Source organism: Microcaecilia unicolor, chromosome 11, assembly GCF_901765095.1.
Source record: "Microcaecilia unicolor chromosome 11, aMicUni1.1, whole genome shotgun sequence".
NCBI lineage: Eukaryota > Metazoa > Chordata > Amphibia > Gymnophiona > Siphonopidae > Microcaecilia > Microcaecilia unicolor.
In genome coordinates, this window is record NC_044041.1 from 138,079,005 (window position 1) to 139,232,437 (window position 1,153,433).

Consider the following 1,153,433-nt stretch of genomic DNA (forward strand, 5'->3'; position numbering starts at 1 on the left):
ATTATGGGTGGAGATTTTAATGAGGTGCATGATCCACTCCAAGAGAGGTCGCATGTACATTGTCCACCTCCAGCTTCTCAGGGAGGAATCCGTTGCCTTTGTGGAGCTTTGGGGTTGGTAGATGTTTGGAGAATGCTCCATCCCATGAAGTGTGACTATACGCATTTGTCCCAGGTCCATTCTACATTATTTATTTATTTATAACATTTGTATCCCACATTTTCCCACCTATTATCACACATTATCTCGTATAGACTATATATTTATCTCCTGAGACCTCTTCCCCAATGTGGAAGCGGTAGATATAGGACCTAACTAGATCTCCGACCACACGTTGGTATTCTTAGCACTTGGTTTTTCCTTGAGCCCAGTTTCAATGCCCCAATGGCAATTTCCCACTAAACTATATCGAGATGCAAAATTTTTTATTATCTAGTGGACAAATGTCAGTGTTATAAGCTATGTAACCAGACTCATGTCAGTGACCCTCTTCTCTACTGGTAGGTGACAAAGGCTGTCTTGAGGGGTGAAATTTTGGCCTAGCCTAGTCATCAGAAAAAAGTTAGGAACTGAGAATTGTTGCAGTTGGAGGGAAGAGTCACCCATTTGTGTAAACTGTTTGGGCGATACCGAACCTTGCACTATGAAACCTTGTTCTTGGAGGCTCAGCAGGCATTGAATTCATTGATTCACCAGTTGGCCCAAAAATCCTTTGCTTACTACAAATATTGCCTATATAAGCACACTAATAAGTGTGGTCAGTTTTTGGCCAAGCTGGTTCAAAGGTCACGTGGACCCACTAAAGATCTGGCCTTGCGTGATATGCATGGGGTGTTAGGTAATTCAGATGCGGGTATTACTAAAACTTTTCAGTCCTGAGTTGTATGCTACTCTGGCGGAATCGCATCTGGAGAGTGACATATACTTGTCCAGCCTGGATCTCCCCCAGATTGCCCCAGCTGATTTGGACAGACTACTTGCTCAGATCCAATTGGAGGAGGTAGAGTGGGCCATCCGTCAGAGTCCTCTCAACAATGCGCCGGGCCCAGATGGCTTTTGGGGAGAATTTTACGAATTGTTACAAGAAAAAATTGCCCCTCTCCTCACCAATGTTTTTAATGTTATTTTGGATAAATGAATTTTTCTGTACTCGCTTTGGTTGGCTCAGATTTTAGTTCTATCGAAGCCAGGCCATGATCTCGAGAGGCCTGAACCTTATTGCCCCATATCCCTATTGAACTTTGAGGCCAAGTTGTTGGCCAAAGTCTTGGTTAACCGTTTGGCTCTGGTATTGCCATCCTTGGTAGCTGAACCTCAAGAAGGGTTTGTGTGGTTTCGAAGAACATTAGGAAAATAATAGCCACATTGGAGGAGGCATGTACTGGGGGTGGGGGGGGCTTCACTGCTCATCAGTTTTGACACCGAAAAAGCATTCGATTTGTTGGTGTGGGGGTTTCTTCATGGTACATTATCGGCTTATGGGATACAAGGATTTTTTGCACCAGTGATTCGTACACTTTATAATTGCCCTCAGGGTAGTATGGGCTAACGGAGCCTGTCTGATTTATTTGTGGTTCAGAGGGATACGCGACAGGGCTGCCCATTGTCTCCATTATTGTTTGTTCTTACGCTTGATCCATTAATTCAAGAGATACACAATAATCCAAAAATAGTTGGTTTTCACATTCAAGAGAGTCAATTTAAGATTGCAGCCTTCATGAATGATCTTCTGGTTTTCCTTCAGGATCCCATAAATCATTACCAATTTTATTGGAAAGCTTCCGTGAATATAGGGATTTTGCGGGTTTTCATTTAAGTTTAGATAAATCAGAGGCCTTGGCAAGTACGGAGGCTTTGCAACGGAGTTATGCTTGGTAATTGATGTTGAGGTGGCCTGGGTCTTCCAGACTTCAAGCTTTACAATCAAGACTATCTTTTACAGCATCTGCGAGACTGGATTTTGTACATCGACCGCTACACAGATTTGAGAAAGATTATTTTAGCCCATGACATCCTGTCGCTCTTTTGCATACTCAGTCCTTTCAGATTCCCCAGAGGCTGCAGCATAGTCTTTTACTTCAGCCACTTTGGCACCTGTGGAGAGAATTGCTCTCAATGTGGCATCATAATCCCCACAGCACAGTGATGTTACCCTTGGTGAGGACTGTAGAGTTTCAACCTGGTATGGATTCTTTTATATTCCAGCACTGGTGATTGCACGGTCTGGAATGAGTTGAATATTTGTTGCGCAAAAATGGTTTCTTATTGTCTTTTGCTGATTTATATCAGAGATTTTCCTTTACGTTGGCAGATTGTTTCAGATATATGCAATTTGTAAGTTATTTTAAGGCTCAGCCGTCTGACAGTATGCTCCTCTCTTTTGGCACTTGTGTGCGGGAATGTTTTGAAGGTGACACCTTAGGCCAAGTTTCCATCTCTTGGTTTCATAAATTGTTAACTCGGCAACAGTTAGCTCCTAATTACGGCTGTCCAGGAGGCTTGCCATTAGGATGTAGGCCATCTTTGGGCTGCAGGTTGACTGGTGCTCTTTTTATCCACACTCCAGAACTGGTTCATCAGGCGGAATTGCAAGAATGTCAATACAGGGCGCTTCATTGTGCATATTTTTCTTAATCTCGTGCCTTTAGAGTGAGCTGTGTGGACACCCCCTGTTTAAACTATCGGCCTAAATATAATACGTTGTCCCATGGCCTTTGGTACTGTAGCAAACTCAAAGCCTTTTGGGTGGCCCTTCTCACCTATTTGCAACATCTTTTGGGGCATCCACTAGTCTTGTCCTGTAAAACATCATGTCTGCACTCATGGAATAGAGGGGAATGTCTTCTTTTAGGGAAACATATATTGTGGATAAGAAATGCATTTTAAATTCTTGGTTGCTGGATTCTCCTCCTATATTTTGGTATTAGAGGAATAAATTTCGTGCCTTGATGCTTTGGGAATTTTATGGGGTTAGTACTCATCTCAGATGCCAGAAGGTCATTCTTCTTTGGCTTTGATCTCACCTACTGCCCGTAGCCAGGTCCTCAATAGATTTCTCAATTAAACTGGTATACCTGCATAGCCATGATGAATTATACAGAGGGGAGGAGGGATAGGGATTGGAATTGGTAGGGTTAGGGATGGGTGGGAGGGTTGACCTTTGATTACTTGAGGTCATAAGAGCCCAGATCACGAGCTGTTCTGGGTAGCTGTTCAGTGTAGGGGCTTGGGGGTGGTTCTAATGGAGATGTTTTAATATTGTACTGTTGTTTATGATGTTTATCTCTTTCAATAAAAGATTCTGTAATAAACCCTCCCAAAAGAAAAAATACTTCTTTTTAGACTTGGATGCATCTTCCTGTTCCATTATCACATGAAAGATGTCCTAATTTAGGGGCTGCCCTAGTCCTGTCCAAAACACATCCACAAGATACCCTCTTGATTTAGAAATTGTTGGCAGAAATACGTCGTCCTGGCCCTTTTGAAATGTCTATTTGTTTCAAAAATGAGTACCTTAGCTTCCACAAGTGTTATTTTATAAGGGATTTGTGCAGTAAACAGTGTTTTTTCTGTCAGCAAGCAGAATTGAATCAGGCAGTGAGCAATGACATCCAAAGGCAGCAGGATGGAACAGATATCCCAGAGCTCAAAACTAATGTAAAGTGTTGAGCAAGCATGATGATTCCTGTGCATTGTCCTCTCATAAGTCTTGTCTGTTTTTCTGCTCTGCCAAATACACAACAAAACCCAGAAAGTTTTGAAGTTTTCTCCTCTTCTTGTTCTTCCAATTCTGCCTTCATCACTCTTCCTAATTTTTTTGTAATTTAATTTTTATTGACTCATACCTACAACATCATAACAACAAAGAATTGATCAAATGTTTAACAGTTGCAATATTGATTCCATTCCTCCTCCATTGAACATAGCCCCCCTCCCCCCCCCCCCCCCCCCCCCCCCCCCAACCTCAGACTCGTAACAGTTCTGATCAGTAGGGAAACTCAGCAGTGCTGGCAGTCTAGATCCATGAAGTTCCAGTGTACACTATCAAATGCTTTCTCAGCATCAATAGTTAATAACATAATTTTTTAAAATTTATTTATTTGGATTTTGCTCACACCTTTTTCAGTAGTAGCTCAAGGTGAGTTACATTCAGGTAAACTGGATAATTGGCCTATCCCTCTTTGAACTATTCATTTTAGAATGATAACAAGAAGGACTGTAATGGGTCTAAAAGTTATCCTGCAAAAAGGTGGGATCATATGGGGTACAAATGCAATAAATAAATAAATAAAATCCTGTGCATGTTCCCTTCTGATGAAATGGCAGGCTAGACTAGTGATGCAGTGCATGGAAGTTGCTGCTGCCACTGTATTGTTTGAAATGGCGTGAGGTTCTGGTGCCTTGTCTCCTCCTCCACCCTCCATCTTGCTTCCTAGGTGAGCATCCATTTGCCCACATCCCCTAGCATATTTAAGGACAAAAGATGGGTATTTGTATAGGAGAATGTGTCAAACACAAAATCTAGTGCCTAGATTGTTTTCCTAACTTGAGCAGAGAGACCCAAATGTATGTAGCTGCTTACAGTCCACTGCAAAGTGATATTTTGCTAGAGCATAAGGAATATTTTATTTTCATAATTAGCTCAGGGTTAGTATTTCATATCTTTATTATGTTTTTGGTAACTCAGCAAAGAGAGCCATGTTGTATTGATACAACATGAATATTTAGCTCATACCTTTTCAGTGATAACTGAATGCAAGTTATGTTCAGAATGTAAACATGCATCAGACATGATTTCTGAACCAGTTCTCAGGCTTGGGCCTACTTAAATTAAAAGGCCTTGCCACATCCCAATTCTGACTTTTATCCAGAAGGGAAGAGGTCTAATATAATTTCCTGTTCAGTTTGATTATTTCCCCTCCTTTGCCCTTCAGTCAGGTCTTCCGCTCACCGGATTAGTAGAGGCTAGGAATCCTGAGGAGGCAATATTCACAACCCCTGCAGGGTGAAGAGAGTTGTGGCCATGTGTTAAGAATGACACCTGGTGACCAGACTCGGGGTTCCAGAAGAACCTCTGGGCCCCCAACTCAAGACCATTACTACAATGATTATACTAGGTATGCTAGGAGAGAAGGTATGAAGTATTGGGAAAATCCCCCAGTATGAAGGCTTATGGTGCCAGATCCCGGTCATGTCTCCAATTGAACTCTAAATTCAAAGGAGCAGGAGACAAGTTCTGGATCCAAAAATATAAAAACATGAATGTCTTTTGGTGTATAATCGGCTTCTTGTCATTAGCCTATTTTTCTCTATCATTCAACCTGTTTGCCATTTCTGTGTTTTTAGGAGCCACCTTTGATGTTGCAATGCGTTTTCTGTATGAGTGTCCATGGCGACGCTTGCAAGAGTTGAGAGAGCTAATCCCCAATATACCTTTCCAGATGTTGTTGCGAGGAGCTAATGCTGTGGGGTATACCAACTACCCTGATAATGCTGTCTTCAAGTGAGTCTCAAGCATGCTTCTGGTTTACTGAAGCATTTGCTTATTGAGTGAATTAGGAAGAGCCATTATTCTTAGGTCATACTGCTGCCTATCTTAAGCATTAAACAAAAAGCTCTGTAAACCATAGGTTTGGTTTGGGTAGGCACAGGGGGTACTCACACACACACACACGCACGCACGCAACATAACTTGTGTGCAATTTACCTCACATGAATTATCTTACCAGAGAGTACATTCAGTGGTGGTAAACCAGTGGAAGTTTGGGTTTCAAATGCATGATGCCTTCTGTCCCTCAAAGGTTCTGCGAAGTCGCCAAGGAGAATGGCATGGACATCTTCCGAGTGTTTGATTCCCTAAACTATTTGCCCAACATGATCTTGGGGATGGAGGCAGCTGGCCAGGCTGGAGGAGTTGTGGAGGCTGCCATTTCCTACACTGGAGATGTGGCCGACCCTACACGCACCAAGTACTCCCTAGACTACTACATCCACCTAGCAGAGGAGCTAGTAAAAGCTGGCACACACATTCTGTGCATCAAGGTAGAAAAAAAACGTATTCATTCTTGCCTTTCTCTGTTGTTGACTGCCTCAGCTTCCTAGCAGGCTGTGATTATTCCCTCTTATTCTCCATTATGTTTTTTTAGCTTGTCTGTCTCTGTGGTGCCCCCAGTGCATCACTTAGGGACAATTTTCAAATAGTATATGGAGTCACAAACTATACAAGCACTTTTAGCAAACATACTTTGGGAAATTTTTGATTTAAAATATCAGCATTGTTTCTCATTTAAATTTAGCAACTACGAAGTATGCACATTTGAAACATGTACTATTTATGCAAGTGGCATTTCCAAAAAATGTACTTTGGAAAGCTGAATGTTTGTCCCCTGTAATGCCCATTAAAAAAAAAGCAACCCATAGTATGCACGTCAGGGAACCCAGCTGCACTTGTAGCTATATTTAGAGGGCAGTTTTTAATTGGGTCATTTTACCGGGGTAAATGCTTTTTGACAGTTATCCTCATAATCCTACAATAATATTACAGTCATTTAAAAGGCCTAGCTTGGTAGTAGTGCAGTTCCAGAGTTCTGGCTTCTACTCTTCAGGCTGGTTAATGCTAATGACACTGCAAAAATATCAATCCTAGAAAGTCCTTGTGATATATAAATGGTGAATAGGGACCATCAGAAACTGGAGCTGTTCAGTGAGAGATCTCTATTTCAGTCATTAGTTCCACATCAGTCCTGATTTTAGTATTTTTTATAGCGGTAAATGATTCAAAATCATGACTGCTAAGAGCACTTCAAATACAAATTGAGTCATATAAGGCACAGCAAACCTACTTATCAGCAGGTCTAAATTCATCTGTGTCAATAACATGCATGAAAAACTGTGTTGCTGTGTTGGTGAAATGCTATCATGGTATACCCAACTGTGGAGTGGAGGAGTGGCCTAGTGGTTAGGGTGGTGGACTTTGGTCCTGAGGAACTGAGTTCAATTCCCACTTCAGGCACAGGCAGCTCCTTGTGACTCTAGGCAAGTCACTTAACCCTCCATTGCCCCATGTAAGCTGCATTGAGCCTGCCATGAGTGGGAAAGCATGGGGTACAAATGTAACAAAAATACAAAAAATAAATATGCAGCTATCTTCAATTTCTTTGTGTAAAGAATAAAAAAAAATTAATGCCATGTTTTTACTCCCCACACCATCCATGATACTGCAGAAACAGTGATTACAACACTCTCCAGGTGGTGGAGGGCGGGAGTCCCATTATTATACAATTGCAGCACCTAGTGTGGGACTCTAGGTATGCTCATACCAAGTATTAGAGGGAACTACAGTGTGTGACCAAGTAGTAGGTTTATTTGAGGGAGCAGAATGGAGGAAAGGGGAGATGAATGTTAAAAAGAGTGAAACCCCAAGATAGGTGCAAATAAAGGCCTAGTGCACCATAGCCCCAGTAAGTGTAATTTTTTATTGAGTTGAAAGCTCAAAAACAGGATGACACTACATGTTCATAAGAAAAAATTACTTTGAATGGAGCCCTTTGAAACTCAATTCACAGTGGATCTTTGAACTTGACATTCAGTTGTAGTGATGAAGTGCCATTCTTCTACAGCTATTATGGCTCTTATTTCTGTGAATTCATTTATTTTTCCTGTCCTTTCAAGTCTCCTATTTTTTTCTCTTCCACTCTCCATTTGTAGGACATGGCAGGTTTGCTGAAGCCCAAAGCCTCAGACATGCTAGTCCGTGCACTCCGTGATCGCTTCCCTGATGTACCTATCCATATCCATACCCATGACACAGCTGGTGCCGGTGTGGCCTCCATGCTGGCATGTGCTACTGCTGGGGCAGACATAGTGGATGTCGCTGTGGATTCCATGTCAGGAATGACATCCCAGCCTAGTATGGGAGCCATGGTGGCATGCACCAAGGGCACAAAGCAAGATACAGGTAGGGTTCTCACCTTTGTAGTGGGCATTCTGTTCTGTTAATGATTTCATGAATGCTTCTCCTTTCTACATCTTTCTGGCTGACTTTTTTATCTGATGTAAGGTACTATCCAAAAGCTTTGTATCCTATTTCGAGGTGCATCTTGTTATATGTGAGTATTGTCTGGCCAAAGTTTGAGTAAGAGGATTCTAACAGACCAAGTTCTGTGACATTACATTGTGGTTCAACTTGTACTTCTTATAGCAAGGGTCCTTAACTCCAGTCCTCGAGGTCCACCTCCACAACTCAGCCTGGTTTTCATGATTTCCACAATGAATATGTCTTAGATTTTTTTATTTAATGCTTCCATTGCATGCAAATAGATTTCATATATATTCATTGTGGAAATCATGAAAATTAGGCTGGGTTGTGGGCCTCGAGGACTGGATTTGAGGACCCTCTGTCCTATAGTGTATCAACGTGTATTATGAATTGGGCAGGACCAAGGAAACTTTCAGCTTGGTAGGGATCATAGTAACATAATAGATGATGGCAGATAAAGACTTGTACTGTCCATCCGGTCTGCCCAAAAATAAATTCATTACATAAGGTATGAGGTGATACAACATATGTATACCTGAACTTGATTTGTCCATGCTATTTCCAGGGCAAAGACCATAGAGGTCAGCCTGGCACGGTCCTTGTTCAAAAACATTTGAAATTGTTATCGAAGACCTTGATAAGCTCCATTCCAGTTCATCCAAATCTATCCAGCCATGATCAAGACAGACTGTAGAAGTCTGCACCTTACTGGCTTTGCTTCCCAATTATCACTGTTGCCACCTAGTCTCCGCTAAGCTTCTTTGGATTAATTCCTTTTAAAAAGGATTCCTATGTACTTATCCCGTGCATTTTTTAATTCCGTTACGGATTTCATCTCCACCACCTGCCACAGTAGGGCATTCCAAATATTCACTACCCTCTCGGTGAAAAAATACTTCCTGACATTATTCCTGAGTCTGCCTTCCTTCAACCTCAATTCATGTCCTCTAGTTCTACCACCTTCCCGTCTCTAGAAAAGGTTTGTTTGCAGATTAATACCTTTCAAATATTTGAACATCTGTACCATATCACCCCGGTTTTCCTTTCCTCCAAGATATACATGTTCAAGTCATCAAGTTTCTCCTCAAATGTCTTGCTATGCAAACTACATACCATTATTATCACTTTTCTTTGAACCGCTTCCAGTCTTTTTACATCTTTAGCAAGATATGGCCTCCAACACTGAACACAATACTCCAAGTGGGGCCTCACCAATGATTTGTACAGGGGCATCAACATCTCCTTTCTTCTACCGGTTATACCCCTCTCTATGCAGCGTAGCATCCTTCTGGCCACGGCTACTGCCTTGTCGCATTGTTTCGTCACCTTGAGATCCTCGGACACCATTACCCCAAGGTCTCTCTCCAGAGTCGAGCTTAAGAATCTCTACCCTCCTATCTGGCACATCTCTTTTGGATTTTTGCACCCCAAGTGTATCACTCTGCACTTCTTCACATTAAATTTTAACTGCCAAACCCTTGGCCATTCTTCCAACGTTTAGAAATCCCGTCTCATGGTTTCTACACTCTCCAAGGTATTCACTCTATTGTCTATCTTTGTGTCATCTGCAAAAAGGCAAACTTTTTCTTCTAACCCTCCAGCAATGTCTCTCACAAATATATTAAACAGAATCTGTTCCAGCACTTTCGCCTGAGGCACTCATAAGTACATAAGTATTGCCACACTGGGTCAGACCAAAGGTCCATCAAGCCCAGCATCCTGTTTCCAACAGTGGCCAATCTAGGTCACAAATACATGGCAATATCCCAGAAAACTCAATACATTTTATGCTGCTTATCCCAGAAATAAGCAGTGGATTTTCCCCAAGTCAATTTAATAATGGTCTATGGACTTTTCCTTTAGGAAGCCATCCAGACCCTTTCTAAACCCCGCCAAGCTAACCGCCTTTACCACATTCTCTGGCAACAAATCCCAGAGTTTACTTACACGTTGAGTGAAACACAATTTCTCCAATTCGTATTAAATTTGCTACTTTGTAGCTTTATCGCATGCCCCCTAGTCCTAGTATTTTTGGAATGAGTGAACAAACAATTCACGTCTGCCTGTTCCACTCCACTCATTATTTTATAGACCTATATCATATCTGCTCACTTTACTTTCCTCTGAGTGGGTTCCATTTACCACCACCCTCGTATCGCCTGTTGGTCAACCAGTTTCCAATCCATTTTACCACTTTGGTTCCTAAGTCTTCTGTGTGGGACCATATCAAAGGCTTTGCTGAAATCCAAATAGATTACATCTAGTGTATGTCCTTTATCCAGTCTTTTGGTCTCCCAGTCAAAGAAATTCAATCAGATTCATTTGGCAGGATTTTCCTTTGGTAAAGCCATGTTTCCTCGAATCCTGTAATCTTGTTAGCTTCCAGAAAGTTAGCTATCCTTTTCTTCAGCAGTGACTCCATTATTTTTCCTACCACTGACGTGAGGCTTACCAGCCTGAGTGTCCCCACTTTTGTGAAGAGGACAACATCAGCTCATCTCCAGTCTGAAGGAACTTCTCCCGTCTCTAAAGATCTATTAAATAAATCCCTAAAAGGACCCACCAGGACTCCCTCAGTATCCTGGGATGTATCCCTTCCAGCCCCATAAATGTGTTCACTACCAGATTTTCAAGCTGCTTATAAATGCTTTCTTCCTTGAACAGCATAATAGCCACTCCATTCCCAGATATACCCAGGGCAGCCAACCGCGGTACTTCTCCAGTATTTTCTTCCGTGAACACCGAAGACAAGTATTTGTTTAGCACATTCGCTTTATCCTCATCACTGTCTCACATAACTATTCTCAGCATCTTTCAGTCTTGCAATTCCATTCCTTTCTTTTCTCCTTTCCCCAGTATTTCTGAAAAAGGTCTTCTCACCTCTCTTTACATCTTTAGTCATTTTTTTTCTGCCTGTGCTTTTCCCTCTTGGCTTTTTTGAGTTTAAGCCAGTAATCTCTTCCATAATCCTTCTGTTGCATTCTTCTGTATTTCTTGAATGAAGCCTCTTTTGCCCTTATTTTTTCAGCCACCTGTTTGGAGAACCATATTGGCTTCCTTTTTCTCTTGTTTTTGTTTACTTTCCTTGTGTAAATATCAGTTGCCATACTTATAGCAGCTTTTAGCTTGGACCACTATGCTTCCACTTCACCTGTGCCTATCCATGCCATCAGCTCCTTCTTCAGGTATTCCCCCATTTTACCAAAATCAGCTCATCTGAAATCCAGTACTTTGAGTTTTGTACGGTTGCACTCTGCTTTCACTTTTATATCAAATCATGTCATGTTATGATCACTATTACCTAGGTGGGCACCCACCCGGATACTGGAAACACTGCCTCCATTTGTGAGCATTAGATCCAGCGTCGACCCTTCCCTCGTGGGTTCTGTCGCCATTGTCTGTGCAAGGCACTTTGACAAACATCCACGATCTCCCTACTTCTTTCCGATTCTGCCGACGGGACATTCCAATTCATATCGGGCAAGTTGAAATCTCTCAGCAACAACACCTCCCCTTTCTTACCAAGCTTATGGATATCTTTGATCAGATCCTTGTCTAGCTTTTCCATTTCTACCAGAGGTCTGTGGATTCAGGTCCCATCTTATCTTTCCAGAACAATCCATATGACTTCTTCCTTTCCCCAGGTCCCCTGTATTTGAGCCGCTCTGATATTATTTTTCACTTACAGCGCCACTCCTCCAAAGCTTCAGCTCTCCCTATCCTTCCTTAAAAGATTCTAACCCAGTATGGCCACATCCCATTCATAGGAGTCATTGAACCATGTCTCTGTAATAGCAACAATATCCAAGTCTTCTTCAAACGTTAGGGCTTGAAAATCTTGAACCTTTTTACTTAGGCTATGAGCATTTGTGCTTATTCCTTTTCCATGTGTTGTTATGTGCATTTAGATGGTTGCTAACCCCGCTGCTGTCATGTTTTTGCTGGGGGTGATTTCTGAATTCCCTTTCTTCCTATTGTCACCCCCACCCTCTAGTTTAAATGTCTAGAAACATACCATCTAAATTTCTCCCCAAGGATCCTTTTCCCGTCACAGAAAGATGTAGCCCATCATTGCAGTACAGCCTGTGATTTTGCTATGTACTGCCCCATCCTCTTATGTATCTGAAACCTTCTTCTTTACACCAAACTTCAAGCCATTTATTGAACTCCTCTGTTACTTCCTATGGTACCTTAGATCTTGCTTCCATCTGTCTCCAAAATATCAGCTATAAAAGGTGAAATCAACAAATTCAAAAATGAATTGGCTCTAATCAAGGAAGAGGCTGCAATCAGGGAAGCAGGATCACCTAGTTCCCAGTCAATTTACTACCAGCACTGCCACAGAGAATAAAGCAGAAAAGGAATAGATGGATCACAGTAGGCTCAGGTAGACTACGACCTGTGACACAGAGACATTCACTCTCCCAACCTGTATCCCTGTATAATTCCTTTGCTGCATTGGAATATTATGAAGCTCAGAAGAGAAGTATAGAGGAGGAGCCAGAGGCAAGCAATGTGACTCAGTTCAAAAGACACCTTCAAAACAATGATGGATTGGCTCAAAGCAGAAAATTCTTACTGCTAGGAAACTCCATTATAAGAGGCATTAACTTAGGAGCACAGTTCAAGGGTCCCAATATAGTGAAATGCCTTCCAGGATCCTCAGCCACCAGAAATACCAACCAAATACTGAATGTGATCCAAGAACAAGTAAGGATTCAAATGCTGATATTGTAACCCACCTGGAGAAGAATGACCTAGCCAACAATAGCAAGTTCAGAGCATAGAGAGCATTGGGAGGGAGTCAAGCCTTTGGTTAGGGCTGCAGTTTTTTTGCATTTATTCCTACATATGGGAAGGCTATACTTTGCGTGACCTTTCAATTCTTTTAATGACACAACATAATACGTTTATACATTACACATAATACATTATATGCATTTTTCCATTATTTATTCACACCATACCAGGATACCATCTCAGATGGAATTCCGCATAACATATTCACTGGCATACCCAATGAATCAAGAGATTCCCAGTTACATTAATTTCTACAACTGTTTCCACCTTCTTAATAGCTGATCTTATTTAAACAGCTCAAACAAATGTCCAAATAGTTAGCACATCATCTCATAAACCTTATATCCACATTGAGATTCTGTCCATCCGCTGTTAATTCCTTTTATCAAACATCCAGAAATCGCATAAAGATGAATCCGCATCAGTTTAAATGTAGCTGACAAACTCAGTCTTTACATTTGTATACAACGGAGTTCCATATATTTATCTCATTCGTAGATCTCAACACAGGCCGTGTTTCATATTTACTTCCTCAGGAGATCCAATATGGAAAGAGTAAACAAACAATTCACGTCTACCCGTCCCACTCCACTCATTATTTTATAGACCTCTATCATATCTCCCATCACCCGTCTCTTCTCCAAGCTGAAGAGCCCTAGACGCTTCAGCCTTTCCTCATGGGAAGTCATCCCATCCCCTTTATCATTTTTGTCGCCCTTCTCTGTACCTTTTCTAATTCCACTATATCTTTTTTGAGATGCGGTGACCAGAATTGAACACAATATTTCAGGTGCGGTCGCACCATGGACCGATACAAAGGCATTATAATGGCCTCACTTTTGTTTTCCATTCCTTTCCTAATAATACCTAACATTCTATTTGCTTTCTTAGCCGCCGCAGCACACTGAGCAGAGCATTTCAATGTATCATCAGCAAAGACAGAGATCCCTTTCTTGGTTGGTGACTCCTGACATGGAACCTTGCATTACATAGCTGTAATTCAGGTTCCTCTTTCCCACATGCATCACATGCATCCTCTTGTAATTTTTCACAATCCTCTTGCGATTTAACAACTTTGAATAACTTTGAGGGGTATAATCGAAAGGGACGGCCTCGCAGAGCGTCCCAACCCAAAATATCAGCGTTACATGGGCTACCCTCCAATCTTCCAGTACCATGCTTGATTTAAACATAATTTTTTTTTTATTACCATTTAAATTTTTACAAGCGATAAAACAACTTGCTGGAAATACAGAGAAAGTAATATGTAGGAATTATTTCAGTCAGATAATTCTATTCTCTTCCTTAGACCACTAAATAGGGAGAGTGAAACAAGATAAGGAGATCAATTAAACAGTAAACAGAAAAAAAAACGTGGTATTAACCTGATTATCCCCAGATATTACTCGTCTAATTCATTATTCCACATTGATCATCTGGGTTGGCTTCTTCAAGGCCAATACGGTGTATAGTCAAATCAATTCATTGAAAACATACTTATTGGACTTATTGTCCAATATTAGTTAGAAATAATACATCTGATTACATTCTTTCTCTTTTAAAAAACAGAAATTATTTAACAATACATATATTTAAGTCTCTAATTCAAATCCCACTGATTAAAGTAATCCCAGTTTTCACAGGCTTCACTCCTTTTAAAGTAATAATTTGAGGAAATATTTCTGAGGAAAACTTTAAGAGTCATACCCGGAACTCTGGGAAAAACAATCTCGATATTAATCATCCATAATAATATTCATTTTATTATTCAAAAAGTTAGTTTAGCCACATTGGGGGAAAATATCAGACGTTCATTCATGATGTTGTTAACTTTTCTTCTTAAGTTTTGAATAAAAATGATTGAAACATTATTCAAAATGTCTGGTCTATTATCATTTTCAAAATCATAACCACTTCTTGCTCATGTAGAATCATTTGTTATATCAATTTTTTACTCTTAAAGGGTTCAGTTGAATTGTCCATGTAACTCTCTATTAAAATTATATCTGAAACAAAATTATTTACTGCCACCGTTAGGTCCCGAAGTGCCTTCCAGATGGTATTCAATGTAACCTCCACGGGAGCCAAAAACTCCAAGTTGATTTCTCATAGGTGTTTAGGAGTGGTTCCGCCAATTCGGGTTCTGCTGTAAACGTCCTCCGTTTCAGCATATACCTCTAACTCACTCCTCCACTCCTTTGGGCATGGTGGTTGAATAATTCGGGAGCGATGGAGTTTTTTCCAGGTCCAAGAGCGTCGACGCTCCTTCGCCGGCGCTAATAAAAGGACTCGCCAACCCTTTCATCTGTGGGCAGATCGTCGCGCAACGGTCCCGCACTTGCTGCTCAGGGGATAAAACGCTGGCCATCGGCGGCTGACTGCCGGTTCTCCCCTTCCTCTCAGTTAAGGTAACTGCAATTGCAGAGAGGAAATTTACGTAAAGAAGACGAAACTTCAGAGGGCAGCTGGGCCGTTGGGCATACGAACTTCAGGTCACCATCTTACCACTCTCCCAGTGATTTAAACATAATTTAAAAAGCTTTTAACAATAGTTCAGCCAGTTCATTTTTCAATTCTATCAGTACTCTGGGATGAATACCATCCGGTCCAGGAGATTTGCTACTCTTCAATTTGTCAAATTGCCCCATTACATCCTCTAGGTTTATAGAAATTTCATTTAGTTTCTCCTACTCGTCAGCTTTGAATACCATTTCTGGCACCGGTATCACTCCTAAATCTTCCTCGGTGAAGACCGAAGCAAAGAATTCATTTAATCTCTCCTCTATGGCTTTGTCTTCCCTAATCGCACATTTTACCCCTCCATCATCTAGCAGTCCAACCGATTGTTTGCCAGCTTCTTACTTTTAATATATCTAAAAAAATTCTTACTATGTATTTTTGTCTCCAACGCAATCTTTTTACAAAGTCCCTCTTTGCCTTCCTTATCAGTGCTTTGCATTTGACTTGACATTCCTTATGCTGTTTCTTATTATTTTCAGTCGGTTCCTTCCATTTTCTGAAGGATTTTCTTTCAGCTCTAATAGCTTCCTTCACTTGGTTTTCCTCCCTCCTTTTTTAATACACAGAATATATTTAGCCTGGGCTTTCAGGATGGTATTTTTGAACAGCATCCACGCCTCATGTAAATTTTTGACCCTCGCAGCCACTCCTCTAAGTTTTTTTTTCACCGTTCTTCTTATTTTATCATAGTCTCCTTTTTGAAAGTTAAATGCTAACATATTGGATATCCTGTGTATAATAATTCCAAAGCTAATATCAAATTCAATCATATTATGATCACTGTTATCAAGCGGCCCCATCACCATTACCTCCCGCACCAGATCATGCGATCCACTAAGGACTAGGTCTAGAATTTTTCCTTTTCTTGTCGGCCCAGCTGCTCCATAAAGCAATCCTTGATTTCGTCAAGGAATTTTACCTCCCTAGCGTGCCCCAATGTTACATTTACCCAGTCAATATCTGGGTAATTGAAATCACCCATTATTATTGTATTGCCCAGTTTGTTAGCCTCCCTAATTTCCGATAACATTTCTACATCCGTCTGTTCATCCTGGCCAGGTGGACGATAGTACACTCCTATCACTATCCTTTTCCCCTTAACACATGGAATTTCAATCCAAAGGGATTCCAAGATGTGTTTTGTTTTCTGTAAAATTTTCAATCTATTTGATTCAAGGCCCTCCTTAACATACTACTACTACTTAACATTTCTAAAGCGCTACTAGGGTTACGCAGCGCTGTACAATTTAACATGGAAGGACAGTCCCTGCTCAAGGAGCTTACAATCTAAAAGACAGGTGTAAAATCTAAAGACAATCTAAACAATCTAAAGACAAGTGTAGAGTCCATGTGATAGGGCATACTATATTTCCCGAAAGGTTAGGTGCCGAAAGCAGCATTGAAGAGGTGAGTTTTAAGCAGAGATTTGATAGGGAGGGGGCTTGGCGTAGGGGTTGAGGAAGATTGTTCCAAGCTGAGTAGGAGGCCGGTGAGGAATAAGTTGCAGTAGTCAAGGCGAGAGGTAATGAGAGCGTGGTCGAGAGTTCGTGTGGTGTGCTCAGATAGGAAAGGGCGAATTTTGCTGATGTTGAAGAGGAAGAAGCGACAGGTCTTGGCAGTCTGTTGGATATGCGCAGAGAAGGAGAGGGAGGAATCAAAGATGACTCCGAGGTTGTGGGCAGATGTGACGGGGTGGATGAGGGTGTTATCAACTGAGATAGAGAGTGGAGGAAGAGGAGAGGTGGGTTTAGGTGGAAAGACGAGGAGCTCAGTTTTGGACATGTTCAGCTTCAGGTGGCGGTTGGACATCCAGGCATCAATGTCGGATAAGCAGGCCGAAACCTTGGCCTGGGTCTCGGCGGTGATGTCTGGTGTGGAGAGATATAGCTGGGTGTCATCAGCATAAAGATGATACTGAAAACCATGAGATGAGATCAGTGAGCCTAGGGAAGAGGTGTAGATTGAGAAGAGAAGGGGTCCAAGGACAGATCCCTGGGGAACTCCAACAGATAGTGGGATGGGAGTGGAGGAAGATCCATGAGAGTGTACTCTGAAGGTGCAGTGGGAGAGATAAGAGGAGAACCAGGAAAGGACAGAGCCTTGGAACCCAAAAGAGGACAGTGTGGCAAGAAGTAAATCATGATTGACAGTGTCAAACGCAGCGGATAGATCGAGGATGATGAGGATAGAATAGTGGCCTCTGGATTTGGCAAGGAGCAGGTCCTTGCAGACTTTAGAGAGTGCTGTTTCTGTCGAGTGTAGAGGGCAAAAACCAGATTGAAGTGGATCGAGGATGGCATGAGAGGAGAGAAAATCAAGGCAGCGACTGTGAACGGCGCGCTCAAGTACTTTGGAGAGGAAGGGGAGGAGAGAGATGGGGCGGTAGTTGGAGGGGCGGGTAGGGTCAAGTGATGGTTTTTTTAAGGAGAGGTGTGACTACGGCGTGCTTGAAGGTGTCAGGGACAGTTGCAGTGGAGAGGGAAAGGTTAAGGATGCGACAGATGGAGGGGGTAACAGTATGGGAGATGGTGTTAAGTAGGTTGGTGGGGATGGGATCGGAGGAACAGGTGGTGCATTTCGAGGAGGAAAGAATGCGGGAGGTTTCATCCTCGGTGATCTCAGGAAAGGACGAGAATGAGGCCATGGTTGGTTGGTTATTGGATAGGGCTACAGGCTGAAGAGGAGGTGGTAACTTGGTAGTGAACTCAAGGTTGATCTTTTGTACCTTGTCACGGAAGTAGTCAGCCAGCGATTGAGGAGAGAGTGAAGGGGGGGGGGGGGAGCGGGGGGCACTTTGAGGAGGGAGTTAAGGGTGGTGAAGAGACGACGAGGGTTGGAGCTGAGAGAGTTGGTCAATTGGGTGTAATAGTCCTGTTTTGCAAGGAATAGGGAGGAATGGAAGGAGGATAGCATGAATTTGTAGTGAAGGAAGTCTGGATGGGTACGAGATTTCCTCCAGAGGTGTTCAGCGGATCGGGTGCAGGAGCGAAGGTAACGGATGCAAGGGGTCAGCCAGGGCTGGGGATTAGTACGCCTTGTGGGACGGGAGGTGGATGGAGCAAGGGTGTCCAAAGCAGAGGAGAGAACGGCATTGTAAGCGGAGACCGCTTTGTCTACAGTCTCGGAGGACATGATGGAGGGGAGGAGATTAGAGATACTAGAGGATAAAGTGGGAGGGTCAATAGCCTGGAGATTCCTGGAGGAGGTGGTTAAAGTTGGACGGGGCAGAGGGGGGGGGGGGTGAAGAAGTGTGAATGTGATCAGGTGATGATCGGAGAGAGGGAGAGCAGAAGCGTGGAAGTTGGAGGGTGAGCCGGAGGAGGAGAGGACTAGGTCAAGACAGTGGCCGTCACGGTGAGTGGGGGTGGTGGAGCACAGCTGGAGGTTGAAGGAGGATGTTAGGGTGAGGAACTTAGAAGCGTTAGGGTCGGATGGGTCATCAACGTGTATGTTAAAGTCTCCGAGAATGAGGGACGGAGATGAGGGTTCAAGAAAGACGGACAGCCAGGCATCAAAGTCGGTGAGGAAGGAAGAGACGGATTTATCAGGGGGGCGGTAGAAGACTGCGACTCTGAGTGGCAGCGGGTAGAATAGCCGGATGGAGTGGGCTTCAAAGGATGAGAAGCAGTGAGACTGCGGTAGGGGGAGGGGTTGGAAACTACAGGAGGGCGAGAGTAGTAGCCCAACGCCTCCACCGCAGCCAGCTGGGCGGGGAGTGTGGGAGAAGAGATAACCACCATGGCAGAGGGCCGCGACTGAGGCCGAGTCGTCCGGGGAGATCCAGGTTTTGGTTAGGGCGAGCAGTTGAAGGGAGCGAGAGATGAAGAGATCGTGGGTGAAGGGCAATTTGTCACAGACTGAGTGGGCATTCCACAAGGCGCATGAGAAGGGGAGGGAAGAGGGGGGGAGGAGGGGAATAGAGACGAGATTGGAGACATCTCGGAGTCGTTTGCATGGATAGGACGGGGACAAGTGAGGGGGACCTGGATTAGGGTTAATGTCTCCTGCGGATAGCAGGAGGAGGAGCAGGAGAATGCGGAGGAGGGTGGGGGAGGTCGGGTGGCGAAGGCGACCAAGACGAGGTGTACTTAAGAGGAATGGGGATGTGTTAATGGCAGGAAGGAAGTGGTGAAGGTTAAGAGCTAGGAAGGAGGCGGGGGACAGGAGGGATGATGAGGTGGAGGGGGATGAGGGTGAATGGGGTATTGCCATGGCGGGCAGGGCGGGAGGGCAGCGAGTTCTAGTGGTAGACAGTGGGAGTGGGGGGGGAAAGAAGATTAAGAAGGGACAGGGCAAGGAAGAGAACGTGGACAGGGGCCATAAGTACTGACTGAGGTGAGGCAGGTGACTATGTAGTGACTGAGGTGACTGAGGTGATAAGCAGATAGATAGAGCTGGAAAGCTGGGTTTTGGACTGGCGAGTAGGTAAGTCAATGGCTGACAAGCTAGCAGGCAGGTAGGTAAGTCAATGGCTGAGAGGCTTGCAAGCAGGCAGGCTACTCGATGTGTTAACAGGCAGGCGGGTAGCAGCTGGAACAGGCGGTCAGGAACAAGCTGGGGTAGATGGACAGGAACAAGCTGGAATAGGCCGGATCAAGTTGGAATAAGTCCTAGCAAGCTGGAACAAGCCGGAACAAGCTGGAACAAGCAGGAACAGATGGACTGTGTCAGGATGAGCAGGCGGACAGGAACAGATGGACTGTGACGAGCAGGACCAGAAGACGACAGAGTAACAGGATACGCTGAGATGGATGGATTGGAACACGGTGGAACAGATGGACTGGCACAAGCGAGTCATGCAGGAACGGATGGAACAAGCTGGGTAGGCTGGGATGGACGGACTGGAACAAGCTGGGGCAGGCTGGAACATGCTGGGGAAGGTTGGAGCAGATGAACTGGAACAAGTTGGAATAGACAGCCTGGAGCAGGCTGAAACACACTGGAGCTGGTGGACTGGAACAAGCAGGGGGTAAGCTGGATCGGTGGACTGGAGCAAGTCGGGAACAGGAGGACTGGAATACGCTGCAGCACGCTGGAGCAGATGGATTGTAGAGTCTGGATCAGGCGGACTGGACCACACTGGAGCCGATGGGCTGGAACAAGCTGGGGGTAGGCTGGATCGGCGGACTGGAACAGGCTGGGATCAGGAGGACTGAAACGAGCTGGGAGATGCTGGAGCTACCCCTCCACCAATTCGATCCACTCTATTACTACAATATAATTTGTACCCCGGTATGTCCCACAGGTTATCCTCCTTTCACCAGGTCTCAGAGATTCCTATCATATCTAATTTTTCATTTAGTGCAATATATTCTAACTCTGCCATCTTATTTCTTAGGGTTCTGGCATTTGCATATAGACATTTCAAATTATGTTTGTTGTTCCTGTTTACATCATGTTCAGTACTTGACTGTATTAAATTGCAATCTTTTGTCTGATTTTTATTTTTATTTAAGGACACCTGATCTACTACGGTCTCTTTTGCAGCCTCACTATCGGGATACCCTATCTTCCCTGTTTTGGTGATATGTTTAAAATATACCTTATTCCGAACCATGCGCTTTTGAACGACTGTCAGCCTTCCTCCCCTCCCCCCGTTTCTAGTTTAAAAGCTGCTCTAACTTCTTTTTAAATGCCGATGCCAACAACCTGGTCCCACCCTGGTTAAGGTGGAGCCCATCCTTTTGGAATAGGCTCCCCCTTCCTCAGAATGTTGCCTAGTTCCTAACAAATCTAAAACCCTCCTCCCTGCACCATCGTCTCATCCACATATTGAGAATCCGGAGCTCTGCCTGTCTCTTGGGCCCTATGCGTGGAATTGGTTGCACTTCAGAAAATGCTCAGTACTTGACAGTATTAATTTGCAATCTTTTGTCTGATTTTTATTTAAGGATATCTGATAATGATGAAGAAAAGGCAAATTTGCTAAATAGATACTTTTGTTCTGTTTTTACTGAAGAAAATCCGGGAGAAGGACCACGATGTACTGGCAAAAGTTCATTTGAGAATGGAGTGGATATAGCACCGTTCACGGAAGAGAGTGTGTATCAACAACTAGAAAAACTAAAGGTGGACAAAGCCATGGGACCGGATGGGATCCACCCCAGGATATTGAGGGAGCTCAGAGAGGTTCTGGCGGGTCCTCTTAAAGATTTGTTTAATAAATCCTTAGAAATGGGAGAGGTTTTCGAGGGATTGGAGAACGGCGGAGGTGGTCCCTCTTCACAAAAGTGGTGATAGGGAAGAAGCTGGAAACTACAGGCCGGTAAGCCTCACTTCGATTATTGGAAAAGTAATGGAAGCGATGCTGAAGGAAAGGATAGTGAATTTCCTGGAAGAAAATGAGTTGCAAGATCCGAGACAACATGGTTTTACCAAAGGGAAATCGTGCCAAACGAATCTCATTGAATTCTTTGATTGGGTGACCGGAGAATTGAACCATGGACATGCTATAGACGTAATCTACTTAGATTTCAGCAAGGCTTTTGACACGGTTCCCCACAGGAGGCTCTTAAATAAACTGGATGGGCTGAAGATAGGACCCAAAGTGGTGAACTGGATTAGGAACTGGTTGACGAACAGGCACCAGAGGGTGGTGGTAAATGGAGTTCGCTCGGAGGAGGGAAAAGTGAGTAGTGGAGTGCCTCAGGGATCGGTGCTGGGGCCGATTCTGTTCAATATATTTGTGAGTGACATTGCCGAAGGGTTAGAAGGTAAAGTTTGCCTATTTGCGGATGATATTAAGATTTGTAACACAGTGGACACCCCGGAGGGAGTGGAAAACATGAAAAAAGATCTGAAAAAGCTAGAAGAATGGTCTAAGGTTTGGCAATTAAAATTCAATGCGAAGAAATGCAAAGTGATGCACTTAGGGAGTAGAAATCCAAGAGAGGAGTATGTGTTAGGCGGTGAGAGTCTGCTAGGTACGGATGGGGAGAGGGATCTTGGGGTGATAGTATCTGAGGATCTGAAGGCGATGAAACAGTGTGACAAGGCGGTGGCCGTAGCTAGGAGGTTACTAGGCTGTATAGAGAGAGGTGTAACCAGCAGAAGAAAAGAGGTGTTGATGCCCCTGTACAAGTCGTTGGTGAGGCCCCACCTGGAGTATTGTGTTCAGTTTTGGAGGCAGTATCTTGCTAAGGATGTAAAAAGAATTGAAGCGGTGCAAAGAAAAGCTACGAAGATGGTATGGGATTTGCGTTACAAGACGTATGAGGAGAGACTTGCAGACCTGAACATGTATACCCTGGAGGAAAGGAGGAACAGGGGTGATATGATACAGACGTTCAAATATTTGAAAGGTATTAAACCGCAAACAAACCTTTTCCGGAGATGGAAAGGCGGTAGAACGAGAGGGCATGAAATGAGATTGAAGGGGGGCAGACTCAAGAAGAATGTCAGGAAGTATTTTTTCACGGAGAGGGTGGTGGATGCTTGGAATGCCCTCCCACGGGAGGTGGTGGAGATGAAAACGGTAACGGAATTCAAACATGCGTGGGATAAACATAAAGGAATCCTTTGCAGAAGGAAGGGATCCTCAGGAGCTTAGCCTAGAATGGGTGGCAGAGCTGGTGGTTGGGAGGCGGGGCTAGTGCTGGGCAGACTTATACGGTCTGTGCTGGGGCTGGTGGTTGGGAGGCGGGACTAGTGCTGGGCAGACTTATACGGTCTGTGCCGGGGCTGGTGGTTGGGCGGCGGGGATAGTGCTGGGCAGACTTATACGGTCTGTGCCAGAGCTGGTGGTGGGAGGCGGGACTGGTAGTTGGCGAGGATAGTGCTGGCCAGACTTATACGGTCTGTGCCCTGAAGAGGACAGTACAAATAAAAAAGTAGCACATATGAATTTATCTTCTTGGGCAGACTGGATGGACCGTGCAAGTCTTTTTCTGCCATCATCTACTATGTTACTATGATCTACTACGGTCTCTTTTGCAATCTCACTATCAGTATACCCTGTCTTCCCTGTTTTGGTGATATCTTAGAAAGATATCTTACCCCAAACCATGCACTTTTGAGCGACTGTTGGCACTTCAGAAAATGCTACCCTAGAGGTTCTGGATTTGAGCTTTCTACCTAGCCTAAATTTGGCTTCCAGAACCTCTCTCCCACATTTTCCTATGTCATTGGTACCCACATGTACCAAGACAGTCGGCTCCTCCCCAGCACTATCTAAAATCCTATCTAGGTGACACGTGAGATCTGCCACCTTCGCACCAGGCAGGCAGGTCACCAGGCGATTCTCACGTCCACCGGCCACCCAGCTATCTGCATGCCTAATAATTGAATCACCCACTACAACAGCTGTCCTAACCCTTCCCACCTGGGCAGTAGCTCCTGTAGACACATCCTTGGTGCGAGAGGTTATTGCATTCCCTGATGTGCTAGTCCTGTCTGCAGGATTACTTCCACCATCACCAGGGTGATGCTGTCCTTTTAGGAGGTCTCCCTCCTCCAAGGCAGCACATGGGCTGCCAGATTGGAGGTGGGATTTCTCTATAATGTTCCTATAGGCCTCCTCTATGTACCTCTCTGTCTCCTTCAGCTCCTTCAAGTCTGCTACTCTAGCCTCAAGAGAATGGACTCGTTCTCTGAGATCTAGGAGCTCTTTGCTTATCTCACCAACTGGGAGATAATCATACATGTGACACTCAGTGCAAAAAACTGGATAGCACCCTTCTCGCTGCTGGACTACTGACTGCATCTTAATATTGTAGAGTTGTTTAATTAAAACTTCTTAAGGCACTAGGGATATCAGATGAATATAATGATCTTTTGACTGTTGTAATTTGCAATTTATTTAGGGTTTGCTTCTGTGAAACTAATTAAATGTAATTCAGACTAATGAAAATTGAAAATTCCCCTCTTGTTGTCTTAATTAGAATAATTGACTATAAATGAAGAATTGAGCTAGGGGTGAGTGGGAGTTGGGAAGGGTGGGTGGGAATGAGTACTGAATTGGGCCCTTCTGTGCCTTCTAGAGACTATCTGTTAATGCTGTGGCAGAAACTTCAAGTTTTAAACCTATGGAAACTAGCTAATTAAGTTTGCCTGTTTTTTTTTATTATTTTAAAATTCTAACTGTGTTTATCAATATCTCACAGTTCCTCTTTTAAACCCTTATCTTTAAGCTGTATCAGAAACTTCAAGTTTTAAAACTAGGGGAAAAGGCTATGGAGACTAGCTAATAAAGTTTGCATGCTTTTTTTTTTAATTCTAACTGTGTTTATCAGTATCCACAATTCCTCTTTTAAACCCTAATCTTTAAGTTACCAAGCTCAGAATAGAATAATGTCACTTACCCACAGAAATATCCTCTTCTCTCAGAACATCTCAGTGCCGGGAGCTCCAGGACGTCGAGGGATTCGGCACTTGAGAAGTGTAAGCGCCAGGAGGACTACTCCCCCTCTATTCAGGAGGTGCTGGTGCGTCAGTCTCCCAGTGGCCAGGACCCAGCTCCCGTCTCGGTCCACCAGTTCTGCAGTCTGTTTCTGAGCCGGCACTCCAGCCTTTAGAGCAGTATCTAGCCCAGTATCTTGTTTTCCAAACAGTGGCCAAGCCAGGTCACAAGTATCTGGCAGAAACCCAAATCATGGCAACATAACATGCTGCCAATCCCAGGACAAGCAGTTGCTTCCCACGTCTATCTCAATAGCAGACTATGGACTTTTCCTCCGGGATTTGTCCAAACCTTTTTGAACACAGATACACTAACCGCTGTTACCACATCCTCCAGCAAAGAGTTCCAGAGCTTAATTATTTCTTCAGTGAAAAAATATTTCCTCCTATTTGTTTTAAAAGTATTTCCATTTAACTTCCTTGAGTGTCCCCTAGTCTTTGTACTTTTGGAATGAGCAAAAAATTGATTTAATTCTACTCATTCTACACCACTCAGGATTTTGTAGACCTCAATCATATCTCCCTCATCCATCTCTTTTCCAAGCTGAAGAGCCCTAACTTTAGCCTTTCCTCATACGAGAGGAGTACCTTCCCCTTTTTCATTTTAGTTGCTCTTCTTTGAACCGTTTCTAATTCCGCTATATCTTTTTTATTTATTTTATTTGTTACATTTGTACCCCAAATTTTCCCACCTATTTGCAGGCTCAATGTGGCTTACATGGTACCGTAATAGCGTTCGCCAAGTCGGTTGATAACAAATACAAGATTATATTGTGGTCTAATGAGGTAGGTGTGTATCAGACACCTTGAAGATTGAAGGGAATGAGGATTGTATATTGTCCAGTACGATCATAGGTTGTGCTGTGTTGCTGGGTGTGGGGATTTACGGTGGATTGAGGGGGTAAGCCTTTTTGAAGAGGTTGGTTTTTAGTGATTGCCTGAAGCTTAGATGGTCGTGGATTGTTTTCACAACTTTTGGGAGTCCATTCCATAGTTGTGCGCTTTGTAGGAGATACGGCAACCAGAACTGAACACAATACTCAAGGTGCGGACGCACCATGGAGTGATACAAAGGCCTTATAGTATTTTATGTCTTATTCACCATCCCTTTCCTAATAATTCCTAGCATCCTGTTTGCTTTTTTGGCCGCCACTTCACACTGAGCAGATTTCAGCGTATTATCTACAACGACACCAAGGTCTTTTTCTTGAACGCATCCAGGCCTTGCTCCCCAAGCTGCTGGATGACCTCCTTGCAACAGTGTGCATCGGGGATACTTGCACCTAACCTGCCTCCTATTATGGCCCAATTGGCCCTCAGCCTGTGGTGTAGCTTCTGATGCCGATGTTGTGTGCGGCCCTGGTGTCGACTGCCACCCAAGCTGGCACTCCCTCGATGGTGGAGGAAGCTTTACCAGAGTCGAGGTGGGAGCTGACTCCTCAATGCCCTTCTCGAGGACACGGTTCCTCCAAGTCGAGGCAGGCTTGGTCTCAGCCCTCCCATGAGGGGGTTTGGTCTGATACTAATGAGGAGCGCTAATGGGAGTTGGAGGAGGATCTGCAGTACTTTTCAGAGGATGAGTCCTATAGCATCCTCTCTGAACCCTCTCCTGCCCTTGAAAGAAAAAAAAAAATCTTCCCCAGAGAGCCTTTCTTTTCCCTCTTTTGTGAAGGAATGACTAAGGTTAGGGAAGTGACGTCACCGAGCAGCATGGCTGCTTGAAGGAAAAGCTCTCACCCGTCCCAACCCATTTCACCGTCGATACCCAACACTCGGTTCTGCTCAAGGTCTCTATTCAGTGATTTTAGATCCCCGGAGCACATTCGGTAGTTCAATATGAGTTTGCAGGCGAATCTCTCACAATTTGGCTTTTCAGGCGGTGCAGCCGCGAACCGCTCGGTGGTTGCGCCGATGGAGGCCCTGTGCTCCCTGCAACAATCGGAAGACATATCCTCCTGGGACCTTTTCCTCTCGAGAGACAATGGAGGGAGAGGTGAGGGGGGTCATTCCCCGAACTGCGTGACTGGCTACAAGAGATTCGATCGTATCCCACAAAAAGTCTCAGTACCAGGTATAAGAGTGGAAACCAGGCTCTTTAAGAATCAGACCCAAGGTGCCCAGTGTTTAAAATACAATTTATTGAAAGAAGACTCTACAAGGTACCCTGTTTTGGCACTGCAAGTGTCTTCCTCAGCAGTCTATATAAAAATAAAATATAATATAATATATAAAAAATGTATACACAAACATATAAGTATAAATATATTTTTAAAATATTTAAAAATTACATTGAAAATCAACTTATACTTATAACATTACAAACATGATGAACCAAGTAAAAGGGTAAACAAAGTAAAAGTTATAAAAGGTTTTTACAATAAATTCCAGAAGAATCTCTAAAAACATTAAAATACAGTGAATAGCAGAGGGTAAACATGAGGAACAACTGTGAAAAGAGTAGAAAGTGCAGTGCTTTTTTTATGCCGGTACGCGCTGGTACGGCGTACCGGCACCTTTTTCCTGAGGTCCCTCACTTGCCTGCTCCCTTCCGTTCCTGCTCCCGTGCTCCAAAATTTTCATTACCCGAAGTCGCGATTCTCCTCTTTCCCCTCCCCTCCCTTCCATGTCCAGCAATTCTCTCTCCCCTCCCCTGCCCTCCATGTTCAGCATGTTGCCTCTCTCCCCTGCCCTCCCCTCTCCAAGTCGTGGCGAACCGGAAGTGAAGGCAGCAGTGCTCACTGAGGCAAGCACGCAGGCAGGTTTGTCTCCTCTCGCGTTGCTTCCCTCTCAGCGCTTCCTGCCTTCGAGGGCAGGACGCACTGAGAGGGAAGCAACGCGAGAGGAGACAAACCTGCCTGTGTGCCTGCCTCAGTGAGCACTGTTGCCTTCACTGCCGGTTCGCCGCGACTTGGATAAGAGGGGAGGGCAGGGGAAAGAGGCGACATGGAGGGCAGGGGAGGGGAGAGAGAATTGCTGGATATGGAGGGGAGGGGAGGGCAGGGGGAGAGGAGACATACTGGACATGGACAGGGAAGGGCAGGGGAGAGAGGAGAATCACTGGGCATGAATGAGGGGAGGGCAGGGGAGAGAGGAGACATGGTGGACATGGAGGGGGAAGGGCAGGAGAGAGAGAATTGCTGGACATGAACAGGGAAGGGCAGCGGAGAGAGGAGAATTGCTGAGCATGGATGAGAGGGGAGGGCAGGGGAGAGAGGAGACATTCTGGACATGGAGGGGAGAGAGAATTGCTGGACATGGATGAGAGGGGAGGGCAGGGGTGAGAGGAGACATGCTGGACATGGAGGGGAAGGGAGAGGAGGGCAGGGAAGAGAGAATTGCTGGACATGGACAGGGAAGGGCAGGGGAGAGAGGAGAATCACTGGGCATGGATGAGAGGGGAGGGCAGGGAGAGAGGAGACATGCTAGACATGGAGGGGAGAGGAGGGCAGGGAAGAGAGAATTGCTGGACATGGGCAGGGGAGAGAGGAGAATCACTGGGCATGGATTAGAGGGGAGGGCATGGAAGAGAGAATTGCTGGACATGGGCAGGGGAGAGAGGAAAATCGCTGGACATGGATGGGATGGGAGGGCAGGGGAGAGGATAATTGCTGGACATGGGCAGGGGAGGACGGGGCAGAGGAGAATCGCTGCACATGGATGAGGGGAGGGCATTGGAGAGAGGAGACATACTGGACATGGATGTGAGGGTAGGTCAGTGAAGAGAGATTCGCTGGACGGACGGATGGAAGGGGAGGGCAGGGGAAAGAGGAGAATCGTTGGACATGGATGAGAGGGGAGGTAAGGGGAGAGAGGAGAATCGCTGGACATGGGAAGGGAGGGCAGGGCAGGGGAGAGAAGAGACATGCTGGACATGGATGGAGGGAAGGGAAGACAGGAAGGAGATGCAAATGGATGGGAGGGCAGGGCAGTGGAGAGAGGAGAAATGCTGGAAATGGATGGAGAGGAGAGCAGGAGATAGAGGAGAATTGCTGGACATGGATGCAGGGCCGGTCTTAGGCCGAGGCGACCGCATAGGGCCCCGTGCTTAGGGGGGCCCCGCGCGGCGCGCCTCAGTCAGCCTTGACCTAGTTCCGCCCGGGGATCGCCGCCGCTCGTCCGAACTGCCTGCCCTCTTCTCTCCCCCACGATCGATCATCGATCCCTTTCTTTTTTTGCTTTTAAATTTACCTCCAGTCCGGCAGCGTCAGTGAAAGCGCTCCCAGCCAGTAAAAGCGCTTCTCTTCGCTGTGTCCCGCCTTCTTCTGACGTCATGACGTCAGAAGAAGGCGGGACACAGCAAAGAGAAGCGCTTTTACTGGCTGGGAGCGCTTTCACTGACGCTGCCGGACTGGAAGTAAATTTAAAAGCAAAAAAGGAAAGGGATCGATGATCGATCGTGGGGGAGAGAAGAGGGCGGGCAGGGGAAAGAGGGACATGGATGAGATGGCAGGGCTCAGGGAGAGAGGGGAATTGCTGGATACATGGATGACTGGAGGGGGGCAGGGGAGAGAGGAACAGATGGGAGGGCAGGGCCCAGGGAGAGAAGAAATTGCTGGAAATGGAGGGGAAGGGAGAGGGGACAATTACTGGATGTGGATGGAGGAGGGAAGGGCAGAGAGGGACTAGAACAAAATGCAGTTCGCTGGAGCAAAAAATATACCACAGTACAAAACTAGCGCTCCAGTCCAATTTAAAGGTGTTTTATAGTTATAACAGAGAAAAAAGCCCTCAGAAACCACTGGTAAATTACCTGTGGTTTAGTGCATAGTTATAGATAATTGATTCAAATAACTTATGCAGTGTTTCTATCACTGGGCAAAAAAACTCTGTTATTTTTAGGGCTAAGTTGAAAAGCCTTAATTTAATGTTAACCGGCAGCACAAACTAATGTTGACTGACTGCATTAAATACATCGGGCTCGGTTAAGAAAACCTGAAGTATCAGCAAACCCAAAAACAAAAAACTTAGCTTTGAGCTGGTTTTAAACACTTGTCATAATCCGTTCTACGGAGATCACCGTTTCACCTAAGACCACGGCTTCATCAGGAACGGAATGCTGATCATAAGCGGTTGCTGAAGTCTGAAACAAAGGTTATGAATCATATAAATTGCTGTCAGAAAACAGTATAAATGTAAAACACAAAAGAATCACACCACGAGCAGGCATACTGATATTGAAGGTTCAGTCTCTATTCAGAAAATGGCGCCTTAGCGTTCTCATTAGAGCAGCTGTTTAATATGCTTTCGTCATAATGACGTATTTGAACGTTAGTAAAAATTGAACCAATCGATTGCATTGTTAAGTCCATTGGGTTCTAAAGTGTCCCATTCAAAAATCCACTTAGCTTCCCTTCTTGCAAGTGCAATTTTACGATCACCTCCCCGATGGAATGGCTTGATCCAATCAATTGCAAGGCATCGTAAGTCTTCAAACTTATGCTTATATTCAATGCAATGTGCAACAATGGGTTCTTTGATCGCTAATCTTCTAAGGTTAGACCTATGCTCAAGGATTCTGACCTTAAGGGATCTTGTAGTCATGCCTATATATTTTTTGTTGCAAGGACACGTCAAACAGTAAACCACATGATTGGAAAGGCAATTGGTAAACTGCAAGAGCTTATGAATCTTGTTGGTTTTTGGATTTATAATCTGTTTGGTTTGCGTGGTGATGTTGCAAATTGAGCAGTGGCCACATTTGAAATGTCCATAGATTCTGGTTCTATATGTTTGGATAAAAGTAAATTTCTATCATTGTATTTTGCCCTTCGATATGCTTTTATGATTTGGACAGGTACAGTCACAGATCTTCACAAATTTATGAGATGGCTTAATAGTTGCGATGAGAACATTCAGTTTACGGAACAACATTCATTTACTAATATTCACTTTTTAGATGTGGAAATCAATAAGACATCAGAGGGCTTTGTCACCAAAGTGTTTAAAAAAGAGACAGACCGGAACACTTTTTTACACAGTTCCACCTGTCATCCTAAACACTTGAAAGAGAGTCTTCCTTTTTCACAGATGCTCAGGATCAGACGTATTTGTTCTGATTTCAACACGTTTAAAGTTCAAGCCAATAATCTAATGTCAAATCTACAAGATAGGGGCTATAGCAGAGCGATTTTGAAGAAAGCATATCGAAGGGCAAAATACAATGATAGAAATTTACTTTTATCCAAACATATAGAACGTCAAGATTCTGGTAAGTTCACTATGGTAATGCAATTTAGTGAACATAGTGAGAATCTAGCCACAATGATTAAGAAAAGATGGGAAATTATGAAGACATCGCATGTTTTTGAAGATATGGACCTTCGTATTGCCTTCTCGAGGACAAGAAATATCAAAGAGATCCTTAGTCCCGCTGACATTAAACTCTCGACAGATAAAAAGGAAACCAGAATCTATGGACATTTCAAATGTGGCCACTGCTCAATTTGCAACATCACCACGCAAACCAAACAGATTATAAATCCAAAAACCAACAAGATTCATAAGCTCTTGCAGTTTACCAATTGCCTTTCCAATCATGTGGTTTACTGTTTGACGTGTCCTTGCAACAAAAAATATATAGGCATGACTACAAGATCCCTTAAGGTCAGAATCCTTGAGCATAGGTCTAACCTTAGAAGATTAGCGATCAAAGAACCCATTGTTGCACATTGCATTGAATATAAGCATAAGTTTGAAGACTTACGATGCCTTGCAATTGATTGGATCAAGCCATTCCATCGGGGAGGCGATCGTAAAATTGCACTTGCAAGAAGGGAAGCTAAGTGGATTTTTGAATGGGACACTTTAGAACCCAATGGACTTAACAATGCAATCGATTGGTTCAATTTTTACTAACGTTCAAATACGTCATTATGACGAAAGCATATTAAACAGCTGCTCTAATGAGAACGCTAAGGCGCCATTTTCTGAATAGAGACTGAACCTTCAATATCAGTATGCCTGCTCGTGGTGTGATTCTTTTGTGTTTTACATTTATACTGTTTTCTGACAGCAATTTATATTGATTCATAACCTTTGTTTCAGACTTCAGCAACCGCTTATGATCAGCATTCCGTTCCTGATGAAGCCGTGGTCTTAGGTGAAACGGTGATCTCCGTAGAACGGATTATGACAAGTGTTTAAAACCAGCTCAAAGCTAAGTTTTTTGTTTTTGGGTTTGCTGATACTTCAGGTTTTCTTAACCGAGCCCGATGTATTTAATGCAGTCAGTCAACATTAGTTTGTGCTGCTGGTTAACATTAAATTAAGGCTTTTCAACTTAGCCCTAAAAATAACAGAGTTTTTTTGCCCAGTGATAGAAACACTGCATAAGTTATTTGAATCAATTATCTATAACTATGCACTAAACCACAGGTAATTTACCAGTGGTTTCTGAGGGCTTTTTTCTCTGTTATAACTATAAAACACCTTTAAATTGGACTGGAGCGCTAGTTTTGTACAAGGGCAGAGAGGGCCAAGGATGGACTTGGATGGGATGGCAGGGCCCAGGGAGAGAGGGGAATTGCTGGATACATGGGTGAATGGAGGGGGGCAGGGAGAGAGGAACAGATGGGAGGGCAGGGCCCAGGGAGAGGAGAAATTGCTGGAAATGGAGGGGAGGGGAAAGAGGAGAATTTCTGGATGTGGATGGAGGAGGGAAGGGCAGAGAGGGCCAAGGATGGATTTGGATGGGATGGCAGGACCCAGAGAGAGGAGAAATTGCTGGAAATGGAGGGGAGGGGAGAGAGGAGAATTGCTGGATGTGGATGGAGGAGGGAAGGGCAGAGAGGGCCAAGGATGGATTTGGATGGGATGGCAGGGCCCAGAGAGAGGAGAAATTGCTGGAAATGGAGGGGAGGGGGGAGAGGAGAATTGCTGGATGTGGATGGAGGAGGGAAGGGTAGAGAGTGCCAAGGATGGACTTGGATGGGATGGCAGGGCCCAGGGAGAGGAGAAATTGCTGGAAATGGAGTGGAGGGGAGAGAGGGGAAATGCTGGATGTGGATGGAGGGCAAATTGTTGAATTTAAGGGCTGGATCGGAACACTTTGAAGGCAGATGCTGAAACTGGAGAAAGGATAGGGACAGGGGGCTACAGATGGTAGACAGAACACATAAGAACACAGGAGGATGGTGGACACGGTGAGAGAAAAAATATCAAACGGAAAGAAGACACTGCATAAAACAGAAGACACTGGGACCAAAGCGAATAGAAAAACTAAATGATCAGACAACAAAGGTAGAAAAAAAAGTATTTTATTCAGAATTTATTAACTGGAATATGTCAGCTTTTAGAAATGTGCATCTGTGATATTTGCATGTAAGTTTCAATTTTTCTAGTATTGCTGCATGCTGAGTCTGACTTCTTGAGGTAACTTTCCATTCAGTATTTTGCCTTCATATTTGTTGTGTCATGTGTTTTTCATGTGTGATCAAGGTACAGTATCCTGCTAGCGTGTAGTATTTGCAGCCCTTTTTTATTTTCACAAGGTAGTGTATTGGTGTTATAGAGCCTGGTGTAATTACAGTTCTGCCTTTCCATGCATAAGGTTGTAGCTCGTCCTGTCCTTGGAATTAGTGCTGTTATGGTTTGGTAAGGTTCTAACTGTGTTTTTGCACAAGTTTGTGTATAGTGTTTTGCAGTGGAGAGATTGTGTGTCCGCACCTCTGACCCCCCGGGGTTATGAGAATTTGAACTACTAATTGTGGACTTGAACTGAATAATTTCTTGGGAGGGGGGGTTTCATGATAGCATTGTGCTTATTATTTCAATCAGTTTTTCTGTACAAGTTTAGCTTCATTTGTCTTTATTTGAAATTTCATAAATAAAAAATGTTCTAAAAATTGAATAATCTTATCAATGGGCGGGGGCGGGGCCAGGATAGGGGCGGGGCTAGGATGGGGTCCCACCAAATTGGTCTGCATAGGGCCCCACACTTGCTAAGACCGGCCCTGCATGGATGGATGGAGGAGTTGGTGGGGAGAGAGGAGAAATGCTGGTGTTGGATGGAGGAGAGGGGAGAGAGAATAATTGCTTTATATGGATACAGGGGAGGGAAGAGAGGAGAAATGCTGGACATGGATGGAGGGTAGGAGAAGTGCTGGACATGGATGGAGGGAAGGAAAGAAAAAAGAAGAAGATGCACATGGATGGAGATGAGGGAAAGGGAAGAGAGGAGTAAAACTGCACATGGATGGAGAAAATAGGCAAAAGCTGGATCCACGTTATACCGCCTCCAGTCAGTTCCACGGAGGACACAGCTTTTACTTATGGATGTAGGGCAAGAAATGAAGAGGAAAGGAGGAAAGTGAAGAAATAAATGGAAAGGAAGCCCTGGAAACGGAGTTAAGAGAACAGATAAAGAGCAGCAGAATCAGAGACTGGGACCAATATGGATAGAAAAACAAAGTCACCAGACAACAAAGGTAGAAACAATCATTTTATTTTCATTTTAGTGTTTGGAATATGTCCAATTTGAGAATTTACATCTGCTGTTGTATTTTCCACTGGGTATACTGGAGCTGTAACAGCTTACAGAAATTATTTATGGTTTAATCTTTTTTATTGAATAAAGAAACATTGTAATACAAAACATAGTGCGCAGATTCTTATTTCTTTCAACCTTCTTTCCCTCCTCCCCCCCCCCCCCCAAAAGAAAACTTTCTGAGTCCAGCCATGTGTCTCATTAAAAGTTCAACAGTCTACTTCTAGCTTGTGAGGACAATGTGTCAAGAAACGGGCTCCAAATATTCTGAAATTGCACTCCTGCCTGAGCTTTAAAGTCTGTCACTGCCATCCTTTCAATTCGCATTAATGCGATCATGCGGGCTCTCCACTGAGAACAGGCAGGGCAGTGTTGGGTAATCCATTCCGATAGGATCACCTGTTTAGCCACTATGATAGATTTGGTCACAAAAGCTGTGAATCCTGCTGGGATGGGGTGGACTAGTATCGGATGTCCCAATAATAAGCCTGGATCACACTTCCACTCTGCCGACCACATTCTTGAAACACATTGTATTATATCCTTCCAGTATTGACTTATACCTCCGCAGGACCACAACATATGTCCTAAGGTAGCCCCCGGCTCTTGACATTTAGGGCACTCTCCCCAAGGGGAGAGTCCCATATGAAAGGCCCGTCGGGGAGATATATACAGCCGTAGCGCCACCTTATACTGAGTTTCCCAATGCGATATCATCTTTGTCTGCTTTCTCATTGTAGTTATATGTGACTTAAACTGGGATAAGGTAAGGTTCATTGGTATATCTTGTTGCCACATGAGTAACAATTTCTTATAGTCCAGCTCCTCTGCCGTATCACGAATGTGCCTGTGATGAAACCTGAGGGGCACCCCCTGCTGTGCTGTCAGTGATAAAGCCGAGGCCAATTCCTCCTGGACATCTTCAGCCAGGTCCTCCCATGATAAAGATTGTATATAATGTCTTAACTGAAAGTAGTGAAACTTGTCCGAGGGAAGCATTGCAAACTCAATTTTTAATTCTTGGAAGGGTTTTATCTTACCCTCTGGGGTGATGACCTGCTTCAGGTATACTAGCCCATTCCGTTTCCAGCGGGCAAAGACTGGATATAGGAGCCCTGGTTCAAAGGCAGGGTTTCCACAGATCGACAGATATGGAGTAACTTTAGTTGAGAACCTATGTAGTTTGCAGATCCATTTCCACACCGCCTTCGCGGATCCCATTATTCCAGATTTCTGCAGTATATATGGAGGTGGAGGTCCTCCAGTATGTAGATAATTGCTGAAATGTAGGCCAGGGAGCAATTGTAATTCCATTGATGTGTTGGTATAGTCTTGTGTGTCTCTAAACCAATCATTTAGATGACGCATTCCACTGGCAATGGTCAAGTATTTTACATTTAGCATACCCAGTCCACCATACTCCGTCGGAACACATATTATGGAGAAAGGGAGGCGTGGTTTCTTTCCTTTCCATAAGAAGGATTGCACCGCTTTTATCAGTTTATGTTCATCCCTCTTTGTTAGGTATAGCGGTAATGTTTGAAATGTGTATAACCATTTAGGAGCGATAACCATGTTAAACAAAGCAATTCTCCCCATCAGGGAGAGTGGCAATGAAGTCCAAGCAAGCAGTTGTTTATTTGTATCCTGCATCAATCGTTGCACATTTTGCTCATAAAGTGTAGCCAAGTTCATAGGGATATTTACCCCCAGATATTTTATGGAGGTTTGTGCCCATTGCAAGGGAAATGTCCCAGTCCACTCTGCTCGCGTCTCTGGGAATGCCGGGAGTGCCACTGATTTGTGTAAATTTAAACAGAAACCTGAATAGCCCCCATATTCTTCTATTGTCTGGATTAGCGTTCCCAGTGTTTCAGTGGGTTCTTTCAAACCACCAGCAGGTCATCCGCATATGCTAATATTTTTATGTCCTGGCCTGCCAATGTGACCCCCCGGATATCTGGGGCTGAGGAGACTTTCCTTATCAATGGTTCCAGGGATATCAAGAACAGCAAAGGTGACAGGGGGCAACCCTGTCTTGTACCCCGGGAGATCTGGAATTCAGGTTCTTTAACACCATTTACCACCACCCCTGCTCTAGGTCCTCTGTAAAGTGCCTGTATTGCTTGCATAAACCAGCCCTCTATACCCATCTCTGATAGTGTTGTAAACATAAAGTCCCATCCTACTTTACAGAAATTATTTATAATGAAAAAAAATCATGTTATTTTTTTCTCCTATACTAGTATAATATTTTCAAGGATGTCTGTTTATATGCAACATGGCTGGTATAAAGGGTGTGGCTAATGTGGATGTGGCTATAAAAGGGGTGGAGCCATATGTGGTGACCCCGCCCATAATGAGTACTGGCACCTTTTTTTCTACAAAAAAAGCACTGAGAAAGTGGTATGGTACACTAACCTGAATGCTTTGTCTCGAACTGTCAGTGGACAAAGCGCACAGGATGAAGTCTCTTGTGAGTGAAATTTTGGTCTGAAAACAATGTTTGGGGATAAAAGTTAGTAGTGGATGAAGAAGTGGCTTCAAGAAGTGTACTCGGTGCAACCGGTCGATCTCGGGTACCGACCCCCACGCGTGGTGTCTTCAGTGCCTTGGGCCCAGCCATCGCCCAGACGCATATAAGTTGTGTCTTAGCTTAATAAGGTGGACACAGGCGTCGAGACAAGCTCTTTGAGACCGACGTTTCGGAGCTTCGACCGGTTCCTCGACGTCGACATCGATACCGGCACCGGGGACAGAATCAACTTCAGGAGCGCAGGTAATGGCTGTCTGGAGACCACCACGCGCTGGGTGGGTCTCCACCTGTCTCGAAGTCTCCTGCTGTACAGGCCCCACGGGACCGACCAGATTCGGACCCGACCGCGAGGAGGCGTGTGGATTCCACGTCCTCCTCGTCAGTACCGAGAAGTGCCGATGACGTGCATCGAGCGAAGGCGAAGAAGCATTGTCATCGGTCTCCTTCCAAACACGGTACTGAGAGCTCCGGGGCGTCAAAGGATTCGGCACCCGTGAAGCACCAATGCCGGGAGGAGTGCTCACCCTCCGTTTGCAAGGTGTCGGTGCATCAGTCTTCGGGCAGCCCGGTACCGCCTCCTCGACCTCCACAGATTCTGACGCCGATTTCTGCACCGACCCTGCAGCCTTGCTCGATGGCGACTCTAGACGAGCGCATCTGAGCCATTCTTCCAGGTCTTCTGGAGGGGTTGCTGCGTCGGTCTGCTCCGATGCCAGGGGTGCTTGCGCCCTCCACACCGTCGGTGGAAGCGGCAGCTGGCTCTATGCCTGTGGTGAGGCCCTCGACGCTGGTGCCGCCTGCGGCATCGGCATCGGCTGCCACCTAGGTCGATTCCCCATCGACATCGATGGAGGGAGCTGCATCGCTGCCGGCATGGGAGTCGACTTATCAACATCGCCATTGAGGACATGGTTCTTCAGCGTTGAGATGGGCCCGGTTTCAGACTGCAGTTAAGGAACTCTTGTCCGACACCAATGAGGATGCCTCGTGGGATGAAGGGGAAGATCCAAGGTATTTCTCTTCTGAGGAGTCTTGTGGTCTCCCCTCTGATCCTACTCCCTCACCAGAAAGAAAGCTTTCTCCCCCAGAGAGTCTTTCTTTCTCTTCATTTGTCTGGGAAATGTCTGTGGCCATTCCTTTCCCTCTGGTCTCTGAGGATGAGCCCAGGACTGAGAAGCTCGAGGTCCTTGACTATCCTTCGCCACCTGAGGAGTCATCCACGGTTCCTTTGCATAATGTGCTCCGGGAGACACTTATGCGGAACTGGATGAAACCATTAAGTAATCCCACCATTCCCAAGAAGGCTGAGTCCCAATATCGGATTCACGGAGAACCTGAGTTGATGAAGTCGCAGTTACCTCACAACTCTATGGTTGTGGATTCCGCTCTCAAGAGAGCCAGGAGTTCTAGAGACTTTGCCTCAGCGCCCCCAGGAAGAGAATCTAGAACCTTGGACTCTTTTGGGAGGAAAACGTATCAGGCTTCTATGCTCACGGCCAAAATTCAATCCTACCAGCTCTACATGAGCATTCACTTGAGGAACACGGTGAAGCAACTGGCGGACTTGGTTGATAAGCTCCCTCCGGAGCAGGCCAAGCCTTTTCAGGAGGTGGTCAGGCAGCAGAAGGTGTGTCGTAAATTCCTGTCATGGGGTGCTTACGATACGTTTGATGTTGCATCTAGAATCGCTGCCCAAGGTATAGTGATGTGCAGACTCTCATGGCTGCGTGCCTCTGACCTGGACAATTGAGTCCAGCAGCGGATTGTGGATGTCCCTTGCCAGGGGGATAGCATTTTTAGTGAGAAGGTCGAACAAGTAGTTGATCAGATCATCTCTCCCGCCAGGCGCCTTCTGCTTCTACCTCATCTGGTAGACGATTTTTCTAGGGAAGGAAGAATGCTCCCTACGCCTATAACAAGTGTAGGTACAATCCTCCTTCTTGACAGCCTTCTCAGGCTCTTCCCCAGCGCGCTCGTTCTCGTCAACAGCGTGCGCCAAGGCAGGCCCCTGTGGCTCCCCAGCAAAAGCAAGGGACGGGCTTTTCACTGGCTCCAACTGAGCATAGCCGCTGTAAAAGTGTCCGTGCCGGACGACTTACCGGTCGGAGGGAGGTTAAAATTTTTTCACCAAAGGTGGCCTCCCATAACCTCTGATCGGTGGGTTCTTCAAATAGTCCGATTAGGATACTCCCTCAATTTGATATCCAGGCCTCCAAATTGCCCACCAGGAGCTCAGTCTTTCAGCTTCTAGCACAGGCAGGTACTTGCAGAGGAACTCTCCGCCCTTCTCAAGGCCAATGCGGTCGAGCCCGTTCCACCAGGGCAAGAAGGGCTGGGATTCTATTCCAGGTACTTCCTTTTCCGAAAGAAAACAGGGGGGATGCGTCCCATCCTAGACCTAAGGGCCCTGAACACATTCCTAGTCCGCAAAAAGTTCAGGATGGTTTCTCTGGGCACCCTTCTTCCCATGATTCAGGAAAACGATTGGCTATGCTCTCTGGACTTAAAGGATGCTTATACACACATCCCAATACTTCCAGCTCACAGGCAGTATCTTCGATTTCGTCTGGGGGCGCAGCACTTCCAGTATTGTGTACTGCTTTTTGGTCTGGCGTCTGCGCCCAGGGTCTTCACAAAATGCCTGGCTCTAGTTGCAGCGTCGCTACGCAGATTGGGAGTCCATGTGCTCCCTTATCTCGACGATTGGCTGGTGAAGAACACCTCAGAGCCAGCTAGGGTGTAGACTGTAGAGCCCATGCAGATCACTGTTCAACTGTTGGAGCTACTCGGGTTTGTTATTAATTACCCCAAGTCCCATCTTTTCCCGGTTCAGCAACTGGAATTTATAGGAGCTCTGCTGGACTCACAGACGGCTTGTGCCTATCTTCCCGAGGCCAGAGCAGACAATCTTCTGTCTCTAGTTTCCATGGCCAGAGCGTCTCAGCAGATCACAGCTCGGCAGAGGTTGAGACTTCTACGCCGTATGGCCTCCACAGTTCATGTGACTCCCATGGCGAGTCTTCACATGCGATCAGCTCAATGGACCCTAGCTTCCCAGTGGTATCTAGCTGTGGGGGATCTAGAGGATGCAATCCAGCTATCCACCGATTTTCACAACTCCCTTCAATGGTGGACAATTCGATCCAATTTGGTCTTGGGACGTCCCTTTCAAATTCCTCAGCCCCAAAAAGTGCTGGCAACGGATGCATCCCTCCTGGGGTGGGGAGCTCATGTCGATGGGCTTCACACTCATGGAGTTTGGTCCCTCCAGGAAAAAGGTCTTCATATCAATCTCCTGGAGCTGCGAGCGGTCTGGAATGCTCTAAAGGGTTTCAGAGATCGGCTGTCCAATCAAATCATCCTAATTCAGACAGACAATCAGGTTGCGATGTACTACATCAACAAGCAGGGGGGCACTGGATCTCGCCCCCTGTGTCGGGAAGCCGTCCAGATGTGGCTTTGGGCTCACTGTCACGGCATGTTTCTCCAAGCCACGTATCTCACAGGCGTAAACAACAGTCTGTCCGACAGGTTAAGCAGGATAATGCAACCTCACGAGTGGTTGCTCAACATAGGCGTTGTACGCAAGATCTTCCGAGAGTGGGGCACCCCGTCAGTGGATCTTTCTGCCACTCAGATCAATCAGAAGGTCTCTCAGTTCTGTTCCAGACTTCAGGCCTATGACAGACTAGCATCAGATGCCTTTCTCCTTCATTGGGGGACGGGCCTTCTGTATGCATATCCTCCCATACCTCTGGTGGGGAAGACTTTGCTGAACCTCAAGCAAGACCATGGAACCATGATTCTGATTGCTCCCTTCTGGCCACGTCAGATTTGGTTCCCTCTTCTTCTGGAGCTATCCTCTGAAGAACCATGGAGATTGGAGTGTTTTCCAACCCTCATAATTCAGAACGAGGGGGTGCTTCTGCATCCCAAGCTCCAGTCTCTGGCTCTCACGGCCTGGATGTTGAGAGAGTAGAATTTGCCTCCTTGGGACTTTCTGAGGGTGTCTCCCGGGTTTTGCTTACTTCCAGGAAAGATTCCACAAAGCGGTGTTATTTTTTCAAATTGAGGACGTTTGCCATCTGGTCTGATAGCAAGGCCCTAGATCCTCGCTCTTGTCCTACACAGACCCTGCTTGAATACCTTCTACACGTCAGAGTCTGGTCTCAAGCCCAACTCCGTAAGGGTTCAACTTAGTGCAATCAGTGCTTTTCATTCTCGGGTAGAAGGTAAGCCAATCTCTGGACAGCCTTGAGAGGTTTGCTTTTGTCAAAGCCCCCTGTCAAACCTCCACCAGTGTCATGGGATTTCAACGTCGTTCTCACCTAGCTGATGAAAACTCCTTTTGAGCCACTGAATTCCTGCCATCTGAAGAACTTGACCTGAAAGGTCATTTTCTTGGTGGCTGTTACTTCAGCTCGTAGAGTCAGTGAGCTTCAAGCCTTGGTAGTGCATTCTCCTTATCTCAAGTTTCATCACAACAGAGTAGTCCTCCGCATGCACCCTAAGTTTTTGCCGAAGGTGGTGTCGGAGTTCCATCTGAACCAGTCAATTGTCTTGCCAACATTTTTCCCCGTCCTCATACCCGCCCTGCTGAACGTCAGTTGCACACCTTGGACTGCAAGAGAGCATTGACCTTTTACGTGGAGCGGACAAGCCCCTTCAGACAGTCCACCCAAATGTTTATTTCTTTTGATCCCAACAGAAGGGGAGTCGCTGTTGGGAAACGCACCATTTCCAGTTGGCTAACAGATTGCATTTCCTTCACATGCCCAAGCTGGGCTGACTCTTGAGGGTCATGTCACGGCTCATAATGTTAGAGCCATGGCGGCGTCGGTGGCTCACTTGAAGTCAGCCACTATAGAAGAGATTTGCAAAGCTGCGACGTGGTCATCAATCCACACATTCACATCTCACTACTGCCTTCAGCAGGATACTCAACTCGACAGTCGATTTGGGCAGTCGGTGCTGCAGAATCTGTTCGGGGTTTAGAATCTGTTCTAGGCTGCACTCTCAGATGTTCTGGTTTTTAGGTCAATCCTTGTTATGTCCTCGCTGTTGTGAGGCCCAATTGACCTTTCTTTGTTGTTTTGAATGAGCCTGGGTGCTAGGGATACCCCACGTGTGAGAACAAGCAGCCTGCTTGTCCTCAGAGAAAGCGAAGATACTTACCTGTAGCAGGTGTTCTCCGAGGACAGCAGGCTGATTGTTCTCACAAACCTGCCCACCTCCCCTTTCGAGTGGTTTGTTGCTTGTTTATTTGCTTTTTTATTAAACTGAGCGGGAACGCTCACGCGACGGGCAGGAAGACGGCCGCACATGCGCAGTGCATGCGGTTCGCACACCAGAACGCTCTGGCAAAACTTTTTATTTTGCTTGCAAGATTGCCGTTCCTGGGCTGCTGTGGACACCGACCCACGTGTGAGAACAATCAGCCTGCTATCCTCGGAGAATACCTGCTACAGGTATGTATCTTCGCTTTACTGGCTGAAAAGCTAAATGAGTCCATGCGATGTAACCCATAGAGAATTAGGATATCACATATGGTGTAAAATAGAATGGCAAGTGAAAAACGGGAAAAGTAAAAATAGAAAGTGGCTATCATGTTCAAAACTTGTAGCTGGAAATCGTCATTATTGGAGCAGATCCTTCTCAGTCAGAGGAAATGGCACAGGGGCTAAGTTTCTCTTGAGGCTATTATTGTGGTAGGTGATATAATGCAAAAATGTGTTACGATCTGCAGGTTTTCTGTAGATGGAGGTGGTGAATAGATCATTCTCTATTGTGATTTTGAGATCAAGGAAATTGATTTCATTTGAATTGTGGTGGATCTTGAATTTCAAATTAGGGTCTTAAATGTTTAGCCAGTTGTGAAAAGAATGTAATGTATTGATATCTCCTTGCCACAAGATGAAAATATTGTCAATGTATCTCTTGTATAACTTAATGTTTGTCTTAAATGGATATTCTTCTACATATGTTCTTTCAAAACTGGCCACATATAGGTTGGCTAAATCGGGGGTCATACCCTGTTTCCCCGAAAGTAAGACATCCCCCGAAAATAAGACCTAGTACAGGTTTTCCTGAATTGGTAGATATAAGGCCTCCCTCGAAAGTAAGACCTAGCAAATTTTTGTTTGAAAGCAGGGCCGCCGAGAGCCGGACAAGGCCGCCCCCCCCCACCCCGATGTTGCCGGGCCCCCCTCCACCCACCCTCTGTCGCTCCCGGAACTAACCTTAAACGCCTTCTTTCACCTTCGCAGCAAGCAGCAGCAGGGCAGACCTCTCCTTCCTTCCGTGCCCCGCCCTCACGGACGTTACGTCAGGTGAGGGCGGGACACGGAAGGAAGGAGTGGCCTGCCCTGCTGCTGCTTGCTGCGAAGGTGAAAGGAGGCGTTTAAGGTTAGTTCGGGAGCGACAGAGGGCAGGTGGGCCAACCCCGATGTTTCCCCGAAAAATAAGACAGCCCCTGAAAATAAGACCTAGCGCATTTTGGGGGGCAAAAATTATATAGGACAGTGTCTTATTTTCGGGGAAACACGGTACTTGCCCCCATAGCTGTTCCTTTCACCCATTCATAGAAGTTGTCTTGAAAACGAAAGTAGTTCTTAGTAAATGCCAAAGTAGCACATGTGAGAATGAGATGATTTGGAATCCTTCTATGGGTTGTCCAAGTACATAATGTCTGTTCGATGATGTTGAGAGCTTCCAGTTGCAGTATATTGGTGTACAGTGAGTCTGTGTCCAACGTAACCGTAGGTTTCTGAGTTAGCTTCAAAGAGCCTGTTTTGAAAAGGGCCCCTTAGCTGAGTTAGCTTCAAAGAGCCTGTTTTGAAAAGGTCCCCTTAGATTCTGAGAGAGGAGGACATTTCTCTGGTAAGTGAACGTTATTTTGCTTTGTGCTTTGGGAACTTAAAGATTAGGGTTTAAAGGAGTAATTGTAAGTTAGTGATTGGCAGAATAAAAATATAAAAAAGCAAATTTGATCAACTAATCTCCATAGTATTTCCCCCTTAGTTTTAAAACTTGAACTTTGTACCACAGCATTAACAGCCTCTAGCAGACATTGCAGGATCTAGTTTAGTCTTCCTGCCCACCTTCCCCAACACCCGCCCACCCCTAGGACAACTCTTCATTTATAGTCAGTTATTGTAATTAGGGTAACATGCAAGGAGTGCTCTTACAGAGTTTAAAATATATTTCATTGCCATCTAAGAAGGAAACTCTAAATAAATCACACAATATATTATATAAACTAAAAGACATTTTTATATTAGGCTAATATCTTTAATACTTTAGCAAGTTTTTAAATTATTGAAAAGCTCAAAAATACTATGATGGAGTCAGCAGTCCAGCAGTGAGAGGGGTGCTATCCAGTCTTTTGCATTGAGTGTCACATGTATGATTATCTCCCAGTTGGTGAGATGTCATATGTGTGTGCCTGATGCAAAGAGCTCCTAGCTCTCAGAGAGCATGTCCATTCTCTTGAGGCTAGAGTAGCAGACTTGGTGGAGCTGAGGGAGACAGAGAGGTACATAGAGGAGAGACCTACAAGGATGTTGTAGAGAAATCCCACCTCCAGTCTGGTAGCCCCTGTGCTACCTTGGAGGAGGGAGGTCTCCTAGAAGGAGAGCATCACCCTGGTGAAGTAAGAAGTACTCCTGTAGCCAGGACCTGCCACCAGGGGATGTACTATCCTCTCGCACCGAGGATATGTCTCCAAGTGCTGCCCAGTAGGGAAGGGTTAGGACAGCTGTTATAGTTGGTGATTCAATCATTAGGCATATAGATAGCTGGGTGGCTGGTGGACGTGAGGATCGCCTGGTGACTTGCCTGCCTGGTGTGAAGGTGGAGGACCTCACACGTCACCTAGATAAGATTTTAGATAGTGCTGGGGAGGAGCCAACTGTCTTGGTACATGTGGATACCAATGACATAGGAAAATGTGGGAGAGAGATTCTGGAAGCCAAATTTAGGCTCTTAGGTAGAAAGCTTAAATCCAGAACCTCTAGGGTAGCATTTTCTGAAGTGCTACCCATTCCACGCACAGGGCCCAAGAGACAGGCAGAGCTCCAGAGCCTCAATGCGTGGATGAGACCTCACACGTCACCTAGATAGGATTTTAGATAGTGCTGGGGAGGAGCCAACTGTCTTGGTACATGTGGATACCAATGACATAGGAAAATGTGGGAGAGAGATTCTGGAAGCCAAATTTAGGCTCTTAGGTAGAAAGCTTAAATCCAAAACCTCTAGGGTAGCATTTTCTGAACTGCTACCCATTTTACGCACAGGGCCCAAAAGACAGGCAGAGCTCCATAATCTCAATGCGTGGATGAGACAATGGTGCAGGGAGGAGGGTTTTAGATTTGTTAGGAACTGGGCAACATTCTGGGGAAGAGGTAGCCTATTCCGAAAGGATGGGCTCCACCTTAACCAGGGTGGGACCAGGCTAATCGGCATTTAAAAAGGAGATAGAGCAGCTTTTAAACTAGAAACTGGAGGAAGGCCAATAGTCGCTCAAAAGCGCATGGTTCGGGGTAAGATATCTTTCTAAGATATCACCAAAACAGGGAAGACAGGGTATACCGATAGTGAGATTGCAAAAGAGACCGTAGTAGATCAGGTATCCTTAAATAAAAATAAAAATCAGACAAAAGATTGCAAATTAATACTGTCAAGTACTGAGCATGATGTAAATAGGAACAACAAACATAGTTTGAAATGTCTATATGTGAATGCCAGAAGCCTAAGAAATAAGATGTGAGAACTGGAATATATTGCACTAAATAAAAAATTAGATATAATAAGCATCTAAGAGACGTGGTGGAAGGAAGATAACCCGTGGGGCACTGTCATAACGGGGTACAAATTATATTGTTAGTGTTAGGGTGGATCGAATTGGTGGAGGGGTAGCATTGTATGTTAAGGAGAGCCTTGAATCAAATAGATTGAAAATTCTGCAGGAAGCAAAATATTGTGTTCAGTTCTGGTCGCCGCATCTCAAAAAAGATATAGTAGAATTAGAAAAGGTACAGAGAAGGGCGACTAAAATGATAAAGTGGATGGGACGACTTCCCTATGAGGAAAGGCTGAACCATCTAGGGCTCTTCAACTTGGAGAAAAGACAGCTGAGGGGAGATATGATAGAGGTCTATAAAATAATGAGTGGAGTGGAACGGGTAGACATGAATCATTTGTTTACTGTTTCCAAAAATACTAGGACTAGGGAGCATGCGATGAAGCTAGAAAGTAGTAAATTTAATATAAATTGGAGAAAATGTTTCTTCACTCAACATATAATTAAACTCTTGAATTCGTTGCCAGAGAATGTGGTAAAGTCGGTTAGCTTAGTGGGGTTAAAAAAGGTCTGGATGACTTCTTAAAGGAAAAGTCCATAGAGCATTATTAAATTGACTTGGGGAAAATCCACTGCTTATTTCTGAGATAAGCAGCATAAAATGTATTGAAGTTTTTCGGGACCTTGCCAGGTATTTTGGACCTGGATTGGCCACTGTTGGAAACAGGATGCTGGGCTTGTTGGACCTTATGTACTTATGGAAACTTATGTACTTAAGGAATCTGCTCTATGGTGCTGCAACCCTTAAAGAGTAGAAATAAATCAGAAAGCAGCTGTTTTATTGTCTGTTTCTGTGTTGTTTAAAATATACCATATATTTTATTTCTGTATTTATTTTATTAGGATTTATTTACCACCTTTTTGAAGAAATAACCTGGACCTAGGCAATATGCAATAAAGACAGTAAAAAAAATTCAGATAATAGTACAAACTATATCTTGGAGCAGTGTTTTAAAAAGGACATTTAAATCAGAATTTAAATGTCCAAGTCAGGACATCTAAAATTCTGCTAGTGGCCTAGAACAGGATCTACTGACCTAGAACCTGTTCTAAAAAACGTGGTGAAATGGACATTCATATGTCAGTGACATATAGCATGAACATACATTTTAGAAAAATAGGTATCTAAAATGTCAGTGGGCAACTCGGGAACATAAAACTTTCTGTGGCAGCATATGAACATAAACAGTTGTCAGTCCTTTTAGAACTATAAGAGAGCAGTTATCGATGTGGACTACTGTTAAAATGTTATTTTACCACTAACTCGTACTGTTTAAGCACAGATTATTTCATGCAATGAGACCTCATTACTGATAACTGGGGTTAACGATAACTTCCCCCCCATAGATGTCTATTTCTACCAGAGCTGTCACAAGCCCAATATCCCGTGCCAACTTTGCTTGTGAAGGGAGGGAGGGTACACCAACCACTGGGGGATGAAGAAGGTGACCTTCCATAATCCCCTCCAGTTGAGCTCAATTGGAGCACTTTTCCGAAAGCTGGACATCCCTGATAGGAGGTCTAACTTCCAACGTCCAACTTTTTGGACATAGATGTTCATTCTGCTTCTGAAATTGGAAATGTCTTTTATCTTTATTTCATATTTACTATCCCACCTAAATTGACTTTGCAGAGCAAAGCGGTTTACAGACTAAAAAACAAAATGTTATAGAAAGGAAATACAATCAATGGACAGTAAAATAAACATTTACACTAAGTTAAGCAAATAAGCAAGTACCAGGGAAAGGTGCTCAGCTCAGCCTAATCTAGACAGAATCAAAAGTTATATGCATGCTTGAAAAGCCATGTTTTTACCACAATTTTAAGGCATTTTAAGGATAATTCTTTTCAAATCTGTAATGGGAGAGAATTCCATAGTACTGGGGCTTTAAAATAGAAAGCACTGTTTGTTTTGTTTTCAAGTTGAACTAATCAGGATCCAGGTAAAACCATACAATGGTCATTTAAAGATCGACATGACAGGGAGGTGAACTCTACTGAAACACCTATCTGACTCTATAGTCAACAGGAAACCAGTGATGTTGTAGCGTAAATGTCTGTTTTTTGGGCCATTTGGATGTTCTTCAGTTTGACATCCATATACCAACCTTGTAAAATCGGAACTTAGACATCTATCAAGCACAGATGTCAAAGTATCAGTTTGTGGACATCCAAAATATGAATGGCACTTCTAAAACAAGCATCATTGTATGCTACATCCAATATCAACACAATATATGTTAAAACAATAGACAGCATGGTGGGTGGGGTAAGCAGAGGTGGAACAAATAGACATATTAACTAGAGTAACAGGAGTTTGATATGCTTCTAATCAATATGTGTCCTCCATTTTTTTAATGTTGTTCCTCTCCATTTGCTGGATATTTTGGTTATGGTGCCATTCAGGTATCAACTTGCATGCAGGGCCGGTCTTAGCAAGTGCGGGGCCCTATGCAGACCAATTTGATGGGGCCCCACCCTAGCCCCACCCCCACCCTAGCTCCAGGGCCGGCCACCCCTCCCTCCGAGCTCCAAGGCCTCCAGCTCCAGGGCTTGTCGATCCTGCACAGTCAATGCCAACTGAAAACCATGTCTTTTTCACAAACACAGATACACCCTAATTCACTATAGAATAAGTAGTAATATTTAAACTTTCTATTTAGACAAAAATTAAACTGAACCCCCAAGATGCCAGACTCTGCATACAATGCAACACCACAGAAACAGAAAATTTCCCCTAGTACTGTGCAAAATATAAAGACAGCAGATGTAAATTTGAAAAAAACTAACAAATATCAATCACCACTTAAAAAATTAGCAAATAGAAATAAAATAAATATAGAAAATAAAATAATACCATTTTATTGGACTACTACATTTAGCTTTCAGAGGCCAAAACATCCTTCCTCAGGTCAATACAGTATAGTACTGTTACAGTATCCTATCCTGACCTAAGGAAGGGAGTTTTGTTCTCCAAAGGTTAGCCAAAATGTATTACAATTAGTCCAATAAAAGATTACCTTGTTTACATGTTCTATTATAAACATTTATTAACACAGCTACAATACTACTTTATCCTAAAGCAAAAAAATAAAAAAATATATTTTATTTACAGTTTGTTTGTCTCTGGTTTCTGCTTTCCTCATCTTCTTTTCACTGTCTTCCTTCCATCCAGCATCTGTCTTCGTTCTTTCTCTGCCATCCAGTGTCTGCCCTCTCTGCTGTCCCCTCCTTCCAATGTCTGTCCTCTCTCCCTGCCCCTTCCATCCACATCTGCCCTCTATCTCTGCCCCTTCCATCCACCATCTGCCCTGTCTGCCCTCTCCCCCTTCCATTCACTGTCTGCCCTTTCTATCCCTTCCATCCACTGTCTGCCCTTTCTCTCTGCCCCTTCAATCCACCATTTGCCCTCCCTCTCCCATCCATCCGGGTCTGCCCTCCCTCTCGCTCCCCCTTCCATCCAAGATCTGCCCCTCTCTCTGCCCCTTTTTTTCAGCCCCCAGTTGCAGCCCCACTATCCCACCAGTCCCCTGTTTCAGCCCCAGCCCTTTTCTCCCATGTCCCGAGCTTCAGCCCCCAGCCACTTCTCCCTGTCCCCTTTTCAGCCCCCTGTTTCAGCCCCAGCCCTTTTCTCCCACCAGTCCCAAGCTTTAGCCCCAGCCACTTCTCCCTATCTCCTTTTCAGCCCCCAGTACCCACAGTTTCAGCCCCTGCCCCTTTTTAGCCTCCAGTCCCAGTACTAGCCCCCTTATCCCACCTACCCTCCTTTTCAGCCCCCCAGTTCCAGCCCCCTTCATCCACATACCTTGTATTAGGGCCCCCCTTTTCAGCCCCAGAACCATTCTCCCACCTGACCCACTCATGCCCCATTTTCCCACCAGCCCCATGCATGGCCCCCATTTCCCAAATGGCCCCTTCTCAAACCCCAGTTCCAGCCCCCTTCTCCCATCTGAGAACCCCCACCCCACACCCTTCTCCCATCTGAGTCCCCCTTACCCCTTCCCCCCATCTGAGAACCCCCATCCCACACCCTTCTCCCATCTGAGTCCCCCTTGCCCCCACATCTGAGAACCCCCACCCCGCAACCTTCTCCCATCTGAGTTCCCCTTACCCCCTCCCCCATCTGAGAACCCCCATCCCACACCCTCCTCCCCTCTGAGAACCCCCACCCCGCACCCTTCTCCCATCTGAGTCCCCTTACCTCCTCCCCCCATCTGAGAACCCCCATCCCACACCCTTCACCCATCTGAGTCCCCCTTACCCCCTCCCCCAACTGAGAACCCCCATCCCACACCCTTCTCCCATCTGAGTACCCCCGACCCACCACTGCCTTTAAAAAAAAATTTGAGAAGCGCCAAGTAGCCTCGCGTCTGCCCTGCTAATAAAAATCTCCTGCACGTCGTTGGGCCTTCCCGCATGCGGCATTGAGTCCCGCCCTCCTCTGAAGTAATAGGCTATTACCTCAGAGGAGGGCGGGACTCAATGCTGGAAGGCCCGACAACGTGCAGGAGATTTTTACTAGCAGGGCAGATGCGAGGCGCTGCCTGCTACTCGGCGCTTCTCAAGTTTTTTTTAAGGTAGGAAGCGATCGATCGTCGGGGGGGGTGGGAGCGGCGGGCGGGGCGACCTTGAGCGCGGGGCCCTATGCGGTCGCCTCGGTCGCCTCGGTCGCCTCGCCCTAAGACCGGCCCTGCTTGCATGTGATGTCAGCAATGATCCCCTTCCCCCTTTTCCAAAAGTAGTTAAGATTAAAATTATGGGGTCGATATTCAAAGTGATTTAATTGGCCAGTAGAGGCTCCTGGCTGTTTAAATTATTTGTCCATTGCTTACTGCAGATATTCAGTGGCACTTAACTGGTTAGTGCTGCTGAATATCCGTGGTTAGCGCCTAAATCAAATCCAGCTAATTTGTGAGCGGTCCAGGGGCAGAGTTGGTACTTATGTGGTTAAGTGCCGATATTCAGTGCTTAACCACCTAAAGTAACTGAATAAATAGGACTACTTAAATCGCAGTCCTATCTTTATGCAGTTTCCCATATACAGTTAAGTGCTAAATATTGTACTTAACCGCATAAGTGTTAACTGGCCACATATGCCCAGATATTCAGTGCTGGTGTCTAGCCGTGTCCCAACTTTGAATATGCAGGGATAATGCTGCCAATAGCCAAAAAAATGCTGACCAGCTAAATATTTTATTCCTACGTGCTGGTTAATATATAGCTTTCAGTGTAATATTTTATCACTGATTGATTAGAATCTAAAAACATTTATACAATTTCACTGATGTTCTCAGGAGCAGTCATCTTTGCAAGAGAGTCTAAAGTGACATCATAAAGAATAAGACCTGATATCTAGTATTGTATTTGGTGTGGCATCATAGTTGCCATAGACAAGTTGAATAACGTGGCAGTGCATGTGTTGCATGGCGAACACTGATCCATAGAGTGACCGAGAGCCGTACCAACTGACCGGATAAGGAAGGAAGGCAGGCAGGCATGTTTGGTAACTTGTGGTTGGCTTGCTAAGATGGCTGCCCACAGGATTACTAAAAAGCCAAAAGAAAGTGGCTGAAAATGTTTTGCATACAATCTTTCATAGACAGAGGGTGAATTATATCATAGCTTTTCTTGGGTATTGTTGGAGTATTCAGCAGTAATGGGAATCAACAGCTTAGCTTGGGCTTCAGATTATATTTTACCCAAACTCTAGTCTATAGTTGGGCCTGCTGTAGTAACAGTGATGGAAACCTAACTCCTGTCTTTACTCTGATTTCAGGCATTCAACTGGAGAAAGTCTTTGACTACAGCGAGTACTGGGAGGTAGCCCGGGGGCTATATGCATCTTTTGACTGCACAGCCACCATGAAGTCAGGCAATGCAGATGTCTATGAGAATGAGATCCCTGGAGGCCAGTACACAAACCTCCATTTCCAGGCCCATAGTATGGGACTGGGTAATAAGTTTAAGGAGGTCAAGAAGGCGTATGCTGAGGCCAATAAACTACTGGGAGATCTCATAAAGGTGCACATCTTAACTTTTTCTTATCAGTGCATGAATGCTATAGCTACAAGGCTCACACACTAATTTCTTAAATACTTCAGCTAGATTTCTAGAGAACAGAAAGATTGCTATTTGTTTATATTCATTGCATTTCTTGATAACCAAATACTCTAGGTAAGCTATGTCCATTTAAAGCAATGCAATCTAATCTAACCTATCGCTTTTATACCGCACAATTCCAAGCACGAGGTTCGGGGCGGTTACAGTGAATGAACTAGATATCAGGGAAGGGGGGAGGGGTGGGGAGGAAGAGAGGAGAAGAGGGCAGAGAGTGGTGTTGCCAAAGAGTGGCTACATGAGGTACCTAGGTGGCTTTGTCGAACAGTAGGGTTTTCAGTAAATATACAGCCACATATAAATATTCCACAACATATATTATATACTTCAATCATAATTCTTCATCTGCCACAGCTTTCAAGAAGTTTTGACACCATGTCACAAGCTCACCCCTACAAATGCTGTTTTGATTTTAATTAGAAAGATGGTCCATAAAAGTTTTTAAAATAAAATGTATCTGAAAATAAACACGTTTTTAATTTGTGCTGAAATACAATATAGGTCTCTGGGTTGTGGAAGGTTTTTTAAATAGCGCTAATAGGATAAGAGCTGAAATAGAGAAAAAAGGATGGGAGAGTTCTTAATTTTACAGGAGAATTATTGTAGTTAAAATAGTAGTTAAAATAGAACACACATTTCCCCTTTCCCATTTGAAACTGCTACTGAGTGTCACGTCTGTGGCTGTGACCACCCTCAGCCTTACCTTGTTTCTGGGGGTCAGCCTCTGTGCTGGCTTCTGTCTGTCTCTGTGTTAGTTTTGTCTCTGGCTCTGTGTGCTGATTACTTCACTAGACCTCACCTGTGTGGGCTATGCCTCTCTGGGGAGCCAGCATCTATGATGGCTGCTGCCTACTCTGTGCCAGGTTCCAAGATGGCTCCTGCTTGTCTTTCCTGTGTGTTCACTTCCTGTGTGTTCCCAGCCTCCCCTTGGTATGAGTGTGTTTCCTGCTCCTGTCCTACGCAGGTGACATCATCAGTGAGGGCCTTCATAAGGAAGTGCTGTGCTAGCATTCAGGGCCTTTGCATTGTTATGCCAAGAGGTCGTCAGGTTAGTGAGTGTACTGTTGCGCTGCCACATAGCCTTTCTCTGGGGCTCTTGCCCATCTGCTTTTGTGTCTGTGGACTGCTAGTCCTTCTGGTGCTCCACTCTGTGTTTGGAGCCACTGTAGCTTCTGCCTTTGTTTGTTCCCTGTCTGTGTTTGAAGCTATTTAGCTTTCAGCCTTTGTTTGTTCCCTGTCGGTGGTTGTTAGCTTCTGAAGCTTCATTCATTGCCCTGACCTCTGCTAGTGCCTGGTTTATTCTCTGCCTGCTGCCTGTCTCTGACTATTCCCTGAACCCCGATATTCTCTGCTTGCTGCCTGTCTCTGACTATTGCCTGAATCCTGATATTCTCTGCTTGCTGCCTGTCTTTGACTATAGTCTGAACCCTGATACTCTCTGTGTGCTTTTGCCAAGCTTGTCTGCATATCTTGAACCCCGCTTCAGCCAAGCTTGTATGTATGTCCTGACCCCTGCTTCTGCCCAGCTTATGTGTATCTCCTGTGTCCTGCTTCTGCCTAGCTTGCACGTATATCCTGAACCCTGCTTCTGCCTAGCTAGTGCATATCCTGTATCCTGCTTCTGCCTAGCTAGTGTATATCCGGAATCCTGCTTCTGCCTAGCTAGTGTATATCCGGAATCCTGCTTCTGCCTAGCTAGTGTATATCCTGAATCCTGCTTCTACCTAGCTAGGGTATATCCTGAACCCCGTTTCTGCCAAGCTTGTATGTGTTTCCGGACCCCTGCCTCTGCCAGGCTTGTATGTGCCTCCTAACCTCTGCTTTGTCAAGCTTGTATGTATATCCTAGCCCCAGCTCCTGCCAAGTCTTTGTGCTTATCCTGTCTGCTTAGTCTGCCTTGTGTTTCTTGCTTAGTGGCTGCGTAGCAGCTTTCAGTCCTAGTCTAGTTCTGTGCCAAGCTTCCCTCATGTATCCTAGACCCAGGGTGGGTCCTCTGGATCTTCAGTTCCTGCCTTTCCTGCAAGTCCTGCCGGCCACCCGCACTCCGGAGCTCAACTCCGGAGGAACGGTGATCAAGAGCAGGTGAAGCTGTTCCTGTTCTGCCTGTTCTAGTGTCCTGCCTCAGTTACTACTCCAGTCCAGAGTTCCAGTCCTGCTCCTCTGTGTATCCAGTTCCAGGGTGGTCTTGCCTGCCGCTGCCGCTCCTCGGCAGTGGCCCAAGGGCTCACGAATCTAGGTTCTACCTCTGAGCTTGCCAGGAAGGTGAAAGTTGTGACTCTCTAGATGAGCCCTATTCAGCCTGGAAAGAAAATGGTCACCAGGCTTACCTAGGTTTCTGTGATAGCAGAAATTAGCCTGTTGAACCATACAACCACTGGAGAGACAGCATTTCCAACAGGTGATTGACATTTCCTCCAAAATATTGAGATGTCCTTGAGGTACTGTGGACTAGGTTGTGGCAGGGTCCTGACAGATAGTTGATATGAATCCACCAACTACAAGGGCCATTTATAGGCACAAACGTCATCTTGAGATTCCTCCTGAGTGCCTTTTTCTCTGCCTCTTGTTTTCTGAACCCCATAGATGAATTTTTCCCTTGAACCTCTGTCTGTGATTGTGTATCGTTTGCTTGCGCTTCTTAACAGGGGCTTTCTTGGATCTCCAGCTATCACATGAACTGCACACTCTTGTCAGATCTTATCCTGGAATGTATCACAAGGTTTCTCCTTGATCAGAAGCTACTGGAGGATTATCTAGACCTGAACTTGGAGAAAACAGTTTTACTTTCATATTCTGCCTATGGCTTGGTCAGTAGTGGTACTCTTAAGTGATTGTGGTACTCTTAAGTGATTGTTCCTCACTCTTACCTCCTCCTTCAACCTCCAACTGAGCCCCACCACCCCTACTCATAAATCTGGCCACTGTCTTGATCTCGTCCTCTCTTCCACCTGCTCTCCCTCCAATTTCTGCGTTTCAACTCTTCCTCTCTCTGACCATCACCTAATCACATTCACACTTCAGCACCCTCCCCCTCAATCTCGCCCCACACTAACTACTACGTCCAGAAATCTCCAGGCTGTTGACCCCCCCACCTTATCCTCTTGTATCTCTGACCTCCTCCCTTCCATCTTGTCCTCCAAATCTGTTGACAAAGCTGTCTCCATTTACAATGCCACTCTCTCCTCTGCTCTTGACACCCTTGCGCCGCCCATCTCCCGTCCCACAAGGCGTACCAATCCCCAGCCCTGGCTGACCCCTTGCACCCGATACCTTCGCTCCTGCGCCCGTTCGGCTGAACACCACTGGAGGAAATCTCGCGCCCATAATGACTTCATTCATTTCAAATTCATGCTATCCTCCTTCCAATCCTCCCTATTCCTCGCTAAACAGGACTATTACACCCAATTGACTAATTCCCTCAGCTCTAACCCTCGTCGTCTCTTTGCCACCCTCAACTCCCTCCTCAAAGTGCCCTCCGCTCCCACTCCCCCCTCACTCTCTCCGCAATCTCTGGCCGACTACTTCCGTGACAAGGTCCAGAAGATCAACCTTGAATTCACCACTAAACCTTCTCCTCCTCCTATAACCCACTCTCTCAACCAACCTACCCAGGCCTCCTTCTCCTCTTTTCCTGCTATCACCGAAGAGGAAACCGCCCATCTCCTCTCCTCCTCAAAATCCACCACCTGTTCCTCAGACCCCATCCCCACCAACTTACTTAACACCGTCACTCCTACTATCACCCCCACCATCTGTCATATCCTCAACCTCTCTCTCTCCACTGCAACTGTCCCAGACACCTTCAAGCATGCCGTGGTTACACCACTCCTCAAAAAACCATCACTTGACCCTACCTGTCCCTCCAACTACCGCCCCATTTCCCTCCTACCCTTCCTCTCCAAGATACTTGAACGCGCCATTCACAGCCGCTGCATTGATTTCCTCTCCTCTCATGCCATCCTCGATCTGCTTCAATCCGGCTTTCGCCCCCTACACTCGACAGAAACAGCACTATCTAAAGTCTGCAATGACCTGTTCCTCGCCAAATCTAAAGGTCACTATTCAATCCTCATCCTCCTCGACCTATCCGCCGCTTTTGACACTGTCAATCACAACCTACTTCTCGACACACTGTCCTCCTTTGGGTTCCAGGGCTCTGTCCTCTCCTGGTTCTCCTCTTATCTCTCCCATCGTACCTTCAGAGTGCACTCTCATGGCTCATCCTCCTCCCCTATCCCGCTCTCTGTCGGAGTTCCCCAGGGTTCTGTCCTTGGGCCCCTTCTTTTTTCAATCTACACCTCTTCCTTAGGCTCCCTAATCTCTTCTCATGGTTTCCACTATCATCTTTATGCTGACGACACCCAGCTTTATCTCTCCTCACCAGAAATCACTGCGGAAACCCAGGCCAAAGTACTGGCCTGCCTATCCGACATTGCTGCCTGGATGTCCAACCGTCACCTGAAACTGAACATGGCCAAGACGGAACTTATTGTGTTCCCACCCAAACCCACTTCTCCTCTCCCTTCACTCTCTATCTCAATTGATAACACCCTCATCGTCCCTGTCTCATCTGCCCACAACCTTGGTGTCATCTTCGACTCCTCCCTCTCCTTCTCTGCGCATATCCAGCAGATAGCCAAGACCTGTCGCTTCTTCCTCTATAACATTAGCAAAATTCGCCCCCTCCTCTCCGAGCACACCACTCGAACTCTCATCCACTCTCTCATTACCTCTCGCCTTGACTACTGCAACCTACTCCTCACCGGCCTCCCACTTAGCCATCTATCCCCCCTTCAGTCCATCCAGAACTCGGCCGCACGTCTTATCTTCCGCCTCAACCGATATACTCATATCACCCCTCTCCTCAAGTCACTTCACTGGCTTCCGATCAGATTCCGCATACAGTTCAAGCTTCTCCTACTCACCTACAAATGCACTCGATCTGCAGCCCCTCATTATCTCTCTACTCTCATCTCCCCTTATGTCCCCACCCGTAACCTCCGCTCTCTTGACAAATCCCTCCTTTCAGTACCCTTCTCCACCACCGCCAACTCTAGGCTTCGCCCTTTCTGCCTCGCTTCACCCCATGCTTGGAACAAACTCCCTGAGCCCATACGCCGGGCCCCCTCCCTACCCATCTTCAAATCATTGCTCAAAGTCCACCTCTTCAATGTCGCCTTCAGCACCTAATCACTACACCTTTTCTCAGGAAATCTAAACTACCCCAACTTGACATTTCGTCCTTTAGATTGTAAGCTCTCCTGAGCAGGAACTGTCCTTATTTGTTAATTTGTACAGCGCTGCGTAACTCTAGTAGCGCTCTAGAAATGTTAAGTAGTAGTAATTGTTGTAGGATGGAGAAGATGAACCCTTCTGTCTTCATGAAAAAATTGGCCGTAACTGTACAGTCTCTACAAAGTCCATTGCAACAACTTCAGCAGCATGTAGATGTCCTGTGGTGCCGCATTCAAAGCACAGCTGAGTTGTTAATGCCAAAGTTATCCATCAATAGCAGTACCATTCATGCGTTTTCCTGATAAATTTGAAAACCTGGACTGAATTTTGAGGATTAGTAAATTGGTTCTGATTGTTGCTTCTCCTACAGTCCTGAATTTACGTGGAGGGGCATAATCGAACGGGGTGCCCAAGTTTTCCTGAGGACGTCCTCACAAGACGTAACGGCGAAGGGGCGGGGAAACCCGTATTATCAAAACAAGATGGGCGTCCATCTTTCATTTCGATAATACGGTCAGAGATGCCCAAATCTCAACATTTAGGTCGACCTTAGAGATGGTCATCCTTAAAGATGGTTGTTCCCGAGGACGCCCATCTCAGAAACAACCAAATGCAAGCCCTTTGATTGTAGGAGGAGCCAACATTCGTAATGTACTGGTCCCCCTGACACGCCAGGACACCAACCATGCAGTGGATTTCAGAAATTGCTCCCAGGTGCATAGCTCCCTCACCTTGGTTGCTGAGCCCCCCAAAACTCACTCCCCACAACTGTACAACACTACCATTGCCCTAAGGGATGAAGGGAGGCACCTAGATGTGGGTACAGTGGGTTTGTGGTGGGTTTTGAAGGGCTCACATTTACCACCACAATTGTAAACCCACTCCCCACAACTGTACAACACTACCATAGCCCTAAGGGGTGAAGGGGGGCACCTAGATGTGGATACAGTGGGTTTGTGGTGGGTTTTGAAGGGCTCACATTTACCACCACAATTGTAAACCCACTCCCCACAACTCTACAACACTACCATAGCCCTAAGGGGTGAAGGGGGGCACCTAGATGTGGGTACAGTGGGTTTGTGGTGGGTTTTGAAGGGCTCACATTTACCACCACAAGTGTAACAGGTAGGGGGGGTGGGCCTTGGTCCGCCTGCCTGAAGTGCACTGCACCCACTAAAACTGCTCCAGGGACCTGCATACTGCTGTCAGGGAGCTGGGTATGACATTTGAGGCTGGCAAAAAAATATTTTTAAAGTTTTTTTTAGGGTGGAAAGGGGTTTAGTGACCACTGGGGGAGTAAGGGGAGGTCATCCCCGATTCCCTCCGGTGGTCATTTGGTCAGTTCGGGCACCTTTTTGAGTGGAGAAGTAGCCTAGCGGATAGTGCAGTGGACTTTGATCCTGGGGAACTGAGTTTGATTCCCACTGCAGCTCCTTGTGACTCTGGGCAAGTCACTTAACCCTCCATTGGCCCTGGTACAAAATAAGTACCTGAATATATGTAAACCGCTTTGAATCTAGTTGCAAAAACCTCAGAAAGGCAGTATATCAAGTTCTATTTCCCTTTCCCTTTCCTTTTCCCTTGGTCACAAGAAAAAATGGACCAAGTAAAGTCGGCCAAGTGCTCGTCAGGTACGTCCTTCTTTTTTCCATTATAGGCTGAGGATGCCCATGTGTTAAGCACGTCCCAGTCCCGCCTTTGCTATGCTTCTGACACGCCCCCGGGAACTTTGGTCGTCCCAGCAACGGAAAGCAGTTGAGGACACCCAAAATCGGCTTTCGATTATGCTGATTTGGGCGACCCTAGGAGAAGGACGCCCATCTCCCGATTTGTGTCGAAAGATGGGTGCCCTTCTCTTTCAAAAATAAGCCTGATAGTAACATAGTAAGTGATGGCAGGTAAAGTCCATCCATTTTGCTCAACAGTCACATTCATTAACAATTCAAGATTAAATCAACAAATAATGTGAGATTATATACTTGATCATGGTCTTTCTTTGGTCTGTGCCCTGAAAAAGACAGATACAAATCAAGGGGCTGGTGGTTGGGAGGCGGGGCTAGTGCTGGGCAGACTTATACGGTCTGTGCCCTGAAAAAGACAGATACAAATCAAGGTAAGGTATACACAAAAAGTAGCACATATGAGTTACCTTGTTGGGCAGACTGGATGGACCGTGCAGGTCTTTTTCTGCCGTCATCTACTATGTTACTATGTTTCTGGTACTGGTCTCCGTATCTCAAAAAAGATATAGTAGAATTGGAAAAGGTACAGCGAAGGGCGACGAAATGATAGTGGGGATGGGACGACTTTCCTACGAAGAGAGGCTGAGAAGGCTAGGGCTTTTCAGCTTGGAGAAGAGACGGCTGAGGGGAGATATGATAGAAGTGTATAAAATAATGAGTGGAATGGATCGGGTGGATGTGAAGCGACTGTTCACGCTATCCAAAAATACTAGGACTAGAGGGCATGAGTTGAAGCTACAGTGTGGTAAATTTAAAATGAATCGGAGAAAATTTTTCTTCACCCAACGTGTAATTAGACTCTGGAATTCGTTGCCGGAGAACGTGGTACGGGCGGTTAGCTTGACGGAGTTTAAAAAGGGGTTAGATAGATTCCTAAAGGACAAGTCCATAGACCGCTATTAAATGGACTTGGAAAAATTCCGCATTTTTAGGTATAACTTGTCTGGAATGTTTTTACGTTTGGGGAGCGTGCCAGGTGCCCTTGACCTGGATTGGCCACTGTCGGTGACAGGATGCTGGGCTAGATGGACCTTTGGTCTTTCCCAGTATGGCACTACTTATGTACTTATGTACTTATGGGACACAGACTGCAGAAGTCCTCCAGCCTATCCAAATCTGTCATATCTTTGTGGGACACAGACCGTAAAAGTCTGCCCAGCACTGTCCTCATGTTCCAAATTACTGGGGTCTCCACCTAAGCTCTTTGCAGCCCATCCTAAACTGGATTGCTATATGTGGGACATAGATCGTGCAAGCCAGCCCAGCACTGGCCTTAGTTTTTACAGCCAAGAGTTACCATCTAAGCACCACTTGACGTAGGCATCCCTTTAAGTTTTTTTTTGTTTTTATTTTAATGCCATTCATTTTCTAATTAGAAACACCTTTTTGAATTCTGCCACTGTTTTTTTGCAAGACAAGACTCACTTAAGGTAGACTTGATGATCAGTCTGTTGACCAAGAATTCTTTTCTATGGGCTACACCTTTATTACTAACCGATCTCAAAAAAGGATGTACCAGAATTAGAAAAGATATAGAGAAGAGCAACAGGAATTTGCTAAGCAGATGGGATTGGCTCCTTTTTTAAGAAAAGACTGAAAGGAAACATGATATTGATTTATAAAATTTACATAGTATTGAACAATTGATAGGGAACAATTATTTAGTCTTTTCAATAATGCTAAGATTAGAGGACCCCCACACCCTGCAGTTCAGACACCCTTCTTTTAGTGATGGGCCAGAAGGAGAACCACGCCATTCAAAATTAATCCTAGCCCAAATGTCATTAATCTTGATCTCTAAGGGGCTCTTTTACAAAGGGGGCTAAAGCGAGGGTAGCACCTGCCAAATTGGCACTACTGCCGGGGTAGCACATGCACCCGGCGGTAATTCCAAGTTTGGCGCACATTGATTCCCATGGTAGAAAATATTTTCATATTTTCTACCGCAGGGGCATTCCTAGCAGTAATCGGCAGTACAGCCACGTTGGCACGAGCTGCATGGTTATTGCACAGGGTAGTTCATGAGCCCTTACCACTAAGTCAATGGCTGGCAGTAAGGGCTCAGGTTGTAAATAGGCATGCGCTAGTTTTAATTTTTACGCAAGCCCATTTCCTGGTCCATTAAAAAATGACCTTTTTCCCAGCCACAGTAAAAAGTGGCCCAGCGTGCGCCAAAAAGACGCACCCACACTACCGCAAGCCACTTTTTACTGCGCCATTGTAAAAGGGACCCCTAAGTAACAAATTCATTAGCCTCCAGTCTAAAACTCAAACATGATCCCTGTATGTAAACTGGAAAGCTTTTGAAGATCACTTTTTTGTGATGGGGCCAACACATGTCATTTATTTTTATATGCTATTTACCCATCATCACTTGTATAAATTATACATTCAGCAGCTGGATTTCACTACTGAGTATAACTTGTTTGTTCACCGCCAACCCATACCTCTTTTTAAAATGCATAACTTGACCATTTTGCAGTTTTAATGGACAAATTTGTCAGGCCTCTCAAGGGGAAACAGGATTTGTGAGCCCTTGGGCCACTGCCGTAGAGCGACAGTGGCAGACAAAACCCCCAACCAGTACTGGGCAACACACCAACACGGCAGGGAACTGCAGACGTAGATAAGCAGGCAGGGATACAGGACTGGAACAGACTTCACCTACACTTGACCACCATTCCCCAGGGGTTGAGCCCCGACTTACAGGATCCAGGAACACACACAGGGGAAAGGACTCAAGAGCAAGCTTGACTAACAGGGCCAGGAATCAGGACACAGAACTGAGGAAACCTCCCCAGGTAACAGGACTCAGCAACAAGCTTGCACAAACAAGGACTGGAAGGAAAGGCAGAGGGAAACAAGAACACAAAATACACAGACAAGGCTAAACCCAAAGCTGGGCTACAACTACAACCCAATACCAGAACACAACAGAAGGCTGAACACCAGGCAGCCACCAACACACAGGGAAATAAAACAGAAAGCCCACAAACAGAACACTGAGGCAGAAGTCCACAAACTAACACACGAAGGCAGTAGGCAAAAGACAACACACAGAAGCAGAAGGCAAAAGCCCACAGACAGAACACAGAAGCAGAAGGCAAAAGCCCACAGACAAAACACAGAAGCAGAAGTGCAGAAGAACACCAACTGACCTATAGCGATGCAAAGGCAAACTTAGAAAGTTCCCAGGTGGTAATAAAGGCACTACAGGTGAGGCCACCAGCAGGGTGGGGCTCAGCAACACAAGAGCAGAGCAGAGCACAGCCTGGCTGAAACAGGATCCCGGAATGGACTAGCCTGGACTGGAACGGATTTTAGGATTTCCACGCCAACTTAGCTTGGCTGGAGGAACCCCAAAGCAAGTCCGACAGGAAATATAGTCACAATCGTGACAAAATTTATATGACCAGGATTTTTAAAGCCGTCATGTGGTTTGTGCTAGCACTGACCATGTAAGTATTTTTGAGTATTGATTAAAAAGTGTCAGTTTCCTACTTGAGCCAACTGCCTAGCAAAATCGGCCTTCTTTGCATGACAGATAATGGCCTTATATTCACTAGAAAACAAAAATTGCTAAGGGGCAAATAATCCTTGCACCATTTCTGCTCTTAACAGCATGTTTGTTGCCTGAGCAACAAATAAGCTATTTTACCTTCATAAGCCTTCATAAAATCAAGGGAACAATTTAAGAGGGTGGAATACCACCTTCTTTGTAGGGCAACTTAATCCAAAGCTCCATAGCTCTACCCACTCCTCAATGGATAAACGCTCTATTCCAAAAATGGACAGATCAATAAAACTTCATAACATCCAAACCAGTGAGGTTCTTTATTTTTCTTATGCAACACCAATTCCAGAGATAGGATATCTCTTGACTAGACTGGACCATATAAACCTCATCAGTTGATGGCCAGACCACAAAAATAATTCATACACCAAGACTCGAACTTTAATGTCACCCTGAATGGATTTTGGTGGGGGGGGGGGGGAGGGGGACAGATGTAACCTATGATTCTTTATATGAGTAGAAAAATAGATGAATTGCTGTAAACCCAATCCACCCCCCCCCCCCCCCAGAAACCTAAGAAATCAGCCTCCATGATATCCTCCACATCCTCTCAGATGTTACAATTTCCCACCAGCATTAGACTAAGGCAGGCAACTCTACATTGAGCAATAAATCTGGCAAATTCAGTCAGAGAAGCTCCTCCAGACTCTGGTGCCCAATAGACAATAAGCTAATAAGGTGCAGCCTTCTCAAGAAGCTTAACCCTCAAACATGGAACACTTATAAATTATAATCTCATAAAATGGTGGAAAACTATAACAGCTTCCCACCCCACCCCATCCCTTTTCTCACCAAACTTGGCTAAGGGGTTATTTGGTCCTCTTTCGACCAAATAACCCCTTAGCCATAGCTGGGCCAACATAAATTGGTTACCTTCCATCACTCATATTTGTTTAAAACAGGCATGGAGGAGTAACCTAGTGGTTAGAGCACTGGGCTGGCAACCAGGGAATCTGGTTCAAACCCCACTGCTCCTCCTTGTGATCTTGGTGAAGTTGCTTAAGTTTCCATTGCCTCATGTACAAACCCTAGGGCTCCTTTTACTAAGTGGTGCTACCAACTAGCGGCACACTGAATTGCAGAAGCCTATTCATTTCCCATGGGCTTCTTCACATTCAGTTCACGCTAATTGGTAGCACTGCTTTGTAAAAGGAGCTCTTAGACTGTAAGCCCTCTGAGGAGAGAGAAATACTAGTGTACATAAATGTAACTCACTTTGAACTATTACTGAAAAGGTGTGAGCTAAATGCAAATAATATGTCAAATTAAAAATCAGGAATCAGGTCATGAACCAGATGAGTTATTCACTACTGACTTGGCCATTGAGAAGTTCAACCCATAATTTGGGTGGAGAATCCAGAGAGCTCTTTATCAGGAAAATTTCAGAAATAGTATAAATATATCTTTGAAGGCTGTACTTTGTTGTCCCTGCCCATCTCTGAACCCAAATTACAGGAATAAGCAAGCTCCTTAGTGACCTTGCAACACATAACAAACCCACTGTTTAACTAACTCCCCTAACTGCCCAAAGTAAAAATGGAAAACATACAACAGCTTCTCACCCAATTTTACCACAGCCCAAAAATTTCCCCATGTCAAAAGATACTCCAGCTACTACTCCATCTGAAAAATTCTAGTCTGTAGTTATATACAGAGTCCCAAATATTCTGAAGAATCCAATGTCTGGATGAACTGCAACAAAAGAAGGAAGAAAAATCTCCACAGAAGAGTCCAGGAAAACCAAACCGTGGAGAAAAAAAAACCACAACACCCACAGTGAGGTTTTCTGTCAAAATACTTAAAATAATTCTTAAAACAAAAGCCATTGATACAGTGATGGAGGGCTCAATAGACTTAAGGAATGCATCAGGAGGCCAAAATGTATCTGAAGGGACCAATGTGGTGGATAATAGTCTTATTTCAAAACAGCAAAAAAACCCGGCAAAACAGACTACTACAAGTGGTCCCATACAGAGCCTTGCAAACATAACCACTTACCTCTATCCAGGAAACCTACACTGGCCATTTGATTGACTACATACTTGTCCTTTAGATTGTAAGCTCTTTTGAGCAGGGACTGTCCTTCCTCATTTAAAATTGTACAGCGCTGCGTAACCCTGGTAGCACTTTAGAAATGTTAAGTAGTAGTAGTAATATGGTGCCAAACCTTGGATGAACTGCAACCAGCTCTTGTAGGCCCTCCAAGGAGCACCTCTTTGCAGATGCACAACTGTCAACAAAGTAGCCATGGGATATAAGCACCAGGTGATGTTCCCAAAAGTGGGTAGAGTTTCAGTCTGTTATGGAAATTTTCCTCTTACCGAAATGTTATCAATAGAAATCAAACAAAATAAAACATGGAAAAGAAAATAAGATGATACCTTTTTTATTGGACATAACTTAATACATTTCTTGATTAGCTTTCGAAGGTTGCCCTTCTTCATCAGATCGGAAATAAGCAAATGTGCTGCTAGCTAGCACATTTGCTTATTTCCGATCTGATGAAGAAGGGCAACCTTCGAAAGCTAATCAAGAAATGTATTAAGTTATGTCCAATAAAAAAGGTATCATCTTATTTTCTTTTCCATGTTTTATTTTGTTTGATTTCTATTGATAACCTTAAGAGTGGACTAACACGGCTACCACACTCCTCCTCTTACCGAAGAAACTCACTGAACTCTGGGTTCAATCATATAAACATCTTTATTTGTAAATCAATCCTACATGCAGGGAGACCACTGAACACAAGGAAAACTCAGTCTGCAGTCTGTCAGTATTGATTCAATGTAACCTTAAATAGCCAGTAATACTGTTATCTCACAATCACCAGGTGCTATAGTTCTGGTTAACACGTAACATGAACAAACTAGTTAATTATAAGCATATATTTGACCTTTCTTTTCAGTGATTATATTCTGCAGTAAGGTCTGATACAATTCTATTATTCTGCAGCATGTAAACTCTATAACAAAGTAAGCAAAATCAAAATATATATATATATGTATAGAGAGAGAGAGAGAGAGAGAGAATGATCTTGATTTCCATTACATTTCCTCCCTTTTCATTCTATATGATGTTCTTGTATGTTAGAAGTAAAAAATACAATCTGAATATTGACATGGAGTGGAATTCAAACAAACTAATAGCTTACATGGGTGTTTTTGGAGAAGTCGAGCCTTTTAATGGTGGAGATTTGAACCTTGGAATCTGTCACTAAATAGGAATTGTGACTCTTATAAACAAAGAATTCATCACTTTTACTTTGCTCCTGCTCATATCTTGCATATAGTTGTTAGGTATTCACTCTTTCATCAAGTTTCTGTGGTCATTGGGCATCTGTTCCATTAGGCTTCTGGTGGCTTTGGGCAAAGTCTGGTTTTGCTCTAGTTAGGCTTGCAATCACACTCACGTGCCTTCAATCACGCAAGTATGATATGCACCACCCCTAGAGACCATCTCCATCTCCAGCTGCTCAGGGACATAGGTTGTTCCCAAGTTAATGCCATATGGTCATTTAGAGTAAAACACCATAGCCTCTTCTGGATCTTGGTACATTTTTCTCTTAACCCAGCATACTAGCCAAATCATTAGTATCACAGTGAGCAACCGACCAATCAATACTACCACAATGGAATGGAATGATCTATTCAGCACATTATTCCCAGTAACTGACTTTCCAAGGAAAATACTCCACCTTTTCCAAAGGCTAACTTTCCTTCTAACATTGGTTTACAATCAAAAATGTGATGTTCCTGCATATAATCATGACACACTATGTCCTGGAGTAATTTGTTTTCTGTTAAACTCTTTGGTTTCAGTTCAACAGATTCATGGAGACTCCTGGATCTTCTCAAGCATTAATCTAGTGTGAATTTTATTTATCACTTGACATTTATCATTGAGAGGTTCAGGAACATCTTTGATCTGTTGATACATGGTCTTTGTCATTGATGTATCAATCACTCTTTGAACCAATTCTCAGAGGCAGGGAATTCAGCAACATCCACAAGTAACCAAAATGGCTGCAACTACAGCGATTGATACTAATGTTGAAGATATGAGTCCACTCCATTTTCCAAACCAGTTCTCCATCCATTGGTAAAGAGGTCAGAGATTCCAGAATTTTCTACCAGTTCTTCGGATAAGGCAGTCAATCCATCAAGGGCCTTGGTGATGCTGCCATCTGGTGAGGTGTTGTTGGGTATGTATGTGCAACAGAAGTCTCCAAACATTTTGCAGACTCCACCTTTCTCTGCCAACAACAAATCCAGTGCCATTCTGTTCTGCCAGGCCATAAGTGATGTGGGGCCCAACTGTTCTGCAATGCCTTTTAAAGCATCTCGAGTATAGTCCACAAACCTCTGTTGATTGTAATAGATGCAGGGCTTTTTTTGAGAGGGTGCTTGGGGCTACTGAGTACCGGCACCTTTTCTGTTGTCTACTAAAATTGACCCATGGACCCCAAGTTTTAATGAAAGAGCTGAGTCTCTACACACCAATTCTGCCTTGTCATACATTCTGTGACCGGTTGCAGGGGGCTTGGCTGTTGTGGGGTGGGTCCCTCAGTGATTACCCCACCCCTGAAGAGTGGCCTAGCATTTGAGTACCGGCACCTTTTTTACTAGGAAATACTTACTGAATAGATGTAGTTGATCCAATCAACATTTTTGTTGAGTGTGGCCCAACAGAAAAAATACTGATTCAAATCCTGCTGCAACCTGATTTCTGGCTTTAAATTCATTAGGAACTCCACAAGGAACTCCTATTTCATTAATGTATATTTTGGTGTCAAAGGATCCTTTTGGTGTTGTTGATCGACATTTTCTAGATTCATGCCTATTTCAAGATCCTCTTTCTTTTCTGACTGTGTGGTTAGTAGATGGAATGGCATAAGTAACTGAATCAGGGTACAAGTCCCGTGCCACAAGATGGGTGGCATGGCTCGAATTTTCTTATCCCCACACATCCACCATATATCTGTTCTTTCTTGGTTTTGATTCAGGAACCAGTGGGTGGAGTGGTTTAAGTTGTCTTTTTAGTAGTCTGACAATAGTCCTTGTCCATTTCTTTTGAATTTCTTCCTGCTTGTCCTTTCCTGAAGAAACAGGTATAGTTTCCTGGATATGCACTAACTGAAAGTGGTACCTCTGTTCCTTTCACTGGTGGAAACAACAAAGACAGCATAGTGCATTTCTGCCTTTCTTTTGGGTCATAGTTTCCATGGAACAATTTGATGATACATTGGAGGCCTTTGGGGTCATTGTTGTGGGTTAGGCGAAAAGGTGTGGTCCCCAGTGAGGGTCTTGCTTTTGCACAAGCGATGCAATTTGATTTGTTAGTTTTGAGGGCAGTATATTTTATCCATTCAAGCCACTCATTCATATCTGCATAACTAGTTTCCATAGCCAGTTTCTCATTATAAGTAATGTTAAAAATGTGTTCCTCAGTGACATCTCTCTTTTTCTGGTTTCATTTGCCATCCGTGATTTTTCCTGGATTGGGAAACAAAATGGGAGCTGGGCAGACTTCTACGATCTATGCCATGATTGTGACTGAATAGATAGGGATGGGCTGGAGTGTAAATTTTAAGGGACTTTCATGTTAGCTTCAGAACTTAGTTCAAGAACAGTGCTATGTTATCGGAGGAGGGTTGATAGCTTCTTTTGAAGTAATGTCATCTGAAGGGAGTTGAAACAAAACTCTTGGTGGATGGTCTGGAGTTATTTTTTCCCCAACGCAGAGTGTAACCTTGCTGTATGGTTCATAGCACCAAATGATCAGAGGGTATGAAGACCAACTCTGATGAAAGAGGATGAGTTGTCCTCCCACTGGTAAATTGCTTGGCATGGACAAATGTATGATGGAAGGATTGAGATTTTTGACCCTGATGCTGCTTTGGACGTGAGCGTTCAGGCGTAGTCCTTTGAGGTGGAGGAAGAGTGGGAGTGTTGAAATCCTCCTGCAAATCTTCTAATAGAAGAGTTAGCAGAAGTCTATGGCCTAGATGTTTTTTGATTAGGTCGGCCACTTCCTTGACTTTGTCACCAAACAAGTTTTCTCCACAACAAGGGACAGCCTGTTTTCATTCCAAATCTTCTAAACTGCTCTTTTTAGTTTATAAAATATATTATTCTGGTCAGCCTTCTTACCTATCACGATACCATATTGCCCCTCTAGGGCACTCAGATACTCTCAGGAACATCTGCTACAGGTTCCGTCACGTCTGTCTTCCTTGCGTTCTCACATATTTAGCATGATGGGCCCCCTTCTCTGGAATAATGCCTCTCTAGCACTCCATCTGGAAACTTCTCTGTCCACTTTTACGGCACAATGTAAGGTTTATTTATTCACAAATCGACACAAATCACAAGATGAGCGTCCTTCTCACAGGATTGCCCAAATCAGTATAACGGAAAGCCGATTTTGGGCGTCCCCAACTGCTTTCCATTGCGGGGATGACCAAAGTTCCCGGGGGCGTGTCAGAGGCGTAGCGAAGGCAGGACTGGGGCGTGCCTAACACATGGGCGTCCTCGACCCATAATGGAAAAAAAGGGCGTCCCTGACGAACACTTGGACAACTTTACCTGGTCCTTTTTTTCTTACGACCAAGCCACAAAAAGGTGCTCAAACTGACCAGATGACCACCGGAGGGAATTGGGGATGACCTCCCCTTACTCCCCCAGTGGTCACTAATCCCCTCCCACCCTCAAAAAACATCTTTAAAAATATTTTTTGCCAGCCTCTATGCCAGACTCAAATATCATACCCAGCTCCATGACAGCAGTATGCAGGTCCCTGGAGCAGTTTTAGTGGGTGCATTGCACTTCAGGCAAGCGGACCCAGGCCCAATCCCCCCCTACCTGTTACACTTTTGGTGGTAAATGTGATCCCTTCAAAACCCACCAGAAACCCACTGTACCCACATCTAGGTGCCCCCCTTCACCTGTAAGGGCTATGGTAGTGGTGTACAGTTGTGGGGAGTGGGTTTTGGGGGGCTCAGCACACAAGGTAAGGGAGCTATGTACCTGGGAGCTTTTTCTGAAGTCCACTGCAGTGCCCCCTAGGGTGCCCGGTTGGTGTCCTGGCATGTCAGGGGGACCAGTGCACTACAAATGCTGGCTCCTCCCATGACCCAAAGGGCTTGCATTTGGTTGTTTCTGAGATATGCATCCTTCGTTTCCATTATCACCGAAAATCAGAAACGACCATCTCTAGGGACAGCCTGTGGGCTGAGCAGAGGATTTCTGAGCTGGCTTGGTTTGTTCGCAGAAGCTGCCAGTGATCTAAAATCTTTTCTGAATCTATAATTCATCTATCTAAACTTACACAACAAAGAAAAAAAACGTTGTTGTTTTTACTAGGGTGTGTCCTCTTTAAACATTTCTGTCTGTTATCCTATTGCCTAAAAACTACAATTTATGCTCTATTTTTGCTGGGTACTTTTTCTTTTTCTCTGAAACTGTGATTCCTGTGTTTGTGGGCTGGGCTGCCTGGAAGGAGTTCTCTGGGGCTGGGTTTAGTTCTTGAGATGAGTGTTCTGAGTAACGTACCTTAACAGATAGGATTCCAGCATGGATCTGGTTTGCTCTGCCCACCCACCCTCCCCTAGGGCAGCTCTTCATTTATAGTCAGTGTTCTAATTAAGGTAATAAGCAAGTGCTGCTCCCACTAAGTCTCAATACATTCAGTATATCCAAACAGAAATCACTAAACAACAAAATACATCATATTAAAATCCTAAAGACACTATCCTGCTTATTTTCGAAAGAGAAAACGCCTATAGTGCGACCTAAATCGGGAGATAGACGTTATCTCACGAAAACGAATAAATCAGTATAATGGAAACAAAACTTTCAGTGCGTCCGTTTTGCTCATACGCTCAGATACAAACGCCCAAATAAGGGGCGTGTCGGGGCGTGTTAAGGGCGGTGTTACGAGGTGGGTGTCTACAACGTATAACGGATAGCGAAATGATTTTGGGTGGGCGCGAACATGGGCGTCATTGCTTAGACCCGAAATAAAAGCGACCAGAGCAAGGGGGAAATCGTCTTTAGACCCATTAGCGATTGTGTGGAGTTGGAGAGTGGCGAGATCGGTGTTGGGAGAGCTGAATTGATGGTTGCAGAGAAAGCTGAGTGTGTGGAGTACCTGTTACGTTCGTCTGTCTGCCCTAGTCGGAACGTTGTCACCCTCACCTGCCTCTTTTGTGTTTTACCTTTTGACCTTTCCCTACTCCTCCTCCTTGCTCTATCAGTCCCTTCCCCTTCCCCTCCCCCTATCCCTCTCCATTCACTGTTCCCACTTGTATATTGTATTCCCTGACCTCCGTTTGGCTCTGTGTTCCCTGTACTGTTTGGCAAGTGAGTGGCCAGAGGGTGTGTTCGGAATGAGATTCTGTGTGCTGCTGTTGTTTCAGTACTACTACTAATACTTGCACTGGTGGGGAAATGGATGCACTAAATTCACTGGCGGCTTCCACGTTAGAGGAAGAGGCCACACACCGCAATAGGCATTCACGCCCCGACTGTTCAGGCCCTGCACCACCTTCCTACAACTCACTGACCAGCAGTGTCTGACAAGGTTCAGGTTTTATAGGCGACCATTGTGCAGCTTTGTGAGCAGCTGAAACCCCTCCTTCAGCCCCAGACCCTTAGGAATAACCCCATCCCTGTCCAACTCAAAATCACTGCCTCTCTCTCTCTGTCCTGGCTACTGGGAGTTTTCAATCTGTATTAGCTACTAACACAGGGCTTACCCAGGCTTCTATTTCACACTGTCCTCACCCAGTTCCTGGATGCCTTTCTAACTCACACCTCTCACTACATCACTTTCCCCACCACCCCCCAGGCCCTGCACAACAACATGGCCGCCTTCTATGCTGTTGCTAGATTCCCCTCGGTCATAGGTGTGATTGACTGCACACACGTCCCACTCAGACTCCCCCGGCCACACGAAGCCACCTACAGAAACAGGAAGGCATTTCATTCGATGAACATGCAAGTTATGTGTGATGCCCAGGGGGAGATATTAGACGTGTGTGCCAGGTACCCCGGTTCTACCCACGATGCCTATATCCTACAGCACTCGGGCATCTTCCGCAGGTTTGAACGAGGGGAGTTCACTGGTGGATGGCTACTAGGTAAGTGCAACATGGATGTACCCACACTATACCTCCTCCACTGGGCAACCCTCCGCCCTGGCTTCCTCCACCTCACTCCACAACCCACTATCCTAATCCCCCCTCCCTCCCCCATACCTGCTCCAAGCAATACACACTCATCTATCTCATTCTGCTTCTCTCCAAAGGTGACCGAGGGTACCCGCAGAGGACGTGGCTCATGACCCCCATGGTGCATCCATAACCGGGGGCAGAAGAAACCTACAACAGGAGGCATCGGAGCACCCGGGGGATCATCGAGCGGACCTTTGGCTTCTTGAAAAACCGGTTCCGCTGTCTGGACCGGTCTGGAGGAGAGCTGCTCTACAGTCCAGAAAAGGTGGCCAAGATCTTCGTGGCGTGCTGCATGCTGCACAATTTGGCCCAGCGCAGAGGACAGGCCCTCCTAGAGGAGCCACAGCCACCAGATGAGCAGGAAGAGGAGCCCCCTCCACCCCCAGCCCACAGAACAGAGCTCACTGCTTACCAGCTTGGCGTCAGAGCCAGACAAAGACTCATAGAAACAAGTTTTTTGTGAAAGTAAGTAAGTGCACATTTATTTGTAATAATCACATAAGTGTTACCATCACACCCACCACCACCACCACCCACCAACCCTCACCGTCCAGCATGTGCCATCACTTTCCCCGTCCCCTCCCCGTCCCCTCTTACCCCTCCCACGGACTTCCTTTGCAGCTGGTGCTGCAGGGGAAGTCTGTTCAGACACCTCCGATGGGCTGCTCCCACTGTCCTCCTCTGTATCCACACAGCAGCCTGCGGCTTCGGCTGCGCTGTGGAAATCCGGCCACCTTGTTGGCTGTAGCCTGGCCACAGGACCCAGAATGGGAGCTGGTTTGGTGGGTGCTGCACTAGTGGCTGCGAAGGCGCCCGATCTCAAGACCCACCTCTTAGCTGGTGGTTGCTGCCCACTGGAGGAGGAAGTGGATGGCAGGTCTTGCTGCACCATCACCGCTGGAGTAGGTGCTGTGACCTGAGGGCGCAGGCCTTCAATGCTGTGCTGCAGCTGTTGGCGTTGCTGGAGCACCTCCTGGTGGGCTTGGTGTTGCGCCTGGAGCAGTTCCTGGTGGGCTTGGCGCTGCGCCTGCAGTGCTTCCCGCTGCAGCTCTAATGTTTGCTGCCGGTACTCCTCCAAGTGCACATTGTGCCGCAGCAAATCAGTGGTCAGCCGCAGTAGTTGCCTCCTTTGGCTGGAGGGCCTCTGGCGAGGAGCTGGCCCCCTATATGCATCCTCCGCATCAGAAAACTCAACCGGTGGTGGAGGTGCCGCCTCTGCCGGTGGTGCTGGTGGAGGTTGGGCCTCTAGTGCTGGTTCTGCTGCTGCAGGTGGTGGAGGTAGAGGCTGGACTGGTGCAGGTGGTGGTGTTAGAGGCTGGACTGCTGCTGCAGGTGGTGGTGGTAGAGGCTGGACTGCTGCTGCAGGTGGTGGCGGTAGAGGCTGGACTGGTGCAGGTGGTGGAGGTAGAGGCTGCACTGGTGCAGGTGGTGGTGGTAAAGGCTGGACTGCAGCTGCAGGCGGTGGAGGTTGAGGCTGTCCTGCTGGTGTAGGCCTTTGTTGTGATTGGAGGTCACTAGGGCCAGCCTCATCAGAGTCATCACCTGTATAGCACAAAGGTGAGGAAGTGTGTTGGTGAAAATAACCCACTTTTGTCTTTCAGCATTCATCTACATAGCCTCAAACTTGATGACCCTACAAAGAGATGGTGAGGAGGAATGGGTTTGAGACCCATGTGAACGACAGCCCCACAGGCAGCTGGGTACAGCTGGTGGACGGACAGCCAAGACAAGGACACCGCTCACAACTTTGTGGACAAGCTGTTTGTTGTATATTAGTTAAAGTGAAGGACATTTCAGCACGTCTTGTGTTACTACTGACTTGGTAGACTGCCTAGAACTGCTTTATGACCCCCATTACAGGCTCCTTAAGTTGCATGCATGTGGACCACACTAACTAGAGCACAAAGGTGACAGAAGGAAATAGGCACAGTTTGGTGATGGGAAAATAGGAGGGAGTAGGGAAGGAAGAGCCCCAAAGTTGTGCCACAGTAGTGACCTACACACACCCATAGGATAGGAGCCAAGTGTAAAGTATTATTGGGGGTGCTAAGCCCAGTGCAAATAAGCCCTCCCTGGACACCTACATGATATATCCTCAATATTGGGGGTGCTCAAACACCCACTGAGTCTGCTCCTATGACACACATTAATACTACCACTACTCAGAGACCTTACACTGTAATTAAGCTGCACACACAGGATAATAAGAGGGAAGCCAATGACTACGGTAGGAATAGAGAGTAAGGGTACAGAGCAACTGAGTAGGGGGTAGGAGGTGAGGACACCATCATAAAGGTGGGCGTTTATTCCACATATGAAGACAGCCTGACACACACCGTGGTGAAACTCCTCCCCCCATCTCCCTCCTCCCCCTGGCCCCAACTTGTATAACACAGTGTAGTGCAGCACAACAGATATCCCAACATCATAATGGACAACCTACCTGAGCCCTCAGGCTGGGCCGAGGTGTCAAGGGACCCGATCCCATGGATGCCCTCCTGGGGTAGGAGGGCGTGGACCATCAGCTCCATGAGGGTGAGGTTGGCTGTGTCATGTGATGCGGGATTGGCCCCAGCTTTCCTCCTCACATCCCTCCTCAGCTTGCGCCACTTGCGCTTGCAGTCCTCCACGTCCCTTGCACAGTGGAAGACTGCATTCAGCCTGTCACGTACCGCCTCCCATTCCCGCTGCTTGGTGGTCGCATCCAGTCTCTGCCCTGTGGGAGCAAACAGTTGGTGTGCCGTTGCTCTATCTCCTGCACCAGGAGCTCCACCTCGGCATCAGAAAAATTACCCTTCCGGGTTGGGGGCTGGCGTGGCGGCATTGTACCAATGGGGTTTCGAAAATATGGAGTGGGCATTTATATCGTCGCCAGGAACGCCCATTTTGGACGGGGGATAGGCGTGTCTGATATGGGCGCTTTAATTTCGATTATACACACAATTCCTAAACGTGCCCAGCTGAGGTAGCGATTTGGAGCGCGTGATTTTGATTATGGGTAGATAACTATGGGCGTCCCCACCTGCCTTCCCCTTCTTGATTGCCATTTAAACCGCGATTTTATGCGCTGGGACTTTGGCAGTTCTGATTCACGTGAGTTCACACGTGTCACCCACATTTATATTAAGGTTTGTGTTTGGCAATGTATACTTCGGTACACCTGTGTATTTTGGGGGGTTGTTATTTGTGGTTGCCCTCAGCCCACAACGCTTCCGTTTCCATCCTTTGAGCCTCTTCCTGTCTCCCATTCTCTCTGCCTGGTTGTAGCAGGCAGTCTGTGGGAGCTAAGAAATTGCTACAATCGCACCAAATCAAGCACCCCTCGGTAAGGGTCATTTCACTGAGGCAGATGTCCAGCTAATGTTCCAGAAGATAGAAGGCGCACTACACATTTTTGAAACAGACGTTCATGGTAAGCTCTTGTTTCTCTGCCACCTCTTCTCTTTCTGCTCATCATCAAGGAGTGTGCATTCACTGTATGTAGTCTGCAGTCATCTCATAGCTCTCTTTTCACCAGGTTCCTGTGCACTGGTTGGAGGCCATCAGCTCCGTACTGTGTGGTTCTGCCAGGTCCTCAATGCTGTGGGCCAGCTGTTGCAGCTGCTGTATTGGTTCCCGGTAGGTTCAATCCTTGTTTGTGTGCTGAACCCCAGTCCCCATTTATGAAATGGCCACCCATTCTCACTTTTTATAGGAGGGGGAACAATATAGGCAATTCATGTTTTTAGCACAGTATTGAACACAGTCCTACAATCCTCCATAGTTCTGGAACAACAACATTTCTAACATGTAGGCTGCAAACTAGTTTCAAGGTGGGCACAGGTACTGCCTACTGAGCCCTTAAGACATGGTGAGGGAGAGAGTTTGTGGTTACAGGTCCAAACCCAAATTACCTGCAGGTAGCTACAACCTGGTGGCTGCCGTGGCCTAGTGGTTAGGTCACGAGCCTTGTAATCACAAATTCAATTCAATTCCCACTGCTGCACCTTGTGATCTAGAGCGAGCCACTTAACCCTCCATTGCCTCAGGTACAAACTTACAGTCCTCCTGGGACAGGGAAAGACCTGGAATGTAGGTCACCTTGACCTACTACTGAAAAAGGTGTGAGCAAACACCAAATAATGAACACCATATTTATTTGTGCCCTTCTGTAACTCTTGTATTATATTGCAACTGTGATGCAGTAAGCCTCCATCTAATGGTTTTCCCATTGTTTTCCCTTTTCTCCTCAGCACTATTTACCATTGCAGATGCATAGAACGTGAAAAGATGAGGCAGCTGTTTGTAGGTCCTTGGTGGGCCCCCCCACCAATTTGGTATGGTTGTGGGTAAGGGTGTCTGGTGATCACACTGAGAAAACATCATTTATGTGCTTCCTAGGGTTATGTGCAAGAGTGTACTTGGCAGATCGCAAGTGCTAGACAACAAATCTATTATTAATGCCACTCTGTGCTGTGGGGCTGTATGGTACGGGGGAGGGAGAGAGGCTGGATGGCCATTTGTGTCCCTCAACAGTAAATAGTCATCCAGCCTCTGCGGCCCACCCCCCTGCACATAGGGCCATGGAGGTTGGAATGAACAGGTGGGCTTCTGTATGGGCACCATTATCACAGACATGCATCAATTTTCTCATTCACACTTCACATTTCATGCAATGCATATTGCTGCCTCCTCTCACATCAACAGCACCATTTGGTTATATGTAATGCACACCGCACACACTATTAGATTAAATGTGAAAAAATATTTTTTATGTCCAAACCCCAACATATTCCCCCCCCACCCCCACCCCTACAAATTCCCCCACACACATACAAAAATTCCCCAACACCCCTACATATCCCCCAACCCCCCCCTCCAACATTTCCCCCCCCCAAAAATCCAAACAAATCACCCAACAACCCCCCCTCACAAAATACAACAATCACCCCCTTTCCCCCTTCCCCCCCCCCCTCCCAAATCTATGACGGGTGGCCACGGCCTCTTATCAAGGCCCTCTGTAGCAGGGTAATGAGCAGCAGCAGGACCACGCTCAGTGGGCCGTGGAGCTGCTCATTACCCTGCCTAATGGTTCTTAGCTCCTGCAGCACCTGATTCTGGCCATCTACCAGGTACTGCAGGAGGCGCAGAACTGCCGCTGGGCCAAGGGCTGGAGGTGGCCCAGGGGATGGAGAGGCCTCAGATGGAGGTGGCCCAGGGGCTGGAGCTGGCTCAGGGGATGGAGATGGCCGAGGGGAGGGAGATGTTTGAGATGATGGAGCTGCACGTGGGGAGGGGTCCTCTATAATGTCCTCACCAATGATGAGGACCCCCTCCTCCGAGTCCGACTCCTCATGGGCCTCCTCGGCCGGCTCCTCCTCCTCCTGTTGGTAGCCCTCCTGGGCTGACTCCTCCTCCTCCTCCTCCAGGTGTTCCTCCTGGCCTGGCTCCTCCTCCTCCAGGTGGCCCTCCTCATCTGCCTGCTCCTCCTGCTGGTGCTGGAGCCCTGTGTATGTAAACAGAGTATGGATGAGATCAGCACATGTAACATGGCTTGCATAGTGCAGTAGCTGGGTGGCCTGAGCCAGGGGATGGGGAAGGTGTGAGGAGGCGTGGCCTATACCCGTGGGAACTGAGATGCATCAGATGACATGACAGGGAACCCTGGAAGCTGCTCTGACACAAAACACACAGGACATGTTGGCAGACCACACTCATTGGTGACCAGCATGTTTGTATTGCATTGCGATCTGCAGCCCCTCCTTACCTCTCTACCCTCATCTCCCCTTACATTCCTACCCGTAACCTCCGCTCTCAAGACAAATCCCTCCTTTCAGTACCCTTCTCCACCACCACCAACTCCAGACTCCGCCCTTTCTGCCTCACCCCATGCATGGAACAAACTCCCTGAGCACATACGCCAGGCCCCCTCCCTGCCCATCTTCAAATCATTGCTCAAAGCCCACCTCTTCAATGTCGCCTTCAGCACCTAACCACCACACATCTACTCAAGAAATCTAGACTGCACCAACTTGACATTTCGTCCTTTAGATTGTAAGCTCCTTTGAGCAGGGACCATCCTTCTTTGTTGATTTGTACAGCGCTGCGTAACCCTAGTAGCGCTCTAGAAATGTTAAGTAGTAGTAGTAGATGCGATGAGGGTTTGGTGACCTGTTTTTGTTGTTTTTAATGGGGGGGGGGGGCGGTGGGAAGGGTGTTTAGCACATTACTTTTATGAGAGGGAGGCCATGACATCCAGTAAAAGTAGGGCCTCAGGCAGGTCTACCAGGACACACTATCCACCCACCCCAGAAAGGGGGAGAGTAAAGTGAGGCATGTCATCTCATTCATCTCGGGGGGGGGGGGGGGGGGGGGGGGGGGGGGGATGGTCGTTGGAAGTTGCAGCCACAGTCATGGGAGGGCACCTGCAACCTGCATCCTTGATCTGGGACAGATATGTTATTACTTAGTAGTTGGCTATTAGCCACATGGAAATTGATATTGTACTGGACATTTGCATTATTCAATAAATATATTTACAAATCAGTACAGGTGTCCTGTTTTTGAATACTTACGGCAAGCCCTGAGGAGCTGTCGCACTGCCCGGATGAGCTCTGGACTCACACGGCAGAACCTCCTCCTCAGGGACTCCAGGTCCCGGTGAACCCCGAAGCGTCTATAAGATATAAGTTTGTAGAGCAGGAGTCAGGGGATGGTACAAGGTAGGGTTTGGATTTTAAAAAATTACAACTACTCCTCATGATCCTATTCCTTCCATTGTAGTTAAAAAAATTAATACTATATTCTTTCCTTTTCTACATAACATAGTCATTTCTTCTTTGGAATCTGGCTGATACCTCAAGCCTGGAAGATGGCATATATCTGCCCTTGATTAAAAGATGGCAAAAAGTGTTTGCTGATGTGACAAACTATGGTATTATTGCAAACCTTCCTTTTTATCTAAGCATAACATCAGGGTTATTACAACCAAACTGTCTAAATTCTTGCACGCAAATCAAATGGGCTTTCATAAAGATTATTCTACCTTCATTCAAATACATTTGGACCAAGACAAGATAGTGATGGTCATTTCCTGAACAACTTTATTTACAGTAAAACATTATATTACAATTATAGAAAATTGGGCAACAGCCAGTTTTCTTAAATTAAGCACACAGAAGACGAAGTTGCTGTGGTTCGGAGACCAACAACAGGTTTCCTTGAAGATGATTACCTTAACATTGGGTATATCCTTAAAGTTCAAAGTGAAATCAAAAGTGCTAGGAGTGATTTTAGACTCTTAAGCTGACATTTGAATTTCAGATAAATGAATTGGTAAAGAGATTTTTTCAGTTTGCATCATTTGAGGGCAGTTAGATCATCGAACCCTTCAAGCTTCAGGATGATAGCCCAGGCTGTCCTAATATCACACCTGGATTATTGTAATTCATTGTATTCAAGTTTTACAGAGGCTACAATTATTACACAGTACATCTGCTACATTAATTTTCAATTTAGGTAAATTCCACAAAGCCATTCCTCTTAAATAGATTACACTGGTTTAAACTTGAATCTCAAATTTATTTTAAAATTGCTTGTATGGTATACAGGAGCTTCCATGGCCTAAATTCAGAATCTGTGATTGGGATTATTTCATTTCAATAGAAACCATTTAAGAAGTATGCTCTATTAATGTTAGATTTTCTCACAATGAAGAATATGACTTTGAAATTGGTTTGGAAATGCTCATTTGCTTTTCAGGGTGCCAAGATATGGAATAATAATCCTATAGAACTTTGTCTAATAACACCATATTTGTTTTTCACAAGGCACTTAAAACGTATTTATTTTTAAATCAGCAATCTTAGGTTTATTAAATGATTGAAGATTTTTTGAACATAGGACTGTAGCTGGTATTTATGTTCCTTCTATCTGGAAGTCTTGAGATTGTAATCTGCTTTGCACCATTTGGTTAAAAGCAGAATAAAAATAACAATAAAATAAAATTAGATCGTTCATCTGCTTTTGATTTAGGAGACCATTGCATTTTATTGAGGAGGCTTCAAAGTATAGGTATTACAGGGGCAGCTCTATCCTAGTTTAATTCTTATCTGTCACAAAGATCTAACAGGTCAAGATAATATCTTGCCATCTGTGGGGTTCCACAAAGACTGATCTTGGTTCCTACATTCAGTATATTTATGGCACCACTGGCTACTTTGATTCAGACACTAGGATTGACATCCTTCACCTGTGCTGATGATATTCAGCTGCTCATTGTACTAGACTTATCTCAGCATCTGACCATCCTTGATTAAGTTTGACAGAACTGCAATTTGGCTGAAAGACCACTAAATGATGTGGATAAGATAAAAGTCTTGGTGTTTTGAAGAGCATCAAGAAATCCTCTTCCAATGCCCCTTGTAATGGAGAATGAAAAAATTGAAGCTGTAAAATCTTTAAATCTTGATTCAAATATTTTTCTATAAATTGAAACAGATTCATACAGTTAACACTTATTTTGATGGTAAAGCCTTATGGAAATTACTTCATTCCCTGGTATTAGGGCAGATGGATTACTGTAACACCCTTCCTTCAGGTCTTCATATCGTGGATATTAAACATTTACTTCTTGTCCAAAATACCACAGTTAAGATAACAGGTTCTAAGTGCTGGGATCATGTTACCCCCTCTCTTAACCAAGAACATTTGTTTCTGCTTTCAACTAGAATTCCCTATAAGATTTTAACTTTAGTGTATAAAATACACAACTTAGACCTGCCTTTATTTTTCTCATCTGTTAATACCCTTTGCACCTACTCAATCTTTAAGATTATCACATCAGTATTTATTTGTCATACGAGCTTTCCACCAAATCTGCTTTGATAACATTCATTCATCTATATATAGAGAGGCATAATCGAAAGGGATGCCCACGTTTTGTTGAGGACATCCTCGCAAAACGTCCCAATGGAGGGGTGGGGAAACCCGTATTATCGAAACAAGATGGACTTCCATCTTTCGTTTCAATAATACAGTCGGGGACGCCCAAATCTTGAAATTTAGGTCGTCCTTAGAGATGGTCGTCCCTAGACTTAGTCATTTCTGATTTTCGGCGATAATAGAAACCAAAGATGCCCATCTCAGAAACGACCAAATGCAAGTCCTTTGGTCGTGGGAGGAGCCAGCATTTGTAGTGCACTGGTCCCCCTGACATGCCAGGACACCAACTTGGCACTCTAGGGAGCACTGCAGTGGACTTCATAAAATGCTCCCAGGAACACAGCTACTACTACTACTACTACTATTTAGCATTTCTATAGCGCTACAAGGCGTACGCAGCGCTGCACAAACATAGAAGAAAGACAGTCCCTGCTCAAAGAGCTTACAATCTAATAGACAAAAAATAAAGTAATCAAATCAATTAATGTGTACAGGAAGGAGGAGAGGAGGGTAGGTGGAGGCGAGTGGTTACAAGTGGTTACGAGTCAAAAGCAATGTTAAAGAGGTAGGCTTTCAGTCTAGATTTAAAGGTGGCCAATGATGGGGCAAGACGTAGGGGCTCAGGAAGTTTATTCCAGGCGTAGGGTGCAGCGAGACAAAGGCGCGAAGTCTGGAGTTGACAGTAGTGGAGAAGGGAACAGATAAGAAGGATTTATCCATGGAGCGGAGTGCACGGGAAGGGGTGTAGGGAAGGACGAGTGTGGAGATACTAGGGAGCAGCAGAGTGAGTACATTTATAGGTTAGTAGAACAAGTTTGAACAGGATCCGAAAACGGATAGGGAGCCAGTGAAGCGACTTGAGGAGAGGGGTAGTATGAGTAAAGCGACCCTGGCGGAAGACGAGACGGGCAGCAGAGTTTTGAACCGATTGGAGAGGGGAGAGGTGACTAAGTGGGAGGCCAGCAAGAAGCAGATTGCAGTAGTCTAAACGAGAGGTGACAAGGGTGTGGATGAGGGTTTTGGTAGAGTGCTCAGAAAGAAAGGGGCGGATTTTACGGATGTTGTAAAGAAAGAAACACAAATAGAAAGGCAAAGTGGGGTTCACGCTCTCCACAGCAATCGAACACAACAAGGAAATGGGGTGGAGAGAGCCCAATATCAAGAGATCAGTCACCACATATAAGGGTAAGATGCTCCAGAAAAACCTTTATTAGGACCCAACACGGCCCGTGTTTCGGCTATATCAGCCTTCTTCAGGGGTCAATCAATAAATATATGAGGGTATACTGATTGATGGAATTTATTTTAAAATTGCTTGTATGGTATACAGGAGCTTCCATGGCCTAAATTCAGAATCTGTGATTGGGTGACAGTAAGGGCTCCCTGTTGCATGGCCATGTGGTAAGAGTTCTTTTTCTGCATGGCCATTTGTGCTGGGAGCTTTTTTACCCACTGCGGTAAAAAGGGCTCTGGCGTGCGGTGAATTGATTTTCTGACCACTGACAAGTCAGCTAAAAGCTCAAACTTTAAAATGCCTGAAAGCTGCATTTTCTGTATTTTTGCTGACTCAGACAAGGACACTAACAATGTATTTACTGTTTGAAAGCAAAGATGTTTTTGAGGTGGCTAGACAAAATAGAGATAAGACCTGGATCTTGGAGAGATTCCTGTAGCAAAGTGGCGACTGCAATCGTCTGTGAAAGAAACCCTGGACTTCTGTTTTTTATAAACATTTTAGATATTGTGTTCTGTATTCCATAACATTCAGATAGTATTTTTCCATTTTATGTAAACAGTAAAGTAAGACAGAAATCAGCTGAAATAAGACAGAAAATAGCTGAAATTGCAAGGTTGTATGATTTGGGAGGGAATTTCCATTGTGCAAAAGAGTATATAAGTGGCTGCTGTGTGGTATTTAGACAGAGGCTGAGATTTATTCATTTATTTATTTATTTGCTACATTTGTACCCCACATTTTCCCACCTATTTGCAGAATCAATGTGGCTTACACTATGTTGCAAAAGGTATAATCATAAACAGAGTAAGAGGTATGGTCTAATTTAACATATTACTGTGTAAGAAATTAGGTAGATAGGTCAGTAGAATTATTTACATAACACAAAATAAAACAGGTAAGATATAATGACCAATAGTGATAATGTGATTAACATAATCAGATTAGAAGGGATCAGTATTAGTTGGTTTAGATATAGAATGGAATCAAGTCATTAAGGAGGATTTTTATTGTAAGTCTCTTCGAACAGGTGCGTCTTCAATAACTTCCGGAAGGTTGTCAAGTCATGCGTTGTTTTTTATAGCATTCGGTAGTTTATTCCATGATTTTGTGCAGAGGTATGTGAAGGTAGATGCATGTAGTGATTTGTATTTGAGTCCTTTACAATTGGGGTAGTGGAGGTTTAAGAAGGTACGTGATGAACGTTTGATGTTTTGTGCAGGTAAGTCAATTAGGTCTGACATGTATGATGGAGCTTCTCCATGGATGATTTTATGGGTTAAGGTGCAAACCTTGAATGCAATTCGATCTTTTAGTGGAAGCCAATGTAATTTTTCTCTGAGGGGTTTGGCGCTCTCATACTTCGCCTTTCCGAATATGAGTCTAGCTACGGTATTTTGGGCAGTCTGGAGTTTCTTAATGGTTTTTTCTGTGCATCCTGCGAAAATGGAGTTACAGTAATCCAGGTGGCTCAGTACTAGCGATTGCACTAGTTTGCGGAATACTTCCCTTGGGAAAAAAAAGTTTTACTCTTTTCAGCTTCCACATAGCAAAAAACATTTTCTTTGTCACATTCTTCGCATGGCAATCAAGGGTGAGATTTCGATGAATAGTAACATCCAGGAGTTTTAAGTTATTCACAATAGGGAGAGTGTGGCATGGTGTATTAATATTGGCGTAATTAGTCTTGTTAAACTGCGATGATAAGACATTTAGTCTTTTCTGCATTGAGTTTAAGTAGGAAAGCATCAGCCCATGAGTTAATGATTTGGAAGCTGGTATTAATTTTGTCTGTAATTTCTGATAAGTTGCTCTTGAATGGAATGTATGTTGTGATGTCGTCGGCGTAAATATATGGGTTTAGGCCTTGATTGAATAGTGATTTGGCTAGTGGCAACATCATTAAATTAAAGAGAATTGATGAAAGCGGTGAGCCCTGAGGCACTCCACATTCAGGTCTCCATGGTGAGGAAATGGTCGACTTAGATATCACTTGATAAGATCTTACAGTTAGGAATTTGTAGAACCAGTTCAATACGTTCCACCCAGTCCAAAAGTATTCAAGGATGTTTAATAGAACACCATGGTTAACCATGTCAAACGCACTAGACATGTCGAATTGGAGGAGTAGAACATTATTGCCAGCTGCGATAATTTGTTTGAATTTAGTTAGGAGTGTTATAAGAACTGTTTCAGTGCTGTGATTAGCACAAAATCCGGATTGGGACGCATGTAATACTGAGAATTTACTCAAGTAATCTTTAAGTTGCTTAGTTACTAAGCTTTCCATTAATTTGACTACAAGAGGGATGGATGCAACTGGGCGATAGTTATGTCATTTAATTTTTTCTTCTGGTCTTTGGGGATTGGAGTAAGTAATATATTACCTTTGTCAGCAGGAAAGGATCCATGTTGGAACATATGGTTTAAATAGGAGGTGAGATCGATTAAAAAACGTTGAGGAGCAGATTTTATTAAATGACTAGGGCAAGCATCTAGTTGGTAAATCTATTGATCGTTTGGGTGACTGTATCCTCAGTTAGGGAGTTGAAATTTGTCCATATTCGGTCAGCTGGATATTCGTCAGTAATTGGGTCTAAGTAATCAATAAATGTTTCATAATTAGAAGAGTTATTTGATAAGTGGATCTTCATTTGATGATTTTTTGAGATGATCAACTGAGTGACTCTTTACCATAGTGGTCTCTCTCCCTCTCATAACAAATTATTATTATTTGTTACTGACTGATTGCTTTGTTGTTACCTAATTTGGTAAGTAATAAAGACTTTCCCCTTGAAGGAACAGAGTCTCTGTCTTCTCTGCTTTCTCTGTCTTCTCTGTTTCCTCTGTCCACTGTATCTTGGGGTGGGGTGTAAGGAGGCAGAAACCCTATTTGCCCCACAGGGCCAAATGGTTTATTTCATAGTAACATAGTAGATGACGGCAAAAAAAGACCTGCATGGTCCATCCAGTCTGCCCAAGACAAACTTATATGTGTATACCTTACCTTGAATTTGTACCTGTCCTTTTCAGGGCACAGACCTTATAAGTCCGCCCAGCAGTATTTCCCACCTCCCAACCACCAGTCCCGCCTCCCATCATCGGCTCTGGTACAGACCGTATAAGTCTGCCCTCCCCTATCCTAGCCTCCCAACCACCAACCCCTCTTCCCCTCACCTGCTCCGCCACCCAATTTCAGCTAAACTTCTGAGGATCCATTCCTTATGCACAGGATTCCTTTATGCATATCCCACGCATGTTTGAACTCCGTTACCGTTTTCATATCAACCACCTCCCGCGGGAGGGCATTCCAAGCGTCCACCACCCTGTCCGTGAAAAAATACTTCCTGACATCTTTCCTGAGTCTGCCCCCTTCAATCTCATTTCATGTCCTCTCGTTCTACCGCCTTCCCATCTCCGGAAAAGATTCGTTTGCGGATTAATACCTTTTAAATATTTGAACGTCTGTATCATATCACCCCTGTTCCTCCTTTCCTCCAGGGTATACATGTTCAGGTCAGCAAGTCTCTCTTCATACGTCTTGGAACGCAAATCCCATACCATCCTCGTAGCTTTTCTTTGCACCGCTTCCATTTTTTTAACATCCTTCACAAGATACGGCCTCCAAAACTGAACACAATACTCCAGGTGGGGCCTCACCAACGTCTTATACAGGGGCATTAAAACTTCCTTTCTTCTGCTGGTCACTCCTCTCTCTATACAGCCTAGCAATCTTCTAGCTACGGCCACCGCCTTGTCGCACTGTTTCGTCGCCTTCAGGTCCTCAGATACTATCACCCCAAGATCCCTCTCCCCATCCGTGCCTATCAGACTCTCCCCGCCTAACACATACGTCTCCCTTGGATTTCTATTCCCTAAGTGCATCACTTTGCATTTCTTCGCATTGAATTTCAATTGCCATACGTTAGACCATTCTTCTAGCTTCTTCAGATCATTTTTCATGTTTTCCACTCCCTCCGGGGTGTCCACTCTGTTGGAAATCTTGGTGTCATCCGCAAAAAGGCAAACTTTACCTTGTAACCCTTCGGCAATGTCACTCACAAATATATTGAACAGAATCGGCCCCAGCACCGATCCCTGAGGCACTCCACTACTCACCTTTCCCTCCTCCGAGCAAACTCCATTCACCACCACCCTCTGGCGTCTGCCCGTCAACCAGTTCCTAATCCAGTTTACCACTTCGGGTCCTATCTTCAGCCCGTCTAGTTTATTTAAGAGCCTCCTGTGGGGAACCGTGTCAAAAGCCTTGCTGAAATCTAAGTAGATGACGTCCATAGCACGTCCTTGATTTAATTCTCCTGTCACCCAGTCAAAGAATTCAATGAGATTCGTTTGGCAAGATTTCCCTTTGGTGAAGCCATGTTGTCTCGGATCTTGCAACTTATTGGCTTCCAGGAAATTCACTATCCTTTCCTTCAGCATGGCTTCCATTACTTTTCCAATAACCGAAGTGAAGCTTACCGGCCTGTAGTTTCCAGCTTCTTCCCTATCCCCACTTTTGTGAAGAGGGACCACCTCCTCCGTTCTCCAATCCCTCGGAACCTCTCCCGTCTCCAAGGATTTATTAAACAAGTCTTTAAGAGGACCCGCCAGAACCTCTCTGAGCTCCCTCAGAGAGGTTCTGGCGGGTCAGTAGAAATATATCTTAGAAGGAATTCCCATATATTATAGCCCTTCCCTGAGACTAGGTAGTTATCAGAGGGGACTTTGGACTCCACTATAAACAGTGGGAAAAACAGCCGCCAGTGCAGGACCCTTTTTCCTGCAGTTTGATAAAAGGGCCCCTAAATGTGAACAGAGGCAGAAAATAAAATCAAAGAAAGCTGAAAAGAAAAGGAGGAGAGAAAAATGAGCAAACAAACAGGAAATCCAGCAATAGATTTAAGATAAGGAAAGTAGAAGCCAGAAACTGGGACCAACACAATTTAAAAAATGCATGTGGCCTGACAACAAAGGTAGAAAAAAGAATTTTAGTTTAGTTTAAGATAAAGTAGTATGGTAACTGTGTTCATATTTGTTTTATTTGTAGTTGTTAGTTTGTAATGTACTGAATGGAATATGTCAGTTTTTGAAATTTATATCTGCTATCTTTATAGCAGTACAAGGGAAAAATATTTTTGTTTTTCTGGTGTTATCCTGCATGCCAGAGTCTGGTTTTGGGGTGTTTCAGATGAATTTTTGTCTACATAGTTTATTGGATTGTGGTCACTCTTAGGGGTTCTTTTGTTGGATGTAGGGACTTGTGTACTATTTTAAATGATGCCTTTTTATATGCTCCATGATTGGTAAAATAGGTGTGGCTACTGTAGGGGTGAAGCCAAAGATAGTGACCCTGCCTTTAAGGTTGGCCCTGTATGAGTATCACTACCTTTTTTCTTGCAATAAAGCACTGTGTCTACTATACCTGTAACTTGCTTTAAGCCCAGATTTGGAAAGGTGAGTAATAATCTAGAAAAAATACATTAAAATATAGTCCAGACCCTCACTCATCCTGACTAGTGTTAATCAGACTAATTAAGTATGTATCTTATCCTGCCAGACTTCTTCCTTTACTTCATCCCATCTAGCTGTCATCAGGGCCGCCGAGAGACTGAGCCGGGCCCGGGGCCACCGCCGCCCCACCCCAATCGCTACTACTGTCGCCTCCCTCTCCTGCTCCCAGGCCGCTGGCGCCGCAGTCCCTAGTCTCCACCTGCCTACCCTCAGCTCCGCCAACAGCCCCCTTCTGTCTGCCACCGGGCCCTTTCATTAAAAAAAAATCTCTAAATCGGCAGCACAGCAGCAGATCGCCTCTCCTCGGGCCTTCCCTCACTGTACCCCACCCTCGCAGAAATAGGAAGTTACATCAGACGAGGGCGGGACACAGTGAGGGAAGGCCCGACGTGATCTGCCGCTTTCACACAGACGCGAGGCGTTGCGCTGCCAATTAGAGATTTTTTTTAATGCAGGGGGCCCGGTGGCAGACAGAAGGGGGCTGTCGACAGAGCTGAGGGTAGGCAGGTGGAGACTGGGGAATTTGGCGCCTGGGAGCAGGAGGAGAGAGACCCCGGCGCTGGGCCCCCCCCTTGGAGGCCCGGGCCAGGGGAATTTTGTCCCCCCTGCCCCCCCCCCCCCCTTGGCGGCCCTGGCTGTCATCAAGGATCTCATCCTTGCCCTATAGCACTTCGCTCCTCATTCTAGTGTATGCATGCCCTCCTCACCCCCCCTCCCCCGCTGCCTTGCTTCAAGGTCAGTTAGCCACTGTTTTAACAGAACATCTTGTCTCAGACCAATCTGAGGAATAGGAATAGATCCCAGGCCTCCCACTATCACAACAGTTTACGTAGCCCTGTGTGGACTAACTCATGTTGTGCAGGTTTCATGATACATATGGCCAGGTCTAATGTGGGGGGAAAGAACTGTATTATAATGACAAGGTTTGCTCAGTCGCAGCACGCAAGTTTAGCTGGTTCAAAAATGTTTCCACTTAATCTAGTCAAGGGCATATGTGAATTCAACTCATTTTTAAATGCACCCTGATAAAGTGTGTTAGAATTGTCAAAAATGCCTGAGGATGGGCTTTATTCCCGGCAACATGTGATATGATCAGATAGGAATGGGGTTTTTCACCCTGAAAATTGTGATACAGAGATATAGAAGTGATAGAAACACACCGGGATTTTCTGTATTCCTTGAATGTAAGATAGAGAGATAAGTGTGTGTTTCCATGCTGATATTCTGTTATTCCACTAATATACCATTCTGCTGCTCTTGCCCACACCTAGGAAACCAGGATCTTACCACTCACTGAGACATCTTCATCTTTTCCTTCATGTTTTCCGTTCTCATATGGCCGTACTCATTTCAGGTTACACCATCCTCAAAAATCGTTGGTGATCTAGCCCAGTTCATGGTGCACAATGGGTTGACAAGGGAGGAAGTGGAAGCTTCAGCAGATGAACTCTCCTTCCCGCTGTCTGTGGTGGAGTACCTACAGGGTTTCGTTGGCATTCCACATGGAGGTTTCCCAGAGCCCCTTCGTTCCAAGGTAAGTCAGTGTCTGTCTCATCTCTCTCCCTCCTGTTTAATCCGTTTCTCATCAGAAACCCCCTCTCCCTTCTAAAACCCTCTTCCTTACCCCTTCCTATCTAGATCTCATCGGAAATTTTACTCCTAAAATCCTCTCTAACTCCATTTCATTAGGCTTTTCAGTGGAAAGATCCTCCTGGAAGCCATTCTCCTTACCCTGTCTCTTGGAGCTCATCAGGAATCATCCCATAGAAAGCTTGTTTCTCACTCTTTCCCATCCTGGTCTCATCAGGCACTCTTCCTCCCAAATTCTACTTTCATATGGAGGATACCATGGACATTATCAAAACAAATTTAAAATGTAACTGTGGGGCATGTAGTTGTACCTGCAGGGACTACAAGCTTATTTTTAAAGAGGAATCCTGATTTCAGTGACTTGTGGTGGTGCCTCCTCTTGGTTTTTTTTATATATTTGTGATTCTCTTTTCCTCTCTGTTATGAAGAAACAGTGAGAAACAGTGGCGTAGCCAGACTGCTGATTTTGGGTGGGCCTGAACCCAAAGTGGGTGGGCACAAAATTTTCTCTCTACCCCCCTCCCCCAGCAAAATTTAGTCACATTTTCAGTGAGCTTTCAGAGGCCAAAACCTCCTGCCTCAGGTCAGTATAATGCTGTTATGGTATCCTCTCCTGACCTAAGGAAGGAAGTATTGGTCTCTGAAACTTTATTAACACAGGTACCATATTACTTTATCCTAAATTAAAAATAAAATTATTTTCTTTACCTTTGTTGTATGGCCATTTACTTTTTCTCATTGTGTTGCTCCCAGTCTCTAGATTCTGCTTTCCTTCGTTTTCGCTTAACTCTTCTGCCACGGTTTCCTGGCCATTTCTCATTTTTCTCTCCTTTTTCTTAGCTTTCTTCAATATTTTTCTGCCTCTCTCTCTGTGTCCAGATTTAATTCATTCTTACTATCCATTCTTTAATTTCTTTCATCTACTTATGGCTTTTCATCTTTTTATCACCCTTGTTCTCCCCATGCCCCTTCCTCTTATTCTCCAATCTTTCACTACTCCCCCTTTCCATGCAGCAGCTCCCCTCTTTCTCTCCCCATCCTTCCAGTGTCTCCCCACTCTCTCCCCATCCTTCCAATAGTCTTCCCTCTTTCTTTCTGCATCCTTTCATCCATTGTCACCTCTTTCTCCCTACCCTTCCATCCAGCGTCTTCCCTCTTTCTCTCCCCATCCTTCCACCCATCTACCCTCTCTCCTGATCCTTCCATCTAATGTCTCTCTCTCCCTCCTTCTAACCAGTGTCTCTCTATCTCTCTACCCTTTTCTGTTCAGTGTCCCTTCTCTCTCCACATCCTTCCAGTCTCTCCCCTTTCTCTCTGCATCCTTTCATCCATCTCCCCTCTTTCTCCCCATTCTTCCATCTGTTTTCCCTCTTTCTCTGCCATCATTCCATCTGTTTTCCCTCTCTCTGCCATCCTTCCATCTTTTTTCCCTCTCTCTCCCCATCCTTCCATCCGTTTTCCCTCTCTCTCCCCATCCTTCCATCCGTTTTCCCTCTTTCTCTGCCATCATTCCATCTATTTTCCCTCTCTCTCTGCCATCATTCCATCTGTTTTCCCTCTTTCTCTCCCCACCCTTCCATCCGTTTCCCTCTTTCTCCCCATCCTTCCATCTGTTTCCCTCTCTCTGCCATCCTTCCATCTGTTTTCCCTCTCTCTCCCCATCCTTCCATCCGTTTTCCCTCTTTCTCCCCATCCTTCCATCCGTTTTCCCTCTTTCTCCCCATTCTTCCATCTGTTTTCCCTCTTTCTCTGCCATCATTCCATCTGTTTTCCCTCTCTCTCCCCATCCTTCCATCTGTTTTCCCTCTTTCTCTCCCCATCCTTCCATCCGTTTTCCCTCTCTCTCCCCATCCTTCCATCTGTTTTCCCTCTCTCTCCCCATCCTTCCATCCGTTTTCCCTCTCTCTCCCCATCCTTCCATCCATTTTCCCTCTCTCTCCCCATCCAGGCCCGCCAGCCCCAGCTCCCATTGCCGGCCACTGCTGCTTTTCCAGTTGAGCAGCAGGGCCGGCGCTACAAAAAGAAGAAGCGCTCAGCTGATTGAGCTGAGCGCCAACGCTAACGAGAAAAATGTTTTTTTTAAAAAAAGCGCGGCACCAGGTCCGCAGGCAGCCTTGAGGCATTGGCTGCTGGCTCTGCAGGCTCCTCCCTTCTCTTACGTCACTGCCCCTGGAGCGAAACAGGGCAGTGATGTAGGGAGACGGGAGGAGCCTGCAGAGCCAGCAGCCAATGCCTCAAGGCTGCCTGCGGACCTGGTGCCGCGCTTTTTTTTTTTTACATTTTTTCTCGTTAGCGTTGGCGCTCAGCTCAATCAGCTGAGCGCTTCTTCTTTTTGTAGCGCCGGCCCTGCTGCTCAACTGGAAAAGCAGCAGTGGCCGGCAATGGGAGCTGGGGCTGGCGTGGGCCTGGAAGAAAAGTGGGCGGGTGTGTGTGTGCGATTGGGTGGGCGGGCCAGAGGTGAAATTGGGTGGGCCTGGGCCCACCCAGGCCCACCCGTAGCTACGCCCCTGGTGAGAAAGAGAGAGCCCTTCCCCCACCTACTTCAAACAAAGCTTTGCCTCCTAGCTGAGCAAAGCTTCAGCTTTAAAAAAACAATTAAAAAATTTGTTTGCAAGAGTTCCTTTATTACACAACAGGGGCGGACTGACAGTGATATAGACCCCTGGGCAATAAGGGTCATGAGCCCCCCTTTAGAGGTATTTTTGTACATTTATGATGGAGAAGGGGGTATGCATGGCCGGTCTTAGGCCGAGGCGACCGAGGCAGCCGCATAGGGCCTTGCGCTTAGGGTGGCCCCACGCGGCATGCCTCAGTCAGCCTCCTCCCAGGCATAGGCGCCCACACGACCCAGTTTGGCCACTCGTCCCAACTGCCCGCCCTCTTCTCGCTCCCAAGATCCCTTTCCTTTTTTTTCTTTTAAATTTACCTCCAGTCCAGCAGCGCAGCGATAGCATCAGTGAAAGCGCTCCCAGTAAAAGCGCTTCTCTTCGCTCAGTGTCCCGCCTTCTTCTGACGTCATGACTTCAGAAGAAGGCAGGTCACTGACGCTGCTCTGCCAGACTTCGGAGGTAAATTTAAAAGAAGAAAAAAAGGAAAGGGATCTTCTTGGGGGGGAGAAGAGGGTGGGCAGTTGGGGCAGGGGAGAGAGGGACATGGCAGGACTCAGGGAAAGAGGGGAATTGCTGGATATGGGTGAATGGAGGGGGGCAGGGGAGAGAGAAGCATGGGAGGGCAGGGCAGGGCTCAAGGATAGAGGGGAATTGCTGGATATGGGTGAATGGCGGGGGGCAGCAGGGGAGAGAGGAACATGTATGGGAGGGCAGGGCTCAGGGAGAGAGGGGAATTGCTGGATAGGGATGAATGGAGAGGGCAGGGGAGAGAGGGACATGGATGGGAGGGCAGGGCTCAGGGAGAGAGGGGAATTGCTGGATATGGGTGAATGGAGGGGGGCAGCAGGGGAGAGAGGAACATGGATGGGAGGGCAGGGCTCAGGGAGAGAGGGGAATTGCTGGATATGGGTGAATGGAGGGGGGTAGGGGAGAGAGGAACATGGATGGGAGGGCAGGGCTCAGGGAGAGAGGGGACTTGCTGGATAGGAATGAATGGAGGGGGCAGGGGAGAGAGGGACATGGATGGCAGGGCAGGGCTCAGGGAGAGAGGGGAATTGCTGGACATGGAGGGCAGGGGAGAGAGGAGAAATGTTGGGCAGGGATGGAGGGAAGGAAAGACAAAGGAAGGAGATGCACATGGATGGAGGGGAAGGGATAGAGGAGAAATGCTGGACATGGATGTAGGGGAGGGGAGGAAAGTAGATGCACATGGAAGGAGGGGAGTGAGGAGAAATGCTGGATATGCATGGAGGGGAAATTGCTGAATTTAAGGGCTGGATTGGAACACTTTGAAGGCAGATGCTGAATGGAGAAAGGATAGGAACAGGGCTACAGATGGTAGACAGGACACATAAGGACACAGGAGGATCGTGGACATGGTGAGAGAAAAAATATCAAATGGAAAGAAGACACTGCATAAAACAGAAGACACTGGGACCAAAGCGAATAGAAAAACCAAATGATCAGACAACAAAGGTAGAAAAAAGTATTTTATTCAGAATTTATTAATTGGAATATGTCAGCTTTTGGAAATGTGCATCTGTGATATTTTGCATGTAAGTTTCAATTTTTCTAGTATTGCTGCATGCTGAGTCTGACTTCTTGAGGTAACTTTCCAGTTCAGTATTTTGCCTTCATATCTGTTGTCATGTGTTTTTCATGTGTGATCAAGGTGCAGTATCCTGCTAGCGTGTAGCATTTCCAGCCCTTTTTGTTTTGTTTTTTTCACAAGGTAGTGTGTTGGTGTTTTAGAGCCTGGTGTAATTACAGTTCTGCCTTTCCACGCATAAGGTTGTGCTCGTCCTGTCCTTGGAATTAGTGCTGTTATGGTTTGGTAAGGTTATGAGTGTGTTTTTGCACAAGTTTGTGTATAGTGTTTTCCAGTGGAGAGATTGTGTGTCTTCACCTCTGACCCCCCCCCCCCCCCCCCCCCGGGGTTATGAAAATTGGAACTACTAATTGTAGTGGACTTGAACTGAATAATTTCTGGGGAGGAGGGGTTTCATGATAGCATTGTGCTTATTATTTCAATCAGTTTTTCTGTACAAGTTTAGCTTCATTTGTCTTTATTTGAAATTTCATAAATAAAAATTTTTCTAAAAATTGAATAATATCAATGGGGGCGGGGGTGGGGGCAGGGCTAGGATGGGGCCCCACCAAATTGGTCTGCATAGGGCCCCACACTTGCTAAGACCGGCCCTGGGGGTAGGTGTCAGGTGACACCATAGTAGGTCAAGGTGAGTTACAGTCAGATACACTAAATGCTGCTGAGGCTCTAGTGTAGTGGTTCTCAAACTTTTTTCACTTGGGATGCACCAAACAAACTATGCTTGCATATATTTATGTTTATTTAAAATCTTGATATACCGCCTGGGCTAATAAGCAGATCATGGTGGTGAACATAATAAAATGACTATAAAATGTAATGCATATGTGGCACCCTCACAGACCTTTGGTCTGACACAGTGTATAGCAGTTCTTATGAGTTAAATGTAAATATCTGCATCCATAAAAATTCATCTCCCCCCCCCCACCCCCAACATCACGCACAAATTAGATGTAGGACATTTCTCCATGGAAGGCGCGGTACAAAAAAATTTTCTGACTCTCATGTCATCTACGCAATAACAAAATAAATCTCTCCGTTGCCAAGTACATTGTGAAATAATGCAAAACCTGAAAAAATTCTATCATACATTTACAAATATGTCGTACAACAGTACCACTAATCCTTATGATTCAAACAGCAAGAACCCTACCTATGAATAGGCAGCACTATAAATAGCACACTGGGCCCTAAAACACCAATACATCTCCTACTACTGGTAAAAGTGAACAACTGGGACAGCTACAGGTCCAAGGCCTTTCCAGTTTTGGTTCAGGCCCACACAGCCAATGAAAACAACCTCTCTCTTCCTTCCCTCCAACATCCCGCATGTCCAGCGCCTCTTCCCTTCTCTCCACCCTTGCATGTCCAGCGCCTCTCGCCCCTCCCGCAGTTCCGGCACTTCCATGTCTTTCTTACCCTCCCCTGCCATGGTGGCACTTACATTTTTAATGCTATCATGCTATTAAATGGACTTGGAAAAATTCCGCATTTTTAGGTATAACTTGTCTGGAATGTTTTTACGTTTGGGGAGCGTGCCAGGTGCCCTTGACCTGGATTGGCCACTGTCGGTGACAGGATGCTGGGCTAGATGGACCTTTGGTCTTTCCCAGTATGGCACTACTTATGTACTTATGTACTTATGCCACCGGGCAAGAGGAGCTCCACACAGTGCATCGGGACCTTCCCTCTACTGCATCTCACCCACTGATGCAACTTTCTGTTTACACAGGCTGGGCGGGATGTGGCAGAGAGGGAAGGCTCCATTGCAGCACATAGGCCTGTGTGGAGTTCCTGCTAGGCGGCAACGAAAGCATGAAGTGCAAGTGTCGCAGCAGGGATGTAGGGAGAGTAAGGAAGATACGGAGATGGCAATGCCGGAACTGTGGAAGGGGTGAGAGGTGCTGGACATGTGGGGGTTGGAGGGAAGGGAAGAGGCACTGGATATGCATGCGGGCAGGAGGTTGGAGGGAAGGGATAGAGGCGCTGGGCATGTTAAGGAGGTGCTGGAGGGAAGGGATAGAGATGTGGAACTGTGAGGGGAGGGAAGAGAGAGAGAGGTGCTGGATATATAGGGGGAGGGAAGGGAGAAAATTGCTGAATATGTGGGTGGGAGTTGGAGGGAAGGGAGAGAGGTGCTGGATATGTGGGTAGGAGGGAAGCGGGAGAAGTGCTGGGCATGCAAGGGGGCTGGAGCGAAGGGAGAAAGGTGCTGGATATATAGGGGGAGGGAAGGGAAGAGAGGTGCTGGGTGAGGGGGTGGGAGGGAAGAGAAATGCTGGATATGTGGGGAAGGCAGACGAGAAGGGGGGAGGTGCAGGGCATGCAAGGGGGCTGGAGCGAAGGGAGAGAGGTGCTGGATATGCAGTGGAGGGAAGAGGGAGAGTTGTGGACCTGCAAGGGGGGCTGGAAGGAAGGGAGAGAGGTGTTGGACCTATGGGAGGGGGAGGGGTTAGGGTTAGAGGGAAGGGAGAGGGAGAGGGATGTTGGACCAAGGAGATAAAGGAAGAGGGGGTCAAATGCTGAACCCACAATGGGAGAATGAACCAGATGCATAAGGGAGAGGGAAGAGAGAAGGAGAGAAGCTGGTTGGGGTGGGATCAGAGAGGGGAGGGACATTTTGGTGTGGGGGAGGGAGAAAGGGGACTTAAGAGAGGTATAATATTAAAAAATGCCACGAAATACCTACTATCCACGGACACTATCAACAGAAAGGAAAGAAAGGACTTAACAAATTCACACATCAAGAAGACAGACAACTGATAGAAATTATCACTACCTCAAACCCAACTGAACACCACCAACAAATACAAATAGGCTAGATCAACGCTAGATCGGCAGTTAAAAAAACCACGATAATAACCGACTGGATTACAACTGACCATCTCGATTTCCTACTTATTAGCGAAACTTGGATCCATGACTCCAAAGATCCAATAATCTTAGAGCTCTGTCCTCCAGGATACAAAATTACCCACTGGACAAGAGAAGGAAAAAGAGGAGGAGGCATAGCAATAATCTATAAATCTCAATTCAAAGTCACAACAACAGCAGAATCTATTCTTCCCCAACTTGAAATAGCCTCAGTCAGAATCAACCACCCCAACCTACGTGATCACCTAGACCTAATCCTATTTTACAGACCCCCGGGCAATTGGCAAGATTCACGAACACACTTTCTGGATTTCATATTGAATACTTGCGTTTCCACCCAGAACCTTCTCATAGCAGGAGACATCAATCTTCACCTTGAAGATACTAACTCAAGCAACGTACGCGAATGCAAGGACTTTCTCCAACTATGGGAACTCCACTGGCCAAACACACAACCCACCCATAACAAAGGACACACACTAGATATCATTACCTACAAATTCTCATCAGAACCAAATTTCACACTAATAGATACAAAATGGACAGCCATGCCATGGTCCGATCGCTACAGTGCAAACCTTTCCCTCTATTGGAGAACAAAAAAGGCACAACAAAAACAAAAGCAACAAACCTACACTACGAGAGGCAAAATAGATCCACTAATATTCTGGCAACAATTCTACACCGATGAATGGACAACACCTACAGACTCACCCCAATTTCTCCAAGAATGGGACAACAGATGCAAAACAGTACTAGACAACATAGCACCACTGCAAACCAGAACCTCACACAGAAAAAACTCAATACCATGGTTTAATGAAGAATTGAAAGAACTAAAAACACAGGTCAGAAGATTAGAAAGAGCATGGAGCAAGAAAAAAGACAAACACACATTCAAAGACTGGAAACAACTACAAAGAAAATACAAATACACTATCAGACAAACTAAAAGAACGTACTATAAAACCAAAATAGGACCAAACTACAAGGAAACACACAAACTCTTCTCACTCGTAAACAAACTCCTAAATACTACACCGGTTACCTCTAATAATATAGACACCCCATCCGCAACCAATCTTGCGAACTACTTCAAGGAAAAAATTATAAAGCTCCGACTCACGATACCTACCAACATAACTGAGTACACAAACATCCTTGAATGTCTAGACCCAGATCCCGGGGAATGCCCAGCAGACTGATCATGGACCAACTTTGACACGCTCTCGTCAGATGAAGTCTCACAATGGCTCGGAAAATATGCCAAATCACAATGCAAATTAGACATTTGCCCTACCAGCCTAATAAGATCTGCACCCAAACAATTCAAAACAGACCTCACGAATCAGGTAAACCACAGACTTCAAAATGGTCTCTTTCCCACGGATAAAGGAAACATCTTAACCACTACCAAAAGATGCTAAGAAAAGCACAATGGATCTAACCAATTATCGCCCAGTAGCATCTATTCCGCTCATAACCAAACTCATGGAGGACATAGTGACGAAACAACTCACTGAATACCTAAATAAACATTCAATTCTGCATGAGTCTCAATCAGGATTTCGGTCAAATCACAGTACCGAAACTGTTCTAGTGTCCGCAATGAACTCATTCAAACAAGCAATTGCAACTGGTAATAACATACTCCTCCTACAATTTGACATGTCCAGTGCCTTTGACATGGTTAATCATGGAATACTATTACACATACTAGAATACTTCGGAGTAGGAGGCACAGTTCTCAAATGGTTCAAAGGATTCCTGACCACAAGATCATACCAAGTGACAACGAACGCGGACATATCACCTCCATGGATACCTGAATGTGGAGTCCCCCAAGGATCCCCCCTCTGACCAACCCTATTTAACCTAATGATGATACCTTTAGCCAAACTTCTAGCCAATCAAAACCTCAACCCCTACATATAAAACGGTAACAGAATTCAAACATACGTGGGATAAACACAAAGGAATCTTGTTCAGAAGGAATGGATCCTAAGGAGCTTAGCCGAGATTGGGTGGCAGAGCCGGTGGCAGGAGGCGGGGATGGTGCTGGGCAGACTTATACGGTCTGTGCCAGAGCCGGTGGTGGGAGGCGGGATTGGTGGTTGGGAGGCGGGGATAGTGCTGGGCAGACCTTATACGGTCTGCGCCAGAACCGGTGGTGGGAAGCGGGGCTGGTGGTTGGGAGGCGGGGATAGTGCTGGGCAGACTTATACGGTCTGTGCCCTGAAAAGGGCAGGTACAAATCAAGGTAAGGTATACACAAAAAGTAGCACATATGAGTTTATCTTGTTGGGCAGACTGGATGGACCGTGCAGGTCTTTTTCTGCCGTCATCTACTATGTTACTATGTTACTATTTATATATGCATCCGATGTCACGATTTACATCCCGTTCAAACATGACTCAAATGAAATCACCAACGAGATCAACCAAAGCCTCCAAATTATGCACTCCTGGGTGGATGCATTTCAGCTAAAACTCAACGCAGAAAAAACACGTCTTGTACTCACCTCACAACATAACACAAACAACTTCTCCACCGTATCCACACCATACTGCTCTCTTCCCGTCTCACAAAACTTGAAAATTCTTGGAGTTACCATTGATCGAAACCTCACTCTCGATGCCCACGTGAAGAACACGACGAAAAAGATGTTCCACTCCATGTGGAAACTCAAAAGAGTAAAACCTTTCTTCCTGAGATACATCTTCCGTACCCTGGTACAATCAATGGTAATCAGTCATCTGGATTACTGCAATGCACTGTACTCTGGCTGCAAAGAACAGACTATCAAAAAACTCCAAACAGCCCAGAACACTGCCGCAAGACTCATATTTGGAAAAACTAAATATGAAAGTGCAAAACCCCTAAGAGAGAAACCTCACTGGCTCCCACTTAAGGAACGCATTGCGTTCAAGGTCTGCATGATTGTGCACAAAATCATTCACACAGACGTCCCAATCTAAATGCTAAACCTCATGGACCTACCTCCCAGAAACGCCATAAGATCATCCCGCAAATTTCTCAATCTGCACTTCCCCAGCTGTAAAGGACTAAAATACAAACTGATGCATGCCACTACCTTCTCTTACATGAGCACGCAGTTGTGGAATGCACTACCTACAGCACTGAAAACTATAGACGAAACAACTAACTTTCGCAAATCTCTGAAGACATATCTCTTCAACAAGGCCTTCAAAGAGAACCCATAGCCTTACTAAACTACCTCGCCAACCTACCCAGTTATGAAAGTCCACCTTCTATAATCACCCACCTAACACTTTCCTTTTTTCCTCCCATATTAAAACTCTGTTCATTACTAATTGTATCTGATATTCTGGAATGACAATGTCATAACAAAATTCTGTAAGCCACATTGAGCCTGCAAAGAGGTGGGAAAATGTGGGATACAATGCAATAAATAAATAAAATAAATATAGAGAAACAGAAGGGAGATGATGGCATTGGATGGGAGCATGGGGACAGGGACACAGGTGAGATGCTGTATTGGGATGGCATATGGGCTCAGAGGGGCAATGCCTGACACGGGGGTGGGGAGGGAGATATGTGAATAGAGATACAATGGACATGGGGGGGGGGAGATATGGGAATAGAGATACAATGAGCACGGGGGGGGAGGGAGTATGGGAATAGAGATACAATGGACACATAGGGGAGATACCAGACAAGGGGGAGAATAGGAACACAGAATGGGGATGCTGGGCATGGAGTACATGGGTGCACAAAGGAATTATGATGGATGTGGGGATATGAACACAGGGGAGATTCTGGACAAGGAAATATAGGGACACAGAGGGGAGATGGATGGTGGACATGGAGACAGAAGAAATGTAAAATGGATAGGAAAGACATGGGGAATCAGAAACCAGAGACTAGAACCAATATGATTTGAAAAATAAAATGACCAGACAACAAAAAAGTACAAAAAAATATTTTTATTTTCTATTTCAACTGTCCTGACCACCCCCGACGTCACAATCCCAATATCCGACAATCTAAAAATCCTAGGAGTAATATTAGACAACCACCTTACTCTAGAAACCCCTTGCAAAAGCTATGATGAAGAAGATGTTCAACATGATGTGGGTATTGAAAAGAGTAAAACCATTCCTCCCCAAAAAAACTTACCGCAATCTGGTACAATCCACAGTACTCACCCATGCTGACTATTGCAATAGCATCTTCATTGGTTGTAAAATCCAAGTTCTGAAAAAACTCCAGACCGCCCAAAACACAGCAACTAGACTCATTTTTGGTAAATCACGATTCGAATGCGCAACACCACTCCGTGGAAAACTTCACTGGCTCCCTATCAAAGAACGTATAAACTTCAAAGCCCAGACATTGATCCACAAGATCCTCCACGGAGAATCTCCAAGCTACATGACCAATTTGATTGACCTTCCAGCCAGAAACGGATCCAAATCTTCTCGAATGTATCTCAATCTACACCTTCCCAACTGCAAAGGTCTTAAATAAAAAACCTACTATGCATCCAATTTCTCCATTATAGGCAGCCAACTCTGGAACGCCATACCAAGACACGTCCGAACAACCAACGAACACCTACCCTTCCGGAAGCTGCTGAAAACTTACCTCTTCAAACAAGCCTATCCAAACAACCCAACTTAATTTATGAACAACCCACACCACTAATATTACCCATGCCCAATTCTTCCCCCCACATCTCTTCCTCTTGTTCCACTCTATACAACGGTGTTATCTCTGTGACACTTTTGTACCCATACATTGTTCTACTTTATACAACTATGTTATTTCCGTGATACTTTTGTACCCATACTTTGTAAGCCGCACTGAACCTGCTATTGAGCGGGAAAGAGCGGGGTATAAATGATACAAATAAATAAATAAATATTTTGTGATTAGAATATGCCAGATTTGCATGTACATCTGGTGTTAGACGTGGCTGGGGCCCAGGAAAGAAATCTGGGAGAGGACCCCAAAGCCCATTACCAGGCTGCGCCTTCTTCAGCTTCTGGCAGGCTTGGGGCTCTCTCTGGCCAGAGAACCAAGCACAATTGCCCTAGTTTCACCCCCCTCCCCCCAAACACCCATGTCTGGCAATTGCTACCTTTATATTTTGTATAGGAGGAAATGTCTTTCTTCTTTCTCTAGTGTACTACATGCAAAATCAGGCTTCTTGGGATTTCAGTTTAATTTATATTTATAGAGTTTGTGGTCACTTATTTTCTATTTGGCATTTGTGTTCTCTGTGTGTGACCCCAAGGTATTCTGTCACCATGAAGTTTCTATGTAGCATTCTGTAGTAATTTTGGCTTGTTCACTTTTCTTGATAGTTGTATCGATATTTTAGGGCCCCAATGTAATATTTAGGGCACCACCTTCTCATAGGTAGGATCCTTGTTTTGGAAATTAGTGCTGGCATAGTAGATTTGCTGTAGATTCTCAGTGACCTTTTATTTATAGATTTTTTTTTTATATTACTTTATAATTATATCTATTATTGAGATTACCAAAATTTCTTTGTATGGTGAGTTTTATGGGGAAATGTCCTTGCTACTCTGCATCCATTGTTGGTGGAAGGCCAGGAGGTTCTCTGGATTTGGAATGTATTTGGCTTCAATACCATCTGTGTGTTTATTTATTTATTAGGATTTATTTACCGCCTTTTTGAAGGAATTCACTCAAGGCGGTGTACAGTAAGAATAGATCAAACATGAGCAATAGCCAATTACAGCAATAAAAATATTCAAGTAACAATACAAAGTATGGCATGGTATACTACTTGCTGTTGTGTTGGAGGACCATGGCTCAATTGGCCACTGAAACCTGCACTGCTACCCTCATTTAAGTAATTGGGAGTGAGGTAGAGGTGGAGCATGGGGTGGGGTAGGGACAAAGCATAGGTGCATTAGGTGACTGGTTATTTTTCCCTTTCAAAAAGTTGGCAACTCTAGTGCCCACCCATCCAACTTGTTGACCCACCCAAAACTTGCCTTCTGGCTACGCCACTGCTCTACACAGAAGCTACATGCCCATAGAATACCATATCTCAGTCATATGCAAAACACAGACAGAACCTTACCAAATACAGCACAAGGGATCACAAATTAGAAATAGAGATATAAAGACAAAAATTGAACTAGGAACCCCAAGAAGTCAAACTAGGTATTTACCACAACATAGGAAAAATAAAAACTGAAATCCATTTCCTCTTATACTGCACAAAATACAAGGACATTCACAATGTGACATAGAGGGGCATAATCATTCTGCCTCGCCTCACCCTATGCTTGGAACAACCTTCCTGAACCCTTACGCCAAGCCCCCTCCCTGCCCGTCTTCAAGTCTTTGCTTAAAGCCCACCTCTTCAATGCTGCATTCGGCACCTAACCCTTACCGTTCAGTGAATCCAGACTGCCCCAATTTGACTGCCCCTATCGGACCGACCGTTCACTTGTCTATTAGATTGTAAGCTCTTTGAGCAGGGACTGTCTCTCTTTGTTAAATTGTACAGCGCTGCGTAACCCTAGTAGCGCTCTAGAAATGTTAAGTAGTAGTAGTAGTAGTAGTAGTGAACGCCCATCTCCATTGGCGACTATCTACGAGGACGGGTCCGCGAAGGGGCGGGACAGACCGTATTTTTGAAAAAGATGGGCGTCCTGGGCGTCCATGTTTTGTTTCGATAATACGGTTGGTGCCGGGCAAATGCATCGGATTTGGGCGGATTTGAGCTGGGCGGTATCGGTTTTCAGCGATAATGGAAACCGAAGCCGCCCAGCTCAAAAACGAACAACTCCAAGGCATTTGGTCGTGGGAGGGGCCAGGATTCGTAGTGCACTGGTCCCCCTCACATGCCAGGACACCAACCGGGCACCCTAGGGGGCACTTGTAAAAATTAAAAAAAAAAAAATTTAAATACCTCCCAAGTCCATAGCTCTCTTACCTCCAAATCCCCCCCAAAACCCACTCCCCACAACTCTACACCATTACCATAGCACTTATGGGTGAAGGGGGGCACCTAGATGTGGGTATAGTGGGTTTTGGGGGCGGTTTGAAGGGCTCCTATTTACCAGCACAAGTGTAACAGGTAGGGGGGGATGGGCCTGGGTCCACCTGCCTGAAGTCCACTGCACCCACTAACAACTGCTCCAGGGACCTGCATACTGCTGTGATGGAGCTGGGTATGACATTTGAGGCTGGCAAAAAAAAGTTTTAAAGTTCTTTTTTTTGGGTGGGAGGGGGTTAGTGACCACTGGGGGAGTCAGGGGAGGTCATCCCCGATTCCCACCGGTGGTCATCTGGGCAGTTGGGGCACCTTTTGGGGATTTGTTCGTGAAAAAAAGGGTAAAAAAAAAGCGGCCCAAATTCTTGCTTCTGCCGCCCTTCTTTTTTCCATTATCGGCCAAGCGTGCCCATCTCTCCTTGATCGATAAACACGCCCCAGTCCCACCTTCACCACGCCTCCAACAAGCCCCCGTCAACTTTGTTCGTTCCCCGCGACAGACTGCAGTTGGAGGCACCCAAATCGGCTTTCGATTATACCGATTTGGGCGCCCATGAGAGAAAGGTGCCCATCTCCCGATTTGGGTCGAAATATGGGCGTCTTTCTCTTTCGAATATAAGCTGGATAATGTAGTTAATAAATTCAAAATAAAATACCTTTTTTCTACCTTTGTTGTCTGAACATTTATTTTTCCATTATTTTGGTCCTAGTTTTTCTTTTCTGCTTTCCTGATATTTGTCACTTATTCTGATATTTGTCAATATTTGCTCATTTCTTTGAAAGCTAAACAAAAAATGTATTTAGTCCAATAAAAAAGGTATCATCTTATTTTCTTTTCTATGTTTTGTTTTATATTTATTACTTTGTGTCTTCTGCTAACTCTTTTTCCAGGAACTGCTGTTCATTTCCCATTTTTCTTCTCTCCTCTTGACTGTCTCTGACCTTAAACCCTGCTTCCTACAAAGTCCCCAGCAGTGTCATCAATTGACAGACTCGGCCTATCTTCTGCCTTGACCTGCCCCTCTGATGCAGCTTCCTATTTACACGGGGGCGGTCACAGAAGGAGAAAGGCTCCGAGCAGGCCACAAGCAGTGTCTGTCAATTGCTGCCATTGCCGGGGACCTCCTAGGAGACACAGTTTGAGGTAGACCAAAGATGGAAGAGACCAGAAGACATGCTAGATCACATTGGTGGAAGCACTGGGTCCCCTGGCTGTGTCCGGTTGCCTGAACAGTCTGCCTCTGCTATACAGTTCATATCTCTGCATCTTCAAATGAAAAATGTATTTGTGTATAATTCAGTTTTGAATTCCCAATCTTAGGTGCAGTACAATAGTTTATCCATTCTTTAGAACAATAGGAAAATAAAAATCCTTCTCAAAATGAATTCAGAGTCAGTTCTAATAGCCTTCTGCATTCACCAATATCTGTGTTCAAACCTCACATATCATTATTCAAAAATGGGTGAAGAAAAAACAAACAAACAAAACTGCTTGGCTTTTGCAGTCTGCTCACCACAGGGCTGGCTCCAAGGAGGTTTAATTAGACAGGAGATGTCATGAACCTACCTGGCCCATTATCTGGGCTGAAGCCAGTAGGCGGAGCTTGATGCCATACTGAGGTTTATATTGTTTTGCATTCTTTCTGTTAGGAAGGGATGGGGGCAGTGGTGTGCTGGAGCAGGCTCTCACAGGCTTGCAAGAGCCGGTTGTTAAGTTTTTAAGAATTTTGGGAGCCGGTTGTTAAAGTAGGGCCCTCCATGGCTACTTTAACAACTGGCTCCCAAAATGTGGGCTTGGGCCTCCTGCTGAATTCTCTTTTACTTTGCTGCTGGGGATGCTGAGCCCTGCCAGCCAAGTAAATAGACTGCTGCTGCTCACCACTCCTTGTTTCCAGCTCTGAGCAGCAGGCTGGGACTTATCGAGCATGTGAGAGAAGTTCCAGCATGCTGCTCAGAGCAAGACGTTGGGAGTGGTGGCAGTCCATTTATTGGCTGCCAGCAAAGGTATGCCTAGCGTGCCCGCACGAAGGGAGGGAGGAGAGAGAGGCAAGTGTTTCTCCCCCCCCCCCCCCCCCCCCACGGCCATCCCTGGCCCTTCCAACTGCAGAGCTGGCTACGTCCAAAGAAATTGCCTGTTGCTAAAAATTTACCAGCACACCCCTGGATGGGGGGGGGGGGGGGAGGGTGTAAGGGGAGTTGTGGAGTTTTTAAGGAGTCTGTGAAGGGGGAAGGGTTACATTCAAAATGTTTTCGACATTGCTCAAGAGCTTGCTTTATTATTAGCAATGATGTATTGTAGATTTCAGTTCTGCATTATATGCCTTTATTTTTGCTTATGATGGCCATAAAGATATTTCTATATAAAAACAATAGCAAAATGCATATGACTGCCTGTGTGTGGTGCATCTGTAAAAAGTCTAAAGCTGTTCCAGTTCAATAAGCAGTGCCTTAAAAGGTGGAGGATAAAAGATTTTGTTTTAATTTGACAACTTTTTTATTTATTTGAAAACTTCTCATATGTAGATATATATCATGGAATAAATTTGAAAATCACTAAAACAGTATACAGAATTATTATAGCTGGTAGAAATAGCAGTAATAAACTCAGTATTTTGTTCTCATTTTTCAATACTGTTCTATAAAATACAGTAATACATGACCAAATTTCAGTGAGGATATCCTGTTTTCTGGTGGGGTCATCTTACATAGTAACATAGTAGATGACGGCAGAAAAAGACCTTTACAGTCCATCCAGTCTGCCCAACACGATAAACTCATATGTGCTACTTTTGTGTATAGAGAATCCACAAAGCGTGGAGAACTCAAAGAAGACCCATGGATACTTTGTAAAACAAACAGAAAAGTGGGCACAAAACCAGGAGTCCTAGAGACTGGATCACAGTAAAGCTAAAACCAAATTTTAGCTTTTTGTGTATACCTTACCTTGATTAGTACCTGTCCTTTTCAGGGCACAGACTGTATAAGTCAGCCCAGCACTATCCCCGCCTCCCAACCACCAGTCCCGCCTCCCACCACCGGCTCTGGCACAGACCGTATAAGTCTGCCCAGCACTATCCCCGCCTCCCAACCCCCAGCCCCGCCTCCCACCACCAGCTCTGCCACCTAATCTCAGCTAAGAAAACTGCTATAAATAGGGCAACCAATCTTTACACAAGGAAAGTAAACAAAAACAAGAGAAACAGGAAGCCTATGTGGTTCTCTGAACAAGTAGCTGAAAAAATAAGAGCAAAAGAGGCTTTGCTCAAGAAATACAAAAGAATGCAACAAGAGGATCACGGAAAAGATTATCGGATTAAAGAAGCCAAGAAGGAAATACAGCTAGTGACAGCGCAGGCAGAAGAAAAATGGCTAAAGATGTAAAGAGAGGTGACAAGACCTTTTTTTAGATATATTGGGGAAAGGAGAATAGGAACGGAATTGCAAGACTGAAAGACGCTGAGAATAGCTATGTGGACAGTGATAAGGATAAAGTGAATGCACTAAACAAATGCTTCTCTTCAGTGTTCACGGAAGGAAATTCTGGAGAAGGATCATAGTCGGTTGAGGAGGGAATATCTGAGAATGGAGTGGATTCTGCGCCGTTTATAGAAGAAAGCGTTTATAAACGGCTTGAAAACCTGAAAGTAGAAAAAGCTACGGAGCCGGATAGGATACATCCCGGTGAGGGAGTGTTTTCTGCCTCTATGTCACTCCCTCCCTCACTTCCCACTATAATTAACCCTGATCAGCTAGGATTTATTACTGGAAGGCAAGCAGCAGATGGTAGAAGAGTACTTTCTATCTATGAAGGGTGAAATACAAAAGAGGTGTATTGACTCTTTGCTTTCGTATCAGACTGCTAAAATAGATAAGGAAATTTCTTCCTGGATAGTTCAGGCATCAAGCTCAAAACACATTTGTTTCAGAATTATGGAAGGAAATTATGATAATGTTATTCTGTAATTTCTGGTTTGTCTAGTCTCGTTGTATGTAACCCACATAGAACTGCAAGGTATTAATTGTTATAATCTTCCTTGGGAAGCCTGGTGTTATAAAGATGGAATATATTGAACTTAAATGAAAGTAAAATCAAACTCTCCTTTCATTGGGGCACATGGAATCACATCTCACCTCTTTCGTAGAAGTTTACATTATAGATGCACAAATGGATTATTCTGTTTTGCGCATGTTTCAAGGACAAGTGGTTTTATAAGTCAAAATAATAAAAATGAATATTTTGTTTCATGCAGATCTCTCATTTGTTTAAACATAACTAAATGGGCTATAAGCTCCTAATGCAGTCCACTGGTTTTCTTATATATTTTTCTTGTGATGATTTGTACTGTGCCAAAATTGAAAACTGTTCTCTTCTTTCTGGTGGATAATAAAAGGAGTTCATTGTGAACACTATCCACCCTAAAAGGTTGTTTTGTGGCTGTACATGAGGAATTGTAAAATTGCATAAATAAGTGTGTGTTTGTGTTCCTAGTCATGCATCCAAAGGTTATATAATTCTTTAAAGAAAATCAGTTAATCGTTTAACTTATTAGTGCAACATATTACCATATGTGGTTACAAAGTCATGGAATGGTTGCATTTTCATTATGGTAATATTGGAGTGTAGCTAAGGAACAGGTTATTTTGAGTGAGTTATTTATTTATTCATTCAGAACTTGATTTACTACTAATTGAGCCCAAATGGGTGGCTAGGTGGTTTACAACAATCATATAACAGATATCTTGTGCTGAGAGTTGGGGAGGAGGATGGAAGAAAAGAGTAAGGAAAGGGGGGAGAAGGCAAGGAGGGAGGGAAACCAGAAGAAAAAAGAAAAGTTTTGAGTTAGTCTTCAGTGTGCCAAACATGCTTTCCTTGTGCCATCACCATCCAGTCAGATAGGCAATGCCTTAAAATGTGGAGGGTAAAGGATTTTATTTTTATTTATTTGACAGATATATATCATGAAATAAAATTGAAAATCACTAACTGCCCCACTAGTTGCTGCCAGTGTGGTAATGCCCACACAGCCCATTCAAACTGAATTCAGGTGTGTTCAAGAAAACCTCATTTGACTTTTACTACTGGTTTTATATCTTTCTTAGAAGCAAAGTTCTAAAGTATGCTTCAGAGGTCTACTGACTGAGACCCTGGTCACAACCAATGCCAGGTTTCATTGCTGTTCATCAGAGCCCCTATGACACTGTCCCTAGATCAAAAGAGAAAGATGGTTTGTGGGAACTTGCTCCTTTTGTTTTGTGGACTGGAGTGGTATATTTTAAAACCGCACTTGATTTTTTTATTATTACTATTTAAAACAGAGATATGGAATAATGAAGAAAGAGATACCTTCATGCTGAAATTCTGTCCAGAATCAGTTATGTTTAGAAACATTCCGGCTTGTGCAGCGTATGCAGGTTTATTGGAAAATGTGGGATATAAATGCAGAAATAAATGAACTATCACAGTGGAATAATCTTTCATTGTAAATCATAATCATTGTCATTTCGAGGGGCTGGTTATAGGGACATCCCAGTAGTCATTGCATTCTGCAAGCCCCAGGTTAGCTTCCTATTATGATGCAGAACTGTGGTCTCATTTCAAATCCTTGTGCTGCTTTTGTCCAGATGAGCAGAAATCAGGGAACTTTATTTGACGTTTTGCTACCACTGCTTTTGGCTCCTAACCACTGCTCACTTGCCCTGTCCTTTTATCCTCACTTCTTTATTCCCTTACCCTTTTGTTCTGTCTGTTTGCCTGTCTTTTCTAGATTGTAAGCTCTTTGAGCAGGGACTGTCTTTTTGTGTAAGGTGTACAGCGCTGTGTATGCCTTGTAGCGCTATATAAATGATAAGTAGTAGTAGTAGTAGACATAGCTGCATTTCATATCTATTACATATAAAACCACATACTAAAAGTCAAATGAGGTTTCCTGGAACACATCTAAATTTTCAAGTTTATTTAATACTTGCTATAATGCACATCAAACAGGATATCTGAGCAGGTTACAATATAACAACTATGAGAAACATAGAAGAAAGATAAAGAGTAAAAGAAAAGGACTTCTGTACAAAAGCAACGGGAGGGCAATAAATGTAGCTAAATGCATTTGTGTGTAAATTACTGAATCATCCACTTATCAACTTACATTAAACATTCTGATGACAAGGCTATAATTTTATGTACTGCACACAACTGCTTATCTACTTCTGGCTTGTCAACTCAGCCAGCAAAGAAAAGTTGCAAAGTTATCACTGAATTATAAACAGGGTTGTGTGGGACCTCAAGAGGTCAGCTAGTCTAACAGTTCTCAACCGGGCCCTCAAGTACCCTAAAACCAGTGAGTTTTCAGAATATGCCTTAGAAATATGCATTTGATAGCAGCATTTACTCAGTAATTACCCAAATCCGAACAGAATTATAATGTTATATAATAAGGGATAGTGCTGGGCAGACTTATACGGTCTGTGCCAGAGCCGGTGGTGGGAGGTGGGACTGGAGGTTGGGAAGCAGGGATAGTGCTGGGCAGACTTATACAGTCTGTGCCAGAGCCGGTGGTTGGGAGGCGGGGATAGTGCTGGGGAGACTTATACGGTCTGTGCCCTGAAGAGCACAGGTACAAATCAAAGTAGGGTATACACAAAAAGTAGCACACATGAGTTGTCTTGTTGGGCAGACTGGATGGACCGTGCAGGTCTTTTTTCTGCCGTCATCTACTATATATGTTACTTATACAACCCTGTCTGTCTCTAATGGTTGTTAGGCTAACCCATTCTAGCAATAATATCAGTTCACAATTTGGTAATTGTCACATGTTATTTGCTTAGGTTTGAACAGTTAGGTATAAACTGTGTTGTTTCTGACTTTACTTGTTTTGGACTGCTTTGTGTCCCACTAATCTGTACATCTGCTGTCTAGAAGTTTGTAAAATGAAAAAGAGGAACTAAAAAATTCATTTTGTATGTACTCCGTAAATGATATTTACTTTTGCAATGTGTGTATAGATACCTGTTCTGGTGTCTACATGTGATAATGTTTGAATAACTGTCTATACTTACGGTTAAGATTTCTGAACGTGCAGCTCATTCGCATGATCTGGTGCGGGAGGTAATGGTGCTGGGGCTGCTTGATAACAGTGATCATAATATGATCAGATTTGATATCGACTTTGGAGTAAGTACACACAGGAAATCTGATATGTTAGCATTTAACTTTCAAAAAGGATATTATGATAAAATGAGAAGAACAATGAAAACAAATGTAGTGGAACTGCTGCAAAGGTTAAAAATTTACATCAGGCGTGGATGCTGTTCAAAAATACTATCCTGAAAGCCCAGGCCAAATATATTCCATGTATTATAAAAGGAAGAAGGAAGACATCCGGCATGGTTAAAAAGCGAGGTGAAGGAAGCTATTAGAGCTAAAAGAAAATCCTTTAGAAAATGGAAGAAGGCTCCAACTGAAAATAATAAGAAACAGCATAAGGAATGGCAAGTCAAATGCAAAGCGCTGATAAGGAAGGCAAAGAGGGACTTTGAAAAAAAGATTGCGTTGGAGGCAAAAACATAGTATAAATATTTTTAAGTATATTAACAGCAAGAAGCCAGCAAAAGAATCAGTTGGACCACTGGACGACCAAGGGGTAAAAGGGGCACTCAGGGAAGATAAAACCATAGCGGAGAGATTAAATGAATTCTTTGCTTCTGTCTTCACTAAGGAAGATTTGGGACAGAAATGCTATTCAAAGCTGATGAGTCAGAGAAAACTGAATGAAATCTCTATAAAGGTGGAGGATGTAATGGGACAATTTGACAAATTGAAGAGCAGCAAATCTCCTGGACCCAGATGGTATTCATCCTAGAATGCTGATAGAACTGAAAAATGAACTTACAGAACTATTGTAAGCAATATGTAATTTATCTTTAAAATCAAGCATGGTACCAGAAGATTGGAGGGTGGCCATTGTAACGCCGATTTTTAATAAAGGTTCCAGAAGAGATCCGGAAAATTATAGACCGGTGAGCCTGGTGTTGGTACTGGGCAAAATGGTAGAGACTATTATAAAGAACAAAATTACAGAGCATATTCAAAAGCATGGATTAATGAGAGAAAACCAACATGGATTTAGTGAAGGGAAATCTTTCCTCACTAATCTATTACATTTCTTTTGAAGGGGTGAACAAACATGTGGATAAAGGTGAACCAGGTCAATATTGTGTATCTGGAGTTTCAAAAGGCGTTTGACAAAGTGCTCATGAAAGACTCCAGAGGAAATTGGAGAGTCATGGGATAGGAGGTAGTATCCTATTGTGGATTAAAACTGGTTAAAAGATTGAAAACAGAGAGTAAGGTTAAATGGTCAGTATTCTTAATGGAGAAGGGTACTGTGCTGGGACCGCTATTTTTAACATATTTATAAATGATCTAGAGATGGGGGTAACTAGTGAGGTAATTAAATTGCCGAAGACACAAAGTTATTCAAAGTTGTCAAAGTGCAGGAGGATTGTGAAAAATTACAAGAGGACCTTACGAGACTGGGAGACTGGGCAACTAAATGGCAGATGACGTTTAATGTGAGCAAGTGCATAGTGATGCATGTGGGAAAGAGGAACCCGAATTACAGCTATAGCAATGCAAGTTTCCACATTAGGAGTCACCGACCAGGAAAGGGATCTGAGTGTCGTCGTCGATTATACACTGAAACCTTCTGCTCGGTGTGCTGCTGTGGCTAGGAAAGCGAATAGAATGTTGGGTATTATTAGGAAAAGGAATGGACAATAAGAATGACATTATAATGCCTTTGTATCGCTCCATGGTGCAACTACACCTCAAATATTGTGTGCAATTCTGTTCACTGCATCTCAAGAAAAGTATAGTGGAATTAGAAAAGGTACAGAGAAGGACGACGAAAATAATAAAAGGGGATGGGATGACTTCCCTATGAGGAAAGGCTAAGGCGACTATGGCACTTCATCTTGGAGAAAAGACAGCTTAGGGGAGATGATAGAGGTCTGTAAAATAATGAGTGGAGTGGAAGGGTAGATGTGAATCGCTTGTTTACTCTTTCCAAAATACTAGGACTAGGGGGCATGCGATGAAGCTACAAAGTAGCAAATTTAATACGAATTGGAGAAATTTTTTTTCACTCAACATGTAATTAAACTCTGGAATTCGTTGCCAGAGAATGTAGTAAAAGCAGTTAGATTAGCGGGGTTTAAAAAAAAGGTTTCGATGGGTTCTTAAAGGAAAAGTCCATAGACCATTATTTCTAGGATAAGCAGCATAAAATGTATTGTACTGTTTTGGGATCTTGCCAGATCCTTGTGACCTGGATTGGCCACTGTTGGAAACAGGATGCCTGGCTTGATGGACCTTCGGTCTGTCCCAGAATGGCAATACGTATGTACTTATTAAAGTACAGACTTTTAAATGCCCAGTTGGATATATATGGTAATGTCAACAGACATAACCATCTACTTGCTTCCATGATGTACTGAATTCTATTATTCTGTCTCACTGTATTTTCACAATGAGCTCCTTTTATTATCGACCAGAACTCCCTCTAGTGGTCTCTCTATAGCAAAGCATGCCCTCTACTTATCAGGTAAGGCAAAAAATATTTTAAATGCTCCCAGGTTTCAACATAATTAAGATTAAAAAAAGAACAAAAAGCAAACCATTGTACGTAAAAATCAAAACTCTGAATGTTGAGTGCCTGATACTCATAACATGATGTCTGCTTTGGTGGCCCTTTATGTTCTCCTTTTCACACTTGTGAAACATATTAACATGACCTTCATTCAATGCAATACATGTTGTGCTTTAGTCCTAAGGCAAACCATCTGGAACCTTAGAGCTTGCCCCATCTGTCTCCAAATATCAGCTATGAAAGATGAAATCAACAACCTGAAGAAGGAATTGGCTACAGTTAAGGAAGCATCCAGGATTAACCAATTGTCAGCCAATTTACCACCAGCACTGCGACAGAAAATAAAGCAGCAGAGGAATAGATGGGTCACAGTAGACTCAGGTAGATTACAACCTATGATGCAGAGGCATACACCCTCCCAACCATTGCCCTTATATAATTCCTTTGCTGCATTGGAGCATTATGATGCTCAGAAAAGAAGCACTGATGTGGAACACGAGGCAAGGAATGTAACACAATCCGTGAGGCATCCCTAAAACAATTTCTTTGCTTTATTGGAGCATTATGATGCTCAGAAAAAAAGCACTGATGTGGAACCTGAGGCAAGGAATGTAACACAATCCAAGAAACATCCCCAAAACAATGACAGATTGGTGCAAACCAGAAGCCATGGCAGAGTGGTGCAAACCAGTAAATGTTTACTGGTAGGAGACTCCATTATCAGAGGCATTAACTTAGAAACACAGTTCAAAGGACCCAGACTTGTAAAATGCCTTCCAGGATCCTCAGCCACAAGAAGTATCACCAAATTCTGAACGTGATCCGAGAGGAAAGTAAGGATTCCAATACTGATGATGTCATCCATCTAGGAACAAATGACCTGGCCAGCAACAGCAAGTTTAGAGCACAGAGCATTCCTTACGAGACTGGGCAACTAAATGGCAGATGACGTTTAACGTGAGCAAGTGCAAAGTGATGCATGTGGGAAAGAGGAACCTGAATTATAGCTATGTCATGCAAGGTTCCACGTTAGGAGTCACCAACCAAGAAAGGGATCTGAGTGTCGTCGTTGATGATATGTTGAAACCTTCTGCTCAGTGTGCTGCGGCTGCTAAGAAAGCAAATAGAATGTTAGGTATTATTAGGAAAGGAATGGAAAACAAAAATGAGGACGTTATAATGCCTTTGTATCGCTCCATGGTGCGACCGCACCTCGAATATTGTGTTCAATTCTGGTCGTGGCATCTCAAAAAAGATATAGTGGAATTAGGAAAGGTGTAGAGAAGGGCGACGAAAATGATAACGGGGATGGGATGACTTCCCTATGAGGAAAGGCTAAAGCAGCTAGGGCTCTTCAGCTTGGAGAAAAGATGGCTGAGGGGAGATATGATAGAGGTCTATAAAATAATGAGTGGAGTTGAAGAGATAGACGTGAATCGTCTGTTTTCGCTTTCCAAAAATACTAGGCCTAGGGGGCATGCAATGAAGCTACAAAGTAGTAAATTTAAAACAATCAGAGAAAATGTTTCTTCACTCAATGTGTAATTCAACTCTGGAATTCGTTGCCAGAAAATGTGGTGAAAGGCGGTTAGCTTAGCAGAGTTTTAAAAAGGTTTGGACAGCTTCCTAAAGGAAAAGTCCATAGACCATTATTAAATTGTACTTGGGGAAAATATTTCTGGGATAAGCAACATAAAATGTTTTGTACTTTTTTTGGGATCTTGCCAGGTATTTGTGACTTGGATTGGCCACTGTTGGAAACAGGATGCTGGTGCTTCATGGACCTTTGGTCTATCCCAGTATGGCAATACTTATGTACTTATGTACTTTCTGTAGCAGGAAAAGGACCCTTGGGAACAAATTCAGACAGTATGTTTCTAGACAAACTAAAAAGTGGGGGTGACAAAAGGAAACAAGGGAATTCAGAAAGTCACCCCCCAGAAAAAGCATGATGGCAGAGGCAAAGGTCATGTAAATATAAAAACCATCCAGATTTTCATAGTACATGAAAAGCAATGAACACAAATGCTCGTAGTCTAAGTAAAATGCTTCAAGATTTGCAAGCCCTGATGTTTAAGGAAAACTTGGATATTGTTGCTGTTACAGAGACATGGTTCAATGATTCCCATGACTGGGATGCGACCGTACTAGGATATTATCTTTTTAGGGAGGGCCAAATAGGTGGAGTGGCGGCTTTGTATGTGAAAAATCATATCAGAGTGGCTGAAATGCAGGGAACCTGGGGAAAAGAAGGGGCTATATGTATTGTCCTGGAAAGAGAAGATAAGTGTTATGTATAGACCTCCGGCACAAATGAAGAAGTTGGACAAGGATCTGATAGAAGATATCCATAAGCTTGGTAAGAAAGGGGAGGTGGGGGTCACGTGATGCCGTCAGGCTGAGAGGACGCTCGTCTGCCCTGCTCCACCTCACTGGTGAATAATCTGCAAACTTACCGATTTCTAAGGTCCCCTCCTGGACCGAAAGAACGTTGTGGGATTGTATAAGATCTCAGCATTGCTTTTGGATGGAGTTTGGGAGGCTCAGGGCAGCGGGTCCGTGGGGGTATGCCGGCAAAGACGCCACGGCCCATTCGAGAACGCATGCAGCCAGAGAGTCCCAAGATGGCGGTGCAGCACTCCCCCGTGGTTACTTTGCAGGAGGAGGCGATAAGAGAACTCACTAAACAACTTACCGCAGTTCTGGATGACCGCCTCTCAAAGTTGCAAGCCTCAGTTGATATCTAAGAAACTTTGGAGCGGCAGGCAATGCGATTGCAGCATGCGGAGGAGTGCATTGGGAGACAAGAGAACCGATGGGAGGCCTTGAATGGTCGGATACAGGCGGTGGAAGCACTAACACAGCAGCTGGTGCACATGGTGGATGACTTGGAGAATAGAAGTCGACGCAATAATGTAAGGATTATCGGGTTACCTGAGTCGGTCCAAGACAAGGAATTGCGGGACTTTATTGAAACGTGGCTTCCTGCGCATTTAAGTGTCACCCTGTCTTCCAACCCACTTCAGATTGAATGGGTGCATCGGACTGGGATGGCCAGAGAGGGGGAGCAGCGGCCGAGACCTGTTCAGGCGTGAGTCCTGAATTATGCGGATAAAGAGAAACTGATGCAGGCATATCGAGTGAAACGCACTGTGGAATACAAAGGAGCAACCGTTCTGCTGTTTCAGGATTACTCAGCACGTGTTTCGGAACAAAGGCGCCAGATGGGTCAACACTGTAAAACCCTTTTTGCTAAAGGGATTCGTTTTGCCATGCTATACCCTGCAAAGGTGCGGGTAACCCATAACAATAAAACTTTGTTCTTCACTGATCCGATGGACCTAAAATCTTATGTGGACAAGCTGTAAGTGGCATTCTACTGCTCTTCTGCGGAAATCCAGTACTGGATTCTTGATCTATTGAAAAGAAGGAGGACATGGAGGTTGAAATACCGCATTGTTACCGAGAGAAAGACGTTGAGCATTGCATATTCATCTATTTGGTTTCTGGTTGTTTTGTTGGCAGTTTCACATTTCCCGCAACAACACTCATTGTGGTGCTGCATGAAGGGGGACTCCTATGGACTTGGTCAGTTCCTGTTGGATGGTTTAATGTGTTTGATTTAGGATGTTTCTTGTTAAGCAGTACAGGTTGCTAGTGGTACCAGGAGGGGGGAAGGGGAAAAAGAGGGTGAGGGGAGGGGGAAAGGTTGGTATGAGTGGGAAGCTGACTGAGGGGGAGATTGTTGGGATTTCAATTATGCTGTGTGTATGGAGGTGCATGGGTGGTACGGTGTTGGCTGGGGGAGGGGGGAGGCAGAGGGTAGGCAGGGAAGGGGATCAGATGGAGGGTTGGGGGATCTGGGGGTAGGTAAGAGGGAACAGGTCTCATTGAGGGTGAAAAGTATAATGGAATACATGGTTATGATATGTCAGGGGTGTCTCTTCCGATACTCATGGGAAAGCTGGCATGGCAGGGGGTCAGGCTGGGAGGTCCCTGAGCCGATAACTTACTGTATGTATATAGGCTCTCAGCTAGAACACCATTTCTGTGCCTGTGGCTAAGCTTCGGGTAGTGACACTAAAAGTAGATGGCATCCATTCTCCCATAAAACGAACTAGATTATTGCAGTATCTCAGGAGGAAGCATATGGATGTAGCGTTACTACAGGAAACGCATCTGAATAATGTAGAGCACGCTAAGTTAAAGAGAGATTGGGTGGGAGAAGTTTATTATGCTTCCTTTAGTGCCCGGCAAAGAGGAGTGGCTATACTGATTAAAAAATCCCTGGCCTTTACACTTCATAACATCCACCAAGATACGGATGGACGGTGAGTCATTGTGTCAGGAGTGCTACAAGTGGCATTTTGTAGTCTATATGCCCCTAATGTATACTCACAGCAATTTTTCACTCAGGTTAGAGCCAAGTTGGCTGTATTGGATGAATACCCCTTAATAGTTGGGGGGGATTTTAATCTCACCAGTGATACCTCTATAGACTGTAAGCCGCCAAGGCAGCCAATGAGTGACCACATGCATAAGGGTGTTAACTACCTGGTGGAGGAATTAGCGGTACTGGATGTATGGCGACTGTTACACGAGGAGGAGCGGGAGTTTACCATTTTTTTTCCATCCACATAAGGTACCTGCTCGCCTGGATTACGTATTGGTGTCCGGGGCTCTTTTCCGCTCTGTTACTCTGGCAGATATAGGGGAGGCTGACATATCAGACCATGCCCCGGTGTGGGTTGATGTGCAGTGGGGTGTGGCGCCTCGCTCCCAAAGGTGGCGTATGAACCCCGCTTTATATCAGGACCTGGAATTTAAGACTTATTTACAGAAAACGTGGATAGATTATCTTGCTGAGAACCAGGTGGAAGATGTAGGACCTCGCATATTTTGGGAAGCGGCCAAAGCGGTAGTCAGGGGTAAGGTCATCGCATATACCTACTCGCTAAACAAAAAGAGGTAAAAGGCCACGTTGGAGGCAGCAGATCTACTTCGAGCCACTCGCCATGCTTTTTTGGCCTGATCGGTGGAGTCGAACCGTCTCGAGTATTTAGAGAAGAGGAAAGAGATGCAAAAACTTAAACGAGCGGACATTGAGTAATATTAGATTATACAAATATAACTTACATAGGTGGGGTAACAAAACTGGAAAATTGTTAGCATCAATGGTACGCCCATGCTCTGATAAAAGTTATATCACTAGGATACGAGATGCTACTGGGGGGGTTTCATAGCACACAGTCTGCAATTCACAAAGAGTTTGTCAATTTCTATACCTCTTTATATGATACAGGCTATTTTTCGGAATCCCTATGTGAAACCTTCTTTGATTGGCTGCAGTTGCCTAAACTAAATGAAGAGCAAGCGGCGGTACTCAATGCGCCATTAACTGGTAAAGAGGTACAGCGAGTCATCAAGAGATTAAAACTAGCTAAAGCACCGGGTCCGGATGGACTGGGTTCTGAATTCTACAAAATCCTTCAGGATAGTCTTATAACTCCTTTCCTTGATATGTGTGAGGATATCAGGGACTCCCAAAAAATGGGCAATATATTAAATCACGTGTACATTACAGTATTACCGAAGCCCGGAAAGGATCCTGAGCTGGTGGGCTCATACCACCCCATCTCCCTCACAGTGGCGTAGCCAGACTGCCAATTTTGGGTGGGCCTGAACCCAAAGTGGGTGGGCACAAAATTTTCTCTCTACCCCCCCCCCCCCAGCAAAATGTAGTCACACTCAGATGCATTTGTCACACAGGGTAAAGTGCTGCTTTTCAGTGCATCAGATTTCAGACAATTTATTTAATAGCCTAATCCTTTTCAGTGAGCTTTCAGAGGCCAAAACCTCCTGCCTCAGGTCAGTATAATGCTGTTACGGTATCCTCTCCTGACCTAAGGAAGGAAGTATTGGTCTCTGAAACTTTATTAACACCATATTACTTTATCCTAAATTAAAAATAAAATTATTTTCTTTACCTTTGTTGTATGGCCATTTACTTTTTCTCATTGTGTTGCTCCCAGTCTCTAGATTCTGCTTTCCTTCGTTTTCGCTTAACTCTTCTGCCAGGGTTTCCTGGCCATTTGTCATTTTTCTCTCCTTTTTCTTTGCTTTCTTCAATATTTTTCTGCCTCTCTCTGTGTCCAGATTTAATTCATTCTTACTATCCATTCTTTAATTCCTTCATCTACTTATGGCTTTTCATCTTTTTCTCACCCTTGTTCTCCCCATGCCCCTTCCTCTTATTCTCCACAATCTTTCACTACTCCCCCTTTCCATGCAGCAGCTCTCCTCTTTCTCTCCCCATCCTTCCAGTGTCTCCCCTCTCTCTCCCCATCCTTCCACTAGTCTCCCCTCTTTCTTTCTGCATCCTTCCATCCAGTGTCACCTCTTTCTCCCTACCCTTCCATCCAGCGTCTTCCCTCTTTCTCTCCCCATCCTTCCACCCATCTACCCTCTCTCTGATCCTTCCATCTAATGTCTCTCTCCCTCCTTCTAACCAGTGTCTATCTCTCTACCCTTTTCTGTTTAGTGTCACTTCTCTCTCCACATCCTTCCAATCTCTCCCCTTTTTCTCTGCATCCTTTCATCCATCTCCCCTCTTTCTCTGCCATTCTCCCATCTGTTTTCCCTCTTTCTCTCCCCATCCTCCGTTTTCCCTCTTTCTCTGCCATCCTCCCATCTGTTTTCCCTCTTTCTCTCCCCATTCTTCCATTTTCCCTCTTTCTCCCCATCCTGCCATCTGTTTTCCCTCTTTCTCTCCCCATCCTTCCGTTTCCCTCTTTCTGTGCCATCCTCCCATCTGTTTTCCCTCTTTCTCTCCCCATCCTTCCATTTTCCCTCTTTCTCCCCATCCTGCCATCTGTTTTCCCTCTTTCTCTCCCCATCCTTCCATTTTCCCTCTTCTCCCCATCCTGCCATCTGTTTTCCCTCTTTCTCTCCCCATCCTTCCGTTTTCCCTCTTTCTTTGCCATCCTCCCATCTGTTTTCCCTCTTTCTCTCCCCATCCTTCCATTTTCCCTCTTTCTCCCCATCCTGCCATCCATTTTCCCTCTCCCACTTTCAGGCCCACCAGCCCCAGCTCCCATTGCCGGCCACTGCTGCTTTTCCTGATGAGCAGCAGGGCCGGCGCTACAAAAAGAAGAAGCGCTCAGCTGACTGAGCTGAGCGCCAACGTTAATCCGATGAGAAAAAATGTTTTTAAAAAAAAACGCGGCACTGCACGCAGCCTCGAAGCATTGGCTGCTGGCTCTGCAGGCTCCTTCCGTCTCTTACGTCACTGGCCCTGCTTCGCTACAGGGGCAGTGATGTAAGAGACGGGAGGAGCCTGCAGAGCCAGCAGCCAATGCTTCAAGGCTGCCTGCAGTGCCGCATTTTTTAAAAAACATTTTTTCTCATCCTTAGCGACGCATTGGCGCTCAGCTCAGTCAGCTGAGCGCTTCTTCTTTTGTAGCGCCGGCCCTGCTGCTCATCAGGAAAAGCAGCAGTGGCCGGCAATGGGAGCTGGCGCTGGGCGGGCCTGGACTGAAATTGGGTGGGCCTGGGCCCACCCGTAGCTACGCCCCTGCTCCCTCATAAACTAAGATCTTAAGATTCTGACGGGAGTCATGGCAGATAGGTTGGGAACATATCTTCCTACTCTTATACATCCAGATCAGGTGGGATTTGTATCGGATAGATTTGCATCAGCTAATATTTTGAAAGTGTGCAGAGTGTTATGGGAGGGGGCAAGGCGCTCAGGTTATGCTATCCTGGCCAGTTTAAACGCTGAGAAAGCTTTCAACAAAGTGCTGTGGCAATACTTGTTTTGGGTTCTGCAGCGTTTTGGTATATCAGGAGGCTTTCTGGATTGGGTACGAGTCTTGTATAGCAATCCCTCAGCCCAATTTATTGTAAATGACACTCTTACGTCCACCATTGCTTTGGGACGGGGCACTCGACAGGGATGCCCCCTCTCCCCATTATTGTTTGTACTATCCTTAGAACCGCTGGCGGCCCAGATCCGACAGGAAGAGGAGTTAGAGGGTATTCAGATTGGGGAAAGTGAATATAGGGTTAATCTATTTGCTGATGACATGTTGCTGCTTCTTAACAAGGCAACAACTACGCTGCCAATGGTGATGGGGATTATAAGGGAATTTGGTGAATTTGCGGGATTACGTATCAACTTTGGTAAATCGGAAGCCCTGCCCATCACTGTTCCCTGTAGTAGTACTTCTTTAGTGGACTTTCCTCTGGGATGGGCAAGAACAGGGATTAAATATTTGGGAGTGTATTTAAGTGCAGATTACGAATGGATGTATACAGGGGTGTGCTGGTAAAATTTTTAACAACAGGCTCTCTCTCTCCGGGCATAGCCGGCCCTGAAATTTTTTTTTTTGGGGGGGGGGGAATACATGCCTCTTTCTCCCCTCCCTTGTGCGGGCAAGTTAGGCATACCTTTGCCGAGCCCCACCAGCCAATAAATGGACTGCCACCATTCTCTGCTGCTTGTTTCTGGCTCTGAGCAGCCTGATGGAACCTTCTTGCGCTTGCATGAAAAGTCCCAGCCTGATGCTCTGAGTCAGAAACAAGGAGCAGGGAGCAGCAGCAGTCTATTTACTTGGCTAGTGGGGCCAGCATCACTGCCAGCAAAGTAAAAGAGAATTCAGGAGGGGGCCCAAGCCCACATTTTGGGAGTCAGTTGTTAAAGTAGCCATGGGGTGGCCTACTTTAACAACCGGCTCCCAAAATTCTTAAAAACTTAACAAATGGCTCTCGTGAGCCTGTGAGAGCCAGCTCCAGCACACCACTGGATGTATAGGAAAATATTATTGAGAAGCTCAAAGAGATGCGCAGACTGTGTACAAGATGGAATGACCTTCCGGTTAATTTTTGGGGGCGAGTTGCCCTAGTGAAAATGATTCTGCTCCCTAAACTATTATACCCAATACAGATGTTGCTCTTTTGGGTCAGGCAAAAGGAGGAGGGGCTATATTGAAGTATAGTTAGCTCTTTCATATGGCACTCGAAGCGTCCTGACATCGCTTTTACTAAGTTAACTCATGTCAGGGTTAAGGGGGGACTGCTGCTCCCAGATTTAAGGTTCTATAACATAGCCTTGTTGCTATGGTGGGTCAGATAGATATGCCTTGCCGAGGTTTTGGCATAGTTGGTGCGCCCCTACTGACCTATTTTCGATATTGGCAGGGGGCCATCGAGGGGGTAGACCGCAGGGGAGACAGAAATCAATTTGTGATAGCATTAGGTTATCAATAGAAATCAAACAAAATAAAACATGGAAAAGAAAATAAGATGATACCTTTTTATTGGACATAACTTAATACTTTCTTGATTAGCTTTTGAAGGTTGCTCTTCTTCGTCAGATCGGAAATAAGCAAATGTGCTAGCTGACAGTGTGTATAAGTGAAAACATTCAAGCATTACTATGACAGTCTGACAGGGTGGGAGGATGGGGGTGGGTAGGAGGTATGCATGGGACATCAAAGCATATCATTGATATTCTAACAGGTGAGGGGAGGGTGATCAACAGAGAAATACAGCTTTATGGTTTATAATGGGCTAGGAACCCCAGATCCTTGTTAAAGTCCTTTCTGTTGGGTGTTAAAATATTCAGTCATTCTGACTTCAAAGGTCTTACGTTCTTGTATGGTTTTAAAGTTACCTTTCAGGATTCTCACTGTGAAGTCACTGGAACAGTGTCCTGGTCCTGTAAAATGCTGACCAACAGGGGTGGGAGCCCTACTGGCACCAGTATTGTTCATGTGATGTCTATGTAAATTGAATCTTGTCTTAAGTGTAAAAAATGTAACGAAGGATGCTATATTGGAGAAACAGGCCAGATGCTTAAGACACAAAAGCAATGTCAGCTTTCTGGCGTTGCAAAACATGCAGCACCTTGGTTCTTTTAATTGGAGAGGACCCCCCCCCCCCCCCCACACACACACACTAAATTGTTTTGTCTCCAGGCCCCTTTTCCCTCGTGTCCCTGTAGCAGAGATCAGTCCCTATGAGGTGTCCAACCATGCTTTGGTTTGGTTTCAGATTGAGGTGAATCAGGGACCTTTTGGGGGGGGATACAGTTGACGATATCCCCTAGAGTTATATGGGGATCAAAAATTTCAAGCCTTTTTGCTGGGAGCGTTGGGATGACTATGAATTTCATAATGGTCAGCATAAGCAACAACCTGCTGTCTACTGGGAAACAGCAAAGGCTGTGCTACAGGGGGAAATGATCTCCTATTGTCATGGTTGTGTCCAGGTTTCTGGCTCGCAGTTACCTCGATCCCTGGGGGTTAGATGCGGGGAATGCTGTGAATTGATGGTTTACCATTTCCCATGTTCCAGAAGGTATGCTGGTCCGATCCGGATCTTCCAGCCCTCCAAATTGTTTTGGGAGTTTTTTGGAACTAAGCAGTACCCGTACCTGGTGAACTCCCTTGTGGGCTGCCTTTATTAACCACCTGGGAAGGTCCTTAGTTGCCTTGCAACAGAGGTCCTCAGAGGAGTTTCCTTTGGTGGAAGTCGTTTGCAGTGCTGCTAAGTTTTTCCTGATTAGGTTTGACCCTGCTTGTTTACTGACTTACTCTACTGTCTACTGCCTGCCCTGACCAGGCTTAGTTTCCTGGCTTACTCTGCTGTCTGCTGCCTGCCCAGACCCGGCTTGTCTCCTGGCTTACTCTGCTGCCGGCTGCCTGCCCTGCTCCAGCTGGGTTCCTGGTTCCTTTATCCTGCTGGTCACTGCAGTTCTGCTTCCCTGCCCTGTCCGGTAAACCCCTGCCGACCTCGACCGCACTCTGGGGCTCAACCCCTGAGGAACGGTGGTTAGGTGCAGGTGAAGTTTGGGCTATTTCCGGTCCAGTTGGTGCCAGCCTGCGCTGCCTCAGCGGCAGTCCTTTGTCTGAGAGTTCCGGCCCGGGGTGCCAGAAGTCTGTTCTGCCTGTCCTGTGTTTGGGTGATTCTGCCGCTACCACTTCTCGGCAGTGGCCCAAGGGCTCACTACCTAGAGGTCCAATAGTAGCGTGACACCTATAGAGCCCGTGCTACGAAAATTAGGGATAAAGAAATACTCAGATTAGAAAAATTGATACGGTGTCATAGAATTAAATATGGTGGGACCCCCACTGAAGCGCAGAAAGCAGCTTTGTTGACATCCCAGAGAGAGCTGAATGAACTTTTACATCAACGGGCAGTCAAATCACAGCTCTATTACAAATATCAACTATTTCAATATGGCAATAAAGCTGGACAATTGCTTGTGCGTCTGGTTAAGGGAAGGAGGCGGGCCATCTCGGATTCTTCAACTGTGGGACCCGGGAGGTAGGGTGCTCCGCTCGGATGCAGATATAGCAGATCGTCTCCGAGAGTTTTATGAGTCTTTTTATGCGGTATCTGAGGAGGGAGTTCTGGAGAGTGAGTTATGTTTAGATAATTCAGATCATCCTAAGCTTTCCCCTAGACAACATGCATTTTTAAGTGCACCTTTTACAGAAAAAGACCTATTGTTGGCTTTACAGCAAAGTGCTTTACATATGACCCCATGCCCAGATGGGTATCGCATGGTATTCTATAAGCAGTTCTATGATTGGGTAAAGTCCTCTCTCCTTGTTTGTTTAATTCGATGGTCGCCGAAGGAGTCATTCCAGACTCCTTAAAGATGGCTCAGATATTGTGTTATCAAAAATCAAACAAAAATCCAGAAGACCCAAGTTCCTATAGACCCATATCTCTCTCAAAATGCTGATGTTAAGCTCTATGCAAATATTTTAGCTGATTGATGCAGTCCAGGTAGGGTTGTGAAGGGACAAGTGGTAGCTAAAAATTTCATTCCATTTTGGCATCCCTGGAGGTGGTGGCTGAGAGGCGGCTGCCTTCTCTCCTTGTCAGCTTCAACACGGAGAAGGCATTTGATTGGGTGTTCTGGCCTTTCCTGTTTGCGGAAGTACGGAATGGAGGGTTTCTTTGTGGACATGGTTCGGGTTCTGTACTCTGACCTGAACCCTCTTTGTATACTTAAGAAAGATCTAAAACTGCTATATAAACAGTTGGGGCACTTTTGCTGAGGAGGCATAAAATCCAAACTTCCATTGCAACACATGCTCGGATGCTAGAGGGAAGGAGGCATGGGTCTGCCTGACCTACAACATTATAATCAAGCTTATGTTCTTCACTATTTGGGCGACTGGTTTTTGGATAGACGGGATTATACTCCATGACATTTAGAACTCGATTACTTGCTCCATGTCATTTTATTTTTGTTCCCATGCCCCAAGGTCTATTGTTTCCTTTGCCTTTTCGGAATAGTTTGCTGTTGGGTCCACTGTGGGTGCTCCGGGAAAGACATGACCAGGTTTTGGGGAATTGACCCACATACGCCTGACTGCTGCCAATTCGTGGTAACTTGATGTTACATCCAGGTAATGAAATGGCACCTTTCGGACATAGGAAAGTATGGGCATTACGCGATTAGAGCATATTTTGCTGATTGCTTTGCTGTGTTTGGGGGCATTGGGTATTGGTATAGAGATCAATGATGCTTATGCTATAACCAAATATCTCATTACATTCTCTCTTTGAGTTCTGAAGCTTTGGGATCTTGGCATAGTCATGGTTTGAGGACTATTTTTGCGTTGGTGAAGGAGACAGGCTTTCTGTCTCTGTTCTTTCTAAAGCACTTGCTACCCTTTCCCCCCTGAAAGACAAGTAGCTTATTAGACCTTTGTTGGGCACGGGATCTGGATAGGCCCAACCTTTCTTTGGATTTTATCACCTTGACCTCCCGGATCCCCACGTGAACTGTAAATGTGGAATCTAAGGGAATGCGCCAGTTTTGGATATTGCACAGGGAATATCTCAACAAATTTTTTAAATGGGGGCTACAGACACACCTCTATGTACAAAATTTCAGCACTGTCAGGGCTCATTCTTTCACTCTCTCTGGAATTGTTCCTTAGTACAGGCGTTTGGACTGCTGTTTTTCAGTACTTGGAAACTCTATTAGGCTCGAGCATTCCATTCTCCCCCTTTGGGGCTCTTTTGGATAAACATGAACTCTTTGCATTGCAGAGTAGAGATGCTCAGCAACTGATTCGCAAAACTGTATATTAGGCAAGCGTGTTATCCTGAGCCTCTGGAAGAGTGATTCACCTCCAGATTATTGGCATTGGTGTAATAAATTTAATGGTCTCATGTTATTAGAGCGTAGGGGCACGTCTGTCTCCCAGATGTCGAAAGCATTTCCTCTCCATTTGAGGACCCTTATATACACTCTTGGATCCATGGGGGCGCAGCTTAGTTGTTGATTCCCTTTGAGGGGTCGGGGCCTACGATGTACTATAACACACGGTCTCCTTGTAAACAGATATTCGTCTCTTGCACGCAGTTTTTTATTTCCCTTTACTCCGTTTAGCTTGGGCATGGGTGGGATGAGGTTGAGTTTGGGGTGGAGGGAGGACAGGGTAACATTGAGTCAGCCTTGGTAGTGAAGATTTGGATTGGGGATCTTAGTTGCTCTCAGTTTGAAGACTATGTTTTGCATTGTTTACTGAACCCTACATTTCATTATTGTTTGTATAGTTTATTGTGGGGGTCAGGAAGATAGTTTCTAGTGGGATGGAGTGGGATATGATGACGGATTATTTTCCTTTCTTTTTTCCACTGTATGTTCTTCATATGCATCTTTGTATACAATTTGATTAGATGTAGCTTTTGCATTGTCATCATAAAAATGTTGAACCATAAAAATTGGTCACATTTGCCACCCTCCAATCTATGGACGATTTTAATGACAGGTACATATTACTAACAGCAGATGAGCAATTTCATGCTTGAGTTCTTTGAATACCCTTGGATGTATATCATCCGGTACAGATGATTTACTGCTCTTTAATTTGTCAGTTTGGGTCAGTACATCTTCCAGGTTTACCGAGATTTCTTTCAGTTCCTCCGCATCATTTTTTTATTTTATTTTTTTTTATTTGTACCCGCGCTTTCCACTCATGGCAGGCTCAATGCGACTAGGTACTTATTTGTACTGGGGCAATGGAGGGTTAAGTGACTTGCCCAGAGTCAGAAGGAGCTGCCTGTGCCTGCAGTGGGAATCAAAACCCAGTCCCCAGGACCAAAGTCCACCACTCTAACCACTAGGCCCACTCCTCCACTCCATCACCCTTGGAAACCATTTCCGGTACAGGCAATCTTACATCTTCCATAAAACAGAAGCAATGAATTAATTCAGTTTCTCCTCTATTGCTTTGTCCTCCCTGAGCGCCCCTTTTGCTCCTTCATGATCTAACGGTCCCACGGATTCCCTCGCAGTCTTTCTGCTTCTGATGTACCTGAAAAGTTGTTACTGTGAGTTTTAGCCTCTGCGGCAAGTTTCTCTTTTAGCATTCTTTATTACTGCTTTGCATCTGTAACTTGCCAATGCTTATGTTGCTTCTTATTTTCTTCATTTGGGTCCTTTTTCCATTTTTTTGAAGGACAATCTTTTGGCTGTAATGGCCTCCTTTACTTCACCTTTTAACCATGCTGGCTGATGTTTTCTCTTCTTTCCACTATTGCAAATATGTGGAATGCATCTGGACTGGGCTTCCAAGATGGTATTTTTGAATAACATCCACACCTGATTTAGCGTCCTAACCTTTACAGACGATCCTTTTAGTTTCTTTTTAACTGTTTTCCTCATTTTATTATAGTCGCCCTTTTGAAAATTAAATGCAGCTACAGGAGATTTCTTTTGCGGGTTCGTCCCAGAGAGTAGCTGAAACTTGATCATGTTATAATCACTGTTTCCCAGGGGACCCAACACCACCACCTCTTGCACTATGCCCTACACACCACCAAGGACCAGATCCAAAATGGCTCTCCCTCTTGTCGGTTCCTGGACCAGCTGCTCCAAGAAGCAGTCGTTTATTACATCTAGACATTTTATCTCCCTGGCACTCCCTGATGTAACATTTATCCAGTCAATATCAGAGTAATTGAAATCACCCATTATTTATAGTGTTGCCCAGTTTGCTAGCTTTCCTAATCGCTGTAAACATTTCTTCATCCATCTGTTTGTTCTGACCTGGCAGACAGTAGTACAGCCCTATAAGAACACTCCTTCCCTTCACACATGGAATTTCTATCCACAATGATTCCATGCTGCTATCTGTGTCATGTGGAATGTTTATTTTATTTGATTCAATGCCCTCTTTAACATATAGCTCAACCCCCTCTCCAATTTGGTCCTTTCTATCATTACGATACAATTTCTACCCTGTTACCACAGTGTCCCATTGATCTCTTTCCACCAAGTCTCTGAGATGCCTATTATATCTACCTCATCATTTAGTGCTATACTTTCTAACTCTCCCATCTTATTTTTTAGTCTTCTAGCATTTGTATACAGGCACTTCAAATTGTGTTTTCCTTTGATCTACAAACTGCATAGAAGTTGAAGGGCATAATGGGCATTCTTCATCCCCTCTCTCTCATAAAGCACACCTGGCTTACTTTCAGCATGTTGAAACATCTCCACTGGGATTCCCTAAATATCCTGTTTCAATAGTGTCCTTCAAGGATACTCACACCACCGAAACCATATGCCCCCATTCTAGTTTTAAAAGCTGCTCTATCTCCTTTTTTAAAGTTAGCACCAACAGCCTGGTCCATCTCTTTCAGAACAGTCTCCCCCCTTTCCCAGAATGTTGCCCAGTTCCTAACAAATCTAATCCCCATCTCTGCACTATCGTCTCAACAAACACATTGAGATTTTGGAGCTCTGCCTGCCTTTTGGGTCCTGCACGTGGAACGGGGAGCATCTCTGAAATGCAACCTGGAGGATCTGGACTTAGCTTTCTACCTAAAAGCCTAATTTGGCTCTCTGGAACCTCCCTCCTTCATTTTCCTATGTCATTGGTACCTACATGTACCAAGACAGCCAGCTCCTCCCCAGCACTATCTAAGATCTTGTCTAAGTGACGTGAGGTCTGCCACCTTCGCACCAAGCAGGCAAGTCACCAGGCGATCCTCACGTCCACCAGCCCACCCAGCTATCTATATGCCTAATGATCGAATTACCAACTACAACAGCTGTCCTAACCCTTCCCTCCTGGGCAGAAGTTCTTGGAGACATATCCTTGGTGCGAGATGATAGTACATCCCCTGATGGGAAGGTCCTGGCTACAAGATTAGTGCATCCCCTGATGGGAAGGTCCTGGCTACAGGATTACTTCCTACTTCACCAGGGTGAGGCTCTCCTTCTCAGAGATCTCCCTCCTCCAAGGCAGCATAAGGGCTGCCAGACTCGAGGTGAGACTTCTGTACAACATTCCTGTGGGTCTCCTCTATGTACCTCTCTGTCTCCCTTAGCTCCACCAAGTTTGCTACTCTAGCCTCTAGAGAACGGACCCATTCTCTGAGAGCTAGGAGCTCTGCATTGGGCACACACATATAACCACTCACCAACTGAGAGATAATCATACTTGTGACAATCAGCGCAAAAGACTGGATAGCATCCCTCTCGCTGCTTGACTGCTGACTCCATCATAGTATTTTTGAGTTTTTCAGTAATTTAAAACTTTTTAAGGTATTAGGAATATTAGCCTAATATAAAAATGGTGGTGCAGCTGGTGCAGGAGCCGACGAGAGAAGGAAAAATTCTAGACTTGGTCCTTAGTGGAGTGCATGATCTGGTGAGGGACTTTATGGTACTGGGGCCGCTTGATAACAGTGATCATAACATGATCAGTTTTGATATCAACCTTGAAGTAACTATACACAGGAAGTCAAATACATTAGCGTTTAACTTTAAAAAAGGAGAATATGATAAAATGAGAAGAATGGTGGAAAAAAAACTTAGGGGGACAACTGAGAGGGTAAAAACTGTACAACAGGCATGGACGCTGTTCAAAAATACCATCCTGGAGGCCCAGGCCAAACATATTCCACAAATAAAGAAAGACGGAACTCCAAAAGACAGCCGGCGTGGTTGAAAAGTGAGGTGAAGGAAGTTATTAGGGCTAAAAGAAATGCCATCAGAAAATGGAAGAAGGAACCGTCTGAAAATAACAAGAAGCAGCATAAGGAGTGTCAAAGCAAATGCAAGGCGCAGATAAAGAAGGCCAAGAGGGGTTACGAAAAAAAGATAGCATTAGAGGCAAAAAAGCATAGTAAAAAATTATTTTGGAGGAAGTGACGTCACGCAGCCGAATGGACGCTTGATCCTCTCGCTCCGCGATCCCTCGCCGATTAAACAGCAGCAACTGCATCTATAAACATTCTAACTGGCAGAAACGGCACTGTCGCGAAGGTGAACACTTCGCCAATAACATGAGCAAAAAAAGTATTGCTCCTCCGCGAGATAACGAGCAGCTCTCCATGAGGCAGTTGGCGCAGGGCCTGTCTCAGCCAGCTTCTCCTAAACCACGAGGCTCGTTGATGTCCGATTCAGATGCATCCTGTTCCCGCGACGGTGCTGGCGACCCTGCCCCAATACCAGCCCTTCCTGCTGAACTGACGAAATGCCTTGAGGTAATCCGTGCTGAAATCCGGGCTTCCAAAGATGAAATCCTGGAGCACGTAGATGCACTGAGTGTGGACATGAGGGAGCTGGGGGGCAGGGTGGAGACACTGGAGGAAAAAGCGGATGAGCAGGAGGAAAAGAATGCAGCGGTGGATAAGAGACTAAATAAGCTGGACGAGTGGGCGGAGGAGCTGCAGTATCAGATGGACGATCTTGAAAACGAGGGCGCAGACAGAATCTAAGGTTCCGTGGTGTCCCGGAGAGCGATGGTATGGAGGACGTCCGGAAGGTGGTGAGAACCATATATGAGCAGTTGATGGGAGAGATCTTTGATGCTGCAGTAATGGGCATAGATAGAGCCCACAGAACGCTGGGTAAAAGCAGAGACAACAGGCCGCGAGACATAGTGGTCAGATTCACCTCTTATGTAAGCAAAGAGTAGATATGGCAGAGAGCGCGCCAGAATCCCACCTTGGAGTTTAATGGGGCACGAATATCGATTTATCAGGATTTATCCATATTTACTCTTACCCAGAGAAGAGCCATGAAACCGGCTATTGAAATCCTGATTAAAGAAAACATAGCATACAGATGGGGTTTCCCATTTGCTCTTTGTTTTGAGCTAAAAGGAGAGCATATTCGATGCAGAAAAGTGAAAGCGGCATGGAAATCTCTGCACGAGGCGGGATTGGCCCAGACGGAAACCTTGCCTGTGAGTATGGCGTCCTCTACAAAGATCCGGATGCAGAAGTGGAAACGAGTGGAGAAAGCAGGCAAGAGGAATGTGAATCAGACATGAGAGACTATAAACTGAACTGGGTGAATTACCTTAACTATTGCTTTTTCAGACAGTCTGGGGGAAGTTAGAACTCGGAGGGAAGACAATAAGGGATTAATATGGGTCTGGGGAGAGGTTCGCAGTTGGCTAAATGAGGGTGAAGTGAGGGGGGCGGGGGGATTGAGTGTTATAATCTGGGGGTTTACAGTAACCCTAATTTAATCTTAATTCGGCTGATGGGGTTTTCTTTCTCTTAGATCCCAGGTAGTGCTAGATAGCACTAGTTGGTGGGTGTTTGATAGAGGGAGGGACTGGGATGGTAGGAGGCGGAGGACAGATAGGTGGGGGAGACAGGGATAAGGTTAAGGGGCTAGATTGGGAGGGGGGAGGGGGATGGGCATGAGGGAATGGACTATGGGATTATCATAAACCTTTCATCAACAAGAGGTACTGCAATGGCAGAGGTAGAAATATGTACACCATATGTCTTTGTGTTTTACTACTGCCCTTTAAGCTTCCCATTGTCTCCTTCCAATGTTTCAATGTTGATGTCCCATTGGTATATCCCTAACGATACTTCGATGGTCTCGCATAACCTGTACAATGTAACCCATAACCAAGTTGTACAATTGTATTTCCACTATTCATATCTTATTGTAAGCCACACTGAACCCGCAAAGAGGTGGGAAAATGTGGGATACAAATGCAATAAATAAATAAATAAATAAAATAGATGGCTGATTTTAAGTTGCTAACTTACAATGCAAAAGGCTTGAACTCTCCATATAAATGGCACACTTTGGGGAGGGAGCTACGTATGACGCATCCACATGTGGTATTCCTACAAGAAACCCATTTCCTAAAAACACATGAGAAGTATTTAGCTTTTAAGCAATACCTGATGGTATATTTTGCTTCTGACGCGAAGGGAGCCAAAAAGAGAGGGGTGGCTATCATGTTTCATAGGGATGTACAGGCTCAGATATTGCATGTGCGAAGGGAAGCAGAGGGACGATATCTATTTTTGCACGTCCTTTTGGAGCAGGAGGAATACACTCCAGTCAACGTGTATGCCCCTAATGAGCGACAGGACAGGAGCGCTTTCTAGAGCGACTCCGCAGAGAATTATAGGCTTTTGTTAGAGATAAGCTGCTGGTGGTTGGAGACTTTAATGCTACCATGAAACCTGGATTAGACTGCTCAGCAACTCCAGCTCCAAATGACTTGAAAATATCTCGATCCCTGAAGAATTTTGTAGATGAGATGGGGCTATACGATGTGTGGAGAGTGGGACATCCCAGAAGGAGGGATTATACTTATTATTCCCAGGTGCATCTTTCCTATTCTAGATTGGATTATGTATTTGTTGATGACCCTATCGGAGGGGGGAGAAGAATCTCACATAGGTCATATTACTATTTCGGACCACGCTCTGATGTGGACCACCCTCCCCTCTTTGAGAGAGGAAACGAGAGATAAAAGATGGACACTAAATAATGGTCTATTGCAGGACCCGGCCACTGTGGCTAAATTTACGTCAGTGTTACAAGAGTACTTTGAGCTTAATATGGACTCAGGGCCAGAACTGGACATAGTGTGGGACGCCTTTAAGGCGGTGGCCAGAGGTTATTTTATTAAGAGTGCTAGCCAGAGGAATAGAATACATAAGGAGCGATTGGCCCAGTGCATGGAGAGATTGGGGGCCTTGGAGGTCAGATATAGGGCCACTGACTCAGTGTCTGACTACCGAAGTCTCCAAGCAGTGAGAATGGAGATAGCAGATATGCATGAAGAAAGCTTGAAATTTGTACACACACGTCTGAAACAGGTATATTATGAGTCCATAAATAAACCAGGGCGGTTATTGGCTAACAAATTGAGGAAGATGAGAGTGGATAGACACATTTTGAGAGTGAAGGATGACAAGATTAGGGAAAGATTTGCACAATACTACGAATCTCTATACTCGGAGGATGCTGCTGTACAGACAGGGGAAATTGATGATTATCTGAATGACAGGGGACTGAAAGTGCTGACGGAACAGCAAAAGAGGGACCTGGAAGCCCCGGTGCAGGTGGCTGAAGTGATGCAGGTTATCAAAACTTTGCCAACAGGAAAGGTGCCGGGCTTAGACGGATTCACCAAAGAATTCTTTAAAACATTTGGGGGGATATTGGCCCCATACCTTACGTTGGTTATAAACTCGGTGAGAGCAGGTGCCCCTCTCCCTAAGACTATGATGGAGGCATGGGTAGCAGTCATACCGAAACCTGGCAAAGATAAAACAGAATGTGCTGCGTATAGACCAATATCAATACTTAACGCGGATGTAAAAATATTGGCAAAGGTACTAACGAACCGTTTGGGTGGGGTGCTCCCATCCTTGATCCATCCGGATCAAGTTGGATTTGTGGCTAAAAGACAGGCAGGAGATAATATACGTAGAACGTTGGACCTAGTGTTTCAGGCACAAAAGAAAGTTTGCCTGATGGTGCTGTTAGGCCTAGATGCAGAAAAGGCTTTTGAGCGGGTCCACTGGGGCTATCTGGACAAGGTCCTTCAGAGAGTGGGGATTGGACAGTTTTATAGATCTTGGATTCCAGCGTTCTACAAATCCCCAAGGGCGTGTGTGAGAGTCAACGGAGGGAACTCGGTGGCATTTAAGGGGCACAGTACAAGGCAGGGATGCCCGCTGTCCCCCCTCTTATTTGCACTGGCGATGGACCCTCTAGCGGAGGCCATACAGGAAAATGTCGACATAGCAGGGGTCAGGGTGGGAGGACAGGAACATAAAATTGCATTATTCGCAGACGATGTACTCTTGTCGCTGACCAAACCGTTGATATCCCTCCCTAATGTCATGCGAGAGATAGAGAGATATACTCGAGTGTCAGGATATAAACTTAATGCCAGTAAGTCGGTTGGCCTAGTGGTGGGAGCTCCGGAGGCACTGTTAGATTCATTGAAAACATCTTTTGCTTTTAAATGGGAGGAGCGGGCATTAAGATATCTGGGGGTGCAAATTCCAAATAACTTGTCCGAGGTGTTTGAAGTTAACTACCCGGGCCTTCAGAAAGAAGTAAGGTGGGATCTGGAAAGATGGATGCCAATGGGATTGTCTTGGATGGGGCGAATCGCGGCCCTCAAAATGAATATTTTGCCTCGGCTGTTATATCTGTTCCAGGTACTTCCACTTAGACTGCCACGAACCTTCTTGTCGGGACTCCAGGATAGTCTGGTTCAATTTATCTGGAACAACAAAAGACCGCGTTTACCATGAGTGTTTTTATATAAAAGTAAGAGGGAAGGGGGCCTGGTGGTTCCCAACCAATTTGGGTATTACTGCGCCGCACAGTCGAGAGCAGCGGTGGAGTGGTTCCGAAAGGAAGATCATAAAATATGGGTGAGCATTGAACAAGCATTGGTTGGGTCTCGAACATTAGAGCATTTAATGTGGTTACCTGGTAAGCAAAGAGGACAGGTAGATAAATTTCCACCAACTGTACAGGCTACATTCCACTATTGGGACCGTATGTTCGAGGGGCGCCAGCCCTTGGTGTCTGGGTTGGCGCCCATAGTGGACAATCCGAGGTTTAGTCCGGGAGTGGGGAATATCACATTTCGATGGTGGGCTGAACTGGGGATAGATATGTGCGGGCAGCTGCATGTGGGAACAGATATGATATCATTTGATAGACTGGTAGAAGATTACGGGCTTAGGCCTGATGACAGATATGCAACACTTCCTGCAGGGACCAAGCTATGTAGAATGTATGAAAAGAGAGATACACCCTCTGGAAGAGGTGTGTGTAGACTCATGGTCCACGCGGGGTATGATTACTTACCTGTACGAATTCTTCGGTACCCATCTCAAGCCATACACCTTACACCGGCGGCAGTGGGAATAGGAATTAAATTTCACCTTGCCGGAGGCAGACTGGCTTAGGCTTGAGAGGACGATCTTGAGATCCTCTCGGGCTGTAGCCGTGAAGGAAAATGCTATTAAAATATTTTATATATGGTACCTCACACCTCTAAGGTTACATGTTTCAAAAGATTGTTGGAGAAAGTGTGGAGGAGTGGGAACTATGGGACACATTTGGTGGACCTGCCCTAAGGTGCAGGCATATTGGAAAAGTGTGCAGTCACGACTTCAAATCTGGACGGGAAGAGCTGTGCAGTGGCATCCTTTGATTTTCATCTTGGGTCGGAGGCCGGAAGGTCTAACGGCTAGTCAGTGGGTCCTGGTGAGGGGGTCCCTACACGCTGCCCGCATGAATTTGACTCAGCAGTGGAAGGTGGAGCGGGTTCCCTCACTGGTGTCCTGGGTTACAAAAGTGAGATACTGTATATTTGTGAGATGGAGAGATTGACAGCTATTAAACGACAATCCTTGCCTAAGTGGGAAAAGGCCTGGAAACCTTTTTTGAATGCATGTGCTTGATGAAAGACATAAGGTTGGTGGGGGGATGGGAGTTAGGGGGGATGGTATAGGGTTAGAAGGGAAGGTTATGTAGGGCTAGGGGGATAGGTATCTTAATAAGAAAATTAAAAATGTCTTGAAGTGTCATTAGAATCCAATGAACATAGATACAGGATTTCATTATCTGTTCAAGAACGTAATTGGTGTAAAAAAAACTTTGATACTTGTTCTAAGATGTGTTGTGTTGAACTGAATATATTTTTCTTTCTGTTCTGTATCACCATTATTCAATAAAGACTTCTACAAATTAAAAAAAAAATTTCCGGTATATTAAAAGCAGGAAGCCAGCAAAAGAATCGGTTGGACCGCTGGATGACCGAGGGGTAAAAGGGGCGATCAAGGAAGACAGAGACATAGCGGAGAGATTGAATGAATTCTTTGCTTCGGTCTTCAAGGAGGAAGATTTGGGTGAGATACCGGTGTAGGAAATGATATTTCAAGCAGACGAGTCGGAGAAACTTACTGACTTCACGGTAAACCTGGAGGACGTAATGGGACAGTTCAGCAAACTGAAGAGTAGCAAATCTCCTGGACCGGATGGTATTCATCCTAGAGTACTGATAGAACTAAAAAATGAGCTTGCGGAGCTACTGCTAGTGATACGCAATTTATCCTTAAAATCGAGCGTGGTACCGGAAGATTGGAGGGTGGCCAACGTAACGCCCATTTTTTAAAAAGGTTCCAGGGGAGATCCGCGAAATTATAGACCGGTGAGTCTGACGTCGGTGCCGGGGAAAATGGTAGAGGCTATTATTAAAAACAAAATTGCAGAGCACATCCGAGGACATGGATTACTGAGACCGAGGCAGCACAGCTTTTGTGTGGGGAAATCTTGCCTAACCAATTTACTTCAAACATGTGGACAAAGGGGAGCCGGTTGATATTGTGTATCTGGATTTTCAAAAGGCGTTTGACAAGGTACCTCATGAAAGACTACAGTGGAAATTGGGGGGTCATGGGATAGGAGGAAAAGTCCTATTGTGGATTAAAAACTGGTTGAAGGATAGGAAACAGAGAGTGGGGTTAAATGGGCAGTATTCACAATGGAGAAGGGTAGTTAGTGGGGTTCCGTGCTAGGACCTCTGCTTTTTAATATATTTATAAATGATTTAGAGATGGGAGTAACTAGCGAGGTAATTAAATTTGCAGATGACACAAAGTTATTCAAAGTCGTTAACTCACGACAGGATTGTGAAAAATTACAGAAGGACCTTACGAGACTGGGAGACTGGGTGTCTAAATGGCAGATGACGTTTAATGTGAGCAAGTGCAAGGTGATGCATGTGGGAAAAAAGAACCCGAATTATAGCTACGTCATGCAAGGTTCCACGTTAGGAGTTACAGACCAAGAAAGGGATCTGGGTGTCGTCGTTGACAATACACTGAAACCTTCTGCTCAGTGTGCTGCTGTGGCTAGGAAAGCGAATAGAATGTTGGGTATTATTAGGAAAGGTATGGAAAACAGGTATGAGGATGTTATAATGCCGTTATATCGCTCCATGGTGCGACCGCACCTTGAGTATTGTGTTCAATTCTGGTCGCTGCAACTCAAGAAAGATATAGTAGAATTGGAAAAGGTGCAGCGAAGGGCAACTAAAATGATAGCCGGGATGGGACGACTTCCCTATGAAGAAAGACTAAGGAGGCTAGGGCTTTTCAGCTTGGAGAAGAGACGGCTGAGGGGAGACATGATAGAGGTATATAAAATAATGAGTGGAGTGGAACAGGTGGATGTGCAGCGTCTGTTCGCGCTTTCCAAAAATACTAGGACTAGGGGGCATGCGATGAAACTACAGTGTAGTAAATTTAAAACAAATCGGAGAAAATGTTTCTTCACCCAACGCATAATTAAACTCTGGAATTCGTTGCCAGAGAAAGTGGTGAAGTTGGTTAGCTTGGCAGAGTTTAAAAAGACGTTAGACGGTTTCCTAAAGGACAAGTCCATAAACCGCAACTAAATGGACTTGGGAAAAATCCACAATTCCAGGAATAACATGTATAGAATGTTTGTACGTTTGGGAAGCTTGCCAGGTGCCTTTGGCCTGGATTGGCCGCTGTCGTGGACAGGATGCTGGGCTCGATGAACCCTTGGTCTTTTCCCAGTGTGGCATTACTTATGTACTTATGTTTGTATGGTATATTGTTTATTTATTTAGTGTTTTCTTCTTAGAAAGTAATGAAATTTAATTAAAACTCTGCAAGAGAACGCCTTGTTTGTTATCCTAATTACAGTAACTGACTATAAATGAAGAGTTGTGCTAGGGATGTTGGAAAGGGTGGTTTCATGAAGACTAAACTAGGTCCTGCAGTGCATGCTAGAGGCTATCTGTTAATGCTGTGATACAAAGTTCATTTTAAAACTAGGGGGAAAAGAGTATGGAGATTAGTTGATAAAGTTTTCTTTTTTATATTTTTATTCTGCCTATCACTAACCTATAGTTCCTTCTTTAAACCCCAATCTTTAAGCTCCCAAAGCACAAAGCAAAATAATGTTCACTCTTCTCTCAGAACTTCTCAGAAAGAAAATTAAGTGGGACCTTTCCTCTTTATATAGTTTTGAATCTAAGGGGACTGCTTCAAACAGACCCTTTCAAGCTAACTCTGTAATCAGATTGCCCTTAATAACCTCTGCAAATATTCTACCTCCTCACATCTTATTAACACCTAATTCAAGTCAGTAGCAGTGCTACCTCTCCATCAACCAAAGAACAGAAAATAGCTGTCTTTTAGAACAAGATTTGAGCCTTCCTAATATTAAAGTTCTTTGGCTGTTAAAGTTCTACCTCTAGGAAAAGTTTCAGTTTAAAACTATGGGAAAAGTTTCTGCTTCTAGAGATAATTTCAGTTTAAAACTATGGGAAAAGGGTTGTACACTATCCTGCTTATTTTCGAAGGAAAAGGGCGGCCATCTTCTGACACAAATCGGGAGATGGCCAGCCTTCTCCTAATGCCGGCTAATCTGTATAATCGAAAGCCGATTTTGGCCGGCTTCAACTGCTTTCCGTCGCAGGGCCAGCCAAAGTTCAAGGGGGCGTGTTGGCATTGTACTGAAGGCGGGACGGGGGCGTGGTTAACAGATGGCCGGCCTCTGCCGATAATGGAAAAAAGAAGTCTGGCCCTGACGAGCATTTGGCCGGCTTTACTTGGTCCCTTTTTGTTCATGACCAAGCCTCGAAAAGGTGCCCGAGCTGACCAGATGACCACCGGAGGGAATTGGGGATCACCTCCCCTTACTCCCCCAGTGGTCACCAACCCCCTCCCACCCAAAAAAAAAATTTTAACACATTTTTCCCAGCCTCTATGCCAGCCTCAAATGTTATACCCAGCTCCATCACAGCACTATGCAGGTTCCTGGAGCAGTTTTTAGTGGGTGCATAGTACTTCAGGTAGGCAGACCCAGGCTCATCCTCCCCCCTACACTTGTGGTGGTAAATGTTGAGCCCTCCAAAAAACCCCAAACCCACTGTACCCACATGTAGGTGCCCCCTTAGGGCTATGGTAGTGGTGTACAGTTGTGGGGAGTGGGTTTTGGGGGGCTCAGCACCCAAGGTAAGGGAGCTATGCACCTGGGAGCAATTTCTGAAGTCCACTGCAGTGCCCCCTAGGGTGCCCGGTTGGTGTCCTGGCATGTGAGGGGGACCAGTGCACTACAAATGCTGGCTCCTTCCACGACCAAAGGGCTTTGATTTGGCCAGGTTTGAGATGGCCGCCATTAGTTTCCATTATCGGCGAAAACCAATAGCAGCCATCTCTGTCGCCGGCGATCTCTAAGGCCGGCCCAAATGTTGAGATTTGGCCAGCCCCGACTGTATTATCGAAACGAAAGATGGCCGGCCATCTTGTTTCAATAATACAGTCGGGTACGCCGCTTTATGGGGCCGTCATTACAGATGGCCACCCTTAGAGATGGCTGACCCCGTTCGATTATGCCCCTCTATGGAAACTAGTTAATAATGCTTGTTTTTAAATATTTTTATTCTGCCTATCAATAACGTACAATTCCTCCTTTAAACCGCAATCTTTAAATTCCCAAAGCATAAAGCAAAATAATGCTCACCTTCTTTCAGAACTTCTCAGAAAGAAAGTTAAGTGGGACCTTTCCTCTTTATATAGTTTGGAATCTAAGGGGACTGCTTCAAACAGACCCTTTCAAGCTAACTCAGTCATTCTTCGACTGGGTGACCAAAGAACTGAATGAAGGACTAATCTACTTGGATTTCAGAAAAGCCTATGATACGGTTCCTCACAGAAGACTCTTAAATAAGCTGAGAGGGCTGAACTTAGGACCCAAAGTGGTGAACTGGATTGGAAACTGGTTGACCGACAGGTGACAGAAGGTGGTGGTAAATAGAATCTGCTCGGAGGAAAGGAAAGTTACTAGTGGGGTGCCTCAGGGGTCGCCACTGGGCCTGATTCTATTTAACATATTTGTGGGAGATGTTGCTAAAGGGTTACTACTACTACTTATAATTTCTAAAGCGCTACTAGACGTACGCAGCGCTGTACACTTGAACATGAAGAGACAGTCCCTGCTCAACAGAGCTTGCAATCTAATTAGGACAGACAAACAGGACAAACAAGAGAGATAAGGGAATATTAAAGTGAGGATGATAAAATAAGGGTTAGGAACAAGTGAATAAGGGTTAAGAGTTAAAAGCTGCATCAAAAAGGTGGGCTTTTAGCTTAGATTTGAAGACTGCCAGAGATGGAGCTTGACGTACCAGCTCAGGAAGTCTATTCCAGGCATATGATGCAGCAAGATAAAAGGAACGGAATCTGGAGTTAGCAGTGGAGGAGAAGGGTGCAGATAAGAGAGATTTACCCAGTGAACGGAGTTCCCGGGGAGGAATGTAGAGAGAGATGAGAGTGGAGAGATACTGAAGAGCTGAAGAGTGAATGCACTTATAGGTCAATAAGAGGAGTTTGAACTGTATGCGGAAACGGATAGGAAGCCAGTGAAGTGACTTGAGGAGAGGGCTAATATGAGCATAAAGACACTGGCGGAATATTAGTCGTCTAGCAGAATTTTGAACAGATTGAAGAGGAGAGAGATTGCTGAGTGGGAGACCTGTGAGAAGCAAGTTGCAATAGTCTAAGTGAGAGGTGATAAGAGCGTGGATGAGGGTTCTGGTAGTGTGCTCAGAAAGGAAAGGGCGGATTTTGCTGATATTATAGAGAAAGAAACGACAGGTTTTAGCAGTCTGTTGAATATGTGTAGAGAAGGAGAGGGAGGAGTCGAAGATGACCCCAAGGTTACGAGCTGATGAGACAGGAAGGATGAGAGTGTTATCCACAGAAATAGAGAATGGGGGAGGAGGAGAGGTTGGTTTAGGGGGAAAGATAAGAAGCTCAGTCTTGGTCATGTTTAGTTTCAGATGGCGCTGAGACATCCAGGCAGCAATGTCAGACAGGCAGGCTGATACTTTCTTCTGGATTTCGGCTCAGATTTCTGGTGTGGAGAGGTAGATCTGGGAGTCATCAGCGTAAAGATGGTACTGAAAACCATGGGATGAGATCAGAGTACCAAGGGAAGAAGTATAGATGGAGAAAAGAAGAGGTCCCAGGACGGATCCCTGAGGTACACCAACTGACAGTGGGATAGAAGTAGAGGAGGATCCACTAGAGTATACACTAAAGGTACGCTGGGAGAGATAAGAAGAAAACCAGGAAAGAACAGAGCCCTGAAATCCAAGTGAGGACAGCGTATCAAGGAGTAGGTTGTGATCAACAGTGTCAAAAGCAGCAGATAGATCGAGAAGGATGAGGATAGAATAGAGACCTTTGGATCTGGCCAGGAACAGATCATTGGGTTAGAAGGAAAAGTTTGCCTTTTTGCAGATGACATGAAGATAGCCAGTAGAGTAGATACCCTGGAGGGAGTAGAAACCATGAGAAAGGGATCTTCAAATGTTGAAAGAATGATCAAGGATCTTGCAGTTAAAATTTAATATTAAAAAATCTCTAGGAAATATTTAAATAGAGTACATGTACTACAAAATACTATCCATGTAATACTCCAGAACAGAACAAATATTTATCAAAATATATTTAATTGTATTCATACACAGAAACACACCTATCAGGTACGCAACATCCACTCACACTGCTAACACCTGTTAACTGGTCACAAACAATATACTCCACTATTTATTAAGAACTCTATAGGTCCATAAGCATCAGACACCAAAGTGATTTAAACTGAATAGGCCACAATCCAACTATATATTGATAAGTCTTTCTTTGGTCAGGGCATTAGGTATTCGTCCCCAGTGCTGAGCAGGCAGCAATCCATATATTGGTGCTGCTCCCACAGCAAACCCTACACCAGCTCAGAGCTGGTGTTAGAGTTTGCAGAGCACTGGGAATGATGAGCCCTGTCCAGCATGTATTTGCATACTTACAGGCCCCCTCCCCACGGACACAAGAGGCTGGAGGGCCAATGGACCTCCACCCCCCCCCAACTTGGACACGAGGGAGCTGGAGGTCCAGTGGACCTCCATCCCCCCCCCCCCATGCAAAATGGTTTCCCTGGTGACCCAGTGGGCACCCCACAAACTACCCGTCCAGGTGTCATAGTGCCCTCCAAACCCCCTCCCCGAACCTTGAAGCAGGAAGAGGGAGTTGCTCAAGAGGGCTGATCCCTCCCCAGGGCAAAAAAGGTTTCCCTGGTGGCCTTTTGCCTTCCCAAATCCCCTCCCCCCCATACCTTGAAACTGGAAGAGGGAGTTGGTCTCCTTCTTCCTCTGAGTGCCACCTTCAAAATGGCGGCGCCCTGTTCGGTGCATCCTGAAATTCACCTGGCAGGGCTTTAACTCTCTTATATAGTACTGAAGCCCCACCCAGTGCATCCCAGGATGCCACCATTTTGAATGCTGCACTCGCAGGAGGAGGAAGTGCAATTCCATCCTTCTGCTTCAAGGTATAGGTGGGTTTGGGGGGGAAATAGCCACCAAGGCAGGTGGTGAGGGGGTGCCCACTTGCCTACCAGGGAAACCTTTTTGCATGGAGGAGGGTTCAGCTCCCTTGTGTGCGGGGGTCTGTTTGACAGGTCTGGACTCTTTTTTTTGACAGCCTGGACCTGTCAAACAACTTCTGCGGTAGGATTATGCCTTGGGCACATGCCCAGGCACAAATCCTCCCACCGAATTCCCCCGATGATTGAAGCTAATAGCGCGCATAAATTTGCATACTATTAGCTTTGATCTTCAGGGCTTTATTTCCTCGCACGGTTCCGGCGATAATTTTAAACCACTGTTCAGAACAGCGCGGGGGAATTGATCATCAGCCTGTTCCCTAGTTGGTCTTGAGGAGAGGAAATTTTCTCAGTGCAATGTTGGGGAGAAGTTTACTTTCCTAGGGGATTTCTGCCATTCCTTTAGGCAGTCCCCTGCATTTCCCTCACAATGTGCATATACAAATGTACCTGTGGAAAGTATGCATGCTTTGAAACTGATAGGTCTATGCATACTTTCCTTCCCTAATCTTCCTCGGCCCGATTTTACCCTTTTTATCTGCACAATTACTGCAAAGGGGAATGGGTAATTCAAGAGAATTTTTACACAGATACAGCTGTGTAATTACGTTTGAAAAAGGCCCGCTCTACAGCAAATAAAAGCAAAGATTTTTCATCTTTCAAAATATTTGTGCTTTGTTAGTAACGTACTAAGGGTGTGGTGATAAGAGTGATCTCCCCTGGGTGCAAGCAATAAGATGGATGCCCTGGCTGTAGTTGTAGGGCTTCAGTCTTCATGTGCACCCTGTCAGCTCTATCAGTCCCTTGCCACCTCTGACGTCAACTTCCTGTTCCGGGACAAAGGGACCATCGAGCCGATAGCATGTTTGTAGAGGGGGGGGGGGGTGTAGTAAACAATAAACTGCTCCAGGAGTCATGATAGTCATGTGCTTGTTAACTTGAAAATTGTCAAGAATTTCTAAGATAGAATGATTGCTGAAAATTAGCTGATGTTGAGTTTCTGGTCAGCCTTTAAATTGCAAGAAAGCCATTAGTTAACAGTAAATCTACTGCAGCCCTGGGTCCATCAATCAGAAAAATTCCTACAACAATAGCTGCTTGTTGCTTGATCATCATTTTCTTTGACTTGTAGTTCCTGGATTTTTAAAATAGGAGGCTGGGAAGCTACAACTATTTCATCCTGATTCTGATGAGATGGAGTTAACAGGTCATGTTACATGCAGGCTCATTTTCGAAAGTGATCGCCGGCGATCTTCCGACACAAATCGGGAGATTGCCGGCAATCTCCTGATCCCGACCAAATCGGTATTATTGAAAGCCGATTTTGGCCGGCTTCAACTGCTGTTTTGTTGCGGCGCCGGCCAACCTTCAAGGGGGCGTGTTGGTAGGGTAGTGAAGGCGGGACGGGGGCATGGGTACGAGATGGCTGGCTTTGCCTTATAATGGAAAGAAAGAGGCCGGCTCGAACGAGCATTTCGCCGGCCGGACTTGGTCCATTTATTTTTAGGACCAAGTTTGGAAAAAGTGCCCCAACTGACCAGATGACCACCGGATGGAAGCGGGGATCACCTCCCCTTACTCCCCCAGTGGTCACCAACCCCCTCCCACCCAAAAAAAAACAACTTTTTATGCCAGCCTGTATGCCAGCCTGAAATGTCATACCCAGCTCCTTGACAGCAGTATGCAGGTCCCTGGAGCAGTTTTTAGTGGGTGCACTGCACTTCAGGCAGGTGGACCCAGGCCCATCCCCCCCCCCCCCCCCCCCCACCTGTTCCACTTGTGGTGGTTAATGTAGAGCCCTCCAAAACCCCCCAAAACCCACTGTACCCACATGTAGGCGCCCCCCCCCCTTCACCCCTTAGGCCTATGGTGATTGTGTAGAGTTGTGGCGAGTGGGTTTTGGGGGGGATTCGGGTGGGCTCAGCACACAAGGTAAGGGTGCTATGCACCTGGAAGCTATTTTTGTTTTGTTTTGTTAAATTTTTTTAAGTGCCCCTTAGGGTGCCCAGTTGGTGTCCTGGCATGTGAGGGGGGCCAGTGCGCTACAAATTTCACTGGGTTTGAGATGGCCAGGCCCGGTTTCCATTATGGCTGAAAAACGAAGCCGGCCATCTCATATAAACCCAGCGATCCTTCTCTAAACCCAGCGAACGATTTGGCCGGCGCCAAGCCTATTTCGAAAATACGCTTGGCTCTGCCCGCTTACGGCGCTGGCCCCGAAGATGGCCGGCCATCGATTTGGCCGGCGCCGTTCAATTATGCCCCTCATGGTCACCTCAAAGTTAATGAGAACATAAGTATGGCCATACTGGGACAGACCAAAGATAAATCAAGTCCAGCATCCTGTTTCCAACAGTGTCTAATCCTTCCTGGCAAGATCCCAAAACAGTAAAATACATTTTATGCTGCTTATCCTAGAAATAAGCAGTAGATTTTCCCCAAGTCCATTTTAATAATGGCTTATGGACTTTTATTTTAGGAAGCTATCTAAACGTTTTTTTTAAACCTCAGTAAGCTAACTGCTTTTACTACATTCTCTGGCAACGAATTCCAGAGTTTAATTGCATGTTCCACTCCACTCATTATTTTATAGACCTCTGTCATATCTCTCCTGAACCGTCTTTTTTCTCCAAGCTGAAGAGCCCTGGCTGCTTTAGCCTTTCCTCATAAGGAAGTCGTCCCATCCTCTTTATCATTTTCATTGTCCTTCTCTGTACCTTTTCTAATTCCACTATATTTTTTTTGAGATGTGGTGACCAGGATTGCACGTAATGTTTAATGTGCGGTCGCACCATGGAGCAATACAAAGGCATTATAACATCCTCATTCTTGTTTTCCATTCCTTTCCTAATACCTAACGTTCTATTTGCTTTCTTAGCCACTGCCGCACACTGAGCAGAGGGTTTCGACGTATCATCAACGAAGACACTGGTTGGTGACTCCTAATGTGGAAACTTGCATTATGTAACTATAGTTCGGGTTCCTCTTTCCCACATGCATCACTTGCACTTGCTCACATTAAACATCATCTGCCATTTGGATGTCCAGTCTCCCAGTCTCGTAAGGTCCTCTTGTAATTTTTCACAATCCTCTTGCGATTTAACAACTTTGAATAACTTTGTGTTGTCAGGAAATTTAATTACCTCACTAGTTACTCTCATCTCTAGATCATTTATAAATATGTTAAAAAGCAGCGGTCCCAGAACAGACCCCTTGGGAACCTCACTATCTACCCATCTCCTTTGAGAATACTGACCATTTAACCCTACTCTTTGTTTTCTATCTTTTAACCAGTTTTTAATCCAGAATAGAAGAGTACCTTCTATCCCATGACTCTCCAATTTCCTCTGGAGGCTTTCATGAGGTACATTGTCAAATGCCTTTTGAAAATCCAGATACACAGTATCAACCGGCTCACCTTTATCCATATATTTGTTCACCCCTTCAAAGAAATGTAATAGATTGGTGAGGCAAGATTTCTCTTCACTAAATGAATGTTGGCTTTGTCTCATTAATCCATGCTTTTGAATATGCTCTGTAATTTTGTTCTTTATAATAGTCTCTACCATTTTGCAATGTGCAGTTGAACCCAGCCTCTCTTAACTTACAGGTAGTGAGTGGAGCAGGGCTACTGCAGTTTTTTTTCTTACTCCTTTTTGACCTAGACCATCTCTTCCCATAGGTGCTGAAAAGCCTTCCTCGCATTGAGGGCCGACCTGGTGCCTCCCTTCCAGCCATGGACTTCACTAAGTTAGAGGAAGGCCTGAAGGCCAAGCATGAGGATGACATCACCCCAGAAGATGTCATGTCGGCTGCCATGTACCCAAAGGTTTTTGATGAGTTCAAGGACTTCAACTCCCAATTTGGGCCTGTGGAGTGTCTGAGTACTCGGCTGTTCCTAGATGGGCCAAAGATTGCAGAGGAATTTGAGGTAAGGGTAGCCATCTTGGCAAAGATGGGAGCGGGATGGCCATCACCTTAATATTTCCTACTCTACTTTTTTGGTCCTCATGGATTGGAAACATGGTGTAATAAGAGCTCACAAATTGGGGAAAATATTATAAGTAGGTGCCTGTTTGAAAAGTATAAAAAGATGCTTATGTGACTTTATAATATAAACACCTAGAACCAGCTCCAATAGTGCACAAATTCTCTCACACACATTTATACCTGCTCTGAAAATGATGTAAATTTATGCTTGTATTCTGTTGTGTACCCCTCATATTTTATAAAATACATATGTACATCCACAATCCATACAAATTACACATGAACTTTTGGTGTGTACACTTTTTTTGTGTATACCTATATAGTTTTATGAGTACTCTTGGTTTTTTTTTTAAATACCATTGGCTTCCAGTGTCTCTTAGAGTACAGTTGAAAATATTAGCTCTAACTCATAATGCATACTGTTCCCTCCAACCAAGTTACTTGCATTCTTTGACCATTCCTTACACCCCGGCTAGGGTCTTAAGAGCCTTACAGGACCATAGGTTGGTGGTTCTGGCTGTACAGAGGACCAGGCTAAGCTCTACCAGAGCGGGAGCGTTTTTCTATCTTTCTCCATTCTTGTGGAATCAAATCCCAAATTGTATTCGTCTTGATTGTGTGTGTATCAGAGACTCGTGGAGAAGAGACTGTACACAATGCTTCTTTATTTTATGGTGTAAGGAAGACTCTTAGGGTTCTTACAGCTTTCAGTGGAAAGGTAGGAGTGGAGGATTTTCCTGCCTTGGGGGTAAGGGTGGGAGGGCAGGGTTGGGTTTTGAGAGTTGCACGGGAACAGAAATCCAACCCATCCCAGTCTGTCCCCACCAAAATCTAACTCGTCCCTGCCCATCCTCGCAAGTAATTTCCTCCTGCCCGCCTGTCCCCATAAAAATAAGAAGCATCTGCTTCTGAAGGTTAATTAGTTTTTATTGAGTTTTAATAAAAATACAAAACACAGACAACCACCAAGTAACAGAACAATAACCAGTCAGGAATATTGGGCAGTTATTTCTTTAATCCATTTAGAAACAGAAGTCCATCCACAGTATGTGTTCCTAGCTGTGATCATCTATCCTCGAGAGCATGCCCAGCCAATGAAAATGAACTTCTGATGATGTGCTGGCAGCAGGCACACCAAGGACTCGTCTGGCAACTCCAGAAAGATTTTTCCACTTAGTTGATTTTGACTTCCAGTAAGACAAGATGTTATCAGTAATTTTGTCAGTGGCAGTCATGTATGCATCCACCTGAGTAAAAGCAGATGGTATCGTTCTGAATATGAAGGTATATTTTGCAAGTAGTATCGTCATCACAAATAGATATAATATATTCTAATAGCTAATGAAAGAAAATATATGCATACCTCAGATTTCTCCGAGGACAAGCAGGCTGCTTGTTCTCACTGATGGGTTGACGTCCGACGGCAGCCCCAGGTCCGGAATTCTTCCTAGCAACAAAGTTTGCTAGAGCCCTTGTGCGCATACCACCCATGCGCGGCCGTCTTCCCGCCTGTCGTGCGAACATGCCCCTCAGTCTCTTTTTTTCCGCGGTTAGGGCGGCTGTTTTGCCGTCGCTCTGCGCCTCAGGAGAGAGAATCTTGCGATTTTTCGCCGTTTTTCTTTTGTTTTTTGCGAGTACGCTCGCTTGTTCTTTCAAAAAAAAAAAAAAAGTTTGCGACTTCCCTTCCTTTTCCAGTTTGTCGGAAGTTTTTTTGTTTTCATTTCGTGTGCGGCCCTGTTAGCCGCCCGTACAGGGTTTTGTTTTTCCCCTTTTTTGGCGCCATCGTGTCTTTTGATTTCGCTGCCGCCGCAATTTTTCCATCGATGTCATCGAAGATCGCCAGCGGCTTCAAGAAGTGCACTTGGTGCAGCCGGGCAATCTCGGTCACTGATCCACATGCTTCGTGTATTCAGTGTCTTGGGGTGAGTCATCGCCCCGACGCTTGTACTTTGTGCCGCTGTCTTAAAAAGCGGACTCAAGCATCGAGATTAGCTCAGTGGGAGCGCCTGTTCCATGCTTCGCCCGGTTCTTCGGCATCGACGTCGGCAGCGGTACCGAGATCGGCTGCGGCAGTGTCAATGTCGGCACCGGAGAGTGCATCGATGTCCGGAGTGCAGGTAATGGCTGTCAAAAGACCATCTCACGCTGGCAGCAGTGGGCCATCGAGTGGGTCTCCACCTGCCTCGAGGGCTCCTGCGGTGCAGGCCCATCGGGACCGACCCTCTTCGGACCCGACCCCGAGGAGACGTTTGGATTCCACGTCTTCCTCGTCGGTACTGGGGGGTACCGAGACCGTGCTTCGAGCAAAGGCGAAGAAGCACCGTCATCGGTCGCCCTCCTGTCACGGAACCGAGAGCTCCGGGACGCCGAAGGATTCGGCACCCGTGAAGCGTCGACGCTGAGAGGACCACTCACCCTCCATTCAGGAGGTGTCGATGCGCACTTTTCCGGACAGCCCGATACCGCCTTCGCCTCCTCTGCAGATTCAGACTTCAACTCCTATACCGACTCCCCAGCCTTTCTCTACAGCCACTCTTGACGAGCGCCTCGAAGCCATTCTTCCAGGGATCCTGGAAAGGCTGCTGCGATCGTCTGTTCTGGTACCGGCGGTGCTTGCGCCTACGGTACCATTGATAGATGCGGCGTCTGGCTCCCTGTCCGTGGTGCAGCCTTCGGCGTTGGCTGCCACCCAAGTGGTTTCGACGTCAGTGGAGGGAGCTTCATCGCCGTCAGTATGGGAGTCTACTTCTCGACACCGTCATTGAGGACATCGCTCCTCGGCATCGAGATGGGCCCGGCTTCAGACTGCGGTCAGAGAGATCGTGTCTGATACCGAGGGAGAGGCCTCATGGGAGGCAGAGGAGGACCCAAGATATTTCTCGGATGAGGAGTCTTATGGTCTTCCTTCTGCTCCTACTCCTTCACCAGAGAGAAAGTTTTCTCCCCCCGAGAGTTTGTCTTTCTCGTCTTTTGTCCGGGAAATGTCTACGGCCATTCCCTTCCCAGTGGTCACTGAGGATGAGCCCAGGGCTGAGATGTTCGAAGTCCTGGACTATCCTTCGCCACCTAAGGAGTCATCCACTGTTACCCTTCATAATGTCCTTAAGCAGACATTGATGGCGAACTGGATGAAACCACTAACTAACCCCACCATCCCTAAAAAAGTTGAGTCCCAGTACCGGATTCATGGGGGCCCGGAGTTGATGAAGACCCAGTTACCTCATGACTCTGGGGTTGTGGATTCCGCTCTCAAGAGGGCCAAGAGTTCTAGGGATTACGCCTCGGCGCCCCCGGTGCGGGAGTCCATTACTCTGGACTCTCTTGGGAGGAAGGCCTATCATTCCTCTATGCTCGTGGCCAAGATCCAGTCCTACCAGCTCTACACGAGCATCCATATGCGGAATAATGTGAAGCAACTGGCAGACTTGATCGATCAGCTCCCTTTAGAGCAGGCCAAGCCTTTTCAGGAGGTGGTCAGGCAGCTGAAGGTGTGTTGTAAATTCCTGTCCAGGGGTGCTTATGACACTTTTGATGTTGCATCTAGGGTCGCTGCTCAAGGTATAGTGATGTGCAGACTCTCATGGCTGCGTGCCTCTGACCTGGAGAATCGAGTCCAGCAGTGGATTGCAGACGCTCCTTACCAGGGGGGATAATATTTTTGACGAGAAAGTCGAGCAGGTGGTAGAACAGCTCCATCAGCAGGAAACCGCATTCAACAAACTCTCCCACCGGACGCCTTCAGCATCTACCTCTTTAGGTAGACGTTTTTATGGGAGTCGGAGGAATGCTCCCTACGCTTACAGTAAACGCACGTACAGTCCTTCTTCCCGTCAGCCTGCTCAGGCTAAGCCCCAGCGCACTCGTTCACGTCAACGGCGTGCGCCTCAACAGGCCCCTGCAACTCCCCAGCAAAAGCAAGGGACGGGCTTTTGACTGGCTCCAGGCGAGCATAGCTGACTTAAAAGTGTCTGTGCCGGACGATCTACCGGTCGGAGGGAGGTTAAAATTTTTTCACCAGAGGTTGGCCTCTTGTAACCTCCGATAAGTGGGTTCTCCAAATAGTCAGGCTAGGATACTCCCTCAATTTGATGTCCAAACCTCCAAATTGTCCACCGGGAGCTCAGTCCTTCAGCTTCCAGCACAGGCAGGTACTTGCAGAGGAACTCTCCGCCCTTCTCAGCGCCAATGCGGTCGAGCCCGTTCCACCGGGGCAAGAAGGGCTGGGATTCTATTTCAGGTACTTCCTTGTGCAAAAGAAAACAGGGGGGATGCGTCCCATCCTAGACCTAAGGGCCCTGAACAAATATCTGATTCGAGAAAAGTTCAGGATGCTTTCCCTGGGCACCCTTCTTCCCATGATTTAGGAAAACGATTGGCTATGCTCTCTGGACTTGAAGGATGCTTATACACATATTCCGATACTGCCAGCTCACAGGCAGTATCTTTGATTCCATCTGGGAACACAGCACTTTCAGTATTGTGTACTACCCTTTGGTCTTGCCTCCACGCCCCGGGTGTTCACCAAATGCCTGGCGGTAGTGGCAGCGTCACTACGCAAGCTGGGAGTGCATGTCTTTCCTTATCTCGACGGTTGGCTGGTGAAAAGCACTTCCAAGGCAGGAGCTCAGCAGCAGTCTATGCAGATGACTATTCAACTCCTGGAGCTACTCGGGTTTGTTATCAATTACCCAAAGTCCCATCTTCTTCCAGTTCAACAACTAGAATTCATAGGAGCTCTGCTGGACTCCACAACGGCTCACGCCTACCTCCCCGAAGCGAGGACAGACAATCTTCTGTCCCTTGTTTCTTGGGTCAGAGTGTCTCAGCAGATCACAGCTTGTCAGATGTTGAGATTGCTGGGCCATATGGCCTCCACAGTTCATGTGACTCCCATGGCCCGCCTTCACATGAGATCAGCTCAATGGACCCTAGCTTCCCAGTGGTATCAGGCTGCGGGGGATCTAGAGGATGTTATCCAGCTGTCCACAGTGTTTCTCAGTTCCCTCTATTGGTGGACAATTCGATCCAATTTGACCGTGGGATGTCCCTTTCAAATTCCTCAGCCACAAAAGGTGCTGACGACGGATGCATCTCTTTTGGGGTGGGGAGCTCATGTCGATGGGCTCCACACTCAAGGAGTTTGGTCCCTCCAGGAAACTTCAACCTCCTGGAGTTGAGAGCGGTCTGGAACGCGCTGAAGGCTTTCAGAGATCGGCTGTCCAATCAAATCATTCAAATTCATACAGACAATCAGGTTGCCATGTACTACATCAACAAGCAGGGGTGCACCGGATCTTGCCCCCTGTGTCAGGAAGCCATTCAGATGTGGCTTTGGGCTCTCCGACATGGCATGTTTCTCCAAGCTATGTATCTGGCAGGCGTAAACAACAGTCTGGCCGACAGGTTGAGCAGGATAATGCAACCTCACGAGTGGTCGCTCAACTTGGGCGTGGTACGCAAGATCTTCCGAGCATGGGGCACCCCCTCGGTGGATCTTTTTGCCACTCAGACCAATCACAAGGTCCCTCAGTTCTGTTAAAGGCTTCAGGCCCAAAGCAGGCTAGCGTCAGATGCCTTGATCCTGCATTGGGGCAAGGGCCTCCTCCCATACCTTTGGTGGGGAAACCTTTGCTGAAACTCAAGCAAGACCACGGCACCATGATTCTGATCGCGCCCTTTTGGCCCCGTCAGATCTGGTTCCCTCTTCTTCTGGAGTTGTCTTCCAAAGAACCATGGAGTTCGGAGTGTTTTCCAACTCTCATTACTCAGAACGAGGGGGCACTTCTGCATCCCAACCTCCGGTCCCTGGCTCTCACGGCTTGGATGTTGAGATTGTAGACTTTGCCTCCTTGGGTTTGTCGGAGCGTGTCTCCCGAGTCTTGCTTGCTTCCAGGAAAGATTCCACTAAAAAGAGTTACTTTTTTAAATGGAGGAGGTTTGCCATCTGCTGTGACAGCAAGGCCCTAGACCCTTGCTCTTGTCCTACACAGACCCTGCTTGAATACCTTCTGCACTTATCTGAGTCTGGTCTTAAGACCAACTCTGTAAGAGTTCATCTTAGTGCAATTAGTGCTTATCATTACCGTGTAGAAGGTAAGCCTATCTCTGGACAGCCTTTAGTTGTTCGCTTCATGAGAGATGTCACATCTGTGGTCGTGACCCCTCTCAGGCTTACCTTATTTCTGGCGGTCAACTTCTAAGCTGGCTTCTGTCTGGTCTTTCTGAGCTAGTTCTGTCTCTGTGTGCTGGCTGCTTCCAGTACGGCTCTGATTACTCCACTATACTGCACTTGTGTGTGTTAAGCCTCTCTGTGCTTCAGTATGCTTTCTGCCTGTGTTTTGATTTGTGTTCCTCTTGCCCTCTGGTGGCCAGACCTGGTGGCTGCATTGGATTGTCTGTGTGCTGTTTCCCGTTCCAGACTTCAGCCCAGTCCAGTCCGGATCTTCCGGCCTGCCAGACTGGCTTGTCTTGTTTGAGCCTGCTCAGCACCCATAGCTGCCTGGTGATTGCTGCAGTGAATCTCAGCTGCTGCTGGGCTTATTAGCCATTTGGAAACTTCTGTGTTTGCCTTTGCATCGCCTAAGGCCCTGGTATGTTGGGGTGCTTGCTGCACTTCTGCCTAGTCCAGATTATAGTCTGTATTCTTGCCTGATTCTAGTTTAGTCTTTGTGTTGCTTCTTGTACTGTATTGCTTGTTTCCCAGTCTTGTTTCTTGTTGTATGTCTTTTTCTAGTTCTTGGTTGCCTGTGTTTCTTGCTCAGTGGCTGCCTGGCAGCTTTCAGTTCTGTCTATCAGTGTTTCTTCCCTGTATCAGTGGCTGCTTGCAGCTTTCAGCTCTGCCCCTTGTCTGTCTGAGAGTCCTAGTCTAGTATTCTGCCTAGCCTCCCTGTGTGTTCTAGTCCCTGCTGGTATCCTGTTCCGGCCCTGTCCGGCAAGTCCTGCCAGCCACCTGCACCCAGGGGCTCAACTCCTGGGGAAGTGTGGCCAAGTGCAGGTGAAGTCTAGCTGTTTCTGTCAGAGTTCTGTCTTGTCCCTGATGTGGGGTGGTTTTGCCTGCCACTGCCGCTCCTTGGCAGTGGCCCAAGGGCTCACAAACCTAGTTCCTGCTTTGGAAAACGTGACAAGAGGTTTGCTTTTGTCAAAGCCCCCTGTCAAACCTCCACCAGTGTCATGGGATCTCAATGTCGTTCTCACCCAGCTGATGAAAACTCCTTTTGAGCCACTGAATTCCTGCCATCTGAAGTACTTGACCTGGAAGGTCATTTTCTTGGTGGCTGTTACTTCAGCTCGTAGAGTCAGTGAGCTCCAAGCCTTGGTAGCCCATGCTCCATATACTAAATTTCATCATAACATAGTCCTCCGCACTCACCCTAAGTTCTTGCCCAAGGTGGTGTTGGAGTTCCATCTGAACCAGTCAATTGTCTTGCCAACATTCTTTCCCCATCTTCATACCCGCCCTGCTGAACGTCAGTTGCACACATTGGACTGCAAAAGAGCATTGGCCTTCTTTCTGGAGCGGACAAGCCCATTCAGACAGTCCGCCCAAATGTTTGTTTCTTTTGATCCCAACAGAAGGGGAGTGGCTGTGTGGTGTACTTTATTGGTATTACTTGATAGAGAAAAGCCTGGTATAGCTGTAATCTCTATTGCTGTCATTTGGTTTGCACAATAGTCCTTGTGAGCCCATAAGCCATTTGTCCCATCATGTGATCTCCAAGACAGAATTGTCTTGCATCTCGAGCAAAACACAATACTTCTTTGTCATCGACCAATACCGATTTAAAGAAATTTCATACTTCACTCTTACCCTTATTTTTCGTATATGAAACACGGTCGCTATTTGAATCATTAAGTTTCTGAATGTCAGCTTTCTTTTCCATTGCTATAACAAAGTTACACAGTACTGAAATACAAAATCAGTCTCTGTAAAACAATACAACACATGAGAAATAAATTTTATTTCCTACTGTACAGAGCAAAAATGCCAACAATAGCAAGACACTAAAAACCCTCAACAAAAGAAACAAGGGGGTGTACTGTAGCTGCAGCTCTGATACAAACAGCCAGCTGATGAAGAGAAACAAAACCACTTCCCAGTTCCCCACTTCCCACCACTCTAGAGAGAGAAAAAACTGCCTGTACACACTGCACATAAAAATTAAAAATAATCAGATGACTCACCTCTGTGCAGTCCTGGAGGACTCAGTCACTACTCACTGCCTCCTCTTCTCTTCTCTGGTCTGGTCTGGTGCCACCACACAGCTGCTCAGCTCCTGCTTCCTTCTTTCTCCTCCGGAGCAACAGCTAGTGTTCAGCTCCTGCTGCCTTCTTTCTCCAGTGCCACAGCTAGTGCTCAGCTCCTGCTGCCTTCTTTCTCCAGTGCCACAGCTAGTGCTCAGCTCCTGCTGCCTTCTTTCTCCAGTGCCACAGCTAGTGCTCAGCTCCTGCTGCCTTCTTTCTCCTCCAGTGCCACAGATAGTGCTCAGTTCCTGCTGCCTCAGTCACTGCCACAGCAAGTGCTCAGCTCCTGCCGCTTCCCTTTCTCCTCCGGTCACTGCCACAGCTAGTGCTCAGATCCTGTTGCCTTCTTTCTCCTCTGGTGCCACAGCTAGTGCTGAGTTCTGCTGCCTTTGGTTACTGCCTCAGCTGCTGCCGCCTCCCTCTCTCCAGTCACTGCCACAGCTAGTGCTCAGCTCCTGCTGCCTCCCTCTATCCTCTGGTCACTGCCACAGCTAGTGCTCGGTTCCTGCTGCCTCCCTCTGTCCTCTGGTCACTGCCACAGCTAGTGCTCGGTTCCTGCTGCCTCCCTCTGTCCTCTGGTCACTGCCACAGCTAGTGCTCAGCTCCTGCTGCCTCCCTCTGTCCTCTGGTCACTGCCACAGCTAGTGCTCAGCTCCTTCTGCCTCCTCTCCTCTCCAGTGCTATGTGCTGCTCAGCTCAGCACATGCTGCAGCTGAGTTCATCCTACTCTCCTCCAGCGCTGCTGCCCATGTGCTCGCTTCTCTCCTTAGCTGCTCCCTCCTCTCTGATTCTGTGCCACCTGCACTGTGCTATTGAAGCTGAAAGTCAGCTGAATCAGCTGATGATGTTCTCACTGCCTTTTGAACCTTAGTATATATACCCTGGCAGCGGACCTGGCTGGAGAGCCTGCTGTGCTCACTCAGCAGCATGATTCATTTCTATTACCTACTTTCCTATTGCAGCCCTGCCCTGGCATGCAAATAAGGAAAGAGAGAACATGGCTAGAATGGTAGAGCCCCAGATTGGATCCATCTGAGTGGTGGAGTTGCATGCCGGGCCTCCTCCTTACTACTCAAGTGTCTTCTTCATGGCGGGCATGCCCACGTGTATGCATGCGCTTCCTCTATCTCTCTTCCAGTTTTTGGGCTCAGATGGAGTTGAGGCAAAGGAGTGAAGGGTCGTTGAGTACTATCACCCGAGCTCATCAGCAGCATTGGTCACAGACTGCTAGAAGCAGCGGGATTACAGTACACCTGTCCCCATGGGAACCGCTTAGAAACTTCTTCCATCCCCACAGGAACCATGCAAGCCTACTTATGTCCCCGTGGTACTCACTCCTGACAGCCTGAATGGCGTCCCCATGAATCCCTTTCCCATGCAGACTTCTAGAGAAGGTTCAAGAAAACAGCAAGGCAGCCAATCTGCAAACTCCAAGATGGAAAACAACAAAGCAGATCGATGGAAATCTAAAATATAGCTTTATTGAAAGAATGTCATCTAAAAAAACATGCCCGACACAGGCCGTGTTTCACCCAACAGGGCTGCATCAGGGACTACAAAATAAATAAAACAATAATAATAAAATCAATATGACACATTAAATAAAAAGGCAAATTATATAAAAAAACAAAATCAAAGACTCGGCTGATAACACATTAACACCATGATAATAAAACATAATATTAAAATGACACTATTATAATAGAATAAAATGTTACACATATATATATGTACACATAACATAATCGAATATATGGATCATACAAATAAACCAACATATAATTATTATACAATTATATTTAAAAAATTAATTAGAAAATAAAATATCAAAATTTTAAAATTAAAAATCATATCTAGATTTATGAAAGGTCTGCCAACAAAAATAAATAATAATCATATTACAAATAAATTGTATAAATCGTATTATAATGTATTATCCATAACATCCAAAAACAAACATAAAAACAATGATAAAATCTATCAAGCATGTTGAAGAATAACAGTCATCAGTATTACATGTAAAATCTGTGGTATACTCGTAAGAAATAACAAGTGATAAATAAAGATACATATTTTAGTTCATCATACATCTAATAATAAAGGAATATACATATCAGACTCTCACCGCGTAACACATACGTCTCCCGTGGATTTCTACTCCCTAAGTGCATCACTTTGCATTTCTTCGCATTGAATTTTAATTGCCAAACCTTAGACCATTCTTCTAGCTTCCGCAGATTCTTTTTCATGTTTTCCACTCCCTCCCGGATGTCCACTCTTGTACAAATTTTAGTATCATCCGCAAAAAGGCAAACTTTACCTTCTAACCCTTCGGCAATGTCACTCACAAATATATTGAACAGAATCGGCCCCAGCACCATTCCCTGAGGCACTCCACTACTTACATTTCCCTCATCCGAGCAAATTCCATTAACCACCACCCTCTGGCGTCTGTCCATCAACCAGTTCCTAATCCAGTTCACCACTTTGGGTCCTATCTTCAGCCCGTCTAGTTTATTCAAGAGCCTCCTGTGGGGAACCGTGTCAAAAGCTTTGCTGAAATCTAAGTAGATTACGTCCATAGCATGTCCTTGATTCAATTGTCCGGTCACCCAGTCAAAGAATTCAATGAGATTTGTTTGGCACGATTTCCCTTGGTAAAAACATGTGGTCAGATCTTGCAACTTATTGGTTTCCAGGAAATTCACTATCCTTTCCTTCAGCATCGCTTCCATTACTTTTCCAATAACCGAAGTGAGGCTTACCGGTCTGTAGTTTCCAGCTTCTTCCCCATCACCACTTTTGTGAAGATGGACCACATCCGCCATTCTCCAATCCCTCGGAACCTCTCCTGTCTCCAAGGATTTATTAAACAAATCTTTAAGAGGACCCGCCAGAACTTCTCTGAGCTCCTTCAATATCCTGGGGTGGATCCCGTCCGGTCCCACTGCTTTGTCCACCTTTAGATTTTGAAGTTGTTCATACACACTCTCTTCTGTGAACGGTGCTATATCCACTCCATTTTCATATGTACGTTTGCCAGTCAATCGTGGTCCTTCTCCAGGATTTTCTTCTGTGAAAACAGAACAAAAGTATCTGTTTAGCAAAACAAAAGTATCTGTTTAGCAAATTTGCTTTTTCTTCATCATTATCCACATAGTGGTTCGCAGCATCTTTCAGTCTCACAATTCCATTTTTAGTCTTCCTCCTTTCACTAATATACCTGAAGAAATCTCCTAGGAGTGTTCCCCCCTGGTTATTTCTTACAAGTATGTAGTTTTTGTTGGTATTCTGTTAGGGGTTTTTTTCTTATGTATCGTATTTTTTATGAGGTGTTGTTGTGTGGCATTGATGTGTTGGTAATATTTTGTGTATGTTTTTATATATATATATATATATATATATATATATATATATATATATATATACACACACACACACACACACACACAGTGCAATCTACAATCTACACACACAGTGCAATCTGCTTAAGTGCAAGGGTCTGGGACCAAAGAAATACATGCAGTTAACCGGAGCGTGCATTTAACCATTGTGTGCACTTAACCGTTGTGACCCAAAGAAGCTTGACATCTGATAAACATATGTACAGTACTGTTTATTATATGTACAGTATATAGTCTCCGTTAACTGACATTATACAGTCTCCATTAACTGACGTTAGGCTTACTTGAAGTAATCAGTCATAGTCCTCTGTACACGATTGTGTCTGTGAGTTCCATAGACTACGTCTGCCAGACGATAAAAATTGTTATAGCACTGACATCCAGTGGCCTCCCGATAGGCCTGCACGGTGTTGAGACTCTCCAGCGCTCTTGCAAAAGTGACAGGAGGTTGTTGAATTTCGTCAGCATGTGCCTCGCTGCTCATTTCATCATCTGCTTCATCATCAGCCGTTACCTGTGTGTAGGCGCATATCTCGACATCAGTGCTGTCGTCAGCTGTTTGTAGATCGTAATCAACAGCTACATAGTGATGAAACTCCTCTTCTGTAACACCGGCTGGGATGTTAATAGCCTGTTCATCTGACGCGTTTGCAACAGCTACATCTGCTTCGTCCCTCTCCACATCCTTAACAAAGCTTGCCCGCTTGTAGCAGTTCACAATGGTTGCCTGTGTAACATGATTCTAGGCTTCTTTCTGCATATGTAGAGAATCCAATAGTGATAGATTACGAGCCAATTCAACAGCACGTTTATCCTTGCCAGTCTGGTCATCCATAACACTCATCAGACGATATAGCACAAGAGCCCAATAATGTTTTTTGAAATTGGCTATTATGCCCTGATCCATAGATTGGATCAGAGAGGTAGTGTTTGGTGGCAGAAAGACCACCTTGACGTTAGACAGCCTGACATCATCACTGTGTGCAGCACAATTATCACAAAGCAACAAAATCTGACGGTTTTGTGCTTGCATTCTAGTATCTAACTTCTTTAGCCACTGCTTCCAAATTTCACCAGTCATCCATGAATTTGCATTAGCCTCTTATGACACAGGAAGTCGCTTAACATTCTTGAAGCAACAGGGCTGTTTGCTCTTTCCAATGACGAGGGGTTCCAACTTCTCACTCCCATCCATATTGAAGCAAAGGAGGATCATCAGTCAGTCCTTCGACGTTTTACTTCCTGTAGTTTCAGGTTGTTTGAATGCAAGTGTTCCATCAGGAATCGCTCGCCTGTAGAGACCATTTTCGTCAGCATTGAAAATGTCATGAGGTGCAAACTCGTTCAAGATGGTAGGAAGAACTGAAACAACCCAATTTTCAGCACCAAAGTCATCAGCGTCTTGTTTTTCACCATGCTGTTTCTTAAATTTTATGTTGTTCCTCTCCTTCCATCTTTCCAACCATCCAACCATGGCTTTGAATTCAGTTAGTCCAATACTTTCAGCTAGCTGATTAGCTTTCTCCATAAGCAGTGGACCACTGACAAGAAACTGTCTGCTCCTGACCAGTGGCATAGCCAGAAGGCAATTTTTGGGTGGGCCAACAGGTTGGATGGGTGGGCACTAGAGTTGCCAACTTTTTTGAAAGAGAAAAAAACAGCAACCTAATGCACCCATGCTCTGTCCCTACCCCACTCCCCATAACTTCAATGAGGGTTGCAGTGCAGGCTTCAGTGGCTGCAGGCGTACTTAAGTCTCATAAGTTTATTTTCAGCATGCCACTTTTAGCGCTGCCCTAATACTTAATGGAACTTAGTATTACAAAGTACTTTCTATTTGAGACCATACCCTACAGTAGAAGTCCAAAAATTGGAATGCTGGAAATCCAGACCCCCCAAAACTGTGATATCCAGACCGCCCTATAATCTAGACCTCTCTCTCCCTCCCCCCCCCCCCCCCCCCCCCAAATTCAGCTTCTCTCCCTCTGCAGCTTATTCTCACTCACTCTCACCTGTTAAGAAGTCTTCTGTGCTGCAGTGCCAGCAGCAGGCTAACTTACAGGAGGTTGCCTCTGGCCTGCACCAGACTTTTCCCTCTGACCCTTCCCTCCCTTCGAAAAACAGGAAGCTGCATCAGAAGGAAAGAAGTTGCCACCATGCTGTTGGTTCTCTCCACTGAGCTTGTATATGGAGGAAACTTGAACTGTACAGAGGGCATCTTTGGTATCAATTTATATAGCGTGTATACTCTCTGAATCATATTTGTAACCCCTGAGGCACACGCCATGCTGCGTCGAAACACGGACCGTGTCGGGTCTCTTGAATAATCAATAAAGCATTTTCTCAGCACCATCACCCCAGTTGGTTTAATCTGTGGTCAGCCTTTACTCTTCATGTGCTGTGTGGATTCACCGTAGAGGCTTCTTCTGTTTGGTACTTTTAAACGCTAGAGACACCCATATATTCATATGGGCGATTCTAACATCAGTGAAAGCTAAAAACAGTACTGTGCCTATAGCACAGCTTAGTAAATAAGGCCCTTAGTGTAGAAACTTGTTAAAAAGGAAGGCCTTTAGGAATTTACCGAATGGCAGGTAACTGGTGATACATTTTATTTCACTTGGGATATCACTCCACCATTTGGTACCCAGGCGTGAGAAACACCTACTTAGTATAGATTTATGTTTGATATTTTTGAAGCTAGGGAAGTGTAGAATAAGATAATCCATTGAAGTTGGAGCTGTATTGCAGGTGGAAGATCTATTAAATCCAGCATATAGTCTTATGCCAACCCATAGATTATTTTATAGATGAACGTGCATGTTTTGAAAATAATTCTGGCTTTGATAGTGAGCCAGTGTAGCTTGAGGAGTAGAGATGCCCTATCAAGCTTGGAACCTTTGTTAAGCTAGTCTAGTGGCAGTGTTAACAGGTTTTTTTGGGGAGTTTTAGTTACAAATTCCTTGTTCCCTAGGTAAAGGGCATATTACAATAGTCTAATTATGGTAAGAACAGAGTTCGGACAAGTGAACGAAAGGTATTTGGTTGGAAAGAAAGGTCTAATTCTCTTCAGTTTCCAGAGGGACTTGAAGGCTTTGGCAACCATGGCATTGACTTTATCCTCACCATGTCTTAGCTTATTCTTCTTGGAAAAAGAAAGATGATAAAAACTACTGGAAGCCCATCATCAACTACCTTATCAAATTCAATTTTTTTCAGAACTAATTATTGCAAAATATAGCTACAATAAACTTGCTAGTAGAATGGCTGGTTTAGATATTTTTATTTTAAAAAAACCTTGGAGATATATAGAAGATAGCGAGATAAGGAAGGCTAGTAGGATTATCTCAGTTAATGTTGTAATGAAACTGTCTTTATATTGTTGTATAAGCTGATCAATTTGCATTGTTAAGTTTAGTTATCTTTTGATGCACTGAACCTGATTGTATTCTTAGAATAATACTCTGTGAGCCACTTTGAACCTGATATGATTGGGATAATGTGGGGCATAAATGAAATAAATATTGCCTCTAATAAAAAAAGAATCTTCTGTAGCCTTATCAGCAGGTGTTGAAAAAGTATTCGACAGAATAAAATGGCCTTATCTTTTATCTTTTTAAGATCATAAACTGGTTCAATCTAGGAGATGATTTTTCAAATTGACTTAAAATCCTTTATTATTCACCAACCTCAAGAATCATTATCAACCCAATACAACTTACAAAGAGGTGGGAAAATGTAACAAATAAATACAGTGGGGGAAATAAGTATTTGATCCCTTGCTGATTTTGTAAGTTTGCCTACTGACAAAGACATGAGCAGCCCATAATTGAAGGGTAGGTTATTGGTAACAGTGAGAGATAGCACATCACAAATTAAATCCGGAAAATCACATTGTGGAAAGTATATGAATTTATTTGCATTCTGCAGAGGGAAATAAGTATTTAATCCCTCTGGCAAACAAGACCTAATACTTGGTGGCAAAACCCTTGTTGGCAAGCACAGCGGTCAGACGTCTTCTGTAGTTGATGATGAGGTTTGCACACATGTCAGGAGGAATTTTGGTCCACTCCTCTTTGCAGATCATCTCTAAATCATTAAGAGTTCTGGGCTGTCGCTTGGCAACTCGCAGCTTCAGCTCCCTCCATAAGTTTTCAATGGGATTAAGGTCTGGTGACTGGCTAGGCCACTCCATGACCCTAATGTGCTTCTTCCTGAGCCACTCCTTTGTTGCCTTGGCTGTATGTTTTGGGTCATTGTCATGCTGGAAGACCCAGCCATGACCCATTTTTAAGGCCCTGGCGGAGGGAAGGAGGTTGTCACTCAGAATTGTACGGTACATGGCCCCATCCATTCTCCCATTGATGCGGTGAAGTAGTCCTGTGCCCTTAGCAGAGAAACACCCCCAAAACATAACATTTCCACCTCCATGCTTGACAGTGGGGACGGTGTGTTCTTTGGGTCATAGGCAGCATTTCTCTTCCTCCAAACACGGCGAGTTGAGTTCATGCCAAAGAGCTCAATTTTTGTCTCATCTGACCACAGCACCTTCTCCCAATCACTCTCGGCATCATCCAGGTGTTCACTGGCAAACTTCAGACGGGCCGTCACATGTGCCTTCCGGAGCAGGGGGACCTTGCGGGCACTGCAGGATTGCAATCCGTTATGTCGTAATGTTTTACCAATGGTTTTCGTGGTGACAGTGGTCCCAGCTGCCTTGAGATCATTGCCAAGTTCCCCCCTTGTAGTTGTAGGCTGATTTCTAACCTTCCTCATGATCAAGGATACCCCACGAGGTGAGATTTTGCGTGGAGCCCCAGATCTTTGTCGATTGACAGTCATTTTGTACTTCTTCCATTTTCTTACTATGGCACCAACAGTTGTCTCCTTCTCGCCCAGCGTCTTACTGATGGTTTTGTAGCCCATTCCAGCCTTGTGCAGGTGTATGATCTTGTCCCTGACATCCTTAGACAGCTCCTTGCTCTTGGCCATTTTGTAGAGGTTAGAGTCTGACTGATTCACTGAGTCTGTGGACAGGTGTCTTTCATACAGGTGACCATTGCCGACAGCTGTCTGTCATGCAGGTAACGAGTTGATTTGGAGCATCTACCTGGTCTGTAGGGGCCAGATCTCTTACTGGTTGGTGGGGGATCAAATACTTATTTCCCTCTGCAGAATGCAAATAAATTCATATACTTTCCACAATGTGATTTTCCGGATTTAATTTGTGATGTGCTATCTCTCACTGTTACCAATAACCTACCCTTCAATTATGGGCTGCTCATGTCTTTGTCAGTGGGCAAACTTACAAAATCAGCAAGGGATCAAATACTTATTTCCCCCACTGTACCTGTTTTGCCCAGTGGCTGCCTGCACTTGCTTTTCTGCTGATATCCTGCATGACTTTCTTCTGTCTATACTGGTGCATTTCCGGGATGCCACTTGGAAACCAGAGCTGGACTTTAATCTCATAGTAACATGGCAGCACAGGGACAGTCAGACTGTAACAAACCTGTGTTCCAGGACCCCAAAAATAATCTGGTTGTTCATAAGGGTATGTGTTAAGAGAGGAGGAGTGGCAGTGCTATGCAAAATGCACTTTGTTTTGTCTATAAAGTGATTCTGATAAGGATCATGTGACACCGGTATTTCCTCCCTCCCCTTTTTCCAGGACTGCTGAATTTGAAACCTTGTAAATAATTTATTTAGCTTGATCTTGACTGGGAATAAGGACAGAACTGGAATTTTTCAGGGTTGCGAATCCTCCTCCGGTGTGGCACTGTTAAAAGCACAAAAGGACCAGTGGACTTGATAGGCTGGCTCACTTGCACTCCACTCCCGAGGTTACAGCGGCGAACTGGCGGGCGGGGCGCTACTCTCCAGTAGTAAAAGCAGCAAGCTGGCAGGTTCACCTCCGTCCTTCGCTTTCCTGCCCTCTCTGCGTCCCGCCTTCCTCTGATGTCATTTCCTTTCGGGCGGGCGGGACGCAGAGAGGGCAGGGAAGCGAAGGACGGACTCAAACCTGCTGGCTTGCTGCTTTTACTACTGGAGAGCGGCGCACTGGCGCCCCGCCCGCCAGTTCGTCGCTGCGGGCGAGGATTCGAAGATACGGACAGACTCAGACTCTGGGCGGGCCTGAGGCTAATTTGGGTGGGCCTGGGCCCATCCAGGCCCACCCGTAGCTACGCCCCTGCTCCTGACTTGAGAAAACCACCAAAAAAGAGCATCTTCTACATCCTCAGCTTTTCCTGCCCGTTTACGTTTCCTGTGTGGATTTGTATTGTTTTGCCAGTCTTCCAGAAGCTGATCTTTTTGCTTCAAGATATGTGAAATTTGACTGGGATTGACACCATATTCTTTTAGCAATAGATGCTTGGCTTTGTTTGTTTTCTAATTTTTTAAGAACTTCTATTCGTTCAGCCAGTGTTAAGGTCTTACAGTTGTGCAATGACAACAACGACTCCAGTGTACACTCTAACAACTTTCTTTCGCTTATTCTGCCTGTGGCAGTTAACCAATGAGATTTCAAATTTATCGCCCCTTTGTCATGTGCCAATCGGCTTCCATATTCCGTGCGTGCACTTATGCGTAGTCTTGACTGCAGAGGAGCTGTCTTAAACTATGCATATAAGTGAATCTTGCACTTATCAGTGGTGCACTAAACCAAAGTTTGTCCCCATAGAAATTGATGGCGCCAAAAACAGGACCGAAGTACTGCATGCAGTTAAACAGAGCATGTGTTTATCCGACTTTCACTTAAATGGAGTGCACTGTTTATATATATATTGGGATGAAGTAGAAGCAAAGTTTCAAAACGCCTACTATCCAACTAAGATTACAAAAGCTACAAATTCTGTTCTTTATTTTATTTTATTTATTTATTTATTTATTTTATTTGTTACATTTGTATCCCACATTTTCCCACCTATTTTCAGGCTCAATGTGGCTTACATAGTACCGGAGAGGCTTTGAAGTCTCCGGTGAACAAATACAAGGTAATGTTGTGATAAGATAGAGTTCATGTAGCACTGTCACATTAGGGAGTCGTGCAATGGAAGAGTTGAGTAATGTCCATTACGTACTTGCGTTTTGTTGTGTAGCAGAGTTCAGGCATTTAAGTTGGGTCGGTAGGGTATGCCTTTTGGAACAGGTTAGTCTTTAGTAATTTCTGGAAGTTTAGGTAGTTGTACATTGTTTTCAAGTCTTTTGGTAATGCATTCCATAATTGCTTGCTTATGTAGGAGAAACTGGATGCGTAGATTGATTTGTATTTAAATCTTTGCAGCTTGGGTAGAGAAGATTTAGAAATGTTCATGCTGATTCGGATATGTTTCTGGTTGGTAAGTCGATCAGGTCTGTCATGTATCCCGGGGCTTCAGCATAGATGATTTTGTGAACCAGGGTGCAGATTTTGAAAGCAATGCGTTCTCTGATTGGGAGCCAGTGTAGCTTTTCGCGGAGGGGTTTTGTGCTTTCAAATCGCGTTTTTCCAAATATAAGCCTAGCTGCCATGTTTTGAGCGGTCTGAAGTTTCTTTAAGGTTTGTTCTTTGCATCCCGCATAGATTCCATTGCAGTAGTCTGCATGGCTTAGTACCATTGATTGTATCAGGGTGCGAAATGTTTCCCTAGGGAAGAATTGTTTTAAGCGTTTGAGTTTCCACATTGAGTGAAACATTTTCTTTGTTGTGGATGCCACTTGGCTCTCCAGTGTTAGGTTATGGTCCATTGTTACGCCGAGGATTTTCAGACTATCTGAGATAGGAAGGGTGTAGTCTGGTGTGTCTTGTGGGGTTGTCCACGCTGTGTTGGGATGAGAGGATGAGACAATGTGTTTTTTCTTTATTGAGTTTTAGTTGAAATGCATTTGCCCATGAGTCCATGATGTTCAAGCTGAGATTGATCTTGTTAATGATTTCTGTCAGTTTGGTTTTGTAAGGGATGTATATTATGGCATCGTCTGCGTATATGAAAGGGTTGAGGCCTCGATTGGATAAGGTCTTGGCTAGTGGGGTCATCATTAGGTTGAACAGGATCAGTGATAGCGGTGATCCTTGTGGTACTCCACAGTCTGCTTTCCACGGTGATGATATGCTGGAGTTTGATTTTACTTGATATGTTGTTATGGTTAGGAAGCCCTTGGTCCAGCTAAGTATGTTTCCACCATTCCCGAGTTTATCTAGCAGTCTTAGTAGTATATTGTGGTTTACCATGTCGAATGCACTAGACATGTCGAATTGGAGGAGAAGGATTTTTTCCCTGTTGCTATTTCCTGTTTGAATTTGGATAGCAGGGTGAGTAGTACTGTTTCAGTGCTGTGGAGGGGGCGGAAACCTGACTGTGATTCGTGTAGTATTGAGAATTTGTATATATGGTCTGTAAGCTGTTTGGTTACCATGCTTTCCATCAGTTTAACTGCTAGCTGGAGCTAGCAGGATCGATGCTACTGGACGGTAGTTGGTGATTTCATTTGGTTTTTTTCTTGGTATCTTTTGGTATCGGGGTGAGTAGGATATTGCTGGTTTCCTTGGGGAAGAGACCGTGTTGAAGCATGTAATTTAGGTGGGATGTGAGATCTACTATGAATCGGTCAGGGGCGGATTTCAATAGGTAGCTGGGGCAGGTATCTAGTTTGCAGTAAGTGTTGGAGAATCTGTTAATCGCTTGGGCAACTGTTTCGATGGTAAGGAGGGCGAAGTTTAACCAAGTCCAATCAGCCAGGTATTCTCCAGTGGTTGGGTCCAACTCAGTAAGGAAGGTTTCGATGTCAGTATTGTCCTGAGGTAGAGTGCTGCGTAGTTTTATTTTTTTTGTTACATTTGTACCCCGCGCTTTCCCAGTCATGGCAGGCTCAATGCGGCTTACATATTGTATACAGGTACTTATTTGTACCTGGGGCAATGGAGGGTTAAGTGACTTGCCCAGAGTCACAAGGAGCTGCCTGTGCCTGAAATACTTAGCAAGTTTATCTGCAGATGGGATGTCTGTATTTGTTGTAGTGACCAAGCTGGTGTTCAGGAGTTTGTTCACGAGCTGGTATAGTTTCTTTGTGTCATTGTAATCTGTCCCTATTTTAGTTTTGTAGTATGATCTTTTTGTCTGTCTTATTTGTAATATTCTGTGTATTTGTTTCCATGTGTTGAGTTTATGTTCATCTTTGGTTTTCCTCCAAGCTCGTTCGAGTTTCCTGGTATTTATTTATTTACTTATTGCATTTGTATCCCACATTTCCCCACCTATTTGCAGGCTCAATGTGGCTTACCTTATGGCATCGCCATTCCAGGATATCAGATACAATTGGTGATGCAAAAAAGATTAGGGATGGGAAAAAGATTTGAGCAGATACAGTAGGTATAAAAAGATGACTTTCAGAGCTGGGGTGAATTATCGAGGTGGTATAGTTAAGTTATGGGTTTTATTTGTAGGCCTTGTTGGTGATACATCTTCAGAGATTTACGAAAGTTATATATGTCGTCGATTGTTTTCAGGTCAGTTGGTAGTGCATTCCACAACTGCGTGCTTATGTAAGAGAAGGTAGTCGCATGTATTAGCGTGTATTTTAGGCCTTTACAGCTAGGGAAGTGAAGATTAAGAAGTTTGTGGGATGATCTTTTGGCATTTCTGGGAGGCAGGTCCACGAGGTTTAGCATGTAGGTCGGGGCTTCGCCATGGATGATTTTGTGTACAATCGTGCAGATCTTGAACGCGGTACATTCCTTAAGTGGGAGCCAGTGGAGTTTCTCTCTTAAAGGTCTTGCACTTTCATATTTTGTTTTTCCAAATATGAGTCTGGCGGCAGTATTCTGGGCTGTTTGCAGTTTCTTGATTGTCTGTTCTTTGCAGCCCGCATATAGGGCGTTGCAATAGTCCAGGTGACTTAGTACCATTGACTGTACCAGGTTACGGAAGATGGATTTCGGGAAGAAAGGTTTTACTCTTTTGAGTTTCCACATACAGTGAAACATCTTTTTCGTTGTATTCTGCACGTGGGTTTCGAGTGTGAGGTTTCGATCAATGGTAACTCCAAGAATTTTCAGACTGTTTGAGACAGGGAGAGAAACGTTTGATGTGTTTATGGTGGTGAAGTTGTTTGTATTATGTTGTGAGGTGAGTACAAGACATTGTGTTTTTTCTGCGTAAGTTTAACTGGAAAGCATCCGCCCAGGAGTGCATGATTGAAGGCTTTGGTTGATCCGTTGGTGATTTCATTTAGATCGTGTTTAAATGGGATGTAAATCGTGACATTATCTGCATATATGTAGGGGTTGAGGTTTTGATTGGCTAGTAATTTGGCTAATAATATCATCTTGAGGTTGAAGAGGGTTGGTATGCGTGTTTAGTTTTTTTCAGTTCATCGCTGAACCATGGTATCCAAGTTGTGCTCGCGTGGGGTTCTTGTTCATAAGGGTGAAATTTCATCTAGTATGCCTTTGCATCTTTTCTCCCATTCTCTGAGGTAGCATGTGGAGTCTGTTTGTGCTGTCCATTCATTATTGTATATGAGTTGCCAGAATGTTTCCGGGTCTATTTGACCTCATGTGTTGTAGGATGTGTGTTCTTGTATTCGTTGTAAGCCCTTCTTCCACCAGTGTAGGGACAAATTTAGTTTGTAGTGGTCTGTCCAGGGTGTTTCTGTCCATTTGATATCTGCTATTATTAAATTTTGGTTGGTTGAAAGTTTGTGTGAGATGAGATCGAGTGTGTATCCTTTGGCGTGGGTGCTTGCATTTGTGGCCATTTAAGATCCCATAAGAGGAGGCATTCCTTGCATTCTCGTGTGTTGATGAGTTTGGGTCTTCCAAGTGGAGGATGATGTCTCCTAATACTAGTATATTCGAGTTGGTTACACATGTGTTTGAGATGAAATCCATTAAGTTAGTCTGGGCTTCGTTCCAGTTACCTGGAGGTCAGGATACAATTCAAATGATCACATAGGGCTATATTGTGAATTCTAATTGAGGCAATTTCAAGTTGAGGTGTTATAGACTCGGCAGTGGTTTCGATGGTGAAGTGGGATTGGTAGATTAGTGCTATGACTCCGCCTCCTTTGTCTTTTCTGGTCCAGTGTGTGATTTTGTATCCTGGGGGGCATAGGTCTAGGATTATAGGGTCTTTTTGGTCATGGATCCAAGTTTCATTAATGAAGAGTAGGTCAAGGTCTTCAGACATGATCCAGTCTGTTATTGTTGCTATTTTTTTACAGCGGATCTGGCGTTCATGTAGCCCACTTGGATTGTTTGGAATAGGTCTGCTATGTTAGGTGTTATGTGGACTTTTGTTAGTTGCTGTTTCTTTGTTAAGGTGAGTTTGTTTGGACCTTTCTTACCCTTCTGTTGTGATTGTCTGCATGTTAGTGTTCTTCTATTGCTTAAGTTGTTGTCAGTTTGGTGAGGTGTGGTGTATCTGGTCAATCTATGGTGATTGTGTAGTATGGGTTTGATGTTGCTTTCAGCAACTGGGGTGGTTAGTGCTAGGTGGATTAGTGTTAAGGGGTAGATTATTAGAAGTAGTTTGAGGGTATTCATTTTTGTTTCTATTCCCTGTGGCTGCTAATAAGACCATGTTCTGGGGGTTGGGTGCGTGATAGGACTTTTCTTTTTGGTATAGAATCTGGTGTTCTGGTCTTGTGTGCTGGTTTGGTGTGCCTGTCAGCTGTTAAGCTCAATGTTGGGTTCCATTTCAGTGATAAGTTAAAAGCAGGGAAGGTGAGAGGGGAGGGTAGCTCTGAGTCTGGGTCCTCCTGTAAACTGTCTCCTAGCAGTTAATTGCTTCTCACTTACCCTAACCAGGTAAACTGCAAGCTCCTATTTCTGGCTGTGGTAGGGGATAGAGGGGGGTAGAGGGAGGGGGGAACTTCACTTTCGAGGTAGTTAGCAGGGAGGTGTCAAATGTCCAACTGAATGTCCTGGATTGCTAGCAGTTAGCCCGGAGGGGAGGATTTCTGTTGGTTGGTCAATGAATGGTGTTTGAAAGACAGTGGTATGGTACTTGATTGCTCTTGGAATGTGGAAGTGAGGAAGCTAGTGCTTGAACAGTGGTTAGGCTTCCATGGAAACATTTACTATTCTCAAGTTTATCCTCTAATATAGCACTTTGGCAGTCTCGGATAATGCTTTTGACTATTGGCAGCCCATTAGTGCAGTGTGATTCCGGGTTAGGGAGGGGAGGTGTGTTTCCTGGGTCCACTAGTGAGATGCCTAGAGATGATTGTTTGTCTCCAGTCAGATTTGGTTATGCTTGGGTTTATTTTTTAATGTATATATGTGCGTGCACATGAGGTTAGTGAATGACTTGGTTTTTGTTTGTGTATGACTGTCTAAGATCTTGTCTGCCTTCACTATTTCTCAGTATGTTTTCTTTGGGTTAGGCGATGTATGGCTGTGTATTACCTTTTGGATGGGTTGTTTTGGGCCACTTTCGTTGTCTGCCTTGTCAGTTGATGAATTTGATCTGCAGTTCGAAATTCCCTTGGAATTGATTTCCTTGCCAGCTGTTCTGACCGGTCGCTTTTGTTTGTTTAGCTCTTCGGCTGGTATGTTGGTTCTCCAGCTCAAACTCAGCAGTTCTAATAAATGTGTAGGCTGCTGTAAAAGTAGGGGCTCAACCAGTGCTTTTTTTCTGCCGGTACGCACCAGTACAGCGTACCGGCACCTTTTTTGTGAGGTCCGGCTCACCTGCCCACTCCCTTCCGTTCGTGCACCTGTGCTCCCTTCCATTCGTGCATCCGTGCACCCCCCCCCCGCCCTCCCTTGGCTTCCCCCCCCCCCCCCGGCTCCCCCCTCCCTCCCTCCCTCAGCTCCACGACTTTCCTTGAAATCTTTAATTTACCCGAAGTCGCGGCAAACTGGCAGTAAAAACAGCTGGCGGGCAGGCAGGCTTGCCTCCTCATCGCTTCCCTTCCCTCTCAGCGTGTCCCGCCCTCACGAAAAGAAAATTACATCAGAGGAAGGCGGGACACGCTGAGAGGGAAGGGAAGCGTGGCAAGCCTGCCCGCCTGCCTGCCAGCTGTTTTTACTGCTGGTTTGCCACGACTTCGGGTAAATTAAAGATTTCAAGGAAAATTGGAGAGCTGAGGGAGGGCGGGGGGGCTGGGGTTTGAACGAATCACTGGACATAGAGGGGACAGAGGGCAGGGGAGAGAGGAGAATTGCTGGACATGGCAGGGAGGGGGGAGAATCGCTGGACATGGATTTGAGGGGAAGGCAGGGAAGAGAGAATTGCTGGACATGGATAGGAAGGGAGGGCAGAGGAGAGAGGAGACATGCTGGACATGGATGGGAGGGGAGGGCAGGGAAGAGAATCGCTGGACATAGATTTGAGGGGAAGGCAGGGAAGAGAGAATTGCTGGACATGGATAGGAGGGGAGGGCAGAGGAGAGAGAGGAGACATGCTGGACATGGATGGGAGGGGAGGGCAGGGAAGAGAGAATTGCTGGACATGGAGGGGAGGGCAGGGAGAATCGCTGGACATGGATGGGAGGGGAGGCAGGGGAGAGGAGAATCGCTGGACATGGATGAGAGGGGAGGTCAGGGGAGAGAGATTTGCTGGACATGAATGGCAGGGGAGGACGGGGCAGAGGAGAATTGCTGGACATGGATGAGAGGGGAGGGCAGGGGAGAGAGAGGAGACATGCTGGAAATGGATGGGAGGGAAGAGAGAATTGCTGGACATGGATGGGAGGGGAGGGCAGAGGAGAGAGAAGAGGCATGCTGGACATGGATGGGAGGGGAGGGCAGGGAAGAGAGAATTGCTGGACATGGAGGGGAGGGCAGGGAGAATCGCTGGAAATGGATGGGAGGGGAGGCAGGGGAGAGGAGAATCGCTGGACATGGATGAGAGGGGAGGTCAGGGGAGAGAGATTCGCTGGACATGAATGGCAGGGGAGGACGGGGCAGAGGAGAATTGCTGGACATGGATGAGAGGGGAGGGCAGGGGAGAGAGAGGAGACATGCTGGAAATGGAGGGGAGGGAAGAGAGAATTGCTGGACATGGATGGGAGGGGAGGGCAGGGGAGAGAGGAGAATCACTGGACATGGATGGGAGGGCAGGGGAGAGGAGAATCGCTGGACATGGATGGCAGAGGAAGACAGGGGCCAGAGGAGAATCACTGGACATGGATGAGACGGGAGGGCAGGGGAGAGAGGAGAATCGCTGGACATGGAGGGGAGGGCAGGGGAGAGAGGAGAATCTCTGGACATGGATGGGAGAGGAGAATTGCTGGACATGGATGGCAGGAAAGGACAGGGGCAGAGGAGAATCGCTGCACATGGATGAGAGGGGAGGGCAGGGGAGAGAGGAGACATACTGGACATTGATGGAGGGGAGGTCAGTGAAGAGAGATTCGCTGGGCATGGATGGAAGGGGAGGACAGGGAACAGAGGAGAATCGTTGGGACATGGATGAGAGGGGAGGGAAGGGGAGAGAGGAGAATCGCTGTACATGGATAACAGGGAAGGACAGGGGATAGAGGATGAATCGCTGGACATGGGAGGGCAGGGAAGAGAGGAGACATGCTGGACATGAATATAACCTGAATATAACATCTGAGGCTGGCATGTAATGTTTTTAATCACATTTTTGTGGGGTGGGAGGACATTAGTGACCACTGGGGGAGTAAGGGGAAGCTAACTCCAGACTCCGCCCCTTCTGCCTCGCATCACCTTATGCCTGGAACAGACTTCCCGAGCACATACGCCATGCGCCCTCCCTGCCTATCTTCAAGTCCTTACTCAAAGCCCATCTCTTCTCCCTTGCTTTTGGTGCCTAACCACCTTCCCCATTCCTGTTACCTACACTGACTACATAGTTTGTAACCTTTAGATTGTAAGCTCTCTTGGGCAGGGACTGTCCTTCCCCATGTTTAAACTTGTACAGCGCTGCGTAACCCTGGCAGCGCTATAGAAATGCTAAGTAGTAGTAGTAGTAGTAGTAGTGGACATGGATGGAGGGGAGGGAAGACAGGAAGGAGATGCACATGGTTGGGAGGGGAGGGCAGGGGAGAGGAGAAATGCTGGAAATGGATGGAGAGGAGAGCAGGAGATAGAGGAGACTTGCTGGACATGGATGGATGGAGGAGTTGGCGGGAGAGACGAGAAATGCTGGATGGACGAGAGGGGAGAGAGAATTATTGATTTATATGGATACAGGGGAGGGAAGAAAGAGGAGAAATGCTAGACATGGATGGAGGGGAGGAGAGAGGAGAAGTGCTGGACATGGATGGAGGGAAGGAAAGAAAAAAGAAGAAGATGCACATGGATGGAGATGAGGGAAAGGGAAGAAAGGAGAAAAACTGCACATGGATGGAGAAAATAGGCAAAAGCTGGATCCACATTATACCTCCTCCAGTCAATTCCACAGAGGAGGACCCAGCTTTTACTTATGGATGTAGGGCAAGAAATGAAGAAGAAAGGAGGAAAGTAAAGAAATATATGGAAAGGAAGCCCTGGAAACGGAGTTAAGAGAACAGATAGAGAGCAGCAGAATCAGAGACTGGGACCAATATGGATAGAAAAACAAAGTCACCAGACAAAAAAGGTAGAAAAAAATCATTTTATTTTCATTTTAGTGTTTGGAATATGTCCAATTTGAGAATTTACATCTGCATTGGGTATACTGGAGCTGTAACAGCTTACAGAAATCCTATATAATAATTCTCACCTCCAACGTTCTAATGTGCTTGGGACCGTGGCTCGCTCGGAGGAGGTCTGCTAGGCAGTTTAGAATGCAGTGACATCAGTGATGTCAGTGACAGCTGATTCCAAGGCAAGGGGAGGAGTAGGGAAACACGCAGAGCGTGTTTCCCTACTCCTCCCCCTGCTTACCAATCAGCTCTCAGTGCCCCCCCCCCCGGCGCAGCACCCAAGCCCCTCCCCCCCCCCCCGCCCTGCAAAACTGCCAGGCAGGGGGAGGAGTAAGTTTCCCTACTCCTCCCCTTGCCTACCAATCAGCTCTGTCCCCCCCCCCCCCCAGATGCATCACCCAAGACCCTCCCCCCAGCGAATCACCAAAGCCCCTACCCCCCCCTCTCGGGCACATCAACTCCCTCGCCACCCGCAGCCACCAATACTAATGCCAGATGGCTTTCTACGGAGCCGTGTTTCAGGTTTAAAATCTTTTTTTGGCTTTTTTCTTTTTGTACCGGCCGCTGCTGCTCAACAGGAGACGCAGCAGCGGCCGGACAGCGTTAGTATTGGCGGCTGCGGGTGGCGAGGGGGTTGATGTGCCCGAGGGGGGGGGGGGTAGGGGCTTGGGTGATGCGCTGGGGGGGTAGGGGTTTGGGTGATGCGCCATGGGGGGAGGGGAGGGTTGTTGGACATGGGTGGCTGGATGGGGGCAGGGGGAGGGGAGGGTCACTGGACATGGGTGGCTGCAGGGGGAGAGGAGGGTCGCTGAACATGGATGGCTGCAGGGGGGGCAGGGAAGAGGGAGGGGGTCCTGAGACCAGATGGGTGGCTGCAGGGGAGGGCAGGGGAGACAGAAGGGACGCTGCAGGGGGGGCTGGAGGAGAGGAGGGTCACTGGACATGGGTGGCTGCAGGAGGGCAGGGGAGAGAGGTGGGTCGCTGGACATGGGTGGCTATGGGGGGGGGCAAGGGGAAAGGAGAGGAGGGTCGTTGGACATGGGTGGCTGCAGGGGGGCAGGGGAGAGAGGAGGGCCGCTGCACATGCGTGGCTGCAGGGGCAGAAGAGGGTTGGTGGGGAGGGGGTCCTGAGACCAGATGGGTGGCTGCAGGGGGGGGCAGGGGAGACAGGAAGGACACTGCAGGGGGGGGTCGGATTACCTTGCTAGCGCTCGTTTCATTGCCTACCAAAACGGGCCTTTTATACTAGTTATTTATAAAGAAAAAAAATCACGTTATTTTTTTCTCCTATACTAGTATAATATTTTCAATTATGTCTGTTTATATGCGCCATGGCTGGTATAAGGGATGTGGCTAGTGTGGGTGTGGCTATAATAGGGGCGGAGTCATACGTGGTGGCCCCGCCCATAATGAGTACCGGCACCTTTTTTTCTACAAAAAAAGCACTGGGCTCAGCAATTCTAATGAAAGTGCAGGCATACAGTGAGAGTGGGAGCTCAGCAGTTCAGATAGGAATACAGGCTCACAGTGAGAGTGAGAATTCAGCAATTCTGATAGAAGTAGAGCATCAGAAGCAAGCTGCCTATTGTGGGAGGTGCTATCTGGTGTCACCAACCGTCTGCCTGGTTTGAAATTATGTTGTGAAAGATGATGGCTGAGGAAAGCCTTTCCCAAGAGCAGGCTACAATAAAGGTTGGAGCTCAGCAGCTCTAATAAGAGTGTAGACTACTGTAAAAACGGGAGCTCAGCAGTTCTAATAAATGTGTAGACTGCTGTAAAAGTGGGAGCTTAACAATTCTAAAGTAAGTGCAGGCTTACAGTGAGAGTGGGAGCTCAGCAGTTCTGATAGGAATACAGGCTCACAGTGAGAGTGAGAATTCAGCAATTCTGATAGAAGTAGAGCATCAGAAGCAAGCTGCCTATTGTGGGAGGTGCTATCTGGTGTCACCAACCGTCTGCATAGTTTGAAATTATGTTGTGAAAGATGATGGCTGAGGAAAGCCTTCCCCAAGAGCAGGCTACAATAAAGGTTGGAGCTCTTACCACCTTTCATCACCTACTACTTCAAGGAAATTACCTTCAGCAAAGTCACTAGCATCCCATTTTGAAAATAAAAGTCATTAATCTGCGTAACAGTCTTCAACCTCTGGCACCAACTCAGCCACCCTCATTCTCCTCAGATAACGCTGTTGTACCCTATAGCACCCTCTCCAAGTTTAAGGTTACCATATTTGTCATGACAAAAAAGAGAACACAAAATAAAATTCAGCCATGCCACCCACCATGCCCCTTTGCCACACAGTCACCTTGGCCTCCTCCCAAGAAAGCCAGATTCTGTAAGCAGTGAAAATACTAGTAAAGTAACAGAAATGCATTTTTTCCGTACTCTGCTAAATACAGAATGAAAAGATGTACATGACATGCTCATGAAATGTACATTTCTAAGCATTTCATGAGCATGTCATGTACATCTTTTCATTTCATGAACATGCCCCCCTTTCTTTTCTCTCCATCCATGAGCAGCATATCTCCCTCTCCTTTTCTCTTCATCCCCTTCTATGTATTTCCCTCTTTTCCTTCCCTCACCCCTATGTATGTCTCCTCTCCCCAATCTTTTGTCCAGCCTCCCTCCACCCCACCATTTTTTTACAGCTCCCTCCACCCACCCAACTCCATCCCCTCACCTAACGTACTATTATCGTGCCCTGGTGGTCTAGTGGCCTCTTGAGGCAGAAAAGAACCCCACTCTTTCCTGCCCGGCATTGCCACTGACCGCTCGCTGCCAGTTCCAGCTCCACTTCAAAATGGCTGCCGAGACCTCAAGCAGTGACCTCACAAGACTTCTGCGGAAGTCTCGGCAGCCATTTTGAAGCAACGCTGGCAGCGAGCAGTCAGTGGCAGCACCAGGCAGGAAAGAGTGGTGTTCTTTCCTGCCCTGAAGAGGCCACTAGACCACCAGGGCAAGATAACGGTATGTGAGGGGAGGGCACCCTGAGGCCCGCCAGCCAATCTGCCAGCCTGCCTGCAAACCCAAACAGGCAGGCTTTAAAAACCTGCCTGGACGTCCCGCAGTTCCTTCAAAAAGAGGACATGTCTGGGTAACCCTTTCCGAGTTCACCCTGCCAACCTCTTCAGAATTAGACAGAATCATCAAAAATATGAAGACAACAACAGATCCTGTTCCATCCACTTTGTTTAAGCACTCCCTCGATTCCTTACTTCCTTTTATTCATTCTATGACTACCCTCGTTTATCATCAGGTTAAAGAACATCGGTTACAGATCGTTCAGAACACTACAATCCAGCTGATCCTCAACATTAGGAAATATGATGATGTCACTTCACACCTGAAAGATGCATACTGGTTACTGCTCACTCATCGCATAACCTGTAAAGTTCTATTATTAGCATTTAAAGTTCTGATCTCCGGTGAACCCCTGTCATTCACGCCACCTTATCCCATACAGCCCTGCTAGAAGTCTCAGATCAGCTCATCAAAACCAGCTGGTGATTCCCAGCTATCATGAGAGAGTTCATGAACATATAAGACACTCAATCTTCTCCATTCAGAGTCCTCAGCTATGGAATGCTTTCCTAGTTTCCCTCCGCTTGCAGACTTCATTAGCTAAATTTAAGACTGACCTTAAGACTTTTCTATTTAGCAAAGCTTTCTAGTGGAATATTTTTAAATTATTTTTTTTCATTCCTCATCAGCAAGTCTGGTCCAGGAAGAGTATTGATTACATTTGAAGCACTCCTTAGTTTTTTTTTTTTTCCCCACCTGCTGGCCTATGTGATTTGTAGTTGCACCCCTCCTACCCTACTATTCGTTGTCCTATCCTGTCCTCACTGTACTGTACTCCTGTTTTATGATTTTAGATTGTAATTTGTCCTGAAGGCCCCCCCCCCTCCATAGGATGGCATAGTAAATTCTACATAAACTTGAAATATGCTTATAGAGTATATACACAAATTTGCACCCTTGTTGGAGCAGGTGTAAATTAGTTCATGGACATTTGTGAGCTTTTGGGCTGGGATCTGAGAGTCTATATTATAAAGGCAAGTAGGTATGTTGCCTTCATAAAATAGGTATCTTTTTAAACCTATTACATAGGGTTCCTGTTACAAAATCACCCTCATAGTGTACTATTGGAACAGTTTTCTTTTGGGTTTTACCAAGGATAGTGTTTTATTCTAATTTGCAAAAATGGCCTAAAGCATTCTTGCTGGATGTCAGGGGGCAGTATGAAATGCATTTAGAAACTTTTGTCAATGAGATACTGACAGAAATAACATCTTCACGTACCTGTGTTTTCAGGTGGAACTAGAGCGTGGGAAGACACTTCATATTAAAGCGCTGGCTTTGGGGGACTTGAACAAAGCTGGCCAACGGGAAGTGTTCTTTGAACTGAATGGACAGCTACGCTCTGTCCTGGTCAAGGACACACAGGCCATGAAGGTAAGCTACATGTGGGCAGGACTTGATTGTGAATTTATATTAAAGAAGCATTAGGCTGCCATTATATAACATTGTAAAAGCCTATAGCAACTTCACAGTACAAGCCGTCTCTCCATCACCAAACAGAGAGAATCACACAAATGGATTGATGTCCACTGGCCATGCTGGAATGGCATAGCTCTCAGAGCTCAAAAAATTCAGGAGAAGCTAAGTATGTATATCCTTTCCCACATTGCACACCTCTGGAGGTACCTCCAGAGGGTGGCTACGAAATTAGTAAGCTGTCTTGAATGCAAAAATTATAGGGACAGGCTTATGAACCTCAACATGTATACGCTGGAAGAGAGGAGGGAGAGAGGAGACATGATAGAGACATTTAAGTATCTCAAGGGCATTTATGTACAAGAAGAGAGCCATTTGAAAAAGAGAGCACTAGAATGAGGGGGCATGCGACAAAGTTAAGAGGGAATAAGCTTAGGAGTAACCTAAGGAAGTGTTATTTCACAGAAAGGGTGGTGGAGGCATGGAATGGCCTCCCGGTGGAGGTGGTGGAGTCGAGGACTGTTCCTAGTAATTTTTTAAATATTGAACTTTGTGCATAAACAGAAAATCTTAAGGGCCATTAGACTCGTGGAAAATCTCCAATATGATGACCATAAAATCCTATGTTTTCAGGATTTTTCGACAGCAGTGTAATCAAAATGTAAGACCTTCAACACTGTTTGCTCGCTTCTCCATGCAAAAAAGTACCATTCACATTACAATATCCAGCGAAATTGTGTATAACTAATGAAGGCACTCAGCATTATTTCATTGTGGTGACTGAATTACTGGCATATGCGCAGCAGTTAACAGATTTGGCACAGGATCATCGTTGATAGTATTTGAGGATCTGAAGGCAACGAAACAGTGTGACAAGGCGGTGGCCGTAGCTAGAAGGTTGTTAGGCTGTATAGAGAGAGGTGTGACCAGCAGAAGAAAGGGGGTGTTGATGCCCCTGTATAAGTCGTTGGTGAGGCCCCATCTAGAGTATTGTGTTCAGTTTTGGAGGCCGTACCTTGCGAAGGATGTAAAAAGAATTGAAGCGGTGCAAAGAAAAGCTACGAGAATGGTAAGGGATTTGCGTTACAAGACGTATGAGGAGAGACTTGATGACCTGAACATGTATACTCTGGAAGAAACGAGAAACAGGGGTGATATGATACAGACGTTCAAGTATTAATCCGCAAACGAACCTTTTCCGGTGGTGCGAAGGCGGTAGAACGAGAAGGCATGAAATGAGATTGAAGGGGGGCAGACTCAAGAAAATGTCAGGAAGTATTTTTTCACGGAGAGAGTAGTGGATGCTTGGAATGCCCTCCCGCGGGAGGTGGTGGAAATGAAAACGGTAACAGAATTCAAACATGCGTGGGATAAACATAAAGGAATCCTGTTCAGAAGGAATGGATCCTAAGGAGCTTAGCCGAGATTGGGTGGCAGAGCCGGTGGTGAGAGATGGGGATAGTGCTGGGCAGACTTATACGGTCTGTGCCAGAGCTGGTGGTGGGAAGCGGGGCTGGTGGTTGGGGGGCGGGGATAGTGCTGGGCAGACTTACACAGTCTGTGCCCTGAAAAGGACAGGTACAAATCAAGGTAAGATATACACAAAAAGTAGTTCACATGAGTTTATCTTGTTGGGCAGACTGGATGGACCATGCAGGTCTTTTTCTGCTGTCATTTCATTTTACTATTAAGACAACTTGAAGCACTTCAGAACACAGTCTTTTTGGGCCTATTGGAAATGGTCAAGGTCATAAGACTGAGGAATGTCTGTTGTGCACCAATTTTCCACTGTGCAGTGTTTTTGTTCTGAAGCTTAGCTATGGGTTTCATTACTCCTGCTTGATTCCTGGAGTTCCCTAGACAAGACTGTGGACAGGACTGTGGATTTGCTTGGCTGGGACATTCCTGGAATTCAAGTTTTTGCACTTGTTTTCTCTCCATTTTACTGTATTAGCTATTTTTTCTTGGTCAGATGGGGGATTGATACCCCCCATTTTCCTATTGCTCAGTTATAGACTATTTAGAAAAAATATTCTTTTGACTTTTACTACTTTGTTTGATAGTTGGACTCAGCCTAACTGATGTGTGAAAGTGGAGCAATAGTGATGATGCATGAGCAATACGGTCCATTAGGAGATATGTGTATTCTGGCTTTTTCTCTTTTTTCTTTCTTTTTTTATCCTCATTTTTTTTCTTTCTGGAGCTGTAATGGGGAACTGACCTTTGCCTGTGCTAATTCTTCTTTTTTTTTTTTTCTTAATTTAGCATCAGCTTGCTTTTAGCTATGACTCCTGAATGTAAGATAGCTTTTTGATTTCTTGAGAGGTGAAAGGAGGGGGTTCGTTTACACAGTGACCTTGGTCCGTTGATGGACATGTGGAATATGTTTGGGATGGGGGGGGTTGAGGGGACAGGGAAAGAGGGGGCTTTAGTGTTAGTTTGGTTTCTGTGGATTTTTCTATTGGGCAATAATTGCTGGTTCAGTGTTTCTCTGCAATATTGTGGCATTTCAGAGAAAGTTAAATTCTTCTTTTTTTTTTTTGTTTGATTGCTTTATTTGGACTATTTTGTTTAGATTCCTTTTCATTTCATTATTGTTTATTTTTCTTTGGATTTTTCCACATCAAGACCTGTACACATCCACCCTTTTCCTTTGACTGGTACTAGTTTTCAGGGGAGACAGAGGACTGGGATGGTCTCCTTATTGGAGCGCATGATCTGGTGCGGGAGGTAATGGTGCTGGGGCCGCTTGATAACAATGATCATAATATGATCGGATTTGATATTTGCTTTGAAGTAAGTATACATAGGAAATCAAATACGTTAGCGTTTAACTTTAAAAAAGGAGACTATGATAAAATGAGAAGAATGGTGAAAAAAAAGAGGAGCGACTGCGAGGGTCAAAAATTTACATCAAGCGTTGATGCTGTTCAAAAACACCATCCTGGAGCCCAGGCCAAATATATTCCGCATATTAAAAAAGGAGGACGGAAGACCAAACGACAGCTGGCGTGGTTAAAAAGTGAGGTGAAGGAAGCTATAAGAGCTAAAAGAAAATCCTTCAGAAAATGGAAGAAGGAACCGACTGAAAATAATAAGAAACAGCATAAGGAATGTCAAGTCAAATGCAAAGCGCTGATAAGGAAGGCTAAGAGGGACTTCGAAAAAAAGATTGTGTTGGAGGCAAAAACACATAGTAAACATTTTTTAGGTATATTAAAAGCAAGAAGCCAGCAAAAGAATCGGTTGGACCACTAGATGACCAAGGAGTAAAAGGGGCGATCAGGGAAGACAAAGCCGTAGCGGAGAGATTAAATGAATTCTTTGCTTCGGTCTTCACCGAGGAAGATTTGGGTGGGATACCGATGCCGGAAATGGTATTCGAAGCTGACAAGTCGTAGAAACGTAATGAATTCTCTGTAAACCTGGAGGATGTAATGGGGCAGTTCTACAAACTGAAGAGTAGCAAATCTCCTGGACCGGATGGTATTCATCCCAGAGTACTGATAGAAGTGAAAAATGAGCTTGCGGAGCTACTGTTAGAAATATGTAATTTATCCTTAAAATCAAGTGTGATACCGGAAGATTGGAGGGTGGCCAATGTAACGCCAATTTTTAAAAAAGGATCCAGAAGAGTTCCGGGAAACTATAGACCGGTGAGTCTGACGTCAGTGCCAGGCAAAATGGTAGAGACTATTATTAAGAACAAAATTACAGAACATATTCAAAAGCATGGATTAATGAGACAAAGTCAACATGGATTTAGTGAAGGGAAATCTTGCCTCACCAATCTACTGCATTTCTTTGAAGGGGTGAACAAACATGTGGATAAAGGTGAGCCGGTTGATATTGTGTATCTGGATTTTCAGAAGGCGTTTGACAAAGTACCTCATGAAAGACTCCAGAGGAAATTGGAGAGTCATGGGATAGGAGGTAGTGTTCTATTGTGGATTAAAAACTGGTTAAAAGATAGAAAACAGGGGTCACGTGACACCATGATCAGGAGCGGCTGGTGAAAAACTCTGCTCCTGCTAGCTTACCAACCAGTCCTTCGAAACCGTCGATTTCCGCTTCGTAACGAGATTCTTTAAGGTAGTGGCAGATTCCTCAATGGGCGCGGCGCATCAAATTGCTATTTAATACACCTATGGCGGCGAAAGGAGTCCGCAGAGAGGAGAGGACGTGAGCCAGAGAAGACAAAATGGCGGCTCCGGTGAGCCCGGCCGTGGCCTCTCTTAGCTCAGCGTGGGTAGCAGAGGTGGCGGCGGAGGTGACGAGCGGCAGCTTAATAAAGATCTTGTAGATTTTCAGCAACATCACGGAGCTCTGGAAGACAGAGTGCTGCAGATGGAGGGGGAAAATACCAGACTAAAAACCATAGTAGAAGGCTATGAGGAGAAACTTGAAGATCTTGAAAACAGATCGTGAACAAATAACCTAAGATTCGTGGGGCTACCAGAGGTGTTGGAGGGCAGCAGTCTGTGGGCATTCTTGGAACGGTGGCTACAGGAGCAGATACAACTTCCAGCGGACCTGGGAGAACTCCAGGTGGAAAGAGTGCACCGGGTAGGCCCCAGACACCCAGAGACTGCACACCCGCGAGTGGTAATTTGTCGCTTGCTAAATTTTGGATATAAGGAAGCCATACTACAGGCATTACGCAAAGACCAGGAGCTGCGAAAAGACAATAAAAAAATGTTGTACTTCCAGGATTATTCAGTGGCAGTGGCGGCACAGAGGAGGAAATTCTCACCTATATGCACCAGACTATTTGCTATGAAAATCCGATTTGCTCTACAATATCCGGCTAAACTAAGAGTAACATACCAAGCGGATACGAAGATTTACACGACAGTAGAGCAAGCGCAAGCTTTTTTGAACTCGGTAGAGCCCAGATGATTGGGAGCCTGGAAAGGAACTTATGGACTGATCTAGGAGGATTGGGAGATGTCAAGCTCTGTCATTCTATCCATAGTGGAATATACAAATTTGATTATACAGTTGATTTGTCCAAACAAGTGGAACAGTTGGATTTGCGAGGAGGAGCTTCCTGATTTGCTGGGTCAATTTTCAGGATAATGGTAAAGACCTAACTAAGGACTTACGCAGTCAATTCGTGACCCTCCCAGGTGTATGCTATAGAGAACTAGTCAGTTCCTGGAAGCTTGCTGCCCGTTGAGATCACCAGCAGTTTCAGAGGGGAATAGTCTGGGAAGACTCTACTTCATTGCATGTACCTTCTCAGTTAAGAGGGATAATTGCTGGAGTTGGGTTGCTATGCAGTCTGGCCAAAACAGCTGTTCGAGCTCTAGAGGCTTTGACTAGGAAAGAGTTGCGAAGAAGATATCAGCTGGGGATCTGGAACTTATACTGTGACCTTGATGAGTATGTGGAATAATTGGGGAAGTGAAATGTTGTTGAGTTATATTTACAAGAGGGGTTGGGGGTGAGTGGTGGTCTCATATAGGGACTGGGGGACTATAAGGGGAAGTTTGGGGAGTGTAGGGTAGGGTAGGGTGAGTGGGAGAGGGGGGGTTTGGGGTAGGGGAGGTACAGGAACCTGGGGAGCCGTATTAGATGGGCTTAGGTGGGAGCATTGGAAGTTCATTTATAAGAACAGAGGGGGGCGGAGGCTGGGACGCCTTCCTGTGCTGCAGGATGGGTGTATAGCTGATATAAATAACCATATATGACTATGAGACTCTGAAAGTGATTACATGGAATGTAGGAGGCATTACGTCTCCTAATAAGCGAACTAAGATTCTGCATCATTTGCAAAGACACAAAGTAGATATTGCCATACTCCAGGAAACTCACTTATCAGATTCTGAACATGATAAGCTCCGAACTTGATGGGTGGGGGAATGTGTGTCCACAGCAGCTCAGGGGAAAAAAGGGGGGTTGCCATTTTGATTAGGAAGGGAGTAATAGATAAGTTAGATTTACGCTTTGCTGATCCGGGAGGGAGGTTTCTTCTCTGTGAAGTCACTATTCAGTGTCAAAAGATTTTGCTGGGAAACGTATATGCTTCTAATCAATATGACCATAAGTTCTACAAGATGATCATGTCAAAACTAGTGGCGGGAGTCCCTTTGCCCATGATAGTGGGGAGGGATTTTAACATGGTTATGGACCCACTGATTGACAGCTCAGGGGCTCGAAGGCAAAATCTTAGACGGGAGGAAAGAGGGCTGCCCAATCTTTGCCAACAGATGGGGCTTGTGGATATCTGGAGGGTATTGCACCCACAACATAAGTATATAAGTACATAAGTAATGCCATACTGGGAAAAGACCAAGGGTCCATCGAGCCCAGCATCTTGTCCACGACAGCGGCCAATCCAGGCCAAGGGCACCTGGCAAGCTTCCCAAACGTACAAACATTCTATACATGTTATTCCTGGGATTTTGGATTTTTCCAAGTCCGTTTAGTAGAGGTTTATGGACTTGTCCTTTAGGAAACCGTCCAACCTCTTTTTAAACTCTGCTAAGCTAACCGCCTTCACCACATTTTCCGGCAATGAATTCCAAAGTTTAATTACACGTTGGGTGAAGAAAAATTTTCTCCGATTTGTTTTAAATTTACTACACTGTAGTTTAATCACATGCCCCCTAGTCCTAGTATTTTTGGAAAGCGTGAACAGACGCTTCACATCCACCTGTTCTACTCCACTCATTATTTATATACCTCTATCATGTCTCCCCTCAGCCGTCTCTTCTCCAAGCTGAATAGCCCTAGCCTCCTTAGTCTTTCTTCATAGGGAAGTCGTCCCATCCCCGCTATCATTTTAGTCGCCCTTCGCTGCACCTTTTCCAATTCTACTATATCTTTCTTGAGATGCGGCGACCAGAATTGAACACAATACTCAAGGTGCGGTCGCACCATGGAGCGATACAACGGCATTATAACATCCTCACACCTGTTTTCCATACCTTTCCTAATAATACCCAACATTCTATTCGCTTTCCTAGCCGCAGCAGCACACTGAGCAGAAGGTTTTAGCATGTTATCGACGATGACACCCAGATCCCTTTCTTGGTCCGTAACTCCTAACGTGGAACCTTGCATGACGTAGCTATAATTCGGACTATACACATCTCTCCCGGGCACATGGCACACAAGCCCGAATTGATTATTTGTTGATTTCCGATCAACTATTTGGATCAGTTACACAATCTGCCCTGGGGACTTATGCGATCTCGGATCATGCCTGGGTGGAAATGAGCTGGTCACAGAGGGATACGAGGGGAACACACAGGCGCTGGATTTTTCCAGTAGAGCTATATCAAGATCCACTATTTAAGGCCTCAATCCAGAAAAGCTGGCAGGATTATAAACTACACAATGAAAGGCATGTGGAAGATCAAGTACTGTACTGGGAGGCGGCTAATGCGGTATTAAGGGGTGAGATAATTAGTTATATGTCCCATAAACGTAAGGCTAGAGATCGGGAAGTCCTATGGCTGAGTAAATTATTAAACGCTGCTAGAAGACGATACGGGCAGATATCTTCCGCGGTGAATAAGCAGCACATATTAACTCTTCAAATGGCAATAAACGAACTACCAAAAAGCCCTGAAATCACAGGTTTACTATAGATACCAACTCTATAAGCATGGAAATAAGGGGGTAGGCTGATGGCACGCCTTATAGTGGGTAAGCAAGGTAAAGCTAGGATTTTAGCTATGAGGACACAACAGAGTTCACACAGATCGCGAAATTGGTGAGGTATTTTATAGCTATTACAAGCAGTTGTATGAGGCCCCGCAAGAAGAGGGTGTCCCTGGAGAGCTTTATTTAAATCATATTAGGCTGCCGGGGGTTTTGCCGAGGGATGAGCAGCGGCTTAATTGCCCCATAACAGCAGAGGAGGTACTATTGACTATCAACCAAAGTACACTGACTAAAGCACCTGGGGTGGATGGGTACAGGGCGGAATTTTATAAAATCATGGGGGAGGAGATAGCAGATCCTTTGGCGCAAATGTTCAATGTATTTATAGAAAAAGAATATCTGCCCCCTGCCCTGAACACTGCTTGTATCATTGTGATTCCTAAGAAGGGGAGAGACCCAGAACTGGCTGAATCTTGAGATAGCAGATCCTTTGGCGCAAATGTTCATTGTATTTATAGAAAAAGAATATCTGCCCCCTGCCCTGAACACTGCTTGTATCATTGTGATTCCTAAGAAGGGGAGAGACCCAGAACTGGCTGAATCTTATGATAGCAGATCCTTTGGCACAAATGTTCAGTGTATTTATAGAAAAAGAATATCTGCCCCCTGCCCTGAACACTGTGATTCCTAAGAAGGGGGGACACCCAGAACTGGCTGAATCTTATTGGCCTATCTCGTTACTAAATTATGAGGTGAAGTTGATGGCTAAGATTATGGCAAATAGATTAGCTAGAATTCTGCCAAAACTAATACGGAACTCTCAGGTGGGGTTCGTGAGAGAAACAGAGGATTGTTAAAAATGTTAGGAGGGTTTTGGTCTCCCTGGAAGCCAGACGTCGGGGGAATATTAATTCACTATTGGTCAGCTTTGATGCCAAGAAGGCTTTTGACCGTGTGTACTGGAGTTTTTTGTATGCGGTGATGCAGAAGTATGGATTCTCGGGTAGTTTTTTGTCAGGGATAAAAGCTTTATACTCGAACCCGAAGGCTAGAGTATCGGTTAATGAGACAGAAACTGTGGACTTCGAGATAAGAAGGGGAACCCGACAGGGCTGCCCTTTGTCACCCCCCTTGTTTGTGTTGACGCTGGATCCACTATTAAGGGATATTGAGGAGCAGCCGGCGGTGGCAGGCGTCACAATAGGAAAGGAAGTTTTTTAAGTGGCGGCCTTTGCGGATGACATCCTGGTCCATCTAATGAAACTGCGGGAATCATTAACGGCCTTACTGGAGATCTTTTCTGAATACGGTGATTATGCGGGCCTATGCTTGAACTTAGGGAAATCGGAAGCTTTGGCCTCGGAGGAGGTCTGGAGTTGTTGGAGTGGTGACTTTCCTTTGAGGAGAACATATAACTCTTTTAAATATTTAGGGATCTTGCTACCCATGAATACATTAGCATTACATGATCTTAATGTCACCTGGCTGCTAGAGAAGACCCGTAGGATGCTTCAAGGCTGGCAAGACTTACCGTTGTCAATATTGGGCAGAGTGAACTTGGTTAAAATGGTACTATTTCCTAAGTGGCTTTATGTATTGCATCTTAATCCTAATAGGGGATATATATATAATAGGAGATACCTAAAACATTAACAACAAACAGTACTCCTGTTCTATAAATTACAAAATCTTTATTAGTGAAAACAAACCAGTGCATTAAAAGCATTACAAAATCCCTGCAACTCACTCACACTGCCATCCACACCAGACTTATACCCTGATCACATATGTAAATCCCACACAGAACATTGAACAAAAACCCTAAATTGCAGTTTCTTCAGCCTCTGTGTATCACCAGAGCACAATCTCAAAAAAGATCAGTCAGTGAGCCCTAAGAAAACACAAGGGCACACAAAACCCAGTTCTTAATAATCACAGCAGATATTGAATGTTACTGATCTTTGTATCCAACAAGTTCTCAAGTGAAGAAAAAAAACTCCACTGCAATATAAAGCCACTGTTCTTATCCCTGTGATAAAAAAAACCACAGGGAAACACTGAGAATTGCAGAGTCACACAAATCTTCTGTGATCCTCCTGCACACAGTCAAACCTTTAAATTAAAGGCAGCCAAAGAATGCTTCAAGTCAGTGGGAGGCTTCCAGGGATAGGTAAATTAAACCCACATAGTTGGTGTACTCCAAAGTTCCCCAATGCGAGACCGCATTTCGTAGCTCTTCCTCAGGGGGAACCACCCCTAATCACCAACAGGACTAACATCCAAGCAGGGAATCCCAGCCCCGCACCTAAGCTGCATATTTTGAACCTTATCAGTTATTTTCATTACTACATCATAAGACATGCCAGCTCCCTGGGGATTTTAGAACAAGTGTGCTGTTGAGGCCACTCTGGGAGGTGTGGGGAGTGCTTATTCGACACTTAGGTGGAGACCCGGCTGTGACAGATCAACTTACCATGCAAGGTAATTGTGAATTTCCACCTGGCATGTCTAGTCATAACTTTATGGTTTGGGCCCAGCGGGGGATTACATGTTTGGCAGATTTAGTTGGTGAAGACAGGCAGCCCCTTTCAGATGAGGACTTGATGGGTCGGGTTGGAGAGTCCTGGGGAAACAGATTTGCTTTACGACAGGTGAGACACTATGTTGCTTCCTTGCCTAAGGATCTCTTGGGGAATCCTTTGGGGAGTAGGATTCAAGAATTCTTCCAATCTATACGTGAGGGAAAGCTTACAATTTCATTACTGTTTAAGGACATAATCAAGTGGCAACCCCCCAGGGACTACTAGTTCTTGAAGAGATCCTGGGAGAGGGAGCTGGGCTCACCGTTGAGGCTATGGGATATATACAAATCAGTGGCAAGAATACCTCTGCTGGTGTCAGATGCCCGATTGAGAGAATGTGCATACAGATGCATTTATAGAGGATATGTGGCTCCTTCTCAACTGGTGCATATGGGAGGTAATCAAGGTCCAGAGTGTCTTAAATGTGGAAGGAGCCCGGGTACTTTAGTACATATGTTTTGGAGATGCCCAGCTCTGGAGAGGTTCTGGAGCCAAATCCGAGGGTTCTGGGAACTGCAGCTGAGTATTCCTGTGCTGCAGACATTAGAGCAATTACTGTTGGATGTACTAGGGGCTTTTGGAGGTAGGAATCGCTTTGAGATATTAATGCTCCGCAAGATGTGCTTAGTAGCTAGGAAATGTATTTTACAATATTGGACTGTTAAAGTTCCCCTGGCCTACTGGCATTGGAGGAATCAGCTACAGCTGTTGATATCCTGGGAGGCTAGAGATTCTAGGCTTTCCCAGAGGAGACAAACTACCTTTCTGGCAATTTGGGGTCCTTATTTGCAAATCCTAAGTCCCAGAGGACGTAGCTTAATGAAGGTTGAACTTTCCATCGCGATAAATTATGGCTCCCTTAGGTTCCTGGGAGGGAGAGGAGATGTTAGGGGGGTATTGGGGGTGGGGGAGAGGATGGGGGAAGGGAAGTTGGGGGGTGGGGTTGGCTTAGGTTCAGACAAGTTTTTGATGTTGAGATAGATAGAATATTGGACTGTTACTGTATACAGTTTACATTTGACTGTTATGTACTTTGTGAAAATTATATATTTTGATTTGATCTGCCTTCAATAGAAAAATGTTGAACTAACATAGGTGGGGAACAAAAGAGAAGTTCAGGGATAGGGGAGAAAATGTTAAGTTTGGGATGCTGTTCAGTATTGTGTGGGATCTATACAACATGCTTTGCTTGTGACGTCTGCCAAGTGAAATGTATTGTTATGGTTTAACATGCTGATTATTCAATAAAAATTGTTTTAAATAATAAAAAGGCGTTAAGCCCAAAACTTAAAAAAAAGATAGAAAACAGAAAGTAGGGTTAAATGGTCAGTATTCTCGATGGAGAAGGGTAGTTAGTGGGGTTTCCCAGGGGTCTGTGCTCGGACCGCTGCTTTTTAACATATTTATAAATGACCTAGAGATGGGAGTAACTAGTGAGGTAATTAAATTTGCTGATGACCCAAAGTTATTCAAAGTCATTAAATCGCAGGAGGATTGTGAAAAATTACAAGAGGACCTTACGAGACTGGGAGACTGGGTGTCTAAATGGCAGATGACATTTAATGTGAGCAAGTGCAAAGTGATGCATGTGGGAAAGAGGAACCTGAATTATAGCTACGTCATGCAAGGTTCCACGTTAGGAGTCACGGACCAAGAAAGGGATCTAGGTGTTGTCGTTGATGATAACGTTGAAACCTTCTGCTCAGTGTACTGCTGCAGCTAAAAAAGCAAATAGAATGTTAGGTATTATTAGGAAAGGAATGGAAAACAAAAATGAGGATGTTATAACGCCTTTGTATCGCTCCATGGTGCGACCGCACCTCAAATATTGTGTTCAATTCTGGTCACCGCATCTCAAAAAAGGTATAGTGGAATTAGAAAAGGTGCAGAGAAGGGCGATGAAAATGATAAAGGGGATGGGTATTATGAAATTCCTCTGCTTCAGTTCAGCCCTCTGTGGAGGCTTTATCAGGTTATTTTGCTCCCAAAGTACAAAACATTCATCAATCTTTTAAGACTTCTCAGAAATTTGATAACTATAGATAGAATTGGATGATTCAAATCTTGCATGTATTCTAACTGATAGATTTTGGACTTCATTTGAACCCATTTCTCAGTCTTTCTTAAGTCCTCTAGTGAATAGGTTATCAAGATCTGGTTGTCCTCTAGATGTAATTCCTTCCTACTTATTAAAGGATCCATCTGCTAAGCTACTTGATTGGCTTGCTGTATTTGTTAATTCTGCATTGACATTGAGATGGTTAGTTTTGACAACTAAATAAACCACTTGATGGAGATTCATCCTTAGTTTTCTCATTTCAGACCCATAGCTAATATTCCTTTCCCCCCCCCCCCCCCCCCCACCCCCTTTTTGCCAAATTGCTTGAGTTTGTTGTGGAATCACAATTGACCAAGTTTAATAGATGACAATGATCTTTTGCACAATTCACAACATTGTTTCCACTCATTTCATAGTGCGGAGACTTTGCTGTTACTTTTGACATCTGAAGTGAGGCATATTTTGTGCAGTGGTGGAGATAGGGTATTGCTACAGTTTGACATTTCTGCTGCCTTTGACACGGTTAATCATGATATTTTAATGGATATATTATCAGAATTTGGGTTTGGTGGAACTGTCTTAAATTGGTTTGGTTCTTTTTTTGAGAAATCTAAAGATGGCAGTTATTCATCTTTATCGGAATTTCCTTGTGGTGTTCCCAGGGCTCTCCTATCTCTCCACTCCTGTATAAGTTATACATGAGTTCTCTTGGTCATATTTAGCAGAAACCTGATGAACTTATATTATCATATGCCGTTAACATTTTTTCTAATCCCTCTTGATCAGGTTATAGACTCTGCTTTTATGGAATTAATAGTTGCATAAACAAGGTAAAAAGACTGGTCAGCTAAATTCAAACTTAAGCTTAATGCAGATAAAACCAAGGTATTATGGTTTTCTTTGAATGTAGAAAAAATTCCCCAGTCGGTGAAGGTAGGTCAAGATTGAATGTAGTAAAATCCTCTAAAGCCTTGGGTGTTGTTTTGAACTCATCCTTGACTGTGGAGTCTCAGATTAATGGTCTGATTAGAAAAGCCTATTTCAAATTGAAACAACTGAGATTAAGATCTTATTTTCTACAAGACCATTTCAGGGTTATTGTACAATTAACTATCCTATCACTGCTAGATTATGGAAACTCATTGTACTTGAGTCTGTCTTCTAGACAATTTTCAAGGATATAAATGATTCAGAATTCAGCTGTTGTGTTAATATTTCAGAAAAATATGTAAATGCATAATCTAAAAGACATTTTTAATATTAGGCTAATATCCCTTGTACTGTAGCAAGTTTTAAATTATTGAAAAACTCAAAAACACTAAGATGGAGTCAGCAGTCCAGCAGCAAGAGGGATGCTATCCAGTCTTTTGCATTGAGTGTCACATGTATGATTATCTCCCAGTTGGTGAGATGTCATATGTGTGTGCCCAATGCAAAGAGCTCCTAGCTCTCAGAGAACATGTCTGTTCTCTTGAGGCTAGAGTAGCAGACTTGGTGGAGCTGAGGGAGACAGGTACATAGAGGAGACCTACAGGGATGTTGTAGAGAAGTCCCACCTCCAGTCTGGTAGCCCCTTTGCTACCTTGGAGGAGGGACGTCTCCTAGAAGGAGAGCATCATCCTGGTGAAGTAGGAAGTACTCCTGTAACCAGGACCTGCCACCAGGGGATGTACTATCCTCTCGCATCGAGGATATGTCTCCAAGTGCTGCCCAGGAGGGAAGGGTTAGGACAGCTGTTGTAGTTGGTGGACTTGAGGATCGCCTGGTGACTTGCCTGCCTGGTGTAAAGGTGGCGGACCTCACGCGTCACCTAGATAGGATTTTAGATAATGCTGGGGAGGAGCCGACTGTCTTGGTACATGTGGGTACCAATGACATAGGAAAATGTGGGAGAGAGATTCTGGAAGCCAAATTTAGGCTCTTAGGTAGAAAGCTTAAATCCAGAACCTCTAGGGTAACATTTTCTGAAGTGCTACCCGTTCCACACACAGGGCTCAAGAGACAGGCAGAGCAGAGTCTCAATGCGTGGATGAGACAATGGTGCAGGAAGGAGGGTTTTAGATTTGTTAGGAATTGTGCAACATTCTGGGGAAGGGAGAGCCTATTCCAAAAGGATGGGCTCCACCTTAACCAGGGTGGGACCAGGTTGCTGGCATCGGCATTTAAAAAGGAGATTGAGCAGCTTTTAAACTAGAAATGGGGGGGAAGGCCAAAAATCACTCAAAAGCGCATGGTTTGGGATAAAGTATCTTTCAAAGATATCACCAACACAGGGAAGATAGGGTATCCTGATAGTGAGGTTGCAAAAGAGACCCTAGTAGTCTCAGTGTCCTTAAATAAAAATAAAACTCAGACAAAAGATTGCAAATTAATACTGTCAAGTACTGAGCATGATGTAAATAAGAAAAACAAACTCAGTTTGAAATGTCTATATGCGAATACCAGGAGCCTAAGAAATAAGATGGGAGAGTTGGAATATATTGCACTAAATGAAAAATTGGATATAATAGGCATTACTGAGACCTGGTGGAAGGAGGATAACCAGTGGGACACTGTCATACCGGGGTACAAAGTATATCGTAGTGATAGGGTGGACCGGACTGGTGGAGGGGTAGCATTGTATATTAACGAGAGCCTCGACTCAGATAGATTCAAAATTCAGCAGGACACAAATCACACCTTTGAATCATTGTGGGTTGAAATTCCATGTATAAAAGGGAAAAAAACGGTGATAGGAGTGTACTACCGTCCGCCTCGCCAGGATGAGCAGGTAGACACAGAAATGATAAAAGAAATCAGAGACGCGAATAAAATGGGCAATGTGATAATAATGGGTGACTTTAATTATCCAAATATAGACTGGGTAAATGTAACATCGGGACACGCTACAGAGATACAATTCCTTGATGAAATCAAGGACAGCTTTATGGAGCAACTGGTGCAGGAGCCAACGAGAGAAGGAAAAATTCTAGACTTGGTCCTTAGTGGAGCGCATGATCTGGTGAGGGACGTTATGGTACTGGGGCCGCTTGATAACAGTGACCATAATATCAGTTTTGATATCGACCTTGAAGTAACTGTACACAGAAAGTCAAATACGTTAGCGTTTAACTTTAAAAAAGGAGACTATGATAAAATGAGAAGAACGGTAAAAAAAAAACTTAGGGGGGCAACTGAGAGAGTAAAAACTGTACAACAGGCGTGGACGCTGTTCAAAAATACCATCCTGGAGGCCCAGGCCATACACATTCCGCAAATTAGAAAAGAAAGACGGAACTCCAAAAGACAGCCGGCCTGGTTGAAAAGTGAGGTGAAAGAAGCTATTAGGGCTAAAAGAAACGCCTTCAGAAAATGGAAGAAGGAACCGTCTGAAAATAACAAGAAGCAGCATAAGGAGTGTCAAAGCAAATGCAAGGTGCAGATAAAGAAGGCCAAGAGGAATTACGAAAAAAAGATAGCATTAGAGGCAAAAAAACATAGTAAAAAATTTTTTCGGTATATTAAAAGCAGGAAGCCGGCAAAAGAATCGGTTGGGCCGCTGGATGACCGAGGGGTAAAAGGGGCAATCAAGGAAGACAAAGACGTAGCGGAGAGACTGAATGAATTCTTTGCTTCGGTCTTCACTGAGGAAGATTTGGGTGGGATACCGATGTCGGAAACGGTATTTCAAGCGGACGAGTCGGAGAAACTTACTAACTTCACGGTAAACCTGGAGGACGTAATGGGGCAGTTCAGCAAACTGAAGAGTAGCAAATCTCCTGGACCGGATGGTATTCACCCTAGAGTACTGATAGAACTGAAAAATGAGCTTGCGGAGCTACTGCTAGTGATATGCAACTTATCCTTAAAATCGAGCGTGGTACCGGAAGATTGGAGGGTGGCCATTGTAACGCCCATTTTTAAAAAAGGCTCCAGGGGAGATCCGGGAAATTATAGACCGGTGAGTCTGACGTCGGTGCCGGGGAAAATGGTAGAGGCTATTATAAAAAACAAAATTACAGAGCACATCCGAGGACATGGATTACTGAGACCGAGTCAGCATGGCTTTTGTGTGGGGAAATCTAGCCTGACCAATTTACTTCAATTCTTTGAAGGAGTAAACAAACATGTGGACAAAGGGGAACCAGTTGATATTGTGTATCTGGATTTTCAAAAGGCGTTTGACAAGGTACCTCATGAAAGGCTACAGAGGAAATTGGAGGGTCATGGGATAGGAGGAAATGTCCTATTGTGGATTAAAAACTGGTTAAAGGATAGGAAACAGAGAGTGGGGTTAAATGGGCAGTATTCACAATGGAGAAGTGGGGTTCCTCAGGGGTCTGTGCTAGGACCGCTGCTTTTTAATATATTTATAAATGATTTAGAGATGGGAGTAACTAGCGAGGTAATTAAATTTGCTGATGACACAAAGTTATTCAAAGTCGTTAACTCGCGACAGGATTGTGAAAAATTACAAGAGGACCTTACGAGACTGGGAGACTGGGCGGCTAAATGGCAGATGACGTTTAATGTGAGCAAGTGCAAGGTGATGCATGTGGGAAAAAAGAACCCGAATTATAGCTACGTCATTCAAGGTTCCACGTTAGGAGTTACGGACCAAGAAAGGGATCTGGGTGTCGTCATCGATAACACACTGAAACCTTCTGCTCAGTGTGCTGCTGCGGCTAGGAAAGCAAATAGAATGTTGGGTATTATTAGGAAAGGTATGGAAAACAGGTGTGAGGATGTTATAATGCCTTTGTATCGCTCCATGGTGTGACCGCACCTTGAGTATTGTGTTCAATTCTGGTCGCCGCATCTCAAGAAAGATATAGTAGAATTGGAAAAGGTGCAGAGAAGGGCGACTAAAATGATAGCGGGGATGGGACGACTTCCCTATGAAGAAAGACTAAGGAGGCTAGGGCTATTCAGCTTGGAGAAGAGACGGCTGAGGGGAGATATGATAGAGGTATATAAAATAATGAGTGGAGTAGAACAGGTGGATGTGAAGCGTCTGTTCACGCTTTCCAAAAATACTAGGACTAGGGGGAGGAAGTGACGTCACGAACCTGAATGGCTGCTTAGGTCCATAGCTCCGCCACAACCTTCCTTCATTGAGCTAAAAACAGCGATCTTCTGCAGCAACATCGTGCTCGTTCATATCCAGCTAGAGAGCCTGAACAGAGAGCAAACAGCTGACGGGGTTTTTTTTTTACTGCCGGTTGGCGATAATGGCGGCGGCAAGAAAGGAAAGTCTCCCTGACAAGCAGACAGGCCGAGCGCTGCGGCGCCATGTGCTCTCTTCCGCACCTCCCTCGCAATCGGACTCGGATTCTGCATCTTCAGTGATCGGAACGGGCAAAGTGAGTTCAAAGAGAGGGCTTTCTACAGAACTAGCGAAGTTCCTCACGGAGATCCGTTCCGAGATTAAGGCCTCTAAGGAGGAAATTCTGGAAAAAATGGACGGGCTGAGCGTTGATCTTCGAGAGCTCGGCGGCCGCGTGGAAGACCTTGAGGTGAGAGTGGACGAGAATGCGGAAAAACTGATTGAAACCGAGACGCGCCTTTCCAAAGCGCTAGCCTTCAATGCGGAATTGCAACTAAAGGTAGATGACCTTGAAAACCGGGGGCGCCGAAACAATTTACGATTTAGGGGCGTCCCGGAGGTTGAGGACCGCGAGGATGTTGGCGCCATTGTTAAGTTGCTATGTGGTAAACTGGTGGACAACGTGGACATCTCGATTGAGCGTGCACACAGAGCGCTGGGCAAACGGCAAGACAACAGACCGCGAGATATAGTGGTTTGCTTTACTACGTTCACTACCAAGGAGCTGGTACTACAGAAGGCAAGACAACTGCCATACATTGATTACAACAATGCACAAATCCGGGTCTTTCAGGATCTATCTGCTCACACATTGTTTTTGAGGCGAGAGATGAAACCTGCCCTGGAGGTACTGATAAAGAAAAAAATCCCCTACCGCTGGGCATTTCCATTTGCCCTTTGTTTTACTGCTGGGGGTACCTTGCACCGGATCCGCTCCATTGAAGAAGTTTGGAAAATCCTGCGCCGTGAGGGTCTGGTGGCCACAGATGGTCCAGCACCGGAGTTGGCCCCCGTCACACATGCTAAGCTTCAGAAGTGGCAGAGAGTCCAGGACAAGGCGAAGAAGGCACGGACTGAAACTTAACAGGACTGTGTTAATACGTCTGTAGGTTTTGCATGCTTTTATTGTCCGGATGGCTCACATTGTGGTAAAATGGAACTATCCGGCTGTCGGTTAGAATGATTTCTAAAGTAAAGTTAAGGGGGGGGGGGTTTGATATTTGCGTTAAGCTGGGTTGGAAGGGAGAGTGGAAGAAGGGGGTTAGGAGTGTATTTGATTCAGCTTCTTGTTAGGTGGGAGTAGTGATAGGTTAGCAGAAGTTTGGATAGCATGGGAGGGGGGTTGGGGGGGGTTGGTCTTGGGAGCCAGGACGGGAGAGTGAGTGCTTCCTCAGTCTTTCCTAGGTAAGGGTTCATGTTCCTTCCTAGTGGTTATCAGGGGGGGATGGAATGGTTGGGAAGGGGTAAAGGGCAAGCTTTGGGATGGCGTAATAGGGGGTACATGAGGGTGGAGTGGGTGGGTGGGGGGGTTCCCTATTTTGGGGGGGGGGTTGGGATAAAGGGGGGTTGTGAATCTGACTGTCATTCTCCCTTTGCAATACAGGCTGGCTACAAACAAGTGATATAATGTCTGATTTTAAGGTACTTACCTATAATGTGAAAGGGCTTAACTCTCCATATAAGCGTCACGCCCTCCAGCGAGAATTACACTTATTGAGCCCGAAGGTAGTCTTCTTGCAGGAAACGCACTTGTTAAGAAAACATGAGGGGCTGTTGGTTTCTAAATTATATCCAGGTGTATACTGTGCCTCGGATGCCAAGGGGAAAAAGAAGCGAGGGGTTGCTATATTGTTTAACAAAGATGTTCATGTTCAGGTACTCCATGTCAGGAGAGACACTGAAGGTCGTTTTCTGTTTATGCATGTGCAGTTGGAGCGGGAGGAGTATACCTTGGCTAATGTGTACGCCCCTAATGATCACCAGGAAATATTTTTTGGGTACCTACATAAGGAGTTGCAGCGGTTTGCACAAGGTAAGGTGATCATGGCTGGAGACTTTAATGCCACGATGCAACCGGGGCTGGACAGGTCTGCTCCTCCTGCTCCGGCTGATCAAACCGCCTCCCGGGCTCTGAGACACTTAGTAGAAGACATGGGACTGTGTGACTGGTGGAGACTGTGTCACCCTGGAGGCAGAGACTACACCTTTTATTCATCAGCACACCGTTCCTATTCCAGACTGGATTACATCTTTCTTGACAAGACCCTGTCAGAGGGAGGGGGGGATTCTGACATAGGCCAGATTACAATCTCAGACCACGCTCCGGCCTGGTCGGTCGTTCCCTCGTTAGAGGGGGAGCGGCGGGACAGGAGATGGACATTCAATAATTGCTTGTTACAGGACCCTCAGATTGTTGAGGAGTTCCTTCCAGTCCTAAGGGAATACTTTGAGATTAACATGGGATCGGGTCCAGACTTGAGTATAGTATGGGATGCTTTTAAAGCGGTGTCGAGAGGACACTTTATTAAGTGCGCTAGTCGAAGAAATAGAGATCATAAAGAACGATTGATAAAATGCATGGAGAAAATTGGTGAGCTAGAGATAAGGTATAGAGCTTCAGGTCGGGTGTCTGATTATCGTAAGCTGCAAGATGTGCGACTGGAGTTGGCTGCTCTGCATGAGGATAGTTTGCAGTTTGTCCATGCACGATTGAAACAGATTTGCTATGAAAGATCCAATAAGCCTGGGAGGATGTTGGCTATGAAATTGAGAAAGATCAGAGCGGCTAGACATATTGTGCGTGTGAAGGATGCAAGTGGGGCTATGCTATATAAATCTGCCAAGATCAGGGAGCGCTTTGCTCAGTTTTATGAGTCCCTTTACAGGGAGGATGCTGCCGTGCAGGAGGGGGAGATGGGCAGATACCTGGAGGCCCGAGGTTTGGCTGTATTGTCGGAATCGCAAAAAAGAGCCTTGGACGCACCGGTGACATTAGACGAGGTGTTGCATGTTATTAAGGCCTTGCCGACAGGTAAGGCGCCTGGCTTGGATGGCTTCACCAACGAGTTTTTCAAGACTTTTGCCCGAGAACTGGCGCCTTACCTCACATTGATTATCAATTCGGTGAGAGACGGGAAGGCGCTCCCTAGAACAATGATGGAAGCCTGGGTAGCAGTCATACCGAAACCTGACAAGGATAGTACGGAGTGTGCCTCTTATCGCCCAATATCAATTTTAAATACTGACGTAAAAATCTTGGCTAAGGTGCTTGCGAACCGATTGGGTAAGATGTTGCCTTGCTTGGTCCACCCGGACCAAGTGGGGTTTGTGCCAGAGAGGCAGGCAATGGACAATATACGTCGAACCTTAGATTTGATACACGTGGCTAGGTCGCGGGCCTGTCCGTTGGTGTTGCTGGGGTTGGACGCGGAGAAGGCCTTCGACCGAGTCCATTGGGGGTTTTTGGATAAGGTTCTGCAAAGAGCTGGAATAGGGCCCTTATTTAGAGCTTGGATCCAATCGCTGTATACTCACCCGCAGGCGTGTGTTAGGGTGAACGGTGGGAATTCGGGTGCGTTCCTGTTGGGGAGGGGCACTCGGCAGGGCTGCCCGTTGTCTCCATTACTGTTTGCACTGACGATGGAACCGCTGGCGGCTGCTATTCGAGAAAATGTAGACATCTCCGGGGTTCAGGTGAGGGGGCAGGAATACAAGGTGGCGTTATTCGCGGACGACGTGTTACTGTCATTGACCAATCCTTTAATTTCACTCCCTAACTTGATGCAGGAGATAGAGGGATACTCACGTGTTTCGGGCTACAAGCTTAACGCTAACAAGTCAGTGGGTATGGCAGTGGGGGTGTCGCAGAGGACGTGTGAGGCGTTGAAAAACTCGTATGTATTTAAATGGAAAACTAAGTCCATACAATATTTGGGGGTACAGATATCAGCGGAACCGTCTGAGCTCTTTGCGGTTAATTACCCGGCACTTCAGAAAGCGATATATAATGACCTCGACAGATGGACTCACACGGGGTTGTCTTGGTTTGGCCGGATCGCGGCTATTAAAATGAATATCCTGCCTAGGCTACTGTATTTCTTTCAGGTTCTTCCCCTAAGATTGTCAAGGTCCTACCTGTCCGGCCTGCAAGACCGTTTGTTACGCTTTGTATGGAACGATAGGAGACCCCGCTTGCCACGGGCTGTTCTATATAGGAATAAGCAGCTCGGAGGTCTGTCAGTGCCAAACCTTTACTGGTACTACTGTGCCGCCCAGGCCAGATCGGCGATTGAGTGGTTTAGGGGGGAAGATCATAAATTATGGGTACACCTCGAGCAAGCTATGGTGGGGACTCGTAGGTTGGGACACTTGATGTGGCTACCCAACAAATACAGAGGACAGGTTGTTCGGTTCCCCCCGACAGTACAGGCTACCTTTCACTATTGGGACCATATGTTTGCGGAGCATCAGCCTCCTGTTTCGGGACTGGCACCTGTGGTCAACAACCCTCTCTTTGGACCGGGTGTGGAGAGCCCTACCTTTGTACGCTGGGCAGAGTCTGGCTTGGATATGATGGGACAGTTGCATGTGGGGGAGGATTTGATCCCCTTCGATAACTTGAAGGAAGACTTTAAGTTACGGCAAAGTGACTACTACTCTTATTTGCAGCTTGTGCATTTTTTAAAAGGACCTAAATACGTTGCTTGTCTTGGGAGGGAGGCACACCCGATGGAAGAAGTCTGTGTGCGGTTTCAGAGTACGCGGGGTATGATCACCTTTTTATATTCATCCCTGGTGTCGCTCCAAAAGCCTTCATTATTACATAGGAGACGGTGGGAGCAGGAGCTAGACTTCTCCTTACCTGACGAAAAATGGCTGCAGCTGGAGAAGGGGATTATGCGCTCCACGAGGTCAGTGGCTATGAAAGAGAACGCAGTTAAAGTGTTTTTCCGGTGGTACCTTACTCCAGCACGTCTGCACCATATGTTTGCGCAGGTAACTGAAGGTTGTTGGAGGAAATGTGGGGCTGTTGGTACTATGGGACACCTATGGTGGAAATGTCCAAAGGCCCAAGCCTATTGGAGGGCTGTACAGGCGCGGCTTCAGAAGTGGCTGGGTAAACCTGTACGGTGGCATCCCTTAGTCTTTCTGTTGGGGCAGCGGCCAGCAGGCCTGGAAGGGTACGAGTGGCTGTTGGTGAAGGGGGCCTTGCAGACAGCGAGAGTGAACCTGGCGCAGAATTGGAAGTCACCTCTGGTGCCTTCGCTGGTACGCTGGTACACTAAATTACGCTATATGTGTGAAATGGAGAGACTGACAGCAGTAAAATGTAAGACAATGCCTAGGTGGGAGAAGACCTGGAAGCCTTTCTTGAATGTGGAGTAGGGGAGAATGTTACTAGTCTGAATGACAGGAGGGAGTTATAGAGTTGGGTACAGGGGGGGGAGGGAGGCCTCGGGAGGGATGTAGTAAGGACGGAGGGGGAATTAATTTTTTTTTTTTCTCTTTCTCTCTCATTGGGGAGGGGGGATTTTACTAATGTAATCAACACAGGGGGGGGGGAAAAAACAAAAAATCGAAGTTACTTGGGGATTTCTGGTAGATTGATACAACTTATTGTTATTGTTAATTCTTGTAATCAGACTTCTGTTGTCTCGCTGAGGTGTTATAAGATGTCTACAAGTTGTCTTGTATCAATATAAGTATAATAAAGACTTCTACAAATTAAAAAAAAAAAAATACTAGGACTAGGGGGCATGCGATTAAACTACAGTGTAGTAAATTTAAAACAAATCGGAGAAACTTTTTCTTCACCCAACGTGTAATTAAACTCTGGAATTCATTGCCGGAAAATGTGGTGAAGGCGGTTAGCTTAGCAGAGTTTAAAAAGGGGTTGGACGGTTTCCTAAAGGACAAGTCCATAAACCGCTACTAAACGGACTTGGAAAAATCCAAAATCCCAGGAATAACATGTATAGAATGTTTGTACGTTTGGGAAGCTTGCCAGGTGCCCTTGGCCTGGATTGGCCGCTGTCGTGGACAAGATGCTGGGCTCGATGGACCCTTGGTCGTTTCCCAGTATGGCATTACTTATGTACTTACTTAAGTACTTATGATTTCAATTACCCGATATTGACTGGGTAAATGTAACATCAGGGCACGCTAGGGAGGTAAAATTCCTGGATGAAATCAAGGACTGCTTTATGGAGCAACTGGTACAGGAGCCGACGAGAGAAGGAAAAATTCTAGACCTAGTCTTTAGTGGGGCGCATGATCTGGTGCAGGAGGTAATGGTGCTGGGGCCGCTTGATAACAGTGATCATAATATGATCGGATTTGATATTAACTTTGAAGTAAGTATACGTAGAGGGGCCTAATCGAACGCAAATGCCTATCTCCATTGGCGTCTGTGTCCGAAAACGGGTACGTGAAGAGGCGGGACAGACCGTATTTTTGAAAAAATGGACGTTTTTCAGCTGGGCGTTTGTTTTTTTTTTTTTTTTTTAGAGATAATGGAAACTAAAAATGCCCAGCTCAAAAACGTCCTAATCTGAGCCATTTGGTCGTGGGAGGGGCCACGATTCGTAGTACACTCGCCCCCCTGACATGCCAGGATACCAACTGGGCACCCTAGAGGTCAGTGCGGTGGACTTCAGACAACGCTCCCACATGCATAGCTCCCTTACCACGGGTGCTGAGCACCCAACCCCCTCCCCCAAAACCCACTACACACAAATGTACAACACTACCATAGCTCTTAGGGGTGAAGGGAGCACCTACATGTGGGTACAATGGGTTTTGGAGGCCTCCCATTTACCAGCACAAGTGTTACAGGTAGGGGGGATGGGCCTGGGTCCACCTGGCTGAAGTGCACTGCGGTACCCACTAAAAGTGCTCCAGGGACCTGCATACACACAGGCCTCTAGGACTTGTTGCTGCTATATAACATTGGCACACCAGTTGACACCTGAAGACTAATCTCTCCAAAAACGTCCTTTATTGGAATAAGCACGCTTACTCACAGTTAACTGCAGATCAGAGGTTGTGCCCCACTGGCAATGAGTCTCCCTGGTACTGAGATGAGGAGTAGGTCCGAGCTGGCAGAATGGTGTACAATGCCCTCTTTCAGCCACATTCAAGGTAAGAACTAAGTTATGTAACGTGGCTAACATGTGAAAGGAATCTAAAACTGGCTTACAAAAATGGCCACTACCTCATGGACTACCGGAAACAAAACAGGGCACACTCTGACCCAGTAAGCAGGAAGAAAAGCACCATGAGAGTAGAGCCTACCAACTACCAACATCGTGAGCATTTGCCAAAAGCTAGTGGAATCACGGAGCCCAATACCACCACAGTGCATTGCTGATGTGACTCTGCAGTGCGCATAACAGAAAAGGTGTCACACTCACCCGAGAGCCACATCAGAACCAGGGAAAGGCTGTCACAGGATAGAACACATTCTGCTGTCATGGAGGTGGGTACGGCATTTGAGGCTGGCATACTGGCTGGAAAAAAAGTTTTTAAAGTGGGTTTTTTTTTTGGTGGGAGGGAGTTAGTGACCACTGGGGGAGTCCGGGGAGGTCATCCCCGATTCCCTCCAGTGGTCATCTGGTCAGTTGGGGCAATTTTTTGGGACCTGTTTGTGGAAAAAAAAGGGTCCAAAAAATGTGACCCAAAATCGTGGTAAAAACGCCTTTTTTTCGATTATCAGCTAAAGACGCCCATCTCTCCACGGCTAATAACTACGCCCCAGTTCCGCCTTCACCACGCCTCCAACACGCCCCCGTCAACTTTACCTGTTTTCGCGACAGATTGCAGTTGGAAATGCCCAAAATCGGCTTTCGATTATACCGATTTGGGCGCCCATGGGAGAAACATGCCCATCTCCCAATTTGGGTCGCAATATAGGCGTTCTCTTTCGATTATAAGCAGGATAGGAAATCAAATATGTTAGTGTTTAACTTTAAAAAAGGAGACTATGATAAAATGAGAAGAATGGTGAAAAAAAACTTAGAGGAGCGGCTGCGAGGGTCAAACATTTATACCAGGTGTGGATGCTGTTCAAAAACACCATCCTGGAAGCCCAGGCCAAATATATTCCGCGTATTAAAAAGGCAGGATGGAAGACCAAATGACAGCCAGCATGGTTAAAAAGTGAGGTGAAGAAAGCTATTAGAGCTAAAAGAAAATCCTTCAGAAAATGGAAGAAGGAACTGACTGAAAATAATAAGAAACAGCATAAGGAATGTCAAGTCTACACACATAGCACTGAACTCCTACATACATGAGCACACGGCCCTCTCGACACGTTATAGAAAACATACATTTTTCTGATATGGTAACAAAGCAGGGAAATTGTTGGTCCAAGTGACATAAGACACTGGGAGAGCCGCATTATATTGCTACAATCCGTACCTGGGGGGGGGGGGGGGGGGGAGGTCTAAAATGGATGAAATTGCAGACATATTTACTATTTATTTTTGTGAGTTATATTCACAACAAGATTCCTCTCTCAATTTTCTCCAGTGGCCCAACGGTATTAGAACCAATCGGGCATGCCACACTTGGTTCCAGAGACTCAGTCCCAACTAAACGGCCCTATAGCTGTTAAAGAAGAGGTTATTCGAAATCTTAGTTTGCACTCAGCCTCTGGCCTTGATGGGTTCACGGGCGAAAACTATAAGATGCTCTCCATACATACGGGAACACACATCCTACACCATGAGAGGCCAAATAGATGCAGAAACATTCTGGATTCAAATATACAATATCAATTGGACAACACAAACGGACTCTATATTCTATAGTCAGAATGGAACAAAAGACGAAATAGCACCTTTACAAACTAGAACCTCACGCAGACACAATTCGACACCGTGGTTCAACGAAGAACTGAAAACATTAAAAACACAATCCAAGAAACTGGAACTCGCATGGAAAAAAATAAAAGATGAACACTCACTCTACGCATGGAAACAATTACAAAGGAAATACAAATACGCAATAAGACAAACCAAAAGGTCATACTACAAAACTAAAATAGGGCCGGATTACAAAAATACGATGAAACTATACCATCTTGTGAACAAATTACTAGACACAACGCCGATCACCACAACCAATACTGACATCCCATCGGCAGACAACCTTGCTAAAAAGTTCAACGAAAAAATTACAAACTTACGCAAAACGCTACCTCAGGACAACACGGACATCGAAAACTTCATCAACGAACTGGACCCATCAACTGGCGAATACCCAGCGGACCGATTCTGGTAAAATTTCGCTCTACTCACCACCGATACAGTTACCCAAGCGATCAAGAGGTACTCCAACAGTCACTGCCAGTTGGATACCTGCCCCAGCTACCTAATAAAATCCGCCCCCCACCACTTCATAACAGACCTCACTTCCCACCTAAACTTCATGCTTCAACAAGGCACCTTCCCTAAAGAAAAAGGCAACATCCTACTCACCCCAATAACAAAAGACACCAAGAAGAAAGCAAATGACATTACCAACTATCATCCAGTGGCATCTATCCCACTGGTAGTCAAACTAATGGAATGCCTGGTAACCAAACAACTTAATGATTACATAGACAAATTCACAATACTACACAAATCTCAATCAGGATTCCACCCCTACACAGCACCGAAACAGTACTACTTACTCTCTTAACTAAATTCAAGCAGGAAATAGCAATAGGCAAAAGTATACTTCTCCTACAATTTGACAGGTCCAGTGCTTTCGACAGGGTCAATCATAATATACTATTAAGACTCCTAGATTATTTCGGTATCAACGGAAATACACTCAAATGGATCAAGGGTTTCCAAACCACAAGGACATATCAAGTGAAATCTAGCACAAACATATCATCAACTTGGAAACCAGACTGTGGAGTACCGCAAGGCTCACCATTATCACTGATCCTCTTCAACCTCATGATGACCCCACTAGCCAAGTCCCTATCCATTCATGGCCTTAACCCATTCATATATGCTGATGGCATCACAATATATATCCCCTACAAACATGATCTGACAGAAATCACCAATGAAATCAAGCTCAGTTTGAACACCATGGACTCATGGGCAAACGCATTCCAATTAAAGCTCAACACAGAAAAAACACACTGTCTCATCATCTCGTCCCAATACAACACATACAAATCCACAAACATAAACACCCCAGGTTATACCCTTCCTATCACAGACAGCCTGAAAATCCTCGGAGTAACAATTGACCGAAACCTCTCACTACTGAACCAAGTGAACTCTACCATAAAGAAAATGTTCCACTCAATGTGGAAACTTAAACATGTGAAACCGTTCTTCCCAAGGGAAATATTCCGGAACTTAATACAATCAATGGTATTGAGCCACGTAGACTACTGCAACGGAATCTATGCGGGTTGCAAAGAACAAATTATAAAGAAACTTTAGACCGCTCAAAACACAGCAGCCAGGCTTATATTTGGAAAAACACGTTTTGAAAGCGCCAAACCACTCCGAGAAAAACTGCACTGGCTCCCAATCAAAGAACATGTCGCTTTTAAAATCTGCACCTGGGTTCATAAGATTATCTATGGCGAAGCCCCGGGATACATGACAGACCTCATAGACCTTCCAACCGGAAACACAATAAGATCAGCAAGAACATACCTAAATCTTCATTACCCAAGCAGCAAATGACTCAAATACAAATCAACGTATGCATCCAGCTTTTCCTATTTAAGTGCACAACTATGGAACGCATGGCCAAAAGTAGTAAAAACAACGTACGACCACCTAAATTTCCGGAAAGAACTAAAAACACACCTGTTCAGAAAAGCATATCCCACCAACCCAACATAAAAGCCTGAGTACCTGCAACACAACAAAACCAAAGATCGGAATGGACACATCTCAACTTCCCTTTTCCTCCATAAATTCCCCATTATACCTACCTTACATGAACCCAATCCTACCACACTAACACCTTGTATTTGTTCATACCGGAACTGGCGAACGCCACAACGGTATTATGTAAGCCACATTGAGCCTGCGAATAGGTGGGAAAATGTGGGATACAAATGTAACAAATAAATAAAAATACAGCTTTTGATACTGTTACTAGACTACTATGAAGCAGTTATAACATCAAGGAAGTTTCCAGCCCATGCAAACACAGCGTTGATAACTCTCATTCCTAAACTGGGTAGACCCCATGAACATCTAGGGAGTTATTGTTCCATATCATTAATCAATGTAGATATGAAAATCCTTTCCAGAATTTTGTCCACGTGGTTGGCACTGGGATTGCTAGCCATAATACATCATGATCGACTCCTAACCATGACTCTCTTACTCAACACCCTCACTTATCACCCCTTCCACTGCAATTTCCCCACCTCTAGCTGTCTATTCGTCTGTCCAATTTAGATTGTAAGCTCTGTTGAGCAGAGACTGTCTTTTCATGTTAATTTGTACAGCGCTGCGCAAGTCTAATAGCGCTATAGAAATGTTTAATAGTAGTTGTAGTAGTAATGATCAGACTGGATTTGTAAAGGGTCTGTTTTAAATGTTCACAAAGTACTACTAGCTATGACCTACTGTAAGCAGCAGGGCATCCCTTTGTTAGTGGCGAGCCTGGATGTGGAGCATGCATTTGACCGAGTGAAATGGCTGTTTTCATACGAAACTTTGTCTTATGTGGGTATTTCTGGATGGTTTTATAGAGTGGTAGAGGCCCTCTACACTGACTCTCAGACGGCTCTGTTTGTTAACAGAGTTCGTTCGTACAACTCCATTTCCTATCTTTTATGGCTCTAACGATTTTTTGGAGAATCTTCCCCTGAGTGCCAAACATAACTTACCCCCTGGAGACAGATATGCGTATTTTCAATTAGCTCATTATGTGCGCCAGCTGCCTTGGGGAAAATCTGTGTGAAGACATGCATGAAACATTGAACAAAGCTCTCACACTGAGCTCACAAAATATGGTTCCTTTGGCATACCACCATAAGTATTTGCAATACTCATCTGAAGAGCTGGATTATGCTCGCCTGGCACACCAATGGACAACTGACTTACAAACACCTCTCACCATGGCTCATATTCAACACACTCTCCATTCCACAAGGAACCATACTCCTAATGCGTTATTCTGTGAGTTACAATACAAATTTGTATTACGTTTATTTATTTCACTTTATTGTGCTGGCAGGCGACCCTGGATCGTATATTTTGGTTCTGCCTGAAGATCAAGGACTTTTGCAGCCAATTAAAACAGACAATACATTCACAATGGTCCGTTTCAATCAGATTAGATCCTAAGATTTTATTTGAAGACTATGGTTTGTCTTCTCCCACCTACCCAGGATTGTTGGGATTTCTTAGAAGCCTAGTACTTTTGACTAAAAAGGTCATTCTATTTTATTGGCATGATTCTCGGACACCGACCCTGTCTGCCTGGCGATCTCAAATGATCACTTTACTCTCCCTGGAGAGGCGTGATATTGAAGACAATTCTTCTGTTAAAGGAAAACATTTTCAGCATTGATGGAAGTCCTTTTAGTCCACGCTCCGTCCCGCAGCCCGTAGCCATCTCCTGAACCAAATGGAGTTTGGTTGAATAACCTTCTGTGGTACATAAAACAAGAGAGGGATAGATGGAGGAGGGGGCTTATTGAATATCTTTGCGAGACTATATTGTTGAATTTATATCACTTGTACTGTTGACTTATGTTGAATTTAATAAAAAGGATTTCCACAAACAAAACTTGTTGCTTACACACAAAAAAAATTGCACTCACCAGACCACTCCTTAGAGGGAAACATTGGTGCGAGCTCCTCCAATTTTGTCTCCAATTCTGTAATACTGCTCTTAACCTCATGCAACTCTTCTATAAATTCAGAGCGCATGGCTTTCATTTCAATCAATACCTGCTCTAAATGTGCCATCTCCTCTGGCACTCTCTCACATGGCCTGGCTACCTCCAACTTAGTAGGCCTCTCTGACTCGGTACCATCACAAAACTCTGGGCCTGGCTGGTCTTTTTAGAATTTGGTGATCTGGCAGTCTCCTGTATCTTTAATGCAGTAAGGCAGTATTTCCACCTGTCTGGCTATTAAAATACAATTTGTGGGGTGAGTAACACAATCAATTAACACTACATATAGGTGTTAATTAATTTTCAGAAAAGCTGGCAGAGCTTGGCTACAGTGTGACTGCCACCATCAGTGCTCAGTATCACTCCCTCTCCATTTGCACAAATATAGCAAGTTAAAGGGGCCATGTTTTCAACTAGGAAGATTTACCCAGCTAAAACTTTTGAATAACCTAAAGAGACCTTAGTGGAAAAGGGAAAGGAGAAGACCAAAGATCAAGTTAGACTTATGACAGCACAGTGGACAGACTGGATGGACCAAATGATCCCTTTCAGACAATATTTTCTAAGGGCAATAACAGATGGTCTTTAGTAGGAAAGGTATTTGCTTTTATTCTGTGCTGTCATATTCTGTATTTGTCTATTTGGTCCAGATATGTTTTTTCTGTCATGGAGATTGTCATACTGGTCAGCTATGTCAGAAAGAAGACCGCTACCAAACTCAAACTGAATACCCACTCTTCTTTCATCTAGAATTTGTTCAGAGTGCAGTTGAGATACAGTGATCATACCATTCAAAAAATCCCATATATTTAAAAAGAAATTGGATATCTTTGTGAAAAAAGGTATTATAACAATATCGTTAGGGTAACTCAGGTTACTGTGGTCTGTTTGAAGAGCAAGAGTTCATATCCTTGACTGTGTACCATTTACATAGGTTTTCTTTCTAAAACTCTTCTCCATCTTTTGTTGCAGGAGATGCACTTCCACCCCAAAGCCCTAAAAGATGTGAAAGGTCAGATTGGTGCCCCCATGCCTGGTAAAGTCATTGATATCAATGTAAAAGAAGGTGGCAAGATAGAAAAAGGCCAGCCACTCTGCGTCCTCAGTGCAATGAAGATGGAGACTGTGGTCAACTCGCCCATGTCTGGCACCATCAAGAAGGTGTTTGTGAAACCTGACATGCACCTGGAGGGCGATGATCTCATCCTAGAAATAGAGTGAAGAGTTTATCATCTTTCATTCTCTTCCTATCTTTTCACTTTCCTGGACATATCCTCTCCCACATTCTGTGCCAAGGGTAGCAGCTATGTTTATGTACCACCAACAATACTAGAAAACAAAGTTAAACAAACTATATCAGCTGTACCTCCTCACTGCATTCCAAGTTATTTGTTGAAACTACAAGTCCCATAATGTACCATAATAAAAACTCAATGAAAGGAATTTGAGCAGCTTGCATCTTGTAATCTACAAAAAATATTATAGAGCCATTGACCCTCCCAAATTTACCGAGGACAAAATAGCTTTAGACTTTGGCATCCATCATATCATCAGCATATGATTTCCTTTTAGGCTGAGACTGACAAAGATCTTTGCAGCAATCATGTCAGAAATAAAACTGTCAGATTTACTTGGTAACTTGCATGAGAAGGCATGGGAACAGTGTTCACAGAGCCCGAGTTGGCTCAGAATTGGAACTAATTATGGCAAATAAAGTAAAGCCTTAAGAGAGGGGATGTGTTCAGATGTTTGTTCATAACTGTGTAATTGTTATTTCATATAGAGAGATGATTTTTAAGAAATCCATACTTGATGGTCAAGGGCTGCTTAATATAGAAGTTGCTGGAAAATAGAGAGAGAATTCTCATCACAGGTCAGAGAAAAGTAAAGGAATGTAGGTCTCGGCTAGCAGGAAATTGGAAACGTTGTACAATCTGTCAGACCTCACTGTCTCAACACTTGCCCACAGCAACAGGAGAAGAAAGTGCTGAGCACCATAGGCGGTCGGTGGCTCAACTGTTTGGGGAAGCTAAAGGGGGTGGGGCCAGGGGTGGAGCTTAAATCCATAATTGTCTGATAACACACAGAAGAAAATAAATAAATAAAAATAAAAGTCACAATTAATTCCTTTTATTAAATTTAGATATTAGATATGTATCATATGTCAAAGAATAAAGTGGTTGCTCAAAGCATATACTAACCACAATCGCTCAACTGCAAAACACTATGCACAACTTTGCGCAAAAACACACTCAGAACCTTACTGTACCATAAATATTACACTGGGCAGACCTAATACACCAATATACCACCCATACGGAAAATGCAGACCGTCAACAATATGAAACAAGGGATTATATCATCACAATTCTCATGTAGAGCCACAAAACACCCTAATTCATGTTTAATGTGGGATAAAATGCCATAAATAAGTAAATAAATATAAACTTTTAATGTTGAGCACCTGATTCTCAAAGTGGACATATTCCAAACACTATAATGAAAATAAAATGATCTTTTCTACCTTTGTTGTCTGGTTGTCCGATTCTGCTGCTATCTGTTCTCAGTGCAGGTCAGGAAGTCATCCTCCTTAAATATCTCCCTGGCAACCCAGCCAACCCCCCCTCCCCCTGCTCTCCCAGCAGTAAGGTAAACAAACCATAAACCAATTTCTACAATTGGTTACACAAGGCTAGAGGGCTTTCACTGCAGCTCCTGCTGTGAGGATGGAGGTAAATCAACAATTTAAACCTCTCAGAGCACAGCAGGGGAGGCTTAGCCTGTCTAAGCCTCTTATACCGTGCGCCTATGCTGACCACCACTTCTGCTAACAATGAGAAACACTAGTTTGGAGATAACATAAGCCGTTCTGTGCTACTCTGTAGCTACTTTAAATTTACTTTGGTTGTAACTAGTCAAAAATAAATTGCTCAGCAGGTGTTCATGTTCCAGGAAGAGAAAAGCATGCATGTAACCCTTACCCTAAATCCCCTTTTTTTTAAAGAGTGGACAGTGAGTTCCCAGGTCTCTTCTAAGGAATGTGTGTTCTACTGAATATAATAAGGACATCTTTGGAAGGGTGAAACTTTAATTTGCTTAGATCAAGGAGTACATGCAGTTCTGTCTTGTATCTATATACATGCAACAGCAGAAAATCTCTCTTCATTCCTATTTCATTCTTTGCCTCTTTCCTTTCCTCTTTATTTTCCTCACTTTATTTCCTCTTTCACCTGAGAATAAAATTCAAAGTTATACTAAAAGCAAATTAGTAGCAGGGAAAAAAAACACCAGAAAGGGTTTTTGTATTATAAGAAGAGCAAAGGATGCTCTAATGCCCTGAGCTTGACTGTATGTTTCAGCTGGTAATGCTGTGGTTTACACTTTGCCTTTGCCCTAAGGTCAGTATCCTGAATCTTCAGCCAGAAATTTTCTATGGCCTACTTTGAAGTAGTTCTCCTTGCTTCCCGAGCTAGAGTTTAAACAGGCTGTTTTATTTGGCATAGGTGACTCAAAAATCAGTGGACGACGCTCCAGATGATTAAAACTGTTTATTAAAGGATGACCAAGACTCGACACAGCTGTGTTTCAGCCTACTAGGCCTGCATCAGGAATCTATTCCAAGAGATCATAAAAAAGATAATGAATGGTACATACATATCAAATCATAAATGTTCAAACCAGCTTAAAACATAAAAATAATAATAATGAAGTTTGACACAGTTTTACAAAATATTGTGAAAATAATAAAAAGATAAGACCAAACTTTAATACAATTTCCCAATTGGAAAATGACATTGCTGTATATATGCCTCTGGCTAAACATTGTATAGAAAGGAATCATAAATTTGAACAGCTACGTTGTCTAATTATTGAGCAACTAATAAATAACAACAGAAGAGGGGATGTTTCTCGTGTTTTACATCAAAAGGAGCAGAAATGGATTTATTATTTGCAAACTGTTTATCCAGAAGGTTTAAACGGACCGATGGAATGGGAAGCATTTTTTTAATGTTAAAAAGGTGTATTCTCAGAATATATTATCATCCGAAGAGAAAAAGAAAAAAATTTTTTCCATACATGTGTGTACATATATTCTTTATTGTAACTTGTTAACAATCATAAAGAGTGACAATTCCTCATGGACATTTAAGACTTTTTTTAAAGCAATTTCAAACTATACAGTATAACAAAATTTATATTAACCTTCCGTAATGATGATTGTATCACTTTAAATCTTTCAACAGAAGTGATTGGACAATAGGATATAAGTAGGTTAGTTCAGTGATTGGTTGTTTGAAATAATCACGGAACTCCCACTGGGTGGAGCTACTAATGTTGGCGTTCTATATTAATAGCCGCCATGTTCTGAACCGAGGTTCGCGATGGATAGAAAAGAAATACATTTAATTGTTTTTGTATATTTCTCCTGACGAAGAACGCGAAACAGTGGGGTCCCTTGCTGTCGAGAAAATTAAGAAGACATCATGGCTGAGCAGATTTTACTGCTCTAGCAGCTCCTACGTTTGAGTATTTCACTTCGCAACCGGAACTATATCGGACTGAAGGATTTAAACTAGAGTTGAGAACCGGTTATAATTACTTTGGATGGATTGTCTCTGATGGATAGAAGTGACAATATTCCCAGGTTTTAAGATAAGTGGTTTATTTCAACATGAAAAAAAGATTCTAATCAAGCAATGAATGAATGAATGAAGGTTCTCTGTTTGAATATTGCTTCAGTATATAGCCTTAAGAGGACTGCGAAGTGATCATACATACTTTTTCTTTACTTCCATTCAATACTCTCTGTGATATAATGCACTTATAGTCATATTGATATTTGAAGTAGATCATTAAAATACCCCTCCATCCGTTTTTTATTCACAAGATCCTTTTCTTCCTTATGTAGGGAGTTTTTTGTTACTTGTGGATGTTTTTTCGGAAAGGAGGAGGAGCCCATGATACAGGCCAATTCAGTGGAGTCCTAATTAATGGTTCCCTGGGCTATTGAGGCTAGTTTATAAAGTATATGATATATATCAGTATTGTGCAATTTCTCACAGAGTGTATAGCAAGAGTGCATTCATTAGTTTTTTGATATTGCTGTATAAACAAAATCTCCCAAAAGGTGTATTGCCATATAATAAAAATATTTGCCTTGAGTACATATAGCATCTCTAATTTTCATTAATCTTCACCATTACAATTTAACTTGTCATTTTGTCAGGTTTTCACAATTTAATCTGTATTGTTTGCAACGTCTTTCTTATAACATTTTTTGTTTAATGTGTGTCCATGTGTTTGACCTTTATTTGAGATTAGAAGCTTTTGTATATATTGTATATTCATGTATTGATTTGTGTTGTCATATTTTAATTCGATATATTTTTCTATTAGATATTTCAAGTGGATGATTTTACAAGAGGTATTTATATATTTTATATATGTGCATTCTTTTTATATACACCTTTTGGGAGATTTTGTTTATACAGCAATGTCATTTTCCAATTGGGAAATTGTATTAAAATCTAGTCTTATCTTTTTATTATTTTCACAATATTTTGTAAAACTATGTCAAAGTTCATTATTATTTTTATTTTTATATTTTAAGCTGATTTGAATATTTATGATTTGATATGTACCATTCATTATCTTTTTTATGATCTCTTGGAATAGATTCCTGATGCAGGCCCTAGTCGGCTGAAACACAGCCGTGTCAAGTCTTGTTCATCCTTTAATAAACAGGTTTAATCATCTGGCGCATCGTCCACTGATTTTTGAGTCATTTTTGCTATGTTATATACTGTATATTCTTGTGGAGATTTGTTTCTTATGTGGCATAGGACCAGGCAGATTTTAGTAACACAAACTTTCTAGCATAGCTAAAAGAATTGTTTTTGGCCCAGAGAATATCTTGAACATCAAGCCTGTCATCCCTACCATTAAGCATCATGTCTTTAGGAGTGTTGTTTTGTAGAATAACATATGCAGCAAGGAAACTGCTGCTGAAAATGACTTCACTCATCAGATTGAGATTGATGTCAAAGACTAGGCAAGACCCATGCTTTACATTCTGTGCCTCTGGATTGATAGATCACAAAAAGGACATGTAATGGGGTACCAATCTGTGGTCTTATAATTTTCCCATGTAAAAGCAATTCAAAGATAAAATTACTGTTTGCTTGGCTTCAGTACCTCCCACTACTGCACCTGATCCTGTACATTCCAGGTGGGGTTTTCCATAATTAATCAGAATCATTTCCCATGCCTCATTACTCAAGTATCACATTTTGAGGAGGTTCATTTGTCAAGCTAGTCTTAAGTAAAACATAACACAAAAATTGTTTATTGCATTCTATTAAAGACTTATGTTCTAATACCTTTTTTTTCCATCTGTGTTGGCATTAAAATAAATATGAAATTGTGCTCGGCCTGCTTTTTTGCCAGTGTTGGGAAAACTGTACCAAGTCTTTTCATTGATTAACAATTGTTTTTCTTAGTCTGAAAAATGTTGCTGCTGGAATTCCTATGGTTGCTGCTTGATGTGTGAAGAACGTCAAAGAATACCAAAGGAAAGAGAAACACACTAAACCTAGTTCCAAATGTACAATGGATTAATTTTCACTGGACTCATAAGGATTTTTGAATCCAATGACACTCATTTGCCTTGTTTCATCTTCTAATTGTATTTATAGCTGCTGTAGGATGTGAACTGCTCATTCTCCGAGGACAAGCAGGCTGCTTGTTCTCACGACTGGGTTGACATCCACGGCAGCCCCCACCAACTGGAACAAAACTTTGTGGGCGGTCCCGCACGCAGGGCACGCCCACCGCGCATGCGTGGCCGTATTCCCGCCCGTGCGCGACCATTCCCGCTCAGTTTTTTTTGATTCCGCGCTGGAGAGAGACGTGTTATCGTCTCTCTCTCTCTCTGTCAGCCCCGGAAACCGGATGAGTTTTTTTTCTGAGTTTTTTCTCTTTCTTTTGTACGCGTTCGCGTTTCTTTTTCCTCCAAAAAAAAAAAGTTGTCCCCTCGTCGTCTTTAGCTGCAGGGGCGCCTCGTTGCGGCCTTGTGGCCGCGCGGTTGTTTATTTTCGGGTGTGCTTTTCACTGCCACCATAGACGACTTTGATTTCGCCGACGCGATTTTTCCGTCGATGTCTTCGAAGGTCCCAAGTGGATTCAAGAAGTGTGGTCAGTGTGGCCGGCAGATCTCGCAAACCGATACCCACGCTTGGTGCCTCCAGTGCCTTGGGCCGGAGCATAATACCAAGACGTGCATCTTGTGTCTCAGCTTGCAGAAGCGGACACAGGTGGCGAGGCAAGTTCTTCAGGACCGTCTTTTTGGAACTTGCGCTGGCCCCTCGACGGCATCGGTGTCGACGGCCGGATCTTCGGTACCGGTACCGATGTCGACGAAATCGGCACCGACGATGGCACCGACCCCAGGAGTACAGGTACCGTTGGCCCGCCGGTCTGCCGGCGACGGCGGGGGTGAGCGGCCGCATGGGCAATCGGCCCCGGCCACTCCCTCTACCCAGGGCCATCGGGACCGAACCCTGTCAGACCCGATTCCTCAAGGCCGGGGGGTTCTACCTCCTCTTCATCTCTACCACCCAGCGCCGATGACAGGCACCGAAAGAAAGCCAAAAAGCACCGTCATCGGTGGCCCACGGCGCATGGGACCACCAGCTCTGGCGCCTCCAGAGATGACTCGACGCCGAGGAAGCGGCAGTGCCGAGAGGAGCGTTCCCCCTCGGTCGAAGAGGTATCGCTGCGTCAGTCCATGGGTGCTTTGGTACCATCTCCTGGACCCGAGCAGCTTCCGACACCCACACCGGCCCCCTGCCTTTCCCGACAGCGGGCCTTGACGAGTGCCTCCGAGCCATCCTTTCAGGGATTTTGGAAGGGCTGATGCGCCAGGCTTTGCCGGCACTGGGGGTGCTTGCGCCCCCGGTGCCGTTGATGGAGGCGCCGGTGTGCTCCAGCCCGATGCCAAGGCCTCCGACACCGACGCCGCTTGCGGCACCGGTGTCGACCGCCACGCAGGTGGAATCCCCATCGACGTCGATGGAGGGAGCTTCATCCCCGCCGACGCGGGAGTCCACCGCTCGACGCCACCATCGAGGACATGGTTCCTCGAGTCGAGACGGGCCCGGTTCAGGTCAGAGCTGCAAGAGCTCATGTCCGACACCAAAGAAGAGGCCTCGTGGGGGGAGGAGGAGGACCCCAGATATTTCTCCTCAGAGGAGTCTGAGGGCCTTCCCTCCGACCCCACTCCTTCACCGGAGAGGAAGCTCTCGCCTCCTGAGAGCCTCTCCTTCGCCTCCTTCGTCAGGGACATGTCTATTTGCATTCCCTTCCCCTTGGTCTCTGTGGATGAGCTGAGGGCTGAGATGCTCAAGGTCCTCGACTATCCATCACCACCTAGAGAGTCTTCCACGGTGCCGTTGCACAATGTCCTCAAAGAGACACTGCTTCGGAACTGGCTGAAGCCCTTATCTAACCCCACCATCCCCAAGAAAGCGGAGTCCCAATACAGGATCCAGTCTGACCCAGAGTTGATGCGGCCCCAATTGCCTCATGACTCGGCGGTCGTGGACTCTGCTCTCAAGAGAGCATGGAGTTCGAGGGATACCGCCTCGGCGCCCCCGGGGCGGGAGTCTCGCACTCTGGACTCGTTTGGGAGGAAGGCCTACCAATCTTCCATGCTCATGACCCGCATCCAGTCGTACCAGCTCTACACGAGCATTCACGTGCGGAACAATGTGAAGCAACTGGCGGACCTGGTCGACAAGCTCCCTCCGGAGCAGTCCAGGCCTTTTCAGGAGGTGGTCAGGCAGCTGAAGGCGTGCAGAAAATTCCTGTCCAGGGGTATCTATGACACCTGTGATGTGGCATCCCGAACTGCGGCCCAAGGTATAGTGATGCGCAGACTCTCATGGCTGCGTGCCTCTGACCTGGACAACCGCACCCAGCAACGGCTGGCGGATGTCCCTTGCCGGGGGGATAATATTTTCGGCGAGAAGGTCGAGCAGTTGGTGGACCAACTACACCAGCGGGAAACCGCCCTCGACAAGCTCTCCCACCGGGCGCCTTCAGCATCCACCTCAGCAGGTGGACGTTTTTCCCGGGCCAGGCAGGCTGCACCCTATGCCTACAACAAGCGTAGGTACACCCAGCCGGCCCGAAGGCCTCCTCAGGCACAGGGACAGTCCCAGCGCGCTCGTTTCCGTCAACAGCGTGTGCCTAAGCAGCCCCCTGCGCCTCCACAGCAAAAGCCGGGGACGGGCTTTTGACTGGATCCATGGGAACATAGCCGCCATCAAAGTGTCCGTACCGGACGACCTGCCGGTCGGAGGGAGGTTGAAAGTTTTTCACCTAAGGTGGCCTCTGATAACCTCCGACCAGTGGGTTCTCCAAATAGTGCGGTGCGGATACACCCTGAATTTGGCCTCCACTCCACCAAATTGCCCACCGGGAGCCCAATCCTTCAGCTCCCAGCACAAGCAGGTACTTGCAGAGGAACTCTCCGCCCTTCTCAGCGCCAATGCGGTCGAGCCCGTGCCACCCGGGCAGGAAGGGCAGGGATTCTATTCCAGGTACTTCCTTGTGGAAAAGAAAACAGGGGGGATGCGCCCCATCCTAGACCTGAGAGGCCTGAACAAATACCTGGTCAAAGAGAAGTTCAGGATGCTTTCCTTGGGCACCCTTCTACCAATGATTCAGAAAGACGATTGGCTATGTTCCCTGGATTTAAAGGACGCTTACACCCACATCCCAATACTGCCAGCTCACAGACAGTATCTCAGATTCCGTCTGGGGACACGGCACTTTCAGTATTGTGTGCTGCCCTTTGGGCTCGCCTCTGCCCCACGGGTGTTCACGAAGTGTCTCGTGGTGGTTGCGGCGTACCTACGCAAGCTGGGAGTGCACGTGTTCCCGTATCTCGACGATTGGCTAGTCAAGAACACCTCGGAGGCAGGAGCTCTCCGGTCCATGCAGTGCACTATTCACCTCCTGGAGCTGCTGGGGTTTGTGATAAATTACCCAAAGTCCCATCTCCAGCCAGTCCAATCTCTGGAATTCATAGGAGCTCTGCTGAATTCACAGACGGCTCAGGCCTTTCTTCCCGAAGCAAGGGCGTAGAATCTCCTGTCCCTCGCTTCCCAGACCAGAGCATCTCAGCAGGTCACAGCTTGGCAGATGTTGAGACTCCTGGGTCATATGGCCTCCACGGTTCATGTGACTCCCATGGCTCGCCTTCACATGAGACCTGCTCAATGGACCCTAGTTTCCCAGTGGTGGCAAGCTACCGGGAATCTAGAAGATGTCATCCGCCTGTCCCTCAGTTGCCGCAATTCGCTGCACTGGTGGACCATTCGGACCAATTTGACTCTGGGACGTCCATTCCAAATTCCGCAGCCCACGAAGGTGCTGACGACGGATGCATCTCGCCTGGGGTGGGGAGCTCATGTCGATGGGCTCCACACCCAGGGGCTGTGGTCCCTCCAGGAACAAGATCTTCAGATCAATCTCCTGGAGCTCCGAGCGGTCTGGAACGCACTGAAGGCCTTCAGAGATCGGCTGTCCTACCAAATCATCCAAATTCGGACAGACAATCAGGTTGCAATGTATTACATCAACAAGCAGGGGGGGCACCAGATCTCGCCCCCTGTATCAGGAAGCTGTCGGGATGTGGCGTTGGGCCTGCCAGTTCGGCACGCTTCTCCAAGCCACATACCTGGCAGGCGTAAACAACAGTCTGGCCGACAGACTGAGCAGAGTCATGCAACCGCACGAGTGGTCGCTCCATTCCAGAGTGGTACGCAAGATCTTCCGAGAGTGGGGCACTCCCTTGGTGGACCTTTTCGCCTCTCAGACTAACCACAAGCCGCCTCTGTTCTGTTCCAGACTACAGGCACACAGCAGACTGGCGTCGGATGCCTTTCTCCTCCATTGGGGGACCGACCTCCTGTATGCTTATCCTCCCATACCCTTGGTGGGGAAGACCTTACTGAAGCTCAAGCAAGACCACGGCACCATGATTCTGATAGCGCCTTTTTGGCCCCGTCAGATCTGGTTCCCTCTACTTCTGGAGTTGTCCTCCGAAGAACCGTGGAGATTGGAGTGTTTTCCGACTCTCATTTCGCAGAACGACGGAGCGCTTCTGCACCCCAACCTTCAGTCTCTGGTTCTCACGGCCTGGATGTTGAGGGTGTAGATTTTGCTTCGTTGGGTTTGTCTGAGGGTGTCTCCTGGGTCTTGATTGCCTCTAGAAAGGATTCCACTAAAAAGAGTTACTTTTTCAAGTGGAGGAGGTTTGTCATCTGGTGTGAGAGCAAGGCCCTAGAACCTCATTCTTGCCCTGCACAGAACCTGCTTGAATACCTTCTGCACTTATCAGAGTCTGGTCTCAAGACCAACTCAGTAAGGAATCACCTTAGTGCGATTAGTGCTTACCATCATCTCTGGAGAGCCTTTAGTAGTTTGATTCATGAGAGGCTTGCTTTTGTCAAGGCCCCTGTCAAGCCTCCTGCAGTGTCATGGGATCGCAACATAGTCCTCACCCAGCTGATGAAACCTCCTTTTGAGCCACTGCATTCATGCCATCTGAAGTACTTGACCTGGAAGGTCATTTTCTTGGTGGCAGTTACTTCAGCTCTTAGAGTCAGTGAGCTGCAGGCCCTGGTAGCTCATGCTCCGTATACCAAATTTCATCACAACAGAGTAGTCCTCCACACTCACCCTAAGTTTCTGCCAAAGGTGGTGTCGGAGTTCCATCTTAACCAGTCAATTGTCTTGCCAACATTCTTTCCCAGACCACATACCCGCCCTGCTGAACGTCAGTTGCACACATTGGACTGCAAGCAAGCGTTGGCCTTCTATCTGGAGCAGACACAGCCCCACAGACAGTCCGCCCAATTGTTTATTTCTTTCGACCCCAATAGGAAAGGGGTCGCTGTCGGGAAATGCACCATCTCCAATTGGCTAGCAGATTGCATTTCCTTCACTTACGCCCAGGCTGGACTGGCTCTTGAGGGTCATGTCACGGCTCATAGTGTTAGAGCCATGGCAGCGTCAGTGGCCCACTTGAAGTCAGCCACTATTGAAGAGATTTGCAAGGCTGCGACGTGGTCATCTGTCCACACATTCACATCACATTACTGCCTCCAGCAGGATACCCGACGCGACAGTCGGTTCGGGCAGTCGGTGCTGCAGAATCTGTTTGGGGTTTGAATCCAACTCCACCCTCCAGGACCAGATTTGTTCTGTTCAGGCTGCACTCTCAGTTAGTTGTTCTTCGTAGGTCAATTTCTGTTATGCCCTCGCCATTGCGAGGTTCAATTGACCTGGGTTCTTGTTTTGAGTGAGCCTGAGAGCTAGGGATACCCCAGTCGTGAGAACAAGCAGCCTACATGTCCTCATAGAAAGTGAATGATACATACCTGTAGCAGGTGTTCTCTGAGGACAGCAGGCTGATTGTTCTCACCTACCCTCCCTCCTCCCCTTTGGAGTTCTTTTTACTCATTCTTTGGCTTGTCATTCAACTGAGCGGGAACGGTCGCGCACGGGCGGGAAGACAGCCGCGCATGCGCGGTGGGCGTGCCCTGCGTGCGGGACCGCCCGTGAAGTTTTGTTCTGGTTGGTGGGGGCTGCCGTGGACGTCAACCCAGTGGTGAGAACAATCAGCCTGCTGTCCTCGGAGAACACCTGCTACAGGTAGCATGCTATGCTCCTTCCAGTCCTCACTATTCCTTGCCAAACAGGACTATTACACCCAATTGACTAATTCTCTCAGCTCTAACCCTCGTCGTCTCTTCGCCACCCTTAACTCCCTCCTCAAAGTGCCCTCCGCCCCCCCCCCCCCCCCGCTCTCTCCTCAATCACTGGCTGACTACTTCCGCGACAAGGTGCAAAAGATCAACCTTGAGTTCACTACCAAGCCACCTCCTCCTCTTCACCCTTCAACCCTCTCCCTCAACCAACCAACCCAGACCTCCTTCTCCTCCTTTCCTGATATCTCTGAGGAGGAAACCGCCCGCCTTCTTTCCTCCTCAAAATGCACCACTTGTTCCTCTGATCCCTTCCCCACCAACTTACTTAACACCATCTCTCCTACTATCACCCCCTCCATCTGTCATATCCTCAACCTCTCTCTCTCCACTGCAACTGTCCCCGACACCTTCAAGCATGCCGTAGTCACGCCACTCCTCAAAAAACCATCACTAGACCCTACCTGTCCCTCCAACTACCGCCCCATCTCCTCCTACCCTTCCTCTCCAAGATACTTGAGCGCACAGTCCACAGCCGCTGCCTTGATTTTCTCTCCTCTCATGCCATCCTCGATCCGCTTCAATCCGAGTTTCGCCCTCTTCACTCGACAGAAACAGCACTCTCTAAAGTCTGTAATGACCTGTTCCTTGCCAAATCCAGAGGCCACTACTCCATCCTCATCCTCCTCGATCTATCCGCCGCTTTTGACACTGTCAATCATGACTTACTTCTTGCCACACTGTCCTCATTTGGGTTCCAGGGCTCTGTCCTCTCCTGGTTCTCCTCCTATCTCTCCCACTGCACCTTCAAAGTTTACTCTCATGGATCTTCCTCCACCCCCATCCCCTTATCTGTTGGTGTTCCCCAGGGATCTGTCCTTGGACCCCTTCTCTTCTCAATCTACACCTCTTCCCTGGGCTCCTTGATCTCATCTCATGGTTTCCAGTATCATCTCTATGCTGATGACACCCAACTGTATCTCTCCACACCAGACATCACCGCGGAGACCCAGGCAAAGGTATCGGCCTGCTTATCTGACATTGCTGCCTGGATGTCCAACCGCCACCTGAAACTGAACATGTCCAAGACCGAGCTTATCGTCTTTCCACCAAAACCCACTTCTCCTCTTCCTCCACTTTCTATCTCAGTTGATAACACCCTCATCCTCCCCGTCTCATCTGCCCGCAACCTCGGAGTCATCTTTGACTCCTCTCTCTCCTTCTCTGCGCATATCCAGCAGATAGCCAAGACCTGTCGCTTCTTCCGCTTTAACATCAGCAAAATTCGCCCTTTCCTCTCTGAACACACCACCCAAACTCTCGTCCACGCTCTCATTACCTCTCGCCTGGACTACTGCAACTTAATCCTCACCGGCCTCCCACTTAGCCATCTATACCCCCTTCAATCTGTTCAGAACTCTGCTGAACGTCTCATATTCCGCCAGAACCGATATACTCATATCACCCCTCTCCTCAAGTCACTTCACTGGCTTCCGAGCAGATACCACATTCAATTCAAGCTTCTCCTTCTTACCTACAAATGCACTCAGTCTGCTGCCCTCACTATCTTTCTACCCTCATCTCCCCTTACGTTCCCGCCCGTAACCTCCGTTCACAGGATAAATCCCTCCTCTCAGTACCCTTCTCCACCACCGCCAACTCCAGGCTCCGCTCATTCTGCCTCGCCTCACCCTATGCTTGGAACAACCTTCCTGAGCCCTTACGCCAAGCCCCCTCCATGCCCGTCTTCAAGTCTTTGCTTAAAGCCCACCTCTTCAATGCTGCGTTCGGCACCTAACCCTTACCGTTCAGTGAATCCAGACTGCCCCAATTTGACTGCCCCTATCGGACCGACTGTTCACTTGTCTATTAGATTGTAAGCTCTTTGAGCAGGAACTGTCTCTCTTTGTTGAATTGTACAGCGCTGCGTAACCCTAGTAGCGCTCTAGAAATGTTAAGTAGTAGTAGTAGTAGTACAGGTATGTATCATTCGCTATGCCAAGTATTTTTAAAATATCTTATTGTAGATAGTGAAAATCATGATTTAATTGCAATATATGTACACATTTACATTTTTGATTGTCAGATTGGTAGCTGCTTCAGTCAATGAAAAGTGTCAGAATAATGAATATAAGTCTATAACTTCGATCACATTTAGCACAGTGTTTTGGAATATGTAGTTCTTTCCAGAACAGATTGTGCATGCCCTGCAAGTGAAGAGGCAGACCTCATCTCAAAGGGCAACTGGCATAAAATTGGAGGCACAGAGGACTATTGGTAATTAGGGACCACAATAACATGATGACAGAAAAAGGCCATATGGCCTATCAAGTCTACCCATCCATATCATCCGCTGTCTTTTCCTCTCCCTAAGAAATCCCACAGGCCTGTCCCATGCTTTCTTGAATTCAGATACAGTTCTTGTCTCCACCACCTTGTTCCATGCATCCACCACCCTTTCCACAAAGAAGTATTTCCTTAGATTACTTTTGAATCTATCCCCTTCAATTTCATCTTAGGCCCTCTTGTTCCAGAGCTTCCTTTCAGTTGAAAAGAGACCTGCCTCCTGTGCATTTATGACATGGAGATATTTAAATGTCTAAATCATATCTCCTCTGTCTTGTCTTTCTTCCAAATTTATACCTAGTGTGTCTTAATACGCTTTATAATGAAGAGCACTGACCATTTTAGTAGCTTGCCCTCTGGACCAATCCCATCCTTTTTATTTTGCATAACCCTCAGAAAGGATCTCTATATAAAATTTTGGTTAAGTTTGGGAATCAGCCACTCTGTGAGTAGTGCATTGTTCTCTCCTCAAAACCTTCTGGAGAATTGCCTCAAAATTTTCAGGCCAGCCACAGTTTTTCTGTCGTCATTCAAATGTGTTCTATAAAAGTTATGTCTATGCAAGACTGCCACGAAGTTCAGATGTTTTCCCAGTGAAACCAAGTAAACCTACTCAGGATGATGAATGGAATTGCCAAAATGGAATCTGTGGGCTAGTTAAAGTGACTGTGACACCTACTCATAACTGCAAGTAATTAAAAAAAAAGCCAGCTCCTGATTTGTTCTTTCAGAAGAAAGAGCAATAAACAAATTCAGAATGAAGCTAAGCTGTGATTATTCAAGACTATAACGGGGTTCTAGATCCATGGGAGACAGGGTGAACTAGTCCTGGATTGGAGCCCCCACTCTTCATCCCCTGTGGTTCCTGTGGACTTACAGGGCCAATTTCAATTGAGCCAAGTAATGCTGCACATGCAAATCAGAATCAGCATATCCACATGGCATGGCAGCTCTAATGATTTTGCTGGTCTCTTTTTTGCTGGTAACTGATTTTGTGAGTTCAAAACTGTTTCACAGTACCCAATATTCCCATGGATGGTAGCCGGGCTGCTTTCAATTTTCAGCGCTGAGCCCAGATATTTAATGCCGGGCTGTTTCCGGTGACAGGTATTTAATATCTGGTTTATTTTTGGCACTAAGAACATAGCCGGCTAAGCCCATATTCCGCACTAGCCAGCTAAATTTATAGCAGTTAAATACAGACCTGCTATTGATGCTGCTAGATTTGGCCGCCAAACTTAGTCAGTGATGCACTGAAAATTGCCATTTAAGTGCTAATTGGGGCTATTCAGCAGGAATATCAGTGGATAGCCAACTAAGTACCTGGTTAGCCAGGTGCCATTCCTGGACAGTTAAATGGTCTTTAATATCGGCTGGACTCTCTCTTAGCTAGTCAATTGAAGAATGGCTTCCTAGTCACATTGACATTTTGAGGAAGCACACACATGTCTGCATAGGGGGCCATGAGGAAATTTGTGTGTGTCTAGTTTAATTCTGGGATGGGAGGTGAACAGATAACATAGAGAGACTATATAATGGTCTTCCAGTAAAGTGAAAGCTACATACCTGTAGAAGGTATTCTCCAAGGAAAGCAGGCTGATTGTTCTCACGAATGGGTGACGTCCATGGCAGCCCCTCCGATCGGAAATCTTCACTAGCAACAGCGTTTGCTAGCCCTCGCATGCGCATGCGCAACCGTCTTCCCGCCCGAACGCGCTCGTGTTCGTCAGTCTAGTACATAGCACAGACATAGACAAGGGAAGACACAACTCCAAAGGGGAGGCGGACGGGTTGGTGAGAACAATCAGCCTGCTGTCCTTGGAGAATACCTTCTACAGGTATGTAGCTTTCGCTTTCTCCGAGGACAAGCAGGCTGCTTGTTCTCACGAATGGGGTATCCCTAGCCCCCAGGCTCACTCAAAACAACAAACAGGGTCAATTGGACCTCGCAACGGCGAGGACATAACTGAGATTAACCTAAACTTATTCAACTAACTGAGAGTGCAGCCTGGAACAGATTAAAAATGGGCCTAGAGGGGTGGAGTTGGATTCTAAACCCCGAACAGATTTTGCAGCACCGACTGCCCGAACCGACTGTCGCGTCGGGTATCAAGCTGAAGGCAGTAATGAGATGTGAATGTGTGGACGGATAACCACGTCGCAGCCTTGCAAATCTCTTCAATAGTGGCTGACTTCAATTGGGCCACTGACGCTGCCACGGCTCTAACACTATGAGCCGTGACATGACCCTCAAGAGTCAGCCCAGTCTGGGCATAAGTGAAGGAAATGCAATCTGCTAGCCAATTGGATATGGTGCGTTTCCCGTCAGCCACTCCCCTTCTTTTGGGATCAAAAGAAACAAACAATTGGGCGGACTATCTGTGGGGCTGTGTCCGCTCCAGATAGAAGGCCAATGCTCTTTTGCAGTCCAATGTGTGCAGCTGGCATTCAGCAGGGCGGGTATGAGGACGGGGAAAGAATGTTGGCAAGACAATTGACTGGTTCAGATGGAACTCGGACACCACCTTCGGCAAGAACCTAGGGTGAGTACGGAGGACTACTCCCTCCTCAAAGTGCCCTCTGCTCCCACCCCCCCCCCCCCCCCCCCCCCCCCCCACTCTCTCCTCAATCTCTGGCCGACTACTTCCGTGACAAGGTCCAGAAGATCAACCTCGAATTCACCACCAAACCTTCTCCTCCTCTTCATCCTATAACCCACTCTCTCAACCAACCAACCCAGGCCTCCTTCTCCTCTTTTCCTGATATCACCGAAGAGGAAACCGCCCATCTCCTCTCCTCCTCGAAATCCACCACCTGTTCCTCAGACCCCATCCCCACCAAACTACTTCGCACCATTGCTCCTACTATCACCCCCACCATCTGCCATAACCTCTCTCTCTCCACTGCAACTGTCCCGGACACCTTCAAGCATGCTGTGGTAACACCACCTCTCAAAAAAACATCTCTTGACCCTACCTGTCCCTCCAACTACCGCCCCATTTCCCTCCTACCCTTCCTCTCCAAGATACTTGAACGCGCCGTTCACAGCCGCTGCATTGATTTTCTCTCTTCTCATGCCATCCTCGATCTGCTTCAATCCGGCTTTCGCCCCCTACACTCGACAGAAATGGCACTATCTAAAGTCTGCAATGACCTGTTCCTTGCCAGATCCAAAGGTCACTACTCCATCCTCATCCTCCTCGACCTATCCGCCGCTTTTGACACTGTCAATCACAACCTACTTCTTGATACACTGTCCTCCTTTGGGTTCCAGGGCTCTGTCCTCTCCTGGTTCTCCTCTTATCTCTCCCATCGTACCTTCAGAGTACACTCTCATGGTTCGTCCTCCTCCCCTATCCCAAACTCTGTTGGAGTTCCTCAGGGATCTGTCCTTGGGCCCCTCCTTTTCTCAATCTACACCTCTTCCTTAGGCTCCCTGATCTCATCTCATGGTTTCCAGTATCATCTTTATGCTGACGACACCCAGCTGTATCTCTCCACACCAGACATCACTGCGGAAATCCAGGCCAAAGTATCGGCCTGCTTATCCGACATTGCTTCCTGGATATCCAACCACCACCTGAAACTGAACATGGCCAAGACTGAACTTATTGTTTTCCCATCCAAACCCACTTCTCCTCTCCCTTCACTCTCTATCTCAGTTGATAACATCCTCATCATCCCTGTCTCATCTGCCCGCAACCTCGGCGTCATCTTCGTCGACTCCCTCTCCTTCTCTGCGCAAATCCAGCAGATAGCCAAGACCTGTCGCTTCTTCCTCTACAACATTAGCAAAATTCGCCCCTTTCTCTCTGAGCACACCACCCGAACTCTCATCCACTCTCTCATTACCTCTCGCCTTGACTACTGCAACCTACTCCTCACATGCCTCCCACTTAGCCACCTATCCCCCCTTCAGTCCATCCAGAACTCTGCCGCACGTCTCATCTTCCGCCTTGACCGATATACTCATATCACCCCTCTCCTCAGGTCTCTTCACTGGCTTCCGATCAGATACCGCATACAGTTCAAGCTTCTCCTACTAACCTACAAATGCACTCGATCTGCAGCCCCTCCTTACCTCTCTACCCTCATCTCCCCTTATGTCCCTACCCGTAACCTCCGCTCTCAAGACAAATCTCTCCTTTCAGTATCCTTCTCCACCACCACCAACTCTAGGCTCAGCCCTTTCTGCCTCGCCTCACCCCATGCTTGGAACAAACTCCCTGAGCCCATACGCCAGGCCCCCTCCCTACCCATCTTCAAATCATTGCTCAAAATCCACCTCTTCAATGTTGCTTTCGGCACCTAATCACAACACCTCTACTCTGGAAATCTAGACTACCCAACTTGACATTTCGTCCTTTTAGATTGTAAGCTCTTCTGAGCAGGGACCGTCCTTATTTATTAATTTGTACAGCGCTGCATAACCCTAGTAGCGCTCTAGAAATGTTAAGTAGTAGTAGTAGTACTCTGTTATGATGAAATTTGGTATAAGGAGCATGAGCTACCAAGGCTTGAAGCTCACTGACTCTGCGAGCTGAAGTAACTGCCACCAAGAAAATGACCTTCCAGGTCAAGTACTTCAGATGGCATGAATTCAGTGGCTCGAAAGGAGGTTTCATCAGCTGGGTGAGAACGACATTGAGATCCCATGACACTGTAGGAGGTTTGATGGGGGGCTTTGACAAAAGCAAACCTCTCATGAAGTGAACTACTAAAGGCTGTCCCGAGATCAGCTTACCTTCCACACGGTAATGGTATGCACTAATCGCACTAAGATGAACTCTTACAGAGTTGGTCTTAAGACCAGACTCAGAAAAGTGCAGAAGGTATTCAAGCAGAGTCTGTGTACGACAAAAGCGAGGATCTAGGGCCTTGCTGTCACACCAGACGGCAAACCTCCGCCATAGAAAGAAGTAACTCTTTTTAGTGGAATCTTTCCTGGAAGCAAGCAAGACCCAGGAGACACCCTCGGAGAGACCCAAGGAGGCAAAATCTACGCTCTCAACATCCAGGCCGTGAGAGCCAGAGACTGGATGCAGAAGCGCCCCCTCGTTCTGAGTAATGAGGGTTGGAAAACACTCCAATCTCCACGGTTCTTCGGAGGACAACTCCAGAAGAAGAGGAAACCAGATCTGACGCGGCCAGAAAGAAGCGATCAGAATCATCGTGCCTCGGTCTTGCCTGAGTTTCAGCAAAGTCTTCCCCACCAAAGGTATGGGAGGATAAGCATACAGGAGGCCTTCCCCCCAATCCAGGAGAAAGGCATCCGACGCTAGCCTGCCGTGGGCCTGAAGTCTGGAACAGAACTGAGGGACCTTGTGGTTGGCTCGGGTAGCAAAGAGATCCACCAAGGGGGTGCCCCATGCTTGGAAGATGTCGTGTACCACCTTGGAATTTAGCGACCACTCGTGAGGTTGCATGATCCTGCTCAACCTGTCGGCCAGACTGTTGTTTACGCCTGCCAGATATGTGGCCTGAAGACACATGCCGTATCGGCGAGCCCAAAGCCACATTCTGACGGCCTCCTGACACAGAGGGCGAGATCCGGTGCCCCCCTGCTTGTTGATGTAATACATGGCAACCTGGTTGTCTGTCGGAATTTGAATAATTTGATGGGACAGCCGATCCCTGAAAGCCCTTAGAGCGTTCCAGACCGCTCGTAACTCCAGGAGATTGACCTGTAGACCTTGTTCCTGGAGGGCCCAACTCCCTTGGGTGTGAAGCCCATCGACATGAGCTCCCTATCCCAGGAGAGACGCATCCGTCATCAGCACTTTATGCGGCTGAGGAATTTGGAAGGGACGTCCCAGAGTCAAATTGGACCAAATTTTCCACCACTGCAGGGATTGAAGAAAACTGGTGGGCAGCTGGACTACATCCTCTAGATCCCCTGCAGCTTGGTACCACTGGGAAGCTAGGGTCCATTGAGCTGATCTCATGTGAAGACAGGCCATGGGAGTCACATGAACTGTGGAGGCCATATGGCCGAGCAACCTCAACATCTGCCGAGCTGTGATCTGCTGAGACGCCCACACCCAGGAAACGAGGGACAGAAGATAGTCGGCCCTCGCTTCTGGAAGGTAGGCACGAGCTGTCTGAGAATCCAGCAGAGCTCCCATGAATTCGAGTTTTTGAACTGGAAGAAGGTGGGACTTTGGATAATTTATCACAAACCCTAGTAGCTCCAGGAGTCGAATAGTCATCTGCATGGACTGTAGAGCTCCTGCCTTGGAGGTGTTCTTCACCAGCCAATCGTCGAATTAAGGGAACACGTGCACTCCCAGTCTGCGTAGAGACGCCGCTACGACAGCCAGGCATTTTGTGAACACCCTGGGCGCAGAAGCGAGACCAAAGAGTAGCACACAATACTGAAAGTGCCGTGTTCCCAGACGGAATCGAAGATACTGTCTGTGAGCTGTCAGTATCGGGATATGAGTGTAAGCATCCTTTAAGTCCAGAGAGCATAGCCAATCATTTTCTTGAATCATGGGAAGAAGGGTGCCCAGGGAAAGCATCCTGAACTTTTCTCGGACCAGATATTTGTTCAGGGCCCTTAGGTCTAGGTGGGACACATCCCCCCTGTTTTCTTTTCCATGAGGAAGTACCTGGAATAGAATCCCAGGCCTTCTTGCCCCGGTGGCACGGGCTCGACCGCATTGGCACTGAGAAGGGCGGAGAGTTCCTCTGCAAGTACCTGCTTGTGCTGGAAGCTGAAGGACTGAGCTCCCAGTGGGCAATTTGGAGTTTTGTGACCAAATTGAGGGAGTATCCGAGCCGGATTATTTGAAGAACCCACTGGTCAGAGGTTATGAGAGGCCACCTTTGGTGAAAAAATTTTAACCTCCCCCCGACCAGTAGATCGTCCGGTACAGACACTTTGATTGCGGCTATGCTCTGCTGGAGCCAGTCAAAAGCCCGCCCCTTGCTTTTGCTGTGGAGCTGCAGGGTCCTGTGGAGGCGCACGCTGTTGACGAGAAGGAGCGCATTGGGGTTTGGCCTGGGCAGCAGGCTGGCGAGAAGGAGGATTGTACCTATGCTTATTAGAAGAATAGGTAACAGTCCGCCTTCCCCCATAAAAACGTCTACCAGTTGAGGTAGATGCTGAAGGCATCTGGCGGGAGAATTTGTCGAAAGCGGTGTCCCGCTGGTGGAGCTGTTCTACCACCTGTTCGACCTTTTCTCCAAAAATATAATCCCCCCCGGCAAGTAGAGTCCGCTATCCGCTGTTGGAGCCTATTCTCCAGGTCTGAGGCGCGCAGCCATGAGAGTCTGTGCATCACCACACCTTGAGCAGCGGCCCTGGATGCGACATCAAAAGTATCATAAACACCCCTGGCCAGGAATTTACGACACGCCTTCAGCTGCCTGACCACCTGCTGAAAAGGCTTGCCTTGCTCAGAGGGGAGCTTGTCCACCAAGTCCGCCAACTGCCGCACATTATTCCACATATGAATGCTCGTGTAGAGCTGGTAGGACTGAATTTTGGAAATGAGCATTGCAGAATGGTAGGCCTTCCTCCCAAAAGAATCCAAGGTTCTAGAGTCTTTGCCCGGGGGCGCCGAAGCATACTCTCTAGAACTCTTGACCTTCTTAAGGGCCAGATCCACCACACCAGAGTCGTGAGGCAACTGAGTCCGCATCAACGCCGGGTCCCCATGGATCCGATACTGGGATTCAATCTTCTTGGGAATGTGGGGATTAGTTAATGGCTTCGCCCAGTTCGCAAGCAATGTCTTCTTGAGAATATGATGCATGGGTACTGTGGACGATTCCTTAGGTGGCAAAGGATAGTTCAAAAGCTCAAACATTTTAGCCCTTGGCTCATCCTCCGTAACCACAGAGAAGGGAATGGCAATAGACATTTCCCGGACAAAGGCCACGAAAGATAGACTCTCGGGAGGAGAAAGCTGTCTTTCAGGAGAGGGAGTGGGATCAGAAGGAAGACCGTCAGACTCCTCATTTGAAAAATATCTGATGTCTTCCCCTGCTTCCCACGAGGCCTCACCATCAGTGTCGGACACCAGTTCATGAACTTCTGTCCGAAGCCATGCCCGCATCGACATGGCCACGGTGGGAGCATCGAGAGGAAGACTCCCGCACCGGCGGCGATGGAGCTCCCTCCATCGCTGTCGTTGGGGAGTCTGCCTGGGAGGTAGCCGATGCCGAGACCTCATAATGGACGAGGGCCCAGCCGTCGCCTCAGTCGTAGGTACCAGCAGCGCAAGCACCCCCGGTACCGGAGGAGAAGGGTGCAACAGCTCTTCCAGGATCCCTGGAAGGATGGCCCTGAGGCTCTCCTTCAGAGCGGCTGTCGAGAGAGGCAAGGAGTCCGGTACCGGCGACGAGTTGCGAATCTGTCCTGGATGCAGAGGCGGTACCGGGCTGTCCACGGGGAAGCGCATCGACACCTCCTGAATGGAGGGTGAGCGGTCCTCCCGATGTCGATGCTTGGGTGCCGGTGGCACCGGCGACCCAGAGCTGTCGGTACCACATCTGGAAGGTGACCGATGACGATGCTTCTTTGCCTTCGCACGAAGCACGTCACCGGTACCTCCCGGTACCGAAGAGAACGTCGAATCCCAAACGTCTCCTATGGGCCGGGTCCGAAAGTGGTCAATCCCAGGGGGCCTGTACCACAGGAGCCCTCGAGGCAGGCGGAGACCTACTCGAGGGCTCACCGCCATCAGCAGGGGAATGGACAGCCCTCACCTGCACTCCGGAAGACGAAGCACCCTCCGACGACATCGATACCACCGATGACCTCGGTATTGTAGACGCTGGATCACTGGCAGAAGAGCTGGGTACCGCAGATGTCGACGCACCGGACGATGACCTCGGTACCGAAGACGTTGAAGCACCAGACGAGGCCCTGAACAAGATTCTACTGGTCCAATCTCGCCGCCTGAGTCCGCTTCTTCAAGAGAAGGCAGAGAGTATAGGCCTGGGGGCGATGCCCGGCCCCCAGACACTGAAGGTACGAAACGTGCCTGTCAGTGAGGGAGATAGTCCGGCTGCACTGGGTGCACTTTTTGAAGCCGCTGGCAGGCTTCAAGGACATGGGCGGAAAAATAACGCTGGCGAAGTCAAATTTCATGATGATGGCTAATGACAACGAAATGAAACTTACGGGAAAAAACTCGACGTAAGGGAAGTTTTTTTTTTTTAAACTAAGAGACACGACGGAAAAGAGAAAAACCGGACACTTCCGAACGGAAGAACGCGACAAAAAGATGCGAGGGTTCTCCTTGGGGCACAGACTGACCGAAAAACAGCCGTCCTGAGCCGCGGAAAAAAGAAGACTGACGAACACGAGCGCGTTTGGGCGGGAAGACGGTCGCACATGCACACGCGAGGGCTAGCAATCGCTGTTGCTAGTGAAGATCTCCGATCGGAGGGGCTGCCGTGGACATCACCCATGCGTGAGAACAAGCAGCCTGCTTGTCCTCGGAGAATGGTACATGTACAGCATCTTAGTAAAAATGGACCCCTCTTGTATCTCACTTCATGCCAGCATCACCCTCCTCCTCCATCACACTGTCCTCCTCCAGAGACACCAAGAGTGTCACCAAATATAATTACTAGAAGTCACAATATCTGGTGGCTCTAAATAAGCTCCTAGCACATGCAGTTCTTAGGTGCCATGCTAATGGTCGACAACGAAGCTGGGGTTGGTGGGAGATTCACCATTGGAAAGATCACTGTCTCCCCAGTACTTGTGAAAGTAATTTAGAGAAACAGTCTTGTCCCTTCACAGTAAACGTGTCCAGATGAAATCCATAACTCTTATCAGTGAAGAAGAGGGAGACACAGTCCCCATTATGGTGACCCTCCTCACCAATTATTCTAACATGGTGTCAGAATACTTGTAAGAAAGGAGGGCTATGGAAAAGCATTGGTTCCTGTTTTTATTGAGTGGTATGTTGGTAGGACAAATCAGTTCCCATCTCTATTAAACTGCTTAGCAGGCAGAGAACATTGAGTTTGGGAAGCTAGCATTCTGTGTATGTGTTGAGCTTTGTGTGCCTGCAGTGACAGACAGCCATTTGCTAGGTTCACAAAAAAAAAAACCACTGCGTGGGACTATCAGCTAGAAAGTTGAGCAGAATAGCTGATTTTTTGATAGAAATTAATGGAGGGAAATTACAATTTATTGTAACACAAATCAAATATAACACATCTGACAAACTAGGGATGGGCACCCAAAATGTTTGTGTTCAATGTTCATTTTTTTTTTTTTTGTCAAACCAATGTCGTTACAAGTGCACGCTATGTTCACATACCCCCTAATTCTACAAAAGTCATTAAAAATTGCATGTGCAAATTTGGATGCACACCCAATTTGCATGTGCACTTTAATTGAATAACAAGCTAATTAGCACCAGTAATTGGCTTGTTAACCAATTTTTGGCACTAATTACATTTACCTGAAATATACACACTTAAATTTAAATACGAATTCACAAAGGGGGTGCAGAAATGGAAGGGTCATGGACAGAACAGTGCGTTCCTAACATTTAGGAGCATTGTTATAGAATTAGGGATACACACCTAATTTCAGTTGGTGCAAATGGCCAGGCTTAAAGTTAGCTGCAATTCCTGGGTGTAAGTGCTTCTATAAACCGCACCTAACTTTAAGCACAGTTGATAGAATAGCGCTTTTTTCAGCACCAATATTTTTGGCATCATATATAGAATTCACCCCATAGTATGCAGTTTGCTTTTTAAAAAAAAGATTATATACCCCGGAGATGTAGTTTCAAAAAGTATCACCTACTGATAAGCCACTGAAAATGTAGAGTGAAAACACGTAGTTAAAAATCTTTATTATGCAAAGGATGGAAACAATCCATCCCTTAAAAAAAAAAGCCATGCTAAGCAACAAAGCAAGGAACCAGTATAAACATACTTTCTGTCCCAGAAACGCAGCAGTTTATGATGATTCTACCACTATGGTTTCAAAACTGACTTCATATAGAGGCTGTGTTGAATTGTAAATCCTATAAATAAATCCAAATCTACAAATGGTCAGTGAAACCAGTTATTTATTTTAGATTTGCATAACCTGTAAACAGGGAAGAGAGACCAGCAGGGACATCGCTCTCCCTGGTCTCTCCTACTAAAATTCAAAATGGATACATTTTTATAGCCTAACCCACAGATGAGGTAATGAATCCATTCTATTCAGGGATAACAAAATACAAAGATCAGGGGTTAGACAGAATACAGATGGCCAATCCCAGAAGGGAATTGGAACTTGATATACTGCCTTTCTGAGGTTTTTGCAACTACATTCAAAGCGGTTTACATATATTTAGGTACTTATTTTGTACCAGGGGCAATGGAGGGTGGGTTAGGTGACTTGCCCAGAGTCACAGGGAGCTGCAGTGGGAATCAAACTCAGTTCCCCAGGATCAACGTCCACTGCACTAACCACTAGGCTACTCCTCCACTCCAATAAATAAGTCACTTTGGTGCCTGAGAAAGGGTAAGAAAACATTCTTCAACAGTCAGCTTATCATTAACTATGCCTTTAACTACATTGATTGGTCCTTCCTGAAAAGAGAAAGTCAGTCTAAGCATTTTCTACCATTAAGACAGGAGTATTTTCCTTAAATATTCTAGACTACAAATTAACTATTCATTTATGAAATCCACAGCTGCTAAGGGGTCAAAGGTCATGAATAAATCAAATATTCAAATAAATATATACAGCAGCGATTTAAGAATAACCTTCAAATTGTAAAGGGATTAAAATAATGTTGCTACTTAAAATATGTATTAGAAACCATTGAAACTACAAAAAGCCTCCTTGACTATAGAAAATGGACCAATGCTTAAGACTTTTTAGAACAATAAAGAATCGTTGTAAGGGACAAAGGACCTAACTGGCAGTAAAATCGCTAATATTTTGTATTTATTTAGCCATTAAAACGCTGGAAACACCATAGAAATTACATGTTCCACCGTGTGCATTCCAATGAGGTCATAACCCAGAAGTAACATCATCCTACTCTTAACATCGAGGAAATGCCTGCAAACAGGCTAAAATCATAACATAAATAATTAATATAACTGGGTCTTTAAAGGTAAAAATAAAACCTGTAATAAGGCACATTAAAAATGTGATAATAACACAGAAATAAATAGTAAAAACTAAAACATATAAAAGGGTACAGATTGCTGCAACTTAAAGAAACACTGATAAGTCCATTTTCATATTAAGATCTCTTGGAGGCATATTTTCAAAGCACTTAGCCTTCCAAAGTTCCATAGAAACCTAAGTGCTTGGAAAATATGCCTCTTGGTGTTGCTGTTTGGAATCTACAAATAAGTCTCCATTCAGTTCTTAGCTGAAGCCTGTTTTTAATTATTATGGTACTTATTCATATATTGGTGTATACATCATGTTTTTATGGTGTGTGTATATATATATATATATATATATATATATATATATATATATAAGATGCATTTAGCCTGTGAAAGATTGTTTGTAGGCATTTCCTCAAGGTTGGAGTCCATTTCTGGGCTATGACATCATCAGAATGTATGTGGTGGAGCGCATAATTCCTGTGGCATTTCCAGCATTTTTTTTTAGCATTTTTAATGGTTGAATATTTCAAAAATGTAAGTGATTTTACTGCCAGTTAGGTCCTTTGCCCCTTACAATGATTCTTTTATTGTCTTTTAAGAATTGGGTCGTTTTTTATAGTAAAGGAAGGTTTTTGTAGTTTTATAATGGCTTCTCATATTTGAAGCAGCAACATGATTTTTAACCCCTTTACAGTTTGAAGGTGGTTCTTAAATCACTGCTGTATATATGTATTTGAATATTTGATTTATTCATGACCTTTGACCTCAGAACAGTCTCTCTACTTTTTCACTAAAGGGTTGGCTGTTCCTGCACTCTGGATAATCTCTGGCTCTCTCTTAGACATACTTCATAGGCTCAGAAGTGTTAATGGCAGGCTCTGAACCCAATTCGATTCAGTTTCTTGTAATCTGGTAATTTTGTTTTTTAACACAAGTAGCACATAATTCCTCTGCAATTTCTAATTTCTGAACAACTTTGGAATTGAACTACTCATATAAAAATGTACCAATCATGTGAGAATTTATGAATTATTCCCCCTTTACCAATGTCACACATTGACATAAGGAGGTAACACTAAGGAAAGCAAAGCATCTAGAAACGCCATCTGGCCAAGATAAGGTTCCAAACACTGTCAGGATGCAGGTGCATCCAGCCTGTCTCCAAAATCTAATTTCCAATTATAACGCCTCTCCTCCTGTGGGTTTAGGAGACATTCTGGAGAGGTCAAAGTGGAGAAGGCAACACTAAAGAATGGGGAATGTACAGTATAAGTTACATTAAGGCAATAGCCTTAGCTGCTTAAACAACCAAAGGAATTTCTTTATATGTAATAATAAATTAATAAAAGTTATGCTTGCTAATAATTCAGACTCTCATAGCAGTACAATTGTCAGCTGGGTAAAAGCAGAAAAACCTTATGCTTTATGGGGTCCTTTTACTAAGCTGTGGCAAAAGGGGGCCTGTGCTGGTATCAGAGTGCTATTTTGACACATGCTGAGGCCTCCGTTTACCACAGCAGGTAAAAGGCTGGATTTTTTTTTTTTTTTTTAAAGAAATGGCCATGCAGCAAGTGAAGCACTTGCCAAGCGGCCATTTTGGGGGGGAGCACTTATGCCACCCATTGAGGTGGGGGTAAGGGGTCTAATAATATTATTATGGTTATTTTTTTTCTTATGACATAAAAACCCAAATATTCTTTTCCACTAAACATTAAATTTCACTCTATTTAAAGAATGAATTTTCATACAAATGTGCAGTAATCTAAACTCCTCACAGTTTAAAATTCAGTCCTGTGTAACTGAAGGCTAAGTAATCAAAACCCACAAATAGAAACAGTACAACAGATCTGATTGACTTAATTACATTATGTTGTATAACACACACCAAACATACCTCTACTAACTAGCCATTATTTGAAAGATTTGTATTCATTTTAATGTTAATTCTGTAGCAGAGCAGTGGTGTAGCCCAGGATAGGCCTAGGTGGGCCCAGGCCCACACATTTTAGGCTCAGGCCCACCCAGTATTAGCACACCTATGATGTGGCTGGCAGGGATCCCCAAGCCCCACCAGCCAAAAACTCCCAACAACTGTCCCTCCTGCATACCTTGTAGAAGCTGCTACAATAGATTTTCTTTAACTCAGCTTGTTCCTTGCTATAGAATTTAGGAAAGTTGCCAATTAATATAGCCTTTTCCCAATTCACCTTTGCAAATTACAATGTTAGGAAATGCAAAAATAAATAAATATTTTTAGATATAGATACATAAAAATAAAATGCTCTTCTCTCACTCAGTGAACCTAATTATTCCTCATACATATAAAGTGTCAGGTTTTTTTTTCTTGTTTCCTCTGACAATAAACTTTGCTTTGGTTCCTTAGGTTCTAAAACACAAAGTCTTGTATATCATTCCATTACCATTATAATTTCTTTCTTCTGTTATTAAAAGCTATTTGAGGAGGTCTTTTAAAAAAAAGTTGTTCTCTTTCATCAATCTCAATATGGGTCACAGATACCTTAATTTCCTAAATGCTTAACACAAACATTAAAAGCTTTCTGCATATAGCCACGGATATACATGTATCCCTTCAATGTATTATTAGAAGGGAACTTTGTAAAGAAATATCACATTGCCAGATATTCAAAATCCTGATTTCCATCCTTTTATTTTTCTAAAATTTCTCTCAATTACACAAGTACTTTCAAGCCAAAGGGATCTTTTTGAACAGGAAACACATAGTAGGATTATTTCTAATGAAAGAATTCCATCTGTCCTACTATTGATATAATGTAACACTACGACTTCCGGTGGAGCCGAGCGACAAGATGGCCGCGGTCTGAGAGAGCTCCGCGACACCGCTGACGGGTCCTCTACCCCCCCGCTCTCAAGACCCCCTCCGCGGCAAGCTGGCGATACCTAAAGCTCCCCAACACATGCGGGCACCTACGGAAGTCTTTTGGTAAGCCCGGGAGTGCAGCACAGTCGAAGATAGCGACACGCGTGACCAGACCCAAAATGGCGGCCGGAAGCTCAGCGCACAAGAAGACGGAGAGTTAACAGAGCAGATGACATAACACGCGGAGTAAGAACTCGGGGGCTTGATTTGAGGAAGTTCGAAGGAGGAACGGATTAGTGGATAAGGGGGAGAGCGACTAATTAAAATTTCATCTGCCTTTCCCGCGTCCCCCCCTCCCCCCCCCGACGAGTGAACAGTGATTGAGACACCGAAACATAGAGCGGCCCATAACTCAGCTCGCAATATCAGGGGCCAGGAACACTCGGGCATGCATCACAATCAAAATTAGGCAATGCCTACATCTGCACGCATACCTCAGGAGTGGGCGCCTCGGCAGCGTACTTTAAACATTTTCTCACGGAGATCGTAACTGCCAGTGGAGAAAAGAAGAGCACCCCTCTTAGTGCTACAGGAGAGATATAAAGCTTGAAGTATACGCAAGACTATGGCACACAATTTGTAGAATTTGAGCAATTATTTGCGTACTATTGCAAAGGTGCATAGATAATCAACTAACAGCGGGTCTCTCTCACTGGCAGACTGAAAGAAAGTTTGAGAGGGGCTTGGACCCGCAGTCTGGTAGCGGGGGAGAATTGGCTCCCAGAACTAGCGGAAAATAGACGGAGGTGGGCTTGTGGGACCCAGGCACAGAGCACTATCGTAATATATACAGCAAAAGCGCCTACATCATAAGACCAGACGCGTAGATTCTGCAAAAGATATAATACACTCTGTATGGAGCAATTTCTGAAGCCTAAACTAACAGGAACAACCCGAAGCGGGACCAAATACGATAAAGGGAGGAGTCCCCCATCGACCACAGGGGCCAAGATGGCAGAAGGGAAGCTTGAAAAACTTGTGGACTTCTCTGAAAACAGTTAGCACAGATAACTATGGCGGTTAGTGCCACACTTAACCCAAGGTTTGACCTGCTTGAACGTCAAATGAGCAGTTTAGAAGCTACCATGGCAGACACAGTGAGACGAGTGGGAGAGGCGGAAAGCAGAATTTCAGCTGTGGAAGATACGAGAGCACAGAATGCCCAAGACGTCACCCGTCTGATGGAACAACTTAAAGCACAACAAGACAAGATTGAGGATATGGAGAACAGAGCACGGCAGGGGCGTAGCTACGGGTGGGCCTGGGTGGGCCCAGGCCCACCCAATTCCAGCCCAGGCCCGCCCAGCGCCAGCGCCAGCTCCCATTGCCGGCCACTGCTGCTTTTCCTGATGAGCAGCAGGGCCGGCGCCCGGCGCTACAAAAAGAAGAAGCGCTCAGCTGACTGAGCTGAGCGCCAACGCGTCGCTAAGGACAAGAAAAAATGTTTTAAAAAAAATGCGGCACCGCAGGCAGCCTCGAACCATTGGCTGCTGGCTCTGTGCAGGCTCCTCCCGTCTCTTACATCACTGCCCCTGTAGCGAAGCAGGGGCAGTGACGTAAGAGACGGAAGGAGCCTGCAGAGCCAGCAGCCAATGCTTCGAGGCTGTGTGCAGTGCCGCGTTTTTTTTAAAACATTTTTTCTCGTCGGGTTAGCAACGCGTTGGCGCTCAGCTCAGTCAGCTGAGCGCTTCTTCTTTTTGTAGCGCCGGCCCTGCTGCTCATCAGGAAAAGCAGCAGTGGCCGGCAATGGGAGCTGGGGCTGGTGGGCCTGAATGTGGGAGAGGGAAAATGGATGGCAGGATGGGGAGAAAGAGGGAAAATGGAAGGATGGGGAGAGAAAGAGGGAAAACAGATGGGAGAATGGCAGAGAAAGAGGGAAAATGGAAGGATGGGGAGAGAAAGAGGGAAAACAGATGGCAGGATGGGGAGAAAGAGGGAAAATGGAAGGATGGGGAGAGAAAGAGGGAAAAACAGATGGCAGGATGGCAGAGAAAGAGGGAAAATGGAAGGATGGGGAGAGAAAGAGGGAAAATGGAAGGATGGGGAGAGAAAGAGGGAAAACAGATGGCAGGATGGGGAGAAAGAGGGAAAATGGAAGGATGGGGAGAGAAAGAGGGAAAACAGATGGGAGGATGGCAGAGAAAGAGGGAAAATGGAAGGATGGGGAGAGAAAGAGGGGAAACAGATGGCAGGATGGGGAGAGAAAGAGGGAAAATGGAAGGATGGGGAGAAAGAGGGAAAACAGATGGAGGATGGCAGAGAAAGAGGGAAATGGAAGGATGTGGAGAGAAAGAGGGAAAACAGATGGGAGCATGGCAGAGAAAGAGGGAAAACGGAGGATGGGAGAGAAAGAGGGAAAACAGATGGGAGGATGGCAGAGAAAGAGGGGAGATGGATGAAGGATGCAGAGAAAAAGGGGAGAGTGGAAGGATGTGGAGAGAGAAAGGACACTGAACAGAAAAGGGTAGAGAGATAGACACTGGTTAGAAGGAGGGAGAGAGACATTAGATGGAAGGATCAGGAGAGAGGGTAGATGGGTAGAAGGATGGGGAGAGAAAGAGGGAAGACGCTGGATGGAAGGGTAGGGAGAAAGGTGACACTGGATGGAAGGATGCAGAAAGAAAGAGGGAAGACTATTGGAAGGATGGGGAGAGAGAGGGGAGACACTGGAAGGATGGGGAGAGAAAGAGGAGAGCTGCTGCATGGAAAGGGGGAGTAGTGAAAGATTGGAGAATAAGAGGAAGGGGCATGGGGAGAACAAGGGTGAGAAAAAGATGAAAAGCCATAAGTTGATGAAGGAAATTAAAGAATGGATAGTAAGAATGAATTAAATCTGGACACAGAGAGAGGCAGAAAAATATTGAAGAAAGCAAAGAAAAAGGAGAGAAAAATGACAAATGGCCAGGAAACCCTGGCAGAAGAGTCAAGCGAAAATGAAGGAAAGCAGAATCTAGAGACTGGGAGCAACACAATGAGAAAAAGTAAATGGCCATACAACAAAGGTAAAGAAAATAATTTTATTTTTAATTTAGGATAAAGTAATATGGTGTTAATAAAGTTTCAGAGACCAATACTTCCTTCCTTAGGTCAGGAGAGGATACCGTAACAGCATTATACTGACCTGAGGCAGGAGGTTTTGGCCTCTGAAAGCTCACTGAAAAGGGTGTTAAGGCTATTAAATAAATTGTCTGAAATCTGATGCACTGAAAAGCAGCACTTTACCCTGTGTGACAAATGCATCTGAGTGTGACTACATTTTGCTGGGGGGGGGGGGGGGGGGGGTAGAGAGAAAATTTTGTGCCCACCCACTTTGGGTTCAGGCTCACCCAAAATTGGCAGTCTGGCTACGCCACTGGAGCACGGAGATGCAATTTAAGAATTGTTGGCTTGCCAGAAGCAATCCCTGAGAAATCATTGGGACACCTGTTGGAACAATGGCTTAAAAAAGAATTGGCCCTGTCAGACAGCTATGGAGAACTGTATAGAAAGGGCCCACAGACTTGGCCGTTGGCAACAGGGGCAACAACGACCCAGGTTGGTGATCATTAAAGTCCACAATTACTTACACAAAGAGGAGATTATGAGGGGCTTCCGACTGAAAAGGGATACCTTAAAATACGATGGGAACCTGATTAAAATATTTCAGGATTACTCGGCTGGAGTACAAGAGCAAAGACGCCGGTTCCATCCACTTTGTACAACGCTGGTAAATAGGAAAACACGGTTTATGCTGATTTATCCGGCTGTTTTGAAAATCCAACATGAAAACCGATGGCGTTCTTTCCACTCAGTCCCAGAGGCTCAACAGTTTATAGACGCAGAGTTATTGGCACCAGCGGAAGCACCTCCGTGAACGCACCCCCAAAAAACTCATGTTGGAGTAAAAGGCTTAGTTTTACTTACAGCCCAAAAAGAGGGCGGTGATGATGCAGGCATGCAAGTAATGTTATTTTTGTTAATATAGTGTGGATTAAGAATTGTTATGTTGAATGTTCCAAGTGTATTAACTGCTGATTAGAAGGTTTCCCTGAAGGTTCATTAAGGTAGACCAAGCGGGTCGCCTGGGGGGGAGGGGGGGAATTCCTTTTCCTTTTTCAGGTTGGGGGGGGTGTGGGGTATGCCGGGGGGGGGGGAGTCATATAGCGGTACTACATCCAAGGAAGAAGAGAAGTTAAGGGCTGGGATAGAGGGCAAGGGTTCTCATCTAGAGAGGGGTAGAGGGTGGGGGGAGGGAGGGTTCAGAGGGGATTTCATAACAAGGGTGGGAGGGTTTCTGACAAAAGGGTATAGGTCTCTAATTCAGGTCAAACAAACGAACGAAACATGTGGGTGCTGTATGGGTCTGAAAAACGGAGTAAGTAGCAGAGTACAACTATCACAGCTGCTGGGGAAGGGCTGGGACCCAGTGGCTGAATTTTTCAAGTGTATTATCATGGAATCAGTAAGCCCAAGTGATAACACATTGTAAAATAGTCACTTGGAATGTGGGAGGCATTTTGTCTCCCATTAAAAGGAAAAAGATTTTAACGCATTTAAAGCATCTCAAAGCAGATATTGCATGTCTACAGGAAACGAAATTGACAGCTGCAGAGCATGAAAAGTTGAGGCAGGGCTGGGTGGGACAAGTGATTCATGCATCCTCAGATGGGCGGAGAGGGGGTGTGGTAATTTGTATACGCCGGCAACTGGCTTGCACGGTGGAGACAATTCTACAAGATCCTAATGGGCGATTCGTATTGATTAAAATGTGGTTGCAGGGGAGGGAATTATACCTGCTAAATGTATATGCCCCCACTCCCCCAGATGATTCCTTCTTTCCCAGATTATCACGGCAGTTGCTCCCTTATGAAAGTAAACATTTGGTGATTGCTGGGGATATGAATGTACTGATGGACCCAAGAATCGACTATTCGGGAGAGGGACACGGGGGGAGGGAGAACCGTAAGGGGTATAGAATGTTAAAAGAATTTAGCAACTCACTCTCTGTAATAGATGCATGGCGGAATTTGCACCCGGGCTCAAGGGAATACACGCATCGGTCCAGGGCACACGGGACTTGGGGTAGAATAGATTATATGTTTACTTCCCCTGCATTATTCACATGTGTCAGAGACACTAAAATTGAAGAGATATTGATATCTGATCATAGCCCTGTCTGGTTGGAGCTGGAGGTGCCAGGGAGCTATAAGCCGACCAGACGGTGGAGGTTCCCTAGTTATCTAGTAAAAGATAAGTCTTTTCAAAAATTCTTAGTCAAAAAATGGGAAGAATATGAATTGTTCAACAGGCAACATAAATCTTACCCCCAATTGTTTTGGTGTACTGGAAAGGCGGTTCTCAGAGGGGACATAATCGCCTTTGTTGCAAATAAGCGGAAAAAGAGCACAGCTAGCCTCTTACATCTGAATAGACAACTACAGAAGGCTAGAAGCCGCTATATGGAACGGCAAACTACAGCTAACAGGGACACCTACTTATCTATTCAGGCAGCTGTGAATTCCCTGTTACATGAAAGAGTATTAAAAAATAGGATTTTTCAGAAGTATAGTTTCCACAGGTTTGGGAACAGAGCCGGGGGAATGTTGGCTCGGATAATCAGGAAGCGGGAGGGGGGCAGAACCATATCGGCCCTAAAAGAAAAGGCGGGAGGCCTTACTAATTGCCCAGATAGGATTCTCCAAATACTCCAGGAACATTTTGCACAATTATACACAGCCGAACATTCGGTTGGGGAGGCACAAATGAGTGACTTTCTGAGAAGGGCTCGAATGCCAAAGCTTGGAGAGTTAGATATAGCATGTCTAGAAGCCCCCATTCAGCCCAAAGAGTTAATAGAGGCCATAAAAGGGTTGAAGTCGTTTTCGGCACCAGGGGTGGATGGGTATTCAGGAGAATTTTATAAAATACTACAATCCCAATTGATACGGCCACTTTTCGAGTACCACCAAGCGGTGATACAAGAAGGGAAATTTCCCTTATATGAAAACACTGCATGCATATCATTATTGTTGAAACCTGGAAAAGTAGTCGAAGAACCAGAATCCTACAGGCCTATTTCGTTAATCAATGTTGATATTAAGCTCTTAGCAAAGATCCTGGCTTCACGGCTCGGCAGGTGTCTACCCAGTGTGATTGAACCGGCACAAGTGGGATTTATTCCCAAAAGACATTCTGTCGTACATATTCGGAGAATATTACTTGCAATGGCACAGTGTCGGTTTGATGAGACGCCTGGGATATTGGTGAGCCTTGATGCCACTAAAGCTTTTGACAGGGTAGGGTGGGACTTTCTGTTTTATGTGTTAGATTGGATAGGACTCCCTCCTGGAATAATACAAGCAATTGAGACTTTATATACTGGCATGGAAGCACATATAACAGCTAATGGGGGGCTCTCGACAGGGTTCAGGATAGGTAGGGGAACGCGGCAGGGTTGCCCCTTGTCCCCACTCCTGTTTGACCTAACGTTAGAACCATTGCTACGCCTTCTGAACTCTGACCCCAGAATCTGTGGAGTGCAATTGGGGGAGCAGGAGATCCGTGCTTTGGCTTATGCTGACAACGTTCTCCTGGTACTGACCAACCCACGGGAGTCATTTGAGGCAGCCTTGTCACTGATAAAGGAGTATGGGATGTTATCGGGATTTGATCTTAACCTCTCTAAGTCTTGTGCGATGCCTATGAATATAGGTACTGAACCGCACTGGCAGGGGGAGGCCCCTCTTAGGTGGGAGACAACAAAACTGAGATACCTGGGGGTGTACATTCCTTGTGATAGGTCCACTATGTATAGAGATAATATAGCCCCATTGATAGAGATGACTAAAAGTAAACTGATGATGTGGAAGGAGCTGCCACTTACTATTTGGGGTAGAATAGCACTATTCAATATGGTGGTAGCCCCCAGGTGGTTATATGTTTTTCAACAACTACCACTCTTTTTGAAACACAAGGATGATAAACAGTTACAACGTTTAATACAAACATACCTGTGGCAGGGGAAGAAACCAAGAATACCGTATAACCAGATAATGGCACCAAGGGAAGGAGGTGGCATGGGACTTTTAAGTATTAAATTTCTGGCGACTGCGTGTTCCATGCGACATATAAATGATTGGTATCGGGGGACATCAGATTTCTCCGTCACATCGGTGGAGACCTCGGTGTTTCCAGATATACATTTTAGCCATTTGCTCCACACGGGTGCTCCGCTGCCCGCTTCAGCATTTCAGAGGCACCCACTTTTAAAATCTCTCAGGGACACTTGGAGATGGGTGTGTAGACGGTATCACTTCTCCTCCCGTGTGTCCCCTTGGATGTCAATATGTGATAACCCAGCATTTCCCCCAGGTCAGGGGGTCAGTACATTTAGTAGTTGGGCAAAAAAGGGGATCGTATACTTGGCACATATAGTTACAGAAGAGGGACGAATTCAGGAGTATTCAGAGCTCCAGGCCAGGTATGGGATTCCCCCAACACATTGCTTTGCGTATTGTCAATTGAGACATTATGTAGCCTCATTAGAATGGACAGATCTTACGGAGGACGTGGTGGAGGTCCTCTCGGAAGAGTTTACGCTGGGAGCTCAACTCCCGGTACCGCTGAAATTTCACCACAGACAACTCAAAGATACCACAGCAGAGTTGGATTTCCGGCGGCTAGCACGAGAGTGGTCGGGGGATCTAGGTTGCACACTTACTGAAGAGGAATGTAGGTCATATCTGAAATCTATTTATAAACAGAGGCTTTCCATTCCGCAGAGGGAGCGGCTATATAGGTGGCTGCTTAGGACGCATATATCTCCGCAGAGAGCACAGAAAGCGGGATTTGCTGCAACAGGCACATGCCCAAAATGTAATCAGAATGCGGCATCCCTAGGCCATATGTTTTGGAGCTGTTCTTATGTGGAGCGGTTCTGGAAGCAAGTTCTAAAGGGGATAGATCAATTATGGTATTGTACCCTTATGAGGGAACCTTTAATTTTATTTAACATATTTAAGTACACTGCAGACCCCCCAGAAGGTTTCAAGGCATTTGCAAAGGTAGCAATTTATTTTGGAATAAACACCATATTGCAATTTTGGAGAGCACAAGAGGCGCCCCCACTACAGATATGGCGCTCACAATTAGTGAAGCAAATGAGAATAGATAGGTGTGGGGTACCTGATTTGGAAAGCACAGGGGGACTCAGGTTCAGGGCGCAGTGGGAGCCGCTTTGGGTCACACTCACACCTAAAGCACGTAGTCTACTGTTAAACTTCTGACCCTTCCTTGAAGCTCTTTTAACTTGTCATCTGGCAGGGAACTGGTTGATAGAGATATTATTGTGTATACTTTTTTGATAAATGGGACCTTCAGTATAAATTATAACACTTTGAATGTCCTTTAGGTATAAGGGACGCTGAGGCAGGACCATTGCATCTGTTACTGGTTGGAGACCTGAGCAATACATCATGTTGAAGTTGTAGAGACCGGGGGGATAGGGTGGAGGGTGGGATGGGGGGGATAGGAGGACAAGTTCTGGTAGGGAGGGAGGGAAGGTGGGGGAGAAATATAAAAGATGTATCGTACTTTCTTGTATTGAGCATAAGATGTTAGATGACAACTTTTGGTATGTACTTTCTTTGGCAAGTATTTGTTTAACTGTCAATCTTTACTAATAAAAATGATTTAAACATAATGTAACACTACAGTGCTTATATAAACCGCAGGCCCGGGAGGAGGTCACGTGATGCACTGAGAGAGTAGGAAGTGTGTCCCTGCTCTCCGAGGCCCAATGCCCGAAATCGACAAAAAATCTGCGTTTCTACCTCATCTCTGGTCAGCCAGCGAGAATATCTTGTCAGATACACTATCGATGGACAAGTTTGTCGATAAGCCCTCCAAAATCATGCCGGCACGCAGCGCGAAGAAAGACAAGGAACCGCTGAGAGCGGCAGACCCTGGTGCGGATCAACAACTGCAGAAAAGCGGGCCGCCCTTTTCGGAGGCACAGCTCTCACAGCTTTCACAACTGTCCGCAGCAGTAGTACAAGCTCTGGAACCCAGGTTAGAGCGCATATCGACACAGATTGAAAATTTTGAGGCACGACTGGCGGAAGAATCACGGCGGACTGGAGATCTGGAACATAGAGTTTCAGAGCTTGAAGACGCGTGCTCCCCAATGCAACAGCAAATCCGCCAGCTACAGACCACGGTGACAACGCTATCAGACAAGGTAGATGAACTAGAGAACAGAGGCAGGCGTAGCAACCTGCGCTTGATCGGCCTACCTGAATCGATCGGAGACTCCGCACTTGCAACAGTAGTGGAGAAGTGGCTGAAAGCGGAGTTTGCCTTGTCAGACCACGCGGGGGCCCTGTGCCTGGAAAGGGTGCATCGCATAGGCCATATTCAAGATGGCCGCCAGGCCCCACAAGCTGTTATCCTGAAAGTCCATAATTACTTACACAAACAAGAGATTCTGCAGGGCTACCACCATGAAATGAGTTGATACGAAATATGATGGACACCTGATTAGAATATTTCAGGACTACTCTGGCTCACTCCAGGAGCGCCGGAAGAAATTTTCTCCGCTGTGTCGCCGGCTCCAAGAGCTGCATGCAAGATTCATGCTAGTTTACCCAGCAGTGCTGAAGATCCACCATGAGGGACGTTGGAAGGCGATTGAATCTGCAGATGCGGCGAAAGCATACATCACTGAACTTGAGCAGCAACCGGCAGACCTGAATGGACAGCTGGTGGGAGAGTGATTAAGTTTAACTTTGAACTTTCTGCAGCAACAAGAGATGAGGTTTGAAAGTATTGTACCTATTGAGGGCGGGGAGGCCTCGGGCATGGAAGGGGCTTCTCACTTATTAGTAGCATTCGATGCATAGGGGAATTAGATCGGTTTAATGGGGGGGAGGGGATAGTGAAAGGTTTTGGGAGGGGGGACAGATAGGGATGGGGAACACACAGGATCCAAATGTACAATCTAGAATACCTGGCAGAGGTGGGTTCAATACACACAATATCAAGGATGTTTAGTGGAAAGGAGGGTAGTGGCCACTGTATGTCTCTGGGGTAAGGCTGGGTGCCCGGGAGACATAGTTCCACAGCTCATCTCGGGGTACACATATCTACAGACTCAGTCCTGCATTGAATAAAGTGCGCTTGATCTCCTGGAATGTAGGTGGCATCTCCTCCCCAATTAAGAGAACTAAGATCTTAACAGTTTTAAACAGGCACGGGGTGGAGATAGCCTGCCTCAAGGAGACAAGACTTTCCCAGGAAGAGCACAAAAAACTGATACGCTTATGTGCACGGCAAAACTAGAGTTCAAAGATGATGAGGGGAGGATGGTAGGGGTACAGATTAATCTGCAGGGCAGGGAGATGCTTCTGGTGTCAGCCTACAGCCCCAACACAGCACCATCAGGTTTCTTTGCCCAGCTACTGGCACGGTACTGGGGGCACCATCCGCTCCCACTGATCTTAGTGGGGGATATGAATCAGGTGTTGGACGTAGACTTAGATCGATCTAAACACCCGCAATCGAGATCGTCACCTGCCCCCTCTGTCTTGGAAACATTTTGTCAGGAAATGGGATTGGTGGACCCATGGAGAATACTACATGGGGAAGAGAGAGATTATACCCACACATCCAGGGTCCACCGGACACAGTCCAGAATAGACTATATTTTTACATCACAGATTTTAATCCCTCGGGTTGTAGAAGCTTCTGTAGGCCCAGAAGAAATCTCGGACCACTCTTTAATCTGGGTGGATCTCGAACCAGCATCATTCTTTCAGCAGTCACCAGGGTGGAGGTTCCCTGCTCACTTGTTTCCCTCTAAAGACTTCACAACGTATTTACAAAAGAAATGGGAGGAGTTTGCTTCGCATAACCAGGAACATCTTGAGGATGTAGTCTTGTTCTGGTCCACGGCCAAGGCCGTGCTCCGGGGCGAGATTATAGCCTACGTCAGTAAGCAGAATCGGCAAATCGCCCAAGGGGTTGTAGCTCTAGAACTGCAGCTCAGAGCGGCGAGGCGAACATATGCTAGAGCATCGACCCAGACAAATTATGAAACACTCATGTCCACCAGGGTGGCACTTAATAGTTTACTGCACGAACGAGTAACGAGATCCTTCCTGTACAAGAAATATAAGTTGCACAAATATGGAGACAAGGCGGGAGGGATGGTTGCTAGACTCGTGAAAGGTGCGCGAAAAGCCCACTTCATTACAGCGCTTCGCACATCGGCGGGGGGAATAACACATGACCTTCATGAGATCGCACAGACTTTCCATCAACACTTCACCACCTTGTACAGGGGGGAACTGGAGAGTGTAGGAACACGAGAGGCTATACAGCAGTATCTGAAAGATGTAGGATTAGAGAAAATACCCGCAGCCCAATTAATTTCCCTCAACGCTCCGGTATCGGCCAAAGAGTTACAAAAGGCAATTGGAGCGCTGAGGTTATATTCAGCACCAGGGCCAGATGGCCTCTCTGGAGAATTTTATAAAATGCTCAACACACAGATCGTAGGGCCACTGACTGAGTATCTTAACACTGTGGTGGAGACTGGACACTTTCCCCCACATGCCAACACGGCGCTAATTAGCTTGATCCCCAAAAAAGATAGAGATCCGTTACAACCCAACTCCTATAGACCCATCTCTCTGATCAATGTTTTTTTTTTATTATTTCTTTATTCATATATTTCCATATATCATCACAATACGTGAATATGCAATCGGCATTTATACAAAAGGCAAAAATAAAAAATAAAGAGAAATATCATTAACAGCCTTTCTGTCCACAAGTTTAGGAAATTTTGGAATCCAAGAATTTAGAATTTAAAGTAAAACATATAGCAATAATTAAGGACTAGTGGTTGCAACCTCTGGTTCAGACCCCAGCCTGCATTTAGGGAGGGCACACAACATTCAATTCCACTCTAGCATCTAGAAATTGTTTTAACTGTTTTGGGTCTACAAATTGAAACTGTTTACCCTCAAGCATTACATTACAATAACAAGGAAAACGTAATATAAAAGTTGCTCCCAGTGCCACCACCCTAGGGCGGAGTTCCAGAAAGGCCCTCCGTCTCGTCTGTGTAGGCCTTGAGAGATCAGGAAAAATACGAATTTTTGAGCCCAAAAGCAGATTTTCTAAGTGTCTCAAGGAAAGCCTTAATACGGCATTCCTGTCAGGCTCCAGCACAAAAGTAACAAGCGGAGTCAACCTCTGAGTAATTATCTCCAATGAACTTTCAAGGATAGAAGTAAGATCCATTCCTTCCCCTGCTATCGGGGGATTTTCTTCCACCACTCCACCACTCCTGATGTAATAAGCCAGAGTAAGGGGAGGCAGTGAGTCCTTATCCATTCCAAGAATATCAATCATATATTTTTTAACCATGTCCAAAGGGGAAATTAAAGGCGATTTGGGAAAATTAAGAAACCTGAGGTTTAATCTTCTAGTCTGGTTTTCTAGGTACATAAGTAATGCCATACTGGGAAAAAACCAAGGGTCCATCGAGCCCAGCATCCTGTCCACGACAGCGGCCAATCCAGGCCAAGGGCACCTGGCAAGCTTCCCAAATGTACAAACATTCTATACATGTTATTCCTGGAATTTTGGATTTTTCCAAGTCCGTTTAGTAGCAGTTTATGGACTTGTCCTTTAGGAAACCGTCCAACCCCTTTTTAAACTCTGCTAAGCTAACCGCCTTCACCACATTCTCCGGCAATGAATTCCAGAGTTTAATTTCACGTTGGGTGAAGAAACATTTTCTCCGATTTGTTTTAAATTTACTACACTGTAGTTTAATCGCATGCCCCCTAGTCCTAATATTTTTGGAAAGCGTGAACAGACGCTTCACATCCACCTGTTCTACTCCACTCATTATTTTATATACCTCTATCATGTCTCCCCTCAGCCGTCTCTTCTCCAAGCTGAATAGCCCTAGCCTCCTTAGTCTTTCTTCATAGGGAAGTCGTCCCATCCCCGCTATCATTTTAGTCGCCCTTCGCTGCACCTTTTCCAATTCTACTATCTTTCTTGAGATGCGGCGACCAGAATTGAACACAATACTCAAGGTGCGGTCGCACCATGGAGCGATACAACGGCATTATAATATCCTCACACCTGTTTTCCATACCTTTCCTAATAATACCCAACATTCTATTCGCTTTCCTAGCCGCAGCAGCACACTGAGCAGAAGGTTTCAGTGTGTTATTGACGACGACACCCAGATCCCTTTCTTGGTCCGTAACAGCTAACGTGGAACCTTGCATGACGTAGCTATAATTTGGTTTCTTTTTTCCCACATGCATCACCTTGCACTTGCTCACATTAAACGTCATCTGCCATTTAGCCTCCCAGTCTCCCAGTCTCGTAAGGTCCTCTTGTAATTTTTCACAATCCTGTCGCGAGTTAACGACTTTGAATAACTTTGTGTCATCAGCAAATTTAATTACCTCGCTAGTTACTCCCATCTCTAAATCATTTATAAATATATTAAAAAGCAGCGGTCCTAGCACAGACCCCTGAGGAACCCCACTAACTACCCTTCTCCATTGTGAATACTGCCCATTTAACCCCACTCTCTGTTTCCTATCCTTCAACCAGTTTTTAATCCACAATAGGACATTTCCTCCTATCCCATGACCCTCCAATTTCCTCTGTAGCCTTTCATGAGGTACCTTATCAAACGCCTTTTGAAAATCCAGATACACAATATCAACTGGCTCCCCTTTGTCCACATGTTTGTTTACTCCTTCAAAGAATTGAAGTAAATTGGTTAGGCAAGATTTCCCCACACAAAAGCCGTGCTGACTCGGTCTCAGTAATCCATGTCCTCGGATGTGCTCTGTAATTTTGTTTTTAATAATAGCCTCTACCATTTTCCCCGGCACCGACGTCAGACTCACCGGTCTATAATTTCCCGGATCTCCCCTGGAGCCTTTTTAAAAAATGGGCGTTACATTGGCCACCCTCCAATCTTCCGGTACCACGCTCGATTTTAAGGATAAGTTGCATATCACTCCAATCTTTTATGTAGGAAATTATTATCCTTAACCAAAGCCGTTTCTACAAATCCCATTTCTTGAATTTTAGTATTCACAGTCTCCAAATCTAAGGTTTGCTGTGCAGTCTTTTGCACCTGAAGCAGGGCAGCCTCAGAAAGAGTCTTTATGTCAGAAGTATTCACTTTTAAAGTAGTTTGCATAGAAGTGTGAATGCTGTAAACCATATCCCATAGTGACTCTAATGTCACAGTTGCTGGTCTATTCACACCACTAATGGCTGGAGAAGGGTGAGGTTGATCTTCAACACAAGCAAGTTTAGAAACTATATCCTGAGGCAATACCTTTGAAGCTGATTATAGCAATAGTTCTCGGCGTTGAGATTCAGCCTCCGTTACTGCAGACACTCCCTCAAACAGGTCGGGCTGAGCCCCTTCGGCTTCCTTCCCTGTCAGAGCTGCCAGCAACTCCCCTCCAGGCTGGGGTGGAGCAACTCGTTCCACGGGGCTCAGGGAAGCCCCGTTTCCATTCTCAATCGACACCGAAGTGCCGAGAGTTGCAGAGGGGCTCGAAAAGCCCTGAGGATCTGGTTGCTGTCTGAAAAATTGCAAAGTTGTCTGCCTCGTCGCTGAAGAAGTCACAGGAGCTGAGGGATGTTCCTTCACTTTTCCCCATGCTTAATGAGGCGACAGAGGTGCCGTAGAGGACCTACAAACAGAGCAACTTCCAGGAGCTAACACAGGTGCGTCCATTCACAACGCCATCTTGGAATCTCACCCCCCTCTCTGATCAACGTTGAGATCAAACTGTTATCACGCATTCTGGCAGACTAGCGCCCCTGATGTTGTGTCTTGTTAAAGAGGACCAAGCGGGCTTTGTCCGGGGCCACCAATCTGTGTTGAACACACGCAGACTGATCCTTGCAATGTTGGCTAGCCCACACCCTGGTGCTCAGAGATTGGTGGTGAGCCTAGATGCGGAACGCGCATTTGATCAGGTAGCGTGGCCATTTATGTTTGAAACTCTGAAAGACATAGGGTTAAGCGGGCGGTTTCTCAGTGCTATAGAAACACTTTATATGCAACCGCAAGCTATGATTCGGGTCAACGGGGTTAAAACTGCAGGATTTGACATCGGTAGAGGCACTCTCCAGGGTTGCCCTTTATCCCCATTACTTTTTCTGTTAACGCTGGAACCCCTGCTAATGAAGATTTGTGCACAGGCCAGCATAAAAGGGATTAAGGTCAGTGGGAGAGAGCTTAAAGTGCTCGCCTATGCAAACGATGTGATGGTGCTCCTGAGTGACCCACAGACCTCTTTGGGGTGCCTTCTGCACACTATTACTGACTATGGCGATCTTTCGGGCTATAAGCTTAACAAGTCAAAATCAATGGCACTGGCCCTAGATGACACACTGAAATCAGAATGGAGAGGTCATTTCCCCTTACAGTGGCCAGATGGTCAGCTTCAATACTTAGGGGTAACTATCCCCAGGGCCATGGAGACACTATATGAGGCAAACGTAAGACTCTTATTGGCCACCACTAGGCAACTGTTGAAGTTGTGGGGAGCCTGCCCTTTATCCCTCTCGGGGCACATAGGTCTGTTTAACATGATGATAGCCCCCAAATGGCTATATCTGTTCCAGATGTTGCCACTATACCTGAGGAAGGGGGAAGAGCGGACATTACATAGTTCCATACAGACCTTTTTGTGGAACGGGAAGAGACCTAGGCTCCCAATCCATGTTATACAGAAACCAAGACCGCAGGGGGGGATGGGGCTGCTCAATATACGATATCTCACAATAGCATGTTCCATGCGACATATCAGAGACTGGCTGGTGGGGACAGGTGATTTTTCGGTGATAGAACTAGAGAAGGCTCTTGTCCCTACTGTACATTTAGGATGGAGGTTACACGCTCCGGGAGGGGGGCTAGGAACCGGGAAAGAACAGAACCCACTAGTTGCATCAGTGAGGGCAGCTTGGAAGTGGCTCTGCAAGCGCCACAGATTTGATTGGAAAGCTACCCCTTTCTTACCGCTGCTTCAAAACCCAGATTTCCCAGAGGGATCTTCCTCGGTGGTTTATCAGCTGGTGTCGGATGAGGGGAGAGCGTGGCCCTTCGCAGATCTGCAGCAGGAGTTTGGACTCACAGAGGCTGATCGCTTTGCATATCTTCAGATGTGCCATTATGTCTCAGCATTGGGCTGGACCAACCTGAGTGAAGATGTTCAGGATACATTAAATACAGCACTGACATTGGGGGCACAGAACTCGATACGTCTCAAATTCCATCATAGATTTTTACAAGACTCGACTGAGGATATAGACTTCCGCATGGGAGCGCAGCACTGGGCCAACGATTTGACGCCAGAAGTAACAGAAGAGATTCTGTGCAGATTTCTGACCTCCATACAGAAACACTCCGTCTTCAGTCGATATTGGGAGATGCAATACAAATTTACTCTCAGGCTGTACATTTCGCCAGCACGAGCCTTCAAAGCGGGCTTTGGAGACTCAGATGCATGCCCGTGGTGTAGTCAAGCCCCAGCCACATTAGGACATATGTTTTGGTCTTGCCCACATGTTGGACTGTTTTGGGCCCAGGCTCTTGGTGAGATACAGCGGTACTGGGGCCGCACAATTAAGAGACAGCCACTGATGTTATTTGGGGAGTACAAATATGCGTGACCAGTCCCTCCAGTCTTTTGCGCATTCCTGCAGAGAACCATGCTGATGGGAAAGAGAACCATACTGTTGCACTGGCGAGAAAATAAAGGTCCATCTGTGGGAGCATGGAGAACTCAAATGATAGAATTTTTGAAACTGGAAAGACGTGGAATTTCAGACATCCTCTACGGAAGGGGAACATCTCCAGAAGACGTGGGCGAACTTTTGGGACATTCTGCAACCCACAGCTAGGAGCAGAATCTTAAACTAGGGGATTATTGGTCTCTGTCATTGCTTGCACCTGCAGATTACAACTCCTGTGCAGGGCCGGGGGGGGGGGGGAGGGGTTGGTAGAGGGAGGGGGGAGAGGTGAGAAGGTAGGGGAGGGCAAAGAAAGTAGGGGAGGGGGGTTGATAAAGTGAGTTGTACATGTTAGAAAATACCACTGCTGTATTGTATTTTGCTGGTTGGTTGGTTTCTTTTTTTATAAAAAAGGACTTAAACATAAACCGCAGGCCCTAAAAGTGGGACCCCATACTTACTTGTTTAACACCCCATAATTAATCTGTTGTGGAGCCTCAAGAATACTGGGCAACAGTTTCCCTTCCCCAGGAAAACTTTTTCCTGACCCCCACCTCCTAGGGTTCAGCCCTACTACTACTACTATTTAGCATTTCTATAGCGCTACAAAGCGTACGCAGCGCTGCACAAACATAGAAGAAAGACAGTCCCTGCTCAAAGAGCTTACAATCTAGTAGACAAAAAATAAAGCAAACAAATCAATTAACGTGTAGAGGAAAGAGGAGAGGAGGGTAGGTGGAGGCGAGTGGATACAAGTGGTTACGAGTCAAAAGCAATGTTAAAGAAGTGGGCTTTCAATCTAGATTTAAAGATGGTCAAGGATGGGGCAAGACGTAGGGGCTCAGGAAGTCTATTCCAGGCATAGGGCGCAGCAAGACAGAAGGAGCGAAGTCTGAAGTTGGCAGTAGCGGAGAAGGGAACAGATAAGAAGGATTTATCCAGGGAACGGAGTGCACGGGAAGGGGTGTAGGGAAGGATGAGTGTGGAGAGATACTGGGGAGCAGCAGAGTGAGTACATTTATAGATTAGTAGAAGAAGTTTGAACAGGATGCGAAAACGGATAGGGAGCCAGTGAAGCGACTTGAGGAGAGGGGTAGTATGAGTAAAGCGACCCTGGTGGAAGACGAGACGGGCAGCGGAGTTTTGAACCGACTGGAGAGGAGAGAGGTGACTAAGTGGGAGGCCAGCAAGAAGCAGATTGCAGTAGTCCAAACGAGAGGTGACAAGGGTGTGGATGAGGGTTTTGGTAGAGTGCTCAGAAAGAAAGGGGCGGATTTTATGGATGTTGTAAAGAAAGAAACGACAGGTCTTGGCGGTCTGCTGGATATGAGCAGAGAAGGAGAGAGAAGAGTCAAAGATAACCCCAAGGTTTCGAGCTGAGGAGACAGGGAGAATGAGAGAGCCATCAACAGAAATAGAAAACGGGGGGAGCGGGGAGGTGGGTTTGGGGGGTAAAATGAGAAGCTCAGTTTTGGTCATATTTAATTTCAGGTGGCGTTGAGACATCCAGACAGCAATGTCAGACAAGCACGCTGAAACTTTGGTTTGGATGCAAGGTGAGATATCAGGGGTAGAAAGGTAGATTTGGGAGTCATCAGCATAGAGATGGTAGGAAAAGCCATGGGCTGAGATTAATAAACCAAGGGAAGAAGTGTAGATAGAAAAGAGGAGGGGACCAAGAACAGAACCCTGAGGTACACCGACAGGCAGAGGGATAGAAGTAGAAGAGGATTGGAGTGGAGGTGTAGCCTAGTGGTTAGTGCAGCGGACTTCGGTCCTGGGGAACTGGAATCGATTCCCGCTGCAGCTCCTTGTGACTCTGGGTAAAGTCACTTAACCCTCCGTTGCCCCAGGTAAATCGCTTTGGATGTGATTGCAAAAACTGTAGAAAAGCGATCCACCAGAGTAAACACTAAAGGTGCGGAGGGAGAGGTAGGAAGAGAACCAGGAAAGGACAGAGCCCTGGAATCCAAGTGAGGACAGGGTATCAAGAAGTATGCTGTGATTGACAGTGTCAAAAGCAGCAGAAAGATCAAGAAGAATGAGGATGGAATATTGACCTCTGGATTTAGCCAGTAATAGGTCATTGGATACTTTAGTAAGCGCAGTTTTGGTTGAGTGGAGAGGGCGAAAACCAGATTGTAGTGGGTCAAGAATAGCATGTGAAGAGAGAAAATCAAGACAGCGGCGGTGAACAGCACGCTCAAGTAATTTGGAGAGAAAGGGAAGGAGGGGGATGGGTCGAATGAAGGCTTCTTAAGGAGAGGTGTGACCACAGCATGTTTAAAGGCAGCAGGGACAGTCACAATGGAAAGTGAGAGGTTGAGAATGTGACAGATAAAAGGAATAAGAGCAGGAGAGATGGCATTAAGAAGGTGGGTGGGAATGGGATCAGAGGAACAGGTGGTACATTTTGAGGAAGAAAGGAGAAGTGTAGTTTCCTCAATAGTAACTTCAGGAAAGGAGGAAAGGGAATGAGGGGAAGGAGAGAGAGGGGAACGGATTAGTGGAGGGAGAGGTGGCGAGGTAGAGAATGCAAGGTTTATCTTTTGAACCTTGTCGTGAAAGAATTCAGCAAGGGTCTGAGGAGATAATGAAGGGGGAGTTGGGGGAGGGGCACCTTGAGGAGAGAGTTCAATGTGGTGAATAGAAGTCGAGGGTTAGAGCCAAGAGAGTTAGTCAGTTGGATATAATAATCCTGTTTGGCACGTAAAAGAGCAGATTGGAAGGAGGTCAGCATGAACTTAAAGTGTAAGAAATCAGCAAGGGCCCGAGATTTCCACCAGAGGCGTTCGGCGGAGCGGGTACAGGAATGTAGGTAGCGGATATTAGAAGTCAGCCAAGGTTGGGGTTTTGTACGCCTTATAGGGTGGGTCATCAAAGGTGCAAGAGTGTCTAAGGCAGATGATAGAATATTGTTGTAAGAAGAAACAGCCTCGTTGGATGGTGCCACAGTCGAGAGGAGGTTTGAAACATGGGAGGATAGAGATGAAGGGTTAAAGGGGCGATCAAGGAGGACAAAGCCGTAGCGGAGAAATTAAATGAATTCTTTGCTTCGGTCTTCACCAAGGAGGATTTGGGGGGGACACCGGTGCCGGAAAGAATATTTGAAGCGGGGGAGTCGGAGAAACTAAACAAATTCTCTGTAACCTTGGAGGATGTAATGGGTCAGTTCAGCAAGCTGAAGAGTAGTAAATCACCGGGACCTGATGGTATTCATCCCAGAGTATTAATAGAACTAAAAAATGAACTTGCGGAGCTACTGTTAGAAATATGCAATCTGTCCCTAAAATCGAGTGTAGTACCGGAAGACTGGAGGGTAGCCAATGTTACTCCGATTTTTAAGAAGGGTTCCAGAGGAGATCCGGGAAATTATAGACCGGTGAGTCTGACGTCGGTGCCGGGCAAGATGGTGGAGGCTATTATTAAGAATAAAATTGCAGAGCATATACAAAAACATGGACTGATGAGACAAAGTCAGCACGGATTTAGTGAAGGGAAGTCTTGCCTCACCAATCTAATGCATTTTTTTGAGGGGGTAAGCAAACATGTGGACAATGGGGAGCCGGTTGATATTGTATATCTGGATTTTCAGAAGGCGTTTGACAAAGTGCCGCACGAAAGACTCCTGAAGAAATTGCAGAGTCATGGAATCGGAGGTAGGGTATTATTATGGATTAAGAACTGGTTGAAAGATAGGAAGCAGAGAGTAGGATTGCGTGGCCAGTATTCTCAGTGGAGGAGGGTAGTTAGTGGGGTCCCGCAGGGGTCTGTGCTGGGTCCGTTGCTTTTAATGTATTTATAAATGACCTAGAGATGGGAATAACTAGTGAGGTAATTAAATTCGCCGATGACACAAAATTATTCAGGGTCGTCAAGTCGCAGGAGGAATGTGAACGATTACAGGAGGACCTTGCGAGACTGGGAGAATGGGCGTGCAAGTGGCAGATGAAGTTCAATGTTGACAAGTGCAAAGTGATGCATGTGGGTAAGAGGAACCCGAATTATAGCTACGTCTTGCAAGGTTCCGCGTTAGGAGTTACGGATCAAGAAAGGGATCTGGGTGTCGTCGTCAATGATACGCTGAAACCTTCTGCTCAGTGTGCTGCTGCGGCTAGGAAAGCGAATAGAATGTTGGGTGTTATTAGGAAGGGTATGGAGTCCAGGTGTGCGGATGTTATAATGCCGTTGTATCGCTCCATGGTGCGACCGCACCTGGAGTATTGTGTTCAGTACTGGTCTCCGTATCTCAAAAAAGATATAGTAGAATTGGAAAAGGTACAGCGAAGGGCGACGAAAATGATAGTGGGGATGGGACGACTTTCCTATGAAGAGAGGCTGAGAAGGCTAGGGCTTTTCAGCTTGGAGAAGAGACAGCTGAGGGGAGATATGATAGAAGTGTATAAATAATGAGTGGAATGGATCGGGTGGATGTGAAGCGACTGTTCACGCTATCCAAAAATACTAGGACTAGAGGGCATGAGTTGAAGCTACAGTGTGGTAAATTTAAAACGAATCGGAGAAAATTTTTCTTCACCCAACGTGTAATTAGACTCTGGAATTCGTTGCCGGAGAACGTGGTACGGGCGGTTAGCTTGACGGAGTTTAAAAAGGGGTTAGATAGATTCCTAAAGGACAAGTCCATAGACCGCTATTAAATGGACTTGGAAAAATTCCGCATTTTTAGGTATAACTTGTCTGGAATGTTTTTACGTTTGGGGAGCGTGCCAGGTGCCCTTGACCTGGATTGGCCACTGTCGGTGACAGGATGCTGGGCTAGATGGACCTTTGGTCTTTCCCAGTATGGCACTACTTATGTACTTATGTACTTATGTAAGGGTCAATACCATGAAGATTCCTAGATAAATTAGATAAGATAGGATGGGACTGCGAGGGAGGAGATTTAAGTGTGAAAGTTATAAGATGGTGATCAGAGAGGGGAAGATCAGAGGCAAAGAAACTAGAGGGTGAACAGTTGGAGGAGAAGATAAGGTCAAGACAGTGACCATTTTGATGAGTGGAGGAGGTGGAGCATAGTTGGAGGTTAAAGGAGGATGTTAAAGTGAGTAGCTTGGAAATATAAGAGTTAGAAGGATCATTAGCAGGAATATTAAAGTCACCAAGGATGAGAGAGGGGGAGGAAGGATCATGGAAGAAGGCAAGCCAGGCATCAAAGTCACTGAGAAAGGATGAAAGGGACTTATCAGGGGGACGATAAATTCTCTCACCGTTGAGGCCTCCTCTGCTCAGAGCTGTCAGATCCTGACCCACAGAACCTGTAATCTGGCTCCCAACCAGATGAGCCTAGACCTACTAGGATTCTTGAGCGTCCCACACTGAGACGTACCGTGTCCTAAGCAATCTTGATTAGCCACCCTGCAAATATAAATATATCCCCAATCAACAGACAATAAGATTTTGTTCCCTCACATAATTTGTGTTTCCCATGAATGTCCTTTAAGTCACAAAGTACAATAGTCCTAAATATTATATATCTAGAGTCTCTCATGCTGCATCATATGCCTGCAATAGACGTCCTGAGCTTTTACAACAAGCTCCATCCCTGGCTGTCGTCAAATCTAGGCTAAAAGCCCACCTGTTTGATGCTGCTTTTAACTTTTAACCCTTACTCACTTGTTCAGTACCCATGTTTTATCATTCCCACCTTAGTAATTCCCTTATCCCTTATTTGTCTTGTTTGTCTGTCCTAATTAGATTATAAGCTTTGTCGAGCAGGGACTGTCTCTTCATGTTCAAGTGTACAGCGCTGCATACATCTAGTACAGAAATAATAGAAAAGATAGCAATGCTGATCAATACAGAGGGTTCACAGACTGTTGCTATGGGCTTGCATTTTTTCCAGACAAAATGTTAACTCTAACTTTTCCAGTTCCTAGGGCCCAAAAATGTAAGGGGGAGAGCATAACAGTTAATCTCTGGTCTGCAAACTGTTTGGATTTTTTTTTTTCAGGATTCTACAAATTTGTAAATAAACTGTCTCCAAGCCAACTAAAGTGTCTGGAATGTTTCTGATTTTAGCTCTCTATAGCTCTCCAATGCTCCCCCCTTCCAGCACAATGTGGTAGGATCCAACCAATGGGAAGGCAGCTGTATTCACAGGCAGGAGGGGTTGACCTGCAGAAAGCTCCTGTACTGACTGTTCAATTGTTGGGAGCAGGGGAGGGGAGAGACTAAGCTGAGTATGAGTTCTTGATGAAAGCAAGGGGAACCAGTTAGTGCCCCAGTGGGGGAGGGGACTGTTGAGATGGGGTAGGAATATTGAAGGAATGGAGGAAGTGTTTACAGACGTGAATGCAAAGACTTCTTACAGTCATGGGATCTCACATGGCCTCATAAGCAAACTACCCACACCAAGGGACACACACTGGACTTCTTATCACACAAATTGTCCACAGATCTTAACCTATCAATAACATATCAAATGGTCAGAAGTACCTTGGACCAATCACTACAAACTGAACCTATCCTTAAATTGGCGAAAGAAGGTCTCAAATCGTACACCAGAACAAATAACTTACACTACGAGACGGCAAATAGAACCACAAATATTCTGGCAACAGATATATGACAACAAATGGACAACACGAACTGACTCCATACACTATCTCAACCACTGGGAGGCTAGATGCAGTAGCGTACTAAACGAAATTGCACCCTTAAAGACAAGAATATCAAAAAGACAAAACTCGATACCATGGTTCAATGATGATTTAAAAAAACTCAAAACACAATCCAGAAAACTTGAACGAGCATGGAAAAAACCAAAAAACGAACATACACTCAACGCATGGAAACAAATTCACAGAAAATACAAATATGCAACTAGACAAACCAAAAGGTCCTACTACAAGACTAAACTAGGATCGGATAACAAAGATCTTAAGAAACTATTTCAACTCGTAAATAAATTACTAGACACCACCCCTGTCACTACATTCAACACAGACATCCCATCTGCAGACAAAATGACTACCTACTTCAAGGACAAAATAACAAAATTACGCCGCACTCTTCCTCATCACAAACACCAACATTGAAAACTTCTTCGATGACCTAGACCTAATCCCGGGCAGATACCCAGCTGACTGCATCTGGTCCACATTCAATCTACTCACCACTGAATCAGTTACACAAGCGACTCATAGATTCGCCAACACCCACTGCAAACTGGACATATGTCCCAGTCATCTACTTAAATCCGCCCCTAGTCGATTCATAGAAGACCTTACATCCCACCTAAACTTCACGCTACAACAAGGTTTCTTCCCGGAGGACTATGGTAACATCCTACTTACCCCAATACTAAAAGACACTAAGAAAAAAACAAACGACCTTACCAACTACCGCCCAGTTGCGTCCATCCCTCTAGTAATAAAATTGATGGAGAGCCTGGTGACCAAACAGCTTACAGAATACTTGGACAAGCACTCAATACTACACGACTCACAATCAGGATTCCGCTTCCACTATAGTACCGAAACAGTCCTAGTCACTCTCCTGGCCAAATTCAAACAGGAAATAGCCATAGGTGAAAGCATATTTCTCCTTCAATTCGACATGTCGAGCGCATTCGACATGGTAAACCATAATATATTACTAAGACTCCTTGGCCAGTTCGGGATTGTTGGAAACGTACTCAACTGGACCAAGGGCTTTCTAACCACCAGAACATACTAAGTAAAATCAAATTCAAACATATCATCACCGTGGAAAGCAGACTGCGGAGTACCTCAAGGATCACCATTATCACCAATATTCTTCAACATGATAATGATGCCACTAGCAAAGTTCTTATCCAATCGAGGCCTTAACCCATTCATCTATGCATAAGTACATAAGCAATGCCACACTGGGAAAAGACCAAGGGTCCATTGAGCCCAGCATCCTGTTCACGACAGCAGCCAATCCAGGCCAAGGGCACCTGGCAAGCTTCCCAAACGTACAAACATTCTATACGTTATTCCTGGAATTGTGGATTTTTCCCAAGCCCATTTAGTAGTGGTTTTTGCAGGGCCGTGCTGATGCGGTAAGCGGGGTAAGCAAGGCAGGGGGGCGCCTGCCTTCGAGGGGCGCTGCTGCCCTGCCATCCCTGCCTTCCGCTCACTTGCAAAATCTTTCACCTGAAGTTGTGATCCCGGAAGTGGAAGCAGCAGAATTCACTGAGGTAGGCAGGCTCTTCAAGTTATTTGAGAGAATGCAACCAGATTGCTATATATGCTTTGGTTTGAGGATAACTCCTCACTCAGGGTGAGCTTCAGAGCTTGAACAGCATTCAAATTAAAGAGAACCTGAAATTTTAAAAGTGCTAAAAATAAGTTTTAAAAGTATTTGCATTAAATCTAATTGCAGAATTCAGGTGCTGGGAGTCTGTACTTGGTTGTCATATGCTCATATTTGTTTAAATCATATGCAAATTAGTCCATTTTTGGGAAGTTCTCATTTGCATATTTAAGGATAAAAAAATGATGGAAATGTTTACAGCCTTAATGTTAGGTCATGGCTCTGATCAAAAGTGTGAAGTTTTATCCAAAAACGAAGGGTTTATCTAGTGTTTTTGACTAAAACTTCCCATTACAGTGTCTGTATGTTAATCTGCATTCAAATAGCGCTCACTGATTGGATGATCAGCTTCTGTTAGCAATCTGCTGGGAACGGAACAGAGTGAGACAGTAACTGACCCTCGGTTTGGCCAAGAGAGACATGCAGCTGTGAGTTCCTGTGTTGACTGAAATTATAAAAGAGTGCCTGATTATGTGGTAAATGACAAAATATGAATGAAAAGAGGTTGGTGGAGATTGAAGTTTGAGGTATCTCTAGTGAGAAAAGGATCTGAATATTTCAGGATTACTTGAAGTTTATGAAGAATAGAAAAGGGTGAATTTCAGTTTAAGAGTGTTTAAATCCTATAAGCTATATAAAGGCTAGGTAGATTTAAGTGACTGTAAGCAAGGAAACCTTAATATTTGATCTGAAATAAATATTTGATCTGAGATAGTTGATCAGAGATAAATGTTTGATCTGAATTATATCCTTTGGTGCAAAGGAGATTAGAAAAAGAATCTTTGGAAACTAAGAGGACTTTGCTCACATTTTGAATTAGCATTCCTATTTTGAGTTGGAAATCTTTGAAGTGTTATGAAAATACATTTTGCTTTAATGAAATTGCTAAACTTTAGAGTCAGAGACTTATCAATGAGGGATACATACAGTGCTATTTTTTCCTGAGGTCTGGCTTACTTGCCTGCACCCTTCTGTTCCTGCTCTGCTAGACGGAGGGGGGGGGGGGGAGCCAACTGATAGTCTGCAGGGGGGCACCAGAGACCCTAGGCACGGCCCTGGGTTTATGGACTTGTCCTTTAGGAAATCGTCTAACCCCTTTTTAAACTCTGCCAAGCTAACCGTCTTCACCACGTTCTCCAGCAACGAATTCCAGAGTTTAATTATGTGTTGGGTGAAGAAACATTTACTACACTGTAGTTTCATCGCATGCCCCCTAGTCCTAGTATTTTTGGAAAGCGTGAACAGACGCTTCACATCCACCTGTTCTACTCCACTCATTATTTTATATACCTCTATCATGTCTCCCCTCAGCTGTCTCTTCTCCAAGCTGAAAAGCCCTAGCCTCCTTAGTCTTTCTTCATAGGGAAGTCGTCCCATCCCCGCTATCATTTTAGTCGCCCTTCGCTGCACCTTTTCCAATTCTGCTATATCTTTCTTGAGATGCGGCGACCAGAATTGAACACAATACTCAAGGTGTGGTCGCACCATGGAGTGATACAACGGCATTATAACATCCTCACACCTGTTTTCCATCTTTCCTAATAATACCCAACATTCTTTTCGATTTCCTAGCTGCAGCAGCACACTGAGCAGAAGGTTTCAGTGTATTATCGACGACACCCAGATCCCTTTCTTGGTCCATAACTCCTAACGTGGAACCTTGCATGAGGTAGCTATAATTCGGGTTCTTATTTCCCACATGCATCACCTTGCATTTGCTCACATTAAATGTCATCTGCTATTTAGCCGCCCAGTCTCCCAGTCTCGTAAGGTCCTTCTGTAATTTTTCACAATCCTGTCGTGAGTTAACGACTTTGAATAACTTTGTGTCATCAGCAAATTTAATTACCTCGCTAGTTACACCCATCTCTAAATCATTTATAAATATATTAAAAAGCAGTGGTCCTAGCACAGACCCCTGAAGAACCCCACTAACTACCCTTCTCCATTGTGAATACTGCCCATTTAACCCCACTCTCTGTTTCCTATCCTTCAACCAGTTTTTAATCCACAATAGGACATTTCCTCCTATCCCATGACCCTCCAATATCCTCTGTAGCCTTTCATGAGGTACCTTGTCAAACGCCTTTTGAAAATCCAGATACACAATATCAACCGGCTCCCCTTTGTCTACATGTTTGTTTACTCCTTCAAAGAATTGAAGTAAATTGGTCAGGCAGGATTTCCCCACACAAAAGCCGTGCTGACTTGGTCTCAGTAATCCATGTCCTTGGATGTGATCTGTAATTTTGTTTTTGATAATAGCCTCTACCATTTTCCCTGGCACCGACGTCAGACTCACCGGTCTATAATTTTCCAGATCTCCCCTGGAACCTTTTTTAAAAATCGGCGTTACATTGGCCACCCTCCAATCTTCCGGTACCACGCTCGATTTTAAGGATAAATTGTGTAAATTGTATTCTTCCCGAGGGATATCTTTCGAAAAATAACACAATCAATGGTCCTTAGCCATGCAGATTACTGCAACGGAATCTAAGTGGGATGTAAAGAACAACTCACAAAAAAACTCCAGACCACCCAAAACACAGCAGCCAGACTGATATATGGTAAAACACGATTCGAAAGCGCTAAACCCCTTCGAGAAAAGCTGCACTGGCTCCCAATCAAAAAACGGATCATCTTCAAAATATGCACATTGGTCCACAAAATCATCTATGGCGTAGTCCCAGGATACATGACAGACCTAATAGATTTACCAACTAGAAACAGACTCAGATCAGCATGATCATACCTAAACCTACATTACCCAAACTGCAAAGGGATAAAATACAAAACAACTTATGCATCTAGCTTCTCCTACATAAGCACACAACTATGGAATGGACTCCCGTATGCTGTGAAAACAATACATGACCACCTAAATTTCAGGAAGTCATTAAAAACCCACCTCTTCAAAAAAGCTTGTCCCAATGATACCCACACCCTGCAACACAACATAATCAAAGATCGTACTGGACAATTTACTATCCTCTTTCCCCTCAACCTATGATACCTGACTCACCTCTATCTCATTTGACCACAACACAATCTTGTATTTGTTATCAACCGAAATGGCAAACGCCTTTACGGTACTTTGTATGCCACATTGAGCCTGCAAATAGGTGGGAAAATGTGGGGTATAAATGTAACAAATAAATAAATAAGAAAAAACTGGCAGCAAATGTACTTTACATGATTGGGGGGGGGGGGGGGGACACAGGTGGATTGGCCACTGTCAGAATGAGCACATGAGCTACTCAGCACCAAGATAATATGTATATATGTGTGTGTGTTGTCTGAAAAGTGTGTGTATGCCTAAACAGTCAGTGTATGCATGTATATATCTAAAGAACAAGAGTATATGTGAGTACATGCATGTGTGCATCTATGTTTCTCTGTCTTTGATAGGGATACTCTCGTAAATTTGGGCTGGAGTGGAGAAGTCTGTTGGTACAAATGTACCTGTGCGCCAGTACTGACAAGAGGGCTGACCTCCTCTGCGGGAGATTTACATCCTGCCCACAGCAGCACCAGTGGTAGCCTCTTCTTCCAGCAAGAGAGGCCTTCCTAAAATGTCATCTCCTGCTGACACTGATCCCACAGCAGCAGGAGATGACGTTTTAGGAAGGCATCTCTTGCTAACGCTGGAAGGGAAGGCTGCTCAGTGGGAGATCCCAGCCTCTCAGAGGGAGACCCACAAAAGCAGGAGTTTCCTGCTGAAAGTGGGAGACTTAGCAGGTCTGGTGCACATACTAAATGAAGGTTTTTTTAAATGGGGGTTATCCTGGTCTCATCCCCACTGCACAACTCGGATGGACCAGCCATCTTACTGAAAAGTGGGGGAGATCAAGGCTGCACTTACTAAAACCTCTAAACTCCATCTCATTCCAACAGACATGTGTCTGTCTTCTGTCAGTCTGAAACTTAGGGGAAAATAATATTCTGGGTCCTCTTTATTAACTGAGTTTGATCATATTCTGGTATAGAGAGAGTAATTAACCTGTATGTTTCATTTGTTTTAATCTCAGATGGAACCTGGACAAATCTATTATCATATACATCTGATTCCATCACTAAGTGTAGTAGGAAAGAGGAGAAGAGACAGTTTCTAGTTCCAAAGAGTGCAACTTTATTTCGTTACTCACCAAGTGATATGCTATTACAATGCACGCATATGTTCATTCAGGAGGAGATTCATATGGCTCGGGTCTGACATGCCTCAGGAATTCTCTCTGCTTTTGCATCAAAAGTTGCCAGCTCTTTTAACTGCATTGGACTCTATGGGTTCTCATAGATCTTGCTTATCAATTTGCTCATCAAATTACACCCTGACTGCAAAATGTTCTCTTCTTGCAGAGGTGTGAACAGCCCCCCCTTTGAGTTTTCCATTCTTTCACACCTACCATAGGTGTTGTTTACCAGCTTCATGTATTTCTGATCAGTTTTGTTTCTTAGTTGATAACTCTCCTTGTGAGGAATAGAAACTTAAGCAACAGGCTAACCTGACCCAAGCAAGCAAACCCTTAGGCGGCTTAGGCCTCAAATCTAGGCTCTAGGTTTTTAGGCTTGGGCAGCAGGCCTCAGATTGTACCATATCTCTACAAAGGGAAGTTTTCAGCCTGGGTAATTTAGCAAGCTAATTATTGTTACCTGTGCAAATTCTTTTCAAAACTGAGCTAATACTAACTCCACTCTGCCTATATCCCATCAAAAGTACCAATAAAAGGGGTGAATATCATTTTCTTTTGCTTCTTCCATTTGTGAAGAAATTCTTACAAGTAAAACTTTTTATCAATTTATACTTCAGACTCATCGCCAGTAAATCTCACTCGCTGGGTAGTCTACTCTTGGCATCTCGGGTTTATACCAAAGTTAGTGAAGGGTGAAAATGATTTGTGAAATTGCCAAGATTTTCAGCCCCTCTGCTCCAAAGTCAAGTTATCCAGTTCCAACAGGGAGACTGAGAACAGCCCTATTTTTGAAATTACATCCTAATTCAGTGTACTCTTTGTAGTCCCTGATTCTGCCCACTGAAATTAGTGCTGCAAGTTCTATAATGCATAAGTAATGCCACACTGCGAAAAGACCAAGGGTCCATCGAGCCCAGCATCCTGTCCACGACAGCGGCCAATCCAGGCCAAGGGCACCTGGCAAGTTTCCCAAACGTAGGGTTACCATATGGCTCCAGAAAAAGGAGGACGGATTGAAAGCAATGGAAGTAAAACCCGGCTGGCTCAATCCGTCCTTCTTTTTCTGGAGCCATATGGTAACCCTACCCAAACGTACAAACATTCTATACGTTATTCCTGGAATTGTGGATTTTTCCAAGTCCGTTTAGTAGTGGTTTATGGACTTGTCCTTTAGGAAACCGTCCAACCCCTTTTTAAACTCTGCTAAGCTAACCGCCTCCACCACTTTCTCTGGCAATGAATTCCAGAGTTTAATTACACGTTGGATGAAGAAACTTTTTCTCTGATTTGTTTTAAATTTACTACACTATAGTTTCATCGCATGCCCCCTAGTCCTAGTATTTTTGGAAAGCGTGAACAGACGCTTCATATCCACCTGTTCCACACCACTCATTATTTTATATACCTCTATCATGTCTCCCCTCAGCCGTCTCTTCTCCAAGCTGAATAGCCCTAGCCTCCTTAGTCTTTCTTCATAGGGAAGTCATCCCATCCCCGCTATCATTTTAGTCGCCCTTCGCTGCACCTTTCCCAATTCTGCTATATCTTTCTTGAGATGCGGCGACCAGACTTGAACACAATACTCAAGGTGCGGTCACACTATGGAGCGATATAACGGCATTATAACATCCTGACACCTGTTTTCCATACCTTTCCTAATCATATCCAACATTCTATTCGCTTTCCTAGCCGCAGCAGCACACTGAGCAGAAGGTTTCAGCGTATTATCGACGACGACTACACCCAGATCCCTTTCTTGGTCCGTAACTCCTAACGTGGAACCTTGCATGACGTAGCTATAATTCAGGTTCTTTTTTCCCACATGCATCACCTTGCACTTGCTCACATCAAACGTCATCTGCCATTTAGCCGCTCAGTCTCCCAGTCTCGTAAAGTCCTCTTGTAATTTTTCACAATCCTGTCGCGATTTAACAACTTTGAATAACTTTGTGTCATCAGCAAATTTAATTACCTCGCTAGTTACTCCCATCTCTAAATCATTATTAAAAAGCAGCGGTCCTAGCACAGACCCCTGAGGAACCCCACTAACTACCCTTCTCCATTGTGAATACTGCCCATTTAACCCCACTCTCTGTTTCCTATCCTTCAACCAGTTTTTAATCCACAATAGGACATTTCCTCCTATCCCATGACCCTCCAATTTCCTCTGTAGCCTTTCATGAGGTACCTTGTCAAACGCCTTTTGAAAATCCAGATACACAATATCAACCGGCTCCCCTTTGTCCACATGTTTGTTTACTCCTTCAAAGAATTGAAGTAAATTGGTCAGGCAAGATTTCCCCACACAAAAGCCGTGCTGACTCGGTCTCAGTAATCCACGTCCTCGGATGTGCTCTGTAATTTTGTTTTTAATAATAGCCTCTACCATTTTCCCCAGCACCGACGTCAGACTCACCGGTCTATAATTTCCCGGATCTCCCCTGGAGCCTTTTAAAAAATGGGCGTTACATTGGCCACCCTCCAATATTCCGGTACCACGCTCGATTTTAAGGATAAGTTGCATATCACTAGCAGTAGCTCTGCAAGCTCATTTTTCAGTTCTATCAGTCCTCTAGGATGAATACCATCCGGTCCAGGAGATTTGCTACTCTTCAGTTTGCCGAACTGCCCCATTACGTCCTCCAGGTTTACCGTGAAGTCAGTAAGTTTCTCCGACTCGTCCGCTTGAAATACCATTTCTGACACCGGTATCCCACCCAAATCTTCCTCGGTGAAGACCGAAGCAAAGAATTCATTCAGTCTCTCTGCTACGTCTTTGTCTTCCTTGATCGCCCCTTTTACCCCTCGGTCATCCAGCGGCCCAACCGATTCTTTTTCCAGCTTCCTGCTTTTAATATACCGAAAAATTTTTTTACTATGTTTTTTTGCCTCTAATGCTATCTTTTTTTCGTAATCCCTCTTGGCCTTCTTTATCCGCACCTTGCATTTGCTTTGACACTCCTTATGCTGCTTCTTGTTGTTTTCAGACATTTCCTTCTTCCATTTTCTGAAGGCGTTTCTTTTAGCCCTAATAGCTTCCTTCACCTCACTTTTCAACCAGGCCGGCTGTCTTTTGGAGTTCCGTCTTTCTTTTCTAATTCGCGGAATATGTATGGCCTGGGCCTCCAGGATGGTATTTTTGAACAGCGTCCACGCCTGTTGTACAGTTTTTACTCTCTCAGTTGCCCCCCTAAGTTTTTTTTTTACCGTTCTTCTCATTTTATCATAGTCTCCTTTTTTAAAGTTAAACGCTAACGTATTTGACTTTCTGTGTACAGTTACTTCAAGGTCGATATCAAAACTGATATTATGGTCACTGTTATCAAGCGGCCCCAGTACCATAACGTCCCTCATCAGATCATGCGCTCCACTAAGGACCAAGTCTAGAATTTTTCCTTCTCTCGTCGGCTCCTGCACCAGTTGCTCCATAAAGCTGTCCTTGATTTCATCAAGGAATTGTATCTCTGTAGCGTGTCCCGATGTTACATTTACCCAGTCTATATTTGGATAATTGAAGTCACCCATTATTATCACATTGCCCATTTTGTTCGCGTCTCTGATTTCTTTTATCATTTCTGTGTCTACCTGCTCATCCTGGCGAGGCGGACGGTAGTACACTCCTATCACCGTTTTTTTTCCCTTTTATACATGGAATTTCTTTCTTTTTTTTTTTAATCATTTATTTATAATATTTCATTTTACAAGAATCACTTGCAAAACAGTAAAACAGAGATGATTGTACATTAAAACAATATTAGAAGATAAATGGATTTTATACAATCTTTCTCTTTCTTAGACCACAAAATAAATAGGGAGAGTGAAACAAGACAAGGAGATCAGTTTAAGCAACAGCAAACAAAGAAAACGTGGTATTAACCCGATTATCCCCAGTTATTATTTATCTAAATCATTATTCCAAATTGATCATCTGGTTGGTTTCTTCAAGACCATAACGGTGCATAGTCCATCAATTTCATTGGAAACATACTTATTGTCCAATATTAGTGAAAGTAATACACCTGATTTCATTTTTTTCCCTTTTAAAACCAGAAATTGTTTAACAATACAAACCCTTGAATCTCCAATCCAATTCCCGCTGATTAAAGTAATCCCAGTTTCACAGGCTTCACTCCTTTTGAATTAATATATTAAGAGGAATCATTTCAGAGGAAAAAAAAAACATTAGGAGTCATACCCGGAACTCTGGGAAAACAACAATCTCGATATTAATCATCTACAACAATATTCATTTTGTTCAAATTTTTTCTGGTCTTTTATCATTTTCAAATCTTAACCGTTTCCTACTTCAGTAGAACTTCATTTGCTGTATATTCTCAAAGGATTTGATTAGATTATCCATGTGGCTCATTAACAAGACTATATCTGAAGCAAAGTCATTCTCTACTACCGTCAGGTCCTGGAGCACCCTCCAGATGACATTCAATGCAACCTCCACGGGAGCCAAAAACTCCAAGCTGATAACTCTTAAGGGTTTAGGAGTAGCACCGCCGACACGGGTTCAGCTGTAAACGACTTCCGTTTCAGCATACACTCCTGACTCACTCCTCCACTCCATTGGGCATGGTGGTTAAATGATTTTTGAGCGATGAAGTTGTTTCCAGGTCCAAGAGCATCGACGCTCCTTCGTCGGCGCTAATCAAAGGACTCATCAACCCAGTCATCTATGGGCAGCTCGTCATACAGCGGTCCCACACTTGCTGCACAAGGGACAAAACGCTGGTCATCGGCGGCTGACCCCCCATTGTCCCCTTCCTCTGTTAAGGCAACTGCAATGCAGAGAGGAAATTTCAAGTGAACAAAAACTGAACTTCAGAGGACAGCTGGGCCGTTGAGTGTATGAGCTTCAGGTCACCATCTTTCCCCTCTCCCTAATTTGGGACACTCTTTGTCTGGTTTCTCCTCAGAGGCCTGTCTGATATGGGTAACCCTTCAGCATAGCCCTCTGAGTCATTGAAACACGGAAGCCCCTCCACCACTTACAAGGTGGTGTCCCTTCGGAGGGGTATACATGGAATTTCAACCCACAATGATTCAAAGGTGTGATTTGTGTCCTGCTGAATTTGTAATCTATCTGAGTCAAGGCTCTCGTTAATATACAATGCTACCCCTCCACCAGTCCGTTCCACCCTATCACTACGATATACTTTGTACCCCGGTATTCCCATCTCTGTACACAGCCTGCATTTGAGTGATCTTGTAAGTTCAAGAAAAATAAGTTCTTATCATTAACACTTTATGATAAGCAAGAAAGTCAAAAACTTAAATAAGTAAATACTGGTAAGTAAGCTGTTTTCTTAAATATCAAAGTCCATAATGTTCTCCACCAAGTTGACACTAGAGGTATGCATAGGGTATAATATGGTCCCCATCCCTACTTGTACTCAGTCAGTTTGGATCCATTCCCCACCCAACCCCCCAGCATAAATGGATCTTTTGTCACGAATACCGGGAATTCCCGTGGTTCCCATCTCCATGCACACTTCTACTCTGCACTTTCCCTAGTACTTCTGGAGAGGTGAAATGTGAAGGGAAGGCCATAAATGAAAATATGGGAGGGAAGAGGGTAAAGAAAATGAATGTGACTCAGGGAGGGGGGAAGAGAAACCAAATAAAAGAGAGTCCATGGTAGTGGGCCTTAGACCTTCGGGCGGCACCCCATCGACCCCCAGATACAAGCCACTGGCAACTGCGAGTCCACGTGGCGCCGACGGCCAGCCGGGACGAACAAGGCGAATGGGATCGGAGGATAACTGTGAGCAGATCGCGCTCTCCTTCCGACCAGGCACCGACCCGCAGCTGGATCCGCCGACCGGGTGGAGAGTCGTGTGGCTGACTGAAAAGGGAACCACACGCCTTCCCAAGGACCTAACGAGGGCCGCCACGATCAAACAGCCTTGCGGTCAGAGAGTGCGCAGCACCACACCTGAGGACTGGCAGGCAGCCAACGGAAATTGACTGTCGAGGCATCGGAGACCAGGGACCGGCGGGACCAACAAGCCCCCAGGTCAGCTGCTTGTTCCTGTGGCCCCAGTTTGGGCCGCCAGAGCCGACCGTTGGCTGGGGAACCCAGCTGGTGCGGGGAAGATGGCCGACTAAGAGGATGCAAGGTGAGGAGCTCCGCTGAGATCCGGTCTGAAGATCGGTTCTCCAGCACTCCCCTCTGCCTTGCACTCACGGTGCGCGCCCCACTTGAACCCGTGACACGGAACCCTCTGGCGGTAGATGTACAGCGACCCAACGGGAATCTGCTCCAGCTTGTTCCAGTCCGCCTGTTCCAGCTTCTCCCTGCCTGTTCCAGCAATCTGCTCCAGCTTGTTCCAGTCCGCCTGATCCAGCTTCTCCCTGCCTGTTCCAGTAATCTGCTCCAGCTTGTTCCAGCCCGCATGATCCAGCTTCTTCCTGCTAGCTCCGTCCGCCTGATCCAGCTGATCCAGCTTCTCCCTGCCTATTCCAGCAATCTGCTCCAGCTTGTTCCAGTCCGCCTGATCCAGCTTCTCCCTGCCTGTTCCAGTAATCTGCTCCAGCTTGTTCCAGCCCGCATGATCCATCTTCTTCCTGCTTGCTCCGTCCGCCTGATCCAGCTGATCAAGCTTCTCCCTGCCTATTCCAGCAATCTGCTCCAGCTTGTTCCAGTCCGCCTGTTCCAGCTTCTCCCTGCCTGTTCCAGCAATCTGCTCCAGCTTGTTCCAGTCCGCCTGATCCAGTTTCTCCCTGCCTGTTCCAGCAATCTGCTCCAGCTTGTTCCAGCCCGCCTGATCCAGCTTCTCCCTGCTTGTTCCAGCAATCCGCTCCAGCTTGCTCCAGCCTGCCTGATCCAGCTTCTTCCTGCTTGTTCCGTCCACCTGATCCAGCTTCTCCCTGCTTGTTCCATCCGCCTGATCCAGCTTCTCCTGCCTGTTCCAGCAATCTGCTCCAGCTTGCTCCAGCCTGCCTGACCCAGCTTCTCCCTGCCTGCTCCAGCAACCTGCTCCAGCTTGCTCCAGCCTGCCTGACCCAGCTTCTCCCTGCCTGTTCCAGCAACCTGCTCCAGTTTGTTCCAGTCCACCTGATCCAGCTTCTTCCTGCTTGTTCCGTCCGCCTGATCCAGCTTCTCCCTGCCTGCTCCAGCAATCTGCTCCAGCTTGTTCCAGTCCGCCTGATCCAGCTTCTCCCTGCTTGTTTCAGCAATCTGCTCCAGCTTGTTCCAGCCCGCCTGATCCAGCTTCTTCCTTCTTGTTCTAGTCCTACTGCTCCAGTCCATCCGTTTGTCCATATGTGCCAGCCTGTCTCCAGTCCTTCGTCCAGCCTGTTCCAGTCCCATCGCATCCACCCCAGCCTACCTGCATGCCTGCCTGCCTACCAGCAACCAACCTGCATGCTGTCAGTCCATCAATTTGCTTGCTGAGCAGCAACCAACCTGCCTGTTTGCCAGACCATCAACCTGCCTAGTTATCAACTACCTGCCTGCCATCTAGCCTGCTCAACTATCTAACTGCCTCCCCGCCTGCCGCCTGCCTTCAAGCCTGCACAACTACCTAACTGCCGACCCACCTGCCTACCAGCTCACCTATCACCTGCCTGCCTACCTGACCATGGCCCCTTTACACATTCTCTTCATCGCCCTGTCCCTTCCTAATCTTTTCTCCCTCCCCCCACCACTGTCCACCGCAGGTATTCATTGCCCTTCCTTGTCCTCTCCCGTCCTACTCACTATTGCATTACCCTACCCACCCCCGACCACCTCACCATCTCTCCTATCTCCCCCCTCCCTCCTAGCTCTCAACCTTCAACACTTCCTTCCTGCCATTAGCCCATCCCCATTCCTACTAAGCTCATCCCGTCTTCTTCGCCCTACCTCCCCCACCCTCCTCCGCTCTCTCTTGCTCCTTCTCTTACTATCCACCGGAGACATCAATCCCAATTCAGGCCCCCCACACATGCCCTCGTCTTATCCATGCAAACACTTCCGAGATATCTCCAATCTCATTTCTGTTCCCCTCCTTCCCCCTTCTTCCCTCCCCTTCTCGTACGCCCTGTGGAATGCCCACTCTGTGTGCAACAAACTTTCCTTCACCCACGATCTCTTCATCTCCCGCTCCCTTCATCTGCTCACCCTAACTGAAACCTGGCTCACCCCCGATGACTCGGCCACAGTCGCGGCCCTATGCCATGGAGGTTATCTTTTCTCCCACACTCCCCGCCCAGTCGGCCGCGGAGGAGGTGTCGGGTTACTACTCTCACTCACTTCTAGTTTTCAACCCCTCCTCCTACCGCAATCTCACTGCTTTTCATCCTTTGAAGTTCACTCCATCCGTCTATTCTACCCGCTGCCACTCAGAGTTGCAGTCATCTACCGTCCCCCTGATAAATCTCTCTCTTCCTTCCTCACTGACTTCGATGCCTGGCTTTCTGTCTTTCTTGATCCCTCATCTCCGTTCCTCATTCTCGGAGACTTTAACATACACGCTGATGACCCAGCCGACTCTCACGCTTCTCAATTCCTCACTCTAACATCCTCCTTCAACCTCCAGCTGTGCTCCACCACCCCTACTCACCATAATGGCCATTGTCTTGTCCTCATCCTCTCCTTTTCCGGCTCACCCTCCAATTTCCACGCCTCAGCTCTTCCTCTCTCTGATCATCACCTGATCACCTTCACACTCCTTCACCCCCCCTCAGCCCCGCCCAACTTTAACCACTACTTCCAGGAATCTCCAGGCTATTGACCCTCCCACCTTATCCTCTAGTATTCCTAATCTCCTTCCCTCCATCATGTCTTCCGAGTCTGTCGACGAGGCTGTCTCTGCTTACAATGCCACTCTCTCCTCTGCCCTGGACACCCTCGCACCATCCATCTCCCGTCCCACAAGGCGTACTAATCCCCAGCCCTGGTTGACCCCTTGCATCTGTTACCTTTGCTCCTGCACCCGATCTGCTGAATGCCTCTGGAGGAAATCTCGCACCTATTCAGATTTCCTTCATTATAAATGCATGCTATCCTTCTTCCAGTCCTCCCTATTCTTTGCCAAACAGGACTACTACACCCAATTGACCAATTCTCTCAGCTCCAACCCTCGTCATCTCTTCACCACCCTTAACTCCCTCCTCAAAGTACCCTCCGCTCCCACCCCCCCCCCCCCCCTCACTCTCTCCTCAATCACTGGCTGACTACTTCCGCGACAAGGTTCAAAAGATCAACCTTGAATTCACTACCAAGCCACCTCCTCCTCTTCTCTCTTCAACCCTCTCCCTCAACCAACTAACCAACTCTTTCTCCTCCTTTCCTGATATCACCGAGAAGGAAAACGCCTGCCTTCTTTCCTCCTCGAAATGCACAACTTGTTCCTCTGATCCCATCCCCACCAATTTACATAACACCATCTCTCCTACTGTCACCCCCTCCATCTGTCATATCCTCAACCTCTCTCTCTCCATAGCAACTGTCCCTGACACCTTCAAGCCCGCCGTAGTCACACCTCTCCTCAAAAAACCATCACTTGACCCTACCTGTCCCTCCAACTACCGCCCCATCTCCCTCCTACCCTTCCTCTCCAAAATACTTGAGCGCGCCGTTCACAGCCGCTGCCTTGATTTCCTCTCCTCTCAGGCCATCCTCGATCCACTTCAATCCGGTTTCTGCCCTCTACACTCGACAGAAACAGCATTCTCTAAAGTCTGTAATGACCTGTTCCTTGCCAAATCCAGAGGCCACTACTCCATCCTTATCCTCCTCGATCTATCCGCCGCTTTTGACACTGTCAATCATGATTTACTTCTTGCCACACTGTCCTCATTTGGGTTCCAGGGCTCTGTCCTCTCCTGGTTCTCCTCCTATCTCTCCCACCGCACCTTCAAAGTACACTCTCATGGTTCTTCCTCCACCCCCATCCCGCTCTCTGTTGGAGTTCCCCAGGGATCTGTCCTTGGACCCCTTCCTTTTTCAATCTACACCTCTTCCCTGGGCTCACTGATCTCATCTCATGGTTTCCAGTATCATCTTTATGCTGATGACACCCAGCTGTATCTCTCCACACCAGACATCACCATGGAGACCCAGACCAAGGTATCGGCCTGCTTAGCCGACATTGCTGCATGGATGTCCAACCGCCACCTAAAACTGAACATATCCAAGACCGAGCTTATCGTCTTTCCACCAAAACCCACCTCTCTTCTTCCTCCGCTCTCGATCTCAGTTGATAACACCCTCATCCTCCCCATCTCATCTGCCCGCAACCTCGGAGTCATCTTCGACTCCTCCCTCTCATTCTCGGCGCATATCCAGCAGACAGCCAAGACCTGTCGCTTCTTCCTCTTTAACATCAGCAAAATTCGCCCTTTCCTGTCTGAGCACACCACCCGAACTCTCATCCACGCTGTCATTACCTCTCGCCTTGACTACTGCAACCTTCTCCTCACTGGCCTCCCACTTAGCCATCTATCCCCCTTTCAATCCATTCAGAACTCTGCTGCATGTCTTATATTCCGCCTGAACCTATATACTCATATCACCCCTCTCCTCAGGTCGCTTCACTGGCTTCCAATCAGATACCGCATACAGTTCAAGCTTCTCCTTCTCACCTACAAATGCACTCAGTCTGCAGCCCCTCATTACCTCTCCACCCTCATCTCCCCCTACGTTCCCGCCCGAAACCTCCGCTCACAGGACAAATCCCTCCTCTCAGTACCCTTCTCCACCACCGCCAACTCCAGGCTCTGCCCATTCTGCCTCGCCTCACCCTATGCGTGGAATCAACTTCCTGAGCCCCTAAGCCTAGCCCCCTCCCTACCCATCTTCAAATCTTTGCTCAAAGCCCACCTCTTCAATGTTGCCTTTGGCACCTAACCTTTATACCTTTCAGGAAATCTAGACTGCCCCAATTTGACTGCCCCTACTTGGCTGACTGTACATTTGTCCATTAGATTGTAAGCTCTTTGAGCAGGGACTGTCCTTCTATGTTAACTTGTACAGCGCTGCGTAACCCTAGTAACGCTTTAGAAATGTTAAATAGTAGTAGTAGTAGTAGACATGTCTAGAGTCCAATATAGTGTTAATACGGCCCACAGGAATTTCTGTGTTGAAGGGGGGCATGGGCAGCAATCTCAGGTGTAGGAAAGAGGAGGAAGATGCTGAACATGGGATGGGGGATAGGAAGAGAAGAGGAGATAATGAATAGGGGTAGGGGGAGTGAAAAACTGTATGTAGTACATAGTTATCTTGGGGGAGGGAGTAGGGAGGAGTTGAACTATGGAAGGATTAAGAAAAGGAAGGGGAGATCCTGGATTACAGGAGATTAGGGCCTTGATCCACCTGGGGGCAATGGCTGAAGGTTTACCTTGGGCATAAGCAGTGGTGTGCTGGTAAATGTTTAACAACAGGCTCTCTCTCCAAAAAATAAAAATCCAAAGGATATGTGTAGGTAGCGATCAATTTACAAATAATATTAAAACATACAATATTCTTTACTGTAAATTCCATATGGCCAATTGATTTTCACAGAATGCTTTGGTTGATTTTTGCTGCACTCTTGTATTTGTAGCCAACCTATGTTCGCTGTTCATCCAAGATTTAACAAATGGAGTTGCATTCCCATTCCGCTGTTTTCCCAATAACTTTATTGACATTAAATCTAACATATGAGTTACTGTCAGACTATTTCTCAACCTATATTCCCACTACTGGGAAACTGGAACAAGCTGGACTGTTACATTCCTACACAGACACTACATGCTAGCACAGGGGCATAGCCAAGGGGGGGCCTGGACGGGCCCAGGCCCAGCCACTTTCCCTCCAGGCCCGCCCCAACATCGTCGTACCAAGGCGGGGCGTCAGAAGAAGGCGGGACACAGCGAAGAGAAGCGCTTTTACTGGGAGCGCTTTCACTGACGCTGCCGGACTGGAGGTAAATTTAAAAGAAAAAAAAGGAAAGGGATCGATCGTGGGGGAGAGAAGAGGGCGGGCAGTTGGGACGGGCGGAACTAGGTCAAGGCTGACTGAGGCGGGCTGCGCGGGGCCCCCCTAAGCGCAGGGCCCTATGCGGCTGCCTCGGTCGCCTCGGCCTAAGACCGGCCCTGATTTGAGCCACCGGTCTGCCTAAGGCACATGCATAGCAATCACTTTTGTTCAGACTTGCCACTGTAAATTTGACCCATTCAACCCAGGCATTTATCTCTCTATATCCTGTTTCTATCTCAAATGGTTGTCTCAAATCCTCCACCTCTATTACTTGCACTACCTTAGGATCATTTAGAGGTGGTTGAAATGGCTTTATTATAGGCATGTTTGTTGCAATCAGAATATCCTGAACCTTCTTTTCCACAATAATCTTTAAACAGCATGCCAAGGGGTCTCTTCCTCATACATCTATTCCCATCCCAGAGTATTATGTATGTCCTTTGTATAGGCCTTATCATTAACCTCTTCTGTCTACTTTGTACCAATGATTGTCATGAAAATAGCATTACACTCCGTATCCTTACAGTCAGACTGAGAGAGTCCTTTAAGGATAGCGATCCGGGGCTAAGTTATTTTTGCATCTACCCCACTAGGTGTAGCAGTTCATCCCTGTGCCTATGTAGTCCACAATACATAATACCAAGTATTACAGGGTGCATCTAGACACATATACTTGTCTTTCTTGCTATATTTTCTCTGTGCTTTTAAATCCCCACAGCCAATTAGTTTACACACGTCAAACCTAATTACCTGGGGTTTAGTGGTTTATCCTTATTGTAAGCTTCACAGGCTTATTCTGAATAGGATGGAATGGCTAAGAGGAAAGTGGTGTATGCAACCATGAAAGTGTAACAGAATCTTCGGCTAAGTAAATCAGGAGACAAGAGGCAAATGGTTCCGAGAACGAGGCAGCTTTATTGCTAGCAATGAACAGCACCGAGATCAGTCTCAGGATACTGCGTCACGAGCGTCATCTGACACTTGTTCTTATACAGATTACTGGTCATGCGCATAAAACGCATCATACGTCACACATACACATGCACAGTACAGGCACATGCGCAATACATTAGTAGTTCTGTAGTTCTCACAGAGAAAAGATACGTCAGTTTCACAGCTTTCATAGAAATTGTTACTTTGCAAGAAATGTAACTTATTGCAGTGTTCCAGCACATTTACACAATACAGCCTCTATGCCTGAATCACAAGACTGCGCTGGCAGAGCCAGCTGCCTTTCCTACAATCCTAAATTGCTGACTACTACAACTTGTTATCTAGCTGCTGGTTAATAAATACATACTACTAGTAAAAGTCTAAACTGCACAGGTTTAGGTCTTAGTCTAGGCTCATTATATGTAAGCTTAGGTTTTGGTACAAAGCAAAGGGTGCAAGTGTGTATGCAAAGTTCAAATAGAAAATCCTGTTAGTACAAAAAGTCCACAACAGTCTACACAAAATAAACAGTGTGTTATGCTGTCTATCTAATGCATCTGCATCCTGTCTCAATCAGTTATCTATCTAGCTATCAGGAGCTGACAGTTGATAGTTAAGGCACAATACAAGAAGATGCAAATGTTCAGTAAACACCCAAGTATAAAGTATGCCACAAAGAAGGCAAAGTCCATAAGTTGTGTGCAAAGAGCAAAGTCCATAGGTAGTATGCACAGAGCTTGAGGTTGTCCTGCCAGTCTAGTGATGGCCGCAGGCCGAGTACAGTGTTTGCTTGTCCACTCCTACAATTCCCCCCTTTTGATACTTGAACATCCATTCTTGTGGAGAGTATCATCTTCATGAGCCCTAAAAAGAAGAGAGAGACAGGGACAGTTAGCAAGAGGAGGCAATAAGAGAGCCCTAGGCCCTTGCGCAGCCGTTGGTTGCTTCGCCGGGGTCGAGACGGAGGGTCCCTAATGGATTCCCCCCCCCCTTTGTAGCCGGACTTGTGCTGTCACAAGGGTGCCGGCCCATCGATCGCCTCGGGAGGAGAGACTTCAGCTTCATCGTCAACATCGGATTGCGGTAAGGGGGAATACATCTGGAGGGCCATGATGTGGGCGGCTGCACGCCGATCGGCAATGGTTTCCATGGTGGAACAGGGACATCTAAAAACAAAGGGAAGAGACAAGGGTATTAATAAACAGGACAACAAAAAGAGGCCCCCCATGACAAAGAGGCCCTTAAGTCTCCCAGAGGTAGGTAGCCAGTCGGTTAAGGAAGAAGTCCAATCCCAGGCACTATTCCAGGTTTGGACAGGGACGTGGGCCAGCTTCACCAAGCGTCTCGCCCACCCGAAGGGGCAGGAGGAAGAAACTGGGTCGGACTGTGCCCAGGAGGCAGGTGCCAAACCAGCGGGCCGGGAGCTGTTCGTAGGCCCTGCGGCCGCATATGTAATAGTAGCCTTCTGGGGCTATCCATTTAAGGGAGGCGTTACCCCGGTGTGTCCACGTCGCGTTCAGAGTGGGTTCAGTCCAAATGGGCATCGGGACAGGCAGGTCGTCAGTTTGCCACCAGGTGGTCCGGCTGCCATTATACTGGAGGACTCCCGTGCAGGCCGAGTCACCAACGGGGACAGAGTACCGTTTCGAGGGGGCCCGGCTGACACACAGAGTGCCTATAATGTTTGTTCTCAGTGCCCATTCATAAGGGCGCGGACGTTGGGGAAAGGAGATATTAGTAGTGTTCAGGGCATCCCACATATGCTGGTGGACTTCCTTCGCTTCCCAGGGCCATTGCTCACCCATGTCGGTGCCCCCGCAGACAAAACAGTTAGTAACCCCAAGGGAGAGGGCAATGTTCTCGGCCAGATTAAAGAACATGTTCCGGGCTTCAGGGGAAACAGGAAACTTAGTAGCTACTTCCTCTGCGCGAGCGATTTCATCGAATACCTCCTGGAATCCAACGATTGTGGTCTGATAGTGCGTGGGAGGCTTCTCTTCGAGGCTCTGGCAGATGGTGATATAGGTAAGCAGATCCGTCCCGGCCCCGTCAATGCCAAGACCCCAGGTTTGTTTCCAGGGGGTTCCGGGTCCTCTGAGGGGCCAATCCAGGAGCACAGTGTTACCGGGACCCCGACGGAATTCACCCAGACCGGCGCATCCGGGATATCCGCCTCCCGTGTAGGCGCACACTCGCTCCCATCCCGAGGTCCGAGTGTCCGCCGCACATGGGAGCCAAGCCCAAGGGGAACCATATCTCCAATCTAAGGTAAGAGGACAAACATATTTGTGGTTGTTAGCATAAGACTTATGCCAGCTTTGGCTTCCGCACTTATGAGACCAGGGATGCTTGTCCATGGCAGCACAAGCGTCAAAAGTGAGGGTGGCCGTAGTCTGTACTCCAGCAACAAGGACACGGGTGGAGTTAATGTAATATAGGATGCCACCTCCCTGGACCCCGGTAGACGACGTGATGATCCGCCCTCGATATGCTTGGCCCGGATACTGAGGAAGACCCACACTCAGGGTGACATTGTAGTATCTGGGGGCTGAGGGAGAATGGCAAATAGTGTGGTTCTTATTCTCAAGGCATCTGTGGAACTGCTGGGGACCACCCGGGGTAGTAATAACACATGAAGCAAGGGGATGACAATCCTTCTCCGGGGGCTGAGACTGGTGAATGAGGGTAGTAACTAAGTTATACCCTTCGGCCGTTCGGTGACGCACCAGGCGCAAACACTCGGTACAGTTCAGACTAAGGACAGCCGGCTCCACCGGGACTGGGCAGAGGCGGAGGATGAAGAGTAGTTTGAACATCATGGTTGATGGATGAGGTATCCGAGCTGTTGCAATAGGAAGATGACGAGGCTTAAGATGACAGCTCCAATAAACAGTGAACCAAAGGCGCAGAAGGTCCAAGGGCTGAGCTGCTGACTAGGCATGGACCTGGTTCACTTCCTCTTCAGGGTTAATCACAGTGGAGCGTCTGGATGGCTGTGAGCTGTCCAAACTGTGGGTGAGCCGTCGGTAGGTGCAGCTAGCTTCAGCCGGGTCCAATGTATCCACACGGGGCTTCCTGCAATTTTAACAGCGGTTGGGGTGGTTAGGAGAACAAGGGAGGGCCCCTTCCACTTGGGCTTCAAGCAGTCAGATTCGTCCCATTCTTTCACCCATACCTCATCTCCCACCCGAAATTGGTGTGTAGGGCTGGTAAGGACTAGGGGACCTACACTCTCAGTGTACTGTTGGATGTCCTGCACTACCTCGCGCAAGGCCCTTAGCTGTTTTACTAGGGATCTCTCACCCTGTATCTGCAAGGAGTCGGGGAAGGAAGGCAAAGGTGGTGGTCTTCCGTACATCATCTCATAAGGGGTAAGACCTGTAGCTTTCGGTGTGCACCTTAGATGCAGTAATGCTAGTGGGAGCAGGTCGGGCCATTTGGCTTTGGCTTCTTGGCATAGTTTAGCAAGCTGGTTCTTCAGGGATCGGTTGGCTCTCTCCACTACCCCACTGCTCTGGGGTCTCCAAGCACAATGTAGCTTCCAATCGAGGCCCAGTCTAGTGCTAAGTTGCTGTGTCACTTCACTGGCAAACGCAGGCCCATTATCAGAGTTGATTTGTTTAGGGAGCCCGTATCGAGGCAAGATGTGGTGAATGAGTAAGGAAGTAACTTCTTTAGCCATCTCTGTCCTAGTGGGTACGGCTTCAATCCATCCGGTATACGTACACACTGCCACGAGGACAGCTTTGTAGCCCCGGGCCGGGGGCATGTGCGTGAAGTCAATCTGGCAGACGTGGAATGGGCTGGTGCCCCGCAGGATGTGACCAGGAGCAGGACCTGGTCCTGTCCGTGGGTTGTTCCGGGCACAAATTGTGCATTGGCTGGAAGCATTCTTGGTCCAGAGGGATAGTTTGTTGACATAGTAGGTCTTCTCGAGCAGGCGTCCCAAGGCGTCTCTGCCCAGGTGGGTGCGGTTGTGGGCTTCCCTGACCACCGTCCAGGCCAGGGCTTCGGGTATCTATATTCGGCCGTCTTGTAGTATCCACCATCCATTTCGCGATTCCAGGCCCTCTTACCGGGCCCACTCTGTTTCTTGTTGGGCATAGATGGGGGCTTCGGTGGGAAGATGGACGAAAAGCACGGGGTCAGAGGAATGAGGGAGCTGACTTGCCCTTTTTGCTGCATCATCCGCCCGCTGATTTCCCCGGGCGATGGGGTCCGTCCGGCCTGTGTGAGCCCTGTAATGTATCACAGCTACTTTCTTTGGTTTCCATACAGCCTCGAGCAGTTGGCAGATCTCAGTGGCATTTGCGAGCCCTTTTCCCTCAGCTGTTAAGAAGCCTCTTTCTTTGTACAAGGCCCCGTGTACCTGGAGGGTAAGGAAGGCATACTTGGAGTCAGTGTAAATATTCACAATTTTTCCTTCTGCCCAGAGGAGAGCCCTGATGAGGGCGATCAATTCGGCTTTCTGAGCTGATGTTCCGGGTGGCAGGGCCATAGCCTCGATCACATGATCCTCAGATACGACGGCATATCCAGCTTTCCGGATTCCTTCGATCACTTGGCTACTTCCGTCCGTGAACAAAGTGATTCCCCCCTGCCAAGGCTGATCTTTCAGGTCAGGTCTGCTGGAATGTACAGTGGCCATTACCTCTGCGCAGTCGTGGAATGGGGGTTCCGGGGCCGGGAGAAGGGTAGCAGGGTTGAGGTTGGTGGTGTCCTGGATTTGCACCTCCAAGTTCTCACACAGTAGGGCTTGGTACTTGACTAGTCGGGAGTTAGTCATCCATCGGGGCCCATGACTCTCGAGCAGGCTGCGGATGGTATGGGGCGTAGTCACAAGGAGCGTCTGGCCAAAGGTGAGCTTGTTGGCCTCGTGTATCAACAGGCATGCAGCCGCAATGCTTCGGAGACACCCCGGCCAACCTCTTGCCACATTGTCCATGCCCTTGGAAAGGTATGCTACAGGGCGTTGCCAGGTGCCAACCATTTGGGTGAGGACCCCAAGTGCCAATCCCTTCTTCTCATCGACGAACAAGTGGAACGGTTTAGTCACATCTGGCAATCCGAGCGCTGGTGGGGCCACGAGGGCCTCTTTGAGGTCCTGGAGAGCCTTTAGTTCGTGTTTCTCCCACTGGAGGGTCTGGCCCTCGAGTTCAGGTCCCTTCAGCTTGGTGTACAAGTCCTGGGTCAAAACAGCGAAGTTAATGATACAGATCCGGCAGTATCCGGCTGCCCCCAGTAGCACACGCAATTCTTTCTTATTTGCAGGAGTGGGTTGGTTGCGGATAGCTTGGGTCCGGGGTGTACCGAGCCTTCGGGTTCCTTCTCGGAGGCGAAATCCCAGATACTCGACTTCGATCTCACATATCTGGGCCTTTTTTCGGCTGGCTTGGTACCCTTGAGCTTCCAAGGTTTTCAAGAGGTGTAGGGTAGCTTCTGCACAATCCGTGTATGTTTCCCGGGCTACCAACAGGTCGTCCATGTACTGGACGACCGGCCCATACTCGTCCTGGTAGACCTTTAAGTCTTGGGCAAGTTGGTCACCGAAGAAGGTAGGTGAATTCTTGAATCCCTGGGGGAGCCAGGTCCATGTGAATTGCTGCTTACTCCCAGCCTGTAAGTCTTCCCACGTGAAGGCAAACAACTGCTGGCTATCGGCAGCAAGATGGATGGAGAAGAAAGCATCCTTCAGATCTATGACACTATACCACTTGGTTTGGGCTGGCACTTGGGCTAGAATGGAATATGGGTTAGGTACGAGGGCAACTATGTCAGCCACCTGGTTGTTAACCTTCCTCAGGTCTTGGACAGGTCTGTACTCTGATGTTCCTGGCTTCTTAACGGGCAGCAGTGGGGTGTTCCAAGCAGATCTGACCTGTTTAAGGACCCCTTGCTGAAGGAGTTTCTGTAGATGCGTTTGCATACTGTGTCGAGCTGCATAGGGGATGTGGTACTGTCCTTGTTTGACAATCTGGGCATTTGGTTTGAGTTCGACCCAGATGGGGATGGCGTTGATAGCAAGTCCGCTGGGGTTCACTTCTGCCCACACGCCAGGCACCCCAGCCATGAGGGATCTTCTCTGCCGTGCGAAAGGGGTATACTGGCAGTAGCGGCAGTCGTCAGGGCCTGCAAATAAGGGGGCGTGCAGTCTCCATTCTTCTTGTACAGGACAGATAAGTGTTACTGGCCGGTTTTCAAACTGGGCTTCTACTTCTCCCGTAGCCTTGAATCTTAAGGTGGCTTGGAGCTTGCACAGTAGGTCCCGGCCAATCAGGGGGACTGGACATTCGGGGATATGTATGAACTGATGAGACACCATTGTCCCTCCGATTTGGACATGGCGTTCCTTTAGGAGCGGGGCAGTCAGGGATTTTCCAGAGGCCCCCACAATCGGTATGGTTTCTTTCGTGGGAGGGGCTATGGCAGTGGTGATGACAGATCATTGGGCCCCAGTGTCTAATAGGGCCTTCATTAGTTGTGTCCCCACTCGGATTTCCACCAGAGGGTCAGTGGGGACTCTGCCCTCCCGGTCACTTCATGCAGGATAGCCCCGGGCTGCGTCAAGGGCCAACTGCCATTCCTGTTGTTCAATGTGTCCCCGGCCGCGGCCTCGGCCTCGCTGTCCTTGCCTGGGGCCTCGTGGGCGGTCGTCGTCCACCCCTTCTCGATTCTGGTCTCGTGGCTTCTCCGGGCAGTCCGCCCATCAGTGCCCTTCTTGTCGACAGTTGGCACACTGGTTCCGTCCTATGGGGGACCGCGTTCCTCTACCCCTTCGGCCCCTTCCTCTGCCGCGCGGTCTTGCTCCCAGGCGCTCTTCCAACACCGCGGCCAGTACATCCGCATTCTCATGCATCCGTCTGCTTGCCTCTTTCCGAGCCTCGGATTTCTCTTCCTGATCGCGGTATCCGAACACGCGATCAGCTATGGCCTTCAGTTGGCTTATACTCATCCCCTCAAATCCTTCAGTCTTCTGGAGTTTCTTTCTTATGTCCGGTGCTGACTGACAAAGCTCATGACCACTGTGGGGACTTTTTTGGATCCTCGGGATTTATTGGGCTGTGTCTCCTAAACGCTTCCATCAGGCGTTCTAGGAAATCCCCTGGGCTCTCATGCTTTTGTTGAACAACGTTATGAATTTTTCCCATATTAGTAATCTTCTGTTTGCCTTTTTTCAGGGCCGCCAGATAGGCCTGCTGGTATTGACGGGTGCGGGTTTGACCATCCTCCGTCCGATAGTCCCAATCAGGACGTGCAATGGGCACCTCCCTCCTTAAGCGGTCCTCTATTTGCGCTTCATCCGGGTGGGCCCTCCGGACCTCTTCCTCCATATTCTGTTGTAACAGGCGATATTCCTCAGTAGTCAAGATGTGGGCACTCAACTGCCTGAGATCACCCCAGGTTGGGTTGTAGCTGTATATTATGCCCTCCACCAGTTCTACAAGTTGTTCGGGTTTTTGGTCGTAGGAAGGCCCATGCACCTTCCACTTATACAAGTCAGCACTGGAGAATGGGACGTGACTGTAGACGGTTGACTCGATGGAGTGTATGTTGTTGATTGTCGGATCGGAAACAGGTCGGTAACATCCGCCCTCTTGCTTGGAGGGAGGGTACTTATCGGGCTCGACTGGGGAAATCGGGTTATCGGTTTAGTAACCCTCTGACTCTTTCTGGAGGTTCCGGGGCCCGTTGATTCGGGAGTACTTGCCCGGGAAGTTTCTTCCACGTCCGACTCTGGGCCGGAGGCCTCGGCGTTATTCAGGCCCTCTGTCAAATTTACAAGGTTGGGATGTAGGGGACTATAGGGGGGAGGCGCTGCCTCCTCCTCTTAGGCCTCTACCGTACTAAGTATAGGGGCCTTCGGAGGAACCTTTTCGGGATTCTGGGGGCCCTGAACTTTCCCTCGGATTGCTTTCGGAGGTCTTGGTCTTGGGAGGGTACTGGAAGTACTGGTAGTACGGGGCGTGGCCTCTGGGTTGGTAGTACAGGGCGTGGCTTCAGTGATGGGGGTGTTCCCTACGGCCTTCGCGACGGCAACGGTTGCTGGAGAGTTGAGAATAGTGGGCGTGGTCTGGGCTTTCAACTTGGTCTTGCGACCCTTCGTCTGGCTTATCACCATAAGGGCGGCCTTTTCCACCTTATGCTGGGCCCAGACCGGCGGGTTCCGGACTACATCAAGCCACCCCTCCACATATGGGATATCCTCAGGACAGCCTGGATTTCCCTCAACTATAACCACATTCATGACTGCCGCCACTTTTTCATATTCAAATGACCCTTCCGGCGGCCAATCAACACATCTCCCTAACCCGGGCCACATAAACTGACATCGCTGTATCATCCCGGCTTTACTGCATTGTTCCTGGTCGAACACTTCGCTAAAGTGTTCCGTCATTAAATCTAACGGAGTCGATCCACCCCCGCCCATCCTAACCTGAGTGCCAAAGGATAGGAGACAGACAAAAGGGGGAAAGGGATGGTGGAGGAGTAAGGGGTCTCGTTCCACCGGACACAAAAGGGTCAACAGCCGGCCTGACCGGAATGCGGTCGCCCGATCTGAAACTGCAGGCCCACTCACTCAACTTTCATACGCCACAAGAAACTCTCCCGTTCGGTTCCTTCGCAGGGCCTAGTGAGTTTCGGGACCTAGTCCGTATTAGCCACTGGCCAAGAGGGTGATCAAGCCTCTTCTTCGACCCTTTACCGGGCTGGTCACTACCCAGAGTATACTCGCCTGTCCGCCATCTTTGGACGTGGCCTGTTGGCGCGCTTCTCTCCAGAGCTCGAGCAAACAAAAAGGAAAAAAAAGAAAAGGTGCCTCGCCGGAACCACACGGCCCCACCGCCAGTCAGCCGGCGTCTATCAACCCTCCTTCGGGAGATGGACGCTGAAATCAGCGGTGACCACTTACCACAGTCTCGGAGGGGGGCAGATTACCCGACCCGACCGCGGCGGGGGAGGGGAAAGAATACAATCCGTTTTCCCTCTATGAACTCCTGGTTGGCTCGCCAGAAAATGTAACAGAATCTTCGGCTAAGTAAATCAGGAGACAAGAGGCAAATGGTTCCGAGAACGAGGCAGCTTTATTGCTAGCAATGAACAGCACCGAGATCAGTCTCAGGATACTGCGTCACGAGCGTCATCTGACACTTGTTCTTATACAGATTACTGGTCATGCACATAAAACGCATCATACATCACACATACACATGCGCAGTACAGGCACATGCGCAATACATTAGTAGTTCTGTAGTTCTCACAGAGAAAAGATACGTCGGTTTCACAGCTTTCATAGAAATTGTTACTTTGCAAGAAATGTAACTTATTGCAGTGTTCCAGCACATTTACACAATACAGCCTCTATGCCTGAATCACAAGACTGCGCTGGCAGAGCCAGCTGCCTTTCCTACAATCCTAAATTGCTGACTACTACAACTTGTTATCTAGCTGCTGGTTAATAAATACATACTACTAGTAAAAGTCTAAACTGCACAGGTTTAGGTCTTAGTCTATGCTCATTATATGTAAGCTTAGGTTTTGGTACAAAGCAAAGGGTGCAAGTGTGTATGCAAAGTTCAAATAGAAAATCCTGTTAGTACAAAAAGTCCACAACAGTCTACACAAAATAAACAGTGTGTTATGCTGTCTATCTAATGCATCTGCATCCTGTCTCAATCAGTTATCTATCTAGCTATCAGGAGCTGACAGTTGATAGTTAAGGCACAATACAAGAAGATGCAAATGTTCAGTAAACACCCAAGTATAAAGTATGCCACAAAGAAGGCAAAGTCCATAAGTTGTGTGCAAAGAGCAAAGTCCATAGGTAGTATGCACAGAGCTTGAGGTTGTCCTGCCAGTCTAGTGATGGCCGCAGGCCGAGTACAGTGTTTGCTTGTCCACTCCTACAAAAGCATTAACATGACTCATTAACATCAGTATTATGATTACTAATAAGGAAAGGCTGAGACCACTCATGTTAGACAAATTAGACTTTAGACTGGTTAAAGGTAACCAATTCTAAATAATCTCCTTCGTCCCCCTTAGGTCTCCCCCAAAACGTTTCCTTATTTAAGCAGCAGAACAAAATTAGTCCTACAAGTTGTAACAATACTATCACTGCTATTTCTATTTCTTCTATCCAGAGGCGTAGCTACGGGTGGGCCTAGGCCCACCAATCTCAGCTTAGGCCCACCCATGTTTGTCCTGACAGGTGCCAGTTAGTCTGCATTGGGAGTGGACACTGGACAGCCTTTAGTTCTGCCATAGTTCGCAGAAAAGCAGCAGCCCTCCTATCCTCGCTCCTGTTTTTTTTTTTTTGTGTATGTGTGTTGGGTCCACTCTACGGAAGTTGGTCGCTCTAGCATCACATCCTACTACTACTACTTAGCATTTCTATAGTGTCCAGCTCCAAGGTAGTACACCCTATATGAGACAGTGGGTGAATACAAAAGTTCAGCAGTCAGAGTACAGGAGGATGAATTGTTCCAGCAGGAGCTGTCACTAAACTGATGAGGTTCACACTGGAAATGAAAGGGTGTCCGCTGGCACAGGCTAGGGTCCATTGATCTGAATGATGTCCAGTCATTGTCCAGGGGCTGCACCCAAGCGAGATGGTCCAGAGGATACATTATCACATTATTAATTTGCACACCAATATTAACTACCGGGTAAATAACTGTATGTTGTCCTGACCATGGGACCAAAGTACAGATAGAGCATCCTTGTTGTGAACAGATTGGAACACTAACCGTCCACCAATAAAGGTGAGCTATAGCAAATTCTGGTAATTTGGTGCTAGCCATCTGAACAAGAGATGGTGGCCAGTGGCCTAACTTAGACGTGATTAGAATTTCCTTTAAGATAGTAATAAGCTCGATCTGTATTTGATCACAGGCCATAGCCCATGAAATATTCTTTCCCAACCTGTATTCTTCATGTGCTAGAGTCAGAATTTTCTGTTCTATAATGGGTGATATAAGAGCATCACTGCTGCTCTCACTCCGACGTCGGCCTGTCAGGGCCCTGCCTTGCTTTGCCCCAAGTGCCCTTGCAGCGTGCACACCAGTGCCACAGGAAAAAATCTGCCATCGGTGCGTGGCTCCTCACTGTCAGTCGCCCTCACTCTCAGGGTTCTGCCTTCCTTTGCCCCAAGTGCTCGCGTGACGCGCACACCAGTGCCGCAGGAAAAAATCTGCATTGGTGCACGGCTCCTTCTCACTGTCCGTCACCCTCTCAGGGTCTTGCCTTTCCTTGCTTGTCCCCCAGCGTCCTTGTGTTGTGCACACTAGCGCCACAGGAAAAATCTGCCAGCAGTGTCGCAGCTTGCTTGAGGATAGTTGTGGAAGCAGCAAGCATTCATATGCAAACAATGATGCAGCCCCACAAACATGCACGGGAACCAGCACGGGGAGCACAGGCTGCAGTACTCTCTGAGTCTGCTGCTGCAAAACGTGCACACAGATTTGGAAAACTCAAGCCCAGCTGCCCAGGTAAAATACCTATTTTTTTGAACATGTACAGTGTAGTGCTGGTGGGCTCTTCACTGCTTAGGGAAAAAAAAGGTATATTTAATCATTAAATATACCTTTTGTTTCCCTAGGCAGTAAAGAGCCCACCCCCACCCAGAAACCCACCAACAATGAATTTTAATGATAGTTGGTTTCTGGGTGGGGGTGGGCTCAGTTCCCAGGTTAAAATAAAAAAAGTTGTATATTTTTTCATGTTGGTGGGTTTTTGGGTGGGGATAGTCTCCTGCAGTGCCCAGGTTAAAATAATTAAAAAAGTTTTATTTTTAATGTAGGTGTGTTTCTGGGTGGAGGTGGGCTCTGCAGTGCAGAGGACATTAAAAACAAAAGGTTTTATATTTAACGCTGGTGTGCTTCAGGGTTTGGTGGGGGGAGATGCCAGACTATGGGAGAGATGGGTAGGGAGTATGACAGGGCTGACGCTAGGCTACAGGGAAGGGCCGATGCCTAGCTATGGGATGGATGATGGGGAAGGGAAGAGCTAATGCCGGGCTACGGAGATAAACATGGGGGGTAACGAAAGGCTGATGCCGAGCTACGGGGATGGATGGGGGGGGGTAAGGAAGGGAATGGCTGAGACCGGGCTATGGGGATGGATCAATGGGGGGGGGGGAGTAGGGAAGGTCTGATGCCATGCTACAAGATGGATCTTAGGGAGTAGGGAAGGGAAGGGCTTATGCAATTCTATGGGGATGGATATGGGGGTGGGGAGGTAGGAAAGGGAAGGGTTGATGCCAGGCTACGGGATGGATATAGGGGGAGAGAAAGCAGTAGACCCAAAGGAAGGGAAAAAGACTTCAAAGGTATTTATCTGTTTTGCTTAATCAGGCACTTACATTTGTTATTGTAAATTGTAAGCCACTTTGAACTGAAACTTGTTTTGGATAATAATGGGATGAATGAATGAATAGATAAATACATACATATGTACATACATAAATAAATAAAGCAATGTTTGAAGGATATATGCCGTTGCTGTAATTATATTGCAGGATCCTGTCATGTGTGTTGAGATGTTTGCTATTATAGTAGACTTATGTCTGGTCAAGTTTAAGATATGGGATAATGTAACTATATTTAAAAAAAAATTCCATATCATCATGCTGATCAATCCATAGACTGGTGGGTTGTGTCCATCTACCAGCAGGTGGAGATAGAGAGCAATCCTTTTGCCTCCCTATATGTGGTCATGTGCTGCCGGGAACTCCTCAGTATGTTCTCTATCTCAGCAGGTGGTGGTCACACACAGCAGCAGCTCTGGCTAGGTCTCCAAGCCTAATTTTTAGGTTTTGTTGAGTACCTGGGGTTGAGGGCTCTTCTTGAGCAAGTGCAAACCTGGTGGTGCAAGGTCCCTCCTTTTCTCCCCCCTCCCGCTGGCTCCGTTTAAAAAAAAAAAAAAAATTTTGGACGTCCTTAAGGGCGTTTATTTCAACGTTTATTGCAGCTACTCACTGGGACACCAGTTCGTTACAGCTCGGAGCGAGAAGCAGGTAATTTTTACCTTTTTGTAGCGGGCAGGGGGTTCCCCGATCGGTCTCCACGTGGCCTATGGCGTCGGAGGGCGAGGGCGCAAAGAATCGCTCCCTGGACCGCGTGTGCGCTTCTAGCGGGGATGCGGGGGTCTTAAAGTCTGATTCGCCCTTGTTGGGTGTCAGTTTGGAGGCCGGTCAGTGTCCCGGTTCTTCCTCCGGTACGGCGGTTTTTCCCGCCATAAACGCCCATCCCCCGCTGCTTGCCTCCGCCATCTTGGCCGGCCACTCTGCTCGGACGGCTTCTTCTTGGGCCGCCCTTGAGGTGGGAGACGTTAATACTATGGCCGCCCTCGATTTGGGCGACGGCAAAAAAGCGGCCAAAGTTAAGCGCCGTTCTTCCCGCGCGGCTCCTTCGCGGAGTGTCGCGCCGGATGCCATTTTGGATGCGCAGCATGTTTCTCCCTCGCTCTTGCGAGCGCCGGTTGAGGGTGCGTCTAGGGCTGTGGCCCAGGCTGCTGAAGTGCACAGTCTGGGGGGTTTCTCCCCCGAGTTTATTTTGCTGCTGCATCAGGCCTTCCTTATGCAAAACGCTGCCCCTTCTCCCTTGTCCGATAAAGGGGTTGAGGCCCCCGGAAGTAAATGCCCTCGGGTGGATTTCCAGGCCTTAGAGGACTCTGTCTCCTCTGATGTAGATGAGGGCAGCGTATCTGGGTTTTCCCAACGGTCCTTTGGGGATTCCTTGGAGGAGACGGATTCCTGCTCGGATAGAGCGGATGACCCCTCTGCAGCGCGGATCTTTCGCTCAGAGGACTTACCCAACCTGTTAGTGCAGGCCATGAGCATTTTGAAGATTTCCTCTCCGGAGGACGTCTCTCCCTCAGCCCCTGTTGGCTCCGCCATTATGCTGGGGACGAAGCGCCCGCCTAGAACCTTCCACGTGCATGATGCCATGCACACCTTGATTTCGGCTCAATGGGATGTCCCGGAAGCGAGCCTCAAAGTGGCTAGGGCTATGTCCCGCCTCTATCCTCTGCCTGAAAGTGAACGGGAGGCCTTTCTTTGGCCTACCGTGGATTCTTTAATCACTGCGGTGACTAAGAAAACGGCGTTGCCGGTGGAAGGTGGCACGGCCCTAAAGGACGCCCAAGACAGAAGATTGGAGGCGGCCTTAAGGTCGTCCTTCGAGGCGGCTGCTTTAGTTTGCAGGCCTCAGTTTGTGGCTCCTATGTGGCCAGGGCGTGCCTGACGATTGTGCAGCGGGCTTCCCCCTCGGATCCTTTCTTGAGGGCTGATTGGCCGGCCCTGGAATCGGGCTTGGCTTATTTGGCAGACTTGCTGTATGATGTCTTGTGTGCCTCGGCTAAAGGTATGGCTCAGACAGTCTCTGCGCGGCGGTGGCTTTGGCTGAAGCATTGGTCTGCTGACCACGCCTCTAAGTCCCGCCTGGCTAAGTTGCCTTTTAAAGGCAAGCTGCTCTTTGGGGTCGAGCTGGACAAAATTGTGACCGATCTTGGCACGTCTAAGGGCAAGAGGTTACCAGAGGTCAGGGCTCGGGCCAGTGCTCGCCCCGGTAACTCCAGAGGACAGTTTCAGGAAGCCCGTCGGTACCGCCCGGGCAAGTCGGGCTCCTCTGCCCCCTCTTCATTCAAGAGGAACTTCTCCCCCAAGCAGCATTCCTTTGCAGAGACCGCCGTCCCGGAGGTGCGCCCTCCGGTCCTCCCCCAGGGTCTCGTACCCAATGACGAGGCCCTGGTCCATGGCTCAGTGCAGATTGGAGGACGCCTGTCCTCGTTTCTGGGCGAGTGGACCAGGGTAACTTCAGACGCTTGGGTGCTGGAAGTCATCAGAGACGGCTACAAGCTAGAGTTCTGCCGACCCTTAAGAGACGGGTTTGTACTCTCTCCCTGCAAGTCTCCGGTCAAAGCTGTGGCAGTGCAGCAGGCTTTGGACAATCTGATCCGCCTGGGTGCGGTCGTTCCGGTGCCAGAAGATCAGCTTGGCAAGGGACGTTACTCCATTTACTTTGTGGTACCAAAGAAAGGAGGTTCTGTACGGCCTATCCTCGACCTCAAAGGGGTCAATCGGGCCTTGAAAGTTCGGCACTTTCGCATGGAGACTCTCCGCTCTGTTATAGCGGCAGTGAAGGCAGGGGAGTTCCTGGCATCCTTGGACATCAAGGAAGCTTACTTGCATATTCCCATCTGGCCTCCTCATCAACGCTTTCTGGGCCGACACTTCCAGTTCAGAGCCCTCCCGTTCGGGTTGGCTACTGCTCCGCGGACCTTCTCCAAAGTAATGGTGGTCATCGCGGCCTTCCTGCGAAAGGAAGGAGTACAAGTCCATCCTTATCTGGACGACTGGTTGATCCGAGCCCCCTCTTATGCAGAGTGCGGCAAAGCTGTGGACCGGGTGATTGCTCTTTTGAGCTCCATGGGGTGGATCATCAACTGGGAGAAAAGCCAGCTGCACCCAACTCAGTCCCTGGAGTATCTGGGAGTTCGTTTCGACACCCAAGTGGGCAGAGTGTTCCTGCCAGACAATCGGATTGTCAAGCTTCAGGCTCAGGTGGACCAGTTCCTAGTAGCCTCTCCTCTTCGGGCTTGGGACTATGTGCAGCTGTTGGGCTCTATGACGGCCACGATGGAAGTAGTGCCCTGGGCCAGGGCTCATATGAGACCACTATAACACTCTCTGCTGTGGCGCTGGACTCCAGTGTCGGAGGATTATGCTGTGCGCCTTCCCTTGGACCCAGCAGTGCGCAAGGCGCTGAGCTGGTGGCTGAAGACAGACAAGTTGTCTGCAGGAATGCCTCTTGTGACCCCGGAGTGGATTGTCGTCATGACGGACGCCTCTTTGACGGGCTGGGGAGCCCACTGCTTGGGAAGGACAGCGCAGGGGCTCTGGTCTCCTGCAGAGGCAAAGTGGTCTATCAACCTCCTGGAACTCAGAGCCATTCGGTTGGCGCTTTTGGAGTTCCTCCGGTACTGGCGTTGAAAGCCAGTACGGGTCCTGTCGGACAATGCCACGGCTGTGGCCTATGTCAACCGCCAGGGAGGTACCAAGAGCGCCCCTCTAGCCAAGGAGGCCATGAATCTATGCCAGTGGGCGGAAGCGAACCTGGAACAGCTGTCAGCGGCCCACATTGCTGGAGTCATGAATGTCAAGTCGGACTTTCTCAGTCGCCATACCTTGGATCCCGGAGAGTGGCAGTTATCGGCTCAGGCGTTCTTGGACATCACGAAGCGCTGGGGCCAGCCGAGCCTAGATCTGATGGCGTCATCGGCCAATTGCCAAGTGCCACGCTTTTTCAGCAGAGGACGGGACCCTCGATCTCTGGGAGTAGATGCTCTTCTCCAACAGTGGCCGACACAGGAGCTTCTCTATGTGTTCCCGCCCTGGCCCATGTTGGGCAGGGTACTAGACCGGGTAGCAAAGCATCCAGGCTGGATAATCCTGGTGGGTCCGGACTGGCCCAGACGTCCCTGGTATGCGAACTTGATCAGGCTCTCAGTGGACGACCCTCTGCGGCTGCCAGTGGAGCAGGGCCTGTTGCATCAGGGTCCCGTGGTGATGGAGGATCCCTCCCCCTTTGGTCTTACGGCCTGGCTATTGAGCGGCAGCGTCTGAGGAAGAAGGGCTTCTCAGACAAGGTCATCACCACTATGCTGAGAGCGAGGAAGCGCTCTACTTCTACTGCTTACGCCAGGGTTTGGCGTACCTTTGCAGCGTGGTGTGAAGCAGGCTCACTTTCTCCCTTCACTGCTCCAATTTCTTCAGTGCTGGCGTTCCTGCAAGAAGGTCTGGAGAAAGGCCTGTCGCTCAGTTCCCTTAAAGTCCAGGTAGCGGCTCTGGCTTGCTTCAGGGGCCGCCTGAAGGGTGCTTCCCTGGCTTCGCAGCCAGATGTGGTGCGTTTTCTCAAGGGAGTTAATCACCTGCGCCCTCCTCCTCTGCACTCAGTGGTGCCTGCGTGGAATCTCAACCTGGTGCTAAGAGCCTTGCAGAAGCCGCCTTTTGAACCCTTGTCGAGGGCATCTCTGAAAGACCTGACGTTGAAAGCAGTCTTTTTGGTGGCTATCACTTCAGCCAGAAGAGTTTCCGAGCTCCAGGCACTATCATGTCGAGAGCCTTTTCTGCAGTTCACTGAGGCAGGAGTGTCTATTCGCACAGTGCCTTCCTTCCTGCCCAAGATTATTTCTCGCTTCCATGTGAATCAGCAGCTCTGTCTCCCATCCTTTCGTAGGGAGGACTACTCAGAGGAGTACTCTGCTCTCAATATCTAGATGTGAGACGAGTCATCATCAGATACTTGGAAGTGACCAATGATTTCCGGAAGTCGGATCATCTGTTTGTCCTGTTTGCAGGTCCTCGTAAGGGTCTGCAGGCTGCTAAGCCTACAGTGGCAAGATGGGTCAAGGAAGCCATTGCAGCGGCTTATGTGGCCGCGGGGAAGGTGCTGCCTATCCAGCTGAAGGCTCATTCCACTAGAGCTCAGGCGGCCTCGATGGCAGAGGCCGGGTCCGTCTCCTTGGAAGAGATTTGCAAGGCGGCAACTTGGGCATCGGCCCATACCTTCTCCAGGCATTACCGCTTGACTGTGGCTGCTCGGGCGGAGGCCCGGTTTGGAGCTTCACTGTTGCGGTCAGGGATTTCATTGTCCCGCCCTGGGTGAGTACTGCTTCGGTACATCCCACCAGTCTATGGATTGATCAGCATGATGATATGGAAGGTAAAATTATGTATCATACCTGATAATTTTCTTTCCATTAATCATAGCTGATCAATCCATAGCCCCTCCCAGATATCTGTACTGTTTATATTCTGGTTGCATTTCAGGTTGAAGTTTAGTCTTCAGTTCCTGTTCAGGAGGACTTCGTGTTCAAGTTTTTTCAATTGGATTCTTCAAGAGTTGAGACGAGTTTGTGTTACAGTGAGCTGCTGCATTCCTCTCCCCTCCGTTTTACGGGGCTGGATTGAGACCTAAATTCTGCCGGCGCTCCCTCCCGCTTCGTGCGGCTGTAGGGCAGCTTTGTACCCCTCCCGCTTCGGCGGTGTTAGGGTCAGTCAGCTCCTCCCGCGGTTGCGGTTGCAGGATAAGCCAGATCCCCCCGCATCGGCGGGGTGGTGTCCCTCCCCCGCTCCGCGGGGATGAGCTGGACGGATTCCCCTCCCCCACTTGTGTGGGGATGAGCTGGGTTAATTCCCCTCCCCTGTTTCGGCGGTGGTGAACTGGGCAGAGTGTCCCTTTGTGGGTGTAATTCTCTAAGTGCTGAGTCCTGCGGATGGAGCTTTGATATCGACATACTGAGGAGTTTCCGGCAGCACATGACCACATATAGGGAGGCAAAAGGATTGCTCTCTATCTCCACCTGCTGGTAGATGGACACAACCCACCAGTCTATGGATTGATCAGCTATGATTAATGGAAAGAAAATTATCAGGTATGATACATAATTTTACCTTTTCCATTAAGTATGTATGTGGTTTATGTTGATGCAAGGCAGCTGTAGGGCAGACTACTTAGAAATCCATCATTAAGAGCATTCTAAGGCATTATTTTGAAGTATCTCAAGAAACGCTACTCATACCTATATACATAGTGCCCACCCAAAATGTCAGGTCTGGCTACGCCACTGCTTCTATCTGCATTTAAGAGAGGATATTTGCACTTTATTCATAAGTAATGCCACACTGGGAAAAGACCAAGGGTCCATCAAGCCCAGCATCCTGTCCATGACAGCGGCCTATCCAGGCCAAGGGCACCTGGCAAGCTTCCCAAACGTACATTCTTTTTTTTTTTTTTTTAATATTTTTATTGTTCCATGGATTCAGTTACAGGCATCAAGAACAACATTAATACAAAAACAAACCATATCCTGACAACTCTGCCAACAATCTACTGATTCCATGTTTTATTCTTTCATTTCTTCCCCCCCCCAATAAAGACCCCTCCCCCTACCTTCCCCCCTCCTCTATTCCTTATCGCTTAGTCAGCACATAGACTTAATTAGTCATGCTCTTATTCAGGCATCATGAGCAACAGGGGCGTAGCCACGGGTGGGCCTGGATGGGCCTAGGCCCACCCAGTTTGGGTTCAGGCCCACCCAGCAGCGGAGCAGAGGGAGCAGGCAGCGCTGATCCTGCATCTGCCGCCTTCTCTCTGGTGGCAGTGCTTCCCAGATGCTGCCTACCGCCGCCACGATCTACCTCCTCCCTCTGTCTCAACAGCAGCGGTAGCGTCGCGATTCAAACACGCTGCCTCCTGCCTCTAACCCGAAGCGTCTCCTCTGCAGAGGAGACGCTTCCGGGTTAGAAGCAGGAGGTAGCGTGTTTGAATCGCTACTGCTGCTGTTGAGAGTGAGACAGAGGGAGAAGGTAGATCGTGGCGGCGGTAGGCAGCGTCTGGGAAGCGCTGCCATCCGAGAGAGGGCGGGCAGGTGGAATGGGAGGGAAGGATGCATGGGGGTGAAGGAGAATCGCTGGACACATGGATGGGAGCGGGAGGGGAGGGGAGAGAGAGGAGAGTCACGGGATGGATGGATGGAGGTGGGGGTCAGGGGAGAGAGGAGAATTGCTGGGGATGGATGGATGGAGGGAGGTGGGGGGCAGGGGAGAGAGGAGAATTGCTGGGGATGATGGATGGATGGAGGTGGGGGGCAGGGGTGAGAGGAGAATTGCTGGGAATGGATGGATGGAGGGGTCAGGGGCAAGAACAGAATTGCTGGGGATGGATGGATAGGGGCAGGGGAGAGAAGAGAATTGCTGGGTATGGATGGATGGAGAGGAGAGGAGAGTTGCTGGACATGGGTGGATGGAGGGGAGGGAAGAGGAGAGAGGAAGGTTGCTGGACATGGGTGGATGGAGGGGAGGCAGGGGGCAGAGGAGGGTTGCTGGACATGGATGGATGAAGGGAAGGGCAGGAGAGAGGAGGCTGCTGGATATGGATGGAGGAGAGGGAAGGGAGAGAGAAGAAATGCTGGACATGGATGGAGGGAAAGAAAGAGTGAGGAAGGAGATGAGATGAGGGAAAAGGAAGAGAGGAGAAAATTGCACATGGATGAAGAAAATAGGCAGAAGCTGGATCCACTGGACAGTCAAGTCTACGGAGGACCCAGAGCAAGAAATGAAGAAGAAAGGCGGAAAGTAAAGAAATAAATGGAAAGGAAGCCCTGGAAACGGAGTAAAGAGGACAGATAGCAGCAGAATCAGATACTGGGCCAGTATGATCAGAAAAACAAAGTCACCAGACAGCAAAGGTAGAAAAAAATAATTTTATTTTCATTATAATGATTGGAACACGTCCACTTTGAGAATCAGGTGCTCAACATTAAAAGTTTATATTTATTTACTTATTTATGGCATTTTATCCCACATTAAACATGAATTAGATTGGAACCTGGGATCATTTAATGTTTTTTTTCCTGGAGAGAGTAATGCATTGCCTCCCCCACCCCCAGGCTCTCTCCCTGGCTATAGCCAGCTCTGCAATTTTGAGGGGAGGTGCACAGGTGGACGGGGGGGGGGGGGGGGCGCAGAGGTGGACCAGGGAGCCTGTTGTTAAACATTTACCAGCACACCACTGTCTAGTGCCCACCCATCCAACCTGTTGGCCCACCCAAAAATTGACTTCTGGCTACGCCACTGATGAGCAAGGCAGTTGTTCTTCCCCACAAATCACGGTATTGACGGGCACCCAGAGAGGTCACAAATTTATATCTCATAGCCACCCAGTGAGCCATCTCAAGCATACTGTGCTTCAAAGCTGCTAGGGCCGGGGGCTCTCTCTGCACCCACTGTTTCAACACACATCTTTTAAGCAATATCATGGCTAACAATACAAATTTACAGTGTGGGACCTTCAACCCCTGCTCCTTAAGAGCCTGCCCATAACACATTATCGTGATTGAATATTGCCACTTCACTGACCGCTGTAATATCTCTTCTAGGGTTTCTATCGCCCCAGACCATAGTTCCTGCAGGGTTGGGCATTCCTTAAAAGAGTGCAAAAAGGTGCCCACTGCCCCCCCACACTTGTTACACGTGTCACTATCCCACATCCCCAGGGCTTTCCCCCTGACTTTAGTGATATGTACCCTGTAAAGAATTCTATACTGTGTGTCTTGCAAGGACACATTCGGGGTGAGCCTCCACAGTCCTCGGAAAACTGCACTCAATCTCTCCACTGACACCTCTTCTACAATATCCTTACTCCATGCTGCTGCTAGCAATATTAAGTGGGGCGCCTGCAGTTGATTCCTGATCAGTTGACACCAGCCGGTCAACCTATTATGAGGCGGGGTCGTCTGCATAAAAGTGTGATCAAGCTGCATAAATCGCACTATAGCCTTGCTCTGACGCTCCACACTCAGTATGTAATCTCGTGCCTGTAGGTATGCAAAGAAGTGAGAGCCAGGGATCTGTAATTCACTGCACACCATGGCGAACGTGGGAAAGACATCTTCCCCCTCCCTCCGGAACTGGCCTATAAATCTACAGCCTTTATCCCTCCATTTGCAGAAGACTGATCTTCCCATCCCCGCCGGGAAAGCCATATTTCCCACCAGCAGTAGAAACGGGCTTACCCCCACTTTAACTCCCGCCTGTCCTCTCCACCATCTCCAAGCCAATTGAAGAGCTGCTACATAGGGGTTATCCACTTTCTTTCTTGCCCCCTGTACTGCCCAGGATTCTAAAACCGTAAAAGGATCATTTGGCCTGCACCAGCTCTCCCAGAAACCCGAGGGGACAAAAAAACCCTTCTCCATGATCAATTCGTGTATCCACCACATCAATGCCGCTACATTATAAACCCGTAGGTCTGGGAGTTGGAGTCCCCCCTGCCCATTGTTCCTAGTCAACTTAGCAAATGCTATCCGCGGACATTTAGCATGCCAGAAAAAAAAGTGCCTACAATACTTTTATACGAATTCTCCTCCGAAGCCCTGATCCATAAAGGGAGCATCTGTAGCAGGTAAAGTACTTTGGGCAGCAGAACCATTTTAACCAGCGCTATCACCTAGAAAATTCACTGGTAGGTCTTTCCATTTCTGGCATATGTTTTTTATCACATCTAGCCGGTCTAACACATTTTTTTTTTGTATACCCACACCAGATTTGCACTGATGTAGATCCCCAAATACTTAATACCCTCGGTGGCCCCAACGTAATGGAAAGGAGTGCGAGTTTCTGCTATACACGGGTCGTTTACCGGCAGTGCCTCGGACTTATCAAAATTTATATTGAGACCCGAAAATTCCCCAAATGCTCCCGAATAATTGACATAGCCAGCGGCAATGTATGAGTTGCCTAGTCTAACAAAAGCAGCATATCATCTGCAAACAGATTAATGATATATTCCTCCCCCCCACCTTCAATCCTTTAACGTGGCCTTTGCCATAGTTTTGCTGCCAAGGTTCTAAAGTGAGGAGAAATAGTAGCGGTGAGAGGGGGCAACTCTGCCTAGTCCCTCCTCCAGGGTAAATGTGTCAGTCAGGAGTCATTGACAAGGAGCTGCCCGTCGGGTGACAGTATAATGCTCGGACCCATCCAGGAAGTCTCCCTGGATGCCAAAGCGTCCAAGGATCCAAAACAAATAAGGGCCAGACAACCTTGTCGAAAGCCTTTCTGCGCCAAGGCTTGCCAATATGGCATCTCCCTTTCTACCGGCACTGTCCATTAATATTCGGCTCACTTTCAGGATGTTAGCTGACGCATACCTCCCTTTGACAAAGCCCACCTGGTCCGGATGGACCAGGTCAGGAACCACCTTCCCCAATCTGTCCGCTAGCACCGCTGCCAGAATCTTTATGTCTTGGTTAACAGCGATATGGGCCTATAAGAACCCACCAATTCCTCATCTTTCCCGGTTTAGGATCAGCACAATATGCGCATGATTTAATACCGCCCCCATCGCACCCTTTTCCTTGCTCTTCTTCGCACATAGCTATAAAGGTGCCACCATGACATCCTGCAAGATTTTATAAAACTCCACCCCTAGCCCATCCGGGCCCGGCACCTTGGCCAGCTTGAGGCGCTTAATCACTTGTTGCACTTCCTTACCTTGAATAGGTGCGTTCAACCCCCTCTGCTGTTCCTCAGAAATCTGGGGCAGCCCTATCCCTTCAAGAAATTCCATGCATTTGTCCTCTGAGAAGTCTCCTGCCTGATATAACGCTGAGTAATACCAACAAATTCTTTTTAATGTCAGACAACGGGTTCTAACTTCATCCTCCCTATTCCGTATTTTAGTTATACAGTGGGGGAAATAAGTATTTGATCCCTTGCTGATTTTGTAAGTTTGCCCACTGACAAAGACATGAGCAGACCCATAATTGAAGGGTAGGTTATTGGTAACAGTGGAGAGATAGCACATCACAAATTAAATCCGGAAAATCACATTGTGGAAAGTATATGAATTTATTTGCATTCTGCAGAGGGAAATAAGTATTTGATCCCCCACCAACCAGTAAGAGATCTGGCCCCTACAGACCAGGTAGATGCTCCAAATCAACTCGTTACCTGCATGACAGACAGCTGTCGGCAATGGTCACCTGAATGAAAGACACCTGTCCACAGACTCAGTGAATCAGTCAGACTCTAACCTCTACAAAATGGCCAAGAGCAAGGAGCTGTCTAAGGATGTCAGGGACAAGATCATACACCTGCACAAGGCTGGAATGGGCTACAAAACCATCAGTAAGACGCTGGGCGAGAAGGAGACAACTGTTGGTGCCATAGTAAGAAAATGGAAGAAGTACAAAATGACTGTCAATCGACAAAGATCTGGGGCTCCACGCAAATCTCACCTCGTGGGGTATCCTTGATCATGAGGAAGGTTAGAAATCAGCCTACAACTACAAGGGGGGAACTTGTCAATGATCTCAAGGCAGCTGGGACCACTGTCACCACGAAAACCATTGGTAAAACATTACGACATAACGGATTGCAATCCTGCAGTGCCCACAAGGTCCCCTGCTCCGGAAGGCACATGTGACGGCCCGTCTGAAGTTTGCCAGTGAACACCTGGATGATGCCGAGAGTGATTGGGAGAAGGTGCTGTTGGTCAGATGAGACAAAAATTGAGCTCTTTGGCATGAACTCAACTCGCCGGGTTTGGAGGAAGAGAACTGCTGCCTATGACCCAAAGAACACCGTCCCCACTGTCAAGCATGGAGGTGGAAATGTTATGTTTTGGGGGTGTTTCTCTGCTAAGGGCACAGGACTACTTCACCGCATCAATGGGAGAATGGATGGGGCCATGTACCGTACAATTCTGAGTGACAACCTCCTTCCCTCCGCCAGGGCCTTAAAAATGGGTCATGGCTGGGTCTTCCAGCATGACAATGACCCAAAACATACAGCCAAGGCAACAAAGGAGTGGCTCAGGAAGAAGCACATTAGGGTCATGGAGTGGCCTAGCCAGTCACCAGACCTTAATCCCATGAAAACTTATGGAGGGAGCTGAAGCTGCGAGTTGCCAAGCGACAGCCCAGAACTCTTAATGATTTAGAGATGATCTGCAAAGAGGAGTGGACCAAAATTCCTCCTGACATGTGTGCAAACCTCATCATCAACTACAGAAGACGTCTGACTGCTGTGCTTGCCAACAAGGGTTTTGCCACCAAGTATTAGGTCTTGTTTGCCAGAGGGATTAAATACTTATTTCCCTCTGCAGAATGCAAATAAATTCATATACTTTCCACAATGTGATTTTCCGGATTTAATTTGTGATGTGCTATCTCTCACTGTTACCAATAACCTACCCTTCAATTATGGGCTGCTCATGTCTTTGTCAGTAGGCAAACTTACAAAATCAGCAAGGGATCAAATACTTATTTCCCCCACTGTAAATCTTTTTGCCGTTCTCTGCTTCACTAGGGACGCTAGTAGTTTGCCCGTTTTATTGCCCCACTGATGTAATTTTATTATACAGTTTGATATTATAGAGTGCACTTTCCTCCAACACTTTTTGCACCTCCTTTCTACTTTCCATATATGCCTACTGGTGGAGTCAGATGGACACCCAATGTAGCGCTCGTCGCGCATCTCTCAGTTGTGCGGTAAGGGCCCCGGATTCTCTCCCGTTTTTTATTCAGAGAGGCCGATACGAGATGATCTTCCCTCGCAGTACTGCCTTGGAGGCCTCCCAGAACACTCTTGGGGTCACGTCCTGTGCATCATTCTCTATAATGCTAATCTATCCAGCTCTTTCTCAAATAGTATGAACTCCCTGCTTTGATACAATGCCGGGTTCATACACCAACGGTCGGCCCCCTCCCGCCCTCCCCCTTTCCACTCCATCCACACCGGCGAGTGGTCAGATACCTCTGGCTCTCCGATTCCCGACTGATACACCCTCAGGGCTACCGAGTAAGGCACTAGCAGATAGTCAAGGCGAGAGTGCGTCCCATGTGGGTGCGAGAAGAAAGTGTAATCAGCCTCGTCTAAATGTTGATGTCGCCATAAATCCACTAGATCTAGCTCCTTCATCAAAAAATTGACCCCTCTGTCTTCCTGTTCTTTACCTACCCTTCTTGGGGGTTTACAATCTATGGAAGGGTCGCTGACGATGTTGAAGTCCCCCCCTATTACTAGTTGATATTGATCAAACGTTACCAATTTAGCAGTCAGCAAGGTAAAAAAACTGTGGGAGTATACATTGGGTGCATACACACTACACAACCCCACCTGTCTGCCCTGCAGTTCTCCTGCTACTATAAGAAATCTCCCGTCTGGGTCTTAATACATTCTATGTAAATCAAAGGTGATGGATTTCTTAAATAGTATGGTTACCCCTCATTGTCTCCCATTGTAGGAGGCAAAATATACATCTGCTACCCAGTCCCTTTTTAATTTTAGATGTTCCATCTTGCTTAAGTGGGTCTCTTGCAGCATAGCTATATCAGCCTTCTGCCTCCTGAGTGCCTGCAATATTTTCGTGCGCTTTACTGGGAGAATGCACTCCGTCAACATTTAATGGTCACAATCTTTAAATTAGCCATACAACTTCAACGTCAACGTCTCCACTTGCGTGTATCTCATCTGCAGGTCCAAGAGCTTCCCAGCTGAGCCCTCGGACCATTCATGCACTCCTACCTCTCTCCAATCTATGCATTGCCTGCCTACTAATCCTCTAAACTCCAACCCTTGGTGATTGTTCCCGTGCTGTCCAATTGGTTAACCACAGATCCCCACGCTTCCCCCCTCTCCCCTGTTCCCTCCCCTTAACCCTACCCTCCCTCTCCCCCATCTCTCTTCCCACCCCTCCCTCACTTCCCTTTTGCCATGTCCCCATCTTGATAACCCCCCCCCCCCAACCCTGTTCCCTCGCTCACCCGATTCACAACACACACACCCTCCTGACACACCAACAACTCTTCCGGCCTCTTCGCCCCCTTCGTCTTCCCTCCCTCTCCCTCCCTGACTCCCCAACATATGTCCCGTTAAACAACCGCAACACTAACACATGGCATTTTACAGCAAAACCTGCCATCAGTACATACTACCAGAAGGTTTTCAGCAGGGAGCTCCCGCACTTTTAAAGTCTGTTAATCTGGAATGGTCCTTGCAGTGGGTCAGACCAAAAGCTTCCTAAATCCACAGGGCCCGCAAGCATAGTAGCCATGGCTTTCACTGCTGCGACGTCCTGCCCCGCTGCTCTCACTGTAGTCTCCATCTCTAACCATCAAATCCCATTCGTACATGGCAGCTCCCTCTTTCTCAAGTCATCTCCTGGCCCATAACTCAGTTTCCTACAGCCATCCTCAACCAGCTGTACCACTAAGGTCCATACAATTCTGCAGCTCCCACCTCATTTTAAGTTGGACACAAAGGTTTCCAGTGCTTCTGACTCCGTGAAAAACAAGGTCTTATTCTCGTGCAGCACACGTACTTTTGCCGTAGAGAAAAGCGAACTCCCTTCTCGTACAGTCTCTTGCACTGGTGACCCATGATCCTCTGCTGGTCAGCCACTGCCGCCAAGTGTCAGGATTGCTGGAAGTCAAAATTATTGCTGGTCATACTTATATTAATATGAAACCAGCTTGACATAATATTAAACCAGCTTCTGACCTCTGAGAACTCTCCCCCCTCCCTCAGGAACCACAAAGGATGAAATGGAACAAATTGTGTTGAGGGCCTGCTAGCCCTGTGTTTAATTGCTCTTGATCAGCATACCTTTTGTTTCATTTGAGAGCAGGGCTCTCTCTAAGAACAAAGGAGGCCAGACATAGAGGCTCCATGACTAGTGACTTCAAAAAGGACAACCTGTGAAATTGCTCACCTCTCCTGGCTTCAAAGAAAGCAAACGGAGTTTTGGCTACGAAGAAAGATAAGTTTTGATCTTTTTCTGTTCTTGAGGTATAAATGCAGAGCACATGCTCAGGGCACTTCTCTCTCTGTCCAGGGCACTTCTCTGTGTCCAGGGCACTACGTCTCTCTCTTTCTTTCCCTCTGCCCACCACATTCTTGAGCCCCAGAGTACAGGGCTCTGGGGGGCTGGTAGCTTCTCTCTCTTCCTTTCTCTCTGCACACCTCCATCTTTAGCCACCAGAGCACATGGCTCTGCTGGCTTAACTGTTCTTTCTCTTTCTCTAAACACACACACAGAGACAGTCTTGTACCCTTTGTGAGCCTATACCTATATGCAAATATAATATACTTTACGTATCCAAACCCGTGTGGATTGTGCATTCTTTGAGAACCCACTGCCTCTGCGAACTGGATCCGGGACCAACCCTAGACAACGATTGCTGACATTTGGGGAGCTTGTCTCGGTTTCGAAAATGAGTCTCCAGCTGGGTAAGTAAGACATTGCTTTGCTTTCTGCATGTTTGCATATGTAATTCTAGGCGTGTTAAGGTGGATTGAAAGTTGAAGTAATTTAATGCTGTGTTTGGGGCTGCTCAGAAAAGACTGATATTGACATGGCCCTCTAGAGTCAGCCCAACTTGGGCATAAGTGAAGGAAATTGAATCTGCTAGCCAACTGGAGATTGTGTGTTTTCCGATGGTGACTCCCCTCCTGTTGGGATCAAAAGAAACAAGCAACTGGGCGGACTGTCTGAAGGGCTGTGTCCGCTCCACGTAAAAGGCCAATGCTCTCTTGCAGTCCAAGGTATGTAAACTGCTTTCGCCAGGGCGGGTATGAAGACGGGGGAAAGAATATTGGCAAGACAATTGACTGGTTCAGATGGAACTCCGACACCATCTTCGGCAGGAACTTAGGGTAAGTGCAGAGGACTACTCTGTTATGATGAAACTTGATATAAGGTGCATGCACTACCAAGGCCTGAAGCTCACTGACCCTACGAGCTGAAGTAACAGACACCAAGAAAATGACCTTCCAGGTCAAGTACTTCAGATGGCAAGAATTCAGTGGCTTAAAAGGAGCTTTCATCAGCTGGGTGAGAACGATGTTGAGATCCCATGATACTGGAGGAGGTTTGAAAGGGGACTGACAAAAGCAAACCTCTCATGAAGTGAACAACTAAAGGATGTCCAGAGATAGGCTTATCTTCTACACGGCGATGATAAGCACTAATCGCACTAAGGTGAACTCTTACGGAGTTGGTCTTAAGACCAGACTCTGACAAGTGTAGAAGGTATTCAAGCAGGGTCTGTGTAGGACAAGAAATAGGATCCAGGGCCTTGCTGTAACGACAGAAGGCAAACCTCCTCAATTTGAAAGAGTAACACCTCTTGGTGGAATCTTTTCTGGAAGCGAGCAAGACTCGAGAGACACCCTCTGAAAGACCCAAGGAGGTGAATTCTAAGCTCTAAACATCCAGGCCGTGAGAGCCAGGAACTGGAGGTTGTGATGTAGAAGCGCCCCCTTGTTCTGAGTGATGAGGGTTGGAAAACATTCCAATCTCCATGGTTCCTCGGAGGACAACTCCAGAAGAAGAGGGAACCAAATCTGATGTGGCCAGAAAGGAGCTATCAGAATCATGGTTCCGCAGTCTTGTTTGAGTTTCAGCAAAGTCTTCTCTATTAGAGGTATGGGAGGATACACATACAGAAGGCCTGTTCCCCAATGCAGGAGAAAGGCATCTGATGCTAGTCTGTCGTGGGCCTGAAGCCTGGAACAGAACTGAGGGACCTTGTGATTGATCTGAGTGGCAAAAAGATCTACCGAGGGGATGCCCCATGCTCGGAAGATCTTGTGGACTACGTCCATGTTCAGCAACCACTCGTGAGGTTGCATTATCCTGCTCAACCTGTCAGCCAGACTGTTGTTTACGCCTGCCAGACACCATGCTTGGAGAAACATGCTGTGACGGGGAGCCCAAAGCCACATCTGGATGGCTTCCTGAAACAGAGGGCGAGATTCGGTGCCCCCCTGCTTGTTGGTATACTACATGGCAACCTGATTGTCTGTCTGAATCAATATGACTTGGTTGGACAGCCGGTCTCTGAAAGCCTTTAGAGCGTTCCAGATTGCTCGTAATTCCAGGAGATTGATCTGAAGACTTTTTTCCTGAAAGGACCAAGCTCCTTGATTGTGAGCTCCCCACCCCAGGAGGGATGCATCCGTCGTCAGCACTTTTCATGGCTGAGGAATTTGGAATGGACGTCCCAAGATCAAATTGGATCGAATTGTCCACCACTGCAAAGAATTTCAAGAGTCGGTGGACAGTTGGATCACATCCTCTAGACTCCCCGCAGCTTCATACCACTGGGAAGCTAGGGTCCATTGAGCCAATCTCATGTGTAGGCGTGCCATGGAAGTCATGTGAACTGTGGAGGCCATGTGCCCCAGAAGTCTCAACATCTGTCGAGCCGTGATCTGTTGAGACGCTCAAACCACGGACACTAGGGACAGGAGTTTGTCTGTCCTCACCTCGGGGAGATAAGCACAAACTGTCTTTGTGTTCAACAGTGCTCCAATGAATTCCAATTATTGAACTGGGGTGAGATGGGACTTGGAATAATTGATCACGAACCCCAGTAGTTCTAGCACCTGAATAGTCATTCGCATGGACTGTAAGCGCCTGCCTCCGAGGTGCTCTTCACCGGCCAATCGTCGAGATATGGGAAGACATGCACTCCCAGTCTGCGTAGCGACGCTGCGACTACAGCCAGGCACTTTGTGAACACCCTGGGCGCAGACAGCAGACCAAAGGGCAGTAGACAGTACTGAAACTGCTGTGTTCCCAGCCGAAATCAAAGATACCTCCTGTGAGCTGGAAGTATCAAGATGTGTGTGTAAGCATCCTTTAAGTCCAGACAGCATAGCCAATCGTTCTCTTGAATCATGGGAAGTAGGGTGCCCAGGGAAACCAGCCTGAACTTTTCTCGAACCAGATATTTGTTCAGGCCCCTTAGGTCTAGGGTGGGACACATCCACCCCCCCCCCTGTTTTCTTTTGCACAAGAATACCTGGAATAGAATCCCAGCCCTTCTTCCTCTGGTGGAATGGGTTCGACCGCACCGGACGGCGGAGAGTTCCTCTGCAAGTACCTGCCTGTGCTGGGAGCTGTAAGAATGAGCTCCTGGTGGGCAATTTGGAGGTTTGGATTCCAGACTGAGGGTGTATCCTAACTGGACTATTTGAAGAACCACCGGCATAGCGGCCTGATACGTCTTTCTCCCAAAAGAGTCAAGAGTCTTAGCTTCTCTGCCTGGGGACACACCGAAGCATAGTCTCTAGTTCTCTTGAGAGCAGAATCAACCACCATGGAATTGTGGGGTAATTGGGACCTCATCAATCCAGGTTCACTGTGGATCCGGTATTGGGTCTCAGCTTTCTTGGGAACCACAGGGCCAGACAGAGGGGCGGACCAGCCTCTTTAGGTGGAGAAGAATAATACAGGACCTTGAGCATGTCAGTCCTGGGCTCATCCTCAACCTCCACAGGGAAGGGAATAGCCGTAGCTATTTCCTGGACAAAAGAGGAAAAAGACTCTTGGGTGGAGATAGTCTTCTTTCCAGCGGAGAAGGGTCAGAGGGAATCCCAAAGGACTCATCAGAAGAGAAGTACCTGGGATCTTCCTCTGATTCCCACGAGTGCTCCTGCTCATTGTCGGATACAACCTGTGTGAAGGTACTCTGACACTGGACCTGCCTCGACGCCGAGGAACGAAGTCCTCTGTGGCGATGCCGAGAAGTCGACGCCCGATCAGACTGCGGTGAAGCTCCCTCCACCGACATCGAAGGGGAGTCAACCTGGGTGGCAGCTAACGCCAATGCTGCAGGCAGCACCACAGTCAGAGACCTCACCACAGGTAAAGGGCCAGACACGGCTACAGCAGATGGCACAGAAGGTGCAAGCACCCCCGATACTGAAGCTGATTGTCGCACTAAGCCTTCCAGAAGTTCTGGAAATAAGGCCCGGATACGCTCATCAAGAGCCGCCATTGGAGAAGGCTGCAGGGGCCGGTGGATCAGGTGGTGTCAGAATCCGTGGAGGCTTGGGAGCAGGCATCGGGCTGCTGGGAGACCGACGCATCAGTACCTCCTATATAGAGGGGGAGCGATCCTCTCGGCGCCAACGCTTCTCTGGTGCCCACTCTCTCGACGCCCCGGAGCTCCCAGTACCATGTGTCAGAGAATGATGATGATGCTTCTTAGCCTTCACTCGACGCCCATCATCAAGACTCCTCAGTACCGATGAGGATGTGGAATCCTCACGTCTCCTCAGGGCCGGGTCCGACAAAGGCATAACAGGAGGCCTCGAGAAAGGTGGAGACCCACTCGATGCCTCACTGCTCCCAGCCCAAGTTGGTCTCTCAGCAGCCATTACCTCTCTCCTTGACGTTGATGCTCCTGTCGATGTCGACGACACCGACCTCGGTACCGATGTCAATATCGAAGGACCAGACTGAGCCCCAAAAAGCTTTTCTCGTTGGGCCTCTCGAGACACTTGGGTCCATTTCTTCATATGAAGAAACAGACTACAAGCGGCTGGGCTATGGTCGGGCCCAAGGCACTGGATACAAGCGTGGGCATCTGTACCTGAGATGGTCCGGCTGTGCAAATGTTATGGAAGTAAAATTTGTCATCAATCCCATTCATGGAAAACGGTTTTACTTGAGAACAAAAACTGATGGCAACACGGCACAAGTAGTGTATGCCATCCAGTGCCCCTGCAGGAAATGGTACATAGGGCAAACCAAACGCAAAGTCAAACAACGCATTGGAGAACATCTTAGCAATTTGCGTTTGAAGAAGATGGAGGCACCACTAGTAGCACATTGAATCTCTTGAGGTCATCATGAATCAGATTTAAAATATGTCGTCTTGGCTCAAGTGCAATTGCGATGGGGGAGTGATATTACTGCAGCATTGACTCAACTTGAACAAAAATTCATTCATCGATGGAATACGGTGCAACCAATAGGACTCAACAAGGAAATAGAGTGGTTGACACTTCAGTAGCATGATTAATGTGATTAACAGGATTAGCATCAGCTGAGGCTTTATATATAAACAGTAGGCTACAGAGCGTACGCTAGGTTTCTGAGAGCAGGGAGGAACTTGACATGGTTTCACTCCCGGTAAGACCGTACAAGATTTAATTAAATATAACTCAAAGACATCGAGCAAGCCGCATTAGGCTGAGAAGATAGAAATTAAGTGTCAATTTTCTGTGTTTCAGTTTTGTAGATAAGTTCCCTTGAGAACGCTGCCATGGTGAAACGTGGCCCCATGTCGAGAATAACAATGGAACATCAATTTTAAACACTCTGAACACTTACACATGGGTGTAAACAGCAACAGCACAACAAGACAATGGGGAGCCGGTTGATATTGTATATCTGGATTTTCAGAAGGCGTTTGACAAAGTGCCGCATGAAAGACTCCTGAAGAAATTGCAGAGCCATGGAATCAGAGGTAGGGTATTATTATGGATTAAGAACTGGTTGAAAGATAGGAAGCAGAGAGTAGGATTGCGTGGCCAGTATTCTCAGTGGAGGAGGGTAGTTAGTGGGTCCCGCAGGGGTCTGTGCTGGGTCCGTTGCTTTTTAATGTATTTATAAATGACCTAGAGATGGGAATAACTAGTGAGGTAATTAAATTCGCCGATGACACAAAATTATTCAGGGTCGTCAAGTCGCAGGAGGAATGTGAACGATTACAGGAGGACCTTGCGAGACTGGGAGAATGGGCGTGCAAGTGGCAGATGAAGTTCAATGTGACAAGTGCAAAGTGATGCATGTGGGTAAGAGGACCCCGAATTATAGCTACGTCTTGCAAGGTTCCGCGTTAGGAGTTACGGATCAAGAAAGGGATCTGGGTGTCGTCGTCGATGATACGCTGAAACCTTCTGCTCAGTGTGCTGCTGCGGCTAGGAAAGCGAATAGAATGTTGGGTGTTATTAGGAAGGGTATGGAGTCCAGGTGTGCGGATGTTATAATGCCGTTGTATCGCTCCATGGTGCGACCGCACCTGGAGTATTGTGTTCAGTACTGGTCTCCGTATCTCAAAAAAGATATAGTAGAATGGAAAAGGTACAGCGAAGGGCGACGAAAATGATAGTGGGGATGGGACGACTTTCCTATGAAGAGAGGCTGAGAAGGCTAGGGCTTTTCAGCTTGGAGAAGAGACAGCTGAGGGGAGATATGATAGAAGTGTATAAAATAATGAGTGGAATGGATCGGGTGGATGTGAAGCGACTGTTCACGCTATCCAAAAATACTAGGACTAGAGGGGCATGAGTTGAAGCTACAGTGTGGTAAATTTTAAAACGAATCGGAGAAAATTTTTCTTCACCCAACGTGTAATTAGACTCTGGAATTCGTTGCCGGAGAACGTGGTACGGGCGGTTAGCTTGACGGAGTTTAAAAAGGGGTTAGATAGATTCCTAAAGGACAAGTCCATAGACCGCTATTAAATGGACTTGGAAAAAATTCCGCAATTTTTAGGTATAACTTGTCTGGAATGTTTTTATGTTTGGGGAGCGTGCCAGGTGCCCTTGACCTGGATTGGCCACTGTCGGTGACAGGATGCTGGGCTAGATGGACCTTTGGTCTTTCCCAGTATGGCACTACTTATGTACTTATGTAAGACCCTGCATTGTATAGAAAACGCCTAAGAGATAAGTGTCACACTTAATCATAAGATTTTTAAGGTGATATTCATCTATATCGAATAAGAGACAGGCAGGCAGGCAGGAACAGTGCTGTGATGGTCTAGGGTTGTTGTGCTGCATGCTGTTACCGCATATCGTGGTAATTAGGCACAATAGCAAACACTGAGAACTGCATATTTAAAAAAAAACCCAAAATTAATAAATGATAAAAGTGAATATTTGAAGTGTAGTAGGTGAATTACACACTGGTGTGAAGAGTAAATTCATATTACGTCTATCACCAGTTTCTATTTCACTGAACCCTAAGAGAAGTAGTGATTAAATTTTTTTTTTTTTTTTAATTTTTAGAAGTCTTTATTGAGCAAAAAGAACATGTCAGAACATATATAACTCGGCTCAATACAACATATTCCAAGTGAGCCCCACACAACATTAATTAATATACATGAAGTATCATATGGTGTCTTTGGCCTCACCATATTCGCCTTGTGTACTTCATATTTTTAATCCAGTTTTGTAATACCCTCTCCCCCCCTCCCCCCCCCCACCTCCCCTATACCCTCTCTCAACCACCCTCCCTCCAATCCCTCCCACTCTCCCTCCCCTCTCAGACCAATCTTCATCTATTTCGGACAGGCATTCAAAAATGGCATCCACACCTTCTCCCATTTAGGTAACACTTTTCTTTTCACAGCCGTCAGTCTCTCCATCTCACAAATATATTTCACCTTCGTGATCCATGCTGTCAGCGGAGGGACCCCTGAGGCCTTCCAGTGCCTTGCCAGGTTAATCCGGACAGCCTGCAGGGCCCCCCGCACCAGCAACCACTGATTCATCTGTAGTCCCTCAGGCCTCCTCCCCAATACATAAATCAAAGGATGCCACTGCACAGGTCTGCCGATCCATTTTTTGAGTCTGGATTGAACTCCCCTCCAATACGCCTGGGCCTTATGACAGGTCCACCATATGTGTCCCATAGTTCCCTCACCCCCACACTGTCTCCAACACGACCTTGGCACTAATGGGCACACATGGTTCAACCTTACAGGCGTGAGGTACCACCTAAGAAGACTTTTAACGTATTCTCCTGCAAGGCTACCGATCGCGCTGACTTCAATATACCTCTCTCCAGGTGCTCCCCATACTTTCTCTGGCAATTCAAATTCAGCTCCTGCTCCCACCTCCTCCTATGTATAAATGAGGGTTTATGTCGAGCTGCTAAGTGCGTGTACAGGAAGGATATCATTCCTCGGGTGGTCTGAGAGTCAACACACAGTACCTCCAAAGGGTGAGCCTCCCTCTTCATACATGTTAAATAGGCAGGTCCTTGCATGTAATGTAAAGTCTGTATGTGCGCATAGCGATCTTCCCTCCCAAGGCTGTAGTCCTCCACCAAGGTTTCAAAGGGTAGCACTTTGGATCCCACATGCATCTGTCCCCACATATCCAGGCCATTCCTCGCCCATCTACTAAAGATAGTATCCCCCACCCCGGGGGGAACCCTGGATTGTCCACTATAGGTGCCAGACCAGACAGGAATGGTTGTCCATCTTCGAACATATTGTCCCAGTAATGGAATGTAGCCTGCACTATGGGAGGGAATTTATCTACTTGTCCTCTATGCCGTGCCGGCAGCCACATCCAATGTCCCAACTTACGAGAGCCCACCTGTGACTGCTCCAATTGGACCCAGAGTTTGTGGTCCTCAGAGCGGAACCACTCCACTGCCGCTCTAGCCTGTGCTGCACAGTAGTACCAATAAAGATTCGGGACTCCCAGTCCGCCCTCCTTTCTACCCCTGTACAGAAGTGTTCGGGAGAGCCGTGGCCTCTTCTGATTCCAAACAAACCTGTTAATCCTATCTTGCAACCCCGACAGGAACTCCCTAGGGAGTCTCATAGGGATTACCTGAAACAGGTACAGAAGTCTTGGCAAAACGTTCATCTTGATTGTGGCTATGCGACCTAACCAGGATAATCCCATAGGCATCCAACGATCCAAATCTCTTACTATTTCTTTCTTAAGTCCCGGGTAGCTGACCTCAAACAAATCAGGCAAGTGTTTTGGAATCTGTACCCCCAGATACCTTAATTCTTTTCTGCCCATTTAAAGGCAAAAGATGCCTTCAGTGTTTCTGACAAGCTCGGTGAGGTGCCCACAACCATACCCATCGATTTATTAGCATTAAGCTTATAACCCGAGATCCTGGCGTACTCCTCTATCTCCCTCATCAAATTGGGCAGCGAGACCAAAGGCTTTGTCAAATACAGGAGTACATCGTCTGCAAATAAAGCAATCTTATGTTCCTGAGTTCCCACCCTAACTCCTGTAATGTCATCGTTTTCATGTATAGCCACCGCCAGTGGCTCGATCGCCAAGGCAAACAACAAGGGAGACAGGGGACAGCCCTGTCTGGTTCCTCTCCCCAGCCTAAAGGCCCCGGAGTTTCCCCCATTGATTCTCACACAAGCTTGTGGGGCTGAGTACAGAGCCTGAATCCAAGACCTATAGAACTGCCCTATCCCCACTCGCTGTAGCACCCCATCCAGGTATCCCCAGTGGACCCTATCGAATGCCTTTTCTGCGTCTAATCCTAGCAACACTACTGGTATGGCCCTTACTGTTACCCTGTGTAGTAAGTTCAGTGTTCTACGAATGTTGTCCATAGCCTGCCTCTTAAGTACGAACCCTACCTGGTCCGGGTGAACCAGCGAGGGGAGCACCGCACTCAGTCGATTGGCTAGCACCTTCGCCAATATCTTTACATCGGCGTTTAATATCGATATGGGTCGATAAGAGGCACAATCTGCTTTGTCTTTGCCCGGTTTTGGGATTACTGCAACCCATGCCTCCATCATTGACCGGGGCAGCCCATCACCCTCCCTCACTGAGTTAATAACTGACGTCAGGTACGGTGCCAAAGACCCCTCAAAAATCTTAAAAAACTCATTTGTGTATCCGTCTAAGCCCGGGGCTTTACCATTTGGCAATGTTTTGATTACCTGAAGTACTTCATCAACTAACACCGGGGTCTCCAGTTCCCTCTTCTGCTGCTCTGACAGCGTCTGCATACCTCTGCCTTTCAGATAGTTATCTATGTCCCCAGTCTGTACAGAGGCATCCTCCCTATATAGTGTTTCATAATATTGGGCAAACCGCTCCCTAATCAGGGCTGAGGTATGCAACAGGGCCCCCTTATCATCTTTCACTTTCAGAATTTGGCGATCTGCCCTCAGCTTCCGCAATTTGTTAGCCAGCATTCTGCCCGGCTTGTTAGTACATTCATAGTATACTTGTTTTAAACGGGCATGCACAAACTGCAAACTCTCTTCATGCAACTCAGCCAACTCCAACCTCACCTCCTGGAGCCGTCTGTAATCAGACACAGAGCCAGTAGCCCTATGTCTGTTCTCCAGCGCCCCAAGCCTCTCCATACATTGCACCAGTCGCGCCTTGCGTGCCTTGGCCCTATTGACTAGCACACTTTATGAAGTAAGCCCCTCGCAACTGCTTTGAAAGCGTCCCATACTGTGCCCAATGTTAGGGCCAGAGTCCAGATTAATTTCAAAATATTCCTTCAGGACCGGGACGAAATTATCCACTATGTCAGGATCACTTAACAGGCAGTTGTTTAGAGACCAATCTGGTATCTCGCTCCTCTTCCTAAGGGAGGGAATGATAGCCCAGACCGGTGCATGATCTGAAATTGAAATGTGCCCAATTGAGGAATCCCCCCACCATTCAGCAATATTTTATCCACAAATACATAATCCAGTCTGGAGCAGGACAAATGCACCGGAGAGTAGAATGTGTAATCTCTCCCGCTAGGATTCCTCTGTCTCCACACAACACACACCCCCAGCTCTTCTACCATATTTTTCAGGGCAAGAGAGACTTTATTGTCTCCTGGAGCTGGGGGTGTAGACCGGTCTAGGCCAGGCTGCATGGTCGCATTAAAATCTCCTGCCATCAGCACCCTTCCCCTTGCAAATGCCTGCAAGTCCCTCTGGAGACGCAAGAAGAAACGTTCCTGCCTCTCGTTAGGGGCATACACACATGCCAGCGTACATTCCTCCTGCTCCAACATAACATGCACAAATAAATATCTTCCCTCGGCCTCCCTTTTTACATGCAATATCTGGACCTGAACAACCTTGTGGAACATGATAGCCACACCTCGTTTCCGAGCCCCCTTCATGTCCGATGCACAGCACACCAGGGGGTACTGCCTGGTAGGCAATAGCCCCTCATTCCTCCTGCGAAGATGAGTTTCCTGCAGGAATACCACCTGAGAGTGCATCAGACGTAGCTCTCGTCCCAGAGCGTGCCTCTTGTAAGGCGAGTTCAGCCCCTTTATGTTGTAAGTCAATACCTTAATGTCTGCCATCCTACTTTATTTCACTGCACTTATTGTTAGGCTACTGTTTGGTCCAAGCCCTAGCCCCCCTCCCCTCCATCCCTCTCCACATTCTAACCCCTCCTGCCCCCCCAAACCCCCTCCCCTCCCCCCCCATCCCGCACTTCCAACCCCGTCCTCTAGGAACCCCCCACCAACCAGTGTGACCCACACTACTTGGGACTATGAAGGACGAAACCCCACTTGGCCACCAAACCAAATGTTTAACAACCTTACAAAATACTTACAAACAAGAAACCTCTCAATCCCACCTCTCCACACACTGCCCCCCACCCTCTCTGCTGTCGCTCGCTCTCCACTGCTTCGACATTTACTTCCCTTGTACCTTGTCCTTTCAACACCAGCATTTATGTCTCTCAGTATCTACCCCCGAACTGTGAACAGTCAAACAAACTTAGTCTATGGATATTGATACCACTCAAGTCTTGGCCACATTTTTCTTCGAGGATTTCTCCACCCTTTTCCACCGCTGTAGCCGCGCTTTGGTAGAGGGTGCCATCACAACCGGCGGTAACTCCGTCGAGGCCAGTCCCGCAGCGTGCAGATGTTGCCACGCCTTCTCGACCTGTCGACATCGAATCTTCTCCCCTTTGATCTCGTAGCAAATCGCAAATGGAAAAGCCCACCTGTAAGGTATCTTTTCTTCATTCAGGACTTCAATTACTGGTTTCATTGCTCGTCTCTGCTTGAGGGTAAACATGGAGAGGTCCTGATAAATTGATACTCTTGCTCCATTGTAGTCCAATGGCGGGCTCTGCCGTGCCTTTTGCCATATCTGCTCTTTGCTCCCATATACCGTAAAGCGCACCACAATGTCCCTTGGCATGTTATCCCTGGGTTTCCCCAGTGCTCTGTGGGCCCTGTCAATGCCCAGTCGAAGCTTTCCCCCATCAACTTTGTACAGAGGGCGCGCACCACCTCTGGGACGTCTTCCAGACCTCCAGCCTCTGGCACTCCCCGAAACGGAGATTCTGCCTGCACCCCCTGTTTTCGATGTCGTCCAGGGGATACTGTAGTTCTGCAGCCTGTTCCTCCATTTTATTCAGTCTCCTCTCCACCTCCTCGTTTTCTCCCCCTGCTCGTCGACCCTTTCTTCAAGCGCCTCTACCCTGCCCCCCAGCTCACGCAGGTCTACACTGAGCGAATCCACATGTTCAAGGAGCTCTTCCTTGGAGGCTAGGATTTCAGCTCGAAGTTCTTCAAAATATTTTTTCAGCTCCGCCGGTTGCGCCGAGGTCAGGGCAGGGCCTTCCCGATCTTCACGGGGGGCGGGCGGTTCTGGTTCCACCATGCTCCGTGGTCTGGGAGACGCCATGTGTGGGAGGCCTTTCGCGAGCTGCCGCGTGGACTGGCGCTCGCTGTCCTTCAACGGCGCTGTATTTTTTTTACTCATCGCGCTGACACTTGCCTCTTGCGCCCGTTCTGCCGCAATAGTCCATGAAAGGAAATACTCTTAAGTGCAGTGGGTCCCGAATTAGGGTGAGGGTGTGCGGAGCCGATGGATCAAGCGGCCATTGAGCCTCGTGACGTCACTTCCTCCAGTAGTGATTAAATTTTAACTGCCAGACCCTTGACCATTCTTCTAACGTTTGGAGATCCCTTCTCGTTATTTCTACTCCCTCCAGGGTATCTACTCTAATGACTATTTTCGTGTCATCCTCAAAAAGGCAAACCTTTCCTTCCAACCTTTCAGCAGTATCTCCCACAAATATATTAAACAGAATGTGCTCCAGCACCAACCCCTGAGAAACTCCACTGCTTACCTTCCTTTCCTATGAGCAGATTCCATTTACCACCACCCTCTGCCACCTGTCGGTCAACCAGTTTCCTATCCAGTTCACCACTTTTGGTCCTAAGTTCAACCCTTTCAGCTTATTCACGAGTCTTCTGTGGGGGACCGTATCAAAGGCTTTGCTGAAATCCAAGTAAATTACATCTTGCGCACGTCCGTCACTCAGTTCTTTGGTCACCCAGTCAAAGAAGTCATTAAGAATCGTTTGGCAGTATTTTCCTTTGGGAAAGTCACGTTGCCTCGGGTCCTGTAACCCGTTGGCTTCTAGAAAGTTAACTATCCTTTCTTTCAGCAGTGACTCCATTATTTTTCCTACCACCGACGTGAGGACCTTACCGGTCTGTAGTTTCCCACTTCTTCCCATCTCTTTTGTGAAGAGGGACTATATACGCTCGTCTCCAATCCCGCGGAACCTCTCCTGTCTCTAAAGATCTATTAAATAAATCTTTAAGAGGCCCCGCTGAACCTCTCCCGTATCTAAAGATCTATTAAATAAATCTTTAAGCGGTCCCGCCAGGACCTCTCTTAGCTCCTCCAGTATCCTGGGATGCATTTTTCAATCCGGCCCCATAGCTTTGTCCACCTTCAGATTCTCAAGCTGTTTATAAACTCTTTCTTCCGTAAACGGCGCAGTATCCAATCCATTCCCAGATGTTCCTTCAGCAGCCGACCGCGGTCCTTCTCCAGGATTTTCTTCCGTGAACACCAAAGAGAAGTAATTGTTTAGCACGTTCGCTTTATCTTCATCAGTCTCCCCACAGCCATTCTCATTATCTTTCAGTTTTGCAATTCCATTCCTATCATTTCTCCTTTCTCCAATATATCTGAAAAAGGCTGTCACCTCTCTTTACATCTTTAGCTATTTTTCTTCTGTTTGTGCTTTCGTTAGCCGTATTTCCCTCTTCACTTCTTTGAGTTTAATCCGATAATCTTTTCCGTGATCCTCTCATTGTATTCTTTTGTATTTCTTGAAGAAAGCGTTTTTCTCTTATTTTTTTCAGCTACTTGTTTGGAGAACCATATAGGCTTCCTGTTTCTCTTGTTTTTGTTTACTTTCCTTGCATAAAGATCAGTTGCCATATTTGTAGTAGCCTTTAGCTTTTACCACTGATTTTCCACATCTCCTATGCCTTCCTATGCTAACAGCTTCTTCTTCAGGTATTCCATTTTATCAAAATCAGTACATCTGAAATCCAGTACTTTTGAGTTTTATGTGTCCGCACTCTGCCTTTGCCCTTATATCAAACCATATGGTGTGATGATCACTATTACATAGGTGAGCACCCACTTGGATATTGGAAACACTTCCTCCAATCGTGAATACCAGATCCAGCATTGACCCTTCCCTCGTGGGTTGCGTCATCATTTGTCTGAGCAAGGCACTTTGACAGACCTTGCTCACTTTCTGAATAATTATTATGAGTGGTCAAATGTGGGTATACTTCCACTATTATATAGGTCCCCCCCATCCAGGAGGCAATAGCTGATAGGCTGACTGACTGCACAAGAAATAATGTCCCATTAAGGTTTATCTTCAGGAAATGTCTTTTCCATCAAATAACCAAGGGACTGTATAATATATGCACAAAAACCAGGGTATCCAGTGCACCAGGGATTATAGTAGCTGTAAAAAGGGCTGGGGAAAAATTGGCCTTGATGCCATAAGGATCACAAATTGTCTTTTTGTTTGAATAATCTACATCATCAATTTGGATGGGGCATTGCCTGCCATCGTCCAAGGCATCACTACAATCATCATTATTTGGAAATCTATGATACAATTTACAGAACCCTCGTCAGGGAGCTGTCTTCCCATCAGTCAAGGAGCCGTTGGCTAACAAAAGCCATTGGCACCCTGTAGTAGTACCCAGATATGTTATTCCTGACCCACTAAATCATGGTGTACTTGACAAACTGTAAGTGGGTTTCTGGGAGTATAATCCTCTCTCTGTCCAAGGCTTGTTAAACCTGTCAAATTGATGAGGCTTGTTTCCTCCTGATTCTTCCCATTGTGGAGTTCCCTATGTTGTTAAGGCATCAGCACCTAAAGGGAAGGCCAACAAAAGAAGACCAGTACTTGAGGCCAGGGGTTTAGGAAGACACATCCAACAATCAGCAACATTAGTAGCATCAATAACTTATTTTAAAAACTTAATAACAATGTTATATTTAGGAACAGCCATAACTGGCATAGGAGCAAAAAGTAGAAAGAATTCAGCAATCATAACAAAAGCAATAATAGAAAAAATGCTTGAACAATAGAAACTAGTATCTAAAGAATTCAAATCATCCTCCCTAGCATTAGGAAGGAGTTCCTCACAGTCCTTTAAGTGTTCTTCTGTTTCCCATGTGTTTTCCTCAGGTAGGTAACCTTTCCAATGTACTCTATAAAGGGTCTTAACTCCTTCATTCTTAGTATCAATGATACTTTCTACTTCAAACATTTCTTCCTCATTACCTACTTGTGGTTCACACTCTTTATAATCTTCCTGAATAGGCTCAACAATCTTTCTTCCCATCTTCAGATTTTTGGTCCTGCTTCCCAGCAGTTCTTCAGGCTTTCATTGTCTTACTTCACCATTCTCTGAAGCTTTAATCTGGTGTCACCTATGGGTGTCACTTCCCACTGATCCTTGTCTGGAACTCTAGCTTTCTGACAGTGAGAAGCATGGATCCACAAAGAAAGTCCTTCACATTTCACTGCTGTATGTGTAGTCAGAAGAACTTGATAAGGTCCTCTCCACCTTGACTCCAGGCAATTCTTTATGTGGAACACCTTCACATAAACCAATCTCCGGGCTGTAACTGATGGCACGATTTCTCGGCTTTACTGAAGAAGAAGAAACTCTGAAACAATTTTACAATTCCTTCAATACATACCATCCTACAATCAGATTCAAAATTGACTACTCCCCAGAAAAAGTCAATTTTTTTGGACACCACAGTCTCAATCAGTGATGGCTAAATACAAACATCCATATACAAGAAACCCACAGACAAATGCCGCTACCTCCACAACTCCAGCTTCCACCCTTCACATACAAAAAGATCCATTATTTACAGCCAAGCCACAAGATACCACCATATCTGCTCTGACCCAGGGGACAGAGACAGACACCTTGAAATCCTGACTGCATCCTTCAAACAGAAAGGCTACAACCCCAAATAATCTCAAAGAATATTGCCTCCTCCCTCAAAACACCCAGGGAAAATCTGCTACAGTACAAAGAAAAAAAAGCCACAGACAGAATCCCCCCCTTACAGTGACATACAACCCAGAGCTGGAAAAATTAAGAAAAATCATAAAAGATCTACAGCCTCTACTCGAGGAGGATGAATTACTGAAAGAGTGCTGGCCTTCCGACAGCCACCCAACTTAAAACACAAGCTAATTAGAAGTAAGCTCCCAACACAGACTCAAAAAGAAAAGAACGGCACACATCCTTGCAATATATCCAGCTGCAAACTATGCCAAAACATTTCACAGGGCCCCACGGTCATTCACAAAGGAAAAATATTCAACATTAAGGAATCTTTCACGTGCTCATCTTCCAATGTGGTATACATCATTCAGTGTAAAAAATGCAACAAAGGCTGCTACATTGGAGAAACAAGTCAGATGCTAAAGAAGAGATTTAATTTACATAGACACCATATAAAAAAATGCTAGTACCAATAAAGATGTCACGCCTGTGAGACAGCACTTTACAAAACCAGAACACTTTACCAGTGATTTCATGGTAAGAATCTTGAAAGGGAACTTTAAAACAATACAGGAAGGTAAGACATTTGAAGTCAGAATGATTAAATATTTTGACACCCACTAGACAGGACTTAACAAATATCTGGGTTTTCTCCCATTATAAACCATAAAATTGTACTGCTTGTCACCCTCCCTCTCTCCATGCATTTTTCCCTGTCCCTCCTCCACCCAACTCTTCCTGTCTCTCATCTATCCACCCCCATCCTGTTAGACTGTCACTGAAATGCTTTGATGTTTCACTTATATATACTGTCATCTACCAACATTGCTTATTTCCGATCTGAAGAAGAAGGGCAACCTTCGAAAGATAATCAAGAAATGTATGAAGTTATGTCCAATAAAAAAGGTATCTTCATATTTTCTTTTCCATGTTTTGTTTCTATTGATCGGCTTTACTGGGAAGGGCAGCAACAACCTGCAAATGATACGACTGTATTGTATGGATTAGATGTTTGCAATAAGACATAAATTCACTTTTCATTAAATTCAAATCTGGTGGCATAAATACAAAGAGGAAGGCTTTCACATATTTTCCAGTAACTATATCATGAGGGGTTAGTCTTATTTTCCTACTAGTAAAAAAGGCCCGTTTCTGACACAAATGAAACAGGCGCTAGCAAGGTTTTCCTCGGCTCCCCTGCAGCTACCCATGGCCAGCGACCCTCCTCTCCCCCTGCCCCCCCTGCAGCCACCCATATCCAGTGACCATCCTTTCTCCCCTGCCCTCCCTCCAGCCACCCATGTCCAGCGACCCTCCTCTCTCCCCTACCCCCCCTCCAGCCACCCATGTCCAGTGACCCTCCTCTCTCCCCTGCTCCCCTCCAGCCACCCATGTCCAGCGACCCTCCTCTCTCTCCTGCCCCCCTCCAGCCACACATGTCCAGCGTTCCTATTAGGTGTATTTCATAGACTCGTGAGATTTAATGGCAAACTTTGAACCCAATTTAATCCTGTTTCCTGCTGTATTTTAGCAATCTTTGTCTTCAATATTCCATTTGTTCTCTCTACTTTTCCTGAACTCTGGGGGTGATAACAGATATGGAACTGATGCTTTATACCCAAAGCTTTTACTACCTGTGAAATGAAAGGAGTATCATTATCACTGGAGAGCCAAATAGGGACTCCCCAGGAAGGAATAAAATGCTGAATTAGCTTCTTGGCCACTGTAAGTGCATCAGCCTTGTGGCAAGGAAATGCTTCAATCCATCCTGAGAATAAACACACAATTACTAGAGAATACTCAAATCCTTGACACTTGGACAGCTGGATAAAATCTAACACTAAAAAAGGCACTACTGAGATCTATGACAGTATAAAATGTTGCATCATGAGTGGAGGAGTGGCCTAGTGGTTAGGGTGGTGGACTTTGGTCCTGAGGAACTGAGTTCAATTCCCACTTCAGGCACAGGCAGCTCCTTGTGACTCTGGGCAAGTCACTTAACCCTTCATTGCTCCATGTAAGCCGCATTGAGCCTGCCATGAGTGGGAAAGCGCGGGGTACAAATGTAACAAAAATAAAATAGCTGAGAGGATTGTAGGTGGATTAGGAACAACTGGGATGGAGGCAACAATAGCCCTGTTCTCGGATCTTGCACAAATCTCCAGGTATTCTTCCCAGGCTTGGGGATTGGCAAGATTGGGGACTTATAAGGAGAATTGTAGGATAGATTACCCTTGGTCCAGTAAATGCTGAATCACTTGTTTTATACCCTCCTTAGCATCAGGATTCAGGGTATACTGAGGAATCCTGGGCACAGGCTCAGAAGGGTCCAGGACAACTCTAACAAATTCATTCTGCAACCACCCCACTTCATTAGAGTTAGAAGCCCACAAGGTCTGTGGAACAGCAAAATAATGAGTTTCCAATTCAAGACCTTCAAAAGGTGCAGGTTCCTCAAGAGACATATACAGTATTGCTTCAGCATCCTGTAATCGTTGCTCTGGAACGTGAAGGAACATGCCATCTGGACTACAGCAAATGGTGCAGCCCAAGCAACAAAAAAAGATCTCTGCCCATCAGATTAATTGGAAAAGTACTGATCATAAGGAAGGTATTTTCTTGATATGAGGAAACCACTTGTATGAGCAAGCGTTCAAATAAAGCATGAGTTATTGGATTACCAGATAGTCCTTCAGCTTGAACCATTTCCCCTGATAGAGTGTGGGGAAATTATGAACTTTTGAGAGTAGGGAGTGTGGCTCCAGTGTCAATCAGCAACTGGGCTGACTGTCCATTCACTATAACATCAGATGAACAATAAGCATCAAGGGGTATGAGAGGATAGAGGGTCTCAGGTGGGGGGGAGGGGGTTTCCATGAAAAGTCTTCTTGGGTTCTTCAGTGCTGGAGTTTCCTGTAGTTAGTCACTAGGTGGGACATCATGAATATACAGGGATTGTTTAGCTTCAGAATTAGGCGGTCCTCATGGAGGTTTTTCAGGACAAAAAGCTTTCCAATGTCCCATTTGGCCACATATAAAACATGGGCCTCTTGATAGGTCATTGTTGTTTCCAGGCCCTTGTCCTCTACCTCTTCCCTTTCCCGGTTATTTGAGCTTTGAAAAGATCGCAATTGCAGGTTCAACAGTTGTTCTTGTTTCTTTGCTAGCTTAGAGCCCTTTTCTGCTTCCTGATGAAGCAATTTACGATGACAATGTTTAGTTACTTCAACAAGAGCCTCATATCCAGCAGATCACCAAGACCTGTCGTTTCTTTCTTTACAACATCCGTAAAATCCGCCCCTTTCTTTCTGAGCACTCTACCAAAACCCTCATCCACACCTTTGTCACCTCTCGTTTATACTACTGCAATCTGCTTTTTGCTGGCCTCCCACTTAGTCACCTCTCCCCTCTCCAGTCGGTTCAAAACTCTGCTGCCCGTCTCGTCTTCCGCCAGGGTCGCTTTACTCATACTACCCCTCTCCTCAAGTCGCTTCACTGGCTCCCTATCCGTTTTCGCATCCTGTTCAAACTTCTTCTACTAATCTATAAATGTACTGACTCTGCTGCTCCCCAGTATCTCTCCACACTCGTCCTTCCTACTACTACTACTACTATTTAGCATTTCTATAGCGCTACAAGGCGTACGCAGCGCTGCACAAACATAGAAGAAAGACAGTCCCTGCTCAAAGAGCTTACAATCTAATAGACAAAAAATAAATAAAGTAAGCAAATCAAATCAATTAATGTGAACGGGAAGGAAGAGAGGAGGGTAGGTGGAGGCGAGTGGTTACTAGTGGTTACGAGTCAAAAGCAATGTTAAAGAGGTGGGCTTTCAGTCTAGATTTAAAGGTGGCCAAGGATGGGGAAGACGTAGGGGCTCAGGAAGTTTATTCCAGGCATAGGGTGCAGCGAGACAGAAGGCGCGAAGTCTGGAGTTGGCAGTAGTGGAGAAGGGAACACCCCTTCCTGTGCACTCTGCTCCATGGATAAATCCGTCTTATCTGTTCCCTTCAAACCATATATTGTCAAACCATATATTGTTGAAGCCCTTTCCTAAAGGCCTTCAAAGGGGGGAGATGTATAAAAATGCTACAGCTATGAGCCTTGGTCCCCTGCCTAGACTTTGGTTCAGGCTCTAAAATAAGGGAAAAGCTTACAGGCCTGAGTGACTCTTGCTTGAACTCCCAGTGTTGGAGCTCTAAAGAGAACAACAGGAAACACAAAGGTGGGGGTCCAAAGGACAGAGTGTAGCTGGATGCAGGGTCTTGCTTAAGATTTGTGGTCAAGCGAGTTAAAGACAAAACCATGTTAGCAAGATAAAAGCTACTCATTAGTATGAGCCAATCAGTGGTAACCATGACATTAGCATAGATCCAATCAGGTATATCTATTGTCATATTATCCATATCCTGAGGGCACCTATAAAAATCATGGTATTTCCTGGTTTGAGCTTGAGAGAAGGGTTGCCACTCTCTCTCTCCCAGGGAAACCAATGTGACCAGCAGAATTGACAAATTACCTAATTGCTTTCCCTTGTAAAACCTTTAATTGGTGAAGGAAATTATAAAAGATTAGGAACTAATTAACACCTGTTTGCAGCTGGATTATTATATTCCTATAATTAATTGATTGTATGTGCCTGTTGTCAATCACTGATTTGACTTGTATCTTGGCAAATAAACTCCTCATCCCAAATGATGTTCTGTGGACTTCACTTAATGATCAAAGGCTGTAAGTATAAATGCTTTTGCTGTATCAGGCTATCTTTCGCTGCATTGTATAACTTGTAATCTAAATCCAGTTTGTCATAAGGCTGGTATCTTTTCCTTAGACCTAACGTCCCTCTTAGTGGCAATTCCTTTTAGAACTTCACAACTTCTTGATTACCTCAGTACTAGTGCTATTTAGAGATGGAGTCAGATTTGAGGTTTCTGAACCCTAAATTAAAATACTTATGCAATTACAACAGGACTCTCAATGCAAAGCCTCTCCCAGCAGGAAAGATAATGATTACGACAGGAGTACACAAAATTGAGACTTCAGGCTGCATAATCAACATCTCACAGCAGAGCGGTCATTTGACATTTCCTTTATTCAGTGCAATACATTACTAGCAAGAAGAAAGTTCATGAAACAGACTAGCAACAATCAAGTCAGTTTTCCTCCCATGAGTTTTTTGTCTGTGTGAAACAGAATACAAGATTATATAGACATAAAAAAGCTTACATCAGAGGGTCAGCTAACATTCAGTTCAGGTCAGCAAAATAACAAAAGAAAAGAGACTTTGACCATTAGCCAAAAACAGATGGGTTTCAAGACAGAAAAACATGTCTTAGATAATGTTTTCTCAGCTATTGATAAGAGAAAGAGAACAATTACTGATGTGTTCTTATCTATCTAAATCATTCTTTAGGCAGCATGTGATCTGGAAAAGAAAATAATTGTCACTAGCACCTTACTTTGAGAAATTTACTCTTCTACATAGGGCCTCTTAACACAAATAAACAGCTTATTTCACAATAATTTAGCCTCCTCTAAGGTCAGTGGAAAAGCTGAGGGCTACAAGTTTGTCTCATGTAACCCTGAAGGAATTTTTGCCATTTTTCAGACTAAAGATATTAACCCTAAGTTTTCCATATCCATCACCCCCAAGCTAGCCTAGAGATCTGCTCTGAAATCTAGGCATTTTCATAACAATGCATGTAACATAATTGGCTTAACAAACTAATCAGCATTGATAATAGCACTTAACAAGCAATAAGCACTAATTGGTAATTACAATTTACAAGCACAACTCGCTAAGTGTATTCTGTAATGAACTGTACCTAAATTCTAATGCACACAGTTCTAAAGGGGTGTGGCAATGGGCAGGGAAATGGGCATTTCATGGGTGTTACAAAATTTACACATAGAATATGGCCCAGTGCGCATAAATCTACACGCCATGTTTTCATTGATGTAAATGGAAGCGCACAGTTTTAGGTGCTGGGATGTCAACTAGGCGTATTCTATATACTGCGCCTAAATCTAGGCACTGCTTAGAATATGCTTAGGCGGAAATGTTTACCACGCGGATTTTTTAGGAGCCTTACATAGAATTTGGCCCTATGTGGCTATCACCGAGTTTGAGCTGTATGGTGCTTGAACTCCTGTGTTGTTCTCAGAATCTCATGAGAATATTGCGGAATCTCAGATATCATATAGGTCGAACTCACTACTTGATACTGTTAGAAAAGAGAACAGCTTTTTCAGAGATTCTACTGGTGGCAATCCTCCAATGAAAGTGTGCGCCAAGTGTATTACTTGAAGAGTTCTGGGGGCCAGATGCTCAAAACTCTGGTGCTGATATCACCATTACAGCTTGGTAAAAGAACTTCCCAAAGCTAAGCAATAATGGCATGCAAATTTTATGCACGCTGTTAGCACCAAGCATTGGGAAGTAAGGAAGGGAGAACATTCCCAGCACTTGTGAACTGGTTGGACAGGGTCCCAGGCTGGCGCAGGTGAAGGGGTTCTCGGCTATGGCTGATGGAGCACCTGAGCTTGCTTACAGTAGCTGTAAGCCACATCAGCTCCCAGTGGGACAACCCCTTGCTGCATCGGCCTTGTTGCAACAATGTGCTGGCTTCAGCAGGTGGTCTGGGGAAACAGAACCTCATCTGAACAGCTAGCGCCTGACTCCTGCCTTTCAGCACGTGCAGATCGGACACTTTCCACAGAGGGGCAGACTGCCTGCTCCACCCCCCCCCCCCCCCCCCCCCCGCCAGCTGAAGCCTGAGTCCTTGGCTGATGAGTGACCACCACGACGCTTTAAACCCTAACACCAGCTCCAAGCTGGCATAGGGTTTCAAGCGGTAGGTGCACCCTTGTAAGATGTGCTGTTTTTTGAGTATCTCATCTGCATGTTTTTAATATCATTTGCATGTCACTTGCGGTGTTCCTGCCTGTACACACAGTTTGTCATGGTAGGGCCTTTTGTGCATTCTGCGCTGATAAATGCGGGTGCTAGTCTGATGCTAATGGCCTCTAGCACCGTTTACCTCTGAGCATTGTAACATAGTAGATGACGGCAGAAAAAGACCTGCATGGTCCATCCAGTCTGCCCAACAAGATAAACTCATATGTGCTACTTTTTGTGTATACCTTACCTTGATTTGTATCTGTCATTTTCAAGGCACAGACCGTATAAGTCTGCCCAGCACTATCCCTGCCTCCCAACCACCGGCTCTGGGACAGACCGTCTAAGTCTGCCCAGCAATATCCTCGCCTCCCAACCACCAGCCCCGCCTCCGACCACCGGCTCTGCCACCTGATCTCAGCTAAGCTTCTGAGGATCCATTCCCTCGGAACAGGATTCCTTTATGTTTATCCCACGCATGTTTGAATTCCGTTATCGTTTTTCAACAGGAACCAACACCTAGTACTGATAAGAACCAGCACTGACTCCTGGACCTTAGGATGAAGAACACTTACTTAGACTTATATAAACCACAGCAATTCTGTCTTGCTAGCCAATAAAGATCAAAGTCATTTTTAACAACTTATCGGCCCGTACTTGTCAGTGCAGGCAACTCTGCGTTCTCCTAGACCTAAGTCTTCTTATCTTTGAAGAGGGCACATTTTTTGATCCTTTTGCCCAAGGCTACTTCTTTGCATACAAATAGCATGGACATCGCTAAGATTTGGGCCTACTTTTGCTAATTCTTGTGGAGGACAAGGATGAACAAGGAAGGCACATAGCCCAACACACTAACTGAAGCTCCAGCTGTGGCCAAGAGGCAATGCTACACAGGAAATTTTCACAAAAGCCGTTATATTGTGTATTCCATATGCTTAGTTTTCTTATTTAGCAATAGGCAAGACTATATGAAAGATGTGGTACTGTTGAAAAAACATATACCTTAGTGTTAAATGTGTGTGTGTGTGGGGGGGGTTAACAGAAAATCTTAGTGGCCCTTTTACAAGGGCGTGCTAGCATTTTTAGCATTAGCGTTTGTGCACTAAACGCTAGAGATGCCCAAATATTCTTATGGGCGTCTCTAGTGTTTAGCACATGCTAAAAATACTACCGAGCCTTTGTAAAAGACCCACTTAAAGAGTGGGTCTCCCATTCCTTTCACATAAAATCTCTGGACATTAAAACAGACCAAGTTAAAAAATGTAAAGGTGTGGGAAAATGTACGTAAATGGAGGAACCATATCATTTTAATTGTAAGAGTATTCCCTTACAGTTTTTGGTTTCATTAGTGTGGAAACATAATGCTTCTGCGATTACAGAATTGCAAAACCCTCTTATACACAGTGTAAAAGAACAATATCAATAGTTTGAATGTATGGGATGGTTTAATCAAGACAAAAAGCAGACCAAAATATGAATGTATTTCTTTGTGAAAGTCAGTGGGTAAGAAACTGTACAGCATAACCTGGTTAGATTGTTCCTTCCTCATAGACTTTACATTTGTTCTATATTTGACGTGAGATGGTGAACATGCTCGATCGGCCAGTGCCTGTATTACAACCCTCCTTCCCTCTCCTATGATCTAGTATATTGCAGCGTTGAAATTCAGAGCTCAGATGTCCTCAGAAGGGGGCGTTCTTGTGGTGCTCACATTTCAAAGTGAACACCGTCACCTGGCAAGGGTGAAGATATTAGTGGGCACAGCCAGACCAGGTACCACTGGCTCCCCAATGCTTCTCGTACATTGTGCCACCAACAGCCTAGGTCATATCGTTGATCCCCAGCAAACCACTCCCGGGAAGTGGAGCCCCGGGTGAGCAAGATGGAGTGAAAAAACAGGAAAGCAGTGCAGAAGAGGAAGCCCATCACACACGTATCTGCTACAAAGGCAAAGATAAAGGCTGAGCCGCCGACCTGACCTGCCAAATATAGAAAGAATAAATTTCAGAACCACTGGAATTTGTTTCCCTAGCATATAGCTCTTATGATCACATCCTTCTCCCAATTATAAATGTGACAGATTTAACCTTTGAAATGAGTTAGTGTTCTGGTCACACTGGCAGAACAATTCACAATTTCCTTCTTTGGATGTTACTTTATAAAGGACCTTCCCCTCAGCCTCCCAATTTTGTGCCAAAAGAAAACATCTTTCAAGGTCCTTTGAGTTAAAAATTTTTCCTTTATGTGGCAGTGCTAAAATCTAGTATCCCTTTATCATATAGAAAGATCCCCATCTGCCTTCTGTAAAAAAACAAAACAAAACTTCCTCTCTATTGTCATGTGATATTTAATAGAATCTCCACTATTACATTCTTTTCTAATGTAAACAGCTTGGACACAGGTAAGAACCTTTTTCAATCATAAGGTCACATCCATTTTAGAGGGATCTCATATTGCTGCATATTGTATTGCAGTTTGTATAAATGTACATATTCAGCATGTACACACAAAAATATAATGTATTTATTAAAATGGACTTGGGGAAAATCGACTGCTAATTTCTGGGATAAGCAGCTTAAAATGTTTTGTACTTTTTTGGGATCTTGCCAGGTATTTGTGACCTGGATAGGCCACTGTTGGAAACAGGATGCTGGGCTTGATGGACCTTTGGTCTGTCCCAGTATGGCAATACTTATGTACTTATGTAAAAAAATAAACATATGCTTTCATAACTAAAAATTCATGAAAACAAAATTAAATTTTGAGAACAGAATAAATCATTAAGGGGGCCCTTTTACAAAACTGCAGTAAAATTAGCAGTTATTGCAGCATATTTAATCATGTGGTAGATGCAAATTTTATGCTGCATCTTTTGTGGGCATTCTCATGTATTAATGTTCCCAATAGTGCGCAGTACCTGCATAGAGGTAATGTGGGACCACATACCACCTTCTATTTAGGAGGCAGTAATCAGTCCCATGTTAAACAGTGCAGTGTGCTAACTGAATAATGCTTCCACACCCATGCCCCCTGACCGAAAAATTCAACAAAAAACAAATAAAACATGGTTTAACATGCGGAAACAAGCAAACCACTGCAACATTCCTTCACATGGTTGCACGGTAGACTGTTTCCAGGCATTAACCAGACGTTAAGTGCTTAACACACTAAGGGGTCCTTTTGCAAAGCAGTGGTAGAAAGTGGTCTTAGTGCACCCTTATGTGGGTCTTTCTCACGTGTTAAGACCATTTCTACTGTAGCCAGAAAATGGCCAATTATCCATTTTCCAAATTAATGGCATGCACTAATGTTGCCATTAGTGTGCATCCATTACCAAAATTAGTGCATGAGCCTATTTTATGGGGAGAAAGGGCTCACTAATCAGTTAGCATGTGTCAATGTCGACACTCTGATTAGCACAGAAATGCCCACTCTTTCCCCCCCCCCCCCCCCCCAGATATGCCCCATCAACCAAAACATTTTTTTAAATGAATTTTTAGCACGTGGGTAGCCCTTTTAAGTTGCGGTAAGCATGCATTAGTGCTTACTGCAGCTTGGTAAAAGGACCCCTTTGTTTAAAGCAATTTAATGGCCCTTTTACTAAAGACAAAACTCTAAGGGGACAAAGCTATAAAGGGCGCTAAGGAACTAAAAATCTTGTGCTAAAATAGTACTCTATAACATCTGGGTGTTCAGATTCCATTATAGAATAGAGTGTAAGTCAGCATTTGCATGGCAACATTTAGACACTAAAACAGGAAAAACACCTCTATGAAAAGTCCAAAGAGGGCAGAAAAGTTGAGAGTGCAACACGAGCTTCAAAGCAGGAAGTGTTGATAAAATCACCTTTATTGCACCAAAGAGAGACCCGACACGGGGCCGTGTTTGGCGGAAAAAATGCCTGCCTTAGGGGTCAAGAGTTACACTATAAAAAATATGAACATAATATAATTAAAAGGAATGTAAAGAGCAGAACAGATTAAAAAATAAATGAAAATACATAAGAAACATAGGACTGCATGTACAAATGTAAAAACAGATTTAAACTCTAGACAATATGGTAATCATAGTAAAATGATGCAAAACAAAATGTGGTCATTACGTATATTGACCTTACGATGTGACAACATAGTAAAGCTGACTAAAAAAACAAACAAGGTTTGCATGAGAAGTGGATGTTATAAAACCAAACAGAGAGAGACATTCATATAGAAAATGTATACCAAATGTTTTCCTGTTATTATATATTGCCCTTGTCTCCCTTGTTTCCTTCCAATGTTTCAGTGCTTTTTCCATTATTATATTCCTTAACGATACTTTGACTTTGACCAGAATAACTCATCACAATGTAATCCATAACCGAGTTGTAAGAAATTGTATTTCCACGATTTATAATGTATTGTAAGCCACACTGAGCCCGCAAAAAGGTGGGAAAATGTGGGATACAAATGCAATAAATAAATAAATAAAATATAGAAAGATGGGAAAAGCCATTGGCTTTAGTCCTCTCCAGGTTAGAAGACCAAGGCTCGCTTGCACTCTAAGGTGTGCAGAGCACTTTCGCTAGGATGGACATGAGGTTTTGGGAAGAATGTTGGCAGGACAACTAAGATGGAACTCCAATACTACCTTAAGAAGAAACTTAGGGTGCATGCGGAGAACTACTCTGTTATGATGAAACTTTGTGTAAGGTACATTAGCTACTAGGGCCTGAACCTCACTGACTCTGCGAGCTGAAGTGACTACCACCAAAAAAAGACCTTCTAGGTTAGATACTTCAGATGACAGGAATCAAGTGGCTCAAAAGGAGCTTTCATCAGCTGGGTGAGGATGTCGTTGAGGTTTCATGCCACAGTAGGAGGTTTGATGGGAGGTTGTCAACAGGAAACCTCTCATGAAGTGAACAACTACAGGCTGTACAGAGACAAGCTTTCCCCCTACACGATAACAATAAGCACAGATTACACTGAGTCTTCAAACCAGACTCAGAAGGTATAGGAGGCATTCAAGCAGTTTTGGGTAGGACAAGAGAGAGGGTCTAGGGCCTTACCTTCACCCAGATGGCAAACATCCTACACTTAAAAGTATAATATCTCTTAGTGGAATCTTTTCTGGGAGCCAACAGGACTTTGGAGACACCCTCAGACAGTTGTAGCTATGCAAGTTTTATGCTCTCAACATCCAGGCTGTGAGGGTCAGGGACTGGATGATGGGGTGCAGAAGAGACTCCTCGTTCTGCATGATGAAAGTTGGAAAACAGTCCAGTCTCTTCAGTTCCTTGAAGGACAACTCCAGAAGAAAAGGGAATCAGATCGGTCTTGGCTAGTAAGACTATATGAGGATCATGGTCCCATTTGAGTTTCAGCAGAGTCTTCCCTATTAGAGGATATTAATACAGAAGACCTTTTCTCCAATCAAGGAGGAATGCATTCCATGTTAGTCTGTCTTGTGACTTGAGTCTGGAGAAGAACTCAGGGACCTTTGTTGTGGAGATAAATGGCAAAAGATCCATCGAGGTGCTCCATTCGTGGAAGATCTTTCAGGAAATGCCCATGTTGAGACTACTTATGCAGTTGCATCACTCTGCTCAAACTGTCTGCCAGGATGTTCTGCTTCCCCATCATGTACAGTATGTGGCTCAGAGTACCACACCATGACTGGTGGCCTACTGCCACATTCTGACAGCTTCCTGGCACAAGGGGTAGGATCCCATACCCACTGGTTGTCTGTTTGAATTAAAATAATTTGGTTTAGCAGTCGAGAAAGCCTTTAGAGTGTTCCATATCGCCTGTAGCTCTAGGAGGTTGATGTGAAGTTCAGTCTCTGAGTGGACCAAAGACCATGAGGATTAAGCTTGTCTACATGGGCTTCCCACCCCAAGTTCAATGCATCCATTATCACCACCCGCTGAGGAAGCAGAATTTGGAATAGGAGTCCCAGGACCAAATTGGGCTGAATCATCTACCAGAGAAGTAAATGAGCCAAACTCTGGGGTGATGGAGACAACATCCTCAAGACTCCCTGTGGCTGGACACCACTGGGAAGCAAGGGTCCACTGGGCGCTCCGCAAATGGAGGCGAGTCATGGGAGTGGAATGCATAGTTGAGGCCATGTGGCCTATCAATCTCAACATCTGCCGAGAAAAGACCTGCTGGCTGCTGTGAACCTGAGTGAAGATGGCATCAAGAGAATCTGCCCATGCCAGTGGCAGGTAGGCCTGAGCCTGTATTGTGTCTAGCAGGACTCCTATGTACTCCAATTGTTACACTGGGAGAACATGGGACTTGGGTTAGTTTATAATGAAACCTAGTAGCTCCAACACCTGAAAAGTTCCTGAGCACCTTCCTTTGATGTGCTCTTGACTAGCCAATTGTCCAAGCAGGAAAACACATGCTCTCTCAGTCTGTATAGCAATGCTGTGATTGTAGCAAGACACTCTGTAAAACCTCTGAGGGGAGACGTGAGATCAAATAGCAAGATGCAATACTGGAAGTGATATTAATAAAATATATTTATAGTCTGCACTATCATGAAATTCTGAGTGGGGAACAAGTGTACATGCATAATAAAATTAAAAATAATACAGACAATTACATCATAAACATAATATCACAATAAAATCAGTAATATATGGCACAGTCAGTTCTTAGTTCAAAATGAAAGTGACATTATGCCTGGAGAAACATATGCATCTTCTTCTTGAACTGTGCAATATTCACTACTGAGTGAAGCTCAGAGGGTAGAGCATTCCACAACTTTGGACCAATAATATAGAAAATAGAAGATCTATATTCTTCAGTATACACTTTGGGATCTTGCCAGGTACTTGTGACCTGGATTGGTCACTGTTGGAAACAAGATACTGGGTTTGATGGACTTTCGGTCTGTTCCAGTATGGCAATATGTATGTACTTATGTACTTGACGAAAACCTGGATTATCAAGCAGGTGTTTTTGAGAAGATCTCAGATAACATGAGGGCTGATAAAGTTTCAGAGTGTAACAAAGCAGTGGTGAGACAATTATTTAAATTCTTAAAAACCAATAGTAATATCTTAAACTCAATGTGATATTTCATAGGCAACCAATGCAGAGACTTACGAATAGGAGAAATATGATTGTAGCATGAAGTACCTGTAATTACCCTTGCTATAGAATACTGGGCAAATTGTAATGCCTTCAGTAAACTACTGCAATGCCGGTAGGGCTTTATACGTCTGACTATTCTTTTTTTTTAAACAATATATTTATTGATTTTCATCCAACAGGATACAACAAACATGTCATTCACATGGTACAATAAGCCATCGTCTTCTGTTAATTATAGAAAGTTTAGAATCAAACTCCTTGCCCCCCCCCACCTCCCATTCCACCCTACCCCCCCCCCCCTCCCCTGAGGTAACTCAACACGTACATCTCAAACTCTTGAGGATCGGACTTACTAATAGGTTACATCACCAACCCTCTCCACTCCATATATGTGTTCCATGTTTTAAGGAAACGAACCAATGTTCCTCTTCTAGAAGCTGTCATTTTGTCCATTATACAGCAAAAATCTAATTTTGCCAGCACCTGCTCCACCGTAGGAGCCACCACCTGCTTCCATAACCTGGCTATCAAGGTCCGAGCTGCTGTGACTATATATACCAGCAAACCATGTTGTGCTTTACGGATCCCTGCCTCCGGAATGTTAAGCAGACACAAACCCGGAGACAGTGTGACCCGAATCCCCAATTTCTCTTGTATTTGGGCCATTAGGTTCGTCCAGAACTTGTGGATCACCGGGCACTCCCACCATATATGCCAAAATGTACCTTGTGCCCCACATCCCTGCCAACAAGTCGACGTCCCTGTTTTAAATATACGGGATAGCCTGTGTGGTGTAAGATACCACTGATAGAGCATCTTATAGCCATTTTCCACCAGTGGTGTCGACACCGTGAAGTTTAGTAATGTTTTAAAGATCTTTAGCCATTTTTCCTTCGGATATTGGACTGCTAGTAAAGCTTCCCATTTTTTAATATAAGGAGTCAGGGGGAACGAGTGGTGCAATAGTGCTTTGTAAATTCTAGATATTCCGCCTTTTCCTGCCCCAGAGTCCATGGCCCGTTCTAATTCAGTAATTTGTAAGGACAGGTCATCCTTGGCTTTCCGCTGTATAAAATCTCGGACCTGCATATAGTGAAAGTTATCCCTGTCCACCAACCCATATTCCTCCTTTAAAGTGTCAAATGTGCAGCAGTGTCCCTCCTCCCATAACTGGCCTAGTACTCGCAATGATGCTGCCGACCACTGCCCATATACACGCTCCTCCCGACCCGCTGAAAAATCCAATGCAAAGATTATGGGGGTATTTAAATGATACTTCCGACCCGGGAACCAGGTTGTTCTGCAACTGATCCATTCTTTCAAAGCCACCCCCATTTGGCCCTGTAATCCCTGTATAAGACTCTTCAATGACGGTATAGGGAGCCAAGGAACCGCCCATAATGGGATCCCCTTCAAACCCCACTGTGCTGCATGTGACCACGGTCTGGTGAGTCCTTTCTGACCTATAGCTAACATTTGGAATAATGATGCCCTATAATATAACCAAAAATTCGGTACCCCCATCCCCCCATCCTTTCTAGATTGATACATTTCTAGCAACCCGCGGGGGTCTTTTCCGCAAGATAAAGGCGAAGACCTTTCGGTATAGCATCTTGAAAAATGTTTTCGGGATTTGGATGGGAATTGCCATAAACAGGTATAGGAGCTTGGGGAGTATAGACATTTTCACCGCCGCGATTCTGCCCATCTAGGACATCCCCAGCCCACCCCACCTTTCTAATTCCATGAATAGAGCTTGCGTTTTAGGGACAAAATTTGCCTGAAACAAGTCCATCGTGTTCGGGGTTAAATTCACCCCTAAATAGCGTATAGCCTTTGGTGCCCATTTAAATGGGAATAGCGGCTGCAAGCTCTCCTGTAATCCTGCTGGAAATTGAATAGCTAAGAGTTCTGATTTCTCTGTATTAATTTTTAGGCCTGCTACCTCCTCATATATTTTAAGAATATCCATCACTGCACGCATAGACTCTTCAGGATTTGCTAAAGTTAGAAGGCATCATCCGCATAGAGCATTATTTTAGTGTCCTGTCTCCCCATGTTTATGCCCTGAATCCGTGGCTCCTGTCGAACCATCCGGGCCAGCGGTTCCATAGACAAGACGAACAGCAAAGGGGACAGCGCACACCCCTGCCTCGTGCCCTGGAACAACTCGAACGGAGCTGTACTCCTACCATTGATTTTTAATTGAGCCAGCGGGTTACGATAGAGCGCCATGACCCAATGCAGAAACTGTCCGCTGAATCCTACGTATTCTAGCAACTTGAAAAGAAAGGGCCACAACACTCTATCGAATGCTTTTTCTGCATCCACTGACAGGAAAACCGCTGGCTGCCCTATCTGCTGTATTCTGTCCAATAAATATTGTGCTTTTCTAGTGTTATCAAAAGTCTGCCTAGTTGCGACAAAACCTGCCTGGTCCTCATGTACCAGGCGTGGGAGCACTTTTTGTAGTTGCGTCGCCAGGATAGTGGTGAAAATTTTATAGTCAGTTCCCAACAGGGAGATTGGCCGATAAGATCCACAATTCTGAGGATTCTTATTGGGTTTGAGTAACAACACCACACTCGCCAACCTCCACGAGTGGGGGAGTGTAGTCCCCGTCGTGATAGTATTAAGCACACGAAGTAGCACCGGTGATAGAATGGCTCGGAAGCACTTATAAAACCGGTTGCCAAAGCCATCTAGCCCTGGTGCCTTCCCTCCCGGCAATCCCTTTATAGCTGTTTCAATTTCCTCCTTCTCAATAGGGGCCGATAACATATTCCGCTCTGTTTCCGTCAAAGTGGGGAAATCTACCCTCTGCAACAATGTGTGTATTGATCCCTCTTCTGGGAGGGTTTCTGGCTGGTATAACCGCTTATAGTAATTCACAAATTCTCTTTGAACGTCCTCCACCTGATCCCAAACCCGACCTTCCTCATCTGTTATGCTATTAATATTATTGCGGTTAGCTAATTGTTTTAATTTGTATGCCAATAGCCTACTAGCTTTGTTGTTAAACTCATAATACGCTTGCTGAACCCTTTGCAGCTGTTCCTGAATGCTCCTATTTTCCAATGCTGGCAATTGCACTCGAGCTCTATGTAGATCTTCTTGGATATTTGGTGCAGTCTGTTGCTGCTTCACCTTGGTATCAAGAAGATCTATTGTGTCTCGCAGTGCTATTTCCTGCTGTTTAACCTCTTTATGTAAGTGCGCTTGTAAGGATATCATCTTACCACGCATCACGACTTTTAGGGTTTCCCACAATATCTCAGGTGTGACATCAGGTGTATCGTTTATGCTAAGAAATTCTTTTAATTCCCCTTCAATTATTTTCACCTGTTTAGGTTCATTTAGCAAGCTGTCCGGAAATTGCCAGTTTCTCCTCCCATCCATCACCCGTCTACCCCGCAATGAAAGAACCACTGGAGCATGGTCAGACCATGTAAGTGTCTCTATTTCTGTAGATATAACCTGTAGCATTAAACCCGGGCTACCCATCCACATATCAATTCTGGAATGTGTATTATGAGGGGCTGAGTAGCATGTGTAATCTCTTTCTGCATCATGTAGAGCCCGCCATATATCCACCAATCCCCATATATTCAGGAAATAGATTAGTCGGCTACGCTCCGCCTGTGCGTAGTGCGTAGCCTCCCCTGTATTATCTACCTTAGGATCCATGGTAATATTGAAATCCCCTCCCAACAGTATCTCTCCCTGAATAATCTTTGCCATTCGAGAGCTGACCTTTTCAAAGAATTCACCCTGTGCTTGGTTAGGAGCATAGATGTTTACTATTGTATACAATTGGCCCTCCATTTTGCCCACCAGCATTACAAAACGACCCCCATTGTCCCTCGTCACATCAGTAGTGTCCCAGGCCAGTCCCCGCTTCAATAATATCCCCACACCTGCTGTCTTTCTCTGCAGCTTATTGGATGCCAGATATTGTAACGGGTAAAGCGAATGCTACATATCTGTAGAAGGTATTCTCCGAGGACAGCAGGCTGATTGTTCTCACTGATGGGTGACGTCCACGGCAGCCCCTCCAATCGGAATCTTCACTAGCAAAGGCCTTTGCTAGTCCTCGCGCGCCAATGCGCACCGCGCATGCGCGGCCGTCTTCCCGCCCGAAACCGGCTTGTGCCGGCCAGTCTCATATGTAGCAAAACAAAGACAAGGGAAGACACAACTCCAAAGGGGAGGCGGGCGGGTTTGTGAGAACAATCAGCCTGCTGTCCTCGGAGAATACCTTCTACAGGTATGTAGCATTCGCTTTCTCCGAGGACAAGCAGGCTGCTTGTTCTCACTGATGGGGTATCCCTAGCCCCCAGGCTCACTCAAAACAACAACCATGGTCAATTGGGCCTCGCAACGGCGAGGACATAACTGAGATTGACCTAAAAAATTTACCAACTAACTGAGAGTGCAGCCTGGAACAGAACAAACAGGGCCCTCGGGGGGTGGAGTTGGATCCTAAAGCCCAAACAGGTTCTGAAGAACTGACTGCCCGAACCGACTGTCGCGTCGGGTATCCTGCTGTAGGCAGTAATGAGATGTGAATGTGTGGACAGATGACCACGTCGCAGCTTTGCAGATCTCTTCAATGGTGGCTGACTTCAAGTGGGCTACCGACGCTGCCATGGCTCTAACATTATGAGCCGTGACAAGACCCTCAAGAGCCAGCCCAGCCTGGGCGTAAGTGAAGGAAATGCAATCTGCTAGCCAATTGGATAAGGTGCGTTTCCCCACAGCCACTCCCCTCCTATTGGGATCAAAAGAAACAAACAATTGGGCGGACTGTCTGTTGGGCTGTGTCCGCTCCAGGTAGAAGGCCAATGCTCTCTTGCAGTCCAATGTGTGCAGCTGACGTTCAGCAGGGCAGGAATGAGGACGGGGAAAGAATGTTGGCAAGACAATTGACTGGTTCAGATGGAACTCCGACACGACCTTTGGCAAGAACTTAGGGTGAGTGCGGAGGACTACTCTGTTATGATGAAATTTGGTGTAAGGGGCCTGGGCTACCAGGGCCTGAAGCTCACTGACTCTACGAGCTGAAGTAACTGCCACCAAGAAAATGACCTTCCAGGTCAAGTACTTCAGATGGCAGGAATTCAGTGGCTCAAAAGGAGGTTTCATCAGCTGGATGAGAACGACATTGAGATCCCATGACACTGTAGGAGGCTTGACAGGGGGCTTTGACAAAAGCAAACCTCTCATGAAGCGAACAACTAAAGGCTGTCCTGAGATCGGCTTACCTTCCACACGGTAATGGTATGCACTGATTGCACTAAGGTGAACCCTTACAGAGTTGGTCTTGAGACCAGACTCAGACAGGTGCAGAAGGTATTCAAGCAGGGTCTGTGTAGGACAAGAGCGAGGATCTAGGGCCTTGCTGTCACACCAGACGGCAAACCTCCTCCACAGAAAGAAGTAACTCCTCTTGGTGGAATCTTTCCTGGAAGCAAGCAAGATACGGGAGACACCCTCTGACAGACCCAAAGAGGCAAAATCTACGCTCTCAACATCCAGGCCGTGAGAGCCAGGGACCGGAGGCTGGGATGCAGAAGCGCCCCTTCGTCCTGCGTGATGAGGGTCGGAAAACACTCCAATCTCCACGGTTCTTCGGAGGACAACTCCAGAAGAAGAGGGAACCAGATCTGACGCGGCCAAAAAGGAGCAATCAGAATCATGGTGCCTCGGTCTTGCTTGAGTTTCAACAAAGTCTTCCCCACCAGAGGTATGGGAGAATAAGCATACAGCAGACCCTCCCCCCAATCCAGGAGGAAGGCATCCGATGCCAGTCTGCCGTGGGCCTGAAGCCTGGAACAGAACTGAGGGACTTTGTGGTTGGCTCGAGATGCGAAGAGGTCTACCAAGGGGGTGCCCCACACCTGGAAGATCTGTCGCACTACACGGGAATTGAGCGACCACTCGTGAGGTTGCATAATCCTGCTCAACCTGTCGGCCAGACTGTTGTTTACGCCTGCCAGATATGTGGCTTGGAGCACCATGCCGTGACGGCGAGCCCAGAGCCACATGCTGACGGCTTCCTGACACAGGGGGCGAGATCCGGTGCCCCCCTGCTTGTTGACGTAGTACATGGCAACCTGGTTGTCTGTCTGAATTTGGATAATTTGGTGGGACAGCCGATCTCTGAAAGCCTTCAGAGCGTTCCAGATCGCTCGCAACTCCAGAAGATTGATCTGCAGATCGCGTTCCTGGAGGGACCAGCTTCCTTGGGTGTGAAGCCCATCGACATGAGCTCCCCACCCCAGGAGAGACGCATCCGTGGTCAGCACTTTTTGTGGCTGAGGAATTTGGAAAGGACGTCCCAGAGTCAAATTGGACCAAATCGTCCACCAATACAGGGATTCGAGAAAACTCGTGGACAGGTGGATTACGTCTTCTAGATCCCCAGCAGCCTGGAACCACTGGGAAGCTAGGGTCCATTGAGCAGATCTCATGTGAAGGCGGGCCATGGGAGTCACATGGACTGTGGAGGCTATGTGGCCTAGCAATCTCAACATCAGCCGAGCTGAGATCTGCTGGGACGCTCGCACCCGCGAGACGAGGGACAACAAGTTGTTGGCTCTCGTCTCTGGGAGATAGGCGCGAGCCGTCCGAGAATCCAGCAGAGCTCCTATGAATTCGAGTCTCTGCACTGGGAGAAGATGGGACTTTGGATAATTTATCACATACCCCAGTAGCTCCAGGAGGCGAATAGTCATCTGCATGGACTGCAGGGCTCCTGCCTCGGATATGTTCTTCACCAGCCAATCGTCGAGATATGGGAACACGTGCACCCCCAGCCTGCAAAGTGCCGCTGCTACTACAGCCAAGCACTTTGTGAACACCCTGGGCGCAGAGGCGAGCTCAAAGGGTAGCACACAGTACTGGAAGTGACGTGTGCCCAGCTGAAATCGCAGATACTGTCTGTGAGCTGGCAGTATCGGGATGTGTGTGTAGGCATCCTTCAAGTCCAGAGAGCATAGCCAATCGTTCTCCTGAATCATGGGAAGGAGGGTGCCCAGGGAAAGCATCCTGAACTTTTCTTTGACCAGATATTTGTTCAGGGCCCTTAGGTCTAGGATGGGACGCATCCCCCCTGTTTTCTTTTCCACAAGGAAGTACCTGGAATAGAATCCCAGCCCTTCTTGCCCGGATGGCACGGGCTCGACCGCATTGGCGCTGAGAAGGGCGGAGAGTTCCTCTGCAAGTACCTGCTTGTGCTGGAAGCTGTAAGACTGAGCTCCCGGTGGACAATTTGGAGGTTTTGAGGCCAAATTGAGGGTGTATCCTTGCCGGACTATTTGGAGAACCCACTGATCGGAGGTTATGAGAGGCCACCTTTGGTGAAAAGCTTTCAACCTCCCTCCGACTGGCAGGTCGCCCGGCACTGACACTTGGATGTCGGCTATGCTCTGGTGGAGCCAGTCAAAAGCCCGTCCCTTGCTTTTGCTGGGGAGCCGAGGGGCCTTGCTGAGGCGCACGCTGCTGATGAGAGCGAGCGCGCTGGGGCTTAGCCTGGGCCGCAGGCTGTCGAGAAGGAGGATTGTACCTATGCTTGCCAGAAGAGTAGGGAACAGTCTTCCTTCCCCCGAAAAATCTTCTATCTGTAGAGGTAGAGGCTGAAGGCTGCCGGCGGGAGAACTTGTCGAATGCGGTGTCCCGCTGGTGGAGCTGCTCTACCACCTGTTCGACTTTCTCTCCAAAAATGTTATCCGCACGGCAAGGCGAGTCCGCAATCCGCTGCTGGATTCTATTTTCCACGTCGGAGGCACGCAGCCATGAGAGCCTGCGCATCACCACACCTTGAGCAGTGGCCCTGGACGCAACATCAAAGATGTCATACACCCCTCTGGCCAGGAATTTTCTGCACGCCTTCAGCTGCCTGACCACCTCCTGAAATGGCTTGGCTTGCTCAGGGGGGAGCGCATCAACCAAGCCCGCCAACTGCCGCACATTGTTCCGCATGTGTATGCTCGTGTAGAGCTGGTAAGACTGAATTTTGGCCACGAGCATAGAAGAATGGTAGGCCTTCCTCCCAAAGGAGTCTAAGGTTCTAGAGTCCTTGCCCGGGGGCGCCAAAGCATGCTCCCTAGAACTCTTAGCCTTCTTTAGGGCCAGATCCACAACTCCAGAATCATGAGGCAACTGAGTGCGCATCAGATCTGGGTCCCCATGGATCCGGTACTGGGACTCGATCTTCTTGGGGATGTGGGGATTAGTTAAAGGCTTGGTCCAGTTCGCAAGCAATGTCTTTTTTAGGACATGGTGCAAGGGAACAGTGGACGCTTCCTTAGGTGGAGAAGGATAGTCCAGGAGCTCAAACATTTCAACCCTGGGCTCGTCCTCCACAACCACCGGGAAGGGGATGGCCGTAGACATCTCCCGGACAAAGGAAGCAAAAGACAGACTCTCAGGAGGGGAAAGCTGTCTTTCAGGAGAGGGAGTGGGATCGGAAGGAAGACCCTCAGATTCCTCGTCAGAGAAATATCTGGGGTCTTCTTCCTCTTCCCACGAGGCATCACCCTCGGTGTCAGACACAAGTTCACGGGCCTGTGTCTGCAACCGTGCCCGACTCGACTCCGTGGGGCCACGTCCATGATGGGGGCGTCGAGAGGTAGACTCCCTCGCCCGCATCGGCGAAGCTCCCTCCGCCGACGTAGTCGGGGAGCCTTCCTGGGAGGCGACGGCAGCCGGTACCGCACGCGGCACCGACGCCGCAGACCTCACCTCGGGCGATGGGCCAGCCGGCGCCACGCTCGACGGTACCGGTGGCGCAAGCACCGCCGGTACCAGAGGGGTAGGGCGCAGCAGCTCTCCCAGAATCTCTGGGAGAACGGCCCGGAGGCTCTCGTTCAGAGCGGCTGCAGAGAAAGGCATGGAGGTCGATGCAGGCGTTGACGTCAGAACCTGTTCCGGGCGTGGAGGCTGTTCCGGGCTGTCCAGAGTGGAGCGCATCGACACCTCCTGAACAGAGGGTGAGCGGTCCTCTCGGTGCCGATGCCTGCTGGGTGCCGACTCCTTCGGCGACCCAGAGCTCTCGGTACCGACATGGGAAGGGGACCGGTGACGATGCTTCTTCGACTTCTTGGGACGAAGCATGTCACCGGAGCTTCCCGGTACCGACGAGGAGGACGTAGAATCCAGCTGTCGCTTCCTCGGGGCCGAGATCGAAGAAGGTCGGTCTCGGGGGGGCTGTACCGCAGGAGCCCTCAGGGTAGGGGGAGACCCACCCGAAGGCTCACCGCCACCAGCAGGGGAATGGACAGCCCTCACCTGCACTCCAGATGAAGCACCACCGTCCGACGACATCAGCAGACGAGGTCCCGGTACCACCGACGTCGATGCAGCTGTCTGATGTCTCGGCGCCGATGCAGAGGGCCGATGCCTCGATGCACTCGATGCACTGGCCACCGAGGTGGAAGGTCTGGACGCTGAAGACGTCGATGCACTCGATACCCCTGGTGCCGATGCCGACGAAGAGCCCGAGAACAAAATGTTCCACTGGGCTAACCTCGCTACCTGAGTCCGCCTTTGCAAAAGGGAACACAGACTACAGGCCTGAGGGCGGTGCCCAGCCCCCAGACACTGAAGACACGACGCGTGCCTGTCAGTGAGCGAGATTACCCGGGCGCACTGGGTGCACTTCTTGAAGCCGCTGGAAGGCTTCGATGTCATGGGCGGAAAAATCACGCCGGCGAAATCGAAAGACGAAATGGCGAAATTTGGCACAGAAAAAAGGGAAATTTAGACCGGGGCCTAAGTAAGGCCTACCCCGACAACAAAAGAAAACTTAACGGGGCGAAAAAACTCGAAGTAGAGGGAGGAAAAACCAAAAGTGGTTAATCCAAATAATTTCTGGGATTTCTCACAGAAAGCAGTCGAAAAACGACGCGCGAGGCCGACTTTCCGGGGCACGAACGGTAAAGCACAACTGTACCGAGCGCGGAGAAAAGAAGACTGGCCGGCACAAGCCGGTTTCGGGCGGGAAGACGGCCGCGCATGCGCGGTGCGCATTGGCGCGCGAGGACTAGCAAAGGCCTTTGCTAGTGAAGATTCCGATTGGAGGGGCTGCCGTGGACGTCACCCATCAGTGAGAACAAGCAGCCTGCTTGTCCTCGGAGAACGTGAATTACCCAATAAATGTTCATGTCTCTCCAATAAGTGTGTTTCTTGTACCAGTATAATATCTGCCCCTATCCTACTGGCCTCTTTAAAAAAACTCTTTCGTTTTTGTGGAGAGTTTAGGCCACGGGCATTGAATGAGATCAGTTTTATCGCTGCAGTCATTGATCTAGCCAGAAGAACATCGCTATTAATCCTTTCATACAATAAGTCCCCCTCCCGATAGCCTTAGGATCTTTTCTTTTCTGAGTTACCCCATCACCCCCCCCCCCCCCCCCCCCCCCCATCCCCTTTGCATCCAGTGGGACATCCTATTCCCACCCATTAGTTGAGAGAGCGGTGATCCCTCGCATGCCCTCCCAGCTTTATGATGAAAAAGTATATATATATAGCAATATCATTATAACACCCCCAGATCAACTTCTGCGAAAGTATAACCCCACATATACCTCCTTCAAATTGGATTAGAATAGTCCCTGTCACACATTAGTTCTCAAGGTCCGTCTTTAGCGGTAGGACTTTGCTGCTGGCTGGGTTGATGCCTGGTGAGTCGCCCCTTGCCTCTGGTCACCCATGTCCATCCTTGGCGGGCCGAACGCAACCCAGCATCCGCCGTGGTACCCGCTCTTTCCGGCACTGTCTCGACCTCTGGCCAAGTAGCTCTAGCTTCCTCCACGGTCCGGACGCGGTGCCATTTTCCATCCATGCTGTAGGCCAAAGCAAATGGGTATTGCCATTTGTAGGATACATGTTGATCGCGTAGGTATCTTGTGAAGCTCCTTAAAGCCGCCCGTCGTTGCAAAGTCGAAGGCGCCAAGTCCTGGTATATTTCAATCGGGATCGTATCCCATTTAAGATCGTCCTTTTTCCGTGCTTCCCTCATAATGGCCTCTTTGATCTTATAGTCCGAGAGGCAAGCTATGATGTCTCGAGGTATATTTGCACGAGCGCGTGACAACACTCTATGTGCTCAATCTATCTTTATATCCTCCGGGGCCACCTCGTGCTGTTCGTCCGACAGAAGCATGCGCGCTATCTGCTGCACAATCTTTTCACAGTGCAGATACTCTGCCTGTTCAGGGATACCCCGGATCCGTATGTTAGAGCGTCTACCTCGATTCTCCAAATCTTCCACTCGATCTAAGAGTGTATTGTAGATTTCTTGTTGTTCCTTAAAAGCTGTGTTCATTGTGCTTAAAGCCTCTTGCTGCTCATCTACACGATCGTCCACCTCTGCCACGCGTCGGCCCATCTCTGCTATTTCGCCGCGAAGCTCCGCGGCTAATTTTGTGATGTCTTTGCGCCCGCCTTTCACTTCTTCTCGAATCTCCATAAGGAAGGCATGGAAATCGCTCACTGAGAGATCCACATCTCCCGCAATTCCACTCTTCTCAGCCTCCCGGGTAGCGCCTGCGGCCTGCGCCGCTCTCGGCCCAGCCGCCATCTTGCCTCCCTCCGACTGCGGCTGGTAGGAGAAAGCTTTTAAAGTTTTACGCGGCCCCGATGACTCTTTACCGGCCATGAGTACACTCGCTAAGACTTCCGACGCTTGTTTTGAAGGTGACCTGGGGGGAATAAATCACCGCTGTTGCTTAAAAACGTGATCTTTCTCGCTGGGCATGCAGAGCTCTTTGCTCACGCCGCCATCTTACAGCGTGACGTCACCACTCCCTCCACGTCTGACTATTCTAAGTTTGTTAATTACTTTCATAATTACATTCTGACATTATTTCTTTATTATTAGAGCAGAATCAAGTTGAACTCCCAAATCCCTAATTTTCTTCAGTATTGAAATTTCAACTGTATTAATTTTAAGCACAGTAGGGATGACCTCTTCCAGACAGCCTGACAAAAAAGAATTTGGGTTTTAGAAATGTTTAGTTTTAACCGGTTTCTTTCCATCCATTGAGTAATGCTCTTGAGATATATTCAAAATTTTGCAAAAATACCCTCAAATGAAATCTCAACTGGTACTAGAAACTGAATGTCATCGGCGGTACTTCCCTACTAGAAATCTGAGATACCTCCTGTAAAGGTGTAAGCATCCTTTAAGTCCAAAAAGTACAACCAATCACTTTTCTCAATTACGAGAAGAAGGGTGCCCAAGGAAATCATCCTGAACTTTTCTTCGGCCAAGAATCTGTTCAGGGCCCTTAGTTTTAGGATAGAATGAAATCCCCCCCCCCCCCCCCCCAATCTTCTTGGGCATGAAAAAGGAATGAAATCCCTTCCCTTCTTCCCTCAGTGGAACAGTTTTGACCACATGGGCCTTGACAAAGGAAAAGAGTTTCTCTGTGAGTTCTTCCCTATGCTGAGAGCTGAAATGTTGCTCCCAGAGAGCTACCTGGAGGTTTGTGGTGCAAACTGAGACTGTAACTGGTCCGGACTATTTTCAGAGCCCACCAGTCTGAGGTTACAAGGGGCCAACTTTCCTGGAAAAAATTCAGCCTCCCTACTACTACTACTAATCATCATTTCTAAAGCGCTACTAGACGTATGCAGCGCTGTACCAGAAGGTCGTCCGGGACTGACACTGTTATCAAAGTTATGCTCTCTTGGTGCCAGTCATAAGCCTGTCCTTGGCTTAAACTGAGGAATCCTGCTGAGGTACCGGGCCCGTTACTGTTGAGGATGGGAGTGCTAAGCCTTTGCATGTTGCTGAGGACGAGAAGAAGAGCTATACCTACACCTTAGAGAGTAGTAGGAATCTCTTTTATATTAGCACTAGCCGTTAAGCCCATTAAAACGGGCAAGATTTGTGTTTTGCAAAATGTAATAATTTTCACCTCCATCCATCCATGTCCAGCAAACCTCCTCTCTCCCCTGCCCTCCCCTCCCCCGATCCATGTCCAGCAACCCTGCTCTCTCCCCTGCCCTCCCCCCATGTCCAGCAGCCCTCCTGTCTCCCCTGGCCTCACCCCGTCCACCGACCCTCCTCTCTCCCCTGCCCTCCCCCCATATCCAACAACCCTCCTCTTTCCCTTGGCCTCCCCTCTGCTCTCTCCCCTGCCCTCCCCCCATGTCCAGCAACCCTCCTCTGCTCTGCTCTCTTCCTATGCAACCCTCCTCTCTCCCCCCTGCCCTCCCCCATGTCCAGCTACCCTCCTCGCTGCCGCTCCCTCTCCCCTCTGTGCTGGGCCCCCTGCACTGACATGAGAGCGCCTCTCACCTCCGTGTGAAAGCGCTGCAGGCAGCAGCAGATCGCTCTGCTGCGTCCTGCAGCGCTTCCACACGGAGGTGAGAGGCGCTGTCATGTCAGTGCAGGGGGCCCGATACAGAGGGGGTGGGAGCAGCGGCGACGTTGGGGATGGGGAGTGGAGGTTGGTGCGCCGGCGATGTTCCTTCGTCTCCAGGCACCAGCAGCAGCGTCCGTTTCCCTCTCTGTTCCACCCTCTGACGTCATCACGTCTTGACGCGAGGGTGGGACACAGAGGGAAGTCTCTACTGCGCATTTGCAGGTGAGTCGGTCACTTGTCATTTATATGTTTGATATTTCTTGAGGAGGTCTGTGACCTCTTCCACCTTGTCCCCAAAAAGACTGTCTCCACGGTAGGAGATGTCTGCTAACCTTTCCTGAACTGCAGTTCTAAGCCAGGAACATGCCGCCAAGACAGTCTGCGCATTCCCACACCTAGGGTGGAGAGCCAGGACATAATATCAAAGGAATCAAACATGCCCCTAGCCAGATATTTTCTACACTATTTATGATTATTGATTAACTGGCGAGGCTCTGCAGCCTGTTCCACTGGGAGAGTGTCTGCAAAGGCGAGCAAACTGAATGTAGAGGACTTCAAGTACAGGCTTGTGTAGAGCTGGTAGGTCTAGATGCGAGAAATAAGCATCAAGACACGAAAAACTTTCCTCCCAAAGGAATCCAGAGTCTGAGCCTCTCTATCCGGGGTAGCTGAAGCACGAGTGCGAGAGCTCTTGGCCCTTTTGAGAGCAGATTTGACTACCATGGAATGGTGAGGCAACTAAACCTTTTCAGATCCGGGAGCCTTGTGGACCCTGTATGGGGAGTCTGTCTTCTTAGATACTACTTGCACAGAGAGTGGGGTCTATGCAGTGGTGTGCTGGAGTCGGCTCGCACCGGCTCGCAAGAGCCGCTTGTTAAATTTTGACAGCTCTTGTGAGCTGGTTGTTGTTCGGGGCGAGCCGGCTCCATTGCACAAGGTAAGCATGGCAGGAGGGTGCCATGCTTACCTCCCCTCCCATCCATGTCTAGCGATGTCCTTTGCCCCCACTCTCCCCTGCCGCTCCCATCCGTCAGTTTCAATTACCTCCCTCAAAGCGCCGCCTTATTTAAAGCCCTGCTGCCCGTCTCCAGCTGCCTTCTCTGCTTGCTTCTGAGTTCGCGCCCTTAGTCCCGCCTTCTGACGTCATTCTGACGTCATTTCCTTTTTCCGCGAATGCGGGACTAAGGGCGTGAACTCCTCAGAAGCAAGCAGGGAAGGCAGCTGGAGATGGGCAGCAGGGCTTTAAATAAGGCGGCGCTTCGAGGGAGGTAATTGAAACTGACGGATGGGAGCGGGAGGGGAGGGTGGGGGCGAAGGACATCGCTAGACATGGATGGGAGCGGGAGGGCAGGGGAGGGAGGAGAACTGCTGGGCATGGATGGGTAGAGGGGGGCAGGGGAGAGAAGAGAATTGCTGGGCATGGATGGGTAGAGGAGGGCAGGGGAGAGAAGAGAGTTTCAGGACATGGATGGAGGGGAGGGCAAGAGAAATTCTGGACATGGATGGAGGGGAGGGAAGGGAGAGAGAAGAAATGCTAGACATGGAGGGAAGATAGAGGAAGGAGATTAGATGAGGGAAAAGGAAGTGAGGAGAGAAACTGCACATGGATGGAGAAAATAGGCAGAAGCTGGATCCACTGTACAGTCAAGTCTGCGGAGGACCAGAAATGAAGAAGAAAGGACGAAAGAAAAGAAATAAATGGAAAGGAAGCCCTGGAAACGGAGTTAAGGGAACAGATAGAGAGCAGCAGAATCAGATACTGGGCCAGCATGATCAGAAAAACAAAGTCACCAGACAACAAAGGTAGAAAAAAATAATTTTATTTTCATTATAGTGTTTGGAATGTGTCCACTTTGAGAATCAGGTGCTGAACGTTAAAAGTTTATATTTATTTACTTATTTATGGCATTTTATCCCATATTAAACATTAATTAGATTGGATCCTGGGATCATTTAATTTTTTTTTCCTGGAGAAAGTAATGCATTGCCCCCCCCCGGCTATAGCCAGCTCTGCAATTTTGGGGGGGGGGGGGCGCAGAGGTGGATGGGGGGGGGGGCGCCGAGGTGGACTGGGGAGAGAGCCTGTTGTTAAAAATTTACCAGCACACCACTGGGTCTATGTCACAGCCTCCCGTGGAGAAGAATCATAATCCAGGACACTTAATAGCTCAGCCCTGGGCTCGTCCTCCACATTCAACTGAAATGGATGGCAGCCGCCATTTCCCTGAGAAAGCCAAAATAGGAGACCTCCTCTGGAGGACACTTTCTCCTCTCCTGTGGAGGGGAGGGATCTTTAAGACTTCTCCTCTGAGAAGTTTTCAGGTTCCTCCTCAGAAGACCTATAAAAATGAGTGTACTTCCTACTTCAAGCCAGAGAGCGAGCCAAGCTGCCCTCTCTCTATGAGAAACCAATGAACTGTAACTGAATGGAGGCGTGGCCTAGTGGTTAGAGTGGTGGACTTTGGTCCTGGGGAACTGGGTTCGATTCCCACTGCAGGCACAGGCAGCACCTTGTGACTCTGGGCAAGTCACTTAACCCTCCATTGCCCCAGGTACAAATAAGTACCTGTATATAATATGTAAGCCGCACTGAACCTGCTATGAGTGGGAAAGCACGGGGTACAAATGAAAGAAAAATAAAAAATGAATTGGCAAGTAATCCAATTGCTTTCTCATATGTAGCTTTGAGTCTATTATATCTACTAATTGGTTTTGAGTGGTAGAATATAACATTAAAGATTCAGTCCCAGAAAACACCTATGTGTAGCTGTGGTACTATATTCCCATAACTAATTTGTTGTTCATGTTACTGGTATATTCCGTGGAGTCTCAGATATAAAAGTAATTTTGTGTAGCAATGTTCTGTCCTCCAAATGAAATATCACTTATCTGCTAATAATACAAATGATCTTGTAATAAATACCCACTATTATTGTCTCCTGAATTAGTTTGATTAAGTGCACAGCTCTGGTGATTTAGGAGTCTGCATAATACGAGATAAATAAATATACCAGAAGCAGCCTTGGATGGAATTCATTCATCCCTAGATAGCAGTGATAGATTCGCTGCACTGGGAGGAATAAATCTCACCCTAAATAATATACAGTCTACTGGAATGAGATTCAGGCCTCAATAGGTGCCGAGGGCAGCTTTCTCCCCTTATGTACAGAGGGCAACTGCATCAGTTGGTGCCAACACCAATGCTCGGTGAGGAACTGGTGTCGACAACTGCCCGACAAGACAGGGCATGAGTCTCCAGGATTGGCTGAAGCAGCTCCATGTCTGGAACAAATGCCCTAAATGCCTTTACACCGCACCCTGAAAGGAGGTTCCCAGCTCCTCCTGGAGCATGGCTCAGATCCACTCCTCAAGGACAGGTATTGGAAAAGGCTAGGATGGTGCCAGTATGGAGGCAACCTGAGAATCTGCTGTCCAATCGAAAGTGGCACACTATATAGAAGTGGGGGCAGAAATAATTCTTAGTATAATATTAATCAAAAAACATTAACTCTCTGACGCGTTACCACAACTAACATAGTCGATAATGACTCGCCCTCGAAAGGATACATCTACTTCAGAACCCCGCATATCTGGGTAACAAGACAGAGTCTTTTATGAGGGGCCGCGCTGTGTCAAATATTCCGTAAACTATATCTGCGTTACTTATTTTCTTTGACTCAAATATCTCTTAATGGCTAGTCTTTTTATATCCACTCCAAAGAACTTGTATAAGATTTTCACTACTCACAAAATAAGATGGCAAAGGACTCCCCATAATTTAGAGCGTAAAAAGACAAACATTTATTCACAAACCAGAATAAGTGTTAACCTTAATATGGAGTAATATAGAAAAGAAAGTTAGAGACATAAATAGAGAAATATACTTACCCCTCTTTCCGTTCCTAAGTGTTCGGACTCAGAAACCCCTGGTACCTCACCGTCTAGGCACTCCAGGGTCAATCCAGACGGACTGGATGTAAGAGAGGTCTAGTCCACTGGGGAAGTAACGGCCATCCCTGGACGATGGACATGATACGAGAAACAAAACACTTCACTAGAGGAAAACCCTAAAATGGGCTAAAAACCAAATGCCTAAATTTAGTCACTGTCACCCACAGATGGTATACCTTCAGACAGGTATAAGTCTCATCCGCAGATGTAAACCGTCACACAGGTATCAGTGAATGCTAATTGTGTCAACTTATAGTTGCATCTAAGACGAAAATATTAAAACAGAAAAGGTACAGAGCATATGAATGAAAGTTAAAATTTAAGTGACGAAAGTTAATCAGGGACCGGTCAATAACCGGATAATCCCCCGCTATTAATCAACTAGTAAAGCCCAATAAACTCCACGTTTATTAACCTTTAGAAATATAACCCTATCTCAGATCTTATTTAAATTTGGCAAAGACACACTACAACATTTAATCCCAGAGGAACAAGTAAAGCATAAACTCCGACTCCACTTTTGAACCCGTATTCATACCAAATCCTCTGCTACCAAATGTTTATAGTCGGAGTCTGTTCTTACATGGCCCCCTCTGACAACCTAGCCCCAATGTGGGAATTATTTCTCTGATATATCTACTTACCATAAGAAATATACAATTTGGAAATATGGGGCAAATAGGGTTTTTCTACCTCCTTACACCCACCCAAGATACAGTGGACCAGTCATCCCCAAAATAAAGTGTAACAAAATAGACAGATAGAACAAGGAAATTAGAAAGGATATAGACTATGTTTCTACAGAAGGAAAGGTCTTTATTACTTACCAATAACAAGGCAATATGGCAATACAGCAGTTAAGCAAAATAATCAGACGAAGTAATTAGAGTAATCAGACAAAAGTAATGAGGCAGTAACTAAGCAATAAGGCAGGTAGCAAATAGCAGAGAAATCTGCAAAGTAATTAGGCAATGCAATTAGAAAATGAAGTAATAACAAATAGCCATTTGTTATTGAGAGGGAGTGAAACCACAGCTGCAAAAACTTACTCTCTGTTGGTCATCTCAGCCCCTCTAACTAGATGGAATACAACAGCCACTTATATACAGAGGATGGAGCATCAATCCCCCTCCCAACCAGTCTACAACTTGCAATGTCAGCTAAATTCTGTCTTAAGTTACTGTTTATATTAAATGGAACAGACTATCTGAATGTTTACAGAATACAGAATAATGTTTATGAAACTCAGCATCTTAAAATAAGTTCACGGTTCTTTTACTCAAGATTGCAGTGTTATTCCATTACAAGAATTTCCCTCGTACCCGAGCCTTATCACTGTGTTATCTAAGTCCTCAACATTTCTTCCCTCCCAAACTGTAAAAATACTCTTAATGTCCTTATCTAAGCTAGAGTCAGTGGCACCATTTCTGTCAGGGGAGGGGGAAGAGCACTCTTTGCTGATACAGTGTGACCTTGCATTTACAGCTCTCAGCAAAAATACAGAAAGATGAAGTGTGAGCCTTTCAGCTATGTAGGTCATGGGTCATGCCTGTCAGTAAGCAGAGAAGTGCAAAATCAATTCAGTAGTTAGGACTGAATAGGCCCTGGGCAGAAAATTAAGATGGACCCCCAATAACACCATATCTCCTAAGGTAGAGAGGACCAGGGGAGGGGGAAGAGGGATGAGGAATCCCCTTCAGAGCTCCAGTAAACAAACCAGCAAACAGACCTGTATAGAATTCTTGTCACAGTAAATTCAAACAAATTCTCCTTGTGGTTTACAATGCTAGGTCCCCCTCTGGCCCCTGCCTACCTTAATAAACACCTGATTCCCTACACCCCCGTTCGCTGTCGCCACTCTGCAGACAATAATCTATTTTGGTCCTACCTTCCCCTAATCAGCTTCATACCTCCTCCTCCCATAATACAGCTTTCTGCTATGTTGGACCCAAACTTTGGAATGACCTCCTACTGGGATCAATCCTCTCGCTCTGCCTTTAAACAATCACTCAAAACTCACCTTTTCTCTCTTTACTCTTTGGCGTTTTTCGAGGACAGCGTCCTGTCTGATTGAACATACGCTCGGTGTGAGCTAGTGACCTCACACATTTGATTACTGCTGCGTATATCATATGGAGACTTTGGCTGGAGATTTCAAACGTTTGTCTGATTACTGCTGCTTATACAATACGAAGACCTTGGTTGACCCTGAGGCAGGCGCTTGTGCGCCAAAACACGGCCCGTGTCGGGTCTTTGTAATAATAAAGGACGGCTGTTATCTTTTTCTTGAAGGCCCAGTGTTGCTTTTTTCTGTATGATTGTAACTGTGCCATCTCAGCTTTTCCTTTTTCTCTCCTCCTATCTTTATATTTAATGATTATGTAAACCGCTTAGTCTATTCTCTCTCTTCTTTTTTACATATCTAATGATTATGTAAACTGCTTAGTTGCCTACGAGAATGCCTTTTAGCAGTATATCAAATGTTGGGAATACATAAATAAATAAAATAATAGAAATAGAAACTCCTGGCACTAGCAAGGAGTTGTGAGGCTTTTTTCTTTTCTCCTTGCCACTGAGCCATTTGATTTTGCCTCGATTATTTTTCCATGATATCCAGAAGATCTCCAGTGGCTTCAAATATTGTGCCAAGTATAAAAGGGTCATATCTTGCACAAACTCCCCATAATTCGTGTGCTAGAAATGTTAAGTAGTAGTAGTAGTAGTAGTAGTAGATGTACTCTACTTGGATGCAAAGCCTTTGACACTGTTCCTCATAGGAGGCTCCTGAATAAACTTGACAGGCTGAAGTTAGAACCCAAAGAGGTGAACTAGATTAGGAACTAGTTGTCAGGCAGACATATGCCAGAGAGTGGTGGTCAACAGAATTCACTCTTAGGAAGGAAAGGTGAGTAGCAGAGTGCCTCAAGGATTGGTGCTAAGCCCGATTCTCTTTAATATATTTGTGAGCGGTTAAGATTTTGAAAATGATAATAGACCAGAAAATTTGAACAAAATGAATATTATTACAGATGATTAATATTGAGATTGTTGTTTTCCCAGAGTTCCGGGTATGACTCCTAAAGATTTTTTCCTCTGAAATGATTCCTCTTAGTGTATTAATTCAAAAGGAGTGAAGCCTGTGAAACTGGGATTACCTTAATCAGTGGGAATTGGATTAGAGACTCAAGTGGTTGTATTGTTAAATAATTTCTGGTTTTAAAAGAGAAAAAAATGAAATCAGGTGCATTATTTCCACTAATATTGGACAATAAGTATGTTTCCAACGAAATAAATTGACTATACACCGTTTTGGGTTTGAAGAAGCCAACTAGATTATCAATGTGGAATAATGATTCAGATAAATAATAACTGGGGATAATCAGGTTAATACCAAGTTTTCTTTGTTTACTGTTGTTTAATTGATCTCCTTGTCTTGTTTCACTCTCTTTAAAAAAGGTTCCGAGGAGATCCGGGAAATTATAGACTAGTGAGTCTGACGTCGGTATGGGGCAAAATGGTAGAGGCTATTATCAAGAATAAAATTACAGAGCACGTACAAAAACATGGGCTGATGAGACAAAGTCAGCACGAATTTAGTGAAGGGAAGTCTTGCCTCACCAATCTACTGCATTTTTTTGAGGGGGTGAACAAACATGTGGACAGTGGGGAGCCGGTGGATATTGTGTATCTGGATTTTCAAAAGGCGTTTGACAAAGTGCCTTATGAAAGACTCCTGAGGAAACTGGAGAGTCATGGGATTGGAGGTAGGGTATTACTATGGATTAAGAGCTGGTTGAAAGATAGGAAGCAAAGAGCAGGGTTGAATGGTCAGTATTCTCAGTGGAGAAGGGTAGTTAGTGGGGTCCCGCAGGGGTCTGTGTTAGGACCGCTGCTTTTTAGCATATTTATAAATGACCTAGAGATGGGAGTAACTAGTGAGATAATTAAATTCTCAGATGACACAAAATTATTCAGGGTCGTCAAGTCGCAGGAGTAGTGTGAAAGATTACAGGAGGACCTCGCGAGACTGGGGGATTGGGCGTGCAAGTGGCAGATGAAGTTCAATGTTGACAAGTGCAAAGTGATGCACGTTGGTAAGAGGTACCTGAATTACAGCTATGTCATGCAAGGTTCTGCGTTAGGAGTTACGGACCTATAGAGAACTCCCAAAGGGCTAACAACTTGAGATTCTTAAATTTCCCTAGGACAATTACGATTGCTCCTAGAGAACTGTTGAAAAAATATTTCAAAGACTCTTTGGGGATGCCGGAGGACTCTCTTCCCCCTTTAATTCAAGTATATTATTTACCAACTAAAATGCCTGGAAATGCTTCAGATCAATTATTAGATGTTTCCGCAGCATTAGAGGCCCAAACAATTGAATCAGTGTCTCCAGCAACATTATTGGTAACAGTTGCCTTTCCTCCAGATAAAGCGTGGCTTATGAGACAATTCTTTAAAAATAAAGATAAAGAATTTATGGGTTTAAAAATACGTATATTTCCTGATGTTTCTAAGGAAACACAAAGAAGACGTAGACAATTCTTGCTTCTAAAACCAGGTGTCCTCCAGTTGGGAGCTACCTTTTACCTACGTTACCCTTGTAAGTGCGTAATCTGTTTCCAGTCAGTGAAGTATGTTTTTTATGAATCCTCACAACTTACAGAATTTCTTGTTGCTAGAAGAGTTTGAGAACTTTATGAAATATAGAGCTATGATTGAAATAGGAACTCTTTGTTTAGCCAGGTTTAATAAATCTTAATATTATATAACCTTACTTTCCACATGTGTAATTCTTGGATCGTAAAACTGAGGACTTGAGTGTACTTAAATCTGGTAATTTTCAATTGTGAATTAAGGATGTATTTGTTTTTTTTTCTTTTCTTTGATGAAGTACCTTTTCTGTTCAAGATGTAAAGCTTGATGAATAATGTAAAAATTATAAATAATAAATAATAATAATAAATAAATAAATAAATAAAGGAGTTACAGACCTAGAAAGGGATCTGGGAGTCATCGTGGATAAGATGTTAAAAACTTCTGCTCAGTGTGCTGCGGCGGCTAAGAAAGCGCACAGAATGTTGAGTATTATTAGGAAAGGGATGGAAAACAAACATGAGGATGTTATAATGCCGTTGTATCGTTCCATGGTGCGACCGCACCTCGAGTATAGTGTCCAATTCTGGTCGCCACATCTCAAAAAAGATAGAAAGGAATTAGAAAAGGTGCAGAGAAGTGTGACAAAAATTATAAAGGGAATGGAACAACTTCCCTATGAGGAAAGGCTGAGAAGGTTAGGGCTCTTCAGCTTGGAGAAAAGGCGGCTGAGGGGTGATATGATAGAAGTCTACAAGATAATGAGTGGATTAGAGCAGACAGATGTGAAGCGTTTGTTTACACTTTCAAATTAAGGTTGTGGGGTGGTAGACTTAGGAGCTATGTCAGGACATTCTTTTTCATAGAGAGGGTGGTCGAAGCCAGGAATGCCCTCTCTGAGGGAAGTGGTAGAGACAAAAATGGATATGGAATTCAAAATGGCGTGAGATGAACACAGAGGATCTCTAATTAGAAAATGGATGGTATAAAAAAACCTTAAGTGGCTGCATATGTGTTCATGTGTCGAGTGATACTTAGACGGTAACTCCACCTGTGATGAACTAGGCCAGGGCCAGGCAGACTTCTACAGTCTGTTTCCTGTATATGGTAATCTGGTTCAGGACAGGGCTTCGACAGCAACTTCAGTGGCTGGAACCTGAGGACAGTGCTGGACAGACTTTTATGGTCTGTGTCCTGCAAATGACAAACAGATAGGCTGGAGTGGGCTTCGACAGCAACTCCAGTAGTTGGAACATAAGGATAGAGCCAGGCGGACTTCTATGGTCTGAGAAGTTCTGAGAGAAAAGACATTTCTCTGGTAAGTGAACATTATTTTGCCTTGTGCTTGGAGAACTTAAAGGTTTGGGTTTAAAGGAGGAATTGTAGGTTAGTGATAGGTAGAATAAAAATATAAAAAAGCAAACTTTATCAACTAATCTCCACATTCTTTTCCCCCTAGTTTTAAAATTTGAACTTTGTACCACAGAATTAACAGATAGACTCTAGCAGGCACTGCAGGACCTAGTTTAGTCTTAGGGGAAAAACAAAAGGAAAGACCGATATGCTCATATCACCCCTCTCCTCAAGTCACTTCACTGGCTTCCGATCAGATACCGCATACAATTCAAGCTTCTCCTACTAACCTACAAATGCACTCAATCTGCAGCCCCCCATTACCTCTCTACCCTCATCTCCCCCTACGCCCCTACCCGTAACCTCCGCTCACAGGACAAATCCCTCCTCTCAGTACCCTTCTCCACCACCGCCAACTCCAGGCTCTGCCCTTTCTGCCTCACCTCACCCTATGCTTGGAATAAACTCCCTGAGCCCATACGCCAAACCCCCTCCCTGCCCATCTTCAGATCCTTGCTTAAAGCCCACATCTTCAATGTCGCTTTCAGCACCTAACCATTGGACCTCTATCCAGGAAATCTAGATTGCCCCATTTTGATTGACTGCATTTTTGTCCTTTAGATTGTAAGCTCCTTTGAGCAGGGACTGTCCTTCTTTGTTAAATTGTACAGCGCTGCGTAACCCTAGCAGCGCTTTAGAAATGTTAAATAGTAGTAGTAGTAAAGAGAAAAAAGCAAGCATTATTAACTAGTTTCCATAGTGTATTTTCCCAATGTTTTTTTTTTTAATTTGTAGAAGACTTTATTGGATTTGAGAAAGACAGTTCAAATACAAACTGAGTGCAGCAAAATACAAAAGTCGGTTGTATTCCTCTGTAAACAAACGTGTTGCATACAGCACTAAATCATATTAACATACTGTAAAAACTCTCCCAATACATAGGTTAGATAACAGGATTCTCCTAATATTTATAACAAGGTTTTTCCCCCGTTTAAACCCCCCTCCCTCTCCCTCCACTCACCCCTTCGCAACCCCATGGCTCAACATGAACAATGTGACAGAAAAGGATCCCAAATAGCTTCCCACTTGGACAAAGTTTTATGGCGTGCGGACCAAAGTCTCTCCATCTCACAGATGTATCACAGCTTATTTAACCACTGTGTCAATGAAGGAACTTTAGGAGACTTCCAATGAGCCGCTAAAGTAACCCTAGCAGTAGACATACAGTGGGGGAAATAAGTATTTGATCCCTTGCTGATTTTGTAAGTTTGCCCACTGACAAAGACATGAGCAGCCCATAATTGAAGGGTAGGTTATTGGTAACAGTGAGAGATAGCACATCACAAATTAAATCCGGAAAATCACATTGTGGAAAGTATATGAATTTATTTGCATTCTGCAGAGGGAAATAAGTATTTGATCCCCCACCAACCAGTAAGAGATCTGGCCCCTACAGACCAGGTAGATGCTCCAAATCAACTCGTTACCTGCATGACAGACAGCTGTCGGCAATGGTCACCTGTATGAAAGACACCTGTCCACAGACTCAGTGAATCAGTCAGACTCTAACCTCTACAAAATGGCCAAGAGCAAGGAGCTGTCTAAGGATGTCAGGGACAAGATCATACACCTGCACAAGGCTGGAATGGGCTACAAAACCATCAGTAAGACGCTGGGCGAGAAGGAGACAACTGTTGGTGCCATAGTAAGAAAATGGAAGAAGTACAAAATGACTGTCAATCGACAAAGATCTGGGGCTCCACGCAAAATCTCACCTCGTGGGGTATCCTTGATCATGAGGAAGGTTAGAAATCAGCCTACAACTACAAGGGGGGAACTTGTCAATGATCTCAAGGCAGCTGGGACCACTGTCACCACGAAAACCATTGGTAACACATTACGACATAACGGATTGCAATCCTGCAGTGCCCGCAAGGTCCCCCTGCTCCGGAAGGCACATGTGACGGCCCGTCTGAAGTTTGCCAGTGAACACCTGGATGATGCCGAGAGTGATTGGGAGAAGGTGCTGTGGTCAGATGAGACAAAAATTGAGCTCTTTGGCATGAACTCAACTCGCCGTGTTTGGAGGAAGAGAAATGCTGCCTATGACCCAAAGAACACCGTCCCCACTGTCAAGCATGGAGGTGGAAATGTTATGTTTTGGGGGTGTTTCTCTGCTAAGGGCACAGGACTACTTCACCGCATCAATGGGAGAATGGATGGGGCCATGTACCGTACAATTCTGAGTGACAACCTCCTTCCCTCCGCCAGGGCCTTAAAAATGGGTCGTGGCTGGGTCTTCCAGCACGACAATGACCCAAAACATACAGCCAAGGCAACAAAGGAGTGGCTCAGGAAGAAGCACATTAGGGTCATGGAGTGGCCTAGCCAGTCACCAGACCTTAATCCCATTGAAAACTTATGGAGGGAGCTGAAGCTGCGAGTTGCCAAGCGACAGCCCAGAACTCTTAATGATTTAGAGATGATCTGCAAAGAGGAGTGGACCAAAATTCCTCCTGACATGTGTGCAAACCTCATCATCAACTACAGAAGACGTCTGACCGCTGTGCTTGCCAACAAGGGTTTTGCCACCAAGTATTAGGTCTTGTTTGCCAGAGGGATTAAATACTTATTTCCCTCTGCAGAATGCAAATAAATTCATATACTTTCCACAATGTGATTTTCCGGATTTAATTTGTGATGTGCTATCTCTCACTGTTACCAATAACCTACCCTTCAATTATGGGCTGCTCATGTCTTTGTCAGTGGGCAAACTTACAAAATCAGCAAGGGATCAAATACTTATTTCCCCCACTGTAGCTTGATTGTGATGTAAGACCAGGAGGCTTCTTACGGATAGAATAAATTCATGCGACCACATCCAGCTCTGGAGCCTGTGCTGAACAGCTTTCCAAAAAGCCTGAGCTTTATTACATGACCACCACAGATGGCCCATAGTCCCCCTCTGTCCACAATCCCTCCAACACAGTGGTGAAGCCGATGGGAATATGCGGTGAAGGCGAACAGAGGTCAAATACTTTATACAGCATTTATACAGCATTCTTTGAAAGGAATAGAAATGGAAATCTTCAATAGAGCAAGTTCCATGGAATTCCAATCATCATCACCCAATGTCACACCCAGCTCCCGATGCAAACGCATACGATGATCCACCAGGGGCCATATTTTCCCACGTTGGTAGGAATACATACAAGTAATAAGACCTCTGGTTCCCTTAGAGTCCTCACATAAACCCTCCAAAAAGGAATCATCCCGAAGAATCTTAGCCCTAATCATAGGAGCCGACTCTGTGGGTGCTGTGGGTGCTTGAGCGCCCCCAATATTGAGAAAATTCCTTTTATGTGTCCAGGGAAGGGTTATTTCCACTGGGCTTAGCACCCCCAATAATTTTGAAAAGTTGGCTCCTATGGCCCTAATATCAGCGTTTGAGAGAAAATGCTTCGCTTGTATATATGCAAAGGTATCTGCAGGCGAGATCCTATACATTCCAACTAATACATTAAAAGGGATGATCGAATGTTCCTCAAAAAACTGACCCCAAGTCTTCAGACCAGCAGAGAACCAGTTCACAAATGGCCCAGGCTCAAGACCAGGTGGGAAAAGGGGGTTATTTGTTAATGGACTAAGCTTAGAAAAGACCTGATCAGGCTTATCAAATAGGTCATCCCAGTAATGAAGAGTGGACAAAATAGAAGGGCATATGGCCTGGCACAATGAGCGATTTCTCCGAGGAAGCCACATTAAGGAACTCAAAGGGCAGGAGCCTACTGATCTCTGTTCCAAATAGACCCATTGTTTTTGGGTACTAGCATGGAACCACTCTATTGCAGCCAAAGCCTGAGCCACCTTATAATACCAATACAAATTTGGAACACCTAAACCACCATTTTTTCTGATCCTTACATAACAAATTTCTCGTGAGGTGCGGCTTTTTGTTTGCCCAAATGAAACGGAAAAAGCGATCTTGAATACCCAGCACAAATTTACGCGACAAACGAAGAGGGAGGACCTGAAAAAGATACATCAAGCGAGGCAATACATTCATTTTCAACGAAGCAATTCGTCCAAACCACGACAGGTCGATAGAGTTCCAAGCCTCCAAGTCCTTATAAATTTCCCGCAAAAGAGAAGGGTAATTAGCTGAAAATAAATCCGAATAATTCGGAGTGAGGAGAATTCCCAAGTATTTAATACTTCGAGTTACCCACCTGAAAGAAAAATGTTGTTGTAAGGCTTGTAGATTTGGGCTGGGAATACCGATGGCCATAGCTTCTGACTTAGTCATGTTAAGTTTAAATCCCGACACTGCAGAATATTCTGCCAGGAGCTTGAGCAGATTAGGCATTGAAATTGAGGGTTTGGGTAAGGAAAGTAAGATGTCATCCGCGAACATAGCAAGCTTATACACCTGGTTACCCACTGTAATGCCCGATATGTCAATATTAGACCTAATTGCAAAAGCAAGAGGTTCCATGACCAAGGCGAACAACATTGGCGAGAGAGGGCAACCCTGCCTAGTCCCCCTAGACAAGGAAAGCATCGAGGAATTCCCTCCATTAATTTGCACACATGCTCTAGGGGAATTATAAAGTGCTTGAGTCCATTCCCTAAATCCCAGTCCAAACCCCATTCTTTCCATGACACTAAACATAAAAGACCAGTGGACGCGGTCAAAAGTCTTCTCCGTGTCAAGATCTAACAGGCACAGTGGAATTTTGGATGTTTTAGCTACATGAAGCAAATTAACCATTCTGCGAACATTACCTTTTGCTTGCCTTTGCAGAACAAACCCAACTTGATCTGGATGTATTAAAGCCGGGAGGACTTTAGCTAATTGATTTGCCAGGACCTTTGTTATAATCTTTACATCTGAATTGAGAATGGAAATAGGACGGTATGAAGCGCACTCCGTCTTGTCTTTACCTGGTTTTGGAATCACAGCTATCCAAGCTTCCAACATAGACAGCGGGAGAGCCTCCCCATCACGAACACCATTAAGAATCTCAACCAAGAGAGAAGCTAGCTCACCTCTAAACATCCTGTAAAAGTCATTAGGTAAGCCATCCAAACCCGGGGCTTTCCCAATGGGCAAATCTTTAATAACTTTAAGAACTTCATCTACCTGAATAACACCTTCCATCATACTATGCTGTTCCTCTGTCAAAGAGGGTAAATTCTGAGAGGATAAGAAGGCCTCTATAGCATCTTGGCGAATTGTGGAATCAGCCAAATATAATGATTGACAGAAAGATTGGAACCTCTGACGAATCAAAGAAGATTTATAGGGCATTGTGTTCTTGCCACCTCCAATACGAAGAATTGTATGATCGAATCTATGCTGCCTCAGCCTAAGAACTAACGAACGACCCGGTTTGTTGTGGTGGAAGTACTGAGTAAGCTGTTGCTGACCCTGAATGCAATTGTTCTGTATAAATATTATCTAGTTTCAGCCGAAGACCCTGAATCTGCCTCAAGATAGCAATCAAAGGAGAAGACTTATGAATAGTTTCCAAATGAGACAATTGAGAAGTGCGCTCAGCTATTTCCTTTCGCCGGGCTCGAGCCCGACCACTAGCCTGTTGTAAAAAATACCCCCAAGAGACTGCCTTTAACACATCCCACACAATCCCCAAAGAGGGTCCAAAGGCCAAGTTTGCATCCAAGTATTCCTTTAGGAGTGTACGATAGTGGGCCACAACCTTGTCCTCTCTCAATAGGGAGACATTCAAAGTCCATCTGCTATCTCGGTCTTCCTCACAAAAGGACAATAGCTGAACCCAAACCGGGGAATGGTCTGAAATAGTAATGGGGCTAATTCCAGAAAGACATCTACCCTGAGCTAAAGACACATTCATTAACACATAGTCAATGCGGGAATAAGAATTATGTGAGTGTGAGTAAAAGGAATAGTCCCTAACCTTTGGGTAATGTAGTCTCCACACGTCGCATACTGCTAACGTCCTAGCCAAATCACCCAGTGCCTTAGAATTTATAACATCAAGCTTCGACAGTCCTCCAGACTTATCCAAAGTCGGGTCGAAGGAGGCATTAAAATCACCTTCTAAAACCAATTTACCATAGGGATCAGCTTGAACAACTTTACCTAGCTTTGTAAACAATTCCCCCTGTGACTCATTGTGCACGTAGACTGCTACCAAGGAAAAGGCAAAATTATTTAATAAGACCTGCAAATATAAAAATCTACCCAAAGGATCCCGCCATACCTTCAGCACTTGAACCTGCAAAGATGAGTGTAGTAGGATAGCAACTCCCCGCTTCTTCAATGCGTCAGCACCAGAAGCAAAAAAGACATTTGGGTAATGATGATGGACCAAGAGCCTCTCATGTTCCCGTTTTAAATGAGTCTCCTGGAAAAAGATAACATGCGCCTTTTGGGAACTTAGTTCCTTAAATATCTTCTGGCACTTTTGTGGAGAATTAAGACCTTTAACGTTATATGCCAAAAACTTTAAGTCCATACTCATTTAGGCAACAGTATCTAAGCCAATTACAATAAGCATAGGAGTGGAAAATGAGAAGAGAGAGAGAAAAAGAAATATCCCCCTAGCACCCCCTCTCCAACCCCCACTCTACACCCCTCCCCATCCCCTAACTTCAACCCCCCCACCAACCAACTAACCACCAGACAAATAGCCCCGCCCCCCCAATACCTCTGTCTGGGTAAACAGAAGGAAGAGCCACCCACAAACACAGCACCACTCGAACCATACTCCATCCACCTCCCCGCAAACCTACTCATCCACACCATTTCAAAAGTCACCTTAAGTTTCAAGCACCCTACCCCAACCCCATTAACACATTTACACACCAGTCACCCCTCCTAAACATTCACCTGCCACTTTCCCAAATGGCAAATATCCATAAAGAAATGTCAAATTAATTCACTGAGCTTAAGTATAGACAGCAAAAGACTAAGCTGGGTAAATAAAGCAAGCAGCTATTCAAGTATTCTTAGGCTTGCTGACAACTCTCTTCCACGGCTGGAGTTTAGCTCTTGCAGCTGAACTCGTATCAACCGTAGGTTCCTCAGCAGTCGTCAGTCCCAACTCTTTTAAGGTCTTCCAAGTTTCAGGTAGAGAACGCAGCCGATGCATCTTCCCTCCGGCTGTGAAACAAAGGGCAAAGGGGAAAGCCCACCGGTATGGAATTTTATTCTTGATCAGTACATCCAGTGCAGGTTTCATTGCACTCCTTAGTTTCAAGGTAAATTGAGATAGATCTTGGAAAACCGTGACTCTCCCCTCGTTGTATTCCACACTATTCAGCTGGCGGGCCCTATGTAGCACCTGATCCTTCACTGCATAAGAACCAAAGCAGATTATAATATCCCGGGGGCAGTTATTAATCAGTTTACCTAGTACTCTCTGAGCTCTATCACAAAGTCCTCCGAGTCAGAAACTTCCCACATATCAACCTGGCAATCACAGGCACATCTTCTTTGTCACCCGATTCAGGGGCCCCACGCAGGCGTAAATTGTTGCGCCACCCTCGATTCTCCAAGTCATCTATTTTATGCTGCATTTCTTCATATTGTAAAGGGGGGGTCCGCTTCCTCCTCTTGCGTGGTGCCAGCAAGCCTGCGGGGCTCCCAGGGTTCCTGGACAGAATACTGCTGATACTGGGACTCAGGGCCAAAGTATTTTATTGTCAAGGCAATTTTATACCAAAAATCATAATTAATTCTTCATAACAAAAGGTACAGCCCTCTTAATAAAGTCTTCAAAAGAAAAAGGTACAGTCCTCATAAAATAATCATCAAAAGAAAAAAAGGTGCAGTCCCGGTCCCAAAATCCCTCAGCAAATGCTCAGCTCCTCAAGACCTCAGGTCTTCTAATAGGGCATTACCTTTCCCTTCCCCCTCCTTCAGAAGGGTTTAGTAAGAGTTCAGCACACTTCCAATATAGCACAACAGTTCAGATCAAATCTTCATGGACAGTCTTTGCACATCAAACCAATACCACAAATCACCTGCCTTTTCACAGCACAGAGGGAACCCTGTAAGGAGCAGGGTTGGCAGTTTCTCCCACCTCTTAGCACCACGCCCGATGTGGCCTCCTCCACTGCCTTCAAATGCTGGGCAGGGCAACCTTTGAATTCTCCCATTCTGTGGTAGCTGGCTCCTCTCCCTTGGGCAGCTCTAGTGGCAGACTCCTTCCTTCCTCCACATACTCCATGGAATCTCTTTCTCCCTGCGTCTCTCCTCCCTCCTGGTGACTGAGAGTCTCCAGGAAATCTGCTCTCCCCTTCTCACAGCTGGGGGGAATTATATACTGATGGTGAAGCCAGGGAAACTGAGCTTCATCCTTCCCTCGCCCTCTAGTGGGGAAGGGAGTAACAGGCTCACCCTGCCTCGAGCCATTGCTCCCCCTGCTGGGACTGGGAATCCATTCCATCTTTTTAGGACTACTCTCCTCACTCATTCTTGCAAGGGCTTCTGGAACCTGTAGTTCTGGGCTCAACTGCTTCACTGGGGAATCTCTGGGGCTTGCCTTGTCACAATATGAGGCAATTAAATTCTTAAGACGGGCATCAGCCGCGCTTAAAAGCTCATCATGGGTCTCTGCATGTGTCTCTAGCTCTTCCACGTGGCCACCCAGTTCCCGCAAATCAACACAGAGAACATCCATGCGGTCTAATATTTACATAAGTACATAAGTAATGCCACACTAGGAAAAGACCAAGGGTCCATCGAGCCCAGCATCCTGTCCATAACAGCGGCCAATCCAAGGGCACCTGGCAAGCTTCCCAAATGTACAAACATTCTATACATGTTATTCCTGGAATTGTGGTGTCAGGTTCTCAGGTTCAGAGCCTGCGGGGCCGGGCTCTGGAGCAAACGTGAGCCCTTGGGCCGCTGACGAGGAGCGACAGCAGCAGGCAAAACCCACCAACCAACGCTGGGCAAGCACACCAGCACCGGCAGGGACTGCAGGCACCGCCCAGCGAGCCGGAACACATGGACTGGAATCCCCCGGACTGGAGGACACAGGACTGGAACATTGGACTGCAATCCCCCGGACTGGAGGACCCAGGACTGGAACACACACCGGACCGGAACACACTGGACTGGAGCGCACCAGACTGGAACACACACCGGACCGGAACACACTGGACTGGAGCACACTGGACTGGTCCGTACAGCTTCACCTGCGCTTGGCCACTACCCCCCCAAGGGTTGAGCCCTTTGGTTCGAGTGGCCGGCAGGACTTACCGGATACCGGATGACACAGGGACCAGGACTGGAAACAGAAGTACTCCTAAACCTAAACTGATCTATGTGCTCCCAAGCCCTAAACCAGCAGGAGTGTTCCTAACAGTAAACTGACAAAAGGACTTCCTAAGCCCTATACTAAACAGGAGCTCCTAAGCCCTGCTCAACAAAGGGACTTGCTAAGCCCAAAACTAACAGAGCAGGGAACTAAACACAAAGCTAACACAGGTGCTACTAAGCACCAAGCTACAAGCAGTGCTCTACAACTCTATACTAACTAAGGTGCTCCTATGCACCAAACAACCAGAAGAGCTCCTAGCACTAAAAGGGAAGACAGGGGAGCCACAAGGAAAAAGCAGGGAAGCTAACACATAAGCCAAAAGTGCTTCCTAAGCACCAGACCCAATCGTGCTTCTCAAGCACCAAACACCAACAGCAAAGACTGCAATGCTCCCAATAGCACAAACACCAGAAGTACTTCTAACAGCAAAATCTGTAGTGTTCCTAACAACACCAAACCCTGAAGTACATCTAACAGCAACAGAGCTTCCAAAGCCCTACACACAGCAATGCTTCCAAAACCAAGAGGGAAAAGCAGGAAAGCTAAACACACAGACACCAGTGCACACTGCACTAACACTAACCTGGACCTTAGCAAAAGCAAGCAGGGAAACTAGACACAAAGTCAGAAGTGCACACGCACCACCCCACCAAAAGCAAACACAACCTTTGCAAAGGCCCTGAAGAAAAGAACACCACCAGTGTTGCCAGGTGGAAAATTTTTTTCCCACCCAATCTAGCGTAAAAACAGGCCAAAACCCCCCCAAACTCAAACCCCGCCCCTGACACCCCCACCCCCGCGTCATCACCCCGCCCCCGCCGTCATCAACCCCGCCCCCGCCGTCACCGGCCCCGCCTCCCCGCCACCAGCCCCGCCTCCCCCGTCATCGGCCCCGCCTCCCCCGTCATCGGCCCCGCCCAAAACATCACTAACCCCGCCCAAACGTCACTAGCCCCGCCTCCCGCGGCCGAAAAAACCGCCCGAAAAACCGCGGAAAAGAAAAAAAAGAAGCCCAAAAAACCGCGACCCGCCGCGGACAAAAATTTCCCGCGGCGGGTAGCGGAAAACCGCCCAATTGGGCGGTAAAACCGCCCACCTGGCAACACTGAACACCACTTCCTTGTCAAGGCCCTCCCTGATGATGTCACACTCCCTAGACCCAGGCAGCACACTGAAACACAGAGAGCACACTGAAACCCATAGAAGCCCAACCCACACCAATGCAGCACCGTGAAGCACTTGAAGCCAGTACACCCAAAGAGAGGTAGAGCTAACTCAGTCCACACACACAACTGTAGTAAAGTAAAACAATTAGAGTCATGCTGCTGGAAGCTGCCAGCATAGAGAGAGAGAGAGCAAGCTCAGAAAGGACAGACAAAAGAAACAGAAGCCAGCTAAGCTGACCACCAGGAAAAAGGTAAGTTTGAGAGGGGTTATGACTACAATCATAACATGTGGATTTTTCCCAAGTCCATTTAGTAGTGGTTTATGGACTTGTCCTTTAGGAAACCGTCTAACCCCTTTTTAAACTCTGCCAAGCTAACCGCCTTCACCACGTTCTCCAGCAACGAATTCCAGAATTTAAGTATGAGTTGGGTGAAGAAATATTTTCTCCAATTTGTTTTAAATTTACTACACTGTAGTTTCATCGCATGCCCCTAGTCCTAGTATTTTTGGAAAGCGTGAACAGACGCTTCACATCCACCTGTTCCACTCCACTCATTATTTTATATACCTCTATCATGTCTCCCCTCAGCCGTCTCTTCTCCAAGCTGAAAAGCCCTAGCCTCCTTAGTCTTTCTTCATAGGGAAGTCGTCCCATCCCCGCTATCATTTTAGTCGCCCTTCGCTGCACCTTTTCCAATTCTACTATATCTTTCTTGAGATACAGCGACCAGAATTGAACACAATACTCAAGGTGCGGTCGCACCATGGAGTGATACAACGTCATTATAATATACTCACACCTGTTTTCCATACCTTTCCTAATAATACCCAACATTCTATTTGCTTTCCTAGCCGCAGCACCACACTGAGCAGAAGGTTTCAGTGTATTATCGACGACCACGACGACACCCAGATCCCTTTCTTGGTCCGTAACTCCTAACATGGAACCTTGCATGACGTAGCTATAATTCGGGTTCTTTTTTCCCACATTCATCACCTTGCACTTGCTCACATTAAACGTCATCTGCCATTTAGCTGCCCAGTCTCCCAGTCTCGTAAGGTCCTTCTGTAATTTTTCACAATCCTGTCGCGAGTTAATGACTTTGAACAACTTTGTGTCATCAGCAAATTTAATTACCTCGCTAGTTACTTCCATCTCTAAATCATTTATAAATATATTAAAAAGCAGCAGTCCTAGCACAGACCCCTGAGGAACCCCACTAACTACCCTTCTCCATTGTGTATATTGCCCATTTAACCCTACTCTCTGTTTCCTAACCTTCAACCAGTTTTTAATCCACAATAGGACATTTCCTCCTATCCCATGACCCTCCAATTTCCTCTGTAGCCTTTCATGAGGTACCTTGTCAAACGCCTTTTGAAAATCCAGATACACAATATCAACTGGCTCCCCTTTGCCCACATGTTTGTTTACTCCTTCAAAGAATTGAAGTAAATTGGTCAGGCAAGATTTCCCCACACAAAAGCCATGTTGACTTGGTCTCAGTAATCCATGTCCTTGGATGTGCTCTGTAATTTTGTTTTTTATAATAGCCTCTACCATTTTCCCCAGCACCGACGTCAGACTCACCGGTCTATAATTTCCCGGATCTACTCTGGAACCTTTTTTAAAAATCGGCATTACATTGGCCACCCTCCAATCTTCCGGTACCACACTCGATTTTAAGGATAAATTGCATATCACCAACAGTAGCTCCGCAAGCTCATTTTTTAGTTCTATCAGTACTCTAGGATGAATACCATCCGGTCCAGGAGATTTGCTACTCTTCAGTTTGCTGAATTGCCCCATTATGTCCTCCAGGTTTACCGTGAAGTCAGTAAGTTTCTCCGACACGTCCGCTTGAAATACCATTTCCGACACCGTTATCCCACCCAAATCTTCCTCGGTGAAGACCGAAGCAAAGAATTCATTCAATCTTCCTTGATCGCCCCTTTTACCCCTCGGTCATCCAGCGGCCCAACCAATTCTTTTGCTGGCTTCCTGCTTTTAATATACTGAAAAAAATTTTGCTATGTTTTTTTTGCCTCTAATGCTATCTTTATCTGCGCCTTGCATTTGCTTTGACACTCCTTATGCTTCTTGTTATTTTCAGACGGTTCCTTCTTCCATTTTCTGAAGGCGTTTCTTTTAGCCCTAATAGCTTCCTTCCTTAGAAGCCTTTATCTCGTTTCGTATCTCAGTAAGGCAGGCTGTTAGCTCTTAGGCAACCCATGAGAAGTGATTCCAGAGTGATTCCTCAGTTGTAGGTAACGCCAAATCAGAGTCAGAGCACGAAATGCGCTTGTTGGAAACATGGCACCTCGGGACCTTGCCCGCCGGCCTGCCAGGCTGCCGCGAATTCTCCTTACGAACTGCCGACATATCAGCTAACCAGTCAACCGAGTTGATCCAGGAAGTGGTAGGTACTGCTCGGTCAGGTTTTTATTCCAAATTAAAAGCAAAAGGATGCCAATGTCGCCAATTAATATCGGGGGTGCCACGGAGCTATGGACTCAAGCAGCCATCAGTGTTCATGATGTCACTTCCTCCCTTTTCCCATTGTTTTAATCTAAAATTAAACAAACTTTTTCTAGAGGTAGAAGCTTAACAGCCAATGAACTTTAAAAGGATAAGGAAGGCTCAAATCTTGTTCTAAAAGACAGTTATGTTCTTTGGTTGCTGGAGAGGTAGCACTGTTACTGATCTGAATTAGGTGTTAATTAAGGTGTGAGGAAGTGGACTATTTGCAGAGGTTATTAAGGGCAATCTAATTAATGAGTTAGCTTGAAGGGGTCTGTTTGAAGCAGCCTCTTAGATTCAAAACTAAATAAAGAAGAAAGGTCCCACTGAACTTTCTTTCTGAGAAATTCTGAGAGAAGATGACATTTCTCTGGTAAGTGAACATTATTTTGCCTTGTACTTTGGGAACTTAAAGGTTGGGGTTTAAAAAGAGGAATTGTAGTTTATGATAGGCAGAAAAAAAACAAAAAAAGCAAACTTTATCAACTAATCTCCACACTCTTTTCTCCCTAGTTTTAAAACTTGGACTTTGTACCACAGCATTAACAGATAGCCTCTAGCAGGCACTATAGGACCTGGTTTAGAAGGAGACCATCACCCTGGTGAAATAGAAAGTACTCCTGTAGCCAGGACCTGCCCACCAGGGGATGTACTATCCTCTCACACCGATATGTCTCCAAGAACGTCTGCCCAGGAGGGAAGAGTTAGGATAGCTGTTGAAGTTGGTGATTCGATCATTAGGCATATAGATAGCTGGGTGGCTGGTGGACGTGAGGATCACCTGGTGACTTGCTTGCCTGATGAGAAGGTGGTGGCCCTCACGCGTCACCAAGACAGGATCTTAGATAGTACTGGGGAGGAGCCAGCTGTCTTGGTACAGATGTGGGTACCAATGACATAGGAAAATGTGGGAGGGAGATTCTGGAAGCCAAATTTAGCCTCTTAGGTAGAAAGCTAAAGTCCAGATCCTCCAGGGTCGCATTTTCAGAGATGCTACCCATTCCACATGCAGGACCAAAAAGGCTCCACCTTAACTGGGATGGAACCAGGCTGCTGGAACTAACTTTTAAAAAGGAGATAGAGCAGCTTTTAAACTAGAATGGGGGGGGGGGGGGGGGGAGCCAACAGTCTCCCAGAAGCGCATGGTTCGGTGTGGAGTATCCTTGAAGGATACTATTGAAACAGGATATTTAGGGAATCCCAGTAGAGACATTTCAACAATGCTGAAAGTAAGCCAGGTGTGCTTTATGATAGAGCAGGATAAAGAATGCACATTATTCCCTTCAACTTCTAAGCAGCTTGTAGATCAAAGGAAAAACCACAATTTGAAGTGCCTGTATACCAATGTTGGAAGCCTAAAAAATAAGATGCTATAAAAGAGGGAATTGAGTCAAATAAAATAAACATTCCACATGACACAGATAGCAGTGTGAAATTATTATGGACAGAAATTCCATGTGTGAAGGGAAGTAGGGCTGTAGTACCGTCTGCTGGGACAGAAGAAGAAATGTTTACAGAAATTAGGAAAGCTGGCAAATTGGGCAATGCTATAATAATGGGTGATTTCAATTACCCCGATACTGACTGGATAAATGTTACATCAGGGAGTGCCAGGGAGATAAAATTTCTAGATGTAATAAAGGACTGCTTCTTGGAGCAGCTGGTCCAAGGACAAGAGGGAGAGCCATTTTGAATCTGATCCTTGGTGTCATACAGGGCATAGTGCAAGAGGTGGCAGTGTTGGGAAACAGTGATCATAACATGATCAAGTTTGAGCTACTATCAGGGATGAACCCGCAAAGGAAATCTACTGTAGCTGCATTTAATTTTCAAAAGGGCGACTACAATAAAAATGCGGAAAATGGTTAAAAAGAAACTAAAAGGGTCAGTATGGATCAGCTGCAAAGGTTAGGACACTAAGAGGGGCATAATCGAAAGGTCGTCAAGTATGAATTAGGACGCCCTCGCAAAGTCGGGCAAAATCAGGTAGGTATAATTGAAAAATAGTATGGACGTCCTTACACATTCGATTATCACAGTTGAAAATGGCCAAATCTGGGGCGAACAAAGTATAGTAAAAAGAATGTACCTAGTTGTTCCGCAAGTACAGTGCATGCAGTTCCGGACATCCAGGTAAGGGAAATATGAGAAGCGTAAAATACAGGAATCAAGGACGTGTTTCTCACAGAACTGCCAAAGGATCATGCAGGCCCACCGAATGTTCCTCATATTTCCCGTATCTGGATGTCTGGAATTACATGCACTGTACATACGGAACATGCAGCTATATGCATATTGTGTATATCTGAAGCGGTTCGCATTCTTCATACTGATCTATATAAGCAAAGCTTCGCACACATCATTGAAATAAGGGCCCGCACGCATGACAACCATTCATGCACATCAGGGACGTCTATGCTTACAACGTCCACATGCTGACTCGTCCATATTGTGATAAACACAGTGGTTGCCCTACCCTGAGGAGGCTGCTAGATGGCGCTCTCCTACCAGAAACATGAAAATGCCCTGATCTGGCCACTAGAGGGAGCCAAAGAGGATAGACCATTGTAGTGACCAGAAGGGACGGCTAGGGGGTGCTCGTGGTATAGGACCTGTCCTTCCCAGTCGCCCTGAGTGAGGCAGGAGCCCCAGATCTAGAGGTGGGTGCTTGCAAGGGACTAAGAAAAGACAAGCTGGAGACCTGCTCAGGAGCCCGGAGACAGTGAGGCCGGGTAGAAAGCAGGAAGGGCTTGTGTCTTTACAGATTGCTCTGAAGCCAAGTGCCAGGGAGCCTCAAGAGGGCTTGGTTCAAGAATACCCTGAGGAGGGGAAGAAGCTGGAGTCCTGCTCAAGAGCCCGGGGCCAGTGAGGCCGCGTGGAGAGCAGGAAGGGCACGGGTCTTTACAGATTGTCCTGAAGCCAAGTTCCAGGGAGCCTCAAGAGGGCTTAGTTCAAAAATATTCTGAGGAGGGGAAGATAAAGGAAAACCTTTGGTTTTGAACTGTGTGCTTCTGTGCTGTCTTTGTTGGAGTTACCAGGAATCTACCACAAGTGTTGTGAACTGCTTTGGTTGAAACTGGCCGTGGTTGAGCAGTTGGCCTGGTCAATTGCAGTATGTAGCTTGGCTTGGGAGCCAAGGGAATTCTGAAGAGACTGGCAAGTGAGACCCTGGCCAGCAGAGGGCTGCATTTCAGAATCACCCAGTGGCCGGGAGCTTCACAATTGGTGGCAGTGGTGGGATCACAGTGAACTTCCACGTGGAGGAGAAGAGGCCTCGAGAAAGCGGAGGGAGTTCCAGACCAGACCAGTTGAGTAGCCAGATCGAGGTGGTGGTGTCCAGGAGGTTCCTGAAGCCCGTCGAGGGGGCCAACGCTGACAAAGGCGCATTACTTGCCTACCCAGGTAAAGGGTACCTAGGGGGGAGGCAAGGGAGGATCCAGTAAGCTGAGAAGAGCAGTTCATGTAAAGGATAGAAAGGCTTGTTTGGTGTGAATTCTGGTACGAGTTCCAAGAAGTAGCGCAAGTGTAGGACCAGGGAAACAGGCAGTCCGCACTTGGATATTTCTCTTGTGTTGCAGGCTACATCCCATCAGACGGTCGAGGAGGACGTTGGAGCCATGGGAAGGCGGGGACGGTTCAGACCGAAGAGAGAAGTCCAGAGGCCCGAGGAGCCGGAGCCCAAGTCACCAGCAGAAGGAATGGAAATGGCAGACATGGACCCAAATTGTTGTTGAATTTGGGCCTCCTGCCGGTAAATCCGTCCTGAGCTATCTTTTATCGATGTAACCAACTGTCTCTTTTTCTATGGTCGCCTTCCAGCTTTATTCCCCCATTTAAACAGTTTAAATCTTTGGAAATATATGTCCCGATCAGCCCGAATATTGAGCAGATGAACAATTTGTCTTCGTAACCTCATCATGCTTTCCTTTACCGACTTATCTAGGCTACCCACGTTTTGCTGTCTTACCCTCTGATACTCAAGGGATAGTCGTAACAACTCAGCCTCTGTCTTTTTCTTCCTACTTGCTGTATATGCCAAAATATAGCCCCTTAACACTACCTTGGCTGCTTTCCAGTATATAACTGGATTCACCTCCGGGGTCTCGTTATGCCTCTGGTAATCTCCCCACTTCTCTCTTAAATAGGTTCTGAAGTCAATATCATTGTACAGCGAAGATGAGAATTTCCACACCTTCTTTGATGCGCCCGCTGTGTACGATATAGCTAAGGAGATAGCCGAATGGTCAGACAAGGTGTTATCCACTATGTGTACTGCTTTTGCTACCGAGACTAGGGACTGCGAGATGAGGAAGTAGTCTATTCTAGAGTACATGTTGTGGAGCAGAAAAAAACGTGAACTCTGTGTCATGTGGATGTAGGAGTCTCCAAATGTCCACTGTCCCTAACTTGTTTATCAGAAAATTAATACCCCTATTCTCCATTCCCTTACTTCTAGTTTTAGCTGGTTTGCAGTCAATAGTTGAGTCTGCATATGTGTTTAAGTCTCCTCCCAGGACCAGTTGGTAATCTGGATATGGAGCCATGTTTACCACTATATCCGAAAAAAATTTGTGATGGTAAACATTAGGGCCATAGATATTACAGAAGCCTAACTTTCTGCCCCATAGCTCTCCCATAACTATAACATATCTGCCATCCTTATCTTGAAGCATTTTATGGAAGCTGTTTATGTATTAGTATTGCTACTCCCCTTTTCCTGCTATTAAATGATGAGTAAACTACCTCTCCCACCCATCCTCTCGTTTTACATGTTCAGTATTGGACAAGTGTGTTTCCTGCAGGAAAGCAATATCGGCCCCTTCTTTTCTCAGCCATGACAGTATTTTAGTGCGCTAAACCGGGGAGTGTATTCCATTCACGTTAAGAGATATAAGTTTTAAGTTAACCATTGCTATATTGGCTATCAGTATTGATCATATGTCTCTCTCTTACAGTCCAGCAAGCCTCCCAGCCAAGCTTGCCAGTTTTGTTTTTCACCTATGCAGCAGCCCCTTGTATATAACAACGCCATTCTATCCCATACAGGCACTCAAACCCTTTCCCCTCCCCACAAGCATCCCCCTATTGACCTCCCCCCTCCCTTCCCCCCATATATCCACCCCTCCCCCCACCAACACAGACCCATCCTACCCTCCTACCCAACCCTCCCCCCTCTGTCCCAAAGATCCATCCCTTTTTAACTAACCAACACACCATCCTTCCCCTTCGCCCATCCATACAGCAAGAAAACAGAACTGAGTATCCCTCATCTTCCCTGCCCACAGTTTCACCCCCTGCCCATTAAGTAAATCACCCGCTACAGATTAAACCATTCAAAAAGAACATGGAGTCCTTGAAATAAGCTAGTGTTTCATTATGTCCTTGTACCATGACCTCTTCAGCCTGTTCTTTACACGCTCTCCAAACTCTTCTGCGCGGCAGCTCTCCCATCACAGTACTTCCAACCGCCACTACTTTGCTCTCTTGGACTCGTTTTATTAGTGTATACTTAAGATCCTTATTCCTTTAGTCTGTGTCTTTTCTTAAAGTCCTCCAAACGCTGCTATTAGTGCGATCACTTATTACTCTCCCTAGGTTCTTCTCTGTTTAAGTTGTCAAGGAAAGCCCTGGCCTCTGCCAACTCCGAGAACATTAGAGATTTTCCTCCATGCCACACACTTAATTTTGCTGGATATAGTAGCGAGAATCTGAGTCCTTTTCTGTGCAATGAGGTGCATGTTGGGGCCATGGCTTGCCTTAGCTGCGCTACCACCATGGAGTAATCATTAAATAACAATATTTTATGACCGTCATATTCTAACGGCTCTCGCCTGGAGCGGCTTAATTTCAGCAACAATTCTTTTTCCCTCCAGTTTAGATAGTGCGCTATTGCTGTGCGGGGCTTGCTTTCCCCCTCTCTCCGAGCCCCAATGCGGTGCGTGCGGTCACACTGCCATATGCTTGTGTCTCCCTCAATGCCCAATTGTAATGGCAACCACGAACCAAAAACCTTATATAGCTCTCTGTCCTGCACAGACTCTGGCAGTCCTATGACTCGCAGGTTATTGCGGCGGTTTCTGTTTTCTTGCTCTTCTACCCTCTCTTTTAGGGCTGCTGCTTCTTTTTGGAGCTCTTTGATTTGTGCCGCCATACCATGCGTTGTTTCCTCTTGCACTAGCATGCACTGCTCCACTTCTGCTAGTCTGCGAGTCTACGTGTCAAATTTCTCATTTATTTCATCAACTGCTGATTGAATTTTATTCAATCTATCTTCCAGCGCCGTGGTTACAGTCATCGATATCTCTCTCGCCAAGTCCCCCGCCAATTTCTCACTTGCAGTTGGGGAATCTGTGGCCGACGCCATCTTGTTAGCCTTCATCGCTGGAGCGCTTTTGTTTTTCAGGCCTCCCTGGCTCCTCGTGGGCATACCTTCCACCCTCACGCACCGCTTTCTGCTTCGCTGCTTTCTCGCAGCTCACAAACCAGTAGGGAGTATGTAAGGTCTTTCAGGGTGCTGACTAAACTGTTATTAAAGCTGATTTTTGCGGGGAATCTCTCTGCTCTTGCTGCCAATCAGAAAGCAGGCATCACATGACCCCCAGTTGTTACGTTATGAAGTGTATAGTTTGTATTGAATTTGTCATCAATAAAAACTGTTGAACATTAAGATGGAGGGAGGGGAGGGTGGGAGGTTGCTGGGGGAGGCAGTGGGGATGGTGGGGGAGGAAATTCCTGTAGATGTGTTTGATGACTAATGCAGTAATTTGTCTGATATGCACTATGGGGGTTTAAAGCAATTGTATACTGCTCTGACTGGTTGTTTTGTCTGTTGTGTCATCAATAGAAATTGTTGAAACATAAAAAGGGTTCTAGGGGTGATCTGGGAAATTATAGACCGATAAGCCTGACGTCAGTGCCAGGGCAAAATAGTAGAAACTATTATAAAGAATAAATTTAAAGAACACGTAGACAAACATGATTTAATGGCACAGAGTCATCATGGGTTCATCCGAGGGAAGTCTTGCCTCACCAATTTGCTTCATTTCTTTGAAGGCGTGAATAAAGATGTGGATAAAGGTGAGCTGGTTGATGTATCTGATTTTCAGAAAGCTTTTGACAATGTTCCTCATGAGAGACTCCTGAGAAAATTAAAGATTCATGGGATAGGAGGCAAGGTTCTGGTGTGGATTAAGAATTGGTAATTGGACAGAAAAGAGAGAGTAGGGTTAAATAGTAATTTCTCTCAATGGAGGGTGAACAGTGGAGTGCTGCAGGGATCTGTACTGGGACCGGTACTATTTAACATATTTATAAATGATATGGAAATCGGGACGAGTGAGGTGATCAAATTTTCAGATGATACAAAACTATTCAAGGTTGTTAAAACACATCTGGACAGTGAAATATTGCAGGAATACCTTAGGACAGGGGTAGGCAAGCACTGCCTCCATGGTTTGCAAATCTATCTCCTGCATATTCATTGTGGATATCCTGAAAACCTTACCTGCCTGCGGCTCTCGAGGACCGGAGTTGCCTACCCCTGCCTTAGGAAATTGGAAGACTGGGCATCCAAATGGCAGATGAAATTTAATGTGGACAAATGCAAGATGATGCACATTGGAAAGAATAAACCGAATCAGAGTTACCTGATGCTTGGGTCCACCTTGAGGATCAGGGCTCAATCCATCCATGTTCAGCATTTCTTCTTTCTCCCTTCCTTCTCCTCCATACATGTCCAGCAACCCTACTCTCCCCTCCCCTCCATCCACCCATGTCCAGCAACTCTCCTCTCCCCTGCCTCCCTCCATCCATCCATACCCAGCGATTCTCTTCTCTCCCCTGCCCACTCTATCCATCCATACCCAGCGATTCTCTTCTCTCCCCTGCCCCCTCTATCCATCCATACCCAGCGATTCTCTTCTCTCCCCTGCCCCCCTCCAGCCATCCATACCCACCCAGCGATTCCCTTTTCTCTCCTGCCCCCTCTCCAGCCATCCATACCCACCCAGCGATTCTCTTCTCTCCCCTGCCCCCCTCTAGCCATCCATACCCAACCAGCGATTCTCTTCTCTCCCCTGCCCCCCCTCCAGCCATCCATACCCACCCAGCGATTCTCCTCTCTCCCCTGCCCCCCTCTATCCATCCATATCTAGCAGCTGTCCTCTCTCCCCTGCCCTCCCCTCCCCTCCATGTCCAGTAATTTCTCCTCTCTCCCTGGGCCCTGCCTTCCCATCCATCTCCATCGATGGCTTCGATGCTCCTCTCTCCCCTGCCCTCCCACTCCAATGTCCACCTGCCCACCCTCTTCTCCCCCCCAACATCCCTCTTTTTGCTCCTGCCATCCTGAGGGGTTTAAATTGTTGATTTACCTCCATCGCAGCAGACGCAGTGAAAGCCCGTCTCTAGCCTTCCCTTCGTTTCCTATCAGTGTCCCGCCCTCACGGAAAGAGGAAATGACGTCAGAAGAAGGCGGGAAACTGACGGGAACGAAGGGAAGACTAGAGACAGGCTTTCACTGCGGCTGCTGCGACAGAAGTAAATCAACGATTTAAACCCCCCCCCCCCCCCCCAGAGTGGCGGGAGGTGAGGTAAGCATGGCTTGTGGCACCCTCCTGCCATGCTTACCTCACTTACCGCCGGGTTGCGCCGCCCCTGGGAGCCGGCTCGCCTGCCGGAACAACCGGCTCGCAAGAGCTTTAAAAATTTAACAACCGGCTCTTGCGAGCCGGCTCCTGCACACCACTGGGACTCATCCTTATTGGGATAACTGAACAAGCTGGAATACTATATCAGAATAATTAACCTCAGTCACACATACAGAACACAAATAGACCTTATCTAAATATAGAATGTGACCACAAACTAAAAGTAAAAATATGTAGACAAAATTAATGTGAAACTTCAAAAAGCCAGATTCTGCATGCAGCACAACACCAGAGAAATAGAGACGTGTTTGCACCTGTAATGTGCAACATACTAAGAAAGCAGATACCAATTACCAAAACTGACAAGTTCATTCATTAAATCAAAAATAACATTATTTTTCTACCTTTTTTGGGTCTAGTGTTTTTTCCCCCTAATCGTATTGTTCCTAGTTCTGATTCTTCTTTCTTCTATCCTCCTAGTGTGCTGTCTGTCCAGAGTCTCATTTGCCATTTCTTTTCTGTATTCCTATCTTCTTCATTTCCTCATTGATTTTTTCATACTCAGCTTTCTCCAATTTATTTTCTGCCTCTTAAATTAAATGTCTCCTTCTCATCCTCCAGTCTTCAAGCTCCCTCTTTCTACTGTTTCTATCTAGCTCTCCTTCCCCACCCTCATCAAACATCTCTCCTCTTTTCCCTTCTTCTTCAACCACATCAGGCATCTCTCCTGTCTTCCCTGCCCCCAAGACGTTATCTCACCCTGATCTTCCCTGTCACCTACCTCCATGTTCAGTACGTCCCCCCATCTCCACTATGTCCAACATGCCCCCCCAGTTTCCCATGTTACTCCATTTCCAGGATCTCCCCTTCCACCTTCTTCTGTGGCCAGTATATCCTCCATCTACTTTTCCACCATATCCAGTGTCTCCCCCTGATCTCCTCTTCCACTTGGCCTCCAGCATCTTCTCCTGATGTCTCTTTTCACAAGGCCTCCTCTCCAGCATCTTCCACCAATCTCTCCTTCCATTCACCTCTCTCTAGCGTCTACCCGCCTCCTCACTAGCATTTCCCCAATGTTTCCTTCCACCCGCTATCCCGTTTGGGTAGAGGGTGGAATGGGGGAGGGAAGGAGGTGTTAGATGCTTGTATCCTAGATGCCGGGGTGGGGTGGACATGGTGGCAGCTGTGAAGGGGCAATCCAGTGCAGCAAGCTTTAGGTGCCTCTACACTTGAGCCCTCTAAGCCCAATTTCCCTATTCTTTCCCCCCCCCCCCCCAGAGTCCAGCATATCCCCTTTCTCAAACCAAGAAGGTCTGTGATTTTTCTTCTCCCTCCCCTTTCCCATGTATTCCTACATTTCCCTTCTCTGTCTGTCTTTCTCTCCTCCTTCCCCATCCAACATTGCCCCTTCTTGCCCCCCTCCCTATTCCCTTCTTCCTGGTGTCCAGCAATGCATATCCCAACCCACGACTGTGTGCCATCTTTCTTCTCCCTCCCTTGCCCCACATATTCCAGCATCCCCCCTCACTCCTTCCATGTCCAGCTTTATCCATTCCCCCCCCCCCCCCAATCCGCTCCCTTCTCTCAAGCCTGTTCTCGTTCCGTTGCTGGACTGCCCCTGCCCAACATGTTGCAGGATCAATCTCCCTTTCTCTCTTCTTCTCCCCTCCCCCGTTCTGCTTTGTCCCTTCATGCACTCTTCCCCCCCCCCCCCACTCCCTCACCTCAAACCTGTCCTAGTCTTGTGGATCTTTCCCAGTGCAGCCACTGTGAGCAAGAAGTAGAAACGGCAGGTGCAGAGCCTCGTGCTGTTGTGAATCCAGCCGGAAGTTGGAAGAACCGCCCCCTTCTTGGCAGCAGGAAGTGCGTGGGAGGGAGGGTGCATCCGGCAGAGCCCCCCCCCCCCCCCCCCCCCCGCTGGAAGGGCTGTAACAACACAGTACTAGGACAGATCTGAAGGGAGAGAGCGGGGGGGGGGGGAGAAGAAGGGGAGAGAGATACTAGAACGCTTCGAGTAGGGAAGGGAGAGTAACGCATTCAGTCCAGCAATGTTCGGGAAGGGAGGGATTTCCAACTGCGGCTGCTGTGACGACGACAACGACGAAGGTAAATCAACGATTTAAATCCCCAGAGCGGTGGGAGGTGAGGTAAGCATGGCTTGTGGCACTCTCCTGCTATGCTTACCTCACTTACCGCCGGGTTGTGCCACCCCTGGGAGCCGGCTCGCCTGCCGGAACAACCGGCTCGCAAAAGCTTTAAAAATTTAACAACCGGGTCTTGCGAGCCGGCTCCAGCACACCATTGCCTGTAATCCTCTTTGAACATAAGAGTAGCCATACTGGGTCAGACTAAAAATGGTCCATCTAGCCAAATATTCAGTTTTTCAAACAGTGGGACAAGCCAGGTCACAAGTACCTGGGAGAAACCCAAATCGTGACAACACTGCATGCTACAAAACCAAGGGCAAGCAGTTGCTTCCAATGTTTGTCGCAATAGCAGACTATGGACTTTTCCTCCAGGAATTTGTCCAAACCTTTTTTAAATCCACATACGCTAACCGCTGTTACCACCTCATCCGGCAAAGAGTTCCAGAGCTTAACTATTTGTTGAGTCCAAAAATATTTCCTCCCATTTGTTTTTAAAGTATTTCCATGTAACTTCCTTGAGTGTCCCCTAGTGTTTGTACTTTTGGAACGAGTAAAAAATTGATTTACTTCTACACCACTCAGGATTTTGTAGACCTCAATCATATCTTCCCTCAACCGTCTCTTTTCCAAGCTGAAGAGCCCTAACCTAACTTCTGCGGAAGTCTTGTGAGGCTGCTGCTTGAACTCTTGGCAGCCATTTTGAATCGGCGCTGAGAGAAAGTCTGCAGATGCGCCGGGCAGGAAAAAGGGGTACCACACCAGGTACCACACTAAGGTAAAAGAGGGGAGAGGAAGGGAGGATAGGAAGCCTGCCTGCCCACCCACAAATCCGGACAAACGGGCAGGATGGCAAAACCCACATGGTTGCCCGGCCATTCCGGGTAAAACCAGTTTCAGTTTTACTCAATTTTCCACCAAGGAATTTATTTATTTAGATTTTGCTCACACCTTTTTCAGTAGTAGTGCAAGGTGAATTACATTCAGGTACACTAGATATTTCTCTGTCCCAGGAGGGCTCACAATCTAAGTTTGTACCTGAGGCAATGGAGGGTTAGGTGAATTTCCAAGATCACAAGGAGCAGCAGCAGGATTTGAACCTGCCACCTCTGGATTGCAAGACTGGTGCTCTAACCACTAGGCTACTCCTCCACTCCACAAATGTTGCCTTAGCACATTTATCCAGCCCCAAAGTCATCCTGATGTCATCTGAAAAGCTTTTTACTAAATGGAGTTGTTCTGCCAGTGTTGTTCGCTGTAACTGTAGAGCTTCAAGTCATATACAAACAGGAGGTGTGATGTTACTTCTGCATCTTTGCCAGTTCTAGGTTTTGGCTAAACCCAAAGAATTATGAAATGTACTTAAGTGCTACATAAAATATGGGTAGTGACAAGGAGGCTCCCTGGATCCTCCCTTGAATGATTTTCAGAAGACTGTGTTCATAAGCAACTAGCTAAAGATAAACAATGTGATGGAGCCAGATGGGATACATCTAAGAGTACTAAAGGACCTTAGGGAAGTTCTGGCAACCTTTTCAAATTTTTGTAAGAGTTGGAAGTGGCCTGGACTGGAGAAGGGTGGATGTGGTCCCTCTCCATAAAAGTGGAAGTAAAGAGGAGGTTGGGAAGTATAGAACTTTATTGTGAATAAATTAATGGAAACACTTCTAAAAGCGTGGTTTCTACTGTGGTTTCTAGAATCCAACGGATTGCAGGAACTGAGGCAACATGGTTTTACTAGAGATAGGTGAATCTGATTCATTTCTTTGACTGAGAGACCAGAGAGTTAGATTAAGGAGTGCTAGACATGGTGGGGCATTTTCAATATGACATTTAAATCTGACTTGGACGTTTTGCTCAAAACGTCTAAAATCAAATGACAAATATAAAGATTTTTACAAAAGAAAAATGTTTAACTTTTTGTTTTGATAATGGCCTTTTTCTAGATGTTAATGTACTCAGTGTGTTTATCTTTTTGGACTATTTTGGGGGGGAAAAAGTCCAAGTAAAAAACACACAAAATCAAGCAATTGGGATATAGGAGGCCCCAGCTTCTTAGCAGACTGGCCACAAAGACATCCCAGCAGAGCAGAAGGGCATCTTTGGGGGCACTGCAGTGGACTTCATATAAAAAGGTCCCTGGTTCACATTTCATGATTCATCCCTTATACGGTATGGTGAGCCCCACAAAAACCTACAGAACCCAACTATACACCACTACTATAGCCCTTATGGCTGCAAGTGTCACCTATATGTGAGTACAGTAGGTTTTTGGTGGGCTCACACTTTCCACCACAAGTGTTAACAGTTAGAGTGGATTATTGGCCTGGCTCCCCTTCTCTACAGTGCACTGCACCGACCACTAGGCTACTCCAGGGACCTGCTTGCTGCTCTAATAGACTGGCTATAACATCTGAGGCTATCACAGAGGCTGGTATGTACTGTTTGTTTCACATCTTTAGGGGGTGGGGGTCATGACTTAATCCCTCCAGTGATCATCTGGTCATTTAGGGCACCTTTTTATGACTTAGTCATGATCAAAACAAGTCTGGACCAAAAGATTTAAATGGTAGCCCAGGATGTTTTTGTTCTGTTCCATTATGGCCAAATAACGTCCAAGTCTTAGGAACACCGAAATCCCGCCCCCAACACACTCCCTTGTGATTTGAACTCACTGCTGATTTTGAAAATAGCGATTTGAACATTTTGGCAAGCAAATGCCTATTTATGCCACTTTTTAAACATTTTTCTCTTTTGAAAATGAGCCCCATGGTGTACTTCAATTTCAGAAAGGTTCCACATAGGCATCTTATAAATAAACTGCGCTCCCTTAGTACGGGCCCTAAAGCAACTGTCAGAGTTAGAAACTGGTTGAGTGGAAGGGCATTACCAGTGGTATATCACAGGGATTGTGTTTTGGTTCATTTCTTTTTAAAATTATTGTAAGCAGTTTTGCTGAAAGGTTGTCTGGTAAGGTTTGCCTCATTGTGGATACTACGAAAACCTGCAACAGGGTAGATACCCCAGAAGAGGAGGGATCTAGCAAAACGTGAAACAAATAAGTTTTAATGCTAAAAAATGCAGAGATATATTTGGGCTGTAAAAACCCCAGGGAGTGTACTGTTTTGGGGGGTGAAGTACTTCTAAGCTCAAATCACTAAAAACACATACTAGGAGACTCGAACGAGCATGGAAAAAAATGAAAGACGAATATACACTTAACGCATGGAAACAACAGCAAAGAAAATACAAATACTCAATAAGACAAACCAAAAGAACATACTACAAAACCAAAATAGGGCCAGACTACAAAGACGCACATAAACTCTACCAACTTGTGAACAAATTAATAGACATCACACCGGTGACCACAACTAGCACAGACATCCCATCAGCAGATAACCTTGCCAAATACTTCAATGAGAAAATCATAAAATTACGATCCACGTTACCACTCAATGCCACTGATCATGAAAAATTCATGGAATGCTTGGACCCAACTACCGGTGAATACCCAGCAGATCGAACCTGGACTAACTTCGATCTGTTAACCAAAGAAATCATCACTCAAGCAATCAACAAATTCTCCAAAACCCACTCCAAATTGGATATTTGTCCCAGTAACCTAATAAAGCTTTCCCCCCGTTTCATAACAGATCTTACATCACACATGAATTACATGTTGCAACACGGACTATTCCCCAAGGACAAAGGAAATATACTTCTTACCCCTATACCCAAAGACTTAAAGAAAAAACTAAACGACACAACCAAATATCGACCAGTAGCATCAATCCCCCTGGTAGTCAAACTAATGGAAAGTATGGTAACCAAACAACTTACCAACTACCTAAACAAATTCACTATACTGCATGAATCACAGTCAGGATTTCGATCCAACTATAGCACTGAAACAGTGCTAACTACTCTCATAACCAAATTTAAACAATTAATTGCAACTGGAAACAATGTGCTCGATATGGTCAGCCACCAAATACTCTCAAACATCCTGGACTACTTCGGGATTGGAGGAAACGTACTTAGATGGTTCAAAGGCTTCTTAACTGCAAGAACCTACCAAGTGATATCAAACTCAAAAATGTCAACACCATGGAAACCTGAATGTGGAGTACCACAAGGATCACTGCTCTCGCTGACTCTTTTTAACCTAATGACACCATTAGCCAAATCGCTATCCAACCAAGGACTCAACCCGTACATCTATGCAGATGATGTCACGATATACATTCCGTTCAAACAAGATATAACCAAAATCACAAACGAAATCACACACAGCCTCCAAATAATGAACTCATGGGCGGATGCATTCCAACTAAAGCTAAACGCAGAAAAAACACAATGTCTCATCCTGTCCTCACAATACAATACAAACAAACCCAATACCATAAATACCCCAGACAGCTTGAAAATATTGGGAGTCACAATTGACCTAAATCTCACACTAGAAGATCACGCGAAAAATATAGCAAAGAAAATGTTCTACTCAATGTGGAAACTTAAAAGGATCAAACCTTTCTTCCCAAGGGAAGTATTCCGCAGCCTAGTACAATCAATTGTACTAAGCCATCTAGACTACTGCAATGCAATTTATGCTGGATGCAAAGAACAAATCATTAAGAAGCTTCAAACCGCTCAAAATACAGCAGCCAGACTCATATTTGGGAAAGCAAATACGAAAGTGCCAAACCTCTAAGAGAGAAACTACACTGGCTCCCACTAAAAGAACGAATTGCGTTCAAAGTTTGCACCCTGGGCCACAAAATCTTTCAAGGGGAAGCCCCGGCCTATATGTCAGACCTTATAGACTTGCCTACCAGGAACGCAAAAAGATCAGCACGCACATTCCTAAATCTCCACTAACCTAATTGTAAAGGGCTAAAATATAAATCCACATACGCGACCAGTTTCTCATACATTTGCACGCAGCTATGGAACGCACTACCGAAGGCCATAAAAACAACACAAGACCTAGCCAGCTTCCGAAGGCTACTGAAAACAGATCTGTTCAAGAAGGCATACCATAAACATCCATCTTAAAGACTAAATAATAAGACTTTACATGACCTAGACATAACTGAAATCTTTCACTGAATTGGTTAACCTCTTTGCCATTAATGAACAAGCACTACCACTTTAATCTTTATGTAGAATAGGATCTCTCCATAGTCGATGACCTAATATATGCTACAATACAATTTATTACTCAGGAACCTTCGTGCATTACCTTAATATATTCTTCCTTACCATGTATACATGCACATGATATATATCTATACCATGATCTGTTCCATGTATGCTATGTTCCATGCATGTTACCATATATGTATGCACCTGAACGCAATACCATTTGTAATTCTGTTACCCGGAAATGGCAACCGCCATTACGGCAAATGTAAGCCACATTGAGCCTGCAAATTGGTGGGGAAATGCGGGATACAAATGCTACAAATAAATAAATAAATAAATAAATAAAAGAATGGAAAACAAAAATGAGGATGTTATAATGCCTTTTGTAGGGGTATTTACCTGAGATCTCACCTTTGCTGGCTTTGGCCTATACAAGCCTGAACCATTCTTTTTTTTAACTTTATTTTTGTGTATAAACAACTTAGAAGTACAAACTTTGACATCCCTTTATACATCCTATAAACATCCCCATTCCCTTCCCTCCTCCCCTCCCTCCCCCCCTAGTCTCTTCATATTTCTATGGATCTCTGTGGTGTCTCTGCTTTTATACTCCATACTTCGGGCCCATAAAAAGGACCGAGTTTGCCAAGTGATGTCACCTCCGTGGTATTATCAATTGCGGAGCATCTAAGTCAATTCCCGCTTGGGATCTCCAAAGCTTATATTTGTCCCATATTTTGGTAAATTGGGGCAGCTGATTGTTCTTCATCCCTGTAAGCTTTGCCATTTGATACATATAGTCCATTTTATGTAAAACTTGGACAATTGGTGGTGCCAGCGATTGCTTCCAGGCGGCCACCAGTGCAATCTTTGCCGCTCCTAAAAACATGGAAGCCAAACGGTGAAGAGGTGTCAGAAGTCCGGGAGGGCGAAATTGCAACAAGCAGTAGTCCAGTGTTTGTGGATATTCTTTACCCAATATCTGTTTCAATAACTTAAGACATTCCTGCCAATACGATTGTATCTTTGGGCATGACCACCATATATGTTTCATATCCCCCCTCACCTGACATCCCCTCCAACATTGATTCGAAGAGCCTGGAAACATTTTCGCTACTTTATGTGGGGTATAATACCATCGGTATAGGATCTTATATCCATTTTCTATCATGGAACTACTTACTGATCCCTTTAATAGAAAGCCTATCGCCTTTTCCCAACTCTTCAATTCATGTGTAGCCCCTATATCTTGTTCCCATTTCTGTATGTATTGCTGAATTGGGGTTTTATATGAGAGTAGTGCCCCGTATATTCTTGACACACACCTTTTACGACTATTCCCTCCCATGGCCCGTTCTAATTCTGTTTCCTCCTTTTGTAGCTCCCCTTTGGCTTTTCGAAGAATATAGTCTCTAATTCTAGTGTAGTATAACAGGTGATGTGCTGGGAGATTATATTCATCTTGCAGCTCATTGTATGAGCGTATTGTCCCCTCTTCCCATATTTGATCCAATTGTTTCAACCCTCTCTGTCTCCATTGCTTATATATTGTATCTCCCTCTTCCCATGGAAATCCCGGTGCCCCTTGTATATGCATTTTACGGAAATATGTTCTCTGTGGACAGACTTGTTGGCGTAATGCATTCCATGTCATTAAGGGGTATGCCACTGTTGGGGGTAGCAATGTTGCCATTGCCCTAACCCGTTTACTGGGGAACCATAGTAATGCTGCTGGGTGATTAAGTCCTATCCAGTGTTTTTCAATTTGTAACCATGGTTTGTCTTCCTCATTAATCCATGCTGCTAATATTCTTAGCTGTGCTGCTTGAAAGTATTTAAAGAAATCCGGCACTCCCATTCCCCCCTTTTTTTTAGGTTGGTATAGCATTTCTGCTTGTACTCTAGGCGGCTTATGGTTCCAAATGTACGCAAAGGTTTTTTTCTTTAGTTGTCTAAAGAATTTTTTGGGGATTTGGATTGGTAATGCTATGAAGAGGTATAAAATTTTGGGTAGCAACATCATTTTTATTGCTTGTATCCGGCCTAACCAGGACAACTCCAGCCCTTCCCACCTCTCTAATTCCTGTAACATTTCTCGCAATTTACCTGGGAAATTTGCCTCGAAAAGAGTGTTTAGACTAGGTGTCAAATTAACTCCCAGATATCGAATGGAGCGCTTTGTCCATCTATACGGGTGTCGTTCTTGTAATTTATCTCTGTCTTCTGCATTTATATTTAAGCCCAATATCTCTGATTTTGTCATATTTATTTTAAATCCTGCTATTCGCCCAAATTGCCCCAATGTTTGTTCAATATTCTGTAATGATCTATGAGGATCTGTTAAAGTCAAAAGGATATCATCTGCAAACAGCATAATTTTATGTATCTTATGACCAATTTGGATCCCATGAATGGCCTCCTTTGCTCTAATTACCTGGGCTAATGGCTCCATCGTGAGGGCAAAAAGCAGGGGAGAAAGTGCACATCCCTGCCGTGTCCCCCTGTTTAATTTAAAAGTGGCTGAGCAGTCCCCATTTATAATCAATTCTGCTAATGGCTGCTCATACAGACGCTGTAGCCATGTTATATATCGGCCCGTCATTCCCATTTTATGCAAAACCTTAAACATATAGGGCCAGTGCACTCGATCGAACGCTTTCTCAGCGTCGAGAGAAAGTAAGATTGTTGGTTGCTGTGTGCTATTTGCCTCTTGTATTAAATGCAGTGCCCGTCTGATATTGTCAAACGTTTGTCTTCCTTCTACAAACCCCGTCTGATCATTCTGTACCAATTCCGGCATAAGCCTCTGTAATCGCCTGGCTAGAATTTTCGTGAATATTTTATAGTCTGTATCTAAGAGTGATATGGGTCGATATGATCCACATTGCACCGGGTTTTTCCCAGGTTTTAGGAGAATACTGATATGAGCTAATCGCCATGAGTGAGGCAATTCTTTTTGGTGTTCTATCTCATTTAATACCCGAACCAACAAAGGTGCCAATATTTTTCCAAAACATTTATAAAATCTATTCGTGAATCCATCAGGCCCTGGAGCCTTACCATTAGGCAAGTTATGTATTGCCCATTGCACCTCCTCTAATGTAATGGGTGCAGAGAGTTCATCATTTTGAGTTGAGCCAATTTGAGGGAGCTCTATCCCTTCTAAGTAGTCTTGAATTGTTTGTGGCTCTGACTGTATATCATCTGTGTACAATTGTTTATAAAAAGCATAAAAAGCCCCCTTGATATCCTCAGTTGTAGTTTGTCGCTGCCCTGTGCTATCCTCTATTGCCTGTATGTGGTTTTTCAGTTTTTGTTTTTTTAATTTATATGCTAATAGCCGGGAGGCTTTATTACCAAACTCATAATATTGCTGTTGTGTTCTTTGAAGTGTTTCCGCCACCTCTGCTAACTGTAGGTCCCGAAGTTCTAATTGTACTTGTTGACATCGTTGTGCTACCCTCGTTGTATGGTTCCCTTTAGCTATAGTATGTTGTAGGTGTTCAAGCTCTATATGCAGTTGTTGTGTTTTACGTTGTTTCTGCCTCCATCTATACGACTGTAATGATATAATTTGTCCTCTAAGGACTGCTTTAAGCCCTTCCCATAGTATGTCATCACTCACGTCTCCCGTGTCATTATGTGTAATATAGTTTTGGATGTGGATTTCTAGTTGCTTGATCACATTGGGATCTGCTAACATACTATCATCCATACGCCAGCGTGGTTTAGTTAATCTATTTGTTGTGCACCTTAATGTTAGTGTCAGGGGCGAATGATCAGACCAAGTTCTGCTCTGTATTTGCACCCCTTGTACTCTCTGTATCAAATTTTGTCCTCCCAGCCACATGTCAATTCGTGAATACGAGGCATGCACCGCCGAATAGTACGTATAGCTGCGTGACATCGGGTTATAATGTCGCCATATGTCTGTCATCTGCCAATAGTTTATAAATTTGTGTAATTTTGCTCTATCCTTTCGGGCATAGCGCACCCCCACCTTTGAGTTATCCATGACTGGATGCATAGTGAGATTAAAGTCTCCTCCTATTATCAGTTCCCCGTCAACATATTTTGCCAATATTTCCGATAACTCTCCATAAAAGGAGCCTTGTTTCTCATTTGGAGCGTAGACATTCAGCAGGGTAAAAGTCTCCGCCCCCAATCGTATGTTTAGCAAAATATATCGCCCCCCCCTTATCTAGCCTGAACCATTCTTATAACAATATGGGTTCTACAGCTTGTGCCCTGAATACTTTTGTAACTATCAGAACCTGGCTTTCTTGCCAAGACCAATTACTGCTGAGCCTTGCAAGATTACTTCATCCAAGGACATATTCTTTGTTGCAAACTAGCCCGTTATCTCCTGGAAACTTTGGAGGAGTATGGCCTCAGACAGGGAGTTTGCATACCATCTTTAACAAAGGCTCTCTTCTTGACCATGCAGCTGGCTGGACATTAGGTCATCATATGTGATTGGTCCACAGTATCATCTGACGCTTGGATACCAAAGGTTTGGACTAAAGAAAGTTCAGTTGGAAGGAGAACTCCAGAAGAGAGAAAACACCAGAGGATTTGCACATGAACAGAACGCTTGGAAGAGCCAGAGACTGATTTTCCTAACACCAGTGAACTGCTCAGCTACAACATCAGGCCTTATCTAAGACTTTACCATTTGCATCCAGATTTCAACTCTTGGACTTATTCCTGGACTGGGAGGCTCGCTGAGGTTGTCAGCTAGAGACTCTGAGTAAAAATCCGCTTCTCAACCATTGGGAGTCTATGACAGACGGCAAGATGAGATAGGATATATTACCTATAGTCTGGGATAATTAGTCCTTAGTTTGTCTGAGACAGATAGGTTTACGTCAGGACTTCTGGTCTGTGTATTCAGCTGATCACTGTGTTTTGCATAAGAAGTGTAATAAGTTCTCATAATAATAATTAGGAATTCAGGATTGTACTGGGTTGTGTAATCACTCCTTTAGTTAGTGCATTAGGATAATCAGAATGTATTATCTATTCTGGTGATAATCTATTTTTATAGCAAGTTATTTTTGTATTTTGCTTGGCATTTTGCTTCAGTACTGTTTATATATATATTTTTTTCTTTACATAATAAATAATATATATTCCATCTGTGGCATTGTTCATTTCTCCAGCACAGCTAGCATTGGGCTTCCGAGGTACACCCCTAGACACGAGTCCAGGATAACTGTTTAGCAGTGTTCTGAGTTATATAAGTGCTGCTAGCATGCCTTACACTTTGTATCGCTCCATGGTGCGACTGCACCTCGAATACTGTGTTCAATTCTGGTTGCCGTATCTCAAAAAAGATATAGTGGAATTAGAAAAGGTGCAGAGGACAACAAAAATTATAAAGGGGATGGGACGACTTCCCTATGAGGAAAGGCTAAAGTGGCTTGGGCTCTTTAGCTTGAAGAAAAGGCGGCTGAGGGGAGATATGATAGAGGTCTATAAAATAATGAGTGGAGTTGAATGGGTAGATGTGAAGCGTCGGTTTACGCGTTCCAAAAATACTAGGACTATGGGGCATGCGATGAAGCTACAATGTAGTAAATTTAAAACGAATTGGAAAAAACTTTTCTTCACTCAACATGTAATTCAACTCTGGAATTCGTTGCCAGAGAATGTGGTAAAGGAGGTTAGCTTAGTGGAGTTTAAAAAAGGTTTGGACGGCTTCCTAAAGAAAAAGTCCATAGACCATTATTAAATGGACTTTGGGAAAATCCACTATTTCTGGGATAAGCATAGAATGTTTTGTACTTTTGGGGGATCTTGCCACGTATTTGTGACCTGGATTGGCCACTGTTGGAAACAGGATGCTGGGCTTGATGGACCTTTGGTCTTTAACTTGTACAGCGCTGCGTAACCCTAGTAGCGCTATAGAAATGCTAAGTAGTAGTAGTAGTAGTAGTAGTTTCCCAATATGGCAATACTTATGTAAGACTTCTATGCACAAAAACAGGGGACTTGATAATCTTAAGGTAGCCAAACATGTAGTAAAGATGATAGCAAGAAACCAGAAGGATACCTGGATTCTAAGTGAGAGGAATGTTCAGAAGGAAAAAGGAGCTAATAATGTACAAGTCTCTGGTGAGACTTCATTTCTCCAATATATCTGAAAAAAGTCTTGACACCTCTCTCTACAGGTAACCGCAGTTAACAATCAAACCAAGTCTGAAAATGCCCAGCACAGCTCCCAGCTCATAAGCTGTCTTATTTTCGAAAGAGATCGGCGGCCATCTTCCGACATAAATCGGGAGATGGCCGGCGATCTCCTGAACCCGGCCAAATCGGTATAATCGAAAGCTGATTTTGGCCAGCGCCAACTGCTTTCCGTCATGGAGCCGGCGAAACTTCAAGGCAGGGTACAGAAGGCAGGGCGGGGGCAGGGCTACGAGATAGCCGGCTTCGCCCTATAATGGAAAAAGATGGCCGGCTCGAACGAGCAGTTCGCTGGCTGCACTTGGTCCATTTATTTTTCGGACCAAGTGGCAAAAAAGTGCCCCAATTGACCAGATTTTTTAATTTTTTTTTTTTATTTTTGTTACATTTGTACCCCGCGCTTTCCCACTCATGGCAGGCTCAATGCGGCAGGCAATGGAGGGTTAAGTGACTTGCCCAGAGTCACAAGGAGCTGCCTGTGCCGGGAATCGAACTCAGTTCCTCAGGACCAAAGTCCACCACCCTAACCACTAGGCCACTCCTCCACTGGATGACCTCCCCTTACTCCCCCAGTGGTCACCAACCGCCTCCCACACACACAAAATTTTTTTTTGCCAGCCTCTCACGCCAGCCTGAAATGTCATACCCAGCTCCCTGACAGTAGTAAGCAGGTCCCTGGAGCACTTTTAGTGGGTGCAGTGCACTTCAGGCAGGTGGACCCAGGCCCATTCCCCCCCTACCTGTTACACTTGTGGTGGTATATGTTGAGCCCTCCAATCCCCCCCCCCCAAACCCACTGTACCTACATGTAGGTGCCCCCCTTCACCCCTTAGGGATATGGTAGTGGTGTAGAGTTGTGGGGAGGGGGTTTTGGGGGGGATTTGGGGGGCTCAGCACACAAGAGAGGTATGCACCTAGGAGCAATTTTTGAAGTCCACTGCAGTGCCCCCTAGGGTGCCTGGATGGTGTCCTGGCATGTCAGTGGGGCCAGTGCACTACAAATGCTGGCTCCTCCCACGACCAAAAGGCTTGCATTTCGCCGGGTTTGAGATGGCCGGGCCCGGTTTCCATTATGGCCAAAAACCGAACCTGGCCATCTCTAAACCCAGCGATCTCAACATTCAACCTAAATGTTGATATTTAGCCGGAGCCAACCGTATCATCGAAGGAAAAGATGGTTGGCCATCTTTTTCGAAAATACGGTTGGCTCCGCCCATTTACGGAGCCGGCCCCGGAGATGGCCGGTGCCGTTCGATTATGCCCCTCAAGGTAAACTTAGGTACTACTACCCAGCTCAAAACAAAATTGCCCCTCCTCCACAGCTATGAGTCACCAGATGCTATGTAACCAAAATTGATTGAATTAAGTCTCTGGCAGTGTAGATTCAACACACATGGTGCAACCTCACCTTGACTACTGCATTCAGTTCTGGTCACCGTATCTCAAAAAAGATATAGAGGAATTAGAAAAGGTACAAAGAAGAGCGACCAAAATGATAAAGGGGATGGAATTCCTCCCATATGAGGAAAGGCTAAAGAAGTTAGGGATCTTCAGCTTGAAAAACAGATGGCTCAGGGGGACATCTGATTGAGATCTATAAAATCCTGAGTAGTGTAGAATGAGTGGAAGTGAATTACATTTTTTAAAATTCTTTCAAAAAGTAACAAGACTAGGCAACACTCAATGAAGTTACATGGAAACACTTTTAAAACAAATAGGAAGAAATACTTTTTGAACCTTCTTCTGTCTGAGGTAAGAGCAAGATCCCTCTTGTTGCAGATGGCATCAAGAGAGTGGAGGATAACAACTCTTCAAAGGACAGAAGTGTCTTCTTTGCACCCCACGAGTATCTCTTATCGAGGACAGATCAGAAATGGTACAGTGGCCTTATCTGATCCGCTACCTTCTTAACCTTATCTCTGAAAAGATGATCTCCCTTGCAGGGCACATTGCTGAACTTTTCCTGCATCTCCTTTGCCTGTTGGGGCCTAGACTTCAATGCAGATTGGTGCTCCACTAAAGCTTCCTTCCCTGATTGACATCAGAATGGCCCATACTGATGCGAACTGCCTCTAAACATCAACATTGTTTTATTTAAACTCAGACAACTTAGCTTAGTGAGATCAAATTTTCATGAAGATCATTTTGCTCTACTGGTTCAATTATTGATTCTTCCCAATTACTGTAAATTAATTTATTGCGGAATGCCCATTAGATTGCAGAAACAAAATTCATTATAAAATATAACTGCTAAAATGATATTTGGGATGAAGAAATATGATAGAGCAAAACCTTTGCTGGTAAAACTTCATTTGCTCCCATTTCAAATTTGCATTATTTTTAAGGTGGCTTTTTTAAATATATTGAATTCTTTCTGCTAAAGCATCAGTACAGGTACCACAATCTAACAGGGCATTTCAATCTTGTGACCAAAGTTTATTAACCTTTCCCTATATTAAGGATCTTCATTCTAAAAGGGTTCTAGATGGTTCCTCAGGCTGTTTCTATTAGGAATAGTTTGCCTTTAAATGTTAAACATCTATTCTCTTATTTTCTATTCTGGACACGTTTAAAAATACTTCTTTTAAAAAATATTTGGATCATGGTGATTACTAAAATAGTTTTATCTCTTTGATTTTTGTAATTTCCCATTTGTATGCATTGACTTCTTTGATGTAAACTGTTTCAAACCTCTTTTGAGGGATTCACTGGTCAATAGAAGTTTGCGATTAGATTAGACATAGCCTGAAGGATCAGTTGAACTTCTGCCTGCATCAGTATCAGTGGAGTCAGTGCCAATGCCTAAATCAAATCCAGATAGTGAGTCAGCATCTCCTGGAGCCTCCTGACCAATTTTTGCTTTAAGACTATCAATGTCAATGGGCAACAGAAATAATAATACTGTCTTCCTGGGTCACCTGAGGAAATATGGGTAGCTTGAACCTGGACCCCTGGAGACTGATGCACTCCCTCAGATAGAGTTGAGGATGACTGGTCCTCTGTGAGGGTGCTCAAGGTGGGATAGCAGCTACCAAAATCTTCCCGATAGATGAGAACAATGATGAAGCCTCTTTGTCTTCACTTAACACTTGGCATCAGAATTCCTCAATGCTGGCTCCAAAATGGCAGCATCCTTTGCTTCAAACAGTTCTTCAACAAAGGCCAATCCTGATGGCCTCTATTTATGCTCAGCTTTAAGGGAAATTAATGCTTCCTTGATATCAGTGCACCACTGGTATTTTGTGCAGCTTCTGGATTCTTCTAATACCAATGCACTTAGATTGGACTTGGTTGAACTGAACAGACCCTCTTTTCGCTCAACAGCCATGAAGACTCCTAGTCATCATAATCTGACACTTGACACATTTGGAGATCTTGGGCCTGATATTCAGTTCTATTTAACTGGCCAGGAATGGCTCCTGGCCGGCTAAATAGCGTTTAGCCATCTAACCACGAATATTCAGCACAAGATAGCCAGTTATCTCTGCTGAATATTAGCACTTAGCGGCTAGCCGCTATCCTGCTATGTCACGTGACTTAGCCGGTAAAGCGTGAATATTCAGCATTAACCAGCTAAGTTTATCAGTTAAGATAGGTCTGCTATTTACGCGGCCTATCTTTAACTGCTAAGCACTTAACCAGTTAGTGCTGAATATCAGCTTAACCGGTTTTAAGTTGCCACGGACAAAACTGAAACCGGATATTCAATGCTGCTCACTGGATATGGTCCGGCATTGAATATCCGGTGTCAGTGCCGCCAGTGGCAGCTAACCACACTGCCTGCCACCGGCTGAATATCAGGGGGCCTGTGTTTAAGCTGAAGGCATGCCAGACATTTGTTATGTGTAGCTGATTAATATAGCTGTGCTGCATAACTGCACTTCCTGAAACAACTGGGGCTCTTCTGCTTCTAAGATACTGGGAGAAAAAAAAATAGCTCATGGCTTGATGCTCAAAAGAAAAACAAAAACAGCCAATGCAGCTGAATACCACAATTCCAGTGTGGGCTGTAGAAGTGTAAAAATTAAGGAAACTTTTGAACAACCAAAGTCCTAAGTAAGTGAGGTCTATATGGAAAAAGTGAAAGTGCAGGGACCTTTATAAAGAGGGGTCAGGAATGTCTGTGTGTCTTTCCATCTGGGGGCAAAATAGGTTCATCCATCCAAAGGGAAGGCTTTGGGGGCAGAAGATTGAAAGGCAGCTCTAGTCTTAAGAAGGGAGGTTGGTGATCTAGAAGTTTGTGCTGTAGAAGTGAAGTTTCTGTACAGGGGAGGGGGTGGAATGAAGAAAGGAACCCCCTCCAAAAACACCATAGTACACTGCTATGAGATATAGGGACTCATTTTCAAAGCACTTAGACTTACAAAGTTCCATAGTAACCTATGGAACTTTGTAAGTCTAAGTGCTTTGAAAATACACCTCATACTGTTTCAAGAGCTGCAATATACATATACTGATTCACTGTAATATAATAATTATGGAATTGCAGCTTTCAAACCGCCTTCCCTTCTTATCTCTCCTGATCACAGACGCATGCACAAGCACAAACATGTAAATACACACACCATCCCCCCCAACATATACATGCATTTATAAGCAGAGAAGTGTTGCACTGTTGCTGTTGGTTAGCGGTTTTTGTTGCACTTGAAGAAACGTGTAACTAAATTATATTGATGTACGAATAGCGTTGTATTCAGTTGTTTGAACAATGTTGTTACTGCAATTGCTCTGCCTTTGACTCAATAAAGATATTCTCAAAAAAAAAAGAAAGCATTCCATGAGCCATGCTCTATATGCTTCCTTCACTTATTAGGCTTAAACTATGTTTACTCACTGAAAAACTCACTGATACAGGAAAAAGGTGTCTAACAGGCTCCACAGAAGGAACTAAAAGAAAATGAAGATGATTCTATACATTTGTGAACCTCTTTGCTGAGAAAACTTTGACACTCTTATTAGACTGGGCTCCATGGGAAGATCTCATCTGACCTCCCCTTCTTACTCAATTAATAGCATATCCAACTTATAGGACAAACTCTCGCTTTCACTCAACTTTACTATTGGGTTTTCCATCAGCTAAAGGTATTCGCTATAAGAAAAATCGTTGATAGCTTGTTTATTTATCAGGCTAGTAAATTATGGAACTCAATACCAGAGCAAATTCAAACTATCTCAGATTATCTATTGTTTTGTAAAGCATTAAAAACTTTTCTTTTTGAAAGATATTCGAGTAATTAGGTAGTATAATGTTTCTTTAATCTCATTGTAACCCGCTTAGATTCTTTAGTGATGGAAGCGGGATATAAATACATGGAATAGAATAGAATATTGCTTGTCCTTGGAGAAAGTGACTCATCCCAAGGGAGAATGAGTGTGACACAGCTCTGGACAAGCAAATCACTATTCAGCCAAATCCCCAATACTGTACCTGTGAGGAGCATCATCCAGGGCATGATAAGCAGGAAGGCGGTGTGGAAGCTCAGCCCCTCATGCAGGATGCCCAAGAAAATTTCAGCATTCAGGATTGTGGCATAAAGCAGCCCAGCCCAGCCATATAATAGGGTGCAGAGAAAATAACGTTGGTTGTGAAAACCCACACACTGGCCCAGAAGCACGCAGTGGTGGTCACGGCGCAGTACACAGATGCCACAAGTGAAACAGTGCTGGCAGCGGGGTGGAACATGTGTCTGGCATGAGTAGCAGTACCTGCAGGAGAAGGAAGAATGTGATTTAGAATGTGATCTCAAAGAAAGACTGCCAGTTTTATCAGTTTATAAGTGAGGATAAACCCTTAACCTTTGAAGAACTGCAAGAAGTATTTGATCCCTCATAAGTATTTGATCCTTATATATGGAAAAGAGAGCTGGAGGCAAGTAAGGAAGTAGACTACACTAGATGGGAAAGGTTCTGGCTATTGCTGAAAGGACTGAAAGGGCAAATTACTAAATTTTACAATTTTATTAATGGAATGAAGTTTACTAAATTTAAGTTTACAGAGGAGAGGGAAGGAATGGGATGGGAAGCAATGGGAAAGGACTTTTGGAAGCAGGCAGGTTGTCAGTCTGTCTTGACTGAAAGAAAAACCGTAAAACTATATACAGATAGTATACAGTATCCAGTAGAGCAAGCAGCAAAAAAAGAAGCACACAAGGGCCTTCAAGAATGGGATAATAAAAAATGCCTTTAATAAATTGACCTGACACGGATCATGTGTACGCCTGCGTCAGGAGTCAATTGAGATCAAGGCACTTGGGAACATAGCCAAAGAAAAAAATCTCGTTCCAAACACAAAGTGCCTAACTGTGTTGCTTGGATACGAGTAGTCAAGTCAACAGAAAGGAAAATTGCACTTGCAGAATCAAACACTTCTTCAAATGCCGTAATTTATAGCAGAAACCGTTTGACTCTGCACGTGCAGTTTGCCTTTCTGTTGACTTGACTACCTGTGTCCAAGCAACGCTTATTAGCAACATCCTTAGGCACTTTCATTTATGTTTTGAACGAGTTTTTTTTCCTTTGGCTATGTTCTCAAGTGCCTTCATCTCTATTGACCCTTGACACAGGCGTACACACACCAAAACATGGCCTGTGTCAGGTCAATTTATTAAAGGCATATTTGATTGTCCCATTCTTGAAGGCCCCTGTGTGCTGCTTTTTTTTGCTGTCTTTGTGGTGTCCCTTGGACCCTCTCTCCTGCTACCCACCCACTAGAGCAAGACAGATTTTTCTAGGGACATGAAATAGGTGCCTGTGGGGGTGCGCTGAATGGGGGAACTTTTTTCCATATTTGGTGGGAGTACCCACAGGTGCAGGTATTTTGGGAAGAGGTAGTAGGGAAGGCTTTGGAGGATCTATTAGGTAGGCAGGTAGATGTGGAACCAAAGCATTTCTTATTGGGGTTGTTTCAGGGGGTAGGGGGGAGAGAAGAGACTTCTCCTATAGTTTGGGTAAGATGGGATTAGTAGCAGCATAATGTGAAATTGTAGTGGAGTGAAAAAAAAAAACACAAGCGCCTACTGTGGAGAATTAGCAAGCTAAATTAGCTCAAAATGGATTGATGGGAAAAGCTGACTACTATTCAGAATAATAGAGGGGAGAAATTTGAGAGGACCAGTGCTCGTCTGAAATGATACCTGGGGATGGTTTAGCTAGGGATGCTGTGTCACACCTTGAAATGAAGGATGATGAGATAACGTTTCCAAGTTTATTAAGATTTGCTCTTCCGCCATTCGGACATGTCATTTAGGCGGAGGGGTTCTGGAGAACGGAACAGCAGATGTCCTTGGCCTGGTTGGGGGTAGAGTCAGGGGAGGTATAATTTCTTGGTTGGAACCAATAAAAAGATAAAATAAGACATGCCTTCTTTTCAGGTTGTGATTCTCTATGCTATGTAAAAGAGACCTACTGTGTAAAAGAAATCATACTGTGATAAAGGAAATATGACTTCTACCCAGTGAGAAGGAAAGAGGGAAAGTACAGTAAAACTAATCAGTTTTCTGGTAGATGAATTTGAGATTTGCTCTCTGTAATACCAGCAATGAGTTAGCAGTTCATTTAGGGCTGGGGGCAGAGGGAAATGGAGGAAGTCCAGTGAATTATTTCCATAGAAAATTGAAGAATTGTACTTAAAACTACATTCATTAAGTTTTATTGGTTACCACAAAATACTTATGGGGCTGATGGGGGGAGTCCCCTCCAAAAGTGCAGCACCCATTTACCTTTGCTGGTATGGATGCCAAAGCCTCATCAGCCAAATAAATACAGTGCCTCTGCTCCCTTCCTTCTCAGCTGCTTCCTTCCTGCAGATGTCAGCACCCAGACTTCAGAGCATGCATGAGAAGTCACGGCTCTGGCGCCATCTGCAGGAAGGAAGTAGCTGAGAAAGAGAGCAGCGGAAGTACTGTATTTATTTGGCTGGCAGGGCCTTGGCATCCCTGTCAGAAAAAGGTATGGTTAGCATGTGCATGTTTACTGGCGGGGGGTGGGGCGAAGAGAGATCTGGCTATGCCCCTGGTAGGCACCAGAAAAAAACAAAACAAGCCAACACAATCCAGCTATTTCCAACATTCACATTCTGTGTGGGATTTATTTCTAGGTTAGAGATTTGAACTGAGTTCTAGTACATCCAGCTGATTCTCAAGAGCCATAGAACTACCACTCTTAGCAGCACCATCGTATGATGGGCTGTATAGCAAACATGTGCAAATAGATCAATGTGTTACATATTCTAATCACTGTACTGAAAATACTTTGTTTCAACCTGCATTGGTTGGTCCTAGTCCCTTTGTTTTCCTTCTTAGCTTCTTCTCCTTGCTCTCCTTTCAATTTTACGTTGATTCTCTTGTCTGTCTTCACTATTTCCTCTTTTACCCCTTCTCTCTGATATCAAAATTTTCCTTTTAACTTATTTTCCCCATTTTCTTTCTTCTCTCTCTCTCTAAAGGGGGAAGTTATCAAGCTGCTTTAATTTGCATTATTTGCCCCTTAATGTGACTTAAAGGGCCCAATACAGCTTTATAAAATTTACCACAGCGATATTTAAGTTGCTGCGGGATACAAATGAATGAGATGCAAAACATGTAAGGTAAAATTATGTATCATACCTGATAATTTTCTTTCCATTAATCATAGCTGATCAATCCATAGACTGGTGGGTTGTGTCCATCTACCAGCAGGTGGAGATAGAGAGCAATCCTTTTGCCTCCCTATATGTGGTCATGTGCTGCCGGAAACTCCTCAGTATGTCGATATCCAAGCTCCATCCGCAGGTCTCAGCACTTAGAGAATTACACCCACAAAGGGACACTCTGCCCAGCTCACCACCGCCGAAACGGGGGAGGGGAATTAACCCAGCTCATCCCCACACAAGTGGGGGAGGGGAATCCGTCCAGCTCATCCCCGCGGAGCGGGGGAGGGACACCACCCCGCCGATGCGGGGGGATCTGGCTTATCCTGCAACCGCAACCGCGGGAGGAGCTGACTGACCCTAACACCGCCGAAGCGGGAGGGAGCGCCGGCAGAATTTAGGTCTCAATCCAGCCCCGTAAAACGGAGGGGAGAGGAATGCAGCAGCTCACTGTAACACAAACTCGTCTCAACTCCTGAAGAATCCAATTGAAAAAACTTGAACACGAAGTCCTCCTGAATAGGAACTGAAGACTAAACTTGAACCTGAAATGCAATCAGAATATAAACAGTACAGATATCTGGGAGGGGCTATGGATTGATCAGCTATGATTAATGGAAAGAAAATTATCAGGTATGATACATAATTTTACCTTCCATATCATCATGCTGATCAATCCATAGACTGGTGGGATGTACCGAAGCAGTACTCACCCAGGGCGGGACATTGAAATCCCTGACTGCAACACTGAAGCTCCAAACCGGGCCTCCGCCCGAGCAGCCACAGTCAAGCGGTAATGCCTGGAGAAGGTATGGGCCGATGCCCAAGTTGCCGTCTTGCAAATCTCTTCCAAGGAGACGGACCCGGCCTCTGCCATCGAGGCCGCCTGAGCTCTAGTGGAGTGAGCCTTCAGCTGGATAGGCGGCACCTTCCCCGCGGCCACATAAGCCGCTGCAATGGCTTCCTTGACCCATCTTGCCACTGTAGGCTTAGCAGCCTGCAGACCCTTACGAGGACCTGCAAACAGGACAAACAGATGATCCGATTTCCGGAAATCATTGGTCACTTCCAAGTATCTGATGATGACTCGTCTCACATCCAGATATTTGAGAGCAGAGTATTCCTCTGGGTAGTCCTCCCTACGAAAGGAAGGGAGACAGAGCTGCTGATTCACATGGAAGTGAGAAACAATCTTGGGCAGGAAGGAAGGCACTGTGCGAATAGACACTCCTGCCTCAGTGAACTGCAGAAAAGGCTCTCGACATGAGAGTGCCTGGAGCTCGGAAACTCTTCTGGCTGAAGTGATAGCCACCAAAAAGACTGCTTTCAACGTCAGGTCTTTCAGAGATGCCCTCGACAAGGGTTCAAAAGCGGCTTCTGCAAGGCTCTGAGCACCAGGTTGAGATTCCACGCAGGCACCACTGAGTGCAGAGGAGGGCGCAGGTGAATAACTCCCTTGAGAAAGCGTACCACATCTGGCTGCGAAGCCAGGGAAGCACCCTTCAGGCGGCCCCTGAAGCAAGCCAGAGCCGCTACCTGGACTTTAAGGGAATTGAGCAACAGGCCTTTCTCCAGACCTTCTTGCAGGAACGCCAGCACTGAAGAAATTGGAGCAGTGAAGGGAGAAAGTGAGCCTGCTTCACACCACGCTGCAAAGGTACGCCAAACCCTGGCGTAAGCAGTAGAAGTAGAGCGCTTCCTCGCTCTCAGCATAGTGGCGATGACCTTGTCTGAGAAGCCCTTCTTCCTCAGACGCTGCCGCTCAATAGCCAGGCCGTAAGACCAAAGGGGGAGGGATCCTCCATCACCACGGGACCCTGATGCAACAGGCCCTGCTCCAATGGCAGCCGCAGAGGGTCGTCCACTGAGAGCCTGATCAAGTCCGCATACCAGGGACGTCTGGGCCAGTCCGGACCCACCAGGATTATCCGGCCCGGATGCTTTGCCACCCGGTCTAGTACCCTACCCAACATGGGCCAGGGCAGGAACACATAGAGAAGCTCCTGTGTCGGCCACTGTTGGAGAAGAGCATCTACTCCCAGAGATCGAGGGTCCCGTCCTCTGCTGAAAAAGCGCGGCACTTGGCAATTGGCCGATGACGCCATCAGATCTAGGCTCGGCTGGCCCCAGCGCTTCGTGATGTGCAAGAACGCCTGAGCCGATAACTGCCACTCTCCGGGATCCAAGGTATGGCAACTGAGAAAGTCCGACTTGACATTCATGACTCCAGCAATGTGGGCCGCTGACAGCTGTTCCAGGTTCGCTTCCGCCCACTGGCATAGATTCATGGCTTCCTTGGCTAGAGGGGCGCTCTTGGTACCTCCCTGGCGGTTGACATAGGCCACAGCCGTGGCATTGTCCGACAGGACCCGTACTGGCTTCAACGTCAGTACCGGGAGGAACTCCAAAAGCGCCAACCGAATGGCTCTGAGTTCCAGGAGGTTGATAGACCACTTTGCCTCTGCAGGAGACCAGAGCCCCTGCGCTGTCCTTCCCAAGCAGTGGGCTCCCCAGCCCGTCAAAGAGGCGTCCGTCGTGATGACAATCCACTCCGGGGTCACAAGAGGCATCCCTGCAGACAACTTGTCTGTCTTCAGCCACCAGCTCAGCGCCTTGCGCACTGCTGGGTCCAAGGGAAGGCGCACAGCATAATCCTCCGACACCGGAGTCCAGCGCTGCAGCAGAGAGTGTTGTAGTGGTATCATATGAGCCCTGGCCCAGGGCACTACTTCCATCGTGGCCGTCATAGAGCCCAACAGCTGCACATAGTCCCAAGCCCGAAGCGGAGAGGCTACTAGGAACTGGTCCACCTGAGCCTGAAGTTTGACAATCCGATTGTCCGGCAGGAACACTCTGCCCACTTGGGTGTCGAATCGAACTCCCAGATACTCCAGGGACTGAGTCGGGTGCAGCTGGCTTTTCTCCCAGTTGATGATCCACCCCAGGGAGCTCAAAAGAGCAATCACCCGGTCCACAGCTTTGCCGCACTCTGCATAAGAGGGGGCTCGGATCAACCAGTCATCCAGATAAGGATGGACTTGTACTCCTTCCTTTCGCAGGAAGGCCACGATGACCACCATTACTTTGGAGAAGGTCCGCGGAGCAGTAGCCAACCCGAACGGGAGGGCTCTGAACTGGAAGTGTCGGCCCAGGACTGCAAAACGCAGAAAGCGTTGATGAGGAGGCCAGATGGGAATATGCAAGTACGCTTCCTTGATGTCCAAGGATGCCAGGAACTCCCCTGCCTTCACTGCCGCTATAACAGAGCGGAGAGTCTCCATGCGAAAGTGCCGAACTTTCAAGGCCCGATTGACCCCTTTGAGGTCGAGGATAGGCCGTACAGAACCTCCTTTCTTTGGTACCACAAAGTAAATGGAGTAACGTCCCTTGCCAAGCTGATTTTCTGGCACCGGAACGACCGCACCCAGGCGGATGAGATTGTCCAAGGTCTGCTGCACTGCCACAGCTTTGACCGGAGACTTGCAGGGAGAGAGTACAAACCCGTCTCTTAAGGGTCGGCAGAACTCTAGCTTGTAGCCGTCTCTGATGACTTCCAGCACCCAAGCGTCTGAAGTTACCCTGGTCCACTCGCCCAGAAACAAGGACAGGCGTCCTCCAATCTGCACTGGGCCATGGACCAGGACCCCGTCATTGGGTACGAGACCCTGGGGGAGGACCGGAGGGCGCACCTCCGGGACGGCGGTCTCTGCGAAAGGAATGCTGCTTGGGGGAGAAGTTCCTTTTGAAGGAAGAGGGGGCAGAGGAGCCCGACTTGCCCGGGCGGTACCGACGGGCTTCCTGAAACCGTCCTCTGGAGTTACCGGGGCGAGCACTGGCCCGAGCCCTGACCTCTGGTAACCTCTTGCCCCTAGACGTGCCGAGATCGGTCACAATTTTGTCCAGCTCGACCCCAAAAAGCAGCTTGCCTTTAAAAGGCAACTTAGCCAGGCGGGACTTAGAGGCGTGGTCAGCAGACCAATGCTTCAGCCAAAGCCACCGCCGCGCAGAGACTGTCTGAGCCATACCTTTAGCCGAGGCTCTCAAGACATCATACAGTAAGTCTGCCAAATAAGCCAAGCCCGATTCCAGGGCCGGCCAATCAGCCCTCAAGGAAGGATCCGAGGGGGAAGCCCGCTGCACAATCGTCAGGCACGCCCTGGCCACATAGGAGCCGCAAACTGGGGCCTGCAAACTTAAGGCAGCCGCCTCGAAGGACGACCTTAAGGCCGCCTCCAATCTTCTGTCTTGGGCGTCCTTTAGGGCCGGTCCACCTTCCACCGGCAACGCCGTTTTCTTAGTCACTGCAGTGATTAAAGAATCCATGGTAGGCCAAAGAAAGGCTTCCCGTTCACTTTCAGGCAAAGGATAGAGGCGGGACATAGCCCTAGCCACTTTGAGGCTCGCTTCCGGGACATACCATTGAGCAGAAATTAAGGTGTGCATGGCATCATGCACGTGGAAGGTTCTAGGCGGGCGTTTCGTCCCCAGCATAATGGCGGAGCCAACAGGGGCTGAGGGAGAGACGTCCTCTGGAGAGGAAATCTTCAAAATGCTCATGGCCTGCAGTAACAGGTTGGGCAAATCCTCTGAGCGAAAGAGCCGCGCTGCAGAGGGGTCATCCGCTCCATCCGAGCAGGAATCCGTCTCCTCCAAGGAATCCGCAAAGGACCGTTGGGAGAACTCAGATACGCTGCCCTCATCTACATCAGAGGAGACAAAGTCCTCTAAGGCCTGGGAATCCACCCGAGGGCGTTTACTTCCGGGGGCCTCAACCCCTTTATCGGACAAGGGAGAAGGGGCAGCGTTCTGCATAAGGAAGGCCTGATGCAGCAGCAAAATAAACTCGGGGGAGAAACCCCCCAGACTGTGCACTTCAGCCGCCTGGGCCACAGCCCTAGACGCACCCTCAACCGGCGCTCGCAAGAGCGGGGGAGAAACATGCTGCGCATCCAAGATGGCGTCCGGCGCGACACTCCGTAAAGGAGCCGCGCGGGAAGAACGGCGCTTAACTTTAGCTGCTTTTTTGCCGTCGTCCAAATCAAGGGCGGCCATGGCATTAACGTCTCCCAGCTCAAGGGCGGCCCACGAAGAAGCCGTCCGAGCAGCGTGGCCGGCCAAGATGGCGGAGGCGAGCAGCGGGGGATGGGCGTTTATGGCGGGAAAAACCGCTGCACCGGAGGAAGACCCGGGACACTGACCGGCCTCCGAACTGACACCCAACAAGGGCGAGTCAGACTTTAAGACCCCCGCATCCCCGCTAGAAGCGCACACGCGGTCCGGGGAGCGATTCTTCGCACCCTCACCCTCCGACGCCATAGGCCACGTGGAGATCGATCGGGGAACCCCCTGCCCGCTATAAAAAGGTAAAAATTACCTGCTCCTCGCTCCGAGCTGTAACGACCTGGTGTCCCAGTGAGTAGCTGCAATAAACGTTGAAATAAACGCCCTTAAGGACGTCCAAAAATTTTTTTTTTTTTTTAAACGGAGCCAGCGGGAGGGGGGAGAAAAGGAGGGACCTGGCACCACCAGGTTTGCACTTGCTCAAGAAGAGCCCTCAACCCCAGGTACTCAACAAAACCTAAAAATTAGGCTTGGAGACCTAGCCAGAGCTGCTGCTGTGTGTGACCACCACCTGCTGAGATAGAGAACATACTGAGGAGTTTCCGGCAGCACATGACCACATATAGGGAGGCAAAAGGATTGCTCTCTATCTCCACCTGCTGGTAGATGGACACAACCCACCAGTCTATGGATTGATCAGCATGATGATATGGAAATGTATATTTTGCATCTCAATACAATGTAAATACCATAACACAACTTGCCGTGGTTCACTGTAAGTCATGTTAGGGCCAAAAACTTCACAGTAAAATAGCTGGAGTTATTTTAACACCCAAGAACATCAGGTTGCAAAGTTTGGAGTGAGCCCCTTGTGCAATGACATATTGACCAATTTTGTAATGATTTCTGCAATATCATTTTTCATTGCTTTAAAGAATGAAACTGAACAAGTGCACAAGATACATTATGTAAACAAGTAATTGCTTCAATCTCTTGTTCACTTGTAGCAGTAGCAAAATCTTCCCACTTTTTCACTTCATGAGATAGATTATCTTAATTTTCTGAGATTCGCAAAATCTTGCAAGGATATCTTATTACTCTCCTGCATATTTGACAATTTCTAGATTAACGCGAATAGATCTTTCCAGGGTTGTGCCAGTACACTGTACCAGCACTTTTTTTTCCCTTCCCCACTCATCCCCCCATCTCCCACTGCCATAGTTGCTTTTCCTAATGAGCAGCAGCGGGCAAAGCAAGGAGTAGCAGGCATGGGGTTGCAGTTCTAGGACATGTGCTGTCGGTTCTGCCAATCCCCTGCCCGGAACAGGAAGTTGATGTCAGAAGGACAGGAGATCCGAAGAGCTGATAGTGCATGTCTGAGCACTGCGGCCCCATGCCTCTTTGATTTGCCCACCACTGCTGCTCATTGGGAGAAGCAGCAGTGGCTACAGGAGAGATGCTGGATGGGAAAGAGAGGACAAGGGGAGAGAGGATGCAAGGGAAGATGCTGGATGAGGAGAGAGAGGGCAAGGGGAGAGATGCTGGGATGGGGAGGGGCAAGAATGCTGGGATGGGGTAGAGAGGGGGCAAGGAGAGAGATGCTGGAATAGGAAGAGAGGGGGCAAGGCGAGAGATGCTGGATGGAGAGAGAGGGGGCAAGGGAAGAAATTCACAGTAAAATAGCTGGGGTTATTTTAACACCCAAGAACATCAGGTTGCAAAGTTTGGAGTGAGCCCCTTGTGCAATGACATATTGACCAATTTTGTAATGATTTCTGCAATATCATTTTTCATTGCTTTAAAGAATGAAACTGAACAGGTGCACAAGATACATTATGTAAACAAGTAATTGCTTCAATCTCTTGTTCACTTGTAGCAGTAGCAGTGAAGATATGCCAGATGGGGAGAAATGCTGAATGGGGAGAGAGGGAGCAAGGGGAGAGATGCTAGGATGGGGAGAGAGGGGACAAGGGGAGAGATACTGAATGGGAGAGAGGGGGCAAGGGAAGAAATGCTGGATGGGGATAGAGGGGGCACGGGGAGCGATGCCGGATGGGGAAGGGAAAAGGGGAGAAATGCTGGATGGAAGTGGGGAGGAGAGAGGTAAATACTGGATGGAAGTGGGGAAGAGAGAGAGGCAAGCTATAGGTAGGCACAGTCGAGAGGGAAATGCTGGATGGAAGTGGGGAAGAAAAAGGGACACGTTGTAGGTAGTGTGACAAGGCTACAGTCCAGATGTAAGAAATGAAGCAGCAAAACCCTAAACTACATCTCCCAGAATGCATTTCCAGTCCCAGCAGGGGGAGCCCAGGGGATAGGCAAGCTGGCCATATACCGTCTCTGACCACAAGAGGGAGGGAGAAGGAAGAAACCCAGTTCCCCTGGACCCGCAATCATGCCGCCCACCTGTAATAGGGAAGGGTGGGGTAAGAAGCAGGAGGAGGATTGGATGGATTGGGTGGAAGAGGGAGTTAATCAGGCTGAGCGGGGAGAAGAAAGCAGAATGGAATGGGAGCTAGAGAGCCCTGAGGAAGGCAGCACCTGAAGGTGAAAATCTATGTTGTTTGGAAGTTATTTTGATTTAAAACCTGCTTTAAGAAGGAAGCCTGTTTTCTTTTTGTTAGACCTGTTTGCTGTGGGGGAAACCTTGACTGTGGGGGAGGTGGCTGGAAGAGTTACAAGCCTGGTTCCCCAAGCTGCACCCTGATTATTGTGGAAAGACTATGTTGAAACTGAAAACCTTGTTTGGGCAGGAGGGGAAAATCCTGCTTGGAGGCAAGCACTGATTTTGCTACTGACTTTGAAAAGGAGGGATTTTCAAAGGGACTATTGCAGCCCTTCAAGAAAGGGCAGAGACTTTGTGTTGCTGGCTTATACCCTAAGAGAGGCAGAACAGCCCTGCCTGGGGAAGCCCTAACCCAGGGCTCTGGACTGAAGTGTTTGTCATTAACTGGGAAACAAATAAAATAATATTTGAAAGTATCCACTGGTGGCAATTTGGGAAGATCTGGCTATTCGTGGGGAGGAGACTTCCTTCCCCCCACATACTGGAACAGCGGGCCCGTTTACAGTAGACACAGTCAAAAGAGGGAAACTGAAGATTGGATAGTAAGAAAGATCTAAATGTGGACAAAGGCAGAAAATAAAATCGAAGAAAGCTGAAAGGAAAAGGAGAGAAAAATAACAAAAAACAGGAAATCCTGGCAATAGAGTTAAGAGAAGCCGAGGAAAGTAGAAACCAGAAACTGGGACCAACACAACTGGAAAAAAAAAAGTACATGGCCAGACAATAAAGGCAGAAAAATAATTTTATTTTTAGTTTAAGAAGATAAAGTAGTGTGGCAGCTGTGTTAATTTTTTGTCTTATTTGTAGTTAAGTTGTAATGTAGTGAATGGAATATGCCAGTTTTTGAAATTTGTGTCTGCTATCTTCATAGCAGTACAGGGTAACGTGGAGGGGCATAATCGGACATGGCCGGCTTTCTCTCAGGCCGGCCATCTCTTGGGCCGCCCTAGGGAAGCGGCGGAACACACCGTATTATCGAAAAAGATGGCCGGCCATCTTTCGTTTCGATAATACGGTTGGGGCCAGCCAAATGTCAGAGATGGCCAGGTTTGAGATGGCCGGCATCGGTTTTCGCCGATAATGGAAACCAATGCCGGCCATCTCAAACCCGGCCAAATCCAAGGCATTTGGTCATGGGAGGGGCCAGCATTCGTAGTGCACTGGCCCCCCGCCCATGCCAGGACACCAACCAGGCACCCTAGGGGGCACTGCAGTGGACTTCAGAAAATGCTCCCAGATACATAGCTCCCTTCCCTTGGGTGCTGAGCCCCCCCAAAACCCACTACCCATAACTGTACACCACTACCATAGCCCTTATGGGTGAAGGGGGGCACCTACATGTGGGTACAGTGGGTTTCGGGTGGGTTTTAGAGGGCTCACATTTACCACCACAAGTGTAACAGGTGGGGGGGGGGGATGGGCCTGGGTCCGCCTGCCTGAAGTGCACTGCAGTACCCCCTAAAACTGCTCCAGGGACCTGCATACTACTGTCATGGAGCTGGGTATGACATTTGAGGCTGGCATAGAGGCTTGGAAAAAATGTTTTTGTTTTTTATTTTAGGGTGGGAGGGGGTTGGTGACCACTGGGGGAGTACGAGGAGGTCATCCCCGATTCCCTCCGGTGGTCATCTGGTGAGTTGGGGCACCTTTTCGGAGTGGAGGAGTGGCCTAGTGGTTAGGGTGGTGGACTTTGGTCCTGGGGAACTGAGTTTGATTCCCGGCACAGGCAACTCCTTGTGACTCTGGGCAAGTCACTTAACCCTCCATTGCCCGCCGCATAGAGCCTGCCATGAGTGGGAAAGCGTGGGGTACAAATGTAATAAAATAAATAAATGGACCAAGTAAAACCGGCCAAATGCTTGTCAAGGCCGGCCTTCTTTTTTCCATTATCAGGCGAAGGCGGCCATCTCTTAACCATGCCCACGTCCCGCCTTCGGTACACTGCCGCCATGCCCCCTTGAACTTTCGCTGGCTCCACGACGGAAAGCAGTTGAAGCCGGCCAAAATTGGCTTTTGATTATACTGATTTGGCCGGGCTTAGGAGATGGCCAGCCATCTCACGATTTGTGTCAGAAGATGGCCGGCCTTCTCTTTCGAAAATAAGCAGGATTACATAGTAGGTGACGGCATAAAAAGACCTGTACGGTCCATCCAGTCTGCCCAACAAGATAAACGCATATGCGCTACTTTATATGTATACCTGATGTTATGTTTCTGCTATGTTTTTGCTAAGCAGGCTGAGGAGAGGCTGGTACCCACTCTGCTAGGGCTAGGGAGGGGCTAGGGATCTCTCTGCTAGGGTAGCTGGGTGGGACTTGCTTGCTATTGGTCAGCTGGGTGGTAGCTGAAGTCTGCAGTTACTGATGTCAGTAGCCAGGAGCTATTTTTACCTGCAGTTTCAGGTAAGCACTGCTTTAGCATTTAGGATTTTCTTGCTGGAGCTTATCTATCTTTTTCCTTGAGAGCTTGCTCTATGTGCGGGAGGGATCTGTTCCCTCCCTCGTGGTGTTCTTAAGTGCTGGCTTGTCAGCATTTATTCTGTGTCCCTTGTATGTGTTTGTCTCAGCGTGGGGTTAATTGGCTTCCTCCTGCTGCTGGGCGGTGTTCTCTGGTTGAGGTTAGTGTGTGTCTTCTGTGATGTGTTTAACTTATTTGTTTTAGTTCTGTTTGATGTGGTTTCACTTCTTGTCCTGGGGTTAGTGTGCTGTGTTAACCCCTCGGTCTCTGTGTCTGCTGTGTGTGGGTTATCTGTGCTTAGAAGTCTGTGTTCTGGCTAGTACTCCTGTTGCTCAGGACTCTTTTCCCGGCAGGGCTGGGCAGGGGCGTAGCTATGGGTAGGCCTGGGTGGGCCCAGGCTCACCCAATCTCAGCACAGGCCCGCCCACTCTGACCCGCCAATTGGTGCCTGTCTTTTCAGCAGCTCACTCTCTTTCCTCGTCTGGCTCTCATTATTCCATCGGGCTCTCCCTGAGTCAATCGGCACCGAGGCAAAAAACGGCTCGAGTTTCCCTCCTGTCTCGTGGCTCTAATGCTGTCCGACAGGCCCTACCTCGTGGCTACAACGCTGTCCGACCAGCCTGACTTCCACCTACCTGCCTACTGTCTCCCTGCTGAGTTTATCTGCACTGATGACATCTAACTACGGAGAGGCGATTGAACAGCCTGCAACTGAGCTGCGATTGAATCAGCCAAACAGTCTCCTGTCTCCCTGCTGAGTTTATCTTCAGGCTCAGGGAAAGGATGGGGTGATTGGAGATGAATAGCTTCAGTAATTCGGATCCTATCGGGGCGGCGTCAGTCAGGCAGCGGGGGCTGGGAGACCTGTTCTGGTATGGAGCTATAATCTGCTGTCATCAAGGCTGCTCCTGCACGCTGATAGCTAGCCTGTCCCACTCTCAGATAAAGTCTGCTCCCTGCAGCTCAGTCACACAGAGCCTGCCCCTCCTCCACAGCTGGTGCACACACAGCCTGCCCCCCTGCGGCCCATGCACTCACCGGATGTCTCCCCTGAGGCCCATGCACACTGATCTTCCAGGGCTCGGGTCCCCCCCTCCCCACCAGGCAGACATAGAGTGACTGAGCAGTGAACTCCTAGAACCTGGAATCCCAGGTGCACACTCATCGGGGGCAATAGATCTCTATAGGAAGCTCAAGACCAGGTAACAAAAATGTTTTAATTTGTGTAATACCAGGTTTAAACAAAAATGTTGTGTATTTAATGTTGGTGGGTTTCTGGGGGGGGGGGGGTGGGCTCTGTAGTGCCAAGGACGTTAAAAAAAGTGTTCATATATAAAACTTTTTTTTTAAACTTGGGCACTGCAGAGACCACCCCCTACCGAGAAACCCACCAACATTAAATATAAATGTTGGTGGGTTTTATATTTAATTCTGGTGTGCATCAGGGTTGGGGGGAGGGGAGATGGCTACAGGGATGATTGGGGGGGGGGGGGGGGGGAGGGTAGGGCTGATGCTGGGCTACAGGCCAATTTCAAAATTTTGGTCCTCTATTCTCAATTGATGAGGGTTAATCTGTGTTCTGAATGTGATCCAGGTGAGAGATTCTGCTTGCATTTGTTTTAAATGGGATCTGTATCAGTCTGACTTGTCTGTTTTGTTCCAATGGAACACATTGCTGTTGTGTATATTCAATGCTGCCTTTTTAAAGGTGCTGTTATTGGTATTTGTGTGTTCAGAACTGGTGGTATTAAGGTTTGCAACATAGGATCCAAGTATGTATGTGGTTTATGTTGATGCAGGACAACTGCTGGGCAGACTGTTTATTAAAAATCTGTCATCAAGTGCACTCTAAGGCATTATTTAGGAGTGTCCCAAGAAACACTACTCACACCCATATACATAGTGCCCACCCATATTAGCTCTGGGCCCACCCAAAATGTTAGGTCTGGCTACGCCACTGGGGCTGGGTTCTGCCTGATCTGCCTTACCTGTCAGTCTGGTTCAGCTTTGCCTGATACTACTGCTGCTTCTGTTAACCCTAAGTCCTGCTGGTTGCCTGAACCCAGGGGCTCAACCCCTGGGGGACAGTGGCTAAGTGCAGATGAAGACTGGCGAAGCTGTTCCGGTATCCGTGTCCCTGCGACAACCGTGTAGTACCTGTGGTGGCCAGCCGGTTCCTTTGGCTCCGTATCCGGTAGCTGGGTGCTGCCTAGCCTGTTGGTGTAGGCCGATCATGTCCTGTAGTCCTTTGAGGGGTTCTGCACCTCTTCTCGGGAGCCTGGAGTCCTGGGTGAGTACCCTGTGGTCTGTTAATTGTATTAGTTGTGGTTCGGTCCACCCCAGGCCTTCCCTAGATTCCCTTCCTGTTTGCGGCTTGTGCTCAAGGGCTCACGATCAAGGAACTAGTGACAGTTGTGACACCTGACCTTGATTTGTATCTACCATTTTCAGGGCACAGACCATAGAAGTCTGCCCAGTACTAGCCCCACCTCCCAACCACCAGTGCTGCCACCCAATCTCCGCTAAGCTTCTGAGGATCCATTCCTTCGGAACAGGATTCCTTTATGTTTATCCCACGCATTTTTGAATTTCGTTACCGTTTTCATCTCCACCACCTCCCACGGCAGGGCATTCCAAGTATACACCACTCTCTCTGTGAAAAAATACTTCCTGACATTTTTCTTGAGTCTGCCCCCTTCAACCTAATTTTGTGTCCTCTAGTTCTACTGTCTTCCCGTCTCCGGAACAGGTTCGTTTGCAGATTAATACCTTTCAAATATTTGAACGTCTGTATCATATCACCCCTGTTTCTCCTTTCCTCCAGGGTATATATGTTCAGCTCAGCAAGTCTCTCCTCATACATTTTGTAATGCAAATCCCATACCATTTTTGTAGCTTTTCTTTGCACCACTTCAATTTTTTTAACATCCTTAGCAAGATACGGCCTCCAAAACTGAACACAATACTCCAGGTGGGGCCTCACCAACGACTTGTACAGGGGCATCAACACCTCCTTTCTTCTGCTGGTCACACCTCTGTCTACACAGCCTAGCAACCTTCTGGCTACAGCCACTGCCTTGTCACACTGTTTTGTCGCCTTCAGATTGAAAATAATTTTGTTTTTCTGGTGTTATCCTGCATGCCAGAGGCTGGGTTTTGGGGGTTTCAGATAATTTTTTGTCTACATATTTTATTAGTTTATGGTCATTCTTAGGGGTTTCTTTTGTTAGACCTAGGGACTTGTGTACTATTCTCAATGCCTTTTTATATGCTCCATGGCTGGTAAAATGGATATGGCTACTGTGGGGCTATGGCTACTGTAGGGGTTTTCTCCATTTTTGTTTTTCAAGCTTTAATTAGCGAATCAAGAAGCATTATAACATCTTCTAATTACTCGTTCTTTTACTTTAAACAACTTTACTGATGACAAAGAAATATCCAGAACAGCTAAACAGATGGAAGTCATCAGTACATTTTTAAAACTGTCCCATCCACCCAATTCAAACCCCAACAAGTACAGCAGTAACAAGAATACAGAGTACCTGGGGTCTTATGGTCCTCTTGTATATAACAATTATAGCAATCAACAATGTAAGAGAAGTTAAAAAAAGGGAATTTTACCACGTCAATGACCATTCCCACCATACAGAATACACTCCACTACAGGCCCTAGAGGATAAGGACTGAATATACTTGTCCCAAATTAAAAGAAAAGCTTTTCTGTGCTTTAAAGAGTGCTGGTCTGCAGTTTTTCCATCAACATCAAAGCGTGAAATTTACTCTGCCAAGGCCAGTAAAAGGGTGATTCATCCCCAGTTCATACTCCCAAAATTATCTTCTTGCTCATCACCCCAGCTTCACGAAGCAACTGATGATCTCCCCTGTCATGAAATGCAAAAACCTTAAAATAATCCAGTAAGAAACCCAGTGGTGAAAGTGGTACAGGAGAATGAAGGATTTGCGCCAAATAAGAAATCAATGATTTCCAGAAAGATTGTATTTGAGGGCAAGACCAAAAGGAATGTTAGTAGGAATTATCCTCAGTAGCACATTTCAGACGAGGAGAGTCCACTTTACCTATTTTAAATAACCAGGCTTTAGTAATATAGGTCCTGTGCAATACCCAGATACTGACATTCCCTATATTCTGCATTAATGGTGAGTTTCAAGGAAGTCAGAGAACGTTGCAGGTCCCTGCACCATCTGGCCATGAGATCTGAAAAGTCACATTTGGGGGCTAATCACAATAAAAAGGCGTACAAAGTTGATACCGAAAGCCAGTCGTCAGGATCATAGTAACATAGTAAATGACGGCAGATAAAGACCTGTACGGTCCATCCAGTCTGCCCAACAAGATAAAAACTCATTTTACATGGTATGTGATACTTTATATGTACACCCGAGTTTGATTTGTCCCTGCCTTTCTAAGGGCACAGACCGTAGAAGTCTGCCCAGTACTGTTCCTGTACTAAGTTCTGAAGCTAACATCGAAGCCCCTTAAAATTTACACTCCAGCCCATCCCTATCTAGTCACGATCAGGGCATAGACCGTAGAAGTCTGCCCAGCTCCCATTTTGTTTCCAATTACCGGCGTCGCCACCCAATCTCCGCTAAGATTCCACGGAACCATTCCTTCTAAACAGGATTCCTTTGTGTTTATCCCACGCATGTTTGAATTCCATTACCGTTTTCATCTCCACCACCTCCCACGGGAGGGCATTCCACATATCTAAAACCCTCTCCGTGAAAAAATACTTCCTGACATTAGTCCTGAGTCTGCCCCCCTTCATCCTCAATTCATGTCCTCTACTTCTACTGCCTTCCTATCTCCGGAAAAGGTTCGTTTGTGGATTAATGCCTTTCAAATATTTGAACGTCTGTATCATATCACCCATGTTTCTCCTTTCCTCCAAGGTATACTTGTTCAGGTCAGCAAGTCTCTCCTCATACTGTTTGCAATGCAAATTCTTTGCACCGCTTCCAGTCTTTTTACATCTTTACTAAGACATGGCCTCCAAAACTGAACACAATACTCCAAGTGGGGCCTCACCAACGACTTGTAGAGGAGCATCAACACCTCCTTTCTTCTGCTGGTTATGCCCTTACATAAGTACATAAGTACATAAGTAGTGCCATACTGGGAAAGACCAAAGGTCCATCTAGCCCAGCATCCTGTCACCGACAGTGGCCAATCCAGGTCAAGGGCACCTGGCACGCTCCCCAAACGTAAAAACATTCCAGACAAGTTATACCTAAAAATGAGGAATTTTTCCAGTCCATTTAATAGCGGTCTATGGACTTGTCCTTTAGGAATCTATCTAACCCCTTTTTAAACTCCGTCAAGCTAACCGCCCGTACCACGTTCTCCGGCAATGAATTCCAGAGTCTAATTACACGTTGGGTGAAGAAAAATTTTCTCCGATTCGTTTTAAATTTACCACACTGTAGCTTCAACTCATGCCCTCTAGTCCTAGTATTTTTGGATAGCGTGAACAGTCGCTTCACATCCACCCGATCCATTCCACTCATATTTTATACACTTCTATCATATCTCCCCTCAGCCGTCTCTTCTCCAAGCTGAAAAGCCCTAGCCTTCTCAGCCTCTCTTCATAGGAAAGTCGTCCCATCCCCACTATCATTTTCGTCGCCCTTCGCTGTACCTTTTCCAATTCTACTATATCTTTTTTGAGATACGGAGACCAGTACTGAACACAATACTCCAGGTGCGGTCGCACCATGGAGCGATACAACGGCATTATAACATCCGCACACCTGGACTCCATACCCTTCTTAATAACACCCAACATTCTATTCGCTTTCCTAGCCGCAGCAGCACACTGAGCAGAAGGTTTCAGCGTATCATCGACGACGACACCCAGATCCCTTTCTTGATCCGTAACTCCTAACGCGGAACCTTGCAAGACGTAGCTATAATTCGGGTTCCTCTTACCCACATGCATCACTTTGCACTTGTCAACATTGAACTTCATCTGCCACTTGCACGCCCATTCTCCCAGTCTCGCAAGGTCCTCCTGTAATCGTTCACATTCCTCCTGCGACTTGACGACCCTGAATAATTTTGTGTCATCGGCGAATTTAATTACCTCACTAGTTATTCCCATCTCTAGGTCATTTATAAATACATTAAAAAGCAACGGACCCAGCACAGACCCCTGCGGGACCCCACTAACTACCCTCCTCCACTGAGAATACTGGCCACGCAATCCTACTCTCTGCTTCCTATCTTTCAACCAGTTCTTAATCCATAATAATACCCTACCTCCGATTCCATGACTCTGCAATTTCTTCAGGAGTCTTTCGTGCGGCACTTTGTCAAACGCCTTCTGAAAATCCAGATATACAATATCAACCGGCTCCCCATTGTCCACATGTTTGCTTACCCCCTCAAAAAAATGCATTAGATTGGTGAGGCAAGACTTCCCTTCACTAAATCCGTGCTGACTTTGTCTCATCAGTCCATGTTTTTGTATATGCTCTGCAATTTTATTCTTAATAATAGCCTCCACCATCTTGCCCGGCACCGACGTCAGACTCACCGGTCTATAATTTCCCGGATCTCCTCTGGAACCTTTCTTAAAATCGGAGTAACATTGGCTACCCTCCAGTCTTCCGGTATTACACTCGATTTTAGGGACAGATTGCATATTTCTAACAGTAGCTCCGCAAGTTCATTTTTTAGTTCTATTAATACTCTGGGATGAATACCATCAGGTCCCGGTGATTTACTACTCTTCAGCTTGCTGAACTGACCCATTACATCCTCCAAGGTTACAGAGAATTTGTTTAGTTTCTCCGACTCCCCCGCTTCAAATATTCTTTCCGGCACCGGTGTCCCCCCAAATCCTCCTCGGTGAAGACCGAAGCAAAGAATTCATTTAATTTCTCCGCTACGGCTTTGTCCTCCTTGATCGCCCCTTTAACACCATTTTCGTCCAGCGGCCCAACCGACTCTTTGGCCGGTTTCCTGCTTTTAATGTATCTAAAAAAGTTTTTTACTATGTATTTTTGCTTCCAACGCTAATTTCTTCTCAAAGTCCTTTTTTGCCCTCCTTATCTCCGCTTTGCATTTGGCTTGGCATTCCTTATGATCTATCCTGTTACTTTCAGTTGGTTCTCTTCTCCACTTTCTGAAGGATTGTTTTTTGGCTCTAATGATTTCCTTTATCTTACTGTTTAGCCACGCCGGCTGACGTTTAGTCTTTTTTTCCCTTTTTTCTAATACGTGGAATATATTTGTCCTGAACCTCCAGGATGGTGTTTTTAAACAGCATCCACGCCTGATGCAAGTTTTTTACTCTGCGAGCTGCTCCTTTCAGTCTTTTTTTCACCATTTTTCTCATTTTGTCGTAATCACCTTTTCTATAGTTAAACGCTAGCGTACTTGATTTCCTAGTTTCACTTACTTCAATGCCAATATCAAAACCGATCATATTATGATCACTGTTATCAAGCGGCCCTCGTATCGTTACCCCCCTGCACTAGATCATGAGCACCACTAAGGACTAAGTCTAGTATTTTTCCTTCTCTTGTCGGCTCCTGAACTAGCTGTTCCATGAAGCTGTCCTTGATTTCATCAAGAAATCTTATGTCCCTTGCGTGTACAGATGTTACATTACCCCAGTCTATATGCGGGTAATTGAAATCCCCATTATTATTGTGTTGCCCAGTTTGTTTGCGTCCCTGATTTCCTTTAACATTTCCGCATCCGTCTGTTCGTCCTGGCCAGGCGGACGGTAGTACACTCCTATCACTATCCTTTTCCCCTTTGCACATGGAATTTCAATCCACAGTGATTCCAAGGAGTGTTTTGCTTCCTGCAGAATTTTCAATCTATTTGATTCAAGGCTCTCGTTAATATACAATGCTACCCCTCCACCAATCCGATTCACCCTATCACTACGATATAATTTGTACCCCGGTATGACAGTGTCCCACTGGTTATCCTCCTTCCACCAGGTCTCAGAGATGCCTATTATATCTAATTTTTCATTTAGTGCAATATATTCTAACTCCCCCATCTTATTTCTTAGGCTCCTGGCATTCGCATATAGACATTTCAAACTATGTTTGTTGTTCCTAAGTACATCATGCTTAGTACTTGACAGTATTAATTGGCAATCTTTTGTCTGATTTTTATTGTTATTTAAAGATACCCGATCTACTACAATCTCTTTTGCAACCTCACTATCAGGATACTCTATCTTCCCTGTTATGGTGCTATCTTTGAAAGATACCTTATCCCGAACCATGCTCTTTTGAGCGACTGTCGGCCTTCCCCCCATTTCTAGTTTAAAAGCTGCTCTATCTCCTTCTTAAACGCCGATGCCAGCAGCCTGGTCCCACTCTGGTTAAGATGGAGCCCATCCTTTCGGAATAGGCTCCCCCTTCCCCAGAATGTTGCCCAGTTCCTAACAAATCTAAAGCCCTCCTCCCTGCACCATCGTCTCATCCACGCATTGAGACTCTGGAGCTCTGCCTGTCTCTTGGGCCCTGCGCGTGGCACAGGTAGCATTTCAGAAAATGCTACCCTGGAGGATCTGGATTTCAGCTTTCTACCTAAGAGCCTAAATTTTGCTTCCAGAACCTCTCTCCCACATTTTCCTATGTCATTGGTACCCACATGTACCAAGACAGCGGACTCCTCCCCAGCACTATCTAGAATCCTATCTAGGTGACACGTGAGGTCCGCCACCTTCGCACCAGGCAGGCAAGTCACCAGGCGATCCTCACGTCCTTCTCTACAACAAACCAGACCATTGTTTATACCCCAGTGGAGTACGTATTAAATTTTAACTGCCAGACCCTCAACCATTCTTCTAACATTTGGAGATACCTTCTCATCATTTCTACTCCCTCCAGGGTCTCCACTCTATTGGCTATTTTTCTGTCATCCGCAAAAATGCACACCTTTCCTTCCAACCCTTCAGCAATATCTCCCACAAATATATTAAACAGAATAGGTCCCAGCACCGACCCCTGAGGAACTCCACTGCTCATCTTCCTTTCCTCTGAGCGGATTCCATTTACCACCACTCTCTGCCACCGGTCGGTCAACCAGTTTTTTTTATCCAGTTCACCACTGTAGGTCCTAAGTTCAACCCTTTCAGCGTATTCACGAGTCTTCTGTGGGGGACAGTATCAAAGGCTTTGCTGAAGTCCAAGTAGATTACATCTAGCGCACATCCTTCATCCAGTTCTTTGGTCACCCAGTCAAAAAAGTCAATAAGATTCGTCCAAAATTGTCTCTAGATTGATGCGCATCCAACAGTGGAGACACATGCAGAGACCGTGAGATAAGCATTTCCAAATAACATGGTCTTTAGTGATTTCCTGAAGGCTAGGTGGTTGGTGATGGTTTTTATGGTTTTCGGCAAAGAGTTCCAAAGCTGAGTGCTGATGAAGGAGAAGGATGTAGCATACATAGATTTGTACTTTATGCCATTGCAGTTTGGATAATGAAGGTTTAGATATGAACGGGAGAGTCTAAATGTATTCCTGGGAGGTAGGATGATGAGATCAATCATGTAGCCAGGAACTTCGCCATATAGGATTTTGTGAACTAGAGAACAGATTTTAAAGGTGATTCGATCTTTGACAGGAAGCCAATGCAGTTTCTCTCGGAGGGGCGCGGCACTTTCAAATTTTAACTTTCCATAAATTAATCTGGCTGCTGTATTTTGGGCCGTCTGCAGTTTCTTAATTAGTTGCTCTTTACAACCAGCGTAAACTCTGCTACAATAATCCAGATGACATAGAACGACGGACTGTATGAGGTTACGAAAGACCTCTCTAGGGAAAAAAGATTTTATTCGTTTTAGTTTCCACAGCGAGAAGAACATCTTCTTTGTGATGGCGTTTACGTGTTTTCGAGTGAAAGGGTGCGGTCAAGGGTGACTCCTAAAATTTTGAGGCTTTCTAAGATGGGGAGGTTAAGGGTGGGGGTGATTAAGGTTGAAGGTTTGTACTTGTTGAAAATATGCCCCTTTGTGTCTAAATTAAAGCAGCTCTGCAAAGAAAAGTGGGATAAGATTCTTCAACAGTGAGGTAAAAGGCTGATATAAAATTTCAGAGGCATTTGGTTACAATTATTGCCGCTAAAGGTGGTGAAACAGTTATTAAGTTTAGGGGGCAGTTACTATTTCATATGGTTGACCCTTTTACTAAGCTGCGTTAAAAAAGGCCTAAGTGCCCTTATGAGGGTCTTTTCCGTGCTCTAAGACCATTTTTACTGTACAGTAAAATGACCGATTTTCTATTATTTGAATTAACAGCCATAAGCTAATGTTGCCATCAGCATGTAGCCATGAAAAAAATTAGTGTGTGAGCAGTTATCAACACCTATTTTGTAGGCAGTAAGGGCTTACACATTAATCCTGTGCTAATCAGTTAGCGTACTCTGAATTTTGTATGTTTCTTTGAACCATGTAGCTGTATTGATATCAGAATACACATAATTAGTATGCGCTTACCCCAGGGGTCCTTTAAATGTGGCGAGTAGTCTTGACTTTTTTGTATTTTCTTCCAGATGGCACTGTATCCTCATATTTTACAGGTTGATATACAAATTTGATTCCTTTGAGTAAAAGACCTCTTCAGAGATAAGACAAGTTCATTATGACCTTTTAGAAGAGGTGGATAAGTCTTCTTCTTTGTGGAACATAATTATGCTGCTTCATTTAGGGCCTTACTAAACAGCATTAGCGATTCCTGGTGCAGTAAGGGGTCCTTTTACACAGGAGCGCTGAAAAATGGCTTGCGGTAGTGTAGGTGCGAGTTTTGGGCTCGCGACAATCCATTTTTTAGTGTGCTTGTGAAAAAGGCCTTTTTTAAATTTTTGCCGAAAATGGACATGCAACAAAATCAAAATTACCCCGCATCCATTTTGAGTCTAAGACCTTACCGTCAGTCATTGACCTATCGGTAAAGACTCATGTGGTAACCAGGCGGTAATGACCTTCGTGCACCAAATGCCACTTGGCACGCGTCCATTACGCGCGCACAAAAATAAAAAAATATTTTCAGATGCACATATCGGACGTGACCCAAAAATGAAATTACCGCAAGAGCCACATGGTAGTCAGGCGGTAACTCCATTCTGGCGCGTGTAGACGCTTACATGGCTTAGTAAAAAAGCTAACTGCTTTTACCACATTCTCTGGCAACGAATTCCAGAGTTTAATTACACGCTGAGTGAAAAAATTTTTCTTCGTTTAAAATTTACTACTTAGTACTAATATTTTTGGAAAGTGTAAACAAGCGATTCACATCTACCCGTTCCACTCCACTCATTATTTTATAGACCTCTATCATATCTCCTCTCAGCCGTCTTTTCTCCAAGCTGAAGAGTGCTAGCCATTTCAGCCTTTCCTCATAGGGAAGTCATCCCATTCCCTTTATCATTTTCGTTGCCCTTCTCTGTACCTTTTCTAATTCCACTCTATCTTTTTTGAGATGTGGTGACCAGAATTGCACACAGTATTCAAGGTGCAGTCTCACAATGGAGCAATACAAAGGCATTATAACATCCTCGTTATTTTTTACCATTCCTTTCCTAATAATACCTAACATCCTATTTGCTTTTTTGCCGCCGAACCACACTGAGAAGAGGATTTCAAAGGATCGTCAACAATGATCCTTTTCCTGGTCATTGACTCCTAACGCGGAACCATGCATCACATAGCTATATAGTTTGGGTTCCTCTTTCCCACATGCAACACTTTGCACTTGCTCACATAAAACATCATCTGCCACTTGGATGCCCAGTCTCCCAGTCTTGTAAGGTTCTCATGCAATTTTTCACCGTTCTCTTACGATTTAACAACTTTGAATAACTTTGTGTTGTTCGCAAATTTAATTGCCACGCTAGTTACTCTCATATCTAGATAATTTATAAATATGTTAAAAAGTAGCAGTGCCGGGGTCACGTGATGCAGTGAGGAGAGGCAGACGTGTGTGTCTGGCAGTGCTCGGGGAACCTCTCCTCCATCCTTTGATATCGATATAAAAACCCAACAACGTCTATTTTCCATGGTTGGTGCAGGAGAGCCTTGTAGGGACAGATATCTCGCCCTACAGTACAGGATGGCAGCAAAATCGGTGAAAAAAGGGTCAGACCGCACTAAACATGCTGATGAGAAGATGGTGGACCCTGTGCAGGCCCCGTAGCTGGTTTGTACGGAAGCGGCGATTGTGGAACTGACGAGCGCCGTGGTGCTTGCTTTGGAGCCGCGTTTGAAGCAACTGTCGGAGCAATTTGCAGGAGTAGCGCAGCTTACCTCGGAACTGACCCGCAGAACTGGCGAACTTGAGTGCCGTGTCTCAGATCTTGAGGACGGCGCGCAGGAGAATCGGGGAGAGCTGGCGCAGCTTCGCGAGTTGGTTACCACCCAGCAGCACAAATTAGATGAGCTGGAAAACAGGGCTCGCAGGGATAACTTGTGGTTTTTAGGAATCCCTGAGACGCTGCCGGAGAAGTCCCTGCGATTGGTGATGGAGCGTTGGCTAACCCCGATGTTAGCAGGCCTAGAAGATGCGGAGCCAGTAAGGTTGGAGCGTGCGCACCGTCTGGGGGTCAAGGCAGCGGGTGAGCAAAGGCCCAGAATCGTCATTGCCAAATTTCTTAACTCAGCGCAGAAGGATGCCTTTTTGCAACATTACCGAGCCCACAAGGAGGAAATCTGTTACGAGGGAAGCCACGTGCATGTGTTTCAGGATTACTCGGCGGCCCTCTCCGCGAAACGGCGGCAGTACTCGGCAGTATGTGCTCATCTGGTGGAGCGGAAGTACAAGTTTCAAGTCAGGTACCCTGCGGTCCTCAGGATTTGGGTCAATGGCCAGTGGAGATCTTAAGGGAATCCTGATTCGACGCCCAGGGATTAATTTTGACACAGTGAAGGTGTTGCAGAATGTGACAGAGGCACCCCTGGTAGATGGTGCTGGGACTTTGATCTGTTTTGGACGTTACTGGCTTATAGTTAGAGGGCTGTATGCTGTCGTAGTGAGTACTGGCTTGAGTGAATGGGGGGGTGGATGTGTGAGGGGGGGAAGGGTCGTAGAGAGTGTGTGGGACGTGGGGAATGCATGCGGGAGGGAGGGGGGGTTAGGGATTCTTGTGGTATGTAGAGCTTGTTTGGGTGGTTTGTGAAGGGGGGGGGGTTGGTGTGCGATAGGGGTGACATAGGGGGTTGTATGGGGTGAGAGTGGTAGAAGGTGAATGAGTGTACTAGCTATAACATCAAAGAACATTTGTTTCCCAGCCAGAGCTCAATACTCGGTCCTCTCTTCTTAACGGACAGCATTATATTTCTGTACTGTTTTGTTACCAGATTACTATGTTAGTATACCACACTTATTTTGTACATGTGGAGTATAAGGCCTTTAAGCGTGCTGAAGCTTCAAGCGGGCCCATCCGGTGATCTGGACTCTGACGCCTACCTTTTCCATGTGTAGCGCAAGAGAAGTGCAGAGATGTTGTTTTGACTGTCTCCATGTGTATATAAGATGTGTGAGCGTTGGCAGATAACGGGCGAGCCCTCGCTTTTTCATGACATTTTTTTTTCTCAGGGAGTAAATGGAGGAACTGGACTAGATGGAGTGTGTGGGGGGGTGCATGGGTGGGGGGTGTGTGCGATAGGGGCAGCGAAGGGGATGCTGTGGAGTGGTGGTGGTTGAATGTGGGAGTGTGTGTTTCCTGGGGGGAGGTAGGAGGGGAGTAGCGTGACTACCGGGTGAGTGGATGTGGCCGATATAGGGGGTTTTTAAGAGGGGTTTGAACTTTTTTTACTTAAGAGGGGAGGATGCCCTTCTGGCATCATTACGTGATTACTAGTAGGTCTCTCTGTGGTAGCATGGAGAGGACTGGTGTAGGAGGTGGAGAGGGAGGGGAAGAGGGGTGGGTGGGGGGAGGAGTAAATCGAGGGTTGGGGGGGTGTTTTGGGTGGGGGTCTCCATGATATATGTTGGGTTGCTGTGTGTTAACCAGGGAGCATTTCTTTTGCAGGAGGGTCTGTGTGCTGTGAGTTCTGGGGTGGAGGCTGGGCACCCAGGAACTCGAGATATTTCTTGTGTACGGTATTCTGATATGCTGTGGAATTGGGATACTGGATAGCACACCACTTCCTAGAATAATTTCTTGGAATGTGGCAGGCATCACTTCTCTTAAACGTACAAAAATTTTGTCAACCCTGCAGCGTCACAAGGTCTCTTTGGCGTGTCTCCAGGAAACTAAATTATCGGATGAGGAACATCAAAAATTAATGCAGCATTGGGTGGGGGACTGCTTCTTTGTGTCAGCCAGGGGCAGAAAGGGGTGTGTGGCCGTTTTGGTTCATAAGAATTTGCAGGGTCACGCCCAAGTGGTTCCTCAAGATACTAACGGACGTTATTATTACATTTGAACGTAATGGGTCAGCAATTCTTTTTGTTAAATGTTTATGGGCTGAATGTGTATGACCACAGTTTCTTTCAACATTTGGTGCGTTTGGGAGTTCAGCACGCTACAGCGCCTTGGGTGGTCTTGGGGGATTTTAATCAGGTGTTAGATGGTCAGCAGGACAGGTCGGCTCCGACCCCCGGGGTGGCGATGGGAGGAGCCAAGGGCCTCCCATATTTATGTAAAGCTCTTAACTTAGTAGATCCCTGGCGATTGTGTAATCCTAGCGTTCGCGACTATACTCACCTCTCCCGGGACCATGGCACTTGGTCACAGTTGGAATATATTCTGGTGTCGGCGTCACTCTTTCCGCAGGTGGTGAAGGCGGAGATTGGCCCCTTGGAAGTGTCGGACCATACGTTGATTTGGGTGGATTTAGACCTTGGGGAAGCCTGATTGTGGCACCGCCCATGGAGATTTCCCTCCTATCTAGTGGAGGATGAGAACTTTAAGGAATACTTGCAAAGAAGTTGGTCCCGGTTTGCGGAGGCCAACGCGTGTCATGTCTCGGAGGCCAGGTTGTATTGGGAAACCGCGAAGGTAGTTCTACGCGGGGATATTATATCATATATGTGTGCGCGAGCCAGGGGGATCTCGCAGGGGATTATTCATCTGGAGCGGCAATACATCAAAGCCAAGAGGGCACAGTTGGCAGCACCGTCAGCGCAACGCCGGGAACGAATGTTATCGACATTGGCGGCTTTAAATTCAATGATACACGAGCGTACGAAAAACCATCTTTTCTATCATGCCTTCTCGTTCCATAGGTTCGGTAATAAGTCGGGCAGATTATTGGCGCGGATTGCTAAAACTTGGGGGGGCAAAAGATTTATCTCGGCTCTGGCAGCACCGGATGGCACGCGCACTACACAGGCGACGGGAATAGTACAGATACTTCGTGACTATTATGCGACCCTGTATGCTTCCCCTGACCCACGTGAGGGACCTTCGGCGGCGGATTATCTGGAGAGCTCGGGTATTCCTCGGCTTTTGGAAGCCGCCATTATGCAGCTGAATGCCCCGTTGGGAGGGAGAGAGTTGCAGCGGGTGGTTAAATCACTCAAGAGGGGCACAGCTCCGGGCCCAGATGGATATGCGACCGAATTCTATCAATGCATGTTTCCTCAGATTGGTGCCCCGTTGATCGAGTTTTTTTGAGTCATCACTTTCTTTGGGGTCCTTTCCTAGGCATTCAAATACAGCTGTGATAACCTTGATACCCAAGCCGGGCAAGCCGGCTGACTCCCCAGGTTCTTATCGGCCGATCTCCCTGATAAATGTTGACCTGAAGATTTTGGCCCGTGTCCTGGCGGACCGACTAGCGCCGCATATAGCAACTTTGGTGGGAGAGGGGCAGGTAGGCTTTGTGCGGGGTCGGCATTCTTCCCTAAATGTGCGGAAGGTACTCTATGACCTGAACGTGGAACCCTTAAGATCACGCACAAGAACCACGCTACAGGTGTGGCAGTCACTGCCATTATCTGTGATGGGTCGTATTGCCCTCTACAATATGGTGTTGGTACCCAAGTGGACATACATTTTGCAGATGTTGCCCATGTTGCTTAGCCGACAGGATGAGCGTTTGGTAATGCGGCTGGTGTCGCGTTGCATATGGTAGGGAAAGAGAGCGCGGGTGGCGGCAGCTCAGTTGTATTTACCTCGGAACCAGGGAGGCTGGGGGCTTTTGAATGTTAAGTTACTGTCTGTTGCGAGCAATATGAGACATATCTCCGACTGGTTCCGGAACACGAGTCATTTTTCCTGCACGGCGGAGGAGAGGCGGTTGTTGGGGCCAATGCATGTTAGCAGTTGGTTGCATGGACATGCCCGTACACTCCGCGCACCCGGCTGCTATGCAGTCATATTTCAGCCGTTGAAGAGAGCATGGAGGTGGGTGTGTCGCTTCTTTGGGATCTCATCAGCTTCTTCTCCCTTGCTGCCGCTTCAGAGTAATCCAGGGTTCCCGTCTGGTTTGTCCTCTGCCCAATTTGTGGCCTGGGCGGCGAGAGGGGCGCATTTCTTGCATCAGTTGTATACGGCGGAGGGCACTTTGAAATCGTTGGAGGACTGGCGGGCGGAGTTTGGGGTTGTGCCCGGGGATTTCTTCGCGTGGTTTCAGTTGAGGCACTATATCAGATCACTTCCGGTGGCGTCCCTGACCCAGGGGGTGTGGGAGAGGTTGCTTACTGTCTATGCCCTGGACGCACAGCTGGCAGTCCCCCTTAAATATTTTCATATGTGTTTGAGGGAGCAACTGGAGGAGGTGGATTATGAGAAGACAGCTGCTCAGTAGAACAGGGAGTTATCACTTCGTCTTCGGGGTGAACACTTGAAAACTTATACTTTGAATATCCCAAAGTTAACCGAGAGTGTGACGCTGCGGGAAACTCTTTATAAGTTTGTGATGCGAGTGTATATTTCACCGCATAGAGCGATGAGAGCAATCATGCGTGAAGATAAGTGCGCCAAGTGCGGCCACTCCCCAGCAGACCTTGGCCATATGTTTTGGCATTGTCTGCCTGTTTTGCAGTTCTGGAAGTTGATGTGTGGCCATGTTTTGGCTCTCTGGGGAGTTGCCTGGAGGGCCCATGCATTACAGTTATTTGATCAATTTTACCTCTCTGTGCAGAGTTCAGGGGTTAAAACCATTTCTGAAACGGTCAGTCCTCATGGGCAAAAAGGTAATTCTCCAGCACTGGATGGGAGCGGAACCACCTACCCTTCAGCAGTGGCGGGCTAGGATGATACATTTGTGTGCGTTGGAGCGCCGGGGGGGGGGGGGGTCAGAGACCTAGCCTCAACCACGGGGGAAGCATATTGTCAGAGGTGGTCACCATTTTGGGACTCGTTAACCCCAGTAGCACGCAGTAGAATCTTGAATTCGTAAGGGTATATCATGGAGCATGGGGAAGGGGGGGATGGGGGGAGGGTTAAGGGGAGGTGGCGTTCTGTTGGTTCTAGTTGTGTACAAGGTAGAGGTGTGGTGGGTGTGCCGAGGGCTATAAGAGTCAAGGTCCTTGGTGCTCCGATTTGTACAACATGCCTCTGTGTCTCATGTTCTTGCCTTTGGTTCTGTTTATTATTTGGGAAATTTCAATAAAAAGATTCAAACATAAGGGAGAAAAGGGAGTTAAAGATTAAACAAAAGGTATTCCTTATCTCTTTTACTTATTGATCTAGACCAAGAGGCTAATACATGGAAAGTTTGTATTGTTTTATACTTGATTCCATCAATTAAAATTGCGACAAATAAAAATGTTCACACATAAAAAGTTGTAAGGAGGGGAGGGGGCAGGGGGGAGAAAAACGGAAAAAAGTGATTGACGATGTTGGGTATGTTGTTGGAATGTCGATTTTGTATACTGAGCCATGTTGTATGAATAAGTCAAGCTGATTTGTATTATACAAATCGTCAATAAAACAGTTTAAACATAAAAAGTAGCAGTCCCAACACAGTCCCCTGTGGAACCCCACTACCTATCCTTCTCTATTGAGAATACTGACCATTTAACCCTACTCTCTCTGTTTTCTATCCTTTAACCAGTTTTTAATCTACAATAGAACACTTCCTATTATCCTTTTTTTTTTTTACATTTTTTATTTATAACCATTTAAATTTTTACAAGCGATAAAACAACTTGCTGGAAATACAAAGAAAGTAATATGTAGGAATTATTTCAGTCAGGTAATTCTATTCTCTTCCTTAGACCACTAAATAGGGAGAGTGAAACAAGATAAGATCAATTAAACAGTAAACAGAAAAAAAACCCGTGGTATTAACCTGATTATCCCCAGATATTACTCGTCTAATTCATTATTCCACATTGATCATCTGGTTGGCTTCTTCAAGGCCAATACAGTGTATAGTCAGATCATTTCATTGAAAACATACTTATTGTCCAATATTAGTTAGAAATAATACATCTGATTACATTCTCTTTTAAAAACCAGAAGTTATTTAACAATATATATATATATACTTAAGTCTCTAATTCAAATCCCACTGATTAAAGTAATCCCAGTTTTCACAGGCTTCACTCCTTTTAAAGTAATAATTTGAGGAAATATTTCTGAGGAAAACTTTAGGAGTCATACCCGGAACTCTGGGAAAAACAATAATCTCGATATTAATCATCTATAATAATATTCATTTTATTATTCAAAATTTCTGGTCTATTATCATTTTCAAAATCATAACCACTTCTTGCTCATGTAGAATCATTTGTTATATCAATTTTTAACTCTCAAAGGGTTCAGTTGAATTGTCCATGTAACTCTCTAATAAAATTATATCTGAAACAAAATTATTTACTGCCACCTTTAGGTCCCGAAGCGCCTTCCAGATGGTATTCAATGTAACCTCCACGGGAGCCAAAAATTCCAAGTTGATTTCTCATGGGTGTTTAGGAGTGGTTCCGCCGATTCGGGTTCTGCTGCAAACGTCCTCCGTTTCAGCATATACCTCTAACTCACTTCTCCACTCCTTTGGGCATGGTGGTTGAATAATTCGGGAGCAATGGAGTTGTTTTTTCCAGGTCCAAGAGTGTCAACGCTCCTTCGTCGGCGCTAATCAAAGGACTCGCCAACCCTTTCATCTGTGGGCAGTTCATCGCGCAGCGGTCCCGCACTTGCTGCTCAGGGGATAAAACGCTGGCCATCGGCAGCTAACCGGCTAACTCACTCTGGCCTCATTTGGGTTCCAGGGCTCTGTCCTCTCCTGGTTCTCCTCCTATCTCTCCCACCGCACCTTCAGGGTATACTCTCATGGATCTTCCTCCACTCCCATCCCGCTATCTGTTGGAGTTCCCCAGGAATCTGTCCTTGGACCCCTTCTCTTCTCTATCTACACCTCTTCTCTAGGCTCACTAATCTCATCTCATGGTTTCCAGTATCATCTTTATGCTGATGACACCCAGCTCTATCTCTCCACACCAGACATCACAGCAGAGACCCAGGCCAAGGTATCGGCCTGCCTATCCGACACTGCTGCCTAGATGTCCAACCGCCACCTGAAGCTGAACATGTCCAAGACCGAGCTCCTCGTCTTTCCACCTAAACCCACTTTCTATCTCGGTTGATGGCACCCTCATCCTCCCCGTCTCTTCTGCCCGCAACCTCGGAGTCATCTTCGACTCCTCCCTCTCCTTCTCTGCGCATATCCATCAGACTGCCAAAACCTGTCGCTTCTTCCTCTTCAACATCAACAAAATTCGCCCTTTCCTCACTGAGCACACCATCCGAACCCTCGTCCACGCCCTCATTACCTCTCGCCTCGACTACTGCAACCTACTCCTCACCGGCCTCCCACTCAGCCATCTATCCCCCCTTCAATCCGTTCAGAACTCTGCCACACGTCTTATATTCCGCCAAAACCGTTATTCTCATATCACCCCTCTCCTCAGGTCACTTCACTGGCTTCCGATCAGTTACCGCATACAATTCAAGCTTCTCCTCCTTACTTACAAATGCACTCACTCTGCTGCTCCTCACTACCTCTCTACCCTCATCTCTCCCTACGTTCCTGCCCGTAACCTCCGCTCACAGGACAAATCCCTCCTCTCAGTACCCTTCTCCACCACTGCCAACTCCAGGCTCCGCCCATTTTACCTTGCCTCACCCTATGCCTGGAACAATCTTCCTGAACCCCTACACCAAGCCCCCTCCCTATCCATCTTCAAATCCTTGCTTAAAGCTCACCTCTTCAATGCTGCTTTCGGAACCTAACCTTTCGAACATATAGACTGCCCCAATCTGCCTGACCTATCAGTTTGACTGTACATTTGTCTCTTAGACTGTAAGCTCCTTGAGCAGGGACTGTCCTTCCATGTTAAATTGTACAGCGCTGCGTAACCCTAGTAGCGCTTTAGAAATGTTAAGTAGTAGTCCCCTTCCTCTCAGTTAAGGTAACTGCAATTGCAGAGAGGAAATTTACGTAAAGAAGACGAAACTTCAGAGGGCAGCTGGGCCGTTGGGCATACGAACTTCAGGTCACCATCTTACCACTCTCCCAGTTTGGGACACTCTTTGTCTGGTTTCTCCTCAGAGGCCTGTCTGATATGGGTAACCCTTCAGCATAGCCCTCTAAGTCATTGAAACACATAAGCCCCTCCACCCCTACAAGGTGATGTCCCTTCGGAGGGGGCCTATAATCCTAAGACTTCAATTTCCTCTGGAGTCTTTCAGGAGGTATATTGTCAAATGCCTTTTGAAAATCCAGATACACACTATCGATCGGCTCACCTTTTATACATGTTTGTTCACCCCTTCAAAGAAATGTAGTAGATTGGTGAGGCAAGATTTCCCTTCACTTAATCCATGTTGGCTTTGTCGCATTAATCCACGCTTTTGAATATGCTTTGTCATTTTGATCTTTAAAATAGTCTCTACCATTTTACCCGGCACCAACATCAGGCAAAATGGTCTGTAATTTCCAGGATGACCTGTGGAACTCTTTTTAAAAATCGGCGTTACGTTGGCCAACCTCCAATCTTCTGGTACCATGTTTGATTTTAAAGAAAAATTACATATTACTAACAATAGTACTGCAAGTTCATTTTTCAATTCTATCAGTACTCTGGGATGTATACCATCTGGTCCTGGAGATTTGCTACTCTTCAATTTGTCAAATTGCCCCATTACATCTTCCAGGTTTACAGATATTTGATTCAGTTTCTCATCAGCACTGAATACCATTTCTGACACCAGTATCTGTCCCACATCTTCCTTGGTGAAGACCGAAGCAAAGAATTCATTTAATCTCTCTGCTATGGCCTTGTCTTCCCTGAGTGCTCCTTTTACCCCTCAGTCATCTAGCGGTCCAACCAATTCTTGTGCCGACTTCTTGCTTTTAATTTGTAGTATGGAGTGTTGCCATAATTTGGGTTTCTGCCAGGTACTTGTGACCTGGCTTGGCCACTGTTTGGAAACCAGGATACTGGGCTAGATGGGCCATTGGTCTGAACCAGTATGGCTACTCTTATGTTCTTATGTATATACCTAAGAAAGTTTTTGCTATGCATTTTTGTCCCAACGCAATCTTTTTTTCAAAGTCTTTCTTTACCTTCCTTATCAGCGCTTTGCATTTGACTTGACATTCTTTATGTAGTTTCCTATTATTTTCAGTTAGATCCTTCTTCCATGTTCTGAAGGATTTTCTTTTAGCTCTAATAGCTTCCTTCACGTCACTTTTTAACCATGTCAGCTGTCATTTGGTCTTCCTTCCTCCTTTTTTAATACACGGAATATATTTGGCCTGGGCTTCCAGGATGGTATATTTGAACAGCATCCATGCCTGATGTAAATTTTTGACCTTTGCAGCTGCTCCTCTAAGTTTTTTTTTCACCTTTCTTCTCATTTTATCATAGTCTCATTTTTGAAAGTTAAACGCTAATGTATTGGATTTCCTGTGTGTACTTACGCCACAGCTTTATCAAATCTGTAGGAATCGCAAGCAAGGTTTAGTAAAGAAACCCTTAATAACTTCTGTGTCCATTCTTATGGCTTATTCATGAATTATTTGTACATGTTATGTTCCTTTTCCTTTGACCCACCTCCCCAACAGCCATAAAAGTGTTTGACTCCTAAAAGGGAACCTCCCTCCTTTTTCCCTTTCATTACACTCTTCCCCCTTCATCACACTTTTTCTCTAATTTATTTTCTTTATGTTTTGCTCGCCAGCACAGTTGAACACATTGTTATAACATATACTCATGGAAATATAAGTGTAGAACTTATATTGGCCTGGATTGGCCACTGTCGTGGACAGGATGCTGGGCTCGATGGACCCTTGGTCTTTTCTCAGTGTGGCATTACTTATGTACTTAACTTTGGACACTTGTTTTACCTTTTTATTTATGTTTTGGGGGTTGGCTTTCTGTATAGTACAAGCGTATGTTATCCCATTACATAGTGCTGGAAGATGAAAGGAAGCATGATTTTATTTATTTACAAATTTTTGTTTCCCACATTATCTCCAACTACTGTTAAAAGCCAGCAGAGCTAAGTCATGGCATAATGAGTACTCTGTTAACACTAGAGGTTTACTATAATTGCCTCCAGTCTTCTGCAGGTGGATGGCCAATGCCCAAGCAAGTACCAAGTATAAAATTTTAACATTTTGGGAAGCTGGCAACCAAGGATTTGTCAACCCTACATTAAGTCTAAATACATTTTAAAATGTTGGTGGTCTATTTGCTCAGGAGTGCACTGATTTTCCACTAATAGCAATTCCAAGCAATTTGTAAGGTCCGTTTACTTTTTTTATTTTTATTGCATTTGTACCCCGCACTTTCCCACTCATGGCAGGCTCAATGCGGCAGGCAATGGAGGGTTAAGTGACCTGCCCAGAGTCACAAGGAGCTGCCTGTGCCAGGAATCGAGCTCAGTTCCTCAGTTCCCCAGGACCAAAGTCCACCACCCTAACCACTCCTTATGTAGGTAGGTTCTTGCTCTTGAAACCAAAAGGTAACTGAACACGAAAAAATCAAACAAAGTAATAGCAACGCACCAGGAAGCTGGAAAAGGAAGGTGGCTGGACAGGCCATGGGATGAACAAACAAAATTTATTGCTGCTACTGCAGCAATAACTTTTGTTTGTTCATCCCATGGCCTGTCCAACCTCCTTCCTTTTCCCACTTTCTGGTGCGTAGGTTCTTGCACTTACCATCTAATGTATGGTAACTTTTGCAAAGAGGCTATGTGATTTTTTTTTTTTTGGGGGGGGGGGGGGTGGGAATGCCCAGCCAGTCCTTTTGCAGTTACCACACAAAAATGTTCTTTGCTGTGTGAAGTTTATTCACAATAAGTGTACATGCACTTACCACCTCCTTTTGAAGAGGTATTAACTGCACCTGTGCTAACTGCATAAGTGAGTCTGCAATGTGCAATCCAAACCCATTCCTTCCTCCTTAAACTACCTAGTTTTCACCCCAAACCGTGAACATAGTAGCTGTTACCATGGGCCTGCACCAACTGCTTATTGCATTTTAGTAGACAGACCTCCTTCTGTTGTTTTTACAATTGAGGGACAAATCGAAGAATGTGTTTTCCTTCAGCTATTAAGAAGCATACTTACTCCCAGCCCTGTCCCACCAAACTGGTGGGCAGAAAGACCCCTTTAATGCTGGAGCTGGTGCAGATAAACATGAAGATGTTCCCTAAGACATTCAGCAGTAGAAACCCAGCCAGGAGAATGTGGGCACCTCTGTGCAGCCCTGATACGACGACACCTTCTTGTGTAAGAATGTAGAGCACCTCTAATACCACAGAGAGGATGAGTAGCCCTGTCAAACATATGGGAAGCACAAGCGCAGCATCCAAGCGCCTCCACCAGCCTGGCACCAGTGGCATGGCTAGCAGAAACTCCAAAATCCAGTGAAAAGAACAGGTGAGCCAAGCCAGTCATGCAACACCTTGAGAGAGAAAAAAAGGGTGTAAAAGAACCATCATTAAGAGAGTCATTCCAAAATTTGTACAGAAATTGTAGAAATCTAATAACAAGGATAATAAGACATAGAGGATAACAGGGAAGTGACTGATAACACAGGGGTTGACGCAGAAAGCTACCACAGGCATAAGCATGAGGTTAACAACTGGTATGTGTGCATATTACTGGGCACATGATGTAGAAATATGTTTAGTGCAGGAGTTAGCTTGTGTAGCAGACATTGACACACAGTATATTAAAAATTGATGGTAACTAGGCTATTAGCTATTATGTCCCGATGCAAACAAGTAGACAGAAGATTTTAAGGCAAGAATAATGCAAGAAATTTACTGCCAAGTCTGAGAAAACGTAGAAAGGTTAGCTTGCCCTTCTGCATTGGAGCATTAAAAGTAATAGCACCCTCCCTCAAGATGGACCACCCACCTTTCTGACTTACCCCAATCCGAATAAAAATCTCCCTGGGGTCTACTGGCACCCCGATCCCTCTCCTCCCCCCAAGATGACTCCCGATCCTTCAACCACCCACCCTCCAAATCCCTCCCCCAAATTTCCATAGTGTCAAATGGCACAAAAATCTCCTTCCAAGATAACCCCCAAAATTTCTCTAGTGGCACCTGGATACCCCCCCCCCCCCCAGATCTCCTGACCCCCCTCAAAAAATTCCCAGATATTGAGTGGTATAACAATTCTCCTCCACAGGCCCACCAGGCTCCCCTCCCACTCGTTCCTGCCTCTGTGCTATCTTCAGAAATATCAGCAGCGGACCCCGCAAACTGCATCCTGGGATGTACTGCTCTGGGTCAGTTTGCCAACTAAGGGAAAATTCCCTAAGCTGGCAAACGGACCACGTGGTGCATCCCAGGGTGAACTGTGTGGGCTTGGGAGCTGCCATTTTCAAATATGGTATTACTCTTGCCTCTTCTTCAAGGAACACTGGGAAGACATTCTGGGAGGGCAATGTGGGAAGGGTCACAAGTGCCCCTATATAACAGAAAATTTGGGAGGGAGGAAGATTGGAGTCCCACTAGATACCGGGGAAATGTTTTTTGGGAGGGGGAATAAGCAGAACATCCGAGGGAGGTGGTGAAATCAGAAGATCGGAAAGTTTACTTTGGGAAGGCGGGGAGAATCAAGGGATTTCTTTGAGGGATATGTAGGTGACCTCTTGCTGGCAGCAGGATTTTAAAAAAATGTCCTCCTTCCTGTCATTGCTCATGTACTGACAGGGGGGCAATGCAGAAAGCTACCATGGGCAACAGAATGCGGTTAAAGAAAGGAATGTATGTGTGTATATTAGTGGATGAACGATGCAGGAATTTTCATAATGGGAGTTAGCTGCACAGTAGACAGCGGCACACAGCATATTGAAATAAATGTTAAGTAGGCTATTAGCTACTGTGTCCCAATGCAGAGAAGTTTTTAAGGGAGCAAAATGTGAGAAAATTACCGCAAGGTCTGAGGCGGTAGCTTGCCTTCTGCATCAGGGCAGAAAATCTAATAAGCAGTCGCCTGGGCTCCCACACCCACAATCCTTCAATCACCCACTCACACCCTGACCTCCTTGATCCTCCCCAAAATGTCTAGTAGGTAGTCTAGATGTTCCATGCCCCTAAAGTTAAAAATAAATTCCTGGTGACTAGCAGCACCTCCCTTGGTGTATCTTCAAGAGGCAGGAGCAACACCTGCCTCCACAGTGCCATCCTGGAAATTGGTGGTACCTGACCCTGCACAGTCCATGCTTGAATGCACTGAACAGGGTAAGTCTACCAAATAAGTGAATGTCCTCCACCCAGCATGAGAAATAAGGGGAAAATTCCCTTATTTGGCAGATTGAGCCCACCTGCTGCATCCCAAGATCCATCATCATATTCCAAGATGGCAGTGAAGGAGCAAGTGGGCATCACTCCTGCCTCTTAAAGGTACAAACGTGGGGGTGGGGGGTCAGATCGGTTCATTTCTAAGGGGGAAGAGGCCACTAGACTACCAGGGATTTTAGGGGCCAATGCAGAAAGCTATGTTGTATGCAGACTCAGTGACTTGCCTTTTTTTTTTTTTAATGTCAACCTTCCAATAAGTGCGTGAGCCAATCACTGCTCATCTACTGCCAGGAAGGGCAGACATTTCACATTGAGCCTCGGATTATGTGGCAGTAATTTGCACGCTCATTGAAATCTCTATAAACCTGAAACACGTAATGGCGCAATTTGACAAATTGAAGAGTAGCAAATTGCCTGGACTGGATTGTATTCATCCCAGAGTACTGACAGAATTGACAATTTAACTTGCAGAACTATTGTTAGTAATAAGTAATTTATCTTTATTTATTTGTTACATTTGTATCCCACATTTTCCCACCTATTTTCAGGCTCAATGTGGCTTACATATTACTGTAAAGGCGTTCGCCAACTCCGGTATGAACAAATACAAAGTGTAAGCAGGGTTCTGAGAAAAGGCAGGAGGGAGAGGAAAGAGCCGGGAGGAGAGGAGCTAAGGTTCTAAGAACAGGAAACTACAAGGACCAGAATTTCCTGGGGGTGAAAGGACGCCCTCTAGTGGGTAAAGATCGAATGAGGTACTCTAGACAAGGGGAGAACTACAGAAATCAGCACCACTTGCAGGGCAGGAGGGAACACAGGAAATGGGACTACACTACCCAGGAGGACATAGGGCCAAGAGAGGATTGGGAAATGGAGGATAATCAAGGGGAGAAGGAACACCTGGAGGAGAGGGTGGGAAATGATTCTATGGAGTGGGCACAAAAGGGAGAAGGAGAGATGGAGGAGGGAGGTGGAGAGGAGATGGAAGTTTCTGTTCTAGACACAGGAGAGGGCTTATGCGTGAAAGACCAAGAGGAGTGAATATAGGTGAAAATGCTGGACTTTGGTATCAGGAAGAGACTGCATTGCTAAACCAAGACTGTTATTATTATCAATATCTCTAAGGCAGGTCAGTCTGAACGGCGGGTGGTTGTCAGAGAGTTATTGGCTGACAAAGAGGGTGGAGAAGTTCAACCGGGTCTCTTGATTGAACTTGAAAGAGAAAGGTGTAAAAGACTGAACCTGATATATGTAGAGGATTCAGTGGCGTACCAAGGGGGGGGCGGTGGGGGCGGTCCGCCCCGGGTGCCAGTGGGTGGGGGGTGCTCCGCTCCCGCCGCCTCCCGTGGCCGTTCCCGCGGCGCCGCACATTTAAAAAACCGGCGAAGCAGCGTCTCGTGCCCTGCTGTAAAAAAAAATCAAATCTCCTTCCTTCTCCTCGTCTTGACGTCGACTCGGGCCTTCCAATCAATTTGATTGGAAGGCCCGAGTCGACGTCAAGACGAGGAGAAGGAAGGAGATTTGATTTTTTTTTACAAGCAGGGCACGAGACGCTGCTTCGCCGGTTTTAATGGGACTGAGGTGGGGAAGGAGAGGGGCGAAAGGGACTCGGGTGGGGGTGTTCAGAGGGGAGAAGGGGACTGGGGTGGGGGTCTCAGACAGGGGAGGGGAGAAGGGGACTGGGGTGGGGATCTCAGAGGGGAGAAGGGGAGGGGAGAAGGGGACTGGGGTGGGGGTGTTCAGAGGGGAAAAGGGGAGGGGAGAAGGGGACTGGGGTGGGGATCTCAGAGGGGAGAAGGGGAGGGGAGAAGGGGACTGGGGTGGGGGTGTTCAGAGGGGAGAAGGGGACTGGGGTGGGGGTGTTCAGAGGGGAAATGGGGAGGGGAGAAGGGGACTGGGGTGGGGGTCTCAGACGGGGGAAGGGGAGGGGAGAAGGGGACTGGGGTGGGGGTGTTCAGAGGGGAGAAGGGGGGTGGGGGTGTTCAGAGGGGAGAAGGGGACTGGGGTGGGGATCTCAGACAGGGGAGGGGAGAAGGGGACTGGGGTGGGGATCTCAGAGGGGAGAAGGGGAGGGGAGAAGGGGACTGGGGTGGGGGTGTTCAGAGGGGAAAAGGGGAGGGGAGAAGGGGACTGGGGTGGGGATCTCAGAGGGGAGAAGGGGAGGGGAGAAGGGGACTGGGGTGGGGGTGTTCAGAGGGGAGAGGGGACTGGGGTGGGGTCAGAGGGGAAAGGGAGGGGAAGGGGACTGGGTGGGGGTCTCAGACGGGGGAAGGGGAGGGGAGAAGGGGACTGGGGTGGGGGTGTTCAGAGGGGAGAAGGGGGGGTGGGGGTGTTCAGAGGGGAGAAGGGGACTGGGGTGGGGATCTCAGACAGGGGAGGGGAGAAGGGGACTGGGGTGGGGGTGTTCAGAGGGGAAAAGGGGAGGGGAGAAGGGGACTGGGGTGGGATCTCAGACAGGGGGGGGGAGAAGGGGACTGGGGTGGGGATCTCAGAGGGGGAGAAGGGGAGGGGAGAAGGGGACTGTGGTGGGGGTCTCAGACAGGAGAAGGGGAGGGGAGAAGGGGACTGGGGTGGGGGTGTTCAGAGGGGAAAAGGGGAGGGGAGAAGGGGACTGGGGTGGGGGTCTCAGACAGGGGAGGGGAGAAGGGGGACTGGGGTGGGGATCTCAGAGGGGAGAAGGGAAGGGGAGGGGAGAAGGGGACTGGGGTGGGGGTGTTCAGAGGGGAGAAGGGGACTGGGGTGGGGGTCTCAGACAGGGGAGGGGAGAAGGGGACTGGGGTGGGGATCTCAGAGGGGAGAAGGGGAGGGGGAGAAGGGGACTGGGGTGGGGGTCTCAGACAGGGGAGGGGAGAAGGGGACTGGGGTGGGGGATCTCAGAGGGGAGAAGGGGACTGGGGTGGGGATCTCAGAGGGGAGAGGAATGGGGGATAGAGGGAGCAGGGGAGGGAGAAGGGGACTGTGGTGGGGGTCTCAGACAGGAGAAGGGGAGGGGAGAAGGGGACTGGGGTGGGGGTGTTCAGAGGGGAAAAGGGGAGGGGAGAAGGGGACTGGGGTGGGGGTCAGACAGGGGAGGGGAGAAGGGGACTGGGGTGGGGATCTCAGAGGGGAGAAGGGAAGGGGAGGGGAGAAGGGGACTGGGGTGGGGGTGTTCAGAGGGGAGAAGGGGACTGGGGTGGGGGTCTCAGACAGGGGAGGGGAGAAGGGGACTGGGGTGGGGATCTCAGAGGGGAGAAGGGGAGGGGAGAAGGGGACTGGGGTGGGGGTCTCAGACAGGGGAGGGGAGAAGGGGACTGGGGTGGGGGTGTTCAGAGGAGAGAAGGGGACTGGGGTAGGGGTCTCAGACAGGGGAGGGGAGAAGGGGACTGTGGTGGGGGTCTCAGACAGGAGAAGGGGACTGGGGTGGGGGTGTTCAGAGGGGAGAAGGGGGCTGGAACTGGGGGCTGAAAAAAGGGGCAGAGAGAGAGAGGGGACAGATCCTAGATGGAAGGGGGAGCGAGAGGGAGGGCAGACCCTGGATGGATGGGAGAGGGAGGGCAAATGGTGGATTGAAGGGGCAGAGAGAAAGGGCAGGCAGTGGATGGAAGGGACGGCAGAGAGGGCAGACACTGGATGGCAGAGAGAGAGAGTGAAGACAGATGCTGGATGGAAGGAAGACGGTGAAAAGAAGATGAGGAATGCAGAAACCAGAGACAACAAACTGTAAATAAAATGTATTTTTTTTGCTTTAGGATAAAGTATTGTAGATGTGTTAAATGTTTATAATAGAACATGTTAATAAGGTAATCTTTTTATTGGACTAATTTTAATACATTTTGACTAACTTTCGGAGAACAAAACCCCCTTCCTCAGGTCAGGATAGGATACTGTAACAGCACTATACTGTACTGACCCGAGGACGGAGGTTTTGGCCTCTGAAAGCTAAATGTATTAGTCCAATAAAATGGTATTATTTTACTTTCTATATTTGTTTTATTTCTATTTGTTAATTTGTAAAGTGGTGATTGGTACTTGTTAGGTTTTTTTTTTTTTCAAATTTACATCTGCTGTCTTTATATTTTGCACAGTACTAGGGGACAGTTTCTGTTTCTGTGGTGTTGCATTGTATGCAGAGTCTGGCATTGGGGGTTCAGTTTAATTTTTGTCTAAATAGAAAGTTTATGATTACTTATTCTATAGTGGATTAGGGTGTATCTGTGTTTGTGAAAAAGACATGGCTTTCAGTTGGCATTGACTGTGCAGGATCTACGATCTGTACTATTCTGTCTGGTTTCGTTTTACAATAGGTGAATTGATGTTCTAGTGCTCACTGTAGTGTTTAAGATGCTTTCCTTTTCCTTGTGTGACTCGTAGAAATGACTGCTTATGGTATGGTAGAATTGCTCTATAGGTCCTGAGTGTTTTGTATTCTTGGCATGCCTAGTACTGGATTTGGGGGGGGGGGGGGGGGTTAAAAAATGACCGGCCCCGGGTGTCAACTACCCTAGGTACGCCACTGAGAGGATTATACTGGTTTATGGGGTATTGGGTGTTAACCTAGGGTGGGTGATGAACTGTATGCTAAAGCAAGCGTTTTGAACTGAAGCTTTAATCAAGGATCCTGGGGGACAGTGTTTTAAACTGAACTATCCCAGGGGCCCAGGCTTCGGGAACTGTGAGGCTGAAAGGTAGCCCGAAGCCCAGGAGGAAGTAATGGATTTCTTTTGTATTTACCTTTACTGAGGGAGAGAAGTGCAGCCTGAACAGTTTGTTTTGAAGTATGCTGTAACTGCTCCGGGAACTTTGGACTAACCGTCAGACAAGGTCAGCTGGTTTCCCAGGAAGCAAATACCGGAGGTGATATCAGTGTGGCAAGGTCAGTGAACAGCACAAACGGGTGTGGAATACGGGACAGACAGCACGGACGGCTGCTCAAACAGCACAGACAGGTGCGGATCCAGTAGCGTACAGCACAGACGGAAGCGACTGGCGGAGGTGTGCTGACAAGTGCTGACAGTGTGGAATTCGTAACAGACGGCACGGACGGATGTTCAAACAGCACAGACAGGTGCAGATCCAGTAGCATACAGCACAGACGGGAGCGACTGGCAGAGGCTGCCGACAAGAGCTGACAAAAGTGATATTGTGGTAGAATAAGGTTCATGTGTAACAGACACATTATGGAATTGTTGAGAGGAAGAGTTATGTCATGTCCCTTACGAGCTTTGGTTTCGTTGTGTTGCAGGGTTCAGGCATTTAAGTTGGGTCGGTAGGGTATGCCTTTTTGAACAGGTTAGTTTTTAGTGATTTCCGGAAGTTTAGGTGGTCATACGTTGTTTGTTTTCACAGCTTTTGGTAATGCGTTCCATAGTTGTGTGCTTATGTAGGAAAAGCTGGATGCATAAGTTGATTTTGTATTTGAGTCCACTGCAGCTTGGGTAGTGGAGATTTAGGTATGTTCGTGTTGATCCGGTTGTGTTTCTGGTTGGTAGGTCTATGAGGTCTGTCATGTATCCTGGGGCTTCGCCGTAGATAATTTTATGAACCAGGGTGCAGATTTTGAAGGCAATACGTTCTTTGATTGGGAGCAAGTGCAGTTTTTCTTGGAGGGGTATGGCGCTTTCGAATCACGTTTTTCCAAATATATGCCTGGCTGCCGTGTTTTGAGCAGTCTGAAGTTTCTTTATGATTTGTTCTTTGCATCCCGCATAAATTCCATTGCAGTAGTCTACATGGCTTAGTAACATTGATTGTATCAAGTTGCGAAATGTTTCCGTCGGGAAGAATGGTTTCACGCGTTTGAGTTTCCACATTGAGTGGAACATTTTTTTTGTTGTAGATTTCACTTGGCTCTCTAGTGTAAGGATACAGTCGATTGTAACGCCAAGGATTTTCAGGCTGTCTGAGATAGGGAGGGTGTAATCTGGGGTGTTTATGTTTGTGGGTTTGTTCGCATTGTATTGGGATGAGAGGATGAGACTGTGTTTTTTCTGTATTGAGTTTTAGTTGAAATGCATTTGCTAAGCTTGATTTCGTTGGTGATTTCTGTCAGATCATGTTTGTAAGGAACGTATATTGTGACATCGTCTGCATAGATGAAAGGGTTAAGGCCTTGGTTGGATAAGGACTTGGCTAGTGGGGTCATCATTAGGTTGGAAAGGATCGGTGATAGTGGTGATCCTTGAGGTACTCCGCAGTCTGCTTTCCACGGTGATGATATGTTTGAATTTGATTTCACTTGATATGTTCTAGTGGTTAGGAAACCCTTGATCCAACTAAGTATATTTCCACCAATTCCAAAGTTATCAAGCATGGTACCAGAAGACTTACCTTTTTCCTGGTGGTCAGCTTAGCTGGCTTCTGTTTCGTTTGTCTGTCCTGTCTGAGCTGTCTCTCTCTCTCTCTCTCTGTGCTGGCAGCTTCCAGCAGCATGACTCTGTTTCACTTTACTACAGCTGTGTGTGTGGACTGAGTTAGCTCTACCTCTCTTTGGGTGTACTGGCTTCAAGTGCTTCACGGTGCTGCATTGGTGTGGGTTGGGCCTCTATGGGTTTCAGTGTGCTCTCTGTGTTTCAGTGTGCTGCCTGGGTCTAGGGAGTGTGACATCATCAGGGAGGGCCTTGACAAGGAAGTGGTGTTCTTTTCTTCAGGGCCTTTGCAAAGGTTGTGTTTGCTTTAGGTGGGGTGGTGCGTGTGCACTTCTGACTTTGTGTCTAGTTTCCCTGCTTGCTTTTGCTAAGGTCCAGGTTAGTGTTAGTGCAGTATGCACTGGTGTTTGTGTGTTTAGCTTTCCTGCTTTTCCCTTATGGTTCCCCTGCTTTTCCCTCATGGTTTTGGAAGCATTGCTGTGTGTAGGGCTTTGGAAGCTCTGTTACTGTTAGAAGTACTTCAGGGTTTGGTGTTGTTAGGAACACTACAGATTTTGCTGTTAGAAGTACTCCTGGTGTTTGTGCTATTGGGAGCATTGCAGTCTTTGCTGTTTGGGTTTGGGTGCTATAGGAAGCACCTTGTTAGTTTTGTGTCTCGCTTGCTAGGGTAGGGCTTAGGAAACTCCTTGTTAGTTTTGTATCTAGCTTGCTAGAGCAGTGCTTAGGTAGCTTGTTAGTTTTGTGTTTAGCTTGTTAGTGTATAGCTCTGCGTGTAGCTTGGTGCTTAGTAGCACCTGTGTTAGCTTTGTGTTTAGTTCCCTGCTCTGTTAGTTTTGGGCTTAGGAAGTCCCTTTGTTGAGCAGGGCTTAGGAGCTCCTGTTTAGTATAGGGCTTAGGAAGTCCTTTTGTCAGTTTACTGTTAGGAACACTCCTGCTGGTTTAGGGCTTGGGAGCACGTAGATCAGTTTAGGTTTAGGAGTACTTCCGTTTCCAGTCCTGGTCCCTGTGTCATCCGGTATCCGGTAAGTCCTGCCGGCCACTCGAACCCAAGGGCTCAACCCTTGGGGGGGTAGTGGCCAAGCGCAGGTGAAGCTGTACGGACCAGTCCAGTGTGTTCCGGTCCGGTGTGTGTTCCAGTCTGGTGCGCTCCAGTCCTGTGTCCTCCAGTCCGGGGAATTGCAGTCCAGTGTTCCAGTCCTGTGTCCTCTAGTCCGGGGGATTCCAGTCCATGTGTTCCGGTTCGCTGGGCAGTGCCTGCAGTCCCTGCCGGTGTGCTTGCCCAGTGTTGGTTGGTGGGTTTTGCCTGCTGCTGTCGCTCCTCGGCAGCAGCACAAGGGCTCACGTTTGCTCCAGAGCCCGGCCCCGCGGGCTCTGAACCTGAGAACCTGACGGGTGCACAGATCTACCAGCCTATTAAATCTTCTTCCACATGGAAGAGGGTTCGTGGAGGCGGAGGGCGTACATGTTTGGTGGATCGCCATCTGGACAACTTGGCTACCTGAGGGGAACCCGGATGGATCTGGCTTTCATTTTGAAAACACTGGGACTGAGTTTATTGTTCCTATAAAAAAAGGGTTCTGACAGCTTTAAGCTGGTAAATTACAAGTTTGGTAAATATGGGGGGGGGGGGGGGGGTTGCAGTTGTAAGAGTGTATGGAGTGTAAGTGAGGGGGAAGTATATGGGGAGGGGGTTAGGGTTGGGAGTAGAGTAGAGAGACGGGGATGTTTTGTGAAGAGCTTTTTGGGGGGGTGATCCTTAGGTATGAATGTAACACTGTCCCGGTGATGGTGCCCTTCCTCAGGGAAATTTCTGGCCGGTGAGGACGGTCGGATGGATGGGAGTGTGGGGAAGGGGGGGAGGGAGTGGGAGGGTTGAGGGTGGGTTCATGGATTGTCAATGGTATGAATGATCCAGGGAAGCGAAGTATTATTTTTCAGGAATTGAAGAGACTACAGTGGAATGTGGTCCTTCTACAGGAAACTCATATAAGAAAAAAAGATGTGGCATTACTTAATAGCAGACTGTACACTCAATGTTTTACACATGCAGATACAAGTGGGGGGTAGGACAGGTGGCCTGGCGATATATTTTAAACCAGGGTTGCCCTTTGTTAAGGAGAGGGTTTTTCAGGATTCTCAGGGAAGATGTTTAGCGGTTGCAGGGCATTTGTATGAGCAATCAGTCACTTTCATTAATGTATATACTCCCAATAGTGGGCAGGGGGATTATTTTGATTCATTAAGGGAGGGCCTCTCCAACTTTGTTTCAGGACAAGTGATAATGGGGGGAGACTAACTTAACAGTATCTAATTTAGATCTTTCTAAGGGGGGGAGGAAATGTTCTTGTTCATAGAAATTGTTGACTGATTAAGGATTTGGATTTGCTGGATGTCTGGAGACTACAACCCCCAGAGTAGGGGTCTTTTTCATTCTATTTGCATGCTCAACAGTCCCTCTACCAGGATTGACATTCTGTGGTGTAGCCGCTCATTGTGGGATAAGATACCAGAGTCGGATATAGAAAGCATACATGCCTCTGATCACGCCCCAGTGTGGATTCAATTGAGGGGGTTACAGGAAGAAAAGCGTCTTACATATTGGAGGCTTAATGAAGAAGTATTGGGGGAAGTGAAGATATGTCAGGATATAAAACAGATGATTAAGTCCTATCTGGAGACGATAAAAGGGAGGGATAAGGCGTATTAGAATATGAGTGAAGACAGTCAATGTGATCACAAGCTGCACCCAACTGTACGGATACATTTGTTGTACTAATAAGGGCATGTGACCCAGTTTCATAAATGACAATGTTAACAGTTTGTGTTAAGCTTTAGAGGGGGAGCCACCAGAACAAGGGCTCCCTCTCAGACAAGAAGTTGTTAATTAGTTTATTGTTGTAATTAGACTAAGAGGGCTGGGAATGATATGGACTAAAGCATTATGTGCAAGCGAACAATGTATGCCCATACATATTCATTGTTAAATTGGTACCAAAAAAGGGACATGAGGGGAGGAACAGGGAAGGGGGGGGGGGAAGAAAATATAAAATTATAGAGAGCAAATAGCAACTCATCCGGATGCAAGGTTGTTGTATTGACTGTGTGTACTAAGATGACTTTTTAATAAAACATTGAAACTTAATTCCTATCTGGAATTTAATGATAACTGGGAGGTCACTGATGGTATTCTTTGGGACTCCCTAAAGGCGGTGGTACGGGATCACCTTATTAAGTGGGGGGCCAGGCGCAAGTGTGAAAGAAGGAAGGGCTGAGCTGGTGCGTCTGGAAATACAGCATCAAGCTGGAGATGACCAAACAGTATTTAACAATTTGATAAATTGCAGGCGGGAACTTCAGAGGTTACAGGTGGAACAGATGGAATATCACAGGTGCCTTCTCCAGCAGAAAGTTTATGAATTCAGTAATAAGGCAGGTAGAATGCTGGCCTGACATCTTATGAAGCGTAGGGTATTGCAGACAAGGGTGCTGGGGATGTTCTATATTACTGGGACGGGGACATCCGGAAGAGGTTTGTTCAGTTTTATACTGAGTTATATTCTAAGGGAGGAGACACTCCGCTCACGGAGATCTCAGATTTACTAGTAGGAGTTGGGTTACAAAAGTTAAGTGAGGCGGATCGGGATAGGCTGGAGGGGCCGTTCTCAGTTGATGAGATATTAAGGGTGATAAAAGAGCTTAAGAGGGGATAAAGCCCCAGGGATGGATGGGTTTACAGCAAAATTTTACAAGATATTTGCACCTGAACTGGTTCCTATCCTGAGAAGGGCCAGCAATGCATGTTTTCTAGGGGACCCTCTCCCATTGAGCATGCAGGAAGCGGGGATCTCGGTGATTTTGAAACCTGGGAAGGACCGCACAGTATGCGGTTCTTATAGGCTGATATCCTTGCTTAATGTTGATGTGAATATCCTGGCCAAGTTATTGTCTAATCGGTTGGGAAAGCAACTCCCACAGTTGGTCCACACTGATCAATCTCGTTTTGTGCCCCGACGCCAGGTAGCTGACATTTGGAGAACTCTGAATGTTATGTAGGGGATGCAAACCCAAGGGGATTTGTTAGTTTTGCAAAGGACGCTGAAAATGCGTTTGATAGGGTGGAATGGCCCTACTTGTGGAAAGTTCTGAGTAATATGGGGTTTGGATCTAAATTCATTGCTTGGTTGCTATACTGCACCAGTAGCCCGAATTAAAGTAAACGGGGGTTATTCCTCCATATTTTCTATCCAGAGGGGAACTAGGCAGGGCTGCCCACTCTCGCCTTTACTATTTAATTATTGATAGAGCCTTTTGCTAGTCAGGTTCGGCTCCTGTCTGATATAAGGGAGCATAAAATGCTCTGTTTGCAGATGATGTTCTGTTCTCTGTTAATTCACCTATGTTGACCCTGCCCATTATAATTCGGGAGATTAATAGGTTTGGGAGGTTATCGGGTTTTAAGGTTAATTACGCTAAATCAGAATTTTTAGGAGTTACTACTATGGATGAGGAGGTGGAGAGGTTGCAGAGTTCGTTTGCTTTTCGATGGGCTGTTGTCAGTTTTCGGTATTTGGGCATTTAGATTCCTAAAGATCTAAGCTATATGTATTGAATTACACCCCTTTTTTTTACGGCAGTTACGTAGGGAACTGGCGGGCTGGAAAGAGAGATAGTTGTCATGATAGGGTAGAATTTCGGCAGAGAAGATGAATTTACTGCCTCGCTTATTGTTTTTGTTTCAATCTTTACCCCTACTGGTGCCAAGATCGGAGCTGTTGAAGCGTCAGTCTGAAATTTCTGGCTTTGTTTGGGGAGGTCGCCAATCGAGGCTGGCTAAAATGGTAATGTGGGGTCCTGTGGAGTTGGGTGAGAGAGGTATGCCTAACTTATTATGGTATTATTGGGCGGCGCAGTTAAAGCTAGTTCATCACTGGAGTGAGGGAGCGAAATCTCCTAATACTATTTTGGATCAACATTTTGTGAAAGATTACTCCCTAGAAGTGGGCCTCTTTCCCCAGCTGGAAGGTTGACCTCTAATCCGTTCATATCCCATCTGTTATTGCTGTGGATTTTTGCACATGTTGCTCAGGACCCGGAGTTTTTGATGGGAAGGAGGCATACAACTTTTTTGGGTTGGGCAGGCAGAGGGTTTGTGCGTTTTAGGGATTTCTTGGGTGTGGGGAAAATGCTCTCTTTTGAGGAGTTGCGGTAAAGGTGTGGGCTGTCTTCTTCTGATCTATTCCTTTACTTCCAGATTAAGCATTACGTGTCCTCTCAGGGGTGGTTACGTGAGGATCCGGATGACACTGAATACTTTAAAGGTAGGGGGGGGGGACTATATAACGCTCCTCAATCGCTTCATTAGAGGAAATACTTTTGTTAAGTTTCCATACATGAAGGCTTGGGAGGGGGATTTGAGGTGTGAACTAAGTGTGAATGAATGGAAGGCGGTGGGTAAGGAGGTGAAAAAGGCATCTATATCTGTATTGATTAAAAAGAATGCATTTAAAGTTTTAAGTAGATGGTATTATACTCCTGACAGGATTAAAGCAATGTACCCTGGAACTACAGATTTGTGCTGGAGGTGTGGTGCAGCTGGGGGCACCTTTTTCATATCTGGTGGACATGTGGCAAATTGCAAAAATTTGGGCACGAGGTTACTCAGTGCTTATCTACAACCTTGGGTTCTGCGTGCCCCTGTGACCCTAAATGGTGTTTGCTAGGACTGGGTTATCGTAGGGGTATAAAGTGGCAGTGCAGACTCAAACACCTCAGTTTTGCTGTGGCTAAGATGGTGATTACTGCACATTGGAAGAGGGGAACGGGTCCCTCTTTACATAGTTGGATCCTGAAATTACAGTTGATGGGAGAGCTTGAGCAATTAACAGACCGTAGATTGGGCCTCTTGGATCCCGCAGCGGAGGAATGGGTACACCTGGATCAAATTCTGAAAAATAAATGAATGTGAGGGGGGAGGTGGGTTTGTGGAATACTGCTTTGGATTGTTGCACGTAATAGTAGAGTGCTTCCATAGTATTTGTTGGATCATTTTGATGACTATGGTTGAAATTGTATGTTTCTAAAATTTTCAATAAATATTCAAGGTTAAAAAAAACCCCCAAAAAACATTAAGGCATCAGAGGAACAACCTAACACAAATTCTCAAAGTTTTTTAGCAGTAGCGTCTGCACCATTAGAAATAGCAGACAACCCCCAAATAAGGGGAGCATGACCCAAGAAGCTACAAAGGAAGCAACATTGAATCTATTAAACATTTCCTCTAAATCTTTAACTGATCAACAACAACTGGTACTATCAAAGGGGTTATTATTTGTCCCCACAACATGCATGATCCCTTTAATGTGCGAAAATCATTATACACATTTTTTTAGGAAACTGCGTTTACGGAAGCACTTTGGGAAGAATAGACACGAGGAAACACAGGAAAGGGTCACAACATTGTTCATTAGTAAACATCATGTGCCCTCGGTATGGGTACCATCGGATCCCATTGACCCTATTATCAACACATTTCAACAGTGGGTTCTGCGGGCCATGGAGCAATTGGAAAAAAACATAGGAAAAGAATATGGGAACATGTCAAGTGACATGTGGAAAGCATTGAAAGAATTACAGCAAGATAAATCGCTAGTGATTTCCCGGGCTGATAAAGGGGTTGGAGTTATAGTCCAAGATACTACACAATACAGCATGGAAGCTGAGCATCAATTAAGTGATAGACTGTTTTATGAGGAGTTAACTCAGGACCCCACAGAGGAATACCAACGAGAAGTAGAGGCTCTGTTGAAACAGGCTAATCAAGCAGGTACCATCTCTAGTAGAGAATACAGATATCTGTATAAACAATTTCCAACCGTTCCCCATATATTTTATCCCCAAAGTGCATAAAAATATGGAAAAACCTCCAGGACAACCTATAGTGAACCTTTATCCCAGTATCTGGATTTTTACCTAGGAGCTGAAGTAGGAAAAATACCTTCATAAGTTAAAAATTCCACACACATGTTAACACTACTCAGGGATATCCAATTACCAGATGATCTTTCAGTGACTCTTGTCACCTTAAACGTGAATGCATTATATACTAACATCCCCCAGGCAGAGGCCTTACACATGATTGATTTGCGGTTAAACACTATGGAATTATCAGCAGCGCAGGTGTCATTGTTAAATCAAATGGCCACAATCATTATTTCCAAAAACTATTTTTCATATCAACAAAGATATTTTTTGTAAATTAAGGGGGTCGCCATGGGGGCTACTGTAGCCCCCACTGTGGCGTGCCTCTAAATGGATTGTGACCCACAGTGTATACAGCTCATCTATTATCTCCTGGCGGAGATATATAGATGATATCTTCCTGATACAGAAAGGAGATCAGACATTGTTGCAGGAATTTATAGGGTACTTGAATCAAGTGGATAGAAATATATCTTTTTCGAGCCACGTGGGTGACCATGAGGCTTGGTTTCTGGACATATACTCAGTTATGAAAAGGGCAAATTTAAAACCAGAGCATACAGGAAGCCCACGGATCGTAACACTTTGCTCCACTACAAGAGTTACCACCTGCGTACATTGAAGAACAGCATACTGGTGGGGCAAATTTTAAGAATTTGCAGATTATGTTCAGATAAACAAGACTTTTTAGTACAAGCAAAAGATATAAAGGAACGGTTTTGACAGAGGGGATACCCTAGAAAAGCTATCCACAAAGCGTTCAAGAGAGCCCACAATGCACAGCGTATATGGCTGCTATTTCCAGGGAATAATAAAAGAGAGGAGGAGAATAAATTAACCTGTGTTCTACCGAATGGGCCGTGTGCTTTCAGGATTAGGAACATCATCGATAAACATTGGCCCATTTTGGGAATTCTTGAGGGGTTTGAGAAGAGGCCCAGGTACGCATATACTAGGGGGCAAAATACTGGAGAGAGACTGATAGGGAGAAACAGCAGTCAAAGCCTGGAGGGAGGTCACACCAGATGCATGGGTTGTGTAATACTGTCAATACGCATGGGTAACTAAGTGGGTTTATATTCCAAATCAGACAAACAAAAAGTTTTTTCTAAAGTATAAAACTGATTGTAATTCTAACATGGTAATATATGCCATTATATGCCCGTGTGGACTGTGGTATATAGGGCAGACAGTCAATAAAGTAAACCCCCGTCTTGCTCAGCACCTGAGTAACATCTGTTTATCTAAAACAGATACTCTGTTGGTAGAGCACTGGATAGCTCATAATCACACAATAACTGATCTTAGATTTTTAGTCTTGGTCTAGTTTGAGGTAACCAACGGAGGTAACATCTTGCAGAAAATGATGACGAATGGCGCACAGTGACCCCTGCAGGGCTCAACAAAGAAGTTGAGTGGATGGGGATATGAGTTCAGAGTCCGTGTCAGCTGAGGTAATCACGCTACCAGATATAAGAAGTGCGCATGCGCTGGCGTTTTCCAGTAGCGGCACCATTGTTCCTGGGCACCTGTAGGAGTTCTGTCCTGCGGAAGCAGCCTGCCTCATTTTGACAAGGCACAAAATTGTTTATTAGTAGGACATAGAAGATTGAAAGGTTTAAGCAAGCACAGAAACAGGGTTCCTCTATGTTTTTTTGTATTTTTTTTTTATTTGTAGTTAAACCCCTGAAGACGCAGCAAAGTGAAACGCATCAATAGGTAAGGGTTTGACAATTGTGGTGCTGTTCAAACACAAAACTTTGCAACAATGCAAGTTAAGTTGGTGATTTGAAATTGATCATGAGGTACCGAAGGAGAAGTTTGATAAAGGGACTGGAGGAGCTTAACTAGTAATAAAGGAGAACTGTTATAACATCTTTTCAAGAATGATGACACAATAACTTTGATGGAAGCACATCACGTTTGAGTGCATAAGTAGCACTCCAGCACGGAATGAACTGTAGTAGTAAATTGGACCTAATATACAGTATATTCATCGGCAACAATGAGGGTTACAAAAGTAGTGATGATAATAGTGGTTGTATACCATTATGTTGATATAAAAGTATCATACTGTCTCCAAGGGAAAAGTGGATGTAAACAAGCAGTAGTAAGGAAGAGAGTTTGAATCAGCAGTGTGAGAGAAGTGATATGGAATGGATGGATGGAATGCATGAGAACCAGAGGAACTTGATTTAATTCAGAAGCAGATTAATATATGTAAAGTTTGATAAGAATAAAGAATTGAAAGCAAATAACAATTACTCTATATTGGTATCGAATAGTATCTTGAAGATTAGGGTGCTTGCTTTGAAAAATATTCTTGCCTTCACTGGTTCCGTTTCAGTGCTGTGTTGTGGTCTGAAACCTGATTGGGATTTGTGAAGAATTTAAAATTTTGTCAAACATTGTTAGTTGCTGTGTTAATAGACCTTCCATCGTTTTCATCCGTAGTGGTATTGAGGCTACTGGTCTGTAATTTGTGATATCGCTGATCTTGCTGGTAGAGTTTTTGGGGATAGGTGTGAGTACTATGTCGCCTTTGTCTGTTGAAAATTGACCTCTTTCAAACATGTATGTGACGTGTTTGGTAAGGTACTCGATGAACCAGTCTAATGGGTCTTTCATCATGTAGCTGAGGCATTTGTCAAGTAGGCATTATGCATACATGTATTTTGTCAATGTACTGTGACTAGTTGGGTAGTTTGAACGTGGTCCATATTCTGTCTGCTGCGGTGTGGTTGTCATGTGTTTCGCAGTTCTGTAGGTAGTCTGTGATGTTTATTTGTGGTTTTGCAAGGTTTGATCTTGTGTTTGTTATTTTGTCTTTGATGCATTGTGCAAGCTCGTCTGCAGTTGGTGCTTCAGTTGTTGCTAATATGTTCTGGGTTTTCAGTAGTTTGTTCACGAGTTTTTTTAAAATTTTTTCATATTGGTCTGGTCGAGGATCGTACACACACTGTAGTGTTCCGAGTCATAAAAGACTCCAGAGGAATAGTCAGTGGTGTCCTACTGTATAAAAAATGGTTAAAAGATAGAAAACACAAAGTAGGGTTAAATGGTTAAGTATTCTCAATGGAGAAGGGTAGATAGTGGGGTTCCCCAGGGGTCTGTGCTGGGACTCCTGCTTTTTTTTTTTAATACTTTATTATTAATTTCAAATATATACATCTTATCCAAGAAGTATACAAAAACAATAAACACCAAAACCCAAATCATTGTTTTTGAGACAAATAAAAACTTGTCTCTCTTAAGGTAATAAATCATACATTTTCGACCTCCATATGGGAAATACATAAATGGAACCAAGATATATATTTAACATAGTTACCAATTAAAGTAATTAACAATCAGAACATTACAAACTCAAGTGATATTCTCAGCCTATCTTACAGCGACCATATGAGCACCTAAACTTTCACAGTTACATTCTGAGCTTCCTTAGAACAAACAAATTCCTCAAATTGTTTTGGATCAAAGAACTGATAATTATTCTGTTGGTAAACAAACAGACACAAGGAAATTTAAGAGTGAAAATTACCCCAATATTTAAAGCTCTTTGACGCAGTGCCAAAAAGGCCTTGCGTCTACTTTGAGCTCTCTTGCGAGATCCGGAAAAATTCTAACTTTAGATCCAAAAAACAATGAGTCTAAATGTTTGAAAAATAATTTCAAGTTCACATCACATCCAACAAAGATATCCTAATCAGTCCTGAAAATTTTTTAATTAATAGGAGGAAAAAACCTCAAATTGTAAAGGCACACTCCTAGTGTTGGTATCACCAACTATTGGGAGGTCCTTCAAATCATCACAGGTAAAAAACCTCCTTCTTTTTTGTTATTTTCTAATTATTAATTGATTCACTCTATTTAAACAAAAATAACAAACCCGTCTATTTCTAGTACGGGGAAAGGCACTTATCTTATCCAATTTACAGTCAACTTGACACCTTCCACGGCCCGACTCGGCCTCAGTTTCGTATCCTTCCTCAGGGTGCCGTGGTGTCTGACTGATCGAATCTGTAGAAAAAGTGCATCAACATTTCCACATGACTTCACTAACAAGGCTACTCAGAATAATAGTATAATACTTAAATCTTTTTTCTTACAGAGTGCTCTCCGATCTGTTCACGCTTCCACAATCCTTTTCAAAATGGCTCCGCTTTATCTAGAGGTGACGTCAGACGCCTTCACAATACGCTCCTCCTCTTTGATGTTACTCAACCCACTACACACAGCGTCTTCTCAGAAGAATTTATTCCATTCAATTTTGGTATTTAATCCAAACGGAGTCAATGTATTTAAACGGAATATCCATCGCTGTTCTTGTCTAAGTAAGAGGAGTTTCCTATCACCCCCTCCTACCTGCCGTTGCAATTGTTGGAGTACACAACATTTCAAACTTTCAAAAGTGTGCCCCTCTTTATTGCAATGGACTGCTAAAGGTGCTGTGATCTTTCTTATGTTGATATCACTCTTATGTTCCACTAACCTAGTGGATAATCTTCTGGATGTCCGACCAACGTATAGTTTATTACAATTGCATACAATGCCATATACCACCCAATCTGACCAACAAGTGGTTTTTTGTCGTAAACTGTATTTTTTCTCTGATTGGGGATCTGTAAATACGTCAGTATTCAACATAATTTTACACATATTGCATTCCCCGCACTTCCTGTGTCCCATTTCACTCTCCTGTATTCCCACATATTGTCTCAAAACTGAGGGAGCCAGAATTTCTTTTAAATTTCAGCCTCTACTGTATGCCAATCTCAATTTACTCTGTTCAAAACCCGGTAAAGTTTGTATGACATGCCAGTGTGTCTTCATTGCTTCTGCAACTCTGTTTGCCCTCATAGAGTGACGTACTACGCAAGTCATAATATCCTGATCTTTTACCTCTTCAGTTCTTTTAGGTGTCCAAAGATACTCACGACTATTAAATTTCGCTCTTCTGTAAGCTTGTTGTACCACTTTCTTTGGATAACCTCTTTCTCTCAATCTATTACTTAACTCTTTTGCTTTACTTTTATATTCTGGCAAATCCGAGCAGATACGTCTATAGCGTAAAAATTGGGAGAAAGGCAAACTCTCTTTCAACTTTTGTGGATGACAACTGTCGAAATACAATAAAGTATTTCTATCTGTATCCTTACGATAAACACCACTTCTCTATCCATCTCAAGTGCAAATGTTACCACTGCTGTTGTCCTCTGGGTAACCACCTCTAGGGAAGACTCTAAAAAGGATGTCAAGTTCATTCCTCCATCCACAACAGCATGATTACTTCCAGATTTAGATGTTAAAGTCTGAAGGTAAATTACCCTTGTTATGGGTGGCAGAGACTCACCCGGCATCCCTAGGACTTCCATCAAATACTTTTTAACCATGTCGATAGCCGAAACAATAGGAGATCTGGGGAAGTTGATAAGCTGCATCAAACTCTTGAGTCATAGACAACTGGTGGGCATTAATCTGCTCTTGGACCGATAGAGCTTCAGCTAATAGCTTAATTTCTCCTACATTTTTAGCCAAAACAGCTTGTAGTAAAGAATGCATTGAAAAAGTTAGGTCCCATAGTGACTCCATTGTCACTACGGCAGGTTTTGCAGCTACTACACTCAAATCAGGAAGGGGGGCATTGGTTATCTGTTTCAAGCCATCGCTCAACGCAGAAGAAAAATTTTTAAATCTCTGTCCTACCAGATAACCCTCGCTTCGGGCATGGGATCCAGCAAGGCACAACCCTCTCGCTCACTTCCTGGTTGAGGAGGTGCCGTACGGACGTCGGGGCTAAGAGAAGCCCCATCTACGCTGCTGACTGAGTCGATTGAAGCCGGTCTGATAGCAGGATATGATGTCACCCGAGGTCCCAGTGTTACTCCGAAATTTTCCAGCTTCGTCTGCCTCGAGAGGGGGATTTCGGCGGGGGTAACAGGAGCCTCCCTCACCGCTTCCCCATATCTTGGGTATTCAGATACCTCTCGGGATTCTGTGCTGGAGCGTTTCTTAGTAGATCTGGGGTAGCGTCTCACATCAGCGCCATCTTGGTTCTCGGGACTGCTGCTTTTTAACATATTTATAAATGATCTATGTCATAAACCTGGAGTGTAACATGTGGAGCCAGACGTACATGCCCACGACGTTCCTGACCTGGACACTGTGTGCATAGATCCCTTTCCTCCTGGGCACCTACATTCCGACATGTCTACATTCCAGCGCGCCTACACTCTGGAACCTACATTCCAGCACGCCTACAGTCTGGGCGCGTACCTGCGGGTGCGCGCTCCTCTGACTTCAGACGCCTTCAGCTTTAAAACTAGGAATCTTCCACTGCTTCTTTGCCTCGGCTACAACCTTGTTGGATTGTGTTGGTGCATTACTTCTTGCTGACTTGACCTCTGCCTGAACCTGACTTTTCCTTCTGGATTGCTGCCTGACGTCTGCCCGAACCTGACTTTGCCTTCTGGATCGCCACCTGCCTCGACCACTGCCTGAATCGCGGCCTGCCTTCACTACTGAATGACCAGTTTCCCCCTTTGTCTCCTCACAGACAAGTCAGGTACTTCCCAGGTAGTTTCTTCCAGCTCAATTTCCATCCAAGTCCTGCCGGCCGCCTGAACCTAGGAGCTCAACCTCTGGGGAACGGCGGTCACCGCAGGTGAAGACTTGGGCCTATCCGACTGCCTGTTCAAGGACTGACTCCTCACCTCCGGGCCTGGTTCTTTGCCCTGGGATCAGCATAAGGGCTCACTTCTTGGGTCTGTGTCCAAATGACCAACCGAGACAGACCGTGACAGATAGCGGAGGCCATGAGCTTGTCAAATAAGCCCGAGGCTCCCGGATCTGGCACAAGCTGTTCAACAACAACAGTCCCAGCTTCATCATTTGTCCGGGGTTCTCCAGGATGAGTGTTCACAACTCTGTGCCCTATGGGCACAACTGCAGATGGGAGCTCCTTCACAGGCAGGAGCCACCACCTCTGCACCTCCAGCTCCTTGGAGGTCACCTCTCCATGTTCTGGATCCTCCCAGGTTTGATAGGTCTGCCACAGCCTGCCATAGACCAATGTTTGATGAATTTTGAGTTGCAACCAGCCTCCTTTCCTTCTGAATGCACCATGGTAATTTACATTATTTCTTTGTTATCAGGTTGTGTTGGCCTGTGCCTCCTCGTTGTGGGAACAGCAAGACCCAGTTCTCTCGGACCTCCCTGAATTTCTTTGTCGGTTCAGAATGGTCTGATGAGCTGGGACGACCTTCTTCTGCTGCTAGTGAGATTCTCCAACTCTGCCAGGGAAACCTCTCTGTGGGGCCGGAGTTGCAGTGGAACCAGGTGGCCTTAACCACCAGGTTCCCACCACCCTGGATGAGCTTATAAATGTGTACACGGATTGACATCCGCTTCCAGGAGAGAACTCAGGAGCGGGCTAATCAGTGGCATGTCTTCCGTAATCCTCTGCGAGTCCAATGACCTCCACCTCGGCCTGACATGCCCGCCACCTCCGCTGAGGGGTCAGAGGAACCCATGGTGGTAGGTAGATACCATCTTAGAGGGAGAGGGCACATCGGCACAAGAATAAACTCTACCGAGAGCCTGGACATTTCCTGGCCCAGTGCCCTCATAAGGTGGGAAACGCTTAAGCCTGGGGTGTGTGGGGAATCTCACCCTGGGCGTATGCAGCAGTTTCCCCAATTCTCTGTTGACAGTACCTGTAACGCTGCGCTGGCCTGGTGGCACTGTGACTACCGTCGCCTTGATCAACTCTGGAGCTGCTGGGAACTTCATCGATGCCAACCTCCTACAGCAGCTCGGCATTCCCACTCAGGCTATTGGAACGGTCCTACAGGTCACCTCCATTCAAGGAGAGGTACTCCCTGGTAAGATCCAATGAATCTCGATTCCTATTCAAATGTGGGTGGGAATCCTGCACCATGAGGAGATTTAGTTGCTTGTCCTTCCACAGTCCATTCATCCTAGGATTCCCGTGGCTCCAACTATACTCACCCTGGATCAACTGGAATAAGTACACCATAGAGAGATGGGGGTCCGGGTGTTTCTCCAAATGCTTAGACCAGGTTTCACCAAGACAAATGACAGTGGCTACCTCGCTCATGCCCTCATTGCCAGAGTATACTGATTTTCTGGATGTCTTCAACAAGAAAGAGGCTGCCACCACATAGAAGTTTTGACTGCTTCACTGACCTGACTCCTGGGAAGATGCCCCCCAGAGGACGTACCTACACTCTCTCAAGTGAAGAGTCTCAAGCCATGAGAGAATACATTCAGGAGAACCTTAAGAAAGGATTACTCAGATACTCTACTTCCCCTGCTGGAGCAGGTTTCTTTTTTGTTCTAAGAAGGATGGATCCCTTTGTCCGTGAATTGATTACTGAGGGCTCAATGATATCATGATCCTCTTCCGCTCACCTCAGAACTTTTCAATCGCCTACAAGGGGTGGTGATCTTCATGAAACTCGATCTTCGGAGAGCTTACAACTTAATCTAGATTCAGAAGGGAGACAAGTGGAAGACGGCATTCAACACCCATGAAGGACATTACGAGTATTGAGTGATGCCCTTTGACTTATGTAACTCCCCTGCAGTTTTCCAGGATTTTATGAATTACATTTTCAAGGATCTCTTGTACTCTTCTGTAATTGTCTACTTAGACAACATCTTGTTTTTTTCAGCTTCCCCTCAAAACCATCCTAAACATGTTTGAACAGTCCTCCAACGTCTCCATGATAATCATCTCTTTGCCAAACTTAAGAAGTATGCCTTCCATCAGACGTCCATTCCCTTTCTCGGTTATATCATCACTTCCAAGGGACTGCAGATGGATCCGAGAAGCTGCGAGCCATCCAAGATTGGCCCCAACCTCAGGGTCTTCAGCCCTGAAACGCTTCCTCGGCTTCGCAAACTACTACAGACAATTTATCGATTATTAAAGCCCCATTAACGGCCCGCACTAGGAAGTGGGCCGATGTTAAGAATTGGTTTCCTGAAGCCCTGGAGGCCTTTAATCGCCTGAAGCGCGCCTTCTTCTCCACCCCTGTTTTGCAGAGTCCAGACCCGGAGAAGCCATTCATTCTAGAGGTGGATGCATCCTTTCTAGGAGCCGGAGCCATCCTGTCTCAAACCGCTGAATCAGGGAAATGCCATCCCTGTTTTTTCTTTTCCAAGAAGTTCACCCCTACCAAGCGAAACTACACCATCGAGAATAGAGAACTACTGGCCCTCAAACTGGCCTTGCAAGAATGGCACCATTTACTGGAGGGGGCAGCTCATCCTTTTACAGTCATCACTGACCACAAGAAACTCCTGTACCTGCAGAATCCCAAACATCTCAACCCTCGACAGGCCCAACGGTCTTTACTCTTCGCTCACTTCAACTTCCAGCTTTCATTCAGACCAGCGGAGAACATCCAAGCAGATGCCTTATCAAGGACCCATGAGTCTCCTGATGAACCAGAAGAACCCCAGCACATGCTTAACCCGGCCTGTGTAGTTACTACCACGGGTGTTTCTACATCGCTCACTACTGCTCCAGTACCACCCCAATTACAACACAGTCTTGCAATGGGGTCATTCTTCCCACCTGGCCAGACATCCTAGATTTCGGAAGACCCTTCATTTGGTATCACATTACTGGCGGCCCCATATGGCGCAGGACATCTGCCAGTTTGTTGACACATGCCCCACTTACGCCCAAAACAAGGGAACCCACACCAAGCCCTGGGGTCTTCTTCAACCCTTACCTACTCCTCAAACTCCTTGGCAAGAGATATCAATGGATTTTATCACCAACCTCCTGACATCTCAAGGAAATGCGGTAATGTGGGTAGTCGTCGACCACTTGTCCCAAATGGCGCACTTCATACCTATGCCTGCCCTTCCTTCAGCAGTGACTCTGATGCAGGTCTTTGTGCAGCATATATTCGGCCTTCCCGGGCTTCCCCTGCACATCATTAGTGACCCTGGACCACAGTTCACTTCACGCTTCTGGAGATCCCTTTGCTCCACTCTAGGTATCACTATCCACTTCTCCTCCGCATACCATCCTCAGACCAACGGTCAAGTGGAGCGAGTAAATTCAAACCCTCAAAAAGAGTTCCTCTGAATGTATGTGAACAATAGGCAAGATGATTGGGTCTCTCTAATCCCTTGGGCAGAATCTACCTATAATAATAGTTTCCACGAGTCCTCCCAGATATCACCCTTCTTTATAGTCTATGGACAGCACCCCTGACTACCTCTACCTATTCCGGTGACAACTTCTACTACTACTACTATTTAGCATTTCTATAGCGCTACAAGGCATACGCAGCGCTGCACAAACATAGAAGACAGTCCCTGCTCAAAGAGCTTACAATCTTCCGGCAGTCCACCGCACCCTTCAGGAGCTACCTGAAATCTGGGACAAAGTCCAGGAACACCTCCGATGAGCCACAAATCGGTACAAGCACTGCTGACCTAAGAACAGCTGCTCCTACCTTCCAGCCTGGTCAGGTCTGGCTCAATACCAAGTATCTACGACTCCGTTTACCCTCATTTAAGTTCGCACCAAAATTTATCAGATCCTTTTCAGTACACTCCCGGGTCAGAGCTGTGACATATCGCTTGCACCTACCTCCACACTTCAGGATACATAATTCCTTCCATGTATCCCTTCTGAAACCCTTTTTAGCCTCCAAGTGGCACCCGGAACCCATGAAGACTACTATTCCTAAGACCTCCCCAGATCCAGAATACGAAGTAGACAAAGTTCTGGATTCCAAAAGGCGAGCAGGGAGACTCCTGGGAACCAGCCTCCAATATTCATGCTCCTGACTTGATCCGTGATTTCCATTTACGCTACCCATCCAAGTCAGGCCAGGGTCAGAGGGGGGCCCATACTGTCACAAACCTGGAGTGTAACATGCAGAGCCAGACATACACGCCCACAATGTTCCTGACCTGGACACTGCGCGCATAGATCCCTTCCCTCCTGGGCGCCTACATTCCGGTGTGCCTACATTCCAGGGTATCTACAGTCTTGGCGTCTACATCCAGCGCCTACAGTCTGGGCGTGTACCTGCGGGTGGCCGGGCGTGCGCTCCTCCAACTTCAGATGCCTTCAGCTTTAAAACCAGGAATCTTTCATTGCTTCTTAGCCTCAGCTACAACCTTGTTGGATTGTGCTGGAGCGTTACTTCTTGCTGACTTGTCCTGATCTGACCTCTGCCTGAACCTAACTTTGCCTTTCTGGATTGCTGTCTTGACCTCTGCCTGAACCTGACTTTGCCTTCTGGACTGCTGCCTGTCCTGACCTCTGCCCGAACCTGACTTTGCCTTCTGGATTGCCGCCTGCCTCGACCACTGCCTGAATCACAGCCTGCCTTCACTACTGGCTGACCAGGATCCCCCATTGTCTCTTCACAGACAAGACAGGTACTTCTCGGGTAGTCTCATACAGCCCAATTTTTCTAGGGGCTCAACCTCTGGGGAATGGCGGTCACCACAGATGAAGCCTTGAGCCTTTCCGACTGCCTGTTCAAGGACCGACTCCTCCCCTCCGGGCCTGGTTCTCTGCCCTGGGATTAGCATAAGGGCTCAAATCTTGGGTCTGTGTCCAAGTGACCAACCGAGACAGACTGTGACAATCTAGAGATGGGAGTAACTAGTGAGGTAACTAAATTTCTGACACAAAGTTATTCAAAGTTGTTAAATCGCAAGAAGATTCTGAAAAATTACAAGAGGACCTTATGAGACTGGGCATCCAAATGGTAGATGGCTTTTAATGTAAGGAAGTGCAAAGTGATACATGTGGGAAAGAAGAACCCAAACTATAGCTACGTAATACAAAGGTCCATATTAGAAGAGACCATAATAGATCAGACGTCCTTAAATAAAAATCAGACAAAAGATTGCAAATGAATACTGTCAAGTACTGAGCATGATGTAAATAGGAACAACAAACATAGTTTGAAATGTCTATATGCGAATGCCAGAAGCCTAATAAATAAGACTGGAGAATCTATATATATAAAAGGCAAGACCAACGTTCTGAAGCCTCCAGCCGGAAGTGTGAAGCGCCAGAGATATCCGGTTTCCCCATGAGTGAAGGAAAACAGCACAGCACGAAATCCCTCTCTCAGTAACAGTGAAGGACTCAGAGGGGGGAGGAGAGAGATGCCCTCACTCTCTCTGTAACACAAACACAGCACAGCAGGAAACTTAACACTGAAGGACTGGACTCAGAGGGGGGAAGGGGAGGGAGAGAGGGCAGAGGGCAGGGACACTCCCACATGCACACTCTGAAGAAAACCTTGCTAGCCCCCCATTTCATTTGCATCAGAAACTGGGCTTTTTTACTAGTTAGAATATATTTCACTAAATTAAAAATTAGATATAATAGGCATCTCTAAGACCTGGTGGAAGCAGGATAACCAGTGGGACACTCATACCAGGGTACAAATTATATCGTAGTGATAGGGTGGATCGAATTGGTGGAGGGGTAGCATTGTATGTTAAGGAGGGCCTTGAATCAAATAGATTGAAAATTCTGCAGGAAACAAAACACATCTTGGAATCACTATGGATTGAAATTCCATGTGTAAACGGGAAAAGGATAGTGATAGGAGTGTAACTACAGTCTGCCTGGCCAGGATGAACACATGGATGTAGAAATTTTAAAGGAAATTAGGGAGGCTAACAAACTGGGCAACACAATAATAATGGGTGATTTCAATTACCACGACATTGACTTGACTGGGTAAATGTAACATCAGGACATGCTAGAGAGGTCAAATTCCTTGATAAAAAAAACAAGGACTGCTTTATGGAGCAGCTGGTAAAGGAACCAACAAGAGAAGGAAAAATTCTAGACCTAGTCCTTAGTGGAGCACATGATCTGGTGCAGGATGGGGTGATGGGGCCACTTGATATGATCAGATTTGATATTAGATTTGGCGTAAGTATACACAAATAATCCAATATATTGGCGTTTAACTTTCAAAAAGGAGACTATGACAAAATGAGAAGAAAAGTGACAAAAAAATTAGAGGAGCAGCTGCAAGGGTCAAAAATGTACATCAAGCATGGATGATGTTCAAAAACACCATCCTGGAAGCCCAGGCCAAATATATTGCGTGTATTAAAAAAGGAGGGAGGAAGACCAAACGACAGCCGGCATGGTTAAAAAGTGAGGTGAAGGAAGCTATTAGAGCGAAAAGAAAATCCTTCAGAAAATGGAAGGAACTGACTGAAAATAATAAGAAATAGCATAAGGAATGTCAAGTCAAATGCAAAGCGCTGATCAGGAAGGCTAAGAGGGACTTCGAAAAAAAAGATTGCGTTGGAGGCAAAAACACAGTCAAATGTTTTTTAGATATTTTAAAAGCAAGAAGCCGGCAAAAGAAACAGTTGGACCACTAGATGACCGAGGGGTAAAAGAAGCAATCAGGGAAGACAAAGCTGTAGTGGAGAGATTAAATGAATTCTTTGCTTCGGTCTTCACCGAGGAAGATTTGGGAGAGATACCGGTGCCAGAAATGGTATTCAAAGCTGACGAGTCGGAGAAACTGAATGAAATCTCTATAAACCTGGAGAATGTAATGGGGCAATTTGACATACTGAAGAGCAGCAAATCTCCTGGACCGGATGGTATTCATCCCAGAGTACAGATAGAACTGAAAAATGAACTTGCGGAACTATTGTTAGCAATATGTAATTTATCTTTAAAATCAAGCGTGGTACTGGAAGATTGGAGGGTTGCCAATGTAACGCTGATTTTTAAAAAAGGTTCCAGAGGAGATCAGGGAAATTATAGACAGGTGAGCCTGACTTCGGTGCCGGGCAAAATGGTAGAGACTATTATAAAGAGAAAAATTACAGAGCACATCTAATCTTCTTCCCAGTTGCTAAGGTACCTCAGTCGTTTATGGCCCTTATCCACATTCTCTTCCTAGCCCTGTCCCTTCCTAATCTTTTCCCTCACCCCCTACCTCTCTCCGCTACAGGAACTCACTGCCCATCCATCGACTTTATCACCTCACCTTCTCTCCTACCCTCTTCCTCCCTCTTGGCTTTTAATCTCCGTCTCTTTCTTCCCTCCATTTTGCCTTCCCCATTCCACCTAAATACCTCTCGCCTTCGACGCCTTCGTGGCCACACCTCTCCTACTCTCCTCTGCTCTTTTACTCTCAGCCGGTGACATCAATCCCAATCCTGACCCTCCTCACCAACTATTATCCCAACTCTACAGATCTCACCGCGACCTCTCTAACCATCTGCATTCCTCTACTCCCCTCCTCTGCCCTTCTCTTGCGCCCTATGGAATGCCCGCTCTATCTGTAACAAACTCCCCTATATCCAGGACCTCTTTATCTCGCGTCACCTCCATCTGCTCGCCATAACAGAAACTTGGCTCTGCCCTGATGACTCTGCTTCAGTCGCAGCCCTCTGCCATGGCGGTTATCTTTTTTCACATACTCCTCGCCCTGCTGGTCGTGGGGGCGGTGTTGGACTACTTCTCTCTCCCTCCTCCAGATTTCAACCCCTTCTTCCACCTCAATCTCACTGTTTTTCCTCCTTTGAAGTCCACTCTATCCGCCTTTTCTCTCCTCTGCCTCTTCGAATAGCGGTCATTTATCGTCCCCCTGATAAGTCCCTTTCTTCCTTTCTTAGTGACTTTGATGCCTGGCTTGCTTTCTTCCATGAACCTTCCTCCCCTTCTCTCATCCTTGGTGACTTTAATATTCCTGCTAATGATCCTTCCAACTCTTATATTTCCAAGTTACTCGCTTTAACATCCTCCTTTAATCTCCAACTATGCTCCACCTCCCCCACTCATCAAAATGGTCACTGTCTTGATCTCATCTTCTCCTCCAACTGTTCACCCTCTAGTTTCCTTGCCTCTGATCTTCCCCTCTCTGATCACCATCTTATAACTTTCACACTTAAATCTCCTCCCTCCCAGTCCCGTCCTATCTTATCTAATTTATCTAGGAATCTTCACGATATTGATCCTTCATCTCTATCCTCCCATGTTTCAAACCTCCTCTCTACTGTGGCACCATCCACGTCTGTCAACGAGGCTGTTTCTTCTTACAACAATACTCTATCCTCTGCCTTAGACACACTTGCACCTTTGATGACCCGCCCTATAAGGCGTACAAAACCCCAACCTTGGCTGACTTCTAATATCCGCTACCTACATTCCTGTACCCGCTCCGCCGAATGCCTCTGGCGGAAATCTTGGGCCTTTGCTGATTTCTTACACTTTAAGTTCATGCTGACCTCCTTCCAATCTACTCTTTTACGCGCCAAACAGGATTATTATATCCAACTGACCAACTCTCTTGGCTCTAACCCTCGACTTCTCTTCACCACATTGAACTCTCGCCTCAAGGTGCCCCCTCCCCCAACTCCCCCTTCATTATCTCCTCAGACCCTTGCTGAATTCTTTCACGACAAGGTTCAAAAGATAAACCTTTAATTCTCTAACTCGCCACCTCTCCCTCCACTAGTCCATTCCCCTCTCTCTCCTTCCCCTCATTCCTTTTCCTCCTTTCCTGAAGTTACTATAGAGGAAACTACACTTCTCCTTTCTTCCTCAAAATGTACCACCTGTTCCTCTGATCCCATTCCCACCCACCTTCTTAATGCCATCTCACCTGCTCTTATTCCTTTTATCTGTCACATTCTCAACCTCTCACTTTCCACTGAAACTGTCCCTACTGCCTTTAAACATGCTGTGGTCACACCTCTCCTTAAGAAGCTTTCACTCGACCCTACTTGTCCCTCTAATTACCGACCCATCCCCCTCCTCCCTTTTCTCTCCAAATTACTTGAGCGTGCTGTTCACCACCGCTGCCTTGATTTTCTCTCCTCACATGCTATTCTTGACCCACTACAATCTGGTTTTCGCCCTCTCCACTCAACCGAAACTGCGCTTACTAAAGTCTCCAATGACCTATTACTGGCTAAATCCAGAGGTCAATATTCCATCCTCATTCTTCTTGATCTTTCCTCTGCTTTTGACACTGTCGATCACAGCATACTTCTCGATACCCTGTCCTCACTTGGATTCCAGGGCTCTGTCCTTTCCTGGTTCTCTTCCTACCTCTCCCTCCGCACCTTTAGTGTTCACTCTGGTGGATCCTCGTCTACTTCTATCCCTCTGCCTGTTGGCGTACCTCAGGGTTCTGTTCTTGGTCCCCTCCTCTTTTCTATCTACACTTCTTCCCTTGGTTCATTAATCTCATCCCATGGCTTTTCCTTCCATCTCTATGCTGATGACTCCCAAATCTACCTTTCTACCCCTGATATCTCACCTTGCATCCAAACCAAAGTTTCAGCGTGCTTGTCTGACATTGCTGTCTGGATGTCTCAACGCCACCTGAAATTAAACATGACCAAAACCGAGCTTCTCATTTTCCCCCCCAAACTCACCTCCCCACGTTTTCTATTTCTGTTGATGGCTCTCTCATTCTCCGTCTCCTCAGCTCGAAACCTTGGGGTCATCTTTGACTCTTCTCTCTCCTTCTCTGCTCATATCCAGCAGATCGCCAAGACCTGTCGTTTCTTTCTTTACATCCGTAAAATCCGCCCCTTTCTTTCCGAACACACTCTACCAAAACTCTCATCCACACCCTTATCACCTCTCGTTTAGACTACTGCAATCTGCTTCTTGCTGGCCTCCCACTTAGTCACCTCTCCCCTCTCCAATTGGTTCAAAACTCTGCTGCCCGTCTCATCTTCCGCCAGGATCGCTTTACTCATACTACCCCTCTCCTCAAGTCGCTTCACTGGCTCCCTATCCGTTTTCGCATCCTGTTCAAACTTCTTCTACTAACCTATAAATGTTCTCACTCTGCTGCTCCCCAGTATCTCTCCACACTCGTCCTTCCCGACACCCCTTCCCGTGCACTCCGCTCCATGGATAAATCCTTCTTATCTGTTCCCTTCTCCACTACTGCCAACTCCAGACTTCGCGCCTTCTGTCTCGCTGCACCCTATGCCTGGAATAAACTTCCTGAGCCCCTATGTCTTGCCCCATCCTTGGCCACCTTTAAATCTAGACTGAAAGCCCACCTCTTTAACATTGCTTTTGACTCGTAACCACTCGCCTCCGCCTACCCTCCTCTCCTCCTTCCTGTACACATTAATTGATTTGATTACTTTATTTTTTGTCTATTAGATTGTAAGCTCTTTGAGCAGGGACTGTCTTTCTTCTATGTTTGTGCAGCGCTGCGTACGTCTTGTAGCGCTATAGAAATGCTAAAAAGTAGTAGTAGTAGTAATATTCAAAAGCATGGATTAATGAGACAAAGCCAGGGAAATCTTGCCTCACCAATCTATTACATTTCTTTGAAGGGGTGAACAAACATGTGGATAAAGGTGAGCCGGTTGAAATTGTGTACCTGGATTTTCAAAAGGCGTTTGACAAAGTACCTCATGAAAAACTCTAGAGGAAACTGGAGAGTCATGGGATAGGAGGTAGTGTCCTATTGTGGATTAAAAATTGGTTAAAAGATAGAAAACAGAGAGTAGGGTTAAATGGTCAGTATTCTCAATGGAGAATGGTAGATATTGGGGTTCACCAGGGGTCTGTGCTGGGACCGCTGCTTTTTAACATATTTATAAACTAGTAAAAAAGGCCCGTTTCTGGAACGAATGAAACGGGCGCTAGCAAGGTTTTCCTGGGAGCGTGTTTGTTTGAGAGAGAGAGCCAGAGTGAATGTGCGGGTGTGTGACAGAGTGAGACTGTCTGTGTGACAGTGTGTGTGTGAGAATGAGAGTGTGTGACAGGGCCCCCCTCCCTTGTTCCTAATGCCCCTCACCCCGTTCCCTCCCCTCCTTTTCCTCCTCCTTCCCACACTTTGGGTTCCTTAAGGCTTTCAAAAGTCTATGTACCCCCGTGGCCCTAACGCCCAGTATCCGGATACCCCACCGCTTTCCTCCTCATCCCTCCCCCAAGATGTAATACTTTCACGTCCTTCATTTTTTTTAAAAAGTGTCCTATCTACCCTGTGTACAAATGCCCAGCATTCAGATTGTGTTCCTCTCGTAAATTTTCATTTCTTTCATTCATTCAGAACTTGCCCCCCTCCCCCCCCGAACACTTTTTTGGTTCCTTCAGTCTTTTAAAACTGTCCTATGTACCCTGTGTGCTAATGGCCAGCATTGAGATTGTTTTCCTGTCCCAAATTTGCATGTCTTTCAGTCATTCACAACTCCCCCCCCCCCCCCCCCCCGTTCTCCAGTTTAACACTTTCGTTTCCTTCAGTCTTTTAAAACTCTCCTATCTACCTTGTGTCCTAATGGCCAGCATTCAGATTGTTTTCCTTTCCCAAATGTTCATGTCTTTCAGTTCAGAACTCTCCCCCTCCCCCCATTTAACACTTTCGGTTCCTTCAGTCTTTTAAAACTCTCCTATCAACCCTGTGTCCTAATGGCCAGCACTCAAGATTGTTTTGCTTTGCCAAATTGTCTGTCACTGAGGTCAGTGCGTGCCTGCCTAGCAGACCACTTCCAGCAGGCACGGTCCCAAGCACATCCTGTTGGAGGTGAGAATTATTATATAGGATGATCAAGAGATGGGAGTAACTACTGAGGTAATTAAATTTGCTGACGACACAAAGTTATTCAAACTTGTTAAATCACAAGAGGATTGTGGAAAATTACAAGAGGACCGTATGAGACTGGGCGTCTAAATGGCAGATGATGTTTCATTTGAGCATATGTAAAGTGATGCATGTGGGAAAGAGGAACCCGCATTAAACCTATGTAATGCAAGGTTTCACGTTAGGAGTCTCTGACCAAGAAAGGGATCTCGGCGATGATACGTTGAAACCCTCTGCTCAGTGTGCTGCAGTGGCTAAGAAAGCAAATAGAATGTTAGATATTATTAGGAAAGGAATGGAAAACAAAAATTAGGATGTTATAATGCCTTTGTATCGGTCCATGATGCGACCGCACCTGAAATATTGTGTTCAATTCTGGTCGCCGCATTTCAAAAAATATAAGGTACAGAGATGGGTGAGGAAAATTATAACGGAAATGGGACGACTTTCCTATGAGGAAAGGCTAAGCAGCTAGGGCTCTTCAGCTTGGAGAAAAGACTGTTGAGGGGAGATATGATAGAGATCTATACAATAACGAGTGGAGTGGAACGGGTAGATGTGAATCATTTGTTTACTCTTTCCAAAACTACTAGGACTAGGGAGCATGCGATGAAGGTACAAAGTTGTAAATTTAAAACGAATTGGAGAAAAATTTTCTTCACTCAATGTGTAATTAAACTCTGGAATTCGTTGCCAGAGAATGTGGTAAAAGCAGTTTGCTTAGTGGGGTTTAAAAAAAGGTTTGGACGGCTTCCTAAAGGAAAAGTCCATAGACCATTATTAAAATGACTTGGGAAAATCCACTCATTTTTGGGTAAGCAGCATAAAATGTACTGAACTTTTTTTGGATCTTGCCAGGTATTTGTGACCTGGATTGGCCACTGTTGATAATACGTTGAAACCCTCTGTTCACTGTGCGGCGGCCGTGAAAGCAAACAGAATGTTAGGAATTATTAGGAAAGGAAAACAAAAATAAGGACTTCATAATACCTTTGTAGCGCTCTAAGATACGACTGCACCTCGAATATTGTGTTCAATTCTGGTCACTGCAACTCAAAAAAGATAAAGCGGAATTAGAAGAGGTACACAGAATGGCAACGAAAATGATAAAGGGAATGGAATGACTTCCCTATGAGGAAAGGCTAAAGCGGCTAGGGCTCTTCAGCTTGGAGAAAAGACGGCTGAGGGGAGATATGATAGAGGTCTATAATGAGTGGAGTGGCACGGGTAGACGTGAATCGCTTGTTTACTTTTTCCAAAAATATTAGGACTAGGGGGCACGCATTTAAAACAAATCAGAGAAAATATTTCTTCACTCAACATGTAATTTCAACTCTGTAATTCGTTGCCAGAGAATTTAGTAAGAGCATTTAGCTTAGCGGTATTTAAAAAAAAGTTTGGATAGCTTCCTAAAAGAAAAGTCCATAAGATGTTATTAAAATGGACTTGGGGAAAATCCACTGCTTATTTCTAGGATAAGCAGCATAAAATGTATTGTACTGTTTTGGGATCTTGCCAGGTACTTGTAACCTGGACTGACCACTGTTGGAAACAGGATGCTGGGCTTGATGGCCTTTCGGTCTGTCCCAGCATGGCAATACTTATGATCTTACCTACTGTGGTATAACTTTTTTGTTAATTTCTTTTAGAAGCTGTATGGTTAGCTGTGGGGGAGTGGCACTTTCTGCATCTGCTCTGGGGTATAGGGGTGACATTTAACAATGAGCTGCAGATTACTGCAGCAGCATGGGCTGGGCTGGGCTGGGCTGGGCTGGGCTGGGCTGCTTCCCCCCCCCCCCCCCCCCCCCCCCCCCCGGGATAAGTGAACACTATTTAAACACTAATTTCCATGCTATGGTGTGACTGCATTTTGGCAGTAAATGTTTGCTGAAAGTTTGCTTTAGAAGCCATTGTTATTAACAGCCCTAATGGAGGGCTTTCTGCATGAGCCCCTCCGTCTTCTACTAGGATATGCAGAGCATACGGTTTAGTTGTGACAGAGAACATACAACATGCACCCCGTAACACAGAATATTCTACGGTTTACTCCAACACAGACGAGGGGCCTAATACGGGGATGTTGTACCTACAGTTCCCTCAATCTTCTCCTAACAACGGTAGATACAAAATATTACACAGAGGATGCCCTGCGACAAAGGAGAGACAGGGTGTTTATTGTGCAAAATAAACGTGACAAACCCTCCCCCCCCTCCCAAGACACAGGGCTGGAATTGTTCGCGCCGCTATGTATATCACCTCTTTTCATTCCCTCAGCATCCACGATGCTCGATAGCCATGTTACTCCTGCACTTGGATAAGAAAATGGTTTTGTTTTTTTTTCCCCTCCCACTCCTTTTCGGACTCCGTGCAGTTTATACATGCAGGTGTAAATAAAAGCCCGGAAAGGCGGAAACGGAAAGCGCAAGAAGAACACCGTATTCTATCTTCAGGTTGCGTCCAACCAAGAAAAGAGGAGACGGGGTGTTCCTAATCCTATCTAGTTCATTATACAGGCTGAAGCCAGTAGGCGGAGCTTCCAAGCGGTATGCGGAGCTCGACGCCGTTTTAGTTCACCCAAAACTATAGCAATTAGCAAACACTATCGAAAACAATAGCCAAAGATTATTAGAAATAAGGGACTGCCTACGGTGGTTTGTGCGTATAAAGTCAAAAGCTGTTCCAGTTCAATAGGCAGTGCTTTAAAAGGTGTAGGACCTGCATTCACTCTGCTGCCCCGCCTCACTACCTCTCCACCCTCATCTCTCCCTACGCTCCTTCCCAGGAACTCCGTTCACTAGGCAAATATTTGTACCCTTCTCCTCCATTGCTAACTCCAGACTCCATTCCTTTTATCTTGCCACACCTTATGCCTGGAATAGACTCCCTGAGCCCAGTGGCGTACCAAGGGGGGGGGGGCGGTCCGCCCTGGGTGCACATCACCAGGGGGTGCCGTGGCGCGCGCCTGCTCCGAGTTCGCTAAAGTTCGTCGCTCGTTCGCTGCAGCTCCCTCTGCCCTGGAACAGGTTACTTCCTGTTCCGGGGCAGAGAGCTGCAGCGAAGCGAAGTTTAGCGAACTCGGAGCAGGTGCGCGCCGCGGCACCCCCCCCAGCGGCGTGCACCCTGGGGGGGTGTCATTTCGTCGGAGGGGGTGAAGGTGTCATTTAGCGAGGGGGGGCGCTGCACCCGGGGGGGGGGGGGCGCATCAGCGCTCCGCCCCGGGTGCCATCCAGGCCAGGAACGCCACTGCCTGAGCCATTACGTCAAGCTCCATACCTGGCAGCCTTCAAATCCGGGCTAAAGACCTACCTGTTTGACGCTGCTTTTAATTCCTAACTTGTCACCTACTCGTAACCTTTATCTTGTCTTCCTCTCTTCAATAGTCCCTTTCCCCATATGTCCTATCTGTCTGTCCTGCCCTTATCCCTTGTTTGTCCTGTCTGTCCTGATTTAGATTGTAAGCTCTTTTGAGCAGGGACTGTGTTTTTCTTCATGTTAAATTGTGAAGTGCTGCGTACGACTGGTAGCGCTATAGAAATGATTTATAGTAGTAGGACAAAATAATTTTTAACAGCTTTTTACATTTATTTGAAGCGTCCCATATCTAGATATAAATATCAGGAAATAAAAATTGAGCATGACTAAAACAGCTTCAGCTTTATTGTAGCTGGTAGAAACAGCACTTATAAACTTTGTATTTTGTGCTCATTTTTCTACACTGTTCTATACAATACAGGTGGCCAAATTTCAGTGAGGATATCCTGTTTCCTGATGGGTTCATCTTAACTGTTGCAATCTGCCTTGGGAAGCCTGGTGTTATAAAGAAGGAACAGAAATAAACATAGAGGCATATTTTCAAAGCACCTAGCCTCCCAAAGTTCCATAGAAACCTATGGAACTTAGCCTCCCAAAGTGCTTTGAAAATATGCCTCATAGTAACATAGTAGATGACGGCAGAAAAAGACCTGCACGGTCCATCCAGTCTGCCCGACAAGACAACTCATATGTGCTACTTTTTGTGTATACCTTACCTTGATTAGTATCTGTCTTTTTCAGGGCACAGACCGTATAAGTCTGCCCAGCACTAGCCCCGCCTCCCAACCACCAGCCCCTTGATTTGAATCTGTCTTTTTTCAGGGCACAGACCGTATAAGTCTGCCCAGCACTAACCCCACCTCCCAACCACCAGCCTCGCCTCTGCCATCCCACCTCCGCTAAGCTCCTGAGGATCCCTTCCTTCCAAACAGGACATAAGAACATCTAACCCAGCGGCCTTTTCTGTGAGTAAAACTGATCGTTTTAATTTCCTCCTCCAGACTACCCTGCTGCTCAACAGTTTCCTTAATCTTGGATGGTGCCACTACACACTGTGCAAAACTCCTCCTGTGACAAAAAAAATTGTTTAAAGTCCATCTTTTATCCTGCTCTTCTTCACAAATCAATGGTATAACTGCCCATACTAAAGCATGGCCTGAAACTGTAATATTATCAATCTGGCATACGCCCCCAACATCAGGCAATGATCTAGCGAGAAGAATATAGTCAAGCCAGTGCTTGTCAAGCTGGTGGTTGGGAGGTGGGGATAGTGCTGGGCAGACTTATACGGTCTGTGCCAGAGCCGGTGGTGGGTGGCGGGGCGGGTGGTTGGGAGGTGGGGATAGTGCTGGGCAGACTTATACGGTCTGTGCCCTGAAAAAGACAGGTACAAATCAAGGTAAGGTATAAACAAAAAATGACACATGTGAGTTTATCTTGTTGGGCAGACTGGGTGGACCATGCAGGTCTTTTTCTGCCGTCATCTACTATGTTACTATGTAAGCCTAAAGTTCATGTTATGTTGTATGAGAAAAGAAAGTGTAATCTTTAGTACCAGGTGAGATGCCACACATCAAACAAACCCAAAATCTACACCAGAGCACGTATTGCCCTGGAGAGTTCATCAGGCCCGGAAGCTAGACAGGAACGGTCCACCTCCAGGTGCATGGGTCCATTAAAATCACCTCCTATTATCAATATTCTTTTCACAAAAGAGAACTCCCTCAAAACCTTTAAAAAAAAAAACAAAAACCCTGTTCTTAATTGTCAGTGGGAGAGTATATACTGTATATGCTTGCTACTTTTACCTCCTGATGATCCAGAAGAAAATGGACAAACAAATATCACACATCAGGGTCATGTTTTACTTATTGGATTTGTACCAACAGCAAGTGGTAGAAAAGTACAGCTGCCCCTTTCTTTTTAGTACCTGATCTGTCAGAAGCATACAAGACATATGAAAACCAGACATGTTCAAGCAAACGCTTATGCTCTTTTCAAGAGTATTTCCTGCACAAATGCAACAAGTAGCATCCGGGGCAATAACTCCTGGAGCACCATCTGCCTCTTTTTGGAGAGTTTATGCCCTTTTACATAAAAATTAAGAACGACCAGATCATTGTCTATTCTGTTCCCACCCAAGGTAGACCCTAAACAATACCAATCTAGAAAAGCCCCTGTGGCACCCCCCCTTTCCAACCTTCCTGTCCAACTAGCTCTCCTACTCATACCAGCAATCTCCAGTCGATAACCCACAAAAGCTCCATGATTAGAGTCCGAGGTCCTGACCCATCCCTCAGAATCAGCCTACAACCCCTGCCCCCCTCAACCCTCCCCACCACAGAATTGTAACTTATATTAATTTCCATCCCAAACGTGCCCCACATCTATCCACCCAACACCCTCAACAAAAGTTCTCAGCAGTCAATGCTAAAATCAAAGGTCCAGAGCTAAGAATGTAACCTCATATACAACTTCAATCATCCCCAGTTCTCTCCTAAATAGAGCGCTCACACTGGCTTCTCCAGTTGTGCTGCCTGTGCTCTTTTCATAGTTTTAGGCAGTACTTGTTGCCATTGTCTCAGCTCGTCTTGAGCTGCAGGCACCCCACCACTGAAGTAGGTGGTAATGATTCACAGTCAAGCCCGCAGTACTCTCCTCCACAGAGCAAGCACAATGTGTTTTCCTAGCAAAGAGGAAACAAAGTGAAAAGAAAAGACCAGCAATAAGGGATTTTGTTTTTACCAAGGACCTCCAATGCTGGTTTCATTGTTTTATACTGATGTAGAGTAAAAGATGAAACATCTTGATAAACTGACATGAGTCCCATTAAAAAAACAACTGGGATGATTGCTGAGTATGCTTAAGCAAAAGTTATTTTATTCGCATACTAGGTTTATTATTGGGGAGTGTACACGTACAAGTTCCAGCTTAATGGGTACCATATCTTGCTCTGAGACCAAAAGGTTGGCAGCAGCGGAGTTAGACAACTGCAGGCAAATCTTACTGGTGATCAACTTCTGTGACTCACCAGAAGCAAAGATTCTTCCGGCGGCCCCTGTTTTCTGTCATCTAATTTAAATAACGTAAGTACATAAGTAATGCCACACTGGGAAAAGACCAAGGATCCATCGAGCCCAGCATCCTGTCCACAACAGCGGCCAATCCAGGCCAAGGGCAAGCTTCCCAAATGTACAAATATTCTATACATGTTATTCCTGGAATTGTGGATTTTCCCCAAGTCCATTTAGTAATGGTTTATGGACTTGTCCTTTAGGAAACCGTCTAACCCCTTTTTAAAGTCTGCTAATTTACCAGGAAGTTGCTCAATTTTATTCTGGATAGCAGACACTGTCTCCACTTGCTCTTCCATATGATTTTCTAAATCTTCTACTCTCCCACTCAACTTCTCAAAGCACAGCTTTGGCCTCCCTCCTCTTCCATCAGCACTGCCTGCAAAATGGTGGCACCCAGCCCTGCCCAGTGCTGCTAGATCACCAGGTTGGGGGGGGGAGGGATTTATCTGCGGCCCACTGGGCCACCAGGGACATCAGTGGGATGCTGGGGGGGGGGGTAGGTCTGGGGGGTTGGGGGGACCTGAGGTCCGCCAGACCTCCAGCCCTGTTGATGGGGAGAGGGGGGGTTGGGTCAGGGTTCCTTACTTACCCGTGGCCCACTGGGCCACCAGGGACATTGGAGGGATGCTGGGAGGGTACGGGGGACTGGAGACCCACCGGATCTCCAGCTCCCCCTGAATCTGTGTCGGGGGGGGGTCAGGGGGGGACCGGAGGTTCACTGGACCTCCAGCCCCCATTTCGCTTGGCTCAGGTGGGGGTAGTTGGAGTCTGGTGGTCCCATGGACCTCCAGCCCCTGTGTTTGACAGGTCTGGACTTTTGACAGTTCCATTCCTTTTATCTTGCTGCACCATATGCCTGGAATAGACTTCCTGAGCCGGTACGTCAAGCTCCATCTCTGGCCGTCTTCAAATCTAAGCTAAAAGCCCACCTTTTTGATGCTGCTTTTAATGCCTAACCCTTATTCACTTGTTCAGAACCCTTATTTTATCATCCTCACTTTAATATTCCCTTATCTCTTATTTGTCCTGTTTGTCTGTCCTAATTAGATTGTAAGCTCTGTCGAGCAGGGACAGAAATAAACATGGAATCACATCTTCACCTCATCTGTTTTGAAATTTTAATGTTAGATACACAAATGGATTATTCTGTTTGAGCATGTTTCAGGGACAAGTCAAGTGGTTTTCCAAGTCAAAATAATAAAAATAAATATTTTGTTTCATACATATCTCTCATTTGTTGAAACATAACTATAAGCCCCTAATGCAGTCCATTGGTTTTCTTATATTTTGTTCTTGTAATGGCTTATATTGTGTCAAAACTGAAAATACAGTGAGACAGAATAATAGAATTCAGTAACACATAAAATGTATTTTTGTATATTTTAATCATCTTTATTAAAAGCAAAGCATGTTGGTTGCTAAGCTTCATACAGAACAAGAAAAACCAGTGAACCATGCAACATGGCACAATAAGAACTTTTACAGAGAACATATCCCAAGAACCCTTCCCCTCCTGTACATGCCTTCTTCCATATAAGCCCACCTGACTGTTTCCACCCACCATAACCACCCTAAACCTCTCCCTCCCCGTTTCAAACAATCTAAAAATTCTGGGAGTGACCATTGATCGAAATCTCACACTTGAAAATCACGTAAAGAATACAACTAAGAAAATGTTTCACTCCATGTGGAAACTCAAAAGAATAAAATCTTTCTTCCCAAGAGCCATTTTTCGAAACCTGGTACAATCACTGGTATTAAGTCACTTGGAGTATTGCAATGCACTCTACGCTGGCTGTAAAGAACAGACAATCAATAAACTTCAAACAGCACAAAAAACCGCAGCCAGACTCATATCTGGAAAAACAAAATACGAAAGTGCAAAACCCTTAAGAAAGAAACTACACTGGCTCCCACTTAAAGAGCGTATCACGTTCAAGATCTGCACGACGGTTCATAAAATCATTTACGGAGACGCCCCGACTTACATGCTAGACCTCGTGGGCCTACCACCAAGCAATGCTAAAAGATCCACCCGCACCTTTCTTAATCTACACTTCCCCAGCTGTAAAGGAGTAAAATACAAACTAACACACACAACCAGCTTTTCCTACAAAAGTACGCAGTTGTGGAATTCACTCCCAAAGCACTTGAAAACGATAAACGAACTGACCAACTTCCACAAATCCCTGAAAACCTACCTATTTAACAAGGCCTACCAGGAAAACCCATAACTATCTACGAAACAACACCTATCTAACCTATCTACCTTTACTCAGAATGTATCTTTCTATAACTGCCTGACCAAATCTTCTTGTTTTCCTTGACTTCTGTATAACACCAACTGTACTCTCTGCTCTGGTATGGTGATGCCATAACAGGTCTCTGTAAGCCACATTGAGGCTGCAAATAGGTGGGAAAATGTGGGATACAAGCAGTGGCGTAGCTACGTGGGGCCTGAGGGGGCCTGGGCCCCCATAGATTCCAGCCTGGACCCCCCTCCCGGCGAACCCGCCCCCCGCCGCCGCCGCCTACCTTCACTTTTGCTGGCGGGGGACCCCACTCCCCACCAGCCGACGTCCTCTCCATCCTGCTCCTGCTGTTGCATGCATTGCTGACGTCCTGAAGGTAGGCGGCGGCGGGGGAGGGTTCGTGGCGGGAGGGGGGGGGGTCGGAAAAGACGTGGGGGGGCGGCAATGGCGGCGGGGGGGGGGGGTGGCGCCGGGGGGAGGGCTAAAATGTGCCCCCTCCCCTCAGGCTTTGGACCCCCCTCCCACGGAAGTCTGGCTACGCCCCTGGATACAAGTGCAATAAATAATAAAATAATACAACAGATGCACAGATCAGTAGGACCCAAAGCAGTACAAACATTTGGCTTGTAGCCGTAATTTAATTTTCTTATGTGCTGAAGAAAGTTCTGTTTGTGCATGTTCAAGTTTCTGTTTTACAGATTGCTTTAGTGGTGTATCTGAATTACTTAACAGACCAGTCTCTGAAGTGACAGGTTCAGGAAGTGGAAAGAGTATTTTGTTATCAGGATTTGGTATGGGTGGTGTATAAGATGATCGGGATGTATCTGAATTATTTAACACAACTGTCTCTGGAGTGGCAGGTTCAGACATTGCAAGTGAATTTCTTTATCAGAACTTGGTTTGGGTGGTGTATTAAATAATTGTGATTTTGGAGGTTTTTGGGTCTTTTTGACTGTTTGAAGATAAGATGGAAAAGCATAAAATATGGTTGGCATAGTAACTTCATGCAAATGAACAAGTAACGAGCTGCTTTTGTCAAAGTCCTCTTCGCTGAAGCGCTTTCAGCATAAAACTGCAGTACATGAAGGGACAAAATCTTTACATCGAATAGTAGAAATCCAACGCTGTTGAAGAAAGGGCTTTGATGGAAACCTAAGCAAAGAACATGTGACAATTACCAAATTGTGGACTGTGGCTATTATTGTATGAATGGGTTGGCCAAGTTCATCCCAAACATGGTCCTGGAGGCACCCCAGGCAGTCAAGTTTTCAGGATATGCACTGCCTCCACTGCATGCAGATCTCTCTCATGAATATTAATTGTGGATATCCTGAAAACCCGATTGCCTGGGGTGCCTCCGGAACCAGGTTTGGGAACCACTGGGTTAGCCTAACTATCATCAGAGGCAGACACGGTCATATAATTAACATTATAATTGTGTTTGCATTTGGGTAATAACTGAGAAAATACTGTTATCAAATCATATTAGGAAGCTTGAAGTCGACGTCTGCTGAATATCAAGCAGCTAATAGTTTAAAGGCTAGATTTTGTTTGCTGAACTCATGCTGACTAATTTCCCCTCCACCAGATTTGTTTCCCCTTAGTTAATGTTAAACAAGAAGCTAAGAAATGATTTACTCTGGTCTTACAACAAGGACATCTCATGAAGCTGTGCTTCACCATTTGGAAAAGATAAATGCCATTCAGCTGCACTGCTGCTTTCTCTTAGCCATCATTATTCCCAGGACGCATCTATATACATTATTTGATATCTCTCTTATAAATGTTAGTAATATTTATGTATTTATTTATTTGTGACATTTATATCCTACATTATCCCAAACAAGTTTGAGTTCAATGTGGCTTACAATAAACTGTATAGGATACACAACAAAGAATAATGCATACAAAAGTAATTTGTTGTAAGAATCCAATTTTACAATACAATATCATAAACATACTGGGATAGATATGGATGTTTAACATTTAGAAAATCTATTATGAATGAGAAATTGTACATGAAGCAAAGAGAACGTTAATAGTAAATACAGTAATAACCAATTTAGGTAATAATTAATTGTTTGAGATATGGTTGTTCTTTGTGAGGGTTTGTTTAAATAGGAACGATTTAAGGATTTTGCAGAATCTAGTATATTCCTGTATATTTCTTATTTTGGGTGGTAAGGAGTTCCACCATTTGGTTCCTAGGTAAGTGAAATCTGCAGAGTGGCCAGTTTTGTAGATCACTTTTTTGCAATTTGGGAGGTGTTGTCTGAGATAATTGTTTGCTTCATATTTAGTGTTTCTTTGATAAACAATGTTAAGTGCATTTGTATAATATACCACTACATTCCAGGAAACAAAAGGAGCAAGTTGCCACAAACCATCTTTCTCTTTTGATCTAGGCACAGGAATGTTTTTTTTTTAATGTTCCCTGGTTTCAACCTAATTCATGTTTAATGTGGGATATAAATGTAATTAATAATAAATAAATAAATAAATAAATAAATAAAACTGTAAATGTTGAACACCTGATTCTCATAACACCATGTCTGTTTTAGTGACTCTTTACCAGGAGAAAAAAAGCCTGCACGAATACAACACGTGCTAGAGAGTCCCTATATCCAAATGACACACTGATTACGATTTTTATAACAAATTACTACTCTACCTATGAAAAGTTATTCCGTTATTCTATTTGCTTTGTGTACATCCGTATACTGCACAAGCCGGCCATGCTACCAACAATAAAGAACGACAACGAAGATGCAGCAGCAGCTCACAGGTTTGCTTGCTTGCTTTGTTTTGAGTGTACTAGATGACGACTGCGCGCGGGGAATGGGAAACAGCGATTAACAAAATTGGCTTCACATTTTTGACGGCATCCCATCTCCTGCTTTCTTCAACCTCTTGGGTCCAACTCCAACAGGAAGTAATTGTAAAAGTAATGAGCTCCCAGGATTCAATCGAGGAACTGGAATTTGTATAGGCCGGTTTATTGCAGATTTTCGTGCAGCTCTGCCTGTATAGCTGGTTCGTTTATGGACTGCTGGCGATGGCTGTTCCACAGGAAAGGGCTCATTTTTCCTCTTCCTGGATTAACGCTGAGTCGCCCTGCTGTTTATCTTTGTTGTCCTGCTTCCTGCTGGCCTGTGCTTATGTGGGGAGTCTATACGTATGGAAGAGTGATCTGCCCAGGTAAAGGCGCAGTGGGGTTAAAACGGAAGATGCTTGCTCTGTAGAAAGCGGTCAGTAGTACTTAGCTAAGATGTGCTCCTGTCTCTTGAAGTATTAAGTCGTGTGGATAATTCTCATCTCTATACTCTTCTCCATAGATTTAAAAGTAAGACCAGGAAATGTGCCTTGTCTAGCAGAGAAAAGAGCAGAGCACAGTAGGGATAGGAAAACGCACTCTTGCTGCTGTGAAAAGGCTTTTGGGTTCTGAGCCAGTTTCTCAAGATATGAGAAAGCCAAGATGCTAGCAACAGCTACAGACTGTGCGGTGTGAGCACAGTTGCCAGATTGGGAAAAATTTGCCAGCCCAATTTGTGCCCAAAAGTTGTCCAGAAATAGCGCAACAGTTTTGAAACCAATAGGAGCTATATTATTGTTATATATTTTCAAACTATTATCATCTTTCATTTTCATAATAAATAGACTTTAAATTTGTATAAGCACTTAACTTAAATATGAAGATCCTGACAGGAATGCTGACTGAGATGGTCCCACAGGAATGCTGATGGTGGTAGTCCCAGGAACAGGAATGCTGAAACAGGTTAGGATAGAACAGGCACAGGAACGCTGAGGCTGGAACAGGAGGGAATCGGGGATGACCCACTCCTTCACTCCAGTAATCCAGTCTTGATGTTACCATGGCATGCACAACTGGGATAAGATTTACCTTCTCAATGTAAGGAGAGAGGCAGCGCTGCTGTCGCAAATAGTATTTTGTACAGCGCTGCGTAACCCTAGTAGCGCTCTAGAAATGTTTAGTAGTAGTAGTAGAAGCAGCAGCAGTTCTTAAAGGTTGCTTGGATTTGGGGAATCAGAGTAAGTGTTGAATCTAATTGTATTCCAAGGTTCCTGACTTGTGATTTGAGGGGGAGTTCATACTTCCCAAAAGAGATTTTGATATCGGGTATGTATCCACTTGTGTTAGGGACCCAGAGAAGCTCTGTTTTACTTGGGTTCAGGCAACGTTTGTTGTGTTTAGCCCATTCTTGAGTTGATGTTAGACAAGTGATCAGTTTATTCAAGACTGTAGGTAAGTCAGGTTCAATGGGTTTGAGTAGCTGTACGTAATCCGCATAGATATAGAACTGAGTGTCCATTTGCCGAATCAGCTCAGCTAGGAGTTGAGGTAGATATTGAACAGAATAGTATCGATCCTTGTGGTACCCCGCAGGTCAGTGTCCATGGTGGTGATGAGTTGCTGCCAATCATTATGGATTGTTGCCTGTCTGATAGATCTGAACCAAGCAAGTACTGTTCCATTGATACCTGTTTCTGTCAGTCGTACTAGCAAGGTATCATGATCCATAGTGGAGGAGTGGCCTAGTGGTTAGGGTGGTGGACTTTGGTCCTGGGGAACTGAGGAACTGAGTTCGATTCCCACTTCAGGCACAGGCAGCTCCTTGTGACTCTGGGCAAGTCACTTAACCCTCCATTGCCCCACGTAAGCCGCATTGAGCCTGCCATGAGTGGGAAAGCGCGGGGTACAAATGTAACAAAAAAAAAAAGCTGCTGAGAAATCTAGCAGTACTAACATTGAGGCAAATCCCTTGTCTCGGTTTCTGTGAAGATCATCTAGCAGGGATACAAGGACCGTTTCTGTTCCATAACCAGGTCTGAATCCAGATTGACATGGATCTAGCCAGTTACTCTTTTCTAGCCATTCATTAAGTTGAACACAGACTATTTGTTCTATGAGTTTCCCTAGAAACGGGATGTTGGATACTGGCCTGTAAATTTCAGGTTTGTCCAGGTCAAGGTTGTTTTTCTTCAGCAGAGGGCGAACCACTGCCCTTTTTAATGCTGTTGGTAGTTGCCCATTAGAAAGAGGTGTTCACAATTTTTGTGGCGCCTTCTATAAGGCCCATACTTGCCTGCTGCACTACCTTTGATGGGCAGGGATCGAGGGAGCAGGTAGTTGGTCGAAGGTCTCTGGATTTTGCCAAGGGTCTCCTCTGTCATTAGGTTAAAAGTGTTCCATCTTTCTCTATTAGGAGGGCGTTAGTTTGTGTACCCCTGGTTGACTGGTTGGGCACTGGGTGGGATTGCCTGTAAATCCTGGTGGTGTGTATCCACAGTTTGGGTTTCTGCCAGGTACTTGTGACCTGGCTTGGCCACTGTTTGGAAAACAGAATACTGGGCTAGATCGACCATTGGTCTGAGCCAGTATGGCTATTCTTATGTAAGTGCAACTGCTATTTACTATTACTGTGTGGAAGGAAACCCACGCGGGAGGGAGCGATGCTGGATCTGGTAATCACAAATGCGGATAGCGTGTCAAATGTCCGAGTGGGTGCCCACCTGGGCAGCAGTGGCCTTCAAACGGTTTGGTTTGATATGACGGCTGAAGAGGAGGGTGGCCACTCAAAACTCAAAGTCCTGGATTTCAAGCATGATGACTTTAGTAAAATGGGGGAATACATAAGGAAGGAGCTGATGGGCTGGGAGGACGTACGAGAAGTGGAAGGACAGTGGTCCAGGCTGAAAAAAGCTATAAATAGGGCCACAAACCTTTATGTAAGGAAAGTAAATAAAAGCAAGAGAAAAAGGAAACCGATATGGTTCTCCAAGCAAGTGGCTGAGAAAATAAAGGCTAAAGAGTTGGCGTTCCAGAAATGCAGAAAAACTCAAGACGAGGAACAAGGGGAGGAATACCGGAGGAAACTGAAAGAAGCCAATAGAGAGGTATGTCTGGCGAAAGCGGAAGAACAAATGGCTAGAAAGGTAAGGAGGGGTGACAAAAATTTCTTCAGGTATATTAGTGAAAGGAGAATGACTGACTAAAAACAGAATTATGAGACTAAAAGATACTGCAAACCGCTGTGTATATAATGATGAAGAAAAGGCAGATTTGCTAAATAGATACTTTTGTTCTGTTTTTACTGAAGAAAATCCGGGAGAAGGACCACGATGGACTGGCAAAAGTTCATTTGAGAATGGAGTGGATATAGCACCGTTCACGGAAGAGAGTGTGTATCAACAACTAGAAAAACTAAAGGTGGACAAAGCCATGGGACCGGATGGGATCCACCCCAGGATATTGAGGGAGCTCAGAGAGGTTCTGGCGGGTCCTCTTAAAGATTTTGTTTAATAAATCCTTAGAAATGGGAGAGGTTCCGAGGGATTGGAGAACGGCGGAGGTGGTCCCTCTTCATAAAAGTGGTGATAGGGAAGAAGCTGGAAACTACAGTCCGGTAAGCCTCACTTCGATTATTGGAAAAGTAATGGAAGCGATGTTGAAGAAAAGGATAGTGAATTTCCTGGAAGAAAATGAGTTGCAAGATCCAAGACAACATGGTTTTACCAAAGGGAAATCATGCCAAATGAATCTCATTGAATTCTTTGATTGGGTGACCGGAGAATTGAACCATGGGCGTGCTATAGACGTAATCTACTTAGATTTCAGCAAGGCTTTTGACACGGTTCCCCACAGGAGGCTCTTAAATAAACTGGATGGGCTGAAGATAAGACCCAAAGTGATGAACTGGATTAGGAACTGGTTGACGGACAGGCGCCAGAGGGTGGTGGTGAATGGAGTTCGCTCGGAGGAGGGAAAGGTGAGTAGTGGAGTGCCTCAGGGATCGGTGCTGGGGCCAATTCTGTTCAATATATTTGTGAGTGACATTGCTGAAGGGTTAGAAGGTAAAGTTTGCCTATTTGCAGATGATACTAAGATTTGTAACACAGTGGACACCCCGGAGGGAGTGGAAAACATGAAAAAGGATCTGAAAAAGCTAGAAGAATGGTCTAAGGTTTGACAATTAAAATTCAATGCGAAGAAATGCAAAGTGATGCACTTAGGGAGTAGAAATCCAAGAGAGGTGTATGTGTTAGGCGGTGAGAGTCTGCTAGGTACGGATGGGGAGAGGGATCTTGGGGTGATAGTATCTGAGGATCTGAAGACGATGAAACAGTGCGACAAGGCGGTGGCCGTAGCTAGAAGGTTACTAGGCTGTATAGAGAGAGGTGTGACCAGCAGAAGAAAAGAGGTTTTAATGCCCCTGTATAAGTCGTTGGTGAGGCCCCACCTGGAGTATTGTGTTCAGTTTTGGAGGCCGTATCTTGCTAAGGATGTAAAAAGAATTGAAGCGGTGCAAAGAATAGCTACGAGGATGGTATGGGATTTGCGTTACAAGACATGTGAGGAGAGACTTGATGACCTGAACATGTATACCCTGGAGGAAAGGAGAAACAGGGGTGATATGATACAGACGTTCAAATATTTGAAAGGTATTAATCCGCAAACGAACTTTTTCCGGAGATGGGAAGGCAGTAGAACAAGAGGGCATGAAATGAGATTGAAGGGGGGCAGACTCAAGAAGAATGTCAGGAAGTATTTCTTCACGGAGAGGGTGGTGGATGCTTGGAATGCCCTCTCGCGGGAGGTGGTGGAGATGAAAACGGTAACGGAATTCAAACATGCGTCGGATAAACATAAAGGAATCCTGTGCAGAAGGAAGGGATCCTCAGGAGCTTAGCCTACAATGGGTGGCAGAGCTGGTGGTTGGGAGGCGGAGCTAGTGCTGGGCAGACTTATACGGTCTGTGCCGGGGCTGGTGGTTGGGAGGCAGGGATAGTGCTGGGCAGACTTATACGGTCTGTGCCAGAGCTGGTGGTGGGAGGCGGGACTGGTAGTTGGGAGGCAGGGATAGTGCTGGGCATACTTATACGGTCTGTGCCAGAGCTGGTGGTGGGAGGCGGGAGTGGTATTTGGGAGGCGAGGATAGTGCTGAGCAGACTTATACAGTCTGTGCCAGAGTTGGTGGTGGGAGGCGGGGTTGGTGGTTGGGAGGCGGGGATGGTGCAGGTCTTTTTCTGCCGTCATCTACTATGTTACTGTGGAAGGAAACCCCATCTTTACAACCTTGCTTTTTTTTGCGGGAAATGCTTCTTTTGAGGCCTTCTATTAAGTTAGTTGCTGTGTCTTGGGATCTCGGCATTGCTGTAACACAGCTGATAAAAGCTGTCTGAGCCATTGGACCACTGTAAACTAGGAGGAGTGGCCTAGTGGTTAGGGTGGTGGACTTTGGTCCTGGGGAACTGAGGAACTGAGTTCGATTCCCACTTCAGGCACAGGCAGCTCCTTGTGACTCTGGGCAAGTCACTTAACCCTCCATTGCCCCAGGTACAAATAAGTACCTGTATACAATATTTATTTTAAATTTTTTATTGTTATTACATTTGTACCCCGCGCTTTCCCACTCATGGCAGGTGCAATGCGGCTTACATGGGGCAATGGAGGGTTAAGTGACTTGCCCAGAGTCACAAGGAGCTGCCTGTGCTTGAAGTGGGAATCAAACTCAGTTCCTCAGTTCCCCAGGACCAAAGTCCACCACCCTAACCACTAGGCCACTCCTTCACTATGTTAGCCAATATGTAAGCCGCATTGAGCCTGCCATGAGTGGGAAAGTGCGGGGTACAAATGTAACAACAAAACAAAACATAAGAATAGCCGTACTGTGGCAGACCAATGGTTCTTCTAGCCCAGTATCCTGATTCCAGAAGAGGCCAATCCAGATCCTAAGTATTTGGCAGAATCCCTGTAGAGTAGCAAGGTTCCATGCTACTGACCTCAGTTGCTTTCCCCATGTCTACTTTAATAGGAGTTTATGGAACTTCTCCAAACCTTTTTTTAAACCCACTGCTGTTATCACATCCTCCGGGAACAAGTTCCAGTAACTATTCATTGTGAAAAAATATTTTCTGCTATTGGTTTTAAAATTACCATGCAACGTCATGGAGTGTCCCCTCATTTGTATTTTGAGATACAGTATCCAGAATTTAATACAATACTTCAAAATGAAGTCATACCATGGAGCGATACAGAGGCATTATCTTAATTTTGGCGACAATTAGTTTGGTGGCTATCTCTTTGGCACACAGTGAGCTGCAGACCTTAGAGGCTATACAGTTTTTTAACAGGGTGATTCTGTGAACTCATCAAAATGTTAAAGTAGTGTTGATGTGCCTCTTTGTGCATTCTTTAGTGATAGTTCGCTAGTTTTCTTTTTTTTGTAGTTAGTATTCCTGGTTATGTGAATTTTGTATTTATGGGGGACCAGGTTATTCAGATTGGTATAGGGTGGGGAGAGAGATGGAGATTTGAGGTTTAATTATGTGAAACAGTAGGAACAGAGATGCTCCACTTGTATGCAGTTGTGAGAGAGCAAGTTATAAGCGAGATGCAGCAATTTGAAACAGTTAAAATGTTGCATAACATCAGATCAGTTAAGGTACCATTCATAACTGACATGATGAAGATTGAGTCATATGATGTATTGGGAAGTACAAACGTGATTATCCATAGGGCTACTTTGTATACAAATTTGACATTTATTTATCTATTTAAAAGATTTGTGTCTGCTTAGACCTAAGCGGTTTACAATATAAGACATACTTAAAAATAATCAATAACATAATCTCCAGGAGTCATAATGTTGACTATACATATCTTTTCAAACAATTAAAAGAATGGGGAAAAAACCCCCATATGCCATTACTCAGTAGAGAAGGTCTGTACAAAAAAGTGCATATTGAGTGCTTTCTTAAATTGCTGCAATGTTGTACTCAGACATAGATAAAGTTCTGTTAGTTTATTCCATAACATGGGTCCATTAATTGAAAACGCAGTGTCCCTTGTCAGTACATAATGAACATCTGTCAACGATGGTATTATAAGTTCTTATGAACTATCAGATCTTAATGATCTTGCTGGTCTATACTACTGCACTACCTGTGATAAATAAACGTACAGTTGAATAGATTGCTGTGTACATGAGTGTCAGAACTACAAGAATCCTGTATTCCACTGGCAATCGAAGTTGTTTCAAACCAGGTGTGATACGTTCAAACATTCTACAACCCAAGATCAATTTCACTGTGGAATTCTGTGTAACCTGCAAGGCCTTACATCATGTTTTAGCAATTCCTGGATACATTGCATTACAGTAATCTAATTTTTCTCTGAATCAATTTGTACTACCATTCGAAAATCATACACAGTCAATGTTAGTTTCAATCTACTAAGTAGTCTCATTTGAAAAAAAAGATGATTTTACTACCTGTCCAATTTGATTCTGCATTGACAAACATGCATCCAGAATCACAACTAAACATTTCACCTGCTTAATAATCAACATCATACCATCTACCTTGCAAACCAATGGGGGTAACAACTACACATCTCTCCCCACCATCACCTTAGTTTTTCTCATATTCAATGCCAGCCTATTCTTTTCTCATCCAGTTATTAACCTTCTCCTAGCCCTTCAACTTTACTAATGCCTTCACTAGGTCAGGAGTTTCAAAAGTTAGGAGAGTTATGGGATGTAAGCCGATGATGTACAGATTTTTTCCCCTAATTTTAGATAACATGAACCTTATCTAAAGGTGGAAAAAAAATTGTACATCATCGGCATACAGCCTATCCAGCTTATTTTTGAAAGAGAAAGACGCCCATATTTCGACCCAAATCGGGAGATGGGCGTCTTTCTCCCGTGGGCGTCCAAATCGGTATAATCGAAAGCCGAGTTTGGGCGTCTTCAACTGCAATCTGTTGCGGAAACGGCCAAAGTTGACGGGGGGGTGTCGGAGGCGTGGTGAAGGCGGGACTGCGGCGTGTTTATCGGCCGAGGAGAGATGGGCGTCCTCGGCAGATAATCGAAAAAAGAAAGGCGTTTTTACCGCAAATTTGGGTCACTTTTTTGGACCCTTTTTTTTCATGAACAAGTCCCAAAAAAGTGCCCTAAATGACCAGATGACCACCCCTGACTCCCCTAGTGGTCACTAACCCCCTCCCACCCCAAAAAAACAACTTTAACAACTTTTTTTTCCAGCATGTATGCCAGCCTCAAATGTCATACCTAGCTCCATCACAGCAGTATGCAGGTCCCTGGAGCAGTTGTTAGTGGGTGCAGTGAACTTCAGGCAGGTGGACCCAGGCCCATCCCCCCCCCCCCACCTGTCACACTTGTGGTGGTGAATGGGAGTGCTCCAAACCGCCCCCAAAACCCACTGTACCCACATCTAGGTGCCCCCCTTCAGCCATAAGGGCTATGGTAATGGTGTAGAGTTGTGGGCAGTGGGTTTTGGGGGGGATTTGGGGGGCTCAGCACCCAAAGGAAGGGAGCTATGGACTTCAGAGGTAGTTAACTGTTTATTTTAAATTGTTACAAGTGTCCCCTAGGGTGCCTGGTTGGTGTCCTGGCATGTGAGGGGGACCAGTGCACTACGAATCCTGGCCCCTCCCAGGAACCAATGCCTTGGATTTGGTCGTTTTTGAGCTGGGCGCCTTCGGTTTCCATTATCGCTGAAAAACGAAACTGCCCAGCTCAAATCCACACACATCCGATGCATTTGCCCTGTACAAACCGTATTATCGGAAAAAAGATGGACGCCCATTTTGTTTCGAAAATACGGTTTGTCCCGCCCCTTCACTTACCCGTTCTCGGAGATAGACGCCCATGGAGATGGGCGTTTGTGTTCAATTATGCCCCTCCACATCTCTCCTAACTTTTGAAACTCCTGACCTAGTGAAGATGGTTATATGGCACGTCATATTACCGGGGCAATGAGTAAAAGGGATGGGGCTATGGTTATTATTCCAGCAGCCTTACAAATGACTGGGTTGACTATGTTTATTACAGAAGCATTGGAAGCTTTCTTGTGATAAAAAATTGGTGAATTTTTATTAACCACAATGTGTGTATTTTTTGTTTTTAGCTTGATTAATTGCAAGGAAGGCTATATAAAAGCCAGCATGGTTAAAAAGTGAGGCGAAGGAATTTATTGGAGCTAAAAACATCTATAGAAAATGGAAGAAGGATCCAACTGAAGATAGTGGGAAACAGCATAAGCAATGGCAACTTTCTGTTTTAAGTTTTAAGAATAGCTTTTAAGCCTTATCTTTCTCAAAAGCATTCCTTTCTGAATCCATATAAACTGCTTCTTTCTCTTGTTGCCCCTTGCAGCAAAATTTTACCTCATTTTGTCTTGCTCAATTCTGTTCGGGACCCTCCCTTTACATTTGATTCTTAGATTAAGAGGGTAGTTAGTAGCACTTCTTCACCTTAGTTGAATAATGATCATTATTGTAGCCTAGATACCCTCTAGTCTCATTTCATCCCTCCCCTTCTTAATTATTTTATTATTTAGAATTTTTGTACATCGCTTAATCATTTTGTTTGCGGTATATTAAATAAACCTGAAATGTGAAGTCAAATGTAAAGTAGTGATAAGGAAGGCAAAGAAAGGTTATGAAAAGAAGACTGCCTTGGAGGCAAAAATATAATAAAAACTTCTTAGCATCAGCCACACCATTCTGAACAAGTGAGCGTTATCCTCTCGTACCATAAGGGTCATTCCATGTCAAGTGGTCTGGTGGTCCCTGCGCGACCATCATGGATTTCGAAGAAAGTTTCTGTGAACATTCATACATGTCCCCAATGAACACTGGTAAAGTTTTACGTTCGCCGATGCAATACTTGCTGAGATATAGTAATCTGTTTGACCCCATACTGCAGCCTTCTATGGTATGACTCTGAGATTTCGGCAACTTTGAGACACTGTATCTCCGGCAGTATTTTGTTGAGAGAAACAAAGCTTGGCTAGCATGTACAACTTCTTGTGCTCTATTAAACAAAATAATAAAAAAATCTTCATGAGCGATTTCCATGAAGAAAACTTGGAGCAAACTTGGTGCGAAAAATTTGCGGCACGAAAAAATTGTAAAGTTTGGCTTTTTATATCTCTGGAATTAAAGGTATGATAAACGTGAAACTTTGCACACAACAACTTATCAACACAAGGTTTTCGAATATAAAATTTCATTCTCCTAATATTTTCCATTAGTTCACAAATTGAGTGTAAAGTTGAAGATTTTTGCAAAAACGCCAAAAATAGGGTATTTTTAGCCCACTTTTACAAAAAAAGGCCTTCTGGAAACTCTTTTTAATCATTTTCATTGGAAAGAGCATGTTTCAAACCCCTTAAAAAAGTAGGGTTGGTTTTTCATCGCTGGCGTATAAGGCCCTAGAAATAGGGACAAAGTTGAGGACGTTGCTATCGCACGCTGCTATTGCAACATCACATGCATTCTGTTATTTTTGTTTTATACAGACATTGATCCAGTTGATTAATAATGCAGCAGCAAGACTCATAGAAGGTTGCAGGTGACCTGACCACATCACACCATTTTTGCAAAAACTTCATTGGCTACCAGTACAATACAGGGCTAAATTTAACTCTGTCTGAACTTCAAGGCCCTGAAAGGAAATGGCCCTGAGTACCTGAAAAAGAGGATGATCCTCCACACACCGCCAAGGACACTAAGGTCCTCCCAAGGACTTTCACTAACCACACCCTCTCCAAAAGACATTACACGATGTGATACCCGTAAGCGAGCCTTCTCTGGAGTAGCCCCCACACTCTGGCATGCACTGCCTGAAAGGCTGCGCCTAACACAAGACTATTTCTACTTCAGGAAGCAGGTGAAAGCTTGGCTCTTCAACCAGGCCTTTACTGGACGAAGAAACTAACTCGTTAGTCTCACTCACACACAGAAGGAGTGACTCAGGCTGCATATACTGCAGCAGGACATGTTTATGCACTCCTACTCTAGCTGAGATAACATTTAACCATTTCTCTTATCTCATGTGCAACTTTCTTTAAATCAATCACCTTACTTTCTAACTCTTCCTACTTTCTTACCCTTCTATATGTTACATCTTTGCTTTGCCCTTCGCTATCACCTATATTGTTCTATTACGTATTGTGTTGACATTGCAAATAGTATACCATGCCATACTTTGTATTGTTTTTGAATATTTTTACTGCTGTAATTGTCTATTGCTCATGCTTGATCTATTCTTACTGTACACTGCCTTGAGTGAATTCCTTCAAAAAGGCGGTAAATAAATCCTAATAAATAAATAAATATGGCTACAAACTTTATGTAAATAAAAGCAAGAAAAAAAGGAAACTGATATGGTTCTCCAAGCAAGTGACTGAGAAAAAAAAGTCTAACGAGTTGGCGTTCATGAAATACAGAAAAACTCAAGAAGGAGAACACAGAGAGGAATACCGAAGGGTTAGAAGGTAAAGTTTGCCTATTTGCGGATGATACTAAAATCTGTAACAGAGTGGACACCCGGGAGGGAGTGGAAAACATGAAAAAGGATCTGAGGAAGCTAGAAGAATGGTCTAAGGTTTGGCAATTAAAATTCAATGCGAAGAAATGCAAAGTGATGCACTTAGGGAATAGAAATCCTCGGGAGACGTATGTGTTAGGCGGGGAGAATCTGATAGGTACGGATTGGGAGAGGGATCTTGGGGTGATAGTATCTGAGGATCTGAAGGCGACGAAACAGTGTGACAAGGCGGTGGCCGTAGCTAGAAGGTTGTTAGGCTGTATAGAGAGAGGTGTGACCAGCAGAAGAAAGGAGGTGTTGATGCCCCTGTATAAGTCGTTGGTGAGGCCCCACCTAGAGTATTGTGTTCAGTTTTGGAGGCCGTACCTTGCGAAGGATGTAAAAAGAATTGAAGCGGTGCAAAGAAAAGCTACGAGAATGGTAAGGGATTTGCGTTACAAGACGTATGAGGAGAGACTTGATGACCTGAACATGTATACTCTGGAAGAAAGGAGAAACAGGGGTGATATGATACAGACGTTCAAATATTTGAAAAGTATTAATCCGCAAACGAATCTTTTCCGGCGGTGCGAAGGCGGTAGAACGAGAGGACATCAAATGAGATTGAAGGGGGGCAGACTGAAGAAAAATGTCAGGAAGTATTTTTTCACGGAGAGAGTAGTGGATGCTTGGAATGCCCTCCCGCGGGAGGTGGTGGAAATGAAAATGGTAACAGAATTCAAACACGTGTGGGATAAACATAAAGGAATCCTGTTCAGAAGGAATGGATCCTAAGGAGCTTAGCTGAGATTGGGTGGCAGAGCCGGTGGCGGGAGGCGGGGATAGTGCTGGGCAGTCTTATACGGTCTGTGCCAGAGCTGGTGGTGGGTAAAGTTTGTCTTTTTGCGGATGACACCAAGATTTGTAACAGAGTGGAGACCCCAGAGGGAGTGGAAAACATGAAAAAGGAGCTGCAGAAGCTAGAAGAATGGTCTAAGGTTTGACAATTAAAATTCAAATCAAAGAAGTGTAAAGTGATGCACTTGGGGAGTAGAAATCCATGGGAGATGTATGTGTTAGGTGGTGAGAGTCTGATATGCATAGACAGGGAGAGGGATCTTGGGGTGATAGTACCTGAGGATCTGAAGGTGACAAGGTGTGGTGGCTGTAGCCAGAAGGATGCTAGGCTGTATAGAGAGAGGTGTAATCAGCAGAAGAAAGGAGGTATTGATGTGCCTGTATAAGTTGTTGGTGAGGCCCCACCTGGAGTATTGTGTTCACTTTTGGAGGCCGTATCTTGCTAAGGATGTAAAAAGAAATGAAGCGATGCAAAGAATAGCTACAAGGATGGTATGGGATTTGTGTTACAAGACGTGTGAGGAGAGACTTGCTGACCTGAACATGTATACCCTGGAGGAAAGGAGAAACAGGGGTGATATGATACAGACGTTCAAATATTTGAAAGGTATTAATCCGCAAACGAACTTTTTCCGGAAATGGGAAGGCAGTAGAACGAGAGGGCATGAAATGAGATTGAAGGGGGGCAGACTCAAGAAGAATGTCAGGAAGTATTTTTTCACGGAGAGAGTGGTGGATACTTGTAATGTCCTCCCGCGGGAGGTGGTGGAGATGAAAACGGTAATGGAATTCAAAAAATGTGTGGGATAAACATAAAAGGAATCCTATTTAGAAGGAATCGATCTACAGAGGCTTAACGGAGATTGGGTGGCAGCACCGGTAATTGGGAAGCAAAGCTAGTTCTGGGCAGACTTCTACGGTCTGTGCCCTGAAAATGGCAGGGACAAATCAAGGTCAAGTATACATATAAAGTAGCACATATGAGTTTATCTTGTTGGGCAGACTGGATGGACTGTACAGGTCTTTATCTGCCGTCATCTACTATATTACTATGACATCAAATCACTAGAAAAAATTTTTTTTTTTTAACTAGAGGAGACATTCGCTTCTTTCTCCAGTTATAAAATTAACATTCAAAAAACTGAGGTATTGCCATTCAATATACACACTACCCCTGACATTGTTATCTCTTTCGGTTTAGTTTGGTCTTCCAAAAGCTTAAAATATCTTGGTATTGATTTACTGCCTTCCTTGGAATCTACAGTCGAAGCTAATAGTAAAAGAATTCTAAATTCAGTTTAAACACTCCTTAAATCACGGTCCCCTCTTCATCTCTCATGGTGGGGGTCGTTTAGATACCATTAAAATGATGGTTGTGTTAAAAATAAATATTTTGCATATGATCACCGTTCTACTCCCCTCCCCTCATTTTATAAACAATTGGATAAACTTTTTTTTTTTTGTCATATATCTTTGGGCAGGTAAGACTCCGAAAATAACCCTCACTACAAAAGATCTTAGTGTTTCTTTCCTGATTTGTCCTTTATCACAAAGCCTTCATTTTACAGCAAGCCTTGTGATGGGTGTTGACTAACAATGAATATACTCCACTGTAGCTTGTTATTGAAAGAGAGTTATGGGCGCCATTTTGTCCGCTCCTCACCATACCTCCTGCTGTGCCTGACTGTTTAGAAAAGGATGACTTAATGTCCTCTTCTTTTACTTGTTTGTTGCAGCTTGACATGTATATGGAGATTTCAGTAATTTGGGGAAATCCCAAACTGCTTATCAATCATAACATAGTAACAAAGAGGGGAATAATCGAACGGCGCCAGCCAACTCTATGGGCGGCCATCTCCGGGGCCGGCTCCGTAAATGGGCGGAGCCAACCGTATTTTCGAAAAAGATGGCTGGCCATCTTTTTCTTCGCTAATACGGGTGGGCCCAGCCAAATGTCAGAGATGGCCGGGTTTGAGATGTCATCAATTTTCGACGATAATGGAAACTAATGCCGGCGATCTCAAACCCAGCCAAATCCAAGGCATTTGGTCATGGGAGGAGCCAGCATTTGTAGTGCACCGGCCTCCCTCACATGCCAGGACACCAACCGGGCACCCTAGGGGGCACTTCTAAAAATTAAAAAAAAAAAAATAGCTCCCAGGTACATAGCTCCCTTACCTTGTGTGCTGAGTCCCCCAAATCCCCCCCCAAAACCCACTACCCACAACTGTACACCACTACCATAGCCCTTAGGGATGAAGGGGGGCACCTACATGTGGGTACAGTGGGTTTTGGGGGGGTTTGGAGGGCTCCCATTTACCACTACAAGTGTAACAGGTAGGGAGGGGATGGGCCTGGGTCCACCTGCCTGAAGTGCACAGCACCCACTAAAAACTGCTCCAGGGACTTGCATACTGCTGTCACGGAGCTGGGTATGACATTTCAGGCTGGCAAAAAAGTTTTTTTTTTTATGGGTGGGAGGGGGTTGGTGACCACTGGGGGAGTAAGGGGAGGTGATCCCCGATTCCCTCCGGTGGTTATTTGGTCAGTTGGGGCTCCTTTTTGGTCGTGAAAAAAAAGGGACCAAGTAAAGCCGGCGATATGCTCGTCAAGCCTGGCTTATTTTTTTCCATTATCGGGCGAAGCCGGCCATCTCGTGAGCACGCCCCCGTCCTGCCCCCATCCTGCCTTCACTACCCTACCGACACGCCCCCTTGAAGTTTCGCCGGCTCTTCGACGGAAAGTAGTTGAAGCCGGCCAAAATCGGCTTTTGATTATACCGATTTGGCCGGTTTCAGGAGATCGCTGGCCATCTCCCGATTTGTGTTGGAAGATGGCTGGCGAATGCTTTTGAAAATGAGCTGGATAGTAACATAGTAGATGACGACAGAGAGACCTGTACGGTGCATCCAGTCTGCCCACAAGATAAACTCATATGTGCTACTTTATGTGTATACCTGACCTCGATTTGTATCTGCCATTTTCAGGGCACAGACCGTAGAAGTCTGCCCAGCACTAGCCCCGCTTCCCACCACCAGCTCTGCAACACAATCTCCGCTAAGCTTCTGTTTATCCCACGCATTTTTGAATTCCGTTACCGTTTTCATCTCCACCACCTCCTGCAGGAGGAAATTCCAAGTATCCACCACTCTCTCCGTGAAAAAATACTTCCTGACATTTTTCTTGAGTCTGCCCCCCTTCAATTTCATTTCATGTCCTCTAGTTCTACCGCTTTCCCATCTACGGAAAAGGTTCGTTTGCGGATTAATACTTTTCAAATATTTGAACATCTGTATCATATCACCCCTGTTTCTCCTTTCCTCCAGGATATACATGTTCAGGTCAGCAAGTGTCTCCTCATACATCTTGTAATGCAAATCCCATACCATTTTTGTAGCTTTTCTTTGCACCGCTTCAATTCTTTTTACATCCTTAGCAAGATACGGCCTCCAAAAGTGAACACAATAATCCAGGTGAGGCCTCACCAACAAGTTATACAGGGGCATCAACACGTCCTTTCTTCTGCTGGTCACACCTCTCTCTATACAGCCTAGCAACCTTCTAGCTACGGCCACCGCCTTGTCACACTGTTTCGTCGCCTTCAGATCCTCAGATACTATCACCCCAAGATCCCTCTCCCTGTCCGTACATATCAGACTCTCACTGCCTAACACATACGTCTCCCATGGATTTCTACTCCCTAAGTGCATCACTTTGCATTTCTTCACATTGAATTTTAATTGCCAAACCTTAGACCATTCGTCTAGCTTCTGCAGATCCTTTTTCATGTTTTCCACTCCCTCCTGGGTGTCCACTCTGTTACAAATCTTAGTATCATCTGCAAAAAGGCAGACTTTACCTTCTAACCCTTCGGCAATGTCACTCACAAATATATATATAGGTTACTTTTGTACCCCACATTTTCCCACCTTTTGTAGGCTCAATTTGGCTTACATACTACTACTACTTCTTATCATTTCTGTAGTTCCATAATGGCGTTCATGAAATCGGTTGATAACAAATACAAGGTTATATTGTGGTCGAATGAGGTTGGTGTATATCAGGCATCATGAGGGTCGAGGGAATGAAGATTGTATATTGTCCAGTATGATCATTGGTTATGTTGTATTGCTAAGTGTGGGGATTTACGGTGGATCGGTGGGATAAGCCTTTTTGAAGAGGTTGGTTTTTAGTGATTTCCTGAAGTTTAGGTGGTTATGGATTGTTTTCACAGCGTTTGGGAGTCCATTCCATAGTTGTGCGCTTAAGTGGAGAAGCAGGATGCGTAAGTTGCTTTGTTTTTAAGTCCTTTGCAATTTGGGTAATGTAGGTTTAGGTATGATCGTGCTGATTCGATTCTGTTTCTGGTTGGTAGATCTATGAGGTCTATCATATTGAACTGAATAGGCCCCAGCACCGATCCCTGAGGCACTCCACTACTCACCTTTCCTTCATCCGAGCGAATTCCATTAACCACCACCCTCTGGCGTCTGTCCATCAACCAGTTCCTAATCCAGTTCACCAAGTCGGGTCCTATCTTAGCCTGTCAAGTTTATTCAAGAGCCTTCTGTGGGGAACCATGTCAAAAGCTTTGCTGAAATCTAAGTAGATTACGTCTATAGCACGTCCATTATTCAGTTCTCCGGTCACCCAGTCAAAGAATTTAATGAGATTTGTTTGGCACGATTTACCTTTGCTAAAACCATGTTGTCTCGGATCTTGCAACTTATTGGCTTCCAGGAAATTCACTATCCTTTCCTTCAGCATTGCTTCCATTACTTTTCCAATAACCAAAGTGAGGCTTACCAGCCTGTAGTTTCCAGCTTCTTCTCTATCACCACTTTTGTGAAGAGGGACCACATCCACTGTTCTCCAATCCCACGGAACCTCTCCCATCTCCAAGTCAATCGCGGTCCTTCTCCAGGATTTTCTTCTGTGAAAATAGAACAAAAGTATCTATTTAGCAAATTTACTTTTCTTCATCATTATTTATTTTCTGGTAAGACTGGTACAGTAAATGGATTTAGATATTTGAATGACAGTAGAATAAAACCATTGCTAGTCCTTCAATAGCACTTTGATTTACATTTGAACCAATTCTTTTGTTGGTTGCAGTTAAAACATTGTTTAGATAGTCTCTAAGAATTTTATCTTCGACTCAACCTTCCATTTCCTTGTTCATTTCGAATATTTTCAAGTCTGGTCATGTAGCGTTTAAGTTTTACAAATGTTTAATTGATCATAATTTCACAGAATGAATCTCTGTTCACTCTGGGAAACATATCTTCAATATACTCTTTCTAATTGCCAATGGTAGAAATTCTGGACTAAAGTAGCAGGCCAATTTCCTTTGCATGCTCAATCTAGTCTTTATACTTTTTCACCACAGAGCTTTGTGGATAGCACAGCAAATGACAGTGGCTGGATTATTAGATCACAGTACTTGCTGGGCCTGCAAAACCCAACAAGGAGTGCTTCTTCATATGTTGTATGAGTGCCATCTAACTCATCGATATTGGGAGAATTTGTTATATTTGGTCTTACCGAACCTCTTGTCATCTAAGATGATCGTTTCTGGTTCTCTCCTACTTGAAGATTCTTTGGACAATTCCAGTTCTAAACTTTTTGACATCTTGATAGCAACTGGAAAGATAATACAACTCTTAATGTCTATTTTTGGTGGTGTTCTTGTTATGTAAATTCACAAATTTGAAACATCCCTTGCTGATAAACTTGTAATGTCTACGCATGTTAACAAAAACTGGTCAGCTTTAAAACATTTATTGACAGTTGTCAAAACTTGAGTTAACTCTTTTTTTTTTTTTTCTTTTAGAATACTAGCCGTTGAGCCTGTAAAAACGGGCTAGTATAGGAAGGGGGGGGTTGAAAGCCCCCCCCCCCGCCGCCGAGCTCGCCGCTGCCCCTCCGAGGTCACCGCTACGCCCCCCCCCGGAGTCGCTGCCACCCCTCCACCCGGGCCGGGCCCTCCCTTCGCTATTGAAACAGCGTGGGAACGCAGCACACAGCTCAGCTGAGCTGCCGTCCTTCTTCTCTGCCTGTGTCCCGCCCTCGTGGGCGAGGGCGGGACACAGGCAGGGAAGGAAGGCCGACGGCAGCTCAGCTGAGCTGTGTGCTCCGTTCCCGCACTGTTTCTATAGCGGAGCGAATGCCCGGGCCGGGTGGAGAGTGGGTGGCGGCGGCGACCTTGGGGGGGGGGGGGAAGCGGTAGCGACGGCGGTTTCATCCCTCCCCTTGCGCAGTAGAGACCCTCTCTGTCCCGCCCCTGTCATCACGTATTGATGCGGGGGTGGGACAGAGAGGGTCTTTACTGCGCATTTGCGAGTGAGTTTGGTCACTTGCTGTTTATATGTTTGATATTTCATGTTTTGCAAAAGTATTTTAAAGTATAATGCAGATATTTTCATTACATAGCCACTTAGCCTCATTTCTGTTTCTATTTTGTAATTTACTTGTATGCTGTATGACATTTTCTTTATTTATCCTCATGAGTGTAACCATATAATGATGTTACTACTTATGATGATTTCTTCCAAAATGTCATATGTAGTTTGTTTTAAATCCGCCCTCTTATAGACCTCTTTCTGACTCCGTCACACGGGGGACTAAAGGTACTTATTTCATTCTGTATAGTTTCTCTAACCTCCATTGTCACCCAATCACAAGGGGGTGGCATTAGGAGCTGTAATTGAAAACTAATTCCCATAACTACTGCTTTCTATCTTTCTGGATCTAGGTATACTCTGGGCCATTTATGTTCCCATATAAGACCTATTAAAAACCTGTCTAAGTTTCTCCAAAGACTGAGTGTCACTTGTATGTGATCTGCCTTGTAGGCTAAATAAATGTAAGGTAAAGAGAAGATAGAATCAATAAAATAGAGGCAGAGATAGGTTCAAATAGATAGGTACATTTTATTTCTTACCCAAACACAAGTCTTCAAGTTGATACAAATACAGACATCAGATTCTGGTTTCAGCCGCACAGGGCTTCGCCGTCTGACAGAAGCTTTGGAGAAGACTCTCAAACTAAGCCAAAATCTGCCATCTTTTATACTCTATCCTCTCCATAGAAGTGAATGGTGAGAAACCTTGCTCCTAATCTTTCTCACTTTCTGAGATCATACTTTCCCATGCGATCTGCTATCTGATGTGCCCACCTCCTTCCGTTCTCAGCTACTGCTAATTATCAACATGTTTTGGGAAGCGTTGAGATAACAGTTTCTCATCTTCCGGCTGCAATACTTTTCATACCTTTCTCATGAACTCTGTATTACCTCTGTATCATTGTATACCAAAACTAATAAGCTCCATTTTATTCATCTGATCTTTCATTACAGATGCTATATTTGATTTAAAAATTGTACCAATTTGTGTCAGAAGTCATTATTCAGACCTGCTCTTTGCAGATTCTCAAATATTAAATCATTTACTTGTTGTTTGGCCTAATCAGTACTTTTTCAGTTGTTTTCGGCTGCATAGCTTTGGCCATCACTATTCCAGTGGTAGCCTTAAAGCTAGGCCATATATTAACATTCCCCTCTTCACCCTATCCCATAGGGTGACACCAGGGTTAACGTACCTTGGCACCATCCATTCCAGAAGGTATTCTATGAGGCCATAAAATTATCTGAGTCTTAAGATCAACTGGTACAATTTGTTTAGTTTTCGGTTGAGACTTACTCAAACCTGTAGCGAGAAATGTTTTTATGAATGGGACTAATCCATGAGCTCATTTACAAAATCCCATGAAATATAGGTATGCGGGTAATAGCAATTTCAGGTGGATCATACTAATAAACACTTTCAGGTCTTTCTATGGCTTCTATTGTATCCAATGTATCTGTCTCAGTGGTCCTTGGAAGGAATAATGGTTTTGATTAAGCATTGTTATGGGCTCAACAAATAGTACTCTGATTGCAGGCTGTTTAAGGTTGTAGGTATTCAGAATCCTTAAACAGGTCGGGATTCCTGGACCTTACTAGTACTCATCATTGGCATCCAATCATGAGCACTAATAAGTGGATAGCAAGTATGAGGTTGCCTCATACAGCAAAAATGGTCAATCCTAGGAAAATTTATATTAACCAAGGTCATGCATGGATCTTGACATATGCATAATGACCTGGAAGTATGGGAAGCATTGTATATATCCGTTACCCCTCTTGGAGCTTAGTCAGACCTACAGAAAGACATGCAGCTCAAGTAAGCCTACACCAAAGTTAAACAATTGCATAACAGGTTGATACTAACAGAGTTTACATCTTCATTATGATATCTTAGCCAGTATTAGGGTTTGATGTTACCCTTGTATCTGAGCAATATCGACTTCAATTTAAATTACATAAACAGAAATAACGGGGAAACTCGTGGAAAAACATTTAGAACAATTAAAGGAAATAATAGGAAAATAAAAATAAAACCTTTTCAATATCTAGACAGGATTGTTGCTAAACTGAAAATAAAACAAAATATGAATCTATAATGTCCATAAACAGCAACAGTAATTCTCAAATTAAGTATCAGTTCTAAATTCTCTTTCATCGATCATGGTTGAGGCGGTGGAAGCGTTGAAGAATCTGGACGGAGATCTGGAAGATCTAACAGGGCTGGATTTTCAGGCTGGCTTGCTGAAGGAAGTTGCCGGTCTTGAGATGGTTAGGCTGGTAACATCTGGTTCTGCGGCTGAGTAAACACGTATATCTTTCACATGGACCCAAGACTTGTGGTCCAGTAGTTTGCAAGGTGTAAAGATTATTGCCACAATCTTGGGGGATCTAACATTATTTGGGCCAGGATAGATTTTGAAGACGTACTTGTGGTGTACAAAGTGGGATCTTTTCATGTCTTTATTCTAGGCATACACTATCATAATCAGTCCATCAAGAGCCAGAGGCTGGCAAAGGAATAAGCAAAATAACTGTATGCCTGAATGATACATTGCTATATTTTAGTGGGCATAATCAGTGTGAATTGAATAGACATGAAAGACAATGTCAACATGGAGAAAACAGTGCTAATTAAGTGCAAAAGCAAAAGGGAAACCAGAAGGGTTCAATAATGAAAACCCAATTTAGAGATGATGGTAAATGTTCAACTATTGATGTATGGAGGGCAATGCATCGCAATCTATCGCCAATAGATATGGAATCTTCACCTACGATGACTACCATTCACCAAGGGTTGGGCCCTCAGCTGCAGGAGGCCAGCAGGACTTATAAGTTAGATGATTCAAAAAGAAAGGTAGAGGCCAAATTTTCTTGCAACTCCAGTAAGTGGAGAGCCTGTCTCTTTTGTTCATGGACCAATTGATGCATCTGTTGAAACTCACGCTCAATAATGTCTCGTTTCTGAAACCAGGTAATGTTGGGGTCTGTGCATCTGTCTTTTAATTTAGCGATTCTTTGCTGCAACATAGCCTTCAGATCAGATACATTATCGGGTAGCTCTTCTGTGCTAGCAGTCGTCTCCTCGGTGAGGGACGTCAACGGAATTCCTGTATCCATCTGGGGAAAGGTAAACGTTAAACAGACCAGTAGTACAATTTATGTGGTAAACTTATTGAAAGAAATCAGAATGCTAGGAGGTGGGTTGTGGGTATAAATGGGGTCCAGGAAGGAGGCATGGAAAAAAACAAAGCATCGAGAATGGAAAAAAATTAAAAAAAAAATTAAAAAAAGCACCCTGAAGGGTGTAAGATAAAAATAGGCTTAATAATAAAAAAACAAAATATGATACATCTGAATTGCAGCAAGGCATATTCAGAAGGCAATGCCAGAAAAAGACAAATGGAAAAAACATTCAAAAGTGCAGACACCAGTGATTGACCTTCACATAGAGTTTAAGTAACCCTTTTCAATCAGACAAAGAAGTAGGAAGAAGCATATCGCTTCAAGACAAATCCACCACGCGGCAAGAGTTAGTTGAAGCAAGGTGTTAGTTAAATACACAAAGCATAAATTACACACAAACAATCTACATCAGTTTTTCTCACAATCACTCACAGTGAAAGACAGATAGACAAAAAGAGCAATAGTTGCCATTCCTGTTTCGAATAGAAAGGAATTAGAAAGTGGAGTGCATAATTTTCCTTATTCATGTCTGAAAGCCTCACCAATTCCCAGTTCAAGAATACTACAAAATTTATGAGCAGCGCAAAATGATCCCCCAAATGGCCAGTTCAAGGGAACATTTCTCCGCATTTATTCCATATAACGGATAATGGTTATTAAATATTTCTTCTTTCTTAGACAAGGAAATAATGAAAAGCTTTCAGATATCACACATACCATAGAGAGATTTCAAAAATGAAGGCTTTATATTCATGAGAAAACTAAAGAAGTGAATGTCACATCAATTTAAACAGCATAACAGTTAAAGCAAAAAACATTTTAAAAATGTGCAATACACAGCTTTTATTAAAAAGGGATCCCGTATAAAGTAAAATGGCATAAATAAGTCAGTTCAGGTATACATATAAAAAACATAAAATGAACATCCTCTGGGGATCACTCATCCCTGCAGTTGATAAGAACTCCCCAGGGAAGGTATGCAGAGAAATAAATAAATAACTTGCTGACTCAGTTAGGTCATTTGTATGGTACCATAAATATACACTTGAAATTAAACCAGGAGAAATATAAAATAAAAACATGTCACCTGTAATAGAAACAGAAACATCACACCAATACATATACAGAGAAATGGTTTCTGGATACTAAATGAGGAGCTGAGTATCATGAGTAAGTGTGAATTACAAATCATTATGGACGGGTGGGTAATATTGATCCCTAGGTCTGTGGTCACTGCGGACGGCGTTGATCTGGGTTCACAAAGGGAATGACTGCCGTTCTTGCCGTTGATTTCGGCGAATTTGATTTCTAAGTCCATTTTGTGGAGGTAGCGCGCATTCTCCGAGGACAAGCAGGCTGCTTGTTCTCACGACTGGGGTGACGTCCGCGGCAGCCCCCACCAACCGGAAATAAGCTTCGCGGGACGGTCGGCACGCAGGGCACGCCCACCGCGCATGCACGGCCGTCTTCCCGCCCGTGCGCGACCGCTCCCGCCAGTTACTTTTTTTCCGCGACTGAGAGAGTTGTGTTTTACCCTCTCTCTCGTTTCAGCCGCCGGATTTTTTCGACCGCGTTTACGCGGATCGTCGCTTTTGGCCTGTTCGGCCTCTTCTTCTTCTTCTTTCTCTTTTATTTAAAAAAAAAAAAAAAAAAAAAAAAGAATTTTGCGCGTGTGGAGCACGCGCTCCTTCTTTTCCCTCGCTTTCTAGCGGGGACGCCTCGTTGCGGCCTAGTGGCCGCTCGGTCGGTTACAATTTTCGTGGTGTGATTTTAGCCACCATTGCCGACTTTGACTTCGCCGACGCGATTTTTCCGTCGATGTCCTCGAAGGTCCCGAGTGGATTTAAAAAGTGTGGTCGCTGCGGCCGGCCGATCTCGCAGACCGACACCCACGCTTGGTGCCTCCAGTGCCTCGGGCCGGAGCACAATCTCAAGTCGTGCGTTTTGTGTCTCGGTCTCCGGAAACGGACTCAGGTTGCGAGGCAAGTTCTGCGGGACCGTCTTTTTGGAACTTGCGCCGGCCCCTCGACGTCGACCTCGACGGCATCGGTATCGAAGGCCGGTTCTTCGGTACCGGTATCGATGCCCGAGACATCGGCACCGATGGCAGCGACCCCAGGAGAACAGGTCCCGTCGGCCCGCCGGTCCGCCGGCGAGAGTGGGGTAGAGAGACCGCGTGGGCAGTCGGCCCCGGTCACTCCCTCAACTCGTGAGCCACGGGACCGAACCCTGTCGGACCCGGTACCCCGAGACCGAGGGGGATCGACCTCCTCCTCCTCCATGCCCTCCGGCACCGGTGACGTGCACCGGAAAAAAGACAAGAAGCGCCGTCACCGGGAGCCCTCGGTGCACCCTGAAGAGGAGTCGACGCCGAAGCGTCATCGCAGAGAGGAGAGATCTCCGTCGGTGGTGGAGGTACCGACGCGTCGGGGTTCCGGCACCTCGGTGCCGTCTCCTGGCCCCCAGCAGCTTCCGGCACCGACACCCTTACCGGCCCCACCGCCTTTCCCGGCAGCGGGCCTGGACGAGTGCCTCAGAGCCATCCTTCCGGGGATCCTGGAAGGGCTGATGCGCCAGGCTGTGCCGGCGCCGGGGGTGCTTGCGCCCTCGGCGCCGATGACTGTGGCGCCGGCGAGCTCTAGCCCGGCGCCGGGGCAGTCGACACCGCCGCCGCTTGCGGTGCCGGTCTCGACAGCCACGCAGGTGGAGTCCCCGTCGACGTCGATGGAGGGAGCTCCGTCCCCGCCGGCGCGGGAGTCCACCGCTCGACGACACCGAGACCTCGGTGCCTCGACGTCGAGCCGGGCCCGGTACCGGACTCAGCTACATGAGCTAATGTCCGATACCGAGGATGAGGACTCGTGGGGGGAAGAGGAGGACCCGAGATATTTCTCCTCAGAGGAGTCTACGGGCCTTCCCTCGGACCCCACGCCGTCACCGGAGAGGAAGCTCTCACCTCCTGAGAGTCTCTCCTTTGCCTCCTTTGTGCGGGATATGTCTATAAGCATTCCCTTTCCCGTGGACTCTGTGGAAGAGCCGAGGCCGAGACGCTCGAGGTCCTCGACTATCCATCACCACCTAGAGAGTCCTCCACGGTACCGCTGCACAATGTCCTGAAGGAGACGCTGCTCCGGAACTGGGTGCGACCACTAACTAATCCCACCATTCCCAAGAAAGCAGAGTCCCAGTACAGGATCCACTCTGACCCAGAGCTCATGCGGCCCCAGTTGCCCCATGACTCAGCGGTCGTGGATTCTGCTCTCAAGAGGGCACGGAGTTCGAGGGATACCGCCTCGGCGCCCCCGGGGCGGGAGTCTCGCACTCTGGACTCATTTGGGAGGAAGGCCTACCAGTCCTCCATGCTCGTGACCCGCATCCAATCTTACCTGCTCTATATGAGCATCCACATGCGGACCAATGTGCAACAGCTGGCGGACCTGGTCGATAAGCTCCCGCCGGAGCAGTCCAGGCCTTATCAGGAGGTGGTCAGGCAGCTGAAGGCGTGCAGAAAGTTCCTGTCCAGGGGGATTTTTGACACCTGTGACGTGGCATCTCGTGCTGCGGCCCAAGGTATAGTGATGCGCAGGCTCTCATGGCTGCGTGCCTCTGACCTGGACAACCGCACCCAGCAGAGACTGGCTGACGTCCCTTGCCGGGGGGATAACATTTTCGGTGAGAAGGTCGAGCAGATGGTGGACCAACTGCATCAGCGGGAAACCGCTCTCGACAAGCTCTCCCACCGGGCGCCTTCAGCACCCGCCCCCACGGGTGGGCGTTTTTCCCGGGCACGGCAGGCTGCACCCTATTCTTTTGCAAAGCGTAGGTACAACCAGCCGGCCCGAAGGCCTCGTCAGGCACAGGGACAGCCCCAGCGCGCTCGTTCTCGTCAACAGCGTGCGCCTAAGCAGCCCCCTGCGCCTCCACAGCAAAAGCCGGGGACGGGCTTTTGACTGGATCCACGGGAACATAGCCGCCCTACAAGTGTCCGTACCGGACGATCTGCCGGTCGGAGGGAGGTTAAAATTTTTTCACCAAAGGTGGCCTCTCATAACCTCCGACCAGTGGGTTCTCCAAATAGTGCGGTGCGGATACGCCCTGAATTTGGCCTCCCTGCCTCCAAATTGTCCTCCAGGAGCTCAGTCTTTCAGCTCCCATCACAAGCAGGTACTTGCAGAGGAACTCTCCGCCCTTCTCAGCGCCAATGCGGTCGAGCCCGTACCACCCGGGCAGGAAGGGCAGGGATTCTATTCCAGGTACTTCCTTGTGGAAAAGAAAACAGGGGGGATGCGTCCCATCCTAGACCTGAGAGGCCTGAACAAATTCCTGGTCAAAGAAAAGTTCAGGATGCTTTCCTTGGGCACCCTTCTGCCAATGATTCAGAAAAACGATTGGCTATGTTCCCTGGATTTAAAGGACGCATATACTCACATACCGATACTGCCAGCTCACAGACAGTATCTCAGATTCCGTCTGGGCGCACGCCACTTTCAGTATTGTGTGCTGCCCTTTGGGCTCGCCTCTGCCCCACGAGTGTTTACCAAGTGCCTCGTGGTGGTAGCGGCCTATCTACGCAAGCTGGGAGTGCACGTGTTCCCATATCTCGACGATTGGCTGGTCAAGAACACCTCGGAGGCAGGAGCCCTCCGGTCCATGCAGTGCACTATCCAACTTCTGGAGCTGCTGGGGTTTGTGATAAATTACCCAAAGTCCCATCTCCAGCCAACTCAGTCTCTGGAATTCATAGGAGCGCTGCTGAATTCCCAGACAGCTCAGGCCTACCTTCCCGAAGCGAGGGCCACCAATCTCTTGACCCTGGCTTCGCAGACCAGAGCGTCTCAGCAGATCACAGCTCGGCAGATGTTGAGACTTCTGGGTCATATGGCCTCCACAGTTCATGTGACTCCCATGGCTCGTCTTCACATGAGATCTGCTCAATGGACCCTAGCTTCCCAGTGGTTCCAGGCCACCGGGAATCTAGAAGATGTCATCCGCCTCTCCACCAGTTGCCGCACTTCACTGCTCTGGTGGACCATCCGGACCAATTTGACCCTGGGACGCCCATTCCAAATTCCGCAGCCCACGAAAGTGCTGACGACGGATGCATCTCGCCTGGGGTGGGGAGCCCATGTCGATGGGCTCCACACTCAGGGTCTGTGGTCCCTCCAGGAAAAGGATCTTCAGATCAACCTCCTGGAGCTCCGAGCGATCTGGAACGCACTGAAGGCTTTCAGAGATCGGCTGTCCTGTCAAATTATCCAAATTCGGACAGACAATCAGGTTGCAATGTATTACGTCAACAAGCAGGGGGGCACCGGATCTCGCCCCCTGTGCCAGGAGGCCGTCGGGATGTGGCGTTGGGCGTGTCGGTTCGGCATGCTCCTCCAAGCCACGTACCTGGCAGGCGTAAACAACAGTCTGGCCGACAGACTGAGCAGAGTCATGCAACCGCACGAGTGGTCGCTCCATGCCAGAGTGGTACGCAAGATCTTCCGAGCGTGGGGCACCCCCTCGGTGGACCTTTTCGCCTCTCAGACCAACCACAAGCTGCCTCTGTTCTGTTCCAGACTTCAGGCACACGGCAGGCTAGCGTCGGATGCCTTTCTCCTCCATTGGGGGACCGGCCTCCTGTATGCTTATCCTCCCATACCTTTGGTGGGGAAGACCTTACTGAAGCTCAAGCAAGACCGCGGCACCATGATTCTGATCGCGCCCTTTTGGCCCCGTCAGATCTGGTTCCCTCTTCTTCTGGAGTTGTCCTCCGAAGAACCGTGGAGATTGGAGTGTTTTCCGACTCTCATTTCGCAGAACGACGGAGCGTTGCTGCACCCCAACCTTCAGTCTCTGGCTCTCACGGCCTGGATGTTGAGGGCGTAGACTTCACTGCGTTGGGTCTGTCTGAGGGTGTCTCCCGGGTCTTGCTTGCCTCTAGGAAGGATTCCACTAAAAAGAGTTACTTTTTCAAGTGGAGGAGGTTTGTCGTGTGGTGTGAGAGCAAGGCCCTAGAACCTCGTTCTTGCCCTGCACAGAACCTGCTTGAATACCTTCTGCACTTATCAGAGTCTGGCCTCAAGACCAACTCAGTAAGGAATCACCTTAGTGCGATTAGTGCTTACCATTATCGTGTGGAAGGAAAAGCCATCTCTGGAGAGCCTTTAGTCGTTCGATTCATGAGAGGCTTGCTTTTGTCAAAGCCCCCTATCAAGCCTCCTGCTGTGTCATGGGATCTCAACGTCGTCCTCACCCAGCTGATGAAACCTCCTTTTGAGCCACTGAATACCTGCCATCTGAAGTACTTGACCTGGAAGGTCATTTTCTTGGTGGCAGTTACTTCAGCTCGTAGGGTCAGTGAGCTTCAAGCCCTAGTAGCTCATGCTCCATATACCAAATTTCATCACAACAGAGTAGTGCTCCGCACCCACCCAAAGTTCCTGCCGAAGGTGGTGTCGGAGTTCCATCTTAACCAGTCAATTGTCTTGCCAACATTCTTCCCCAGGCCGCATACCCGCCCTGCTGAACGTCAGTTGCACACATTGGACTGCAAGAGAGCATTGGCCTTCTACTTGGAGCGGACACAGCCCAACAGACAGTCCGCCCAATTGTTTGTTTCTTTCGACCCTAACAGGCTAGGGGTCGCTGTCGGGAAACGCACCATCTCTAATTGGCTAGCAGATTGCATTTCCTTCACTTACGCCCAGGCTGGGCTGACTCTTGAGGGTCATGTCACGGCTCATAGTGTCAGAGCCATGGCAGCGTCAGTGGCCCACTTGAAGTCAGCCACTATTGAAGAGATCTGCAAGGCTGCGACGTGGTCATCTGTCCACACATTCACATCTCATTACTGCCTCCAGCAGGATACCCGACGCGACAGTCGGTTCGGGCAGTCGGTGCTGCAGAATCTGTTTTGGGGTGTAAATCCAACTCCACCCTCCAGGACCCGAATTTATTCTGGTCAGGCTGCACTCTCAGTTAGTTGTTCTTCGTAGGTCAATTTCCTGTTGTACCCTCGCCGTTGCGAGGTTCAATTGACCTGGGTTCTTGTTTTGAGTGAGCCTGAGAGCTAGGGATACCCCAGTCGTGAGAACAAGCAGCCTGCTTGTCCTCGGAGAAAGGGTATGATACATACCTGTAGCAGTTGTTCTCCGAGGACAGCAGGCTGATTGTTCTCACCTTCCCTCCCTCCTCCCCTTTGGAGTTGTGTGTTTCATATTTTTTGCTAGTCATTCAACTGGCGGGAGCGGTCGCGCACGGGCGGGAAGACGGCCGTGCATGCGCGGTGGGCGTGCCCTGCGTGCCGACCGTCCCGCGAAGCTTATTTCCGGTTGGTGGGGGCTGCCGCGGACGTCACCCCAGTCGTGAGAACAATCAGCCTGCTGTCCTCGGAGAACAACTGCTACAGGTATGTATCATACCCTTTCCCGTGCATAATGACCGTATTGCTGACAGCGATAGCACTGGACATCTGGAAAGCGACCAGGACTAGGCCGGGAACGGTAGTCTCTAGGTCGTCTATTAGTGTCGGGGGGGGCCTTTTTCAGGTTGAGACCGGCGGCCATGATTATCAGGGTAATCATTCCTACAGTCTTGGCGATGTGAGTTATTTAGCGAGGGGAGGTCATTCGGTCGCCTGCGGTCTCTCTGTGGCTGTCGTATCTGTAGCCGCGAGACATGTAGCGATGGGGAGTCTGAAGGAGGTTGACGGTTTTGTCTATGAGCAAAGTGCCAGCATGGACATTCCATGGCGCAATGTCCCAATTGGAAACAAAGGTTGCACTGTACTTCAGCTCGGTGGCTGGGAGTAGGCTGAGAGCGACAATCCCGGCACTGATTGTTAGCACTAGGACCATTGAATTTATGTGGAATGGGTGAATCGGCTCTTGCAGGGGGCCGTCTACTAGGTCGTGGATTAAGATTGACCTCACCAGGTATCAATAACGATGTCAGATCGACAGTGTCTGGGATCACGTAATCAGTGATAGTCGATACCCATCTACTGAGAATCTGATAGTGGAAATGACGGGTGGAATCGGGTGTGTATATGTAAATAAAATTTAATAACCTTTGCAAAGTTTTGGTATTAAAAGTGCCCTTACGGGGCCACGAGAGTCAGGCTGAAACTTATTCCAGGAATGCCATATTGGCAAAACTTTATAAGATTTATGTGGTCTCCTGGGAAGTGATTTATCACTCTCTCAAGAGGCAGCATAATGAATTGGGTACCAGAACTCTGGTATGATAGAACACCGATATCTGTGTCAAATAATATTGGCAAATTTAGTCTTATAAAACACTTATATCACTACTATCTGTTACTATTATCTAAGCAACTGATCGACACCAGCTATAAGTATATCCAAGGGGGCCAGATATACCAGTTACGCGAAATCAAACACTTCATTAGAGGACACCTTAAAACAGGTGTATATTCCAAAATCTATATTTTTAGTTACTATCACCCCAACCACGGTTAACCTGCTTATGGCAGATATTAGTCCCAATATGGGGTGTTTTACCGAAATCCCAGCCAGTACCAGTAATTGTCAATTGTTCTAACGTATTGCAAGATAAAGATATAGAAATATAAAAGGTATAGAGTATAGGGAATTGGAGTAAAAATTTCCCAATTTTAAATTACAAAATGTAAACAAGGACCTGGCAATAATCTCCAGCCTGGAACAGCAGAGCTTGGCATCAAGTCTGTATATGTACGTATATGAGGGACGGACTGTATGGCACCTCAAGGGCGGCAGCCGATTCTGAAGGCTTTAAGGATCCAGCTGCGAAATAAAAATAAAGTGTACATATTATATGGTAAAAACTGGGCCAACCTAATTGGTAATGTAAGGCAGAAAATAAACTGTAAAGTTATGTTGGGAGTTGTGTATGGAAACAAAATGTAGATATTAAACAAGACATGATACTTCTATATACTATAATACATCACCCAATATATATAATGACGGAACCTGGTAAGCAAGTGGTCTAAAAATAAGCTTCAGACCTGTAACATGCTATAGAACAATGAACTAGATTAGTAATATATATATTTACCAGTCCTAGAACTTGGTACAAGGTTAGTGGTTCAAAAGGCAGCTTCAGAGATAGCAGGGAGATCTAGAAATGATAATGTGCTAACAGTTTACAAAAACATGCAATGATTATCCTAATAGTAAAACATGCAGAGACATAACACAATCATACTCATGCATCTATTAATGTGCTCCAACAAAGGGATCCAAAATAAAAATTACGAATTGGCGGAAAGCTCAACGCTTTGACCGCAAGTGACATTAGGAGAAAGCAAGACAAAAGCTGTAAACAGAAATATGCCTAGCGAGACAGTACAAAAGTAAATAAATACGTAGTGTCAGCTATTATATATTTATACTACTCTATCCCAAATTAATAAATACTACTCCCCAGAGTGTGCTTCTAAAGGCGTAAAGAAACCCGGTTTCCCAGCCTACCAAGAACTATCCCGTATACATGGCAGAGCCCCCAAAAAGGGACATTGCAAACACTCCCAAAAAGGACTCAAGAAACCAGCGAATAAGGTGTCATGAGTCGAAGAGCAGCGGTCCAATGGGTTTTCGCTGACTAGTGAACTTCTCGTGTACGTTTGAACTTCTCGTGTACGACTAATCACCCCAAAGGACCTGTAGTTTGAGAACTTCTCGTGTACAACAACCCACTCAAATTTTGATGGTTAGGGAACATCTCGTATACGAATAACCAAACTACAACATTGGAAAGTTAGGAAACTTCTCGTGTAAAAGCTAACCATCCAAAAATATTGAATGCCCGAGTCAACCTGTATACAATCTCAACTAATGTCTTAGGCGTCCCTGTATTGCCACAGCGATCATCTATACAGGTAACCCATAGGTGGGCAATAATGCCGAAACCGCAGGCCATTCCGAAAATGGAATGGAAGTCTGCCCCTAATAAATAAGATGCCGTCATCCATTGAAGGATCCCCTTCAATGCATGTAAGTCCCAGACATCGGTATCAAAGTTAATTGCATGACACTAGTACAATAAAGTAGAGAAAAAAAAATATTAAGAAATAAAGGAAAAAAAGAAAAAAGGAAATAATAAATATCGCATGTTCCTAGAAAGAACCTCTGAAATCTAATCCAGAAGTAGCAAGCAAAAAAATTATTTTAAGGGGAAAAAACATGTAAGCTCTTCGGGGAAGGTACTACCATAAAAAAGTCATTAGTTGGAACACATTAGTCAGAACAAAAAATGTGAAAAATTACACGTTCATCATTCGCTAGACAATATGTTTTCCACTCAACAAACCACGAGAAGGAAACTCAAGAGTATTAAAGAGGACACAAGAAATTGAGCAAGGACGGGGCAAATAATAAAAATAAATTCATCCATACAGTTATACCTGTAGTACAACAGGAAAGTAATTATATGTAAAGATAAAGTGGAGAAATAAAAAAAAGTTGTGTAGCAATGACCATAAAATTAAAACACAAAACTTGAGCACAAGCATAAAAGTCTGAAAAATATCTGACATGCAGAATATGGGGAAGTGGGTGGGACTTAGAGATTGATGGACAGGCATTGCGGACCATTAATCAAGCAGCTTTATATTCTCCCTAGTACCGGGGAGTAAAGGAATGAGCAATAAACAAACAAAATGAACATATAGAGTATATATTAAAAAAAGAAAGGAAACAGACTGTGGGGATAACCATATATGTTACTGAGACACCGATTTCAACAAAAGGCAAGAAAGGTATTATAACATGTGTAGTCCAGAGCTGTACCCCTAGAATAAATGAAATAAAGGAAAATACATATTAAATGCTTTTGGGGCGGGTACCAGATAGATTGGAAGTAGCATCTAAACAGGAAAATATAATAAATTGTGAAACAGGACACCAGAATCGTGGTGTAAATATCACAAGTTAATAGCCATAAATATGACAAATTAATAAACCCGAATGCGATGGCAGGAAACTTCTGTGCCTAAACAGGTGAAAGGGGGAAAAAAACAAATTAAAGCATGTGATTCTTACACCAAGAACCTCCAATGATACGGCATAAAACATACATACTAGTCAGTGATTGGAATGATATGTGTAAATGATGACAAACAGAACAGCTGCAGCATTAGAAGGAAAGAAAAGGTGGGTTGGGTTATAAAGAAACAACAGGAAATAACTTGAGATGTGAAGCAACGCTGTATTATCATGGCACGCAGCCATTATCTTCTCAATCGGAAAGATAAAACATATTTTATATGCCTATCTATTAAGGTAAAAGTAAAGGAATGCTTCTATATAGTACATAATACTTCTACTATCATATAAGTTATACAAGGGATTATCTAGCTCTTAATGTAACAATAAACCACTGTAATTTTATGTGACTTTCTGTGTTGGATCCCGGTTTACAATGCTGTCGAGTAAAAACAGAAAATTTGTTATAAAGACTTACACAATTTAATACATTATAGAACCATATTATTTAAAAGTGATTGTCATTCTCAGGACGTGGAAATATTCATCAGGAAATGTTATAACATAGCTCATTATTACAAGTGTTTAAAATAAGCCAGGACGAAAATCACAATGCAAGCGAGGAAGTGTAGTATTTCTTGTAGATAACGTTATAATATAGTCCTTAAAATGGGACTTAAATAATCAATGTTTCCTGAAGATAAGCAGGCTTGTATTAAACTAACACGATAGTACGGTGCTGGGGCTGTAACTTATATTTCTTTTAAACGAGTACACCATTAAAATAGAGTACAAGAAACTAGAACCAGAGTATCGGAGATCCAAAGCATACGAGAATCTTATCTAGAGGGTAACATTGTGATTAAAAGACTGCTTCTGGGAAGTAAAACTTTTAATATGATTTAGCAGTAATCCTGTAGAGAGTTTAAGAAGCAAAGAGGTTTACAGAAAATTGTTATAAGGATTTAATGTTGACGTGGATGTTATAGGAAAAGGAGAATAAAAACCAGACAGGGAAGTGTGCTTCCTGTGCTTAATTTGAGTTTACTGCTCACTGCAAGCATTGGACATTACGGCTACTGAAAATAGAACTATACAGCACATAAAACTGTAAGTTTAATTTTCATATTAAAACTTTCTGCTGTTATAATTAATCAGGATAGGATTTTATCAGATCAAACGTATTGCAGTTCTTAGGAACTATTGTGTAAGGAACCAGGGAGTTAATGTTTGAGAAAGTATGACAATTCTAACTGCGTTATTACTTTACTTACTCAGATAGACAGCCGTAATCATTATGTGTTCATATGAAAGCTGAAACTGTCAATTCTACACTTAATACGACAGCTCCTTTAAGGCAAAAATTTCTATGTCTTCTACTGTGTTTTTTTTTAAAATAACGGCAATCTAAATTTCATTACTACCAGCATATTGCTTGATTCTGCTAAGTAAGGGTTAATTTTTAGTTTCCGGACTAAGGCTTCCTAGACGATTACGACAGCATTTATGTGCTAAGAAGCATTGTAATGTGATCACAGGAAACCACACTAGGACAAAGAAGGAGAAAGCTGGTTTTTTTTTTTTTTTAAAGGGGAAAGTCAAGTAATGTATGTTTGAAGGTGTGGCACGATAAGGTCTATCAAACTGTCACTTGCAGCACAAAAAGAAAGAAAAACCTGTCTCGGGGTTAAAATCACGGCTCAGAGACAGAATGAGAAAGCATTAGAGTCTCAGACGGTCTATTGTTTAAGGGAAATGAGATGAAAGAGAAAGAAACGCCCGAAAGTCAAAGCAATATGAGCAGAAATATGAGCAGAAATTTTTGGAAAGTGGGGGACAACGTCCTAATAAAATGACACAAAAGAGGAGAAAAAAGTATGCCCTGATAAAAGGAGAATGCAGAGTAAGACTAAGATACAGTGAAAGCCAAGAAATACATCCGTACATTCTTACATGCTCAGAAGTGCACTTACAACGGACTTGGCAGCATGAGGCATGAAAAGATAAGTCATTTTACAATTATGGTGCCTGCTTAAGGAACCAATTTTGAGGGGAAACCGGAGTTGAAAGATACCTGTGTAAAAGACTGTTGTACCACTTCAGCATAGAACAGGGACAAAAACGAACGGAAAAGGGGGAGGGAAAAAAAAAATCACTTTCTTAGCTTTTAAAAGTGAACTGTAGAGCCTCCTCTGCCAAAGCAGTGCTGGACTGATAAGGCAGCTAAAGTGGGCAAGCTTCCCAGATTCTCATGTCCTTGAGATAGTGAACTACAGCACTTGTTAGGGAAAACCTTTAAAAGCTACCGAAAGAAATGGCAGTTTCGGAAGCCTGGATAAGGATATCAAAAAAAAAATGTGAGAAAAAAAAAAGGGGTTTAGAACTTACAACTCTTCGGGCAAATTTAAATAGATCCGGAAAGAGAATCAAACCTCCCACCACATGGGACTGAGAAGGAAAAAGAAAAGTTTTCTAGGAAATCAAAAAAAAAAATGATTTCTGGTTTGCACAAGAAGCTAAAAAGGTGTCTGTAAGGTATTAAGTTACCCCAATTGGTACCGTGCGGGCCACAGCCTTATAAATTTTACACGGACCACAGACATATAGTGTAGGAGTCGGTAGAGCATCAGAGAGGAGGGCAGGGAGGATTATTGTGGCAGAAAAAGGGGGACAAGAACAAAATGTTGTGGAGGAAGGGATTCAGATTGGACTTAAGGAAAGAAAAATGGCTATGGACTGAGCAGCTGTGAAAAAGAGCAATCAGTTGAACTACGCAGTAAATAATAAAGATTTTGACAGGTGGAAATGAGAAATAAGAAAAGCAGAGACGGAACAGGATAGTTCACACAAAAATACAATTCAGACAGAGTGCAAAGACACACACAAAGATACAAAAGGAAAAGGAACGGAATAAGAGATACTACGCAGTTATTCATGCTGCACTATGAAAAAGAGCCGAGAAAAGTGTGGACAGGAAGGGGGGCTGCGGGCTGTTAGGGGGAAAGCATAGTGCAGAAGACTGAAAGAATACTTAGAGAGATAAGGGGAAAAACAGCAATTGGACGACGGCAATCAGCTACAAAGTTGAACACCGTAATTACTGTTTTCAGCAAAAAAGAAAGTTGTAGGAAGTCCAATAGAAAGAATGAGGAGGAATAGAGTCGCACACACAGAGGGAAGGCAATAGCAGATGTGAAAAGGTGGGGGCTGTCTGTCAGTTTTGAAGAGTGGTTATAAGAACAGAGAATTCAAAAGGATTTTAAGGGAGAGAGCAATTTGAAAGCGTGCTGTTCTCCTAGAGTAAAGGAAATTCCCTCGATACGGGAACTGTACAGAAAAGAGAAGAGCAGGAATAGACCCAGGGGTCCATATATTAACAAGTTGTTATTATGACTGTATTGATTTTTTTCCCTTTTGTTCCCTATGTTGTTACTTTTGTATTTTCATAAAACTTCAATAAAGTTTCTTGGAAAAAACAGAGTAGGATTAAATGGTCAATATTCTCAATAGAGAAGGGTAAATAGTGGGATTCGCCAGGGGCATGTCCTGGGACTGCTGCTCTTGATCATATTTATAAATGATCTGGGAATGTGAATAATGAGTGAGGTGATCTAAATTTGATGATGACTACTACTACTTAACATTTCTAGAGCGCTACTAGGGTTACGCAACGCTGTACAAATTAACAAAGAAGGACGGTCCCTGCTCAAAGGAGCTTACAATCTAAAGGACGAAATGTCAATTGGGTAGTCTAGATTTCCTGAGTAGAGGTGTAGTGGTTAGGTGCCAAAGGCGACATGAAGAGGTGGGCTTTGAGCAATGATTTGAAGATGGGTAGAGAGGGGCCTGGCGTATGGGCTCAGGGAGTTTGTTCCAAGCATGGGGTGAGGCGATGATGATGGCACAAAGTAATTCCTTGTCACCAGCAGCAGATGAATCCATTAAACTGATGGGTTGTATCTGCGTACCAGCAGGTGGCGATAGAGAATACTGAAAAACCATAGTGCCTCTTGGACGGCTAGCCCCAACTGCCTTCAATATTTCTCTATCTCCCAGCAGGTGTGAACGTAGCTTGATCAGCGCCTGGATTTCAGACTGCCTGGGGTGGCTCCTGTGCTTTGCCAGTTGAGCAGGGATGTTGTGGCTGGTGGTGCCCACTTTAAAGGCATATAGGTTCCACCATTTCCCTGCCTTACCCATTCCCCCCCGCCTCGTGGAGTCTCTGTTGCTGCCTGCCTCCAACTTTCCTCACAGCATTAAAAAAACAAAAAGTGCGCTTTTACTGCGTGGCTGTTCTGAGGCTTTTTCCAGAGATTCTGGTTCTGTGCAGCTTGACCAGAGCTCGTTGACTCGGTCTTCTGAGGTGAAAGTGGTGCCCAGCTCCTCCGGGGAGGTTCTGCGGACGCCATTCCGAACGGGGTAAGTTTTGGTGCGAAGCCGCTATTTTATTGCCATATTTCCATCCAGTCGGGTGATGGCTGCTGAGGGAGTTAAGTGCTGCTCCCGTTGTGGTAAACGCAGATCAGCAGCTGGGCTGTGTAAAACGTGCTCCTTAGACGCTCACGCTAATATGAGCATGGCGAGCGATGTTTCTTCCCGCTCGATGGAGCTGCCAGCGGGCGCCATCTTGGAAGCGCCGCATGTCTCGACCCTCGCGGTTGCAGAGGAGTCTGAGTGCAGGGGGACGCTTCGTTTAGAGGCTGCCAGAGGAGCTCCTATATCTGTTTCTCCTAATTCGGAGGTGGAGGGGCAGGGTGAGTTTTTCTCCCCTGAGTTTGTGCTTTTAATGCATAAGGCGTTCATGCTGAAAAGAGCTCTGCCGCAGGTGTCTGACACTGCGTTGCATACTGGCTTCCCTCCGGGTGCTGAGGCCCCGGGGATGGCTTCAGATATTATTTCCTCCCCCGAGCGTTGGAAACCACGCTAAAACATAGACGGGTAAATTCCCCCGTCTGAAAGTGGCGCATATCTCCCCCCCCCACCCCCCCCCCCCCGATATCTGGCAGGCCCTCAGGATCCAGAGGAGGGTGTCTGTTTCCCACTGGATTAGGATGATCCCAATGCGGTCCGGATTTTCCACCGCGACGAGCTGCCATCTCTTATTACTGACACCTTGCAGGCCTTCTCGATTGATGATCCTGCTGAAGGCGAGGCCTCCTCTGTTAAAATCTTTCAGCACCCAACGCGTAATTAAACTCTGGAATTCGTTGCCGGAGAACGTGGTGGAGGCGGTTAGCTTGGCAGAGTTTAAAAAGGGGTTAGACGGTTTCCTAAAGGACAAGTCCATAAACCGCTACTAATGGACTTGGGAAAAATCCATAATTCTAGGAATAACATGTATAGAATGTTTGTATGTTTGGGAAGCTTGCCAGGTGCCCTTGGCCTGGATTGGCTGCTGTCGTGGACAGGATACTGGGCTCGATGGACCCTTGGTCTTTTCCCACTGCCCACCCATGTCCTCTCCAGTCCTACTCACTACTGCAATACCCTATTCACCCCCATCCCTCACCATCTCTCTTGTCCCCCTCCTCCTTCCTAGCTCTCAACCTCAACACTTCCTTCCTGCCATTAACCCATCCCCATTCCTCCTAAGTGCATCCCGCCTTCGTCGCCCTACCTCCCCCACCCTCCTCTGCACTCTCTTGCTCCTCCCTCCTGCTATCCGCGGGAGACATCAATCCCAATCCAGGTCCCCCCCACCTGTCTTCGTCCTATCCATGCAAACGATTCCGCGATGTCTCCAATCTCATCTCTATTCCCCTCCTCCCCCCCCCCTCTCCCCCCTTCTCATGTGCCCTGTGGAATGCCCGATCGGAATGCAACAAACTTCCCTTCACCCATGATCTCGTCATCTCTCGCTCCCTTCAACTGCTCGCCCTAACTGAAACCTGGCTCTCCCCTGATGACTCTGCCTCAGTCGCGGCCCTATGCCATGGAGGTTATCTCTTCTCCCACACTCCCCGCCCAGTTGGCCGCGGTGGAGGCGTCGGGTTACTACTCTCACCCTCCTGTAGTTTCCAACCCTTCTCCTACTGCAATCTCACTGCTTCTCATCCTTTGAAGCCCATGCCATTCGTCTATTCTACCCGTTGCCACTCAGAGTGGCAGTCATTTACCGCCCCCCTGATAAATCTGTCTCTCTTCCTTCCTCACTGACTTCGATGCCTGGCTTTCTGTTTTTCTTGATCCCTCATCTCCGTCCCTCATTCTCGGAGACTTTAACATAAACGCTGATGACCCATCCGACTCTCACGCTTCTCAGTTCCTCACTCTAACATCCTCCTTCAACCTCCAGCTGTGCTCCACCACCCCTTCTCACCAAAATGGCCATTGTCTTGACCTTGTCCTCTCCTCTTCCGGCTCACCCTCCAATTTCCATGCCTCGACTCTTCTGATCATCACCTGATCACCTTCACACTTCATCAACCCCCCCCCTCAGCCCCGCCAACATTAACCACTACTTCCAGGAATCTCCAGGCTATTGACCCTCCCACCTTATCCTCTAGTATTTCTAATCTCCTCCCCTCCATCATGTCCTCCGAGTCCGTCGACAAGGCTGTCTCCGCTTATAATGCCACTCTCTCCTCTGCTCTGGACACCCTCGCACCATCCATCTCCCGTCCTACAAGATGTACTAATCCACAGCCCTGGTTGACCCCTTGCATCCGTTACCTTCGCTCCTGCGCTTGATCTGCTGAAGCCTCTGGAGGAAATCTCGCACCTATTCAGATTTCCTTCATTACAAATTCATGCTATCCTCCTTCCATTCTCCCTATTCCTTGCCAAACAGGACTACTACACCCAATTGACCAGTTCTCTCAGCTCCAACCCTCGTCGTCTCTTCGCTACCTTAACTCCCTCCTCAAAGTGCCCTCCGCTCCCACCCCTCCTCACTCTCTCCTCAATCACTGGCTGACTACTTCCGCGACAAGGTGCAAAAGATCAACCTTGAGTTCACTACCAAGCCACCTTCACCCTTCAACCGTCTCCCTCAACCAACCAACCCTGGCCTCTTTCTCCTCCTTTCCTGATATCACCGAGGAGGAAACCGCCTGCCTTCTCTCCTCCTCGAAATGCACCACTTGTTCCTCTGATCCCATCCCCACCAACTTACTTAACACCATCTCTCATACTGTCACCCCCTCCATCTGTCATATCCTCAACCTCTCTCTCTCCACTGCAACTGTCCCTGACACCTTCAAGCACGCTGTAGTCACACCTCTCCTCAAAAACCATCACTGACCCTACCTGTTCCTCCAACTACTGCCCCATCTCCCTCTACCCTTCCTCTCCAAAATACTTGAGCGCGCTGTTTCACGGCCGCTGCCTTGATTTTCTCTCCTCTCAAGCCATCCTCGATCTGCTTCAATACGGTTTTTGCCATCTACACTCGACAGAAAACAGCACTCTCTAAAGTTTGTAATGACCTGTTCCTTGCCAAATCCAGAGGTCACTAATCCATCCTCATCCTCCTCAATCTATCCGCTGCTTTTGACACTGTCAATCATGATTTACTTCTTGCCACACTGTTCTCATTTGGGTTCCAGGCTCTGTCCTCTCCTAGTTCTCCTCCTATCTCTCCCACCGCACTTCAGAGTACACTCTCATGGATCTTCCTCCACCCCCATCCCGCTCTCTGTTGGAGTTCCCCAGGGATCTGTCCTTGGACCCCTTCTTTTTTCAATCTACACCTCTTCCCTGGGCTCACTGATCTCATCTCTGTTTTCCAGTATCATCTTTATGCTGACGACACCCAGCTGTATCTCTCCACACCAGACATTACCGCGGGAGACCCAGGCCATGTATCGGCCTGCTTAGCCGACATTGCTGCATGGATGTCCAACCACCACCTGAAACTGAATATGGCCAAGACCGAGCTTATCGTCTTTCCACCAAAACCCACTTCTCCTCTTCCTCCGCTCTCGATCTCAGTTGATAACACCCTCATCCTCCCCGTCTCATCCGTCCGCAACCTCGGAGTCATCTTCGACTCCTCCCTCTCCTTCTCTTGCGCATATCCAGCAGACAGCCAAGACCTGTCGCCTTCTTCCTCTTTAACATCAGCAAAATTCGCCCTTTCCTCTCTGAGCACACCACCCGAACTCTCATCCACGCTCTCATTACCTCTTGCCTTGACTACTGCCAACCTACTCCTCACTGGCCTCCCACTTAACCATCTATCCCCCTTCAATCCATTCAGAACTCTGCTGCACGTCTTATATTCTGCCTGAACTGATATACTCATATCGCCCCTCTCCTCAGGTCACTTCACTGGCTTCCGATCAGATATTGCATACAGTCAGCTTCTCCTCCTTACCTACAAATGCACTCAGTCTGCAGCCCCTCATTACCTCTCTACCCTCATCTCCCCTTACGTTCCTGCCCAAAACCTCCGCTCACCGGACAAATCCCTCCTCTCAGTACCCTTCTCCACCACCACCAACTCCAGCTCCGCCCATTCTGCCTCGTCTCACCCTATGCTTGGAATAAAACTTTCCTGAGCCCTTACGCCAAGCCCCTTCCCCTATCCATCTTCAATCCTTGCTCAAAGCCCACCTCTTCAATGTTGCTTTCTGCACCTAACCTTTATACCTTTCAGGAAATCTAGACTGCCCCAATTTGACTGCCCCTACTTGACTGTACATTTGTCCTTTAGATTGTAAGCTCTTTGAGCAGGGACTGTCCTTCTATGTTAAATTGTACAGCGCTGCGTAACCCTAGTAGCGCTTTAGAAATGTTATGTTTAAAACAATTTTATTGATGACATTTCCAACATACAAATCCAGCATTGTAAATAATATGGACAAATTTCGCTTGATATAGACCAACATCGTCATCAATTTTCAAACTTTTGTATGTAATCTGATAATAAAGTTATCAAAAACAGCATCCATTAGTTCCCAACGCATTATAACACCCTATCGCATCCCTTAACAAATCTACAGAACATTAGATGGTGATTCTCAACATGAATTGAGATGCCCCCCTCCCCCTCCTCATCCATTATCCCGATTAACTTATTGTACTTCTTCCCTCCCCCCCCTTTCCCCCCTCCCCCCCTTTGGACCCATCAGTTTTCTTAGTCACAGGGATGTAAGGCCACCTTTTATGCTACAGAGGTTGTCATGTAGGAATGCGAGGGTCCCCCAAACTGTTGTTAATATTGCTACGGGCGCGGGCGCAAGGGCATGTATATAGTTTTTTCCAAATAAGATACAATTTCTTTTTGTCTTTTGAATCGCAAAGCGACAGCTCCGGACTTCCATCAACAATAAGGCATGAAATTCTATTACGCATTGCCAGTATTGTCGGAGGCTCTGTGTAACCCAATTGACCAGTATGCATTTTTTCCCCCACTAAGCAGGCCTTAATACCAACAAATTATGGTGGACAGCACCAGCCACCAACATGGCGTCTATCCCCAATAGGCCTGTCCGGTTTCAGCGAAATGCTCTTATGTTCCAAAGTATCCTAAAAAACCCAAATATTTTAGTCCAGAACTGTTTGGATGCTCCCGGCACTCCCATCAGAGCATGGTAATATGTACCAGGGCGCACTTCCACATCTCCCAAAGTGGTTCTCCCACCCCTCCCATTTTGAAAAGCCGTGATTTAGATGTATAGGCCCTAAAAATCACCCTTCCTTGACATTCTCTTAATTTCTGCGCTATCTATTCGTCTAGGAATCTGTCGTATACAACTCAGCAACATGTGTGATGTCACCTCCTCCCAAGGTCTGCTGACCCTTTCATTAGGAGAGGCTCATAGTTTGATGTATCTTATTTTGTGAGATCCTTTGTGAAGGAGTGATATTGATACTGCCTTCCTCAGTAGGCATTTCATACAATTGATCTATTTTATTGGGCACATCCGCAACAAGGAATTGTTTGGGAATCCCTACTACATAGTGAGAGATCTGTTGATATGCGAAGGCATCCATCCACGATATTTCTCCTATCGCCAATTGACTCCACACCTTTCAGCCTACAAGTAGAGTCTACCAGGTCTTGTATAATTTTAAGCCCTTTTGCTTCCAAATTTAAATCTAAATTATCCATTCCTGGAAGGAAATCTCCATTCCCCACTATAGGTAGTAATCCACTCTGATGTGCATCAAACTCCCATTGGCGGCTCAATTCTCTCCACACCAATCTAAGTGGTCTAACCAACAGACTGCTCTTTATATGTTTTTGGCAGCGAGGACTGTTTGGCCTGCAGCACATAATGTAAATGCAGCGGGTTAACCCACCTCTCCTCCACTGCTCGCGGTGTGTGTAGTAAGACGTCTCCTTTGAGCCAGTCCCCCACATGCCTCAATAAGCAAGCTTTGTTATAGCGCAATATATTCAATACCCCCACTCCTCCTCTTTCCCAAGAATCCAACATATTTTGCCAATTTATCTGCGGCCGTTTATGATTCCAAAAAAACTTTGAGAGCATGCTCATCAGTTTACCTCCAGTCTTTTTTTAGAAGAAATTGTGGTAAGACCTGAAAGCAATACAGCCACTTCGGGAAGAGTATCATATTGATAAAGAAATGCGGCCTAGCAAGGATAGCGGTAAATTAGTCCATCTGTCTAAGAGGCGCTTGTAAACTCAAACAATTTAGCTATATTCATCTGGTTATAGTTTGGAAGGATCCCCCGGCAATTGTATCCCTAAGTATGTGAATGAATTGTTTGCGCGTTTTAGTGGACACGCTAACTGAGACCACTCTGTTTCTGTCAAATTTATCAATTGAATCTCAGATTTGTCCAGATTAAGGCCAAAACCTGAAAAGTCATTAAATTCTTTCAAAGTCTCTAGGACCACTGGTAAGGATATATTAGGTTGTGTGAGGATAACTAACAAATCATCCGCAAAGGCTGATATCTTAAAATGCTCGAGTCCTATATGTACACCCCTGTATCTCTGGTGATTCCAAAATATCCCGAATTAGAGGGTCTATCACCAGCACGAACAGAAGTGGAGACAAAGGGCACCCCTGTCTAGTGCCTCTAGCTACCTCAAATTGTCCGGATGTCAGTCCATTTGTCATCACCTCCGCCATGGGGGCCATTATACAATGATTTAATGGCCTTCCCAAAAAAAACCATTAATCCCATATGCTTCCAATACTCCAAACATAAAGTCCCATCGCACTCGATCGAATGCTTTATGTGCATCGAAGCTGATCAATATGGACTGGTCTTTACTCAATGTTATGTGCTCCAATGCTAACAAAATTTTTCTCAGATTTTTTGTTACTGAGCGGCCTCGCACAAACCCCACCTGTGGATCCAACACCAAGTGGGGCAAAAATCTAGCTAGCCTATTTGACAGAATCTTAGCAAACAGTTTAGCTTCGTAAGCTATTAAAGAGATAGGTCGATAAGATTCTGTTTGAGTTGGGTCTCTTCCCGGCTTCAATAACACAATTATTTGTGCCGTTTTCAGCGAGTTTGGGAGTTCACCTCTTTCTACATATTTGTTAAAGACCTTAGTTACACATGTCCCAACATCCTCAATTAAAATTTTGTATATCTCTGAGGTGAAACCATCCACTCCCGGCGATTTATAGAGTGGACTATCCCGTATACACCATTGGACTTCCTCCTCCGTTATGGCTGCATTTAAAATGTCTTGTTGATGGCTTTTGAGCTGTGGGAGTACCTGTCCCCCTAAGTATGAAGTCGCCTCCAGTCCATCATTCCTCTGGTTGAGAATACAACGGGGTGTAAATTCTTCAAATACTCTATTAATATCCTCATTAGTATGAAATCTAAACACCTTTCTCATCCTGATTTGTGGTACCCATCTCCTCCCCCCCACCTGGCAAACCAATTCTTGCTAAAAGTTTCCCTTGCTTGTTAAGCATGGTGGTACAGCTGGTATTTATAATACATCAAAGACTTTTGTGTGTGCGAGTGAATCAATTGATTGAGTTCTACCTGTGTCGCAGCAATAGTTTCTTATGGGCATGGATTGCGTTCTCTACCATATAATTGTCGAAGCATTCGAACCCTTTTCTCGAACCGTGCCACTCGGCTTTCTCTCATTCTCTTTTTGTGGGTGGAATATGATATTATATGCCCTCTCAGTACGGCTTTAGCTGCCTCCCAAAAAAGTATTGGATCTGATTCATAGCTTTCTCTATTAAATTCCCCATACTCCCTCCATCTATCTTTCAGAAATATGTGAAATTGGGAATCATAATATAAAGCTCTTGGGAACCTCCAATAATATGGTCCCTTTGGTTCAGCTTCCCATTTCAAGGTCACCGATATCATTGCATGATCAGACACCAGGGTGGGACCAATCTCTGCCTTCTCCAGTAGAGTCGCCGTGCGTTGTGATATTAACAGATAATCTATACATGACTGAGTGCCATGGGCTCTTGATAAATGGGTATAATCACGGTCCCCTGGATGCAGCAAGCGCCAGGAGTCCAACAGCTCCAGCTCCGAACACACCCACGGCATTCCCCTGGAATAATTCACCGGTCTTATCCGGGAGGGGCCAGTGCGATCCACCAGGGGATCAAATACTTGGTTAAAATCTCCTCCGATTATTATCGGCATCTGGTCAAAGCTTTGTACATGTTTTAGGAGTGTCTGAAAATTTTTTTTGTCATACTGGTTTGGAGCGTATATATTAACCAGTAACAGTGGCCTATTGTTTAATGTAATATGTTGAATAATATATCTACCTTGGGAGTCCTGAATCTTTCTGTGCATCACACACTGTACCCCTTTCCTAAATAAGATGACTACCCCCGCTTTTTTGTTTGAAGTTGGGCTATCAACTAGGTCCCCCACCCCACCAGCGGCACAGTTTTTATGTTCATCTGCATTCAAATGCGTCTCTTGTAACATGACTATCTGTGCCTTGTGTCTATTCAGCGCTTGTAAGATCTTTGATCGTTTGATGGGTGATGATATTCCCCCCACATTCCATGATAGTATCTTAACCATAATTGGTTCTATGAAAGCTCAGTATGTTAACTCTCATTAAACACAATTTTTCTGGAAGGCGGGAGCATCCCAGCTTACCCCCGCCCCCAGCTATTAGGTGGCTCTCTCCAATCCCCGTATTCATATCCATATCTTCACAATGTGATCCTCTGTGTAGACCTTTCAGCTTTCCCCTCCCTCCCTGCCCCTGATCCCAAACCCTCCTCCCTCCCTGCCCCCCCGAGTACCCCATCTTCCCCTGTCCTAGTCCCATTCCCCCCATGTAGTTCTTATAGAACCGGTCACGTATAGGTACCACACCCCCTCCCTTATTAGTTTGATTATAGGCCCCGATTATGACTATATTCTCAGTTATATTACCACTCTTATTGCAATATACCTTGTACAGCAGTCGGATAATACAAGACAAGAATGTTGAGCAGTTAGTGAGACAGAGCCTTCTACTTAGGCAGTCTTTAATCTAAAGTCTCAAGTCGCCGTCTCTTTAAGTCTCTTGTCACGAATACTCCATCCGTCCAATTTCTTCATCCTCACCAGGCTATTACTATTCAACTGTTATTCTCACATTTTCTGAAACTCTCCTGCATTTCCATCAGCGCTCTCAGCGTATGTCGAATCTTCCATCTAGCTTTATAGTTCGCTCCGCTTTTCATTTCTTATAAGGTCCCTTTGTTGATATTCAGTTTTGTTAACCACATCCTCCAGTCATGGCGTTAACTGCCATGTGCTGTTTCATTTCGTTGCTTTAATTGGCAGCGTTTTCAGGAAATCTTTGGCTTTCTCCGCTGTCTCATAAGTATGTTCCCCGCCATCATAAAAAATCCGTAGTTTGGCCGGATATATCAAAAAGAACTTAATTTTGCGTTCATACAACTCCGCACATATTGGAGCAAAAGCCCGCCTCGCCGTCACCACACTGATTGAATAGTCCTGGAAACATAAAATTTTTCGACCTTCATATTGCAATGGCTGACCTGCTCGAATAGCTCTCAGAATCGCCTGCTTGTGGCCATATTGTAAAAGTTTCATAATTATCACTCTGGGTTTGTCACTAGATTGCTGGCGAGATCCCAACCTGTGCGCCCGCTCAATTTGCAGTGGATCCTGCAAGTTGTTTAGTCATAGCGTCTCCGTGAGCCAGCGTTCCAGAAAACCCACCAGTTCTGCATCTTTTAAATTTTCCGGTAACCCAACAAGTCTTAGATTATTCCTCCTTGCTCGATTTTCTAAATCATCTAATTTGTGCTCTAGGTCTTACACCTTCTTTTGAAGCTCCGCTCTATGCTCCTCAGGCTCCTGCATGCGATCTTCAATGTCGCTGATTCGCTGCTGCATGTGGTCGAGGTCTAAATTAAATCCATCTAATCACTCATGGGCAGCTTCAGCCCGGTCATATAAAGCCTGCAGTTTTTTATCTAAAGCTGCTTCCACTGCCGCCGTAACCTCCGCGGTGATCTCGGCGGTCCACGCGGAGCACACCGAGGAGTCCGCCATGTTGGGATCTAGGGCCTTACCCTTTTCCTTCTCTTTCTTTTGAATTCTTGAGGCCATTCCACAGCGAGCTGTCGAGTAAGAGGTCTTGTCTCGTGCTCTCTACCCTCCGACGTATTACAAGAGGTATTCTCTGTGCTTGACTCGTTTCGGGTGCCGATTTTGCTGATAAATATACAAGGAAGTGTGGGAGCTCCGCTTTTCAGCGACTGCTCTCCACCATGGTACCACGTGACCTCCAGCGCTTTAGAAATGTTAAATAGTAGTAGTAGCATTACTTATATACTTATGTAATCTTAGGATGGCAAGTACTAAGAAGCCTACTCGGGCCTTTCCGGTGCATGACTCCATCCAAGAGCTTATTTCTGCTCAATGGTCTGACCCTGATGGGCCGTTGAAAGTGGCCAGGGCTATGGGTCAGCTTTACCCTCTGTGTGAGAAGCACTTGGCCCCTTTGGGGATGCCTAAAGTGGATGCATTGGTCATGGCGGTGACAAAAAAAGACCACTCTCCCAGTAGAGGGAGGGGTCGCTTTGAAGGACATGCAGGACCGGCGGCTGGAGTCCGCACTGAAGCAGTCCTTTGAAATTGCGGGCCTTGCCTTGAGGGCGTCTATTTGCAGTTCCTGTGCAGCCCGGGCAAGTCTTTCCAGGCTACAGCAGACGGTGGAACAGCCCGCCGATGGTGCGGGTCCCCTTTCTGAGGTCGCCCCACGGATGGAGTTGGCGCTGTCATTTTTGGCTGACGCCCTTTATGAACTGGTCAGAGCTTTGGCTAAACAGATGTCTGTGGCGGTTTCTGGCCGCCGCCTTCTTTGGCTGCGGCATTGGGCGGCTGACATGGCTTCTAAGCAAAGGCTGGTGAGGCAACCCTTTCGGGGCATCCTGTTATTTGGAGAGGAATTGGAGAAGATTGTGAAAGTCCTGGGGGACTCTAAAGCCCAGCGGTTATCTGAGGATAGGCCGAGGCCTTCTTCCAAAGGTTCTGTGTTTACCTCCTCCTCTATACCTTGCTTCTGTGAAACTCGGAGGTATCGCCCGGGGCGCTCTGCTGGGTTTTCTCAACGTACCCGTTTTCCGCGGGAACTCCTTTCGCTTGGACAAACGTTCCGCAGGGGCCGGGTCAAGGCCAGTAGTTCAGGGGCGTCCTCCACAATGATGGGACGCCGGCCCACTCCGCCATACCAGCAATAGGAGGACGTCTTTCCCTCTTTCTAGAGGAGTGGACCAAAATTACCTCGGCTCAGTTTGATCCCATGCTGCAACCTTCTATGGTATGACTCGGAGATTTCGGCAACTTTGAGACACTGTATCTCCGGCAATATTTTGTTGAGAGAAACAAAACTTGGCCAGCTTGTACAGCTTTTTGCACTCTATTAAACAAAATAATAAAAAAATCTTCATGAGCGATTTCCATGAAGAAAACTTGAGAAAACTTGGTCCAAAAATTTGCGGCACGAAAAAATTGTAAAGTTTGTTTTTTATATCTCTGGAATTAAAGGTGTGATAAATATGAAACTTTACACACAACAACTTATCAACACAAGGTTTTCGAATATTAAATTTCATTCTCCTAATATTTTCCATTAGTTCACAAATTGAGTGTAAAGTTAATGATTTTTGCAAAAATGCCAAAAATAGGGTATTTTTAGCCCACTTTTACAAAAAAAGACCTGGAAACTCTTTTTAATCATTTTCATTAGAAAGAGCATGTTTCAAACCCCTTAAAAAAGTAGGGTTGGTTTTTCATCGCGGGCATATAAGGCTCTAGAAATAGGGACAAAGTTGAGGACATTGCTATCGCAACGTCATATACTTCAACATGCATTTTTCTATATTATGTCATTTTCTTTCCATTTCTGCTGAAGTTTAAAGTGTATAATTCATTTTTTGTATGCTATATGAATCTGTTAGTCTACTAGCGGTGCTTCTACACTAATGACATTGTTTAAATATTCTGTAAGTACCTTATTGATGCCGTGCATTAGCATGTTTCGGCTATAGGATTCTGTACTGTGCAGGTGTAGTTATATGTTTGTCATAACATAAGAATCTTTATAACTTCTCTTCAGATTTGTATTAATTTAATACACTTACTTCATATTATTAATTGCGATTTTGCTTAATATGCGAAAATTGAATGTCAAAGAGTCAACTGACAATCCCACTTTGCCCATTTGCGTTGTTGGAAAAAAATTGTTGTCAACTTGCCACCATGGTTCATTTTATTCTAAAGAAATTGGGCTGCCCAGTATGGTGTGTGTCTTGGAATGTAGCAGGGATCACATCTCCGATTAAACGTTCAAAAATCCTTTCCAATCTTAAACGCCAGGGGGCTTCTATAGCGTGTTTGCAGGAGACAAAACTCTCTGATGAGGAGCACCGGAAGCTCGATGGGGGGGGCATGGCAATATTGATCAAGCGAGGGCTACCTTGTGCTTCGAGATTGGTGGCAAAAGACCCGGGGGGAAGGTACATCCTGATACATATCAATTTCTTGGGACAAGAATATTATTTGTGTGCAGTATATGGCCCCAACTCATATGATGCTAGCTTTTTTGACTTGCTGGTTAATTTAGGCCTAAAATATGACACCGCCCCCTGGATCATAGCGGGAGATTTTAATCGGGTTTTAGACCCAGATTTAGATAGATCCACTGTTGGGGCTTGGAGATCGTTGGCTAGGAGCAAGGGTTTGCCGTGCATGTGCAGACTTATGGATCTTGTGGACCCTTGGCGACTATTATATCCTCAGCGGAGAGACTATACTCATTTGTCGAGGGCCCATCGGACCTGGTTGCAGATTGATTATATCTTTGTTTCCACATCCTTATTCTCACAGGTGGTCGCTGCAGACTTTGAGTCCAATGGTAATCTCCGATCATACACCGGTCTAGGTGGATATGTCGATGGGCCATGAGGTGGGGCTGTCGAGAACTTGGAGATTCCCGGCATATCTCTTCGAGGATAGAGATTTTCGTGACTTTGTGATCAAGCAATGGGACCTTTTTCACACATGGATGAGCCAGTATTGTTTTGGGAAACATCAAAAGCAGTAATGAGGGGGGAAATTATTAGTTATGTGAGCGCACGGAATAGGAGAATTTCGCAGGGGATCCTCCTGTTGGAGCGTAGGTACCAACAGGCAAAGAGAGCCCATATAAGACACCCCTCCCAAAAGAACTATGACAATGTCACAGCAGCCCTAGCGGCCTTGAATTCGCTGCTTCATGAACGTATGAAGAAGCAGCTGTTCTCCCATCGTTGCCAGTTCCATAAATTTGGTAACCGCCCAGGCAAATTATTAGCTTGGGTAGTTAAAGCTTGGTCGGATAGGACATTTATTCCCACAATGTTAGCACAGGATGGCTCCCGTAAATCTCATCCTGACAATATAATGAGAATCTTCTATGACTATTTCTCTCAGACCTACCAGCAGGATGCACAGCAGGGTGGTCCTTCTCTGGAGGACTATTTGAGAGTCGCGGGCCTTCTGACTCTTCCTAGGGCAGCTAGAGATCAACTGAGTGCCCCCTCCAGGCTGAAGAAATACAGCAGACCATTAAATCTTTGTCCTTAAGCACGGCTCTGGGATTAGATGGCTTCTCCACAGAGTATTATAAGCTATTAGTGAGCCAAGTAAGTGCGCCTCTTACTCTTTACTTTGAGGAGACAGTGGCGGGGTGGGGGGGGGGGAGGTTGCCTGCTAGAGCGAATGAAGCACTTATTGTCCTTATACCTAAGCCGGGTAAGCCCCCTGATATACCAGGGTCCTACCACCCGATTTCACTCTTTAATGTAGATGTGAAAATCTTGGCCAGGATTTTGGCAGATAGGTTAGCTCTCCACCTTCCGGCTCTGGTGGGTGACCATCAAGTTGGGTTTGTGAGGGAGCGACACCCAGGACTGAGCGTGCGTAGAGCATTGCTAGCAGTGGCCCACGCTGAGTTGTCACGTCAACCGCTCTTACTGGCGGGATTAGATGCTGAGAAAGCCTTTGATCGGGTCAATTGGGACTATCTTTTCGCGGTGCTACGTTATGTGGGCTTGTCCAGATGGTATTTGCAGGCAGTGGAAATGCTGTACTCTGATCCAGTGGCCCGGGTTTTGGTGAATGGGATGCATACTCAAAGCTTTCCGGTGAGCAGGGGCACCAGGCAGGGATGCCCTCTATCTCCTCTTCTGTTTTTGGTATATCTAGAACCACTGTTATGTAACATTATGAGAGACCTGGGGATTGTCGGTGTGCGGTTGCCCCAGCTCACCATTAAGGCACTAGCTTATGCAGATGACATCTTGCTTGTACTAACACACCCCCAGAGATCACTACTCAGCGTTGGAACACATTGAGGAATTTGGATATTATTTCGGCTTCCGGCTGAATCTACAAAAATCGGAGGCTCTGCTGGTTCCTTTGTCGGTACAGTCAACCTGGGTGGGATCCTTTCCACTAAAGTGGACCATTGGTCATCTTCAGTATCTTGGCATTCGGATTCCAGCTTCGTTGAAACAGCTGAACAATGTCAATCTGGCTCCCTTGTGGTCGGCGACTAAACTTTCTCTGGAGATGTGGCAACATCTCCCGTTGTCTCTGTGGGGTAGAATCGCACTATACAACATGGTTTTGGTCCCCAAGTGGCTGTATGTGATCCAGGTGCTGTCACTTTTTATTCTGAGAGAGGATGAATGGCAGTTACATTGTATGCTGGTGAAATTTTTTTGGAATGGGAAACGGTCTCGTGTCCCGTTCATGCAGACTTATCTCCCGATGAACAAGGGAGGTTTGGGAGCGCATAGCATAAAGGTGTTTTCTGTGGCGGGCTGTATGAGACATATTAGCGACTGGTTTTGGGGGCACTTCCTTTTTTCTTTCTCGATACGGAGCCAAAGGTGTGTTCTTTTCATTTTAGCTATTGGCTGCACGCTCCTGCTGTACGGGCTCCCACTAAACTGGGCTATGCTCCTCTATTCATACCATTACGGAGGGCATGGCGCTGGATCTGTAAACTCCGAGGTTTTCAAACACATTCCTCTCTTTTGCTACCGATCGGAGGTAATGCAGATTTCCCAGTAGGCATGACCTCAGCAACATTTCGGGAATGGAGAGACGGGGGGTGGGGAGCATCTTTCTCTTTCAGGTGTTGACAAAGGAAGGCGCTTGTAAATCATTCCAAGACTTGTGTGGGAGTGGTCAACTCTCCCCCCGGGCATTTTTACCATACTTACAATTGTGTCATTATATTACATCTCTCCCGAGGACCTCGTTGACCTCGAAGAGATGGAAGCAGCTCATCGAGCTATACAACCTGGAGGCGCAGCTTTCGGTCCCCTTAAAATATTTTCACACCCAACTCAGAGAAGCATGTCCTGGGATGTGCTATGGAGCCTTGGCGCAGGCCTGGTCTGGGGAATTGCAATGCTGTATTAGAGATAATATATTGCAGTCTAGCCTAAACATCTGCTATAAAACCTTTGGCGATGTGACCCTACGTGAGCTACAATATAAGTTTATTATGCGACTGTATATTTCACCTCACAGAGCTTTCAGAGCCACTCTGAGACCCCAGGATGACTGTCCGAACTGTTCAGGGCTAGGGGCACATTTGGGCCACATGTTTTGGTTTTGTCCCCTGGTACGAACTTTTTGGACCCGACTATGTGTCTTTGTGTCAGGGATTTGGGGAATTGACTGGCGCCCTACCCCCACACTTTTGCTTGATGTTTATCGGGTGGAGGGCCGTCATAAGAAGGGGATGTTGGCATTTTTTCGAAGAGCAGTCATCATGGGGAAAAAGACTATATTACTTGGTTGGCTGTCAGGAGACCCACCTTCTCTGCAGCGGTGGAGATCCCTCGTGATTTCCTTGAGTGCAGTGGCGCGCAGGAATGTGGCAGATCTGGCCTCGCAGAAGGGAGATAGTTTGTTCCAATGTTGGTCTCCATTCTGGGACACATTAACGCCGACAGCCCACAGCAGGATTTTGAATGGTTAAGCCCGCGGGGGGGGGGGGGGGGGGAGATCCAGGGGGTATGTAGGAGTACAGAGTGGAAGTTTGGAAAAAAAGGAAAATGTTGTGATTCTCAGTTTATTGTTGTTACCGCGCTTTCTTGTTCTTAAATAAAGTTTAAAAAAAAAGAAAAAATTGGGCTGCATTATGTGCACAGCTTGTCCGCCAATGAAAAAATGCTCATTACTCGGCGATCGGAGGTTGAGTTCACAGACAACGACCAAATCTGCCTGCATCACAAAGCGATGTAATTGGAAAAGTACGAAATGAAGCAAAAGTCGTGCTGCAACCCATTCGATAAACAAAATCACATAGTTAAACACGGACTGTTGAAAGTCGATCTAGCCATGTCTGATGATTTGAAAAAATTGAAAACAAATGTGAAGCCGGGCCAAAAAATGTGTTCCAAGTGTAAAGCCAAATATGTTTCTATGGTCGAAAGCAAGGCAGAGTCATTGTCATCAGAAAATTATGATATGGACATTTCAGACAGTCTTGATCAAAGTTTGACTGATTTGGGGACTTCTCCATTAAAAATTCGGAGGTTGGCCAGTAGGGATAAAACAGGATGTGTGAAACGAAAAATTGAACGCGTGCAGAAAGTGGTAGCAGAAAAAATAATGGTATCTGCTGCAGTATCAGCCGAAGATATTGGACAAACTAGCAAGTCGGCTGCTAAAGAATGCCTGTCCTGCCAAGATTACACTGTCCTAAACGAAGATGTGAAAACAAAAATTAAAATATCCAATAGATCCATGAAAATTCAATTATTGACTTTGGTTCCAAAGAGTTGGTCAATACCAGTGACAGCAAAAACGTTTAGCGTTTCAGAACATATGGTTAAAACAGCGTGAAAATTAAAGCAAGAGAGAGGCATTTGTGCACTACCGGATGCAAAAGTTGGCAAACTGCTACCAAAGGCAATCGCCGACAAACTTCGAGATTTCTACGAGGATGATGAATTTAGCAGGATGTGCCCTGGTAAAAAAAGATTTTGTTTCTGTGGCATCAAGGTTCAAAAACAAAACCGGTTGCTACTGTGCAATCTGAAAGAACTATATGTAGCATATCGAAACAAATATGGTGCTGAAATTGGTTTTTCCAAATTCTGTGAGCTCAGACCAAAGTGGTGTGTTACTGTCGGTGCCTCAGGCACACATTCTGTTTGTGTCTGCACCATCCATCAGAATGTTAAGCTTATGCTACAAGGTGCCAACATTAAAGAAGACTACAAGATGCTCATGGGAAAGGCAGTTTGCGATCTGGACGCCAAAGATTGTATGTTGCAGCGATAACAAAGCTGTCCTGGTGAAGAGGCACTGATAGCATATTTGGAAGAAATATTTGAGGTCTGGGACTTAGAAGAATCAATAGAATTCAAACAATGGGTTCATACTGACCGTGAAACACTCGAAACACTGTTGACTTGGCAGAGTTTAAAAGGGGGTTAGACGGTTTCCTAAAGGACAAGTCCATAAACCGCTACTAAATGGACTTTGGAAAAATCCACAATTCCGGGAATAACATGTATACAATGTTTATACGTTTGGGAAGCTTGCCAGGTGCCCTTGGCCTGGATTGGCCGCTGTCGTGGACAGGATGCTGGGCTCGATGGACCCTTGGTCTTTTCCCAGTGTGGCATTACTTATGTACTGAAAAACTCGCTAGCAAAATTTGGAAACTGACTGGCCACCACTTCATTTCAAAACATGAAAGCGAATATTTGAAGTCATTAAAAGCTGGCCTAAAAGAAACCGAACTTATCGTACTGATGGCTTTTGCGCAGAATTACTTGTTTGTTGTCAAAGACGCTGCTCAAGGCTTTCACTGGGAGAATTCAGAATGCACAGTGCATCCATTCGTCGCTTATTATATCAATAAAGATGGCGTGCTGCAAATTGTCAACTGCTGCATAATTTCTGATCATATGCAACATAAGGTTTCTGTGCACACGTTCATTCGGAAATTGATTTTTTTGACGAATAAACGAAGATTACTAGAATATACTACTTTAGTGACGGTTCAGCAGCACAATGCAAAAATTACAAAAATTTTGTCAATCTGTGCAATCACAAGAATGATTTTGAAATTGAGGCTGAATGGAACTTTTTTGGCACGAGTCATGGCAAGTCAACATGTGATGGAGTTGGTGGCACGACTAAACGTTTGGCTGCTCGAGCCAGTCTCCAGTGACCATTAACCGACCAAATACTGATGCCAATAGATCTGTTTAACTTTGTGACAAAAACATCATGGAATTAAATATATGTATGTTCCGACTGAAGCAATCCAAGAAAACAGGATGCTGCAAGAAGAAAGATGGAAAGCTAGCTGCACAATAGCTGGCACAAGAGGTCGTCACCGGTTTGTGCCAGCTGATTCGAATTCGATTTCTGTCAGCAAAGTTTCAAATGACACGAATAACTTTGTGGCCAAAATTTCCGATATTGTCGATCCTAATTTAAAATTGGCCAAACTATTGCCTGGTTGTTATGTTGCCTGCATTATGACAATAAGTGGTGGGTAGGCAACGTTTGTAGAAATTTCCATCTAAGGAGAAAATGATGCATTGGTAACATTTATGCATCCACCAGGCCCGGCTCATTCATTTTATTGGCCTGAAAGAAAAGATGTTTGTTGGGTTCCAGCACAACATCTTATTTGTGTGCTTCCAGCGCCATCATTTATGTCGTCAGGCCGCCAGTATCAATTCCCAGAAGTGACACTAAGAAAGTGGCTCGTAAATTCAATAATAAATAAACAATTGTTGGAATTTGGCAGTTCATACAAACATTACGGACTTCGGCTTGGGAACCATTTAAGATACCCACTTAGGCTTAGGAACCTAGGATAAGCCTGCCCAATCGTCGGCTTGGGAACCGGACAGATAACCCACACAAGGCTTTGGAACCTTGATGAAGAAACGAAACTAGAGGCTTGGGATCCTCATCCAAGAAACCCACCCGTGGCTGGTATTGCACAGCTATCGGGCGTGACCCCTATGGCGATGGGGTTACTGGTTCAAGTTCCTGAACTGGTAGTGACAATGTCACCATGGACCAACGCAATTTAGGTATTAATAATCTAATATAATAAAACGCACCGTGAACGTTCTAATGAGGACAACGTTCTGTGAAGCCCTGAAGCCCTGAAGCCATCTGACGTCACTGAAGCTGTAGGGTTCGTGGATTCGTGGTGTGAAGCCTTCAAGCCAGCCAGCCGTCTCTGCCCCGCCCTCGCGAAAAAAACAAACAAATCGGGAAGCGAAACGTCAGGGAAGGAGGCGGCGCTCCCGACGTCTAGCCTTCCCTTCGCTGTGTTCCGCCTTCAAAATAAGGCGGAACACAGCGAAGGGAAAGCTAGACGTCGGGAGCGCCGCCTCCTTCCCTGACGCTTCGCTGCACGAACCGCCACGGAGGTAAAGTTAAAAAGAATAATAAAAAAAAAAAAAGGGATGCATGGATGCGAGGCATGGATGCGAAGGGGGGGGGGGGAGAAGAGGGCGGGCCAGGCTGGGACATGGGAGAGAGAGTAGCATGGATGCGAGGGGGGGGGGGTCATGAAAGGGCGATAGGGGACTTGCTGGAAAAGGATGAATGGAGGCGGCAGGGGACAGAGGAGCATGGATGGGTATGGATTAGGAGGACAGGGCACAGGGAGAGAGGGGAATTACTGGAAATGGATGAATGGAGGGGGCAGGGGACAGAGGAGCATGGATGGGCATGGATTGGGAGGGCAGGACTCAGGGAGAGAGGGAAATTGCTGGATAGGGAAAAATGGAGGGGCCAGGTGACAGATGAGCATGGATTGGAAGGGCAGGACTCAGGGAGAGGGGAATTGCTGGATAGGGATGAATGGAGGGGACAGATGGGCATGGATGGATATGGATTGCAGAGCAGGCCTCAGGCAGAGAGGGGAAATGCTGGATAGGGAAAAATGGAGGGGCCAGGTGACAGAGGAGCATGGATGGGCATGGATTGGAAGGGCAGGACTCAGGGAGAGGGGAATTGCTGGATAGGGATGAATGGAGGGGACAGATGGGCATGGATGGATATGGATTGCAGAGCAGGCCTCAGGCAGAGAGGGGAAATGCTGGATAGGGAAAAATGGAGGGGCCAGGTGACAGAGGAGCATGGATGGGCATGGATTGGAAGGGCAGGACTCAGGGAGAGGGGAATTGCTGCATAGGGATGAATGGAGGGGACAGATGGGCATGGATGGATATGGATTGCAGAGCAGGCCTCAGGCAGAGAGGGGAAATGCTAGATAGGGAAAAATGGAGGGCCCAGGTGACAGATGAGCATGGATGGGCATGGATTGGAAGGGCAGGACTCAGGGAGAGGGGAATTGCTGCATAGGGATGAATGGAGGGGACAGATGGGCATGGATGGATATGGATTGCAGGGCAGGCCTCAGGCAGAGAGGGGAAATGCTGGATAGGGATGAATGGAGGGGGCAGGTGACAGACAAACATGGATGGCCATGGATTGGGAGGGCAGGGCTCAGGGACAGAGGGGAATTGCTGGAAAAGGATGAATGGAGGGGGCAGGGGACAGATGGCCATGGATTGGGAGGGCACGGCTCACACTCTCTCTCTCATATACAATGTCTTTCTGACTCTCACTCTCACACACTCTGTCTCACACTGTATCACATTCACTCTCTATGTGCCACACAGTCACTCACACACTCGCTTGGTGTCATACACTCACTCTCACAGAGAATCTGTGTCTCACACACACTCTCTCTCTTGCCCACACACACACACTCTCTCTCACACTGTGTCTCACATACACACTTGCACACACTCTCATTCTCACACACACTCTCTCACAAACACACTCACACCCAGACTCACTCTCTCTCTCACACACTCACACTTTCACTCTGACTCTCAAACAGTCACTCTCACATACACTCTCCCAAACATACACACTCCAAGGAAAACCTTGCTAGCGCCCGTTTCATTTGTGTCAGAAACGGGCCTTTTTTACTAGTGTCTGTATAAAACAAAAATAATAGAATGCATGTGATGTTGCGATAGCAACATTCTCAACTTTGTCCCTATTTCGGGCCTTATATGCCAGCGATGAAAAACCAACCCTACTTTTTTAAGGGGTTTGAGACCTGCTCTTTCCAATGAAAATGATTAAAAAGAGTTTCCAGAAGGTCTTATTTTGTGAAAGTGGGCTAAAAATACCCTATTTTTGGCATTTTTGCAAAAATAATCAACTTTACACTCAATTTGTGAACTAATGGAAAATATTAGGAGAATGAAATTTTATATTCGAAAACCTTGTGTTGATAAGTTGTTGTGTGCAAAGTTTCACATTTATCATACCTTTAATTCCAGAGCTATAAAAAGCCAAACTTTACAATTTTTTCGTGCCGCAAATTTTTCGCACCAAGTTTGCTCCAAGTTTTCTTCATGGAAATCGCTCATGAAGATTATTATTTTATTATTTTGTTTAATAGAGCACAAAAAGTTGTACAAGCTGGCCAAGTTTTGTTTCTCTCAGCAAAATATTGCCGGAGATACAGTGTCTCAAAGTTGCCGAAATCTCGGAGTCATACCATAGAAGGCTGCAGTATGGGGTGAAACAGATTGCTATATCTCAGCTAGTATTGCATCGGCGAACATAAAACTTTACCAGTGTTCATTGGGGACATGTATGAATGTTCACAGAAAATTTCATCAAAATCCGTGATGGTCAAGCAGGGCACTTCTCTGAAATCAGACCACTTGACAAGTGGCAGCATTATTATGCTATCGCGGGAAGGTCGCTGGCTTGTCCCTTGCTGCTCATCCGGACATTGCCCGATTTCTCAGAGGAGTGCTTAGGCTCTGTCCTCCCGTCCGGTTGCCCTGTCTGGCCTGGAACCTGAGGCTAGTGTTGAAGGCTCTTCAGTGTTTGCCCTTTGAGCTGCTTAAGCGAGCTTTGGAGAAGGATGTGACTCTCAAGACAGTCTTTTTGGTGTCCATTACATTGGCTAGACGCATGTCTGAGCTGCAGGCGCTGTCCTGTCGGGACCCTTTCCTGCAATTCTCGGAGTCCAAAGTAACGGTACGTACAGTGCCTTCCTTCCTACCTAAGGTGGTTTCAGCGTTTCACCTGAACCAGCCCATTTTTCTCCCTTCCTTTTCTAGGGAAGAGTTCCCGGACTCCTTTGGGCAGTTACATCTTCTGGATGTCCGCAGGGCGCTGTTGCAGTATCTACAGATGTCAAATGACTTCAGGACTTCTGATCACCTTTTTGTATTGTTGACAGGTCCTCGACGCGGGTGTCCGACGTCTAAGGCCACTATAGCCTGTTGGATCAAGGAAGTCATTTTTTCTGCGTATCTGCTTTCATGCCGGTCTCCGCCTGAAGCGTTTAAGGCGCATTGCACGAGAGCGATTTCCTCCTCGTGGGCTGAAACGGGTGCACTCTCTCTTCAAGAGATCTGTAGTGCGGCTACTTGGGCTTCTCAGCTCTCATTTGTCCGGCATTATAGGCTGGATGTTGCAGCGAAGCAGGACGCTATTTTTGGAGCACAAGTGCTTGCTCGCGGTGTGGCCTGTTCCCACCCTATTTAGGGAGTGCTTTTGTACATCCCATCAGTTAATGGATTCATCTGCTGCTGATGACAAGGAAGGGAAAATTAGGTTCTTACCTTGGTAATTTTCTTTCCTTTAGTCACAGCAGATGAATCCGTGAATCCTTCTAGTGTGACTTGTTTTTTGTTCAGATCTTTCATGCAGATATAGATCTCATTGGGAGAAGTTGGATACCAGTTTTCAAAATTTCTACATGATGTTCTTCTACAGGAGGTTGAGTTCATCCCTCCTTTGTATGGTTATTGCTCCTGTTCTGGGGTGTTTGGTTGCTGTGAGGAAAGTTTATGTTACTATACCTTTATGGTTCACTCTGCTTTGGAAATCTCAGATACTGAAGGCAGTTGGGGCTAGCCGTCCGAGAGGCACTATGGTTTTTCTGTGCTCTCTATCTCCTCCTGCTGGTAGGCGATACAACCCATCAGTTAATGGATTCATCTGCTGTGACTAAAGGAAAGAACATAGTAACATAGTAGATGATGGCAGAAAAAGACCTGCATGGTCCATCCAGTCTGCCCAACAAGATAAATTCATATGTGTATACCTTACCTTGATTTGTACCTGTCTTTTTCAGGGCACAGACCATATAAGTCTGCCCTCCACTATCCTCGCCTCCTAACCACCAACCCCTCTTCCCCCCACCTGCTCCGCCACCCAATTTCGGCTAAGCTTCTGAGGATCCATTCCTTCTGCACAGGATTCCTTTATGCATATCCCACGCATGTTTGAATTCCGTTACTGTTTTCATCTCCACCACCTCCCGTGGGAAGGCATTCCAAGCATCCACCACCCTCTCTGTGAAAAAATACTTCCTGACATCTTTCCTGAGTCTGCCCCCCTTCAATCTCATTTCATGTCCTCTCGTTCTACCGCCTTCCCATTTCTGGAAAAGGTTTGTTTGCGGATTAATACCTTTCAAATATTTGAACGTCTGTATCATATCACCCCTGTTCCTCCTTTCCTCCAGGGTATACATGTTCGGGTCAGCAAGTCTCTCTTCATACGTCTTGAAAATTACCAAGGTAAGAATCTCATTTTCCCGTGAGGTGATCTAAATTTCATGATGGCACAAAGTAATTCAAAGTTAAATTACAAGAGGGTTGTGAAAAATTGCCCTTATAAGAATAGGAAAATGGGCATCCAAATGGCAGATAATGTGAGCAAATGTGAAATTATGCATGTAGAGAAGAGGAATCCATACTATAGCTACATAATACAAGGTTCTATATTAGGAATCACCACCCAGGAAAAATATTTAAGTATTGTTGTGCAGTGATTGCTAAGAAAGCGAATAATTTTTCAACTTCTGCTATAAAAGAATGGAGAAAAAAACTGAGATTATGATGCCTTTGTATCGTTCCATGGTGCGACTGCACCTCAAATATTGTGGTCAGTGCACCTAAAAAAGATACAGTGGAATTTAGAAAGGGTACAGAGAAGGAACCTGAATGTGGGGAAAAAAGAACCCGAATTATAGCTACATCATGCAAGGTTCCACGTTAGGAGCTATGAACCAAGAAAGGTATCTGGGTGTCGTCGTCGATAATACACTGAAACCTTCTGCTCAGTGTGCTGCTGCGGCTCGGAAAGCAAATAGAATGTTGGGTATTATTAGGAAAAGTATGGAAAACAGGTGTGAGGATGTTATAATGCCGTTATATCGCTCCATGGTGTGACCGCACCTTGAGTATTGTGTTCAATTCTGGTCGCCGCATCTCAAGAAAGATATAGTGGAATTGGAAAAGGTGCAGCGAAGGGCGACTAAAATGATAGCGGGGATGGGACGACTTCCCTATGAAGAAAGACTAAGGAGGCTAGGGCTTTCAGCTTGGAGAAGAGACGGCTGAGGGGAGACATGATAGAGGTATATAAAATAATGAGTGGAGTGGAACAGGTGGATGTGAAGCGTCTGTTCACGCTTTCCAAAAATACTAGGACGAGGGGGCATGCGATGAAACTACAGTGTAGTAAATTTAAAACAAATTGGAGAAAATATTTCTTCACCCAACGTGTAATTAAACTCTGGAATTCGTTGCCGGAGAACGTGGTGAAGGCGGTTAGCTTGGCAGAGTTTAAAAAGGGGTTAGACGGTTTCCTAAAGGACAAGTCCATAAACCGCTACTAAATGGACTTGAGAAAAATCCACAATTCCGGGAATAACATCTATAGAATGTTTGTATGTTTGGGAAGCTTGCCAGGTGCCCTTGGCCTGGATTGGCCACTGTCGTGGACAGGATGCTGGGCTCGATGGACCCTTGGATGAGGAAATGATCTTACCATATTGTAGCTGTATAATGGTTTTTTCTCGCTGCATTGTAGTTTTTTTAGACTTACTAGACCACTCTAGCTGCCAGAGCAGAGCTGTGTACAGACTACAATTAAAAAAAAAAAAATTCAGAAAAGGAAAAGAATGCCCACTTGCCTGGGTTGGTACAGCACGACTAAATGAATGGAAATGATCAGGTATGACAGATTTTCAGCATGTTTTTTTTTTTTTTTATTGACCTGTATGCTGCTTTTGATTGTGTGCTTCCTGATATTTTATTGAAAATATTGGCAGCATTTGGGAATTGGAGGCATTATTCTCTGGTGGTCTGTGGCCCTTTTTTGACAGGGCAACAAGTTTGTGTTGGGAATGACATGTCAGCTCAGAGAGGGATCCCACAGGGCTCTGCATTGTTTTACACTTTATTCAATTTATATTTAGTACCTTTGTGTTGATTACTGCATAAGATAAATAATCTTTGTTTTTATGCTGATGATTTGCTACCTTGGAGGAGAGAGGTCTCCTAGAAGGAGAGCATCACCCTGGTGAAGTAGGAAGTACTTCTGTAGCCAGGACCTGCCCACCAGGGGATGTACTATCCTCTCGCACCGAGGATATGTTTCCAAGTGCTGCCCGGGAGGGAAAGGTTAGGACAGCTGTTGTAGTTGGTGATTCGATCATTAGGCATATAGATAGCTGGGTGGCTGGTGGACGTGAGGCTCGCCTGTTGACTTGCCTGCCTGGTGTGAAGGTGGTGGACCTCACACGTCACCTAGATAGGATTTTAGCTAGTGCTGGGCGGGAGCCAGCTGTCTTGGTACATGTGGGTACCAATGACATAGGAAAATGTGGGAGAGAAATTCTGGAAGCCAAATTTAGGCTCTTAGGTAGAAAGCTCAAATCCAGATCCTCTAGGTTAGCATTTTCTGAAATGCTACCCATTCTACGCTCAGGGCCCAAGAGACAGGCAGAGCTCCGGAGTCTCAATGCGTGGATGAGACGATGGTGCAGAGAGGGGTTTTTTAGATTTGTTAGGAACTGTGCAACATTCTGGGGAAGGGGGAGCCTATTCCGAAAGGATGGGCTCTACCTTAACCAGGGTGGGACCAGGCTGATCTGGTGCGGGAGGTAATGATGCTGGGGCCGCTTGATAACAGTGATCATAATATGATCAGATTTGATATTAGCTTTGAAGTAAATATACATAGGAAATCAAATACGTTAGCGTTTAACTTTAAAAAAGGAGACTATGATAAAATGAGAAGAACGGTGAAAAAAAAACTTAGAGGAGCTGCTGGAAGGGTCAAAAATTTACATCAAGCATGGATGCTGTTCCAAAACACCACCCTGGAAGCCCAGGCCAAATATATTCGGCGCATTAAAAAAGGAGGACGGAAGACCAAACGACAGCCGGCGTGGTTAAAAAGTGAGGTGAAGGAAGCTATAAGAGCTAAAAGAAAATCCTTCAGAAAATGGAAGAAGGAACCGACTGAAAATAATAAGAAACAGCATAAGGAATGTCAAGTCAAATGCTAAGCGCTGATAAGGAAGGCTAAGAGGGACTTCGAAAAAAAGATTGCGTTGGAGGCAAAAACACATAGTAAAAATTTTTTTAGGTATACTAAAAGCAGGAAGCCAGCAAAAGAATCGGTTGGACCGCTAGATGACCGAGGAGTAAAAGGGGCGATCAGGGAAGATAAAGCCGTAGCGGAGAGATTAAATGAATTCTTTGCTTCGGTCTTCACCGAGAAAGATTTGGGTGGGATACCGGTGCCGGAAATGGTATTCGAAACTGACGAGTCGGTGAAACAATGAATTCTCTGTAAACCTGGAGGATGTAATGGGGCAGTTCTACAAACTGAAGAGTAGCAAATCTCCTGGACCGGATGGTATTCATCCCAGAGTACTGAAAGAACTGAAAAATGAGCTTGCGGAGCTACTGTTAGAAATATGTAATTTATCCTTAAAATCGAGTGTGGTACCGGAAGATTGGAGGGTGGCCGATGTAACGCCGAGTTTTTAAAAAGGATCCAGAGTAGATCCGGGAAATTATAGACCGGTGAGTCTGACGTCGATGCTGGGCAAAATGGTAGAGACTATTATTAAGAACAAAATTACAGAGCATATTCAAAAGCTTGGATTACTGAGATAAAGAGGCATATTTTCAAAGCACTTAGCCTTCCAAAGTTCCATAGAAACCTATGGAACTTTGGAAGGCTAAGTGCTTTGAAAATATGCCTCAATGTCGAAGGGGATCCAAGATGGCCGCGGTATGATTGGCGTCAGCGGACGCGTTACGATCCAGCTCTAGCAGACACTGGAAAGAGAGCCTTACCTGCCGTTTGCGATGGGTAAGAGACGGGGGAAGGTCAGGGAGACTCCCTCTCTCCCTGGAAGTAAACCCCCGCTCCAACAGTCGACACTCGAGCGGTTTGGAATCGCCTCCGGTTCAGATGTGACATCTACTCCTGCTGCTGGAGCCAGCGTATCAGAGCTGGCCGACAGTGTCAACGGGGCTTCCCTGAGCCCTGTTCTGCGTGCAGCGCCCCCTCAACCAGGAAGGGAGTGCTTCGTGATGAGTCCTGCTGTTCAAACCCCGACGGGAGAAGAGAGCATTCAGGGAGGGAACCTACACGAAGCCGGAACAAATGCTGCCAGCTTGAATATACCAGAGGGTAGTTCTGCTCCTGTAGTTTCTACTACAATTGTGAGTATCCTGGAACAAACTGCTAGAGCACCTCAACTGGTTTTCGAGGGGAAAGAAAAACCTGCTGTAGTGACGTTAGAGTCACTTTGGGAACTGAATTCCTCCACTCTCTCTGCCTTACAGACTTTGATAGCAAAGAATATTGAAAGTATCAAGGTTATAGCCGAGACTGCATTAAAACAATTACAAATTAATGATTACCAAGCTATGGAGGTAAAAACTCTATCTGAAAAATTTGCAAAAATGGAACTTGTGGAACAATCTTTGATTAAGGATAGGTGTTTTGCCTCTAAGCGCTTGGAGTATTTGGAGAATCAATCGAAGAGACTTAACCTGCGTATTATAAACTTTCCAAAATCGCCACTTATTACTCCAGTACAAATGGTTAAGAAATATCTAGTGGAAGTTCTGGGAATGACTGATAGTTCATTACCACCTATTACAAGAGCATATTATTTACAGAGTACTAGTAAAGTACCAGATAATTTAAATCCTTCAGGTGGAATGAATCTGACTGAGTTCCTAGAATCCTCTTTGGAGGTGGTCACACAAAGGACAACTTTGTTGGTGACATTCGCCTTGGAGATAGATAGAGATGCAGTGCTTAGGCTGTCCTTGAGACATCTCAATTCTTTATTTTTGGGTTCAAAAGTAAGGGTTTTCCCGGACCTATCCAGGGAAACCCAGAAGAGACGCAAGTTATTTTTGCTACTGCGTTTAAGGGTAGTAGCACTTGGTGCAAATTTTCAATTAAAGTTCCCTTGTGTTTGTAGGATTCTATACCAAACAAAGCAATTTCAGTTTTTTGAACCCAATCAATTGGAGGATTTTTTGAAAAGCAAAGAGGGTGTGATTGTGAGAATTTAGACCCAAATGTAACACTGTATAGCAGCCTGGAATAGGTTATTCTGAATATGACGCAATCTTTGGATGAGTATAATTGATTGAGCTTTGTTATATTAGCTTATAATTATATATATTTTTCCTCTTGGGTCAATTACATTTATTTGTGGACGATAGCTATTATTTGTTTTTTAGAAGTATGATTTTGTAATTAAAGATGGAATTATTGCATGTATCATGTAATATTCAAGACTGATTGAATATTGTATAATGAAAAAATTTGAAAAATAAAATTAAAAAAAAAAGAAAATATGCCTCAATGTCAACATGGATTTAGTGAAGGGAAATCTTGCCTCACCAATCTACTACATTTCTTTGAAGGGGTGAACAAACATGTGGATAAAGGTGAGTTGGTTGATTTTGTGTATCTGGATTTTCAGAAGGCGTTTGACAAAGTACCCCGCGAAAGACTCCAGAGGAAAAGGGAGTCATGGGATAGGAGGTAGTGTTCTATTGTGGATTAAAAACTGGTTAAAAGATAGAAAACAGAGAGTAGGGTTAAATGGTCAGTATTCTCAATGGAGAAGGCTAGTTAGTGGGGTTCCCCAGGGGTCTGTGCTGGGACTGCTGCTTTTTAACATATTTATAAACTAGTGAAAAAGACCTGTTTCTGACAGAAATGAAACGGGCGCTAGCAAGGTTTTCCTCGGAGTGTGTATGTTTGAGACAGTGTGTGTGAGAGAGAGTGAATGTGCGAGTGTGTGTGTGTGACAGAGAGAGAATGAGACTGGGTGCGAGTGTGTCCGTGAGAAAGAGAGTGTGTGTGTGAGAATCAGAGTGTGTGCTAGGGGCCCCTCCCTCCTCCATCCCAGTTCCAGGGTCCCCCCCTCCATCCCTCCCTCCGTCCCTCCGAGTTCCAGGGTCATTCCCCCTCCCTGAGTTCCAGGGTCATCTCCCCCTCCGAGTTCCAGGGTCCCTTCCAATTTCAGGGTCCCCCCCACCCTCCCTCAGAGTTTCAGGGTCCCCACCCTCCCAGTTCCAGGGTCACCTTCCCTCCCTCCCTCCCTCCCTCCCAGTTCCATGGTCCTGTCCTCTCCCTTCCTCCCTCCTCAGAGGTGCTTGGGGGGGGGGGGTGCTATTTGCTGTCAACCTAAGGAGACACTGCTTCTGGCGTCCAGCAGCTAAGTCCTGTTGTGACCCACAGGCAGCTGGAGCTCCCTCATACTCTTTCAGTGACACACATTGACAGGGAACGGCTGGATAAACTGTTTTAGTGATATGTAGTTTAGATTTTATGATATTGATATGTACAGATGTGTAGCTTTGAAATAAATGAAAAAGGTGTGCAGTAAGAAACCAAAAACAAAAACCTTTTGCCTGTAAAGGCGCAGTTTATCCAGTAGAAACAGCTTTAGACATGTTTCAGATGGAAGAAGGGAAAAAAAAAACGATAATGTGTATCAGCAGCTCGTAGGTGTGCTTGGTTTTGAGTGTATGGGAATGACGGCTGTGTTGGGGAGTGGAAATAGAGATTAATCAATGGGTCTCCTTGCTTACATTGTAGTTGATTGGGTCAGTTCCACTCGTGTGTGTAGTAATCCTGCTGCATGGCCAGAGTCGGAGAGGAGAGGGGGGTGCGGCGGAACGGTGAGCAAGCGGCTGCGGGAGGGTAGGTGAGGGGGAGTGTGGGTGGGGGGACGGGGTGCAGTGGCAATTTTGTTTGGTTTTGAGTGAAAACGACAATATGTATCAGCAGCTTGTAGGTGTGCTTGGTTTTGAGTATATGGGAATAACGGCTGTATTGGGGAGTAGAAATAGAGATTAACCAATGGGCTTCCTTGATTCGTTGAGTGTGTTTGCTCCACCCTCGACGTCATCACGTTGTGACGCGAGGGCGGGGCAGACACTCATGGCCAAACCGGATATCTTGGCCGCCTCGTTTCCGGCTTGAGGCTTCATTCGAACGTTGGAGGTGCCTTTTATATATAGAGATGACCTAGAGATGGGAGTAACTAGTGAGGTAATTAATAGGTTATTAGGTGGCCTTCATCTAAAAAAAATGATGGCAGAGGGAAAGGTAAATATAGAAAACCACCTAAACTCACTAAGCACATGGAAAGCAATAAGCACAAATGCTCGTCGTCTAAGTAAAAAGGTTCAAGACTTGCAAGCCCTGATGTTTGAAGAAAACTTGGATATTGTTGCTATTACAGAGATGTGGTTCAACGATTCCCATGAATGGGATGTGAACATACCGGGCTATAATCTTTTTAGGAAGGATAGAAAGGACCGAAGAGGTGGAGGAGTGGCGCTGTATGTGAGAGACAATATCAGAGTGGCTGAAATGTGGGGAACCTGGGGAAAGGAAGAAGCTTTATGGATCGTCCTGGAAAGATAAGACGGAACCTGTATCCACATGGGGGTTATCTACAGACCTCCGGCACAAACGGAGAACTTAGACAAGGATCTGATAGAAGATGTTCAAAAGATTGGTATGAAAGGGGAGGTGCTACTGTTGGGAGATTTCAGTTTCTGATGTGGATTGGAACGTCCTGTCTGCGGGAATCGGAAAGAAGTAGGGAGATTGTGGGCGCCTGTCAAAGTGCCTTGCTCAAGACAAATGGTGACAGAATCCATGAGGGAAGGGTCGATGCTGGATCCTAGTGCTCAAGAATGGAGGAAGTGTTTCCAATATCCGGGTGGGTGCCCACCTATGTAATAGTGATCACTCATCCTGTTTTTTGATTGGCCTAATAACCAGGATCCCAGTCTTCATTTTAAGGTCCAGTATAATGAGAAGGAGATTAGTTTTTTAGATTTATTAATTAAGAAAGATGATTATCATTTTACTACTACACTTTTTAGAAAACTTACAGATCGTAACAGTTATGACCACCTAACGTTGAAGAAGAACCAACCCCTTTGTCAGTTTTTAAGATTAAAAGAATCTGCACAGATTATGATGACTTTACCAACCAATCCAAGATGATGGCACAGAGATTTAAGAACAGAGAGTATCCTAAGAAATATATTGAAATGGGTTTCCATAAAGCAGCATCTAAAGATTGAGACCTCTTACTCAATTCAAGGCCTGATAGACTAGCACCAGACATAGTATGTACTCTGAAGTTTTCACATCTGGCAAGACAAATACAAAACTCCATAAGACGCCACTGGCACATCTTGGAAAAACACGATTGTTTTAAAGATAAGCGTTTAGTGGTTGCCTATTCATGAGAAAAAAATTTGAAAGAGTTCCTGGTCCCTTCAAGCCTACCAGAACATATTCCACAGAATATAAACAATACTCCTCCAGGACATAAAAGATGTGGAAGATGTAGTGTTTGTGAGCATGCCATGGAGATTTCTGAATTTTTAAATCCAAGCACAGGAAAGATGTACAAATTAAGACAATGTTCGGATTGTACCACCCCTAATGTAATTTGCTATAATATGTCCTTGTCCCAGAGCCTACACTGGAAAAACTGAGAGACCGGTCAAAACACGAATTATTGAACATCATAGTTGCCTGAGAAGAGAAGTTGAATCTGCCCCTCTGGTCACACATTGGAAGAAAATGGATCATTCACTATCAGATCTAAAGTTTTCCGTAATTAAAGTACTGAAAAACAATTGGTGCAGAAATATCACAGATAAAATGTTATTGCAAGAGGAACAGAAACTAATTTTTACCTTACAGACCTTAGAACCCTTGGGTCTAAATGTAGATATTGAATATCAACATTTTTTGTGAAGAACATCAGAAGCATTTTTATGGATTGTTTTTTACATTCAGTGTTTCTACTATATTGATTTTTATTATTTATATATTTTTTTAAATTTATCATTATTAATTTTTTATATATGCTTTTTATAGATATATTTTTTATATATATTTGTTGATCACATGTACACATATTTTTATAATCTGATTTTTTTTACTATTTTAGTTTTTATTTTTTTATATATTTGTATTTCCATTTTTTATTTTATTTTTTATTTTCATATTTATAATTGATATGTTGATATATTATTTTTTAAAAATATTCCTAAGAAAATAAGAAAATTGAATTTATATATATATATATATATATATATATATATATATATATATATATATATATATTTTTTTTTTAAACTCATTTTTTCCATTTTAGCTATTAGTTATGTATTGATTTATTATTGAACATTTTTTATTTCCATTGATATTTTTTCATTATATATGTATTTAATTGATTTTATTAATATTACTTTAAATTTTTTTTTCATTTTTGGTGTCATTCTTTTAACAATGAATTAGTTCCTTATAATTGAAATTGCTTTTTTTTGTCAATTTTTAATTTTTAGTTTATTTTATGTTTTATAGACATTTTTAAGTGAAAACATTATTTTACTTTTTATTTATTATTATTCTTTTACTACTTTTATTATTATTTTCATTATTTATTTTTTAAATATTTTATATTATACTAGTAAATAAGGCCCGTTTCAGAGACAAATGAAATGGGCGCTAGCAAGGTTTTCCTGGGAGTGTGTTTGCTTGAGAGAGTGTGTGTGAGAGTGACTGTGTGAGTGAGAGAGTGAATGTGCGAGAGAGTGTGTCTGTGAGACAGTGTGTGTGTGAGGCAGAGAGTGTGTGCGATTCTGCTCTCCCCCTGCCCCCCTGCAGCCACCCAGCGTTTCTGCTCTCTCTCTCTTGCCCCCCCCCACTCACCCAGCTAATCTGTTCTCTTCCCTGCCCCCCTTGCAGCCACCCAGCGAATCTGCTCTCTTCCCTGCCCCCCTTGCATCCACCCAGCGATTGCGCTCTCTCCTCTGCCCCCCCTTCAGCCACCTATTGGTTTTCCTCATCTCTCTTCTCTCTATTTAAAACGCACATCCAGCATTCTTTTGAAGCCTCCAAAAGTTCCAAAGTTTGTGTAGTGGTGTAGATCGATGTCTGCCCCGCCCTCGCGTCAAATGTGATGACGTCGAGGGCGTAGTGATGCGATTGGTTGAGTGCCATTGCGCCGCCCTCGACGTCATCACGTTTGATGCGAGGGCGGGGCAAACATTTATGGGGCGAATTTTGATCTACACCACCATGGATTTAGAACGTTGGGACTTGTGGAGGCTTCATTAGAACGCTGGAGGTGCGTTTTATATAGAGAGATTTTTTAATTTCTACACATACGATTTTTGGATCTGAGTCCTGGGTCAAGCTCTAGTATTTTAAAAAACGACATGTGTTTCTTTGCAGTTTCCCTCCATTTTCCCAGTGTCCTTTGTATGTGATGTCCTACACCTGGAGTGTTAACAACTTATGATCTGAGCATGCTTAAAACCTTTTTTTTGGCACGCCTTTTCTTATTTAAATAACGGACTTTTTAGTCACACCCCTTTCCTTCATTGAAGCGATTGCTACACTACGGTGCACTTCTCTGTTCTGACAATGGTAAGTTTTTTCATTTATTATACGATTTTTCAAGTATCTTTTTAGTGGACGTTTTACTTTACTTTTTTACTTCGCTTTTTTTACATATATATGATATATTTAGACCAGTTTTTTAAATAGTTTTTTAGAACCTGGGATTAAACTCAAAGAAGGGAAGAGGGAAATATGGCTAGCGAAAGCGCGAGCGGAAGAAAAAAATGGCTCAAGTTGTAAAGAGAGGTGACAAGACCTTTTTCAGAGATATTGGAGAAAGGAGAAAATATAGGAATGGAATTGCGAGACTGAAAGATGAGAATGGCTATGTGAAGAGTGATGATAAAGCAAACGTGCTAAATTATTTCTCTTCGGTGTTCATGGAGGAAAGTCCTGGAAATGGACTGCGGTCAGCTGCCGAGGGTATATCTGGGAATGGAGTGGATACTGCACCGTTTACAGAAGAAAGAGTTTATAAATAGCTTGAGAATCTGAAAGTGGATAAAGCTATGGGGCCGCATGGGATACATCCCAGGATACTGAGGGAGCGCAGAGAGGTCTTGGTGGGACCTCTTAAAGATTTATTTAATAGATCTTTAGAGAAGGGAGAAGTTCCGCGGGATTGGAGATGAGCGGATGTGGTCCCTCTTCACAAAAGTGGAGACAGGGAAGAAGTGGGAAACTACAGACTGGTAAGTCTTACGTCGGTGATAGGAAAAATAATGGAGTCACTGCTGAAAGAAAGGATAGTTAACTTTTTAGAAGCCAACGGGTTACAGGACCCAAGGCAACATGGCTTTACCGAAGGAAAGTCCTGCCAAATGAATCTTACTGACTTCTTTGACTGGGTGTCCAAAGAACTGGATGAAGGACGTGTGCCAGATGTAATCTACTTGAATTTCTTCAAAGCTTTTGATACGATCCCCCACAGAAGACTTGTGAATAAGTTGAAAGGGTTGAACTTAGGACCAGAAGTGGTGAACTGGATAGGAAACTGGTTGACCGACAGGTGGCAGAGGGTGGTGGTAAATAGAATCCGCTCGGAGGAAATTTAGGTGATCAGTGGAGTTCCTCAGGGGTTGGTGCCGGGGCCTATTCTTTTTAATATATTTGTGGGAGAGGTTTGCCTTTTTGTGGATGACACGAAAATAGCCAATAGAGTGGATACCTTGGAGGGAGTAGAAACAATGAGAAGGGATCTCCAAACGTTAGAAGAATGGTTGAGGGTCTGGCAGTTAAAATTTAGTATCCCTTGACCAAAATACTGTGTTGTCCTATGTGTATCCAATTGTACGTGCTAATTCATCTTGTTCCCAACACAGAACTGTGTTTCGCTGTGCCGCATTGATGCGAACTGCAAAAAAAAAAAAAATCAAACTGTGTGGAAGTTAGGCAGTCGCCTAAGTAATACCAAAGAACCAAAGAGAGAGAGAGACCGAGACCTAGTGTGTAATGTTATTTGTCCAGTACCCTAGTTTAGGTGGTGCCCAGGCAGCTGCCTAAGCATAGCTTTGTATTCCTATGTATTACATTATTTTTGCCCCAGGTAATTAAAGAAGCCTCAACCAGAAACCACTTCTTCTCTACATGGTTAGGGAAACCTATATGGTCATGGATTTCCCTATTGGCTGATAGCCAGCCTGGGCTGGTCAGGGCTCAAGTATATCCTTGAGTGCCTTTGTGTATTTTGGCACCCATTTTTCTTTGCCCATTTTCTCCCCTCCACCTCCTCTCCTGGACTCTTTGCCTTTACACCTCCTTTGTTGGGACTATTGCCCTTTTTCATGCAAAAGAAGCTCTACAGCTTGGCAGAGCTTCAAAGACAGGAAGAATTTTGGATGCTGTTTCTTGTAAGTTCCTGACTTCTGACTTGTATGCTGTGTTCTTGAAACCTGTTCACCTTGATCCTGTGAGATACATCAAACTGCAGTATGCAAATAAAAAGATAACTTACTTTAACTATATTAAATGTCTGAGTGTTACCTGCACGTCTCTGGGAAACTTAAAGAACTGTAATAGCTGTATAGAGACAGTATAGACTGCAAGCAGTAAAGAGCTTACAACGTGCTGTCTCATGACCCAGATTGGGAAGGCAGGATAGGCTGTAGCTGAGAGCTTGTAGTAGAGACTGTCCAGCTGACAGGCCGTAGAGGCTATGGGTTAGTTGCGTGCACAGCTCACAGTATAGGCGGCTGCCTAGCAGCTCCCATCACGCATATATGAACAAGATAAGTACAACTAAAACACAGTTAAAATGTAATGCCAAGAAGTGTAGAGTGATGCACTTGGGGTGCAGAAACCCAAAAGAGAGATACCAGATAGGAGGGGAGAGATTAGTAAGCTCGACTCAGGAGAGAGACCTTAGGGTGTTGGTGTCCGTGGATCAAAAGGTGAAGAAACAATGTGACAAGGCGATGGCCATGGCCAGAAGGATGCTAGACAGCATAGAAAAGGGGTATAACCAGCAGAAGAAAGGAGGTGTTGATGCCCCTCTACAAGTCATTGGTGTGGCCCCACTTGAAGTATTGTGTTCAGTTTTGGAGGCCGTATCTTGCTAAAGATATAAAAAGACTGGAAGCGGTGCAAAGAAAAGCTACGAAAATGATATGGGATTTGTGTTGCAAACCGTACGAGGAGAGACTTGCTGATCTGAACATGTATATCTTGGAGGAAAGGAGAAATGGGTGACATAATACAGACGTTCAAATATTTGAAAGGTATTAATCCATAAACAAACCTTTTCCGGAGACGGGAATGCCGTAGAACTAGAGGACATGAATTGAGGTTGAAGGGGGGCAGACTCAGGAGTAATGTCAGGAAGTATTTTTTCACAGAGGGTGGTGGATATGTGGACTACCCTCCCACGGGAGGTGGTGGAGATGACGGTAATGGAATTCAAACGTGTGGGATAAACACAAAGGACTCCTGTGTAGAAGGAATGGATCCACAGAATCGTAGTGGAGATTGGGTGGCAAAGCTGGTAATTGGGATGCAGAACTGTTGCTGGGCAGATTTCTATGGCCTATTCCCTGATTGTGACTGAATAGATATGGATGGGCTTAAGAGTAAATTTTAAGAGGCTTCGACGTTAGCTTCAGAACTTTTAGTACAAGAACAGTTCTGGGCAGATTTCTACGGTCTGTGCCCTGAGAATGGCAAGGACAAATCAAACTCGAGTATACATCTAAAATATCACATACCATGTAAAATGAGTTTATCTTGTTGGGCAGGCTAGATGGACTGTACAGGTCTTTATTTGCTGTCATTTACTATGTTACTGTGTTCACAATTTTGATCATATGTACATTTTGTAAGATTTGCACCGGCTGCCTTAAAGCATTAGGTAACTTTTATTTTGTTGTGTTTAATAATGTTTGCACTAATTTTTAAGCTTTAATGGGTATCAGTTTGAATGAATTAACCTCTTTCTTGCAGCCATTTGAATCATTGCATAATTTGCACTCTAGTCAGCAGAGTTGGTTGTTGACACTTTTGGTGCTTTTAGTTTGGAAAACAATGACTAGGGCTTATACAACTGTGAGCCCCCACTTGAAAATGTATAATGAGTATTTCAACATTTGTTTTACCATCCTTATTAATGACGGAGAGGAAAAAGGTATATGGAATGATTGCATGCCGGGGCTTTCCATGCTGTCATATTAATCTGTTTCCTTGTCATCCCAGCATATGAATCCAGAAACTTGTGATTTATGACTATCTACCAGCAGGTGGAGATAGAGGACAACTCTTTATTTATTTATCTATATATCTATCTTTATATTTTTATTTATTTATATTTGTTTATTTACTTATTTACTTATATCCCATCTTTATCCAAGGTGGGTAACAGTGGTCTCTTACATAGTCACATACATAGACTTAAGGGGCCCTTTTACTAAGCTGCGTAGGCGCCTACACACATCAGTTTTGAACTGCCATTTGGCTACCACGTGGCCCGGGCAGTAATTTCATTTTTTACGCATGTCCACGAAGTGTGCCAGAAAGTTTATGGCTTGTGGTGGTAACCGGGCGGTAATCAGCATTGTATGTGCATAGACCATTACTGCCCAGTTAACGCTAGGTTGATGGGTGGCAGTAAGGTCTCAGGCCCAAAATGGACACACGCCAATTTTTATTTTGCTGCACATCCATTTTTGGCCCCCAAAAAAGGCCTTTTTTTGCAGGTGCGCTGAAAAAACTGCACGCGTCCAATACACGCGTCTACACCAGTGCAGGCCATTTTTTGGTGCACCTTAGTTAAAGGACCCCTAAGATAGATAGCTGTTGTAATCATATGAAGATGGAACATGATCACTAAAGTGGATGTAATTGAAACGAAGGGAAGAGAAGAAAAAAAAAAAGAATTAAAAAAAAATTAGTCTTACAGATAAGTCCTCATGTGGCTGAAAAGACTTTACAAACAGATGCACTTTTAGTAATCGATTGAATTGTTGAGTATCTTTAAATGATCTCAGGTATCCAGCAGTGGCATAGCCAGACAGCCAGTTTTGGGTGGGCCTGAGCCCAAAGTGTGTGGGCACAAAATTTTCTCTGCTCCGCCCTACTTCCACCTCAAAATATAAATACTTTAGTTAATGAGGATCCTCAAGCTCAGTCAGCTGAAGACTTTCTCTGAAGGTGGCCAGAACTCTCTTTTACCAAGCTTGGCAGGCAGCAGCAATGACCCTAAGCCACTGATGCCAGCACCCCACACATGCTTAGCTGTCGATGGCTCAAGGATGCTGTTGCCAGAGCTTGGTAGAAGGGACTTCTGGCCGCCTTTGGAGGAGGTCCTTAGCTGGGGGTGTCTGGGAATCCTCACCAGCTATACAGCAAGGGTTAGGACTGGTGTTAGACCTGCTTGGGCCCAGGTCAGAAAATAAAGGAGGGCTCCCCTACCCGATTCCCTCTCCTCTTTGCCTCCCCTCCAATTTCCCACCTGCCATTAGTATCACACCAACAGATCCTCACCAAATACAGAACAAGGGATCACAAATTAGAAATAAAAATATTTAGACAAAAATTGAAAGGGAACCCGAAGAAGTTAAACATAGCATTACTGCAACACTGGAGACATAAAACAGAGATGTATTTCCTTTTCTACAGAACACAATACAAAGACATTTGCTATGCACATTTCCAAAAGCTAACATATTCCATTTAAAACATTTAAATAAAATGCTTTGTTTCTACCTTTGTTGTCTGGACATTTTATTTTTCCATCTTGCTGGTTCCAATTTCTCTTTTCTGCTTTCCTCTCTGTCGTCTGCTAATTCTTCTTCAAGCAGCTGCAGTCCATTTGTCTTTTCTCCTCTCTTCTGTCCCCTCACTATTCCTGGCTCTGACATATTGATCATTCCTTTTTAGCTCTTTTCTGCCTGTCTCTCTCACCCTTCTTCGACTCCTTTTTACTTTTCAACTACCTATCAAATTTCAATCTTCTTCTTTCACCCACTAGCTCTCCCATTCCCCATCTTACTCCTCCCCATCCCTACTTTCTCTTTTATCTTTAATCTACTCCCCATTACCATATTTCTACCCTCTGTAATCACTATCTCTCATCCATTTCCTTGCCACCCCCTCCTCCCCCTCTTGGCCTCTCCTACAGGGTTCCACCATTCCCATTGTCTTCTTCCCTCTGCAATTCTAACCAGCATCTTATCCCCACCCCACCCTGGTAGCCTTATATTTTCCTGCCCCTTCTCTCTTCATTCCTGTCCTCTCCCCCATGGCCTAGCATTTTCTCCCCTCACCACCTACTGTGTACCTCTCCCTCCCTCTCATCCACCCCCATGTCTATTTCCCCCTCTCATTCCCACTGTTCACCATCTCTCTCTCCCTCTCCTTTGTGTTCTGGGTCCAACATGTCTCTCCCCTTCCCATACAGCATCTCTACCCTCCTCCCCTCTACCATCATGTCCAATATTTCTCTCTCCCTCTCCCTTGTGTTCTGGTCCAACATTTCTCTCCCGTTCTGAATGTAATAGGGACTATAAAAAGGCTTTGGGCAGGGGAAGCAATAGGATTTTACACAGCCTGAGTATAAACCCCCTCAACAATTAGAAAGACACACGGGGATAGAAGAAGGTATTTTTATTATCATCTCACCAAAGGCAATTAGGCATTCATATCTGGAACATGGTGGAAGAGCGCTTCACGACACATAGCAGGTGCACTCTGTCTTTTCTCTTCAGCCTTCTGCTCCGATACCCCTGCAGATTGCCCTTTTTATACCCTGCTGGCTCTATTCATTCCTATGGACCCTAACTTTCTCACCAGAATTCTCTGACTTTATCAGTTGATAACAATGACTTCACATGTCCCCCAAGCCTTCCTCCAGCCCCGCTTTGGATGTTCTCATCCTACTTGCACCTGACCTACTGCTATCTTCCACTAGCCAAAACATCTTTGCTCATGACTTCTTGCAGGTGCCAGTTCCACCATTGTTTATAGAGCAGATTCCCCCTCCCTCTATCTGCCCTCAGTTGCTTTCTTCAGCATTTGCTGCAGTGAAATGTATCTGTGTCAGAGATGATCTTTGATTTTTAGAGGCCTAGCTCTTAGCCTGAGCCCTTGGCCTGTATTTCACTTAGAGCAAGTGACAGCATATTTCTACACTTCCCATGCAGCATCTCTCCCTTCCTCCCCTCTACCATCATGTCTAACATTTCTCCCTTCCCTCCACTCCTATGCCCACCATTTCTCCCTCCTCTCCACCCCTATATTCAACATTTCTCCCCCTCTCACCACCTATCCCCTCTCTATGCAGTATGTCTCCCTCCCCTCCACCTCATATGCAGCCAAGACTTCTCCCTTCCTCACTCCTCCACCCCTTTGCTGCATCTCTCCCTTCTTCCCCATGCAGCATCTCCCCCACCCACCATGCCTCATCTTTCCATTTTCCCTCCCCCTGTGCAGCTACTATCCCCTGTTTTCCCTCCTCCGTGCAACATCTTTTTCCCATCATTCCTTCCTCCATGCAGCAACGTTCACCCCATCTTCCCCTCACCCTCCTTGCAGGCCCACCCAGCAGCAGTGTTCCTGCACAGCGATTCCGGTCGCAGGCTTGGCTCGCAGCGATTCCTACACGCTGCCTGCCGGCTGCTGCTCAACAATCTCCTTGCAGCTACTAAGCGCTAACCTGGAAGCCTCTCCTCTGCCACAACTTCCGGTTTCTGCCCAGTCAAGATGCAGCAGAGGAGAGGCTTCCGGGTTAGCGCTTAGTAACTGTAAGGAGATTGTTGAGCGTCAGGCAGCGTGTGGGAATTGCTGCGAGCCGAGCCTGCGACCGGAATCGCTGTGCAGGAACACTGCTGCTGGGCGGGCCTGACCCCAAATTGGGTGGGCCCAGGGTCTTCCCCCCCTCCCTCTCTCCCGCCCTCCGAGTTCCAGGGTCGACCCCTCCCGCCCTCCCTCCCTCTGAGTTCCAGGCTCGGCCCCTCCCGCCCTCCCTCCCTCTGAGTTCCAGGCTCGGCCCCTCCCGCCCGCCCTCCCTCCCTCTGAGTTCCAGGCTCGGCCCCTCCCGCCCCCCCCGCCCTCCCTCCCTCTGAGTTCCAGGCCGGTCCCTCCCGCCCTCAGAGCTAAGAGAGAGAGAAGGGCTGAGCCTGCACGCCTTTTACCGCTGATGCTGGCCCTCCATAAACCTGACCTTGGTAAGTGAAGATGACTTTTAAAATTGGAGGGAGGGGGCCTGGAACTGGGAGGGAGGAAGGGAGGGACGACGACACCCTTATGGTGTGACGTTGCGTCTCCGTTGCCTGTCAACTCTGCAGCATTCCTTCCCGTGATTGATCTTTGCTGTGTGTGTGACGAGCACTGAAGTACGTGACGTCAATTCAGGAGATGGATACAGCAGGAGCCACGAACCCTTCCAGAGCTTCACTTTTACGGAGTCAGCTTCAGAACGTTGGAGGTGCTTTTTATTATATAGGATGTGACATCTCGGTGCTCGTTTCAGTTTATTTGATTGCAGGGTATTGCGAAAGTATGCTGGGACAGTTCCATATATACGTTGATGCGTCAGTATGAGGGTCTTGATTTGAACTCTGTACGTTACAGGAAGCCAGTGTAGTTTTTTTAATGTTGGAGTGATGTGTTCAGACTTTGGTAATTCAGTGATCAATCGAGCAGCTGCGTTTTGGATGATCTGTAGAGCTTGGATTTGGGATGATGGTATACCCAAAAATAGAGAGTTACAATAATCAGTTTGTGTCAGTACCAAGCTCTGTGCAATTGTCTGAAAGTCATATGATGTGACCATACCTTTCAACTTTATTTATTTATTAGGATTTATTTATCGCCTTTTTGAAGGAATTCTCTCAAGGTGGTATTCAGTAAGAATATATCAAACATGAGCAACGGGCAATTACAGCAGTAAAAATATTCAAATAAAAAGAATGGCATAGTATACTACTTACAATGTGAACACAATACATAATAGAACATTTTAATTGATAGTGAAAGGTAAAGCAAAGATGTAACATATAGATTGGTAAGAGAGTAAGAAGAGTTAGAAAGTAAGGTGATTAATTTAAAGAAATTTGCAATTGAGGTCAGAGGTGGTTTAATATTATCTCAGCTAGGGTAGGAGTGGATAAATACATGTGGATTGCACATTCCAGCCACCCAGCTCTAAACTACTGGCATCTGTTTAACTATTTTCCCACCTCAACAATAAAGCTGCCTTTCTTCAGATTTCTATCTCTAACCATCGATACAGCTCTCAGAATTACAGAGTCTTTGTTGCCTTGGGGCAATACTTCTGAACATCTGACTGAGTAAACTATATTCAGTGGTGTGCTGGAGCTGGCTCACACCGGCTCGCAATAGCCGGTTAAATTTTCTTCCGACTTGCGAGCCAGTTGTTAAAAAGCGTTAGCCGGCTCTGACTGTCCTCCCTCCCTCCGGATCCGGTCTCTCACTGACTCCTTGTCCTTCGGATTCTTTGGGGCAGGCAGTCTTGCCTGCCCGCTGCCAGCACTGACTCTCTCCCGCTTCCGGTTCGCGCTTTAAAAATGGCCGCCGAGACTGCCAGAGGCAGCCTCGCGAGACCTGCTGAAGTCTCGGCGGCCATTTTGAAGCGCGATCCAGCAGCGGGGGGAGAGTCAGCGCTGGCAGTGGGCAGGCAAAACTGCCTGCCCCGAAGAATTCGAAGAACAAGGAGTCGGTGAGGATCCGGAGGGAGGGAGGGAGGAGAGTTTGCTGAACAACTCGGGAGAGGGTGGCAGGGGAAAGAAGGGAGTCGCTGGGCATGGGTGGATGGAGGGGAGAGAAGGGTTGCTGGGTATGGGTGCATGCAGGGCAGGGGAGAGAAGGGTCACTGCTGGACATGGGTGGATGGAGGGCAGGGGAAAGGAGGGTCACTGGGTATGGGTGCTTGCAGGGCAGGGGAGAGGAGGGTCACTGGGTATGGATGCATGCAGGGCAGGGGAGAGGAGGGTCACTGCTGGACATGGGTGGATGGAGGGCAAGGAAAAGGAGGGTCACTGGGTATGGGTGCATGCAGGACAGGGGAGAGGAGGGTCACTGGGTATGGGTGCATGCGGGGCAGGGGAGAGGAGGGTCGTTGGGTATGGGTGCATGCGGGGCAGGGGAGAGGAGGGTCGCTGGGTATGGGTGCATGCAGGGCATGGGAGAGGGGGGTCGCTGGGTATGGGTGCATGCAGGGCAGGGGGAGGGAAGGGTCACTGGACATGGGTGGATGGAGGGCAGGGGAGAGGAGGGTCACTGGGTATGGGTGCATGCAGGGCAGGGGAGAGGAGGGTCACTGGACATGGGTGGATGGAGGGCAGGGGAAAGGAGGGTCACTGGGTATGGGTGCATGCAGGGCAGGGGAGAGGAGGGTCGCTGGGTATGGATGCATACAGGGCAGGGGAGAGAGAAGAAATGCTGGATATGGATGGAGGGGAGGGAAGAGTGAGGAAGGAGATGAGATGAGGGAAAAGGAAGAGAGGAGACAAACTTGCTACATGGATGAAGAAAAATAGGCAGAAGCTGAGGACCAGAAATGAAGAAGAAAGGAGCAAAGGAAAGAAATAAAGGGAAAGGAAGTCCTGGAATGAGTTAGAGGACAGATAGCAGCAGAATCGGATTACTGGGCCAGCGCATGATCAGAAAAACAGTCACCAGACAACAAAGGTAGAAAAAAATCATTTTATTTTCATTATAGTGTTTGGAATATGTTCACCATCAAGCTTATTTTCAAAGCACTTAGCCTCCCAAAGTTCCATAGAAACCTATGGAACTTAGCCTCCCAAAGTGCTTTGAAAATATGCCTCTTTGTGAATCAGGTGCTCAACATTAAAAGTTTATATTTATTTACTTATGGCATTTTATCGCACATTAAACATGAATTAGGATTGGAATCTGGGATCATTTATTTTTTTCCTGGAGTAATGCATTGGCAAACCCACCTCCCCAGCTCTCTCCCGGCTATAGCCAGCTCTGCAATTTGGGGGGGGGGGGGGGATGAGAGTAGTGGATGCTTGGAATGCCCTCCCGCGGGAGGTGGTGAAATGAAAACGGTAACAGAATTCAAACACGCTGGGATAAACATAAAGGAATCCTATTCAGAAGGAATGGATCCTAAGGAGCTTAGCCGAGATTGGGTGGCAGAGCCAGCCGGTGGTAGGAGGCGAGGATAGTGCTGGGCAGACTTATACAGTCTGTGGCCAGAGCCAGTGGTGGGAGGCGGGGCTGGTGGTTGGGAGCGGTGATTTTGCTGGACAGACTTATACGGTCTGTGCCCTGAAGAGGACAGGTACAAATCAAAGTAGGGTATACACAAAAAGTAGCACATATGAGTTTGTCTTGTGGGCAGACTGGATGGACCATGCCAGGTCTTTTCTGCCGTCATTTACTATGTTACTATGTTTTTTACTATGTTTACTATGCTTCTGACTGAAGGAGGTATAACCCTAAAGCAGTGGTTCCCAAACCTAGTCTCACTGCCACCTAGATCCATGTCCCAACTATCTTATGAAAAATGTCCCAGAACGATTCATTACAGAACTCACCATCCACTTAAATTTCCTACTCCAACAAGGCTCCTTCCCCGCCGAACACGGCAAAATTCTACTCACACCAATACCGAAAAACCCTAAGAAACCAGCGAATGACATCACCAACTATTGACCTGTGGCCTCCATCCCTCTTCTAACCAAACTGATGGAAAACAGAGTGACCTCCCAACTTAACGAATTCATACAAAAGTTCTCCATACTACATGAATCACAATTGGGCTTTCGACCTGCACACAGCACAGAAACAGTATTACTTACCCTGGTATCCAAGTTCAAACAGGAAATTTCAGTTGGCAACAAAATACTTCTTCTGCAGTTCGACCTATCCAGCGCATTTGACATGGTAGACCATGATATTCTTACAAAACTACTGGACAAACTAGGGATCGGCGGAAACATCATTAAGTGGATAAAAAGTTTTATCACCTCCAGATCTTACCAGGTCAAATCAACCTCATCAATATCACCTGCGTGGCCATCAAAATGCGGAGTCCCCCAAGGTTCACCCCTATCCCCGATCCTCTTCAACCTTATGATGATCCCTCTGGCCAAATCCCTATCCAATTCTGGCCTAAATCCTTGCATCTACGCCGATGATGTCACAATATTAATCCCCTTCCAATCCAACCTCTCAGAAATCTCGGAGAAAATAACCCCTGCCATGAACATCCTAGCTTCATGGGCCAACGCTTTCAAGATGAAAATGAACAAAGAAAAAACTCAATACCTAAACCTTTCATCACAACACTCTACTCTGCTCCCAACCACCCTGAACACCCCCGACGTTACAATCCCAATATCCGACAATCTAAAAATCCTAGGAGTAACATTAGACAAACACCTAACTTTAGAAACTCATGCAAAAGCCACGAGAAAGAAGATGTTCAACATGATGTGGGTACTGAAAAGAGTAAAACCATTCCTCCCACACAAAATTTTCTGCAATCTAGTACAATCCACAGTTCTTACCTATGCTGACTACTGCAACAGCATCTTCATCGGCTGCAAAGCCCAATCATGAAAAAACTCCAAACCCGCACAAAACACAGCAGCCAGACTCATTTTTGGCAAATCACGATTCGAAAGCGCAACACCACTTCGAGAAAAACTTCACTGGCTCCCTATCAAGGAACGAATAAACTTCAAAGCCCACACAATGATCCACAAGATCCTTAATGGCGAAGCCCCAAGCTACATGTACAACTTGATCGATCTTCCAGCCAGGAACTGGTCCAAATCTTCTCGAACATATCTCAACCATCTTCCCAATTGCAAAGGCCTCAAATACAAAATCTACTATGCATCCAATTTCTCTGTTATAGGCAGTCAACTCTGGAACGCTTTACCTAGACATATCCAAAAAACCAATGAACACCTACCCTTCCGAAAGCTGCTGAAGACTACCTCTTCAAACAAGCCTACCCAAACGACCCAACTTAAATCTCGAACCTAATCCGCTCCACCACCACTACCCACACTCCAATCCTTTCCCCACATCTTTTACTATGGTCCCACTCTATATAACTGTGCTGTCTCTATGATACATGTACCTTACTTTGTATTATCTTTGTGATACATTGTACCATACTTTGTAAGCCGCACTGAACCTGTTATCGAGCGGGGAAAGAGCGGGGTATAAATGCTACAAATAATAATAATAGTCGTGGAGGTACCCCAGCAAGTCAGGTTTTCAGTATATCCACAATGAATATTCATGAGAGAGATTTGCATGCAGTGGAGTCAGTGTATGCAAATTTCTCATGAGTATTTATTGTGGGTATCCTGAAAACCTGACTGGCCTGGGGTGCCTCCAGGAAAGGCTTGGGAACCACTGCCCTAAAGGATGTTCAGGACAAAGTTGGAATCTTCTCTGTAGACCTGCATAGGAATGGGGTTCATGGGTAACCCGTTGGAATTCCCTCTGACTGTGGGGTTCCCATAGGGACAGAAGCAGTTCCTGCAGGGTTCCTGTGGGGATGGAAGTAGTTTTTATGGGTCCTGTTGGAAGTGTAAGCTGTGCGAGTTTTAAGTTACAACAGTTTTTATTGATGATTCACAAAAATAGTGTAACAAACAGGCAGATATAGAAATCATCTAGACTAGAGCAATACACAACAGAAGATAAGCAAGCTATGAACTGTCATCAAAAGCTTCCCCCCCCCCCCCCCACCAAAAAAAAAAACTCCCTCACTCCCTCTCCTCCCCTCTCCTTCCCAATCTCTATCCTTCCAGAATCCATCAAATCAAAAGCAAGATAAATACCATGTGTAAGAGGGATCACCAAATAGTACAATCAACAAACTAGAGACATTAAGCACTGTAGCCTCATGTAAGAGAAAATGCTTCAGGCAATGTCTTTGTGAGTATCCAGTGTTCTCCCCTTTGAACCCTCCAAGCCACCCACTCTCCTAACCTAAAAAAAAAAAACCCACACCACTGTATATTATTTTGGATTATAGGTGGGACCACCGCCCTTGGGTCCTTACCAGCAAGAGCGTGACCCCCTGTCAAACCACCCCACCCTCCCTTACTCTCAATTGTGATGCCTGATCCTGGTCCGCTACAGTCAGCCCTATTGCCCCATGGAAAATCTATTCAAGATCTGACTACGTGTCCATGATGTGATCTGATTTAGATAAGCTTCCCAAATCGCGAGAAACCTCTGCTGCCCCTTCAGAGACAAATGCGCACCCTGAGACTCCCAGATCATAAGTTCGTGAAGCCTATTCCTCCAGTACCAAAAGGAGGGGGTAGGGGGAGGCAAAACCTAATGGGTGAGAGTGCATTTTCCCCCAAGACACAGGCTTTACCCAGGAACAGTTTTTCTTCCATGGTGCCCTGGCCCCACTGGCCAGGCGCTGGAAAGACAGCCTCTCAAATGTAAGAACCACAGGGCCACCCTCTATCAACTGAAGAAACCTAGCAACAGTACCCAGAATAATTTGATAAGCCTACATTGCCATATCCATGGAAAAAAGAAGCATCTGCTATCTTACATTTCTGCCAAGTAGGAATATCGATGGCCCCTGCGTAGTAAGCCTGTTTCTTAGAAAAGTAATCTCTATAATCCATCCGATAATGACATTCCTGAAGTTCCGCACTATGCGCCATCCGGGGATGACCTCTGAGAGTTGTCCCTCCTTGTTTTAACAGCGCAGATGCGGAAAGGCTTCCATTAAGGAGGTGTTAGAGAGGCAAATGGTTCAAAAAGGCATGGGATGAACACAGAGAATCTCTAACTAAACAATGGAAGTTATAAAAAAAAGCCCCCAAACATAACTTTAAATGGCTGCAAGTGTGAATATGTAGAGTGACGCTTAGGTGGTGACTCTCTTCTGTGATGAACTAGGGCCAATACCAGACAGACATGTATGGTCTGAATATCGTATATGACAATTTGGTTTAGGATGAGCTGGAAAGAGCTCAGACAGCAACTTCAGTGGCTAGAACAGGAGGACAGTGCTAGATAGACTTTTAAGATTTTTACTCGTTCCAAAAGTACAAAAACTAGGGGATACTTGAGGAAGTTACATGGAAATACTTTTAAAACAAATAGGCGGAAATATTTTTCACTCAATGAATAGTTAAGCTGTGGAACTCTTTGCCGGAGGAGGTGGTAACAGCGGTTAGCGTATGTGGGTTTAAAAAAGGTTTGGACAAATTTATGGAGGAAAAGTCCATAGTCTGCTATTGAGACAGACATGGGAAGCAACTGCTTGCCCTGGGATTGTAGTATGGAGTGTTGCCACGATTTGGGTTTCTTCCAGGTACTTGTGATCTGGCTTGGCCACTGTTTGGAAAACAGGATACTGGGCTAGTTGAGGAATTGGTCTGACCCAGTATGGCTACTCTTATGTTTTTATGTCCCGCTAATGAGAAGACAACTAGGCTGGCGTGGGCTTCGACCGCAACTCCAGCAGTTGGAACATATTGACAGGGCCGCATGCCTGCTTATAATCGAAAGAGAAAAACGCCTATATTGCGACCCAAATCGGGAGATAGACGTTTATCTCCCAAAAACGAATACATCGGTATAATCGAAAGCCAATTTTGGACGTTTTCAACTGCACTTCGTCGCGGATGCGGACAAAGTTGATGGAGGCGTGTCAGAGGTGTGGCGAAGGCGGAACTGGGGCGTGGTTATCGGCCGAACAGAGATGGACGCATTTCACCGATAATGGAAAAAAAGTATGCGTTTTTAGCTAGAATTTAGGACACTTTTCCTGGACCCTGTTTTTTCACGAATAAGGCCACAAAAAGTGCCCTAAATGACCAGATGACCACCGGAGGGAATCGGGGATGACCTCCCCTGACTCCCCCAGTGGTCACTAACTCCCTTCCACCACAAAAAATGAAGTTTCACAACTTTTTATTTTCACCCTCAAATGTCATACCTAGCTCCCTGACAGCAGTATGCAGGTCGCTGGAGCAGTTGTTAGGGGGTGCAGTGGACTTCAGGCAGGTGGACCCAGGCCCATCACCCCTACCTGTTACACTTGTGCTGCTTAATGCTGAGTCCTCCAACTCCCCCCCCCCCCCCAAAACCCACTGTACCCACATGTAGGTGACCCCTTCAACCCTTAGGGCTATGGTAATAGTGGGCAGTGGGTTTTGGGGGGATTTGGGGGGCTCAACACACAAGGGAAGGATGCTATGCACCTGGGAGCTCTTTTACTTTTTTTTTTTTTGTAAAAGTGCCCCCTAGGGTGCCCGGTTGGTGTCCTGGCATGTGAGGGGGACCAGTGCACTACGAATCCTGGCCCCTCCCACGAACAAATGCCTTGGATTTGGTCATTTTTGAGCTGGGCTGCTTCGGTTTCGATTATCGCTAAAAAACGAAAACGCCCAGCTCAAAAAATGACCAAATCCAATGCATTTGCCTGGCACAAACTGTATTTTCGCAAAAAAAGATAGACGTCCATTTTTTTCGAAAATACGGTTCGGCCCGCCCCTTCACGGACCCGTTCTCGGAGATGGACGTTCTTACACATAGGCGTTCGCGTTCGATTATGCCCCTCATGGACTTCTATGGTCTGTCCCAAGAACGTGGAAGACCATAATCAAGTATATAATATCATGTTTATTGTTGATTTAAATCAAGAATTGATAATGAGTATGACAGCAGACTGGATGGACAATTCAGGTCTTTGTCTGCCTCACTTACTATGTTGCTATTAATCCTCTCTGCTCTGTCACAGTCATGAGCATCAGAGGTCACCTGACCTACTGGCGCGTGTATGTGGGGACTGGGAGACCGGGCGTCTAAATGGCAGATGACGTTTAATGTGATCAAGTGCAAAGTGATGCATGTGGAAAAGAGGAACCCGAATTTTAGCTACGTCATGCAAGGTTCCACGTTAGGAATCAGCGACCAAGAAAGGGATCTGGGTGTTGTCGTCGATGATACGTTGAAACCTTCTGCTCAGTGTGCTGCTGTGGCTAAGAAAGCAAATAGAATGTTAGGTATTATTAGGAAAGGAATGGGGACGTTATAATGCCTTTGTATCACTCCGTGGTGCGACTGCCCCTCAAATATTGTGTTCAATTCTGGTCGCCGCATCTCAAAAAAGATATAGTGGAATTAGAAAAGGTATAGAGAAGGGCGGCGATAAAGGGGATGGGATGACTTTACTATGATTTTATAAAGGTCTATAAAATAATGAGTGGCATGGAACGGGTAGATGTGAAGCGTCTGTTTACGCTTTCCAAAAATACTAGGACTAGGGGGCATGCGATGAAGCTACAAAGTAGTAAATTTAAAACGAATCAGGGAAAATGTTTCTTCATTCAATGTGTAATTAAACTCTGGAATTCATTGCCAGAGAACTTAGCAGAGTTAAAAAAAAAAAAAAAAAAAAAAAAAAGGTTTAATTTGTGATGTGCTATCTCTCACTGTTACCAATAACCTACCCTTCAATTATGGGCTGCTCATGTCTTTGTCAGTGGGCAAACTTACAAAATCAGCAAGGGATCAAATACTTATTTCCACCACTGTATATTCACAGAAGTTCTTTGCCCTGTTAGCTGCAAAGCTCATTACATTTGATAATTACCCACTTCTACTGGGGGGAGATCTTAATATAACTAGCGATGCCTCAATAGATCGAAAACCAGCCAAGACAGTGAGCAAAGATCATGAAGGGAAAGGGGTGAACTTTCTTATTAATTAACTGGGAGTAATTGATGTTTGGAGGTTATTGCATTTAGAAGAATGGGAATTTACATTTTTTCCCCATCTTCATGGGGTCCATGCGCGCCTTGATTATGTGTTGTTAAGTCAACCTCTAGTGAGAGCGATTGAGAAAGCAGAGATTGGCGAGGCAGTTATTTCTGACCATGCCCCAGTGTGGGTCCAATTGAGGTGGGGCGAGAAAGGGAGGACAAATAGATGGCGCATGAACCCTGCCCTGTACCAGGACCAAGCCTTTTGCAAATACCTTAAACAAGTGTGGAGAGAATATGTAGAGGACAACAAAGAGCAGCCAGTAAATGATAGAGTTTTCTGGGAAGCAGCGAAGGCGGTGATACGCGGGAAGATATTGGCGTATACCGCAGCCCTTAATAAGCAGAAGGATAAAGAGCGCCATATACTTTTATCCCAGGTGCAGGGAGCAAGGCGAGGACTTGTCCTCTCACCCTCAGAGGCCAATAGGAAAGTGTATGTTGAGGCTAGAAAGCGGCTGCAGACAGCGCTAGATGCCAGAGCATTATATGATATCCGTTTATACAAATATCATATGCATAGATGGGGCAACAAAACTGGTAAGCTGTTAGCATCCCTGGTCCGACAAAGGAGCGGAAAGAGCTATATAGGAAAAATTAAGGATGCCCAAGGTAAAGTCCAGACGGGGAGGGCAGAAATTCAACAGGAATTTGTCAGGTTTTACTCTTCCCTTTATGCAAAAGGTTCCTTCTCGGAGGCCCATTGTGAAAGCTTCTTTGCAGGGCTACGGTTACCATCCCTCATGGCGAAACAGGTAGCTGGACTGAATAGGCCACTAGAAGGCCGGGAGGTGTTGAATGTCATTAAACAGCTGAAATTGGCAAAAGCTGTCAGACCGGATGGCTTGGGGACAGAGTTTTATAAAATATTGCAGGGAGAGATCATCCCTTCGTTTATGGCCATGTGTGAAGAAGTGCGTGCCTCGGGAGAAATGGGCACAGTTCTGAATCATGTGCACATCACGGTATTACCAAAACCTGGCAAGGATGCAGAGCTTGTGGGCTCTTATCGCCCCATTTCTCTGCTGAACCAAGATATTAAGATTCTGGTGGCTGTACTAGTGGCGCGGTTGGGAGCAGTGGTGCCACACCTGGTGCATCAAGATCAGGTGGGCTTTGTAAAAGGCCGCTTTGCATCAGCTAACATATTGAAGGTCAGCCGCATCTTGCTGGAAGGTAGTAAAGCAGCAGGGGACAAGATTATGGCAAGTTTAGATGCTGAAAAGGCCATTGATAAGGTAGTATGGGAATATCTGTTTTGGGTGCTCCGAAAATACGGGATCGTGGGTGGTTTTCTGGAATGGGTTCAGGCGCTGTACAGTAATCCAACGGCCCAAATTATAATAAACGACATGCTGACACCTAATGTGCATTTGGGGGGTGGTACCAGACAGGGGTGCCCATTGTCGCCTCTTCTGTTTATCCTCACCCTTGAACCACTAGCAGCTAAAATCAGACAGGAGCCGAATCTGAAAGGGATACAGGTAGGAGGGCAGGAATACCGAATAAATATGTTCGCAGATGACATGTTGCTGTTGGTGGATAATGCCTCCACAGGTATCTTCCAGGTGATGGACCTCATTAGAAAGTTTGGACAATTCGCGGGTTTGTGCATTAACTTTGGAAAATCAGAGGCACTCCCAATTAGTAATCCCTGCGCGTGTGTACAGATGCCAGATTTCCCGTTGGGGTGGGCCAGAGAGGGGATTAAATATCTGGGAGTATACCTAAGTGCGAACACAGAATGGGTGTATAAGAAGAATGTAGTGGAAAGATTGGAAGCAATTAAGAAGCTCTGTTGGATGTGGAAAGATTGGAAGCAATTAAGAAGCTCTGTTGGAAGTGGAAAGATTGGAAGCAATTAAGAAGCTCTGTTGAAGTGGAAATATTGGAAGCAATTAAGAAGCTCTGTTGGAAGTGGAAAGATTGGAAGCAATTAAGAAGCTCTGCTGGAAATGGAAAGATCTCCCAGTCAGTTTTATGGGGCGAGTGGCTTTAGTAAAAATGGTACTGTTACCGAAAGTATTATATCCTTTACAAATGGTGCCAATGTGGGTTCGCAAGCGGGAAGAGAGTCAGTACCGCAGTTTGATCACTTCATTTATTTGGCACGCGAAGAGGCCCAGAATATCATTTGTTAAATTGGTCTTGGATAAATCGCAGGGTGGCCTCCGGCTGCCTGATCTTAGAGCCTACAACGTGGCAGCGTTAATGTGATGGATACATGAGATTCATTCAGGGGGGACGACCTTCGCCCCAGAAGATTTCTGGAAGAGTTGGTGTGCTCCCCTAGACCCATTTGTAGTCATAGACATGTCACAGGCTAGTAGTTTTGGAGGGTTTAAAATTACCCCATACTTGCTTGCATTGCGGAGGGCTTGGAAATGGTGGAGAGGGTTGGGAGGACTGGGTGGAGAGGTGGGCCCCTTTGTTACTTTGACAGGAAATTTGGACTTCCCAGCAGGTCTTGGAGCCTCGGTATTCCACATATGGAGAGCACAGGGTTGTAGATACATTGGGGAATTTCGTCGGGTGGGAGAGCAAATATTCCCATCATTTGATCAGCTCAGGCGCGCATGGAATGTCCCTACTACCCAATTTTTGGCCTACTTACAAGCCAGGGACTACGTACTGTTAACCGAACGCAAGTATGGGGGACGGGTGGTTTTTAGTAAATTAGGTTCCGTGTTCATGCAGGTGCCACTCACATTAAACAAATTGTCTATGTGGCATCAGATCATAAGGGACAATAGAAAAGCTGAACCCTGCAACAATTAGCGAATACTTGGAGTAAGGAAACCGGGTACACAGTCATTGAGGAAGAATTAGGGCAGGCCTTTGGAGAGCTTTGCAAGGTTACACCAAATGCTGCTTTACAGGAGATACAATTTCGCATTTTGCACAGGGTACACATTTCTAAGGCAAAAGGGAAAGCCCTGGGGTTATGGCCCGATGATATGTGTGTGAAATGTAGAGCACATGTGGGAACACTACTGCATTCCTTTATGGAATGCCCTAAGCTGGCTGAACTCTGGCAGGGTGCTCTTAAGCATATAGAATGTATGGTGCAGGATGAATTTGAATGGACCTAGTACATAAGTAATGCCATACTGGGAAAAGACCAAGGGTCCATCGAGCCCAGCATCTTGTCCACGACAGCGGCCAATCCAGGCCAAGGGCACCTGGCAAGCTTCCCAAACGTACAAACATTCTATACATGTTATTCCTGGAATTTTGGATTTTTCCAAGTCCGTTTAGTAGCGGTTTATGGACTTGTCCTTTAGGAAACCGTCCAACCCCTTTTTAAACTCTGCTAAGCTAACCGCCTTCACCACATTTTCCGGCAATGAATTCCAGAGTTTAATTACACGTTGGGTGAAGAAAAATTTTCTCCGATTTGTTTTAGGAGTGGCCTAGTGGTTAGGGTGGTGGACTTTGGTCCTGGGGAACTGAGGAACTGAGTTCGATTCCCGGCACAGGCAGCTCCTTGTGACTCTGGGCAAGTCACTTAACCCTCCATTGCCTGCCGCATTGAGCCTGCCATGAGTGGGAAAGCGCGGGGTACAAATATAATACAAAAAAAAACCTACACTGTAGTTTAATCGCATGCCCCCTAGTCCTAGTATTTTTGGAAAGCGTGAACAGACGCTTCACATCCACCTGTTCCACTCCACTCATTATTTTATATATCTCTATCATGTCTCCCCTCAGCCGTCTCTTCTCCAAGCTGAATAGCCATGTCCTCCTTAGTCTTTCTTCATAGGGAAGTCGTCCCATCCTCGCTATCATTTTAGTCGCCCTTCGCTGCACCTTTTCCAATTCTAGTATATCTTTCTTGAGATGCGGCGACCAGAATTGAACACAATACTCAAGGTGCGGTTGCACCATGGAGCGATACAAAGGCATTATAACATCCTCACACCTGTTTTCCATACCTTTCCTAATAATACCCAACATTCTATTCACTTTCCTAGCAGCAGCAGCACACTGAGCAGAAGGTTTCAGTGTGTTATCGACGATGACACCCAGATCCCTTTCTTGGTCCGTAACTCCTAACGTGGAACCTTGCATGATGTAGCTATAATTCAGGTTCTTTTTTCCCACATGCATCACCTTGCACTTGCTCACATTAAACGTCATCTGCCATTTAGCCGCCCAGTCTCCCAGTCTCGTAAGGTCCTCTTGTAATTTTTCACAATCCTGTCGCGAGTTAACGACTTTGAATAACTTTGTGTCATCAGCAAATTTAATTACCTCGCTAGTTACTCCCATCTGTAAATCATTTATAAATATATTAAAAAGCAGCGGTCCTAGCACAGACCCCTGAGGAACCCCACTAACTACCTTTCTCCATTGTGAATACTGCCCATTTAACCCCACTCTCTGTTTCCTATCCTTCAACCAGTTTTTAATCCACAATAGGACATTTCCTCCTATCCCATGACCCTCCAATTTCCTCTGTAGCCTTTCATGAGGTACCTTGTCAAACGCCTTTTGAAAATCCAGATACACAATATCAACCGGCTCCCCTTTGTCTACATGTTTGTTTACTCCTTCAAAGAATTGAAGTAAATTGGTCAGGCAAGATTTCCCCACACAAAAGCCGTGCTGACTCGGTCTCAGTAATCCATGTCCTTGGATGTGCTCTGTAATTTTGTTTTTAATAATAGCCTCTACCATTTTCCCCGGCACCGACGTCAGACTCACCGGTCTATAATTTCCCGGATCTCCCCTGGAGCCTTTTTAAAAATGGGCGTTACATTGGCCACCCTCCAATCTTCCGGTACCACGCTTGATTTTAAGGATAAGTTGCATATCACTAGCAGTAGCTCCGCAAGCTCATTTTTCAGTTCTATCAGTACTCTAGGGTGAATACCATCCGGTCCAGGAGATTTGCTACTCTTCAGTTTGCCGAACTGCCCCATTACGTCCTCCAGGTTTACCGTGAAGTCAGTAAGTTTCTCCAACTCGTCCGCTTGAAATACCATTTCTGACACCGGTATCCCACCCAAATGTTCCTCAGTGAAGACCAAAGCAAAGAATTCATTCAGTCTCTCCGCTACGTCTTTGTCTTCCTTGATCGCCCCTTTTACCCCTCGGTCATCCAGCGGCCCAACCGATTCTTTTGCCGGCTTCCTGCTTTTAATATACTGAAAACATTTTTTACTATGTTTTTTTGCCTCTAATGCTATCTTTTTTTCGTAATCCCTCTTGGCCTTCTTTATCTGCGCCTTGCATTTGCTTTGACACTCCTAATGCTGCTTCTTGTTATTTTCAGACGGTTCCTTCTTCCATTTTCTGAAGGCGTTTCTTTTAGCCCTAATAGCTTCCTTCACCTCACTTTTCAACCAGGCCGGCTGTCTTTTGGAGTTCCGTCTTTCTTTTCTAATTTGCGGAATGTGTATGGCCTGGGCCTCCAGGATGGTATTTTTGAACAGCGTCCACGCCTGTTGTACAGTTTTACTCTCTCAGTTGCCCCCCTAAGTTTTTTTTTTTTACCGTTCTTCTCATTTTATCATAGTCTCCTTTTTTAAAGTTAAACGCTAACGTATTTGACTTTCTGTGTACAGTTACTTCAAGGTCGATATCAAAACTGATCATATTATGGTCACTGTTATCAAGCTGCCCCAGTACCATAAAGTCCCTCACCAGATCATGCGCTCCACTAAGGACCAAGTCTAGAATTATTCCTTCTCTCGTCGGCTCCTGCACCAGTTGCTCCATAAAGCTGTCCTTGATTTCATCAAGGAATTGTATCTCTGTAGCGTGTCCCGATGTTACATTTACCCAGTCTATATTTGGATAATTGAAGTCACCCATTATTATCACATTGCCCATTTTGTTCGCGTCTCTGATTTCTTTTATCATTTCTGTGTCTACCTGCTCATCCTGGTGAGGCGGACGGTAGTACACTCCTATCACCGTTTTTTTCCCTTTTATACATGGAATTTCAACCCACAATGATTCAAAGGTGTGATTTGTGTCCTGCTGAATTTGTAATCTATCTGAGTCAAGGCTCTCGTTAATATACAATGCTACCCCTCCACCAGTCCGGTCCACCCTATCACTACGATATACTTTGTACCCCGGTATGACAGTGTCCCACTGGTTATCCTCCTTCCACCAGGTCTCAGTAATGCCTATTATATCCAATTTTTCATTTAGTGCAATATATTCAAACTCTCCCATCTTATTTCTTAGACTCCTAGCATTTGCATATAGACATTTCAGAGTATGTTTGTTGTTCTTATTTGCATGATGCTTAGTACCTGACACTATTGATTTGACATCTTTTGTCTGATCTTTAGTTGTATTTAAGGGCACCTGGTCTACCACGGTCTGTTGTGCAACCTCACTATCCAGAAACCCTATCTTCCCTGTTTGTGAGGTATCTTTGCAAGACCTACTCAGCTATATACATGGGTAGCTTGTCGAGGCTGAGGGAGCAGGGGTTGAGTGAGGCCCAATGTAAATTCATAATGGTGGCCACCATCCTGGTTAAGAAGTGTATTCTAATGTCGTGGATACTCCCCCTCAGCTTAAAGTGTGGTTGGGTCTGATGAGAGAAATGGCTAGCTGGGTAACGAAGACAATACAACCTCATGCCTCTCCAGGATTGAAACAATACAGAATGTTATGGGAAAGAATCACTGAGGCTGAAACACTGTTGCTAGACCCCTCATCTGATACCAAATGAAGTATGGCAGATATCACGCTAAAGCCTATGAGAGAGGAGTGAGCGAGATCTCTCAGAAAGAGTTTAAGAGATTAGGCTTGGTTGGATTACCAGCAGTGGAAAACAGGGCGGGGGGGGGGGGGGGGGGGGGGGGGGAGGGGGTGGGAAGTTTAATTATAACCAAAAAGTCAAAGGTGTCTTACATAATTAATAGTCATAGGAGTTATGTACAGATTGTGGTAAACATTGTTCAGAGGTTTTTCGTTTTGTGAACTGTTATACCAGTGGAAATCCCTTTGCTGGGACACGCACATGTATAATATTTTGTTGTTACTATGCTCCAATGACGCAATAAAGATACTTAAAAAAAAACCCAAACAATCTGCATCTTCTTTGGACCCCTCAGGCAAAGTTCAGTAAGGGTTGGCTACTTTAGTCGAGCAACCTTATTTGGGCTCTGCATTGGCTACACCACAGTGGATGGTGGCAATGACTGATGTGAACCTGAGAGGCTGGGGACCTCATGGTTTCCATCATATGGCTCAAGACCGTCTGGAGCTTGGAGTGGCCCGGAAGGTTTTCCTGGCCTTCCTGTCCATCCTCACGGGACACCCGGGGGAGATCCTTTCTGACAATGTGATAATAGTGGTGTATATAAACAGGGCGGCATTCAAAATTCTCAACTTGCAGTAGAGGCTATATTGCAGGGAAATTGAATGTCCCAAGCAGATTACTTGAGCAGATATGTTCTGGACCCAGGAGAATGGGAGTTACTGGCGTCTCGATTCATCGCTCAGAGAAGGGGCACTCCAGTGATGGATCTCATGGCCTCTTACCACAACACCAAGGTTTCTTGGATTTTCAGCAGGAAAAGAGAGTTCAGTTTGGAGGGGTTTAGATGCTTTTCTTCAACAGTGACGGGGAATGGACTTAATCTACATTTTCTCTCCTTGGATGCTTCATCCAGGAAAGGTGATTCTCATTGCTCCAGATTGGCCCAGGAGGCCATGGTATGCGAATCTCATTCAGCTCCTGGTAGACTAGCCATTCTGGATTCCCTTGAGTCAGGATCTCCTGTCTTAAGGACCCATTTGAATGGAGGATCCATCCCCCTTTGGTCTTAAAGCTTGGCTATTCAAAGGACAAGATTAAGAAAAAAGGGTTATCTGGAGTTGGTTATTTCTATCTTGCTCCAGGAGGTTTTAAAGACCTAGCTTATAATTCTTTAAAGGTTTAAGTGGCGACATTATCTTACTATAGAAAGCATTTGTCCAACTCCTCTTTTGCAGCTCATCCTGATGTACGCTTTCTTAAAGAGGCCAACCATCTCAAACCGTCTCTGCATTCTGTCCTGAGTGGAATTTCAATTTAGTGCTCAGAGGTTTGAAGAAATCTCCCTTTGAACCATTGAAGAATGCTCCGCTAAAAGATTTTACGTTGCCCCTCCGAAGGGACACCACCTTGTAGGGGTGGAGGGGCTTGTGTGTTTCAATGACTTAGAGGGCTATGCTGAAGGGTTACCCATATCAGACAGGCCTCTGAGGAGAAACCAGACAAAGTGTCCCAAACTGGGAGAGTGGTAAGATGGTGACCTGAAGTTCGTAAGCACAGCGGCCCAACTGCCCTCTGAAGTTTCGTCTTCTTTACGTAAATTTCCTCTCTGCAATTGCAGTTACCTTAACTGAGAGGAAGGGGACAACTGGCGGTCAGCCTTCCTTCAGGAGAGAATGAAAGAGTAAAGAGTATGAAACACACAATTATAAGTATCTGATAAATGAAACAGGTTAAAACATGATGAAAACATTTTCATCATGTTTTATCCTGTTTCATTTATCAAATGCTTATAAATGTGTGTTGCATCTACATACATTTTCACTGTATATTACTGTTTAATCCCATATGCTCATAATTTGCTTACTATTTATTTTTTATTGTCATTTGAACCTTTGCTTTTATTTGAATTTCATTTTTTTATATACTGGTTTTAATCCATAGACTCCTGATGTAGGCCTTTTGGGCTGAAACACAACGTTGTGTCGAGTCGTCTTGTTTTTCAATAAACTTTGTTTCATTATACTTCTGCTGTGGTCCTGTCTTTGGAGATCCTGGTTCTCATTCCCACTTTCTTCTCCACTTGAGCTTCTCTGTGGGACCTTTTTGAGTTCTCCACACATGTGGATTCTCTTTGGATCCTGTCTTGTATGGATCCATTTCTCCGCTTCTTGGAAGCTGGGGTTTCCTTCCGGAACGGTTCCTTCCTTGCTCAAGATCATTTCTTCCTTTCACATTAATCAGCCAAAAATGTATTTCTCCTTTCTCTCCTGAAGGAAGGCTGTGCAAGGGACTATAGCCTGTTTCGTCTTCTGCATGTTTGTTGGGTGGTTATGCGATATTTCGAGGTCACAAATGACTTCCGCTGATCGGATCACCTTTTCATACTCTTTACAGGCCCAAGCAGAGGTAATGCTGCCTCAAAGGCTACAATTGATTGGTGGATTAGAGAACCTTCTCCTCTGTCTAGGCGCACTCTACAAGGGCTCTTTCTGCTTCATGGGCTGTCTTGTGCTTTTTCTGTTAAGTTTTGTAGATCAGCCTCTTGGTCCTCTTTGCACACCTTTTCTAAACATTATCGGATTGATATCACAGCTAGATCAGAGGCAGCCTTCAGAGCATCGGTTCTCTCCCCAGCTGTTTCTGGTTCCCACCCTAATTAAGAACATAAGAGTAGCCATATTGGGTCAGACCAGTAGTCTGTCTAGCCCAGTATCCTGTTTCCAACAGTGGTCAGGTCACAAGTAATTCGGGACTGCTTTGCTACATCTCACAGGTTTCTGGACTGATATGCTGGGATGACAAGGAAGGAAAATATGTCTTACCTGATAATTTTCTTTCCTTTAGTCACAAGTATAACAAAAAAAGCACATGTCAACCTCCAGAAACAGGACAGTGAAAGGTATTTTGACAAGACCCGACACGGGCCATGTTTTGGTGGCAAAGTGCCTGCATCAGGGTTCAGTGGAAATTCAGAACTCTTAAATAATGGAAAGAAGTTTTTAATGTATTCCTCTAAATAGCACTATATTTAAAAATACACATGTCAATCCCCGTGTCAGCCACATGTCAATCCCCAGCATCAACTGTGGAGACCCCTGGAATTTAAAAATACATAATGGTCCTGCTTCTATTCGGGAGAACAGAAACTGAAAGGTATTAAATAAACGATTTCAGTTTCTGTTCTCCCAATTTAGAAGCAGGACCATTATGTATTTTTAAATTCCAGGGGTCTCCACAGTTGATGCTGGGGCTTGGGGCTGACACGGGGATTGACATGGTGGCAGAATAGGGGATGATGTTGGCAGATGGTGAGGTGGCAGAAGGGGGTTCATAAGGCTGGGGAAATATCTAAAGGGGCTTGAGGCTAACATAAGGCAGATGTTAAGTTTAGGAGAAGAGTTAGTGCTGGGCCTGGAAGAAGCTGCTGAAGGCAGGGGTTGACAGGGAGGCAGGTAATAGAAGGTGATTGGTGCTTAGGGCTGATGCAGAGACTGGAGATTGTGGATTGGAGAAAAAGGGAGAGAAGTGGTGATAAGGGATCAGAATGGAGGAAGGGGGTAAGGAGGGAAAATGTAGTAGGGAGAAAGGGAAGCCTGGAGGGAGAGGATGAGAAAGGGGAAGAGAGAAGGAGCCAGAGAGGGTGAAAAAGGGTTGAGAGGCAGTGGAAAGAGATGGATCTGAGAAGGGAATGAGGAAACTGGGCAGTAGGTGAGAGAAAGGAGGAGGCTGGGGTTGGTAAGAGAATGAGAGAATGATAAATTAGGGCTAGGTGGAAGATGGAAAGCTCATGGGTAGGTGACATGAGAAAAAGAGGAGAATTGAAAGGATAAAGGTTGAGCAAAGCAGAGAATAGGTGATAAAATCTAGCTGAATAGAGATGCACAGAAGAAATAGAGAAAATTATTAAGGGGCATGATCAATGTCGGAGATGATTCTATAAATGAAAGGAAGACAGGAGAAGAGAGAAAATATTGGAAAAGAGACCCTGGAAAACAACTTAAATGAAGACAACACAAGAAAACTACTACTATTCGTTTCTGTAGCGCTACTTGATGTACGCAGTGCTGTACACTTTATATGCAGATACTTTCTCCGTCCCTAGAGGGCTCACAATCTGTTATTGTACCTGGAGCAAAGGTCACAAGGAGTTGCAGTGAGAATTGAACCCTGGTCGCTGGCCTTAAAGCCCACTGCACTAAACATTAGGCTACTCCTGGACCATGCAGATTAATAAAATACAACGCCCAGAGAACAAAGATAGGGTACATTGTATTTTAATTTTGTAATTCGCTTCGAACTTATGGTGAGGTGAAACATTAAGGGCTTCTTTTACAAAGCCACCCTAGTGATTCCTGTGCAGCAAATGAGGAAGCCTTTAGCAATTGAATGGGCTTCCTCTTTTGCCGAGCAGAAATCGCTAGCATGGCTTTGTAAACGAAGTCCTAGAGGCTGTAAAATGTTTTATTTTCAATAACTGGAATATGTCATCTTGAAATGTGCAACCCTGATGTTTCTTTCTATACTGTGTAAAATAAATTCTCTGAGGACAAGCAGGCCTACATTCTCACAAGTGGGTAGACAATCCCGTGTCGCATAGGTCAGCATAATACCAAGCAAAAAATTGTGAGAGCTTTCTGGAGCGCGAGCAATGCTCCAGCGTGCATATGTGAAGTTCCTTCCTGCCCACAGCGTGACCACGCCTCTTAGTTCTTTTTTTTCTCCGCGTAAGAAGTACTGGTACTTTATATTGCTCCTCATACTCCCGGGAGAGAGCTTTTTGTCGTGCCTTTTGGCAGTGTTTTTTGATTCCCGCACTTTTTTTCCTCTTTTTTTTTTTTCTCATTATTAAAAAAAAAAAAAAAAAAAAAGTAGCCTTTCTCTTATAGTCTTTAGCTTTGGCCCATGTTTAAGTTGCTTTTCTTTTCGGCCTGCAGGGACAGGTCTCTTCTTTTTTTGTGCCTTTTCCCATTTATTCAGGCACAATCGCGACTTTTTATTTTGCTGTAGCCATTTTTCCTTCCATGTTATCGAAGACTCCCAGTGGCTTCAAACATTGTACCCAGTGCAACCGGACCATCTCAGGTACTGATACACATTCTTGGTGTATTGAGTGCCTCGGACCCGACTATAGCCCGGCAAATTGTGTCCTTTGTCTTCTTATGAAGAAAAGGACTCAAATTTCCTGAGAAGCTCAACGTGAAAAACTTTTTGGAGCACGGTCCAGTTCTTCAACGTTGGTGTCAACATCGACGGAGGCGCCGGCATTGGGAGTTGAGGTAGGAATGGCTGCTTCGAGACCCTGAGACACTGGGAGCAGTGAGGCATCGAGTGGATCTCCACCTGCTTCAAGGCCTCCTGCTATGCAGGCCCCCTGGGACTATCCATCGTCAGACCCGACCCCGAGGCGACTGGAGGATTCAACTTTGTTCCCTTATGCACCAGGGAGCTTGGGTGAGGTGCATCGGGTGAAGGCCAAGAAGCACCTTCGCTGATCTGCTTCGACACACAGTTCCGGGAGCTCTGAGACGCCGAGGGACTCGGCACCTGAAAAACGTCGACGTCGGGACCCCATTCAAAAGGTGCTGATGCGTATTTCTCCCAGTAGCCAAGATCCTGCTCTTGCACCCTAGGTAATTTGGCAACCTGAGCTCCAACCAGCCCCTTAGCCTTTACTGATGGTGGCTCTCAAGCATATCCGGGCCTTGCTCCCAGAGCTTTTGGAGGGGTTGATGCAGCGATCGGCATCAGCATGGGGGGGGGGGGTGCCTGCTCCTGCCATGCCTTCTTCTGCAGTCCTGCCTGGCCCCCAGCCTGTGGTGCAGTCTCTGGCACCGCTTGCAGCCCCAGTGTCTAAAGCCACAAAGACCGGTACTCCGACGTCGGTGGAAGAAGCTCGCCGGCGTCGAGGCAGGAGCCAGCTCCTTGACACCATTCTCGAGGGCATGGGTCCTTGACGTTGAGGCAGGCCCAGTCTCTGACATCCCTGAGGGAAGTGCTGTATGATACTGAAGAGGAGCACTCAATGGGAATCAGAGGAGGATCTCAGGTACTTCTCCTCCGATGAGTCCTATGGGATCCCTTCTGAACCTTTCCCTCCACCTGAGAGGCTCACCAGAGAGCCTCTCCTTCACCTCCGTACGGGAAATGGCTGAGGCCATTCCATTCCCCGTAGAAGTGAAGGATGAGCCTAGGGCCAAGATGCTCGAGGTCCTGGACTACACCTCTCCACCTAAGGAGGCAGTAACGGCCCCTCTCCACGTGGTACTCAAGGAAGTCCTTGTTAGGAATTGGGCGTCCCCTCTGTCTATCCCTGTGGTCCCTAAGAAAAGCCACTCTTAAAAAAGCCAGGAGTACTAGGGACTATGCCTTGGCTCCCCGAGGCAGAGAAGCTAGAACCATGAACTCTTTTGGGAGAAAAACATATCAGGCCTCTATGCTCATTGCCCATATCCAGTCATATCAGCTCTTCATGAACGTGTACTTGCGGAACTCGGTGCGGCAGCTGTCGTACTTGGTCGATGCGCTCCCACCAGAGCAGAGCAGGCTGAGCCTTTTCACCAGTTGGTCAAGCAGCAGAAGGCGTGTCGTAAGTTCTTGGCCAGGGGCATTTACGACACTTTTGACGTGAGAATCTCTGCCCAAGGTATAGCAATGCACAGACTCTCATGACTGCATGTTTCTGACCTGGACCATTCAGTCCAGCACAGGATGGTGGATGCCTCTTGCTGGGGGGATAATCTTTTCGGAGAAAAGGTCGAAGAGGTCACTGACCAGCTCAAGAAGCACACTGAGGCTATGTCTTCTCTCTCACACTGGATGTCTTCTGCAGCTGCCTCCTCATCCAGGAGTATTTTTGGTAAGTTGCAGAGTGCCACCTTTCCTATTCTAGGTGTAGGTATACCACTGCGGCTCGCCAGCCTACTCAGGCTCAGCCCCAGCGTGCTCGTTCTCGTCAACAGCGTGTTTCCAAGGCCCCTGCTTCTCCCCAGCAAAAGCAAGGGGCGAGATTTTGACTGGCTCCAGCAGAGCATAGCCACAATCAAAGTGTCCATCCTGGACGACTTGCCGGTTGGGGGGAGGTTAATGTTTTTTCACCAAAGGTGGCCTCTTATAACCTACTGGTGGGTTCTTCAAATAGTCCGGCTCGGATACACCATCAGTTGGCTTTCCAAATCTTCAAATTGTGCACTGAGAGCCCATTCTTTCAGCTCTCAGCACAAGCAGGTGCTTGCTGAGACACTCTGCGCCCTTCTCATAGCCCATTCGGTCGAACCCGTTCCACCAGGGGAGGAAGGGCAGAGATTTTATTCCAGGTAGTTCCTTGTGCAGAAAAAGACAGGGGATGCGTCCAATCCTAGACCTAAGGACACTGAACAAATTCCTAGTCTGAGAAAAGTTCAGGATGACTTCCCTGGGCACCCTTCTTCCCATGATTCAGTAAAACGATGGGCTATGCTCTCTTGACTTAAAGGATGCGTATACTCACTTCCCAATACTTCCAACCCACAGGAAGTATCTTCGATTTTGGCTGGGAATGCATCACTTTCAGTACCGCGTATTGCCTTTTGACCTTGCGGCAGCTCCCAGGCTCTTTACCAAGTGCCTAGCGACAGTCGCAGCGTTGCTACGCAGACTGGGAGTTCATGTGTTCCCTTATCTTGACGATTGGCTGGTGAAGAGCACCTCGAAGGAAGGTGCTCAGGAGTCCATGCAGATGACTATTTGAGTGCCTGAGTTACTGGGGTTCATTGTAAAAATTACTAAGCAGGGGATAACTCTTTTAATTCCAGAGTCACTTTTAATATCGACTACACAAAGACTCCAGTATTTTTTCTTTATCACAAAAACATTTTATTGTATTGCAATGCCCGCTAACCTCACTAGCACTGCTGCCTACTATTAAAACCTCACACATTCACTCCTCCGCTCACCTTGCACACCTGTATTTAATTTAAATGCAAAACAGTTGATTTTACATTTTAAACTGCATACTTATACTGTTTCGTATTGTGCATATGTTTTGCCATGCTTATACATTATATCATACTCAAATAATCAAAACTCAGTTCTGCCAGCAAAATGGTCCTTTTCCTACAAACGCCACGCCTTCCGCATGGACACAGTGAAAATGTTTCCACATAAATGCTGGATGACTGTTCTTCATGGACAAACTCTGTATATCCGTTAAACCTCCATTGGCTGTTCAAATACACCACCTCCAGTCATTAGTATGCATCACAATACAGGTGCTGTGTGCTCAGTGACTAACTCAACAGTCCACCATATCTGTTTCATGTTATGCCGGCTCCTCAATGCAGGACCGCATTTCACAAATCTTCCTCAGGAGGAACCACCATCAAATTTGTTCCACACCTCCAGTGGCTGCATGCCGGATTGAAACTCCATTAGGGCTGAGCCACAGACGCCGCCCAGGAAAATACCTCATTGTAAAATACCTCAAATCCCATCTCCAACTGACTCAACAATTGGAATTCATAGGAGCCCTGCTAGATACAAAAACTGTCTGAGCCTACCTCCAGGAGATGCGTGCGGACAACATCTTTCCCTTGCATCCCAGGTTTGAACATCGCAGCAGGTCACAGCTCGGCAGATGTTGAGATTGTTGGGCCACATGGCTTCTACAGTGTATGTTACACCTATTGCACGTCTTCACATGAGATCTGCTCAATGGACCCTGGCTTCTCAGAGGTATTAGGCCTGGGAAGTCTGGAGATTGTTAACCAAGTGTTCCTGGAGCTTGTTTGCTCTCTTCAGCGGTGGACAATTCGGTCCAATCTGACCTTGGGACTACCATTCCAAATTCCTCAGCCGCAAAAAGAGCTGACGATGGATGCATCTCTCCTGGGGTGGGGAGCTCACGTAGATGGGCTTCACACCCAAGGAGCTTGGTTCCTTCAGGAAACAAATCTCCAGATCAATCTTCTGGAGCTCCAAGTGATCTGGAAAGCTCTAAAGGCTTTCAGAGATCGGCTGTCCCATCAAATTATTCTAATTCAAACAGTCAGGTTGCGATGTATTACACCAGTAAGCAGAGGGGCACCGGATCTTGCCGTCTGTGTCAGGAAGCCGTCCAGATGTGGCTTTGGGCATGCTGTCACTGCATGTTTCTCCAAGCCACATACCTGGCAGGATAATGCAACCTCATGAGTGGTCTCTAAATATGGGTGTAGCCCACAAGATCTTCCGAGCATGGGGCACCCCCTTGGTGGATCTTTTTGCCACTCAGATCAAACACAAGGTCCCTCAGTTTTGTTCCAGGCTCCAGGCCCATGACAGACTAGCGTCAGATGCCTGCCTTCCTTCATTGGGGGACAGGCCTTCTGTATGCGTATCTTCCCATACCTCTAGTGGGAAAAATGTTGTTGAACCTCAAGCATGACCATGGAACCATGATTCTGATTGTGCCTTTCTTGAATTGTCCTGCGAAGAACCATGGAGATTGGAGTGTTTTCCGACCCTCATCACACAAAAAGAGGGGGTCACTTCTACATCCAGATCTCCAGTTTCTAGCTCTCATGGTCTGGATGTTGAGAGCGTAGAATTCACTTCCTTAGGTATTTTGGAGGGTGTCTTCTGAGTCTTGCTGGCTTCCAGGAAAGATTCCACTAACAAGTGTTGTTCTTTTAAATGGAGGAGGTTTGCCATCTGATATGACAGCAGGGCTATAGATCCTCTTTCTTGTCCTACACAGACCCTGCTTGAATACCTTTTGCACTTATCAGAGTCTGGTCTTAAGACCAACTCCGTAAGGGTTCACCTTAGAGCAATTAATGCTTATCATCAGTGTGTAGAAGGTAGAATAACAGACTTTAGTTGTTCGCTTCATGAGAAGTTTGCTTTTCTCAAAGCCCCCTGTCAAACCTTCGCCTGTGTCATGGGATCTCAACGTTGTTCTCACCCAGCTGATGAAAGCTCCTTTTGAGCCACTGAATTCCTGCCATCTGACGTACTTGACCTGGAAGGTCATTTTCTTGGTGGCTGTTACTTCAACTTGTAGGGTAAGTGAGCTTCAGGCCTTAGTAGTAGATGCACCTTATACTAAGTTTCATCACAACAGAGTAGTCCTCTGCATGCAACCCAAGTTCCTGCCAAAGGTGGTGTCTGAGTTCCATATGAACCAGTCGATTATCTTACCAACATTCTTTCCCCGTCCTCATGCCTATCGTGGCGAAAGCAGCTTGTACACCTTGGACTGTAAGAGAGCATTGGCCTTTTAAATGGAGCGGAAGAAGCCCTTCAGACAGTCCACCTAGTTGTTTGTTTCTTTTGATCCCAACCCGAGGGAGTCATCATCGGTAAACGCACAATTTCCAGTTGTAAATAAGTATTGCCATACTGGGACAGACCAAAGGTCCATCAAGCCCAGTATCCTGTTTCCAACGTGGCCAATCCAGGTCACAAATACCTGGCAAGATCCCAAAAAAAGTACAAAATGTTTTATGCTGCTTATCCCAGAAATATTTTCCTCAAGTCCAATTTAATAATGGTCTATAGACTTTTCTTTTAGGAAGCCGTCCAAACCTTTTTTAAACTCTGCTAAGCTAACTGCCTTTAACACATTTTCTGGCAACGAATTCCAGAGTTGAATTACACGTTGAGTGAAGAAATATTTTCTCCGATTCGTTTCAAATTTATTACATTGTAGCTTCATCGCATGCCCCCTAGTCCTAGTATTTTTGGAAATAGTAAACAGACGCTTCATGTCTGTCTACCTGTTCCACTCCACTCATTATTTTATAGACCTCTATCATATCTCCCCTCAGCCATCTTTTCTCCAAGCTGAAGAGCCCCAACCGCTTTAGCCTTTCCTCATAGGGAAGTTGTCCCATCCCCGTTATCATTTTTATTGTCCCTCTCTGCACCTTTTCTAATTCCACTATATCTTTTTTGAGATGAGGTGACCAGAATTGAACACGATATTCGAGGTGCGGTCGCACCATGGAGCGATACAAAGGCATTACAATGCCCTCATTTTTGTTTTCCATTCCTTTCCTAATAATACCTTCTATTTGCTTTCTTAGCCGCAGCAGCACACTGAGCAGAAGGTTTCAAGGTATCATCAACGACAACACCTAGATCCCTTTCTTTGTTGGTGACTCCTAACGTGGAACCTTGAATGACGTAGCTATAATTCGGGTTCCTCTTTCCCACATTGCACTTGCTCACATTAAACGTCATCTACTATTTAGATGCCCAGTCTCCCAGTCTGTAATTTTTCACAATCCTCCTGCGATTTAACTACTTTGAATAACTTTGTGTCGTCAGCAAATTTAATTACCTCACTAGTTATCCCCATCTCTAGGTCATTTATAAATATGTTAAAAAGCAGCGGTCCCAGAACAGACCCCTGGGGAACCCCATTAACTACCCTTCTCCATTGAGAATACTGACCATTTAACCCTACTCTCTGTTTTCTATCTTTTTAACCAGTTTTTAATCCACAGTAGGACACTACCTCCTATCCCATGGCTCTCCAATTTCCTCTGGAGTCTTTTATGAGGTACTTTGTTAAACGCCTTCTGAAGATCCAGATACACAATATCAACCGGCTCATCTTTATCCACATGCTTGTTACCCCTTCAAAGAAATGGGGTGGTGTTGATGCGCTGAGGGGGGGTGTCATCGTGCTGCACCCGGGGGGGGGGGGGTGCAACGGCGAACCGCCCCGGGTGGCAGCCCTCCTTGCTACGCCACTGCGTCAAGGCATTTTATCTCCCTAGCATGCCCCGATGTTACATTTACCCAGTCAATATCGGGGTAACTGAAATCACCCATTATTGTATTGCCCAGTTTGTTTGCTTCTGTAATTTCCTTTAATATTTCTGTATCTGTCTGTTCATCCTGGCAAAGCGGACGGTGGTACACTCCTATCACTATCCTTTTTCCCTTTCCACATGGAATTTGAATCCATAGGGATTCCAAGATGTGTTTTGTTTCCTGCAGAATTTTCAATCTATTTGGCTAGCAGATTGCATATCTTTTGCTTATACCCAAGCTGGGCTGATTTTGGAGGGTCATGTCACGGCTCATAATGTTAGAGCAATGGCTGCGTCAGTAACTCACTTGGTCAGCCTCCATTGAAGAGATTTGTTAAGGCTGCGACGTGGTCTTCATTCCACAAATTCACTTCTCACTACTGCCTTGAGCAGGATACCTGAAGTGACAGTCGGTTTGGGCAGACAGTGTTGCAGAATCTGTTTGGGGTCTAGAATCCAACTCCACCCTCCTAGGCCCATTTTGTTTTGTTCTGTTCCAGGCTGCACTCCCATCTAATTGTATATTGTTTTAGGTTGAGCACTGTTTGTTTGGGTGAGCCTGGAACCTAGGGATTCCCCACTTGTGAGAATGTAGACCTGGTTGTCCTCAGAGAAAGCAAAGATACTTTCCTGTAGCGGGTATTCGCCGAGGACAGCGGGCTTCACATTCTCTCAATTCCACCCACCTCCCCTTGGAGTTGTTTTCTTCACTTTTTATTGCATTTTTATGCTTTTTTATTAAACTAAGAGGTGCGGTCACCCAGCGGGTGGGAAGGTACTTCACACATGCGCGTTTGAGCGCTGCTTGTGCTCCAGAAAGCTCTCGCAATTTTTTGCTTGGTATTATGACAACCGTGGCAACTTGGGATCGTCTACGCACTTGTGAGAATGTTAAGCCTGCTGTCCTCTGAGAATACCCGGCAGGGGCGTAGCTACGGGTGGGCCTGGGTGGGCCCGGGCCCACCCAAACTCAGCTAAGGCCCACCCAGTTTCTGTGACCGCCAATCACAGCTGCAATCAGTCACATCACGTACCGACGTGCAAGGAAGCCTCCAGGAGTCAGTCCAGGAAACAAGCAGCAGCTCGCCTGCAGTGCCGATCTTTACTGGGAGTGTGTCGCGTTGGGAGTCAGGCATTGGGGCGGGTCGGCAGGGACCAGCTTCGGTGGATGGAGTGGTTGCGGCGCCACATACCTCAGGATCTGCCATGCCATCCTCAGCTCGCGTCGCGGTCGCGTCAATTCTGCAGTGCTGCGATGATGGTGATGCCTGCCTAGTGACCCTGCAGCCGGTCTCCCTCCAAGCCATGTTAGCCGTAGGTAAGCACAGCATTGAGCTCCAGGATCAACAAGGGGCAAAATCGGAGAGTTGAGTTGTTGAGCAGTGCTGGATAAATCGGGTTCACTCACTGTAATCAGCTTGGGCCTCCTTTCCAGGCAGCACTTTGCACCAGGTGATCTTGGGCCTCATGGGGGGGGGGGGGGGGGGGGGGGTAGACCTCTGCAGGGAAGCTCAAAAAGTTGTTTTGTGTAATGCTGATGGGCTTCTGAGTGGGGGTCGGCTCTGTCTACATTTCCCAGGTTAAAAAGTAAAGTTTTGTATTTCATTCATGGTGGGTTTTTGGGTGGAGTTGTTAAAAAAAAAAAAGTGTTTAATGCTAATGTGCTTCTGTGTGGGGGAGGGGGAAGGGAAGGGAAGGGCAGGGCTGATGCCAGACTATGGGATAGGGGGTAGGGGAGAGGTCAGGGCTGATGCCAGGGTAAGGGGGTAGGGGATAAAGCCACATTGAGCCTGCGAATAGGTGGGAAAATGTGGGATACAAATGCAATAAAAAAATAAAATAATAATAATAAAGGGATAGGGTAGGGCTGGCACTAGTTACAGAGAGGGGTGGGGGTAGGAAAGGTTAGGGCTGATGCTGGGTTATATGAATGGAGGAGTAAAGAAGGGAAGGGTAGTACTGATGCTGAGCTATAGGGAGGGATGGGGGAGTAGGGAAGGGTAAGGCTGATTTTGGGCTTCAGGAATAGATTGGGAGGATAGGAAGGGTAGGGTAGGGCTGATGCTGGGCTATGGGGATGGATGGGGGGTAGGAAAGGGTAGGGCTGATGTTAGGCTACAGGGATGAATGGAGGGGGGGAGTCCTTTATTTTGTAATTGATCAGGATTGATCTGTGTTCTGCATGTGACTGAGGTGAGAGATTCTGCTGGCATGTGGTTAGTGTCAGGATCTATATCTCAGTCTGACTTGTCTGGCGCTGTTGTGTATATTCACTGCTTCCTTTTTAAAGATACTGTCGTTGGTATTTGTGAGTTCAGAATCGTTGTTATTTAGGTTTGCAGCATAGACTCTGAGAAGCTTCTTCGCAGGATTTAGTGTTACTTCACTAAGTATCTGGCAGTGAAGGGATTTTGTGTTGCTATTATTGAGGTGCTCCCAGAATTTGAATATATTTTTCCTATAGAAAGCTGTAAGAGGAAACGTTTTGTATGCTACAGATTCCACAATAGGTGGGGAAAAAAATCTTGATGTTGACAGTGTAATTTTGCTTATTTCATCAGTGCGAAATCTGGGCTTTGCTTCATGCAGTTTTTGATGTGTTGGTGTAGACAAAGGTTAACATTTGTGACAAATGTAAATTTATTAACGTGTGTAAATGAATTGATATTGAAATGAAAGTAAATTCTGTCAAGAGCAGTTTATATTTCCCTTGCTTCCCTTAAAAAAAATGTAAATAAATTATATTAGGGCTTTTTTTTAGTTCTGCCACAGACTGCAAATTTCAGTGTGCCATCAACATGAACATTTGCTATAAAGCAAAGTTTGAAGGATATGTGCCATTGCTATAATTATTTTGCAGGGTATTTTCATTATAATAGACTGGTCAAGTTTAAGTTATGGGATACTGTAACTATATATTAAAATGTCAGTGTTTCCATTAAGTATGTATGTGGTTTATGTTGATGCAGGACAGTTGGGCAGATTATTTATTTGGAAATCCGTCATCAAGTGTACTCTAAGGCATTATTTAGTACTATCCCAAGAAACATACCTATATACAGACCCCCTGATATTCAGTGTTAAACCCAGATATTCACTTCCAGCCATTTCCTGCGTCTGGCATAGAATATCCAGTTTCATTTTGACTGTGGCAACTTAACTGGTTAAGTCAATATTCAGTGCTAACCCATTAAGTGCTTAGCGATTAAAGATTATGTGGCCTAATTTAACCGCTAAACATACTTGGTTTGGCACTGAATACCTGTGCCTAGCCATCTATGTTGCACGATATAGCCAGTTAGTGGCTAGCTGCTAAACGTGGATATTCAGCAGGAGATGACAGGTTATCTCCTGCTGAATAGCCATGGTTATGTGCTAAAATGCTATTTAACTGGCCAAGAGCTGTTCCTGGCTGGTTAAATAATTTTGAATATCAGGCACATAGTGCCCACCCATATTAGCTCTGGGCCCACCCAAAATGTCAGGTCTGGCTACGCCACTGATACCCGGTACAGGTAAGTATCTTCGCTTTTCTGTTTCTCCAGTGTTGCGTTGTATTCAGACTTGGTGTTCCTATTCTGTATTTGAGCCTCTGTATTCTGCAAGAGTGATGAGGCATTCTGCTAAAGAGCAGTTCTATATCTGAGCATCTAACATTAGGCATCAAATGTGCACATATAATATAGAATAATGGATGTTTTGTTGGGCTTGATTATTGCAACTCTGAAGGTTCCCCCCTCCTACCCCCAAGGCGTCCATCTAAATTTTCCACTTGGGACCCATTTAGTTCTAGCTATACAACTGTCTGTGCTGGTTGTTTTCTATAAAATGCAAAGAGAATAGTGGGATCATTGAAGCATTAGAGATAAGCTAAATAGGATAATAGTTGAATGCTGCTGCCCCTACTAGCTGAGGCTCTGCTTGACAGTTGCTGAATTAGCAGCTGTTTTTGTTCTTTAAAAGACAATCTGATTCAAGATGGCCGCGCCTTTGAGATGCTAGCAGGTTACACTTGACGCCTCTCTGAATTATCAACTATTCAACATGCCGAAAAGACGGGGCCGTCCTGCCTCCAAAGCTCCGCAACGGCAAGTTTTTACCTCTCGATATTCGAACGCTTTTTCAGGCAGCGTCAATTCCAACTACTTCGGCGTTTCAAATGTCGGATGGCAGCCCGCTGAGTAGCGCCGGTGCGTGTGGAGGCCCGGAAGCTTCTCCTGGGCTCGAGCTGACGCTCAGCCCCGACTTAAGGGAACCACCCCCGCAACCAGCGGGGTACAGCACACCAACCGAGGCGTCTCTTGACTTGCTTTCCCGAAGTGGTGCAAGTGTACAGAGCCGGGAGGAAATAAATCCGGTTGTAAGTGAGCAGAGGACCCAGACACAAACACGTATTCCATCGACGGTGGAAGTAGCTGGAAGCTTGACACTGGAGAATCCTTTGGAGAAAGAGGTACTACCCACACAATTTACTTTTGATATTATAAAACCAGCTGAAGTAACGTTAGATTCGCTGTGGACTCTGATAGTTAGCCTAGGAAAAACTTTTGCTCCGCAAATAAATAAACTGAATCAGGACATTGTAGCCCTTGAGCAAAAAACAAAAAAATTTGGATATTAAAGTTGGAAAATTAGAGCAAATGGACAATAATATGAATTTGGAAGTTAAAAAACTCCAAATTCAACAAGAGATTATGATTAAAGATTTGACTTCCCTTAGAAAAAAAACGGAATCATTGGAAAATTCAGTTAGGAGTAATAATCTTCGCTTTTTAAATTTCCCAAGACAATTGTCCAAACCTCCAAGGGAAATGTTAAAGAAGTATTTATTGGAAATACTTGAATTGAAAGAAGAGATGATTCCACCTTTTTCTCGGATTTATTACTTACCAATATTAAATCAAGAAAATCAGAAACAAGACCTTAATATTTCAGCTATACTTGAATCTTCGGACAATGATCCTGTTGTACCAACAACACTGATGGTGACGGTGGCTTTGCCACCGGATAAGTTATGGCTAATGAAATTGTATTTTAGAAATAAGGACAAAGTGTTCCTAGGCCAAAAAGTTCAGATATTTCCTGATGTCTCGCGTGAGACACAAAAGAGGCGAAGGCAATTTCTTTTGATGAAACCGGCAGTGTTGCAGCTGGGTGCAATTTTCTTTCTTAGATTTCCTTGTAAATGTGTGGTAAAATGCCAATCCCTTAAATATGTATTTTTTGAACCGGCTCAGCTAACAGTTTTTCTAGTGTCTAGACAAAATAAGGAAATCTGAAAATGTCATCTTCCCTTTAGAAATATATTATTTTATAACACCGGATAGTGTAACCTGTAAACCTCTCAAGTGAATGTTCTTATAAAGTTGTTTCCGTTGCATATTTCCACTTTCTATCACTTTGAATCTCATTTAGTGGACTTGAGTGGGGATTTCAATTGTTTTTTTTCTTCTTTCTTTTTTTTAAAGGTTACTTAAAAATGTATATGTGATGTGAAATGTACCACTTTTCAAACAAGTTGAATACTTGACTATATGTATAAAATTGTTATAAATAAAATAATAAAAAAAAAAAAAGACAATCTAATATTGGGCACAGGCAGTGGTGTGCTGGTAAATGTTTAACAACAGGCTCTCTCCTCGGTCCCCCTCTGTGCCCCCACCACAAATTGCAGAGGTGGCTATAGCCGGGGAGAGAGCCTGGGGGTGGGGGTGGAAATCATTACTACAGGAAAAAAAAATTAAATGATCTCAGGTTCCAATCTAATTAATCTTTAATGTGCGATAAAATGCCATAAATAAATAAATAAATATAAACTTTTAATGTTGAGCACCTGATTCTCAAAGTGAACATATTCCAAACATTATAATGAAAATAAAATGATTTTTTTTCTATCTTTGTTGTCTGGTGACTGTTTTTCTGATCATGCTGGCCCAGTATCTGATTCTGCTGCTATCTATCCTCTTAACTCCGTTTCCAGGGCTTCCTTTCCATTTATTTCTTTCCTTTCCTCCTTTCTTCTTCATTTCTGGTCCTCAGCTTCTGCCTATTTTCTTCATCCATGTGCAGTTTTTCTCTTCCTTTTCCCTCATCTCATCTCCTTCCTCACTCTTCCCTCCCCTCCATCCATGTCCAGCATTTCTTCTCTCTCCCCTCCTCTCCCCTGCCCTCCATCCACCCATGTCCAGCGACCCTTCTCTCCCCCTGCCCTGCATCCATCCATGTCCAGTGACCCTTCTCTTCTCCCTCTGCCCTGCATGCACCCAGCGACCCTCCTCTCCCCTGCCCTGCATGCACCCATACCCAGTGACCCTCCTTTCCCCTGCCCTCCATCCACCCATGTCCAGCAGTGACCCTCCTCTCCTTTGCTGCCCTGCATGCATCCATACCCAGCGACCCTTCTCTACCCTGCCCTGCATGCACCCATACCCAGTGACCCTCCCTTCCCCTGCCCTCTATCCACCTATGTCCAGCAGTGACCCTTCTCTCCCCTGCCCTGCATGAACCCATACCCAGTGATCCACCTTTCCCCTGCCCTCCATCCACCTATGTCCAGCAGTGACACTCCTCTCCCCTGCCCTGCATGAACCCCATACACAGCGACCCTTCTCTCCCCTGCCCTGCATGCACCCATACCCAGTGACCCTCCTTTCCCCTGCCCTCCATCCACCCATGTCCAGCAGTGACCCTCCTCTCCCCTGCCCTGCATGCATGCACCCATACCCAGCGACCCTTCTCTCCCCTCCATCCACAAATGCCCAGCGACTCCCTTCTTTCCCCTGCCACCCCCTCCCGAGTTGTTCGGCGAATTCTCCTCCCTCCCTCCTGATCCGGTCCCTCACATCACCGATCTGACTCTTTGAATTCTTCGGGGCAGGCAGTCTTGCCTGCCCGTTGCTAGCGCTGACTCTCCCCCTCTGGCGCTGCCGGTTTGCGCTTCAAAATGGCCGCCGAGACTTACAAGGGCGGCCTCCAAGACTTCAGCAGAAGTCTCGCGAGGCCGCCTCTGGAAGTCTCAGCGGCCATTTTTAAAGCGCGAACTGGCAGCGCCAGCGGGGGAGAGTCAGCGCTGGCAGCGGGCAGGCAAGACTGCCTGCCCCAAAGAATTTGAAGAGTCAGGTTGGTGATGTGAGGGACCGGATCCGGAGGGAGGGAGGAGAGCCAGCTCGCTCGTTTCAACAACCGTCTCGCAAGAGCCAAGCAAAGTTGATAACCGGCTCTTGCGAGCCGGTGTGAGCCGGCTCCAGCACACCACTGGGCACAGGAGATAACAGCAGATCAGAAAGGTATGAAGTAAATGGGAAAATCCTGTTATTTGTTGTGTTTAATAATAGAAACCGAGGAAGGACAGGATTACTTGTGCTGATATGAACTCTTTGACCTCTTCTGTTCCTCAGGGACCATCCTGCTGTTATTAAGCGCCGCTTCACCAGTGTGCTGATTGTGTCTGCTCTTTCACCCCTCTTCCTGGCCACTTGGGAAAAGGCAACAGGCATCGAGGTATGTAGATGGATCAGATTTTCTGGGGCACTGCTCACTAAATTCTTGACTGTACAGGCGGTACTAAGCACTACCTTGTACATCACTTTGGTTCTCAAATGCTTCAAGAGCTCTGGAGCCACATGGTGGTCCCATGCTTTATGGTAACATATTGGAAGGAAAGGGAAATATTTGAAAATGAACTGGGTACTGCTTAGTCACTGTAAGGAAGGAGGATTTAATGGCAGATATGATCTTTTGTTTCTGCTGGCCAGTGTGTTTGGTGTTCTCTAGAAAGCTTGGGATCAGCAAAAAGGTTTAGTGGGCAAATGGTAAAGTTGGAGATTGCATGGAGTCTGCAACTAGTGCAATGTGCAGAAGAAAGTTAATGTAACGTATATTTTGTCTACATTGGCACAAGACTGGTTCAAAGCAGATCAGAATTCATACATTAAAAACTAAAATATTTGCCCATAACTATACATTTTCAAAAATGTGAAATAGCAGCTTAGTCTGGACATACAAAACCACACAACTATCATTAAAAACTTCCTCCTCGGAAGTTGCCATTCACTTGGGATTGCGTTGTGCTACTCTTGTGCCAGTTAGGGTGAATGGCGACTCCCGAGGATGCAGTTAAGCGGTTTTCCCCCTATGGGATTCGCTGGCTAGTGTTGATGTGTTGTAGTATGTGTAAGCTGGGATTCCCACGGGACATGGGGAAAACGGTTGGTGGCAGCATGTTTTTGGATTTGGCACAGCATCCGAATATACCAGGGACTTCAGTCTCTCTGACAGAGCCAGTTCGCAGTTTGATGCAGGAGAGCATGAGAACGGGTGCCATTTTGTCGGTGCCAGTTGGCAGTGAGGAACAGCCTCTGTCTGATCACACACAGAGAACAGCCACCATTTTACAACCTCAGGTCCCGACAGAGCATTCAGCTGCTTGGGATCTTTTCTCTGGAGTTTATATTGCTCTTACACCAGGCCTATTTACTGAAGCTGGTACAGTCGGAGTTGCTGCAAGGTGCTTCAGTTTCTTGCCCCACTGCCCCTCCAGCTCATAAGAGATCTTGTTTAGCCTCATCTGTCTACTCTAGAAGGTCTGTCTCTGCTTCTCCCTCCTTAACTGATGAGGCCTCATTGAAGAAGTCGTTAGAGGAGGGAGATGATTTGAAAGTACTGAGGTAAATAAGAGGAGCTGAGTTACTCTTATTTCTGAGTCATTGGTGGTGCTTTCCATTGAGGAGCCTTCTGCTTCGGTATCAGGAGCTTCATCTTTGTCGATCATGAGTGGGCTTAGAGGTCCTTCTAAGACCTTCCTGATGCATCCAGACATTCAAGACCTGATTACAACAGAATGGGTCTTACCAGATGTGGGGCTGAGAGTGGGAAGAGCCACTGCTTGCCTCTACCCGCTGGTTTTTGAGGAGAAAGCGAAATTGCAGCTTCCCACTGTGGACTCCCTTGTTATGGTGGTGACTAAGACCATCTTACTGTTGGAAGGGGGCATTGCCCTAAATGACCTACAGCTAGAAGGCTCACTGAAACAAGCCTTTGATGTGTTCTCTGGGCCAGTGACAGTGTGCAGGTCATTCTTGGCTAGAACATGCCTGAAGTGGCATCAGCAGTCTGCAACACAAGATGAGTGCCATATCGCCCAGCTGGAAGTAGGGTTGGCCTACTTGGCGGATGCTATTTGACATGCTACAGGTTATGGCCCGCAGTATGTCTTTGGCTGTCATGGCATGTCGACAACTCTGCGACATTGAGCAGCAGATGCAGCATCAAAGTCTGTCTAGTTAAACTGCATTTTCAGGACCAGTGGCTATTTGGAGATCTTGGTGAAAGAACTGGGGGGCAAAATAAGCCACAGTGGTTGCTGGAGGATAAGCCTAAAGCCTCTGGTCGTCTGTCTTCAGGGGGCTCTTGATCTCACTGAGATAGCAGACAGTATCTGCCTGGTCACCAGCGATATGGTCAGAAGTTCCACTTTCAGGCAGGCCAGTCTTTCGTGCAGACAGGAAGTCCTCTTCTCAGTCAGCTAGAGCACCCAGTGCTTCCCGAGCTTCGCAATGATGCAAGGCTGCTCCATTCTTCTCTTCCTTTGGTGGGAGGACATCTTCAGGAGTTTTGGGAGATATGGGCCAAAATCAAGTCAAGCTACAATTTGGGAGTTCTACCTGGTTGTTCCTCTCTCTTCTTGAAGTCTCCTTTTTGAAAGGGAACCAAGGCGGTCGAGGTTCAGGCCACTGTAGATTCATTGCTGGTTCTCCAGGCCATTGTTCCAGTTCCCCAGGCCAAACAGGGACAAGGCAGGTACTCTGTCTACTTAATTGTCCCAAAGAAGGAAGGCACCTTTCGTCCAGTCTTAGATATCAAAGGTCTAAATTGCTGCCTCCAAATGCTTCACTTTTGAATGTAAACACCAGGAGCAGTCATAACCTCAGTTCAAGCAGGAGAATTTCTCACAGCCCTTGATCTCAAGGAGACGTACTTGCATATTTATTTATTTTATTTATTTATTTGTTGCATTTGTATCCCACATTTTCCCACATCTTTGCAGGCTCAATGTGGCTTACAATACATCATGAGTAGTGGAAATACATGAGAAAGTATACATTTTGTGATAACAGAAGGATTTTGGGTAACATGATAATGATAGAACATGATAGTATTTTAACAAGCAAACGTAATAAGAAATAGATAAGAAATTATACATTTAGTAATAGCAAAAGGATCTTGGGTAGCATGATAATGAAAAATATGTTAATATTTTGGCAAGTAGATATTGTGGAGGCAGTTCTGGATATGTGTACAGGAGTTCATATTTGTTGATCATTGTTGTATGTCTATTCCTATATGTCCGCTGCATCAGTGGTTTCTACGTGTTGTAGTGCTGGGCTGTCGCTTCCAGTTCAGTCTCGCCGTTTACCAAGGTTGTGGTGGCAGTGGCAGTGGCAGCCTTCCTTCAGCGTAGCCATGGGTGGACCTTGGGGGGCTGGGCTCCCCCAGTTTTGGTCCCTGCCCCCAGAATTTGCTGCTTTGGCTGGCAGGGTCCCCTTGGATAGGCCACGGAAACAGGATGCTTGGCTTGATGGACCTCGGTCTGTACCAGTATGGCAATACTTATGTTCTTATGTTCTAAGCCCTGCCAGCAGAAGCTTTTCTTTGGCAATATTTGCTGCCGCGTTGCCCACCCTGCTTTCTCCTCACTCGCACGCATATTCAGTTTTAATAAAAATTAACATGCGCGAGCTCCGTGCTTGTTCAATTTCACTAAAACCTAGTGTATGCACCAGGACGGGAAAGCAGGGTAGGTAGCGCGGTGCTGAGTATCACTATAGGAAGGCTTCTGCTGGTGGAGCTAGGGAACCCCCACCAGCCCTGGTATGTGGGGTTGCGGTGGCGGGGATGCTGGGCAAATGTGCCCCCCCCCAATTTGTACTCTGACCCCCCCCCCCCCCGCCCCAAGATAGAGGTCTGGCTATGCCCCTGGCGCCAGGGATTCAGAGTTCACCCTTATCTTGACGACTGGATCATTCATGCATCATTGTATTTGGACACTGTGGTAGCGACGGACAAAATTGTCCGTCTTTTGTAGTCATGCAGCCTAACTGTGTCACAGACTCTAGAGAACCTGGGCATTCTATTTGATACTGCAAAGAAAAGGATCTTTCTCACGGAACGCAGGAGGTCAAAGCTGGTTCAACAGATTCATCTTCTCCTTAGTCAAGGTAGGCCCAGGGTCTAGGACTACGTCCAGGTTTGGGGGCCAATGGGAGTGGCTCATATGTTGCCATTATAGGAGTCTCATCTCAGCCGTTACAGAAGTATGGCCTTCATCTTCCTTGGACGCTGGTTGCCATATGGAGTATGCCATGGTGGTTGTCACTCAGGAATTTTACTGTTGGAGCTCCCTTTCCGATAACACAGTGGGAGGTGGTGACATTGGACACCAGCAAGTTGGGTTGGGAAGCTCATTACAAGTTCTTCTGGCACAGGGCGCCTGGCCAGAAGGCAGGCTTTCAGAAAGGTTCTCTAAACGTTTATCTTGCAGGGATCCTGCGGGGATGGACCCAGGTCCTGAGGGATCCCTGCGGAAGTGCCTTCCCTCCCCCAAGGCAGCCATTTAAAAAAAAAAAAAAAAAAAAAGCGGCAACAGCGGGAGGATCAGTGGCAGTGGGCAGGAAAGAGTGAGGATCTTTCCTGCCCTGAAGAAACTACTAGACTACCATGTTGCCTTGAAGTATGTGCCAGGAAGACACCCATGGCTAGAGGGGAGGTGGATGGATGGAGTCAGGATGCCAATTAGACGAGTCTCTGTTCCCCTTTCTCTTACAGCCATCATCGCCATGCACTCAAATTAAAAACAAGCAAAGCTATGAGCTGCTGTATCCATGTTGTTGTTTTTTATTGTTGGTGGCATTTTTCTTTAATCTCACTTATATTTTCAAACATGCCAGCTTATGCAGCATATGGTTGTACATAGAAGAAGTATATTAACGGAATAACTTTTAATAGGTAGAGTAATAATTTGTTATAAGTTGTAATCAGAATCGGTGTGTCATTTGGAGGGGCTAGCACTCTTATTTTCGTGCAGAGATATTTTTTCTCTACTGGTTAAGGGGCCACTAAAACAGACATCATGTTTTGAGAATCAGGTGCTCAACTTTCAGAATTTCTATCTATTTACTTATTTATGACATTTATATTCCACATTAAACATGAATTAGGTTGAAAACAGTACATTTAAAATCTTTTTTTTTTCCTGTGCCTACATCAAAAGAAAAAAGTGGCATATGGGAACTTGCTCCTTTTGTTTATTTGGATTACAGTGATATAAAAATGCAATTGATATTTTTTTATTACTACTTTTTTACAGAGAGGTATTGAATCATGAGGGAAGGGCATCCTTCATGCAGAAGTTTTGTCCAGCGTCAGTCTAAATGTGCCAACATTGGCAAGTTAGCACATTAGCCGCCAAGTTCATACAAAGTTTATTATGTTCAGTAGAGTCTAATTCTGTTGCCTCAGACTGCTTGCTATGTGAATATTCCATCACTGTTTCATTATTGCTACCAAGTATTACATATTAAGGGCATTTGCTTTAAACTTTATTTTAATTCATTTATCCAGTCCTTACATGCACATGGTTTTGATTTTTTTTTGTTAAAATCTTGTTTATTGGCAAACTCGATTATATAACAAACATTTAAATAATATCAGCACAAATAACCTGTTCACATATACATTTGAAAATTATGCCCATTTACGTTTTTAAACCCAACGGTGAATCTTAAGGATGGCTGAACAATAAACTGTTTTCGGCTTTTCTTGGAATTTGGACTGCTTTGGGTCCTGCTGTTATGTTCCTCACCTGGTTCCAGGACTGTGCGGCCGAGTCGCCAGCGAGGTGCGGTCCGGCAGAGATAGCCGGCTATCTTGGTGGTGTTTCTCCAGGATAGGTTGGCCATCTTGGGATGGGCATCTCAGCTTATGGCGGCCATCTTGGGGTTGGCCGGCTGCAGGAAGGAAGCCCATTTTTTGGGCATTGTGCTTCTTTGCTGATGGGGGCAGCCATCTTGGATCAGCTGCACATGCTTGAGACTGATTCCTACACTATTTAAAGCCCTGCTTCCAGTCCTTCGTTGCTTTGGCCTCAATTGTCTTAGAGGTCCACGCCGGAGTTCTGTTCACCAGCTTTCCTCAGTTCCTGTATTTCTGTGTATCAGACCTTGGCTTGTTTTCCTGACCAAGATTGTTTGCTGCCTGCCTAGACCTTGGACTGATTTGACTATTCTTTGCCCTAAGGATTACTTGGCTATTGGACTGTGTCTGCTCGCCAGCCTGGTCAGCGGTTGTGCAACCCCGCCGGTTCCAGAAGTCCTGGTGGCCGCCTGCACCTGGGGGCTCAACTCCCAGGGAACGGTGGTCGCTTCCCAGGTGAAGCTAGGGGTTGTCTGGCTGCCTGACCGAGTGCGGTGCCACTCCATCTTCGCCGTGCTCAGTCGGGGCACAAGGGCTCACATTCACCACATAACACCTGCTGATCTGTACATCTGCTGTCTTAGCAGAAAATGGAAGAAAATGATTTATGTTACTTTTACTTGTATTTTTACTGCTTATAGAATCTCCTTTTGAGCTACTCTAGAAGGCCTCCTTGAAAGATCTTACGCTAATGACAGCGTTCTTGGTGGCTGTTGCATTGACATATAGAGTTTTGAAACGTCAGGATCTCTTGGGGATCACTTTCTCCACTTTAAGGAGGTGGGGGTCTCCCTGTGCACTGTTCCGTCCTTTCTTCTGAAAGTGGTATCAGCATTTCATCTCAACCAATTTGTGGAGCTATCATCCTTTCGCAGAGAGGATGAAGAGGCTCAGTATTCTTCCTTGAAGCTTCTCAATGTGCGTAGAGTCCTTATTCGATATCTGGAAGTCACAAATGAGTTTCGCAAATTGGACGGACTGTTTGTTCTTTTTGTTAAGCAGAGGCTTGGCCTTATGGCTTCCAAGCCCACAATTGCTAGATGGCTAAAAGAGACTATCACATCAGCTTATTTGGTTGTGGGGAGGCAGGCTCCCCAGGCCTTGTGGGCTCCTTTTATAAGATGTACAGCAACATCTTGGGTGGAGACCACCTTACTGCTTCCAACAAATATTTGCAAGGTGGTGACATGGTCAACACTGCATACCTTTGCCAAGCACTACAGGGGTGGATGTTGTGGTGCAATCAGAAGCCAGTTTTGGTGCTTCAGTTCTCAGGGTGGTGGTGCCAGGATCCCACCCACTCTAGGGATTGCTTTTAAAGATCCCAGAGGTTCTGGAATAGTGGGAAGTTACGTAATGGAAGGAGAAATTAGGTCTTACCTGATAAGTTTCTTTCTATCAGTCCCTCCCACTACATCAGATGCTGAGGCTTCTGAGATGTTTAGTTGGTGCGAAGTAATGGGTCAAATAATGACTGTCACCTTGCATAGTGCATCCTGCATATCTTTGTTCTCTATTTATTTATTTATTTATTACATTTGTACCCCGCGCTTTCCCACATACAGCAGGCTCAGTGCGGCTTACATTGTAAAAGAAAGCATCTTACATGGTAGAAAATAAAGCAAAACAAGAAAATGTAGGAAGAGTATTATAAACTGTGATGATCATAACTACTTACATAGTGAAAAAACATTACAAAGGATATGTGAAAAGAATATTAAGAACTGAGAAAAAAAACAGTGGCAACAGCGCCCAGGAATATATGAGTGGAATAGGGACGGTACAAAACCCCAACCTTGGCTGACTTCTAATGTCCGCTACCTACGTTCCTGTACCTGCTCCGCCGAACGCCTCTGGCGGAAATCTCGGGCCCTTGCTGATTTCTTACACTTTAAGTTCATGCTGACCTCCTTCCAATCTGCTCTTTTACGCGCCAAACAGGATTATTATATCCAACTGACCAACTCTCTTGGCTCTAACCCTCGACTTCTCTTCACCACATTGAACTCTCTCCTCAAGGTGCCCCCTCCCCCAACTCCCCCTTCATTATCTCCTCAGACCCTTGGTGAATTCTTTCACAACAAGGTTCAAAAGATAAACCTCGAATTCTCTACCTCGCCACCTCTCCCTCCACTAGTCCATTCCCCTCTCTCTCCTACCCCTCATTCCTTTTCCTCCTTTCCTGAAGTTACTATAGAGGAAACTACACTTCTCCTTTCTTCCTCAAAATGTACCACCTGTTCCTCTGATCCCATTCCCACCCACCAATGCCATCTCACCTGCTCTTATTCCTTTTATCTGTCACATTCTCAACCTCTCACTTTCCACTGCAACTGTCCCTACTGCCTTTAAACATGCTGTGGTCACACCTCTCCTTAAGAAGCCTTCACTCGACCCTACTTGTCCCTCTAATTACTGACCCATCTCCCTCCTTCCCTTTTCTCTCTAAATTACTTGAGCATGCTGTTCACCACCGCTGCCTTGATTTTCTCTCCTCACATGCTATTCTTGACCCACTACAATCTGGTTTTCGCCCTCTCCACTCAACCGAAACAGCGCTTACTAAAGTCTCCAATGACCTATTACTGGCTAAATCCAGAGGTCTCTATTCCATCCTCATTCTTCTTGATCTTTCCTCTGCTTTTGACACTGTCGATCACAGCATACTCCTCGATACCCTGTCCTCACTTGGATTCCAGGGCTCTGTCCTTTCCTGGTTCCCTTCCTACCTCTCCCTCCGCACCTTTAGTGTTCATTCTGGTGGATCCTCTTCTACTTCTATCCCTCTGCCTGTCGGCGTACCTCAGGGTTCTGTTCTTGGTCCCCTCCTCTTTTCTATTTACACTTCTTCCCTTGGTTCATTAATCTCATCCCATGGCTTTTCCTACCATCTCTATGCTGATGATTCCCAAATCTACCTTTCTACCCCTGATATCTCACCTTGCATCCAAACCAAACTTTCAGCGTGCTTGTCTGACATTGCTGTCTGGATGTCTCAACGCCACCTGAAATTAAACATGACCAAAACCGAGCTTCTCATTTTTCCCCCCAAACCCACCTCCCCACTCCCCCCGTTTTCTATTTCTGTTGATGGCTCTCTCATTCTCCCTGTCTCCTCAGCTCGAAACCTTGGGGTCATCTTTGACTCTTCTCTCTCCTTCTCTGCTCATATCCAGCAGATCGCCAAGACCTGTCGTTTTTTTCTTTACAACATCCATAAAATCTGCCCCTTTCTTTCTGAGCACTCTACCAAAACCCTCATCCACACCCTTGTCACCTCTCGTTTAGACTACTGCAATCTGCTTCTTGCTGGCCTATCACCTCTCCCCTCTCCAATCGGTTCAGAACTCTGCTGCCCGTCTCGTCTTCCGCCAGGGTCACTTTACTCATACTACCCCTCTCCTCAAGTCGCTTCACTGGCTCCCTATCCGTTTTCGCATCCTGTTCAAACTTCTTCTACTAACCTATAAATGTACTCACTCTGCTGCTCCCCAGTATCTCTCCACACTCGTCCTTCCCTACACCCTTTCCCGTGCACTCCGCTCCATGGATAAATCCTTCTTATCTGATCACTTCTCCACTACTGCCAACTCCAGACTTTGCGCCTTCTGTCTCGCTGCACCCTACGCCTGGAATAAACTTCCTGAGCCCCTACGTCTTGCCCCATCCTTGGCCACCTTTAAATCTAGACTGAAAGCCCACCTCTTTAACATTGCTTTTGACTCGTAACCACTTGTAACCACTCGCCTCCACCTACCCTCCTCTCCTCCTTCCTGTACACACTAATTGATTTGATTTGCTTACTTTATTTTTTGTCTGTTAGATTGTAAGCTCTTTGAGCAGGGACTGTCTTTCTTCTATGATTGTGCAGCGCTGCGTAAGCCTTGTAGCGCTATAGAAATGCTAAATAGTAGTAGTAGTAGGAAGATAGACTAGGATAGGTAAAAGGGAAGGAGATTTGGAGGGAAGTTGTCCAGAGATGAGAGAGGACCACATATGTTTGCTCTTCTGGTTAGTGTTAGGTTAGCAAGATGTTTAAGGTTGTTGTGTTTGTTCTGAGTTTCTCTGTACTGCTTGGTATGGTCCCCCGTTTTCCTCTCCAGACTGATCAAAGGGACGTCATCCTCCCCCTCCTGCTCCAAGTCTACTCATTGCTTAATCTCCTGTGCTTGCCACGCCACTATCACCCTCAATTGAGCGGCATAGTAATATCTATGCACATTGGGCACCGCCAAGCACCCATATTTTTTTCCCGGGCCACTCTAGGATGCAGAGCTACCCATATAAATCGTTGAAAGAGGTACTGAATGTGGTCTATTTCCCGAGAAGGAATCCAAATCAGTAGTGTCATGAACAAATAATATAACAGTCGAGGTAAAATCATCATCTTCAACACTTCAATATGACCCAACCAGGATACAGTCAGATTAGCCCAGCTACCTAGATCCCACACTATCTGTCCACACAGTGGCTTATAGTTCAGATCACTATAAAAAAAAAACTCCCTCTAAAAAGACGTTCTTTTTGCAGGCTACAAGCTAATGTACAGTTCAGAGGCAAGAGAATAAAAACTAACCTGACGAAACGGAGGAGCCTTCCAGCCCAGAAAATCGGGACATGAGAGGACACAAATCAAAACTTTTTGGACGTCCCTCCCTCCAGGTGTTTCTCAGCCAATCCCAGCGTGTTTAGCTGATACTGGTAACAGCTAAATGCGCTGGGATTGGATGAGAGAGACCTGGAGCTGATCAGTTATGCTATTACGTATGTGTTCTGGAGTGCTGTATTTTGTTATGCTGTTTTGATAAATGTTCAATAAAGACTTCTTACAACTTAAAAAAGTGGAAAAAAATCCAAGTGGTCGTCCTTTTTTTTTTTTTTTAACAAAACTATTAGGGGGATTTGAACCCGCCACCTCTGGATTACAAGACCGCTGCTCTAACCACTCGGCCACAACTGTACTTACTTGGATGTCCCTCCCTTACTTCCAGGTCTCTCAGCTGAGTGAAGCACAGCCAGAAAGGACGTTTTTATTATTGCGGGGTTGAATGATGTTCAAAAAAGAGCCTGCAGCATTGGAGCCTGTTTGATTTTTTTTTTTTAATAAAGCTTTGCTTAAAAAAAAAAAAAGTCCATTTTGGGTGGTCTCCCCCCCCCCCCCCCCCCCCCCCCCCCCCGCAATAATAAAAACATCCTTTTTGGCCGTGCTTCACTCAGCTGAGAGACCTGGAAGTAAGGGAGGGACATCCAAGTAAGTACAGTTGTGGCCGAGTGGTTAGAGCAGCGGTCTTGTAATCCAGAGGTGGCGGGTTCAAATCCCCCTAATAGTTTTGTTAAAAAAAGAAAAAAAGGACGACCACTTGGATTTTTTTTCCACTTTTTTAAGTTGTATGAAGTCTTTATTGAACATTTATCAATAAAGTGACGAGCACTTGAGCGGTTTTTCGGGTGTAGAACAGCCATAATGGCCGTCCATGACGAGCACTTGGCCGTTTTAGCCTCCTGATTTTTTACGTTTTAATAATTTTTTCAATCCCGCGCAGCCCCAACGAGAGGTACAGACCTCTCGTTAGATTTTCCAGCATTAAGGCAATCGAAAAAGGTTAGTGAATCTCATTAAAATAGGGTTTCTACACGATTTGCTCATCTGCATTCCGTTTTCGTTAGCTGCTACCGTCGTCGGACAAAAGTGTTTAGTGCATGCCATGGTTTACTACTTGCTCATTAATTGCTTGTTAAGGGCTCGTTAAGTTTAGTGCATCTGGCCCTGAGTTGCCTTAGCAACATGAGACCCCATAAGAGCATGTGACCAGCCAGAAATTCCTTCATGTGGCTGATAGGAAAAAGAGAGATAGCGGATGGGAAATAGTGCAGTATACCTGCAGTAAAACTTTATAGCTTATAGCTAAAAATTATAGACATACTAGTAAAAAAGGCCCGTTTCTGTTTTAAAGGAAATGGGCGCTAGCAAGGTTTTCCTCGGAGTGTGTATGTTTGAGAGAGTGTGTGTGAGAGTGACTGTGAGTGAGAGTAAATGTGCGAGTGTGTGTGTGACAGGGAGAGAGTGAGACTGGGTGCGAGTGTGTGTGTGAGAATGAGAGTATGTGCCAGGGTCCCCCCTCCCTCCCAGTTCCAGGGTCATTGTCCCCCCCCCCCAGTCTGTCTCCCAGTTGCAGGGTCCCCCCCTCCCAGTTGCAGGGGGGTCCCCCCTCCCTCCCTCCCTCCCTCCCAGTTGCAGGGTCTGTCTGTCTCCCCCTCCTTTTGTCCTCCACGTTTTAAGGCACTGTCTATCCAGTTGAAACAGCTTTAGACTTGTTTCAGATGGAACAACAATTTAAAAACGACAATGTGAAATAGCAGCTCCTAGGTTTGCATGTTTTTGAGTGTATACCAATGACGACTGCGTAGGGGACTGGAAACAGAGATTAACCAATGGGCTTCCTTGCTTACCATAGACTTGCTTTGCTCACTTCCACTCCTGTCTATTAAACGTCCTGCAGCATCTCATAGGTTTGCTTGCTTTGCGACTTCACCCGAGGCGCAGACAATCAGTGGGATTCATGACGTCATTTTGATCTACAGCACCTAGCAGACCATGGTTCCAGGCAGGGACAGAATGTTGGCGGTGAGAATTATTATATAGGATATTCCCTCTTTTTGGCTCTCAGTTAAAAGGAATAGGGAGGCAAAACCAGAGTTGAGGTATTGACAGGTTCTTCAGCAAGAAAGTGTGGTAGTGTGCGGGAGTGGAGTGTTAAGTTGAGAGGTAGACTAAATCAGAGCAGAAATATCATGAAGCATAATTTTGATAGTTAAAGGTGTAGAGAACAATTTCTTAAACATAGAAAACAGGGGAGAGAGCAAAAGACAATATGGAGACGATCTAGAAAACTAAGCAGTTCAAGAAAGAAACCTTGAAGAAAGGGAAGAAAATTAGAAAAACAGGAAGTGATAAGAGAGCACTAGGAAGAGGCAGCAATAGAAATAATAGGTATGAAATCGTTATGTAGTGTAGTAACAAGGTTTTTCATAGCATGGTGAACAGCGTATAAGCAATTAACATCAACAGTACATAAAACAACTTGTGATGTAAGGAGTTAATTCAGTAAGATTTTCTCTCCTCTCATGCCATCCTCGATCCACTTCAATCCGGTTTTCGCTCTCTTCACTCGACAGAAACAGCACTCTCTAAAGTCTGCAACGACCTGCTCCTCGCCAAATCCAGAGGCCACTATTCCATCCTCATCCTCCTCGATCTATCCGCTGCGTTTGACACTGTCAATCATGATTTACTTCTTGCCACACTGTCCTCTTTTGGGTTCCAAGGCTCTGTCCTCTCCTGGTTCTCCTCTTATCTCTCTCCCATCGCACCTTCAGGGTACACTCTCATGGATCTTCCTCCACTCCCATCCCACTATCTGTTGGAGTTCCCCAGGGATCTGTCCTTGGACCCCTTCTCTTCTCAATCTACACCTCTTCCCTAGGCTCACTGATCTCATCTCATGGTTTTCAGTATCATCTTTATGCTGATGACACCCAGCTATATCTCTCCACACCAGACATCACCGCCGAGACCCAGGCCAAGGTATCAGCCTGCTTATCTGACATTGCTGCCTGGATGTCCAACCGCCACCTGAAGCTGAACATGTCCAAAACCGAGCTCCTCGTCTTTCCACCTAAACCCACTTCTCCTCTTCCTCCACTTTCTATCTCAGTTGATAACACCCTCATCCTCCCCGTCCCATCTGCCCGCAACCTCGGAGTCATCTTCGACTCCTCCCTCTCCTTCTCTGCGCATATCCAACAGACTGCCAAGACCTGTCGCTTCTTCCTCTTCAACATCAGCAAAATTCGCCCTTTCCTCTCTGAGCACACCACACGAACTCTCGTCCACACTCTCATTACCTCTTGCCTTGACTACTGCAACTTACTCCTCACCGGCCTCCCACTTAGCCATCTATCCCCCCTTCAATCCGTTCAGAACGCTGCCGCACATCTTATATTCCGCCAGAACCGATATACTCGTATCACCCCTCTCCTCAAGTCACTTCACTGGCTTCCGATCAGATACCGCATACAATTCAAGCTTCTACTCCTTACCTACAAATGCACCCGGTCTGCGGCTCCTCACTACCTCTCTACCCTCATCTCCCCCTATGTTCCCGCCCGTAACCTCCGCTCACAGGACAAATCCCTCCTTTCAGTACCCTTCTCCACCACTGCCAACTCCAGGCTCCGCTCATTCTGCCTTGCCTCACCCTATGCCTGGAACAATCTTCCTCAACCCCTACGTCAAGCCCCCTTCCTACCCATCTTCAAATCTCTGCTTAAAACTCACCACTTCAATGCTGCCTTCGGCACCTAACCTTTCGAGAAATATAGTATGCCCTATCAGATTGACTCTACACTTGTCTTTTAGATTGTACACTTGTCTCTAGATTGTACACCTGTCTTTTAGATTGTACACTTGTCTTTAGATTGTACACCTGTCTTTTAGATTATAAGCTCCTTGAGCAGGGACTGTCCTTCCATGTTAAATTGTACAGCGCTGCATAACCCTAGTAGCGCTTTAGAAATGTTAAGTAGTAGTATTAAGAAAAATAAAATCTTTGGGGAAGTCCATAATATGTGGGTTTAAAATGTAAGCAGCTAGAAAGCAGGGTATTCAAAGTCACTTAAAATTTTGTTGATTTGATAAGTAGACAATCCTGGCATCAGAGAAATTGATGGTCAGTGTAGGTTCTGGTATTATGAAGCAGCAGTCTATACAAAGTTGCAAAGTTCACACAGGCAGAGGTTCACATTGAAAGCATCATGTTGCATCTAGAAGACTTCCACTTAGAGGGCCTCATGGTTTCCAGCAAGTTACAGTCCATATAATAGTTGTCCAATTCATTAGTAACATGGCATTAACTCAAGGGTGTTCTCAGATTTAATTCTTTGCACAGTTCAAGGTATATGTAGGCTATAATAAAAATCAATGGCCATACTGGTCTGATCAAAAAAGGATATCAGAAGTCATAAACATGTCCCTGTACAAACATTTCTACATAGATTCAGTTTACACGTCCATATTTTCAGCTCTTATTACAAATGGACTTTCTCATTTGTTTAAACATTTCTGTAACTTTAAGCATAACATTTTCCTCAATGAATGGGAGAATGCTTATAAGTTCTGCACAATTGTATTCTATACAATTGAAGACATAATTTTTAAATTTTTATCATTGGGCTATTACAAACAAGCTTCTTAAAAGCATTAGATAGGCACAGTACATTTATGGAAAATAAATTAGGAAAAAATAAAAATTACATCAGCATCCAATTGTCAACAGTGGACATTAAAGTTCTATACTTATAGTAAGAAAACATTCATATCTTGCATAACAAAGAAGATTAGGGCATCAAGTAGTTAGGAGCACAGTTTCTCCATTCATACTAAACAAAGGTCATAAAGAATACAGAAAATGGAAGAAAACATTCTAGATGTTTACAAAGAGTATCTAGAATATATATATATTATCTTGAAACATCCCTCTTGTTGCTGAAACAATATGGTGAAAGAGAAGGCAATTTAAGCAAATTGGGGCAAACTAGGCAGTTGCCTAGAAAGGCACTGTCCTTGTTCTGGGGCAGTATAAAACATTTTCTTTCAAGGTACACAAAATATCTTAACTTCTTCTTAATCCAAATATTCATCTAGATTTAGTTTTCCTGTGAGGAAATTTCTCTGGAATCTCAGTTACCTGAGGTACAGTGACATATATATATATATATGTCACTGTACCTCAGGTAACTGAGATTCCAGAGAAATTATATATATATATATCTTAAGAGTAATGAACTAAACACATTAAGTAAATCAGGATACAAATGCTACCTAGCACAAATCACATTAGCAAAACGTTTCAGCAGGACTGTGTTAAATCCTGTGTTGATGAATCTCACTTGCAAAGTACAGCTGATTCCTCAGGGGTATTGATATTAGGGAGGAATAGAATGCAAACATATGGGAACAATAAAACTGCATCACAAAGTTTAAAGTGTTAAAGTATGTAGCATGTAGACATAACAGAAAAATATAAGCAGCAACCTTACAGTAAATCTCACAGTTAATGTAAAATTTATCCTTGTATGAAAACATACTAATCAGAATCTAAAATGTGGTTGTCAAGTTTTGAATCCAATTCAAGAAAAATGAGCTTTAAAAAAAATAAAAATCCTAATGAAGCAGACAAAAGCTCTTTGACTGACCGTTACAAACATTCACATAGATGAGGCAAGAAATATAGCAGATATGTCTGTATAATCAAGATGGGGCAAAGATACCTTCCAAGTAAAAGTAGTCTTTAAGGAAAAGTTTATTCTTAAAGAAAAAGAGACCCTAATTTTCTACTGAATGTGAAAACATTACACTTTAGCTGTAACTAATGCATTAAAAATGTTGATACAAGACAGAATATAAGTTGTTAACATGCCTACGAGGGAATACAGAAAATAAATCTTTTGTTATAATGCATACACAACTAATTTGTATTCAGGAGAGAAACCTTTTATATGTTCTGATTGTATTACCCACAAAATTGGAAAAAAAATCAGAAGTGATCACTTATATTGATTGTATGTAAGGGCTAACATAAAGACAGACTAACAAATAAAAGACAAAGAATTAAGAGATCGTAAATTAGTTCATGCTATTGAAATTCAGTACTGGGCGTAACCTTTAAATTAAATATGGTGTTGATCGCTATGCACACTTACAGACCCTTCACTATTTGCAAGGACCCGCCTATCTAGGATGCATGAAGAGGGAAGCCCATCCCCTGGAGCTTTTGTGTGTAAATTTTAAGACTACACGGGGTATGATATCTTCCCTATATACACATCTGATAGCACGACACAGACCCTCTCTTATACACAGGAGGAAGTGGGCGCAAGAGTTGAACTTTGCTCTACCAGAGACAGGATGGGTGTAGCTGGAGAGAGGTATACTGAAGTCTGCACGATCAGTGGCATTGCAGGAGAATACACTCAACGTTTTTTTTACAGGTGGTATCTAACGCCTGTAAGGTTACACCATATGTACCCATCAGTGACGAGGGCATGTTGGAGGCAGTGTGGGGGAAGGGGGTGGGTACTATGGGACACATATGGTGGTCTTGCCACAAGGCACAGGCATACTGGAGGGGGATTCAATCTAGGCTCCAACAATGGGTTGGAAGGTCTGTGCAGTGGCATCCTCAGATCTTTGTACTGGGGCGGCGGCCTGCGGGATTACAGTTGAATCAATGGCTGCTGGTGCGGGGAGCCTTGCAGGCCACCTGGATTAACCTGGCAAGGAATTGGAAGACTCCGCGGGTCCCATCGCTGACTGATTGGATTACGAAAGTGAGATATATATGTGAGATGGAGAGACTGATGGCTATGAAAAGGAGAACAACCCAAATGGGAGAAAGTGTGGCTGTCTTTCTTGACTGCTTGTTCATGATAGATGATGAATGGTCTGAGAAGGGAAGGAGGGGGAAGTGGGGAGTGTAGGGTGGGGGACCATAGGGGGTAGAAGGGGGGGTAGGTACATAGGGAGGGAGGGGGGAGGGTATTAAAAATTGGATTAAAAATTGATGTATACAATGTGTCTACTGTGGGACCGATGACTTCATAAGGTACTTTATGTTTTAATCTAATATAATAAAACGCACCCTCAACGTTCATAAGGTACTTTATGTTTTAATCTAATATAATAAAACGCACCCTCAACGTTCTGAAGCCATCTGACGTCACTCCCAGGCTGAAGGGTTCGTGGATTCATGGTGTGAAGCCTTCAAGCCAGCCAGCCCTCTCTGCCCCGCCCTCGCGTCAAATGTCATGACGTCGAGGGTGGAAAAAAAACCAAACAATTCCGGCAGCGCAGCGTCAGGGAAGGAGGCGGCGCTCCCGACGTTTCTAGCCTTCCCTTCGCTGTGTTCCGCCTTTTTCTGACGTCAAGGATGACGTTAGAAGAAGGCGGAACACAGCGAAGGGAAGGCTAGACGTCGGGAGTGCCGCCTCCTTCCCTGACGCTTCGCTGCCGGAACCGCCACGGAGGTAAATTTAAAAAGAAGAAAAGAAAAAAAAAAAAAAAGAAGTTGGGGGGAGAGAAGAGGGTGGCCAGTAAAGTTGAACAATGGGAGCGGGAGGGCAGGGGAGAAACGACAGCATGGATGCGAAGGGGGGGGGCATGGATGCGAAGGGGGGGGGGGGAGAAGAGGGTGGGCCAGGCTGGGACATGGGAGAGAGAGGAGCATGGATGCGAGGGGGGTCATGGAAGGGAGAGAGGGGACTTGCTGGAAAAGGTTGAATGGAGGCGGCAGGGGACAGAGGAGCATGGATGGGCATGGATTGGGAGGGCAGGGCTCAGGGAGAGAGGGGAATTGCTGGAAAGGGATGAATGGAGGGGGCAGGGGACAGAGGAGCATGGATGGGCATGGATTGGGAGGGCAGGGCTCAGGGAGAGGGGAATTGCTGGATAGGGATGAATGGAGGGGGCAGGTGACAGAGGAGCATGGATGGGCATGGATTGGGAGGGCAGGGCTCAGGGAGAGGGGAATTGCTGGATAGGGATGAATGGAGGGGACAGATGGGCATGGATGGATATGGATTGCAGGGCAGGGCTCAGGGAGAGAGAGGAATTGCTGGATAGGGATGAATGGAGGGGGCAGGTGACAGAGGAACATGGATGGGCATGGATTGGGAGGGCAGGGCTCAGGGAGAGAGGGGAATTGCTGGAAAGGGATGAATGGAGGGGGCAGGGGACAGAGGAGCATGGATGGGCATGGATTGGGAGGGCAGGGCTCAAGGAGAGAGGGGAATTGCTGGATAGGGATGAATGGAGGGGACAGGTGACAGAGGAGCATGGATGCGCATGGATTGGGAGGGCAGGGGACAGATGGGCATGGATTGGGAGGGCAGGGCTCACACTCTCTCTCTCATATACAATGTCTTTCTGACTCTCACTCTCACACACTGTGTCTCACACTGTATCACATTCACTCTCTATGTGCCACACAGTCACTCACACACTCGCTTGGTCTCATACACTCACTCTCACAGAGAATTTGTGTCTCACACACACTCTCTCTCTCGCCCAAACACACACACTCTCTCTCACACTGTGTCTCACATACACACTTGCACACACTCTCATTCTCACACACACACTCTCTCACAAACACACTCACACCCAGACTCACTCTCTCTCTCACACACACACACACTCACACTTTCACTCTGACTCTCAAACAGTCACTCTCACATACACTCTCCCAAACACTCTCCCAAACATACACACTTCGAGGAAAACCTTGCTAGCGCCCGTTTCATTTGTGTCAGAAACAGGCTTTTTTTACTAGTATTCAATATTATGTTTGGCTCACTGGGAATATGATGTAATGAGCTGTGTTCAGTATGTTTGGTGTTATGTTCTTAAAGCTCAATAAAGACTTCTATAAATTAAAAAAAAATTAAACATGGTGTTATACACAAGTATGTATGATAAATTACCAAAACAGTGTCCTAGGGCTAGAAGTACTACTTATGTTTAATAATATGGCATAGCTACTCCAGAAGTAGGAAAAAATGTACAGTAGTACTGTTTAAATGCTCCATTGAGATTCCGTATCTCTGCAGCTGATTAGAAAACTCGGTGGAGTGCATTGAAATAATTAAAAAAAGAAAATACTTCTTTATATTCCACTGGTCTAGCTATGTCATTTTTTTTAGGACAGACGTGTACATGTTTCATTCATAGTTTCTTAAACCAAGCAGAGAAAATACCATAAATTTTTATACTGGAATGTGGACCAAATATTCCTAATTTTTTAAATATCCTGAAAATAAAACTGTACAATTCTTAGCAAGTTTATCAGGAAAACAAAATTGTTATCTAGAAATCATATACACAAAGGAAACATTGAAATAGAATGGTATCAAATAAATATTAAATTTAAGCCAGTAGAATTAAAACTGGAAAGATTAGGGTTAACATACAGGACAATTCCTGATCTCCACTGCAGTAGCTACAAACTTCAAATGCAAAACTTGGGACAATCATTAAAAATAGATTTGTATAAATTAAACTGCAATCTTCTGTCTGACCAGCAGATAGAAGTTTTAATAGACGTCATGGATCACTATTTTATTCTAGGCTGCGCATTTGATTTTCTATTCGCTAAAACAACTTATGAAATATCACAAAATATTATAGAAAAAATTTACAGGAATTAGAATTAATTGTCTTTACTCACCCACCATCACAGCATCAGACATCAGTTTCAAGTTATAACAAACTTACAAAATCTAACATCAGTACCTCTGGTAATTATAAATAATTAGACTAATTTAGATAAAGAAGAGAGAAAGAAGGAAGGAAGGAAAGAGTTTGTTCCTCATACAAAAGTCACAGAACAGAGAGCGAAGAATAAATGAAAGAAAGATTCATAGCTATAGAGAATTAGATTCTATCTGGTACGATGGTTGGGGGGGGGGGGGGGGAGCAGACCCTTTCGGGAAAAGCACAGGCCATTGGACCGATCTGAAACTCTCTCTCCAAGCCTAGTTTTTCAAAGTTCCTTTGTCTGCAGCGTGGTTTTATAGGCTGTTGTGAGCATCCACCTCTCCTCTACCCTGGACCAATCATAGGTGCTGCATATGGGCTGGAGACTTGTAATTGGGACTTTCTTATGTGCTGGAAGCTTGCAATTGGTCCTTGCCATTCCTTTTCTCAGTAACTTATTTTCATAACAGGATATACCAGGTATCTGAGTTGCCTTAGCAACATGAGACCCCATCAGAGCATGTGACTAGCCAGGAATTCCTTCATTTTTATTTTTATTTATTTATTTGTTGCATTTGTATCCCACATTTTCCCACCTCTTTGCCGGCTCAATGTGGCTTACATAGTACCATAAACAGCATTAACCGATTCCGGTATGAACAAATACAAGGTGTGAACAGTTACAAGGTGATTTCATGGTAGAATGAGGTACATGTACGCTAGAGACAATTGGGGAGAACTTAGAGATGGAGAGGAAGAATTAGGATATGTTCGTTACGGTCTTTGGTTACGTTGTGTCGCAAGTGTCCAGGTTTTTTATGTTGGGTCGATGGGATATGCCCTTCTGAACAGGTCTGTTTTTAGTGCCTTCTGGAAATTCAGGTGGTCGAGCGTAGTTTTTATTACTTTTGGTAGTGCATTCCACAGTTGTGCGCTCAAGTAGGAAAAGCTGGATACATAAGTAGATTTGTATTTGAGGCCTTTGTTGCTTGGGTAATGGAGGTTTAGGTATGATCGTGCTGATTTTGTGGTGTTTCTGATTGGCAGGTAGATGAGGTCTGTCATGTATCCCGGTACCTCGCCGTAAATGATTTTATGAACTGTCGTGCAGATTTTGAAAACGATGCGTTCCTTAATTGGAAGCCAGTGCAGTTTTTCTCGGAGTGGTTTGGCACTGTCAAAATGCGTTTTTCCAAATGTAAGCCTTGCTGCTGTGTTATGGGCGGTCTGAAGTTTCTTTATAATTTGTTCTTTGCATCCCGCATAGATACCATTACAGTAGTCTGCGTGGCTTAGTACCATGGACTGTACCAAGTTGCGAAATGTTTCCCTCTGGAAGAATGGTTTCACATGTTTGAGTTTCCACATTTAGAGAAACATTTTCTTTATGGTGGATTTGGCTTGGGTCTCAAGTGATAGGTTTCGGTCAATTGTTACTCCGAGAATTTTCAGGCTGTCTGAAATAGGGAGGGTGTATCCTGGGGTGTTGATGTTTGTGGGTTTGTATGTATTGTATTGGGATGAGATGATGAGACAGTGTGTTTTTTCTGTATTGAGTTTTAGTTGGAATGCGTTTGCCCATGAGTTCATGATGTTTAGGCTGAGCTTGATTTTGTTGGTGATTTCTGCCATATCATGTTTGTAGGGGATGTATAATGTAACGTCATCAGCGTAAATAAATGGATTAAGGCCTTGGGTGGATAAGGCTTTGGCTAGTGGGACCATCATGAGGTTGAAAAGGATCGGTGATAGTGGTGATCCTTGCGGTACTCCGCAATCTGGTTTCCAGGATGACGATTTGTGCATGATTTCACTTGGTATTTTCTGGTGGTTAGAAAGCCCTTGATCCAATTGAGAGTGTTACCACCGATTCCGAAGTAATCTAGGAGTCTTAGTAATATGTTGTGGTTAACCATGTGGAACGCACTAGACATGTGGCTGATAGGAAAAAGAGAGATGAGGGATGGGAAAGTGTGCAGTATACCTGCAGTAAAACTTTATAGCTTATAGCTAAAAATTATAGACAGCAGCAATTGCAATCAATCGACCCACATAGTGGCCTTCATTCCCTCCCAAAGGGCCTCAGCTGAGATCCCTCCCTGGTCATTAGTAGTTACTCCTCCAGCCAGTATTCCACCTAACCTGCGAGGCGGGGGTCCTCTAAAAAGCTATCATTAAGCCTCCAATATCGGACACCTCCCATCTCGTGCCAAAAACACCTCCACCCACACTGGAGCATGGTCTAACCACAATATCTTCTCAATACCCGAGCACTTATGGGAAGGATATAAACCCTTAGCCAAAAAAATGTAGTCAATTCTAGAATAGCTCAGATGCTCAGAGGAAATGAAAGTGTAATCCCTATTTTTTTATTTTATTTATTTGTTACATTTGTACCCCACAGGCTCAATGAGGCTTACATAGTACCGTAAAGACGTTCGCCAAGTCCGGTTGAGAAACAAATACAAGGTTATGTTGTGGTCGAATTAGGAAGATATGTATCAGGCATCATGAGGGTCGAAGGGAGTGGAGATTGTATATTGTCCATTACGATCAAGTGATCAAAAATAAGCATCAACAGAATCAAGTAGAGACACTTGGAAATGGCAAATTGAATCCTAGAAATGGAAGTAACATAATATAGTATCAGATATATACACAATTAAACAGAACAATCACAGAAGCATGATGTTAGAGCACAAATAACATATTACAATATGTGCATTTGCTGTGGATATCCTGATAACTAGTCTTGTTCGTGGCTCTTGGGGGCTAGGGTTGAGCCCCCTTAATGTGAAGTAGTAGCTCCAACAGAAAGTACAGTGGCAAGGACTCAGTACACTCCTTTTACTCTCAAAATTTATGGATGGGAGAAACAGATGGGAAGCTCAACTTGGCACCACTCCACCATCTGCTATTTGTAGATCTAGTCAAATGCAGAGAGATAATTAAAGATTAAAGCAAGACAATGACATTTTTGGAGCCAAAAGCCTCCTTCTTTCCTGTTAGGGAAGGCACATAAATCTTGTTCTCTTCCTCACTGTATTGAACAATACATTTTACCATCCTAAGGCAATAGGCCATCAGGCATCCATGGAACCTGTACTACTCTTTTTAATTAACAAGACACCCATCAATCAATCACATTAGCAGAACCACAATATCCACATTCAACTGAATATCCCAAAGCTATTTTGAAGAAAGAAATGTAAAATAACTGTACAACTGCCACTGCCAAATACTGACATTCAAGAAATGTACGGGCCCCTCAAGGAAACTACTGAGACATAGAAACCTTTCCAATAAGAACAAACAACAATGCTTGTTTATAAGTTATCCAGGGTAGAGGATACCTCCTGTACCTGTACGTAGCTCATCTCGTTCTACTACTACTAGAAAGGTGTGACCTAAATCAAATCAGCCACCATCCAGATATGGGTCTCCTGCCAGCTGTATACTAAATCCAACGTGGTCAAAAATATTTGGAACTTCTTCTGGTCCCCCTGGGCATATCCCTCATCCCACTGCCCAATATTACCTATCTGAGGGGCTAGTGTTAAATTAAAATCTCCTCCCACTATCAGCTCTCCCTCTTAGTGAGCGAAAATCTTCTGCAAGCACTGGTCCAGAAACTGCCTCTGCCCCTGGGAGCATAAATATTAACTAAAGTATAAACCCGCCCTGCAAAAGTGACATCAGCCAACAAGAAACGTCCCCCGGGATCTCTTTTGGTCAATTTAATTTCAGTTTGCAACGTTTTAGAGAAAAGGAAGCTCATTCCCCTTTTCCTCGGTTCTTGAACATTAGACGCCCAGAGCCGGAAGGAATACTTTCCTGAGGTCACCAACCCTTTATGTAAACATCTGAGATGAGTCTCCTGAATAAAACAAATAATCCCTCCCTCAGGCAACTCAGCTCTGAACAGAAGGCTACACTTTGCAGGTGAGTTCAAGCCTTTAACATTATAAGAAACAATTTTTACAACAGATATCCCCATTCTCCATCCCATAATACCCCCCTTCAACACAGCATCCTTCAGTATCCCCCTACCCTGTCCCCTCCCCACAATCTTGGCAGGACTACACCCATATCCTGCCTTTCCACTGTAGGAAGTAAACTCCAGAATCAATGACCCATAACTCAGTTACCCCTTCAGAGTCTCTTCCCCCCCCCCCCCCCCCCCCCCAGCATTGGTAAATGTACTCCAACTTGCATTCTTCACACACCCACCCCTCCCTGTAGAGCTGTCGGTCTCCCCCAACTCATTCATACTTGACCATTCACGCAACACCCCAAGTTTTGAACGCAGTCCTTAAATGAAACAGGCTAATTTGGTCACCATTCTGCCTCTGGTGTCAGTGGCAGCCCCCAACTCCCTGTCAGCGGTGCCTCGCCAACTGTCTCCGAAGCTCTTCCTGATGCTGGTCTGTTGCAGGTCGCTTTATTCCAATCTTCTGTAATGCATCCCAAGCCACGGTCACCGAATTAAACTTTTTCGGCACTCCATTGAGGGTTGCCAACAAATGAAAGGGGAAAGTCTGGCGATAGCGGATATGAGCCTTTATCAGCACTTGGGTGACTACTCTGAATGTACGGCGTTTTGCCAGTGTAACTGACACCAAATTCTGGAACAGCTCCACTTCTGCCCCTTTCCATTGCAGACAGCCCTGCTCTCTCGCCTTGTGCATCATTAGATCCTTATCAACGAAGGGCAAGAAGCAGGCCACAATATTGCGGGGTTTGCCTTCCACCCGCGGCCTCTGAGCTCTGTGGGTCCCATTCAATAGCTGGTAGCTCCACCTGGACCCCCTCACCAGAAGACATCAGCCATGCATGCAGCTTCTGTATAGTGGTGGGCAAGTCCTTAAACTCCCCTGTTACTGGGATGCCCCGCAGCCACACATTGTTGCACCGGGTGCAATTCTCCAAACTTTTTTACAAAAGATCCTGATGCTCCGCCACTGACTACTGAACTGTTGCTATGTTATTCTCACAATGGTCCACCCTTTCCTCTTGTTGATCAAGACCAGAGCAAAGACTTGCGAGGTCAGATTTGATCTCGCGCACCATGTCCTTTATCTGGGTTTTAACAGAAGCTGTGTCCCTTTTTTAACTTCCCGAACCAAGAATGCAAGTTCGCCACCCTCACCTCTGCAAGGGTTGTGTCTCCATCTGGTGACATGCTACCAGTAGCCTCCGAATTACCTCCTGCGTCGCTGAACTACGTGGCCCATGCACCACGTCTTTTATCTGGGTTTTAACAGAAGTATTGTCAATTTTTAACTCCCCGAAGCAAGAATGCAAGTCCAGCACCTTCACCCCTGCAAGGGTTGTGTCTCCATCTGTCGACATGCTACTAGTAGCCTTCGAAATTACCTCCTATGTTGCTGAACCATGTGGTCCATGTGCTGCTCCCTTTCCTCCCAATTTAGCTGGAATTCGGCCATCGCTGCTTTGATTTTTTATTGCCATCTGTCAGATGCTGTTATAGCTCTGCGATATGCTCTAGAAGGGATTCAGCAGAGGAGCTGCACCACTGCAGTGGAGGGAGAATTGCTGCGATTCTGCTGGAGCCCCAAAATCAAGTGGCCATCACTTTTGTTGATGTCACTTCCTCCCTGAGTCTATCCCCTTTTATTTCAACATTTTCTATTGATGACAAGGCATCTAAAATCGGACAACCTCTGGCATGAACAAAATGCCAACAAACAAACAATCACAGCATAATTCCGTCATCAACTTATTTTTGTCATTTTCTCCCCCCCCCCCCCCACCTTTCCCCCCAATCCTCCCTCCCCCCTTTGTATACATTATTATTTATATTTAACAGTTTTTATTAAGATCACATGTACCAGATTCCAATCATCAAAAGAACATGCTTATAATATTTCAACCATGTATATCTCCTTATTAACCAGGAACATTTTAGTATTTTGAATTCTTTGAGCTCCCCATCCCCTCCCTTACCCTCCCTCTCTTACCCACCCTGTCCCCATTATTATTATTTATTTATTTATTATGATTTTTTTTTGTTTTTGTTTTTTTGAAGACATGTAAGTACCAAAATGTAGCACCAGCCACCTTCATAATGTGTTAAGGATTAAACTTCTACCTTGCTGTGTTAACATAGCCAAATAAGGATTCCAGATCCTAAGAAACTGGATCTTACGTTTATAAGAGCCTCTGGCGTCCTGCGCTTCCCATGTTATTATTTGATGTATTTGATTTCTCCAATGCCAGAACTCAGGCTTATCTTGTGAAGCCCACTTTTGCAAAATACATTTCCTAGCTATCAAGCATAGCTTGCGACACAACAACACTTCTCCCGCATTAAGCCCCTTAAATGACCCCAGACAATCAAGCACCAACTGGGTAGGTGTTCCCTGTATACGACTCGGCATCATAAGGGTGAGAAAGGCCACCACTTGCCTCCAAAAACCTCTTATGACGGGATCCCCATAACCCATGATATAGAGAGTTATCAGCCATAGTACATTTCGAACAGGTGGGTGTTCCAATTCCCCCCGCCCGGAATAACTGAACTTGTGAGAAATATGCTCTATGAACGACTCTAAATGCACATTCTCGATATCCAGCCCCACTAATTAAATAGGGAATGTTCTTAAGGTGGGTTATAACATCCCAAGATGCGAGGTCCCTTCCCACATCCAATTCCCATCTTCTCTTGAGCTGGCCCAGCTCCTTCCCAGGTACCAAATCCCATAATTGCTTCTGTAAATTAGAAACAGAAGGGGCCTCCACTGATATCCCCGCAAACATAGTCTGAATTTTCTCACCCAAACAAAATTGAAGTGCTGTCTTGTCCAGAGAGTGCACATAGTGTTTCAACTGGCAGTATGCAAATATATCACCCCAGCTAATGGAATCGCGAGGAATCAGATGGTCCAAAGGTCTAGGCTCACCAAACTGGTCAACCACCGCCCCCAAGTTCCAGAGGCCCTGGGCTGCCTATCTTACAAACACTGAATTCTCCTGTCCCGGTCCAAACATAGGATTTCCCCTTATCGTTGTTAATTCCGACACCTGTGGATCACCACCCAGTTGTTTCCCCAGAAATCTCCATGCATCGCGTACGGGGCCCAACAGAACAGATTTACCCCCCTTCTGTGACAGAGACACTCTATCCCTATGCAGTAGTGAAACCAATTGATATGGCCTAAACAACTCTCTATTTCCAATGGAGTATGATATTCAGAAGAACAGATCCAATCCCGTACCTGTCTCAAATTACATGCTACGTTGTAATATTTAATATTAGGTAAACCCATTCCACCTTGTTTCCATCCTCCCAATAGTAACGGCATGCTTATTTTTGCCTTCTTATATGCCCAACAAAATTTTGTCACTAAACGGTAAAACATTTGTATATCTTTCTGAAGTAATGTTAAAGGCAAAGTTTGCATGACATATAGCCATCTGAGGAGTATTACCATGCGTATCAAACACAGCCGGCCCGACAATGGCAACGTTACAGTTCTCCAGGCCTCCAATTGCTGTTTCGTTTTTTCAAGCAGCCATTGCACATTTATTCTATATAACGCTTCTGTCCGGGGTGCTAAATTAATTCCCAAATAGCGAAATGACTCCTCCACCCATCTTAGCGGGAACTGTCCCGGCCACATGCCTCGGGTTTCCGCCGTGACAGCCAAAGCTTCCGACTTGTCATAATTCAGTTTAATCCCCGAGAATGCTCCAAATTCCGAAAATACTTCCAACAGGTCACTTAAGGATTCCCATAGGTTTGTAAGTACGACCAGTAAATCGTCGGCAAAAGCCACCACTTTAAATTCACTGTCTCCAAACCTCACCCCCTCCTAATGGGCTTGCAAGAATTAATGTCTCGGATCAAAGGGTCCATATATAATGCAAAAAGGAGGGGTGAAAGCGGGCAGCCCTGCCGAGTCCCCCGCCGAATATTGAAAGCCTCAGAGTATGTACCATTTACCCACAGCCTGACTCAAGGTGACACAGAGTGGCAATTGCCCTCACAAACCAGCCTCTGAACCCATACTTATCTATAGTAGTGAATAGAAAAGGCCACTCCACCCGATCGAACGCCTTCTTGGCGTTGAAACTAATCAGAATTGATGGGTCCCCGATAGCTTCTAGGAGTTCAAGGGATGCTAAAATGCATCTAAGGTTCCTCGTGACTGATCTCCCTTGAACGAACCCCACTTGTGCTTCATGGATGATTCCTGGGAGGACTCGTCTCAACCGATTCGCAAGTATTTTTGCGAACAATTTAACTTCTTGATTGAGAAGCGAGATGGGCCTATACGAAGTAACAACAGTGTGATCTCTTTTTGGTTTAGGCAAAACAATTATCTGGGCCATATTAAGATTTTCTGACAGATGCCAGAGTTCCACCCAGTTATTAAATGCCTTAGCTACGGGCGGCACTATTGGGTCCCTCAACAGTTTGTAAAATTCTGCTTTTAACCCATCGGGCCTGGGGCTTTACCCAACCTGCTACTACTAATTGCCCAGCTCACCTCATCTTCGCTTATAGGAGTATTCAAAAATTTACGTTCTTTCTGTTTAATACTAGGGACTAAGACATTATCCAAATAAAGCTTTTCCGTTAAGCCCACTCTCCTCTTCTGAACTATATAATTGTTGGAAAAATCTTTGAAATACCTCTCTTATCCCTTTGTGTGGAGTAAGTTCCCCCCTTCTCCTCGGATAGTTAAAATATGTCTAGGTTTATTCTTGGATGCTATCGATCTCGTCAACATTTTACCACCTTTATTCCCGTGTTTATAAAGATGAAATTTATAGTACACTTGGGATTTAACTGCTGTTTCATGTATCAAAGTATTCAAGGCTGTCTGAACAGCTATTATACTTTGCCGAACCTGGGGGGGAATGCCCACACCCAAATTGTTTACGTAGCCTCGACAGTTGTTTCTCCAAGCGCAAAATTTCCCTATCTCTAGTTTTCTTACAATGACTCACATAGCTTATGATGTCCCCCCTCAGTACCGCCTTAGCAGCCTCCCAGAATAATGTTGGCTTGTCTTTCATCCCTGCATTGTTGAGTGAATATTCCCCCCACTTCTTTACAAGAAACTCTCTAAAATGCCCATCCTTATAAAGATAACCATGGAAAGACCAGTTTGTCTTCCCCTCCCGCTGATTCCCTGGCTTCCAATTCAACCAAACCGCCACATGATCTGAGATCATGCAAGGTCCAATTTCTGCCTCTCCCACATCAGAGAAGCCCTCTCGTGAGATCAACAGATAATCAATCCTAGAGTGAGTTCCGTGCGCTCTTGACTGATGTGTGTATTCCCTGTCTAAAGGGTGTAGAACACGCCATACGTCTATAAGATCAAGTATTGAGCAAAAGTCTGGTAGGCGCCTTCCCGTCTTTAGCCCCTGTTCCCGCGGGGGATTGGATCTGTCCAGCAGGGGATCCCAATCCATGTTGAAATCTCCTCCAAGCACCATTGGACTGTTTTCTATTTTAGTTAAAACTGACACCAGTTTCTTGTAAAATTTTAAATCAAGTTGATTAGGGGCATATATACTTCCTAGAAGCACCTGTTGTCTGGCTGCCATCGCCTTACAAAAGATAAATCGGCCATCTGGATCTTTTTTAATATCAGTGAGTTGCATGGCCACCCCCTTACGAATGAGGATGGCCACACACCCCCTGCGGCCCACTGCCGCCAAAGACACACACTCCCCCACCCATCACCTCGTCAGTTTAGCATGTTCACTCTCTGTCAAGTGTGTTTCTTGCAGTAACACAATATCAGCTTTAATACGCTGCAAATAATGCAGGATTTTGGATCTCTTTATGGGGGAATGAATGCCCCCCACATTCCACGTAACTATCTTAATCATATCTCCTGTAATATATATGTTTTCCCATCAAATAATCATTGTATAGCCTAGGAGGAGCCAGCCCAGCCTCTGACCCCCCTCTATATGATCTGGTATTACTTTCCCTCACACACACATCATATTGGTGACTTATCAGAAATAATTTAGACCTAGTCTGCATATTTGGCACCCTTCTTCCATAATCCCCCCCATTAACCCCCTCTTCCCCTGTTTACTCTCCCCTCTCCCCCCCCCCCCCGTCTTCCCAAACCCTCCTCGTTCCCCGATGATCTCTCTCGTGAGATCAACTCACTTTTACGCCTCCCCCCCCATCCCAAACCTAACTGAACTGGTCCCATCCTAAAATGTTATGTGCTCCTGTTGGTTCTCACATTCATGTATCCTCCCATCCGTTACAACCTCCATTCACCGGTCCACCGTACTGTACCTTATTCTTCCCTGATTAATCCTCCCAGTGCGCTACTTATTCCTCCAAACCCTGTCCCTTAATACACCCGGTGGTAGGAAGCCCGCTACCCCCATTAATCCTAATGTCTTCCTTCCCTTAAAACTATATCATTATAAACTTGTCAAAATTCCCACCATCAAAGAGTAACCAGTTTTACTTGCTTGTAAAACCCTAAAGTTCAAATTCAAGCTTGCAATTCTGAATGTCTTCATTACTATCGCCTGCAGCTCAAGTGCTTATATAAACCTGAGAGTATTAATAACAAACTGTACAAATCTTTTCTTCTCCTGCACCTTGTCTGTCCAGCACTTTCTTGCAATCCCGCTGCAATATACAGTGGTGGAAATAAGTATTTGATCCCTTGCTGATTTTGTAAGTTTGCCCACTGACAAAGACATGAGCAGCCCATAATTGAAGGGTAGGTTATTGGTAACAGTGAGAGATAGCACATCACAAATTAAATCCGGAAAATCACATTGTGGAAAGTATATGAATTTATTTGCATTCTGCAGAGGGAAATAAGTATTTAATCCCTCTGGCAAACAAGACCTAATACTTGGTGGCAAAACCCTTGTTGGCAAGCACAGCGGTCAGACGTCTTCTGTAGTTGATGATGAGGTTTGCACACATGTCAGGAGGAATTTTGGTCCACTCCTCTTTGCAGATCATCTCTAAATCATTAAGAGTTCTGGGCTGTCGCTTGGCAACTCGCAGCTTCAGCTCCCTCCATAAGTTTTCAATGGGATTAAGGTCTGGTGACTGGCTAGGCCACTCCATGACCCTAATGTGCTTCTTCCTGAGCCACTCCTTTGTTGCCTTGGCTGTATGTTTTGGGTCATTGTCGTGCTGGAAGACCCAGCCACGACCCATTTTTAAGGCCCTGGCGGAGGGAAGGAGGTTGTCACTCAGAATTGTACGGTACATGGCCCCATCCATTCTCCCATTGATGCGGTGAAGTAGTCCTGTGCCCTTAGCAGAGAAACACCCCCAAAACATAACATTTCCACCTCCATGCTTGACAGTGGGGACGGTGTTCTTTGGGTCATAGGCAGCATTTCTCTTCCTCCAAACACGGCGAGTTGAGTTCATGCCAAAGAGCTCAATTTTTGTCTCATCTGACCACAGCACCTTCTCCCAATCACTCTCGGCATCATCCAGGTGTTCACTGGCAAACTTCAGACGGGCCGTCACATGTGCCTTCTGGAGCAGGGGGACCTTGCGGGCACTGCAGGATTGCAATCCATTATGTCGTAATGTGTTACCAATGGTTTTCGTGGTGACAGTGGTCCCAGCTGCCTTGAGATCATTGACAAGTTCCCCCCTTGTAGTTGTAGGCTGATTTCTAACCTTCCTCATGATCAAGGATACCCCACGAGGTGAGATTTTGCGTGGAGCCCCAGATCTTTGTCGATTGACAGTCATTTTGTACTTCTTCCATTTTCTTACTATGGCACCAACAGTTGTCTCCTTCTCGCCCAGCGTCTTACTGATGGTTTTGTAGCCCATTCCAGCCTTGTGCAGGTGTATGATCTTGTCCCTGACATCCTTAGACAGCTCCTTGCTCTTGGCCATTTTGTAGAGGTTAGAGTCTGACTGATTCACTGAGTCTGTGGACAGGTGTCTTTCATACAGGTGACCATTGCCGACAGCTGTCTGTCATGCAGGTAACGAGTTGATTTGGAGCATCTACCTGGTCTGTAGGGGCCAGATCTCTTACTGGTTGGTGGGGGATCAAATACTTATTTCCCTCTGCAGAATGCAAATAAATTCATATACTTTCCACAATGTGATTTTCCGGATTTAATTTGTGATGTGCTATCTCTCACTGTTACCAATAACCTACCCTTCAATTATGGGCTGCTCATGTCTTTGTCAGTGGGCAAACTTACAAAATCAGCAAGGGATGAAATACTTATTTCCACCACTGTATATATAGTGAGGGATGTCCATAAAGGACGTCCATAGGCACAGCTCGTCTTTTTTTAAAAATATTTATAGTGAAGGACATCCATAAAGGATGTCCCTGACGAGCACTTTTTTCCCTGATTTTTTTTTTTTGTAACATTTATAGACGTTTTTCAATCCCGCGCAGCCCCAACGACAGGTATAGACCTCTCGTTAGATTTTCCAGCGTTAAGGCAATTGGAAAAGGTTAGTGCATCTCATTACAATAGGGTTTTTACACAATTTGCTCATCTGCATTCCATTTTCGTTAGCTGCTACCGTCGTCGGAAAAAGTCTCGGAGAAGCCTTTAGTGCATGCCAGGATTTACTACTTGCTCGTTAAAGGCTCGTTAAGTTTAGTGTATCTGGCCCTGAATCATAGAAGACTAAGCTAGGTCCTGCTGTGCCTTCTAGAGGCTATCTGTTAACATTGTAGGCTGTGGCAGAAAGTTCAAGTTAACTCAGTCATCAGATTGCCCTTAATAACCTTTGCAAGTATTGTACTTTCTTCACACCTTAATTAACACCTAATTCAGGTCAGTGTAGTGCTTCCTCTCCAGTAGCCAAAGAACAGAAAAAAACTTGTCTTATAGAACAAAATTTGAGCCTTGCTACTATTCTTTTTAATGTTCTTTAGCTGTAAAGTTTCTTCCTCTAGAAAACATTATTTAAAACTTTGGGAATAGCATTGTACTCTATGGAAACTAGTTAATGTTTGATTCTCTCTATATATTTTTTTCCTTTAGGACTGAACTAGGCCCTGCTATGCCTGCTAGTGGCTATCTGTTAATGCTGTGGTACAAAGTTCAAGTTTTGAAACTAGGGGGAAAAGGGTATGGAGACTAGTTGACAAAGTTTGCCTTTTTTTTAAATTTTTTATTCTGCCTTTCAATAACCTAAAAATCCTCCTTTAAACTCCAATCTTTTAATACATTGTAGAGGCACTATGTCACAATTCTGTGGCCTGAGAATGTCTTGGAATGTTTCAGGCATAACTTCACAGATAAAGCGTACCAAAATTTTAGCTCAGCTTAATCAATATCGGGCAGATGTTATTTCTCCGAGGACAAGCAGGCTGCTTGTTCTCACTGATGGGTGACGTCCACGGCAGCCCCTCCAATCGGAACACTTTTCTAGCAAAGTTCTTTGCTAGTCCTCGCGCGCCCATGCGCACCGCGCATGCATGGCCGTCTTCCCGCCCGAACCGGCTCGTGTTCGTCAGTCTTCTTTTGTCCGCGCTCGGTACGGTCGTGTTACGCCGTTCGCGCCCCTTAAGTCGACCTCGCGCGTCTTTTTGGCTCTTTCGCTAAAAAAAAAAAGGGAAAAGGATTTCGGAAGAAATCCTTTTCGGTCTTTTTCCCCTTCCGGTATTTCCAGTTTTTGCCCCGTTAAGTTTCTTTTCGTTTTCGGGGTAAGCCCTTTTGAGGCCTCGGATCGAATTTTTTCTTCCCCTCTTTTTTGGTGCCTTACCGCAATTAAGAGTTTTTTGATTTCGCCGGCGTGATTTTTCCGCCCATGTCATCGAAGTCTCCCAGCGGCTTCAAGAAGTGCACCCAGTGCGCCCGGGTAATCTCGCTCACTGACAGGCACGCGTCGTGTCTTCAGTGTCTGGGGGCTGGGCACCGCCTGCAGGCCTGTAGTCTTTGTGCCCTTTTACAAAAAAGGACTCAGGTAGCGAGATTGGCCCAGTGGAACGTTTTGTTCTCGGGCTCTTCGTCGGCATCGGCACCGGGAGTATCGAGTGCATCGACGTCGGCAGCGTCAAGACCTCCGTCCTCGGCCGCGACTGCATCGAGTGCATCGAGGCATCGACCCTCTGCATCGGGGCCGAGACATCGGAAGGCTGCGTCGGTGGTACCGGGACCTCCACTTCTGCTGATGTCATCGGACGGTGGTGCTTCGACTGGAGTGCAGGTGAGGGCTGTCCATTCCCCTGCTGGTGGCGGTGAGCCTTCGGGTGGGTCTCCCCCTACCCTGAGGGCTCCTGCGGTACAGCCGCCCGAGACCGACCTTCTTCGGCCTCGGCCCCGAGGAAGCGACGGCTGGATTCTACGTCCTCCTCGTCGGTGCCGGGAAGCTCCAGTGACATGCTTCGTTTGAAGAAGTCAAAGAAGCATTGACACCAGTCTCCTTCCCGTGTCGGTACCGAGAGCTCTGGGTCGCCGAGGGAGTCGGCACCCAGTAGGCATCGGCACCGAGAGGACCGCTCACCCTCTGTTCAGGAGGTGTCGATGCGCTCCACTTTGGACAGCCCGGAACAGACTCTGACATCGACACCTGCATCGGCTTCCATGTCTTTCTCTACAGCCGCTCTGCACGAGAGTCTCCGGGCCGTCCTCCCAGAGATCCTGAGAGAGCTGTTGCGCCCTTCCCCTCCGGTACCGGGGGTGCTTGTGCCACCGGTACCGTCGAGTGAGGCGCCGGCTGGCCCTTGCCCGGGGTGAGGTCTCCGACATCGGTGCCGCTTGCGGTACCGACTGCGGTCGCCTCCCAGGAAGGCTCCCCAACGACGTCGGCGGAGGGAGCTTCGCCGGTGCGGGCGAGGGAGTCTACCTCTCAACGTTCACACCGTGGCCATGGTTCCACGGAGTCGAGCCGGGCACGGCTTCAGACACAGGTCCGTGAACTTGTGTCTGATACCGATGGTGAGGCCTCGTGGGAGGAGGAGGAGGACATCAGATATTTCTCTGACGAGTAGTCTGATGGCCTGCCTTCTGATCCCACTCCCTCCCCTGAAAGGCAGCCTTCTCCTCCCGAGAGTCTGTCTTTTGCGGCCTTTGTCCGGGAGATGTCTGACGAGCCCAGGGCTGAAATGTTTGAGCTCCTGGACTATCCTTCTCCACCTAAGGAAGCTTCCACAGTACCCATGCATCATGTCCTGAAAAAGACATTGCTGGCGAACTGGACCAAGCCATTAAGTAATCCCCACATTCTCAAGAAGATCGAGTCCCAGTACCGGATCCATGGGGACCCAGAGCTGATGCGCACTCAGTTGCCTCACGACTTTGGAGTTGTGGATTTGGCCCTAAAGAAGGCTAAGAGTTCTAGGGAGCATGCTTCGGCGCCCCCGGGCAAGGACTCTAGAACCTTAGACTCCTTTGGGAGGAAGGCCTACCATTCTTCTATGCTCGTTGCCAAAATCCAGTCTTACCAGCTCTACACGAGCATACACATGCGGAACAATGTGCGGCAGTTGGCGGGCTTGGTGGATAAGCTCCCTCCTGAGCAAGCCAAGCCATTTCAGGAGGTGGTCAGGCAGCTGAAGGCGTGCAGAAAATTCCTGGCCAGACGGGTGTATGACACCTTTGATGTTGCGTCCAGGGCCGCTGCTCAGGGTGTGGTGATGCGCAGACTCTCATGGCTGCGTGCCTCCGACCTGGAGAATAGGATCCAGCAGCGGATTGCGGACTCGCCTTGCCGTGCGGATAACATTTTTGGAGAGAAAGTCGAACAGGTGGTAGAGCAGCTCCACCAGCGGGATACCGCTTTCGACAAGTTCTCCCGCCGGCAGCCTTCAGCTTCTACCTCTTCAGGTAGACGATTTTTTGGGGGAAGGAAGACTGTTCCCTACTCTTCTGGTAAGCGTAGGTACAATCCTCCTTCTCGACAGCCTGCGGCCCAGGCTAAGCCCCAGCGCGCTCGCTCTCGTCAGCAGCGTGCGCCTCAGCAAGGCCCCTCGGCTCCCCAGCAAAAGCAAGGGACGAGCTTTTGACTGGCTCCAGCAGAGCATAGCCGACATCCAAGTGTCAGTGCCGGGCGACCTGCCGGTCGGAGGGAGGTTGAAAGTTTTTCACCAAAGGTGGCCTCTCATAACCTCCGATCAGTGGGTTCTCCAACTAGTCCGGCAAGGATACACCCTCAATTTGGCTTCAAAACCTCCAAATTGTCCACCGGGAGCTCAGTCTTACAGCTTCCAACACAAGCAGGTACTTGCAGAGGAACTCTCCGACCTTCTCAGCGCCAATGCGGTTGAGCCCGTGCCATCCGGGCAGGAAGGGCTGGGATTCTATTCCAGGTACTTCCTTGTGGAAAAGAAAACAGGGGGGATGCGTCCCATCCTAGACCTAAGGGCCCTGAACAAATATCTGGTCAAGGAAAAGTTCAGGATGCTTTCCCTGGGCACCCTTCTTCCCATGATTCAGGAAAACGATTGGCTATGCTCTCTGGACTTGAAGGACGCCTACACTCACATCCCGATACTGCCAGCTCACAGACAGTATCTGCGATTTCAGCTGGGCACACGTCACTTCCAGTACTGTGTGCTACCCTTTGGGCTCGCCTCTGCGCCCAGAGTATTCACGAAGTGCTTGGCTGTAGTAGCAGCGGCACTTCGCAGGCTGGGGGTACACGTGTTCCCATATCTCGACTATTGGCTGGTGAAGAACACATCCGAGGCAGGAGCTCTACAGTCCATGCAGATGACTATTCGCCTCCTGGAGCTACTGGGGTTTGTGATAAATTATCCAAAGTCCCACCTTCTCCCAGTGCAGAAACTCAAATTCATAGGAGCTCTGCTGGATTCTCGGACGGCTCGTGCCTATCTCCCAGAGGCGAGAGCCAACAACTTGTTGTTCCTCGTCTTGCGGGTGCGAGCGTCCCAGCAGATCACAGCTCGGCAGATGTTGAGATTGCTGGGCCACATGGCCTCCACAGTTCATGTGACTCCTATGGCCCGCCTTCACATGAGATCTGCTCAATGGACCCTAGCTTCCCAGTGGTTTCAGGCTGCTGGGGATCTAGAAGACGTGATCCACCTGTCCACGAGTTTTCTCAAATCCCTGTATTGGTGGACGATTTGGTCCAATTTGACTCTGGGATGTCCTTTCCAAATTCCTCAGCCGCAAAAAGTGCTGACTACGGATGCGTCCCTCCTGGGGTGGGGAGCTCATGTCGATGGGCTTCACACCCAAGGAAGCTGGTCCCTCCATGAACGCGATCTGCAGATCAATCTCCTGGAGTTGCGAGCGGTCTGGAATGCTCTGAAGGCTTTCAGAGATCGGCTGTTCCACCAAATTATCCAAATTCAGACAGACAACCAGGTTGCCATGTATTACATCAACAAGCAGGGGGGCACCGGATCTCGCCCCCTGTGTCAGGAAGCCGTCAGCATGTGGCTCTGGGCTCGCCGTCACGGCATGGTGCTCCAAGCCACATATCTGGCAGGCGTAAACAACAGTCTGGCCGACAGGTTGAGCAGGATTATGCAACCTCACGAGTGGTCGCTCAATTCCAGGGTAGTGCGACAGATCTTCCAGGTGTGGGGCACCCCCTTGGTGGATCTCTTCGCATCTCGAGCCAACCACAAAGTCCCTCAGTTCTGTTCTAGGCTTCAGGCCCACGGCAGACTGGCATCGGATGCCTTCCTCCTGGACTGGGGGGAAGGTCTGCTGTATGCTTATCCTCCCATACCTCTGGTGGGGAAGACTTTGTTGAAACTCAAGCAAGACCGAGGCACCATGATTCTGATTGCTCCTTTTTGGCCGCGTCAGATCTGGTTCCCTCTTCTTCTGGAGTTATCCTCCAAAGAACCGTGGAGATTGGAGTGTTTTCCGACCCTCATCACACAGGACGAAGGGGTGCTTCTGCATCCCAACCTCCAGTCTCTGGCTCTCACGGCCTGGATGTTGAGAGCGTAGACTTTGCCTCTTTGGGTCTGTCAGAGGGTGTCTCCCGCATCTTGCTTGCTTCCAGGAAAGATTCCACTAAGAGGAGTTACTTCTTTCTATGGAGGAGGTTTGCCGTCTGGTGTGACAGCAAGGCCCTAGATCCTCGCTCTTGTCCTACACAGACCCTGCTTGAATACCTTCTGCACTTGTCTGAGTCTGGTCTCAAGACCAACTCTGTAAGGGTTCACCTTAGCGCGATTAGTGCATACCATTACCCTGTGGAAGGTAAGCCGATCTCGGGACAGCCTTTAGTTGTTCGCTTCATGAGAGGTTTGCTTTTGTCAAAGCCCCCCGTCAAGCCTCCTACAGTGTCATGGGATCTCAATGTCGTTCTCACCCAGCTGATGAAACCTCCTTTTGAGCCACTGAACTCCTGCCATCTGAAGTACTTGACCTGGAAGGTCATTTTCTTGGTGGCAGTTACTTCAGCTCGTAGAGTCAGTGAGATTCAGGCCCTGGTAGCCCAGGCCCCTTACACCAAATTTCATCATAACAGAGTAGTCCTCCGCACTCACCCTAAGTTCTTGCCAAAGGTTGTGTCGGAGTTCCATCTGAACCAGTCAATTGTCTTGCCAACATTCTTTCCCCGTCCTCATTCCTGCCCTGCTGAATGTCAGCTGCACACATTGGACTGCAAGAGAGCATTGGCCTTCTGTTTGGAGCGGACACAGCCCAACAGACAGTCCGCCCAATTGTTTGTTTCTTTTGATCCCAACAGGAGGGGAGTGGCTGTAGGGAAACGCACCATATCCAATTGGCTAGCAGATTGCATTTCCTTCACTTACGCCCAGGCTGGGCTGGCTCTTGAGGGTCATGTCACGGCTCATAATGTTAGAGCCATGGCAGCGTCGGTAGCCCACTTGAAGTCAGCCACTATTGAAGAGATTTGCAAAGCTGCGACGTGGTCATCTGTCCACACATTCACATCTCATTACTGCCTGCAGCAGGATACCCGACGCGACAGTCGGTTCGGGCAGTCAGTGCTTCAGAATCTGTTCGGGGTTTAGAATCCAACTCCACCCCCCCTAGGTCCATGTTTATTCTGTTCCAGGCTGCACTCTCAGTTAGTTGGATAAGTTGTTAGGTCAATCTCAGTTATGTCCTCGCCGTTGCGAGGCCCAATTGACCATGGTTGTTGTTTTGAGTGAGCCTGGGGGCTAGGGATACCCCATCAGTGAGAACAAGCAGCCTGCTTGTCCTTGGAGAAAGCGAATGCTACATACCTGTAGAAGGTATTCTCCGAGGACAGCAGGCTGATTGTTCTCACAAACCCGCCCGCCTCCCCTTTGGAGTTGTGTCTTCCCTTGCTTTGTTTGCTACATATGGGACTGACGAACACGAGCCGGTTCGGGCGGGAAGACGGCCGCGCATGGGCGCGCGAGGACTAGCAAAGGACTTTGCTAGAAAAGTGTTCCGATTGGAGGGGCTGTCGTGGACGTCACCCATCAGTGAGAACAATCAGCCTGCTGTCCTCGGAGAATACCTTCTACAGGTATGTAGCATTCGCTTTATTTACAGGAGACCAAATTGAATGATATTGAACATCAGAAACTCAGCAAAGACTGGGTGGGGGTTGTATATTATTCTTCCTCTCCATGACGCAAAGCCAAAGTGGCGATTCTTATTAGGCAATTGCTGATGTGTGAGGTTATGCCTGTTTTACATGATGTAGATATCTCATCTGTATATATAAAAGGCAACACCAACGTTCTATGAAGCCTCCAGCCGGAAGTGTGAAGGGGGAGAGATATCCGGTTTCCCCATGACTGTCTGCCCCGCCCTCGCTCTCTCTCTAACACAAACAGTGAAGGAAAACAGCAAAGCAGGAAATCAAATCGCTCTCTCTGTAACAATGAAGGACTGAGAGGGGGGAGGGGAGAGAGGGCAGGGACACACACACTCCCACATGCACACAGAAGAAAACCTTGCTAGCCCCCGTTTCATTTGCATCAGAAACGGGGCTTTTTTTACTAGTGTTATAGATTAAACTCCCAGGGGAGAGAGAGGAGAACCAACAGATGGATAAGAGAGGGTAATATATAACGAAGAAATAAAACCGGAGACATGATGTGATGATGATAACATGGTTAAAGAATACATGAAAAAAGAGAAAAAAGGAATATATTGCAGTGAAAAAAAGAAAAGTGCTTGATGAATGGTATAGGTGAGAAAACAAAAGAGAATGTTGAAAAAACCAAAAAAAAAAAAAGTAGTGCTTAAAAAAGAGTGTGAACGGGGGTCACGTGATGCTCTAAAGAGAGGAAGATGTGGTCCCGCGTCCTCCTAGGCCCCGACTCCAATAATCGCATTTAAACACTGGAAATAGAACGAAATAAATCAACAAACCTTGCTCAATAGCAGTGGGAAGCCCTATGGACAGATACCTGAGCTCGCCACAACCCACCATGGCGAGCAGAACCACGAAGAAAGTTAAAGAAAAATCGAAGGCGCTAAGCGGCGTTGAGGAAGGCCAGAAGGCAAACAGTAGTGGTCCGTTCACGGAGGAGCAACTACAGCAGCTAACGGAGGCAGTGAGTATCGCGCTGGACCAGAAATTGGACAAACTCTACTCCCAGGTGTCTAATTTGGAAGCGCAAGCAGCAGACGCGGAGCAGAGACTGGGGGAGCTCGAACGCCAGGTGTCGGAGGCGGAAGACGCAGCGGGTCCAGCAGCACAGAAAACACACAATATGGCTGCCGCATTAGAAACTTTACAGGCAAAAGTGGATGACCTGGAAAATAGGTCACGCCGTGGAAATTTGCGGATAGTGGGGCTTCCCGAAACAGTGCCAGATAATGTACTCCCGACAGTCCTGGAGAAATGGCTGGCAGAGGAATTTGCACTCTCTGACCACGTGGGGAAACTATGCTTAGAGCGTGCACATCGTGTTGGCAGGAAACAAGAAGGGAAACGGGCTCCGCGAACAGTGATTGTAAAGGTGCACAATTATGTGCACAAGGATGAAATACTCCGTGGATCCCGACTTAAAAGAAATGAACTGCGATACGATGGGCATCAACTACGAATTTTCCAGGACTACTCGATGGCCCTACAAGAGAAACGCCGGCGGTTCACGCCACTATGCCAGCAGTTACACGAGGCACAAGTGCCGTTTATGCTGATCTATCCTGCAATATTGAAGGTGAAGACAGAGGGACGCTGGAGACAATTTGCAGACATTAAGGAAGCACAAAAGCATGTGCAGGAACTGGTGCAATTGAGAGAGAACGCCGAACAGGCAGAAGATAAATGACAACAGCTGATAGAAAGGCCTACAGGAGGTACAAGCACTAAGGGCATTTAGTGAGACCACACACAGGGAGCAGGCACAGAATTAACCAGTGTTAGATTTAATTAACATTTTCAGGGGAAGGGGAGAACGGAGGATGCGGGGAACCCCAGCATCCCACAAGATAGTATGGGATATAGGGAATTGGGGGGAAAGGGGGGGAGGGGATGGATAGATGGGAGGGTGGGGAGGGGAGTAAAGGAAACGTGAGGTACATAAAGAGTGGTTGGATATGGAGACTAAAAGACATTATGGAGGGAAAAAAGGGAACTGAACAGCGGAAGAAGTGGAGAAAAAAGGGGCTGGATTTAATGAGGGCAATATGGATCCCTGGGGGGAGGCTGGGCTCCCTAGGGGTAGAGATAAAGAACAAGCTGATCTACTTAATGGAGACAGTGGATAACGATTAAACAATCTGATGGAACTACACGAGTAATATCGTGGAATGTGTGTGGGATAACGTCCCCGATTAAGAGAGCAAAGATTTTAAGTGCGCTTAAAAGACACAAAGCGGGAATAGCTTGCATTCAGGAGACCAGGTTGTCCGCAGTAGAACTCAAGAAATTGCAGAGAAATTGGGTGGGCGAGGTTTTTGGCTCTCCAGCAGTGGGCAGACGCGGGGGGGGGGGGGGGGGGGGTAGCAATATTGATACGTAAGTCAGTGGTGGCAGAGGCCAAATTCCTTTTTGCAGATGACGAGGGGCGATACGTGGGGATCCGGTTGAACCTACAGGGGCAGGCATATCTTTTGGTAGCAGTGTACGTCCCACTGACGGGAGGGAAAAAAATTTTTGCGGACCTGTTTGCGCGGTGCCAGGGGCAGGGATCGGACCCCATAATAGTGGCAGGTGATATGAACCAGGTACTGGACCCGGAGCTAGATAGAACGGGACACACGCAGGGGGGGAGTTCCGGGTTGGGGGTGCTCGGAACCTTCTGTGATGGGCTGGGATTGGTGGACCCTTGGAGATTAGTGCATGAAGAGGAGCGTGACTATACGCATACCTCGAGAGTGCATGGAACACAGTCCAGAATTGATTACATTTTGGTGGCGTCTGGGATGTTTGCTCGAATCGTGGGGGCGGAGGTGGGCCCGGAGGAGCTTTCAGACCACGCCATGATTTGGGTGGACATTGAACCCCAGCCGTACTACCGTGGGTTGGGTGGTTGGCGATTCCCTGCATATCTGTACACATCCCCAGAGTTTGCAGAATATTTAGCAAAAAAATGGGAGGAATACGCGAAACATAATGAACAACATATTAGAACCACGGGCCTTTTCTGGTCCACCGCCAAAGCAGTGCTGCGTGGAGAGGTGATAGCCTATGTCTCCAAGAGAAATCGAACAATAGCGCAAAAAATAGTGGAACTAGAACGAAAGGTTAAGGTAGCTAGGAAGAAATACATTGAAACCCCTAATAGGGCTCTTTTGAACTCCTTGATCGCCATACGTGTGGAGCTGAATTGTTTGCTACAAGACAGATATAACAAGGCAACGATTACACGCAAGTATAATCTTAGCCGCTATGGGGATAGGCCGGGCGGTATGTTGGCGCGGCTGATAAAAGGCTCCCGCAGACCACATGTTATTACACAGATACGGACCCTCTCGGGCGCCCTCACGTCAAATCCAGAACAGATAGCAGACACCTTCCACACGCATTTCACCAGGCTCTACACAGGAGAGGGTGAAGGGCAAGGGGTTCAGGATACAATTAGGGCATACTTGCAGCAATCAACCCTGCCTCAGTTGACAGAGGAACAAAGAGGTGTCTTAGACTCCCCTTTGGGAGCAAAGGAGGTGCTAAAGGCTATACAGACACTAAGAGGCAGATGCACTAAAGCTAAATGAGCCTTTAATGACCCTCCAACGAGGAAAATTTGATCCGTTGCATGCATCAAAGGGCTTTTACCGAGGAAGCCAGCAGCTAACGAAAACGGAATGGAGATGAGCAATTAGTGTGAAAACCCCATTGAAACGACATGCACTAACCTTTTCCGATTGCCTTTACGCAGGAAAAAGGCAGGAAATCTAACGAGAGGTCTGGACCTCTCGTTAGGACAGCTCTGTGCCAGGAAAAATCATTAAGTGAAAAAATAAACAAACTTTGAGCCAATCCCAGCGCATTAGCAGAGCTAAAAGCGCTGTGATTGGTCCAAAGGACGTCAGAAAACACATCAAATAAAAAAAATAAAAAAAGGATCGGGAGGGAGCAAGGGCGCTCATCAGGAGCGTCCTGTATGGACGGCCTTGCCCCCCCCCCCGCTGCTCCCCACTTTCCGCCGCCCCCCCCCCCCCCCCCGAAAAAGCAAAATGCTAGCTGCCCCGGTCCCCCTCCCTTCCTGTTCCTGTGTTCTGCAGAGCTAACTCCGCCTCCCGTCATTCTTTCGCCCCCGTGCCCCGCCCCCTCTGCCCCCCCTGAGGTCGACTACGCCGCTCCCCCCCTCCACTGAGACCCCCCTCCCTATTAACGACCCGAGCAGCGCCTCTCACCTCTTTCAGAAGCGCTGCACAGGCAGGAAGATCTATTGTGTTGGTTGTAGAGTCTCCATGACGTCTCTTCTTCCCTGGCCTAGGCCCCACCTCCTTCTGACGTAAGTAACCTACGTCAGAAGGAGGCGGGGCCTGGGCCAGGGAAGAAGAGACGTCATGGAGACTCTACAACCAACACAATAGATCTTCCTGCCCGTGCAGCGCTTCTGAAAGAGGTGAGAGGCGCTGCTCGGGTCGTTAATAGGGAGGGGGGTCTCGGTGGAGGGGGGGAGCGGCGTAGTCGACCTCAGGGGGGGCGGCGGGGGCGGGGCACGGGGCGAAAGAATGACGAGAGGCGGAGTTAGCTCTGCAGAACACAGGAACAGGAAGTGAGGGGGACCGGGGCAGCCAGCTAGCATTTTGCTGTTTCGGGGGGGGGGGGAGCGGCGGAAAGTGGGGAGCAGCGGGGGGGGGGGGGGGCAAGGCCGTCCATACAGGACGCTCCTGATGAGCGCCCTTGCCCCCTCCCGATCCTTTGTTTTTGGATTTGCTGACCGGGTAGCCACGTGTATGTGTTGTGGCTTTTTTTTTTGTTTGTTTTTACGTTTGCAGCATGCGCAGAGCAGCCAGCAAAACGCTTGGCTGCTCTGCGCATGATTTAGGGGCCGATTACCGATGTGTATTGTGATTCTTTGATACATTGTACGTTTGAATACCGATCTGAGCATGTGTGACTTTTTTTTTTGGTGCATTCTTCGTTTTTTAAAAATCATTAGGGACTTTAACGATTTTGATTTTTTTACGTTTGGTTGCTGCATCTGCCTCTAAAGCTACATTCAGCCCCAGGCCCAGATGGCTTCTCGGGCGAATTTTACAAAATGCTTCGGACACAGGTAGTGGGGCCCCTAGTGAGCTTTTATGAAGAAGTAACGGAAGAAGAGCAGTTTCCAAAATATGCTAATGAAGCGTTGATAAGCTTAATACCGAAACCTGGGCGAAACTTGGATGATCCGGCCGCGTATAGACCCATTTCCTTAATAAACATCGACATAAAGATCTTCTCGCGGGTCATGGCGGAGCGCCTGGCACAAGTAATGCCCTCCATAATTGGAGAGGAGCAAGTAGGCTTTGTGAGGGGCAGGCACTCTGTCATGAACGTGAGGAAGTTGATCGCCGCGATGACCGTGGCCCCGGAGAGGGCACCTAAAGGTTTAGTGATTAGCTTAGATGCAGAACGTGCCTTTGACAGGGTTGCGTGGCCTTTTATGCATGAGACTCTGCACTGGATTGGAGTAAGGGGCTGGTTCGCGGGAGCACTGGGGGTGCTTTACACAGACCCGAGGGCCAGATTGCGGGTAAATGGGGTCCGAACGGGTGAAATTGTGATAGGGAGAGGGACGAGGCAGGGTTGCCCACTGTCCCCCCTGCTTTTTTTGCTAGTCCTGGAGCCACTTTTGTGCCACATTAGACGCAACCCCGAAATTAAAGGCATAACGGTGGGAGAGACAGTGCTAAAACTTTTGGCGTATGCGGACGACCTGTTATTGATGGTAAATGATCCGCAGACATCGGTAAGGTGTCTATTACAGGAGATAGAACATTATGGAGGCCTCTCGGGGTTTCAATTAAATCTGTCTAAGTCTCTGGCACTAGCGATGACAAAGGAAGCTGGACAGGAATGGATAGGTCCCTTTCCTTTTCGATGGGCTGCGGGTCGGTTGCAGTATCTGGGGGTGGAAGTGCCAGCACAACTATCTACACTTTATAAGATAAATGTGAGACCCTTGTTAGCAGAAATGAGGCGTCTACTGGGAATCTGGGGATCCTGCCCTCTTACTCTGGCGGGGCGTATAGCTATTTACAACATGTTGATAGTCCCTAAGTGGCTATATAAATTCCAAGTGTTGCCGCTGTATTTGCAGGGGAGGGAGGAGAAGGAGCTGAAAGTGCCACTAAGACAGTTTCTATGGAACAACAAACGACCCAGACTCCCTTTAGAAGTATTGTATAAGCCCAAAACACATGGAGGAATGGGGCTGCTCAACATAAGATACCTCACTATTTCCTGTACAATGAGACATGTCAGGGACTGGCTGGCAGGTAGTCAACATTTCACAAACACATTATTAGAGGCCTCATTGGAACCTAGAACGCATCTGAGTTACCTATTGCACACCACTAAGAAGAAGACAGGGGCCAGGTCCCCTATGAACTGGTCTGTGCGCTCAGCGAGAGCGATGTGGAGATGGCTGTGCAAGAGACATGACTTCTCCGCAGCAGCAACGCCTTTTGTTTCCTTGAAATGGAATCCAGACTTCCCGGCAGGGACAACAGAAAAAGCCTTTGTGCGTTGGAGGCAAAAAGGAATTCATTATTTGTACCAGATATTGGATGAAGAGGGACAGCTCAAAACTTTGGAGGAGCTGACGAGAGAATATGATATTTCAGCCAATGACTTTTATGCGCATGCACAAGTACAACACTATGCTCATTCACTGGGAGCGTTTAAGCGAAGACGTACAGGACATACTTGCTACAGCACTAACATTGGGATCACAAAATATAGTGCCTTTGCGCTTCCATCATAGAAATCTCCTGGACGCTACGGAGGACATTGATTATACCAAAATAGCGGAAAGCTGGTCACGGGACCTTGAGACTGAAATTACTGTGGAAATGATTCAGAACTTTTTACTGGCTATCCTGTGTAAATCCACCTTCGTACGACAGTGGGAGCAGCAATACAAGTTCCTCCTGAGAGCCTATATAGCGCCGGTTAGAGCACTGAGAGCAGGATTTGGCACAGGGATATGCCCCAAGTGTGGAGAGGCGCAAGTGACCTTAGGCCACATGTTCTGGCTGTGCCCAGAGATTCAACAATTTTGGATACAAATAATGGCAGAATCTGGACAATACTGGAGACGGAGAATAACGACGAACGCTCTGGTGTTGTTTGACATTTTTAATGTAGGGCAACCTGTGCCATCGGGACTTATTGGTTTTCTGCAGAGAGCGACCCTGGTGGGGAAAAAAGTGATCCTACTTAAATGGAGAGATGAGCAGGCTCCGACCAGAGGCATGTGGAGGTCTAAGATGACCGAATTATTGCATCTGGAGCTTTGTGGCACGGTTTCCCTAACTGACCAGGAGAAGGACTCAGGTACTTTCACAAAGATCTGGGGAAAATATTGGAACACACTCCATCCTACGGCTAAGCGTCAAATTCTTCATAAGTTGAAAGGCTGGCAAAAGACTAAAGCTGTACCCTCTATGGACTAAGCTAAGAGGTCGTCTGTATCAACCACATTTTCTTTGGAAGGACTGGAAAGGGGGGGGGAGGGGAGGGGTTTGTTTATAGCAGAATGATAGGTCAAGACTGGTGGAGAGCTATAAGACTCCAAGCTCTCCAGGTTTAAGTCTGATAGTTGTATTTACTACAGCTACTAAATTCGATTGTTCTGTAATACGGTAAATGGTTGTCTGAAGTGTAACACAATAGAAGGGAGGGGAGGGGAATGTTAAAATGGAGATGAAGAACTTGTTATTTCTCTTAAAAAAAAAAAAAAAAAAAAGAGTGTGAACAAAAAAAGTGTGAAAAAGAAGAATGAAAACCGTATTTTGATTATGTTTGAAAAGAAAACCTTGATTGTGAACGCAATCTTCAAACTGGAGGAAAAGTGGAAAAATGATGCATTTGAAGAATTATGTAAAAAATAAATTATAAAAATAAGGTAAAATGGATTTGTTAGGAAGATGTAGAACAGTATGGTATGCATAGGAATTTAGATGTATACAGGAGTAACAACTGGTGAACTGTAGATATCGAGAGAAAATATAAAAAAACAAAATGCATTGAAAACATTGGGAATCAATTTGTTCAAAGATAATTTTAAAATAAACTGAGTATTGTATAATTCAGAACTATTCAAATAAAGGGACGGAAATCAATTTCACTATTTAAACCCTTAGGGTTCAGAGTTTGGAACTCATAAATAAGCTTCTGTTCCTCATGTAATAGCTGAATATCTAAATCGCTGCCTCTCCATTTTCTGGTAAATGCCCTAAAAACCAAGAACTTAATGTCAGAAATCGAGTGATTCGCTGAGATCCAGTGTTCAACTAATGGGTTCTTGGTCCTTACCATCTCGTAACTGAAAAAATTATGTGTAATAAGACACTGGGCTGCCATAGTAGTGGGAATCTTATCAGAGCTTGTGATCAGCCAGAAAATTCCTGCATATGACATACAGAAAAGAAAGATGGGGGATGGGAAGTAGTGCCGCATACCTGAAGTAGAACAAAGTCCTCTCTAATCAGTGTACAAACATTCTTTTGTCTTACCAATCCTTGATTAAATAATCTAGTCATCACCTTAAAGTTCTTTGGTCTCATGATATAGGTGTTCAAGGGGCAGTGTTAGATTGGTTTAGCTCCCACTATTTTAGCCCTTATTCTCTTCAGTATATTCATGGCACCGCTCCTGGGACTTCAAACACTAGGCTTAACCCTTTTTGTCTATTCAGATTCTCGGCGCCCTCAAATGTGAATGCCCACATGCTATATCCTCCTTCAATAACAAACCCAACAAGATTGCAGATTGGTTAAGGCTTCTCAAACTGCAATTAAATCTGAGGAAATCTGGGGCAACGTTTCTGTCTCGGGGAAAAAACCCTTGCACCAATCATTCCTGTAACTATACTGATTGCCTCTTTGGTTAAGATTTTAGGAATAGTATTAGATCAATCATTTAACTTTATACAGTAATATAATTTTGTTTATCATAATATTTCATAACTAAGTGTATGCTGCTTTGGGCCATCATAGGGAGTAAATAGGTTTTATAAATGTCAATTATAGATTAAATTAGAACTTCCGCTTAAATATTTCAAAAGTCATCGAAAATTGCTTTACAAACTACATAGGTTCATTGAAAAATGCCCTTAGAACTATTCATTCTCTCATGGCAAGTCAACTGAATACTGATTCTCTTTTGAATGTGGAATACTGATTCTCTTTTGAATGGTTCAGAGGTTTTGACATCCAAAGCTGGCAGATTGTCAAACATGACTATGAAACTTCTTAAAGGTTCAAAACAATTTGACCCTGTGAGCCCTCTGTTACAAGAAGAACATTGGTTACCTATTCAAAACAGAATAACACTTCAAATTCTTTGGTTAGTATGTAAGGTGCACTACTAAGGTGAACCACTATACCTATCACACTCATTCCCTGTACTCCTTCCAGGGCACTACAATCCTCTCAACAAAATTGCCTGACGATTCCTTCTTTTAGGCACATTATCTAGACAAGATCCAGTAATGTTACGGAATGCTCTTCCTGCTCTTTGAAGAAATTTAAAACTAACTTGAAAACATTTCTGTTTCAGGATGTATTCCCATCATAATTTTCATAACTTCTCATGGTTCTCCACTCTGTTGGCTTTTGGGGAGGGAGACCACTGAACTCCTGTAGTGCACCCTTAAGAACATAAGAATAGCCATACTGGGTCAGACCAGTTATCCACCTAGCCCAGTATCCTGCTTCCAGCAGTGGCCAATCCAGATCACAAGTACCTGGCAGAAACCCAGTTAGTAGCACCATTCCATGCTACCAATCCGCAGGGCAAGCAGTGGCTTCCCTAATGTCCATCTCAATAACAGTCTATGGACTTTCCTCCAGGAACTTGTCTAAACCTTCTTTTAAACACTGATATACTAACCACCGTTACGACATCCTCTGGCAACGAGTTCCAGAGCTTAACTATTTTCCAGTGAAAAAAATGTTTCCTCCGATTTGTTTTAAAATGAGTGAAATGAGTGAAAAAATCAATTCACTTCTAGCTGCTCCACACCACTCAGAATTATGTAGACCTCAATCATATCCCCCCTCAGCTGTCTTTTTTCAAGCTGAAGAGCCCTTTAGCCTTTCATCACATAGGAACAGTTCCATTCCTTCTATCATTTTGGTTGCTCTTCTTTGAACCTTTTGTAATTCCGCTATATCTTTTTTTAAAGATACGGCAACCAGAATTGAACATAGTACTCAAGGTTAGGTTGCACCATGGAGCAATACAAAGGCATTATAATATTTTTTATCTTATTTTGCATCCCTCTCCTAATAATTCCTAGCATCCTGTTTGCTTTTTTGGCAACCACTTTATACTGGGCAGAAGATTTCAGCGTATTATCTACAATAACACCTAGGTCTTTTTCTTGAGTGCTTCAGATTATTCTTCCCAATGTGCATCACTTTGCATTTGTCTACATTAAATTTCATCTGTCATTTGGTTGTCCAGTCTTCCACGTTCCTAAGGTCTTCCTGCAATTTTTCACAATCCACATGCATTTTGACAACTTTGAATAGTTTTGTGTCATTTGCAAATTAAATTGCCTCGTTTTGTTTTCCAGATCATTTATAAATTTGTTAAATAGGACTGGTCCTGGTAAAGATCCCTGCAGCACTCCATTATTTACCCTCCTCCATTGAGAAAAATTGTCATTTAACCCTACCCTCTGTTTTCTGTCCAATAACCAATTTTTAATCCACAGAAGGACATTGCCTCCTATCCCATGACTCCTTAATTTTCTCAGGAGTCCCCATGAGGTACTTTGTCAAAAGCTTTTTGAAAATCTAGGTACACTACATCGACCAGCTCACATCTGTCCACATGTTTATTCATGCATTGAAAGCTATGAAGAAAATTGGTCAGGCAAGACCTCCCTTTGCTGAATCCATGCTGACTCTGTCCCATTAAACCATGTTTATCTATGTGTTCTGTAATTTTATTATTTATAATAGTTTCCACTATTTTGCCTGGCATTGAAGTCAGGCTTTACCGATCTGTAATTTCCCAGAGCTCTCCTGGATCCCTTTTTAAAAATCAGTATCACATCGGCCACCCTAACAGTCTAATTACAGACCATTTTAACAACAGATCACTAGCAGCAGATCAGCAATTTCATGTTGAGTTCTTTCAGTACTCTGGGGTGTATACCATCTGGTCCTGGTGATTTATCACACTTAACTTGTCAGTTTGGCACCTTACATCTTCCAAGTTCACTGAGGTTTCTTTCAGTTCCTCTGCATTGTCACTCCTGAAACCATTTCTGGTATAGGTAGACCTCTTACATCTTCTTCCATAGACCAAAGCAAAGAATTCATTCAGTCTCTCTGCTATGTACATAAGTACTTAAGAGTTGCCATACTGGGACACAGTGGCGTAGCCGAAGGCAATTTTGGTGGGCCAACAGGTCAGATGGGTGGGCACCAGGGTTGCCAACTTTTTGAAATTGAAAAACTTGCCACCCCATGCTCCACCTCTACCCCACTCCCAATAACTGCAATGAGGGTAGCAGTGCAGGCTTCAGTGACTGCAGGCCACATTAAGGGCTAGGGGGAAGTACAAGAGATTGCACTCTTCAGCCTCCATTGAGCCTCGGTCCCAAAACACACATACTTAGCCTGTATAGCAAGACCAAACACTTTTCAGCATATCTCTCCAGTTACACGCTGTAGCATTGGCGTAGCCACAGGTGGGCCCGGGTGGGCCGGGACCACCCATTTAATGTTCAGGCCAACCCAACAGTAGCACACATTTAACGGTAGCTGATGGGGATCTCAAGCTCGGCCAGCTGAAGACTTCCCCCTGATGGTAGCAAAAACGCTACTCTCCACGATACTGGCACCTGCACACGCTCAGTTTTCAGCGCATACCTGCTGCATACTGCCAAGGTGGAAAGAAGCATTTTCCTGCCAGCTGAAATATTTTTTTTAGTGGTGGTTGGGAGGGGGGAGAACACTTGGTGCCCACCCACTTCTTGCCTAGGCCCACCCAAAAATTGTTGTCTGGCTACGCCCCTGCGCTGTAGAAATGATCCCAGAAAGTATAGTCTAGTATTAAATTCTGCAAATAAATTCTGCATCCACAGAACTCCATGGCTTTCCCCCAATGGGTGCAGAGCAGAGTTAGAACATTTTCCCATAAAACTCACCGTAATCTCAACAACCAACCATATAGTAAATAAAACAGTCTTTAAAAACAAAATGTCACTCATAACCTAGAGCAAAATCTACAATGCCAGCACTAACTTCCAAACAAGGATTCTACCTATGAAAAGGCATTGCCTTACATATTACAGAGGGGCCCTAAAATCCAATACATCTATTGGGAAAACTGAAACAATCCAAACTTACTACAGAAGGCTACATAGAAAATTCATGCTATCAGAATACCTCGATCACACACATGGAACAAAAATGCTAAATATAGAATAATTGACTACAATTATAAAAAATAACCAAACCCCAGGAAGCCAGATCTTGCATGCAATACAATACCAGAAAAAACAGAAAGAAATGAATTTCCTCCTGTGCAAAATATAAAGATAGTACGTGACAGGGATGGTGTTAGAGGAGTGCAACTGGATCAATTGCTGTTGGTCCCCTGGCCAGAGAGAACCACAAGCATGATGGAAACTGAAGGCAGTGCAGCCTGGTGATGGGCTTTGGGGTTCCCTCCCAGATTTATGGCCTGGGCTCCAGCCATGTCTAACACCAGCTCTGGCAAGATGTACATTCCAAATCTGACATATTCTAATCAGAAAATAGAAAAAAAAAATATTTTTTCTACCGTTTGTTGTCTGGCTATTTTACTTTTCAAATCAGCTTGGTCCTAGTCTCTGGTTTCTTCTTTCCTCTGTCTTAACTCTCTCACCAGAGTCTCCTGTCTACTTGTCATGTCTTCTCTCTCCATGTCCACCATCCATCTCCCTTCTCTGTATCCCCATCTCACATCTGTTTCTGTATTTCCCCTTTCTCCCTCACCCACACCAATGTCTCTCTCTCTTCTGCAATCCCACCTATCCAGCTTCTCTCCTTCCAGCTTTTGGCTCTTTCTTCCACTGTGAGGTCAACATTTGTCTCCCTCTTTCTTCATCCCCTTGATCCATCATCTCTCTCCCTTCCCTCTAATCTCTCCCCCTGGTACAGCACCTCTGTTCCTTCCCTCGAGCCTCCCCTGCAGGCCTTCCCTCCAGCCTCTAGGCCCCCCCCCCCCCACAGGTCTAGCACCTCTCTCCCTTCCTTCCAGCCTGCCCCCTCTCGCAGGTCCATCAACTTCCTTCCTTTTCATCCAGCCCCCAGCCTCTCCCCTTTGTAGGTCCAACACCTCTCTTCCTTCCCTCCATCGTCCTCCCCCTATTGCAGGTCCAGCACCTCTGTCTCTTGCCTCCAGCCCCCCCCCCCCCAATAAGTCCAGCACCTCTGTCCTTTGCCTCCAGTCAGCTACTCTCTTCCTTCCTTCCCTCTAGCCAGCCAGCCCCCCCCCCCCCCACTTGGTCCAAAACCCTATCCCTTCTCTCCAGCCAGTTAGCCTTCTCCCCCCCTTGCAGGTCCTGAACCTCTCTCCCTTCCCTTCAGCCCCCAGCTCCTCCCCAGGTGCAGTCACTGTCTCCCAGCCCGCCCCTCTCCCACCCTGCAGGTACAGCCACTCACTCCCAGCCCGCCCTGCAGGTCAGCATTAATCCGTCACTGTGCTGCTTCTAGTTTAAATTAAGGGCACCAGTCAACAGGATTCACAGACGGAGACCCACTCCAGGGCCTTCCCTCTGCCGTGATCCGCTCTCTCTGTCGCAACTTCCTGTTTCAGAGCGGGCGGATTGTTGCAGAAGGAAGGCTCTGGAGTGGTTCTCTGTGAATCGCTGCCGGTGCCCTTAATTTAGACTAGGTGCTTTGAGGCGCGGGTGAGGGAGGGAAAAGATGATTCACCTCGCCCACCACCCCGGCCCACCCGTGGCTACGCCCCTGCTGGGACAGACCGAAGGTCCATCAAGCCCAGCATCTGGTTTCTAACAGTGGCCAATCCAGGTCACAAATACCTGGCAAGATCCCAAAAAAGTACAAAACATTCTATACTGCTTATCCCAGAAATAGTGGATTTTCCCAAAGTCCATTTAATAATGGTCTATGGACTTTTTCTTTAGGAAGCTGTCCAAACCTTTTTTAAACCCTGCCAAGCTAATGGCTTTAACCACATTTTCGGGCAATGAATTCCAGAGTTTAATTGTGTGAAGAAATATTTTCTCTGATTAATTTTAAACTTTGTAGCTTCATTGCATGCCCCCTAGTCCTTATATTTTTGGAAAGAGTAAACAAGCGATTCACGTCTACCCAATCCACTCAGTATTTTATAGCGCTCTATCATATCTCCCCTCAGCCATCATTTCTCCAAGCTGAAGAGCCCAAGCCATTTCAGCCTTTCCTCATAGAGAAGTCATCCCATCCCCTTTATTATTGTCTTCCCTGAATGTTCCTTTTGCTCCTGTCCTTCCTGATCTAATCATCCCACAGATTCCCTCGTAGGCTTCCTGCTTCTTATATACCTGAAAAAAGTGTTACTATGAGTTTTTGTCTCTGCGTCAATTTTTTTTCATATTTTCTTTTAGCCTTCTTTATCAGTGCTTTGCATCTGACTTGACAGTGCTTATGTTGCTTCTTATTTTCTTCATTTGGATATTTTTCCATTTTTTGAAGGATGCTCTTTTGGCTCTAATAGCATCTTTCACCTTTTTACCACGCTGCTGGCTGTCGTTTTGCTCTTTTTTCCACTTTTGTTAATATGTGGAATACATCTAGTCTGGGCTTCATGATGGTATTTTTAAACAATGTCCACGCCTGATTTGTAGTCCTAACCTTTGTGGCCAATCTAATCAGCTTCTTTTTAACCATTGTCCTAATCTTGTCATAGTCGCCCTTTTTAAAATTAAAAGCTGCTACAGTAGATTTTCTTAGTGACTTCACTCCAGATATCAGCTCAAATTTGAGCACGTTATGATCACTGTTTCCCAGCAGATCCAACATCGTTACCAACACCTGCATTCCACAAAGGATTAGATCCAAAATAGCTCCCCCGCTTGTTGGTTCTTGGATCAGTTGCTCCTGGATGCAGTCATTTATTACATTTAGAAAATTTACCTCCCTATCACTCCCTGTTGTAACATTTATCCAGTTCATATTAGGATAATTGAAATCACCCATTTGCCAGCTTTCCTAATTTCTTTAAACATATTTTCATCTACCTGTTATTTTTGTCCTGACGGAAGGTAGTACAGTCATACCAGTATACTCCTCTTCACACCTGAATTTCTATCCATAAAGATTCCACGGTGCTATTTCATTTAGAATATTTATTTTGTTCGACTTTAACATATAGCACAACCCCCCTCCGGTTTGATCCATTCTCATCGTGATATAATTTGTACCCTGCTATCACATTGTTCCATTGATTGTCTTCCTTCCACCAGGTCTCTGATATGCCTACCTCTTCATTTAGCGCTATATACTCTAATTCTCCTATCTTATAGCATTTGTTTATAGACACTTCAAATTGTCTTTTTTTCCTTGCATCTACAGGCTGCTTTGAAGTTAATGAAGATAACTTGCATCCTTTACGCTATTCTCCCATTGAGTTCTCTTGACTTTCTTTCACTATTATTGAGACCTCTTTATCAGGATTCCCTAAACATCTTGTTTCAATAGTATCCATCAAGGATTCTTCACACCAAACCATGTGCTCCTGGGTGGCTGTCTGCTTCCCCCCCCCCCCCCCCCCCCCCCATTTTAATTTAAAAACAGCTCTATCTCCTTTTTAAATGTTATTGGCAGCAGCCTGTTTCCATTCTGGTTAAGGTGGAACCCATCCTTTCATGACAGGCTCACCCTTCCCCAGAATGTTGCTGAATTCCTGAGAAATCTAAATTATTTATCCCTGCACAATTGTCTCAACCATGTACTGAGACTACAGTGCTCTGCCTGTCTCTTGCGTCCTGTGCATGGAACAGGGAGTTTTCCTGCATATGCCACCCTGGAGGATCTGGATTTCAGCTTTCTACCTAGGAGCCTAAATTTGGCTTCTAGAACCTCCCTCCCACATTTTCCTGTGTCATTGGTAACAACATGTACCAAGACAGCCGGTTTCTCCCCAGCGCTATCTAAAATCCTATCTAGGTGACGCTTGAGGTCTGCCGCCTTCGTACCAGGCGGGCAAGTGACCAGCCGATCCTCATGTCCACTAGCCGCTCAGCTATCTACATGCCTAATAATTGAATCACCAACTGTAACGGCCACCCTAACCCTTTCCTCTTGGGCAGAAGCTCCTGGAGGATATTTGCTCCCGTGGTATGCTGGTCCTGACTACAGGATTACTTCTAACTTCACCAAGCTGATGCTCTCCTTTTAGGAGACCTCCTTCCAAGGCACCACAGGGGCTTTCAGACTGGAGATGGGACTTCTCTACAATATCCCTGTAGGCCTCCTCTATGTACCTCTCTCTGTCTCCCTCAGCTCCTCTGCTTATCTATCCTCAAGAGAACAGACTTGTTTTCTGAGAGCTAGGAGCTCTTTGCATCGAGCACACACATATAACCTCTCACCAACTTGGAGATAATCATACATGTGGCACTCAATCAAAAGACTGAATAGAACAGCTCTCACTGCTGGACTGCTGTCTCCATCTTAGTGGAGGAGTGGCCTAGTGGTTAGAGCACCGGTCTTGCAATCCAGAGGTGGCCAGTTCAAATCCCACTGCTGCTCCTTGTGATCTTGGGCAAGTCACTTAACCCTCCATTGCCTCAGGTACAAACTTAGATTGTGAGCCCTCCTGGGACTGAGAAATATCCAGAGTACCTTAATGTAACCTTGAGCTACTACTGAAAAAGGTGTGAGCAAAATCTAAATAAATAATAAAATAAATAGTTGTTTAATTAAACTACTAATGGTACTAGGGATATAGATTAATATAAAGAGCTTTAAAGATTATATGGTATAATGTGTAGTTTATTTAAGGTTTACTTCTCAGAAACTAACTACATGTAATTAAAACTCTAATGACAAAACTCTCAACTTGGTGGTGGACTTTGGTCCTGGGGAACTGAGGAACTGAGTTCGATTTCCACTTCAGGCACAGGCAGCTCCTTGTGACTCTGGACAAGTCACTTAACCCTCCATTGCCCCATGTAAGCCGCATTGAGCCTGCATGAGTGGGAAAGCGCGGGGTACAAATGTACCAAAATTAAAAAAAAAAAACTTGTTATCCTAAGTAAATTGACTATAAATGAAGAGATGTGCTAAGGGTGGGTGGAGCTGGGAGGGGGGAACTTGCTGTTTTTGATATTATAAATTCCTTTCATCAACCGCTCAAAGTTTGCTAATAGGCAGTATAGCAAGTTTAAAATAAACTTGAAACTTGGAAAAATAAACTTGAGAAATTCACTATTATGGAGAAATAGGTCTTCTCAGCATAGTATGTAGCATTACTGTATTTTGTCATTGCTTTCCTCCCAACAGGATTTAGCCTGTTGAGAGGGAAGGTGATTCCATTGTTCTTCCATTCTTTGCACCCCTCCTCTTAAGAATTTTTAAATCTGCAGTAAACCAAATTTGCCTTTGTTTATCTTCTAGTTTGACATTTCTCCAAGGAGTAAAAATCTCCTTCATTTTCCCCTCCCTTTAATCTACTAAATTATCCAAAATTAATTCTCCTGCCAATACTGTTATTCACATCCACTTGTCCCCATTTTCTCACAAAAACATTGTCCTCTCAAACCCTTTCTCTTCACTCTTTTTTCCTTAAATGAGAATAAAATTCCCAGGTAATACGACCAAAATCAGAACTATCTTCACCTCTGCTTCCAAACATGCTTTCTCTGAATCAGATCCAATATGTCTTCCACATAGGGTTACCATATGGCTCCAGAAAAGGAGGACGGATTGAGCCAGCCATTGAAAGCATGGAAGTAAACCCGACATATGTGTTGGCAATACTACTAACCACAATCCTTTCAGTACTGCTTTTACTTCCTGTTTATCCAGTGGCCTAACTATTTGCAGATTTATATTTTTATTACAAGCTTTTCTGTTTTGCAAGCTTCTTTTCAGGTTCTTTTGGCTTTATTAGTATCTTTTACCTCACCATATAACCATGTTGCGGTTTTCTGGGTCGTCTTTTGCTGTTCAATGACATCCAGGATGGTGTGTTCAAACTAGCGAGCTGCACGGGGACGGGGTTCGCGGGAATCCCGCGGAACCCGCAAGATTCCCGCGGGGACGGAGGCAGTTCCTGCGGGGTTCCCACGGGGATGGAAGCAGTTCTGTGGGGTTCCCGCGGGGACGGAGGCAGTTCCTGCAGGGTTCCCGCGGGGATGGAAGCAGTTCTGCGGGCTTCCCGTGGAAGTGGAAGCTGCACCTGCACCAGCCTCTCATCTACCGAATACCAATTTCTTTGAGTGCTGTCTCCTCCTCCTCCTCCTCTTCCTTGCTTTAACAGCATAAATGTGGAAAGTCTTCAAGTAAGGAGGTGGTAGAGTCACAAATGATGACGGAATTCAAAAAGGCGTGGGATGAACACAGAGGATCTCTAATTAGAAAATGGAAGTTATATAAAAGCTAACCTTAAATGACTGCATGTGTGTGGATGTGTCAAGTGATGCTTAGATGGCGACTCTGCCTGTGATGAACTAGGGCTGATACCTGGCAGACTTGTATGGTCTGTGTCTCATACATGGCAATCTGGTGTAGAATGGGCTGGAAAGGGCTTAGACAGCAACTTCAGTGGCTGGAACATGAGGACAGTGCTGGACAGACTTTTACGGTCTGTGTCCCACAAATGAGAAGACGAATAGACTGGAGTGAGCTTCAACGGCAACTCCACTAGTTGGAACATAAGGATAGGGCCAGATAGCCTTCTGTGGTCTTTGTTCCAGAAACACGAAAGAAAGACCATAATCAAGTATATAATATCACACTCGTTGATTTAATGATGAATTGATCATGAGTATAACTATTGGGCAGAGTGGATGGACCGTTCAAGTCTATTTGCTGTCACTTACTAAGTTACTATTAATCCTCTTTGCTCCCAGACTGGTGCACAGACCTCAGCTCTGACACAGGCACGAGAATCAGATGTCACCTGACCTACTGGCGTGTGCATGTGGCGACTTCTCAGCACACACTGCCAGTGAATCAGAGACAAATCTTACATGTGCGCACCAGAGTGTTCCAACTTCCGTTCCTTCCTTGCCTACAGTGCTGTGGCTCAAATCCAGAGAGAGACTGAGGGAGCTGACTGGAATTTTCTTTTATGTACCATTAAATTCTTACGGGGATGGGTGGACATGGGTTAAATTCTTGCAGGGATGGGTGGGGACAGGTTGGGATGGTTTAAATTTTTGCGGGGATGGGTGGGGATGGGTAAGATTCCAACAGGGACGGGCGGGGATGGGTAAGATTTCTGTCCCCGTGCAACTCTCTAGTTCAAACAGTCTTCTGGCACTGGATTGTTGGTGGCTGCTGCTGCTGTGTCTTCCAGTGGACATCTGAATGCAAAACTGTCAAATAAGAATACACAAGTTGCAACAACTTCCTATCAGGAACCTGCACAAATAGAAGGATATGTGGTGGGGCTACAGGATGAGAACAGTGTAAAACTAGATAGGCTTTGCCGTTATTTGCCATCAGATTCTATGTTCTTGTGTTACAAAGTTTAAACAAAGCTTATGATCTAGGGATGCTCATGCTGCTGCTGTCTGCTACACATGAATTGCTGCTTTGATTTTCTGAGTTATAGAAATGGTAAGATGTTCTGATTTATAGAATGGTAACAATATAAGTAATACAAGTTTAGGTAAAGAAAGTAGCAAACACTGGACCATTATTTGCTTTTCTTTTCTCTCTTTTCAATTAGCCTGATACTTCTCTGCTGTCACTGATGGGCTTCCGGCTGGAGGGGATTCTGACTGCAGCTGCACTGCCCTTGCTACTAACAATGGTATGTTGTGATCCTAAGCTACTGGTCATACCCATGTCATCCACTATCTTCTTCTTTTAGGGAGAAGAGAGAAGAAGAAACGTTAGTGGATGGTGTGGATAGGCATACTGGATGAGCCATTTGACCTTTATCTGCCATCATGTTTCTATGAGCTGCTACTTGTTTTTGATTGTATGGGTCTTTACATATTGCTATTGCCGCACATGGTAATATGATCCTGCCAGTATGAGTAGTAGAATGTAAACATGTATGGTAAAATGCAAACAAGTATCTTTTAAATTCACAACCTTAGTGAAATAGCAGAGAGATGCAGATGAATGACCATAACATACTGCAACATTAATAAAGTACTTTCTCCGAGGACAAGCAGGCCCATTAATTCTCACAAGTGGGTAACGAGGCGCTGCATTGCCCTGTCCAGAGTGTATGACGAGCTTTATAGAGCTTTGTGGCGCACGAGACACACTCCACTGTGCATGAGTGGGTGCCTTCCCGCCTGCTACGAGAGCACTGTTATCGCAGTTGTTTTTTACCTTAGTGAGGAGAAATCACGTTTTGGTTTTCTCTCTATTCCCGGTCTGGGAAAGCTTAATTTTTTTTTTCCCAACTTTTTCACAGTGCCTGTCCTAAGCTTCGGTCCCCTTCTTTTTCTGTACTGGTTTAGTTTATTTTGCCCTTTTTTTAAAATTTACTTTATTTTCCTTGACTTATGCCGTGTTTAGGTCAAATTTTTCCTTTGACTTTTTTTCTGGTGCTTTGCCCCTTTTTTCAGGCACCATTGCGTCTTTTGATTTGGCTGAGGAAATTTTTCCTTCCATATCCACTCAGTGGCATTAAGTGCTGTACCCGGTGCAGTCAGACAGTCTCTGGCAAAGACACCCGTTCTTGGTGTCTTTAGTTATTTATTTAATTTAGATTTACTCACACCATTCTCAGTAGTAGCTCAAGGTGAGTTACACTCTTAAGTTTGCACCTGAGGCAATGGAGGGATAAGTGACTTGCTCAAGATCACAAGGAGCTGCAGTGGGATTTGAACCGGTCACCTTTGGGTGTCAAGACTAGGCTTTTCCTCTGCTTCACAGTGTTTAGGGTCCGACCATAACCCTGCCAACTGTCCTTTGTCTTCGTATGAAGAAAAAGTCTCAGGTATCCAAAGAGGCTCAACATGAGAATTTTTGGAGCCAGGTCCGAGTCCTCAATGTCGGCATCAGCATCACGGTTGGCAGCGTCAACGTCAAAGACTGCATTGGGAGCATCGGACTGCATGGCTGCTTCGAGACCGGAAGACATTGGGAGCAGTAGTGTGTCAGGTGGGCCTGTCTTGATGCTGGCTGCTGGGCATGGCCCCAGGGACTGGCCAGTGTCGGACCCAACATTGAGGTGATGTGAGGATTTGATGTCATCTTCGTCGGCACCGAGGAGTCTCGACACTAAGCTTTGGGCGAAGGTCAAAAAGCATCGGTATTGGTTGTCCTTGATGCACGGTTCCGGGAGCTCCTGTGCATCAAGGGGTTCAGCATCCGCAAAGCTTCTGATCGCTCCCCTTCTATCCATGAGGTACCAATGTGTCTGTCTTCAGGCAGCCAGGATACAACTCCTGTCTACCCTATTAGTACTGCAGCCTGTCTAGGAGCCAATGCCCCAGTCTTTTCTGGTGTTAGCCCTCGATGAGCATTGGGCCTTGCTCCCTGAGGGCTGGATGGCCTTCTGCAGTGATGTGTATCAGTATCGGTGCTTTTGCCTACCCTACTGCCCGTTGCGGCCCTGCTTGGCCCTCAGCCTGCGGTGCGGCTTCCATCGCCAGTGCTGTGTGTGGCCCCAGTGTCGACTGTATCCCCTCAATTGGTGGAGGAAGCTTCGCTGGAGTCGAGGCAGGAGCCAACTCTTCGATGTCCCTCTCTGGGACATAGCTTTTCTAAGTTGAGACAGGCTCAGTCTCAGCCCTCCCATGAAGATTTGCTGTCTAACACTAATGAGGAACGCTCATGGGAATTAGAGGAGGACCCAAAGTACTTTTCAGAAGATTCCCTCTGAACCCTCCCCTCCACTTGAAATGAGAAAGTCTCCTCCAGAGAGACTTTCGTTTCTCTCTTTTGTGAAGGAAATGGTTGAGGCTATTCCATTTCATTTGGAAGTGGAGGATGAGCCGAGGGCTAAGATGCTCAAAGTCATAGACTACATGTCCTCTCCTAGGGAGGTTGTGTCCCTCTCCACGAGGTGCTCGATAGGACCTGGGAGTCCCCTCTGTCGGTCCCTGTCTTGCCTATGAAGATCGACACAATGTACCAGATCCACAGCACGCCTGTTTTTGATAGGCCTCATTTGCCTTACAATTCCATTTTGGTGCAATCTGCCAGGAGTTCTAGAGGCTATACCTTGGAGCCCCCAGGCAGAGGAGCTAGGACCTTGGACTCTAGGGAGGAAAATGTTCCAGGCCTCAATGCTCATAGTCTTGCCAGCTCTTCATGAGCGTGTACTTGTGGGACTCTGTGCGCAAGTTGCTAGACTTGGCAGACTGTCTCCCACCGGAGCAGGCTGAGTCACTTCGCCAGTTGGCCAAGCAGCTGAAGGCGTGTCGCAAATTCTTGGCCAGGGGCACCTACAATACCTTTGACGTGACATCCAGGATATCTGCTCAAACTATAGCAATACGCAGGCTCTCGTGCCTGCATGCTTCTGACTTGGAACAGTTGGTTCAGCAGAGGTTGGCGGATGCTCTGTGCTGGGGGGATAACCTTTTTGGAGAGAAGGTTGAGGCAGTTACTTATCTTGTGGGTGAAAACAATAGTCTGGCCAATAAGCTGAGCAGGGTTATGCAACTGCACAAGTGATACTGCAACATGTGCGTTGTCCACAAGATCTTCTGAGTGTATCTCTATGCAGCTCACCAGAATCACAAAGTCCCTCAGTTATGTTACAGACTTTAGGCTCACGACAGACTAGCATTGGATGGTGGCTTCCTGCTGCATAGGGGCAAAGCTCTTCTGTATGCATATCCTTCCATTCCTCTCATGGGGATGACTTTGCTGAAACTCAAGCAAGACCATGGGACCATGATCTTGATTGCGCCTTACTGGCCACGACAGATCTGGTTCCCTCTTCTTCTAGAGTTATCCTCCGAAGAACCGTGGAGATTGGAGTGTTTTCCGACCCGCCTTATGCAAAACGAGGGATCTCTTCTTCATCCCAACATTCAGTCTCTGGCCTTCACAGCCTTGATGTTGAGAGCCTAGGATTTGCTTCCTTAGGTCTTTCGGAGGGTGTCTCCCGGGTCTTGCTGGCTTCCAGGAAAGATTCCATTAAGGGGTGCTATTCTTTCAAATGGAGGAAGTTTTCCATCTGGCCCTAGATCCACTTGCTTGCCCTACACAGACCCTGCTTGAATACCTTCTACACCTATCAGAGTCTGGTCTAAAGGCCAGCTCTGTAAGGGTTCACCTTAGTGCAGTTAGTGCTTATCAGTGTGTAGACGGTAAGCCCATCTCTGGACAGCCTCTAGTTTGCTTCATGAGAGGTTTGCTTTTCTTAAAGCCCCCTGTCAAACCTCTGCCTATGTCATGGGACCTCAATGTCATTCTCACCCAGCTCACAAAAGCTCCTTTCAAGCCACTGAATTCCTGCCATCTGAAGTACTTGACTTGGAAGGTCATTTTCTTGGTGGCTGTTAACTTCAGCTTTTAGGGTCAGTGAGCTTATACTAAGTTTCATCATAACAGAGTAGTCCTCCACACGCACTCTAAGTTCCTGCCAAAGGTTGTGTCGGAGTTCCATCTGAATCAGTCGATGTCTTGCCAACATTCTTTCCCTGACCTCATGCCCATCCTGGTGAGAGCAGCTTTGCACACCTTGGACTGCATTCAAGCATGGAACGTACTACCTAGAGACCTGAAAACAATTAACGAAACAACTATCCTTCGCAAATCCTTCAAGACATATTTCTTCAACAAAGCCTACAATGAAAACCCAGAACTGTACTAATCCACCTCTGAAAACCCATCGTTTAATATACCTACTAAATTCCTTCCTCCTTCTCTCTACTTCTCCCCCTAATTAATCTCTGCACAACAATAATTATACCTGACATCCAGGATTAACTGTGTGTAACAAAACTATGTAAGCCACTTTGAGCCTGCAAATAGGTGGGATAAGGTGGGATACAAATGCAATAAATAAATAAATAAATTATGTGGAGCGGATAAGGCCCCACAGACAGACAGTCCAACTTTGTTTCTTTTGATCCCAACAGGATTGGGGGGGGGGGGGGGGGGTCATAAGTACATAAGTATTTCTACACTGGGACAGACCAAAGGTTCATGAAGCCCAGCATCCTATTTCCAACAGTGGCCAATCAGGTCACAAATAGCAAGATCCCAAAAAAAGTTCAATACCTTTTATGCTGCTTATCTTAGAAATAAGCAATGGATTTTCCCCAAGTCATTTTAATAATGGTCTATGGACCTTTCCTTTAGGAAACTCTTCAAACTTTTTTTAAACCCCTCTAAGTTAACCACCCTTACCACATTATCTGGCAACGAATTCCAGAGTTTAATTACACGTTGAGTGAAGAAAAAGTTTCTCTGATTCGTTTTAAATTTATTACTTTGTAGCTTCATCGCATGCCCTCTAGTCCTAGTATTTTTGGAAAGAGTAAACAAACGATTCACGTCTACCTGTTCCACTCCACTCATTATTTTATAGACCTCTATCATATCTCCCCTCAGCTGTCTTTTCTCCAAGCTGAAGAACTCTAGCCGCTTCAGCTTTTCCTCATAGGGAAGTCGTCCCATCCCCTTTATCATTTTCATCACCCCTCTCTGTTCTTTTTCTAATTCCACTGTATCTTTTTTGAGATGCGGTGACCAGAATTGAACACAATATTCGAGGTGCGGTCGCACCACGGAGCGATACAAAGGCATTATAACTTCCTCATTTTTGTTTTCCATTCCTTTCCTAATAATACCTAACATTCTATTTGCTTTCTCAGCCGCACAGCACAGTGAGCAGAGGGTTTCAACGTATCATCAATGACAACGCCTAGATCCCTTTCTTGGTCAGTGACTTCTAATGTGGAACCTTGCATTTCGTAGCTATAATTCGGGTTCCTCTTTCCCACATGCATCACTTTACACTTGCTCACATTTATTTATTTATTTAGATTTTGCTGACACCTTTTTCAGTAGTAGCTCAAGGTGAGTTACATTCAGGTACTCTGGATATTTCCCTGTCCCAGGAAGGCTCACACTCTAAGTTTGTACCTGAGGTAATGGAGGGTTAAGTGACTTGCCCAAGATCACAAGGAGCAGCAGTGCCATTTAGATGCCCAGTCTCCCAGTCTCATAAGGTCCTCTTAGAATTTTTCACAATTTTTTCGCGATTTAACAACTTTGAATAAGATTGTGTTGTCAGCAAATTTAATTACCTCACTAGTTACTCCCATCTCTAGATCATTTATAAATATGTTAAAAAGCAACGGTCCCAGCACAGACCACTGGGTCACCATCGGGAAATGCACGATCTTTAATTGGCTGGCAGATTGCATTTCTTTCATTTATGCCTAGGCAGGGCTGACACTGGAGAGCATGGGCGTAGACTGGGGGGGCGAGGGGGGGGCATTGCCCCCCAGATGTTTCTTACCGGAAGTTGCAGGTGCGCCAGTAATAAAAGCACCAAACAGGAAGCTCCGACTCCATCCTTTGCTTCCCTGCCCTCTCAGTGTCCCGCCTTCCTCTGATGTCATTTCCTTTGGGGCAGAACGCTGAGGGCGGGGAAGCAAAGGACGGAGTCGGTGCTTCCTCCTGTTTGGTGCTTTTACTACTGCGCCAGGAGTTCGCGTTCGCCGCTCTTCTCTTTGCGCCAGTGAGCACCAGGCCAGCCAGTGTGCACACAACAAGGAATGAAGAAGGGGAAGGCGCCGGCACCGCAAAGCCATCTTCTGGACTGGTAAATCAATGTTTCCTTTCCTCTCCTCCCCCACGCAGCCAGCCGTTGCCATTCATTCTGTGAGCTTTCTGGATCCCTATCCCTACTCTCTTTTCCCTTCTCTTCATCTTCCCTCTTTTTTTTCTCTAGGTGATTGCAATGGGAGTATGGTCTTGTAGATTCTGATACATTTATTTTATATATATACTCCAGTCATTATTTAGCTGGTGGTGGTGAACATTGTTTCAAACACTTACAACCACTGGCTGAATTAGTGCTCTGTGCAGTGGTAAAGTACATTCTAACGACTATATATCTGTACACAGAGGACAAGGAGAAAGGTATCAGGAGAAGGAAGAGGGTAAATATAGAACCAGGAAGGGGGAGGCAAGAGAGTGGGGGTTCTCATGTGGCAGCCTGCTTTCTATGGGTTTGCTGAAGGGAACAGCAAATTCTAAGGCAAGTGCCAGATTTGGTCACAGCTGTAATTGCTGCCACAGGATTGCTGTGGCTATGGCTATATGTAGTTTATTAGACTAAATCTGTGTTACTGTATTGCTTTTCAAATTGCTTTGCAAATTTTGAAATATTATAAAACCAAGCTATATTGGAAGAATTGCACAAGAATGAATGGGCTAATTGGTATTTTCCTGCCATCATTTTCTACGTATCTTTTTTTTAAATATCTGCACACACACGTACACACACCCATGTTATACTTTGGACTCTTTGGACACAAACCTCCTAATTCTATAAAAGTTGCTAAAAATTGTATGTGCAAATTTGGGTATGCGCCCAATTTGCATGCACAATTTAACTGAACAACAAGCTAATTAATGCCAATAATTGGCTTAACCAATTATTGGCACTAATTAGATTTAATTGAAATATATGTGCATGAATTTAGGAGCGAGTTCAAAAATGGGCACAGGAATGGGACGGTCATGGGTTGAACGGGGCTTTCCTAACATTTACACACGTTGTTATAGAATGGGGATATGCACCAAACTTAGGTGTGTGTATTTGCACCATGTCTCAGTTGGTACAAATGGCCATACCTAAAGTTAGTGGTGATTCCTGGGTGTACACACTATTCTATAAATTGTACCTAATTTTAAGCAAAGGTAGAAAAAGTATTTTTTTCAAAATATATTAATTGGAATATGTTAGCATTTGGAAATGTGCACATGTAAGTGTCAGGTTCTCAGGTTCAGAGCCCGCGGGGCTGGGCTCTGGAGCAAATGTGAGCCCTTGGGCTGCTGACGAGGAGCGACAGCAGCAGGCAAAACCCACCAACCAACACTGGGTAAGCACACCGGCAGGGACTGCAGGCACTGCCCAGCGAACCGGAACACATGGACTGGAATCCCCCGGACTGGAGGACACAGGACTGGAACACTGGACTGCAATCCCCCAGACTGGAACACACACCGGACCGGAACACACTGGACTGGAGCGCACCAGACTGGAACACACACCGGACCGGAACACACTGGACTGGAGCACACTGGACTGGTCCCCCGGTCTGGAGGACACAGGGCTGGAACACTGGACTGGAGCACACTGGACTGGTCCACACAGCTTCACCTGCACTTAGCTACTAAGCCCCCCAGGAGTTGAGCTCATGGGTTCGAGTAGCCGGCAGGACTTACTGGACGGCACAGGGACCAGGACTAGAACAAGCTGTAACTGAAGTGCACCTAACTCCTAAAGTGACCAAAAGTGTTCCTAAGCCCAGCACCAACAGAAAAGCTCCTAAGCCCTCCAGTAACAGCAGTGCTCCTAACAGAAACTAACAGGGGGTGCCCCAACGCCCTACACGAACAGAAGTGCAGGGAAACCACAAGGGAAAAGGAAGGGAAGACAAATGCCAGACCTAACACTGGTACTTCCTAAGCACCAAGCTGCAGCAGCTAAACATGGGTTCTCACCCTGGTGCTTCCTAAGCACCCAGCTACAGCAGCTAAACACAGGTCATGAGGAAAAGCGGGGCAAGCACAAGGAAACAAGCAGGAAAGCCAAATACCCCAACAACAAAAGGTGCTTCCTAAACACTTACTAACAAGGGTGCTCCCAGCACCAAACTCCAGCACTGCACTAACAGCAGTGCTACACACCGTAGCAAAAAGGGAAAGCAGAGGAGCCAAAAGGAAAAACAGGGAAATCAAACACACAAGTCACAAGTGCACACTAAACTAACCTGGACCTAAAGCAAGTAGCCAGAAGCAAACGTTGCGAAGGCCCTGAAGGAAAGAACCCACTTCCTTATCAAGGCCCTCCCAGATGATGTCACTCTCCCTAGAGCCAGGCAGAACACATTCAAACCCCGAGAGGCCCAACCCACATCAATGCAACACCGTGAAACACTTGAAGCCAGTACACCCAAAGAGTGTTAGAGCAACTCAGACTACACCCACAGCTGCAGTGAAGAGACAATTAACCATGCTGCTGGAAGCTGCCAGCACAGAGAGACAGAGCCAGCTCAGAAAGGACAGAGAAAAGAAACAGAAGCCAGCTAAGAAGCTGACCCCCAGGAAAGAGGTAAGTTTCAGAGGGGTTCTGACCCCAATCGTAACAGCACCTCCTCCTCAAGGCTCCCGTGTCCCCACGGGAGCTCCAGGTCTCAAAAGACAATTTAGGTCTCCAGGGGTAGCTGTGATGAAATCTCCCAATGGGTTTCACAACATAAATCTGGGCAGGACGTGACAAGTACATCTGGAACTAGGAAACCAGAATGGCTTTGGCCGCCACGAGGCTCTTTAGAACGGCTGCTAGGCAGGATCAGAGTCTTGGATGCAACAAGTGGAGTTCTATTCAACAGGAACCATCTCCTGAAGGAGTCCACAACTTCCTTGACTTCCTGGCACTGTAGCAGCCAGAACTGGGCTAGAGCCCACACCCATCCTGGAATCTGAAGCCAGACAGGAACTCGAACAGGACTTCAGACTGGACCTTGCCTCTTGGCTGGAGCTGGAACTCAGGAGCGGTTCAACATCTTGGTTGAAGTGGGAACTCAGAGTAGACTCAGCATCTTGCCTGAGACTGCAATCTGATCCGGCCTCAGCATCTTGGCCGGAATTGCCACTCAATTCTGACTCAGCCTCTTGGCTGGACTCGGTACTCAGCATAGACTCAGCATCTCGGCTGGCACTGGAACTCGCTCCGGACTCAGCATCTTGGCCGGAATTGCCACTCAATTCTGACTCAGCCTCTTGGCTGGACTCGGTACTCAGCATAGACTCAGCATCTCGGCTGGCACTGGAACTCGCTCCAGACTCAACATCTTGGCCGGAACTGCAACTTGACCTAGACTCAGCCTCTTGACCGGGACTGCAACTTGACCTGGACTCAGCATCTTGCTTGGGACTGGAACTCCAACTTGACCCGGACTCAGCATCTTGGCCGGGACTGCAACTTGACCCGGACTCAGCATCTTGCCTGGGACTGGAACTCCAACTTGACCCGGACTCAGCATCTTGACTGGAGTTGCAACTTGACCCGGACTCAGCATCTTGACTGGAGTTGCAACTTGACACGGACTCAGCATCTTGCCTGGAACTGGAACTCCAACTTGGCCTGGACTCAGCATCTTGGCCGGGACTGCAACTTGACCTGGACTCAGCATCTTGCCTGGGACTGGAACTTGACCTGGACTCAGCATCTTGCCTGGGACTGGAACTCCAACTTGACCCGGACTCAGCATCTTGACCGGGACGGCAACTCTCACCGGACTCAGCATCTTGGCCAGGACTGTAACTTGACCCGGACTCAGCATCTTGCCTGGAACTGGAACTCCAACTTGGCCTGGACTCAGCATCTTGGCCGGGACTGCAACTTGACCCGGACTCAGCATCTTGACCGGGACGGCAACTCTCACCGGACTCAGCATCTTGGCCAGGACTGTAACTTGACCCGGACTCAGCATCTTGCCCGGGACTGTAACTCGACCCGGACTCAGCATCTTGCCTGGGACTGGAACTCCAACTTGACCCGGACTCAGCATCTTGGCCGGGACTGCAACTTGACCCGGACTCAGCATCTTGTCTGGGACTGGAACTCCAACTTGACCCGGACTCAGCATCTTGTCTGGGACTGGAACTCCAACTTGACCCGGACTCAGCATCTTGCCCGGGACTGTAACTCAATTCTGATTCGGCATCTCGGCTGAACTCTGCACTTGGTGCAGACTCAGCACTCATCGTGGACTTGTCATCTTGGCTGGGCTCTGTACTCGGTGTAGACTCAGCACTCATCGTGGACTCATTATCTTGGCTGGGCTCTGTACTCGGTGTAGACTCAGCACTCATCGTGGACTCATTATCTTGGCTGGGCTCTGCACTCAGTGTAAACTCAGCACTCATCGTGGACTCAGTATCTCGGCTGGGCTCTGCACTCGGTGTAGACTCAGCACTCATCATGGACTCATCACTCGGTGTAGACTCAGCATCCCGGCTGGGACTGCAACTCAATCCAGACTCAGCATCTTGACTGGAACTACAACTCGATCCAGACTCAGCATCTTGACTGGAACTACAACTCGATCCACTCAGCTTCTTGACTGGAACTGCACTTCGATCCGGACTCAGCATCTTGCCTGGAACTGCTGCATCTCGCTCCGGACTCAGCATCTGGGCTGGAACTCAAAACAGACTCAGGCACTGGGCTGGAACTCAGTGTGGACTCAGAAGCTTGGCAGACAAAGCCCTTCAGACTGGACTCAGAAGTTTGTCGGGAAAAATCAGGAAGCCACCTTCTTTCAGCTTGGGCCTCAGGAGTATCCCGCAGGGCTGGATCTGATAGGAGTTGGAAGCGGTAAAAGAACAGCTTGGTAGAGGGATCAATAGCAGAAACTGGGTTTTCTTCAAACCCAAGCCAGGAGACACGCTTTCTCTCTGCGGCAGCTTCAGGGGTATCCTTCAAGGCTGGATCAGACAAAAGGGCAACCCGGTACTCCTGGAGTGTCATAAACGGATCCAGCTCAAAAATGGGGTTGGAACTGGGATCCAAACTGGTACTAGGAGACTCAGTAGACAGCGCCACTTGAACTGGATGCAGAGACTTGGCTTGAAGCGCTGCTTGAACTGGAATCGGAGACTCGGTAGAAAGCATCCCTCGGACTGGACTCAGAGACTCGAATGGAAGCGCCACCTGAACTGGGATCGGAGGCTCGGTTCGAAGCGCCCTCTGGACTGGACTCGGAGGCTCGGTCAGAAGCATCCCTCGGACTGGACTCAGAGGCTTGAGTGGAAGCGCCACTTGAACTGGAGTCGGCGACTCAGGAGCATCCCTTGGACTAGGCTCCGAGGCTTGAGTGGAAGCGCCCCTTGAACTGACATCGGAGGCTCGGTCAGCAGCGTCCCTCGGACTGGACTCTGAAGCTTGGCTGAACGCGCTGCTCGGACTGGATTCAGAGGCTTGTCTGGGCGCTCTGCTTGAATGGGACTGGACCCCTGCTGGGCCCAGAGCATGGAATTCCCAAGACGTCTCCTCTCAGCGACAGCTTCAGGAGTATCCCACAAAGCTGGATTCAAGACCAGGCTGCGGCGATATTCAGCGAGCGTGATAAAAGGGTCCATATCTGAAACTGGGTTTTCAGTGATTCCAAGCCACCGGACACGTTTTCTCTCAGCTGCCGCTTCAGGGGTCTTCTTTAAAACAGGATGAGACAAAAGTTTCCCACGATACTGATGAAGAGTCATAGAAGGATCAAGAACAACGATGGAGCTGGACCCCAGCTGGGTCAGCTGGGCGGGGGTTCTTGCCGGGCTCATGGCCTTCGCAATCTGTCAGGTTCTCAGGTTCAGAGCCCGCGGGGCTGGGCTCTGGAGCAAACGTGAGCCCTTGGGCTGCTGACGAGGAGCGACAGCAGCAGGCAAAACCCACCAACCAACACTGGGTAAGCACACCGGCAGGGACTGCAGGCACTGCCCAGCGAACCGGAACACATGGACTGGAATCCCCCGGACTGGAGGACACAGGACTGGAACACTGGACTGCAATCCCCTGGACTGGAACACACACCGGACCGGAACACACTGGACTGGAGCGCACCAGACTGGAACACACACCGGACCGGAACACACTGGACTGGAGCACACTGGACTGGTCCCCCGGTCTGGAGGACACAGGGCTGGAACACTGGACTGGAGCACACTGGACTGGTCCACACAGCTTCACCTGCACTTAGCTACTAAGCCCCCCAGGAGTTGAGCTCATGGGTTCGAGTAGCCGGCAGGACTTACTGGACGGCACAGGGACCAGGACTAGAACAAGCTGTAACTGAAGTGCACCTAACTCCTAAAGTGACCAAAAGTGTTCCTAAGCCCAGCACCAACAGAAAAGCTCCTAAGCACTAACAGCAGTGCTCCTAACAGAAACTAACAGGGGGTGCCCCTACGCCCTACACGAACAGAAGTGCAGGGAAACCACAAGGGAAAAGGAAGGGAAGACAAATGCCAGACCTAACACTGGTATTTCCTAAGCACCAAGCTGCAGCAGCTAAACATGGGTTCTCACCCTGGTGCTTCCTAAGCACCCAGCTACAGCAGCTAAACACAGGTCATGAGGAAAAGCGGGGCAAGCACAAGGAAACAAGCAGGAAAGCCAAATACCCCAACAACAAAAGATGCTTCCTGAACACTTACTAACAAGGGTGCTCCCAGCACCAAACTCCAGCACTGCACTAACAGCAGTGCTACACACCGTAGCAAAAAGGGAAAGCAGAGGAGCCAAAAGGAAAAACAGGGAAATCAAACACACAAGTCACAAGTGCACACTAAACTAACCTGGACCTAAAGCAAGTAGCCAGAAGCAAACGTTGCGAAGGCCCTGAAGGAAAGAACCTACTTCCTTATCAAGGCCCTCCCAGATGATGTCACTCTCCCTAGAGCCAGGCAGAACACATTCAAACCCCGAGAGGCCCAACCCACATCAATGCAACACCGTGAAACACTTGAAGCCAGTACACCCAAAGAGTGTTAGAGCAACTCAGACTACACCCACAGCTGCAGTGAAGAGACAATTAACCATGCTGCTGGAAGCTGCCAGCACAGAGAGACAGAGCCAGCTCAGAAAGGACAGAGAAAAGAAACAGAAGCCAGCTAAGAAGCTGACCCCCAGGAAAGAGGTAAGTTTGAGAGGGGTTCTGACCCCAATCATAACAGTAAGTTTCAGTTTTTCTAGTATTGCTGCATGCTGAGTCTGACTTCTTGAGGTAACTTTCCAGTTCATTATTTTGCCTTCATATCTGTTGTGTCATGTGTTTTTCATATGTGATCAAGGTGCAGCATTCTGCTAGTGTGTAGTATTTGCAGCCCTTTTTTTTTTTCATTAGGTAGTGTACTGGTATTTTAGAGACCGGTGTAATTACAGTGCTGCCTTTCCATGCAAAAGGTTGTAGCTCGTTCTGTCCTTGGAATTAGTGCTGTTATGGTTTGGTAAGGTTATGAGTGGGTTTTTGCACAAGTTTGTGTATAGTGTTTTGCAGTGGAGAGATTGTGTGTTGGCCTTACTGAGGTGGCACCAAAACATCAGAAAGGGTGTAGAGCCTAAATCATGACACACTACATATGGTCGTTAATAAAAGGAGCTCATTATGAACTCTATCCACCCTAACTTCTTGAGTAAACTTTCCAGTTCAGTATTTTGCCTTCATACATATTCATTATGGTTATTCCTCAAAAAAGCCAGCTCTTTTTCCCTTCCTTCCTCCATATTAGCATATTAATTTGCATATATACATGCAAATGAATATACTAATATGCTCCACCCCATCCTTTGCCCCCCAAAAATGAAACAGTCAAACTACGCCCATGCTGGAGAGTCATATCACAGCTCATAATGTCAGAGCCATTGTCAGGTTCTCGAGGCAGAACCGGAATTCGTGAGCCCTTGGACCACTGCCGAGGAGCGGCAGAGGCAGGCAAGGCCACCCTGGAACTGGATACAAGGAAGAGCAGGACTGGAACTCTGGACTGGAGTAGTAACTGAGGCAGGCAACTAGAACAGGCAGAACAGGAACAGCTTAACCTGCGCTTGACCACCGTTCCTCAGGAGTTGAGCTCCCAAGTGTGGGTGGCTGGGAGGATTTGCAGGACAAAGCAGGAACTGAAGATCCAGAGGACCCACCCTGGGTCTGGGATACACGAGGGAAGCTAGGCTAGATACTAGACTAGGACTGAAAGCTGCTGCACAGCCACTAAGCAAGAAACACTGAGCAGACAGGATGTGCACAAAGACTTGGCAGAAGCAGGGGCTAGGATATACATACAAGCTTGGCAAAGCAGAGGCTAGGAGGCACATACAGGCCTGGCAGAGACAGGGGTCAGGAAACACATACAAGCTTGGCAGAAACGGGGTTCAGGATACACCCTAGCTAGGCAGAAGCAAGATTCTACTATATTCAAGAAAGATATAATAGAATTGGAAAAGGTGCAGCGAAGGGCGACTAAATGATAGCGGGGATGGGACGATTTCCCTATGAAGAAAGATTAAGGAGGCTAGGGCTATTCAGCTTGGAGAAGAGACGGCTGAGGGGAGACATGATAGAGGTATATAAAATAATGAGTGGAGTGGAACAGGTGGATGTGAAGCGTCTGTTCACGCTTTCCAAAAATACTAGGACTAGGGGGCATGCGATGAAACTACAGTGTAGTAAATTTAAAACAAATCGGAGAAATGTTTTCTTTACCCAACGTATAATTAAACTCTGGAATTCGTTGCCGGAGAAAGTGGTGAAGGCACTTAGCAGAGTTTAAAAAGGGGTTGGACGGTTTCCTAAAGGACAAGTCCATAAACCGCTACTAAATGGACTTGGGAAACATCCAGAACTCCAGGAATAACATGTATAGAATGTTTGTACGTTTGGGAAGCTTGGCAGGTGCCCTTGGCCTGGATTGGCCGCTGTCGTGGACAGGATGCTGGGCTCGATGGACCCTTGGTCTTTTCCCAGTATGGCATTACTTATGTACTTATGTACACTCAGGATATACACTAGCTAGGCAGAGGCAGGATACAGGGTATACACATAAGCTGGGCAGAAGCAGGGGTCAGGACATACATACAAGCTTGGCTGAAGCGGGGTTCAGGATATGCAGACAAGCTTGGCAAAAGCACACAGAGAGTATCAGGGTTCAGACTATAGTCAGAGACAGGCAGCAGGCAGAGAATATCCGGGTTCAGGCTGTAGTCAGAGACAGGCAGCAAGCAGAGAATATCCGCCTTCAGGCAATAGTCAGAGATAGGCAGCAGGCAGAGAATATCAGGGTTCAGGTAGTAGTCAGAGACAGGCAGCAGGCAGAGAATATCAGGGTTCAGGTAGTAGTCAGAGACAGGCAGCAGGCAGAGAATAAACCAGGCACTAGCAAAGGTCAGGGCAATGGCTGAAGCTCAGGAGCTAACAACCACTGACAGGGAACAAACAAAGGCTGGAAGCTAAATAGCTCCAAACACAGACAGGGATCAAACACAGGCTGAAGCTTCAGCAGCTCCCAACACAGACAGGGAACCTACAAAGGCTGAAGATTCAGTGGCTCCAAACACAGAGTGGAGCACAAGAAGGACTAGCAGTCCACAGACACACAAGCAGAAGGGCAAGAGCCCACACAGAAGGACTAGCAGTCTACAGACACAATAAGCAGATGGGCAAAAGCCCCAGAGAAAGGCTATGTGGCAGCGCAACAGGACACTCACTAACCTGACAACCTTTTGGCATAACACATGCAAAAGCCCTGAAAGCCAGTACAGCACTTCCTTATGAAGGCTCTCACTGATAATGTCACCTACTGCAGGACAGGAGCAGTGAACACCCTCATACCAAGGAGAGGCTTGGAACACATTGGAAGGACGACTTCATTCATTACAAATTCATGCTATCCTCCTTCCAGTCCTCCCTATTCCTTGCCAAACAGGACTATTACACCCAATTGACTAATTCTCCCGGCTCCAACCCTCGTCGTCTCTTCGCCACCCTTAACTCCCTCCTCAAAGTGCCCTCCGCTCCCACCCCCCCCCCTTCACTCTCTCCTCAATCACTGGCTGACTACTTCCGCGACAAGGTGCAGAAGATCAACCTTGAATTCACCACCAAGCCACCTCCTCCTCACCCTTTAACCCACTCCCTCAACCAACCTACCCAGGCCTCCTCCTCCTCTTTTCCTGATATCACCGAGGAGGAAACCGCCCACCTTCTTTCCTCCTCGAAATGCACCACATGTTCCTCTGATCCCATCCCCACCAACTTACTAAACACCATCTCTCCTACTGTCACCCCCCCCATCTGTCATATCCTCAACCTCTCTCTCTCCACTGCAACTGTCCCCGACACCTTCAAGCAAGCTGTAGTCACACCACTCCTCAAAACACCATCACTAGACCCTACCTGTCCTTCCAACTACCACCCCATCTCCCTCCTACCCTTCTTCTCCAAGATACTTGAACGTGCCGTTCACAGCCGCTGCCTTGATTTTCTCTCCTCTCATGCCATCCTCGATCCGCTTCAATCCGGTTTTCACCCTCTACACTCGACAGAAATGGCACTCACTAAAGTCTGTAATGACCGGTTCCTTGCTAAATCCAAAGGTCAGTACTCCATCCTCATCCTCCTTGACCTGTCCGCCGCTTTTGACACTGTCAATCATAATTTACTTCTTGCCACACTGTCCTCTTTTGGGTTCCAGGGCTCTGTTCTCTCCTGGTTCTCCTCTTATTTCTCCCACCGTACCTTCAGAGTACATTTGCATGGATCTTCCTCCACCCCCAACCCGCTCTCTGTTGGAGTTCCTAAGGGATCGGTCCTTGGACCCCTTCTTTTTTCAATCTACACCTCTTCCCTGGGCTCGTTGATCTCATCTCATGGTTTCCAATATCACCTTTATGCTGACAACACCCTGCTCTATCTCTCCACACCAGACATCACTGCGGAAACCCAGGCCAAAGTATCGGCCTGCTTGTCCGATATTGCTGCCTGGATATCCAACCGCCACCTGAAACTGAACATGGCCAAAACTGAGCTTATTGTCATAACACCCAAACCCACTTCTCCTCTCCCTCCACTCTCTATTTCAGTCAATAACACCCTCATCCTCCCTGTCTCATCTTCCCGCAACCTCGGAGTCATCTTCGACTCCTCCCTCTCCTTCTCTGCGCATATCCAACAGACAGCCAAGACCTATCGCTTCTTTCTCTATAACATCAGCAAAATTCACCCATTCCTCTCTGAGAACACCACCCGAACTCTCATCCACTCTCTCATTACCTCTCGCCTTGACTACTGCAACCTACTCCTCACTGGCCTTCCACTTAACCATCTATCCCCCCTTCAATCCGTTCAGAACTCTGCTGCCCATCTTATCTTCCGCCTGGACCGATATGCTCATATCGCCCCTCTCCTCAAGTCACTTCACTGGCTTCCGATCAGGTACCGCATATAGTTCAAGCTTCTCTTACTAACCTACGAATGCACTGAATCTGCAGCCCCTCATTACCTCTCTACAATCATCTCCCCTTTCGCCCCTACCCGAAACCTCTGCTCACAGGACAAATCCCTCCTCTCAGTACCCTTCTCCGCCACCGCCAACTCCTGGCTCCGCCCTTTCTGCCTTGCCTCACCCTATGCTTGGAATAAACTTCCTGAGCCCATACGCCAAGCCCCCTCCCTGCCCATCTTCAAATCCTTACTCAAAGCCCACCTCTTCAATGTCGCTTTTGGCACCTAACTATTATACCCCTATTCAAGACATCTAGACTGCCCCAAATTGATTGACTGCACATTTTTGTCTTTTAGATTGTAAGCTCCTTTGAGCAGGGACTGGCCTTCTTTGTGAAATTGTACAGCGCTGCATAACCCTAGTAGTGCTTTAGAAATGTTAAGTAGTAGCAGTAAGGACAGGCAGTAGCCATCTTGGAAGCTGGAACAGAACAGGCGGAAGCCATCTTAGATGCTGGCTTCCCAGAGAGGCATAGCCCACACAGATGAGGTCTAGTGAAGTAATCAGCACACAGAGACAGGGACAAAACTAACACGGAAACAGACAGAAGCCAGCACAGATGCTTACCCCCAGAAATAAGGTAAGTCTGTGTCAGGTTTCTTTCCTGGAAGCACTGGGTTGTGAGCCCTTGGGTGGAGTGGCAGGCAAGGTCACCTTCAAAGCAGAGACGAGGCAAGGCTGGACTGGAACCCCGGACTGGAGTTCTGCACTGGAATACACAGGATTGGAATGCACCGGATGGGTGTGCACTGGACTGGAACCCACTGGAGTGGAGCCCACTGGACTGGAACACACAGGACTGGAACCCGCTGGACAGAACACACTGGACCTAGGCTTCACCTACGCTTAGCCACCATTCCCCGAGGGTTGAGCCCTCAGGTTCGGGCAGCCGGCAGGGCTTACAGGAGAACCGGAACTGGAACTAGCAAGCAGGAACAACAGGAATCAGGATACAGAAGTGCCCCCAGGCACCTAGGCGAAAGCAAGGCAGACAGGCAGGGAATGCCTGAGTTCCGGCAATAGTCAGGTCTGGCCACAGGCAGAGAATATCCGGGTTCAGGCAGTAGTCGGATCAGGCAGCAGGCAGTAAGACTATGGCTGGAGCTCCAGTAGCAAGGAGTACTGGCAGTGGACAGGACTAGGGCTGAAGCTCCAGAAGCAAAGGAAAACACACACGGGAAAACCGGAAAGCTAAACACAAGAAAACTAGTAAAGCTGTACACAAGCTAACAAGAAATCTATGCCCAAGCTAACTAGTCACAAGGTAGAAACTCACACGAAGCAAAACACAGGAGAACTAGTAAAGCTGTACACAAGCTAACAAGCAAAGCTATGCCCAAGCTAACTAGTCACACGCTAGGAACTCACACAACACAACACACAGGAGAACTAGTAAAGCTGTACACAAGCCAGCAAGAAAAGATATGTCCAAGCTACTAGTAAAAAGCTAGATATTCACACTGAACTGGACAAGGTAGCAGTGCACAGAGCGCTGTAACATACCAGGGACCTTAGACGATGCAAAGGCCAAGGCTGCAGTCTCTAAGTGATTAATAAAGCCCTTCAACACCTGAGGAGCAGCTGCAGCCATCAGTAAGCAACTATGGAGGCTGTCCAGGCACAAACAAGAGAGACAAGTCCGGCAGCCTGGAAGAACCGGACCGGACTGGGCTAAAGTCTGGAACGGGTAGGAACAGCAAGACAAACTATGGCAGCCACAGGCTCTGGCCACCAGCGGGTGAGAGGAGCACAAACCAAGGAGCAGGCAGAGCGCACACAGAACACAGAGAGACTTAGAATAGCTAGGTGCAGCACAGAGGAGCAAACAGAGCCAGGCTGGAGACAGAGGTAGAGCTAACTCAGGCAGCACCCCCAGGTGCAGTAGAGTGGAGTAATTAGAGCCATGCTGGAAGCAGCCAGCACACAGAAAGAAAACTACTCCAGAAAGGATAGGCAGAAGCCAGCTTAGAAGCTGACCCCCAGAAATAAGGTAAGTCTGAGGGTGGTCACGGCCACAGACGTGACAGTACCTCCCCCTCAAGACCCCCCTTCCGGTCTCCACGGGGGGTTCAGGTGTCCAGGGTTAACTGTGGTGAAACCTCTTGATAGGTTTCAGAACCCAAACATGGATCGCTGGACTGGAAGCAACAAGGAAGTCCAGCACTTGCGGCCAGGAGCGGGTCTTGTAAACAGGAGGCTCTTTCGAACCACCGCTGGATGGAATCAGAATCTTGGATGCAGCAAGAGGAGTCCTACTCAACCGGAGCCCTTTTCTGAGGGGATCCACAACTTCTTGGGCTTCCTGGCATATCAATCTAGTAGCAGGAACAGGGCTAGCATCCAAAGCTGGGCTGGGATTGGTACCCAAACGGGAATCAAAAGCTTGACTGTAACTGGAACCAGGAACTGGACCTGGATCAGGAGCTTGACTGGACCTGGAACCCAGCGCGGCCTCAGCATCCTGGCTGGCACTGGAACTCGGAGTGGACCCAACATCATCTTGGCTGGAACTCGAACTCGGAGTGAACTCAGCATCTTGGCTGGAGCTGGAACTCAGCTCGGACTCCGTATCTCGGCTGGAGCTGGAACTCTGAGTAAACTCAGCACCTCGGCTGGAACTGGAACTTTGAGTAAACTCAGCACCTCGGCTGGAACTGGAACTTTGAGTAAACTCAGCACCTCGGCTGGAACTGGAACTTGGAGTAAACTCAGTGTCTTAGCTAGAACTGGAGCTTGGAGCAGACTCAGCATCTGGGCTGGAACTGGAACTCGGAGCGGGCTCAGCTGCGGGGGATGGAACTGGAACTCAGAATAGATGCAACAGCTTAGCTGGAACTGATGCTCTTCTGGTTGGACTGGAATGACCTTCTAAGCGTCTCCTTTCAGCGTTGGCTTCAGGAGTATCCTTCAGGACTGGATCAGACCAAAAGTTTCATCTCCGGTACTCCTGAAGCATCATAACACAATTCAAAGAAAAAATTGGGTTGGCATAGGGAACCGACCAAATATCAGGACTTGCACCCGGGTTGTCCATAGGAGACAAGGTCGTGGGCAGAAAGCCCAGCTGGACATATGATCTTGCCGGACTCATGGCCTTTGCATTCTGTCAGGCTTCTTCCCTGGAAGCACTGGGTTGTGAGCCCTTGGACCACTACCGTGGAGTGGCAGTGGCAGGCAAGGTCACCTTCAAAGCAGAGACGAGGCAAGGCTGGACTGGAACCCTGGACTGGAGTTCTGCACTGGAATACACAGGACTGGAATGCACCGGACAGGTGCGCACTGGACTGGAACCCACTGGACTGGTACACACTGGAGTGGAGCCCACGGGACTGGAACCCATGGGACCGGAACCCGCTGGACAGAACACACTGGACCTAGGCTTCACCTACGCTTAGCCACCGTTCCCCAAGGGTTGAGCTCTCAGGTTCGGGCAGCCGGCAGGGCTTACAGGAAAACCGGAACTGGAACTAGCAAGCAGGAACAACAGGAATCAGGATACAGAAGTGCCCCCAGGCACCTAGGCGAAAGCAAGGCAGACAGGCAGGGAATGTCCGGGTTCCGGCAATAGTCAGGTCTGGCCACAGGCAGAGAATGTCCGGGTTCAGGCAGTAGTCAGGTCAGGCAGCAGGCAAGTAAGACTATGGCTGGAGGCTCTAGTAGCAAGCAGTACTGGCAGCGGATAGGACTAGAGCTGAAGCTCCAGAAGCAAAGGATAACATACAAGGGAAAACCAGAAAGCTAAACACAAGAAAACTAGTAAAGCTGTACACAAGCTAACAAGAAAGCTATGCCCAAGCTAACTAGTCACAAGCTAGAAACTCACACTAAGCAAAACACAGGAGAACTAGTAAAGCTGTACACAAGCTAACAAGCAAGCTATGCCCAAGCTAACTAGTCACACGCTAGGAACTCACACAACACAACACACAGGAGAACTAGTAAAGCTGTACACAAGCCAGCAAGAAAAGATATGTCCAAGCTACTAGTAACAAGCTAGAAATTCACACTGAACTGGACAAGGTAGCAGTGCACAGAGCACTCTAACATACCAGGGACCTTAGACGATGCAAAGGCCAAGGCTGCAGTCTCTAAGTGATTAATAAAGCCCTTCAACACCTGAGGAGCAGCTGCAGCCATCAGTAAGCAACTACGGAGGCTGTCCAGGCACAAACAAGAGAGACAAGTCTGGCAGCCTGGAAGAACCGGACCGGACTGGGCTAAAGTCTGGAACGGGTAGGAACAGCAAGACAAACTATGGCAGCCACAGGCTCTGGCCACCAGCGGGTGAGAGGAGCACAAACCAAGGAGCAGGCAGAGCGCACACAGAACATAGAGAGACTTAGAATAGCTTAGGTGCAGCACAGAGGAGCAAACAGAGCCAGGCTGGAGACAGAGGTAGAGCTAACTCAGGCAGCACCCCCAGGTGCAGTAGAGTGGAGTAATTAGAGCCATGCTGAAAGCAGCCAGCACACAGAAGGAAAACTACTCCAGAAAGGATAGGCAGAAGCCAGCTTAGAAGCTGACCCCCAGAATAAGGTAAGTCTGAGGGTGGTCACGGCCACTGACGTGACAGTCTGAGGGTGGTCACGGCCACAGACATGACAGCCATGGCTACTTCGGTAGCCTACTTATGGTCAGCCTCCATTGAAGAAATGTTTAAGGCTGTGATGTGGTTCTTCAGTCCACACATCCACATTTCATTACTGCCTTGAGCAGGATACTCAACACAGGCAGTGTTGCAGAATCTGTTTGGGGTCTGGAATCCAATTTCCACCCCCATAGGCCTGTTTATTCTGTTCCAGACTGCACGATCACATCATTTGTATATAGTTTCAGGTTAATCTGAGTTATGTCCTCACTGTTGTGAGGCCCAGTCGCCAAAGTTTGTTGATTTCAGAGAGCCTAGGGATGCTCCACTTGTGAGAATTAATGTCTGCTTTTCTTTGGAGAAAACGAGATACTTACTGTAGCAGGTATTTTATGAGGACAGCAGGCCTTATATTCTCACAACCCTCCTACCTCCCATAGTTGTTGTCTCCTATTTTATTTTATTTTTTATGCTGTAGTATTTAACAGAGTGGACACCCCGGAGGGTGTGGAAAACATGAAAAAAGATCTGAAGAGCTAGAAGAATGGTCTAACGTTTGGCAATTAAAATTCAATGCGAAGAAATGCAAAGTGATGCACTTAGGGAGTAGAAATCCAAGGGAGACGTATGTGTTAGGTGGGGGGAGTCTGATAGGCACGGACGGGGAGAGGGATCTTGGGGTGATAGTATCTGAGGACCTGAAGGCGACGAAACAGTGCGACAAGGCGGTGGCAGTAGCTAGAAGATTGCTAGGCTGTATAGAGAGAGGAGTGACCAGCAGAAGAAAGGAGGTTTTAATGCCCCTGTATAAGACGTTGGTGAGGCCCCACCTGGAGTATTGTGTTCAGTTTTGGAGGCCGTATCTTGCGAAGGATGTTAAAAAAATGGAAGCGGTGCAAAGAAAAGCTACGAGGATGGTATGTGGTTTACGTTCCAAGACGTATGAAGAGAGGCTTGCTGACCTGAACATGTACACCCTGGAGGAAAGGAGGAACAGGGGTTATATGATACAGACGTTGAAATATTTGAAAGGTATTAATCCGCAAACGAATCTTTTCCGGAGATGGGAAGGCGTGTAGAACGAGAGGACATGAAATGAGATTGAAGGGGGGCAGACTCAGGAAAGATATCAGGAAGTATTTTTTCACGGAGAGGGTGGGTGGACGCTTGGAATGCCCTCCCGCGGGAGGTGGTGGAGATGAAAACGGTAACGGAGTTCAAACATGCGTGTGGATATGCATAGAGGATCCTGTGCAGAAGGAATGGATCCTCAGAAGCTTAGCTGAATTTGGGTGGCTGGAGCAGTTGGGGGGAAGAGGGGGTGGTGGTTGGGAGGTGAGGATAGGGGAGGGCAGACTTATACGGTCTGTACCAGAGCCGGTGATGGGAGGCGGGACTGGTGGTTGGGAGGTGGGAAATACTGCTGGGCAGACTTATATGGTCTGTGCCCTGAAAAGGACAGGTACAAATTCAAGGTAAGGTATACATATGAGTTTGTCTTGGGCAGACTGGATGGACCATGCAGGTCTTTTTCTGCCGTCATCTACTATGTTACTTTGTGTAAATCACTCACATCTAAGTTTAATCTCAAATGGGCATGTATATAATTTGCTGTAGCAATAGGGCGTTTGCCCTGTGGTTTCCACTTACAAAGGCACCAGCACAGCCTATACTCTTGAACTGTTCTGATATATAGTACTAAAATTAGTAATTATATTGTTTAGTTATACATGGTTGATTTTCTATCAGTGTAAACTGTAATGACTTCATTTGCTCATTAAAAAAGATTTAAACATAAATTTCATAATAACAACACTCAGAAAACATAAAATAGACAAAAATAACACCATAAAACACCATAAATCTACCGTCTGATGTCAGCAGCTGGGCCTCTCGGACGCTATTTTATGTTTCAACATTTTTATTGAAGACATAACATGAACATTCTTACAATCATTGATAGCACATCTGCCAAGCAAAAACTATACAACAATCTGTTATTACTGTCTCCAAGAGTTTTTCTTTCCCCCCCTCCCCAATCCTACCCCTCCCCCTTTTTTGTTGATACTTATGCTTTGTTATCATCTTAGTGTGTTGAGGACCAAACTTCTTCCCCTATGAGACAAAGAATCTACATAAGCACCCCAATTTTCATAAATGTTTTCTTTCTTTTTAGTAACGTTTAGCTTCTTTTGCTTCCCACGTCATTAACTGATGAACAAGATTCCGCCATTGTCCAGTTTTGCAAGATACATTTCTTTGCCAGCAAGGCAACTTTGCGGAAAAATAGATTGTGCTCTGGTATTTGACCTTTAAATGATCCTGGTAAATTTAACAACATCTGCACTGGTGTACCTGCTACCTTTCGACCTAATAGTTGTGATAGATAGTGAGTTATTTTCCCCCAAACCTTCTAATCTTCCAACAACTCCAAAAACTATGATAAAATGTGTTGTCTGTTCTCCCACATCTCGCACACAAGGGCGTCTGCAATCCCCCGATTTTGCTAATTGTGCAGGTGACATGTATGCTCTATGTATAAAACGGAATGCACATTCCCTATATTGAGCTCCGCTGACCAATTTTGGTATCCCCTTCAGTTGCCTCTCAACATCCCATAACAATAACTTGACTCCTAAGTCCTTCTCCCAGCGCTCTTTCAGCTTTTTTAAGTTTTTGGGTTTCTCATATGACTACAGCGCTTTATGTATCCCTGAAATTGATGGCACTTCTTCAGAAATCTCTATGAAGAAATTTTTTAGTTTCAAACCCTGTTTCTGTTCCAATCGGCCTTGTTCTATTGACTGAATAAATGTTTTAGCTGACAGTGTGCAAATGTATCACCCCCATTGAATTTATCTGTATCCAACAGCTGATCTAAAGGTTTTATCTTTCCGTTATCGCCTATTACATCTTCCAGACATTCCAAACCTCTGTCTTCCCATCGCTGAAAGACTGGGTTTTCTATACCTGCTTTAAAGGTTGGGTTCCCTCTGATTGTTAGTAGTTCTGTTACCCCTCTCCCCATCTTCAATCTGCTCCCTAAGAATTGCCACGCTCTCCTCAGCGGTTTTAACAGTAAATTGTCCCTTTGTATCTCGGGAACCTGCGTCGTTTCTAATTGTATTAGGGATTTCAATCGCAGCGGTTCAAAATATTCCTGTTCTAGTTCTAATGGTGTGTAATATGTTGTTCAAATATCCAATCCCCTCACATGCCGCATTAAGCAGGCCATATTGTATAACTTCAAGTCTGGTAATCCTAGCCCTCCCTGCTGCCCATTGCCCATCATGAACTGTTGTTCAATCTTAGCTTTCTATTGGCCCAGCAAAATTTCATTACCAGCTTAGTGAATATTTCAGGTCTTTCCCCCAATATACATATAGGTATGGTCTGCATGACATACAACCACCTAGGTAGGATCACCATACGAATTAGGAATATTCTACCCATCAGCGGCAGTTGCAGCTGTCTCCAACTCTACAATTGTTGTCGAGTCTTAGTCAACAGCATCTTAATGTTAGTGAATATAGTTCTACCACTTCTGGCGTCAGCTCTATACCCAAATATCGAAATGAATTGGTTGCTCTTCTCAATGGGAAGCGTTCCGGCCAGGACGTTGTATTCTGTATATTACTAACCAATGCTTCTGATTTCTCCAAGTTAGTTTAAACCCAGAAGAGGTTCCAAACTCTTTAACACCTCCAGTAGTGCTGCAAGGGACTCTGCTGGATTTGTGAGCATAACTAACAAATCATCTGTGAAGGCAGCTAATTTGAATTCCTGTTTCCCAATCACCACTCCTCTTATGGCTGGCATCTCGATAATATCTCAACCAATGGGTCTAAATATAATGCAAAAAGAAGTGGCGACAGGGGACACCCTGCCTAGTTCCTCTTTTTATTTCAAAGTCCTCCGAATAATTGTCATTAACCATTATTCTAGCTTGAGGTGATCTATATAAGTTCTAATTGCTTTAATGAACCACCCTGCAAATCCATATTCATTTAACGTGGCAAACATATAACTCCAGTCAACTCGATCAAATGCCTTCTCGGCATCAAAGCTGATCATCAATGTTGGTTTTGATTCCCTCTTTACATGTTCCAGCGCTGCGATGATTCTCCTTAAATTTTTAGCAACTGATCTTCCCTTAACAATCCCACCTGTCCCTCCTGCACTAATTTTGGTAATACGCGACTCATACCGTCCTGCCAATATCTTAGCAAATATCTTCATTTCACAGTTCAGCAGGGAAATGGGTCGATACGACTCTTGGCAGTGTAAGATCTCTCTTGGGTTTTGGGTAGCAAAATAATTTGGGCCATGTTCAATTGTCTGGGAAGAAATCCTCTTTCTACCCATCCATTAAAAACCTTCTACCAATGCAGGTTGTATTCTTCCCTTAATAGTTGTAAAATTCTACTCTTAGACCATCCGGTCCCGGCGCTTTCCCTGTGTGCTATTAGCTATTGCCCAGTGTACTTCATCAATACTATTGGTTCGTTAAAGCTTTTTGTTCCCTTTCCGAGAGGACTGGATGGGATACCCCCCTCTTAAGTATAGGTTGCTCGGAAGACTGATTCATTTTCTTCTGAATATAAGTTCTGATAGAAAGTTTTAAAAATATTTTGGATTTCCAAATCTGTATAACACATTTTGCCCGTCTCATCCTTTAAAGTTATAACCCTTCTCGATGTCTGTTTCCGAGCAATAAGTCTGGCCAACATCTTACCGCCCTTACTACCATGCTTATATAATTGGAACTTATAATAAGCTTGTGACTTCATCTCTCTCTCATGGATAAGGGTATTTAAAGCCACTTGAGCTGACACAAGTTCATTCCTCATTTGAGCACTGGAAGACCTGTCATACTTCTTCCGCAATGTTACAATTTCTTTCTCTAGTCTCAGTATCTCTCTGTCTCTTGCTTTTTTAAATTGGCTTACATAGCTAATGATCTCTCCTCTCAGGACCGCTTTTGCCGCCTCCCAGAATACTATTGAGTCAGAGGCTGTGTTCTCGTTAAAATGTTTATATTCCTTCCAACTATTCAACAAATGTTCCCGAAATCCCACATTATGGGTCAAATAGCTTGGGAATGTCCATTGCTTAAATTTACCTCCCGCCTCCCCAGGGTTCCAATTCGCCCAAACTTCCGCATGATCCGATATTGCATACGGTCCTATTGGGTCTCCTGTACTTCTCCCATTAATGTGCGTGACATCAGCAGATAATCTATCCTTGACTGTGTGTTATGTGCTCTGGACATATGTGTGTAATCTCTATCTTGTGGATGTAGAACTCTCCAGATGTCCAATAGGTCCAGAAGGGAACATAAGTTCAGTAGTCCCTTTGACATCCAGTGAGTTGGTGTCTGTGTAGCATTCGATTTGTCTATCTGCGGGTCCCATACTGTATTAAAGTCTCCTCCCAAAATTAATCGGGAAGAATCCTCTACTATTAAATGCCCTAGTAGCTTTTGATAGAATTTGGTATCCATTTGATTTGGTGCATAAATGCTACCCAATAGTATCTGTCTCCTTGCCAATAGTACCTTGCAAAAAATGTACCTTCCCTCTGGATCTTTAATTACATTACAAATCCTGTCCACCACTCCCTTCCTTATTAGGATGACCGCCTTTTCTCCCTCTTGCTGGTGACCCAATGCATTCTCCTACCCACCATTTTTTGAGCTTATCATGTTCTGTCTCATTCAGATGCGTCTCTTGCAAAAGAGCAACATCCGCTCTGATTCTCTGTAGATATTTTAGTATCTTAGAGCGCTTCACTGGTGATCCGATGCCTCCCACATTCCAGGTCACTATTTTAACCATCTTTCATGGGTTGTGGTGGCATCCGATCACCCACAAAAGTTCTTTATCTTCCGGGAGTAACCACCCCAGCCTATGGTTCCCCCCTCTTATCATGTAGTCCCCACACATTCTCCTATGCTCCATAGTACCATTTTTCTCTTCCTTATTCTTTGTCTTGCTTGAGTCTATTTGCTTCTCCATGAACCCTATCCCTCCCCAACTCGTCCCCCCCCCTTACCCTCCCATCCCTCCCTTCTACTGCCCCTCCTCCCATGCTCCCTATTATCCCTCTGTGCTTCATCCCTATTTATGGGACTAGTCACGTTTACGCCCCCTCTCTACATTCCATATAATTGAGTATATATAACAAAGTTTGCTTCCCTCTTATTTAGGTGAGCCCTTATATTTAATTCTCCTCTCCATCCTCTCTCTCCTCATATTCAAGTGTACCTCTTCTCAGTCATTTGGTCTATCATTTCTAAATAACTTTACTCAGTATAACAGTATTCTCTACAATGAGGCAATGCCATCTCCTATAAATGGGAACCTTATATATTATATGTAGTAACTCCAACATTAACAAATAACGTTATGACTCCATTAGTTAGTCTAATGTCTTTTCCATAACCTGTGTGTATATCATTACCAACTCTTCCCTCCTCTCTGTCATAGAAGAGGGATAAGGTCTTGTATCTGCTAAGCATTGTCCTCATAAGTGTTCAATTCCAGCTTGTCAGGTAGTCCAGCAGTAACTCCTCCAATGTGAACTCTATGAGATATCCAAATCTCCGCTCTGGTTGGTTAGTGATATTGCCTGTAGGTGCCTGCCTTGGCTCCCGTCCTATCCAATCAGCAATTGTAATCCAAAGTCATGGAAACGGCTGATCGAGATGTCTCATCATCCTGCTATTCTTATTATAGTCCGATAAGCTTCTTCTGCAGTGCATATTTGTTGTCAAAGCCTCAGTCATGGGTACTTTTCTGAGTTGCAGCCTTTCATGATCTACCCTGATTCATGTCTTCAAGGGCGCTTGGCTCCAGTAGTCAGCTTCCTGAAAGTTTCAACTCGTATTTCACCTGTCACTTAATTTTCAATTTTGTAATCCAATACACTCCAGTTGCCTGCATTATTCAACGGATCCAGCTTATGCGCTCACTTTGAGTCATTCATCTCCTTTTTTTAGTTTGTCTTGTACTTATTGTTGGGCCTCTGGGACTGATTCACAAATTGTACCAAAAGGAAAAAGAAAGGAGAAATAACAGGAAAAAAAAAATGAAAGAATCTTAGACCCTTTCATGAATGTCCGTTGACATGCGTCCCTGAGCCTCCGACGGGATCCAAGACTGGCCAGATAATCATTCGGTTCCAATGTTTGCCATGTCCCCAGAATCTGGCTACTGGGGTTTCCAATTTTTCCCCCAATCAGCCTTAATCAGACCAAATTCAGGATATCGGCAATGTACCATTGAGGTCATTTTATCCAAAGGTTTTCAAACTTCCTTAACTCAAATAGTTTAACATTGTCAGTAATTTAAATCCAACGTATTCAACTGTATATGCTCCATGACCTTCCCAGTTACCGCACTAAGTGTTAGTCATTCGTCTCCTGTACTCAATATTTGTCTTACATATTGTTGAGCCTCAGGAACGTCTCACAAATTTTAACAGAGGATTGGTAAAAGATCTTAACTTTGCTGGATACACAGCGCAAATTTGATCTTATGCTGCACTAGTGCGAGCAGGTCGGTGAGAAAGCTTCCTTTGTGCGGCAACTGCAATTGAGTAGTCCTGGAAACAGAGGATTTTTTGATTGTTATAAGTCAACGCTGCTCCACCGCGTATAGCTTGCATAATTGCAGTTTTATGGGCAAAGTTAAGTACCCGGCATATCACTATTCTGGGTCTACCCGCACCTTGTCGCATGGGCCTACTCGATGGGCTCTCTCAATAATTAGGGGCGCCATTTCTGATTGCAGCTTTAGTTCTGTTCACTAGCCACTTCTCCAGGAAAGGGCGAAGCTCCCTTTCCCCTAGATCCTCAGGCAGCCCAACAAAACGCAAATTATTGCGTCTAGACCTGTTCTCCAGGTCTTCTATCTTCTCAGCTTGTGTTTCCACTGTTTTCTAGCAGTTTACCATACCTCTGTTCCATGGCTGTAACTTGGTCTTCCAGGGGACCCCGTTCGTTGCTGAAGCCTGCCATATCCTGGGTAAGTTGCATCATGTTGCTCTGCAAGCCTGCTAGTTTGGAGTCCAGTCCCTGCAATTTCTTGTCGAGAATAAACTTCCAGGGCTGTCGTAACCTCTCCCACTATTTCGGCGGTCCATGCAGAGCTAACCGACGAATTCGATGGGCTCGCCGGCGCCGCCATCTTGTCTTCTCCCGCTTTTCCTCTGTCCTATCTTTGCGAAGCGATTTCGCGGCCATTTGCTACTTCGGACACCCGATCTGCGTTGGTAAGCGATCAGGCTAGTCTTGCGGGTGTGTTGCTACCAGTTCTAGCCTTTTTTTCCTTTTTTGCTTCGAGGGTTATAGCTTGGAATGTGAGAGAAAGCACGGAGCTAATCTTTTAGCGACTGCTCGCGTGCATCGCGTCACATCTCGGACGCTTTTTTAAAAGTGCCTTACCCTTGGGCATGTGGCCATGGATGTGTGCCCAAAGAAGCTACCAAAGTGGCTGCATGATGAGATTTAGGTTGTTGTTTTTCTCTTTCACTCAACAGCTTGGTGTACCGGATAATGGATCTGCCCAAGAAGCTATAATGATCTGCAATCTCCGCTTCTCACATCGCAGAGGAGATTTTCTGGACATCTTGAAGATCACAATAGACTTGAACTTTGGACACTACTTACCAAGCATTAGGCTATTTTACCCTCTATTCTTTACTGTTCCTTAATGAGACTGCACAATGGGAATTAAGGGGATTTTTTTTTGTGGGGTAAGAGGGAGGAGACAGGAATAGACTTTTGTTTTTGCTGGAGTGTACTTTTTAAAGTTTGGTCTGGAGGGGAGGATGGGGATGTGGGAGAGTACTCTCATAGTGACCTCTTATTCTTCAGTCCTTGCCTGGTAGTGTAGGTATGGATGAGGACAGATGGGCTGTTACGATATTTGATAGGGAGGGGGGGATGTAGGGAGGGTTTAGAGGTTTGTTGTGTTTCCTGTATTCTTTTTTTTTTTTTTTTTTTTAATATCTTTATTATTAGAAGAAAGGACATTTAACATTAAACATCACATCACATTCCGGCTCAATGAAGCCAGCTATTTCCAATATTTCCAATATCTATCAGCCGGTACTAACCTGTAAATACTGTGAATACATTGACTACATGTGTCAGCTTAGGCATCTGATTGCGCAACTGTGATATAATACAACTTCAGAATGTGAACATTTAAAACAAATAAACAATTAAAAACATATAGATGCCCCCTCTGCCCTTCCTTCTAACTTATTTTCTTTTTACCCTTCTAGCCCCCTCCCCGCTCCTGGTGACACCTTTGCTGCAGAGTACAGCACCTCAAACAACTTCTATAAAGAACCATATGCTTGTCCTCTCCCTCCAGTAGACTTACTATGTTTTATTTCCCACCTAGACATCTGCAGCATTCTAGCCAACCACTGGTGAGAGCCAGCGGTTCTTCCAAAATCCAATGTGCTAGAACCGTTTTTCGTACCAACATAAGCGCTACATAGACAAAACGAACCTGAGATTGATGTAACCCCTGTTCATGCAACTGAGACTCATCCCCCAGCAGCAAAATCTTATAAGACCACTCAACATCCTGCGCCAACAGATGCTCCAATACTTGCAACACCCCTTTCCAGAATACATACAACTCAGTACACTCCAAAAAGTATGAACTAAGGTGCCTTTACTATGTTTACATCTGATGCAAGTGTCCTCCTCCCAAAGCCCCATCCGCTTTCCTTTCTCTCTTGTGATAAAAGCACCATGCAGCAACCGAAACTGCATCTCCTGCAAATTTGCGCTAGACGTCATTTGGAACGTCGCTGCAAAGTATTTTGTCAGCATACTCCCAGTGATTTCTTCCCCACCTGCTCTCCCCACCATCTTGCCAAGCCAGCAATAATGGAGGCCTCCTTTTGCTCCCTTCCTAAAGAATACCATACTGCCAATTTATTTGCAGAGTTTGGAATTTGACAAAACATCTTATCCCACCGTGAAAAACTAGGCCCCCCCATCCTTCCTAGAAGACAAGGACACGCAATAGTGCTTCAGTTGAAGAAAAGGAAAATAATCTGCCCGCCCCAAGCTCCAAAAAGTCCGAGCCTGCTCGAATGAGGGGAAAATCCCCTGTCCCTCAACCGTAAAGTTCCCTACATATCGACACCCATTCTTGGCCCACACTTTGAACCATGACACCCCCTGACCCACTGGAAAAGAGGGGTTATCCACCACTGTCAGAAACGGAGATGGCCCAGTGGCCTTGCCCAGTCCCCCCCTCCACCAATTCCAGGCCTTATGCAGCGGCTGGAGCAAATACTGTAGGTCTCCTTTCAAGCTTCCTTGTGTCTGCAAACTATTAAACGCCGAGAACGGAAGCCCCTCATCCTGCCAGATACCAATTGGGGCATATTTAGCAGACCAGAGTGGAGCTCATGAATCCACCTAAATAGCGCTGCTACATTGTATAGCCGCAAGTCTGGGAGATTTAACCCTCCCTTATTCCTATCAAGCGTCAGTTTAGCAAAACTTATCCGGGCCCGCTTTCCCCGCCCAAAGAAAGGTCCCAATGAACCCCTTATAGTGCAATTCATCTCTCCGTGCTATCCAAAATGGCAGCATCTGTAAGGGGTATAGAATCTTTGGCAACATAACCATTTTTACTAATGCTACACGCCCTAGTAAAGAAAGTGGCAAATCTCTCCATCTGTGGCACAATTTTTTAATACCATCCAGCTTGTCCTGTATATTGCGACAATATACCACTCTCATATCCGCATGCAAATACACTCCTAAATATTTTAAGGTGCTGGTCGACCAAGCTAAGGGAAACGTGGTGAGCTGCCTACACTCACAAGGGGAGGACACCGGCAGAGCCTCTGACTTATCAAAATTTATACGTAAACCAGAGAAGGACCCAAATTGGACAATTAAGTCTATAAGCTTGGGAACGTTCACAGATGCCCTGTCTAGATATATAAGCATGTCATCCGCAAACAAATTAATTTTGAATTCTTGGGATCCCATTCTAATTCCCTGAACTTTGTCCGTCTGTCGAATTTTGATAGCAAAGGGTTCTAAGGACAACACAAATAGCATCGGGGAGAGCGGACATCCTTGCTGCATACCTCGCTTTAAGGAAAAAACAGAGGACAAAGCTCCATTTATTAGTATCTGGGCTATGGGATGACTATACAAAGCGCGGATTCCTCCCAAGAAAGCTCCCATGATACCAAATTGTGGCAACACCCAAAATAAATATTCCCACAAGATCTTATCAAAAGCCTTCTCTGCGTCCAAGCTTGTAATGATTGCATCCCCGGGTTTGCCCCCCACTTTCTGCAACACTGTCAAGGCTCTCATGATATTGGAAGATGCATATCTGCCTGGCACGAAGCCTGCCTGATCCGAGTGGATCAGCTCAGGCAAAACTCTCCCCAATCTGTTTGCCATTATGTTGGCAAAAAGCTTTATGTCTTGATTAAGGAGTGATATAGGCCTATAGGAGCCCAACATTTCCTCATCTCGGCCAGGCTTAGGGAGTACCACTATGTGTGCATGTGTAAGTCTACCACCCGCCGTTCCAGTTGTGCATAGATGATGACATAACTCTTAAAAAGGGGGTCCCACTTTGGCGCCTAATATCTTATAAAATTCAGACCCTAGTCCATCTGGACCCGTAGCCTTAGCCAATTTAAGGCGCTTTACTGCCTGAAGTACTTCCTCTCCCGTCACCGGCGCATTTAACTTATCTCTCTGCTTCTGCGATACCTGTGGTATATGAAGATTCTGAAAGAATAATTCCCTCTGGGTCTGATCTGTCCCTCCTGCATTATATAACGCCTGGTAGAATTTGACAAACTCTTCCTGGATGCCCTCTGGTGTAACCACTACCTGCCCTTCGGGAGATCTCACCTTCGTTATTATTTTTTTGGCCCCTCTACTTTTTACCAGGATTGACAACAATCTCCCCGCCTTGTTTCCCCACCTATATAAATTATATTTATACAAACTGATATCCTGAGCCGCCCTCGCATTCAAAATGTCATTTATTTGCCTACGCGTATCCAAATATTCCTTTTTTATCCTGTCTTCCCTCTGCCGTACATGTCTCCCTCTCAATGTTTGCAGTTGGTTCGATAAGGCAACTAATCTGCTATTACGCTCCCTGTTCAATTTTGCCCCATATGCAAGAATATGCCCCCGCATCACAGCTTTCCCCGCTTCCCAATAAGTTATAGGGTCTACCGACTCCGGATCATTTTCCCTTAGGTGGTTGTCCCAACTTGTCAACAAAAAACTACGGAACTCAGGCTCCAGATACAGTGTTGGATTCATACGCCACATCCTTGACACACTGCCTTGGTGCCATTGGATGTCCGCCCAAATCAAGCAATGGTCCGACACTGCCCCGTCCGTTATATCTGCCGCCTGCACTTTCGACAGAAGGGCTGCATCAACTAGTAAATAATCAAGCCACGCATAAACCCCGTGCACCTGTGAAAAAAATGTGTAATCATATACTTCTGGATGCAGAATCCGCCAAATATCCAGGAGCCCTAGCTCGTGTATTAGAAAGTTAATCCCTTTATCTTCCCATGCTGGAGGCCGCGGCTTTGCTGGCTTGCAATCTATCAAGGGGTCTGCAGTAATATTAAAATCTCCCCCCAACACCAATTTGTATCCACTAACTGATACCAAATGTGCCAAGATACCAGAAAAGAAGGAGTGAGAGTATATATTTGGCGCATAAATGGAGCATAAGGCCACCCTCTGTCTGCAACCTCTCCCAACCATATGACAAACCGACCCTCCGGGTCTTGTACAATTTGTGCATGCTAACATGATGCCTTCTGTGGAATAATATAGCCACCCCCCTTTGTCTATTATTAAAAGAAGATGACACTACTTCCCCAACCACCCTTTTTGTAACTTCCGATGCTCTTGCTGTGAGAGATGAGTCTCCTGTAGAAACATCACATCAACTTTCATTTTATTACAATATTCAAAATTTTGGTTCGCTTGACCGGTGAATGAATACCATCAACATTTAATGATCCTATTCTCAGACTACCCATCTGTCAAATCTAAAAGCGCTATGCTGCTATATATCCAATAACAAGGGGTGCTGTCCCAGCTCACCACCCCCACCTTCTCCAGATGTTGCCTCGGCACCATTCTTCTCTGTGTAACAATTCCTATGTCTCCAGGAGCCTTCCCCCCCACCCCTCCCTCCCACCCCTGTCCTTCCCCTCTTGTACTCCGTACACACTCTATGTTTCCATTCACTCCATCCACTCAAATAATACCCTCCTCCCACTTCTCTCCTCTCTCCCCTCCTGCTTGTGTCCCGTTCCTCGAATCCCTTCCCACCCTCCCATTTAGAACAACCAGTGTTACAACCCTCACCTAAGAAAGCTACTCCCCTCTCCTCCCCCTCATCCCCAAAATAAACTCCTCAGCCTGCCTTAAACACTGCACTTTCCCATTCTAAACACCCATCCCCCTCTTTAACATTAACCCTTCAAACTCCCCCAGTACAACAGGAAAAACGATGCTACTAGAGGCAAAATTAAACAAAGCAAAACAGTTCCCCACCAAACTTTATCAATTATTCAAATTATAATCAGCTTTTCATGCAGCCTAAAAAACAAAACAAAAACACAGGCTTCCTTGCAAACAAGCCTCTTTAAGTACAGAGTAGTCCCCAAGCAACTCACAACTTCCCCGCTATGCCGTCAGTCTTCCATCTGGCATCCAATATAGCCTGGGGAAAAAAAAACACAAACAGCCACTCCTGCCATATCTGCCATGTCCACCCGTTTGTGAATGCCTTTCATGCCAGGGGTCCATACTCTGACCCATTTGCTGACATCAGACTGTCTTTAGAAGCTCTGCTGCTTCCGATGAAAACAAAATTGTAATACCATGCAGCAAACCGACCAGCCTTTCAAAGTAACCCGACCTGCCTGGTATAATGCTTCGCCGCGCTCCATGTGTCCACGTGAGTGTGTCCAAGCCGGTAACATCAATCCCTCTAGTCTGACACTCTTTCACTGCAACCGCTCCAAAATCGAACGCAATTCCTCTGGCTTGCTCCAGGAACAGAACACGTCGTTCATGCAGTATTCGCACCTTAGCTGGGTACTGCAACGAGAAACGGATCCCTTTATTGTACAGCTGAGAGCAGTATGGAGACACTCGTTTTCTGAGCTCCGACACCCTGGGTGAAAAATCCTGGAAACTCAGCACGCCTGTCTCATGGTACGTCAGAGTTCTCCTCTGGTGGTACTTTTCAATAACTGTGGCTTTCTCTGCATAGTTGAGGATACGAGCAATTACTGGGCGTGGCCGGGTTGCTATTTGTCTTTGAGCGCTCCTATCCGGTGCACCCGCTCTGCCTTGAGTCTTCGCCCTTTCCAACTCGATCCCCAGCTCTTTCGGAGCCAGGTTTCTACCATGTCCCACAGCTCGTTATCTTGACAGATTCTGGTATGCCTACCAGCCTGATATTATTTCGCCTGCTCCGGTTTTCGTGATCTTCTACCCGCTCTTCTAGCAGTTTACACCTTTTTTCCAGCGCGGACATGTGAGAGCTCACAGTATTCATCAATCCTCTTGCTGCGATAGTCTTTCCTCCGTCATTTGTATGCAGGGGGTACTTTGCGCTGCCATGCTTTCTTTCATCTCGTCCATGAAGACGTGTAGCGCCGACAACTTATCATCCAGAACTGCTGCCATGTGCTTCATTATCTCTTGTATCGCTGCGTCTTGTATGGCCACCACCAGCAGATTCTGGCTCTGGGTCGCCTCTCCTTTCTCCGTTCCGGACGCCATCTTAGCCACGTGGGGGGTTCCGCGCCCTTTCTGAGTTCGCGGGGTCTTTGCGTGCATACCCTGAAAGCCGCTTCTGAATCTTCTCCTTTATTGCTCAAGCGATGCAGCCCTCACTACTCTGTACTATACAATGTTTTTTGAGGGGCCAAATCGGGATTCGCGCACAGTAAATCAGCAGATTTGATAGCAATGAGGAGGAGAGCAGCCTCGAGACATCTGTCTAGGCTCCTGCCATCACGTGACCCCCCCCCGTGTTTCCTGTATTCTAATGATGTTGGGAATGCTGTATAGGGGATTTTTAGACTCTGTATCTTAAGTTTCTTGGGTCTGATGGGGGTCTTCGGCAGGATGCGCAATGCTGGAGCCTCTTGCCCCCCTTCAATTTTTTTTCAAGACTGAGGGAGGATTGTGGGCTGGGGGACGGTCCTCTCCTTCCATGGGTTAAATCTGGGTGTGCACATTTACTATTCTTCGACTAGCCAGTGATGCCATTAAGTTTGTTTCATGGAATGTTAACGGAGTCACCCCCTATCAAGAGGCAAAGTTATTGCAAACCTTGAACCTTCATAAGTCAGATGTAGGGGTTTTTTTTGCAAGAAACACACCTGTCCACTTCAGAACATGCAAAATTTAGGAAATGGTGGGTAGGACAATTGCTGGAGGCACCAGTGGTTGACCATAATGCGAGTGTTATGATACTTTTTCGAAAAACACTAGATGTTCAGACTCATGGGTGCTGGAAGGCAGCTACTGGAAGATATCTCCTTGTCAAGGTTACTATAAATAAACAACAACTGCTTCTTTGCAATGTTTACGCCCCCCAATGTATTCGGTAAAAATATTTTCAAGTTGATGATCCACACTTTAGCCCAGCATCAGGAATGCCCGTGGTCATGTGGGGGAGATTTCAATGTAGTCTATGACCCAGCTCTTGATAGAACTACCGGACATGGGGTTGAGGGCAGAGGACCTTGTCTCAGGGGATTTCTTTACTTTGCTTGGGCGTAGACCTTTTAGATATATGGTGTATGTTGCACCAAGGGGATAAAGATTACCACCATCTATCTAGGGCTCATTCATCTCAATCAGACCTTGATTACTGGCTGTTATCCAAGACTCTCTTTACTCTGGTCTAGGATGCGGGCCTAGGCCTTACAGTGTTTCCGACCATGCTCTGATATAGTGCTCAGTGTCAGTGGGTTCTCAGACGGATCAATCATATCATTGGAGGTTCCATCCATTTATACCGGACACCGAATTCCTGTGAGTATTTATCATGGGCCAATGGTCTGAAATATCAGGCCACAAATGCCATTCACTGTGATGATCTGGTGCTATATTGGGAGGCTGCCAGACGGTGCTCAGGGGATCAAAATAGCCTACACTAGCTTTAAATGGAAGACTAGAGATAGAGAGGTTCTCTTCTGGAAACATCAGGTACAGGAGGCACATAAAAGATTTTAACATTAGCCCACTTCTTAACAAAAAGCACATCTGATGGCCACGCAGGCCGCTCTCAATAGTCTCCAATGCCCTCACGGTTAAGTTCCCCTTTACTACAAATATCAACTGTTTCTCCATGGTAATACGCAAGAGAAATTGTTAGCCAATCTTGTACGAACAAAATTGGGTTTGAAAATGATAATGCAGATAGAGGGGGAGGCAATTTGGTTCCCCTCATAGTACCAACAACTTTATGTTTACCCTTCCGAAGAGGAGTTGGACGTTAGCTTCATGGTCACACATTGGTTTTGTCCTGGATTACTTTTTGTTACTTGAGGGGTCTTATTCTTTTTATCCTCAGTTAAATGGTTGAGCTCAGAGGGCTTTACGCTTTATCAGCTGTATGAGGAGGGTGTTTTTTTAAGCTCTTTCTGCTTTATGTGTTCAATGTGGGATTCTTTGGTATGATTTTTATCTTATCAGTGAGTTTGTCATTGTTTGCTTTTTGAGCCCCTGAGGGAAGATGAGCTAAGTGGGTTCGTACCTCCTTTCGAGGATCTCTGGCTTCAGCCTCTATTTTCTCGGGAGTTGATTTGTAGGCTTATCAGTTCATTTTGGAACGACTTTCCTAAGCTTCCTTATATGACTGCATTGGAGTGGGATATAGGGGGTGGTGTTGAAGGACTCTCAGCATGTTGTTTACGTCACATTCACACTTTTATATTTCTTCTCTAATTAAAGAGAGTATTGTGAAGTTTTTATTGCATCGTATGTTACTCCAAGTTAAATGGACTGCACACACTTCGCCACTTATGTTGAGCATGTCTGTACATGCTCTTAAGGTGATATTATGACTGTTCCTGTCCGTATAAGTATGGAATTGATTCCTCAAGTACAGCTAATTTTATGATGTGTGTATTTTTTCAAAAATGTTTTGAGGAGTTTTTAAATATGTCTTATGTTTTAATAGTATTTTAATTATAGTTTCTAATTATGATTTTGACTATGTTACAGTCTACCTCCTGATGTAGCCCAGAAGTGGGCAAAATGTGACCACGTTGTGCAATTTTAAATAGTAATATAGTAGATGACGGCAGAGAAAGACCTGTATGGTCCATCCAGTCTGCCCAACAACATAAACTCATATGTGCTACTTTATGTGTATACCTGACCTTGATTTGTATCTGCCATTTTCAGGGCATAGACCGTAGAAGTCTGCCAAGCACTAGCCCCGCCTCCCAACCGATTGGCCTCGCTATCACCACCAGTGTTGCCACCCAATCTCTGCTAAGATTCTGAGGATCCATTCCTTCTGAACAGGATTCCTTATTTATCCCACACATTTTTGACTTCCGTTACCGTTTTCATCTCCAATCACTCCCGCAGGAGGGCATTCCACAGTATCCACCACTCTCTCTGTGAAAAAAAAATACCTGACATTTTTCTTGAGTCTGCCCACCTTCAATCTCATTTCATGTCCTCTAGTTCTACCGGCCTTCCAATCTCCAGAAAGGTTCGTTTGCAGATTAATACCTTTCAAATATTTGATCATCTGTATCAATATCACCCCTGTTCTCCTTTCCTCCAGGGTATACATCTTCAGGTCATCAAGTCTCTCTTCATACGTCTTGTAACGCAAATCCCATCCATTTTTGTAGCTTTTGTTTGCACCGCTTCAATTCTTTGTACTCCTTAGCAAAATACGGCCTCCAAAACTGAACACAATATCCAGGTAGGGCCTCACCAAAGAACTTGTACAGGGGCTGGTCACACCTTCTCTCTATACAGCCTAGCAGTCTTGTGGCTACGGCCAACCGCCTTGTCACACTGTTTCGTCGCCTTCAGAGCCTCAGATACTATCACCTCGAGATCCCTGTCCCCGTCTGTGCATATCAGATTCTCACTGCCTAACACGTATGTCTCCTTGGATTTCTACTCCCTAAGTGCATCACTTTGCATTTCTTTGCATTGAATTTTAATTGCCAAACCTTATGTCATGATTATGACTGTTTTCCTGGTTTGTGCTCTCCTCGCCCTCTGGTGGCCAGTACCAGTGACTGCTCTAGACTAGCTGTGCTGTTTCCTAAGCCTGTGCCAGAGGCCGGTCCATTCCGGAACTTCCTGTCTGCCAGAGTTGCTTGCCTTGTTTTGTCCATAAGCAGCACCCATACTTGTCTTGGGATTCCTACAACTGAACCTCAGCAGGTGATGGTCTTATTAAGCACCTGTGTGGCTTTGCTACTTTGCCTTGCATTGCCAAAGGTCATCTGGGTGAGTTGGTGTGCTCTGTTGCACTCTGCCTAGCTTAGCTTCTGTCTGCATTCCTTGTCTGGTTCTTGTTCAGTCTGTGTTGGTTAGCTTAAGTTTTATTATTTCCTAATCTTGTTCCTTGTCTGTTTGTCTTGCCTGGTTCCTGTTCAGTCTGTGTGTAGTTTAGCTTTTAGCATATTGATTGTATCTCTCCTAGTGGCTGCTTGTCAGCTTTCAGTCCCTGTTCCTTAGTCTGTCTTTCTGCCTAGTGTTGTGTTATTTGTCTGTGAATCCTAGCCTGTATTCTGATTGCCTCTCATGCTTATTCCTTTCCCCTCTGAGCCCTAACTCTGCTTCAGTCTAGCTTGTTCCTGTACCGTGTGTCTTGTGTGGGAATCCTGAAGTCCTGCAGGCCGCCACACCTAGGGGGCTCAACCTTTGGGGAACGGCGGCCACCGCAGGTGAAGTCCAGTTGGTCTAGTCCTGTCTTTCCAGCTTTGCTTGCCTATAGCTTAGTTCCACTCCAATCTAGTACTTTGGTTCTTGCCTTGTTTGTCTGCATCTGCAGATCCTGTCTTTGTTTGGGTATCCAGTTCTGGTTGGGGGGTTTTGCCTCCTGCTGCCGCTTTACGGCAGTAGTCCAGGCTCACGTTTATCCCAGTGTCAGAGAAGCCAGAGATCGTGACACCTTAGGCCATTTAGCTTCTGCAGATCCTTTTCATGTTTTCCACTCCTCTGGGGTGTCTTCTCTGTTACAAATCTTGGTATCATCCGCAAAAAGGAAAACTTTACCTTCTAACCCTTCGGCAATGTCACTCACAATATATTGAACAGAATAGGCCCCAGCAACCGATCCCTGAGCACTCCACTGCCTCACCTTTCCCTCATCTGAGTGAATTCCATTAACCCATCACCCTCTGGTGTCTGTTCGTCAACCAGTTCCTAATCCAGGTCACCACGTCAGGTCCTATCTTCACTTGTCAAGTTTATTCAAGAGCCTCCTGTGGGGAACGTGTTAAAAGCTTTGTTGAAATCTAAGTAGATACGTCTATAGCGCGTTCCATGATTCAGTTCTCCGGTCACCCAGTCAAAGAATTCAATGAGATTCGTTTGGCACGGTTTTACCTTTGGGTAAAACCATGTGTCTCGGATCTTGCAACTTATTGGCTTCCAGGAAATTTACTATCCTTTCCTTCAGCATCGCTTCCATTACTTTTCCCATAACCGAAGTGAGGCTTATCGGCCTGTAGTTTCCAGCTTCTTCCCTATCACCACTTTTGTGAAGAGGGGACCACATCCGCTGTTCTCCAATTCCACAGAACCTCCCCCGTCTCCAAGGATTTATTAAACAAATCTTTAAGATGACCCGCCAGAACCTCTCTGAGCTCCCTCAATATCCTGGGGTGGATCCTGTCCTGGTCCCCATGGCTTTGTCCACCTTTAGATTTTCAAGTTGTTCATACACACTCTCTTCTGTGAACGGTGCTATATCCACTCCATTCTCGTATGTACTTTTGCCAGTCAATCGTGGTCCTTCTCCAGGATTTTCTTCTGTGAAAACAGAACAAAAGTATCTGTTTAGCAAATTTGCTTTTTCTTCATCATTATCTATATAGCGGTTCACAGCATCTTTCAGTCTCACAATTCCCTTTTTAGTCTTCCTCCTTACACTAATATACATGAAGAAATTTTTGTCACCCCTCCTTACATTTCTAGCCATTTGTTCTTCCACTGGCGCTTTCGCCAGACATATCTCTCTCTTGGCTTCTTTCAGTTTCGTCTGTTTTTTCTCTCCGTGTTCCTCTTCTTGAGTTTTTTGTATTCATAAATGCAAACTCTTTAGCCTTTATTTTCTCAGCCACTTGCCTTGGAGAACCATATCGGTTTCCTTTTTCTCTTGCTTTTATGTACTCTCCTTACAGTGCAGTAGGGACTCTTACGTGCCACTTTCTGCATTCACAGATCACAAACAGGGAACATATGATTTGGAAAATAATCAGGCAGGACTGTCATCGCGCTAAGAGTTACCAAGTGCTATTTGATATCTGGCCAGGATCGGTCTGAATTTAAGCTGAAGTTGGGGATTGCTGTGTTTCGCGCTGGCAGTCAGCTCCGGTTGCCTGTGTTGGGCTAAACGGTGATCGGTCTTGAACCAATGAGAAGTCGTGCTAATGACTGATCGGAGACTGTTATGACCGGGGATGTGAGCCCTTTTGCCCCGACAGAGACGGCGGAAGATGGAGTGCACCGCACTCGGTTAGGCAGCCAGACAACCCCTAGCTTCACCTGCACTAGCCACTATTCCCCCAGGAGTTGAGCCCCGGGTTCAAGCGGGCCGACAGGACTTCTGGAACGGCGGGGTTGCAGGACCACCGACCAGACAGGTAGCCAACAGACCACAGTGCAAGAGCCAGGAAAACAGTAGAGCTGAGAATAGTCCCAACACAATCCAGGGTCAAAAGGCAGGCAGCAACACACGCGTGGTCAGGAAACAAGCCAAGGTCGACAACACAGGAACTCAGGAATCAGGTAAGGATGCAGACCACAACCTCTGCGCAGCAGAAACCGAAGCACTGAAGGGCTGGAGGCAGTGCCTTAGTAGAGGAGGAATTAGGCTAAAGCATGTGTAGCTGAACCCAAGATGGCTGCCCCATCAGCAGAGCTCTAAGGACCAAATATGGGCTTCCTTCCTGTCCTCATTAGTCCAAGATGGCGGTCCTGGGATATGATCTCTCCAAGATGGCTTTACCATTGCTCTAAGTCGATGATGGCTGCCAAACTTAGAAAACCGAAACAGACCTTCCCAAGACCGATCCTCGTCCCTAGCCGGGAGGAGCGTCGTACAGGTGACGGAACATAACAGAGACCTTGAGGCCGAGTTTGCACTGACTGGTGGACCTGCCCGCTGGGATCATCGAAGGATTGGCAATTGTCGGACGGTTGCGACGGCCGTGGAGTTGAGGGTGGCCATTCCTGTTCCCGCAAAGACTGCCAGACATCGGATGCTACCTCCTCTGACCTGCAGAGTGAGACGTTGCAGCCAACGGGGCCAGCCTCTGAGGAGCTATAAACAACAGCTGTTTGCCACAGCGGTCGAACCGAAAGGGCCATCATTAGGAAGACCACGATCTCTCTTAATTGCTGAGCCTTTGCATGCAACTGAGGCTCCCATTTGCCAAGTGGTGGTACACTGTCGAAGCGACCAGACCGGCTTATGTGGATCGGCCGACCGTTTTGACCGACGAATCACCGAGGTTCACATGCAAGACCCGGGTACACAGCCGATGAGAGATCCATGGGAGTAAATGGAGACTGGAGCAAGCGGGCTAAGGCCCTTTCATTGCAGAGGCCTTTACTCAACGGCCCGGGGCCCACGTCTTGCCACAAGATATCAATCATCGCAGCCAACCAGACCAGCCATTACAGACCTACCGATCAATCGACTGATAGATCAACTGATTATCGAATTGTGATCTAAACATCGAGAACGTTGCTGCAGGACCAGGACACAGCTGTCTAGACGACGAGTTAAACTTTTCTGTCACACCAAAGGCAATACTGATATTGCAGAGAGGCTCATTGGTATGGTTTCAGTGAACAGTTAATTTCTTAGTACGTATCACTTGCACTTAAACATTATTACCAGTGCTGCCTTCTCATCAGATTTACTAACTTGATCTGTTTCGCTCTGTATTCATCTGAAACCTAATCTTAAATATTAAATTACTGATTGTTATATTCATAACCTTTATTTGATCTAATTGCAGACAACTGCGCTTAGTTGTTACAGTTTCTAGGCAATCTTCTTGAAGTTGAACTAAATACTATTGATTTTTGCATATTATTTGCTTTAACTACATACTACTGCATTTAATTGATCTAATTTCCTGCAGTCCAATTACTCTATTCCTTGTCATCAAGCAGATGCAGCCATTACAGATGGGTTGTGTCCATCAACCAGCAGAGGGAGCTAGAGAGCACACTTTTTTCAGTGCTTCTTACCAGCTTGCTCCACTGCCTCTCTTCAGTATTCTCTATCTCCCCTAGCAGAGTGGCTGCAGCTTCTTCGAGCTCCATCTAAAATCTGCCTGGAGGTTGCTCCTGTGCTTTTGCCAGTTGTTAGCAGGGGTGTTGGAGGCTATAGCAGCTTCACTTTAAAGGCACATAGGTTCGCCCTTTCCCTGCCTTACCCATACCTCCGTGGATGTGGACACATTGCTTAGCTTTCCCTGTCCTTCCCCACCAACAGTGGATGCAGGCACATAGGTTCGCCCTTTCCCTGCCTTTCCCACTCACCTGAGCCTCCGGAGTTCTATTTACCTCTGCTTTCCTCACAGCGTTTAAAAAAAAAAACGCTTAGACGCTGGAACAGAGGTTTTTCCTTGCCTTTTCTGTGGGACTGGAGCTGTGATACTCGGTCCAGTGAGGTAAGAGTGTTTTCTGACTCCTCCGGGGGGCCCCGCGATCGGGGCGATTTTGGCGCGAACCGCCATTTTGAATTTTACCGCCATTTTCGGCGATGGCCTGCGGAGACAGTAAAGCGCTGTTCCAAGTGTGGCAAGCGCAGATCAGCAGCGAGCTCTGTAAATTGTGCTGTAAGACGTTAGAGCGGCCCGAGCAGGGCGAGCGACGATTCTGCTCGCGCTCTGAGCTGCCCGCGGGGCGCCTTTTTGAATTTACCCCATGGCGCGACCTCCGCTGAGATGGAGAGTCCTGAGCCCGGGGGAGGCCTCGGAGTGAGGCTGATATGGGAGCTACTAGCCAGGCAGAGCTCCGGGTGCCCAGGGTGAGTTTTTCTTCCCCCCTGATTTTGTCTTATTAATGCAAAAAGCATACATGCTTAAAAGAGCCCTCCCCCAAAGCCCGGCATGGGCCTCTTCTAATGCCCCCCCCCCCCCCGGTGGATTCTAGCCTGGGTATGCCCTCTGAGGCGTTATTCCCTGATAATTGGCAGAATATGAAGTTCAGAAGGGCTCATTCCCCTTCAGAGAGTGCTGCACCTCCATTTCCCCCCCCCCCCCCCCCCCTGTGGTCGGGCTGCGAGGATTCGGAGGACTCTGGCAGGCCTTCATGGTCTGAGGAGCCAGAGTCTGGTGCAGAAGTGACTCAGGATCTGGACGATCCCTCCGCGGTGAGGATTTTCCACCGTGATGAGCTGCCAGCGCTTATTTCTGATGCCCTGCAGGCTCTCTCTATTGAGGACCCTGCCAGTGGCACACCCTCCTCTGAATCCTAGGATGGCTAGTACCAAAAAGCCTGCTCGAGCCTGTCCTTTGCATGACTCCATCCAAGAGCTTATTTCGGCTCAATGGGCTGACCCCGAGGGACCTTTGAAAGTTTCCAGGGCTATGGGGCAATTATACCCTCTGAGTGAGGAGCATATGGCTCGCTTTGCTATGCCTAAAGTGGATGTCCTAGTCACAGCTGTGACAAAGAGAACTACCCTCCCTGTTGAAGGAGGTGTTGCCCTGAAGGATATTCAAGACCGTAGACTGGAATCCGCACTTAAACGGTCATTTGAACTTGCAGGTCTCATTATTCGGGCGTCTGCATGCAGTTGTTATGCTGCTAGAGCCTGCCTGGCTTGGTTGCAGCAGGCAGTGGAACAGCCCAGTGATGGAGCGGAGCCCTTTTCAGATGTGGCTCCGCGGATGGAGTCGGCCTTGTCCTTTCTTGCTGACGCCCTTTATGATATTGTCAGAGCTAAACACATGGCAGTAGCAGTGGCGGCTCGCTGTCTTCTTTGGCTACGGCATTGGGCGGCGGACATGGCCTCTAAGCAAAGGTTGGTGAAGTTGCCTTTTCAAGGCCTTCTCCTGTTTGGTGAGGAGTTGGAGAAAATTGTGAAGGGCCTGGGTGAGGCTAAACCCCAGCGCTTGCCCGAAGATAGGCCTTGGCCTTCCTCTAAGGGTGTGGCGGTCCACTCCTCTTACAGACCTCGCTTCCGTGAAGCTCAAAGGTACCGCCCGGGGCATTCTGCTGGGTTCACTTCTCGTGCCCGTTTTCAGCAGTGGAACTCCTTTCGCTCGGACAAACGTTCCACAGCCACTGGCTCAAGGCCTGGCGTTCAGGGGCGACCCTCTCAATGATGGTGCGCGGGCCCTCTCCTCGAGTCCTGTCATCGGAGGGCGTCTTTCCCTCTTTGCCGAGGAGTGGGCCAACATTTCCTCAGATCAGTGGGTCTTGGACCTGATCAGAGACATGTTTGTGGAGTCCCGATGCGGTTCTGCCGCCAAACGGGCGGCAGTAGAGGAGACTACAAGGTCTGATTCAGATAGGGGCCATGTCCCTGGTCCCTCCCGCCGAACACGGCTGCGGCCGCTACTCCATCTACTTTGTGGTGCCGCAAAAAGGAGGGTCTTTTCACCCTATTCTGGACTTAAAAGAATTAAACAAGTCCCTGAGAGTGCGGCATTTTCACATGGAAACCCTGCGCTCCGTCATTTTGGCGGTACAGCCAGGAGAGTTTCTCACGTCTCTGGACCTGAAAGAAGCTTACTTGCACATTCCAATTTGGCCCCCGCACCAGAAGTTTCTGAGGTTTGCGGTGATGGGAAAGCATTTCCAGTTCCGGGCCTTGCCTTTTGGCCTCGCCACAGCTCCCTGCACCTTTTTGAAGGTTATGGTGGTAGTAGCTGCCTTTCTAAGGCGAGAGGGTATTCGGGTTCACCCGTACCTGGACGACTGGCTCATTCGAGCAAACTCTGCTGCAGAGAGTCAGCATGTAACAACCAGAGTGGTCTCAGTACTTCAATCTCTGGGCTGGGTCGTCAATTTGGCCAAAAGTCACCTGACCCCCTCGCAGTCTCTAGAATATTTGGGGGCCAGGTTCGACACAGCCTCGGGGTATGTGTACCTACCTGAGCAAAGGCGGTGCAAGCTTCAGAATCAGGTCCGTCTGCTCCTGAGGATGCCCTGCCCGTGAGCTTGGGACATTGTCCAGCTGCTTGGATTGATGACGGCCACCATGGAACTGGTGCCCTAGGCAAGAGCGCACCTGAGACCTCTACAGTATGCTCTACTCCAAAAATGGTCTCCAGTATCTCAGGATTACCAATGCAGACTCTCTTGGCTCCCTGCGGCCCAACTCAGCATGGAGTGGTGGCTCTCAGACAGCATGCTGCGGCGAGGAATGCCGCTGGTGCTCCCCGATTGGTGCCTAGTGGTGACAGATGCCAGTCTGAAAGGCTGGGGCGCACATGGCAAGGGGAAGCATGCCCAGGGTCTATGGACACCCGAGTCGGAGTGGTCCATCAACCGCCTAAAGTTGAAAGCGATGTTTCAGGCGCTTCTGGCCTTTCAAGTGACCCTGGAAGGATTGGCTGTCAGAGTGATGTCGGACAACACGACAGCAGTGGCCTATGTAAATCAACAAGGCGGCACTCAATGCAGAGCTCTAGCCGCGCAGGCCGAACAAGTTTGCCACTGGGCCGAGCTGCATCTACAGGTTCTGTCGGCAGCTCACATTGCAGGTCAGAGCAACGTGCAAGCCGATTATCTAAGCAAGTGGGAACTTGCAGACGAAGTGTTCCTGCAGATATGTGCCAAGTGGGGCAAGCCCATGATGGATCTAATGGCGACAAGCTCCAGTGCCAAAGTCCCGTGCTTCTTCAGCAGACAGAGAGATCCTCGCGCGGCGGGGTTGGATGCCTTGGCTCAACCCTGGCCTCCGGGCCTACTGTATGTGTTCCCTCCGTGGCCCTTGATAGGGCGAGTGCTCCTGTGGATTTGGCTGCATCCAGGAGAAGTGGTTCTCGTCGCCCCGGATTGGCCCAGGAGGCCTTGGTATGCGGACCTCCGACAGATGCTCGTAGAGGATCCCCTTCAGTTACCTCTGGTTCCCAACCTGTTATCACAGGGTCCGGTGACCATGGAGGACGCCGACCGATTTGGTCTTATGGCCTGGCGATTGAGAGGGCGCAATTGAGAGGCAGAGGCTATTTCAATAAAGTAATTACCACTCTCCTGCAAGCCCGCAAGCGTTCCACTTCCGTGGCTTATGCCAGGATTTGGCGTCAGTTTGAAGTCTGGTGTGCTTCCAGAGAGATCACACCCCTGCGGGCTCCTGTCTCGACGATTCTGGACTTTTTGCAGGATGGTGTACAAAAAGGCTTGGCCTATAATTCCCTGCGGGTGCAAGTGGCAGCGTTGGCCTCCCCACGTGGCAAGGTTGAAGGCCTGTCTTTAGCTGCTCATCCGGATGTGGCACGGTTTCTTAGAGGGGTGCTTCGGCTCCGTCCTCCCGTGCGTGCACCTTGTCCAGCTTGGAACCTGGGGCTAGTGCTGAAGGCCCTTCAGGGTGCTCCCTTTGAACCGCTTCGGCGTGCTTCAGAGAAAGATTTGACACTGAAGGCCGTCTTGTTAGTGGCCATTACTTCGGCGAGACGGGTGTCAGAGCTCCAGGCGCTGTCCTGTAGAGACCCTTTTCTGCAGTTTTCAGAGTCCGGGGTCACGGTTCGGACCGTGCCTTCCTTCTTGCCTAAGGTGGTTTCAGCGTTTCAATTAAACCAACCTATTTTCTTGCCCTCCTTTGTCGAGGAGGAGTTTCCAGAATCTTTGGGCAATTGCACCTGTTGGACGTGCGCAGGACTCTGCTGCAGTATCTGCGAGTTACTAACTCTTTCAGGACCTCTGATCATCTGTTTGTTTTGCTATCAGAGCCTCGCAGAGGGTCTCCAGCGTCTAAAGACACTATTGCCCTCTGGCTTAAAGAATCTATCTTTTCAGCTTATTTGCTTGCTGGCCGGCCTCCGCCTGATGCCTTTAAGGCGCATTCCACTAGAGGATTTTCCTCTTCTTGGGCTGAAACTGGAGCACTCTCTCTTCAAGAGATTTGTAGTGCAGCAACATGGGCTTCTAAGCTCTCTTTTGCCCGACATTACAGGCTGGATGTGGCTGCCAAGAGGGACGCACATTTTGGAGCGCAAGTGCTGGCGCATGGTGTGGCTTGTTCCCACCCTATCTAGGGATTGCTTTGATACATCCCATCTGTTATGGCTGCATCTGCTTGATGACAAGGAAGGGAAAATTAGGTTCTTACCGTGATAATTTTCTTTCCTTTAGTCATAGCAGATGCAGCCATGATCCCTCCCTGTCTGATGCTATCTGCTGTAAAACCTATTTCAGGTTCTGTTCGTATTTCCTGGAGATTCCATCCTTGGGAGAAAGTCGGAAAACAGTCTTCAGGATTCTTGTTCAATTAAAGGAGGATGACTTAATTCCCTACAGTTTCATGTTTTGGAGGATGAGTTTATTCCCTCCAGTTATGTCTCAGTGGAGGATGAGTTTATGCCCTCCGGGAGGATGTTTCATTCCCTCCATTCTGAGTTAATGCCCTTTGTTGTAGGACCATCGTTCGCTGTGAGGAAAGCTCATGTTATTCCCATTGCGGTTTGCCATACTGCTTTGGAAGCTTCAAATACTGAAGAGAGGCAGTGGAGCAAGCTGGTATGAGGCACTGAAAAAAAGTGTGCTCTCTATCTCCCTCTGCTGGTTGATGGACACAATCCATCTGTAATGGCTGCATCTGCTATGACTAAAGGAAAGAAAATTATCACGGTAAGAACCTAATTTTCCCTTTCACAACATTGCTGACAATTTAATTGTGTTGCCTAAATTGCTGTTCAACCGATAGTAACATAGTAAATGACGGCAGAAAAAGACCTGCATGGTCCATCCAGTCTGCCCAACAAGACAAACTCATATGTGCTATTTTTGTGTATACCCTACTTTGATTTGTACCTGTCCTCTTCAGGGCACAGACCATATAAGTCTGCCCAGCACTATCTCCGCCTCCCGCCACCGGCTCTGCCACCCAATCTCGGCTAAGCTCCTTAGGATCCATTCCTTCTGAACAGGATTCCTTTATGTTTATCCCACGCGTGTTTGAATTCTGTTACCGTTTTCATTTCCACCACCTCCCGCGGGAGGGCATTCCAAGCATCCACTACTCTCTCCGTGAAAAAATACTTCCTGACATTTTTCTTGAGACTGCCTCCCTTCAATCTCATTTCATGTCCTCTCGTTCTACCGCCTTCGCACCTCCGGAAAAGGTTTGTTTGCGGATTAATACTTTTCAAATATTTGAACGTCTGTATCATATCACCCCTGTTTCTCCTTTCTTCCAGAGTATACATGTTCAGGTCATCAAGTCTCTCCTCATACGTCTTGTAACGCAAATCCCTTACCATTCTCGTAGCTTTTCTTTGCACCGCTTCAATTCTTTTTACATCCTTCGCAAGGTACGGCCTCCAAAACTGAACACAATACTCTAGGTGGGGCCTCACCAACGACTTATACAGGGGCATCAACACCTCCTTTCTTCTGCTGGTCACACCTCTCTCTATACAGCCTAACAACCTTCTAGCTACGGCCACCGCCTTGTCACACTGTTTCGTCGCCTTCAGATCCTCAGATACTATCACCCCAAGATCCCTCTCCCAATCCGTACCTATCAGATTCTCCCCGCCTAACACATACGTCTCCCGAGGATTTCTATTCCCTAAGTGCATCACTTTGCATTTCTTCGCATTGAATTTTAATTGCCAAACCTTAGACCATTCTTGTAGCTTCCTCAGATCCTTTTTCATGTTTTCCACTCCCTCCCGGGTGTCCACTCTGTTGCAGATCTTAGTATCATCCGCAAATAGGCAAACTTTACCTTCTAACCCTTCGGCAATGTCACTCACAAATATATTGAACAGAATCGGTCCCAGCACCGATCCCTGAGGCACACCACTACTCACCTTTCCCTCCTCCGAGCGAATTCCATTCACCACCACCCTCTGGTTCTGTCCCGTCAACAGTTCCTAATCCAGTCACCAACTTCGGGTCCTATCTTCAGCCCCTCCAGTTTATTTAAGAGCCTCCTGTGGGGAACCGTGTCAAAAAGCTTTGCTGAAATCTAAGTAGATTACGTCTCATAGCTCGTCCCTGATTCAATTCCCTGTCAACCAATCAAAGACTCAATGAGATTCGTTTGGCACGATTTCCCTTTGGTAAACCATGTTGTCTCGGATCTTGCAACTTATTGGCTTCCAGGAAATTCACTATCCTTTCCTTCAGCATGGCTTCCATTACTTTTCCACTAACCGAAGTTGAGGCTTACCGGCCTGTAGTTTCCAGCTTCTTCCTATCACACATCTTGTGAAGAGGGACCACCTCCGCCTGTTCTCAATCCCTTTCGGAACCTCTCCCGTCTGCAAGGATATATTAAACAAATCTTTAAGAGGCTCCGCCAGAACCTCTCTGAGCTCCCTCCATATCCTCGGGTGGATTCCCATCCGGTCCCTGGCTTTATCCACCTTTAGCTTTTCAAGCATAGTTCATAACACTCTCTTCCAGTGAACGGTGCTGTATCCACTTCAATCTCATTGTACTTTTGCAGTCCATCGGGTCTTTCTCCAGGATTTTCTTCTGTGAAAATAGAACAAAAAGTATCTATTTAGCAAATTGCTTTTTCTTCATCATTATCCACATAGCGGTTCGCAGTATCTTTAAGTCTCACAATTCCCTTTTAAGTCATTCTCCTTTCACTTATATACCTGAAGAAATTTTTGTCACCCCTCCTTACATTTCTAGTGATTTGTTCTTTCCGTTTGCGCTTTGCCAGACGTATCTCTCTCTTGGCTTCTTCAGTTTCATCCTGTATTCCTCCTGTGTTCCTTTTCTTGGTTTTTCTGTATTCTGGAAAGCCAACTCTTTAGCCTTATTTTCTCGCACTTGCTTGGAGAACATATCGGTTTTCCTTTTTCTCTTGCTTTTATTTACCTTTTCCTTAATAAAGGTCGTGGCCCTATTTATAGCTCTTTCAGCCTGGACCACTGTCCTTCCACTTCTTGTATTTTTCCTCCCAGCCCATCATCTCCTTCCTCAGTATCCCCCATTTTCATAAAGTCAGCACGCTTGAAATCCAGGACTTTGAGTTTTGAGTGGCCGCTCTCCACTTTAGACTGTAATATAACCAAACCGTTGATGGTCACTGCTGCCCAGGTGGGCACCCTCTCGGATATTTGACACGCTATCCCATTTGTGAGTACCAGATCCAGCGTCGCTCCCTCCCTTGTGGGTTCCGTCACCATTTGTCTGAGCAAACTGCTTGTAAAGCATCACAATCTCTCTACTTCTTTCCGATTCCGCAGATGGAACCCTTCCAATCTACATCCGGCAGATTGAAATCTCCCAGCAACAGCACCCTCTCTCTTGTTTCCCAACTTCTTGAATATCTGCGATCAGGTCTTTATCTAATTCCTCAATTGTTTCGGAGGTCTGTAGACAACACCCACGTGTACAGAGGTTCTATCTCTCTTTTTAAGGTGATCCATATCGCTTCTTCCTTCCCCAGATCCCCTGTCATTTCCTGTCCCGTGATATCATTTCTCACATATAGAGCTACTCCTCCACCTTTACGACTCTCTCTATCCTTCCTAAACCAGATTATAGCCTGGTATGTTTGCATCCCATCATGGGAACATTTAGCCATGTCTCGTGATTGCAACAATGTCTAAGTCTGCCTCCAACATCAGGGTTTGAAGGTCATGAGCTTTATTGCTTAGGACTGCGAGCATTTGTGGTCATCGCTTTCCATGTACATTTCCTGGTATGTGCTTCAACATTTGTGATTGGGGTTGTCTTTTCTCTTGGGTACCCTTCATATCTTTTTGTCCAACTTCATTTCTTTCTCTTCTGCCTCAGTTCTATTTCAGGATCATCACCATGGCTGTAATGGAGCAAAAGAATTCTGTAGGGGCAACACTTGTGAGGGCGGTGCCTCTGTGTCACATAGCGAAGTCTGCTGAGCCTACTGTGAACCATCCATTCCTAGGTGGTTTTATCCTTGGAGGCAGTGGTGTGAATTTGGCCTGATTCTGTGCTGCATGGTTTTGTGTAGTCTTCGAAGCTGCTTTAAGTGCATCTAATTTCTGTTTACCTTACTGAGCTCTGTTTTTAAACTAGCAAGTGATGACAGAAGGACAAGCCTTAATCTCCAGATAATTGGCCTTGAAACTGAACACCACAGTAATATTACAAGAATAAAAGTCATCCTGTTTGTTGGAATGAGAATGAACAGGTATGCTATGATGGGGTTAATACTGTGCAAGATTAACTTTACTCCTCAGTCATACATAGGCAATCAGAGGCAGTTGTAATTTGGATGGAGTTAATTTATAATAAGTAGAATAGTTAGGAAAGTTATTTAGGAAGTGTCAGTCTTGGGTGGATGGGTTGAAGAGCAGGGTGGGGGGGGGGGGGGCTTTAAAGTTTTAAACCCTGTGGAATGTGTTTGTTTTTAAAACCTATCTACAGGAAGGAAAAAGTTCTAATATTGCTAGCAGTTTGAAATCTGAAATCTCCTTTTCAGATTACAGATATCAATAAACCAGTTAGAAACACAACAATCAAATCACAACAGGCACAGAGCTATGAACAGAGCACACTATATTGCAGGATTAAAACAGAGCACAACTATAGGCAGAGTAGAATGAAAAAGCAGAACAGATGAAGTCAGATCCACACTATTTTCAGAGCCAAGAGGTTTTTTTTTTTTCCTTTTTTTTTATTTTTTAGGAAAGATAGAAATGCAGTGACATGATAGACAAGGAAAGAAGGAAGAGATGCCCAGAGAAAACACAGCCAAAGGATAGGGATAAACAGGGATTTAGCCAGCACAAGTCTAGCTGTGTGAGTTTCCTTCAGCCAGGAGGATAAGACCATGAGGCTGCTCAGTTTAGCCCCTCCTAAGCAATTAAAATGTCTGCAGAAGGACCAGGTGAGAATGGGGTGGGAGAGGGGGAGCACACTGTTAAGAAAGGAAAAATGTTCTAATACTTGCTAGCAGTTTTGAAATCTGAAGAGGCAAACTGAAGAGTAGCAAATCTCCTGGACCGGATGGTATTCATCCTAGAGTACTGATAGAACTGAAAAACGAGCTTGTGGAGCTACTGCTAGTGATATGCAATTTATCCTTAAAATCGAGCATGGTACCGGAAGATTGGAGGGTGGCCAATGTAACGCCCATTTTTAAAAAAGGCTCCAGGGGAGATCCGGGAAATTATAGACCGGTGAGTCTGACGTCGGTGCCGGGGAAAATGGTAGAGGCTATTATTAAAAACAAAATTACAGAGCACATCCAAGGACATGGATTACTGAGACCAAGTCAGCATGGCTTTTGTGTGGGGAAATCTTGCCTGACCAATTTACTTCAATTCTTTGAAGGAGTGAACAAACATGTGGACAAAGGGGAGTCGGTTGATATTGTGTATCTGGATTTTCAAAAGGCGTTTGACAAGGTACCTCATGAAAGGCTACAGAGGAAATTGGAGGGTCATGGGATAGGAGGAAATGTCCTATTGTGGATTAAAAACTGGTTGAAGGATAGGAAACAGAGAGTGGGGTTAAATGGGCAGTATTCACAATGGAGAAGGGTAGTTAGTGGGGTTCCTCAGGGGTCCGTGCTAGGACCGCTGCTTTTTAATATATTTATAAATGATTTAGAGATGGGAGTAACTAGCGAGGTAATTAAATTTGCTGATGACACAAAATTATTCAAAGTCGTTAAATCGCGACAGGATTGTGAAAAATTACAAGAGGACCTTACGAGACTGGGAGACTGGGCGGCTAAATGGCAGATGATGTTTAATGTGAGCAAGTGCAAGGTGATGCATGTGGGAAAAAAGAACCCGAATTATAGCTACGTCATGCAAGGTTCCACGTTAGGAGTTACGGACCAAGAAAGGGATCTGGGTGTCGTCGTCGATAACACACTGAAACCTTCTGCTCAGTGTGCTGCTGCGGCTAAGAAAGTGAATAGAATGTTGGGTATTATTAGGAAAGGTATGGAAAACAGGTGTGAGGATGTTATGATGCCCAGAGAAAACACAGCAAAAGGATAGGGATAACCAGGGATTTAGCCAGCACAAGTCTTAGCTGTGTGAGTTTCCTTCAGCCAGCATTAATGTCCAGCATTAATTGTCCAGCATTAATGATAATCTAATCACCCTAGCTTTTGCCCTGCATTAATGTCAATTGATTCCTACATAACTAATTTACCTTTGCATTTCTGTTTCTGTTTAGTTATACATAACTGATAACTAATTTGCCCTGATATAATAACGACTGATTCATCCTATACTGCTGATAACTATTTGATTTGCAATTCTCACAATTGTTCTACCCTGCTCTATTAAGGTTACTTGATCATCAATCATTGTCAATTGCTTTAACTGCGGACAACTACATCTAGCTAACATAATTACCAGCCAGTCAATTTATTGCATTTCTTATACTGCTGAATGCATACAGCTAAAAATTAACAGGCAATATTTTCTTTGCTGTTATAATCTTAACTATTCAATTAACATTAGTTGCCTTTCCTACCTAAAACCCCTAAGCTGACAATATTCTCAAATTGTCTCATTAATCAATCCTGTATTCCTATTATTGTAGTGAATTTCTCTATAGCTAACTGTGCTCTCGACCCTTTAATTTAAGCTCATTAGCTAATGTTCTATAGAGTTGATTATAACTCTTAATAGCCTTACCAATTCCCCACTATATTCCTTATTATAACTGTACGTATAACTATTAAGTTTATTTCATCCAGACATCTGCCAAAATGTTCTTATTAAATACTCTTATTGCTATCCACTCACTTGCTCTTATCCTCTCAACCTCAAAAGCTCTCCCTCCAGATATCAACTTCATACCAGTTCATCACCATCATAAAAGATTCAACAAACCAATCATATCTTCAAGAACCGATATCATCCACAGAAATCCATCCCAGCTTTATTTGGCTATATTAGAAGAAGAAAATTCAACAAATCCTTTAACATTAAAAAAGTCTAAATAATTAAAACTAAAACTCTAAAACAAGACAAATCATAAATATTTCTCCATCATCAAATACTATTTACCCCTACTTACCTATACATATAGGTTATATTAATGCCAGATCAACAGCCAATAAAACCGAAATCATAAATGACTGGATTAAATCTGACAATCTTGATTTGCTTTTCATCATCAAAACATGGATCTGTAATTCTACAGACCCCATCTTACTTGAACTCTGCCCTCCTGGCTACAAAATTGTACATTGGCCCAGAAAGGATAAAATTGGTGGAGGTATAGCATTAATCTATAGATCAAGTTTTTTTACTCGAAACCATTTCAGATTCCACAACTAGAAATCGCCTCATTTAAACTATTCAGCCCTACTTTATGTGATTTTCTAACTTGCATTCTATTTTACAGACCCCCATACAACTGCAACCATAACCAGTCTTCCTTCATGGACTTCATATCTAGTTTATGCATCAACACCCCCAATGTAATTATTTTAGGCGATATAAACCTTCATCTAGAGGATCCCAAGTCTGCCTATACCCAAGAATGCATGGATCTTCATTACCTGTGTGACCTCACCATACCTCCGCCACAACCCACTCACATCGAGGGCCATTCTCTTGATATCATTTCTCACAAATTTTCCTCCGACCAAAACTTCATCATATCAGACATTGATTGGTATCTCACTCCATGGTCAGATCAGTACAAAGCATCCCTCACCTTGCAATGGCGTAAAAAAGGTCAACCTAAATGTCAAGTCCCTACCACTATCCTTACCAGAGGAAAGATAGATAATGTCAAATTCTGGCAACAAATTTATGCAAACAGTTGGTCAATTCAGCCTAACTTTGATCTTTTCCTTACAAATTGGGAAAATAGGTGCACACTGATATTGGATGAAATTGCACCACTACGATCCATAACTGCACGTAAGCGTAACCCTTCACTGTGGTTCAATGACTTGCTGAGAAACATGAAATCACAAACCAGGAAACTGGAAAAAAGCATGGAGCAAATCTAGAGATGACCTTGCCTTTAATACATGAAAGCAATCTCAAAGAAACTACAAATACGCCATCAAATCTGCTAAAAGAGCTTATTATACTCAAAAAATCTCAACATTGGTACAGACACAAAGAAACAATTCCAACTTATAAAAAACCTCTTAAACACAGATCCAGTGACATCATCACCTTTAAATCGGCCTTCTGCAGATCAATTGGCAAATTACTTCAGAGGAAAAATCATTAATCTTCATAATTCAATCTCTATTAATAACTCCACTGTTGACACCTTCCTTGACATACTGGACCCTGGAACAGATGAAATACCGGTCGACCGTTATTGGACTAATTTTACCCTTCTTACCACTGAAGAAGTCATCACAACCATATCAAAACTCTCTAGATCACAATGTCACCTCGACCCCTGTCCCATTACCTTCTGAAAAGCGCTCCTTCATACTTTATCTCTGATCTCACCTCCCACTTAAACTTTTTACTTCAACCCAGCTCTTTCCCCACCAAGCATGGTAATATATTACTAACGTAAAACAAAAAAGGTGGGAATATAAGCCAGGCTCTCCAAAGAATGGAACCAAAAATTGTTTAAAAATCAAAGTTTAATATTTTCAAACAGATAAATATACCAATAATGCATAAGAAATGACTCGACACAACGTTGTGTTTCGGCCAAGGAGGCCTACATCAGGAGTCTTATGGAACTGGTTAAAATAAGATGTCAAAGGAATCTCAAATAGTAAATAGAGGATTCCAAAGGATCTTGCAAAATAAATATATAGAAAATATATAGTCTTAAAAAAGACCGTTGTACAAAGTGAGCCGTCTGACTGACGCAGTGATTTCAGCATACCTCTAATCACCAAACTGTTGGAAAACAGAGTGACCTCGCAACTTAATGAATATATCCAGAAATTCTCCATCCTTCACGAGTCCCAGTCAGGTTTCCGTCCTGCCCACAGCACAGAAACCGTTCTTCTAACCTTAATATCCAAATTCAAACATGAAATAGCAAACGGATACATCATCATCCTTTTACAATTTGACTTATCCAGTGCTTTTGACATGGTTGATCATTCCATCCTTACCAAACTCTTGGACAAACTTGGGATCGGTGGAAATATTATCAACCGGATAAATAGCTTCATTACCTCTAGATCCTACCAAGTCAAAGGAACTACAAATCTATCATCCCCATGGTCATCTATCTTTTGATAACCACGCCAAATCCACCACGAAGAAAATGTTTAATATGATGTGAATTTTGAAATGAGTGAAGCCATATCTCCCATTCAACACTTTCCGGAACCTGGTACAGTCCACTGTTATTACCCACGCTGACTACTGCAACAGTATTTTCTTAGGATGCAAAACCCAAATAATGAAGAGACTCCAGACTGCCCAAAACATGGCAGCCAGACTAAATCAAAATTCGAAAGTGCATCACCTCTTCGAATGAAGCTTCTCTGGCTCCCCATCAAAGAAAGACTACATTTCAAGGTCCACACAATGATCCACAAGATCATACACGGTGAATCCCCCAACTACATGACTGATTTGATTGACCTCCCTGCCAGAAACAGATCTATTTCCTCGCGAACTTATCTCAACCTACACCTTCCCAACTGTAGAGGAATTAAATACAAGGCCTACTATGCATCCAGTTTCTCCTTTTCGGGCAGCCAGCTTTGGAACGCTCTACCTAGATCTATACGATTAATTAACGACTACTTGACCTTTAGAAAAATGTTGAAAGCTCATTTCTTTAAGCAAGCCTACTCTAATGTCCCAACCTAACCTGATCAACCACCACTCCCATTTCTGTTCTGACTATGATACCAACCTCTTCATTGGTTTTACTTACCCCACCTCCCCCTCTACTCATCCCAACCATCTCCTCTCCATTCTCTCCTTTATTATATTCCTCCTTACCCCATTTCCCCCAACCTATACTATCATATCTTGTCTACCCTCCCTTATCGTAATCATACATTATCAAGCTTCAACTTTATCATGTTTCACTACTTTTTAATTTCTCTCACTATTAGATTTTGTATTTCGAATTACTATGTAAGCCACATTGAACCTGAATTGTGTGGGAAAGTTCAGGGTACAAATGTAATAAATAAATAAATACATACATAAAGGTTTGTGGCCATATTTATAGCTTCTTTCAGCCTGGACCACTGCCCTTCCACTTCTTCTATGTCCTCCCAGCCCATCAGCTCCTTCCTCAGGTATTCCCCCATTTTACTAGTCAGCATGCTTGAAATCCAGGACTTTGAGTTTTGAGTGGCCGCCCTCCACTTCAGCTGTTATATCAGATCAAACTATTTGATGGTCACTGCTGCCCAGGTGGGCACCCACTCGGACATTTGACACACTATCCCCATTTCTGAGCATCAGATCCAGCGTCGATCCCTCCCTCATGGGTTCTGTCACCATTTGTCTGAGCATAGCACTGAAAAGCATCCACGATCTCTCTACTTCTTTCCGATTTCCCAGATGGAACCTTCCTATCTACATCCGGCATATTGAAATCTCCCAGCAACAGCACCTCTCTCTTCTTTCTCAACTTTTGAATATCTGTGATCAGATCTTTATCTAGTTCCTCCGATTGTGTTGGAGGTCTGTAGCCAACACCATGTGGACAGAGGTTCTATCATCTTTTTTTAAGGTGATCCATATCGCTTCTTCCTTTCCCCCAGGCCCCTGTCATTACAGTTCACTGCGATATCCTTTCTCCCATACAGAACTACTCCACATTTCGACCATCTCTATCTTTCCTAAATAGATATAGTCTGGTCATGTTTGCATCCACTTCATGGGAACCATGAGCCATGCTCCGTGATTGCAACAAGTCTAAGTCTGCCTTCTAACATCAGGGCTTGAGGTCATGCACTCTATTGCTTAGACTGCGAGCATTGTGGTCATCTCTTCATCTACATTTCAGTGGAATTTTTATCTTCTGTTTAGTTTTTTGTTTAGTCTCACTTCCTGCTGTGTTGGTAAGAAGTGATTTGTTAAGATTGTGTTTTCATTGCTTCTTTTTCTACTGTCGCATCTTTTCTTTAGCTGGGGGTGACCACTTGAAGTGAACTGCCTCCATATGCCACCACTAGCTTCTAGTTTAAATGCCTAGAAATATATTGTCTGACTTTCTCCCCAAGGATTTTTTTTCCTTCCACAGTGAGATGCAGCCCATCGTTACAATATAGTCTTTTGTTTTTCCATGTATTGCCCCATCCTCCTATGTACCTAAATCCTTCTTGGTGACACCAGTCTTTGAGCCAGCTATTGAAATTTTCAGTACTTTGCAATCTTTTCTCTCCCTTTCCAAAGGTAGGTAGTACTTCAGAGAAAGCTATTGTTTGTATCAAGGTTTTAACCCCTCTCCAGCTCCTGAAAAGCTCTCTGCATGGCAAATGGGGTAATGATAAGTAGTAGTAGTATTACGGACAAGCCATTTGTTTCAACATTAGTGCTTTGGGGGTGTCTTTTCTCTTTGGGCACCTTCATATCTTTTTGTTCCACCTTCATTGCTTTTTCTTCCGCTTAAGTTCTATTTTCAGGGACATCACAGTGCTGTAATGGAGCAAAAGAATTCTGTAGGGGGCAACCAGGGGCGTATCTGAGGTTCAGCGGTAGGGGGGGCAGGGGCTAGAGTGAGGGGGCACATTATAGCCCCTCCCCCGGCCACCGCCGCCCCCCCCCTACCGCCGTCGCCCCCCCTACCGCCGTCAACCCTCCCCCTACCGCCGTCAACCCCCCCCCCACCGCCGTTAACCCTCCCTCCCCCGCCTACCGCCATCACCTACCCCCGAGGTCCGCTTCCTCCTGCCGGCTTTTTAAAATATTGCTTCCAGCTGGCGGGGGACCCCAACCCCCCGCCAGCCCAGCCGTGGTCTTCTTTAACTTCTTCATCTTCGTCGTGCTGAAACCTGCATGCATCCTTAGTTCCAGTTGGACGGAGTCTGACGTCGCAGCACGTTGTAACATCAACGTACTGCGACGTCAGACTCTGTCCAACTGGAACTAAGGATGCATGCAGCTTTCAGCACGACGAGGATGAAGAAGTTAAAGAAGACTGGGCTGGCGGGGGGGGGGGGGGGGGGGGTTGGGGTCCCCCGCCAGCTGAAGCAATATTTTAAAAAGCCGGCAGGAGGAAGCGGACCTTGGGGTAGGTGACGGCGGTAGGGGGGTCTGGGGCGAAATCTGCGGGGGCCAGGCCCCTGTGCCCACGCAGATACCCCCTGGGGGGCAACACTTGTGATGGAGGATGCTTCTGTGCCACATAACGTAGTCTGCCAGAGCCTTCCGTGAACCGTCTATTCTTAGGTGGTTTTATCCTTTGAGCCAGTGGTGAGAAGTTGGTATGATTCTGTGCAGTCTTAGAAGGTGCTTTAAGTGCATCTAATTCCTGCTTTACTTTACTGAGCTCCTTTTTAACCTAGCAAGCTGAAGACAGGACAAGCCTTAAGTCTCCAGATGATTGGCCTTGAAACTAAAGCACCCACAATTATTACAGAGAATAATTCATCCTGATTGGTTGAAATGGATATGAACAGGTGTACTACTGTTGGGTTAACAGTCTGCAAGATTGCCTGGCATATGACTGAGGAGTAAAATTAATGAGTTTTGGCTTGTCTATAAATGAGTGGAAAACTCTGGGGGGGTGGGATGTGAGGAGGGTGGGTGGGACTATAAGTCCCAGTGAGGTCAGCCAAGTGCTGTATCAAAAAAGTTCTCTAGGTATGATCAGAACTGATGCAGTCTGATCAATGAATTTTCAGTTGATTTAACTATCAATTCCCACTAGAATATAACTTTCCTTTACTAAATAAATCTAAATATTCCCAATAATTATAGCAGTTTCATCATGTAAAATGCAAATTTATAACCAGTTGGGAGACTAAGTTTTTGTTTTGCCTAGGACTGGCAGAACCTTTCCACAAAGTTAGAATACTACAGGACCAGAAGCAGTTAGAAAAGCCTATCCTCTATCGAGCTAGGCAGGAAAGGAGGAGGGTATTATTTTTTTGTTGTTGTTTTTTGTCTTTTTGGGAGAAGGGACAGGGTTAGAGTCAAGGACTAATTAATTAAGCATTAATTAAAGAGTTTAGATATATCAGGTAGCCTATAGCCAAAAGTTGAGAAATTAGAATAAAATAATCAGAAATCACTGGCAGATTTTGTGTCAGGTCCAGCACACGGAATAGATTATTTAAAAACTTCGATCCTTGTGATCTACTGTCTTTCATTTGCTACTTTTGTTCTTGTGTTCATGAAGGAAATTCTGGAGAAGGACCACAGTATATATAGGGATGGAGTGTTTTGAACAAAGCCAGCATGGATTTAGTAAGGGAAATCTTGCCTCACCACTCTATTACATTTCTTTGAAGGGGTGGATAAAAGTGGACTGGTCGATATGTGTCTGGATTTTTCAAAAGGCATTTGACAAAATACCTCATGAAAGACTCCAGGGAAATTGGAAAGTCATGGGATAGGAAGTAGTGTCCTATTGTGGATTAAAACCTAGTTAAAAGATAGAACAACAGAGAGTAGGGTTAAAATGGTCATTATTCTCAAATGGAGAAGGGTAGATAGTGGGGTTCCCTAGTGGTCTGTGCTGAGACAGCTGCTTTTTAACATATTTATAAATGATCTAGAGATGAGAGTAACTGGTGAGGTAATTACATTGCTGTTGCCACTAAGTATTCAAAGTTGTTAAATTGTGAGAGGATTGTGAAAGATTACAAGAGGACCCAACGAGACTGGGAGACTGGGCATCTCAATGGCAGACATTTAATGTGAGCAAGTACAAAGTGATGCATGTGGGAAAGAGGAACCAGAATTATAGTTATGTAATGCAAAGTTCCACATTAGGAGTCACCGACCAGGAAAGGGATCTATGTGTCATCGTTGACGATATGTTGAAAAATGAGGATGTTATAATGCCTTTGTATCGCTCCGTGGTGCGCCTGCACCTTGAATATTCAATTCTGGCCACCGCGTCTTAAAAAAGGGCACACCAACATAATAGCCCTGACAAAACAGCCTCATAACAAAATAGCCCTTGACAAAATGGCCCATCCCACAAAATAGCCCTTGGCAATATAGCTCCCTCTACAAAATAGCCCTCTAGGAAAAAAATAACACATCACAAAAAAAGATGATAAAAACTACAAGTGAAATCTTCACTGATAAAGGCTCCTACCAGCATTCCATTGTATAAAGCATATATAAATAAACAAAATTCTATAGCTACCAACTGGTATTCATGATCTCTTCTGCTGTTTAAGGAAACTATTTCTTCCATTAGTATGCTAATTAAAAAAAAGCAAATAAGTACATAAGTACATAAGTACATAAGTAGTGCCATACTGGGAAAGACCAAAGGTCCATCTAGCCCAGCATCCTGTCACCGACAGTGGCCAATCCAGGTCAAGGGCACCTGGCATGCTCCCCAACGTAAAAACATTCCAGACAAGTTATACCTAAAATGCGGAATTTTTCCAAGTCCCATTTAATAGCGGTCTATGGACTTGTCCTTTAGGAATCTATCTAACCCCTTTTTAAACTCCGTCAAGCTACCCGCCCGTACCACGTTCTCCGGCAACGAATTCCAGAGTCTAATTACACGTTGGGTGAAGAAAAATTTTCTCCGATTCGTTTTAAATTTACCCACTGTAGCTTCAACTCATGCCCTCTAGTCCTAGTATTTTTGGATAGCGTGAACAGTCGCTTCACATCCACCCGATCCATCCACTCATTATTTTATACACTTCTATCATATCTCCCCTCAGCCGTCTCTTCTCCAAGCTGAAAAGCCCTAGCCTTCTCAGCCTCTCTTCATAGGAAAGTCGTTCCCATCCCCACTATCATTTTCGTCGCCCTTCGCTGTACCTTTTCCAATTCTACTATATCTTTTTTGAGATACGGAGACCAGTACTGAACACAATACTCCAGGTGCGGTCGCACCATGGAGCGATACAACGGCATTATAACATCCCGCACACCTGGACTCCATACCCTTCCTAATAACACCCAACATTCTATTCGCTTTCATAGTCTTAAGTACATAAGTATTGCCATACTGGGAAGACCAAAGGTCCATCAAACCAGCATCCTGTTTTCAACAGTGGCCAATCCAGGTCACAAATACCTGTTATGATCCCAAAAAAGTACAAAACATTTTATACTGCTTATCCCAGAAATAGTGGATTTTCCCCAAGTCCAAACCTTTTTTTAAACTCTTCTAAGCTAACTGCATTTACCACATTCTCTGGCAATGAATTCCAGAGTTTAATTGCACATTGAATGAAGAAAAGTTTTTTTGCAATTCATTTTAAATTTACTACTTTCTAGTTTCATCGCATGCCCCCTAGTCCTAGTATTTTTGGAAAGTGTAAACAGACGCTTAACATCTACCCGTCCAACTCCACTCATTATTTTATAGACCTCTATCATATCTCCCCTCAGCCGCCTTTTCTCCAAGCTGAAGAGCCCTAGCGGCTTTAGCCTTTCCTCATAGGGAAGTTGTTCCATCCCCTTTATCATTTTCGTCGCCCTTCTCTGCACCTTTTCTAATTCCACTATATCTTTTTTAAGATGCAGCGACCAGAATTGAACACAATATTCGAGGTGCGGTCGCTCCACGGAGCGATACAAATGCATTATAACATGCTCATTTTTGTTTTCCATTCCTTTCCTAATAATACCTAACAGTCTATTTGCTTTCTTAGCCGCAGCAGCACACTGAGCAGAAGGTTTCAACGTATCATCAATGACGACGCCTAGATCTCTTTCTTGGTCCGTGACTCCTAACATGGAACCTTGCATGACGTAGCTATAATTTGGGTTCCTCTTATCCTGTTTAGCAAGGTAAGATTTTTAGGAAAAAAATGCAATGCCATATTCTGGGCAGCCTGATCGGGTCCTTTTGTTTGGGGGGCTAATTTGTCAAGGGCTATATTGTGGGCAGGCCTCTTTGACAGTAACTGTCATGTCAGGGGCTATTATGTCGGGAGCTTTTTTGGAGCTTTTTTGTCGGGGACCATTTTGACCGGGTACCCCCAAAAAAGATATAGTGGAATTAGAAAAGGTACAGAGAAGGGCAACAAAAATGATAAAAGGGATGGAACGACTTCCCTATGAAGAAATGCTAAAGCAGCTAGGGCTCTTCAGCTTGGAGAAAAGACAGCTGAGGGGAGGTATGATAGAGGTCTATAAAATAATGAGTGGAGTGGAACGGATAGATGTGAATCGCTTGTTTACTCTTTTCAAAAATAATAGGACTAGGGGGCACACAATGAAACTAGAAAATAGTAAATTTAAAACAAATCGGAGTAAATATTTCTTCACTGAACATGTAGTTATACTCTGGAATTCGTTGCCAGAGACTGTAGTAAAAGTGGTTAGCTTAGCGGAGTTTTAAAAATGTTTGGATGGCTTCCATTATTAAAATGGACTTGGGGAAAATCCACTGCTTATTTCTAGCATAAGCAGCATAAAATGTATTGTACTTTTTTGGGATCTTGCCAGGTATTTGTGACCTGGATTGACCACTGTTGGAAACAGGATGCTGGGCTTCATGGACCTTCGGTCTGTCCCAATATGGCCATACTTATGTACTTAATTTGAAAAAACTGAAAGTAGACAATGCCATGGGTCCAGATGGGGATATATCTGAGAATATTGAGGGAACTCGGAGAATCCTTTCAGGACATCTCAGTTCTGTAGGATTGGAGATGAGTGGATGTTGTCCCACTTCACAAAAGTGTTTGGGGGGGGGGGGGAAGAATGGGAAACCACAGGCTAATAAGCCTCATTTCAGTGATTGGAAAACTAGTGGTGTCTGCTGGAAGAAAGAAAAGCAAACTTCCAACGGGTTGCAGGACATGAGGCAGCATGATTTTGCAAAAGGAAAATCCTGCTAAATAAATCTGATTTCTTTGACTGGGTAACCAGAGAACTGGATAAAGGGGAACTACTAGATACAATCAACTTGGATTTCAGCAAAGCCATTGATAGGTTCCGTGAGCCTCCTGTGAGGATCGTAAGCTGAGCGGGATGAAGATAGGACCCAAAGTGGAGAATTGGATTAGAAATTGGTTGGCTGATGGCTGACAGAGGTTGGAACCTTCTCAGAGGAAAGAAAGGTGAGTAGTGGAGTCCTTAAGGGATCAGTACTGAGGCAATTCTACTTAATATATTTGTGAGTGACAATAGTGAAGGGTTAGAAGGAAAGTTTTCTTTTTTGCGAACGACACAAAGATTACCCACAGAGTGGACACCCCAAAGGGAGTAGAAAGCATGAAAAGAGATTTATGAAAATTAGAATGGTCTCAGGTTTGGCAGTTAGAATTTTATGTGAAGACGTGCATAGTGATGCACTTCGGTTACAGAAATCCAAAAAAGATGTGTGAAATTCGAGGTGAGCATATTTTAGGAGAGAGACCTTGGGAATGATAGTGCCTGAGGATCTCAAGATGGTGAAACAATGTGACAAGGCAGTGGCTGTAGCCAAAAGAATGCTAGGCTGCATAGAAAGAAGTTTAACCAGCAGAAAAAGAAAGTGTTAATGCTCCTGTCATTGGTGAGGCCCCACTTTGACTATTACGTTCAGTATCTGCTAAGAATGTAAAAAAAAGAAAAAACGAAACAGTTCAGAGAACAGTCACACAGATGATATGGGGTTTGTGCCAAAAAACTTATGAGAAGAGACTTGACCTGAATATGTATACACTAGAGGAAAGGAGGGAATAGAGGTGGTATGATATAGATGTTTAAATTTTTTATAGGTATTAATATGCAAACATATCTTTTCCTGAGAAGAGAAAGTGGTAGAACTAGAGGTATAATGCAGTTGAGGAGGAGTAATGTCAGGAAATACTTTTTCATGGACGAGGGTGGTTGAGGCCAGGAATGCCCTCTGCAGGAGGTGGTTGAGACAAAAATTGGGAAGTAAGGCTAGTACCGGGCAGACTTCTACAGTCTGTGTCCCGATTTTGTGGCTAGACAGAGCTGGAGTGGGCTGAATTGCAACTCCATTAGTTGAAAGTTAATCCACTGCCAGGCAGACTTTTACATTCTGTGCCCTGAAAATGGCAAGGACAGGGTCAAGATCACCTATGCATATTTTATCATATCTATCTATATACACACAGACAAGGAATTTACCTTGTTGGGCAGACTGGGTGGACCATGCAAGTCTTTGTCATCATCGTAAACTTGGAGGATGTAATGGGGCAGTTCTGCAAACTAAAAAGTAGTAAATCGCCGGGTCCGGATGGTATTCATCCCAGAGTATTAATAGAGCTGAAAAATGAACTTGTGGAGCTGCTGTTAGTAATATGCAATTTATCCCTAAAATCAGGTGTGGTACCGGAAGATTGGAGGGTGGCCAATGTAACGCCGATTGTTTTAAAGGGAGATCCGGGGAATTATAGACCGGTGAGTCTGACGTCGGTGCCGGGAAAAATGGTGGAGGCTATTATCAAGAATAAAATTACGGAGCACATACAAAAGCATGGGCTGCTGAGACAAAGTCAGCACGGATTTAGTGAAGGGAAGTCTTGCCTCACAAATCTACTGCATTTTTTCGAGGGGGGTAAACAAGCAGTGAACAAAGAGGAGCCGGTGGATATTGTATATCTAGATTTTCAGAGGCGTTTGACAAAGTGCCTCATGAAAGACTCCAAAGGAAACTGGAGAGTCATGGGATCGGAGGCAGTGTATTATTATGGATTAAGAGCTAGTTAAAAGACAGGAAGCAGAGAGTAGGGTTGAATGGTCAGTATTCTCGATGGAGAAGGGTAGTTAGTGGGGTCCCTCAGGGGGGTCTATGTTGGGACCGCTGCTTTTTAACATATTTATAAATGACCTTGAGATGGGAGTAACTAGTGAGGTAATTAAATTCGCGCATGACACAAAGTTATCCAGGGTCGTCTCGTCGCGGGGGGAGTGTGAAAAATTACAAGAGGACCTTGTGAGACTGGGGGATTGGGCGTCCAAATGGCAGATGAAGTTCAACGTTGACAAGTGCAAAGTGATGCACGTGGGAAGGAGGAACCCGAATTACGGCTATGTCATGCAAGGTTCTGGTTTAGGAGTTATGGACCGAGAAAGGGATCTAGAAGTCATCGTGGATAGAACGTTGAAATCTTCCGCTCAATGTGCTGCGGCGGCTAAGAAGGCGAACAGAATGTTGAGTATTATTAGAAAAGGGATGGAAAACAAGCATGAGGATGGTATAATGCCGTTATATCGCTCCATGGTGCGACCGCATTTGGAGTATCGTGTTCAGTTCTGGTCGCCTCATCTCAAAAAAGATATAAAGGAATTGGGGGGCCTGGATTGGCCGCTGTCGGAGACAGAGTGCTGGGCTTGATGGACCTTTGGTCTTTTCCCAGCATGGCAGTGCTTATGTACTTATGTACTATGTTGCTATGTTGACTGAAAGATTGGACATGCCTTCTACATGTTTGTTGCTCTTCTCAATTAGACCAGAATATTTTCACTCCATTATCGAATAGTGAGAATTTAAATGTTGAGCATTGTGTCCAAACTATCAACCAGTGAGAAATATATCTATATTGACAAAAACAGTTGAATCATTGGTGACTCTGTTACAGCTTTATTGTCAGACTATGAAATACTAGATCCAGCCCCATCAGGATTTTGCTACTTTATATATGGAAACTGTAAGAGCCACTTTATTGACAGAATTGAGAGTACTCTCTTCTTTCTCGTTTGAGTTTTGTAGGTGTTAATGTTGAAATGCTGACTTGGTTTTCAGGTTTTTTGAAGCATAACACTTTGCGAGTTAAATGGCTATTGTAGTTTCCATGACTAAAGCAAGGACAACGTAACAAAATGAATTAAAGAAAAAGCAGGCAGACGACTCTGAGCCCATTTTAACCCCCCAGTATGAAGAGTAAGTCAAAAGCCTGAGTGGAGGAGCACAACTGGTGAGGTGGGTTATAAGGGATAATATGGGAAGCTAAGTACAGTGGCTGGCTGGTATATATAGCTCTGTGTGCTAGGGTTAGAACTTTAAACTAAGTTTGACAGTGAACCAGTGGTGCTAAATTAAATTTTGATCACATCACATCCTTGCTCATATGTGACATGGGATCCAGATGGTGGTATTTTGTACTGGCTTGGAGACATTTGATTGGGCACCATTAGTTTCGGCATAAGCAATGGTACAATAATTAAGGCGGCAAATCTGAGTATAGCAGCAGAATCTAAGCAGACATGTCGAAAAAGGAGCAGACAGATCGGAACTATTATAAGGCACGGAAACCATTTTTACAACATGTAAAACATGTAGATTGAAAGAGGTAGTGGTTGATAATGACCCCAAGATAAAAAGTGCTTCAGTTTGTTTAACAGTAGAGTGTCAAGTATTTTATGCAAAGTAGATATTACATAGGACAACCTTTTTGATCTTATCTTATTCTGCATCAAAAAGTGCTTAATTTGCAGATATTCAAAAATATTCTGATGGGAATGAAAACTGCTATTGTAACTATTGGACTAGTTTTTGTAGACTCTTCTCTTGCCATCCTTGGAAAGTCCTTGTTATGACCTGGTAAAAGTGAGCCCCTGTGCCCCGACTGAGCACGGCAGAGATGGAGTGTCACCACACTCGGTCAGGCAGCCAGACAACCCCTAGCTTCACCTGGGAAGCGACCACCGTTCACCAAGAGTTGAGCTCCCAGCTGCAGGTGGCCACCAGGACTTCTGGAACCGGCGGGGTTGCACAGCCACTGACCAGGCTGACAGGCAAGCAGACACAGTCCAATAGCCAAGTAATCCGTAGGACAAAGAATAGTCAAACCAGTCCAAGGTCTAGGCAGGCAGCAAACAATCATGGTCAGGAAAACAAGCCGAGGTCTGGTACACAGGAATACAGGAACTGAGGAAAGCTGGTGAACAGAACTCCAGCGTGGACCTCTGAGACAATTGAGGCCGAAGCAACGAAGGACTGAAGGCAGGGCCTTAAGTAGTGGAGGAATTAGGCTCAAGCATGTGCAGCTGATTCAAGATGGCTGCCCCCATCAGCAGAGGTGCCTAGTCCAAATATGGGCTTCCTTCCTGACCTCGTACTCCAAGATGGCTTCCCAGGACCTGATCTATCCAAGATGGCTGCGGCCATTGATCCAACCCAGATGACAGTTGCCAGAAATAGGAAACAGAAACAGACCCTCCTTCCTTCCTGAAGCTAACCAACACCAAGATGGCCGGCTATCTTCGCCGGGCCACCACTCGCCGGTGAATCGGCCGCGCAGGCCTGGCACAAGGTGAGGGACGTAACAGTCCTAGAGTTTTGTCCTTGCACAGAAGCCATGGAAAATAAGCATAGTCTGTGATCAATTTCTTACCTCCATGTAGCACATTTCAAATTTAAATAGATTTGATGGCATTGGGGTAAAATGAAGTTGAGGTAGCCATTTTGGTAGACAAATGTAATATTTGAGTGGTAATATCCCCCCCTCCAAAATATAGCTCAGTATGTACCTTATTATTATTATTATTACTACATTTGTATAGTGCTACCAGACGCACGCAGCGCTGAACACCTGACACAAAGAGAGACAGTCCCTGCTCAAAGAACTTACAATCTAAATAATACAGACAAGACAGTTACGGGTGAGAGAAGTACTGGGTGAAAAGGAAGGAAGGAACAAGGGGAGGGCAAATGAGTAGAGGCTAGGAGCCAAAAGCAGCAGTGAAAAGGGGGTTCCCTGTTACTTAACTTGTGATACACACCTCCTTGTGCACAAGGACTGATACAGAACTGATGTTGCCCTATGTAGTGGCTCTACCTTTTCCAGATGTAAGTAATTTTTGTAGTTAACTATCATTCTCTGAGGATAAGCTGGCATGATATTCTCACATGTGGGTGACATCATCCACTGAGCCCAGTGCAAACACCGCCATAGTACACTGTCACTCTAAAAACTTTGAGGCAGTGCCCCCACCACACATGCACTGGTGCCTTCCCACCCATGCGCAGAACCAGCAGTCTACTGTTTTCTGCGGAGCAGAGAGGCTTTATTTCTAATCTCTCCTCAGGCCCCAATTATCAAAAATAAATGCAGGCACTAGGGGCCATTAGTGCACTACTAGTGCCCGCATTTACCTGCACAGAATGTTCAGAGGCCAGAGTGTGGGAATAAATGAACATACAGACGAACAGTGCAGGTAGCATTATAATTTAGTCAAGCTTATGTTAATTAGGTCATTTTCTGTTCCTCCCCAATGCTCAGAAAAGAGCGCCTGAAATAAAACTGCCTTACCGCTGCAAGAAATAACGCCAGGTTGGATCAGGCATTAGGGTGTTGGAAAGGAGGATTTCTCGTGATTCTCATGGTTCTCTCATGATTCTTTCTGCAAAATCTGCCGGCTTTGATTCCAGACTCAAGCGAAAGCACACATTGGCTTCTGTTTCCTGTGTCTAAATGTAAAGCATCCATGCTTTAAAAAAAAAAAATGCCCATAGTGAAAGCACACATTGGTGTCTGTTTTCTGCAGCCTAAATATAAGCGTTTAAAATTTTATTTTATTTTAGATTGAATGCTTATTACTTAAGCATTCGGATTATATTAGGCACACGTACACAAGAGCTGAGCTTACCACGGAACTCTTCTATGCATGTGCCTAGCATAATCCACCTGCCAAACTCCCTAATGCTCAATGCTGTGAGCATGCCTATATTTGCAACTCTTTAGTGTTGAGCATTAGGGCTTTCAGTGCTGTTCCGGCGGTATTTTTACGGTGCTGTTCGGAACAACGTGAGAGTTTTGAGTATCGGTGTGTGAGTACATCAGACTTTTGCCTTTTTGGTGCCTGCCCTTTTTTGGGATATTTTTTCTTTATTAATTTTGTGCAATTTATTATTTTTTTTTTTCAAAGTCTTTTTCATTTTTTTGGCCTATGGGGCCTTTGATCCCTTCTTTGGGTTTTCAGGTATGGAACTACTTGAGCTCACCGGGCCACTGAGCCTTTTGACCTTGGGTTGGTTGTTTTTCCATCCATGTCGAGGGTGCCGAGTGGCTTTAAGACGTGTACTCAATTAAATAGAACCATTACAGGCACAAACCCCCATAATTGGAGTGTTCAGTGCTTGGGTCCTGAGCACTAGGACATACAGTGTGGCCTCTACATACGCATGCAAATGAACATAAGAATAGCCATACTGGGTCATACCAATGGTGCATCTAGCCCAGTATTCTGTTAGCAACAGTGGCCAATCCAGCTCACAAGTACCTGGCAAAAACCCAAATGGTACCAATCCCATGGCAAGCAGTGGCATTCCCATGTCTGTCTCAATAGCAGCCTATGGACTTTTCTTCAGGAACTTGCCAAACATTTTTTTAAACCCAGATACATTAATCATTGTTACCACATCTTCCGGCAACGAATTCCAGTTCTTAACTATTCACTGAATGAAAAAATATTTCCTCCTATTGTTTTAAAATATTTCCATGTGACTTCATCCAGTGTCCCTTAGTCTTTATACTGTTTGAAAGAGTAAAAAATCGATTCACTTTTACTTGTTCTATACCTCTCAGGATTTTGTAGACCTCAATCTTTTCCCCCCCCTTAGCTGTTTTTTTTTCCAAGCTGAAGAGCCCTAACCTCTTTAGCCTTTCATCATATGGAAAGCGTTTCATCCCCTTTATCATTCTGGTTGATCTTCTTTGAACCTTTTCTAATTCCGCTATATCTTTTTGAGATACGGTGACCAGAACTGAACGCAATACTCATGGTGAGGTTGCACCATGGAGCAATTCAAAGGCATTATTATTCTTGGTCTTTTACCATCCCTTTCCTAATAATTCCTAGCATCCTGTTTGCTTTTTTGGCCACCGCCGCACACTGGGCAAAAGATTTCAGTGTATTTTCTACAACAACACTTAGATTTGGGTGCTGACCTCACCAAGGTGGAACCTAGCATCAGATAACTATGATTCGGATTATTCTTCCCAATATGCAACACTTTGCATTTGTCTACATTAAATTTCATCTGCCACCTGTATACCTAGTCTTCCAGTTTCCTAAGGTATTCAAGCAATTTTTCACAATCCACATGTGTTTTAACGCTTAAAAACCTTTTCGCTCTGCATCAGCATTGAGCATGACAGGAGTTTTGGCACTCGATATGGAACCTGCATCAGCGTTGGCATCGTCATCGGGTGCACCAACACATTGAAATGGTTCGACATTGGACTCCCACTACCGCATAAGGACTTTGGCCTCTTCGTCGGTGCTGCATGCATCAAGGGACCTAAAAAAAAACCTAAGAAATATCACCATTGTTCTCCCTCTAGACACTTTGTCAGCACCTCCCCTGCATCGAAATCCTCAATGCATGTGAAGCCTTAATGCCACATGCATCACTTTTGACAAGCAATTTTAAATTGAATATAAGATTCTACTCTTAACTAATTCAATTTTCCAAGACAGGACTAACTTTACTAAATTTTCCTAGTCCAAAAGTCAGTCAAGCAGCATTATTTTCCAAAAGCTGAAGACGACACAATATAATGAATTGCAGTAATCAAGTAATGGAATTAAAATTGCCTGTGCAATTATTCGAAATCCAGATGAAGTCAGAGATGCTCTAATTACTTGCAGTTTATATAAATGGAAAAACATTTCCTCACTAGAGCATTAATCTGATATTCATAAGTAAGTCTAGAATCCAAAATTATTCAAAGTAGTTTAGATTCTGAATCAAACTTTAGAAAGTTTTACTATTTCAGAGGAAACTTTTTGATGATCTCCAAACCACACTAATTTAGTCTTCTGTGTATAAGCTTAAGGAAATTTGCAAATGCCCAATCCTTTACTAATTTTATATATTGTTTTAACAAAGAAAGAATACTTTCCAGAGTTTTCTGAACCGGACATAAAACAAAAATATCAGCATATGATAAAGAAAAAATATTCAATGAGTGCAACATTAAAAAGCTGCAGTGACAAGAGAGACCCCTGAGTGACTCCACAGCCCGGTCTCCAGCTAACAGATGCTTTTCCATTCTGTAGAAAACTATCAGGCATATTTTCAAAGCACTTTGGGAGGCTAAGTTCCATAGGTTTCTATGGAACTTTGGGAGGCTAAGTGCTTTGAAAATGAGCTTGTATGTTGTCTCAACACCATGTGGGCCTATCTAGAGGCCACTGGATGTCAGTGCTATGACAGTTTTTTCCGTCTGGCAGATAGTCTATGGAACTCACAGACCCAAGAGTGTACGGAGGACTATAACTGATTACTTCAAGTAAAGCCTAATGTCAGTTAACTGAGACTGTATACTGTACGTATAATAATAAACAGTACTGTACATATGTTTATCAGATGTCAAGCTTCTTTGGGTCACAACAGTTAAGTGCACGCTCTGGTTAACTGCATGCATTTTTTTGGTCCCAGACCCTTGCACTTAAGCGGATTGCACTGTATCAATAAGCATAGTAAGCCAAAACAGTATTGAGGATGGAATAGTAGTCAGGTAAAAAGATGGATATATATCAAGAGGATTTCCTTTTTTTTTAGCAATTCTTCTAATAGTTTTTTCAAGTGGAGATTTAGTGTACAGACAGAGTGCTTGCCCTGCTAGGTGCTCTCTTCCATCTAGGTACCTCCTCCATCTTTCTGATTCTGGCCTTAAAACTAACTCAGAGTACACTTGAGTGCCATTAGTGCTTATCATTCAAAGGTTGATAATCCAATTTATGTTCATCCCTTGATAGTTAGATTCATGAAAAGTTATTTCATATCAAACCACCTCCAGTGGCATGGGATCTCAATGTCATCCTCACAGCTCTCGTGAAACCTCAATTTGAACCACTCCATTCCTGTTCCCTGACGTTCTTAATAGCACTTTTGGCAGAAGACAGGAAGTACAATGGACTGATTGAGGTGGACTTTTGATACCATAAGTACATAAGCATCGCCATGCTGGGAGAGACCAAGGGTCCATCGAGCACAGCACCCTGTCACCAACAGCGGCCAAAAGAACAAGCAATTTGTCCCGCCCATCCTAGAAATACTGCATTATTCCCTCGTCCATTCAATAACATTCTATGGCTTTTTCCTCCAGGAAGCCATCCAACCCTTTTTTGAAGTTCGCTAAGTTAACAGCTTTAACCACCTTTTCCGGCAGCAAATTCCAGAGTTTAAATACACGTTGAGTGACGAAAAGTTTCCTCCGATTCGTTTTAAATTTACCACACTGCAGCTTCATCACATGCCCCCTTGTCCTAGTATTTTTGGAAAGCGTAAACAGACGCTCCACATCGACCTGTTCCATTCCACTCATTATCTTATAGACCTCTATCATGTCTCCCCTCATCCGCCTCTTCTCCAAGCTGAAAGCCCCAGCATCTTCAGCCTTTCCTCATAAGGAAGTCGTCCCATCCTCTGTATCATCTTTGTCGCCCTTCTCTGCACCTTTTCCAATTCCGCTATGTCTTGTTTTTTTCAGGAGTTGGTTTATCCACCCCTCTCTAGACCTCCGCGGAACCCCTTTCCACGGTGAGGTGAAAAGGGGTCCAAAGGAGTGCCTTCGGACACGGAGGTGTAGGGGGGTGACAGAAGGCGCAGTTCAAATCTAATTCCCATGACCACAACTTTCTGTCTTCTAGGATCTAAGTGAATCTTTGGCCATTTATGTTCCCCACATAAAGTCTACATGAGTGAGAGATACTTATTTATGTGTATAGTATTTATGTGAAACAGTTTGAAGAGAAGGAAGAGATTGAAACTGAGACTGGAGAAGTTTAGTGCTAAAGATAGTCTTTATTCTCACCAAATGAATCTGCAGCTGTTGCACACATCAGTCAAATTCTGGGTTCAACGGACCGTAGCTTCGCCTCATGGGAGCGTTGGGGAAAGAATCCGATTTTAACTCAGATTCACACCCCTATATAGTATTTGCAGTCCATACAACTCAATGGAGAAAGACTTTTTTCTAATTTTTTTTTCATCTATGAATCATACTTAACCGCAGGTCAGGTGCCCACCTGCCCCTCCTTTCTGAGATTACTTAATAACGCCAATTTCCGGACTTGTAAACATCTTTCCTAATATAGAGAGATCAGTTTCTTTGTATCTTGTGACTCTGGGAGCCATCTTATAAGGACAGACTCCATCTTATGAACCAAACTTTTTACCATTTCTGCCATTAATTCCTTCATCTTAACTCTTACACTGAATTTGAAAGTTGTACCAGGTTTCAATAAGGACTCACCAAGCAGTCCTGCTCTTGCAGGCTCTCAGCTATAAGGCCATCATCTGATTTTCAGGCCTAGTCAGTGCTTTTCAGCAGTTTAAGCTATGTAACTTGGCCCACCACTATTCCAGTGGATGGGTCTCAAGCTGGGACACAAATTAACATTCCCCTCTTCACCCTATCTCATAAGGTGATACCAGGGTTATCTTACTATGGTACCATCCATTCCAGAAGGTATCCTGTAAAACTATTGGATTAGAGAGTCTAATTGAAAGCTGGTATGGCCAATATTTTGGAATTCACGTCACAACATAGACACCGTTTCTGTTATTCTAACCCTTCTTGGGGCTTACCCCTATCTGCGATTAAGTAACATACTATGATTACAAAGATAATATCTTTCAACCTATTAATATGCAGGTTAAATCTTACTTTTACATATGTATGTATATACAGTGGTGGAAATAAGTATTTGATCCCTTGCTGATTTTGTAAGTTTGCCCACTGACAAAGACATGAGCAGCCCATAATTGAAGGGTAGGTTATTGGTAACAGTGAGAGATAGCACATCACAAATTAAATCCGGAAAATCACATTGTGGAAAGTATATGAATTTATTTGCATTCTGCAGAGGGAAATAAGTATTTGATCCCCCACCAACCAGTAAGAGATCTGGCCCCTACAGACCAGGTAGATGCTCCAAATCAACTCGTTACCTGCATGACAGACAGCTGTCGGCAATGGTCACCTGTATGAAAGACACCTGTCCACAGACTCAGTGAATCAGTCAGACTCTAACCTCTACAAAATGGCCAAGAGCAAGGAGCTGTCTAAGGATGTCAGGGACAAGATCATACACCTGCACAAGGCTGGAATGGGCTACAAAACCATCAGTAAGACGCTGGGCGAGAAGGAGAACAACTGTTGGTGCCATAGTAAGAAAATGGAAGAAGTACAAAATGACTGTCAATCGACAAAGATCTGGGGCTCCACGCAAAATCTCACCTCGTGGGGTATCCTTGATCATGAGGAAGGTTAGAAATCAGCCTACAACTACAAGGGGGGAACTTGTCAATGATCTCAAGGCAGCTGGGACCACTGTCACCACGAAAACCATTGGTAACACATTTCGACATAACGGATTGCAATCCTGCAGTGCCCGCAAGGTCCCCCTGCTCCGGAAGGCACATGTGACGGCCCGTCTGAAGTTTGCCAGTGAACACCTGGATGATGCCGAGAGTGATTGGGAGAAGGTGCTGTGGTCAGATGAGACAAAAATTGAGCTCTTTGGCATGAACTCAACTCGCCGTGTTTGGAGGAAGAGAAATGCTGCCTATGACCCAAAGAACACCGTCCCCACTGTCAAGCATGGAGGTGGAAATGTTATGTTTTGGGGGTGTTTCTCTGCTAAGGGCACAGGACTACTTCACCGCATCAATGGGAGAATGGATGGGGCCATGTACCGTACAATTCTGAGTGACACCTCCTTCCCTTCCGCCAGGGCCTTAAAAATGGGTCGTGGCTGGGTCTTCCAGCACGACAATGACCCAAAACATACAGCCAAGGCAACAAAGGAGTGGCTCAGGAAGAAGCACATTAGGGTCATGGAGTGGCCTAGCCAGTCACCAGACCTTAATCCCATTGAAAACTTATGGAGGGAGCTGAAGCTGCGAGTTGCCAAGCGACAGCCCAGAACTCTTAATGATTTAGAGATGATCTGCAAAGAGGAGTGGACCAAAATTCCTCCTGACATGTGTGCAAACCTCATCATCAACTACAGAAGACGTCTGACCGCTGTGCTTGCCAACAAGGGTTTTGCCACCAAGTATTAGGTCTTGTTTGCCAGAGGGATTAAATACTTATTCCCTCTGCAGAATGCTAATAAATTCATATACTTTCCACAATGTGATTTTCCGGATTTAATTTGTGATGTGCTATCTCTCACTGTTACCAATAACCTACCCTTCAATTATGGGCTGCTCATGTCTTTGACAGTGGGCAAACTTACAAAATCAGCAAGGGATCAAATACTTATTTCCACCACTGTATATTGCTAACAATCATTAATTCTTTGGCTATATACTGATTATATGCTAAGTATACGTTTGCATTGATTACATAGTCATATTGATTATTGATCACATCATTTTATAAAGCCTTACATCATTATATTGCATCCCTGTGTGCTCTTAATCGATTATACAGTTGCAGACATCTCTACAGTGTCTCTAACATTTGCATAGCGATTGGTCCATCTCATAGGGAGATAGTCCAATGTATTGTCTCCTGTGGTATTGGGAAGGAGATTTTCGTACAGGACATATTGTCCTGTGGCTGCTTTCTTGGTTATGGCAGTTTCAATTAAGCGTTCTACTAAGCCTCTAGCACACGGGATTATGCAGCATCCTACTAATACAAAAATTGCAACCACTATGATTATGGTGGTGGCTGCAGAGATGATAAATGTCTTCCATTTACCAAATGCTTTATCCATCCAACCAGTCCAGGATGTATCAACACCTGAGTTCTCAGCCAATTCCTTTGACAGTGAGGTAAGGCCTTTCAAAGCTCTGGTAATTGACCCATCTGGGGCAGTGTTGTTGGGGATAAAGGTGCAACACTGTGTACCTATTTTGCGACATATGCCCCCGTCTGCCGCTAGCATTTGGTCAAGCACTAATCGATTTTCAAGCATCATTCTGCTAGTGGCATCTAACTGCGCTGCAATTCCTTGAACCGCATCTCTAGTATAATTCACAAATCTCTGCTGGTTGTAATATATGTAGTTAATCCAATCTATGTTCTTATTGATGGTCGACCACCAGAAGAAGGCAGATTCGAATCCTGCAGCAATCTGATTTCTAGCTTTGAACTCATCAGGGACCCCTCTTGGAACTCCAATTGCATCTATATAGACCCGATCATCAAAGATCCAGGCATTGCATGTCTCTTCACTCGTGAGGAAGAGCTGCTATGAGGAGGAATCAAAGATGCTATAATGATTGGAATTACCAATTTGACTAGGGCACATCTGCCTGTCCAACTTCTGTGAAGTGTATGGTGGATGGTGTGGGTTCCACAATACCACCATACATCGGCTCTAGCCTGTGAAAAGTCTATGAGGTTCAGAAATCGCAGAGCCCCTCTTCCTAGGGTGGTATTTGCAATTGGTCAAATTTCCCAGAAACCGTGGGTTTTTAACTGCATATTGGTCCAGACATGTATGATACCTTGTAGCAGGGTCTGGAATTCTGAATGCGGGTGGTACCCTCAGCCGAGGGGGCAAGTAGGGGTGATGTTTGTCAAGATGTTGACAAGACTGATTAATTTCTTCTTTTACCTGCAATAGCTCTAACATACACAAAAACCATCTGGATCATTGTAAAGATCTAAAGGAAAAGGGACTACTGTAGGTTCTGCCCTTGCATGGGCGCAAAAATAACAGTTAGAAACATTCAGACTCCCTGTAGTATAGTGGGCCCATTCGAGCCACAGATTAGTATCCCCAAACCAAGTTTCTAGTGCAATTAAATCTTTGGAGTTATTAATCGGTACAACTTGATAGGGAATCTTTACTTCTGGGATCTTGGTTGGCATTAAAGGGTTTCTTGCAGGTTGGGGAGGGGGAATAATCTGAAATATGCCAATAGGATCCCTGCCTGTGGTATCTATTCCTAAGGAATAGATTCTGTACGTAACAGCAGTTACTCCTCTGAAAGTGATAGCTACTTGATTGCACTTGGTCATCGGACAACTAGTAAGCACTCGTGGTTTCATAATAGAAATACTCTTTTTGAGTTCTGGAATCTCTCTACCTGAATAGGGGACCCATGTACCCGTATACCACCATACTTCTGCCCAACTTCCATATGTGGAAAAGGGACACAGGTATATCTCAAAAGCTGACAGATATTGCTGCACAGGATGTTCACCACACGCAGTGTAAGCACACACATCGAGGGTTATTGTAATCGTCTTCTTAGTTGTAGCCAATGTTATTTTATTATTAGGCATCATTTTCTGAATAAAACTTTCTAAAGTCTGCATTCCTTGTACAATGGGCATGGTGAACACACATAGTAGGAGGACTAGGCACATCATGTTGGCAGTTTTCATGATTAAATAGCGTATCAGGACTGTAAGAATGGCAATTGACGGGTAATGAATAATGTGAGTAACAAAATTAGTCCTAGAGTTTAGCAAGAGCTGCAATTACAACAATCCCTATTCCGAAATACAGCAAGACTGATATATCATTAGGTGTTTCTGTGTAAGGAGGATAGATTCTAGTAGCTCCTGTTTCGGTGGGACTACCTGTTTGAAAAAGGCTAAATACCTCCAAAGGTCTTGATCCTACCTCTCTAATGAATAGAAGGGTATCCAATCAGTGCTAAGCACACCGTATGTGATTAACCAGAAATCTACTACCTCACGAGTTCCTGGTCTCACTAGGGGCACTTCAGTCTATTCTACTTGTAAACCTAAACTTCCTCCAACAATGCAAGGGTATGAATGACAGTCCGACTGGGGCCAATAGTCCAGCTCTCAAGTAAGGGTTCACACAGTGTATGATACCGGGGTAAAGGGATCCCAACTGGGATCGTCCTGTGGAGCTGGGTCCCAGAGGGGATATCTCAACCCTTGAGGATCTGAAACGTGATTCGGGGGTTCAGGAATTACTGAATTCCAGAAGTCGGAAGGTGACAGTGGTGGGAATTCGAGGGAAGGTACTGTTTGTGGCGGTGAATGCTGGTTATCTATTCTTCTGCGGGACATGTATTTATATGTCACGGGTGTAAACGGACTGCGGCAAATGAACCCTTGCCGTCTGGTGAGATGCAATACTTCTCAAGGAGTCTGTTCCTGACTTTTCTAACTAAAAGCCAAGGCAACCAATCTGTACAATAAAGCTTATAAGTGACAATCCAAAAGATAACTTCTTCACCTGTATGAGGTCTAATGAATGGGAGAATACCTCGTGCTACCTTTACTGTTACTGCGTTGTGAAGTATCGAGGCGAGATGTTGTACAACTCTGGCGGGGCCAGGACCGGAGGCGTGTAATAGGGGCTCACACAACAAATGATATCTGTAATTGGGATCCCAAAGAATACAATCGTCGGGCGCGTGATCCCAACATCCAGCAACACTATGCAGGGGGTCAATCTGGCTCATATGAGGGCCTGTTACACTTAATAGGAGCGTGTGGGTAGGAAGGGAAAGTTCTATGGGTTTGCTACAATGCCCAGGTTAAGTGGGAAGCCTTCTGACGGAGATGAAACGGCGATGCGTCTGGGTGGGCGTGTATGTGAATCGGTAGCTGTGACTTCGGTATCCTGGGTGGTCAGGGTAGTATTCGTGGGAGGAGGAACGTCGCTATCAGGCACCAGAGGATAAGAAGGAGGGGTGGGTTGCAGTTCAGGCAAGGTAATATTAATCCTCAGAAGTAGTTGCAAAAATGGGGACAATATGGTCTGAGCTACCGTTATTATTGGGAGCACTTGTAGGATGCAGAGTAGGAAAATCAGTGAGGACAGGAGTAGTCTCAGAATTTTCAATTGGCAATGTAAGATTTCCAGCCGGAAATTCTGTTGCGGCAGGTGTGTCTGCCAACGGGGTGGTATTACTGATGGAGATAGAACTGTACCTTATGGTCGTGTGGAGGGGGGGATGTGCTTTCAGATATGTGTCTTGGTGTGGTGTTCTCTTGGGGCGTTGTGTAGGCTGCTGGAGTAGTTGCTAGTACAATGGCGTCTCCAACGGGCAAGGTAAAGTTGCCGGATGGAGAGGCAACTGAGTGGTGGACCAATAATCACTTAGGTTTCTGTTGGTAGTGAAGGTAAACAGTGCAGTAAAAAACAACACCAAACCTATGCAAAATATGATAAAACACACAAGTCCAACTGCAAACAACCGAAGCAATGGGAAGCAGAAGAAGAGGTGTACTGATGTACCACCGCGACTTCTGCGGAGACAGCACTTGTAGCGGTGCTTCCTTCGTCAGTGGTCTTCAATATTGTTGGGACCACTGAGTGATGGTATTGGAAAACTGCTCAGAGTTACACTTATCAACAGGGTAAAGTTCAGTTTTACGTGGGTCAGGTCTCCTTGATGTCGTCGAGGGCAGTTAGGTCCTCTGCAGTTGGTTCCTTGCGGAGTACAACACCAACGAGAGAAAACTGGAGGAGGTGGTACCACAACTGGGATACACAAGGAGGGTGGTGATGGAATTGAAACTTTCTGCAAGGGAATAGCCTCTGGAGTGGACTGTGGCTTAGGTTGCTGTGGCATTTATCTGGCTTGATTCGGGGAAATAGAGATGCAAATGTCGAGCAGGTCGGTGATGTTGCGGTATAGATTCTGCAGGGTAGAATACTCGGCAGACTCTGGTTCACCCAAATCCAAGTCTGCTGCTAAATTGCGGATTCGGAATGTAGACGGATACGGAGATCTACGTAGGGAAGTGGAAATTCTGGAACACTGGAAGGTGGAGGTGTGGATGCCCCACTCACGGGGAGCAGGTACAAGTTGAGGTGAGAGGAGCGGTGGTGACGCAGGCGGTGACTCAGATGTATCTGCGATCTCTTGGACGGTGATGTCGGAGAGATCAATCAACTGCTGGACGGTGATGTCAGAGACATCAACCAACTGCGACTCAGGGGGAAGGTTGGTCAGGTTGGTCAAAGTGATTAAGAAGAGTTGGGTGCGGTGTTGGAGGTCTTGGGCTCAGTGTGTGGTGGAGATGGGGTCCGTGATGGGGCTGGTTTCTCCAGGGGCTGCTGAGCTGGCAACATCAAGAAGGCCTCTCGATATCTGGATAGGCTCGTATATCTTTCAGATGAACCCAGGATGAGTGGTCTCGAGCTTGGCAGCTGTAGCTGACAGAGCTTCAATCTTGAAGGGCCCAATATAGATGGGATCTCTCCAGGTCTTGTGCGTATAATAACGCCAATGCACCAGATCACCCACTTTAAAAGGGGGGGATCTATTGGCATCACAATCCCCTCTTCTGTCCGAGATAGCCTGTGGAATTGAGGACAGAGAGCTTACTATGTTTGCAAGACATCCCAATATACTGAGTATGATCGGGCAATAGAGCGTCTGGATTGCCAGGTAGATGTCGCATAGGGCGACCGGTACATAATTGAAAGGGAGTCAGCTTTAGGGAAGCGGATGGAGCGGCACGAAGGGATAAGAGTGCCAATGGAAGGGCATCCAGCCAATTTTTAATACCATTTGCCATAAGCTGACGCAATTTGGTTTTTAGCAATCCATTGTATCGCTCAACCAACCCATTACTGGTGGGTTTGTAGACACAAACAGTTCTGTGTGTTATACCAAGTGCAGGAAGGAGAGATTGCAGGAGTTCATTAACAAATGTGTACCATTATCTGTGGTGATTTTGGCAGGGATTCAAATCGTGAGATAATTTCATTACAGAGTGACTGTGCTATAATTTGTGCAGTTTCTCTAGAGCAGGGGAAAGCTTCCACCCACTTAGAGAAAGCGTCCACGCAGACAAGCAGGTACCGTTTACCACGAACAGGTGTCTGCATATCTGTAAAATCAACGTGCCAATGTTGGCCGGGTCCTTGGACCACGGGCAAATGACCTGAAGGGATACGGGTCCCCGTTTGGGTGTATACAAGAAACATTTATAACAATTGTGAACAGCGGTGTGACACATGGGCATCAGTTGGGGAGCCCATAATTTGGAAGAAAGTTGATCATACAGTGTATTGGCATTTAAATGTAAAGGGTAATGGAGAGCATGCAGGAAGAAGGGACAAAACATGCTGTGAAACACATAATTGACCATTGGGATGGTCCAAATACCATTTGGGTTAAGGAACATCCAGCTTGCTTCCACGAGGTGAATTCTGCTTGTGTGAGGGAGGGAGGTAAGGGTAGAAGAGAAGTGCGGCGACCAGAATTGAACACAATACTCAAGGTGCAGTCGCACCATGGAGCGATACAACGGCAGAATAATATCCTCATTTTTGTTTTCAATCCCTTTCCTAATGATACCCAACATTCTATTTGCTTCCTAGCCGCAGCAGCACATTGAGTAAAAATTTTCAACGTATCATCAACGATGACACCTAGATCCCTTTCTCGGTCCGTGACTCCCAACACTGAACCTTGCATGACATAGTTATAGTTTGGATTCCTCTTTCCCACATGCATCACTTTGCACTTGCTCACATTAAATGTCATCTGCCATTTAGACGCCCAGTCTCCCAGTCTCATAAGGTCCTCTTGTAGTTTTTCACAATCTTCCCGCGATTTGACTAACTTTGTGTCATCGGCAATTTTGATTATCTCACTAGTTACCCCCATCTCTAGGTCATTTATGAATATGTTAAAAAGCAGAGGTCCCAGCACCGATCCCTGGGGGACCCCGCTAACTACCCTCCATTGAGAAAATTGACCTTTTAATCTTACTCCCTGTTTCCTATCTTTCAACCAGTTTTTAATCCACAGTAAGACACTACCTCCGACCCCATGTCCCTCTAATTTCCTCTGTAGTCTTTCATGAGGGACCTTATCAAACGCCTTCTGAAAATCTACATACACAATATCAATCGGCTCACCTTTGTCCACATGTTTGTTTACCCCTTCAAAGAAATGCAGCAGATTGGTGAGGCAAGACTTCCCTTCACTAAATCCACGTTGACTTTGTCCCATTAATCCATGGTTTTGAATGTGCTCTGTAATTTTGTTCTTGATAATAGTCTCTACCATTTTTGCCCGGCACCGACATCAGACCAGCCGTCTATATTTCCCGGATCTCCTCTGGAACCTTTTTAAATATCAGGCGTTACATTGGCCACCCTCCAATCTTCTGGTACCACACTCGATGTTAAGGATAAATTACAATCATAACAGTAGCTCTTCCAGCTCATTTTTAGTTCTATCAGTACTCTAGGGTGAATACCATCCGGTCCAGGAGATTTGCTACTCTTCAGTTTGCAGAACTGCTCCATTACGTCTTCCAGATTTACAGATATTTCAATAAGTTTTTCCGACTCTTCAGCTTTGAATACCCTGTCCGGCACCAGTATCCCACCCAAATCTTCCTCGGTGAAGACCGAAGCAAAGAATTCACTTAGTTTTCTGCTATTTCTTTGTCTTCCATGATCGCCCCTTTTACACCCCGGTCATCCCGTGGGCCAACTGATTCTTTTGCCGGTTTCCTGCTTTTAATGTATCTAAAAAAAATTTACTATCAGTTTTCGCCTCTAAATGCTATCTTCATTTCAAAATCCCTCTTTGCCTTCTTATCAGTGCTTTGCATCTGACGACATTCCTTATGCCGCTTCTTATTTCCTCATTCGATTCCTTCCATTTTCTGACGGATTCCTTTTAGTTCCAATAGCCTCCTTTACCTCACTTTTTAACCAGCCGGCTGTTGTTTGGTTTTCCGTCCTCCTTTTCTGATACGTGGAATAAGTTTGGCCTGAGCCTCCCAGGACAGGGTTTTTGAACAGCATCCACGCCTGTTGTAGGTTTCTTACCCTCTCAGTCCGCTCCTCTAAGTTTTTTTTTTTTTTTTTTTTTACCGTTCTCATTTTATCATAGCTTCCTTTTTTAAAGTTAAACACTAACATACAGTATTTGACTTCCTATGTTTACCTTTTTGAAAGCAAATTTCAAAGGCGATCATGTTATGATCACTGTTGTCAAGCAGCCCCCGCAGCCCCTGGACCGCTCCCCCCTGTACCAGATCATGCGCTCCACAAATGACTAAGTCTAGAATTTTTCCTTCTCTCGCCAGTTTCTGTACCAACTGCTCCATAAAGCTGTCCTTTATTTCATTGAGGAAGTTTACCTCTCTAGCATGCCCTGATGTTAAATTAACCCAGTCTATATGGGGGTAATAAAAATAAAAAACTCTCCAACAATTCTACAATATGAACAAGGTGTTTGTGTGTAATTGTGCAGGCAACAATGAAAAAAGTGGAGAAAAAAAGACCTCAGTGATATCAGAGACACCTCATTTTTAAAGGACACACCTTTTGTATAATGAGGGCACTGAGGCCTTTTTTTTCTCCACTTTTTTCATTGTTCCGTGCCACAATTACCCACAAACACCTTGTTCATATTGTGGAGAGTTTTTGATATTATATTCTACACATTCCGCAAATTGATGGTAATTATAATCACCCATTATTATTTTGTTGCCTAATTTATTTGCCTCCCTAATTTCCTTTAACATGACTGTGTCCATCTGCTCATCCTGGGCGGACGGTAGTACACCCATCAGCGTCCTTTTCCCCTTTACACATGGAATTTCAATCTACAATGATTCCAGAGGTCTTTTGTTTCCGCAGAATTTTCAATCTATTTGATTCAAGCCTCTCGTTAATGTACAATGCTACTCCTCCCCCAATCCGGTCCACCCTATCACTACGATATAATTTGTACCCCAGTATGACAGTGTCCCACTGGTTATCCTCCTTCCACCAGGTCTCAGAGATGCCTATTATGTCTGTTTCTTCATTCAGTGCAATATTTCCAATTCTCCCATCTTATGTCTTAGGTTCCTAGCATTTGCATATAGACACTTCAAACTAGACTTGTTTTTTCTTATCACATCATGTTGTTTACTTGACAGTACTATTTTACTATCTTTTATCTGGTTTTTATTATTTTTATTTAAGGACATTGAATCTACTACAGTATCTTTTGCAACCTCACTATCAAGAAACCCTGCCTTCCCTGTTTGGGCGATATGTTTGCAAGATACCTTATTCTGAACCATATACGCTTTTGTGCGACTGTCGGCCTCACCCCCTCCCCCCCCCCCCCCCCCCCCCCCCCCCCCCCAGCCGTTCCTAGTTTAAAAGCTGCTCTATCTCTTTTTTGAATGATGATGCCAGCAGCCTGGTCCTATCCTGGTTAAGGTAGAGCCCATCCTTTAGGAATAGACTAAACTAGATATGCAGTGCCTGCTAGAACCTATCTGTTAATGCAGTTAATTGGATTACTTCCCTCGATAGAAAAACAGTTGCAGGGTTAATGCAGTTAATTGGATTACTTCCCTCGATAGAAAAACAGTTACAGGGAACACTTTTAAGACAACTTAGGAATCACCAGCACAGAAATGTAACACAGTTGAAGAAGAAACTACCAGCACAGAATCAAAAACTAGCTATTTTAGATTAGTTTATAGGAAAGAGAGGCTTAGAAAGGCGTTAATAGAAAGAGAGAGGCTTAGAAAGTACAGCCAGTGAAAGAAAGAACAGCATTTTTTTTTCCTTAACGTTTGTTTCAGGTGAGAAATAGAGAAAGAAAGGGTTTTTTTTTCAGAACACAGGCAGCACAGCCCCCAATCAAACCAAAACAGCTCTGATAGATCTCCCACAGGTCCAAGGCAGCAAAGCTCTGGATCTCACACCCCTTTTTTCCTCTTTTTCCTCAAAATACCCGGATGTACACAGCTTTGCCCCTCCTCCCCTCTCAGCACAAGTGTCTGCTAGAATCCTATCTGTTATTGGATTACCTCCCTCGGTAGAAAAAACAGTTGCAGGGAACAATTTTAAGACAACTTAGGAATCACCAGCGCAGAAATGTAACACAAATGTAATACCACTTTAGGGAGGAATTTTGGGTGGGTTCGGAGAACATCCCTGTCGTGGTAGAACCTGGTGGAAGCTGGGTCTGCTAGAAGGGCTTGAAGTTTGCTTACTCTTCTGGCAGAACTTCAAGCCCTTGCGACAGATCCACTTTCCACCAGGTTCTACCACGACAACAGAGTTGTTCTCTGAATCCACCAAAAATTCCTCTCTAAAGTGGTATCGGAATTCTAACTCGATCAGTCCCTGTACTTACTGTCTTCTTCCCTAAGCCACACTGTCATACTGGAGAAGCAGCACTGTATACCTTAGATTACATGTGTGCTGTGGTGTATTATATGGAGCATACCAAACCTCAGAGGAAGTCCTCCCAGCTTTTGTATCCTTAGACTCTTACAGATTAGGGGTTCCCATCACCAAGCATCTCTACTTGGCTGCCTGGCTGACTGTATCTCCTACATGTATTCTCAGACTGGGCTTGACCCTTCATGTCTGAGTCACTGCTCATAATGTAAGAGCCATGGTAGCTTCAGTAGCCCATTTCTGCTCTGCCTCCTTAGAAGAGATTTGCAAGGCGGCAACGTGGTCTTCTATCCACACCTTCACTGCTCACTGCTGTTTGGAGCAGCATTCTAGATAGGATAGTCGCTTTGGACAAGCAGTCTTGCAGAATCTTTTACTACTTAAATAACTCCGCCTGCCTTCCCTTTTTTTCTGCCAGACTCACTTTCTACTTAGTTACCAGGTTTCATTATTATATTATGAAGCTAGTGAGTTCCACATCATGGCTCCTGTCGTCAGTGAAAGCAAAGCTCGAGCATCGAGTTGGAGGGCACACGCGCATATGCGGTGGGGACACTGCCTCAAAGTTTTTATTATTATTTTTTAAAATCTTTATTCAATAACAGAGATCGCGGTTAACAACAATAACTGAGTAGAATCACAACATTTTCCTTTGTTACAACCCCCGCTATAAACTCCTACATACCCCTCAAGACTCCCCCTCCCCCAACAACCCCCTCCCCCCTACCTCTCCCCCCCCCCTACCCTTCCCTGTGGGCTTTACCCATTCAAAATCCTACTGTGGACTGTCGGCGTTAAGGTGTCCCAGAAGGGGGACCAACGTTGGAACAAACGGTCTCCCCTCTGCGAGGCCAAGTCTTCCACATTTCTACATTCCATCGCACTCAAGGAAATCATAAGAGATCGCCATTGCTGCAGGGAAGGTGGATCCGTCGACAACCAGGCAGACAGTATAGTCTTTTTCCCCATGATGGCTGCTTGTCGGAGAAATGCCAACATCCCCCCTCTGCGATGGCCCTCCACACGGTAAACATCAAACAAAAGTGTGGGGATGGTACACCATTCACTCCCCCAGAGCCCTGACACAAAAGCACACAATAGAATCCAAAAGGTTTGCACCGGGGGCAGAGCTAAACATGTGGCCCAAGTGTGCCCCTAGTCCCGGACATTTTGGACAATCATCCTAGGGTCTCAAAGTAGCTCTAAAAGCTCTATGTGGGGAGATGTATAGTCGTATAATAAATTTATATTGCAGCTCACGTAAAGTCACACACCCAAAACTTTTATAGCAGGTATTTTAAGCAAGACTGCAAAACTGCATCCTGAACACAGCATCTCAATTCCCCAGACCAAGCATGTGCCAAAGTTCCATAACTCAGCCCAGGAAGCGCTTCTCTAAGTTGGTTATGAAAATGTTTTAGGGGAACCGAAAGCTCCAAGTCATATAACTCTACAAGTTGTTCCGTCTCCTCGAGGTCAGCGAGGCCCCCGGGAGCGATCTGGTGTAATGACATAATTGTAGGTACGGCAGAAATGCCCGGGGGGAAAGGTGACTGCTCCCACACAATTCTTGGGATGGTTTACATGTACCGTTCTTTGTCAGCTCTTGAAAAAGAAAGATGGTCCCCCCCCCTTCTCTCCACCCCCCTAAAAAATTGCTGAGGTCGTGCCCACCGGGAAATCAGCGTTGCCTCCAATCAGTAGCAAAGGAGAAGAATGCGCCTCAAAACCCCAGAGCTTACTGATCCAACGTCATGCCCTCCGTAGTGGTGAAAATAGAGGGGCAAAACCCAGTTTTGGTAGGGGTGCGTCCAATAGGTACATGAAGCCAGTAACTAAAATGAAAGGAACTCAGCACCTTTGGTTCCGTTATTCGGGAAGGAAAAAAAGGAAGTACCCCGGAATCAATCACTAATATGTCTCATACAAGCCGCTATAGAGAACATCTTTATGCTAGCGCACCCAAACCTCCCTTGCTCACCGGGAGGTAAGTCTGCGCGAAAGGACGCGAGACTGCTTTCCATTCCAGAAGAATTTCAGCAGCAGGCGATGCAACAGCCGTTCATCTTTTCTTAGAATAAAAAGTGACAACACCTGAACCACATACAGCCACTTGGGACCAAGATCATGTTATAAATTGCAATTCTACCCCACAAGGATAACGGGAGATGTTGCCACATCTCCAAGGAAAGTTTGGTCGCAGACCACAAGGGAGCCAAGTTGATATTTTACAACTGTTTTGAACGATACTGGAATCTGAATACCAAGATACTGGAGATGGCCGGTAGCACACCATAATGGGAAAGGCCCCACCCAGGCTGATTGTACCGAAAATGGGACCGGCAGCGCTTTCGATTTTTGCAAATTCAGCCAAAAAACCGGAGTAGTATCCAAATTCCTCGATAATGTCTAAGACTGATGCTAATGATTCCTGGGGGTGTGTTAGAACAAGCAGGATGTCCATCCGCATAAGCTAGGGCCTTAATGGTGAGCTGAGGTAATGTTACACCAGTGATCGATGGCTCTCTCACAATGCTTCTAAGAAGGAGTTCCAAATATACCAAAAACAGAAGGTAGATAACGGGCATCCTGCCTGTTGCCTCTACTCACCGGGAAGCTAGGAGAATGCATCCCATTCACAGAACCCGGGCCGCTGGGTCAGAATACAACATTCCCACTGCCTGCAAGGACCATCCCGACAAGCCCACGAACCGTAACACTGCAAAGAGATAGTCCCAGTTGACGCGGTCGAAAGCTTTCTCTGCATCCAATCCGACCAACAACAGCGGTTGGCAGGAGGACTCAGCTTGGGCCACTGCTAACAAGGCTCTGCGGACGTTCAGTCCGGATGTCCCCTTCACAAAGCCAACCTGATGGTCACCCACCAGGGTCGGAAGGTGAAGGGCTAACCTATCTGCCAAAATTCTGGCCAGGATTTTCACGTCTACGTTGAGAAGCGAAATCGGTAAATTGGGGGGCTTATCTGGCTTGGGGATAAGCACAATAAGTGCTTCATTTGCTAGCAGGCAATTTACCCCCCCCCCGCCACTGCCTCCTCGAAAAAGAGAGTGAGAGGTACACTTACTTGATGGACTAATACTTTATAGTACTCTGGGGAGAAGCCGTCCATTCCCGGAGCGGTGCCCGTTGATAGTTTTAATGATCTGTTGTACTTCTCAGGTTTGAGGGGGGGCGCTCAGTTGTGCTCTAGCCGCCAAGGAGAGAGTCTGAAGACCTGAGTCCCTCAGATACTCCTCCAAAGAAGGACCGTTCTGCTGTTCACCCTTCTGGTAGGTCTGAGAGAGATAGTCATAAAATATGCGCATTATATCTTCAGGATGGGATCTACGGGAGCCATCCGGTGCTAATAATGTGGGAACAAACGTCCGATCTGACCAAGCTTTAACTACTCAAGCCAACAGCTTGCCCGGGTAGTTACCAAATTTATAAAACCGGCAGCGGCGAGAGAACAGCTGCTTCTTCATGTGCTCGGGCAACGAATTTAAGGCCGCGAGGGCCGCTGTTACATTGTCGTAGGTCGTCTGGGAAGGCTGGCGTATGTGGGCTCTCCTTGGCCTGTTGATACCTGCGCTCTAGCAGGAGGATCCCCTGCGAAATCCTCCTGTTCCGTGCGCTCACATAGCTAATAATCTCCCCCCTCATAACCGCCTCTTATGTTTCCCAGAACAATTCTGGGTCGTCCGTGTGCTCCGCATTCGTGGCTGCAAAAAGGTCCCATTGCTTTCTCACAAAATCCCGAAAGTCTCTATCTTCAAAAAGATATGACGGGAATCTCCAGGTTCTCGACAGTCCCACCTCATGGCCCATCGACATATCCACCCAGACCGGTGTGTGATCTGAAATCACCATCGGGCTCATATCTGCCACAACCACGCATGAAAAGAGAGAAGTAGAAACAAAAATGTAATCAATGCATGACCAGGTCCGGTGGGCCCTCGACAAATGGGTATAATCTCTCCGCTGAGGGTGCAGTAGTCACCAAGAGTCCACCAGATCCATAAGCCTGCATATGTACGGTAAGCCCTTACTCCTAGCCAGCGCACCCCAAGCCCGATGGCGGATCGATCTAAGGCCGGGTCCAGGACTTGGTTAAAGTCTCCCGCTATAATCCAGGGGGCAGTGTCATATTTAATGTCCAAATTGACCAACGTGTGAAAAAAACTGGCATCATATATATTGGGACCATACACTGCACATAAAATATGCCTGGCCCAGAAAATTTAAATGTATCGGGACGTACCTTCCCCCGAATCCTTTACCACCAATCTCGAGACACAAGGCAGGCCCTGTTTGATCAATATTGCCACCCACCCCCCCGTCGGCCCTCCGAAGAAGCGAAAAAGCACTCTCCCCCCACTGTTGGCGCAGCTTCCGGTGCTCCTCATCAGAGAGCTTTGTCTCTTGCAGACATGCTATGGAGGCCCCCTGGCGCTTAAGGGTGGAAAGGATTTTTGAGTGCTTAATGGGAGATGTAATCCTGCTACGTTCCAACATACAAGGCATACTGGCAGGGCCATTAACTATGCCAACCTTTCACTACATCATTGCAAATGGTGCCAAACTTCTCTGTCCCCCCCAGCTGCCCAGCCTCAGCCCGGGGGAAATCAACCATTCCACAAGCCTCCAAGCTTCCCTCTCGCAGCCACTACCCCACCTTCCACACTTACTCCAGGCCCACCTTACATTCTGCCATGTGTTCTGCCTACCTTCTCCCTCCCACCTCCCTTCCACCACCCCACCTTCCTCCCGCCCCTACCCGCCCTATCCCCACCCCTCCCTCTCCCCCCCCCTTCTCCCTCCCACCACCCCACCTTCCTCCTGCCCCCCCCACCTCACCCGCCCCCCCTACCTTCCCTATCCCCACCCCCTCCCTCTCTCCACCCCCCCCCCCCCAGACATAACCCACTTCCCCAAAAAAAAACTGACCACCACTTTGTGTACAGGGGTGGTTGTAGTGGTCTAAGACGCTACAGGAACCCCGTCCTCAGCCCAATCAATTTTAATGCAAATCCAGTCATCTATATCCCGGGAATCAGTTTCTCGGCGATGTCCTTGCCCGGCCTCCGGGCGCCACCCGGCTAGGGCTCTGCTCCAGTCAGTTTCCAGTCCAGGGCACTCCCATCGGATTCACAAGTTCAAGGCTCTATAAGCCAGGCCCTCACGATTCGTACCTTGAAACCAAACTGTAACTCCACACATCCCAGTATAAAAAACTCAAACGTATGGTTGCTCACTGAACAATTGCAACATGTTCCCAAGCGCGAAGTGGCAGGAGGTTACTTGTCCATCCACTACTCAGGTGTTCTGTTACTTCCACGTGCCATTTGCCTGGATCTTCAAGGTTGCCGGATATTGTAGTATAAAGCAATGTTGTTTATCCACTAGTTGCGTGCAGACCCCGGAGAAGGCCCGGCGTTGCGCCACTAGTGCCGCCGAAGTAATCTTGAAAGATGCGGATTAATGAGCCATCATAATTTGTAGACTCTCTGCTGTTTTTATATGGTCTCAGGATGGCGGCCTTCTGCGAATAGCAGTGAAACTTCGCAATCACTACCCCGGGGGCGCAAGTCTCTTGCTGCCTTAGGGCCCACCCGGTGAGCCTGCTCCAAGCGGATTGCTCGGCCCTCTCCTGCCTCCAGGAAGGTAGCCAGCAGCCAGGTCTCCAAGGTCTGTTTCAGGTGAGCGTCCGGTAGGGCCTCTGAGAAGTCTACAAAGCGTAAATTGTCCTGTCTCGAACGATTTCTAAGTCCTCCACTTTTTGAGAACAATCTTGCACCAGACGGGACAGCCGTTCTAGCTCACCTGCGTGTTCTTGATGGCCGTCCTCCACCTCCGCCACTCTAATCTCTAACTCCCCTGTGTGGCGCGCCAGCTCAGACGTCAAGGCCGCGATGCCCGCAATCTGCTCCGACAGCTGACCAAATTTGGGGTCAGGGCCCGTATCACCACGGCTGTTAGATCCGGGATGAGGTTTGCTTGGTCGGGTGGGGAGGCGAGGCTGCCGGGGAGACCGCCGCCATGATGGATTCAGCAGGCTTCTGCTTCTCGTCCTTGCGCCTCGTGCCCTTGTTCACCTGCACCATCGTTGATCTCGTTAAATATTTGTCCATAAAGTTATGGAGTGGTGAGGGCAATTTTGAAAGATTACAATGTCCGGATACCGGTGAAAAGATCAAAATACGGATGGGGCTCCGAGCAGCCTAAGCGATGCACGTCCGCTGCCGCTCCACCGCATCACGTGACCCCCGCCTCAAAGTTTTTAAAGTGACAGTGCAACTATGGCAGGGTCTGCACTGGGCTCCGTAGATGTTGTCAGTCACATGTGAGAATATATGCCTGCTAACCTGGGAGAACACCTTCTACAGGTAAATAACTGCTAAAACTACTAGCTCAAAGCTGCTTCTAGGAAAAAGTAGATATATAAATATAGGAAGGAATACGCAGAACTTCTGTCTTCAGTGCTCCAGCTTTTGATTTTTGAGCTGATATAATATTGATTTCATTTGTAACTATAGAAGGTTATTTGCCCGTGATAGAAAGTGTTGCCTTTATTCTCTGAGGGCTTTTTCCTTCTTATATTTATATATATTTTCTTTCTTGTTTTTAATTTTGGTAGTTGAAATACAATTATGTTAGCAGGCTTTAACTATGTTTTTGCCATGCCTGCCCCTCCTTATGTTTCTAGTTTTGTTGTTGTTATATATTTGTGTCTGTTAGAATGAATGTTCCATTATTTCAATTCATTTTTATTTGTACACGGTCTTGATATCCTTGGATCAGTTGGTGGTATAACAAATGCTCAAACAAAGTTGGAAGAGAGCAAAATCTGGTAAGGCAGTCCACCTTAACATTTTCTGTGCATCCAAATCGGGAGAAAATAAGTGTCAAGATTTGTAGGTCCCTATCTAGCAAAGGTAAAAGTGGAGTGTGATTAGGTGAGAACAATGTAGAGTTGTCTATTATTATGCTAACCCCAAAGTACCTGAAAGATGTTTGACATTTAGAAGGGAAATACACCTTCAGATGTTCTCTCACAATAACAGACTAATATTCAGAGTTTGATTTATTCATATTCACTTTAAAACTGGTTTACTCTCTGTAAGTGTCATTGGAGAGCAGGATTTTATAATTTATCTGATCCACCTAAGGAAGTTAGGTAAAGGAACAGGAGACGGTATGAGCCTATCTAGCCCATTATATGGCTGAAGACAGTAGGTAGAGATTGCATTTTCAATAGCAAAAGAAATAACGGACTGCCTATGAGTGGTCCATCTGTAAAAAGTCAAAAGCTGTTCCATTTAGTACATAAGTACATAAGTAGTGCCATACTGGGAAAGACCAAAGGTCCATCTAGCCCAGCATCCTGTCACCGACAGTGGCCAATCCAGGTCAAGGGCACCTGGCACGCTCCCCAAACGTAAAAACATTCCAGACAAGTTATACCTAAAAATGCGGAATTTTTCCAAGTCCATTTAATAGCGGTCTATGGACTTGTCCTTTAGGAATCTATCTAACCCCTTTTTAAACTCCGTCAAGCTAACCGCCCGTACCACGTTCTCCGGCAACGAATTCCAGAGTCTAATTACACGTTGGGTGAAGAAAAAATTTTCTCCGATTCGTTTTAAATTTACCACACTGTAGCTTCAACTCATGCCCTCTAGTCCTAGTATTTTTGGATAGCGTGAACAGTCGCTTCACATCCACCCCGATCCATTCCACTCATTATTTTATACACTTCTATCATATCTCCCTCAGCCGTCTCTTCTCCAAGCTAAAAAGCCCTAGCCTCTCAGCCTCTCTTCATAGGAAAGTCGTCCCATCCCCACTATCATTTTCGTCGCCCTTCGCTGTACCTTTTCCAATTCTACTATATCTTTTTTGAGAGGACTTCCGGTGGTGCCATGAGCTAAGCAGCAGCAGCTAGCACGAGCTCCGGAGCCCCCGCCCCACCATTAAACGATAACACCAGAAATTCACATGTTTCTCTTCGTCTAAGGGGAATATAATAACTTATGGACAGATATCTGAGGACTAACTCGGCCGGAATGGCGCAACGCTCCGTCAAAAAGAAAAAATAAAATCGAATGGAGAAGAACCAAGATGGCCGACGAACATGGCGGCGGCAGCAAAGAATTTACCGAGGTACAATTAGAACAATTAACTGCAAGCCATCGCAAAGGCTGGGAGCCAATGGGCGGCGTTAGACCGCAAACTTGAAGGCATTAACTCACAGCTTGACGGGTAAAAACTCGGGTGGCGGATGCAGAGGTCCGGTATCTGCACTGGGATGATTCGCAGGGCTACGCTCCAGATATCATTACATTAAAACGGCAAATCTCTGAACAAGGAAATAAGATCGAGGATCTCGAGAACCGCGGACCCGTAGAAAATAACATTCGTATTGTGGGGATTGGAGGAATCCTCCTGAGCGCAAGCCTAGAAGTATGGCTAGAAATTGGCTTTCTAAAGAACTTGCTTAACAGACACAATGGGCGCGTTGGTAATTGAAAGGGCCCACCGTGTAGGCCGGAAACAGGAGACTCCAAAACAGGCCACGTGTTGTGGGGCAAAGATTCTAAACTACAGGCACAAAATTGAAATCTTGCAAGGATTCAGACTTTAAAAGAGACTCACTTAAACACAATGGGAGAAACATCTCATTTTCCAAGATTTTTCGGCAGATGTACAGGAGCGGAGGAGGCAATATCATCCGTTGTGTACAACCCTGGTGGCGAAGAAGATACGTTTTGCAGTACAATATCCAGCGAGACTCAGGATCATGATAAAGGACACATGGCGGACATTAACACAGAATCTGAAGCTAAAAAGTTTTGGTAGATCAAAATATCATGGATCCTTTGTAATGTGGTTCTGGGTCCAAAGAGTAAGTGTACTTTGGAAGGTTTGATGTGATTTACATGTATAATTTCTTCTGTTTGTGAAGGTTGCCGTATAGCACACAGGTGGGGTGGGGCCCCAGGCACAAGACGGGATTGTCTAATTCTTTCCCTTAAAAGTAAGGGAGGGGAAAGGGTTACTTGGAGAGGGAGAAAAGTTGGGGGGGGGGGGAAAAGAGGAATTCCCTGTAGTTCTGAAATTTAGGTATGCGATGGAAGATTAAGTGGCAAATGAAAATGGATGGTTTAAAAGGAAGGAACGGGGTTTGGAGGGTCCGAGGGGAAAACAATAAGTTAAAGAAACCCATTTTGAAACAGACCGCGCTAGCCCCTTTGAGTGAACGTGAGAGGATTATAGCATGCCAGCCCGAATAATATAATGGAATGTGGGGGGCATTGGCAACCCCATAAAAAGAGCAAAAATATTGCAAGCCTTAAACAGGCATAGGGCAGATGTGGCATGCTTGCAGGAAACGCGTTTGAATGACATAGAACACTCAAAATTGTGTAGAAGCTGGGTAGGAGAGTGCCTTTCAGTCGCAGCACAAGGAAGGGGGGGGGGGCCTAGCTATCCTAATTAGGAAAAGAATATCATGCACTGTAGAGGTATTAGAAAAGGGTAGACAGGGCAGATATCTCGCTGTGAAAATCTGGCTCCAAGGGATGGAATTCGTATTAGTAAACCTATATGGTCCAAACGAATATATCCCTGGATTTCTCAGTGGATTGGCTAACAGATGTTTACAGTATAAAACAACAAAATAATGGTGGTGGGAGACTTCAATCTAGTTCAGACCCACATCAGGATACTACAAGCTTGTCATCATCTTATTATTCAGGGCAGAGGAATAAAGAGTTTTCCACCTTTCAAAGAACATTGGACCTAGTAGATGCATGGAGGATATTGCACCCAGATGAAAGAGAGTACACCCATAGATCTAGAGCACACGGCACGATGGCACGGTTAGACCACACAATGGTAGAAAGATCACTCTTCCCTATGATAATAGCAGCAGAGGTGGTCCGGAGGAGATATCAGACCACTCTTTAATTTGGATAGACTTAGAAGTGCCCACAGACAAGCAGGGAGGAGGGGGCTGGAGATTCCCAACGTTCTTATATAATGATCCACACTTTAAGGCATTTCTAGAAAAAAATGGGAAGATTATGAAAAGAATAATAATGAATACACACAAAATAAAATCAGTCTATTCTGGGCCGCCTCAAAAGCAGTCATAAGAGGGGAAGTTATAGCTTATTGCAGCAGGAAAAAAAAAACAAGATTGGCGGGTATCTTGCACTTAGAACAAAAACTACAGAAGGCAAAAAGGAGATACACAAACAACCCTAATCAGGCAACACTAGATGAACTAAAAATTATACAAACACATTGAACTCCTTGCTACATGAACGAGTCAAAAAGGTCATCTCTTTATTATAAATACAGGTTACATAAGATTTGGAAACAAATCAGGAACCCTCTTGGCGCGGCTCATCAGGAATTGGGGGGGTCCAGGGCGATACCAGTATTGCGGGACACACAGGGCACAATCACTAGCTCTAGAGAGCGTATCGGGCAAAGTTCACTGAATACTTCTCGAACCTATATGAAGCTAATACACAGTCACCACCTCAACAAACACAAAGATTCCTAGAGGGTCTGAAATTACCCAAGTTAGCAGACCTAGAACTCGAAAAACTAAATGCCCCACTGACTATGTCTGAATTACAACAGGCCATCAACTCTCATAAACTCCGTTCGGCACCCGGTCCGGACGGGTTACAGGGGAATATACAACTACTCCCCCCCCAGGGCACTATTGGCTTGCTAGAATATTATGAAGAAGTGATCAACCGGGGTTTTTTCCCTAAGTACGCTAACGAGGCCCTGATCACGTTGATCCCTAAACCTGGGAAGGAAATGGATAGAGTGGAATCATACAGACCAATATCATTGTTAAATGTAGATATAAAATTACTTGCCAAAATGTTAGCTAACAGATTGGCAGACATGTTACCTAACCTAATAGGCCCCAGAGCAAGTAGGATTCGTGCGGCAAAGACAAGCAACCCAAACGTACGTATACTATTACTGGCTTATGGCAACATGCTCGGAAGAGAAGTGGCCAGCATTGGTGGTGGCTTAGACGCAGAAAAAGCATTTGACCAGGTCAGTTGGGACTACTTATTCAATGTATTGGGTCAAATGGGATTTTCAGGATGGTATTGTACAAGCACTCAAATCCCTATACTCCCATCCAACAGCAAGAGTGATAGTCAATGGGCCTCCAAGAAAAAGAGTTCAAAATAGAGAAAGGCACCAGGCAAGGCTGCCCCCTTTCGCCACTACTTTTGTATTATCTTTAGAGCCCCTAATGTGTGCACTTAGAGAGGAAGATAAAATCAGAGGTGTTTTCATAGGTACCCGGTGTATCAAAGTACTGGCATACGCAGATGACCTGCTGCTGACCTTGACAGATCCAGGGCGGGTCCGTAAAAGAGTTATTGGATAAAATTAACAGTATGGGAACTCTCTGGGATTTAAATTAAATGTGTCTAAGTCAATAGCGATGGGAATTGGAGCAGATGAAGGGAAAGACTGGGGAGATAGGTTACCTTTTTCAACAAACGAGGGATCATATAAAGTACCTGGGAGTGGTAGTCCCAGCGGATATTAATAACATATGTATGATCTAAATATCAGTAGGCTAAGAAATATAAAAGGAAGGGAAGGTCTAGTACTGCTTCGGCAGTTTCTTCATTTACCCCTTCCCTGAGCTAGTCAGTGATGGATTCTTTTGTGGTCAAAATTCCACCTACTGGGGATGGCTCACTGGCGGTTGTTGGAAGTGAGACCCCATTTCTGACTCCCCTTGAGCGCAACTCGTTGTTGACCCCCGAGGATTGGGTTCCACCAACCAATCTGGCTCTGGTGAGGGAAGCCACATCTATGCAGAGTCAGATGCAATAGAATGATTCTACTTCCTCCACGAATGTTGTGGTGAGGGTGTGGTGTTACCCCAGAAACTGCATCATGCCATGAGTACAGGATGAAGTTGGGGAGAGTTTTTCCATCTTGAAGATACCTAGTGCTGCTGTTCCTAATCGGAGCGTTCCACAGAGCTCTGCCTCTACAATCAAGGACTTTGAATGATTTGTGGATATTGATAGTGTCCTTGGGCCAGAATTTCTCACAGTAAACTAATGCAAAGTTCTGCACATGTTAAGTTGGCATCAACTCTTGAAAATCATGAAACGCTTTTAATGGAAACCAATAACAGATTTTAGAAGTTGGAGAGGTTTTTCCAGGATAGAATCTTTGTTCAGCAATTGCTAATGATAATTCTAACCTGCTTATTAAATGTGAGAATTTGGAAAATACTGTTTAGGCAAAGGAATTTGCGATGTGATTAATTTACCTAAAAAAAGCCTGCTGAAGGCACCGCTGGACATGTTTAAAAGAGATATGTTGGAACATTTACAAGTTCTTCCTCGATCGTTACCATGTATCGCGAGGATATATTATCTTCCACCATTTAAAAGAAATTGGAGATGGTCAAGATGTATTCTCACCAATCTCTCAAGACAGTCTGGATTTAACAGCTTTTTTGGAACCCTTTAAAGAAGAGCTTGTTACAACCTTCAACATTGGTGGTAACACTTTGAGATTATATTTCAGACATAAAAGTTCTTCCTGTCTTCCTTAAGCGTTAAGGATGTTACAAAAGCCACTCAGATGTAGAGAGCAGTTTTTGCTTCTCTGTCCAAGAGTGGAGAATTGTGGGAGCTTTTTCATACTTAAGTTTCCTTGCAAATGTATCATAAAGTGTCAAGAGAGAACTTATTTTCTATGGACCATCTCAACAGGTGTTGTTTTATGTAACAAGATTGTGGAGGCAGACACTGTGGTTAAGGCTAAGCTTAGTGACAGCATGAAGGTCTACCCATAAATTAGTCACTTTATAGGTTCCTCTCTGTCTTAGGTTGATTTTCCTTCTTTTTTTCTTGTTAAACTGTTTGAGCTCTTGGGATCCCACTAATTGTTGTGGACTAGGGAATATAGAGTGAGGAGTATATTGCTTGTTGTATTTATATTCCTTTTTCTCGGCCTCGACAATTGTTTTCTTAAAGGAAATGATTCCTGTTTGTTTATCTTTAAAATGTAATTAAAAATAAAATGAAAAAAAGAAAACGAATTTGCTTGATGAGTTATAAGTTAAATAGAAATAAAAATAGGAAAGGGGTGATGGAATGTCGTTTCACATGACTATCCATGTACAACCTGAGCAGTTTTCATATCAGCTGCTTGTCTGTGTTGAAACTAGATTGATGTGGGTGGACAATATAGTCAGAGCAAGCTTTTCAGATTTTAGCAGCAAATATTTTTGCTGAAAAGATGAGACCTACTATTTTTTTTGTAGTAGAGCTTTTCCCCCTTATCCTCTTTAAATATTTTTGCCAGATACATAGGAAAGGGGGAGAGAACGGCAGTGCCCTTTACACTTAGTAATTACTTTGAAATCATCCTTATTGTATTTTCTTGTTGAGCTGTCCCTCCAAAGTAAGTCATTTCAACTGTTCTAACTAGAACTGCAGAAATACCATTATGGGTCAGACCAATGGTCCGTCAAGTTCAATTTTCTGCCTCATGAAAGTGGCCAGGCCAGTTTATGAAAGTACCCAGCAGATCTTAGTGGGAAGACCGTTGCTTATTCCCAAAGTAAAAGGTAACAGTTCCCAGTTCACATGGTAATTGTCATAGATGCTGCTGGTAATCTAGATCTAATCCATCTTTGGATATTCAGTCTCACCAGAGCCTTGAAGTGTTGTGATAGGGAATAGTTATAAAACATAAAGTACTGCAATAAAGGCAACAAATTCTGAATAGCATAAGAAAATTATTTTTGCATCATATAGGGTATGCTTGTTAATGTATTCCCATATGGTGTTGGCTTTCTTTCTAAACCTCTTGCTGAAGTATCATAGAGCAGAGAAGTCAGAGGCACCAACATACCTAATGACCATGTAAAGAAAATACTGGCATCACTGATATTTAGAAGCATTGTATTCTAGTTTTAGGCCATCTAGGAGGGCTACAATGCTTATTTTTTGCTTTTCCATTCTTTAACTAGGTGATGTGCCTCTTGCAGGTTTTGTTCCTTGGTCCGCTTATCCAGTTATCGTTGGACTTGCCCTTGGGATTTGTTTGATGGAATAAAGTTGTTTTAGGTAAGTTCAAGACGTCATAAGGCATGACTGATTGTAGCGGCCCAGTTTTATTCTTAGCCAGCTAATGTCATCACTAAGTTATGAAGTAGTGGTCTATCAGGCCCTAGGAAAATGTTTGAATGATGAACTTAAGACATACAGTATATATTTACTCATTACTCCTTGTCGCCACCTTTAGTAAGCAAGTCAGAAAGGAACCTTTGGACAAGAAACAGCTGTTTCCTGGTTGGCTTTGATCTTCTCAAATGAAGTGTTTGTAGCCACTTGGTAAACACAGGCTGTGAATGTTCAAGCAGAGATGGGCAGTTAGAGAAGGACGCAAGAAGGGTGGGAAGTAGGTAGAGGTGAATTTATTTTTTTTAAGTTGATGAGCGCCTGAGTACACTAACTTTCTCTGGTTCTAAGTGACCTCCTGACGTCTCTTGTGTTTTGTGGAAGGGAAGACCTCTGAGATTGCACGGAGAGAGGAGCCTCCCCTCATACACACATAGATTATATGGTTTCTTTGCCATTGTTCTGTTTTGTCCATCCATGCCAACTGCTTAGATCCACAATCCTCTCCCTCAGAGATCCTCTGTGCTGGTCCAATATAGCCACTACCCTTTCTGTAAAGAAATTTCTGTAGGGTACTCTTGAGTCTAATACACGATAGTATCCTCAGAGATTGGTCCTGGGCTCGGTTCTTTGAGTGATATTGCAGAAGGGTGTCTCTTTGTTTTTTTTTTTTGTGGTGACACAAACGGGTGCAACAGAGTATCACCCCAAAGGGAGGTAGCAGAATATGAAGAAACCTTTAAAAAAATGGAGGCGTGGAGGAGGAAGTGATGTCACCGATGTTAGTCGGTAGCCTGATTAACAGAGCTCCGCGGTTCAAGATTAAAAAAGCGAGATAACCCCGATAAAGCACGAGGGATTCCCCACAAAAGAAGAAGCAGGGTGTCATAATATATGGCGGCCAAAAAGAAATTGGCGAAATTCAAAATTTGCGGCGGGAATGCGCCAAGGGTACAATAAAGCGAAAGCAGCCACTTCCCCCGCGTGGAGCAAAATATGGCGCTGGACGATTGGAGTCTGATAATGATAATGAGAGCAAGTCGCTGGTGAGATGGAAGTCGAGCGGAGCGAAATCATACGATGGTTTAAAGAAAACAGAGATGATTAATACCAGGAAAAGCATCCAGGCTGCAGTAACGGAGCTCCGTGAAGAAGTGAAGGATATGAGCGGCCGAATAGTCAGACGGAGGAGCGGATCGAAACGATGGCGGGAGAGCTGGCGACTTTGAGGAAGAGTGTTACTAATGAACAGCAAGAGCGAAACATCATGGAGCAGCGTCTGGAGGCGTTGGAAACTGCTCGAGGCGGTGTAACTTGCGAGTTAAAGGCATTCCTGAAGAGGTATAATTTAGGGATGCAGAAAAAGTTGTGCGTGAGATTTGCGAGTTTATCTGGACCATGGAAAGGAATCTGAAGAAGGACTGGAACGACCTGTAATAAAAATCATAGAGCTCATCGGAACTTGGGCCACAGCGGGGGATTACCCTCGAGACATAGTTGCATGCTTCCACGAGTTTCAGGTGAAGGAAGCGGTGTGGAGGAAAGCACGTGCGTTGGGAGAAATTAAATGGGGCAACATGCAAGTGCAGATTTTTCAAGATTTGGCGAGATCTACTCTGCAAAAGAGACGAGACTTTAAAGATATCACGAGATATCTGCAAAAGGCGGGTCTGCGCTACAGGTGGATATATCCTAAAGGTTTGTTGCTAACAGTAGGAAGCCAGACGAAGAAAATATTGCAACCTGAGGACCATGGAAGATTCTGGCTGCACTAGGATGTACAGATTTGCCGGAGGTATCGGATGCTTTCCCGAATTCCAGCAAAGACAGGTCCTCTAATAGTAAGGGGGGCTGGACCATGCAAGGTGGAGGAAGAGCTAACAAGAGTCCACCACGAGTGAACAATGAGCCTGAAACAGCCGCAGGCACCTGAAAGGAAAACTGCTGGAGGGCAATGGCCCGGAGTTACTTTTGGGTAAATGTATTTCTACAACCAGTGACTTAATGTTAAGATTTATAAAAGGTTTTGGTGTATAGGGGATAATTGGGGGAATGAATGGAAAAGAATGATGTATGGCTGACGAGTGATGGGGGTATGTTGGGATAAAATACGGACAGGAAACCCATCGGAACGACACTGCCTTAGGGATAATCACTGGCAGCTAAGGCTAGTGAACAGATGAGGGGATTTCCTGGGAGGGGGGAGGGACAGGGGAGGGGGGAGGGCATAACAGTGGGCTCGTGGAATGTGAATGGCTTGAATACTCCTGAAAAAAGAAGTATCATATATAAGGGAAATTCGCAAATGCAATGGATATTAGTAATGCTGCAGGAGACACATATCCAAAAGAAAGATAAGCAGTTAATACAGTAATAAGAATATGGGGGTGAGTTATTTTTGGCTGACCCTAGAGGGGGGAAAAAAGGGGGGGGTCTGGCAATCTACATAAAAGATACGGTCCCTTTTATCATGAACAAACCTATTTCGAAGGCCAGGGCAGGTGCATCGCAGTCAAAGGTAAGATAAATAATCAGCTGATACCTTGGTGAATATCTATGCACCTACTGGAAAGGACAAGGGGCATTTTTTGAGGCCCTGAGGATAAGAATTACTCCAATTTGTATCAGGAAATGTAATTCTAGGGGGAGATTTCAATTGGCATTGACAGATCTGGACCACTCTAGGGCAGGAAGGGGTGGTAGACAGGCAATACGTCTAAGTATTAGATGGTCAAGAAGCTAGAACTGAGTCGATGTTTGGAGATGCAACATCCCGGAAAGCGGACCTACTCTATCTACTCTCATGCGCAGCACAACTATATACACGGATATACACAATCTGGGGATCCCGCAACTTGTGGGGTAAGGTTCGGGACTCCGATATCGGGAGCATACATACTTCGGACATGCCCTATCTGGATTTCATGGAGGGGGTTGGGAGAGAGCGGGGACAAACTTTTGGAGATTAAATGAATCCTTGCTTGATACTACAGAGGCTTGTGGGGAAAATTCGAAGGGTGATACAGGAATACATATCGCACAATGATACAGTGGTTGTATCTGACGGGACCCTATGGGATGCCCTGAAAGTGGTAGTAAGAGGTCATACAATTAGGAAATGTAGTCAAACAGAAAAGAGAGGGTCAAATCCAGGAATTGAGGGTACGACAAAGGTTGGCCTTAGTGGAAGCCCAACACCAGGAAGGGCGGTGTCCTGAAGCTTTGAGGGAGCTGTGGGAGTGTAGGGCGGAGCTACAACAAATACAAATTAGACAGATGGAATATCATAGAAAGCTAATAAGACAAAAAATCTTTGAGTTCAGTAACAAAGCTGGAAGGATGCTGGCGCGCAGCTTGCGACAAAGAGTAGTAGGAAATACTATAACTAAATTAAAGGGAGCCGGGAGATTGTCTGATGTATCAGGACAAAAAAATTAGGAACCATTTTGCCCAATATTATGCAGCTCTTTATTCTAAAGAAGCGAAAAATACAGGTGGAGGGGATCAAGAATATCTAGGTGGGATACGCCTACGCAGCTTTAACTGAGCAGCAGAGGCGATTTCTGGACAAGCCCATAGCGTTAGATGAGATAGAGTTATTAGGGTCTGAAGGGGTAAAGCACCTGGACTTGACGGGTACAACGTAAATTCTATAGATACTGGGAAAGGAGCTAGGACCAACTTTTAGTGCGGGTAGGGAACAAATGCTTCAAAATAGGGACTCTGCCGAGGAGCATGTATGAGGCCGGGATTTCAGTTCTTCCCAAACCTGGGCGAGACCCAACATAGTGTGGTTCATATAGGCTGATTTCCCTTATAAATATATATATTAAAATATTGGCCAAGGTATTGGCAGAGAGGATTATAAATCCTTCCCCAATTAATTCACGACCGCCAAGCAGGTTTTATACCTAAGAGACAGGATCCTCAGGAGCTTAGTCAAGATCGGGAGGCGGGGCTGGTGGTTGGGAGGCGGGGATAGTGCTGGGCAGACTTATACGGTCTGTGCCAGAGCCGGTGGTGGGAAAGCGGGACTGGTGGTTGGGAGGCAGGGATAGTGGCTGGACAGACTTGTATGGTCTGTGCCCAGAGCCGGTGGTTGGGAGGAGGGGCCTGGTGGTTGGGAGGCGGGGATAGTGCTGGGCAGACTTATACGGTCTGTGCCCTGAAGAGCACAGGTACAAATCAAAGTAGGGTATACACAAAAAGCAGCAAATATGAGTTATCTTGTTGGGCAGGATGGATGGACCATGCAGGTCTTTTCTGCCGTCATCTACTATGTTACTGTCATGACTCTTGGGCTTGGTATAAGACGCACCAATATCATGGAGCATAACCCTGGCGCAGCAATCACCTGAAGTCTCTGTTATTTTATAAAGTCTCTTTTATTGAATAAATCACAGATAATTTACTCACAGATAGATGTTCAGGATACAGAGACTTCTTAATCTGGAGGCTGTAGGAGGTGGAGATCTGAAGAGAGGGTAGTTGTATTGCCGGGGGAGGGGAAAGTAGTTGAACAAGTGAAATAGTCCAAAGCTGGGTGACTGCAATGTGCAATATCTCATTGGAAGAAGATATTTACAGGGTAAAAAATCCAGGTTCGTTACAGGGAGTTTGAGCCGGACAGAGCTGTCTGGAGCGAGATGGTGTTGACTCCATGTCCCTGGCTGTAATGGAGGAAGAAGCCCCTCGTGGCTGAAGGACAAGGAAGTGGTGGGGCTTCACACAGGGAGGAGCAGATAGAGACCAATGGGGACAGAGCCTGCTATCGGATAGCAAGGGGTAGTCCTAGAGATAGGAGGAAAAGGTCATACCTGGCTGACCTCTGTTGACAGAATAGTAAGACTGAGCAGGAAGACAAAAGAGCCAAGCTTGGCAGAGAGAGAGGGAGAGAGAGAAGGTCTGAGCAGCCTCACAACCAGTGATAGCAGTTCTTACACAGCCAAACAAGTGTGGTTGCACTGCCTGTGAACTACATTACCCACAGTGCATTGCTCATGTATTTTTCCAGTGGGGAAACTGCAGCTATGATAGTCCTTGGGACTGAGAATAACAGTAAAGGCATTACACACATTTTAGGATCACGTTATAAACTAGTGCAAGGCTGTCGGAGGACAGAACAGTTACAAGTAGCTGACAACATTAGGAGAACCCTAAATATTGTCTGGGAGGCTCAAAATAGGGATGAGGCCTTGGTGCTTTTAACACTGACTCAGAAAAGGCCTTTCACCGGGTTGAGTGGAATTATCTTTGGGAGGTATTAAAGCCATGGGGTTTGGTCCAGGGATTCTATCTTGGCTTCGGGGATTATATGCGAGTCCAGTGGCCCGGATAAAGGCGAATGGAGGATATTCGGAACAAGTACAGATACAAAGGGGTACCAGACAGAGCTGTCCCCTCTCTCCCCTGCTTTTTGCTATTGCAATTGAACCTCTAGCACAGAAGGTTAGGGAGACAGCTCAAATAAAGGGTCTCTACATGGGAGGTAGGGAGCACAAAATAGCTTTGTTTGCAGTTGACATTCTTTTTTATGTGAGCCAACCAGAAGTGTCGTTAACAAACATCTGCAATGAGATCAAGTTTTGTGGATATGTCTGGATTTAAAGTTAATTATGGTAAATCAGAAGTTTTGGGTATAGAGGGGTCTCCCTCTGATATTGAAGCTATGTTGGAAAAATTTCCCTTCAGACAAGCACGGGATAGCTTTAAATATCTGGGCATACGGATTACTAGGGATCTGACAAAGTTATATGGTTTAAACTATGCTCCCCTGTTTAGGGAACTGCACACAGACATGAGTCGATGGAAAAATGGTCTGCTGTCCTGGTGGGGCAGGATAGCGGTGGTCAAGATGAACTTGGTCCCACGGATGTTGTTTCTCTTCCAAACATTGCCATTGGAAGTCCCAACAGTGGGTTGAACAAATTACAGTCAGATACAGGACCGTGCCGATGCGGTAAGCGGGGTAAGCACCGCAGGGGGGGCGCCCACCTCTGGAGGGCGCCACCCGCGGTGCTTACCCTCGCCCCGCGCCGCCGAGGCCTTTAAATCTTTTACCTGGTCGCAGCAGCGTCAGTGAAAGCGCTGCCGACGTCTCCCTTCCCTTGCACTCATTGCTTCCCTCAGTGTCCCGCCTTCTTCTGACGTCAGAAAAAGGCGGACACTGAGGGAACCAAGAGCGCGAAGGGAAGGGAGACGTCGGCAGCGCTCCGCTTTCACTGACGCTGCTGCGACCGGAAGTAAAAGATTTAAAGGCCCCAGGGCGCGGAGGAAAGAGCAGAGAGGCATGGATGGGAGGGCAGAGAGACAGGCATGGATGGGAGGGCAGCAGCAGGGCCCAGGGAGAGGACAAATTGCTGGAAGGGGAGGGGAGAGAGGAGGATTGCTAGCTATGGATGCAGCAGGGAAGGGCAGAGAGGGACAATGATGGACATGGGGGCCCAGGGAGAGGACAATTTGCTGGAAATGGAGGGGAGAGAGGAGGATTGCTGGCTATGGATGGAGGAGGGAAGGGCAGAGAGGGACAAGGATAGACATGGGGGCCCAGGGAGAGGACAATTTGCTGGGAGGGGAGAGAGGAGGATTGCTGGGCTATGGATGGAGGAGGGAAGGGCAGAGAGGGACAAGGATGGACATGGGGGGCCCAGGGAGAGGACAAATTGCTGGAAATGGAGGGGAGGGGAGAGAGGAGGATTGCTGGCTATGGATGGAGGAGGGAAGGGCAGAGAGGGACAAGGATGGACGTGGATGGGAGGACAGGACCCAGGGAGAGAGAAGAAATTGCTGGAAATGGATATAGATCAAGAAATGAAGAAGAAAGGAGGAAAGTAAAGAAATAAATGGAAAGGAAGCCCTGGAAATGGAGTTAAGAGGACAGATAGCAGCAGACGCAGGATACTGGGCCAGCATGATCAGAAAAAGAAAGTCACCAGACAACAAAGGTAGGAAAAAATCATTTATTTCATTTTAGCGTTTGGAATAGGTCCACTTTGAGAATTTACATCTGCTATCTTATTTTGCAATGTATAGCAATTTGTTTCTAAGAATATTGCTGACAATTCCTGTCAGTGTGGCAAGTGGTGAGCAATCATTTTCACCGGGGGGGGGGGGGCGTGATCATTTTCAACGGGGGGGGGGGGGGGGGGGCGCCAACTGATAGTCCTGCAGGGGGGCGCCAGAGACCCTAGGCACGGCCCTGGTCAGATATTTCACCGGTTTGTATGGGGGGGGGGGTAAGAGAGCAAGAACATCGAAAAGAATTATGTGGAGGGGAGTGGAAGAGGGGGGAAGAGGGCTACCCAACTTAATAGGGTACTATCAGGCAGCCCAATTAAAGCAAGTGGTGGAATGGAGCAAAGGAGATAGATCGCCAGTGGGGACCTTAGAGCAAAACCTGGTTCCAAGGGAGAAAGGAGTATGGGGATCTGGACAGATGTATAGCCTCCCTCAGGGGAATATTAGTCCTTTATAGCTCACTTGCAACATACATGGATGTATTAAAAAGGAAATTCCAGTTATGGACCCCGGGTTGGATAGATCTGGGAACTCTCAACATCCAACGTCTAGGGACTTCGGTGGCACTGGGCTCTTTGGTCCGTTCACTGGGCACCCTGGATGTATGGAGATTAACTCATATGACGACCAAGACTACACTTTTTTTTCTCCTGTACACAACTCATACTCCCGGATCGATCAAATCTTCCTCGACGTTACACTAGCAGAGAGGGGCCCGAAAGCTGAAATTGGCAACATATACATTTTCAGACCATGCCCCAGTTTGGGTAACCTTGTCGAGTATCAGAGCTGAGGCCAAAGATCAAAGATGGACACTTAACACAGACCTATTGCTGGAGGGGGGAGGCTGTAGAGGGGTGTAGGAAGGTCCTGAAGGAGTATTTGGAGTTCAACATGGAATCGGGCCCCCCCCCTTAGCGTGGTATGGGATGCTATGAAGGCAGTCTCAAGAGGGTACTTCATACAGTTAGCTAGTAGGCGAGCGAGGGTTCGGAGGGCCCAGCTGGCACAGTGCTTGGACAGGATTAGGATCCTAGAGGCACAGCATAAATCAGGTGGTTCCCCCTCTGTTCTGGAGGAGCTGCGTGGACAGAGGCTCCAGCTGGATACTATTTATTCTGACCAGCTAAGTTGGTTACAATCCAGAAACAAAGTCCGATCCTACGAGTTTACTAATAAGGCAGGTAGACTCCTGGCAATAAAGCTGCGTAGGCAAAGAGTGGACCGAACGGTCCCTCACATTAGGGACTCGAAAGGAGAGTTGTTGAACACCTCTGAGACCATAAGGAAACGCTTTAGTGAATTTTATCAGAAATTATATGCGCAGGAGACCAATCCACCTGAAAATGCTATCCTGGATTATTTGGCAGAGAGTGAACTGACCTCTATAACCAGCCAGCAGAGGGCAGCCCTAGATGCACCGGTAACTCCGGTTGAGGTCCAAAAAGCCATTCAACATTTACCTTCCTGTAAATCACCAGGCTTAGATGGCTTCCCGAATGAATTTACAAGAAATATGCCCCTGAATTGGCCCCCCTGTTGGCTGATTTATTTAATTTGATTGGGAAAGGGGAGTCTTTGCCCACCTCCATGTTGGAAGCTTGGATTGCAGTACTGCCCAAACCGAATAAAGATCATAAGGACTGTGGATCCTTTCGCCCTATATCTGTCTTAAATGCTGACGTCAAAATTCTAGCTAAAGTCCTGGCCAACCGTCTAGCACCTTTGCTCCCAGCTGTTATTCATCCTGATCAGGTGGATTTGTCCCTTATAGAAAAGCAACTGATAACACTAGGCGAGTGGTCGATTTAATATACTTGGCTAAGAGAATGAAGAAACCCCTTTGTCTCTTAAGCTTATATGCCGAAAAAGGCTTTTGATAGGGTGCATTGGCCATTTATGTATAAGGTGATGGAGACCTTTGTATAGGACCACAGTTTTGTGGATGGATACAAGCATTCTATGAGCTCCCCTAAAGCCTGTGTTCGTGTCAATGGGGGTAACTCAGGGATGATACCCTTACATAGAGGCACTAGACAGGGCTTGCCCTTTGTCTCCTTTATTATTTGCAATGGTAATGGAGCCGTGTTGCAAACCAGGTTGAGAGCTGACCCCAATATATCGGGACTCACCATGGGTGGGAGAACACATAAATTAGCCCTTTTTTGCAGATGACGTTCTGTTATTTGTTACTAACCCCCTGACCACTTTCCCTGGGCTCCTGCGGGAAATAGAGGAATATATTCGATTGTGTCGGGATTTAAAGTTAATATGTCCAAATCTGAAGTCTTAAACATAACCCTTCCGACGGAGCTTATGGAGTCATTGAGGACTTCCTACGCATTTAGATGGGCGGCTAAGAGCATTCGCTACCTGGGGATTAACTTGACAGCAGATCTATCAGATCTCTTTTCGGGCTAATTAATAAAGGTTTGGGAGAGGCAATTACAGAGGATCTGGGTAGATGGGGGATATCACCCTCTCGTGGTTTGGCCGAATAGCAGCAGTAAAGATGAATGTCTTACCGCGCCTGCTCTACTTGTTTCCAGGCCCTTCCATCAACATGCCACGTAGATTTCTATCAATGCTACAAGATCGTATAATGCGCTTTATCTGGGGAGGGAAACGCCCACGCTTAGCACGTACGATTCTGTATCAGGATAGGGCGAGGGAGGGCTGGGAGTACCCATTTGGCCTGGTATTATAGAGCAGTTCAGGCACGCGCAGCAGTGGAGTGGTTCCAGGACTACCAGATAGGCAATGGGTGCAGCTTGAACAATATACCCTAGGTGATAGGTCCTTGGGGGCCCTTATGTGGATACCGGGCTCACTTAGGTCCCTGGAAACAGGATTATGTCCTTCAATATATGTTACCCTTTCAAACTGGGATAGCATGTTCACACTCCGGCGCACAACACTATCTCGTCTGTCACCCATAGCCTATAATCCTTTGTTTTACCCAGGTACGACAAGGGGAATATTCACAAGATGGTACACTGAGGGACTACGACAAGGGGCCATTTATTTGATGGCGAGAATTTGTTGTCCTACTCTGCAGCTCTTGAGAAATTCCCGATAGTGGGATCTGATCGATACGCCTATTTTCAATTGGCATCCTTTCTTAAGACAAGGGCAGTTCGGGAGGTTATGGCCAGAGAACAAACAGCGATAGAGCTTATCTGTGAAGGTCCTCCTACGACTACTGGGCTGGTCTCTCGCCTGTATCACATTATTAATAGACAATCCCCGAGCTATACACTTCATAGGAGAGTTTGGCAGAGGGAGCTGGGTATGGACTGGAGGAAGCTACATGGGAGAGGTTGGAGCGGGCAGTGGTGAGGGTGTCGTCTCATGTGCCCTTCCGGGAGAATGCGGTGAAGGTGCTGTACCGTTGGTACTTGACACCTGAGCGTCTCCAGCGTATTTACCCCACATTGACGGGGCTGTGCTGGAGGGGTTGTGGGGTACGTGGCACAGCCGGCCACCTATGGTGGACCTGTAAGAAGGTTAGGGCCTATTGGAGATCGATTCATAGTAGGTTACAAGGATGGACGGGCAGCCCAATGCCATGGAGCCCAATGTTCTTTCTATTTTTGGGGGAGCAGTGAACCTTTCCAGAAACCAACATATATTTGTGGGACAGGCCATAACTGCCGCAAGAGTTATAATTGCTGCATGTTGGAAGCAGCCCATGACCTCCGCCTATCACTAGATGGGTCCAAAAACTGAGATTACCTGCGAGATGGAAAGACTTCTAGCAGAGAGGCATAACCAATTAGGCAGATGGCATCAGATCTGGGATTCTTTTCTTCTTCATGTATAATTTGATTTAAGGTTTTTGTTAAAGTTGGGCCGGAAGGGGGGGGGGGGGGGGGCGGGGAGGGAGGGATGGGTAAATAATAGAATATTATAAATGAAAACTCTGAAAATGTGAAGTTTTGGAACCATAAATCTGACTAATTATTTGACACTTCAATGCAATAAGAATTACTTACTTTTTGGTACATAGAGCAATAATCACTTTGACTTGTATTGTATAAACGTGAACTTTTGAGAATACTTTGGCCTACATAAATGACATGTACTATGGCTTGCATATTGTACTATGTTTCAGATGTTTTGTATTATCTATTAATAAAGACTTCAAAAAATTAAAAAAAAAAAAAGTAAATTCCAGAAGGGGGTGAAAACCTCTACTCTGGCTCATATTACCCAGGAAGATGAGTTTCCTGCAGGACAAGAGGGGGGGGGGGGGGGTATTTCGAGAGTGGAATCGGAAGGGCCTGCGGAGATTAGGGATCTCATGTCGGATGGGGTATAAGAGAATTTACAACTCTACAGAGGAAATTTGATCTGCCAGAATCTGATTATTTTGCATACATACAGGTTAGACATTTCATGACGGGACAGGGGTGGTTACAATCTGACCCGAGGGAAAGGGAGCTATTGGAAAATATTTGGGTAACCCTGGAGGGAGGGAGGAAAGGAATTTCCAGGTTATACAAATACATTAGGGGAGATAAGATGCTTAAATTGCCTTATATGAGAGCATGGGAACGTGATTTAAATATGGAAATAAGTGTGAAGGAGTGGGAGCGGATGTGTTTAGAGGTGAAAAAGGCATCGGTGTGTGTGCTAATTAAGGAAAATGCTTACAAAGTTTTAAGTAGATGGAATTACACACCGGATAGGCTAAAGCGAATGTATTCTATGATATCAATCGATGCTGGCGGTGTGAAGCAGAAAGAGGAAATTTTCTGCATGTCTGGTGGGCATGTCCCCTTTTACAAACTTTTGGGTGGAAGTTGCTATGCATTTGACACGACTATTAGCATGCAGTTCCCGGCGGAACCAAAATGGTGTTTGTTAGCAGGGCCGTGCCAAGGGTCTGTGGCGCCCCCCTGCAGATGATCAGTTGGCGCCCCCCCCCCCCCCCCCCCGCAGATGAACAATTGCGCCCCCCCCCCCCCCGTGAAGATGATCGCTGCCCTCCCGCTCCCTGGGCCATGTCCCAACTGCCCGCCCTCTTCTCCCCCCCCCCCAGATCCCTTTTAAATTTACCTCCGGCAGTGAACGAAGGCGCAGTGTCAGTGAAGGAGGCGGCGCTCCCCGACGTCTCTAGTCTTCCCTTCGCTCAATGTCCTGCCTTCTTCTGATGTCATTTCCTTGATGTCAGAAGAAGGCGGAACACTGAGCGAAGGGAAGACTAATAGAGACGTCGGGAGTGCCGCCTCCTTCACTGATGCTGCGCCTTCGTTCGCTGCCGGAGGTAAATTTAAAAGGAATCTTGTTGGGGGGGGAGAAGAGGGCGGGCAGTTGGGACATGGGAGAGGTAAGCATGGCGCGGCGGAGCGCCCCCCAGAGGACGGCGCCCTCCTGCCGTGCTTACCTCGCTTACCGTGTTGGCACAGCCCTGTTTGTTAGGATGGGGAAATAAAAGGGGCCAGAAGTGGCAGAAGCGGCTAAAAAGACTGGGGTTGGCAGCCGCCAAGTTGGAAATTGCAGCCCATTGGAAACAAAGTCTGGGCCCTACAATCACAGACTGGAAAATGAGAATCAAGAGCATTGTGGGCCTAGAACAATTGACTGACAAAAGACAAGGCAGATATAAGCCTGGTGCGAAGAATGGTCCCAATTAGAACGATTATGGAGTAGTGATGTACTTGTACAGGGGATTCAGCCAGGACGGAGTAAGTTATGAGCAGGGGAGGGGGGGGGGGGAATTTGAACTAGGTGGGAGGTGGGCGGGTAGGGAGAAAATCATCAAAAATGATTGTGATTTTAAGTAGATGTTGGAATTTAACTGTTTGGAACATCAGAGCAGTCTGTTGGCTGCACTGGCAAGCAATGTATTTTTTCTTATGTTGTGTTTAATAAAAATTTTCAAATTAAAAAAAAAATGGAGGCATGGTCAATTGGCGGGTAAGATTCAGTGCAAAAAGTGCAAAATCATGTATTTGGGATGCAAAGGATCTGTATATAATGGGGGAGAGAGACTGATATGGCTTTGGGTTTTAATCTCAGGGTGGTAAAGCAGTGTGTCAAGGCAGTGGCTAGAGCTAGAGGTATTTTGGGATGCACTGAAGGTGGCATAAGCACAATAAAGGAAGTGCTAATGCCTTGGTACAACATTGGTGAGGCTTTACTTAGAATACTGTGTTCCATTCCAGAGGCTGCATCTCAGAAAAGATAGAAATAGTCTAGAAATGATCCAGAAAGGGGTAACTAAACGGTACTGTTCTGCAGCAGAAGACATACTGGATAAGACCTCAAAATCTAAATATGAGTGCCCTAGAGGAGAGGAAAGAGATGGGAGGTAGCATACAGATATTCAAACACCTGATATGTATTGATTCAAAAGAAAGGAAGTAGCAGCACTATGGGTTATGATGTGAAGCTCTGAAGAGCTAGAGTAAAACATTAAGAAACATCTTTTCATGGAAAGGGTGGCAGAGGCATGGAGGCAGTAGTGAAGACAAAAAAAACAGTAACTGATTTCAAAAGGTCATAGGATAAATGCAAATGATGATCCCTTAATATCACCTGGGACATTCTAATTCCAAAGGATAAAAGCTTGATAGAAGAACACTGGGCATAATTGTAAAGGAGAAAAGCACCAGGACAGCACTGATAATAGAAATGTCAGTTACAAGCATCAGATGGAGAGGGAGAAGGTACTCAAAAATTAAGAAATGGAGTCGGAGACCAAGAAAATGGGGCAGAAAGATACAGAAATATTCCATTCTGTTGGGTGTCACAGTCCTGGTAGAAAGGAATTTGCAGGCACATCTTTAAGATGCCTATCCAGATGGAAGCTCTTTGGCACAATGCAAGTAAATTTGAGAGACTGAGATCGCATTCCACATACCCTGGTTTAAGAGCGAGTATCATTGCTGTCAATGCTATGTGCAAAACTAAACTGTTTGACTGATGGCAGTTCACTGGAATGGATGGAAAACAGGCTCCACCCAAAACAGCAATGCTTCCAGAAGAGCAAGGGGGAACAACTTACACAGAGTGGCAGTTACAACCCTGAACACTTTGCGGCTGATAGATCTTATTTGCTGTCGTTGGCTATTCTACTAAGTTTCAGAAGCTCCTTTCTGTTGAAAGAGGTCCCCCTGTGCATACCCTTATCTACATTAAATAGACCTTGGAATTGGAACCCAACAAATGACATCAGTCTAGGTGCACAAGAAGGTCTACAAAATTCTGACTGGTGTAGAGAAGGTGGAAATCCATTTTTTTTCACTCATTCAAAAAGTACAAAGGCCAGGGGTCACTCAATGAAATTGCATGGGAATAATTTTTAAAATAAGAGGAAATATTTTTTCACTCAAAGAATAAACTCTGAAACTCGTCGCTGGAGGATGTGGTAATGGCAGTTAGCATATCTAGGTTTAAAAAAGGTTTGGACAAGTTCCTGGAGGAAACATCCATAGTCTGTTATTGAGATGGATATGGGGGAAGCCACTGCTTTCCCTGGGATTGGTATCATGGAATGGTGTTACTAATTGGGTTTCTGCCAGATACTTGTGGCCTGGGCCACTGCTGGAATCAGGATACTGGGCTAGATAGACATTGGTCTGACCCAGTTATGAATGAAGGTATTTAATTGCATGAAATTGTATCTATCTCTTTTATCTTACCTTTCCTACAGGGTATACATATTCAGATCTCTAAGTATGTCATCATATACTTTATGCCAGTGGTTCCTATTATCTCTGTAGAGATCTCTGGTTCCATCCCATTTATCATTCTGGTCACTCTTTGAACCTTTTCTAATTCCGCTATATCTTTTTTGAGATATGGCGACCAGAACTGAATGCCATGAGTGGGAAAGTGCGGGGTACAAATGTAACAAAAACAAAAACAAGGTGTGGTCGCACCGTGAAGCAACACAGAGTCATTCTAGTATTTTCGGTCTTATTCACCATGCCTTTCCTAATAATTCCTAGCAATTGGCCACCGCTGTACACTGAACAGAAGATTTCAGGTTATTATATACAACAACACCTAGATCTTTTTCTTGAGTGCTGACCCACAAGGTGGACCCTAACATCAGGTAACTATGATTCGGATTATTCTTTCCAATATGCATCACCTTGCATTTGTCCATTTTAAATTTCGTCTGCCATTTGGATGCCCAGTCTTTCAATTTCCTAAGGTGTTCCTGCAATATTTCACAGTCCGCACGTGTTTTAACAACTTTGAATAGTTTTATATTGTCTGCAAATGTAATTACCTCACTCGTCGTTCCGATTTCCATATCATTTATAAATAAGTTATATAGTAACGGTCCCAGTACAGATCTCTTCGGCACTCCACTATTCATCTTCCTCAGTTGAGAGAAATGACCATTTAACCCCACCCTCTCTTTCTGTCCAATAAATTCCTAATCCACACCAGAACCTTGCCTCCTATCCCATGACTTTAATTTTCTCAGAAGTCTCTCATGAGGAACTTTACCAAAAGCTTTATGAAAATCTAGATACACTGCATCGACTGGCTCACCTTTATCCACATGTTTATTCACACCTTCAAAGAAATGAAGCAAGTTGGTGAGGCAAGACTTGTCTCGACTGAACCCATTCTGACTCTGTCCCATTAAATCATGTTTGTCTACGTGTTCTGTAATTTTATTCTTTATAATAGTTTCCACTATCTTGCCCAGCACTGACATCAGGCTTACCGGTCTGTAATTTCCCACATTACCCCTAGAATCCTTAAAAAAAAAATCAGCATCATATTGGCCACCCTCCAATCTTAAGGTACTATGGATGATTTTAACGATCTAACAGCAGGTCAGCAATTTCATGCTTGAGCTCTTTGAGTATCCTTGGATGTATGACATCCGGTCCAGGTGATTTACTACTCTTTAATTTGTCAATTTGTCTCAGACCAACAACAAAAAAAATGAAGCAGACTTGGAGAGGGTATGAAATTGTTAGAGTTTAAATGGTAAAAAGTTGTATAATGACCCGACATGGCCATGTTTTGGCACAAAGGCCTACCTCAGGGGTCAAACAGATCTGGCAAAATGTCTTGAACAGGCTTGTCTTAAAGAAGGGTTTAAAGTCTTGGCTGTTAAAACTGCTGTGACTTCTGGAAAAAGTGAGCTAGCAGCAGTAAGGACAAACTTGTACAAAGCAGCCTCTCCATGGATCCCTGGTCCCAGGGCTTTCTTTCCCCTACCCTCCCCCCTGAGTCCTGCCCTCGGCAGCATGATTGCTGGGAGGTAAAAGAAAATCAAAGTCCTCCTACTTCAGCTGGATCGAGTCACTCCAGAAACTTTAGCATCCAGTGCACTTTGCTTTGCCTTGCCTTCTGACCATATTAAATTCAGATTTCTGCTCACTTCCAGCTTTTCCACGGCAGCAAAGTGAAGAGCTGCAAAATCACTTTGGCTCTGACTTACAGGAATTCCTGGGTTGGATTCTCAGGAGAAGGCAGGGAGAGAAGGAAGCAGCTTTTTCATCTTCCTCAATTTGGCTCAGTACATCTTCCAGGTTCAGCGAGATTTCTTTCAGTTCCTCCGCATCATCACCCTTGAAAACCATTTCCATAAATATAAATGCAAAAAATTAATTGAGTTTTGCCGCTATGGCCATGTCCTCCCTGAGCGCCCCTTTTGCTCCTTCATGATCTAACCGTCCCACGGATTCCGTCGCAGGCTTTCTGCTTCTGATGTACCTGAAACAGTTGTTACTATGAGTTTTAGTGATTATGTTGATTCTTATTTTCTTCATTTGGATCCTTTTTCCGTTCTTAAAGGACAATCTTTTGGCTGTAATAGCCTCTTTTATGTTACCTTTTAACTATGCTGGCTGTCGTTTTCTCTTCTTTTCACCTTTATAAATATGTGGAATCAGTGGCGTAGCTACGTGGGGCCACGGGGCCTGGGCCCCCTTAGATTTGGCCCTAGACCCCCCTACCAACGACCCTTTCGACCCCCCCCCCCCCGCTGCCGCCATCGGCTACCTTTGCTGGTGGGGGACGTCAGACTCACAGAAACAGAACAAAGCCTTGCGCCGGAAGAAGAGAGAGAGCAGCTTTTAAACTAGGAACGGGGGAAGGCCGACAGTCGCACAAAAGCGTATGGTTCAGAATACAGTATCTTGCAAAGATATCACCCAAACAGGAAGACAGGGTTTCTTGATAGTGAGGTTGCAAAAGATACTGTAGTGGATTCAATATCCTTAAATAAAAATAATAAAAAACAGACAAAAGATAGTAAAATAGTTCAACATGATGTGATAAGGAATAACAAGTTTAGCTTGAAGTGTCTATATGCAAATGCTAGGAGCCTAAGACATAAGATGGGAGAATTGGAATATATTGCACTGAATGAAGAAATAGACATAATAGGCATCTCTGAGACCTGGTAGAAGGAGGATAACCAGTGGGACACTGTCATACCGGGGTACAAATTTTATCGTAATGATAGGGTGGACCGGATTGGGGGAGGAGTGGCATTGTACGTTAACGAGAGGCTTGACTCAAATAGATTGAAAATTCTGCAGGAAACAAAAGACCTCTTGGAATCATTGTGGATTGAACCTGCACCGTGGTCAGACCACTATAAAGCATACATCTCCCTCCAATGGCGAACGAAAGACACAATTAATAAACAAGAACGAAAAACCTACACCACGAGAGGAAAAATAGACCCGGTAATATTCTGGCAACAGATCTACCAAAACGGATGGACAACAAGAGCAGACACAATCTAGTTCCTCCAAGAATGGGACGACAGATGTAGAACAATACTAGACAACATTGCCCCAATTCAAACCAGAACATCACACAGGAAGAAATCAACACTATGGTTCACCAAAGAACTGAAAACACTCAAAGCACAAGTCAGAAGGTTAGAACGTGCGTGGAATAAAAAGAAAGACGACCCAACACTTAACGCATGGAAACAACTTCAAAGAAAATATAAATATACCATAAGGCAAACTAAAAGATTATTTTATAAAAAAGAAATAGGACCGAATTACAAAGACACACACAAACTCTTCCAACTCGTGAATAAACTACTAGATACTACACCAATCACGACCAACAACAAAGAAACACCAGGAACAGACAATCTTGCGAAATACTTCTTTTTTTTATATATTGTAAAGTGGATCCTCTTTTCTCACCGGTTGCAGCTCTCCGCAGCCTGAAGAACACCTTCCAGTACTGCTCCTTTTCCCCTCAGAAACAATGACTTTTTTTTTTTATGGCCTAGGAGGGGCTTCCCTCCTTCCCTCGGTTGTGGCACCAAAACACAAAACAAAGCACAGTTATCATTCACCTTTTTCAATCCGGTTAGTTTCCCAGTCCAGGCTTCCACAGCTGCTTCCTCTCCCTCCCTCTTGGGGGAAGAGTATCAGCAAATAATAAAAGGAAAAAAAAATACCCGGTTCAGTGTAGCGGGGTTTTCCAAAACACAGTTCACTTTTAGCCAAGCCTTACTCCGCTGCTCAGTTTAGCCAGGCTTTCAAAATACAGTTCACTTCTAGCCAAGCTTTCCAAAACACAGCTCAATTGAGCCAGGCTTTCAAAAAAAACACAGTTCAGTTCTAGCCAAGCTTTCAAAATACAGCTTAGTTTAGCCAGGCTTTCAAAACACAGTGCAGTTCTAGCCCAGCCTTCCAAAACACAGCTCAATTTAGCCAGGCTTTCAAAAACACAGTTCAGTTCTAGCCAAGCTTTCCAAAACACAGCTCAATTTAGCCAGGCTTTCAAAAACACACTTTTCAGTAATGGCTTTGCGCGGGCTCAAAGCCTAGGGTCCCACCCTCTTGGTCAGTCATACTCCTACCTGACCTCCTCCCGCTTGACCCGGCTTGGCCCCGCTACTTCCTTGGCTTTCGCTGAGCCAGAGCCGAAAAGTCCATCGGCTCTTCCAGGGTGTTCTCCGGTTCAGTCACCTCCATAGGGCAAGGCTCACTCCTGTCTCTCTCTCCTCAGGAGCCCAATCCATATTCTCCTCGCCCCGCCCTTCTCCCAGCTGCTCACCCTTTCTTTCATTAAAGCTCTTTGGTGGCTCTTCTTTCTCCACCCACCTGTTCCACCACCTCTTCCACCAGGTTGGAGAATCAGCCTTATTCCTTCCCCTGCGGCCCTCCTCTGGAGACTCCTGGGAATGCACATAGTTTCTCTTATCCCCGGTCTCCCTTGGGGCATGCTGGGAGTTGTAGTTCTTTATTTCTAGTTTTTTCCTGGGGCATGCCTGCCTATAACGGGGGTATTCTGGCCTATCCCAGGGTTCCTTTGGGGCCTGTCCTACATACTCTTTACAATATATATCTTTTTTATTAACAGCTTTTCAATACAGGACATCAACTCAGGCTAGCATTACAATCTAGGCTTCTTGCATTAAACATCCAACATCCCCCCCCCCCCCTTGAGAAATACTTCAGTGAGAAAATCGTACAACTATGACTTAAAATACCAGTCGGCACCACCATTTACGCCACACTCCTTGACTGTCTAGATCCAGATCCAGGTGTATACCCAGCAGACAGAACCTGGACCAATTTCGAGATACTATCGAAGGATCTTATCTCCCAAACGCTCAAAAGATTTGCCAAATCTCACTGCAAATTAGATATATGCCCAAACAACCTCATGACATCTGCTCCTCATCAATTTATAATAGACCTCACGAATCACGTAAACTATATGCTACAAATCGGACTCTTCCCGAAGGAAAAAGGAAACATTCTACTCACTCCTATACCCAAAGACGCAAAGAAGAGCGCCAGTGAACTAACTAACTACAGGCCAGTAGCATCCATACCCCTAATAACCAAACTGACAGAAGGAATGGTAACCAAACAACTCACAAACTATTTAAACAAATTCTCAATATTACACGATTCCCAATCAGGATTTCAGTCCAACCACAGCAGGAAACAGTACTAGTTACTCTCGTGAATAAATTTAAACAAATGATTGCAACTGGCAAGAATATACTACTGTTACAATTTGATATGTCTAGCGCCTTCGATATGGTTGATCATGGGATACTACTACATATCCTCGAGTATTTCGGAATTGGAGGAAATGTTCTCAACTGGTTCAAGGGGTTCTTAACCACACGATCATATCAAGTGACATCTAATTCGACTACATCATCTATATGGACACCAGAATGCAGAGTACCACAGGGATCCCCCCTCTCACCGACTCTATTCAACTTAATGATGATACCCTTGGCGAAACTACTATCAAACCAGAACCTTAACCCATACATATACGCAGATGACGTAACGATCTACATTCCATTTAAACATGATCTAAAGGAAATTTCCAATGACATCAACCAAAGCCTACATTTCATGCACACATGGGCGGACGCATTCAAGCTGAAACTCAATGCAGAAAAAACCCAATGCCTAATACTTACCTCACAACACAACACGAACAAATTCACCACCATTGACACACCAAAACTGAATCTTCCAATCTCGGACACCCTAAAAATTCTTGGAGTTACCATTGATCGACACCTAACACTTGAGAGTCATACGAAAAATACAACCAAGAAGATATTCCACTCAATGTGGAAATTAAAAAGAGTAAGACCTTTCTTCCCAAGAACCGCCTTCCGCAACCTGGTACAATCAATGGTACTCAGCCATCTAGATTATTGCAATGCACTCTACGCTGTTTGCAAAGAGCAAATACTTAAGAAACTTCAGACAGCTCAGAACACTGCAGCTAGACTCATATTCGGTAAAACAAAATACGAAAGCACTAAACCCCTACAAAAAAAGATGCACTGTCTTCCACTTAAAGAACGTATTACGTTCAAAGTATGCACCCTAGTTCATAAAATTATTCATGGAGATGCACCAGCCTACATGTCAGACCTGATAGACCTACCACCCAGGAATGCTAAAAAATCATCCCGCACATTCCTTAATCTTCATTTCCCAAATTGTAAAGGTCTCAAATACAAACTAATGCACGCGTCAACCTTTTCCTACCTGAGCACACAATTCTGGAATGTGCTGCCGCGCAAATTAAAAACTATCTATGAATTGGCTAACTTCCAAGTGCTACTGAAGACTAATCTCTTTAATAAGGCATACAACAATGATCAACAAATATAAACTCCTATACGCACATCCAAAACTGCCTCTACTATGTCAACCTGCCAAAACACTACCATGTTTTTTTCACTATCATGGTACCCAAGATCCTTTAGCTACTACTAAATGTATATTTTCTTATATAATTCTTATATATTTCTTAAATATTTCTTAATATGTTTGCTTGTTAAAATACTATCATGTTTTATCACTATCATGCTACCCAAAATCCTTCAGTTATCACTAAATGTATACTTTTTCATGTATTTCAGTTACTCATGATGTATTGTAAGCCACATTGAGCCTGCAAAGAGGTAGGAAAATGTGGAATACAAATGCAACAAAAAAAATAAATAAAAGGACAGCGATAGGGGTGTACTACCGTCGGCCCGACCAGGATGAGCAGACAAACGCAGTCATGGTAAAGGAAATTAGGGAGGCAAATAAATTAGGCAATTATCCTGTATTACCCTGTATTATGTTGGAATTAGTAGAATTCAATATCAGAACTTGTACCAATAATTCTACTATTATAATTCAAGTATTCAAGGTGAGTGCAGCACGTTTCAATGAATTGTGGAGAAAAAAAAGACCTCAGTACACCAGGAGACACCTCAATTCAAAGAACACACCTTATTAAACAAAAAGGACTCCTCATTAATCATTCGTCTTTCAAAAAAAACCTCCACTTTTATATTCATGAAACAAATGCCCAATCACCTTTACAAATACCTATGGGGTGAGACATTCAAAATGAAAGTAAACGATTAAACGTTACTTATCTTGGATGACAGTTCTTCGCTTTTTTCTTGCAGTATGCAATAGCAATCCAGTATGCAGTGTATGCAATAGTCAGTGGCGTAGCTAGGGTAGTTGACACCCGGGGCCGGTCATTTTTTAACACCCCCCCCCCCAATCCAGTACTAGGCATACCGAGAATACAAAACACTCAGGACCTATAGCGCAATTCTACCATACCATAAGCAGTCATTTCTACAAGTCACACAAGCATCTTAAACGCTACAGTGAGCACTAGAACATCAATTCACCTATTGTAAAACGAAAACAGACAGATTAGTACAGATCGTCGATCCTGCACAGTCAATGCCAACCGAAAGCCATGTCTTTTTCACAAACACAGATACACCCTAATCCACTATAGAATAAGTAATCATAAACTTTCTATTTAGACAAAAATTAAACTGAACCCCCCGATGCCAGACTCTGCATACAATGCAACACCACAGAAACAGAAAATGTCCCCTAGTACTGTGCAAAATATAAAATTTGAAAAAACTAACAAATCCGATCACTTTACAAATTAACAAATAGAAATAAAACAAATATAGAAAATAAAATACCATTTTATTGGACTAATACATTTAGCTTTCAGAGGCCAAAACCTCCTTCCTCAGGTCAATACAGTATAGTGCTGTTATAGTATCCTATCCTGACCTGAGGAAGGGGGTTTTGTTCTCTGAAAGTTAAGTCAAAATGTATTAAAAATTAGTCCAATAAAATGATTACCTTGTTTATATGTTCTATTTATAAACATTTATTAACACATAAACACAGATACAATACTATACCCTAAAGCAAAAAAATAAAAAAATATATTTTATTTACAGTTTGTTGTCTCTGGTTTCTGCTTTCCTCATCTTCTTGTCACTGTCTTCCTTCCATCCAGCATCTGTCTTTGCTCTTTCTCTGAAATCCAGTGTCTGCCCTCTCTAATGTCCCTTCCATCCAGTGTCTGCCTTCTCTCTCTGCCCCTTCCATTCACCATCTGCCCTCTTTCTCTCTCCCCCTTCCACCCACCATCTGCCCTTTCTCTCTGCCCCTTCAATCCGTCTGCCCTCCCTCTCCCATCCATCGAGGGTCTGCCCTCCCTCACGCTCCCCCCCTTCCATCCAGGGTCTGTCCCCTCTCTCTGCCCCCTCTTTCCACCTGCACCTAGTTCCAGTTCCAGCCCACATCTCCCACCTGCCACCCTTTTCAGCCCCACTATCCCACCAGTCCCCAGCCCTTTTCTCCCATCAGTCCTGGGCTTCAGCCCCCAGCCACTTCTCCCTGTCCCCTTTTCAGCCCCTAGTTTCAACCCCAGCCCTTTTCTCTCACCAGTCCCGAGCTTCAGCCCCAGCCACTTCTCCCTGTCCCCTTTAAAGCCCCCAGTCCCCACAGTATCAGCCCCTGCCCCTTTTCAGCCCCCAGTTCCAGACCCCTTCTCCCATGAGCACTTCCCTCCCCAGTCCCCTTATCCCCTCTGAGCACCCCCACCCTCCCCAATCCCCTTCTCACCTCTGAGCATCCCTCCTCTGAACTCCCCCACCCCTCCCCAATCCCCTTCTCACCTCTGAGTACCCTTCTGAGCTCCCCCACCCTCCCCAATCCTCTCTGAGCACCCCACCCCTCCCCAATCCCCATTCTTCCCTCTGAGCACCCCCACCCTCTCCAATACCCTTCTCCCATCTGAACACCCCTCCTCTGAACTCCCCCACCCCCTCTCTAATCCCTATTCTCCCCTCTGAGCACCCCCACCCTCTCCAATCCCCATTCTCCCCTCTGAGCACCCCCAACCTCTCCAATCCCATTCTCCCATCTGAGCACCCCACCCTCTCCAATCCCCATTCTCCCCTCTGAACTCCCCCCACCCCCTCTCCAATCCCCATTCTCCCCTCTGAGCACCCCCACCCTCTCCAATCCCCTTCTCCCCTCTGAGCACACCTCCTCTGAACTCCCCCACCCCCCTCTCCAATCCCCATTCTCCCCTCTGAGCACCCCACCCTCTCCCTTCTCCCATCTGAGCACCCCTCCTCTGAACTCCCCCACCCCCTCTCCAATCCCCATTCTCCCCTCTGAGCACCCCCACCCTCTCCAATCCCCATTCTCCCCTATGAACTCCCCCACCCCCTCTCCAATCCCCATTCTCCCCTCTGAGCACCCCCACCCTCTCCAATCCCCTTCTCCCATCTGAGCACCCCCACCCTCTCCAATCCCCATTCTCCCCTCTGAACTCCCCACCCCCTCTCCAATCCCCTTGTCCCCTCTGAGCTCCCCCCCTGACCTAGTCCCTTCCCCCCTCCATTGAAGCCATAGAGCCCTCTTCTCCTGCCCACCGCCTGCCTTTTTTTTTTTAAATCCGTGCAGCCACGCAGGCAGCGCTTCGCGTCTGCGCTGTGAAAGAAGTAAATCGCCAGCGCTGGCTTTGGGCCTTCCCTCGATGTCCCGCCCTCTTGTGAGGTAACTTCCTATTTCCTCGAGGGCGGAACATTGAGGGAAGCCCCGAAGCCAGCGCTGACGATTTACTTCTTTCACAGCACACGCAGGGCAGACGCGAAGCGCTGCCTGCGTGGCTGCACGGATTTAAAAAAAAAAAATGGCAGGTGGTGGCTGGAGAGAGACGCGACGGAGCACCCCCCCCACCCGCGGACACCCGGGGCGGACCGCCCCCACCGCCCCGCCCTTGCTACGCCACTGGCAATAGTAATCCAGTCTCCCAACAGGGGAACCCTGTTTCGCCTACAACAGGCTGCTTCAGGGGAATTTTTTATAAACACATCCAAGATATATTGTTTGCCGTATCAGTCCGGTCTCTGAGTGGCACTTCTACAAAATGGCCTTCAGCTTCTTCTCCAAAATGGCTCGGTTATATTCTCAGCGTCTGACGTCAAATAACTACTACTACTATTTAGCATTTCTATAGCGCTACAAGGCGTACGCAGCGCTGCACAAACATAGAAGAAAGACAGTCCCTGCTCAAAGAGCTTACAATCTAATAGACAAAAATAAATAAGGTAAGCAAATCAAATCAATTAATGTGAACGGGAAGGAAGAGAGGAGGGTAGGTGGAGGCGAGTGGTTACAAGCTGTCTTGTCAATTATACAAATAATCAAAGGCTTTCCATTCGATGGAAACATTTCAGTCTGTTCGGGATCACAGATTGTAGTGTGAAAATCCATCTTTGTTCTTTCTGTCTCAGTAATCGTCTAATATCGCCCCTGCGTTCAGTCACTTTGATCTGTTCCAAAATGATGCATTGTAATTCCGAGAACATATGTTGCTTCATCACACAATGAGGCATATTTTCAAAGCACTTAGCCTTCCAAAGTTCCATAGAAACCTATGGAACTTTGGAAGGCTAAGTGCTTTGAAAATATGCCTCACAGTGATACTATAGGTTCATGTATCTTTTCTGGTTGTATGCAATGTTTATGTTCAATTAGGCGAGTCTTCAAAGAACGTGATGTCTGCCCCACATAATGTAAGTTGCACGGGCAACGTAAAACATAAATTACATTCTCCGAAGTACAAGGTGGTATACTTTGCTGGTATGAGTGTCAGTGAATACATTCGACTCTATCATGATGTCACATACCGAACACTTGCCACAGACCTTGGGATGTCTTTGACTCTGGTAGTATTTCTGCAATTCCAAGTCTCTGTACCCCGCGCTTTCCCACTCATGGCAGGCTCAATGCGGCTTACATGGGGCAATGGAGGGTTAAGTGACTTGCCCAGAGTCACAAGGAGCTGCCTGTGCCTGAAGTGGGAATCGAACTCAGTTCCTTAGTTCATATTATGTTCCTTAGTTCATAATATGTAACTAGGCCACTCCTCCATTCCTTTGAAAAGCGGACAAGATTCTGAGATGTTGGAAACGGGGGTGAACTTTCAGCATCGGAAGATGTTTCTTAATAATTCTCATCATCCTGTTCGTGTGAGAATTATACTTTGTAACAAAGGTCAACACTTCTTCGTTGGAATTTCCGTCTGATTGTGAGCAAAGTAACCACTCTCGATGGTTGTATAAAGCTCTCTTTTTCGCCTTGGTAACCAATTTCTTTGTATATCCTCTATCAATCAATTTCAAAGAGATGAGCATGATTATAAAGAAGGATACATTTACTCCTGGATGAAAAAAGAATCAATTGAAAATACTAATAAAAGGCAAATTAGATTTCAGTTTTCATTAGACAGTTCCAGCAGTGGGGAAGTTGCGAATGATCCTCCTGGGGATCCAGGAAGAGACACACATGCAAGAAACAAACTTGGAAACCACGTGGCAAGTCGAACTGTGGCATGCATCAACGGCCACTGACATTCACTGCCCGAAAAGGTGGTTAAGGCGGTTAACTTAGTGGACTTCAAAAAAGGGTTGGATGGCTTCCTAGAGGGAAAAGCCATAGAATGTTATTGAATGGACGAGGGAATAATACAGTATTTCTAGGATGGGCGGGACAAATTGCTTGTTCTTTTGGCCGCTGTCGGTGACAGGGTGCTGGGCTCGATGGACCCTTGGTCTGTCCCAGCATGGCAATGCTTATGTACTTATGTAAAGGTAGGCGACGGGAGGGGGGGTCGAGAGGGTCGGTGGCGGGGGGGGGGGGTTAAAGTTGGTGGTGGTGGCAGCGACGGCGGGGGGGGGGGGTGGTTAAATGTGCCCCCTCACCTCGGGCTCTGGACCCCCCTCCCGCCGAAGTCTGGCTACGCCCCTGTGTGGAATGCATCTGGAGTGGGCTTCCAAGATGGTATTTTTGAATAATGTCCACGCCTGATTTAGTGTCGTGGCCTTAGCAGCCGATCCTTTTAGTTTCTTCTTAACTAGCCGCAGAGGCTAAAATTCATAGTAACGACTTTTTCAGGTACATCAGAAGCAGAAAGCCTGCGACGGAATCCGTGGGACAGTTAGATCACGAAGGAGCAAAAGGGGTGCTCAGGGAGGACAAGGCCATAGTGAAGAAACTGAATGATGTTTTGCTTCTGTCTTTACTGAAGAAGATGTAAGAGATCTGCCTGTACCGGAAATGGTTTTCAAGGGTGATGACGTGGAGGAACTGAAAGAAATCTTTGTAAAACCTGGAAGATGTACTGAGCTAAATTTTTTTTGTGTGTTACATTTGTACTCCATGCTTTCCCACTCATGGCAGGCTCAATGCGGCTTACATGGGGCAATGGAGGGTTAAGTGACTTGCCCAGAGTCGCAAGGAGCTGCCTGTGCCTGAAGTGGGAATCGAACTCAGTTCCTCAGGACCAAAGTCCACCACCCTAACCACTAGGCCACTCCTCGACAAATTAAAAAGTAGTAAATTATCTCGACCAGATGGCATACATCCAAGGGTACTCAAAGAACTCAAGCATGAAATTGCTGATCAGCTGCTAGTAATATGTAACCTGTTGTTAAAATCATCCATAGTACCTGAAGATTGGAGGGCGGCCAATTTGACGCTGATTGTTTTAAAGGATTCTAGGGGTGATCCGGGAAATTCTAGATCGGTAAACCTGACGTCGGTGCCGGGGTAAAATAGTAGAAACTATTGTAAAGAATAAAATTACAGAACACGTAGACAAACATGGTTTAATGGGACAGAGGGAAGTCTTGCCTCACCAATTTATTCAAGGTGTGAATAAACGTGTGGATAAAGGTGAGCTGGTTTAGGTAGTGTATCTAGATTTTCAGAAAGCTTTTGATAAAAGTTCCTCATGAGAGACTCCTTGAGAAAATTAGTCATAGGATAGGAGGCAAGGTTTTGGTGTGGATTAGGAATTGGTTATTGGACAGAAAAGAGAGGGTAGGGTTAAATGGTCATTTCTCTCAATAGAGGAATGCTGCAGGGATCTGTACTGGAACCAGTACTATTTAACATATTTATAAACGATATGAAAATCGGAATGACGAGTGAGATGATCAAATTTACAGATCAGATTAAAAAAAATATTCAAGGTTGTTAAAACACGTGTGGACTATGAAATATTGCAGGAAGACCTTAGGAAATTGGAAGACTGGGCATCCAAATGGAGATGAAATTTAATGTGGACAAAGGCATGGTGATGCACATTATTATAAGACTATTATTATTGGAAAGATTAATCCGAATCATTTTTTATTTTTATTTATTTGTTACATTTGTATCCCACAATTTCTCACATATTTGTAGGCTCAATGTGGCTTACATAGTACTGGAGAGGCGTTTGCCGGCTCTGGTGAGAACAAATACAAAGTGATGTGGTAGGATAAAGTTCATGTGGCACAGCCACAATTAGGGAATCGTACAACGGAAGAGTTGAGTTTTGTCCATTACATACTTTAGTTTTGTTGTGACACAGAGATCAGGCATTTAGGTTGGATTGGCAGGGTATGCCTTTTTGAATAGGTTAGTTTTTAGTGATTTTCGGAAGTTTAGGTGGTCGTGCGTCATTTTCAAGGCTTTTGGTAATGTGTTCCACAGTTGTGTGCTTATGTAGGAAAAGCTGGATGCGTAAGTTGATTTGTATTTGAGGCCTTTGCAGCTTGGGTAGTGCAGATTTAGATATGTTCGTGTTGATTCTGATGTGTTTCTAGTTGGTAAAGTCGATCAAGTCTGTCATGCATCCAGGGGCTTCACCGTAGATAATTTTGTGAACCAGCGTGCATATTTTGAAGGCAATGTGTTCTTTGATTGGGAGCCAGTGTAGTTTTTCGCGGAGGGGTTTTGCGCTTTCATATCACGTTTTTCCAAATATAAGCCTAGCTGCTGTGTTCTGAGTGGTCTGAAACTTCTTTAAGGTCTGTTCCTTGCTTCCCGCATAAATTCCATTGCAGTAGTCTAAGTGGCTTAGTACCATTGATTGTACCAGGTTGCAAAATGTTTCCCATGGGATGCCACTTGGCTCTCTAGCGTTAAGTTACGGTCTATTGTAATGCCAAGGATTTTCAGGCAGTCTAAGATAGGAAGGGTATAGTCTGGGGTGTTGATAGTTGTGGGGTTATCCGCGCTGTGTTGGGATGAGAGGATGAGACAATATGTTTTTTCTTTATTGAGTTTTAGTTGAAATGCATTTGCCCATGAGTCCATGATGTTTAAGCTGAGTTTGATTTCGTTGGTGATTTCAGTCAGTTTGGATTTGTACAGAATGTATATTATGACATCGTCTGCATATATGAAAGGGTTAAGACCTAGGATGGATAAGGACTTGGCTAGTGGGGTCATCATTAGGTTGAAGAGGATTGGTGATAGCGGTGATCCTTGTGGTACTCCACAGTCTGCTTTCCACAGTGATGATATGCTAGAGTTTGATTTTACTTGGTAGGTTCTTGTAGTTAGGAAGCCCTTGATCCAGCTAAGTATGTTTCCACCAATCCCGAACTTATCTAGTAATCTTATTAATATAGTGCTATGGAGGGGGCGAATACCTGACTGTGATTCATGTAATATTGAGAATTTGTTAATATAATCTGTAAGTTGTTTGGTTACCATGCTTTCCATCAGTTTGACTACTAACGGGATCGATGCTACTGGACGGTAGTTAGTGATTTCATTTGTTTTTTTTCTTGGTGTCTTTTGGTATCGGGTTGAGTAGGATATTTCCATTTTCCTTGGGGAAGAGACCTTGCTGAAACATGTAATTTAGGTGGGATGTGAGGTCTTCTACGAAGCGGTCAGGGGCGGATTTCATTAGGTAGCTGGGGCAGGTATCTAGTTTACAGTGAGTGTGGAAGAACCTGCTAATCGCCTGGGTAACTGTTTTATCGGTAAGGAGGGCAAAGTTTAGCCAAGTCAGGTCAGCCGGGTATGCTCCAGTGGTAGGGTCCGACTAAGGAAGTGATCGATGTCAGTGGTGGCTTGAGGTAGCATATTGCGTAGGTTTATAATTTTTTCATTGAAATACTTAGCAAGTTTATCTGATGATGGGATGTCTGTATTTATTGTAGTGACCGAGTTGGTGTCTAGGAGTTTGTTTACGAGTTGGTATAATTTCTTTTTGTCTTTGTAATCTGTCCCTGTTTTTTTAGTTTTATAGTAAGATCTTTGGTCTGCCTTATTGCGTATTTGTATTTTCTTTGTATTTGTTTCGATGTGTTGAGTGTGTGTTCATCTTTTGTTTTTCTCCATGCTCGTTCAAGTTTCCTGGAGTGTGTTTTTAGTTTTTTCAGTTCATTGTTGAACCATGGTATCGAGTTATGCCTGCGTGAGGTTCTTGTTCTTAAGGGTGCTATTTTATCTAGTATACTTTTGCATCTTTTGTCCCATTCTATGAGGTAGTATATGGAGTCTGTTTGTACTGACCATTCGTTATTGTATATCAGTTGCCATAATGTTTTCGTGTCTACTTGACTTCTTGTGCTGTAGGATGTGTGTTCTTGTATTCGTTGTAAACCCTTCTTCCTCCAATGTAGGGACAAATTTAGTTTCTAGTGGTTGGTCCAGGGTGTTTCTGTCCATTTGATATCTGTTATTATGAAGTTCTGGTCTGTTGAAAGCTTGTGTGAGATGAGGTCGAGTGTGTGCCCTTTGACGTCGGTTGCTTGCATTTGTGGCCATTTGAGATCCCATAAGCGGAGGAATTCCTTACAATCTCATGCGTTGATAAGAGTTTTTTGCGGATAGCGATGTATTGTTTTTCTCCTTGATGTTCTGCAGCCAAGCCACAAGATATCACCGTATTTGCTCTGACCCAGGGGACAGAGACAGACACCTTGAAATCCTGACTGCATCCTTCGAACAGAAAGGCTACAACCCCAAAATGATCTCCAAGAATACTGCCTCCTCCCTCAAAACACCCAGGGAAAATCTACTACAGTACAAAGAAAAAAAAGCCACAGACAGAATCCTCCTTATAGTGACATACAACCCAGAGCTGGAAAAATTAAGAAAAATCATAAAAGATCTACATCCTCTACTCCAGGAGGATGAATTACTGAAAGAGATATTCCCATCCCCACCAGTGCTGGCCTTCCAACAGCCATCCAACTTAAAACACAAGCTAATTAGAAGTAACCTCCAGACACAGAGCACAGTGAACGAGTGAAGTAATAACAAGGGCCATTCCCCATTTAGTTTTTGAATCAATTGTTCAGAACCCTTATTTTATCATCTTCACTTTAATATTCCCTTATCTCTTGTTTGTCGTCTGTCCTAATTAGACTGTAAGCTCTGTTGAGCAGGGATTGTCTCTTCATGTTCAAGTGTACAGCGCTGCGTACGTCTAGTAGCGCTTTAGAAATGATAAGTATCTCAAAAAAGATATAGTAGAATTGGAAAAGGTACAGCGAAGGGCGACGAAAATGATAGTGGGGATGGGACGACTTTCCTACGAAGAGAGGCTGAGAAGGCTAGGGCTTTTCAGCTTGGAGAAGAGACGGCTGAGGGGAGATATGATAGAAGTGTATAAAATAATGAGTGGAATGGATCGGGTGGATGTGAAGCGACTGTTCACGCTATCCAAAAATACTAGGACTAGAGGGCATGAGTTGAAGCTACAGTGTGGTAAATTTAAAACGAATCGGAGAAAATTTTTCTTCACCCAACGTGTAATTAGACTCTGGAATTCGTTGCCGGAGAACGTGGTACGGGCGGTTAGCTTGACGGAGTTTAAAAAGGGGTTAGATAGATTCCTAAAGGACAAGTCCATAGACCGCTATTAAATGGACTTGGAAAAATTCCGCATTTTTAGGTATAACTTGTCTGGAATGTTTTTACGTTTGGGGAGCGTGCCAGGTGCCCTTGACCTGGATTGGCCACTGTCGGTGACAGGATGCTGGGCTAGATGGACCTTTGGTCTTTCCCAGTATGGCACTACTTATGTACTTATGTACTTATGTAAGTAGTAGTAGTAGTAAGCTTCCAACACAGACTCAAAAAGAAGAGAAGGGCACACATCCTTGCAATATATCCAGCTGCAAACTATGCCAAAACATTTCACAGGACCCCACGGTCATTCACAAAGGAAAAATATTCAACATTAAGGAATCTTTCACGTGCTCATCTTCCAATGTGGTATATATCATTCAGTGTAAAAAAAAATGCAACGAAGGCTGCTACATTGGAGAAACAAGTCAGATGCTAAAGAAGAGATTTAATTTACATAGACACCATATGAAAAATGCCAGTACCAATAAGGATGTCACTTCTGTGGGGCAGCACTTTACAAAACCAGAACACTGTACCAGTGATTTCATGGTAAGAATCCTGAAAGGGAACTTTAAAACAATACAGGAACATAAGACCTTTGAAGTCAGAATGATTAAATATTTTGACACCCACCAGACAGGACTTAACAAAGATCTGGGTTTTCTAGCCCATTATAATCATAAAATTGTACTGCTTTGTCACCCTCCTATCTCCATGCATATCTCCCTGTCCCTCCTCCACCCGACTCTTCCTGTCTCTCACCTATCCACCCCCATCCTGTTAGACTGTCACTGAAATGCTTTGATGTTTCACTTATATATACTGTCATATACCAACATTCCAGCGAGTCCTAAAACTCCAGATGAATCCAGACTATCAAAAGAAGTAGCTGCCTCTATTGTGGTTATAGAACTTTTTCCTTTTGGTAGGGTCACGTCTGTGGCCGTGACCCCTCTCAGACTCACCTTATTTCCGGCGGTCAGCTTCTGAGCTGGCTCCTGTCTGTTCTTCCTGTGTTAGTTCTGTCTCTGTCTCTGTGTGCTGGCTGCATTGGATTGTCTGTGTGCTGTTTCCCGTTCCAGACTTCAGCCCAGTCCAGTCCGGATCTTCCGGCCTGGCAGACTTGCTTGTCTTGTTTGAGCCTGCACAGCACCCTTAGCTGCCTGCTGATTGCTGCAGTGAATCTCAGCTGCTGCTGGGCTTATTAGCCATTTGGAAACTCTCTGCTTGGCCTTTGCATCGCCTAAGGCCCTGGTATGTTGGTGCTTGTGCACTTCTGCCTAGTCCAGTTTGTTGTCTGAGATTCTTACCTGATTCTTGTTTAGTCTTTGGGTAGTTTGTGTTCAATATTGCTTGTTTTCTGTGTTGCTTGTTTCCCAGTCTTACTTCTTGTTTGTATGTCTTGTCTAGTTCTTGGTTACCTGTGTTTCTTATTCAGTGGCTGCCTGGCAGCTTTCAGTTCTGCCTCTTGTCTGTCTGAAAGTCCTAGTCTAGTATTCTGCCTAGCCTCCCTGTGTGTTCTAGTCCCTGTATGTATCCTGCTGGTGTCCAGTTCTGGCCCTGTCCAGTAAGTCCTGCCGGCCACCTGCACCCAGGGGCTCAACTCCTGAGGAACGGTGGTCAAGTGCAGGTGAAGACTAGCTGGCCTTATCCCTGTGTGGGGTGATTTTGCCTGCCACTGCCGCTCCTCGGCAGTGGCCCAAGGGCTCACAAACCTAGTTCCTGCTTTTGGAAAACGTGACAGGTAGAAAAAAGACCACCTGGAGGTAGAAATTGACCAGGTAGTCTGAAAACTTTGTGTAAATATTATTAAAATATATTCAAAAGTGAAATAGTTTCATACTTAGGTAAGTTCAGTACTCTCAGACTCAGATGCCGTGAAAAATACTCTAGTTGCTCCACTTTCCTATGTAGTACCTCCTTATCTTGATTCAACGTAGATTGTACACCTTTAATTTTTGCAACATCTCCTTCCAAAGAGGCAAATCTCTCTTTAAATTCCTTGGCATTATACGCGAGTTTGAGCTAAAGCTTGCAATGATCGGACCAAAGCAGTCATTTCATTAGTGCATACCTGTAGAGAAGCCTGCAACCGCTTCAGAGACTTCCAGACATTTTCACTAGAGACTTTGGAAGATCTTATAGAATTGACTGCCAGCACTCCTCCACTGGCTCCCAGAACTGATTCTAACATTATTATTATTTTTTTTAATTATAATTATTTATTTAGATTTTGCTCACACCTTTTTTCAGTAGTAGCTCAAGGTGAGTTACATTCAGGTACTCTGGATATTTCTCTGTCCCAGGAGGGCTCACAATCTAAGTTTTTACCTGAGGCAATGGAGGGTTAAGTGATTTGCCCAAAATCACAAGGAGCAGCAGTGAGATTTGAACCGGCCACCTCTGGATTGCAAGACCGGTGCTCTAACCACTAGGCCACTCCTCCACTCCGGCTTGTTTTCCTCCAGTTCACTGCTCTGATCCAACTCTTCTTAGCAGTACTCCCACATGAGGAACGCTCTCAACAGGGGAAGTCAGCATTCCCCCCTCTGTTCCCCTTACATGCCCCATCTTCTAGTGTGGGGGCTAACTGAGCCACATTCCCCTCTGAGAACACTGATGGTTGGGGCTGGTCTGGCAGATTCAAAGTTGTTTCAACACAGTTCATAAGTGCTCCCTTTGTTTCTCACTTCCGGGTGTTTTATTTTAGCCGCTGTTACACCCAGAGCTCAGGTTGCAAAGGTATCCATTCTCTGCTATAACATAGGATCGAAGAGGCTTCAGGAGGATAAAGGCATACTTTTCCCCAGTGCTTAATACACATTGTATAAAGTGTTAAGAGGAAAAAGTAACTTTTTGCAGCGAATAGTGTCCTTGCAGCCGATCACACTGCCACCTTACTCTACCCCCTCAGGTGGAATGAGCATGGTCTTAGCAAGGGGAGGCCTTACTTTACCAATTTTTTTAAATTTTGCGAAGTTTTATGGAAAGCTGTGAGCTGGATGATACATCATTATGCGTCTGTATAAATCCATGGTGCGACCATATCTATGCAATTTTGGTCATCTCTTAAGAACAGAAGAATAGCCATACCGGGGCAGACGGATGGTCCATCTAGCCTAATATCCTGTTTCCAACAGTGGCCAATCAAAGTCACAAGTACCTGACAGAATCTCAAATAGTACAGAGAAAAAGAGAGTCTAATCAATGTGGCCACTATTCACGCAACCAACCAAGGTAAAGTGACTGCATCAGATAACCTTTTAAACCAGGCTATTGGATCTCCTATAGTATACGCTATTCCAAATCCGGAGCCTGCTGGTGTTATCAATCATGTGCAAAACACTTATAATCTTCACTGAATTGTCAATTCACAATATATTCAATACTGCTTTATAATCCTACAATATAACCCAAAAAAGGAAAGAAAAGAAAAAAGTGACTACTTAGCTTGCAAAAGCAATCACAGCGCCAAGTCGATAATTTAACTGCTGACGCCCATTCTAGTGTATTAATGGCGTTTTTGTCCTTCGGACCTGCTTCTGGAGTTTCCACTAGTCGCCAAAAAAAATCTCTAGACAAACAAAAAACATACCATTATCACTAACTTAAAATTGTACAGCCACATTTACATGAGAGTAACTATGAATACTTTAAAATCCCGCACTAGGCATGATAATTCTAGGCTGCGAGCACAACCTGAAATGCAACTGCCAACTTAAAAGATATTAACTGAACTTGGCTCACTCCAAAGTGACGTCTCTGCCACGTAACCCATGGTCAATTGATATGGACATGGAAGCACCTTTAGTTACTCACTGTATTAATTTGGGACACACGTTTGGTCAATTACATTCTGTAGTTTTAGAGAAATTAGTTTGATTGGTCAAAGGGGGAGATGTCAATGTCAAACTGTGTGATAAAGAACGTCGATGGATTCACTTTTTACAAATGGTAACACCATGTGGGTTGAACCGTATAGGAGGCATGAAATATTGGGTAAGCTTAAAGCAGGCAGAATGGAAGAGGTGGGGTGTCTCCGTAAGCTTGTGGCTGTACTATCCATATAACTTTTTTCTTTCTTTCTTTCTTTCTTTCTTTCTTTCTTTCTTCTTTCTTTCTCTTTCTTTCTTTCTTTCTTTCTTTCTTTCTTTCTTTCTTTCTTTCTTTCTTTCTTTCTTTCTTTCTTTCTTTCTTTCTTTCTTTCTTTCTTTCTTTCTTTCTTTCTTTCTTTCTTTTCTTTCTTTCTTTCTCTGTTTTAGTGTGATTGGTCACCATTGACCATAGGTTACATGGCAGAGATGACACTTTGGGGCAGGCCAAGTTCAGTTAATATCTTTTAAGTTGGTGGTTGCATTTCAGCTTGTGCTTGCAGCCTATAATATTAGCATGCCTAATGTGGGATTTTAAGGTATTTATAGTTACTCTTATGTAACTGTGGCTGTACAATTTTAAGTTAGTGATAATGGTATGTTTTTTGTTTTTCTAGAAATTTTTGGTGACTAGTGGAAACACCGGAAGCAGGTCTGATGGACCAAAACACCATTAATATACAAGAGTGGGCGTCAGGTGTTAAATTATCGACATGGCGCTGTGATTGCTTTTGCAAGCTAAGTAGTCACTTTTTTCTTCTTTTCTTTCCTTTTTTGGGTTATATTGTATGATTATAAAGCAGTATTGAATATATTGTGAATTGACAATTCAGTGAAGATTATAAGTGTTTTGCACATGATTGATAACATCAGCAGGCTCTGGGTTTGGAATAGTGTATGCTATAGGAGATCCAACAGCCTGGTTTAAAAGTTTATCTGATGCAGTCACTTTACCTTGGTTGGTTGCGTGAATAGTGGCCACATTGATTAGACTCTCTCTTTTTCTCTGTATTATGATTCTGAGGAGTTGGTCTATTTAGAGGCATAGTTTCAAAGCACTTAGTCTTCCAAAGTTCCATAGAAACCTATGGAACTTTGGAAGGCTAAGTGCTTTGAAACTATGCCTCTTAGTATTCCCCTTATTTTTTGTTTTTTAGAATCTCAAATAGTATCAAGATTTCATGCTACCAATCCCAGGGACAGCAGTGGCTTTCACTATTTCTATCTCAATAACAGACAATGGACTTTTCCTTAAGTAACCTGTCCAAACCTTTTTTTTTTAAACCAGATACACTAACCTCAGTTACCACATCTTCTACAAATAAGCTCCAGGGCTTAATTGTTCATTGAGTGAAAAAATATTTCCTCCTATTTGTTTTAAAACTATGACCATGTAACTTCCTTGAGTAGTTCATGTTTACCTGATCTACATCATTAAGCATTTTGTAGGCCTCTATCATATGCTCCCTCAGCTGTCTCTTTTCCAAGCGGAAGAGCTCTAATGTCTTTAGCCTTTCCTCATATGAGAGGCGTTCCATCCCTTTAATTATTTTGGTTGCCTTTCTTTGAACCTTTTCTAATTCTGCTATATCTTTTTTGAGATGCGGTGACCAGAATTACACACAGTACTCAATGTGATGTTGCACCATGGAGCAGTAGAGAGGCATTATAGTATTCTTTGACTTATTTTATATCCCTTTCCTAATAATTCCTAGCATTCTGTTTGCTTTTTTGGCTGCCACCGCATACTGGGTGGAAGAATTTTAGTGTATTGTCCACGATAACACCTAGATCTTTTTCTTGGGTGCAGATTCCTAAGGTGGAATGACGAGTGAAGTGATTAAATTTGCAGATGACACAAAACTATTCAAAGTTGCTAAAACTCATGCAGATTGAGAACATTTGAAGGAAGACGGGAAATTGGAAGATGGCATCCAAATGGCAGATGAAATTTAATGTGGACAACTGCAAAGTGATGCACATTGGAAAAAATAACCCAAACCGTAGTTACCTGATGTATGAGCGCAAAGAAAATACGCATAGGGCCATATTATCATTCGCCAGGCCAGAACGATCAGACAAATGAAGATGTGTTAATGGAAATTAGAAATGCTAGCAAATTTGGCAACAGTAAGTCTTGCATTTCACTAAGGACTAGATCTAAAATAGCTCCCACGTTGCTATATGTTTCTATAGAATTTTTATTTTGTTTGACTCAATTCCCTCTTTAACATATAGTGCAACCCCCAACCTCCCCTCCAATTTGATCTACCCTATCACTGCGATATGATTTGTATTCTAACAGTGTCCCATTGGCTGTCCTGCTTTCACCAAGTCACTGAGATGGCTATTATATCTACCTCTTCATTTGGTGCTATATACTCTAACTCTCCTATCTTATTTTGTAGGCTTCTACAGATGCTTAAAATTGTGTTTTTTCTTTGCATCTATTAGCTATTTAGAAATTGACAGGGTTAATTTGCAACCTTTACTCTTCTCTCCTCTTAAATACTCCTGGCTTTCTTTCACCATTGTTGAAACCTCTTGTCACAAGTCTGGGTGGTAAACCCTTGGACCATTGCTGGGTTCCCAACCTGGAGGCCAGAAGGATCCCAATAGACAGCAGACGAGTCACTGAGGAATAGAAGAATCAAGTGGACTCTGAGAACTGGAATATTGGAACCAGATCGGGATACAGGAGCTGGAACCAGAGGCAGAAACAGTGGAGCTGAAGACAGGATACTGGAACCAAAGGCAGGAACAGCAGAACTGAAGACTGGACGCTGGAACTAGAGGCAGAGTAGAGCTGAAGCTGGAGACCAGGCAGGACTAGGGCTGGAGGCAGGAGCTGAAGGAAGGAAGCAGCTGGAAGCTGGCAATGAGGCAGGACTAGGAGTTAAAGGCAGGATGGAGCTTAGAAGCTGGAGGCCAGGCAGGACACAGCAGTAGCTGCGAAGGTGCCGAGAGAGGAACTGCAAAGCCTTAAGTGGCCCAGGGAGCCTGATGTCATCAGAGGGTGTTCCGCTGCCCTCTCTATAGCGGGTCTTCAAGGACTTTGGCATGTGCACCTATGTAAGCAGCTGTTGGAAGGAGTGCCCCCTCTAATCCTGTTGGCAGGGAACCGGGATGCCATATGCAGACTTGTAACCCAGCCTCAAGAGGATTGCGGAGCTGGAACCCGACTCCCACTGTGGATTGCAGGTGGGTTGGAAGGCGAGTCACAACCTAGGGTCATGATACCTCTCTTTCAGGATTCCTTAAATGTCTTGTTTAGATAGTAAACAAAATATACACATGGAAAACACTGACGTTCAAATCAATATATACAGCATCACCAACTGTAGAACATCTTATGTTTCCTCATGCTGATGCCCTTGGCAAGTATTAAGCCTCTCTGCTTCAGTCTGCAGTTGTTCAGATGTTGTCCTAGGGTCTCCCCCTCTCTGCTACCACCTGATTCATCTACACTGAGTACATCGTGGGGTTCATTTAAACTTCCATCTCTCACTTCTCTTTCAAATTTGATGTGTCGGATGCATCTCACAACTTGCCTTCTGGATCAACTTCCTTCTAGCTGACTAAAATTCCCGTGTCATGGATTGTCTCCTCTTCTCCTTTATCTGGTTTCAACCAGTTAAAAGGGGGAACAACCACAGAAGTTCCAGCACAGGGATATTTATTAAAAGCTTATCAAATCAAGACAAATATTGTGAAATGACTTGATACAGTCCTTTGTTTTTGGCGCATAGCACCTGCCTCAAGAGTCCAAATGTTTCTGCGAAAATGAAATATAAACAATAAGAACAAATGTAAATATGAGAACTGAAAATATAAATATATAAACAACCAATTGATTAATGATACTAAAGAATGACTATAAAATAGACATAAATAGCATAAAATCACAAAAGAAGTCATACCTAAAGCTAAGAAGCCCTTTTTACTAAAGGTTTGGCGTACGGCAATAGGCTTGCCATGTGCCAATCTGGAACTACCTCCAGGCTACACAGGAAACCACACTATGCTACTATTACTACTACTACTATTTAGCATTTCTATAGCGCTACAAGGCATACGCAGCGCTGCACAAACATAGAATAAAGACAGTCCCTGCTTAAAGAGCTTATAATCTAATAGACAAAAAATAAAGTAATCAAATCAATTAATGTGTACAGGAAGGAGGAGAGGAGGGTAGGTGGAGGCGAGAGGTTACAAGTGGTTACGAGTCAAAAGCAATGTTAAAGAGGTGGGTTTTCAGTCTAGATTTAAAGGTGGCCAAGGATGGGGCAAGACATAGGGGCTCAGGAAGTTTATTCCAGGCATAGGGTGCAGCGAGACAGAAGGCGCGAAGTCTGGAGTTGGCAGTAGTGGAGAAGGGAACAGATAAGAAGGATTTATCCATAGAGCGGAGTGCACGGGAAGGGGTGTAGGGAAGGACGAGTGTGGAGAGATACTGTGGAGCAGCAGAGTGAGTACATTTATAGGTTAGTAGAAGAAGTTTGAACAGGATGCGAAAACGGATAGGGAGCCAGTGAAGCGACTTGAGGAGAGGGGGTAGTATGAGTAAAGCGACCCTGGCGGAAGACGAGATGGGCAGCAGAGTTTTGAACCGATTGGAGAGGGGAGAGGTGACTAAGTGGGAGGCCAGCAAGAAGCAGATTGCAGTAGTCTAAACGAGAGGTGGCAAGCATGTGGACGAGGGTTTTGGTAGAGTGCTCGGAAAGAAAGGGGCGGATTTTACGGATGTTGTAAAGAAAGAAACGACAGGTCTTGGCGATCTGCTGGATATGAGCAGAGAAGGAGAGAGAAGAGTCAAAGATGACCCCAAGGTTTCGAGCTGAGGAGACAGGGAAAATGAGAGAGCCATCAACAGAAATAGAAAACGGGGGGAGTGGGGAGGTGGGTTTGGGGGGAAAAATGAGAAGCTCGGTTTTGGTCATGTTTAATTTCAGGTGGCGTTGAGACATCCAGACAGCAATGTCAGACAAGCACGCTGAAACTTTGGTTTGGATGCAAGGTGAGATATCAGGGGTAGAAAGGTAGATTTGGGAGTCATCAGCATAGAGATGGTAGGAAAAGCCATGGGATGAGATTAATGAACCAAGGGAAGAAGTGTAAATAGAAAAGAGGAGGGGACCAAGAACAGAACCCTGAAGTACGCCGACAGGCAGAGGGATAGAAGTAGAAGAGGATCCACCAGAGTGAACACTAAAGGTGCGGAGGGAGAGGTAGGAAGAGAACCAGGAAAGGACAGAGCCCTGGAATCCAAGTGAGGACAGGATATCGAGGAGTATGCTGTGATCGACAGTGTCAAAAGCAGCGGAAAGATCAAGAAGGATGAGGATGGAATAGAGACCTTTGGATTTAGCCAGTAATAGGTCATTGGAGACTTTAGTAAGCGCAGTTTCGCTTGAGTGGAGAGGGCGAAAACCAGATTGTAGTGGGTCAAGAATAGCATGTGAGGAGAGAAAATCAAGGCAGCGGTGGTGAACAGCACGCTCAAGTAATTTGGAAAGAAAAGGAAGGAGGGAGATGGGTCGGTAATTAGAGGGACAAGTAGGGTCGAGTGAAGGCTTCTTAAGGAGAGGTGTGACCACAGCATGTTTAAAGGCAGTAGGGACAGTTGCAGTGGAAAGTGAGAGGTTGAGAATGTGACAGATAAAAGGAATAAGAGCAGGTGAGATGGCATTAAGAAGGTGGGTGGGAATGGGATCAGAGGAACAGGTGGTACATTTTGAGGAAGAAAGGAGAAGTGTAGTTTCCTCTATAGTAACTTCAGGAAAGGAGGAAAAGGAATGAGGGGAAGGAGAGAGAGGGGAATGGACTAGTGGAGGGAGAGGTGGCGAGTTAGAGAATTCAAGGTTTATCTTTTGAACCTTGTCGTGAAAGAATTCAGCAAGGGTCTGAGGAGATAATGAAGGGGGAGTTGGGGGAGGGGGCACCTTGAGGAGAGAGTTCAATGTGGTGAAGAGAAGACGAGGGTTAGAGCCAAGAGAGTTGGTCAGTTGGATATAATAATCCTGTTTGGCGCGTAGAAGAGCAGATTGGAAGGAGGTCAGCATGAACTTAAAGTGTAAGAAATCAGCAAGGGCCCGAGATTTCCGCCAGAGGCGTTCGGCGGAGCGAGTACAGGAACGTAGGTAGCGGATATTAGAAGTCAGCCAAGGTTGGGGTTTTGTACGCCAATGGTCCAATGTAGCCAAGTACAACTCCGTCATATGACATTTTAGATATATTCCCCCCCCCCCCCCCCCATACACACACACACACACACACACACACAGTCCTCATAACACATCTTAAATCTATACAAACACTCCCCTGCAATCTCCCAGATACTAGACAACTCTAAACCCCCCTCCCCACCTCACCCTCCTACAGCAATCCAGACTACCTCCAGCACACAAAATATCATTTTCCACAATTGTTTATAACATTGCTCCTCTTTCCCTCCATCTGCTCGCCCTAACCGAAACCTGGCTCACCCCCGACGACTCTGCCTCAGTCGCAGCCCTTTGCCACGGAGGATACCTTTTCTCCCATTTGCCCCGCACAGCTAGCCGCGGTGGCGGCGTTGGCCTACTACTTTCGCCTTCCTGCAGTTTTCAACCCCTCCTCCTACCACAGTCTCACTGCTTCTCATCCTTTGAAGTCCATTCCATCCGTCTATTCTACCCGCTACCACTCCGAGTTGCAGTCAATTACCGCCCACCTGATAAGTCCCTCCCTTCCTTCCTGACTGACTTCGATGCCTGGCTCTCCGTTTTTCTTGAGCCCTCATCCCCATCCCTCATTTTTGGTGACTTCAACATATACACTGATAACCCATCCGACTCATACGCTTCTCAATTCCTCACCCTAACCTCCTCCTTCAACCTCCAACTGAGCTCCACCACCCCTACTCACAAATCTGGTCACTGTCTTGATCTCGTCCTCTCTTCTACCTGCTCGCCCTCTAATCTCTGCGTCTCTGCTCTCCCCATTTCTGACCATCACCTGATCACATTCACACTTCATCACCCTCCCCCTCAGTCCCGCCCAACACTAACCACTACCTCCAGGAACCTCCAGGCTAACCCCCCCACCTTATCCGCTACTATCTCTGATCTCCTCCCGTCTATCACGTCCTCTGAGTCTGTTGACAAGGCTGTTTCCAATTACAATGCCACTCTCTCCTCCGCCCTAGACACCCTTGCACCATCTGTTTCCCGTCCCACAAGGCGCACTAATCCCCAGCCCTGGCTTAACCCTTGCACCAGTTACCTTCGCTCCTGCTCCCGATCGGCTGAATGCCTATGGAGGAAATCTCGCACCCATACTGACTTCATTCACTACAAATTCATGCTATCCTCCTTCCAGTCCTCCCTATTCCTCGCAAAACAGGACTACTACACTCATTTGACTAATTCCCTCAGCTCTAACCCTCGTCGTCTCTTCGCCACCCTCAACTCCCTCCTCAAAGTGCCCTCCGCTCCCCCCCCCCCCCCCCCCTCACTCTCTCCTCAATCACTAGCTGACTACTTCCGCGACAAGGTCCAGAAGATCAACCTCGAATTCACCACTAAACCTTCTCCTCCTCTTCATACTATCACCCACTCCCTCAACCAATCAACCCAGGCCTCCTCCTCCTCTTTTCCTGATATCACCGAAGAGGAAACCGCCCATCTTCTCTCCTCCTCGAAATGCACCACCTGTTCCTCAGACCCCATCCCCACCAACTTACTTATCACCATCTCTCCTACTATCACGCCCCCAATCTGTCATATCCTCAACCTCTCTCTCTCCACCGCTACTGTCCCTGACACCTTCAAGCATGCTGTTGTCACACCTCTCCTCAAAAAACCTTCACTTGACCCCACCTGTCCCTCCAACTACCGCCCCATCTCCCTCCTACCCTTCCTCACCAAAATACTTGAACGCGCCGTTCACAGCCGTTGCACTGATTTTCTCGCCTCTCATACCATCCTCGATCCGCTTCAATCTGGCTTTCGCCCACTTCACTCGACAGAAACGGCACTATCCAAAGTCTGTAATGAGCTGTTCCTCGCCAAATCCAAAGGTCATTACTCCATCCTCATTCTCCTTGACCTATCCGCCGCTTTTGACACTGTCAATCACAACTTACTTCTTGACACTGTCCTCTTTTGGGTTCCAGGGCTCTGTCCTCTCCTGATTCTTCTCTTATCTCTGCCATCGTACCTTCAGAGTACATGCTCATGGTTCTTCCTCCACCCCTATACCGCTCTCTGTCCTTGAACCCCTTCTTTTCTCTATCTACACCTCTTCCCTGGGCTCCCTGATCTCGTCTCATGGCTTCCAGTATTATCTTTATGCTGACGACACCCAGCTTTATCTCTCCACACCTGACATCACTGCGGAAACCCAGGCCAAAGTATCGGCCTGCTTATCCGACATTGCTGCCTGGATGTCCAACCGCCACCTGAAACTGAACACGGCCAAGACCGAACTTCTTGTCTTTCCACCCAAACCCACTTCTCCTCTACCTCCATTCTCTATTTTGGTTGATAACACCCTCATCGTCCCTGTCTCATCTGCCTGCAACCTCGGTGTCATCTTCGACTCCTCCCTCTCCTTCTCTGCGCACATCCAGCAGATAGCCAGGACCTGTCACTTCTTCCTCTATAACATTAGTAAAATCCGCCCTTTCCTCTCTGAGCACACCACCCGTACTCTCATCCACTCTCTCGTTACCTCTCGCATTGACTACTGCAACCTACTCCTCACTGGTCTCCCACTTAGCCACCTATCCCCAATTCAGTCCGTTCAGAACTCTGCTGCACGTCTTATCTTCCGCCTGAACCGATACACTCATATCACCCCTCTCCTCAAATCACTTCATTGGCTTCCGATCAGGTACCGCATTCAATTCAAGCTTCTGCTACTTACCTACAAATGTACTCGATCTGCAGCCCCTCCTTACCTCTCAACCCTCATCTCCCCTTATGTTCCTACCCGTAACCTCCACTCTCAAGACAAATCCCTCCTTTCAGTACCCTTCTCCACCACCGCCAACTCTCCGCTCTTTCTGCCTCGCCTCACCCCACGCGTGGAACAAACTCCCCGAGCCCATACGCCAGGCCCCCTCCCTGCCCATCTTCAAATCTCTGCTTAAAGCCCACCTCTTCAATGTCGCTTTTGGCAACTAACCTCTACACCTCTACCCAGGAAAACTAGACTGCCCCAACTTGATATTTCGTTCTTTAGATTGTAAGCTCCTTTGAGCAGGGACCGTCCTTCTTTGTTTATTTTGTACAGCGCTGCGTAACCCTAGTAGCGCTCTAGAAATGTTAAGTAGTAGTAGTAAGTAAGTAGAAGCTCCTCTTTCTTGGGGTTTTTCGCTATGGAGCACATCTCATGCTGTGCATTCTCTTGCATGCATTGAAGTAAATAATTACAGGGAGATGCTTCTTCTGCTGTCCAGAATTTCAAAATTGTTTTTTTTTGATTAGCAGGGTGGAAATATATAGAAATTGGTACTGCGGTTGCCCCACATTATGGTCTAATAGTAACCACAGTGGACTCCCAATAGCAAACTACCATAGTCCCAGTCCAATGAACAATGAGTAACCTTTGCCAGTAATGGTAAGGCATCTTTCTAAAGCATCAATTTGGGACACTCCACAAAGGAATGGAACAAGGATCCCCACTGAGTTTTACATTTAAGGCATTCTTCACCCTCTCACAAGCCCATCTGTGCTCCCTTAGCTCACGTAAGATATGCCCTATGCAAGAGTTTATACTGAGTTTCCTACAAATCCGTTGACTTCATCATGTCTACAGATAATTCTAGAATGTGTGGCCAATCATAATTTTGCCCCAGCTCTTGTGTCCAATCTTGGCTAAGTTTATCTGCAAATCCTAGCATAAGGGATTCTTTTCACAATTAATACCAGATAGAAAGCTTATTGAATGCTAGGAGCAATGTATTAATTTGTTTATCCAATATTCCATAATCCAAATCAGCACCATGTTTCTGGTGCGGATTTGCAAGTAGGCCCAGAAATTATTGAGAGGGAGCTGCCATTTATCTTTCAATTGGGCATGTCAGACACGAACTCTGTCCCAGTTTCAGCAGGTGCCCCAGTATGCTACAACCCTTTACCTCCCAAGTTCAAAATACTGAAGCGCCAGGTGGGAAGTCAGGATTACCTATCGTCTCCACCATTTCCAGGCAAGCTAGAAAGGGTGCATAAATTGAGAGACATCCTTGCACTGTCCAAGTTTTAATTCTGGAGAACTCATCAAATTAATAAAAGCAAAAGGTCAGATCCGTTCAACCAAAATTCCCAGTGGCAGTGGCGTACCAAGGGCGGGGCGGTGGGGGCGGTCCGCCCCAGGGGTCAGTGGGTGGGGGGGGGGAGTGCTCCGCTGGCGCTGCAGTCAGCCCTCATCTCCTGCCACCTGCCTTTAAAGAAAAAGGTGTGATGCGGCGCCTCACGTCTGCCCTGCTTGTAAACGAAGTAAATCTCCATTCTCCTCGTCGTCGTCGGGCCTTCACTCACTGGGTCCGGCCCTCCTCTGAGGTAACTTCCTATTTCCGCGAGGGCGGGACCCAGTGAGTGAAGGCACGACAACGAGGAGAATGGAGATTTAATTCGTTTACAAGCAGAGCAGACACAAGGTGCTGCCTGCCACACCGCTTCACACCTTCTTCTTTAAAGGCAGGGTGGTGGCAGGAGACGAGGGCTGTCCTCTCTGGACGAAGCTGGTGGTCGGGTCGGGGGCTCAGATGGGAGAGGGGGGTTTCAGATGGGAGAAGGGGTGTGGAGAGGGGGGTTTCAGATGGGAGAAGGGGGGTGGGGAGGGGGCTTCTCAGATGGGAGTGGAGCTGAAACTGGGGGCTGAAAAGGGGGGGCAGGTGGGAGATGTGGGCTGGGGCTAAAACTAGGGGCAGGTGGGATGGGGGGCTGGAACTGGGGGCTGAAAAAAGGGGCAGAGAGAGAGGGGACAGATCTTGGATGGATGGATGGATGGATGGGGGGAGAGGGATTGCAAATGGTGGATTGAAGGGGCAGAGAGAAAGGGCAGACAGTGGATGGAAGGGATAGAAAGGGCAGACAGTGAATGGAAGGGGGAGAGAGAGAGGGCAGATGGTGGATGGAAGGGGCAGAGATAGAGGGCAGATGTGCAAAGAAGGGGCAGGGAGAGAGGGCAGACATTGGATGGAGGGAACAGCAGAGAGGGCAGACATTGGATGGCAGAGAAAGAATGAACCAAACAAACAGAAAAAGTAAACACTGGGCCTTCAGGAATGAGAAAAATGCAATCCTTTATTAATGATGAATACCCGACACGGGCCGTGTTTCGGCGTACAAACGCCTGCATCAGGGGTCAAAAAGCTCTTCTAGGTCAGCTAGTTAGCTAGTAGATAAAGATGATTAACAAACAGCTTATATTCCCGCTATTGCGCGAGGCCGGGTTGCAAGAGTTGGAGGGGCGGCCAGGGCTGCCTGTGGGGTCTTGCAACCCGGCCTCGCGCAATAGCGGGAATATAAGCTGTTTGTTAATCATCTTTATCTACTAGCTAACTAGCTGACCTAGAAGAGCTTTTTGACCCCTGATGCAGGCGTTTGTACGCCGAACCACGGCCCGTGTCGGGTATTCATCATTAATAAAGGATTGCATTTTTCTCATTCCTGAAGGCCCAGTGTTTACTTTTTCTGTTTGTTTGGTTGCTTTTGTATGCTGCTTTCCCTCTGTTTTGTGACTGTCAGAGAAAGAATGAAGACAGATGCTGGATGGAAGGAAGACAGTGAAAAGAAGATGAGGAAAGTAGAAGCCAGACACAACAAACTGTAAATAAAATATATTTTTTTATTTTTTTTGCTTTAGGATAAAGTAGTATTGTAGCTGAGTTAATAAATGTTTATAATAGAACATGTAAATAAGGTAATGTTTTTATTGGACTAATTTTAATAAATTTTGACTAACTTTCGGAGAGCAAAACCCCCTTCCTCAGGTTCCACTAGAATATAATTTTGCTTTAGTAAATCTAAGTATTCCCACTAATAGTGGAGGAGTGGCCTAGTGGTTAGGGTGGTGGACTCTGGTCCTGGGGAACTGAGTTCAATTCCCACCTCAGGCACAGGCAGCTCCTTGTGACTCTGGGCAAGTCACTTAACCCTCCATTGCCCCAGGTACAAATAAGTACCTGTATATGTAAGCCGCATTGAGCCTGCCATGAGTGGGAAAGCACAGGGTACAAATATAACAAAAAAAAAAAAAATTACAGCAGTTTCATCAATGTAAGATGCAAATTCATAACCAGTTGGGAGAAATTGTACAGCGCTGCGTAACCCTAGTAGCGCTTTAGAAATGTTAAATAGTAGTAATAGTAGTAGACTAAGGCTGCTTTTTTTCTTTTTTTTTTTTGCCTAGGATTGGCAGAACCTGTCCACAAAGTTAGAATGCTAGAGCAAGAGTTAGCAGGGTGTAGGACAAGAAGCAGTTAGAAAAACCTATCTCTCTACTATCAGAGCTAGGCAGGAGGAGAAAGATTTTGTTGTTGTTGTTGTCTTTTTTTTTGGTGGGGGGGGGGGGCAAGGTTAGAAAGCAGAGAAGTGCACCACAATACAGATTCACAGGACAACTTAATTAAGCAATAAATTCAAGAGAATAGATATATCAGATAGCTAAACCTGTAGACAGAAAGTTGATAAATTAGAAGAAAATAATCAGAAATCACTTAGCAGTATTTTGATTCAGGTCCAGCACATACGTATTTTTAAATTTGTATTATCATTTAACTTTTTTATAGCATACACTTTTTGATATAGATCGATATTCCTTTTTATATGTGTTTATTTTTTCTATTTTTAGACATTTAGGTCAATGTTTACAAAGCTGTGCTAGAGGCATGCTAGTGTTTTTAGCAAGTGCTAAGCATTAGCGCGCGCTAATTGTGTAGATGCCCATAATATTCCTATGGGCGTCTACACAGCACACACTAATTTTTAGCACGTGCTAAAAACGCTAGCACACCTTAGTAATCAAGGCCCTAAACTTTAGGTATGACGTTTTTGTGATTTTATGCAATTTATATCTGTTTTATAGTCATTCTTTATCATTAATCAGTTGTTTATATATTTATATTTTTGGTTCTCATATTTACATTTGTTCTTATTGTTTATATTTCATTTTTGCAGAAGCATTTAGACTCCTGAGGTAGGCACTTAGCACCAAAACGCAGGACTGCATCAAGTCTTTTCACAATATTTTTCTTGATTTGATTAGCTTTTAATAAATATCCCTGTGTTGGAACTTCTGTGGTTGTTCCCCCTTTTTTGTTGGCTATAAATCAAGACTATAAATTAAGTTTATCTTTAGCATTGGAATATCAGGGGGTTCATTTTATAGTCAAATCCTTTCTTTGAAATCTTGAGGTCATGTTGAATACTAATCTTACGATGTAGAAACAGGTTGATGCGGTTGTTTTGACAACTTCGTCTTTTGAGTAAGTTGAAAAGGATAATGCCTCCATCAGATTTTCAAACAAATGTGCAGAGCCTGATGCTGTCAAAAATTGATCTTTGCAATTCATATTTAGGAATTGTAAACGGTAAGTGAATGTCTTACTTAGAGGGGAAATTATTCTCTATTCAGCAAGATGCTGTTCACATTCTGCATATGACAATCTGTTGGGTAATATATCCCATTTATCCTACCTATATAAAGTTTTATAAAGCAGTAAATGTAATAAGAATGCTAATTTATTATCACAGCAAATAAACACTTATAATTATGAATAGATACTTATTGCACAGTAATTCTCATAGTGTGGCAACACCTGTATTTGGGGAAACAAAGCTAGTGCTGGGCAGACTTCTATGGTCTGTGCCCTGAAAATGGCAAGGACAAATCGAGGACCAATTCTAAAAATTATACTCTATATATTTACTACTGTGGTAATTAAACGGAGGAAAAGCCTCAAATAAGGATGGATACTCCTTTGTTGATACACAACCTAATGGAGCTCCATCTAATCATCACAGGCTGAAATACCTCCCCAACTTTAATAACGTGACTCCTAAACACTCAAACTAGTAAATGTGTAAGGATCAATTATCTTCCAGCTGTTTAGTCGATATATCTGTCATCCACGGCCCGACTTCGGCCGAGTTTCGACTCCTGCTTCAGGGTACCGTGGTCTCTTTTAATCAATATATGAAGTGCTGGATTTGTGCAGATCCAGCACTTTGGGGAGGTATTTCAGCCTATGATGATTAGATGGAGGCTCCCTTAGGTTGTGTATCAACAAAGGAGTATCCATCCGTATTTGAGGCTTTTCCTCCGTTTAATTACCACAGTAGTAAATATATAGAGTATAATTTTTTAGAATTGGTCTCTGAATATTTAGATACTCTATTCGCTCTAATTGTTATATGTAAGGACAAATCAAGGTCAGGTATACATATAAAGTTGCACATACGAGTTTACCTTGTTGGGCAGACTGGATGGAACATACAGGTCTTTATCTGCCATCATCTACTATGTTACTATACATAGGTAATACTCACATAATTGTCTTTCGTTTTTGTGTATCATGCAAAGGCTCAGCTACAAAAAGTTCCGTTAATGTTAGTTCAACTTTCCCCTTATTAGCTCACCCGTTTGGTCTGCTAGCTGTGTTTGCCTTAACTGATAAGGAAAAAGCCAACACAGAAACAGAAAGTCACTATGCCTCAAGAATTGAGACAAAAATAATAGCATGAATGCCATTTCCTGGGAAGTAAAACAGATCAGAGGTCACTGGAGGGGAGGAGGTAAATAAACAACTCTTATCGGAAAACAATTCCCCACAGGTTATTTATTCCAAGGTTCCTAGCTCAGCCTAGGGGAATATTATACAAGAACCTTGGTTCTGTCACCTTGCCAGATGTTCCATGAGAGAAGTGAAAACAAGCCACAGATGATATATTATTTTATTAGGGGTAAGAAAATATAGATAAGATACAAATATAGAACTCTGCACAAACTTAGCAATACGAAAAATATTATATCTCCAGCTGATAAGAGCACTACCAAAATATATTGTCTAAACTGGACGCTGATTATCCTGAGACTAAGTACAGTAATGATTAGAACAGTACAAACAATATCCTTATGAAAACTTATGATATCCTTATGAAAACTTATCACATCTTATGCAAAATACAAATTAGCAGCATATTCTCTGACCAAGAGCTGACATAAACCAATCTTACTGAGATAACACCACTAATTAATCCCAGACTAGGAAGTAAATCACTGTGATCTCACCGCTGTCCTTATGACGGCTTCAGATGAGAGTGGAGCAGGTCTCTCTCAGCAGCAAGCAGGTTTCCATCCCTCCGTGTTGGATCTCAGAGCCAATATCTCTGCCCCACGTATTTGCACCAGTTATGCAGGTCACAAGGTTGGTATCAAACACAGTCTCTGGCTCACCCCGAGCCTTGCTGGACTTCTCAGTTCCTCTTACCAGTTACCCCTCCTCCGAGGGTCTCCGACTTACTAACTTCTTCTTCTTCCCACTTTCCCAGTACCTCTCGGTCAGGTGACAGCCCGGACCAATTATGATCTCGTCCAGTTCAGTTCATGGGCAAGAAGAGTTCTTTGTTTTGTGACCTTGGAGAATGGTAACTTCTGGTGCTATGGGTCTGACTCCCTTCTCAGCTTCTCAGGGTGATAGAAGGGGGTGGTTGGAACACAGAATGTCCTTGGCTTCAGTGAGCCTGTCAGTGTTTTTCCACAATCTTGCTGACAGTTGTGGGGGGGGGGGGGGGGGGGGAAATCAAGAGTAGCCGCTGGTTTCAGATGGTAAGGGTCTGCTGGCTCTGGCCCAGACTCCTCCAAGCGAAAGAACTCATGTTCTGCCTTACTTCCTTCAATTTAGGAAAAATCAGGGGCCTGCCCATGAACAAATGGGGTTCTGCCCTATATTTTCCCAGCCAACCAGACAATCAGGTTTCCTCTCCTGCTTGTCATGGCTTCAGTTTCTGTGAGCCGGATCTTTTAACTCGGCCACTCTGCCCTTACCCTTTTCCCTCATGACTCTCTCTCTGTCTTTCACTTAGATAAGAAAGCCACAACTAATCAAGGTGCCCTGAAAAAGCTTCCAGTTTTATATGCAAACTCAAGTATTAGGGCAGAGGCTGTTGGATGGCATTGGGGTGGCAGCCAAGGTTTCCAAAGGTAAGAGTTTCTACTAGCCTCCAATTGTTACTTCTATCAGTCAGAAACACTAGGTTCTCCTCTGTCCCTTCTGCTTGACTACCTGCACATGCAAGTCACTGTGAGTAGTAATATATAGAAAAACAAGTTTATTTTTTGTTAACCACATTTTGAGGATAAACAAGCAGTTCTTCTGCAGGATGTCCTGCCTGCAACCCTCAAAACAGGGGAGTTGTCCTTTGAAAATTTCCTATCAATGGCAGCCCAACATATTCTGTTCAAATTCCTAGAATTTGAACTCACAGTTCTGAACAAACAAGCAGAGCTGGCTTTTTCCATCAGAAACACACATCAGACAAAAATTCTAGGCCTTTCTGTATTAAAGTAAAATAGGTCAATTAAAAATATCTATAAGCCAATTATATTCCCCCCAGTTGAACCTTAACAGAATGTCATCGGCTAGGTTCCAGGCTCTTCAAGTCATCTAGAATGCAGCAGCACATTTGATTATTGGTGTATCAAAATCTGCCCATATCACACCAGTGTTGAAAGACCTTCACTGGTTGCCAATAGCATAATTTTTAAAGTTCTATTATTGGTTTTCCGAGGACATGCAGGCTGAGTTGTTCTCACAACTGGGTTGACGATCCACGTCGGCCCGGGAATCATCATGAAAAAATATCAAAACACAAAAGATATGCCAAAGCCTTCTGGCATGCGTGCAGTGATGCACAACGCATGCGCGGACTGATTTCCTGCCTGCTGCGAGAGCTTGTATTTCAGTTTTCTTTTTTCCGCGATGAGGAGTGACAGGAATTTCTGTTGCTCCGTTTGTGCCCGGGAAAGAGCCTTCAGCGACAGTGAAGTGTTTTCGCTTCGGGTTTTGCTTCCTTTAAAAAAAAAAAACTGTTTGGTTTTTTTTCCCCTTACTTTTCTTAGTTTATTTTTTTCCACTTTTTTATTTATTTATTTATTTTATTTATTTATTTATTTATAACTTTTAAATTACATACCAAAGCAAAGCTTTGTCAAGAAATACAATAATGTCAATAACAGTAATCATTATTTGGGAAAATCCCATAGGAAACTATTAGTCTTCATAGTCCTCTACTTAGGGAGACTGAAATGAAACCTTACAACAAGAGGATAAGGATATTTAACAAAGAAATATAAAATTATAACACAAGTATGGCATCAGGTTGTCACTAATAAACACATACAGTCCGCTCTGTTGGATCCTTATGGCGGGTTAGGTAGCTTTGCATTCAAAAATGAACGAAGTTGCAAAGGCTCAAAGAAATGATAAGTCTTATTTTCATAAGTAACTACACATTTGCAAGGAAATCGAAGCTGGAACTTAGCTCCTATCTGTACTGTCTCTTGTCTCATCATCAGGAATTTTTTCCTCCGTTCCTGTGTGGTTCTCGATACATCTGGAAATAGTTGGAATCGTTCCCCCAGAAAAACCATAGAAGAGGTTTGTCTCAGATATTGCCTCAGGATAGCTTCCTTATCCGCCAAAAAAACAAAAGATACCAACAAAGTGGATCTATACTCAACCACTTCTTGTGATTGCTCGAGCAGCGCGGATACATCTAAATGTTCCAAAACTTTTTCAGTAAGCTCATTATCTTTTTCATTAGGTGCTCGAGCAGGAATCATATAAAGTTTTTGTATTGGGGGGAAGTTTGTATCAGAATAATTGAAAGTTTCCTTCAGCAACTTATGAAACATGTCTCTTAATGGGGTGGTTTTTTCCACTTTTTAAGTTTCTTTTCGACAGCAGCCACCTTGTTAGGCCGCACGGTTGGGTCTTTTCCTTTTTTGTGTGCCTTTTTTCTTCGGCACAATCAAGCTGTTTGATTTAGCCGGTGCGGTTTTTCCTTCCATGTCATCGAACACTCCCAGCAGCTTCAAACATTGTACTCGGTGCAACCGGACTATCTCAGGCACAGATACCCATTCCTGGTGTATCTAGTGCCTTGGGCCCGACCATAGCCCAGTTCGTTGTGCCCTTTATCTTTATATGAAGAAAAGGACCCAACTTGCTCAAGAAGCCCAGAGAAAGAAACATTTTGGCCTCGATCTGGCCCTTCTATGTCAGTATCGGAACTGAGATTGGCAGCGTCGATATCGAGGGATGCATGGTTGCTGAGAGGCCTTAACAAGCTGGGAGCAGTGAGGCATCGAGTGGGTCTCCTCCTATCTCGAGGCCTCCTGCTGTGCAGGCCCACCGGGACCATCCATCGTCGGACCCGACCCTGAGGTGACGTAAGGATTAGATGTCGTCTTCGGTGACATGCATCAAGCGAAGGCGAAGAAGCACTGTCACCATTCCCCCTCGACACATGGTGCTGGGAGCTCAGGGGCGCCGAGGGATTCGGCACCCGAGAAGCATCAGCGCCAAGAGGACCGCTCCCCCTCCATACAGGAGGTGTTGATGCGTCGGCCTCCCAGCAGTCCGGTTCCTGCTCCCGAGCTTCAACTGATTTTGCCACCGACTGCTCCACCGGCCCCGCAGTTTTCACCAATGGCGGTTCTCGACGAGTGCATCCAGACCTTATTTCCAGAGCTTCTGGAAGGATTGCTGCGCCAGTCTGAGTTGGCGTTGGGGGTGCTTGCGCCTTCCGAACCTTTTGTTGCAGCGGCATCTATCCCATACCTGCGGTGAGGTCCCTGAGCTCGGTGCCACATGCAGCTCCGGTGTCGGCTGCCACCCAGGTCAACACCCCATTGACGTTGGTGAAGGAAGCTTCACTGCAGTCCAGGCGGGCATCAGCCTCTCAACATCGCCATCAGGACCGTTTTCTGTGTCAAGGCAGGTACAGTCTGGGAGGTCACTGAGGGAAGTGCTTTCCGATACTGAAGAGGAGCGCTCTTGGGAGTCAGAGGAGGATCCCAGGTACTTCTCCTCAAGTCCTTTGGGATTCCTTCTGAACCAACCCCTCTACCTGAAAGGAGACTCTCCTTTGCCTTTTTTGTCTGGGAAATGGCTGAGGCCATTCCATTCCCTGTAGACGTGGAGGATGAGCCCAGGGCTGAAATGTTCGAGGACCTGGACTACACCTCTCCACCTAAAGAGGCAGTAATGGCTCCGAGAAGTCCTTATGCAAAACTGGTCATTCCCTCTGTCTGGTCCCATGATCCCCAAGTAGACTGATTCCCAGTATCGGATCCACGGTGAACCTGGGTTGATGAGGTCTCAGTTACCCCATAACTCCATGGTGGTGGACTCCGCTCTCAAGAGAGTCAAGAGTTCTAGGAACTACGCTTCGGCGCCCCCAGGCAGAAAAGCTAGGACCTTGGATTCTTTTGGGAGGAAGACGTATCAGGCCGCTACGCTCGCTGCCCGTATTCAGTCTTACCAGCTCTTCACGAGCATCTACTTGCAGAACTCTGTGAGACAGCTGTCCAGTTTGGTTGATGCCCTCTTACCGGAGCAGGTCGAACCTTTTGGCCAGGTGGTCAGGCAGCAGAAGGCGTGTTGTGAATTCCTGGCCAGGGGCGCTTTCGACACTTTTGATGTAGCGCAGACTCTCATGGCTTCATGTCTCTGACCTGGATCATTCGGTCTAGCAGAGAATTGTGGATGTTCCTTTCCGGGGGGATAATCTTTTTGGAGAGAAGGTAGATCTTCTTGAGCAGATCAAGAAGCATACAGATGCTATGGCTTCTTTCTCCCACCAGGTGCCTTCTGCTACAACCTCCTCCTCCAGGAGGTTTTTTGGTGGGATGTGAAGTGCTCCCTATACCTTCTCAAGGCGTAGGTACACTCCAACATCTCGCCAGCCTACTCAGGCTCAGCCCCAGTGCGCTCGTTCTTGTCAACAGCATGCGCCTAAGGCCCCTGCTGCTCCCCAGCAAAAGCAAGGGACGGGCTTTTGACTGGCTCCAGCAAAGCACAGCCACAGTAAAAGTGTCCATGCTGGACGATTTGCCAGTTGGAGGGAGGTTAATGTTTTTTCACCAAAGGTGACGTCTAGTAACCTGCGACCGGTGGGTTCTTCAAATATCCTGTTAGGATACACCCTCAGTCTGGAATCCAAACCTCCAAATTGCCCACCGGGAGCTCATTCATACAGCTTCCAGCACAAGCAGGTACATGCAGAGGAACTCATAGTAACATAGTAGATGACGGCAGAAAAAGACCTGCATGGTCCATCCAGTCTGCCCAACAAGATAAACTCATATGTGTATACCTTACTTTGATTTGTACCTGCCTTTTTCAGGGCACAGACTGTACAAGTCTGCCCAGCAGTATTTCCTGCCTCCCAACCACCAGTCCCACCTCCCATCACCAGCTCTGGCACGGACCGTATAAGTCTGCCCTCCACTATCCTCGCCTCCCAACCACCAACCCCTCTTCCCCCACCTGCTCCGCCACCCAATTTCGGCTAAGCTTCTGAGGATCCATTCCTACTGCACAGGATTCCTTTATGCATATCCCACGCATGTTTGAATTCTGTTACCGTTTTCATCTCCACCACCTCTCGCGGGAGGGCATTCCAAGCATCCACCACCCTCTCTGTAAAAAAAATACTTCCTGACATCTTTCCTGAGTCTGCCCCCCTTCAATCTCATTTCATGTCCTCTCGTTCTACCGCCTTCCCATCTCCGGAAAAGATTTGTTTGCGGATTAATACCTTTCAAGTATTTGAACGTCTGTATCATATCACCCCTTTTCCTCTTTTCCTCCAGGGTATACATGTTCAGGTCAGCAAGTCTCTGCTCATACGTCTTGGAACGCAAATCCCATACCATTCTTGTAGCTTTTCTCTGCACCGCTTCCATTTTTTTAACATCCTTTGCAAGGTACAGCCTCCAAAACTGAACACAATACTCCAGGTGGGGCCTCACCAACAACTTGTACAGGGGCATCAACACTTCCTTTCTTCTGCTGATCACACCTCTCTCTATACAGCCTAGCAACCTTCTCGCTACGGCCACCGCCTTGTCACATTGTTTCGTCGCCTTCAGATCCTTGGATACTATCACCCCAAGATCCCTTTCCCCCTCAGTACCTATCAGACTCTCACCGCCTAACACATAAGTCTCTCGTGGGTTTCTACTCCCTAAATGCATCACTTTGCATTTCTTCGCATTGAATTTTAATTGCCAAACCTTAGACCATTCTTCTAGCTTCCTCAGATCCTTTTTCATGCTTTCCACTTCCTCCCGGGTGTCCACTCTGTTGCAAATCTTAGTATCATCCGCAAATAGGCAAACTTTACCTTCTAACCCTTCGGCAATGTCACTCACAAATATATTGAACAGAATCGGCCCCAGCACCGATCCCTGAGGCACTCCACTACTCACCTTTCCCTCCTCTGAGCGAACTCCATTTACCACCACCCTCTGTCGTCTGTTCGTCAACCAGTTCCTAATCCAGTTCACCACTTCGGGACCTATCTTCAGCCCATCGAGTTTATTTAAGAGCCTCCTGTGGGGAACCGTGTCAAAAGCTTTGCTAAAATCTAAGTAGATTACGTCTATAGCACGTCGATGATTCAATTCCTTCTAAAGGCCCATGCGATCAAACCCGTTCCACCAGAGGAAGAAGGGCTGGGATTCTATTCCAGGTACTTCCTTGTGCAAAAGAAAATGGTGGTGGTGGGGGGGGGGGGGGGGGGGGATGCTTCCCATCCTAGACCTAAGGGCCCTGAACAAATTCCTGGTATGAGAAAAATTCAGCATGGTTTCCCTAGGCACCCTTCTTCCCATGATTCAGGAAAATGATTGGCTAAGCGCTCTGGACAAAAGGGAGGTGTGAGTCCTGCCGCCATCAGCCTGCAGTGGGTGTTTAGCGCGACAGGGGTTCCCCTTAGGTGTCCGGTGAGTCAGAAGTGCAGGGGATAGTTTTGGCGGTTTCCTCGGGGCAGTTAGTGCAGTGCGCGTTGGCAAGCGCCATTTTTTCCTCTCAGGTGCGATAGCAAGAGGCGCAGCGCGCTTCTGTGGCACAGGCTCTGATGGAGGGAAGCAGGGGAGTCCCTTGCAGTTCCTTTTTCCCCGGATTTTGTTATATTAATGCATAATGCCTTTCTTTTGAGGAAGTCAGGAGCTTCTCTTCAGGCAGCCCCGTTTCTTCCTCAGCAAATTTTGGTTGCTGCAATCTCTCAGTATTTCCAGCCAAAACGTCCCCGGTTGGAGATTTTGGATCCCGAGAAGTTATCTGACACAGATGGCCCGGTTTTGTCTCCAGGCTCTCCCTCAGAATCTTTGGATTTGGCAGATGAGGTCACCCTGCCCTCTGAGAAGGGGGATGATCCGACGGCTGCCCAACTTTTTTGCAGGGAAGAGCTTCCCTCCTGATTGTTAGGGCTTTTGAGGTTTTGGCCATTTCCCCCCTGAATCGTCAGGGGGAACAGGTCCGGTGCCCTCTATTATGTCTGGCACCAAATGCCCACCTTGTTCCTTTCATGTGCATGAGGCCATGAAGATCCTTATTTCGGCGCAGTGGGATACGCCAGACAGTAGGCTTAAGGTTGCTTAGAGCTATGTTGCGTCTTTACGCGCTATCTGCTCCTGACTTAGACTTTGCTGAAGGTCCCTACGGTGGATTTCTTAATCACAGCGGTCACTAAGAAAACCACTCCTCCCTGTGGAGGGTGGCATGGCGCTCAAGGACCCTCAGGATCGTAGATTTGCTTGAAGCTGTCCTTTGAAGTAGCGTCCCTTTCCCTGCAGGCCTCAGTTTGTGGCTCCTATGCGGCGCGGGCATGCTTATTGTGGGTACAGAAAGCCTCCTCTCTGGAAGATCTCATGGCTGTTTTGTCGGCCTTGGAGTCCAGTTTAGCCTTCCTTGCGGATCTTCTTTATGATCTTTGATGGCTTCACCGAAGGAGGTTTCCCTAGCGGTCACCACGCGTCACTGACTGTGGTTGCGGCATTGGGCTACAGACGTGGCCTTTAAGTCACGTTTAGCAAGCCTTCCTTTTAGGATAAAGCTTTTGTTTGGGACAGACTTAGAACAGATTGTGAAGGACCTCTGTGACTATAAGGGCCAGCGCCTCCCAGAGGACAAGTCCAAGTTTGTACGACTGGCGGAAGTATGTTGGGCAATTGGTCTGACAATGTCAGGAGAGTTTTCTATTGTTTCCATTCCACTGCTTTGGTATCATTCATACTGAGGTTCAGCTGGCTGCACAGGTCCACATATAGCAAACCTCGGAGGTTCTATCTATCTCCACCTACTGGTAGAGGGACACAACCCACAAGTCTCTGGATTGATCTGTTGGGACTAATGGAAAGAAAATTATCAGGTAAGAATTAATTTTTCCTTCACATCTACCCTTTCAACTCCACTCATTATTTTATAGACCTCTATCATATCTCCCCTCAGCCATCTTTTCTCCAAACTGAGGAGCCTTAGCCGCTTTAGCCTTTCCTCATAGGGAAGTCGTCCCATCCCCTTTATCATTTTCATCGTCCTTCTCTGCACCTTTTCTAATTCCACTATATCTTTTTTGAGATGCGGTGACCAGAATTGAACACAATATTCGAGGTGCTGTCGCACCATGGAGCGATACAAAGGCATTATAACATCCTCATGGGGGGTCACGTGATGCCTGCTACCTAGAAGGCAGCAAGAAGGAGAGGCTCCGCACTCAACCTGCCAATTTCTGCTTTTATTACAAGTTTACAGGTTTGTGGCACGCGGGGGATTCACTGCCTGGGAAGTGGATTCCGTTTGGAAATCGATCAGGGGAGTTCCCTCCGAGGTATGCCCTCACGAGCACAGAGAAAATCTTCAAATCCCCCGAGGAGCAGTCTGCACAAAATGGCGGGGACGCAGCCTACACAGACCGCATAACAATCCCGACTACAGAATGGGCGCAGGAAATCTCATGGTCCGTCTCAGCAGCCTTGGAAGACAAACTAAATAAACTGCAGTCGGCCGTAGATGAAATGAATGAAAAATTCGACTCACATTCGGCTCGTCTTGCAGAAGTGGAACAGCGGATCTCAGGTAGAGAGGAGGAGGCACAGAGCGCCGCAGCACATATAGCCACGCTTCAAAAGGAAATCGAGGAGATGCGGGAGCGGGTCAAGGAGCAGGAGAACCGCTCCCGCAGAAACAACCTAAGGGTGATAGGATTGCCTGAAACAGTGTCAGACAAAAGCCTGTATGAGTTTTTTGTTAAGTGGCTCCCGGAACAGCTGGGCCTAGAAGAGCAGGGAGGCCTCTTCTGCTGCGACAGAGCACATCACATTGGAACACGTGGTGAGGGCAATTACAGGCCCTGGACGGCGATTGCTCATTTCATGAACTGGCAGGCAAAAGAATGGATCTTAAAAGCCACAAGGGCAAAAGAGGTGCTACTATATGAGGGAAATTGCCTGCTGTAGTTTAATGACTATTCAACGTGAGTGGCCCTTATGAGAAAGGCAATGGCGCCCACATGCTCTGCCCTTTACAAAAAGGGGGTGAGATTTGCCCTGCTATATCCAGCCAAGCTGAGGATCTGGGCTGACGGGAAGGCAAGCCTCATTAATGATGTCGCAGCAGCGAAAGCTTTTTTGGAGAAATATAAGGAGAAAGGATCGGGACAACGAGAGCCAGAATAAAAGGGACCTGCGGAGCGGGGCAGAGAGGTTTGATGCAGTGTCTGGAATGTCCTCATTTGTATAGTGGAAAGTGGAGTTATAAAGAATAGTCTTGTAATATCACAGAATTATTTTGTTAGGGCAGGGGGGGACAGGATGTTTCTTCTCTCAGGACCAGATGCACTAATCCTTAACAACCCTCTAACAACCCTGTAACGAAGGAAATTTCTAACTGTTGCATGCATTAAAGGCCGTTTTCCAACGAAGCAAGCAGCTAACGAAAACGGAATACAAAAGAGTAACTACCATTGTAATGTGGGCGATTCGGGATGCACTAACAATACCGACGATCACACCGAATCATTTACCGCGACATATTAAACGTATGGTCAGAGCAGTCGTAAAGGCCTGAGCTGTCATCTCCCCGCTGCCCCCTGCACCATAAAAATCAAAGCTGGCATGTTTAAACAGAAAAGTGAGATAAAAAAAATAAAAACACCACAAACACTGGCTCCCCGCTTTCCCCCTGCATAAAATATAAAAGCTTTACAAACATCAAAAAAGGATCGGGAGGGGGCAAAGGCGCTCATCAGGAGCGTCCTGTATGGACGGCCTTGCCCCCGCCCCCAGATCGCCGCTGTTCCCCGCTTCCGCCCTTTACTAAATTAAAAACTGAAAATAAAAATCTAAACTTTTGCAGTGCCAGGCCCCCCCTCCTTTCCTGTCTCGATCTTCTTCTTTTCCCAACACTGCTCCGCCTCCCGCCATCCTCCGCCCCTTGCCCCGCCCCTGAGTTTGTCACCACCGTTCCCCCTTCCAACGGACCCCCCCTCCGCTTTACCGGCCGTGCAGCGCCTCTCACCTGTGTGTGAAGGCTCTGCACGGGATGAAACAACGGATCGTCGATCGCTTCTGCCTCCACCGACGTCTCTCTCCTTCCTGTGCCCGCCCTCCTCTGACGTACGTTTCCTACGTAGGTTGTTTCATCCCATGCAGCGCCTTCACACACAGGTGAGAGGCGCTGCACGGCTGGTAAGGCGGAGGGGGGGTCCATTGGAGGGGGGAACGGCGGCGACGAACTCAGGGGGGCGGGGCAAGAGGCGGAGGATGGTGGGAGGCGGAGCAGTGTTGGGAAAAGAAGAAGATCGAGACAGGAAGGGAGGGGGGCCCGGCGCTGCAAAAGTTTAGATTTTTATTTTCAGTTTTTAATTTAGTAAAGGGCGGAAGCGGGGAACAGCGGTGATCTTGGGGGGGGGGGGGGCAAGGCCGTCCATACAGGACGCTTCTGACGAGCGCCTTTGCCCCCTCCCAATCCTTTTTTGAGGTATGTTTAGTTTTGTAGTGATGCAGGGGGGAGCGGGGAGCCACGTGTTTGTGGGTTTTTTTTGTTGTTGTTCTGACGTTTGTGGCATGCGCAGTGCAGCCAGCATAACGCTTGGCTGCTCTGCGCATGATTTAGGGGCCGATTACCGACGGGGATTACGAATCTTTGATACATTGTACTTTTCAATACCGCACCGAACATGTGCGATTTGTTTTTTTGGTGCATGCTTCATTTTTTTCAAATTCGTTAGGGAGTTTAATGTTTTTGAATTTTTTACGTTTGGTTGATGCATCTGGCCCTCAGTCGCCTTGGGTAGGTGAAGGATGTGGGAATGTAATATGGGAGGGAAAGGAGAGGGACAGAAGGGAAGGGGGAAGGGAAGGGAAGGGAGGGGGTGGGGGGCGGGAGAATGTGTGGAGGGATGAATGAGGACTGTATGTGGAAGAGGGAGAGGGAAGGCAGGGGAAGGGGAGGGGGGTCAGCTCATGGGCTCTCGGACGATCAGGGGGCAAACTGACTTTGAAGGGAATGGGACAGTGGTGAGGGACAGAGGATGCTACTACTACTACTACTACTACTACTACTTAACATTTCTAAAGCGCTACTAGGGTTACGCAGCGCTGTACAATTTAACATGGAAGGACAGTCCCTGCTCAAGGAGCTTACAATCTAAAAAGACAGGTGTACAATCTAAAGACAAGTGTAGAGTCCGTCTGGTAGGTGTTACTATATTTCATGAGAGGTTAGGTGCCGAACGTGGCATTGAAGAGGTGAGTTTTAAGCAGAGATTTGAAAATGGGTGGGGAGGGAGCTTGGCGTAGGGGTTGAGGAAGGTTGTTCCAGGCAAAGGGTGAGGCAAGGCAGAATGAGCGGAGCCTGGAGTTGGCAGTGGTGGAGAAGGGAACTGACAGGAGGGATTTGTCCTGTGAGCGGAGGTTACGGGCGGGGACATAGGGGGAGATGAGGGTAGAGAGGTAGTGAGGAGCCGCAGACCGGGTGCATTTGTAGGTAAGGAGGAGAAGCTTGAATTGTATGCGGTATCTGATCGGAAGCCAGTGAAGTGATTTGAGGAGAGGAGTGCTGTGAGTATATCGGTTCTGGCGGAATATAAGACGTGCGGCAGCGTTCTGAACGGATTGAAGGGGGGATAGATGGCTACGTGGGAGGCCGGTGAGGAGTAGGTTGCAGTAGTCAAGGCGAGAGGTAATGAGAGCATTGACGAGAGTTCGTGTGGTTTGCTCAGATAGGAAAGGGCGAATTTTGCTGATGCTATGCTGTAAATACCTGGATAGTGACTGGGAAGGAACCAAGACCTCGCGGGTTGTGTTGGGAGACCAGCGAGGTGAACACTGTATATGTTTGTTATAAAGATCATTTAGATTACTCGTGTGGGTAGTTTGAAAATAATTACCCTCAATGTGGATGGAATACACTCCCCGATCAAAAGAACCAATATCCTAACATGGCTGAACAAGGCAAGGGCAGACATTGCATATCTTCAGGAGACTCACCTATCAGCCCTAGAACATCAAAAATTGAGGAGAGGATGGGTGGGGGAGGTAGGGTACTCAGTTTATAATTCTGGACAAAGGGGGGGTGGCTATTCTAATCCATAAACAACTACCTTTCAACACTCATAAGGTGATACAGGATAAGGAGGGCAGATATGTGCTCATGTTAGGGGACCTATGGGGGCAACAGATTGCACTATGTAACGTCTATGGACCTAATGTGTACTCTCACAAATTTTTCTCAGAACTAGTGGCAAGTTTGGTACCTTATTCTAATTATCAGCTTATCATGGGAGGGGATTTGAATATAGTGGCAGACCCGTCAATTGACTGTAAACCTAAAAAGCAAATTCAGGGGAGGAATTGGGAGCATAAAGGGGTTCATTTTGTATCATCACAACTAGGGCTAGTGGATATCTGGAGACTTCTTCATCCGCATGATGAGGAATTCACATTTTACTCTCACCCACATGGAGTATATTCAAGATTGGATTACCTTTTAGTACAGGCCCCGCTGGTCTCTAGGATCACAAGGGCGGAGATAGCTGATAATGTACTAAGTGATCATTTGGTTGTGGAGATGGTTGTTTCCTTCACGGCAGAGCCGGGCGAGAGGACATGGAAGCTCTCTCCCTCGCTGTACAGTGATTTTCATGAATTCTTACGCACCAAATGGCTAGAATATCAGGAACATAATCAAACACAGAAGGTAAATGCGGGCACGTATTGGGAGGCATCTAAAGTGGTTATGAGCGGGTACATTATAGCGTACACGGCAGGGAGGAAGAAAAAGAGGGAGGCCGTGCTCCTGAAACTAACACGGGAATACCATCAGCTACGACGAGCGCACATGGGGTTTATGAACGATGCATATAAACTAAAAATGACACAAGTCAGGAGACAGATAGATAACATACTGACCCAGAGGGCGCTTTACTTTCAGCGCTTTAGATTATTCAAATGGGGTAGCAAACCGGGCAAATTAATGGCAAACTTGGTGCGGCCGGTGTGGAAGCGCCAAGTCACATCCCATATTAGAGATGATAAGGGGAAAGTATACACCAAAGAATCCCACATTATGCAGCAATTTGTCAAATATTATAGTTCTCTGTATGCAGCCAGGGATTTGGACCAGAAGAAGTGTGAGGAGTTCTTTCATGACCTACACTTGCCGAAACTTAGGGAAGAGCAGTTAGATACCTTAAATGAACCTATAAAGGTGAGAAAATTCAAGCTCGGCATTAAACTCTTGAAGTTAACCAAGGCACCAGGACCGGATGGTTTTGGGCCTGAATACTACCGCATATTAACAGATTTGGTGGCAGCACCTATGGGAGCATGGTTTAATGGGCTAGTAGATGAGGGTCTGACCATACGGAGTAATATGGCTCACATAGTACTCTTGCCAAAACCAGTCAAAGACCCGGTGCAGGTGGGATCATACCTATTTCTTTATTAAACCAGGACGTAAAAATCCTGGCAGCTATATTAGCCAGACAAATAAATAAGGTACTCCCTGACCTGATAAATGAAGATCAAGTGGGCTTTGTCCCAAGCAGATATGGATCCATGAATATTGTACGAGCTATAAGGGGAAGTGTAAGGGGAAGGGAGGGTTGGAGGCTATTGTGGGGCTGGACATGGAAAAGGCTTTTGACAGCATTTCATGGCAATATCTATTTGGGACCCTGGGACGGTTCGGTATATCCGGAGCGGTAGTGTCTTGGATCCAGGCTTTGTATAATCTCCCCAAGGCAAGGTTATTGGTGAATGGAAAACTTACGGATAGTTTCCCACTGCAGAGAGGTACGAGACAAGGGTGTCCTCTCTCTCCTCTACTTTTTTTTGCTGGCAATTGAGCCACTGGCCATAAAGATCCATAGCAGTGGGAATCTTAAGGGGATATGGGTGGGAACTAGGGAACTTCGATTAATCCTCTTTGCAGACGACATATTACTATATGTGACAAATGTACGGGAAGACTTGCCCCGGGCTCTGGCTTTGATAGGGGAATTCGGGGACCTTTCGGGCCTGAGAGTCAACTGTACTAAATCGGAATTATTGCCATTATCGGGAGCAATAGGAGATCCCGGGTTGAGTGGGTTGCCTATTAAGCCAGTCAAAGGAGCGATGAGGTATTTGGGGATTTTCCTAAGTACAAACAATTCAGTCTTTTATAAGAGAAATGTGATTGATCAGCTGGAGAGAGTTAGACAACTATGTGAGAAATGGAAGGAACTCCTGCTTTCCCTGATGGGAAGAATTGCCTTAGTAAAAATGATCTTATTACCTAAGATCTTATATCCACTGCAAGCAGCTCCCATATGGGTCCTAAGGAGGGAGGAACGGCTATTTCGTTCCACCATAAGAGCCTTTATCTGGCGTGGGAAAGGTGCACGGATAGGGCACTCCAAGCTCACGCTTAAAAAGGAACAGAGAGGTCTGGGCCTCCCTGACCTTCATTTGTATAACATGGCAGCACTGATGCGATTTATATTTGAGGGGATGGTGGGACAATACCGTTTTCTGCCTAGAGGGGGATTAGATGAGTGGAGCTGCCCCTGGTCCTTTATTAACTTACTTCATGTGGGGTCTAGTAGTAATCCGCGCCTTAACAGCAAACTGGGGTTTTTGAAACCTTTGAGGAGGGCCTGGATGTGGTGGAGGGGGCATCAGCAGCGATCACCAGTAGCATCTCCCTTCCTGGGCATGGTGGGAAATGAGGCATTCCAGCCGAGAATGGGATTATCAGTATTTACAAAGTGGAGAGAGAAGGGTTGCAGGAACATGGGACACTTATTAGTACAAGGGACAGACTCCTTTAGCACTTTTGATCAGTTAAAAGGGAAATGGGATTTTACAAATAATAATTTGATGCAGTACCTTCAGGTTAGGCATTATTGGTCAACGCTGTGGACAGAGTTTGGGAAATCGTGGAAATTGGGTCCGTTGGATCGAATCCTTCTCGGCATTCCTAACAAGCTTAATGGATTATCAACCTGGTATAAGATCCTAAACATGACTATGCCCATGGCGGACATAGATAGGCTAGCAGCGCAATGGAATGGGGAGCTAGGCACTCAATATACTGGTCAAAGATTAGGGAATCTATTCTCTACACTATGTGAAATGGTTAAGGCAGCTGATCTGCAAGAGACACAATATAAGATATTACACAGAGCGTACATTTCTAAAGCAAAAGGGGTAACTATGGGACTTTGGAGGGATGACCAGTATGGTAAATGTAGGAGGGGGAGGGGGACCTTCCTCCACTCCTTTCTGGAGTGCCCGGTTCTGATGTTATGGAATGAAGCCTTTCACATACTTAACACTCTCACACAAAAGACACTAACAAGGGATTATGCAACTTTGCTTCTAGGGGACCAGTCTCTTTTAGAGAACCAGGGCCTGACGCAACCATTTAGGAGAATAGTGTATGCATAGGCGGTCGGTGGCCCAACTGTTTGGGGAGGCTAAAGGGGGCAGGGTTAGGGGTGGGGTCAGGGGCGGAGCTTACCTCCATAATTGTCTGACAACACACAGAAAAAAAATAAGTAAAAATAAAATAGTCACAATTAATACCTTTTATTAAATTTAGATATTAGATATATCTCATATGTCAAAGAATAAAGTGGTTGCTCAAAGCATATACTAACCACAATCACTCAACTGCAAAACACTATGCACAACTTTGTGCAAAAACACACTCAGAACCTTACTGTACCATAAATATTACACTGGGCAGAACCTAATACACCAATATACCACCCATACGGAAAATGCAGACCATCAACAATATGAAACAAGGGATCATAATATCACAATTCTCATGTAGAGCCACAAAACACCCTTTTAGGGTGGATAGTGTTCACAATGAGCTCCTTTTATTAACATTACCTTCAAGAGGTAATGTGTCATGATTTACGCTGTACACCCTTTTCTGATGTTTTGGTGCCACCTCAGTAAGCCCATCACACAATCTCTCAACTGCAAACACTAAACACAAACTGGAATAAGCAGGATGGAATCCATTTACTATTTTGGGTACTGACAGATACTTGTCACCTGGATTTGCCACTGTTGGAAACATACTGGGCTTGAGTGGCTTGACAGACCTTTTGTCTGTCCCACTACGACAACGCTTATGTATTTATGCCTTAGTGGTTTGAAAAGACATTTATGTTTATGCACTAAAATTAGTATGCATGTGTATTTAAATGATGATAGATCAAATGCAAATGAAGCTTTAGCAGAAGCATGCTGAAATAATGCATGGTGTGTCTCCATATAGTCATGTTAACGTATAAATATTTAGCCCACATGTGCATGTATGTTCGTTCTTTCTTTCTTTCTTTCTTTCTTTCTTTCTTTCTTTCTTTCTTTCTTCTTTCTTTCTTTCGTTCTTTCTTTCTTTCTTTCTTTCTTTCTTTCTTTCTTTCTTTCTTTCCCATTACTTCTTCCTTTCACTTTCAGTTCAATCAGGAGCATTGCTGGAATTCTGGTGCTATAAGGCTTCATTTACAACTACTCAGAGATTGTCCCCCTATTTTAATAGCCCCTCCCTCTCACTGTCCCCAGTCTGACACTGCAGCAAGAATCCATAGAGTGGGAGCAATTATAGTGCTCTTTCTAGAATCCTGTATCATGGGATCTAAATTTGGCCACAAAGCATAGTCCTCATTGATGACAATGACAGGGCCGGTTCAACCCAGTAAGCGAGGTAAGCATAGCAGCAGGGCGCTGACCTCTGGAGGGCGCCGCCGCACCATGTTGACCCTCGCCGCTTACCTCAGCTCCCAGACCCCGACAGCAGCCCTGCCTTCGGTTTCCTGCTCTGGTACCTGCGCCGCCCTAGGGCATTTAAATCTTGTATTTAAATTTACCTCCGACGTCGCAGCAGCTGCGCAGCATCAGTGAAAGTGCTGCTGCCCGACGTCTCTAGCTTTCCCTTCGCTCGTTCGTTCCCTTCTCAGTGTCCCGCCGTCGCAAGGAAATGAAGTCAGAAGAAGGCGGGACACTGAGGGAACGAACGAGTAAAGGGAAGGCTGGGAGACATCGGCAGCAGCGCATTCACTGACGCTGCGCAGATGCTGCGTCGTCGGAGGAGAATTTAAACACAAGATTTAAACCTGAGAAGAGGGCGAGCAGGTGGACATGGGAGCGGAAGGGCAGGGGAGAGAGGAGCATTGATCGATGGACATGGATGGGAGGGCAGGGCCCAGGGAGACAGGAGAAATTGCTGGACATGGAAGGGAGGGGAGGGAGGAGAATTGCTGGATATAGATGGATGGAGGAGGGAAGATGGAGAGGAGCATCGATGGACAAAGATGGACATGGATGGGAGGACAGGGCCCAGGGAGACAGGAGAAATTGCTAGACATGGAGGGGAGGGGAGGGAGGAAATTTGCTGGATATGGATGGATGGAGGAGGGAAGATGGAGAGGAGCATCGATGGACAAGGATAGACATGGATGGGAGGGAGCAGGGCCCAGGGAGAGAGGAGAAATTACTGGGCATGGAGGGGGAGGGCAGGTGAGAAAGAGGAGAATTGCTGGATATGGATGGATGGATGGATGGAGGGAGGCAGCTGGGGAGAGGAGAATTGCTGGATATGGATGGATAGACGGATGGAGGGCAGGGGAGTTGCTGGACATGGGTGGATGGAGGGGAGGGCAGGGAGAGAATTGTTGGATATAGATGGAGGGAAGGGAAGACAGGTGTAATATTTTCAATGATGCCATGGCTAGTAAAAGGGGTGTGACTACTGTAGAGGCAGAGCCATAGTGATCCCGCCCCTGAATGGGTAGGGGCACCGACTAATAGGCTGCAGGAGGGCGCCAGAAACCCTAGGACCGGCCCTGGACAATGACTTTTTCCCTTTGTAGAATCAGAATGTAAGGCTAGGGTGCACTCTACATCTTGATTTTTTAGGTAAAATTTGAATTTGGGTTGGTGATTTTTTAAAATGTTTTCCCTAAAAAATAAGAATGGGGCAATTTTCAGACTGCAGAATACTGATCTGTGGGTAGTGATTGCACAATATTGTGTGTCCTTACTTCTTTGGTGTTTTGGTTTTGGACCAGTGGCGTAGCCAGACCTGACATTTTGGGTGGGCCCAGAGCTAATATGGGTGGGCACTATGGGCCTGATATTCAAAATTATTTAACCAGCCAGGAACAGCTCTTGGCCAGTTAAATAGCATTTTAGCACATAACCATGGCTATTCAGCAGGAGATAACCTGTCATCTCCTGCTGAATATCCACGTTTAGCAGCTAGCCACTAACTGGCTATATCGTGCAACATAGATGGCTAGGCACAGGTATTCAGTGCCAAACCAAGTATGTTTAGCGGTTAAATTAGGCCACATAATCTTTAATCGCTAAGCACTTAATGGGTTAGCACTGAATATTGACTTAACCAGTTAAGTTGCCACAGTCAAAATGAAACTGGATATTCTATGCCAGACGCAGGAAATGGCTGGAAGTGAATATCTGGGTTTAACACTGAATATCAGGGGGTCTGTATATAGGTATGTTTCTTGGGATAGTACTAAATAATGCCTTAGAGTACACTTGATGACGGATTTCCAAATAAATAATCTGCCCAACTGTCCTGCATCAACATAAACCACATACATACTTAATGGAAACACTGACATTTTAATATATAGTTACAGTATCCCATAACTTAAACTTGACCAGTCTATTATAATGAAAATACCCTGCAAAATAATTATAGCAATGGCACATATCCTTCAAACTTTGCTTTATAGCAAATGTTCATGTTGATGGCACACTGAAATTTGCAGTCTGTGGCAGAACTAAAAAAAAGCCCTAATATAATTTATTTACATTTTTTTTAAGGGAAGCAAGGGAAATATAAACTGCTCTTGACAGAATTTACTTTCATTTCAATATCAATTAATTTACACACGTTAATAAATTTACATTTTTCACAAATGTTAACCTTTGTCTACACCAACACATCAAAAACTGCATGAAGCAAAGCCCAGATTTCTCACTGATGAAATAAGCAAAATTACACTGTCAACATCAAGATTTTTTTCCCCACCTATTGTGGAATCTGTAGCATACAAAACGTTTCCTCTTACAGCTTTCTATAGGAAAAATATATTCAAATTCTGGGAGCACCTCAATAATAGCAACACAAAATTCCTTCACTGCCAGATACTTAGTGAAGTAACACTAAATCCTGCGAAGAAGCTTCTCAGAGTCTATGCTGCAAACCTAAATAACAACAATTCTGAACTCACAAATACCAACTACAGTATCTTTAAAAAGGATGCAGTGAATATACACAACAGCGCCAGACAAGTCAGACTGAGATATAGATCCTGACACTAACCACATGCCAGCAGAATCTCTCACCTCAGTCACATGCAGAACACAGATCAATCCTGATCAATTACAAAATAAAGGACTCCCCCCCTCCATTCATCCCAGTAGCCTAACATCAGCCCTACCCTTTCCTACCCCCCATCCATCCCCATAGCCCAGCATCAGCCCTACCCTACCCTTCCTATCCCCCCAATCTATTCCTGAAGCCCAAAATCAGCCTTACCCTTCCCTACTCCCCCATCCCTCCCTATAGCTCAGCATCAGTACTACCCTTCCCTTCTTTACTCCTCCATCCATATAACCCAGCATCAGCCCTAACCTTTCCTACCCCCACCCCTCTCTGTAACTAGTGCCAGCCCTACCCTATCCCTTTATTATTATTATTTTTTTTTAATTTATTTATTGCATTTGTATCCTACATTTTCCCACCTATTTGCAGGCTCAATGTGGCTTTATCCCCTTACCCTGGCATCAGCCCTGACCTCTCCCCTACCCCCTATCCCATAGTCTGGCATCAGCCCTGCCCTTCCCTTCCCCCTCCCCCACACAGAAGCACATTAGCATTAAACACTTGTTTTTTAACATCTCCACCCAAAAACCCACCATGAATGAAATACAAAACTTTACTTTTTAACCTGGGAAATGTAGACAGAGCCGACCCCCACTCAGAAGCCCATCAGCATTACACAAAAAGAACTTTTTGAGCTTCCCTGCAGAGGTCTACCCCCCCCCCCCCCCCATGAGGCCCAAGATCACCTGGTGCAAAGTGCTGCCTGGAAAGGAGGCCCAAGCTGATTACAGTGAGTGAACCCGATTTCTCCAGCACTGCTCAACAGCTGAACGCTCCGATTTTGCCCCTTGTTGAGTCCTGGAGCTCAATGCTGTGCTTACCTAAGGCTAACATGGCTTGGAGGGAGACCGGCTGCAGGGTCACTAGGCAGGCATCACCATCATCGCAGCACTGCAGAATTGACGCAACCGCGACGCGAGCTGAGGATGGCATGGCAGATCCTGAGGTATGTGGCGCCGCAACCACTCCATCCACCAAAGCTGGTCCCTGCCGACCCGCCCCAATGCCTGACTCCCAACGCGACACACTCCCAGTAAAGATCGGCGCTGCAGGAGAGCTGCTGCTTGTTTCCTGGACTGACTCCTGGAGGCTTCCTTGCACGTCGGTACGTGATTTGACTGATTGCAGCTGTGATTGGCAGTCACAGAAACTGGGTGGGCCTTAGCTGAGTTTGGGTGGGCCCGGGCCCACCCAGGCCCACCCGTAGCTACGCCCCTGTTTTGGACCACAATATTTCTTTGTCAGAAAGTTTATCATTCCATACTGGAAAAATCCAAAAGGGTCCATCACTATCTGGCTGTGCAGAGCTAGTTTTTAACCCCTTATTGCCCTCAGTGGCCATAAATAACAAGAAGTGACTGAACTAAACAGTGAGAAAAACAGCCCTGAATGTATAACTTTAAAGGACCTGCAGATAGACTGCTGCTGTGCAGTCTAGCTTTACTAAAAGTACCTTTGAAACTTCCCAGCGACTAGCTAGAAAAAAAGACTCCTTCTACCTTTTTGCTATGTACACACAGAAGCAGAGAAACAAAAATTCTTCTTTCTGAGCAGCACACTGCCTCAAAACTGTCAGCCAGGCGTGAGTATGCCCCACTGTCTTGCCCTCCCCCCTCTCCCTCCAGCAAAGCAATAAATAAGAAACCCAAATACTTCTCCCCCTCAACACTTACCCACTTCTTCAGCACTTGCTCAATCTGCTGCTGCCTCTGCTCTCTCCCTGTCTCGGTTGGTAACTGACTGTAAATAGTGGAGCCACGTGCTGCAACACTCAGGCAGGCTCACAGTCACAGCCAGGCTCTGCCACCCGAACAGAAAGGCAGCAGGAAGTTCATCACACAGGGGGAGGTTTTGTAATTGTTCTGACGACGAACTTCTTTCCTGCACTGAATTTAAGGAGGCAGGGGAAGGTAATGTTTGCCAAGCCTCTTATACGGGGCGCCTATGAGTGTATGTTACACTATTGCTGGCCAAAAAAACTATTCTGCATTTCTGGACAACCGAAGAGAACATCCCAGGGGAGGTATGGCGCACAAGGATGAGGGAGGTAGGCAAACATGAGAGCCAGATCTACTCCAAATCCACTAGTTCAGGTAATCGACAATATGCCACGTTGTGGGCAACTTGCTTGACTCTGATCACATGAGAGGGCAGGGGGGACAAGGGGGGAGGGAGTTGAATTGAATGCTTGGATATATGGAGGTGAATGGGGTCTGAATGTTGAGAATTGGAAGTGGAGAGTGTGAAGGTATGGCTGGGAGCGGAAGGGGGACATGGGTTTAAAAAATAAAATTCAGTGCAGAGAGTCACGTGATGCCATGAACAGGAGCAGCTGCTGAAACTCCCGCTCCTGCCAGCTTACCTGCTAAACCCTCGAAATCTGGGGAATTAGTTTGCAGCGAACCACTTAATTTACAGATACAGCATTGGGAACTACGGTGCAACATTTAAGCTGGTCAAAACAATTCCTTATGGCGGCGAAAAGTGTCCGTAGAGACAAAGAAAAGACGCAAGGCGGCAAGGAGAAAATGGCGGCTCCGCCGAGCCCGCCCGTGCACACTGTGAGTTCGGCGTGGGTGGTGGAGGTGGTAGCGGAGGTGACGAGCGCCATGGAGCCGCTGCTAGATAAGCATCTGGGACCCATCGACAATAAATTAGATCTGGTCCAGGAAAATTTGGGGCAGCTAAATAAGGATCTGGCGGATTTCCAGCAGCACCATGGGGCCCTGGAAGATAAAGTGCAGAAAATAGAAGAAGAAAATGCGAAACTCAGAACCCAAGTGGAGGCCTATGAAGAGAAGCTGAAAGACCTGGAGAACAGGTCTCGTAGAAACAATTTGAGATTTGTGGGGTTGCCTGAGGCTTTAGAAACTACTAATTTAAGAGTCTTTATAGAAACCTGGCTATCAGAACAGCTGCAGCTCCCCGCAGAATTACGTGTCCTTCAGGTGGAAAGAGCGCATCGGGTAGGACCCAAACACTCAGACAGCGCGAGGTCGTGAGTGGTGATCTGCCGCCTATTAAATTTCGCACATAAAGAGGCTATATTGCAGGTCTTGAGGAAGGACCAGGAGCTGCGCTATGGAAACAAAAAAGTTCTATGCTTCCAGGATTATTCTGCGGCGGTGGCGATGCAACACAGGAAGTTCTCCCCAATTTGTACAAAGCTGTTTGAAAAGAAGATCCGATTTGCCTTGCAGTACCCGGCGAAATTACAAGTAACCTACCAGGCGAAGACAAAGACCTACACTTCCGTGGAACAAGCGCAGGCCTTTCTGAGCTCCGTGGAGGAGCCACGAGGTCATAAATGGCCGATGGATGATGTGATGAAGGCACTGCAGCCTTAACAGGCATGGATTACAAACTGTTTATTTCAGGAATTGGATCACTATTGATTGTTTCAGAGGCTGAGCTCTGCATGTTAGTTGTTGGTTTCAATATGGAGGCTTGGCAGTTGAGCATACGTTAAAAAGAGGAGTGCAATTGCACCGTTGAATATAGAACACCCATTATATACCTGTTTCTGAGTGGAGTCAGCAAGGAAGCTGGGTGATCCGAGATGAATATAAATGGGCCCCGCCCGGGAGAATTGCATATTAGTTTCTGTGGGGAGCAGATGTGACGACTATAGCTCGAGATCAACCGGACTGGTATAGTTAGAGGATCTGCGGGACTTTCAAGGAGCCTGGAGGAGGTGGTTACTGCCTTGCAGAGAAGTGGAGATCTGCTGAGGACTCAGATGCAGAGGTTTTGATGTTTAAAGTTATTAATGTGCAGGTTTTATGTGCAATTTTCTATAATCACATGTTGCTGTTATAATTGTTGGGGTTTTTGGGGCGGACGGTTGATGTGGTAATGGATTACAGGAGGGTGGGGGGGTAAGGGGCGTTAGACGTGATGGTCCCGTTTTGGGGCTGGGGGAATTTAAAAGGGAGGTTAGGGTTAGTGGGGTGGGAGGGGGGTTGTAGGGGCGAGGGTGGGGGGGTTAGGGGATGGGGGGGTATAGAGGCCTGGAGGTTACGGTTAATAAGGACTAGGAAGGAAGGTAGATGGACCATGTTGGAAAAGGGAGGGGGGTGGTGGCTGGGACCACCCCTCTTCAAGGCAAGAATGGTATAGATCTCAGGGGATGGTATCTTACGAGAACAGGGATCCCTGAAAGTTGTTACATGGAATGTTGGAGGGATCACATCTCCCATCAAGCGTTCTAAAATCCTACAACATTTGCAAAGACACAAAGTAGATATCGCCCTGTTACAAGAAACCCACTTATCAGATGTGGAACACGCGAAATTGCATACTTGGTGGGTGAGGGAGTGCGTCTCTGCAGCGGCTCGGGGGAAAAAGGGGGAGTTGCCATCTTGTTCAGAAAGGGGATTGTAGGTAAACTGGAAGTACGATCACTGACCCGGGAGGGAGATTTTTGATCAGTGAGGTTACCATAAACCATCAAACAGTGTTGTTTGGAAATATATATGCCCTGAACCAATATGACCGTAGGTTTTATAGGATGATTACTTTGAGATTATTACGACATCATCCTTTGCCCATAATATTAGGTGGGGATTTCAACACAGTAATGGATCCTGTGATGGATAGTGCAGGGTCCCGGAGGCAGGTCCTCGGACAGGAGTATCGGGGGCTGCCTAATCTCTGTCGACAGATGGGGCTGGTGGATGTTTGGTGGACCCTCGACCCACAGGGGAGGGATTACACACACCTCTCTCGAGCGCATGGTACGCAAGCGCGAATTGATTATTTGCTGATTTCGGAGCAGCTTTTTGGCTCAGTTACGAGCTCGGTTATAGGCGCCACCGTAATCTCTGATCACGCTTGGGTGGAAATGTGCTGGTCACCCAGGTGGGAACAGGGAGGATATAGTAGATGGGCATTCCCTGTGGAGCTCTATCGGGACCCAGCTTTTAAGGCCTCCCTTCATCAAAGTTGGAGAGACTATAAATTACATAATGGGATACATGTTGATGACCCAATCCTCTACTGGGAGGCGGCCAAAGCAGTGTTTTGTGGAGAAATCATCAGTTATATGGCCCACAAACGTAAAGCCCGACTTAAGGAAATACTGCAATTGAGTCAGCTAGTGTGCAAGGCTCAGAGGCGCTATGGCCGACAGCCCTCCCTGGAGAATAAATAACATTTACTGTCTCTGCAGACAGCATTAAGTGAAATCCTTCACCAAAAAGCTGTGAAAACGCAGAATTATTATAAGTATCAGCTTTATAAGCATGGCAACAAAGGGGAGTGCTTGATGGCGTGTTTGATCGCGGCTAAGCAAGGGAAAGCCAGGATTCTGACCATGAAAAGCGAGCAAGATGCACGAGTCTCCACGGATCAAGAAATTAGTGAGATCTTCTATAATTATTATAAAAGACTATATGAGATCCCATCGGACGAAGGTCTGTCGGGGGACTCGGACTTGGCAGCTTTAACTGCTCTAAGTATATCTCCACAAGATGAGCAGAGGCTTAACAATCCTATTACACCAGAGGAGGTGCTGCTGGCCTTTAATCAAAGCCAGCTGTTTAAAGCACCGGGGGTGGACGGTTACAGGGCGGAATTTTACAAAATAATGGGGGAAGAGATAATAGAACCCTTAACGGTAATGTTTAACACCCTAATAGATCAAGAACAGGTGCCCCCCGACTTAAACACCGCCTGCATTATCGTAATCCCCAAGAAAGGAAAAGATCTGGAATTGGCTGCATTATATCGGCCTATTTCGCTTCTAAATTTTGAGGTCAAGCTAATGGCTAAGAACATGGCAAATAGACTAGCGAGGATTCTGCCGAAACTAATACATGATTCCCAAGTAGGGTTTGTAAAGGGTCGGACGATCGCTAAAAACGTCCGTAAAGTCTTGACCTCCTTAGAAGCTAGCGGTAGAGGCAATAAAAATTCTTTATTAATAAGCTTTGACGCGGAAAAAGCTTTTGATCGGGTCCACTGGGATTTTCTGTATGCGGTCCTTCGGAAATACGGATTCTCAGGTAGATTTTTGTCAGGGATAAAAGCACTATACTCGAAACCGAGGGCCCGCATCTCAGTCAATGGGCTTGTAACACCAGACTTTGACATAGGCAGGGGAACGCGACAGGGCTGCCCTCTATCGCCTCTATTGTTTGTGCTAACGCTAGATCCCCTATTGAGAGACATAATGGAGCAACTGGAAGTAGCCGGAATGAAGATAGGGAAAGAGGTATTTAAGGTGGCGGCATTTGCCGATGATATTTTGGTTCATTTGACGAACCCGCAAGACTCTTTGGGTGCACTACCGGAGATCTTTTCCGAATATGGAGACTATGCGGGTCTTCGGCTGAATCTCGAGAAATCAGAGGCCTTGGCCTCATCAGAGGAGGTTTGGAGATGTTGGAGAGGTGAATTTCCTCTGCGAAAGGCGCAAACCTCTTTCAAGTATTTAGGAATCTTGTTGCCCATGAACACCTCTCGCTTGCACGATCTAAATATTACTTGGCTGTTGGAGGAGACCCGGAATGTGTTACAAGGCTGGCTGGATCTGCCATTATCACTGTTGGGTAGAATAAATCTGATAAAGATGGTACTGTTTCCTAGGTGGCTTTATGTCTTGCAGACGATACCAATCTGGTTATATCGGAAAGATCTGCAGAAATTTTATACATTAGCATCAAAGTTCTGTTGGAGGGGTAGGAAACCACGGATTCGGTTCTCCTGCTTGATCGGCAGCTGGAGACAAGGTGGGGTGGGAATGCCTGATCTAGCGCTATATAATCAGGCATGTCAGTTACGTCATTTAGGAGACTGGTATTTCGGTACACAGTGCTACACCCCTATAGTGCTGGAGATGGCATATTTGGAACCTTACTGGCTTTTTTCATTGTTACATTATAAAACAGGTAATTTACCGGAGGGATTGCGTAAAAGCGTGATGGTGCGACCGCTCCGGGAGGTGTGGAGAAGGCTTGTGCGCCGGCTTGGGGGAGATCCGACAGTGTCAGATCAGCTCACTATATGTGGGAACTGTGAGTTTTTACCTGGGATGTCGAGCCGGCATTTTGCTGACTGGGCGCGTCGGGGAATTACATGTTTGGCGCATCTGCTGGACGGAGATGGGCGACCCCTCTGAGCTGCGGACTTGCTGAGTAAGGTGGGTGATTCCTGGGGTAATAGATTTGCCATAGGACAAGTACAACACTATGTGGCTTCCTTGCCGGAAGCTTCTTTGACCGGTCAATTGAGGGGCAAGCAGCGAGATTTTTTTAACTCAGTGAGCAAGGGAGAAATCACTGTCTCCTTGCTTTGTAAGACATTAACTAGATGGCAACCCTCCAGAGACGCGCGTGGGAAAGGGAACTGGGCATGGAAGTAGCGTCTTGGGATATACTGAGGGCAGTGGTGCGCATACCCCTGTTGGTATTAGATGCTCGATTGAGAGAATGTGCATATCGATGTATCCATAGGGGGTATGTGGCAGCGACTCAATTAGTACATATAGGAGGGAATCGTAGCCCAAATTGCCTCAAATGTGGAAAGAGTCCAGGTACGTTACTACATATGTTCTGGAGCTGCCCCCTATTGAAAAGATTTTGGACTCAGGTTCGAGGCTTCTGGGAAGGGCGACTTGGAATTAAGACTTGGGGAACAGTTGAACAATTAATTTTAGATCTACCGGGGTCAATTAGAGGGCAGAATCGTTTTGAAGTACTGATGCTTCGCAAGATGTGCTTACTGGCTAGGAAGTGCATTTTACAGTATTGGACGGTTAAAGATCCTCCAGCATACTGGCACTGGAGGAACCAGTTGCATCAGCTGGTTTCATGGGAGGCTGGTGAGATTAGATCCTCGCAGAGAAAGAGAATTACGTTTCTGGCCATCTGGGGTCCTTACTTATGCATCCTAAGCCCTAGAGGTCGGAGTTTACTTCTCAATGCAGGGTGAGTTTTTCATGCTGATTTGGATCAGTTCCTTCAGGTTGGGGGGGGGGGGGAGGGAGATATCAGCAGGGGGGAGGTTAGGGGGATGGGGTGAGAAGGTTAGGATGGGAGGGAGGGGAGAGGATAGGGGGGTTGGTAGGGGGTTTGCAGTAGGGAGGAAGGTACATTGTTAAGGGAAGGTTCATTTTGGTAGCTCCCGGAATTTGATTTTCTATTTGGGTATCGTTGGTAATTGGTGATATTTTGCTACTTCCTCCATACAAGTGTTGAATTATAATTTGATGACATCATGCACCTATAGGAGCACTCAAGATGTATTTTGTGGATGTATTTTCGATACGGCCAGATGGTTATATGATTTACTATATTGTTTTGTCATCAATAAAAATCGTTGAAACATAAAATTCAGTGCAGAGTGTATATCACATCAGGAGTTTGTTTTTAGGAATATGGAGTTATAATTGGTCTTGTTGGGCTCCGAATGTATTGTCTGTTTCATAGCAAATAAACTGTACTTACACTTTGTAACTGTGTGAATAAAAATAAACTAAAAAAAAATCCTCATTTTTGTTTTCCATTCCTTTCCTAATAATACGTAACATTCTATTTGCTTTCTTAGCTGCAACAGCACACTGAGCAGAAGGTTTCAATGTATCATCAACGATGACACCTAGATCCCTTTCTTGGTCTGTGACGCCTAACGTGGAACCTTGCATGACGTAGCTATAATTCGGGTTCCTCTTTCCCACATGCATCACTTGCTCACATTAAACGTCATCTGCCATTTAGACGCCCAGTGTCCCAGTCTCGTAAGGTCCTCTTGTCATTTTTCACAATCATCCCGCAAATGGAGAACAAAATTGAGAATATTATAATGCCTTTGTACTGCTCCATGGTGTGACTGCAGCTTGAATATTGTGTGTAATTCTGGTCACTGCATCTCAAAAAAGATATAGTGGAATTAGAAAAGGTACAGAGAAAGGAAGATGAAAATGATAAAGGGGATGGGATGACTTCCCAATGAGGAAACGCAGGAAAGTCTAGGGCTCTTCAGCTTGGAGAAGAGACGGCTGAGGGATATAATAGAAGTCTATAAAATACTGAGAATACTAGGAGGCACACAATGAAGCTAATAAGTAGTAAATTTAAAACAAAGAGAAATTATTTCTTCACTTAGTTTGTAGTTAAACTCTGGAATTCGTTACCAGAGAATGTGGTAAAAGCAGTTAACAATGTTTAAAAATGGTTTAGACAATTTCCTAAAAGTAAAGTCCATATGTCATTATTAAGATGGACTTGAGACAATCCACTGCTTATTTCTAGGATGTGCAGCAGAAAATCCGTTTTACTTTGTATCTTGCCAGGTACATGGACCTGGATTTGCCACTGTTGGAAAGAGGTTACTGGGCTTGATGGACCTTTGGTCTGTCCCAGTCAGAGGTGTAGCTACGTGGGGCCACGGGGGCCTAGGCCCCCGTAGATTTGGCCCTGGACCCCCCTGCCAATGACCCTCTCGACCCCCCCCCCCCCCCCCACCGCCAACCTGCCGTCTCCTACCTTTGCTGGCGGGGGACCCCAAACCCTGCCAGCCGAGGTCCTCTTCTTCTGGTGCAAGGCTTCGTTCAGTTTCTGACGTCCTGTAGGACGTCAGACTCACAGAAACAGAACGAAGCCTTGCAGATCAGCAAAGGTAGGCAGCGGGAGTGGGGGTCGAGAGGGTCGGCGGCAGGGGGGAGTCAAAGTTGGTGGTGATGGCGGTGGGGGGGTTCAGCAATGGCAGGGGGGTCAGCGGCACCAGGGGGGGGCTAAAATGTGCCCCCTCACCTCGGGCTCTGGACCCCCCTCCCGCCAAAGTCTGGCTACGTCCCTGGTCCCAGTATGGCAATGCTTATTTATTTATTTTATTTATTACATTTGTACCCCACATTTTCCCACCTATTTGCAGGTTCAATGTGGCTTACATAGTAACGTGAAAGGCGCTTGCCCGGTCGGTTAATAACAGATAAAAGGTTATAAAGTGATCGTATGTTATAATTGGAGGGTCAGAATGGATGAAGATTGCATGTTGTCCAGTACGATTATAATCTTGTTTTGTTGCTGGATGGGAAGTTTACGTGAGGTCATTTGGGTAGGCCGTTTTGAAGAGGTTGGTTTTTAGAGATTTCCTGAAGTTCAGGTGGTCGTGTATTGTTTTCACAGCTTTTGGGAGGCCGTTCCATAGTTTTGCGCTTATGTAGGAGAAGCCCGAAGCGTAAGTTGTTTTGTATTTCAGTCCTTTGCAATTTGGGTAGTGTAGGTTTAGGTGGGATCCTGACGATTTGGCTTTGTTTCTTATTGAATGACAGAAAATATGGTATTGACCACTTTCAGAAAGTGCACATTTCTGAAAAAAGGGTGGGCGGAAAGTCAATTGGTCACACAGATGTAATGAAAATCTAAATAACAACACAGAAATTGGGGCTGATATTCAGGCCATGGGAGTTAAACTGGCTAACTCGGTAGTTGGCGCTAAGCCTGGATATTTAATGTTGGGCCATTTCCAGTGACCGGCATTGACTAGCCAGTTTTTTTTTTGGCCAGTGAAAAGACAACCAGCTAAGCCAGTATTCAGGACTAGCAGGTTATCTTTATATCAGCCAAAGGCATCCCATGTTTTCATGCAACCAAATATGGCCACTAAACTGGCTTTAAAAATTGGGCAATTTAATTGGTTATCTGCTATCCATTGACCGTTAATATTCAGCGGGAGATAGCTGGTTATCCCCTGCTGAATATTGCAGGATAGCCGACTTTGTACCATTTAACCAGCCAGGTGCCATTCCTGATGGGTTAAATGGTTTTGAATATTGGGGGGGTGGGGGCTGTACTTATCAGTAACTCAGAAGTAGAGCCATAAATAATCTGAACTAGCAGGTGTGTAGCCAGACCTTGGGGTTTTTTTTGGGTGGGAAGCCTGAGCCTAAAGTGAGGGGGGCCACAAAATTTTGCTCCCACCAGCCCCACATATCTGAGCTTCCAGGAATCCTCAAGCCCTATATGTTCTTATATAGTGAAACTAGAAAAGTTTCAAAGAAGGGCAACAAATATGATAAAGGAGATGAACACCTTTCTTTCAAAAAAGGTTTAACACATTAGGGGTCTTAAGCTTGGAAAAAGACAATTGAGAGGACAATATGATAAAAGTCTATAAAGATAGGGGATGATTGTTTTAACTTTAAAACAAAAAAGAAAAGAGGACACACCAATCAGTAAATTGAAAACAAATCTGACTCATCTTACCCCTATGCTGCTTTTAAGATACTTTAATGTATATTAGCATACTATAAGCTGTAAAAATGTTTTGCTCAGTAAATTTGAAAGAGTCATCACTATTTCTACCTTCAAAACCTTTAACAAAACAAGCCTCAACTGCCCTGGGGAAAGTCATAGACTTTTACTGTTGTAGGTAACCCAAAAGGGCTGTCTCTCGTCGGCTTAATAATAAATGGTAAATTGCAAAAACTGCAGTGGGAACAACTCTTATCTAGAGAAAATTAACCACTGCAGAAAAAAAAAGTCACCATATCTCAAAAAATTAATAATCTTTAGCTTTGGCTCTACTCAAGTTACGTTTTATTTTTTGTTTTAAAGACAGTAACAAAACAGCATTCGTATCATTACAATTATGAACCAGATACTCCAACAATAAGCAGAAACAAAGAGTAATATACAACGTGCTTATATCATCCTCTGCCCCATCCCATATATCCCTCCCTGTGAGGGGAGCCCCTCCCCTTTCTAATGTGTGAGCAAAGAAGAGTCAGGATGCGAGGTCCACTGTACATAAGGATCCCAAATCTTATGGTATGTTAACAAGTGTAAAGCTGTTAATTTAGACATCAGATGGATATAGTCCAATTTGTGCAAGGTCATCCGAAGGCCAGGAAGGGTGGGGTGCTTCCATGCCGCTGCTAAGACAAGTTTGCTGGCCGCTAATACTTGTGTGGCTAGACGGTGAATAGGCTTCTTCACTCCTCGGGTATAAAGTGCAAGAGACAGTAGTCCATTTTCGATGGATAAGAAACCTTAGTTAAGCTAAAGATAAATTTCAAAACAGTAATCCAGAACGTCTGGGCATGAGGGCAGGACCCCCAAATATTAAACATGCCCCCTTCCAGCCCACATTGACGCCAGCACTGAGCTGATCCCAAATTAAACATCTTAGCTAATTACTGGGGGGTATAGTACCAACAATAAAGTATTTTGTATCCATTTTCCACTGAGGCATTAGATATAGATACCTGAAGTAAGAATTTAAATACCTGCTCCCATTGTACATATTCATAAGATACGCCCAATGCCCTCTCCCACTTCGACAGATAAAGCAAATAGGCTTGCGATATGATAAGAGAGCTCTATATATCCTGGAAACTCCACTTCTCCCTCCCCCGCTAGCTAACACTCACTCAAGGGAAGTCTCTGCCAAACTCAGATCCCCCCTTGCCCTTCGTGAAATAAAGTCTCAAAGTTGATAATATTGGAAAGCATTGGAGGGAGGGAGTCTATATTCCTCACATATCTCATCAAATGAGAGCAATCCTCCCATATCTGTCCAAGTTCATAAAGGCCCAAACCCTCCCAAGAACGGTAACAAAAGTCTAGGGTCCCTGGAACAAATTATGAAGCAAAGAGAATAAACATATGTGTAAAATATTGTAAAGTGGATCCTTATCTTCTCAGGGGTTGCCGCTCTCCACAGCCTGAAGAACACCTTCCAGTACTACTCCTTTTCCCCTCAGAAACAATGACTTTTTTTATGGCCTAGGAGGGGCTTCCCTCCTTCCCTCGGTTGTGGCCCCAAAAACACAAAAACAAAGCACAGTTATCATTCACCCTTTTTCAAGCCGGTTAATTGCCCAGTCCAGGCTTCCACAGCTGCTTCCTCTCCCTCCCTCTTGGGGAAGAGTATCAGCAAATAATAAAAGGAAAAAAAAAATACCCGGTTCAGTGTAGCGGGGTTTTCCAAAACACAGTTCACTTTTAGCCAAGCCTTACTCCGCTGCTCAGTTTAGCCAGGCTTTCAAAATACAGTTCACTTCTAGCCAAGCTTTCCAAAACACAGCTCAATTGAGCCAGGCTTTCAAAAAAACACAGTTCAGTTCTAGCCAAGCTTTCAAAATACAGCTTAGTTTAGCCAGGCTTTCAAAACACAGTGCAGTTCTAGCCAAGCTTTCCAAAACACAGCTCAATTTAGCCAGGCTTTCAAAAACACAGTTCAGTTCTAGCCAAGCTTTCCAAAACACAGCTCAATTTAGCCAGGCTTTCAAAACACAGTTCAGGTCTAGCCAAGCTTTCAAAATACAGTTCAGTTCTAGCCCAGCTTTCCAAAACACAGCTCAATTTAGCCAGGCTTTCAAAAACACAGTTCAGTTCTAGCCCAGCTTTCAAAACACACTTTTCAGTAATGGCTTTGCGCGGGCTCAAAGCCTAGGGTCCCACCCTCTTGGTCAGTCATACTCCTACCTGACCTCCTCCCGCTTGACCCGGCTTGGCCCCGCTACTTCCTTGGCTTTCGCTGAGCCAGAGCCGAAAAGTCCATCGGCTCTTCCAGGGTGTTCTCCGGTTCAGTCAACTCCATAGGGCAAGGCTCACTCTCTGCCTCTCTCTCCTCAGGAGCCCAATCCATATTCTCCTCGCCCCGCCCTTCTCCCAGCTGCTCACCCTTTCTTTCATTAAAGCTCTTTTGTGGCTCTTCTTTCTCCACCCACCTGTTCCACCACCTCTTCCACCAGGTTGGAGAATCAGCCTTATTCCTTCCCCTGCGGCCCTCCTCTGGAGACTCCCGGGAATGCACATAGTTTCTCTTATCCCCTGTCTCCCTTGGGGCATGCTGGGAGTTGTAGTTCTTTATTTCTAGTTTTTTCCTGGGGAATGCCTGCCTATAATGGGGGTATTCTGGCCTATCCCAGGGTTCCTTTGGGGCCTGTCCTACATACTCTTTACAATATGTACACTCTGGGAAAAATTTATCACGGATCTTACTCCAGATGGAGAGAGGCCACTGAAGCAGAGGTGGAGCCCTCCGGGTAATTTCCCTTAGGAGTCGATGATGTAGCCAAGGTACTGCTGTCAAAGGGTAAGGGTCCAGCCATGTTTGCTCAAGGAGTTTCCTTGCCTTATTGGTACTCTGGACCCAGTCAGCCAAAATTCAAAGATGTGCCACCTGATAATATAAAAGGAAGGAAGGGACTCCCTTCCCACCCTGCGTACGCATTTGGTGCATCACCTCACTCCGCACCCGTGGTGGCCTTTTCTTCCAGATGAATGAAAAGACCCTACGCTGTAGGCCTCGGAAAAAATTTTCAGGTAAAGGAATAGGTAGTGCCATAAAAAGATATAGTAGTTGGGGGAAGCAAGATCATTTTGACTGCATTAATGCGCCCAAGCCAGGAGATCGTCAATCCCTCCTACCTTTCCAATTCCAAAAACAGCTCACGCACCTTGGTGGGAAAATTAGCCCCATACAATTCGTCTAAACTACGAGTGAGATGTAAGGTAATGGATATATCACGATGCCCACAGAATGGGAAGCGAGGTTGCAGCAAGGCCACGTGCTGGCCGGAGAGATTTATATTGAGGGCCTCCGACTTGTGTAGACTAATCTTAAAGTCTGAAACTGCACCATACTCCTGCAGCATAGCCGACACCACTAGAAAAGAAATATTTGGCTCCACCAAGGTAAGAAGTATATCATCAGCATACAGGAGAATCTGAGACTCAGTCTCCATGCCGAGGGCCCTTGATATCTGGGTGTGCATGAATATTAATAGATAAAGGTTCAATGACTAAGGCAAAGAGCAGGGGAGACAGAGTGCAGCCCTGTTGTGTGCCTCGAAACAAAGAAAAAGGGCGGGAGCATTGGCCATTGACTCGGACAGATGCACATGGTTCTGTATGGACAAGATGAAGCCAGTGAGAAAATCTACCAGAAATGCCAATCTTGTCTAAAACAGCAAAGAGGAATGGCTAATGCACCCTATCAAACGCCTTTTCAGCGTCAAGCAACAATAGGCACAAAAGGGTTCTTGAAATTTGAGCCATATGTACTAGATGAAGGGCTCTACATATGTTGTCCAAGGTTTGCTGTCCCTGAATGAAGCCAGCCTGATCTTCATGAATCAAAAGTGGAAGATGACGCTGTAAGTAGGAGGCCAAAATCTTAGTGAAAATTTTATAAGCAACTCCCAAAAGGGAGATAGACCTTTAAGAGCTGCATAATTGAGGGCCTTTACCGGGTTTAGGCAAGACCATTATGTTGGCCAGGTTCCAGGTCTCTGGGAGTGATTGGCCCTCATCGAAGGAATTAAACAACCACAGAAGCAATGGAGCCAATAACCTACCAAAGGTCTTATAGAATTTGTTCATGAAGCCATCAGGACCCTGGGGCCTTACTGGGGGCTAGCATACAGATCGCTTGAAGGATCTCATCAAGATCTATGGGTTGGGATAGCATCTGTTAGGCTCCCTCTGTCAGCCTAGGCAAATCAATATTATTGAGATATGTAGAGATACAGTCCTCGGTAGGGTACACCTCTGGGGTATAAAGCCTTTTATAATACTATCGAAAAAGGGACTGCAGCTGGGCGGGGTCCAGATGTGCCACACCTCTATCATCCCTGAGATTGACAATATGAGCTTGATTGGCCTGTTGTTTAAGTTTATGAGCCAGGAGTCTACTAGCTTTATTACCAAACTCAAAGTGTGATTGACGAACCCGCTGAAGCTGTTCAGAAATATCAGCTAGTTGTAATTCATGTATCTCTGTGCAGATTTTATGTGCTTGATGTACAAGATGAGGTGGCGATTGGGGAGCCTGTCACCAAAGCAGGCCTTCCACCCTTGCTAATCATTTCCTAAGTGTATCTTCCACTAGGTAGTGTTCCTTTCTACATGAGCCCTTAGTGTAGTAAAGTGACCACGCATAACAGCTTTAAGGCCATCCCAAAGAATACCTGGTGAGACCTCCCCATTATCATTTAATTGAATATAGTCTTTAATCTGACGTTCAAGCTGTGAAATGTTTGTCATATCTGTTGGCAATGTGTCATCTAACCGCCATTGTGGTGGAGCTCGCGCCGCCCAGGGAGAGCATAGCTGTAATAAAATTGGGACGTGATCCGACCAGGTACGTGGTACTATGTGATGACTTCAGACACGCTGAGAAATCGAAACATCCCCCAGCCAAAAATCAATTTGAGAAAATATTATGTACAGAGGAGAAATATGTATAGTCACGCAAGACAGGATTGGCATGCTGCCCAGAGATCCAGCTAATGCCAACGTGTGAGATGTGTGTAGCTGTTCCCGATCATGCTGTGCATAGTGAACACTAGGTGTAGAATTATTTAATTGGGGATTCAAGGTGAGGTTGAAATCTCCCCCTACCAACAGAGAACCCTCACTGTGCTTCAAAATAAGCTGATCCAAATGATTGAAATGCTCAGTATGGTCAGTGTTCGGGCCATATACATTCACTAAAATATATGTCTGACCCCCCTAAAGAAAAGACCAATAGTAAAAAAAAACATCCCTCTTTATCTCTGATAACCTTCAAAACGTGCCAGGGTTTAGAGTCACTAAATGCTACCAGGACTCCCAGAGTCTTAGTATTATCACAATTGGAAACAAAATATAAATTGAGGTATCTATGATGATGACATAGATGTTCATGAACTGGCTTTAAATGCGCCTCCTGCACCAGGGCAATATCCACCCGAAGACGCAGCAGCTCCCGGAAAAGAAGCTGTTCATAGAGGTATTTAACCCCCTGGCATTCAGGAGCCCAAATGATATGTCAGACATTTAGAAAAATATGAAAAAGAGCAACACAGAGTGAACCACACGTTCAACCCCCCCTCCCTCCTCGCCAGTCCTATCAATCATCCATTCTCCTCTCATATACCAACATTTCCAAAACCATCCCACCCTCCCGCCCTCCCCTTATTTCTCTCACATCTCGGAGACCCCTCACCTGCATGAGGAGAGGTGTCAAACGGAGGAGGTGCGTCCCCAAAACTCACCCACCGCATAGCTCACAAAAACAAGCATGATATAATACAATAAACAGTAAGGTGAAAGAACACTATATTATGAAACTGCAAAGCCGCAGCAGCCGTCAGCCCATAGTATGCCAAAGCTCAAGAGCACCTAAGCATTGTGCCCCAGTAAAAGAAAACAATAAAGGGGGGGTGCAAAGCTCAAATGAGTATGTTAGATGAGCTGGCCAACCAGTTGCTGGTGTTCTAAGCATTTGTGGGCAATGATTGCAAGTAACTCAATAAAATCTGAGCAATCTGTCTCAACTGGCACACCAAGAACAAGTGCCAAAATCCACCTTGTTCCCCAGCAGCCATGTAGCATGTATTGTCCAACAAGAGCTCAGCAGCTCAATGAGATGTATCAAGTCAATTGACTAGCAGACTGTTGGCATTGCAGACGCTTGTGCCCCTTCATCACTCGCTGCCACTTAGGGCGCACGAGCTAAGACGAAGTGGCTCCAGCTTCATCGGGGTCGGTGTCAGAGCCCTCGTACCCTCTTCAGCTACAGCCTCGTGGGCTTCAGATATCGATTTGACTTGATGTAGGCGACCATCTTTGTAGAACACCAAAGCAAAGGGATGTCTCCAACGGTATTGAATGCCCATATCATGAAGCTTCGTTGCAACCGGTTTCAAATCAGCGTGGCATTTTAGGGTAGCTGAGGCTAAGTCTTAGTAGACTTCCACATGATAGGAATTCTACTGGAAATTATTGACTTGACATGCTGCTTTCAACACGTTCCTTAAGTTTAAAATCCTTGAAACAAGCTATGATGTCCTTGGAAAGATTGTTCCATGCGGGGCCTAGGGCCCTGTGAGATCGTTCGAGAGCGATCGCACTCGTTTCCAATGGAGTTCCAGCATTCGCCAGAAGAGAGCTGACTAAACGTTGCACCACCGATTCACAGTCTGAATACGCTGGAATTTCAGGGAGGCCTCGAAAACATAAGTTACGCCTCAAACTGCGGTTCTCCAAATCTTACAATTTATTGATCAGCTGCTGTTGGCCCAGGCGGATATTATTGACCCGTCGGTCCAGAGAGCTCACCGCCTCTGATTGCTCGTCCAATCGGCTTTCCATCTCCTCCAGCTGGCCGCCAAGGTCTTGAGTCTCCCCTCATAGGTCTGTTCCCAACGTCGCAAGCTCAGACTGGACCGCCTTAAGGTCCTTTCTTATTTCTTGCAGCCAATCCTTTAATTCAGGAAAAGGCACCGCCTCCGACACTTCAGGGTCATTGCCCGTGCAGAACATGTCTCGGGGCGACGATCCCCCTGAGTGCTCCGAGTCACGTGGGGCTGCCGGTTGTGGGCCTACTGCATGATGCGAGGATGACCCACCAGTAAAGGCATACTGCGAAAGGTTGGCTTGTAGACTCATCTCCAAGCAACCTCTATGCCTCAGATAGTAATATACTCCAAACATTCAAAACTGCATAAGCAAATACAAAATAGAAACTCAACATACGATATTTGCTCAAAACGTTAGAACAAATTGTTTAGCACTAAATAATATTATATAATTTTTAACAATTGGCCTCATCAACCAACGGCTCTCATCATTGGCCTCACCACCAGTCAAACAGACCACAGAGAAAAACTCTCATATCTAATTGAGAGAAAAGTCTATAGTGAGAGATCGGCAGGGTTTAACTAATATCAAATATTTTTAAATTTAGTGCAAAAACAAAGTCTACCAAAAGATTTTTAAAACTCTCGAACTGGATAGGAGTGATAAGAAGTCAAAAAGTCCAACATTGCAAACGCCCCAGGAATGAAAAAGTACTTAGCTTGACTCAATCTCTTCTTATCATGTCAAGTGTCCTTCAATTCAATTCCTCCGGTAATGCCGCTATTGCAGTCTGTTAAAGTTGGACAAAGTTATTCCTTCCAACTTCATAAACTCAATATTCCTCATTCCTTGACAGAAATAGAGCTCATGCTGTTTCGCAACTTTATCAGGAGAAAGAGCAAAAGTAACAAAAAATACTTCTTATCAGTGCAAATGTTTTCATTCCCGGGGCGTTTGCAATGTTGGACTTTTGGACTTCTTATCACTCCTATCCAGTTGGAGAGTTTAGAAATCTTTTGTTAGACTTTGTTTTTGCACTAAATTTAAAAATATTTGATATTAGTTAAACCCTGCCAACCTCTCACTACAGACTTTTCTCTCAATTAGATATGAGAGTTTTTCTCTGTGGTTTGTTTGGCTGGTGGTGGGGCCAATGATGAGAGCCGTTGTAAAGGGTGTCCTAATTTTAAATGGTACCCTTGGTTGATGAGGCCAATTGTTAAAACTTATATAATATTATTTAGTGCTAAGCAATTTGTGCTAACGTTTTGAGCAAATATCGTATGTTGAGTTCAGATAGTAATATGCTACTCAAGCAGGGCCGCCATGGTCTCTAGATGCTGGGGAATTGTTAAATAACACCATGGGTGAGCGTGAGCTTGCTCTTCAAGCAGCCATGCTACTCGGTGACATCACTTCCTTCTGCTCTATTCAATTTGCTATAATTGATATCTTCGTTCCCAGGAATAGGGTATAACCTGCCAGAAAATAGTTCCACATGTTATCAGTGAATATCTGTGTCCACTGTCCCATCAGTGAATATCTGTGTCCACTGTCCCATATAATGAAGGATCAGCCATCATCTCTAATATTGCAGACCATTTCTCGCCTAAATTCCAAACCTCAACAAGGGCCCCTTGTTTCGCAGAGCTGTTTCAGGAGAAGGAACTATCAAAGAATAGGTCATTCTCATCAGTGCCATAGCAGTCTTGCAATTGATAGCTTCATGGAAGTATGCTATAAGTACATAAAAATTGCCACACGGGGACAGACCAAAGATCCATCAAGCCCAGTGTCCTGTTTCCAACAGTGGCCAATCCAGGTCACAAATACCTGGCAAGATCCCAGAAAAGCTCAATACAGAAATAAGCAGTGGATTTCCCCAAGTTAATTTAATATTGGTCTATGGACTTTTCCTTTAGGAAGCCATCGAGACCTTTTTTAAACCCCGCTAAGCTAACCACCTTTACCACATTCTTTGGCAACGAATTCCAGAGTTTAATTACTCATTGAGTGAAGAAACATTTTCTCTGATTCATATTAAATTTACTACTTTGTAGCTTCATCACATGCCCCCTAGGCGTAGTATTTTTGGAAAGAGTAAACAAATGATTCACGTCTACCCTTTTCACTCCACTCATTAATTTATAGACTTCTATCATATCTCCCTTCAGCCATCTCTTCTCCAAGCTGAAGAGCCCCAGACGCTTCAACCTTTCCTCATAGGGAAGTCGTCCCATCCTCTTTATCATTTTCATCACCCTTCTCTGTACCTTTTCTAATTCCACTATATCTTTTTTGAGGTGCAGTGACCAGAACTGAACACAGTATTCGAGGTGCGGTCCCACCGTGGACCAATACAAAGGCATTATAACGTCCTCACTTTTGTTTTCAATTCCTTTCCTAATAATACCTAACATTCTATTTGCTTTCTTTGCCACCGCAGCACACTGAGCAGAGGATTTCAACGTATCATCAACGATGATGCCGAGATCCCTTTCTTGGTCAGTGACTACTAACGTGGAACATTGCGTGACGTAGCTATAGTTCGGATTCCTCTTTCCCACATGCATCACTTTGCACTTGCTCACATTAAACGTCATTTAGACGCCCAGTCTCCAAGTCTTGTAAGGATCTCTTCTCATTTTTCGCATTCCTCTCGCGATTTAACAACTTTGAATAACTTTGTGTTGTCAGCAAATTTAATTACCTGACTAGTTACTCCCATCTCTAAATCATTTATAAATATGTTAAAAAGAAGCGGTTCCGCACATACCCCTGAGGAACCCCACTATCTACCCTTCTCCATTTAGAATACTGACCATTTAACCCTACTCTCTGTTTTCTATCCGTTAACCAGGTTTTAATCCACAGTAGGACACTACTTCCTATCCCATGACACTCCAATTTCCTCTGGAGTCTTTCATGAGGTACTTGTCAAACGCCTTTTGAAATCCAGATACACAATATCATAAGTACATGTCACGTCTGTGGCCGTGACCACCCTCAGACTTACCTCATTTCTGGGGGCCAGCAGCTCTGCTGGCTTCTGTCTGTCTTTGTGTTAGTCTTGTCTCTGGCTCTGTGTGCTGATTACTTCACTAGACCTCACCTGTGTGGGCTATGCCTCTCTAGGGAGCCAGCATCTAAGATGGCTGCCACCGGCTCTATGCCAGCTTCCAAGATGGCTCCTGCTTGTCTTTCGTGTGTGCTCACTTCTTATGTGTGTCAAGCCTCTCTTTGGGGTCAAGGTACTTCCTGCTTCTGTCCTGCTGCTGGTGACCTCATCAGTGAGAGCCTTCATAAGGTTGTGCTGTGCTGGCATTCTGGGCCTTTGCATTGCCAATGCCTCCGCAGTGCCTTAGGTCCCGAGGTTAGTGTGCTGTTTGCACAGTTAGCTTTCCTTGTCTTTTCTTGTGGGCTTCCAGTCCTTCTGCTTTGCGAGTTACTATCACATGTGGGCCTTGCCTTCTGGCCCTTCTGTGTTTATTGCTCTGTGGGCCTTTTGGCCCTTCTGTGTTTATTGCTCTGTGGGCTTTCAGCCCTTCTGTGTTTATTGCTCTGTGGGCTTTCAGCCCTTCTGTGTCTATTGCTCTGAGGGCTTCCAGCCCTTCTGTGCCCATTGCTCTGAGGGCCTCCAGTCTATCTGCATATATCCCTTTTACCTGTGGGCTTCCAGGCCTTCTGGGGGTATTACTGCGGCCTGGGGGTTTCCAGCCTTTCTGTGGGCTTTCTAGCCTTTCTGGGTGTATCTCTCTGACCTGCAGGCTTTCAGCCTTTCTGTGTTTATTATTCTCTGTGGGCTTCAAGCCTTTCTGTTATCCCTGTGCAGTGGTGCTGCTCCCTGTCTGTGGTTGGTTAGCAGCTGATTCTGCAGCCATTTCTCTCCTTTCTATCTGTTGCTACTGTAGCTCTAGTCTAACCCTTCCTCTGGCAAGCGTAGCTGTCATTACCATTCCCTTGAGCCTAGCTTGTATGTAGCTCCTGTGTCCTCTTCCCTGCCTGTCTGCCTTGCTTTAGCCTAGGTACCTGGGAGCACCGCTGGATCCTGACTCCGGTTGTTCCTGTTGCTGGTTCCAGTTCTGGTTTTCCTATAAGCCCTACCGGCTGCTTGAACCTGAGAGCTCAACCCTCGGGGAAAGGCAGCTAAGCGTAGGTGAAGCCTACTCCAGTGTGTTCCGGTCCAGTGCGTTCCAGTGCAGGACTCCAGTCCGGGGTTCCAGTCCAGCCTTGTCTCTTCTCTGCTCCGAAGGTGATCTTGCCTGCCACTGCCACTCCTCGGCCGTGGACCAAGGACTCACGTACCCAGGGTTCCCGGGGAAGAAGCCTGACAGAATGCCAAGGTCCTCGAGAACACGACAGAATGCAAAGGCCATGAGTCCGGCAAGATCATCGGTCCAGGTGGGTTGCCTGTCCATGACTTCGTTCCCTATGGACAATCCAGGTTCCGACCCCAGTGTTGCTCCTGATTCCAGTTCAGATCCCAGTTCCGACCTGATTTTTTCTTTGGATTCGTTAATGACCCTCCAGGATTACCGGGTACAACTTTTGTCTGATCCAGCCCTGAAGGATACTCCTGAAGCAGCAACTGAAAGAAAGCGTCTCTGGTGGCGTCTGGTCCGCCTTAGCCCAGTTTCTGACATGAATCCTGCTATCTCGCTCTGTGAGTACCGCCTCAGACTTCTGGAGGAGCCAGCTCTGCGGGAAACTCCTGAAGCTGAGGCCGAAAGAAGACGCCGGGGAATTCCTCTGCTCAGGTCTCCTCAGCAGAGCAGCCTGCGGTACCATAGCGGGTTAGTTCCTATTCGGGATTCCAGTCCACTGGCGCTGAGTCCAGTCCGAGGAGAGTTTCAAGCGGAGCCTTCGAATCCTGTTCGAATGAAGCCGCCAGTTAAGCCTCTGAGTTCGTTCCGAGGGACGGTCCTGACCAGATCTCTGAGGTCAGGCCGAGTGAGATGTCGGACCAAGCCTCTGATTCCAGTCCAAGAGGTGCCGCCACCTAGGCGCCTGAGTCCAGTCCAGGGAGTGCTTCATACCGAGTTCCCGCTTCCAGTTCAAGTAACGTTTCCACTTAAGCCTCCGAGTCCAGTCCGAGGGAAGCTTTCGATTGAGCCTCTGATTCCTGCTCGAGTGGCGCTCCGGGCTGAGCCTCCTGTCCTCATTCAAGTGGCACGCCCTTTGAAACCCCTGAGTTCAGTCCGAGGGGTGCTTCTGACGGAGTCTCCGAGGCCTATGCAAGTGGCACTCCGGGTCGAGCCTCCGGTTCTTGTCCAAGTGACCCGTCCAGTCAAGCCACTGAGTCCAGTTCGAGGGGGGCTTCTAACCAAGCCTCTGGTGCCTGTCCGAAGGGTGGTTCAGGTGGAGCCTCCGCTTTCAGTCCAAAGGGCACCTCCAATCAAGCTTCTAAGGCCAGTTCGCGTGGCGCTTCAGATCGAGCCTCAGATTCCTGTCCAAAGGGTGTTTGCTGCCAAGCCTCAGTTAAAGTTCTGTCCCTGCCGGGAGGCAGAGGGTGCCTCGAGTTCCTGTTCCAGTCAAGACTCTGATTCCAGTCCGGGTCCCAGTCCCGGTTCAACTCCTGTTCAGAGTTCCAGTTCCAGTCACGACTTTGATTCCAGTCCCAGTCCCGGTTCAGCTCCTGTTCAGAGTTCCAGTTCCAGCCAAGATGCGGAGTTCGCTCTGAGTTCCAGTGCTAGCCAAGATGCTGAGTCCATTCCAAGTTCCAGTTCCAGCCAAGATGCTCAGCCTGCTCCGAGTTCCGGTTCCAGCCAAGATGCTGAGGCCGTGCTGAGTTCCAGTTCCAATCAAGCTCCTGACGCCAGCCTGGGTCCCAGCCCCGGTTTGATTCCTGACGCCCATCCGGGTCCCAGTCCCGGTTTACTTCCTGAGTTCCGTCTGGGTTCTCTCAGAGAAGGGTTCCTCTTGAACTTTGTTCCTCTTGCTGCATCCAAGTTCCTGAGTTTGCCCAGTGGTGATTCCAAGGAGCCTCCTGTTTACAAGCTCTGCTCCTGTCTGCCAGTTTTGAACTTCCTTGGGACTTCCAGTCCAGTGATCCATGTCTGGGTTTTGAAACCCATCAGGAAGTTTCACCACTGTTACCCCTGGACACCTGAACTCTCCATGGAGACCAGGAGGGGGGTCTTGAGGAGGAGGTACTGTCACGTCTGTGGCCGTGACCACCCTCAGACTTACCTCATTTCTGGGGGCCAGCAGCTCTGCTGGCTTCTGTCTGTCTTTGTGTTAGTCTTGTCTCTGGCTCTGTGTGCTGATTACTTCACTAGACCTCACCTGTGTGGGCTATGCCTCTCTAGGGAGCCAGCATCTAAGATGGCTGCCACCGGCTCTATGCCAGCTTCCAAGATGGCTGCTGCTTGTCTTTTGTGTGTGCTCACTTCCTATGTGTGTCAAGCCTCTCTTTGGGGTCAAGGTACTTCCTGCTTCTGTCCTGCTGCTGGTGACCTCATCAGTGAGAGCCTTCATAAGGATGTGCTGTGCTGGCATTCTGGGCCTTTGCATTGCCAATGCCTCCGCAGTGCCTTAGGTCCCGAGGTTAGGTCCCGAGGTGCTATTTGCACAGTTAGCTTTCCTTGTCTTTTCTTGTGGGCTTCCAGCCCTTCTGCTTTGCGAGTTACTATCACCTGTGGGCCTTGCCTTCTGGCCCTTCTGTGTTTATTGCTCTGTGGGCCTTCTGGCCCTTCTGTGTTTATTGCTCTGTGGGCTTTCAGCCCTTCTGTGTCTATTGCTCTGAGGGCTTCCAGCTCTTCTGTGCCCATTGCTCTGAGGGCCTCCAGTCTATCTGCGTATATCCCTTTTACCTGTGGGCTTCCAGGCCTTCTGGGGGTATTACTGCGGCCTGGGGGTTTCCAGTCTTTCTGTGGGCTTCTAGCCTTTCTGGGTGTATCTCTCTGACCTGCAGGCTTTCAGCCTTTCTGTGTTTAACCCTTCCTCTGGCAAGCGTAGCTGTCATTACCATTCCCTTGAGCCTAGCTTGTATGTAGCTCCTGTGTCCTCTTCCCTGCCTGTCTGCCTTGCTTTAGCCTAGGTACCTGGGAGCACCGCTGGATCCTGTCTCCGGTTGTTCCTGTTGCTGGTTCCAGTTCTGGTTTTCCTATAAGCCCTACCGGCTGCTCGAACCTGAGAGCTCAACCCTCGGGGAAAGGCAGCTAAGAGTAGGTGAAGCCTACTCCAGTGTGTTCCGGTCCGGTGCGTTCCAGTCCCGAGTGTTCCAGTGCAGGACTCCAGTCCGGGGTTCCAGTCCAGCCTTGTCTTTTCTCTGCTCCGAAGGTGATCTTGCCTGCCACTGCCGCTCCTCGGCCGTGGTCCAAGGACTCACGTACCCAGGGTTCCCGGGGAAGAAGCCTGACAGAATGCCAAGGTCCTCGAGAACACGACAGTACATACGTATTGCCATACTGGGACAGACCAAAGATTCATCAAGCCCAGTATCCTGTTTCCAACAGTGGCCAATCCAGGTCACAAATGCCTGGCAAGATCCCAGAAAAACTCAATACATTTAATGATGCTTATCCCAGAAATAAGCAGTGGATTTCCTCGAGTCAATTTAATAATGGTCTATGGACTATTCTTTTAGGAAGCTATCCAGACCTTTATTAAACCCTGCCAAGCTAACCACCTTTACCACATTCTCTGGCAACTAATTCCAGAGTTTAATTACACGTTGAGTGAAGAAACATTTTCTCCGATTCATATTAAATTTACTACTTTGTAGCTTCATCACATGCCCCCTAGTCGTAGTATTTTTGGAAAGAGTAAACAAATGATTCACGTCTACCCTTTTCACTCCACTCATTAATTTATAGACCTCTATCATATTTCCCTTCAGCCATCTGTTCTCCAAGCTGAAGAGCCCCAGACGCTTCAACCTTTCCTCATAGGGAAGTCGTCCCATCCTCTTTATCATTTTTATCACCCTTCTCTGTACCTTTTCTAATTCCACTATATCATTTTTGAGGTGCAGTGACCAGAACTGAACACAGTATTCGAGGTGCGGTCCCACCATGGACCAATACAAAGGCATTATAACGTCCTCACTTTTGTTTTCAATTCCTTTCCTAATAATACCTAACATTCTGTTTGCTTTCTTAGCCACCGCAGCACACTGAGCAGAGGATTTCAACGTATCATCAACAATGACGCCGAGATCCCTTTCTTGGTCGGTGACTCCTAATGTGGAACATTGCGTGACGTAGCTAAAGTTCGGATTCCTCTTTCCCACATGCATCACTTTGCACTTGCTCACATTAAACATCATCTGCCATTTAGACGCCCAGTCTCCAAGTCTTGTAAGGATCTCTTCTAATTTTTCGCATTCCTCTCGCAATTTAACAACTTTGAATAACTTTGTGTTTAAACCCTGCTAAGCTAACCACCTTTACTACATTTGCTGGCAACGAATTCCAGAGTTTAATTACACGTTCAGTGAAGAAACATTTTCTCCGATTCATATTAAATTTACTACTTTGTAGCTTCATCGCATGCCCCCTAGTATTTTTGGAAAGCGTAAACAAATGCTTCACATCTACCTGTTCAGCTCCACTTATTATTTTATAGACCTCTATCATATCTCCCCTCAGCCGCCTTTTCTCCAAGCTGAAGAGCCCTAGCCACTTTAGCTTTTCCTCAAAGAGAAGTCGTCCCATCCCCTTTATTTTTTTTGTCACCATTCTCTGTACCTTTTCTAATTCCACTATATCTTCTTTGAGATGTGGCAACCAGAATTGAACATGATATTCGAGGTGTGGTCGCACCATTGAGCGATACAAAGGCATTATAATGTCCTCGTTTTTGTTTTCCATTCCTTTCCTAATAATACTTAACATTCTATTTGCTTTCTTAGCCGCAGCAGCACACTGAGCAGAAGGTTTCAACGTATCATCAACGACGACACCTAGATCCCTTTCTTGGTCTGTGACTCCTAACGTGGAACCTTGCATGACATAGCTATAATTCGGGTTCCTCTTTCCCACATGCATCACTTTGCACTTGGTCACATTAAAAGTCATCTGCCATTTAGACACCCAGTCTCCCACTCTTGTAATTTTTCACATTCCTCCCGCGATTTAACGACTTTGAATAACTTTGTGTCATCAGCAAATTTAATTACCTCTCTAGTTACTTCCATCTCTAGGTCATTTATAAATATGTTAAAAAGCAGCGGTCCCAGCACAGACCCCTGAGGAACCCTACTAACTACCCTTCTCCATTGAGAAATACTGACCATTTAACCCTATGTTTTCTATCTTTTAACCAGTTTTTAATCCACAATAGAACACTTACCTCCTATCCCATGACTCTCCAATTTCCTCTGGAGTCTTTCATGAGGTACTTTGTAAAACTCCTTCTGAAAATCCAGATACACAATATCAACCGGCTCACCTTTATCCACACGTCTGTTCACCCCTTCAAAGAAATGTACTAGATTGGTGAGGCATGATTTCCCTTCACTAAATCCATGTTGACTTTGTCTCATTAATCCATGCTTTTGAGTATGCTCTGTAATTTTTTTCTTTATAATAGTCTCTACCATTTTGCCCAGCACTGACGTCAGGCTCACCGGTCTATAATTTCCCAGATCTCCTTTGGAACCTTTTTAAAAAATTGGCGTTACATTGGCCACCCTCTAATCTTCCGGTACCACGCTTGATGTTAAGGGTAAATTACATATTACTAACAATAGCTCCGAAAGTTCATTTTTCAGTTCTATCAGTACTCTGGGTTGAATACCATCTGGTCCAGGAGATTGCTACTCTTCAGTTTGTAGAACTGCCCCTTTACATCCTCCAGATTTACAGAGAATTCATTCAGTTTCTCTGACTCATCAGCTTCAAATACCATTTCTGTCACCGCAATCACTCACAAATCTTCCTCTGTGAAGACCGAAGCAAAGAATTCATTTAATCTCTCCGCTATGGCATCGTCTTCCCTGATCGCCCCTTTTACCCCTCGGTTATCTAGCAGTCCAACTGATTCTTTTACAGACTAAAAAAAGCAGACTGATACAAATATAAAATATATAAAAATACTTTATTGAAGCAAAACCCAGAGGTGAAAATAAAAACAGTACCCGACGTGGCCACGTTTCGCCCTCAGGCTGCGTCAGGGGTACAACTACAAAATAAAAAATAAAAACATAGATATCAAATCATCATGTTTACGCATCATATACATATATATCACAAAACTAAGAGCATATTCTAAACATCCATAGTATCACTTATAATCAGATGACAACAGAATAAAATTAGATATCAAAATAATTAGTACGGTAATAAAATTAGTACATTTAGATATTCTGAAACAAGTAAATTAAAAACAAAAGTAAAAATTAAAAAATCAAAACATATATAAGGAGAGGTGGATATAATGTTACTGAAAGCATAAAAATATAGCATACATATGCTTCAATATTTAATGAGTATTCAAAATATTAAATTAAATATGTACATACCTAAAAAGAAGGGTTGTGGGAATACACCCCTAAAAATAATAATAAATTGGAACATTCTAAAATAAAAATATGTTAAAAATATATTAATAATTTAACAATATCTAAGAAAATGAAGTAGAAAGCGAAAGCTACCAAACGCACACACTGCATGTTCAAAAGGATGTATGTGTTCTCTTCTATTTATCTAATCAACAATCGTTATATCTTAAATATTTATCAGATATTGGAAAGAAATTTTTCCACATCGCTTAATCATTTTTGTGCATGGTCCCTTCTAAAACAATGTATAAACGTAAAATAGTTTCGTACTAATTAAACTATCTTTCTTATTCATTTTCAACCTGCTTCCATCTTATGAATATATTTATGTTCTTAATCATCATCCCCAACAATAAAGATCGTACTTCAATTGTGACTTAATGGAAAGCATAAGATCTATCCTGCATCAGTACAACTGAATACAATATATTGAGTTCTGACTATCTAACAAACATAGCTATCAGTATGGAGGGATTCGCTAATTCCACTAAAATAAAATATTATACATATATTTCTTGCAGGTCACGTGTCGCCATGCTGCGGGGCAGACGCTGAAAAGCTAAGCTCCATGCTCATTCCCTCAAAAGCCCAGCAAACGAACCTCAAAACACCTCCCAAGACACGGGGAACTTACAGAGAGATAGTGTAACGATCCCTAGAGGTCTTATCTGAAATTCGAGTCACCAGCTTGAGAGGATGGCGACAAAAACAGTTCGTAAGGACCGGGAGAAAACGAAACCGCCGGCGAGCAAAATGGCGGAGCCTAGCAGTCCAGGAGAGGCGTCGGCGGGATCAGCCTGGGGCGCTGAAATCACTGCTGAAATTAAAGCGGCTGTTGAAGCGGCTCCGGATAGCAAGCTACAACAAATATACGATCGAACGGAGGAAGCGCATGAAAGATTAGATTCCGTAAGTCTGGAACTGGATGCGGGCCTACAGCGTACCTCCGACCTGGAGGATCAGGTGGCGACGCTTCGAACAGATAATACTGCCCTGGAACGGAAAGTGCAGGACTTGGAGTCTCATATAGATGATCTTGAAAACCGCAGTCGCCGGAATAATCTGAGGCTGGTGGGACTGCCGGAAGACATTTTTGAAAAAGATCTGCCACGCTTCCTGGAGGAATGGATACCCAGGGAACTTCAACTAGAAAGCAGTTTCACTGCCTTTAGTGTGGAGAGGGCACACAGAATCAGCCCACAAAGGAATGCTGGCTCAAGACCGCGAATAATAATCTTCAAAAGCCTGAATTTTCGCCACAAACAACAAATATTGAACGAACTAAGGAAAGGAGGTCAACTTCAATATCAAGGCAAAAAAATATTATGTTTCCAGGGCTACTCCCAACATGTACAACAACTGCGGAAGGCATTTTCCCCGCTATGCACGGAACTCTATCAGAAAAAAAATCAGATTTGCGCTGCTCTACCCTGCCAAACTTAAAATCAGTGAGAATGGGGTTACCAAGATATTTGAGCAGGTGATAGCAGCGAAGGAATATGTGCAGAAGCTATTGGCGGGCCAGATGGGAGAGAACAGTAGAGAAGCTACCTGAGACATCCAATGGTTTGTAAGTTTGCACAGCAGTAGGACCTGGGGGACATATGTGTTAGGACCTTATTTTTGAAGAATGTGAGAAATAACAGAATATGAACAGATTATAGAATGGGGACTGAGAAATAATGAGATGAGGATCTTACCAGGGGAAAATAGAGGAGGCAGAACCATGATGGGGGGGGGGGGGGGGGGGGAATGATGGTGATATGAAGTGATCCTCCAACGAGTAGGATGGTTGGGATATGGTTTAGAGGGTGGGGGGTGGGGGAGTGGAAGAAGGGCGGATGGGCTATAGTTTAGATCAGATAAGAGAAAGAAATGTTTGCTATAATGTGATATCTAGGAAATATGTATATATATGTGCTGTAAGAGATTTATATAATAATGGAGGGGAAATATATACGTACGGGCTGGCTGCAGCTGGGACAGCGACCCGTAATGTACAGAGGGGAAAGTCTGCGAGTAGAAAATCAGTCTAATGGAGAAACCTGAAGGGGTTAACATTATATTCATGGAATGTGGGAGGAATTAACTCTCTGATAAAGAGAGAGAAAATATTAGGAGCGTTGAAAAAAAAAGGAGCGTCAATTGCTATGTTACAAGAAACACACCTCACAACACAGGAACATCAAAAGCTTAAGTCCTGGTGGGTTGGTACAGTGATAGAGGCGGCAGCAGTGGGGAAAAGAGCGGGGGTGGCAATACTATTTCACAAATCACTGCAGGTGGAACAAGAACATGTGTACTGTGATCCTGAGGGCAGATACATCATAGCTAAGGTAAAGGTTAATGGAGTTAGGATGATAATGGCCAACGTCTATGCCCCTAATGTATATAATAAAAATTTTTTTGGGAAGTTACTTAACAATATACAGCGGGTCAAACTACAAGATCAACAGGCTCGAACCATTATAGGAGGAGATTTTAATACAGTAGCGGAGCCAGGGATGGATAGAACGGGGAATTTGGGTACAAAACAAGGGGATCACACGAAGGGGATACCACTTCTCTGTGACACGCTGGCAGTAGTTGATATCTGGCGAATATTAAATCCTGACACTCGAGATTATACTCATTACTCCCGAGCATACCAAACACAATCTCGGATTGACTATATATTGGTAGATGAAGATGGGGTTACTGAAGTTCGAGAAGTGGGCATAGATCCCACTATCATCTCTGATCATGCACCAATATATATAATACTTCACATCACAGGAACACAAAATCAAACACGTAAATGGATGTTCCCCTTAGACTTATATTATGACAGGGATTTTCTTCCCTATATTAGAGAAAAATGGAAAGAATACAAGATACATAATGAGGAACATACCTCGAACCCCATATTATATTGGGAAGCCGCTAAGGCGGTGCTTAGGGGCTTCATAATTTCGTATAGCAGTCACAAGAAACAAAGTAGAGAAAAAGAAATAATTTGCTTGGGGAAGCAATTAATCAAATTAAGGAGGACATATAGATCTAAAGATCAGAGAGCGATTAGAGAACAACTGATGACCACACAGAAACAATTAAATGCATTAATACATCAAAGGGCGACGAAATCTGCTATATATTATCAATACCACCTCTATAAATTTGGCAACAAACAAGGAAAATTGCTAGCAGGATTAATTAGGAGAAAGAAGGGACCCCAGAACGTTTTGGCGCTACAACAACCTTCTGGGAAAGTGGTTCACTCAGATGAGGAAATTAGACAGATATTTTTAACTTATTATACTAAATTATACAATCCAAACAGTGATGAACTGCTAGATCCAGCTATGTACTTATGCAACGTAACCATGCCCCAGATAACAGAGACTCAAAAGGTGAGGATTAATAAACCCATTGAAATAGATGAACTCACTAGAGCAATTAAACAAAGTGCCCTCCATAGAGCCCCAGGACCCGATGGATATCGAGCCGAATTTTATAAACTGCTTGAACCAAAAATAGCACAACCACTCATGCGTTCATTCCATAGGGCAGTGGAGCAGGAAGGACTCCCAGAGACACTGAAGTCAGCAGATATAGTGGTATTCCCAAAACCCGGGAAGGACCCTAGCAGACCGGAATCCTATAGACCGATCTCCCTAATCAATTATGAAGCGAAATTATTTGCAGGGATCTATGCCAATAGGTTGACAAGGCTACTACCAGACTTGATAGCGACACCACAGGGAGGATTTATAAAAGGGAGGCAAGTAGTTAAGAACATAAGGCAAATATTAGCTTCGCTAGAAATGGTTAAAACACAGAAGGCAGACTCACTGGTTATAAACTTTGATGCCGAAAAGGCGTTTGATAGAGTGGACTGGGGGTTTATGTTTAGTACATTGGGAGCATATGGATTTGAAGGACAGTTTGTACAAGCCATAGCCACGTTATATAACACACCATCAGCTAGGCTATTTATTAATGGAGATTATACATCGGCAGTAGAGATTCATAGGGGAACAAGGCAGGGATGCCCATTATCTCCTTTACTTTTTGCTTTGACATTAGACCCCCTGATCCGGACGATTCTAACAGATACAGAGATCACAGGAGTATGCATTGGAGATCGGGAATTCAAAATTTCCGCTTTTGCGGATGATCTATTAGTACATGTAACTAGACCAAGGGAAGCATTACCAGTACTGCTGGACAGATTCAAAAAATATGGATCCTTTTCGGGATTCTTGCTGAACATGACAAAATCAGAAAGTATGCCTACTAGTACAACGCTCCCAGAGAGGTGGGAAGGGGAGTTTCCGTTACGGTGGACTATGGGAAGTCTTAAATATTTAGGAATCATGTTAACCGCGGACCCCCAAAAAATATATCAGGAGAATATAGATAGATTGCTACAACATACTAAGCATACATTGACTCAATGGCAGAACTTACCGCTAACGCTGAGTGGTAGAATCAGCCTGTATGGCATGGTCACCTTCCCTCGGTGATTATATGTGCTGCGACAATTGCCATTATACATACAAAATAGTGATATGAGACAGCTACGAAAGATGCTATCTCACTTTTGTTGGGGGGGGGGGGGGGGGAACCTAAAATTGCATTAGAGAAATTGATGGGAAACTTGAGACTGGGAGGATTGGGAGTGCCAAACCTCAGAGGGTATAATTGGGCGTGTTTGATGAGACACCTGGCAGACTGGATATTAGCATTGGATGACTAAACACCGTGGCAGCTGGAACGAACTCTGTTTAAACCATACCATCCATACTATTTGTTACATGCGGCCACCAAGAAAATCCCATCCCAATGGAGGAAGCATGTATTATTAGAACCGATGAAACGAACCTGGCAATATTTGGTGAAATTGCTGGGAGGTAACCCTGGATACACTGACCTACTACCCTTGATAGGGAATGCAGAATTTGCACCGGGACTCACATTGGGCAGATATGATCTTTGGGCCAAATCGGGGGTAATAGTGGTGGCAGACCTATATCATGACACAGGAGAGTTGAGAACATGTGAGGAATTAGGGAGGATAGTGGGGGAACAAAACATTGATTGGTACTCATATTTACAGGTGAAGACATACACAACCAGACTAACCATAAGAGGATACACTAAGGAAATGAATCAGATTTTAGAGCAATTCTTCCTACCCCCAGGATATCAAAGAGTAACAGTTTCTGGAATATATAGGGAACTCACTAAGGTGATGCCGCCTAAACAGTATGATGAGGTGGCGCAAAGATGGACACGGGACTTGGGAACGGCAATTAGTGCAACAGGGATTTTAGCAAATATAAGAGCAATTAAAGATCATATACAAAGTGCATGACATAGAGAGACCCAATATAGAATAATTACAAGAGTATACTTCTTGCCTAAACTGGCATTCCATGCAGGACTGATTTCGGAATGTAAATGCCCTAAATGTGATCATATAGATCCGTCTTTAATCCACATGCTATGGGAATGTTGGGAGGTGGAACGATTTTGGCGACATATACAGAATTATTGTGCATACCTGCTGAATAAACAGATTCGTTTGACACCTTCAGATAGTTTATTGGGTAATAGAGGATCTGGGCCTGCTCTTCGACGTTGGGAACGTAAATTTCTATATAAAGCTTGTATAATAGGGAAACATTGTATCATGCAACGTTGGCTGGCAACGGAGGCTCCATCCTATTGGCAATGGCGAAATAGTCTACATATGTTGGTCCTATGGAAAGCGAAAGATAGTAGAGGTTCGCTACGACGGACCAAGGAGTTCTGGGCAATATGGGAACCTTATATTCAAACCCTTAATTATCAAATTCAAAGTTTAGTGATAAATAGTACACATGTATAGATTTGAGATAATGACTGATGTGATGACAAACGAGATATTATAGCCTGGATATCATTATAACGAGATTGGATTGAAAGAAGAAGGGGGAGAGGGAGGGGGAGGGAGCAAAAGGGGACTAAAAGAGAAGGGGGAATCAGATGAAGAAGGATGAAGAATGATAGATGTTGGCTGTATTAGTTATATTATCTGGTTGTAGTTTTGCGTTTGTAGTTCTTACCAGATAAAATAGGGGGGGCATAGGGATGAAAATGATGTTAATGCTGATGATGGTAGATAACATGTATATATATAGAAGGACATATTAGAATATTAACTAAATGTTTGATGTTATTGATACTATTCAAAGTGATACATCACCAATAAACAACGCTGAAGAAATAATATAATGGGGTGGGGGGGATAAAGATAAAAGATTGATGACGGAATGTATCGGAATGTTTGTTGAAAGTAATTGACTCTATTTGATTGCGTATTTTTTATGCTGTCATTAATAAAAACATTGAAACATACATATATTTCTTGGAGTATCTCTCAAATACATTCTTCCGATTGACTCACAAACATATTGTTCCAAATCTAAAAATAAAAATCGCTAAACCCACTTAATATAAACATTGTGTGTATATTTCACCAGTATCTGTGTATAGCTCCGCAGATGATCTCTCCACAGACCGATCTTCCCGCTTCTTATTGATTCATAGTGCCTTTGCCTCTCACAAACCATATAGCTGTAATCCTATCTTATAAGCAGCTAAGTATTTCATGGCATAGACGCTGCGTGTGAGAATCACACTAATACAACAAGCTTATAACCCTGCAACTTCCAAAATGACATAAAATGGAACAAGAATTTTATTACTGTATTAATTATTTTGATATCTAATTTTATTCTATTGTTATTTGATTATAAGTGATATTATGGATGTTTAGAATATGCTTTTAGTTTTGTGATATAGATGTATATGATGCGTAAACATGATGATTTTATATCTATGTTTTTATTTTTTATTTTGTAGTTTTACCCCTGACACAGCCTGAGGGTAAAACATGGCCACATCGGGTATTGTTTTTACTTTCACCTCTGGGTTTTGTTTCAATAAAATATTTTTATATATTTTATATTTGTATCAGTCTGCTTTTTTTAGTCTGTATCTACTTTAGCAAGTAGACTGTTGCCTTTTTGTTTTTTTTCAACCGATTCTTTTTCCAGCTTCTTGCTTTTAATATACCTAAAAACATTCTTACTATGTGTTTTTGCCTCCAGCGCAATCTTTTTTTCACAGACCCTCTTTGCCTTCCTTATCAGTGCTTTGCATTTGTCTTGACATTCCTTATGCTGTTTCTTATTATTTTCAGTCAGTTTCTTCTTCCATTTTCTGAAGGATTTTCTTTTAGCTCTAATAGCTTCCTTCACCTCACTTTTTAACCATGCCGGCTGTCGTTTGGTCTTCCTCCCTCCTTTTTTAATACACGGAATATATTTGGCCTGGGCTTCCCAGATGGTATTTTTGAACAGCATCCACGCCTGTTATAAATTTTTGACCCTCGCAGCCGCTCCTCTAAGGTTTTTTTTTTCCACCGTTCTCATTTTTTCATAGTATCCTTTTTAAAAGTTAAACGCTAATGTATTGGATATCCTTTCAGGCTTATTTTTGAAAGAGAAGGGTGCCCATCTTTCAACACAAATCGGAAGATGGGCGTCCTTCTCCCAGGGTCACCCAAATCGGCATAATCGAAAGCCAATTTTGGGCGTCCTCAACTGCTTTTCGTCGCGGGGACAACCAAAGTTCACGGGGGCGTGTCGGAAGCATTAGCAAAGGTGGGACTGGGGCATGCTTAACACATGGGCGTCCTCGGCCGATAATGGAAAAAAGAAGGGCGTCCCTGTAGAGCACTTGACCAACTTTACTTGGTCCATTTCTTCTTACGACCAAGCCTCAAAAAGGTGCCCGAACTGACCAGATGACCACCGGAGGGAATTGGGGATAACCTCCTCTTACTCCCCCAGTGGTCACTAATCCCCTCCCACCCTAAAAAAAAACTTTAAAAATATTTTTCCAGCCTCTATGCCAGCCTCAAATGTCATACCCAGCTCCCTGACAGCAGTATGCAGGTCCTTGGAGCAGTTTTAGTGAGTGCAGTGCACTTCAGGCAGGCAGACCCAGGCCCATCCCCCCCTACCTGTTACACTTGTGGTGGTAAATGTAAGCCTTTCAAAACCCACCACAAACCCACTGTACCCACATGTAGGTGCCCCCCTTCACCCCTTAGGGCTATGGTAGTGTTGTACAGTTGTGGATAGTGGGTTTTGGGAGGCTCAGCACACGAGGTAAGGGAGCTATGCACCTGGGAGCAATTTGTGAAGTCCACTGCAGTGCCCGGTTGGTGTCCTGGCATTTCAGGGGGACCAGTTCACTATGAATGCTGGCTCCTCCCATGACCAAATGGCTTGGATTTGGTCGTTTCTGAAATGGGCATCCTCGGTTTAATACGGGTTTCCCCGCCCCTTCGCGAGGACATTCTGCGAGGACGCCCTCCGGAAAACCTGGGCAATTATGCCCCTCTTTGTATACTTACTCCAAAGCTAATATCAAATCTGATCATAATACATCACTTATCAAGCGGCCCCATCACCATTACCTCTCGCACCAGATCATGCGATCCACTATGGACTAGGTTTTAAATTTTTCCTTCTCTCGTAGGCTCCTGTACCAGCTGCTCCATAAGGCAATCCTTGATTTCATCAAGGAATTTTACCTCCCTAGCATGCCCTGATGTTATATTCACCCAGTCAATATCGGAGTAATTGAAATCACCCATTATTATCGTGTTGCCCAGTTTTAGCCTCCTTAATTTCCGATAACATTTCTACATCCGTCTGTTCGTCCTGGCCAGGTGGACGGTAGTACACTCCTATCACTATCCTTTTCCCCTTTACGCATGGAATTTCAATCCATAGGGATTCCAAGATGTGTTTTGTTTCCTGCAGAATTTTCAATCTGTTTGATTCAAGGCCTTCCTTAACATACAAAGCTACCCCTCCACCAATTCGATCCACCCTATCACTATGATATAATTTGTACCCCACCTTGGAATGACAGTGTCCCACTGGTTATCCTCCTTCCACCAGATCTCAGAGATTCCTGTTATATCTAATTTTTCATTTAGTGCAATATATTCTAACTCTCCCATCTTATTTCTTAGGTTCTGGCATTCGCATATAGATATTTCAAACTGTTTGTTGTTCCTATTTACATCATACTTAGTTAAGTGGTAAACAGACTCTGTCTATGCTGAAGTTGTTTGAAAAAATACACCAGTGCTCGCTCGCTCTCTCTCTCCCTCTCTCTCTCTCTCTCTCTCTCTCTCTCTCTCTATATATATATATATATATATATATATCCCTGGTGCAGGAAGATCTCTTATTCAGGGTGAGCTTGTACTGTGTTATCATTAAAGAAAAGAGGCTTGGTGGTGGGGTCTTGCAGGGTGGGAGGGGGTGATTATTTAAAATCTGTGAATGTTCTGGCTGGTTGAAATTTTGTGTTCAGCATGAACATTGAGAGGAGGGCATGCCTGCAGGAAAGTGGAAATGATAATTATCTGGAAACAGCTAAAAGCCAGTTGGCTGAAGTGGTACATTGAAAGAGGAAGTTTAGCTGAGAATTTGTGGAAAGAGTTGGTGAGTGAAATCCTGATTGCTTTTTTCTTGGTAAAAGAAAAGCAGGAGTGTAAGTGTTGAGAAATACTGATTCCTGAATAAAACATTCTCCTTTGATTGGAAGGTTGAGTGGTTTGTGAAAATATATTTTGCTTTAGTGAACTTACCAATATTTTGAGTGAGAGACTTATCAGTGAGAGATAAATGATATAATCCTCACATACAGAAATCTGATGATTTAGCTGTTTCCTTCTGGCTTTTTCTGTTCTGACCCTGTTGAAATCTGTGGGCTATACTGAAGGGGGGAGTGAGTTTGGGAAAGGCGAGAGAGGTAGCAGTGTTGGACCTGGAGGTGGAGGGGATGGAAAGAGAGGGAGTAATATGGGACCCAGCCTCAACTTAAACACAGCAGTTTTTGGTTATTTTTAGTCCTAAGGCTTCCCTTGATTTATACACAAGATCGACCTATAGATGAGTATATGCAGTAAATCCTGATTCAGTATGGCTGGTCTTATGTTTTGTACAATGTTAGTTATAGGAATAACTTTTCTTGTGAACTTGTGGTTAAAGACAGAATGCTGTGGTAGGTGCATTATAATTTGCGAGGGAGGAGGAGTTTGGGGGTTTGGTTTCCTGTTATAAGTCAATGTTATAATGGTTAGATGTGTCCGTTAGTTATTGATTTACCCTGCATTGTTATTGATACGTTGGTTGTATTATTCATCGTGATTGCTTGATTGTATGGAGTGAAATGGTAAAATTAAATTAAAAAGACAATGCTATGGTTACCATATTAATGCCAGTTTCCAATGAGGTGCACGCATAAAATATTAAATGTTTATGTTCCTTCTTCTCAATTCTTCTATTTCTGGTACAGATCCCCGCTTCTGGGGTGTGTGCATGACAGATATGCGTTGGCTGCGGAACCAAGTCATTGCACCACTGACAGAGGAACTGGTGTTCCGGGCCTGCATGCTTCCCATGCTTATTCCCTGTACAGGTCTTCAGCCTGCCATTTTTGCCTGTCCCCTCTTTTTTGGCATTGGTAAGTGCATTGCAGGAAGTTCATGACATTGTTGTAGTGCTTGCTGTCATAGGTGTTGGAATGGGGGAGCCACAGGTGTCATGGCACCCCCAAAATTTTTATTACCTCACTTCCTGTGAGGGTTTTTTTTCTTACATCCCTCCCTTGGAACATCGATGCTTCCACCCCCTCCAAAACAGGAAGTTTGGGGAGGCAGAAGCCAGCAGGCCTTGAGCATTTGCTAATGCTCAAGATCCCGCCTGCTGATTGTAGTGTTGCTGCCTCGGGGGGGGGGGGGGGGGGGGGGGGAAGGAGATAAGAAAATAAACACCTCACAGGGGAGAGGGTGGTGGAAGAAAGGTCAAGATAGTGGATACTGTGGGGGAGGGGGGAGAAATATGCTGGACAACTGGGGGGAGAGGGGTATGGTATGGTAGGAAAAGGGGGATACAGGGGTTGGGACAGAGCTTGGAGCCCCCCTCCCTCCCAAACAGAGACATTCCACAGCTGCTACTTGCTGTTCAAGGATCAGTAAAGTCAGTGGCGTAGGAAGGGGGGGGGGCGGTGGGGCGGTCCGCCTCGGGTGCATGCGCTGGGGGGGGTGTCGGCTCGATGGTTCCCTGCTCTTTCTGCCCCAGAACAGGTTACTTCCTGTTCCGGGGCAGAGAAAAGCAGGGAAGCAGCAGAGCCGACACAGCTGCCAGTGACGTGCACTGGGGCAGATCGGTCCTCCCGCCTGCCCCCCGCTGAAAGGTAGGGTGCGTTTCGAGGGGGGGCGCTGTGCCCTGCACCCGAGGGGGGGGGGGTGCGCAGCGGCGACCCGCCCAGGGTGTCAGGCACCCTCGCTACGGCACTGAGTAAAGTTGAAGTGCTTCTCACAAATCCTTGGCAATCACATTGCTGGTACTGCATATGTTGCCTTTCTTTTAAGAGAGATCCTCAAATTTGTTTCAGAAGTATTTCCATTCAGCTTCATTGAGTGTTCCCTAGTCTTTGCATTTCTTCGAAAGAATAAAAACTCTGATTCACTTCTACACGTTCTAAACCACTCAGGATCCTATGGATCTCAATCATATCTCCCCTCCAAGTTGAAGAGCCCTAACTTCTCCAGCCCTTCCCCATATGAGAGGAACTTCATCCCCGCCATCATTCTAGCCACCCGTCCCCAAACCCTTTTCAACTCTGCTACATCTCCCCCAAGACACGGCAACCAGAACTGAACACAGCATTCAAGGTGAAGTCGCACCATGGAGTGACACAGAGGCACCATATCACTCTCAGTCCTATTTGCCATCCGTTTCCCAATAATTCCCAGCATGCTGTTTGTCTCTTTGGCTGCCGCTGCACACTGGGCAGAAGACCTCAGTTCATTATCTACAATGACACTCAGATCTCCCTCTTGGGTGCTGACCCCCAGGTGGACCCTAGCATGAGGTAACCGTGATTCAATACAATACAATGGGAGACCCTTATGACAATACTTATTAGACAGTGAAATAAATTGCACATGTGCCTCAACCAGTGAGCCCCTTAGAGCAGAGGAGTTACATGACCAATTTTTTTCTCTCTCATAAAGAGCTTGATGGTCACATTCTGCAATAGCGGTAGTTTTATTCTAAAAGCAGGCAAATTGATACAGGGAATTACACTCATCTAGCCTGGTTAACACAAGAGAATGTGCCAGCAAATCAAGATTATCATAGTCCAAAAAAGGGTACAAGTGAAGTAGCATTCTGAGAACGTTCTAAGAAGGTAATAAACTTATCAACAGGTCAGATAAACTCACTAGGTTGCTTGATATAACTGAGATAATTCTCAATTTTGTTTTTCTCTTTCAAATCCACTCAGCTCTAGTTTGCTGCAACCAAAATGCAATCATATCCAAACAATTATTTGACATCCATTGCAAGTTGATCAGAACATATGTACTTTACAGGATGAATATCATCTATAACATCAAATATTTCTACATCAAATTCTGCATTACCAAAACAAGAGGGGCCAGGTACATACTAAAAAATATATTGGTACCAAAAGAGACCTCCAAGTGCCCCACACAGAACAGGGCCACATTCAGAGAATTTCTAGTCTATTTATTTATTTTTAAAACTTATACCACTTAATTGAGTAAGTGGTTTATAAAAGAACGTACATAATCATCATATTATATAAAACCTAACATATAACCTCCGTTCACAGGATAAATCCCTCCTCTCAGTACCCTTCTCCACCACCGCCAACTCCAGGCTCCGCTCATTCTGCCTCGCCTCACCCTATGCTTGGAACAACCTTCCTGAACCCTTACGCCAAGCCCCCTCCCTGCCCGTCTTCAAGTCTTTGCTTAAAGCCCACCTCTTCAATGCTGCGTTCGGCACCTAACCCTTACCGTTCAGTGAATCCAGACTGCCCCAATTTGACTGCCCCTATCGGACCGACCGTTCACTTGTCTATTAGATTGTAAGCTCTTTGAGCAGGGACTGTCTCTCTTTGTTAAATTGTACAGCGCTGCGTAGCCCTAGTAGCGCTCTAGAAATGTTAAGTAGTAGTAATATAGACACATTTTTTATACAAAATCACAGTTCAATTCATGTTGTACCAGAGGGCAAAACATTTCAAAAACTGAATAAACTGCAGCCACAAGCAACCGTGTTTTGAGAAGTTTATTTAAATTTCACCACATTACTAAGTAGAGAGGTGTGGTAGCCGTGTTAGTCCACTCTTAAAGGTTATCAATAGAAATCAAACAAAATAAAACATGGAAAAGAAAATAAGATGATACCTTTTTTATTGGACATAACTTATACATTTCTTGATTAGCTTTCGAAGGTTGCCCTTCTTCGTCAGATCGGAAATAAGCAAATGTGTAGTGGCACCGGCTATTTTCATGTGATGTCTGTGCAGATTGAATCTTGTCTTAAGCATCTGGCCTGTTTCTCCAATATAGCATCCTTCGTTACATTTTTTACACTGAATGATATATACCACATGGTATATATCATTCAGTGTAAAAAATGTAACGAAGGATGCTATATTGGAGAAACAGGCCAGATGCTTAAGACAAGATTCAATCTGCACAGACATCACATGAAAATAGCCGGTGCCAGTCAAGCCCCCACCCCTGTGGGCCAACACTTCACAAGACCAGAACACTGCACCAGTGATTTCACAGTAAGAATACTGAAAGGTAATTTGAAAACAATACAGGAACGTAAGATCTTTGAAATAAGAATGATTGAATATTTTGACACACAACAAACAGGACTTAATAAGGATCTGGGTTTTCTAACCCATTATAAACCATAAGCTGTATTTCTCTGTTTATTACCCTCCTCTCACCTACCAACACCCATTCTGTTAGAATATCAATGAAATGCTTTGATGTCCCCATGCATACCCCCACCCTCCCACTCTGTCAGACTGTCAAAGTAATGCTTTGATGTTTCTCTTATATATACTATCTGCTACCGCATTTGCTTATTTCCGATCTGACGAAGAAGGGCAACCTTCGAAAGCTAATCAAGAAATGTATTAAGTTATGTCCAATAAAAAAGGTATCATCTTATTTTCTTTTCCATGTTTTATTTTGTTTGATTTCTATTGATAACCACATTACTACAAAGCTGCAAGTGTCCTGTAAGAGTGTTCACAGTTGCTTACCGGCAACAGTAAAGGAACAAATTCTAGTTTCCACTTAGCGTGTCTGCATCACTGGATCTAAAGACAGTTGCATCACGTTTTCTGATCTTAAATGCCTTTTTGGATGATATACTTAAGGACATGGGGGTAACAGTATAAATAGTTCGATGAACCAAGACCAACACTTTATATTGAATATGCTGAATAATTGATAGTCAATGCAAATTCCTAAGAACTGGTAATGTGTGAAAATTTTGAACACCAATTTATATCATGAAGCCTAGGTTAATCAGGCAGGAAACTACCTATCTTCAACTTGATTTATAAAGACATCAAGGAGAGGAATTTTAGAAAATATGTCCAACTCAGAATATGAATATCCAAATCTGTGCTTTAGATATGGGCATCCATTTCTCATGTGTTTTAGAGCAGGATCTGCTGACATAGACTGTTCTAAAATACATGAGAAATGGACGCCCATCTGGCTATGTCCAACATGGACATCCATTTTACAAACTGAAGCATCCAAACTATGAACGAGGCGAAACAAGGGACATAAGACAACTGTGTGGCTGACTAAGAACTTCCATATTATTGGGATCTTGCCAGGTATTTGTGACCTGGATTGGCCACTGTTGGAAACAGGATGCTGGGCTTGATGGACCTTTGGTCATTTAAAGAGGAAAGGTCCCACTGAACTTTCTTTCTGAGAAGTTCTGAGAGAAGAGGACATTTCTCTGGTAAGTGAACGCTACTTTGCTTTGTGCTTTGGGAACTTAAAGATTGGGGTTTAAAGGAGGAATTGTAGGTTAGTGTTAGGCAAAATAAAAATATAAAAAGCACATTTTAACAACTAATCTCCATAGTCTTTTCCACTTAGTTTTAAAAGCCTTGCACCACAGCATTAACAGATAGAATCTAACAGGCACTGCAGGATCTAGTTTAGTCTTCCCACCCCTAGGACAACTCTTTATTTATAGTCAGTTATTGTAATTAAGGTAACAAGCGAGGAGTGCTCTTACAGAATTTTAAATACATTTCATTACCATCTAAGAAGGAAACACTAAATAAATCATACAATATACTATATAAACTAAAAGACACTTTTATATTAGGCTAATATCCTTAATACTGTAGCAAGTTTTAAATTATTGAAAAATTCAAAAACACTAAGATGGAGTCAGCGAACGTGTCCGTTCTCTTGAGGCTAGAGTAGCAGACTTGGTGGAGCTGAGGGAGACAGAGAGGTACATACAGGAGACCTACAGGGATGTTGTAGAGAAGTCCCACCTCCAGTCTGGTAGCCCTTGTGCTGCCTTGGAGGAGGGAGGTCTCCTAGAAGGAGAGCATCACCCTGGTGAAGTAGGAAGTACTCCTGTAGCCAGGACCTGCCCACTAGGGGATGTACTATCCTTTTGCACCAAGGATATGTCTCCAAGTGCTGCCCGGGAGGGAAAGGTTAGGACAGCCGTTGTAGTTGGTGATTCGATCATTAGGCATATAGATAGCTGGGTGGCTGGTGGACATGAGGCTCGCCTGGTGACTTGCCTGCCTGGTGTGAAGGTGGCGGACCTCACGCGTCACCTAGATAGGATTTTAGATAGTGCTGGGGAGGAGTCGGCTGTCTTGGTACATGTGGGTACCAATGACATAGAAAAATATGGGAGAGAGGTTCTGGAAGCCAAATTTAGGCTCTTAGGTAGAAAGCTCAAATCCAGATCCTCTAGGGTAGCATTTTCTGAAATGCTACCTGTTCCACGCGCAGGGTCAAGAGACAGGCAGAGCTCCGGAGTCTCAATGCGTGGATGAGACGATGGTGCAGGGAGGAGGGTTTTAGATTTGTTAGGAACTGGGCAACATTCTGGGGAAGGGGGAGCCTATTCCGAAAGGATGGGCTCCACCTTAACCAGGGTGGGACCAGGCTGCTGGCATAGGCATTTAATAAGGAGATAGAGCAGCTTTTAAATTAGAAATGAGGGGAAGGCCGACAGTCGCTCAAAAGCGCATAGTTCGGGATAAGGTATCTTGCAAGGATACCTCACAAACAGGGAAGATAGGGTTTTCCATCTTTTGTCTGATCTTTAGTTGTATTTAAAGGTACCTGGCCTACCACGGTCTCTTGTGCAACCTCAAGATCAGACAAAAGATGGAAAATCAATAGTGTCAAGTACTAAGCATCATGTAAATAGGAACAACAAACATACTACTACTACTACTTAACATTTCTAAAGCGCTACTAGGGTTACGCAGCGCTGTACAATTTAACATGGAAGGACAGTCCCTGCTCGAAGAGCTTACAATCTAAAAGACAAATGTACAGTTAATCTGAAAGGTCAGACAGATTGGGGCAACCTATATGTTCGAAGGGTTAGGTTCCGAATGCAGCATTGAAGAGGTGAGCTTTAAGCAAGGATTTGAAGATGGGTAGGGAGGGGGCTTGGCGTAGGGATTCAGGAAGATTGTTCCAGGCATAGGGTGAGGCAAGGCAAAATGAGCGGAGCCTGGAGTTGGCAATGGTGGAGAAGGGTACTGAGAGGAGGGATTTGTCGTGTGAGCAGAGGTTGCGGGCAGGAACGTAGGGGGAGATGAGAGTAGAGAGGTATTGAGGAGCAGCAGACCGGGTGCACTTGTAAGTAAGGAGGAGAAGCTTGAATTGGATGCGGTATCTGATCGGAAGCCAGTGTAGTGACTTGAGGAGAGGGGTGATATATCGGTTCTGGCGGAATGTAAGACGTGCGGCAGAGTTCTGAATGGATTGAAGGGGGATAGATGGCTGAGTGGGAGGCCAGTGAGGAGCAAGTTGCAGTAGTCGAGGCGAGAGGTAATGAGAGCGTGGACGAGAGTTCGGGTGGTGTGCTCAGTGAGGAAAGGGCGAATTTTGTTGATGTTGAAAAGGAAGAAGCGACAGGTTTTGGCAGTCTGCTGGATATGCGCAGAGAAGGAGAGGGAGGAGTCGAAGATGACCCCAAGGTTGCGGGCAGATGAGACGGGGAGGATGAGGGTGCCATCAACTGAGATAGAGAGTGGGGGAAGAGGAGAAGTGGGCTTAGGTGGAAAGACGAGGAGCTCGATCTTGGACATGTTCAGCTTCAGGTGGCGGTTGGACATCCAGGCAGCAATGTCAGATAGGCAGGCCGATACCTTGGCTTGGGTCTCTGAGGTGATGTCTGGTGTGGAGATAGAGCTGGGTGTCATCAGCGTAGAGATGATACTGGAAGCCATGAGATGAGATCAGTGAGCCTAGGGAAGAAGTCTAGATAGAGAAGAGAAGGGGTCCGAGGACAGATCCCTGGGGAACACCAACAGATAGCGGGATGGGAGTGGAGGAAGATCCATGAGAGTGCACCCTGAATGTGCGGTGGGAGAGATAGGAGGAGAACCAGGAGAGGACAGAGCCCTGGAACCCAAATGAGGCATGGGTGGCGAGAAGTAGATCGTGATTGACAGTGTCAAAAGCGGCAGAGAGATCGAGGAGGATGAGGATGGAGTAGTGGCCTCTAGATTTGGCCAGGAGCAGGTCATTGCAGACTTTAGAGAGTGCTGTTTCTGTCGAGTGGAGAGGGCGGAAGCCGGATTGGAGTGGGTCGAGGATGGCATGAGAGGAGAGAAAATCAAGGCAGCGGCTATGAACGGCGCGTTCAAGTATTTTGGAGAGGAAGGGTAGGAGAGAGATGGGGCGATAGTTGGAGGGGCAGGTAGGGTCAAGTGATGGTTTTTTGAGGAGAGGTGTGACTAGGGCGTGCTTGAAGGTATCAGGGACAGTTGCAGTGGAGAGAGAGAGGTTAAGGATGCGACAGATGGAGGGGTTGACAGTATGGGCGATGTTGTTAAGTAGGTTGGTGGGGATGGGATCAGAGGAACAGGGTGGTGCATTTCGAGGAGGAAAGAAGGCGAGAGGTTTCATCCTCGGTGATCTCTGGAAAGGAGGAGAAGGAGGCCTGGGTTGGTTGGTTGAGGGAGAGGGTTAATGGGTGAAGAGGGGGGGTGGGGGGGTGATGGCTTGGTAGTGAACTCAAGGTTGATCTTTTGCACTTTGTCGTGGAAGTAATCAGCCAGTGATTGAGGAGAGAGTGAGGGGGGAGTGGGAGTGGGGGGCACCTTGAGGAGAGAGTTAAGGGTGGCGAAGAGATGACAGGGGTTGGAGCTGAGAGAATTAGTCAATTGGGTGTAATAGTCCTGTTTTGCAAGGAATAGGGAGGAGTGGAAGGAGGATAGCATGAATTTATAGTGAAGGAAGTCTGGATGAGTACGAGATTTCCTCCAGAGGCGTTCAGCATATCGTGCGCAGGAGCGAAGGTAGCGGATGCAAGGGGTCAGCCAAGGCTGGGGATTAGTACACTTTGTGGGACGGGTGGTCTATATGCAAATGCTAGGAATCTAAGAAATAAGATGGGAGAGTTGGAATATATTGCACTAAATGAAAAATTGGATATAATAGGCATTACTGAGACCTGGTGGAAGGAGGATAACCAGTGGGACACTGTCATACAGGGGTACAAAGTATATCGTAGTGATCGGGTGGACCGGACTGGTGGAGGGGTAGCATTGGATATTAACGAGAGCCTTGATTCAGATAGATTACAAATTCAGCAGGACACAAATCACACCTTTGAATCACTGTGGGTTTAAATTCCATGTATAAAAGGGAAAAGGACAGTGATAGGAGTGTACCACCATCCTCTTTGCCAGGATGAGCAGGTAGACGCAAAAATGATAAAAGAAATCAGAGACGCAAACAAAATGGGCAATGTGATAATAATGAGTGACTTCAATTATCCAAATATAGACTGGGCAAATGTAACATCGGTATACGCTAGAGAGGTACAATTCCTTGCTGAAATCAAGGACAAGCTTTATGGAGCAGCTGGTGTTTATGTTTGTGCAGCGCTGCTGCGTACGCCTTGTAGCGCTATAGAAATGCTAAATAGTAGTAGTAGCTGGTGCAGGAGCCGACGAGAGAAGGAAAAATTCTAGACTTGGTCCTTAGTGGAGCGCATGATCTGGTGAGGGACGTTATGGTACTGGGGCCGCTTGATAACAGTGATCATAATATGATCAGTTTTGATATCAACCTTGAAGTAACTATACACAGGAAGTCCAATACGTTAGCGTTTAACTTTAAAAAAGGAGACTATGATAAAATGAGAAGAACGGTTAAAAAAAAAAACTTAGGGGGGCAACTGAGAGGGTAAAAACAGTACAACAGGCATGGACGCTGTTCAAAAATATCATCCTGGAGGCCCAGGCCAAACATATTCCGCGAATTAGAAAAGAAAGACGGAAGTCCAAAAGACAGCCAGCATGGTTGAAAAGTGATGTGAAGGAAGCTATTAGGGCTAAAAGAAACGCCTTCAGAAAATGGAAGAAGGAACCGTCTGAAAATAACAAGAAGCAGCATAAGGAGTGTCAAAGCAAATGCAAGGCGCAGATAAAGAAGGCCAAGAGGGATTACGAAAAAAAGATAGCATTAGAGGCAAAAAAACATAGCAAAATTTTTTTTTTTTCGGTATATTAAAAGCAGAAAGCCGGCAAAAGAATCGGTTGGGCCGCTGGATGACCGAGGGGTAAAAGGAGTGTTCAAGGAAGATAAAGATGTAGTGGAGAGATTGAATGAATTCTTTGCTTCGGTCTTCACCGAGGAAGATTTGGGTGGAATACCGGTGTCGGAAATGGTATTTCAAGCGGACGAGTCGGAGAAACTTACTGACTTACCGGTAAACCTGGAGGACGTAATGGGGCAGTTCAGCAAACTGAAGAGTAGCAAATCTCCAGGACCGGATGGTATTCATCCTAGAGTACTGATAGAACTGAAAAATGAGCTTGCGGAGCTACTGTTAGTGATATGCAATTTATCCTTAAAATAGAGCGTGATACCGAAAGATTGGAGGGTGGCCAATGTAACGCCGATTTTTAAAAAAAGGTTCCAGGGGAGATCCTGGAAATTATAGACCGGTGAGTCTGACATCGGTGCCGGGGAAAATGGTAGAGGCTATTATCAAAAACAAAATTACAGAGCACATCCAAGGACATGGATTACTGAGACCGAGTCAGCACGGCTTTTGTGTGGGGAAATCTTGCCTGACCAATTTACTTCAATTCTTTGAAGGAGTAAACAAACATATTTGTCAAAGGGGAGCCAGTTGATATTGTGTATCTGGATTTTCAAAATGCGTTTGACAAGATACCTCATGAAAGGCTACAGAGGAAATTGGAGGGTCATGGGATAGGAGGAAATGTCCTATTGTGGATTAAAAACTGGTTGAAGGATAGGAAACAGAGAGTGGGATTAAGTGGGCTGTATTCACAATGGAGAAGGGTAGTTAATGGGGTTCCTCTGGGGTCTGTGCTAGGACCACTGCTTTTTAATATATTTATATATGATTTAGAGATGGGAGTAACTAGCGAGGTAATTAAATTTGCTGATGACACAAAGTGATTCAAAGTCGTTAATTCGCAACAGGATTGTGAAAAATTACAGAAGGACCTTACGAGACTGGGAGACTGGGCGTCTAAATGGCAGGTGACGTTTAATGTGAGCAAGTGCAAGGTGATGCATGTGGGAAAAAAGAACCCAAATTATAGCTACGTCATGCAAGGTTCCACGTTAGGAGTTACGGACCAAGAAAGGGATCTGGGTGTCGTCATCGATAATACACTGAAACCTTCTGCTCATTGTGCTGCTGCGGCTCGGAAAGCGAATAGAATGTTGGGTATTATTAGGAAAGGTATGGAAAACAGGTGTGAGTATATTATAATGCCATTATATCACTCCATGGTGCGCGCGCACCTTGAGTATTGTGTTCAATTCTGGTCGCCGCATCTCAAGAAAAATATAGTAGAATTGGAAAAGGTGCAGCGAAGGGCGACTAAAATGATAGCGGGGATGGGACGACTTCCCTATGAAGAAAGACTAAGGAGGCTAGGGCTTTTCAGCTTGGAGAAGAGATGGCTGAGGGGAGACATGATAGAGGTATATAAAATAATGAGTGGAGTGGAACAGGTGGATGTGAAACGTCTGTTCACGCTTTCCAAAAATACTAGGACTAGGGGGCATGCGATGAAACTACAGTGTAGTAAATTTAAAACAAATCGGAGAAAATATTTCTTCACCCAACGCATAATTAAACTCTGGAATTTGTTGCCGGAGAACGTGGTGAAGGTGGTTAGCTTAGCAGATTTTAAAAAGGGGTTAGACGGTTTCCTAAAGGAGAAGTCCATAAACCACTACTAAATGGACTTGGGGAAAAATCCACAATTCCAGGAATAACATGTATAGAATGTTTGTACGTTTGGGAAGCTTGCCAGGTGCCACTGTCGTGGACAGGATGCTGGGCTCGATGGACCCTTGGTCTTTTCCCAGTGTGGCATTACTTATGTACTTATGATTCAGATTATTCCTTCCAATCTGCATCACTTTGCACCTGTCCGCACACGAGCATACCACAACGATCCATTATTTGAACTTTAGCGCATTACTGCTTTAATTGTTATTCCGATTGTGTTCTCTTTTTACCTGATGCTTCATTCCACTATGTTACCCATATTCTAATGTAATTACTAATTGTATCTTTTACTGTGGTATGGCGATAGCCATGGCGGAACAATGTAAGCCACATTGAGCCTGGAAATAGGTGGGGAAAATGTGGGATACAAATGCAACAAATAAATTTCATCTGCCATCTGGATGCCCAGTCTTCCAACTTCTTGAGGTCCTCCTGCAATTTTTCATAGTCCGCATATGTTGTAACAACCTTGAATAGTTTTATGTCACCTACAAATTTAATTACCTCATTCATCATTCCGACCTCCATATGATTCATAAATATTTTAAACAGCACCGGTCCCAGTGCAGATCCTTGCGGCACTGCACCACTCATCCTCTTCCACTGAGAGAAATGGCCACTGAACCCTACTCTCCATTTTTTTGTCCACTAACCAGCTCCCATTCCACAACAGAACATTGTCTCCAATCCCATGACTCTTTAATTTTCTCCTGAGTCTCTCATGAAGAACCTTGCCAAAAGCCCTCTGAAATTCTAGATACACTACATCAATCAGCTCACCCTTATTCACATGTCCATTCATGCCTTTAAAGAAATGAAGCAAATTGGTGAAGCAAGACTTCCTTTGGCTGAAACCATGTCAACTCTCTCCCACTAAATTATGTTTATCTATGTACTCCACACTCATTTCCCATAATAGTCTCAACTATTTTACCGGGCACTGACGTCAGGCTTAGCGGTCTATAATTTCCCAGATCAACCCTGCAACCCCTCCCAAAAATTGGCATCACATTGATGTCACAGTAGCTCTTAATTTTTGTCAAAACTAAGCTTATGTGCAAAGCGTCCTGTAGTTACTGTGTGTTTTTAACATTTGTTACATTTTCAAGCTTATAGCAAAAGTCCAAAACACAGTCGTTGGTCATCTCCCCCCCACCCCCCAACAGTTATTCAGCTGGCGGTGGATAATGTTTTTTTGTCTGCCACCAGTGCTAAAACCAGAAATTGCCCTGTGCAGCTTTGTGTTGATGTAGGGCAGGCTGGGGTAGCCTTTGTCCACAGTTCATGATTGGATAGGAATGAGTGATTTAATGAACAAAAAGGCCATTAGGACCTCAGACCTTTCTGCCTGACTAATCTTTACTTGAATGAAAAATAGTAGAAACCATACACACCCAAATAACTACTGAAACTAGTGACAGTAAATACTGTTCTTTAAACAGAGAGAGCAATTTTTAAAATATTTTTTTAACATAGTAGATGTACGGTCCGTCCAGTCTGCTCAACAAGATAAACTCATATGTGCTACTTTATATGTATACCTGACCTTGATTTATCCTTGCCATTTTCGGGGCATACACCGTAGAAGTCTGCCCAGTACTTGCCCTGCCTCCCAACCACCAGTGCTGTGACTCAATCTCTGCTAAGCTTCTGAGGATCCATTCCTTCTGAACAGGATTCCTTTGTTTATCCCACGCATTTTTGAATTCCATTACCGTTTTCAACTCCACCACCTCCAGCGGGAGGGCATTCCAAGTATCCACCATTCTCTTTGTGAAAAAATACTTCCTGACATTTTTCTTGCGTCTGCCTCCCTTCAACCTCATTTCTTGTCCTCTATTTCTACCGCCTTCCCATCTCCAGAAAAGATTTGTTTGCGGATTAATACCCCTGTTTCTCCTTTCCTCCAGGGTATACATGTTCAGGTCAACAAGTCTCTCCTTATATGTCTTGTAGCACAAATCCCATAGCATTTTTGTATCTTTTCTTTGCACCACCTCAATTCTTTTTACATCCTTAGCAAGATACGGCCTCCAAAACTGAACACAATGGGCCTCACTTGTACAGGGGCATTAACACCTCCTTTCTTCTGCTGGTCACACCTCTCTCTAAACAGCCTAGCATCCTTCTGGCTACGGCCACCGCCTTGTGACACTGTTTCCTCGCCTTCAGATCCTCAGATACTATCACCCTCTCCCTGCCTGTGCATATTAGAATCTCACCGCCTAACACATACGTCTCCCGTGGATTTCTACTCCCTAAGTGCATTACTTTGCATTTAATTTTAATTACACAAAGACTCCAGTATTTTTTTCATATCACAAAAACGTTTTATTGTATTGCAATGCCCACTAACCTCACTAGCACTGCTACCTAATGTTAAAACCTCACACATTCATTCCTCCACTCACCTTACACCACCTGTATTTGAATACAAACCAACTGTTTTTACATTTTAAACTGCATACTTATGCTGTTTCTTATTTTACATATGTTTACAATACTTATACATTATATCATGCACAAAGGATCAAAACTCAGTCCTGCCAGCTAGATAGTCCTTTTCCTACAGACGCCACGCCTTCCGCTTGGTCGCTGTAAACGTGTTTACACGTAAACGCTGGATGACTGCTCTTCGATGGAAAAACACTGTGTGTCTATTGGCCCTCCGTTGGCTGGTTAAATACACCACCTCCAATCATCTGTATGCATCACAATACAAGTGCTGTGTGCTCGATGACTAACTCAACAGTCCACCATATCTGTTTCATATTGTGCCGGTTCCCCAATGCAGGACCGCATTTCACAAATCTTCCTCAGGAGGAACCACCATCACATTTCTTCTACGCATCAAATGGCTGCATGCCGGATTGAAACTCCCTCAGGGCTGAGCCACAGACATCGCACAGGAAATCACCCTGACTCTGGAATTAAAAGAGTTATCCCCTAATTAGTAATTTTATTGCATTTTAATTGCCAAACATTAGACCATTCTTCTAGCTTCTGCAGATCCTTTTTCATGTTTTTCACTTCCTCTTGGGTGTCCACTCTGTTTCAAATCTTAGTATCATCCGCAAAAAGGCAAACTTTACCTTCTAACTCTTCGACAATGTCGCTCACAAATATATTGAACAGAATCGGCCCCAGCTCCGATCCCTGAGGCACTCCGCTACTGACCTTTCCCTCATCCAAGCAAATTCCATTAACCAGCATCCTCTGGCGTCTGTCCGTCAACCAGTTCCTAATCCACTTCACCACGTTGGGTCCTAACTTCAGCCTGTCAAGTTTATTCAAGAGCCTCCTGTGGGGAACCATGTCAAAGGCCTGCTGAAATCTAAGTAGATTACATCTATAGCACGTTCCTGATTCAATTCTCCAGTCAAAGAATTCAATGAGATTCGTTTGGCACGATTTACCTTTGGTAAAACCATGTTGTCTCGGATCTGCAACTTATAGGATTCCAGGAAATTCACTATCCTTTCCTTCAGTATTGCTTACATTACTTTTCCAATAACCGAAGTGAGGCTTACCGGCCTATAGTTTCCAGCTTCTTCCCTATCACCACTTTTGTGAAGCGGGACCACATCCGCCGTTCTCCAATCCCATGCAACCTCCCCCGTCTCCAAGCATTTATTAAACAAGTCTTTAAGAGGACCCGCCAGACCTCTCTGAGCTCCCTCAATATCCTGGGATGGATCCCTTCCGGTCCCGTGGCTTTTTCCACCTTTAGATTTTCAAGTTGTTCATAAACACTCTCTTCCGTGAAAGGCGCTATATCCACTCTGTTCTCATATGTACTTTTGCCGGTCAATTGTGGTCCTTCTCCAGGATTTTCTTCAGTGAAAACAGAACTGAAGTGTTTGTTTAGCACATTTGCTTTTTCTTCATTATCCACATAGCGGTTCAGATCATCTTTCAGTCTCACAATTCCATTTTTAGTCTTCCTCCTTTCACTAATATACCTGAAGAAATTTTTGTTGCCCCTCATCTTTCTAGCCATTTGTTCTTCCGCTTGCGCTTTCGCCAGACGTATCTGTCTCTTGGCTTCTTTCAGTTTCATATTCTCTCCTTGTTCTTCTTCTTGAATTTTTCTGTATTTCTTGAATGCCAACTCTTTAGCCTTTATTTTCTCAACCACTGGCTTGGAGAACCATATCGGTTTCCTTTTTCTCTTGCTTTTATTTACTCTCCTTACATAAAGGTTTGTAGCCAAATTTATAGCTTCTTTCAGCCTGGACCACTGCCCTTCCACTTCTCATATGGCCTCCCAAACCATCAGCTCCTTCCTCAGGTATTCCTCCATTTTACTATAGTCAGCATGCTTGAAATCCAGGACTTTGAGTTTTGAGTGGCCACCCTCCACTTCAGCTGTTATATCAAACCAAACTGTTTGATGGTCACTGCTGCCCAGGTGAGCACCCACTCGGACATTTGACACACTTTCCCCATTTGTGAGCAGCAGATCCAGCGTCGCTCCCTCTCTCCTGGGTTCCATCACCATTTGTCTGAGTAGAGCACTTTGAAAAGCATCCATGATCTCTCTACTTCTTTCCGATTCCACAGATGGAACTTTCCAATCCACATCTGGCAGATTGAAATCTCCCAGCAACAGCACCTCTCTCTTCTTTCCCAACTTATGGATATCTGAGACCAGATCTTTATCTAGTTTCTCTGATTGTGTCGGAGGTCTGTAGACAACACCATGCAATTTTTCATTTAAAAAGGAGGAAAAAGCCTCAGCAGTCAAAGGTAATTGCCATCAGCCCGGCTCAACCCACTTGATTTTCAAAATCCAAGGCTTCTTCTGACTAGTACCAATCATTGGCTAAAAACTTCCAAAAATTATCGTTTCAATTTTACTTATTCAATTTAATTTATTTACTTGGACAGTTTCACCATTTCAAGGCAATATAAATATTTTCTGCAACATCATGATTTGCACAATGAATTCAATCACTGTTCAAAATGTTTTCTTTTACCGGTCAGCATGTCGGATGAATGACTTTGTGTTAAATGTAAAAAAGTAATATTCCCTGAAGAAGTCTGTTGGGAGTATGATGAATGGAAGCTTAAGTTAAGTGCTTATAAGTACATAAGTATTACCATACTGGGACAGAGTGAAGGTCCATCAAGCCCAGCATCCTGTTTCCAACAGTGGCCAATCCAGGTCACAAGTACCTGGCAAGATCCAAAAACAGTACAATATATTTTATGCTGCTTATCCTAGAAAAAGCAGTGGACTTTCTCCAAGTCCATTTTAATAAGGGTCTATGGACTTTTCCTTTAGGAAGCCATCAAAACCTTTTTTTAAACCCCGCTGAGCTACCTGTTTTTACTACATTCTCCGGCAACGGTTTCCAGAGTTTAATTACCCATTCAATGAAGAAATATTTTCTCTGATTCATTTTAAATTTACTGCTTTGTAGCTTCATTGCGAGCCCCATAGTCCTAGTAGTTTTAGAAAGAATAAACAAGCAATTCACATCTACCCATTCCATTCCACTGACTATATAGACATTTATCATATCTCCCCTCAGCCATCTATTTTCCAAGATGAAGAGCCCTAGCCGCTTTAGCCTTTCCTCATAGAGAAGTCGTCCCATCCCCTTTATTTTTTGTTTTTTTGTCACCATTCTCTATACCTTTTCTAATTCCACCATATTCGGTGACCAGAATTGAACACAATATTCGAGGTGTGGTCACACCATGGAGCGATACAAAAGCATCATAACGTCCTCATTTTTATTTTCCATTCCTTTCCTAATAATAGCTAACATTCTGTTTGCTTTCTTAGCTGCTGCCGCACACTGAGGCAGAGGGTTTCAACATCATCAACGATGACGCCTAGATCCCTTTCCCGGTCGGTGACTCTTAATGTGGAACCTTGCATTACATAACTATAATTCAGATTCCTCTTTCCCACATGCATCGCTTTGCACTTGCTGACATTAAACGTCATCTGGCATTTGGATGCCCAGTCTCCCAGTCTTCTAAGGTCCTGTTGTAATTTTTCACAGTCCTCTTGCATTTTAACAACTTTGAATAAGTTTGTGTCATCAGCAAATTTAATTACCTCACTAGTTACTCCCATCTCTAGCTCATTTATAAATATGTTAAAAAGCAGCGGTCCCAGCACAGACCCCTGGGGAACCCCACTACCTACCATTTTCCATTGAGAATACTGACCATTTAACCCTACCCTCTGTTTTCTATCTTTTAACCAGTTTTTAATCCACAATAGGACTCTCCAATTTCCTCTGGAGTCTTTCATGATGTACTTTTTCAAACACCTATGGAAAATCCAGATACACAATATCAACCGGCTCACCTTTATCCACATGTTTGTTCACCCGTTCAAAGAAATGCAATAGATTGGTGATGCAATATTTGCCTTCACTAAATCTATGTTGGCTTTGTCTCTTTAATCCAATGTTTTGAATATGCTCTGTAATTTTGTTCTGTATAATAATCTCTACCATTTTGCCCGGCACCGACGTCAGGCTCACCGGTCTATAATTTCCGAGATCTCATCTGGAACCTTTTTTTAAAAATCGGCATTAATTGGCCACCCTTCAATCTTTCAGAACCACCATTACCTCTGCACCAGATCATGCAGTCCACTAAGGACTAAGTCTATAATTTTTCCTTCTCTTTTGGCTCCTGTATCAGCTGTTCCATAAAGCAATCCTTGATTTTCTCAAGGAATTTTACCTCCCTAGCATGCCCTGATGTTATATTCACGCAGTCAATATTGGAGTAATTGAAATCACCCATTATTATCGTTTGTTAGCCTCCCTAATTTCCGATAACATTTCTACATCGTCTGTTCATCCTGGCCAGGCGGACGGTAATACACTCCTATCACTCTCATTTTCCCCTTTACGCATGGAATTTCAATCCATAGGGATTCCAAGATGTGTTTTGTTTCCTGCAGAATTTTCAATCTGTTTGATTCAAGGCCCTTCTTAACGTACAAAGCTACCCCTCCACCGATTCGATCCACCCTATCACTACAATATATTTTGTACCCTGGTATGACAGTGTCCCACTGGTTATCCTCCTGCCACCAGAACTCAGAGATGCCTATCATATCTAGTTTTTCATTTAGTGCAGTATATGCTAACTCTCTATTTCTTAGGCTTCTGGCATTCGCATATAGACCTTTCAAACTATGTTTGTTGTTCCTATTTACTTCTTGCTCAGTAGTTGACATTGTTAATTTGCAACCTTTTGTCTGATTTTTATTTAAGGACACCTGATCTACTGTGTTCTGTTTTGCAACCTCGTTATCGGGATACCCTATCTTCCCTGTTTTGGTGATATCTTTCAAAGATACCTCGTTCCGAACCATACATTTTAGAACAACTGTCGGCCTTCCCCCAGTTTCTAGTTTAAAAGCTGCTCTGTCTCCTTGTTAAATGCCAATTCCAGCAGCCTGGTCCCACCCTGGTTAAGGTGGAGCCCATCCTTCCGGAATAGGCTCCCCCTTCCCCAGAATGTTGCCCAGTTCCTAACAAATCTAAAACCCTCCTCCCTGCACCATCACCTCATCCACTCATTGAGACTCCGGAGCTCTGCCTGTCTCTTGGGCCTTGTGCGTGGAATGTTTAGTACTTCAGAAAGTGCAACCCTAGAAGTTCTAGATTTCAGCTTTCTACCTAAGAGCCTAAATTTGGCTTTCAGAAATTTTCTCTCACATTTTCCTATGTCATTGGTGCCCACATGTACCGAGACAGCCGACTCCACCCCAGCAGTATCTAAAATCCTATCTAGGTGATGCATGAGGTCCGCCACCTTCATACCAGGAAGGCAAGTGACCGTTGATCCTCACATCCACCAGCCACCCAGCTATCTACATGCGTAATAATTGAATCACCAACTAAAACAGCCATCCTAACCCTTCCCTCCTGGGCAGTAGCTCCTGAAGACATCCTTGGTTCGAGAGGATTTTGATTTCCCTGGTATGCTGGTCCTAGCTACAGGATTACTTCCAGCTGCACCAGGGTGATGCTGTCCTTTTAGAAGAGCTCCCTCTTCCATGGCAGCACAGGGGCTGCCAGATTGGAGGTGAGATCTCTACAACTTCCCTGTAGGCCTCCTCTATGTACATCTCTGTCTCCCGGAGCTCCTCCAAGTCTGCTACTCTATCTTTAAGAGAATGGACATTTTCTCTGAGAGCTAGGAGCTCTTTGCATTGAGCACACACATATGACCTTTCACCGACTGCGACGCTCAGTGCAAAAGGCTGGATAGCACCCCTCTCGTTGCTGGATTGCTGTCTGCATCTTAGTATTATAGAGTTGTTTAATTAAAACTCCTTAAGGTACTAGGGATATCAGGTGAATATAAAGAGCCTTATCATTGGTGTAATTTGTAATTTATTTAGTGTTTGCTTCTCAGAAACTAATTAAGTACATAAGTACATAAGTAGTGCCATACTGGGAAAGACCAAAGGTCCATCTAGCCCAGCATCCTGTCACCGACAGTGGCCAATCCAGGTCAAGGGCACCTGGCACGCTCCCCAAACGTAAAAACATTCCAGACAAGTTATACCTAAAAATGCGGAATTTTTCCAAGTCCATTTAATAGCGGTCTATGGACTTGTCCTTTAGGAATCTATCTAACCCCTTTTTAAACTCCGTCAAGCTAACCGCCCGTACCACGTTCTCCGGCAACGAATTCCAGAGTCTAATTACACGTTGGGTGAAGAAAAATTTTCTCCGATTCGTTTTAAATTTACCACACTGTAGCTTCAACTCATGCCCTCTAGTCCTAGTATTTTTGGATAGCGTGAACAGTCGCTTCACATCCACCCGATCCATTCCACTCATTATTTTATACACTTCTATCATATCTCCCCTCAGCCGTCTCTTCTCCAAGCTGAAAAGCCCTAGCCTTCTCAGCCTCTCTTCATAGGAAAGTCGTCCCATCCCCACTATCATTTTCGTCGCCCTTCGCTGTACCTTTTCCAATTCTACTATATCTTTTTTGAGATACGGAGACCAGTACTGAACACAATACTCCAGGTGCGGTCGCACCATGGAGCGATACAACGGCATTATAACATCCGCACACCTGGACTCCATACCCTTCCTAATAACACCCAACATTCTATTCGCTTTCCTAGCCGCAGCAGCACACTGAGCAGAAGGTTTCAGCGTATCATCGACGACGACACCCAGATCCCTTTCTTGATCCGTAACTCCTAACGCGGAACCTTGCAAGACGTAGCTATAATTCGGGTTCCTCTTACCCACATGCATCACTTTGCACTTGTCAACATTGAACTTCATCTGCCACTTGCACGCCCATTCTCCCAGTCTCGCAAGGTCCTCCTGTAATCGTTCACATTCCTCCTGCGACTTGACGACCCTGAATAATTTTGTGTCATCGGCGAATTTAATTACCTCACTAGTTATTCCCATCTCTAGGTCATTTATAAATACATTAAAAAGCAACGGACCCAGCACAGACCCCTGCGGGACCCCACTAACTACCCTCCTCCACTGAGAATACTGGCCACGCAATCCTACTCTCTGCTTCCTATCTTTCAACCAGTTCTTAATCCATAATAATACCCTACCTCCGATTCCATGACTCTGCAATTTCTTCAGGAGTCTTTCGTGTGGCACTTTGTCAAACGCCTTCTGAAAATCCAGATATACAATATCAACCGGCTCCCCATTGTCCACATGTTTGCTTACCCCCTCAAAAAAATGCATTAGATTGGTGAGGCAAGACTTCCCTTCACTAAATCCGTGCTGACTTTGTCTCATCAGTCCATGTTTTTGTATATGCTCTGCAATTTTATTCTTAATAATAGCCTCCACCATCTTGCCCGGCACCGACGTCAGACTCACCGGTCTATAATTTCCCGGATCTCCTCTGGAACCCTTCTTAAAAATCGGAGTAACATTGGCTACCCTCCAGTCTTCCGGTACTACACTCGATTTTAGGGACAGATTGCATATTTCTAACAGTAGCTCCGCAAGTTCATTTTTTAGTTCTATTAATACTCTGGGATGAATACCATCAGGTCCCGGTGATTTACTACTCTTCAGCTTGCTGAACTGACCCATTACATCCTCCAAGGTTACAGAGAATTTGTTTAGTTTCTCCGACTCCCCCGCTTCAAATATTCTTTCCGGCACCGGTGTCCCCCCCAAATCCTCCTCGGTGAAGACCGAAGCAAAGAATTCATTTAATTTCTCCGCTACGGCTTTGTCCTCCTTGATCGCCCCTTTAACACCATTTTCGTCCAGCGGCCCAACCGACTCTTTGGCCGGTTTCCTGCTTTTAATGTATCTAAAAAAATTTTTACTATGTATTTTTGCTTCCAACGCTAATTTCTTCTCAAAGTCCTTTTTTGCCCTCCTTATCTCCGCTTTGCATTTGGCTTGGCATTCCTTATGATCTATCCTGTTACTTTCAGTTGGTTCTCTTCTCCACTTTCTGAAGGATTGTTTTTTGGCTCTAATGATTTCCTTTATCTTACTGTTTAGCCACGCCGGCTGACGTTTAGTCTTTTTTCCCTTTTTTCTAATACGTGGAATATATTTGTCCTGAACCTCCAGGATGGTGTTTTTAAACAGCATCCAAGCCTGATGCAAGTTAATTAAATGTAATTAAAACTCTAATGAAACCTCCCCTTTGTTGTCCTAATTAAAATAATTGGCTTTAAATGAAGAGTTGAGCTGTGGGTGGGTGGGTGTGAATGAGGACCGAACTAGGTCCTACTGTGCCTTCTAGAGGCTACCTGTTAATGCTGTGGCAGAAAATTAAAACTATGGGGGAAAGGGTATGGAGGCTAGTTAAGTGATTGAATTCATTGTGCAAATCATGATGTTGTAGAAGATATTTACATTGCCTTGAAATGGTGAAACTGTCCAAGTAAAGAAATTAAATTGAATAAGTAAAATTGAAATGATAATTTATGGAGGTTTTTAGCCGATGATTGGTCCTAGCTAGAAGGAGCCTTGGCTTTTGAAAATCAAGTGGGTTGCGCCCAGCTGATGGCAATTAACTTTTTTTTTTTTTTTTAGTTGTGTTTTATAAATGATAACAAATGGCTAAAATAAAGCAATTAGCCAGTGTTCTAAGGGCTTGATGTAACATTAAATCCAGTAATTGTGCTTGATATTTGTCTATTGATGATTGTAACATTAGTGATCCACATATAACTATATTATATGATAAAACATCTTGAATATTCAAGGTGGAAGATATTGTGTCCCATACAGAATTCCAATATTCTTGAATATATGGGCAAGAATAGATGATATGTTTAAGATTTCCAACATCTTTTACACAGGTCCAGCATTTATTCGCACTGTTTTTTGGTTTTATTGTGTTCAATTTGGCGAGTTTAGCAGGAGTCCATAGGGCTCTGTGTGCTAAGTAGAACATAGATTGTGAAATGGACGCTGATTTGGTGGTAAGAGTAATTTTAAACCAAAATTTTTCCCAAGTTTTTTCATCTAGTTGGGCATTTAGATCGCATTCCCATGATTGCATGGTATTAGTAGGTTCTTTGAATTTAGCTAACTGTAGTATTTTGTACCATTTAGATGCGACTTTTTTTGAAGTCATAAAAGACTTGCAAAGTTGCCAACAAGAAGGGTAATCAGTAGTTAATTTTTTTATATCTACGGAGTTAGTTACACAGTGTTTGAGTTGAACCCATTTGCAGTATTGAGAACTTTTAAGACCATATTTTATACTTATTTGGGCAAAAGGTAGCCAAGAATTATCTTTTATAACATCATTGAGAGTCCATATACCAGCTTTTTTCCAAGTATTCCAATTTATGTAACAATTGTTAATTTTGAATTTTGGATTGATCCAAATTGGGATGTACATAGTATGTGTTATGGGATGTGTGACAACTGAATCAAGTTCATTAAAAACAGTTCTAAGAGTTTTAAACAAAACATTAGAAGAAACATTAGTCTTTTGAGACCAAGGGAAGAAATGTGTGGGTGTGTCTGGTTGCTTTAGCATTTCAATCTGGAACCATGATGAGGTGTTGAGTTGTTCTTTATCATACATAAATGCTGAGTTTTGCTTTAGGAGAAAAGATATGTGATAATCATAGAAACTAGGAAAATTGACACCACCTTTTAGTGGACATGCCTTCAATTTTTTAACTGAAATTCTAGGTGTTTTATTATTCCATAAAAATTGTACTAAATTAGCTTCAACCTTCTTATATGTTGTTGGATTTAGTAACATAGGTAGCCTGCTAAGAATGTAGTTAATTTTTGGCACTATCATCATTTTTATGGTTTCTAGTCTACCCCACCAATTAAGCCTTAATGGTGACCATTTTTGAGTTAGTAATTCAGTAATTTTAATTATATTTTCAGAGTTATATTTAATAGTGTCCTCAATAGTGGGGCTAAATAAAACTCCAAAATACTTAATTTGATTATCATTCCATTGAAAATTATATTGTTGAATAATATGTTTCAGATGAACACAATTTATGGGCAAAAGTTCCGTTTTTGTGGTATTTAATTTTTAACCGGATATTTTGGCATATTTAGATATTAAACACAGTATGTGAGGGATTGATGTAGGAGAGGTGAATAGTAGGACATCATCTGCATACGCGGCTAATTTAATGTTTTGTTGACCGATTTTAACGCCACTGATAAGGGGGTGTTGACGAATCGCTGTTAATAATGGTTCAAGGGCTATATTAAATAATAATGGAGATAAGGGACAACCCTGTCTAGTGCCCCTTGTTGGTGTAAAAGGCTTAGAAATTACATCATTAATTTGAATAAATGTAGTTGGGGAGGTATACAGGACTTTAATTATATTGATTGTGCAGATAAACCATACCATTGTAGTACTTTGAACAAATATGGCCATTCTACACGATCAAATGCTTTTTCAGCATCTAATCCTATTGCAACCAAAGGATCTGATGTTTCTTGTCCATGCATTAGTATGTTAGAGAAGGTTCTTGTGTTATCTGAGGAGGATCTCCCATTCATAAAACCCGTTTGATCCGGATGTATGATTTTAGGTAGGAAAAGTTGTAATCTCTCGGCAACAATTTTGGCAAATATCTTGGCATCCAAGTTTATTAAAGATAATGGTCTATAGTTTTGCACAGAACTGGGATCTTTATTAGGTTTCAATAGCACAATAATATTGGCTTCAGTAAAAGTGCCTTTTATATTACCAGTTTCTATCATGTAATTGTAATAATCACATAAAATTGGGGATAATATAGACTTAAAGGCTGAATAGAATTCAATTGGTAAACCATCCGGTCCGGGAGCCTTTTTTGTCGCCATGTTTAGGATTTAATTCCACACTCCTAACTAATCCTAATTTCATAGAATATATATCAAAAGCAATGCAAGAATATTTTCACTTCAACTCGCCAAATCACACTTCTTGGAATAATTTTTGGGATGCTTTTAAGGCGTTTATAAGAGGGGAAATAATAACATTTACAGCCTCTAGAAATAAAGAATTAAATAATGAAATATTGGAATTAGAAAATAAAATAAAATCTTTAGAACTAATACATATAAGTGATACTAACAATATACCCATATTAGAAGAGCTTAAGGCATCCAAACTCAAATATAATACAATATTAGGTACTAAAGCTAGCAAAGATATTTTTAATAACAATGCAACATACTACTATGAAGGTAATAAAGCAGGACACCTCCTAGCTAATTATCTGAAAGCCCGCAAAGAAAAAAACTACATCTCTTCAATCAAAGATGAGAATAATGTTCTTCTAACAAATAACATAAACATAGCAAATAGATTCCAATCTTTTTATAAAGACTTATATACTTCAGACATTGAAACTGAGTCATTAAACTATGATTTTTTGGGAAAACTAGAACATCAAACTATCACAGAAGAAGACAATAAGATGTTTTCTAAAAAAATCACAATAGACGAGATTGATGGCAATTAACTTTGACTGCTGAGGCTTTTTCCTGTTTTTTAAATGAAAAATTGCATATTTAAAAAATCTTTTAAAATTGCTTTTTCTGTTTGAAGAACAGTATTTACTGTCACTGGTTTCAGTAGTTATTTGGGTGTGTATGGTTTCCACTAAGTTTTGTGGAGCAGTTCATTATTGTTTGTGTAGTCTTTCCTTTAATGAGCCATTGCACATGCTGTTGCCTCTGGGAAAGAGACACTGTGTCTTTTTGTCACATGCTGTTTGTCTTTTCTTTGTAGCCCATTTTCATCACATCATTGAGCAGCTGCGCTTCCGGCAGGGAACGATGATCAGCATTTTCCTGTCTGCAGGTACGTGTTCCCCTTGTACTAGAGCCCACAAAATTTCTGTCTTGGAGAAAGGTGTCCTTCGCCGAATATGACAGAAATATTTCAATTGCTATATAGTCTGTTTCTTAAAACAATGGACAGACACACCAGAAAAGTGGGAAATGAAGGAAGGCTAGGCAAACAGCAGAATGAACAAACCAAATTTATTGTTGCGATGTATAAAATCTGATGCGCAAAGCTTGAAATCAATATGCAAACTCATCAGTTGTCACGTTTACAAAGCTGGAAACTGGGTTTGTGAGCCCTTGGGCCAATGCCGAGGAGCGGCAGTGGCAGGCAAAACCACCCCACGCTAGAGACAGGGCAGATCTCTGACAAACAGTTAGGCTTCACCTGCACCTGGCCACTTTTCACCAAGAGTTGAGCTCCAGGCTTCAGGTGGCCGGCAGGACTTACTGGACAGGGCAGGACTGGATAACAGCTGGACAGCACAGGGACAGCAAAGCAGGGAAAGGATAAGCTAAAGGACAGGACTGAAAGCTGCGAGCAGCCACTGAAACAGGGAACAAACACAGCTAGACAGGAGACTGAACTGAAAGCTGCAAGCAGCAACTGAAGCAGGGAACAAACACAGATAAACCCAGAACTAGACAAACACATACAAACAAGACACAAGACTGGGAAACAAGCAATACCCTAAACTAAACATAGACTAACTAGAACAGGCAAGACTTCAGGCAAGAACTAGAGCAAGGAAGCAAACTCAGACTGAAGTGCAAAAGCACCAACATACCAGGGCCTTAGACGTAATGCAAAGGCAAGCAGAGAGATTTCAGAATGGCTAATAAGCCCAGCAGCAGCTTAGTCACCTCTCCCCTCTCCAATTGGTTCAAAACTCTGCTGCCCGTCTCGTCTTCCGCCAGGGTCGCTTTACTCATACTACCCCTCTCCTCAAGTCGCTTCACTGGCTCCCTATCCGTTTTCGCATCCTGTTCAAACTTCTACTAACCTATAAATGTACTCACTCTGCTGCTCCCCAGTATCTCTCCACACTCGTCTTTCCCTACACCCCTTCCCGTGCACTCCGCTCCATGGATAAATCCGTCTTATCTGTTCCCTTCTCCACTATTGCCAACTCCAGACTTTGCACCTTCTGTCTCGCTGCACCCTACGCCTGGAATAAACTTCCTGAGCCCCTACGTCGTGCCCCATCCTTGGCCACCTTTAAATCTAGACTGAAAGCCCACCTCTTTAACATTGCTTTTGACTCATAACCACTTGTAACCACTCTCCTCAACCTACCCTCCTCTCCTCCTTCCTGTACACATTAATTGATTTGATTTGCTTACTTTATTTTTGTCTATTAGATTGTAAGCTCTTTGAGCAGGGACTGTCTTTCTTCTATGTTTGTGCAGCGCTGCATACGCCTTGTAGCGCTATAAAAATGCTAAATAGTAGTAGTAGCAGCTGCAGCAATCACCAGGCAGCTACAGGTGCTGATCAGGGACAAACAAGCAGAGTAAGTCTGGCAGCCTGGAAGATCTGGACTGGACTAGGCTAAAGTCTGGAATGGGCAGGAACAGCAAGACAGTCTATAGCAGTTCATAGCAGCCACCGGTTTTGGCCACCAGAGGGCGAGGTGAGCACAGACGTATCTCCCCCTCAAGGCCCCCCCCCCCCCCCCCCCCACCTCCATGGGTAACAATGGTGAATTCTACGGAAGCGCTTCAAAACATGACCAGGGGTAGCTTTGCTGGAGCTTGAACAAGGCTCAAGGCTGGAACAAGGACTGGCATCAGGACCGGACTTCGCCTCTTGGCTAGAGCTGGAACTCGGCTCGGACTCCGCATCTCAGCTGGAGCATCGAGCTGGGCTCGGACTCCGCATCTCGGCTGGAGCTGGAGGTTGGCTCAGACTCCGCATCTCGGCTGCAGCTGGAGCTTGGCTCAGACTCCGCATCTCGGCTGGAGCTTGGCTCAGACTCTGCATCTCGGCTGGAGCAGGAACTCAGCTTGGATTCAGCATCTGGGCTAGAACTGGAACTCCTCATGGACTCAGCAACTAGACTGGAACTGGAACTCAGTGTGCACTCAGCAGCTTGACTGGGACTGGACCTCAGCCTGGGCTCAGCAGCTTGGCTGGAACTGGAACTCAGCATGGACTCCGCATCTCGGCTGGAGCTGGAACTCAACTTGGACCCCACATTTCGGCTGGAGCTGGAACTCAGAGTAGACTCAGCATCTTGGCTGCAACTCAAACTCGGAGTGGACTCAGCATCCTCTTGGCTGGACTTCAAACTCGGAGTGGACTCAGCATCATCTTGACTGGACTTCAAACTCGGAGTGGACTCAGCATCATCTTGGCTGGAACTCAAACTCAGAGTGGACTCAACATCATCTTGGCTAGAACTCGGCTAGGACTCAACCTCTTGGCCGGAACTGGAACTCGGCTTAGGCTTAGTATCTAGGCTGGAACTGTGACTCGGTCTGGACTCAGCATCTTGGCTGGAAATGGAACAAACACTGCTCCACACAAACTGCAGATAAGCCCTGAGCTTGGGATCTTCACAATGCCTTCTCTCAGCGTCAGCCTCTGGAGTATCCCGCAGGGCTGGATCCACACGAAGTTTGTAACGGTAGTATGCCAACATGATAGAAGAATCCATCGCCGAAACTGGGTTTGCAGAAAACCCAAACCCCCAGGCCCGCTTTCTCTCAGCTGCGGCTTCAGGAGTATTCCTCAAGGCTGGATCAAGAAAAAGTTTATCACGGTAATCTCAGTGCGTCATTAATTCATCCAGAGCAGAAACTGGGTCGAGACCGAACTCCAACTTGGAACTAAAGACTGGACCTGGGCTTAGACCCGGATTACCAACAAAGGAAAAAGTCTTAGGCTGTAAACCCAGCTAGAAGGATGATCTTGTCGAGCTCATGGCCTTTGCATTCTGTCACGTTTACAAAGCTGGAAACTGGGTTTGTGAGCCCTTGGGCCACTGCCAAGGAGCGGCAGTGGCAGGCAAAACCACCCCACGCTAGAGACAGGGCAGATCTCTGATAAACAGTTAGGCTTCACCTGCACCTGGCCACTTTTCACCAAGAGTTGAGCTCCAGGCTTCAGGTGGCCGGCAGGACTTACTGGACAGGGCAGGACTGGATAACAGCTGGGCAGCACAGGGACAGCAAGGCAGAGAAAGGATAGGCTAAAGGACAGGACTGAAAGCTGCGAGCAGCCTCTGAAACAGGGAACAAACAGCTAGACAGGAGACTGAACTGAAAGCTGCGAGCAGCAACTGAAGCAGGGAACAAACACAGATAAACCCAGAACTAGACAAAGACATACAAACAAGACACAAGACTGGGAAACAAGCAATACAGTAAACAAGCAATACCCTAAACTAAACATAGACTAACTAAAACATAGTAAAAAAAAATTTGGTATATTAAAAGCAGAAAGCCGGCAAAATAATCGGTTGGGCCGCTGGATGACCGAGGGGTAAAAGGGGCGATCAAGGAAGACAAAGACGTAGCGGAGAGACTGAATGAATTCTTTGCTTCGGTCTTCACCAAGGAAGATTTGGGTGGGATACCGGTGTCAGAAATGGTATTTCAAGCGGACGAGTCGGAGAAACGTACTGACTTCACGGTAAACCTGGAGGACGTAATGGGGCAGTTCAGCAAACTGAAGAGTAGCAAATCTCCTGGACCAGATGGTATTCATCCTAGAGTACTGATAGAACTGAAAAATGAGCTTGCGGAGCTACTGTTAGTGATATGCAACTTATCCTTAAAATCGAGCGTGGTACCGGAAGATTGGAGGGTGGCCAATGTAACACCGATTTTTAAAAAAGGATCCGGGGGAGATCCGGGAAATTATAGACCGGTGAGTCTGACATCAGTGCCAGGGAAAATGGTAGAGGCTATTATTAAAAACAAAATTACAGAGCACATCTGAGGACATGGATTACTGAGACCGAGTCAGCATGGCTTTTGTGTGGGGAAATCTTGCCTGACCAATTTACTTCAATCCTTTGAAGGAGTAAACAAACATGTGGACAAAGGGGAGCCGGTTGATATTGTGTATCTGGATTTCCAAAAGGCGTTTGACAAGGTACCTCATGAAAAGCTACAGAGGAAATTGGAGGGTCATGGGATAGGAGGAAATGTCCTATTGTGGATTAAAAACTGGTTGAAGGATAGGAAACAGAGAGTGGGGTTAAATGGGCAGTATTCACATTGGAGAAGGGTAGTTAGTGGGGTTCCTCAGGGGTCTGTGCTAGGACCGCTGCTTTTTAATATATTTATAAATGATTTAGAGATGGGAGTAACTAGCGAGGTAATTAAATTTGCTGATGACACAAAGTTATTCAAAGTTGTTAAATCGCGACAGGATTGTGAAAAATTACAAGAGGACCTTAAGAGACTGGGAGACTGGGCGGCTAAATGGCAGATGACGTTTAATGTGTGCAAGTGCAAGGTGATGCATGTGGGAAAAAAGAACCCGAATTATAGCTACGTCATGCAAGGTTCCACGTTAGGAGTTACGGACCAAGAAAGGGATCTGGGTGTCGTTATCGATAATACACTGAAACCTTCTGCTCAGTGTGTTGCTGCGGCTCGGAAAGCGAATAGAATGTTGGGTATTATTAGGAAAGTTATGGAAAACAGGTGTGAGGATGTTATAATGCCGTTGTATTGCTCCATGGTGCGACCGCACCTTGAGTATTGTGTTCAATTCTGGTCGCCGCATCTCAAGAAAGATATAGTAGAATTGGAAAAGGTGCAGAGAAGTGCGACTAAAATGATAGCGGGGATGGGACGACTTCCCTATGAAGAAAGATTAAGGAGGCTAGGGCTATTCAGCTTGGAGAAGAGATGGCTGAGGGGATACATGATAGAGGTATATAAAATAATGAGTGGAGTGGAACAGGTGGATGTGAAGCATCTGTTCACGCTTTCCAAAAATACTAGGACTAGGGGGCATGCGATGAAACTACAGTGTAGTAAATTTAAAACAAATCGGAGAAAATATTTCTTTACCCAACGTGTAATTAAACTATGGAATTCGTTCCCGGAGAAAGTGGTGAAGGCGGTTAGCTTAGCAGAGTTTAAAAAGGGGTTGGACGGTTTCCTAAAGGATAAGTCCATAAACCACTACTAAATGGACTTGGGAAAAATCCACAATTCCAGGAATAACATGTATAGAATGTTTGTACGTTTGGGAAGCTTGCCAGGTGCCCTTGGCCTGGATTGGCTGCTGTCGTGGACAGGATGCTGGGCTCGATGGACCCTTGGTCTTTTCCCAGTATGACATTACTTATGTACTAGAACAAGCAAGACTTCAGGCAAGAACTAGAGCAAGGAAGCAAACTCACACTGAAGTGCAAAAGCACCAACATACCAGGGCCTTAGACGCAATGCAAAGGCAAGCAGAGAGATTTCAGAATGGCTAATAAGCCCAGCAGCAGCTGAGGCTTCAGCTGCAGCAATCACCAGGCAGCTACAGGTGCTGATCAGGGACAAACAAGCAGAGTAAGTCTGGCAGCCTGGAAGATCCGGACTGGACTGGGCTAAAGTCTGGAACGGGAAGGAACAGCAAGACAGTCTATAGCAGTTCATAGCAGCCACCGATTCTGGCCACCAGAGGGCGAGGTGAGCACAGACGTAACATCAGTGCACAAGACTCACCACGTTTCGGCCCAATGTACTTGCCTCTGGAGTCTTATGATATGATGTAAAAGATAATATATGCAGCTGATTTGGAAATAAATTCAGTGGTCTTAAAAAGCATGAATGATGCACTCTGAAAAATGCTAATGCAATATAGCGCTAAGTATTGCAATAGAATGAAAGCACCTAGTACAGCGTGTAGGTTAGTCTTAGCTGTATATATTCTCTTTTACATCATATCATCAGACTCCTGAGGCAAGCACATTGGTACCTAAATGTGGTGCCGTGTCGAATCTTGTGCATTGATGAGTTTTGTACATTGATTTCCATCTTTGTGCATCAAATTGTAGTCATCATAGCAATAAATTTGGCTTGTTCATCCTGTCATTTACCTAGCCTTCCTTCATTTCCCACTTTTCTGGTGTTCATCCTTTCCAGTATTGTTTTTGCTTCTAGAAGGAATGGAATATGTCATCTGTGGTCAGACAGAAACCCAAATTTAAGGACTCAGAGACAGCTATAGAAAATTGCTGTAAGCAGAAGTGTGTGTACGTGTTTCTGGGTGCTGAATTAATGTGGGCTTTTATATGCCCTAAATTTGCAGGGAAGGCTGTTACCAATTTCATCTGACTCTAATCTTCGAACCCTTTGAGTTCCATTTAAAACTGATTAACTATGGACCATAAATGTTACCTGGTACAGTAGAAGTTCATAGACCAACTTACTATGATCTTCCAACTCTCTCAGGGGTCTTCTTGGGGTTGTGAATTGCCCAGACAAACCCAGAAGGACTGTCAATTTATTCCAGTTAACACTTTTCTTTGTCTATATCAGATTTCACACATTGTAACAAATTACCCATAAGTAAGAATTAGAGAGAGAACTAGAGACAGGTTCAATTATAAGATTTATTACTCACCAAAGTTCAGCTTACATATAGAACATTGATTTATAAGAATAAAATTAAATATTCTTATGGGGAGATCTTCAACAGGGTGTTGTGCAGGTCAACCACCGGTCTCAGACTGTCCCCCAATAGGAAGGCTATCAGCCATATTTATACTCTTGATTTACATTGAGTTCTATGGAGTTCTAAAAAAACTACTTTTGCCCAGGTGGCCGGATGACAGTTTTTTCTCTTAACCGCAGATTTTGATATTTTTACCCTTGGAAAGTATCCCCCACCTTTTTCCGGCAGATGGACAGCTGCCTTTGACCGCAAATGTTCTTTCTCACTTCTGCTTTCTTCATGCACCTGGTACACTAGGTTCTGAGCTATTTCTGTTTCACACTTCTCAACTTGACAAATGATGCCAGCCAGAAACCTTTTATTAAAAGCTCTTTTGATTTCAATTAACTCTTGGCCTGTATTTCCCAGCAACCCTTAGGCTGGGCAAAGCTCTACCATATTTATACAGCTCCCCTCTTGCTGTCCCCGCTGAGGGGGCAGCATAAAGAAGAGGTTATTACCATCTATTCCAGAAGGTGTTAGACTATCATGTGTGAGGGGAGGTATTGACCTCTAAGATCTTCAGTGAACCTGTACCGTGCAGAATGCATGGAAAAACCAGAAGTTATATGCATAGGTGCTAACATATGCATAATGGTGGGAAATATGGTGTTCCCTTTACACAACCCAATCCGTGGCCTGTTTCTAAGTCTAGATGTAACCCCTCTTGAAACTTTTTTTCAAATCTGCAGTTAGTTATGCAAATATGTCCCATCTGTTAAGTCTATTACATTAAAACCATTTCTACAAATCTACAAGCATGATTACATATGATAATGCATGATTACATAAAAAAAGAAAATATATGATTAATATACCTAAAATTTCTTTACCATAAGCTGCATATATATATATATATATATATATATATATATATATATATATATTTCTGCAAGTATATATTGGTTACATATCGGTTAGCATCTCAGCAATCCCATGTGTCCTACTGAATAGTTGCAGGTCTTTCTACTGCTTCTGCTGCATAGCAGTTTGATCCATGCATGGGGAGATAATCTGATGTATCTGTCCCAGCAGTTTTGGGTAGGAGATTTTCATACAAGACATATTGTTCTGTAGGCTCGCTCTTGCTGATAGCGGTTTCAATTAAGCGTTCTACTAAATTTCTGACACACGGGATTATACAGCATCCTACAAGCACAAAAATTGCTATCACCACTGTAATGGTGGTAGCTACTGAGATGACAAATGTCTTCCATTTACCAAAGGCTTTATCCATCCAACCTGTCCAAGATGTATCAACCCCAGAGTTGGTGGCTAGTTCCTCAGAAAGTGAATTGAGGCCTTCCAATGCCCTGGTAATCGATCCATCCGGGACAGTATTGTTGGGGATAAAGGTGCAACACTGGGTACCTATTTTCCTGCATACCCCTCCGTCTGCGGCCAATATTTGATCAAGCACCATCCTGTTTTCAAGTGTCATTCTACTGGTGGCATCTAATTGGACTGCTATCCCCTGTACTGCATCTCTGGTGTAATTGACAAATCTCTGCTGGTTGTAATAGATGTAATTTATCCAGTCGACATTTTTGTTAACCGTAGCCCACCAAAAGAAAACAGATTCAAATCCAACAGCTATCTGGTTTCTTGCTTTAAACTGATCTGGAACACCGATTGCATCAATATAGACCCTATCATCAAAGGATCCGGCCACTGCCTGTCTCTTTACCCGATGGGAAGAGATGGCATGGGGTAGAATCATGGAAGCAATAACAACTGGAATTACCAACTTTACCAAGGCACATGTTCCAGTCCAACTTCTGTGGAGGGTATGGTGAAGAGTGTTAGTTCCACAATACCTGTTCAGAAAAATCCACGATCAAGCGGAGAACTCGAACGTTCCACGGGAAAACACAAGTACAGGTAAAAGTGGGTCAACACAATTCCACAATACCACCATACATCTGCTCGGGCCTGAGAGAAGTCAGTAATATTCAGGTCACATAAGGAACCTTTGCCAAGAGTGGTGTTGCAATTGGTCAAGTTACCCAAAATCCTTGGATTTTTAACAGAATGTCTTTCAAGGCACATGTAGAATACCGTGTCAGGGTCTGGAATCCTGAAAGCTGGGGGTACCCTTAATTGTGGGGGAAGATAAGGGTGATGTTTATCAAGATAAGTACAGGACTGTTTAATGTCTTCCTTACTTTGGAGTAACTCCAGCATACACCAAAAACCATCTGGGTTGTTGAAGAGATCTAAAGGAAAAGAAACTGCTGTAGATTCTGCTCTTGCATGGGCACAAAAATAACCGTTGGAAATGTTCAAACTAGCAGTGGTATAATGGGCCCATTCAAGCCATAAGTTTGTATCACCAAATCCTGTTTCAAGTTCAATCAAATCTTTGGCATTGGTAATTCGTCTAAATTGGTAAGGAATTCTGACTTCTGGGACCTTGATTGGCATCAGGGGGTTGCTCTACTCAGTTTTGGGAGGAGCAACTATGCTAAAGGTGGCAATAGGATCCCTTCCTGTAGCATCTATTCCGAGTGAATAGGCTCTGTAGGTGGCTGATGTTACACCTCTGAATGTGATGGCAACAGGATTGCATTTACTCATTTGACAATTAGGGTTACCCTGTGGTTTCATAATTGAAATACTCTTTACAAAAGGATCTTGGTGAGATGGGTTCCAATAACCTTCATACCACCATACCATTGACCAACTTCCACACATGGGGTAAGGACACATGTAAATGTTAAATGCAGAATAATATCTCTGATAAGATAAGTCTCCACAACTGGTGTAAGCACACACATCAAGGGTGATAGTAACTGTCTCATTAGTAGTAGCCAACATTACCTGGCCAGAAATCAAATGATCAGGTCCTATTACCTGGGGTATGGAAGGTACAGGAATGATAGTTAGATAGTATAACAGAAAGAAAAGAACAATCATAGCCATCAAGGCAAAAAAGGGTACACTATAGGAATCACTGATGGGCGTTAGGATATCTGTTAGAGAGGTGTTAAATCAAGACAAAGTGAGAGGCAGCCGATAAATGGTGAATATTATCAACAAGATAACTAACCCAAAGGTTTCAGCAATGACAGAAGCCACGAATAGAGCTATTCCCATATAAAATAAGTATGCGTAAAGCATCAGGTAACATATTCTGGGAAGATTCTAATGGCTCCTGCAGAGGAAACAGTGTATACTTCTACAGGTCTATCACCAACTATCCTAAAGAACAACCAGGGTCTCCAGCCGGTACTCAGTAAATTGTAAGTGAGAAGCCAAAAGTCCACTGGTTCTTCTGTCTCAGGTCTGAGCAATGGTATATCTGTCCGCTCTATTCTCAATGCTATGCTCCCATCAAATATAGAAAATATGTTGACTATATGTCTGCTGGGGCCAGTAGTCCAGGGATCACGTAGGTGCGCACACAAAGTCTGGAATCTGGTTTTAGGATCCCAGGTGGGATTGTCGTCGGGCGCGGGGTCCCAGTGGGTCCAACCTTCAGTACTTTCAGTATCAAGGTCTCTAAAATCCCAATCTAAGCTACCTCCAGAGTCGAGTTCTCTGAAATCCCAAGGGGGAGATGGAGAGAAATCGGGAGGGGGTTGTGAGTATGGTGGGGAGGACTGGATACTATCTACGTCTGTTTCGGTCATGTAAGTCAAAATTTAGGCAGATGTGTAGTTGGGACTAATGCGAGTAACAGCAAAAGACCCTCTACCATCAGGTGAAATACCGTAAATTTCAAGGCGTCTAATCCCAACTTTCCTAACAAAGAGCAAAGGACACCATCGTCGGACACATCGATTGTTGCTAAAGGACTACTAAGCATTACATCCTTAAATAAAGGCATCAAATTTTCTGTTTCCTGAGCTGTGAACCGTAAGGGATCGTGCTTAAGCTTCTGTTTTCCCTGTAATTTCTGATAGAATTGTTTTGTGCGGACAGAGTAATCCGGGATCCATTGTCTGCAAAAGTTAAGCATTCCTAGAACTGCTCGGCGGTCAGAGACAGTGGAGGGCATGCGCAAAGATGAAACGTGTTGCAGAGTATCAGGACCCAGGCCTCTCTCACGGGGGCCAATCTGATGGCCAAGAAAGGTAACGTGACTGAGCAACCCTCAACTTCTTTCTATTACCTTTATAACCCTTTGAAGCCAAAAAATATAGAAAATCATAAGTTACCTTCAGACAGGTATCAAAATCTGGACAAGTGATGAGCATATCATCTACATATTGAACAATAGCCATACCGGGGGGGGGGGGGGGGGGCATAACATATCTGTCCTGTCTAAACTCACAAATGTGTTCTGAAAGTGAGAGAAAATGGTAGGACTATCAATAAAGCCTTGAGGAAGCCGTGTCCATTGATAGGTAGCATTGTCAAATTGGAAAGCTGTAAGGGGACGGCTCTCGGGGTCAAGTATAATGGAAAAGAAAGCATTGGGCAAATCAATGGTGGAGTGATATTTCTGCAAGGTGATGCTATTTAAAAGAGTAGTGGGATTCTCAACATTGGGGAAGATGGGGGCCACTATATCATTTAGCACGCGAAGATCTTGAACTATCCGCCATTGCCCTAATTCTTTTTTCTTAACCGGGAACAATGGAGTGTTATAAGGGGAGTGGCATTTCTCAATAATGCCCTGATGCAGCAAAGAGCTAATCTGTTCCTGAGCACCAGCAATGACTTCAGGTTTTAAAGGATACTGACCAACCTTAGGACCTTTACATCTAGGCATGAGCTGAATGTGGTGTGATCGGTCAACCACCTCACCATAGGGTGAGTCAGGGGACGCCCAAAGTGAGCCTGGTAAATTGTCAAGGGCTTCATTTATTTGTCTATCAGTATAGGAGATAACTGCCATAAGCAGGGAATTACCCTCATCAGGATCACACAGATCAAAATGAATTTCACATTTAAACTGTGTCAGTAGGTCTCTACCGAGCAAGTTTACAGGGCACAATGGGGCATATAGTAATGGGGCTGACAATTGTTGATCCCCATACCTGATAGCGGTTCTAAAAGGGGGGTATCCGTTGGGACCCCATCAAAGCCAGTGGTTGAAATATTCTCTGAAGACATTTTTAAACACTTTTTCAGTTTAAATGGAACATTGGCAAGGACAGAGCGAGAAGCGCCTGTGTCAATGAGGAAAGGGACAGGTACATCACAGATAAGCAATGTGATCATTGGATCTTCGAATCCTGCTTGTGTTTGAACCACACCTAGTCACTGCGGATGGCATTGATCAGGGTTCCACAGGGGGAACGATTGGCGATCAGGAGGAGAGTAGCATCTCTCCTTGCGTGGAAAGTGTTGTGGTGGTTGTGGGGGCTGGTTACACTCGACAGCATAATGTCCGAAACCATGGCAACGGAAACATTGAACATTGGCATGGCAATTTGGGGTGGTCTCTGGATCGCCTATTATTATCAGAGGGGCCTTTCTTCCCCGGGAACTGGGGTAATCATTTCTGCGGTCCGGACGGTAAGGCCTGAGACCTTGAATTCCAGCATTATTGCCATTGCGATTGTCAGCATACATAACCAAACCATGAGGGTTATGCCGTTTACAGTCTGGAAAGTCAGGGCAATCATAGGGGCAATTGGAATCCCTAAATGGGTTCCGCACTTCAGATGAGGTAGAACTAGAACTGGTGGAGTCCCGCAAGTCTGAATATGATTCAGGAGTTGCAGGGTACATAGGACTATCCGCAGGGGATAACCAAGATGGAGTGGATGGGGTGCTGGAGCTAGAAGTGGAAGCACTATACAGGTGAGACTGTGTGGAAGAAGGGGTTGTGCTGGAGTTAGAAGTAAAGTTGGGCTGGGGTGCCAGCTTATTTGTAAGATCAGCAATTCGCAAAGTCAAAAGGTGGTTCGTTTTTACCTGCCCCTTATGGACTTCATTTTGCTGATTCTTAATGAGAAATCTACAATGGTGCAGGATATGATCTTTCAACTCAGGCCATTTCTTGTGTTGGAGACCTACAGTGTTATCCAGACTCTCCCTAACCTTGGAAGGTAGAGTCTCTTTCAGTAAGTGATAGAAGACCAGAAGAGCATTGTCAGTATCAAATTTTTCTTCTGTTTCTTCTCTGAACAATTGTTGCATCCTAATTAAGTATGCATCAATAGATTCTGAACCCGGTTCCCAGCGCTGTGAGGTGAGAATGGAAAAATCCTTTTGGGGAGGAAACGCTGGGCGTATCTGTTGGAACAGCTTTTTCTCTATCTCAGTTAAGGGATTGCCATCGTACTGGTTATCAGTTACGAACTCGGCGTAGCCAGCTTGTGCAAACAAATCTGAGACACTTGCATAGGGAATACGGCCCAACAGTGACTTTATATCTCCGACAGAAAGGGTGGTCCCTAACGTAGCTTCCCGTAATTTAAGAAGCCACTTGTTACCTCCCTTCACTATGTCTGGAAGTTGAAGGACAAGGCCATTGAGTTCCACTGCAGACAAGGGAGTGTACTCTGTGTGGGGAACGCCCGCTGACATCCTGTTCAGCAGCGTCATGAGTTTAATGTTAGCCGGGACAGTAGCAGCAAGACTAACATTCTGGGGGAACTGATTCTCATATTGTTTCCATACCTGAAGGCCCTGAATCAGATATGTTCGAGTATCATGATTCCAATGGGATTCAGGGTGGTTCTAAATAAGCTCATGAACTAAGTTTAGCTTGCCTGTAGCCAGAGAGCCTTCGCGAGGGAACAGGACAGATTGGGGCTGAAGAGCCTCAGACCATCCTGCTAGATCATCAACCCATGATTGTAGATACTGCCAGGAATTTTCCTGTTATGCCACATATTGAGCAGGTGTGGCTGGTGGACTGGACCCTCGCAGTGCCAGAGTGACAACAGCGAGACACCTATGGGAACCATCAGGTTCAAGATAACCCTTAGGTTTCCTCTGTCTAGGGTTTGCAGCAATGCAATTCAGTTCTGAAACCTCAGTGCATGTGGGACCAAGTGGGGAAGATTTCTGAAAATTTATTAATTTAGACAGGAGGCCAGTCACTTAGTGCAGCCTCTGAAAGGGTGTAAGAACAGGATCGGAAGCAGTAGTGTCTGCAGCACCAGTGGCCTGTGACACAGCTTTTAAAGTCTGTTGAATATTGTCAGCTTTCTGTGCAAGGGCTGAACACTTTGTCGTCAAGACATCTGAGGGCTGAGATAATTGGTTTACCTCCTGAACGATTTCATCTAGTTCATTTTACATGCGATCAAGGGACTGCAGACAAGCTGCCCGAGAGAGGTCAGTTTTGGGTATAGAAGGACGCTCAACCCTAGCTGGGGGAGCAGCAGTGCCAGACAGTGTGGGAACTGCAATACAAGGAGTTTCCATGGCAGTATCTATGGCCTGCTGTAGGTCATCTAGATCCTTCAATATATCATCGATCTGATTTGAAGCGGCCTCAGGCGCGCAAGGATCAAGACCATCTGAAGGAAGGGGGAATTCAATACCAGAGGAAATATCAATAAAGGGTCTGCAGTCAGCAATAGAGGGAAATTGCTGATTAGGGAGGGGTTCATTAGAGGTGGCAGCCCTACCCAAATTTGACATGCCCGGCAGAAGGGACCGACGGCAAGCAGGCCGTGGCAGGTCGAGGACCTCACAGTCTTCTTCCGATGGGAAGGGTGGAGTGGAATGAGGGCGGCGTGGAGCAGGTTGTGTCCGCACCTTAGGGCGCGCACCCAAACCAAACCAATGTGAGGGATCTTGGGTCTGGGGTACCGCACGTTGTGGTCTGGCAACGACAGGATTGCCAGAGGGAACAGGGACCCTACGTTGATTGCCAAGGCTAGAGGAGGTTTTAAGCAATCCTCTATTCTGCAGCTCTTGACAAATAGCTCTAGTCTGGGCTGTTAAGGTGGGCATCCTCCCTATTTCCTGAAATGAAGAGACAGGCTGATAATCGAGCCTGTCCGGACAGTATAATTCGGTAGGTGCCCCGGGAGGCCAATAGGTCTGGGCATATGCGTCCAAGAGTAGCGGAGCGGGGGATGTCAGAGTTGCAGCACGTACACATGGGTCTGTGCCAGTCGGAACGGCTATATCAGTTAGAGGTGCAAGGCATTCCCTTGGCACATGTATGGGATAGGCAGTTTGGCAGGGCATCATAGAGGGATAACTGGAAGATAAAGGAACATGGGATCCTTCAGGAATACCAGAATCTGGTATTATCTGAGTAGGGTTTTGGCCCCTCCTTCTGCCCAAGAACTGTCACTATCTGATTGAGTTCGGCAGAAGGATATAATGATTCGGTTACAGGAGGTCGTGAACGGGGTTCGGGATCTGAAGAACCTCCAGCAATAGCTGGATAGTGCGTGACTGTAGGAGGTGGGAGACCCTCAGGCCTAACTGCCCAAGAGTTCCAATAGGACTGTTGTGGAGGTTTCTGCACCTGTGTAGGGGGTATTACAGTAGTGGGATCAGTGGGTACCGGCAGGTTCTGTGCTGATGACTGAGAACCTAAATTAGGTACTGGTCCCTGATGATAAATAGACTTCATAGGATCTATAGGAGGGTCAGGGCCTTGTGGGCCCAACTGCTGTGGAAGTTGTGATAGGTCCACTGTACCAGAGATGTGTACAGCCATGGGACTATCAAGAGTGATTTTTACAGGTTGGGGGGGGGGGGGGGGGGGTTAGGAGCTGGCAAGCCATCGGCAGAGGGCTTGTCACAATAGCCAGGGTGTATGGGAGTATACCCAACTGCACAAGGTAGCAGTTTAACAGGACTAGAATCAGGAGTACCTAGTGCAGACTCATAGGAAGGAGGTGCACTGGGTGTGGCTGTTTCTGTCTGGGGAGTTTGGCCTGCAGAAAGACTAGCCAAGGATTTACAATTAGTATCACTTCGAGCTATAAGCATAAATTTATTGATGGCATCTATATTCCATGCTCTGGATTTCCCTGTCTTATGGGATTCATTGTAAGCAATAAGTGCTTGGATTTTCCCAATATCAAATGAACCGTTCTTTGGCCAGGCTAAAGTGCGGTCCTTTTGTGACCAGGAACCATGCCACTTGTCACACAGATGTGTGAGTTCCTTCTTTTGGGTAGGGAAGAAGTCTAGAACTTTCTCAAAGGGTGTGGACATGGTTGCTAATATAAAGGGGTTCTAGGGTCGGTGTAGTCTAGAACGTAGTTTTAGAACTATGTTCTAGAGCAACTTAAGGGTAGAACCTACTCTAGAATAATGTTCTAGATCAACAATATAGTGATCGTGTACTATGGGGGACCAGTGTAAAAAGACTAAAAAAAAATAAAACTATACCAACAAGCTATAGGGACATGCAAAGACTAGCTTAACAGTAAAGCATGCAAAGAAAGAAAAACATACTCACGTATCTTCTAATGTTAATTTTCCCGCGTTGAAGATCTAAAGCAAAGGTAGCTAGATGGCGGGCGGCAGCATATATGCTTCAACCATCAAAACAATAAAAGAAACTACTACACTTAAAAGATATGTGTCTAAAACCTGGGGAGTTTCTAAGGATACTACTGAACAACAAGTACCGCCCTCCAGGATATGCCTCTAAAGACAGGAGCCTACTCATCTCAACTGGCTGCCAAAAGCATTCTCATCTCAATTGGCCATGAGCGTACATTTCTCAAATGATAGAGCCCGCAATGGGGGTAGCAATTACCCTTCAAGGGATTCAGAGAGCCTGCGATATGACCCTCGGAACTGAAGGACAGCGACCCAATTGGGTATCGCGCTAAGTCTGTTAAGCCCCCAATGGGTCTTTAACTAATCAATCCCTAACTTTACCCGTTTCAGACCAGGGAAGCTAATAAAAATACAAATCCAGACGTCTCTGATTGATGAGTATAGATTCTTCCACAATCGTCTTTGAAACAAAGATCAAATTTTTAAAAAACCTAAATATGTCAATTTGGATACCATGGGAACTCGAAAAAACTGAGTTTGTCATTATGGCCTTGTATGTTATTTTAGCAGGGTAAATTAGAATAAATTATTAATCTAAACCGTATAATAAGTGGAAAAAGAAAAAGAATTCTAGGGGGATAGAAAAAGCACATACAACCTTTCGCAGCCAAGGAACAGGTAAAGATGTGAAAAAAAAGGTGACAATTAAAAAATTTAAAACAAGCCATAGACCTTACAGAAAACATGGAACTTCTATATGCCATAATATAGGCAATATGGGAGAGACACATGCTTTCCAGAAGTACAGCTCTCAACAAAGGGCAAGTTGGGCATTATAAGTGTGTAGTTCAGAATTATACCCCTAAAATGAACAAAATAAATGCAAATAAATGTTAAGGAAATGAAATCATTGCTAACGCTGAAACTTTAACAGCTTTAGATATGCTTCCTTAATTAGGCTGTGTTCTAGTAATAGTGAATGAAATTCTTCACTTCTCTGTCTGATAGAAAATCTGTCTCAAAGCAAGCAAGGAAAACAAATTAAACAGCTTTAGATATGCTTCCTTAGTTAGGCTGTGTTCTAGTAATAGTGAATAAAATTCTTCACTTCTCTGTCTGATAGAAAATCTGTCTCAAAGCAAGCAAGGAAAACAAATTAAAATGTATCATTCTTACATCAGAAGCCTCAATGATATATTATAAAACACTAGTAAAAAAGGCCCGTTTCTGACACAAAGGAAACGGGCGCTAGCAAGGTTTTCCTCGGAGTGTGTATGTTTGAGAGAGTGTGTGTGAGAGTGACTGTGTGAGAGAGAGAGAGTGAGTGAATGTGCGAGTGTGTGTGACAGAGAGAGAGTGAGACTGGGTGCGAGAGTGTCTGTGAGAGAGAGAGTGTATGTGTGAGCATGAGAGTGTGTGCCAGGGCCCCCCCTCCCTCCCTCCCTCCCTCCGAGTTCCAGAGTTGTTGTCCCCCCCTCCCTCCTTCCCTCCGAGTTCCAGAGTTGTTGTCCCCCCCTCCCTCCCTGCCTCCGAGTTCCAGGGTTGTCCCCTCCCTCCCTCCCTGCCTCCGAGTTCCAGGGTCATCCACTCCCTGCCTCCCTCCGAGTTTCAGGGTCCCCTCTCTCCCCTGCATTATGCATTCTCCCCTGCATTCATCCATATGCAGGCAACGTCCTCTGTGCCCTGCCCCCTCCATCCATCCATGTGCAGCATCTCTCCCCTGCCCCCTCCACCTCCCTCCGAGTTCCATGCCCCCTCCCTCCCTCCCCCCTCCCATTTCCAGGGTCCTCCTTCCCTCTGTCCCTCCGTCCCGCCATCCCTCCCTCCCAGTTCCAGGGTCCCATGGAACTGGGAGGGAGGGGGGACGGAGAACGTTGGAGGAGTGACATCAGCAGGTGGTTACAATCCCAGTGACACACATTGGAACGTTGGAGGAGTGATGTCATCAGGTGGTTACGATCCCAGTGAGACACAATGGAATGTTGGAGGAGCAAATTATTATATTAGATACCTAATCAAGCAATAAAAAAAAGTATATCTACTGATTATAAACAGAACAGCCTTAGCATTTAGAAGGAGGGGGGGGTTGAAAAGTAGCAATCAGGAAATCCGATTCAGATGAGGAAGTACTGAACACCAAGCAAGCCGACATTGTCATTTCAACAAGGAAAAAACAACAAAGATAAGAACTTATATTATATTCTTATATTATTACAAAAGCAAGGCAAAAATTCACATCCCCAAGAAGACCCCTGAGAGAGTTGGAAGATCATAGTAAGTTGGTCTATGAACTTCTACTGTACTGGGTAACATTTATGGTCCGTAGTTAATCAGTTTTAAATGGAACTCAAAGGGTTCAAAGATTGGAGTCAGATGAAATTGGTAACAGCCTTCCCTGTAAATTTAGGGCATATAAAAGCCCACTACCATATTTATACAGTGCACAATGCAGAAAAGGGGTCAGCGAAAAAATTGTGTGGTGGACATGATATTAAAATGAATAGTAATTACAACATTGTTTATTTAGATTTTACTCACACCTTTTTCAGTAGTAACTCAAAGTGAGTTACATTCAGGTATACTAGGTATTTACCTGTCAGGCTTACAATCAGTTGTTTGTTTGTTTGTTTGGGGGGGAGGGGGTGGTTTAGTACCTGAGGCAATGGAGGGCTAAGTAAGTTGCCCATGATCACAAGGAGCAGCATTGGGATTTAAACTAGGCATCCCTGGTTATCCAGCCCAGTGCTCTAATCACTAGGCTACTCCTCCATTCCGTTATGTATTCCTCCACAGTACACAGAAGTAAACAGTGTTTTTTTATGAACACATGTGAGAAATTCACTGCTAGGTCTGGGATGTTGTAGAAAGGTTGGTTAAGAGGATTTAATGCAGCAAAAAAGGGAGTAGGATGATCTGGCTCTTTCAGTAACCCAGGGAGAGACGTATGTCGTTACAAAGTCTTTATTAATGAGCATCAAGTGACTCGACACAGCAGCTGTGTTTCGGCGCCTATGCGCCTGCCTTAGGAGTCTAAAAGGACATACAACAATCATATATAAATCATGTTAAAGTCTGGATCATAAATCACAACATGTATATACTAAAAAAAAAAAAGCTTACATTTAAAAATTACATACACAAGTTAAAATAAAAATTAAACAAATGATCAGTTTCAAAAAAACTTATTACATGTATAAATATTGTAACATGTAAAATCAAACATACCAAGAATCTAAAAACATCAAACAACTTTGAAAATAGCCCGCTACATATAGGGCTGCATATAAACCATTTAAGATCTCATATTTAAAAGATTTTTTTATTTTTTAGATATATGTGTAAATGTGTGCTCTGGGCTAGTAACAACTGAGCTTCTGATGTTCCAAAGGGTTAAGAAGAAAGCAATTTTTCTTGAATGGTAAAGTAATTGGATGTCACGATCCTATAAAGGGAGCGGCATAAGTTATGGATGACACTATCAAACTGTGGAGAAAGAGTACCTTAAAAATTATAGGTAGCGGGCTATTTTCAAAGTTGTTTGATGTTTTTAGATTCTTGGTATGTTTGATTTTACATGTTACAATATTTATACATGTAATAAGTTTTTTTGAAATGCATCATTTGCTTAATTTTTATTTTAACTTGTGTATGTAATTTTTTTAGCATATACATGTTGTGATTTATGATCCAGACTTTTACATGATTTATATATGATTGTTGTATGATTTTTCTATGTCCTTTTAGACTCCTGAGGCAGGCGCATAGGCGCTGAAACACAGCTGCTGTGTCGAGTTACTTGATGCTCATTAATAAAGACTTTGTAATGACATACGTCTCCCTGGGTTATTGAAAGAGCCAGATCATCCTACTCCCTCTTTTTGCTGCACTACTGTTACGTAGGAATTGAGGGTTCCTCCACCACAGGTGACTGCAGGCTCATGTGCAGATATGTACTCAAACACTTCATTTTCTTCAGACATGCACACAATAAAGTTGCCCTCCCTGCAGAACCTTTGTGCGCATATGTTTGGCAGGCTTCCCCCAATTAGCACACAAGCTCTGCTTGATTTGAAATTTCCATATCATTAGCTTACCACATTGCCATTGTTTGTTTTCTTGCTAACACTGCAGTAGAAGTTATATACTTCGCCATCAGCCTGCAGCTTTGCTGCATGGCTTTCTGCATCAGTTCCTGAGAGAAATGACAAAACGGTACCCCCACAAAACTATGAGGACAATTCTATACCAATGCCGTGCACCGAGAGCCACTTCTATAATAACATCTGTGCACCAAGATGCCATTATAAAAGGCTAGGGTACACCCAAATTGGCATGCCTACATTTAGGCTTGACCCTGTACACCAGGTCAATGGCAGGCATAAATGGGTACAGCTAAGTGTGCTTGCAATGTGTGTAACTTATAATATTCTATAAGTTACGCATGTAATTTGGAGATACCAGTGCCCCTCCCATACTCCACCCATGTGTATGCCTTTCTTGCAGTTAAGCGCTAATGCACTTAGTCCTACCTTGTAGAACAGCGCATAGTGCAATTACATATATAACCACCAATTTTATTGACACGTATGTATGTGCACAAGGCATGTGAAACTGCAGGTACAGAGTTATAGAATTGCCCTGTATGTGATAACTTCTTTGTGTATGTGCCAACAAATTGCATGATTTTCATTATTATACAGTAAAATGCCTGTCACCCTGGATTTATTTACAGACAAACGTAAGTTCAAAGAGTAACAGAAAGATCAAAGGTAAGGTGAGAGGAATGAGTACATCAAATCCCCAAAATCTCCTTCATGTACCCTCTCTTCATGTTGTGAGACTTGAGGAATACCTATCATCAATCTTTAATATTGCAGGGCAAAAGCTGTGGAATTACCTACCATCTGAATTACTTTGAGAGGCATTTGGAGAAGAGATGATATAACTTGAGATGTTGCACTTATCAGCGATTTTTAAACATAAGATTAAGCAGGTTTTGTGATTTTACTTTTTGTTTGTCTTCATATTTTGATGTCATTGTACTCTTATTATGCTGTTCTGTAAGCTGCCAAGGATGGTAGATGGCGCAGCTTATAAATTTATAAATATAAATCAAATATTAATGAGGATGAACCTTAACCTTCCATTTTAAAGGACAACAATCAAAGTATTGTGGGAAGGCTAATTATCTGGTCAGATGAAAATGACTGCTGTTACTGGGCATTTTGGATCAGCTGGCTGAAAGCTATCATTTTCAAGAAACCTAAACCCATCTTTTGAACCTGCTGCCAGCTTCAGAAACAGCAGGATTTGGGAGATTTCGGTCCATTACACCATTAATATGTTTATCAAAAAGAAGCTAGTGATATGCTTACCCAGTAGAATAGTAACCTTAGGTTAGTTTGGATACAAGTAGTTAATGTTCCTTACTTGGTCTCATGAAAACATTTGTGGTTGGTCTTGGAAATGAAGAGGTTTTATTGCTCAGTGACATTTCTTTCTTCCTCCACTAGCTTTCCAGTTCTCATACACTGCTGTGTTTGGAGTGTATACGGCCTTCATATTCATCAGAACAGGTAAGAAAAGATGTATCTCTTTGTAATAGATTCTCACTTCCTTTACCTCATAATACATATTAATAAGGACTGGGTAGTGTGTCTGACCTAAGAGTCAATCACATTAAATAAGACCAGAGAACAGTATCCTGTTAAACTATAAAAGATGGTAATTTAAACAAATGTTCTTAAGCTGAGGACAACACACTAGACCCTGAAAGAAAGGTTGCTTGCAAAGAACAAAGAAGAAGTCTCTTAAGGAGACCCATCTTGATGGGTGGAACAAGTCCTGGGAGATGGAAGGGTGAAAGGTTCCAGAGAAAAAGAGGGGCAGTTTTTCCAGTTTTTGACAGTTCAGAGTCATGCTTGGGAGAGCTATGGGAGCAAATACTTGAAGTGTAGTCCTGAGAGTGCCCTGTATCAAAACTCTGAGAAAACCCTGTTTTACAGGACTTGACAACATATATTACTACTACTACTTAGCATTTCTATAGTGCTACTAGACGTATGTACCGCTGTACACTTGAACATGAAAAGACAGTTCCTGCTCGACAGAGCTTACAATCTAGTTAGGACAGACAAACAGGACAAATAAGAGATAAGGGAATTACTAAGGTGGGGATGATGAAATAAGGGTACTGAACAAGTGAGTAAGGGTTAGGAGTTAAAAGCAGCATCAAAAAGGTGGGCTTTTAGCCTAGATTTGAAGATGGCCAGAGATGGACCTTGACGTACTGGCTCAGGAAGTCTATTCCAGGCATATGGTGCAGCAAGATAAAAGGAATGGAGTCTGGAGTTAGCGGTGGAGGAGAAGGGTGCAGTAAGAGAGATTTACCCAGTGACCGGAGTTCCCGGGGAGGAGTGTAAGGAGAGAGGAGAGTGAATAGGTACAGAGGAGCTGCAGAGTGAATGCACTTGTAAGTCAATAAGAGGAATTTGAACTGTATGCGGAAACGGATAGGGACCCAGTGAAGTGACTTGAGGAGAGGGCTAATATGAGCATAGCGACACTGGTGGAATATAAGTCGTGCATCAGAATTTTGAACAGATTGAAGAGGAGAGAGATGGCTAAGTGGGAGACCTGTGAGAAGTAAGTTGCAGTAGTCTAAGCGAGAGGTGATAAGAGTGGATAAGGGTTCTGGTAGTGTGCTCAGAAAGGAAAGGGTGAATTTTGGTGATATTATAGAGAAAGAAACGACAGGTTTTAGCAGTCTGCTGAATATGTGCAGAGAAGGAGAGAGAGGAGTCTAAGATGACCCCAAGATTACAAGCTGATGAGACAGGGAGGATGAGAGTGTTATCCACAGAAATAGAGAATGGGGAAGAGGAGAGGTTGGTTTAGGGGGAAAGATAAGAAGCTCAGTCTTGGTCATGTTTAGTTTCAGATGGCGGTGAGACATCCAGGCAGCAATGTCAGACAGGCAGGCTGTGTATGGATGGTTTCTTAATTTCCCCCAGCATCAATAAATTAACTCCAGAAGTGGCATCCTCCACACCTTCAGCCCATGATACAGATCTCCCTTTGGTTGGGCAGGCTCCTAGGGGCTTCTACTCAGCTGCCTCTCCATGGATGTTGTCTCCACCCAACTCTTGGGAAAAGGGATCTGCATCCAGTACCACAGTAAAAATACTTCCAGGCTGCAGGAGGGTTGGCCTGTGTTCCAGGCTGAACGAGACCTGGTCTACACTAAGGTCTGCCGACGCACTCGGCATTCTTCTCAAAGCAGGATCTGTCGTTCCAGCATGCTGTGTTACAGTCCCCACCAACATAGTCTTAACCAGATGCCATGGAGCTGGAGGGAAAGTTCTTGGAGCCCCTTTACGCATCCCTATAGTGCCTCAACACCCAGTACAAGCAGGAACTTCCTCTTCGCAGGTAGAAAAGAGCAACACATTCGTGCATCTGCTCTTGATGCCATCTTGATTCTCTTCCCAAATCAGGGCTTCCTTTTCAATCACTGCATAGCTCCCTAGGAAATAGCTTCCTACTGATGTAGGCCATAGGGTGTACTTCACCATCCACTTCTTGGGCTAAGGGTGCCCCAAACCAAACATCTGATTCATCTGTCTTTACCACAAAGAGGCTGGCTGAAGTCTGAGCTAACCAGCACTGACTCAGAGCAGATGGCATTCTTCAAGGTCTGGAAAGCAGTGTCCAGTGTTGGCATCCAGTGCACCTTCTTAGGGGCCATCTTCTGCAAGAGGCGAGTTAGTGGCTCTGCTTTCTCAGCAAACCCTGGAATGAAGCATTGATTGGTAGTATTCAAGAAGTCCCAAGAAGGCTTGCACTTGCTTCTTGCACTGCGGTACTGATACTTCAATGCTCATTTCCACCTTCCAGGCCTGGGGTCTCACTTGGGCTTTCCCGACAGAGTACCCTATGGTTAGGATCTCATGCCCCCCCCCCCCCCCCCCCCCCCCAGGAACCATTTCTTAGGATTCAGTGTCAATCCAGTTGTCCGTAAACTATCCTGTTCCGCGTCCACCTGGATTAGGTGAATTTTCCAGTCTTTGCTGTAAATGATGATGCCATCCAGGTAGGTGGGCCTTGTAACCACCATTTGGCTTTACTAGGTGTTGAAATGTTGCAATAGCCCCATGAAGGCCAAAAGGCAGTATTGTAAACTGAAGCAGATTTTGGCACGTTGGAATAGCTCCCTGTCAGCTAGAGTAAGGTGTACCTGCCAGTACCCTATTGGTCCAGTGTTGAGATGAACTGGGATCCTCTCAGCCTTTCAGTCCTTTCCAGGCAGGAAATGGCATTCTGTTTCTAGAAATCAATACAAAACCAGATGCCCCCATCTTGTTTTGGTACCAGTACAATGGGGGATGACCAATTACTAGAGGTTTCCTCAATGACCTCCAGTTCAGCAATTCAGTGACCTCTTTAACCACGGCCTGCTGCCAGGCTTCCAAATTTGGTATGGGCGCTGTTGGGTCACCACTCTTGGATCCGTAATGATAAGTGTATCCAGCCTGACAGGCTGGAGAACACACCATCATTCTGGTGGACGAACAGCTCCAAATCAGCTTTGTGTGTCTGAAAATTGATCCTCCAAACGGAGCTTGCAGTGGTTTTTGGTGGTGTCAGTACCTCAGGTCCGAAACCATCCTCCTGGACCAGTGCGGCAGCCACTGGAGTCCATCTCTTTAATAAATTGATGTAAAATATTTTTGCTTTATTCATTTTGTCTGGTTGGGCCACCTTGTATTTGACAGGACCTGTCTTCTCTACTACCATATAAGGCCCTTGCCACTTGCATAGCAGTTTGCTTTCTGATGAGGGCAGAAAGGGGATAGGATTTGATATACTACCTTTCTGTGGTTAAAATCAAAGCACCTGGGGCATTGGAGGGTTAAGTGACTTGCCCAGAGACACAAAGAGCTGCAGTGGGAAATGAACTCAGTTCCCCGGGTTCTCTGGCCTCTGCACTAACCAATTAGGCTACACTCAGAAGGACTAGAGCTCTGTCCCCTGGCTTGAAGGTTCTTTGGCCCCTGCAACCAATGGTCTAGCCCTGAGAACCCGTTCAGGTGAAGGCCCCAGTGCTTCGACCAAGTGCAAGTCATCAGTTCAGACAGCACATTCTTCCCCCATTGGGCCTCCTTGACTATCCCATGACCCAGCACAACGGGATCCTACGACGGCATCAGCAACACTGAGTGGGAATGATAAGTAGTGACAGTTCCCTACTGCAGGAACACTCCTTGCACGAGTTTTGCTGAGGTGGATGCGGCTGCTGTGGGTATCGTGAGCATTTTGGTGGCGGGTCTTCGAAGACTCGAGCTACAGAGGAGGATGTCAGCTTCCCTCATTCCTCAGCATCGATCCTATGGTGAGAACCGGACACCGAAGGTTTTTATTTTTTAAATTTTAAGAAAACAAAACTGAGAGAGTTTGGCCAACACAATCCAGCACTGTGGGAAACCACAACACAATAAGTGAAGTCCAATATTACAGACGTGGGACCAAGCCCAGAGAGGGAAGATAGTAGCCACCACTGTGGGAACCACACCTGGCACAAATGGACAAACCCAACACCACAGAAACAAGCCCAGTCGGAGCTGAAATTCTAGAGCCTGCCTTGTGCTTGTATTCCTGATGATCCAATCTATACTCCAAGTGATTCAGCTTCCTTCTTCACCTTAACCCAAAATTGACTGCAACGACTGGTTGTACCCCCTCAAAAAAAGCCCTGGTACAAACACTTCTTCAAAACAGAAGTAATATCACAGCTAATATCCCCACACTTGGAAATAGGTGCCATTAAGAGTCAACTACTCTGCATTTTATTCTACAGACCACCAGGCAAAGAAAAGAGGCACAAGCAGAATTCATGGATTTCATCTCGCCAACTACAACATGTGCTTCTAATAGAAGATATCAATCTCCACCTAGACAATCCAGCCAAAGAAGACACCAAAGACTGATTAGAATTCCTACAAATGTGAGACTTATGTAGTCCTAAGACAAATATCACTCACACCAAGGCTCACATCGTAGTCCTACATGCATACAGATTCCTGGTAAATCATAATTTAAAAATAGATGAGTACTCCTGGAAAGAGACCCCGTGGTCGGGCCACCACAAATTAAGATTAACACTCTGCTGGAAGGAATCCTCTAACATGAGAAAAACAGCCCCGACATTCTATGGGTTGCGAGGCAAGATAGACACAGAAATTTCTGGGACAGAACATGTAACCACCCATGGACGTCCACAACCAACCCAACAGATCCCCTTCACGAATGGGAGGAAAGAAGCAAAATGATCCTAGATGAGATTGCCCCACTGAAAATAAAAAAACAGTAACGGTCAAAAGTTCTTCCCCTGGTTCACCAATGAACTTAGTGAACTGAAAAGGCTTTATGAAAGACAAGAAAGACTATGGTCCAAAGTCAAAACCACAATCAACAAGGAGGCTTGGAAGAAGGTAGTAAAGCACTACAAAAGCAACCTAAGACCAGCAAAAGTGAAATCTTACAAAGAACAAATCAGACCTAACTATCAAAACATTAAAGAAAAAAACTATATGGTCTAGTCCAGTGGTTCCCAAACGTGGTCCTGGAGGCACCCCAGCCAGTCAGGTTTTCAGGATACCCACAATGAGTATTAGTACCTAAGTACATGTAAGTATATAAGTATTGCCATACTGGGGCAGATCAAAGGTCTGTCAAGCCCAGCATCCTGTTTCCAACAGTGACCAATCCAGGTCACAAGTACCTGGCAATATCCCAAAACAGTACAATACATTTTATGCTGCTTATCCTAGAAATAAGCAGTGGCTTTTCCCCAAGTCCATTTTAATAATGGCTTATGGAATTTTCTTTTAGGAAGCTATCCAAACCTTTTTTTAAACCCCGCTAAGCTAACTACATTCTCTGGCAACAAATTCCATAGTTTAATTACATGTTAATTACGTTGAATGAAGAAATATTTTCTCCAATTCATTTTAAATGTATTACTTTGTAGTTTCTTTGTGTGCTCCCTAGTCCTAGTATTTTTGGAAACAAACAAAAAAGGCAACAGTCTCCTTACTATGATAGAGTAATAGTAAAAAAGGTAGACTAATAGAAAACATAAACATATGAAATAATTTATTGGTGTGAATCAAAAAACAAACCCGACGTGGCCACGTTTCGCCCTCAGGCTGCGTTAGGGGTCAAAACTAAGAAATAAAAACATAGACACAGATAGATAGATATCAAAACATCAAACATACTTGTATGTCATAAATTATTGCAAAACTTAGCTCAAAAGTATATGACAATAAATAATTTAAAAATATATAAATGAACTGATATCAAAATATACATGAATATTCAACTAAGTTAATAAAATTAAAAACCTTGAAATTCGTCATGTTATAACATATAAAATCAATCATGTAAACAATTCATCAAAACATGCATAATCAAAACACAAATGTCAAAAAAACATATGGAGAAGGAGGTGAATGATCAAAATATATGTACATACCTAAAAAAACAAGAGGTGATGGAATCCCCCTTCTTAAATACTTTTATTTAAAAACCTATAATAAAAATAATAAGAGAACAAATTCCTTAGAGCTCATTCAACACACAAAACTATTCACTATCATCCTGCTATCCACTATGATCCGATATAATATCTTTATCAACTTTAATATACAGTCAGTTATCCTTTGTACTCAGTAACTCTATTACATATATATAATTACTTCAGAAACAGAAGACTACATCTTCATTTCCATCTAACCCTGTATCACAATCTACAACCACAGAATGACTACTTCTCAATTTCTCTTAAAAACAAGTTCTAACATCCCTCTTTCTAAACAAGGTTAGTGTGGCTGCAATCCACAGCCATTCATTCAAAAGCACAACACATCTAATCCTTTATTGTTCTTAAATTTCAACCTGTGCTTATCTCTTGTTCCTAGTTTCAAAGCGAGTGTGTTTACTCACAGCATGTGGCTTTAACTTTGGGTCAAGAGTGATACAGCCATCGTTTACATAAAATCTTACAAGGAGCTTTAAAGACTCCTCTGGAGTCTTTCATGAGGTACTTTGTCAAATGCCTTTTGAAAATCCAGATACACAATATTGACCGGTTCACTTGTTGATCCCTTCAAAGAAATGTAATTGGTGAGCAAGATTTCCCTTCACTAAATCCATATTGGCTTTGTCTCATTAATCTGTGCTTTTGAATATGCTCTGTAATTTTGTTCTTCATAATAGTCTCTACCATTTTGCCCAGCATCGATGTCAGGCTCACCGGTCTATAATATCCCCGATCACCTCTTGAACCTTTTTAAAAAATCGGCATTACATTGGCCACCCTCCAATCTTCCGGTATTCATGAGAGAGATTAGCATGCACTGCCTCCACTGTATTTAAATATATCTCATGAATATTCATTGTGGATATACTGAAAGCCTGACTGGCTGGGGTGCCTCCAGGACCACGTTTGGGAACATTTCCTGTATTTTACCTACCACATGGATCACTGCACAGCTGGGCAACATCGCTGAAGGTACTCCATTTTGAGTTGGAATCCTGCATTTTCCACTGCTTTCTCTGCCACGTGGCGCTTTGCAGATAGGGGCAGCATCACTAAGGGTACTTCAGAAGGAAAGACTGCGGTTCCAGGGACCACCATGCCTTGCTGCACCAGAAGATCAACACACCCTACGGACCAGGTAGCAGATGTTCCCCTCACATCTACACGGCGGCGGCTTCTTCCTGAAAGGTATATTGATTCTGCTGACCTACTGCTACCGCGGGCAATTGTCCCCTCCTCCACAGACACTCGCCGTCGACAACCTCCATCATCACCACTCTCTGGGCTACTGGAGGAAAGCATTACGGAGCACGCAGCGCCAGGAGACTCCCTAGAAGGGCCCATCTCACCTACCACCGCCCACCACATGTTGGATGTCAGAGGCCCGTAACCTGCTGCCGCCCACCACCTGTTTGATGCCAGGGGCCCGTATCCTGAACTCATTGGAACAAGATGTCCGCCCTTGTGGGAATGATGGACAGGCCCACACAGCCAGTGCGGGAGGTCATTTGCGCTCCTCCTCGCCATCACATGCCTCGGGATCGATACGCACATCTCTCTCACCTGCAAACCTGCGTGGAGCTCACGCTTTCAACAGACAGACACAATGCAGCTCCAGCACCAAGCACCGAGAACAAGGGTCTTTCTCAGCAGGCAGCAGAGATGGCTCCGGTCGGCGTCACCACAGAGCCCGTAGGAGATCCTATGCATCCAGAAGCATCTCGAGGCATCGCAGCTCCGGTGCAAGCTCCAGAAGCCGCAGATCAGAATCTTGCCGCAGATGTCATAGATCTCCATCCTGTTGCAGGCGTCGACAACACCGTTCCTACTGTCGCTCCTACGACCACCATAGATCCCCCTCTTATCCTAGGCATGACCGCACCAGGTCCCGGAGCGTCCTCAGTGAGCATCACAGGACCACACCTCCACCTCATGGCAGATCCTCGTTCCGAGCTAGTCGAACCAACCGCCATGATGCTGCACGTGCATTGAACCGCGTGGCGCCTAATGAGGCTTCTGCATCAGCCATTATGCGTCCAGACGCTCCAGCAGGACTTCCTCAAGTCCCTGACAGCTACACGGCAGAATGTCAACCCTCTACAGTAAATAAACATCCTGCTGCATAAAGGAAGAAGAAAGGTAAGAAACATAAGCATTCCACACGGTCCAGTTCCTCATCGTCCTCTTCATCCTCTTCTTCCTCGTGTTCCTCCTCTTCTTCTTCTTCTTCCTCTCCCTCCCCTGCCCGGCCTACTGCACAGCCCTCTGTACCCGCCTCTGCATTCACCTACGGTGTTCCCCCAGAGCGCTTATGGCAGAAGCAGGGACCGTCCTTCTTTGTTAATTTGTACAGCGCTGCGTAACCCTAGTAGCGCTCTAGAAATGTTAAGTAGTAGTAGTAGTAGAAGGTTCCTAGCTCCCTTGGGAAAAAGGTTTAAAAGCGACAGTACTTTGACATATTCAAACTTGCAGAAGGCAGACGTAGACTGCATGCCAAAAAACGAGCAAAAAAGGGCGACCTGCTGCCAGACCACACCAGACTGATTCCACGGAACCTTGCATGTTGGGTGCTTTCCTATGCGCGCATGATGAGCATTGTATGCAGGAAACAGCATGACCAAATCGATCCAATGCTCTGCTACCTCGAAACAGTTCTCAGCATATATCGTGAGCATGAAGGACACGCCTGGCTAGCATACGACGAACATTTCAGGGACAAGATGAACTCTAACCCCCATATGGCATGGGATATGGACGATGGGGGCCTGTGGCTTCGGAATGTCCTCACTCGACCCAACATTGCACTATGCAGTTCTTCTCATTACAGAGATCAACCACAAGGAAAACAACAAGGGAGACCTGCCATGTTGTCACGAGATGTGTGCTGGAAGTATAACAAGGGTAGATGTACCATCCAAGATTGCAAGTACAAGCACTTGTGCGCCACATGCGGCGTTCCGCACCCCCTTGCCCTGTGCCCCAAGAAGGCAACCTTGCAACAGGGAGGACTGCAAGAACCTTGACCCATTCGCCAGGGCACCCACTCCCATTTGCTTAGACGCTATGAGGCCCTGGCTGTTACAATATCTTAAGTGACCTGACGCGAGCTTACTTCTGCATGGCTTTCAGGTTGGGTTCATCATACCATTCCAAGGACCCATTCCATTTATCACTTCCGCTCTGCCATCTCGCCGCAAGACCCATATTGCCCGTATTATCTCCGAGAAGCTGGCTGTTGAACTATCTGCGGGTCGCATTGCTGGGCCTTTTCTTCAACCTCCCTTTCCCAGAATGTTTGTTTCACCCCTAATGGCCGTACCTAAGAAAGAACGTGGAAAGTACCGCCTTATCCACAACCTTTCCTACTCTCCCAGTCACTCTGTGAATGACTCCATACCGGATAGCGCCACATCTGTCCACTACATGTCCTTTGATTCCGCGCTGGCCTTGGTCCGGGCGGCTGGTCAAGGTGCACTCATGGCCAAAGTGGATATTGAATTCGCTTTCCGCTTGCTGCCTATTCACCCACACTGCTTTCCGTTGTTAGGATTCTGCCATGCCAACCAGTTCTATTTTGACAAGTGCATGCCTATGGGATGTGCAGTCTCTTGCAACCTTTTCGAAGCATTCACTTCCTTCCTGCATTGGGTAGTGTCCCAGTGTGCCACCTCTCGCAGTCTCGTTCACTACCTTGATGACTTCTTATTTGTCGGGCCTAGGCTCTCCAGCACCTGCCGAAACCTCATGGATGTTTTCTACACGGTAGCCCATGAGTTCGGGGTTCCCATCGCATGCAGCAAAACCACCGGACCCAGCCCAGTCATTACCTTCTTGGGAATTGAGATAAATTTGTTAACCTAGACCACCAAGCTACCTGAGGACAAGCTGCGGGACCTTGCACAGAAAATACTCCATGCCCTTGCATCATCCAAGGTCACCCTCCATCAAATGCAATCTCTGATTGGCTCACTCAACTTTGCTTGCAGGGTCATCCCAATGGGCAGGGTGTTCGTCTGTAGGCTTGCCCTAGCTACAGCCGGTGTGTCACGCCCGCATCACCATCTGCGCATTACCCTGCCCATTAAGCAGGATCTACGCATCTGGCTCCGCTTCCTACAGGATTTCAACTGAAAAGCTTTGATCCAATTGGCCCCACTATCCAGCGCGTACCTCAACCTTTTCACAGATGCCGCCGGGTCCACAGGCTGCAGAGCATATTACAATGGGTCCTGGTTCGCCATCCCCTGGCCACAGCAGTGGACCTGCATGGGCCTCACCAAGCACATCACTTTCCTTGAACTATTCCCCATTGTCACAGCAGTTCATGTCTGGGGCGCTGCGCTGGCCAATAGAAGTGTAGTCCTTTGGTCGGACAACGCAGCGGTGGTAGAGATCATAAACAAACAGCACACTGCCCACGCGCTGCAGAGCTTCTCAGACATTTTGTGCTCCGTTGCTTGCAAATTAACCTGACAGCACGGGCAAAGCATGTACCTGGAGTAGACAACCGTATAGCTGATGATCTCTCACGTTTTCAATTTTCACTCTTTCAACAGCTTGCCCCCTTGGCGGACAAGGAACCAACTCCAGTTCCAGAACACTTATGGCATCTAGGAACAGCACCGCACACTGGCTCGTCACCAGCTCCTTAGCTGTTTCCACTCTGTGCACCTACCACAATGCCTTTTACCACATCTGCAAATATCTCCAACACCATGGATGGCGAGGCGGAACTGTTCCAGAACGTCTCATTGGTTGTTACATCACTGACGCTTTCGAGGGCGGCGTTCCCAGGACAGCGGTAATCTCACGCCTCACAGGCTTCGCCTTCTTCGCAAAACTATGCGGATGGGGCAATCCTCGCACAAGCTTCCTGATAAGGACACTGCTAAAAGGGTGGGCGCAGAGAGCCCCGATGCCCCCAGACGCCAGGCGCCCAGTGATGCACGAGCTCCTCCTCCTGTTATGGCTAGTGCTGGAAAAGTTGTGCTCGGACAACTATGAGGTTGTGTTGTTCAGGGCGGCATTCTCGTTGATCTTCTACGCTGCTTTACGCATAGGCGAACTTACTGTGCAATCCAAGACCAACCCGATCAGAGGATTACAGCTAGCCGACATATCCATAACACAGGAGCTGGTCCGCCTGCAAATCACTACGTCTAAGATGGACCAAGCGGGTAAGGGGCACACCATTATCCTACATGGTGTTCCAGATTTACAGACCTGCCCATTGGCCAACCTCTCTGCCTACCTAAAGGTTAGACCGCCAGTGGGTCTGCCCCTTGTGCTCCACCAGGATGCCAGCCCCCTCACCCGTTTCCAGTTCACGGCTGTCTTCCGACAAGCTCTCCAGGTAACTGGTCAGTGCCCAGCCAACTTTGGAACTCATTCTTTCCGCATAGGGGCAGCTACTGCGGCATTCCAGCATGGCCTCTCCTCCCATGCTATCCAGCAGCTGGGCCGTTGGAAATCCGCAGCGTACCGCACCTATATCCGACCTATGCAGCGCATCTAACCACTCCCTTCCTTTTACAGGTCAACTGTGGCATCAAGTAGTGTGGATCATTGGACACTCCTACGTGGCCAATGCTTACAAGCGTTTGACAGCTCGAAGCCCCGGCCTACACCTGGGTTTGGATAGTAGAGGAGCCCCATAATAAACAATCACATAGTGCCCGATAGCTTGACAACGGACCAAATCATAGTCCTCCCAAAACCGGGGAAAGACCTGCTATTTCTTGAATTCTATCATCCCATCTCCCTCCTATGTGTGGAAATTAAATTATTGGCGAAAACCTTGGCTAATTGCATAGCTCACGAACTACCGTCCCTTTTTTGGATTCTCAGTTGGGATTTGTTAAGAGATCACTAAGCAGTCAAAAATGTCAGGAAAATACTAGCATTGTTGGAATGGGTACATAAGGAACCTCAGAGTTCCCTCTTAATCAATTTGGCACAGAGAAAGCCTTCGATAGGGTTAAATCGGAGTTTGTTTAGTGTGCTGGAACATTATGGTATAGGAGATTGTTTTGGCCTGGCTCTTCGAGATCTGTATGCAGAACGATAAACTAGGGTTATAGTTAATGGGGTTTATCAGATGACTTTGTTATTAGTAGGGGCACTAGACGAGGGTGCCCATTAACTCTTCTTTTGTTTGTGTTAGCTTTAGACCCCCTTTTTAAGGGAAATTCAAGGGAATCCAGGGATTCTTGGGCTTTGGATAGGCAGTCAGGTTTTTTTTAAGTAGCAGTGTTTGCCGACGATTTGTTAGTCCACATCATTGAGGTGCATGAGTCTTAACCCACCCTGGTGCAAAGTTTTACGTAATATGGAGATTGCTCCATATTCACAATAGAATACCAAAACTCGAAGGCGTTGGCCATAGGGGAGGGCTTTCCTTTACGATGGGCTAAGGATTATTTCCGATATTTAGAGTTTCTTTTGCACTCTGATCAGCGTATGTGCATTCGTTGAACATCCAATATCTGCTGCAAGAAACTAAGAAGTATTTGACTATTGGGCTCATTTTCGAAAGAGAAGGACGTCCATCTTTCAACATAAAACGGAAGATGGACGTCCTTCTCCCAGGGACGTCCAAATCGGTATAATCGAAACCCGATTTAGGACGTCTCCAACTGCACTCCTTCACAAGGACAGCCAAAGTTCAAGGAGGCATGTCAGAGGCGTAGCGAAGGCGAGACTTGGGCATGTCTAACACTTGGACGTCCTTGACCCATAATCGAAAAAAACAAGGACATCCCTGACGAACACTTTGACGTTTTCACTCGGGTCTGTTTTTCTTATGACTAAGGCACAAAAAGGTGCCTGAAATGACCACATGACCACCAGAGAGAATCGGGGATGACCTCCCGTTACTCCCCCTGTGGTCACTAACCCCCTTCCACCCTCAAAAAACATCTTTAAAAATATGTCGTGCCAGCCTGTATGCCAGCCTCAGATGTCATACTCAGGTCCATGACAGCGCATGCAGGTCCCTGGAGCAGTTTTAGTGGGTACTGCAGTGCACTTCAGACAGGCGGACCCAGGCCATACCCCCCTACCTGTTACATTTGTGGAGAGAACAGCAAGCTCTCCAAAACCCACCACAGACCCACTGTACCCATATATAGGTGCCCCCTTCACCCGTAAGGGCTATGGTAGTGGTGTACAGTTGTGGGTAGTGGGTTTTAGGGGGCTCAGCACACAAGGTAAGGGAGCTATGTTCCTGGGCACAATTTATGAAGTCCACTGCAGTGCCCCCTAGGGTGCCCGGTTGGTGTCCTGGCATGTCAGGGGGACCAATGCACTACAAATGCTGGCTCCTCCCACGACCAAATGGCTTGCATTTGACTGTTTTTGACCTGGACATCTTTGGTTTTGAAAATTGCCAAAAGTCAGAAACGTCCATGTCAAGGGACGATCAAATCTAGGGACATCCAAATTTAAGGATTTGGACATCCCTGACGGTATTTTTGAAACGAAAGATGGACGTCCATCTTGTTTCAAAAATACAGGTTTCCCCACCCCTGGATTTCGCCAATTTGCAAAGACATCCAAATCGCAACTTTTTTTTTTGTTGTTGTTACATTTGTACCCCGTGCTTTCCCACTCATGGCAGGCTCAATGCGGCTTACATGGGGCAATGGAGGGTTAAGTGACTTGCCCAGAGTCACAAGGAGCTGCCTGTGCCGGGAATCGAACTCAGTTCCTCAGTTCCCCAGGACCATAGTCCACCACCCTAACCACTAGGCCACTCCTCCACTTGGACGTCCCTTTCAAAAATGCCCCTCCATGTGGTCTAATTTGCCATTGTCTTTAAGCGGTCTCTGTTACATAAACATTTTTCCAAAGAGCTATATGTTTTGCAGACTCTCCCTGTCAGACTGTTAAAGAAATATTTAAGAAAATCAAATAATTTGGTTGGAACTTTTTTGGGGGGTGGTAGGAAGCCTAAGTTAAGGTTATCCTTCCTTTATGGGAATTGTAGAAGGGGGGCTTGACATGAGGAAATTTAAACAAGCTTGTTTGGCCTGGCACTTGAAAGACTGGATAATGGGAACTCAGGATTATTCTCCCCTAGAGGTAGAAGAAACTTTATTCGCCCCTTGGCATGTTCACTATTTACTCAACGCCCAATTCATCTGTTTGGGGTTGATTTTCGCAGTTGCCTTTTGCGTTCTTTAAAGGAGCTTGGGAAGGAGCTGGTGAGCATATGGAGTAGTCAATCTGTATGTACTGCTTTATTTCCAATTCATGGTAACAGCAAATTTACTTCAGGGCAGCCACTAATCACAGCTGTGGCAAAAGGAATTACTTCAAGGTTTAGTCCAATATTTGAAAATGACTACAATATTGCAACGATGCTTCTTCCAAAGTTCAAGTTGTTATCTACCAGAACAAAAACAGTATGAGAAGATGCAGCTGATGTCAGAGCAAGTGGTGTAGTTCCACTTTCATTTGTACAGGAGTTAGCTTCCAAGGAAAAGACTGCTGCTGGAGGTGAAAATGCCTTTGATTTTTCTGTCCACTGCAAAGAACCAGCAGCTGAATCTGGAACAAAGGAAGAGGTTGAGGATTACCTGGAATATTCAGACGCTTCCCCAAACAGCTTGCTTGCATTTCCAAGAGTGGCAAAAGCTCTTACCAAGTTCAATGCTGCACTGGAAAGGGTCGATGTGGAGCATCTGTTTACGCTTTCCAAAAATACTAGGACAAGGGGGCACGCGATGAAGCTGCAGTGTAGTAAATTTAGAATGAATCGGAGGAAATGCTTCTTCACTCAACGCGTAGTTAGACTCTGGAATTCATTGCCGGAAAAAGTGGTTAAGGCGGTTGACTTAGCAGAATTTTAAAAAGGGTTGGACGGCTTCCTGGAGAAAAAGGCCGTAGAATGTTATTGAATGGACATGGGAAAATCCACTATTTCTGGGATGAGCGGGACAAATTGTTTGTTCTTTTGGCCGCTGTCGGAGGCAGGGTGCTGGGCTCGATGGACCCTTGGTCTGTCCCAGCATGGCGAAACTTATGTACTTATGTAGTTCCCAGCAGTGCAGCATATTGAGAATTCTGAGACTAAACGTAAAGCAGAGTAATCATAAAGGGCCTGATATTCAGCCATTGGTGGGTAGCGTGTTTGCTGTCTGCCACTGGCATTAAACCCGGATATTCAATGCCAGGCCATTTCCAGCAACTGGCATTGAATATCTGGGTTTATTTTGGCTACTAAAAATTTAACCGGCTAGGCTGATATTCAGCGCTAACCAGTTAACATTTTAGCAGACAAAGATAAGCCTGCTATTTAAGTGCCCTATTTTGACTGCTCAGCATAGCTGGTTTGGCGCTGAATATCTGCGCCTAACTGGCTATGATGTGCGATATAGCTGGTTAGCGGCTAGCCACTAACCAAGATACTCAGCAGGAGATAACTGGTTATCTCCTGCTGAAAATCTGCAGTTAGGCGCTTAAATGCTGTTGAACCAGCCAGGAGCCGTTGCTGGCCAGTTAAATAGTTTTTAATATCGGGGTGGGGGGGGGGGGGTTATATAGCATTAGTTAATTAGTGATTTGGTAAGAATGTATCAACTATGTTTTTAAACATTAAGCACATTTCTTCCTAAGTGCAACGGTTGTGCAATTGATTTTAAGGCAAATTAAAATGCCACTAAGTAGTTAACTACTTTTGCAGTACTTGTCTCATGTAGCTAAACTTCTACAAACAGAATAAAGCACATAGAAAGCCCAACCAAAAAATGTTAAACCTTAAACATCAAAGAGGAGCAGAGCAGGGGAGTAGCCAGACAACAGATTTTGGGTGGGCCTAGGCAAGAAGTGGGTGGGCACCAAATGTTCTAACCCCCCCCCCCCCCCCACCAAAAGATATCTCATCTGGCAGGAAAATGCTTCTTTCCACCCTGGCAGTCTGCAACAGGCATGAGCTGAAAACTGAACATGCGCAGGTGCCAGTATCATGGAGAGTAGCGTTTTCATTACCATCAGGGGGAAGTCTTCAGCTGGTAGAGCTTGGGATCTCCACCAGCTACTGCTAAGCATGTGCTACTGTTGGGTGGGCCTGAGCCCTAAGTGGATGGGCCCTGGCCCACCCAGGCCCACCTGTGGCTACGCCACTGGAGCAGAGGGTCAGGAGACCTATGACTGTTATTAGCCCGCTTGAGGTTGGCCTTCACTAAAGAAATTTGCACAGCTGCAAAATGGTCTTCAGTCCACATATTCACATCACATTATTGTTTGGAGCAAGACTCTTGACATGACAATCAGTTTAGCCAAACAGTTCTCCAGAATATATTTTGGGTTTAGAATCCAACTACAGCCTCCTAAGCTCATTTATTTCTGTTCCATGTTACCTTCCAAAAAATAATAGTAAGAGGGACTCCTGGTCATTTAAATACCTTGCGCAGGGCTTTCCAGGGATATCTAGCAGCATTTAACCAGGTAATGCTGCTGAATATCCCCTCTAACCACCTATGCCGAAACCAGCTAGTTTGTGGGCAGTCTAGGAGTGGAGCAGAAACTTAGCAGGTTAGGGGTGATTTTCAGTCCTATAACTGGCTAAGTAATGGCATAAAATTAGGACAGTCATTTTATGCCAAACCAAACTTCTCATCTTTCCCCGTAAACTCACCGCTTCTCTTCCCCCTTTCTCTATTTCTGTAGATGGCACTCTCATTCTCCATGTCTCATCAGCTCGTAACCTTGGGGTAGTCTTCGACTCCTCTCTCTCCTTCTCTGCTCACATTCAGCAGATTGCCAAAACCTGTCACTTCTTTCTCTATAACATCAGCAAAATCCATCCCTTCCTCTCTGAACACTCTACCAGAACCCTCATCCACACTCTTTTTTTTTTAATTCTTTATTTATCATTTTTCATTTATTTACAAGCTTGCTCATCCACACTCATCACCTCTTGCCTAGATTATTGCAACCTGCTTCTCACTGGCCTCCCACTTAGCTATGTCTCTCCTCTTCAATCTGTCCAAAACTCTGCTGTGCGACTCATTTTCCGCCAGAGTCACTATGCTCACATTAGCCCTCTCCTCAAGTCACTTCACTGGCTCCCTGTCCGTTTCCGCATTCAATTCAAACTTTTCTTACTAACTTATAAGTGCATTCACTCTACTGCTCCTCAGTACCTCTCCGCTCTTGTCTCTCCATACGCCCCCACTCGAGTACTCCATTCTGTGGATAAATCTCTCCTGTCTGACCCCATCTCCGCTACTGCTAATTCCAGACTCCGTTCCTTTTTTCTCGCTGCACCTCATGCCTGGAATAGACTTCCCGAGCTTGTACGTCTTGCCTCGTCCTTGGCCGTTTTCAAATCCAGGCTAAAAGCCCACCTCTTTGACACTGCATTCGACTCCTAACTACTACTCACTTGCCCTGAGTACCTTTTATCCCTTACCTCTTAGTAGTTCTGTCTGTTTGTCTGTCCTATTTAGATTGTGAGCTCTTTGAGCAGGGACTGTCTTTTCGTGTATGATGTACAGCGCTGCGTATGCCTTGTAGCACTATAGAAGTGATAAGTAGTAGTAGTAGTAGTAGACAGTAAAACAGCTGTCCTAACTTTATGCGGCGATTTAACTGGGCACCAGTCTGAATAGCGTCCGGTTAATTTCTGGGTCGGCAGTCATACCTGGATAGTCAATGCTGGGAGCGTGCATGCTGTAGCATTGAGTATCTGGGGTTAAGTCAGCCCGCGGTTGGAAGCAACTTGTAAGTCATTCACTGCTGCAGGCTGAATATTAACCGAAGACTTCATAAGGTTATGTTCACTTTGTTCCATAGCCTTGCCTGGTGCAAGGCTTCCAGTTTTTTATTCCTCCTTTTTTTTGTTGAAGGCAACCTGTAGCTAGAGAGTTCCACATGTAAGAAGATTTATATCTTGCTTGTCCTCAGAAAAAAAAGATACTTACCCACAGCAGGAGGACAGGAGGACAGTAGATATATATTCGTGCCAGTGCTTTTTTTGTAGAAAAAAAGGTGCCAGTAGTTCACGAAAAAAAAGAGCAGCCCTGCACTTGGGAGTTGCCTGACTCTTTTTTTTTTTTTTTAATGTAAAAAGCATTGGGCCTAATCAGCTGGCAGCAGTCAGTGTTTTGCTAACCGCCAGTGGATTTATCCCTGAACGTTCCCTGCCAGGCCATGTCCGAGCTCTAGCATTGAGGGGCCCTTTTACAAAAGCACCTTAGGCTATATGCGCAAGTAGTGCACGCCAGTACTCATTATGAGCGGGGTCACCACATATGACTCCACCCCTATTATAGCCACACCCCTTATACTAGCTGTGGCGCATATAAACTGACATCATTGAAAATATTATACTAGTATAGGAGAAAAAAATAACGTGATTTTTTTATCATTAATTTCTGTAAGCTGTTATAGCTCCGGTATACCCAGTGCAAAATAAGACAGCAGTTGTAAATTCTCAAATTGGACATATTCCAAACACTAAAATGAAAATAAAATTATTTTTTCTACCTTTGTTGTCTGTTTTCTATCCATATTGGTCCCAGTCTCTGATTCTGCTGCTCTCTATCTGTTCTCTTAACTCCGTTTCCAGGGCTTCCTTTCCTCCTTTCTTCTTCATCCATAAGTAAAAGCTGTGTCCTCCTCCATGGAACTGACTGGAGGAGGTATAACATGGATTCAGCTTTTGCCTATTTTCTCCATCCATGTGCAGTTTTTTCTCCTCTTTCCCCTTTCCCTCATCTCCATCCATGTGTATCTTCTTTTTTCTTTCCTTCCCTCTATCCATGTCCAGCACTTCTCCTCTCTTCTTCCCTCCATCCATGTCCAGCATTTCTCCTCTTTCTTCCCTCCCCTGTATCCATATAAAGCAATAATTCTCTCTCCCCTCTCCTCCATCCAGCATTTCTCTTCTCTCCCCACCAACTCCTCCATCCATCCATTTCCAGCATTTCTCCTCTCTTCCCTGCCCTCCCCTCCCATCCATGTGCATCCCCTTCCTGTCTTCCCTTCCCTCCATCCATGTCCAGCATGTCTCCTCTCTCCCCTGCCCTCCCCTTCCATCCATGTCCAGCGAATCTCTCTTCACTGACCTCCCCTCCCATCCATGTGCATCCCCTTCCTGTCTTCCCTTCCCTCCATCCATGTCCAGCATGTCTCCTCTCTCCCCTGCCCTCCCCTCTCATCCTTGTACAGCGATTCTCCTCTGCCCCCTGTCCTCCCCTGCCATCCATGTCCAGCGATTCTCCTCTCCCCTGGCCTTCTCTCCCATCCATGTCCAGCGATTCTCCTCTCTCCCCTGCCCTCCATGTCCAGTGATTCTCCTCTCTCCCCTGCCCTCCCCTCCCATCCATGTCCAGCGATTCTCCTCTCTCCCCTGCCCTCCCCTCCATGTCCAGCAATTCTTCTCTCTCCCCTGCCTTCCCCTCCCATCCATGTCCAGCAATTCTCTCTTCCTTACCCTCACCTCCCCATCCATGTTCAGCATGTCTCCTCTCTCCCCTGCCCTCCCCTCTCATCCATGTCGTTTCTCCTCTGCCCCCTGTCCTCCACTGCCATCCATGTCCAGCGAATCTCTCTCCCCTGACCTCCCCTCTCATCCATGTCCAGCAATTCTCCTCTGCCTCCTCTCCTCCCCTGCCATCCATGTCTAGCGAATCTCTCTCCCCTGACCTCCCCTCTCATCCATGTCCAGCAATTCTCCTCTGCCTCCTCTCCTCCCCTGCCATCCATGTCCAGAGATTCTCCTCTCCCCTGCCCTCCCCTCCCATCCATGTCCAGCAATTCTCTCTTCCCTGCCCTCCCCTCCCATCCATGTCCAGCAATTCCCCTCTCTCCCCTGCCCTCCCCTCCATGTCCAGCTATTCTCCTGTCTCCCTTGCCCTCCCCTCCCATCCATGTCCAGCAATTCTCTCTTCCCTGCCCTCGCCTCCCATCCATGTCCAGCATGTCTCCTCTCTCCCCTGCCCTCCCCTCTCATCCATGCCCAGTGTTTCTCCTCTGCCCCCTGTCCTCCCCTGCCAACCATGTCCAGCGAATCTCTCTCCCCTGACCTCCCCTCTCATCCATGTCCAGCAGTTCTCCTCTGCCTCCTCTCCTCCTCTGCCATCCATGTCCAGCGATTCCCCTGCCCTCTCCTGCCATCCATGTCCAGCGATTCTCCTTTCCCCTGCCCTTTCCTGCCATCCATGTCTAGCGATTCTCCTCTCCCCTGCCCTCCCCTCCCATCCATGTCCAGCAATTCTCTCTTCCCTGCCCTCCCATCCCATCCCATCCCATCCATGTCCAGCGACTCTCCTCTCTCCCCTGCCCTCCCCTCCATGTCCAGTGATTCTCCTCTCTCCCCTGCCCTCCCCTCCCATCCCATCCATGTCCAGCAATTCTCTCTTCCCTGCCCTCCTCTCCCATTCATGTCCAGCATGTCTCCTCTCTCCCCTGCCCTCCCCTCTCATCCATGTCCAGCATGTCTCCTCTCTCCCCTGCCCTCCCCTCTCATCCATGTCCAGCATGTCTCCTCTCTCCCCTGCCCTCCCCTCTCATCCATGTCCAGTGTTTCTCCTCTGCCCCCTGTCCTCCCCTGCCATCCATGTCCAGCGAATCTCTCTCCCCTGACCTCCCCTCTCATCCATGTCCAGCAATTCTCCTCTGGCTCATGGGCGTAGACTGGGGGGGGGCGGGGGGGCAATGCCCCCCAAACGACGACGACGTGACGGCACCAGTAGTGAAAAAAAAAACAAGCAGGCACGCGCTGGTCTCCCTTCGCTTCACTTCCCTGCCCTCTCTGTCTGCGTCCCGCCTTCCTCTGATGTCATTTCCTTTTGGGTGGGACGCAGACAGAGAGGGCAGGGAAGCGAAGCGGACGGAGACCAGCGTGTCTGTCTACCCCCTCTCTTCCTCCCTCCCTCCTGCACAGGCAGCAGTCTTTTTCAGCATTCCTGGCAGCGGTAGCGACGTACACGCTGCCTTCGGCTCTGCCCCGAAGCCTTCTCTTCAAGTTCCTGTTCCCGCATAGGTGGGAACAGGAACTTGAAGAGAAGGCTTCCGGGGCAGACCGAAGGCAGCGTGTACGTCGCTACCGCTGCCAGGAACACAGAAAAGCTGAAAAAGACTGTTGCCTGCGCTGCACCAGGGAGGAAGATAGGGGGTAAACGGAGTCACGATCCTGGACCTCGTGGGGGGGGGGGGCAGCAGAGGGAAGATGGATGGGACTGGGAGGGGTGGGGAGCTTGGAGCAAGAGATGGATGGGACTGGGAGGGGTGGGGAGCAGAGGGAAGATGGATGGGACTGGGAGGGGTGGGGAGCTTGGAGCAAGAGATGGATAGGACTGGGAGGGGTGGGGAGCAGAGGGAAGGAGCAAGAGATGGATGGGATTGGGAGGGGTGGGAAGCAGAGGGAAGGAGCAGGAGATGGATGGGACTGGGAGAGGAGGTGAGCAGAGGGAAGGAGCAGGAGATGGATGGGACTGGGAGGGGTGGGGAGCAGAGGGAAGATGGATGGGACAGGGAGGGGTGGGGAGCTTGGAGCAAGAGATGGATGGGACTGGGAGGGGTGGGGAGCACAGGGAAGCCTACTGGAAAGAAGACACTGCATAAAACAGAAGACACTGGGACCAAAGCGAATAGAAAAACTAAATGATCAGACAACAAAGCTAGAAAAAATTATTTTATTCAGAATGTATTAATTGAAATGTGCATCTGTGGAACAGAGTCACGTGACGCTATGTACCGGAGCAGTCGAGGCTAGACTAGCTCCAGGTACCTCCTTGTAATTCCCATCGAATTAACTCCAGAAACAAGGCGGTGTGAACCACAATTGCTAGCGGAAAGCTGACACATTAAGATTCTGCGGCCGAAAGAGAAATTGATAGCAGGTATGACGGCTAAATCGCTAAAAAAGGACAGAGACAAGAGTAAAGCGCTGGAAGACAAAATGGCGGCCCCAGCGAGCCCGCCAACTTCTGCAGTCGGGTCGGCGTGGGCAGCGGAGATTGTGGGAGAGGTGACGACCGCGATGGAGGCGATCCTAGATAAAAAGTTGGAAGGCTTGAATTCAAAACTGGAGGGATTACAAAATCATATGGCGCAATTGAGCCAAGACCTGGTAGCGCATCAGCAGCGCACGGGGGCCCTGGAAGACCGTACGGGAGTTGTAGAAGAAAAATATGCTAAACTTCAAAAGCTGGTAGAAGATCAAGCTGAGAAACTCGAGGATCTAGAAAATAGATCCCGACGTAATAACTTACGCTTCGTGGGGCTCCCCGAAGAAATCAGCGATAAAGAACTGCGTACTTTTCTTGAAACATGGCTGATGAAAGAACTAAAATTGAGCACAGAGCTGGGCCCATTGCAAATTGAAAGAGCACACCGCATGGGGATGCAGAGAGCGGGTGACGCCAGACCCAGGATAGTTATCTGCCGTTTCCTGAATTTTGTTCAAAAAACAGCGATATTGCAAGCTATGAGAGGAGGTATGGCTCTTAAATACAATAACCAAAAAATCCTTTGCTTCCAGGACTACTCGGCGGCAGTTGCGGCGAAGAGAAGGAGCTTTTCACCAATTTGCTCCCAATTAATCCAACATAAGGTTAAATTTGCCTTGCTGTACCCGGCGAAACTACGGGTAACCCATCAGTCTGCGACGAAAACCTATGAAACAACACAAGCGGCACAAGACTTTGTAAAACAACTGCTGCAGACGAGAGATGAATAAGGTAAAGAAAGGCACATGTTACAACTGAAAGTTATTCAAGTAAAGAATTGCTTCCTTTGGCGGCAAGCGGCGGACATTTACAATGCGCAGAATAATTTAAGTAAGTTTTGAAGTATGATCTGCTGCTGACTCTTGAACAAAAGAGGAGCATTGGGATGCGAATTAAAAGACAATGGAGAAACTAATTGGAGCTCCATAGAAGTAATATTTGTTACTATACTGGGATGTTGGCAACTCTGAAATATAATAGAAGTGGACATATTAGTGAGAATGACCAGCAGGCTTCGGAGAAATAGATTGGAGAGAAGCAGGAGAGAAAGGGACTGCTATAAGAGGTCTAAAGAGATCAAGATTTAAATCCTCCGGCTTTGCTGAGTTATTACAGAACAAATGGTTTAATTATCTGATCGGCTGATTGACCCAACACCAGGGAGGTGAAATACAGTCTGTTAAAGTTGGGAACCAAGCCTATGGATGAAGACATGATGATATGCGGAAGAGAGTTCAGATAACTGTTTTGGTTTTATATACTTCTGCACTTCATTGCAGGCTAACAGAACTGAGAGAATAATCAAAGAATGGTTGAAATGGTAAAATTGTTTGACAGTTATAGGAAGTTGTAGTAGGTTCACATGATTGGAGCATTTTTGCGGGATAATATATGGGAAAACTGTAAACTTTAAATCTGGGGAAAAAGGAGTTAAAGGGAATATAGAGGCTCTTACATGTAAATGAGAGTACAAGTTAAACCGGTTTAAGGAGCGGGGAATAGCAAGGGGGGGGGGTCAAACGTGACTAAATTCCTTGGGGGGAATTAGCAGGGATAATAAAAGGGGATGGGGAGGGGGATCTGGGAGGAGAAGGGGAGTTATAGGGGAAGGGGATTCAGATTGTCATAAGATGGAAAACTCAAAGGGTAAATATAAACACTACAGAGGTAAAGAGGAATTGGAACACACTAACCTACAGCACACAGAGGTAACTGAGAGGGGTCACGGGCTGGGGTGGCCTCTTTTAGAAGATAAAAGGTTTCAATGGCAAATAGGATGTTTTTATGTTCCTTAAATGATAAAAATTGTAACATGGAATGTGGGTGGTATTAATTCACCCATCAAAAGATCAAAAATTTTGAAATATCTGCAAAGAATTCAAGCTGACATAGCTCTTTTACAAGAAACACATCTCTCGGATAAAGAACATGAAAAGCTGGCTAGGTGGTGGGTAGGACAGTGTGTAGCCGCACCAGCTAAAGGGAAAAAGGGAGGAGTAGCTATTCTAATCAGGAAAGGGCTGGTGACAGAAATGAGTGATGTGACTAAAGATCAAGAGGGGCGCTATGTTTTTGGTAAGGTGATAATAGCAAGACAGCAGGTACTATTAGGCAGCATATATGCTCCCAATCACTTTGAGGCTCAATTTTACAGAAGTTTGGTGGACATACTTACTGCAGTAGACCCCATCCCATTAATCCTAGGAGGGGACTTTAACATGGTGTGTGATCCAGAACTGGATAAATCTCAGCCTCCTCCTACGCTAAAACACTGGCCCTCGAGAGGGCTGCCCAATCTTTGCACTGTATTAGACCTGTTAGATGTATGGAGAGTGTTACATCCACAAGATAGGGACTATACTCATATATCAAGGGCGCATAATACCCAATCGAGGATAGATTATATACTGATGTCTCGATCACTGCTGGGAGGGGTTAGAGAGTCGAGAATAGGACCATACGCTATTTCAGACCACGCAGAAGTATGGGTGAAGTGGCAACCAGCGGGGATGGAAGAGAAAATGAGATGGTGGTCTTTTCCGAGCTATTTAGTCAAAGATATAGGCTTTAAAGAGGGATTGTTGGCTAAATGGGATGAATATAAAGCTACTAATGAAAACTCAGTTGAGAGTGCCTCCTCTTATTGGGAAGCAGCCAAGGCTGTCATGAGAGGAGAAATGATCAGTTATGTCAGCCATTTTAAAAAAGCAAGGGACAAAGAAATTTTGAGATTAGAGGCCCAGATTCGTACGTTACGGAAAAGATTTGGTGAAACTCCAAACGTTCATACTAGAAAGGAGCTCCTAGGGGCACAGGTGATGCTGAATACGCTGATCCATGAACGTGAGGTGAAATCACAAACCTATTATAAATTTCAATTATACAAATTTGGGGGTAAAGGTGGGAAGATGATGGCGCGACTTATAGCTCGGAAACAGGCTACCCGTACAGTAACAGCTTTGAAAGATCAGACAGGTAAACTATGCCATTCGGACGTGGAAATCCGAGATATTTTCCAGAACTTCTATCAGCAATTATATGCAGAAAGGGATAATTCAGGCCTTGACAGTACTTTATATTTGGACAATCTGGATTCTCCGAGACTGACTGATGGGGAGAGAGATCAGCTCAATGCCCCTATATCTAGTGATGAGGTGGGATGGGCCATTGGAAGTAGTCAATCAGGGAAAACTCCTGGACCGGATGGTTTGAAGATAGAGTTTTATAAATTGATGGGAGAGACCATTCTGCCACCTATGGTGGAAGCATATAATGAATGGGTGGAGAAGGGGTCACTGCCAGACCAATTGAATATAGCACGTATCATATTAATCCCGAAACCCAAGAGGGATGTGACTTTACCTGAATCTTACAGACCCATATCATTATTAAACTGTGAAGTTAAAATTTTTGCAAAGATACTGGCAAACAGAATGGGTCGAGTGTTGCCAAGACTGGTGCACGAAGCACAGGTGGGTTTTGTTAAAGGTCGAGTGGTATCTAAGAATCTCAGGCGGATTCTAATCTCTTTGGAACAGATTGGTAAGGCAAATAGATCAGCACTCGTAGTAAGCTTTGATGCGGAAAAGGCCTTTGATCGTGTGAAATGGGAGTTTCTGTTCACAGTAATGGGAAAATATGGATTTGACGGATGGTTTTTGGGAGCGGTTAATTCTCTTTACACCTCACCAAAAGCGAGAGTGATGGTGAATGGTAATTGTTCAGAAAATGTGAGGATAGAGAGAGGAACTCGTCAAGGTTGCCCCTTGTCACCGTTATTGTTTGCATTGTATTTGGACCCATTGATAAGAGAGGTATATTCTAATGCAGAAATTCATGGTGTAACCTTGGGTACGGTAAAATTCAAATTGGCGGCCTTTGCTGATGACTTGTTAGTTGTGATCACGAGACCGGAGACATCGTTACCAGCTTTATTAGAAGCATTGCAAGAATTTGGGGATTTCTCCGGTCTTAAGTTAAATCTGGAAAAGTCAGAGGCACTGGCTGTGGACGAAGAGATGAATAGAACCTGGCCAGGGATGTTCCCGTTGCGATGGGCAAAGGGGCACTTCCGCTATTTAGGAATCTTGCTATCAACGAAGACTAGGGACCTTTATAAACTTAATATAAAACAACTTTTGGCTCAAACTAAACAACAGCTGGAAAAATGGGAAACCTTGCCACTTTCTTTGATAGGTCGTTTGGGGCTTATACGTATGGTAATTCTTCCTCGCTGGCTATACGTCATGCAAACCCTTCCCCTTAGGCTGTTGAACAAAGATCTGAAAACGTTCTACAGACTGGTAATGAGATTTTGCTGGGCGAACAAAAAGGCGAAAATGAAATTCCAGCTGCTATGGGGGGGTTGGTCACAGGGGGGACTAGGCTTGCCTAACATGAAACTATATAATATGGCATGTTTATTGAGACATATTAGAGATTGGCTTTTTGAATCGAATAGTTATACCCCCCTAGAGATGGAAGAGGCATACTATGCTCCATATCGTTTGGTGTCATTGTTGCAAGTGGAGAGATCTTTGATCCCTAAACATCTAAGTCACAGTTTGTTGTTGACGCCGCTACGTGAGGCGTGGCAGTTTCTGGGAAAATGTCTGGAAGTGGACACTGAAGTCACGGAATTAATGACCATTCGGGGGAACCCTAAATTTGTGTCAGGCTTGGAGAATCCAGCATTTAAAAGATGGGAGGAAAGAGGAATAATGTATTTGGAAGATATAATGGGCGAGGAAGGGCAGATAAAATCGCGAGAACAAATACTGGGTAATGAGCCGATGCAATGGGGGGACACCTTTGCTTATTGCCAGCTGAAACATTTTATACATTCTCTAGATGGGGAGAAATTGAGACAAAAATCAGGGTCCAAGTTGAAAGAATTCTTTGAGGAAATCTCGGATACTGAGCCATCAGTCTCGGAAGTGTATAAGGCATTAGGTTCGGTGGGGATGAAAAAAAACTTGAAAATAGTTAAAGAACGGTGGGAGAAAGATTTGGGAATAGCCCTCCCCAATTGGGACATTAACAGACAAGTGAAGGGTATTGCAAATTTAGTAAGTGGAGCCCAATATCGGGAATGTGCATTTCGGGTACTTCATAGAGCCTACTTCACACAAGTTCAACTAGCAAAATGTGGGGGAACACAAAATGCAATATGCTTACGATGTAAAATCACAGAAAACTCATTCTATCATGCATTTTGGAGTTGTGAAGTCATACAGGGCTTCTGGTCTAGAGTGGCCAACTATCTGTCAAACCTGAAATGTGCATCTGTGATATTTTGCCTGTAAATTTCAATTTTTCTGGTATCGCTGCATGCTGAGTCTGACTTCTTGAGTTAACTTTCCAGTTCAGTATTTTGCCTTCATACTTTTTTATTTCTAGTTCCTTGTGTCATGTCTGTTGTGTCATGTGTTTTTCATGTGTGATTAAGGTGCAATATTCTACTAGCGTGTAGTATTTGCAGCCCTTTTTGTTTTGCTTTTTTTCACGAGGTAGTGTATTGGTGTTTTAGAGCCTGGTGTAATTACAGTTCTGCCTTTTCACGCATAAGGTTGTAGCTCGTCCTGTCCTTGCAATTAGTGCTGTTATGGTTTAGTAAGGATATGAGAGTGTTTTTGCACAAGTTTGTGTATAGCGTTTTGCAGTGGAGAGATTGTGTGTTGGCCTTACTGAGGTGGCACCAAAACATGAAAGGGTGTAGAGCCTAAATCATGACACACTACCTCTTGAAGGATCCTACATATAGAGCCTATGCATTTCTAAGGTCAACACTGGTATGGTATGGGAAAGGGGGTGGGGAAATACTACTGGAGATGAAGAGGGACTTGCTATCTCATACATATTCATTATGGTTATTCCCCAAAAAAGCCAGCTCTTTTTCCCTTCCTTCCTCCATATTAGCATATTCATTTGTATATGTATATATGCAAATGAATATGCTAATATGCTCCGCTCCATCCTTTGCCCCCCCCAAATGAAGCAGTCAAACTACGCCTATGCTCTGCCTCCTCTCCTCCCCTGCCATCCATGTCCAGCGATTCCCCTGCCCTCTTCTGCCATCCATGTCCAGCGATTCGCCTCTCCCCTGCCCTCCCCTCCCCTTCCATCCATGTCCAGCATGTCTTCTCTCGCCTGCCCTCCCCTCCCCTCCCATCCATGTCCAGCATGTCTTCTCTCTCCTCTGCCCTTCCCACAAATCCATGTCCAGCGATTCTCTCTTCCCTGCCCTCCCCTCCCATCCATGTCCAGCATGTCTCCTCTCTCCTCTGCCCTCCCCTCAAATCCATGTCCAGCGATTTCCCCCCCCCCCCCCCCCCCCATGGCCAGCAATTCTCCTCTCTCCCCTGCTCTCCGTCCCTTCCATGTCCTGCGATTCATTCAAACCCCAGCCCCCCCCCCGCCCTCCCTCAGCTCCCCGACTTTCCTTGAAATCTTTAATTTACCCAAAGTCGCGGCAAACCGACAGTAAAAACAGCTAGCAGGCAAGCTTGCCTCCTCGTCGCTTCCCTTCCCTCTCAGCGCGTCCCGCCTTCCTCTGATGTAATTTCCTTTCCGCGAGGGCGGGACGCGCTGAGAGGGAAGGGAAGCGACGAGGAGGCAAACCTGCCTACCTGCCAGCTGTTTTTACTGCCGGTTCACCGCGACTTCGGATAAATTAAAGATTTCAAAGAAAGTTGGGGAGCTGAGGGTGGGGGGGGAGCTGAGGGAGGGCAGGAGGGCACGGGTGCACGAACGGAAGGGAGCACGGGTGCACGAACGGAAGGGAGCGGGCAGGTGAGCCAGACCTCACAAAAAAGGTGCCGGTACACCGTACCGGCGCGTACCAGCACAAAAAAATCACTGATTCTTGCATACCTTTCCACCTCCCAAAAGTTTTCAAAGTTGGAGAACTGTTGCTCTGCAGACCTTTGTTGGATGACATCATCCATATGTGAGAATATAGATCCTGCTGTACTCGGAGAACACCTGCTACAGATAAGTAACGGTTTTCTCTAATATATATTGTTATATAGATATGGAAATGTGTAAAACACATATATTACTGATTTTTGAACCTTATAATGTTCTTTTATATAGCAGAAATTATTTATACTGTGGTTTTACAGTGTAAATACTAAGTTAAATTTGTTTTCATTTGTTACCTTAATCACTGGTTGTGTCAGTTTCTATTTAGCTGAGGTATGCATTTTATTTCTTGTTTCTTGAGTAAGCCTTGCTGACTAGTGTCTGCATTCTAGGATTTATTAATTTCTCACAGAATATATCAATCTTTATTCATAGCATAAGTCCTCTCAAGCATTAATATAACACTCTGGATTGCAAAAGGGTTCTCATACTACCTTTTGCAAATCTACACAACCGTTCATCTTCTTTGACCTTAACAGATTTGGCATTCCAGTAGCCAAATGAACTTGGCCAAATTGTCTGTCATACTGCATCCAATTTTTTTACCAACAGCCTGATGCTTCTCTAACTGGTAAAGTTAAACCTCATCAAATCGGAACCTCTGAAGCTCCCATGGCTCCTCTGGATAATGGTCCTTATGTCATGCCTTTACTGCACACCAGTTTTGGACCAGTCCAGAATTGGAGACAGAGCATTTATAATCAAGCTGTGCTGGCCAAAATCTCTTTGTGATAATACATTTTTCTTCATCAGGCAGCTCCTGACCAATGAGTAGTTCACGAAAAAAAAGAGCAGCCCTGCACTTGGGAGTTACCTGACTCTTTTTTTTTTTTTTTTTTTTAATGTAAAAAGCATTGGGCCTAATCAGCTGGCAGCAGTCAGTGTTTTGCTAACCGCCAGTGGATTTATCCCTGAACGTTCCCTGCCAGGCCATGTCCAAGCTCTAGCATTGAGGGGCCCTTTTACAAAAGCACCTTAGGCTATATGCGCAAGTAGTGCACGCCAAACTTAGACTACTGCCAGGCTACCACGCCACCCAGCAGTAATTTTAGATTTTCCACATGTCCATAACACCTGGATGATTTATTTATTTCCTCCCACGCGTGGCATTTCTGGCAGTAATTGGCAGTTGGCACATGCCAACTGGTCACCGTATGTGTTGTGTGTGAGCCCTTACCGCAAACTGACCCAGTACGCGCCTACACTACCACAGGCCACTTTTTACCGTGGCTTAGTAAAAGGACCCTTTAGCCAGTTAAGTGTGATACTTGGCTCTTAATCATCCAAGAAAAAACACATAAAGATAGGTTAAGTGCCAACTCCGTCCCCGGAATACCCCTAAACTAGGCTTCCATATCATCATGCTGATCAATCCATAGACTGGTGGGTTGTGTCCATCTACCAGCAGGTGGAGATAGAGAGCAAACCTTTGCCTCCCTATATGTGGTCATGTGCTGCCGGAAACTCCTCAGTATGTTCTCTATCTCAGCAGGTGGTGGTCACACACAGCAGCAGCTCTGGCTAGGCCTCCAAGCCTAATTTTTAGGTTTTGTTGAGTGCCTGGGGTTGAGGGCTCTTCTTGAGCAAGTGCAAACCTGGTGGCGCCAGGTCCCTCCTTTTCTCCCCCCTCCCGCTGGCTCCGTTTAAAAAAAAAAAAAAAAAGTTTTGAACGTCCTTAAAGGCGTTTATTTCGACGTTTATTTAAACGTTTATTGCAGCTACTCACTGGGACACCAGGTCGTTACAGCTCGGAGCGGACAGCAGGTAATTTTACCTTTTATAGCGGGCAGGGGGTTCCCCGATTGGTCTCCACGTGGCCTATGGCGTCGGAGGGCGAGGGCGCAAAGAGTCGCTCCCCGGATCGCGTGTGCGCTTCTAGAGGGGATGCGGGGGTCTTAAAGTCTGATTCGCCCTTGTTGGGTGACAGTTTCGTGACCGATGAGTGTCCCGGTCCTTCCTCCGGTGTGGCGGTTTTTCCCGCCATAAACGCCCATCCCCCGCGGCTCGCCTCCGCCATATTGGCCGGCCACGCGGCTCGGACGGCTTCTTCTTGGGCCGCCCTTGAGGTGGGAGACATTGATGCCATGAACGCCCTTAATTTGGGCGACGGCACAAGCGGCTAAAGTTAAGCGCCGTTCTTCCCGCGCGGCTCCTTCGCAGAGTGTCGCGCCGGACGCCATCTTGGATGCGCAGCATGTCTCTCCCCCGCTCTTGCGAGCGCCGGTTGAGGGTGCGTCTAGGGCTGTTGCCCAGGCTGCGGAAGTGCACAGTATGCGGGATCTCTCCCCCGAGTTTGTTTTGCTGCTGCATCAGGCCTTCCTTATGCAAACGCTGCCCCTGCTCCCTCGTCTGGTAAAGAGGTTGAGGCCCCCGGAGGTAAACGCCCTCGGGTTGATTCCCAGGCCTTGGAGGACTTTGTCTCCTCCGATGTAGATGAGGGCAGCGTATCTGAGTTCTCCCAACGGTCCTTTGCGGATTCCTTGGAGGAGACGGATCCCCGCTCGGATGGAGCGGACGACCCCTCTGCAGCGCGGCTCTTTAGCTCAGAGGATTTGCCCAACCTGTTAATGCAGGCCATGGGCATTTTGAAGATTTCCTCTCCGGAGGACGTCTCTCCCTCAGCCCCTGTTGGTTCTGCCATTATGCTGGGGACGAAGCGCCCGCATAGAACCTTCCACGTGCATGATGCCATGCACACCTTAATTTCGGCTCAGTGGGATGTCCCGGAAGCGAGCCTTAAAGTGGTTAGGGCTATGTCCCGCCTCTATCCTTTGCCTGAAAGTGAACGTGAGGCCTATCTGTGGCCTACCGTGGTTTCTTTAATCACTGCGGTGACTAAGAAAACGGCGTTGCCGGTGAAAGGTGGCACGGCCCTATAGGACGCCCAAGACAGAAGATTGGAGGCGGCCTTAAGGTCGTCCTTTGAGGCGGCTGCTTTAAGTTTGCAGGCCTCAGTTTGCGGTTCCTATGTGGCCAGGGCGTGCCTGACTATGGTGCAGCAGGCTTCCCCCTCGGATCATTCCTTGAGGGCTGATTGGCCGGCCCTGGAATCGGGCTTAGCCTATTTGGCAGACTTGCTGTATGATGTCTTGAGGGCCTTAGCTAAAGGCATGGCCCAGACAATCTCTGCGCGGCGGTGGCTTTGGCTGAAGCATAGGTCTGCGGACCACGCCTCTAAATCCCGCCTGGCTAGATTGCCTTTTAAAGGCAAGCTGCTCTTTGGGGTCGAGCTGGACAAAATCGTGACCGATCTCGGCACGTCTAAGGGCAAGAGGTTACCAGAGGTCTGGGCTCGGGCTAGTGCTCGCCCCGGTACCTCCAGAGGACGGTTTCAGGAAGCCCGTCGGTACCGCCCGGGCAGGTCGGGCTCCTCTGCCCCCTCTTCCTGCAAGAGGAACTTCTCCCCCAAGCAGCATTCCTTTCGCAGAGACCGCCGTCCCGGAGGTGCTCCCTCCGGTCCTCCCCTAGGGTCTCGTACCCAATGACGGGGCCTTGGTCCACGCCCCAGTGCAGATTGGAGGACGGCTGTCCTCGTTTCTGGGCGAGTGGATCACAATAACTTCAGACGCTTGAGTGCGGGAAGTCATCAGAGACGGCTACAAGCTAGAGTTCTGCCGACCCTTAAGAGACGGGTTTGTACTCTCTCCCTGCAAGTCTCCGGTCAAGCTGTGGCAGTGCAGCATAAGTACATAAGTACATAAGTAGTGCCATACTGGGAAAGACCAAAGGTCCATCTAGCCCAGCATCCTGTCACCGACAGTGGCCAATCCAGGTCAAGGGCACCTGGCACGCTCCCCAAACGTAAAAACATTCCAGACAAGTTATACCTAAAAATGCGGAATTTTTCCAAGTCCATTTAATAGCGGTCTATGGACTTGTCCTTTAGGAATCTATCTAACCCCTTTTTAAACTCCGTCAAGCTAACCGCCCGTACCACGTTCTCCGGCAACGAATTCCAGAGTCTAATTACACGTTGGGTGAAGAAAAATTTTCTCCGATTCGTTTTAAATTTACCACACTGTAGCTTCAACTCATGCCCTCTAGTCCTAGTATTTTTGGATAGCAGACCTTGGACAATCTGATCCGCCTGGGTGCGGTCGTTCCGGTGCCAGAAAATCAGCTTGGCAAGGGACGTTACTCCATTTACTTTGGGTACCAAAGAAAGGAGGTTCTGTACGGCCTATCCTCGACCTCAAGGGGTCAATCAGGCACTTTCGCATGGAGACCCTCCGCTCTGTTATAGCGGCAGTGAAGGCAGGAGAGTTCCTGGCATCCTTGGACATCAAGGAAGCGTACTTGCATATTCCCATCTGGCCTCCTCATCAACGCTTTCGGCGTTTTGCAGTACTGGGCCGACACTTCCAGTTCAGAGCCCTCCCGTTCGGGTTGGCTACTGCTCCGCGGACCTTCTCCAAAGTAATGGTGGTCATCGCGGCCTTCCTGAGGAAGGAAGGAGTACAAGTCCATCCTTATCTGGACGACTGGTTGATCCGAGCCCCCTCTGATGCAGAGTGCAGCAAAGCTGTGAACCGGGTGGTTGCTCTTTTGAGCTCCCTGGGGTGGATCATCAACTGGGAGGAAAGCCAGCTGCGCCCAACTCAATCCCTGGAGTATCTGGGAGTTCGATTCGACACCCAAGTGGGCAGAGTGTTCCTGCCAGACAATCGGATTGTCAAGCTTCAGGCTCAGATGGACCAGTTCCTAGTAGCCTCTCCTCTTCGGGCTTGGGACTATGTGCAGCTGTTGGGCTCTATGACGGCCATGATGGAAGTAGTGCCCTGGGCCAGGGCTCATATGAGACCACTACAACACTCTCTGCTGCAGCGCTGGACTCCGATGTCGGAGGATTATGCTGTGCGCCTTCCCTTGGACCCAGCAGTGCGCAAGGCGCTGAGCTGGTGGACGCAGACAGACAAGTTGTCTGCAGGAATGCCTCTGGTGACCCCGGAGTGGATTGTCGTCACGATGGACGCCTCTTTGTTGGGCTGGGGAGCCCGCTGCTTGGGAAGGACAGCGCAGGTGCTCTGGTCTCCTGCAGAGGTAAAGTGGTCTATCAACCTCCTGGAACTCAGAGCCATTCGGTTGGCGCTTTTGGAGTTCATCCCGGTACTGGCGTTGAAGCCTGTACGGGTCCTGTCGGACAATGCCACGGCTGTGGCCTATGTCAACTGCCAGGGAGGTACCAAGTGCGCCCCTCTAGCCAAGGAGGCCATGAATCTATGCCAGTGGGCGGAAGCGAACCTGGAACAGCTGTCAGCGGCCCACATTGCCGGAGTCATGAATGTCAAGGCGGACTTTCTCAGTCGCCATACCTTGGAGCCCGGAGAGTGGCAGCTATATGTTCAGGCATTCTTGGACATCACGAAGCGCTGGGGCCAGCCGAGCCTAGATCTGATGGCGTCATCGGCCAATTGCCAAGTGCCGCGCTTTTTCAGCAGAGGACGGGACCCTCGATCCCTGGGAGTAGATGCTCTTCTCCAACAGTGGCCGACACAAGAGCTTCTCTATGTGTTCCCGCCCTGGCCCATGTTGGGCAGGGTGCTAGACTGGGTGGCAAAGCATCTGGGCCGGATAATCCTGGTGGGTCCGGATTGGCCCAGACGTCCCTGGTATGTGGACTTGATCAGGCTCTCAGTGGACGAACCTCTGCGACTACCAGTGGAGCAGGGCCTGTTACATCAGGGTTCCGTGGTGATGGAGGATCCCTCCCCCTTTGGTCTTACGGCCTGGCTATTGAGCGGCAGAGTCTGAGGAAGAAGGGCTTCTCAGACAAGGTCATCGCCACTCTGCTGAGAGCGAGGAAGCGCTCTACTTCTACTGCTTACAGAAGCAGGTTCACTTTCTCCATTTACTGCTCCAATTTCTTCAGTGCTGGCGTTCCTGCAAGAAGGTCTGGAGAAAGGCCTGTCGCTCAGTTCCCTGGAAGTCCAGGTAGCGGCCCTGGCTTGCTTCAGGGGCCGCCTGAAGGGTGCTTCCCTGGCTTCGCAGCCAGATGTGGTGCGTTTCCTCAGGGGAGTTAATCACCTGCGCCCTCCTCTGCACTCAGTGGTGCCTGCCTGGAATCTCAACCTGGTGCTAAGAGCCTTACAAAGCCGCCTTTTGAACCCTTGGCGAGGGCATCTCTGAAAGACCTGACGTTGAAAGCAGTCTTTTTGGTGGCTATCACTTCAGCCAGAAGAGTTTCCGAGCTCCAGGCACTCTCTTGTCGAGAGTTTTTTCTGCAGTTCACTGAGGCAGGAGTGACTATTCGCACAGTGCCTTCCTTCCAATCCAAGATTGTTCTCGCTTCCATGTGAGTCAGCAGCTCTGTCTCCCTTCCTTTCGTAGGGAGGACTACCCAGAAGAGTATTCTGCTCTCAAATGTCTGGATGTGAGACGGGTCATCATCAGATACTTGGAAGTGACCAATGATTTCCGGAAGTCGGATCATCTGTTTGTCCTGTTTGCAGGTCCTCGTAAGGGTCTGCAGGCTGCTAAGCCTACAGTGGCAAGATGGGTCAAGGAAGCCATTGCAGCGGCTTATGTGGCCGCGGGGAAGGTGCCGCCTATTCAGTTGAAGGCCCACTCCACTAGAGCTCAGGCGGCCTCGATGGCGGAGGCCGGGTCCGTCTCCTTGGCAGAGGTATGCAAGGCGGCAACTTGGGCATCGGCCCATACATTCTCCAAGCATTACCGCTTGACTGTGGCTGCTCGGGCTGAGACCCGGTTTGGAGCTTCAGTGTTGAGGTCAGGGATTTCAATGTCCCGCCCTGGGTGAGTACTGCTTCGGTACATCCCACCAGTCTATGGATTGATCAGCATGATGATATGGAAGGTAAAATTATGTATCATACCTGATAATTTTCTTTCCATTAATCATAGCTGATCAATCCATAGCCCCTCCCAGATATCTGTACTGTTTATATTCTGGTTGAATTTTAGGTTCAAGTTTAGTCTTCAGTTACTTCAGGAGGACTTCGTGTTCAAGTTTTTTCACTTGGATTCTTCAAGAGTTGAGACGAGTTTGTGTTACAGTGAGCTGCTGCATTCCTCTCCCCTCCGTTTTACAGGGCTGGATTGAGACTTAAATTCTGCCGGCACTCCCTCCCGCTTCGTGCGGCTGTAGGGCAGCTTTGTACCCCTCCCGCTTTGGCGGTGTTAGGGTCAGTCAGCTCCTCCCGCGGTTGCGGTTGCAGGATAAGCCAGATCCCCCCGCATCGGCGGGGTGGTGCCCCTCCCCCGCTCCGCGGGGATGAGCTGGACGGATTCCCCTCCCCCACTTGTGTGGGGATGAGCTGGGTTAATTCCCCTCCCCCGTTTCGGCGGTGGTGAGCTGGGCAGAGTGTCCCTTTGTGGGTGTAATTCTCTAAGTGCTGAGTCCTGCGGATGGAGCTTTGATATCGACATACTGAGGAGTTTCCGGCAGCACATGACCACATATAGGGAGGCAAAGGTTTGCTCTCTATCTCCACCTGCTGGTAGATGGACACAACCCACCAGTCTATGGATTGATCAGCTATGATTAATGGAAAGAAAATTATCAGGTATGATACATAATTTTACCTTGAGTGCTAACCATTCATTTTCAGCAGCACTATCCAGATAAGTGCCACTAAAAATTTCTGGTTAGCCCCAGACAAGCAATTTAAATGGCCAGGAACCTCTCCTAGCTATTTAAATCACTTTGAATATTTACTTCATTGTTGCTTAGCTGTAACCAGTGTTTTCTGTAGAAAGCAGGATTGATTAGGCACATAATCCCTGCCACCAACCCAGGAGTTAAATTCCTTCTTGATTTGTTGCACTGAGGTGCTTAAAAAATTGTTGTAAGCAGGAAGGGCCACAAAACTCAGAAATATACACTTAGTTTTGAGAGAGAGCTGTTCATCCCAGCAACAATGTCACTCACTTGCCAGATCATCCCTGCTGTCTAACATCTGTTACAGATAAACAATGATTGTCCTGAGACAGCTCCTGAATCTCCCTCCTTGCAGCTTCCCCTCTTTTCAAAAAAGTTCATTTTTAACTAATGCTTTTCAAGTATTTAAACATTTGTAATGAATCTCCCTTGTCCTTCCTGTCTTAGGTTTATATATATTTAGATTCTTAAGTCTCTTGTATGTAATCTGGCATAAACCCCACAAAATTTTAGGGAGACGGGATGTGATTGGATAAGAGCAGTTATGGTCCCTATTTCCAAAGTGGTTCTAGCCTCTATATCCTTACCGAAAAAGGCCTCCAGAACTGAACACAGTATTGCAGAATCCTTGCACCTTTGTGTAGCCTATCCTTCTGGCTTTGGCTATTTCCTTATTGCATTGTTTATTACCTTGAAATCATCAGATACCATCACCCTCTCCTCTTGTACTGCATACTGCTTCTTAGGATTTCTGCACCCTAAATGCCTCACTCTGTAACTTTAAAGCATTCAGCCAGTTGTCCAGTTTTTGTAGATCATTTCATGGGTCTACTTCCTCCAGGGTGTCCACTCTTTTGCAAATTATTGTGACATCTACAAAAAGACAAATTTCTTTTAATACATCAGCAATATCATTCACAAAGAATCAGATCCAGAACTGATCTCTGAGGTTTTCCACTATTCACCTTTATTTCCTATGAGCAAATTGCTTTTATCACTACACTGTGTCATCTGTTATCCAGGTGACTACCTTAGGACCCCCTCCCCCGACCTTGTGCTACTCAGTTTATTATTCATGAGTTTCCTATGTGGAGTAGTATTCCTTCTGTTTCTTATACTTGTTATTATTTTGTGATTATATTTGATACTAGTAAAAATGGCCCGTTTCTTAACGCAATGAAACAGGCGCTGGCAATGTAATGAGTTCCTGCCATTGATGTTTCCACGGTTGTATTCTGAATATAATTGTTGTTTACATGTGTAAGATTTCTTTATATACAATATTTTTTGTGTAAACTGTGTTACAATGTGGTAAAAGTTTTCCTTGTTCAGGCACTTCAATCAGTTAACAATCACATCAGAAGAGCTCCTTACTCGTGAGAATGCAACATACAGTTGCCCATGTGAGAGACTGAGAGTGACAGTGTGTTTTACAGACAGTGTAAAAGAGAGATACACAGAGTGGTTGAGTGTGTCTGTGTATGTGTGTATGTGTGTGAGTGACAAAGTGATTAAATGTTTGTCTTCCCTTCCGTTCTGTGCAATTGCCTCCACTGATGTTCGTACCTCCCTGTATATGATTGTTTGTTAGCATGGTTGCCAGGTGGAAAATTTTTTTCCCACCCAATCCAGCCCAAAACCAGCCCAAAACCCGCCCAAACTCAAACCCCGCCCCTGACACCCCCACCCCCGCGTCATCACCCCCGCCCCCGCCGTCATCACCCCCGCCCCCCGTCACCGGCCCCGCCCAGAACGTCACTAACCCCGCCCCCTGCGGCCGAAAAAAACCGCCCGAAAAACCGCGGAAAAGAAGAAAAGAAGCCCAAAAAACCGCGACCCGCCGCGGGCAAAAATTTCCCGCGGCGGGTCGCGGAAAACCGCCCAATTGGGCGGGAAAACCGCCCACCTGGCAACACTGTTTGTTAGAGATTCAATCCACTCCCCTCCTCCAAGTTCCGTTCTGTCTGATTGGTTTTTCGTTCCTGTGATATCACGTTTGTTTGCTTGGCAACTATGCAGCATTCCGTTTCCTCTACGTGAGGGCGGGGACAGTGAGAGCCAATGGAACGCTGAACTACAGACTAACGAACCCTACACTGCCACAGTGCCACGGAGTCAGCTTCAGAATGTTGGAGGTGCTTTTTATTATATAGGATTGTGTAAACCATTTTTGATATTTTTGTCAAAAAATGGTATATAAAAATAAAATAAATACTTTGCTTGAATCCAAGTAGGCCATATCCAGTATGTGCTCTTTATACAATTGAAGAAATATAGACAGTCTAGTAAAAACCATATTGTGTAGATTTTCTAAGTCGCTGGATTGAAGTTAGTGAACCATTTTGTTCTTCAGTATCTGCATCACTTTTCCAATGAGTAAAATAAGGCTTATGTAAAAAAATGCTATCAGTTGCCTTCAGTGAAATACAGGTCAAGGCAGGCTTAAAGCTGAGTACTAGGCCTCTAAAAATCAAAGACCATCTCTGACACAGAAAATGGCACTGCAGCTGAATTAAGCAACTGAGAGCTGAGAGAGGGAGGCGGAATCTGTTCACAAAACAATAGGTGGACAGACAATAACAAGAAGCAAAGATATTGTCACGCTTCACATGAAACACTGGATAGTGAGCCCTTGGGCTACTGCCGAGGGCGGCAGTGGCAGGAGGAACACCCACCAGAACAGAAGCCACAGCAGGGAGCAGGAAGACAGTCCACGAACCCAGCAGAACCGGGGCCAGGCAAACAAAATCAAGGTCCAGCTCCAGGCATGGGATCCAAGGCAGGCGGCAAGCAAAGTCCAAGTCCAGGTCCAGGCAAAGGTTCAAAGGCAGGCAGCAAACAGTCAAAGTCCAGGTCCAGGCAAAGGTTCAAAGGCAGGCGGCAAGCAAAGTCCAGGTCCAGGCAAAGGTTCAAAGGCAGGCAGCAAACAAAGTCCAGGTCCAGGCAAAGGTTCAAAGGCAGGCGGCAAACAAAGTCAAAGTCCAGGTCCAGGCAAAGGATCAAATGCAGAAACTGAAAGTAGCAGGGAAAGCACAGCAACAAACAACCACAGAAGACACACCTCTGAGGACCTCTGTTGCAAGGCAAACTAGAAACACTTCCAGGTAGTTAATAAAGGCCAACAGCCAGGGAGTTCACCAGGTACGGAAACAGCTGAGTTCCAAAAAGTCTCGAGACCAACTGGCAGGCTAGAAAATCCGGACCGGACCGGCATGACTTCTTAGACTGTCCCAACCATTTATAAAATGAAACTTTGTGTACAAGGTCCTTTCTTCTGGGAAAACTGCCAAAGCAAGATTGTTTACAGAATGAGTCCTTCATGCTCTGTAAACAAAGATAACATAAGCAATTCAAGCCTCTAGTGATTTGAGATGCTGAAACAGAAATGGAAAAGTGAGTTTAAATGTAATACTGGGATGTATAATTGTAGGTAACCCCAGCCAGAGTTCTCCTAATAGTGAAACTAACCCTACTCATACCAAAAGCTTTTATTAGCATAATCTTAAATTCCAGGAAACACTGAATTCTACTTCTAGTTTCACTAGCCACAGATCTAAGCAGTCTGTGTTGTCCGGAGCCTGTTTAAAAAAAAAAAAAAAGAGAAAAAGCCTGTTTCTTTTTCCTTTCAGTCAGGGTCATATATTCTTTCTTGATATACGAAGGCTAAATAATTAATACATTCCTATATCTGTCCCTGACTGTATACTACCTTTTTGTTGATTCTTCCTTCTTCATTTTCAAACTTCATCATAAACGGACGGCACAGCATACTGTTATTATTTTAACTGTTGAGCACTCTGACATGTATTTCATTTCAACTATAAATTACACGCTTTAACATTTCTATTCTGTACCTTTCAAATGCAGTTTATTCCGTAGCTAAGGGGTTTTCAGATAAGCAAACTCTGTTCACAAGATAAACTCTTTATTTCTTACTTTCAGTTTTAACACTCTGTTTGCAGCAAGGTTATGATTTCGTTAAACTGTATTTTATTACCTTTAGCTCCTTGGTTGAAACAGAATTAGAAGCCACTTTCTTCCCTGATTCTGATACACTTACATTTCCTCCACTGGAAGCCCCTTGCCTGCCTCTTTTAACTTTCACTTTGAACTTTTGCAACTCGGAAATGTGTAATTCACAGATACTTCCTGTCAGCTGTCGGCTTTACTGTTCTAAGTTATGTAGACGGGATTTCCTTTGGAATAGCTTACTGCACTTCTTAATTCCACCTCAAAACGCAGAGCTAGATCTGTTTTGCAACTTACAGCCTTGAAACAAAATTTGCTATGCCTCTTTTTAAAGTTTGAAGCTATTAGATTGGAGATTGCGAACTGTCCCATATATACAAAACTTTGTCCCATATATACAGGAGCTGGGTCTGATGTGCTTAAAATCCCAGATGCTTTTGTAATTTACTTCTCAGTACATCGTCTCTTTACTCCTACATGCCATACATTACCCACTTCACCTGAACGCAGCATCGTTATATGATCAACTCTCCCCTAAACTGTGGGCTCCACAGCTGCTAGCGCTATGTAAGACGGTTGTTCAGCATTGCTACAAATGTTTTCTTTATACACCTAAGCGGGGACCCGCTATACCTGCTGGTCACTTCCCTATTGTGCAAGGACCAGGCTTACATTGGCACGTTGATTTTACAGACATGCAGACACTTGTCAGAGGTAAAAGGTACCTGCTTGTCTGCGTGGATGGCTTCTCTAAATGGATAGAAGCTTTTCCTTGTACCAGAGAAACTGCACAAGTAATGGTACTCTCTCTCTGTTAGGAGCTCATTCCCAGATTTGGGATTCCCTGTAGAATTACTACTGATAATGGTTCTCATTTTGTTAATACGTTCTTGCAATCTTTTATACCAGCTCTGGGTATTTCACACCATACTGTTTGTATTTATAAACACACTAGCAATGGCCTCGTTGAGCAATATAATGGACTTTTGAAAACTAAATTGAGACAACTTATGGCAAATGGAATTAAGAATTGGCTTGATGCTCTGCTGCTGGCTCTTTTAGCCCTTCGAGCCACCCCATCTGCCTCTTTGAAGCTGACTCCTTTTCAGCTCTGTACAGGTCGCAATATGCACCTTATTAAAGGCAATCCTGATAACCACTTGCCTGACAAATATTCTGTTTATTGGGATGTGTTACAAGCCATCATTACTTCTCTGTCTTCAATTCCACAGGCAATTTCAGACAGAAGATAGGAGGGTAATGATAGCCTTGCCCCTGCCACCGGTCATCCAAAAGCTCTCAAAGTTGGAGACTTGGTTCACTGGAAGTACTACACCCATAAAACATGGAAAGACTCTATTTACATAGGACCCTTTCAAATTGAAGCCCTGTCAGCCACTGCAGTCAAGTTACAAGATCACCTTTCCTGGGTCCACATGAAAGATATCCGAGTTTACAAAGCTGCAGATTCTGACCTTTTCAAGCCTATTGATGATTCCAGATCCACCACTGCAAATACACCACCAGCCACCCCCACCAGTCCAACGATTGCCACTCTTCCTGAACCCTCAACCACCACTTCTTGACCTGATACCTATGCCAGAAGGACATATCCCAGATTTACAAGCCAGAATTGTAAATTTACAAACTTTAATTGCAGAATTGATTGTTCCTGATGCCCCTGAACTTGCTCGCCTCCAGAATATTTACCATGAGGTTTCCAATCTACTGAGTCTCTGGCACTTTCACTTCGTGGTAATGGATTAAAATCTTCTGTTCCATGACTGAGCATCTGACAACTACAGACAGTACCCCTCAGGAAGCAATCACCTTAACTGAACGGAACATTGCCCTTCAAAAGGAGCCCACCCTTGTCGATTTGACCCCTATTGGACCTATTACTGAACCTGCACCTGGCGATCTTCCAGCAGAACCCTGTGACGAAAGTCCAAGTTTTCTGCCTGAAGCTCAGAGCAACACACAAGAGGGCACTATACTTTGTACTCCAAAAACTGTGTTAGGAACTGTGGTACTTACAGTGCTCCTAATTTTGATTTTGGGACTAACCTTTTATGTACTTGAAAAGTTTCACGTGTTTCTTAAGTATTCCTCATTTAAGCATTAATGTTACATGGCGAAAGACCCATCACTGATGATCACCTGGACCTGGACTATTGGGAGACTGCTATTGAATTTCTTGTTACTATACTCTGGCTTACCTTCTGTATTCCTCCTTACTGTTAATTGGCCCCTATATTTTACTTCATTTTATTATTAAATTCTGCTGATTTAGGGAGGTATTTTCCACTGCATGACCCATGCCAATATCACCCAACCTCTATCTTGGGCCTTATCTTGGGACCCTGCCCCAGATGATGACCCTACCTGGGACCCCATAACTAGATACCAGCTACTGTGTGAATCATTACGCAACCCCTTGACCATAGGCCCTGATAGGCACATAGTAGATGTTTTCAATATATTTCAAAGGTGTGGCCTTGTAAAGGTAGAACAGCCAGAGACACCATTAATTAGGCCTGAAACAGGAGAAATACTCAACTTTTGGCTTGTCATGTACAACATTGTCCATAGTGGTTGGAAACCTTGGTTTTTTTCTTTAGGGAGATAGGGACTCAACATCTTGAAATTTACTCTATTTACCTTTCTGGAGAAGGACAAATTGGGGCCACCAGGATCTACCCCGAGTACACCTATAGTTGATGGTTTACTTATGTTTGTTTTTCCTGGGACTCTTAGTTTTTCTAACTTCTGTTTTAGTTGAAACCCTTTATCTAATCATTTTTCTTAGAATCCTTCCCTTTCAGCTGGGACCCCAGGGTTGATCTCAGTAATCCTGCATAGAGCCTCCTTATTTCAGTTCTCTAAACAATAAGAATCATGACTGTCACTTTCTTACTAATCTGTTTCCTGTCCACTATTCTCGTACCCCAGATAATGTCAGAACCTGACCATCTTATTCCCTACACAATCACCTTGTCTCTCACCAACGACACACTAGTAGTTACCCTCGATGTCTGTGCCTATGTTAGCTGTGGAGAGTTAAATTGGCAACAATATTACTCTGCATATGATATGTACATGTGTCCTGGTCCCACCTGTGACAGCTGGTCTAAGATGTGGTGGCGATCAGGCCACGGTCAATACCAAGGTAATGATAATCCCCTAAGAAAGAGTATTGCAATTCTCAAACTAAAGGCAGATGTTCATCATTGCCAAATGAGCCATTGTAACCCTGTGGCCATTACCTTTAGAGGTGTAACGGAATGTACTTACCGAGCCTATTCCTTGGGAATAGATGCTGACGGTAGAGACCCTATTGCCACATTCCATATTCTTCCTCCTGCCACCTATTTTTTTGAATTTGATATTCCCAATAAAGACATAAATGCCACTAACTACCATATTGCTTTCCCCACCTCTCAAGCAAAGAAAAACCCATTGATGCCGACCCTAGCCCCTGAAGTAAAGATTCCCTATCAGGTCCGCAGAATTGGGAATGCAAAGGAGTGGGTTGTTCTGAAAACTGGATTCGGTGAACAGAACCCTTGGCTAGAATGGGCCCACTACACCAGGGGCGTATCTGCGTGGGGCCACAGGGGCCTGGGCCCCCGCAGATTTTGCCCTGGCCCCCCTCCCGCCGCCAGCCCTACCCCGCTGCCGTTTCTTACTTTTGCGCCGAGGTCCGCTTCCTCCTGCGCCTTTAAAAATATTTCTTCAGCTGGCGAGGGACCCCAACCCCCACCAGCCAACCCGAGGTGACATTTTTCAAGTTCTTCTTCTGCCGTGGCCGACGTGCTGGAGTTGAGCGGCTGAATCCAACCCGACGTCAGACTCCGAACTGGATTCAGCCGCTCAACTCCAGCACGTCGGCCACGGCGGACGAAGAACTTGAAAGACGTCACCTCGGGTTGGCTGGCGGGGGTTGGGGTCCCCCGCCAGCTGAAGAAATAGTTTTAAAGGCGCAGGAGGAAGCGGACCTCGGCGCAAAAGTAAGAAACGGCAGCGGGGGAGGGCTGGCGGCGGGAGGGGGGGTGGAGAGAGTCGTTGGTGGTGGGGGGGTCCGGTAATGGCGGCGGGGGGGGGGGCTAAAATGTGCCCCCTCCCTCTGGCTCTGGCCCCCCCCTCCCGCCAGAGGCCAGATATGCCTCTGCACTACACCACAGCATGTTTGAATGGATTGTTCTTCCACACCTTTCGATCTTCCAGCTTCCTTCTTTCCCCACCATACCTTAAAGTCTTTTCACTTTGCTTTATCTCTTTGACCATTTGTTTTGCCTTTGCATTTGCCCTCAATTTCTTTCTTTGTCTTTTACTTGAAGTATGCGCAAATTATTGTGGGTAGAGACTATGGAACACTTTTTGTCCTTTTGAAATTTCTCCATTGTGACTGGGTTTAAAAAAAAAAGTTAATGAAATCTCCTGCTATTTCTTACCTTCTTTTAGTGACTGTTGCTAATTGATTTTGGGACTGTTTGACTCCACTGTCGCATGCTGATTCCCAGAATATCCCCAGCATAAGCCAGTGCTAAAATGTTAAATACAAGAAATACATTTTATAAGAGATATCTTAATTAGTATCCAGTTTTAAAAATCACAAAATGTCACCTCAGTATAACAGCACAGTACTTATAAATTCAGATTTATGAGTATAATAACATTTTCTGTATATTAAACCCCTCCCTCCAACCTACTCAACACCTGCCCCCTAAATCCCACCTCCACCCCTCTGTCCCCAGTTCTTAGATTTCTAAAAAGAAATGCTTTTAAAGTTTTAATCTGTTTACAAATGTGAAGTTTGTGTCTGGAAGGGAATAAAGCAGCTATTTACCTTGTTTCTCTTTCTCTTCCTTCCTTAGGACATTTGATTGGTCCTGTCCTATGCCATTCTTTTTGTAATTACATTGGATTCCCAGCTGTCTGCTCAGCGTTGGACCACCCTCAACGGATGACTGTCCTTCTGTTTTACTTTGTGGGGGTACTACTTTTCTTGCTGCTGTTACACCCTATGACAGAACCAACTTTGTATGGAAGGGATCTTCCAGTCTGTCACTTATTGGACCATAGCTTCAGTGACAGTACAGGGCTGTGCTCCTGACAGTTGAGGGAAAGCATGCTTAAGGGGGGGGAGGGGGTAGTGCAACATTGACAAGCCATGGAAGAAAGAATTAAACAAGGATGAATAGGGAGTACTGGTGGGGGTCTTTTGTATTATTCTGCAGTCATCAAGAGGTGACTTTCTGTTGTCAATACAGATTACCTTGCACACAGCTCTTTTTATATACAACAGAAGGCACTATGTTGTGCATCATGGCTTAGAAATAGATTCTGCACTGTTTTGTCAACATTTTCCGTCCTTCCCATCAATAATCTGTCACTGGATTCTGTGCAACATTGCCTTAGGGTAAGAATGTATGTGGTAGTGGGGGATTTTATATACTGCTTTTCCCCCCCAGTAGTCTAATGATGCTCAAGAGAGTATTGCTCTCACGATAAGAGGGTTTTATGGTGCCTCCCCAGATTCTGAAGCATAGAATGCAAGAAGAATTAGCATCAATGTTTGTTTCTAATATGAAGGCCCAAATACTGTGCCCCCACCTCTCCCAATACTACCCCAAATAGCGCTTCCAAGTCGTACGACAAATAAAAAAGAAATTGTAATAGTATGCCTTCTTCCACCCCCATCCCCATGTTATGGGAAAGTCTGGGGGGTAAGAGATGTAAGATCCTGTATTCACTTCTCCTATTTGCAGGAAATAACAATATATGTGTATGAAACCTCTAAGCTATGAGACATCGGCAGTTTAGCAACTGAAATGCACTTGTTTATTGGTCACTAATATTCACACAACAATGATTATTTTAATAATTCATTTGTTTATAATAATAAAATCATACTCACAAAATATTCCAAACTGCCAATGTGTCACTTTCAGCCATACTGCTTTCTGTAGATAAGACCTTCACTCTTAACTGTGGCTATCTCCCTGTTTTACACAGAGAAAAAAAATGTACCAGAACAGCTCTCAGTGTCTCTAATTCTAAGCCATGGGCCTAGTCCCAATAAACACACACACTGTGTATTCTACTTCTCACGTGGCCTAGCAATTTGTGGGGGGAGGGGGAGAGCCTTGGTAGCACATAAAGTTAGGGCAGCTTTTTTCTGTCCTAATGCGCTTACCTAGCCAGTTAACTGTCTGAGTATCGCCAACTGACTAGAACCATGCTTCGCCCACTCTTCACCCCTGGCCCACCATTAACTTTGCTGGTTGGGGGTTGGCCATGTAGTGGCAATATTCAGTGGCACTGAGGGGCATTTTCGAAAGAAACGTCTAAGTTGGAATTTGGTCGTCTTTGTAAAATGTCCAAATTCGGAGGCTGGGAAAAGGTCATTTTCGAAAAAAGATGGACGTCCATCTTTGTGTTTGAAAATACCATGGTCTTTGATTTTCGGCCATTTTCGAAACCAAAAACGTCCAAGTTTAAAACGTCCAAATTCAAGCCATTTGGACGTAGGAGGAGCCAGCATTTGTAGTACACTGGTCCCCCTGACATGCAAGGACAGCAATCGGGCACCCTAGGGGGCACTGCAGTGGACTTCATAAAATGCTTCCAGGTACACAGCTCTCTTACCTTGTGTGTTGAGGCCCCCAAAACCAACTACCCCCAACTGTACACCACTACCATAGCCCTTACGGGTGAAGGGGGGCACCTATAAGTGGGTAGATAAGGTTTCTGGTGGGTTTTGAAGGGCTCTCTGTTTCCTCCACAAATGTAACAGGTAGGAGGGGTATGGGACTGGGTCCACCTGTCTGAAGTGCACTGCACCTACTACGAAACTACTCCAGGGACCTGCATGCGCTGTCATGGAGCTGAGTATGACATCTGAGGCTGGCAAGTAATCTTTTTAATCATGATTTTTGAGGGTGGGAGGGGGTTAGTGACCACTGGGGGAGTAAAGGGAAGTCATCCTTGATTCCCTCCAGTGATCATCTGGTCATTTTGGGCACCTTTTTGTGCCTTATTCGTAATTAAAACAGGTCCAGGTGAAAACGTCCAAGTTTTAGTCATGGACATCTTTGCTTTTTTCCATTATTGCTCAAAGACGTCCGTGTCTTAGGAACGCCAAGTCCCGCCTCGAACACACCTCTGATACGCCCCCTTGAGATTTGGATGTCCTTGCGATGGACTTCTGACAAAGACGTCCAGAATCGGGTTTCGATTATACCAATTTGGATGTCTCTGTGAGAAGGACGTCCACGTGCCGATTTATGTCACTTTTTGAACGTCCATGTCTTTCGAAAACGAGCCTGTCTGTCTGTTTACGTGCCACTAAATATTGCTGGTTAGCCCCGATTAGGTGAATGAAATGACCAAGAGCTGCTTCTGGCCATTGAAATTGTTTTGTAACCAGGTTTTTGTTTTCCACAGTATTTAGAATATAGGTATCAGCACCAATTGATGTTATGCTTCTCATTTCTTGGTCTCAGGAGGCACTTCTTACTTCCCCTCACCCAACTTTGAGCAACTGAAAATTCCCTCAAGGATCATACCATTCTAACATGACATGATCTGTGTACCACTGTTTGTCAAACTCAGGATCTTAACCTACTGATGGGTTTTGGGACAGTAGTAACTGGGCCCCAGCCTGCACCCATTCACACTGTTCTGGGGAGGTGGAAGGAAGTGTAGCATGTGGCAAGGTAGCTAAGAATCATGGGAGTACATGTGTTGTGTGGCCGAAGGTGACTGAAAGCAGTATAGAGCCAGTTAGGCATGAGTTATTGGGAAGTGAGAGGGGGCTGGGTAAGAGGGCTTGGGAAGGTGATAGGACGGCGTGAAGTGAGTAAAGGAGGCTGGAAAAGGGTATGAGAGTTTTTTCTACTGGCTCATAAGAAAAAAACATTTTCATGGGTTCCTGGGAACAGATATTTGAAAAGCACTTTTTTCTACTGGCTCATCAGAAAAAAACTTTTTTTATGGGTTCCTGGGAACAAATGTTTGAAAAGCACTGCTGTATATCCTGCTTGCAAATGAATCTCATGCTGCACTCTAGGCAAAAAAAAACAAAAAACTGGTGTTCTCACTTCACTGTTAAAATTTCCATGGGTGAGGATGGCCCTTAAAAGTAATTCCTATTGGGTGGCTGCAGTGACTCCCAGGCCAGCATAGCTCAGGTAACCAGTGAATAACACTTGTTAGCACATTTGGGTTTCGCTATCCATAAATGTTAAATATTAAGCAAAATTAATTCTGATCTTTCCCAGATAATGTGGCTTAGAAAACATAGGCTGTGTTCTTTCTGTAGTTGATTCTCATCGGACATTAATAGTCAGGGGGCAGCTATCCTCAACAGCCAGCTCTTTAGCTTACATTTTCATATGGCTTAGAAAACATAGGCTGTATTCTTTCTGTAGTTGATTTACATCAAGAATTAATAGTCAGGGGACAGCTATCCTCAACAGCCAGCTCTTTAGCTTGCTTTTTCTTTGTACAGTGGCCTAGTTGTGGGAAACCAAAACTTTTAGTCAGTAAATGGAGCAATGGGAGAATTGCAGGTATGCATGCATGCATGCATCTGCTGTCTGAAGGGATATTTGCTACAGGGATCTGTTATCAGAATGAGGTGAATGTAGGGGCGTATATTCTGTATTCAGCTGCTTTGCTACTAGCTCTCTTCAATGCTTTCTGTTGTGAAAAGATAGAATATTTCTTTATTCTTCTCACCTCCATTAATAGTGGATCCCTTTAGAGAATGACTTGGGGACAAAGTATGTCCCCGTGGGTTCTGTCTCTGTCCCCGCCCTGTCCCCATGGGCTCTATCCTCATCTGCAGAAGCCTCGGACAATTATGATTTTATATTTAAATCTTTTTATTAAACTATAAAAAGGAACAATATGCTGTGCAACTATTGTGTATATATTACAAATAGAAAACAAAAATAACAGTAAGCAGCTATAATAACCCTCCTCACCACCACCCTGTATCCTTCCATCCCCAACAACAGCTGATTTCTACTACCCCAAGGAATCCTAATCTACCCTGTTAAAATATCCAGGGGTACAAAATGCAACCCGTTCTGTATGCCTTAGAGGGGAGAAATATGCCCTATGAAGCACTGTTATGATTTTATAAATCTATGGATGAATAAGAAGTCAACAATCTCAGGATTCAGTCTAGGTCTCCTGTCTTCCACAGTCCTTCCTGCAGTAGAAGGTGCACTGGTAGCAGGATGTACAGGATCCCCCATGCAGATTTTGCTAGTTGTGGCCAGCATGTTTACTTGTTTTTCCAAAAAATCAAAACATCGTTGTCTGCATCACTCAAACATAAATAACAGTCCAGGTTCATTAACAGGCTTTACAGTAGAAAATGGCACAGGGACAAAGTTTGTCCCCAACCCTGCAAGCTCTGTCCCTATCCCCACAGTTACTGCAGGTCCCTGTCCCTGTGTCATTCTCTAGATCCCTTTAATTCATTAGAGACCTTAGCATTTGGCAGTGTGAAACTGCTTACAGATTTTGCATTCATAACTTAAATTGTTTTTGTTTTAAAATTGGATAGTCCCAGGAAACAAACAAGCTGGCGGTCTGCTAGTTCCAGAAGGAAAGAAAGTGCTGAAGCAGACATATGAAATGGAATATGAAACAAGAACTTTCTGTTCTTTGTCTTTCTGTGTTTAGAAATTTATCGTGAACTGCTCTTTGTTTTATGGCATTCCTTTCCTTTTCTGTTTTTAGACTGTACTCCGCTTTAATTTGGCTAGGAAAGGCAGTCTACAGAGTTCAATAAAATAAGCCAAATTAAGGGCCTCTTTTACTAAGCGACAGCCCAAAGCGAGCTTACTGCTCACTAAATAGGAAGTACCGCAGCAGCGCGGCAGTACTTCCAATCCCTAGCACACTGTCATATCCGGTGCTACAAAAATATATTTTTTTTTTGTAGCGCCAGAGTGTACCCAGCGGTAATTGGGCAGTGCTGCCCACTTACCACTGGGTTAGCGTGGGAGACCCTACTGCCTCAATGGGTGGCGGTAAGGGCTCCCCCCCCCCACCCCCACAAATGGCTGCGCGGCCATTTCCTGCAGGAAAGAGATACTTCCCTTTTACATGCTGCTGTAAAAGCGGGTCTCGGCGCTTGAAAAACATGTGCTGATGCCAGCGCAGTCCCCCTTTTGCTGCAGCTTAGTAAAAGGGGCCCTAAAGTAATTAAAATAACATTATGCCTAATGTGGCTATATTTTGCCTAGCATGGGCTGCTTCAAGGGAAAACATACTGTAAGACAAATAAAACAACATGAATAGATGTAAATAAATATACGATAACATAATTGTCTAATTACATTAAAATCATATTCAGACAAATAAACCATAGCAAACCATGACAAATAATGCTAAGCAGTTAAAAATAAATAATGATAAATCTAAAAAAGCCATCATCCAAATAACATGCAAAATGACATACTGTAGTAATAGCCATAAAAAAGTGAGTTAGGACCAGAGTAGAGCTCATTACTTGTGCTTATGGCGTTTAACAGTCCCTTCACCCAAAGGCTGTACTGTAAAAAATTCAAACAAGATAAGTAAAACCTGTACCATCAAGTAAAAATGAAGACCTTAAATAAAACAGACGGGGGGGGGGGGGGGGGGGTGAAACAACAAAAAACAAAGCATGGGACTAAAGATCACTTAAAACGGACCCCCAAACTCCAGGGAGAGGGGTTCTGTTCAGACCAAGGAGGTTTGATTGAGAACATGAGACAGTATGATGTCAAAAAGTTGAAGCCTCTTAGGTTAGTCTATATTTCCCCGTCCCTGTGCAGCTGTCGTTCTGCGCACACTCGAAAGAAAGCAAACAAATCTATGAGCTGTGGCATCCATGTTACATAAGTATTGCCACACTGGGACAGACCAAAGGTTCACAAAAGCCAGCATCCTGTTTCCAACAGTGGCCAATCCATGTCACAGATACCTGGCAAGATCCCAAAAAAGCTCAATACATTTTATGCTGCTTATCCCAGAAATAAGCAGTGGATTTTCCCCAGGTCAATTTAATAATGGTCTATGAACTTTTCCTTTAGGAAGCCATCCAGACCCTTTTTAAACTGTGCTAAGCTAACCGCCTTTACCACATTCTCTGGCAATGAATTCCAGAGTTTAATTACACGTTGAGTGAAGAAAAACTTTTTCCGATTCATATTAAATTTACTACTTTATAGCTTCATCGCATGCCCCCTAGTCCTAGTATTTTTGTAAAGAGTAAACAAACGATTCATGTCTGCCCGTTCCACTCCACTCATTGTTTTATAGACCTCTTATCATATATCCCTTCAGCCGTCTCTTCTCCAGTCTGAAGTGTCTGAAGAGCCCTAGATGCTTCAGCCTTTCCTCATAGGGAAGTTGTCCCATCCTCTTTATCATTTTTGTTGCCCTTCTCTGTACCTTTTCTAATTCCACTATATCTTTTTTTGAGATGCAGCGACCAGAATTGAACACAATATTTGAGGTGTGGTCGCACCATGGACCGATACAAAGGCATTATAACAGCCTCACTTTTGTTTTCCATTCCTTTCCTAATAATACCTAACAATTCTATTTGCTTTCTTAGCCGCCGCAGCACACTGAGCAGAGGATTTCAACTTATCATCAACGAAAACTGAGATCCCTTTCTTGGTTGGTGACTCCTAACGTAGAACCTTGCATTACATAGCTATAGTTTTGGTTTCTCTTTCCCACATGCATCACTTTGCACTTGCTAACATTAAACGTCATCTGCCATTCAGATGCCCAGTCTCCCAGTCTAGTAAGATCCTCTTGTAATTTTTCACAATCCTCTCACAATTTAACAACTTTGAATAACTTTGTGTCATCAGCAAATTTAATTACCTCACTAGTTATTCCCATCTGTAAATCATTTATAAACTTTAAAAAAAAGCCCGTTTCTCATTGAAATGAAACGGGCACTAGCAAGGTAATCACCTTCTACCAGTAATGTTTTTAAGGGACGTTCCAGCATCCCCCCTCCCAATTCCAGGGCCACCCTCCCTCCCAGTTCCAGGGTCCTCCCTCCCTCCCAGTTCCAGGGTCCCCCTCCCTTCTTCCCAGTTCCAGGGTCCCCTTCCCTTCTTCCCAGTTCCGGAGTTGTCATCCCTCCCTTCGAGTTCCAGGCCCCCTCCCTCCAAATTTTAAAAGTCATCCTGACTTACCTCGTCGGGGTTACGGTGGCTGGCAGCAGCAGTAAAAAGCGTGCAGGCTCGGCACTTCAGTTTTCCCTTCTCTGTCTCTCAGCTCTGGTCCCGCCCTCATTTCCTGTTTCCACAAGGGACCAGAGCTGAGAGACAGAAAAGGGAAAACTGCAGTAAGTGCCGAGCCTGCACATTTTTTACCGCGCGAGGTAAGTCAGGATGACTTTTAAAATTCGGGGGGAGGGGAGGAGGAAGTGACGTCACAAGACTAAATGGACGCCTGAATCTTTAGCTCCTGCACTTCCCTGCACAATAATTGCTATAATTAGCTGTTATCGGAACCCACTTGCGATTAAAATCTATTGGGATCATCGGTGAAATACGCGAGCTTAAGATGAGCAAGCATCTGGCTCTGCACCCCCGAGAGGGTGAGCGCAGTTCGGCGCGAAAATCTGTGAGGACTTCGGCAAGCCACATTTCACCCATCCCAGATCACTCGTCTGACTCCGAATCGGCAGCTTCACGGGTAGAATTAGACAGCCCGTTAAAGCGCAACAATTCTAAGACATTAGCTAAATACTTTGAAGAGATTCGGGCGGAGATCAAAGCGTCTAAAACAGAAATCCTGGAGCATATGGACGCCATTAGTAGTGATCTGCGAGAGTTGGGCGGCCGGGTGGAGAGCCTGGAAGAGAGGGCGGACGAGCAGGCTGAAGGCTTTACAAATATGGACTCACGCATTCAAAAGCTTTCAGCTCAGACGGAGGAGCTCCAATATAAAATGGATGATTTGGAGAACCGCGGAAGGCGTAATAACTTGAGGTTTCGTGGGGTTCCAGAGAACGACAACAAAGAAGACGTGCCAGCTGTGGTTCGTGTGCTGTGTGAAAAAATTCTTGGAGAGACCATAGATCCTAGTGCCATAGAAATGGATCGGGCACACAGGGCTATTGGAGGATTGCGTGATAATCAGCCCAGAGACATTATTGTGCGTTTTTCATCGTATGCCTTTAAGGACAAACTATGGGTGAAAGCGCGCCAGACAATAGACTACAACGAAGCTAAAGTGTCGGTATATCAGGACTTGTCCTCATTTACTCTGGCACAGCAGAGGGAGATGAAACCTGCTTTGGACATTCTATTGAAGGGGAAAATTGCATACAGATGGTCTTTTCCCTTTGCTTTGTGCTTTGTATTGAATGGAAAACAGCACAGATGCCGTAAACTGGAGGAAGTTTGGAAACTACTACAGGAGGCTGGTTTGACAGCAGCGACCGTTCCATCAGGAGCAATGGCGCCAGCAACAAGAGCGCAGCTACAGAAGTGGAAAAGGATCCCAGTGAAGGATAAGAAACAATGAGAATGGAACTGATACTGTTTAAAGGCTTACTGCTCTGGGGTTCTGAATTTAGGTGGGCAATGCAGGGCTAATTTGCGATGGATTGGATACTGTATGTACATGTCTTGCATTAGACCTACAGAGGTTTGTTCTGTGGATGTTAGACATTATGGCTGTTATCTTATTGTGAGCGGGGTTATGTGTAGGGGGGAAGAATTTAGGGGGGAAGAAAGTCTGTTTGGTTTTGTTGGGGTTATCTTGCTCCTAATTATCCCATTCAGTGTGGTAGAGCACTGTCTGGTGGGGAGTTCGAGGGATAGAAGGGGGAGTCTCCTAGGGGGTAGCTGAGGGATTAGGGGAGGTGGGGATTCTTGAGTATATACTTAAGATACAGTTGAGTTAAGTTAGGGGGGCTGGTTGGAATGGGGGGTGGACTTTTGGAGGAGGGGAGGGGGCATTGTGGGGGGGAAGATGTCTGGGGGAGGGGTGAGTGCTCTCCATTGTTTTTGTTGTTTTTTTTCATTTTCTCTTATATCAGAGATCAAGCACATGGTTGATTTTAAGATCTTGACATATAATGTGAAAGGCTTAAACACACCCTATAAAAGACATGCTTTGTTTAAGGAAATGAGACTGGTTAAGCCCCAAGTTATTTTCTTGCAGGAGACCCACATACTTAAGAGGGCAGAGGGTCTGGTGTGCTCTTCGCAGTACCCCATAGTTTACTTTGCTTCTGATACCAAGGGAGCAAAAAAGAGGGGGGTGGCCATTATGTTCCATAGGGATGTGCAGGTGCAGCTATTGCATTTGAAGAGAGATCCTAAGGGTCGTTATCTGTTCTTGCATGTCCTCTTGGAGCACGAGGAGTTTACCTTGGGGTGTGTTTACGCCCCTAATGAGAGGCAGGACCAATTTTTTGTCCGCCTTCAGAGAGACCTACAGAGCTTTGCACGGGGAAAATTGATAGTGGCAGGGGATTTTAATGCTACTATGCAACCTGGATTGGACAAGTCAGCTCAGCCAGTCTCCGGTGATTACAGACTCTCTAAGGCACTGGGGAGATTTGTGGATTCCATGGGGCTGTATGACGTGTGGCGTTTTAGCCACCCAAGGTCTAGAGACTATACCTTTTATTCTCATGTCCATTTGTCTCACTCCAGATTGGACTATGTGTTCTTAGACAAAACTTTGTCAGAAGGGGGTGGGGATTCGTTCATTGGGCATATAACTATTTCGGATCATGCCCCAGTGTGGGCGATCATTCCATCCTTGAGGGAGGAGATAAAGGATAGGAGGTGGTCACTAAATAACTGCTTATTGCAAGACTCAGAAATAGTTCAGCACTTTGTTCCTATTTTAAAGGACTATTTTGAGTTGAACCTTGAGTCGGGCCCTAAGTTAGGTGTGGTGTGGGATGCCTTTAAGGCTGTAACTAGGGGATATTTTATCAAATGTGCTAGTAAGCGAAATCGAGAGCATGGAGTGCGTTTGCAGATGTGTATGGAGAGACTGGGGGCACTAGAGGATGGATACAAGGCCACTGGGTCGGTATCTGTTCTGCAGAAGCTCCAGGAGGTGAGGTTGGAACTGGCATCATTGCATGAGGAAAGTCTGAGTTTTGTGCATGCGCGTCTGAAGCAGGTTCACTATGAATGTACAAATAAACCTGGGCGACTCCTGGCAACTAAACTGAGACAGTTGCAGGCTGACAGACACATATTGAGAGTGCATGACACGGGGGGGGGGGGTCAAGTAACTAGCTCCCCTCAAATTCGGGATTGTTTTGCAAAATTTTACCGGACATTATATAGGCAGGACGTGATTGAGGCGTACCTAACAGACAGACAGCTCCCAGTGTTATCGGATGGTCAGAGAGAGGACTTGGATGCTGAGGTGACAGTTGGGGAGGTACTAAAGGTAATTAAAGATTTGCCGGCAGGTAAAGTACCAGGATTGGATGGACTGACGAACGAGTTTTATAAGGTTTACGCATCGGAGCTTGCTCCATATTTGGCCATGGTGATCAATTCAGTGAGGGAAGGGGATCGTTTGCCATTGTCCATGATGGAGGCTTCGTTGGCTGTTATTCCTAAGCCGGGGAAGGACAAATCTTTGTGTGCATCATACCGTCCAATCTCCATTTTAAACACGGACGTTAAATATTGGCTAAAGTGCTGGCAAATAGATTAGCTAGGGTGCTCCCCACTCTGATCCATCCAGACCAGGTGGGCTTTGTGGCCAATAGACAGGCAATGGATAACATCAGGAGAACTCTGGACTTACTTTATGTATCCCAGCAGAAGGATTTGCCGATGGTCTTATTAGGGTTAGATGCAGAAAAGGCCTTCGATAGGGTCCATTGGGGATACCTGGACAAGGTCTTGAATAAGTTTGGGGTAGGGTCTTTCTATTCATCCTGGATTAAGGCTTTTTATCAGTCTCCCAAAGCCTGTGTTCGAATTAATGGGGGTCATTCGGGTCTTTTTGAGTTGGAACGAGGCACGAGACAGGGTTGCCCGCTTTCACCTCTTCTTTTTGCTTTAGCAATGGAGCTTTTAGCCGCAGCGATCCGGGACAACGTGGATATTACAGGGGTGGCGGTGAGGGGAAAGGAATACAAGATTGCTTTGTTTGCAGACGATGTCCTTTTGTCTCTGACTAAACCACAGATTTCTTTGCCAAATTTATTGCAGGAAATTGAGGTGTACTCGGCCATGTCAGGATACAAGTTAAACGTGAGCAAGTCCATTGGGATGGCAATCCGGATACCGCCTCAGTTGATGGACAATTTGAAGAATTTTTTTGCATTTAAATGGTCCGCAAGGGACATAAGGTAGCTCGGGGTTCAGATACCCTGGAAGTTATCAGAATTGTTTGCACTTAACTATTTGCCTCTACAGCAAGCCATTGGAAGAGACTTAGAGCGTTGGCATTCAATGGGACTCTCCTGGTTTGGAAGAATCGCAGCGGTTAAAATGAATATCCTCCCTCGACTAATGTATTTGTTTCAGGTACTCCCGGTACGTCTGTCGCGTGCTTATATCTCTAATTTGCAAGATAAATTAATTCGCTTCATATGGAGTCAGAAAAGACCGAGATTGCCTCGAACCTTTCTGTACAAATCTAAGCGAGATGGAGGATTAGGGGTGCCAAATTTATTTTGGTACCATTGTGCTGCACAGTCGAGGTCGGCCATAGAGTGGTTCCGGAAGGAGGACAGGACTTAGTGGGAAGCCGTCCACTGGGTCAGTTGCTGTGGCTGCCGTCACGATTTAGAGGTCGGGTAGAGAGGTTTCCACCTAATGTGCAGATTACCTTTCATTATTGGGATTTGGTACTATCGGAAAGGAAGCTGCTGTTGTATAGGCTTGCGCCCATGGGAGATCACCCTTTGTTTGAACCGGGGATTAGTAATGCAGTACTCCAGAGTTGGGGGGAATTGGGATTAGAACTATGGGGGCAATTATATGAGGAAGACAAGTTGTTTTCTTTTAAAAGGTTGAGGGAAGATTATCAGATTCCGAGGAGGGATCAATATGTGTATTTGCAAATAAAGCACTTTTTGCAAAGCCCGGTTCATAAGTTGGCTCTGACTCGAGAGGTTACACTATGGGAGGAGCTGTGTGTTGATAACAGAGGTACAAGGGGAATGATAACAACAATTTATGGTTACTTGTTGCAACGTATTCGGCCGTACATTTTGCATCGGAAAAATTGGGAGCAGGAATTGGATTTTGCTTTGCCAGAAGCCTACTGGCTACAATTAGAATGAAATCTTTTGAAATCGTCTATATCGGTTGCTATGAAGGAAAACGCCATCAAGGTCTTTTATAGGTGGTATCTTACTCTGATACGCTTGCACCGCATGTTTGGTACGGCATCCTCTAGATGCTGGAGAGGTTGTGGAGGTCTGGGGACCATGGGCCATATCTGGTGGACCTGTCCTAAGGCCAGAGCATATTGGAAGGGTGTTCAGGCTCGGGTCCAGTTATGGGTGGGTAGGTCAGTGCAGTGGCACCCTGCAGTCTTTTTGCTGGGGCTGAGAGCGCCTGGTCTCACAGACCCCAAAATAAGTTGCTTATGGGGGTATTGCATGCAGCTCGTATTACTCTAGCACAGAATTGGAAGTCTCCTCGGGTCCCATCATTGAGGCAGTGGATAACAAAAGTATGGTATATATGTGAGATGGAACGCTTGACTGCGGAGAGAAAGAAAATCTTGACTAAGCGGGAGCGAGTGTGGAATTCTTTTGTCAAAGCTTGTTCAGGTTAAATGGATGGGGTGGTTATACCATGTGATGTAACATTGTTCAAGTGTTGGAGAGAGAGGGGTGGGTGGGGGAGGGGAGGGGTAGTTTTTGTGGGTGGGGGTTAGATGGGTAGGGAGGGGTGAGTGGGAAGGGTTGAGTGAGGGAAGGTGGGAGGGAGGGTCCTATAACTAACAAAAACTTAAACTGTTTAAAAACTGGAGGTTTCATGGATACTTGCTGCGGCATTGATTATTGTATTGCTGGATTTTTGCTTATGATGATCCAGAGGGTTGGTTTAAGTTTAGTAATATTTTATGCTTTATGTTGATGTTTGGATTGATATGTATTTATGTCAATGCTCAATAAAGACCTTTATAAAATTAAAAAAAAAATTTGGAGGGAGGGGGCCTGGAACTGGAAGGGAGGGACAACGACCCTGGAGCTAGGAGGGAGGGAGAGGGGACGGACGACGACCCTGAAACTCGGAGGAAGGGAACAAACTTCCGGTGGGTGAATATTATATGCAGCCTTCCCTTCCCTCTGAGGGCGAAGCACTGAGAGCGAGCGCGAGGCCTGTGGTTGGTCCCTTCTCCTTCTGACGTTGCTTTTCTTTCCCTGGGCGATTATGAACCCTACGAACACTACACGGCTTCACTACCACGGAGTCAGCTTCAGAACGTTGGAGGTGCAAATTATTATATTAGATATGTTAACAAGCAGCGGTCCCAGCACAGACCCCTGAGGAATCCCACTATCTACGTTTCTCCATTGAGAATACTGACCATTTAACCCTACTTTCTGTTTTCTATCCTTTAACCAGTTTTTAATCAACAGTAGGACTCCTGAGGAAACTGGAGAGTCATGGGATCGGAGGTAGGGTATTACTATGGATTAAGAGCTGGTTGAAAGATAGGAAGCAAAGAGTAGGGTTGAATGGTCATTATTCTCAGTGGAGAAGGGTAGTTAGTGGGGTTCCACAGGGGTCTGTGTTGAGACCACTGCTTTTTAACATATTTATAAATGACGTAGAGATGGGAGTAACTAGTGAGGTAATTAAATTCGCAGATGACACAAAATTATCCAGGGTTGTCAAGTCACAGGAGGAGTGTGAAAGATTACAGGAGGACCTCGCGAGACTGGGGGATTGGGCGTGCAAGTGGCAGATGAAGTTCAATGTTGACAAGTGCAAAGTGATGCATGTGGGTAAGAGGAACCCGAATTACAGCTATGTCATGCAAGGTTCCACGTTAGGAGTTACGGACCTAGAAAGGGATCTGGGAGTCATCGTGGATAAGACGTTAAAAACTTCTGCTCAATGTGCTGCAGCGGCTAAGAAAGCGCACAGAATGTTGAGTATTATTAGGAAAGGGATGGAAAGAAAACACGAGGATGTTATAATGCCATTGTATCGCTCCATGGTGCGACCGCACCTCAAGTATTGTGTCCAATTCTGGTCGTCGCGTCTCAAAAAAGATATAAAGGAATTAGAAAAGGTGCAGAGAAGGGCGACAAAAATGATAAAGGGAATGGAACGACTTCCCTATGAGGAAAGGCTGAGAAGGTTAGGGCTCTTCAGCTTGTAGTAAAGGCGGGTGAGGGGTGATATGATAGAAGTCTATAAGATAATGAGCGGATTAGAGCGGACAGATGTGAAGCATTTGTTTACACTTTCAAACAACAACAAAACCAGGGGACACAAGATGAAGCTAGAATATGGTAGATTTAAAACAAACAGGAGAAAGTTTTTCTTTACTGAGCGTGTAGTTAGACTCTGGAACTCATTGCCGGAGAATGTTGACAGCAGCTGGCCTTATGGAATTTAAAGGGGGTTTGGACAGATTCCTGAGGGAAAAGTCCATTGAACATTATTAATTTTTTTTTTTTTTTGGGGGGGGGGGGGGGGGGGTTGCCAGATTCTTGAAGCCTGGATTGGCCGCTGTCAAAGACAGGATGCTGGGCTTGATGGACCCTTGGTCTTTTCCCAGTATGGCGGTACTTTTGTACCTCCTATCCTATGACTCCAATTTCTTCTGGAGTCCTTCATGAGGTACTATGTCAAACGCCTTCTGAAAATCCAGATACACAATATCAACCGGTTTGCCTTTATCCACAGCATTTTCTCAGTTATTACCCAAATGTGAACACAATTGTAATGCTAATTAATAAGTTTTGAATGTTACTGAATTCTATTATTGTGTCTCACTGTATTTCCAGTTTTGGCATAGTATGTCATCACAAGGACAAAATATAAGAAAATCAGTAGACGGCATTAGGGGCTTATAACCCATTTAGTTATGTTTAAACAAATGAGAGATCTACATGAAGGAAAATATTTATTTTTATTATTTTGACTTACGAAAACCACTTGTCCCTGAAACATGCTCAAAACAGAGTAATCCATTTGTAGAAAAGAGATGAGGTGAAGATGTGATTCCATGTGCCCCAATGAAAGGAGAGTTTAATTTTACTTCCAACCTTTATAACACCAGGCGTCCTAAGGCGGATTACAGCAACAGTTAAGATTAACCCATCAGTACCCAGGATATCCTCAGTGAAATTTAACTATGTATTAATATATTGTATAGAACAGTGTAGAAAAATGATCACAAAATACAGCCTTTATTAGTGCTGTTTCCACCAGCTACAATAATTTTTGAAGCTGTTTTAGTGATATTCAGTTTTGATTTAATGATATTTATATCTACATATGGGGTGCTTTCAAATAAATTAAAAAGCTGTCAAATAAGTTTAAAAAAAAATCTTTTGTCCGCCACCTTTTAAGGCATTGCCTATCCAACTGGAACAGCTTTTGACTTTTTACAGATGGACCACTCATAGGCAGTCCATTATTTCTAATAATCTTTTACTATTGCTTTCAGTAGTGTTTACTATTGTTTTCGATATACTTGTGACTCCGCCTATTGCCAGCAAGCTACACCTACTAGCTTCAACTCATTTAGGGGCCCTTTTACTAAGCCGCATAAGCTTCTATGCATGCCCAACGTGTGCCAAAATGGAGTTACCACCCGGCTACCGCATGGCTCTTGCAGTAATTTCATTTTTGGCGCACATCCAATACGCACAGCCAAAAAATAATTTTTATTTTCAGACATACGCAGGTCATTACCACCCGGTTACCGCGTGAGACTTTACCACTGGGTCAATGGCTGGCGATAAGGTCTCTGACCCAAAATGGATGCACAGCAATTTTCATTTTGCCGCACGTCAATTTTCGGCAAAACTTTTTAAAAAGACATTTTTGCAGGTGCGCTGAAAAATGATTCTCCGCATGCCCAAAACACATGCCTACACTACCACAGGCCATTTTTCAGTGCACCTTAGTAAAAGGACCCCATAATGGGTTAGATAGCCTCATACAGTCTCCTATTCTCAATTTAACCTCCTTGGTTCAGACAACATATCCGGTTTTCTGTGGACAGTATTTCCTTATAACACATGACCTGGTCATATGACTCATACTGAACCGTGCAGCAAAAATTCTGCATAAATAACAGATTATTAAAATCCTTTGTGCCTATATCAGCACCTCAATACAGCTAAAAAATAATTTAATAAAGTCTAAAAATAGCAAAAAATTGATTAAACAGATACTGGCCAATATTCAGCACTATTGAACAGGCCAGGAACGGTTCCTGGTTGGTTAAATAGTATTTAGCCGGCTAACTACTAATATTCAGTGGGAGATAGCCAGTTATCTCTGGTGAATATTTGTGGTTAGTGCATAGCGGCTAACTGCCTATATTGCAAATATTCAGGTACTAGCCGATTAAGTTTAGTGGCCAAATCAGACTGCCTAAATAGCAGTCCTATCATTGGCCGCTATAAACTTAACTGGCCAGTGCTGAATGTTCACTTAGGGCCCTGTTTACTAAGCCGTAGGCACGCTAACTTAGCGCACACTAACGATAGAGACACCCATTATGTTCCTATGGGTGTCTCTAGAATTAGTGCATGCTAATTTTTAAAGCACATTAAAAAGTTTGTGTGCCTACAGCACGGCTTAGTAAACAGAGCCCCTAGACAGTTAAGTTTGAGCCGTCCAAAAAAACCAGATAATCAATGCCGTTCACTGGAAACGGTCTGGCACTGAATATCCAGGGTCAGCACCGATTGCGGCACTTATGTGGGCTGCCTCTCTGTAGTCTGAATATTGGGCCCATAAATACCTTATACACTAAAAATAAACATTTTTTGGTGAAGTGATTGTCAAAACACCATAAGGCAGGGGTTCCCAAACTTGGTCCTGGAGGAACCTCAGCCAGTCAGATTTTCAGGATATCCACAATGAATATTCAAGAGATAGATTTGCGTGCACTTCCTCTATTGCAAATCTCTCTCCTGAATATTCATTGTGGATATCCTGAAAACCTGACTGGCTGGGGTACATCCAGGACCAGGTTTTGGAACCACTACCATAAGGGTATGTAATGAGCTCTATTCTGATCCCAGCTCACTTTTTTCTGGCTATTACTGTAGTATGTTACCTTGCATGTTATTTGGATGTTGGCTTTAGATTATTTTTTATTATTTATTTAATTAGGGGTCCTTTTACTAAGCAGCGGTAGGGCTAGTGCATGGATAGCGCCCGCCAAATTGGCCCTACCGCAAGGGTAGCGCGGGCATTCTGTGATAGTTTTGAAGTTGGCGCTCTCTGTTTCCTACAGTAGAAAATATTATTCTATTTTCTACTGCGGGGGACATTCCCAGTGGTAATTGACAGCAAGGCCACATTGGCGTGCACTGCATGATTACTGCATGAGTAGCACATGAGCCCATACCGCTAAGTCAATGGGTGGCAGTAAGGGCTCGGGCAGTAAATAGCCGTGCGCTACTTTTGATTTTAGTGCGTGGCCATTTCCTGCTGTGGTAAAAAATGACACGGCGTGTGCCAGAAACACGTGCCCATACTTCCCTGAGGTCACTTTTTATCGTTGCTTAGTAAAAGGACCCCTTAATTTTTTAGGAGCCCTTTTACTAAGCCATGTAAGCGACTATGCATGCCCAACATACGCCAAAATGGAGTTGCCACTCAGCTACCGCGTGGCTATTGCAATAATTTCATTTTTGGCACCCATCTGATACATGCATCCGAAAAATGATTTTAATTTTTGGACGTTCATATTGGACGTGTGCCAACTGGTATTTAATGAACATAGGTTATTACCGCCCGGTTACTGTGTAAGACTTTACCGCTAGGTCAATGGCTGGCAGTAAAGTCTCAGATCCAAAATGGACGCACGCCAATTTTCAGCAAAAATTTTAAAAAGACATTTTTTGCAGGCGAGCTGAAAAATAGATCTGCGCATGCCCAAAACACGCACCTACACTACCGCAGGCCATTTTTCAGCGCACCTTAGTGAAAGGACCCCTTAACTTCTTAGCATTATTTATCATAATTTCTAGATATATATGTCATGGTTTGCCATGTTTTGATGTGATTAGACAATTATTTGTTATCTTATGCTTATTTATGATTTTACATTTGTTCATGTTGTTTTATTTGTCCTACAGTATGTTTTACCCCTGAAGCAGCCCATCCCGGGCAAAACACGGCTGTGTTGGGCATCATTTTAATTTAACTACTATTAAAGTTCTTGTTTCATCTTTCAACTGTGTCTGCTTCAACAGTTTATTTCCTGTACTCTGATATACAGTTCTGTAATTGGGGTAGTAGATGATACAAGCCGCTTAAACGGGTAGGGAGGGAGGTTGCAATGTGTTTCTGGCTCATTCTAGGTATTGAGGACAATGCACTGCTGCCATATTCCATTGTACATGAAGATTTTTTTTTTTTTATATATATAAGAAAAAATAACACTTTTTATAAGTAGACTATTCTATTTTTGAGATTAGATTATTTTGGTGAAGGGGGACCAAACAGTAAAAAATATTTTGAATAAAATGTATTGATGTATAAACACGTGATAATTAAGGTATGAGACATGCTCGCTTACTGTTGAAGTATTACTGTGAAGATAAAGTTTGATGATTGTCTGAATAAAGCACATTTTTAGAGGACTAGTTTTAAAATTTTATTTTTAGAAGTATGTGTTTATTGTGATCATAATTGTGTTCTCAAGATTGTTGAATGGTGGTGGTATGACAGGCAAGTATGCTAGAGTGTTGTTGCTTTAACATTTATAAGGGACCGTAAACCAGGCCACTTTTTCACAAATTTCATACAGATTTGAAGCCCTGTGCAAGAGAGCTTACAGTTCTAATTGAGTATTTGAGGCAGTAGGAGCTAAATTGGATTACTCAAGGTCCTATTTAGTGTGTTGGTGGCAGAAGCTGGACTTGTACTCAGATCTCACGATTTTACAGTCTCTTCTAATAACTAGGACAGCTCTGAAGGTCACATTTCCAGTATGATATAGATGATAAAGGCAGGGCAGTCGACTACCAGAATGGTGTAGGACTTGCACCAATAGCTCTAAATATGCATTTCCTAGAGGAGGGGTGAGCACATTCCTTTCCCCTAGAGCCCTATTTGAAGCCTTAACAGGAATAAGATAGTCTAAGTAAGAGGGCCATCTTCTTGGTGTCCCTTCCCCTCAGTCTCTTGCTCTTTCTCTCCATCAGTCTCATCTCTCACCTTTCTTCCTGCCTCTTCCTTTCCCCTACCATCCTGCTCTCTTCCTGTTTTGATGCCCCCTCCAGCTCTTTTATCTTGCCTATTCCCCTTCTCTTTGTTGCCTTTGAGCCAGCAAGACACTGTTTACTCCCTCTACACTCACTCCACTCTGTAAAGCAGAGATAATGTGTATCAGTCTCATGTCCTGATGTGCTGTAATTGGATGGTTGAACTTGGGGGCATATGCAGAAGCTCCCAATCAAGCTGCGCTTGTGGGTGATGTCTCACAGGCTGTCATTACCTTGAGGCGACTGATTTGACCAATTTTCCTGCCTTTGAGGGCTACAGTTAAGGCAATGAACCCCAGTTTTGTAGGGTCACCAAACTCCTACTTTCCGAGGCTGCTGGCATGCATGGGGCTGGCTGTGTGGGCAGGATCAAAAGTGTGTGTGAGATGTAGGCAAGAGGGGGGTGTTAGTATTAGCTTATTCATAGTAAAGTTCATCCTAACCAAGCTTAAGCTACTGCTGTAGTGAAGCATTGCACATTCAAAAACTCAAACCCTAATCTACTATCATACGTAAACTTGCTGCTGTAACTATTTGTTGGCCATCCTGAAATTTCAGAGGAATGCCTTCTCATCAAGGAGACAGTACAAAAGAAGCTAGGAGACTGAAGGCAGATGAGAGCCTAAATGATAACTGATTTGATAAACAGTAGAAATAATTCATAAAACCATCTAAAAGAATCCTCAAATTGCTACCCAGACCCATCTCTCATGTACACCCATTCATCCCTCCCTCTCCTGATCCATATTTAATTCATGCACCTACATAGCTCCTCTAACACAGAGCCCTTTACAAAGCTTATTTTTCAGATACAGTTTTTCTCCAAGGACAAGCAGAATAGCAACTCCTCACAATATGGGTGATGTCACATATGGAGCCTGGTGCAGAAAACAGTACTCCAGCTTTTAGAGTATCTAGAAGCTTTTGGGTATAAGCTCACTGTACATGTGCACCTCTTCCTTTCTGCTTCTTTCATGCAGAACTGCTTCAGCCTTCATTTTCCCACAACTGGTTGGATGTGTGTCACTGAAGCTTGCATCAGGCATTGTTTTGAGAAGAATTTTCAAGTTTGTAAGGTTTATTTCAAGTCTTGTCACAGTTGTACAGCTTTTTTTCACTTTAGGGCCTTGGGTTTTTAAATTATTTTTCTTTTTTTTGTTGTTGCATTGAACTCAATACAGGCCTTGTAATCGAGTCTTATAATTTCACATTGGCAGTTTTTCCAAATGATATGTCTCAAAAGAGAGCCTCTAGCGGTTTTAAAAAGTACATCTGATGCAAACAGGACCCTATCCATAATGGACACTAGTGCCTGCATTGTTTGAGGCCTAATCATGATCCCTCTTGTCATAAACTGTGTTCACAGATATGCAAGAGAGGGATTCATAACTGTAAGAGACAGTGCAAATGACTTCTTGGCACAGAAAAGTTCAGTCTATTCACTTTGCAAATAGAAACATTGGTCTCCATGGGTCCTAGAACTGCAACAGATGCTAGGGATGTAGCATCTGGCATTGACTATGTTTTGATTATCTTTGACATTGAGCATTGATAGAGAGCATGAGAGTTCAGTCATTATCCAAGACATGCCCAAAGAAGAGGACGGATTCATTTCCAAGGGATCACAATGTCAAATGCCAGATGGAGACCAGAGCACATCAACATTGCTGCTTGTCATAGCATTGTGCCAGGAGCATTGAGGCACTGAGTCCTCAAAGCACCCTTGACATAAGGACCACTTATTGTCTGTGACATCAGAGGTGGTGTAACAGCCTCTGTGGATCTGAGACCACATTTTGAATACTCTCAAGTGACTCAGGAAGATGTGAATACACTTACTGCACTCTCCATGCCTTTGTCAATGGCAGGCTGCAAGGAGCAGGTACGGAGTAAATGGATAGCTTCTTTGCTCAATGCAATGCTGTAGCTTTATAGCCTGCTTATTATAAACATAAGCTGGTTATAGCATTACATAAATAATCATCTTCACAATAAAGACAAACAGCAAAGCAATCATAAACACATCAGAATTAATATAACAAATGGGGAAAGCATGCATAGCATAGGTCCTGAAATTCTTTCCAACTCCTCTGTATATAAATGCCTGTGTGGGTGTATGCCCAGTGTAACTCTTGTGTATCCACTGCATAATAGCAACCACATTATAGGCTCTAATATGTGGGACATTTAAGCCCTGCTGGAGTTTTACCAAGGACAGCTTATCTATGCTAACTCAAGGAGCCTTTGTTCTCCAGAGAAATTTAGATGCTATGGATTTAAACTTAAGCTCCTCCTGCCTAGCCAGCCAGATCAGGATCGTTGTAGTGAGTATTTTTATTTACTTATGTATGGCATTTGTACTCCAAACAAGTTCGTATTCAATGTGGCTTATGTCAAACTTTTAAAGCAAATTACAATGAGAGAACTATAATGACAATTCAAAACAATAATAAGTAGAAAAATCCAAGTATAAATGTTTAGGAACCATAGCCATTTTTACTAATGCTACAGGGCCAAATAATGACAAAAGGAGATTCTGCCAAACTTGGCTAGAAGTTAAATGTTTTGGGGCCTGAACTAAATACAATAGGATGTCATCCACAAAGAGGCTAATTTTGCTTTCCCGGCCACCAACACTAAACCCTGCACAGAATCTGATGATAGCCAAAGGTTCAATAACCAAAAGGAATAGAAGGCCTAGGAGAGGAGGAGTGGCCTTGATCCTGTAAACCTGGGTTCAATTCCCACTGCAGCGCCTTGTGACCTTGGGCAAGTCACAACCTTCCATTGTCCCAGGTACAAAAACTTAGATTGTGAGCCCCCTAGGAACAGAGAAATTACCTGCATATATTGTGTACAGCACTGCATACATCTAGTAGCGCTATAGAATGATCAGTAGCATGTGCATAGTTTGACTGTTTCATTTGGGGGGGGGGGCAAAGGATGGGATGGGGCATATTAGCATATTCATTTGTGTGTGTGTGTATATATATATATACAGTGCTTTTTTTGTAGAAAAAAAGGTGCCGGTACTCATTATGGGCGGGGTCACCACATATGGCTCCACCCCTATGATAGCCACACCCATATTAACCACACCCCCTATACCAGCCATGGCGCATATAAACAGACATCATTGAAAATATTATAGTACTATAGGAGAAAAAAATAACGTGATTTTTTTTCATTATAAATAATCTCTGTAAGCTCTTACAGCTCCAGTATACCCAGTGCAAAATAAGACAGCCAATGTAAAATCTCAAATTGGACATATTACAAACACTAAAATGAAAATAAAATGATTTTTTTCTACTTTTGTTGTCTGGTGACTGTTTTTCTTTCCATATTGGTCCCAGTCTGTGATTCTGCTTTCCTTTGTTTTCGCTTAACTCTTCTGTGCCATTTGTCATTTTTGTCTCCTTTTTCTTTGCTTTCTTCAATATTTTTCAGGCTCTCTCTCTGTCCAGATTTAATTCATTCTTACTATCCATTCTTTAATTTCCTTCATCTACCTGTGGCTTTTCATCTTTTCGTCACCCTTGTTCTCCCCATGCCCCTTCCTCTTATTCTCCAGTCTTTCTCTATTCCCCTTTTCCATCCAGCAGCTCTGCTTTCTCTCCCCATCCTTCCGTTTTCCCTCTCTCTTTCCCCATCCTTCCATCTGTTTTTCCCTCTCTCCCCAATCCTTCCATCTGTGTTTTCCCTCTCTCCCCAATCCTTCCATCTGTGTTTTTCCCTCTCTCCCCAATCCTTCCCTCTGTTGTTTTCCCTCTTTCTCTCTCTCCCCAATCCTTCCCTCTGTTGTTTTCCCTCTTTCTCTCTCTCCCCAATCCTTCCATCTGTTTTCCCCTCTCCCCAATCCTTCCATCTGTTTTTCCCCTCTCTCCCCAATCCTTCCATCTGTTTTTCCCTCTCTCTCCCCATCCTTCCATCTGTTTTTCCCTCTCTCTCCCCATCCTTCCATCTGTTTTCCCCTCTCTCCCCAATCCTTCCCTCTGTTGTTTTCCCTCTTTCTCCCCAATGCTTCCCTCTGTTGTTTTTCCTCTTTCTCTCTCTCCCCAATCCTTCCCTCTGTTGTTTTCCCTCTCTCTCCCCAATCCTTCCCTCTGTTGTTTTCCCTCTTTCTTTCTCCCCAATGCTTCCCTCTGTTGTTTTCCCTCTTTCTTTCTCCCCAATGCTTCCCTCTGTTGTTTTCCCTCTTTCTCTCTCTCCCCATCCTTCCATCTGTTTTTCCCTCTCTCTCCCCATCCTTCCATCTGTTTTCCCCTACTACTATTACTACTATTTAGCATTTCTATAGCGCTACAAGGCGTACGCAGTGCTGCACAAACATAGAAGAAAGACCCTGCTCAAAGAGCTTACAATCTAATAGACAAAAAAAAAAATAAAGTAATCAAATCAATTAATGTGTACAGGAATGAGGTGAGTGGTTACAAGTGGTTACGAGTCAAAAGCAATGTTAAAGAGGTGGGCTTTCAGTCTAGATTTAAAGGTGGCCAAGGATGGGGCAAGAAGTAGGGGCTCAGGAAGTTTATTCCAGGCGTAGGGTGCAGCGAGACAGAAGGCGCGAAGTCTGGAGTTGGCAGTAGTGGAGAAAGGAACAGATAAGAAGGATTTATCCATGGAGCGGAGTGCACAGGAAGGGGTGTAGGGAAGGACGAGTGTGGAGAGATACTGGGGAGCAGCAGAGTGAGTACATTTATAGGTTAGTAGAAGAAGTTTGAACAGGATGCGAAAACGGATAGGGAGCCAGTGAAGGGTCTTGAGGAGGGGGGTAGTATGAGTAAAGCGACCCTGGCGGAAGATGAGACGGGCAGCAGAGTTTTGAACCGACTAGAGAGGGGAGAGGTGACTAAGTGGGAGGCCAGCAAGAAGCAGATTGCAGTAGTCTAAACGAGAGGTGACAAGGGTGTGGATGAGGGTTTTGGTAGAGTGCTCGGAAAGAAAGGGGCGGATTTTACGGATGTTGTAAAGAAAGAAACGACAGGTCTTGGCAATCTGCTGGATATGAGCAGAGAAGGAGAGAGAAGAGTCAAAGATGACCCCAATGTTTCGAGCTGAGGAGACAGGGAGAATGAGAGAGCCATCAACAGAAATAGAAAACGGGGGGAGCGGGGAGGTGGGTTTGGGGGGGAAAATGAGAAGCTCGGTTTTGGTCATATTTAATTTCAGGTGGCGTTGAGACATCCAGACAGCAATGTCAGACAAGCACGCTGAAACTTTGGTTTGGATGCAAGGTGAGATATCAGGGGTAGAAAGGTAGATTTGGGAGTCATCAGCATAGAGATGGTAGGAAAAGCCATGGGATGAGATTAATGAACCAAGGGAAGAAGTGTAGATAGAAAAGAGGAGGGGACCAAGAACAGAACCCTGAGGTACGCCGACAGGCAGAGGGATAGAAGTAGAAGAGGATCCACCAGAGTGAACACTAAAGGTGCGGAGGGAGAGGTAGGAAGAGAACCAGGAAAGGACAGAGCCCTGGAATCCAAGTGAGGACAGGGTATCGAGAAGTATGCTGTGATCGACAGTGTCAAAAGCAGCGGAAAGATCAAGAAGAATGAGGATGGAATATTGACCTCTGGATTTAGCCAGTAATACGTCATTGGAGACTTTAGTAAGCGCAGTTTCGGTTGAGTGGAGAGGGCGAAAACCAGATTGTAGTGGGTCAAGAATAGCATGTGAGGAGAGAAAATCAAGGCAGCGGCGGTGAACAGCACGCTCAAGTAATTTGGAGAGAAAAGGAAGGAGGGAGATGGGTCGGTAATTAGAGGGACAAGTAGGGTCGAGTGAAGGCTTCTTAAGGAGAGGTGTGACCACAGCATGTTTAAAGGCAGCAGGGACAGTCGCAGTGGAAAGTGAGAGGTTGAGAATATGACAGATAAAAGGAATAAGAGCAGGAGAGATGGCATTAAGAAGGTGGGTGGGAATAGGATCAGAGGAACAGGTGGTACATTTTGAGGAAGAAAGGAGAAGTGTAGTTTCCTCAATAGTGACTTCAGGAAAGGAGGAAAGGGAATGAGGGGAAGGAGAGAGAGGGGAACGGACTAGTGGAGGGAGAGGTGGTGAGGTAGAGAAAGCAAGGTTTATCTTTTGAACCTTGTTGTGAAAGAATTCAGCAAGGGTCTGAGGAGATAATGAAGGGGGAGTTGGGGGAGGGGGCACCTTGAGGAGCGAGTTCAATGTGGTGAAGAGAAGTCGAGGATTAGAGCCAAGAGAGTTGGTCAGTTTGATATAATAATCCTGTTTGGCACGTAAAAGAGCAGATTGGAAGGAGGTCAGCATGAACTTAAAGTGTAAGAAATCAGCAAGGGCCCGAGATTTCCGCCAGAGGCGTTCGGCGGAGCGGGTACAGGAACGTAGGTAGCGGATATTAGAAGTCAGCCAATCCTTCCCTCTGTTGTTTTCCCTCTTTCTCTTTCTCCCCAATGCTTCCCTCTGTTGTTTTCCCTCTTTCTCTCCCCAATCCTTCCCTCTGTTGTTTTCCCTCTCTCTCCCCAATCCTTCCCTCTGTTGTTTTCCTTCTTTCTTTCTCCCAATGCTTCCCTCTGTTGTTTTCCCTCTTTCTCTCTCTCCCCATCCTTCCATCTGTTTTTCCCTCTCTCTCCCCATCCTTCCATCTGTTTTCCCCTCTCTCCCCAATCCTTCCATCTGTTGTTTTCCCTCTTTCTCCCTCTCCCCAATCCTTCCCTCTGTTGGTTTCCCTCTTTCTCTCTCTCCCCAATCCTTCCCTCTGTTGGTTTCCCTCTCCCTGCCAAGTTTCCCGTGAACGGCGCGAAGTCACGATGCACGCGGCACCAGCCCCTATTTCCGGCCGCTGCTGCTTCTCCTGTTGAGCAGCAGCGGCCGCTACACAAAGAAAAAGAAGATTTAAAAAAAACAAAAAATTGAAACCTGGTTGAAACGCGGCACCCCGGCACTGTAGACAGCCATTAGGCATTGGCTGTTGCCCCGCAGCCGCTCCTCCTCTTGCCTGTACGTCACTGCGCTCCTCCGGGGTCTTCCTCCAGGGGCAGTGACGTAGAGGCAAGAGGAGGAGCGGCTGCGGGGCAACAGCCAATGCCTAATGGCTGTCTACAGTGCCGGGGTGTCGCATTTCAGCCAGGTTTGAAGTTTTTTTTAAATCTTCTTTTTCTTTGTGTAGCGGCCGCTGCTGCTCAACAGGAGAAGCAGCAGCGGCCGGAAATGGGGGCTGGCACTGCGTGCGGGACATGGACTCACGGGGCAGGGGGAGCAAAAAAAAAGGTGCCGGTACGCCGTACCGTTGCGTACCGGCATAAAAAAAGCACTGTATATATATATGCAAATGAATATACTAATATGGAGGAAGGGAGAAAGAGATGGCTTTTGGGGAATAACCATAATGAATATGTATGAAATATCTCATATACATTATGGTTTTCCCAAAAAAGCCATCTCTTTCTCCCTCCCTTCCTTCCTTCTTTCCTCCTTACCCAGCATTCCGTCTTCCTCTCCAGTACTATTTCCCCAACCCCTTTCCCATACCATTCCAGTGTAGATCTTAGAAATGCATAAGCTCTATATGTAGATCCTTGAAGAGGTAGTGTGGCATGATTTAGGCTCTAAAACCCTTTCTGATGTTTTGGTGCCACCTCAGTAAGGCCAACACACAATCTCTCCACTGCAAAACACTATACACAAACTTGTGCAAAAACACACTTATAACCTTACCAAACCATAACAGCACTAATTCCAAGGCAGGACGAGCTACAACCTTATGCGTGGAAAGGCAGCACTGTAATTACACCGGGCTCTAAAATGAAAAACAAAACAAAAAGGGCTGCAAATACTACACACTAGCAGAATACTGCACCTTGATCACACATGAAAAACATATGACAACAGATATGACACAAGGAACTAGAAATAAAAATTATGAAGGCAAACTACCGAACTGGAAGGTTACCTCACGAAGTTAAACTCGGCATACAGCAATACTAGAAAAATTGAAACTTACATGCAAAATATCACAGATGCACATTTCCAAAAGCTGACATATTCCAATTAATAAATTCTGAATAAAATACTTTTTCTACCGTTGTTGTCTGATCATTTAGTTTTTCTATTCGCTTTGGTCCTAGTGTCTTCTGTTTTATGCAGTGTCTTCTTTCCATTTGATATTTTTTCACTCACCATGTCCACCATCTTCCTGTGTCCTTATGCATCCTGTCTACCATTTGTAGCCCTGTCCCTATCCTTCCTTGAGTTTCAGTATGTGCCCTCAAAGTGTTCTGATCCAGCCCTTAAATTCAGCAGTTTTCCCTCCATCCATGTCCAGCATTTCTCCTCCCTCCCCTCCATCCATGTACATCTACTTCCTGTCTTACCTCCCCTCCATCCATGTCCAGCATTTCTCCTCTCTCCCTTCCCCTCCATCCGTGTGCATCTCCTTCCTTTGTCTTTCCTTCCCTCCATCCTTGTCCAACATTTCTCCTCTCTTCCCTGCCCTCCACTCCATCCATGTCCAGCATTTCTCCTCTCTTCCCTCCCCTCCATCCATGTGCATCTCCTTCCTGACTTCCCTCCCCTCCATCCATCCATCCATGTCTAGCAACTCTCCATTCTCCCCTGCCCTCTCCTCCATCCATATCCAACAAATGTCCTCTCTCCGCTGCCCCCTCCATCAATCCATGTCCAGCAATTCTCACTCCTCTGCCCTCCCCTCCATGTCCAGCGATTTCTCCTCTCCCCTCCATGTCCAGCGATTCTCCTCTGCCCCTTCCCTCCATGTCCAGTGATTCTTCTCTGCCCCTGCCTTCCCCTCCATGCCCAGTGATTTTGCCTCTCTCCCTGACAGCCTTCCTCTGCCTCTCCATTCCTTCCTCCCCCCCCCCCCCCCCACATTTAAACCTTTTATTTTCAGCAGCGACGATAGTGAAGAAAACAGATCAGCAAGCAGGCTCACCTCCAGCCTTTCCCTTCCCTCACAGACAGTGTCCCGCCCTCGCGGCAACAGGAAATACGTCATCATAGAAAGGCGGGACACTGTTTGTGAGGGAAGGGAAAGGAAAGGCTGGAGGCGAGCCCGCTTGCTGTTCTGTTTTCTTCACTGTCGTCGTTGAAAATAAAAGGTTTAAACACGGGGGGGGGGGGGGTAGCAGGAAGGAACGGAGAGGAGGGCTGTCAGGGAACTGAGGGCAGGAAGGAGGGACCGAGAGTGCACCGGTCCTGTATTTTGGGGGGGGGGGGGGGGCAATCCCTGCCATGTGCCCCACTGTAAAAGGGATCTATCAACTTTCTCTTAACTAAAACACACCCCATCATGCCATACTTCTCCATAACCCAAAATAAATACTCCACAGATATACTATCAAATGCTTTTTCCATGTCTAACCCACAATTGCAGACGTACCCCCTTCCCCCTATGCTCATGCAAGACTCCTAATACTTTCATCAGATTCATGGAGGCATACCGGCCTGGAACAGATCCCACCTGGTCATGGTGTATAATGAGAGGCAGAAAAGCATCGAGTCTTCTTTGTAGGGTTGCTGCCATCAATTTCATATCCTGGTTCAAAAGAGAAAAAGACCAATACAAACTAATCTGCTTGAGATCCTTCCCCGGTTTAGGAAGTAACACCACATGGGCCACATTATCCTACACTCTCCCTACCCTCCCTGCCATCTCATTATACATATTTCAAAGAGGTTTAGCCACCAAATCTGGGAGTATCCTGTAAATTTCAAGGCCAAAACCGTCCAGGCCAGGAGCTTTAGTAAGTTTAAGGGCCTGAATGCTGACAAGCAATTTGGCCTCAGTGAACGGGGCATTCAAGTTCCGCACTTGCTCCTCTGTAAACTGAGGCAAGAATAGATCCTTAAAACATTAAGGCCTGAGGATCAAGGTCACTTTTTCATATAAAGCTTTATAAAACAAGACAAACTGCACCTCTATCTGCTTAGCTTTCTCAAATTTCTGACTGTGGACGTTCTTATTTATTTATTTAGGATTTATTTACCGCCTTTTTGAAGGAACTCACTCAAGGCAGTGTACAGTAAGAATAGATCAAACATGAGCAATAGACAATTACAGCAGTAAAAATATTCAAAAACAATACAAAGTATGGCATGGTATACTATTTACAATCTTAATCCTTTAAAGTTTGACTGTGTGCAGGAGGATCACAGAAGATTTGTGTGACTCTGCAATTCCCAGGGTTTCTCTGTGGTTTTTTTTATCACAGGGATAAGAACAGTGGCTTTATATTGCAGTGGAGTTTTTTTTTCTTTCTTCACTTGAGAACTTGTTGGATACAAAGATCAGCAATACTCAATATCTGCTACAATTATTGTGTGCCCTTGTGTTTTTTTAGGGCTCACTGACTGATCTTTATTGAGATTGTGCTCTGATGATACACAGAGACTGAAGAAACTGCAATTTAGGGTTTATGTTCAATGTTCTTTGTGGGATTTACATATGTGATCAGGGTATAAGTCTGGTGTGGATGGCAGTGTGAGTGAGTTGCAGGGATACTATTTGGTAATTCTTTTAATGCACTGGTTTGTTTTCACAAATAAAGATTTTGTAATTTATATAGAACAGGAGTACTGTTTGTTGTTAATATACTATTTACAATGTCAACACAATACGTAGTAGAACATTATAAGTGATAGCGAAGGGTAAAGCAAAAATGTAACATATAGAAGGGTAAGAAAGTAGGAAGAGTTAGAAATGGCTGTGATGATTTGTTGCTTTTTGGGAGAATGCACCAGATTAGCCAGGAGCTTACCTGTCTTTCCATCCCAGCGGAACAGCTTATAGTGTTGACTGAGCCACCTTTTTATTTAAGAAATCCTCTATCTTTTTTCGTACATCCTGAAAAAAAAACAGCAAGGCAGACCTTGTAAGAAAGACAGTCTTTATTAATAGATTAAAAGTTCACAGAATTTCAACATAAAATGCTGAACATGGCCATGTTGTGCCAGTACAAATGGCTGCATCAGGAGCAGTAGGTCACTGTAAATAAAAATAAAATCATTCAGTATCTAGTGAAGAAATTCCTTGTAAGAAAATAAATAAATAAACTTTAAAGGCACAAGAGGAACTCTCACAAGAACCTTTAACAATAGCACCCTACTAAAAACCTAATGTCTGGGTGCTAAGACAATATCCAAGGGTAAAACAGTAAAAACAACCAGAGAGGCTTACCCAGCTGATGTAAAATTCCAAAATCAGCCTGGCTGGTGCAGCTGTTAAAACATAGCAAGCACTATAAAAGAAAACAGAAACACCACAGATAATAAAAACAGCCTCACTGGGCTAAAAATAAGGTAAATCCATTAAAAATGCTCAGTATACTTACAGATTCGGGAATCAGTCTCTCATAAAAACACTGTGAATGCAGTGAAAACAAACTTGCTGTGTCATCCTAACTTATGTGTATGCTGAGGTCATGTATATATAATTAGTGTAAAAAATAACCTTAAATAACAGTTCAAAAAGGGAATATTTGGTTCAAAACCAGTAAAAACATTTGTCTGAAATGCAGAACAACTAAAAACAGCTTGAGAGTGTCCTTGAACCAAAAAAAGGGCAGTATTTTCATCCGTGGAAAATCGTTAAAATGATTAAAAATCAAAATGTAAAATGAACATCCTGAGATGTTCTAGCAGTGGCATACCTAGGGTATTTGACGCCCAGGGCTGGTCATTTTTTAACACCCCCCTCCAAAATCCAGTACTAGGCATACCGAGAATACAAAACACTCAGGACCTATAGAGCAATTCTATCATATCATAAGCAGTAATTTCTAGGAGTCACACAAGGGTGTGCCTAGGAAAAGGAAGCATCTTAAACACTGAAGTGAGCACTAGAACATCAATTCACCTATTGTAAAACAAAGCTCGTCGATCCTGCACAGTCAATGCCAACTGAAATTTAGTGAAGGGAAGTCTTGCCTCACCAATCTGCTGCATTTCTTTGAAGGGGTAAACAAACATGTGGACAAAGGTGAGCTGGTTGATATTGTGTATGTAGATTTTCAGAAGGCGTTTGATAAGGTCCTTCATGAAAGACTACGGAGGAAATTAGAGGGACATGGGATCGGAGGTAGTGTCTTACTGTGGATTAAAAACTGGTTGAAAGATAGGAAACAATGGAGAAGGGTAGTTAGCGGGGTCCCTCAGGGATCGGTGCTGGGACCTCTGCTTTTTAACATATTCATAAATGATCTAGAGATGGGGGTAACTAGTGAGGTAATCAAATTTGCTGATGACACAAAGGTATTCAAAGTAGTCAAATCGTGGGAAGATTGTGAAAAACTACAAGAGGACCTTACGAAACTGGGAGACTGGGTGTCTAAATGGCAGATGACGTTTAATGTGAACAAGTGCAAAGTAATGCATGTGGGAAAGAGGAACCCAAACTATAACTACATCATGCAAGGTTCAGCGTTGGGAGTCATGGACCGAGAAAGGGATCTAGGTGTTATCGTTGATGATACGTTGAAAACTTCTGCTCAATGTGCTGCTGCGGCTAGGAAAGCAAATAGAATGTTGGGTATCATTAGGAAAGGGATTGAAAACAAAAATAAGGATATTATTCTGCTGTTGTATCGCTCCATGGTGCAACCGCACCTCGAGTATTGTGTTCAATTCTGGTCGCTGCACCTCAAAAAAGACGTGGAGGAGCATAATCGAAAGGTCGTCCAAGTACGAATTAGGTCGCCCTTGCGAAGTCATGCAAAATCAGGTAGGTATAATCGAAAACTAATATAGACACCCTTAGACATTCGATTATCGCAGTTGGAAACGACCAAATCTGGCCCTCACAAACTATAGTAAAAAGAATGTACCTAGTTGTTCCGCAAGTACAGTGCATGCAGTTCCGGACATCCAGATATGGGAAATATGAGAAGCGTCAAATACAGGAATCAAGGATGTGTTCCTCACAGAACTGCCGAAGGATCATGCAGGCCCACCGAATGTTCCTCATATTTCCCGTATCTGGATGTCCGGAACTGCATGCACTGTACTTGCGGAACATGCAGCTATATGCATATTGGGTATATCTGAAGAGGTTCGCATTCTTCATACTGATCTATATAAGGAAAGCTCCGCACGCACCATTCAAATAAGGGCCCGCACGCATGACAATCCATGCACGTCACGGATGTCTACGCTTACACGTCCATGTGCTCACTCACCCGTATATGGGATGCTGATCCATTTATGGACTTGTGCACGAAAGCACGTCCCTCACGCATGGCTGTCCATATAAGGCGATGCCATGTTTTCTATCGGTTACTCACTGAGAAACATGGAGCTCCGTAGAGAGCCAAATTATAGTGAGGCAGAGAGCATGCTGCTCATGCAGCTGTGCCTGAGGCACCGCCACAGGCTCTTCCTCCACCACCACCACCTGCCCCCTAGGATTGACTCTATTAGAGCCTGGTCCCACATCAGAGACAGGCTGGAAAGGTAAGTGTTTGCTTCCCCCCCCCCCCCCCCCCCCTGGCTATCAGGTCCCCCTCCTGTAGCTACACATATAAGAGCTCCGTCATCAATGTAAGCACTAACTTGAGTCTGCATTCAAGGATAATGAGTAATATGTGTACATGCACAATCATTAATAAAATGTATGTAGTAGAAAGAAAAAGCATCCCTACAATAATGCATACAAACGGTACTCTCTGGCCTCATGGCCACCTCAATGACATCACCTGTACCAATGGAATGCCCCCCCCCCCCCCAAATCAGTGTTGTGCGCCTGTGCTATTTGATTGCCAAATGAATTTGTGTGCTGAAGGCAAGAAGGCCCATCCCCTGACTCCTGCTGTACAAACATATCTTGTAGACGATTCGGGATTCACAGGGACCTGGAGTCCCTCCGGAGGAGGTTCCGGCGAGTGAGGCGGAAGAGCCCTGAACTAATCAGGGCAGTGCGACGGCGCCTGAGGGCTCGACGTACGTATTAACAACAACCTGTACTCATGTGTAAATTTTGTATAATGTAATAATGCAAGTGTCCTGTACAATATCAGTTCCCATGTGGCTAATAGACAACGAGTAAGTCATAACACCTCTGTCCCAGATCAACGCCTGAGGTTGCAGCTGCCCTCCAATGAGTGTGGCTGCAACTTCCAACTAACCTCCTCTGAGATGAATGAGATGACATGCCTCACTTCTGTATCCCCCTTTCTGGGGTGGGTGGGTACTGTTTCATGGTATTCCTGCCTGAGGTCCTACTCTTAGTGGATGTCATTGCCTCATATTAAAGTTATGTGCTAACCCCCCCTCCCCCCCCCCCCAAAAAAAAAAACACAATACAAAGAACAAAAACAGGTCATCCAACCCTAGTCACAAATCATTATGCAAACATGAGTGTGATCTGCCAACCTATCCTATCCTGTGTGTTCTGTCAGACCAGCTTCCAAGGTTCCCTGTCATGTCATCTCATGCATCTCACACCCCATGGGTATAGCCCAGGGGTCACCACACCTTTCCCCATCCCCCGCCTCAGGCCACCCAGCTCCTGCACAATGCAAGCCATGTTGGATGTGCTGCTCTCAACCACAGGGTGCTAGCAGCAGCAGGAGGAGGAGGAGGTGGCTGAGGAGGGCCAGGAGGAGGTCGAGGAGGAGGCCGTGATAGAGGAGGCCCCACCACCTGCAGCCCCATCCCCTTCCCCATCTCCATCCCCACTCCCATCCCCTGACCCATCCTCTTTCCCAGCTCCATCCCCTCCTCGAGCCCCATCTCCATCCCCTAACCCATCTCGAGCCCCAGCTCCATCCCCTTCCCCAGCTCCATCCCCTGCAGCCCCGCCCCAGCCCTGTGCCTCCTGCAGCAGCTGGTAGATGGCCAGAACCAGTTGCTGCAGGAGGTCGCAGCCATAAGGCACGGTAATGAGCAGCTCCACAGGCCACTGAGGGTGCTTGTGGTGCTGCTCATTACCCTGCTACAAAGAGGGCATGGCCGCCCTTGAAAGACTTTGGGGGGGGGAGGGAAGTTGTACACAGTTTTGTAAAATATACAGTTCATTGATTTCATATAACGGTGTGTGTGTGTCTACCTTGTGCACTACATATTATCAAATGCTGGTGTTGATGTGAGAAGAGGCAGCAATATGGATTGCATGACATGTGAACTGTGAAAAAGGAAATGTGATACATATCGGTGATAAGTGTGGCCATACAGAAGCCCACCTGTTCATTCCAACCTGCATGGCTGTATGAGCAGGGGAGGGGGGGAGGCTGGGTGGCCATTTCTGCTGAGGAACAGAAATGGCCATCCAGCCTCTCTCCCACCCCCTTACCATTGAGCCCCACAGCACAGAGTGGTGTAAATAATAGATATGTTGTCTATCACTAGTGATCTGACAAACAGAAACTTGCAGATAACCTTAGGTAGCGCATAAACAATGTTTGCTCTATGATCACCAGACACCCTTACCCACAACCACACCACATTGGTGGGGGCCATGAAGGAGCTACAAACAGCTGTGTCATCTTTTCACATTGACGAATGGTATATAGTGCTGAGGAGAAAAGGAAAAACAATGGTAAAAGCATTAGATGGATGTTTACTTCATCACAATTGCAGTATAATACAACAGGTACAGAAGGGCACAGAAATGTATGTGTTTCTAGCTATTTAGATTACAGCTTGCTCAGTAGTAGCTCAAGGTGAGTACCATTCAGGTGGTCTGGCTATTTCTCAGTCCTACCAGGGCTCTAAGTTGGCACCTGAAGCTTTTGGGGATAAGTGACTTGGTCAAGATTCCAAGGAGCAGTAATGGGATTTGAACCCACAACCTTTGGATTGCAAGACCAGTGCTCTAACCACTAGGCCACTGCAGCCACCAGGTTGAAGCCACCTGCAGGTAATTAGGGTTAGGAACTGTAACCACAAACCCTCTCCCTCATCATGACTTAAGGGCTCAGTAGGCAGTACCTGTGGCCACCTTCAAAATAGTGTGCAGACTACATGTTAGAAATGTTGATGTCCCAAACCTTGGGATTCAAGATGGCGTTCGAGCAGGACGTGTAGCAAAGACGCTCCCAGAACTTCTTTCTTTTTTGGATAAAAATTTCCTCTTAAATATGCCGAAAAGGAAAGGAAAGCTAAGGGGACCGCCTCTCCCAAAGAAAAATCCTACCTTGCCTGGGCAGCAAACTTTGACTGCATTTCTGGCGTCTACTCTGATTGCGGACGTTTCCGCTAGCGAGGCAGGGAAGAGCCCCGCTCAGGAGAGCGAACTCTCGCTCAGTCCGTTAGGACCTTCAACCCCGATGCTTTCGCATACTTCCGGAAGGGCTGTACCGAATCAAACTGGAAGTGAAGATTTGAAGGAGCGGCGCCCTCAGGAATTGGCTGCGAAGCCTGGAGAAAACCTGGGATTAGCCGAGGGAGTCCAGTGGACGCTAGAAACAACTACGGGGGAAACTATGGAGGCATTGCCTATAACATCGACGCCAGAAGAAATTTCTGCTTGCGTATTGGCGATTCAACCCCTAGTAAAGCCCGCAGTAGTGTCGTTGGAATCAATCTGGAAAGCATTGGAGTCCCTCCACAAGGTCTGTACCTCCTTTATAACATTATCCTTGAATAATGCTTCACAGATAAACTCTATCAAAGGACAAATGGAGGGGATAATATCAGAGCAAACTAACTTAGAGACGCGAATTGGGGAAATATCGCAACAACAGACCCACATGTTGGGAGATTGTGTTTCTCTTCAAAGGAAAATAGAAAATATGGAAAACTTGTCAAAAAATTTGAATTTACGACTGCTAAATTTCCCTAAGTCTCAGTTTGTTGCTCCGAAGGATATGTTTGCTAAATTTCTTAGAGATATATAACTATTCAGATTAATCAATCCCCCCTCTTTAAAAAATTTATTACGTGGAAATTAAACCCTCTCTTTCTACTTCTAAACAAGACACTTCTCCTGAAAAGTTGGATTTGACGAACTTTTTAGAACGGTCTGTAGACAATACAGAGACTAGAGCAACTCTAATTATAACATTTGTTTTTTTGCAAGACAAGGAATCTTTACTGAGACTTTACTTTAAAAAGATCCATCCTGATTTTAAAGGAGGCAAGGTCTCTATGTTTTCAGACATAGCTTGATGGACTCAACAAAGGCGGAAAAAGTTCCTGCTCATGAAACAAGAATCTTTAAATGTTGGGGCAGTTTTTCAGTTACGTTTTCCCTGTAAATGTTTATTGATATTCAAGGTTACAAAATATGTATTCTTTGATCCTGAACAATTGAGGTCATTCCTTGATAAGAGGAGGGAACAATGTTAATTCCATATTGGTTTTGGGTTTTGTAATTTAGGAGAGCCACTGCTTGATATTCCTTTGTTTCTAATCAGTAATACCAGCTTCCGATGGTTTCATTTAATCTTGAATCTCATATTTGAGGACTGTAGTAACCAAATTAAGGGTATATTTGATTATTTACTGTATTCCTAAGAGCAAATTGTTCGTATTTGGTGTATCTTTTCAAAGAAGTTTATTCTTTGTATAACTATTAAAATCATAAATAAAAATTAAAAAAAAAAAAAGAAATGTTGATGTCCCCTAACTATGGAGGATTGTAGGACTGTGTTCAATAATGTGGTAAAGACATTCATTGCACATTCTTCCCCCTGCTCCTCCCAGCAACTTTGAGAATGGGTGGGCACGTTATAAATGGGGACTGGGGTTCACCACATAAAGAAGGATGGAACCTACCGGGAAGCGGTACAGCAGCTCCAACGCCTGCAGCACAGCATTGAGGACCTACGGCACAACCACACAGTACAGCCCTGATGGTCTCCATCACTGCTTCAAACACTGCATAGCAACCAGAAACCTGGTGAAAATAGAGGTCAGAGCTGAATGCAGAGTACATACAGTGAATGGAGAGTCCTTGATCATGAGCAGAAAGAGAAGAGGTGGCTGAGAAGTATGAGCTTACCTTGAACTTGTGTTTCAAGATTGTGTACATTATTGGTGTGTCTTCTTTCTATCTCCTGGACCAGTAGCTCAATTTACGGCTCAGTGAAATGACCCTTACGGGTGGGTGCTTGCTTTGGTGCCATTGTACCAATCTCTTCGCTGCCCCAGACTGGCTGGTACAACCAGGCAGAGAGAATGGGAGACAGTAAGGGAGCCTCAAGGGATGTGGAAGACTGGAAACGGAAGTGGTGGTGGCTGAGGGCAACCACAAATAACAACCCCCCAAAATAAACACATGTACAAAAGCATACAGTGCCAAAAACAAAGGTTAGTATAAGTGAAGCTAAAACACTTTGAAATAATGTAAATAAAAACCACAAAGGTGCAAGCACAGAGAATGCCGTTTTAAAGAGCCATCAATAAAGGGAATGCAGCTGGGGACGCCCATAGTTCTCTACCCATAATCGAAATCACGCAGCCCAAATCGCTAGAGCAGCTGGACATGTTTAGGAATTTTGTGCATAATCGAAATTAGTCCGCCCATCTAAGGCCCACCTATCCCATTCCTACATGGGCGTTCCTGCCGACTATTTAGACACCCCTCTCCGTATTATCGAAACCCATTGGTACAATGCCGCCACGCCAGCCCCTGACCCGGAAGGGTAATTTCAGTGATGGTGAAGTGGAGCTACTGGTGCAGGAGATTGAGCAAAGATACAGCAATCTCTTCGCTCCCACAGGCCAGAGGCAGGCTGCAACTACAAAGCAGTCTTCCATTGCGGGAGAGACGTCGAAGACTGCAAACGCAAGTGGTGCAAGCTGAGGCGGGATGTGAGGAGGAAGGCTGTGGCAACCCCCCAGCAGATGACACCGTGAACCTCACCCCCGTGGAGCGCATGATTCACGGCCTCTTACCCCAGGAGGGCGTCCACGGGATCGGCTCCCTTGACACCTCTGCACAGCCTGAGGGCTCAGGTAGGTTGACCATTATGAAGCTGGGGTATCTGTTGTGGTACAGTACGTGTTACACAAGTGGGGGGCAGGAGGAGGGAGGTGGGGAGTGGGGGGCAGGAGGAGGGAGGTGGGAGGTGGGGGAAGGAGTTTAAGCAATGTGTGTCTCTGTCTTTATATCTAGACTAAAAGCCCACCTTTATGATGCTGTGTTTACCTCCTAACCACTACTCACTTGCTCAGTACCCTTACTCACTATGCCCACCTTAGTAATTCCCTTACCTCTTACTTGTCCTGTCTGTGTCTCTTAATTAGATTGGAAGATGTATTTGAGTAGTGGTAGTAGTAGTGTGTGTAGGTTACTACTGTTTCACAGCTTTGGGGCCCTTCCCCACTCCCTCCTCTTTTCCCCTCACCAAACTCTGCATATTTCCTTCCCGCACCTCTGTGCTCTAGTCACTGTGGGCCACATGCATGAAATGTAAGGAGCCAGTAACCTGGTTCATAAAGCAGTTCTAGGTAGTCTAGTAAGTCAGTAGTAAAACAAGACATGCTCAAATGTCCTTCACTTTAACAAATATACAACAAACAGCTTGTCCACAATTTGTGAGCGGTGTCCTTCTCTTGGCTCTCCATCCACCACCTGTACCCAGCTGCCTGTGGGTCTCTCTTTCACATCGGTGCCAATCCCATTCCTCCTCACCATCTCTTTGCTGGGTCATCAAGTGTGGGGCAATGTATATGAATGCTGAAGGACAAAAGTGGGTTATTTTCACCAACACACTTCCTCCCCTTGTACTATACAGGTGATGACTCTGATGAGGCTGGCCCTAGTGGCCTGCAGTCCCAGGCTCAACCTCCACCACCTGCACCAGCAGCAGTACAGGCTGTCCCTCAACCACCTGTAGCCTTTGCTGATGAAGAGGATGAAGAAAGGGGGGCAGCTCCTCGCCAGAGGCCATCCAGCCAGAGGAGGCAACTACTGCGCATGGCCACTCAATTGCTGCGGCACAATGTGCACATGGAGGACTACCAGCGGCAGAAATTACAGCGGGAAGCACTCCAGGCGCAGCGGGAAGCCCACCAGGAAGTGCTCAGGGCGCAGCGGCAAGCACACCAGGAGGTGCTCCAGGCCCAACATGCTATGCTCCAGCAACTCCAACGGCTGGAGCATAGCATCGAGGGCTTGCGCCCTGACCTCACACCACCTACTCCAGCCGTGAGGCAGCACCAACAACTGGTGTCCAATTCCTCCAGTGGCCAGCAACCACCAGCTAAGAGGTGGTCCTTGAGATCGTCCGCCTCCCCAGCCACTGGTGCAGCACCTGCCACACCGGCTCCCCTTCTGGGTCCTGTGGCCAGGCTCCAGTCCACAAGGTGGCCGTACTTCCACAGAGCAGCCGAGGCAGCAGGCTGCTGTGTGGAGACAGAGGAAGACAGTGGGAGCAGCCCATCAGAGGAATCTGAACAGAAGAACACAGTACAAAGGAACACAGTGGTTGTATGAGGGGACTGGGAAAGTGATGGGACATGCTAGAGTGGAGGGTGAGGGTTGGTGGGAGGGGGGGTGGGGGGTTGTGGTGGTGGTGGTGGTGTTATGTAAATACTTATGTGATTGATAGAAATAAATGTCAACTTACTCTCACAGAAAACTTGTTTTGATGAGTCTTTGTCTGGCTCTGACCCCCAGCTGGTGAGTAGTGAGCTCTGCTCTGTGGGTGGGAGGTGGAGGGGGCTCTTGATCCAGCTCATCTGGGGCCTGCTCCTCTGGTGGCTGTGGCTCCTCTGAGAGGGCCTGTCCTCTGTGCAGGGCCAAATTGTGTAACATGCAGCAGGCCACGAAGATCTTGGCCACCTTTTGGGGGCTGTACAAGAGTTCCCCTCCAGAACGGTCCAGACAGCGGAAACGGTTCTTCAGTAGCCCAAAGGTCCGCTCAGTGATTCCACGGGTGCTCCGATGTCTGGTGTTGTATGTCTCTTCTGACCCTGGTTGTGGGTGCACCACGGGGGTCATGAGCCAAGTCCTCTGTGGGTAGCCTCGGTCACCTTGGGGAGAATGAGAAAGATGAGTGTGTATTGTTTGGAGCGGGTACCTTGTGTTGGGGGGGGTGAGAATAGTGGGTTGTGGAGTGAGCTGGAGGAAAACAGTGCTGAGGGTTGCCCAGTGGAGGAGGTATAGTTTGGGTAGATCAATGCTGCACTTACCTAGTAGCCATCCACCGGTGATCTCCCCTTGCTCAAACCTCTGGAAGATGCCCGAGTGCTGCAGTACATATGTATCATGGGTCGAACCAGGGTAGCGGGCACACACATCTATGATCTCCCCCTGGGCATCACACACCACTTGCATGTTCATCGAGTAAAATGCTTTACGGTTTCTGTAAGTGGTTTCTCGTGCCGGGGGGGTCTCAATGCAACATGTGTGCAGTCAATCACACCTATAACTGAGGGGAAATGAGATACAGCATAGAAGGCAGCCATGTTGTTGTGCAGGGCCTGGGGGGTGCTGGAGAAAGTGATGTAGTGAGAGGTGTGGGTAAGGAAAGCATCCAGGAAGTGGGTGAGACAGTTTGAAATAGAAGCCTGGGTGAGACCTGTGTTAACAGCTAATACAGACTGGAAACTCCCAGTGGCTAGAACAGAGAGAGATGCAGTGATGTTGAGGTGGACAGGGATGGGGTTATTTCTATGGGTCCTGGGCTGAAGGAGGGGTTGGAGCTGCTAACAAAGCTGCTGAATGGTCGCCCTATCGAAACGGTACCTTGTCAGACACTGCTAGTCAGTGAAGTCTAAGAAAGTGGTGCGGGGCCTGAACATTCGGAGCCGTGAGTACCTCCTGCGGTGTGTGGCCTCCTCCTCCAACATGTAAGCCACCAGTGAATTTGGTGCCTCCATTTCCCCACCAGTGCAAGTAGTAGTAGTAGTAGTCAAACAACAGCACCACACAGAAGCTCACTCCCACCACACCCTCTGGCCACTCACTCGCCAAACAGGAAATGACTATGCTCACACACACAGCTGCAGCAGTACAGGGAAGAAAGACACAAACGGAGGTAAGGGAATCCAATATAAACATGGGAACAGTGCATGGTGAGGGGAAGGGCTGATAGAGGAAGGAGTAGTGGTATCTGGGTTTGGGGGCTAGAAGGGGTAGGGAAAGGTGAACAGGTAATACACACACGAGGCAGGTGAGGTTGAAAACGTTCTGACTAGGGCACACAGACAAAGGTAACAGGTACTCAACACACTCAGCTTTCTCTGCAGCCAATAATTCAGCTCTCCCAACAACGAACTCGCCACTCTCCAACTCCACACAATCGCTAATGGGTCTAAAGACGATTTCCCCCTTACTCTGGTCGCTTTTATTTTGGGTCTACACAATGACACCCATGTTCCCACCCATGCAAAACCATTTCGCTATCCGTTATACGTTGGAGGCGGCCATCTCGTAATGCCGCCCCCGACACGCCCCTTGTTAGGGCATCCGTACCTGGGCCTTCGCGCACTGAGAGGGCACTGAAAGTCCTGTTTCGATTATTAGGTTTGGGCGCCCTTTGCTCATGGAGATGTCTATATGCCTTTTGGGTCGCAATCTGGGCGCCTATCACTTTCGAAAATAAGGTAGATAGTGGAATTGGAAAAGGTGCAGATAATGGCGACAAAGATGATACAGGGGATGGGACGACTTCCCTATCAGGATAGGCTGAAGAGGCTGGGGCTCTTCAGCTTGGAGAAAAGGCGGATGAGGGGAGATATGATAGAGGTCTATAAGATAATGAGTGGAATGGAATGGGTCAATGTGGAGCGTCTGTTTACGCTTTCCAAAAATACCAGGACAAGAGGGCATGCGATGAAGCTGCAGTGTGGTAAATTTAAAACGAATTGGAGGAAATTTTTCTTCACTCAACGCGTAGTTAAACTCTGGAATTCGCTGCCGGAAAAGGTGATTAAGGTGGTTAACTTAGTGGACTTAAAAAAAGGGTTGGACGGCTTCCTGGAGGAAAAAGCCATAGAATGTTATTGAAAGGGCGAGGGAATAATACAATATTTCTTGGATGGGCGGGACAAATTGCTTGTTCTTTTGGCCGCTGTTGGTGACAGGGTGCTGGGCTTATATACTTATATACTTATGAAAGCCATGTCTTTTTCACAGACACAGATACACCCTAATCCATTATAGAATAAGTAACCATAAACTTTCTATTTAGACAAAAATTAAACTGAACCCCCAAGAAGCCAGATTCTGCATACAGTGCACCACAGAAACAGAAAATATCCCCTAGTACTGTGCAAAATATAAGGATAGCAGATGTAAATTTCACCACTTTACAAATTAACAAATAGAAATGAAACAAATATAGAAAATAAAATAATACAATTTTATTGGACTAATACATTTAGCTTTTAGAGGCCAAAACCTTCCTCAGGTCATCACAGTATACTGTTGTTACAGTATCCTTTCCTGACCTGAGAAGGGGGTTTTGTTCTATAAAAATTAGTAAAAATGTATTAAAATTAGTCCAATAAAAAGATTACCTTATTTCCATATTCTATTTATAAACATTTATTAACACAGCTACAATACTACTTTATCCTAAAGCAAAAAAAGAAAAAAATATTTATTTACTGTCACGTCTGTGGCCGTGACCCCTCTCACACTCACCTTAGGTCCTGTGGTCAGCTTCTGAGCTGGCTTTTGTCTGTTCTTTGTGAGTTAGTTCTGTCTCTGTCTCTGTGTGCTGGCTGCATTAGATTGTCTGTGTGCTGTCACCCGTTCCAGATTTTAGCCCAGTCCGGTCCGGATCTTCCAGACTGCCAGACCTGCTTGTTTTGTTTGAACCTGCACAGCACCCTTAGTTGCCTGGTGATTGCTGCAGCTGAGTCTCAGCTGCTGCTGGGCTTATTAGCCATTTTGGAACCTTTCTGCTTTGCCTTTGCATCGTCTAAGGCCCTGGTTTGTTGGTGCTTGCTGCACTTCTGCCCAGTCCAGTTTAGAGTTTGTATTCTTGCCTGATTCTAGTTTAGTCTTCGTATAGCTTTGTGTCCTTTACTGCTTGTTTTCTGTATTGCTTGTTTCCCAGTCTTGCTCTTGTTTGTATGTCTTTGTCTAGTGCTAAGTTGTCTGTGTTTTTTTCCCCTGTTTCAGTGGCTGCTTGCAGCTTTCAGTTCTGTATCTTGTCTACCAGTGTTTGTTCCCTGTTTCAGTGGCTGCTTGCAGCTTTCAGTTCTGTTCCTTGTCTGTTTGAAAGTCCTATTCTAGTATTCTGCCTAGCCTCCCTGTGTGTTCCCTGCTGGTGTCCAGTTCCGGCCCTGTCCAGCAAGTCCTGCCAGCCACCTGCACCCAAGTGCAGGTGAAGACTAGCTGGCCCTCTCAGAGTTCTGCCTTATCCCTGTGTGGGGTGGTTTTGCCTGCCGCTGCCGCTCCTCGGCAGTGGCCCAAGGGCTCACAATCCGAGTTCCTGCTTTGGAAAGTGTGACATTTACAGTTTGTTGTTTCTGGTTTCTGCTTGCCTTGTCTTCTCTTCACTCTCTCCCTTCCATCCAGCATCTGCCTTCTCTCTCTCCTGTCTCCTCCATCCACCATCTGCCCTCTCTCTCCCTTCCATCCACCATCTGCCCTCTCTCTCCCTCTGCCCCTTCCAACCACTATCTGCCCTCTCTCTCCCTTCCATCTAGCATCTGCCCTCTATCTCTGCCCCTTCCATCCACCCCTGTCTGCCCTCTCTGTCTCTCCCCCTTCCAGCCACTGTCTGCTCTCTCTCTCCTTTCCATCCACTGTCTGCCCTTTCTTTCTCTCCTTCCATCCACTGTCTGCCTTTTCTCTCTGTCCCTTCCATCCACCATTTGCCCTCACTCTCCCATCCATTCAGGGTCTGCCCTCCTCCCTCCCTCCCTCTCTCTCCCTTCCACCCAGGATCTGTCCTCTCTCTCTGCCCCCTCTTTTCAGCCCCCAGTTCCAGCCCCAGCCCACTTCTCCCACCTGCCTCCCTTTTCAGCCCCCAGTTCCAGCCCCATTTTCCCACCAGTCCCCAGTTTCAGCTTAGTTTCAGCCCCAGCCCTTTTCTCCCACCAGTCCCTGAGCTTCAGCCCCAGCCACTTTCTCCCTGTCCCCTTTTCATCCCACAGTTTTAGCCCCTGCCTCTTTTCAGCCCTAGTTGAAGAGCTAGCCCCTTATCCCATTTACCCTCCTTTTGAGCCCCCAGTTCCAGTCCCCTTCACCTGCCTTGCATTATGGCTCCCCCTTTTCAGCCCCAGACCCATTCTCTCATCTGACCTCCCCCTCTTTCTAGCCCCAGACCCATTCTCCCACCTGCTCCTGCCCCAGGCATGGCGCCAATTTCAGTTCTAGCCCCCTTCTCCCATCTGAGCCCCCCCCCCCCACCTGTTTACCCTCAGCTCCCTCGACAGCCCCTTTCTCTCTGCTACCCAGCCCCATGTAAAGCATTTTAAAAACATCTGAATCGGCAGCATCTTGCGTCCATCTGTGAAAGAAGCAGATCGCCTCAGGCCTTCACTGTGTCCCACCCTCATCTGATGTAACTTCCTATTTCCGTGAGGGCAGGACACAGTGAAGGAAGGCCCGAGGCAATCTGCTTCTTTCACAGACGGACATGATGCGCTGCACGCTGGCGCTGCGCTGCCAATGCAGATGTTTTTAAACTACATTGCAGGGGGCTGGGTGTCAGAGAGAAGGAGGGTGTCAAGGGAGCTGAGGGTAGGCAGGTGGAGACTGGAGACTGCGGTGCCAGCAGTATGAATAAAAAAACAGGGCAGGAGCGGAGCATCCCCCTGTATGTTTACACCTGGGGCAGACCGCCCCCACCATCCCGCCCTTGGTATGCCACTGTGTTCTAGGATCCATAACAATAAAAATCGCTGCAAAAAAAAAGCTTTAAAGTACTTAAAACAGAAAAATTGATTTAAAAACGTGGTGGAACGCATAGAGAGCTGAATTATGCATTCCAATGATGTCATGCATTTCAATGACATCACCAATTCATTCCAACCACAGAAGAAATCTCAGAGTATCAGAGTCTCCTTAAACACATGAAGAGTATTTTAAAAGCTTCTATAAAGGTCCAAAAACTACTAAAAATGAGATAAAACAGATAAATATGGCACATACCAGCCCATAAGATAAAAACAAAAATAAAACATAAAAATTGCAATTAAAAGTCAGGGTAAGCCATCGCCTACAAACATATACGAAACAGCAGTAAATCTAAAATGCATAGTAAATGATAAAAAATGATGAAACCAACAGAGTCAGTCCAAACTGCCATAAACAGATAAACTGTGATACAGTGTGAGCAGTGCCAGATAGAGACTGCATGAAGAAACCATCAAATATCACAGAAACACAGCAAAATCAAGTTCTTGGATCAAGCCATGTGGTGTTACTGTATTAAATGTGTGTGTATATATATATATATATATATATATATGTCTTTGTTCCATCTGTAATAAAAGCTTGTCCAAATCACCCCCTTTGTATGAGGGACATGGCATGCAGAGCACAAAAAAGCGGAAATCTTCAAATACATGGCTTTCTAAACAATGCTTTACTAGCACTTTCCTTTTAATTGCACTTTTATGTTCAACAATCCGCTTATTCAAGGGTCTTATAGTTTTCCCCATATAAAGTACTCCACATGGGCATTGTGCAATGTAGATGACACCTGAGCTTTTACAGTTGGTGAAACTTCTTAACTCAAATCTCTCACCAGTCTCTGGATGAACAAAGGTCTTAATGCTAATGTTTACATTGCACTCAGAGCGCGATCCACACTTGTAGTGTCCCACACATCTCTCTGGCTTCCTGAATTTGTGTATTGTGGGAGTACTGAATGAACTAAGATGATTTTCAAGTTTGTTTCCTTTTTTGTGAGCAATCATAATGTTTCTATTTTGAAAATGATCTATCACTTGGATGATATGCCAATTTGCTGTTTGGTTCTCTTTTTCTAGGTTGTAGTAGTGAGACTCTGTCAGCAGCTGCAGCTCTATTATATCCTTTTGCGATTACTTCAGTGGGATATGTTCTCAACCAAAATCTCCTTGTCATCTCATTAGCTTGTTCTTTAAAGAAGGAGTCCTTGAACATGGCCATTTACATCTCAGGAACTGGCTGTATGGAAGATTCATCTTAAAAATTATGACAACTATTAAAATCCAAGTATTTATTTACATATATTGGTTTCCTGTATAGGTCACTATGGAACGTTCCATCATCTGATCGTGTTATTGATAAAAACTGCTAAACAGAATGTAATGAGGTAAAGGAAGATTTAGATAAAGAGGTAGCATTTCTTAAGAAGAAACATATGTTTTGATTTGTTATATAAAGATTACAAGAAAAGTGTGAATATGTTTACTAAGGAATCAAAAACTATGAAATTTGAAACATTCGGGCTGGGACCTACGTGATAAGATGGCGGCACGTTTGATCGTGGCTTGTAAACTCCCGAACTTTGTTTGCCAAAAAGAAAATTCTTACCTTGCTGAAATGCCTCACACTAAATGGAAGGGTTGGTCAGGGTGTTGCCTCGACGCCCAGACCCCCCGTTGGGCAACAAACAATGGAGAGATACGCCACAATCTCATCTACTCCGATATCCGGGGGTATTCCCGCTGCTTCTCTGGGAGGAGACCAAGAGAGCTTGGGACTTGATGTCACTCTATCTCCCCCGGAACTCGAGCCACCACCCCAGCCCGAAGGACGCTGCTTTCAAAGGGGTTCCCTGGGACCGGAACTGGTTGTACAAGGGCCCTTGAATCGAGGCGTGGAAGCGGTGAAGACCGTCGGAGAGAAGAGAGTTGTTTCTCCTCTTGAACCGAGAGTTCAGGGCATCAAATCTGGGGAGGTGACGCTGGAGAGTATTTGGGAAACTCTCCAGCATTTGGACCTATCAGTAGCCAACTCTACGAAAGAAGTTTCAAACTCTTGTAAGTAAAATGGATGTACTAACTAGTAGCGTGGAAAATATAAAACAAGATTTTTCAACTGCAAGTAACGGAGTTAAAACAAGAAGTGAAAACTTTGCAATAATTCAAGCTAACAACAGTTAAAGATAGGTATTTACCCACCGAAAATAGAACAGATTGAAAATTTTCACCGTAGATTACCATTGCGTTCTTGAATTTCCCAAAGTCCGTGGGGGTTAGTCCCCACTTGACGCATTCAGAAATATCTATCTGAAATTTGCATTATACTCCAGAATGTTTCCTCCAATAGCCAAGATTTATTATATACAGCCAAAGAAATCAGAGAATTTACAATCTGGTTCTGAGATAACTGCATTACCAACTCAAAACAAGATATTTCTTAATTTGACTGATCTTCTAGAGACCTCTATGACTGCAGATTCGGAAAGATGGACTTTATTAGTATCTTTTGTGTTTGAGCAGGCTTGGAAGTGCTCAAACGATTATATTTCAGAAACGCAATGTACTTTTCCTAGGTAAGAAGGTATGATGTTCCCAGATGTAACGAAAATCTACACAAGAGAGAAGGAAAGCTTTTCTTTCTCTTAGGGCTGAAACTTTAGCCTTGGGGGCATTCTTTATCTTATTATACCTTGTAAATGTGTGGTTAAGTACCTAGGGATAAATATGTATTTTTCCAACCTGAACATCTTAGCGAATTTGTTAAAATTAAGAAAATTGACTGCTGGTTAGTACCAATGCTGAGATAATATTTAGAATGGATTGATGTGTGCTAAGCTATATAGTGCTTTGTTTTGTTTTTCCTTTTAAAGACTTCTCCTGTTAAATTTTCTTTTTCACGTGATCTCTGTCATTGTGGTCTAACAAGGATAATATAATTATTTTTAAATTACTTTATTGTATAAAAATATGGTTCCGAATTACCTGTACAAGTTTGTATATGGCTTGTAAACAATTCTAAAAGCATAATAAAAAAGAAAAAGAAATTTGAAAAATTCGAAAGAGATGAACAAAACTATAAGGTTGGTAATGTATATCCATGGCAGAATATAGGAAGAAGTAGGAGTAGACTGATACCAAAAAAACAACGTTAACCAGGTTCCCAGGCAGGATCCTCCTAGCCCTGGGATAGAAAGAGAAAGAAAAGAATACATAGCACTTCAGATGAGGTATTTGATCCTTCTGCCTCACTTTACTCTACTCTGCCTAGGATAAATATTCCCAAATAGGTTTTTCAGATGTGCCAGCTCTAGAAACAAAAGAACAGGAGAGAAGAGTACAGTCAGGAGAGGCAGAGGATCAACACTATTTTCAACAGAGAGGACAAGGGAGAGGAAGGGGGAGAGGGAGAGGAATATCATCAAAGACCTACTACAATAGGTCCCATTATCATCCAGAAGCCCACAAAAGATCAATAACAAGCAGATTTTAAACCCAATTTATAACATTTCAGATAGAGCATTGGACTGCAAAGGACTTAAATACAAAACAACTTACGCATCTAGTTTTTCCTACATAAGCACACAACTGTGGAACGCACTAACAAAAGACTTGAAAACAACATACGACCACCTAAACTTCCAGAAATCATTAAAACCAACCCTGTTTTAAAAAAGCATACCCTACCGATCCAACTTAAATGCCTAATCTCTGCAACACAACCAACTAAAGCATGTAATGGACATAACACAACTCTTCCTTTCTCCAATTCCCTAATGTGCTGTGCCACATATACTTGATCGTACCACAACATCACCCTGTATTTGTTCACACCGGAGCCTGCAAAGGCTCTCGCGTACAATGTAAGCACCATTGAGCCTACAAATAGGTGGGAAAAATGTAGGGGATACAAATGTAACAATAAATACAGGTAGAAACATAAGTACCAAGTAAAGGTTTATCCTTTGTTCCCACCCCTGCTATAGCGTTTTCAATACAAGAGTAGATTTATACAAATTCACCAGAAGATTGAAAATCATGGTTTTTGTTTTGCAAGCAACACTGCTAGTAGTATGGACAGATCGATCGTCAGGAATTCCAGCAAGTAGATCCCACCAGGGACTACAAATCCATTCATACATACCTATGAGAAGTTAGTCCTGAAGATTCTCCGAGGACAAGCAGGCTGCTTGTTCTCACGACTGGGTGACATCCGCGGCAGCCCCCACCAACCGGAAGAAGCTTCGCGGGCGGTCCGCACGCAGGGCACGCCCACCGCGCATGTGCGGCCGTCTTCCCGCCCGTGCGCGACCGTTCCCGCCAGTCCTTTTCTTTCCGCGCCTGGAGAGAGTTGTGCTACCGCTGCTCTCTCTTCGTCAGCCCCGGAAAGCCGTCACGTTTACGCGAATTCTGTTTATTTTTCGTTTAGTATTATTGCCGCGCGCTCCGAATTTCTTTTCAAAAAAAAAAAAAAAAAAGAGAGCACGCGCTCTATTTTCCCTCGTTTTCGAGCGGGGGCGTCGCGCTGCGGCCTTGTGGCCGCGCGGTCGATTACTTTTTCGAGGTGTGATTACCGCCACCATCGACGACTTTAACTTCGCCGACGCGATTTTTCCGTCGATGTCCTCGAAGGTCCCGAGTGGATTTAAGAAGTGTGGTCGGTGCGGCCGGCCGATCTCGCAGACCGACACCCACGCTTGGTGCCTCCAGTGCCTCGGGCCGGAGCACAATATCAAGTCGTGTTCTCTGTGTCTTGGTCTCCGGAAACGGACTCAGGTTGCGAGGCAAGTTCTGCGGGACCGTCTTTTTGGAACTTGTGCCGGCCCCTCGACGTCGACCTCGACGGCATCGGTATCGAAGGCCAGTTCTTCGGTACCGGTATCGATGCCCGAGAAATCGGCACCGATGGCATCGACCCCAGGAGCACAGGTCCCGTCGGCCCGCCGGTCCTCCGGCGAGGGTAGGGGTGAGAGGCCGCGTGGGCAATCGGCCCCGGTCACTCCCTCGGCCCATGGCCCTCGGGACCGAACCCTGTCTGACCCGGTTCCTCGGGACCGAGGGGGATCGACCTCCTCCTCCTCCATGCCACCTGGCGCCGATGACGGGCACCGCAAGAAATCTAAAAAGCACCGTCATCGGTCGCCTTCCATGCATCCGGCTCTCGGTACCAGAGAGGAGTCAACGCCGAAATGTCCGCGTCGAGAGAAAAGGTCCCCCTCGGTAGTGGAGGTACCGACACGTCAGGGTCCCAGCACTTCGGTGCAGTCTCCTGGACCCGACCAGCTTCCGGCACCGACGCCTCTACCGGCCCCCCCGTCTTTCCCGGCAGCGGGCCTGGACGAGTGCCTCCGAGCCATCCTTCCGGTGATCCATGGAAGGGCCCTGATGCGCCAGGCTGTGCCGGGCCCAGGGGGTGCTTCGCCCCTCCGGCGCCGTTTGCCTGTGGTCGCCGGGGCGAGCTCTAGCCCGGTGCCGAGGCCGTCGACACCGCCGCCGCTTGCGGCGGCCGGTCTCGACCGCACACGCAGGTGGAGTCCCCGTCGACGTCGATGGAGGGAGCTTCGTCCCCGCCGGCGCGGGAAGTAACCACGGCTCCGTATGGACACCGAGGCCGTCGGTTGCCTCGACGTCGAGCCGTGCCCTTCCGGTTAAGGCCTCAGCTACATGAGCTTATGTCCGATACCGAGGAAGAGGCCTCGTGGGGGGAAGAGGAGGACCCCAGATATTTCTCTCAGAGGAGTCTGCTGGGTCTCCCTCGGACCCCACGCCTTCACCAGAGAGGAAGCTCTTGCCTCCTGAGAGTCTCTCTTTTGCCTCCTTTGTAAGGGATATGTCTATTTGCATTCCCTTCCCGTGGTCTCTGTGGAGAGCCGAGGGCTGAGATGCTCGAGGGCCTCGACTATCCATCACCACCTAGAGGAGTCCTCCACGGTGCCGTTGCACAATGTCCTCAAGGAGGACACTGCTCGAACTGGATTGAGACCGCTATCTAATCCCATCATTTCCCAAGAAAGCAGAGTCCCAGTACCGAATCCACTCGGACCCAGAGTTAATGCGGCCCCATTGCCCCATGACTCGGCGGTCGTGTATTCTGCTCTCAGAGGGCACGGAGTTTCGAGGATACCGCCTCGGCGCCCCAGGGCGGGAGTCTCGCACTCTGGACTCGTTTGGGAGGAGGCCTATCAATCTCCCATGCTCGTGACCCGCATCCAGTCATACCAGCTCTATACGAGCATCCACATGCGGAACAATGTGAAGCAACTGGCGGACCTGGTCGATAAGCTCCCGCCGGAGCAGTCCAGGCCTTATCAGGAGGTGGTCAGGCAGCTAAAGGCGTGCAGAAAGTTCCTGTCCAGGGGTATCTATGACACCTGTGACGTGGCATCTCGTGCTGCGGCCCAAGGTATAGTGATGCGCCGACTCTCATGGCTGCGTGCCTCTGACCTGGACAACCGCACCCAGCAGAGACTGGCCGACGTCCCTTGCCGGGGGGATAATATTTTTGGTGAGAAGGTCGAGCAGCTGGTGGACCAACTGCATCAGCGGGAAACCGCCCTCGACAAACTCTCCCACCGGGCGCCTTCAGCATCCACCTCAGCAGGTGGACGTTTTTCCCGGGCCCGGCAGGCTGTGCCCTATTCTTTTGCAAAGCGTAGGTACACCCAGCCGGCCCGAAGGCCTCGTCAGGCACAGGGACAGCCCCAGCGCGCTCGTTCTCGTCAACAACGTGCGCCTAAGCAGCCCCCTGCGCCTCCACCAGCAAAAGCCGGGACGGGCTTTTGACTGGATCCACGGGAACATAGCCGCCCTCAAAGTGTCCGTACCGTGACGATATGCCGGTCGGAGGGAGGTTAAATTTTTTCACCAAAGGTGGCCTCTCATAACCTCCGACCAGTGGGTTCTCCAAATAGTGCGGTGCGGATACGCCCTGAATTTGGCCTCCCTGCCACCAAATTGTCCTCCGGGAGCTCAATCCTTCAGCCTCCCATCACAAGCAGGTACTTGCAGAGGAACTCTCCGCCCTTCTCAGTGCCAATGCGGTCGAGCCCGTACCACCCGGGCAAGAAGGGCAGGGATTCTATTCAGGTACTTCCTTGTGGAAAAGAAACAGGGGGGATGCGTCCCATCCTAGACCTGAGAGGCCTGAACAATTCCTGGTCAAAGAAAAAGTTCAGGATGCTTTCCTTGGGCACCCTTCTGCCAATGATTCAGAAAAACGATTGGCTATGTTCCCTGGATTTAAAGGACGCATACACTCACATCCCGATACTGCCAGCTCACAGACAGTATCTCAGATTCCGCCTGGGCGCACGGCACTTTCAGTATTGTGTGCTGCCCTTTGGGCTCGCCTCTGCCCCACGAGTGTTTACAAAGTGTCTGGTGGTGGTAGCGGCGTACCTACGCAAGCTGGGAGTGCACGTGTTCCCATATCTCGACGATTGGCTGGTCAAGAGCACCTCGGAGGCAGGAGCCCTCCGGTCTATGCAGTGCACTATTCAACTTCTGGAGCTGCTGGGGTTTGTGATAAATTACCCAAAGTCCCATCTCCAGCCAACACAGTCTCTGGAATTCATAGGAGCTCTGCTGAATACCCAGACGGCTCAGGCCTTCCTTCCCGAAGCGAGGGCCAACAACCTCCTGTCCCTGGCTTCGCAGACCAGAGTGTCTCAGCAGGTCACAGCTCGGCAGATGTTGAGACTTCTGGGTCATATGGCCTCCACAGTTCATGTGACTCCCATGGCTCGTCTTCACATGAGATCTGCTCAATGGACCCTAGCTTCCCAGTGGTTTCAAGCCACCGGGAATCTAGAAGATGTCATCCGCCTCTCCACCAGTTGCCGCACTTCACTGCTCTGGTGGACCATCCGGACCAATTTGACCCTGGGACGTCCATTCCAAATTCCGCAGCCCACGAAAGTGCTGACGACGGATGCATCTCGCCTGGGGTGGGGAGCTCATGTCGATGGGCTTCACACCCAGGGTCTGTGGTCCCTCCAGGAAAAGGATCTGCAGATCAACCTCCTGGAGCTCCGAGCGATCTGGAACGCACTGAAGGCTTTCAGAGATCGGCTGTCCTACCAAATTGTTCAAATTCGGACAGACAATCAGGTTGCAATGTATTACACCAACAAGCAGGGGGGCACCGGATCTCGCCCCTTGTGTCAGGAAGCCGTCGGCATGTGGCGTTGGGCTTGCCAGTTCGGCATGCTCCTCCAAGCCACATACCTGGCAGGTGTAAACAACAGTCTGGCCGACAGACTGAGCAGAGTCATGCAACCGCATGAGTGGTCGCTCCATGCCAGAGTGGTACGCAAGATCTTCCGAGTGTGGGGCACCCCCTCGGTGGACCTTTTCGCCTCTCAGACCAACCACAAGCTGCCTCTGTTCTGTTCCAGACTACAGGCCCACGGCAGACTGGCGTCGGATGCCTTTCTCCTCCATTGGGGGACCGGCCTCCTGTATGCTTATCCTCCCATACCTTTGGTGGGGAAGACCTTATTGAAGCTCAAGCAAGACCACGGCACCATGATCCTGATAGCGCCCTTTTGGCCCCGTCAGATCTGGTTCCCTCTTCTTCTGGAGTTGTCCTCAGAAGAACCGTGGAGATTGGAGTGTTTTCCGACTCTCATCTAGCAGAACGACGGAGCGTTGCTGCACCCCAACCTTCAGTCCCTGGCTCTCACGGCCTGGATGTTGAGGGCGTAGACTTCACTGCGTTGGGTCTGTCTGAGGGTGTCTCCCGTGTCTTGCTTGCCTCTAGGAAGGATTCCACTAAAAAGAGTTACTTTTTCAAGTGGAGGAGGTTTGTCGTTTGGTGTGAGAGCAAGGCCCTAGAACCTCATTCTTGCCCTGCACAGAACCTGCTTGAATACCTTCTGCACTTATCAGAGTCTGGCCTCAAGACCAACTCAGTAAGGAATCACCTTAGTGCGATTAGTGCTTACCATTATCGTGTGGAAGGTAAAGCCATCTCTGGAGAGCCTTTAGTCGTTCGATTCATGAGAGGCTTGCTTTTGTCAAAGCCCCCGATCAAGCCTCCTACAGTGTCATGGGATCTCAACGTCGTCCTCACCCAGCTGATGAAACCTCCTTTTGAGCCACTGAATACCTGCCATCTGAAGTACTTGACCTGGAAGGTCATTTTCTTGGTGGCAGTTACTTCAGCTCGTAGGGTCAGTGAGCTTCAAGCCCTAGTAGCTCATGCTCCATATACCAAATTTCATCACAACAGAGTAGTGCTCCGCACCCACCCAAAGTTCCTGCCGAAGGTGGTGTCGGAGTTCCATCTTAACCAGTCAATTGTCTTGCCAACATTCTTCCCCAGGCCGCATACCCGCCCTGCTGATCGTCAGTTGCACACATTGGACTGCAAGAGAGCATTGGCCTTCTACTTGGAGCGGACACAGCCCCACAGACAGTCCGCCCAATTGTTTGTTTCTTTCGACCCTAACAGGCTAGGGGTCGCTGTCGGGAAACGCACCATCTCCAATTGGCTAGCAGATTGCATTTCCTTCACTTACGGCCAGGCTGGGCTGGCTCTTGAGGGTCATGTCACGGCTCATAGTGTTAGAGCCATGGCAGCGTCAGTGGCCCACTTGAAGTCAGCCATTATTGAAGAGATTTGCAAGGCTGCGACGTGGTCATCTGTCCACACATTCACATCACATTACTGCCTCCAGCAGGATACCCGACGCGACAGTCGGTTCGGGCAGTCGGTGCTGCAGAATCTGTTTGGGGTGTAAATCCAACTCCACCCTCCAAGACCCGAATTTATTTTGGTCAGGCTGCACTCTCAGTTAGTTGTTCTTCGTAGGTCAATTTCTGTTATACCCTCGCCGTTGCGAGGTTCAATTGACCTGGGTTCTTGTTTTGAGTGAGCCTGAGAGCTAGGGATTCCCCAGTCGTGAGAACAAGCAGCCTGCTTGTCCTCGGAGAAAGTGAATGATACATACCTGTAGCAGGTGTTCTCCGAGGACAGCAGGCTGATTGTTCTCACCTACCCTCCCTCCTCCCCTTTGGAGTTGCGTTTTCATCTTTTTGCTTGTCATTCAACTGGCGGGAACGGTCGCGCACGGGCGGGAAGACGGCTGCGCATGCGCGGTGGGCGTGCCCTGCGTGCGGACCGCCCGCGAAGCTTCTTCCGGTTGGTGGGGGCTGCCGCGGACGTCACCCAGTCGTGAGAACAATCAGCCTGCTGTCCTCGGAGAACACCTGCTACAGGTATGTATCATTCACTTTATTGCATCATTAGAAAACAAGAAAATGAAAACGTTTTTCAATACCACCAAATCACAGAATGAAGCAATTCAGAGGCTTGCACAAGATCATTCCATTGTCATCAAATAATCTGATAAAGGTGGAGCTGTGGTGGTTGTGAACATTACAGACTACAAACAAGAAATTTTCAGACAACTTGAAGATAACACTTTTTTATTCCAAATTAAGAAGAGATCCCTTTAAGGAGTTCAAAGCAGAAATTGATTCCCTTATCAAGATAGCTGAAGAAGGTGGATTCCTGACCAACCATAAGATTGAATTTTTGCAAGTGTAGAATCCTGTGACACCTATAATAAACATACTCCCCAAAACACATAAATCTTGACCAGTCCTCCAGGCAAACAATTGGAATCAGTTCTGGAACCCTGTTCATCTTTGATGATAAATTTTTAAGACCCAAGATTCCACAGATCACCTCCTATATCAGAGACTCTGAAGACATTATTAACACACTTAAAGAAATACAGGTGATGGTGATATACTATTGGTAACATTTGACATAGAATCACTATATACAAACATACCACAGGATGAAGCCATTGCAATAATCAGATGTACTGACCAAAGAGTGCTTCTGTCAACATTCCAGTAGAATTCATTGTTAAAACTGGCAGCCATAGCTTTGAAATGGAATTTATTTTGTTTTGAGAGTACCTTCTACCAACAAACAAAAGCCCGTGATGTGAGCAGCCATGGCCCCCGTCGGTGGCAAATCTTTATGTGCAGTTTTTAAAGAAGAATTTTTCAAACAACCATAATGAAGTGAACACATTTTATATGGCGACACTACATTGATGACATCATCATGATCTGGAAAGGAACAGAGTAAATCTGTCTTATCTGCACACCCTTCTCCTCCGCTGCTAACTCCAGACTCCGTTCCTTTATCTTGCTGCAACCATATGCCTGGAATAGACTTCCTTAGCCAGTATATCAAGCTCCATCTCTGGCCATCTTCAATCTAGGCTAAAATCCCACCTTTTTGATGCTGCTTTTAACTTCTACCTTTACTCACTTGTTCATACCCTTATTTTATTATTCCACCTTAGTAATTCCCTTATCTCTTATTTTTCCTGTTTGTCTGTCCCTAATTAGATTGTAAGCTCTGTCGACCGGGGACTGTCTCTTCATGTTCAAGTATACAGCGCTGCGTACATCTAGTAGCGCTTATAGAAATGATAAGTAGTAGTAGTAGTAACTCTAAGCTTTTTATGCAATATTGAATGATTTTAATAGTAATCTTAAATTTCAGATGTCTTTTAACAAAAACTCTTTCCATTCCTGGATATTAATATTATATATGAAGATGGAACATTCCATAGTGACTATACAGGGAAACCGATGAAAATAAGTACTGGATTTTAACAATTGTCATAATTGTACTTTTAAGATGAATCTTCCATACAGCCAGTTCCTGAGATGTAAATGGCAATGTTCTAAGTACCTCTTCTTTAAAGAAACAGGCTAAGGAGATTACAAGGAGATTTTGGTCAATGGATATCCCACTGAAGGCCATCACAAAAGGATATAATAGAACTGCAGCTGCTGACAGAGACCCAGTACTACAACTAGAAAAAGAGAATCAAACAGCAAAGTAGTATGTGCGTTACCATTCATATATCTCTTGAGAGGCATCATTAACATTCTACATAAACATTGGCATATCATCCAAGTGATAGATCATTTCCAAAATAGAAACATTATGATTGCTCACAAAAAAAAGAAAAAACTTGAAAAGGCATCTTAGTTCATTCAGTACTCCCCACAATACACAAATTCAGGAAGCCAGAAACCTGTGGGACACTACAAGGTGGATCGCGCTCTGTGTGCAGTGTAAACATTAGCATTCAGACCTTTGTTCATCCAGAGACTGGTGAGAGATTTTAGTTAGAAGTTTCACCAACTGTAAAAAGCTCAGGTGTCATCTACATTGCACAACTGCCCATGTGGAGTACTTTATATAGGGAAAACTATAAGACCCTTGAATAAACGGATTGCTGAACATAAAAGTGCAATTAAAAGGAAAGTTAAAAACTAACGTGTTCAAAAAGTCATACCCTACCGACCCAACTTAAATGCCTGTACCGTACAACACAACTAAACCAAAGCTCGTAATGGACATATAATAACTCTTCCTTTCTACGATCTCTTCCTCTCTATGATTCCCTAATGTGTCTGTACACACGAACCTTATTCTACCACAACATTACTGTATTTGTTCATACCGGAATTGATGAATGCCTTTATGGTACTATGTAAGCCACATGAGCCTGCACATAGGTGGGAAAATGTGGGATACAAATGTAAGAAATAAATAAAAGTGCTAAAGAAGCCACTAGTTCAGCATTGTTTAGAAAAGAGTCATGTATTTGAAGATTTCCAGCTTTTTTGTGTTCTGGCATGCCATATCCCTCCTGCAAAGGGGGGTGATTTGGACAAGCTTTTATTACTTTTAATACAGTAACAAGTAATACGGTAATACAGTTTGAACCAAGAACTTGATTTTTCTGTGTTTTCTCTGATATTTGATAGTTTCTTCATTGCAGTCCTCTGTCTGGCACTGCTCACACTGTATCACAGTTTACCTGTGATGACTGTTTTGACTGACCCCCTATTGGTTTCATCATTTTTTATCACTTACTATGCATTTTAGATTTACTGCTGTTTCATTTATGTTTGTAGAAGTAGCTTACCCTGACTTTTAATTGCAATTTTTATATTTTATTTTTTTATCTTATGGGCTGGTAGGATCCATATTTATCTGTGTTATCTCATTTTTAGTAGTTTTTGGACCTTTTTAGAAGCTTTTAAGATACTCTTCGTGTGTTTTAAGCAGACCTTGATACTCTTGAGATTTCTTCTGTGCTTAGAATGCATTGGTGTTGTCATTGAAATGCATTGACATCATTGGAACGCATAATTAAGCTCTCTATCAGTGTTCCACCATGTTTTTAAATCAATTTTTCTGTTTTAAGTACTTTTTAAGATTTTTTTTTGCAGCGATTATGCATCCTAGAACATCTCAGGATTTTCGTTTTACATTTTGATTTTTAATCATTTTAACGATTTTCCATGGATGAAAATACTACCCTTTTTTTGGTTTAAGGACACTCTTGAGTTGTTTTTAGTTGTTCTTCATTTCAGACAAATGCTTTTACTGGTTTTGAAACCAAATATTCCCTTTTTTAACTGTTTTTAAGGTTATTGTTTACACTAATTATATAAGCATGACCTCAGCATACATATAAGTTAGGATGACATAGTTTGTTTTCATTGCATTCACAGTATTTTTATGAGAGACTGATTCCAGAATCTGTAAGTATACTGAGCATTTTTAAGGATTTACCTTATTTTTAGCCCAGTGAGTCTATCATCTGTGGTGGTTTTCGGAGTTTTTTTTTTTTTTGTGCTTTCTATATTTTAACAGCTGCACCAGCCAGGCTGATTTTGGAATTTACATCAGCTGGGTAAGCCTCTCTAGTTGTTTTTACTGTTTTACCCTTGAATATTGTCTTAGCACCCAGACATTAGGTTTTAGTAGGGTCCTATAGTTAAAGGTTCTTGTGAGAGTTCTGTCTATAATTTTTAACTATAATGTTCTACTTCAGGTATGCTGCACTATTTCCCATCCCCCATCTTTCTTACTATCAGCCTCAGGAAGGAATTTCTGGCTGATCAACAAACTCTGATGGTGCCTCCTGTTGCTAGGGCAACTCAGCTACTGTAAACTTGTTACATATGTAATTTACTGAGAAGAGGTATGATAAGGACACCAATTGCAAGCCTCCAGCACATATGAAAGATCCAATTACAAATCTTCAGCACATTTGCAGCACTTATGATTGGTCCAGGGTAGAGGAGAGGTGGATGCTCACCACAGCCTATAAAATTGTTATGTCTGTGCTCACCTCGCCCTCTGGTGGCCAGAACCGGTGGCTGCTGTGGACCGTCACCCGTTCCAGATTTCAGCTTAGTCCGGTCCGGATCTTCCGTGCTGCCAGACTTGCTTGCTTGGATTGAACCTACACAGCACCCGTAGTTTCCTGGTGATGGTTGCAGTGAGCTCCAAGTGCTGCTGGGCTTATTAGCCATTCTGAAACCTTGCTGCTTTGCCTTTGCATTGCGTCTAAGGCCCTGGTATGTTGGTACTTGTTGCACTTCAGCCTAGTTTGATTCCTGTTCTAGTTCCTTGCCTGATTCTGTTTAGTTTATGTGTAGCTTAGCTTGTACTGTCCTAGTCTTGACTCATGTTTGTATTTACTGTGTCTGATTCTGGGTTCTCTGTGTTTCTTGTTTAGTGGCTGCCTGGCAGCTTTCAGTCTGTCTTTTGTTTTTCAGTGTTTGGTTCCCTGCTGCAGTGGTTGTTTATAGCTTTCAGTCTGGTCTTTTGGGTTCTCATTCCCTGCCTGGCTGTCTCTGTATATTCCTCTCCCCTCTGACCCTCAGTCCTGGTTCCGCCTAGTGGGGTATCTAGTCTTGCCTTGCCCAGTAAGCCCTGCCGGCCACCTGCAGCCAGAAGCTCAACTTTTGGTGAAAAGCGTGCAGGTGAAGTTTAAGGGTGCCTGCTCTGCTTTAGTCCTGCCTGTGTGCCTCTGCTGCAACTCCAGTCCGGAGTTCCAGTCCTGTTCTGCCTAGTCTCCGGTGTGGGGTGGTTTTGCCTGCCACTGCCGCTCCTCGGCAGTGGCCCAAGGGATCACAAACCAGTTTCCAGCTTTGAAAACGTGACAAAAATCACTCTGCAGACAAAGAAACTCTGAAAAAAACTAGCCATGCTTGGAAAGAGAGTTTTAGATCCATCCCATGGCCTCTTTTTTCCCGAAGGGGGTGCTCTCCCCCCTTTGTAGAAACTAATTCTCTATAGCTAAGAATCTTTCTTTCATTCATTCATTCTTTCTTTCTTCCTTTCTTTCTCTTCTTTCTCTCTGTTCTGTGACCTTTGTATGAGGAATAAACTTTCCTTCCTCCTTTTTCTCTTCTTTATATAATTAGTCTGATTACTTGTAATTACCAGAGGTACTGATGTTAGATTTTGTAAGTTTGTTACAATTTGCAACTAATATCTGATGCTGTGCTGGTGAGTAAGAATAAAAGACTTTTCTCTCTAATTCCTGTTGAATATTTTCCTGTAAGATGTTTAGAGAATAGCATGACCAAACGCGCAGCCTAGTACAGTTCCTCTTTTGCTTTTAAAGTTTATTTATTTTCTTACAAGGAATTTTTTCACTAGATACTGAATGATTTTATTTTTTATTTACAGTGACCTACTGCCCCTGATGCAGCCATTTGTACTGGCAAAACATGGCCATGTTGGGCATTTTTGTGTTGAAATTCTGGGAGTTTTTATTCTGTACATCCTGATACCCTGCTCTTGAAGAGGCATCAGAACCTTTAATAAGAGACATTTTAAACTGTGTGAAGTTGCCTAGGAGGGCGGAGTAGCTTCCTTTCTCTTTCCTTCTTTGGTGAGATATATAAGAGATAATCCAGTTTATAATCGAAAGAGAAAAAACGCCTATATTGCGACCCAAATCGGGAGATGGGCGTCTTTCTCCCGTGGGCGCCCAAATCGGTTTAATCGAAAGCCGATTTTGGACGTTTCCAACTTCAGTCCGTCGTGGAAACGGGTAAAGTTGACGGGGCATGGTGAAGGCGGAACTGGGGCATGGTTATCGGCCGAGGAGAGATGGGCGTCTTTAGCTGATAATCGAAAAAAAGGTGTTTTTAACCGCGATTTTGGGTCACTTTTTTGGACCCTTTTTTTTCACGAACAGGTCCCTAAAAAGTGCCCCAACTGACCAGATGACCACTGGAGGGAATCGGGGATGACCTCCCCGGACTCCCCCAGTGGTCACTAACCCCCTCCCACCAAAACAACCCCACTTAAAAAACTTTTTTTCCAGCCTCTATGCCAGCCTCAAATGCCGTACCCACCTCCATGACAGCAGAATATGTTCTATCCTGTGACAGCCTTTCCCTGGTTCTGATGTGGCTCTTGGGTGAGTGTGACACCTTTTCTGTTATGCGCATTGCAGAGTCACATCAGCAATGCATTATGGTGGGTGTAGGGTATTTGGCTCCGTGATTCCACTAGCTTGTGGCAAATGCTCACGATGTTGGTAGTTGGTAGGCTCTACTCCCATGGTGCTTTTCCCCCTGCTTACTGGGTCAGAGTGTGCCCTGTTTTGTTTCCGGTAGTCCATGAGGTAGTGGCCATTTTTGTAAGCCAGTTTTATATCCCTTTCATGTGTTAGCCAGGTTACAGAACTTAGTTCTTACCTTGAATGTGGCTGAAAGAGGGCATTGTACAGCATTCTGCCAGCTTGGACCTAGTGGGGCACAACCTCTGATCTGCAGTTAACTGTGAGTAAGCGTGGTTATTCCAATAAAGGACATTTTCGGAGAGATTAGTCTTCAGGTGTCAACTGGTGTGCCAAGGTTATATAGCAGCAACAAGTCCTAGAGGCCTGCATGTATGCAGGTCCCTGGAGCACTTTTAGTGGGTACCGCAGTGCACTTCAGCCAGGCGGACCCAGGCCCATCACCCCCCTACCTGTAACACTTGTGCCGGTAAATGGGAGGTCTGCAAAACCCACTGTACCCACATGTAGGTGCCCCCTTCACCCCTAAGAGCTATGGTAGTGTTGCACATTTGTGGGTAGTGGGTTTTGGGGGAGAGGGGCTGGGGGCACAGCACCCGTGGTAAGGGAGCTATGCATGTGGGAGCGTTGTCTGAAGTCCACCGCACTGACCTCTAGGGTGCCCAGTTCGTGTCCTGGCATGTCAGGGGGGCGAGTGTACTACGAATCGTGGCCCCTCCCATGACCAAATGGCTCGGATTAGGACATTTTTGAGCTGGGCGTTTTTAGTTTCCATTATCGCTAAAAAAAACAAACGCCCAGCTGAAAAAAGTCCATTTTTTTTCGAAAATACGGTCTGTCCCGCCTCTTCACTGCTGGGCAGACTTGTACAGTCTGTGCCCTGAAAAAGGCAGGTACAAATCAAGGTAAGGTATACACGTATGAGTTTATCTTGTTGGGCAGACTGGATGGACCATGCAGGTCTTTTTCTGCTGTCATCTACTATGTTACTATGTTTTCACGTACCCGTTTTCGGACATAGACGCCCATGGAGATAGGCGTTCGCGTTTGATTATGCCCCTCAATGTCACCCCTCAACATTGCCTTAGAGACATTCCAGAAGCCAACTGGTATATCTGGAATATCATTATTTGCCTAATAGTCCAACCACTTGGCCTCCCAAAATATTCTAAATTCAGGGTCATTAAACAAATGAGGCTCCAGTAAACTTCTTTTTTTTCCCCCTGGTTAAGCAGCAAGGACATTCCCACAGGAGCATGATCGGAAACTGTGGAGGCATGAATCTCCACATCCCTCAACTTTGAAAAAAGACTTTTATCAATTACGAGATAATCAAGTCTCGCATAGACCTTATGAGCATTTGAATAGAAGGTGTAATCATGATCATAAATGTGCAAGAGATGCCAAGTATCTAAGAGCTCAAGTTGCTGGGTCAGAAAATTCACCCCCTTACTATCTTTTCCTCTGTGTTTAGAGGCTATTTACTGACTTTGCTAGTCACTCTCTCTTACTGCTTCTCCTACTGCATACTGCATTACCCTGAAGTGTATTATCTTGTATTATTGGCTATTACCTTTAAATGCCTATACTATCCCCCTTCCTAATTGCTCTGAGCCTATCTGATCCTCCACCTCCCTTCAGCTTATTCTGAGCATTTCTGTACCAAAATCTGTTATTCTTATGGCTCCAGTACACTTCCTCTTCTTGGCACTATCCCTTCCCAATCTGTTTCTCCATAAGAAACCACTTCACACAGCTGGAACACATTGTCCTTCCTCTGTATTCATCATCTCACCATCCCTCTCTTCACCATCTCTTCCCCCCCCCCCCCCCCCCCCATTCTTCACAGCTCTCAACCTCCAACACTTCCTTCCTTCCATTCACCCCTCGCCTTTTTACCTAAATACATCTCGCCTTCGTCGCTGTCGTCATGCCTCTCCTGCTCTCCTCCATACTCTCCTGCTCCTTCTCCTGCTCTCCACTGGTGATGTTAATCCCAATCCTGGTCCCCCACATCAGCTCTCATCCTATTCGTGTAGACCACACCATGATACCTCCAATCTTATTTCTGTTCCTCTCCACCCCCCTTCTTCTCTGCCCTTCTCTTGTGCTCTATGGAACGCCAGCTCTGTCTGCAACAAACTTTCCTACATTCATGACCTCTTTATCTCTCGTACCTTCCATCTGCTTGCCCTAACTGAAACCTGACTTTACCCTGAAGACTCTGCTTCAGTTGCGGCCCTATGTCATGGAGGTTATCTTTTTTCCCATACTCCTCGCTCGGTTGGCCACGGAGGCGGTGTTGGGCTACTACTCTCACCATCCTGTAAATTTCAACCCATACTTCCACCTCAGTCTCACTGCTTTTCTTCCTTTGAAGTCCACTCGATCCGTCTATTCTCTCCTCTGCCTCTCCGTGTAGCAGTCATTTATCGACCCCCTGCTAAATCCCCCTCTTCACTGACTTTGATGCCTGGCTCTCCTTCTTTCTTGAACCTTCTTCTCCTTCCCTCATTCTTGGGGATTTTAACATTCATGCTGATGACCCCTCTGACTCTTATGCTACTCAATTTCTTGCCTTAACATCCTCCTTCAATCTTCAACTGTGCTCCACTGCCCCTACTCACCAGAATGGCCACTGTCTTGATCTTATCCTCTACTCCAACTGCTCACCCTCCAGTTTCCTTGCCTCAACTCTCCCCCTCTCTGACCATCATGTTATAACTTTCACACTTAAACACCCTCCTCCCCAGTCCCATCCTATTCTAACCAACACATTTAGGAATCTACAGGCTATTAACCCTTCTACCCTGTCCTCCAATATCTCAGATCTCTTCTCTACTGCTATGTCAACCAAGTCCGTCAATGAGGCTGTCTCTTCCTATAATACTATTCTGTCATCTGCTCTGGACACTCTTGCCCCTCCCGTAAAACGTACCAAACCCCAGCCTTGGCTGACCCCTACAATCCGCTACCTATGCTCTTGTGCCCGCTCTGCCGAACGCCTTTGGCTAAAATCTCGTGCCCATGCTGACTTCATACACTTCAAATTCTTGCTGACCTCCTTCCAATCTGCTCTCTCACTCGCCAAACAGGACTATTACATCCAGTTGACTAACTGTATTGATTCAAACCCTCGACATCTCTTTGCCATGCTAAACTCTCTCCTCAAAGTGCCTCTCCTCCTACTCCCCCTTCACTTTCTCCCCAGACTCTTGCTGAATACTTTCATGATAAGGTTCACAAGATTAAACTTGAATTCACAACCAACCCACACCTTCCCCTCCTTCCCTCAGTCCACTCTCTCAACCCTCCAACCCCTGCCTCCTTTTCTTCCTTTTCCAAAATCACTGAAGAGGAAACTTTACTTCTTTTTTCCTCCTCAAAACTAACCACCTGCTTCACTGACCCCATTCCCACTCATCTACTCAACACTATCTCTCCTGCTGTCATATCCTCAATCTTTCACTTTCCACTGCAACTGTCCCTGATGCCTTCAAACATGCCGTAGTCACCCCACTCCTCAAAAAACCTTCTCTAGATCCTACCTCTCCTTCCAACTATCGCCCCATCTCCTTCCTCCCTTTCTTATCCAAGATACTTGAACGTGCTGTCCACCATCGCTGCCTTGACTTTCTTTCATCTCAAGGTATTCTTGATCCACTCCAATCTGGCTTTCGCCCCCTTCATTCAACCGAAACAGCACTTGCTAAAGTCTCCAATGATCTATTCCTGGCTAAATCCAAAGGGCTCTATTCTATCCTCATCCTTCTCGATCTTTGTGCTGCTTTTGACACTGTTGATCACAGCCTACTCCTTGGCATGCTGTCTTCACTTGGATTTCAGAACTCCACTCTTTCCTGGTTTTCTTCTTATCTCTCACAGCGTACTTTTAGTGTATACTCTGGTGGATCCTTCTCTTCCTCTATCCCGCTGTCAGTGGGTGTACCTCAAGGATCTGTCCTAGGACCTCTCCTTTTCTCCATCTATACTTCCTCCCTTGGCACTCTGATCTCATCCCACGGTTTTCAGTATCATCTTTACGCTGATGACTCCCAGATCTACCTCTCCTCAGCAGAAATCTTGGCAGAAATCCAGGCTAAGGTATCTGCCTGCCTGTCTGACATTGCTGCCTGGATGTCTCACCACCACCTGAAACTTAATATGTCCAAAACTGAGCTCCTTATCTTCCCACCTAAACCAACCTCTCCCCTTCCCCCATTCTCTATTTCTGTGGACAACACGCTCATTCTTCCTGTCTCATCTGCTCGTAACCTTGGGGTCATCTTCGAGTCCTCCCTCTCCTTCTCTGCACTTATTCAGCAGATTGCTAAAACGTCGTTTCTTCCTCTATAATATCGCCAAAATTCGCCCTTTCCTTTCTGAGCACGCTACCAGAACCCTCATCCACACTCTCATCACCTCTCGCTTAGACTACTGCAACTTGCTTCTCACAGGTCTTCCACTTAGCCATCTCTCTCCTCTTCAATCTGTTCAAAATTCTGCTGCACGACTAATATTCCGCCAAAGTCGCTATGCTCATATCAGCCCTCTCCTGAAGTCACTTCACTGGCTCCCTATCCGTTTTCGTATACAATTCAAACTCCTCTTATTGACCTATAAGTGCATTCACTCTGCAGCCCCTCACTACCTCTCTACCCTCATCTCTCCCTACACTCCTTCCCAAGAACTCCGTTCACTAGGTAAATCTCTCCTAACTTCACCCTTCTCCTCCACCGCTAACTCCAGACTCCATTCCTTTTATCTTGCCGCACCTTATGCCTGGAATAGACTTCCTGAGATGCTACGTCAAGCTCCATCTCTGGCCGCCTTCAGATCTGGGCTAAAGGCCCACCTGTTTAATGTTGCTTTTGACTCCTAACTTTTCACTTGTTTGTAACCTTTATCTTGTCTTCCTCTCATCAATAGTCCCTTATCCCCATGTGTCCTATCTGTCTGTCCTACCCTTATCTGTCCTGTCTGTATGTCCTGATTTAGATTGTAAGCTCTCTTGAGCAGGGACTATCTCTTCTTCATGTGTAATTGTGAAGCGCTGCGTACGACTGGTAGCGCTATAGAAATGATTTGTAGTAGTAGTACAATCTATGGCAGGATTCACCGTAGTATTGAGGTCTCCCTCCGCCATCAATCTATAATCTGGGTACCAAAGCAGAGAAAAATTTATGCTTGTACACATTCAGGGCATAGACATTACAAAGCAGCAATTTCACTCCCCACTGTTCACCCAGGATAATGATATACAGGGCTTTTTTTTAGGGGGTACTTAGGGGTACTGAGTACCGGTACCTTTTCCATTGTCTGCTAAAATTGTCCCACAGACCCCGTTTTAATAAAAGAGCTCCAGGCTGTACACAGCAATTCTGCCTTGTCATAGATTCTGTGACTAGTTGCAGGGGACCTGGCTATTGTGGGGCAGGTCCTCAATGATCACCCCAACCCTGAAGGGAGGCCTAGCATTTGAGTACTGGTACCTTTTTTGCTAGAAAAAAATGTACTGATGATATATCTCCCCTGTTTATCTTGAATTTGCTTGCGTAAATGAAAAGGTAGCTGTTCATAGAACAATATTGCCACACCTCTTTGGTGGCCACTACATACTAAAAAAATAAATCTCTCCAACCCAATTTCTCCTAAGCTTGGCATGTTCTACACTTGTGAGATGGGTTTCTTGCAAATATTCTTTGTCAGCTTTCAGTTTTTTCAAACAGCTGAGCATTTTATGGTGATTTAATGCCATCGACATTCAACATGACTACATTCAAATCGACTAAACTCCTAAAATAGAGTTTGAGACAAACAAGAATATTGCCATTCAGAGTACCACCTCGAGCCCCCAGCTGGGCTCGGCAGCACAGATGGTGAACACACAGCCAACTTCCCAGTCAGATAATCCCTCAGGAATGAGCCTCTGAAATTCTCGGTAGAAGAATTTTGGTACACATTCCCACCCACACTTGTGCAAACACATGCACCCTCCCCACACCTCCTCCCTGCCCATACCTATACCCTCCCCACTGCTAAGTACTCCCATACCCCCTCCTCAGGTGCAACACCCACTGTGCAACACCCAACCACCCCCATCATAGAGTCCCATGCAGTGTCCCCAGAGTTAAATGTGGAGGTCCCGTCTAACAAAGCACATTCTCAAAGATTGTCAGTGAAACAGCTCCACAAACTGCTCAAAAAAGTAAAGGCCCAGAGTAATGAGCAGCCTCAACTCCTGTGGGACACCCCACAAGGCAGATAAAAGTATGTAGGATGGGGCTCGTCCCATGTGCCAGAGAGGGGACCTGAGAAACAGGACTGATCTAACAAGGCTATAACGGTCTGTGAGCCCAGCAGTGCTGCTGGCCACTACTCCAATTCCCTCCCTGTACATCAGAACCATCTGGGATATCCTGGTATTCCAAGTCCAAGACTCCGGACCCATAGATGCCCTAGAACAGAAAGATCAGAGTAGGACTGAAAAGACAGTTCCGGTGCTGGTGATGGATGCGCAACAGGCACTAGAACATGAACAGGAGAGAAAAGTCAACTCATGAGGAAACAGTGGGGCACACCATTCCAAAAGCTCAATGGTCAAAAAAATATAAAAAGGATGCAGCCCCATAACAGCGTTGAGAAGTCACTTCAGCCAAGCTGAGGTCCTTGCTGGTAATGCACAGGACCGGACACGTCATGCTGGGCTAGTTAATCTACCCAAAAATGCTTTAGCCTCATCTACTTCATGTAAGTGTAACATCCTTGACCCCCATGCCACACTCGGAGTTTGGCAGGAAACACCAGTGCGTTGCTGGCATAGATGGGCAGACTGGTCTTTATCTTTCTTCATTTTCTCTATGCTACTTGCAGTGCAGGATAGATTCCCCAACCTATTATGAATGCCCCTCATCTGAGCCTAGCTCAGCATGTCACTGTTTGAATAGTGCTGCATGCCACTGTTTGAAAAATGGTCCATTAGCTTTCCTCTCCTAATAGCTTTCTGACAGGACATACATTATGCAGATCCTCAACCATTTTTAAATGCCTCCACACTTCTGATGTTTGCAGGACAGAGCTGAAGATGACAGGCCAGGGGCATCCTTTACATTCTCCACTACCTGCTTTTCTTGAAGAGGTGCTCTTGGGCCTGGTAGTATCATTTCCTGCCTCCTCACCATTTAGCAGGCTAGCAACTAGATTTTCAAGACCTGCCTGTGCCTGATCTACAAAACTTTCCATATTTGATATCCTGACTAGTGGCAGTATATCAAGCACTTTACTAAAGCTAAATGTAAACAAACAGGTTTATCCTCACCATTTAGCAGGCTAGCAACTAGATTTTCAAGACCTGCCTGATCTACACAGAGGATAAAAGGCTTTCTTTTTTTTAAAGGGAAATAACCCTGCGGAACGTGAACCACTTGCTGCGCAGCCATTTACCGGGGAAGCCCTTACTGCCGTCCATTGAGGAGGTAGTAGAGGCTCGTGCTCACCTGGTGGTAACTGGGCAGCATGTGGGGCTGCCCAGTGCTAGAAAGTAAAAATGCATTTTCTAGCACCAGAGTTTGCACACAGCAGAGGCCAGGACTACCAACTGCGGTAGCCTGATGGTAGGCACAATTTGCCACATGCCAACATGGCAGTAGCCCTACCACCCTTTAGGAAAAGGGCCCCTTAATCCTGTCAAGCAGGAGCCATTAGAGTGGCATGAACAGGTTAAGACACTAATGCCAGTAGAGGAAACATGGCAAGATGAGGGAAGAGGATAACCTTTGTTTTTATTTATGTCCAATGGATTATAGAATTGAAGTATATAGTGTTTCTTTTATTTAGTTATTCTTAGTATTCTAGTGTAATTAAACTCTGGAATTGTGTAATTAAACTCTGGAATTCATTGCTAGAGAATGTGGTAAAGGCGGTTAGCTTAGCGGCGTTTAAAAAAAGGTTTGGACGGCTTCCTAGAGAAAAAAGTCCAAGACCGTTATTAAATGGACTTGGGGAAAATCCACTATTTCTGGGATAAGCAGTATAAAATGTTTTGTACATTTTTGGGATCTTGCCGGGTATTTGTGACCTGGATTGGCCACTGTTGGAAACAGGATGCTGGGCTCGATGGACCTTTGGTCTTTCCCAGTATGGCAATACTTATGTACTTTACCATGGAGCTCTGTGCAGTAAGGCACCTTCAGTTTTCTTTGTTCTGCTACTCTCTTTGAGTAGTCATTAAACAGCAGGAATTTCCCCCCTTCATATTCCACCAGACCTGATCTCCGATAAGCCTTCAAGATAGCATCCTTTACCTTCCAATTAAGGTACTTGGCTATCACCGTCCGTATCCTGTGTGCCTCCTGGGATTTAGGCTCTATTCCATGCACCCACTGATAGCTATACAGGGCCAGAGCCACTGGAAGGCCAAGTTTTTCTGGTAGCCATTTACTAAATATTTGCTAGAGGTCAATGTCGCTCACAGTCTCGAAAAGCCCAACTAGTCACAGGTTGTTGCATTGACTCTGATTCTCTTGCTCCTCCAGATTGTTCTGTAGCTCTGCTGTCTCCCTCTTGAGCTCTGCTATCTGTTGTGCCATTTGCTCACTGCTATCTTACTTCGCAGATATACGCTGTTCAAACTCCGTTAATCTCCGGCTGTGGAAATCAAATTTCTCATTTAATTCATCTACAAAGGACTGCTGCTTAATTTAGAATGTCCATTAGAGCAGCTGACATGGATTGGGTAATTTCTTGATTCCAATCCCCAGCCAGCATTGTAAATGAAGCTGCCTCAGCCGCCATCTTAGTTGTTGGGGTTTTGGTCTTGTCCTGAGTAGAGGGATGTGGTAGCCGTGTTAGTCCACTTTTAAAGGCAATCAATACAAATAAAAGAAAATAAATCAGAAAAGAAAATAAGATGATACTGACCTGATGAAGAAGGGTACCTTCGAAAGCTAATCAAAAAAGGTCTTGTCCTGAGAAGTTCTTGGGGGTTTTATAGGCATATCATGCTGAATAGAACAGAAAACTGCCTGCTATTTTCACCCTGGTGAGTAACTCACACAATCCTCTGTGGGAGATGACCTATTTCAGGAAGTTAAGTGCTGATCTTAAGCAGTTTTTTGGGACTATTTCCGGAGTTCCACTCTCCCACGTCCTTTCAGGCAGGTTACATCCATAGGAGCCAACTTTTCAAAATGGTTGGGGGGTGCTGAAATTTTTTGTTTTTACAGGTGGTGCATTCCCTCCTCCCCCTCCCCCTTGTCCCCTCCCTCCCCTTCCCCCATCCCACTCCCTGTCCCCCCTCCACCTCCCTCCGAGTTCCAGGCCCATCTCCCTCCGAGTTCCAGGCCCTCCTCCCTCCCTCTCTCCCTCCCAGTTCCAATCCCTCCCTGTTCCAGGCCTCCCTCTCCTCTCTCTCTCCTTTCCCTCCCTCCGAGTTCCAGGGTCATCATCCCCCTACCTCCGAGTTCCAAGGTCCCTCCCTCTGAGTTCCAGGGTCCCCTCTCCCTCCCTCCCTCCCAGTTCCAGGGTCCTCCCCTCCCAGTTCCAGGGTCCTCCCCTCCGAGATCCAGGGTCCTCCCCTCTGAGTTCCAGGGTCCTCCCTCCCTCCCTCCGAGTTCCACAGGGTCTCCCTCCTTCCCTCTCTCTCTCCAAGTTCCAGGGTCCCCCCTCCCTCCGAGTTCCAGGACCCCCCTCCCTCTCTCCAAGTTCCAGGGTCCCCCCATCTGAGTTCCAGGGTCCCCCTCCCTCCCTCCATCTCTCTGAGTTCCACAGGGTCCGCCTCCCCCCCTCCCTCCAAGTTCCACAGGGTCATCCCCCCTCCCTCCGAGTTCCAGGGTCATCCCTCTCCCTCCGAGTTCCAGGGTCATTGTCCCTCCCTTCCTCCCTCCCTCCCTTCAATTTCCAGGCCCCCTCCCTCCGAAATTTAAAGGTCATCTTGACTTACCTCGTCGGGGTTACAGCGGCCGGCAGCGGCGGTAAAAGGCTTGCAGGCTCGGCGCTTACTTCAGTTTTCCCTTCTCTCTCTCTCAGCTCTGGTCCCGCAATCATTTCCTCTTTCCGCAAGGGTGGGACCAGAGCTGAGAGAGAGAGAAGGGAAAACTGAAGTAAGCGCCGAGCCTGCATGCTTTTTACCGCCGCTGCCGGTCACTGTAACCCCGACGAGGCAAGTCAAGATGACTTTTAAAATTTGGAGGGAGGGGGCCTGGAACTCAAAGGGAGGGAGGGAGGAAGGGAGGGACGACAACCCTGGAACTCGGAGGGAGGGATGACAACCCTGGAACTCAGAGGGGGGACGACCCTGGAACTCAAAGGGAGGGAACAAACTTCCGGTGGGTGAAATATTGGGGGTGCTCGAGCACCCACAGCACCCACAGAGTCGGCGCCTATGGCTACATCACATGACACCCTGTCTTCCTCTTTCTGCAATCTCTTGTAGTATATAAAGGCTAACCTCTTTTTTTCTTACCTTTTCAGCTACTACTTTTGAGGACAAAAGTGACCTCCTTTTCCTCTTTTTTTTATTTACTTTCCCTACAAAAAGGTCTGTTGCCCTTATAATAACTCCTTTCAAGTTTAGCTCACTGCTTTCCAACTTCATCCAGACAACAGTTCCTTGAGGTAATCCCCCATCTGAACAAAGTTTGTTTTTTTAAACATCTAGAACCTTCACTTTTGAGTGAACCCTTTCCACACCTATTTTGATATTAAACTACCATCTGATGATCATTGGATGCCAGATGATCACCTACTATGATATCAGAAACACTCTTTCCATTAGTAAGCAACAGGGCAGTGCCAACACGGTAAGTGGGGTAAGCGCCGCAGGGGGGCGCCTGCCTTCAAGGGCGCCGTCGAGTTGTATTAAAAAAAAAACCTTACCGCATTGGCGAACTGGCGGGCGGGGTGCCAGTAGTAAAAGCAACAGGTAGGCACGCTCGTCTCCGTCCGCTTCCCTGCCCTCTCAGCGTCCCGCCCGCCTGAAAGGAAATGACATCAGAGGAAGGCGGGATGCAGAGAGGGCAGGGAAGCAGATGGAGACGAGCGTGCCTGCTTGTTGCTTTTACTACTGGCGCCCCGCCCGTCAGTTCGCCAATGCGGTAAGGTTTTTTTTTTATACAACTCAACGGCGCCCTTGAAGGCAGGCTGCTTTTACAACCCCCGCTTGCTCGCCCGCCCGCCCGGATGTCCTCATTTGTTGCAGTTACATATTGTTATTATCTGTTATTATTCTATAAACTTGATACACACACTGGTGCCTTGTTAGGCGTGCCTTACAGAGTTGTCTTTTATACAAATAATTTACAGCTAAACTGGAACCACCAGCCTTTAGGATCCAGAAAAGTGTCTCAGTACTGATAGTTTTTGCTTCTTAAGATACCCTATGTTTACAAACTATAAAGCAAACAGTAGAAAGCTTTATATTCCTGTCAGTCTTCTATTCATTCCCTGCACAAAAAGATGAGTGCACAACTGCTTGGATGTCTTTAAAAGAAAAGCATTCACTTCCACTTCAACTATGAAAAGGTGATGACATATTTTTAAAAAACAACCACATCTACAAACATTCTATAAACAATTCTTCTGCACAATCCGAGACAGGAAGTCATGGTGGAGGAGAGAACTCAGCTAGTAAAGGAGACATCTCAATGGGAAGAGAACTCAGTGAGAGCCACAGCGGGGCAGAGATCTCATCTAGGACAAGGGCCATCACGGGGAGAGAACTCACTGGAACGAGGCGCAGCTGGGGGAAGAACTCAGAACCGCAGCTGGGGCTGGGGGAGGCATTTCACCCGGGACAGGAGGTCACAGCGGGGGAAAGAACTCACTAGGAAGAGAAGTCACTCGGGTAGTGAGCCACAAAGGGGGGAGAGAGCTCACCGGTACAGTGGGGAGGAGACCTGGGCTGGGACAGGGAGCAGGGGCAGGACAGAGCCCTCCCCCAGTCAGAAAGCTCCCAGGAAGGGGAAGAAGGAGCAGCGTTGTGCAGGGACCAGAGGGCTACTGCCAGTTTCGACCGCTGCCTGCCCTCCGGACCGACTCCAGTGGAGTCAGGGAATACTAAACTAAGATCAAATGTTCCTCAAGCAACCTAAATTTTTGGAGGCAGCTCAGGAGATTTCTGTCTGTGTTGTTGAAACATAATATACAGGGGACGGTACAACAATTTTTACTTGATAAGCCTGGAGCCTATTGACCACGGGCCTTGGAGCCAGGCAGGTTCCGGGGGGGGGGGGGAGGGGGGCGCCAACTGACAGTCTGTAGGGGGGCGCCAGAGACCCTAGGCACGGCCCTGGTAAGCACTGTCTATTATGGCCCCTCTCTCTGCCCAACCCTATTCTCCCCCTCTCATTCCAATCAGCATTTCTTCTCTCTCCCCCTCCCCTCTACCTCCCTCGACATCTTTGGTTTCCCTCCAAGACCAGCAGTGACCGGAAATACAAATAAAGAGTCACGGTGCTGCAAGCCTGTACATGCACAATTGATGAGTCTGCTGATTTCGCCCTCTCCAAAACAGGAAATGATGTCGGAGGAAGTGGGACTGGCAGTGTTGGCTGAGCACGTATATAGGCTGTGGCCCTGCTGTTCTCTTGTGTTGATTTGCCACTGCTGTTGCTCTTTAGCAACAGTGGCAGAGATAGCAGCAGGAAGTCAAGAAGTTATTAACTGGTGCTGGGTAGGCTTAGCCTCACTAAGCCTCTTATACTGAGTACCTATGTATGGCAGAAAAGTTTTTTTGTGTGTTTTGTGTTTCTGTTTTGTGTTCATTTTGAAATGGTGTGCATTCTTGTTAGTGTGTGCTATTCTGTAGTAATTTGACTTGTTCAGTTTTCTCTATAGATGTATCAATAATTTAGGGACCCACTGTAATATTTAGGGCACTACCTTTTCATAGGTAGGATCCTTGTTTTGGAAGTTAATGCTGGCATAGTAGATTTTCTCTACATTCTGAGTGACTTTTTATTTATAGATCTTTTTTTTAATTATTTTACAATATGTCTATTATTGAGAATACCAACATTTCTTTGGATGGTGAGTTTTATGGGGAAATTTCCTTGCTCTGTTCTGCATCCATTATTGGTGGAAGGCTAGGAGGTTCTCTGGATGTGAAATGTGAATATACATATCTGACTTCAACACCATCTGTGTGTTGGAGGACCATGGCTCAATGGGAGCTGAAGAAGAGTGCAGTCTCTTGTAATTCCCTTAGCTCTCAATTGGCCGCTGTAGCCTGCACTAGTGAGGAACTTGCAAAGATCCTTACAAAGGGTTTATGAAAAATTAAATGACATTCAATACTTTATTTATAACAATTAAATAAAGATACAAAAATTAAACTGAAGCCTGAGTTGTTCAGTATTATACATTACATATTATTAGCACATCAAATGAAACATTGCTGTCATAAAACAACCTTACTAGGCATGTACCCCCAGATTCTATATTTATGGTGCTTTGAGTTACGCTTATAAATTTGGATGTTCTGACAGAAGAGGACATTTCTCTGGTAAGAGAACGCTACTTTGCTTTGTGCTTTGGGAACTTAAAGATTGGGGTTTAAAGGAGGAATTGTAGGTTAGTGTTAGTCAAAATAAAAATATAAAAAGCACATTTTAACAACTAATCTCCATAGTCTTTTCCACTTAGTTTTAAAAGCCTTGTACCACAGCATTAACAGATAGAATCTAACAGGCACTGCAGGATCTAGTTTAGTCTTCCCACCCCTAGGACAACTCTTTATTTATAGTCAGTTATTGTAATTAGGGTAACAAGCAAGGAGTGCTCTTACAGAGTTTTAAATACATTTCATTACCATCTAAGAAGGAAACACTAAATAAATCATACAATATACTATATAAACTAAAAGACACTTTTATATTAGGCTAATATCCTTAAAACTGTAGCAAGTTTTAAATTATTGAAAAACTCAAAAACACTAATATGGAGTCAGCAGACCAGCAGCGAGAGGGGTGCTATCCATTCTTTTGCATCGAGTGTCATATGTGTGACAGTTGGTGAGATGTCATATGTGTGTGCCCTATGCAAAGAGCTTCTAGCTCTTAGAGAACGTGTCCGTTCTCTTGAGGCTAGAGTAGCAGACTTGGTGGAGCTGAGGGAGACAGAGAGGTACATAGAAGAGACCTACAGGGATGTTGTAGAGAGGTTCCACCTCCAGTCTGGTAGCCCTTGTGCTGCCTTGGAGGAGAGCATCACCCTGGTGAAGTAGGAAGTACTCCTGTAGCCAGGACCTGCCCACCAGGGGATGTACTATCCTCTCGCACCGAGGATATTTCGCCAAGTGCTGCCGGACAGCTGTTGTAGTTGGTGATTCGATTATTAGGCATATAGATAGCTGGGTGGCTGGTGGACGTGAGGATCGCCTGGTGACTTGCCTGTCTGGTGCGAAGATGGCGGACCTCACGCATCACCTAGATAGGATTTTAGATAGTGCTGGGGAGGAGTCGGCTGTCTTGGTACATGCGGGTACCAATGACATAGGAAAATGTGGGAGAGAGGTTCTGGAAGCCAAATTTAGGCTCTTAGGTAGAAAGCTCAAATCCAGATCCTCTAGGGTAGCATTTTCTGAAATGCTACCTGTTCCATGCGCAGGGCCAAAGAGACAGGCAGAGCTCCGGAGTCTCAATGCGTGGATGAGATGATGGTGCAGGGAGGAGGGTTTTAGATTTGTTAGGAACTGGGCAACATTCTGGGGAAGGGGGAGCCTATTCCGAAAGGATGGGCTCCACCTTAACCAGGGTAGGACCAGGCTGCTGGCATCGGCATTTAAAAAGGAGATAGAGCAGCTTTTAACCTAGAAATGGGGGGAAGGACGACAGTCGCTCAAAAGTGCATAGTTCGGGATAAGGTATCTTGCAAGGATACCTCACAAACAGGGAAGATAGGGTTTCTGGATAGTGAGGTTGCACAACAGACCGTGGTAGGCCAGGTGCCCTTAAATACAACTAAAGATCAGATAAAAGATGGCAAATCAATAGTGTCAAGTACTAAGCATCATGCAAATAGGAACAACAAACATACTGTGAAATGTCTATATGCAAATGCTAGGAGTCTAAGAAATAAGATGGGAGAGGTGGAATATATTGCACTAAATGAAAAATTGGATATAATAGGCATTACTGAGACCTGGTGGAAGGAGGATAACCAGTGGGACACTGTCATACCGGGGTACAAAGTATATCATAGTGATAGGGTGGACCGGACTGGTGGAGGGGTAGCATTGTATATTAACGAGATCCTTGACTCAGATAGATTACAAATTCAGCAGGACACAAACCACACCTTTGCATCATTGTGGGTTGAGATTCCATGTATAAAAGGGAAAAGGACAGTGATAGGAGTGTACTACCGTCCACCTCGCCAGGATGAGCGGGTAGACGCAGAAATGATAAAAGAAATCAGAGACGCAATCAAAATGGGAAATGTGATAATAATGGGTGACTTCTATTATCCAAATATAGGCTGGGTAAATGTAACATTGGGACACGCTAGAGAGGTATAATTCCTTGCTGAAATCAAGGACAAGCTTTATGGAGCAGCTGGTGCAGGAGCCGACGAGAGAAGGAAAAATTCTAGACTTGGTCCTTAGTGGAGCGCATGATCTGATGAGGGGGTCTGTGCTAGGACCGCTGCTTTTTAATATATTTATTAATGATTTAGAGATGGGGGTAACTAGCGAGGTAATTAAATTTGCTGATGACACAAAGTTATTCAAAGTCGTTAACTCACGACAGGATTGTGAAAAATTACAGAAGGACCTTACGAGACTGGGAGACTGGGCAACTAAATGGCAGATGACATTTAATGTGAGCAAGTGCAAGGTGATGCATGTGGGAAAAAAGAACCCGAATTATAGCTACGTCATGCAAGGTTCCACGTTAGGAGTTACAGACCAAGAAAGGGATCTGGGTGTCGTTGTTGATAAATACATGGAAACCTTCTGCTCGGTCTGCTGCTGTGGCTAGGAAAGCGAATAGAATGTTGGGTATTATTAGGAAAGGTGTGGAAAACAGGTGTGAGGATGTTATAATGCCGTTGTATTGCTCCATGGTGCGACCGCACCTCGAGTATTGTGTTCAATTCTGGTCACCGCATCTCAAGAAAGATATTGTAGAATTGGAAAAGGTGCAGCGAAGGGCGACTAAAATGATAGTGGGATGGGACAAATTCCCTATGAAGAAAGACTAAGGAGGCTAGGGCTTTTCAGCTTGGAGAAGAGACGGCTGAGGAGAGACATGATAGAAGTATATAAAATAATGAGTGGAGTGGAACAGGTGGATGTGAAGCATCTGTTCATGCTTTCCAAAAATACTAGGACTAGGGGCATGCGATGAAACTACAGTGTAGTAAATTTAAAACAAATCGGAGAAAAATTTTCTTTACCCAACACGTAATTAAACTCTGGAATTCGTTGCCGGAGAACGTGGTGAAGGTGGTTAGCTTGGCAGAGTTTAAAAAGGGGTTAGACGGTTTCCTAAAGGACAAGTCCGTAAACCACTACTAAATGGACTTGGGAAAAAATCCACAATTCCAGGAATAACATGTATAGAATGTTTGTATGTTTGGGAAGCTTGCCAGGTGCCCTTGGCCTGGATTGGCCGCTGTCGTGGACAGGATGCTGGGCTCGATGGACCCTTGGTCTTTTCCCAGTGTGGCATTACATATGTACTTACTTATGTACTTATGTACAATGTATGTATACAACATAATTGATTAAAGAGCCAATCAGTGCTGATAAATGGGAAATAAGCAATTATTGACACTAATTGGCAGAAATAGTGTATATGGTCCTTGTTATTGTCCTTTTTGCACGCTGTAATATTAACTTACTGTTACTGTTATTATGCAAATACATATTTCCCCTTTCTATTTTAACCACTTTAGAACTGAACAAGATATGAAAGTAATTTGTAAAAAATAAAGACACGGAAGAGCGGTGACGTCACGCTGAGCGATGGCTGTGTGAGAGAACAGCTCCACACGCCAGTAACGAAGATCAATAATATATAACTACAGGTGGCGAAATCGGAGCACACGATCGGACTTAGTGAGCATTAGAGGAGCTGCGGAGCACGGGGATGGCAGGCAAAGAGGCGTCTGGACCCCGCAAATCTTTAAAAGACTTTTCTTACCGGCCGCTGCAGATGGTGGACAAGATGCCGCCCACGGAAGAAAGCGGGAAAGCAGACAAGGCCCGACGCGATAGATCTCCAGTAGATATTGCGGTGGAGGGGGAACTCTCTGCAAAAGACTTCTGGGCACTGCTGGAGGTGATTCGAGCGGATATTAAAGGGGTCCGCGAAGATTTCGCGACCCTAGCAGCTGAGCTCCGGGGCGAGGTCTCCGAGATGGGACACCGCGTGGAGGAGCTGGATGAACAAATGGAGAGCCAGCAGGAAGCCCTGAGCTCCGTCGAACTGACGCTGGAAGCGCAACAGGCCATGTGCAGGTCCCTGAGTGAGAAGGTGGAAGACCTAGAAAATCGAGGGAGGAGAGCTAATTTACGTTTCAGAGGCATACCGGAGCAAGCTGAATATGTGAACTGCGAACAGACCATACAGCAAATTGCGAGTATGCTGCTATCAGAAGAGGGGCAAGAAATGACGCCCTCCATGATCAAAATAGACAGAGCGCATAGAATGCTGGCACGCACGAAAGCTAACGTGCCCCGGGACATTATTGCATGCTTCACGGAATACAAAACAAAGGAAGCTATCCTCCGTAAGGCACGGAAATTGGAAGTGGTGCATTGGGAATCCCTCCCTATTGAAATATATCAAGACCTTGCCCCTGCCACTTTAAAACGACGGGTGGAGCTGCGGAACTATACCAGATACTTGCGAGATAAAGGAATACCTTACAGATGGCAGCACCCTTTTGCTTTGACATATAACCAAGATGGAAAATGGCACAGGGTTACTACTGCGGAGGAAGCTCGGGATAAATGGCCAGAAGTAGAGGCACCCCGGAGGCCCCCGGAGGAACAGACCAGAGTGGAAGGGGATGCACGCCCGATAAGACAACGCTGGACGCGAGTGGCGAGAGGCAAGGGACGCCTCACTAGACAACAATCTGAGAAGCAGCTGACATCAGCACGATTTAATATAACTTGACTGCTGTATTATGAACATTGAGGCTCAAGGTTTGGTTGATGTGATGTGTGTGCTCACGAGTTGATATGTATGGGGAAAGTAAGGGAGATAAGAATGTAGTTATAAACAAGGATATGGGACACTGGGATATCTACTGGCGAATGGGTAGTCACCGTTCTCACAATTTTGGAGGTGGGATACAGTTTTCCCATCGGTTAAAGAAGGAGAGGGGAAGGGAGGAGGGAGGGGGATGGGTTTCGGGGTTCTCTCAGGAAACTGATATCACTACACATTGTTTAGATAAGTTGCAACGGATCAGGAGGAAGGCTGATAGACTTATAGATAAGGCCCCACCATGATTGGGTTTACATGCTTATCATTTAATGTACGAGGTCTTAACTCTCCTCTAAAACGTAGGAGGCTTTTTCGAGAGGCACAAAGGGTGAAGGCAGAAGTGCTCTTTATACAGGAAACACACCTGTTACCCCGACACGAACATCTGCTACAGCACTCTAGATACCCTCACCAATTCCTGGCATCTAATAGGCAACCAGCAAAAACAGCGGGTGTGGGGATACTATTTAAACAAGGGCACCAATGGGAAATACAAATGGTCAAGAGAGATGTGGGGGGCAGGTTTGTGATTGTGGTGGGGAGCCTCGGGGGTCATACCTACACCTTAGTTAACATTTATGCCCCGAACCACGCGCAAGGAGCCTTTTTTGAGACACTGAGCGCTCAGCTGTCACGCAGTGTGCAAGGGGAGCTTTTGCTGGGAGGGGACTTTAATTTGACGATGGACCCCTCTTTAGACAACTCTAGTGGGACAGCGAATTATGCACAATCAGATCGGGATAACTTGCTTCAGTTCTTAAATCAATGGGGCCTGGTGGATATGTGGAGGGTGTTACATGGGGGAGAGAGGGACTATACATGCTTCTCGGCTCCCCATGATTCCTATTCAAGAATAGATATGTGGATGGGGAGCGCGGGTGTGACTATGCAAGTGGAATCTTCAGAAATACATACAAGAACATGGTCGGATCACGCCCCTCTCTCTATAACACTCCGGGGATTCCCAGTAAAAGATAGACAGGTGAGGTGGCAGCTCCCCGATAGAGTATTAGACGATCCAAAAACTGTTCAGAAAATCGCAGGAGAGATCAGGGAGTTTTTGCAATTTAATGATATTCCGGGCATAGCACCAGAGATTTTATGGGAAAGCCTGAAGGTAGTGATTAGGGGGTCCTTGATCTCTATACAAGCCTTTATTCAGAAAGACCATAAGGAAAAAGAAACAATCCTGAGACAAACAATACATCGGTTAGACCCATTGGCCAAACAGAATCAGGCCTCCCCGAGCCAGCAAGAGGAACTGCACAGAGCTAGGGTGCAATTGCTGGACTTGGACCTCAAAGTTATTAAAGAGCAGATGCAGAAGACACAACAGGAATTCTATGAATTCAATAACAAAGCTAGTAAATTACTAGCATATAAATTAAGACAGTTAAGGCAAAGGAATGTCATTAGTAGAGTGAGAACAGAGGATGGGCGGCTTTGGGATCAACCGGCAGAGATTAAGAGACTCTTTGTGGAATACTATCAGAGACTCTATAGCCCAGAGGAGGGGATGGAGGAGGAGGCCATTCGGGCCTATCTGAGTAACATAGATATGCCAACTCTTAGGGGGAATGATTATGAGATGCTATCTGCCCCCATAGAGCTAGAAGAGGTGACATCAGCAATCAAGGGTCTGCCTAGTGGAAAAGCTCCAGGAGCAGATGGGTATAATAACCGATTCTATAAATGTTTTAACTCGTTATTGGCACCAATTCTACTTAGAGTATTTAATACTATACAGGCTGACACCGGGCTCCCAAGATCTTGGCGCCTAGCTGAGGTGGTTTTATTATTAAAGCCACATAAAGATCCGCAAAGTTGTGGCTCATATAGGCCTATTTCCCTGCTGGGGACTGACTATAAAATATTGACCACCATCTTGGCTGCCCGGCTGCAGAAAGTACTCCCATATCTGGTTCACGAGGACCAAGCCGGGTTCATAGCAAATAGACAGACCTTTGACAATACTAGGCGAGCACAATATCTATTGGATAGAATTAAACAATTGGGACATCCGGCAGTGTTTGTGTCACTGGATGCCGAGAAGGCGTTTGATAGAGTGCTGTGGCCCTTCCTGTTTGAACTGCTACGGAAGGTTGGAATTGGCGGGCAATACTTAAGCTGGGTCACGGCGCTCTACCAACGGCCGATGAGTCGGCTGCGAATTAATGACACGACAACAGAGCCTTTTGAATTGTTTAGAGGTACAAGACAGGGATGTGCCCTCTCCCCATTACTGTTCGCACTAGCCATGGAACCACTAGCAATCTTGATCCGAGCAGAAGTTACAGTACAAGGCATTAGAATTGGGAGGCATGAAACCAAACTACTGCTTTATGCAGATGATATACTGCTGACACTGTCGCAACCTGAGATATCGTTGCAAGCTGTAATGCAGATAATTCAGGGATACGGTCAGGTGGCTGGTCTCAAAATTAATATGCAGAAGTCTGAGATCATGCCCATACAGTGCTCGAATGAGCTACAGGAACAGCTACAAACCTCCTTCCATCTTCTCTGGTCGCCTCAGTATATTAGATACTTGGGGGTTAATTTAACGCCAGACACTGGGGACCTATTTCGAGAGAACTTTTTACCTAAACTACGCGAACTTTTGCAAGAATTGGACAGATGGGGAGGGTTACACATGTCATGGATGGGTAGAATAGCAGCGGTTAAGATGACACTGCTCCCCAAACTCCTGTATCTGTTTATGGCAGTGCCAGTTCATATACCATACACATTTTTTCACACTCTTCATAAGAAAGTGTTCGCCTTTATCTGGCGTAGAAGACCTCCTCGAGTGGCTCGTAGTGTCCTCTTTCAACTACGGAAAGATGGGGGTATGGGAGTGCCCAACTTTAGCCTATATTATAGAGCTGCCCTATTTCAGATGCTATCCACAGTACAGAGAGGCCCGAATAAGCGGTGGACCTACGATGCGCAATGGGGCTTAAAAGGGGTGCCAATATGGGCAGTAGCGTGGCTCCCCTTGCCGCTCATACGAGACCTTATTTCGGAAATACGGGGTCCGATGGGGGTGATCCTGGGGGAATGGGTTAGATGTAGAGCGGCATGGTTCCCTGGGCGTAAATATCATGTGATGACCCCTATCATTTTTGCAACCGACTTCACTCCAGGTCGGACAGATGGGGTATATAGACATTGGTCTGCAGCCTCGTTGCGCTTACTGGGCCAAATATGGGAAGATGGGAAATGTCATTCATTTCACACACTCCAGGAGGAATTTGGGTTAGGGGACAAAGACTACTTCTCGTACATGCAGATTAGAGACTTTATACAGAGAAAAGCGAGAGAGGACTTATCCCTTGCAGACACAGAGCTTGAGTTAGCCATCAGATCAGGGGAAGGTAAAGGGGGGATATCCCGCATTTACAGAGCTCTGTTGCATAAGACCCAACCACTGGGCAAATACATTAAGAAGTGGGAGACGACACTGGGTGCCACATATGATCCACAGGTCTGGAAAAGAATATTTAAACGTTTATTGGCATTTTCAGTAGCTACTCCTTTATTGGAAAATGGGTATAAGATGTTGTATCAATGGTATATGACCCCGAGCCGACTTTTCCGCATTTTTAAAAATGGATCGGCACTCTGCTGGCGTAGGTGCGGGGCAGAAGGTACATTTTGGCATATCTGGTGGGATTGCCCAATGATACAGCAGTTCTGGCAGGACTTACAGTCCAGACTGCAGAGCGGGATGGGGCTGGTGATAAAGTTTGATGCTGACATATGTCTGTTAAATTTAGTTGCAAAAGAGAGTAAAGGCTCCTGCTCAGCACTTTTACGATACATTGTTACAGCAGCCAGGACTTTAATTGCAAAGTACTGGAAACAACAGACACTACCCACTGTGGACCAAGTGCTCACTAAGGTGGACTATTGCTGTATGATGGATAAATTGACTGCCATGCGAAGAGGAGGAATGATGAGATTTCTTAAAACCTGGTCCACTTATGTAGAGTGGCGAGGGCTTACAGAATGAGGAGTATATTTGGTGATTTTGGTGGCAAAACAATGTGTAACCTTTTGATGATGTGTTCCTGAGAGGGGTGGGAGGGGGGAGTTCAGGGGGGTTTTATGTTTTTTTTTTTCTTTTTTTTTTTTTATTGGTACTGCATAATGTATGGCATATACTGTCAATACGCGTTAATGTATGCTCTGAAAATTGTTAACTTTAATAAAAAGATAAATAAAAAAAAAAAAGAAAAAAAAAAAAAAAAAAAATAAAGACACTTTTAGTTCAGGAGTGCAGTGTTATGGTAAGTTTGGTAAGTTTGTGCAAATATGCTTGGTTTTTTTCATTGTAGAGATTGGCTTTTCGTCAATTCTGAGATATTGTAGGCCTGATATGTAAAAAAAAAAAAAAAAAGTTAAACTCCTAAATTTAAGCTCCTACATTTGTGCACTATTTTCAGCTGAAAATTCATCTTAAATTTAGGAGCTTAAAACAAATGTGTAAAACTTGACATAGCCTCTCCTTGGTAAAAGCCCAGTTAAGATGCTGTACAAGAAAAAAAAAAAGAAGAAGCATACAATATAATGGAATGAAATATATGTATATAAGACTAAGGGGTCCTTTTAGTAGGCTGCAGTAAGTGGTGCATGCTTAGGGGTCCTTTTAGTAGGCTGCAGTAAGTGGCGCATGCTTACCACAACTTAAAATGGCTTACTGCAGGAAGCACTCAAGTGTCCTGTGGTAAATTTGAGATTTGTAAATACAAACTGTGTACTAATTTTTTTTTTCAGTGGAGGGGGTGTGCCAAGGTAAGACAGCAGACACTTTTGTGCTAATCAGTTAGTGCAGCTCCATTTCTGTGCACCAGTGGTGTAGCAAGGGCAGGGCGGTGGGGGCGGTCCACCCCGGGTGTCAGCTGGTGGGGGAGGGTGCTCCACTCCCGCTGCTCCCAACCAAAGGGCTGCTGGCGCTGCAGTCCCCACCTGCCTACCAGCTCTGTCGACAGACGACAGCCCTCTTCTCCTGCCACCACCCTTGCCTTTACAAAAAAATCTGTGAAGCGGCATCGCAGGCAGCGTCTCGCGTCTGCCCTGCTTGTAAAAGAAGCAAATCTCCTCGTCATCATCGGGCCTTCCCTCACTGTGACCCGCCCTCCTCTGAGGTAACTTCCTATTTCCGCGAGGGTGGGACCCTGGATGGATGGGAGAGGGAGGGCAAATGGTGGATTGAAAGGGCAAATGGAAGGGATAGAAAGGGCAGACAGTGAATGGAAGGGGGAGAGAGAGAGGGCAGACAGGGGCAGATGGTGGATGGAAGGGGCAGAGATAGAGGGCAGACATTGGATGGAGGGGACAGCAGAGGGCAGATACTGGATGGCAGAGAGAGAACGAAGACATGCTGGATGGAAGGAAGACAGTGAAAAGAAGATGAGGAAAGCAGAAACCAGAGACAACAAACTGTAAATAAAATATATATTTTTATTTTTTTGCTTTAGGATAAAGTAGTATTGTAGCTGTGTTAATAAATGTTTATAATAGAACATGTAAACAAGGTAATCTTTTTATTGGACTAATTTTAATACATTTTGACTAACTTTCGGAGAACAAAACCCCCTTCCTCAGGTCAGGATAGGATACTGTAACAGCACTATACTGTATTGACCTGAGGAAGGATGTTTTGGCCTCTGAAAGCTAAATGTATTAGTCCAATAAAATGGTATTATTTTATTTTCTATATTTGTTTTATTTCTATTTGTAAAGTGGTGATTGGTACTTGTCAGTGCTTTTTTTGTAGAAAAAAAGGTGCCGGTCACCACATATGGCTCCACCCCTTTTATAGCCACACCCCTTATACCAGCCATGGCGCATATAAACAGACATCCTTGAAAATATTATACTAGTATAGGAGAAAAAAATAACGTGATTTTTTTTCATTATAAATAATTTCTGTAAGCTGTTACAGCTCCAGTATACCCAGTGCAAAATAAGACAGCAGATGTAAATTCTCAAATTGGACATATTCCAAACACTAAAATGAAAATAAAATGATTTTTTCTACCTTTGTTGTCTGGTGACTTTGTTTTTCTATCCATATTGGTCCCAGTCTCTGATTCTGCTGCTCTCTATCTGTTCTCTTAACTCCGTTTCCAGGGCTTCCTTTCCATTTATTTCTTTACTTTCCTTCTTTCTTCTTCATTTCTTGCCCTACATCCATAAGTAAAAGCTGTGTCCTCCTCCGTGGAATTGACTGGAGGAGGTATAACGTGGATCCAGCTTTTGCCTATTTTCTCCATCCATGTGCAGTTTTTCTCCTCCCTTCCCTTTCCCTCATCTCCATCCATGTGCATCTTCTTCTGTTTTCTTTCCTCACCTCCATCCATGTCCAGCACTTCTCCTCTCTCATCCCCTCCATCCATGTTCAGCATTTCTCCTCTCTCTTCTCTCCCCTGTATCCATATAAAGCAATAATTCTCTCTCCCCTCTCCTCCATCCAAGACCAGCATTTCTCCTTTCTCCCCACCAACTTCTCCATCCATCCATGTCCAGAGAATCTCTCTCCCCTGCCCTCCCCTCATCCATGTCCAGCGATTCTCCTCTCTCCCCTGCCCTCCCCTCCATATCCAATGATTCTCCTCTCTCCCCTGCCCTTCATGTCCAGCGAATCTTTCTTCGCTGACCTCCCCTCCCCTCCATGTCCAGTATGTCTCCTCTGCCCCCTGCCCTCCCCTCTCATCCATGTCCAGCAATTCTGTCTTCCCTGCCCTCCTCTCCCCTCCCCTCCATGTCCAGCAATTCTCTCTCCCCTGCCCTACCCCTTCCATGTCCAGCATGTCTCCTCTCTCCCCTGCCCTCCCCTCATCCATGTCCAGCATGTGTCCTCTCTCCCCTGCCCTCCCTTCAATGTCCAGCGATTTTCCTCTCTCCCTTGCCTTCGAGGGCGGGACACACTGAAAGGGAAGCAACGCGAGAGGAGACGAACATGCCTGCGTTCCTGCCTCAGCACTGCTGTGCTGCCTTCACTTCCGGTTCGCCGCGACTTGGAGAGGAGAGGGGAGGGCAGGGGAGGGAGGCAACATGCTGGACATGGAGGGGAGGGCAGGGGAGGGGAGAGAGAATTGCTGGACATGGAGGGGAGGGCAGGGGAGAGAGGAGAATCGTGACTTCGGGTAAAAGATTTTGGAGCATGAGAGCAGGAACAGAAGGGAGCAGGCAAGTGAGCCGGACCTCAGGAAAAAGGTGCCGGTACGCTGTACTGGCGCGTACCAGCACAAAAATAGCACTGTATGTGTCCCTTATTGATAGGTCTCTGACTCAAAAGTTTAGCAATTTCATTAAAGCAAAATGTATTATCACATATCACAAACTCTTCCTATCCAAGGAGAACGTTTTATATAAAAACAAACACAAAAAAAGCAATCAGATTTTCACTTACCAGCTCTTCAACACTAAACTGTCAGGTAAACTTCCTCTTTGAAACTATTGTTGGAACCATCAGCCAATGAAATGGCTTTTAGCTGTAGCTATCCCAGGTTACCTGATAATTATGCACACATCATTGCAGTCATGCCCTCCTCTCGGTGTACATGCTTAGAAAAAAAACCAAAAACTTTGAACCACTATTTATTTTTTTATTTCTCCCCAGTCTCACTTGCACACCTCCCTCCAAACCTGTTCTCTTTAATTTGAATGTTGTTCAAGCTCACCCTGAATGAGGAGTTCTTCCCACACCAAAGACATATATAGCACTGGTTGTATTCTTTCAAGCAACTTCAGCAGAGCCTGCCTGCCTCAGTGAGCACTTTCGCACTACCTTCACCTCCGGTTTGCCCTCCGTGAAGAGGGGAGGGCAGGGGAGAGAGGAGAATCACAACTTCAGGTAAAAGATTTTGCAAGTGAACGGACCTCAGGAAAAAGGTGCAGGCACAAAAAAAGCACTGGTACTTGTTAGTTTTTTCAAATTTACATCTGCTGTCTTTATATTTTGCACAGTACTAGGGGACATTTTCTGTTTCTGTGGTGTTGCATTGTATGCAGAGTCTGACATCTTGGGGGTTTAGTTTAATTTTTGTCTAAATAGAAAGTTTATGATTACTTATTCTATAGTGGATTAGGGTGTATCTGTGTTTGTGAAAAAGACATGGCTTTCAGTTGGCATTGACTGTGCAGGATCGACAATCTGTACTATTCTGTCTGGTTTCATTTTACAATAGGTGAATTGATGTTCTAGTGCTCACTGTAGTGTTTAAGATGCTTTCCTTTTCCTTGTGTGACTCACAGATATGACTGCTTATGGTATGGTAGAATTGCTCTATAGGTCCTGAGTGTTTTGTATTCTCGGCATGCCTAGTACTGGATTTTGGAGGGGGGGGGGGGGGTGTTAAAAAATGACCAGCCCCGGGTGTCAACTACCCTAGCTACACCACTGCTGTGCACTAACTGATGACGAAACAGAATTAACAGAACTAAAAACACAGATATAAAGGAGCTAACAAAAGAATATAAAATATATAAGGAACTAATAGTAGGATAAGGCTAATTAATTAACAAGCAGTATTCTAAGAAAATTAAGGGGCCCTTTTACTAAGCTAGCAGCAGTGGCTGTTTTTGCCGCACGCCAGGGCCCTTTTAATTGCAGTGGGTAAAAAGGCTAAAAAAAGAAATGGCCTTATGGCCATTTCGGGGGGAACTCTTACCACCACCCATTGAGGTGGTGGTATGGGCTCCTGTGCTAACCTGGCCAATTACCGCCAGGTAACCTTCTGCAGAAATATTTTGTAAATATATCCGCTAGCATCAGAAATGGCACATGCTGGGGGTGGAACTACTACTACTACTTAACATTTCTAGAGCGCTACTAGGGTTACGCAGCGCTGTACAAATTAACAACTAAGGACGTTCCCTGCTCAGAAGAGCTTACAATCTAAAGGAACTACCACCTGAACCTGCGTTTGGCTGGTGATAGTTCTGGGTTGGCACACGCCAACCCTTTAGTAAAAGGGCCCCTAAATGCATTATAAGTAAAGCAAGTAGGGACACACAAATATACTTTTAGGCTTACATAAATATACATTTTAGTTGAAAACTTACATTTGTTTTAGTTAACTGTACAGTGCTCAGCAGACTTCTACGGTCTGTGCCCTGAGAAAGGCAAGGACAAATCAAACTCAGGTATACATATAAAGTATCACATACCATGTAAGATAAGTTTATCTTGTTAGGCAGACTGGATGGGCCATACGGGTCTTTATCTGCCGTCATTTACTATGTTACTGTGTATGTTATGTAAAAAGCCATTAAGGCAAGTATGTCAGGAGTCAGGACAGGAAACCAGAAAGCTAAGCAGAAAAGACCATTAGAACTGCATACAGTTGACAAAGCCCTTGTCTCACAAACATAAGATATGGGAAGTTCAAGGTTTTACTTCCCTATATGATTGAACTAAAGACCCTGGGGTCCCCAGCCAGAGGAAAGTACCAAGAGGGACAGAGGGCAGGACCTAACTGATCAGATGTCACTGTAAAGGTATATAATGGGAAGTCTAACCTGTACCAAGTCAGAAGTTTGATTTATCAGATTGTCTTCTCATTTGTGGTGCCACATTCTAATTAATTAATTGACTAATTAAAAGTTTCTCTCATTCTGGTATTTTGAATTTATTTGCTTTGTATTGTATTTGTTGTTATTATACCAGTTTTTGTATAATGAACAAGAGCTAGACCAATTTATCCAGGAGCTACAAATAATTAATCCAAACAAACTAATATGGCATGCTAAATCGTAGTTAAACCAGCTTCACAATATAGAAAAGCTTTTAGGTGTTTTCTAAACTGAAAGTGGAGGAGTGGCCAGGGCCGTGCCTAGGGTCTCTGGTGCCCCCCCCCCCCCCCCCCCCCCCCCCCCCCCCCGTCTAGCAGAGCAGGAACAGAAGGGAGCAGGCAAGTAAGCCGGACCTCAGGAAAAAATAGCACTGTATGTATCCCTCATTGATAAGTCTCTGACTCTAAAGTTTAGCAATTTCATTAAAGCAAAATGTATTTTCATAACACTTCAAAGATTTCCAACTCAAAATAGGAATGCTAATTCAAAATGTGAGCAAAGTCCTCTTAGTTTCCAAAGATTCTTTTTCTAATCTCCTTTGCACCAAAGGATATAATTCAGATCAAACATTTGTCTCTGATCAACTATCTCAGATCAAATATTTATTTCAGATCAAATATTAAGGTTTCCTTGCTTACAGTCACTTAAATCTACCTAGCCTTTATATAGCTTATAGGATTTAAACACTCTTAAACTGAAATTCACCCTTTTCTATTCTTCATAAACTTCAAGTAATCCTGAAATATTCAGATCCTTTTTCACTAGAGAAACCTCAAACTTCAATCTCCATCAACCTCTTTTCATTCATATTTTCTCATTTACCACATAATCTGACAGTCTTTTATAATTTCAGTCAACACAGGAACTCACAGCTGCATGTCTCTCTTGGCCAAACCCACAGTCAGTTGCTGTCTCTGTTCCCTAGGCAGATTTCTAACAGAAGCTGATCATCCAATCAGAGAGCTGTATTTGAATGCAGATTAACATACAGACACTGTAATGGGAATTTTTAGTGAAAAACACTAGATAAACCCTTCATTTTTGGACCAAACTTCACACTTTTGATCAGAGCCATGCCCTAACATTAAGGCTGTAAACACTTCCATCATTGTTTATTCATAAATATGCAAATGAGAACCTCCCAAAACCGGACTAATTTGCATATGATTTAAACAAATCTGAGCATATGACAACCAAGTACAGACTCTCAGCACCTGAATTCTGCAATTAGATTTAATACAAATACTTTTAAAACTTATTTTTAGCAGTTTTAAAATTTCAGGTTCTCTTTAATTTGAATGCTGTTCAAGCTCTGAAGCTCACCCTGAGTGAGGAGTTAGCCCCAAACCACAGCATATATAGCAATTTGGTTGCATTCTCTCAAATAACTTGAAGAGCCTGTCTGCCTCAGTGAATACTGCTGCCTTGCTTTCACTTCCGGTTTGCCATGAAAAGGAGGGCAGGGGCGATTGCAACTTCAGGTAAAAAGGTTTTGCAAGTGAGTGGAAGGCAGGGACTGCAGGGCAGCAGCGCCCCTCAAAGGCAGGCCTGCCTTGCTTACCCCGCTTACTGCATTGGCACGGCCCTGGGAGTGGCCTAGTGGTTAGGGTGGTGGACTTTGGTCCTGAGGAACTGAGTTCAAGTCCCATTTCAGGCACAAGCAGCTCCTTGTGACTCTGGGCAAGTCACTTAACCCTCCATTGCCCCATGTAAGCCGCATTGAGCCTGCCATGAGTGGGAAAAGCACAGGGTACAAATATAACAAAAAAAATATATAATGAGTACAAGATCTTAGAGGAAAAGGAAGCTGGTTCCACAAGTTAGCTGATAATAAACAATGAAAGATGGTTGACTGATTTTAGTTTCTTATACATTGGAAATCTCAATTGGAAAAGATTTGAGCATGATATCTAGTAGAAGACTCTTGCAACAGTGATATTAGATTCAGCATATAAGCGTGGATTTTACCAGTTAGAATTTTAAAAGTAGTAACACCTAATTTGATCAGTGTTCTCTCATCAACAGGCCGCCAATGAAGTTTAGAACAAAAAGGTTTAAGCAACTCAAATCTGGATACCCCAAAAAATCAGCAGAATTCTGGACTAGTTGTAAGTGACTAATGAGTGATTTAGAACAGTTAGCTAGTGTGAGATTATTATTACTAATTAATAAATTACCAAATTGATTTTACTTCTTCAGATTGGCGTCCCTGGGCAAACAGCCCCAAGACTCTGGAAGGCTGGGGATAAATTATGGGTACTCTATAAGGTAAGAGAGGCATTTGCCTAAACAGTATATCTTTGTGCCCAGCTCTTCAGACAAGAGGCTAAAATCAAACTTAAAGCCTAAAAATACTTGCAGGTACAGTTAAGGCCCAAGGTATAACTCTACTGGGTCCACAGGTAGGATACTGTGAAGACCCCACACAGGGCAGTGTGTTGGGCTTGGTAAAATGGGTACCCAATAGAGTAAAGGAACCTGGTACCAGATAATGTATGCCCCTATGGGAAGGGGACCCCTGTAGGGAAAATGTCTAGGAAATGGGGACCTGCAAGTATATGGATAAATGATATATTTATACACAGGAGTCTATGCCAATGGCCAGATGTAGGAAATGTTTCATTACAGGAATTGGAATATTTGCAACAATGTATAGAAATTAAAACACGTGTCTAATGTAAAATCTGATAGGTATAGTTTTGAAAAGGGTATCATTAAGCATATATAATGACTTGACAAAAATATGGAAGGTAAAGCACCTCCTGCACCTGATGCATGGATGTAATGGTAGTTAATTAATGCCCAAATCCCTAGTCCGCACACAAGGTACGGGCTATCAGCAAAAGAACTGCCTCACATCCGTAAGGATCCCAGGAAATGGCTAAAAGAATTGGATGCATTAATTTGGTGTTATGACCCCTCATATGGGGACCTAAATTTGCTACTAAATGTAGCTATCTCAAATTTAAGGGACAGAGAAATTAAAAACAAAGGCAAAGTGATCAGTGGACAACCCCCATGCCAGACCCCCTTAATAATGCTCAAAATGATTAACTCAAAACTGCTCATGAAACCCTGCTAACAGCAGTTACTGTGTTGCCCAAGATCAAAGCTAATCAGATAGCAGTCAAAACCAGGAAACAACAAATCTGCAGCTGAGATCTTTACAGGGCACAGCTTTCAGAGGCAGAAGATGGGGATGAGTTGACTGAGAAGCCAAGCCTGAAACTCCAGTAGAGATTCTACCCCACCTGGAGTGTGTCATCAGCCTGGACACTGGAAAAGCGAGTGTCCCAAACTAACACGTCAGATCAGCTCTAGCCATTGGACAATATTATGAGTATTCTCCAAGAAGCAGGCTAATATTCTCACATGAGGTAACACAGTCTGCGTTTCTCCGGTCCGGAGCTTGTATCAAGCTTTTAAACATAACTCTTTGGAGCACGAGTCACGCTCCACCATGCATGCGTGAGTGCCCTCCCGCACGAGACCAACGGTCTCCTTAATTCCGTGGTGAGGAGAGGTTGCGGTTTTTCCTTTTCTCCTCATAGTTTTGGTTTGGTTCTTCAATGAGTTTCTTTTTAGTTCCTTTTTTTTTTTTTTCTTTAGTTCTGTGCTCGTCCTGGTTTATTTCCTCCCATTTGATTTTTTTTTCCATTTTACCTTTATTTACTGCACTCTGTAGGCCATGTTTAGGCCTGAGCCCCAGATCTTGTTTTTTTTCTCTGGTGCCTCATCCTTTTTTGAGGCACTATTGAGTCTTTCTTTCTCAGTGTCTCAGACCGCTTTCAGCACGGCTACTTTTTTCCATGTTTGGTGTCTGAACATACCCCATCTAACTGGGTTCTGTATCTTCAGATCAAAGCCAGAACCCAGTTAACCAGAGTGTCTCATAGGGAACTCTCTTTGATGCCGAGGCCTGGACGTTGGCATCGATGTCAGTGGTTGTATCAATACCTGCTTCAGCATCTGCCACTATGCAAGTTTCTGGGACCAACTGATGTCGCCATCAGCCCGGGGGAGGGGGGGGGGGACACAAGGCTTCGGCCTCGTCCTTGTTGGTACTGAGAATTGTGGATGTCTGGCATTGCAAAGTATTGGCAGCAACCTCCCTTGATGCACTGTGCCATGAGTTCTGGGGCACTTAGGCATTCGCTCCCTGAAGTATGTAGCTGCCAGGACTTCCAGCTTGTGCCGCTGCGTGCATCTCAGCACATCACAATCAAGCAGCTTGCTCCATGAGCTGCTGGCTGGCTTTTTTCAGAATGCATCAGTGTTGAGGGTGCTTGCACCTGCCATGCTTCTCCACTGAGCCCCATATGGACCTCAGCCTGCAGTAAGGCTCTGCTGCTTTCACAGTTTGTCTCTACACTGACGTTGTCCCTGTATGGGCACATCAAAGGGCATCTGCACCAAGGGGAATCCAATGAGTAAATCAGAACCACAAGTCCCTGCATGCAATAGGGTAAGCCCAGGACTGGATCAACCCTGTCAGGCAAATCCAGATCTAGTTGACAACCCTATACCCATTGAATATCATATCTGCTTCAAAATACTCACTCTTACTCACAAGGCTCTACACTCAAGTTACATAGTAACATAGTAGATGACGGCAGAAAAAGACCTGCACACTTTTTGTGTATACCCTACTTTGATTTGTACCTGTGCTCTTCAGGGCACAGACCGTATAAGTCTGCCCAGCACTATCCCCGCCTCCCAACCACCAGCCTCGCCTCCCGCCACCGGCACAGACTGTATGTCTGCCCAGCACTATCCCTGCCTCCCACCACTGGCTCTGGCACAGACCGTGTAAGTTTGCCCAGCACTATCCCCACCTCCCAACCACCAGTCCCGTCTCCCACCATCGGCTCTGGCACAGACCGTATAAGTCTGCCCAGCACTATCCCTGCCTCCCAACCACCAGCCCCGCCTCCCACCACCGGCTCTGCCACCCGATCTCGACTAAGCTCCTGAGGATCCATTCCTTCTGCACAGGATTCCTTTATGCTTATCCCACGCATGTTTGAATTCCGTTACCGTTTTCATTTCCACCACTCCCGCGGGAGGGCATTCCAAGCATCCACTACTCTCTCTGTGAAAAAATACTTCCTGACATTTTTATTGAGTCTGCCCCCCTTCAATCTCATTTCATGTCCTCTCATTCTACCGCCTTCGCATCTCCAGAAAAGGTTCATTTGCGGATTAATACCTTTCAAATATTTGAACGTCTGTATCATTTCACCAGTTTCTCCTTTCCTCCACAGTATACGTTTAGTTCAGCAAGTCTCTCCTCATACGTCTTGTAACGCAAATCCCATACAATTCTCGTAGCTTTTCTTACCCTTGCCTGTCTGATTATCCCATACAACCCTCCACAACTTTTACACTCATTGGTGATTGAGGATATATGAATTTCAGCAATCTATCAAGCTAGACTAGACTCCATAGGGAAGTCTGCCTTTTATTACATTGGCTTTGCTCTATAGAATGCTCTACCTTCAGCCCTGCATTTTGAGGATGTTTCAAAAATTTTAAATGGCACTAAAACCCCATTTATTCCACAAGGACTTCATTGATAAGTTGAAGACCTAGTGACTGCTGGGATCATGGACCTAAAGCAGGGCTTGACAAAGTTTCTTAGGATCTAAGAGGCATACTTGAAACAATTGGAATTTTTATTTATGCACATTGAAAAATCATCACACATGCTCAAGGAGATGCACAACAAGTTACTTATTTTATTGGCAGGAACAGAGTGGATAAGAGGCTACTGACTACTGCTGTCCCCATCGTCTACCCACCTACCTAGAGCAGATTTGGCAATGGAGAAACTTTAGGGTGTGGTTGCAGGAGCACTATGGGAAAAAAGCAACAGCTGCTAAGGTTGATTGGGTGGTGTAATGCACCCACTCCCAGCAGCTGTAGCCATAGCTTTTCAACACCACCGCCACCTGCTGCAATTTTAACCCTTAGTCCACCCATTCCCAGCAAACCCAGTCAAAAGCTACTGCTCACGGACAGCAGTAGCCTCTCTATATCTCTCTTCACCCCACCCACCAAAGAAACATTCTGTAAAAATTTAAGTCAACAGAACCAAGGCAACACTCACCTTCATAGTTGTCTCCGACTGGTCACCCCCTATAACTTTCTCCATACCTCCTTTCTAGCACTCTCCTCCACTCTCATCCTGCACCCGTACACCCAGCACTCTCCCCCTCCTGTAACACATAGATACAACAGCTACCTCCCCATCCCACTCTCATGACATAAACCCAATGCTTTCTCATTCCCCCAAAGCACACAGACATCACCTCTTGCTCCCTCCCATGTTATACAGCCAACACTGTCTTTCCGCCACCAGCACACACGACCCCAAGTATCCCTCACCCCTGCAGCAACACAGACACCCAGCTCTCAAACCATCCCCCTCCCCTGCAGCATCACAGCCACCAAACTCTCACCCCCACCCAAGCAGGCAGCTCCATTTGTCCACAGAAACCTAGCACCCAAGAGAATGACACAGGGACAGAGCCCATGAAGACAGGGACAAACTTTGGCCCCATGTCACTTTCTACTTTGAAATCTGTTAATGAACTGGACTGTTATTTATGTTTGATTGATAAAAACAATATTTTTATATTTTGGAAAAACAAGCAAACTTGCTGGCCACAGCTAGCAAAATTTAAATAGGGGATCCTGTGCATCTTCTAAGAAGATATCTTCTATTGCTTGAAGGGCTGTGGAAGACAGGAGAGCTAGACTGAATCCTGAGATTGTTGGTAACTTCTTATTCATCCACAGATTTAAAAAAAAAAAAAAACCCATATGCTTCATCGAGCATATTTCACCCCTCTAGGGCAGTGATGGTGAACCTTTCAGAGACCGAGTGCCCAAACAGCAACCCAAAATCTAATTATTTATTGCAAAGTGCCATTCCCCCCCCCCCCCCTCTGAGTTCCAGGGCCCTCCCCCCTCCCTCCCAATTTTAAAAGTCATCGCTTGACTTACCTCGTCGGGGACGGGTTACGGCAGCAACAGCAGCGCTAAAATGCGTGCAGGCTCGGCCCTTCTCTCTCTCTGAGCTTTGGTCCCACCCTTGCGGAAACAGGAAATGAGGGCGGGACCAGAGCTCAGAGAGAGAGAAGGGCCGAGCCTGCACGCATTTTAGCGCTGCTGCCAGCCGCCGTAATCTGTCCCCAACGAGGTAAATCAAGAGATGACTTTTAAAATTCGGATGGAAGGGGGCCTGGAACTCGAAGGAAGGGAGGGAGGGAGAGGGGGGACCTGGGAGGCGACTCTGGCTGAGGCAACGGCGCGCATGCCATAGGTTCGCCCTCACTGCTCTAGGGTATAAAGAACAGGATGTATTTTGTACCCCTGGACAATTTAACAAGGTGGATTAGGATTCCTTGGGGTAGTAAAAATCAGCTATTGTTGGGATTGGAAGTTGGGGGTGGGAGGGTTATTACAGCTGGTAGGTAGTTGTTTTCTATTTGTAATTTATACACAACAGTTGCACAGCACATTGTTCTTTTTATACTTTAATAAAAACATTTAAATATAAAATCATAATTGTTCAAGGCTTCTGCCGATGTGAACAGAGCCCACCCGATGGGGTGAGGACAGAGACAGGGCAGGGCCAAATTTTGTCCCCATTCCATTAGGCCCTCATGGAGCAAAGCAGAAGGACAGGAAAGCAGCTGTATGGCAGGATGCTGAGCTAGAATTATAGGTTTGAACCACTATGGCTATTCTTAGGCTCTCCGCCAGGCAATTCTAATTTTGCATTCAGCACCGGGCATCAGAAAAAGAGGCTGCTGACCAACATGAAGCTGCTCTTCTCTTTCTGCTTGTTTCTATGGCATGTCAGGAGAGGGGGATAAGACGCATGCCTGTGTGTACCTGCCCGCATAGGTTGAAAGTTTTATGGTGCAAGGCAGAGCAAAAAGAACAAGCCGCTGCTATTAGTATTCCACGCGGGCAGCTGGGGTTTGATGAACCCTGGCCTAAAATAAGTTTGAGACAATAAGCAGAGGTATGCTTACCTTTGATACTTGCTTTCTGCATGTGCCTTTCCTACTCCAAGTCTCCTGTCCTATTATATGGTTATTGGTACAATGCCTTGTTATTTTTGTAAGGAAAGGCAGTATCGTAAATGAAATAAACCATATTGGTGATGTCACATGCAGCTGCTGGTAGGAAGGGGGCGACAACTCATTGGTCTGGACTAGTCTTAGCAGAGACAACAACTTCTTTCCCACAAAAGGACACAGAGGGCTAAAGATTAATTCTCTAAAGTGGCTGAAGCTAATTAAGTAAAAACAGTTAACATTTGGTCTACACTTTTAAATAAGGTAGATTATGGACAACCACCAGAAGCAGAGAAGGCCTGTCACTTAGAGCCCCTCTAAGCCAATCTGATGCAAGGCCTTACATTGTTTTATGAGATAAAACTGAAAACTACCAGGACTATCACCAACCAACGTTCTGCAGCACATCTTTGCCATATTTAATTCTAAAATATACACAAGGAGCAAAACAGAAGGCTAATTGGGCTAAGAGCTAGACCTCTTCTAATACCCGCCCTCTTACAGCACTTGCTTTCATAAGGTCACTGTCCAGCCCCAGACAGACCAAATGGTAGAGGTGTTGTGCATGAAATGTACTTATCTATTAATATTATCATTGCATAGAGAAGGAAGACATTACTCAAGCATTTAAAAATGGTATACCTACATTTTGTCTATTTTAGTTCTACAGAACCTCCCATCATGTAGCCTCAAGAGGTACATAATTGTTTGCTTATTATTAGACATGTGCTTCACAAAAACACAATCATTGCTGCATAGTGGAAGTGTGTCAAAAGGCTTCTGACCTGTAAGGGACACTGACCACTGGTACATCTCTGTATAAATCAAGAACAGACCAGTAACCTATACACATGATGGTATTGTCACTCTTATGTATATGACAAGAAATACAGATTAAAAATATTATAACCAGATGCTGCTATATTCACCACAGAAGCAGGCAGAGATCAAAATTAAAGCATTACATACACACATAAAACTTAAGGAGCTAAACACACCAAATCCTGCAGTAATGCATACTAAATTATTATAACTATCTTACAGTTCAAATGTTGTTACAGATTTCATCCAATAAAACATTTCTAGCAACAAAATAAAATTGCCAACCTCCTCTCTTCCCCCCCCCCCCCCCTACTCATGAAATCCCTTAAGCGTAACTGGAGCTTGGAACCAGATATAATCCTGAAAAGTAGAGGCAGCTGCTTCATGTAGAGCAGGGGCCAGGGTCATGTCACAGCAAGACAGATTGATAGCCAGCCTCCGACTACAGCTAGGCTCCTTGTAGGCAAGCTTGGGGCGGAACCAGTCAATACCACAGTCTCTATGACCCTGCACCAGCAGCATGGCCCCCATGATGGCAGGAGATTGGAGGTCACTAAAGACATCTGCTAAGAAGAGAGTGCGGAAGATTTTCTGCATACAGAATGATGTTTTCAGACTCTGCTCACCATTCCCCACCTTAATGCCCTCCATATTAACTTCATAAAGCTCCCTGGGGCACACAGTGTTGCCACCCAGAAGCAGCAAGACTCGTGGGACCAGGGTCAGTGAGAAGAGGGTTTCCAGGTGACCAAACAGCTGCTCCAACTCAGCCAGAATTCGCTGACACTTCTTGCTCTCTGCCAGATTTGTGCACCACCTCTTCTGAAACAGCTCATCAGCCTGCTGGAAGAGTGAACAAAGGCAGCAGCTTAGTAATGGGGGAATACTTATCTCTTCGACAAAATATATCATAAAGAACAACACGCGTAACTCTACATTCTTTAAGATATCCACGAATGTTCTTTAATGTCTCTTGTTTTCATACTATCATGTACCTAACGTCTATGGCTTTAACACTATCACGCATCTCACCACCATGTACCCAAAACTTCTGCTAAACCAAATGTATAACTCTTTTCTATTTCCAGCACTATGTATTTCACCATCATTTACCTAAAAATTGCTGTAAAACCAAATGTACATTCTTTTCTATTTCCAGTATCCACAATGAATTGTAAGCCACATTGAGCCTGCAAAAAGGTGGGATAATGTGGGATACAAATGTAATAAATAAATAAATAAATTTTCCATCTTAGGGGAGGATAAGCCAAACAAATCAGCTTTCTCTAACATGCAGAGATTGGGGGGGGGGGGGGGGGGGGGGGGGGAGACACACACCCTGTTCAGGCTAAAGCATCATAGAAGGGATCAATCTTACAAAAGACCAAGAACTGTGGCAATCCAGAGCTGGCTGGTTCAAATCCCAGTGCTGATCCTTGTGATATATTTTATTATTATTTTTTATTTTATATTTTATTTATTTATTTATAGCATTTGTATCCCACATTTTCCCACCAATTTGCAGGCTCAATGTGGCTTACATTATGCCGTCGCCATTTCCGGGTACAGAATTACAAATGATTTTACATTAAGGTGCATACATGGTAAAGTATAGTACAGTATGGTATTGCATAGAGGTTCCTGAGTGATAGAGTAAATTATGTTTAATCATTTTTATTGCAAAGGAATATGACATTACAATAACGCAATTATCACAAACTTGTTTTTTATCAACATCCTCCCCCAACCAACGGATAGAGTAAATTATAGCGTAAGTTAGATAGTCAACTATAGCAAGTTCATTTCTGACATGAAAATAAAGTGGTAGTGCGTATTGCGTGATTTTCATTAGTAGTCATTAGGTTATCAGTCAGGTGTAGGGTATGGTTTGTCTAGTTCATGTCTAGTTTGTCTGTGGTTAGAATGGAGCGTTGTGGTATGCCTTCTTGAATAGGTCAGTTTTCGGAAGATTGTTAGGTCGTGCATTGTTTTTATGGCCAGAGTGCAATTTTGAATGCAAGTCGTTCTGTTAGTGGGAGCCAGTGTAGTTTTTCTGTTAGGGGTTTGGCACTTTCGTATCTCGTTTTTCCAAATACGAGTCTGGCTGCTGTATTTTGGGCAGTTTTTTTTTTTTTGTTACATTTGTACCCCGCGCTTTCCCACTCATGGCAGGCTCAATGTGGCTTACATGGGGCAATGGAGGGTTAAGTGACTTGCCCAGAGTCACAAGGAGCTGCCTGTGCCTGAAGTGGGAATTGAACTCAGTTCCTCAGGACCAATGTCCACCACCCTAACCACTAGGCCACTCCTCCCTTTGAAGTTTGAAGTTTTTTAATGATTTGTTCTTTGCATCCTGCATAAATGGCGTTGCAGTAATGTACTAGGCTTTGGAATATTCCCCTTGGGAAGAAAGGTTTGATTCTTTTTAGTTTCCACATTGAGTAGAACATTTTCTTTGCTGTATTTTTCGCATGGCTTTTGATTGTAAGATTACGGTCAATTGTGACTCCAAGAATTTTCAGACTGTCCAAGACATGAAGGGTGTAATCTGATGTGTTTATGGTGGTGGATTTCTTCGTGTTATATTGTGAGGAAAGAATAAGATACTGTGTCTTTTCTGCGTTTAGCTTTAGTTGGAATGCGTCCGCCCATGAGTTCATCTTGGGCAAATCACTTAACCCTCCATTGCCTCAGGTACAAACTTAGATTGTGAGCCCTCCTGGGACACAGAAACATCCAGAGCACCTGAATGTACCTCACCTTGAGCTACTACTGAAAAAAAAAAGGTGTGAGCAAAATCTAAATAAACTAGGAAAAGAGGCCCGTTTGCAACAGTAAGGAAACAGGTACTAGCAAGGTTACAGGATCCCCTCCTCATCACCCCTCCTCCCTCTCCCATCTGAGGACCCCCACCCCCCTCTCATCTCAGGACCCCCTTCCTCCCATTTCCACCACTCAGCGCCTCCCTCCCTCTATGTGGCCTCTGAGTGCAAGGAGGACGTGTGCGGGTGCCCCAGCCCTTCGTAGGTGGCAGCTGCTGTTTAAAAAGTTTTACCTCCTGCTCGGCTGGCAACACTGAAGTCCAGCAAGTACAGACGCCGCTTCAGATAGACTGTGGTTTTGCTTGTTTCAGCTGTTCCTCTGGTCCCACCCTCATTTCCTGTTTGCGGAAGGGCAGGACCACAGGAACTGCAGAAACAGAAGCGAAACCACAGCCTGTCTGAAGTGGTGTCTGTACTTGCTGGACTTCAGTGTTGCCAGCCGAGCAGGAGGTAAAACCTTTTAAACAGCAGCTGCCACGTATGAAAGGCTGGGGCACCCGCACACATCCTCCTTGCACTCGGAGGCCACAGAGACAGAGGGAGGTGCTGGGTGGCGGAAATAGGAGGAGAGGGGGGCGCAGAACTTGAACGGCAGTGGGGCTGTCGCGGCCTGTGGAACTCTGACGACGGGAGTGGAAGGAGGGAGGGAGGTTGGGGATCATGGAACACGGGGGGGGGGGGGGGGGGAGTTTGGTTATTCACCTCCGGTGGCTGCTGCTGGGTTCCCTTCCCTCTCACTTCCCATTGGTCCGCCCTGTGACATCATCCCCAGGGTGGCCCAATAGGAACTCTGTTATCTAATCATTCAAAAAAAAAAAAAATATCCTGAATCTATATCATTGGTGTATTGTGGCTTGCAAAGAGTTTCTAGTAATGGTAGATCACGTTATTACAATTTTTATATGAAACAACTTGTTGCAAACCAGGACTCGAAGTAATAGAAGAATGGTTTGGTAGAAAGGTGTCTGGTTTCCTTAAATCTAGTTAAACAGACTGTCCTCATTGCAAATTGCAGTTCTCGTCTTTGGGGCAGTTATTTTTCATTAATCCAAATGAGGTAGATGCAGTAGAGCACTGAAACTTTTCAACTTTGTACCTTAACCTCTTTTTTTTTTTCCTCTCACTAAACTAGGCTACCGATTCCCAGCACAGCAAATGCGACACAGCCCATTCAATTAGAAACCAAGTCAGATAGGTATGAACTCTAATACCCTGATGCTGGAGGAGCACAGCCGCCACACTCCCAGCACCTTGTAAGACGTGTGGGGCACCGTAACCAAGCCAAAAGGGCAAGGCCTAAAATTGAAACTGGTGCCCCAACACACAGAATTGTACATATCTCTTGTGATGATCTGCAATGGGGAAGTGGAGGTAGGACTCACGAGGGCCATGAAGTCAAGAACACCCCCCAGCTGCACCGAGGCAAAGACCAAATAAAGCATTTCCAAGTGGAAGTGCTGGACTTTCAGACAAGCATCCACCCCCTTGAGGTCCAGGATGGGGTGAAAAGAACCACCCTTCTTCAGGACCACAAAATAGATGGAGTATCTGTCCAGGCTGCGCTTTGACGGCTGAACAGGTTCTAATACTTCTAGATCGCAGCGATACTAAAAAGAGACTTGTACATGTTTTTCCCAGGCAGCCAATCTCACCAACTAAAATACACAACTCTTCCAATATTCTGTAAACTGAAGACAGTTTTATTCCAATAAAATATGTGAAATGATCACATTGAATCAGTTTTTTTTTTTTTGGGGGGGGGGGGGGGAAGAGGGCGTATTGATACTCTTTAATTATGTAATCCACATGGAACTGAATAGGTTGTTGTGGAATAGAAGCTCTTGATGTATGTAATGTAGTAATTTGCTGACATGTCTGGAGTTCTGTAACAAAATGGCCTCAAAATAACAACTGATAATTAATAACTAAATATTTACATTAAAAAAATGTATTCTGTAGTTTATTCTACTTTAATATTAGTGTAAGCACAGAATGTTCAGCCAACATTTTGTGCTTACATTGCCAGAGCCAACAAACTCTACCAATGTCTCCCAAATAAGCAATCAGATCTCTATTACTGTAGTCAGTCATTATGGTGTGATCCTCACGCATGTCCTCTTCTTTCCTGGCTGAACCCCAAGTTCAAGCTGGTGACCCAGGACTTCTGTACTGTATTGTTCCTGCGATAGCTTGCAGGCAAGTTTGGTTGTAGTGGGATGGACAAACCCAATAATGATGGTATTGTTGCTTCAAGGCAAGTTTTGAGTACCTATGTCAATTGATTCCAAATCTCAATTGCTTATCTGGTTGTCCTCTATCCCTTCTTGTTTGGCAGATGAAATTATCTTCCACATAGTCAAAAATACATTCCTGATTATGATATATAGGTTCACCTGTTAGTCTTTCAAAAATGCTGATGACATCATAAGGTAGGACAACGGCACGTGCTAGAAGATGCTTTGGGTTACCTGCTTATGCTAATATGTTATAATAAACTAGAGAATACATTTTTAAAATATAGTCAAGTTATAAATTATTAGTTTTAATATTGCTACCTGACATTTTGTACATGTCTATTTGTCCAAGCCATTTTGCCTCCTTTTTATATGTCTATGCCATTTCTTCTGTGCCAATTTCTGCCATGATGACATTTGTCATGACTTTTTGTCCATGCCATTTTAGCAGGACACTTGTCTTGCAGCCTTGACAGTGGGTCCTGGATTGGTCTGGCAGAAATTACTACTACTACTATTTAGCATTTCTATAGCGCTACAAGGCATACGCAGCGCTGCACAAACATAGAAGAAAGACAGTCCCTGCTCAAAGAGCTTACAATCAAAAGAAAGGAAATTAGTTGTGTCTATATTTCACATTCCTCCTCATCCTGCCAGACCAGAAAAGACATGCAGGGCATACCATACCAAAACCTAGTTAACACGGATGGAAGAAGGCCAGGCTGCCCTAAGAACTCATTCTCCAAAGACGACAACCTGAAAATCCAACTAGCAGTATTTAGAAAAGGAATCTAAGGAAGATAATGCTGCTGTCCCACATATATTTTACTGAAGGAAAAAACCATGATAGTTTATTCGCTTATATAAGCTGGCCAAAGCGGTTTACAAAATTAAATAGTAAGAAAGAAAAGGAACACCATTATAAAACAGGAAAGCAAACATACATTCAATGGGTAAGAGATGGGGTAGAGATAGGTGCTATTAGTTTCTGCGAGGACAGAACATGACTATTACAGGGAGACACCTTTCTCAGGTACTCGAGACAGTGTGTCCAAAGGCTAATTGGAAAAAATAGGTCTTTAAAAGTTGTGTAAATATTGGAAAAGAAGGTTCAGCTATAATGAAGACTTGTACATCATTCCAAGGTATTGGGCCATAAAGAAAAACAAGCAGAGCAATGTGTTGAATCATAATGGGCCATTCAAGCTGAAGGTAAGAGGAGTTGCCATTATATATTTAGACCCCATTATCTAACGACAACCTTTATGCAATGTCCTGAGCCTTTCATCAAAACCGACTGCAAACCTATTATTCATTTGTTCCTACTGTACTGTCCTCCCTATTTAGATACAACAGCTTGGGGCATTCTTTGCAGCTCCTCCTGACTTTGAGCAGTCACTTAACCCTCCATCGCCACAGGTACAAAAACCTTGGATTGTGAGACAGCTAGAGACAGGGAAAATACCTGCACATAATAAATGTAAACTGCTTTGTTTTTCTCAAAATGTTTTTCTCGATGTGGAAACTCACGCGTAAAATCATTCTTCCCGAAGGAAATATTTCGTAACCTGGTACAGTCCATGGTACTAAGCCACGCAGATTACTGTAATGGAATCTATGCGGGATGCAAGGATCAAATCATAAAGAAACTTCAGACCGCCCAAAACATAGCAGCCAGGCTTATATTTGGAAAAACATGTTTTGACAGCGTCAAACCACTTATAGAAAAATTGCACTGGCTACCAACCAAAGAATGTATCACTTTCAAAATCTGCACAACTGTTCATAAAATTATTTACGGCAAGGCACTGGGATACATGACAGTCCTCATCGACCTGCCAACCAGAAACACCACAAAATCTGCACGATCATACCTAAACCTCCACTACCCAAGCAGCAAAGACTCAAATACAAATCCACCTATGCAGCCAGCTTTTCCTACCTAAGCGCACAACTATGGAACGCATTGCCAAAAGCAGTAAAAACTACACTCGACCACCTAAATTTTCAGAAAGCACTAAAGACAGACCTGTTCAGAAGAGCATACCCCACCAACCCAGCATAAAAATACCTGGTCACCTGTGATACAATGCAACCAAAGACCATAACAGACATTACGTGACTCTTCTTCCCCCTTTCCCTCTCTAAGTTCCCCCCAACTGTACCTACCATACATGTACCTCATTCTACCACAATATCACTTTGTATTCATTCATACCATGTATTTGTTCAGACCATAATTGGCTAATGCCGTTAACGGTTATATATAAGCTGCAGTGAGCCTGCAAAAGGTGGGAAAATGTGGGATACAAATGTAACAAATAATAATAATTACAGATAGATGGTATCTGTAATTATCAGCATAGATACACCAGGTATCAGCACAGACACACCAGGAGCCGACGATTTGGCGAAATACTTCAAGGAGAAAATCATACAACTGCGACTCAAAATACCTGTCAGTCCAACTGAATACACTACACTCCTGGAGTGCCTAGACCTGGACCCTGGAGTCTACCCAGCAGACAGGATCTGGACTGAATTTACAATACTACCAGAAGATCTTATCTCACAAACACTTAAAAGATTCACCAAATCTCACTGCAAACTAGATATATGCCCAAACAACCTCATGAAGTCGGCCCCTAAACAATTTATAACAGACCTAACAAACCACGTGAACTTCATGCTACAAAATGGACTCTTCCCTAGGGAAAAGGGTAACATTTTACTCACCCCCATACCCAAGGATGCAAAGAAAAATGCTAATGAACTATCGAATTACAGACCAGTAGCATCCATTCCCTTGATCACCAAAATAACAGAAGGAATGGTGACCAAACAACTCACAGAGTATCTAAACAAATTCTCAATACTACACGATTCCCAGTAAGGATTCCACTCTAATCACAGTACAGAAACCGTACTAGTTACGCTCATGAACAGATTCAAACAACTGATAGCAAACGGCAACAACATACTACTGCTACAATTCGACATGTCAAGCGCATTTGACATGGTTGACCATGGAATTTTACTACACATCCTCGAATACTTTGGAATCGGAGGCAACCTTCTCAACTGGTTTAGGGGGTTCCTAACTACACGCTCATATCAAGTGACATCAAATTTGACTACATCAGCTACATGGACACCTGAATGCGGAGTCCCACAGGGATCCCCCCTCTCACCGACCATATTCAACCTAATGATGACACCATTGGCCAAACTACTACCGAATCAGAATCTAAACCCTTACATATACGCTGATGATGTAACGATCTTTATCCCATTCAAACAAGAACTAAGGGAAATCTCTAATGAAATCAACCAAATTCCTGGGAAGATGCATTCCAGCTGAAACTAAATGCAGAAAAAACCCAATGCCTAATACTCACCTCGCAATACAATAAGAATAAATTTACCACCATCAACACACCCAAACTAAGTCTACCAGTTTCGGATACCCTAAAATTTCTTGGAGTTACCACTGACCGACACCTAACGCTTGAGAATCATGCGAACAACATAACTAAAAAGATGTTCCATTCAATGTGGAAACTAAAAAAAAGTTAGACCATTTTTTCCAAGGAACATCTTCCGCAACCTGGTACAATCATTGGTACTCAGCCACTTGGACTACTGTAATTCACTCTACGCCGGCTGTAAAGAGCAAATACTCAAAAAACTCCAGACAGCTCAAAACACGGCAGCCAGAATAATATTCAGCAAATCAAAATACGAAAGTGCAAAACCCCTATGAGAAAAACTACACTGGCTCCCACTCAAAGAACGCATCACGTTTAAACTCTGTACTTTAGTCCATAAAATCATCCATGGTGACGCCCCAGCCTACATGTCAGACCTAATATAACTTCCACCCAGGAACGCAAAAAAAATCTTCTCGCACTTTCCTCAACCTTCATCCACCAAATTGCAAAGGCCTGAAATACAAATGAATGCACGCATCTACCTTTTCCTATATGAGCACGCAGCTCTGGAACGCGTTGCCACGCAACTTGAGAACTGTCTATGAACTGACAAATTTCCGCAAACTATTGAAAACCTCTCTCTTCGACAAGATATACAACAAAGATCAACACATGTAACTGTATAATCTTTGACTTATCCAGAAATGTTTTATACTATCTTTTGCTTTAATACTAGAGTTGAGGAGTGGCCTAGTGGTTAGGGTGGTGGACTTTGGTTCTGGGGAACTGAGGAACTGAGTTTGATTCCCACTTCAGGCATAGGCAGCTCCTTGTGACTCTGGGCAAGTCACTTAACCCTCCATTGCCCCATGTAAGCCGCATTGAACCTGCCATGAGTGGGACAGCGCGGGGTACAAATGTAACAAAAATAAATAAATTTAACCCAAAACTCTGTTAATAATAAATGTATGTTCCCTTCTATTTCCCATATCCACGATGAATTGTAAGCCACATTGTGCCCGCAAAAAAGTTGAGATAATGTGGGATACAAATGCAATAAATAAATATATCAAATCCATGACCCTTTACTATTTTTTTGTTAAAGCAAATTGGTAACAATTGGAGAACAAAGTGATGATAACTAAATCTATTTAAAAATTAGTACCTTTGCTCACAGAATGTTAAAGTAGACACTTGGTGGAAATCTGCATATATAATTTAAATAAACGAAGCCTCAAACATCAGAAGGAAAGTCTTGGACTTTTTAACAAACCTCAATAGGGATTCAATTATAGGCTTTCATCTGGTTGAAAAAAAAAAAAAAAAAACAAATGGTGGAAAACTCCTACCCAGTTATAACTAAAACATTTTCTAAGGGATGAAAACCCCCCCAACACAGACACACAATAAAGATCAACAAACGTGTCACTTTTAATCAATAGTTTCATAAAGAAAAGCCTGAATGGGACAAAAATGCAAAAACAACAAAAAACCCAACCACTTAGCTTTCCCTTTAAACAACAAGCCTAAGTGGAGTGGAGGAGTGGCATAGTGGTTAGAGCACCAGTCTTGCAATCCAGAGGTGGCCAGTTCAAATCCCACGGCTGCTCCTTGTGATCTTGGGCAAGTCACTTAACCCTCCATTGCCTCAGGTACAAAATTAGATTGTGAGCCCTCCTGGGACAGAGAAATATCTAGCGTACCTGAATGTAACTCACCTTGAGCTACTACTGAAAAAGATGTGAGCAAAATCTAAAATAAATAAATAAGTTCAATGCTGGAGAAACTCTTCAAAAATGTCCTGTATCTTTAAGCCTTGAACTTTTCCATGTCTACTACCAACAAGCTAGGAAGTTTCCTGCAGCAAGCAAAGCCTACTTGGGTCTAGATCTCAGAAGGCCTTCTTACTTAGTGTCCAATGTTCCCATCAATCTGTTCCCATATGGCTTATTACTGGAACATTGGACACTAAAGGGTTAATAAATCTTACAGCAAGCACCTTGGCCAATATTATCACCTCCACATTCAATACAGAGATTGAGCAGTATGACTGCCATTCTATTCTATCCTTTCCTAATTTTGGAATAACTACTATCAAGGTTTCCATCATTGTATCTGGCAAACATCCCTCTTTTGGGCTGAACTCAGAATTGCCATCAAGGGGCTAGCTCCTGGGCAAACTTGTTAAAAGAACTCCCCAGTAAACCTGTTTAATCTGGGGCCTTTCCCAGTTGGCAGTGCCCTCTTGATGGCCTTAACCTCAGGAGATCTCTATGCCATTTCTAACTTGGAGTACTGCATTTGTTAAGAGTGGTAACTCTTAAGATATGCTTTCACCTCCTGCCGAGTTACACTCGAATCTTACTGGTACAGTCATAAAAATATTTTATAAAAATCGCTCTCTTCTCAGGGTCAAGCTTGTCCAGACAAGTACCCTTTTTGTTTTTAATCTGTAAATCTGACTAATAGGAAAATATTTAAGTGGTGCACCAAAAGTCTACCTATTTTATGTTTTTCATAATGTAATATTTTGAAATGAAAAATGTGAAAGTCAAACTCATTGCTAAATAAAATATCCAACTGGAGCTTAACTGCCTGAAGCACCCATAAGTCTTTCACAGATCCCATTAATTTATGTCAAGCCCCAAATTTAGTTTCTACACTATTTTTATTAAGAAAAATGTTGTACAATACAATAAAGTTGCTTTGTCTGTAAAGTTGTCATGAATATAAATTGTATAAAATTAATATTTTTCCTCCCACCTTTTTCATTTATCTTTCAACTTTCTCTTTTCTCCTCTTTACCCCCCCCCCCCCCCAAGCCTTAAAACACTCCTGCTAACGCTATACTTTTGGCATTCTATTTCCTTAGCCACTCTTATCCAACAACAAAAGGCCTGGACTTGTTGGCACTGTTCCCTCTAAGCTGCATGGCTGCACACTTTTTTTTTTTTTTTTTTTTAATAAGAGCCACACAGCAGTTGTGGACCATCGCACACCAAAATACAGTTGTACTTTTGTTAAGTTATGCTATGATGCATAGGGAAGCGGCTCTCCTTGGACTGTGGTAGCTCTTAACAAATGCTGGAAATGGGATCCTGGGAGACGACTGTATACCACACCTGCCAAGCCACATAGCGACTGCAGTTCCCAGAAATCAACAGAGTCAGTTAATATGTGCAAAGAAAGACTTTTTAGCAGCTAACTTCATGTGACCTTGCTCCAAAGGGGCGTGCCAAAGGGCACGTCCTTTTGTGCAAAACTTTGGGTAGTGGCGGGAATGGCTCCTCAGAGTAAGGCAGCTCCACTGTCCTTCATTTACCCTGAACAAACTGCAAGCGTGACTTTTGACCATGCTGCATCAAGTGAACTTTGTTCCTTGGCTCTGCTGCTTATTGATTTGTGCACTGTTGCTCTGCCCTTACATTGCTGCGCTGGAGGTTCCATGTTGGATCCCTACTATAATCTGCCATAGGATTAATCGCTCAGTCCCTGCACACACAACCTTGTTCCAGTCAAGCTTCTCTTATGCTCATGCGAGGCAAGAATCCTTCTTCTCCAGACACCATAGTCACTTTACCTTCAGTTAGTTGGGTCTCCACTTCCTACCTCAGTATTCCAATTGGGTATGTAAATGTTAGGTCAGTGGTCAATAAAACTGATGATATTGGTTGGTGGAGAAACAATTTGGGTTGTTGCTAGTCCCTGAAACATGGTTTTGTTCAACAGAGGATCCTTTATTCAATGCTTTATGTCCCCCATCAAACTAGAGCTAAACGAAGAGTGGAATCAACATCATTTATAAGGCCTTCTTCAAAATAGAACTATTGTCCCAAATGAACTCTTCTGATCTCCAGATTGCCTGTAAATCAAGTGATCCTGTGTTGTTGGAGACCATAGGCCTTGTTCTCTTCTATCGAACTCCAGGAAGCGGGTTTGCCTCGGAAAACTGAATTCCTCTCAAATATTTGTGTTAAGTTTGCTACTGTGAGCAGTGGAGCCATGCTCTACTAGGTCCAGTCTAAGATCAGGAAACCTGGGAGCAGCCGTGGCCTGAATGACCAACCATCTGCTAGAGGTAGAGAAACAAACTGGACCTTTCCACTGAGCACCAGCAGGTTATACCAGTGAGTTCACAAGAAGAAATCAGTTTTCTCTACCTCCATCAGCTGGTAGGAGAGGATAACTGTAGGGGTATTTCCCTGATCTCACCTTACTGGTCTTAGTCTGTACCGTCCTAATACATCAAGATGGAGTCTGTACATCAGTGTGTCAGCAAATTCAACTTTCTGCTTGTGGAAAATCACTGGCAGTCATGTAACATCCAAGGACATGCTGTGGGCAACCAACCCTCCCTCTATCTCCCTGAGAAGCTGAAAAGGGAGTGAGACATGACTCCAAAGGTAAAATTATGTATAATCATACCTGATAATTTTCTTTCCATTAATCATAGCTGATCAATCCATAGACTGGTGGGTTGTGTCCATCTACCAGCAGGTGGAGATAGAGAGCAAACTTTTGCCTCCCTATATGTGGTCATGTGCTGCCGGAAACTCCTCAGTATGTCGATATCAAAGCTCCATCCGCAGGACTCAGCACTTAGAGAATTACACCCAGAAAGGGACACTCTGCCCAGCTCACCACCGCCGAAACGGGGGAGGGGAATCCGTCCAGCTCATCCCCGCGGAGCGGGGGAGGGACACCACACCCGCCGATGCGGGGGGATCTGGCTTATCCTGCAACCGCAACCGCGGGAGGAGCTGACTGACCCTAACACCGCCGAAGCGGGAGGGGTACAAAGCTGCCCTACAGCCGCACGAAGCGGGAGGGAGTGCCGGCAGAATTTAAGTCTCAATCCAGCCCCGTAAAACGGAGGGGAGAGGAATGCAGCAGCTCACTGTAACACAAACTCGTCTCAACTCTTGAAGAATCCAAGTGAAAAAACTTGAACACGAAGTCCTCCTGAAGTAACTGAAGACTAAACTTGAACCTAAAATTCAACCAGAATATAAACAGTACAGATATCTGGGAGGGGCTATGGATTGATCAGCTATGATTAATGGAAAGAAAATTATCAGGTATGATACATAATTTTACCTTCCATATCATCAAGCTGATCAATCCATAGACTGGTGGGATGTACCGAAGCAGTACTCACCCAGGGCGGGACATTGAAATCCCTGACCTCAACACTGAAGCTCCAAACCGGGCCTCCGCCCGTGCCGCCACAGTCAAGCGGTAATGCTTGGAGAATGTATGGGCCGATGCCCAAGTTGCCGCCTTGCATATCTCTTCCAAGGAGACGGACCCGGCCTCTGCCATCGAGGCCGCCTGAGCTCTAGTGGAGTGAGCCTTCAGCTGGATAGGCGGCACCTTCCCTGCGGCCACATAAGCCACTGCAATGGCTTCCTTGACCCATCTTGCCACTGTAGGCTTAGCAGCCTGCAGACCCTTACGAGGACCTGCAAACAGGACAAACAGATGATCCGATTTCCGGAAATCATTGGTCACTTCCAAGTATCTGATGATGACTCGTCTCACATCCAGATATTTAAGAGCAGAGTATTCCTCTGGGTAGTCCTCCCTACGAAAGGAAGGGAGACAGAGCTGCTGATTCACATGGAAGCGAGAAACAATCTTAGGCAGGAAGGAAGGCACTGTGCGAATAGTCACTCCTGCCTCAGTGAACTGCAGAAAAAGCTCTCGACATGAGAGCGCCTGGAGCTCGGAAACTCTTCTGGCTGAAGTGATAGCCACCAAAAAGACTGCTTTCAACGTCAGGTCTTTCAGAGATGCCCTCGACAAGGGTTCAAAAGGCGGCTTCTGTAATGCTCTTAGCACCAGATTGAGATTCCACGCAGGCACCACTGAGTGCAGAGGAGGGCGCAGGTGATTAACTCCCTTGAGAAAACGCACCACATCTGGCTGCGAAGCCAGGGAAGCACCCTTCAGGCGGCCCCTGAAGCAAGCCAGGGCCGCTACCTGGACTTTAAGGGAACTGAGCGACAGGCCTTTCTCCAGACCTTCTTGCAGGAACGCCAACACTGAAGAAATTGGAGCAGTGAAGGGAGAAAGTGAGCCTGCTTCACACCACGCTGCAAAGATACGCCAAACTCTGGCGTAAGCAGTAGAAGTAGAGCGCTTCCTCGCTCTCAGCATAGTGGCGATGACCATGTCTGAGAAGCCCTTCTTTCTCAGACGCTGCCGCTCAATAGCCAGGCCGTAAGACCAAAGGGGGAGGGATCCTCCATCACCACGGGACCCTGATGTAACAGGCCCTGCTCCACTGGCAACCGCAGAGGATCGTCGACTGAGAGCCTGATCAAGTCCGCATACCAGGGACGTCTGGGCCAATCCGGACCCACCAGGATTATCCGGCCTGGATGCTTTGCCACCCGGTCTAGCACCCTGCCCAGCATGGGCCAGGGCGGGAACACAGAGAAGCTCTTTTGTCGGCCACTGTTGGAGAAGAGCATCTACTCCCAGGGATCGAGGGTCCCGTCCTCTGCTGAAAAAGCGCGGCACTTGGCAATTGGCCGATGACGCCATTAGATCTAGGCTCGGCTGGCCCCAGCGCTTCGTGATGTCCAAGAACGCCTGAGCAGATAGCTGCCACTCTCCGGGCTCCAAGGTATGGCGACTGAGAAAGTCCGCCTCGACATTCATGACTCCGGCAATGTGGGCCGCTGACAGCTGTTCCAGGTTCGCTTCCGCCCACTGGCATAGATTCATAGCCTCCTTGGCTAGAGGAGCGCTCTTGGTACCTCCCTGGCGGTTGACATAGGCCACAGCCGTGGCATTGTCCGACAGGACCCGTACTGGCTTCAACGCCAGTACCGGGATGAACTCCAAAAGCGCCAACCGAATGGCTCCGAGTTCCAGGAGGTTGATAGACCACTTTGCCTCTGCAGGAGACCAGAGCCCCTGCGCTGTCCTTCCCAAGCAGTGAGCTCCCCAGCCCGACAAAGAGGCGTCCGTCGTGACAACAATCCACTCCGGGGTCACCAGAGGCATTCCCGCAGACAACTTGTCTGTCTGCATCCACCAGCTCAGTGCCTTGCGCACTGCTGAGTCTAAGGGAAGGCGCACAGCATAATCCTCCGACATCGGAGTCCAGCGCTGCAGCAGAGAGTGTTGTAGTGGTCTCATATGAGCCCTGGCCCAGGGCACTACTTCCATCGTGGCCGTCATAGAGCCCAACAGCTGCACATAGTCCCAAGCCCGAAGAGGAGAGGCTACTAGGAACTGGTCCACCTGAGCCTGAAGTTTGACAATCCGATTGTCTGGCAGGAACACTCTGCCCACTTGGGTGTCGAATCGAACTCCCAGATACTCCAGGGACTGAGTCGGGCGCAGCTGGCTCTTCTCCCAGTTGATGATCCATCCCAGGGAGCTCAAAAGAGCAACTACCCGGTCCACAGCTTTGCCGCACTCTGCATAAGAGGGGGCTCGGATCAACCAGTCGTCCAGATAAGGATGGACTTGTACTCCTTCCTTTCGCAGGAAGGCCGCTATGACCACCATTACTTTGGAAAAGGTCCGCGGAGCAGTAGCCAACCCGAAAGGGATGGCTCTGAACTGGAAGTGTCGTCCCAGGACTGCAAAACGCAGAAAGCGTTGATGAGGAGGCCAGATGGGAATATGCAGGTACGCTTGCTTGATGTCCAAGGAAGCCAAGAACTCTCCTGCCTTCACTGCCGCTATAACAGAGTGGAGAGTCTCCATGCGAAAGTGCCGCACTTTCAAGGCCCGATTGACCCCTTTGAGGTCGAGGATAGGCCGGACAGAACCTCCTTTCTTTGGTACCACAAAGTAAATGGAGTAACGTCCCTTGCCAATCTGAATTTCTGGCACCGGAACGACCGCACCCAGGCGGATCAGGTTGTCCAAGGTCTGCTGCACTGCCACAGCTTTGACCGGAGACTTGCAGGGAGAGAGTACAAACCAGTCTCTTAAGGGTCGGCAGAACTCTAGCTTGTAGCCGTCTCTGATGACTTCCAGCACCCAAGCGTCTGAAGTTATTGCGGTCCACTCGCCCAGAAACGAGGACAGCCGTCCTCCAATCTGCACTGGGGTGTGGACCAAGGCCCCGTCATTGGGTACGAGACCCTGGGGGAGGACCGGAGGGAGCACCTCCGGGATGGCGGTCTCTGCGAAAGGAATGCTGCTTGGGGGAGAAATTCCTCTTGAAGGAAGAGGGAGCAGAGGAGCCCGACCTGCCCGGGCGGTACCGACGGGCTTCCTGAAACCGTCCTCTGGAGGTACCGGGGCGAGTACTAGCCCGAGCCCTGACCTCTGGTAACTTCTTGCCCTTAGACGTGCCGAGATCGGTCACGATTTTGTCCAGCTCGACCCCAAAGAGCAGCTTGCCTTTAAAAGGCAATTTAGCTAGGCGGGATTTAGAGGCGTGGTCAGCAGACCAATGCTTTAGCCAAAGCCACCGCCGCGCAGAGATTGTCTGAGCCATGCCTTTAGCTGAGGCCCTCAAGACATCATACAGCAAGTCTGCCAAATAGGCTAAGCCCGATTCCAGGGCCGGCCAATCAGCCCTCAAGGAATGATCCGAGGGGGAAGCCCGCTGCACCATAGTCAGGCACGCCCTGGCCACATAGGAGCCGCAAACTGAGGCCTGCAAACTTAAAGCAGCCGCCTCAAAGGACGACCTTAAGGCCGCCTCCAATCTTCTGTCTTGGGCGTCCTTTAGGGCCGTGCCACCTTCCACCAGCAACGCCGTTTTCTTAGTCACCGCAGTGATTAAAGAATCCACGGTAGGCCACAGATAGGCCTCACGTTCACTTTCAGGCAAAGGATAGAGGCGGGACATAGCCCTAGCCACTTTAAGGCTCGCTTCCGGGACATCCCATTGAGCCGAAATTAAGGTGTGCATGGCATCATGCACGTGGAAGGTTCTAGGCGGGCGCTTCGTCCCCAGCATAATGGCAGAGCCAATAGGGGCTGAGGGAGAGACGTCCTCCGGAGAGGAAATCTTCAAAATGCCCATGGCCTGCACTAACAGGTTGGGCAAATCCTCTGAGCTAAAAAGCCGCGCTGCAGAGGGGTCATCCGCTCCAACCGAGCGGGAATCCGTCTCCTCCAAGGAATCCGCAAAGGACCGTTGGGAGAACTCAGATACGCTGCCCTCATCTACATCAGAGGAGACAAAGTCCTCCAAGGCCTGGGAATCAACCCGAGGGCGTTTACCTACGGGGACCTCAACCTCTTTACCAGACGAGGGAGCAGGGGTAGCGTTTTGCATAAGGAAGGCCTGATGCAGCAGCAAAACAAACTCAGGGGAGAAACCCCCCAGACTGTGCACTTCCGCAGCCTGGGCTACAGCCCTAGACGCACCCTCAACCGGCGCTCTCAAGAGCGGGGGAGAGACATGCTGCGCATCCAAGATGGCGTCCGGCGCGACACTCCGCGAAGGAGCCGCGCGGGAAGAACGGCGCTTAACTTTAGCCGCTTTTGTGCCGTCGCCCAAATTAAGGGCGTTCATAGCATTAATGTCTCCTACCTCAAGGGCGGCCCAAGAAGAAGCCGTCCAAGCCGCGTGGCCGGCCAAGATGGCGGAGGCGAGCAGCGGGGGATGGGCGTTTATGGCGGGAAAAACCGCCACGCCGGAGGAAGGACCGGGACACTCATCGGTCACAAAACTGTCACCCAACAAGGGCGAATCAGACTTTAAAACCCCCGCATCCCCTCTAGAAGCGCCCAAGCGATCTGGGGAGCGACTCTTTGCGCCCTCGCCCTCCGACGCCATATGCCACGTGGAGAGCAATCGGGGAACCCCCTGCCCGCTATAAAAAGGTAAAAATTACCTGCTTTCCGCTCCGAGCTGTAACGACCTGGTGTCCCAGTGAGTAGCTGCAATAAACGTTTAAATAAACGTCGAAATAAACGCCTTTAAGGACGTTCAAAATTTTTTTTTTTTTTTTTTTAACGGAGCCAGCGGGAGGGGAGAGAAAAGGAGGGACCTGGCGCCACCAGGTTTGCACTTGCTCAAGAAGAGCCCTCAACCCCAGGCACTCAACAAAACCTAAAAATTAGGCTTGGAGGCCTAGCCAGAGCTGCTGCTGTGTGTGACCACCACCTGCTGAGATAGAGAACATACTGGGGAGTTTCCGGCAGCACATGACCACATATAGGGAGGCAAAAGTTTGCTCTCTATCTCCACCTGCTGGTAGATGGACACAACCCACCAGTCTATGGATTGATCAGCTTGATATGGAAAAGCCTGTTCCAAGACTGAAATGCATACCAAAAAGTAACAGTTTCAAGGTCACGAACAACGGCCGTTTCTTGCTCATGGAATGAGCTGGACAAGATCAGGATTGGTTCCTTCTGGTCACCTGAGAAAAAGGGACTAAGAAAGCGGGAATAAGAAGAGGTTAGTTAGTCGGGATCCATCGAAGAAGTTGGAGCTGGCAAGAAGACGAGAGAGACCTGATGAGGTCCACAACCTTGTGAACTGCCTATCTGGAGAAAGTACCGATTGGTTCAGCTGTACCTGCCTGGAGTGAGTGTGACCCTGCTTGCTGCGGAGACCCTGCACTATTTCTGAGACCAGACTCGCTGGGGAAGACAGCTCGAGTCTGAGAAAGAATCTACTCTTATCTCATCCTAACTGCCGGGGAGACAGCTTGGTGAGACCCAGAGATTTATTTCCTATAGTCTGGGATTAGTGATTGGTGGTTGTCTCAGCTAAGATAGGTTACCTCATGACTCGTGGTGGGAAGATTGCTGCTAATAACCATATTTACCTCAGAACCAATTTCAGTATTACAAATCAGGTTGTGTAATTTACCTAGCAACCCAGTAAGAACAGAGTGTATAGTTAGTGACAATATATTTTGTAGTTCTCTTATCAGCAAGTTCTATTTTTGTATTTGGCTAAGCCTTGCTACAGCGTTTTCTATTTTGTAAATCTTCTATATCTATAATAAAGCTAATATATATATATATATATATATATATATATATATATATATATATATCAGCTGGCTTTAGTCGTTTCTCTCTCGGAAGTATTGGCTTGGTGCCAATCCAGGTTCTATTCATCCCTAGACAGAGATCAGAGTATTTTGCTTGCAAATAATTCTGTAATTGGAACCTGGGCATAAATGAGACTGGTGGGAGGTGTTTTCCTATAAGTTTCATTTATGACTACCTACATAACACCCATTCGTTCAGAACAGTAGAGCCCCAGATAACAAGGAAACAGTTTTTGAATCCAGAGACTACACTATACTTCCACAGCTCCTGTACCAATACCGGCAGCATTAACCCTAGCTGGGACAATATAAACAAGAAGCCATCTGCATAAAATGTTATTTTGAACATGAGATCCCACTCTTTTCTCCCATTGCCATATTTGGGCATCCAGTAGTTCCAACGAGAGAGCATAAAGTGTGACTAGGGGCATTGCTGCCAATTAGAACACCTGAGTATAGCCCCTGTTGACCCAGATGCATGCCATTGGTTATGTATACATTCTGATTTGCTGCCATACACTGGGGTGGAAAAAGTTTATATCCCAAAAGTCTTTCATCCTGAACTCTTTAAGATGGATCTCTGGCAGAATAGGATATCTGCCTGCACTCAGTTTCCTTCAACAACCACATACGTTTAGTACCAAATTTTAATCTCGTCACATTCTATGACATTATGGGAACCTGGCTATGACTAGTAAAAAAAAGGCACGTTTCTGACACAAATGAAACGAGCGCTAGCAAGGTTTTCCTCAGCTCCCCTGCAGCCACCCATGTCCAGCGACCCTCCTCTCCCCCTGCAGCCACCCATGTCCAGCGACCCTCCTCTCCCCCTGCCCTCCCTCCAGCCACTCATGTCCAGCGACCCTCCTCTGGACATGGATCAGCTGTGAGGCATGTTTCCCCCCCCCCCCCCCCCCCCAGGTTCTGAAGTTGACATCATAAAGGTTACGGTGATGTCAGCCTGATCTACGGAGCCTAGCAGATCAACTCGGAATGAGCCACGGTCTCGGGCAAATCAGAACACTGGAAGTGAGAATTATTATATAGGATATCAAATACCCTGCCCCTCCTCCCCTCCACACCTGACTCTCCCCCTTCTCCCTCCTTCCAAACACCAATATAGCCACTTATCATGGTCATCATCCCTCCACCCCTGACAGTCCCCCTCCCCATAACATACAGGCACCTACTCCAGAGGCCACCGCTATACACTCCCCTGTATTGTTCTCCCCCCCTCCCCATGCAGCATAATGTGTTTATCGACTTTTTGAAGAAATTCACTCAAGGTGGTCTATAGCAACAAGTGAAATATAAGCAATGTACAAGCACAGCAGAAAAAATATTCAAACAGTACAAAGTATGGCACAGTAAACTACTTACAATGTAAACAATAAGGAAATATGTAACATATAGATAGGTAAGAGTAAGAAAATAAGGGGACTAATTTAAGAAGTTGCACAGGAGGTCAGAAAGGTGCTTGAATATTAGCTAGCGCTAGAGTGTCAGTGACTCAATGTAATCCCATTGTCCCCCTTATGCAACTCACATCCTTTATGTGACCCTTTATGCACATTAGTCCCACCAGTCATTGAGGCAAATCATTCACGAGGCTGCTCACTTCCCATATCCTTTGGCATAACCACTCATCCTCCATTACCCTGATCTGCCTTTGTGACTTCTTGCAGGATTGCTGTCCCAACACCTTGTGCTGCCACTTCACTTTCACCACGTCCTGGCACTTGCCTCCATTGGACTCTGCAGCACTCTGCACATTACTGGGTCCTTCCAATCCTTCAATTTTCGTATCTTTCAAGGAACTCCAAACTTCCTCAAACAAAAAATAAATAAAAATAAAAAAAAAATCAAAAATTAGACATTCCTGTATACCTTCATTATTGTATAAGGAAGTCCAAAGGAAAAGATACATCCGTATCTTACTCCTTCCTGCTGCAACTGTGTTGTCACTTCATGGAATCCCCTCCTCCTCTGCAAAGTTATTACTGCCAAGTAGGAGAGACCAACCATATCATGTTCCTCCATCTTAAAATGTTGCACTTTGTGTAGAAAATAAAATTTTATCTTTTACTTCATTAGCTGTGAATGCATATGTCGTCGTCTCTGGGCTTGTTGTTCCGCAACCTCCCAAGTGCCCTATTTCTGCCATTCTCTCCCCTCATCCTGCTGCCATGAGCACCACACACACACACATTTTGTGCAGTTTTAACAGTCCTTGAAGGACTCCTTGAGGGTCAGTTTTGTGGATACCTCCAAGCTGCAGATTATTCTGCTGCAATCTGTTCTCCAATTTGTCTACTTTGTCTTGCATCTGATGTTCCACAGCCTCCATCTTGTTCAGCTGCATTGCACTCCCCCTAATTCCTCCTCTTTCACTTCCATGTCCTCCAGTCTCTTTCCCAACTTGCAAATCTCTTCCTTTAATTCACAGACCATTGCAATGAAATCTGTGCACAGTGCTTCTATCTCCCCTTTTAAATTGCCAAACCAGCACAAAAAAAGTCCCTGTGATGCATAGGTCTCATTTTCCTTGTCAAGCCCACGTGGATGCTTGGTCTTCCCACTGCCTGTCTAACCTGCCTCCTTGGTACTTTCATCCGCTGTACACTCACTACTCATGGGCCAACTCACAGATCCACTGGCCTTTGATGGATCACCACCATCTATCTGATTGGAGTCTTGGCTACACTGTGCATGCTGAGGAACTTGATATGAATGTAATTTGGTGCCCCTGGAGAAATTCTAATTCAATTGCATCAGTTCTGAGATTGGAGCTCTTTCTGTTCGCACCAATAAAGGTGCATGATGTCACTTCCTCCTCAGGTGGCCTTTGTTTTGTCATTTCTTATTTGAACCTATTTAAAATGTCCTTTGGTGGTCTAAACTACACAGAATTATAGATAGGCAGTATATAAGTGACAAACAAGTCTCTCGTCACGGAATGAAGGAAAACGTTTCATACTGGATTACAGATGTCACTATAGTTTTCAACTTTAACAGATCATATTCATCTTCCTCAGTCCCATGGGAGTACCCCTCTCTACAAAACTCTACTTAATAGGTTCTTCAGCAACCCATAAATAATCTGAGTTTCATAACTTTGCTAATTCTGTCAATATTGTATCCACCCCACCTCACACATACATCCATGACAGCAATAAATGGGCCTTCTCCAAACCTTTCTTCAGTGAATACTGAACAGAAGTATTTCATGAGCCCCACTGGGGAACTACAGTACCAAAGAAAAGGAACCAATGTTCAGTGCATACCAAAACTAGGGGCAGCAGAATGCTTTTTTTTGTTTGGGGATGCCCAAGCTCTGCCCTCAACCGTTCCATATCATTCTAGTCCCCTCCTATGGCATCCAAAATCTCTCCTTCCCTCTGTCTCTCTCAACCTCCCCCCAATGGTGTCAAGTATTTCTCTCCTTTCCCTACTCCCCTTCCCCCCACCTCTCTCCTTCCCTCCCTCTCAACCCCTTATGTGGATTCTATCATCTCTCTCCTTCCCTTCTACTCCCCGTCTGTGGTGTCCAACATTCCACCTAATCCATGGTGTCCAGCATCTTTCCTTCCCTCAACACCCCATAGTCTCCAGAATCTCTCTACTCCCCTCCTCTCCAACAGCTCTCTCCTTCCTTCCCCCTTTAGCATCTGTTTCCTTCACTTCTCCACCTGCCTCTGTCCAAACTGTACCCCACCATGGTCTCCAGCATCTCTCCCCCCCACCTGTGATGTCCAGCATATCTCTCCTTCCCTCCCTCTAAACCCTCCATGGTCTTCAGGATCTCTCCCCTCCTCTTCAGAATCTGAGGGGTGGTGTCCATTATTGCACCATCCCTCAAAGTCTCCAGCATATCTCTCCTTCCCTCACCACTCTGTTCTCCCCCCTCTGCTTATGGTGTCCAACATTCAACACCCTCCCCCCTCCACCTTCAGCATGTCTCTTCTTCCCCGTTGTGTTTGCGAGGTATTCTCTTACCACGCTCCCCTGGGATGGCAACTCTATAAGCTACGTTGGAGACACTGCTCAAGGCCTGTTTTGAAGGGGATGAAGCCAGCTGGCCAGTCTCGAGTATGCACAGATGCAAGGTAAGAGAAGGCCTCATGGAGAGACAGGAAGGGTAGCAAGATTGTAGAGATGCCATGGCACCTGTGGATCACCCTGTTCTGGGGCCTATTCAGCAATACACACAACAGCACAGTAGCCATGCCTTAAACTACAATGAGGCTCACCTGTTGCTGGCATGGTCTCTGATAAAAGTAAACAAGTTGGTCATAAGGTAAAGGCAGCTGCTGCCTCTGGTATAACACATGCTTCAGAAGTTCACAGGTGAAGCGACAGCAGCTCTCCTGAGTCACCAAGCCAGAGAAAGCTACAGACACCGAGCAGCAGCCTTCACTTTGCTGCACACCAGATAATTTTCTGCAGGCCAGTACCACTGGCGGATGGTCACTGCTTCCAGTCAGCTCAAGGGTCTGGAGACACACATCTTTTTGTCTGTCTGCTGCATCCATTTTCAAGATGGTCAGCTCTGCAACCTCCACATCCTATGGCTGCATCAAAAGCAGAAAGACAGTTATGTATACAATAGAAAAAAATTTTTCTACCAAATAATGGACAGTAGTTTGGACATTTACATTCAGGAAAGATGTTATATTTGCAGTCTCATACAAGAACTGGGGAAGGGGGGAGACCCAATAAGGTGTACAGATTGTATGTTTAAGGTAAAATTATGTATCATACCTGATAATTTTCTTTCCATTAATCGTAGCTGATCAATCCATAGACTGGTGGGTTGTGTCCATCTACCAGCAGGTGGAGATAGAGAGCAATCCTTTTGCCTCCCTATATGTGGTCATGTGCTGCCGGAAACTCCTCAGTATGTCGATATCAAAGCTCCATCCGCAGGACTCAGCACTTAGAGAATTACACCCACAAAGGGACACTCTGCCCAGCTCACCTCGGCCGAAACGGGGGAGGGGAATTAACCCAGCTCATCCCCACACAAGTGGGGGAGGGGAATCCGTCCAGCTCATCCCCGCAGAGCGGGGGAGGGACACCACACCCGCCGATGCGGGGGGGGGGGGGGGATCTGGCTTATCCTGCAACCGCAACCGCGGGAGGAGCTGACTGACCCTAACACCGCCGAAGCGGGAGGGAGCGCTGGCAGAATTTAGGTCTCAATCCAGCCCCGAAAAACGGAGGGGAGAGGAATGCAGCAGCTCACTGTAACACAAAATCGTCTCAACTCCTGAAGAATCCAATTGAAAAAACTTGAACACGAAGTCCTCCTGAACAGGAACTGAAGACTAAACTTGAACCTGAAATGCAACCAGAATATAAACAGTACAGATATCTGGGAGGGGCTATGGATTGATCAGCTATGATTAATGGAAAGAAAATTATCAGGTATGATACATAATTTTACCTTCCAAATCATCATGCTGATCAATCCATAGACTGGTGGGATGTACTGAAGCAGTACTCACCCAGGGCGGGACATAGAAATCCCTGACCGCAACACTGAAGCTCCAAACCGGGCCTCCGCCCGAGCAGCCACAGTCAAGCGGTAATGCCTGGAGAAGGTATGAGCCGATGCCCAAGTTGCCGCCTTGCAAATCTCTTCCAAGGAGACGGACCCGGCCTCTGCCATCGAGGCCGCCTGCGCTCTAGTGGAGTGAGCCTTCAACTGGATAGGCGGCATCCTCCCCGCGGCCACATAAGCCGCTGCAATGGTTTCCTTGACCCATCGTGCTACTGTAGGCTTGGCAGCCTGCAGACCCTTACGAGGACCTGCGAATAGCACAAACAGATGATCCGACTTCCGGAATCATTGGTCACTTCCAAGTATCTGATGATGACTCGTCTCACAGCTAAATATTTGAGAGCAGAGTACTCCTCTGGGTAGTCCTCCCTACGAAAGGAGGGTAGACAGAGCTGCTGATTCACATGGAAGCGAGGACCAATCTTGGGCAGGAAGGAAGGCACTGTGCGAATAGACACTCCTGCCTCAGTGAACTGCAGAAAGGGCTCTCGACATGATAGCGCCTGGAGCTCGGAAACTCTTCTGGCTGAATTGATAGCCACCAAAAGACTGCTTTCAACGTCAATCCTTTCAGAGATGCCCTCGACAAGGGTTCACAAGGCGGCTTCTGCAAGGCTCTTAGCACCAGATTGAGATTCCACGCAGGTACCACTGCGTGCAGAGGGGGGCGCAGGAGAATAACTCTTTTGAGAAAGCGCACCACGTCTGGCTGAAATGCCAGGGAAACACTCTTCAGGTGACCCCTGAAACAAGCAAGAGCCGCTACCTGGACCTTAAGGGAACTGAGCGACAGGCCTTTTTCCAGACCTTCTTGCAGGAACGCCAACACTGATGAAATTGGAGCAGTGAAGGGAGAAAGTGAGTCTGCCTCACACCACGATGCAAAGGTACACCAAACCCTAGCGTAATCAGTAGAAGTAGAGCGCTTTGCTGAGATGACTTTAGTGGCGATGACCTTGTCTGAGAAGCTCTGCTTGCTCCGACGCTGCCGCTCAATAGCCAGGCCGTAAGACCAAAGGGGGAGGGATCCTCCATCACCACGGGCCCCTGATGCAACAGGCCCCGCTCCACTGGCATCTGCCGAGGTCCGTCCACGAGAGCCTGATCAAGACCGCATACCAGGGACGTCTGGGCCAATCCGGACTCACCAGGATTATCCGGCCCGGATGCTTTGCCACCCGGCCTAGCACCCTGCCTACCATGGGCCAAGGCGGGAACACAAAGAGTAGCTCCTGTGTCGGCCACTGTGGGAGAAGAGCATCTACTCCCAGAGATCGAGGTCCCGTCCTCTGCTGAAAAAGCGCGGCACTTGACAATTGGCTGAAGACGCCATCAGATCTAAGCTCGGCTGGCCCCAGCGCTTCGTGATGTCCAAGAACGCCTGAGCAATATTCATGACTCCCGCAATGTGGGCCGCCGACAGCTGTTCCAGGTTTGCTTCCACCCACAGGCATAGCTTCATGGCCTCCTTGGCTAGAGGGGCGCTCCTGGTACCTCCCCGGCGATTGACATAGGCCACAGCCGTGGCATTGTCCAACAGGACCCATACTGCCGTGACGAAAAACCCACTCCGGGGTCACAAGAGGCATACCTGCGGATGGCTTGTCTGACCTCAGCCACCAGCTCAGCGCCTTGCGCACTGCTGGATCCAAGGGAAGGCGCACAGCGTAATCCTCCGAAGCTGGAGTCCATAGCTGCAGCAGAGAGAGCTGTATAGGTCTCATATGGGCCCTGACCCAGGGCACTACTTCCATCGTGGCCGCCATAGAGCCCAACAGCTGCCCATAGTCCCGAGCCCGAAGAGAAGAGGCTGCTAGGAACTTGTCCACCTCAGCCTGAAGCTTGACAATCCGATTGTCTGGCAGGAACACTCTGCCCACTTGGGGGTCGAAACGAACTCCGAGATACTCCAGGGACTGAGTCGGGCGCAGCTGGCTTTTCTCCCAGTTGATGATCCACCTCAGGGAGCTCAAAAGAGCAATCACCCGGTATGAAGCCCTGCCGCACTCTGTATAAGAGCGGGCTCGTATCAACCAGTTGTCTAGATAAGGATGGACTTGTACTCCTTTCTTGCGTAGGAAGGCCGCGATGACTACCATAACTTGGAGAAGGTCCGCGGAGCAGTAGCCAACCCGAAAGGGAGGGCTCTGAACTGGGAGAGTCCTCAGAACTGCAAAACGCGGAAAGCGTTGATGAGGCGGCCAGATGGGAATATGCAAGTAAGCTTCCTTGATGTCCAAGGATGCCAGGAACTCCCCTGCCTGCACTGCCGCTATAACAGAGCGGAGAGTCTCCATCCGGAAGTGCCGAACTTCCAAGGCCCGATGGACCCCTTTGAGGTCGAGGATAGGCTGGACAAAACCTCCTTTCTTAGGTACCACAAAGTAAATGGAGTAACGTCCCTTGCCAGGGTGATCTTCTGGCACCGGAACGACCGCACCCAGGCGGATCAGATTGTCCAAAGTCTGCTGCACTGCCACAGCTTGACCGGAGACTTGCAGGGAGAGTGCACAAACCCGATTCTTAAGGGTCGGCAGAACTCTAGCTTGTAGCCGTCTCTGATGACTTCCAGCACTCAAGCGTCTGAAGTTACCCTGGTCCACTCGCCCAGAAACGAGGATAGGCGTCCTCCAATCTGCTCTGGGCCATGGACCAGCGCCCGTCATTGGGTACGAGACCCTGGGGGAGGACCGGAGGAGGCACCTCCGGGACGGCGGTCTCTGCGAAAGGAATGCTGCTTGGGGGAGAAATTCCTTTTGATGGAAGAGGGGGCAGAGGAGCTCAACTTGCCCGGGCAATACCGACGGGCTTCCTGAAACCGTCCTTTAGAGGAAACGGGGCGGGCATCACTGGCCCGAGCCCTGAGCTCCGGTAACCTCTTGCCCTTAGACGTGCCGAGATCGGCCACAATCTTGTCCAGCTCGACCCCAAAGAGCAGCTTGCCTTTAAAAGGCAACTTAGCCAGGCAAGACTTAGAGGCGTGGTCAGCAGACCAATGCTTCAGCCAAAGCCACCGCCGTGCAGAGACTGTCTGAGCCATACCTTTAGCCGAGGCTCTCAAGACATCATACAGCCAGCCTGCCAAGTAGGCCAAGCCCGATTCCAGGGCTGGCCAATCAGCCCTCAAGGAAGGATCCGAGGGGGAAGCCCGCTGCGCAAGCGTCAGGCACGCCCTGGCCACATAGGAGCCACAAATTGAGGCCTGTAAACTTAAAGCAGCCGCCTCGAAGGACGACTTTAAAGCCGCCTCCAAACTCCTGTCTTGGGCGTCCTTTAGGGCCGTGCCACCTTCCACCGGCAATGCCGTTTTCTTAGTCACCACAGTGATTAAAGAATCCACGGTAGGCCCCAGAAAGGCCTCCCGTTCACCTTCAGGCAGAGGATAGAGGCGGGACATAGCCCTATCCACTTTAAGGCTCGCTTCTGGGAAAACCCATTGAGCCAAAAGGTGTGCATTCATGCACGTGGAAGGTTCTAGGCGGGCGCTTAGTCCCCCGCATAATGGCAGAGCCAACAGAGGCTGAGGGAGAGACGTCCTCCGGAAAGGAACTCTTCAAAATTCTCATGGCCTGCACTAATAGGTTGGGCAAATCCTCTGAGCGAAAGATCCGCGCTGCAGAGGGGTCATCCGCGCCATCCGAGCGGGAATCCGTCTCCTCCAAGGAATCCCCAAAGGACCGTTGGGAGAACTCAGATACGCTGCCCTCATCTACACCATAGGAGACCGAGTCCTCTAGGGCCCGGAAGTCCACCTGAGGGCATTTGCTTCCGGAGGCCTCAGCCCCTTGAACAGAGGGGGGAGCTGGGGCAGCGTTTATCACAAGAAAAGCCTGATGCAGCAGCAAAATGAACTCAGGGGAGAAACCCCCTAGACTGTGCACTACTGCCGCCTGGGCCACGGCCCTAGACGCGCCCTCAACCGGCGCTCGCAATAGCGGGGGAGGAACATGCTGCGCATCCAAAATGACGTCCGGCGCGAAACTCTGAGAAGGAGCCGCGCGGGATGAACGGTGCTTAACTTTGGCCGCTTTCTTACCGTCGCCTGAATCAAGGGCGACCATAGTATTAACGTCTCCCAGCTCGAGGGCAACCAAAGAAGAAGCCGTCCGAGCAGAGTGGCCGGCCAACATGGAGTGGGCGAACAGCGGGGGATGGGCGCTTATGGCGGGAAAAACCGCCGCACCGGAGGAAGAACCGGGACACTGACCGGACTCCAAACTGATGCTTAAAGGCGATTCTGGTTCTGAAATACCCGCACCCACGTGGTCCGGGGAGCGAATCCTCGCGCCCTCGCCCTCCGACGCCATAAGCCACGTGGAGACCGAACGGGGAACCCCCTGCCCGCTATAAAAAGGTAAAATTACCTGCTTCTCGCTCTGAGCTGTAACGAACTGGTGTCCCAGTGAGCAGCTGCAATAAACGTTGAAATAAACGCCCTTAAGGACGTCCAAAATTTTTTTTTTTTAACGGAGCCAGCGGGAGGGAGGAGAAAAGGAGGGACCTGGCACCACCAGGTTTGCACTTGCTCAAGAACAGCCCTCAACCCCAGGTACTCATCAAAACCTAAAGATTAGGCTTGGAGACCTAGCCAGAGCTGCTGCTGTGTTTGACCACCACCTGCTGAGATAGAGAACATACTGAGGAGTTTCCGGCAGCACATGACCACATATAGGGAGGCAAAAGGATTGCTCTCTATCTCCACCTGCTGGTAGATGGACACAACCCACCAGTCTATGGATTGATCAGCATGATGATATGGAAAAAACCTTTACTGGGGTGTCGGTTTAAGCCAAAGAGGGGAGGAAAAAGTCAGCAACCTGCTGAGAAATTTGCCCAGAGGCAACATATAAGCATGGGAAAGCAGAGGCAGTGACCAGCACAGAGTAAATGAGCTAAAAATAGGTTGAGGAAAAGTGTAAACAAAAAGTTGTGAAACCGCTAGCAGCTGAAGAAATAAAAATTTGTCTCTCTTCAGCATTTAGGAATAAGTCCTCAGACAAAGAAGCTTATGAAAATGAAAACATTATGAGTCTCGCAGAGCAGATGTTCTTGCACTCAGTGTGACAATTCAAAATGAAGAAAAAAACAAGGCAGAAAGGCTGAGAAATACAAAAATTAAAAGTAAAATATTGACATATTGTCTTACCAGAGTATAACAAAATCCTTTCAGCCTGTAGCCTTGCTATTATTACTCCTTAGGCATGGAGGGGGAGGGAAGACCACCCAGCACCACTGAGTGTCACCTGAGCTCCAGCCAAATCTTTAAAAAGGGGCTAAAACTATCCATGACAATACTCCTTGCTCAACTGACATCCAGATAAGACTGGGTCAGGAGCACCAAGTTGAAAAGTCTCTTACCCTTCACGCACATCAATCTGACTTCCGACCACTTTAGTACCTAGTCACTACATTCAGCCTTCCTTAGTGAAATCCACTACTATTTAGATAAACACCTTAATGTCCTTGCCATCTCAGACCTTTCTACCACTTTTCATGTCATGAATCATGATCTCCTGCTTTCACATCTTTCCTCTCTGGGTGTATCTGGCTGTGTCCTCCTAGCCTGGCTCTCTTCCTTTCGGGTTGTCACCTCTTCTCAACTCTTGACATGTGGTGTTCCGATCCAACAACGCATTCTCTTCAAATTACTCATGTTCACTTTTAAGACGCAGTTTCCCACCCTACCTACCCTCCCTCACGTTCCCCTATTCACCCTGTGCATCCTCTGTTCCCTAAATACTACTACTACTAAAATGATCATATACTCATCCTACCTGGTCCAAAACACGAATCCACTAGATAAGGGCTCGGCAAAGTTTCTTAGTATCTAGAAGCCAGCCCAAAAATCTAGAAGCCAGATTTGGAACAGAAGGAATTTTTATTTAAGTGCATACTTATAATTTGCATATTCATAATGTGCTCAAGGTGATGCACAAGTTATAAAAGTAGCAGCGGAGGAAGGGATAAGAGGCTACTGCTTTTCCTGTTGCCCACACATCTACAGTGTATCTGGTGATAGAGAGGCTTTAGGCTGTGGTTTCTGGGGCAATAGGGGAAAAGCTAAAGCTGCTAAAGGAGGGAGGGTGGGGTGGTACACTCTACCCACCAACCCCTAGAAGCTGTAGTCTTAGCCTTTCTCCACTGCCCAACTGTCCCCAGCAGCTACAATTTTAACCCTTCCCCATTGCTAGCCCATCCACTCCCAGCAACCACAGCCTAAAGAAACTTCATCACCTACCCAGCCACCCCAGCAGCAACCATGTCCATCATATCCCAATCCCCAGCAGTAGCCTCTGAATCCCTCTTCCCGCTGATGGCTCTGCAGCGTCTCACCCTCACAGAAACACAAGTCTGATTCCTGCGGGATGGGGGGGGGGGAGACACCGCATTGCCATCAACACACATGTGGCTGGGAGGTCCTGCACTATCTGCTGAGGATGACATTGCCACTGTCAGTCCTCAAGCTGCCAGATGCAGGCCACATCAGCAGTGGTGGATGAAGGAGGGCGTGCCACCTGCATCTATTGGTCAGTCGGTAAAAAACTGCCACTTAGTGGCTGCTTTTCTGTTCTGCCAGTCAGGCCAGCTGCTGCTGGGTGGGCCTGAGATGTAAGTGGATGCGCCCAGGCCCACCCATGGCTACATCCCTGCTCACAGCACACATACGTCCTCTCTTTCTCTCTGTCACCTTTTAACCCCACCCCCACTGAGGATGTGCCCCTCATAGCTCTCTGTCTCTCACCCCCCCCCAACGCACACATATCTGAATAGAATTGCATCTGCTCAACCTCACCACCACTAGCACCTTCACCCCAGGACACGGACACTCTGTTCTCTCCTGTCCTGCTTCAAACCACCCTCTCTTGCACAGATGTAACTGATTTCTCCCTACTCCGTCCCCACAGAACAGACACTCACGCTCTTGTTCCCTCCCCAACAGATACCCAGAATTCTCTCTCTCCTTGTGGCATACAGACATCTAGCCCTTGCTTCTGTCCTTCCTTAAGTGGCACATGGACACCTGGCTCTTGCTGCTTCCTCTCCCCTCAAACAGCTTCATCCTCCTTCTCCAGTCACAAACACAGCTGTCACTTCACATCCCCCCTCCCCCAGCTTCCACCTTCTCCTTCGGCACAAACAAATCCAGTTCTCACCTCTCATATCCCCCTCCTCCTCTGGCCGCACAAATAAACCCAGCTCTCACCTCTCACACTTGCCCGCCTGCAGCCCCAGCCCATGCTGGTCAGAACTGGAAGTAAAGAGCTTCCTCCGCTGCTGCTTTGACGCTTAATGCAAAATCTCTTGTGACACCAGAACAAGGCTTGGAATGCACTGAAAGAAGCAATTGGAGTACCTGAAAGATTTGAAATAGAAACAGAAAATTGTTGACAGGTAAAGACCATATGGCCTATTCAGTCTACTCATTCACATCATCCCTTATCACTCCAGATACGGTTTTCATCTCCACCACTTCCACCAGGGAGGTTGTTCAACGAATTCACCATCCTTTCAGCGAAGAAGCATTTCCTCAGGTTACTTCTGAATCTATCCCCTTTCACCTTCATTCTATACCCCCTCATTCCAGAGCTTTCTTTCAATTGACTATCGAATTACGTGGCATATTAAAATGTCTATCATATCTCCCCTCTTCCGCCTTTCTTCCAAAGAGTATACATATTGAGATCTTTAAGTCTGTCCTCATACGCTTTATGATGAAGACTACTGACCATTTTAGTAGCCACCCTCTAGACTGACTCCATCCTGCTTAAATCTTTTTGAGGGTGTGGTCACCAGAATTATACACAATATTTTAAATGAGGTCTCATCAGAGTCTTATACAGGCGCATCACCACCTTTTTCCTACTAGCCATTACTCTCATTATGCACCCAAGCATCCTAGCTTTCACCATCGCCTTTTCTACCTATTTGGCCACCTTAAGATCATCACAGAGAGGCTATTGGAGCATCAGCATAAGGCTTGAAACACACTGAAAGAGGCTTATTGGTGCTCCAGCTCAACGGAATCTGCTCTAAAAATAAAGTTTCCCATCTCTTTCTTTTCATCCTTAATGGAAATGGGACTTGATATACCGCCTTTCTGAGTGCTGGAAATACCTGCAGGTATGGGTGAAGTTTCTGTCCACCTGCAACTCTCTTCTTCCAAACAGTAGGTAAGACCCATTGTTAATTCAGCTCCTTCAGTTGTATTATAAGACTGAACAAGACCTACTCAAGCAAACAGAGGCTAGGGGACAAAGATAGACAAGGTCTTGAAAGGATTCTTTGATTACAGTGGTAAAACCTACCAGTATCAGAAAATCTAAAAATCCTTGGAGTCACAATTGATCGCCACCTAACACTTGAGACTCACGCGAACAACACAACAAAAAAGATATTCTACTCCATGTGGAAACTGAAAAGAATAAAACAATTCTTTCCAAGATCTGTCTTTCGCAACCTAGTGCAATCACTTGTACTCAGTCACCTGGATTACTGCAACTCAATATACGCAGGCTGCAAAGAACAAATACTGAGAAAACTTCAAACAGCCCAGAATACAGCAGCCAGACTTATCTTCAGAAAACCAAAATACGAAAGTGCAACACCCCTACGTGAGAAACTACACTGGCTCCCGCTCAAGGAACGTATCACCTTTAAAGTCTGCACGCTAGTTCACAAAATCATTCACGGTGAAGCCCCTGCTTACATGTCTGACCTAATAGACCTGCCACCTAGAAATGCCAAAAGATCATCCCGAACCTTTCTCAACCTCCACTTTCCTAAGTGCAAAGGCATAAAGTACAAAGTACTACATGCATCAACCTTCTCCTACATGAGCACGCAACTCTGGAACACACTACCACGTAACCTGAGAACGATTTACGAATTAACCGACTTCCGCAAACGACTGAAGACCTCTCTCTTTGAAAAAAAACTTACTGCAAGGATCAAAACACATGATTTCCATGCACACTAATAGAAACGCATCAATACACTCCCTTCTGAATTCTCTTCCCCCGTACTCTCCTCACATTCACAATCAACCCACAGATAAATTGTTATACCCTAACGCTCTCCTGCTATTATCTGTTCACCCTACCATTCCCCAATGTCACATCCCACATTTTCTATGCCCCAAAGATGATTTTACTGAATTTGTCTCCTATAACTCTTCATAATGTAACCCATAATCATAATGTAACAAACTGTACCTCCATCATTTACAACGTATTGTAAGCCACACTGAACCCGCAAATAGGTGGGAAAATGTAGGATACAAATGCAATAAATAAATAAATAAATAAATAAAGACCTACTGCTTGAAAAGGACTAGGCCAGCATGATACCACAGGTGTGATCCAGCTTCAGGGAACAGTGTATTCCTTAAAATGTACTACTGGTGGATTTACGAGCATTTTGACAAATAATTCATCCTTGAATTTACAAACTATCACAAATAGGAGAGAATGCAAGGCTTTGAGTGTAAAGTTGGTCTATTACAGCTTGATTCAGATATTAAGAAAACCTCCAGTCTGGGAAAGGATACTGAGAAGACATTGGAATCTACAGAGAAACAGAAAGGTGAATTTTTTTCCAATTTTATTTCAAAACTTTCTACCCCACCCAAACAATCTAAGTGGCTTTAGAGGCATATTTTCAAAGCACTTAGCCTTCCAGCTAAGTGCTTTGAAAATATGCCTCTGACTAAAAATAAAACAGAGTAAGCTAACAGAAAAGATAAGTAAGAAGTGGAAGAGAACAGGGAGGGGAAACGTGTCACTAGGGCCTGTGCCCAGTGTCTTTGAGGAAAGGGATAAAAAGAAATGCATCAATAACATGGATATTAAAACTCCCCGTTTTTTATGAATTAGGATAAAACTGAGCAGTTTCTGGGCAAGGTCATCAAATGATGAGAAGGAAGGGGGCAGAGACTGGTAAGAATACAGAAGTTTTTTGGAAACCGAATAACCAACACTGCCTCTAATAACTTGTAGTGAAAACAAATGTAGATGATCACAGAATAAAACTAACAGACCTCTCCACTTTTCTCAAGAATGTCCTTTAGAACAAAGAAAAGTTTGGTGGACACACTTCAAAAAGCCAACTCACCTGGTCTCAACGATGTTTCTGCTACGCTGCAATTCGGAAGTTTGTGTATAGTTAGATCAGCAACAGAATACTATAAAGCTCGTAAGGACTGGATACTGAATAACCCATGTGGCAACTGTGCAGCGGGTCAACCAAGTCAAAAGGGGCACTATGATGAGGAACAATGATAAGAAATTGCAAATGAAACAAAATTATGAAAGCAGAAATAGCGCAGATTGAGTACTGTTTTCCCCAGAGTGCGCCTTACGTGACCAAGACAAATTGAAATAGTCTTCCCTCCCCCTGTTGACCGTGTCTCCTTATCTTCTCCCTGTCTGCAAACCGGAACCTCTAGGTCACCCTCAAATTCATACCTAAGGTCCTAAAACTTTCCTTCTTCAATGCAGTATTCCTTTTGATACAACTTATTTCTCGGTTCCGTCCCGCCTTGCCAGAAACAGGAAATTGCGTCAGAGGAGGGCAGGACACTGGAGATTTGAAAAGCTGCATAAGCTGGTGGGGACCAAGGAGGTTTGATTGAGAACGTGATATGGCATGACGTAAAAAGTTGAAGACAGTTTTTAGGTTAGTATGTTTCCCCTTCCCCGCTCAGTCGTCGTTCGGTACACTCAAAACAAACCTATGAGCTGCTACATCCACGTTGTAGTTGTTTATTGTTGGTAGCATTTTTATGTAATCTTAGTTATATTTTCAAGCATACCAGCTTGTGCAGCATACGAATGTACACAGAGGAAGTATAATAACGGAATATGTTTTCATTAGGTAATTACTTCCATTGAAAGCAATGGAAGTAAAACCCGGCTGGCTCAATCCGTCCTCCTTTTTCTGGAGCCATATGGTAACCCTAACGGTAGAGTAGTAATTTGCTATAAATTGTAATCAGTGTGTCATTTGGGGGGGGGGGGGGGGGGGGGGGGGGGGGTCTAGTTATAGAGATACTTTAGCATGTGCTTTATATCCGTGCAGAGATTTTTCTCATCTTAAAGTGCCAGTAAAAGAGACAACCTGTTATGAGAACCAGGTCGTCAACGTTCAGAGTTTCTGTTTATTTCAGTGGCTTAGCCAGACTGCCAATTTTGGGTGGGCCTGAACCCAAAGTGGGTGGGCACAAAATTTTCTCTCTACCCCCCCCCCCCCCCCCCCCCCCCCCAGCAAAATGTAGTCACACTCAGATGCATTTGTCACACAGGGTAAAGTGCTGCTTTTCGGTGCATCAGATTTCAAACAATTTATTTAATAGCCTTAACACCCTTTTCAGTGAGCTTTCAGAGGCCAAAACCTCCTGCCTCAGGTCAGTATAATGCTGTTACGGTATCCTCTCCTGACCTAAGGAAGGAAGTATTGGTCTCTGAAACTTTATTAACACCATATTACTTTATCCTAAATTAAAAATAAAATTATTTTCTTTACCTTCGTTGTATGGCCATTTACTTTTTCTCATTGTGTTGCTCCCAGTCTCTAGATTCTGCTTTCCTTCGTTTTCACTTGACTCTTCTGCCAGGGTTTCCTGGCCATTTGTCATTTTTCTCTCCTTTTTCTTTGCTTTCTTCAATATTTTTCTGCCTCTCTCTGTGTCCAGATTTAATTCATTCTTACTATCCATTCTTTAATTTCCTTCATCTACTTATGGCTTTTCATCTTTTTCTCACCCTTGTTCTCCCCATGCCCCTTCCTCTTATTCTCCAATCTTTCACTACTCCCCCTTTCCATGCAGCAGCTCTCCTCTTTCTCTCCCCATCCTTCCAGTGTCTCCCCTCTCTCTCCCCATCCTTCCAATAGTCTCCCCTCTTTCTTTCTGCATCCTTCCATCCAGTGTCACCTCTTTCTCCCTACCCTTTGTTGAGAATTGGAGGGTCCCGAGCCCCCCCCAAGAAGGCTAGAGTGACCTCAATCGGACTCCATCTCTAAATAACACTAGTACTGGGGTAATCCAGGAGTTATGAGGTTTTAAAAGGAATTGCCACTGAGAGAGACGTTAGGTCTCAAATACCGGCATTAGTCCGCCTCTCAGCACTGGCAAGGAATAGATACCAGCCTTATGACAAACTGGATTTAGGCTACAGGTTATATAATGCAGCGAATGATAGCCAGATGTAGCAAAAGCATTTGTACTTACAGCCTTTCATCATTAAGTGAAGCCCACAAACCATCGTTTAGAATGGAGAGTTTATTTGCATATCAGATTTTAGTCAGGTACATTCATCAGACAAATTCTGGATTCAGCTGACCGGAGCTCTGCTGCTTCCGAGGCGTTGGAGAAAAGTACTGCCGAGGGCTTGCATGCACCCTGCTTTTATACAATTTGGTCACTATACAAGTCTATGGAGAGCTCTAATATTGCTTAATCTATGAGTCATGCCCTCCGGCCAGGTGCTCTTCCGTTTTAGTATTGCAACCTGTTGTGCAACTTCCCTTTTTGTAAACACTTCCTTAGATACGGACATCCAAACATCAAAACATGAACATCTCCCTAGATACGGACATCCAAACATGAACAAAACAACTTTTTTATGAAGATATCTAAATTTGGATATATTAGGTTAATATCTTTTTGTGATCTGGGTTAGGATTTTAGCCATCGATTCCTTGATCTTGGCTTTTGCACTGCTTTTGAATGTCACACCAAATTCTAATGAGGCCTAGTCAGTGCCTTTTAACAGTTTAGGCTGTTTAAGGTATATAAATTGACCCACCACTATTCCAGTGGATGGATCCCAAGCGGGGACACATATTAACTTGCAGGAAAAGCAAGTCCTTGCTCAGCCAGTCATAGATTTTTAAACCTAGCTGGTATTTTTACAGCCTGAGTCCTAAAATCTGGCCTTCCACCCTTCCGGTGGGCATCCAGTAAGGGCCTCTTGCTGTAGTATAATTATACATTCCCCACTTGTCACCCCCTCTGAGGAGGGGTGACACAAAGCTCGTCAAGCTCGTCATCATCCATTCCAGAAGGTGGCAAGCTATCAAACGAGAGGGGGAGTTTTGGTCTTACAAATTGTCAGAAGGTATGGTGCAAGATAGGAAACTTCATTCTCAGGTGATATATTATTTGGGCATATGGAATTCCCTTTATATTACCCAATCCCTTGGGCCTTAATCTTGATGTTACCCCTCTTGAGGCTAACTCAAACCTGTAGTGAGAGAGGTTTTATGAATGGGACAAATCCATGAGTTCATCTGCAAAATCTCATGAAGTATAGGTATGTGGGTAATAGCAATTTAAGGTGGATCGTACTAATAAACACTTTCAGGTCTGTCTATGGCTTCTATTATATCTGTTGCATAGCGCATGAGGAGATAATCTAATGTATCTATCTCAGTAGTCCTCGGAAGGAATAGTGGTTTTGATTAAGCATTGTTATGGTGGCTCAACAAATATATGGTTAGTACTCTGATTGCAGGCTGTTTTAGGTTGTAGGTATTCAGAATCCTTAAACAGGTCAGAATGCCTAGACCTTACTATTACTCATCATTAGCATCCAATCATGAGCACTAAAAAGTGGATAGCAAGTATGAGGTTGCCTTATACAGCAAAAAGGGTCAATCCTAGAAAAATTTATATTAACAAAGGTCATGCATGGAGCTTGACATATGCATAATGACCTGGAAGTATGGGAAGCATTTTATATATCCTTTACCCCACTTGGAGCTTAGTCAAACCTACAGAAAGACATGCAACTTAAGTAAGCCTACACCAAAGTTAAACAATTGCATAACAGGTTGATACTAACAGGGTTTACACCTACATTATGATATCATAGCCAGTATTAGGGTTTGATGTTACCCTTGTATCAATTTCAACAATAAAGGAAATAATAGGAAAATAAAAACAAAACCTTTTCAATATATAGACAGGATTACTGCTAAACTGAAAATAAAACAAAATATGAATCTATAATGTCCATAAACAGCAACAGTAATTCTCAAATTAAGTATCAGTTCTAAAGTCTCTTTCATCAATCATGGTTGAGGCGGTGGAAGCGCTGAAGAATCTGGATGGAGATCTGGAAGATCTAACAGGGCTGGGTTTTCAGGCTGGCTTGCTGAAGGAAGTGGCCGGTCTTGAGATGGTTAGGCTGGTAACATCTGGTTCTGCGGCTGAGTAAACCCGTATATCTTTCACATGGACCCAAAACTTGTGGTCCAGTAGTTTGCAAGGTGTAAAGATTATGGCCACAACCTTGGGGGATCTAACGTCATTTGGGCCTGGATAGATCTTGAAGACGTACTTGTGGTGTACAAACTTGGATCTTTCCATGTCTTTATTCTAGGCATGCACCATCATAATCAGTCCATCAAGAGTCAGAGGCTGGCAAAGGAATAAGCAAAATAACTGTATGCCTGAATGATACATTGCTATATCTTGGTGGGCATAATCAGCGTAAACTGAAGAAGCAAAAATTATATATAGATGTCAAGAGACATGAAAGACAATGTAAACATGGAGAAAACAGTGCTAATTAAGTGCAAAAGCGAAACCATAAGGGTTCTATAATGAAAAGCCAATTTACATAAACAGCAACAGTATATATGAATTTATATCTCCTGATTGGTAGGGATCAGAGCTTCAACTGCAACCCTCTTAATACTAGGATTTGGGATTTGCATAATATATCCCCACTTCTGGCTTGCATAATGTGCGAGACAGATTGGTAATTATTACGAAGAGATGATCAAATAACAATAGTTACGTATATGAAACAAAGGAAAAGGGGACAAAAAAAACCCACAATAAAAATTGATTGTTCAAGGTATTGAGGTATGGAGGGTCAGGATTATGGTGCACAAAAATAGTCAAAAAGCACGGGCAATGCATTGAAATCTATCGCCAATAGGTATGGAATCTTCACCTGCGATGACTAACATTCACCAAGGGTTGAGCCCTCAGTTGCAGGAGGCCAGCAGGACTTATGAGCTAGACGATTCAGAAAGAAGGGTAGAGGCCAAAGCTTCTTGCAACTCCAAAAACTGGAGAGCCTGTCTCTTTTGCTCATGGACCAATTGATGCATCTGTTAAAAATCACGCTCAATAATGTCTCGTATCTCACACCGGGTAATGTTGGGGTTTGTGCATCTGTCCTTCAATCTAGCGAATCTTTGCTGCAACATAGCCTTCAGATCAGATATATTATCGGGTAGCTCTTCTTTGCTAGCAGTCGTCTCCTCGGTGAGGGACGTCAACGGGATTCCTGTATCCATCTGGGGAAAGGCAAAACTTAAACAGACCAGTAGTGCCATTTATGTGGTAAATTTATTGAATGAAATCATAAAGCTAGGAGGCGGGTCGTGGGTATAAATGGGGGCCAGGAGGGAGGCTTGGTAAGAAACAAAGCATCGAAAATGAAAAAATTAAAAAAAATTAAAAAAAGCACCCTGAAGGGTGTAAGATAAAAATAGGCTTAATAAAAAAATAAATAAAAATAAAACAAAATATGATACATCTGAATTGCAGCGAGGCATATTCAGATGGCAATGCAAGAAAAAGGTTACTCGAAAAAGACAAATGGAAGAAAAAAACATTAAAAAGTGCAGCCACTTGATTGACCTTCACATAGAGTTTAAGTAACCCTTTTCAATCAGTCAAAGAAGTAGGGAGAAGCATATCGCTTCAAGACAAAACCACCACGTGGCAAGAGTTAGTTGAAGCAAGGTGTTAGTTAAATACACAAAGCATAAAGTCCAGGACCGCTGCACACAAATAGTTTATACCAGTTTTTCTCACAATTACTCACAGTGAAAGATAGAGAGATAAAAAGAGCAATAGTTGGCATTCCAGGGGTAATTGTGATAACCTGTTTTAAATAGAAAGGAATCAGAAAGTGGAATGCATAATTTTCCCTATTTATGTCTGAAAGCTTTACCAATTCTCTGTTCAAGAATACTACAAAATCTATGAGCAACGCAAAATGCTCCCCCAAATGGCCAGTTCAAGGGAACATTTCTCGCATTTATTCCATATAACGGATAATGGTTATTAAATATTTTTTCTTTCTTAGACAAGGAAATAATGAAAAGCTTTCAGATATCACACATACCATAGAGAGATTTCAAAAATGAAGGCTTTATATTCATGGGAAAAAACTAAAGAAGTGAATGTCACATCAATCTAAACAGCGCAACGGTTAAAGCAGTAAACATTTTAAAAATGAGCAATACATAGCTTTTATTTAAAAGGGATCCCGTATAAAGTAAAATGGCATAAATAAGTCAGTAAAGGTATATATATATATATATAAACATAAAATGAATATCCTCTGGGGATCGCTCATCCCTGCAGTTGATAAGAACTCCCCAGGGAAGGTATGCATAGAAACAAATAAATAACTTGCTGACTTAGTTAGGTCATTTGTATGGTACCATAAATATACACATGCAATTCAACCCAGAGTAATATAAAATAAAGACATGTTACCTGTAATAGAAACAGAAACATCACACCAATACATATACAGAGAAATGGTTTCTGGATACTAAATGAGGAGCTGAGTACTATGAGTAACTGTGAACTACAAAATAAGGTCGGGTTCGGATTACACCCAGTCAGTATGGACGGGTGGGGTGGGCGATTTTGATTCCAGGGCTAGCGTTGAACGATGCAGCGATGCAGAATTGTCGATGTAATGGCAACGGAAACATTCCACGTTGACACGACAGTTGAGGTTTTGCTGAATCTGAATTATTTCCTGTGTTTTCTAGGTACGCGTAGTCGTGGTCGTGGACAGACGGCTGCGTAATAGCCGCATTGCCCGAACTTGAGCTCGGGGCAGATGATGTGGTGGTTGAGAACACTGAAAGGCATAATGGCCATTCTGCTGGCAGCGATAACACAGGACATTGGCATAGCAATCAGGACTAGGGCCAGAATGGTAGTCTCTAGGTCGTATATTAGTGTCCGGTGGGCTTTTTTCAGGTTGAGACCGGCGGCCACGATCATCAGGGTAATGATTCCTACAGTCCTGGTGATGTGGGTTGTCTAGCGAGGGGAGGTCACTCGGTCGCCTGCGGTCTCTCTGTGGCTGTCGTATCTGCATCCGAGAGACACGTAGCGATGGGGAGTCTGAAGGAGGTTGACGGTATTGACTATGAGGAAAGTGCCAGCATGGACATTCCATGGCGTAATGTCCCAATTGGAAACAACGGTTGCACTGTACTTCAGCTCGGTGGTTGGGAGTAGGTGGAGAGCGATAATCCCGGCGCTGATTATTAGCACTAGGAGCATTAGATTTATGTGGAATGGGTGAATCGGCTCTTGCAGGGGGCCGTCTACTAGGCCGCGGATTAAGATTGACCTCACTAGGTATTACTAACGATGTCAGATCGACAGTGTCTGGGATCACGTGATCAGTGATAGTCGATACCCATCTACTGAGGATCTGATAGTGGAGATGACGGGTGGAATCGGGTGTGTATGTGTAAATAAAGTTTAATAACCTTTGCAGAGTTTTGGTATTTAAGGTGCCCTTACGGGGCCACGAGAGTCCAGGCTGAAACTTATTCCAGAAATGCCATATTTGGCAAAACTTTATAAGATTTATGTGGTCTTAAAAACCGAATATACAATGGCAAGCTTAATAGTAACACATGCAATAAATGAAAATATACTCACGATTCGTGCAATGTAATCTCCAGGGCAGAAAATCAATAGAGAAAGAGAATCGTTGGCGGGATCACTATGCCCTTTTGAACTCTCGGTGGCATAGGGAGGTCAACCGCAAAATAGAAAGGATTGTTCCAGAAAGTCCTTACCAGAGATCTGAATAGATGTCAGATCACCAGTATCTGGTGTTGGTTGCGGAGAGGAAGGTATGACATAATGGGTAGTGAACAACATCACCCAATATGTATAACCACGGGACCTAGTGAGCAAGTGGTCTACAAATGAGCTTCAGACCTGTAACATGCTATAGAAAAAATGAACTAGATTAATAATAATATATATATTGACCAGACCTAGAACCTGGTACAAAGTTAGTGGTTCAAAAGGCAGCTTCAGAGATAGCAAGGAGACCTAGAAATGATAATGTGCTAACAGTTTACAAAAACATGCGATGATTATCCGGATAGTAGAACATGCAGAGACATAACACATTCATACTCACGCATCTATTAATGTATTCCAACAAAGGGACCCAAAATAAAAATTACTAATTGGCGGAAAGCTCAACGCTTTGACCGCAAGTGACATTAGGAGAAAGCAAGACAAAAACTGTAAACAGAAATATGATTAGAGAGACAGTACAACAGTAAATAAATACGTAGTGTCAGCTATTATATATTTATACTACTCTACCCCTAATTAATGAAAACTACTCCCCAGAGTGTGCTTCTAAAGACAGGAGTGTTCTCTGCTGCTACTGCCTGCCAAGAGTTATTCCTGCTACTATTGGCCATGGGTTCCAACCCATGGTAGAATCCCCAAAAAGGGATATCGCAAACACTCCCAAAAGAACTCAAGAAACCAGCGAACAAGGTATCATGAATCAAGGAGCAGTGGTTCACAGGGTTTCCGCTGATTAGGAGTTTAACTCTTCTACAACTAACCTCCACAATGAACCTTATAAACCAAGCAAAAATTTATGGTTAGGAGTCATCTCTTCTACCACTAACCTGGTTAGGAGTCTGCTCTTCTACTACTAACCTTCCTAAAACATTGAAAAAGTTAGGAGTTTGCTCGTCTACCACTAACAGTTCAAAAAATATTCAGAAGCCCTCGTTAACTTGTCCAAACTCGCAATGAAAAGCGTCAGACGTCTCTATATTGCTCCCACGGTCATCTGGACTAGGTAACTCATATACGGGCAATAATGCCGAATCCGCAGGCCACTCCGAAAATGGAATGGAAGTCTGCTTCTACTAATTGAGATACCGTCATCCATTGAAGGGTTTGCGGCCCTCAAATGGGTGTAAGTCCCGGACATCGGTATCAAGCCCAATGATTATAACGTGACACTGGTATTTAAGAAAGGTAGAAATAAAGAGTAGAATAAAAGGGAGGAGCCCCTGAAACAAACTGCAAAGATAGTGAAAATAAAATAAATCGGGTTAAAAGAAATTTGAAAGAAAGATTTATGACTGAACACAGGTAAGCTCTTGGGGGAAGGAACCATGAAAGAGTCAGTAGACCATAGATTTTCTACTAAATAATTAATAAGAAGGGAACTCAAAAGACATTAAAATAAAACAGCCGACAGTGAGGAAGCCTGCAAAACCAGGACGATACGATACAAAGTAAAATCATTCACACTGTTATGCTGCCTAAAAATGCAGTAAAGTCAGAAACTAAAGTGACATACGTAAAATAGGGAAGTAGGAGGGACTTGCAGAGGGAGAAAAAAGGAAAAGGAAAAACAAATAAATTAAAAAAAAACATGGCATGTTCCTAGAAAGAATCCCTGAAACCTATTCCAGAGATAGTGAGTAAAAAGAAATAAATAAAAATAAATAAAAAAACATGTAAGCTCTTCGGGTAAGGCACAGTCATAAAAAGAGCCTTTAGTTGGAACACCTTAGTCAGGACAAAAAATGTGAAAAATTCCATGTTCATCATTCACTAGACAATATATTTTCCACTCAACAAACCAGGAGAAGGAAACTCAAAAGCATTAGAGCGGAACAGTTACAATAAGAAAGCCTGCAATACAAGGGCAAACAGTACAAATAAATTCATTCATACCTGTAGTAAAAGAAGAAAACTATTTAGGAAAGATAAGTGTACATATTATATGATAAAAACTGGGCCTACCTAATTTGTAATGTAAGGCAAAAATAAGCTGTAAGGGTAGGTTGGGAGCTGTATATGGAAACAAAATATAGACTTTAAACAAGACATGAAACTACTACATACTATAATAAGAGTAACAGGGGAGAACCATATATGGAACACCGATTTCAACAAAAGGCAAGAAAATGTATATTAACAAAGACATTATAACATGTGTAGTCCGGAGCTATACCCCTAGAATAAATGAAATAAAGGTAAATACATATTAAATGCTTTTGGGGCGGGTACCGGATAGGTTGGAAGTAGCATCTAAACAGGAAAATATAAGAGGAGCATATATTATAATAAATTGTGAAACAGGACACTAGAATATGACAAGTTAATACCCATAAATATGATAAATTAATACCCATACACTCAGAAAAGGAACATAGTAAATAAAATAAACCCGAATGCGATGGCAGGAAGCTTTTGTGGCTAAACAGGTGAAAGGGAAAAAAACAAATTAAAACATGTAATTCTTATACGAAGAACTTCCAAAGATACGGCATAAAACATACATACTAATCAGTGACTGAAATGATATGTCTAAATGATGACAAACAGAACAGCTGCTGCATTAGAAGGAAAGAGAAGGTGGGTTGGGTTATAAAGAACCAACAGGAAATAACTGAAGAGGTGAAGCAACGCTGTATTCTCATGGCACGCAGCCATCATCTTCTCAACAGGAAAGGGAAAATATATTTTATATGCATATCTATTAAGGTAAAAACAAAGAAATGCTTCTATATAGTACATAATACTTCTACTATCATATAAGTTATACAAGGGGTTATCTAGCTCTTAATGTAACAATAATCCATTGTAATTTCATGTGACTTTCTGTGTTGGATCCTAGTTCATATCAAACTTGTTATAAAGACTCACACAATTTAACTCTTTATAGAACCATATTATTTAAAAGCGATTGTCATCCTCAGGACGTGGAAATATTCATTAAGAAACATTATAACATAAGTCATTACTGCAAGTGTTAAAAATAAGCCAGTCCAAGTTGTATGCACTCGGAGGACGAAAACCACAATGCAAGCGAGGAAGTGCAGTATTTCCTGCAGATAACGTTATAATATAGTCAGGCTCACTGAAGATTAAAAAGTATTAAAAAGCATCCTGAAATAAACTAACACGATAGTAGGGTGCTGGGGCGGTAACTTATATTTCTTTCCTTAAAACAGAGCACAAGAAACCAGAACTATATGAGTATCGGAAATGCAAAGTATATGAGAATCTTATCTAGAGAGTGAATAAGATCTCCTCATATCTAGTGCAGTATAACACAAACAGTAAAATGTCCATATATAGTACAAGCAATAGTAGCTGATGGGCGGGGACAGCATAGTGCCTAGCTTATAACGAGAGCAGGATATAATCTATATAGTGTTTAAACAGCAAACTGTAAAGATATGTTTCCTAATTATGTCCCATTTCAAACTACAAATTCAGGAAAACCTCAGCAATTATATATGAGATTATACACCGTTTGGGAGAAAGGACATCGGCTGGCATTGTCAACAACAGGAAACCTTAAAATAAAAGTGAATTCAGATTACACCAGCTAGAAATGAACAAAAGCAAATGTCAAATAGGAAAAAAAAATGATTTTGATGGAAAAGCAGAGCGAACCAATGAACAAACGACTTAGTATGTTCCCCATATCAGAGGAAGAAAAGCCGTACAACAAAATAGGAATATCAAGTAAATCATACAAAGAAGCTAGAGAACCGGCAACTGAATTATCAAAAGATAAGTGATTTAAAATAATATGCATGCTGAGAAAATGTGCCATAAAACAAGGTTAAACTTGCAGAAAACTGAAGATATGATTGAACTGAAAACAATGCCGCACACCATTAATTTATAGAACTCGAACATAGTCTTGCAATCTTAACTAAAACTGAAAATCCAAGTTTTTTCACCGCAGAGGTAATCAGTAGTTTAAAGTCTACCTTGCATCCTGAAAAGTTACGGGCAAGCAGTTCTACAGGAAATAAGTGCATATTAATCATGCCGTGCAGAAACAATGCCGTAAGCTAGATTCCGGAGTCAAAAAACATACAAAGTCATGTTATCATGAAACTACATAACGGGTTATCACGTCAATTATCCCCTCACAGCTAAACAAATGCAGCATATGGTTGTCCTAATCCAAAAACGGACACACACAATTACTGTTAAAAATATCAATTCTAAATATAATAACAATAATCTACGGAGGGCCACACATTTAAATGTTACTACTTTTGATATGAGGGGCAATCGGAAGGAGGAAAATAAATAATTTATGTAAGAGGAGAGCATCAGAGAGGAGGGCAGGGAAGAAAATAAAAAGGTGCAAGAGTCGGTAGAGCATCAGAGAGGAGGGCCGTGAGGTGTATCCCAAGTATGGGGCGTCAAAGTGAGAGCCCAAAGCATATCCAAGACATAAATAAGGAAAATAAATGACAAATCTGAAGCATTATTAATTAAAAATATAACATTGTCCCAAAACAAATTATAAATTAAAAGGGTGTGATAACAGCTACTAGGACAAGTACAAAAAGATAAAATTACAACTGAAAATAGTAGCCAAGATACCGTTTGCAAGGAGAAAGTATAGGTGGAAGTGAGATAAATTTAAAAGTCTTACAGCCGAGGCTGTGACAGAAGAGAGGGGGTACAGGAAAAAAAGTGGCAAATTTACTCAGAGAAGCAGTAACAACGGGAGCTTAAGGCAGACAGCTGCCAAGATTTGTGCAGGACTTTTGGGACTTTTAGCAAACACAAAATACAAAAGTAGAAGGCTTAGAGCATAGTAACAGTTTCATATATAGTGAGTATGGCAGAAAGGTGCCGAAAGTGGCAGAGACGGGGTCTATGCAGCGAAAATTAAACCCGGAAATGCAGCTAAAAGTGGCTACGGGGAACAGAGACGGAATACCGACCGGGACTTCTCAAGTGGAGAGTTATAATATCATGAAAGTTTCAGACGGGAGTTTCCAATGCAGACGGGCATAGAAATAAGTGTGGTTTATCAAGCCTAAAGCTGTATAACAGGAAGGAAGGGGGGGGGGGGTTCTGTGGGCTGTCAGTTTTGAAGAGTAGTTTAGAAAACACACAGAATGATTTTAGGATTTCAGGGAACTGCAGTGAATAGGAGCGCAGACAAAAGTAGGAACACAAGATCTACAGGTAGGGATGGAGGGAAACATAACAGGGATCAACTTCAACATAGACAGACTCACAAAAGGACAAGAACAGAAAAACAAATGTGCCAGCTCAGGGCAGAAGGAGAAAGCGATAAGAGAACAGAGGAAGAAGGCAGAAAAAAACAGAGGAGTACCAGAGGAAGGGGTTAGAAAAGGAGCGGACTGAATACCAGTTCCCAGTACCCCTCAAATGGGCACTTTTCACCAGGGTATATGCCAGTCCAGTGAAATTAAAGCAGAAGAATAGGGTTAGTAGACATTCATAAGATACATAACGGTAACTACACAAAATAGGCAAGTGAAAGCAGAAGTGAAAAGGTGGGGGCTGTCAGTTTTGAGTTGTCAGTTTTGAAGAACAGAGAAACAGGCATAGTGTTTCAAGAAATTTTAGTGGTGCAAACCAGGGTAAAACCACCGGGTCAAAAATGACAATGACAGATGGTCTGCGTAGATGCAGACAAAGAACAGATGACAAATCCAAGTACGGAGAAAGGAGCGGAGAAAGCATAGAGTGCACTGCAGGAGATGCGAAGGTTATAGAGTTCACTGACAGTAATAGAAAAAGTATAACGGAAGAGCAAGTGGCGAGGAGATAACCACAGGAAAAAGTGAAATAAGAACAGAAAGGAGGCGGCGAAGGAACCGCACAAGGGAAAAGAACAAAGGAAGTCAGAAGGGAAAGGAAAACCGAGAATAGAATGGGAAGGGAACAGAAACGCGTCTGAAGCAGGCAGAACATCTGTAGTGAGGCAGAAAGCATACAGAGAATGTAGGGGTATAAAAGAGGAGAGAAGAGAACAGGAAAGAGAAAAAGAGAACGCGCAACCTCTAAGGATCGTTGAGCCAGAATGCTCGCATCAAGACCAATCCAAAGAATTGAGCGTGATATAAACAGTCAGCAAACTCCAAATCGCAGTCGCCTGGATTCGTTGTTATGCACCAATCACACAACAAGCACACTCTTGCGCACATCACGCAAATCAAAAAAGGTGGACAGGGTAGAAGAAAGAAAAGAGGGTGAGAAAGAACAGAACAGAATATTGAAAGACAGAAACGAAAGTTTGAACGCAAATATTCATCCCCACTGCGTTCAAAAATTAGGGAAAGAAGGACAGTATTGGGGGGCTATTGTGTTAGATCAGCAATCCGGGGTCACCAATGTTGAGAATTGGAGGGTCCCGAGCCCCCCCAAGAAGGCTAGAGTGACCTCAATCGGACTCCATCTCTAAATAACACTAGTACTGGGGTAATCCAGGAGTTATGAGGTTTTAAAAGGAATTGCCACTGAGAGAGACGTTAGGTCTCAAATACCGGCATTAGTCCGCCTCTCAGCACTGGCAAGGAATAGATACCAGCCTTATGACAAACTGGATTTAGGCTACAGGTTATATAATGCAGCGAATGATAGCCAGATGTAGCAAAAGCATTTGTACTTACAGCCTTTCATCATTAAGTGAAGCCCACAAACCATCGTTTAGAATGGAGAGTTTATTTGCATATCAGATTTTAGTCAGGTACATTCATCAGACAAATTCTGGATTCAGCTGACCGGAGCTCTGCTGCTTCCGAGGCGTTGGAGAAAAGTACTGCCGAGGGCTTGCATGCACCCTGCTTTTATACAATTTGGTCACTATACAAGTCTATGGAGAGCTCTAATATTGCTTAATCTATGAGTCATGCCCTCCGGCCAGGTGCTCTTCCGTTTTAGTATTGCAACCTGTTGTGCAACTTCCCTTTTTGTAAACACTTCCTTAGATACGGACATCCAAACATCAAAACATGAACATCTCCCTAGATACGGACATCCAAACATGAACAAAACAACTTTTTTATGAAGATATCTAAATTTGGATATATTAGGTTAATATCTTTTTGTGATCTGGGTTAGGATTTTAGCCATCGATTCCTTGATCTTGGCTTTTGCACTGCTTTTGAATGTCACACCAAATTCTAATGAGGCCTAGTCAGTGCCTTTTAACAGTTTAGGCTGTTTAAGGTATATAAATTGACCCACCACTATTCCAGTGGATGGATCCCAAGCGGGGACACATATTAACTTGCAGGAAAAGCAAGTCCTTGCTCAGCCAGTCATAGATTTTTAAACCTAGCTGGTATTTTTACAGCCTGAGTCCTAAAATCTGGCCTTCCACCCTTCCGGTGGGCATCCAGTAAGGGCCTCTTGCTGTAGTATAATTATACACCTTCCATCCAGCGTCTTCCCTCTTTCTCTCCCCATCCTTCCACCCATCTACCCTCTCTCCTGATCCTTCCATCTAATGTCTCTCTCCCTCCTTCTAACCAGTGTCTATCTCTCTACCCTTTTCTGTTGTGTCCCTTCTCTCTCCACATCCTTCCACTCTCCCCTTTTTCTCTGCATCCTTTCATCCATCTCCCCTCTTTCTCTGCCATCCTGCCATCTGTTTTCCCTCTTTCTCTCCCCATCCTTCCATTTTCCCTCTTTCTCTGCCATCCTGCCATCTGTTTTCCCTCTTTCTCTCCCCATCCTTCCATTTTCCCTCTTTCTCTCCCCATCCTTCCCTTTTCCCTCTTTCTCTGCCATCCTCCCATCTGTTTTCCCTCTTTCTCTCCCCATCCTTCCATTTTCCCTCTTTCTCTGCCATCCTCCCATCTGTTTTCCCTCTTTCTCTCCCCATCCTTCCATTTTCCCTCTTTCTCTCCCCATCCTTCCATTTTCCCTCTTTCTCCCCATCCTGCCATCCATTTTCCCTCTCCCATTCAGGCCCACCAGCCCCAGCTCCCATTGCCGGCCACTGCTGCTTTTCCTGATGAGCAGCAGGGCCGGCGCTACAAAAAGAAGAAGCGCTCAGCTGACTGAGCTGAGCGCCAACGCGTCGCTAACCCGACGAGAAAAAATGTTTTTAAAAAAACGCGGCACTGCAGGCAGCCTCGAAGCATTGGCTGCTGGCTCTGCAGGCTCCTTCCGTCTCTTACGTCACTGCCCCTGCTTCGCTACAGGGGCAGTGATGTAAGAGACGGGAGGAGCCTGCACAGAGCCAGCAGCCAATGCTTCGAGGCTGCCTGCGGTGCCGCATTTTTTTAAAAACATTTTTTCTTTTCCTTAGCGACGCGTTGGCGCTCAGCTCAGTCAGCTGAGCGCTTCTTCTTTTTGTAGCGCCGGGCGCCAGCCCTGCTGCTCATCAGGAAAAGCAGCAGTGGCCGGCAATGGGAGCTGGCGCTGGGCGGGCCTGGGCTGGAATTGGGTGGGCCTGGGCCCACCCAGGCCCACCCGTAGCTACGCCCCTGGTTTATTTATTTAATTATTTATGGCAATTACAAAAGTTTCCAAGGACCGGGTAGTGGCCAAATCTAAAGGTCTCTATTCTATCCTCATCCTTCTGGATCTATCTTTTGACACTGTTAATCACAACCTACTCCTTGATACCTTGTCTTCACTTGGATTCCAGGGCTCTGTTCTTTCCTGGTTCTCCTCCTACCTTTCACTTCGCACTTTTAGTGTACACTCTGGTGGATCTTCTTCCACTTCTATTCCACTACCAATCGGTGTACCTCAGGGTTCTGTTCTCGGTCCTCTCCTGTTCTCCATATACACTTCTTCCCTTGGCTCTCTGATATCATCCTATGACTTTCAATACCATCTCTATGCTGACGACTCCCAGACATAGGCAGTCGGTGGCCCAACTGGTTGGGGAGGGTAAAGGGGGTGGGGCCATGGGTGGAGCTTAAATCCATAATTGTCTGATAACACACAGAAAAAAAAATAAAAGTCACAATACCTTTTATTAAATTTAGATATTAGATATGTATCATATTGTCAAAGAATAAAGTGGTTGCTCAAAGCATATACTAACCACAATCACTCAACTGCAAAACACTATGCACAACTTTGTGCAAAAACACACTCAGAACCTTACTGTACCATAAATATTACACTGGGCAGAACCTAATACAACAATATACCACCCATACGGAAAATGCAGACCGTCAACAATATGAAACAAGGGATCATAATATCATAATTCTCATGTAGAGCCACAAAACACCCTAATTCATGTTTAATGTGGGATAAAATGCCATAAATCTCTCTATATAAAAGGCAAACCCAACGTTCTATGAAGCCTCCAGCCGGAAGTGTGAAGGGGGCGAGATATCCGGTTTCCCTATGAGTGTCTGCCCCGCCCTCTCTGTAACACAGTCAGTGAAGGAAAACAGCAGAGCACGAAATCAAATCGCTGGCTCTGTAACAGTGAAGGACTCAGAGGGGGGAGGGGAGAGAGGCCAGAGGGCACGGACACACACACTTCCACATGCACACAAAAGAAAACATTGCTAGCCCCCGTTTCATTTGCATCAGAAACGGGGCTTTTTTTTACTAGTAAGTAAATAAATATAAACTTTTAACATTGAGCACCTGATTCTCAGAGTGGACATATTCCAAACACTATAATGAAAATAAAATGATCTTTTCTACCTTTGTTGTCTGGTGACTTTGTTTTTCTGATCATGCTGGCCCAGTATCCGATTCTGCTGCTATCTGTCCTCTTAACTCCGTTTCCAGGGCTTCCTTTCCATTTATTTCTTTACTTTCCGCCTTTCTTCATTTCTTGTCCTACATCCGTAAGTAAAAGCTGGGTCCTCCGCAGACTTGACTGTCCAGTGGGTCCAGCTTCTGCCTATTTTCTCCATCCATGTGCAGTTTTTCTCCTCTCTTCCTTTTCCCTCATCTCATCTCCTTCCTCTCTCTTCCCTCCCCTCCCCTCTATGTCCAGCAATTTCTGCTCTCTCCCTGGGCCCAGCCCTCCCATTCATGCTTCTCTCTCCCCTGCCCCCTCCATTCATCCATATCCAGCAATTCCCCTCTCTCCCTGGGCCCTGCCCTCCATAGGCGCCCCGTATAAGAGGCTTGGGGAGGCTAAGCTTCCCCAGCCAATGTGGGGCAGTTGCTCCCCCAAAGATCTTTAAAAGAGATGGCGCCTAAGCGCCAAATGCTGACCGGCGGTCTCTGCCTCCTCCCCCCTCCCGCGTCAGTCTTGCACCCCCCCCCCCCCCGCTCTCACCCATCCGTGTTCTCTCTCCGACGCCATGCTGTGGATTCACAGAGCCAGCCTTAATCTGCCTGCGTCGGAGCCTCTCCCTCAGACGCGTCCCACCTCTGCGTAACACAGGAAGTTGCATTAGAGGAGGCGGGGCACGTCTGAGGGAGAGGCTTCGATGCAGGCTGATTAAGGCTGCCTATGTAAATCGCCGGCGTTGGAGGGAGAATGCCTCAGGCTTTAAAAATGAGTGGATGGGTGAGAGCTGGCGGAACGGAAGAGACAGGACCCCGGGGGGGGGGGGAGCGAAAGCTACGAATGGACGGATGGCTGGCTGGCTGGCTGGCTGGGGGAGGGGAGGGGAGAGTCGCTGGTGGGCAGGGAGGGCAAGGGGAGAGGTATTCCTTCAGGTATTTTAAGGGTTCCTGACCTACTGCAGCTGCTGTATTGCTCTAACCCTGTCCACTATTAACATCCTGTACCAGTACAGATGTTGCAGAGGAAAAGTAGGCAGGTCCTGTTAAAGGAGGATGTCAAAGGGATATGCTCGTTAGTATGCTCCCCTATCTCTTGTTTGTCCTGTTTGTCTGTCCTAATTAGATTGTAAGCTCTGTCGAGCAGGGACTGTCTCTTCATGTTCAAGTGTACAGCGCTGCGTACATCTAGTAGCGCTATAGAAATGATAAGTAGTAGTAGTAGTAGTAGGGCAGGGGAGAGGAGAGTTGCTGGATATGGGTGGATGGAGGGGAGAGGAAGGTTGCTGGACATGGGTGGATGGAGGGGGAGGGCAGGGGGGAGAGGAGGGTTGCTGGACATGGGTGGATGGAGGGGAGGGGCGAGAAGGGTTGCTGGACATGGGTGGGTGGATGGAGGGGAGGGTTGCTGGACATGGATAGAGGAGAGGGAAGGGAGAGAGAAGAAATGCTGGACATGGATGGATGGAGGGAGAGGGTGGAGTGAGGAAGCAGATATGAGGGAAAAGGAAGAGAGTAGAAAAACTGCACATGGATGAAGAAAATAGGCAGAAGCTGGATCCACTGGATAGTTAAGTCTGCGGAGGACCCAGCTTTTACTTACGGATGTAGGACAAGAAATGAAGAAGAAAGGCGGAAAGTAAAGAAATAAATGGAAAGGAAGCCCTGGAAACGGAGTTAAGAGGACAGATAGCAGCAGAATCGGATACTGGGCCAGCATGATCAGAAAAACAAAGTCACCAGACAACAAAGGTAGAAAAGATCATTTTATTTTCATTATAGTGTTTGGAATATGTCCACTTTGAGAATCAGGTGCTCAACATTAAAAGTTTATATTTATTTACTTATTTATGGCATTTTATCCCACATTAAACATGAATTAGGGTGTTTTGTGGCTCTACATGAGAATTGTGTTATTATGATCCCTTGTTTCATATTGTTGACGGTCTGCATTTTCCGTATGGGTGGTATATTGGTGTATTAGGTTCTGCCCAGTGTAATATTTATGGTACAGTAAGGTTCTGAGTGTGGTTTTGCACAAAGTTGTGCATAGTGTTTTGCAGTTGAGCGATTGTGGTTAGTATATGCTTTGAGCAACCACTTTATTCTTTGACATATGATACATATCTAATATCTAAATTTAATAAAAGGTATTAATTGTGGCTTTTATTTTTATTTATTTATTTTTTCTGTGTGTTATCAGACAATTATGGATTTAAGCTCTACCCATGGCCCCGTCCCTAACCCCGCCCCCTTTAGCCTCCCCAAACAGTTGGGCCACCGACCACCTATGCTGTCCTCCCATCCATGTCCATCCATGCTCCTCTCTCCCCTGCCCCCTCCATTCATCCATATCCAGCAATTCCCCTTTCTCCCTGAGGCCTGCTCTCCCATCCATGTCCATCCATGCTCCTCTGTCCCCTGTCCCCCTCCATTCACCCATATCCAGCAATTCCCCTCTCTCCCTGAGCCCTGCCCTCCCATCCATGCTCCTCTGTCCCCTGCCCCCTCCATTCACCCATATCCAGCAATTCCCCTCTCTCCTTGAGCCCTGCCCTCCCATCCATGTCCATCCATGGTCCTCTTTCACCCATATCCAGCAATTCCCCTCTCTCCTTGAGCCCTGCCCTCCCATCCATGCTCCTCTCTCCCCTGCCCCCCTCCATTCTTCCATATCCAGCAATTCCCCTCTCTCCTTGAGCCCTGCCCTCCCATCCATGCTCCTCTCTCCCCTGCCCCCCTCCATTCTTCCATATCCAGCAATTCCCCTCTCTCCCTGAGCCCTGCCATCCCATCCATGTTCCTCTCTCCCTGCCCCAACTGCCCACCCTCTTCTCCCCCCCAAGATCCCTTTCCTTTTTATTTTTTCTTTTAAATTTACCTCCAAGTCCGGCAGCGCAACGTCAGTGAAAGCGCTTCCCTTCGCTCAGTGTCCCGCCTTCTTCTGACATCATGACATCAGAAGAAGGCGGGACACTGAGCGAAGGGAAGCGCTTTCACTGGGAGCGCTTTCACTGACACTGTTGCTGAGCTGCCAAACTCGGAGGTAAATTTAAAAGAAAAAAATAAGGAAAGGGATCTTGGTGGGGAGAAGAGGGCGGGCAGTTGGGACATGGGAGCGGGAGGGCGAGGTAAGCATGGTGTGGCGGCGTGTTGGGCGGGCCCTGGGTGCAAGACTCGTGCTGGAGGACGGAGGCAGAGACCGGTCACAAAGATCTGTTTGGGGGAGTGACCGCTCCCCCTGTGCCTCACCTAGCAGCCAAGGGAAGTCCACGATTGGGCTGGCTGGAGAGGCTTAGCCTCCCCAAGCCTCTTATACGGGGCACCTATACTCCCAGATCTACCTCTCTACCCCCGAAATCACAACCAGCATCCAGGCCAATGTATCAGCCTGCCTATCTGATATCGTTGCCTGGATGTCTCAACGTCATCTGAAACTTAACATGGCCAAAACCAAACTTCTCATCTTTCCCCCTAAACCCACCTCTCCTCTCCCCCCTTTCTCTATTTCTGTAGATGGCACTCTTGTTCTCTCTGTCTCATCAGCTCGTAACCTTGGGGTCATCTTTGACTCCTCTCTCTCCTTCTCTGCTCACATTCAGCAGATTGCCAAAAACCTGTTGTTTCCTTCTCTATAACATCAGCAAAATCCGTCCCTTCCTCTCTGAGTACACTGCCAGAACCCTTATCCACACTCTTATCACCTCTCGCCTAGATTATTGCAACCTGCTTCTCACCGGCCTCCCACTTAGCCATCTCTCTCCTCTTCAATCAGTCCAAAACTCTGCTGTGCGACTCATTTTTTGCCAGAATCACTATGCTCACATTAGCCCTCTCAAGTCACTTCACTGGCTCCCTATCCGTTTCCGCACTCAATTCAAACTTCTCTTACTGACCTACAAGTGCATTCACTCTACCGCTCCCCATTACCTCTCCACTCTTGTCTCTCTCTATGCCCTCCCTCAGGTACTCCGTTCTGTGGATAAATCTCTCGTCTGTCCCCTTCTCCTCTACTGCTAATTCCAGACTCCGTTCCTTTTATTTCGCTGCTCCCCACGCCTGGAATAGACTTCCCGAGCCTGTATGTCTAGCCCCGTCTTTGGCAGTTTTCAAATCCAGGCTAAAAGCCCACCTCTTTGACACTGCTTTTGTCTCCTAACCACTACTCACTTGCCCTGGACCTTTTATCCCCTCTTTAATTTCATTCCCTCTTGCTTGTTCTGTCTGTTTGTCCTATTTAGATTGTAAGCTCTTTGAGCGGGGACTGTCTCTTCATGTATGGTGTACAGCGCTGCGTATGCCTTGTAGCGCTATAGAAATAAGTAGTAGTAGTAATTATATCACACATTAAACATGAATTAGGCTGAAACCTGGGAGCATTTAAAAATTTTTATTTTTATTTTCCTGTGCCTAGATCAAAAGAGAAAGATGGTTTGTGGGAACTTTTGTGGAATGCAGTAGTATAATATAAAAATGCACTCAATATTGTTTATTACTACTGTTTAAAACAGAGAGATTCACCTTTCATATTACCAGCAGAACTCTTAAAAAAATACTTTCTGGAAGTTCTGGACATTCCTTTAGAGAGTCACCCTTTGGTGACTAGAATTCAATATCTTAAAAAACCTATATCTCCGACAACAGTTCCAGAAACTCCACAAGATAATCTAACTGATTTTCTAGAACGATCTGAAATTTCAGATCGAGCAACTTTACTTGTTACGTTTGCATTGGAGATGGACAAAAACTTAATTTTGCGTTTTTACTTCAGAAAAATGAATGCCGTCTTCATGGGCGGGAAAATTCGAATCTTTCCTGACTTAGCTAAGGAAACTCAGACCAGGAGAAGGGAATTTTTGGTATATAAACCAAGAATCCTTTCCCTGGGAGGTACTTTTACTCTTCAATATCCATGTAGATGCATGATTTCCTTAAGTGATGTTAAATACCTTTTTTTCTGTCCTATGAAACTTCGTGATTTAATTATAGCTAAGGAGAGTATGCAAGATGTCCCTGAGATGGCATCTCCCAGTTAATTGCACTGTCTAGGCTGCAGGCTTCCGACATCCTTCCAGTCTATATGTGAATTGTTAAATTCTTTTAGAAAAATTTGTTTTCCTATTCTTGGATCCTCTCATTGTGGACAAAAAAAATAAGGAATATTTCATTGTATTAGAATTCTTTAAAAGATTTATGTTTCAAATTCTTACTCATTTTGATGTACTATTATCAGGATGTAAACTATTTAAAAGTTATAAATAAAAAAAAAATAAAAAATAAAAAAAAACAGAGAGATTCAGTAATGATGGCAAAGCTACCTTCATGCAGAAGTCCAGACACATTCCAGTAAATTAAAAAGCTGTCAAATAAGTAAAAACTCTTTTTGTAGGGGGCCGCTTTTAGTGAGACTGGAGATTCAGGGCTTTTGCTATAAACTATACTCTATTGTGTTTTTATAAAGAAGCTGTACTTATAATAGTTAACAGGACTGCAGACAGAACTGCTGAAGCTTGCCAAAAGGACAGGTTGCCTAGAGCAACCAGATAACAGCTTGTGCTGAGTTTTGCTTCTGCCATATGCTTATCAAGTACATTCCTTTGGTCTGTATAATGAAAATGAACTGTGTGTTAAAGATAAGTTTCGATTCCTGATTTCTGTGTAATGCTTTATGAACTCAATGTGCATGTCTGCTGTAAAAGACTATAAGTGTAAGTGGCACAGGAAATAAGGCACGCAGTGTTACTGAGACAACTCAGCTGCGTCCTGCTAGCAATAAAGTTCTCTTGATTTGGATCTGTTGCCGCCAGCCTCTTAGTTTACTCTAATCCTGTTACATTTTCTGGCGAGCCAGCCAGGAGGCTCGGGGAACGAGGATATTCCTCCCCCTTTGGCACAGTCACACCGGGACGGGCGGCCCCTCTCCGTCCGATCGGTGAGTGCGCACCACTGAGTTCAGTGTCCGACCGCCCGGAGAAGGGCTGCACAGGACCAGGTGACCTGCGCCAGGGCTGCGGGATCCGAACAAGACAAGCTTTCATCTCCGGAGTATCCTGAATCTTGAAGCCAGGCGAGTATACTTGGGAACCAGACCGGTCCGTTAAAGGACCAAAGGGGGGCTTGATCAACCCCCACCGGGCGCTGAGTAGGAACTAGGTTCCGAAACCCGCCTGAGACAGGGAGGAACGGGAGGCCGGGTTTCTTGTTATGTGAAAGAGTGACTGGCACCGCGGTTCTGGGCCGGGCGACTCCGTCCCAGCTGGTGCAGACTGAAAACCCTCATGTGTCTGGTGGAACGGGACCCCTTACCCCTCCACCAACCCTTTCCCTTTTTCTGTCTACTATTCTTTTGTACTCAGGCCAGGATGGGCGGGGGTGGGTCCACACCCTTAGACCTAATGACCAAACATTTTAGTGAAGTGTTCGACCAGAAACTGTGTATAAAGGGAGGTATGATCCAGAGATGCCAAGTCATGCGGCCAGGATTCGGCCAGATAGTTGACTGGCCGGAAGAAGATCTTTCGAATTCAGCCGAGCGGCCCGGGTTCAGAACATAGTTATCGTTGAGGGCAACCCAGACCACCCCAGTGACATACCATATATAAAGGCCTGGATCAAAGTTATCAGGGATCCCCCAAGAGGGCGAGAAAGGGAGTTGAAGCGGCTGCTCTCATCATGATGACACAAATGAAGGACAGGAATAATAGACGGAAGAAAAAGAAAAATAGAGTGACCGCCACTGCCACACCAACCATTACCAACAGAGGAACCAGTATAAAACCCAGCAAAAACCCTACCCCTAGCGCACCTCCTGCAAAGATGATATTCCCCATTGCCGAAGAAGAGGAGGTCCTACTGCCCCCTTACCGTCCCCTGTACCCCAATCTGCCACAGTTGCAGGGCCCGGTGGACCTGCCGGGTCCCGAAGATGAGTCACCCGGCAACTCGGACCATAGTGGATCCAAAGAGGAGGGGGAGTCACGGCACCCCCGGACTCGACCGCACCCCTTAGTGAGGCGGCAACCTCTGCTGCTGCGAATCTGGGACCTGAGACCCGTAGCAGAAAAAGCCCCGGAAAAAAACCTGCAGTGAAAAAAAAAAAGGCCCAAAGAAACGAGAAACTAATCCTGACAGCCAGCATGGCAAGCCAGCAAATACATTTCCCATCCGACAGACTACCGCCTATGTCCCCCAGGTAGCCGTGCATGGAGGCCCGGCTCAACCCATCCCACTGACAATGTACACCTACATACCCTTTACTAGTTCCGACCTCCTTAACTGGAAACTCCATGGCCCCTCTTATGAACAGAAACCTGAAAAGATGATTGAAATGGTGGCGGGCCTAATTACCAGTCACAACCCCAACTGGGCAGACATGCGACAACTGGGGTCCTATCTCCTCAGCACAGAGGAACGCCGCCAAGTGCAACAAAATATGGAAGACGCCATCAGGGCGACCCCCCCCCCCCCCCCCCCCCAGGGAGACGATCCAGCTATCCATACCAACCAGCTTGCCCCGACCACTGACCCTCGATGGGACCATCAGACCCAGGAAGGGCGGAATTGTATTGCCGCATACCAACAAGCCTATCTGGAGGCCCTGAAAAAGGGAAAAAGAAAGATCACCAACATGAACAGAATCCACGATATAACCCAGAAAAAGGAAGAAAGTCCCGGGGATTTCTTGGAAAGATTGATGGACGCGTACCAGAAACACAGCCCTTTCGTCCCAGAGGACCCTAACAACCGGCAAATGTTAGTCATGAGTTTCGTTAGTCAGTCCGCCCCAGACATACGCAAGAAGTTACAGAAAACCGAAGGATTCGAAGGAATGAGCATTAGTCAATTAAAGGCCATGGCGGATAGAGTGTTTGGGAATAGAGACCAGGAAGAAAAGAGAGAAGCAAGTAGACGAATGCGAGAGAAAGTAAGTCTTTAGCGGCTGCCTTGGAGGACACCCGGGCAGGGAGTCGGGAAAGAGGACCCCCAAGGAGTGGGGGAACCAGAGGATGACAGGGGAGTAGACCCCCTTTAGGAAGAAACCAGTGTGCTTATTGCAAACAAGAAGGCCATTGGAAAGCAGAATGCGAGGAAAGACGACAAAGATGTGGAAATGAGGAATTTACCACCGGACAAATCTGTCCCCTTGATCGCCCTCGGATCCCCAGAAGAGGAGAAGAGGCAGAGGTCGAGGATGATTGGAACGGGAGGATGGCAAATGGTCATACAGAACACAGGAGAATACACAGCATGAAGAGACCGGGAGGGCAGAGTCCCCACCGACCCTCTGGTGGAAATCCGAGTGGGGACACAGCAAATGAAGGGCCTGTTGGACTCAGGGGCCCAACGATCCGTCATCACCACAGCAATAGCCCCTCATACCAAAGAAACTATACCCATCTATACCCATAGTGGGAGCCTCCGGGAAATCCCTCACGGCACCATTGTTGAAGGAACGCCAGATTCAAATAGGAAAAGACGGTATCCCAATGACGCTCACCTTGAAGCCAAATACCCAGGTCGTCATCCAGCCCCAACCACAGTATACCCTATGCAGCTCGACATAGCCATTCACTAGAGATCTGAAGATGTACCGGATCGAACTCACATAACCTGTTCGGGGAACAACCCGCCTGAGATATGAAGATGTGCCAGATCGAATATGGACCAGTTGTCCAGTACGTGGGTGACCTGTTGATTGTGCAGTGTTCGTCTTGTAATTCCTGAAAGCCCTGGGATCTGCCCCCCCCCCCCCCCCCGTGAAGAGACCCGGAAGCTCGGCACACCCCGCACCCAAGCTATCTGTGACCAGCCCACCCCGGCAAATAAAAAGGAACTGCAAGCGCTGTCGGGAGCAGCACTGCCGGATATGGATCATTAACACTGCCGTTCTGACCCCAAGACCTGTACGCCAAGCTGAAAGGACCCAAACTCGAAGCCCAAACCCTCATATGGGAAAAGCACGAACTGAGGGCCCTGGCGGATCTGAAGGAAGTCCTCACGTCCCCACCAGCGCTAGGACTGCCAGACGTCACCAAACCTTTCCACCTGTTTGTAGATGAGAAGAGGGGCTTGGCGCTCGGAGTATTGACCCAGGCATTCGGGACATGGCAGCGACCAGTGGCGTACCTCTCCAAAGGCATGGACAACGTGGCAAAAGGCTGGCCTGGATGTCTCCGGAGCATAGCCGCTGCATGCCTACTAATCCAGGAAGCCAACAAACTCACCTTCGGTCAGACACTCCTTGTGACCACTCCCCATACCATCCGTGGCTTGTTCAGGACCCAAATGGATGACCAACTCCAGATTAGTCAAATACCAGGCCCTCTTGTGTGAAAACCCTGAGGTGCAGATCCAGGATACTGCTAACTTAAACCCTGCAACGCTGTTGCCTGCCCCCGAACCAGGACACCACGATTGTGAAGAGGTAATGGGCCCGGTCCATTCCAGCAGACCTGAGTTAAAGGACCAACCGTGGCATAAGGGAACGATGCTGTTCACCGATGGAAGCAGCCAGGTGATACAGGGAATCAGAAAAGCAGGCTACGCTGTTGTATCGGAGGATGACGTAATAGAGGAGAAGCCCCTTCCCCCTGGAATGTCAGCCCAGAAAGCCGAACTGATTGCCCTCATCAGAGCAATGGGCAGAAGGGAAGATAGTAAACATCTACACTGATTCCAAATACGCCTTCCTCACTCTCCAGGTCCACGGAGCACTATACAAGGAGAGGGGTTCCTGACAGCTGAAGGGAAAGGAATCGCAAACGCGACAGAAGTCTACCAGTTGCTGGACGCCGTGTGGAAACCGAAGAAGGTAGCTGTTATGCACTGCAGAGCCCATACGGGAAGGACGGACCCTATTGCCAGGGGTAACCAGCGGGCGGATGACGCTGCCAAAAGAGCAAGCCAAGACCCATACTCCCCCGAGCCAGAGACATTACTCCTCGTCCACCTCCCACTAGAGACGCCCACTTACACACCACGAGAGGACGAATGGGCTCGGCAGGAAGGACTGGACATGCGTAACGGGTGGTGGGTACTGCAGGACGGGCGGATATGGATACCTGAAACCTTAGCCTGGACTGTGGTCAAAGGAGCCCACGACCAGACCCACCTGGGCAGAGACGCCCTAGGCCGGTTACTCGAAAAGACATACTATATAAATAAAATGTTCCTGTGGACCAAAAATGCTTCCAGCAGATGCACGACCTGTGCCCGGAATAACCCACGAGCAGGGCCAGGCCCAGCTCCCGGCAACATACTCCGGGGAACCAGTCCCTTCCAAGTTTGCCAGATCGATTTCACGCACATGCCCCCAGCCAAAGGATACAGAGCCATCCTAGTAGCAGTACGTACATACACAGGATGAATTGAGGCCGTACCCACTAGGACTGAAATGGCAAAGGAGGTCACGTCCCTACTCATCCACCTCATCCTGCCAAGATAGGGCCTCCCCAAACAGATCAACTCTGATAACGGCCCAGCCTTCACTAGTGAAGTGACCTAACAACTTAGCACCAGGCTAGGCCTCAACTGGAAGCTACACTGTGCATGGAGACCCCAAAGTAGTGGGGCTGTGGAAAGAGCTAACAGGGCCCTAAAGACCCAGCTAGCAAAACTGTGCCAGGAGACCAAAGCCAAGTGGCCAGACCTCCTCCTACTAGCCTTACTGCACCTTAGGTGCACGCCCAGGGCCACAGGTCTCACCCCTTATGAAATGATGTACGGCCGACCACCACCCCTACCCTCGTTTCCTGACTCACTACATATACAGGGAGAGAGCTCCTTAGTGAGGCAAATGAAAGGCCTACACACGGCCGTACAAGAAATCCAGAAATACACTGAAAGCGTAGGCCCTCTAATCTTGACAACCCCCACTCATCAGTTTCAGATAGGGGATGAGGTATGGATAAAAGAGTGGAATGAAGCTGATTGTTTGAAACCCAGATGGAGGGGGCCATCCCTTGTCCTACTAACCACCCCCACTGCTATTAAAATTGCAGGGAATCCGGCCTGGATACATTGGACCAGAGTGAAGCCAGCGGCCAATCAGTCCCACCCAGAGCTGTGGACCGCAAGCACACATCCGCCTTGTGACTGACCCTGAAGAGGCGTTGACCACCCTGCTCTACTCACGTTCCAGGACGCTGAGTGGCACCGCTTCCACGTGCCTGACTCTGATCCACGCCCGTGGAGGTTTTGCATTGCCTTTTTGCTAATAACCGGAATCGCAATTCTGGGTATCCTTTTGTTGGTTTTAGAAAGACTTGGTTACATTTTTCAGTGACATTTGTTGTTACCTCTCTCACTATATCATAATGATTGCCTTTTGTCATATGATGCTGTGTGTCCTTCTTTGTAACTGTCTCCTTGTCCTATTAACTGACAGTCAGCCGTGTAAACACTGCACGTCTCCAGTTCGGAGTGGACGTCACATTGGTGGTAAGTGGAATACATCTAACTGCTGTTTGGAGATTGACGATAATGGGGATGCACTGTTAAACATAGCCACTAACATCCGTAAAATTGCCCACGTACCAGTCCAGAGGTGGAAATCTATGCTAGATGGTAGCTGGTGGGACTCTTTGCTTGGAGGTGCCTGGTGGTCATGCTTATTAGGAGGTGTTGTTTTCTTACCCTGTTTGATACCTTGTCTGCTGTCCTGTGCCCGCCGAACAATGGAACATATTGCTGACCAGAGGGCTGTTGCACAGATTATGTCTCTACAAATGTATTCCCCCGTACCCTTGTCTGACACTGACTGAAGTTCTTCCTTTCCTTGCAGGACCAATCTGAAGGCCACCAGCCCTTGCTGCGACTAAGTCCGGCTACAAAGGGGGGGGGGGGGGGACATCAATAGGAACCCTCCGTCTCAAACCCAGCGAAGAATTCAGTGGCCGGAGCAGGGGATTAAGGCCAACTGATTGAGTCCAGTGACTAACCTTTTCTTCTTCCTCGCAGCTACAACTACGAGCCGCACCGCTTGAGCAATGGAAAAGTCGGAGGTCTCATCAGCTCCGGGATCAACCCTACGGATCAAGAATGTGATACTTTCCATTATGAAGATGATAAAGTATCAAAGGGGGGATTGTAGGAGGCTGCTTTTACTGAGACTGGAGATTCAGGGCTTTTGCTATAAACTATATTGTGTTTTTATAAAGAAGCTGTACTTGTAATAGTTAACAGGACTGCAGACAGAACTGCTGAAGCTTGCCAAAAGGACAGGTTGCCTAGAGCAACCAGATAACAGCTTGTGCTGAGTTTTGCTTCTGCCATATGCTTATCAAGTACATTCCTTTGGAATGTATAATGAAAATGAACCATGTGTTAAAGATAAGTTTCGATTCCTGATTTCTGTGTAATGCTTTATGAACTCAATGCGCATATCTGCTGTAAAAGACTATAAGTGTAAGTGGCACAGGAAATAAGGCACGCAGTGTTACTAAGACAACTCAGCTGCGTCCTGCTAGCAATAAAGTTCTCTTGATTTGGATCCATTGCCTCCAGCCTCTTGGTTTACTCTAATCCTGTTACATTTTGTCTTCCACCTTTTAAGGCACTGCCTATCCAACTTGAACAGCTTTTGACTTTTTACAGATGGACCACACATATGGAGTCCATTATTTCTAATAATCTTTTGTATTGCTTTCAATAGTGTTTGTTATTGTTTTGGGTGAACCAATGACTCCACCTACTGTCTTCAACCCATATAATCAGGTTAAGAACAGGAAACGGCATGACGTAAAAAAACTGAAGCTGCCGGCCTCCCCCCTCCCCTGTCTCCCCTGCATAGCGGTCATTTTAATACATTCAAAACAAAGCAATCAATAGAAATAAAACAAAATAAAACATGGAAAAAAAATAAGATGATACCTTTTTTTATTGAACATAACTTAATACATTTCTTGATTAGCTTTCGAAGGTTGCCCTTCTTCGTCAGATTGGAAATAAGCAAATGTTGGTAGATGACAGTATATATGAATGAAACATCAAAGCATTTCAGTGACAAGAAATGTATTAAGTTATGTCCAATAAAAAAGGTATCATCTTATTTTCTTTTCCATGTTTTATTTTATTTCTATTGATTACCTTTAAAAGTGGACTAACATGGCTACCACACCTCTCTACTAAAAACAAAGCAAAGAACAGGACAGGAGAGAGCATGATGTCAAAACATTGAAGCTGGCTTAGCTTGGCGCACAGCCGTCATCCCCTTACACCCAAAACAAAGCAAACAAATGTATCATCTGCTGAATCCACGTTGTTGTTCTCTATTGTTGGTAGCATTTTTATTTTATCTCACTTGTATTTCAAACATGCCAGCTTGTTCAGAATACGGACGTACACAGAGGAAGTATCGGTTTCATGGGTTAGAGTACTAATGTGTTCTAAATGTGATCAATGTGCCATTTGGAGGGGCTGTTTATAAGGACTCCTTAGCACCCTAGCAGGCATTGTATTCATGCATAGATGTTTTCACCTACTAAAGGGCCACCAAAACAGACATGTTTTGAGAATCAGATGCGCAACATTCAGAGTTTCTATTTATAAAAATGTTCTGATCTGAAGAAGAAGGGTTGCCATTGAAAGCTAATCAAAAAAAATGTATTTAGTCCAATTAAAAAGGTATCATCATATTTTCTTTTCTATGCCGTTTTATTTCTCTTTATTACCTTTAAAAGTGGACTAACACGGCAACCACATCACTTTATTTATAAGTACAAATGTTTTTTTAAACCTTAATTAGGTTGAACCCTGGGAGTATTTAATATCTTTTTTTTTCCTGAGCGTACATCAAAAGAGAAAGATGGTATGCTCCTTTTGTTTTGTGGAATGCAGTGGTATATCATAAAAATGCACTTAATTTTTTTTATTACTACTTTCCTTGTCATCAAGCAGATGAATCCATTACGAGTGGGTTGTGTCCATCAACCAGCAGGGGGAGATAGAGAGCACTGAAAAACCTTAGTGCCTCATGGCCGGCTAGCTCCACCTGCCTCTTCAGTATTCTCTATCTCCCCAGCAGGGTGGATGCAGCTTGTTCAAGCTCCTTCAGAAATCCACCTGGGGTGGCTCCTGTGCTGTTGCCAGTTGTAGCAGGGGTGTTGTGGCTGATGGTGCCCACTTTAAAGGCACATAGGTACGCCATTTCCCTGCCTTACCCAGCCCCCCGATGTGGATGTAGACACATAGGCAAGTCCTGCCCCTGTCTTTGCCCACGCTGTGGATGCAGGCACATAGGTTCGCCCTTTCACTGCCTTTCCCACGCTACTGATCCTCTGGAATGGAAAAAGTTGCCTCTTGCACTGTTGCCTCCAACTTTCCTCACAGCGTCAACAACAACAAAAAAAGTCGCTTCGCGCTGTAGCGCTGCAATCCAGGAAAAGAGGCTTTCCTTCAGTTTGTGCAGCGGATCGGAGCTCTGTCAACTCGATCTGGAGAGGTAAGAGCATTTGGAAGCTCCTCCGGGGTGGGCTCGTGTTCGGGGCGATTTTGGCGCGAATCTGCCATTTTGAATTTCCCGCCATTTTCGGCGATGGCTGCGGAGGTTGTAATGCACTGTTCCCGTTGTGGCAAGCGCAGATCAGCAGCAGGGCTCTGTAAATCTTTCTCTTCTGACATCAGAGCCGGCCCGAGCATGGCTTCTTCCCGCTCTGTGGAGCTGGCGCCATTTTGGAACAGCATGGCGCGACCCCCGCTGAGGCCAAGGGTGTGAGCCTGGAGGGGAGACTCGAATGGAGGCTAATATGAGAGCCATTTCCCCCGGACTGGAACCGGGAGGCCAGGATGAGCCACTCCCCTGAATTTGTTTTACTGCTGCATAAAGCATTTATGTTAAAAAGAGCTCTCCCGCAGGGGTCTCAATCGGCCCGGCTGCCTGTGTCCCCTCCAGTAGAGCCTGGCCTTGAATTACCGTCAGGTGCGTTTTCCCCTGACAGATGGCTGCAGGTTAAGCGCAGAAGGGTGGATTCCCCTTCAGAGAGTGGCGCACCCCTGTTCCCCCCCCCCCCCCCCCCCCGTGGTCGGGATGTGAGGAGTCTGAGGGATCTGGCAGGCCCTCGTGGTCTGGAGAGCCAGATGAAGGTGCAGGATTGCCACTGGATCCGGATGATCCTTCCACGGTGAGGATTTTCCACCGCAATGAGCTGCCAGCGCTGATTTCTAATGCACTGTAGGCCCTCTCTATTGAAGATCCTGCGAGTGCTGAGCTCTCCTCTGCTAATCCGAGGATGACAAGTACTAAGAAGCCTGCTCGAGCCTTTCCTTTGCATGACTTCATCCAAGAGCTTATTTCAGCTCAATGGGCTGACCCTGAGGGGCCTTTGAAAGTTGCCACGGCTATGGGGCAATTATACCCTCTAAGTGAGGAGAATTTGGCGCGCCTAGCTGGGCCTAAAGTGGATGCCCTAGTCACGGCTGTGACAAAAAGAACTACCCTCCCAGTTGAAGGAGGAGTTTCCCTGAAGGACATGCAGGACCGATGCCTTGAATCAGCTATAAATCGGTCCTTTGAGATTTCAGGCCTATCCTTACGGGCGTCTGCATGCAGCTGTTACGCTGCCCGAGCCTGCCTTGCTTGGTTACAACAGGCAGTGGAACAGCCCGGAGATGGAGCGGAGCCCCTTGCGGAGGTGGCACCATGGATGGAGTCGGCCTTGTCTTTCTTGGCTGACGCTCTTTATGATCTGGTCAGAGCTTCGGCTAAACAGATGGCTGTGGCGGTGGCGGCTCGCCGCCTGTTGTGGCTATGGCATTGGGCGGCTGACATGGCCTCTAAGCAAAGGTTGGTGAAGTTGCCCTTTCAAGGCCTTCTCCTATTTGGTGAGGAGTTGGAGAATATTGTTAAAGGCCTGGGGGATGCTAAACCCCAGCGCTTACCCAAGGACAGGCCGCGGCCTTCCTCCAAGGGTCAGGCAGTTCCCTCCTCTTACAGACCTCGCTTCAGAGAAGCTTGAAGGTACCGCCTGGGGCGTTCTGCTGGGTTCACTTCTCGTGCCCGTTTTCAGCAGAGGAACTCCTTTCGCTCGGACAAGTGTTCCGCAGCAGCTGGCTCAAGGCCTGGAGTTCAAGGGCGACCCTCTCAATGATGGTGCGCCGGCCCTCTTCTTGCTCCCTGTTATAGGAGGACAACTTTCCCTCTTTCATGAGGAGTGGGCCAAGATTTCCTCAGATCAGTGGGTCTTGGACCTGATCAGAGATGGCTACAGAATAGAATTCAATGCCCCGATAAGAGACGTGTTTGTGGAGTCCCGATGTGGTTCTGCCGCCAAACGGGCGGCGGTAGAGGAGTCCTTACAAGGCTTGATTCACCTAGAGGCGGTGTGCCTGGTGCCTCCCGCCGAGCTCGGCTCTGGCCATTACTCCATTTACTTTGTGGTGCCGCGAAAAAGAGGGTCTTTTCTGGCCAATCCTAGACTTAAAAGAAGTCAACAAGTCTCTGAGAGTGCGGCATTTTCACATGGAAACCCTGCGCTCCGTCATTGTGGCGGTACAGCCAGGAGAGTTTCTTACGTCTCTGGACCTGAAAGAAGCTTACTTGCACATACCAATTTGGCCCCCGCACCAGAGGTTTCTGCGGTTTGCGGTGATGGGAAAACATTTCCAGTTTCGGGCCTTGCCTTTTGGCCTCGCCACAGCTCCCTGAACCTTTTCAAAGGTAATGGTGGTAGTAGCTGCTTTTCTCAGGTGAGAGGGTATCCGGGTTCACCCGTACCTAGATGACTGGCTCATCAGAGCGGACTCTGCAGAAGAGAGCCATCATGTTACAGACAGAGTGGTCTCAGTACTGCAATCTCTGGGCTGGGTCATCAATTTAGCCAAAAGTCACCTGACCCCCTCTCAGTCTCTAGAATATTTGGGGGTCCAGTTCGACACAGCCTCAGGGTATGTATACCTACCCAAGCAAAGGCGGTGCAAGCTTCAGAACCAGGTCCGTCTGCTCCTGAGGATGCCTCGCCCGCGAGCTTGGGACATTTTCCAGCTGTTGGGGTCGATGACGGCCACCTTAGAAGTGGTACCATGGGCGAGAGCGCACCTGAGACCTCTGCAGTGTTCCCTGCTTCAACGATGGTCTCCAATATCTCAGGATTATCAATGCAGACTTATGTGGCTCCCTGCGGCCCGACTCAGTATGGAATGGTGGCTCTCAGACAGCATGCTGCAGCGAGGAATGCTGCTAGCGCTTCCCGATTGGTGCCTGGTGGTAACAGATGCCAGCCTGAAGGGCTGGGGTGCACATTGCCGGGGAAGGCATGCCCAGGGTCTCTGGACACCTGAGGAGTCAGCGTGGTCCATCAATCGCTTGGAGTTGAAAGTGATATTTCAGGCGCTTCTGGCGTTTCAATTGACCCTGGAAGGATTGGCTGTCAGAGTTCTGTCGGACAACACGACAGCAGTGGCCTACATAAATCGACAAGGCGGCACTCAGTGTCAAGCACTGGCCACGGAGGCCACTCAGATATGCCACTGGGCCGAGCTACATCTGCAGTTTCTGTCAGCAGCTCACATTGCAGGTCAGAGCAACGTGCAAGCTGATTATCTAAGCAGGAATCAAATCGACCCAGCGGAGTGGGAACTTGCAGACGAAGTATTCCTGCAGATCTGTGTCAAATGGGGGACGCCCGTAGCGGATCTTATGGCCTCAAGTGCAAATGCCAAAGTCCCGTGCTTTTAAAGCAGAAGGAGAGATCCTCGCTTGGCGGGGTTGGATGCCTTGGCTCAACCCTGGCCTCAGGGCCTCCTGTATTTGTTCCCTCCGTGGCCCTTGATAGGGCGAGTTCTCCTGTGGATTCAGCTACATCAAGGAGAGGTGGTTCTCATCGCCCCGGATTGGCCTAGGAGGCCATGGTATGCGGACCTCTGGCGGATGCTGGTGGAGGCTCCCTGGCCGTTATCTCTTGTACCGAATCTGTTGTCATAGGGACCGGTAACCATGGAGGACGCCTGCCGCTTTGGTCTTACAGCATGGCTATTGAGAGGGTGCAATTGAGAGACAAGAGTTATTCCAGTAAAGTCATTTCCACTCTCCTACAGGCCCGCAAGCGTTCCACTTCCGTGGCTTATGCCAGGATTTGGTGCCAATTTGAGGCTTGTGCTTCTAAAGCGATCACATCCATGCGGGCTTCTGTCTTGCCGATACTTGACTTTTTGCAGGATGGTTTACAAAAAGGCTTGGCCTATAATTCCCTGCGTGTTCAAGTGGCAGCCTTAGCATGTTTTCGAGGGAAGGACGCTGGCCTCTCTCTGGCTGCTTGCCCGGATGTGACACGGTTTCTCAGAGGGATGCTTCGGCTCCGTCCTCCTGTGCGGGCTCCCTGTCCGGCCTGGAACCTGGGGTTAGTTTTAAAGGCCCTTCAGTGTTCACCCTTCGAGCCGCTTAGGCAAGCTTCAGAGAAGGATATGACCTTAAAAACGATCTTTTGGTGGCCATTACATCAGCGAGACGGGTATCTGAGCTCCAGGCGCTGTCCTGTTGAGACCCATTTCTGCAATTCTCAGAGTCCGGAGTTATGGTACGTACGGTGCCTTCCTTCATGCCTAAGGTGGTTTCAGCGTTTCACCTAAACCAGTCTATTTTCCTGCCTTCCTTTTCTAAAGAGGAATTTCCAGAATCATTTGGGCAGTTGCACCTTCTGGATGTTCGAAGGGCTCTGTTGCAATATCTGCGCATGTCAAATGCCTTCAGGACCTCTGACCATCTTTTTGTTCTATTGTCAGGTCCGCGCAGAGGGTCTCCAGCGTCTAAGGCCACTATAGCCCGTTGGCTCAAAGAAGCTATTTTTTCAGCATACTTGCTGTCTGGCTGGCCTCCGCCTGAAGCCTTTAAGGCACATTCCACAAGAGTGATTTCCTCTTCTTGGGTTGAAACTGGAGCACTGTCTCTTCAAGAGATATGCAATGCAGCGACATGGGCTTCTAAGCTCTCTTTTGCCCGACATTACAGGCTGGATGTAGCTGCCAGGAGAGACGTGCATTTTGGAGCAAAAGTGCTGGCGCGTGGTGTGGCTTGTTCCCACCCTATCTAGGGATTGCTTTGATACATCCCACTCGTAATGGATTCATCTGCTTGATGACAAGGAAGGGAAAATTAGGTTTTTACCTTGGTAATTTTCTTTCCTTTAGTCATAGCAGATGAATCCATGAGCCCTCCCCTCAGTGGTTCATTATGTGGTTTATGTTACTTTTATGTTCAGTTTTTCCTGTAGATATGTTCCCTCATTGAGAGAAGTTGGAAAACAGTCTTCAGGATTTCTGTTCAGTTACAGGAGGATGAGTTCATTCCCTCCAGGAGGATGAGTTCATTCCCTCCTTTGAATTATAGCTCCAGTTTTGGAGCGTTCATCCGCTGTGAGGAAAGTTCATGTTATGATTTGCGGTATAACACTGCTTTGGAAGCTTCAAATACTGAAGAGGCAGATGGAGCTAGCTGGCCATGAGGCACTATGGTTTTTCAGTGCTCTCTATCTCCCCCTGCTGGTTGATGGACACAACCCATAATGGATTCATCTGCTATGACTAAAGGAAAGAAAATTACCAAGGTAAGAACCTAATTTTCCCATTTCAAAGACAGGTATTGAATAAAGAGGGAAGAGCTTTCTTCATGCAGAGGTCTGTCCAGAGTCAGTCTAAATGTGCCAACACTGTCCAATTCTGCTCTGTATATTTGTTTATTCTTCAAGTCTGAGTGCTTGTAAAAGGCAGTTTTTAAAATCTTTATCTCCTGGCTGTGTGTTTGTATATAGATGAGTATGATTTTATTATGAAGGCAAACAATACACCACCAAAATACAGTAGCCAGCAGCATACTATTAGTGGTCAAGTTCATAGAAAGTTAATTATCTTCAGTGGAAAATAAATCTGTTGGCTGCCTGCTATGTAAATATTCCATCACTGTTTCATTATTGCTACCAAAAAATTACATATTATGGGCATTTGCTTTTAAACTTTGATTGTTTTAATTCGTTTATTCAGACCTTACATGCACATGGTATCACTTGTTAAACCCAAAGGAAAACATAAGGGTGGTTAAACCATTTGGAATAAACTATATTGCGCTGTAGAAGTTGTTGTTTGCTTTTGCAGTGTGTGTATGGCTGCCTGTTCTGGTGTGTAATATTTGAATAACTGTCTATACTTATGACTATGATTTCTGAACATGCAGCATCATTAAAGGATAGACTTTTATATACCCAGCTGGTAATCTCATCTTTGTTAAATGTTTCAGACATATCCATCGACTTACTCCCATGATGTTACTGAATTCTATTATTGTCTCACTGTATTTTCAAGTGTAAACCACATTGAACTCCCAAGTGTGCAAGGGATAATGTGGCATATAAATGTAAATTTGAAAAAAAATCCTTTATTCTCCACAATTTAAATTTGTTTTTATTGCAATAGAAATAAAAGTGTAACAATGTACAGCAATGATCATAACATAAGATCCAAAAAGACAACAAAAGTATACTAGACAGAATACGTTCTAGAAGTACAAGAGAGTAGTAATATCCCATAAAATGCACCAGAACCCCCCCCCCCCCCCCACTCCATAAGCAACATAGGGTCAGCATTGAATAGAACAAAGAACATACAATACATCAAATTGCATCTTTCCAGGCTACTTACCAGAAGTAAGGCTGATCCAGGGAACAGTATTACTGGCAGATTCGACATAATCGTGAACAGGGAACCAAATGGATTTATGCCTGTCCCTCCTTCCATTCTTTTCTGCCATATGAGCCTCATATTTAGAAATCAGAGAGACTGTATTCCACCAAAAATGAAAATTCAGTAAAGAAGAGCTCTTCCATGTTCAAAATATAGACTGTAGTGCCACAGCAGTTAGTATCGATATCAAGCAAGTTTGGTCATCAGTGATATTCCATCACAACTGAAAAATATTAAACAGGAGCCCTCCATAGGACAAGGGAAGCTTAATCTGCAAATGTTGTTGTATAAAAGACCAGACCATCTGCCAAAAGATTGGACATTATGGTAGTCATATAACATATTTCAAGAGTTCCTGTTGTTGCTTACAGGAATAGCAAGTCGCTGCATATTTAGGGGACATCCTGTGAAGCTTAACAGGTGTCCACACTACTCGTCTTGCTATCCAAAATAAGGACTGACTTAGAGAGGCTGAAACACTGCATCTCACACGTTTAGTCCAAAAATAGTACCATTGAGCATTGGTTAGGCACATACCCCGTCTCTTTCTCCCAGATAATTTTGAGAGTATCCACACATTTCCGAGAAACTTTCAGCTTCACCAGCACCTTGTACCAACACGAGGCTTCATGACCCCGCTCTCTGACCTGTCTACAAATTGAGTCAATAGTAGCTGATGTTTGCACTTGTGCCAAAGATGGAAAGGCACAATTGATGGCATGTCTAAGTTGTGCCCATTTAAAACAGTGTGAGAAAGGTATAGCATATCTTGTTTGAAGGTCAGAAAAAGAAAGAAGTCTTCCCTCTGGGGAGACATCATGCCCTGTTTAAAAGCCACTCTGACCAGAATAACATTCTCCCATTTATCTGCAGCTTAGGGTTCCTCTACAATAGCATTCTTAATGAGGGAAGAGCTAAGTGTGTAGAAGCCAGCACTGGATTATCTTTTGTTTGGGCCTGTTGGCGTTTGGTCTCAGAACCAAAAACCCAACACCTCACCCATACAAATTCCCCAACTGGTTTCTTAGCACCACTGGCCTGATAAGTACCAAAAACAACTATAAACAAGAGAAGCTTCTCACATTACCAAAGTTTATTCTTACCCAAGAACATGAAAAATAAGAAATAATAGATAATTAGAAGCAGCACATAAGAAACAGGGTAGTGAGGGAACATAAACAAAAAGAGGGGAGCCATGGAAATGATCACATATTCCTTAGTCTATTGAGATAGACTTAAGAAAAGATTTCCATGGACCCCCTCTGCCTTCCAGACCAGGCATTTATATAGGGTTTCTCAGCCCAAAGTACAGTTTTTTGCAGGAATACATCATACAAGAATACTTCATACAGGATATGTCATTTGTTTGTTACAATTGCCAAAAGGTACATTAAAAAATATTGCATTTCCTTAAAAGATACATCCTCAGTCCTTTGGTAAATAAGCACATCCTCAGTAAAAGAATCTTTATCTCACTTCAAAGGAATCAGGATTCCATTCTCACAGATCCTACCCCTGCAATATGTCATTCTCCTTTCCTATCCTGACCACAGAATCTTGTCTCTCTCCTCTGCTCTGCCAGTTACCCCGCCCCTTTACATGGAAATTAGTTCTGCAACCTAAAAGTCTCCAATTAGCCTCCTTGAACACACTCATCCTAAATAGTGAATTGCATAACTCATTGTCTTTCAATTACCTGGCCAGAGGAAGGGGGGTGGGGTACTTGCTTGTGCTGAACACCAGCACCAAATGGCCTTATTTCTTTTGTAATCCATAGAAGAAAACAAAGGGGTCTCCACACCTTACCATCTGCAGATTAAGATTAGTCTTTATTAAATATTACCAGCACTGGGACTGTATGGTCTAGGCCTTCACAAGTGCACCTCCACCATCAGCGGGGATAGTGCTGGGCAGACTTATACGGTCTGTGCCCTGAAAAAGACAGGTACAAATCAAGGAAGGTATACACAAAAAATGGCACATGTGAGTTTATCTTGTTGGGCAGACTGGATGGACCGTGCAGGTCTTTTTCTGCCATCATCTACTATTTTACTATGTATGTTACTTTCAACATAGATGACAGGTTTATACCAATTACATCACAAGTAAGGAAAGGATCCAACAACTTGTCTTCTAACAGGAGCCATCCAAGAGGCCCCTCAGTCTGGTCTAGCAGCAAGCACAACATGCCCTGTCTCAATATGTATGCCCAATGATAATCATAGAAATTGGGTAGGTTAACTCCCTTAGACTCTTTGGGCATTTGTAATTTGGCCATGTCTATTCTTGGTTGTTTACCTTGCCACAAAAATGAGTAATACATTTTGTAATATCCTTATATACAGTAGAGGCAAAAAAGATAGGAATCATGTTCATATAATACATTATTCACAAAAGAGAGGGTAATATAGCATACAAGTATACAACAGAAAAACAAAAAGCAACACGGGACCTTCAAGAAAGAGATAATTGCCGTCCTTTATTGTGAAAAAGACCCGACACAGGCCACGTTTCAGCGCACAAGCGCCTGCCTCAGGGGTCAAAGTGTATCTTCACAATATATGTAAATTTAAGATATTCAAACAATCTGGATGGATTACCAACAATGCTAACCATCTGTTGATTTTCAAAGTGAATGCAACTGGTTGGACGAGACAGATGGTTAGCGTTGTTGGTAATCCATCCAGATTGTTTGAATATCTTAAATTTACATATATTGTGAAGATACACTTTGACCCCTGAAGCAGGCGCTTGTGCGGTCATATAATACATTATAACAGGTTTGATGGACATTTTCACTGTTTCTACTTGGCCCCACCAAGAGAGCCACTTAGGGGCCCATATATCACAGATTTCTCTTAACAGTAGAAACAAGTTTACATTCATTAGACTTGAAAGTGTCATCAATAGTCTTCCATATGTGGATGCCCAGATATTTAAATCCACCTTTTTGCTATTTAAATGTGAACTGTGCAACCAAGTGTTTTGTACGGTAGGCATTCAAATGCATCAATTCAGACTTGGTCCAGTTAATCTTATAGCCAGCAAAGGTACCAAAATGATTAATATGTGTCAACAAAGACAAGACAGTAATCTGTGACTCAGTGAGGTACAACAGCACGTCGTTCACGTAAGCAGACAATTTATAATTATCCCCTTTCCAGGAACTTGTCAGGCTGGTTGTGAGCCCTTGAGCCTAGGCCGAGGCCTAGTATAGCTTTTAGCCCAAGGCCTAGGATGGACCGAACAGGTACTATACGTCACCCCATCTACCAAGCCTTGCACACACACATGCGACCAACTTGCACTACCAGAAAGGGGAAGATAGGGCATTCAGATGGGCCTCACGGCCTATCGGGAACCCACTTGCTCAGAATACAGCCATACGGGCCTCAAGGCCTAACCAGAACCGACTCAAACCCAGGGAAGGGAGAAAGAAAAAACGAGGGGTCCCCACGGGGACTAGAGCACCAACACACTAAGTGCTCGCTAAGGACACGGGAAAAATGAACTAAGAGAATAACTATAGGAAACATGTCAGGCTGTACCCCACAGCACACAAAGGAAATGAGGGACTGAGAAATATGGATACAAAGAGCAGAGACTCCCAGCAGACAGGAGAGGGAAAAGCCAGCAAAAAATAGAGAGCTGGGCCTGAGATGCACCCCGCTCAGAAAGAGCAGTACACAGTAATAGCGAGGGTAGTGACAGCAAAAAAGAATTAAAATAGTCACAAGGGAAAGACTGCTCCAAACACTCAGCTGCCAGGCAAAATACTGCAGTCAAAGGGTTAACCAGGCTCTGAACACACAGCTGCCAGAGGCAGGATTCCTGGAGGCCCCAGTGTGCTATTTTTTTTCCCTTTCAAAAAAGCAGCTAAGATCTTTCCCACCCTTTTGGAAGTTTCATAATATGTAGACTATTGAACAAAGATTTCACCCCTAGCCCTAGAACTTAAAAGGGAGTTATATTGACATTTAGGCTTAATGTATTTGGTAAGGGCTTCCAAAGTCCACTTATGAATTAAACTAGTCTCAGCTTCATGGATTTTTTTTTCTCCAAGAGTTCCTGGTGACTTTTTTTGTTAAGAAACCCTGTGTATGGCAAGATCTCACCCTTCAAAGAAGCTTTCATGGCATCCCATCTAGTAACCCAAGAGACCAGAGCCTCTGCATTAAAGAAAAAATAATCCTTTATGGTAGTGGACATTTTCTTGATGAATTCTGGGTCCTGCTCTAAGGCATTATTGAACCACCATAAAGGTTTTGTAAAGTCAGCTGCCTTAGTCAGAATGGAAATGTTGATCCCTGCATGATCTGAAACATCAATATCCCCAACAGAAGCATGTGTTATCATGGGGAGTAAGATCTTACCTACTCTTGGCTGCCTAATATAGGGTCAAGTACAGTGTTGAAATTGCTTGCCAGAATTACAGGTACCTCTCCTGCGGAGATCAACAAGGATTGCAGGCCATGAAAAACAATTTTCCCTTCTATAGAAGGGCATACACATTAACCATGATATAACACATGGCCTCTATAGAAACATCCAGCATCACCCATCTCCCAGTTTGTTGCTGATTGACTACAACATTAGCCCACCCATCTGACCAAAATAGCCACCTCACCACTTTTTTTTATAAGCAGAGGAGTAATAACAGGCCTTAACCCAGCCACCCTTCAGTTTCAAGGCTTCTGCTCCATTCAAATGTGTTTTCTGTAAAAAACAGACATTTACCCCCATCTGTTTCAAATAACCCAGAATTTATTTACGCTTTACAGGGTGGTTTAGACCAGGGGTAGGCAACTCCGGTCCTCGAGAGCCGCAGGCAGGTCAGATTTTCAGGATCTCCACAATGAATATGCAAGCACTGCCTCCATGGTATGCAAAGCTATCTCCTGCATATTCATTGTGGATATCCTGAAAACCTGACCTGCCTGCGGCTCTCTAGGACCGGAGTTGCCTACCCCTGGTTTAGACCATTCACATTAAGCGAGTACACATTCCGGGACACCATCACTAGTGCACATCAACCCCATATTCCTAGTCAAACCTAAAGTGTCGTCACCTCAGCCATCCACATCAGCTCCATACATCCAATCAGAGAAATATCACAGCCACACATCTGCCACACTAACAACATACTACCCATATGGCTAACCCAGAATACAACTATACACTTCGCACATCTACTCAGCCAGCCACCCCCCCCCCCCCCCCCCCAACACCATCCCTCCCTCCCCTATCACTGGTCAACACTGCAGCCTCATGTTGTAAGCCCCAAGCCCACACCTTCCCTCCCTCCCTCCCCAAACATGACTGATATGCACACAAGTGAAAACATTTGTGCCTCTAACGGGCACATATTATGCAGAAAAGTATATAACCAAATCATTAAGAACAGCAGCACAAGTAGTATCAGTCCCTCAGAGACATGCTACCTAAGTTAACATATGCTAAGTAACAGTGACAGAACTCAAGTGGGTAATGTGACAGGTATGGATGCGCTGGGCAGGTTTGGGCACCATCATTTTTGAGGCAGCACTGATGGAAGAGGAGGGAAACCACCTCCCTCCTCCAACGAAGGCAGGAGATGGGGAAGGGCTGCTAGACCACCAGGTAGGGGGGGATTGACCCGTGCCTCATTGGGCCACCAGGGACATCTGAGGGGATGCTGGGGGGTTAGGGGGGCTGGAGACTCACCAGATCTCTAGCCCTCCTTGAACCTCTTTCTAGGGGGTCGGGGGGACCGGAGATCCACTGGAACTCCAGCCCCTGTGTCACTGGGGGGGGGGGTCAGGTCGGGGTTCCTGCAGGGGGGCCTGCTAGCATGCAAATGCATGCTGGACAGGGCTCACCATTCCTCCCCAATGGTCTGCAAACCCTAACACCAGCTCCAAGCTGGAGTAGGGTTTGCTGCAGACAGCGCACCAATGTTTGGTGCACTGCAAGCTGATCATTGGGGAGGAATACATTTAGCATGCATTTGCATGAAACTTGCACTAAGAGCCCTGTTTTGCATGCATTTGCACGCTAGTTGAGTTCAGAGCCCGCAAGTGCATTTCACGTGCTCTGGGGCTCTGGTCATGGGGTGGTAGCAAACACAGGTGCTAGTATGGCATTAACAGCCTCTAGCACTTGCATTTGCTTCTGATCATCGGCCCATGAGTTAGCTTCAAAGGGTTTGTTTGAAGCAGTCCCCTTAGAATCAAAACTATATAGAGAGGAAAAGTCCCACTTAACTTTCTTTCTGAGAAGTTCTGAGAGAAGAGGACATATCTCTGGTAAGAGAATATTATTTTGCTCTGTGCTTTGGGAACTTAAAGATTAAGGTTTAAAGGAGGAATTGTAGGCTATAAGATAGGCAGAATAAAAAAAAAAGAAAAGAAAAAGCAAACTTAGCATCTAGTCTCTATACCCGTTTCCCCTAGTCTTAAAACTTGAACTTTGTACCACAGCATTAACAGATAGCCTCTAACAGGCACAGCAGGACCTAGTTCAATCTTTATTTATAGTCATTATTCTAATTAAGATAACAAGATTAGTGTTTTCATTAGAGTTTATATTAGATTTTCATTAGTTTTAGTTATATTTAATTATTTTCTGGGAAGCAAACAATAAATAAATTACACATTATACTATATAATCTTAAGGCTCTTTATATTCATCTAATATCCCTAGTACCTGAAGAAGTTTTAATTAAACAACTCCATAACACTAAGATGCAGACAGCAGTCCAGCAGTGAGAGGGGTGCTATCCATTCGTTTGCACTGAGTGTCACATATATGGTTATCTCCCAGTTGGTGAGAGGTTATATGTGTGTGCTCGATGCAAAGAGATCCTTGCTCTCAGAGAATGAGTCCGTTCTCTTGAGGCTAGAGTAGCAGACTTGGAGGAGCTGAGGGAGATGGAGAGGTACATAGAGGAGATCTACATGGATGTTGTAGAGAAGTCTCACCTCCAGTCTGGCAGCTCCTGTGCTGCCTTGAAGGAGGGAGGTCTCCTAAATGGAGACTATCACCCTGGTGAAGTTGGAAATAATCCTGTAGCCAGGACCAGCCCACCAAGGGATGCAATATCTTCTTGTACTGAGGATGTGTCTCCAGGAGCTTCTGCCCAGGAGGGAAGGGTTAGGATGGCTGTTGTAGTTGGTGATTTGATTATTAGGCATGTAGATAGCTGGGTGGCTGGTGCACATGAGGACCGCCTGGTGACTTGCCTGCCTGGTGCAAAGGTGGTGGAGCTCACGCGTCACCTAGACAGGATTTTAGTGCTGGGGAGGGGAAAGGGAAATGGGACTTGATATACCGCCTGAGTTTTTTGCAACTACATTCAAAGCGGTTTACATATATTCAGGTACTTATTTTGTACCAGGGGCAATGGAGGGTTAAGTGACTTGCCCAGAGTCACAAGGAGCTGCAGTGGGAATCGAACTCGGTTCCCCAGGATCAAAGTCCACTGCACTAACCACTAGGCCACTCCTCCGGGAGGAGCCGGCTGTCTTGGTACATGTAAGTACCAATGACATAGGAAAATGTGGGAGGGAGGTTCTGCAAGCCAAATTTATGCTCCTAGGTAGAAAGCTGAAATCCAGATCCTCTAGGGTAGCATTGTCAGAAATGCGCCCTGTTCCATGCGCAGGGCCTAAAAGACAGGCAGAGCTCCAGAGTCTCAATGTGTGGATGAGACAATGGTGCAGGGAGAAGGGTTTTAGATTTGTTAGGAACTGAGCAACATTCTGGGGAAGGGGAGCCTATTCCAAAAGGATGGTCTCCACCTTAACCAGGGAGGGACCAGGCTGCTGGTATCAGCATTTAAAAAGGAGACAAAGCAGCTTTTATACTAGAATCTGGGGGCAGGCCGACAGTTGCTCAAAAGCGCATGGTTCGGAATAAGGTATTTTTCAAAGATATCACCAAAACAGGGAAGATAGGGCATCCTGATAGCAAGGTTGCAGTAGAGAACATAGTAGACCAGGTATCTTTAAATAAAAAGCAGACAGATTTTCAAGATGGCACATTATCACTGTCAACTGCTGAGCAAGATTTAAGTAGGAACAACAAACATAGTTTGAAATGTCTATATGTGAATGCCAGAAGCCAAAAAAATAAAATGGGGGGAGTTAGAATATAGGCTCTTAAATAAACTAGACGGGCTGAAGATAGGACCCGAAGTGGTAAACTGGATTAGGAACTGGTTGACGGGCAGACACCAGAGGGTGGTGGTGAATGGAGTTCGCTCGGAGGAGGGAAAGGTGAGTAGTGGAGTGCCTCAGGGATCGGTGCTGGGGCCGATTCTGTTCAATATATTTGTGAGTGACATTGCCGAAGGGTTACAAGGTAAAGTTTGCCTTTTTGCGGATGACACCAAGATTTCCAACAGAGTGGACACCCCGGAGGGAGTGGAAAACATGAAAAAAGATCTGAAGAAGCTAGAAGAATGGTCTAACGTTTGGCAATTAAAATTCAATGCGAAGAAATGCAAAGTGATGCACTTAGGGAGTAGAAATCCAAGGGAGACGTATGTGTTAGGCGGGGAGAGTCTGATAGGCACGGACGGGGAGAGGGGTCTTGGGGTGATAGTATCTGAGAACCTGAAGGCGACAAAACAGTGCGACAAGGCGGTGGCCGTAGCTAGAAGATTGCTAGGCTGTATAGAGAGAGGAGTGACCAGCAGAAGAAAGGAGGTTTTAATGCCCCTGTATAAGACGTTGGTGAGGCCCCACCTGGAGTATTGTGTTGAGTTTTGGAGGCCGTACCTTGCGAAGGATGTTAAAAAAATGGAAGCGGTGCAAAGAAAAGCTACGAGGATGGTATGGGATTTGCGTTCCAAGACGTATGAAGAGAGACTTGCTGATCTGAACATGTATACCCTGGAGGAAAGGAGGAACAGGGGTGATATGATACAGACGTTCAAATATTTGAAAGGTATTAATCCGCAAACTAATCTTTTCCGGAGATGGGAAGGCGGTAGAACGAGAGGACATGAAATGAGATTGAAGGGGGGCAGACTTAGGAAAGATGTCAGGAAGTATTTTTTCACAGAGAGGGTGGTGGACGCTTGGAATGCCCTCCCGCGAGAGGTGGTGGAGATGAAAACGGTAACGGAATTCAAACATGCGTGGGATATGCATAAAGGGATCCTGTGCAGAAGGAATGGATCCTCAGAAGCTTAGCTGAAATTGGGTGGCGGAGCAGGTGGGGGGAAGAGGGGTTGGTGGTTGGGAGGCTAGGATAGGGGAGGGCAGACTTATACGGTCTGTACCAGAGCCGGTGATGGGAGGCGGTGAGCGGGACTGGTGGTTGGGAGGCGGGAAATACTGCTGGGCCCTGAAAAAGACAGGTACAAATTCAAAGTAAGGTATACACATATGAGTTTATCTTGGGCAGACTAGATGGACCATGCAGGTCTTTTTCTGCCGTCATCTACTATGTTACTATGTTACTATGTACTAAATGAAAAAATAGATATAATAGTCATTTCTAAGACCTGGTGGAAGGAAGATAAGTAGTGGGACACTGTAATACCAGGATACAAATTATATTGCAATGAAAGGGTTGATCGAATTGGTGGAGGGGTAGCAAACAATTTATTTATTTATTACATTTGTATCCCACATTTTCCCACCTATTTGTAGGCTCAATGTGGCTTACATAGTACCGTAAAGGCATTTGCCTAGTCCGGTAGGGAAACAAGTACAAACTGATGTTGTGGTCGGATAAAGGTGCATGTGTGTCAGGTACAATGGGGGTCAAAGAGAAGAAAGGTTATATAGTGTCCATTACGAGCTTTGGTTTTGCTGTGTTGCAGAGTGTAGGCATTTATGTTGGGTCAGAGGGGTATGCCTTTTTGAACAGGTAGGTTTTTAGTGATTTCCTGAAGTTTAAGTGGTCATAGGTTGTTTTCAGAGGTTTTGGCAGTGCATTCCATAGTTGTGTGCTTATATAGGAGAAGCTGGATGCATAGGTTGTTTTGTATTTAAGTCTTTTGCAGTTTGGGTAGTGGAGGTTTAGGTATGTGCGAGATGATCCGGTTATGTTCCTGTTTGGTAGGTCAATGAGGTTTGTCATGTATCCTGGGGCGTCGCCGTAGATGATTTTGTGGACCAGGATGCAGATTTTGAAGGTGATGCGTTCTTTGATTGGAAGCCAGTGCAGTTTTCCTCGGAGGGGTTTGGCACTTTCGAATCGTGTTTTACCAAATATCAGCCTGGCTGCTGTGTTTTGAGCGGTCTGGAGTTTCTTTGTGAGTTGTTCTTTACAATCCGCATAGATTCCGTTGCAGTAGTCTGCATGGCTTAGTACCATTGATTATATTAGATTACGAAATATTTCCCTTGGGAAGAAAGGTTTTACACGTATAAGTTTCCACATTGAATGGAACATTTTCTTTGTTGTGGAGTTCACTTGGCTCTCGAATGTGAGGTTGCGGTCGATTGTGACGCTGAGTATTTTCAGGCTGAGATAGGGAGGGTGTGGTTTGCGGTGTTTATGGTTGTGGGTTGTATGTATTATGTCGAGATGAGAGCATGAGGCAGTGTATGTTAAGTACATAAGTAATGCCACACTGGGAAAAGACCAAGGGTCCATCGAGCCCAGCATCCTATCTACGACAGCGGACAATCCAGGTCAAGGGCACCTGGCGAGCTTCCCAAACGTACAAACATTCTATACATGTTATTCCTGGAATTGTGGATTTTTCCCAAGTCCATTTAGTAGTGGTTTATGGACTTGTCCTTTAGGAAACCATCTAACCCCTTTTTAAACTCTGCCAAGCTAACCGCCTTCACCACGTTCTCCAGCAACGAATTCCAGAGTTTAATTACGCGTTGGTTGAAGAAAAGTTTTCTCCAATTTGTTTTAAATTTACTACACTGTAGTTTCATCGCATGCCCCCTAGTCCTAGTATTTTTGGAAAGCATGAACAGACGCTTCACATCCACCTGTTCCACTCCATTCATTATTTTATATACCTCTATCATGTCTCCCCTCAGCCGTCTCTTCTCCAAGCTGAAAAGCCCTAGCCTCCTTAGTCTTTCTTCATAGGGAAGTCGTCCCATCCCCACTATCATTTTAGTCGCCCTTTGCTGCACCTTTTCCAGTTCCACTATATCTTTCTTGAGATGCGGCGACCAGAATTGAACACAATACTCAAGGTGCGGTCGCACCATGGAGCGATATAACGGCATTATAACATCCTCACACCTGTTTTCCATACCTTTCCTAATAATACCCAACATTCTATTCACTTTCCGAGCCGCAGCAGGACACTGAGCAGAAGGTTTCAGTCTATTATCGACGATGACACCCAGATCCCTTTCTTGGTCCGTAACTCCTAACGTGGAACCTTGCATGGCATAGCTATAATTCGGGTTCTTTTTTCCCACATGCATCACCTTGCACTTGCTCACATTAAACGTCATCTGCCATCTAGCTGCCCAGTCTCCTAGTCTCGTAAGGTCCTTCTGTAATTTTTCACAAACCTGTTGTGAGTTAACGACTTTGAATAACTTTGTGTCATCAGCAAATTTAATTACCTCGCTAGTTACTCCCATCTCTAAATCATTTATAAATATATTAAAAAGCAGTGGTCCTAGCACAGACCCCTGAGGAACCCTACTAACTACCCTTCTCCATTGTGAATACTGCCCATTTAATCCCACTCTCTGTTTCCCATCCTTCAACCACTTTTTAATCCACAATAGGACTTGTTTACTCCTTCAAAGAACTGAAGTAAATTGGTCAGTCAAGATTTCCCCACACAAAAGCCGTGCTGACTCGGTCTCAGTAATCCATGTCCTTGGATGTGCTCTGTAATTTTGTTTTTAATAATAGCCTCTACCATTTTCCCCGGCACCGACGTCAGACTCACCGGTCTATAATTTCCCAGATCTCCCCTGGAACCTTTTTTAAGAATGGGTGTTACATTGGCCACCCTCCAATCTTCCGGTACCACACTCAATTTTAAGGATAAATTGCATATCACTAGCAGTAGCTCCGCAAGCTCATTTTTCAGTTCTATCAGTACTCTAGGATGAATATTATCCGGTCCAGGAGATTTGCTACTCTTCAGTTTGCTGAACTGCCCCATTACGTCCTCCAGGTTTACCGTGAAGTCAGTAAGTTTCTCTGAGTCATCCGCTTGAAATATCATTTCCGACACTGGTATCCCACCCAAATCTTCCTCGGTGAAGACTGAAGCAAAGAATTCATTTAATCTCTCCGCTACGTCTTTGTCTTCCTTGATCGCCCCTTTTACCCCTCGGTCATCCAGTGGCCCAACCAATTCTTTTGCCGGCTTCCTGCTTTTAATATACCAAACAAAATTTTTACTATGATTTTATGCCCCTAATGCTATCTTTTTTTCGTAATCCCTCTTGGCCTTCTTTATCTGCGCCTTGCATTTGCTTTGACACTCCTTATGCTGCTTCTTGTTATTTTCAGACGGTTCCTTCTTCCATTTTCTGAAGGCATTTCTTTTAGCCCTAATAGCTTCCTTCACCTCACTTTTCAACCAGGCCGGCTGTCTTTTGGAGTTCCATCTTTCTTTTCTAATTAGTGGAATATGTTTGGCTTGGGCCTCCAGGATGGTATTTTTGAACAGTGTCCATGCCTGTTGTATAGTTTTTACCTTCTCAGTTGCCCCCCTAAGTTTTTTTTCCACCGTTCTTCTCATGTTATCATAGTCTCCTTTTTTAAAGTTAAATGCTAGAGTATTTGACTTCCTGTGTATAGTTACTTCAAGGTCGATATTAAAACTGATCATATTATGATCACTGTTATCAAGCGGCCCCAGTACCATAACGTCCCTCACCAGATCATACGCTCCACTAAGGACCAAGTCTAGAATTTTTCCTTCTCTTGTCGGCTCCTGCACCAGCTGCTCCATAAAGTTGTCCTTGATTTCATCAAGGAATTGTACCTCTCTAGCGTGTCCCGATGTTACATTTACCCAGTTAAGGAGAGCTTATATTCCATGTATTAAAAAAGGAGGAAGGAAGGCCAAATGACAGCAGGCATGGTTAAAAAGTGAGGTGAAGGAAGCTATTAGAGCTAAAAGAAAATCCTTCAGAACATGGAAGAAGGATCTGACTGAAAATAATAGGAAACTGCATAAAGAATGGCAAGTCAAATGAAAAACATTGATAAGGAAGGCAAAGAGAGACTTTGAAATGAAGATTGTGTTGGAGGCAAAAATGCATAGTAAAAACCTTTTTAGGTATATTAAAAGCAAGAAGCTCATAAAAGAATCGATTGGACCACAGATGACCGAGGGGTAAAAAAGGAACTCATGGAAGACAAGGCCATAGTGGAGAGATTAAATTAATTATTTGCTTCGGTCTTCACTGAGGAAGATGTGGGAGAGATGCTGGTGCCAGAAATAGTATTTAATGCTGACGAGTCAGAGAAACTGAATCAAATCGCTATAAACCTGGAAGATGTTGTCCGGTTATGGTCCCGGGTCCAGTTCGTAGAGGCAGTGGGTTCTCAACAATACACAATCCACACGGGTTTGGATATATATAGAAAGTATATTGTATTTACATATATAGGCTCACAGCACTTAGTACAGATAAATATTACAATGCTGTATCTGTGTGTGTTTTAGATGGGAATCAGTGAGAGAAAAGTAAGGATAGGGGTGTTCAGAGGAAAAAAGAGAGAGAGCTTTGGGGTAGTGTAGGATCGTTATCACAGGTAATAAATTATCAGTGACCTAGATTCCCCAAACAGAACTATCTGCAGACAAATTATTCTGTACTCGGTCTAGGGGAGGGAACCTTGGAACCTATACAGTTACTTCCGAGAGAGAAGAATGCGACTGGAAAAGCAAGCTGGAATATATTAGTTTTATTATAGATATCCTAGATAAGAAAATATAGATAATGTATGCAAAATATATATAAACTCTGGCAAAGCTTTGGCTGAATACTACTAAACACTAATTCTTACTGGTTACCAGATAAAATTACACAACTGATTGGTCAGGTTACACTATGTTACGAGGTAGTACAGTTATTAGCAGCTTATCTCCTGATCACGGTATGACTATACCCAGTCCTTTGCTCAGGTAATTACCACTAACTAGCCCCAGACTAATAGGAAATAAATCACCGTGTCTCTCACCCGGCTGACATTTGTGGCAGTCTCTCGGGAGTTGCACAGAATACTTCCCAGACTCAAGCTGAGGTACCAGCGAGTCTTCGTCAGAGCCAGGACAGGCACTCTGCAGCAGACAGGGAGGGCACAGGTCACTCCTTACAGGTAGCTGAACCACACGGTACTTTCCTCCAGATACACAGTTCATCAGTTGCTGGACCTTATTAGGTCTCACTGGTCTTCTTTCCATCTCCACCTTCTTCCAAGGCTTCTGACTAACTCCTTTCTTGTTCCCGCTCTTCCCAGTACCTCTTGGTCCGGTGGCTGCAGGAACCCAAACTGGATCCTCCTCGGCTCACTGCATGGCAAGAACCATCCGTTGTTCTTGACCTTCAAGTTTTTACATTTTGGTATGCATTTTCTGTTTCTCACCCGCCTTGCTGGAGCCTTCAGCTTCTCAGGGAGATAAAGGGGGGCTGGTTTGCCCACAGCATGTCCTTGGATGTTACATGACTTGCTAGTGATTTTCCAGAAAGCTGAATTAGCTAAATCACTGCTGTGCAGGTCAGAGTTTACAGCCTCCATTTTGATGTCATAGGATTATACAGGCCAAGACCAGCAAGGTGAGACACACAGGGAAATAACCCCACACTAGGGCTGAAGGAGAAGGGGGGAGCAGAGCCAGGTGCTCTGGGGCTAAAGATGGGGGTGTGCAGAGAAAGGAAGAAGAAGCAGAGCCATGTGCTCTGACTTATATATCTAACAGAAACAGAGAGGGATCAAATAACTTCTTTCCTTCCCAACCTTTGTTATCAGCTATTTCCTTTGCAAACTCCAGTTTAATTTCCTGATGTAAGGAAGGTGCGCACTTTCACAGGTTTTAATCTTTGAAGTCCCTAGTTTTGGAGCCAATCTGTCTGGCTTTCATTGTTTGAGAGGACAAAAGGAGGCATATTTTCAAAGCACTTTGGGAGGCTAAGTTCCATAGGTTTCTATGGAACTTTGGGAGGCTAAGTGCTTTGAAAATATGCCTCAAGGTGTGTTAAGTAGGGGTACTTGAGAAACAAAGGGCTAGCAGGTAGCTGGGCAACATTTGGCCCATCTGCCATCCTCAGGGATTCCTGAGGGAGGGGGGAGTTATCAGAAGCTGGTTACATATTAATCTAAGTATGTCCAGCAATCCTGACATCTCTACCACTTCTTCTTTTTTTTTGTGCATAGAGGCAAGATAGAAGCAAACCTGGATACCTGATTTGTCACTGTAGTGACGACTGTTCATGTTCCCATACCTCCAGTTATATTGCTCCTGCTAGTTCTAGCAGGTCCCCTGTCCTGCTCATTCATATCTCCACAGTAGTGAGATGTTTTAAGTCCCATTATGAGTCCAAGCCTTAGGTTGGGCAGTCATTAGTGGGTGGGGCTAACCCAATATGCCACCTCTTACCTGTCTTGGAGCCAAATGGACAGTGCATAAGGGATGCAGGCATTTTGGAGGTTAAAGCCTACAGGTACCAGGATGCCAGGTATAAAAAGCCCAAATTAACCTGCCAGACTAGAGTGGTTCCAAGGTAGATGATGGGACTGTTAGAAAAAGCCCAATTAACATGCCAGATTAAAATGTAAATGCTGGGAAGAAAGTAGTGTGTGTATTTGTGTGTATGGCTGCCTTACAGGGGTGAGGGTATTTTATAGGTTAGACTTTGCAAAGAGTTGTACACGTGTCTAAGTTTACAGCACATGAAGATCATAACAATGTATAGCAATATTTGTACACCAGTTAAAATAATGATAGGGTGAATTAAAACATTAAAGACATGATCAGCTGTAGGTGAATATCCAAAGAATATTTCCCATGCTGAAACATGGGTGTCTTTTAGCAAATTTTGAACAGTTTGTCTAATTTGTCCATTCTCATAGGTGATGGTATGATTCATTTCTGTGCAGTGGCGTTCCTAGCGTCGACGACACCCGGGGCGGATCGCCGATGCCCCCCCCCCGGTGAAATGACACCCCCCGGGTGCACGCCGCTAGGGGGGGTGCCACGGCGCGCGCCTGTCGGCTGCGAGTTCGAATCGTTACACTAAATTCTCTCATTCGCTGCAGCTCCCTGTTCCGGGGCAGAGGGAGGGAGCTGCAGCGAACAAGAGAATTTAGCGTAGCAATTCGAAGTCGCAGCCAACAGGCGCGCGCCGCAGCATCCCCCAGCAGCGTGCACCCGGGACGGACCGCCCCCCCCCTTGGTACGCCACTGCTTCTGTGGAGGTTGTTTTCAGATGGTCCATATAGGCATGGAGTTCAGTAAAGTTCAGTAGTTTGTGTAAAGTCTCTTCTCCCATGCTCAGAGGGAGTGGGTGTACAGCGTATGGAATAAAATCTGGAATATCAAGAGAGTCATTGGTAACCAGAGGTGCAGAATATGTTGTCTCATTAATGGTGATGGAAACCAGCGGTGTATGACTGCACCAAGTATTGTTCTGTACATAGTTCGAACTGTACAGCAAAGTGTTCTTAGGGAGGCGGATGTCATGTAATTGGGGAGCAATGGAAAAAGAAATATTTTGAGGAAAGAACAGATTAAAACAAAAGTGTCCAGCTCCAAGGTATTACACCCTATGTGAGACAGTGGGTGAATACAAAAGTTTGGCAGCCAGAGTATAGGAGGATGAATTGTTCCAGCAGGAGCTGTCCCTCTCTTCAAACTGATGAGGTTCATACTGGAAATAAAAGGGCGTCTGCTGGCACAGGCTAGGGTCCATTGATTTGAATGATGTCCAATTATTGTCCAGGGGCTGCACCCATGCGAGATGGTCCAAAGGATACATTATCACATTATTAACTTGCACACCAATATTAACAACAGTGTAAATAACTGTATGTTGTCCTGACCATGGGATCAAAGTACAGATAGAGCATCCTTGTTGTGAACACGTTGGAACACTAACCATCCACCAATCAAGGTGAGTTATAGCAAATTCCGGTAATTTGGTGCTAGCCATCTGAACAAGAGATGGTGGCCAGTGGCCTAACTTAGACGTGATCAGAATTTCCTTTAAGATAGTAATAAGCTCGATTTGTATTTGATCACAGACCATAGCCCATGAAATATTCTTTCCCAGCCTGTATTCTTCATGTGCTAAAGTCACAATTTTCTGTTCTATAATGGGCGATATAAGAGCAAAGGTATCTACAATTACATTAGATAGTTTAGCTGAAGCCTCGTTAATATGTTGTGAGGTAAACCCTTCAGAAGCATGTTGAGCTGTGGATCCCATCTTATTCCGGAGCACCTCTATATCAATTGTATTAAGGGCTCCCAGTGCAGTTCCTTTGCCCCATAAAATGGTGTCCAATAATTCCCGCTAGTATCTAGAGGGATTGGCTGGGGGTGTGACTGACTGCATATCCAACCACGTATTAAGCATATGTATGTGGTTGGCAACAAATTGAGAGCAGTTTGGATATTTGGTAGTGACTAGAAATACTTTAGAAAACAGATGCCAAGTAAGAAAGTGGTATTCTACATCATGGGGTGCATCGTATTTAATCTGAAATGGTTTCCCCTCCTGGAACAAATTAATATCTGAGAGGTACAGAATAGGAGGAGCTGAAGTGGTAGGGGAGGTGGGAGGAGGGGTGGTAGGTAAACAAAGTACATCAAAAAAGAAAGAAATATCATTAATGTGCCATTGATTACTTTGAAATTTGAATCCACGTATAAGTGATCTGCCAAGTCCCTTTATCCTGACAGGAAATATTGTACAGAAACAAGGCAGGAGGGCCTAGAAAGCATTTCTCTGTGGGTGCAATCAATTCATGTGTTCTTTCTAGGGAAGTGGAAATTGGTGGAGTCCACTTCACGTGCGTGATGTTTAGGGATTAGTAGACTGGTCTGTCTTGCGCCAAACAGAAACTCAGGATAACCAGGTCTTTTCCTTCAGGGAATGGTGGGGGTATTTCTTGATAGCGATATACCCCATCTGTGGAATTGGCCTAACCAATTGTGCATATTCGGACGATAGTTCCTGTAATGAGACTAGGGTAACGGAGAACACATACCACACTAAACAGAAAACGTGCCATACTAGAAGCACACTGATTATTAAAGTATAATAACTAACGTACTTACTTATAAACTTACTTATATAACACCTCAACAGAAATAATGTTTACTAAGTATTATCATCCCTATTGACTGCGTGTATATCACTCTTCAACTATAGGCTATACATCATGAGTGACTACTATAGTTACCACTCTTCCAAGATCTTTTGTTTGGGGGGGGCAGCCTTCTGTGCTGTATTCTGGAATCAGTCATCTGTGCTGTATTCAGGTGGAAGCTGAGAACAGAAACTGGTAACCACTCATTATCCATATGGTTTCAACTGAGTGATGTGTTTCCAACGTCGCTGGTTGTCTGGCCTTAGGATCTGATATAGGCTTGGGCCTAAGGTATCTGTAACCAAGTATGGTCCATCCCACTTTGCTGTGCCAAAGGGGAGGTTTGGGCTAGGGTTTAGGAGCATGACCTTACTCCCCACTTTGAGTGGTCGTAAATTAGAATCTTTGGCCTACACCTCCTGCAGATAATCCCTAGACGTTTCTGTGTTTGCCAGCACAGTGGTCTGGATTTCTTTTAGGTGTTCTTGCAGGGATTTCATCCACTCAGTTGCAAGAACTACAGTCTGATCCTCCGGGAGAAAAGGGTGTAGCAGGTTTTCCCAACGAGGCATTGGCCTTCCCATTAAGGCTTCATAGGGGGCAAAACCTGTTGACTTACAGACATTGGCTCTGATACGCATAAGGACCAAAGGGAGGGCCTGATCCCAATTTTTCCCTGTCAGATTCAGCATAGGGCTGAGATGTGCTTTGATTGTTTATTCATGCGTTCTACCTGCCCCGCTGCTTGGGGGTGGTACGAAATGTTCAATTGCTGTTCTATGCCTAGAAAATCAAACAATTCCTTAACTGAGAAAAGAAAGCAGGACCATTATCAAATTCAATAGTCTTAGGAATTCCCCACCGTGTAAAAAAATTACATAGTTAAGACCTCCACTATGGTTATTTTATTTATTTATTGCATTTGTATCCCACATTTTTCTACCTCTTTGCAGACTCAATGTGGCTTACAGAGTTATTGTTGTTACACAGAGAATAGTAGAATCGAGAGTTAACAAGTGGATATAAGAAGCAAAAACAAAATTGATAGTAGGTGCAGGTGTCATAAGGTAACGTGTTCGAGATTTGAACAAGTACTACTACTACTACTACTATTTAGCATTTCTATAGCGCTACAAGGCATACGCAGCGCTGCACAAACATAGAAGAAA

General features: G+C 45.6%; 4 protein-coding genes and 1 long non-coding RNA gene across 14 annotated transcripts in view; 3 read left to right on the plus strand and 2 right to left on the minus strand.

Annotated features, from left to right (window-relative positions):
* The window catches only part of PC (pyruvate carboxylase), a 1,188,093-nt gene extending 978,114 nt beyond the window's left edge, over positions 1-209,979 (plus strand). For all 4 annotated transcript variants that reach the window (XM_030220280.1, XM_030220278.1, XM_030220277.1 and 1 more), the window contains 8 exons: positions 5,347-5,503; positions 5,802-6,042; positions 7,708-7,957; positions 51,411-51,655; positions 88,559-88,738; positions 145,984-146,232; positions 177,834-177,974; positions 209,210-209,979. In XM_030220280.1, the coding sequence (XP_030076140.1) occupies positions 5,347-5,503; positions 5,802-6,042; positions 7,708-7,957; positions 51,411-51,655; positions 88,559-88,738; positions 145,984-146,232; positions 177,834-177,974; positions 209,210-209,458 (1,712 nt within the window). In that variant the 3' untranslated portion in view covers positions 209,459-209,979. The remainder of the gene's footprint in view (positions 1-5,346; positions 5,504-5,801; positions 6,043-7,707; positions 7,958-51,410; positions 51,656-88,558; positions 88,739-145,983; positions 146,233-177,833; positions 177,975-209,209) is intronic.
* A 122,003-nt stretch (positions 209,980-331,982) lies between these two features.
* ZDHHC24 (zinc finger DHHC-type containing 24) lies at positions 331,983-475,146 on the minus strand. Its single transcript, XM_030219969.1, has 4 exons — positions 474,953-475,146; positions 438,572-438,908; positions 401,765-402,042; positions 331,983-332,823 (listed from the first exon to the last, which is right to left on the minus strand). Exons 2-4 carry the CDS (start codon positions 438,844-438,846, stop codon positions 332,552-332,554), a joined length of 825 nt encoding a protein of 274 aa, XP_030075829.1. The 5' UTR covers positions 438,847-438,908; positions 474,953-475,146; the 3' UTR covers positions 331,983-332,551.
* A 9,135-nt stretch (positions 475,147-484,281) lies between these two features.
* RCE1 (Ras converting CAAX endopeptidase 1) lies at positions 484,282-963,806 on the plus strand. Its single transcript, XM_030220027.1, is given in 8 exon segments — positions 484,282-484,535; positions 598,534-598,636; positions 657,844-657,927; positions 760,517-760,595; positions 869,987-870,154; positions 895,273-895,344; positions 916,893-916,955; positions 962,329-963,806. Coding segments are annotated over 8 exon segments (951 nt in total). The 5' UTR covers positions 484,282-484,392; the 3' UTR covers positions 962,568-963,806.
* Positions 963,807-1,059,362: 95,556 nt separating this feature from the next.
* Positions 1,059,363-1,096,327, minus strand: MAD2L1BP (MAD2L1 binding protein). Of its 7 annotated transcripts, XM_030220029.1 has the most exons (4): positions 1,095,891-1,096,035; positions 1,092,985-1,093,134; positions 1,084,468-1,084,788; positions 1,059,363-1,061,582 (listed from the first exon to the last, which is right to left on the minus strand). In XM_030220029.1, the coding sequence occupies exons 3-4, from the start codon at positions 1,084,747-1,084,749 to the stop codon at positions 1,061,049-1,061,051; spliced, it is 816 nt and encodes a 271-aa protein (XP_030075889.1). In that variant the 5' UTR covers positions 1,084,750-1,084,788; positions 1,092,985-1,093,134; positions 1,095,891-1,096,035; the 3' UTR covers positions 1,059,363-1,061,048. The 7 variants fall into 7 exon arrangements, with proteins under 7 accessions (XP_030075889.1, XP_030075892.1, XP_030075888.1 ...); XM_030220032.1 differs by lacking the exons at positions 1,092,985-1,093,134; positions 1,095,891-1,096,035 and adding an exon at positions 1,096,194-1,096,327 and having other exon boundaries at positions 1,059,363-1,061,579; XM_030220028.1 differs by lacking the exons at positions 1,092,985-1,093,134; positions 1,095,891-1,096,035 and adding an exon at positions 1,096,194-1,096,326.
* Positions 1,096,328-1,096,379: 52 nt separating this feature from the next.
* LOC115481044 lies at positions 1,096,380-1,125,807 on the plus strand. Its single transcript, XR_003943879.1, has 3 exons — positions 1,096,380-1,096,454; positions 1,124,343-1,124,781; positions 1,125,301-1,125,807. It is a non-coding gene; the product is annotated as an uncharacterized LOC115481044 (long non-coding RNA).
* The last annotated feature ends 27,626 nt before the right edge of the window (positions 1,125,808-1,153,433 follow it).

Excerpts from the sequence above, each read along its gene's own strand:
- ZDHHC24 (XM_030219969.1), bottom strand. The coding sequence starts at position 438,846 with ATGCCACTGGTGCCAGGCTGGTGGAGGCGCTTGGATGCTGCGCTTGTG. Across the intron at positions 402,043-438,571 it reads TTGGTGGGACAGGGCTGGGA|GTACTGCTACTCATGCCAGA; the intron begins GTAAGTATGCTT and ends CTTCTCCTGCAG. Across the intron at positions 332,824-401,764 it reads CTGGATGATGCTCCTCACAG|GTCAGGTCGGCGGCTCAGCC; the intron begins GTACAGTATTGG and ends TATATTTGGCAG.
- MAD2L1BP (XM_030220028.1), bottom strand. The coding sequence starts at position 1,084,749 with ATGGATGCAGCAGACAGACAAAAAGATGTGTGTCTCCAGACCCTTGAG. Across the intron at positions 1,061,583-1,084,467 it reads AGAGACCATGCCAGCAACAG|CAGGCTGATGAGCTGTTTCA; the intron begins GTGAGCCTCATT and ends TCACTCTTCCAG.